The following is a 906,805-nucleotide window of genomic DNA, read 5'->3' as shown; positions in this document are numbered from 1 at the left end:
TCGCAATGTGAGGTCTTCCTGAGCTTCAACTGAAGCCTTCTATCCCCTCAAGAGGCTCAGTAAGACCAATGATAGTTGCAAGATATCACCTCAAAGGGAACCGCAGCCGGCAAGGCCTCGCGATATAAAACCACATTCGAAGCAACACAATGTTTCTCTTCTTCACAGCACTCCGCCGCAATTTCCGTAATCTACCTGCCGTGACGGCAGAGAGTGTCAATAAAACGGGCTGCTGGCAAATATCTGGAAGTCCTGCAGAGCTAAAAAGCTAAGCCGGACAGGCTGGTCTCTCATCTACGTTGCGTACACAGCTCAACGGATGGTCTTTCCAAACATTGCTATAAATCTATGGAAGATATGGAGCAGTGTGGAGTTCTTTGAGAAAAGTAAATAAATTTATCCTACGTATGATTGGCCTCCCTAGCGAGAGTACCCTGGTATGAGGCCTTTGATCACAAATTTGCCGAAGATTGCAATGCCTACCCCGCCTACGTTGATTATGATGGAATAGGGCTACTGGTGGGGGATAAATTTATGATTCCCTAGGCGTAAGGACATCCATGTTCAGATGTCATTGCCCAAAATCTTGAACAGATATCTCGCATGGTATCAATCATGGAAGAGAAAGCCATTGGATACCATAGGACCGTACTAGCACCTGCTAGTCTCCACCAGGGTAGAGCAACAAGACATTCTAAACACAGACTAATTCTGACAGAACCTGCACTGAGCAAAATGACGATACCAATCACTATGAACAGCGTATATGCTCATCCTGTGAATGAACTGCGCGCAAGACCTTTACTTTGGGCCTTTGCGACCTACTTCCAAAGGTGCTCTTTTTTCTTTGTTTCGCTCCATTACCAGAAGCCTCATTCGTGCAATCATTGCTATTATGCTACCCCCTTCACCTTTATTTCTCTCTTCTCTCACAGTACAGCAGATCCATCACGCCAAGAGAGCAGATACGGCCAACACAGTAAAGACAGCATCTCCCACTGGGACCTCTCCCTGGTCTCAAAGAAAGGGGATAGAAAAAAGCAGGAAAACCCTCAGGAACTTATACTATATATTTGATGATGGTTTCATGAATTGACTCAAGACGGAATGGTGGTCATTCTGAATTTCTAAATAAATTCGTATGATCCAGAGCCTTGGAAGCCCTGGGGATATGAGTAGCACTATGGTCAGGAATAATTTAAGGGCCTTCCGTACTCCTTGTTGAAATCTGCCACCTTGGCATTGTATTCTGGTACATTGGGTCAGTTTTCATTCAGAGTCCCAGAGCAGTTCATAACAATGAAGGGACAAAAGGAAAAATATCTCACCTTTCATGTCCATTTCATACGTCGGGAGTAAAACCCGCATATCACCGTAGCCCTGCGCCAAAACAAGGCCGTCTGGAGCCTTTGCCTCTATTTACCCAAGGAAGAAAGCAAGAAAGAAATTATGGGAAATATTCTGAACAAACCTGCTGCAAATTCATGGGTAGCCGTTCTGGTACCATCGGCTGTATATGGCTGTGCGTTGTTGGGCCTTAGAAGCAGTTTTCCCAGTATAGGATATGTGAGCCGTGGGTATGGAGCGATCAAGAGTTGTCGTTTCCAACGACTGTACTCCAGAATATCATGAGGAAGCAGTCCACCATGAGACCAGAACCATCTCATTTGATAAAAATCCATTTCAATTTCAGCTTTTTGAAGAAACGTACAAAGCCAGTTATTCATATTCACGGTTTGTGCCGCTAGCTGGAATCCCGTGTAGAATCCGCTTTTGGGAAAAGCGTCCCCCTTTGTACCCCAAGTTCCATGAATACTTCGGAAACGATCTTGATCAACAATGTGGAGAGTGTGACCCAAAAATACAGTAGTGTCTCTTCGGGAGCATATGATGCGCACTGCGAGAGAAAGCACGAAGTGCTGACAGTTGTTTTTGAACAAGTCATATAACCCCATTCGTGATATCACCCATTCTGCAATCTTGTAGATTTGATCCGGGCTGTAATCTGTTTTTCCCAATTGATATGCCACTAGAGGACCAGTTGGGTTCATGCGACGATACTTATAGTTTGCTGAATCTTCATGAGATAGGTCTTCGTCTTTGAGAATTGTTCGTGCGCCATTCAGTTTTTGACGCTTGGATAGATGGTAAAAGTGGCCATTGCAGTATATAGACCAGTGTTATATGGACTGTAACAGGGCGCGGTGAAGGATACTTGGACGAGTAACAGCGTAGACATCGTGAAGTAGTGTTTTTGAGTCGCCCTGATTGTCCTCTGGTGTGGATTCAAACGAACTGTGCGGTTGTTCACGCGAGGAAATAAGATATGAGAACCTAAGGGGGCTAAGCCGGGGTTGCCGCCTGAATAGTATCTGTTTCTCTTCCATAGGCTTTTCATAGATATAAGCCCTAGGAACTTGAGGGCGAGGGGGTGAAACTTGTGAATCTTGCGCGAGGATTTCGGAATTAGAGATTCCCCCAAACACTTCATGATCCATGAATCCCGCGCTATCCGGCTCATGACTTAAACGATGTGGCCCCACTTTCGGTCTATATATCATTCCAGGGTCAAAAAAGGCCAAATCAAAAGTTTTGTCGCCACATTAATATTCTGGGAGGACCGGGCAAATTCTTAGTTTGTCGCGATTTAAGTTAGGCGTTCAAAGTTATGAGTCTTTCTCAAATGTGGCGTAGTTAAATGAGGCGTCCAATAAAATTAAGCCAAGCAGCATGTTTCTCACTCTCGCTCAGCCTTGCATCAACTCTTGGCTCATACTGGGTAGTATTTCATCTCACAGCCCCTCTATTTTTGAATATTTGGTAAGCTGCAAGCTTGGAACGCGACCAGGTATGTTCGTAAAAGTGGGGTCATGAGGAAGGGGCAGAAATATGATGAGGCTCATGAATCATGAAGGGAATGGTGGAACTGAGGGTGCTGTCAATTTACTCCGCATCTGGTCACAAATTCACAACCCCCCTAAGCCCAATCAGAATCGATGACCCTGGAACCTGGGAAATTAAGCCCTGAAGGGCTGCTTCGTGGGTATATGACACCAAAGGCTGAAGTCTCATACTCCGTACTATACACACTACAGTGCTAGCCTTGGAGTAAAATGGAGGTCACAGTGACTCGGAATGAGAAATTTTCAACAATATATTCCTACAACTGAATGAAAACGGTCATGTACCCTTCATTTGCAGCTTCTCAAGGTCCAGATATTGCCTCCAATCGAACATTCGAGTCTATCACCCACTTGTCATAAAAGATTCAGCACTTGAGTTGATAGTTGACCATCCAGTATTGTCACAACTTTATCATGCCCAGGTCGCATGGCACTGACAATTCCATCAACTTTATGGGCGATCATCACAACTGTGTGAGATGAGAGATCCTCAACTAAAATCCCATGGAGGATAGACTCAGTTGCAGGGTCTAGGGAAGAGCTAGCTTCATCTAAGATAACAATGGGCTTTGTCTGTACTTCCGACCATACTCGCAGCAGCATCCGAGATAGTGCAAAGAGTTGCAATTGGCCAGTTGACAGTGGTAGGAATGATGACATGGGCATGTCAAGTATTCTCGTTATTTCCCAATTTTCATCTGGTCCTTCATGAATTTCATGGAGAGAAACTGAACTAAGCCTCTCCCAAAGTTGTGTCCTTTTCAGAGCCCTGATAATTGTCTCTTGGGAGCTTGTGTGATAAGGATCCAGGTTAAGTCGTAGAGTTGCCGTTGGGATATTGAAGCCATCTTGTGGCACTGCTATAATCCCGCGTCGACGCATGGCACGGGAGGAAATTCCAGCAATATCCAAACCGTCTATTTCAATTCTCCCTTCTCTAGGATTCAGAAGCTTAAGTAAAGAAAGCATGAGTGTGCTCTTTCCGCTACCGGTAAAAGCAGTCAGTAAGTCGAATTCCCTAATGTTGAAGGAATTGCATACCTTCCTGTTCGACCCATGATCATAACCTTTTGCCCAGCAGTAATTCGAAGAGAGATATTCCGTAAGGCAAGATCTGTTGATGAAGAGGAGTAGGATACCGAAATATTTTCTATCAGTGTGTTACCCGACAATGGCCACTGTGGCCCTGGATCCAAGGTCTCCCTGTCCTCGTCTTCAATAGACAAAGAATCTTGCACGCTTTTCAATCGAGATACAGCTCCCAAAGAGGTATCTAAAGATGCCCACGATTGTACAAGCTTCAAAAGCGTCGTGTTTGCCACTATAATGAGATTGAGGGCTAATCCAATGTCTGCCCCGGTCGTAGTGTCTCTAGATCCGATTGCGATTGCAATGAGAGTGATCGCGATCAATGCAATTAAGAAATCCAGAACAACCCTCAACCAACATTGCAAACAAAGAAGGAGGTACGAAGGTTTTTGAGAAATATGCAATGCTTGATCAAGTTTCTGCTGGAACTTTTTCTGCCAGCCAAAAGCTCGAATCGTACTTGCACCGTTCACCTAGGAATATTATCAGACCTGATCATGTTATTGAGCTGAGAGATTCCGGGGTGCATACCGTGTCGAGCAAGGTGGTATAAATGAGTGACTTAGACTCCAGATCGAGGAAGCGAAGTTGTTTGGACGTTCTGAGGTAAATCCGTTGAATTAAATATACGAAGATGAAACATATTGGAACCGTTGCTGTCATCAAAGGCTGGACGCTCAGTATGAGCAATACTTGCGCTAGAAGTTTGAAGATCTCTAGTAGCGATGTTCAGCGCAGGAAATACCTTTCGAAATTTGGAAGATAGCAAATCCGAGACTCGGAGCACTTACGGGTGTTTAGGTTGGCAAATGCCGGAGGAAGCTGTTTTTCAATAAGAGATATATCTTGGCTGAATCTAATTGCCTTGTGTTATTAATCGTTTAAAATGTTGATACTTCAAATGGAGATGCCTCACCTATTCAATGTAACGCCAACTTGTGTTTCTGTAAAATATGCAAGAGGCGTCCTTGTTTGGGTTAGTTGACTGCCAACTATTTTTTGATGAGATGCATGATGTAAGACGGACTAACCGGAGAATTCTATCGAGAAGCTGAGCATGGAGCATCTCTCCAGAGCGTATGGCAATCTTGATTTGAGTCGACCTTGATAATATTAACAATTTAGACTGTTACAATATTGTATAGATGAGCCCTACCACATGGTACCATTTGTTGCTATCCATGCGATACCTGATATTGCAGCGTAGAAACACATGTATAGTCGCAGGTCTTCTGGGGGTGCTTCAATGGCCCATTTGAGTATATAATGAGAAAAAGTCAGGGTAAAGGAGTATGTCGCGGTACAAAATGTCATGAGAAGGGCGTTCAAATGGCCAACCGAATTGAGATAGAATCCTGTTTGAATAAACTGTCAATATGTACTAGTAAAATCCAACTTCCATATTCCCAATAAAGGCATAGTACCGTAGACTGCCGTATCGTCGGGCCTTTGAGGTATACCCTTTGCAGCATCATTCGATCGATGAGTCTGACTAGATCGATTTGATCCATTTGATATTGTGATCCGATCACTACCAGAAGATGTCTCAATCGAGAGGGGAGTCGTTGAAAAGGCCTTTGGATCTTCTTCACCGAATGAAACCTGGGTGTAGGCCATTGAATCTTTTAGTGATACTACCTTCTCCGCAAATCGATAGAGTGTTGCTTCATTTGTTAGATGCGCTGCCATATTTATGGACGAACCGGATTTTCAACTCACTTGAGTTACTTGTCAAAAATAGCGTTGCACCCATCCGCTTGAGTAGCTCTCCTGAGCCAAAAAGACCATTTATTACATGATCTCTTACATTTTTGTCAAGCGCACTGAAAGGGTCATCGAGAACTAGAAATTTATATCGAGAGTATATGGCCCGAGCCAGAGCCTTGATGACTTGGTTAATGGGACGGAGCTAGGAGGCAATTTCGAGAAACCCACAATGCGTTGTTTCTGTCCTCCCGATAGATTGATACCATTATTTTCAATCATGGTTTTGTCACCATCAGGAAGCTTTTTGAAGTCAGGAAACAATCCACATGCATCAATGACCGTATTATACCACTCCGAATTTAGATCAACAGCCTCCCCTGATATTATATCGCAGATGCTGGCGGTCGGAAGCCAAGGTTCTTGCGCACAATATGCAATTTGCTTTGATGACACCTGGATGATGCCAGATGATGGTGTTGCCTCTCCTAGTAGGGCCATTGCCAGAGTTGTTTTTCCACTTCCCACAGCACCGACACAGAGGAGCAGCTCATCTTTCCCCATATCTAAAGAGACATTTTGGAGAATGGCTAGAGTTCCTGAAGCGGACTTGATAGTCACATTATTTACTGAAGCAAATTGGTGTATATGGTGTTCGGCTGTGCATTGACGGCTATCCTCGATTGGTGGCTTCGTTAGATAAGACTGCACTCGGGCAAAATTTGCCATTACAGCAACTGCGCGAGGGGCTAAGGTCATAACCATATTCGCTGGGTGTGTTACCATAGCCAGAAGTGCAAGGGAAGAGAAAACTTCACCAGCCTGAATAGGCTCTTCACCGTGTAACAAAGTTGCATATATTATTAACGTGGCAACAGGGGCGAAGATACCAAGCGCATTTGCTGAGGGATTGTTAGAAGGGGGAATCAAAAGATCTTTTAGCTATACGTACCACTTGCATTATATGCCACCAAAATCCATCTCATCCCCTTCGAAGTGTGTAACTCTTGTTTTCTCAAGTATGAAATCTGGGTCTGAATTGCGTCTTCCATGCCCAGCATTTTAAGACTCTTGATGCCACTCAAGGTCGACGTGATAACTGCAATCCGTTTTTGAGTAGCAAGGTTCCAGTCTTTTTGTTTACCCTCCAGGTTTCTAGCGACATAAACACTCATTCTTGAACAGCCTATTAATCTGAGTTAGTTATCTGGGTCTAAAATTGTGATTGGAATACAAGGTGAATTACCGAATATGATGATCAATGGCAGAAACGCAAGCCACCCCACTCGCGCTGTCAGGATGAAAGTTCCAATAATAACTTCAAACAGCTGAGCCCAAGTCTCGTGGAAAATCTCTCCTGATGATTCGATACTTTCAATATCTATTCCTACCAAGGTCAAAGCCTCGGAACCATCAGAGCTTCTTATGGGAACTTTCAGTGAGTGGTCATGGATAAGACTAATCATGCCTGCTCTGATCATGATTTGTAACTGATTCACTCGATGCTGGTAAATCGCTGCGGAAACCTGGAGATTGTTAAATATTAACGCTTCTTCCATATGATAACTTGATAGGCTCATGTCTCTTACTGCCAATCCCATGTAAATGACTGTGGCATATAATACTAAATAGAACCCATCTCCTGAGGATGAGTTTCTGACAAAATTAATTGCAAGGCTAATGAAGATAGGCTGCAGATACCGGAATACAATAAGCGAGAGTCGGGGCAGGATCGGAGATAGAAAAGCAATCTTCAACGAATGCAGCAACAAAAGTGGCAACTTCCACTTGGTGACAGGCTTAGCTTTGAGATATATCAGTCTGATTCGCTTAAAAGAAGTAAATAGTCTCACATCTCGCTGTCCATGCGCCCAGAAGCTTCTGTCGGAGAGTCTCAGGTCGTAGTTTTGAGTGAATTTCAGGTAGACTGTGAAGTGTCAAAGTATTCAGGTACCCTTGCTTAAGCATTGGTAAAACCCAGAAGAAAAAGACTTGACTTAAAAGCCCAGCTCCCTCTTCCGTGGTTAAGGATTCTCGAGTATTTTGATCAAGGCTCGGCCCTTCGACCAGAGTGTGATAGATCAACCAAGCACCTTCCCAGTATGCTTGAAATTTGATTGAGTGAATATTTTCCCACGATAAATTACTGGGTCCTAACATGAACATGATGGTATCTCTCATTAGTGAAAGCGAAAGATAGACAATCAAAGCTTGTCTCGGCTGAAAGCTTCTGTTTTTTTCAAGCAGTGAATTGGCGAGAATTCCGGACGACGCAATAAGCGATATTATTGTGGCGGAAAATATGATGCCTTCATGAAGTTGCGACAAAGACCATACCCTCCAAGTTGCCGTGAGATGAATGATGAAGAAAGTTACTGGGAAGATCTAGAACGCGTCAGCGGTCGGATACTCAGTGACTACCTCGACGGGGAAACCATACCATATCTCCAGTCGCACGACTTTTGAATGTGCACTTTCCGAATGACCTTCGGATAAAATGAATTCTTCGCCATAGTTGAAGAAGAATGGTCAACGACAGAACGATTGTACAGCAGTGTATCCACCATATGCCGCTCAACGGTTGCAAGGTCGACATTTCTCTTCTCTTTCGTTGGCAGGATTGACTTGTCAGAAGGGAGAGGGGTCTGTAATGAGTAGAACAAGAAAAATAGAATTATAACAGTGCAGAATGGGTTCACGGGTCAAATGTTGTAGATGGAAATCAGGAAGCACCTGGGCAGTGAAAGTAATCTGAGCGTCAATACACTGAGGTACGCCATGCATCTTGTTTTGAGTGCGATCGGCCCTTAGTCCGTATAAAATACGTATTGTAAAATGCCAGTGATTGCGCAGGGGCATAGGTGCCAGGGGTTCACATCAATTTATTTACAACTTGGGCCTGAATTGGTGCCTGAATTTGCCCATTTCTGCCTGAGTTTTGACCGGCAGATTATTTATAATACAGAAATACAATTACTGTATTTCAAATTTACTGCGATAGGCAGATATCCAAATACACCCCAAATATTCTTTTTAAATCACTTTTTAAATCACTTTTTAAATCAGCGTCTAAATATTAAAAAGAAAAATGAAATTGAAGCTATCTGGACTAGATCTGGGAGTTAAAAGCTATTGTCGCTAGCTTCGACGCCTAAAGGCAGTACTGGCAAGAGATTGCTTTTAAATGCCCCTAAGGTCACGGGCACTCTTCTAAGGTTTGGCTTTGTTGTGGGGCTGGTGGACTTACCCTGGGGGCTTGAGTTGATGAGCTGTGTATTTATCTAATACAGATTCGTGTAAAGGCGGTAGCCAGGGCGGTATAAAAACCAGGCATCCAGTAGAAATTTCAGGCACCAATTTGGGCCAAAGTCATAAATAATTTGATGTGAACCCCTGGCACCTATGCCCCTGCGCACAGTGATACCCAAGGATCTTCCACTCCGGAATACTCCGGACTACTCCGTAGTTAGTATCATGAAGATTCCGTCTCTGAGACATGTGGCTTTAGTTAGTCAGATGTTATCGCGGACACCACAGCTGCTCAAGGGACCTGATTTTTAGTAGACTGTAAATAGGTGATTACGCGTTCAAATGATCGTTTATGTTACCCCACTGGGGTAGCTAAGGTAGACTAGTGGAGATAGCCCAGATAGGCGCTCGTCCTCCACCTTACAGGTCCATGCCACATTCTATTTTAAGATTGGTGGAGATTAGACCGTAGTAATTACATGCTAAGTCTCACGTAGGGTTTATTTCCGTTATGAATTGTCTGAATCGTTACACCAGCATTGCAACCTTGGAAGTACTACCTATGTATAGGATGGATTTTTTTAAGTTCCTTATTTGCTTACTTGAAATCAATCTACTTTCCGATCCGACTTTGTGACTCGGAGTTCCATATTCCTGACTTTCCCGGTGATAAAATTGCGTTCGGGTCCAATAAATCCTTGATGGTTGTGTTGAATCGCCGAATCGCCGAATCATTAAAATCGAAATGAGATGCCACCTCACCTATATAACTGACGTGTGTCCGGTATTCTGAGTAACCCTGCCCGGCAGCATCTGTCAATAGGTCTCGATACAATCGGTCAATCGCAATTGTTTCTGAAGCCGTATAGATGACCAAGTCGATGCCAATAACATATCGAGGATAAACGTGGAAATCAGCGAAGAAATCAAATCCAGCTTCATAAGTTCGCTTTTTCGCAGTTAGGTACCAGAAATACAGTTCCCGACCAGAAGGAGGGATAATAGGAGAAAAACAAATATTTCCACTGCCCTCCTGTCGACTGTCTAGCATCGCAAGTGGGGCCAGGGTGGGGATTCCACTGTGAGGAATCTCTTCCTCCTCGACATCCTGTGCGGTGATACATTTGCCCGGTATGCCAGCGAATTCACGATACTCGATCTCCACACCCTCAATCGTAGTAAAGGCTCGTTTTACTGCCGCAATCAGGGATGGGAGAACTTCTGTGGGCGCATAGAGCGAAAAGTATGCCTTCCAAAAACCCCAACCCTGCTTGCATCGTATATCCTCCAAGACCTTGTAAGGAACATTACTCCCTGGTTTCATATAACCTCCAAAAATTTCATGAACTTCAGATTCCCGAGATGTGAGCGCAATCCGGAAGATATTCGCGATGGATGGCGAGTTCAAGATGACCGATCGGCGCATCAGATCGGAAAGAGTTCCCACTAGGGGCACCAGGTCCTCTTCACGCGGGACGCTCACTTCCACTGTGGCGTATGCTTCTGGGGCAGGCGTAATATGGATCCCCAGCTTGGTCACGACGCCTGGATTTATCAGTCAAAAATTTCACTGGTTGATGGGAATTGGTCGAACTCACCAAGGTTAGACTGGAAGAACATCCCATCAATGTTTGGGCCGTAACCACTAGAAGTTTTTGTCAGCATCGGAGAATCTGACGGGCGGAATACATCATACATACCTTTTGTATAGAGGAAAGAGAGAACTATTCTTCATAGCTCCCATCCCAGTCCGCAGGAGATCGCCATTTGGCAGGACAACTTCAAATCCACATTGCCCCTGGGCGTGTTCACCTAGCGGTGTATAGCCAAAACCACGATCGAGGGTATTTACTAAAACAGAACCCCAGCCAATAGCTGGAACAGATGGCCAAAGGTTCAAGCCGCGCTTTTGAATCTCGTTGAATAGATCGAAAAAGGATACACCCAGTTCCACGATTGCGTACGCGTACTCTTCGTTTATCTCCAGAATCTTGTCCATCCGGTGTAGGTCTAGAACCACACCCTATTTGTCACTGGCGCAGATCCGCCATATCTTTGAGAACTATCAGTATGCTGATTCATCTGGGTCAGTGTGAAGCATACCCAAGGATTTTACCACGCGAGACTGTCCATAACGGGACATGAAATCGGGTTTCCAGTTTCAGTATGCCCTGAGCCTCTTCTACAGATCCAGGTCTGATAGCACCTTTTGATTGATGTGTCGTTTCTGGACAAAATGGGTCACCATAGGAAACTTGACCCTGAGTTCCTGAGAGTGCGCCTGTCGAGTAGTCTCTGGATATGTTTTCCTCTCCAATGAGCTTGGCAGCATGCTCGAAAAACTCTTGGTAGTTGTAGAATTCCATATTCAAAGATGACCCCTGTCGATAGATTCCTATTATTTTTTTAACCCTGGAATACCATGCAGGGTACAAGGTATTTAAGATGTGCAAGCTCAGTCCAGGGAACAGGCGGGGATGTCGGCAGCGATATCCGGCCGGAACATCGGGGAATCAAGAACTGCGGTCCACATACGGGACGGCGTTAAATTATTGCGGGAAGGCGCTCATATAACGATGGATAAGGCTTGGATATGAAGGTGATTTTCAGTCGGACTTTAGCTATTGGCGGTCGCACAGAAGAGACAAAATATAGTTTGTGGGGAGATGGCCAGTTAGGTGTGCCCGGCTGTTTAGGCTTTACGCGTTCTAAACACGAAAAGAGATCGAGCTGCTAGAACAAGGGGTGAAAATATTTGCTAATAATTCATCATGATCAGGGATAAGTGAAAAATATAGCCATCAGGTAAAAGAGCTGCGGAGAATAAGAGGATGTATTTAGCATAGAGCACTACATAGATTAGTCGATATTATCCACAAACCTTAGAATATACGGCAGTGAATTAGGTAGCTTTTAGTACGGGCGAGAAATATTTGGAAAGCATTGGGCAGCATTTAGTACCTAGGATTGCTTGACAGCATGTTCAGCTTCTATCATGACTATGTGAACCTGACAAATTTTCAATTGTGGAATCGTTACTGCATGTCACTCTACAGAGATCGCACTAAGCGCTGTACAGGCAATGAACACAATAGACTAATAAAGGTGTTGCATTAATTTAACCCAAGACGGTGGAAACAAACCCCCTCCCCCCAAAAAACAATTCATTGACTAAATGCGATTTTTCTGAAAATTTGCCGGTTCTCAGTTCTCATGAGTACAGGCTTGCGGGTGAATTCCTTGGTTTTCTTGGACACACCAGAGACAAAGACCTGTGTGCCAGGTGATGAGATTTTGAATCAAACGAATGCACCCTCTTTTGTATCTTTCCGGCGAAAATTGACAGTCGTTGTCTATTCTGGGGGTTGGATCCACCATTTCTGCGAGTCTTTTCCCTATGCTAGATATTTTGCCAAGGCCGGTTGGGGTAAGGAAATTGTCTTTTAAATCATTTATGCATAAATGTCCAAAAACTCCCATCCATGTCTCGCCGGAGTGGTCGTAGTCTTCGGCATCTTGGAACTCCTGCAAGAGCACATCGGAAATGCAAAGGTGAAGATGGGCTCGCGCAAACTCCAAATGCGCTACATTAATATGTCAGCTTTGTTGAATAAATTAATGTGGGAATTAGTAGGAAACACGCACACAGTACAGTCAAGTCCAGCCATTGAGAGATCTCTGTGGTCAAGAGCCCAAGATATGGATATGAGTAATTGAGTACCAATTCTTTGGTGAGGGTTTTGAATGCATTTGCGTTTCGGAAAAGGTAAGCCGCGGTGGTAAGCTCCATGAGCGCATGGGGGTCCGAGGTGCTTTGCTCTAACCAAAACTTTGCTGCGTAGAATAGAGCTTCATTGAGAAAATATTTGTCTGAAAGGGCTGCAATCTTGAGTAAGGTATTTGAATCGAGTGTTTCAAGAGGAATGGGAAGTCGGCAATGCAGGGCCAGGCATATGTGACGCATCGCAATCCCATTATCTTCGGGCAGCCCTACCTTTGCCGCACCTCCTTCCTTCCAGTTTGGGCCAAGCATTGCATCAAAGACTCTTGAACTGTTCCGGAGGACGCCAGACAAGACTTGTAGCTTCAGCTTTTCTGGGCCGACGACGAGCACGAGATCTCCATGTTTGCAGATTTCTCTCATTCCTTCAACTCCTGGTTCAGCCATGTTTGGTTAAATGAAAATCCCAAAGATGTTTGGAGATTCTTGGTTTTTTCACTAGAAAACTCAAATTTGTTAGAACAAACGGGTTAGTTGATGAGAAGACGGCGGGAAATCCATACAGTGGTTTGCTCTCGATGCAATTTGTCACCAGATTGTCCACTGGATGAGAAGAAGAGAAAGTCTCGGCTGATGGGAGGGGGTGTGCAGAGGCAAGAAGAATGGGAAGGAAGCAAAAGTGAGAAAATGTAAGTTGAGGTTGAGACGAGAGTTCAGTTTAGCTCAGGATAAATGGCGTGCAAGAGTAATAAGAAAGTAAGAGTTGAATACGAAGGTAAAGAATGATGGGAATGAAGCACAAATTTGAGAAAGATAAGTTGAGGTAGGGGGTAGCAAAGTTAAGCTGTCTTCCAAGGTTCATGTGATGATTCCAGATGTGATGGTTCCGATCAATATGCCGGAATCAGGCATACCATATGATCTGAATCTGGCCTCTCACTTCATTCTCCTAAGTCCTTCTCTAGAGTATATCAATTCCATTCTACATCATTTCAGGGTGGTATCTCCCCTCCCTAAACTTATATTTTGCCCTCCTAAGAATGCAAAGCTCAAACGACAGTCCCTCCTCCTAGCAGTGCCTTCAAGCATTGCTATTGAAACCCCTCAAACATGAACTTCCGGGGGTCTAGGTGTGCTAGGTACTAGGGATATCAAATCAAGAAATGATTTTAGTTGCAAAGCGGTGAGTTTCGTTGACTCAATAGAACCTAGGTTGATACATGCAGGTATTGTTGGAGCATTGGATTTTATAGTCATTACTTGCATAACAACCTTGGAACCTTGGAACCTTATAAGTTTGATATTTGATGATATAATGCTTTTTGACGCTTCCAAGCTTGCCCCATTTGAACAAAGAAAGAAACCTGCATAAAGCCTGCCAGTTACAAAATAGTATCTCTAGGACTTAGCACCAGTGTGGCTGGTAGCCTAGCGAGGGGCAGATGGGGGAGATGCTCAGAAGTTGCTAGAGCTTTTCCTTCTGAACGGCGACACCAAGAGGCAAGAAAAATCAAACCATAGCAAGATAGCGCCGAAGCCTTAATGCAACCCTGGCGGTTGAGTGCCTCGGGTCTACCGCTTGGACCGTTCATCTTCCTCCTTGACTTTTTCGTCGATAAAATCTTGCATTGCGGTACACATGTCGATGGCCTCCATTGCGAGCTTCATTCCATTCTCCTGCTCGTTTTTCAAAGTCATTGTAGCAAGTACCTGTTTCTGAGTACTCTCAGCCACCAGCTGGCGGTCTTCCATGAGCAAGGCGGTATTGATTCCAAATGCAGAATTTTGAGTTTCAGTAATTCCGGCTGCTATCTTCTCCCATTGCGCGGAAGCTGATCTGAACTTGGCGATGACGGCCTGGTTTTGTTCTTGAAGCTTCTTCAAGGTAGACGACTCCCATTCACCCGGTTGTGGGGTTGGCGCCCGATAAAAATCGCATATTATATCATTCCGGTCCCAGTGACAGCAGGCACAGGCGGAAACGTTCGTGGAGTTCGGCATTCTCTCCTATCCTTGACCGTAAATCTTTCTCAATCATTAATACCATCTCGGTGCTCTTGGACCAGAATAAAGGGTAAAGGTTCTTGATGTGACGGTAAGAGAAAGCAGGCATGAGGTTCTTTCGTTGTACCTAGTAATTGTCACAGTGTCAGCGATGCTATGGTTGATTTCCATCGGTGGATGATCTTGGCAGCTTTTGAAAAGTCAACGAGGTAACATGGAGAGGGAGAGGGAGAAAGATATCATGTATGCGTTGGCTATCTCGGCAATATCTATTCACTGGAAAGGTCCACATGCTTACCTTGTGCTCTTCACCTTCAACAAGGAGAATACCATTTCCCAGTGTCTTTCGCATACCATAACTCATAATCTCTGGCTTTTCAAAATCATAAACCTTTGTCACTAGGATCGCTCTGAGAGCATCAGAGCTGATCGGCATAACCCATTCTAGATTCCCGACAAGATAGTAGCGTAGAAGACCCTCATGAGGCAGATCCTTAATCCACTGGTGAACGAACGAATATGTAGTTCTTAGCAAAAACGAGTCTGAATTCCCAGTGCGCCAGTTTCGCGACTAAGAAACATTAGCATCGTGACATGAGACATTTCCCCCACAGCCTTGGAGTTTTGAGAATAATTCTGAAATCTTACAGAGGGTGTCTGTATATGTCTTATTGGTGATAACCATTGTGGGTACAAGGATAACTGGTAAATGACTTTGAACAAGACAAACGACCCACAGAACACGATTCCTGTCAATGAAATTGATTCCAAAATAGCGAGTTCTGGTCTAAGACATATGACAGTCAAGCCAAGAAGTAATATTCTGAAGACGATCATCATGTAGCGATTTAAGATTATATTGACTCTCCATTCAAAAATTCAAAAATTAACTTCAAGCCAACTGAGGATTATATGGATTTATTACTCGGTATTTGGAAGTCTAGTCAGGATATCAGCATTAAAAACTGACAGGAGTCCTGAAGTTTAGTGGGCGCTTCTACATGCCGGCGAAATGCACCTATTGAATCAGCGAATTGACTGTCTTAGACCCACCTGCACCTGGGCACTTTATTTGCAGATATCATTGGAGGAATCTGAGGATCAGCTCATTCTTAGGACTCATGAAAGAAATTATATACAGACTCGGAGTTTAGGCCCACCGGGGCATGAAAGCGGCTTTCATTTCCCCCTGCACTCAGGACCAAAGAGTATTTTCTTCTTGCATTGACGTAAGTGTTTTTCGTATATTCAAGTTGCTTGGAAACATTAGTAGTCACATATTTTTGATCAAACTGTATCCTCTTTAAGCTCCGCAGCTTTCTCAGCGACCGCATAAACAGTCGCCATCATTTTTCCACTGATATGTGTGGGGGAAATGCTTGTATCCACCACACGAACTCCGGCGACACCACGAACGTGCAGCCTATAGTCAACTATATTTCCCATAGCGCAAGTTCGCAGGGTTGGTGCTCCATTAAAAATGTCTTTGTGACCTCCTCCGCTACCCGGCTGAGGTCCAAGAAATCAACAGATGGGTCTGGGCATATCCGACCGTTCAATTTGATCCCGGAAATGAGAAGACCGAGAAACGCGCTCGAAATATTTCATGCCTGCTGCTAAGATGACTACATCATCAGGGTAGGTCATGTATACAGGGTCAATTATAGGGTCGTCGTGTGGGTTTGAAGTTGGGACATGGACGCTTCCTCCCGATGTCGGGACGCCGGATATTGAACCATCGAAACGATTCCAAGGTTGTGATGCCATCCCTAGTGTCTTTTGACTCCAGTAGCAGACTTTGGTATTACGCAGCCTTCTCTAGATTTGCAGTCGCTGGGAATATGGCGAATTGCACACTTCCTGATTGAGGATTCCGAAGCTTGTCGACCTCTGACCTCTGAGGCATTCACGGTCCTGCCCAGGTGGTGCAGTAGACAGATGTGTCAACTGGTCTGTACGAGGACCTCAGGACTTACAACTTGAAGTTAAACCCATTCCAAGGTTTAAGACACATGCTCATTCCGAGTCATAGTAATAATTCATGTTCAAGTTTCAATTCAAAAAATGTTGAGCGGCCCCCCGGGCCCGGCTCGACAAGTTCCAAGGTTCACGTTTCAAGGTTCGAATATTCCAAGGTTGTGACTCCTCCGTATACCTATGTAGGCCAGAAGCTTGGAAGTTATATATCTTGAGTGTTTTTGTCCGGTCTGACTCCGTGTTGGACCTGACGCCAAAATAAAACCACCAAAAAATGTACCACTAACTTGAAACATTTGGATATATGAGTCTCTTCGATTATCTATGGCAGTTGCGATTCCATTCTAACTTTCAGCTTTTCGTTTTACCTGATGATGTCGAAAGAATGAAATCCATCAAGCATCAGGTGCTGTGGTCTAGTGGTATGACGAAGCATTGTGGTATATCATTACTGCTTTAGCCTCGGTTCGATTCCGGGCAGCGCCATTTCTTTTTTTTGTTATATAAAAATACACCCTTCTCCCTTAAGTATTATTCCTTCGGCACAGCCCACAATTCGGGTCGGGCCGAGCCAATGAGACTTCAGCTAACGTATCTCCCAAGCGAGCCGCCACCTGACCGCGTTCGCGTTAGTCGCGTCGCACCCTTCCATCTTCAACCACCCACCATGCCACCAATACGTTCTAAAACCTCTCGAAATTTAGCCGAACAAGAGGGAAGGATTCTAATTGCTATTGAGGCTATAAAGAACCAAGATATCACAGCAGTCGCCACAGCAGCACGTATATTTGATATACCTCGCTCTACGCTACGCGATAGGCTAAATGGCCACCAGAACCGCCTTGAAACTCGCGCAAATAATCATCAATTAAGCGAAAATGAAGAGAATTCGCTTCTTCAATGGGTGATCTCTATGGATATACGTGGAGCTGCCCCCCGCCCGGCTACTGTCCAAGAAATGGCCAATATTCTACTCATAGCATATGGCCAGACCCCCTCTTAAACTGTTGGCAAGAATTGGGTTACAAACTTCGTTAAACGACATTCAGAGCTTACCACATAATGCTCTTGACAATATGATTACGAGCATGTAAAGATAGGGGATCCAAAGATAGTTCAAGAGTGGTTTAATCTGGTTTTTAAGACTATCCAAGAGAATAGTATTCTATCAGAGGATATTTATAACTTTGATGAGATTGGATTTACAATGGGGCTTACAGCAACTGCTTAAGTTGTTACTTACTCTGAACTCTACGGTCGGCGAGCACTTTTACAGCCTAGAAATTGTGAATGGGTAATAGCTATTGAAACTATTAGTGGATCTGGACAAGTCCCTCCACCAGTTATTATTTTTAAAGACAAAGTTTTGATTAAAGGATAGGTTAAGAATTTTCCACTTGATTGGCGATTTAAAACTAGTCTAAATGGATGGACAACCGATAAAATTAGGCTTCAATTGCTTCAAAAGCACTTTATTCTAGTAACTACTGAATATATATACTTGGAAAATATCGACTTTTGATTCTTGATGGTTGTGGGAGTTATTTCACCCCCCCAATTTGACTAGATTTGCAAAGAGAATAATATTATTCCAATTTATATACCAGCTTATTCTTTATATCTTTATCAGCTACTTGATGTTGGATATTTTATACCTCTTAAACGGGCCTATGGTCAGCTTATTGAGAATCAAATACGGCTTGGTTTTAACCATATCGATAAATCTGATTTTCTTGAAGCCTACCCAATCCCTCGTAAAAAGGCTTTTCAAACCCAGACCATTCAAAATAGCTTTACAGCAGCTGGTTTAATCCCATTTAACCCAGACCAAGTGCTTTCTAAGCTAAATATTCTTCTTCGAACACCTATACCCCTAGGGAGCCGCCCTACTAGACGATCAAGCCAATTTTCACCTAAGACACCCTAGAACCTTACCCAGCTTCAACAGCAAGCTAGTTCAATCAAAACTTTTCTAAAACAACGATCGAGGAGCCCATCAAGTACACTAAAACAGCAAATTGATCAAGTTTTAAAAGCCTGTGAAATTCAGATGCATTCAACAGCTTTATTGGAGGTTGAAACACGCAAATTACGTGCCGCCCATGAGAAGCAGAAGCAGAAGCGTAAGCGGTCTACTAGGCAGATATCTAACGAGGGTGGTATGACAGTTCAGGAGGGCCAGGAGGCTATACAGCGTGCTATACAGGTGGTTGAAACACCAGTTGCCCCTCCCGTACTGCGGCCTAGGGTGCCTGTTTTACCACCTCAGCCAGCTAGGAGAAAGCTACCGACGTGTAAAAAGTGTGGAAAAGAAGGACATAGATCAGATCACTGTGATATTTAGATAAATATTTTAATAAATTGGCGTTATGGTGGTAATATCCATGATTAAAACTATAGGATAGGCGGCCAGGTGGCGGCTCGCTTGGGAGATACGTTAGAATAAAGTGAGTAAAGAGCTCTAGAGCCTATTAGATGATTAAAGAAATCCGCCTAGTCACTATAAAACCTCTTACTTCTCTTATCAGGATTTCTCTTCCTCTCTCTTCCCTCCCCACCAATCTATCCTCGCTCACACCCCCCTCCACCAAGTCATCCATCAAACCGCAGCTGCCATATTGATCAGCCTGTAAGTCAAGCCATATAGGTATAATATCCATATTTGTGGAATGAGAACTTGAAGTTGATTTGAATCTTAGCCGAGATGAAAGCAAAAACATACTTGTCCATGACTTTGACCAGTGGAATCGATCTCAGACAACCAGGGCCATGGGAAAGTTACGTGCAAGCGTGTGACTTCTGATCGGCAAAGCGCTTCGACGAGCTACAGACCGATTTTCTAAGGTCCTTGGTCGAAAAGGCCTTACAACGCGACCTCCAAGTTTACAACTATCGGCCGTATGATTTTCCAGGAATACTACAGGTCCTTGGTGAGAATGTCTCAAAGGTGGAAGCAGCCTTGCTCTTCTACACTGGTACCGTACTGGTCGAAGGAGAGAGGTGTCAGTCATTTCGATCAGGGTTTGGGCTATTCCCACTATGTGTGGTCGAGCGTAACAACCCGCACATTTCAGCATGTAGTAGTTGCCACTAAGACCAAAAGGATAATCGGTGTACATTTTTTTGGACCGCGCACAATCCAACAAAATGACCCCGAGCCTACCCTTGCAAAAAATCAGTACAGGAGGAAGTTGGCGAAGCAGTCGCAAAGTTCGAGCAGGCTCCAGGGCTCTTTCAATGATTAATCAGCTTACCACTGCCCAGGTTTTGAGTAAGGCTCAAGCTATTCCGTACTGACTTTTTGACTAACAATGGGATTATGGTACAGATTGACAGATGGCTCCCCTGTAATATGTAATTACAGCAAAAACCATTGGCAACTGGGCTTGCCTTTTAAGTTCCAATGTTCCAAGGTTATGTCTTTTGTATTCAATAGATCAACTCGAACACAGGTCATAGTTTGCATCGTGGAACAGTTATTTATGGTATTATACTCCGCTCCCTCTTGGCAAGGCCAGCAAAAAGTGTATCGGCAGTGGCCCAAGCGCGAGTACATACATGTTGTAGTTAGGCCCGTTACTCGGAAGTTTTCAAGGGATGATCAATCAATCACCTTTGCGTCGTCATAGCAATTCAAGTGGGGAATACATCACTCAAGAATGTCTCTTTTGAATCAATCAATTTGCTGGCCACAAAAAACACCGAACATAGCGATCTATTACTTTATTAAGAATTGCTACGGAGTACGGTCCTATCACTTGGGCTGACTGCATATCATTCCCCAATAAAGTGCCGCCAAGGACAAGACCTATAAAAACCCCTTGGGTGATTTGCGTGCGGATCCAATCATACCGAATACCGCACCGTATCCCTAAAAATTCGAATGTGGAATGCATATCGCGTTGGGGGCAGTGGTGAGATCGCTTGTTAGCCATGAATCTTAATATGTTCGTATATAACGGCTTGCCCCTTTAGCAGCGTCTTTAACGAGGTATTTCCTTGAATGTCAGAGAAAGTCTCAGGTTTGAGAAATGCATCCTATTAAGCTCGGTCTAGCGTTATTACTTGGCTGGATAAAATCAGCTGAGAGATCAATTGTTCAGCATGATGGCTCCTTTCAGCCAGATCATATCCTTCGAGTCACAGCTCAGGATTACACGGAAGCATGTGATACTAGATATTCAGTCCTCGTTAATGGATCATCCCCTGGGCCCGAGCTGCACCTCCGAGAGGGAAAGGTGAATTGGATTCGTGTTTATAATGACATGAAGGACGATAACACCGCAATAGTAGGCAAAAAAACGTTTCTCAATGGATACCTCTCACTGACAGTAATAAAAGCACTGACATGGCCTTACTGCATTTACGGCTCCCTTTTCCGATGGCGCTCCAGCGGCCAGTCAGTGGCCTATTCCCGCCGGCCACTTTTTCGACTACGAAGTCAAACCCGAAATTGGTGCTGCAGGAACCTACTTTTACCATTCACATGTTGGCTTCCAAGCCGTTACTGCAAAGGGTCCACTCATCGTGGATTCAGAAAACGACCCACCTTATTCCTACGATGACGAGCGTACTATAATGCTCTCTGACTTTTTCAACGAGACTGATAAGACAATTATCGACGGTCTCACATCCAGTGACTTCACATGGAGTGGAGAGACAGATACCTTATTGGTGAACGGCAAAGGTCCTCAGGCAACTAATAGCACAGGCTCATGTCAACTAGCTTCGATCTCTATAGATCCGGGCTTGACATACCGTCTAAGATTTATCGGGGCTACTGCTTTATCATTCATTTCACTCGCTATAGAGAGTCACGATGTGTCTATCATTGAGGCAGATGGCCACTATACCAAACCTGTGAATAGCAGCTTTTTACAGATTGGAAGTGGTCAGAGGTACAGTGTGTTATTGAACGCAAAATCAGAGGAAGAGCTGGAAAAGACGGGAAAGCGACATTCCTATATCCAACTTACCACAATCGCGAGGCCCACAACTCTGACAAACCTTGCTGTTTTGCAATACTCTGGTGGAACAGAGGCAGACCTGACGACTGTCCCTTCACCACCGCCCCTTCCCGTGGCCAAAATCGCCCAAGGATGGCTGGATTACGAACTAGAATCTCTACACTTGGACTATGACTTCCCAAAATTGAATGAGGTGACCCGCAGGATCATCGTTGAAGTTCACCAAAACGTCAGTGATCATGTCATATGGCTGCAGAACGGATACGAGTGGGTAAAAAGCTTTCCAAAATCACCGTACTTGGTCGACATCTACACGGGGAAACTAAACACTGAAGAGACCTATCAACGAGCTATCTCCCAAGGCAATGGAATTGACAATATCACTCGGACCTTTCCAGCTCAAATAGGTGAAGTCCTTGAGATTATCTGGCAAAACAAAGGAACTTTCACAAACGGAGGCTTGGATGTTCACCCCTTCCACGCACACGGTAGACACTTCTATGATATCGGTGGAGGGGATGGAAAATACAACGCTACTGCGAATGAAGCGAGACTAGAGTCGTCTCATTTAATTCAGCGCGATACTTCCATGCTTTACCGGTATCAAAATGAAACCGATCCTCTCGCCCCGTCTGGTTGGCGGGCTTGGAGGATCAAAGTAACCGATGCAGGTGTGTGGATATATCATTGTCATTCCCTCCAGCATATGATCATGGGTATGCAAACTGTATTCATTTTCGGGGACCGAAATGAGGTCATAGCCCAATCTGAGCCTGTTGATGTTGGGTATTTGACGTATGGTGGCTCCGCGTATGGAAACTCAACGCATTCTCCTATCGTTCGACACTTCTTTGATTAAAACTAAACTATATGTGACTTAATCCAAACATATAAAGCATTCAAGGATTGCAATCAAAGAATTATAAATGGGCAGACATCGTGAGATGAGATAATTGTTCAAGTCATGAAATTTTTCTCTTACTTCCAAGGTTGCCCAGGTAGTATCGAAAATTCACATTGCTGCTAGGAAGAGATTCGTAGATAATAAATGGAACTATTAAATTTACTGACTCACTGGATTCAACTCTGCGCAGATAGTCGTCACGATGTTGCTCAGGTGACCCTAGACTAGTTATGATTAAGTAAAAAGTTAAAGTAGATAACTAATTTAAGTAGAAGAATATAATTAAGAATATAGCCCTAGCTCTAAGTATCTATTAGCTATTAGTTCTAAGGGCTAAATGTCACAGGCTGAATCCCTGAAAGAGTACAGGCCTTGCCTGTACAAAGCTCAACCATCCACGTGACCCATAACATTTGTCAGAATAAAGGCTTATTCAGCAGCATGTGGCACCCAATGGGGTCCAATTGTACAGATGTGTGTATGTGTGTTCAATTCTGCTAAATCTAAGGGGTAAAAATACAGTGTAGGTTTACGTAATCTCAGGCAGTAAGGCCTCTATCCGACTGTCAGCCAGTTCAGTGTCGTGTCTCCACACGGCAGAACTGAGCCAATCATAATCCCACTGGAACAGAGCACGCTGATTGGTCGAACCAGAATGGTCACATGACCAATCACGTGTCTTGAGTCCGGCAGATGTTTATGTGCGATAGTGATAGGATGAGAGAAAATCAGACTTGTATTACATGCCATCTAGACCGCCTACTACGTACAGAAAGAGTCTGTTACCGACACACCCCCTCAGCTGCAGCCGTCTTCGCTGTAGCTGCTAGGCCACATGCGAGGCTATTCACACTGCAATTTTCGGGTGCAAATTGAAATAAAAACAATAAAACAAATCAAAACACGCCCATTAGGGCTCGCTGATCAAGTGCCTGACGTCCACCAAGTTTAGCAGCCGAATAAAATTCTCATGCTTCTGACGGGGTAGGACTTTGGTTAGACCATCTGCTATCATGTCGGCGGTGGCTACCCACTGCACATGTAGCCTGCCGGCGGCTACCTCCTGCCGTAGCCATAGCCCATGGATGTCTACATGGCGCAGCTTGGTGTCCAATGGGTCCTCCGAGGTTATCAGAGCCACTGTCCGGGTGTTATCGCACTTGATGGAGATGGGGACGCCTGGATCGAAGTCTATACGTGAAAACATGCGTTTCCACCAGGCTAGTGACTTGCCTGCGTCTGATAGCGCCAGCAGCTCGGCTTCAGTGGTCGAGGTAGTGACAGTACGCTGTTTGGAAGCCTTCCAGTCCACAGGGCCACCGAAAATCTTGCAGATATACCCAGCAGAGCTCTTGCGGTCCATATGATCACCAAATGAGGCGTCACTAGACATCTGGACAGCGTCCTCAGCGTCCGCAGAGTATTCAATAGCAAGATATCGCGTCCAATATATATAAATTATGACTCGATCGACCGCTGTGAAGTGTTTCGGGCCTAGATTGACTAAGAATTGAGCTAATTTGGACGCCATTTTAGCGGTGTCGACACGTGTGATAGTCGAAGGATAGTTGATTGAGCCAACTTTCTGCTGATACAGCCTGATTGAATCACGGTCCGCGGTGCCCTTATAGGACTCCAAATCCTCCAATACACCTGGTATAGGCACACGGGGACAGTCAGTGAGGTTAAATTTAGCTGCCATAGCAGCGATATAGCTGTCCTGACAGAGCCAGAGCTTCTTCTGGGTCCGGTCCCGTATAATTCGGATATTTAGAAACCACTCCGCATCGCCGTGATCAGTTAAATTCCAGTGGGATTCAAGTGCGTCTTCTAATGCTCGGGCACATGCTGATGTATGGGGCCAGGAGGCGATCAGAATATCGTCCACATAAAAGAATATGATAATACCTCTGGTCACAAAAACGCATAGGTCTTCAGCAACTTGGTCCAATCCGAGTTTTCGCAAGACTCGTGCCGCCTCTTTTTGCCATAATTTGGGTGAAATTCGGAGTCCGTATAATGCCCGAAGAAGTAACCAACACTTTCCTTGGGACCTAAATCCATCTGGAAGCTCGGTATAAATCTTATTTTCTAGTTTTGAGTTTAGAAAAGTATTCACCGCGTCCCGCTGTCGGAGGTCTAAATCATAGGCAGCCACCAAGGCGAATAATATCCTTGTAGTCCGCGCAGTAAGTGTTGCTGTATGTTTCTCCTCACTGGAGACTATCTGTAGGTCGCTGTATATATAGATATATGCTTTATGCTTTAAAACGAAGCTATTGGTATCAAATTTATAGGTGTATATCTATATCAGGGGTAGCACCTGTACCCCCTTATCCCTTAGGGTGGCTACTGTTCTAGAGGTCTCTTTAGCTATCAAACCATCTAATTCAACCTTTATAGCAGTTATCCAGACATCCTTATATAGATGAGTAAGCACTTCTTTATAGTATCTTAGTGGTAGTAAGAGCCCATCCTGGTGTATAGAGCCTGGCTTAGGGGTCGCTGGGCATGTTGTATAAGCTTCCAAATAAGCAGCAGGCTCCTGTTCAACAGACATATCTTTAATATCGAGCCTCTGGTAGCTTAATTGGGTACTGTATACGCTGTCTGGGTCTCTTTTCTTATATCAGGTCCGGGGTCCCTCAATGATGTTTAGTGTTGAGAAATCACTTATGTTGCGATCTTGGATATATGGCTGCTCCTTACTTAGGAGTTCAGAATGCCTCGCTTTAATAGTCCCCGATTATATCAATTGCGATGAGGGTTAAGGAGGGGTTGTAGTAGCTTCTTGAGGTATTGGAAATGCTCCTAGGATATTTTTGTGAGGTCAAACTAGAGCTGGTGTATAACTAGGCGACTCTTCTGAAATACTTGTAGGCATCGGTGTTGTCTCAGGTGTTAGGACTCTTTTCGACTGTATATATATATCTCCTACCCCCTGATCTAGCGTTGATTCAACGGCTGATTCAACGGTTGATCCTATAGGTGTAGGTAGGTAGATATCTATATTGTTGGCGAGCTGGTCCTTAGGTATATATTCACGTTGTTGCTGACGCTGGTCTAGATGCTGATTTACACACTGATTTAGATGTGTAACTTCTGTAGTGATAGGTTGATTTATGTGCGAAAGCTGAGGCAAAACTGGCCTAGTTGTGTGTGTGACTGAACTTTGTGGAGTTGTGACTGAGCGATAACTAGCCTGCAACTGAGGTGTAACTGAGCTAGTTATGGATGAGTTTTATACAGAGTTTTTATGCCTACTGTCAATGGCGTCCAATATGGCTGTAGGTTTGCTGATAGGCTGTGTTGGCTGGTGTTCAGCTAGGACCTCGCTATTGATAGGCTCACTGTCATCGTAGGCGCCTCGCTGACAGGCTACCTCCCTCACTGTCGCTGGCTCCAGGGCTGCTGCCGGGGTTGCTTCTGGTGTTACAAGCTCGTTTAGACCTTCTAGGACAGCTCCTACATGGTCTTCATGTTCTAGAACTATCGAATAGTTCATCTGTTGTATGGAAATTGGCACATTTCGGGGTATATCAGGCTGGTATCGCCGTGTCTCGTCAAATACAGCGTCCCGAACCATCCGAACCTCGCCATATACACTTTTCTCGCTGCGTGGGAACCATATCTTCCAGATATTTGATGCAACAAAGCCTACCAAATAGCCTATCTCGGCCTGGGCTTGCATCTTATCCAATCGAGGCATATTCCTGATCCTGCAGTACGCCAGCGAGCCGTATAGCTTCACATTAGCTAGGTTCAGACATGGAGCCGTCCCTTTGGCAAAGTCTCGGGCTTCGTCCTATGGAATTAGCCAGCTGCCGTCGTCCAATCTCGTCGGCGTGCGGTTTAACAGATATACCGCTGCAGCTACAGCTTCAGGCCACAGGTTATTGGGTAGGTTACCCTCCTTCAGTAGGCACCTAGTACGCAAGACTATCACCCCCCCCAGACCTCTCAGCAGGGCCATTCATCTCCGGGGTATCTGGTACGGTAAAGTTATATACGAATCCAGCAAAATTTAGCATCAGAAGCATGTTATTATCCATAGATCTCTTGTTATCTGTATGCCATACGCGAATTAGGATCTTTAGCCAGAGAATTACGAACGCGCAGAAAGATCGAATTGCTGTCTGAATATCACACTTATAGACGTAGGACATGGCCCAGTGGAAGCGTATGCCTTCGACATAGAAGTGTGAGATCCATCTATGGCTATTATAGCCAGTTCTCATCTCCATAAGGTCATAGAAGACACGTCCACAGCGGCCATAGTATCTCCCAATTGTCCTACGGGATATTTGCTTCCTCGGGCGTGATAGCTCGTATATCTCGTATAGATCTGTGGTTTTAGGCTTTCCAGGGGTGAGGATTACACCGTCTACAAGCTCTGGGAGCTGTTGAATAGCCCCTTGATAGATATGGCCTAGTCTGCGGTGCCATATCTCCTCTGTTCCCGGTGACTGCAGGGGTCTCTCAGACGTCCTCTCCAGCCGTGTAGGCCTTGTTTTAGGTCATATAGCGTACGTATTAGGTTCATGGACTGGGCACAAGCGCTGATCATATGGAATTGGTACTAGCTGACATAGATACAAGCCATTCACCTTACTGCGGTAGGTGGAGAATATAGGGATATTATCACGGATCATACACTGGTTTTGAATGTTCCAGAAGCCTCCTTTTTCTTCCAGCAGGCCTACAGAGATCAAATTATAGTGAAAATTAGGTGAATACAGGCAATTTTCAAGGGTGATTGCAATTAGGCCTAAAATAGGGTTTATTCCCCAGAATTTCACACATCCACGGCCTATAACAGGCGTTGAACCATCTCCGGTTTTCAGAGCGTCTATATAGGGACAAAAAGTCTCAAATAGGGCTTTATCGTTACAAACATGTACGGTCGAGCCTATGTCCATCAACCATTCCCGTGAAGAATCTGGGAGAATGTTGTGGGTGGCGAACGCAGAGTTGATCAGGTTCAAATCGATTCGGGTATTAAATTGATATCCAGGGGTACCTTGATGAGCATATTGCCTAGTAGCTAGGGCTTGATTTTTATTCTTCGGGGTCTCATCGATGCCTGCCCAGACTTGCTTGAGGTCCACTTTGAGTTTCTCCTCAATCCACTTTGCCTACTTTGGGTCCGTATTTAGTGTTCGCTTTGTTCTTTCCACCCGATTTGGGAAAACACGCCATCTATTTGGTCTCTTTGATGGGTTTAGAAGATAGCATTCTATAGCTATATGGTTGATAGATCTACACGGGTATGTACGTGATTTAATGTTGCCTGTTTGAACAACTTTCTTTGTAGAACCATGCTGGCCCCTTGGGGTAGCTGTCGGTTGACCCTGGAGTAATACCATAGTCGCAAATGCAGTATTACTGGCGCCCTTAGGGATCACTGTCGGTTTTAACTCGCGATATTGGGTGCGGAAGTCAGCTAGTATAGTCTTAATCTTAGCTGTCTTCTATAGCCCACTGACTGCATATTCGGCCATGTTGCGACTCCACCAGGTAGGTAGTATAGCCTGTACAGCTATTAGGAAATCTAATATAGCCCCCCTAGGCCATATCCACACTGGCAGCAATAGCTTCTCGTCGTGTGTTATCCTATTCAACAGTCCAGTTAAGAACATCTACCCCCCCTTATAGGAGGTGTCAATTTCATTCGATTCCATCGGTAATAGATCTCAATTTCTCGCCTACCTATACACCCAAAGCGTTCTTTTAGGTAGATAAGCTTTTCAATGGTTGTACCGAAGCCCATATCGTTCAATTGGTCTACCACAGTGCTGTCGACACAGTCCGAGATGTGTTTTTCCACCGCATTAAGTCCTCTGTTCTGAGGGCTCCATTTCTGGAAGCGAGCGTTATAGAGCTTCTGGCATTTCTCCCAGTTCTCCATTTGCTCCTTGGTAGCGTCGTTTGAAGGGATATCGACGTCGTCCTCCGGTATAGGTAGAATCTTCTTTTTCACGTCTTCAACCGGCAGTGAGGGGTCGACGAGGTGCCAGACCCCATTGCGTTCAGCAACGCCCTTGATCTGTCCAAACCATGTCTTCCACTGCTCTTCATTGTGTAATTTAACGCCTTGCACGGTGGCGGACACCACGGTAGTTTTATCGGACATATCAGATGCTAGTCTCAAAGGTTTTAGCGTCGAAATTGACTGGCCGCATCTGTCTGGAGGTTGACTGGTCGTGCTCGAGTTTTGACTGGTCGGTTCTCGAGTGGTCGGTTTCCAGGATCGCGATCCAAATAATCGATCTTTTAGCAAGATATGAGTGAATCCGGGCTCATAACTGTCAGAATAAAGGCTTATTCAGCAGCATGTGGCACCCAATGGGGTCCAATTGTACAGATGTGTGTATGTGTGTTCAATTCTGCTAAATCTAAGGGGTAAGAATACAGTGTAGGTTTACGTAATCTCAGGCAGTAAGGCCTCTATCCGACAACATTCCTCCTCTTCCTTGACGAATCGTGCCCGAAGTCTACTTCTTCTCCTTAAGCTTCTTTTTGTACACAGTTCGTGGTCCGAGTAGATTGAATCGAGTCCGCTTCTGCCCTTCACAATTATATTTTAAATATTACTATTTATCACTCCTACTTAAAAAGTATAATCAATATCTTTATAGGAAATATTAGTCATTATTAGTATTATTTATTGGTTTAGAGATAGCTACCAAGTTAGGAGTTGGATCTCTTAGACTCTAATTACCCCGCTCTTAGGTGATCCACCTAGATACTGGATAACTAGACCATCACAATCCAATATCTCGCATTGCTGCAGACAAACGGAAAATTCTTCACAAATTCACACCACAATTCAATTGCTCGAGTACGCCATGTTACTTTCCCGGGGCACTAGTAGACAGAAGCGCTTATAATAGACATCAACCTGGGAGTCTGGGACAAACTCAAACTAGTCATATTGGACTTTCTGGAAAAAATTACAGGCCCACCGAATGAGTATTAAACACTTACGAGAAATTTCAAAGACTTTGATAGGCTAAATCGATTAAGGGACAGCGGGTTTCAGAATAGAGTTTGAAGAAAACAAACGAAGGAATTCAGACGTGAAGCTGATTTCGAGCGGCCCTGTAGAGTGTTATAATAACTTTCCTGTACTTTTAAGTTGTACTGTATGGCAGAAAAAAGTGGCAGAATGTTAGATGGGGAATTTAAACAAGGCAAACATGCGGGAATTCTACCTATTTAGGAAATAAATGGACCCTGGGGTGGTGGTAATATCCATAGGGTGGTTGCTCTATCACGCCTCTTGTTTTATTGACTTCAAAGTCTTCTTTCTCTCCCAGCCTATTCTTATATTACTATATCACCGGTGAAAAAATCCGTCATAACACAGTAGAGAAGTCAATATCCATGTTGATCTCCAAGTTCTGGATATGGCTACCTATGGCCCAGTCCCGAATCTCTGGTTTGAAATCTAGAACTGCAACTTGAATGCAACTGATGTCAATTCTGAGGTTGTGATCGCTGCAAATGGCGATGTAACCGAAGATCTCGCAAAAACCACCTGGCTGCGCGGTACTCAGCGCACGGATGAGGGAGGTGTCACTCAGTTTGATACTCTATTTCCTGGTCACTATACCGATTGTGCCACTCACCTGCACATTCCCATCCACCATAATGGCATCGAACTCAAGAATCACATCCTCAGATCTGGTAACTCAGCCTGGGTCGCTCAAGTCGGTCCGGCGTTCTTCGATCAGAGTCTGATTCCTGCGGTCGAAGCTACTTATCCATACACCCGGAACACTCACGTACTGATCAAGAATGCCAACGTCACTATTTTGCGCAGTAGATGCGGGTCAGCCAGAGTCTATACTGATGGGATTTATTGAAAGAACATTGAAACTCAAGCATTTAATTTTCGTACATAGCGACCGTAAAGTAGTATACACTTCACAAAGTGTTGAAACTTGAATTAGCCTGACACAGACACTATATCCATGAATGGCACTTGGGACTTGAAATAACCTTGGAAGTGATCAATACTCAAGCACTTCAATCCTACTTCAATTTCACTTCCCAGTAACTTGGAGTCGTTCAGATTTCCCCTCTTTTTTCGAGCTACATTTAATTGTTGCATCAGATAATTATTTAGAGACATTTGGAAAGTCGAAAATTTGTATTTAAGAACTTGAAGAATTTAATCAACCATTAGATTTAACTAGGTAAAAGGAAGAAATTGCAAGAAGGCTGGGTATCGACGAGTCTCATCTGCTGGCTATGGGCTGTCTTCCGTGGTAGCATTCTACCGGCGTCTTTTCCCCAAATTTTTACCTGTGACTTCACTCAAACCACCCCATCAAGACACTTCCCACACCACCCAGAACAGGCCAAAGGGGCCGGACTAGGAGAGGATTGGTACCGTTCAGCTTATATTGAACGATCCCATCGCCAAGCGCGAGTCCTGCCCATAGCAGCACTGTAACACCTTGGGCTTTTGGTTGACCGGATAACCAGGCGACGATGTTGGCTCCGGCGATAATGAATTCACGCACGCCGATATACTGGCACAGAGCATTGTAAATCTCTTGATCTTCGGGATTTGATGGAGGTTTAGTGCGTAGTGCATGGTTCACGAAGCTTCCGTTGAAGAAGAATATATTGATGCCTAACGCGATCCCCGAGAGCGAGAGGGCGCCAGCGACGTTGGATAGTACTCTGGAATCGGGGGATAAGAGTGCGTTGAGCATGGTATCGCGCGTCTGGGTCGTAGTATTGCTTTTTCTAAAGAAAGCTTGTGTTGTTAGATATTGCTAAATGATTGAATACGCTAAAAAGATACCGAGTATGGATTTGATGAAATTATTGCGTTCGCGACCAAAAGCCTGCTTTTGATCGTGGATGTGGAGTGGAAATGGAGGAGCTTGAAGAGACAATTCCGAGTCGAAGTGAAAAGGGGTAGCTAGATTGATTATAGATTAAACACCAAAATATTTCAACCTTGGAAAGCTTCACCGCTATTGCTGTCAGGGATGTTTGCTTTACTTAGTTAACTGTCCCAAATATGGTCCTAGTAGTTTCCTTGTATAAATTACAGGGTTACATTGGAAATCGTTCAACCCTGATTTGTTTACTTCAAGGCGCCCCGCGTCGTGAGTGTCAGTGGGGGTGGAAGCACGTCATGGCGAGGAAGAAGTGGACCAGGAGTTCGAAAGGTGCAGGTGATATATTAGAATCAGGGGATATCGCTTGGGCTCAAAATGAGCCCCAAGCTTCGGATTGGTCCAAGTCAAGAAAATGGAAGGCTATCTCCACGACACAACATAGATGATCAGACCAAAACTGGCCTCAATTCAGTCAGATCAATTCTATAAGAGCTGGAAGCTGTACAAACATCACCGAAATCCCATTCCGGGTGTCTATTGGGTACTCACTCCCATTTTCACCCGGACCCCAACTTCTGGCCGCGCGTTATAAATTGCATCATTGTCTGTTTTTATTAATATTGTTTTTTTTATTTTATAATCGTTTTGCGCTTTCAAAGCCAGATGGTTCGACGGGTAAACGGCCTTGATCGTCATATGGATCCTTCCGGATGTTAGACCAATCACACTAGGATCTAAAAACTGGACAGTAATCCTGAATGTATGTTTGGAAATAAGCATTCCAACTTGAATTTGAGGGAATTGCCACATGAAAGTTCAACTTGAATGCTTAATTAGTATTTCTAAATTAAATCCAGCCAATAAGGAGAATTCAATAACTGCGCTGAGCCTGCACCTGCATACCGAAACCCCACATATAATAGTCACACGCTCAGCCCGACTGAATACGATTGTATACACACCTCCGGCACAACAACTTGTGCTAGATTATGATATAATCTAGATGTAGAAGAAAGCGATAACAGCACCGAGTACAGCCTTTACTCCATTGAGAGCGATGAACTGAGATGACGCAGCACCAGTGGATTGCGAAGCGGAGGCGGAGGCACCGGTAGATGAAGCGTCGGAGGAGGTTGAAGATGTGGTTTTGGAAGAAGAGGTAGAGGAGGTGGCAGAAGAGGTGGAGGCAGAGGTGGAACCTGCTATTATAAAGAGTGGTATTAGTACAATCTCTTTGTCACATTGTGCGGAGTTGTATCATGCCTGATGAGGACAAAGGACTTGTCGACGACGTAGGCGTCGAAGATGCCAGGGATGTAAGTGTAGAGGTGGCAGATGTAAGTGTGGATGTGACAGATGTAAATGTGGAGGTAAAAGATGTAAGTGTGGAAGAGACGGTTGTAGAACTCGTCGCACTGGATGTCGCAGAAGAAGACGAGGATGTAGTACCGCTATCTGAAGCCCCCGTTTCAACAGTGAACACATCACTTAGGGCGAGCTGGCCAGCAGAATCGATTATCTGAATCTCGTAGTCATCTCTAAGTCATGGCAGAATGACATTAGTGTTGCTCTTTTCTGTTTACCCACTCTATCTTCCACATACCCGTTTGGAATGCTAGGGTCAGGTTGGGTCGTATATTCGCCGGTGGAGGTCTTGACGTTATCTGCAAGCTTTGTTTGGAAGGAGCCATCCTCATTTCGAAGTATGATACTGATGTATGAAGGATCAGTAGAATTGGAAGTGAACTTGATAGTTTTGGCCGTGGAAAAATCCCAAACGGCACCCGATGATGGAGCCGTGATGGTGATGGCAAGAGCCGATGAGAGGAGGCCCAGGGCGGCAATGATGAATACCAGTGAGTAGGTCATTTTAATTGAGTAGGTTAAAATCTTGGAAATATTGAATTACTGGAAAGTTTTCTTGGGGGAACTCGAATGCATCACTTGGATATTTCTTATATCAACTCAAGTTATTATACCCATATACTTGCTCGACAGAGTAAGAAACAGACTGTTGAAAATTTTGACTCGGAATCCGTAGATAGAAACCACTAACTTTCAGCTGAAGCCAAGTGCATTGAGAATACGAGATAGTTCAAGCCTTGCAGAATCGGAATATGACCTCTAACATGAGCCGAATATCTTGTGGATAGACTGAGACAGTCCGAGAGTGATTCCGATGACCACGTAGGATGATACTTGGACAACAAAAAGGCATTACTAGGATTGCCTTGCATCATCAGCCGCCTTGTTGTGTTGGGTACTCGAAGCGAGTAATGCGGCTTATCTTCCCAACCAAGTCTCCAAACACAGAAATGTGCTGTGACCTCTTGTCCTCGCTATCTTGTCAGCGGTGGTGGAGCTGAGAAGTACAGTATATACTCCGAACAGAGCATGTATACCGACAGGGCTCAGAAATCAAGAGTTATAATTAGAATCTTATCTATCCCTGTCCGGGTTGTCGTGGTATTGTATTGTTACTTACAGCGATGACCGAATACCAGTAATTACCTCCGAGTCACCAAAAAGACCCGTGGACTTGAGAGCGAGGTCTATATGCTGTCCTAAAACATTTGAACGTTGGAATGACATTGCCAGTGTGCCCAATTATAAACTTGTAAACTATTAATTTGTTTTTGTTGGAGTTCTGCTCCCAGGTATGAAGTTTCGAGTTACTCAAAATATCCTTTGTCTTCCGCAATAACTTTTACCATTTGAACACTTTGGGATTGAATATCAAAAAAAAAATTGAATGTACTTGTCATCTATCGTAAAATCGTCGCAAGAATATCAAAAGAAAATTAACACACAAAAAAAACCAGAAAATAAAAAAAATCAAACTGATACGAGCCCTACGAGATCCAGCCATGGTCGAATGGGATCTCAGGAGCAATAGCGGTCTAGAAGTATATGGAACCGTACGAGGCGGTCAAAGCAGCTGGGAATATCAATACCCTAATATCCATCAACAAACCAAATAAAGAAATTCCATTCCCAGTCTTTGGTCTTCCCGAGGAGGCTGAAGATTTCTGGGTGTGATTTCCACAAATAATGGTGCTTTGATTCAGGCTTTCAGTAGGATAGAACACCCGAGGCCCTCCATCCGAGCTGAGATCGACACTGAGATCTCCACTTGAATCAACCATAAAGGTTTTGCAAGACAGGACCTCGGTCACATTTTGTCCAGATGAAAATCCTGTGCCGTCGGAGCCAAGCGTAAATTTGGTGGTGGCATTACTTGCTGGCTTGGCTCCCAGGTTGGATACCACGCTCACAACCTGGTTACCAGTAAATCCTTTGCGCATGACCAATATGTTTGTTGTGTTGTAGATCGGAAAAGAGAGATACGATAAATAGTCGGTCCCCGACTTTGGAGCGACCGTATGATTTTTTCCGTCGCCGCTCGCATATGATCGGATGCGATTTAGCGATTGGACTAGCACAGGGAGAGAGGTTGACTTCATTGAGTACTTCGTAAGCCACAGGGCTTCCCGATTGACAGGGTTGTATCCACCCGAAAGATGCTGTTCTTCCCCGTAGTATACTAAATCATTTCTATCAATGTTTTTGACTATCATCTCGGTTCCTAGGGCGACTTACGGATTGGGATTCCGTCGGTGAGCATGCTGATTGTGAGAATGTTGCGAGCCAGCTATTTGAGAGTGACAGCGTCAATATAGGTTGATGAACGAAAATGGATTTAATCCACTGACCGATATATCTGAAGTATACGAGCCAAAGCGAGGGACATCTTGATTCGATGTGAACGTTCCCAAGGGTAATACGTCCTCGCACTGTGTCCTTATGTAGTCTATAGACTGTACAATCGTGTTCAGGTCACCGTTGCTCGTGTTGAAGGCGTCCGACAGGATATAATACCTATAAAGGTGTCAAAAAGTCCAATGTTTATTTTTATGACATACTCACAACGGATAATTCAAAAGTCCGTCTAGACTGGGCTGCAGGGAACAATAGCCGGATGCGTCTTCAGTAGCGCCTTCGCCCATTGTGAAGACATCTGCTGATTTGCTGAAGTTGGAAAAAAAGGCGGGCGCAATATTTAAAACGCTGTCGATTCGCAAGCCATCAACTGAAAAGAGTAAATTTTATCAAATGATTTCGAAAAAAAAACTGGGAAATTGGGAACATACTGGAGTAGTTCGAAACCAACTGCGAAACCCAGGTACCCAGAATCTGCTGAACATCTTCGTCCTCGTTTCGCAGATCCGGAAGCGATATGGTGTTGTCTCCCATCCAGCACTGATGAAAGATTAAATGCTTAGCAATGTCCTCATCATATGCGAAGTCAAACTTACGTCCAGAACACAAGTTTCATTTGTGGGGTCTTCGGAAAGGAGCTCGTATTCGTGGAAATACTTCTGATCATTGAATGGATTGAACGTGCTATAGTCGACGGTGGATGCGTTCCCAGCCCAAGCCATGTCACCCACCACAACATCCAGCATGAGGTACTGTGTTTTCTAGTCAGTCTCATAAGAATTTCAACAGAGATTGCTGCCAGCGACTTACCATGCCACGCGCGTGCAGCGCTGCGGATAACGTCTGGAGGTCATGGGAAGTACCAAAATGAGAATTGATTGCATACAGATCGTTTGGCCAGTATCCGTGGTATGCTACCATTCATGGATTCGAGTCATTAGTTCTCTCTATATCTGTTGATAGTCAAGACTGTCATACCTGAGAGATCCGCCGTGCGAGTTGACTCCTGTTGTTGCGCTGGAGAAATCCAAACTGCATCAAATCCCAGTTCCTGAATATAATCCAGCTTGTATATGATGCCCTGAAAACTACCACCACAATATTCTCCCAGTCCTGCGTTACAAGCAGCGGTAGTTGAGTTATCGGATCGAGCGTAGCGATCGGTAACCAGTTGGTAGATAGACCGACTGAGCCATTGATCTCGGGAAGCCGCATGTACTGTTCCAGCGAAAGCAGCCACCAAAAATTTCCACCACCACATTATGGATTATGATAATTGAGCTTTGTCCTGATTCAAGAGGTGTGTGGACTTGGTAAATTCCATGCAAAGGGCGGGTAAATTGATTCTAAGTTAACAATATAGAAGGAAGTGATGAGAGCCTCCCAGTGGCTCCACCTGGGCAACACAGAGATCCCCCTGCAGGGCTGTCAGAGTGTATCATTACTGTACATGTAATACATATACCATTCATCTGATCTATCTGTATTTTATCGGCCCGGACGGCATGGCTCCGATGAACCTTAAAAAATCTCCACCTCAAACCACCTCAAACCTTCCGTGGACTCATATCATCTTCCGATGGTAGATCCCGGTCCATGACCCGTTTTTTACGCTAACCTGGAATGTTGGGAATCCAAATATGACAGCTGAGATTTGTTCCATTGGGGTCTGGAAAGCATTAGTGGGGCCAGATAAGGACAATTTCGGCCTTTGAACGGATTTAACCGCGAACTATTCGTAAGTCTCGCCAAGCTCCAAGTGCATAAATTGCCGACCCATCGATACTAATACGGCATGCCGCAGCCACAACAGCAGAAGTGGAGTGGCCGCGAAATAACCTGAGACAGGAACCGAGACGCACGAATGAGCCACGCTCTTATCATCATACATATGCATCTCACACTCTTTCTCATAGGTCAATTGCGTATCCGAGGTGACGTGTTCTATCACCTATCAGGCAGCATGGCAGATCTGGCATATTTTACACTTTATGATCGATGATTTATCGCCGGCACCTGGGCAACACTTGCCTCGAAAAGTCCCAATGTCCGAAGTCGTATAGCTTTGCATACGTATACTCCGTACATTTGCAGCAAACACGTATGAAACATTCTCCGCCATATGATCCAGCCATGCACTTCGGACTACAGTCGCAAACAATGACCCACTTCGTATATTTGATCAGCCCTGTAGGCCACGCGAAAATTCTTACAATGATGCATGTCAGATCGATTCCATTTCTATGGGATATGATACTTCCAGGATTGGGTTTGGGAATTGGTCTAGATTTCCCAACAATCCGCTGAAGTATGTGCAAGCCCTAGGGAAGGCTGATTCAAATCCGAACCTTGATATGGATTGAATGACCGAGGAAAAGTATACCTGTTCCAACGCTCATCAGATGTGGCGTATCTCGGCTGGAGATCTATCGCCCAAAATGAGGATCGCCCAACCGCTTAGCGGGAGTACGAAGATCATCCTTTGCTCGGGATTGAGGCTGTACATCGAGAATAGCTTGGGCCTCCATCGGTTCGCCTGATTCTAGGGCTTGCGTCTGTGCTGATTTACGAGGCAGCGATAGGTAGTATTCTCGCGTTCGGAATCCATTGTTGCAATTAGCCTCGGCAGCTCCGAACTATTGGTTTTCTTTTGCTCATACGTGTAATTCTGTTGCAAATCTGTGACCTATGAATTGTTTAGTGTTTCTTGTCTCTATGAGTTGATTCTTTTCTTCCCGTTATGCTCTCTGTAGTCGTTTTCCTTGTTTTCCTTTTACAGCCAAGGCTCGAACAGCGTGTTCTGTGAATGTCATCATAGAGACATTTACTCTGCGGGATGGAGCTGTTCACTTTCCTCGCTCGTTACCTTGCTATCTTTGCATTATCTATACGCATTGCGCAATCTCTGCCTTATCTACCAGAGGAAGCAAGCTGGAATCTAAACCAGAACCAGACAGCAACAAATCCCCTCGACTACTCGGGGAAGTGGGATGGCCACACATACAACCCGTCGCCGGAGAATTGGCGATTCCCATTTTACACTATATTCCTCGATAGATTCGTCAATGGAGATCCAATTAATGACGATGCAAATGGGACACAATGGGAACATATCTTGACCTCCAACGAGTTCCGCCATGGCGGCGACGTTTTAGGGCTAGCTGATTCATTTGACTATCTTCAGGGTATGGGGATCAAGGTACGTCCGCAGGTATTCTGCTCCAAATGCTCTGGGAGAATAGACCATTATTGACCCATATCATATGTAATTTACAGGGCATCTATCTCGCTGGAACACCATATATCAACTTCCCATGGGCTGCCGATGGATACTCCCCGCTTGACCTGACGCTGCTAGACCACCACTTTGGCACGATTGAGAATTGGCGCACAATGATATCTGCGGCGCATGAACGCGGACTATATGTTATTTGTGACAATACATTTGTAACGTATGTGGCCCGTGGACATGCAGGTGCACAACATTTGGTATCATCTGCTGACTTGAGATAGGATGGGCGATCTTATCGGTTTCCAGGGATTCTTGAACGCATCCGCGCCGATCAATGCTCACGAGTACGATTATGTATGGCAATACGAACGTCGATACTGGGACTTTCAGCCTGGAAATGAGGTTGAGGAGAAGTGTCCCTGGGAGTACCCGAGGTTCTGGGATGATGATGGGACTGGTTTGACCACCACAAGCCTTGGCCCTGAATGTCGAAATAGTGAATTTGATCAGGTAGCATTTCCCTTCTTCTTTTTACTGAGCACGGCTGACCAATGCAGTATGGAGAAGTTGCCGCCTTTGGAAACTACACAGAGTGGGAAGGGCAGATAGCCAAATTTGCATTCGTGCAGGATCGTCTACGCGGATGGCGACCGGATGTGCTAGCCAAGGTCAAGCACTTTTCGTGTCTAACAATCCAAATGCTTGATATTGACGGATTCCGCGTTGACAAGGCTCTACAAGCCACCCTCGACTCTCTTGGTGAATGGTCCGAGTACATGCGAGAATGCGCTAAAGAGGTGGGAAAGGACAACTTCTACATTCCTGGAGAGATTGTCGCGGGAAACGCTTTTGGCTCGCTTTATATCGGTCGCGGTCATCAGACGAATCAAACAATCTCCAATCTGACGGAAGCGTTTATGATGACGAATAAGACAGATGAGTCAGATGAGGTACTTTTCTTGAGACCTGCGGAGAGGTCCGCGTTGGATGGAGCAGCGTTTCACTACACGTTATACCGCGCCATGAGCCGGTTTCTTGGGTGGGTTTTTTCCCTTATGCTACTCTCACCTTATGGAAGCTAAGATCACTCCGTTCAGCCTAGATGGTTCATACGCTGCCGAAGGCGACCCTCCAGTCAACTTTGTGGAGACTTGGAATGGTCTTGTGGAGACCAATGATATGGTGAACGTGAACACTGGTATATTTGATCCGCGTCACCTGTTCGGCGTGTCGAACCAGGATGTCTTCAGGTGGCCAGGAATCGAAAACGGGACGAAGAAGCAGAATCTGGGTCTGTACGTCGCTTCGTTGCTCATGCCTGGAATCCCCATCCTCTCCTGGGGCGAGGAACAGGATTTCTACGTTCTTGACAACCAGGCCGACAACTATGTCTTCGGTCGAGGACCCATGTCATCCGCTCAGGCGTGGCAAATGCACGGATGCTACAAGCTTGGGTCATCAAAATACGCTAATTTCCCGCTAGAAAGCTCTCTGACCGGATGTGAAGATGATTCTGTCAGCCTCGATCACCGCGACCCTTCTCACCCAGCGCGAGGCCTTATGAAGATGATGTTCGAGATGCGCGAAAACTATCCTACCCTCAATGATGGCTGGTACTTGGAACAATTGTCCAACCATACTTTCGATATCTACCTTCCAGGGAGTGATGGGACACCGACTGAGACTGGAATGTGGAGTGTCATAAGATCACGATTTGCGGATTTACAGAATTTCGATGGTCAAGGCCAGGGAAACCAGAGCATCTGGCTGGTTTACTCCAATAACAACAAAACAGTCGACTATCAGTTCAACTGCAGCAGTAAGGATGCTTGGATCTCGCCATTTGCCACGGGAACAACGGTTAAAAACCTGTTTCCTCCATTCGAAGAGTTCACTTTGACGAATAGCTCAATAACGCTTGGGTATTACTACTGATCCTCTAAAGATTTATGCCTATTACTGACGATGAGTAGGTTTGAAGGGTCCGAGCTTCCCAATGGCTGTTATCACAATCTCACTATGCCAGCCTGGGGGTTCAAAGCCTATGTTCCGAAAGATAAATTTGTAGGCCCTTCCCCATATATAACGAGCTTCTCTCCAGGACATGATGCTCGCCTTGTGTCTCAGGGAACAACGGGAGAAACGGTTCGAATTGGCTTCGAATTCTCTCAGGATATGAATTGTGAAAATATCACCAATTCTCTGACCATCACGTCCAAAGCGCTTGACGAGAAGGTTCCGCTGCTGAACACAAGCTCGGTGTCTTGTCAATCCATTGAAGAGACTGAGATTGTGAGTTGGCCTGGAGCACTCACTAGTGTTTTTCGTTATGAGGCAGACTTGAGCAATGTTTTCCCAGGGGTCCACCAAGTCACACTTAACAATGTGACTACAGCAGATGGAAATAAATCTACAGGTGTGAGTACATACCTCGCTATACATGTCCCAAGAGTTTCTAATGCTAATTGGATCGGGTAGTCCGTGGACCATTTTCTATTCCGTATCGGAAAGAAAAACAATCCGATGATCTGGCCACAGTTAGCCAACTACAGCAGGACGCTCCTGTTCAATAATCCTTCGTCTGACACTGATCCGCTATCGGTAACGCCACAGGCCCCTGGCGCAGATATGTGGCGATATTCACTGGATTTTGGAGCCACATTCAGTAACTGGATGACATACACGGGCTTCAACACCTCAATTCCTGGCAAAAACTGGACTGGTACTGCGAAGCAGGCCTGGGCAGGAGAACACATTCTTGCCCAGTACTGGAGCAAGTTGACCGGTAGTAGTGCTCATTGGCAACATGGGGATACGGAATGGGCAGATAATCCCCCACGTCGCTTTCCAAACTTCTGGATAGAAGGAGAATTCAACCAATATGGATATGATGCTGGCTATGCCAATCAGATGGCGCTTAGCAACACCACTGGTCAGTGGGAAATTCATTTCATGGGCGAATGGCCCCAACAAGTTGCATTCAATGCCTGGGGGTTAAACGGGGATGGCCTGCCCGATCAAACGCAGGTGTTTGGGGACATTGACGGAGACGGTGTTCTGGACCAGGTTCCACCAGTCACGCTTTTGACCAATGTTTTCAACGTAACTATCCCACCCCCTTCGCCTTATCTTTCCTTCCGGCTGTCAGTGAATGATGGCGACCTTCGAGTCTACGCTACACCTACAGGGTCCAGATGGGTTCAGTTGGCCATCTTTATCCTGCTGGCGGTTGTGCCGATCAGCACTGCTGCCGGTGCGGTGTATGTCTACCAGAAGGCATTCTCTCAGGTAAAATTCAATCAGATTGGTGTGACTGAGAAGAGATCAAGTTTCGCTCCGCTAGTAAGCGTCTTTCAAAGAGTGACACATCGATTTAATGACAGCGAATCCAATTCTGGACCTACGCCAACCATTTTGGGCGCACCCCCATCTGAAAGTGGAGGCGTCATTGGTGCCACGGTAGACAGAAACCGACGGACCGTGCTCATTGCAACCATGGAATACGATATCGAAGATTGGGGCATTAAGATCAAGATCGGTGGGCTTGGTGTGATGGCCCAGTTGATGGGGAAACATTTGACCCAGCATGACCTTATATGGGTGGTCCCTTGTGTTGGAGGGGTTGACTACCCCAAAGACGACCCCCAGGAGCCGATGGTTATCACTGTCCTTGGGAAAAACTACCAAGTGGATGTCCAGTATCACCGGCTGCAAAATATCACGTACGTTCTGTTAGACGCGCCAGTGTTTCGAGCTCAATGCAAATCAGAGCCGTATCCTGCCCGCATGGATGACTTGAATTCAGCTATATTCTATTCCAGTTGGAATCAGTGTATCGCTGAAGCTATCAGGAGGTTCCCGGCAATTGACCTCTATCACATCAATGACTACCATGGTGGTGCTGCCCCTCTGTATCTTCTACCTCGCACAATTCCGTGCTGCCTATCTCTGCATAATGCTGAATTTCAAGGGCTCTGGCCCTTGAAGACTCCAAAGCAGAATAAAGAGGTTTGCAGTGTATATAACCTTGACCATGGAGTGGTGAAGGCTTATGTGCAATTCGGTGAGGTTTTTAATCTTCTTCATGGGGCTGCCAGCTATTTGAGAATCCATCAAAATGGATTCGGCGCTGTTGGTGTCTCCAAGAAATATGGAAAGAGATCGTACGCCCGATACCCCATTTTCTGGGGTCTGAAAAATATTGGGGCGCTGCCAAACCCTGATCCTTCTGACATCGCCGAGTGGTCTCCAAGCATGAATAATAGTCTCGAAGATGTCAGCATTGATACAGAATTTGAGGCCAGTCGTGCAGCACTCAAGAAACAAGCTCAAGAATGGGCAGGATTGAAAGTCGAACCTGAGGCCCAGCTATTTGTGTTTGTCGGTCGCTGGTCTATGCAGAAAGGCGTTGATCTAATCGCAGACATTTTCCCTTCCATTCTTGATTCTCACCCAAAGGTCCAGTTAATGTGCATTGGTCCAGTCATTGATCTCTACGGACGCTTTGCCGCAATGAAATTGAATCGACTAACCGAGCTCTACCCTGGGCGAGTCTTTTCCAGACCAGAGTTCACTGCACTGCCGCCCTTCATTTTCAGCGGAGCTGAATTCGCCTTGATCCCTTCGCGTGATGAACCGTTCGGTCTGGTGGCCGTGGAATTTGGACGAAAGGGGGCTTTGGGTGTGGGATCACGGTAAGACTCACCTGGCAGGGCTGAAAACAAGAAAGTCGAGTACTAATCTAACTTTATTCAGTGTTGGTGGCCTTGGGCAGATGCCGGGATGGTGGTTCACGATGTGAGTTTTCTTTGCAAGCCCTGGAGGAGATATATATAGATTTATATTTGTACTAACACATTCCAGCGAGTCTATGACAACCAAGCATCTTATCCAACAGTTCAAGATGGCCATAAATGACGCTCTGAAATCGTCACAAGAGACACGGCAGGTCATGCGTGCACGATCCGGCAAGCAGCGCTTTCCCGTTGCACAGTGGGTTGAGGATCTGGAAATCCTTCAAACGACCTCAATTGAAAAGCACACCAAGTACTCTGACCGCCAAGATCGCAGCTCATGGCGGATGTCCGGTGGCAGTAACTTTGTTCCAGAAGGCTTTCGCAAAGCTGCGTCAAGCTCAAATACAAGCCGCGACCAGAGCCGATCACGCAGCTCTACCGGCTCTGTTCCAACGAGCAGACCACCTACCGCTGATGTGGGATCTCCTGCGTCTCGACCTCAACAAGGCCTCGACCAGATTTACTCGCCCACGGATCTTTCTGTCGGTCTCAATATATCCGAGAATGGGCCTCATTTCGGAGTCATGCATGAGGGCGGCAGCACCCGTCCATCGTCAGTTGGGACGCCTAGTGTTTCTTTTGGTCAATCCGGCGCCAGCACACCAATTCGCAGCGGAGGCCCAGGAGACGGCCTGGTGGAACGAGGAGATGTCAGGGCATCCCTGATGAGTCTGGTCAGCGTCGATGATATTATCAAGGAGAAACAAGACTACAACCTCCAGAAAGTTGATCCGTTCTTCACAGATGTGAATAATGAGTATGCGGAGAAATTCGAGAGAAAGCTCGCTGACCTGAATGGCAAAAATTCTGAAGATCAGCTCTGCATTGGAGAGTTTCTCGAGAAGAGTGAAAAGGACTGGTTTAATCGATACCACGATGTCAAATTGGGCAAGTCCCCATTGCCGTCTCCTGCTCCCTCTTTCTTTCGCTTCAAGCCTCATGAGAGCAGTCAATCAGAGACTCCGCCAGCTACAGGTTTAAATGCAGACCCAATTGCCGCGCAATTTGCTCTTCCAAATGACTATATTCCCCCTACGGGTCTGAAGCGTTTCATGTTGATGAAGTTGGGTGATTGGCCCGTATACTCCATCTTCCTTGCTGTTGTGAGTTGGATCCCTCTTCAAATTCAATATGAATGATCACAGATATTGATATATTTCTAGGGCCAAATTCTCGCCTTGAACTCGTACCAGATCACACTCCTAAACGGTCAGATTGGCGAGACAGCCGAAAAGCTGTACATCTTGGCATCCATCTATCTGGCCTCTTCGATCATCTGGTGGATGCTGTTTCGTCTGGTCCCCTCAGTCTATGTGTTGTCGACTCCTTTCATGGTACGTCAAGGTTATCCAATTTTAGCTAGGAGAGTATAAGCTGACCATTCACAGATATATGGTCTTGCCTTTCTGTTTGTCGGTCTTAGCGGTCCCATGCGCAACACCACAAGTCAACCTTGGTTACAAAACGTAGGAACTGGGCTGTACTCGTTTGCATCTTCAAGTGGCTCGATTTTCTTCGCACTCAACTTTGGAGATCAAGGTATGCAACGAGCTTTCCTGAACGCATAGTAATTCTCTAATTTTCCTTGTATCTAGGTGGAGCACCTCTGAGGTCTTGGATTTACAGAGCGACAGTCATTCAGGGTACTCAGCAGTTAATGATCAGTTTCCTTTGGTACTGGGGTAGCTGGATGTCATCTCTTAATAACAGCGGGAGCACGCGATACAGCCTTGCCACGACTGATCCAAACGTTCTACTCGGGATTGGAGTTGGTCTTGCCTGTCTTCTGTGGTTTCTGGGAGCCCTGGTCTTCTTTGGACTTCCTGCGTATTATAAACAAGCACCAGGTCAAGTGCCGACATTCTATACAACGCTATTCCGGCGTCGCATCATTGTTGTACGTCTCCTCTACTTGCCCTCAAGCTGACTTTCCCTCTAACTCCGTGTTTTTAGTGGTTTTTCTACATGGTGTTTATCTCGAACTACTGGCTTTCGGCACCTTACGGACGAAACTGGCTCTTTCTCTGGTCCAGCAAACATGCAACCTCGTGGGAAATCATTCTACTCATTCTATTCTTTTTTATCGTTATTTGGGCGGCAGCCCTCTGGGTGTTTCACGTCTTCTCCAAGAGGCACGCCTGGTTTATCCCGATATTTGCCATCGGCCTTGGCGCTCCTCGATGGGCTCAGATCTTATGGGCAACCTCTAACATAGCCACATACGTTCCCTGGGCGGGTAGTCCAGTAACTGGAGCTCTCGTTGGTAGAGGATTATGGCTGTGGCTGGGAGTTTTGGATTCCCTTCAGGGTGTCGGTATGTTTTACCTTGCATCGAACATGGAATCAATATCGAATACAGATTGACTTACGAAAATGCAGGTTTTGGTATGATCCTTCTCCACACAATGACTCGATTCCATATCACCTTCACCCTCTTAGCTGCGCAGGTGGTAGGCTCCATTGCGACCATCCTTGCCCGCGCCACAGCGCCGGATAAGTTGGGTCCTGGTAATGTTTTCCCTGATTTCTCAGCTGGCATCATAGCCGGTTTGGAGAAGGCAGATTTCTGGGTCTGCCTCCTTTTCATGCTATCCATCAACGTCCTCTGTATCTTCTTTTATCGCAAGGAGCAACTTACGAAGCCTTGATTGTTTTGTTACAACATTAACTGGAATTTTCTCGTTCTTTCTGCTTTGCATCATCAGGAAAGGATATTTGTTTGACATTGATTACAAAATTAATGATAATATAATGGGCCATGTGTGCTGAGTGCGATAGAATTTACAAAGATCACTGCATGGTTTTGATTTGTATATAGTGTACAGAAGAACTACTAGAAATTTGAAGTTCTGTATTTGTCCAACTTCATACACCTTTCATGTGCCCATGATGATTCATCTTCGAACCTGAATAGATGCTGGTAGTGGTCTGGTCAGCACCTTAGTTTCCTGAGTGTATGGGTAAGTAGCTTCGACCCCAAAAACCATGCTAAGTTCGGATTGACATGTCTCGAGATGCCTGAATGATGGAGTCATCTCTATACCAGAGGATCCGGAGTAATGGTTGGTTACAAACTTGAAATGCAAACGCAGAAATGACCAACGCAAAATATATCAAGCCCTTCTGGACTCTTTGAATTTGCGGACTTAGTCAAGCTATTCAGTTTTATGCTTCAGGAGTGGCTTTGATTTGTTTTTATCTCTTTCCAGTCTCATCCACGCTTGCCAACTTGAATTATCCAGGTTCACTTACCTGTTTATTTTCTCCTTTTAACAGCTTTCATTGTGGAACCTGGGATGGTATGTTCAATGTTGTTGAAGCTTTGATTTTCTATCTTGTAGTGTGAAGTACATACGACCACAGGGTGTGGAGAACAGGGCTTCCCGTCCGCTCAGCCGTACTTAAGTAATATATTCATCAACCGCTAATCCACCTGGGTAAATACTTTATATGAGGTTAAAGAACACTAAGAACGGAAGATAGAAAAAAAAAAAGAAAAAAAGGCTTGCTCCGCCTGGGACTCGAACCCAGAATCTTGAGGTTTCGCTCCGTCCGGAATTTCCTGAACATTATGGATAAAAGCCACACGCCTTAAGCCAATTAGGCCAACGGAGCTATCGTATCAATTCGTCTAAAACTTGATTCCCTTAACCACCATGAATAAAGCGGCGAGCCGCCCATATACTGTTGTATGTTTTTGTATTTTTTTTTTTTCTCAAAAAACATTCAACCCTTCTAAGGTTCCATGCGGGAGGTCTGGGGGATTTGAACATACCCCTAACACAGTGTAGGTACTATTCAAAATAAAATATATGTTGGAGTTAGTTCAGAACATGTTTTAGCGGGCTAATATATATCTTAGGGTTAAAATATTAGGTAAATCCTTAGAATATTTTTGATGAGAAAACGTTTTGGACCAGAAAACGGTTTGGGGGAAAAAAACCAGTACACCCTCGTACAGGCTAACTTTTAGTCTGGTAACTTTCATCTGTATAGCTTCATACTTTATAGCTTCCTTCCTTATTCAAATACTTTACAGTACAGCTTTTTTCTTTTAATCTACAGGGGAAGTAAACCCAGGACGTACAATCTACAGTTTTCGGGCTACAATTTACAATTTACAAGACTTTACGAGCTACATTTTACAACACTAAAGCTACAGTTTACCAACTATACCATCTACATTATTTTAATAGCTTCACACCCTAGATCATATCTTATACAGACCGTACATTCCACAAGAAGGAATTCCACAGGTAATTCAACACAAGCAATTCAACACAAGTAATTCAACACAAGTAATTCAACACAAGTAATTCAATGCAGGCAATTCAACACAGGCAATTCCACAGGCAATTCAACACAGACAATTCAACACAGACAATTCCACAGACAATTCCCCAGATAATTCCACAGGTAATTCCACAGGTAATTCCACAGGTAATTCCACAGGCCCAGGGTTATTCAACACAGATAACTCCATAGTTTATTTCCTGAATAGAATAATATTTTACTAGTCCAACATATTAAGCTCTCCAACATATCTTCAATTTCTAAAAAAAAACACTTCCATAACATCAACACGGCTCACACCAGAACTTATTTTTTCATCTAAAATATATAGATATAATAAATTTCAGACAAATAATATAGATATAGTATCCATATTGTTCTATTACCAACATAGCGTTTACACCAAGTTAGGGGCATTTTCAAAATCACCAGACCTCCCGCATGGTTGGAATGTTGTTTGATACGTCGGGAAACTCCTCTTGCCGCTCTAATGTTGAGCCCCTTTAGAACCACCCGAACATCCTGAAGGCCCCAGGTGGTTCTATTCTTTGAGCGTTTTGAAGAAACTGACATGGCTGCCCAGGTGGCTACACTAAAACGTCCGGTAAGCCGATTTATAATACTGCCGGATCAGGCATTCCCATATCCCGACAACAATGTATGCTTTACCTCAACTTGCTTTGAGTCTTCCATCAGACTCGAATCACTCGTTACGCTATTGAATAGAACGAATCGTGATATTTCGTACGTAGCGGGCAGGGATTTAAACAAAGATTAAGCAATTCGAACTTGCACGTTAGAAGTTCTTGAAAATCAACAACTGCGTTTATCCTAATTCATTGAAGATTAGCAAGCAGGTCTTTTCACAGTTTCCCAGGCTGATAGCCTCTTATACAGTCACACCAGAGGAAGCTGAAAATAGATGTCATCTATATATAAGTAGTTTCACGAGCGTGGACCTGACGCGAGTTTTATAATGGGTGCTGAACTACACAAGTGCCATCGAAGGCTGCAAACTTGGAAATTAAGAACACGAGGGGCTGGTTCTCCCTGTCTAATCATTTCTTTGTTTGATCATTGCATGCCATTTTAATTCAATTGTTCTATCTATAAACCAAAAACTGCCGACTTCAAGCCTGAATAGTGAACTCGCGTATAACAATACAATCACATGTGCAGGTCTCGTGATACTTGTATGAGATGCACCCCCACGATATGACAAAAGTGCTAGCCTTATATGAACTTCCGTTGCTTTCCCGAGCGTAATTTGCCAAATCGCGCCTCTACGTCCGCCTCCTGTTGCTCTTCTCTGTCTCTCTGATTCCTCTTGCGAATTTCCTGCGCAGTGGGTGGTACAGCTGCTATAGCTGCTTCAAATGGCTTTTCACCAGGAGGCGGCACCGGCCCAAACGCCGGTGGTATAGCTGCTATAGCTGCTGCAAGTGGCTTTCCACCAAGAGGCGGCACCGGTTCAAAAGCTGGTTTAATCCCTGGCAAAGGTATTCCTGCCTTAAGCGCAGGCCCGGCTACTTTGAGCGCACCTGGAGCTAGACCTTCCACCACGACAGCTCCATCTTTCGGCAGCTCATGTGCGGGCGCAGTCGGTCTCACTCCGAATAACAAGTCAATAAGTTTTTTTTGGGGAGTGTCCACCCCTGAAAGTGCTATATAGATGGTAGGGATTGTGCAGGTCCCACGTGGATAGCGGCCCAATAGCCAATATCCTACCATTCTGCCAATATTTGTGCCCATAAGACCTTCATATTCTTCTGTATTAGAGTCATACCTCCATAAACTTTCATTACCCACGCCTCCAGGGGGCCATTTATGCCCGTTATGTGCTGCAAAGAGCATCTTGGAGATAAAATCCCTAGTATGGACATTCTGGATATCGTGGACAAAAACATACTTTAAGCCATCTTCAGGGACCAGGTCTGAATATAGCGCATTTGTGACCTCGCTTATGGGTGGCTCGTCGTGATTACGCGCCATATATTCGATAATAATTACTCCCTTGGTAAGGATTCCGTACCAGGCCTGAACCTGCTTTTTATCATCTGGTATGACTCCACCGGCCCATTGCTTTTTATAAGCTTTCATTCGGGCGTCGCGTTCATTGGCAGGGAAAAGATGTTCTACTGGATCGTACTTATTTGCACTATAAAACTCGATCCATTCTCCATTCGCATCCTTTTCGCCTGGAAGGTCGAGGCCATCGACGTCACTAAAAAGCTGAGCCATTCGGTCCACATGTGTCCAGGCTTTCTTGAATGGGCCCTCTCCAGGTGGGCCTATCACTCCCTCATCCACGTTGACCCTCACCACTTCCTCCTCTTCCTCCGGGGCCGCCGCCGCCGCCCGCGCCGGCGGCGGCTTATAATCCGAATCGTTCGAATCTTCCGAAGTAGTATCATCCCCCTGCTTTCCCTTAGCAACAGGGCCTGCATATAGGTCATCTCTAAATTTAGCTGGCACATCAGCCTTGTCGTCGATACTGTATTGGTCGTTAACGACCACAGTACAAGGTGCGATAGGACATGCTCCATCGGCCGTTTCAAGCCATTCCTTGATTTTCTTTCCCAATTCAGAAACACCGCCGTACTTTCGCGCCATGTTTGCTGAATGTAATGAAAAAGGCTCAAGTAATATAGCACTCAGCTTCGTTGAAGAAGATCAGTTTAATGGTAAATTATTCAGTAAGAAGTGTAAAATACTGTTTAATGCAGAAATTCAACCTGCAAAGACTGCAGACTGTTTCTATTTATCTACCTCGAGGCCCTCTCAAACATTTTTCAATGTTCATATCGCAAAAATAGACGGACTGTAACAGTTCCCTTTCACTACTCGTACCCACATGCCTAGCTTTGACCCTGTAGATGCATCTCTATACTGGCGTGCTATTTAGGGTCCGTGAAATACTGGGTGAGTTGTAGATAAAAACAAAGAGCCCAAAATAGATGATTGGAAGGTAAAAATGTTTCTCATCTTCAAAACTTCTCACGCAACCTTGGAATCTATAGTTGAAGGTGCTTTTTCTTCCAAGCTTTGATAAGTATGAGCCAGTTAGCGGATATCAAAAAAATCAAATAGAGCTAAGGACTAGTCCACGTAGTTAACAAAGAATAACGTGAAACATCTTTGTGATATTCAAAAAAGAAGGTTCTTTGAACCTTTCAATGTTGAAGGCTCCAAAGATAGCCGTTCTATTCTTACAGCTCTTCTTAGAGGAAACCTTAATGGTTCGAGGGGGTGCTTTTGTCAACGACTATTGTGACTACCTAAGTGGCCAAATTTAATGAAGTCAAGGTACTGGAATTCAAGAGGACATGGAGTCAGAAATGAGACAGACTATCCGGGAAGATCATCCAAACGCACAACCATACATACTCAGATGGTGATATATACCGACATATTCAACATTATGAGCAACCAGGTGGTATTGCCATAGTATGCTGTGGTAATTTTGCAATGGTAGGTACCATGTACGATCCATAAAATGAGAGAATTTACATACCTCGCGAAATCATCTCCCCCAGGATATAATTCCCTTTCATTTTTTCTTTCTTTCCTTTCTTTTCAAAAAAGTCTTTGTGAAAAGACCGTGTCCCAAAATCTCACATGCATTCTTCCTTAACATTCTTCCTTAACGAGAGCCAGCCATAATCCAATAAAAATGCGGTCGCTTTCGGTCCTCTTTCTCTGGCCAACCGAAGACAGTCACTTATGATTTTAACCTGACCTGGGTTACTGCCAACCCAGATGGTCTCGCTGAACGCAAATTCATTGGTGTCAACGGCCAATGGCCAATCACAGTCATCAAAGTCAGCAAAGGAGATCATCTGGTGGTGAACATGTACAATGGATCCACCGAAAAAACTACCCGATGGTGACCGTGGCTGACTCGGTTGTACTCGACACCATCCCGTCCAACCTGACCCTGAACCATACCAACTGGCTGGAGTATAACACCAATGCTGGCTATGTCGACGCTACTAGACATTGATGTCTCTTCTGAACTGGAAGCTTTTGATGATATGAGCCTTGTCTCTTACGACCGCAAAACTCTTCTTCCGGAGCCAGACATCCAGGTGAAACTGACTGTGCTCATGAATAACTTCCAAGGTTGATCAACGGTAAGGGCTATGCTCTCTTAAACGAGATCAGTTATACACCCCCCCAAGGTGCCTACCTTATACACTGTTCTCTCAGCAGGCGACTTGGCAAGCAATGCCCCAGTGTATGGCGAATATACACACCCTGTAGTCTTAGACCATAACGCTGTTGTTGAGATTGTTCTGGAGAACCAGGACACTGGCTCGCACCCATCGCATCTACATGGGCATTCATTTCAGCTACTTACCCGCTACCCAAGCTACGGGGCTGCTTTCTACGACTACTCTGCTGATATGACCTTCGCTACCTACAATTCCTCCAACGAAACCATCGCCAGCAGTTTTCCAACATACCCAGCCCGCTGTGATACTCTTGCGCTCCCCCTGGAGGCTACATTGTTATCCGGTTTGTCGCCGATGACCCCGGTGTGTGGCTCTTTCACTGCCATATCGACTGGCACCTGGCGCAGGGGCTGGCTATGACCTTCGTGAAGAACCCGATGGTGCTTCAGCAGCGTCCCTGATTTTGGGAATGCGGCGGCTAATACCGTCGACTACCTTGATCTCTATGGGCAGAATGCTCAGCCTGCCTGGCTACCGGCCAGGTTTACGGCGCGTGGAATCGTCGCCTTAGTCTTTTCTTGTATATCCGCGGTCCCGGGTATGGCATTTATCATCATGTAAGGACTCTCGGATTTGAAGTTCACGGAGACGGACCCCGGCATGGGGGCTTCCGCGGACGTGGCCCTGACAGAAATTGGGGGAAACGAAGGGGCGCCATACCGTGATTGATTGAAAGAATGAATAGATACAGAAGGGCCCAGAAAGTACAACACAATACATCGACCAATTAAATACTTCTGATTCAAATTGGTGTTCATTGATTTCATTTGCAACTGAACGAACGCCATAGAGAATCAATTGGTAATTTCAATTTTTGGTAATTCATAACGGAAACAAAAGATTTGAATATGAGAAGTGCTCACTTTTCTCACTAGTATGGAACAATCATTCAAAGTCGCTACAAATATCTGCATACCCACAAGGTAATATAGGAAAAAAGGAGCTCCGAGGCCGAGTATGTTACCTAGGAAAGGGAGACCAAGGAATATGATCTGAGCAAGAGCATAAAAAAGTAGACAGAGGGTGCTGACTAGCGTATCTCTTTTCACAGGCTCGCTTGTGCCAATGTCACATCTTTCCATCCACTTCAAGTTGTTCTCATTGAATCTCGTTATTATACGGTCCAGAGAATTTGAAAGTGACTGAACCATGGATTGGACTCCAATATCGTCCGGTTGCCCCGTTGCAACCCGGATCTCAAGTGTAGTGATCTGGTTTTGCAATTGTTGCTGCATTATGGGAAAGATTGGTTGAATCATTTTGAACGTGTCAGACTGTGAATTGACACTCAAAATGCTTAGTGTGGTCATGATATCTTCCACGATTATCTGGATATTCATCAAAGCTTGAATTAACTTCAAACTTAACGGACTAGAAGCCCTCTCATGAGAAATATCCTGGTTGATATCAGTTGAATCGGGCAAAGAGGCCATATTCCCTACTTTCTCTGTGGGGTATTGATGAAGGTATGTGGCAGTGTTGTTCAAATCAGTCCATAGTTTAACAAGAGCGGTGCAGTTTGACACTCCGACAGGGGTTCCAGTTACAACAGCGAAAGTGAAAATCGCCGAAAGAACAAAAGTAAGTTTCATGGTGGAATTTGGCAGTGGAAAAGAAAACTTCAGTGCACAGACTCGGAGTTGAGCTTCCAAAGCTGGAATCTTGAAAGCGTGTCAAACAATGTTAAGATTCTAGCAATCCTGGTGCAAGATATAGCAGCGCTTCAAGTTATATAGTAGATACTAGTATGAGGCGAGTGAGGTCCCAGTCTTGTTGATCAGAGGCAATCTGAAATTTATTAGTTCTGTCCCACCATGATACAAATTTACGAACTGATTTTGGCATATTTAGTTCATTTTGAACTATCAATAGTCCGATCTTAGATGGATTGAGAATTAGACTACATATGTGTATGTGCGCACATGAGAGATACTAGTAATTACTGGGACTCAAACAATTGGTGACTCGGAATATCCATATTTAGTCTGGCTCTCTTAATTTACTGGTCACTGCACATGTGGCAATATGGATCACGTTTAACCCTAATGATTCCAAGGTTCCTAAGGATTCCGGGAATTGATTCAAGCCTTTCAAGGTTGGGATTCTTGTATTAGGATTTATTGGTTAAATATGTTTCCGGACTATGTTGCGTCGTACTGCTGTTTCATCACCAGCTGGAGTATTTTAGAGTTTGTACCATCAAGCCAGAAGCGGGTTTCATACCTCTTGCATGTGCTAGAGGGATGTAGGGAGATCATGGAATATGTGTGCTACTACTAAGTGCCATCGTAGTGTGGAGTGAGGAAGAAAGCTCATATATGTTGACAGAGCTAACTTGGAAAGACTATGTACAGACCTCTGATCTCTACAAGAACATCAGATAAATCTGACTGTCAACAAGCGGTCCTTGGCTCCGTCGAGATACATACCCATTGAAAATTCCTAAACAGCATTTCATCTTGATTTCTTCTGTCAGCACCGCTGGTAAAGCTTTTTCAGACCGGGGTCATATTGCATTCCCTGCACCTATCAACATTGGAATTTAGCTCCTCGACTCATTACCTTAGCCCTGGAGGTCGGATTTATGGTTGTCGCTCACAGCATCCATTAATATCGAAATGCTAGTTTGCGCCCGGCCTGAATTATTGTCAATCATACATCTCTATCTATCGGCCATTACTCCTACTACTACCCCATCACGAATAGTAAACTACGAACAAAACATGATACAGAGACGGAAAGAAGTGAAAAATCTCGGCAGCCCTCCTGGGCTTCTGAGCAAGTGTTAACTGCATGCTGAATTGGCATGTAAGGCGGTCGGCATTAAGCAGAAAATGCTGAAGTACGGCAAATCGTTAAGGCCACAGCTTGCATGCCTATTTGGGACTAGTTTTAGCCAGCAGAAAATAAATTACTGGAAATACAATTACGCACTCATATCCACCGGGGCACCAGGGCACCATGTAAGCCCTGGAGGTTGGTATCAAGCTTGACCATCTAAGAGGGTATAAGCTAGGGAAAATAGATCCTATTAAATAGGTGCTATAGCGATTCGGGCTATATGTATGTCTAAGATTATATTATAATGGAGAATAGTACTGTGAAGATAGGTTTGAATTGGTAAGTAAAACCGGTTTAGTACGATACAATTGGTTTGGTCAATATATATCGTTATAGCTAGGTATCGCACTATAGTAATGTAGATATATATTTCTGTTATACATACAAATTTCTATAGGAAATAGCCCCTTATATCCTTCTGCTTTTGTGCTTTTGATCTCCTATCCTGTATCAACCTCTTATGTCTATACAGGCTAGTTATCAATTGCATTTCGCCCAGGTCTTGCTGCTCTTCATATAAACAAAGCGTGTCTAATGCATGAATAGCATCATTTATCGGAACTAGGGGGGGGTTTTAGGTATAGTTTCTGCATCATCATCATTATCACCATTAACCTCTCTGGGAAACTGGCTTAGTACAATATTATCTATAGTCTTAATACCATCTTGAATTACCTTATCCAGAGGATGAAGGAAGTTCTCGATACTTATTAGATCTAGTAATAAAGGCCTTAGCATAGTTAAACCAGCATTGAGTTCATTAATTAGTTACTGGTGTATTTGATAGTCTTTACCTTTATCGATTAATGCTTTATTAAAGTAATTGGTAATAGTTTGAGCGGAAATATTAAATTCCTATGTCTGAATCCCCTATCTTAATGTATAAAGTATATCTATAGATTGTATTGGATCACGGTCTGTATTAAATTCAGATACTATAAACCTTACCCACTGGTATTTCTAGTAGGCTTTCTAGGTTTTAATAATACCCTGATCTAATAGTTAAAACCGGCTTGTTGAATTAGCTAGAAGCTAAATAATTAGGGTGTTTTAAAGTAGTAAATGTCAGCAATTCAGGCTGATTCTCTGCCTGAATTCCTGGGACCAAAAGTGGCTCTTTCGGTCTAAAGATTGTGCTGACTAATTCATCCCGCGATCAACCATTTTGTTGCGGAATGAATGGCTATTGTTTTGATCTGATCCATCAGATCAAAGATCATCTTCTCTCGTCCGAGAAGATTCGCAACCCGAACCCCGTTGTTGAGATCAATGGTTACAAGATGAGATGAAAGACTTGATCATTTCGGATTCCGTGGATCTTTCATCCCATGTTCTGAGACCTTTGGTCTTATGTTTATCTGTTTAGTCTAATGTTCTATAAAACCTGATCTTACCCCTTAGTTAGTTGAGCATCGAATTCAATCTTTTTGGGATCAGTAGTATCTTTGTTTGATTCTTTCCTTCCATTCCATCCTAAGTTTGGATCCAGCTTGGTCGTATGTCATTCCATCTGATCCGTGTTGTCTGATCTTTTGGTCTTATTTTCAGCGTGGGGAAGACAGGACCAAAGGTGATGACGTCACGCAGAGGATGTCAGCTGAACAGGGGCACCAAGCTACAGGGAACCCTTCGGAGGAAAGGGTAAAGATAAGACCAAAAGATCAGACAACACGGATCAGATGGAATGACATATGACCAAGCTGGATCCAAACTTAGGATGGAATGGAAGGAAAGAATCAAACAAAGATACTACTGATCCCAAAAAGATTGAATTCGATGCTAAACTAGCTAAGGGGTAAGATCAGGTTTTATAGAACTTTAGACTAAACAAACATGAGACCAAAGGTCTCAGGATATGGGACGAAAGGGCTACGGAATCCGAAATAATCGAGTCCTTTCATCTCATCTTGCAACCATTGATCCTAACAACGGGGCTCGGGTTGCGGATCTTCTCGGACGAGAGAAGATCATCTTTGATCTGATAGATCAGATCAAAACCATATCATTCATTTCGCAACGGAAATGTTTGATCGCGGGATGAATTAGTCAGCATAACCTTTGGATCAAAAAGGGCCACTTTTCATCCCAGGAATCCAGGCACACAATCTGCCTGAATTGCTGACACTTATCTTTACCCTTTCCTCCTAAGTCCCCTGTAACTTGGTATCCCCTGTTCAGCTGACATCCTCTGCGTGACGTCATCACCTTTGGTCTGTCCCCGACGCGCTGAAAGAATAATATTATTCTCTTTGCAAATCTAGTCAAATTGGGGGGTGAAATAACTCCCACAACCATCAAGAATCAAAAGTCGATATTTTCCAAGTATATATATTCAGTAGTTACTAGAATAAAGTGCTTTTGAAGCAATTGAAGCCTAATTTTATCGGTTGTCCATCCATTTAGACTAGTTTTAAATCGCCAATCAAGTGGAAAATTCTTAACCTATCCTTTAATCAAAACTTTGTCTTTAAAAATAATAACTGGTGGAGGGACTTGTCCAGATCCACTAATAGTTTCAATAGCTATTACCCATTCACAATTTCTAGGCTGTAAAAGTGCTCGCCGACCGTAGAGTTCAGAGTAAGTAACAACTTAAGCAGTTGCTGTAAGCCCCATTGTAAATCCAATCTCATCAAAGTTATAAATATCCTCTGATAGAATACTATTCTCTTGGATAGTCTTAAAAACCAGATTAAACCACTCTTGAACTATCTTTGGATCCCCTATCTTTACATGCTCGTAATCATATTGTCAAGAGCATTATGTGGTAAGCTCTGAATGTCGTTTAACGAAGTTTGTAACCCAATTCTTGCCAACAGTTTAAGAGGGGGGTCTGGCCATATGCTATGAGTAGAATATTGGCCATTTCTTGGACAGTAGCCGGGCGGGGGCAGCTCCACGTATATCCATAGAGATCACCCATTGAAGAAGCGAATTCTCTTCATTTTCGCTTAATTGATGATTATTTGCGCGAGTTTCAAGGCGGTTCTGGTGGCCATTTAGCCTATCGCGTAGCGTAGAGCGAGGTATATCAAATATACGTGCTGCTGTGGCGACTGCTGTGATATCTTGGTTCTTTATAGCCTCAATAGCAATTAGAATCCTTCCCTCTTGTTCGGCTAAATTTCGAGAGGTTTTAGAACGTATTGGTGGCATGGTGGGTGGTTGAAGATGGAAGGGTGCGACGCGACTAACGCGAACGCGGTCAGGTGGCGGCTCGCTTGGGAGATACGTTACCTAATTTTATCTGATCCTAATATATCAACGTGTAAAGAAAAGAAACCTAAAATTTAAGAGTGCTACGGAGAAATGGAAGCTTTTTGAAGAGCAGAGAAGCCTATGGGTGGAGTAGGTATATCCTTCCCCCATCCATATGGTTAGTACCTAGGAAAGGGGGAAAAGAAAACTATATATCTATACATGTATACATATCACTGGAAGCTACTAGTACATGCACATGTGTATCTCATACTTCAGCCATCTCTCACTTCATTTACTACTAGGTAGTATTCAAGTTGTGGGTTACCACATGCACATACGAATCCTGACTGTTGTATGTTTTCTTTTTTTTCTGTCCTTCACTTTCTGAAAATAGGCCTTATAATGATTTCAGTTGAGCAAACCCGCTTTCGCCAATGAAACTTTAAATTAGCGACCTCAAAATATCATATTAGCCAACCTTTCATTAAAGCCATCCACACGAAGGCAGGTATTGACCTTTCTTGGAATAGTGTCCAATTTGAACGTTCAAGTGGAATTTTAGGGGAGATCATATTTCAGTCAATACCATAATTTCGCAAGCCCTTATTGTACATTGATTTTATAGCCACGCTCATGACATCCAAAAACCTCTCAATTTCGATATGCACATCGTCACCGTTCCAGCCGCGTTTCTCAATGGGATGAGAATTAAGAGATGCATGGATACTGAAGTATTCGTGACCCCGAAGAGCAGCAAGATTGCGAAAACCCTTGTGATTCAAGTTATACGGTAGGATTTCCACCATGGCTGAACCAGGTGGTAAGAATATACCGTGAGTAAGACCGGCTCCATGAATGCCGGCAAAGATATCTGTGTTTTGAATAATCTGCAATTGATCTTTGTAAGAGATTGCAGCAAAATCAATGGATTGAATTTTGACTTGTGGAAACATTTTTGAAAGTTGATCGAGATATTCTTCCATATCGACAAGTCTCCGTCCTGAGACCCGGTTGATGAAGGTGAAAATGATTTTATCATTCTGTCGTGGTAGGATTTTCTCTATACCGTAAAGATCAAGAACGAGATTTGCAAAAGTATTCAAATTTGTAGATCCTTCGCAAGGGTTGATTTCCCAGTCACCCTGCCACAGTGTATTGCTTCCACCAGGGAGTGGTACGATGATATTCTCCAGGGTTGTGTTCTCAGAAAGATTTTTCAAACGCACCACTTGCTTTTTAGCGAAAAGTGACCACAAATAAAAATACGGACCATCGGGTTCGTCGTCGAAGATTAACAGTTGGGTGTTGGCTGCATCACGCTCCGCAATATATTGTACGTGAAGATTGTTGGATGGCTGCATCATTTGCAAGACATCCATAGTCAAAGTCATGGAGAATATTTCCATTAGAGAGTGCCAATGATTACCAGCACCTCGCTTGACCAAAATTGAGTAGTTGCCGTCTCTTCTACTGGTTCCTCAGTCTCTGGATCCAAATTGATCCAGCCATCAAACACCAGTCCCGGGCCTGTGTCGTACATATACTTTTGGAATCGCTCTGGATATGGATAATCTGGGGCAAGCTCAGAGTTTGGATGCTGGTGTAGGCCGCATTCAAGGTGAAAGGTTCCATTCACTGGATCGAACCTCGCCCCTTTCCCAAAACAGAAGGAATCCCATCGATTCACAGTATTCGAATGAAAGCAAGTCAGAGCTGTAGATTCATTACAGTACTGTGTTGCCGAATTTTGGAGCTTTTCAAGGTACCTCGTTCCAAATCGCTCCGCACAAAAACGCGATTCCTCAACTGGGGTGGTATATTCAGCCGGAATATGGGAGATAGCATGCTCTTCGATCGGGATGGAGAGATCGGCCTTGCCATCGCTGGAAACCGGGAATGATGAATACCAAAACAGCAAGATGGAAAAAATCGAAGCAAAAGATAAAATTAACAATGAAGTACGCCTATGGCGGAAAATTTGAGAACCCATCCACGGCATCTTCACTCGTCTTTGCAGGAAAGCAAGAGACGGTTAGTCGGACTCTGCCTTCTGATAACACCGATTAAACTCGAGAAATCTTCTCCATTTGCATTCGTTCCTTTGTTTAGCGCTCCGTGGTCAACTCTTTCACCAAAGAGGTTAGCAGGGTAGACTCGAGGGAAACCGAAGAAAAATCATCACGCGGTTAGCGCAAGCCATCTTGCTACCAGGAAGGGTTTTATGGACCAGTAGGGTCGGATTTCAGCCCCAGGTGCATTTTGATCGGCTGTACGGAGTGTTAGCGCCAAAACTACCGAAGACTCCACTCCATATTGGGGGCCAGGATAAATCACTAAGCCATACAATGTACTTCGCACTGCCCACAATATGCGCTAGGAGGAAGAATCTTTTTATCATACTGCAAAAAGTGGGGTCAATGGAGTCGCCTTCGTGTTTTGAAACATAATGAATTCAGGGTCTCTCTAGGACTTCATGATTCATGATCGCCTGATTGCTTTCATCAAGAAAGAGGTGGGAACACAATCACCCTTCAATCTTTCCAAATTGACATGTTCAGAGAACTGTAGCGTAAATCATGATTTAAGCCGCATCACTTCTAAAACATTACCCCACCTGATAACTGTGAATTTAATGCCCAAGCTGAAGGAACATATCGTCGGAGTAGCAGGGGCGTTGAGTTCAGGGGCTTTTCAAGTGGGATTGCAGACTTGGTGCCTTGAAGTTGGATGAGGGTCTAAGTGGGGCAATAATATCGCACTCCTCGCACTCAAATCCTTTCATCAGAGTGGGTTTGCCGCCAAAGCTGAACTGCTGCGGACCTGCGGCTATTTCGTTGATTCCTTCAGAGAGGTGAAAATTCTCTCGGTAATGCTGGAAATGTAACCGAGAAATTATTCCGAGGCTGGTGGTTTCTTTCAAATGCCGTCGAAGGACTTCCATGGTTTCATAAGCTCTAAGTCCTGCATAAGTGCGATTTGCTGGTTCCTTTCATCTAGATCCTTCCGGTTGATACACATCGCATTAATCCAGAAGGTTGTCTTCAGCCTTGGAGGTGACCGTCTCGGAGGTACAAGAGTGCGGCGTGGAGATTCTTCGCGACATGATTTTTTCGAGATGTTGATCTGAAATGGTTGGAGAGGATCGGAGCATATCCAGCCACCAAGCTACTCAAATCTCCACCAACCAACTATGTAGATATCAATATCTCAATGAAAATCGCAAATTACTTAATGAAATTCAAATATTGAATCAAACGCGCACATTGACCACGAGGTTGGTTTTTTTTCCTTCTTCTTTCCTGAAGACAAATTTGCAAGTCAGAACTTTTTGAAAAGTCTCTGGAAAATTGGCGTGTTTTGTTTACATGGAGATCATGCTATAGAATAATTGTCAGCGCGCGTGAGGCCTACCTAGGTAAAGATGTAGTTTGATACAGGTTTGAGAGGAAGGTTCGGACCACTTTCACTGCTATTATTAGCTCTTCATCTCGTTAGAACTTCTTCTCACGCTCTCCCCGATATCTAGTTTTCTATGCTTAATGATCCTACGGTACATCCTCTCAAGCATAATGCTACATCTCTCATATTTAGAGCAGGGTCTCTCGCCCCACATAATCAGTGCGGGGCTGAAATGCGTGACAAACCAAGGGGCCAAAGAAGTTCAAGTTTCTTCAAAATTCCTTAACCTTCTTTCATGTTGAATTTTCAAAAGGGATGTCATGGTTATGGCATCTTCGGTTTCATTTTGGGGACCTAACTACGGATTGCAAATTGAAAACAACTATGGGAGTATCAATGCGCAGTTTCATCTGCCGCCAGGTGAGCCAACTCTCGAAATAGCCATGGAGCAGTGAGATCTAATCCCCTCCTGTGTATTAGATGATTCCGAGGCTCCGAATCCAATCTCTACAGTTCCGTTTGATAGAGACCCCGATTTCATTGAACCAGGTTTATTATCACAAAAAGTGACCGATATTTGCTCCAAGCCTGCAGCGAGACTCGCCCTTGTAGGTCCTGGTGGCATCGGGTGAGCACGAATCTAGCCCATATTTCTTTTGTCAAGGTGCTGATTTCCAAATCCAAAGAAAGTCTCAGATAGCTATTGAACACGCATATCGGACGCCCCACAACTCACCAGACACATGGGTTTTCTGGATTCATGCCAGTAGCTCGGCTCGATTTGAGTTAAGTTATCGCTTACTCGCAGATAGAGTCAAAATTCCCGCTCGCATAGATCCAAATGCAAATATATTCAAACTTGTTCATGATTGGCTTCAGGATTCCAAGCACGGCCCGTGGATCATGATCCTGGACAGCCTCGATAATGATGATTTTCTTCGCCGAGTGCCATCTCCAGGCGTGGCTCTTTCCAATTTCTTACCGCGATGTCAACATGGCTCAGTTATCTTCACGACACGAAGTTATACTGTTGCGGAGATGTATGCGACCGCACAAAATATAATTACTGTAGACCCGGATGAGTCCCATTCAGTGGCTCTCATGAGAAAGAAACTCAGAGTAGAGCAAGACTATGAGGATAGTGATGTCACTAAGCTTGTGAGAGCTCTCGCTTGTATGCCTCTTGCGGTTGTCCAAGCCGCTGCGTACATTACCAAGCTTGTTCCTCGGTTCACCGTGACTCAGTATCTGAAGGGGTTTCAAAAGAGTGATCGGAAGAGAGTTAAACTTCTGGAACACGAAGCCGGAAATCTCCATCGAGACTGGGAGGCAAAGAGCTCTATCCTGGTAACGTGGCAGATGTCGTTTGATCATATCTGAGAAAGCAGAAAGTCAGCTGCAGATCTTCTCGCGCTGATGAGCTTCTTTGACGCTCAAGGGATCCCGGAAATTCTACTCCGGGATGCACCAGATGAAAGCGACGATGACAACTCCATCAATTTAGATCACTGTCTTGATTTTGAAGATGACATTTAGATCCTCCGGGAATACTCATTTATCTCAGTTAGCCAGGATGGGGGAACTGTCCAAATGCACAGTCTGGTGCAGACGGCTGTTCAGAAATGACTTAATGTCCACGATCAAAAAGAATTTTGGAAATCTCAATTTGTTCGGAATCTCCTTCGTGCATTCCCTACTGGCGATCCCATTCTCCATTGGGAAAAATGCCGTGCACTCTACCAGCATGTCCAAAGGGCACTCTCCCAACGCCCAAACTCCGAAGAGAGGCTAAAAGACTGGGCGCTTCTTCTTTATCGAGGAGCGGAGTATGCGCAGACAAGCAAAAATCCCCAGGAAGCTCAAGAACTGATGACCAAGTCAAAGATAGCGTTCAAGAAGATTCTCGGACCTGAACATCCACATACCATTTCCAGTGGTATACTTCAAGCTATGAGCTATTTACTCGAAGGTCGACGTGATGATGCTGAGGAGTCACTTTCCCGACTACTGAGGACCTGTGAAAGTGCTCTTGGGATTTCCCACCATGTTACGTTGCAGGCAAAAGACAACCTTGCTGAGATATATTACTATCAAAGCCGCTTTAAAGACGCAGAGAGTTTGTGGGAGCAGGTACTCCAGATCAGAAAGGCTTCATTGGGAGAACACCATGCTAGTACACTTGTAGTCGAAGTAAATCTTGGTATATCTTACACCAACGCGCAGAATCTAGAAAAGGGTCAGACAAGGTTCCGAAAAGGTTTCGCCTTACTCTCAGAGGTACTCGAGCTCAGGAAAAGGGATCTTCCCGAGGACCACCCAAGCATATTGATCGTGAAAAGCTCGGTTTCGGGTGCTTACATCGAACAGGGCAAATTGAAAGAAGCTGAAGAAATGGAAGTTGCGCTGTTAGAGTCCTACAAGAAAATCTTTGGTGGCGAGCATCAATGCACGCTTTTCAGTGTGGTGAAACTCGGATCCATATACACCTACGTGGACCGATTAGAGGATGCTCTTCCATATGGCATAGAGGCCGTTGAGTATTATCGAAAAACACTGGGAGAAAAAACCCTGTACACGATTGGTTCGATGGGTAATCTCACAATCATGTACGGTCGCCTAGGTCTATTCAAAGAGGCTGAGCTCCTCGCTCAAGCTGTATTCGAGGCCAAGAGGGAGTCTTTGGGGGAAAGAAACACTGAGACAATTGATGCGATGGAGACCCTAGCGATGGTTTATGAGGGTCTGAAGAGAGACAAAGAAGCCTCATCTCTTAGATGGGAGGTTACAAAAGCACGGGCTGATGCCTACCGAGATAAACACCGGAGAGGGTTCAGTGTGAATAATCTTCTTTCTTTGACTGCAAAGCTCCTTGTGTCAGGTATTGATCGATTTGAGTAAGCCGGTCTAATATTTACTTTTAAATTTCATGATTGTGCGATATACTGCGCAAATTCTTTCTTCTTACCTATATTATAAGTTCAACTTGAACAATCCCAGACTCGGAGTTTATAAGCGTGCTTTAAACGATATCCACCTAGTTTTGGACTACGAATCATCATCGATTTGAAATTGCCGAGGAAAATTCTCTGGTTTCGGGCAAGTTCCAACTCACGGTTTGGGACTATAACGCTTCCTGAGTTTTCGCACTTACACTTCTTATTGCTTATTTATGTCTATATCTACATCTTTCAATGAGTGTCTGATACATAGGACCACAGAGTGTGGATAAGAGGGCTTCCCGTCCGCTGCCGTACCTAAGGATATCTCACACATGACCTAGACTCAGGTGGCCTGTTTGAGTTCTCTGCTTTTACTATTGTGGTAACTTGGATTTTATTCTGACTGCCTGTTCTGAATATTATCAACTGTTAGAACTTCTGCCTGGGAGATGGGAACACAGAGGCTCCAAGATTTAAATTGATTATCATATTGACGGCGAGACTGGCTACCTGAGAAAGATGCCACAGTGTTAACATGATCTCCACCTGGGCAGTAATAGAAGAAAGCAAACTGCATTTGAAGCTGTAGCAAAAAGGTACTAGTATCTTAGAAACTTAACCTTATCTGGACTGTAGCCTGAGGTTAGCTGTGAATGGAGCGGGCGACCACTCTGGGCGTTGGCTGCCTAGATTGTAGAAGTACAATTCAGTCGGTCCTCTTTTCGGTTTGTTTACCTCCCAGTTGGGTCTAGTTAAAATTGAATTGACAGATCTGGGATCGGGAGGTAAAGGGTATAAATAGTGACCCTCGCACTTACCCTTCTCATCTCCCCTTCCCACTTCCACTTCCTCTCACCTCCTCTCCTCAAACACATTTTCTCAAGCGCACGGGGCTAAGCGAGAGCCCGTTGGTGTCGCAAGGCAGGCGACGGACTTAAAGCCCCCTAGATGCTCTACGGCTGTCGTCAAGCGTTGTGCTCGCTTCGTGGCATTGCCGAGTCTCGTGCCCCAACAGCAACGAGCTTGGGCCTCTTCGTGGCGCTGTTGACTAGTAGTCTTTACAAGACGAAGCTAACACAAGCTCAAATCAACAACCTTTGTAGGGTATGATAGTTATCTGTTCAATTCTATCTGTTCAATTCTTCGGCTCAATCAGGCCCCCAGGCGAGATCGAAATTGTAATCCATTTTGATAGAACAGAAGTTCGGGAACTATATACATTTTCAGCCGTGGAGGGCTTTCCGTCCGCTCAGTCGTACCTAAGCCACACGCCGGTCAGTTAGTAGTATGGTGCACCGGTGACCACATGCGAATCCTGCCCAGTGTATATCAAAAGAAAAAAAAGATGCATTGTAAAGCAATAATAACCTTGGAAGGAAGGAACCTTGGAAGGTAGTACCTATGAAGTATGAAGCTGCCCGGGCCCTTCCCAAATAGGTAAGGTGAAAGTTACCGGGCCTATATCAGGATCATGATGGTACACCTTTTTTTGGAATATGTTTTGTAGTTTGAACACATTTTCGAATCTAACATATTTTGATGATTAAATATTTTACATTTTTCTCTTACCTATATGCCTATCCTGAGAGATATATTTTAGCCCTAAAATATATTGCTATTGGATTTAGTAGGGTATGTCTTTTCATATAGTAAGAAATATTTTACATCCATGTATGATATCTACGTGTCAACACCATTTTCAAAATCCCCAATCCTCGTACCTACTTACCTAGGTAGTAGATACTCCGTATAAATGTGGCAATAAGGGTGGCAGAAAAAATGCATAAAATACTCCATAGTGGCAGAATTATTCAATTTGTGATGAGATATACAAACACTGCAAACATTCTGAAAGCGGTAAGAGGGGCTAAGATAGAGGGGTCATTGAATAGTAAAACTTTTTTATATTGCCACCATAAAAACTTACTAGATTATCTCATCTACAATAAAGCTCCCCACCTCATTATTGACAGTCTGGCTATACTAGAAATACATGGCAGACGACAGAGACAAGACCTAGCCGAGTTATCTTTTATCAGGATCATAAGAATAGACTTTATTTCTGTAATGAGTCACAAAATTTTAAAGGCGGTATCTCTTTTGGGAGGCGGTCTCAAAGGCGGTACCATACATGATTTTTTTCCACTTTCAATAGCTTCAACATTTTTTGACTTTGGGAACACTGCCAATTTTCCCGATAATCCGCCAAAACTACGATCATAATGACCTCCAAAATTCAGGACGAAGCGCCCCACAACAGCTTCGATGTACGTACCCTCACCATCCCACCAAGAGTGCGAATGTCGAGCCTGGAAACTCCTCCCCGCTCCCCGCAACCTGCGGTCGATTACCCTTGGATAGGGCGTATAGGCATAATCGAATCGTGGACGCAATAAGAATGCATACGCTGACAATTACCGATCTTCTAGACTATTCTCGTTCTCGACTTTGGCGTATGTACAACTCAACAGCCCCATTTCCCTTCTTTCGACCTGGCTCAGATAACGGACCTTCCTTACCGCTACATGACTCATAAGACTTCTCAAATTGCAAATATTGACTTTGGTTGTTAAGTCTCAAACAAGCCACCTTATTCTGCGTCGTCTCCGTGCCCTCGGTGTCTTCGCTGAGCTGCTTCCATGCACCACCAAGATCGCTGATCTGACATGGAAGCCTAAGGGAATTGTTTTTTCTGGAGGTATGCACAATCTGAACGCAAGATGCTTGTGTTGAGGTCTGATTGAATTATTAGGTCCTTCCTCTGTCTACGATGAGGGCTCACCCCGTAAGCTTACCGCTCCCCGAACGCCATGTTTCCTGTACTCATATCTGTAGATGTTGACCCCGCTGTTTTTGACCTTAATGTCCCTATCCTGTAAGTTTTCTTTCAACCCATCTCCTGAAACTTTGAATCTAGACTGACATGTAAATTATAGTGGTATCTGGTATGGATTCATCCAAAATCGGTCCTGGGATGCGACTAATACTATTCTGCAGTTATGGTTGCCAGGAGATCGCATGGCGCATCGACTCAAAGAATGTTGCACGCGGAGTTGCCCGAGGTTTGCCACGCTTTGAAAAACAATATCAACCCTTTTCTGACCATTTCGTCGCAGAGTACGGCCACGCCGATCTCAAGGTCTCCAAGATCAACAGCCATGTCGACCGCCTCTTCGCTGGTTTGGGCGAGGAAGTTCCCGTCTTCATGTCGCACTTTGACAAGCTAGTCACCCTACCTGCTGTGTGTCACCTTGGCCTAGAATTTCCAGGGCACTGTTATTGACTCGAATAGGGCTTTGTTGTCATTGCTGCCACTAAGAACTCAGAGTTCGCTGGTATCGCTCACGAGGAGAAGCCCATCTTCGGTTTGTCTTCGCCCAAGTTGACCTGATTATCGGCAAGGCGAAATGTTAATGCAATTCTTCTAGGTGTCCAATTCCACCCCGAGCTTGAACACGTTTGTCTTTTCTTCCCAAGGCAATTCACCAAAACCCCTTCTAACATTTGATTTAGACACCCTGCGGAACCGATATCCTGCGCAACTTCAGTGTTGATATCTGTGGAGCCCAAGCAAACTGGAAGATGGGCGACTTCTGCCAGCTTGAGATTGCTCGTATTCGCGAGCTTGTTGGTGACCGTGCCCTCGTCCTTGGTGCTGTTAGCGGTGGTGTCGACAGCACTGTTGGAGCTGCCCTCATGCGCGAGGCTATCGGTGACCGCTTTAAGGCTATCCTTATTGACAATGGTTGTATGCGTCTCAACGAGTGCGATCAGGTCAAGGAGACTCTCGGCAAACACCTTGGCATCAACCTCACAGTTGTTCAAGCTGGTGACCTTTTCTTGAGTCGCCTTGCTGGTGTTACTGATCCCGAGAAGAAGCGAAAGATCATTGGATCCTCTTGTACGTACTTGGAATTGTCCGGGATGGATTGATGGCAGGGTACTGACAACATCACAGTCATTGATTTGTTCGAGCAAGAGGCTATTAGAGTATGTTCGACCTGCTCCCACAGACCATCCAGTCAGCTAACGGAGTCCGCCAGATCGAGAAGGAGGCTGAGAACACACCCAACAGCGGCAAGGTCGAATGGTTCTTGCAGGGAACACTTTACCCCGATGTGTAAGTCACTTTTGAGCTCAATGTAGGATCTGAACTAATACCATGTTAGTATCGAGTCTTTGAGCTTCCGTGGTCCCTCCGCCACTATTAAGAGTAAGCAAATTAATGAAATTTCGCGACCAAACCCCTGCACACGAAATCTTGTTCAGCGGAAAAACAGGCAAAACTGACATTAAAAATAGCCCACCACAACGTTGGCGGTCTCCCTGAGGTAAGCTATATCATCACCCTAAGGAAAAAAAATATGTTTACTAATCAGTATGTAGCGTATGATGAACGGCGTAAGTTCCACTGGCATGATGTAATTTTCTTGACTCTACTAACAACATGGCTCTTTTAGCAAGGTCTCCGTGTAAGTACACTTGCTATTCCTGTAATTCCTTTACAAACGCATCAAAGGCTAACAATTTGCCTAGCTTATTGAGCCCCTTAGACTTCTGTTCAAGGACGAAGTGCGGGTATGTTAAATCCTACCCCAGTTGGTGATTTCTACGTTCAAACATTCTAAATTTTCTACAGGCAATCGGTCGTCAGCTCGGCATCCACGAGTCCCTAGTTAACCGCCACCCCTTCCCCGGACCCGGCATTGCCATTCGTATTCTCGGTGATGTTACCCGGGAGCGAGTCGAGATTGCCCGCCGAGCCGACAACATCTTCATCAGCATGATCAAGGAGGCCGGTCTCTACGACCAAGTAAGTTAGATCATACAGGGAAGAATCATGCATGCTAATCCTTCTTTCCCAGATCTCTCAAGCCTTTGCCGGTCTCGATACCAACCGTAGTGTTGGTGTTTTTGGTGACCAGCGCGTTTGGGGCTATATTATCATCCTCCGTGCTGTCCAAACTAAGGACTTCATGAGCGCTGAGGTTTTCAACTTCGACAACGCTTTCCTCGCGGTAAGTCACGTGCTTCTTATGGCTAGGGCTGCTCTTGAAGCAACTTGGGATACACTATGAACTCGACCGATTCTAACCCCTTCCCAAATGGCTATTAATACTTTATTATTTATTTACTAACCTATGCACTATAGGAGGTTTCTCGCAGAATTTGCAATGAGGTCGAAGGTGTGGCCCGTGTCGTCTATGATTTGTAAGTGGAGGTCTTTGCCTCTATTCCCCTTGATCCCTAAGCTAACACAACTTTTCTAGAACCTCCAAGCCCCCTGGCACTATTGAGCTGGAGTAAGCGTTATAATACACAGATTGTAGACAGATTATAGATTACTTTCAAGCACGACCCAGGACCAAAAATAGGAATCAACATTTATGGCGTTCAGACAGTGCTGGCAAAAAGCATAGAGATGAATCAGTTCAACTTCCTTTGTATATTGTTGTAGTGCAGTACGTGCAAAGTGAGAGTTCGGTGATTCACCTCACGCCGAGGGCCCTTACTTCCATGTTTTTCTTTCACTTGATTCAACTTCATCCGGATGTCCATTCCATATGTTGACGGACTACTTTTCACCACCAACATGCAGAAAATATTGAAGGTACCCAGTATCCAAATTTGACTGATTTTCTTCTTGGATTCTGAATAGTCTACTCATACCAAACCATCTATTCACTTGAAGACTTGAGTCCACTGATCTAATTCTCAAACTCTCGAAATTAAGAGCGGCTCATCGCACTACAGAAGCACTAAAATGGAGTGGCAGAAATTACACACCATCTTCCACCACGAGCTTTTGCATCAGGTGTACTCCCTGGCAAGAGACGATCCTCGTATTCTTCAAAATGAGACTATTAAAATGATCAAGAATGAGAAAACCCAGACCTCTACTGATCAGAAATACGCTGTTGATTTTGGCGTTTACCAGCACTGGACTGCAGAGTCTCCAGACTGGATGAGGCTGTTGGCCAACCTGTACTGGCGCATGTATCGACAGGCAACTGTTTGGGCTCTTTTCTGTCATCTTCTCCACCAAGACATGGTTAGCCTAAACTGCTTGACGCCAAGTATGAACCTCTTACAAGTCTCTGCCCATACCGAGAATGTTACCCGCCTGCTCTGCTGCTTCCCGTTTATCCGGATACTTTTCGAACATCCCTTTACCTTAAACATTCCTTGCCAGACTGCATACTTTTACGCTGATATTGACTGGTATGTCATCCATACCTCTTCACTCAAAATATGACTGAAAAAAATTATTAACACGGACTTACCTAGGCTGGCAACTGTCATTTCTCGTCACGGTGCTAAAATCCCAGACCTCATCGCTGAAATTGAAACCTCCAAGATTATCGGCAACATCGACCAGGGCAGATACTTCCAATGCACGAGTTTGTTCTTCCCAAAAATGAAAATACGTAAGCGCGAGCGAGATAGTGAGAATCGTGACAGCGGATGGGACACGGACGACACCAACGAGATCTTCGGCGTTTGGCTTCCTCATGGCCTGAGCAAACAACCAGATCTATGCCAACTGGAATTGCAACACCTCGTCCAGCGCGCGAACGACGTCATGTCTTACTACAATGACACGGTATGGAACTCAACTGCTGTGTTGATGGTCTCGCTTGGTGGTTTGGAGACAACCGGTGCTCCAGCCGTGGAACTCCTCTCTGGCGAATCCTCACTGCCAGAAACAGATGATGGGAGTACGGAGTATGAGGGCTGTGTCTGGGAGTGCTGGGACTAAGGGGAGTTGGGGAAAGTGGTGGAAAGTAGATGATTTAGCCTTGGAGTTCTTCTTTCACAATTTCCCATATCCAGATCTACTGGGGATGAAGAGGTGGGGTTTATCCACGAGGATAGGCTATTTACTACTAATACCCTTTGACACTAGATGTAGGTATTAGCTAGAGGAAGTCAATCAATCAATGTGATACTAGTAATCGTCAATTCTCCTTTTCAGACATATTTATGTATATGTCACCCGCCATGTTTTGCCCTTGATTTAGAAAGTGATGTAGATAAAGTGCAAAAATAAAGCACTGAGTATGTAGTTGAAACATTGGAACATAAGAACTTGAATTTAGCTCTTTTATAAGCGGGAGCTATGGAGAGCCGCTGCTCTTAGCTGCCTGGCCATAATTTGACTTATTTCCTTAATAGCGACTTTATAACTTTAACAGATCAGAATTCACGTGAAGGATGCTGGGATTTTCTTTGTTCCCAAAAGCTCTAATTATCTGGGTACTTAAAAATCATTATCATGTCCATTATTATATCCTTCGACTTAACCTTCGGAGTCACTCTATTCCCATCTCTTTTCCCTCTCTTCCAAGTTCTTCTTTTCTTCTTTGAGAAATACCTCCTCTTCATCATGGCGATCAAGCTGGAGGACACGTCTATTACCGAAACTCTTAATCGGTTCGGCCATGATCACCTCTCTATTAAGGGGTTGGTTCAGAAAATTGTTGGCATCATTTATTCCCAGAAGAGTACGAATTTGCCCTGCGCTGCTTAACCTCTATGAAACCGGATCAAGCAGCTGAGCTCTAACCTCAATGCAATAACTGAGAACAATCCAGATGTTCTTCAAATTGCCAAAGACAAATACAAATACAAAGAGAGGGTAGAGGGCAATTCATCAGGCGTACTACATGGCGTTTCAATTCTGATGAAATATATGTTCTTGACAACCGGTGGACTGAGGTCTATCAGTAAGAGACAATACAATCAGGATCTTTGACGGGTTGTCTCTAATTCTGTCATGAAGAGATAGCCGCTGGTGCTATTTTGATGAAATTCCTAAATATAAAGAAATGGTCATTCAAACAACTTCATAACGAAGGGGCTGCCATCCGTGGAAAGATAGCACTGACTGAATAGGTAAAATATCGAAGTCTTGAAAAGCGCCTAAGGGATGATCTGCAGTTGGTGAACAGTGCTTGGCTGGTCATCATGAGAACCAGGACCCCTCAGAGGTCATCTTCGGAGAGTGCTATCGCTTTATCTCTTAATCTTGCAACAATCGCTCTCGGAACTGAGGTAATTTTTGAACACACGGGACATCGGCAAGGATATTTGCTAACATTAAAATCAGGCTTCCACTGGCAGAATCCTAAGCTTTCCTGCTCAGGTATCTCCTGTGATTAGCATCAAACCAACTATTAGCTTGGTCTCTCCATATGGTGCATACTCCTTCTAGCAAGTTACAGGATATAGTCAGTATCATTTCTCAGAATATTGAAGATGGTGCTAGAACTCTTATTAGATACCATTTCTGGTTTTTCAATTAAAACTGTTTTATCCTACGAAGATATACTGAAGAACATTCAGGAAGGGATAATAATTATAAGACTACCTTGAAAGATTCTCGAGATAAACATAAAGGCGTTCCAGGGCCACATCCAGTGAAAGAGTACATCAGTGCTTGCCACCCGGCGGCTTGAAGTATATGGACTTGAAGATTGCTGTAAGTTTCGAAAGTACCTTAACAGATCTGATTTTGATCATATTTAGATCCATTGTCATTTCTTCCCTCCCGATGGAGTGGTGAACGTTAGCTTGAATGAGGTATTGAAGATACTTGAATCACTAAGTGCTACCATAATTGATGAAATTTAGTTCTCGAGATTTGATTCAAGTTTTACTCTCGCCAACGATGACAAGTGGAAACCCACTTCCCGTGTCGGCCTTCTAGAAAGTGAGTTTTGAACCTCCTTCGCCCCTGAAGATCTAAGAAAAACCATAGATATGAAAATGTTTCTCGATGCCTACAAGCTAAGCCCAAAAAGATCCCCATACCCTTCAGAATTTCATAGAACACTTCAAGTAAGCCCTCAAAGAGGACTATGAAAAAATGTGGTGTCGATGAATGGCTTAAGTGCGAAAAACTAGGCCCAACAGTATAAACCGTCATGCAAAGATATCCAGAACTCATCAGACTGGCGAGAAAGAGTAGGGAAGCAGATTCCAAACCCCTTCATGATACTGAATGCTATTTCATTTTTGTGCTTTCTTCTGTCAAAACAAGTGCGAACGTGGGCGGTTTTCTGACTGTGGGTGTGTTCCCCTGGATTTTACCCAGCTGAAACCCCAAGATTTGGCAGTCAGCATAAGCCCTCAGGCTTAAGCAAAATCAGTCTGAGCATACTATGAGATTTATCCTACATAATTAAGGAGAATTCATAACTAATAGTCTCTATTCTTAGAGTTTTGGGGCTTTGTTCGTGGGCCGTACATGGGATGACTACAAGTTTATTTCTGCTGTTTTTTCTTACTAGCAGGCGGCACATACCCAGCGAAAAGAAAAGCAGACCTATTATCAGCTCGGATATCCAGCTGCCTGAGCAGAGATACGGAGTATAGACTTAGATGATCTTAGAAGTGCATTTGAATTTCTCTTTTCCTAATATTCAAGTTGAAACCACAAACATTTGAATGGTGATGATCGGTGACCAAGCAACGCATTAGATTATCGGTTCTCTGTAATATTGAATTTATTTGGAAATAAAAAAAAGTAAACACGTATAGTCTCTTTTCTAATCTGAGCAATTTCACTGCTCAATACTTGGTACCGGTTCTTCAACGTTATCATCATTATCTGCAGGATCTCCAATAACTTCACCGCGAGCCATTTTTAATTCCCATCCACGAGGAAACGCAAATAAGTGACCTGGGGCTTTTGAAGAGAGCGTAAGGTCGGCGATTTTCCCATCCACCTCTTTCTGAGGGATCGCTTCTATCAAACGCTTGAAAAGGGTCTTATTCTTTGCAACGCATAACAGACCTCGCTTATTTGGGGAAGTTCCCACAAAAAAGCGATGTCTCATCCATGGCCCACTGAGACGCATCCAACTCATGGGGCGATCACCCCCGATGACAGCAACTTGAATTGTGGTCCATGGGGCCAGGTAATTGCCCTTAGTATCCCGCATATTGACCTCAATTCTATGAATTACAATAAATGAATGGCTAAAAATTCCGTTTAAACGTCCACCTCCGACCACTGTGGCGGTCTGGTGGGCTTTGTTCTCAATCCTTTCCAAGTCGTCCTCATAAATGACCATGACTGCGGCGCCAGTGTCATCTAAGAAGTTCAGCTCTATGCTCGTGTCTTCATCATCCCTGCTTTTTTCCTCTTCATCATCGTTGGTTTTGCCCTCTTCCTCCGATTCCCTTTGAATGTCTTCGCTGTCATCATCCTTTGTGGCTCTAGCGGGGATTCGAAGAGTGAAATCAATCTAAAGACAAAGCACTCAGTTGAATTGGATCAAAAAGTCATATTGTTATCTCTTTACCTCATGTAGACTCTGCGGGTCCTTTGCCTCAATATTAAAGGCTCTGTTATTAGGTGCAACGACAGGAAAAGAACATAAGGAACCCGGACCATGAAGCTAATAGAGTCAGAATGCTCCTACCAATATTTCAAGGGATATATGCTATTTATGGATCACCTACCCCTTCCACCCAAAAGTCTTTGGACCCGCCGCCATGTTTTTTGCAATAGAAATCATAATTTTCCCAGGTGAATTCTTTTGGCTGACCACTAACATTTTTACCCTTCGCCCAATATGTCACTAACCCATCTTGCCATGCTAATTCGTCCGATCTATATGCTTTGATAATTGCATTGATATTTGGAAGTAACTTTCGTTTATCGCCATTATTCTCGAGCTGATTCTTCATCCCTTCGAGATCCTTCAGACGATAAATCACGTATAGATCAAGACCTTTGTTCTCTTGAATTTCCTTATCAATTTCAGCCTTAAATCGCTCATATTTCTTGAGAGTCTTCTCCCACCACTGAGGCATGATCCCGTCTTCGATTCGATTCTTGCACCTTTCGATATTAGCGAGAATGTCACTATTATATTGAGAGTTAGTTATCACAGCTCTGCCATGTTCATGGTGAAAGGGACCTCACTCCTCGTGGATATCATTGTCATCTGAATTCCAGCCCTTCGGAATATGCTCATACTCAGTTATGGGTGGGCCTTCGTGACGCCACCTGGTATACGGCTTGATGCCACATCGCTTGAGTGCAGCTCCATCAGCTTCTGGTTCAGAGTTGACGCGCTTTGTTCCCTGCTTTTGTTGTGGCATGTTGGTTTTGCTGGAATAGATCTTCACAGGATGTCAAATCAAACAATATAGATGAAGGTATTTCAAGAAGCAAACGAAATTGTTAGGAAATAAGTTCTAGTGAGAGAAGAAGCCTTTTAGTATCTGACCTGATCCATATAGTGCCCACTTTCCCATTCATTCATTCAGTAATTACGTTATCCACAACTTGAAACCTTGAGACTACTATCAATAAATGAAATCACTAAAAATATTTCTGGGCTCCTTTGTTTTGAACAGAGACACTAGATTGAGAACGACAGGTTTTTTGAGTCCCAAAAAACCTCTCTGATACCCCCTATAGGCCTTGTTCCTATTTATGTCATTGAAAGCATCCAGTTTCATATGTGTCTGCTCTATCATTAGAGAAAACAAGGGGAGCTCTTTCTAGATACAGTTATCCTATGTTAGATTGGGCTATCAATGTCACTCTCGGAAATTCCCATGTTTAATTTAGAAAATTGAAAGGTGAAGACAGTTAGATAAAGATCTAGTTGTGTTTATTATTTGATTGCGATGTAGATGGTTCAAGTTCAAGTTTTGGTGTCCAGGTGTGAGATTCCGAGTCTTCAGTACTTACAGGGGCATTATGATTAGTACAGGCCAATATTAATTAAGCCACACAATCAATCGTTGTTAATTTACTATTTATATCTACAAAATTAAGGGTTAGAACATCATGAGGTCAAAGAGAATTGAAACATGTCAAGAAAATGCGTAGGTAAAATTTACTCCTATGATCCACACCCTCATAAAAATAATCTTGCCCACCTAGGCACTTGAAATATATGCTGAACTTAGTATATCAAGTGCATGCTCCTCAAATCTAATATACTCATACTAAATTGGAGCGAAGATACTTGTAGTAAAATGCTTTGCGGTCTTCTTACCCCAAAAAGACACGTTCTAAGCCCAACAGAATCAAATGTTACAATGATCATATGGCAGGGAATAAAAACAGAAATAGATTGTATTTTCAGGTCATAGCTATTTACTGAACTAGATATATTCAATCATTCTTCAATTTTCTTTCTGATAATAGATTATAAACCGCTATACATAGGTTTCGTTCCAAGTTTGCTGATATTTAGAGGGGCCTGAACATCACTCTCAACGGTCCCCGTCATTTATGATATTCGTAGTGCCAACATCGTCTAATTTCTTAATAAATAACTTGGTATTCAAGGATTATCCATCTCATATTAATTGTCTAAGCTGTACGAGTGACGTAAATGGTGTAACATTTGAATGGCCCGATCTGAACATGTCTCCGATCTCGTGGAAAAGTCTCCGCATCTTGATTCAAAAGAGTCAGCACTCTTCGCAGCATGTGAAAATATTGTGAAGATATTATCCCCGTCTCATTTTGTTCTTAGAGTCCATGAAATAATACTTTCTGATCATGCAGAGCCTCAACACGGTGGCATCTAAGCCATGGCTCATATATGCCTACCCCTGGCAATCTTATCCCCGGCGACTCATCCTTTATCTCCGCAAAAGGGCGATCCCTTCCTCTCTGCTGACCATTGTTTCAGTCTCTGACGTTCAATCTGGTGACAAAGCCCCTGATAATTTCCCACCAAGACCACCTGGAAGCCTTCCTATCCTCATAATACCATATAGCAATGACATAACGCCAAATGAGCCAATATATCAAGCAATCGATCGCAATTATGGAATTTCTCGATGATATGTGCTGGACTGAGCAACATGGACTCCCAGCAGTTGATGAATATCCCAGTCTACCTCTTCAGTCATTGCAGGCGAACTTCAAAGACCCTCTGAAGGATGATATAAACCCTTTGTTACGGGCCAGATATAATGAGCTTTTGAACCAAGCGAACGGTTTAACTGAGTCCTGGTATCCGATTCGTATCTTTGGATCAGGAGCAGGAATCATTCATTTGCCCGGTGCTGCACATGAAATGTTTAAGTGGCTTCAACGCGGCCTTCTGGGAATCGAACGTTGGATGGAGGAGAATGAGTACCGTCCTGAGGAGGTGAGATGGGGCGGCGAAAAGCAGAGAGATGTCACGATTGCTGAAATTGTCTTGTTTCAATTCTATGAATTCACTAAAGATTGCTACGGTGTTGCCTTGACAGAATCAACAGGCGTTATGATCAAAGATGCTTATGGACGTGACGTGCAAGATACATACTTAAGGTTGAAAGTTTTCTACGAGTCTTTCCTCACTCGTCCCAGTACTAAACGAGATGCTGATATGGGAGAGATCCCACCTCAAAATTTGGTTCAGAATATGACAGATTAGTCACCAGGTGTGTTTTTGCGAGATGTATAGTGGTTATATGTATCTTCTTTGAACGGATGATATTTCCATTTCTATTTTGAAACATTCAGTTCTTTCTGGCTTTTAGATTTGTGTATCATCTCATAGATGATTTTGATCTAAATCTCGAATGTCCTCCATAAAATTTCCACGTCGAATTAATCATTGATTAAATCTATATTTAGTAATCCACCTTGACAGCACTGTTTTCTTTTTCTAACTTGTTCCTATTCACATTTCGCTTGGGAAATATACCGTTCTCAAGCGGAGATGGCCCTTTTTCCTCTTTTCAGTATGGCTTCCCTGGTATTTCCCGTTGCAGTGATGCAAGCGAACCTCGAAACTTGTCATCCCTAACTTTTTGGGGCAGATCAAGACTCCAAGCCTCAAAGGGTTCAACAACCTTGCGACTCGGCCGTCTGAGTAATTTTATTCTGATTTTTTGATCATTTCTTTTCGATTCAAAGGAAGCGACCGGTACAAACTTTGTCAAAATTCTGAAAATATCACCAGCAAAACTTATCTCGGATGCAATTCACCGGTCATGATGCATGGATGAGTGGAGAAGGGCAAAATTTATTCATGTACACGGGGTCTTGGGCACCATCCTCCTCAAGCCCGTCGGCTGCATCAGACGCAGTATCTTACATTTTATTGGCCAAATCCATGTCAATCCTGGAGAGGCTCATACTAATCTGATCCACAGCCCATAGGATATGGGTAAGCTGGGTCTTACTCATCTCATCTAGGAGGGGTTGCAGATAATCAGTGGATACTCTCAGCCGAATAGATTCTAATAAAAGATAAGCCTGCATATGTATTTCGCCATGAAGCAATCAATATTCAAAGCATCTTTCCATCCATACAGCCTTTTCTATCTCATCAATCAGTTTTCTTTTTTTCTCCTTCATTGCAATATTTCATAATGCTTGGCAGCGTTGGTCTTGTGGCTCTCTCCATATTAGCCTTAACAGCCACAGCAGCTCCTCTCGATACAAGGACTTTACAGACTCACAATAATGACTGCCTTTTGTCGATCTCCACTTACAAATCCCCTCACACCATTAGCCTCCGAAAGTGCAGCATAAAGGGCCCCAATACTCGCAGTGCCGGTTACCAGTTCAAGGATCGACATAACACGGCCAATGTGACTTCTTTGCTATCGGGTCAGGAGTATGCCACCTCCATCACGTTCGGAAATCAGACTTTTGAGGTCATCCTGGATACTGGATCTAGCGATACTTGGGTGCCCCAGTCTGCTTTCAAGTGTTACGATCTAGAAACTCACAACCGGACATTGCAGGCAAGCTGCGGGTTTGGGCCGGAACTATATATCCCCAGCAGCACTTTTAAGAAATTTCCTGGCGAGTTGTTTGATATCGGCTACGGTGATGGTGAATTTGGCTACGGATACATGGGCAACGAGAGTGTTACGTTCGCTGGTATCAACATGAGATAAGAGGTTGGAGTCATGACTCAGGCTGCCTGGGAGGGTGACAATATTACACCTGGTCTTGTTGGTCTGGCTTATTCTGCTGAGTACGTATCTTCACCATCCATGCTTTATGTGAGCTTTTCTAACAAAAGCCAGGACGACCGCATACCATATTACCATATCAAAACAGCATCGCTATGACTCTATCTTCACAAATATGTATAAGCACGACTTGGTGGATCCATATTTCAGTCTAGCTATCTCTCGCAATGTATATGGTGACTCCGGTTACTTTACACTTGGTGGCCTACCCCCGATCAAATTCAACCATACCTGGACTATTACCGATATTCTAGTCGCTGATATCAAGGGATATCCAAAGACCTGGGACTTTTACACGATTTACATTGACGATGTGACTGCGAATGACAAGAATCACACCAAAGCTGGAGACAAGCGCAGACAGTATATAGTAAAAGAAATATCTCACTAATCCTCAAGGGCTTCATTTAAAAAACTAAATACTTACTCTTCCCTTCAATAGGTTGACTCTGGTACGACTCTGAACTATTACCCAACTTCGGTCGCCAATTCAGTGAACCATTGCATTTGACCCTCCAGCCAAGAAGAATGCCGATGGCACTTACCGTGTTGCCTGTAATGCCACTCCTCCAACCCACGGTGTTACTATCAACGGCAACACATTCACAATCAACCCACTAGACATGATTCTCCCATACGGCCAAGATTATGATGACAAGGAAATATGTTTTACTGATATTACCGACGGTGGTGACGATGTTCATGAGGACATCTTTATTTTGGGTGACACATTCCTTAAGAATGTTGTCGCTGTCTTCGATGTTGGGGCTGTTAAGATGCGGTTTGCGCCGAATGTGGAGTACAACTCGAATCCATGATACTTACTGAGTATATATTTCAAGTTATAGGTGACATCATGATCTAGATTATGTATATATATTAAAGAGGGGAACCGTGAGACAGTGTATTTGAGATACACGGGTCGATCCAGTTAGACTGAAAGAACAACACCAACCAACAAAGACAATATGTCCGGACTACCCGTAGGGGTCAGATCAGAGATGTGTAGGAGTGTGTATTGTCTTCTAGTATCGAACGCCAATTTTGTACGTACAATAACACAACATAACATAACGTAAGGAATGAACAATACCGAAATATCATACCCGTACAGTATGTGTAGTAGGGGACAGGGCACCCCACTACAATATATATATATATATATATACATACTATGTATAAAGGTCAAACATCTAGATGTCTTGAATCATCCATAATGTTTGAATCCTATGGAGATTATTCGTTTACGAGCTCTGGGACTATTACTAAGTGGATTGGGCGACTTGGCTCGTCACTTAGACCTTCTGTTGGATTGGGACCAGCGGTCTACTGATTCCCCCTGTAGATATCACCAAACATCCACCTTGCTCTCTCATAAGCATCTTCCTCCGACACCTTCACGTCACCGTAGATCACATACACGTACAGCATACATAGATTTTGACCAACTAGTGAGCCTATAATCTAATCTATCTTCACCTCCAAGTCATCATCCTCCACCTCTGATATTATCACATCCTGTTCCGTTTATTCCGCTAGCATCTAGATGGCCTCTGATACATTGCTTACTCTCCTCCAAGGAACATTTGCTCTCTTGAAGCTCATCCATACGAATCCACCCCCTCGATTATTTTCAGACACGCCAAGGCATCGCCAAATCCGCTTAAAATTAATTTCTACCGTTTCAATATGGCGCCGGATCGTCGTAGGATCTGAAAAGATCAGGTCGTCCGCAAAAGAGATTATAATCAGCTAGAGAACTTTGGCGATTGGACCGTTGACAGTGTTTATACAATGGAGCCTTTCTCCGTGCCATAGACTCTCCAGACGCCCTTCAGAATTTCTTCTGTCTTACGTCCTGGAGGTTATATCCCAATTTTTGAATATAAACACGAGCTGGCTACAACAAGTGCCGAAAAAACTGGCTCGGTCAATGGACAAAATCAATCAAATCGCCGTCTGCTCACAAATAGCAATTAGGTCTCTCGCAGCTTTGAGTATTTCGGAAATTGTTGAAAATTCTGGGTTTGTAGATATGATAGTGCAGAATATTATAACCTTGACCATGTTCTTTTTTCCTGGCAATTATTTCATTCTTGGTGACCTTTTTTGGCCTGGAGTGCTTTTTCATCAATAGGGTCATGGGAGTCGAGTCCTAACAAAGCCGTCTAAATTAGCGATATCTGGCTTTTTGGCCTCAAAGCCAGGTTTTTCTAAGGAGATAAAGACCTATTGATCTTATTGTCACATGTTATTGTGGCATTTCCCTCCATTTTTTATGCTTTTCTTTCTCTTTCTCTTGATTTATTGATAGAATCATTCCCATCAGCTGGCTTCCTATCTGATGTTCCAATGCTGCTTGGCATAGATCAAACTACAGTTTTCTACTTGATATGAATAGTTTCCCTTAGTATGCTGGTCTTTCCACCTAAACTTTTTACTATAGTAAACTATCTGATCAGGCCCTGGTTGTAATTCTGCTTGTTTAATCTGAAAATTGTTTTACCTATTAAAGTCACTTTTTTTCTTTTTTCAATTTGGAGGTAAAGTAGGTTTTAAAATTTAATGTATCTTTAGTATCTGGCGACTCTTGTTTAATGGATTATTCTGCAAGGTCTTGCAAGCTGGGTGGCAATATGAGCATTGGGTAGTAGATGAAAGCAAAAGATAAACAGTGGCTATACTATGGCCCTTTGAGAGCCCTTTGAAGCTTATCACTCTCCTTTCGTGATTTCCAATTATAAAATAAATTTTCTCTCTTGGTTTCTGCTCTAGTCGTATCTTCATTTTGACGACCTCATACCCTCACATCTCCTCATCTTAAAACAAATATTCAAAGATTCAAAGATTCCTTTCAACGTTTCTGGGAGGCAACACTTATATCCATGGAAGGTCTGTCTACTCCTTTTAATGTGCACTTGATCATATGTTTCAACTTTTTGACCTCCTTTATCATGCTAAATATCTTCTTTTAGCTTCAAAGACCAAAGACTTAATAGTAGTTCCACAGTCCACTCCATATCTATGCCCCTAGATTTCTAGAATTCCCATTCAAATGTATGCTTTTATATAGGCTGACTCCTAAAGTGACATTCCTCAATCAACATCAAGAGCACTTCTACAAACTGAACCACTTCTTGTTTCTGTTTATTTTTTCTTCGACGACACATACCTGAACCTTCGTCATGTGGTTTGAAACTCGTGAGAAACGGGGAAGTACCGCTACTACAGATAGTAGCGCTAAATCCAAAGCCATATGGTCAGATCAGAGCGAGGCATCCAGTGCTCCAACTACTGCCCCGACTAGTTCCGAGAACCCTGTAAAGATCGAAAAGCGTTACTCGAAACAGGCAAAGTCGAAAAAAGGGAAAACACAAGAGCACGGAGTTAAGAGATTCAAAGCCAGAGAAGAAAAGAAAAAGCGTGACAAAGAGATAATTGGACATCCTGGACCAGCTCCAGGTCACCCCTCAATATCCGATTGTGATGTCGATTACGCTGATCTTGAAACTCGAATCGAGAGATGCCGGTACCGAATTGCGCAAGGTGTCTGCGTTCAAATCAATACACTAAAGCTGGCCGCGTTGGAAAAGAGATTCCAGGAACAACAGTATGACCAGTGAATATTGCAAATGACTTGAGAGACACAGGCTGACCAAAGCTAGAAAAGTTATGGCGCTCGCACCGGGACTCAGCTGGCCCACGATTTGTCGCTTAGAAAGCTTGAAGATCATTGAAGAGGAATTGGAACGTCAAGGAGATCCTTGTAAAGAACTTCTGAATGTCAGAGCAATTATGAATGCTTATCAGTCCCAGCGTCTTGAGGTGAACGGCAACGTCACCTTTTGGTGTAATGGTGAACTTCTTGCGGGTCCTCAGCGCTTTAACTGGGATGACTTTTGGAGATTGAATACCGCGGAAAATAGGAAGGGATCGGGATTCTGGCTTGAGTGTGTAAGTGAGCGTGATCATGAGCTATGATGCCTCCAAGGGCTTTCAAGATTTCCATAGAATGAAAGGACTAAAACTCACCCTTCTTGGATTCATTGATAGATATCTCCCGAGAAACCTGGGCCCATTCCTACAATGTCAGTTCATGTTTCTGATGAACGAAATCAAGTTGGCCAAATATTTGTACGTATTGATATGTATAACCCACTAAGGAAGAAAATGAAATCTACGATCTCAGGCCTTGGAAGTTGAAAATATTTCTGATAACTTATAATATTTAGTTAAACCATACTGTTCGACTTAAGACATCCAACAATTTGCATCAGGCCGATTTCAGACCGGAGGTAGATATGAACTTTTTGGATGATACTGGATCAAGCATAATGATGATCTTCAAGGATGATATGCAAAAGATGCTAGGAGTTTCAGATACTGAGATTTGGCCCTGGGATCATATTCTTGGATATGCTATACACAATGTAGCAAACGGCGCTTCCGTTGTCGTATTGCATATAGCGGTAGAGGTTAATATGGTAGAAAGGGAGCCTGGACAAAAGGCATCACCCAAGTTCATGGGAGAACGTTGGACGACAGCCGCTTGTGGAATTCATAATGAATTCTCGTGGGAACGCGGCATTGGCCAGGATATTCGATTAAATGGTCCCTTCTTGCGAACCGCTCTATATACTGGAACTGCGCCTGAAGTCATTGGCAGCAAAGTAAAGATGTATATAGCCAAGTCTAGGGATGGTCTTCTGGGCAAGCATTCGAGCAACGCATCCGGTGGTGACCAAGCTCTCATGCCCAGTGTTGATATACAGTACTCGGTGGATCCTGATTATTCTCGTCCCTATGGATGGTGGAAGGGAATAGATCCTACAAATGGATTAGAGGAGCCATGTCCCTTTTACCCCCCAATTAGTGGACCTCCTGGGAAAATGCCTTGGGAGCTCAAACCCTGAGATTGAAAGCTCCGCTGCGCCGACTTAAGTCGAATGTGGTAACCACGAGCTCAGTCACGTTGAAAGAGTGTTTTGTCATTGAGGATGTCTAATTTTCAACTCAATCGTTAAGAAACATACGATGCCCCATATTTCTATCTTGCATCAAATCGCCCTTGATTTTCCAGATTTGAGGGTTTCTTTCTTTCCAAGTTGATATGTTTGTTACCTTGTGAGTGTTGATAGATCATACTTTAGTTAGTCTATCTGTTTGATTTGGTCTGCATAATAGACCTCGATCGTGTGATGAATGAGATCAAGTACTTCCTGTTTGATGTTTTTAAGTCTTGCGTTCTGTAATTCAAGGGAACTTGGTTCCTATTTCGGTTAGTACTGTTGATCAAAATGTCACGGGCCGAAGCCCTATGTTGGTCACGGAAGCACGTGACCGACCACACATGTTGACACACGAACATACACGGAAAGCTCCTTTCTTCAAGATTAAGTAAACAGCATGCCGGCCTAGTTAGATTGAATCAAGTCTTGCTACAGCCCTTCACACAAAATTGCTATTCATATATATCACTTTTAAATCTAATAGATAGGTCTCTAGATTTCTCTCTAGTAGCTAAGCTTTAGGCTTTGAGATCATAGTATACTGTTAGTAATCGTATTATAATATAACTAACGTGATTCCCGGTCGGACCGCGCACCCATCGCCATTAGATAAATTCAAATTCAAATATTTTAACCCAACACCGATAAATTCAGGTATAAATACGATTTTTACATACATTGGTCTTATGTCCAACCTCTCGACATCCACTACACCTAGGCTGAGCCCTAGGGGCTGGCTGATTCGGCTGAATAGGTAGTTCAACCTGGGTGTGTGATTCGACCACAGGTGCTTCGACAGGCAAGTCCACCTGCGTAAGTAGCTGTAGGCCTTCTTCAACAGTCAAGCCCTCTTCACAGGGTATCTGCCTAGCTGATCGAGTACGCTTCTGTCGTTTCTTCTCATTCGCTGCACGTAAATTGGCATTTTCTTGTGCTAGTAGCGCAGTGTTATGTAGCGATATACAGTGTCCCTTGATGATTTGATCTAGCATCAATTTCGACGGGCTTGAGGGCTGTTTGATCGCTGTTTTAGAAGACCTTTAAGCATTGAAGCTTGCTTTTGAAGCTGAACCACAGTTCGAGGTGTTTTGGGTGTAAATTGACTAGATCTGCTGCTTGGTCGGCTGCCTGGTGGTGTAGGTGTTCGAAGAGAGATATTTAATTTAGAAAGCACCTTTTCGGCATCAATTGGTACTATATCAGTAGCTAAGAAGCTACTCTGAATATTAGTTGGTTGAAAAGCTTCTTGTCGGGCACGCTGGTAATCAGCTAAGAAATCAAGCTTGTCGATATGGTTATAGCCTGTACGTGTAAGGTCGCTTATAAAACGACCATATGTACGTTTCAACACTGCAAAACAACCAACATCTAGTGGCTGTAATAGATGTGATGAATGTGCAGGCATATAGAGTGGGATAATGTTGTTTTCAGTGCAGATTCGGTCAAATTGGGGTGTAAGATGGCTACCATGGCCATCAAGAATCAATAGCCGAAAACGACCACGGACCCGTGAATTTGTTGATGGGATAAATAGCTTTTCTAGCTATTGTAAACCAATCTTATCAGTGGTCCAGCCATTAGCTGAGACCTCAAATCGCCAATCTTTTGGTAGGTTATCGAACCAGCTTGCAACAGCAACCTTTCCCTTGAAAATCACACATAGTGGTAATGAACAGCCATCTGCGCAGATAGCTTCAATTGCAGCTACCCATTCATGGTTTCCAGGCTGTAAAGTAGATCGCCAACCGTAGTATTCTTTTCTTGTTACAACCTTCTGTGTGGAAATAAGGCCCATCGTAAAGCCTGTCTCATCATAGTTGTAGATATCTTCAGGTTGGATCCCATTCTCATCGATGATATGTTGTGCAGCTGTAAACCAGGCTTTGATTGATTTAGGGCCTTCGTTAAGGGCACATTGGTAGTCATATCGCCTAGAGAAGCATGTCCGAATCTCTTCACGTCGATTTATAAAGGTTGATGGCCAATTCTTGCCGACTGTAGGTGGGGGATGGCTACCGCGTGCAGCTAATAGAATATTGGCCATATCTCGTACAGTAGCTGGCCTAGGCGCAGCTCCACGGGTGTCCATAGAGATAATCCATTCAGTAAGCGAATCCTCTTCCAACTGGGTCAATTTATGGCCATTTAGGCGTATATCGACACAAGATTGTACACCCCGCGCGCGATTGCGTAGTGTGGACTCAGGCACGCTAAATAGCCTGGCTGCCGCACGAAGAGACTTGACTTGGTGCTTTTGAATAGCCTGTAGGGCTAATAAGACCCTGCCCTCTTGGCTGGCCTTTTTTCGGCCGAAATATTGCGCTTTGGTGGTGAGATCTTAGGAGGTAAAAGTGCATGTTTCATTAAGTATAGAATAACAGTAGTTTATATACAATCAAACATAATGACATCAGGTGATGTGCGATCATAACAGTAACATGATGTAAGCAAGGAAAGATATATGGTAATCTTGGGGCGAATATCACATCCTCCCCTACCATCTTGGAATTCGCCTCGAATTCCGCAAAACGAATGTAATCGCGGGCGATGGGGCCCGGACGCGACCGTAAGGTTGTCTATGTAGGCGAAAGCCTATGACATTATGTGAACGGACAAAGGTGTAGGACGTCCGTCTTGTTCATGTCTCGAGGAGAAAAAAAAATAATTCTCTCCATCTCCACAAGTTCTGACACACATCGATAGTAATGTCCCAGGCGAAAGCTTCACAGCGGCCGCCATCATCTGTTCTCGTACAGATCAACACATAATCAGTCTCAGGGGAAGAATTTCGGTTGTTTCATCACAACCCATCAAGTTCTCGTCCAGTCAGGGACTCATGTGATCGTCCCGTCCAGGAAGCATGTCTTCTGCTTAGGTCTGGACCTTCAGGTAATTACCAGAACTTCATCAGCCAGGTGTGGTCAGCGAGGGCTGATCACGGTCATGTCAGGGAGACAGCGCTCAGCGACAGTCGCGGCTCCAAGTGACCCTTCATGTTCGGCAAATATGGATCCAGGTCGATACTGTAGGGCAGGTCTCATCGCGTTGTAGCATGTTATATCTATGCCACACAGGATTGTGTTGTAGCATGTTGTATCTATGCCATATAGGTAATATATCTCTTTAGTAGTATGTCTTTCTTTACCTCTTGTGAGTAGTATATCTCACAGCGCAGTAGCATATCTATCCTTGCTTAATTGAGCTTGGTTGCATACCTCGATTTCCAGGCGGTGCTGTAGGGTAGCAACCTTATTATGTTAGAATCGATATAGATATATATTATCATACTCTGTAAGATACGGGAATCCATCATGTCACATAGGACACAGTAAATATGTGAAAATCCATCATATCTTAAATCAGAGATCCTTCTGATTCAAACACTTCCGTATCTTTAGGCCTATAGACAGAGAAAAACTTTTCCGGGGCTGGCTATAAGATAAACATAGCATAACGATCGTAAACACCATTAATCAGCGGTAAACAGGGTAGTAGGAATATTCTAGGGGGTTTATCAGAATCTATGGTCCAGATCTACTATAGACAGGTAAATATCAGAGATTTTGTTTGTAGTTATTTGTTAGTAAACAGAAAAGATAAGACCAGATCAGGGGGGGTGGTATCTATATAGAAGACAACCTTTCCTGATTAGGAAGGTCTAACCCTATTGTTACGGACCCACTACGGAGGGATCTCCCAGGAGCTACTATGACCCAATCAGTTGGCGGTCGGGCCAAGAACGGACGACCAGCCATAACGGACACACGGCCCAAGGGGGCGCAGGGCTACAGTGGTGCCTGAGGCACCAACAGGAAGCCGGATATGGCCTATGGCTTACCATTGCAACATATACTGGCTATACGGGAAGGACGGTGTATGAGAGGCCACTCCCGGCCCCATGACACGTGACCAAGGATCTATTCCAACAATAGGTCCTGTCCGTTCAGCGGAACGGACCTGACCTGATACAGGAACGGACCTGTCCTGACAGAGGACAGGATGATAGGAAGGACTGGATATATAAGGGACGTTCATTACCATCATGTATTTAGTTCTTCGCGATTATTACTCTATTGTTATTGAGACCTACAGTACAGCAATTCAGATACTTTGATCACAGTCGAACCTTTGAAGACCAACCTCAAACTAGCTTGGGAGCTCACTCGTGATTCCATCACTCGTGACTGACTTGCTAGCGGACACCCTAATCAAGCATTGCCGTGCAAGGATCCCTATAGACTCGAGCCCGTGTAAGGCCCAGCGACGGCGACGGTACAGTTGCAGGATAACGGCTTGCGGTAAGTAACACTTTGGAAGTGCATACTCACGTTGCTTGACAGCCGGTTCGTAACACCTATCTGCTCCCTTAGTCTACTAATTCCAGACCCTTTCTTATATGATTATATATCATCATAGATATATTCGATTCTCTTTAATATTATCTTTTTCAGAATCTTTTTACTAACCTTCTAATAGCTTCTAACCCTAATCTTATATATAAGGCGTGGTATATCGCTACCTATCTGATTCTTTCGGATACTAATATAGTTGTAAAGCATCTTATTCTATTCACCAATCCTCTTCTTACCAATTTCATAACTAATCATAAGAAGAAATTATTACTCCCTACTCCTGTCTGTAATATTAACTAGTATAATCTCTTAAAGGTCTACGCTTTATCTAAATAGTTATAAAAGACTACTATTATCTAGTAATAGGGTTTAGTGGTTTTGACTCTATATACTTATTATTATAATAAGTAAGGTCTTTTTTCCTTCTATATTGTTAGTATTTCTTCTCTTACTACTAAATCTCTCTGCTTTAAGGGTTCTTATACTTATTATATAGCTAATAGTAATAGCAGACGCTACTTATTCTAAGAGGCCCTATCCAAAGATATCCTGGTTCTACTATAATTATTTAATCCTTATTATAATCTCCTTTAGGAAGATTCTTTAGTACCCTTTATGGCTACGCTTTTAGAGTATCTGGCTAGTTATAAGAGGTTATAGTCTTCTATATCTATTAAAGATCTTTATATTTCTTCTGCTCCCTCTTCTACTTATTCTGTTCTTAGAAAATTATATTCTGCTATCTATAGTATAAGTCTCTTAGATCCTTTAGGTTTAGATATCTATAGGTGTCAGCAATTCAGGCAGATTGTGTGCCTGGATTCCTGGGATGAAAAGTGGCCCTTTTTGATCCAAAGGTTATGCTGACTAATTCATCCCGCGATCAAACATTTCCGTTGCGAAATGAATGATATGGTTTTGATCTGATCTATCAGATCAAAGATGATCTTCTCTCGTCCGAGAAGATCCGCAACCCGAGCCCCGTTGTTAGGATCAATGGTTGCAAGATGAGATGAAAGGACTCGATTATTTCGGATTCCGTAGCCCTTTCGTCCCATATCCTGAGACCTTTGGTCTCATGTTTGTTTAGTCTAAAGTTCTATAAACCCTGATCTTACCCCTTAGCTAGTTTAGCATCGAATTCAATCGTTTTTGGATCAGTTGTATCTTTGTTTGATTCTTTCCTTCCATTCCATCCTAAGTTCGGATCCAGCTTGGTCGTATGTCATTCCATCTGATCCGTGTTGTCTGATCTTTTGGTCTTATCTTTACCCTTTCCTCCGAAGGGTTCCCTGTAGCTTGGTGCCCCTGTTCAGCTGACATCCTCTGCGTGACGTCATCACCTTTGGTCCTGTCTTCCCCACGCTGAAAGTTATGAGCCCGGTTACGCTACCAAGCTAGAATTAAGACGAAACGTTTTTTTTTTCCGTCTGATATCCCCCGTTTGATCTGAAAGATCATCTTGTTTTATCCTGTTTTACACCATCTTGTTACCCCTTATTTGTTGTTCCTTAATCTTGTCTTTTCATAATGTCTTCCAAACCTGCGACCGTACAGCTTCGAGTTCAGACCATTCTCACTACATCAGACCAATGGATCACGTGGTTATCAAACATTCAGGCAATTGCCAATTTGTCTGATGTCTGGAAATATATTGATCCGGAAGTTGCTTATCCCCCTCAATTGGGACCAAAGCCACAACTTCTTTCCGTACGAGATGTTTACCCGAACTACGACAAACCTTCAGACCAAAAACTTGGGACGAAAAGCGCCAGTGATCAGACGAAATCCTTTCTGTCTGAAGATGCATACCTTGCGGCGAATCCCGAGCAAGCCCGAACCTTCTTTGGCCTGGAAGGTCGAAGCAAACGTACTATCGATGATTGGAAAGAGACCAAACTTGCCCTCGATAATATTTTCATCACAATTCTGAACACCGTTTCATCTGATATCCGGAAGCTCTTTGGATCAGAGTCAAACAGTCATGTGATTATGAGATCACTATATGAGCGTTTTAATCCCGACTCTATCCTCCGAAGTCAGCGGATGGCTGATAGATGGATTGGTCTTCGTACCATCCCAAGATCAAACATCATGAAATGGTTGGACCAATGGGAATCGACCTATGTTGAGGCGAAAACCCTACAAATTGTTGAAATGGGAACTGAAAAGAAAGTTTGTCTTGATTTTCTCCGAACTATTACTGTTTTATCTGATTCTTTTGCTACACATTGGAAGTTTTCTCTGATGAATCTCCCTGATTCATCCGATCAAATCTCTTTTTCTCCGATTATTGAGGATCTACCGAGATCATATCTCATCTTCGACTATTCGTCTGAACAAGTTCTTGTCTAATGCTACATTCAAGGGCGAAGATGACTCATCCCAGACATCGGACGAAAAGGAGAAGAAAAAAGGGACCAAACAGAGGTTTTCTGGTTCCTGCCCATGTGGAGAAGGCAAACATTCATTTGTTAATTGTCCTGTCCTAAATCCTGCCAAGAGACCAGATGGATGGAAGCTATCAGATGAAACTAAGACTAAGTTTGACACAGCGATGGAGAAGAGCTCGACCCTGAGAGCTGCGATGAAAAGAGCCAAAGAACGAATTTCTTCGGACCAAAAGTCAGCTGACCCTGTTGGATCAGCTGAAACATCGGACGAAAAGGGACATATGGTTGGGATGACTCTTTCATCTAAAAAGTCACCACTTGATGAGATGAAAACCCTTGCAGCGAGTCTGCCGATTTCGAACGCCACGAATCATGTGATTAGACCAAATGAGGTCTGGGCGTACGATACTGGATCAACATTGCATATCTGCAATAATATTGATCTTTTCTCCGACATTCAGCCTTATGCAGCTGATGTTTGCGTTGGAGATACGACGACACCGATAGTTGGGATCGGAACTGTTTTGGTCCGACCTACTGAATCTTTGGATGGAAAGCCACTAACCCTTCTGAAAGTGGGTTATTCCCCTGGTTTTCATCTGAACCTGATATCTGCATCGATTGCAGAACGTTCGAAATTGTTCCTGAATGGACGAAAGCGAACCCTTGAGACATCGGATGGAACGCCTGTTTGCCGTTTGAACCGAAGATCCGGTGTCTACCTGATAAGATGGGATGGAACAGCTGATGGTCTACCGTCTGACCTTTCTGCCAGCACACGAGTTGCTGTCAAACAGCTGACATGCCCTATATCCTCTGAAAAGCCCTTTCATCCGATGGAAGGCAAGAAAGACCCCATTGGTCTTAAAATTTCACATCAAAAATCGGAGGGTGCAACGATCCATGCACTTTCATCCTATTCTCGACCTGAAAAACCTACGTCACGTGATGTTTGGCACCAAAGACTTGGCCACATCGGACAAGAGACCCTTGACAAGCTTATCGGATCAACCACTGGAGTCCGGATCGATCAGAACTTGACATCAGATGAAACATGTGAAACATGTAAGTTATCTGATTCTTACCGACAGTTGTCACGTGTTCCGATCGAACGCCATGGCTATCCATTCGAAGCTATACACTGGGACTTAGTGTTTGTCAAACAAGGAATTGATGGGATGAAATATTTGTCACACTGTGTTTGCCCTGTGACGAAATACCAATTTGCGAAGGCAATCAGACGAAAGGTTGCATCACCTGACACTTTACATGAGATGATTGCACACATTGAGTTGCAATATGGGACGAAAATCAGACGAATCCACATCGACAATGATACGACGTTACCTAATTTCATCAAACACATGTCACGTGATGGGAGGGTGGTTGAATCTACCCCAATAGATCAGCCCGAACAGAACCCATATGCAGAACGCTATGGAGGCCTTATCGTCCAATTATCACGCCGTTTCATCCAATGTTCTGGGTTACCAATATCTCTTTGGCCCTATGCTGCCGCCTGCGCAGTATATGTGATGAACAGAACCCCGCGCCGCACTTTGGGATGGAAGACCCCTCATCAAACTTTGTGGGACCGATTGGACCAAAAGCCTGGTCATATGACTGAATTACCGGATTTATCCAATATCCGAGTGTTTGGGTGCAAGTGCTATGTACGGATCATCAATATTCCGCGCCTGGATAAGATGAAAGTACGAGCTCAAATTGGCTATTTGGTTGGATATGTTTCATCCAATATTTGGTTGATCTGGTTACCTCGAGGAAAAGTGATTAAAGCCCGTGATGTGGAATTCGACGAAACCTCTTTCTACAAACATCATGAAAGATGGGATGAAAAGGGTGCGCCCTTGTATGATGATTCGATGAAAGTGGTCGATTACCTGGATATCTCCGAATACACAACATTCCGGGATCAATTGGACCAAAGCGAAACATCAGATGAAAATGTGTTTGACACATTTCCAGAGAACCATGACGTTATGGGAGATCTGGACGAAAATGAGCAAGTATTGGATGAAAACAGTTCATCCGAAGAAGAGACTTGCGACGAAAAAGAAGAAGATCAGATTATTGGAGATCAACCGGATACTCCCCCGCAATCTGATAAAGAAGGATCACCTGACCCTGAGGATCCTTCTTACCCGAACTTACATCAGGCAGATAACAATTCATCTGATCTTAGACCTATGGGACGAATCGAGGTTCAGATCAATAACAATGGGATAAATCAAGATGAATATCCATTGTACGAACCACCTTATCATGACCGAGACTATGATATTGAGATGATTGACCCTGGTGCCCTGAAGAGATCTTTGGATGAAAGCCCTGATGATACACCGGATGAAAAGCGTGCTCGAATAGCAAACTTTTTACATGCCTACAATGTTGCGATGAAAAGCCAGCCAAAGAAAGTCCACGTGACAAGTGTCCCCCCCGCCGCCTGAATTTTGGCATTTGGTCGCAAGTCACCCTCATAAACGTGACTTCGAAGATGCGATGAAAGTTGAATTTGCCAAAATGAATCAGATGGAAGCCTGGGAACCAGTCAAAATTGAGATGATTACAGCCCAATGTTCAGATGAATGTGCTGAATCTGATGGACCAAAACGCTGTGCACGACATCAGATGATACCTTTGCGATGGGTCTTTGACTATAAATTGGATGAAAAAGGCTTTATTATCCGATTTAAAGCCCGATTATGCGTCCGAGGCGACATGCAACGATTGGATGATCAAGACTCAAGCACATCAACCCTTACATCCCGTTCTTTCCGATGTTTGATGGCAATCACTGCTGCGTTTGACCTGGAAACTTTTCAGATGGATGCTGTCAATGCATTCCTAAACAGCAAATTGGACGAAAAGGTTTTTGTCCAATACCCACCGATGTTCGGACGAAAAGGTTACTGTTTACGTCTGAAAAGAGCTGTCTATGGTCTGAGAATTGCAGGGAAGAAGTGGGAAGATGATGTCAAGAAGATGCTTTCCGCACTTGGCTTCATCCCATCTCCAGAGGATCCTGCACTATATTCGGATGAAAAGATGGTTATTCTTGTGTTTGTTGACGACTTTCTTGGCATTTATCCCAAGTCTGCTGCTCCACATGCAGAAAAGATAAGACGAAAGCTTAAAGAGGCTTTTGAGATGAAAGACTGTGGAGAACTCACCCAATTCATCGGAATTCGTGTGACACGTGATCGACCTACCAGACGACTTTGGATCGATCAAACATCTTACATCGAACGAATGGCTGCCCGATATGATATCCCGCAACCAAAACGACCCGCGTCGGCTCCGCTTCCGACAAACTTCAAACTTGATATTCTTCCATCTGATGTTGTTCGGTCTGATATCTCATATATTAGACAATATCAGGGGAAGAATGGATCAACCCTTTTTCCGGGCGTTTGGACGAGACCAGATATTTCTTGGTCTAACCAAGCCCTTGCCCGTGTTCTGACGAAACCAACCGAACGTCACATGACCGCTGTTGACCATTTGATCTCATATCTTGTTGCGACCAAAGATCTTGCAATTTGCTACGACGGACGAACCGATCCATCCCAACTTTTCAAGGTTTTCTCTGATGCCAGCTTTGCCGATAATTCGGACCGAAAGAGCACATCAGGATATCTTTTCACCCTGTACGGTGGCCCGTTTGATTGGTCGGCCCGGAAGCAACGAACGGTCTCAACATCAACTACCGAAGCTGAGCTTTTAGCCCTAGCTGCAGCAGGGAAACAACTTCTTTGGATCAAACGTTTCTTCCGATCAATCACCTTTGATCCGATGGTTCAGATGGAAATCTTTTGCGACAACAAGCCTACAGTTGACTTGATGATCAGATCAAAGTCTGTTTACACAACAAAATTGCGTCATGTTGACATTCATCGGCACTGGTTACGACAAGAAGTTCAGACCAAAGCACTTCGGATCAATTGGATCCCTTCATCTGAAATGCTAGCTGATGGTCTGACGAAACAATTCCTCCCACAGAAACACAGAGATTTCGTCCAAAGGTTGAACATGGAGGTTCCGCCTAGTTCTCTGACATCTATCACGGTGTGAAAGATGGGAGGGTGTGTCAGCAATTCAGGCAGATTGTGTGCCTGGATTCCTGGGATGAAAAGTGGCCCTTTTTGATCCAAAGGTTATGCTGACTAATTCATCCCGCGATCAAACATTTCCGTTGCGAAATGAACGATATGGTTTTGATCTGATCTATCAGATCAAAGATGATCTTCTCTCGTCCGAGAAGATCCGCAACCCGAGCCCCGTTGTTAGGATCAATGGTTGCAAGATGAGATGAAAGGACTCGATTATTTCGGATTCCGTAGCCCTTTCGTCCCATATCCTGAGACCTTTGGTCTCATGTTTGTTTAGTCTAAAGTTCTATAAAACCTGATCTTACCCCTTAGCTAGTTTAGCATCGAATTCAATCGTTTTTGGATCAGTTGTATCTTTGTTTGATTCTTTCCTTCCATTCCATCCTAAGTTCGGATCCAGCTTGGTCGTATGTCATTCCATCTGATCCGTGTTGTCTGATCTTTTGGTCTTATCTTTACCCTTTCCTCCGAAGGGTTCCCTGTAGCTTGGTGCCCCTGTTCAGCTGACATCCTCTGCGTGACGTCATCACCTTTGGTCCTGTCTTCCCCACGCTGAAACTTTAGTATAAGCTTATCCATACTAGCACTATTCCTAATCTAAATAAGAAGTTAACTCCTCCTCTAGCTCCAGAGACAAATCCCTTTAAGGATTTTAACTAATCTCTACTATTTATATCAGCCAATATTTATTCCTTTATACTTCAGTCAGTTTCTTTTATTTTTCCTCTATCTCTTTAAGATCCTCTGAAATAAGATATATCTCCTAACCGGTAGATCTACATATAAAAATAATATAAATATATAAATAAATAGCCTTTAGGTCTAAATATATAAAGTTTCTACTTTCTCTATAATTTAGTAATTATAGCCTATTATATAGATTACTTTCTTATAGATATAGATATTATAACAACCAATAGGCCCTTTATTAATATACACTTATAGTTAGTAGCAACCCTTCTATATATACTATCTTTCTTCTATAGCAATACCATATTCCAAGAAATATCTTCCTCCTTTTACTTATCTAATGTCAGCAATTCAGGCAGATTGTGTGCCTGGATTCCTGGGATGAAAAGTGGCCCTTTTTGATCCAAAGGCTATGCTGACTAATTCATCCCGCGATCAAACATTTCCGTTGCGAAATGAATGATATGGTTTTGATCTGATCTATCAGATCAAAGATGATCTTCTCTCGTCCGAGAAGATCCGCAACCCGAGCCCCGTTGTTAGGATCAATGGTTGCAAGATGAGATGAAAGGACTCGATTATTTCGGATTCCGTAGCCCTTTCGTCCCATATCCTGAGACCTTTGGTCTCATGTTTGTTTAGTCTAAAGTTCTATAAAACCTGATCTTACCCCTTAGCTAGTTTAGCATCGAATTCAATCGTTTTTGGATCAGTTGTATCTTTGTTTGATTCTTTCCTTCCATTCCATCCTAAGTTCGGATCCAGCTTGGTCGTATGTCATTCCATCTGATCCGTGTTGTCTGATCTTTTGGTCTTATCTTTACCCTTTCCTCCGAAGGGTTCCCTGTAGCTTGGTGCCCCTGTTCAGCTGACATCCTCTGCGTGACGTCATCACCTTTGGTCCTGTCTTCCCCACACTGAAAACTATATAGTAAGAAGAAGGGACTAAACCCTATAATAGTATATTTATAGATCTAAGCAGCAAATAACACTTATTAAAGATATAGATCCTATACTTTTATCAGTTTATTTATTAGATACTTTATAAGTATCTTTCCTAATAGGCTATTAAAATTCTCTACTTTTCTATTAGTACAGGGGTAGTAAGAAGTAGTTATATAGTACTAGCTTCTTAATAGGTTAATATAGTATTATACTATACTACCAAGAAGGTTCTTACTATAGTCAGAGATAATTTCTTCTAGTATATTATAATTCATAAATATCTAATTATATATAAATTATCTAAGTATCTCTTTAGTAGTATCTAGCATAGCTTATACTAATATCTATCTAGTAGTATAATTAATAGCTATAATAATCTGTCAGCAATTCAGGCTGATTCTCTGCCTGAATTTCTGGGACCAAAAGTGGCTCTTTTAGTCTAAAGATTGTGCTGACTAATTCATCCTGCGATCAACCATTTTGTTGCGGAATGAATGGCTATTGTTTTGATCTGATCCATCAGATCAAAGATCATCTTCTCTCGTCCGAGAAGATTCGCAACCCGAACCCTGTTGTTAAGACCAATGGTTACAAGATGAGATGAAAGACTTGATTATTTCGGATTCTGTGGATCTTTTATCCTATGTTCTGAGACCTTTGGTCTTATGTTTATCTGTTTAGTCTAATGTTCTATAAAACCTGATCTTACCCCTTAGTTAGTTGGGCATCGAATTCAATCTTTTTGGGATCAGTAGTATCTTTATTTAATTCTTTCCTTCTATTCCATCCTAAGTTTAGATCCAGCTTGGTCATATGTCATTCTATCTGATCCGTGTTATCTGATCTTTTGGTCTTATCTTTACCCTTTCCTCCTAAGTCCCCTATAACTTGGTATTCCCTGTTCAGCTGACATCCTCTGCGTGACGTCATTACCTCTGGTCTGTCCCGGATACGCTGAAATAATCTAATAATTACTATTTAGGGTTTTTAGTAGATAACCGATAAGATCAATCCCCTAATATACAAACAGCCTGATACCTAGGGTAATAAGGTATTACACTATCTCCTATTTAAGGCCTTTCTTCAGGCCTTATAAGACCTAGTAATTCAGATAAGTCTTTATAACTAACTCTAATTCTTTCTTTATATTAGGCTACTATCCTTATAGACAAATAACTCTATTTAGTCCTAGGTAACCTAAATAACCATAGTCTTTATATAGATATCTTACTATATCTCTATATATAATTGGCTTAATATATAGTGCTTTAACACTATCTATATAGATAAACACTAGCTGGTAATACTCTAATATAGTTATATATATTAGGAGATAGATATCTTTAAAATATAAGTTTAGAGCGAACTTCAAGACTACTTTAGTCAGAACCTTATCATCCGGTAGCTCCTGGTAATCTAGATAGGCCTTAGTAGCCGCTAGCTACTATTATTCTAGGACTTTCATAACCATTAGTTTATCAATAGTCTAAGTAATAGTAAAAGTAACATCCTATATCGGTCTAGACTTTAATACATTTATAGGACCGGTTTCTAGAAAATCCGGCCGTTGACTTATTACATCAGGAACTATTATATCCGATCCTTTCTGATACTAAATTTTTAGGTTATACTCTTGAAACTTAGCGACCCAATAAGTAAGATACTTTATGTAGGTTATTATTATCTATGGATACTGTAAACTAAGGTGATCGGTAATAACAGTGGTCTTTATACTATTCTTAAGGTAACAGTCCTAAAGCTATAGGGCTTTCTTGATAGTAAGTAGCTCTTTTTCTTATATAGGGTAGTTTAATTCCGCCCTACTTAGCTTTTGCCTATTGTATATAATTAGGTATTGTCAGCAATTTAGGCTGATTCTCTGCCTGAATTCCTAGGACCAAAAGTAGCTCTTTTGGTCTAAAGATTGTGCTGACTAATTCATCCTGCGATCAACCATTTTGTTGCGGAATGAATGGCTATTGTTTTAATCTGATCCATCAGATCAAAGATCATCTTCTCTCGTCCGAGAAGATTCGCAACCCGAACCCCGTTGTTGAGATCAATGGTTACAAGATGAGATGAAAGACTTGATCATTTCGGATTCCGTGGATCTTTCATCCCATGTTCTGAGACCTTTGGTCTTATGTTTATCTGTTTAGTCTAATGTTCTATAAAACCTGATCTTACCCCTTAGTTAGTTGGGCATCGAATTCAATCTTTTTGGGATCAGTAGTATCTTTGTTTGATTCTTTCCTTCCATTCCATCCTAAGTTTGGATCCAGCTTGGTCGTATGTCATTCCATCTGATCCGTGTTGTCTGATCTTTTGGTCTTATCTTTACCCTTTCCTCCCAAGTCCCCTGTAACTTGGTATCCCCTGTTCAGCTGACATCCTCTGCGTGACGTCATTACCTTTGGTCTGTCCCCGACACGCTGAAAATATCTTTAACATAATCTAATAATTCTTATACTAAATCCTATATATAATTAGTTTTTATATATATGGTAGTGTTTTTACTTATGATCTTCTCTAGTTGTAAGAAGATATATATAAACTGGTCTTAAGGGATACTAAGGGCCTAAGAATCTATAGAAAGCTTATTTTCTATTATTATCTTCTAGGTAGGCTAGTTATTACTTCTACTACTAAATATAGAAGGATCAGAGAGATATATATATAGATATTATATAATATCTTCTACTATCGGTATATTGAGAACTCTGGATAGGTTCATACAGATACTACCATCAATATTAAGGTTTCTTTCCCTTAACATAGCCTCTATTCTCTCCAGTTGTTCTAGTAGAGTTCGATTCATATCCATATAATACTCGCTTTCTTCTCTTAGATAGGCCATACGCTTCTGCTCATATTCTCCTACTTGGTTTTACAGGGTAAATAGTCGCTCTAGTATCTGTTCAGGTATTATCTATATAGGGGTATCTGATTCTATTGTACTTCTTTGTATATAACGGCCTTCTTAGACTTTTCTATAACTTTTTCTGTGGTAGCGGTGTAGTTCTTTCTACGGCTTATACTTATATTGTAGGCCTAGGTTTAACAGATTCTGTATGTCTTATATTATTATAGGGTATATGCGAACTTAACTGTTTAGTACTGTATCCGAAAGTAAGGGGTGAAATATCTTGCCTAGGTATTGTTATGTTGTATGAAATTAATTATTCAGTACTTATAGGGGTTGTGTATAGAGAATATCAAAAGTCTTATACGGCTTATTATTATTAACTACGGGCGAACTTAAGCATTCTGCGCGGCTTAGGTCTGTGGGGTGTATATATGAATACTAGAATTTCTTTAATATAGTATATTATTAAATATGCATAAAATTGAATGTTCTGTACGACTTATATCTATATATCGTTAATGGTGTGTGAACTTAAACATTCAGCACGGCTTATATCCGTCGTGGGCTGCATGAATCCAGGGGTTCTGTATTATTGTCGTTGTGGTCGAATCTATCGATTCCTAACTTCCAGTGATGTGGCCTTATATAGAAGTAGGAAGTATAAATATATGTGATAGGCTCTATAAAGACTGAAGCAGAACGATATAGGCCGATATGCAGTTTATATTTATGTTTAAGGAAGAGGAAGCTATAGTACATGATGGGGTATATATATCTTTCCGCGGATCATGTGTGGGGCTGTAAGCGGAGACGTCCGTGGTCAACTGTCGTCGAACGTGACCGTACGTGATCGTGGCTTTGGGCTTCGTCGAGGATTGACAAGCCCTCGTCGGGTTCAACCCGTTACATAGATTAATAAAGAAGATATATCTATAGATATATTAATTAAGAAGTTTCAGAGAGGATAAAAGCCTAAGAACTTAGCTATAGGTTAATTATGATTTATCCCTTTAGCTACTTTTATACTAATACTATTTTCAGCGTGGGGAAGACAGGACCAAAGGTGATGACGTCACGCAGAGGATGTCAGCTGAACAGGGGCACCAAGCTACAGGGAACCCTTCGGAGGAAAGGGTAAAGATAAGACCAAAAGATCAGACAACACGGATCAGATGGAATGACATACGACCAAGCTGGATCCGAACTTAGGATGAATGGAAGGAAAGAATCAAACAAAGATACAACTGATCCAAAAACGATTGAATTCGATGCTAAACTGGCTAAGGGGTAAGATCAGGTTTTATAGAACTTTAGACTAAACAAACATGAGACCAAAGGTCTCAGGATATGGGACGAAAGGGCTACGGAATCCGAAATAATCGAGTCCTTTCATCTCATCTTGCAACCATTGATCCTAACAACGGGGCTCGGGTTGCGGATCTTCTCGGACGAGAGAAGATCATCTTTGATCTGATAGATCAGATCAAAACCATATCATTCATTTCGCAACGGAAATGTTTGATCGCGGGATGAATTAGTCAGCATAGCCTTTGGATCAAAAAGGGCCACTTTTCATCCCAGGAATCCAGGCACACAATCTGCCTGAATTGCTGACAACTATAAAATAACTTAAATTAGATTATATTATCTACTTAAATTTCTCTATCTAATTAGTTAATAATAAGCCTCTTATTATACTCCTAATATCTCTTTATAGCTAATTTAGTATTCTTTTTATTAGTACCTAATAATTTAAATCTATAATTAGAGATATGATTCTAAATAATCTACTAAAATATCTTAGCTAACTATAAAATTTCACAGATCCCTATAGAATAAGCTTCTATACCCTAATTATATCTATTCGGAGGACCAAAAGTAATAGATATAACCCCTTTACCCCTAGCTATTAACTAAGTAGTTACTAGTTTGTCTGTTTTATATTACTCTATCTACTAGACAATATCCTAAAAGATTAACGTGATTCCCAAGCGAGTGGGCCACCCAAGCGAGTGGGCCACCCAACCAAAAAATCGCGTCGCGACCGCGTTCTTTTATCTTCAACCACCCATCATGCCACCAAAACGTACTGTTTCGGCCGAAAAAAAATGGTAATCAAGAGGGTCGAATCCTATTTGCTATACAGGCTATTAAAGCTGAACAAATAAGCTCTATCCGTGAAGCTGCACGCTGTTTTGATATACCTCGTACTACACTACAGCGTCGGCTCACTGGCTATACCAATCGCTCTGAGACTCGTGCCAACAGCCATAAATTAACTGAGAATGAAGAGAAATCACTTTTTCAGTGGGTGATCTCTATGGATATACGTGGAGCTGCCCCCCGGCCTGCTACTGTTTAAGAAATGGCCAATATTCTCCTCTTAGCATGTGGCCAGACCCCTTCTCAAACTATTGGCAAAAATTGGGTCACAAACTTTGTTAAACGACATTCAGAGCTTACTACACGTTTCTCTCGACAATATAATTATGAACGTGCAAAGATGGAGGATCCAAAAGTTGTTCAAGAATGGTTTAATCTTGTTTTTCAAACAATTCAAGAGAATGGTATTCTATCAGAGGATATCTATAACTTTGATGAGACTGGATTTGCAATGGGACTTACAGCAACTGCTAAGGTTGTTACTCATTCTCGATATTATGGTCGACGATTACTTTTACAGCCTGGAAATCGTGAATGAGTAACTGCTATTGAAACAATTAATGTATCTGGATGGGCCTTTCCACCAGTAATTATTTTTAAAGGTAAAGTTTTAATTAAAGGATGGTTTACAAACCTTCCACTTGACTAGCGATTTGAAACTAGTCCAAATGGATGGATAACTGATAAAATTGGACTTCGATGGCTTTAAAAACACTTTATTCCAGCAACAACTGAACATACGCTTGGAAAATATTGACTTTTGATTCTTGATGGTCATGGGAGTTATTTAACTCCCCAATTTAATCAGATTTGCAAAGAGAATAATATTATTCCAATTTACGTACCAGCTCATTCTTTACATCTTTATCAGCCACTTGATGTTGGATGTTTTGGGCCTTTAAAACGGGCCTATGGTCGGCTTGTTGAGAATCAAATGCGGCTTGGTTTTAACCATGTTGATAAATTTGATTTTCTTGAAGCCTACCTAATCGCTTGTAAAGAGGCTTTTCAAACCCAAACTATTCAAAACAGCTTTACGGCAGCTGGTTTAGTACCATTTGACCCAGATCGAGTACTTTCTAAGTTAAATATTCTTCTTCGAACACCTACACCCCCAGCTAGCCGCCCTACTAGTCGATCAAGCCAATTTTCACCTAAAACACCTCAGAATCTTATTCAGCTTCAACGGCAAGCTAGTTCAATCAAAGCTCTTCTAAAACAACGTTCAAAGAGCCCTCCAAGTCTACTCAAACAGCAAATCGATCAAGTTCTCAAGGCCTGCGAAATTCAGATGCATTCAACAGCTTTATTAGAGGTTGAAACACGCAAATTACGCGCTGCACATGAAAAGCAAAAGCAAAAGCGCAAGCGGTCTACTAGGCAGATACCTAACGAGGGTGGTATGACTGTTCAGGAGGGCCAGGAGGCTATACAGCGTGCTATACAGGTGGTTGAGGCGCCAGTGATCCCTCCCGTACCACGGCCTAGGGCGCCTTATTTACCCCCCTCAGCCAGCTAGGAGAAAGCTACCGACATGTAAGAAGTGTGGAGAAGAAGGCCATTGATCAGATCACTGTGATATTTAGTTAATTATTTTAATAAATTGGCGTTCTGGTGGTAATATTTATGATTAAAACTGTAGGGTAGGCGGTGGGTGGCCCACTCGCTTGGGAATCACGTTAACCAATCCCTAAAGATACCTTATAGAATCTATTATTAAATTAGTAAGGATAATATCTCCTAGGGAAGAATCTTCTTATAGAGATATAAGGATAGTTCTTCTTTAGATCTTTATACCTACTATATTAATCTAAATTTATATAATTCTAAAAGTAAGGAATCCTTAGCCTCTTAGTTACTTCTTTATCTTCTTTCTTAGCCTTATTAATTTCCTCCTAAAATTTAACTATTATAGTATTAAAACAGGAAGTATAGTAGCTAAACTTTATCTAGATAGTATAGATAAAAGGATTAATCCCCTTATTCCCCTTAGGTAGTATATAACTAAGTCCTACTAGAATATTTACTACTTTAGGGTTTACTATAAAGGCCTTTAGAGCTAGTACTACTATAATAAAGTTAAATAAAATCAATAAAATTTAATAAACTTAATAGGCTAATATTCTAGGTTAATAAAGATAGAGAGAGTAGAATTTAAGTCTAAAACCCTTTATCTTAATCCTTTAGTAAATATTTTAATCATCTAATTTAATTACTTAAATATAAGTTCTTTATACTATATTAATATCTATTAGGATTTTAGAAAGAAGATATCTCTAAAATACCTTCTCTAGTCTTCAGAGTTTTAAATAATCTTTAAGCTAGAATTATTTAGGACCTAATAAGAAGACTCCTCTAGATATCTATAAAATTCCCTTAAAGGATATTCCTATAAGATTTTTAGCTATATCTATTATAAAAAGCGATCTTTTACTTATAAGATAACCCTGATTAGTAAATAAACCCTATATTAAGGGCCCTACCCTAGTAAGATTCTTTCTTTTACTTTATTTACTTAATCCTTATTTTTCTCTTATTCTCCTAAGACTATTTATTCTTCTTATTCCAAATCCCTTCCTTAACAACCCCATAGATTGGTTCAGTCCCTGATCGAGGACGATCAGCTATAGAAGGGGGGGATGATTTGTTATGGTACTTATCAGGTTGATCCTGTAATCACAGGAGCACCTTAGGCAACAAACTGTGGGGTATTCAGTACTTAATCGGACCCTAGTGAGCCGGGGTTCTAAGTTCTTCAAGTATTAGTTCTTATTGTATTGGAAAGTACTAAATACTACCTGACTGATCACCGATATCTTCCTGATTCATCTAACCACCAGGTGCCACCCTAATCTGGCACTTTCTCTCACAATATCTTATATTAGGATAACCTTTGGTTCCTTCTTTTAAAGATAAATAAATATATAATGGTATTAGAGGCTTATATAAATATAGATTATAAGATAGTATATCTTATTTAAGGTAACAGAAATCTTATATCTCTAGTACTGTCACGGGCCTGCGCCCGCTGCCTGATCACGTGTAGTACACATGCCCTTATATACCTCCACTGCCCCCTGTGTTTCTCTATTCCTCATGTTATTCTAGACAGTACGTCCGACATAGCTTGTTCTGAATTTAAGTCCTGCTTTAGTCCGTCACAGGTTGGTTCTGTTCTGCTATAATAGTGTTAGCTATTCTGATAATAATATTATGGGTTTATTCTAACCCTTGGTCTATCTCCTATATATTTATATATATCTTAGCTAGGTCTTAAGGAAGTACTACTAACACTTGGTAAGTATCTTTATCTATAGGCTGATAGATAATCTCTTCTTTTATCAGATAATAGGTAATACTCTTATCTATAAGTGGTTATTTATAATAATACTCTATTGTGGTCTATAGGTAGTATTATTTTTCTCTTTAGTATAATAGGGTTTAATTAAGTTCTTTTCTTGAACATTCTAAAAGAATCAGAGGTTCTTATATCCTTTTCACACCTAGCATCTTATTCTTTTACTTCTACTTTATTTTATGGTATAGATCGGGGATTATGGATAATAGATCTTACCCTTAGAGATAGAAGGATACACCTTAATCCGGTATAAACAAGGGGTAATCATATATTAGCGTCAGTGTTCGGTCTCTTCTATGTCCAGGTTTGTCCGAATAAAGGGAATGGTCCCCGGATGGTCCCTGATTCTCAGGGTTTTCCTTCATCCGCCCTTTTTCGGGGTTATTGTGACTTCACACTTCCTAGAACACAAAGACGTCGTCTAACGCATCAAGAATGACACTTTCTGTCTCGTATACACGCATCCAGTACCGATCGTTCGAATTCGATCGTTTAAGGGAGTGTACGGATCTATCTCCGACATATCCTCCCCGAACAGCCGTAGAAGGCATGTTCAGTTAGGACATGCTACCATATGAGATCTTAGGAGGTAAAAGTACATGTTTGATTAAGTATAGAATAACAGTAGTTTATATACAATCAAACATAATGACATCAGGTGATGTGCGATCATAACAGTAACATGATGTAAGCAAGGAAAGATACATGGTAATCTTAGGGCAAATATCACAAAATTAAGAAGTTTTTTATTGGAACTAAATTTAGTTAACTTTTCAATAAATAAATATACTATAAGTTTCAATAAACTAATTATTTTCTAGAAATATATATTATATTTTAATATCTTAATATTTTAAGCTAACTTTTAAAATATATATTTCAATCTTCTAAATAAGATTTTATAATATAAGATTTTAAATAATCATAGTAAAAAAATTAATATTTACTAAATTATAAAAGAATTTATATATTTTATTTTATTAAAATATTAGTTAATACTTGAAGTATTTATTTAATCTTTTAAAAGATTAATCTATATGATATATTTATTTATATAATTATAAGTTCAAGTATTACTTAAAATATAATACTTAGTATTATATTTAGATTAAAGAAATCTTAATATAAAGTATTTCCAGATTAAAAATTAATTTTATCAGTTTAAATATTATTAATTAATTATAAAATTTATAAAATTTAAATTAATAATTAATATAATTTAAGTAAATTTAGTTTTTAAATAAAAATAGAAATAAACTAATAGATTATTATTATATATTATTATAGAAACAAAGTTCTAAAGAAGATCAATAATAACTATATATATCTAAAAATCCTTAAGATGATCTTATTATTAATTATTATTATTCATAAATATATAATTCTTAGATTATTAAATTACTATTAATAACATAAATTACTATAAAAACATATTATTTATTTGTATAGTTAATATTTTAATTAACCCCTTTTAAATTATATAAATATATTAATTTGTATTAAAATAACAAGATCTTTTTATATATCTTATTATCTAATTAACTACTGAAATATAAGATATTTATATAAAAATAATAAAGAATATAACTATATAAACTTTAGAAATTAAATAAATATTTAATTTATTATAGTGATTAATTTAATTTAGCTAAAAGGATTTTAATTATCAAGGATTTCTAATAAGTCCTAATCTGATCTATAATGATCTTTTTTTATTATCTATAAGATCATATTCCTCTTTTTCTAGTAGAATAATCCCTTTTGAAATAATAAAGAAAGAACTAAAATAGCATCTTTAATATGAATAAGATGATAAAAATAACTAGAAAATAGTTTACAATGTATTTTAAACATTATGTCTTTTAATAATGTTAGAAAAATAAAATATAATAATAATAATCATAAGACTAGAATAAATAAAATCTCTATTTAAAAAGACTTACTTTATAGAGATTAAAATGGAAATCTAAGATATTAGAATAAATTTTTAAGATTACATAATATATATATTCTTAATTTTTTACCTTTAATTTAATATAAGTTAAATTTCTATATAGTAATTGTTTATAGAACTTTCTTTTAATTTATCAATAAAGCTAGATCTTTAATATTTCTTTATTTCCTAAACAAATAAAGACATACCTACTTTTATTAATTTAATAAATATATATTATATGAAAAGATAAAGTTTTAAAATATAAAATAATATATTATTAGCTAATATAAAGATTAAAATAATATAAATATAATAAAAAAGGAAAAGCTAAATATTTTATAATATTTTAAAAAATATATATACTATATAAGACATTTAAAAATCCTCTAATAGATATAATAAAGAAATATAATTTTATTAACTTTTTTTATCTATTTAAATATTCTAGATCTTATTCCTTAGTATATCTAATAATAAATATTTAAAAATAATAATTCTTAGCTTTTTATATTAATAGACTTTATTTAATATTATCTCTTTTTTAGTCTTATTGTACAATAAAATAAAAAGATCTATTAGACTAAATAATAAATTCATTATTATAGAAAATATATTTAGCTTTTAATAGATCTTATAGATAATAAAAAAAGATTAAGAATGAATAAACTATTTATTCTAGCTTAAGAAAATTAAACTTGATAAAATATTATAAGAATTATTTAACTACTAATTTATAGATCAATTATTATACTCTAAATCTAATATCTAGTTTAGATAATTCTAAAAAAGATATAATAAGTTATATTTAAGAGATAATATTTATATATAAATATTTAAAATATATAGATTATAATAATTTATAATCTTTCTAAAAGATATTAAAAAGATTCTTAAAAACTATTCCATTTTTATTTCTATATTTTAAATAGGGTAATAGAGAATTATAGTATAAAAAAAAATAAAAAGATACTTAAAAAGCTATATATAGTAGATTTAAACTATAATCTTTTTAAATTAAATTTTTAATATTATATAGTAAAATATTTAAGATTTATTATCAAAATAAAAAAGGGATATATTCTAATAAAGATAAAGATTATGATATTATTATATATGTAATATAAAGTTTTTAGTAGTTATAAATTTTTACTAAAGCTTTATCTCTATTTTTATAATATAACTAATATCCTTTATCTAATTAATAAAAAGGATATAGTTTTTTAATAACTAGATAAATATAAATATATATTTTTAAATTAAAAAAGAGTTTAATAATATATTAGTACTAGTATATTTTAATATTTTTATAATAAATAATTAGTATAATACATATATTATAAATATGCTTATTTAATAAAACTAGATATAGGATGGAAATTGAAGGATATTGAATATATAAAACTAAAGATAATATCTTCTTTTACAATCTTTATAAATTTATATAAACTTAGAATATTTTATAAACTATAGATATATATATTTTATATCTTAAAATATTATTATAAAAATAATGTAGATATAAGATCCTAAAAATATAAATCATAAAAATAATCCTTAATTACTTTAGATATTAAAAGAAAAAGAATCTATAAAAAGGATAGGAGAAAATATAATATAAATCTTAGATATTAACAATTTATTAAGATTATATAAATTATAATATTTCTAAAAGTATATCTTAATTTTTAATAATAAGTCTTTATAAATAAGAAATAGTAATAACTTAGACTTTTATATTATAAATTATTCTAAGTAAAATATTATATTAGAATCATATATAGACGATTCTTCTAGTTAAATATTATTTTAGATATATAATAATCTATAAATAAAATATATAAAATATATATCTATAGAATTTTATAATATTATTCTAATAAAGGATAAATATTAATAGTAAATATTTTATATAAAATATATTAATAAAATAATAAGATCTAAAAATATATTATAAGAATTATATAAATAAAATAAGATGAAAAGATTATTTAAACTAAAAAAAATCCATTTAATTATATAATATCCAAATTATAAGTATATTAAAGAATAATATAAGATTAAATTTTAGTAAAAAAGGAGATTCACTACAAAAACATATCTCCACCCTATTTTTTAGCTAAATAATACTAATTATACTCTATATTAAAACTCTACTAATTTCTCTACTATCTAATAATCATATAATTATATTATCTAATATTATGAAATTACTAATTTCTATTACTTTAGTCTCTATACCTTACTATTCTAGTTTATATAAAAAAGAAAATAAATTTTCTAATAATTTATAAATACTATTATGAATAGCTAATTCTAGATAGTCCACACCTAATTTATATATTATTACTATTCTTCCTATCACTTATCAACCACTCTCTTAGATTAGATAACTTATATTTATAGCTTAATTATTATATTAACCAATCCTTAACCTAGTTATTATATATACATATCTTAATTACTCAGCCTATATTATTATCTTATTTGATTAGTATTATCCTAGAAAAACCAAAAATCTATCCTATAGAAAAGACTTGTAGGAATATATATATCTTCTAATTAATTATCTTTATATTAAGAATATATCCTCTAAATTAAGATAATTATATGTATATATTACTATAGAAATTATATCCAGTTAGTTATCTATCTATTCTATCTCTTTCTAATTCTTAATATATTTTAATATTACTATATAATAATATAAAATATAATAATCTAAGTATATATATCCTATAGATAAAAAAGCCTTTTTCTCTATTTCTTTTAAGATTAATATGTGTAAGTCAGGCTAGAATTATAGCTATAGTAAGAATAGGATTTAGTGTAGGAAAATATAGTAATATAGCTATAAGAATATAAAGGATATCCTAGAATGGAGCTTAAAGAAGTTAATAATTCAATAGTTTAATTAAAGGTAGGATCCCCTTCTTTTATATAAGTAATTACTAAATATTCTAATATTAACGTGATTCCCGGTCTCACGAATCACCCGGTCTAACGGATCACCCCATCACATTAGAAATTTTTACATTCAAATATTTTAACCCAATACCAATAAATTCAGTTATAAATACGATTTTTACATACATCGATCTTATGTCCAACCTCTCTACATCCACTACACCTAGGCGGAGCCCTAGGGGCTGGCTGATTTGGCTGAATAGGCAATTCAACCTGGGTGTGTGATTCGACCACAGGCGCTTCCACTGGCAAATCCAGCTGCGTAAGTAGCTGTAGGCCTTCTTCAACGGTCAAGCCCTCTTCACAGGGTATCTGCCTAGCTGATCGAGTACGCTTCTGTCGTTTCTTCTCATTCGCTGCACGTAAATTGGCGTTTTCTTGTGCTAGTAGCGCAGTGTTGTGTAGCGATATAAAGTGTCCCTTGATGATTTGATCTAGCATCAATTTGGACGGGCTTGGAGGGCTGTTTGATCGCTGTTTTAGAAGATCTTTAAGCATTGAAGCTTGCTTCTGAAGCTGAACCACAGTTCTAGGTGTTTTAGGTGAAAATTGACTAGATCTGCTGCTTGGTCGGCTACCTGGTGGTGTAGGTGTCCGTAGAGAAACATTCAATTTAGAAAGAACTCTTTCAGCATTAATTGGTACTAAACCAGTAGCTAAAAAGCTATTCTGGATAGTATTTGGCCGAAAAGCCTCAACACGTGCGCGTTGAAAATCAGCTAAGAAATCAAGCTTGTCGATATGGTTATAGCCTATACGTGCAAGGTCGCTTATAAAACAACCATATGTACGTTTCAACACTGTAAAACAACCAACATCTAATGAGATGTGATGAATGTGCTGGCATACAAAGCGGAATAATATTATTCTCTGAGCAGAGCCGGTCAAATTGAGGCGTAAGATGGCTACCATGGCCATCAAGAATTAATAGCCGAAATCGACCACGGACACGTGAATTTGTTGATGGGATAAATAGCTTTTTTAGCCATCGTAAACTAATCTCATCAGTAGTCCAGCCATTAGCTGAGACCTCAAATCGCCAGTCTTTTGGTAGGTTATCAAACCAACTAGCAATAACCTTTCCCTTAAAAATCACACAAGGTGGTAATGAATAGCCATCTGCACAGATAGCTTCAATTGCAGTTACCCATTCACGGTTTCCAGGCTGTAAAATAGTACGTCGACCATAGTATTCTTGTCGTGTAACAACAGTCTGTGTTGAAATAAGGCCCATTACAAAGCCTGTCTCATCAAAGTTATAGATGTCTTCAGGTTGGATCCCGTTCTCATCAATAACTTGTTGCACAGTTGTAAACCATGCTCGAATTGATTTAGGGTCTTCGTTTAAAGCATGTTGATAGTCATATCGCCTAGAGACACGTGTTCGAATCTCATTACGTCGATTGACAAAGGTTGATGACCAGTTCTTGCCAACTGTAGGTGGGGGGTGGCTACCACGCGCAGCCAGTAGTATATTAGCCATTTCTCGTACAGTAGATAGCCTAGACGCTACGCCACGTGTATCCATAGAGATAATCCATGTAGCAAGCGCGTCCTCTTCTAATTCTGTTAATTTAGAGCAAGAACGATGAGAATCAACGCGTGGAAGCCTTCCAGCCAAACGTGCGTGTAGTGTAGTGTAGGGTATTCCATAAAGCTTCGTGGCTGCGCGAATAGATTTGATACGGCCGTTTTGAATATCGTCAAGGGCTACTAAGATCTTGCCCTCTTGGTTGGCATTTTTTTTGGCCGGAATATTGCGAGTTGGTGGCATGGTAGGTGTTTGAATTGGGTAGGATGGTTGAAAGACGCGATTTTGGTGGGGTGATCCGTTAGACCGGGTAACCCGTGAGACCGGGGATCACGTTATCTAATTATATTTAACTAAAGATTATTAAGATCCTAAAATATTTAATAATTTTAAGATTATATATCTAAGTTATCCCTAGATTAATATTCTTCTATATTATCTCAATAAATCCTAACTTGTTCTATTAAAAAGGGATCTAACCTCTAAGTAGTCCGCAATAGTTTTACATAAAAATTCTTCTAAAAGAATTCCTTATTCCATTCTTTCTTTTGACTTCTAGCTATATTATTTTCTTTTTAAAACTAGCTACTTTTATTATTCCATTTATACCATAATTCCTTTATTCCTCAATCATACACTTATAAACCAATCCAGTCACTAATAAAAGATACTAAGACATAGAAAAGGAATAATTTGTTATAGTATTTATTTAATATTAATTCTATAATCATAAGAGCACCTTAGTCTAGAAACTGTAATGTAAACTATTATTTAGCTAAACCCTAGTAAGCTAGGGTTCTAAGTTCTTTAAGGATTAGTTCTAATATATTTAGAAATTACTTAATTAATACTACCAACTTATATATAATATCTCTCGAATTTATCTAACTACTAGATACTACTTTAATCAAGTACTATCACTTATAGAAATAAAATAAATAATATGATTATAATATTCAATAATAAGATAAATAATTTACTAACATATTATTATATTCTACAAGATCTACATTAATCTACAAAAGAAATAAATAAAATGGAGGTTTTTAAATATATAATAATCTATCTAGCTATAAGATTATAATCTATTTAAGCTTAATAGATATGGTTATAATATTGTAATAGTAGATTGATTAGATCTTATAGAAGTTTTAGTATTGTAGGATACTTTAAAAACTATATATAAGATATAAAACTTATAAAACTTCTTAAGGTTTTTTAATATCTTTATTTCGGTATACCCTCCGAGATATAAGAATATAAGAGATTATTAGCTATTATATAAATATTCAAACGTAATATCTAAAATTAGAGATAATATCTTATTATAACCCTTACTAATATATATTATTCAATTATTATTATATATATTCATCTAGTAAGTAAGTTTAATATATAATTAAATATCTTATTACAATAAAAATAAATAAAACAATAATAAAATAGAGACAATAAAAAAGACCTATACACTATAATATTAGCTATATTAAGAAAAGATCTTTAAGAGTAATAGAGTAAATTTTAATAAAAGGATTTTTGATAATAAGCCTTACTTAATTTGATACCTTATATGTATAACTTAACCTATACAAAATATAAATCCGCCTATAATCTAAAAATACCTATTATATACGAAAAAAATAAAATATATTAATTCCTTCTTATCTTACTTTTATTTCGATTGTATCTTAGAATGACAAATTTACAGTAGTAATTCGAGAAGTCTAATGAATATACTGTATGTATTAAAATTTCTTTCCAAAAAGAAAAAATTAAGACCTGAATTATAAGAGGATTTAACCTTCCCTATTTATAACTCTCTATATCTTAGAAAGGATATTATACTCCTTTTAATTATAAGTAAAATAATATTTTTCTTTATAATTCATAAAAGATCACTCTACTGAAATAGATTAATAAGTATTTTAGTATTCTACTAATATATTAATAAATAATTCTAAATATAAGATAAATAATGTAGTATGCTAATATATATCTCTTTTTATCTGATTATCATATATTGAATCATTAGTTAGTCTTTAGTATATTTATATTCGAAGAGAAGAAGAACTATATTTATATAAAATAGATTTATAATTATTATATATTATATATCTAAAAATACTATTAGGAAAGCCAACCAGAACCAGGTATGGCTTTCCCACCTAAGCAAAAGACTATTATAATCTTTCCCAATGAAAAGTTATGCTTAGCACCGGCTTATATACCAAGAGACCTGTTCAGAGTCCAACAGCAGAGCTCTGGAACCACAGTTCTATAACAAATACCTATCTAATAAATATTTATATCTAGTAGAAATAACTATAACTATGATAAATAATATATATTTATTTTATGTTTTTTCTTTATTTTTTTTCTTTATTTTTTTCTTTATCTGTTAAATAAAACTGTTACTCTACAGAGAAAAAGCTTTAAATGATTATAATATAATAGACCTTACTAAATATCTTATAACGTGATTCCCGGTTACCCGAGCGTCCCGGTAACCCGAGCGACACATCAAACAAAATCACATCTGTAGCAACCTAAGTTTTTTAAACATTAATCATGCCACCAATTCGCTCTCAAAGATCTCAAAAATTAGTACAGCAAGAGGGACCCCTATTGTTAGCTATCAAAGCTTTAAAATATGGTCAATATCCCTCGGCTGCTGCTGCAGCACGCGCTTTTAGCGTCCCAGTCTCAACCTTGAAGCACCGGATCAATGGGCGAGAATTTTGGGATGAAATTCGCTATCCTCGCCATAAATTTACTCTTTTAGAAGAGAAGTCTATGGAAAAATGGCTACTCTCTATGGATTCTCGAGGAGCAGCTCTCATATATACTATATTGAGAGATATGGCTAACTTACTACTCCGATCGCGTGGATTGACACCTTCTGACCCCCCTCCGAAAGTTGGCAAGAATTGGACCACAGAATTTGTCAAAAGACACCAGTCCCTTTCCTCTTGTCTCTCTTATAAGTATAATTATAAGAGAGCTCTTTCCGAGGATCCTGAAGTTATTCTATCCTGGTTTAAACTTGTTGAAAATACTTTCAAAAAATATGGTATCACTTCTGATGATATCTACAACTTTGACAAGTCTGGATTTGCTATGGGAATCAATTTAACTTAAAGAATTATCACTTCTGCGGAATATTATAGCAAAAGAGGTGTCTTATAACCTGGGAATTAAGAATAGGTTACTGCTATTGAGTATATTGGTACTAATAGTGTTGTGCTTCTACTATATATTATTTTTAAAGGAAAGGTCTTTTTGGAGCGCTGGTTTCAAAAGCTACCACTTTAGGGTGTGAATAAAAGTCCTAATGGATGGATAAGTGATAAGATTAGTATTGATTGGCTATAAAAGTATTTTTTACCTTATCTTCCTATATAGAAAGGGAAATATATGTTGCTAATTCTAGATAGATACTTATTATACTTAATACCTAAATTTAATAAAATTTATAAAGAGAATAATATTATCTCTTTTTATATGTCTGTTTATATATCTTACTTATTATAGCCTTTTGATATTAGGTGTTTTATAGTCTTAAAAAAGGTATATAGAGGGCTTGTTATAGAAGAGATATATCTTAGTGTTAATTCTATTAATAAAGATAACTTTATTTTAACTCTATCCTATTATCTAAGAAGCTGCTTTTAAAGCTTAGACTATACAAAATAGCTTTTGAGATACTGGTCTAGTATCTTTAGATACTAATTATATACTAGATAAGCTTAATATTCAGCTTGAATCATTTTTATTATCTCAACCATCTAAGCCACAACCAGGATCTTCTAGCAGTACTAGTGATCTCGATACACTTTGGAGCCTCTCGAAACTGCAAAAAACGAATTCTAGGATCAAGAAAGGACTTAAACCTTCATCAGAGACTATAACCTCGCCGCTTAAAAGAGCTATTGACCGGTCGCATGATATGACTATTCGACTAGCTCATGAGCTCATCTTTATCTAAGATCGTTACGCCAAGTTAGAGACAGCCAATAAGAAGCAGGTGAACAAGAGGACTGCTAGTAAAAAGCAGATCTCGCATGAAGGCAGTCTGCGAAGTTTGAAAGAGATTGAGTGTAATGTGGTGGAAGAAAAAGATGGTGGAAGGCAATATATATCTACAACGGAGGGTGCTACAGAGCCACTGGTAGAGCCTCCATTACCCCCTGTGTCTATCATACGGCGCCAGGTCACTTGTTCTGGTTGTGGAACTAAAGGACATACCTATTCTAAATGTCCTACTAAACTTATTTAATTATTTAATTGTGTTTTGGTGTTGAAATTTTTGAGATTGAAAAAGTAGGAAATTTGAAGTTCTTGGAGCATCGCTCGAGTAACCGGGACGCTCGGGTAACCGGGAATCACGTTATATACTATTTAATCTATATTATAATATAAATCTACTTACTAACTAAAATATAAGAATTCCTTTTTTATATTATTCGTATTACAATAACACTTTGTAGTAAAAACTTAAAGTAATGATTGAAAAAGTTATTTCATTAAACTAGATCAATTATTAATAGATTTCAATTTACTATTTTAATACATATAAATCCATTAAATTATAAGATTAATCCTTTAAAAGACTTATAGAGATTGACTTTTATTTGAATTATTATTAGTTAAGATATAATATATAATATTATAACCAATATTTCAAACCTATAAGAAAGAATATTTATCTAAGAGAAGAATGAGATTCAAAGTTACTTTTGAAATAATACTACTTCAATATCCAAACTATAGAATTTACACTACAGATCTATAATTCTAGTTCAATGAATTTTAAATGTAAGATGAAACGGAATTAATCATTTGTGTATATAGACTAAGATATAGATGAAATCTAGGTCTATTGATAGTGAAAAAAATATTCTAATTATGAAGATGAATTTTATTAAAATTTTTATCATCTTACTATATTATTTAAACAAATAAATATAAAGCTAAAAAGTGGTTTACTATAATCACTGAGGATAGTGAAATGACTATTATTAAGTAAGCGTTATATCTATCCATGACTAAAATTATAATATACTCCTATCTAAGAGTTGTTTACAAATTATCATCATGAATTGTTTATAACATATATAGCAATATTAAAAATAAAGAATTAAATTTATTCTTAGCAGGAGAATCTATTTATAAGTTTATTGATAATTATAAATAAACCTATACTACTATCTCCTTCTCCGAAAGATAATCTAAAAATAAATCTCTAGATATCTGTAACTATACTTAATATAAGGTTTAATTAAGCAACAATAATAATTATAATATTTTATATTTATATTTTATATATCTCTATATTATATTATATATAAATTATTATATATCTTTCATAGAATTTGAATAAGAGAAGGCTCCTAACTAAGATTAGATGTATTATATCGTATCTAGAATAACTAATAATTTCATTATTGATTATATATCTTATAATTAAGTTTAAAAAATTAAAGTCTTCATAATCTTTATATATATATAGCATTAATCATCTATTATATACCTTAACATATCTCTTATAACTACTCTCTTCCTATCTTGATTAAGATTTACCAAAACTAAAATATTAAGAAAAAGGTTTATTTAAGTTGTTATTTATATATCTAAATGTTAGAAAACTATATATTCTTTAGTGATATATCCAAAAGACTATTCGCTATCCCTCTTTCAGATGAATATAAATATTGATTATTTAATATATTCCTTAATCCCTTGTAACTTGATTCAAGTAAATAACAATCTTTAATAATAAATCTATTTAATCAGCCAAAATCTATATACAAATATATACAACTATTCACTTTTTATAATAATACGAATACTTATTATAATATATAAATTACTGAATCACAGTTTACTTTTCAAGTAATTCTATTATCATTTTCCACAAATATAAAATTCAGCTTTTTTAATCTATATAAAAACAATTCTTCGATAATATTTATATTCCTCTAGAATATCCTATTATTGTAAATTAATATTAAAAAGTTATTTTAAAGGTTAAGTACCTTAATATTGAATATAAGACTATACAATAATTCTTATGATAGCAAATGAATTTTGTTTAGTCTAACATTAGATGAAAATAATAATACTTTGAAGGATTCCTCACCTTTCTTTACTTTTATTTATAATGATAAAGATAAAACTACACGAAGCTTAGTCATAACGGCCTGGTTGTATCTAAGAAGAAATTATAATAAAAATGAACATAATCTTTCATTTATCTTTCACTTTCTTTTTCTTATATTTATTTAATTTATATTAGTAGTGCTAATATATGATGATGATATATACTTCTGAATACATCCAGAAAACTACATTAATTAAATATATAAAATTACATTAACATTATAAGATAATAAGTAATTTGCTAATATATAAGAAAGTCCCTTAATAACATAAAATAATACTTATCATATGATTTCATATTTTAAATAATATTCAATTTATAAAGTAATCATAACTTTTATTATTAAATATGAAGAGATTAAAAATAACAATAATAGGATTTCAAATAATGACTATACCTTCTCATATCAATAAAATAAAAAGATGTAAATTGAAATTATATATTGACTAGTATCTAGGATTATACTTAATTATTCTATTACTTTTAAAATCTTTTTGAAATAATGTATGTTTATTTTGTCTATATATCTCTTCACTATTTAATTAATATCTATAAAATGTTTATTCTTTCACTATAGCAACATAAAGGGCTTTATAAAGACTAATGTGGGATGAGAGGCTAATATGAATTTTATATTTATACTTAAAAGGGAAAGGCTACCTATATATATAGATAGTAGGTTATAATCTCTTTAGGGGATATATGATACTACATAATAGGTCAAAAGTCTGGTTACACTCCATATAAAAGTTTCCGGCTGAAAAAATTAACCACTACACTAAAGAAATTCTTAAAAATCCAGTTTTTAATATTTTAATTCAATATTCTATGGTAATGCAGTTGAATAGATATTCCTTCCATCAATACACTAATATTTAGTGTAATATCCCCGGACGTTGTAGACCGCCTTACAACGCTTAGTAAATGACCGGATTAAGCTATCGATGGTTTCTTGTGGAATATTCCACCAAGCACGCTTTAATAAAGCATGAAATTCAGTCCAGGCCACTAAGGAACGTCCAGTGTGACGTAAGTCAGGGCGTAATTTAAAAACCTCGCGTTTTAGCAGGAACCGGCAGACCTCAATTGGGTTTAAATCCGGTGAACAGGCAGGCCAATCCATGACGTGTATTCCATGAGCCATAAAAAATTCTTGTGTAGTCTCCGCGGTATGAGACCTGGCATTATCTTGCTGAAAGATCATATCTGGTGTATAGTGATGTAAAAAAGCTTCTTCGAGAGCCCATTGGTAAGATCTAGCCGAGTATCCACCACGAGGGGCTTCAGAATCACGCTTCATAATCACTAGATCAGTACGGCCACCAATCCAAATAGCACCCCAAACCATTTGCGCAATATCATGGCCATGATTAGTCAGATTCACTAAATCACGTCAATAAGCCTCTGAAGCAAGCCGAAACACCCATTGAGTTGTTGAATTTGACCGTCTTTGAACGGAGCATTCGTCGCTGAATGCTAATCGCTCTAAGTCATTGAAATGTTGCCATTGGCGTGTAAAATTTAGTCTTTGACGAACATCTTCTTTCTTTAATAGGATTCGACGGCGGGATTTCCATTTATGGATTTTGTATTGGCGTAAACATCGATAGACAGTTGACCTTGAGATGCTTATACCTGTCTCGGCAATTAAGGCCGCCCAGCTTAACCTAGGGAACCTGCGACACATCCGATAAACATAGCGCGTAGTTCGATCGTTAATTGAGCGGGGGCGCCCTGAACGAGGACGCGACTTCATGTTGTTGACTTCCTCGAACCGTTTCATCGTGCGATACACGGTCATGCGACTGACCTGAAGATCACGCGCAATATGAGCTGGTTTTTGACCTAATTTAACAGCGGTAATAATTGCACACCGAGTTTCAGTCGAAAGCTCTGTATTTCGTGGTCGATTTCCACTAATAACGGTGCCGAAAGCTCTCATTTTGGCGGTGTTATGAATTTTTGAAGTTGGTGGGTTGGAAAATTAAAGTTCTACGCAAAAAGTGTAACCAGACTTTTGAACAGGCATGTATTACATACAAAGTATATATATAAGGTTCATATAGGGGTTTATTAGATTAATATAATAAATGCTTATTTATTATACATAATTCTGTCAACTATTAACTATACCTATATTACTATAGCTACTTATCTACTTGTTCTATGATTAAATATGTTTTTTTATACTTAAGATAGGTAAAACAAAGGGGAATCAGGCCTAAGGTAGGTAATAATAGAATAAAGATAGAATCAGAAGATTAGAATAAAATAAAGAAGTAGTTATAATAAAGAGTTCCTTATATGAAGGGCTCTATGAAGACTTAAGCAGAATGATATAGGCCAATATGTAGTTTATATTTATACTTAGAGAAGAGGAAACTATATATATGATTAGGGAGTTATATACTAGGCTATATAATCTTGGTTATATATATAGAGAGAGAGAGAGAGATATCTGTGGGGGTTTATTAGAAGAATCTAATAAACTCTTATCTTTGTTCTTTGTTATCTATTAAGTATGATTATATAGGGTAAATAGCTTAGGCTTGTTAAGGCTTAATAAGCCCTTATTAGGTTTAATCTATTATATTATCTCTCTCTTTTAGCTTAAGCTTCTTCTTAAAATTCTAATAGATACAATATATATCTTTTTATCTATTATTTATTTCTTTTATTTATATATATCTAGTACTAAATAGCTTATAATATTTATACCTAGTTTTTATAATATTCTTATATAGCTAGTCTATTTTATCTAATATTGTAATCTTATTTCTTATTTAATCTTTTTATATATTATCCTAAGATTATTTAATTTTATATTTTATCTATTTATAAATATTAATTAGAGATAGTTATATATTATAAATCTTTTATGATAATAAAGGATCTATTATAAATAATTATATACGATGAATATAAAAGACAAGACAGATATTTTTAAAGATATTTAACTTTATATTATTTAGATTAGGGATATCTAGGATTTATAATTATAATATGTATAAATCTAATCTAGTCTCTTTCAGAATCTTTCTAATTATATATTATATAGATTTAACTATATTAGATTATCTTTCTAATATATTAATATAGTCTATTTTATATAATTAGTATAGCTTCTTTACTATTTCTATATAACTATAAATAGCTTTTTTGGGTATATAATAAAGTTCTATCTACCTTTAATAGGGCTAAAGATTTTTATATCTTATTATTCTTTATGATTGTAGTTATATCTATATAGTAATTATATATAAAGAAAAATAGGGTAAGATCTATTAATATAATATCTTAATTGTTAAAAATTAATTATTATAGTTATAACTAGTAATATTCATTGCTAATTATTTTATATATATATAATAAATACTTATGACACTCTTTGAACTTTTTGATTTATTTATTTTATAGAACTATCTATTTATAAATTATAATTCTTCATTATTAATAATAATCTTTAATAATCTAACGTGATTCACGGTCGGGCGGGCGTCACTACCGGTCGGGCGACCCCACCAACTTTTCAAAAATCACCAATTTTCAATGACTATTAAAACAATAAAAACACAATATATATATTGCTATATAAAGCGAGTAGGGCAATTAGCATACGTATGCCCTTTCATCCCACACCCAGAACATGTCACCTGCCGCCGAATTATAGGCATAGACGGTAAAGGAGGCTCGACAACCGTTTTCGTAGATACCTCTGGCAAATATATATCTTTGCTTTCATCCTTATCCTTATAGACCACATCATCCCCACCACCCTCTAGACCCCCAAAGATGCCTCTCTGGGTAGTAAACTTAGGTATAGTCGCTCTCTTTTTGGCCTGTTTCTTATTAGTAGCCTCTAATTAGGCACAGCGATTCTGGAGAAAAATATGGTGGTGGACCACTTTGATAGTCATATCATAGGACTTCTCTATCTTCCTTTTTGTTGGCGAAGAAAGGATTGAAGAAGAGGATTCTAGACTTTTTTGATCCGAGATTGTGATTTTGTGAATTTTGAGAGAGTCCAGAGTGTATTTGGATCACTATCACTGCCAGAAGAAAGTGGCCGCTGAGAGAGGATCTCTATCGGAGGAAGGGAATCCAGATATATATTTAGCTTTTCTAAGTCCTTATTAGTATTAAATAGTACTAATCTAGTAGCTAAAAAGCTATTCTGTATAGTAGAAGTCTTAAAAGCACCAATTCTTATATCTACGATAAGTTTAAGAAAATCTTCCTTATTAATAGAGTTGACTCTATTCCGTATCAAATTTAAAACAGCTCCTCTATAAAGCTTCTTCAAAACTAAAAAACAACCTATATCTAAAGGTTATAAAAGATAAGAAGTATACAGAGATACATATATTATAATAATCTAGTTTTCTTTATAAACTTGGTTAAATTCAGGGGTTAAATAACTCCTATAACCATTAAGGACTAGTAAATAATACTTTCCTACTCTTATCCTAATATTTAGGATAAAATAATATTTTAACTACTATAAACTAATTATATTAGTAGTCTAGCCATTCTCACTTATAGTTAGATAAGTTCCTGTTTGATTTAAAAGGAGATAGAGATATAGATACTCTGGAAACCTTTTTCCCTTAAAAATAAAAAATAGAGATATAATACTTCCAGAAGCTTAAATATACTCAATTATAGTTACCCACTCTCAATTTCCAGCTTATAATAGATATCTTTTCCTATAGTATTCCGCAGAAGTAATAATCTTTTACATTATACCAATACCTATAGCAAAACCACTCTTATCAAAGTTAAAGATATCATCTAAAACAATACCCTACTTTTCAATAGTCTTTTAAACCAAATCAAACCATGGTTTAATGATTCTAGGATCTTCTGAAAGAGCTCTCTGATAATTGTATTTACATGAAAGTCAAATAGAGAGATTTAGATATTGTTTGATAAATTAAGTAGGCCAATTAACGCCAATAGTAGAGGGGGTATTTTTCTAGGCACTTTGTAGAAGATTGGCTATATCACGTAACATAGATATCGTGAGAGCAGCACCTCTAGCATCCATATCAACTAGCCAGTCTTCCATCGATTGCTCTTCAATTTCCGTGAAAATATGGCCAGTTGGTCTCTTCTCAGCCAAAGATTCGCGCCCATTAAGCCGATACTTCAAAGTTGAGACAGGTATGTCAAAAGATCGTGCAGCAGCTGCAGCAGAGGGATATTTACCATCTTTTATCGCTTTTATAGCTAATAAAAGACGGCCCTCCTGCTCTATCAATTTTCTTTTTCGATCGGAACGTTGGGGAGGCATTTTTGTTGTGTTTAATAAACATGTTTCATTATCAAGAGGGATTTTTGATGGGGCCGCCCGACCGGCAGTGTCGCCCGGGAGACCGTGAATCACGTTATGATATATATAGAAATATATTAGAAAGGCTTTAGTAATATCTTCTATAATAATTTTTATTATTATAATTAAGATTATACTTTTTATAAATTAGTTATAATTATTAAAAGATTCATACTATTATCTTCTTTTATTGATAATACTCTGATAATGAAGTCTATAGATATTTTTAATTAGATTTAATTAAATATTAGTAATAGTTATAGTAACCTATATTTTATCTCTTTTTAGATTATTATATATATTATATTTTATCCCAGATAATTAATAATATAAAAGTTGTGTATTTTTTAGATTAATCTTATATATAGTAGTTTATTTACTCTTAGAGATCTAGATATATTTCTAGAAATAAAATAATCTTTATCTAATTTATATTTTAACAGGCCCCACTTAATATCTTACAGATATTACCATAACACAGGTCTGCTACTCACCCAAAAATGCCCACCAAACAAAAAGGCATTTTCCCGTACTTAAGAGCTAATATCGACATCCAGTATCTTAACCACTATACTTAATAGATGTTTAATATTAGTGATATAGAATTAGATAACGTAGTTCCCGGCCGACCGGAACACCCGGCCGTGCGGAACACTTACCACCATTAGACAAATTCAAATTCAAATATTTTAACCCAACACCAATAAATTCAGTAATACATACGATTTTTACATACATCGATCTTATGTCCAACCTCTCTACATCCACTACACCTAGGCTGAGCCCTAGGGACTGGCTGATTCGGCTGAATAGGTAATTCAACCTGGGTGTGTGATTCGACCATAGATGCTTCAACAGGTAAGTCCACCTGCGCAAGTAGCTGTAGGCCTTCTTCAACGATCAGCCCCTCTTCACATAGTATCTGTCTAGCTGATCGGTTGCGTTTCTGTCGTTTCTTCTCATTCGCTGCACGTAAATTGGCGTTTTCATGCGCTAGTAACGCGGTGTTGTGTAGTGCTATGGAGTGGCCTTTGATGATCTGATCCAGCATGACTTTTGATGGGCTTGGAGGGCTGTTGGATCGCTGTTTCAAAAGATCTTTAAGCATCGAAGCTTGTTTTAGGTGTAAATTGACTAGATCTGCTGCTTGGTCGGCTACCTGGTGGTGTAGGTGTTCGAAGAGAAATATTTAACTTAGAAACAACTCTTTCAGTGTTAATTGGTACTATTCCAGTAGCTAAAAAGCTATTTTGGATAGTCTTTGGCTGAAAAGCTTCTAGCCGGGCACGTTGGAAATCAGTTAAGAAATCAAGCTTGTCGATGTGGTTATAGCCTGTACGTGCAAGATCGCTTATGAAACGACCATATGTACGTTTTAACACTACAAAACAACCAACATCTAATGGTTGTAAAATATGTGATGAATGTGCAGGCATACATAGTGGGATAATATTGTTTTCAGCCCAGATTCGGTCAAATTGGGGTGTGAGATGGCTTCCATGGCCATCAAGAATCAATAGCCGAAATCGACCACGGACACGTGAATTTGTTGATGGGATAAATAGCTTTTCTAGCCATCGTAAACCAATCTCATCAGTAGTCCAGCCATTAGCTGAGACTTCAAATCGCCAATCTTTTAGAAGGTTATCGAACCAGCTAGCGATAGCAACCTTTCCCTTAAAAATCACACATGGTGGTAACGAATAGCCATCTGCACAAATAGCTTCAATTGCCGTCACCCATTCACGGTTTCCAGGTTGTAAAATGGATCGCCGACCGTAGTATTCTTTTCGTGTTACAACCTTCTGTGCTGAAATAAGACCCATTGCAAAGCCTGTCTCATCAAACTTATAAATATCCTCAGGTTGAATACCATTCTCATCAATAACACGCTGTACAGATGTAAACCACTCTCGTATAGACTTAGGATCCTCGTTTTGGGCACGTTGATAGTCATATCGCCTAGAGAAGCATGTCCGAATCTCTTCACGTCGATTTATGAAGGTTGATGGCCAATTCTTGCCAACTGTAGGTGGGGGGTCGCTACCGCGTGCAGCTAATAGAATATTGGCCATATCACGTACAGCAGCTGGCCTAGGCGCTGCACCACGTGTATCCATAGAGATAATCCATTCAGTAAATGAATCCTCTTCTAGCTGGGTCAGTTTATGACCAGATGGGCGTTTATCAACGCGTGAGGTTCGGCCTTTGGCACGTGCGTGTACTGTGGTAAGTGGTATTTCGTATAGCTTCGCTGCAGCACGGAGAGACGTGACACGGCCATTTTCGATATCGTCAAGGGCTAATAGGACCTTGCCCTCTTAATTGATATTTTTTCCAGCCGGAAAGTTACGAATTGGTGGCATGGTAGGTGTTTGAATTAGGGAGGATGGTTGAAAGACGCGATTTTTCGATAGGGTGTTCCGGTCGACCGGGAACTACGTTAGTATATATTAGATGAATAATTAAGAGTAAATTTTATTTTAAAAAATCCCTTAAGGAATAAATCTACTTAAAAATATTTTACTAATTCTACCCATACTAAAATATATATCTTTCATAATATACTAAACAAATAGTTTGATTTTTAGATAAATGACCTAGAATACCATATCTTATCTAATATCTTAAGTTTGAAAAAGTAAATAAGTAAAATGGTTAAGATATAATATGTCTATATTTGCTCTTATGTATGGGAAAATGCCTTTTGGTTTGGTAGGCATTTTTGGGTGAGTAGCAGACCTGTGTTAATACACGGGTTGAGTAGTATCTGTAAGATAATAAGTGGGGCCTGTTATAAGACTAATTTTAATATTAATCTTATTTAGTAGTTTTTATTTATTATATATAGTCTTTATAATTTATTAATATATTTTATCTTTTTATTATATCTTATTCGATTCTATCTAGATATTAATTATCCTTAAATATCTATACTAAGATTATAAAATTAATTATATCAATATTATCTATTTAGTTTTTTTGGATTTTTATATATGTAGATTTTATTATTGTTCTTTTAAATATAGAGTTCACATAATTTATTAGATAGTTATTAATAATATATTAAGATATATCTCATAAGCTGTATAAATATATATATATGTATATTATTTATATAGTACTTAATAATTCTCTATTATGAATTTTTTAATTAATCTTAATAGATAAAATTTTTTATAAAATATATATATAAGATATTAATTATCTATTATCTTATTATTATAAGAATATTATATTTATTATCTACCTGGAAATATCTATTTTAAATACGATATTTTTATCTTTATTTATATATATTAAGATTAGGATACTAATTAAAGTTTTCTTAAGCTCTAAGAATATTTATTTATACTTATCTATCTCTTGAAAGACTATTCTTTTTGGTTAGTTTTATTAGAGATACTATAAAATAAAAAATAAAAGATTAATAGAAATTTATAAAATATATCTTATATAGTCTTTAAAGTTTCTTATAATCTAATAGTTTGGATCCTTTTGAGATATATATATATTCTTTTTGTAGCTTTTATAATAAATCTTAGATTTTATTAATTACTATTTCAATTTTAAATTCTTAATATTCTATTATAGATCTATTATATAACTTATTAAATATTTGTTGAACTACTTATTAAGAATTATCTAAAACTTTATTTAAATTGATAATAATCTATATATATTAATATAAAATTATCTAGAAATTTCTATAATATGTATAAAAAGGTATCTTCTATTTTTCTTCTTATATTATATAGACTTATAAAAAACTATAATAATATCTAACTTAATAAACTATTATGTATTTCATATATTTCTGAATATCTTATAGATAAAGAATAGTAGATAAGAATCTTTTATATCTAATATATCAAGTTTTTAATAGTTTACATAGAAATATATATCACTTTGAGATTTTATATAAATAATACTAAAACTATAATGGAGTAATAGCTTACCTATTAGTTATTAGTTAAATATATATTTCTAATTATAATAATATATAGATAACTATTTTTCTATATCTACTTTTTTCTTTAGATATAATACTTTATTAATATTAACCTCTTATAATCTTACTGATCCATAACTTCTTTAGGATCTTTTAGATTATATCTTATAAATCTTAGATCTTCTTTATTTATTATATATACATTATTTTTATATCTACTAATCTAATTATTTTATCTTTTTAGTTTTAATAGCATATTTATTATTCTTTTTTATTATAAATATTAATCTTAAAATATATAACTTTTTAATTGTTTCTATATCTATTATAATATTATCTAGTAACTATAATTTAATTAAAATATATAAAATTATTATTTATAAAAATATAGTATTAAAATCCTGAATCTACTAAAACTTATATAAAATAGATTTTATTTAATCTAATATTCATTCAAAATAGTAATATACTATTTATTAAAATACTCTTTATCCCTCTTTACTTTTATTTATAATTTACAATAAAAGCTATGTTTCTTTTCAATTATTATTAGGATTTATATATTTATTAATAAGTAAGACTATTTCTTCATTATTATTTATAATGATAGTCTTTATAGATTTAATCCCAGTAACGTGATTAACGGTCGGCCGGTCGACACGGTCGGCCGGTCGACCCCACCAAATTTCAAAAAACCATCAATTTTTAATAACAATAAAAACAATAAAAATATCAAAATATCAAATATTAAACACGTCCAGGGCACTTAGTATAAGCATGACCTTGAGTTCCACACCCAGAGCACTTAATTTGTCGACGAATAATAGGCGCAGAGGGTAAAGTTGGCTCAATCGTTGGTTCTGCCTGCGCCTGTGGTACAGATATATCTTTGCTTTTAACCTCATCCTCGACCACCACATCATCCTGACCACCTTCTAGGCCTCCAAATAGGCCTTTTTGAAGGGTAAATTTATGCTTAATAGTACGTTTTTTGACTTGTTTTTTGTTGGTCGCCTCCAATTGGCTATAACGATCTTGGAGAAAAATGTGGTTGTGGACTATCTTTATAGTCATATTATAGGACCGTTCAATCTCTCGTTTAATCGGTGACAATATGATCGAAGACGAGGATTCTAGGCCTTTTTTGACCAAAGATTGCGATTTTGTAAATTTTGAAAGCGTCCAAAGCATATTTTGATCGCTATCACTACCTGACGATATCGGTTGTTGATCAAGAGGGGGAAGAGAATCTAAGCAGATATTCAATTTTTCTAGGACCCTATTAGCATTAAATAGTGCTAGTCCAGTAGCTAAAAAGCTGTTTTGGATAGGTAGGGCCTTTGAAAGTATTGAGTCTTGCTTCTGCTATTATCTCAAGGAAATCTTCCTTGTTAATAGAATTGACTCTATTCTATATCAAAGTTGATACCGTACTGCTATATAACTTTTTCAACACCGAAAAACAGCCTATATCCAAAGGCTGTAAAAGATATAAAGCATATGGAGGTATATATATTGCAATAATCTGGTTCTCCTTATAAAGTTAGTCAAATTCAGGGGTTAAATAACTCCCATAACCATCAAGGACTAGAAGGCAATATTTTCCTACTCTTGTATCAATATTTAGAATAAAATAATATTTTAACCACTATAACCCAATAGTATTAGTAGTCCAACTATTCTTACTTAAAGTTAAGCAAGATCCTTTTTGGTTTTGAAGGAGAAAAGGGCGTAAATATTCTGGAAACATTTTATCCTTAAAAATAAAGAGTGGAGGCAACACACTTCCAGAAGCTCAAATACATTCAATAATCGTCACTCATTCACGATTTCCAGATTATAGAAGATGTCTTTTTCCATGGTATTCTGCTGAAGTGATGATTTTTTGTGTTGAGCTAATACCCATAGCAAAACCACTCTCATCAAAGTTAAAAATATTATCCGAAACGATACCCCACTTTTTAATTGTTTTTTGAACCAAATCAAACCATGGCGCAATGATTCGAGGATCTTCTGATAAAGCTCTCTGATAGTTATATCGTCTTGAGAATCGACTAGCAAGATTTTCACGTCGTTTAATAAATTAGGATAGCCAATTTATACCAACAGTAGAGGGTGTTGTTGAAGACATAGTTTTCCGCGCTTGAACAAGAAGATTGGCCATATCTCGTAACATAGACTGATTGAGAGCTGCACCTCTTGTATCCATATCAAGTAGCCAATTTTCTATCGATTGTTCCTCGATATCAGTGAAAATATGACGTCCGTTCCTCTGTTCAGTCAAAGATTCTCGACCGTTAAGGCGGGCCTTTAAGGTTGTGGCTGGTAGTTGAAATGATCGGGCAGCAGCAGCAGCTGAGGGATATCGACCATCTTTAATAGCTTGGATAGCTAATAAAAGACGACCCTCTTGCTCTATTAACTTTTTTTTCGATCAGAGCGTTGGGGTGGCATTTTTGTTGTGGTTAAAAAAAGAGGGATTGTTTTGAAAGTGGATTTTTGATGGGGTCGACCGGCCGACCGTTAATCACGTTATGATTTATATATCTCTTAGATAAACATAATTCTATAAAAATATCTAGCTTAATTATAGATAATTAGTTATACTTATAAATAAGATAAGTAATACATCTTCAATAGTAATATAGATATTTCTTTTTTGATATATTTTTAATATAACACAATATTAAGGATATTCAGTTAGCTTATATATTTAGTAGATCTATATCTATAGGGTCATAATAATTATATAAAATATTATATTAATATAATTATTTATATTAAGATATATTTAGTTTACTAATTATATTTATATTTATATCTATACCAATTTTATAGAGTTATCTAATTATATCTTAACAGATAGATGGGATTACTTAATAAAATAAAATATTAACGTAATTCCCGGTCTCGCCGTACACCCCATCAAAAATTAAGTCCATCTACCATGCCACCAATTCGCTCTGAATCTTGGCAGAAATTAGCCAACCAAGAGGGCAAGATCTAATTGGCACTGGAAGATTTATAAATCGCCGTATCACCTCTCTCCGTGCAGCAGCGAAGCTCTATAATATACCCCATGCAACACTAGCCGACCGTGTAAATGGCGTATAAGCACGCGTTGGTCAACGCCTACCTAGCTACAAATTGACACAGCTTGAAGAGGATTCGCCTACTGAATGGATTATCTCTATGGACACCCGTGGAGCAGCGCCTAGGCCAGCTACTGTGCGAGATATGGCCAACATTCTACTAGCTACGTGTGGTAGCCACCCCCCACCTACAGTTGGCAAGAATTGGCCATCAACCTTTATCAATCAATGTGATGAGATCCGAACACGTTTCTCTAGGCGATATGATTATCAACGTGCCCTAAACGAAGACCCTAAATCGATTCAAGCATGGTTTACAACTGTTCAACAAGTTATCGATGAGAATGGAATCCAACCTGAGGATATTTACAACTTGGATGAGACAGGTTTTGCAATGGGCCTTATTTCAACACAGAAGGTTGTAACACGGCAAGAGTACTACGGTCGGCGAGCTATTTTACAGCCTGGAAATCGTGAATCAATTTGCGCAGATGGTTATTCACTTCCGCCATGTGTGATTTTCAAAGGCAAGGTTGCTATAGCAAGCTGGTTCGATAACCTACCAAAAGACTGGCGATTTGAGGTCTCACCTAATGGTTGGACTACTGATGAGATTGGTTTAAGATGGCTAGAAAAGCTATTTATCCCATCAACAAATTCACGGGTCCGTGGTCGATTTCGGCTATTAATTCTTGATGGCCATGGAAGCCATCTCACACCCCAATTTGACCGAATCTGGGCTGAAAACAATATTATCCCACTATGTATGCCTGCACATTCATCACATCTATTACAGCCATTGGATGTTGGCTGTTTTGCGGTATTAAAACATGCCTATGGTCGCTTTATAAGCGATCTCGCATGTACAGGCTATAACCATATCGACAAGCTTGATTTCTTAGCTGATTATCCACGCGCCCGCCTTGAAGCTTTTCAGCCTAGTACTATTCAGACTAGCTTTTTAGCTACTGGCTTAGTACCAATCAATGCAGAAAGGGTGCTTTCTAAGCTGAATATTTCTCTTCGAACACCTACACCACCAGGCAGCAGACCAGGCAGCAGATCTAGTCAATTTACACCTAAAACGCCTAGAACTGTGGTTCAACTACAGAAGCAAGCTTCAGTGCTTAAAGATCTTCTCAAACAGCGATCAAACAGCCCTCCAAGCCCATCGAAATTAATACTAGATCAAATCATCAAGGGCCACTATATATCGCTGCATAACACAGCGTTACTAGCACAAGAAAACGCCAATTTACGTGCAGCGAACGGGAAGAAACGACAGAAGCGCAGTCGATCAACTAGGCAGGTGCCATGTGAACAGGGCTTGACTGTTGAAGAAGGCCTACAGCTACTTACGCAGCTAGAATTGCCAGTAGAAGCACCTGCGGTCGAATCACACACCCAAATTGAATTTCCTATTCAGCTGAGTCAGCTAGCCAAAAAGACTCTACCTAGTTGTAGTGGGTGTTGAGAGGTTGGCCATTGGATTAATGTATGCAAAAATTGTATTTCAATGAATTTATTGGTGTTAGGTTGAAATATTTGAATTTAAAAAATTCCAGTAGGGTAGGGTATACGGCGAGACCAGGTGTATGGCGAGACCGGGAATTACGTTACTTATTATACTATTAACGTAACCCGTAAGCGAGCGGGTCATGTAAGCGGGCGGGTCAGCTACCTACCACCCATATATATTTTATACTATTATTCAAGCAGCAACAAAAATAAATAATCAAAATAACATCTATCCTAATTAGTACAAGTGTTTCTTTTATGTCCGATATTTCCACAATTCGTACACTTTGGCAACGCTCTCCCAGTAGCCGTTTTTCGAGCTTCCCGCCGCTCTGCATCTACCACCCGCTCTGCTTCTACTATATCATCCTCCTTCTGTATACGCTGGCTTGCCTCGCTCACAGTCATTCCGCCCTAATTAGCCATCTGCCTATTAGGTAGGATACGCTTACGTGCCTGCCGCCCATTCTCAGCCCGTAATTGCTCAATTTCATGAGCGAGGAATGCGCCGTTATGTATAGCAATCTCACATCCCTTAATCAGCTGCTCAAGCGCTTCTTTAGCTGGGCTGGGAGGTGTATATGACCGTTGCTTTAATAGCCTTTTAATTGATGAAGCCTGTCGTCGGATATCGGTAGGCTTATATGGTATATGGGGGGTAAAGTTGCTGCTTCTACTACTAGGGGGTGGTGTAGGTGTACGTAGCTTTATATCAAGCTTCTCAAGCACCTGCTGCGAGCTAAACGGAACTAAGCCAGCTGCTAAGAAGCTATTTGAAATTATAGCTGGCTTATAAGCTTGGTCCCGGATAGATAGGTATATAGCAAGAAAATCAAGCTTATTAAGGTGGTGTGTGCCATATCGAAGCTTCTGCTGGATAGCCTGCCTATAGATATGCTTTATCATACCAAAACACCCAACATCAAGAGGTTAAAGAAGATAGGAAGAATAGGCTGGTATGTAGAATGGTAAAATATGGTTTTCCTCGCATATTTGATCAAATTCAGGTGTCAAGTGGCTACCATGACCATCCATAATTAAAAGCCGCCACTTCCCTACTATACGCTTATTTGTAAGCGGTAAAAAGTGATTCTGGAGCCAGTTTAATATGATTTGATTGGTAGTCCAGCCATTATCACTAACATCTAATTGCCAATCAGATGGTAGGGCTTCGGCCGAAAACCAGGCTTGGTTAAACATCTTTGCTTTAAAGACGATATATGGTGGCAGTGCCCTTCCCCGACTGTTGATTATCTCAATAGCAGTAACCCACTCACGATTTCCTGATGTAAGAAGGCGTCTTCTTCCATAGTACTCAGCACGTGTAACAACATGGGATGTACTTGTCATACCCATAGCAAAGCCAGTCTCATCAAAGTTATAAATATCCTCATTAAGGATACCATATGTGAGAATAGCTTGCTGTACACGGTTAAACCACTCCGTTATAGTAGCTGGATCTTCACACAAAGCACGCTTATATTCATATCGACGTGATAGACGTGTAGCAAGCTCAGGTGTGCGTTGGATATAGTTATATACCCATTTGGTCCCAACTGTCTGTAGGGTGGTCTCTCCACGCTTTGCAAGCAATAGATTTGCCATCTCTCGCACCATAGGCTGTGTAGGTGCTGCACCCCGCGTATCCATAGAGAGTATCCATTTACGGAGCGAATCCTCTTCTAATTGGGTTAATTTATGACTATTTGCGCGTGTAGTAGACCGAGGTAGGTGGCCTGCTAGGCGTCGTTGTAGCGTAGTAAGAGGTATATCAAATCGACGTGCCGCTTCGCGTATAGAGGGGATCTCGTCGTTTTTCAAAGCCTCAATAGCAAGTAATACCCTGCCCTCTTGATTTGCTGATTTTTCGGCCGAAATAGTGCGCTTGGGTGGCATGGTTGCTGGTTGAAGATCGCGAGTTGTGTTTCGCGGTCGGAAATTTGGTGGGTGACCCGCCCGCTTACATGACCCGCTCGCTTACGGGTTACGTTAATAATCTTTCAATAGGATCCTAGAGGTCTATTATTTAATCTTATCTATCTAATCTATAATGTCTATATCTATAAGTTCCTATTCTAATATTGATAATAGTTTTATAAATATTATCTTCTTTACTTATTATAACTAATAAAGTTATCTAGCTCTTTATACTTTCAAATTAGGATTATTATATATATATCTTCTAAATACTAAAATAGCTCTTTAGATATTCCTTATATATATTAGAGTCATATATATATTATAATATTCTTATTTATAATCTTCTCTAAATAAAAAAAAGATATGTTTAAACTAATCTTAAAAACTATTAATTACTTCTAAATTAACTAATAACTTATTTTTTATTATAATTCTCTAAATTAGCTAGTTATTATTCCATTATTAAATAAAAAGAGATTAAATAAATAGATCTTTAGATAGTATATATACTTATCTCTAGCTATAATACTAAAGACTATAAATATTATACAATTAATAATAGTAATATTAAGATTTATATTGATTCTTTTTGGTTAAATATATTTTTATGATAAATATATTTTTATATTAACTAATTTTCTTTTTTAAATTAAGCTATATATATTTATTGATATCATTTTGTTTAGATTTAAAGATTAAATAATTATTCTAATATCTGCTTAGAGAATAATAATATTAAGATATATTATTTTATCTTTATATATCAAAAGATATCTTTAACTTAGTTTGTCTTTCTTTAAATTAGATCTTCAATATCTAAGATTTCTGAAACCTCTTTTCAGCTATATAATTCCTTCTATCACTTAGGTTTATAGAAGATATAGACAATTATAGATTTTATACATTTTACATTATTATAGTTTCTTTAAATCTAATTTATTTTATATTATAAGAATTATATATAGTCTATAAAGTAAACTAAATCTAACTTAGATAGTTATAATCTTATATATATGAACTTGAATATTTAATATTATAGTTTATAAGCTAATATAAAGAGATTTATTTTGAAAGATTATGATAGTAATATATAAAATTTATTATTCTATATTTATCATAGTTATATACAAAGATATAAAAGATCTAATATGATTTATTATAGATTAATAATATGTAAACTTATCTATTCACTATAGAAGTTTAGATTTTTATTATTATTAACTATATATAAACTTAAATATTCTATATAACTTATATCTCTTTATTAGGGGTTATGTAAACTTATATAAGTAGTATTATTATAGAGAAATCTATTAACTCCTAGCTTCTAGTAATATAATCTTATATAGAAATAAGAAGTATAAATATATATAAAAGGCTCTAAAAAGACTAAAATAGAATAATATAGACTAATATATAATTTATATTTATATTTAGACAAGAGGGAACTATATATATATATATATAGTTAGGGAGTTATATCCTTCTATAGGTTATATACTAGGCCATATGACCTTAATCATATTGGGGTATCTGTGGGGGTTTATTAGAAGAACCTGATGTATCCTTATCTTCGTTGTCTATTAAGTGTGATTATATGGGGTGAATGGCTTAGGCTTATTAAGGCTTGATAAGCCCTTATTAGGTTCAACCTGTTATAGCTAATAATAAAAAAACTAAGATTACATTAGGGGTAATTTAGATATAGATTAAAGGGGATTATAAAGTAGTCTAGGTTATATTCTCATATTTATATAATAATAAGTAGATCTCTTAAGTATCAGTTATACTAAATAATATCCTTAATTCTAGGACTATCTTTAGTCTAAAAAGAGGGGTTATCATTCTATAGTTAGACTAGGAGGTTTATATACTATTCCTAAAGTAGGAGCTATATAGTAATATTATTATTTAATCCTAATCTTTATAAAGATTTAATTATGATTATAGTATAATTAATATAAATATATATGTATATAGTGTATCCCTTGATTTAAGATATTTTCATTATTAGAACCTGTTTTATTTATCCTAAATATAAACTTAATACTTATTCTTACAATAATAATTCTTTTTTATATATAATTATCTTAAAAGAATAATAAGAATAAGATAGCTATACTAAAATAGTAAATATAATATAGTAATTGAATCTTATAAAATTTAGCAATAGTTACTATGAATAATAAATATAGAAATAATTCTAGCAATATGTAAAGATAGTTATAAAAGGATTACTTAATTTAAATATGACTATTTTTTATGATCTTTTAATATTAACCTACTTAAAAAGATTATTTAGATCTATCTTAGCTAAATTAATCTAACTTAATCTAACTTGATATAAGCTTATAAATCTAGTTTAATTTTATAAGATAAATATTAGTATAATATAATATATTTGATTCTTAAACTAGAATTTTGTTAATTATAGTAAGATAGTTTATTATAGATATTACTATCCCAAGTTATTAATTATAAAGAATATAAAGTCCTAATCTTAATTTATATTATATATGCCTTCTACGAATCCCTCTAAATATTCAATTTTCTTATTCCTAGTATTATTTAAACTTCAATATATATTGACAATATATAATGACTAATAAAACTTATAGTATAGTGAAAGTATCCTTTTATTTAATATAAGTAGACTTTTACTTACCTTTTTCGTCTATGGTTTTTTATTACAATATGGGATAATTAACTTATATATTAGGATATATTTAAATGGGTAAATAGGATTATTATTGAAGTATCTTTTAGTTCTTATATCTGAATAAGAAGGATTAGGTAATTTAATATTATAATTCATATTATAAAGATATTGAGAAAAATATCTTGATAGAATCCTTGATATACAATTGTATCTGTAAAAAGATCCTTATGTTAATAATATTATTCTCCTAGATTGTAAGTAACCATTTTATTAATGATAGATTTAGTTTAATAAAAACTAAATATATGTCGAAAAAATAAGAAAAAAAAAAATAAATATACATAGGAATAGAAGAGATTTCTTAGAATTATAACAAATGTTTGAATTATTGTTTATAATAATTAATATTAAAACTGACTACTGTTTGTTAGTGGACATCAATTAAAATAACTATACTGTTAATCTATTAGTAATTTAGTTAGATTATTAACTAATCCTAAGCTTTCTTTTTAAATACTAATATCTATATGGAGTATTAGAATAAGGACTAATTTAATTTTCTTTTTATAACTAAATTTACTTGTAGAAATAATATATCTTAATATATTTAGGAATATCTTTTATTATAAAACAAACAATAAAATTATTTTTGAATTAACTCTAAGCTTTGATTATTGGAATATACTTTAATCATCTATCTCTTCGGATTATTTATATTAGGTGTATAGATTCTGCTTTAAGAAAGATACTGATTTCTATTAAGGTTTAAAGATTTTTTATCTAGAAATCTTTTTTATTGTAGTTCTTATAACAAGATTTTTAAATTAGATATTATCTTTCATAAAGATCTATTATAGCCTAAAATACTTAGAGAATTATCTTTAATAATTTAAAAGACATTTTCATATTATCTTAGATGTCTAATTCTTTAAATCAAAATTATCCTTATTGTATCATGGTGTACAGAAAATCTAAAGAGATAAGATAAGTATTAGGTACTACTATTTATTTTTTGGTAGAATTCAACTATAAGGCTAAGATAAAATATGTTTTGTTAGTGGTATTAACTAAATATAATAAAGATATAATAAAGAAAAAAGATAAAATAAATTTTTATTTAACTATAAGGGGTTTAGAGAGATAGTGGGCCCCTAAGTAGTATGATAAGATATAGAAAAGATATATATATATAGCCTATATAAAGGGTTAGATTTAATACTAAATTTGAATATCAAATTCTCTGATATCTATCTAGCTATTATAGATATACTCTACTACTATATAGTAAATACTATTACTAGGGGTCTAATAGACACCTAGCTTTATCTGGTAGGTTTTATTGAAATTATTTTAATTAAGGAGATCTTTTATTTAAAGATAATCTTTATAAAGAAATATTATCTATATCTATTAGTCTTTTTTAAAAGGATTTTAGTAGGTTAATATCTAGGGTTGAGCTATTATTCATAATGACTTTGGAGGAACTATTTATAAGATTAGTCTTCCTTATTTATTACTAATAATAAAATTAAACGCTATTTCGTTTAGTATCTACTAAGTTTACTATTATTAGACTCATTTTTGGCTTCAGATAGATATCTAGAGATTAATATAGTTACTTGATATTTTCATTATGTAGATATGCTGTATACCCCATATTCAAATGAATACACAATACTATCTAGTTATTGATTGAAATCAAGTAATTTAATTGTATAAATTTCTTTCACTGGGATAATATGGTATATTATATTCTCAGATTATCCTATGGAAATGTAAATCTTATTATTCTAAAAGGATTATAATATCTTCATAATAATATTATAGTAAATACTATTTTATACTCATAAAATAAGACTAAATAATTTGGAATTAATTTTTTAGAATTCTATTGATTATGATTATCTTTTAATAAATTTACAGAAAAACTATAATTCTAGCATTATACTTAATGAATTTAATGGTAAGTTTAGAAAAGCCTAGGGAGATCTATGAACTATAATAATTCTTTAGTAATTTATTAAGAATTCGAAGAGTTTAATTTATTCTTAATTAAATATATATTTTATAATCTTATTATAATTATATATATATATATATATATATATATATATAGATATAATATATATTCTATATAAAAAAAGTTGGATATAATTTATATAGTCTTTATAGATATTGAAAAAGGTTAAAATACTATCTAGCTACATTACATGCTTAATATTAAATAAATAGAAATTTCAAAGATAATGAACTAAATATATTGAGAAAACTACAAAACTTCAAAATATAACAATATACTTATAATAACTATATATATTAAATCTAAAATGTAGTTTTTAATTCTTCCCCTTTTTGGAAATAAATCTAATAATGAATATTAAGAATACTGATTTATAAGGAATATTAGGCTTCTTTTAGTTAACTTGGGATTTTCAGAATTAATAGCCCGGGAGACTAGTTTTGAATTATAATGAAATTTAGGCCTTAATAGTTTATATATAGTCATAATCCTGATAAAGTTTTATAGAATAAGAAGAATTAGGTATTGATAAGATTTTTAGATAATCTAATTTCTTGATTCTTCAGATTATTATTAATATTTTACTACAAAACAAAAGATTCATTGCATAACGAGCAGTATATAAATCTAAAAGAAATTTCTTTTCGGAATTAGCTTCATAGTATAATTGAAATTTTACTGGAATATATAACTTTAGGAGATTCTATATACTAAATATATTGAAGGATATTGTATGTAATAGATATCTTTCTATTTAAATCAATAATAAAAAGATTACTTAGTTTTATTTTTATATAATGTAAATCTACTACCTTAAATATAGTTTTTATAAATCTTAAACCAGTATTCTTGATCTTTACTTAATTCATAAATTAGATAATTTTGAAAGATTATTATTAAGAATCAAAAGGAGTTCTTTCCTACTAAGGATTCTTATTACTTAGAATATACGTATAATTATGTAAATGAATAAATAATATCTTCAAAATGAATAGTAATACAACAAAGATGATATATACTATAAATAAAACTTTTATTTTTACTTTTATAGTTTAGGAGAGTTTTAAAGTAGAATAAGATATCTGTTAAAGTTCTTTTTATATAATAAATTTGTGACATTCACCCCAAGATTACCATATATCTTTCCTTACTTATATCATATTTGATTATATATAAGCTACTATTTAATAATCTTATACTTAATCAAATATACACTTTTATCTTCTAAGATCTCATATAGTACAATATCCTAACTGAATATGCCTTCTATAGCTATGCAGGAAGGATATATTGGAGATAGATCTATATACTCTTAAGTAATTAAATTTAAATAATTAGTACTAGATATATATAAATAAGATAAGAAGTAGTATTCTGAATATATTAGAGGATTTCTCTATATTGTAGGGTGTATAAAGCTAGAATGATATTGAAAAAAGGACTAGATAGAGGAAAACTCTAAGAATTAGGACTATTTCCTTCATTTAGATAAACCTAGATACCAAAAAGACTAAATATTAATATTAATACATAATTATCTTTTCTTTATACCGAATTAAAATATATTCGTCTATGCTTAAAGAGAAGATCTATAATCCAAATTCTAATTTGAGATAAAAATAAAAGAATAAGATACTAAATATAGAAAGGGTTATAAAAATCTCTAATTCGTTTAGAATATTAAGAAGATAAATCAATTAAATCTTATTATATGAAAGAAACTAATATTACATATAGATTACAATAGAATGTAGCTATGAAGAACTATCTTTAGATAAGAATATTCCTTATTATCTAATAAAAGAAAAGATTATCTATTAACCAATAGACAAAAATATTTATGAAATATTAATAATATTTCTTTAAAAACTTATTAAGAGAGAGAGAGAGAGAGATATATATATATATATATATAAAAGATAGACCAAGAGTTAGAATAAATCTATAATATTCTTATTACAATACACTAATACTCTTATAATAATAGATTAGATTATTTAAAACTACTTAATCTTTACTAGAGTAGGATTAATATTAATTTCTTTAACTATAATCGTTTGTTAGGAATTAATTTTTCTTATTCCTATAAAGAATAATATATTTTTAAGATAATCAAAAATATATTATGAAAGAATATTAATCTTGTTAATAACTATATTAAAAAATAAATAAATAATATAATATTTTTAAAATATACCTAAGAATATAAATAATATTTCTATAAACTAATAATATATACGAGATTTATTATTATTGATAACCTAAAAATTAAATATAAGTTCTTAGAATATCTTAATCGTAAGAAATATTAAAATAAGTTTCTAGCATTCAAATAGAATAATAAGATAGTTTTAGATTTTATTATAAAATTTAAAGAGATTATAGCTAATAGTAGTTTTATAATCTTACAGTATCTAATAATATAGTTTTTTAAGATATAATAAGAATATCTTTATAATAGATATAGGTATAGAAACATATTTTTAACTATTTTATTATATTATCTAAAATAATTGGTTATTTTATTAAATTTAAATAAGATTACATAATTAGTTCCTATCTTAAAAAAAGAAAAAGAAACTAAATATTATATATCTGACTATCATGAAAAGTTAAAGTTAAAAGAAATCTTCTAGTTAGGAAGAAGTATAAAACTGACTGGAGTTATATAGAAAAATAGATTATCTTATATAAAATTATTTCAAAAAAAACTAATTCTAAAGAATGTAAAGTAATAAAAGACTAATGATATCTAATAGAATGAAAATACTTATTAGTTATATAAAAAAAGCTTTAATAATCTTTAAATAAGTAGAACTAGAATTTTGAAATCTAATATAAGATTATGTAATAATTATCAAATCTTTATAAGAATAAAAGAAGAGAAAAAGGAAACATTATTAGTATATAGGTCTTCTTATATAGAATTAAAGATTTTTATTATTCTATTAAATACTCATTTAGACTATCTATATGTAATATAAATATCAATATACTTTTTAATTTAAAAATATCCTCTATTTTTATTTTTATAGACTTTTGAAAAAAAAAATTAATTCATGATAGATATATAAAAAAAGAATACAGATTAAAATTATAGATTATTAGCAGTTTTTATTTAGATATAAATGAATTTTTATATCAATCTATTAGCATCCATAAGAATCTAATATAGAACGATTTATTAGGTTATATATTTATTTTAAGAAGACGCTTTCTTATTAAATAAAGCCTTAAAATCTATTAGAAGTATTAAACTATAAAGATATATATAATAGTTGATAGATATAATTACCTAATGAAGTCTATTAGATTGATTTTTTTTATTTTAGAAACTAAAAGAATATATAAATATATTTATTTGTAATAAAATCTATATAGAAATAAAAAATATTACTGAAAGATTACTAGATTGTAAAGATCGAAAGATTTACAATATTATCTATAAATATAGTAATATATTTAAGATATTATAATCTAAGGACTTCTAAAATAGATAATTTTTATAATATTTCTATTAAAGATATTTGATCTATCAATGTTAATTCAGATTTAGTATTAAATAAAAAGCTTTAAAAATAGATTGGTTAGATCAAGGCTCTACTAAAGGAAGATATTATTGAGGTATGTTTAAGTATCTAAGATTTCTTTATATAATATTCATTATAAAATCTAACAAAAACTAAAGAATATATATTAATTATTTATTATCTAGGATATGAGATCTACTAGATTATATAGATATTTAAGATCCATCTTATATTAAGATATTAATAGATTTATATAAGATGTAATTTAGTTCAAAAGAAAACCTTTAATATAATTTAGAGTCAATATCAATAATTAATTATACTATTTAGATTATATAATATATCTATTATACTCTAAATAATTACAAACAATATATTATTTTCTTATTCACAGAAGTGTATTATTATATATTTAGATAATATACTAATATTTTTGAAGATAAACAAAAGAATACTATAAATATTTATAAAGATATTCAAATTATTATATAGATATTAATTATATAAGATTAATAAAATATAGTATTATATCTATAAAAGTTACAAATCTATAAATTCTTTATTAAGAATATTCGTTACATTAATATAATAAAGATTACAACTATTAATAAATGGTCTAGACTAAAGAATATATATAAAATATAGTAATTTATTAGATTTATTACTATTATTATTATTTATCTTAATTAATCGTATCTATAGATAATGATGATCCATATAAAGTATTTTAATAGATTATTAAGTTTTAAAAGTATGATCTAAAATTTTAATATTAGAAAAGATTAGATATAATAGTTCTTAATACAATAAATTAGTATTTAGATTTTCTAAACTAATACTATAAATCTATTAAAGTCTAGATTAATATAGGATGTTACTTTTACTATTACTAAGACTATGAATAAACTAATAATTATAGACATTCTAGAATAATACTAATTAGTCATTACTAAGATTTATCTAGATTAACATGATCCACGGCCGCGCGAGAGACCCCATCAAATACCCACTTCAATAATAATACACCTTTCTTAACCATAACAAAAATGCCACCTCAACGCTCTGACAAAAAAACAAAGTTAATACAGCAAGAGGGTCGCCTTTTACTAGCTATAAAAGCTATAAAAGATGGTAAATATCCCTCTGCTACAGCTGCTGCACGATCTTTTGACATACCTGTCTCAACTTTAAAGGCCCGGATCAATGGGCGCGAATCTGCTACTGAAAAGAGGGCATCCGGTCATATTTTCACTCAAATCGAGGAGTAATCGATAGAGAATTGGCTACTTAATATGGATTCAAGAGGTGCGGCTCTTACTTTGTCTATGTTACGAGATATGGCCAATCTTCTACTTAGTGCAAAGAAAAATACACCCTCTACTATTGGTATTAATTGGCCTTCTTAATTTATCAAACGACGCCCAAATCTCTCTACTCGACTTTCACGCAAATACAACTATCAGAGAGCTCTTTCAGGAGATCCTCGAATTATTAAACCATGGTTTGATTTAGTTCAAAAGACTATTAAGAAGTAGGGTATTGTTTCAGACAATATCTTTAATTTTAATAAGAGTGGTTTTGCTATGGGAATTGGCATAATATAAAAAATTATTATTTTAGCAGAATACTATGGAAAAATAGCTTTTTTACAAGCTGGAAATTGTGAGTGGGTAACTATAAGTATATTAGAGCTTCTGGAAGTGCTATATCTCCACTCTTTATTTCCAAGGGGAAAAGTTTCCCAGAGTATCTATATCCCTATCTCCTTTTAAACCAAAATAGAGCTTATCTTACTATAACTAAGTAAAAATAGCTAGATAATGAATATAATTAGTTTATGGTGGTTAAAGTATCATTTTATTCTAAATATTAGGATAAGAGTAGGAAAATATTACCTATAGACCTCGCCATAGCCCATGGGCTGCCCATTATGGGCTTTGGGCTGTTATACCCCGCCCAAGGATGGGCTGTAGGGGCTAGGCGCCCATAATGGGCGGCCCATGGGCTCTAAAAAAGAAAACATAGCTATTAAATACCGCCTGTATAATTATGCAAAAGTTCTCTGTATTTTTGGTATTTCTTAGGTATTTAGAATACAAACTATCTGTATAATATTGAGGAATTTTTAAAATTTCTACTGGTACTATCTATATGCTTCACAGAACTCATCAGGGGGATGGTCCTGCGGGTGACTTATGCTCTACTTCATGATAAACAGATAAAACAATATAATTTTATCCAATATAGCCATCTAATAATCTTGACTGTTTACGCACTCTTCCTGATGTACGTGGCTGAGTATCCTGGATTGGAAGCTCATCATCATCATCATCATCCAGACTATCTATATCCTTATTGTGAGAGAAAGTGCCAGATTATGGTGGCACCTGGTGGTTAGGTGAATCAAGAAGATATCGGTGATAAGTCAGGTAGTATTTAGTACTTTCCAATACAATAAGAACTAATACTTGAAGAACTTGGAACCCCGGCTCACTGGGGTCCGTCCGATTAAGTACTGGATACCCCGCAGTTCGTTGCCGGAGGTGCTCCTGTGATTACAGGATCAACCTGACAAGTACCGTGACACGTATTCTCTGCCTCTGATGTAATATCTATTAGTCTCTTCCCAAGGGTAACCTATGAGGGAATTGAAACAGTTGGTTATAGTTGAGTACATATTTGGATAATATCCTCTTCCTTATTGTCACTGATTAGATCTAAACCTTTGTCGTCAGTGTTATATTTCTCCTTAATACCTATCTCTATTTCATTTAGAGTGAGATATTCTTTTATAAATATAAGCTCCTTTTTTCTGTATTAAATTTAGATATATATATACATCATCAAATCTTAAATAGTTATTATATTTAAAGATCCTTAGTGGTAATAATAAATATTATATATAGTATTAAATAGCTACTCTACTCCAGTATTAGTTATAGGAATTAAAAGAATATCTTATATAATATATAAGAGAATAGGATAGTCTGACTTATATATTTTCTAAAATATTAGTAGCTATATATTAATTATTATACTCTCCAAATACTAAGTTAACTTGTTAGATTTATCAGGATTATTTGGCTTTATCTAACTATGGTGTTTTAGGGGCTTTAGTAATCCTTAAAGACCTAATATTTATGCTTTTGGCTAATCAGATAGAGTTTAAGGAATTATATACGCAAGGTGTGTTTGATATAGCTGTTACGGACCCACTACGGAGGGATCTCCCAGGAGCTACTATGACCCAATCAGTTGGCGGTCGGGCCAAGTACGGACGACCAGCCATAACGGACACACGGCCCAAGGGGGCGCAGGGCTACAGTGGTGCCTGAGGCACCAACAGGAAGCCGGATATGGCCTGTGGCTTACCATTGCAACATATACTGGCTATACGGGAAGGACGGTGCATGAGAGGCCACTTCCGGCCCCATGACACGTGACCACGGATCTATTCCAACAATAGATCCTGTCCGTTCAACGGAACGGACCTGACCTGATACAGGAACGGACCTGTCCTGTCAGAGGACAGGATAATAGGAAGGACTGGATATATAAGGACACTCTTTACCCATCATGTATTTAGTTCTTCGCGATTATTACTCTATTGTTATTGAGACCTACAGTACAGCAATTCAGATACTTTGATCACAGTCGAACCTTTTGAAGACCAACCTCAAACTAGCTTGGGAGCTCACTCGTGATTCCATCACTCGTGACTGACTTGCTAGCGGACACCCTAATCAAGCATTACCGTGCAAGGATCCCTATAGACTCGAGCCCGTGTAAGGCCCAGCGACGGCGACGGTACAGTTGCAGGATAACGGCTTGCGGTAAGTAACACTTTGGAAGTGCATACTCACGTTGCTTGACAGCCGGTTCGTAACACAATAATCGCCCTGTCTACTACGACCGTGATCTCAGTATCATGTCTTCGCAAGGCAGTACCTCGAAGGGTAAGGCAGCGCCTGTGCCACCCGCAACTCAGTCCAAGATGGACATTAACTCCGATGATGAACGCGACAACGAGATCCAGCGATTGAAAGCTCAGATCCGGGAACAAGCCGACAACATGAAAGCACTCGAGAAAGCTCTGGGAGCCCTCGGCGACACGGCCCAGGAACAGTTCCAAGGGATCGCCGAACGACTTACCCAGAACACCGGGTAACGACCAACATCGCACGCGACGCCAAAGTTACCCAAGGCGGATAACTTCGATGGCAACAGAGCGAAGCTTCGGGGCTTTCTCACCCAGATGGACATGCACCTTGACGTCAATCAGGCTCAGCTTCCGAACGAAGAAAGCAAAGTCATCTTCGTCTCAACCTACCTGAGAGGACAAGCATGGGATTGGCTCGAACCCTACATGCGCGAATACTATGGAAAAGATCGAGAGGAATGGTCTGAGACCACCACTACGATCTTCACCAGTTACGCAAACCTGTGCAAGCACCTGGAACGCACCTTCGGCGACATCGACGCCAAACGAACCACAGAACGAAAACTGCAAGAAATCCGACAAACCGGATCCGCATCCCGATATGTCTCTGAATTTACACAAATTACAGCGACGTTGGGATGGGACGACTATGCATTAATCCTAAGATTCATGTACGGACTTAAGTCACACCTGAAGGATGAACTGGCAAGAATGGACCGACCGGAGACCATGAGCGAAATCATCGACGTGGTGATCCGCATTGACAACCGCGAATGGGAACGGCAACAAGAGAAGAAAGAGGTGGAACACTGGCGACGAGACCGTCGACCAAACCACCAAGGGCAACGGTTTGGGCCTAGGACAGGCGCCAACCAAGGCCGACGGAGGGATGACCGGCGGGATGACCCGTACGGACCTCGGCCAATGGAGCTAGACGTAGTTAGGCTCCCCGACGAAGAACAGAAACGAAGAAAAGAGAAGCAACTGTGTTTCAAATGCGGGAAACCAGGGCATTACTCACGCGAATGCCGCAGCGACGGACCACCAAGACAACAGCAGATCAGAGCAACAAGAGCTATCGACAACCGAGAGCAACAGCTCCGAGCCACTAGACAACCTCTTGATAATGAGGAGTGGAACAAAGAAAACCAAGTACCTGGTGACCATAAGGGATGGAATAACCAGATAAACGAACGGGACTGGGACAGTCACAGTGACGCAGTCACCGAAACCGAATTCCCTGAGATCGAATGGAACGACCAGGAAGAGGATAACGACATCCTAGGAAACAAGATCGAGAGTCAAGGATGGACCCAGTATGGTTCCTGGAATCAACCCATCGACTCCCAGGAACTGATGGAGGTACTCCCAAACGCGGATAGCGGGAACCTAGAAGTGGAAACGGTCCCGGAGACCCTACCAGAGTTCCTGGAATTGCCTCAGAAAACTCCTAACAACACCGCGACGAACAGCGAGGAAGACAGAGGGACATGCCCTTGTCTTAGGATCGACTGTGGATATATGGGATATGAACGACACCCACACCACAGGATGCAATCGGCAAAGCACTGTACTGATGACACCTGCGAACAACATACGCAGCTAAAGGCTCAGAAAGGCTACCGACCAAGTACCAGAGAAAAAGAAACACCAAATTGGAAGAAGGGGTTCCAGGGGGACTTCGACGGAAAATTTAGGGCAACATATCCATGCAGCGACCTAAACTGCTCGTGCAATGGATATGCCCGACACCCACGACACTCTGCAATGGCTGTAGTTGGATGCTACGACCATGACTGTGAGATCCACTACCAAGGGAAACTAAACTACGGGATTCAGCCATAAAAACCAAACTGGTTGAACATGCCCAGGTGGAAAAAAGAGTATCGAGGAATCTGGTATGGAAGCAAGCAAATCAGGACACAACAAATCGCAGCGACCAAATGGGGTGCACACCTCAAGGTCACCGCCATGATCACTGGGCGACAGGTTAAAGTCCTTGTCGACTCAGGAGCATGTGGGAACTTCATGGACCCATAATGCAACCAGAGACTACGGCTATGGGTGAAAGAAAAGGAAAAGCCACAACCCATTATCGGACTCAACGGACAGCGACTCAACAAAGGGCTGATCCTAGAAACCGAGCCGGTAGAAATGATTATAGGCGAACACAAGGAAAACATCGAATTCGACATCACCGAGCTAGGCACGTTTAACATCGTCCTCGGGATGCCATGGTTACAACACCATAACCCGGTAATCCAATAGGATACTGGAGTCATTTAATTCGATAATTGCGACTACACGCAAGGAACCAAGAGAGATAAGGAACACCAGAAAGGACCTGGAAAGGGAGCAGGTACCTATGAGGGCACTCAGGCAAGGAACCCTAACATAGCCACTCAGCCACAAGGCAAGGCCCACCAGATCACAGACATAAGCGTCATCGCAACCACGGAACAGCGACCTGATATAACGGATGACGAACTCAGAGAATATGTCGTGATAGCTCACGGAGAGCAGACCCTCTGCGCGACAGAGGAAGGAACACCAGAAATACCCGAAGAATACCGAGACTTCGAGGACGTGTTTACACTACCACCAGAAGGCCAACTACCAGAGTATGGACCTTTCGACCACGAAATCCGGATCAACAAAGGCAAGGAACCGATATTCATGCCTATCTACCAACTATCCGAGAAAGAACAAAAAGTACTCCGGGAGTACATCGAAGAAAACCTACAAAAAGGTTACATCAGAAAATCATCCTCATCAGCAGGATACCCTGTCTTGTTCGCACCCAAGAAAGGAGGAGAACTTCGACTTTGTGTGGACTATCGACACTTAAATTCGATTACTATCAAAGATCGACACCCATTACCTTTGATTTAAGAAATCCAAGACCGGCTTATGGGAGCAAAGTACTTCATGAAGTATGATATTACCAACGCCTATAACCGATTGAGAATAAAGGAGGGAGATAAATAGAAAATAGCATTCCGGACGAATATGGGACACTTCGAATATGTGGTGATGCCTTTCGGGCTAACCAATACGCCAGCATCATTCCAGCGATTTATATTTAACGCACTGGAAGGATACTTGGATATTTTTGTAGTAGTATACCTAGACGACATCCTAGTCTACTCGAAGACTATAGAAGAACACATGGAATATAACAGACTAGTACTACAATAACTTCGAGAAGCTAAAGTAACTCTTAAGTTGAAGAAGTGCGAGTTCCACACAGAAGAAACAGGCTTCCTGGGATATATGATTACCAGAGAAGGATTCAGCATGGAAGAAGAAAAAATCAGGAGTATTATGGAATGGCCTACACCCACATATGTGAAAGACATCCAACGGTTCTTGGGACTCTGCAATTACTACCGAAGGAGCATAGACAGCTTCGGGAAAATCACAGAGGCACTAACCAAGCTGACCAGAAAGGACATATAATGGAATTGGGACGACAAGGCACAAGAAGCATTCGACACGCTTAAAGAGAGGTTCAAGGAACGACCAATCATGGGGAGATTTAACCCAGAAAACCCAATCACTGTGGAAACAGACGCATCAGACTATGCACTTGGGGCGAAACTAGTGCAGACCGAGACACTACCAAGTGGCAGCAAAAGACGGTGGACCATCGCATTTTGGTCTAGAAAAATGATACCAGCGGAGATGAACTACGACGTACACGACAAGGAACTTCTAGCGGTCGTTAATATATTCAAGGTTTGGAGACCTTACTTAGAAGGAGCGAAACATCAGGTTTTGGTCAAATCGGACCATAAAAACCTCACGTACTTCACAACGACGAAGATGTTGACATAACGACAAGTCAGATAGGCGGAAACGTTATCGCAATTCGATTACAGAATCGAACACACCAAGGGTGTGGAGAACGTAACAACCAACGCACTCAGCAGGAGACCTGACTACAAAGAAGGCACTAAGGAAGCTGTGCCAGCTATCCTAAAAAAAGACGGGGAAGGAAACCTCGTATATAACCATCAGACACTCGCAGCAACAACGTACAGCATCAACAGCGAGTGGCTGGAAAAAATCAAGGCAGCAACACAGAACGATGAACAACTATAAAACATTATGCAAACAGTGGAAGACGAACAAACAACAAGAGATGGACTTGTGTGGATCCACGGACTTATATACATTCCAAGGGAACTACAGCAAGAAGTCATCACCAAACACCACGATGTACCAACACACGGATATATAGGTATCGAGAAGACAATTAAACATATCACACGAAATTACTACCTACCGAATATACATCGAAAGGTCAAGAATTACATCAAGAAGTGTAATACATGTTTACAAAACAAACCCACTCGATATCTACTGTATGGTGAGATACAAAACAAGGAAGTACCGATACACCCATGGGAGTGGATCACGATAGACTTTATCACCAAGCTACCAGAAACAGAGGATCAACATGATATGATTATTGTCATCGTCGACCGACTCACCAAATACGTATATATGTTACCCGCGTCAGAAACCATGACGGCGGAAGGGATCGCAAAAACACTGATACGTTATATCTTTACGAACCATAGAATACCTCGAAAAATCACCTCGGATCGAGACAAGCTGTTCACATCGAAATTCTGGCAATCAGTGGCGGATCAACTAGGCATTGATCATAGACTTTCAATAGCCTACCACCCGCAGACTGACGGACAAACCGAACGGGTTAACCAAACATTGGAACAATACCTATAACACTACGTGAACTATCAGTAAGACAACTGGGCAGAATTGCTACCCATTGCACAGTTCGCATACAACAACACTATACACGCGACTACAGGATTGTCACCGTTCTACGCAAATTACGGAAGAAACCCAACACTCATCGGTGAACCCATCGGGGAACACGCGGTGGCGCCAGGGGCGCAAGAACAAGTGGAGAACATCAAAAACCTACACCAGCAAATGGTTAGAGATATCGAGTTCTTTAATCATCGGATGAAGATATACGTCGACCGGAGGCGCACACCCAGACCAGACATAAAGCCAGGCGACAAGGCCTACTTACTGCGACGAAACATCAAGACAAAACGACCAAGTGAGAAACTAGACCACAAGCGATTAGGACCATTTACCATTGACGAGAAAACTGGACCCGTGAACTACCGACTACGACTACCGGAAAGCATAAAACGAGTTCACCCAGTATTTCATATCTCATTATTGGAACCAGCGCCAGAGAGTGCAGAAAACGCCACAGAAGTTGAAATCGAAAACGCTAGCGAAGAAGAATACGAGGTTAAAGAAATCCTAGCGGACCGATGGCACGACAATCAGCAACAACTCCTAGTGAAATGGCAAGGTTACCCTACCTCGGAAAACACATGGGAACCCATCAAGAACTTGACTGGCTGTCACCAACTGGTGAGGCAGTACTACGCGCAGGCGAAGAGAACCCCTACGGGACAGAACGCAAGAAAGCGTCGAAATCAATACCATCCAAAGAAAAACTGGGATCCACCGACGCAATCATCTACGTCAGAGTAGGATCATCACCAGCACACATTACCGCAAGAACCTGGTCACGGACGACCGGAAGAGCAGTTTTATCGGACCCAGTAGCGGCACTGGAAGACTCTGCTTCACATTCTTTACGACAATCGACCTCGACACGTTCTTTTTCGAGACGTTCGATCTCTTCTTTTTCACGACGCTCAAGCTCTTCGAGTTGAGCTACCTCATCGTATTTACGGGCGATAAAGTCACCCGCATATTTCTTCAGCAAAGCCTCTTGACGATCCAGGCGCATCACAGCGGCCAAGGCCTCGCGACACTTCTCAGCCACTTCGTCCTGGGCGCGGACGAGACGGCGCCATTCGGAATCGGTGAAAGTTCTCTCGGGCATCTCGCACTTGATGCCGCGACCAGCACGAACACAACACGAACAACTTTTCGAACGATCGGACCGGATACAGGCGTGACGAAGACGAGTGCAACGGACACAGGGAAGGAACGATTTGAAACCTTCGTCCTCGATTAATTGATGGAGTTTACGACTGGACACTCCAGAGGAAGACATGGTCAGCGAACATGGGAAAATACAGAAAAAAGAAGGCCTCACCTACCTGAGGGGGGTTCAACGTTTAAAAAACAAATCAAAGGTCGTTTGGGGACCAAAAGACCTGAAAGAGGGGGATGGTGTTACGGACCCACTACGGAGGGATCTCCCAGGAGCTACTATGACCCAATCAGTTGGCGGTCGGGCCAAGTACGGACGACCAGCCATAACGGACACACGGCCCAAGGGGGGCGCAGGGCTACAGTGGTGCCTGAGGCACCAACAGGAAGCCGGATATGGCCTGTGGCTTACCATTGCAACATATACTGGCTATACGGGAAGGACGGTGCATGAGAGGCCACTTCCGGCCCCATGACACGTGACCACGGATCTATTCCAACAATAGATCCTGTCCGTTCAACGGAACGGACCTGACCTGATACAGGAACGGACCTGTCCTGTCAGAGGACAGGATAATAGGAAGGACTGGATATATAAGGACACTCTTTACCCATCATGTATTTAGTTCTTCGCGATTATTACTCTATTGTTATTGAGACCTACAGTACAGCAATTCAGATACTTTGATCACAGTCGAACCTTTTGAAGACCAACCTCAAACTAGCTTGGGAGCTCACTCGTGATTCCATCACTCGTGACTGACTTGCTAGCGGACACCCTAATCAAGCATTACCGTGCAAGGATCCCTATAGACTCGAGCCCGTGTAAGGCCCAGCGACGGCGACGGTACAGTTGCAGGATAACGGCTTGCGGTAAGTAACACTTTGGAAGTGCATACTCACGTTGCTTGACAGCCGGTTCGTAACAATAGCTTGATATAATCTTGGATACTTTAATAGTATCACTTACGCTATTTATCTCCCTAATCAGTAGTAGAGAAAAAAAGTAAGTTTCTGATCAGATATAAGAATTTACCTTATTTATAAAAAGATCTCCTTATATACCCTTAGTCTTCTGATAATAGCTTTTAAGCTTTGCTATGGCAGCCTTAAGAGTAGTGAATATAAGTTATTTCTATTATACCCTCTTCTAATAGAGCTAGGATATAGACTCTTCTAAATGATTAAAAAGATTATTATAAATAGTAAAAATTAAATAAACTATAATATCTTTAGTCTTTAATAATACTATTATAAATTAAAAAAGGGGTAGATAATCCAAAGAAGATATTTAATCTAATACTACTTATTAGGATTAAGTATTGTCAGCAATTCAGGCTGATTCTCTGCCTGAATTCCTGGGACCAAAAGTGGCTCTTTTGGTCTAAAGATTGTGCTGACTAATTCATCCCGCGATCAACCATTTTGTTGCGGAATGAATGGCTATTGTTTTGATCTGATCCATCAGATCAAAGATCATCTTCTCTCGTCCGAGAAGATTCGCAACCCGAACCCCGTTGTTGAGATCAATGGTTACAAGATGAGATGAAAGACTTGATCATTTCGGATTCCGTGGATCTTTCATCCCATGTTCTAAGACCTTTGGTCTTATGTTTATCTGTTTAGTCTAATGTTCTATAAAACCTGATCTTACCCCTTAGTTAGTGGAGCATCGAATTCAATCTTTTTGGGATCAGTAGTATCTTTGTTTGATTCTTTCCTTCCATTCCATCCTAAGTTTGGATCCAGCTTGGTCGTATGTCATTCCATCTGATCCGTGTTGTCTGATCTTTTGGTCTTATCTTTACCCTTTCCTCCCAAGTCCCCTGTAACTTGGTATCCCCTGTTCAGCTGACATCCTCTGCGTGACGTCATCACCTTTGGTCTGTCCCCGACACGCTGAAAGAAGTTAAATTTCTTAGATTTATTATCGGTACTAAAGATATCTCTATAGATCCAGGCTAGGTTTAGGATATATTTAACTAGGAAATCCCTTATTTATACTATAATATCTAGGTTTTTCTAGGATTCTATAACTTCTACTAAAGGTTTATCTATAACTACTCTAGAATCATAGTCCTACTAACTAACCTCCTAAAAAAGGAGCCAGAACAGCCAGAAGCCTGGTCTGGTTAACCTAGAACCTCATAAGCTAGCTATGTTTTATATACTACTTACTAAGTTCAGAAAGGCCCCCCTACTCTACCACTTTAACCCCTAGAAACCTATCCAAGCTAAGATAGATATCTTAAATATAGGGATAGCCAGGATTATATCCTAACTTGATAACTAAGGTATCTGATACCTAGTAGTATTCTGGTTATAAAAATTCATAGGATCTAAGCTTAAGTACTCTATACCAGATTAGGAACTATTTATAATTATCTATATATTTAAACACTAGAGATACTATCTAGAGGGCTCCTGATACCCTATCAAAGTCCTTAGCAACTATACTAATCTCTGGTTATTTATAACTTAGGAAAAGTTAATAGGGAGATAAGCTAGATAGACTCTTTCCCTTATATCTTTTAACTTTATCATAAAATACCGCTCTAGAAAAACTAACCCTACGGATAGCCTATCATAGAGACCAAATAGGAATAATATCCCTAGGGTAGAACTACTAAAACCTCTGTAGGACTATATAGCCCTTAAGTTTCCTAAAGGGGAATTACTACTAAGAAATCAAGAATCAGAAGAAGAAGAAGAAGATAAAAAGGATAAAGAAGTAATCGTAGAACAGGTCTAAAGGGACCTTAGAGACTCTAACCCAGACTTAGATTTAGAAGATACCACCCCAGAAACTAGGTCGGCACAGAAGACCACCCCAGAAACCAGGTTAGCATAGAAGACTACCCTAGAAACCAGGTTAGCACAGCCAGGACAGATATAGGAATATGATTCTAAGAATAACTATAAGATAAAAATAAACCTAGGTAAGACTAAGAAAGTCCCCCTCTAAGAACAGAGGAGTATAATCTTAAAAGAATATATTTACCAAAGGGTAGTAGATAAAGACCTATAAGATATAATCAAAAACCTCCAGAAAGAGGACCCAGAAGCGTAAGAGCAAATTCAAGAACTCTAAGTAGGAAAGTCCTTAAAAGTATAGTCTGAAGAAGATAATATCTTATACTATAGATAGAGAATCTTTATGCCATACTCTAATAGGTTATATAGATAGATCATAAGCGCCTACTATAATAACCTACTATCGGGGTATTGTTACGAACCGGCTGTCAAGCAACGTGAGTATGCACTTCCAAAGTGTTACTTACCGCAAGCCGTTATCCTGCAACTGTACCGTCGCCGTCGCTGGGCCTTACACGGGCTCGAGTCTATAGGGATCCTTGCACGGTAATGCTTGATCAGGGTGTCCGCTAGCAAGTCAGTCACGAGTGATGGAATCACGAGTGAGCTCCCAAGCTAGTTTGAGGTTGGTCTTCAAAGGTTCGACTGTGATCAAAGTATCTGAATTGCTGTACTGTAGGTCTCAATAACAATAGAGTAATAATCGCGAAGAACTAAATACATGATGGGTAACGAGTGTCCTTATATATCTAGTCCTTCCTATCCGTCGATGGGACCGGATCCCATCCGTCAGTGTGATCCGATCTCATCCCATCGTGGGATGGGATCTTGTCCTATCCATGCATGGGATCTATTGTTGGAATAGTCCCGTTGGTCACGTGTCATGGGGCCGGAAGTGGCCTCTCGTGCACCGTCCTTCCCGTATAGCCAGTATTCTTTCAGGCGGTTGATAGCATGCCGAATATGGCTCCTGTTGATGCCTGAGGCCCCAAATGGACATGCGTCCATTTGGGCCACGCGTCCATTATGGCCGGTCGTCCAGTCTGGGTCCGACCGCCAACTGATTGGTCCGTAATTGCTCCTGGGAGATCCCTCCGTAGTGGGTCCGTAACACCATCCCCCTCTTTCAGGTCTTTTGGTCCCCAAACGACCTTTGATTTGTTTTTAAACGTTGAACCCCCCTCAGGTAGGTGAGGCCCTTACTTTTCTGTATTTTCCCGTGTTCGTTGACCATGTCTTCAGCAGGAATCTCCGGCTCGAAGCTCCAAGATCGTATCGCCACTCAGGGTTTTCGTTCAATTGCCCCTTGCGATCGTTGTGTGCGTTTGCATAAGTCGTGTGTCCGTTCTTCGAACTCGAAGAAGTGTAGCGAGTGTGTTCGCGGCGGTGGAAAAGTGAAGTGCACCATGACTTCTGCTCCAACGTATTCCGAAGCCGAATGGCGAAAACTGGTTAAAATGCAGGCCGAGATTGCGGAGGAACGTCGCGCCGCTCTCGAAGCCAGTCAAGAGGCCATGGCTCGCCTGATGCGTCTTGATCGTCATGAAGCCTTGCTCCGCGATCGGGCTGGTGACTTCATTGCCCGTGATTACAATAAGATTGCCCAGCTCGAGGAACTTGAGCGTCGTGAGAAAGAAGAGATCGAGCGTCTCGAAAAAGAACGTGTCGAGGCCGATCGTCGTAAAGAGTGTGAAGCAGAGTCTTCCAGTGCCGCTACTGGGTCCGATAAAACTGCTCTTCCGGTCGTCCGTGACCAGGTTCTTGCGGCAACGTGTGCTGGTGGTGATCCTACTCTGACGCAGATGGTTGCGTCGGTGGATCCCAGTTTTTCTTTGGATGGTATTGATTTCGACGCTTTCTTGCGTTCCGTCCCGCAGGGGTTCTCTTCGCCTGCGCGTAGTACTGCCTCACCAATTGGTGACAGCCAGTCAAATTCTTGATGGGTTCCCATGTGTTTTCCGAGGTAGGGTAACCTTGCCATTTCACCAGGAGTTGTTGCTGATTGTCGTGCCATCGGTCCGCTAGGATTTCTTCAACCTCGTATTCTTCTTCGCTAGCGTTTTCGATTTCAACTTCTGTGGCGTTTTCTGCACTCTCTGGCGCTGGTTCCAATAATGAGACATGAAATACTGGGTGAACTCGTTTCATGCTTTCCGGTAGTCGTAGTCGGTAGTTCACGGGTCCAGTTTTCTCGTCAATGGTAAATGGTCCTAGTCGCTTGTGGTCCAGTTTCTCACTTGGTCGTTTTGTCTTGATGTTTCGTCGCAGCAAGTAGGCCTTGTCGCCTGGCTTCATGTCTGGTCCGGGCGTGCGCCTCCGGTCGACGTACATCTTCATCCGATGATTAAAGAACTCGATATCTCTAACCATTTGCTGGTGTAGGTTTTTGATGTTCTCCACTTGTTCTTGCGCCCCAGCGCCACCGCGTGTTCCCCGATGGGTTCACCGATGAGTGTTGGGTTTCTTCCGTAATTTGCGTAGAATGGTGACAATCCTGTAGTCGCGTGCATAGCGTTGTTGTATGCGAACTGTGCAATGGGTAGCAACTCTGCCCAGTTGTCTTGCTGGTAGTTCACATAGTGTCGTAGGTATTGTTCCAATGTTTGGTTAACCCGTTCGGTTTGTCCGTCAGTCTGCGGGTGGTAGGCTGTTGAAAGTCTATGATCAATGCCCAGTTGATCCGCCACTGATTGCCAGAATTTCGATGTGAACAGTTTGTCTCGATCCGAGGTGATCTTTCGAGGTGTTCCGTGGTTCGTAAAGATGTAACGTATCAGTGTCTTTGCGATCCCTTCCGCCGTCATTGTTTCTGACGCGGGTAACATGTATGCGTATTTGGTGAGTCGGTCGACGATGACAATAATCATATCATGTTGATCCTCTGTTTCCGGTAGCTTGGTGATGAAGTCCATCGTGATCCACTCCCATGGGTGTATCGGTACTTCCTTGTTTTGCATCTCACCATACGGTAGATGTCGAGTGGGTTTGTTTCGTAAACATGTATCACACTTCTTGATGTAATTCTTGACCTTTCGATGTATATTCGGTAGGTAGTAATTTCGTGTGATATGTTCAATCGTCTTCTCGATACCCATATGTCCGTGTGTTGGTACGTCGTGGTGTTTGGTGATGACTTCTTGCTGTAGTTCCCTTGGAATGTATATAAGTCCGTGGATCCACACAAGTCCATCTCTTGTTGTTTGTTCGTCTTCCACTGTTTGCATGATGTTTTGTAGTTGTTCATCGTTCTGTGTTGCTGCCTTGATTTTTTCCAGCCACTCGTTGTCGATGCTGTATGTCGTTGCTGCGAGTGTCTGATGGTTATATACGAGATTTCCTTCCCCGTCTTTTTTTAGGATAGCTGGCACAGCTTCCTTAGTGCCTTCTTCATAGTCAGGTCTCCTGCTGAGTGCATCGGCTGTTACGTTTTCCACACCCTTGGTGTGTTCGATTCTGTAATCGAATTGCGATAACGTTTCCGCCCATCTGACTTGTCGTCGTGTCAACGTCTTCGTCGTTGTGAAGTACGTGAGGTTTTTGTGGTCCGATTTGACCAAAACCTGATGTTTCGCTCCTTCTAAGTAAGGTCTCCAAACCTTGAATGCACTAACGACCGCTAGAAGTTCCTTGTCGTGTACGTCGTAGTTCATTTCCGCTGGTATCATTTTTCTAGACCAAAATGCAATGGTCCATCGTCTTTTGCTGCCACTTGGTAGTGTCTCGGTTTGCACTAGTTTCGCCCCAAGTGCATAGTCTGATGCGTCTGTTTCCACAGTGATTGGGTTTTCTGGGTTGAATCTTCCCATGATTGGTCGTTCCTTAAATCTTTCCTTGAGCGTGTCAAACGCTTCTTGTGTCTTATCGTCCCAACTCCATTGTGTATCTTTCCTGGTCAGCTTGGTCAGTGCTTCTGTGATTTTCCCGAAGCTGTCTATGCTTCTTCGGTAGTAATTGCAGAGTCCCAAGAACCGTTGGATGTCTTTCACACATGTGGGTGTAGGCCATTCCATGATGCTTCTAATCTTTTCTTCTTCCATGCTGAATCCTTCTCTGGTGATCACATATCCCAGGAAGCCTGTTTCTTCTGTGTGGAACTCGCACTTCTTCAACTTGAGAGTTACTTTAGCTTCTCGAAGTCGTTGTAGTACTAGTCTGTTGTGTTCCACATGTTCTTCCATAGTCTTCGAGTAGACTAAGATGTCGTCTAGGTACACTACCACGAAAATGTCCAAGTATCCTTCCAGTGCGTTGAATATAAATCGCTGGAATGATGCTGGCGCATTGGTTAGCCCAAAAGGCATCACCACATATTCGAAGTGTCCCATATTTGTCCGGAATGCTGTTTTCCATTCGTCTCCTTCCTTTATTCTCAATCGGTTATAGGCGTTGGTGATATCATACTTCGTGAAGTACTTTGCTCCTGTAAGCCGGTCCTGGATTTCTTGAATCAAAGGCAATGGGTGTCGATCTTTGATGGTAATCGAATTTAAGTGTCGATAGTCCACACAAAGTCGAAGTTCTCCTCCCTTCTTGGGTGCGAACAAGACAGGGTATCCTGCTGATGAGGATGACTTTCTGATGTAACCTTTCCGTAGGTTTTCTTCGATGTACTCCCGGAGCACTTTTCGTTCTTTCTCGGATAGTTGGTAGATAGGCATGAATGTCGGTTCCTTGCCTTCGTTGATCCGGATCTCGTGGTCGAAGGGTCCATACTCTGGTAGTTGGCCCTCTGGTGGTGGTGTAAACACATCCTCGAAGTCTCGGTATTCTTCGGGTATTTCCGGTGTTCCTTCCTCTGTCGCGCAGAGGGTCTGCTCTCCGTGAGCTATCACGACATATTCTGTGAGTTCTTCATCCGTCATATCGGGTCGCTGTTCTGTGGTTGCGATGACGCTCACGTCGGTGATTTGGTGGGCCTTGCCTCGTGGCCGAGTGGCTACATCAGGTTTCCCTACCTGAGTGCCCTCATAGGTACCTGCTCCCTTTCCAGGCCCTTTCTGGTTTTCTTTGTTTTTCGTGGTTCCTCGTGTGCAGTTGCAATTATCGAATTGAATGGCTCCAGTATCCCATTGGATTACCGGGTTATGGTGTCGTAACCATGGCATCCCGAGGACGATGTCGAACGTGCCTAGCTCGGTGATGTCGAATTCGATGTTTTCCTTGTGTTCGCCCATAATCATTTCTACCGGCTCGGTCTCTAGGATCAGTCCTTTGTTGAGTCGCTGTCCGTTGAGTCCGACAATGGGTTGTGGTTTTTCCTTCTCCTTTACCCATAGCCGTAGTCTCTGGTTGCATTGTGGGTCCATGAAGTTCCCACATGCTCCTGAATCGACAAGGACTTTAACCTGTCGCCCAGTGATCATGGCGGTGACCTTGAGGTGTGCGCCCCATTTGGTCGCTGCGATTTGTTGTGTCCTGATTTGCTTGCTTCCATACCAGATTCCTCGATACTCTTTTTTCCACCTGGGCATGTTCAACCAGTTTGGTTTTTGTGGCTGAATCCCGTAGTTTAGTTTCCCTTGGTAGTGGATCTCGCAGTCATGGTCGTAGCATCCAACTACAGCCATTGCAGAGTGTCGTGGGTGTCGGGCATATCCATTGCACGAGCAGTTTAGGTCGCTGCATGGACATGTTGCCCTAAATTTTCCGTCGAAGTCCCCCTGGAACCCCTTCTTCCAATTTGGTGTTTCTTTTTCTCTGGTACTTGGTCGGTAGCCTTTCTGAGCCTTTAGCTGCGTATGTTGTTCGCAGGTGTCGTCAGTACAGTGCTTTGCCGATTGCATCCTGTGGTGTGGGTGTCGTTCGTATCCCATGCACCCACAGTCGATCCTAAGACAAGGGCATGTCCCTCTGTCTTCCTCGCTGTTCGTCGCGGTGTTGTTGGGAGTTTTCTGAGGCAATTCCAGGAACTCTGGTGGGGTCTCCGGGACCGTTTCCACTTCTAGGTTCCCGCTATCCGCGTTTGGGAGTACCTCCATCAGTTCCTGGGAGTCGATGGGTTGATTCCAGGAACCATACTGGGTCCATCCTTGACTCTCGATCTTGTTTCCTAGGATGTCGTTATCCTCTTCCTGGTCGTTCCATTCGATCTCAGGGAATTCGGTTTCGGTGACTGCGTCGCTGTGACTGTCCCAGTCCCGTTCGTTCATCCGGTTGTTCCATCCCTTATGGTCACCAGGTACTTGGTTTTCTTTGTTCCACTCCTCATCGTCAAGAGGTTGTCTAGTGGCTCGGAGCTGTTGCTCCCGGTTGTCGATAGATCTTGTTGCTCTGATCTGTTGTTGTCTTGGTGGTCCGCTGCTACGGCACTCACGTGAGTAATGCCCTGGTTTCCCGCATTTGAAACACAGTTGCTTCTCCTTTCGTCGTTTCTGTTCTTCGTCGGGGAGTCTGACTGCGTCTAGCTCCATTGGTCGAGGTCCGTACGGGTCATCCCGTCGGTCGTCTCGCCGTCGGCCTTGGTTGGCGCCTGTCCTAGGTCCAAACCGTTGCCCTTGGTGGTTTGGTCGACGGTCTCGTCGCCAGTGTTCCACCTCTTTCTTCTCTTGTTGTCGTTCCCATTCGCGGTTGTCAATACGGATCACTACGTCGATGATTTCGCTCATGGTCTCTGGTCGGTCCATTCTTGCTAGTTCATCCTTTAGGTGTGACTTAAGTCCGTACACGAATCTTGGGATCAATGCATAGTCGTCCCATCCCAACGTCGCGGTAATCTGTGTGAATTCAGAGACGTATCGGGATGCGGATCCGGTTTGTCGGATTTCTTGCAGTTTCCGTTCTGCGGTTCGTTTGGCGTCGATGTCGCCGAAGGTGCGTTCCAGGTGCTTGCACAGGTTTGCGTAGCTGGTGAAGATCGTGGTGGTGGTCTCAGACCAATCTTCCCGATCCTTCCCATAGTATTCGCGCACGTAGGGTTCGAGCCAATCCCATGCTTGTCCTCTCAGGTAGGTTGAGACGAAGATGACTTTGCTTTCTTCGTTCGGAAGCTGAGCCTGATTGACGTCAAGGTGCATGTCCATCTGGGTGAGGAAGCCCCGAAGCTTCGCTCTGTTGCCATCGAAGTTATCCGCCTTGGGTAACTTTGGCGTCGCGTGCGATGTTGGTCGTTGCCCGGTGTTCTGGGTAAGTCGTTCGGCGATCCCTTGGAACTGCTCCTGGGCCGTGTCGCCGAGGGCTCCCAGAGCTTTCTCGAGTGCTTTCATGTTGTCGGCTTGTTCCCGGATCTGAGCTTTCAATCGCTGGATTTCGTTGTCACGCTCATCATCGGAGTCGATGTCCATCTTGGACTGAGTTGCGGGTGGCACAGGTGCTGCCTTACCCTTCGAGGTACTGCCTTGCGAAGACATGATACTGAGATCACGGTCGTAGTAGACAGGGCGATTATTGTGTTACGAACCGGCTGTCAAGCAACGTGAGTATGCACTTCCAAAGTGTTACTTACCGCAAGCCGTTATCCTGCAACTGTACCGTCGCCGTCGCTGGGCCTTACACGGGCTCGAGTCTATAGGGATCCTTGCACGGTAATGCTTGATCAGGGTGTCCGCTAGCAAGTCAGTCACGAGTGATGGAATCACGAGTGAGCTCCCAAGCTAGTTTGAGGTTGGTCTTCAAAGGTTCGACTGTGATCAAAGTATCTGAATTGCTGTACTGTAGGTCTCAATAACAATAGAGTAATAATCGCGAAGAACTAAATACATGATGGGTAACGAGTGTCCTTATATATCTAGTCCTTCCTATCCGTTCGATGGGACCGGATCCCATCCGTCAGTGTGATCCGATCTCATCCCATCGTGGGATGGGATCTTGTCCTATCCATGCATGGGATCTATTGTTGGAATAGTCCCGTTGGTCACGTGTCATGGGGCCGGAAGTGGCCTCTCGTGCACCGTCCTTCCCGTATAGCCAGTATTCTTTCAGGCGGTTGATAGCATGCCGAATATGGCTCCTGTTGATGCCTGAGGCCCCAAATGGACATGCGTCCATTTGGGCCACGCGTCCATTATGGCCGGTCGTCCAGTCTGGGTCCGACCGCCAACTGATTGGTCCGTAATTGCTCCTGGGAGATCCCTCCGTAGTGGGTCCGTAACAGGTATTTTAGAAAGAATGAAATATTTAAGCTATTAAAACAGAAGTTCTATTAGCTAGCCATACTTTAGGATATAGAAAGTTATATCTAATCCTACCTAATATATATAGGAACTATAACGCTATACTATTAACCCTATAGGGAACTATAGTTACTCCCTATCCTAAGATACCCCTTTTATAAACTATCTATAGATTTTATTATAGGACTTTCTTCTATTATATTTAAGAAGATATAGATAGATATAATCCTAGTTATTATTAATAGATATATAAAGTAGTATATATTTATCCCTATATCTACTATAACCAAGGCCTATAAGCTAGTATAGATCTTCTATAAGAAAGTTAAATTACTTTATAGACCCTTAGATAATAATATTTTTAACTAAAGAGCTATTATTATAAATAAATTCTAGTCTATACTCTAATTTATCTTAAATATTTAACTCTAACTATTGATAGTGTTTTACCCCTAAACCAATAGATAGATAGAATATACTAACCAGATCTTAGAATAATATCTCTACTATTTTATTTCTATAGAGTAGATATTATAGACCTTCTTATTAAGAACTATATAATTTATATATAACAACATAGTAAATATATAAATAAAAATATCTCTATTTAAAACTCTTATAGGGTTTAAACCAGAGTTCTATCTCTAAGAACCAAGTGGAACCTATAGGAAGGAGGCCCCTATAGTAATTATCTATATAGAGAAAATAAATAAAATAAGAGAAAGACTAGCTACTATATAGAAAAAAGCTAGTAAGACCTAGATAAAATATTATAACTCCTGATATACACCCTACCCCTTTATAGTAAGAGACCTAGTAATACTATCTATATAATATATTAAATTAAAACTACCCTTACAGAAGCTAGTACCCTATTAGATTAGTCTATTTTATATTCATTCTTAAAGTACTTAGTATCTAAATATACTAACTAATGCTTCTAGAGTAATATATAAGACTATATAATATATTCTTAGTATAGCTACTAGAATATTAGTATAGGAGGCCTAGGGAGATACCCCTACTACCTATACTACCCCTTAAGGATAAGGATTATTAGGAACTTAAAGAGATTTTAGATAAAGATATAATTACTATAGAGAATTATTTCCTAGTTAAATAAAAGGCTTGGCTATCAGAATATAACTAATAGATCCCTGAAGAGGATATAAATATAGATATAATAATTAAGAAGTTTAGAAAATAGAGGAAGAGAAAAAACTAAGTACCAAAGGATATACCACCAAAAGGGCACTAAGACAGTACCCTAAGAGAGGGAGACATATAACCGTCAGATAGAAAAAATAAAAAAGAAAACTAGAATAGAAAAAAGAAAACCAGAAAACCCCCCTAGATCACTAACGTCCACCGGAGGTATATATCCCAAATAGCTTTGCCGATAACTTAGGTCCCGCTAGGATCAGCCACGGCAGACCAAGCGACCTCTATAAAGAAACTATGTACCCTAGTATTCCACTATAGAAAACCCTTATTAGAAGAGTTTAACTATAAAAGGAATTCCTGCTTACGCGTAGAAGCTGAACCAAAATAGGCAGGGGACCCCCCTAGGTATCCGGGCCTAAACCTCTAGAGCTTTTAACTGATTTTGATGGTATTTCTGTATTTGCTAGGTGTACTGGTAATGTTATGGATGATTAAGCTTGATATTCTTAGTTGTGGAGAAGCTATGGTCCTTCCTATGGTTAATCACTAGCTTCTAGAATATATATACTAGGTAAACAGAGATATCCTTAGCGGCCTACTAAGTAAATAGACCCTAAATAACTATCACTATATTAGATACTAGCCTAGCTAAAGAAGAAGGCATAGCCCCTGCTTAAATCCCCTAAGCCTATACCAAAATCTTATAGAAAGAATACCAATCATAGTATAATAACACCAGGATCTAGATATAGTTAAGTTAGTACTATTACCCTAAGATATAGAAGGGGATAACACCTACTATTATATAAGGCTCTCCCTTATCTATATATTAAAGATATTTCCCTAACTCTACCTATAAGACAGTATAAGTAATATAGAAAATATCGACTACTAGGGTAGTCCTAACTACTACCTTGTTAGTACTATTAGCGTTATTAGTAAACTCTTTCAGGAAGTTACCTATACTTATATTTAGACATTAAGTATAATAAGCCTACTCTGTATTTATAATATAAAAATATATATCCCTAGGTCCAGGGATAACCCGACCTAGGGCTACCCGACTTACGGTAATTATGGCTATAGTAGGTGCTAAAGTAGCTATAGAGAGTAATATAAGAAATAGGAAGAAGACTTAGATATTCAAATCAAGAATGGTTAAGGAAGTGAAAACTCTAAAGAACCTGATGATACTAATAGCTCACCCTTTACCCCAGGGAGTCCCTCTTAAGCCTATAAACAAAGGCCCAACCTAAATATCATCAAAGGAAGCCATAGCCAGACACAAAGCCAGACCCTACTTAAAACCCCCTAGAAGACCTAGCCAAAGCCACCATATATAAGAAAGAAACAGATATACTGTCAGCAATTCAGGCTGATTCTCTGCCTGAATTCCTGGGACCAAAAGTGGCTCTTTCGGTCTAAAGATTGTGCTGACTAATTCATCCCGCGATCAACCATTTTGTTGCGGAATGAATGGCTATTGTTTTGATCTGATCCATCAGATCAAAGATCATCTTCTCTCGTCCGAGAAGATTCGCAACCCGAACCCCGTTGTTGAGATCAATGGTTACAAGATGAGATGAAAGACTTGATCATTTCGGATTCCGTGGATCTTTCATCCCATGTTCTGAGACCTTTGGTCTTATGTTTATCTGTTTAGTCTAATGTTCTATAAAACCTGATCTTACCCCTTAGTTAGTTGGGCATCGAATTCAATCTTTCTGGGATCAGTAGTATCTTTGTTTGATTCTTTCCTTCCATTCCATCCTAAGTTTGGATCCAGCTTGGTCGTATGTCATTCCATCTGATCCGTGTTGTCTGATCTTTTGGTCTTATCTTTACCCTTTCCTCCCAAGTCCCCTGTAACTTGGTATCCCCTGTTCAGCTGACATCCTCTGCGTGACGTCATCACCTTTGGTCTGTCCCCGACACGCTGAAAACTAGTATAGGTGTTTTACTACTTATACTTTGATTCACTATATATATCTTTAAGATAATCTAATAGTTCTTATACTAAACCCTATATATAATTAGTTTTTATATATATAGTAATATTCTTACTTATAATCTTCTCTAGTTATAAGAAGATATATATAAACTGGTCTTAAGGGGTACTAAGGGCCTAAGAATCTATAGAAAGCTTATTTTCTATTATTATCTTCTAGATAGGCTAGTTATTACTTCCGCTACTAAATATAAAGGGATCAGGGAGATATATATATAGATATTATATAGTATCTTCTGCTATTGGTATATTAAGAACTCCAGACAGGTTTATATAGACACTACTATTAATATTAAGGTTTCTTTCTCTTAACATAGCCTCTATTCTCTCCAGTCATTCTAGTAGAGTTTGATTTATATCCGTATAATACTCGCTTTCTTCTCTTAGATAGGCTATATACTCTTACTCACATTCTCCTACTTGGTTTTACAGGGTGAATAGTCGCTCTAGTATCTGTTTAGGTATTATCTATATAGAGGTATCTGATTCTATTATACTTCTTTGTATATAACGGCCTTCTTAGACTTTTCTGTAACTTTTTCTATAGTAGTGGTATAGTTCTTTCTATGGCTTATGCTTATATTGTAGGCCTAGGTTTAATAGATTCTGTATATCTTATATTATTATAGGGTATGTGTGAACTTAACTGTTCAGCACTATGTCTAAAAGCAAGGGGTGAAATATCTTGCTTAGGTATTGTTGTGTTGTACAAACTTAATTATTTAGTACTTATTGTAATGAACTTGTCAGATTAGGGTGACACATGTGGGCTAGGCGAAATATACTAAGGAGAGAGCACGAGGAATTGGTTCACTTTGATACAGCGACTAACACTTGAGGAGTGTAAGTCGGGCCCTACAGGAATCCCCCTCTATGTGTGGCCGGACTTGGTGCCGAATCCCATAGCCAATACGGCAATAGATCTGCATGATCCTCAATGTAGTGTTTCCTTTGTCTTCCTTGACACTTATGGGGGCTATGTATAGAGAATATTAAAAGTCTTGTACAGCTTATCATTGTTGACTACAGGCGAACTTAAGTGTTCTGCACGGCTTAGGTCCGTGGGGTATATGTGTAAATACTAGAATTTCTTCAACATAATATATTGTTAAATATATATAAACTTAAATATTCTATACAACTTATATCTGTATATCGTTGATGGCGTGCGAACTTCAACGTTCAGCACGGCTTATATCTGTCGTGGGCTGTACGAATCCAGGGGTTCCATACTGTTGTCGTTGTGGTCAAATCTATCTATTCCTAACTTCCAGTGATGTGGCCTTATATAGAAGTAAGAAGCATGAATGTATGTGATAGGCTCTATAAAGACCGAAGCAGAACGATATAGGCCGACATACAGTTTACATTCATGCTTAAGGAAGAGGAAGCTATAGTACATGATGGGGCATATATGTCTTTCCGCGGATCACGTGTGGGGCTGTAAGCGGAGACGTCCGTGGTCAACTGTCGTCGAACGTGACCGTACGTGATCGTGGCTTTGGGCTTCGTCGAGGATTGACAAGCCCTCGTCGGGTTCAACCCGTTACACCGTCTTATCCTTTAAGGTACTATCTTATAAAGATATAATACTAAGATTATAGTTATAATAGATAGGGTGATTATTATATTATAAACTAGCTATTAAGTAATATAAGTATATACTACTATAGTGTTAATACTTACCGTAAGCTATTATCCTACAACTATACCATTACCTCCGGGCCTTATTGTTGGAGGATTTGGATTTGGATGTCTACGAGTGAAGAAGGCCAGAAACACGTATTGAAGGAAGCGTGAGGAGGGAAGGATCTCCACGTGCAAGTGAGAGCTAGAGTATATGGCCGCAGTGGTCCAATATCTACACGCGTAACGCGCCGGACCACTGACACACCCCCCGTAGCTCTCGCAGCACGGAGACCTCCGAGACCTCCTGAAATGTCCATTTCTGCAATAAAATAAAATCAGGTGTAGTTACCCAATTAGGAAATAATAGATCACATGATTTGCCTTCCTTTCTTTGTTCTTCTTTATGCATCCACCATCCACAGTCCTTTCCGGAAAGCTTTGAACTTGGTGGTGTCCAGGGCCTTTGTCAGGCCATCGGCGACGTTGTCCTCGCTGTCGATCAGCACCAATTTGATCTTGCCGAGTTCGATTCTCTCTTTGATGATGTGATAGCGTAGATCTAACCACTTTGTCGCTGGCTTAAAGCCGATACCGTGTGCAAGAGTGTATGCATTGTCGCTATCAGTGTAGATTATCACAGGGGATTGATCGAGTTGCTGCATGTCCACCAGCAAATTCTTCAACAATAAAGCCTCTTGCGATGCATGTTCGTATGCAATGTATTCGGCTGCCGTACTCGACGGCGCAATGAGGGATTGTCGCTTTGTAGACCAAGAGATCGGTGTCCCGTTGTACATGAATATCCAGCCTTGCACAGATTTCTTTGTCCAAGGGTCATTGCTAAAAGAGCTGTCGACGAAGCCTACTAGACCTTTCAGCGGCACCTTTTCACTCACTGCAATAGGGGCCTTCTTTCTGAATTTCAATCCTAGTCTTGGTGTCCCTGTGAGATATCGAATAATATGTTTCGCAAGCGCAGTGGCTTCAGTGGATGGATAAGCACTACACCTCTGTAAGACGCCTGTAGCGTATGCAATATCAGGACGTGTTTTCTTTGCAATCCATCCAATCTTTCCAGTGATCTCTGCAAGGGATTGAGCGTCTTGCTTGGATAGAGTCTTTTCCATTGGTAAGCTTGTGTCGGAGCCTGTGGCGATCGGAATTGTATTTGAATTTGCACTGGCCATATGTTCAGTGTGTATAACACCGTCAATGTACTGATGTTGAGAGAACAAGATGTCATTGTTTTCGAAGCTGATGTTGCAGCCTAGGAACCTCGTTGGTAGACCGAGGTCTTTGATCTCGATGTGTCTTTCAATCTCTTTGATCACACTAGAATTGATCTCGTCACTCATACTGGCCATCTTTGCGTCGTCCACATAGATTGCAATCATACAAAGGGTCTTTTCGGCCGAATTCCCGCGGACATAGAGACATGGATCGCTCTGTGATCGTCGGAACTGCAATTTGCATAGTATTTCGCTAAATTTCGTCCACCAGAGATGTGCAGCCTGTCGCAGACCATACAGCGCACGCTGAATCAGGCATATTTTTCCTTCTTTCGCAAAGCCTGTCGGTAGGCGCATGTAGACACGTCGATTATCAATTTCCGCATTCAAATAAGCGGTTATCACGTCGAATTGGCGAGCTTTCCAACCTTTCTCAGCGATCAGTGCATACAACAATTTCACGGTCTGGTCAGCAGCTACTGGCGCGAAATTCTCATCGAAATCAATGCTGGGACGTTGTCTGTTGCCACAGATTACCCATCTGGCTCGATAGCGTGTGATATAGCCATCTTTGTCTGTCTTGGTGTCAAAGACCCATTTCCCTGGTAGAACTTGCAAATGTTTTGGCTTTGTTATCTCATCCACCTCGATCCAGGCACCTGCAGCTTCCAATTTCGACACTTGTTCATCCATTGCAGCTTGCCAAAATGAGGCTTCTGGAGTGGTGATAGCCTGCTTATGGGTGGTAGGTCGCTTAATCTGCCAGTCCTTTTTCTTTGCCGTCTCAGGTCTTGATTCGCCATAATCATTATCATTATCTGTAAAAGCTGCCATCGCAATTGCACTTTCAAGGCCTGCAATGTAGTCGAAATCGTCTGCACCATCAGTTTGCGGTGGTTGAGAGACGCTTCTGCCAAGATCCTTCCAATTTTCGAAGTTTCCAAAGCGCTTCGGTTCCCTTGTGACACGTCCGGAACGTCTTGGAGCTTGCTTAGTTTCTGATTGGGTCTGACTAGTTGTTGACTGAGACCGACTAGTCGTTGTTTGTGGAGTTGGTGTTGGTGTCTGGTCATCATCATCATATTCGTCTGCGTTAAATCCTCCAGAGATTTCGTTATGGAATTTTTTCTTTTCTCTAAGAGGCGCATTTGTTTGGGGGAATTGTCCAATTACTTCAGGTGTTAAGGACTCTGATGTCACTGTCGCTGGTGTCTCCTCACGGTACTGCTGTAGCTGTTTAGTGAGGTCTTTAATTCGTCTTTCCAACATATCTACACGTTGCTGATGTATGCGAGCTGCGGCTTTGAGATCCTTATTTGTTTTGTTTTGATTGTTGTAAAAGCGGCTTGTCTCACGGTGTAGAGACTTGTATGTATTGCGAGCACCTTTCAAGAGCTCTGTCAGGCGGGCAATATCTTCTCTGTCTGTGTCTTTCACTGCTCCTGTTACAATTTGACGGTTGATTTGCTCATTTCCTAGCTGAGAGATCTTGATCTCCTCAACACCAGCTACCAGGGTATCAGATTTGGTCTCCCAGAACATAACATCTCGGTGGATTGACACTTTCTTTGTGTAGGGGTCATAGATACGGAATTGGTGACCATTCTCTCTAATATAGCCTACGAGGTGGCCTAGCCATGCACGTGGACGTATCTTTTGGCTCTTCACACGCCGCTCTGGAGGGATATTCACATAAGCTTTGCAATACCAGACACGGAGATGAGCTAGTGACGTTGGCTGCTCTCTGCAATTCATGCCTTTATTCCATAGCTCTGCCGGAGATGGTGAGCCAGGGGCTTGGCGTAGCCGGTTAATGATGTAGGTTGCTGTCAAAATAGCCTCTCCCCACATGTATTCTGGGGCTTCGGCGTCGATAACCATTGTCCGTCCAGTCTGTACGATGTAGCCACCTGATATCTCGCTAAGACCATTCTGCTGCTGTGCATAGGGGGCGGAAGGCTCAATTCGTTGTCCATTTTCTTTTGCCCATGTTGTGAACTTATAGAACTCTGATCCACCATCACATCTCCACACCTGCGGATAGGCGGTAGTGTCATTCTTGATTTGCGTAGCGAATTTAATCATCTCGTGAGAAGCTTCATCCTTATGTTTTAAAAGACACGTAAATCGACATCTGGTAGCGTCATCTGTCATGATTAGAGCATAATTGTAGCCACCAAGAGCCTGTGGGCGGATTTGTTGTAGATCTGCATGGATCATCTGTCCTGGGCGCGTTGCACGGACCTGTGGTATGCGAGAGATTCTTTTCTTTGATTTTCTAAGCTTGCATGCGGTGCAATTAAATGGTTCTGAATGGTCCACTTCGACGTCAAGATCCTTCTCAGTGGCCTTTATTTTCGGGGCACCAGCATGTCCAAGACGGCGGTGGGCTATTTCGGCTGAAATACTTGCCATGGAGAGGCCAATTTGTTGTAAGCCACAGTCTTTGTGTTTGAGAAACGGCACTCCTGAGTGAAAGAAAACGCGTCCCACTACTGCCTTTGAGGCTCTGTCATGTAGGGCGTAAGTGTCATCGTTGTAGGCGAATTGCATGTCACGGCGTAGTTTACAAGCTCCCAACAGGTTATATTTCATACCTGGAGAGTACATAACTGGAATTATGACATCCAGTAGGCTGTTATCATCCTGTAATAAGGTGATTTTAACTTTGCCATATCCGCATGCAGTCCCTTTGTTTCCCGGACAGGAGGTTTCCCATTCATATTTAATACCATCCTTGAACTCGACGTAATCGAATATCCAATCTCTTTTTGTGCACAAATGATTGCCTGAGCCCGTGTCTAGGAGCCATTGCTGTGCTCCCAATTCATTTGGGATCTTAATGAGAGTTTCTTCGGTGTCCGGATCACTTGATAAGCCTTGTTTTAAAGGGGATGTTTGGTCCACAGCCATATCTGCAATTTCATCCAGAATCTCATCCTGTTGATCGAACATCTCTTCGTTCTGAGAGATGTATGCACGATTGTAAACTGACTGTATGTATTCATCATAGGGATCATCAGGGATCATCAAATTAGCTGTTTCAATAGCCATCGCATGGTAGTGGCGGTTATAGACATCATCAAGATAGGCGTCTGTAGCTATCGCAGCTGCGGCTGTTGCTGCTGTAGGGGGTGGTGGTGGAGAAGTTTCTTCTGTAGACTTAGTCTCTGATAGAGGTTTACATGTCTCGCAGTCCAGACCAGGTTTGTAAGCCCAGTATTTATCCAATGGAGTCCATCCTTTACGTCGTAGCCACAGACATAGATACCAGCATGTTTTGGCCTTATGGCCTTTGAGATTGCAATATCCACACCCTCCAGATCTGTTGTCTTTTCTCTTTCTGACGATTTCGACCCATTCTTTTTCTGTCTTGTCCTTTGGAGGTGTTCTGTATGGCTTAGAATCCTTTTCCTTGTCCTTATTCTTGTCTTTGCGGTCTCGGCCGGTTGCCTGCATCGCGGGAACAGCGCCATCTTCATCATTCAGCCTTAGCTGCTGTCGAATGCTCTTTGAGTGTTGGATTAACATTGTATCGGTGAAATCGTTCGGGTTGATATCCTCTTGGTCTAGCTTCTCATACCACTTCTCTCTAACCTTATCCGGTACCTCGTCAAGCATAGTAATAAACGCCCAGTATGGGGATGGCCCCATTCCTTGTTTCCGGAGCTCAATAACGTTGTGTACGTATGCACGGACATAGTGAGACTTTAGGGGGAAGTCAGAACTTGACATCAGGCGGCAGGCTCTAATTCTTTTCGCTCTTGCCAGTGTGTTATGTTTCTCCACTAGCTTCACAATCTCTTTGTAGAGTGTATCTGCGTAGCCTCTCTTCACACGGGTAGTCGATATTTCGAGTTCTTGCCATAGTTCGGGGATGATGTTGTCTTTCAACCACACAGCCATGTCGGCAGAGATATCCCTCCATCTCATAGCATTCTCATTTTCAATGTCTTTTGTCGGTCTGGGAATATTCACGTCAATCAGGTCTAATAGACCATCCTTTGCTAGAATCAGCCGAAGATCTTTGTCCCATTCTTCGAAGTTCTCATCGCTATTTAGACAGGTGGTCAGCTTCGGATAAGTGATTGTCTTCGTCGGCAACCGATCCGCTTGTGTCCTGTTTTCTGCTGTCCGAAATAGTTCTGCACCCCATCCATCTGCATCATCATCGTCTCCATCAAAATTGTGGCGATCCGCCATGTCGGCGTGCCGGAGAGTGTGTGTCTTTGGTGGTGGGTGATATGAAGTAAAGTAAGAGATCCGGCCCGACGCTCAGGGCCGGCGAGGTGTTTTCTGTTGTATTCGCTCGTGACGGTGATCAAGTATCAGGTGTCAGGTATGTGCTGCCGGGCTCATAACCTGTTGGAGGATTTGGATTTGGATGTCTACGAGTGAAGAAGGCCAGAAACACGTATTGAAGGAAGCGTGAGGAGGGAAGGATCTCCACGTGCAAGTGAGAGCTAGAGTATATGGCCGCAGTGGTCCAATATCTACACGCGTAACGCGCCGGACCACTGACACTTATATAGGCTAGAGTCTTTAGGGATCCTTGTACAGTAATGCTTGAGTTAGGGGTTCGCTAGTAGGTTAGTCATAAGTGAGGTTATCATGAGTAAGCTCTCCTAACTAGTTGGTAGTTTATCTTCAAGGGTTTAATTATAATCTTAGTCTGATTTATAGAGTCCAATAATAATAGAGTAATAATTGCGAAGAACTAAATACATGATAGTAATAATCGTTCCTTATATACCCAGTCCTTCCTATTCCTGAATAGGACCTGATCCTATCCTAAGATAGGATGGGACCTCGTCCTATCCTCTGATAGGATCTATTGTTAGAATAGTCCTGTAGTCACGTGCTATGGGGCCGAAGTCGGCTCCTCATGCACCGTCCTTTCCGTATAGCCAGTATATGTTGCAACGGTAAGTAGCAGGCCATATCTGGCTCCCGTTGGTGCCTCAGGCACCAACATAGCCTTACGTCCTTTTGGGCCGTGCGTCCATTATGGCTGGTCGTCCGTACTTGGCCCGACCGCCAACTGATTGGGTCATGGCTGTTCCTGGGAGACCTCCCCGTAGTGGGTCCGTAACACAAAGTCTATGACTATCTTACTACCCTGTTTAAGTGCTATAAACTTATCCCAGTGTTTCTCAGGGCTAAGATACTCTAAAAACTTATGTTTAATCTATCTAATATATATAGCCTAGGTTATAGGGACCTATCTATCTATTATATTTATATATAACTTCTATTTCTTAACAGCTATATCTTAAAGATATCCAGCAGTATATAGGACCCTTAGATTAGACTTCTCCAAAACCCAACCGACCCAAGACCCAACCCGACCCAACCCACCATTGGGTTGGGTTTGGGTCCAAATCTTAGACCCAGGCCTGGGTTTTGGGTTTTTCCCTTGGACCCAACCCAACCCATGGGTACCTATTTGGGTCACAAACAGAGCAAACATGCCCAGACTTTGCTGCTGCATAAATTATGCATTTTGGCGTTGTATTTTTGGGTATTTCTCTTACGGCCTTTAGGCTTTTGGATGCTAGGGCCTTAACTAATTCAATCCACTCTTAGCTTAATCCACTTCATCTACTCTGTTGCTATCTAATTCTTTCTTCTATTTTGTCCATTCTATCTGTTCCATCCTACTATCCTGTCTGTCTTCCTGTTCTATCCCGTTTGTCTTCCAAAGCACATAAACTAAGATAGGCTTTTGTGTACAAAATGTAGTCTAATGAAGTCTATAGAAAGGCTAGCCACCTCCCACTGAAAGCCATACTAATAGGCTTTTATGCATAAAACTTACCTCTGTAGTATCTAAATGCTATTATCGCCACTATCGCTATTGCCATCACCACTACTATCACCGTCACTATTATCATTGTTATTATCATTATCATCGCCATTACTATCGCCATCGCCATTGCCATCACCATTGCCATTACCATCACCATCACCATCGCCATCACCATCGCCATCACCATCGCCATCACCATCGCCATCGCTATTACTACCATCATTACTACCATACTTATACTTACCCTTAATCTCATACTGAAACCCAGACCAGTAAACATCCTCTTTGATAAACATAGAGGTAACATCTAGGCCAAGCTAGGTCCACTAAAAGAAGGAGTTAGCCCCAAATACAGCATATTCAGCTGCAGCTAGCTTTTCAAAGCCAGCAATATATAGCTACTGAGCGTGTTTCTGCCATATCTATATTAAATCCCAAGCAGCCGTATCATTATCTCTAAACAACACGTCAAGCTCTTCTCGCACATCCACCTTATCCCAGCGTATCTGCCCAACTAGTATATCTGAAATTACACCTAGACGCCTAAGGTATATAGTTACTAGGAAAATATAATCTATACGCCCTATAAAAGTGCTATTAGGCAACCCTGAAGGGGTCTTGGTGCCAGAGTAAAAATAATGGTGATAGTGAGATAGATTATCCCATGTTCCTGATTCAGCAATATCTAGTATCTAGTGGTCTTTACTAATACTTATAAACCAAAGTAGGATATTAAGACGATGTAAGGTAGCAGGACCAGTAGAACCATATGGCAGGCTAGGTAGACTAAGGTGTACATCTCCAACAGTATACTTCTGCTTAGACCAGGTATAGCTAAAGTGGTCCTTATTATCTTTAGTCCATATCATAGGCTTAATCTGCTATATATAGCTATCCTCAGTATACCCTTAGAGATATAGGCGGTTGTACCATTCTCTAATATCCCGATATATACCTAGAAGTATCTCTATATAATTATTATCATCCTCTATAGATAGTATAAGACTATCCTACAAAGCATTCTCCCTATACCTAGTATATACAAAATCAGCAATATTCATATTAATATAACAAAAAAATTTTGATTCCCTAGGATAAGTACTCTTGGTATAGTAAGGAAAGGAGATTAATCGCTAAGGATGGTCTGGCTGGAAGAACATATAGAATAGAAACCAGAATATTGGCTTTAAGATATTAGGTAAATAAGGATAATAAAAAAGGATAATAAGTGTAAGGATTAGGTAGGAAGTATAGCAGATTAAAGATCAGAAATAATAAATTCTAATACATTTAATAAGCACATACATATCTTAATAAATAATATTGAATTTTAAACCCAACAAGACCCAACAAGACCCAACAGGACCCAACAGGACCCAACAGGACCCAACAGGACCCAAGAAAACCTTAGAAAACCTAAGAATTACCCAAGAATTACCCACAAAAACCCAAGGATTACCCAATCCCACCCCAATTCCATCCAAAATCTTCCAAAAAATTTTACCTAGGCTTCTTTAGTTTAGTCCTCTATTTTATATAGACTATCTTCTCTAATTTAATAAAAGATTATATTAAAATATAGAACTTAAGCTTTAATTTGATGTTAAGAAACACTAAATTAGCTTAAAAATAAAAAAGTAGTACTTTTCAGGGCATGCACCTAAAAGATCTACTACCTCCACAACATGTGAATATATATTTCTATAAGCTACTTATAACATTTTTGTAATATTTTTTCCTACTATATACAAATACTATATTTAAATGAGAAGTCTATTATTATTACTAGTAATTAATATAAAACCTTACTTTTTAATATCTATCTCTAAGATAGATATTTAAAATTCCCTATAGCTACATGTAAAGATATAAAGATTCTAATAGACAAACCAAAACAAATGCCAAACACAGGTAAAAACAGTATTTTAAATTGATGACTGAGCAGACTTATGTACGCCAAGACCTCTTTTTTATGCAAAATTGGGTTTTCCTGGGTACCCATTGGGTACCCAGCTTGGGTCTTGGGTTGGGTTGGGTTTTTAGGTGCTGGACCCAAATTGGGTTTTGGAGAAGTCTACCTTAGATCATTAGTAGGGACAGACCTAGTATATATCACTAGCTTATAGAAGTACCATTCATAATCTTATATATACTTTCATACCACATTATTTACCCATTTTCCGGATAATTACTAATAGGGTTGATATTCTTTAGTAGCGCTTTCTTAGTCGCTTTGATAGCGTATCATTCTTCATAGGAATAATCAAAACTACTTCCCGATAGAGGGGTTATAGTTAGAGGACCTGGTGCTGGTTCTATCATAGTAAGGGCCGGTCGGTTCCGTTCTGCTATAATAGTGTTGGCTATTCTGATAATAATATCATGGGTTTGTTCTAACCCTTGGTCTGTCTCCTACGTGTTTGTATATATCTTAGCTAGGTCTTAAGGAAATACCACTAACACTTAGTAAGTACCTTTATCTATAGGCTAATAGATAATCTCTTCTCTTATCGGATAATAGGTAATATTCTTCTCCACAAGTGGTCGTTCATAATAATACTCTATCATAGTCTATAGATAGTATTGTTTTTCTCTTTGGTATAATAGGGTTTAATTAAGTTCTTTTTAATATTCTAAAAGAATCAGAGGTTCTTACACCCTTTTCACGCCCAGCATCTCGTTCTTTTACTTCCATCTCATTTTGCGGTATAGATCGGGGATCGTGGATCATAGATCTTACCCTTAGAGATAGAAGGATACACCTCAATTCGGTATAAACAAGGGGTAATTATGCATTAGCATCGGTGTTCGGTCTCTTCCGTGTCCAGGTTTGTCCGAACAAAGGGAATGGTCCCCGGAGGTCCCTGATTCTCAGGGTTTTCCTCCATCCGCCCTTTTTCGGGGTTGTTATGACTTCACACTTCCTAGAACACAAAGACGTCGTCTAACGCATCAAGAATGACACTTTCTGTCTCGTATACACGCATCCAGTACCGATCGTTCGAATACGATCGTTTAAGGGAGTGTACGGATCTGTCTCCGACATATCCTCCCCGAACAGCCGTAGAAGGCATGTTCAGTTAGGACATGCTACCATATGAGATCTTGGGAGGTAAAAGTGCATGTTTGATTAAGTAAAGAATAACAGTAGTTTATATACAATCAAACATAATGACATCAGGTGATGTGCGATCATAACAGTAACATGATGTAAGCAAGGAAAGATACATGGTAATCTTGGGGCGAATATCACACCCTAGAGCTTAATATAACCAGTATCTAAGCTTAGTAAGATAATAAATAGGAATAGGGTAATAACAAAGCCTATTAGAGATAAGATTACCCAATATCTTAATAGTAGTAAGTCTAAAAGTCTTTACTACTAGTATTTTATACTAATCAAATTCTAGACCTAGTAGAAATTAAGCCTCTCTAGTTCTAGTGTGATAATCAATCCTGTTTCCCTATAATTATACTCCTTACCTAGGATATTCTATCAATTCCTACAAGTGATGCTGGTGTCAAACGGCTTTTTAACACTATATGTGATATCTACCACTACCAATATGGGCGTTTAAAGTCTGAAACCATTGAAGAGATTATGCTATTTCTCTACATATTAAGATTTGATCTTAAGGATACAGAGATAAAGCAGCTTAAGAAGTATTTTACTTTGGATGAGATTGAGACCTTGAAGGAGCAGAGTTATGAGAATTTAGAAGGGACTGAGATTGATTTAATTAGTAAGAATGAGAAGGAGGAAGAAGAGGAGGTTACTAAGATAGCTACTTCTAACGAACTGATCGATCTTGGTGCTAAGAGCGAGGATACTGGGGATATTCAGCTACCAGAGAATACGACTCAGCTACGGACGTCTGGGAGGAAGCGTAAACATAGATAAGATAATGACTTTGAGGAATATTAGAATAGATTCAATTCAAATCATTTACTGTGATAACGCTTCGGAGAATCTACCTGTATTAGCTATTCTACATGTAAGTAGAATACCGAAAATTACAGACCAATTTGCATTAATTATGCAGTCACGAGATTTTTCTCAGTTTGTCCTGTTTACACTAATATGGGGCCCCATGGGTCCCCATGGGCTGTGCCGAAGTCTACTTAGGATCTTTGTTTTGAGCACGTTAGTAGTCATATCGCCTAGAGAAGCATGTTCGAATCACATCACGTCGATTGATAAAGGTTGGTGGCCAATTCGTACTAACTGTGGGTGGGGTGAGGGGGAGGGTTGGCTACCGTGTGCAGCTAGTAGAATATTGGCCATATCTCGTACAGTAGATGGCCTAAGAGCTGCACCACATGTATCTATAGAGATAATCCACTCAGTAAGCAAATCCTCTTGTAATTGGGTTAATTTATGGCCATTTGGGCGCGTATCAACACGTGAGGTTCAGCTATGGGCGCGCGTGTGCAGTGTTGACTTTGGTATGTCATATAGCTTTGCAGCCGCACGAATAGAGGGTATACGACCATTCTGAATGTCGTCAAGGGCTAGTAAAACCTTGGCCTCTTGGCTGGCTTTTTTTGGCCGAACTACTGCGCTTTGGAGGCATGATAGGTGATTAGAGAAGGTAGGATGAAAAAGAGATGCGACTTTTGGTTGGGTGTCCCACTCGACCGGGAATTACGTTAGTCAATATTCTGGTGTTATTAACTTTAATAGGCTAAGCTTTATGCAGATTGCTCATATCCGAATGTTCAAATGTTTGAAATTATCACCTATGAGTATCATAATATCATATTACTTAATTATGCAGCTGGCTCACACTGAATCAGAGATGACTCTATTACGTTATATTGATAATTTTATATCCCTTTTAGTCTGGAATTTCTATGTACATGTGATTTCTGCAGCTTGCTCACAATATCCACTACCTTAAGTAGTATGATCTTAGTGTCCAGTAGTATCTCAGATATTCACGCACTTGAGTACTCCAGTGCTGACATATTTATGTGTACATACATATTGTTTAATATATAAACCCCTAGAAAGACCTCTCAAGCCCAACCTTGGACCTTCGGAAGTGTACAATCATTTCATCAATCTCTTTTCGATGTTCGCTCTTTTTGCCTTTTTCAATCAACATTCATCATCAGAAACACCGTGACAAGATATTAGTCTTCAGATATTATATTGATTATTCAAATTTTCAATATCATAATTGGAAAAATGAATTTTCATCCCGACACTCTTCCCAATCTCCATGACAAAGTATTCATAGTCACAGGTGGGAATTCTGGCATGTAAGTCTCAAGTGCTCTCTCCTTCAAGTTCCCCCCTACAAAGTTACGAATCAACTCATATTATCATATGTATTAAATCCAAAGTGGCTACTATACCGCAGCTCATTTAGCAAAACACGGTGCCAACGTTTACATCGGTTCCAGATCTACAGAGAAAGGAACTGCAGCGATCACCGAAATCAAGAAAATGCACCCCTCAGCTAACGTGCACCTCCTGAAAATGAATCTCATGGATTTGAACAGCGTTCTCTCAGCTGCCGAGCATTTCATCGCCCTTGGAATAGCATTACATGGCCTAGTCAACAACGCAGGTATCATTGTGACCCCCTTTGAAATAACCAAAGATGGCTACGAGGCTCAGTGGCAGACCAACTACCTGGCGCATTGGCTTTTGACAGATTGTCTCCTTCCTATCATGATACAGACCGCCAAAAAGCTTCCTACTGGTAGCGTCCGCATAGTCAACCTCTCTTCATCCGGTCACTTGGGCGCACCAAAAGGCGGTATCAATCTCGATGACCCATCGCTTAGGGAAAGTGGTTCGTGGAAGTGATACGGGCAAAGCAAGCTTGCCAACATTTTACATGCCAATACTTTGAATAAAAAATATGGCCCGGCTCTCACATGGCGCTGAATGAGGGACGAGAGATCTGGGTTACCTCTGTGCATCCAGGTCTCGTTGAAACAAACCTAGCCACAGCAGTAGGCAAGTCTGGACCAGGAATGAGCACTCTTTTCTTGGTTTTGCGCATTCTAGGACTAATGTGGTCTACCGATAAGGGCTCATGGACCAGTTTATTCTGTATAGCAAGTCAAGATATGAAGGCAGAGCAGAGTGGTGCATATCTTGAGATGTTCCGGCGCTTTGGAGAGCCTAGGTGGCAGAGTGGTGCGGCGAAAGACGAGAGACTTGCAGAGAGGTTAGAAAGTGGACTAAGAAGATTATGAGGAAGGAGGGGTGGGTTCGTTAATATCATCAAATGGTATTGAAGCCATGACCTATAACTTTTCCAAGGTTACCTGCATCTACCAATATGATACTACTAGTAGGACAAGCTTCTGCTCCAATACGCCTAACTCCTAAATTTATTTGAGTATGGGTCTTCGAATCTAGGTTCTCTATCATGGTTGTAGGAACATCAAAAAGAGAGCCACGAAGATCTGAATGAGCTTAAGCACTAAGATAGAGAAATTTCAGCCGAACCGCAGGATAAAACCCGAGTGAAGAAGTAAACATAGGCGCTATTCTTCATCGGCTCCAAGTCCTCAAACTTGACCACTTTCTCGTCATTAAACATAACCCAGGATTGATCTGCTTGATCTGGTAATGCCTTGCGGATAACGGCCACATAATGTCTTCAATGGTCAGCAATGAACGAAGGTTCAAAACGAAAAGAGGCGATAAGAAAGGAGAAACTACTTACCCTGCGTGGACTGATGTACCCTTATGGCATACAACAGATCGTAACTGGTACTGGGCTGGTAAAGTGTTGTAACCGGAAGGCCCCTGTTTGATTTGGTTCTCATTGCTGTTTTCTTGAGCTGCATCATCATCGGGGTGACTGAAGACCCAGTCTAAAGCTCGATTGACATCACCGTCAGTTGCAGAGAGGGCCTTCTGAGCACGAGCAGGCTCAATCCCCATCTCTCCTAACTGTGCAATCTTTGCTTGGTCCTGCTCAGTGACCATTGGTTCACTAGCTGATTTCTTCAGAACCAGGGGCTCGTCAATGTCGGGATCCTCCATATGAGCAAAAAGCCAGTTCATGGCAGCTTCCGGGTCAGAATTACCAGTTGCATAAAGAGCCTTTTCACATCTCGTAGCTGGGAAGCCCATGCCCAACAGCTGATCCATGATACCTGAATTAGGCTCGAAGGCTGGTGGTGCATCTTCCACCTCCGGCAGTAGCTCCTCATCTTTATCATGCTCACCTGCTAAATAAGGTCCAAAGTCCACAGGTCCATCACTCACAACCAGGGGGATGTCCAGTTTGGTAGGAACCCAGTTAACCAGCGCAAACCGACGGGCATTAATCGCTAACTCCTGAGGTAACGTCTTGAATAGTGTTCGTTTAGTAAAACCCTCACGACTATTACAACCAGGACAGCTAAGCTCAACAATCTCTGCTCCGGTAAAGATATCGAGACATTCTAATAAAGTGACAGCCTCGAACTGATCCGGGTTTTCTGGAATGCGACGCGCAGGTACCGCAAGCGAGATGTTATCCTGCTCGTCAACCTTGTATCGTACCCTTTTACAGCTTAAGCACTGCAACCGTTGTTCCACTTCAAATCGGAAGTGATGGACAGGGTTGATTTCATTGTCTGGATGTTTCGAAATGCTCACAGATTTGAAAACATGAAGGAGAAATTCGAATGCATCCTGCTGTCTCATCGTTGCAAATTCCTCATGCCCTTGGCCAATCAGATATTTGAACATAGCCGGAGCCAGTCCCTTTTGATGAGCGACATCTGATACATCGCTGGCCGCAGCTCGCAAGCGAGAATCTGGTCGCGAATAACGGCCAGATATTAAGCCATCTGCCAGTTTTCTGAGTTGGGTTTCAAGATCTTGACCGGGTGTCTGACATAACGGTGGCTCTTCAAGGGGACGGTAATACCGATTTTGGAACCCTGCCACAGAAAAGATGCACTGCATGATACTAGACAAGTAACAGCTATTTCCCAGATTGGCCAGTCCCGTAAGTCCAGGTCCAAAGACTGGGGTTAATTCGCGACCGTCTTCAGTGGTCATGGAGAACTCCCACTGGAGGTTATGCTCCACTTGCATTTCCATCAGGCTCTTCTCTGTTTTCTCGCGCCCAGCCAAAAAGATGCCCCAGTGTGCGAGATGATTTGCAAGTTCAGGGTCTATGCGTTCTTCATTGCATGTGTAGCAATAGATATCTGCGGAGCCCTCGGCAGTGATCGATCCCAATTTGACAGCAACAGCATGTGACGAGCTGTCTGCATGGGCAAGAGCGTGGGAGTTCCCTTGTGTACCACCGAACTGGCTTCGGCCACATCCTATGTTGCCGCATTCTAGACAAATCCATAAATTCTCCTTCAAGTCGCAGCTGGAGCATTTGCTTGAATCTATTATACCGGATTAGTCTCTCATCCATATCCCGGACTCTCTGCGAATGAATACCCTTGGATTCTGCGTTTTCAACCTCTTGCTGAGCAAGGCATAGGGTGTGTTCACAAGGGGTAAATTCTTGCTCCCAGGCTTTGACCTCTTCTTTTTTCGAAAACGTCATAGCGGTCATGATTCCGTTGATTACAGCCGGTAGATTCCCACTCGTCTTATCCACATTTTGTTGGTTGCATGAATAGCAGACCACAGATGTCGCAATATCATATCTGTCCTCCTCTGTCTCGGCGGAAATGGCAAGTTTCGAAATCTTCGGCGGGGGCTCGTCTCTCTATGCTTTGTTAGGTGGTAAGCTGAAATGGTATGGCATCGCACCTCACCTGGACTTGCTTTGGGGTTCTGCGAATATTCAATGCTAGTGAATGACCAAATCGGCGGAAATGAAGCAACGCATGATCCCTATCTCCAATACAGCCACCATTGAAGCAATGAAGGCATACATTCAGGCCAGACTCGTCGTCCTGCGAAGATAGCAGTTAGATAATCGCCATCCGGTGAGATGAAAAAGCATATAAGGTCTAAAACTCATACAATGGAATCGAAGCATTGTGTACAGTCCTCTCTGTACACAGATTCAGAACTTCGTGGCGGTTGGAGGTCTGTGGCAGTTAGCCCGTCGTGTCTTATCTCCGTCGGCAGCTTTGGAACCAACCTGAAGCATTTGAATGAGCACAGGCCATTCTTTGAGATTCTGAGAGACCTGATCAATATGGATTAGAGAGATATCAAGAAGATATAGTCACTAGAGATCAAGAGCAGGAATATCAAAGCAATGAAAAGCAGGCAGGTCAAGCAAAGCAGAATAACGCGGAGCAAAGCAAGGCAGGAAGCTCTTGGGACGTGGGGCAACAGATTATCTAATCGCTGAAGGTGGGGGGTTAGTTAACTAGCTAATTGCAGCCTAGTTTTTGGCCTGAGGCCCCAAATCTCTCTCTCCTACCCAAGTCACCTGAGCACTTAACGCGTTCCCACGCGTCGCGGATACCCACACAGGTCTCTTTCTACATGCTTTTTCTACACTACCACTTTTCTGTGATATCTTGCTACACTTTGGTTTTTGTTGAAGAGCAGTAATCATGGCTTCAGACGCTGCATCTCAGGTCAATGTTGGCGCTCTCAGGTAAGCTTTATTTTTTTTTTCTGCTTTATTTTTGTTTTATCAGCCCAGACGACTGTATCTCTGTGTACCAAGGTACGAAAATTTACCTGCGATATAGTGCCATCTTCGACGATTCCAAGGACCAGATCGCAGAACCTATTGTTCAATGTGTTCAGATTAAGCCCCTTCCTCCCCAGCCAGGCAACCAGGAGCGTTATCGAGCCGTCTTCAGCGACATCGCCAACTATGTTCAGACCATGATTGCCTCTCGTATGTGTTTTGGCTTAGGGATAATTCGGCAGTTATGCTGACCAATGCAGCAGAGATCAACAACCTTGTGACTGATGGAACCCTCCGAAAGGGTTGCTTTGTCCGACTCAAGTCATTCCAGGCTAACTCGGTCAAGGGCAAAAAGTAAGTATGGTGTGGGTCGGGGGTCACTCTTCACATTTACCTTCACATTTACTCACTATAGAATAGGATCCTGATTATTTTGGATCTTGAGGTTCTCAAAGATTTGGGCGAGGCGGAGAAAATCGGCGATCCAAAGCCCTTGGAAGTGAAGGGGGAGGAAGAAGAGAAGCCTCAACCAACAACAATTTCCAGTAATGGATTCTATGGCTCCAAGCTTCAAGGAGGTCCACCACAGCAACCTCCTCAGGTTCCATCGATGCGAGGACCTTCTTCATCCGCCCATCCTACCATTTACCCCATTGAGGCTATTTCACCATATTCCAACAAATGGACCATCAAAGCTCGCTGCACCAGCAAGTCCAGTATTAAGACATGGCATAACAAGAATGGCGAAGGTAAATTATTCAGTGTCAATCTGTTGGACGATAGCGGCGAAATTCGTGCAACTGGTTTCCAGGAACAGTGCGACATGCTTTATGATCTCTTCCAGGAAGGCGGCGTCTACTACATCTCCAGCCCCTGCCGTGTTCAGATTGCTAAGAAGCAATTCAGCAACCTCAGTAATGATTATGAGTTGACCTTTGAACGTGACACGACGGTTGAGAAGGTATGGAATCGGGTTTTCTTTCTTGGGTATAGATCAAGGCTGACGATCTTTGACAAACACAGGCAGAGGACCAGAATGATGTGCCACAGATCCGCTTCAACTTCACCAACATCGGAGATCTGCAGTCTGTGGAGAAGGATACTACTACAGATGTTATCGGTGTGCTGAAGGAAGTTGGTGAAACATCTCAAATTGTGTCCAAGGGCACAGGCAAACCTTATGACAAGAGAGAACTCACTCTTGTCGATAATACCGGCTTCTCTGTTCGCCTGACCATCTGGGGTACATCTGCTGTCAACTTCAGTGTCGCTCCAGAATCAGTCATTGCTTTCAAGGGCGTGAAAGTGTCCGATTTCGGCGGAAGAAGCTTGAGTCTGTTGAGTTCTGGCTCAATGGCTGTAGACCCCGATATCAACGAGGCTCACCGACTTAAGGGTTGGTATGATGCGCAGGGCCGAACTGAGGCGTTTACCTCTCACGCCTCCCTCTCCAGTGCCACCAACACCAGCATGAAGACCGACCAATTCAAGACGATTGCACAGGTTCGAGATGAACAACTGGGTATGTCGGAACAGGTAGACTACTTTTCGCTGAAAGGTACTGTGACCTACATCAGACAAGATTCTACCTGGTGCTACCCAGCTTGTAGCTCTGAGGGGTGTAACAAAAAGGTGACTGAGCTGGACCCTGGTCAATGGCGTTGTGAAAAGTGTGACAAGACTCATCCCAGGGCTGAGTATCGCTACACCATGCCTGTCAGTGTGAGCGACCATACCGGTAACCTCTGGCTCACTTGCTTTGATGACACTGGCCGTCTTATTATGGGGAGATCAGCCGACGATATGATGCAACTGCGAGAAGATGACCCCACGGCATTTAGTGAAGTTTTCCAAGATGCCAATTGTCAGACATGGCATTTCCGATGCCGAGCCAAGATCGATAACTTTGGTGAACAGGCACGGTGAGTTAAATCTTCATCTTCATCCTCCAGTGTGTTCCAACCACAATTTGACTGACCATTTGATGCAGAGTACGATACCAGGTGTCCTCCGCCAAGACCATCAACTACTCAGAAGAGGCATCTCGTTTGGCTGAAATCATTAGTTCTTACCACCTCAGTTAGGTGGATAGTCAAAATGTTGCAGAATTGTATTCTTGGGTCCTCCTAAGATGTATTCTGGTTTCCATGATTATGACCATCATTTCTTGTCCTTTCTGTTTTTCTATCCTCATTTATTTCCTACTCCCCTTTCTCTCTCCTTTGGGAGATAGCGACAACATTTGAATCTGCTGTAGAATTAGTTCACCGAAAATCTGCCATTTCTTCAAATTTTCCAGAAGTTTGCTTCATTTGACATTGAATTCGCCGTAGAATTGACAACTATATATTTATATGCCAGTGATCGAACACATCATGATGGCTCTAGGGCTTGATAATTATGTAAGAACAGGAAATACTTCAATTGCGGTCTACTCCGTATGTATAGCAATAATCTTACGCACCGCACCACCTGGGCAGCCCTGCAGAGCCTGGAGGGCTGCCTGGACTGCTTACTAATAATATAAACATCGCCCCCAGCCCGGGCGGGAACCATGGAAAACTTCACCGCCTCTAAGGGCGGTGAATGGCAATATGCAATTTTCTGGTTTTTTTTTTTCTTAAAAAAATCCCTTCTAAAGAGATCTCGATCCACGTCTTGTCCCTCTTGGTCCCCGACTCTGTAGAAGAAAAGGATTCTCATCCTATCAGAGCCATTCATACGCAAAAAAAGTTTCCTTTCAGTTCTCACTTTGATTTGTTGATTCCGACCCTTTCGCAATGGGGAAGCGCAGCCATGCGGAGCCGACAGAGCTCCGGCCGAAGAAGAAGTCTAAGGCTGATAAGCAATCCAAAGACAAGAGCAGCAAGGAGGAAAACGGAAGTTCCGACTCTTCCAAGAAAACATACACTCAAGCCTCTGCGCTCAGTGATCTCCCGCAATCTCAGATTGATCAATTCCTCGAAGAAAAGGTCATCAAGATCACCGACACCTCGGCCGATGCACCTGGTTTCCGTCCCCTCCTTTCGTTTGACTACTTGCCTCCCTGCGACGGTGACCTTTATGCCCCATTGAAGTCCTTCCCGGCTCCGACCTCAATTCAAGCCGTCACTTGGCCCCTTCTCTTCGCCGGCCGCGATGTGATCGGTATCGCAGAAACCGGCAGTGGTAAGACCCTGGCCTTTGGTTTGCCCTGCCTCAAAAAGATTATGGATTCCAAGAAGAGCAAAAAGGATTACCACCCAACTGCGGTGATCATTTCGCCCACTCGAGAACTTGCCTCGCAGATTTATGACCAGCTCGTCAAGTTCGCCGATGTGGCCGAGGCTGGTGTGACCTGTATCTATGGAGGTGTGCCCAAGGATGATCAACGAAAGGCTCTGAAAACAGCCGCGATTGTTGTTGCCACTCCGGGTCGTTTGAAGGATCTCCAGAATGACGGTTCTGTCGATCTCGGAAAGGTGAAGTATCTTGTTCTGGACGAGGCAGACCGTATGTTGGATAAGGGATTTGAGCAAGATATCAAGGATATCGTCGCACCCATGCCAGTCTCCAGAAGACAGACAGTCATGTTCACAGCAACTTGGCCCAAGTCAGTTCGAGACCTGGCTGCTACTTTCATGAGTTCCCCAGTGACCGTCACCATCGGTGGTGACCCTTCCGCAGACCCTTCGGGCCAATACCAGAATCAAGCAGGATGTTGAGGTTATGGATGGTCGGGACAAGGAGAACCGACTTATTCAACTGCTGAGCCGTTCTCAGAAGGGTTCGAACCCTGAGAAGGTCCTGGTATTTTGTTTGTACAAGAAGGAAGCGATGCGAATTGAAAGACTCATCAATATGAAGGGATTTAAGGTCGCTGGAATCCATGGTGATCTGAACCAAACAGAAAGATTCCGCAACCTTGAAGCTTTTAAGAGCGGCGCGGCAACTGTCCTTGTCGCAACCGATGTCGCGGCTCGAGGACTGGATATTCCCGCGGTGATGCTCGTTATCAATGTCACTTTCCCTCTTACTGTTGAGGATTATGTCCATCGTATTGGCCGGACTGGACGAGCTGGTGCCACTGGCCATGCTATTACAATGTTCACAGAGCAGGACAAAGCTCTCTCGGGCGGGTGAGTTCTTCAGCTCTTTTAATCATATCCGTTTGATTACAGACAATACTAACTCTATAGCAGGTTGATCAATGTGCTCAAGGCCGCCAAGCAGGATGTTCCAGAATCTCTGCTGAAGTTTGGAACCACTGTCAAGAAGAAGCAGCACGACGCCTACGGTGCTTTCTTCAAGGATATTGGAACGGATAAAAAAGCGACCAAGATCACATTTGACGATTAATTTGTTTGTACATCATATTCCTTAGACCGCTATTCAGCCTTAGTGCCTTTTTTGCGAGAATGAACCATCTCAATAAGCCGCATCGCCTGTCCTGTGAGATACTCTCTCTCAACATACACACTATGAAATTCGTTAGACATCTCCTGAAAAATCCTATAGGTGTAGTTTGGATGACTTGCATGGACAGTGCATAAGTACCGCTGAATGCGATGACTGTAAGTAGATCCTGATCGGCAGCCGATAATCCCTGTGTGATCATAGTGACGGTTGCCAGAATTCCCAAGACATAACTGACAGGATGAATACTCACATCCGCAACACGAAGACCTCCTTCGTGTTGTGCAAGATATGATCGGATGAACATATAGCTCCACAGAATGCGAACCGCCATATTCACAATATTAGCCAAAACCAACCCATAAGCCCCCATGAACCAAACTTCTAGAAAAAGATAGGCAGCCAAGGCATAGCACACAGAAAAGGCACCCATCCAGATGGCTTGGTGACGAATCTCCTTTGGACTTGCTGCAGATGCCACAAACGCCTCGGTAATGCCATTGAAGGCGAGGAACGGGATATAATAACAATACAATGATAGAAGGTCCCCGACTTGAGGCGAAGCCCACTGACGACTTCCTAAGAGATGGAGTCCTTGTGCCACCACAATGGGGCCAATAGGGAAGACAAGTACTAAGAGCAGTTGGTAAGCGCGAAGCAAATCGGTGAGGTGTTGCTTTGCAAAGCGAACTTGTGTGATATTTCGCTTCCCAGTCTCATCTGGACTGAGGAGTCTCGAAAATAGATTACGACTGCTCTCTTCCAGAGGCTGGAACATGATGCGTGCGATAAGACCGCCATAGTTCGATGCCAGTGAGTAGATTCCTTGATCCTCCAGACTGGCCATAGCAGCAAGCATCATGGAGTCACCTTGCGTGAGGAGGTGCTTTACAACAGACTGGAAAAACAGGCTGGCTGCAAGCGAGCTTAATTTTCTAGAGAACCGACCCAAGAAATATTCAGCTCCAGCTCTGCTGAACGAAAAATTAGTGTTGTTTGTGATATCCAATTTCAGAGAGTTATATGTCATTACCTGTCTTTAATGAGCACGGGAAGAAATGAAAAGCGTCGCTCGCTCGATCGTGGGAGTAAGAGTGCACAGTATCCCACAACAAGTGTAATAGAATAACTCAGATGGCCAAATGCAAAAGGTAAAGCCCCACCAGACTGCTGGCCTGTGCGGAATGTGTACAAGAAAATGGTGCAAGTTGTAAAACTTTTCATGAATGCAGCTGGCATTTCAACCACTGCGCGTTTTTGATACAACATCTGTTGTTGAATGATTGCAAAGAAGGGCTCAATGGTCAGTTCCATGAGTGCCGCCAGCCCGGTGATAATCACGCTGGCGTTGAAGAAAGAGGTTTCCAAGGCCTTTTCGGGGGCAAAGTGCTGATAAAGTATAGTAAACACAGTTGTTGCGGCAATTCCCAGAAGGGGGCTCAAATAAGAGATGTTCACGATCGACTGAGATGCAGTCGATTGTAACTTCGAGGTTTTGGCACCAAGTGGCTGTCGCTGGATAGCCATGCGAATACTCTCCCTTGAGAAGTACAAAATCGAGACTTGATAAAGTTCAAGCTGAGCAGCAATCCCGAGTACCATAGGTGATAAAGCTCGCAAGATCAGCTGGTTTGAGAGGAATGTAAACATTCTAGACGCAACCTGTATTAGGATCAAGAACGTCGTGCCTGTGGCAGATGAGGCCAGCATGTTGCCCACTTGGGCTTCGCTGGGTCCCGCCATATTGCATGGACGGAATGGAATTGATCAACGTGTCCCGAAAAGGTGATTTTTCCTTCGATGCGGGGGGGAGGGCTCAAGATGCCCACGAAGAGCAGAATAAATTAACTCAAAAGATAGGAGCCCCGTTAAGAATATCCAGTTGATTGAGGTAAGAAGGGGAGGCTAGGTAGTACTAGTAAGAGGAACGAAGTACAACATCCACATCCATGGTGCGGCTTTATACCGGTTACATAATCGACAATCACGGCGGAGAGTCCACCTCCAGGGTTGCCAGTGCCGGGCAGTTGAGTAATTGTTTCCAATAAGCCCTTGCCCAGGTGAATCATTGTTATCGGGGCCAAGAACATTATTGTTACTAGTAGGTAGAAGCCGTGATAGGCGTTGGAATTTTAGTAATTGATGAATCGTTTCAACTTCATGTCGAAGTTTTTCTACCGAGATGTCAGGAACTATACAGGCTACATCTTCGGGTTACGATTAAACGCTGGTCATGAACATCCAAATGCATTTAGCAAATATTTTTGCCAAACCGATAGACTGAGATCTTTGCTAGTTGATCTACGAGTGAGTATACAGTGAAATACAATGTGTCGCCGGCGACAATGCATTTAGGAAGAATGGTAAAATTGGGTCCACACGACCAAACATCCCATGCATCAAGTTGATGTTATGATAAATCCAATATCAGCGACTACCCCGAGGGCGGATTGTGTGGGCAGCCACCGAAGAGGTAAGAGAGACAAGTTTAAAATGGAGGCAGGTAAAAGGGATAGCCTCCGTTCTTGAACTTGAACACGCTGAGAAGCATGCTGTAGGTGCCAAAGAGAACACCTCCCCAGATCAACACAGCCAATTGCTGTCCCTTAGCATCTTCCATGCGGGGGACCTTGATGGCAAGAGCAATGGTGGAGAAGGAGAGAACGGCATCTATGTGAAAAAAAAAGTAGTAGTTAGAGCATGAACAAATGTCAAGACAAGACAATTTCAAAGTGCCACTTACAGATAGCAGCCACAATTTGTGTTTCCAAGCCGAACTGATTCTGGAACCCACCAGCGAAGTAGCTGACACCACCTTGGCCATTACCAGCCACATAGGGAACCTTGCGAATGTGGTTGAACATCTGGCCACTTGTAAATAGAAGAATGGCGATCAGGCTGATAGCTGCCCAGATGTTGCGGTTCTGAATAATTGGCAAGAGGTAAGGATAAATCACTGTAAACAAGGTAATAGTACCCAGTAGGATGGTGATTCCGGAGACGATGCGCATGTAGTTTACTGGTCGGACCAAGGGAGGCTTGGGGCCATCGGGGAGGTGTCGGTTGATCCACGAGTAGAGCTGATCGGCGTTGATTGGACTGGAAGGATGAAATCAGTGTAAGGGAATGTTTCATACGGGCCTAGATCTGAGGGCTTGTCAGATTATCCTGCCTTGACTTACCCTGTAAAATCGAATCGAGCTGGATCCGCTTCAAGCTTCGCAAAAGGTCCGACAGTGGGAGGAAACAGGAGGAGAACTGGAGCGGTTTGAAGCATGTACTATTTGAGGTGTAAGTCGAAAATGTCAGGATATTGATGATAACTTGATTTCTCCAAATTGGGCTTGAACCTTTTGGAAAACAGCTTTGCCTTGGTCAAAGTCAACTGTACCAAAGACCACCTTCAACCCATCGGGCTTGGAGCCTTTGTTCCAGCTGCGAGAGATCAGGTCCCATTCAGTCTCAAATTCTCGACACATCAAGCAGCCATAGCGGGCATCCAAAGCTGTAAGGATAACTGCTGCATAGTAGTCACGAGGGGCTGCTGTAAGCTCCTCAAAAGCGGCACTATCCAGGTCAATAGGACTGGAGCGAGAGATGGCCTGGTATTTTTGGAACCTGTCTGCGGATGGCTTGGCAGCAATCACACCAGACAGAAGAGAGAACAATAGAAAAAGGGTGTTCCAGGGCTTCATTTTGGCATTGAGGCTGAAAGATGGAGCTTTACAAGCATTGAAAGAAGTGCAAGTGTAGACTCCGTCTTCCACGTTGGAGTTGAAAGGTGGCCCCATTACGTAAGGGGTCCCCGCTCACCTGGGCACACGACGCGTCGATAGTGGGTCATTACATCGCGGCTTCAAGCGCAGAGAGCTTTCTAGCAGCTTATCATTTATTCTGGATTTACGCAGCAATTCATTCAGAAGAAGCAAAAATGGCAGCAACTACAGACTTGTCTATTTTGGACGTACGTGTATTACTGTTGGTATTTTTACTGCTTGTGCTTGTTAATACTGACCTGTCCGAATGTTTAGTGTGAGATGTCCATTAAGACAGTACGCCTCGAAAAAGAATATGAGAAGGCACTTTCGGATTCTACGCATCTCCTAGATATGGAGAAAGATCGTTTCAGACGTATGGAAAACCTTCTGCTTCAGTTTGAGAGCGACAATCTACGCTCCCAGTTAGACCAAGCCAATCAGCAGCTACGCGGGTCTGCACACGCGACGGAGATTGATAAGCTACTGGCACAGATTGCACAACTACAGAGCGATCTTGTAAGACACACGCGAGTGAATCAACAATACGCACAAGAAATGCGGCAGCAGAAAACAGAGTTTGAAAGTCAACGGACAGTCTTTGAAACCAAGATCGAAACACTTCGAAAGCAGCTCCAGTCTGTAAAGGACAAACTTCAAGAAGCTCAACACAATTTGCAACAGAAGCGAAGCACCACTAAGAATCACGATGGTGCTAGTACTGAGCCCCAGTCTCGAACAATTCCTTTACAACGCCCTGGGCTCAGCTCAGATCATCATAGTGGGCTAACAATCGCAACACCTGGAGCTATTAAAGTGCAAGAAAAGATCAAAAGACAGTCAGCATTGCCCGGCGATAAATCAGCATTTTCTATAACACCGTTTTTGAACCGCACTGGTGGTTCGCTAGATTCTCTAGATAGCCCGGAGCTGTCAGATCTAGATGAGAAAGAAGTCAACCAGGCGATGGCAGATAGTGGTTCACCACTTCAGCCTAAAATCTCCTCTCACCTTGTTGCTCTTAGCTCATCGCCTACGGATCAACCGCGTGTGGCATGGGGACCTGGGCCTGTTAAAGGAAAAAAGGCAAAACCTAAGCCGCGAGAAGGAAATTCCGCCTCAACAGAGGTCGCAGATAAGCCAAAGAAAGTCATAAAAAAGTCTACTGGGAAGGTACCTCTCAAGGATGCAGATGAGCTGCAAATTCAAGCGCCAGAGCAAGAGCAAGCAAAGCCCAAGAAGCGTAAGCTTGGAGCCCAAAGGGATCACGCTCTCTTCGAAGATGATGAAGAAGATTTTTTGGAGAGCAGAAAACCAGCTCGCAAAGTTGGGCTTGGAGCCGGACGCTCCTCTGGGCTCCCAACTGCTCCGATACTTAGTACATCGGCTGGTGACAGGAATCCTAGAACACTAGGATTTGGTGGATTCTCACCTCTGAAGCGAGATCGTAAGCGATGATGGCCCGAAATTGATTATCAGTCTTGCCTATTTAGTGCAATCTACATGGCTTTGCGCGTGCTGTGTAATGTGGTGGGAATGTCCATGGATCCATTGATAATGTAATTTGTAAGAATCTAACTTCCATTCAAACGTTTTCCGTCGTAGAACTCCGGGTTTATACCGGTACAACATTTGAATAATTCCAGTATTAAATTAGACCTCGGGAGCAAACTAAGTATGGATGTGGATGTGTACCTGGATCGGACCCTGCAGGCGGATACACTCTTTGCATATGCGGAGAGCTTTCTGCCGGCAGAACTTAAATCTCCACTGGTTCCGAATGTCAAGATTCCAACGACCCTGAAACCTGGGGTTCAATTATTCAACAATAATCTTGACACATCGACCAGACATCATGATTTTCATAGTGTCCCCGTTGTGGCGGCCTTTGAGAATCTTTGAGAGTACAAACTTGCTCGGCCAAATCCGATTATCATCGTCGAAGCGCTGGCAAGCTCGTCAGCTTAAGGACCAGTTCACTCGAGAAGCCGCCGTTCAAGGTCTAAAAAGCCGTGCAGCCTTCAAGCTCCTACAGGTACCGTGAAGATCAATTTATTGAGTGGATATTGGATGTCCAATTAGATTAAGCTCTAATATTAATATTTCACATTGTAGATTGACGAGAAATACCGGATATTCAAACGAGGGCAAACTGTCGTGGATCTGGTAGGACCTATCCTTTGTACGAAACGATTCAAGTTCATTGAACGCTAATACACATTCATAATAGGGGTATGCACCTGGATCATGGTCACAAGTGAGTGAAAGAAGAAGCAAAATTTGAGAATGGCAACATTCCAGCCCATTCTCGACGATCCACGCTAAATACTGCAGGTGGCTGTCAACCGCACCCAACCGGACGGACGAGTTCTAGGCGTCGATATCATTCCAGCTCAACCTCCGAAAGGCGTATCCACCATCCAAGGGAACTTTCTCGCGCCCGAGATCCAAGCGTATATTCAAGACTTTCTGCGCAATCCCAACCGAGGTAGACTGCGCGAGGCCAGTCATGATTCCGGCGTCAGTTCATTAGAGCCTGGAGTGGGGTTAGATCAGGCGTTGGCACAGAACAAGATTGCAGAAGAAGTTTCAGAGGAAGAGAAAAGGACCCTTGAAAGAACGGTAGATGTGGTCCTCAGCGATATGTCCGAACCCTGGCTCCAGACATCTGGTTTCTGGAAACGAAGTCTAAGTAATCCTTATAACAGGATGATGAACACTAGCGGCAACAACTTTAGGGACCACGCCGGTAGTATGGTATGATCAATTGATTCATGATGGCTGGAATAAGCCCTTTGTATGTTCCCGCTAACACTCGGAAGGATCTCTGCAACGCTGCTTTACAATTTAGCTCGGATGTCCTGAAGATCGGAGGACACTTTGTTTGCAAATTCTATCAAGGTGCAGAGGACAAAGAGCTAGAAAAAAGCCTGAAGGACTTATTTCAAAAAGTCCATCGACTCAAACCCGAGTCCTCCCGCAGCGTAAGTCGTCCTTTTGTGTGCTAAGCCCCCCCAGGGGCTATATAAGGTTTGCTAAATCCCTCAATCAGGAATCGAAGGAGGCGTTTTTCGTCGGTCTGAATCGCAGGCTGTGAAAACGGAATTAAAGCTTCATTATGGCATATTGACCTAGATGACTTCCATCTCCTCATTCTCTGACGCCTCATCCCAGTCAAGGTCAGCTATGGCTGCTTCAGCCTTCTCTTGAACCTAGTTCTAGATTAGGATTACCGATAAACAGACTGAGGAACTTCCACTGTGGTTATCTCACCTCTTTGAGTCCACTCAATTCCTCAACATATCCCCGCTCATTTAAGGCTCTTCGCACAAAGCCCCAGCCTTCTTCCTTGTACGCAATCGTCACTTTTTCTGAGCAAGCACTACAGCAAGAGTAGCTCTTTCCAGTAACTGTGATATTCTCATAGGTGGAGAGGAACCCTCTGATCTGATGGGGTACCAACCCGAGAGGGTGATCACCGGGCTCGTCATTTCGGCTCATGGGCGCCGGCGCATTAACACCTTGCGGGTGCTGCAAGATGGAGACCATGAGTTCTACCAAAAGAGCAGATGCAATAGGAGCGACTCCAGGCCGAGTAACAGTACATTGTTGGTCAAGGGTTTGATCCTTGATAGACTATCGGGTGGTCAGCTATACAATCTTTGAATCTCCGGAAGGATGCTCACGTTTGCTGGCGCCACAACGTCATTGCAGAAGTAGCACCCAAGATCAGTTGGTGGATCTGAGACAATTTCACCACCATGTCGCATCACAACAAAAGAGTCAAAGCCCAAGGCTGCATTCATGACAATTTTTCCTGCTGCCTTTCCCATGACTGTCGGTAACCAGCGTGATTCTCGAGTGTCCATGAGAAGGAAGACGGCATCATGCTCATCAATGAGAGCCTTGAGGGTCTCGAAATCTCGCCGTGTCGTATTTTCATCAACGATTGGGTGACCAGCCATGGGGACAGAAATAGTATGGCCTGCGGTCTCCACCCCGGGGTAGATCTCAGTCAAGGCCTGCGATGCACGAGTAGCTTTGGACACTCCACCATTCAGGCAATCTGTAAATGTAAATAATGGCTGCCTGACGGGGTTAGAGAACGAAACTGTGCCCTTGTCGACAAATGTGATTTTTTTAACCCCCCAGCCCTAACTTCGTGTAAGTTTGGTTTCTTTGCCCCAACGCACGATCATTTCATGAGACACCTACCAATAAATTCCGAGCGACATAACTCCCTAAAGTGCCTGCTCCTAGTAGGAGACATTTGGTGTTCTTGATCTTCTCCAGATTCAACGACGGGCTTATCCGCCATTTCATGAGTTTGAGATTGAGATCGACGGACTGGTCTGCGAGTCTGATAAGGAAATGCAATATTAGTCACCGTGCCTCCAGCTCGACAGATAGAAAGTTAGCCGTACCTGACAGGATCCATGTACTCGGTCAAATTAACAATCCGCCCGGCCAACTTCTGAGCTGGATTGCGCTCCCAGCCTGTTATTTTGGGTGGCTGGTTTTCGGGTAATTTCTCTGCGATCGAATCCAACTTTGGCTTAGACTCCAGTCGAAGAATTACACTGCGAGCCTGATCACGTTTAGATTGAACATCGCGATACCTCAAAATTTGTACTTTATTAAGCTTCCATCGTTGCTTAATTAGTACTAGGAGGTTCCGCAACATCCAACCCGGAGCAGTATCGTAGTTGGACGGATCTGCGAAGCACACATAGCGATCCTTAAGGGCAGCACCAGTGAAGAAGCCATTTTCATATTCTGATAAAGCTGCAACCTGCCAGGTGCTCTGCGTTGTTGAACCCGAGGACCTTTTTTGCTTTCGAGCCAAAAAGAATCCCCGTTGACGATCATCTACACCGTAGCTCCAGGTCTGAACGGCTTCTACAAGAGCGGTGCTTTCATCAGATGATAAATGTTCTCCGGGTGTTGCAGCTGCATCGTTCTGGCTGGAACTCGATTCAGGTTCGGTGGATAATATCCACGACGGATCCGAATGTAGGGCGGGAAAGGCAAACCAGTAGTAGAACTTGTATTTTTTCAAGTCCGCGAACGATAGAATGATGAATGAAGAAAGTAGAGAGGGGCAGGAATAAATTGTTCCATCGTTAATGGCTTCCCAAACCTAACGAGTGTCAATCAGTCAATATCAGTATCTCAGGTGGGCAAGGTATTGTCGTACGGTTTTCCCAGACTTTAGAATCATTTGGGACTTATCCACGTTACGATACTCCTCGATCGTGTTGAAATTCTTAATTATGCCCTCCCCTCGGTATAACCCGCCAGGTGCCCTGATCTTCAAATTAGTGCTGACAAAAAAAAACATGTTTCCGGTCACTCGGGAGATTCATACTCAACGTTCGTCAAAGCATTTCCATGTATTTGCATTCGACATGAGTTATTTTCTGGGTCTGTGGAACGGATTTCATAGAGCCCCAATACGGGGCGAGCCGAGTCATCAAGCTTATCATGGTTGATCTTGTGTGAGGCCAGAGCTGTATAGAATGGCAACTCGATATCAGAGGCAAATGGAGTGTATTGCATTTTGATCCTAGATCATTCCGTTCCTCTGCAGGACTTTGGTAGGTTTGATCTCTTATATTAAATAGATCTGAGACTTGGAGTAGATTCAATAGAGTGTATAGAAGTGAAAGTGGGGAGTGAGGGGGAGTTAGTACCTAGGTAAAGCGGGGGGTGATGTAATCGCTTCTTATTGTCACTGGGCACACAACACGCGAACCATTTAATCCGCGTGCCCAAGACGCGTGACTATTTATATAATTTTTTTTTCAACTCTCTCTCTCTCTCTCTTGTTTTCTTTCCCTCGACTGTACTTTGGAGTATTCCGATCAAAAAACAAAAACGACGGAAAACAAATTACCATTTACGGAGAGAAAAAATCAAAATCAGTCTCGTGAAACCAGAGGAATCTGATCGTTTCCATTCAAACATGCTCATCGGTTTATGCGGAGGTCAGCAGGATATTAACTCCGCCTCTTATTAACTCAAATATTGACTATGATTACCAAGGCATCTGTGCGGGTAAGCATACGATAGCCGAGTATCTGATTCAACACCAAGGATTCCAGCTCTTAGAGCTGGCGGAAAAGCCTCCCCACCATTTCGCCGAAGACTCAGATGATGACCCACGACTCCACGCATCAGAAATTAAGAAGAATGGGGATTCCAAGTCGGAATTCGTCTTTCAAACCGCCGATGCTCTGTTGGATTTCGTGACCAAGAGGTGGCAGGAACATTGGGTGACCACAGATATCGCGGATGGCACAACTTTAGACCGATTTCTTTTGCGACCCTTTTTCCTTCTCGTCAGTGTAGATGCTCCAGTCAGTCTTCGTTGGAAACGGTTTTCCGATCGGTGGGTGGCCCTATTATACATATAAGGGTGATTCCGACTGATGTTTTGTGTTCTCCTAGATGCTGGAGAAGACAACTTGATCCTCCAGACCTTGAGAAATTTGTTCTGTGGAATGATCGTCATCTCTATCAGAAGGATATTGGGCGTGTCTATCTCACAGATAAAGCCCAAGTGCGCCTCTTCAACTCATCGTCATCTGTAGATGAACTTCATAATTCTCTTAAGGCTCTTGATCTTGCGGATGAGCAACGGCTGCGACCAAACTGGGACCAATACTTCATGCAGCTTGCATCGCTTGCGGCGCAAAGAAGTAATTGCATGAAACGACGAGTTGGTTGTGTTCTAGTTAGAGAACGTCGAGTTATTAGTACTGGTTATAACGGAACACCCCGACATCTCGCAAATTGCAACGAAGGTGGATGTATGGAAAATTCAACAATATCCTGGATGTATTAGGTCGCTAACTTTCTTTCTTTCTCAAGGTCCTCGCTGCAACCGCGGAGATGGTGGTGGAGTTGGACTGTCCACCTGTCTATGTCTCCACGCCGAAGAAAACGCCCTCCTGGAAGCCGGCCGAGAGCGTATTAGAGAAGGGGCAATTCTCTACTGTGATACGTAAGTCCTTGGGTACTGGCTTTAAACGAGTTCGAGTTGATTTGTGACTTCGTTTTAGGTGTCCATGCTTGACCTGCACCGTCAAAATTGCCCAAGTCGGTATTTCGGAAGTTGTGTACTCGCAAGGATACAACATGGACAAAGATGTGCGTATAGGATCGCCTGTTCAATCTACTAGATCTTTACTAATGACCCTTGTCCAGAGCGCTGCTATTCTTGAGTCTGCAGGTGTACGCTTACGTCAATTCAGCCCGGTAAGAGTCCCTACTTACATCATATGTCTCCCCGCGTAAATGCCTGCCCAGGTGCTTGATCTGCAGTTTTATTGCTAACATTTGTACATTTGGAAACCGAGCAGCCCTCTAATGGACTCATCTATTTACAAGAGTCTGACGAATCGGTCACCAATCCATGACCAAAGTTCATATATTCTGACATGAATGCATGATCATATCTTTTATACTTTTATAACATCTATTCAACATTTGAAGTCCTAGCATATAAGCGATAGCATGGGGAGAGATCAGATAGAAAGGAGCTGATGAATAGAGGCAATTGACTATTAACATTTCAAGTTTACAACATTGTATGCCAAGTATTGTTGAATCAAAATATTCGTAGAGGCATCATCGACAAAGAACTACCCAGTACTTCATACATAGTATAACTTCAACTTCTCGTATGATAGAAGTTCTAGGACACTTGCCCAGGTAGCCCTGGGAAAGTAAACAGCCGCTTGCGGGATCAGTCATTCTGCCAGGCAGAAAAAAAAAAGACCAATGACTCAGCGGGTCAATTTTGGAGGGGCTCGATGACTCCGTCCCCTCTTCTTCTGCTGTTTACCAATTGCTATTCATTTGGTAGAAATTCTTCGCCATGCCCACCGTTCACCTTTTAGATTACGTTGCGGGCAACATCCGCTCACTGGTTAACGCGATTAACCAAGTTGGTTATGAGGTGGAATGGGTCAAGTCCCCCGAGGATGTCAAGAATGCGGATGTGCGTTAGTAGAAGGCTTGTCGGTCTTGGTGCGATTTACTAATGTGACTCTCTTCTTGGAACAGAAATTGATTCTCCCCGGTGTCGGTCACTTCGGTCACTGTCTCTCACAACTTGAAAAGGGCGGCTTTTTGGGTCCAATCCGGGAACATATTAGCGCGGGCAAGCCGTTCATGGGTATCTGCGTTGGTCTACAGGCACTTTTCCAGGGATCTGAAGAAGACCCCAATGTTCCAGGGCTGGGTGTGATTCCTGTTTACATTCAAAAATTTGATGATTCGACGAAGAGTGTCCCACACATTGGATGGAACTCTGCATTGAATACCGGAGATGCGAAAGAGCAGAGCTTTTATGGCCTGAGGCCGTCAAGCAAGTACTATTATGTGCACTCTTACGCAGCTCTTTACGAGCCCGGTGTTCTCGAGAAGGACGGTTGGTCCGTTGCCACGGCTACCTATGGTGAACAAGAATTCATTGGCGCGATTAGCCGTGGAAACATCTTTGGTGCTCAATTCCACCCCGAAAAGAGTGGCGTCGCGGGATTACGAGCAATTCGCGCCTTCTTGACTGGGGATCAGTTCCAGACTCTCCCTCAGGAATTGCTTGCTGCTAAGAAGGACGGTTTGACTCGACGAGTTATTGCTTGTCTGGATGTGCGAACAAACGATTCCGGTGATCTTGTTGTCACAAAAGGAGACCAATATGATGTACGTGAAAAGAGTGGAGTGGATGCAGGTGGCCAGGTCCGAAATTTGGGTAAGCCTGTCGATATGGCCAAGAAGTACTATGAACAAGGCTCAGATGAGGTCACATTCTTGAACATTACTTCCTTCCGAAACTGCCCACTCGCGGACACACCCATGCTCGAAATCTTGCGGCGGACATCAGAAACAGTTTTTGTTCCATTGACTATTGGTGGTGGAATCAAAGATGCCGTGGACACCGACGGCACTCACGTCCCTGCGCTAGACGTGGCCACAATGTATTTCAAGTCCGGCGCTGACAAGGTCAGCATTGGTTCTGACGCTGTCTTCGCTGCTGAGGACTATTACCAAGCTGGCAAGAAGTTGAGTGGCACCACTGCCATTGAAACTATCTCTCAAGCCTATGGAAAGCAGGCCGTTGTGGTCAGCGTGGATCCCAAGCGTGTCTATATAGACCGCCCTGAGGACACTCACCACCACACATTGAAAACCGCATACCCTAATGCTGCTGGCCAATCCTACTGCTGGTACCAATGCACTGTCAAGGGTGGCCGAGAAACTCGTGACATCGATGTCCGACAATTGGTGCAGGCTGTTGAGGCCATGGGCGCTGGAGAGATTCTGCTGAACTGCATCGATAAGGATGGCAGCAACAGTGGATTTGACCTGGAGCTTATCAATGATGTGAAGGCCTCTATCAAGATTCCAGTGATTGCTTCCAGTGGAGCTGGAAACCCTGGTCATTTCGCAGAGGTCTTCAACAAGACCTCTACGGATGCTGCCCTGGGAGCTGGCATGGTAAGTTCAAATTTATATCGAGCCCAAGACATAATTTATGGTTACTAATAATTGTGTAGTTCCACCGTGGAGAATACACCGTGAGCGAGGTCAAGGACTACTTGCAAAATGACGGATTCCTGGTCCGACAATTTGAGGCTGAGATCTAGTGATTCAAAGGGTAACTTAACATCGCACATAGAATCAATTGAATATATCCCATTTTTAGCATTTGAAATTTTCACCACGTAATTGCTTGTTTTTTCTTTTTCTATCGCTGAATATTTGAGTATCTTTCTTGCTCTCCAGGGCTACCTAGTGTATAGGTATAGGTATATTGTAACTACAGAGTATACAACACTGGGCAGGAGATGATCTGTTGCCTGTTTTGGACAGTGCCCCTCACCTGATGACATAACATTAGGCGGTATGAAAGGCGGTAAAGGGAGCGGTGTCATCTGACTTTTCCGCGTTCGCCACCAACTTCACTTCATCCTTTCCTTCTTAACATCCTCCTTCACCCCCCACGCCGGCGAAACGCTTCACTCCCCAACCTCGAAACATACCACCCCTTCAGTATACATCTTCTCATTCCCTAGGAACACTCGACATATCATCGTATTACTAAGAAACTGGCGGTTTTGGGTCTGGTCTGTTCTGTCCTGGCATGGTCTATTCCTGATTGCAGCGACACCAAGCACTTCACTCAAGGTTCTGGCCCGAATTGGTCTGACTCCAGGTTGACGGAGGTGGCTCCATTCAAGCAGCAGCGACATTTTCTATTTTCGACAATTGTATTCCTCAGTTGCTCTTTGTATGCAGTGTGCTCTCTCACTCATCCTTCAAGAGACAGATTCCTTTGACAATTCATCATTTTTTTGTTCTTCGATCGATAGACTCAGTATTGATCGTGGATTCCTCCCTAAATCTACTGACCTGATATTTGGATTATTTCTTTGCGCTTGCTCTTCACTTGGGTTCCTATCTGTACCCACCTGAGTTACAACCTTTCTATTCTCACCTCTCAGCCTCTCTTGTCTTTTCCCCATATCATTCTGTATTCCCCTCGCGGTTTTCCAGCCCATTAAGCTCGTGGTCTAATTCACCCGAGGTCCAAATTTCTCTCTTTTCTCTTTCTTCTCGGTTGCACACCCACAGAAATCAATACAATGTCATCGTCTGTTCATTTCAAATTCAAGTCCCAGAAAGAACCTTCACGGGTCACCTTCGATGGCACTGGTATTTCTGTCTTCGAGCTCAAGCGAGAAATCATCAGCCAGAGTAGATTGGGCGATGGGACTGACTTTGAACTATCCATCTCCAATGAGGACACCAAAGAAGGTTGGTCACACAGCCTAGTTCAACTTGCAGTTCCTCTCTAACCAATCCGCAGAATACGATGATGATACTACCATCATTCCTCGATCTACCTCAGTAATCGCTCGTCGATTACCTGCTGCCCGGCCCGGAAAAGGTGGCGCCGCTCGTTACGTCTCCGGAAAGATGCCCGTGAACGCTCGTAATGCATCTCGGACCGAACCATCTACCACCCGACCCGCCCCCGGAGGCCAGTCCGTGAACAATAATGTGCTGGAGCTTACCAATGCACAAACGGAGGAGGAGAAGATCAACGCTCTATTCAACTTGCAGGCCAGTCAATGGAAGGAACAGCAGCAAGAAATGGCCAAGTAAGTCTGAGGTTTCCCAGCATCTATGAAGAAAGGTGGAGATAAGAATACTAACTGTAATTTGCAGTGCAACCCCGGTCCCATTTGGCCGTGGTCGAGGAAAGCCAGTTAATGTTCCCGATCACCCACCGCCTCCTGGGTACCTGTGCTACAGGTGTAGAGAGAAAGGTATGTTTCATGTTTCCCCACGACTCCGGTTCCGCATTTGAATGAATTAGTAACTAACATTTGGTTTTTCTTTCAGGTCACTGGATTCAAGCCTGTCCGACGAATAATGACCCGAAATTCGATGGCAAATACCGGGTGAAACGATCGACCGGAATCCCGCGATCGCTCCAAACGAAGGTTGAGAAGCCAGAATCCCTTGCGCCTGATGGTACCAACGATGACTCGAGGAATACGGGGGTCATGGTGAATGCGGATGGTGATTTCGTCATTGCAAAGCCGGATAAAGCAGCCTGGGAATTGTACCAAGAAAAGCTGAAAGCTTCAGCTGCAGCCGCAGCTGAAGCAGCAGCCGTAGAGGAGAGCAAGGCCCTGCAGGCTCGGGGTCTGGAATGCCCAATTGACAAGAGGATGTTCTTAGAGCCAACACAAACTCCATGCTGTCACAGAACATATTGCAATGACTGTATCTCAAATGCTTTGATTGAAAGTGACTTTGTCTGCCCTGGGTGTGCTACCGAGGGAGTTTTACTTGATAATCTCATTCCAGATGATACGGCTGTTTCCAAGATCAAAGTCTATGAGGCAGAAAAGATGGAAGCCAAAAAGGAAAAGGAGAAACAAGTGCCGATTCCGGATGATTCTGCGGTTAATGGAACTCCTGCAAGTGACTCGATCCAAGACTCTGGCCCCAAAGAACAGGTCCCATCCCATCATCCCGAGGCCGAGATCACAACAAACCAGTCAAAGAAGAGACCGGCTGAAAGTGATCCTACAGAAGGATCCGACAGCTCCAACCCCGGCAGTGCTGCAAAGAAGCAAAAAGGAGAAGACTCACCAAATCAATCTATCTCTAAACCCAACCCCATTCCCATTCCCAATTCTGTGGCCCCGGAGGCTGCGAATACGAACGCCAACGGCAATGGGAATGGAAATCCAGCGTCTATGAATCCACAGATGCCGTTCAATGGGTTGAATGGAATGCCTCCTTTTGCCGACCCTAATTTTAACAGGGATGCAATGGGTTTCATGAATCCGATGGCCATGCCAAATGGCTTCCCCAATGCCATGGGACCTGGATGGAACCCAATGAATATGCCCTTCAACCCTATGCAAGCAGGCATGTTCGGTGACCAAGCTAATGGATTCCCTAACATGTTCAATGGTGATCCATCCATGATGTTCCCGATGCCCCAGATGCCTGGATCTATGCATAACCCTAGCTTCCAAGGTCCGGGAATGAACAACTTTTCCAACCAACAGAGAACAGTATTCAGTGGTCCATATTCCCGCGAAGAAGACTCACCGTATTTTCGTCAGCCAGTGAATCCTCAACGACATCAGGCGAGGAATCGAAGGGTGCGACCAAGTGATTACCGCGAACTTTGATAAAAAAAAATACATTCAAATTTTGGCGTTACAATCCTTGACGTGCGCTTTGTACAGACGGTGGTTTCTTCTTTTTCTCTTTTTCTCTTTTTTTCTTATTTTCTTTTCGAGCGACTCTTGTGCTCTCCGTTTCTCTTCTTCTTTTCTTTCTCTTTTTCTCTTCTGCATATGAAGCCTTAACTTCTGGTTATTTACGCATCCCTTGGTGGGAGGATTGCATCTTTCTTCTATTTTCATGTCATGTATTTATAGCCTAGTTCTCTATACCAAAATCCAACCATTATTATCAAGTTTCGCCTTCTCTTGCTCTAGATATTATTATTCCAAGGTTACTATGAATGTAAGGTATACATGTACATGCATGTATCACGTGATTTCCGCCACTTGCCGCCCCAGGTTTTCCACACCGCGATTCATCATCCTCTCACTGATCAAACGTCTTCCTCAATCAGCTCGCTCCTACCCCTATGTTCAACTCCTTACCATACGCTTCCTCAATACGATTTCATCGGAATCAATCAGAACTCAATCATCATGGCGAAATACCTCAATAATCACAGTAGTAATTGCAATCAAATGATGCAGTTGCAAAATCAAGAGTCTACTGTCCTCGCCAGTTGCTACTCGGTTGAGTCATCCACCACCAAGGTTCAGGGCTTCCACTACTGCAGTACCCTGGGTTCCGGTATGTTATAGCATATACTCGCCCAATCTAGGGTTTTCATCGTAATATCCCTTTTAACATCCTCCCAGGAGCACAGTGGTATCCCTGAGGTCCCCTCAGGGTCTAAATCAAGCATGCGAAGTCCTCCCCTCGATATTTCCAGCAGTATTGAACGAAACTGGGCTGGGAATACCTGGCCTGAGTACAAGGGGGGGCGACGCACACCATTCCGGAAGAGTGTGAGAGACTCTTCTGTGACAAACTGTTCACGACATTCCTTGGTGAGGGGAATGACATGAGACAGGAGTCACTTGGAGTGGGTGCGTTTCAAAATATCCAACCAAATCATATCGGGCTCATGCATGATCGAATCCGACGATGGATTGAAGTGTGGGATTACACCAGCGATGCTATTTTCCGTGGATTTGTGGCAGATGTAGATGGGGAGCAAACGCTCTTTGTCTTTCTCGAGGATGGGGCACTTGGTCATGGCTTGAAGTCTGGGTATGTTAATCACTTTATTAAGGGAAAAGGTCTCAACATGACTAATTTTTTTTATATTTATTTTTCAAATAGACTGATTGCGCTCTTCGAGCTTGCTGGAATCGATGCCTTTGATTGTTCGCAGATTGTTGCTTGTGTCAAGCGCTCACAACAGACAAACGAAATGGAGCTCGTCAGAAGCCTTGGCTGGTGCGGGTTCAGTTTGACTACCTTAAAACCATGGGTAACGTGCAGTGATCCAGGTTCTGTCATCAGCTCCAAATGGCTTTTCCTAGTCGCCGAAGTCTAGTTACACCGAGATGGATCTGATTGACTTCAGAATCCTCCAGTGGCTCTGAGATGGAACTGTTCTTTTAACCTTTTCTTTCTCTCCCCTCATTTTTTATTCATTCTGCTGGGATCAGTGCGCTCCGTCGTACTATCATGACATGATGGTTTTCTTATTTTTATTTTTTATTTTTTTTGTCGTTCTGAGCTGGTCTGTCTTTTCACCTTCTATTATTATTCCTAATTGCTTGACTCGAGCGACTCGTTTCTAGTTTTACGGAGTAATTGTTCAGCAATTTTTCCCCCTTTATTATAATTCTTTATTGTTCACAAGACCAGAATTATCACTGTTATTCATAAGACTCCTTTTCTACTCTCTTGTAGTATTGTACCACTAGCATATTCACCGTCTTCAATATACTCCGAGATCAACTCTATAATATTGGAATTACATAAGATCAGGTGCTCAAATGTAACTAACGTAGCTCCCGGTTGACCTGGCCACCCGGTTGATCTGGCCACCCCAAAACACATACAAAATATTGGATATTGATTCCTCTATATCTCAACCACCAGAGATTTATTTCTATTAAAGCATTAGCATCTACAATTCCCAGGCTGTATAAAGAGCACATCTAGATTTTAGACCTTTCAGAGTATTATTTCAATGCTTTACCATAAAATACAGCGTAATTTTGACGTTTTAGATTTGAACGTATATATCTCTACTAATTCTTGAAGGAATTTCCCTAGACTACACCAGTATGTTAGAAACGATAACTTTACTCTAAACATGCAATATTTTATCTTAAATAAATATATTTGTTGAGATATGAAGTTATGATTTATCGCATTTTGTATGTGTTTTGGGGTGGCCAGATCAACCGGGAGCTACGTTAACTAGTTATTACGATCATTGATAAGATAAGCTTGCGCAATGACCTCAGCACCTAAGCACCTGGGCACCTGGGCACCTTTCAAATGATAGTCCTTGCATGAATGAGATTCCAAGATTTCAGTACCTTATTCATTATGCTCCCCTCAAATCTCCCCCCTAGCGCTATATATGACATACGTGCACATTATCTGGCAACGTGCAATATGCCAAAAGACAAGATCAGGCCCTCCCCATTTCCCCGATTTCTTCTCCCTTCATTTCCTAAGAGACGAGATGTGGGGACCGAACCAAGCTCCCCAGACCCCACTTCAAGTTCAAAGTACCTCGACGGTCATATATCTTATCTCCAGTGCACAGGATGCGCCGCACATCTCTGCCTGACATCCCAAATCATCAGTAAAGGCTTCACAGGCCGACATGGACGCGCATATCTTGTATCCGCCGACTCGGGAACCGCAGTATCTATTAGTGCCTCGTCATCTCCTAAAACATCCCTACCTAATACCATCTTACACCACCCAGTTCCCCGGCAACTAGTCACGGGAGCCCATACGGTTAGTGATATCAGTTGTGAGATCTGCGGAGCTGTATTGGGATGGAAATATGTTGCTGCGGAAGAAGAATCTCAACGATATAAAGTGGGCAAGTTTATTCTGGAGACGAAGAGGATCGCTACATCGTCGTGCTGGGAGTCCCCGCCGGATCTTAACTTGCCGGGTTCGAGTTCTGGAAAGACTCAAGGAAGAGTGGACGAGGCAGATCCTCCAGAGTTGGAATTTGATAGTCAAGATGAAGACGAGTGCGAAGACCTCTTTGCGGGAATTTGGAGTCCTGGGCTGGCCACGAGACGCAGAAATCGGAAGTTGATTGAACGACGATCGAACATGTTTGGACTATCTTGAAGTCGGAGAAGCTATAGCTATTTCTATATGAATTTGCTTCAAAGGAGGACGATGTTTATTTACTTCCAGGCTTCCCAGGTTGGCGCGCGATACCCATTTATAATCAATAATGTCTTTACGTAGTAGTACATGCAGATGTGGTTTACTTAAATTCTGATCAATTGAGCATCTTCCACTATACATCAAGTGTCGCCTTAACCACAAAATAGATATTCCAAACCAGCCTGAAGACTGATAAACGCCGCAGAAACAAAAGGAAATCATTCAAATTCGCATTTAGGCAGTGGAGGGAGCGTCATCCACACGAGCACGTTTTGAGTCATTCTCTGAAGGATCGTCTTCAGCTGGGCGCTTCGATACTGGAGCGGCTTGGCTGGCAGGCTTTCGTCGGACCAGAGATGAGAGATCGTTCGCTTCATTACTAGCAGCATCAAGTCGAGCCTTCTGGTCAGCAGGAGACTGTCCGACGATCTGGCCAAGAATGCCCTTCAGGAAGGCCTCATTGTCCTGGTTACTCTCCTCGACCGTTGCGGGAGAGCGGCGGAGATCGACCAACTATGATAAATGTGAGCAGACATGACAGGAGTAATTAAGACAGATACTGAATTCACTCACTCTTTGCTCCATCTCAACAATGATCTCCTTAACATTGGCAATCTTTCTCTTCGAAGCAGTCATTTTGTCTTCGTCCATGTCCTTGTTGGTCTCCAGCTTTTTCTCTTCCTGAGTAAGTCGAACTTTACAGCTCTCAATAGCACGCTCCATCTGAGTCGCAGCCTCCTTTCGCATTTCCTCGTCCACTGTCTTCTCCTTTTCAGTCTCATCCTCCTCACCTTCTTGTGGAACCGATGCAAATTCGAGGGCAAGAGAAAGTTTGTAATGGCACTCGGCAACGGAGGGGTCCTCGAACGGGAACAGTGAATATCGCAGATCGAGGGCAGTTCGTAGATCAGTAACCGCATCACTAAATCTCTCCGCTTCCAAAGAAATCTCAGCCTGCAGATCATAGGTATCGGCAAGTCGCTCCTTGATATGTTTCAAATCCTCCGGTAGATCAGCCGATTTGCCCTTTGCGCTACTGCTTTCCTCCGCTGCCTCAAGTTTCTTCAGGTAAAGCACGCGCGCCAAATCCAGAACCTCGAAAGCATTAGCGAAATCGTCTTCTTCTTCCTCATCGCCCTCCTCCTGGTTCTCATCCTCATCTTCCTCGTCCGAGTCAACAAAGTTCTCGTCACCGGTAAATTGGAAAAGTGCCTTGGGTGGAGTGGATTCCGACTTGTCGCTCTTGCCCAGTGAAGACGTAGAGGGTTTGGCCATCGCATTTGACATAGCATCCTGGATCAGACTCTCGCCAGTGCCAGCGGAACCAGCAGACTTAGCGCTTGAAGAGGGCTTGCTTGGTTCAGCTTGGGGCTCTCCGGCGACCTTGGATCCCAGCACATCACTCTTGCTCACAGCGACATTGTAAAGCGACTTTCCGTAGGCGTAAAGAAGATCCGCATTCTCGGGTGACATTTCGCCATTGATCTCAGACTGCAACTCAGTTGCTTGAGAGTAGAGCTCTGATGCGGAGTTGTAATCTTTGGTCGCATCCTTCGCAGCAGCTTGTTCGAGCAGGTCTTTCAACTCGGCGCGTTGCTTCTCAAGTACCTCGGAGGGTTGCACAGTAGGATTCGATTGGTCGTCAGACATTGTGAAGGGTATGGATGAGGAGCCTGTATGAGTAAGAGGACTGTAGTATGTTAAGTGAGTGAAAGGGAGAAGAGAAAAGTAAAGAGACCAGGCGATAAGCGATAACGGATAAGAGCGCGACTCGCGTTCCGTGTCAACGCGTCTCTCTACTCCTTACTCTCACTTCAAGAGTTTACTGGGTATGAGACTGGGCAAAAACAGCTTAATTGACTAGAGCTGTCACATTGAAAAATACTGGGATCCATCTATACTTGATATCCTCACTGCCGATTTCCCCTACCCTGCGTCCTGATCATCTCCGAGAAGAGAGAGAGAAAAAAGTCCCTAAACGCCGCCACCATGAATCCCTCGTCTACTCCACGACACCCTGATCGCTTCAAGCTTGGAGCTGGTGATTCAATCCCATCGTCCTCGCCCGCATTTGGGACTCCAGCTCGACCATTTCGAATGCAAAAGACCTCAGCTCCACCTACCAAGGCATCTATATTACCGATTCTGCTTCCTCCATCTACACTTCGCCCAGTAGCTTTCCGAACATTCACCCGAAAGCACAATCTGACAATTTCATCTTCGGCACTGCAAACATTGGCAGTCTTCGTGGGAAAGAACTGTGGCTCAGGATGGCGCGAAGAAGGACTTGCGGAGAGAGTCTTGGATGAGGTAGCCAAGAGCTGGAAAAGAGCCGGCGGAAATGTGATCGTGGAAGAAGGGAAAGGTGCTTCTCTCAAGTCTATTCTACAAACTATTGAGGGGAGTATGAGTGGAGGCAGGGTTGTCGCAGGGAAAGCAAATCCCCAAGACGCTTCTGTAAGGTCACTAAGCGCTGGCTTGGATGCCGGACGGAGTGAAACTAGCAGTGATGGAACAAGAGCAGGTGGTGCAGAGGAAGACGAATCTAAACTTCCCCTACATCCACGACATTGGCTTAAGGTCATCGAGGCTTTTGACCTTCCTCGGTTGACGTATAACGTTGACAAGAAATACTTCGAGGCTATCAAGTCCAAACCTACTCTATTCCCATCCCCTGCGCACAAAACCTCTCTTTTCCGAGATCGTTACAACCTAGTCTACCAGAGACTGCTTCGTAACGAGTCATTTCAAAGTTCCTTGAGCTTTTCAGGCATTCCTTCTCTGCAACGATCATCGTCAAACCTGGCAGCCCAGCAATCCTACAAATTAACACCAATTGCAAATCTGCTGGGTCGAAATGGAAGCTCGCATCTTTTGCTGGGACTATTATCTATTTCTCCTACTGGTGATCTGACCCTTGTGGACTTGACAGGTAGCGTGGTTCTAGATCTGAGTCATGCTCGCATGATCCCAGAGGATGGTGCGTGGTTCGCACCTGGTATGATAGTGCTTGTTGATGGAATCTACGAAGAAGAAGAGATGGTCAAGGGATCTGTACTTGGAGGAAACTCTGGAGTTGGTGGTACAATTGGTGGGCACTTTGTCGGTGTATCGATATGTGGCCCCCCTTGTGAACGCAGAGATATCTCACTAGGAACAAGCAGTCGTCAAGGTACTGGCGAAGTGAGCTCCAGTGGTGGATTTGGATGGGTTGATTTCATGGGAGTTGGGAGTGAGCGTGCGCAGGGTGCTCGGATGAGGAGAATCCAAGAAAAATCCCTAAGAGGTGAACCAGAGGCGATGGAAGCACCGCCTCGATTGAAGATGGTTGTGATGAGCGAGGTCAACCTCGATAATATGAAAACTTCCGACGCACTTCGAAAAGTTTTCAGCATCTACAATGACCTAGCACTCGTGGATCGACCTCAAACCTTTGTGTTGGTTGGCAATTTTGTGCAAAAACCGATCATCAATGGTGGTGGTCGAGCTGGGAGTATCGAATACAAAGAGCATTTCGACTCCCTAGCAGTTGTCCTATCCGAGTTTCCAGCACTGTTGCAACATTCGACCTTTGTATTCATCCCTGGGGACAATGACCCCTGGGCGTCTGCATTCTCAGCAGGTGCTGCCTCAACTATACCGCGACAGCCGATTCCGGAGCTATTCACATCACGAATCAAGCGCGCATTCGCAACCGCGAATTCAGAACTCGATCGATCTCAGACCTCCGAACCCGCGGGAGAAGCTCTCTGGACCTCGAACCCAGCACGTCTTTCTTGGTTTGGATCTGTGCATGAGATTGCCATTTTCCGTGATGACATTTCAGGCAGGTTGCGTCGTACAGCGATTGATATGCATAAAGAAGCGGAAGATGATGCCACCATGCACGAAACGCTAGACAGCGCAACAAGTGATGCCGTTTCGGTAGCCCCAGCGATGGCTGATCAAGCAAATAAGACCAAGAGCGATATCATATCGTCCGGTGCATCCGCAGCCCGGAAATTGGTGAAGACCATCCTAGATCAAGGAACCCTTTCGCCATTTCCATTGCCCGTGCGGCCAGTCTTGTGGGACCATGCTTCTGCAGTCCAGTTGTATCCATTACCCACAGCCCTGGTTCTGGCTGATTCGGAGGTCGCACCTTTCTGTATGACCTACGAGGGATGTCATGTCATGAACCCTGGACGTTTCCTGCCGGAGGGTACTTCACCAACGGTGAGATGGATTGAATATGATGTGTTCCGCAGCCGAGGAAAGGTCAAGGAGGAGCGGTATTAATCTAAAATAACATTGACGTGGCCCTCGAGATTCTGAAAATATAAATCAATTTACACTGTTGTTCATGGCGGACTTCAATTTATCATCCACTGGCCGTTTACATAATTTTCAATATATGTGCATGAAGGCCACGGTTTTGTTCTATAGTCTCATCTAAGTCCCAGTTTTAGTACCCTCGAGATTCATATGTAAGTAGAAGATGTATTTTACTAGGACCTCGGAACTGTCCTAGTCACTCTATACCAGCACCAGAATGACTGGGGTACTGCTAAGAAGTAAGCCATGGTTACATGTAGAAAGCATAGATGGACATGTCACATTGGAAGTCTAAAAGTAGGAGTACATTCCAGAGAGAAAAAAAAATAATATCTCTTGTGGATTAGGAAGGCGAGGCTCTCTCAGAGAGCAAATTAGTCAATCGTGATCACATCGGCGTGCCTGTGGACATCTTTTTTCGGAAGCGAGGCAGCTTCTACCTTAGTAGGTCTGTTCGCACTGCTTGCTTGTGCACCTTGTACAGATGCAAGAGGTTGCTGCCCTTTATTCTCGGGCTCTTGTTTCTCAGGTTCTGGAGGACAAGAGCCTAGACACGAATGAAGCTCAGAAAGAAGATTGCCGATTTTTTCAAGGGAAGAGATAGCACCGTCACCAAGTCCCTGCCAACCGTCACCTTTGGAGTTGTAGATTTTTTCTCCAACGGCGATTGAAGACTGACTCGGTTCAGAGGAGGCTGATCGATTTGAGTCATCCAGCAGCCACACCATGCGGCTTTGGCGCCGCCGGCAAGACAGCTGGAATCGAGAATTCAGCCGAGGATAATGGAACTGGAAAATTGTTGGACTGCGTGCAGTTACATGCACAATCGAGGATTCTGTCGGGGCAGACTTGGTGATTTGATCCAAGCACTGCAGGAGGGGAAAAGTGTCGTGCATAAACCCGAGCATTGAATCCACGCCTGTTTCCGTGAAATTGTTGTTCAGGGCCACGGTGAGTGGTTGCTGGATACGACGATGGGGGCTGGGACTGTCAAAGCTGATCTTGAGCTGCAAGCGGAATAATGGATCAGCGCTGGACAGGACGTGGGATACGTCAATGTCATCGGATAGAGAAGGACCCGACACATTGATGTCAAATCGGCCAGTAAACTGTCTATTGGGCCCATAGGAAAATGCAAGATGTGAAAGAGACAAGGACAGCGGCTCCATTCCTTTTTCAATCAAGGACTGAAGAATTGATAAAACGCAATCAAATCGTTGCAGGCGTTCAAATAAGCCCACAATGACGGAGTGACCAGCTGGGGCAAGTAAACGGAGGGCAAACCCGCAATTATGCTCTTGAATCAGTAGCGAAGCGTCCAACTTAGATACCAGAGGAAGCAAAGACTTGATACGAAACCGAGGGGTGCCATATGCCATAAGCGCAACAGACCGGGTTAGATGATCAATCCCGTGGAATGAAAGACGTATGGTATCTGTGAGATAGGATATTCGTTCAAGTCCGACGGGGATTGCTAGTCGAAGAGCCGGGGGAAGTGCAGATGGGTCGTAACGAAGAAACAGGTTCGGCACCTGAAAGTCAGATCCCAACTGCAGCTCTTCCAACGAAGGGAAAAGGTGTGCGTTTGGTAGTCCTGCCAAGAATCGAGCATTGGAATAAATCGCTAACATTCCAGTTAGGCCATGTAGAAGCTCTGCACAGCTTGAATAGTCGGATCGACGTTGTGCGGGCATAAGGGTAGTGCTGACAAGATGGGCAGGCGAGTTGTGAGATTCCGCAGATCGAGTTTTAATCAACCACCAACTGTCACCATCCATACTACTCGTTGCGGCAGCGACCCAGCGATGATCCCAAAGACAATGGGTGAAGAAGACGGAGCGCACAGTGTTTGCGGGAAACAATCGACGAATATCGAGTCCCAAACCTCTCTGGCCATCATTCTCGAGACCAAGGGCTTTGATACCGAATTCAACTTCCTCGACCGCAATTGAGCATCGAACACGGGTTACTCGTGCCAAGACCTCCTCAATCGCCGATCGGTTCGAGGCTCGTTCGGGTTCAGGACGCTCCAATATGTTTGGCATACCCGAAAGAGTGATTGAACCGGACAACGGTTCAATTGAAACCCGAAGAGAGCGAGAAGGCGTCATTTGGACATCAAGGAAGCAGTCGCCAGGTTCCGTAGGGGATAAATGTGCCTTCAATGACAGCACGTGGTTGGAGAAAAGAAGATTTTTGTTGAGGGAAGTATAGGCATTGTGAAGTAGATGCGATGTGTGCACAGCAATGACACTTCGTAAGAGGCTTTCCATACAGAGCTTGTTAGGATCGAATTCAATGTCACTGCTGTTTGCTTTTTGACCATCCCGCATCCAGCGTAGACCTATTCGCGATACCCCGGTAGTGTTTTGATGGGTTTTGTTAACGGCTTGGCCTCGTTGGACACCAATTTCTAGCCAGCTTTTCGGCCCTGCCCTAGCTGTCCAGTATTGAATAACCAGCGTTCGATGAAGGAATTCAATTCGCAATGAATCCGACCATAGAGCTCGTGCAAGATCCATGGCTTGCTTGAAGAGTGTGTTAATCTTGTTGGTCAAGACCAATCCATGAAGGAAATCAAAGCACCCATTTAGACCGCCGCTATGCAATACTCCGTTGACTTTGGAATCAACTTCGTCGAATATCCTGCCTTTCGGAATTGGAGATGACGGTGAGAAGAGAAAACGGATATCCACGAAGAAAAACTGCGAAGTATTGGCCTCTTCTGCAACTGCAAGGTCAAGTTCAAACTCTCCGGGAACGGTGAATGTGACACGGCCGTCATGAACGCGATAATTTCGTAGTGAATGGGGGACCTGGTCGTGTAGTGCAAGCCGGACACTAATGATGCGATTGATCTTGTGTAGCTTTTTTAGGGTTGCCCGCGCAGTCAAGGGCTTCGGAGGTTTGTAGCCAAGCTGGGGAAAGAAATAGGTTAGAACCATCTTGCTCAATTACCAGACGTATTATCAGAGCTCACCTGTGGAAGATTTGCTACCTTGCCTTTGGCAAGAACCTCCAAAGCCGTTTTGAGATCTGGATTGGCCACCTGCGCTCGAACCAGATCTCGTTTCACTTCACCAACATATTGAAGCGCCGAGCTGTATGATTGATGTCGAGTGCGAATAAATCCTTGGATATCGATAAGCCGGCTAACTTCGGCAGCCTGACGGCTCCATTGTGAGAGAACCAAGAGCTTAATGAATTCCGTTCTTCTAGCATGGGCAAACTCCAGAATCCGAGATTTCTTGTGCAGATTGTCTGGTGATTGGTTTCCCACATGCTTTCCATTTGAAGCATGGGCCGATGTATCAGACGGCACATTGATCGCAGCCAGCTCTGTCACCAACTCAGAGAGCTCAACCCAGCATTGTTGAACTGATCGGTTGATAAGTGTGCCGAATGGGAAAAATCCTTCGGTGATATGGGGTAGTTCAAAAGGTGTCGTTACGGAGAGCTCTATGCCTTGAACTGGTTTTTTTCCTTGGCTCCAAGAGCTGATATCTCTTCCTGTACCATTCACATGGACCGGCCCGTTCATGGACGCAGTAGATTTGTCACGGCTCGATGCACCGTTGGCCGCCTCATTCGGACCTGCTTGTCGCAAGGGCCCATCAACGCCAGCATGTTCCATGATGACACCGGGCATGTCTTGAACAAATAGAGTCACTGGGAAGTGCTATTTTCTCTATTAGCCTTCCCCTCCCGGCCCTCTGCGCGGCAAAGAGCAAGCGAAATAGCTCAATCACCTGTCTGAGCGCAATCAGCAGCAGCTTAGGTCGGAAGGGAAGCTGAAAGTAAGAGCCTGGCGAGAGTTAAGTTCTCAGCCCAGTGCCATGCGTATCACTGGCCGTCCAAAACAATAGCCTCGATCATAATCAAGGGAGCTGGGCACCAAATCAACGTTTGAACTTGGGACACGGAAAGACTGTCTGAATGGATCGGTCGAGCGCGAGGGAGATCGAGGATCTTAGAAGAGGAATGTTGTAAAGTTGGTTGGTTCAATTGCGCCGGATGTTGTGAGGTAGGATTGAGATTGATAGTGGGTTGACGGGTTCGGAGAGGGGTTGGAAGGAGGTAGAGATGTGACGGAGTTGAATATGGTAAGAAATCGTAATTGCCGAGCGGTATGGAAGGGGATATGGATTGTCAGAAGACGTGGGATGACAGGGCGCGAAGTAGAATGTGATGCCGGAAAGGCTGAAGGGCAAAAGAAGGGAAAGCGCGCAATGCGCATGCACCGCCTTTGATGTGATTGCCTTGGTGCCTTACATATATGGCGGCAGAACTACTCTGCCATGAGAATCGATATTACGTGTATTGTTACGGGGAGAGATACCCGAGGCGCTTGAAGACCCCGGACTCAAGGTATTAAATGTAATTATATGTAATATTACAATAGCTCCACTTCGGTGTCACATATCCATGGGGGTGCTCCCCTTCCAAGGTTCTTCTCTATGTACTTGTCAAGCATGACCTCACCATCTCTCGATCATGATAATCCATCAAATTGAATCTCAACAATGAGTACTCAAGAGGAGATGATGACTGGAGAGGAAGTCAATAGTCGACTTCCTCTTTATCCTGGCGATGATCCTCGCCCAACGAGCAGAAGGGAACTAGCGGGTTGGTATTGTTATGGCTGGGCCGCAGAAGTGTTTACTGTATGTGCGATGGGTAGGTCCTCCCCTTTACTTCTCATTTTGTATAATATTAGAGACTTTGTTAAATATGGCTTATCTTAGGCTCTTTCTTGCCCATTACACTGGAGCAGATGGCACGAGATCGCGGGGTTCTTCTGTCTGACAAGACTACCCCTTGTAGCTCAACATGGAATCCTTCTCAAGATCCTAGCCACCAAGCTGGGTATCAAGCTCAAAAAGCAGATGCTAGCCAGTGCATTATATACCTGCTAGGCGCTGAAATCAATACTGCCAGTTTCGCCTTATATACATTTTCCCTGAGTGTGTTGGTGCAGGCAATTCTGATCATCTCTATGTCGGGTGCTGCGGACCATGGGAGTTATCGAAAAACGCTCCTAATGATATTTGCCTTTGTTGGTTCAGTGGCAACTATGCTGTTTCTGGCTGTTGTTCCTAAAATCTACCTTTTGGGAGGCGTGTTAGCCATTGTCGCCAATACCTGTTTCGGTGCGTCCTTTGTCCTATTGAATTCTTTTCTTCCTGTGTTGGTGCGACATCATCCTGTGATCCTCAACAAAGTCGAAAACGAAGATTTCCCGCATGATGATACCATCCAACACAGTTCAGATGTATCCAGGCCATTATTGGAAACTAATGAGCGGGATCGAGATGCATCCGCTAAGATGACATCCTTCCACCTTGCTCTTTCCACCCAAATATCATCCTTTGGTATTGGCATTGGCTATGTCGGGGCAGTGACTTTGCAGGTGATATCGATTGGTATTGTTGTGATTACCCACCAGACAACATTTTCGCTTCGATTGGTCTTGTTTTTTATTGGGCTATGGTGGTTCGTCTTTACTATCCCCGCAATCATGTGGCTACGCATTCGGCCCGGTCCACCCCTGCTCAATAATGGGAAACCTCTCAATTCATGGATAGCCTACCTGACCTATGCATGGGTTTCTCTTGGCAAAACAGCCATGCGTGCGAGACGTTTGAAGGACATTCTCCTTTTTCTAGCAGCATGGTTCCTTCTGAGCGATGGCATTGCCACTGTCAGCGGAACAGCTGTTCTTTTTGCTAAGACCGAGCTTAATATGAAGCCGGCAGCGCTGGGGCTCATCAACGTAATTGTTATGATCGCCGGGGTATGTGGTGCATTCTCTTGGAGCTACGTATCAAGTCTTCTGAATCTCCGTGCATCACACACTATTATTGCCTGCATTATTTTGTTCGAACTGATCCCATTATATGGGATTCTGGGATTTGTTCCTTCAGTGCAGCGCCTAGGGATTGGTCTCCAACAGCCGTGGGAGATGTATCCTCTCGGCGCCGTGTATGGTCTTGTCATGGGCGGCCTCTCATCTTACTGCCGGAGCTTCTTCGCTGAGTTGATTCCTCCCGGTCACGAAGCGGCGTTCTATGCTCTATATGCTATCACCGACAAGGGTTCCAGTGTATTTGGACCTGCGATTGTTGGAATGATCACTGATCGATATGGTGAGATTCGGCCCGCATTTGTGTTTTTGGCTGTTCTGATTTTTCTCCCCTGCCACTTATGTTACTCGTGGATGTTGAGCGGGGAAAACGTGATGCACTTGAACTCCGTGCTGAACTTGATCGTCCTTCAGAGGCCCCAGGTTATGGAACTATCTCTACCGGAGTTTCGGAAGAACCCCATGCCGGAGAGTAGCTAGTGATGATTTCTTTTTCTCGTATATGGGGATGATTAACACTTACTCTACTCCTCCGTACTTTCTTTTCCTTTTCTGACTCTGTAGAATACCTGTCAAGTTTATAACACCTGAGCAGGATAATTCTTAATTTATTATATTGTAATTTGGGGATTCATCAAGCTTCAAATGTGAGTAGCACACTGTACAAAATGGATCTCCTGAAGGTCTAAATATTATAGTATCATTAGTTCAAACTCGATCAATTGATAAATGTAGATTCATATTTTCATATTTTGATCCACATCGGTTACACGTAATATCCACTAAATATTGGAGGCTACTGTGTTAAACAATATTACTGGCTAGTGTAACCCATAAAGACGGAAGTTCGGGTTACCTCTGGTATAGAGACAAGTAGGTATAACCATAGTAATTAAAGCGCTAGATGCCACCTGTACTCAACTACATTATGAAAAGTAAATCATAAACTCTAGTACCTGACTAGGTCTATAATGTCCTATCAAGTGTCGATCCTTTTAAAAAGCTTAGAAAAAAAGGGGAAATTTGGACACATGTACGTGGAAAGTACATCCAGGTACATAATAGACAGGGTTTGGTACCTAAGGGAGATCCCCTTGCGTAGTGGAAACCCGCCCTGCATACTGTACAGAAGAAGAGGAGCTCCACTCCCGTAAAGCCAAGAGAACAAACTGTCCTCAACTCCGGCCCCAATCAACTTTCCCTTAAATATCATTTCTACACGGAAACCTAGATATCCTCTTATACACTTCTCCATATAATCTTGGTGGGTAAGTTGAACCTTCCCTATTTCAATTCCCCCATGGGGTTTGTTTGTTTTCCTTCCCCCGGAACCTCTGAAGCTGATCATACATCTCTTACCCATCAAGCTGTGAGCAAGACCTCGTCGATCTTTAAATCACTATGCGGTCTTTCGCCCCTCTGGTTCTGAGCCTTCTGGGCGCCACCGCCGTCTCCGCTGCGGATGCTGACGCGGCCGACTCCAACGTCATCTCACTGACCACAGATACCTTTGATGACTTCGTCAAGGAGCATGATCTGGTTCTTGCCGAATTCTTTGCTCCGTGGTGTGGTCACTGCAAAGCTCTGGCACCCAAGTACGAAGAGGCTGCCACCGAATTGAAGAGCAAGGATATTCCCCTGGTCAAGGTGGACTGCACTGCGGAGGAGGAGCTGTGCCGCAACTACGAAGTTGATGGCTACCCTACCCTGAAGGTCTTCCGTGGACCTAGCTCTCACAAGCCCTACGGCGGTGCCCGTCAAACAGACTCGTATGTTTATCCTGCAATTACCAGGTCTATTTCACCCAGTACCAACAGTATACTTACCATTGTTTACAATAGGATTGTCTCATACATGACCAAGCAATCGATGCCCGCCGTTTCCAGCGTTGACGAGGACAACTTGGAGGATTTCAAGACCCTGGATAAGATTGTTATCATTGGTTACGTTGGCTCTGACGACAAGAGCTCCAACAAGAGCTTCACTGCTTTCGCCGAGGCCCAGCGCGATAACTACCTCTTCGGTGCCTCTAGCGACGCTGAGCTTGCCAAGTCCCAGGATGCCAAGCAGCCCTCCATCGTCCTCTACAAGGATTTTGATGAGAAGAAGGATGTCTACGAGGGCAAGTTTGACGAGGAATCCATTCTGGAGTGGATTAAGGTCGCCAGCACTCCCCTTGTTGGTGAGCTCGGTCCTGAGACCTACTCCAAGTACATGGCGGTATGTAAACAGATGAACTTGCTCTTACCCAGATCGCCAGGTCACTAATACTATGTTAATAGGCTGGTCTTCCCTTGGCCTACATTTTCGCTGAGACCGCCGAGGAGCGTGAGAAGTTCGCGGGGGAGTTCCGTCCCATCGCTGCTAAGCACCGCGGCGAGATCAACATTGTCACCCTCGATGCCAAGCTCTTTGGTGCTCACGCCGGCAACCTGAACCTGAAGCCCGAGACCTTCCCCGCTTTCGCTATTCAGGAGACCACCAAGAACGCCAAGTACCCCTACGACCAGTCCAAGGAGCTTGATGCCAAGGAGGTTGGCAAGTTCATCCAGGATGTTATTGACGGCAAGGTTGATGCCAGCATTAAGTCTGAGCCTATTCCCGAGACCCAGGAGGGCGCTACCACCGTGGTTGTTGGTCACACCTACCAGGACATTGTCTTTGACAACGAGAAGGATGTTCTCCTTGAGTTCTACGCCCCCTGGTGTGGTCACTGCAAGGCGTAAGTCTCATCTGCCACTAATGCATACAAGGCTCTTTTCTAACACTTCTATAGTCTCGCCCCCAAGTACGATGAGCTCGCCGCTCTGTATGCCGATGTTGCCGAGTACAAGGACAAGGTCGTTGTGGCTAAGATTGATGCTACCGCTAACGATGTTCCTGATTCCATCACTGGCTTCCCTACCATCAAGCTCTTCCCCGCCGGAAAGAAGGATGAGCCCGTTGAGTACGAGGGCTCTCGCACAGTTGAGGACCTTGTTTCCTTCATCAAGGAGCACGGAAAGTACCAGATTGACGGCCTTGCCGAGGGTACCAAGGTCGAGGAGGCCGATGAGACTGCCCCCGCTGACACCGAGGAGGCTGCTGAGACACCGGCTCCTGCTGAGGATGTTCACGATGAGCTGTAAACCTGATACTCACTTCCTAAATTATTATGTCGCTTTTCTCCGTGTCCTGTATCATCAATTTGACATGATCGTTCCGACGAATACGTTAGTAATGCTTCTCCCTTAACGAGTAGTTTTCTGTCGAGTAGTTTTCATCTTTAAGATGCAGTCAGTCCATTAAGTAGAGCAGACCACTGATCATCTAGCAATGTTCGGCTCAGATAAGAGTGGATAGATCATATCGTTCACGGTCAATCTCCCGGATTTAGTCAGCCGAGAACGCGTTGCGCGAGAAAACGCGTCAATTCATCGCACCCGAATTTCGAGAGCTTGGGAATAGCATTCTCATTGAACTTGAACTTCTCGAACTGTGCATTCTCCATCTGATTTCATTTTCTCAAACAATCCTAATCGCCGATCCATTGAGGCTCTCCCTTAAACATTCACCATGGTCAGCCCAGCCCTTAAACGAAACGCGGACCACCTCTCCACCTCGAAATCGGAAACCAAGAAACCCAAAGGAGGAAGTATCACTTCTTTCTTCGGCGTTCCTAAACCGAAGCCCACGGAGACACCGGGGACAACAGCCGCACTACCTCCTCGACCAAGCTCCTTCAGTAAAGAAAAATGGCTGGCCACTCTTACACCGGAACAGAAGGAGCTTCTGCAACTCGAAATCGACACATTGGACGATAGCTGGCTCGCGCATCTGAAAGACGATATTACAACAACGGAGTTTCTTAACCTGAAACGGTTCCTCAAGAAGGAAAAGGACAGCAAGGCGAAGGTCTTCCCTCCCGAGGAAGATGTGTATTCCTGGTAAGAAGACCAAGACCATGACTCAGTGACAAGGACCCTTGCTAAACCAGCCCTAGGTCTCGCCTTACACCCCTACACAGCGTCAAAGTGGTGATTGTAGGACAAGATCCGTACCACAATGACAACCAAGCTCACGGCTTAGCGTTTTCCGTGCGTCCGCCAACTCGGGCACCCCCATCCCTGGTTAATATCTACAAAGGGTTGAAGAAAAATTACCCGGACTTTACACCCCCACCGAACAATAGTGGACTCCTTACACCATGGGCTGAGCGAGGTGTTCTGATGCTTAATACCTGTCTTACAGTTCGTGCGCATCAAGCTCATAGCCATGGGAACAAGGGATGGGAGTCATTTACTCAGAAGGTGATTGACTTGGTTGCTCGAGTCCGAACTCACGGTGTGGTTTTTCTTGCTTGGGGAAAACCTGCTGGGTTGCGAGTAACTAAGATCAACCGGGATAAGCACTATGTGCTGCAATCGGCGCATCCCAGTCCTTTTAGTGCACACACTGGATTTGTTAGTTCTACTATACACATTCTCACCCTTGGAGCTCATTTGGAGATACTAATAGTATGAATCACAGTTTGACAATGGTCATTTCAAGAAATGCAATGACTGGTTAGCTTCACGATACGGCGATGACGAGATTATTGATTGGAATCTAGTTGCAACCAAGAAGAAGTTGGCTGCGCCCTCTGATAAAGAGAATCTGTCAATCTTGGCCAATGTCACTCAAGTGACTACTAAGGTCGCAGAGCCCCAATGTCCTGATGATGAGGACAAGAAGGCGAAGACTTGCCCGTCGACGTCGTCGACGATGAATTTGACGATGAAGATGCTTTGGAGGCCTTGGCAGCTGCAGAGGAGGAACTTTCTGCAAGTTAAACCTACTGGGAGAATTGGTGATGGTTTTTTGATGTAATTGAAGGATTGTACTGTACTATCTAGCATACTTGCTGAAAGATCAGCTGGGAGGGCAAAGGCGTTTACTAAGGATTTCGGGGTATCTTGGGGACTCTTTACTACCAGCAGTAGGAATCGATACTGAATTCGGCTCCCGAGTAGACCTCTTCAAGTCTCACTACTATAGTAGATGGAACTCTTTTACTACTTGAGTACTTGTAGTCTTTGGTCTTTGGTCTTTAGTCTTTAGTCTTTCGAGCTTTCTTGCCGACTTGCAGAACCTTGGAATACCCAGCGAAAGAGAGGCAGAATCGCCCTCAGGCTACTACCTAGTAGTATGTACAGCTTAAGATCTCTGCTAGCTCTATATGAAAGTGCAACATAATAATATCGCAACACTGGTCCGGCTCCATGAAAGTAGTGAATATAGCTAATATTTTCATACATATATGTCTTCTATATCTTCTCTAACATTTGAAGAGTCTATATAAGAGGCTACTCCGTATAGTGTATAAAATGAGTGGCGTCGCTGCACATGTGCGTGGATCCACACCTTATCGATAACAGCTCAGCTTCTCCTGCAATGTTCCAACACTCCGACACCTTCAGATGTTTACGCTTCAATGGAATTAATATGGCAAGCCAATACTCCGCAATGGCGGAGTAGAACCCGAGCTGTTCGGGCTTGTCCAGCCTGTCACCGTCGAAAGGTGTGCATGAGAGCGTATCACTAAACTACCTGGAAAATGTACTAAGCTTACGCAGAAGCGGTGCCGACACCTGGCTCCATTTTCCGAATTGGCCGAAGATCACACCGAGCCAACATTGAAAGCGAGAAAACCGTCTGTGAATACAAGCGCTTCTCCTAATTTAACTGAGCATTCACCGGATCCCGCCGCTCAGAGAGCTTCATTGGCAGGTCCGAACTTACAATCGTTTCCAGGAACTGGGCGATTTGTAGGGGACTTAAATCCGGAAGCATTCATTCGCGAAAGACTAGATGAACCATCTAGTAATCCTTTAAGAGACCGAATTGGGCTTTGGATCTCTTCACCAACACAGGGGGATCGCGATCATCATCTGCGGAGTTCGCGTCGCACTGCTGATCATGAAGCTTCACCCGCAGTACCACCATCATCAACTCCAAATCCACAGGCAGTGGAGAAGCTATTAAATCGAAGATATGCATCAGCAATGCAATCATGTCACAGACTTCCTACCAGGACAAGAGAAGCTCTGACGGGTATCTATTTTTCCAAAATCAATCACATCATTCCTCTTCTGGAGATGAGCACGTGTGTCAATGCTCAGGCTGAGGGATCTATTTCTATGTCTCTTGAAAGGTCAATCTGCCTTGTGGCGGCTAAAGATATTGAGGCAGGTCCTCATCTCCGCTTGGTAGAAGAAGGACCGATTGTATCAACACGACAATTCTGCACCGACATATACAATGGGCTCACCGTCGCCATGGATGCGGGACTTGAATCTGATCGGTTAAATCGGATTCGTATTCTTTCATTAATGTCTTTACATTGCGAAGGGCATGAAGGCGCAGAGGCTGCCTCCTTACATCTCTGTCAGGCCATCCACCAGGCCCAAACAATTGGGTTACATCTTGACCGACCTCTGGCAGATGCAATATCTGAAGATCCCTTGACCAAGTTATTTTGGGGTCTATGGACATTAGACAAGGTGCATGCAAGCATTGGGGGCCGTCCGGTTCTACTGGCTGACCGCGATATTGGAATTCAAAAACCAAATTTTCGTGTTTCGGGAGCGTTTGGTGTGTGGCTCGCCATCTCGGACTTACTTGCAACTGTGATATCGTATTATCGACCCTCTGCCGGGTCTATCAGTGGATGGGAAGAGGGGTTTCCTGCATTTGAAGATATTGTAGGAGATGATCACGGGGACTTGGATTTCCCGACACTAGGTAAGGCTGTCAAAACGTATACCCCACATGATTGAGTTTAGGTCGCTCACAAGTCAATCTATTCATAGGTCTTCTAGAACTATACTACCACTGTGTAGCTATCTTATCATGTCGGGATAAATTGACCGAGGGGCATGATGGTACCAAACTTTCCTCTATTCGACAAGGCCTTGCAGCAGTTCGAATCCAGTCTATTGTTGCATCCGAATGTTCCGGTCAATTGCCACCTCTCCCCATTGTTCCATATGCAATCGCCCTGTCGATGGGTGTATCATATCGACAGCTCCGTTTCAGCAAGCTGATCACACATTCCAATCGGGCCAAAGCCAGTCTTGAAGTATGCTGTTCTTTGTTAGAAGATCTTAGCCCGCAATGGTCCTCCGCCGAAGCGATGGCACGTTTAGGTCAAAAAGCCCTGCAACAATTTGACCAAGGGTCACGACAAGGACCAAGGATCTTATCTGCACAAGGTCAAGAAACTCCGGTGGCGGATCCCGTTAAGTCCTTTGGGGATCACGATCCCGCACAGGCGAATCAGGATGAATCTGGTAGATCAGTGGGTACTGATACCGACATTTCGCAAACCAGTCTTCCACCCATATCAGATTTTGATACTCATGGATTTTCTGATATCGATACACTTTTTGGGGAATTTCTAGATTTATCTCTTCCCACAAATTTTTGGGATCCGATTTTTGCAGAGACAGATTCGGAATCAAGAGAAGTATAGAACGAAATACCGAAATACGGCACCCAGTGGAGTTGAATAACCTTTGTGCACGGACATACAGTGCCACGTCTTATCCACGTGTTCAAGTATGCGTATAGCGTTTCATATTCTTTTGTTATATGTGTATTGACCTTCTAAGATTGGTGTACTGAGTTCAAGTTTAGGCACTCCAGTGTACTATTTATGGATTGCAGTGACATAAGTATTACATACTATGTAGTATACCTAGGTAATATCCAGGTAATGAACATAAATCAACATCCACGAGTATGTATAGTCAACTGGTCTATGAACCCCAGGTTTATTTCTCTACATAAAGCATTTAGTACCTATAATTTTATGAATTTATACTCCATCCACGGTAGACCTTGCGTAAATTGTAATACTAGTAGTATCTTGAATTGAATCATGTCGTAACTGCAAGTCAAAGATGCCCAGTGCTGGAAGTGTTTCAGATTCCCCAAACAAGGGAATGACTGCCGATCATCGTATCTCGCCTTATCCCTCGTCATATGGCCAGAACGTCTGTTCTCATGTACTCGACTCATGAACATGTTTTTTTCTCTTTGGCCCGTGTGGGGAACAAATGAGGATCATCCCTTTCGATTCCGGAAGGAGTCCTTTCAGCCTCGGTCTCTTCATGCCTTTTTCATTCAGACAGTGTTGATCAGTGGTCTTTTTTTATCACCATTTGTCAGACCATGGAACGAGACCTCGGAGGCTTGACAACGGGAGGATCCACACCCTCTAAAGGGGGAAAATGTGGATTCAAAGAAATTGAAGAGAGAAAAAAAAAAGTGTGCGCAAGCCCAAAAACAAATTGATTTTGGAGTTTCTCACGCTTGAATGATCTGAACAAGGCATCATCTCCGACCAACTTAATCTAAACGGAAGTACGGAGTACTCCATACACAATCTCCTATTTCTCCCTTCTTTTCCATTTCTTCCATTTCTCTTGTTTACCCTGAATCCATCCTTTCGGCTCTTGTTTTTGAGTTTTTAAAGTGAGATCTCGATCCTGCTGCACGCTTTAAACTGTTTTGAACTTGAAACTGGACGCCTGCGGTTCAGCTCTTGCCCCATCCCCGCCACAGAAACCGTGAGACCCAGAGGGGCGGGTGTTTAAGTGGCGCTTTTTGAGTTGGTCTTTGTTCAAGTAAGTCTGATCTCGCATGGGAATGTCTTTCTTTTTTTTCTTTCCTAAGGGTGAATAATCTGTAGGGAAAACGAGTGTTGATTCTCAACCTTGCATGTTTGGATCTCATACTCCAGCCTCTTTTTCAACCCGATCTTGAAATATTGCAGAATGATTACCCCTTGATCCCTCGTCTGTATCGCAATTTTATATACGGCTGTTTCCCTGATGGATGTTAGCATGGGCCTAATTTAACTTTGTGCGCATCTGTGTGGAACCGATTTAACATTGTATCTGTGTCTACGAGAGATTGAGGCTGATATTTCTTATCTCGATTTCTCTTGGACTTTCTGAATATATGTATACATTATACATACTTGCGAAGGTCGGAATTCAGAAAGGTTCTGGTGGTCATGTTGTTGCCAGTCGCCGTGACAGCAGGACTCAGTCCTGTTAGTCCTATTACTCCCATCTCCGAGGAAGATGAAGATATCTATGTCTCGGATCTTTCAGTTCACACCGAACAATCGGCAACCCCGGTGGTGCCGGTGCATCCAATCCCCCAGCTTCAAGGTCCCTTTGAAGAGTCGATCTCTGAAACAAGTGCAGTAACAAGAAGTTACTGGGTAGTCGATATAGATGCACAGACACGGCGTCGCGACTTATTGGAAAATGACGAATATGAACGGTTGTGTGGTCGCAAATGGCGCCAAAGATCCTCTGAACAGTGAGCAGTCTTAATACTCCCTACAAAGCGTGGAGGCTGACATGTTGAAGATATCATCCATTTTGGAAGCTGGCCTCCCAGTTGGTGTTTGGTGTTCATCTCCTTGCCAAGCAACTTGCAATCTCAGAACCGCAAGTGATGAAGATTCTCCAAACACATGTGAATGAAATGGATGGTTTCTTACAAAGAACCACCGAAGATTTTTTGATGATTCATCTAGATGTCCGTACCAGGATTCAATACCTGAATCTCCCATTGGAGAACCTGGATGTCTTCGATCAAATGCTGGAGGATCGAAACTTCCGTCTATCCTTGATCTCTTATAACGATCAAATTGAACATGCCGTCGACCGATTCACTCTCGCTATCACCGACGCCATCCGGGACCTTCTGAAGGGCAAAGAAGCAATCAGTGTCCTGTGGCACTATCTGATTCAACTTTCCAGCGATGGCTGTTTCGAGTCCTACCGTCTCAAAGCATTCTACCAAGCCATGATGGATAACCTAGAAGGTTGGCTCGAAGCCTTTTCCAAACTTCGTCGACGTGGTGCAGCACTTCAACGGGCGCTGGGTCAGCTTGCATTTGCAGTAACAGAGATGCAGAGACGAGTGGGAGTAGCAAGCAGGAAAGATGCACGCTTATTGATGAAGACTAATAAAGAGCCAGCTCGCAAGAAATCCCTCAAATTGAAGCTATGCATGAAGGGATCGTCCAGCACCAACACCACCACGCCAGGCTCCAAAAAAGCTTCCTCTAACAAACCACTCCCGCGTGATCCTTTCCTAAACCAAACCAAGTCACAATCGAGGCAGGCAGGTGATACAGAAGAGACAGAAAGGGTCAATGTGGGTCAAAGCACTACCAATGCTACCAAGCGTGAAAGTAACATACCCAGGGCCCTGAGTCGCGCAAAGTCATGTAGTGCACTGGCAATGGACTCTAGCTCTAGTGCTACTCCCCCGATCCCTGCCACGCCTCGCGTACCTGGAAGGTTAAGCAGAAAGCTATCCAAGCCCTTCCTCCCGAAGAGATCTGCCAGTGACGGTGAAAAGACTGATCCTAAACAGAATCGACCTGCCACGGCCCCTGCTCGGACCCTGAAATCGCGGAGTGCGTCGATCGAACAACTCAAAGCTCTCTGGGCTAACAATCGCCCTGGGACTCAACAGTCCATGACCAAGACACCAACCACACCCCGACGAGGACCCTCACATCAGAATTCAGAAAACGAGAAATCCGAATCCATGAAGGAACAGATCTCCCAGTTCTTGAAAACCGATCGGGTAGTGGAGGCGTGGGACAGTATGGCAGCGAAGACGGGGACGTGCGGGCGTACGATATCCAAAACGGCGAAGGATTGGCCATGTAGCATATTCCGAGCCAAATCACCGAATGCCTGGCGCGCTCGAGCTGGTGATGGAACAGATCTATCTGGCACGGATTTGGGACGACAAATGTCATGGGTACAAGATGAACCAGAGGTTTTGAATACCTATTCATTCAAACAGAGGCCTGAGATGTCTCCACGGATCCATGTGCTTTCTGTGCAGATGACCCTGGATGAAGAGTTAAATACGGATGAAGACATCATCGATGAGATACCGAATGTTATTGGCGGCGACTCTGATTCGATCATCACTGCACTTCCTGCTGTACCACCGTCTACACCAGCTACGATTCCATCTGTTGCTTCTGAGTACAGACCTCGAACTATCGAATGTGCTCAGGGGTGATGAGTTTGGCACTGTGTACCTCCCTTGAGTCCTCTGGGTCATGTAAGGACTAAAAGTACCCTTGAATTTGGGATCTCTTTGACTTGCCTGGAACTAATAGTCTGATAAGGGACCTTTTCACAAAGGCTTTTGCAGAATCACTCCATGCTGAGTATCTTGTACCTGCAATGATGAGCAGTGTATCAGCATCTTCCTACTCTTTATTCTTCTTGCTTCCTTCTTCCTTCTTCCATCGACAAGGGCAAGCACAAGCACGGCTGGCTCCGTTAACCGTTTTATATACCCCTCGATAGCTCCAAAGGCATCGAGCTTTTTGAAGTTCAAGTTGTTTTATTTCTCTTGTCCATTCAAACTTAAATGGATGTTGACTGTTTATACCCACTACTAGTTCTGAGTCTTTACAAAATTTATATTCCAAGTCTGCCCATACATTGTGTTCAATTTGAAGTCCAATTTGGCATCCGATCAAGCATACCTAGCTACCTAGTAGGTAGTAGTACTACATCGAAGTTTGGAGGTACTAAGCAGTGGTACATGTACGATTCAGAATGACCGATCGCAGTCATTATGCCCAGACATCTGGATGCAATAGCAACTTGAATAAAGGCAAAAAACAAACTCCAGTCGGAACAAGATTGAAATATCATTGATATCTAGCATTCATTTTTCAGACCCTTCAGACCGAGCTTAAACCCGCACACTCGAGTCCCGGCAAGCGCCTAAGCAGTAAACGCCCAAAATGACTAAAACGCACATAGACCTGGACTATTTCATAACACATGAGCCCATGGAAATCGCAGACACCCACATACAAGATCGGAATAAGTGAAACAAAGAGAGAGAGAAAAAAAAGGGAAAATGGGATAAAAGGCAAGGTGAAGATTATTTGCAACGCTTCTCCACAATGTTCGCACCGTGCTCTTCATACTCCTTCTTGGAGATCCACATCTGGTGGAAAGTACCCAAACTAGCCAAGATACTTCCTCCAATCCAGGAACCGAATCGACGCTCAGCAGTATTTCCAGGAGCCGAGATACGAACACGCGGTCCAGGGAATTGAGCCATTAATTCTTGGTTCAGACGATCCGTGAAGCCGTAGAGCAGACTAGAGGCACCCGTTACAACCACATTAGACAGGAGGTGAGGACGGATATCGACATCCACACCACTAAGCGAAGCCTTGATCAACTCAGGAAGAGTCTGGGCAGGTGTAGGGGCTGGGAAAGGCGAGTCAGGATCAGGAATAGCGGCTTTAGCATCGAACAAGGATTCAACAACGCGGAAGCGATCAACACCGAAGATCTGATTGTAGCCATCTGGGAACTCGAACGGACGACCGGGCGATGCACGAGCAGCCTCTTCGTTGGGAATACCGTTGGGACCATTATTAGAGAGCTTGTTAGGACCAGGCCAGACCTGGACGACACACTCCTTGAATTCACCGATGGTGCGTTCTTCCAGAAGAGCCCGGTACGAGGCATCTGGTGCCTTGTCGGCGGCGAAAGTCTTGTACCTGGCCTGGGGCTCTTGGCCAGCTTCGACAGCTGTCTTGGAGCTGATCAGGTAGTGAGGTGTGATGGTGATTGGTTGCGGGGAGTTCTTCTTGAACAGTGCGCGGATCTGCGAGGAGATGTAGTCACCACCCAGCGGGGAATGTTGCACTCCGCGCTTCAGGATCATGCCGTCGTGAACTGGGGTGATGGAGATATTCGAAGCGCCGATATCGACAACGAGGGCGGAGGCTTTACCAGAAGCAAAACTGCAACAAGATTATGAGTTAGTGAAAAAACGAACCTCCAGTAAACAAAAAGCTCACTCGTCCTATACAACATAACGGATGAATGGGATTCAAGTAGAGGGAAAACGTACGCTGCGAGTACACCGTTCCGAGCCAGGTAAAAGGCCGGGGTACCCCATTTCTCCATCGCAATCTCAATGGTCTTCTCGCGTGCCTTGGCCGGGTTCCAGCCAGGCTCTGTCATCAACAATGGGCTGTCGGCCAAAGGCTTCTCTTCCGTCTCGACCTCCATCTCTGTGGGGAGCTCCTCAGCGGAGATATCGTTTAGGCCATTCTGGAAAGGATTGCCTGGCTTCGCGCCGGTAAGTCGCGAAGTGAAGGAGTACTCCCAGACTTTCTCCGCCATATCCCAGTCCTCGACGATTCCATCCTTGCCAATCGGGTTGTAGATGGACAAACCGGGACGTGGCGTGACAAAAATATCATCTCCATAGACAAATTTCTCTTGGCCATCGGCGTTGTACTTGCCGTAATATGTTGGCATTAGAGACTTGGGAGCATCTTCACCTGCGAAGCCAGCGCGAGTGGTTGAATAGCCCGGATCGAGAACAATGGCTGAGACCTCATCTAAAAGAAACAGTTCGGCATATTAGCAATGGTTTTCAAAGCCGTGGCACGAAAGTTACTGTGCTTTTGGGCAAGAATTGGGGCCTGTGAGGTAGGGAAACGAGGAGTGGGCGCATCGCGCGAAGGCACGTACCTCCACCGTATTCGGCAGCTTGGGGTGGGTTGGAAGGATTCATGTCGGATGGCGCAGAGATTGAAAGGTTGTGTCGGAGAGGGGAATTAATGAATTAGTCCACTAAAGTGTAAGGTGGGCCAAATCCATGCGCGGAGTAGAGAAGGGAGGGTGACAAGGGACGGTCGTTTTGGTGTGGGAGCAGCTTTGACATGGAGATAACCTTGGGAAAGATGATATGTGAAAGTTAAATATCATGACAAAACAAGCCTATGGCATATATCAAATGGCCGGATGGTGTAGTTGGTTATCACGTATCGTTAACAAGTCACTCTGACTTCGTATTCCGATAAGGTCCTCGGATCGAGCCCGGGTCTGGTCACTTCTTTTTGCATATTTGGAATGGTAACATATTTCTCTATCTTTTTGCTTCATTTTGCGAGGTCGTAGCCGTTGATATGGTTGATTTATTGTATGATATAAAGTCGGTTGGTACTTAATTCTTGGAATTTCCTACCTAAACGGCGGAGGCTATTTATAGCAAGGACCTGAGATCGAGCCCGCGTCCGATCACTTCTTTGTTCACGAATTTCTTTTTTGTCACTTCGCATTCAGCCCTCTCGCGAATAGCTTCTAAAATTGAAGAACAGAAAGAAAGATGCAAATCGATGCCAGGCTGTCACTGAAATAATCAGTTTGGCCACTTGGTGCAGAGGTCTATACCTACACAGTGTAGGTATTCTCGGCTTCTAGTAATGCTCTGAACTGGATGCCTAGTAGGTAGCCGACGAGTCAAAGCGAGTCAAACCCTTGATCGCAACCTTTGAAGTCTATCACGCAATGCCATATATTACCAGAACCAACGGCTTAACAGCTGCTCAATATGCTCTTGCCATTCCTGAAATTATTCACGAGATATTTTTATGGCTTGAGGTCCTGCCACCAGAAGAACAGGAGGCAATAAAACCTGGGCCTGGATATCTCTTAAGCTTTGCACGAGTTAACCATACTTGGAACTTTACAGCAACCCCAACTATTTGGCGTGATCTCCCTGTACTCTCATCCATCTTTGATAGCGCTTTAAAGAAGTCACCCAAAAAACAAGCATTGGCAAATTGCGTCGAATTTGCGCTATATCAGACGACAACACCAATAAAACTTAAACGAGGTATTAGTGGTCTGAAAAATAGATATCATGATCTCAATGGCTTGAGCTTTCCAAAGCTACATACCCTTACAATCCAAATATTTATAGACCACTACATAGGTTGCAGTTCGGAACCTGAAAATTATTTCGGCTGTTTTTATGATATGTATTTATCTCATTTCAAATATCCTGTACTTTCGCGACTTATCTTATGTTATAAGGGTTCCTATATTGGAATTTTCCTTGAGACATGGATTGGGTATCTAAGAAGTATTTTGGTGAGTGTTCTATCAAGTAAGCTTCTGATAAGCTTGACTGACGAGGTTCTGCTGATAGTCGATGGCGAAGTTTCTTGAAATTTTGGAAATTTCAGAATTGATCTTGGTCCCCCCAAAAAAGCCTCAATTTCTTTGTGAAAAATGCCAAAAATTTGAAATATTTGAAGCATGGGGGAGATAATTATACCTGGGCACCGCTCGACTGACACTCGGAGGAGCTCTTAGTACCATATTGCAATGTTGGAGGTTCAAGTTTGGAAATTCTAAACATGCCCTAAGTCCCATGGATGTTCAACCTATTGAAAAAAAAAATAACTTGCTTTTGGCTGACAGTAGTACCATTCAAACTTCAGCTAGACATGAAAATTTTCCAGGCCAAAACATATATATTGTGCAAGTAGCTGATTGATTACCCAGGGCTAGATGGAATCCATGTTGGTTACCCGTAAGTGGTAGGCGGTGAATGCTATCTTCGGAGCTCTTAGAATGATTAGATCGCTGAATGACCTCACTTTTTTCGCTTTCTGTCTTCATCTTCAATGAATCTATGCCTATTGCTCTCAACGAATAGCCTCTTTATTGGCCACTACAAATAATGGATACAGAAGTCGGTCACCCCACGGAATCCCTCTTTCGCTCTTCGAAGCGACGCAAGTTCATCCGACGACGCCCCAATGACGCGGAAGAGTCCGCCGCGACTGAGCCCACGGCGACTACCCATGATAATGATGCCACAACACCGTCTACTGCCGATCAGGAACAATCCGCACAATCTACAGGCATTGCTCGTCCCCGGCGCCCACACCAAGTTCGAAAAGCAGGCATAGCATTCTCAACCACCTCGCGACTCAGCAAAAATGAACCAGAGAGGGCGTTAATCTCCTCCGAAGACATGGAGACGGAAAAAATCCAGGCCATGTCTGACCGATTTACAACCTACACAGGACAATCCGAAGATGTGGATAAACACATGTAGGAGTTTCTCCCTTGCCAATGTGACCAGTTCAAAAACCCGACTAACAAGATAAGGATGGCTTATATAGATTCCGAGATGGCTAAACGATATAATCGTAGCCCACAGCCAGATAATGTTGAAACCCATGACCAGGCAGATGTATTCAAATCCGATGCGCCATTAATATCCGAGGCACAGCGTGAGCCAGCATCACTTGGAAAGCTACATGAAATCGATCTTGGTCAGGAGGCGAAGATGCGCAATATCGCACGTACTGAAGCTGCGACTCGACGATTGATTGGTGATGAAGAGTCTTCGATGACCGGGGAATCTGAAGTACAACCAGACCGTTCTGGCCCAGATAAGCCATGGCGCAACCGTAAGCGTCGCAACAGTGCCGCTCTTGAACGCGACCGCCTTGTGGAGGAGGTATTGCGAGAAAGTAAACGTAAGCTTCCCTCTCTTTTTTGTTTGCCCTTGGTACTAAATTGATGCTAACTTTCACAGTGGATGTCTACGATGAACCAGAGGAAGAAATGTTAGCAGATGACCAAGCGGCGGATGATCGGATAGCCGAACAATTCCGCCGAGAATTTATGGATGCGATTCAATCCCGGCGACGAGTTCGAGCCGCCCGTACGACCAAGACTGACAGCAAGACCGAAGCACCAAAGGGACCTAAGCTGGGAGGTAGTCGCAGTGCGCGTGCTGCTATGCGAGAAATGCAAGGCAAGACTGGACAGAAGTGATCCTGAACCATCTAGGAGGTCCAATCTCTCAATCGGACCAAATAACCGGTTGAATACGAGGTTTTTATTATCAACATTTTTCAGAATACTACGGTGACACCCTTGAAGATGACAGGCATCTCTTGTTTTGGCAATTGACCTCTTTACCTCGGTCCACTTCTGGCGCAGCATGATATTTTTGGGATGATCTGCGATAAATCTCACCCGCCACACTGTCATACAGGGACGGTAGGGATAGTGGGACCCTGTTAACTCCTTCGCCCGTGTCATCTATTTCAGAAGATCTCCGACCGTCGTGTAGAATGGAACGGATTCCGAATAAGAATTGGAATGGAATGGCCGGAGCTCCAAAGGCACTATTCTAAGCCCGAACTTGAAATATGATATGGATTCTAATAACATCTTATGACTTTTAATACAAATGGAAAGTTGATTCGATTCATCCTCAGGTGCTATGTTGTGTGAAATAAGAGGTTGGCGGTAAGACGGTGTCTCAGGTTAATGAGGCGGGTACTACTAGTAGCATCAGTGCACAAATTTTATACTATACATAGTGCCCAGGCGGTTGCACCATGTTTTTGCTCTGATAAAAGTGGGAAACATCTGGAAGAAAAAAGAACTTGAAGAGAAAACATCATATGATAGTCTTTAGTCTAGACTATAGACTAATTATAAAAACTTGGAATACATAAAAATCCCTACGGAGTACGTCGGACGTATAAATCCAGACCTACATCAACTCTACCAGCGTCTAGAACGATGTCCAACTTGAAAACGACACGTACTAAGTGGCAAAGTTATTTAATTCTCTGTCACATTGATTAAAATGTTCCAGATTAGGGCTTAGCTGCAAGTTGACAGATTTTAATCCGTACTCCGTAGATTATAATTAGCTTGCATGGAATGGAGTCCTTAGGGCATCCTTGCGTGGAAGGGAGGGAATTGGTGGCGTTTAGTTAATTGAGGAATCGGTCCACAGATTCTGTACCTGGATTAGCTCCTTTCTGTTTTAGCTCCTAGTTTCCCGGATTTGGCCCATGGAACGTTCGGGTTATCCACTATCTATTACTTGAATTTATCTAGGGGATAAGGGGGTATGTAGTAGTATTGATAGTATTTATAGATGATATAAATGATATAGATAATCATGATAAGGAGTATAAGGAGTACAGAATTACAAATGATATAATAATACTTAGTATAAGAATCTGTTAATTCCTATCTACTCTTATAATTCTTATGATAATTAACATAAAAATGAAGTCATAAAACAGATTCTTATTGGACCCTCCTCTTTATCCAATCACCATCCTTTAAACCCCAATAAAGTCTAGATTCTGAAACGGGGCTAGGGCCAATCAATTCCTAAGGGGGTGAATCTCGATTCTTCCCCCTTCAACTTTCAATCTTCAACTTCTTTGATTTGATTCAAGACATGTCCTTGTAAACCTCGTCATTCTCTAGGGGTTTACTCTAGTCTATCTTTTTATATCGATCTTTTAGATCTCTTCCAATCATTTTCATCAACAGGTTGATCCTGTTCGTCGCGTCTATCCCACTATCTTTATTACCATTTATCCGATCTTTTCCTACATATCTCAATCAGTACTTTGATGAGTTCGCATTCTTTCAATCTCTGCTGATTCTGATCACTGGGGACTACAATGCGATCCCTCTTTTGGGCCCTCGTGGGTCTAAGTGTGGTGCCTCAAGTGTTAGCGGCCGACACGCTCAGCACAAAGGGGTTTCATTCATGCTTGACCGATTCACAAATTCAAATCGATGATCTTGACATCACTTATACCCGTTCCACAAGAGAACTGAACTTCAAATTGGCTGGTACCAACTCAAATCAACAGAATGTCTCCGCGACATTATCAGTCACGGCATATGGAAACCAAATTTACTCCGATTCATTTAATCCCTGTGGAGATGAGGTGCATGTGGCTGCACTTTGCCCAGGTGAGTATCTATGCGCTTCAAAAAATGAAATTTTGAAAAAAAAAAAAGGCATGGGGGCCATCTAACGCGCGATATCAGTATCATCCGGCGACTTCTCCGCCAACGGCGTCATCACAATCTCCGAAAGCTACGCGTCAGATATCCCTTCAATCGCATTCCAAATTCCCGACCTTGATGGCCAGGCGACACTCATCCTAAAATCGACTGATGGCACTGAAGAACTTGCCTGCGTGGTTGCGCAACTATCCAATGGAAAATCGACCAGCAGTAAAGGGGCCGCCTGGGCATCAGCCGGAATTGCAGGAGCTGCGCTAGCTATGACTGGTGTCTCTACTATCAGTGCAGCCGGAGCTGGAGCTGGAGCACACACAGGAGTTTCAGCATCTTCCAGTCCAGGATTTGGAGATGTAATGGGTTGGTTTCACACCATGGCTACTAACGGTATGCTGAGTGTCAGCTACCCCGCCGTCTACACCAGCTTCACCCAGAACTTTGCCTGGAGCACAGGACTTGTCTCCTGGGACGGTCTCCAGAACTCCATTGATAATTTCCGCAAGGCAACTGGTGGAAATCTCACTGATGATAGTCTGGCATACGTGAAGAACATGTCTAGCTCAAGCTCCACTAAGCGAAGTCTGGACTTAACGCGTCGCTCACTTCAGATAACGCTAGGAGACTCCAACAGCACCGCTAGCTCTAGTGATATCGATATGATCAAGAACCTCGCTGAGGAGCTCAGTATCCCCTCCGCCAATGTCTTCATGACCGTGCTTCTAATCTTCGCAATCGTCATTGCTGTTGTGATTGTGGGAATTCTTCTATTCAAGGTTATCCTGGAGCTTTGGGCGCTATACGGCAAATTCCCAGATAAGATGATCGACTTCCGCAAGGATTACTGGGGAATCATGGCACGAACCATCACCAACATGATTCTGATCCTGTACAGTATCTGGGTCATGTACTGTATCTACCAACTCAAGAATGGTGATTCATGGGCCGCCAAATTGCTCGCAGCAGTTACCTTGGTAGTCTTCACCGCTGTACTTGGCTTTTTCGCGTGTCGTATCATCTACATGGCTCGCGAGTATAAAAAGGCAGAGGGAGACGCCGGCGGACTGTTCGATGACAAGGACACATGGCGCAAGTACAAGCTGTTCTACGATAACCTGAAGAAGGATTTCTGGTGGCTTTTCGTTCCCGTCATCATTTACGCTTTGGTCAAGGGATGTATCATTGCTGGTGCACAGGGCCATGGTCTTGTACAAAGTATCGCTCAACTGATCTGCGAGTGTCTTCTGCTGGGTCTCCTAGTTTGGAACCGTCCTTACGCTCGCAAGTCTACCATGGGTATCAACATGACCATCCAAATTGTCCGAGTCTTATCCGTTGCCTGTGTGCTTGTATTCGTTGACGAGTTGGGACTTTCCCAGACCACCAAGACCGTCACTGGTATCGTTCTCATCGTCATTCAGTGTGTGCTTTCAGCGGTTCTCGCGATCTTGATTGCCGTCAACGCGGTTATTTCAATGTTCCGTGAGAACATCCACGAGAAGCGAAGAAAGGAAGCCGAGAAGGCCAACCGTGACCTCGATGACCTTACACCACTGGACGCTCGTGAATCTCTCTTGATTGACCACCCACCACGACAAGAATACACCGAGATGAGCAAATTCAACTTCACAGGACCCTACGAGGCTTACCGGGATAACCCATCCCGACCGGATTCCGCCGGTAGCAAGAAGCGTCTTGTATATGCCGATTATGGCGTTGCCAATAACCATAGTCGCTCTTCCAGCCAAGAATCTCGACATGATGGTCGACGAAGCCCATCTCTTGAGGGCCGACACCCGACCACTCCGGGCTATGGCATGGCGATTTAACATGCATCCCGATGTCACGATTCTCAGAAAGTTATATTCTTGTTCCACTCTTTTCATTATACCTTCCGGGTATTTCGTTCCTTCTACCCGAGGGTCCTTCTTGTATTGACTTCGCTTAGCGTTGTTCGAATGGTGGTTTTATTCCCCATTGGATGTTCGGCGCATAACATTCCTTCTACCTATATATCCTCATCTTTCTCACACGCTCCAGTTACGGATCTTAACTTGAACATTCTTTCTCATTTTCAGCGTTTGTCATTTCTTTCCATTTTGCAGTTGTGAAAAAAAACTTCTCATTCTTGTACATCTTTATAGATAGAGAACACCACCATTTACTAGTAGTCTTAGTAGAAAATTTGATCATTTTGATAAGAACCAATTTAAAGCACGACAACATTTGAACCTGGGAAGCAGAAAACCCAAGGGGAAACTAAACCGCAAAAAACCACGCCCGTCCATGAAGACTTGGAGACATAGCACTCAAGTCATCAACTCGAAGAATACATTCCGAAAAAAATCTGCTTGAAAATGATCCATAAGGAAAAAAAGACACAAAATGAGAAAGGAAAAAAAGGAAGCCAAATGCATGAATGCGATATCAACGAGAATAGGGGTGGAAACCACGATGTCCTCCACGGCCACCACCTCGGTAGTTCGCACCAGGCTTACCGGCATTGCGAGGACCAGTAGGGGCATTAGCAGGAGCGGTGCTCTGGGGTTGAGGGGTAGAGCCTGCGTCAATAGGGAAGTTAGTTCAAGAACTGCATAAAAGGGTGGATCTATGAGAAAACACAGTATCCATTGTAAAAGAGAACATACCCTGGGGACCGGAGGGGATATTAGGCTGAGGGACCTCATCGTACATTCCTTCCCAGGAAGTAGGACCACCCTGTTGGTAAGGAGAGAAAGCACGGTTCTCAACATGACGACGAGCCTGTTGCTGTTGTTCATACTTCTGTTGTTCGAAGGCAATCTGTTCCTGCGCATTGTAACCTGGACCACCGACACCACCGACACCAGCATTGCTGGGCTGACGGTTATAGGCCGCGTTAGGGCCAGGACTAGCACCTCCGGAATTACCGGCAGCCTGAGCCTGAGATTGCATCTGTTGCATCATAGCTGGGTTCATCATGTTTGGCATGCTTGCTTGCTGAGAACCGGGACTCTGGGGGCCAGGACTCATGGTGCCTTGTGGTTGACCCTTCATCTGCTGCATTTGCATTTGTTGCATCTGCTGCATCATAGCTGGGTTCATTCCGCCCATTGGCATACCAGCAGGCATACCGGCAGGCATACCCTGACCCTGACCAGCCATAGCCATCTGTTGCTGCATCATGGCGAAGTATTGCTGCATGCGTTGCCAGTATTGAGCCATCATCTGAGGAGTCATTCCGCCGGCTTGTTGACCTCCCTGCTGCTGGTCTCCTCCGTGACTTCCACCTCCACCACCACCGCCACCGCTACCGTTGCCGTTATTCATGTCGCGGTATCCTCCCTCACGACCACCTCGGCGACCACCACGGTCTTCATCGCGGAGATTACCACGAGGCTGAGCCTTCTTCACTTCGATGGTCTTGCCTAGGATCTCCAAGGGCCGGGAAAGTGCATTTTCCACCGCAGTCTCACTGTCAAACGTCACGAATCCGAATCCACGAGGGCGACCAGTATCCTTGTCAATCATGAGAGTTGCGTCAACAACACGTCCGAATTGCATGAAGAAATGCTTGAAGTCTTGTTCCGTAGCCTCCTGGCTGACACCACCAACAAAAATCTTACTGGTCTTCTCTTGCTCATCGCGGGGAATGGCGCGCTTGGGGTCGATCTGAAAGAGGAAACTGTGAGTTACCACCGCACCGCACATGTGATTTATATAAACCAAGACTTAAGGGGCAGCTTACAATCTTGCCATCCAAGTAATGTTCTTTAACCATAACAGTGTTCACGGTCTTAGGGTCACGGAAAGTTAAGAAACCGAAACCACGCGAGCGACCAGTGGCGCTATCACGCATTACGGTACACTCCTGCACCTCACCGAACTGGGAGAAATAATCCCGGAGGGATTCTGTTTTGGGAACAAGTTAGGTGGGAGAGTTCCATATATTTCTGCTTCATAGAGGTACATACGATCTGTGGTTTCCCAGTTCAAACCTCCAATAAACATTTTCCTATACATAGCGGTTAGTATCATGATGTATACCCCACCCATAATGTCAACCGCATTGGGGACAAAATAATGCCACGGCGCAATAGAAAGAAACAGTATTTTGGGTACAGGCTCTGGCTAAGGAGCTGGCTGGCGCTAGGCTGCTATTCTTCAATACAGCTAAATGCAGAACTCTCTGGAGTTCCATGGTCTTTCAATGTTTGCAGAAGCCGACGAAGCGAAATGATGAAATACGGCCACCACCGCACAGACAAGCATAATCCATTCCACCTGGTTTACACAAGCCTGGAACCGGAGATCACGGAATCCTCCTCGTCTGGGTATTCTCTTTCTGGATTTCTTTTTCTTTTTTGTAGGGCTTCATGTTTCATGATTCGGGAAGAGCGAGCAAGATAGAAGGCGAAAGGGCGAAGATAGAAGGCGTAATAAGTGAATTATCACTGTCTCTCTGGTCTCCAACTTGGGGGAGAATGTGTGTCTGTCTAACAGAATCCCCAAGCTACCTCGGGCTTGATAAAACTGGCATCAGACAGCGTTGCTACTTCTTGCTCTGTTCTATCAACGTATATCGACAAGAAGCTATATAGTATCCGCTGTACTATATATGGTCGCTCGTAACAAACTTCTCGTAGAGATGCCAAAGATGTGCAGCTGCTAGGCCCATTTTCCTCCAGATAAGAGAGTTTGAAGAGACCTGTCTCATATTCTTGTTTTTCTTGTTCTGGCCGTCCCTGTCTGATAGCGAGCTCCGAAGACTGAGCATAAAAAGCCGTGACGATGATAGGGAGCTGAACCTCCCAAGTTTCTCCGAAAGATGTCCACGAAAACACCATCCAGCCCTTCACATTTGGATGCCGAGTAGATAAGAGACCCCAATTCATCAGCTCTCCCAAGATCAAGTAGGCCGACAAGTAACCGAAGTGCAGACCTCCATAATTTCTTCACGGGAGTATGCGCATTTGTTTGTTTTTTTGGAAAAAAAAAAAGAAAGACATAGCAATCAATGCCACTCAAACATATTCACAGCCAGAGCCAGATACCCAAAATCTAAAAGAATGGATCAAATAAACAAAAAGGCATAATAGACTTACCCATCTTCCTTAATTCCTGTGCCGTGAGACTCGTTGTCTGCGGGGGCGACTGCTGCGGGGTTGCCGTAAGCGCCCTCAGAGCCATTCTGGTAATCTCCACCATAACTCTGATGTTGCTGCTGCTGTGGCATTTGAGTCACATATGTGTCAACGGGTGAAGTCTCGTAGCTCTGAGGAATTGACTCTGGTGCTGGCTGTGCAGGAGCTACTGCAGGGGCAGCTGGCTCAGCGGGCTTGGGGGCCTGTACGGCAGATGTGGTACGAGCAGTAGATTCATCAGCATCATAGCTAGAAAGGAAGAAACCAAAAAGTCAGTAACCGAGACAAGTATTGTTCGTAGAAGTAATTGAAGTGTCATACAGGTCAGCGAAGAGATCATCTTCCAGTTCCTCCTGTTCAGCCATGGCGCACAGATTTGTAAGGTTGAAGCTAGGTTAGAAAAGAGACAATGGCGAGCCCAATTATTACAACCAAGAGCGTGAATATTGAGAAAGCGCAAAATCCGTTTTAAAGGAGACGCAGTAATGAAGAGAAGAGAGTTGGCGAAGTGAAGGTTGAACCTTGGGATCTTAGGCGGTCACTAATTATCAAATTATTCTGCCGTATTTCGCCGGTTATGCGAAGCCCAAGTTGCAGGAACTATATAGGAAACTACTGTCTGAGTCTGTCTCAACCTTGAACAAGATCAATTCTTCATCGGATTTGCTTTATTTCAATTGCATTGAGAATAGTTTGTCATATGAAACATTCAGTTTGCTTTGAATTGCAGGAAAGACCCGATATGTCCTGCTGATTTAGATCAACTCCGCAGGAGGAGACTAACTACTAACAACACCATTGCTGGGCCGCCCCGCATTCAACCTCCGCTAAAACTACAGAGCGCGACACTCTCATCAACTCAGGAAGTCGCCATGACCAATAAGAAAGGGCAACAGGTAGGTCTTTCTGGGATTTATTTCTTCCCTATTGACTCAATTTGTATCATACTGATTATGTGTGCATAGGAAATGGTTCAAGTTGGTTCGTATTCCCCGCCACGGTTTCATTCAGGGTCCATAGCTAACATAGCTCAACTTGATTGCTGTTACAGACAATTCTGAGTATGTCCAGCCGATTATCTTCATACTTGACCATTTAATAGGCTAACTAATGGTCATTCAAGACGTGCAGAGTCTCCTTTCTGGTCTAGCCGATCCGTATCCCTGAATCAGTCATCCTCGAAGCTTTATGGTCAGAACACCGTGGTTGGGGCTTCATACTCCCATGCCAATATTCTACAGTCAGTCTTCCCTGTCTACAAGTCAGTGAATTATTCATAAGCTGATAATAAACTTTCTGACAGAGGCACATCGTCCCACTCCCGCCCCAGAACGCCCCCGAAGCCGTCCGCCACCAATGCGCCCTCGCATTTAGCTCACCGATCTGGAAACGTCGCCTCCCCTCCACGAGCACCATACGCCATCATGACCTCGGGTGTGGATGAGTGGAGTCATGATCCAACTGAAGACGATGAAGATGATAATGACGAAATTGTGTATGATGATGATGAGGACGAATTTGGGCTTCCAAGCCTGGCAAGCATGCGAAGGAAGAAGGGATCGTCTTCCAAAAAATCCAAGAATATAACTCCCAGTGGGAGTATAGGAGGGAATCCTGGTTCCCTTGGATTCGGACTCTCATCTAGCAACCGGCAACGAGCAAACAGTGCAGACATAGCCGAGGAACGGGGCACCCCCATGTATCCCACAGCGCGAAAGAGTGAGGGGAAGATTCTCCGTCCGCAGTATAAAGATATCCTGCAAGGTTCGAGTGCCATTGAAGAATTAATTACGTGGAAGAGGGATGGCTGACATTGCGACTTAGATCCTGCAAACGCGTTGAATCTTATCAGTCACACCGCGCCACCTACGAATGCGTCTCCCAAAGAAAGGGAAATCCATTCGAGTCGTATATCACGGATAAATAAGTTCAAGCGCATTCTCCAGGCCAGCACTGTCTCTCTCACTGAACTTCGGGACTTGGCCTGGTCTGGAGTGCCAGAGGAAGTCCGGCCCATGACGTGGAAGCTTTTACTTGGTTATCTACCTCCGAACAGTGAAAGACGAATCTCTACACTGGAGCGCAAACGCAAAGAATATCTGGATGGAGTCAGACAGGCATTCGAACGCGGAAGTGGGGCGGCTTCAAATCCACCAGCTTCGAGCACGGGGCGTGGCAGAGGTCTGGATGAGGCAGTATGGCATCAGATCAGTATTGATGTGCCACGAACAAGTCCTCATATTCCACTATATGGGTACGAGGCGACACAGCGATCCTTGGAGCGCATCCTGTATGTGTGGGCTATTCGTCATCCAGCCAGTGGTTACGTTCAAGGTATCAATGACTTGGTGACGCCATTCTGGCAAGTTTTCTTGGGAGAATACATCACAGATCTCAATGTTGAAGAGGGCATGGATCCGGGCCAGTTACCCCGTAGTGTGCTGGATGCGGTCGAAGCAGATACATTCTGGTGTCTGACCAAGCTCCTGGATGGAATTCAGGACAACTATATCTATGCACAACCAGGTATTCATCGACAAGTTCGTGCACTGCGTGACTTGACAAAGCGCATTGACTCGGCCCTGGCCAAACACCTCGAACAAGAGGGCGTCGAATTCATGCAGTTCAGTTTTCGTTGGATGAATTGTTTACTCATGCGGGAAATGAACATCAGGAACACAATACGCATGTGGGATACATACATGGTATGCACCATCCCTTTTGATCTGATCATATATGGTACTGATATTTCTCCTACTAGGCCGAGGAGCAGGGCTTCTCACGATTCCATCTTTACGTATGTGCTGCTTTCCTAGTCAAATGGACGGACCAATTGGTCAAGATGGACTTCCAGGTAAGTGATTGTCGCTTTTCTTTTTTGCATTGTACTATACACGATGAAGTTTTGAAGATTCTAATTATTGAGTAGGAGGTGATGATGTTCCTCCAAGCACTACCAACGAAAGATTGGACTGAAAAAGACATCGAGCTCTTATTGAGCGAAGCCTTCATCTGGCAAAGTCTGTTCCAAGATTCTGCCGCTCATCTTCGACCAGCTGGCGACTTGCCTCCTGAAAATGGTATCTTTTATTGATAGTAATCATAATTCGTCATTCCGGACTGCCCCGGGGAAGAGGGAGACCTTAGCACGATCAGTTGAAATGGATTCCCTTTTGGTTGAAGGCCCACAGCATTTTCAAAAATTCGTTCTCATCACACATTCTTGCGCGCTTGTCGGCCAGACAAGTTTCATCTTCCAAAACCTGGCGCACCTTTTCGCGCACCAACTCGCCAACCTTCCCGCGCTTCTTTCGCGGAGTTTTGGTGTTGAGTGCTTGCTGGAGACGAGCATTGGTCTCCTCTTTGAAGAAATCTGGGACATCATCATCGTCGTCCATTTCCATGACCTCGTCCGCTCCTTCCTCCATCTCTTGTTCTTGACCCATATCCATGGTGTCACCGTCGGCATCTTCAACGGGACCGTCCTCCACTGGGATATCGTGCTGGGCACACCAGGTCCGGTAATTCGCCTCCAGCAAAGTCATGACACTGGTGGTACCGAGGAAACTGGCTCGCAATGTCTTGTTCTTACGAACGAATGCAATGCGCAAGAGACCATCCCATTCCTCATAGTTGATTTGTGGTCGAGGGACCTTGGGAACCATGCGAATGACACTGGACTCGACCAAGGGTGGAGGTTTGAAGTTGTTTTTACCGACCTTCATAATGTGATCAATCTTCGCCCACATTTGCGCGTTGACAGAAAGTCGACTGTAGAGTTTGTCACCGGGCTTAGCAAACAGACGCAAAGCGAATTCACGTTGGAACCTAAATAAGGAACGTATGTCAGTATATCAACTAATAGATGCGTATTGCCCAACAGGAATTGGACTAATAGTAATAACTCACATGAGAACGCATGTGCGAGGAGCAGGCAGTGTAGCCAATAGCTTGAATGTAAGGGGAGAAGAAATCTATAAAACTGTCAGTAACATGAAGCATCCATGGAGTCTTGTGAGCAACAATGCATACCTGGTAGGGTGTGTTGCTAATGCAGACATCGAAGTATGGAAGTTCAGTCTTCATGACATCTCCAAGAATCACCTCCAGACGCTTCTGAGCAGGAGTACCCTGGAAACGCTTGGTGACTTCAGCCGCCATTCGAGGATCCAATTCCACCGCGATGACCTTCTTTGCTTGCTCCAAGATCTTTGCCGTCAAGTTTCCAGTTCCGGGACCGATTTCGAGGACGATATCACTTTGCTTGAGGTCGGCTTTGTTGACAATTCTATTAGAAAGAGTTATGATTAGAAAGATTTCCCCTATGAGTGAGCTAGCGCTGAGACTTACTGCTCTGCAATACCGGGGTTTTTCAAAACGTGTTGACCGATATCTGTGTTCATCTTGAAGATACTGTGAGCCGCCTGGGTCTTTGCGGCCGCATCAGCATGCGCATTATTGCGCTTCTGGGGCTTGACTTTGGGCATTTTGAAACGACAACAGTAATTCTCTGTCGTCAAGAACGTTCAATGTAGTTGAAAAGTCCAAATTCGGAGAAGAAGACCGAAGACTTAGAGCTGAGGGGAACGATGTCACTGTGGGCAACTTTTTTTTCTGCGATAAGATTATCGGCTCCGGATCTACTTTTCTACGGTGAAACCCGCCTTAATGCTTGTCTTCCTAACCCACATCTTCTAGCTCTCCGAGTCCATCATGGCGTCTGGACGCAAGGATTTTCTTAGCCAACAGGCTCCGGAGAACTATGTTGCCGGTCTGGGTCGTGGTGCGACCGGTTTCACCACGCGGTCTGACCTGGGACCTGCGCGCGAAGGCCCAACACCCGAGCAGATTCAAGCCGCTTTGACAAAGCGAGCTCAGCTTCTCGGAGCTGCTGCGCCCACTGCTTACGGAAATCAATCACGAGAAAAGGGAGGGAAAGAGGATAAAGCAGATGAGGAGGACGATGAGCGCTTCCAGGATCCAGATAATGAGACTGGACTCTTTGCCTATGGTCAGTTCGACCAGGAGGATGATGAGGCGGATCGCATCTACCAAGAGGTAGATGAGAAGATGGATAGACGTCGGAAGATTCGAAGGTTAGTTAAATTCCCCTCAACCTCATTACAAGTATCATCTTGTTCATCGGGCAAAGCCCCGGTTGTTTGGATAGAATACCGACGTGAATCGCTCGCCACCTACAGGGAAGCCCGAGAGCAACAAGAACGTGAAGACTACGAACGAAAGAACCCGAAGATTCAACAACAATTCGCCGACTTGAAGCGATCGCTCGCCGCAGTCTCAGAAGAAGATTGGGCCAACCTCCCCGAGGTCGGTGATTTGACCGGCAAGAACCGACGAGCCAAGCAGAACTTGCGACAACGATTCTACGCCGTGCCTGATAGCGTTATTGCGGGTGCCAGAGATTCAGCACAGTTTGATACCACCGTCGCCGAAGATGGAGCTCCGGCCGGTGACGAAGAGAGCGCTGATGGAACTATGACCAACTTCGCAGACATCGGTGCAGCGCGTGATAAGGTATTGAAAGTGAGGCTGGACCAGGCGGCGCTTGGATCAGGTGCTGAGAGTACCACCTCAGGCAGTGCGACTAGTATTGACCCTAAGGGTTATCTAACCAGCCTCACTCAGTCCGAGCTCAAGGCGGGAGAAGTCGAAGTTGGCGATATCAAGCGAGTTCGCGTTCTCCTGGAATCTGTCACCAAGACCAATCCCAAGCATGCTCCTGGATGGATTGCGCTTGCTCGTCTAGAAGAACTTGCAGGTCGTATCGTAGCGGCCAGGAATATCATTGCCAAGGGTTGTGAACTATGCCCGAAGAGCGAAGATGGATGGTTGGAGAACATTCGACTTAATGAAGGACACAACGCAAAGGTCATTGCAGCAAACGCTATCAAGAATAATGACCACTCCACCAGACTTTGGACTGAGGCTATGAAACTTGAAACCGATCTTCGAGCTAAGAAGAATGTACTGAGACAGGCTATTCTCCATATTCCTCAGTCAGTTCAGATTTGGAAGGAAGCTGTGAATCTGGAGGACGATCCCGCAGATGCACGTCTCCTTCTGGCTAAGGCCGTGGAGATGATTCCTCTTTCAGTGGAGCTATGGCTGGCCCTTGCTCGATTGGAGACCCCAGAGAATGCACAGAAGGTTTTGAACGCAGCCCGTAAAGCTGTTCCCGCTAGTCATGAAATCTGGATTGCTGCAGCTCGTCTCCAGGAGCAGATGGGTACTTTTGAAAAAATCAATGTTATGAAGCGTGCTATCCAATCTCTTGCTCGTGAAAACGCCATGTTAAAACGAGAGGAATGGATTTCAGAGGCCGAGCGATGCGAAGATGAAGGCGCTATTCTCACCTGTGGAGCCATCATCCGCGAAACACTTGGATGGGGACTCGATGAAGACGATGACCGCAAGGATATTTGGATGGACGATGCAAAGTCCAGTATTGCACGAGGCAAATATGAAACCGCACGAGCCATTTACGCATACGCCTTGCGAGTGTTCATTAACCGACGATCGATCTGGCTTGCTGCTGCTGATTTAGAGCGCAACCACGGTGACAAGGAAGCTCTATGGCAGGTGCTCGGAAAGGCCGTTGAGGCCTGTCCCCAAAGCGAGGAGCTCTGGCTACAACTCGCGAAAGAAAAATGGCAGTCTGGAGAAATCGACGATGCGCGACGAGTTCTTGGCCGAGCATTCAACCAGAACCCCAACAACGAAGATATTTGGCTTGCCGCCGTTAAGCTCGAGGCAGATGCTAAACAAACTGACCAAGCACGAGAACTGCTGGCCACTGCACGTTGTGAGGCCGGAACGGATCGTGTCTGGATGAAGAGTGTTGCATTTGAGCGGCAACTCGGCAACACGGACGACGCCTTGGACCTCGTCAACCAAGGATTGCAGCTATACCCCAAGGCTGACAAGCTTTGGATGATGAAGGGACAGATATACGAAGCACAGAAGAAGTTCCCACAGGCACGGGAGGCATATGGAACAGGAACTCGTGCGTGCTCAAAGTCCGTGGCATTGTGGCTACTCGCTTCTCGACTGGAAGAGCTCGCCGGTGCTGTTGTTCGTGCTCGATCAGTTCTTGATCGAGCTCGTTTGGCCGTTCCCAAGAGCGCTGAGCTCTGGACAGAGAGTGTGCGTGTGGAACGCCGAGCGAACAACATTGCTCAGGCTAAGGTTCTAATGGCTAAGGCGCTACAAGAGGTGCCTGCTTCAGGGTTACTCTGGAGTGAAAGCATCTGGCACCTTGAACCTCGCGCTCAGCGCAAGGCTCGTAGTCTGGAGGCTATTAAGAAGGTTGATAACGACCCGATCTTGTTTATCACTGTTGCGCGAATTTTCTGGGGCGAGCGACGATTGGAAAAGGCGATGACTTGGTTCGAGAAGGCGATCGTCTCAGATAGCGACTACGGTGATGGGTGGGCTTGGTACTACAAGTTCTTGATGCAACACGGTACAGAGGTTCGTTTTGCTTCCAGCCACAGTAAAAGATTCATCACAGGTACTAACATGTTGATTTTCCAGGACAAACGATCGGATGTGATCTCGAAGTGTATTTCGACAGAACCAAAGCACGGCGAGGCGTGGCAATCTATTGCTAAGGACCCGACCAACGCGTATAAGACATCGGATGAGATCTTGAAGATTGTTGCTAACATGATCAATTGAGTCTTCAATGTTTCCTTCGTTGTTAAAATTTTATCTATGATGTATTACTACGCGGCGTTCAATTCCAAGGTTGGGATCCTTCTATAATGGAGAAATGCATAGTTCAAGGGCGTTGCTATAACACACCCAATTCTACCACAACCCTTTCTTAGTAAAGCCAGCTCTGTCAAAATACTATTTCTAACTTGAGGTAGATATTATTATTACGATCTTCGGTATCTTTAAATCCATGTTAGATGGTGGTCTGATTCAGATGTAGTAGTAGTATGACCTAATCTTGAACTTGACTTGTCCTATAGGAAGTCGAATGGGTTCAAGTTAGTATCAAGCATTAATGTAATGCAACGCTTTTGGTATCCATTGCAAGAGTACATACAGAGTGATGTATCATGTTCTGGTTTAAGCCTGGTCACTTCCAAGGTTGTTCTTTACTCAATTTGTAGTAGTCGCTAGTATGCCGAATTAACCCTAGGCGCCTTTACTAGTAGAACCTGAATCAAGCATCATGATATGTAGTTCATCCATGGTAGCCTGAGGTTACACTATAAGGTTGAGAGCTAGTCCGAGATGTTATCAAGTTTGATAGAAAAGAACTACTAGTTTGGTACTACATATTGTACCTTGTAGTAGCAAGTCTAATTCAATCATCAATCAAATTCATATGGGTATCGAACAGGCTTAACACTCTACTTCCAGTAGATGCCATCACCATCGTTTCTGCTTTTCGATTTGTTAATAAAAAAAACTCGCCTCCCATCTTTATCCGCAGAAAGGCTACTGTACATCGCAGGTTCAGCACCGCCCACACAGAGGGGATGAAGAACAAGAATAAGAGAAGGGAAAAAAAGAGAAAGCACAAAGCAAAGAGCCGTGACCGAGGTCATGTCGACTATCTTTGAAGAACTCCATAACCCATGCTAATAGAAAGAGAAAGAGCCACACAGTGGCTCGGCGCAACAATCGTTGTGTTAATTCCCAGACGCCATTACCTTTCCCCGCCGCCGAAGACCGAGAACTGAGAAAGGAGAAGAAAGAAAAAGGGAGATGTGTGACTGGAAATGAGGGGAAGAGAAGGAAGATGTGGGGACAAGAAGAGTATAATCTGACAAGATGATGCCAGACCGAGATGAGGAAAGAGAGGAAGGTCAAGATGTGAGACAGAAAATGAGTTGTGAGTCAGTTCAAGCAGCCATAGATAAGCAGTCATCAAGCAGGGAGCCCAACTGATCTCGATCTGTAGTTGTTCCACCCTCCCAATCTGACAGGACCTCGTCGATATCATCAATATCCATTGGATCCTCATCAGCCATCTTGACCTCGACTGCTTCAGTAACGCCATTCTCTAGGCGATCATGCTTTTCAGTCTCCAGCTCATCTTCGAAATACCCACCCGTGATCTGATCAATAATCAGAGGCATATGACCTAGAACACCAGTGCCGAGTTCTAGAGTTAATCGCAAATCTCGAACACCAAGAGGTCTGCGAGTACTGGCTTCTCTGGCTTCAACTGGGAGCAAACCGGTAGCAGTATCCTTCACAATTTCTCCACGTGTGAAAGCCAGCTCTTCACGCTCCAGTTGCTGTCGGTACTTGCGCATCATCATTCCGTTAATCGTACCGGAGGGACCATTGGACCGAGTTCTTGAAAACACCGCAGAAAGAGCTTCTTTCACAAACGTTTCTGTTGCAATCGCCATGAATTCGGCGCATGGGAGTCCGGCACCGCCTGGGAGGGACTCTTCGTAACACATGGGGACCATACGGGCATAAATCGATTCAGCATCGGGGAATTCACCAGTTTCAGCAGCGAGGGGTTGCGCATATCGTTTTCGGATTTCCAATTCCCAATCTACATAAGTGGGCGCGATTGTTAGATCTTCCTGGGTATGGGAGTGCGCGAAGGGCGATGACGCAGTTCATATCTTGATGAGGGTGATGTTTCCTTACTAGTTTTGTTTAGCCCACCGGCGCTTGCTGGGACTTGACTTGGGAGCTTCATTTGTTTTGCTAAGTGATATAGCTCCAGTTCACTGGGTGTGACATCGTTGGGATCGCGCTAGAGGGATGCATTAGTTATTTACGTCCGCCTGGAAACGGATTTCTCCTCTCTCATACCTCTGGAATTCCTTTGAGTCGTCGACGATCTCTTGGGGGCAAATGCATAACCTCCGTCTTTAATCGTTGCTCCGCAGCGTCGCCGGAGACCGGCTTCGACACCACTGAGGGCTTATCGTTAGCTGAAACCCAGTTTGCGACACCATGATCGGGGAGGTCTCGCGTGAGGTTTCCGAGAATCGCGCAGACGAAATTATTATGTAGATGTTCAGTTTTGGGGTCGGCGCAGAGGATATGGTCGACTCGCGACGCGTATTCACTTTGGTTATAGTGACCTGATTCGGCAAGAGGTCAGGAGGTCAGCATGAAACAGTTCAATTCTAGGCCAGAAGGCAATCTCTGAGACAATAGAGGGATATGGTGGAGCCGAAATGATCCTATGCGCATTGTGATGAGGCTCATACCTAGTAGGAAGAAGGCGGTCGATTCCTTGTATTCAGCCCATTGATCTCCGATAGCGGCTTTGAGGTCCGTGTAGGCATGTTGTAAGTCGAGTCGCGGGACGGAGTTGAGAGCTCTGGACGACTTCACAGTTGTCGGGGCATTGGGTGTCGCACTCTTAGCCGGATTTGACCCCGAGTCGGTCCGACTCAAGGCGGCCGGATCGATCTGCATGGCTGGTGGACTCGCAGGGGTGCGACAAGGCGAAGCCGAAGGGCGGCAGGTATGGAGAGGGATTAGGCATTCATCAGATTGAGGCTAAAGATGAGGGGAGAAGTCGAAGAAGTCGGGATGGAAACTTGAGAAGAGATGATGGATTGATGAAGAAAAAGGATGGAAGGGTTGAAAGATGTAGGTTTCCGCCTTGGAGGTTCAAGTTCCCTCCCCGCCGGATACCACCTTCACTTCCCCGAAACAGCTATGTGGTCAACTGGAGAGGTGAAAGGTCGAGGTGAATTGAGGAGTTGATTTGGACTCGAATGGAAACTTGAGACTGTGAGAAGAACTGTGAAACATTCTTTTACTACCGACAAGTACCCTGAGGCCTTTTCCATGTCATGATAGTGACTACTATAGCTAGTATCAGCCAACTGGTGTCAATGTTCTATAGATACCACCAGTTGACAACATCCATAATTCATATAGACGACTACATAACTAGTCAAGCGCATTATATCCACGAACATTTTGAAGATCTAGTCATTGATATTATACTAGCTGCACCACATCTTCACTCAAAACTCCAAACAACTGGCCTATATCTGCAATGATTTCCATAATTTCTCGGGACAACTGACCAGTGACCAAAACTAAATGAAAAGGTCAGTAAATGATGGAATCTGCTTATTCAAGTCAATGGAATACATACTATAGGCATATAGCAAAGCGCAATCTTCGTCCGTGGTCAGTTGAGAAACCTCAGGGTCCTGACGATAGCGATAGATACGTCCCAGTAACCTGTCACGGGCATGATCTATACTGGGCAGAACATCGCTCAATGGATATTCAAGTTTCATGGATGATGCCATAACTAAGAAAGAAAAACATTAGCCTCAAAGAACCTATCATCAGAAAAAACTAACAAAGAAACGTCGTGACTAACCTGTCAAAAGATGGCTGATGCGAGCAGAGAGCTGTTGTCGCTCGCCAGCTGTATATTGAAGAAGAGTAATTTCCCCTTCTGTGACTGTATCACTTTTCATAAGTTCAAGGTTCATAGCATGAAACGCATTCACCATGCTTCGAGAACGCCGAATGATATCAGCATAAGGTCCATCATTAAAGGCACATCTAAGCTCGAACTCCGAGCGCGAAGCAGTGAGCAAAGACTCAAGTCGAGTTAAGAACCGCTCAAGCTCGAGTCTCTCTCGCGCAGTCATATAAACAATAGACCGGCCGCTTTTGGCCATGGTGGTGAGCGGATCACGTTTCCAGACAAGACCCAAGCGTAGCCAGAGAATACTCAGACCATCCTTCAAGCGACTTCTGGCACTAATAGGCCAGATGAGACGAGTGATGATGATACCCCAGATGCAGCCAGACAAAACAGCGACAACACGATGAAGGGCAATCTCGGTGATGATTGGGTTTTGACCTCCCTCGTCTTCATCGGCGTCTGCATCTTTCTGTGAGAGTGAATAAGCATAGAGGACAGAGAGATTGTAGGTCAGCATGATGAATCGTCCCATGGGACCATTGCCGCGAACAATGGTGATCCATGCGGTCCAAGTCGCCATCAACCATCCGAAAAATGCAAGACCAAAGACATTTCCACTGGTGGTATACCAGGCCAGTATTGCGCAAATAGCTCCAAGGCAAGTACCTAGGAAACGAGCATAGCCGGTCGTGTTAGAGGCGCCAATGGTCATGGAGCAAACCAACATGTAGGACAACAAGCCCCATTCACCTCGCCAATGCTGATAAATTGGCCGAATGGAAGGAAGGAAAGCAGGCAAGGCATAGAGAGCAGCACCGGCGCCGACTTTGATCGCATACTTGGTGTCATCTCGTCGGAAGAATTCGAGTGATTTCCAGAGCCGGTATCCTACTCGTTCCTTTACCGTTGTCTCGCTAGATGGACGTAAGCGAGCTCGTACAGCAGCTGTAATCCTATCTTCCGACCCTATGGTCCGTGAAAGCTGACGGAGTCGATTACTCTCGGCGCCATTGGATAATTCTGAAACGAAGTTAATACATACAATACGGTAAATAGCCTCTCCAGAACATAATGACTACTCACCAGGATCTGGGATATTCTGATTCATCCGCCAAAACTTCATCCAGGACCAGGACCGTCCATTAGGTCTTTCTTCGGTCTCAAGTTGCAGCTCATCCAAAATAGCCAACAGCTCATGAAGCTGCTCTCCAAACTCGAGAAGTGAAAAACTGAAATGGCCACAGCTAGCTGAAACCTCCTCCAAGTCCGCTTCAGCATCTGGGGTTTTTAGTTTCATAGCTTCTGTTTGTTCATAGAGTGATTTCAACGTCTTCTGTCTTGACGTGCGATACAGATCAAGAGCACGTTCAAGACTCGTATGAAGTCGATTGTTTACTGAGACCTTGTACGTCGGACCTGGACCGAATGGAATTTCGCTGAAGATTTCCTTCAAAGTAAAAGCCAACGATCGCTATCTCAAATATTAGAACTGATTGCATTGTTTCCATAGAATGAATAGTGCTTACCATAGATGGACCAAGATGAGATATAAAAATCGTGAATACATCAGCCGGAAGCAAAGGTTCTTTGTTACTTGGACCCGAACCAGACTCCTGTCCTGAGATATTGAGGCTCCCACCCGGCGATAGTTCTTCCTCTGGCCGTTCATCAATAGGCTCCAAGAAAGAAGAATCGGGATAGGACCACGAACGTTCGAGAGATGCAACATAGTCAGCATAAGGAGTAGGGACCTCGGTTGATAACCCAGACTCCCGTGCAATGGTCTCTCGGATCAAGCTGAATTGAAGCTCTGCGGCACTGCGCAGTCCTCCCATGTTATGGGTGATATCTTGGACCCAGCGAACAAGCTTCTTTTCCAACCGATATTCTTTCTCAGTGCCCGCCACGAAATGTTCTAGTTTGGCTTCGCGCACAAGGTTGTCAAGCTGAGAGTAAGCCTTACGATGCTTTGTTTCTGCGTCAATGAATTCCGCAGATTTCAACTCTTCTTCAGATCCAATTAAGAAAGCATGGGTGATGAGAGCTAGCATTGTTGCCAACGTATCAGTGACAGTAACCAGGTTAGCACGAAGCTTCCTCCGTGCTGATATAGGCACTATGAGGAATGATACTGCCATGGCCAAAATAACACCCATGATGACCATTTTAAGAACCTGGGAGATCTTTTCCAATGATAAATCACCGCTCTGCACGGAGCCTTCCTTGGTCAGGATGGTGATCGTGGAAAGCGCCGTGAGAGAGCAGGCGACGTTCACTAGTGGATCTCCGAGTCTCTGCTTCGTCCATCCAACAAAGCCAAGTCCACCACCTACAAAGACAATGAGTACCAATGCATGACCGAAAACTGGCATATCCAGCGTATCTTGAAAGAGATTTTCGAGCAACATGCTTGTAATGGAGAGGAAGGCCGAGTAACAGAAAGCAAGTAACGCGCAGATGGATGCTCGGTACATGCTTCCTATGGTTCTGGCCGGATGAAAATACACCGTCACAGTAGCTACCATGTGCTTTCCATCCTGGTGACCCAAAAAAGCGGAAATGATTGGTATAAATGTCGCCATGGAGCCGAGTAAATATGCTAAGCTGCACTTGAAAATGCCGATGTTCTGCTCGGAAGTACCGGTCTTATATATCCATGCCCACAGCTCTCGCGCCTGCGCGGAGATTTTCGTACAAAGTGTATCATGTCGTGTCTCTATTTCGTCAGACAGTAAGCCCTGTCTTTCTTCGGGATCGGTTTCGTCGTCGAATACTGCTTCGGTTTCTGGAGGATCGCGCAAGTTTACCAGGCCTTTAAGACGTTGACCCGTTCGTGGGAGGACGAAGGTCGCCTGACGTAGCTACACAAGTTATAAGTTTTCGATCTCGGGGATCTGGGGCGCTCACCTCAATGCTCTCGGTGAGCATGGGATCGGGACGCACCTTGGGCCGCAACACACGGCGGGAGCTACTTGGAGCTCCAAATGGTGACATCGTTGAGGCTCTTCTTACGCTCGGACTCGGCGCATACTCATTTTGAAGAACCCCATAGGCTAGTCGACATAGCACTTGCTAGATTCAGCTTTGTCCAGCTGTTTTGGAGTTGTGGGGAGAGTGAGCGTCAAGTTGACGAACAAAATTCGATTGTTTGGTCGAAATGCGGGTTACGGCCACACCCTGATATTAGGGCCACGCACTTATCCTCTACGCCAGAGCTAATGTTCCCATAAATATATTCAGTTTTATTCTATTAGCTCTGTATATACTATGGATGAAACCATTTTGAGACATGTACTAGTAGTAAAACAGATGTCACAAGGGGTGCTAGATCTACTCCAGGGCTACTACTCCTTCTTACTTATATATTACTTGAATTTAGCCATCTCTCACTTCACCTATCTCTTACTTTACCTATCTCTTACTGTTTAGGATATCTCTCACTTTAGCTATCTGCTAATTTTAATTATACTTCACATACTCTGTACAGGCTCATCTATGTAGTTGAAAATACGATCAACATCATTTGATTCATAATAGTAGCAACTACTCCCATTTATTTCAAGCCTTCAACATTCCACACCTTTACAGCAGCATCCGCACCAGCAGATGCAATCTTTGAACCGTTCTCAATCCAGACGACACCGTGGACTCCCTCCTTGTGGGCGTTCTGCAGCTCAATCCAGTCACCAGGACTGGCTAAGCTCCAAACGAAGATGTTGGTGTCAAGAGAACCACTGACCACATGGGATCCAGCCTTGTTCCAGGAGAGCGAAGTGATTCGTGCCGTGTGGGCGGTCCAACGGTCAGTAACGAGGCTGCCATCTGCAACCTTGTAGACCAAAACACGTCCGCGCAGGTCTCCAACTGCTAGAAGGGAACCATCGGGGAGAGAAAGCGAGAGAGGAGATCGAGTTGCGAGAAGCCTTGATGTCTGCCTGGCCCGAGAGACTGGAGCTGGAGACATTGCAGATTTGGACAAAGCCATCCTCACCTCCAACGGCGGCAACGGTGCCATGAGCTGCCACTGTGGTGACAGAGAACTTAGGCTTGTACTCTCCAGTCTTGTTGCCATCTTGGAAGATCTCGACAGCGTCTGCGGTGCCCACCAGAACAGTGGAATCGGCAGCCGCCACGCCCTTGGGCTGTCCAGTCAGCTTGGACTTGCTACCGGTGTAGGTGTTAGCGGCGGCATCAATGGAGCGAATAGTGTCGTCCCAGCCAACACTGTAGATACGTCCAGCACCCTCTGATGTAGGGGCCAGACCAGCAACGTAACCAGGATGGCTTTCACCCTCGATTTCTCCCGATGTGCCCGAGGCAACATCCCAGCTGCAGACTCGTCCATCGAAACTACCGGTCCACAGAGTCTCTTTGTCATCCACGGTGGTCTGATTCAGAGAAGTGATGCTCTTCTGGTGGCCCGAGATCACTTGGCGGGGCTCAGGGGTTCCCTCAACCAAGTAGTTCAAGTCACCGCTGAGAGACAGACTGATAAGCAGGTTGTCGCTGCGACCAGGGGGCCAAACAACTCCGACCTGCTGGTCACGGACAGCCATTGCACCCTCCTCTCCAAGAGTCCAGCTCTGGGTAGACTTGCCAGCTTCCACATCCCAGATCTTGACAGTTCGATCAGCACTGGCAGTCACAAACTTCCGGGAATCCTTGCACCAAGATACACCAAAGATGCTACCCTTATGTTCTCCCTCGCCAATCTGGCCCTTAGTCTCGCCAGTCTTGCCATCGTACAACCAGATCTTACGGTCTGCGCCTACACTGACCAAGTGCGAGCCATCAGGGCTGAATCCGACTCCGTAGATATAATTGGAGTGCTTGTCACCAATGCCCATGTTAAACTTGAAAGGCGCTCCGTGGTAGAAGACCAGCTTCTTGTCATCACCCGCGGCGGCAGCACGCAACGGTCTCTGCTGTCTGATCGAGATAGAGTTGATCTGCTGCGTGTGGCCATAGATTTCACCGACAGTATTTCCACTATCCCAAGTAATACAGTGGCCATATCGCTGCTTGCCATCGCCTACGGCAATGATACGCTGTGAATCGCCATCCCAAGCCAGGTCGTTGATCCGTCCATTAACGATGCTGTATTCACCCTTGGTAATGCCTTCTCCAACACAGTCCCACACTCTCACAGTACCGGCTGCATCGCCACTGGCAACATAGAATCCGGAGGGGGAGAAGCGTGCGACAGTAGTCTGCGCCTTGTGTTCTGTGTATTGACGGGCGATTGCGGGGTTGTCGATCGAGCGCAGGAAGATGGATTTGTTGGTCTGCAATTGCTTCGGTTAGAAGGAGTCAAAGGAATAAGAGGATTCGGGTTGTCGTACAGCATATGCCAATCGCTCACCCTTAGGGTCCGAGGACAACTGGGTAGCCTGCCCGCGAGTGGTGGAGGGGCTCGCAGCCCAGATGGACTCTTGCAAGACAGTCAGCTTGGGTCAGAGAGGAGTAAACCAGGCATCATATAGGCATACCGTTTGTCATTGACATTGAAAGGAACAACGCTTGGAATAGGAGGTGGAGGGAGGAGGATGTTTCAGGAACTCGGAGGGGAAGGACTGTTTATGCACTGACGTACATCGGGAGCCCAAGGCGGCTTATAGCGGGGACATCTGGACCTGCCGCATGTCAGGCATGACAGGCAACATTATACTCACCATGGATACTATGAGTGGATTCATGGGAGATAAAACGATATTACTGGATGAAGAATATGCATAGAAAAAGTATATAGTTAAACAAATTCGGTTAAATTGCGCTGGAACTAAAAATACATGGAAAATATGCCCTTTCCATAGGGCATAATCGGTCAACTGTACAAGAATGCCATAGCTGGTCTCAGTTTCTGAGCCAAGAAAATAAAATGCGTTTTCAACTCCATCTAGTAATGTCCAATCTTGGATCTGATTTCTGAGGCCAGGATTTCAGGGTGTCGGTGGACGGATGGCATAAGACCAAGTCCCATGGCTCTCCGGATGGCCTTTGCAATCTTCCGTTGGTTCACAGGACGAAGACCAGTTTCGCCTCGGTGCTTGATGCGGCCCATAGCAGACACGTATTCGGACATGACGGAGAAGTTCTAATCAAGGTATGATGTTAGCATTGTTCGGTCAAGTTTGTTTGTCCCGTCACGGATGATAATGATAACTCCAAAAAGCCGGAAGCCCAGGTAAGCGGCGCAATTGAGAAATGCAAGTGTAAAGGAAATAATTGGTGTCTTCGTACCTTGTATAGGTCCAATGGGTTCATATTTAAGGCGTCGAAAGCATCACGCGAGGGAGCCTTGCGCTTTCCCCATTTCTTCATCTCGGCAGGGCTAAGATCATGAGGAGCATAGACATCACCGGCCTTCCATTCACGAGTCTGGAATCTCTCCAATGCTCGGCTCTCGCTCTGAACTTTCTGGTCCTCGAGGAAGCGCATACGGTTGGGAACTCGGCGTTTGTTGGGGAATCGGTCTATCAATTGGTTAGAACACCATCTCAGTATTTCTCCCAGCTCCAATGCATTTCTGTCAACTAGAAAACAAGATCAAGGGGACAAAATCTGGGCTCATACCATTCTTAGGTGCGGATCGTTGTTGCGTGGATCTCTGCGCTGTGAAGGCACTCACGGCCGCAGTCGAACTCCAGCGACAGGTGGAGGGAACAGCATTTTGGACGCGCAGCAGCGTCGATGTGAAAATATTCAAGGACATGATGGATATCCTGGGGGTGGGGGAACTTTGTGAAGTTCAAGATCAAGATCAAGTTCAAGGTCGGGGATGCGGATCGTTTTTTCGCAGTGCCAAGACCGCCTTCCCTCCTCAGCTTTCTCCGCGTCGCGAACTTTTGATTCTCCATCCCCGACAATATAGACAGTTGTTATTCTTCTATCAAGCAGGATCAATTGACCTCGAGTTTAAGTCTCAGACTTGTTATATTCCAATTATGCAGTCTCATCTTTCGAGACGGGTCTTCCGGGCCATCATTAACAACGAACCACTGCATTTTTCACGATGCCGTCGAAACCAGCTATTACATACGATATCTCCCACACGAGTTCGATCTTCCCTACCTAGCCTGACATATGTATCTCGACGATCCCTTTTTGCATTTTCCTTCGGTTCGCAAAATCCCAACGAGGGCCCGGCAACGTTGCCAACAGAAAAGGGTCTCAAACCCATGACCGATTTGAAGCGGTCTTTGCAGGATAAGAGCAGAGCTCCCTCAAGCGCAACGCTGGTGAAGGCTTTTCAGCAGTTCTTCACAGCTCGCGTGGAAAATCCCGGTGCTATCAACCTGTTCCAGGCCCGCTTGCTGTCTATTACATGGAAACATCTGAAGGCACTACAAAACGAATTGGAAGACAGTGAATGGCAGGATGTTTTCTCTGTAGAGAACTTGGAAAGAATTCTATTTGTAATTTCGGAGGCACATTGTCTCCCCGAGGCACGCGATACCATCCTCAAGGTTGCACGCTTCGCTTATCTTGAGCTTTGTGCAGACCACGGATTCGGACCCAACTCGATTAGTCGAGCTGCACTTCTTCTCTATATTAATCTGGTGGCCAGCAACGGTAAACCTGAGGAGGCTCGCCATGTCATTGTGAAGTTTGGCGGCCAGTTGCGTGGCGCAAGGCCATCGCCTTGGCTCAATGTCCTGAAAGGCTTCGCTTTGAAGGATGACCAGCGCCAACTACGAAAGATTGCTTCGGAGTTGCAGGAGCATGGGGTTAAGTTTGACCAAGCCTCTCATGAGGAATTGATCAAGCTTATGATCTCCCAGAATCTCGGCAAGGCAGTTCAAGTCGCCTACGAGTGTCCAATCAATGGGGACCAGGCGCCATCTGTAGCTGCAAAGACTGCCGCTATTGGATATGCCATCCTCAATTCTGAGGTCGCATGGGCCAAGCCTATCTTCGAGTCTCTTCCTCGAGATCTCAGCCCAGAGACCATTAATGTTAAGTTGCTCTGGGATGCAGCCCAGGGCAACAGCGCAACATCCCTCGCAGAAAAGGTTAATCAGTCACTCAAGGCAGCACTTACCATTGCGGATGTCAACAATCTGATTCAATATGCAAACACCCTGCCCAACTCACAGTTGGCTGTTGATTATGCCAAACTGGCCGAAAAGTGGGATCTGGTCGCAGATGAACAGACCAATATCCTTTTATTGGAATCATTCATCCAAGCTGGGAACGTGGAGCGAACGCTTGGCCTTCTGGAACATCAAATCGACCCCAGCTTCCTGGCTAGTCAGCATCTCACCCTGGCTAACAAGCTGATCACCATGCTTTGCTTATCCGAGCAGAAGGACGAGCTGTTCCAGCAGATCTCATCTCTTCTAGACCCGCTCTTCCAAGACAATGTGCAGCTCAGCGCCGAAACCATCGCTGCATTGACTCACATGCTGCTATATCGTCACGATTGGGAAGCTATCTCCGATCTTCTCCGCCCCCGGCTGGGAGCCCTTGATAGCGAAGGTAAAGCTCTTATCCGGACCGAGTTAACCAACTTTATGCTGGATAAAGGCCAGATCGACTCAAACGTATGGGAGGTTTACCAGTTGTTCAAGCTCGCCTTCACAGAGGCGGGTGTTGATGTACGCACCGAGCTCATGTGCTCGCTCTTCGACCGGAAACGCAGCGATCTCGCGGTGCTAGTATTCGGACACATGCGTCAGGCCGAGATCCTGAGTCGTCGACCCAAGCCAGACACATATGCTCGGTGCTTCCAAGGGTTAGCCCGAACTGCCGACGCCACGAATCTGGAGCTCGTCCATAACATGCTTAAGCTTGACCTGGAGGTAGAGCTGAACACTCGAATCTTCAATGGTTTGATGCTGGCATATTCAGCGTGCGAGATGCCTGAGAAGAGCATGGAGATCTTCCGTCAAATTCTGCAGTCAGATGAAGGACCGACGGAGAAGACCATTCCCATTTTCTTCAAGGTGTGCGAGAGACACCATAATGGTGTTCAGGAGGCGATCAAGATGATGGCGAAGGTGAAGAAGCTGGACATCAAGATTGACCGTCGGCTGTACACTTCCTACATTGAAGCGGTTGCCGCTCAATGCGAGTTTGATCTTGCGACTGAAGCGATTGACAAAATGCAAGCGGAAATCGGAATTCCCCCGACAAGCACTACGTGAGTTTTATCAATATTGGTTAACTGTACTCATTTACTGACTGTTCGAATAGGATTGGCTTATTTTATAATGCAATTCCATACCAATATTGGAAGGATGAGGTTGAGCAGTGGGCTCTCAAGAAGTATCCCGAGCTTTGGGCGCACCTGGTTGAGACTCCTCGAAGCGAGCACGAAGAGGGTCAGAAGTTTGATGGTATCACAAATGAGGTGTGGGTATAGTTCATGTACAAAATGGCCTAGTAGCTCAATATACAAATAATTTATGATGTTCAGTTGGTTTGAATTGAGGTCTATCTACCCTAGTAGGACTTGTTGACTGTTCATCTGGCATCCTGCAATACAATATTTGAACACCAACGCTCTCTATCTCGGCATACATGTACTATTAGTACTCATGGTACATGATATAGACTCTAATTAACCGAAGACTCATGAAAACACCACATATCAAATTTGCATCTCAAGTGCTCTAACACGTCCCACCACAACTTAAACTAGTACCACCCCACTGCCACCACACATACAAAAGAGCCCCTTCAACTAAGGCCGATTAAGCGGACGTCTCGAAGGAAAATCAAAAGGTAAAGGCTTAGGTCCCTCAGGAAGAACCATTCTATCCGGCTTGTTCCTCGAGCCATCTCTCTGCTTAATCAAACTAGGCGGCAAGAAGCTATAACCAAAAGATCTCGCTCTGGAAACAGTTTGATAGAGCTCAGCCGAGGAAATCCAATCCTCTGGTAAGCGATTCACAAGCTCTTGGCACTTATCCGCAGCTAAGAACATGGTCAAGACCCTATTCTCAGGCAGAAAAGCCGATTTTCCATTAGGATCATCGTTTCTATATCCCGCCATGGTAAGTCCATCAATGATATACCCGAAAACCTCCTTGATCATCATATAGTCCTCGAAGAATTCCTCAGGCAATATATCGAGGGTTGCACGGAACATCTCGTCACTTCCATAGTTAAAATTCTGGGCCACGATCTTAACAACATAAGGTGGACGAGCGTCAGATCTGTTCGGTAGACCAGCGCTAGAAGAGTCCTCATTCTTGAGAAGCCATTTAAACGCAGACGGGTTATCTGCGTAGGCGGCATACATAAGAGGAGTAAGATGCTGTCTACTATAAGAATTCTGGCCATCGAAACCAGAAAACTCCAACAAGAAATCCATGAACGCTTCACCATCCGGGTTAAATCTCGCGGCTTCGTGCCAGGAAGTGGTGGAAGGGACATCGTCTTTCTTTCCATTCACAGCGGGTCCCACGTCACCGATATTAATCTTTGTACGATCGAGGATATTTAATGCGAGTTTCGCAGTAACGAATTTGCACATGCCGAGTTTGCTTGAAGGAACATTCAACAATTTTAAAAGATCGGGTTGCGTGCTGAATATGTTGGCCTTTTTCAGTCTTTTGAATAGAATCTCGAAGCCTTCCAGGTTGGCATACTCGATTAAAAGGAGCAGCGGGTGTTTCTCTGCAGCTTCTCCGGGTTTGTTGTTTACCTCGAAGAAATCACCCAGAAGTTCGGCGTTGTTGGTAATGTATCGTACCACATCCTGGCATTTATGCTCCAGTGCCCAACGAAGAAGACTCTTTCCGTTGATATCGTATGCATCTGGGACTATCACACCATGAGAAACGAGCATCTCAAAGCACCCAGCACAGGACGTTGCGGCTTGGATAGCCAGGTTCGTTTCTTCGAGATGAGGAACATGGTATGCTTTGGGGTTCCAAGGGTGCGACAAATCTCCTCTCAAGACATCACGATCGTAGAAATGTTGAAATTCCCATTCAGATAGCTTTTCCCATTTTTCATGAGATTCCTCCAACCAGCGATCAACCAGTGTGCGCATATCGGTACTCATAGAGCGGAGGGAATGCAGGCAATGAATGGAGATCATATCAGCACCTTCCTTATCTTCCTGATGGAAGTTGAAGAGTCTGTCGAGGACCTCGAATTTGACGGTTTCAGGTAAGATCTGGAATCGAGTCTTGGTGGCGTACTCGTAGACTTCATCGACGCCTGCGGTGCATTCTTCATCGAGCAGATCTTCTTGGATACTGACAAATTGGTCCGTGGTGAATAGACCGGGTTCATCTTCGCCCTGGAGTCCCAAGACATATTGGCGGAGGTGGTCAGCTAGGTAATCGATGAGGTGATGCCATCGGACGGAATTTCCATAATCTTCCGAGTCGGTTACGCTTGTGGCATCCGATTCGGCATCACCGGCTGGTTCCTCATCGTCTGTCGATCCGTCTTCAGAGGAAGAATCCATGGGCACATCGGCATTGTCCGTCGAACCGCCTTTCGAGCCAGAATCACTGCCTGATTCCTCATCGCCTGTCGAACCGCTTTCCGAGGGGAAATCTGCCGTGAACGTTCTACCAACGTGTATTGATCCGGCTTTCGAGGTAGAACCACTGGTCGATTTCTCGTCGCCTGTCGAACCGCTTTCCGAGCCAGAACCACTGCCCGATTCCTCATCGCCTGTTGCACCGCCTTCCGAATGAGAATCCATGGGCACCTCAGTAAGGTCCGGCATATCAAGGTCCATTTTCTCGTTATCCAGCACGATGAAAGTATGAGAAGATAGAAGATTGTAGGAGGGAAAAAATTGATTGAGATATCTTCAAGGTAGTGTTGCCTTCTTAAGCAAGACGAAAAAAAGAAAGGATTCTATAATGCGAGTTCTTTGTGCCCAGAACCATTCGAGTAGTTTGCCTGGTGCTTTGTTGAGTTTGCCCTGAATGACTGGTATCAAAGAAATTGAAAAGATTGGGCGCAAGAATATGATCAATCTTGTTCTATGATGAATATCAAATATTCCAGGATGATTCACATGAAGTTCCGATTCATTTTAACCATGATTCTCTTCGGACAGACAAGGTTCGGACATCCATCTCTATAATCCAGCACCAGATAGATACTCAGCTCGGCGTCTTGAGAAAGTCCCAAGGTGTTTCAAGAGCCTACACAAAGAACCGAGTGCTCAGACCATAGTAGCAACCATACCAAATCAAAGAAGTCTGGTAAAAGAGCCAGATACGTTCCAACACTCCGAGTCCGAGACAAAGATACAGATCAAAGAGGTCGTGATATCGTGGTATGCATTCTCGATCTCTGTGCTCTTTGACCATATGCATATCCGATTCCTAAACGAAAAAAGATCAGCTCCATTTCTTAATTAAGCGTTCTCAGTCCTGGCAAAATCTTGGTTGCAAAAATTGCCGATTTGGGTCGCCTCTATGAGCACCCCCGAGGTCGAAAGATGATATCAAGTTGAAGCTCAGGCTGCCAGTGTGGGTGGAGAGGCGAACTACCTGGAATAAGAGAATGTGAAAGATCATGTAGCACTTGAGTAGTAAATAAATGTAAAATGCACCTGCCAGTGGAGTATAAATGCAGTATAAATTCCAACATTGAACCAACTTAATGCAAATGGTATGATCGCTGAAATAAACAAGAACCCGAAATAAAACGCGAAATGCATCGCAAACCATGTATATACAAATTCATTCTCCTCATTAATCCACGTGGACAGTCTAAAGACTGAAAATTCCACTCCTCTTCTTTCCATGCGGATAAACAATCAGCGCTGCAACAAAAAGGCCGACAGAGATACCAATGGAAGTTTGAATCATTCCATAACCCAGCGAAGTAAGGGAGCTTTCACTCGTAGATCCATCCGAGCTACTTGCTGTATTATTCGCAACTTCCTCCGCATACTCCAGACCCGAAATAATCGAGCCTGAAGAAGCAAGACCTGATGGGACGAGAGTGAAGATACCAGGAATAATAGCTGCGGCAGCATGACCATGCCAAACACGGCTGTAAAGATTGGCCAAAAGGCCCATTGTGAAAGCTCCAACCGTATTAGCAACCTCGTTCGAACCGAGTCGTTTCGTACTAAAGTAGTTCGCGACGTAGCCCGAGATACCGATGAGGATAGTAACCGGTAGCTGTTTAAATTTTGCTTGGTTGAGGAGCGCGGCGAAGGAGACGTAAAGTACGACGAATGGAAATTTTTGGATGTATTCATTTCCCCAGGGATCGGAGGAATTGGGACAGGTTTCTTGGTCTGTGGCGTTGCCATCCATTAGACCATAAATTGTCGTGCCGACGGTTACACCGTATCCCAGGAACAGGGAGTAAATGATAGTGAAGACCATTCGGATGGAACCTGCGTTCATTTGATGCGATTGTAGTTCCAGACTACTGCTCAGCACGGAGAAACCTGGTAAAAGCATGGCAATGGCGGACTCGGCTAGAGCAGGGAAACAAAAGACTCGCACGCCGTTATGCTGGATACTGCCAAATGCACGGGCCAGGAAGGAGGTCAGGATAGCAGCTGACACTTCCAGCACGTTGGAGTATGTTGATGAAGATGGTGCCAGAATGTGCTGCATGAAGCCAACAATAGAACCAAGTAAGAAAATGATTGGAAGATCGATAGGTCGTGCGGAGAAGGCATAGGGGCCTACACACACACTGGCCAGACCGGTCAAAAGCACACGGAGCCATTTATTGTATCGAGGGTTCTTCTGCATGATCTCATCAAGATCCTGCGTAGCCTGTTCAACGGGGATGACATCGTGGACGACGTTCTTATAGACATTATGAGTCTCCGCGAGACGAGACAAATCCAGTCCTTGAACAACACGGATAATCTTCACCTCGGCCGTGCGAGTCAGAGCATCATCAAAGGACATAAACATACAACCGGGGATGTACATGAATTGGGCCTTCACTTCGAGCACATTGGAGGTCATGGTCATGTATTCTTCAAGACGGTGAGTAGGTGCACCATACTTCATCAGCGCACGACAAAGCTGCATGATGTACTGCTGACGAGCCAGAATCGCCGCAATATGCACTGTCAACTTGACATTCTTCTGGCTCTTGCGCTTCTGCTTCCTGCGTTCCCTGTGGCTCATAGGAGCCGGTCCCTCCGCAGCAGGCATACCGACCCGACCCATTCCCATGGATGCGGAGATAAGAGAAGAGGTATAGTGATGGCCCGACTCCTTCTGCTTCTTCGGGGTCTTCAGCGGCAAGTTAAATTTACTGCCATTCTTGCTACCATTGTCAGGCGTCGCAGCACCGTTATTGTACCATTTAACTTTCTCCTTCTTGCCTCCTGGGGTGGTAATACCCGAGTTCGTCGTATCGTGTGGTTTAGGTGGGAGGGTCTCCGTATCAGGATCCGTTTCGAAGGAAGTCGTCGCAAGACTCATTCGGCTCGATGTCTCCAAATTGTTGGCATAAACGCGCAGCAATTGAGACAGAAGACCGCCATTGAGAGGAGTAGCGGCGCCACTCTCCCCTGGAGTTGTGGCACCCGAAGGGAATTCCGAGGATTCATTTCGACTATGACCACCCGGTAGACCCAAATGCTTAATCAAAAGCTGAGCCTGGGCATCATGATCGAAGGACTTTGTTTTATCCTCCTCATCCTTCGCTTGACGCGCGGCAAAGCTCTTCAGATCATCCGTGGCACCGAAATCCTCAGTTGAGAAGCCAGCACCTTCCAATCCATCTTCGTCTCTCTCGTGTGGACGACCCAGAGCCTCAGCTATCGTCGCACTGCGTTCTCGAATTCGCTGACTAGCAGATCTCCACCGTTCGCTAAAAGAAGACATGCTGGGTTGCTCGCTCACTTCATCACGAGCTGCAATTTGAGGAACTGTATCCTCCTGTTGGGGTTGTTCCTCGTCTCCATGCACTGTAGACTCAAAAGAAGATTGGTGAGGAGAATTCCCCTTCTCCTGGAGGTCTGAACTGTCAGACATTGTGTTTCAATTTTTTCCAATTTTCACTTTTTTGCTTGTTGTTTCCCTGGGTGGCGATCAAAATTTCCACTGATCTGTTCGGATAGAGAGTCTATTTCATGAACCGAAAACGATATTTCAAGTCAAGGAACAAGACTCTTAGAGCGATTGTCAATGGAGATAATACCGCGAGGAGCCGAACCCCACAAACGGCGACACTTCATATTCTGGGGAGAAAAGCAGGGGAAAGAAGAAAGAAAAAAAAGATTTGTTTAAGGGGGCCCCAAGTGGGGAACATAAATGAAGCCAGAGCGTCTTGAATACAGGACCCACGTTGCTAACGTGATGTGAAGTCATGGGCTTCGGAACGCGTCAGACAGGTGGTGGCGCCTGGGGTTGGACTAGTGTTTCCGAATGGACTGGTTCCTGGAGGGAGACCGAATGGGATGCGGCCAGGGTCTATAAGATGAAAGAAAATCATTATCAACAACTGGCATCTAGATAATCCTGTTTCTCTGTAATTCACAAAGAACTTGAAGGATCAAAGTTGAGATATTTTAAGCATTCATATCCGTACCTCGGTTTCATGATTTGGATAATCCACTTCTTGATCCAGATGTTTGTGGCCAATTTCCTGGTTTCAATGCGTGGCCGGTACTGCGTGCTCCGCTAAGTGGAACCCATGGATCCGCCAATCACTCCACAGGCATGGCTAGAATCCTGGTGGCCAGAGAGCAATATGTATTGAATGAGCTATAGTGTCGAGCCTGAAACAGGAATGGAGGGGGCCGATCAAGCAACGTCAGAGGTCAGAGAGAGCTTGGTCCCCAATCACAGGGGAAAGGATGCCGGTGGTTCCATCGGGTGATGCCGATCTTGAACATAGTGTATAGTTCATATCAGTGGATCTCCAAGATGTACGAAGGTAGGGAGAAGATGATCAATATTCAAGTTTATCAGTGGGGTTGAGATGCAGGGTAGAATGAAGATCAGATCGAGTATTAATGCCCAGGTGAGGGTGAGTCCCGTGACTTCTTAGATATGCAAAGCACCTACTGCATATATGTAGATAGACCTTTTTTACTCTCTTTACTAGTACTCGGGTACTGGAGGTCTTTTGAATAACAGTTTTCCAGGTCATATCATCATCAAGTTTCAGGTTACATTTATCGACTCGGTGATTCTACATTTCTTTCGTATCCAGCTATATAACGACTAGCCTACCCCTTTAGCTACTCATGTAGGTACTTGCATGTGTACCTAGTAGGTAGAGGAGTAACCATTCGCATACGGATATGGCTAATAGTCCAGCTGAGTATGTAAATATGGGTGTTTAGTCAAATCTCATTGGAATAGCTTCCTAGTCAAGTACTACATATGACTTTCCCAATTTCCTTCAAATTAGCGCTAAGACTTGCCCCCCTATCTCCATGTACCTAGTTATGCACATAACTCCGACTGGTCACTAGTCAAATCACCGTGCATTAATCACATCATGATATTAATCTATCATGGACCTATCATAAATTGCCAGATAATACTCCCCTTACAACATACTGCATCGACCTTCCAGTGGATGCCTAGGGCATATGCATACCATAAGTAACATGAGCATGAACCAGTTGACCTCTCAAGTGCTAAGGCTTGGGCTCATGCTCCCCCTCACTTTACTTCTCGTTAAAACACACCTCATTACTCTATTAAATCATACTATGCCAAGATAATCTCACTCGTAACAGTAGCACCGCCTCAAAGTGGCTGCCTACGCGTTATTAATTCCTCCAGTTAGCTAAAGCATTGTAACCTGCCAAGGACCCAAGCCCCTCCCCGCCATACCTCCTCTCCGCAGTACTATAGATAACAATTAAAATAATACATCTACCTTGTACTTCGCCCATCTTTTTCTTACTCCTTACAACTTAAAAGAAACCACCACGTGGAGTTGGGATCTACCAATGTCCCCATTCCCAAAATGCCCTCTCCACCCCTCCAACCTCCCTCTCACCCTATCGCGCTCCGACGCTCACACCTCCTCTCCCCCGCACCAGACCGACTAACCGCCACCCCCACCACTTTACGCATAATACGGGAGAACACAATATCCGGTCGCGACTTCAGTGTCCACCAACTAAGAAGTCACGAAGAGATCTCCAGTCCACGTCGTAGCGCACTACTATTTACCGTATCCGGAAGATTCTGGAGTAACTCTCAACTTCGAGAGATCCGAGATGCGGGCGGACGACCATTACTAGAGTTACGACGAATATGGTGGAAAGGACAGTGGTCAGTTCGGCGACCTGGGAGCGGACAAGATTTATTACAAGCCGAAATGAGGTGGGGGATTGGAATGAAGATGATGGTTCGATTTGAGAATGCGCTTTTATTAGGACCTTGGGATGAGGAAGAAGTTCAAGTGCGGAATCGAAGAAATACTCTTCCTACTTTACATCCTCATATGAATGCGAATGCGACTCGTGGAAGAAATACGCGACGTCGTGCTGCGGATCAAGAATCTATTCGCACTCTTCCGCGATATGAAAATTATGATGGATCTCCACCACCCTATAGCTTTGTCATGGCTGCTGACGATGCCGATGACGCTGATCATGCGCATCAAAGTAGTAGCGGTAGTGGCAGTGGTAGTGGTGGAGGTTCATCAGACGACTCGGATAACGAATCACTTTCTGGAAAAGCTGCTACCCGAGATATTCCCTTACCCTCATACGAATCAGTGCGGCGCATGCGCCGCGTTTCCAGTCACTCCTTGCGAGATCTTCTCGATGCGATCGAGCCACCAAGTGAACCTGCGCCTGCCTCTTCATCTTCGTTATCTTCTTCGCGACCCCGATCTGAAGGTGGGTTGGATCCGAAGGTTGAATTGAAGGTTGTTCAACACAGTAGTACGACGGCTGGGGTGATGATGGATGGGAAGAGGATTATTCATATTCGACGAGAGAAGGTGATGGATTTCAGTCCATCGGGACCGGTGCCAATACCGAAGTGGGAGGTTGAAGTTGCGGAGGGGGTGGATTTATTATTGGTAAGTCAAAGTCAATCTGATATCAGATCCTACGAACTATACCAATTCGATTTGATAGGCTACGAGCATCGTGCTTATCATGGCGGAATTCGTGAAGAATGATTCCCGCATGAGGAGTAACTAGTTGGTTATCCTGGAGTTGGAGTTTATTATGATTTTATGACTATTACGACATGAGCTACTGGTAGTTCTATGCAATTGAAGCTTTAATAGTGTCCTGTGGACCTGACAGTTAATTCCAATACCACTTTTCTAACCATACATTCATCATGGGGAACAGTCTATGAACTGTCCTTGTATTAATTATATCTTTTCACAGCCTCGACGGGCATAGAAGAGTCCGAATAAAACGAAAAAGCAAAGTAACACGCATCATATATCCTCTACACTTGGAGTTGCTGCAAACGCTTGGTCATGCTGCGAGAGTGTTAGCAAATGTCAAATATCATCAGCAGGGGGGAAGACCTACAAATCAAAGAAAGAAAATTGACTTGGGTTGTTGCCATACTTATAGACGAATCGGCTGGCCAAGTGGCTACCAAAGATAGCACGAAGGTAGTTCTCAGGAACCTAGAAATAATTAGCATGAGATGTCCATTAGATGAAAAGGTGATGAACATACCCGCTCCAAAATAGTGGCAAGGCCAATCTTATCCAAAAGCAAACGAGGCAAAGCATCACCCAGAACAGAGTGACGGAGAGCAACATTATCCCAAAGCTCAGTCTGCTGGAGTTCCTCATCCAACTTGGTAATAGCCAAGCTAAGACGATCACTCAGAACACTGCGCAAGACACCAGTCTGTTCGTGTTCACGCCAGATAGCCTCAAACTCGAGAGTGGCGTTCTCCTTGATAATCTCCTGGACCTGCTTAACGTAGGCCTGGTAGAATTCTGGGACAGTACCATCCTCAGCAACACACATGTTGGCAACGAACTCGGGATCGTTGAAGGAGAGCGAGGCCAGGACTTCGAGGGAGGAGGAGGTCACACCACCCTTGTTAGCAGAGGCATCCTTGAACAGAATACAGCCAGCCTTCTCAAGACGCAGCTTGCTGTCCTGGGTGATGAACAGGTTGGCACCCTCAACAATGTACGGAACAACACACTTGTTATCCTGGATGAGCTTGCCGACAGTGGACAGATCGATAGATTCGGGTCGTCCACCGCAAGGCACGAAGGTATCGAATTGCTCTTGTGAACGCAGATGGAAAGTGTTACGGAAGATCATGCCGTTGTGGACGACCTCGCCGCTGGGCAGACGGACATTTTTCTCATCGACCAGGACGCGGTAACCCTCGGGAGAGAGCTTGGTCAGGTCAAACTCGGAGATCATGACACGTCTCTTAGCAAGGCTAATCAGCTCCTCGTGGTTGAGACCCTGGGGGTCAACAATGACACCAGATCCATCAACGATAGCAGCATACTTCTCATTGGAAAGCAGAATCTCGTTGGAACCGAGATCACCATCGGGACCACCGGTCTGGAGCTTGCGAATGGTCGAAGGATCGATGTTGAGCTTGCGGTAGATTCCGAGAACATACTGGCGCACCGAGAGGGTGGTCATGCCGTATGTGTCGTGGGGAATACCACCCAGCTTGGGACTCTTACCAGTGAAGAACGACTTCCACCAAGGAGCACCACGAGCGCGGGCATGCTCGGTAGCCCAATCGACCAGCTCGGCGGTGTTCTCATCGGGACCCATGAAGAGGATTTCATCCTTGCCATGAAGATCCACAATGGGGTCCTTGATACCGGGGCTGACAGGCGGCAACAGCAGATCCAAGATACTGTCGATGTACTTCTCGAAGGCGACCCGCGCCTTGTCCTGGTGAGCGACATCCAAGAGAATCACACCCTTGGCACCGCCTTCGGGAATATCCTTGTTCTTGCGCTGCTGGGTGTTCGCCAAGTTATAGTTCTCATCGAAGAGTGAACGAGCATTGATGCTGTATGCCTCCTTGTTGCGACTCTTGACAATACGGATACCTCCACGGGCGATGTCTCGGAAGCGAAGGTGGAAACCACGGAACTCAGAGCTAATCACCAGGAACATACCGTAGAGGGGCTGGGGGTACTCGTGCTCTGGCAAGAAGTCCGGCTTCAGGCGGAAACTCAAGGCCACCTTGGTAGGGGTGAAGAAGTTGGTCTTGAGGATGGAAGAGTTGAATACGCGGAACGATGTCATGACCATCTCGTCGTGCTCGTTCATGGTGGTGCCGCGGATCAGCTGCTTCAGCTTGGATCCATCAAGGACCTCATCAACCTGAAGACGGAGGTAACTGAGTGTAGGCAGGAAGTCGTCACCAGTGGGACCCTGAGTCTGTACATAGTGGGTGTTGGCAAAGTCCAAGTAGAGCTTGTGGATGAGCTCGGGGTAGTTGTTGATGATCTCAAAGATATAGTCCGCAGTGAAGGTTTCTGTGCGGAGACGCTTCTTGATCTTAGAAAGCAGCTCAGCATGGACACTGTTGTTGGTGTCCAGAAGAGCGGAAAGAGATGTATATTCAGAACCCAGACGGTTGAGGAATTGCTGTACAAAGACCCACGCGCAGTGAGCATAGATGGTCTCTTGGAGACTCAGACGCCCAGTGGCAAAGTGTCCTTGGAAACGGTTCTGGGGAATACAGTAAAGGAGAGAGATCTCCTTCATGATCTGGTGGATCGCAGCCTCGATAGGTGGGTACTTAGCCGCAATCTCGGGGCTATCCGAGGGACGCAGGTATAGAGAGATGACAGTGATGCCGTTAGAGAAGTTCTCGAGGTATTTGCGCGAGCTGGTCAGGCGGTAGTAGTGGTAAAGATCAGATAGAGCACTGAACAGGCCCATCGCAGAGCCCTGGCGGTAAGCAATCACCAGACGCTTCTCGCGGCTACCCTCGATCTCGAACATCTCAATGACCGGGCCAGTTCGGCTGACCGCAGTGGTGATAATTTCTTGGTAGATAGCCTTGGTATTAGGGGTGGCCTTCTGCAAGAAACGCTTCTCACCAATGATGTCAATGTTGGTCTCGTTCGGGGAAGGGTTGGGGTTGACGAATTGACACTTGTATACGAAGTAGCAACGAAGCTGTTGGCCATTGTCGCCGGGAAGAGTGGTGGGCGAACGGAAAGTCTCGACACGGTAGCTGTTGGGGCCCTTGGAGGTGTTGATATACTTCTCGTCGATGCGCTGCTCGTAGCGAGGACCGAGGACCGTAGAGACACCGGGCTTGCTAGTATCAATGTAGACGGCATGGTCCTCAGCTTCCTTGTCCAGACGAATCTCGAGCTGCTTATCATCCCGAGCATAGGCGGCTACCTTGGCAGCATATAGGGAGAGGATCTGAGTCACGATGGCATCGACTGTCTCGGTCTGAAAGTAGGTATCGTCGATACCCAGCATGTTGTAGAACCAAGTAGTTTCGGAGACAATAAAATCACTAGGAAAGAAGCCCTTTTCCTCCAACTGATCCATCACTATATTAGAACAAAAGAAAATTAGTTAGTTCAAAATTTCATTAGGATAACTGTGAATTCTGCGCTTACCCTGCTCCATCTGCTTCTGCTTGCCCTCAAAGGTGGCCGCAATGTATCCCGGGTCCTCCTCCGATAAGACTCGGTGTGGGGTACCCGGGACCCCCAAGTGAACAGGTTGAGGAGACGGTTGTCGCAACGTTGATCCTACGACATGATCGAGGTGCTTGTTGTGAGGGTAACGTTGGAAACCGAGGGGGGGTTCCTGGTCCGGAGCTTCCATCTTGACTAGCGAAGAGCTTCGGGAGCGGGCGCGAAGGTAGGGAAGTGCCATTGGAGGCCTCCGACTGCGGGGTAGTAGGAATAGGGGAAGACATGGTCTGAAGACTCTATTGAGAAGAAAGAACAGAACGCTGTGAGAGGGTTTTTAAGGTCAGTAAAAGCTCAGGCTTTGAGGAAGGGGCAATAGATAAGGGTAAGTATGAAACTGCGGTCTTATCGGGAGCTGCAGTTTCAAGTAGTTGGTTGGGATTACCATTCCAACTGCAATGAACCTTGGAGAGTTTCCGTCTTTCCATTGAAAAGAGAAAGATAACAGGCAAGGGGAGGGGGGGAGATAGAGAAAGAGGGATTTTTAGGCCATTGTGATAGAGGGGGAGAGAGACTTACTGTCGCCATCAACAAGTATATATAGATCGAGTTCAAGTTCGTAGTACTAGTATACGATCAAGTTACTAGTGCTGTGTATGTAGAGTTATATGTAGTACATATGGGTCTCAAGAAATCCGGGGAATTTGACACCTTTTATATTCTTTAATAAAAATAAATATCTTTTTACGAAACTTGATCCTTTTTTTTTGGCACCAGCCATAACCGATGCTATGCGTATCGCCTGAAAAGGTCTCGAAGCCCTTGATCCGCATTTCGACTCCACCGCCAGTCTAACGTGACTAACGTGACTAAGAGACCGGCGATAGGCGATTCAAATGATTGGTAGTAAACGCCCCTCTATTCCGAGGTTTAAGCCGAATAAAAAATCCCGCTGCGTCATGCGGGCCGAAAATAGAAGAATTGCCTCAAGTGGGAATCAAGAAGTGGAATCTGGTGGGAAATCTGGTGCACATGTGGGCATTTGCATACGGAGTACCAACGGGGCAACGGTATACATTGAGTACACTGAGTACATACTCCGTAGAGCTAGACAAGACAAAGACCTAAAAAAAGGCCTCAGAATGTGGCTGAGTCCAAAATTGAGAAATAAATCAATCAATACTCTATTGAAATTGAAAAAATTTCAACTTGGTCACCTGAGATGGTCATTGGATCTAATAGTTCCCCCTTTCTCTATACTACACCCTACACCCTACACCGTACCTAGGTAGAGTACTTCTCACTACCTAGGTAGTATGTATGACTCGGAACTACATACTAACATTGGAACATTGGAATTGATTTCTATGCGCGACTAATCACAAATGAGGTGATTCAAGTCGAACATCGTGGAATGCGATGTGTCAGGGAAAAAAGGTCCAGGTCTTCTAAATGCCTCAATTCTGATTTCGTCTACATTTTAACCCTATCAAAACTTGATTTCTACGAAAGTTGGGGAACCCGATCACGAATTGAACCTCCATTGAGCCATCAAAGTCCGGGGGATTTTCGCTAAGGCGTCAATTCCACCATGATTTTAGTCAATGCCAAGTGAGGTGTGATCCCGGCCCGGCGATATACCTGGTGGAGATGAATTTTGGTGGACATTGACTCCGTACCTGGATCGTCTATGCGGGGTAAAAGAAAAAAAAGAAACACGATCCAGAGAAAAGTTCGCACGTTGTCTTTCCTCAGAACGAATCAACAGACGTGACTCCCCCCCGTGACTCCAATAATACTAGAAGTTTCAGCGGGGCCTTACGTGATGCCTATCTTTCTCGGCGAAATCGCGATTGGAAGAGACTACCGACCGGTGAGAGATGAGGTAATGGTTCAGCTTCATTCATCCTCTAGGGGAAAGGATATTCCGTATGCCGTTTATGAAGATATTGAACAAGATCTGGCTAGAATTATGGAATTTTCTTTTCTCTCGTAAGTTGTCCTGAACCGGATAGCACAGCCGGGTCAAAGTAAAAAAGTGGCGGAAGCACGACAGAACCCACGTTTTGGTATGGCCTTAACATGGTCATGAGGACTTAATTCCATAATTCGGCCCAACCTTGCAGACAGGGGTATATCAAGGGGGGGTTGGTGTCCCAGGACTCACTCATCAATACGAAAATTTAAGAGAATTGTTCGAAAACGGGAATCTTATCCTGAGATTGACAATTTTCAGGCGCCAGTGCCCAAGCATATACTAATACGGAGAATCCGAGAGGCATCCAGAGACATCTGGTGAGTTTGACTCATTCTAATCTCCATATCTGCCCAAGAGTCAATGTGTCAACCAATTCTCAAATGGACAAATAATACTACTCTTATAACCTGAATGTTTAGAAAAATGCCCGACAGAAGTATCAAGTACAATCATTTTTGGCCTTGGTACATAAGGCGGACATGCAGCACTTCCAAGGTTGAGTTGTTATCAGTCTAGTTTCGTCTTGATCTGGTTCTAGGCAACTCCAGGGCTGAACACGAACACTTTGACCTCCAAAATGTCTGTTTTACGGGATGACCCAATACTTATGTACTTGGACATCTGCACATCTGCACATCTGCACTCTAAAGACAGCGCTTGAGAGCTGCTGGTCCCGATAAGCTTATGTATTGTTTTGGAGGTGTCTTATCTTGATAACTAATAAGAATGTACGATAGCTTAGAACTTCACCTACTCTGTACTCTGTACTCTGCACTCCATACAGACTCGGAGTAGATTGACGCCAGATAACGAACCACTTTATGTTGATGCACATGTGCACAGTTGACCTTGGAACCTTGAAATACAATCAGGAATGAGCACGGCCTCAGGCTGCATGCATGGTGTTGAACAACACACCCTCACGGACCCTTATGCGGTGAAGAATTATGGAGACTCGTCATCGGAATGGACAAAAGTCCTGGGATCTCGGGGATATTTTTCCCGAACATTGAAGACGTCTGGAATGTCCACGGAGTTCCTGGTAACTGGGACTCCGTAGAGCTTAACCTTCAGGGCTGGCACTGGCACTTGCACAGTGGGACAGTCCATGTCCATTCCCCCCTGGACCATTTGACTCCAGGGCTACTATTTAGATATGTATTGAATCGGAGTGGAGTGCATTGCAGGGATTTATGTAAATAGTATGTGACGCCCCTTGAATCTGGGGAAAGAGGGTCTTTGTCTTGGATGATTTCTTGGAACAAGATGTTGATCATATGGAGCTTGACGGATCAACATTGGCCTAGGCTTTCCAACGGAGAAGCGGAAGAATATCCGGATGATCCTGAACGGCTAGAATATGGATCGGACTCCCACCGCTATTCCGGATATCCTGATATACACCCCTTGACTCCACTGTACTCTGGAGCAACTTGAATGAACTGCGTACCCCCCCTGTTCCACATATACAGATGAAACTGCACATATCATGTGGTATGGAGTATACTTTGAATCCTGATACTCCTTATACTCCATATACTCAGGTATATTAGAGTACTTCTCATCAAATCACACACATCTCAACATTAACATTTGAAACCAGCTCGTGCCGGGATTTCCCCGGCAAAAGAACGGAACTAGAAGGAAATCAGATTCCACACTTGTTCCCTTTTCATCCCAGTTTTAACGCCAATAATCCCAAGACAAAGGACCCCGGCATCCTCGCCCCAAGTTCCCCGCCCCTAGAACATTCACTAGTGGTCCATAGACCGGAGAAGAGCTGATCCATCGAGTTTTTTTCGCCCCTGTTGGGTACTCCGTACATCGAAATGGGTCCTTGATGGATCCCGCGTTCCCCACACTTGGAACGCGTCTTTCTTCCCCGGAAGGATATTTGGCGATTATGTATGGTGAGATGGAGCGAATTGAAGGGTGGAGTATCCATCCCTGTTCCCACTGAGTATTGTGGTTGGTTGATCGAATTGTTTTTTTTATTAGGAGAGAATGAGGCGTTTGGCTTGGCTTAAACGATCTTCGCTTGTACTCTGGGTACCTGGTACATCTCCCCAGGCATGTTGTTATACTCCACAATTGGGTGAGGATTTATTTTGGCTGTTTGATTTTCCGAGATTTCAAATCAATATGTAAAAAAAGGGTGAATAAAAAGGGTGAAGCACTTGAGAGTATAACTATCGTTCCAACCCCGGACCTCATGTACAGTATACTCAGACCTATACTTATCTTTTTATTATACTTTTTTTCTGCTTATCAAGTTCTGGAAGCCAAAAGACTTTGTACACTTCACCATTCACTCACTCATCGCTTATCTCTACTTAAAAACTCCCCCCCCCCCCCTCCCATCTTTCGAAAAAAAATTATCGAATCCTCTCGAATTTCTTCAAAGTCCAGGTGAGTAAATCATTTACCATTTTCATGTCTATACATTTGCCGCCCCAGCTCCGATGCCGATCCACTTGAACTTCCCTCGGGCGGTTTCGGAAGAAGTCAAGCATAGGTGCACGAAAATCAGACTGAGCAAACAGCTAATCAAAAATATTTAACCAGTGAAGCTCCCATTACTTCCAATCAAAACTTGAATTCATTCACTGAGTACCTCGGTATCAACGCTATCTGAACTACAAAGAACTCCGTCGCTTCAAGTTCAACCGTCCTCATCTCTCGACATCTCATACTTCCATACCTCATACCTCACTTACTCTCAACCCTTCAACTCAATCAAAATGGCAGCTGTCGCTACTCCCAAGACTATGAGCCCACCCACCACCCACGAAGCTCTGATGAGCTTCTCTCAGAACCTGATCATCGTGCCGGGAAACAAGTCTACTAAGATGCTCGAAGATGGACTTCCTCCTGCTCCACCACCCTCGCCTGTTTCCTTCGCTGTTGACAGTAACGGCAAGGCCTCTATCAAGCATGAGAAGATTCCCAGTCTCAGTCTTGAGTAAATCATCAACTCTTTCACACTTCTTCTCTTTCGCTTACGGGTTTGAGCATTGGAGACATACGAGGATACTGGCTGGCCCTACAATACCTCCACCTCCACATTCCTCCATCCACTATCTTATTTCACACGGCAGTTCGGGTTACGGGGATAGATTCGGTTTTTGATTTCTGCTTTCGGATTCGTGATTTCTTACAAGGGCTTGCATTAGCGTGGCGTGAATCAAGTCTTCTGACTTTAATGACTGGTTCTTTACGGATACACAAAAGGTTAGGGAGTTTGTGGTGCTGATTCCCTAACTTGAATAATAATACTCAATTCAAATCAATTTAAAAATTCATATTTCCGATGATCGAAAATACCACAATTTAGAGTATTCTATCATAGCTCTAAGCATGCTGTACTTTGTACTACGATGTACTGTACCTAGGTAGCTAGGTCCTGAATGACCCACTTTGATGCATACATTATTACGTCTTCGTGATCTCAGTCAAATTAATTTCAACCAGATCCAGATTAATTGTATGATTCACCGCTACTAGTAAGTAAACAAAGAGAAGAAAAAAACGAGCTCCAAGGCTACAGCTATATTGATCAAGGTCTAGACTCAAGATGAAATCAAGTATTGATTAATTTCTTTGTCTTAGTGCGAAGATAAGCATCGCACTCTCGAACGCTTCCCAATTGAGCCAGGCACAGTAGTACAGTGTACATACCCCTTTCTCATCACAAGTACAAGGTACAGGCGGCTCGATAGCTGTACACCAGCTGTACACCGACGAAGTGAAAGAAATTATCCCGCGATCCTATTCGTGGGGGCCGTTAGAGAACTCCTGAAAGGAAGCGCCAGGAGGAGAAGTGCCGATCACGACGTCACAGGCGCTTCTAACGAAGAACATGGCACCATCTATTGGTAGAGCTATGGTTGTACAATGTTGGCTGGGGGAAATTGCAGTATGGAGTAGATGGCGAGGAACGATCCCACGAACCAGATGGTTGAAATGAGCGAAATCTGAATTCCGGGGTATGGTGGGGATTGATTCATCACACCCATCACATTAGGCATCATTGAGGGGAATGGTTCGCAATGGCGCATGAGATTGCGCTGATTGTTTCTCGTTCTTTCTTTCTTTCTCCGGCATTCTGGTCAGTTCAAGGCAGCTCTTTATGTGGGGCGCCCCATAGGGGTAGCCGTTCGACGGGACCTGCAGCCCCAGGTACTGTCAGATTGGGTTCAAGTTGACAGCCTGAGGACCCCAATGTAAGACAGAGCATGCAGAGTGTTGAATCCTTCCAGGCATGCACCTAACAATAGAAGTTGGAAACATAGCACCGATGAATAACATGACTTCGGTCTGTATCCACCTGGCGAGCATGAAAAGACAATCATCATAACCCGAATACCCGCGGTTCGGGCGGAGGGCGAAATCCTTATCGGGGTGATCAAGAATTGATGCGAGCCTCCTCAGCCCTTTCACAAGCACGGAGCATGTGTTCTAGGATATCCAACGCATCCTCATCACCATTCGCAGCACGTCTATTCAAGTTCGCGATTTCCGCCAGTTGAGCTTCGGTACGAGCCCACGCGGTCAGTCGGTCGGCATAGTTCACATTGCGACGGAGCGTCATGGCCGTGCGCACAGTATCCGACTGACCCTTTGCATTCTTCATAGCCTGCAGACGTTGAATGAAGTTGGCTTGATGTGTGGATGCTTGTGGACGACGAGGGACGGCCGTAGAAGTCGGGGCGTGGGAGGGTGATGCGTCTACGTCGGTTGAAATAGAGTTGACATCTGTCGCATCAGGCGTAGGGTCTAGAACCAATCCCGGGTTTGAACTAGAGACGATGGTCGCTTTGCGGCCTATGAGCTTGACGTTATTGGCGGCGAGTAGCTCATACGCGGGACCCTTTCGCAGGGGCTTGAGGATATGGTTTGGATCGGGTATGGTCTCGGGATGCGCAAAGATTAATTCAGTCCCAATTTGATCAGCCCATGCGCAACTGAAGGTTTGGTTGTTGTAGGAGATAATGGGGTTGCACGTGTGTAGACCTAGCAGTTGGATTCGCTCGCTCGATAACGTGTCTGAGTTGTTGGTCTCCAAGGGCGCAAAAGAGTGTCCGTCCAGTTGATCATCTGCAACATCTTGAAATTGATCTTCGACGATGGGGTCATTTTGGTTCTCGTCATTCCGTTGTCGTGGAGGGCGGATTGGACCATTGATGGAGGTTAAATCCAGGTTTAGATAGAAGCTCTATGCAAAAGATCAGCTGTGAGACAAAAGCAGGTAGTCATGAGGGGGGGGTTTACCTCGGTCTCGGTCTCATCATATTCATATTCATACTCGTATTCACCTGGGTCCAGAAGCATAGGATCTAGAGGAGGATTCATGATTGCTAAGATTTCTTCTCCTATATGAGCTCTGAAGAGTATGTACAATGCAAGTGGAGGAGATAGGCGCGATAATACAGATGAGTCAGCAAAGGCGGTGAGGATCCCACCTGGGCAAGTGATTGGCAACTGACCAACAACCTGTAACTGGTACTTGTGCTATGCATATATCAGATCAATGGGGACCTCACATGAGTTAATGGTGGAGATTAGGAACTTATCCCTGTTCTGACGGGAATGGATTTGAAAAGTGGAATTGAACTCTATTCTACAAAGCTTTTAGTAAATACCATTATCGAAATTATCCAATGATCCAGTCATCAACTCCGTTTCATCCGTTTTTAGATCGGACTCTAGCCGCTTGTCGTGACTCGGGGTGGCGAAACATGTTTAGTTTGACTCGGATTTATGAGAAAAAAAAATGATAGGAAAAATAGGCGATATCTAAATAAGCAATCAACTCATGTGTAAGGAAAATATGAATAAAAATGTACATTGTACATTGTACATTATGGGATGCATAGAGATGGACTGGTAGGACCAAGATCTATGATCTACAACTTGAACCCCTCATCAAGAGAGTAAGCAAGGTAACGGATCACCCTTTTTTTTTCTCTTTTTCCCTCTTTTTTTCTTCTTTTTTTTATTCATTTCATACCTTAACTCCGAAATGGCGAGAACATCATGTGTTCGTAAGTATCCGAGTCTTCCGTTTTTTTTCTTAGCTTCTGCATGCAGAATAACACTCTCGGCAACCTATGGGCGATCTCATCCGGGAAATGTCTAGGCATTTCCGCAGGTTCCCGGCCTTAATGCTGACTTGGTCTTATCCTTTTTTTTTCTCCCCCATTTTTATGTACTAATAATTTGGACCCAATTTTTTATGTTAAACTGATTTTTTTATTTTATTTTCTTTTATTTACAAATCCACACACATGGGGCTGGAATCGGAAAGCCCGGTCAAAAACACTAACATGGACATAAATGTCTAGGCGTTCCCCCCATCCTGCTCTACTGCCTCATCTCTCTCGTTACTTCTCATTCCATAGACTCCTCCCCGGTACTATGCCCCTCAGCCTTATCATCGGTTCCCTGCATTGACCCTCCCGTGTCAACCGGGATCATAGAAGCTGGTCTATCCGAGTCCCTATCCAAGTCTTCATTGGCTGTCTATACCGATTGCCTGCAACAGATGACTCGCAAAGCGCAAATAACCATTCTGACTCTGTCGTCACTCATTATTTATGTCTCCGTTAATAGCATAGTCCGCGCTACTCGCCCCAACGCTTTCATCTGGTCTGCGGAGGATCGTGAGGAGTCGAGCTGGATAGCTACCTCGCGCTCCTGGTTCGACCGTAAGAGCTGCCGCTGGATCGGCATCTGCGGTGCCGCCCATTTTCAATTAGCCCACGAGCCATACGGACATCGTAACTCGGCCGCCTGGACCGAAGTACCCGACGATAATGACGAGGACGGTGCTGAGTCCTGGCGCTCATATTGGTCTAGCGGGGCAAATCAATCTGAGTGGAATGCGGATGAGTGGGCTAAGCGGGAGATCCCCGACTATGTTTTTGACTATGCCCCACTTGTTCATCTCTACTCCAAGGAACAATATTGGCCTGGTGATATCGCCGAACATCTGTACCACACCACTCCCATGCTCAATTACACCCCTATGCAAGGTCAATGGGATCATCCGACCCTCACCGACCTTGATCAACTGAATGAGTTTGATGTGAAAAATGTTTACTTGACCAGTAACGATGATCCCCAGACCCGACCACCTTGGCTGGAGGGTGAAAATAACATTCCGCAATCGAAGGGTGGAAGGAGGAAAGAATCCTGGGCGGATTGGGATAGTCGGATAGATGGTCACATTGATACGCCAGAAGAGCGTGCCCAATGGTCTGATTTGAGTCAGGTCACGCAAGATCGGGAAGACCAGCAAGATTACCAGGAAGAGTATCAGGAGGATTATGAGGATTATATGAGTGACGACGACATCAAAGAAGCATTGAAAGAGGAATCCTCACACGCCGAAGAATACTTACTCCATGAGCTTCGGAAACGATACGGGGGTAACGAGATTCAAAAACCTTTAGTCCCAGGCGGCGGAGGTCGAAGTGACGCGCCCGCCATTTTACTCGTCATGGACAAGGGCAACGGAGTCGTCGACGCTTTCTGGTTCTTCTTCTACAGTTTCAATTTGGGAAACACTGTGATGAATGTACGATTCGGAAACCATGTTGGTGATTGGGAGCATTGTCTTGTGCGGTTCCACCACGGCAACCCCAAAGCCCTATTCTTCAGCGCTCACCGAGCGGGTGAGGCATACAACTATGAAGTTGTAGAAAAGCTTGGGCAACGCGTAAGTCACCTAACCTCCTTACTCGGTTTGACTCTTCCACGTTTAATCCTAACCTCATCCTAGCCTGTTATCTACTCTGCCGAAGGCAGTCATGCCATGTATGCCACACCGGATGTACACCCATACATTCTTCCCTTGGGACTACTACACGACATTACCGACCGAGGCCCACTCTGGGATCCCACACTCAACATACACGCATATACATATGACTATGACAATGACATCCTCCGTGCATCCACCGCCAATCCTGAATCCCCTACTGAGTGGTTCTACTTCCGCGGTCACTGGGGCGATAAATTCTATGCTCTCGGCGACTCTCGACAATACCGATTTGCTGGACAATACCACTACGTGAACGGACCGCTCGGACCCCGATTCAAACATCTCAATCGACGCAAGGTGTGTCAAGGGCCCGATACGAAACCCTGTGTTATTAGAGATTGGATTGGTGAAGGAAGTCGAGATTCACGCTGGGGCTCCTCAGGGCCTGACGAGTAACTCACATCTACACGGATCAGATCTCACCAGCATCTATTTCCATTTCTTTTCATTTGGCTATTTTGATTTTACCTGATTATACCCCTGTTTGTCTCAATTATTTGCATGATGATCAAAAATGGGCAGTTTAGATCCTGCTTTGGATCCCTTTTCGCTCCTTTCTCGCTTTGCTTGGTCAAAGTTAGACACTCATGAACGACATGATACCATGATTCTACTTGACCCTCGCTTGATGCATTCCTTATGGCTGGGTTGATACAGGGCGTTTGGCGTTTGGTCTGCTTTTTTATTTCGGGTTGATTCCGTTTTGGTGCAGGTGTTGGATGAAAGTTTTATCTAGAGCTCATCAACTTGGAACCGGCGAAATGTTTGGATATATAGCTTGATAGACGTCAATCTAGTATTCCCTCTTTTCTTACTACCTAGGTACCAATATTCATCCCAAGTTATCACTAGTAGGTACGTGGGGTTTTACCTAGGCACCTGGGCAGGGATTAAGCCGAACTCAAAGTATTTTAGCATGATTTATATTGAATACATTTATGTTCGCAAAAAGAACCTTGTAAAATGCTGGTCCGAGACGCCAGGATATACATAAAACATATGTCAAGCAAAGGAAGGTAGATGCATCAAGTTATACTGATGTCTATCCCCGAATCTCCCAGAGTCGAATACGACCCTGCTCGTTAGCAACAGCCAACTGCTCCGAGTTCGGGGAGATAGCCACCGAGGAAATACGACCAAGCGGCGTATTGGAAGTAGGCCAGTTACGGTAAACCGTGCAAGAAGGAAGGTGAACTAAGAAACACAATTAGCCTCATCCCACAAAAAGAAACCAAATATAAAAAGATATATGCTTACCAAGTCTCAATGCATCACGCTTCCAACGACTGGACATAGCCAACATCTGACCATCTGGCGCGAAAACCAAATGGCTAATAGGTGTAGTAAGTTGATCCAAAGCACGCGCAGGCTCCGGGTTACGGGGGATACCAGCTTGCGAAGGACCATCCTTCTCAGTCTGGGAAGCAGCAGCGTAAGCCGCAGCCCAGTCACGACGATCATAGATATTAACGACACCACTGGAAGAACCGATCGCAACCCAACGATCACCACCAAGCTGAGCACGACCAGAGCGACCACCAAGGCTAAGGACTGTAGTTCCAACAGCACCGGCATCCACCCAGCGTGCAACGACACGACGGAGTCTACCATCCCATTCGGAGACTTCACCGTTCTTACTAGCAACGGTCATACCTTCACCATCAGACCACCAGGCGAAATCGGCAACACCGCCACTACCATCAACGCGGACTTGTGCGACCCATTGAGCGGTTCCGGAGTCTAGGACGTTAATCAGACCACCACCCTTACGGGATGTGCCGACAAGACCGATATAACGGCCACAGGGTGAGAGCTTGAAGCGTTCCATGGACTTTTGTTCTTCTTTTCGGTCGGCGGTGCCATTGACCTTGTCGATTTTGCCGGTATCCAGGTCCCAGATGTGGAAGTATCGTCGTCGACCGGAGGCGAAGATCTTGTTTCCTCCAGGTGGCGCGAATGCGGAGGTGTGGATTGGAGTGTTTTTGATGTGCAGGGAAGTGAGGAGGGGGTTCGGGGCTGGTGCGGAGGGGGAGATGTGGTGCATGAAGAGGGTTGATGCGGGACCCGAGGAGAGCAGGAGAGGGTAGTGAGGGTGGAAAGTGAGCGAGTCAATGGAGGACTAGAGGTGATTAATATGTTAGCGTGGATATTGATGGGACAAAAGGACTGAATGGTGTCTTACCGGTTGTGCCTTACCAACATCCTTGAGACGTTGGATATCTAGTACTTCCTGTCGCAACTTGCGCTTTCCACCACTACGAGCATTGTCTTCAATACGGGTGAGATCCGTAGTATTCTGAAGCAGCTTAGCCAGTGGCTGCATCGATAAGTATCCAGCCTCGTCATCCGAGTCGATCTCCTCAGCACCGGACTCAGCGTCCGAGCCCGTCTTGCGACGCTTAGCAGCCAGTTCAGGGTTCGCCCAGTCGGGAGTAGGTTGCATGCGCTGGAACTGTCTGCGCAGTCGTCGAATATATTCCTTGCCGCTAATCACATCCTCCGACTCTGCAACACGCAGTTTGCGCAATCTAGCGTGGCTGGAGAGTGAGACGGCAAGGTTCTCGTCATCACTGTCATGCCAGATTGCGGGGGCGGATTCCTCATCTTCCTCATCGGATGGTGTCTCTGCTGAAGGAATGACATCTGTAGTTTCGGGAACGACGCCTGAGTCGAGGAAAAAGAGCTATTGAAATCAACATAGTTAGAATTGACATCGAATTGAGCCGCTTCGGCCAGTTTTCCCCCACTAGGTTCACATACGTCTGCGTCTGACATATCCTCAATGTTCTCGTTCTCATCATCCTCATCGCCCTCACCACCACTTCCACTCTCATCATCGCTGAGCAGAGTGAGCTGCATACCAGCAGCACGTTCCTGTTGGCTCTTCAATGCGCCCATGAATCCTTCATCGTCACCAAAGAGCATGCGCTCGAGCTTCTTTTCAGCCTCATCCTTCTCAGGGAGATCTTCCTCGTTCGAACTGGTATCATCGTCCATGTCGATGTCGTTGTCCGAGTGTTGGTTCATTGGATCATTATCGATCGGAGGTTGAGCGGTCGACCGCTTGGTCTTCACTTTGAGCCCAGCTTTAGGCATTGTGGGAGAGCAGAATCCTAAGGTCGAATGGATGCTGCGATTTCTCGTTAGGTCATAAATCGTCGATGCGATCGGCGATCTGTAGCTTGCGGAGCGGGATTCAGAATATTTTTCGCTTTGATTTTTGCAGGGCGGGCAGAAATGGGCGGTGTGGATGTCGGTCAACGTCGGCCAAGATACTGGTGCCTGAGGCCACAATACTCGTATCCCAGACATGATGACGCTCACATGAGGCCGTTAATCAAGGAATCCTTATGTTCCGTATGTAGATTGATGAGGGATTTCAGTAGACATAGATATTTATGTACTAGACGGAAAAGAACTGTACCACAAGATTATTAAAGATGTGCAGAGCAGTATCATTCTATGAAGCTACCAGCTCGTTGATATAGAGTATCTACATAAATAAGAACAAAATGGTCGTATTTCAGAAGAACAGTTTCGTGTATGCATGATCGGATGGGACTGGGATTTTAACTAGCAAATTCCAACCCATTCAGTGATGGACTTGGGCAATCGGCTTAGACTGGCCATGCTCGTGATGACTGCTACTAGAGCCCGAACTGATGGCCTCGTAAGGGGGTACCGGTGAGTGATCCTCAGTCAGAGTAGCTTCTGAGTCCTGGAAGAAACCCTTAGGTTGGGATAATGGCAGAGGAGCTTTCTTTCCCGGTGCGTCCTCTACATCAGAATCAGATGAGTATGCCTCGTCGATACCATCCAGAAGGTTTCGTCGGTGAAGGTCATCATCATCAACAGCGTCACCGTGATCATCGTGAAGGAAGTCGTGAGACACCTTTTTCTTGATGAAAGTATCGATGATATAATATTGAATAGCGTTCATGATGACAGGGAAGAGAAGCATCACAAAGGTGATTTGCAGGGCAGTATTTCCTTCTGTCCAGCGTAGAGCCCAGTCACCGATCTTGACGATGATGGGAAAAAGTTGAATCAGGAAGAAAACACATATTTTCATAATGAGCAAACCCCAGAAGTAGATCATGGATTGCTTGAACCACCAAGCTGAGCGGGGCGGATGGCCATAGTTGCCGGACTCGATTGATTCTGGAGGGTTCGCGAGAGTAGTGTATGATGCGAGAAGATTTAGTATTCGAAGTGCAATGATTAATATGGGAATTCCTAGAGTAGTCTGAAGCGAATGTTAGTCCATATTAGGGAAATCCACAATGTCATAAGGGTACCCACATCGATCCCAAGATTCAACAAGTAAAATGAGCACGGGTTCGGCTTAAAGTCCATTTGGATCTCCAACTGACCGGCTGACAGCATAGACATGAATAGGTTTGCTAAATGAATCATGGCCGACCCAAAGACCTGCTTTGAGGCGTCAAAGGCCCATACTTTGACTGGGCGTTGAGGCCGTTCTCTCCATCGTTTGTAAACCAACGACAGTAGCGCTAGTGCCCCAAGAGCAGTCTGAACGAGAATCGAAAAGGGCCCAAGCAATTTACATTCGCCGGTATCTCCATCAAACTCCTGCATCCCGGCTAGAGAAGTTCCATGATAGTGGAGCATGTGGACATGCGATGTTGATGACGGGTCTGGAGGTGAGGTTGAAGCGATAAGAGTCGTTGACGCTTTAAAAGCAAGAGATATGGGAGAAGGATCCATGGCTGCTTATGCAAGACGCAGGTCTGCTGCGCAGATGGTCCACTAGTAGGTTTCTTCGTGTCTGGTGTGTGGGAACATGTGACGTACACCGAATTGCAAGTTTGTGTCACGTTCGAGATCTGATCGAAGTAGCCACCGGGCTTAGTGGGCACCGAGGCGTAATTTAAAGATTAAGCATGGTTTAAAATAGCCTAGCGGGCGGCAGAAGTTGTATTAAGGATTATGTTCGGAGAAGAGACTTGGGGCGATGACACCTACCATGCAATGAGCTACTGGAGGCGGTGTCCGCCCCCCGCAGCGGGATCGACACGGCCCAGGCTTCCTTGGCTGTGCTCTATACATAACGGGCAAGCAATGATGACATTACGGGGTACGGGATCTACAAGGGGCTGGAATAGAGCTGAAGTAATATGTCAGACTACTCTCATTTGGGAAGTTGGTATTGCTCATAAGCGGTGGTAGATTTGTCAATCTATAGTGAACTAGACCGGCGATGAAACAAGGGTCCAGTGTTAGTTGAGTGGATCTCAACGCTTCGCATTGCCGAGACCCTAATTTGGAATAAAGAGGCTATTGAAATGATGAACAGATTGTTCTTCAATAGATCAGATTTGTCAAACTAAACGCATCGATGACACTAGTAGATATAGATTCAATACCCGAAAACCTCCTTAGAAACTTGAACGTCATGGAACATCGATTGCTGAGCAAAAGTGGGGGGGATTCATATTGTGATCACCAGGAATAAGAGTATGTAATAGAATGCACATAGAAATAAATAAAACCTCCCATCGTGTTGGCTTCGTGCAAAAAGTCCTCGATCACGATGGAGCACCAACAGATAAAACCCATCGAACCTCCATCACCCTGCCGCTGAAGGTCGAAAATATAGAAGAAACCCCAGGGAATAAAAAAAACGCCGGTAACCCCTCAACCAAGCCGAATTCGATAGAATAGGAGAGCTGTCGTAATACCGTGCGCAGCTAAACGCTTGCAGAGGGCATCATTAGAGCGGAATATCGTCATATCATTCTATTCCATGCTGCTGTTTAAGCCGTTCCAGATTTTCTTGTCTCTCGGCGAGGTCCTCTTTCGAACGGAGCATCTTCTCGGGCTGGTGATATAATACTATTATCGGGGATACATTAGTTGTGTTCAAACAATTTTTCCCCAGGGTGAACGGATAGCCCTTAACGTACCGACCAAGTATCTGTTCTGGAAATTGAAGCCATTAAGCTTATCGCATGCCTGCTTGGCGTCGTGTACGTCCTCATATACCACAAAGGCAGTACCTTTGGAGTTGTTGGCGATACCTTGACGGATTTGGCTGCAGGGGGGAAAGATTCGATGATTAGAGATGGATCTTTAAAACGCGTGAGATATCAATGAACTTACCGAATAGGCCCAAACTTGCCGAAAAGGTCGAAGAGCTGCTCTGCCGTTACGTTATAGCTAAGGAAGTAAAGTCAGCGCCGAGTTTTGAAATTGCAGACGATATCGATATCGGCGAATAAGAGATTTGGCGGACTAGCGGAGTACCGCGGATTGCGAAAAAGACGTACTTGAGGTTCTTGACAAAGAGAATCCTATCGGGATCATATATGTTAGTATAAATTTAGATCCAGATCTCCTCCCTGATGAAGGTTTGACTTGTTCGTGTACACTAGTGGCGCTCATGTGCCCGGACATGGAGAGGGGCAAAAAGAAATTGTACGTACCGATTTGCTTCGGGGGCGAGCTTCCGGCTCATCCTCAGAGAGATATAGAAAGAGAAGTAAGAGGTTTAAAAAGAGATAAAGCAGCGGGATACCCGGGGTACCGAGGGCTTTAGTAGTGGTAGGAGGAGGAGCAAGCGCAAAGAACAAGAAGAACACGCAGAGTGCAGAAGAGTGGTCTTGGCATGGCCGAATTGGGGTTAGCGTCAATTGAACGTTGATGGACCGACGGGATGAGGTAAGCACTTTACAATACGTGACTAAATTACAGAATCAACTGGTTACTGTTATCTTAACGAATTCCCCCTTATCTATGAAGATCGTTCCAAGACTAAAATCCCCACGTTCTGTCACGTATTGTCATAGCATCACCTGCCCAGGTGGTTACAGGCTTACAGCTCGAAACCGACGCTCTCGTCGCCAGTTGAATCAACTTACCCGGGGAATTCAAGCCACTTTGAACTTCTTTAAGACACATTGAAGCTCTCCATTGGCATAATTCTTTTACTTATTACCTGAATTGGGGAAGCCCCAAGTCGCGATCTTCTATCAATTAGTCCGCAGCTTGTCCCGCGTACGCACCTTGCCCCAATCTACACTACTAACTTACTCGGCCTACTACTGTCTCCCTCTTTCACGCCTTGACATTCTCCCCTCCCGCCAACTCACCCTTTCTCGGAAGCCCTTCCATCCATTTCAACATACCTGTTATCCAGTTCGCAGGAGCTTATTCCTGCTAACTGGATTGCATTTGATTCGATTTCCTTTTACTTGCCCGCGGGCTGCGGCGCGACTTTCGGCGCCTTTGTCCTCCCGCCGCTTGACAAACTGGAAGCCCCCTCAACTCGAAGCGCATCCGCAACTCGCCTCTCCCTCTATCCCGCTTGCTTCCTCCGTCCACAATCCTTCCATCGATTATTTTGGTCCATCTTACGGTCCCTCGTGCGCATGATCTCCTGCCAGGAATGACTTTCTTTTCCTCTGCGACGGCCTCTCGCTAGTCCGTGTGGTCCAACATCCCCGCTTTGCACCCACCTACCGCAGGCGCATCCTCTCGCACCGCCGACTCGGTCTCCTTCATTTTTTTCCATTCCCGGTCATACACCGACGGCGCAAAAATGATGAGCGCCGCATCCTTCCTAAATCCTATGGGCGATCGCCTCCCTCAATACCGCACCCCGTCCCCTCCGCGACGCGCCGTCGAACCCATCACTCCCTCCACCACCACCGATTTTCGTGCATCTTGGGCCGAGCGCGCCGTCACTCGAGCTGCCAGCCTGGATCGTGACCAGCGCCCGTCCAATCACACACGAAACTCTGCTACCGATGCTAATTCACATCACCGGTCGGGCCATGGCCGGTCCAACTCGACCATTGACACACTTGCAACGATCGCTCTCGCAACGAGTCCGACTTTTGCTCCTCTCTCACATCGACCACCATCCCCCAACCCTCACTCCAATGTACCCTTGTTTCCTTCCGACAATAACTCCGAGAGGCCGGCGAAGCGTGCCCGGTCAGAAAGAGACTTATCACCGTCCCGGCCTCGAGGAATTCCACAAAGCAACAACAACCCCCACTCCGCCTTCATAGACAGCATGAAAACCGACGCGGAGCTTTTACTCAACTTCGCTCGACCCACCAATTTTCCATCCAATAATCATAACCACACAAAACGAGTTAGCATTGATGAGACTTTCAACCAATACGAAGGCGACTCAATGCGGCATAATCGGGTTGGCATCGCTGGTGGAGATTTGACGGGTCTGCAAGATGTCAAATCTTCACATGCCGAGGACGGTGGTCTTCCTCCACAATCACGGATGAGGTCTCGCTCTGATGGATCCGCCTTCCTCTCACGCCCTGCCATTCACAATGTACGCCCAACAACTAGCGCGGGAACATTGCCTCCGATTGTTTGGGAGGACGAGGGCGAGGATAGTAGCACCCCAACTGAGGTGTCTCGTTATGCTGGGCTTGGGGATCACCGACGCCCCCCCAATCCTAGATCCCTTTCTATCCCACGACACACCTGATCTTAATCCGAAAGTTGAAGAAGACAATGATGGAGAAGAGGTAGAGAGAAACCAAGCAAGTTGTGCTGCATGTCACCTGGTTCGGATCCCCATAGAAACTGAGGAGCAAGATGAAGATACTTGGATTGGCTGTGATGGGTGCAAGCGCTGGTTTCATATCGTTTGTGCCGGATTCAAGAACGACCGGGAGGTACGGACTGTTGATAAGTTCATCTGCCGTGCCTGCCGACCAGCCCACGGCCAAACAACTTTTGTCCGCAAGTCCTCGCGTGCTCGCACGGCAATTGACTATGCCGGCCTGAATCAAGGTCTTGTCAAGGCAGCGAGTGATTCCGTGGAACACCATTACCTCGAGCCCATTCGCCAAGGCAAAATCCGATTCCTACCCGAGACCTTCCCTCGCATGAAGCCAGAACTGGTAACAGCAGAATACTTCGAACGAGGCAATGGTTGGAATGAGCCTGTTGTCATCCCCGCCTGTTGGAACAACCGTGAGCCCGTTCCGGAAGTCGACTCAAGCCTGGAGACCTTGGTGTACGAAGCTTCCACACAAGAGATGTTTGATGAGCTCCTGGATCATGTTGCTGAAGAAGCGATCGATGTGAAGGAGTACCCCGAGTGTGGCCAAGATCAACTAGACATGGTGATTCCGCAAGGTCTCACTGTGCGGGCTGTCGCTGAGCTTTATGGGCCCCAAGAACGGGTTGAGGTAATCGATGTCAAGTCACAACAAGGAGAAGATAAGCGATGGAACATGCAGAAATGGGCCGATTACTACGAAAGCACCGAGCCCAACAAGCCAGTTCGGAATGTCATCAGCTTGGAGGTGTCGCAAAGCAAGCTAGGCCGTCTGATCAAGCGACCGAAGGTTGTGCGCGATCTCGACTTGCAAGATGCTGTTTGGCCCGAGGAGCTGAAGGCTATTGGAGACTATCCCAAGGTCCAATTCTATTGCTTGATGTCCGTTGCCGACTGCTATACGGACTTTCATATCGACTTTGGTGGTTCCTCCGTGTATTACCATATCCTGAAGGGGAAGAAAACCTTTTTCTTCATCCCTCCCAAGGACAAGCATCTGAAGAAATATGAGGAGTGGTGCAATTCCCCCGCGCAAGATTCAATATTCCTGGGCAACCAAACCAAGGAGTGCTACCGCGTGGATCTATCTGAAGGTGATACTATGTTGATCCCATCAGGCTGGATACATGCCGTATGGACTCCGGAAAACAGTCTGGTCATCGGTGGCAATTTCCTCACCAGGCTGAATTACGGAATGCAAATCAAAATTCTCAATATCGAAAAGGAGACCAAAGTGCCCAAGAAGTTCAGGTACCCATTCTTCCAGAAGATCCAATGGTATACAGCTTTGAGGTATCTGGAAGATGATCCTATTCCGCAAAACGTGCTGGACGCTTTCGCCCAGGATGAGAACTATCGACTTCATCGACAATATCCCATCTATTATGAGTTTGGTGAACGCACCAACCAAGAGCCCGTTGGTTCGCCTTACTACAATGCTCGGTTCTATTCTCAGGCCGAGCTGGAAGGCCTCCCAGAATTAACGAAATACCTTCTGCGGACAGCTCTCATTGCAAGTTCGTATAATGTCGATGGAGTGACAATAGAAGTACGAAATGCAGTCCGGCGCTCCATTCCAAAGGGGGTCAGCGATCCCGTGGATGTGATCCGGAGATTTGGCATTTGGGTTGCATGGAAGCGTGGCAATGAGAAGGCTCCTACGTGGACACGTCCTGGTGTCATTGAGAGCAACCCCAAAGTCTCTCTTCAAGAAAAACGGCCTGCCGGCCGGCCGAGTCGGAGATCTGAACGCAATTTGGACGCACAGCGCACATATGCGGAAAGACAAGCAGTTCGTCGACCAACTGAGGAGCCCATAGCTTCCTCCATACCTCCCGTGAGTAGCAGTCTCCCTGCACCTTCTGAGAGTGCAACGCCGGCTCCCATGGGTCCAATTCCTGACCCTACTGCTGCTCCTGCTGCTGCGGCTACTACTACCATCGCTGTTGTTGTCCCTCCTCCTTCTCAAGAGCCAGCTACCCCTAAGCCCAAGTCTGCACCGCGTGGCTCTGGGCTAGGGCCAAAACGCGTCGCATGTGATGCTTGTCGCAGACGGCGCATCAGGTGTCGCCACAAGGACGAGCCAAATGAGTGGATGCAAGGTCGACCAATGGCAATTAACGGATTTGGGCCTGGATCCGGTCTTAGCACTCCATCTTCGCTAGCTCAAGATGCTGTCTCCGCACTCAATTCTTTGGCTGCGATTGCTTCTCAGGCTGGATTTCAACCTAACGGCGTGGCTGGCCTGGAACGATTTGATGGCTCAGCTTTTCACTCGAGTGTGATGGGAGCATCTACGGCCGCCGCCAACAGGCTAAATGAAGTAAGCCCTGACGGAACTAATGGTGGTAAGAAAGGACGAAGCAAAGCTTGTGATGACTGTCGGAAAAGCAAGGTTAGTGTACTATCTTCAATCCTCCGCTTGTGTGCCCTCAACTGACTAAAGAATTAGCGCCGTTGTATTCATGATGAACGTGGAAATATCGACCCGATCAAGGCTCAGGAGCGGTCGAAGCCCCGTGGTACTGCTTCTACAAAGCGACCTCGACCAAACGAAGAAGACGGCGTCCCTACCACAGTGAAGAAGACCAAACAAGAGAGCACCTCTCCAATTTCACACCCAGCATTCTTCAGTCAAGTCGAAGGCAGAGGGGTCATCACACAAGCGATGATGCCTGTCGCAAGCTACGATGACGAGGCTATCGCCTATGGTGTTATTAATCACCTCCAGGCCCAGCCCATCAAGGATGACGAGACGCATCTCAGTCATGCTTTGTATGCATCGCCCCCTGTTTTCCATGTCGATTCGGTTGAAACCAATGATGCCGATTCGATTCCAGTTTCATCAAAGCCGACCGCCTCCTTGGTATCTCCACCCACGTCGCTGGCCGATGAAATGGATGTAGTGCACGATGGTGAGCCACTAGCGTCCGTTGAGGGTGAGGTCCCCACCACTCTTCACACACCCAATTCCAGTTCTCGACATTCATCACGTCAACCTCGACATGTGGAGCGCTTCGCACCAGAGGCTTCCACGACTCGTCCTCCCAAGCCAGCAAATAAAACAATTCCATCTACCACACGTCGAACCTCGCCAGGATTCCCTTCCTCGTCTAAGAAACCTTCATCCCGGCCGTCTTCCTCTTATGCAAAGAAGAGCTCACCCATGGCTGAACGGACTTTTGATCGGCATGCGACTACTTCACTATCCCCTCATCAATCGAAGCACTCCAAACACTTGTTCAATGAAGCAGATACCGATGCTGAGAGTCTTCGTCTCATTCGGGAGCTTCAAGAAGAGGAGTTCGGTTTACGAAGACGGCGCGGGTAGGTTGCATAATGAGAGACTTTCGATTCCATAAGATTTGACCTGCTCATGACCGACATGCTGGACTGGTTAACGTCTTATTTTCTTTTTCTTTCAAGGATTTTTTATTCCTTCTTTTTGTTCTTTTCTGTCGACACAATTGATTCAAGATATCATTCAGGAGCTGGGTATGGAGATTCGGCGTTCATATTTTCTCTTTCTTCTTTTTCATTCAACTATTCTGAGGGCGTTCTCTGTTACTTGTGTCCCCTTTGGATTCAGGGTTGACCATGGCGTTTCCCGTCCCCTGCGATTTTTTGTTATGGAGTTCTCTTGATCTGACCGTTTCTGAATCCTTGTTCGTCCAGGATTTCATTTCTTTTGTTTCTTTCTAATCCAAATATGTGCACGTTCCTTTCTGTGCTTCAATTCATTATCTCATTTCTTGTCAACTGTCTAAACACGCGCAATCACTTGCTGAGTTTCCTTGGTTTGTTACACTTGCCTCCATAGTACAGAATTTATTGATAAGGCAATTATGAGAATCCTAGTAAAAAGAGAATCATGTAGTGCTTGGTTCAGAAGTGAGAAGATACTAGCACTATGTATCTAATGCTAGCCTCTCAAATATTCAAATCTGAATTCATGACTGGAGTACTCAAGTGCTAGTGCGTTCACAGTAATTCTCATGAGACGATATCATTCACTCAAATGAAGCCATCCTAAGACGTATACTAAAGAAAATAGAACATGTGCATCCTAAATTCCAAATGCTAATGATGGTAGTGATGATGATAATGATGATGGTGAAAATGATGATGATGCTGCACAACTCCAGGACCAGGCCCAGCCCCCGCTACCAGATCACCACCCATCGAGTCATTCGAGAAGACCTGACGAACAGCTGCTTGTTCCAGTAGGGGATCAGACTCTTCATCTACTTCCGGAATAACCAAACTAGTTCCTGGACCCGGCATCCGAGTCTGCAATGATCTCGGAGGATTTGGACGAACCCGGGGGTGAGTATTAGCCAGATCAAGAGAAGCGATATTATACAGATAATTCCCATCATTAATCTGCCAAGAATAGCGCGGACGAGTATGCGTGTGCGTGTTCATAAGATTCGAAATCGAAAAATCCGTTAGCATGTTTGGTTCTGATTCGTAATTTCGATCTGGAAGTGCGAATGAGGGTCCTTCTGAGGCGGATTCATAGAGCTCTTCAAGTTGTTGGAATGAAAAACCTGAATCAGGTAATCCATGTGTCATATCTGGTCTTGGTGTGTTGTGAAGATTGATATTATCCATTCCATAAACTGAGCCACTTTGGATACTCATGGTGTCCATTCCGTATACAGGTGAGAGTAAGGTATTATCGGGTAGAAGGCCTAGTGATAGGTCGGTAGAGATATCAAGGCTCTGAGGATCATTCAATCCATCCGGATCCACTGAGTACAACGACAGGTCCGTCGGAAAACTGTCAGCGATGGACTGGGAATCTGGTCCAAGTGCTGGTGTTGGAGTATTGAAAGGTTCTTCGGGTTGTTTCAAGAGATCTTTTGAAAGTCTCCTCCATCTATTTCTGCATGTCAGGGGAGGACGACCTGGTAATCCAGCAGAGATAGCAGCCCATTTGTGACCGAGTTCTTGCACCTTTGCAGCAAGGTATTGGTCTTCTTGCGGCGACCAATTCTTAAGCCGGTCTTTTGCCAATGGATTCAGAATATCATTGTATCTTTTTGCGCATTGGTCATCTTTGCGACCCTCAATCAAGAGTGCTGTATCCTATATTAGTGAAGTTTTTCGTATGGTCTCTTTGATAAGCATAACATTTACAAGCAAGGCACACTTACCGATATCTTTCCAAGCAGGTCCTAATTGCTTATACGCTGCAAGTAAAAGCTCATCCTCCTCTTTTGACCATCTGCCCTTCCGCAAAGCCGGATCCAACGAATGAAACCATCGTTTCCGACAGTCCTGGTTACCATTAGCCTGATTCTCAACACCTACTAGCTGGACTAATCAGAGATTATCTGACCTTATTGGATCGCCCAGGGAGGTGTCTAGAGATCTCTTTCCAGTTACCCTCCTTTCCTCGCTGATCGCCAAACCTTTGCACGAGAGAAACGAGTCTTCCGTCCTCCAACTTTGACCATAAGCGACGAGTGGTGGCTGCAGAATCCGAAGCCATGATGGCCAGGGCCTTCAAGTTGGTGTTGCTTCCCCGCTTTGTAGTATCGCGCCATCCAAGATGGATCTAGTCGCTGCTTATATCAGCCTTATCGCTTCAATGTCAGATTCAGTGTCAGAATTGATCCTTCGAGAGATCATCTTCTCTATCTCATTGTCATGTTCATATGACTGCTACTTTTTTTCAATTTTCTTGTTAGTATTGAGTACAGATCTGTGGTTTCATCCATCGTGAATCAGAATTGTACTTCTAGCAGACACCAAGGTGAACCTTGGAGGCAATAATTTGGACTATGTCCTCGGCTATAGGTCAAGTCTCGCTCGATTCTAGGAGATACTAAGAGTTCGTAGACATGAAACATGAAGTGGAGGAATTCAAGTTCCGCTGGCGATCTGCATTACCGACCATATTCATAGAATCGATGCGGGTACTAAGTACGGAGTACTATTGCATGTGTGTACTCCGTCCTCCTACACAGGATACCTTCAAGTTCGAACCTTGATGTCTCTTATTTCAGACTTAAATATATTGGACTAGAGAATGCCATCAAGAGTACCATTCATCCTATTTCATAAATCTCAACTTGAAATTGAATTCAGACCAAATACTCGGCTTTCTGGACTTCCCCGATCGAATTTCAATAACCGACTCCACTCAATAGCCGCAACAGAGGCCTGCAATAGCCCAATAGCCGTGAAGAAGCAAAGAGCAATATTTATTCCAATTCCGGGGAAGCTCAAACATTCTGAAGCTACTCCTGATCTCAATTCACAATTGATTTAACAACCTTGAAATTCAAAATGGGCAAACCAATCGTTCTCCAACTAGGCGATGATATCCGCTGGAACCATGAGCTCTACGCCAAATTCAACGATCACTTTGAGATCAAACGCTCATACAGTATGTCGCGACCGGAGTTTATCCGCGCTTTGAAGGAGCGTCAATTCGGTGACTTCGTTGCGATGTACCGACCATTCTGGAATACCGGTGGTGAGATGGGAAACTGGGATGAAGAGCTCATCTCATTACTTCCTGCCTCTTGCAAGATCTATGCTAGTGCCGGTGCTGGATTTGACTGGGTGGATACAGTTGCCTTAGCCAAGAAAGGTGAGCAAATCACGATACATGTACATTATTGAAGTACTGTGCTGACTTTTCAGGTGTTATTTACTGCAATGCTGCCGCAGCTTGTACCGAGTCCGTAGCTGATGCTGCGATTTGGTTGATTATTTCTACATTCCGACTATTCTCCTGGTCCGCAATGGCAGCTCGAGCTATTGATGCGGGTCAATTCGTCGATGCGAATCGCAATCTTGCTATGGTTTCTCACAATCCCAAGGGACATACCCTTGGCATTATAGGGTTTGGACAGATTGGACGCCGAACGGCTGAGAAGGCATACAAGGCTCTTGATATGAAGATCCTCTACCACGATATTGTCCAGATGCCCAAGCATCTCGAGCAAGTATCCAACGCGACGTTCCACAAGTCCATGGATACTCTTCTCGCAGACTCAGACTGTGTTGTTGTCGCCACCCCATTTAGTGGGGAGACTCTTCTGAATGCTTCTCTGTTAGCAAAGATGAAGCAGGGATCCCGAATTGTGAACATCGCTCGAGGAAAACTTCTTGATGAAGATGCCTTGATTGATGCGCTGAAGCGGGGTCAGTTATCTGCGGCTGGACTGGATGTTCACTTTAATGAGCCGCATGTTAATGCGGAATTGGCTCGAATGAAGAATGTGGAGATTATGTCGCACAATGCGGGAGCCTCGTTGGACTCACATATTGGGTTTGAGCGACTTGGGATGGAGAACATTCTTTCTTATCAGCAGAGTGGCGAAGCGGTTACTCCGGTTAATGCTCATTTGATTAAGGCATCCAAGCTGTAATATTTGACACTGAAGTTGTTATGTATATACCAGTTGACATTCTAAAATGATGACGCAATATCAAGTTCGAGTTCTAAATTGTTCAAACATTGGGGCAACATTACATTATAATTTGGACTGCTTCTGCATCATGATGGATTTCCTAGTAAATCGAGGTAGAGTGTTTCAAGTGTTTCTATCTTTAAAATATTTCCCCCTTACTCTCATAACGATGTTCAGTTGAATACCTAGCTATGTACTCATATTGTGTCATACATCATGTAGAAGGATTCGCACTTATTTCCCATGTGGTCTAACTCATTTCAATTTCTCCACTAAAATCCATGATTTGGGTAAATGGTAAATGATAAATGGTAAGTTCTACCATTAAATGATACATTAACAGTATCAATAATACAAAAAGAATGTTCAAATCCAAATTGCACCTTTTATTGGATCGCACAGACAACCGTATCCGATGATCTTCCCTTATTTAAGTGCCCTACAGGGCTCTACAATGGATACTACCCAGGTATTATGTATTATGTATACCACCTCAGAATTAACAGGGGTTAGGTTATCGTTAAGTTACAAACCATCAGCTGAACTCTCACATTCCGCATAAAGGAAAAAAAAGTATACGTAGTATAGTGTCTCACCGACAGTTTTGGGGTCCCTGTCAGCAACTTTATAAGAATTCCGCATGAATTAAGCGGTGATAAAAGCTAAGCCAACCCAAGGTTTTGGGCTGAAGGGGAATACATGTGAAGAAATTTGAGGCTTTGCAGCTTAATTATAGATTCCGAACAAGATGAGACCCAGTATCCCGCGTTTATGATCGCATTTACTTGATTGAGTAGAATTTGCGCCTTGTAGTTTCCTTGTTTTAACGAACCAGCCAATGAATTGATCATATTTATCCCCCAGGATCCACTTATACACAGCCCCCCCACAGCCCTACGAGCTTAGGACCCACGGGGCGGATTAGGGAAATCGATGCGGCGGAATACGTGGTAAGGGTCCGGAGGGTCCACGGATTGATGCTGACATTTACATTTACAAGAAGCTATTTAACATTTAACAGCTCCTTCAGACATCATATCATTCTTATTTTATTGTTTCAACTTCAATAACATCTGAAACTTATGACTATATAACCATGTCCACCATGGAATCCATGCCAATCCCCTTTCCATTGCCTTTGGAATTCACCATGTATGATGACGAATACCTGGATGGATTCTACATATCATCATCGACGTTTCCATGTGATATACCATATGCATCTGCCGAGATGCCAGTGTCCACATTGGGTCCGAGTTCCTGCCTTCAAGTTCGAGTTCAAGGCTACAATATTCCATCCGAATCCATAGAACTTGAAGATCAAGGAAAACTCACCGTCCCGGCTCCAGAATACTCTTTATATAACGATACCACAGCCGATGGTGAAAGTGTTTTCTCCTGGTCAACATCAACATTCTCCGTCACCGAATCTCCACAACCAAGTCCACGAGATGTCTCTATCTCACCGGGTCCACTAAAAGAAAGAGACGATCTATTAAATTACGGAGTCCCGACCGAAGACGGATGGCGTTGCTCATTTCCAACTTGCAACTCCAAAACAACTTTCCAGCGAGGCTGTGATCTACGAAAACATTACAAACGTCACTATCGACACCTCTTCTGTCGATATTCCTCCTGTCCAAAATCAGTTTCTGGGGGATTCTCCAGTAAGAAGGATCGGGCGCGTCACGAAGCGAGACATAATCCAAGCATCACATGTGAATGGGAGGGGTGTACACGGGTTTTTAGTCGAATGGATAACATGCGGGATCATTTACGAAGAGTTCATCACAAACAAGCTCGTTGAACTCGATAACTTGAAGACTGAGTGGATGAATTGACGCATGATGACTGAAATGATACCCGACATGTATAAAAGGAATAAATGGGCAATAAATTATGGAATCTGGGATAAATAGTTTCAATTTGACTGAATTTACTCAAACGTCGTTGGCAAAGATCTCTCCAAGTTTAACCAAATCATCCCATCGCACATCTTTTTGAATCTCGATCTTGCCCTCGGGTGTAGCAACTCGCATTTCATCAATAGCATTCGTGCCATATTGGTACTCCTGGTCATTCACAAACGCCACAAAAGCTTCAATCCATCCCTCCATTAGAATTCTCTCGTCATCAGTTGGGCCATGCAGAATGGCAAAACTATTACTGTTTAGCGCAACTCGTAAATTGACACAATGCGTATAGAGTACTCACTTCCAAAATGGCTTGTCCATTGCATGAGATACACCATAAGACCGAGGAGCAACCTTATCAGTAATGAAAGACAATCTGTATGCCACTCTATATCGCCAGATATCCCTCAAAGAAACTCCATGATCGTAAAGAGAGTGAATTAGCCAACGAGTCGGAGCTCGAACCTGTCCATCCGCAATAATATTCCCATAGACCGTTTTCCAGGCCTTGGGATCAGCGGTTGAGGGCAAGTCGTAGGCATGTAAAATGCGATCGGTCGTCTCAGGAGCATAGTAATTCGAAACCTGCAATCGCAGAGAATCAATATTCGGTTCGGGAGTATTGTACGTTGCGTAGAGAGTTTCCTCGTTGAGGACTTCTCCAATAAGTACTTTGAGTCTTCTTTTCCGAAACTGCTCAGCGAAAGCACCACTGCGATGGTATTCAGTAAATCCCGAGAAAATAAACAATTCATCGGTGACAGGTCGGAAGGTATGATTCTTAAGATGCTTCATCGCAGCGACAAGATCTTCATAACTGATCTCCCTCAGCTTGTCAATCTTCTCCGGTCCAGACAAGGTATGATCAACCTTGAAATATTCACAAAGCTCCTCAAATTGAGGATTAACATCCTTTAATGCCTTAGGTTGAGCTGGTATAGCATTGGAGTACATATAAAATCTGTGAAAAAGTTCAAGGCGCTCCTCATCCTCCGATCGAAGGTCATGAAGCACCTGCGCGTGAACCGCATACGCGCCCGCACTGCGTCCACCAAGAGTAATATTGCCAACATCACCACCAAACGCCTCAATATTCTGAACGACCCATTCCATCGCTAATCTCTGATCCCAGAGTCCGAAATTCCCCGCACTCTCACCATGACTCTCCTCCAGTAGAGCCTCACCAGCAAGGAACCCAAAAAGATTAAGCCGATACCCAACACCCACCACAATCGCATTTAATTTTCCAGTTGAGATCATTTCAGTGGGGTCCATACCCAATTCCTGTAGTGGTTCACCCAACTGAAACCAACCGCCATGAAACCAAAGTACAACGGGCCATTTCGAGCCCGAACTCCGATGATCGTCGTTCGGGGTCCAAATATTCAGCCGTAAACAATCTTCACTGTACGATTCTGAGTCCAGATCCTTTTCCGCCCCACCGGCATATGCTTCCTGGGGACAAATAGGATAGAAACACGTTCCATCGAACGCGCTGCCATCAGGCTGCGTATATGTGTGATTTTCTGGTAATGGGCGGGGTTTTCGCCAGCGATGCACGCCTACTGGGGGTAATGCATAGGGGATTCCGGCATATCTGCGGGATTTGTTGTCGTATTGAGTTCCTTGAATCTTTCCTTTTTTGCCGAGATTTATCTCGTGGAGGGATTCTTGGTAGGAGAGTGTGTTTCCCATGTTTGCGAGTATGTTCCAGAGTGAAGAGGGGTAAAGCGTGGGAAATCGTACATGGTCTTTGGTCTTGGTGGGGCGACAACAACGGATGAGATAAGATTGAGAATCACATCATTCAGAAATGACATTAGAGTCCAGTTGGTTCAAGTCCTTGACCAGGTGTGTTCACCTCCTCTGGATTGTCCACCTACTCAAGTACAGAGCTCAGTAAGTAACATCTATAGGTGACTGGTGGCCTAGACTTCTTTATACATAAGTACCTACAGGGTGTCCTGTATGATCACCTACAGGGTTACCTGTATGATTACCTACAGGATTACCTGGAGGTCAAGGAAGGCTAGCTGCTACATAGTTCAACTTGGATATAGGTACTCCGTAACTACCAGCCCTATAGATATCTAAAGTAAGGGATATCTGAAGTAAGAGATAGGTAAAGTGAGAGATAGCTAAATTAAGATGGATATATTTATGTTTACATAGAATGAATTAGAAAAAAAAATTAAAAAATTACTATAACCTAAATAAGAGGTCTATCTTCATCTTATCCAGTTGCCTAGAGGTGATTCATGTCATCCAGGACTCCTGCAAGGGGCCTTTGTACTACATCAGCTGGATGACCTCGTACTTGGTGACTATAGCATATATCTGGAGCAGTATAACTTGAATATAAGAATCTCCGTTTCCTCTGCATTTTCTTATCATTAAAAAAAGTCTTGTTATAATATGACATCTCCAAAGCTGAGATGTGCCATGCACATGTTGAATCTAAGAAGCAAGGCTAATAGTTGACAGATACTAACATACAATCACGACTTATACAAATCCCACAACGACACTACAAGGGTCCCCTGTTGACCGCCTAGCAAGCCAACAACACGTCTAGACTAAAACCTTGAAACTATTGAGTCTCAGCAAGCAAAGTAAGGAGAATATTATCAGTTGACGCATCAACAGAATCACTCCATACCAAGTTATACCACCCATCCTCATCCGTGGACTGTGCATAAAAGTTGGCCCCATCTTCGTTGATCAAGACAGTTGTCCCATAGAGAGTCCACACATTTGTGAGCTCGCCACTTGAATTACTTCCAACTTGGACAAAATTCACAGGGTTCGTCAGGCCAGTCTCATTCACACAAGCAACAATGGTGGAGTCCGAGGTAATGCCATCAGCATTGAAAACTAGGTCGCTGCCCAACGAAGTGCTATTATCTGGGCGCGCGATCCAGGTGGTAGGGTCATCGCCAGATGTTACTAAACCGGTTGAAGTTAGATTCATCCCATTTTGCCAAGGAAGTCGGTCGCTTACCGTAAATCGGAATCTCATCTTTTTTTTTGTTTTTTTTTTTTTTTTTTTTTTTTTTTTTTTTTTTTTTTTTTTAAAACCCCATTTTTTTTTTTTTTTTTTTTTTTTTTTTTTTTCCTTTTTTTTAATAAACGGGAAGCCCAGAAATGTCTGTTCCATATGCATACAGCTTAAACGGGCCAGAAATATCCCGCCTGGCCCCATGGGGGCGTCCTAAGACACTAGACTCCAGAAGCGCGAGGGCTAAAATAGAAATAAATGACAACATAGTGAGGCTGAATTTGAGTGCTAAGTTTGGTGGGAGTATTTTTCAAAAATATGGGTCGCCTTGGGGGTCAAAAGATGCGAGGGACAATGCTTCAACTCTTTATGCTGAATCACTTCAAGGCGTCCGCTCGGGCCGACAGGCATCAACTACATTACACCTTTTTTCAAGGCAGGAATGGAATCATTCTTGATTCAAGTTACAACTGAACATAAGCACACTGGGTGGTTTCCCCTCACTTTCGTCTAGGGTCTACCTTGGAATCCTCTTACCTCGTATATGCATTGAGACTTGTTTGCGTGTGGGAGTATCCATATCCAAGCTCCACATTGCCACGTTGTTTCAATCTGACACCTTTGGGGCCAAGTTGCCTCGCGTGATGTCATGATCATGTACAATCATCCAACTATAAACCTTGCTACAGTGGAGATGCCAAGATTCTGCGGAGGGAGTGAGTTGAAGTATGAAACTAACCATGCGGTAAGGCTATGCAGGATCAGCGATGTCACTATATCAGATGCAACTCAATCTGACATTCCATGTCTTATCTCTTCCACGCGATCAAAGCACCGATATTTCGCAGTCTGAATCGATATTTTGGGTCCAAAATTAGTGAATCTATCCGAGCACACGGGACAACCACCCGAATCCTGAATATCATGCGCTGCGCCATAGCCATGCGGCGTCCCATAGAAACAGCCCCTGCTCGGACTTTCCGGGCAATTATGCCTAGGGCTGGCAAGGTTGACACTGCAAGAGCCGGCAGATACGATCTAGCTTGAACTGAATTCCAGATGGTTCCAAGGATCTTGGCCCTGTGACTCGGCAATATCGCTTTTATCCTGGATAGCGTGGGGTTTAAGCGAACAGGGCAACCAAGACACCATGTCGCGAACTGGGTATAGTAGTATGTAGCTAAGAATAATCTACGGTCCCTTGTTAAAACAATTGTGGGCCTATATTCTGCAAAATCATCTAATGAGGGTGTTTTTTTAATATAGATCTATTCGGATGATTCGGAACGCCTAGACAAGATACGAGATATGGCCTAAAGAAGCAAAAATGGCGGAGGAAAAGGCTTTAGTACTCACATGAACAGAACCTGCTCAGCTGTCATATAGAACTTCCTCCTTATTTAAGTACTAGTGTATAATTATTCGTTCAATTTCAAGTCAAAAGTTCTTCATACGATAACATTGGGCCTCAATTATTCGAAGAGATCCGTCGATCTCGGCCTTGAGCCTCTAATTTTCATTTCGCCATTGAACATATTTATTTATTTTGTTTACTTCATCATGAAGCTCCTTTGTTTTCCTATTCTTTTTTGTTTATTCTTTGTGAGCATCGTTCATGCCAATTCAATCCGATCACCAGGAAAACCACTCTCAGTCATCCCCCGAGGTCTCGATAATGATCTTGGGCACAAAAATTCAAGTTCAAGTTCCCATGGAAATCATGGCAAAGGAAACCCATGTGCAGGGAACACACCGAATGACCGATCAGTATGGTGTGATTATAATATCGACACAGACTATTCACAAATAGCTCCAGATACAGGGGTAACTCGAGAGTATTGGCTTGAGATCAAACAAGTCATGCTTGCCCCTGATGGGTTTGAGCGTCCAGTCTGGACTATAAACGGCACCGTGCCTGGACCAACCATCATTGCAGATTGGGGTGATTGGGTTGTTATCCATGTTACCAATAATCTTGGTCCCCAACGAAATGGAACAACACTGCATTGGCATGGTATTCGCCAAAACTATACAAGTGAGATGGATGGTGTTCCCTCGATTACACAATGTCCTATCACTCCTGGAAAAACAATGACTTATAAATGGCGTGCTGAGCAGTATGGGTCAACATGGTACCATGCGCATATTGGGCTGCTAGCTTGGGAAGGTGTCTATGGTGGGATTGTTATCAATGGACCCGCAACAGCAAACTACGATGTGGATAAGGGATCTCTGTTTTTGGGTGACTGGACGCATCGAACAGTGGATGAGCTTTACGTTGACCAGGAGATCAATGGACCTGCACAGAATTTGTCCAATGGTCTCATTAATGGGACCAATGTTTATCAACCAACACCAAGCGATGTTAGCACTGGACACCGCTTCACGATGAAAGTGAATCAGGGAACTTCTTACCGACTACGCTTAGTCAGTCCATCTATCGACACATTTTACCAGTTCAGTATCGACGGTCACAGTCTAGAAGTGATCGCCATGGATCTTGTCCCAATTGTACCATTCAAAACGGATGTGATTAACATTGCCATGGGTTCGTATTCGTATCTCCTCACCGGTATTACATCGCATATCTAACAAGGAATACAGGCCAACGTTACGATGTTATTGTTACAGCAAACCAGGGACACATCGCTGAGTCTTTCTGGATGAGAGCCGTGCCCACGTTTCCATGTTCAGGAAATGATATGGCGGACAATATTCGAGGCATTATGCACTATGGTCAAAATGCCGAGATACCCACAACTAAAGGTTTTCCAGTATACATTGGCTGTAACGATATTCCCATGAAGGATCTCGTTCCATGGGTGAAACAGGACGTGGCAGCACCATTTTTCGAAGAGAGCCTCGATGTCACTTTTGCAAAAAATAAAGACAACTACTTCCGCTGGGAGTTCAACTCTTCATCACTGAATATTAGCTGGGAAGACCCAACGCTTCTGTCAATTTACAACGATGAAATGGACTTTACGAATACGAGCAATGTGATTGAGTTACCGGGAAAGAATCAATGGGTATATCTTTTGATCAACACCACTCTCCCAGTTGCGCATCCCATCCATTTACACGGTCATGATTTCTCCATCCTAGGTCAAGGGATAGGTGTCTTCGATGGCTACTTAGTTACCAAAAATCCGCCACGTCGAGATACAGCGATGTTACCGGCAGCTGGGTGGCTACTTGTTGCATTCCAAACCGATAACCCGGGTGCATGGTTAATGCATTGTCACATTGGTTGGCATGTGAACGAGGGACTTGCGTTGCAGTTTGTTGAGAGGTATGATGAAATTCGGGGAACCATCGATTACGACTTACTTGACGATACTTGTTCAGCGTGGAGAACATATGATGCGACCAAAGATATTGTACAGGAGGATTCAGGTGTTTAATTCCAAGGTTCTAATACTGCATATTTGGTGATTTTCAGGGGTGATCGTTGATTCGGATCATGGTCAACCGGTGTTTTTCGTTTTTTTATTACTTTTCTAGATGTGTATTTTGGATTGAATTTTAATGAATATATGATTATAGTTTAATTTAATTTATTTCCAAGGTTGTCTCTGCATTTGCATACATAAATTGGTTATCCAAGGCTTAACTGGTATAAGGTATTACCCCTTGCCTCCTTAATACAAATCGAGCCCCTATTCTCTAGATATGGATTTCCAGTTCATCCTATTTGTCAAATCAGTTCCTGCATACATATGAGAATTAAAATTGAGACCAATATAAATCAAACTCATTGTACTCATGTGCAACCTTGGATGCTTGCCTTCACGCTCCCGAATTCCTGTCCTCGGCGATCGCGGCATCTATGATCTGACTAGACACGAACTGAGGTCCAATGATGTTTTAACACAGTACCCCGTCAACTGCTGATAATAAAGGGCCGGTGACCTTTTTCTCGTATAGACTGCAATATTAGAGCTGGTAATGGTCAGGGTCAACTGGTCATAATGAGTACTAATCCCTGGAGATAACACGAGCGCAACCACTGTCAATTGTCCGCACTTGTTCAAATCAGGCAGACAGACTAAAGCACTACTAGCAGTCCAATGCATGTCACATATGCAGATTAGTGAACATAGCATCATTTAATGCAAGCATAAACCCGTTATTCCAAGTGTTTCCTTCGAAAGCATGCACATATGTGCATTGATGCAACCCTGCACACGAGGGATCGAAATCAGGTTCACGACCAAGTTTCAAGAGAATATTCTTTATTGAACCTTATTATGAACTTGAAACACACTGGCATTGGTCTAGTATGTAGTTTAGCTTTATCTCAAGAAATCCATTACTTCGAAACTTGAAGATCCCGCAGCGTCATGGGGTCATAGTTTGATGCATTTTGCTATCTTGTGATGTTTTTTTCATTCATAACTGCATGTAGGATGTGATGAAGTGTTGTAATAAAATGTGTTCAGACCATTCGCTGTGTAGAGTAAACCAGTAATGAAAAATCGCAAAGCCTGGGGTTGCCACGGTTCCTAGACCCAAACTACCAGCCAATAATCCCCTTCCTCGTCTTTTTTCTTCATTTGAATCTGAGAAATTAGTTGGGCACATACTGTAGTTCAGACAAAGTTACCAAAAGAAATCCTACTCTCATCTAGCGAAATCCTCAGTTTCGTCTTCTGACCCCCTCAAAAAAACCGTTTCTGGACCCATCTCTAATTCTTCCCCACTGATGGGGTCTTCAAAAGTGCGATATGATGGCAAGAGACTAGAAATCTTCATTACAGGCACAACCTGACGAGCCAGATCAGCTCTAAATGAAGGATAATCATCAGTCAACTTGTGGAATTTGCCCGGATAGTGCTGGATAAACCCTGCGACACAGGCTGCAGCTAGAGTTTGTCGTACTGGATGGTCTGGACGTAAATAGGTTGCAGAGATAATATGTTCAGCGTTAAGCCAGTGAGTATCTCTTTCAGAAAGCGTATCGTACTTAGACTTGCTAGTACCTGTGCGCTTTGGACCGGGATTGGCGATAATTATCTTCTTGATATATTGCGCCATCTCAGTTTCCAGTCCAGTGATGAAGTATAAATCTGCAAGCCTCACAAGTTCCATCGCAGCCGTAATATTCTCACCAGGGTCTTCAACGTCGAATTTGACAACGCGAATATAGATCCATTGAATAAGTGCTTCCACACTTCTTACTGAGACAATATGCTCCTCTTCATTCAGGTTTGCTTCCATCTGCTGGGACTCTTTGAAACGACCTTCTTCGAACATCACTGCAAGTATCTTTGATTCCGCACATAGTAGATCTTTAGAGACTGTAAATTCGCGATTGCTGGGGTTGAGTCTGAGTTTGACGAGAGGACCATGGTAGAGGTGAAGCATGCTAAGAGATCCACAATTTTAACAGGTCCCCTTCATAGATAGAGATATCATTTGTTTCCTTACTTTGACACAAAATGCCCAGGCTGTTTAGCCGCTTCAAATCCAGCTTCAGTTGCCTCGGTCATCATTGGAGATGTGGGGATGAGGATTCCTGGCTGGTTGAACGAATATGGTGATGGACGTGAGGGAGGAAAAGATGAAGGGTACTGTGCTATGATCCAGGTGATGGTCAAGGTGAATAAAGCGCTCTCTTTAAAATCAAGAGAAGGAGGGGCAAAGGGGGTGCGAGATTGTACTGTTTGCTTTATTTGCATGCTAGTTAGCTTTGGAGACAAACATTTTGATTCAGGCAGAATGTCTAAATGCAAACATTGGAACGTTCTGAGCCCATGGCATATGGAGGAGGACTATAACGGTCATCTCGTCAACTCCCAGTAGAAAAAGAAAGTAATGGTAACATAATAAAAGGTATTTTACAGGACGTTTATGGGCAGGTGGCCTTGGACTCCATAAATCTAAGGACTCTAGCCTACTAGTAGTCATAGAAAGCTGGACTTGATATGAATTTGATCTGACAATAGGAAATTGGAAATTCCACCCGAGGTTGCAGTTCTTAGATACAAAAAGCCAGCTAATGACCCACTTACTCATGTTTTTTTTCTTCTTCGTTTGGAGAACTCTCAAATCCCTAACCTTTCATGGAAAATCCAGGGTTCGTGTAGTGTCATGTCAGCGCAGATCCAGCTACGCACCACGGAAAGAGTGATCTAATGCCTCCTCACTGATGCGGTCTTCGAAACGTCCACTGCACAATGCAGCTCTGACTTCAAGAAGCAAATCGGCTCCAAAGGAAGGGTACTCCTGAATCAATCCATGGAATTTGCTCGGATAGGTCTGGAGAAACCCTGTTGCACAGGCTCCAGCTAAAATTTGTCGCACTGGATGGTCTCGATGCAAGTGAGTTGCGGAGATGATGTGCTCAGCTTTCAGACATAGTGTATTGTGGTCAATATATGCCGTTGGGTTAGCATTGAGGACCTCAGGGTCATTCCATTCAATAATGATGTTCTTGATGTATTTTGCCAGTTTGAATTCGAGTCTGGTAATCGCATACATATCCGCGAGTCTTGCGAGTTCCACTGCAGCTGTAATGCAATCCTGGGGGCCTCCAACTTCAATGTCAAATTCGATAACGCGAAGGTAAAGCCATTGAATGAGTGCTTGTACACTTTGTGAAGTGACGACATCTTCCAGTTCTTCTAGCTCTACTTCCATCGTCTGGGACTCCAGGAAGTGACCTTTGAACATTGCTGAGAACACCGGCAACTCTGCGCAAAGCAGATCTTTAGAGATCGTGTATTCGTGGTTGCTAGGTTTCAGTTTGATTTTGATGGGGCCATGGTAGAGGGGAAGGAGACTAAGATCCATCTTTAAAATCAACTCCTTCAATAGATGTCGGGGGAGGGGGAAGTTGCATTCTTACTTTGAGGTAAATGACTCCGGCGCGCGGAGGGGATAGTCCCATTCTTCCATGATTTCAGATTGAGACGACTGTGCTATGGTTTGGAACCATGAGATAACATCAATCAAGAGAAGGGTCAAGGGGGTGTTGTAGGATCATACCGTGCTATAGATGGTCTGTTGAGGTTTGCCGTGAGGATGTAGTATGTTGGGAACGTGAAGTGGGAACCCCAGGTGTGAAGAGGAGGTGGGAAGAGGTGGGAAGAGAAGTTCCAGTCTGGCCGGGGAGCTATCATAACAACTTGAACAGTGCAAGTGGTCTGAACCTACGCGTCTTGCATCCAAATACATCTTTAGGACCAACGCTTGCTGCTTGGATATCACCCATGGTCTCAAAAGCTTCCATAGCAACCCTCGCAGCAGAAACTATTGCTGAACTCATCACGCCAGACAGTATTATGTTCTAAGAGATACTAGTAGTAACTTGAAGCTTGAAACTCCAAGTTGAACACAAGGTAGAAATTGGGAAATGCATATTGGACTTAACCTACTATATTAAAAAAGACGATAGGAGATTTAATGAGCATTTGAAAGACAGCTCCCTCCCTTTCCCAGAATCAAGCCGTTTAACTGCCCACCTCCAGGTGGTGACTATTACGACCTCGGTGGTACGAGTGTAAGTAAACTAGGTATGTATGGTTAATGAAACCTTAGACATGAAACAACAGTGAAAGTAGTAGAAGTGAAACTATAGTAAAATGAGAAGTAAAATAAAGTGAAAGTAGAAATGAAACAACTTTTTGATCTTAAATTCAGATATACCTATTTCAACTGGTAACATATCAAAAACCTCAGAAGTTGAGGCTTAAGACTTCTAAGGTTGAAACTGATGTTTTGCAATATAAATAAAACATCCTAGTATGTACCCTTGACTAGCAGCCTGAGAGACAAGGGCAGCATTGAACATAAGCTTTTGAGAAATTGGAGCTAAAATTTGAAGCTCAGAGCAAGCCTAAGTTAGTACAGGCGACGCATAACAAAAAAGATATATATTTTCAAGTTCTTTTACAAAAGTGACTGAATTTTTGAGGCAGATATTATGAGACTCACAAAGCAAATAATAATGGAGTTGGTGATGCTATAAATATCACGTAACTAGAAATAGCTTCAAGAGGCTAGAATTCTAAGCGAGAGCAGTGTCAAAAAAGATATAAAATTGTAGAAATTCCCAACAGGTTCAACTTCAACCGAACATTACTCCTCAACACCTCAACACCTCAACACAGCACTCAAACTTGAACTTGGAACCTAACCATATACTAGTACTATATACACGCGCCAAAATGGACAGGGAACAAGCAATGGAACAAGTCTTGCGAGAATCAAGCACTAAGTTCCTCAAAAAATTGGTGAAGGAAATGATAGAAAAATATGAGGAAAAGGACAAAGATATTATGGAATGGCAAGAGAATCTTCCTACTCCAGAATTGGTTGAAGAAATGCGCAATGGCCCTTTGGATAAAGATTTTACGGAAAAATTTGCAGAGCTCGTCAACGACGTCACTCGACTTATTTCCGCAATGCAAAAAGATAGACATTATCTCGGAGAATTGCTTGACAAGGTTCAACTGGTTTTGGAAGACAGAATCGGACACTGTTAACATGTCGCATCGTCCTAAGGCCAATGAAATCAAACATGTATATGTGGATTAACGTCCATGAATCTGCTACAAAGCAACGAGACTCAACATTTGAAGAGGAAATGTAACGAAGTTTCTAGAAACAGTTGAGATTTCCGCTTTCAAAATGAGTCCAGATCAGTGCCATGGTTTGACTGTGGATGTTTTGATTCTTTCTGACTGTTCTTTTATCAAATTTGGCTTCTTATTTTCGAGTTGTTTGGCAATACGCCTGTTTCTTTTTTCTAACTTGAATTCACGGGATATTCAAATATTCTTGCTATGTTGTTAATACCTAGGTCCTAGGTAGCATCGGGTTGATAGAATATCATCATCATAATCTGTTTTCAAAGAATCTAATATTAACTCTAGAATTTGTAAATGAAGGAAATGTGTCCAGTTAAATTCAAATATAATTTTATTTCCGTAGAACAAAATTCATTATTATATTTTTATTTCTATAAGCTAAAGCTACATCCGGGGATGAGGATAGTACGCTCAGTTTCTTTGTAGGTTGAGTTCTCTATCTCTTTTAATCCTATCTCTTTTAATCCTATCTCTTTCAAGTAAATATGTCAATGAAGCAAATATTTGAACCAATCTTTCATATCTCTTGACTTTGATAGCAGTCTTTATCAATTTCATGCTTTGAGCTCTACTTGAGTGTTATTGTACTTATATAATCTAGTATTCATTTCCCTCTAAGTTCTGTTCATATCTGCACATGTGAATTATCTCATTCACAAGTGAATATCTTTCATTTCATTCAAGTGATTTAATTTCAACCTGCCAATATGTCTAAGAGCAAGACGTCAAATTCTACCGGTGAGACTGGAAAGACCAACGGCGAGACTGAAAATACTAATGGCAAGGTCCATGACAACACCACCAAGGTCACGAAGACGAAGAAGGACAAGAAGAAGAAAGATGGAGAAAAGAAGGATATGAAGACAAACGGTGAGAAGGCAAATGGTACGAAGACAGATGGTAAAAAGAAGGAGGATGACATGGAGATTGACGATGATGTTGGGACCGACCTAAACGACTTGGGTGAGGATGACTCAGATGTCACAGACCTCACAGATATCTCGATGGCAGATGATGATCTTAATGGCACTACTGTTGGGGCTCCAAAAAGATGGGTTGATGATGAGCCCGATATCGATGAGGAGTATGTTTTCACGAAGTCTTAGGAGCATGAGTCATGACTAAATAAAATTCTTAGTGATGTTGAGGCGCAGATTACACGTTGTCAAGAACGTATTATAGAAGGAAAGATGCAAGAGTACTACGGAGACAAATTGAAGATGCTTGTAAAGAAGAAATTACATCGAGAGTATGACTCCTAATTCCGACAAATGAGCAATGGTATCTAACAGAATCTAGTGATACCATGGCAAGATGGCCCAAAATGTCTTTCCAAGTAGCAAAGCGACTGGATTTTTTCAAAGGCCTCAAAGAACATCTTCATGAGAACGGAGATAAGCACAAAGTCCGTTCGACAATAGAGGCAATCATGAAGCAATATCTGACAAAGAATCTGGACTGGGTTCCAGGAAGTGTCACATATTGGTCTTATGGAAAACAACTCACTCAGCCAAAGCCTTTTGACTGGGATGAGTTCCTCGATTTGAATACCGAATATGAAGGTTGGTCAGGATTTTGGGTTGAAGGGGTAAGCTACTTGACTTCTCAGTCCCCAGAGAGATATGGGGGAATTACTAATGCTTTTTAGATGCGCGATTCAACTCCTGTCCGCAGATTTTTGAAACGAACGATATGTTGGCCTGCGAGATATGATATGCCAGGTGTTGAAGTAAATAATATCAGTGTCGGTGTAAAGGTATAACAGTGCTCTCCAGAAAAAAAGGGTAATAGATACTTCAAATGTTTGAAATATCTTCTCGCTCTTCCTAAAACATACCAACTTTCCTTTTTCTATCTCATAGGTTCCAATTGCCCTCCGAATCATTCGACGACCAGTACATTCAGGCGAGATGGGAAACACAACGATAGATCCTAACTGGAACCGAGATGAACACCGTCCCACGCTACACCAAATGCGCTACCGGCAAAGCAGAGTTCCATTAAATCCAGTGGATGATGATGATGATCCGCTCGCTGGCTCCCAGCCTCCCATTAGACCTCTTATATTGCCTGGCCCTTTACAGTCGACCTACTATGATCCACAGGACCCCCATGAGCATCAGATCATTTGGATGAATGACGATACTGGATCTGATATATGTACATTAAACCAATCAGACATTGACAGTCTGGTACTGAAGGCTCAAGAACAGCACGAGGATGCCGAATTACCACCTCTACTGGGTTATATCCAGACTTGGGTCGGAGGAAAGACATTTTACGAGGTAGCCAGAACGTTGCAGATCAACTTGCGGGGTGGTGATGGAAAATTAATGATGAAGAAATGGGATAACATAGAAGTTGCCATAGCGGAGGATGATGCAGATCCACAAATCTATGAGCCCATCAGATTGATAGGACCTTGGTTGAGACACAGATTTTACACTGCGACAAGTCCCGATGGCACGAATCGTCTTTATATTGTGAAGAAGATGCGAAGACTTTTCCATCTAAATCATGTAAATATTGGATATTCGGGTCTCTTGCCAGGTTTGACTGTAACCCAAACCATGGGGCGAGACGAAATTGCAGCGAGTGGAGGCCACATGAGACGGCGACGCCAAACAGTCCCTCCCGCGGACTCCTAAGAACTTGAAGATAAGACTGAGACTGCTACTGGCTGTCAGTGATCATCAATATCTGGTATGTTCAAGCCAGGTTGTGGAGCCTTCAAGATCATGGGTTAACCATATTTATACCTGTGGACGGTGATATGGATGCCCAGGTGGTTGAGATACTATATTGCAACTTGAAATGCGTTCTGTACTTTCAAATTGATTAGTCATTCCTTTTGCTTTTTTTGTTAAGATGTGCTGGTCAGATAATTCTACCTTCTTATTTGTTTCAAATGTTTCATTTTCCATTGTCCTCTGGGCTGAGTCCGAGTCGGGCCCGACTCTTCAACTGCAGAACAACTTGAAGGGATGGAAGATGGCAAGGTTATCTCGACTCCAAAGAGATTTTGGTAACCTACTAGTAGTACTTTGAATTTGAATTTCATTGCTTTCATAGTCAAATGTGCAGGTCGTAGATACCATGCATATGTACATCATGCACATGTAGTGATATTCGGCCATCAAGACTGATGATCTTGAAACCGAGTGTATAAGTACTCCCTATCAAACTAGTCCAGAAGACACATCATGCATGAAAGTAGAAAGTCAAACAAAATTTGAAATTTGAAATTTCAGGTCGTCAAGCTCCATTTGGAGGTTCTTTATGTATTTTTTCTCCTTTCATTCTATTATTTAAAGCAGGGTCTTCATATCATCCATGTTACGAATACCAGCTAGATTACCAGCCTTGACACGCTTCAGAGTCAAAGCAGCAATCAGGGCAGCACCGACACCAGATCCATCCTCAGCAGCCATGATAGTAACCTTATCCTTCTCATTAGGAGCCCAGTCTAGGATCTCACGCAGAGCCACGGCACCACGGGCCTGGAAGTGAGGGTACTTAGTAAAGACGGATCCGTCAGCGCCAACGTGGCAGGACTCGATGTTCTTCTTTGTACAGATGGCAGCAACACCACAAGCGGATAAGCGAGCAGCACGGGTACCGATCAACTCCGCAAGACGACGGGCCATCTCCAGCTCAGGCTGGGTAGGGTGAATGTTCAGTTCACGCTCAAAGAGCTCGACGGTCTCGGACAAGTTCTCATAGGGATCTTCCTCGATGGCAGCAAGGAATGACGCATCTAGTAGGTAGGGCTTGCGCAACTTAGAGGTATCCTGGCCGTTAAAGATGAGTCCAGGCTGCGCATCGAGGATGTCCACAAGAGCCAATCGGAAGATCTCGCCCAGGTACAGACCGGCGGTCATCTTCTCAAAGGCTTGCTGACCGGGACGGGGAGAGTCACGATCAATAATCTCGTCGTATTTGGTGAGAGGGAGCACCACGCGCTCATTATCGAAAGCACCATACTCGCAGTTGATGGCGACAGGCATATCGGCGGGCAGACCCATGTGGGCGATTTTGGGGACGGATCCAACGTTCTCCATGTATGCGGCGTTGACGCCAGTGCCGAAAATACAACCAATCTTCATTTCGGAATCGGTGTAGGAGGAAGCAATAAGGGTACCGGTGGTATCGTTGATGAGGGCAGCAACTTTAATGGGCAGTCCCTAGATAGAACAAGAACAAGTTAGAAAAATCAATAATACCAATTTTGTCAGATGGAAGTATAGATCGTACCCGCTTCTTCAGAATAGTCTCCAAGGGAGGGACGACGTCCTGACCCTCAACACCATCAATATCAAATCCCTTAGTCCAGCGTTGGAGAATACCGTGATCAATGTATTCTTGGGTAGCAGGGTAGGAGAATGTGAAACCCAAGGGGAGCTTGGTCAGGTTCTCGTCCTCGTGGTGGAACTCGATGAATTGTTGCAAGCAGTCGGCAATGTACTCCCACAGCTCCTCAGCAGTACCAGTCTTAAGCTCCTCTGGCATCTTATATTTGGACTGGGTGATATCGAAGGCACCCTTGGCATCGGTCAGGGTAATTTCACAGACACGCAGATTAGTGCCACCCATATCCAAAGCCAAGAAAGTACCTTGCTCTTCACCGTCGGGGAATCCCATGACCCAAGTGACGTTCATAGGCTATATCATACCATTAGTATGGGTTCAAGTTGATTTCGTATGGTCTCGTGATCTCACAATGTTGCCGCCCTCGACAGTCAAGCCTAGATTATCATCACCAGTAAGCTTCCCCGCGTCAGATAAGCAGTCCTTGGATTTCGTACTTACCCTTCTCGAGCTCCTTCACAAAGTGAGCAACGATCTGCTTGAGCTTGGCACCATCAACAGTGAAGTGCTGCTCGAAATACTGGATTTGTTGCAAAAGATTTTGCGGCACATCGTGCATGGATCCTAGTGGGGATGAATCAAGATGATTAGAACAAAATGATCGGAGCTTCACGATAGCAAAGAAGCTCACCCTTGCGGGATGGTGGGTGCTTAGGACCAAGGCCAACCATGATGATAGCTGATAAATTGGAGGTATTTCCAGGTAGATTGGAGGGGAAGAGAGAAAAAACAAGGGGAGGGAATGACGATATGTGAAGGGGACGTGGGGCAACGATCTGCCTTGCTTGATTTGGTTGCGGTAAGCAATCGTCGCTCAGATTAAATATTAAAATATTCAATAATAAATAATAGTCACTTTCCCACAAATCAGTTCCAAGGTTGACTTATCCCCTTTTTGCTCTATTATAAATTGAATTGATCACGTTTATATGATTTCTTTTTTTGGGTCATGGGTATTGATTCTCATTCTCTCTAACTTCGAGGGGTTTCAAACTCAACTAAGGCACAGGATGACAGAGCTCCGAAAACAAAACAAAACAAAACAAAAAGATAGACCAAGTGGACTAGAAAGAACGCCATGCTGTGGAGTTGGTGATCTACCGAGATTTATGCGCCAAATGCGGAAAAACATGCGCAAGACCCTCCTCAGATGAGCTAGATGAGCTAGATGAGCTGGTTTCATCAACACTGAGCTCTCCTAGCCGCTCCCGAACTCGCTGTTCGTATGCGCTTGACAATCCCAATGTGCGATCGACCTCCGCAGTCAATCGGTCAACTTCATCGTGGAGACGCTCATCCCGAGTTTGTGGGGAAGCATTCTCCGCCTCGCGATCTTTGGGATCTGGGTTAGTCTCCTCCCAGACTGCTTCCAACTCCTCTTCCCATCCCAGTGCCCGTGCGAACTTGCGTACTCCTTCATCGATATCTCCCAGTAGTGACACATCATCCGGTCGGGTTCCCATACATCCAACCTTTTGCATATTGATCAGTAGACGGGGGGTACCTGGACTGCACCGCTGAGGCAAGGCAGCGAATGGGTGCACAGTTAAGCTAGTTCCCATAACGATGCAAAGGTCTGCTGATGATGGCAGTTGGCTGTTAAGGTGGAATTCTTCAGGCAGGGCTTCTCCGAAGAACACAATGTCGGGCTTGACCAGGCCATTACATTCCAAGCAGTGTGGCACCTCACCCTTGGCGACAAAATCTTTCATCTTATCATCTGGATATTCCACTTTGCAATCGATGCAGCGCTGAGTAGCAAAGCTACCGTGAGCTTCAATAATCTTCTCGGTAGGAACACCGGCTTGGCGCTCCAGGCAGTCGATATTCTGTGTAAAGTGCTTCAACAACATGCCCTTATCATGGAGCAGCTTGACAAAAGAATGTGCGATAGTGGGGCGATATTGTCCTGGATACAACTCTCGTGCTAATGCGTAGAAGGGCTTTGGGTTCTGTCTGAAAAAGTCGATGTCAAAGATATCCTCTGGTTCTTCAAGATCCAAAAAAGCCAAGTTGGCGTAGATTCCTGTATCAGGGGATCGAAAGTCGGGGATTCCAGCTGATGTGCTGATTCCAGCTCCAACCTGTATTCCTTGTCAGTTCAGGCCAGGATAATACAGTGAGATAAAGGATATGACATGAAGACAGCGCGGGAATCAATGTAGGTGGGTAATCAAGTTGACTGGGAGAGACATACCATCACCACAACATGCTTGACATTCTGTTCCTTGATGTATTTGACCAAGGCATCGACAGTAGGAGCTTCCAATACAGGGGCATGATTCCCATCCATCAGTGTTGACTCTTCGTTACCCATGGCGAATGTGGAAGAATGAGGTCTGAGGTGGGGTCCGATGATGTAGTCAGGCAGTTAAAAGGTAGCCCAAGCCTTCTATTTTTCAGAGAAAATATTCAGTGCCTTAAAAAAGGTGGAGATATGAATAGAAATCTTGTATCTTTGAAGAGGTTGAAATATGTGATGAAGTAGAGTGATCGTGGGGAAGATGACGATAAGTTTGATTGTGCCGACAGAAAAGAATTTAGGCCAGGATTAAATAGGGACAAATTTCAGTGAGATGGGAATCACAACTAAGACTAAGGTCTTTGATTTGGAACATCCTCTTACATTATAAAAAAGGGAATTTTTTTACTCTCTTTGAGGCTCATGAAACCTGAAGCTTTGAGAAAAAGGTCCCGCATCTCTCACCGCCCGGACTCCATACTGATACAATCGCGTGGCATCAACAAGACTGAGACCTCTCCAGCTATATGAGTCAGTATGACTCTCCCTCAACCGGCCACTAATGGCCAGGTATCACCATTGAGAGAAAAGTCAATGGACTCAATAGAGGGAGATACCCCAACACGAACCGATATCTTTAATGCCAGCTCTGTGGCTGAGATCAGGGCCGCCCTCTCCCGTCTCCATACCCAGGAAGCATCAGTGACCGCCCGCCTCGATGCCCTGGTGACCTCACAAAAAGACCTGTCTCGAGAATTGAGCCGATTGGATCTTATGCGAGCCAACATTGGCGCTCAAACAACAACCACCCGATCGATTAGCCATGGAATGCTCTCTGGCGCAGCCGGTACCGCCGATCGAATTTCGCGAGCTGTGCGTCGACTAGATCTGGAACAAGCTCGGGTGAAGGCGACACTGGAGGTAGTTGAGCAGGTTGCAGAGCTCAAGGCATGTGCTCTGGGTGTTGCGGGGTCAATGGGTGCCTCTCAAGATTGGGAGATAGCTGCCAGCTACCTCAATCGTGCTGCCAAGGTTCCATCAGGAGTGATCAATGGAGCATTCGCTGCAGAAATGGTTCCCACAGCTGAGGTGCCTGACCCGCCAAGCGTCACCCTGGATAATGCGGCCGAGTCTCTATGTAGCCTGTTCCTACGAGAATTCGACAAGGCTGTTAAGGAGAATGACGGAGCTAAGATTACCCGATTCTTCAAGCTGTTCCCGCTCATCGGTCGCTCCGAGGTTGGTCTAGATGTATACGGTCGCTATGTTTGCCAGGGCGTGGCTGCAAGAGCCCGCAACAATCTGAATGCAGGCCCGGGAACACAGAGTAAAGAGGGTTTCTTCTACGCCAATGCACTGACAAAGCTGTTTGAGCATATTGCACAAATTATTGATGGTCATGGAGGGCTAGTTGAGCGACACTATGGTCCCCGGAAGATGAGTCGTGTTATTGAGCGACTACAGGTTGAGGCAGATGTACAGGGTGGCATAATTCTTGATACCTGGGGCGATGAACGGCATGTGGATCGCAAGTTGATGGAAATCAAGTCTTATGCATTTACCTTCCTGGTGCAAAGCTTCCTTCCTGCGCAACGCCCGGGACAAGCCCGTATAAACTCCCCCGCACCGGGCGGCGCTACAGCTACCGAGGATGAGGGAGTTGACATGAAGGAAATCGACGAGATACTCAATGAGATGGGTATTATGCTAGGCCGATGGTCTTTGTACTGTCGCTTTCTGGCAGAGACCTGCAATGTAAGTGCTTCATCTTTTTTCTCTTTATTATCCGGTCGCTCATGTATGTCATAGCCCCCCGCCGAAGGCGACGAAAAAGACCATGAGAAGAAGCTTGAGCTTCCTACCTTCTTGGGAGAATCTTCCCTGGCGCGCAAAATCAATGATCGACTGGTGACACCATTCAATGTCATGACAACATTCTTCTTCCGTCGGTCTGTGGAGAAGGCATTCCAGTTAGATGAATCGCCTTCAGGCCTGAACCTGAATATCCACCGACCCCTGAAGGCGGATCCACCTCACATCACTTCCGCCGTCGACGATATCATGTATATCGTGAATAAGGTCCTGCAGCAGTCGCTGGCGACTTCTCAGGAAACTGTAATCACAAATGTGGTCCCTACATTATCCCGCGTGCTGGGGTCTGACTTTATTGGCATGACCCAGCGCAAAATGCGTGATGAATGTTATCCCCGTGCTGTCGCACAAGGCGCTCAACCTCCAGAGCAAATGATCATTGCTTTCCTGGTGCAGATCAACAACCTGGACATAGGAATCGATTACATTCGACGAATTGTGCAGAACAACACGGGCTCGAAACAGCCTGCGCCGACAAGAGAAGCTGGCCCAGAGAAAGCTCCAGAGGTGACAGAGTATCTGCTCTCGCTCTTCCCGGTCCCTTCAACTGCTCTTATTGTCGCACAAACCCTTCACTCTCTAGCCAGTTCATTCGAAAGCAAGGTCAATGACCTTCTCACGGATGGAATCCAGGTCGTCTTCAACAATGTGATCAAGCACCGTCTCCGCCCTATCCTTGCCGATGCTTTCCGTGATATCGAGTACCAACCGTCAAGCGATAGCGATTCACCTGCTGACGGACACGATGATTATGAGCATGATGGCAGCAAAGAGCTCGTTCGACCACGCTTTGCAGCTGGATGGTCCGAATTGCTCGTTCCGATAGCGCGCATTCTTACTCAACAAGCATTTGATCGTCTTCTTACTGTTACCATCGCATATTTCGCACGACTGTTAGAAAAGCGACTGTGGTCCTACCAAGGACGTGTCAACCCACTTGGTGCTGCTCGTCTGGAGCGTGATATTGCTGGTCTTGTCAGTGCTGCTGTGGATGTTGGGTATGGCCCTGGCACTCCAGGTCGATATCGCCACCGGGAAGCTCTTTCGCGCTGTGTACAGATGACATTAGTGATGAGCATGGATGAGGATGAGTGGGATGAGGTATTAAGGGGTGGGGAGGCAGCAGAAGTTGTGGATAAGCTTAGTCGGGAGGAGAGGGTTCGCGTACGGGCGATGGTCAGACGTGGATAGTGGCATCGAGGACAGACTTGGTTGAAATGACTCCTTTTAAATGTACATACAAATCTTTACATTGCCTATTTTTACATTGGTCTTTTCGTCAGTATTTTACAACTTGAAGTAGAGATAGCAAGTATTGCGAAGAAAATAATTAAACGAGAAGACATCTTCATATATGGATGCTTAATTACAAACCCTGCTATTGAACTATTAAATAAAGTAAAAGCACCTAGACTCATCAGGCGCGGTATCAACATTAACAAATCTATCTCATAACCAATTCACCATCATTCATTTTCATGAATAGTCTCATTAATCTGCGTCCTATCACCAGCATTCGAGCTCCCACTGATCTCCGAAACTTCTGAGCCCTGATGCTTATGCTGTGTGAAAGTGGTACCAGTCCCATCGAAAGACTCCTGGAAATGCGACAATCTTGCACTGACCACATTATCGATTGACCGGGTTGAGAGCGTGCGATGGTGCCCTGAAACTCCACCTCCGATCATGAATGAATGACCCGACTCTGTATCTGGAGTTTGAGGTGAAATCGGTGATGGAGAGGATCTTCTTGCGAAATCAGAAGACTCGGCTGTGGTGGTTGTAGATGTATTATTGAACTGGGTAGGAAGTTCGACTGGGGATGAGTCTGATAATTTATTAGCATCGAATCACGGGAATAGTACCTGGGTTAGATTGAAAACATACCATGCATCTCATGTACTATACCTCCTCCTGATTCTACTGTTCCTGGCGAAGCAGATGTATCGACGGATTCGTGTGCTGTGTATGCTCCGAGAGAGGTATCTTGTCCTGTAGAAACGGACTGGGGACCAGCTACCGGGGAAACAGGACCACCACCGTACATCGAGGTCAAACGCTCTGTGCCATCAGCCTCACTTGGACGTGGTTCTTTCTCCAATTCGCGTCGCTGGCGGCGGCGAAGCCAGAACCAGAGTCCGACGACGATTAGGCCAACAACGAATAGACCGACGAGTACACCGATCACTGCGGCTGCCCATTTTGGGAGGCCTTTTCCGCCGCTGCTTTTACTAGTAGTGTCGGCGGACGTGGTGTTATAGGGATAGTATGTTGAGATAGTTTTGGTATACGTCACGCCGAAGATGCTGGCTAGTGAGGAGTTGTCCCATTTGGATGGAGAGGTCGTGGTTGCACCTCCGGATGCGCTTTAACATTGTTCAAGTTAGCCATGCTCTTCATATCATCGAAATTTAATCGGGTCACTCACTCTCCTCCAATCTCTGCAATCAAGATATCTGGCACCTTGTATTCACTCCATACTGACGGGTCATAGTTATCCTGGAAGGTGAGATTATTGAGATTGAAGGTTGTGATGACGCCTCCATTTAGACAGTACGATGTATCAATGCGAAGCCCTCCAATGGAGAGCATCTGATCAGGGTAAGGCTTGACGCATCGATGTCCCGTGCGACCGTGTTCAGTGGTCCCATTGTACGCCTTAACCCACTTGAAAGAAGGCAGCGAAAGGATATACACGTCGTCATAGGGATTAGATGCGGAGTTATAACCATTATACCCTCCATAGATGTAGATATTATGCGATGAACCATCCGATGCACTTGCAAGAACAGAGCAGAACTGGGTCAACTGTGGCGGCGCATCACCTGTTGTGTTCTGTAGATACCAAGTCTTGGTACCGACGTCGTAAACCGGGATCTGCTCCATGAACCCTGGGCTGACATCTTTGCTCTCTGTTTCTTGCTCAGATGTCAGCTCTATATACAACCCTGCAGGGTTGATAACACCGCCAATTGCGACTACAACTCCATTCGTCGAGACTGGAACCCAGACAAGCTCTGCATTTGCACGGCCTTGGATATTACTCGGTAGAGTCACATTATCCCATACCTCCGATCGCATCACTGTCATATTGATTGTGACAAATGTGTCGGCAGTGATGTTGGCAACTTCGGTAGCAGGCCAGGTAAAAGATGCCCAGTCCGGAGCGTGCATGCCACTGAAGTAGAAGCCCATATTTTCGCTTGGAGCTGAGACTCCAGCACCATTTGTGATATAATTAGTCACATTGTCTGGTAGGTCGTCGGTCCACCACATTGGACTCCAATCTTGGATATCAGAGTCCCCCTGGTAAGCTTTATAGCCGAGGACCTCATCTCCAGAAGGTACTACATTGTTGGAAGCAGGGAATCCTTGGCCTCTAGATAATACCATAGAATGTCAGTAGACGGTCACAAAATCCTCATTCAAGTAATCTCACCCATAACCAATCCACTCATTATCGTTGGCAAACAGCACACCGTCAACATAGGTTGGATCTACATTACTGCCGGCACCTCCTGCCATTGTCATAGTGCCCATGACATTTGAAAAGTTCGCACTGGTGTTCCATGACTTAGAGAGGTCCAGAGTATAGATGTAGCCTGAGTAGTTGTCTAATATAAGAGTTAGCGGTGATTATCTGAATCAACATAATGTTATAATACCATCTTCATTTATTTGGGTGCAATTGTTTGAATAAACTCTGAATTGTCAGCGATATGAGCTCAGTCAACTGGTGCATGTGTAGTGTGGACATACAATTCATATACCAGATCTCCTCCGTCTATATAGACTATATCGTGTACAATATTCACTATCAATAATATCAGTAATGCCCCACTAGGTAGATTTCACATATAAGCACCTACCACGCGGTGATAACCAGTTGCAGATAGACCAGCTAGTTTCCACATAATATGAATCAGTGCTACAAGTTGCTGATGCAGGGCTGATCACAGCCAAAAGTGTGCCAAGAGTCCCAATAAGTGACATCTTTTCCACCACTTTTCTCACTTTTCTCACCAAAATGAAAAAAAAGCCGTTAATATGTTAAGTTGAAGAAGCAACTTGAATTTCCACTTTCCACATCACCTGGAAAATCTGCTTGGGGGCCTTAATGACGGACATATGCAAAAGTGGAGTTTGACCGCTAATCTCCACTCGGGCACTGGACTGGACTGGACTGGAGTGCGAGAAAAAGGACCCAGTTTCCAGGGCGAAGTGCACACTATACCGCTTTGTTTTGTTTTTTTTACCCCTTTCAACTTCCCTTGGGCATCGGTGCTTTGAAAAAAGAAAATATCAAAGAGAAATTTAGGAATTCCCCCACTTTCAAGTCCCATGAGTCCCGGTCACATCCGAGTCCACCATTTACAAAGAAAACCTTGAAGAGGGGAAGCTCATGCAAAAACAAACCAAAGTAAATGAGCGTGCATCTTCACTCCTCGGACCAAGGACTGTTTACGGCCGGAGCGATCCTTACTTGGAAAAGCAAAGATTTGGATTCCTTCTTGCCAAGCAACACGTCGGACACATTAATCCGATTTCTCCATATTAAATCCCGCCTAATCCAGGCCGATCTTGCCCTAATTTCATGCAACTAGCAATGAACTACAGCGAAAGTGGCACCACAATACGAAGTCTGTCTCATTCTGTTGGCTGCTTACTTGAGGGGTTACATTAGTGGGTCTTTAGCCGTGCGGCTGAATGGGTCAACAACAGTCCACATGGGCGGGACCTTTCATGCAAGTTCAAGGTCCAGGATTCTGTGTATCCCGTCTTTGTTCGCTCATCTCGGTTAGTCTCATTTTTGCGGGGCTATGGGCAACACGGACGAGCCCATTTCGAGGCCCAAAGGAGGAAGAGTGCGTAATGACGACTGGTCTAACTCCGCAGTTGAGCCTCGCAGCAGGCATCCTTGAGTCAATCGATGGGGAGGGCCGTGCGTGATGGATCTGGAGCTCTTTTCTTCCCCCGTTTGCCGGGGAATCTTTCTCCTCTCCGTGTTTGTGTTTTTGAGGCCATTTCTCGACTGCCCTACCACGGCGAGACATTGAGAAGTCGCGATAATGAGGGCTTCTCTCGCTTGGTTGTCGTGGTTTGCGACATCTGCCATTGCCGTGTCTACAATTACAAATAGCAATGCCCTCACCACGAGCGCACCCACGTTAGCAGCGGTGACCAAGACGGTTGGCGCTCGGAATGGGGTGGAAGTCGACGTTGATATTGATCTATGTGCGACTATCACAATTGGTGTCACAATTTGGGTTGGCTTGGGCGAAATAATTACAATTACCGATACTGAGACTGAGACTGAGACTCAAGCCGGCACAACGACGGATATTATTACCCAGACCGTCACGGCGGGCAATGCAGTTAGTACCAAGACCAGCACAGTAACGGATACTGTGACCGTGACTGGCCGTGGTTCCAAGGTCACTGTGACAGACACTGTGACGGAGACAGCTCGTGGAGGAGTCTCTACCGACAAGGAAACTGTTACTGTAACAGCTACAATTGTTGAAACCGACACTGTCTCAAGAGGTGCTTCAAGAGTCACTGTGACAGACACTGTGACCCAAACAGCTACAGTCTCCACCGACATTGAGAGTGTTACGATCACAGCGACAGTTGTTGATACGACTACCAAGACGATCTCTGAAAGCGCTTCAAGTGTTTTCGTAACTTATTTTGTGACTGATGCGACCACGAAAACAGTCATTAATACTGAAATCGACACAAAAACTGTCATTGACACTGAAATTGATACGAAACCCCTTCCGGGCAAAACTGTGACAGACACCATTCGAGGTCCAACTGTGACAGAGACAGATGCGATCACAAAAACTGTCATCGACACCGAGATTGATACGAAAACCCTGCCGGGTACGACTGTCACAAACACCCTTCCAGGCACAACTGTGACGGATACAGCAGTGGAAGAGACTACTATATTTCAAACCACAACTATCCCAGCATCAACAATCACAACGACCACGACGGAACCCGCTAGCACGATCACAATTTCAGGAACGGTCACCACTCTACCTGCCTCGACTTACACAGTGACTACTACCATCCCGGCTAGTACGGTGATAAGCACAGCAGTGGAAGACACTACTATATTTGAAACCATAACTGAATCCGGGTCTATCACAACCATTCCAGCATCAACAATCACAACAACCACGACAGAACCCGCTAGCACGATCACAATTTCAGGAACGGTCACCACTCTACCTGCCTCGACTTACACAGTGACTACTACCATTCCGGCTAGCACTGTGATAAGCACAGCAGTGGAAGATACTACCGTATTTGAAACCATAACTGAATCCGGTTCTATCACAACCATTCCGGCCTCAACAGTCACGACAACTACTACGGAACCTCCTAGTACTATCACGATTTCAGGAAGTGTCACCACCCTACCAGGATCGACTTACACAGTGACGACTACCATTCCGGCTATCACCGTGACGAACACCGCAGTAGAAGAGACTACTGTATTTGACACCACAACCATTCCAGCATCGACAATCACGACAACCACTACGGAGCCCGCTAGTACCATCACGATATCCGGAAGTGTCACCACTGTACCTGCCTCAACTTACACAGTGACTACTACCATCCCGGCCAGCACGGTGACTGTTGTGAGATCAACTTCAATTGTGGACACAGTCACAGCGACAGGTAATTAGGACCCATATGAAAGGATGAAATTAGGGAACTAACATCAATTTAGGTGCAGGAACAACCGTGACCGAGATTGAGACTGAGACTGCACCTGGTTCTACCATCACAGGTGCAGGAACAACAAAAACAGCCACCATCACAGCAACGGTAGTCTCTGTATGCTCCAGTCTAATCAGCAACCCATCCTACACAGCCACCACCGCACTACCAGACGACTATACCTGGGGTTGTGCACCTGGATACCTCTGTCAGCCTGCACACACAGGCGACCGAGCCGGCTGTAACGTTGAAGCTGGTCTCCCCGCCGATGGCTACGTCTGTTCACCTGATGAATGTATCGTGGCTCCGGCAATCGAGTGGAACAATCAATCCGGCTATAATGTCTCCGTGAACTACTACAATTTGGATCCCACCAGCTTCAATCTGACATACGACATCCTCCGTTATGCTGAGTACTCCAATTCGTCCCTTAGCAGCAAGCGCGATCTTTATTCATTCTGGGGAGGAGCCAAGCGAACGTTGGAGCTCTTCCAAAAGAGAGTGAACACGAATTACATCCCAACAAGGTGTTATTCATTGTGTGACGCCGCAGCCTACGTTGGACAACACACGGGTAAAACATCTGATCTATGTGCATCTGGCTCGACATTCCTGCACGATCTAGACTTGTGTGAAGATTGTATCAGTACGTATGCCAGTGTATCTGCTTCTGAAGTCTACTCGTCGACTCTTCTGCCGTCTTTCACTCAATGGTTGAACTACTGCTCTGATCAGACGACTTCTGCGGCTTCCACAAGCACTGCGGCATCGGCGACTACGACTTCTGCGGCGACTACCACGACTGAGGGAACCACTACTTCTACCAGTTCGTCCAGCACTGCTAGTAGTACGACGATGAGCTCTACTAGTCAGACGTCGACTTCAACGCCCGCGCCGACCACGACAAGCTCTACCAGTAGTACCCAGAGTCAGGCATCTACCTCGGAGAGCCAGTCTTCATCCAGCTCTTCGTCCCAGAGTAACAGCTCTGAGCAGAGCACATCCAGCTCCTCAACTCAGAGCACTACATCAGGTCAAAGCAGCTCATCAACTCAGAGTACCTCATCTGAACAGAGCTCGTCAAACCAGGGTACATCAACGAGCAGCTCCGAGTCCGTGACAACCCTCCCTGCTTCAACGATAACCAGCTCCGGATCCACAATAATAATCGCAGGATCAACAGTAACGCAATCCGTATCCGGAACAACCCAATCAAGATCAATCGTGACAGAACCCAGTTCGATATTGATTGTCTCCGGCTCAACAGTGATTATCCCAGGGACCACATACACCGAGTCTAGCGCCTCAGTCGGAACAACGATCATAAAACCCAGTTCAACTGAGATCGTATCCGGATCTACCGTCATAATACCTGCTACAACAGTTGTTGAGACTGGAAGTGGACAGAGTTCATCATCCGGATCAATTCGAAGTACGACAACATCGTCTGCTGCTTCACCGGCGTCGAGTACGCCGTATAGTGCAGCGATATCTTCGAGGGATGTTCCGAAGCACGCTAGCATGGGGATTTGGATGATTTTGGTGGCTATTGCCGTTACACTCTTTTAAATGATTAATTTATGATTCAAATGTTTACGGTTAACAATGTTTGGAATTTGTTGCGATAATTTTTAGTGCAAGATCTAGCTAGATAGATCTGAATAATATTGATTCAACCTTCAAGTTACTCGAGGCTTTTCTTTATGTAGTAGTAGTAGTACAGATTCCTTCGAGTCTAAATTGATATTCTGTATGCAAAATTTGTATATTTGAAAATATTCAAATTAATCGTTGGGGTGACACGTCCGATGTTCAAATTGTATTCAAGTGCCAACTGGAAACCTTCAAGTTGGATGAAACTTATGTTGACCAGTTGGCACTTTGACCAGTTCTCTCGGAATATCATTCATCCGCCAACCTATCTCCGAAATATCCCGGCACATCACGGTATATCCCGAGGTCTTGATGCATGCCCAGGTGGTAACTTGACAGCATATTTACGTTGAAGATTGAAAGGAGAAAATGTATCATAATCAAATCTATTGAACAGGTATCCTGAACTCCATAATATCGAGTATATACACCACCCTGTAAATCCATAGATAAAAACAATATAGAAGGTAATAACGACACCGAGAAAACGCCAGGCCAATAATATGAAGACGGTGCTTTTCCCATGAATCGAGAATCGATTCTCTAAGAGGAAAGGTAGAGGATGCAGTGTAAATGAAGACAGGGTAAAGGTGAAGGTAAAGGTATCGATGTAAAAGGGGATGTAATGGGATAGAAAGTAAACAAAAAGCCCCAGGCTTTTTTGGTAAGAAAAAAACACGCTCAGGGATATCGAACAAAATGCGAAGGGAGAAAGAAACAGGCTGGAAGGTACGTCGAGATCGATCAAAGGATGAGATGAATCAAGGAAATAAGAAACAGATGATTAATCGAATCGAATCGATTAATCCTGTGTCTTCTCGTTGATAGGTTGCTTGATCATAGGCGGTTCCTGCGGTGAATGAGAACCAGCAGGATGCTGTTCAGCGACCTGTCGAGGACCCGGTGCAACCTTGATTTCCTGAATCGCCTCTACCTCACTTCCACCACGGCTACTCTGACTGATTTCACCGTTTGGCGGTTGTCCCTCGATCATTTCGCTGTGCTCGCCGATTCCGTAGCGCTCCGCAGCAGGAATCTGGTGACCATCTTCAAGCTGATCCTTTTGCTGAGGTGTCCAGGCGAGGTAGTCACGGCGAACCTCAACGTAGTCGTAGGCGAACTCGCCGAGTTGGTCGTCATCCATACCGAGGAGTTCGGCTTCCTCGGAGGCACGCAGGTTAAGACCGGGGATAGCGTTGATAGCGAGTGCAATCAGGGCAGACATGACGAAGGCATAACTGGCGGTAGCGAGAATGTATGCGATCTGGATGTAAAGCTGCTTATAGTTGTGAATGACCCAACCACCGACTTTGGAGCCAGTGTTAACACCGTCAAGACCGACGATAGCGTCGTCTCCGAATAAGGCGTTGAAGATGAGGCCGACAATACCGGGAATACCGTGTTCAGCCAACACATCCATAGAGTCGTCGATGCGGATCCAGAACTTGATCTTGGTCGAGTAGTTACACACGATACCGGTCACGATACCCAGAATCACACTCGCCCAGGGGGAGATGAAACCAGAGGCAGGAGTCGCGGCAACGAGTCCAGAGATGGTACCGGAACACCAACCGACCATGGACCACTTGCGAGCCAGACGCCAATCAAGCAGAACCCAGGTAATGGCACCGAAAGCCGCAGTCAGGTTTGTGTTCCAGCAAGCCATGGTGGCACGTAGGTTAGCACCGAAGGCGGAGCCACCGTTGAAACCCAGCCATCCGAACCAGAGAAAGACGGTACCGAGGAGAATGAGCGAGACGTTGTGTGGGCGGAAGTTGAGCATCATGCGTTCCTGTCGACGGCCGAGAACCATGGAATAGGCGAGCGCAGTAAAACCGGAACCAATTTCGACGGGACCACCACCGGCGTAGTCCATCACTCCATACTTGTAAGCCCATCCATTCACGTTCCATGCCCAGCAGGCGAGGGGGCAGTAGACGATAGTTGCCCAGACGAAAACAAAAACCATAGCAGGGAGAAGCCGACCGCGCTCGGCCACTGCACCCATAACGATAGCAGCAGTAACAGCACAGAATTGCATCTGAAAAGGTCAGTATACTTTTTTTCAATCAATCCGATCCCAGTGTCAATGCCAATCTTACCTGGTAAAACGCATATAGTAAATCAGGAATCAGAGGCGATCCAGGACTCGGTGCCGCAAGAGTCTTCATCATGCCAAAGTTTCGTAGGTTGCCGATATAACCATTGGTGGCGGTAGGGGAAAATGCAAGCGAGTAACCCCAGAAATACCATTGAAAGGTGACAACCGACATTGAAGCCATACAAGCCCAAATCATACTTAAGGCCGACTTTCGGCGCGCCAAACCGGAGTATAGAAAACCCAGACCGGGAACCATCACCAAGACCATCGCTGAGGCCACAATAATGTAGGCCTGATCACCGGACTGAAACCATTTGTTGACATTCTCGAGACCTAAAAAAGAAAAAAAAAATGTGATGTGAGAAGGTGGACTTTGAGGGATTTGTTTTTTTCTCGGGTGTTCAGGTTCACGTACGAGAATTTCCACCCAAGGCATCATTGGTGGTTAGTGAGTACTCTGACGGTGCTCCTGTCCAGTTGTAAGAAGCATAGTCTGGGGCATAGTCTGTTTTCCCATTGAAGGTAGACATGTCGTAATTGAACTCCGAAGAGTTCGTCGACTAGATAAACAAGTTCGTCGCGTGCTCGGAATTGAGGAAGTTGACAATGTCGAGAGTGAAGGTAATGAATGAAGGTGGCGAAGGTAAAGGTGAAGGGGAGCAGGAATCGGAGAAAGCGTGTGGAGTTAGAGAAAGTCGCCACGGAGGGGGACAGTCGCGAGGTATAAAAGAATTCTGGAAACTGGGAACGTTGCGGAGACCCGATAAAGCGGATCGACGAGGGTCCACCAGGGCCTGAAATCGGACCAAGGAGGCAATTGCGGTTTTTTTTTCTTGGGATCTTTTAGGAGAGAAGGGAAAAAAGAAAGGAAAAAAATTAATTCACCCGAATGAATTCGTAAAGATTAGGGAAAATGAGAAAAATCCGGGGGAGGCGCGGTTAGGAATAATCAGAGATTTTGTTTCAGAAAAAAAAAAAAGTTGAGTCAAGGGCTAAGAGATTATGACAATAGTAATGGGATAATAAATCATAATCTCAACCCGATAACCTTATACCTGGAACCACCAAATCTTTGTAGATCTTATTCCTCACACAACAGAATTAATAGGTACTTCTGTACTTTAGTACTTCAGTACACACATATAATGCAGGGAATAGAAGAATATAAGAAAATACAATTGAGTTCCTTTTGCCATCTGCATCATCATGAAATCCTCCGGTGTATGCTACCGGACCAACAGTCCAGATTGTCAAATGTTGGATATCCTCAAAGTGGCGAACATGGAAAATGAAGGAGACTTTTTTTTTCTTTTTCTGCCATGGATCCCGATCGAATTAGTGGCTCAGCTCTACATAAGTCCGAGCTTTACCCAATTGAATAACCGGGGATCCAATATTCCGGTGATGCAACTTCTCCGGGGAAGATATCCTGGAGAGAGGTTCAGAAGGAGAGAAAAGAAAGAGAAGGAGAATAGAAGGAATGTAAGTCTCCATTTATTCTTTTTTTTTCCTATATGCACATGTCTATATGATTTAACCCGTTATCCCCAGGTTTCCATTCTATCGGTATATGCTTATCATAATCAAGTTCACGTATAGAATGTCGGCGTTCTCCTAACAAAAGATGGACTGGACTGGACTCTTATCTCTGACAACCCTAATTAAGTACAGACAAACCAATGCAAACATGTGCAAACTATTATCGGGAGCGGGCAATTGGATCAATTGATTCAATATGATTGGTTTAAGATAAAGACTTGCCACCGGGAACACCAAGTGGGTCTCCGCCGCAGAGCCAAGCCTCGATGCTTTGGGATTAGTGCTGAGTTAGATCTCTTTGAGCGGGTTCTTCACTATTGGTGACAGATAAGCCTCCCTTTTTTGCCTCTACCGGATTATTCCGGTCTTCGGAATTAATAGGAATATTGCCTAGACTCGGGATTATTAGGTAGAGACTACAACAGCTGGGCATCAGTCACTCGCAGTACATCATGCCCATGTGGAAAGTGATGAACTAATTATGGTTATAATAATTACTACCAACTAGGTACTTACTACATAGTATACATGTACACTAAAGTAAAGGGATTAGGTGACTCCTTGAGCAAAGTAATGGTCATCGAGTCCATCGAGTCCAGCACTTGAGTGGAGACCATATTATCCAAAAAGATTAATAAAATAAATTTTCCCAAAAAGGGTCCTGGTCTTATCAGTGACAACACCCAGCTAGTCATCCACAATGGGGCCCCATATCAGGATCATCATAACTTCGTATGCAAAAGACAAAAAAGAAAAAAATTCAACTCCATCATCAACGCAGAAATAGAAATCCGAGGAGAAACAGCTCAAGAGCACAGGTAAATTCAAATGTCGCAGATAATGATGATCGGAAAATAACAATTCCCAAAATACATTCCTTGGCGAAGGTCATTGACGCAAGCACTCACATATCCAGTGTAGTACTATATATCATATCAGACCAAATCACAGCTTCATTATATGCACTCCGCATCTTCTCAAACATTATTTCCCCGCTATGATCTCAATCTGCATCGATCTTAAAACATGAACTAATATAGAGCCCGTCGTGGGTCAACACTCGGGGTAAACTAACGGATGCTCTAAACAAGGGGAGCTAACGGTACTTCTGCAGGAATGGAATTAAAAAATAGTCCTTTATCTCATGTGGGTACTAGTACGGAGGACGCAGGTCATGCTGGACTAAGGGGCTGGGTTTGGAGTAGTAGGATGCCAGTGCTTAAATCTATACCGGTTCGGGCGATTGGAGGTTGGCACGAGCTTACAGTCTAGTTGGCGGGTTTGCCATCATTGTAATTAGTAATTCCATGATTGAGATGAATCAACATGGGGGTTACTCGCACTTATCGTATGACATATGCATCAAGGAAGAAGACAAGAGCTATTCTATTGGTTCGATTTCTCACCAGTGGTGAGAGCTACTCGCGTTTCACTACCTAGTCACATGAGCAGCATGAGGCAATTTGTAATCCTAGCTTCCGGCACATGATTCAGGTTCATTTTTGACCGATATTTGAATTGATTCTTCCAAGGTTCGCGTTTAATCTCAACTTGTACAGTAGATTTTATACAGGTAAACTCAACATTTCTCTCTAATATTCTTCAAATGTTCCCAGTACATGCCTTTACACGTGTATTTCACCTTAAGTCGAAATGTTCCAAGGCTAAGTCCCTCAAGTTCTACTTCAAATTAGATAAGCTCTATGGTAGTGACTTTTCAATATCATTTTCAGCGCTCAGCATTTGACAATTGGTCAATGTTTCTCCAGTATTGATTGTGCATCTGGACTTCAGTACAAATCAACTGGTAGATGAAGAGGATATCCTTTCACGTGCATGGATATGTATCTCCGAGTCGTATTCAAGTTTGGTTCAAGTTGCCTTCCAATCATGTTCTGGGCTTGAATATTGATTGCTGAAGCGTATCCGTCTTGTCCGAGCCGTACGGAATCCAAGCAGACAAAATCAAATAATAGTGACCAGTGGTCCATTGCAGGGCTAGAATTTCGTACCTATGTAGGTACTCCAGACTATGTATGGGTTTTCCAAACAGTTCAAATGTTCAAGTTGAATCAATATGTCATTCTGCCAAGACGGCGTCGGGATTGCGGAGGTATATATACTATTAGTGCTCCGGAGTCCGAGTCGGAACTAAAAACCCAATCTGATATTTTACTGGCACCTCGAGGACATGATTTCTGAGGCACAATGCCCAGGTGATAAATTCAAGTTATACTGTTCAACTCTCGAATACTAAGTCCAAAATTATAGCCCCAATACTCCGGAGTATATTTTAAACTATTTATTCAACATCAGACTCGGACTAAACCTCGGACGCCTAGATCCGCCTTATCGCCACTTCATCCCGAGATAACCCGGGTCAAATCCATTCTGCTCATATAACCAATTTTTGCAATATTTTCAACAAGGCCGGCTGGCCCAATGGCAAGGCGCTTGACTACGAATCAAGAGATTGCAGGTTCGACCCCTGCGTCGGTCAATTCTTTTTGTTCATTTTAACTCTTCCATCTAATGTTACAAAGTTGTTTTCGATCCGAATTGTGCGGGCAGTCTTTTTTTTGTCTTATTTCTTGTTCATATCAGACAAATAAGACCGATTATAAATGTCCTGTCCTTTTTCTCTTCTCTCACAGACGAAATTACGAATTTCCAGTGAAATGCAGCCAGACTCGAGTGGGATTAAAGATAATTTCATCATATAGCCTGACAGGCTACCCTGGAATACACTACCTACCACACCACAATGTAGTAAAACTTAACAGACTTCCAAGGTTGAATTTAACTTGACGCTTCATTGATGACATGACACACACACTCTATTATGTATAATGGATATAAACCCAATCAAATAGATTACAGAAACTTGAACACCTCCCTGGCATCCACAGTTCAAAAAACCCAGATACCTCATTCATGCAAAAGAAAAACATATCAGACATTGACACTATACCCAGCGCCGAGACCACGGCGCCGATTAAGCGCATAATAATACTTACGACCTTCATCCACCCAGAATACAGAGCTTGCAAGGCAAACAAGCTTAAACAGAGATCCAAAGCTCAGGGCCTCGGTCTGGAAAACGCGTTGCAGGAAGGGGAGGTAGATGACACATGCTTGACCGGCCAAGGAACCGAGAACAGCATAGTTGAACATCTTATTTCCAAAGACTTGGATCTCGCCTCTAAGGACCGATTTGCCTTCGCTACGGCAGGTCAATGCGTTGAACATGTCAAACAGAACAAAACAAGTAAATGTCATGGTCGTGTCGTGGGCAGTCACTACGCGAGATCGCTTGTCGATGGGTGATCCGTCGGTTACATCTCCCATTTCGTGGATGTAGATGGCAAGGGTTCCCAACATAATGACCATTGCAGATGTCAGAACACGTTGGATGAGGGGTTTCGTCAATACACGTGCCGTCTTGGGACGCGGAGGGCGGTTCATGATTGTGGGGTCAACGGGCTCAACACCCAGGGATTGGGCAGGTGGTCCATCCATGAGAATATCTGGATAGATAATTAGTGACTGAAGGTTGGAGCAAAGGTTTAGGGACAGCTACTTATCCACAAGATTTGCATCGCATTGAGCGGGTTCTTGAATCCCAATGTAGTGCTAAGCAACACAAGACTCAGCGCAGCAACACTGGTACTAAGCTGGAACGTAATGAAGTTTTGGATATTATAAAAAATTCCCTTGCCTTGCTCGATGGCTCGGAGAATAGTCGAGAAATCGTCATCAGTCAAAATCATGTCAGCTGCCTCCTTGGCAACATCAGTGCCCAGTCGACCCATCGCAATGCCAATGTCGGCCTTCTTCAGAGCAGGAGCATCGTTGACACCGTCACCAGTCATGGCAACGACGTCTCCACGGGACTGCAGCGCACGCACAATCTTCATCTTGTGATCGGGACTGGTGCGAGCAAAGATCGATGTAGTGGCAATAGCTTGAGAAAGCTCAGCAGTGGTCATACGGTCGAGTTCATCACCACGGATGACTGACCGCGCACCCGCAGATTCGGTAATTGGCATTCCAAGTTTCTTCGCAATGGCCACGGCTGTTGTCTCAGCGTCGCCTGTGATCATGATGACACGGACTCCACCGGCCATTAAACGGCGGATAGACTTGTGCACGTCCTTGCGAGGCGGGTCGTTCATGCCAACCAATCCAGCAAATACTAGTCCATTATACCGGTCGTCGTCATCTCTGGGACTGGCCTTGGAAACAGGAGTGCCGGAGCGGCTACCGAATCCTTTCATACCGCGAGATGAGTCGCGCACGGTACCACTAGCGAAAGCCAGAACGCGCAGACCTTCAGAGGCCATATGCTCTGCAGCATCTCGGATAATCTTGCGTCGGGGCTCATCCAGAATAACTTCTCGTCCATCCTTTGTCAAATATGTATCAGAACGAGCAAGAACTTGCTCAAGAGCGCCCTTGATGTAGGCCACATCAGACCCGCTCTGAGCTTCCCTGCCAATAATCACACCCATCCACTTTCGTTCAGAGCTAAAGGGAGTTTCGGACACACGAGCACTGATTCGGTCACGTACATCATCCTCTCCCAAGTGATCCAGCAAGTCTAGGACTGCAACATCGGTGGGCTGACCGACCCATCGGCTCTTCACCGCACTTGAGTCCCGGTCGACAGTTGAGGACAGAACGGCAGCGGACGAGGCACTGGCTGGAGAGTTTGCATGAGTTCGAGAAAGCCGAGCATTGTTCGCAATGTTGCCGACCCGAAGAATAGTGCGTGCTGCTGGCCCCGGTGCAATCACCGAAGTCATGTCCCGTTGAACCTCGAATGCCTCGGGGCAATCAAAGTGCCACATCTTGGTCACAGTCATATGGTTCATTGTCAGAGTTCCAGTCTTATCACTGCAGACAACGTTCACGGAGCCCAGAGTCTCCACGCTAGGAAGTCTGCGCATAATAGCGCCTCTCTTGGCCATACGGAGTACACCCAGAGCAAGCGTCACCGTCACAATGATCGGAAGACCCTCTGGAATGGCAGCAACAGCAAGTGAGACGCCGATAGTGAACATTTCCAAAAGTTTACGACCTTGAATCAAGCCAATGACCATAATGAGACCAATGACACCAAACGAGATATAACTCAATTCTTGGCCGAGTCGATCCATAGATAGCTGCAGGGGAGTCCTGGGGCTTTCGATCTCCTGCAGCGAAGCGGAGATGCTACCAAACTCAGTCCTTGCACCAGTTGAGATAACGATTCCTTGTCCGTATCCCGACCGAACCAGAGTACCCATGAAGGCAATGTTGTGCTGCTCATTCAAACGGACATCCGCACCAACAGCACCGCTTGCAGGAGCATCGTAGAAAGGAGATCGTGGAGGACTGACGGATTTGAGAGCATGGACGGCACCATTACGAGCGGTACGAAGAGCCTCCGCGTATTTCACAACAGGCTCATTCTCGCCAGTCAGGTTAGACTCGTCGATACTCAGATCTGTCGCGTGGGTAATTCGAATATCAGCTGGAATACGGTCACCAGTAGAGAAGAGAACCAAATCTCCAGGAACCAAATCAACCGCGGGAACAGTCGTGGAAGCCTTCATGGCAGCAGACGCGGCCGCCGGGCTCTTACTCCTGAGTTCTTCGAATTCCTCGCGACGGTCCGGTGATACATGAGTCCCATTGTTGACGGTGGTTGGTGGGATGTCTCGAATCAGATGGGCATAGTGCGGCACGAGACGACTTAACGCCTCCAGTGATTTCTCCGACCGATATTCCTGTATAAAGCCGACCGTAACTACAATTGTAACAGCCAGTGTAATACTGATTGCATCATCATAGTTGCCCATCAAAAACGAGATTCCTGCAGATGCCAGAAGAAGAAGAATGAGGGTCTCCTTAAACTGTTTCAAAAACCGCAGCCAGAGAGGCTCTGGTTCTTCGTGGGGAAGTTCATTGGGACCATCGCGAGCGAGACGGATCTCCGCTTCTGCAGGGGCCAAGCCATGTAGCAAGGATGTATGTAATCGTTCGGCGGTTTCGTGAGGTTCGAGCCACGAGTATGTGGAAGTTGAGGCCTGTAAATCGCGAATTCTAGAAGTTAGCGGTGTGGTCCTCAACAAAAGTGCAATCTGGAAGAAGAAGTTCCCTTCCCATCGAATGAATCAATTCATTTCTGTACACTTACCGATGACGGAACATCAGTCCGTCCGCCTAAGGGGTTTGTAGACGAGGGTCGCGGTGAGTCGGAGGTTTGTGCATTATGCAGCGGCAACGCGGGTGTCGCGGACCTTGACATCTCTCATGCTTTGGCCGAAGGAAACGGGGAAAGGAAGCGGGGGACAGATTAAAGGAAAACAGTTATATGTATCGTGCGCAACTTTTCATCCCGCCTAGATTGGAATTGTTGGGAGGAGGGGGTGGGCGCGATCAAGTTTTGGGGGAAGAGATGCGATCTGGCAGCAGCTTCAAAACGGGGGTTGTGTTCCAGACTGACTATGGAACCCTGGGCGCTAGGGACCGCGTAAGATCGACAGAATTGATATGGATTTTAAAGAAAACCACGGTAAAGTAGTGTCACCCCAAAAAAAGAAAGGAAAAAAAATATGAGGATTAAAAAAAAGAAATAAACTTGAAATCAACACTCACAATATCTCGTACGGAGAACTTTCCACAACAGTTGAATGCGTTTGGAAACTGTCAAGTCCCATGATGATGCTTTACCCATTTAGGTTTAGCGTCTATATATCGGATTAATATCTTATCCGAACTTAACTGTATCGGGTTAGTCTCTTCGCACATACCTCCAACCAATCAGATCTCATCCCAGCCCCCTCGATTCCTGCCTGATTACATACACATAACTCGCTCTTGCCCGAATTCCCACGCGCATCCCTCGTTCCTCTTGGTTTCTCAGCCAACTAGACTCGCACCTCCTGTAAACGACGTGACTTTAAACGCGCCGTTTCTTTCCTTCTTCCCACCTCGCCGTCGCACTTTGCACAGTACCCCCCCCATATTCTTATTGCGGGAACGCAATTAGAGATACAACCCCAGTGATCCGATTCATTTGTTTTCCCCGGCTTCTGCGCGCGCGTCACCTTCTGAAACGCCTCACCCCGCGCCGGGCGGGTTTCCATCTCTATCACCAATCTTGAGATCTCCACTCGTCCTCGCCTTGTATTATCTAGTGATCAACCTTCGCCATGTTTTATTCAGAGACTCTCCTGTCCAAGACAGGACCTCTGGCCCGTGTGTGGCTGTCCGCCAACATCGAGCGCAAATTAACCAAATCGCACATTCTCCAAGCCGATATCGATACCAGTGTCAATGCCATTGTTGATCAAGGCCAAGCTCCGATGGCCCTCCGATTGAGTGGTCAGCTGCTGCTTGGTGTTGTCCGTATCTACAGCCGTAAAGCGCGTTACCTTTTGGATGACTGTAATGAAGCTTTGATGAAGATTAAGATGGTATGCTCTCCCTTGATTTTTACATTTTCAAAGATGATCACTGACAATCCTGATACAGGCTTTTCGTCTCACAAATAATAATGACCTGACTACAACCGCCGTAGCACCGGGTGGTATCACTCTACCCGATGTTCTTACCGAATCTGATTTGTTTACCAACCTGGATGCATCTCTCCTCTTCCCCCAAAACCTGAATCTTGAGCCTGCAGGAAAGCAGGCTGGTAGCTTGGATTTCGGTAGCCAGCCTCTGGGTGATAGCAGCTTTCGTCGTTCTATGTCCCAGGAGCCTCTTCGCCTGGAGGATCCCTCGTTAGTGGAGCTTGATATTGGTGAATCTTTTGACAATGATACTACTATGGAAATTGGTCGAGATGCTCCTCCGCCTCGCCCCATGGAGGAGGACCTCCACAGCGACTCTGGAAAGTTGATTGACAACGATGACCTGGTTCTTGATATCGGCGACGACAATGCCCCATTGGATGAAATGGATCTCGATGATGACCACGACAACATGAACGACCTTCTGGATGGCCCAATGGAATTCGGTGGCGAGGACGACTTTGGTGGCCAGACCCCACGCGCCGAAGAGAACCGATTTGCCCGTGACACTGAGAGTCCCCTCTCGGACGCTGGATCAGTTCAGATGCACCAGCTTGAGGAGGAATTCAACCGCCAGGCCTCTGAAACTGCCGAGACCGCTGCTCCCCAGCGAGCCCAGCGTGCCAAGCGCGTTAAGATTGACCCACCCATGGAATTGGACGATAAGGTGCAGCTTACTACTAAAGAGGTCCGGGATCAAGGCAACGACCGAAATGGCATTCTGAAGCCGGCTACATTCTTGCCCCGCGATCCTGTTCTTCTCACCCTTGTGACCCGCCAGCAGAATGGTGACTTTGTCTCCAGCATCTTTGGCGAGGAGCGTGGTCGTGGCTGGGCTCCCGAGCTGCGTAGTCTGCTGACTCTGGATTCGGTGAAGAAGGCTGGTGAATTGAAAAGAAAACGTGACAGTGGTATTTCCGACATGGATGTGGCTGCTGCTGAGGTTCCTGAGCTGGAGTTCGGAGATGACGAGGCCATTATGCCCATTGACGAAGGCATTGGTCTTGACACCACCCTGCACCAGCGATCCGATATTGATTTCCCCGGTGACGATGTTAACATGGACATGCCGATCAGCGATGACGGCGACATGGGTGCGCCACTGGAGGACTTGGATGACACCATCCGCCCTGTGGACAACGAGCCCGTGTCTATTGGTACCAAGCACGCTGTTCACATCCTGCGTGAGGAGCTGGGCGACTCATCTTCCGCTCAGAAGAAGAGTGTTCTCTTCCAAGATCTGCTTCCCGAGAAGCGTGCTAGCAAGGCGGATGCCACCAAGATGTTTTTTGAGATTCTGGTTCTGGCCACTAAGGATGCTGTCAAGGTTGACCAGAACTCCAAGTCAATTGGTGCTCCTCTCAAGGTCCATGGCAAGGAGGCTCTCTGGGGCTCATGGGCTGAGGAGAATGCAGCTGGTGCGGCTAGCCAGTTGAGCCAGGTTCTGTAAATGGCGATGTTCTTCCCTACTGAATAAAAGTTTGGGGATATCCTGGCGAATTTTACGTTCATGTACAGCTGAGTTTGGGACGGTGTATGGGTTTCTGGAAGATCCGAATAATTGTGAACATCATTTGATGCGTATCTGGAGTTTATGGCTTGGAATGGAGAAAAGGGGCTCGGCGATAACTGTTTTGATGGATTTTCTTTTCGCTGTGAACAACTTGTTATGGAAGCGTTGTCTGATTGGGTTACCTTATTGCTAGCAACATAGTGAATTGAACATACCCTGTCCACTGGAAGTTCAAGTTTCATGTTTCATGTTTCAAGTTTCAAGTTTCAAGTTTTAAGTTTAATTATTATTTTTAGTCTTGTAGTACACCGATGGCACATGTCAGGTAAGAGATTTAACGTTGCAGAGGGATCACATGGGCAGTATGATTTAGTCCCAACTTTGAACCTTCGAAGCTCAGAGCTAATATGAGTACTAGTAGCTCTCTTACGAGAACTCCAGGGCGAGCTGTCTATAGGTGGTAACCTTGGAATTGATTCTTGAAGTTATAGATACTAGCTACTAGTATATGGAGACGAACAAGATGGACTGGTCCATACAAACGCTCCAAATAGAAATGATGCTGGTGACATTGATATGGTCTAACTAGGCCCAGAGATCTCGGTGCCAAGAAACATTTGGATATCTTCAACTAAGGTCTCGCCCCCGTGAGCGACCTTATGGACACTGGTTTTTGAATGCTCCCATTTTAGATAATTCTATTCAAATGCCTTGGCCATGCCCGACATATGAAGGATATTGGCATATCCTTCACTGCCGCCCCGGAGACTCGGAAGTCCACCTGGTCGCGAATTTGGGATTTTTCAACTATCCAGCTCCGTGAATAGCTCGATGGTGTAGAGCTGGAGTGTGTCTGTTGCCTTGAATGCCAACTGGAATTTTCAAAGGAAGAGTTATCCCATTGCGTAATTCGTTAATGCAGTGGTGGTCAAACTTGATGGCTTGCACAGCTGGAAAGCAGCGACCTAGAACTTCTAGGTAGTATACATAATATCGATCCCTCCCACTTTTGATATCTCTTACTTTAGCTATCTCTAATTTTAGCTAATATCTTAATTTAGCTTTACATAAGATAATTAGGTAGGACTCAGATTAACTAGGTGTAATAGTATAAATAAAATATAAATATTTAAAAGAACCAAGGGTATGGTCAGCCCTAGAGAGATAGGACCTGCTTAACTATTATGACTTTTAATTACTCTTCCAGGGCACTTCAAAATGGGTTGAGTTGATTAGTATAGAACTTAAGATCGGAATTCATACCTCATAGGTTTATAGGAGTAGGAGTTCAAGTTCTTCTACATTTAACATGATCACTTCAAATTAATAAAATAAACTATAGTGATAGTACTATTTATCTGATGTGCTTTTCAATTCCATTCAATTAATTCTAAACTGCTATGTACTCTATTATATCCATCTATACTTTATATCCAGCTGTCAAAAGTTGAACCAATCGAACCAATCGGAGCGGCACCGGAGAATAAATGACAGCTGCAAGTTCATTTGCTTTTTTTTATGTAGAATCAATTGATATAAATTTTTTGAAGTAAACTATTACCATGTATAGATGAGTAAAGTAGGACAAACTCCTGATCCCCTGTCAATGCAACCTTGTTAGACCCTGAGTTTACCTCGAGTAACTTCAAATGTTCAAATGTTCAAATGCTGAGCCAAACCTTGGACATGTGGATTCAATGATATCACCCGCACTAAAACCAACATTTGAAAACAAATTACAAAGAACCCGACATTTGATGCGGCCCGCGCGGCCCTGATGATCACACAATTAATCAGCCCCGTCTAGCTTCAAGAGTCTCTAGTCTATTCAAGTGAGTCAAGTTCAATAAGGAACAAGGCTGGCATTCAACCTATTTATTAGGCCTCCTACCGGCTTTTTTTTTCTCTCTCTTTCATCACATCGAATGTTGACATACTACCCTCGTAGTTGCCCAAGACTCCATCCGTCCCGACACTTACCCCAACTTCCCGTGCGGAGATACTCCTAATTTTCCAATCCGATCTCGCTGAGGCAAAACGAAGCACGATGAACGGGGAACTGGATGCGGTTAATGAGAAGTCTCAGGAGTTTCGTCCTCCCAGATCCAGATCTAGGTCCGATGTTCAGCAGGATTCATCATTCGCTCAGAATACTTCCCAAACAACGAGTGAGGACCACCGTGACGAGGCAGCGGAAAAGCGACAATCGAGGCGCTCTCATTCCAGATCACGTTCCCTGGAGCGCAGCTGGTCTTTGAACGATGGAATAAGTATTGGTGGTAATGAGTTTGAAGGTGATGCCGAAGAAGCGGCACAAGAAGCTCCAGGCGAAGAAGGGTATACAGTGCGATGGGACGAGAATGATCCTTCGAACCCCCAAAATATGAGTAAGGCCAGACGATGGATGATAGTGATTATTGTTTCGATGGGTTCGCTTTGCGTGTAAGTATATCACCTGCATCCAGGGCTTTCTCGACTCCAAGGCGGCTAACCTGTACAGAACGTGCACATCATCAATGTACACGACGACTTACAGTCAGTTGATGAAGGATTTCAATTGCTCTCAAGAAGTTGCGACACTCGGACTGTCATTCTTCATCTGGGGTCTCGGTTTGTTATTCCTTAATTCATCTTCTGGAATGATTCCTAATTTGTTCACACGCATGGCAGGAATCGGTCCTTTGTTTCTTAGTCCTCTGTCCGAAGTAAGTCGCAGTCTCTATGTTATAGGTAAATGGGACGATAACTGACAGACCCCAGTTCTATGGCCGAAGAAATATCTACATTGTCTCCTTCTCTTTGTTCCTTATCTGGCTTATTCCATGCGCGGTGGCTCAGAATATTCAAACAATGTTGATCTGTCGATTCTTCAACGGACTATCAGGAAGTGCTTTTTTGAGTGTGGCTGGTGGAACAGTGGGTGATATGTTTGATCGACAAGACCTTGCGTTTCCTATGATGCTCTATACTGCAAGTCCGTTTATTGGACCTGAAGTCGGTCCACTGTAAGTTATTTCCACTATCAGTGTCTGTTCCAGGTTCTAACGAAGAATAGGGTCGGTGGTTTTATCAATGATTTTACCAACTGGTATGCTTTTATCTCTTCATCGGGGAAACTTGCTGGTACTAATGTTATCTAGGCGATGGACATTCTATGTCCTGCTGATATGGACCGGTGTCCTGCTCGTTTCGATTGTTCTCTTCGTACCGGAGACATACCATCCAGTGTATGTGTTATCGTCATATTTGAGGGGACTATAAGCTGACAATTGTATAGGCTCCTCAGACGTAAGGCGCAGAAGCTGCGCGCAGAAACCGGAGATGACCGATACAAAGCTCCCATTGAGAAGCTACACCGTTCTGTAGCCCAGACAGTCTTACGATCCATGTACCGCCCCATTCTTCTCTTGACACTGGAGCCTATGTGTCTCAACCTCTGTGTGTTCTCTGCGATCCTACTAGGTATCCTGTACCTGTTTTTCGGTGCCTTTCAATTGATATTTGAACACGTCTACGGTTTTACACTCTGGCAGCGAGGCTTATGCTTCATGGGTCTCTTCGTTGGTATGGTTCTCGCGATTATCTCAGATCCCCTTTGGCGTCGCAATTATGCGCGGCTGGAACGAAATTTTCAGCGAGACAATAACGGAGACGACGACTTTCAACCGGAATGGCGTCTTCCTCCAGGTAAGACATCTATTATGGTATTTCAAAAGACCCATTTCTAACTAGCTGTGATGTAGCGATTCTGGGTGGACCGCTCGTCACAATCGGACTGTTCATCTTTGCGTGGACCATTTACTCTGATGTGCACTGGATTGGTCCCATCATCGGCAGTGGAATATTTGGAGCAGGGTAAGTGGATATGCCAAAAATCTCAAATCGGAGCTCTGAATTTCAATTCAGGGATCATTGATTTTATCTGCCGCTAACCTATTATACTAGGGTTATCCTGGTCTATGCCGGCATCTTTACTTTCTTGGTTGATGCTTATCCTACATTTGCTGCCAGTGCCTTAGCCGCGAATAGCTTTATGCGTTCAAGCTTTGGTGGAATATTCCCTCTGTTCGGTATCCAAAGTAAGTTTGTTCAATTCTTTTCAAGTCTATGGGTCTGCGTTCTGCATGCAGCAATGCAGGAGAGACGCCCCCTTGTGTATCGACCACGCCGTTCTTGCAATGCTTTTCATTAAAGGCCAGGCTACTGTCGAATCATGTACTTCGTTGAGCAAATAAAATCCCAGCGAAGACCGGTGTTTCTAACGGCCGTACAGTGTATAACAACCTTGGGTACCACTGGGCTACCTCCCTGCTGGCCTTCCTCACTCTTGCTATGCTGCCATTCCCGTAAGTTTCTGATTTGACACCCCTGACTCTGTGCTATGACCTATGCATTTTTATTTTTCTTGCATTGCCAAACTTGAGAAAGTTTGATTGCTGGTTCCATCACCCCGCTGTGCATCTAGCCACGGGCGTCGACCAACGTCACACATACATCGCATGGCATTTGTTGAACGTTGCTGATGATGGAACAGATACCTATTCTTTCGTTATGGAAGTCGAATTCGAAGTAAGAGTCGCTTTGCTACCCATCAGATATAGTGATTAAAATGTGTGAGCGCTGAAGAAAAAAAATTGTTTGCTTGTGCTTATAGAAGGTTCTGGTAGATATGCCATACATAATTACAATTCAAAATGTTAACCTTGAAACCTTGTTCTGTGCCTGACTGCTAGATTCAAGACATTGGATACCTGCATAATATCTCAATGGTAACAGTGCATCTCAACGCTCCCAACGTCACGGTGCTATTATGATGCTGAAGCTATACCTAGGTATAGTATTAGAAAGTGATACTCGGCCGAGCTTCCGAGCAACGCCCAACAGTTCAAGGTTTATCTGTTGTCCCACCTGGAATTAGAATGCATACAGTGAATGAATTTCAGATGAAGCCCTGAGAGGAAACATTGAAGTTTTTCAAGTTCAAATTCCTGCCCAATCTATTCCAGGTTCAGGAACCAAGACCATAATAGACTTCGGCCCCATCTCAAGTCCCGTATCCCACTACGTACCTCTAGTATTCATACGTCTGATTAGATTCAAGCCAAGAAGCTCAAGGCCCACCTGTCGTGGGGTGGACATGGACTAGAATGTAATTCTCCGACATCTTCTTCCCGGCTGGACTAGTCCAGATACAAAGCAGCTAGGTAGCTCTTACTGGCATCATGTGGTCTAATACTCGACACTGCTACATCTGCAACTCTTCAGACAATAACAGACAACAACTAACACCTGATAATATCCGTGATAGAACCTAGGAATTAGAAATTTCACTCGCTAACCGAGGCATGGTTTACATAGAACCTCGGGATAAAACGGGATCGAAGAGGGGAATTCCGGAACAGTAGAATCAAAACCAGGTTCAGAGCGGGGAGCGGTATTTAAGTAAGATGAATGTTTTGGGAATGAAAGTATTTAAAATGAATTTTTCGAGTTGAAAAAGGAAGGAAATTGGTTCTAGGACTTGCAGATACGGATATAGATGCAGGTCATATTCTGTATGGTATCTGGAATGTATAGAGGCGGTTTCGCCTTCAAGTTTCACGTGCACAGTTACCCACCGCGGGGATGGAAGTTCGCTCTGCCGCCATATTATTATAAAGAATAGATCCGGGTAAGGGATTAATACTGAGGCAAGTGACCGGAGGAATGTTTAATTATTGAAGATATTGCATAGTAATGGGATAAAGAATCAAGATTGGGAAACTTGGAAGGGATAAAAAAATCGCTCAAATCTCGTATATTAGAACCAGTATGGGGTTGAATCTTCCCGTATATACGGAGTAGATAATGCACTTTATTAGAAGTGAGAAATCGCTGTGTTTTCATTGGTTTTAATCGCGGTCTTGTATTATGTAACAAAAGGTAAAATTACGAAATCGAAACGAACTATATCTTGCTCTACACAGTATAGAGAATACTCTTACTTCTATCTCTTGTTTTTATGTGAATGTGTTTTACTTTTAAAATCCATAGATAGAATAAACTGCATATATTTCACATTATATACTACACATTTAAACATTTAAACAAATCCTAGTACATCAGTTCTTGAATCAGTCCGGTTGAAGTCTTGTCTGTTGCTTAGACCTCAAAAGTCACGGGAACATTCCGAACTTACCAAATCTCAAAGACGATCCACCTTCTTCTTCATCTTCTTTCCCCGCGCAGAAAAAAAAAGCTGCCTTTTTTTCCCACTTTGAATCCTTTTCTTGTGGTTTGATATAAACGCATTTTCCGATCTTAAAACTCTTTCTCCCCTCGTGCGGGCATTTTACATCCGCTTCCCCGCAGCCGAACGACTTTGCCGCTACTCTCCACTCCCCGAATTCAGCTGCGCCCGAGTACCGTTGCGGCATTTTCCCTTTGTCGCGTGGGCACATTTGACCTTGCTTCCCCAACTCCTACGAAACCATTCAATGCGTCCGATCTTCATTACGTCTTACTCCGAGTCGATTGTGCCTCGTTACACCCGTGACTCAGGCCGACACCTGCCTTCCGTTCCCCGCCAGAATTGATCGCGAACGCGCATAGGAGTCGAATCTCCACGGCTTCTCAGTGATATCTTGGGCTATAAGGAGGAAGCGGGATTTCTTTTCTCAATTGCGGTCCCTTCGCGACTGATAATTGCTTCTTCTTTTTTCATTTTATTTTCTCGTCTCTTTTTTTATTTTCTTCTTCTTTGGCCCCCTTCTCGGTCAATCTAGCAGAATTGCGCAAACACGTGGATCCCTCTTTTGCCGAGCGATCTAAGTGCGCGGATGGTCCCATCGCCACAATTATTGGGATATTTTTGTTCTTTTGAAGATTGAAACAAACTACGGTGGAAAGAAATATTTCTCGGATATTACACCGTAGATAGATCTCATTTGTGAGAACGCGCATTCGAGATTCTGATCCCTCCGGGTCGGAATACATGACGAAATGAACATGGAAGCCAAGAACGGCACCCCGGTTATGGACGACGATCGTGACTCCGCCGATGTCACCGAATATTCAGAACCAATGGATTCTGGCAAGGAAAAGATCAATGGCCATAGTGGAAAGGCAGAGAACGGTCGCAAGTCGACTAACGCTAAAGATCCTTCGCGACCGCGGCGGAAGAAAGCCCGCCGAGCCTGCTTTGCATGTCAACGAGCTCATTTAACATGCGGTATGCATTATGACTGGACCCTGCTCTGAGTAATCAAAACTTGGCTAACATCTTAATTTTTTGTTTTTCCTGACTAGGTGACGAGCGACCATGCCAACGCTGCATCAAACGTGGCCTACAGGATGCTTGTCATGACGGTGTTCGTAAAAAGGCCAAGTATCTCCACGACGCCCCGGACGGAGCACTGATGCCCGGAGTGAGTGGAGGAAATTTCTACAATAACAACAACGGCATGCACAATAATTTGCCTATGTCAAGAAATGGGCCCAACACGAGTACATCACAACAGCAACAGCAGCAGCAACAACAGCAACAACCGCAGCAGGCGACCACAAATTTCTACCCCACGCCCCAGCCACAAGCCCAGCCCCAGGCGGGATCCTACAATATGTACCAAGAAACAACCATGAGTCAAAGCCCTTTTACGACCCAATCACCTGTGTCTCCCACCTTCAACCTGAAGACCAGTCAAAATGGTCGCAATCCCAGCTTATCGTCTACTGTGAATCAGCAACCCACGCCTAGTACCGCTCTCTCCGGCGATACATCACAACCCCCAAACCCATTCGCGGGACCCTTTTTCGACCCTAGCGACCCCGCATTATTTAACTTTGATCTCTCGAGTATGAATTTCGAAAATCGATATGGTGCGCTCGAATTTGGTATGCTCGGACATATGGCCACGGGAGCTGGAGACTCCCCTACCGATTCGGCAACCCAGCGAGGGTCGATCGGCCGCAGTGGGTCTGCCCAGTTCTCCACGCCGGCTCCTGGATTTGGCGAAAGTCCGGGGAATCAGCCATTCCTGTTCGGTGATCCACTGCTGAATGACTGGTCCGCTGGACAGGCCTCGGGTCAGCCGCATGTGAACGTCAGCGGTGTGTATGGCCAGAATGGCATGCTGCCGGGGCACATGAAAGCAGATGGGCCACATGCCTTTGCGATTGAGAGTGGCCCTGCCGCCTTCGCCAGCCCGGGATCTGCTAGCAGTCCCCATGTGAATCCCTCTGCCTTTGAGGATGGCACGTTCAATCCTGCGGGCGCCAAGTCTAGCAACCTGGCACCCAATGGCCAGCGACCGATGATCACCACGCCTAGTTTGAAGCATCAACAATTACATGTTGGGCCCAAACGACGTCATCGCAACCCATCAGCCATATACGAAAGTGTCAAGGAACCATACGGTTATACAAGCGGGTTTCACAATCTCACAGCTTTTATTCAGCGACGCTTCTCACCGCAGAAGACTGTGCGGATTGCCAAGGCACTTGCATCTATTCGACCGTCTTTTATCGCGACCACGAAAACCCTTAACCGGGATGATTTGATTTTTATGGAGAAATGTTTCCAACGCACACTATGGGAATACGAGGACTTTATCAACGCCTGTGGCACCCCAACGATTGTCTGTCGACGTACCGGAGAGATTGCCGCTGTAGGCAAGGAGTTCAGCATCCTGACAGGATGGAAGAAGGATGTCTTGTTGGGCAAGGAGCCTAACCTCAATGTCAACACGGGCGGTGCATCTATGCCAGGGTCCGGTACTACATCGCGTGGTAGCTTCACCCCTCGCGGCTCAACATTAGAGCACACTGCTGGTCGTCCACAACCAGTATTCTTGGCCGAACTACTTGACGATGACAGTGTTGTCGAATTTTATGAAGACTTTGCGCGTTTAGCATTTGGTGACTCTCGTGGTAGTGTCATGACTCGATGCAAACTGCTCAAGTATAAAACCAAGGAGGATATGGAGGTGGCTCAGGATGATAATGGGAAATGGAATAACCACCTTCGCAAAGGTGGTATCGCCGGCGAGGCCGGAATGAACCAGCTAGGATTCAAGGACGGTAAAGTCGAATGCGCGTACTGCTGGACAGTTAAGCGAGATGTCTTTGACATTCCGATGCTTATCGTGATGAATGTGAGTATCACTCCAACTCTATCCGAAGTCAACCCTATACTAACCACGTGAACAGTTCTTGCCATGTATTTGATTATATTCTGGCATCTTTTGGATTATTCGTATTGATCTTTTTCTGGCTTTCTTGTACTGCTTGCACTTTCTTGTTATTCCCTTCATACCCTGACTAGGCCCTCCTAGTCTTTTTTTTCTGTGATCTGGTCTTTCCAGTACATACTCTGCCTTTGGTTTCCTTCTGGGACTGTATGATTCCCCCCGATTCTTTGTTCTCACCCGTACATACAACCGGTGTTCTTGGAGCTGAGTGTAGCTCAGCTCTGATTTGGGTTTTATCTTTATGCTATTTGGCGCTCAAAAAGGTTAAAAAATGATATCTTTGGGCTGGGATTGTGCTTTTACGAGATTAATGTCATTTCGTGATGTCTGCATTCGTGTATTATGTGCCTAGGAATGCATTCTGCTATATCTTCGGAGTCAAAATTAGCCATTATACACCCTTGTATTAGATCTATGTACCTGAATAACGGCAGCGCCACATGTATAATCCTGCGATCCGTTTATTCATTCTATACCCTGTCTATATGGAAGGATGATATGCACTAAACCACTTGTGCTTATCTATAGCCCCACTATGAGTCCGGCTCTTCCCCTCCAACGCCATTGTCGCATCCCACTTCATCTTACCAGCATTTCGAACCTCGAGATACCTCGCAATCAATTATACCCACTTCAAGGATCCGAAGATCTCCATTCACAAGCCGAGGTCATTCACTCCGCTGTCTCCGGAGTTCCACCGAAAGCCCCGCGCACCGCATCGCACAATCGATTGCAACAGAACTTGACCACTTCCTTCCAGACCCAAACTCTTGAGATTTGCGCAATAAATATATACAATGCGCCCCGATACACCCCGCGATCCCGTCGCCGGTCCTGATGCCGGCCCCGAGGCCCCTTATCCAATTCGACTGTCCGGCCCCGTGATCAAGGGATTTGGACGAGGAAGCAAAGACGTAAGCTACCCCGGACATAACATTAAGAATACCCACTGAGTGATTTATAGCTAGGAATCCCTACCGCTAATATCCCCGCGGACGATCTGTCTGAAAAACACCCCGACCTAAAATCAGGCGTCTACTACGGCGTCGTCGCGCTGGATCCTAAAAAGTTCGCGCAGGAGAACGGGTTAACCGGTGAAACCGAAAGCTCCAATGAAGCGACTCTCCAACCTGCGGTTTTGAGTATTGGGTATAACCCTTACTATAAGAATACCGTGCGATCAGTGGCATGTCTCACTATCTGCTAGTTCTGAATATCATTGATTATAGATTGTGCTAATGAATATGAATAGGAAATCCACATCATGCCCCCTCTTACACAACCCTCCCCAACAGCTGTCGCACAACCCAAGTTCAACCGATTGCCCGATTTCTATGATACGCGCCTCAATCTACTGATTCTCGGATATATCCGACCGGAATACGACTATGTCTCTGTTGAGGCCTTGATTGAGGATATTCGAGTTGATTGTGAAGTCGCGCGACAGTCTCTTCTTCGAGATGCTTATAAGCGGTATCTCGTTGATGATGGGAAGTCGCAGGGCACAAATAGTGAGGATCGGATTTGGTTGTCGAGTTTTTAATTTACAGAAATTAGAGATTGGATAGATGAAATAAGAATTCCTTCTATGTTTTAGCTCTGGCATGTGTAGCTTAATGCGGATGGTGATATCTTATCGCACTCGTCGACGTCACTCAATATTGGCAAGGCAGTCACATTCATCCCTCTCTAATTAGATCTAGAAATTCTGTAGTTTCCTGTAATTCTTTCAGGTACTCAACCTGCTTAGAATTGACTATCACAGTATACCATACACCATACCCAACAATGGTAAATATCTTCCATCGCCTTACGCGACGAGCTCTAAGCTCTAGCAGCACGTCCGCGGAATCCAAACCAAATGATCCAAATACCAGAAACTCGCACGATCTACACAGAACCACCAGTGCAAGCTCAGTTAAGCGCATTCGTCACGACGTTGCCGCGCAAGAGCCTGTGCCACGACATCTCATTCTGATTTCCGATACTCCAGAATTCGACCCAGAGATTCTGCGACGGTTCCGCGCAGAGGCATTTCAGGTACAATATCTCCCGTTTACATGCAGCGATGACTTTGAGCGAGACCGGCGGGCATTGGAGAATGCAGTGCATGAGAAGGAGGATGAACTTGAAGAGGGGGAGAGGTATGCCATTGTGGGTAAGTAAATCAGGAATGGAAGTCTATAGGAAGTACGAGTTAACTAGTGACAGCATATAACCGACCAGCTTACTACCTGTTATCATCACACCATCTCATAACCAGCAACACCAATCCATTTCCACGACTCTCTGCCCTGATAGCCTACTATCCCATTTCAAAGTATCCAAAGACTACATCCAAGAGATACAGCAACACAGAAACATGTGTCCCTGCTTGTTCAGACACAGAGACTATTTTTCAGCCTGGTCCCGCTGCAACATTACTCCCGATTCAGATCCATATCCCTGAGCCTGAGAATGGTTGTACATTCTGGCCATGGATTACACTTAGTCCTTCCGAAGGAGATGTCACGTATAAAAAGCGACATCGGTGCTATGTTTTCAAGTACCCTCATTCCCGCGCAAGTTCAAATGACGGTGATTCTTCATGCGAGGGCAAGTATGGAAGTGGAATTGAAGATCAGAAAGGGAGGTATACACCCGAGAGGAATCCAAGTTCTGGATTAGCGTGGAGTCGCACACTGGGCTGTTTACGACGTGCGTTCGGGGCAAGTAGTAATTGGCCTGTTACAGCGATAGAAACTGTGTGGGAGGAATATTGGCAATGTATACTGGCGGAATTGGATCATGGGAAAGAGCCACAAAGATCTGAGACTTCATGGTCTGCTATGGAGATCATGAGTGGGAGACGGGACTTGCAGGATGAGTATGGAATATCGATTGAATGTGCTCCCACAAAAGCAGGCGGTAAGTTGTTAACACCGACATCCATTGCAGTCTATTCTGATTCCTTACTAAATGATATGCATAGGCTCCGATCCACAGAGTCTGAGATCTTTCTTAAAAGATACATTCATTCCTGCGGACTTGCAAGTCAACATATCCACCTCCTCTCACGAACAGTCGGCTCTGATCGGATCGTCGATGAGGTACGATTCTCATTCCGTCATACAGCAGAGATCCCGTGGTTATTACCTGGTATCTCTTCAACGAATCGCGAGATCGAGGTGAATATTGTAATCGTGGCTCGTTTCAGCGCGGATCGAATTGTGCATCAGAAGATCTATTGGGATCAGGCGGATGTACTTGTCCAAGCGGGGATTTTAGATTCTGCCCTTATACCCCGTGTACCAACCATCACCGATTAAGAAGTTGGCAGGCGCGAGAATGAGTGTATGCGAATGGAATTTTGCTTTTATTTTGAATTCCAGTTTAGTATTAGTATATGATTAGTAAAAGTCTGTTAGTCAATCACAAATCCGGTCATGGTGTAGTTGGCTATCGCATCTGACTGTAATGTCTTATAGTTTATCAGAAAGTCCGCGGTTCGATTCCGCGTGACCGGATCATTTTTTTTTTTTTTATCACCAACCACCAACCTTGGAAGCCAAGTGAGATCTATTGAGTAAAATCTACTTTCTTTTTTTTCATTATGCTGAGGTGACTCCCAAGGTCGATGTTCTCATGACTAAACGAAATTGCCACTATTGAAAATACTCAAGTTGCTATAAAAAGTTGCAACCTGGGATCAGTATTTGCTCCTCGGGTACTCGATATATTCGAGGACCTTGGAACGATTGGGATGAAATGAGGGAATTAGCACAAATGTAAACCACTGAATAGTACTGAGCTGATGATATCTTGTACTACATGTCTATCTACATCATTAGTAGTGCTACTGCCTAAGGTATTCATGATAACATGCTACCAAAAAAGCTCAATCGTCAACATGATCCGACTCCACATCGAATCATAGACTCAGTGGCGTTTGGTACCTCGTGAAAAACCTTGATAGAATCTTTATTGACAATCAAATCAGGAACTATTATCCAGAGACATCCCCATCACAGACCAAGGAAATGTATCATTTACCTTTTCAGTGTGACCCCCCCTGGATATACCCCATGGGAATCCCCCGACATACGGAGGAATAGTGAGGTATTGTGCTTAATTTCCTATTGAAGGTATCAACAAAGTTCAAAGTTTCTCCCCTGCGGAAGACAACGGGAGTTTAAAGAACGGGAGAGAATCCACGGAGCTCAGAGCACAATACTTTGGTGTTGGTGCTAACGTATGATTGTAGATTGAAGATGAAAATTCTTCATATTCGTTCTCGTCTGACGTGACATGATACCCACCCCACCTCCACAGATTTTCAGATTTTCAACACTATTCGTAGTCTATTCTTGGCTTTGTCCACAAAAGTGGCAATTCATTCAATTAGATTGAAAGAAGAGGAATCAGGCATCACTGGGCGATTCCACGATCATTGTCTGATCGACTTTTACTCCGAGGGACCCATCGACCCGAAACGGTAGATCGACCGTAATATTATCTAGAACTGGAATCTAGACGACCTAGGTACTAATATGGACGTATGTAGGTATATTCTCCAGGGCTGCAGAGATGAAGTGGACACCAACACGTACCCTGCCAAGAAAGAGAGCACAGACTCGACGTGTCAAGGGTGTGTCACCATGAGGGGAACTGCCAAGGTTGGTGGAGGTTCGAGAACGCCGATCTATTTTCGTAATCCGTGCACGCCATAGTCGTCAGAGATGGTACCTACCTATGGTACTGTTTAGTGGTTAGTGGTAGGTGTTATGATATTAGAATGTGTTACTAGAATCACGTCTTCTCCCAATATTGAAATTCGTCAATTATAGAATTATGAGGAAGAAGATCAGTATTGAATGATTTGAATGATGCCAGATAGTATCTGAGATCCGACCCCTCCGGAGATAGACTCCTTATGCAACTAGGGACACAAACCGGGAATTGGGAAGTCTGCAGAACCCTATCAAACCATAAGAGAAATCTAGATTCCGATACTTATCTAGATCAATTGACAATACTACTTAGTAGATATGAGTAGAATCATTATTCATTTCTATTTTATTTGAAGTATGATCTAGAATTAACAGAAATATTAGTTCAAATGTAGTAGTAAATCTCCAATCTCTAAATATAGGACTGGATTCTCTGTTTCCGGTGAGTCAGCGAGTCTGGACACTCTCTTAGTCACATCATGTACTCAGAGAGTCCACGGGTATTGCGCGTCAAGATGAAAGAGTTCAAAAAAAGTGGGGGATGAGGATCATACAGTCTAGAACATCACTCTCATTGAGTCTCACACCATCCAAGTTATTTAACCTCGGGGTCCCCGTGGGAGAAACAGTTTCGTTTTGTCTCCAGTTTCTCCAATCTTAGTCTTATTCTCCAGTTTAAGTCTTCTTCTCTTATCTCTTATCCATATAGACTTTTGGATCGGTATGTGGCAATATGCAGCCCTGGAGGTCTTATCTTTTGATAACGTGGTGTCACTAACTTACTCTCTTATCAGCATTGTTCGTTTCCTGGAGAACATACATATTTTCCCCAATCCCTGAAAATCCTGGGAAAATCAAATCCTGAATTGGTTTTTTAAAAAAAAGAAAAGGAAATTCAAGGATACAAGGTACTCAAGGGGCTTATCGTCATTCAAGCTGCAAACTGCATCATCCCGAGAATTCCTGAGCGGTCAACACATTTCATATATCCCTCATTGTGCTCTGTGCTCCCAAGATAAGATAGTGAGGCATTTTGATGTCTTCACCGCCATCATGACTCAGTCCCACCGTCGTTCTCCTTCTCATCCTAAATCAAAGTCCTCTCGTCCTGTTTTACATCGAAGAGGCACTTCGGCTGTCAATCTCTCAATCTCCAAATTGGGTGCTGGCAGTCATTGTCGTGTCCAAGACGACGAATTCGACATGGCAGCCAGTTTCTTGAACTTCTGGTAAGTCTTTGTTTACTTTACTCCTTTCTTTACTCCATTTCTACTCCTTTTATGATTTCAATTTTTTTTTTTTTACCTTTATTTTTTATTTTATCTCTGTTAAACTGTTTATGTTTAAATTTGGCTTTCTTATCAGTGGCCCCTGCAGGGTCATCCTGTCCTTACATACCTGATTCGGGTGACCCGATCTATATTAAACACAAGACTGACCCTCTATTTAGTGCCATGTGCGAGAAACAAATTACCGTTCCCAACAATTCCCTCCTATACTGTAGTGAAAGGTACGTGTGACAACCTCATTCCTACCCAACCTCTATTCCCTTTCATCCCATCTACAATCTATATACTTCTATAGTACTTCATCTAACTTGAACACAGCTGCCGCCGCAAAGACTCCTGCAAACCTCTCTCCGCCTCATTACCCTCTATGTCCAACATGTCTTCTTTCTCCACATCCAACTCTCCTCCTACCTCTCCTCCTCTCTCTCCTCGCACCATTGTTGCTCCCTTGACGCCTACTCGTCCTGTCCCCGCCATCAGGATACCCACCGACATCCACTGTGCCAAGTCAGATCTTGACCCCACCGAATGGAAGCCCGTAATACTGTCCCGGACTTCTATCAGTCTCGTCTCCTCTGACGCATGGAACTACCTTTCTGGTTTCCATGGTGGTAACGAGACCCTTCTCGCTCGGCGCTCAGCTCGAAGCACAGCTAGTCTGCCCGCCATGATGGGAGCTGCACCAGCTGTTGAGCATGTTCATGCCCACGAACATGAGCACGAGCATGAGCATGAAGTTCACGGACACGGACGTATTCCATCCCTGACTCATACTCCATCCGTGTCCAGCTCATTCAGCAGTACTGCTTCGGACGAGCTTAGCATGTACGCTGCCAAGCGTCCTCTGCCTCCACGACACAACCCATTCCAGCATTCGGGAACCGCCAAGGGCGTTGAACTCGTTATGCCTATGGCTGAGTCGCATGATCTCCCTGTTGAGGTTGTTGATTCTGACGTGTGGGAGGATGCACCTGTTTCTAAGACGGCGCCTATTTCCATGGTGCGGGCGGCGGGACCGCGCGTTTAACTTGGCTCTTTGGAGTTACTAGTTAGATGGAGTTGATGTTATGATTCTTATGGATTCATGATGCTTGGATCTTTTCTAGCTAGATAGATTTCCTAATATAAAATATCTGATCTATTGGAATCTTTCCTGATGTCTAATTTGTATGTGTGTAAGTGGAGAAATATGCATGCATTAGTTCCAACTTCCATGTAGTAGGTACCCACATGATAGTGGCAAATCTACGGGGAAGAATGTATAGATGACTTAAGGCACCAACTTTACCATATAGTGGCTTACTAGTGAGGGGTCACTTATGATACTGATCCGATCAAGGCAAAAATGATGATATCCATAAACAAAAGTCAAGACTAAATTGTGGTCAACATACCTAGAAGATAAGAACAGAAATAGATCAGAATCAAAACAAAGCCACATCTTCAAACAATACCAATCAGACCAATCATCCAAATCAATCAAGCCACCTCTAAAATTAGGAACGCCACTCAAGCTTAGAAGATAGATCATCACGCGACCAATCAGTAAATCCAAGACAGTTCAATGAGTCAACGGACCAGTGGCTCCGAGTGAAAGAAAGATAAAATGAGAGAAAACAGAGGAAGATAACGAGGAGACCAGACAGATCCAGTCTTAGAATGCCCTATTACGACGTAGATCTACTTGAAATCCGGAGAAGTAAAGCAACAGGAGTAACAGCCCTGCTCATCCTGGAAAACAGGGGAGGTCTAGTAGAAAAGTCAGCACCATTCCATCACCCCACAACCTTGGAAGAAATTATAGAACTTACATAAGGCTTCTCACACTTCGCATCCTCTTTACTCTTATAACAATCACCCATGCAAAACGCATTCCCCAAATCCGCACCATGAGACTTCTGCGGTAGAACCGGCGCCACATTGGTACCAGGTTTCATGGAATCCACAGGGGCAATAGAAGAGCCTTCCGTACCCATATTAGGACCCATGATATTACCCATATCCGGAACAGGGGCCTCGGAGCCATCTGAATACACGACCGGTGTATCGGAGTTATTGTCCTGATCCGGGTGTGTTTGCGTGAACCCGTTACCATTTCCACCAGAGTATCCACCCGAGTGGCTTGATGCACCATTTTGGCTAGTGAAATCAGGTGTTTGGGGGATATCGGATGGTGGTTTTGGGATATTGAATCCTTCATGTGGATGGGGTGCGTGGAGAGCGTGATTAGGACTGTTTAGACGGGTAAGACCATGGGAGGCTGATGGTCTTGCCGATGCAGATCCCGATGCCGATGCGTACATTTTTACGGACATAGTTGCAGAGGCTTGCATTGACATGTGCTTGATGTAGTGGCCTGCAGATGATGCTACAGGCGTCATATGGTAATGGTAGTGGTGGTTTGCACTGTAAGCGTAGCCATGGCTGAAGCTTTGGCTATGGACTGGACGCTGAGGCATCATTGAAGATGACATGGGCGTTGGGATTGGAGCCATGGAAATTTGAGGAGCCATTGAGGAGGCGTATGGGATATTTCCCATGTCTCCGATGTTGCCTTGTCCGTTGGTGTTCTGGTTGGAATCCTGTGGGATTGCGACAGGGGCCATGCCGAAGGGCATGGGGACGAGTTGGGCTTGGGATTGGGCCAGCAGAGTGGCGAGAGTAAGGATAGAGTAATGCATCTTGGAGATGTACTTTATCGCTACTGTTCAATTCTATTAGATGAAACCGAACTTTGTTCTTGAGCCGGTTGGTGTGGTTGTCGTATGCTGGCGGCCCGAGTCGATGGGCGTTGTCGAATGTTCAAGGAAGAAAGTCGACGTGAATGAATTGGCAGTAGACATAGTATTTGTTGCAAGGGGCCTTGTTTGGGTTGATCGTAAGCACATTTTTGGATTGCCCGCGTGTGGAATGCTAGCTGGCGTGGAGTATGGAGTGCCAGTGGTCGCCTCCTGCCGGGCGGCTAACTGGTTAATTGATGCTCGCATACTGTAAAAAGAACATTATGTCTCTATATTGAATGAGATGACATGGTATTTTCAGAATGGAGTCAATCCTTTGAATATTACTTGTTCTTTATTTTTGTTCTGGTAAATGATATCGATGCACAGTTCTATTTGAATAGAGTCGTTGACTTCTTCCCCACATACCAATGTCTGACTTAATTAAGACCAATGACGTTGCGGGATTTTTTAGAAAGACTAGCTGCATCTTCTTGGAAAATAATCGAGCTAGTCTAAATACTATGTGTGATTAGTATCGTGGCTAGTGTTTCACGTGGAAGAGCTGTCTGTCTACTTGTATGGATTAGTTACTCAGATTCCGACGAGGAGGTAGCCATGATAGGTTGAAGTGTATGCACTGTATGCACTGCAGTCTCAATTTCTGATCGTGCCCTTGCGTATGTGGTTAGTAAATTTGTTGACCGAATGAATTCCGATGCAGAATCACTAGCTCAGTCATAAAGTGGGCGCTATAGGCGTGGCCTAAAATCAAGCGACAAAAATTTCTCTGGGGTAGGAGTGAAGATGATTAGAATCATCTCATTGTACCTAGATAGGCAGGATTTGAGGCAGGATTTGCAACAGTCATGATGAGAATGAAGTAGTACCTAGCCCTGGAGGTACCTGGCTAGATCTTCAAAGACCGTGGCTGAACCGCATTTCCTGGGTCCAACCAAGCACTGGGCGCGTTAGCCTCGGGATACTTCAGCCGGCGTGGCATTTGGCTCCAGCCGTTAGAACAAATAGACCATGCACTTGAAACTTGAAGTGAACGATGAAATGCTTTAAATTTGATGAGGCTGATGATTAGTAGAATACATAGGATTGGATTAGTCTTGATTTGCCACCATCGTCATATTCAGCTCTCGCTGGCTTTGCTTGGAGAACCTGTTGTCGGTAATCATGCTTGGTAGACGCCCCAGCCTCTTACCCGCTCTTCTTGTGCTAGACCGTTCGAATGCACATATACATGATACATCACTCCTGCCCAGGTGATTGTCATACCTTATTTCCTTGTTTCAATGACCAATAGGCTTTTCTGTATTGCAATATCATCTGACTCGAAACGAGGCACTTTGTACTTCTGGTATTATCTGTACCCTTCAACTTGTTTTTGGCATGTACTTTTTGTACTTTTTCCAGTTAGCTCCAAAGTCAAAAAAGAAATACCAAACAAATGCAGACATAATATCATGTACGACAAAACATCTGCTGACCTTCCTCGGCTATAATTGTCGATATTGGAATACGTCCCTTTGAAAATGATCCGTAGGATTTGCAAAGTGGACTGAAAAATCCAAAACCCGAGCGGATCTGCAGATAGGGGCTTTGAAAACAAAGAACATGGGCAGTGCCTGACCAGTTTGTATCTGCTGTGAATAACAGTCTCCATATCATATCCGGCGGCACTCCGTACTAGCTGACATTCCGCTTAACAGCCCATGGCGCCTGTGAATGTGTCCAATATGATGAAAAGTCACCAGAAATAGATGGTGGAGAGAATCGGATATCTTTTCCCCCGGCTGTAGGCGTTCTCTGTCTTCGCGCTCTGATCTATTCTCGACCCAACAGAAATTGGTTCTCATGACACGGAGACAACGCGTTTGACAACTTATCTGAGCTCGATGCTCTGAGTCCAACATGTGGTATCATGGCATCAAATTGAATTGCATGGATTGTACAATTCTCTCTCAACACTGGTTAGTCCAGCACGTCAATCTGACGCCTATTTTGGTCGGAGGGAGACGCCAGGTGGAGCCGTAGCTCCAATAGACTCGCCAGGAACACTTTTCCACATCTGAGGCCAATTGGCGCAGCAGGAAAAGAGAAAGGTAGGGCTACCCCTTCTACCCTCGCCCTTTGGCAAAGAAACAGTCCCGTCTCTTCCTTGTCACTATGTGTGTTTCATTATGGGAGCTGACAAGGTTCCAAGGTGGCGTGGAAAAAGAAGCCGAAGTCCTGTGATCGGAGTTTGACCCATATTTATGATGAGAACCACCTCGGCTTTCTCCTTGGGCCTTGCCAGTATGCCTCTTGGGCTTGGGCTGATGCATCAGGTGTTGTCCGGTGGAGGTGTACACCGTGTACACCGTGTACACCTCCCCTGAACCTCACCATCAGACTCCGTCGCTGATGATAAACTCGGATCATCACTAACCATGAAGCAGCAAACACCGAATGCAGGACTGAAAGATATCACTGAATATGAAGATGGTCGTAGAAACGTATGGCAGGGTCTTCCCGACCGTGTCTTCTGGATGAAGTCGTCAACCGAGACCAGCAGAACCATAGGACACTAATATGACTGACAGTCACAGTGACCTGCAATTCCTGGTTCAACAGCAGTATCAAACAAAGCAGTTTCGAGTCTGTTCATTTGATGCCCGATCGTCCCCCACGCGACCCAGCACCACCATCCATTCCGACTCCCCACAGAGAACCCGATACGCCCGGAGTATTATCGATTCCTGCAAGACACTGCATTTGAACGGACGAGCAAGTGTAAGTAGCATGTTTTGCAGGCTGTGAATTATTCGAGATGTCGTCGCCAGGGTCGAGCTTCAGCCTGGGTAGTAGGACGGGCATCAAAATCTGGTTGCTCTTTTGTCCGTGCATTCACGATGCGATCATACAATCAATGTGAACCAAATTGCATCGACCGTGACCATGCTCTGGCCAGATACCAGTGCATCAGCAATTCCTCAATCCTCATGTGGCCAATACGAGCCTGGAAAATACAGCCGTATCGCCACCATGTTTTCCACGAATTGAAGGCCGGAGCCAATGGTGCAAGTGACGACGTGGAATAAAGATGCCATTCTGTATTTTCATCCCCTTGGATTATATTCTGGACGTTGGATTTGTTCTGCGTTCGCAACACGTTGGAACATTGTCTGGACAATTATCGAGACAAGCCTCCTTTTCCGGGGTTGGGTTCGCGATCTCATAAAGCTTTATCACCTCGACAATCAATGCCTGCAAAATGACAGAGGACTTGAATTCGAATGTTGGATTCAACCTTGAAAATTTGTGAAGCGTCGGGAGTCATGATCGCGGTCATGGGTTGGGAGTGGTGGCGCCTGCCTCGACTATGATTCTGTATAAGGAAAGAACGGGGTCAGCATCATGTGCTTTTAATCAATCTTTGATCGTGAGGGTTCACTTCTCCATAACCTCTAGAGGTTGCAGTGATCCATGACTTACTCATCGAAGTTCCCACATTGACTGCATGGAGCCTTCAAAGGGATTTCCCCGAAGCCCAGCGCTCACTCTTTACTATCTCCTTCAATCCCGAGGTCTTTCAATCTTCAGATATTCCCAAGCTAAACAAAATTTCAGATACCACTTGCCATACTGCAAAGAGTCGCTCAGGAGTTTTTTGGATCCTGGCTTCCGCTAAATCCTGAAGAACGGAAGGTTGACCAGATCACACCCAGATCATCGACCCAACTAATGAAGACACTCTCATTGCGATGGTTCAATTAGAATTCCTCCCCATGAATAATCCTCTCAATGGTACTTCCCTGTGATCTTTCCCCCTACTCGAGGAGCTTCCTGACGATCAAATCTTGAAAGGTTTGTGGAACAGTCCCTGCGACATCAGGTCAATACCAAGCAGAGCACAGAGCACAGAGCAACAGGCAGCCCCTTCCCACGCAGGATCAAGAGACTCTCCTTTTCCTGCAACAGTACCAGATACAACTTCATATCTGTCATACCCACTGATCCTTTTCATTGATCACAAACGATGATAAGGCAAATTAGTTTGTTTGCGTTGAAACCAAGATCGACCTTGGCCTCTAGCCCGATCCAATCAGGCTCTGGACTCACTATGACAAACCGACCGCCTCAATAATTGTGAATCTGCTAGAAATCAACCTCGAGGATCTCTCCATCTTGCTATTGTCAATTTGCTCCATGAAGAGAATGCTGTGACGCGCATGAGGCGAATCTTCACGATACTTCATGGGTCCGAGGAGAAGCGATCGTGCGTTCACATTGGTCGGTACATTTTTCCGCCTCCGAACAAGGGCTGCGATTTGTGCACAACAAGCGCATAGATCAGGTATCTAACCTGGACCTTGGGATTTTTATTATTGGCGTATAGGGAAGTGAGAACCAATTTACACGTCAAGGGAAATTAATCCGTCAGATTCTCATTGGGAAAAAGGCAACTTCTCGTCCTGGGTGGATCGAGCCTGATGCACCGTATTCCGATCATTGGAGGTAATAGGCCCTTGGGCTGGCGCCGGGACTGTCACCATCTCAGTCTCAAAACATTTCCTTCTTGACCAGTCCCTGTCCCGCTTTTCCCTTGAACTTCCGACGACTGTTATCTACCACGGCCTTTCTTTCTAAATTTTCATCCCCAATTTCAACTCGTTCACAGCACATTTCTTTCCCTCCGAGAGGTGCTATCTCAGAGACATTTCTTACAAATTGTATGGCCGCCCGCGTTCTTCTCTACTCATTCCCCGCTCGTTGTATATGCCCCATTTACGTATCTTTGCTCCCTTCAACTACCCCCCTTTTCCTTTGCTGATTGATTTCATTTGGATCTGCTTGTCTGCATTCTTACCCAGACTCTTCTTATACTGACCTGTATTACCGAAGACGTGGCTTATCTGGCAAAAACAAGCCTGGTCAATAATAGAGAGGGGTCAACTTGTCTGACAATCTAGCCTCGTGTGAAGCCCCCATTCTATCTCTGAACCCTCCCCAAACCCCTTGAGAGCCCCTGTAGCACCGCCGTTCAACGTTCGATCCATCATGTCAAACCAAGGCAGACCGACCGACCCTGCTGGTGAACAGGGAGCCTCGACCCGGGACAACCAGCGGGAGCACGCATCGTCGGGCGAAACCTCAAGGTACGTAGAGAGTTATTTATTCCCTACCTCTCCAGGCTATGGAGACAAGCCTTTGGTCAGAGTTTCGTGTACAGCAAAAAACCAAGAGAAAGTCCATGGGGGATTGTATAGTCCCGAGTCCCGAGCCCCTGGGTCATTGGGGTCAGCATTTTGTGTTCTAAGCTGAGACATCGCCTACGCCGGCATTCCCATAGAAACAGCACTTCCAACGCCAGTTTAGATCGTGACGACCGTGAAATAATCTACTTCAACTCCCTGCTGCAGAAGCTACTGGACCTTATAGCCCACGGCGATGAGGCTTCGGTGGCCCGTGTCATATCCACTATCCGCTCTGGGGCCTCCCACGACCAGATTCTCGAAATGATCGACCAATTTTCCAACTCTGGCAGTACAAACGGAGCCAGCAATGGTACTCGTTCGCGTGAATGAAATTTGGTATCTTCTCGACTCGGTTTCTCTGGTCTTAGAATTCCATATAAAGGAATGTCTGGGATTGAGAGAAGTTTGGCAACAGCGAATGATTCTCGGATCAAGATTGACGTTATCGACTTATGGATTTTGATGATTGATGAACAACACGGAACACGCATCATGTTTTGGAGAGTTTCGACAGATTGCAAGATGATCGGATTTTTTGATTTAGCAATTCATTCCAATGTTGACTTTATCCATGCCATTCACATAATATTATAATGTCAAGCACTTCCAAGGTTGGACATATGTGAGTTTCTTGTATAGTGATACGACCAGGTATTACACTCTTAGAGCCTGGAAATGGACTTGATGAATTGAGAGAGAAGAATTATAACACATGAATTATATCGTGGCGCGGGAAATATCGTCATATCAAGAAAGTTTGCCACTTAATGGCGCCTCTTTGGCCTGAGGCAGATAACCTAATTCTGTCAAATCATAACATCATGCCCAGGTGATACCATAGTATTTTCATTTGCCAGATTGAACTTATTTGTCATTGAAAGGTTTTTTATTAAGCGAATTTGCTTATGTGATTTGATATACAGCTGCTTTCAATGTTTCTTCTTCTTCCTCCATATGTCTTTGTTCTCCTTCAATAAACTACCCCTCCTGGAAATAGTAGATACTAGGTACCATTTCCAAGGCTGACCATCACGATAATACTATTGATGTCAAATAATCACTACTATATTTAGGATTATAACCTGAGGCTACTACTCTGAGACTCTCAGTTCATACTGCTATCGACCCTGACACGATCTTCTGTAACCTTGAACTGCTGAGAACTTGATAACAGTCATTACAGTTATTTCTTAGGTCCTGCAGTTTCTAAGTCGGAGTCGGAATCAAGTGACACTAGCAGTGAGAAGGGAGAGGACATGATCAAAAAACCTTGGAAACTTGAAGTGACGATGAGGACCCTGAGCCTGAGTGTAAACGCAGTGGGTGAAACTTGAACATAACCGCAATCATCGCGAGCCCTGGAGTCCTATAATCAATGATGGCAAAACGCCTAAACACTTGAATACTGTCGCATCGCCTGACCACTTCGTCTTAAAATAAATTTCATTTTCCAACAGTTTATCGGGGCTAGAGATATAAGATCACTAGCATCAACCGGTTACTTGATCCAAACTCTATATACTCTCATCTACCATCGCTCAGACTGTTACCCACGCGCTTGCTCATATCGTTCTTTATACAATGACACGATCCAAGTCTCCGCTCACCAGAATATCACACATCTGAATAATGACTCTGGAGTCCTTCATGCCTGTGTTTACAGACTATGTGCTCTGACGCATGAACAAGTCGCGACTGACGTCTCGGAACTCTTGGACTCATTATCCAGAGAACTCGAGCAAACAATCAGTGCTTTGGGAGTCATAAACCCAAGCTCTACCGTCCTACCAGTAGCAAAAAGAGGGGGGAAAGCCGACGCCGCCATTAGAGACATTGGATGTCGCTCTCTCTAAGTGAGAAGGAAATGTCGTTCCGAGATGATTGCATCAACCAGAGCCCAAAGAAAGAGACGTGCCATGTTGAAGGCTGTGACAGCCAAGATAAGTCAAAAGACCTTATCACACACTACCTCTTGGCTATGCTATCAAAGCTATTTCGCCTTATATGTATGCCAAAAAGCTCTGCTTCGTAGAAGACCCCACGAGCTATGGCATGGAATACAAGGATTCCTTTCATCAAGAGCTCAAATACTCTTTGGAACGCCATCTCGTTCGTATACAAGAACGACCTAGGACCCGAAGAAATGCCAAAATTCATCTATGGGATGAAGATCTTACTGTCGTCAGAGTGATAGACCTTGAGAGGTTATATGCAGGCCCAGCCCAGATCTTTGGCTTTGAGAAGACGGCATTCCAAGAAAAGAGAGGAAGCGACAGGGACGGTACGTCACAAATCTCAAATTAAAATGAGCTTACCCTGATGAGAGAAATAGGTTGCAGTGTCAATCATTCAAAAGGGCCTTGCAGAGGAGCAAAAAGCTGAGGATGGTTCAGAAACCAGACCCATGGCCTCATATATAAGCTCACCTTCCCTTACCTCTTGCCCAGGACATACTAATATACTCAGCTCTACCAAGATTCTATCAATGAACCCTTGAGATATTAGACCAAGGTCCTCACTAGTAGCTCTTTCACGCCCAATCTCTCATCTCCTCATACACACATTCAACAGAGCCTATACAAAGCTTCTCTTCTTTCTGCCACCAAAATGATTGAATAGAAGGCTATATTTCTGTGACCCGAAAGTGTATAAGTGGTATTCGAGCCCGGTATGAACCTTTTGTTTCTGGGAGAGAGATATTGTGGTGCTTCGATTACCATCACCGGGTACACATGTGCAAGCTCCTCCAAACTTGAGAGTTGTGCAATTGTGAATGCGCACGGGCAGTTGGTAAGTACTTAAATACTTCATTAATACGAACTAGTTACTAACTCACGGGTTGAAGCCTGGTACTACGGCTTGGTACGAGCTGGATAAAGAAGCGGTGACCTCAATATTAAAGTTGACGATATTGGGAAGAGCATATCCGACAAGTCGCTCACAATGACCTTTACGGTGCTAGCTAGTGCGACTCCCGATGACAAGCACAGCACTTCGATAGCGTGAAAGACAGGCTATTCTTGACGCCTGTTGCGTTTCCTGATGCAACCACTTAAAACCTGACATTATGCATCTCTCACCTCCCTATTCTCTCTAAATATCTCCGGAACGGTCACCTTTTCATTTCTCACAAGCTCTTGATTTCATCCACCTTCAACTCACGCACAGTTTCAACAGAAAAGTCAAAATGGAGAAGAAGCGATTTCACTGTCCGCAGGCAAAAGAAGTACAGCTGCGATAGAACCTATGCCCAAAAAACTGATGCATCTCACCATTATCAACGAGACCATGATTCATGCTTGATGGGGGCCCGAGGTTTGTGCTCATTTCAAGTGACTCCATTACGAGGTCTCATACACGACTTGCTTTGAAATCTCTGGGAAAGGTAGGTAGGCTAGCACCGTGGACCAGATTCATAGTAATTGACCTCATAAATGAGCAGGATAAACACTGTTGCCTCGAAACTTCCCTCAAATTCCTGCACATAGTCAAGTCATGAACACGGCGAAGCATAATCATTCTAGCTATGGGTGTTCAATTTTCGAAGAACAATCTATGGTGTGAGGATGTCCAGCATGATCCCGCACATCATCTACTGTCTGGGATTAGTACTGAATCTCTATATGTCCTCGAGCTCATCAGTCTCCCGAAAAGGCCGAACAAACATGGTTGTTGTCCTTCATCTCTAGTTTCTGAATTTTTTGATCCGGCGAAGAATTCCATACGAGAAGATGAAGACAATGCTGATAGTCTTAGGCTAAACCTCATCGTACTTTGATTATCAATGCCTAATAGCAATTAGATATTGAGGACAAACTTGCAGGTCAATCTCTCACTATCGTCAGGCGACCTAGCCCATAGTGGAGAGATTGCATCTGCTGGGCTGATCGAGATTCTCAAGATGACCAAACACGTGAACAACTACCTACCAAGGTGATTCAAAGTTGACCCATTCACTCGCATCAGAGACAAGTTGAACCAAAAGGGCCGAGTCAATAAGACTCATTTATGTTTATCTACTCAACGAGTGATAGCGTTATTGGCCTTAGCGATCTCGTTTTTCGGGTACGAAGAGGTCTCCAGCAAATAGTGCCTCTATTATTTGCAGTGCCAGTGCGGCATTTGTCCTTCATCGAGCTGCGCTATGCACACCACCCAGAGCTTTGTGGGGGTTTTCCTCGTTGTGAAAAATCCAGAATCCAAGGGGAATGGAGCAACCTTCATCCTAATTGTTCTGATTGAGTGACAAAAAGATACATAGCGAGCGAGCATCTCAATGGATTGGTATCGCTTTTCCCCCTCAGACCAGCCGGACTTTTGGTGAGATAAACTTGGAAGGAGTTCAGGATTCTTCAGGGTTACCCTGACCTAGTTAACAACTTCATTGAATTTAGCCACCGTCTATACAACATTAAAAACCACTGGACATTGGAAGATGCCCTTCAAATTTTATTTCGGGACCTTATACTGGTGAAGGAAAGTCCATTTACCTGGGTGATACCACAAATATCCATCAAGTGCTGTTACTATGAGGCATATCAACTTGCTGCATTCCGTAACGCTCTTATCATGCCCCTGGTGTTGACTTTGACGCCTGTGATATGAATTTTGCAGTCTCCTATGGATATCGAATGGTCGGAGGTACTGTATATCTACATAGTTTTCTATGTAGTCGTAGTCACGGTCACGATAATGCCGTTTGCCCTGCACACGGTGTGGACTTTTTGTTGACTGATTGAGGGCGAAGGAAATGACCATGCATGAATTTTCCGAGCTTGAATTTATACGAGGATGCATTTCCAAGAGTCTTTCAATCATCCATGGATGCTTAAAATACACTTGACACCGCATAATCACTAGAGGCGTTTAATAGAACCTCAAAATAAAGCTTTCAAAATGAAGCCCTGGATTATTAGAAAAAGCATTATCGTGTGAATCATGATCTCTCTGGGACCTATATTAGTCCTAGGAGTCTCTTACCAGAATGAAATTAGTACTATAAGGTGAAAAACAGCATTTGAGAGGACGGTATAAAGTAAGAAATTCTTCATCTCATTGATCAACAAAGAGCCGACTTTTAATAACCCCAATCAAATATCCAATATCCAAATCCAAGATCTTACGAATCATAAATCTAGAATCTTGTATGCAATCAATCCAAAACTATGCGAACAACTTTCCAAATTTAAGGAGTGCAACGGCCTGTGAAACGAGGGTACAGCGAACAATCACGGACAGTGTAGCGAGCACACAACCAAGCGAGGAAACGCTCCAGACCCAGTCCATATCCACCGTGAGGGGAGGTACCATACCTAAGAATCATTAGTAAAAGTCCAAATAAAATAAATAACGGAAGTTCGGGATAACTCACTTGCGCTGGTCAGTGTACCAGTAGTATGGCTTAGGATCCATACCCTCATGCTTGTAAGCGGCCATCAACTCATCCCAGTTGTCCATTCTCATACTTCCACCGACAATCTCACCGACACCGGGCATGAGAACATCCACACTCTCAGTGACGCGACGATCTTCAGGGTCCTTCTTCATGTAGAAGGCCTTGATCTCAGCAGGGAAGTGAGTCAGGAAAATGGGCTGGTTGATGATATCGGTCATCTTACGCTCCGCAGCCTCAGCAATATCATCACCAAACTTGTGGGGCTCACCCTCCTCGTTGGGAATGTCGTGCTCGACCAGCCACTGAATGGCGTCGGAGTACTTCATGCGACGGAAAGGACGAGAAGGAGGCTTGAAGTCAGGGTTGAGCTTCTTAATGTAACCAGCAATCTCGGGCTCAGCAAGAGTGTAGTCGATGACCTTGCAGATAACCTCCTCAAGGTGGTCGAGCAGGTCGGTGAAGGTGATGAAGTCCAGCTCGGCTTCGATGTGAGTGTACTCGGACAAGTGACGACGGGTCAGAGACTTCTCGGCACGGAATGATGGGCACACACAGTAGACGTCACCCAGAGAGGGGAGACAGGTCTCCAGGTAGAGCTGTGATGACTGGGTAAGGTAGGCGTTCTCGCCGTAGTAGTCGAAACCGAACAGGGTGCTACCACCCTCGACCTGGGTCTGCACCATGGCAGGAGGAGTCACCTCCAGCATGCGGGTAGACTCGAAGGTCTTGCGGAAGGCCCGCAGACAGGCGGCGCGGACCTTCATCACGGAGGAAGAGGTCTCACCACGCAGCACCAGGTGGCGGTTGTCATAAAGGGTCTGGGGGTCAGCGTCCTTCGCCACGCGGGTGGTGATGGCTTCCTTGTCACCAGCGGCCTTGCCGATGATGGTGAAGAAGTCGGCGTGCAGCTCACGGTCGTTGGGAGCGTGCTGCTTAGGAGGGACAGCGCGCATCTCACCGTGGATGATCATGGAGGTCTCCAGGGTCAGAGTCATAATATCGTAGGTCTTGACCATGTCACCGGTCAGAATACACTGGAGGTATCCGTAGCCGTCAACCAGGGTAATGAAGACGTAGTCCTTCTGCGCGCGCATGCGGTGAACACGGCCGCAAACGCGGACACGAGTGCCTGGTGCATCGGACTCGGGAGTGCTCAGCTTAACGACGGCAGGGTCGGTGTTGTCCAGACGAATGCGGACGGGCTTAGGGAGCGAAGCATCCTCCTCAATGATGACCTTCTTCGCCTCCTCCAGAACAGCCTGACGCTTATCAGCCTCGGCCTTCTCCCGAATGGCCAGATCGTGCTCCTTAGCGGCCTTCTTCTTGCGCTGCTCCCAAAGGTTGGTGGCCTTCTTCAGGGCGGACTTGGTGGCAGCCTTCCATTCCAACTTAGCAGCGGGGTCGACGTTCTCGCCAGCGGCATCGGTTTGCGACTTGCGGGTGAAGTATTGAATACCCTCGGCTGTGCCCTCGTGGTTGACAAAGGCCTGCAGCAGAGTCTTGTAAGGCGCGGTCTCGGCACCGGTCGCGGTGGAGTCGTCGCGGCCAACGTCCTCGTCAATATAGATAGAGGGGGGCCATTATGGTCGATGTGAGGGGGGGGAAGGGGACCAATGCCGTGAATATTCGGAGGAAAGGGGAGTTTTTAAGTGAGGATTTCCGGAGGGATATCTCGTCCTGCAGCATGCATTAATAGTGTGTCTTAGGATGTGAGTCATCGGCCAGGGCAGAGATAAGGGCATTTTGAGCCACAGAAGCGCGATAAGAAGAGAGGAATCAGGTATGCCACATACCGGACAGGCCCAGAAATGAAAAGCGAACTCGCACAGAGGATCAATTGGGTGAGGGGACTAGAGGAAAAGCGTGAATGCATTTTGGAGGGGTAAATTTCGATAGCGGGCGTTTCCCCACAAGTGCCTGAGGCAACAAGGCCGCGACGGGGTTGGAGTTGAAGCAGCAGTCAATAGTCAAATGGATGATACTATGTATGGATATTCTATAGTATGACTTCAAGCTGAGATATTCAGAACAAAAATTTGAATCCAAACTACTAGCAGTAAACTATTATTAGTTATTTCTATGTGTATTAGTATGTACTATTCAATGTTCCCCATATCTATAGCGTAGTATATCTAGCATGTTATGATAAGGATGAACCCGTGACCACTCTGAGATTAAAGGAGGCTCAACAATGATATCAACAATATACTATATGATATATACTGGATAGTATATACGTTTTGGAGATAGATATTGTGTTTTATATTATGTATGTATGTCCAGTATACTCAAGCGCTCCGTATACTAAATAGATCTGACATCACCCAAATTAAAAGACCAAAATGGTTTAGTACTAGTTCTCCAGTTCGCAAGGGGCATCGATGATTGGTGGGGCCTGATCCAGTTCTGCAGGAGCCACGGAACGTTTGTCAACATTAATGAGTTCATCATCAAGTTCAGGGATAGTATATCTTAAGTTCTGGTATAAAACCATAGTTCAATTCTACTAGTTATAACTTAGTATAATATAGTATAAGAGTATACCATATAGTTGACTCATATCTAGACCCTCTATATATCCTCAAATTCACCCCCTTTTCTATCTATAATATATGGATCTTGATTAGATTAATTGATGGATTTTTTCCGTTTCTATGGAGCCCCAAATCGCGTGTCTTTTTCCCCCCTTTTCAATAATCTCCCCTCTTCTCATCCCCCCCCGTACCTTGCTGGGTTAAAAGGTATTCAAACATTGAAAAGCATTCTGGGGTTCACTTTTTTTTCACTCCTTTTAGATTCCCATTTTAGCTTCCGTTCATTTTCTTACTTTCCCCATTTCGGGGAGTCTATTCTGTAATATCTCTCTTCTCCCTTTTCCTCTTCTTTCACTCTTCTCCTCTCTCTTCCCCCCCTGATCTTTTCTCTCCCCCTTTTTGATCGCGCCTCGAGGGATCCTCCCTTCCCACTTATCCTATTCGAGCTAATGACGGGGCATTTCAATTAGTCTTTTTTATTCTTTTTTTTTTTCCTTTTTCAATTTTTTCTTTCTTTTTAAGAATTTGTCTCTCCGCAAATTGGGGGGTGTTTTCTTCTATATACCGTGTGACATTCCCTTCAGAGTTTAGCTGCAGGTTCGTCAAAAGTTCCCCTTGGTCCTAATCCCTATATGGGACATACACATTCCAATTAACATTGTGTGTATTAGACACGTTGTCTACTTTATTCGACCCTTTTTTTATTTTTTTATTTTTATTTTCTCCTTAAATCTAAGGAAGGAAAATAAAAAAATAAAAACAAAAGCTCTCGGTTATCTCGTTCCGGTTACCTCAACCCCCTGAATGATCATTCGAATCGCATCATTACTACACACTCCTTAATCCCACTCCAGGGTTCTATACTCTCCCACCGAATACCCGAGAAACAACTTCAACTCCTTTAATCTCACTGAGAGCGTGGATGCTTTGAGGTGGAACTCGTGAGCCTCGCCATGCAAACCTCGGATGCATCGAGCATCCCGAACACTGCGCGTTTGATCCCACCTTCCAAATACAACTTGAACGGTGACACCGGCTTTTCTCACGGCGCCTATCACTCCAACCACAATCCCCAAGGCTTTTCCCAGCGTTCCCGTCGCGCCAATATCCCTGCTATAAATACCGCTGCCGCTGGCCAAAACGCCGATATGGCCTCAGCCGGTTATGATATGAACTTTACCCCCCTGTTACCTTCCCAATTGCTGGTCGGTAGTCCATTCCAGCCTGGCACTCCCTCGGCCTTTGCCTCGCCACAGTTTGCCAACTTCGGTGGTTTCCCGCAAGTCAATGGCAACGGTCATGCGCATAACTCCCAACACCATCATCTGGGCAGCCCCACTCAAGGGATGCAGAACCAGGGTTTATACACCGGAATGATGTCGGATGGATTGGGCGCATCTCAACTGTTGAGCCCTCAATCGCCTATCAATGGTTTCAATGGATTGGGTGGCTTGGGAAATACCGCTCTGGGAGGTCCCGCGGCATCTGTATCACCAGCCATGCTGGCAAGCACCAGTCGCACTGTGTACTTGGGTAATATTCCAGCTGAAACAAGCGCCGAGGAAATCCTAAACCATGTGCGAAGTGGTCAGATCGAGTCAGTGCGTCTTCTTCCCGATAAGAACTGTGCTTTCATCTCTTTCCTCGACAGCAGCTCCGCAACTCACTTTCACTCTGACGCCATCTTGAAGAAGCTGGCTATTAAGGGAAATGATATCAAGGTGGGCTGGGGTAAGCCATCTCAGGTGCCCACATCAGTTGCGCTGGCTGTGCAGCAGTCGGGCGCATCGCGCAATGTGTATCTTGGAAATTTACCCGAGGAGACAACAGAGGATGAATTGCGTGAGGAGTTGGGCAAATTTGGACCAATTGATACAGTGAAGATCGTAAAGGAAAAAGCGATTGGGTTTGTGCATTTCCTCTCTATTAGTAATGCCATGAAGGCAGTGACGCAACTGCCCCAAGAGCCGCAGTGGCAAGCGCCCAAGCGCGTGTTCTACGGTAAAGACCGCTGCGCCTATGTCTCCAAAACCCAACAACAAAATGCTGCTCAATTCCTGGGAATTGCACCAGGATACGCACATGTTCTTAACTCTGCAGACCGAGACTTGATTTCCAATGCACTTGCCCAGCAATCGGTTGCTGCCGCCGCGGTCGCTACTACTGCGGGAGGTGTCAACAACTTGGGCAACCGCACTATTTATCTCGGAAACATCCACCCAGAAACCACCATCGAGGAGATTTGCAACGTGGTTCGTGGCGGTCTTCTTCACCACATCCGTTACATCCCCGACAAGCACATATGCTTCGTGACTTTCATCGACCCAACCTCCGCAGCCTCGTTCTACGCTCTGAGCAACCTGCAAGGCTTGATGATCCACAACCGACGATTGAAGATTGGATGGGGCAAGCATTCGGGACCTCTTCCACCTGCGATTGCCCTGGCTGTAAGCGGTGGTGCGTCGCGTAATGTCTACATTGGAAACTTGGACGAGACTTGGGCGGAGGAGCGATTGCGCCAGGATTTTATGGAATACGGAGAGATTGAGTTGGTGAATACATTACGGGAGAAGAGCTGTGCCTTTGTGAACTTCACAAACATTGCCAACGCCATCAAAGCTATTGAAGGCATGCGCAACCGGGAGGAATACCGGCGGTTCAAGATCAACTTTGGCAAGGATCGCTGTGGTAACCCACCTCGCCAGGCCGGAAACCAAGGTCAGAACTCCCAGAACCGTAACGGGGCTGGCATGGATGGACCTCAATCTTCCTCTCCTGCCTTGAATGGATTCCAGCCAAACCTGAGCCAATCTGGCTCTCAATCCAGCCCAACCCGCCCTGCCTTATCCCCTGCTCCTGGCTCTACTGGCTCTCAAAATGGCCAGCAGCGTCACCCCCTGCAGGCTGTCTCCTCTCCATCTAGTGTTTTGAATGTGGGCTCAAACAACCCACTCACTATGTACCTTAACCAGATGTCTGCCCAGCAAGCCCAGGACCAAGAGAACCACCTCCATGATCCCATGGCTTTGGCTGGTCTGCAAGGCCAGTCTCAGGCATCCCAGCAGTCGCTATACAATGGCCACACCAATGGCGAGCTGTCTAATGGAAATATGGATGCACCTCTGCATCAACACCAACACCAGCACCAACATCAACATCAACAACACCAGCATCAGCATCCCCATCAACATAAGTCATCTGCCAACGGCTACTTGAGTGTGGGTGGTTCATCTGGGCCCGGTCACCATGCCACTGCCAGCACTAGCAGCCTGAGCGTGCCCCGGGCACAGCACTCCCGCGCTGTTAGTCTGCCTTCTTTCTCCCAGGAGCCCTTTGGTCCAATCTCAGGACAACCTGGTCACATCCGTACTGGCACAACCCACCAGCCTCAGAGCAGCTTCTCCAGCTTTTCATCCGGTCTGGGTGGACTGAACCACTCTGGATTCGGATTGGCCATCCAAAATGAAAACTCCCTTCCCGGATGGGCAGAGGAGGAAATTGGAGCCAAATAAATACATTTAATTCCCCCCTGAAGATGCATATCTCGACTCTTGAATCTCCGTTGGTGCGTGAGTGACATTTTTCTTCTCTTCTACTTGACATATAGTTTCTTCTTTGGATTCTGATGCCATCTTCTCTTCTATTTTCTTTGACTTTGCTTCATTTCTTGTATTGGTCTTAATACCTTTCACCTATCGCTTTTAACCAACTTTTCTTTTTTCTTTCCACACCTTTCTGTGCAAACTTTTATTTTCTGTCTCTGTCAACGACCTTTTATCCCTCTTTAATTGCAACGTTTTTTTCTTCTTCTTAACACCTTGTATTGTTAGCTGGCTATGATTCTTTTCTGTTCTGTTCTCCTTCTGATTCCTGAGTTCGAGCTGGAGGCCAGGGTTGAGAGCCGGTTTATTTTCTTTCACGGTTCGTGGTTGACAGATGGAGAGGAGAATTCTCTGTTGCTACCACTTGCTCCATATTCCTATTTCTTTGCTTGATTATGCCGTTGGCAGGTTGCATCGGGTGGTTCTTGCTCTTGCTTACCTCTGGGTGGACTTGCATGTGGTCCGTGGATTATCGGGCTCAGATGTGTAATTAGTCGAAGATACCAGGGAGAAACGAATGAGTCGATGAAATGGTTTCTTGAAATGTGTAGGTGCTGGCAACTTGAAATATGTAGAAGCAGTGCTAGTAGTTTGATCTCGATATTCCAAGGTCGTTTGTATGTCCTAACTATAGTGGACAGTTTGTATGCATACCTAGGTAGGTATACATGTAGTTCTTCAAGTTGACTATGAGTTTCAAGTTGAGCAGCCTGAGCACGCTCACTGCCAGTCTGTCAACCTCTACAGTCTCAGTGAGAGTACCACTAAAATGTAGAACTGAAATTACTCGTGTCTTGATCTCAGTAGCAATTTGAAAGTGTTCTACTCCATAGAATATTAACTAGCTCTAGCCTTCCAATGTCACGTCTTCGTTGTCTCCTTGTTCTGTACTCTTGTCACGTTCCTTTTTTGAATACTAGTATCACCCGTTATGAACAGATGCCCAAATTGTAGAACGTAATTTGTCTGAATTATAAAAACTTGAATTATCAATAATCGAGTGATACTCATCTCGGTATCACTTACTGATTGGGGACAACGGAGACGGAGTACATATCCGGACACATAAGTCATTCCTTACTTAGATCATGCAGGCGTCGCACAATACACCCGAATAAGATATTGTAAAGTCTTAACTCCAAAGTCAAATAGACAGAAAAATTACCTAGTCACGGCCTAAAGCCGAAATACGCGAACCAGTTCATCGCGATCGTGACTAGTTTTTCCCGATTTTATGGACGACGGGAACGAGACAAAACTCCGCACAAATCAGCGTGTCAATAAATTGACCCTCTTGCTGAATTTGATACTAGTGCTGATGCCGTTTTCCCAGGGGATTTTGAGGCGTACGGATCAATGAGTACTAGTACTCGCGTAGAATGAATTTCAATATCTCACTAGAATGTGTACATAGTACAGAGTACACATGTGCACTGGCATAATGGACTTTGTGTTATAGACAGGGATCAACCTTTATCCTGTCACAATCACATTTTGAAATAACACCATCAGCTGGACTGAGCTCAGGCTGGTCGCTTACTTTGATCCTGCAGTATATGCCTAATCGGTATGCTTGTAGAGAATTGAATATGCATTGACCAAGTTCAACTTGAAGTTATCAACATTGAAGTGGGGTAGGACAGTAAATACGAGAACTTGAAGCATTTCACTATTTCAGTATTCGGAAGTCCGAAGTATTATCTAGGATGGATATACCGAGTCCGAGTCCGTATTTCTCGCATATCTGAAGAGACCAAAGTGAATGGGGGCCGACGATCCAGGAACCAAAACCACATGGCAATGCTTAGTGCCCGAAGAAATGTGCCGAGATCAACAGAATCCAACGACATCTGGAAATATCTATAAAAATTATATAAAAATAGATAAAACATTCACTTCCAAGTTTTCAAGTCTTTGAAGAACTTTTTTCTCATCCCAAAAATACATCGATCTAAAATCTCAGACAAAATCCTTCAAAGAATAAGAATACGGACTCGGACCGGAGTAGATACATCCACAGAGGGATAAAGCACATAAGAACCACCTAAAAAAAATAAAATAAAATAAAAGGATTCGTAATCCAGTCTCCACAGTAAAAGGAACATTTCAAAGTGATAAACAGGGCAGTTCGCCCCCAAACCCATACTTCTACTAAAGCTAATGCTCCAACTAAAGAGGGTAGAAAGGAACCGAGCTCCTTCGCGTGGCCGCGCTATAACTACTCCGAGTTTAGTTCCACACTAAATATATTAGCTTACCACATGGCAAGTCGCGGTGAGGCTGAGACCCCCGGGGCGATCATGGATTCGTTTATTACTAGGTGGACTTGAGTGTCATCGCGCTTTTATCTTCAGCGGGTTTAGACTCGGAGGGGTTAATGGGGCGATATGTGGGTTTTGGGGACTTGCACTTGAGAGATTTTTGGTTCTTGCTCAGGTGGTTAGTATGGATCTGATCATGTGGGAGATTGAATCCTGCCATTGATGAATGGGTCTTATTCCACGATTTTTTGAAGGTTCGTGCATCAGGTCCATTCAAGTTGTAACTTGGTATGAGCGTAGAAGGTAATATCTGCGACCTCGCTCCAAGTTTCTAGATAGTAGTATTCTATACATATTTTCTGGAGCAATGAAGATCTCGAAGAGTTAGCTCAGTATTTCTTTCAAGTTATCCTAATCCACTCTCTTTATCTCGTATCTATAACCCTTATTAGGTATAACGGAGTGACTCATCGGGCAACAGTGCAGCTCTGCCAGTGGAGGTATACTCTGTGGATATCCTCGAGTTATGCTTGAACATACCGTTGCATCAGCTGATAAAACTTTATATGCAGATTCCTCGTGGCAGAGAAGAAGGATCGAAGACTAGAATGTTTTAGCCGAAAATCCTTTGCCAGGTTTTGTGGCAACGATCTACCACGAGACTCGTTGGCGTCCTTCACGTACAGCCTCGGTATAACGCACGGCCGAGTACTAAAATACTACTAGTACTACTAGTACTAGACAGGTTGCCTCGATTAATAGTTCAAATGAGCTATATTCGAATCTTGAAGAATTTTAGGCTCCAGTATTTGAGTCCGAGCACTCGAGTCTTCAAGGAATGCTAGTACATACTCGTAGTATTTTGTTTTTTTTTTTCCAGATATTGCAGGATATGCATATCACCAGATTAGGTATGGAGAAAGAATCCTGATAACGAACTTAGAACAAATGAGCAATTTCCAACATCTGCTGAAGTCATCTCTTAATGTTATTTTGATTGGGATGATCCATTTCATATTCTACTATCATTCAGCTCATTTCCGAGATTGATGATGCCCGGCCCCGGGGGTCACGGTATTAGGGGCAAGGGGGTTAGAAGCGAACAAAGAGCCATGGAAAATAATTGGGCTTCTAGTATAATCCTGAAAAGCCAATGAAAATCAATACTCAGAAGGATTGAGCTGAATATTCGGCAGCTCCAAGGGAGTCTTGAAAGAGGAATGGCGGTTGGCCCCAACCCCTGACATCTACTCCTTCTGCCGCAATCCTTCGAAGAATATTCTAAAATAGACTTTAAAATTGGGTCTTTGAAGGACAAGATGCACAGCCCACACCATTAACTGAAAACAGAAATGGATATGAATACTAGAACATCAATGTTGGGGCCAACGAAATCTCTCTCCAGATATTGAGTGGGTTCGGCTCGGTTCGGTGAGCGGGATCTGCGTTTCTCTTACGCGGAGATAGGGATGATCATGATCATGATAATAATCATAATCATAATGATCAACAACGATCGTCAAAAAGAGTTGGTGAAATAGACACGCGTTATTGATATTATTTTCGTTAATACTGAATCATAGGTCTTTCCTATTAAAGATACGGGTTATACGGTGTAGTTCAACATAGTTTCTTTTCGGCTTTCAGCACAGACCTGTGGACATCTCCCTGAATAATGGCTGATCAATCCCTCAATCCCCCGTAGATACTCCGTTTTAATGCAATTTCCGCCTAGATTTGCGGGTTAATGATCCACTAGGTACCTACTAGGTACGAGATATTACCGTACTTTTACATGCCATTTACATGCCATACGAGTAATTTGCTTTTGCTTTTTGACACCTTTGACACAAGGCTGGAGGATTCATAAGCAAAGTCCTTCGTGCAGGTATAGGGCAGTTTAGATGAGTTTTTGAGTTTCTGGGGAACAAGGCTATAGAATCGGAGAATCTTGAACTTGAACTATTGCCAGTGCTGAGTACAAGGATGCACATGTGGGAACATTTGAATCGGGACTTTTGTCATTAGAATGTAGAATAGGGGGGCTTCTTACAAGGCTCGGATGAAAAGAAAGCACTAAATACTACTGATTACTCCGTATCGGTCATTTTTTCTTGAGTTTCCCATTTGTTCTTTGATTGTGTGATGGTTGATATAATAGGTATAAGGATAATTCTTCCCAACCTGAATCAGTATAACGAAAGACAATATAACCTCCCAGTCCAAGTAGATCCCATGTGCATAAAACAGATCAGCCTCCAACGCCAAAAACAAATCCAATACAAAACAAAACAAATGCTCCCTTGCGGTATCTTTGTTGAAACGCAAAAGACAAATAGCCCTCTCCAAATCATTAAAAGTAACAACATGAAAGAAAAAAAGAAAATCCTAAAGGATTCATACAAATCAACTTAATCATGCAGCAGCAGCCGCCGCCGCCGCCATCCGCTGTTGGTGTTCCCTCTGCTGTCGCAAAGCCGTTTCGCGATCCTCTCGCATCCAAGGATACCAAACATTCTCCCACTCGATAACACCAAAGCGTGGAGCTCCAGAGTCACCACTCAAAGCCGCACCATCACGTAAGAATTCTCCATCACGCATACGACGCTGTTCCCTCAACGTTGGACAATTCTTCTCCTTAATGAACCGGTAGAACTTGCACTGGATACCCTGGAATCCACATCGCTGTCGACTTGGGAACTGTCGGTTAAAGCTTTCGCGAACCTCCTTCCACTCTTGACAAAGGTCAACACGGTGGTACCAGATAAAGTACATCTCTTCAAGCTCATACTTAGGTCGTGGGGGTCGACGACGATCCGTACCATTGTTACTGGAACTACTAGAAACGGAATCGTAGCGCTCGCGTTCGTGGTACGGGTCTGGTGAGGAATGCGCTGATCCAGGACCGGAGGGCCGGTATGACAGGAACATGGATTGTTGCGGGTTCATGCTGTTGCTACTGGTACTGCTGACGTGTGTTGTGGCTGTTGAAGCGGCGCCGGGACTTGTGTCGTGGTAGCCTCCATATGGACTGTACCAGTATTGGCTCGGGCTTGGGGGGTAGCCTGATGAATGTGAATGTCCGTAGCCGGCACCGTGTAACGAGTGAGACATTGTCGCGTGTTGTGAGTATGGAGAACCCGTGGGTGTGTACTTCAGCTCATCACTTGGAGGGTTGAGCAGTGAGTCGATCTTCATGGTGGTTTGGCGCTTTGATGGTGAGTGTGTGTATTTCTCTGCGTGGGTATTCATGATGTCGAAGTAGAAGTAGATTTTACTTCTCTCTTTTTTTTTTCGTGTTCGTGAGAGAAAGTCTTGCGCCGTTGTGGTAGTATGTCTTTATGACAATCCGATTTGAAGAGTTGAAGGTTCTTTTCTGCGTCGTCGCGTTTCTTATAGATCCTTCTTGTCTTTGCTGTAAGGATTCGAACACAGTTGTGAAACCCTTGAAGTTGTGTCCCACCACAATAGAAATGTTTAGGACAAATCGGCGCCAATATCAGATATAATCAACAGGTTGTTCAATCCCAATTCCTAGATCTATCACAAGATAAGATGATATAGGTAGGGAAGGAGGAAGTTGAAGAAGAGTGAATGATGAAGGTATCAGATCTTTAAAATTTTGAAGAAAAGAAAAAACCTTCAGGTTAAGAAGAGAAGTCAAGGTTTATAGATCGAAGAATTTCTATGGCAGATCACCTGGAGCACACGGGCTTAAATGAAAAATGAAATAAAATAAAAATAAAAATAAAAATAAAATAAAATCCGACATTAATAGTGTCAGGCTAACTGTGCTGTTGGGTGCAGCGTACCGATTACGCGGGTCGGGCTGGTTGTCGTTCCTTTGGCCCCCCCCTGTATAGTTGTACCGCGGATACATACAAGGCTCCTTTTGGGGCTAACAGGGGGGGATACTCCGTGGACTCCACCCCCAGAGATGTAAAAAAGAGGGTACTTGGACCGGTGAACCGGACAGGGTACTCCGTTGTTAACTGGGTTCTGCGCATTCTGGACGACTAGGATTATTATTATTTTTATTATTCAAGTTTTTTTTTGATTTTATTTTAATATTCACTTCGCCACTTTCTAAATTGATATCTCAATTCTATTATCATAGAACTTGGGGGGGCTCTGGTGGCGATCTACGGCCTTACTCGGACCTCTCCTATGTTTCTATGGAACGGATAATTCTAGTCTTTTTTTTTTCTCGGTGATCGGCCACTTTTTTTCTCTTGTAATCCGATTTGAATTGAAGATTTCTAATTCTCCTGATAGAAGAAAGTTTAGGTACACAGTTTCTTTGTCTCAAGAGACGCGGCACTTTCCTCTGTGGAACAAGTACATGACACAATTTACCTAGCACGGACGATCTTTCTAGACTTATTTTCCCTTTTTTTCCCCTGTATGTACGGAGTATATAACTTGTTTTTTTAATATGTATTGGTATTTCATGTTATTTAATACGAAGTGGATGGCTGGGGGAATGTGTATGTACGCGGGGGAATCCACAATGCAAAACGCCAAAAAAAATAATAAAATAAAATGAGATTTTTTTTTCAAGTTTTTTTTTCTTTTTGATAAAAAGATCAGAAATAAATAATAAAATATAAATCATAGAGAAAAAAAAACAGGTCTATGGTCTTTTACACTTCTGACCAAACTACGATAATCATGACAAATTCCAAGTTGTGGAGACGCGCCTCCAGCCCTGGAGGGACTCGAGGGCGTGTAATTTGTTATACATCGAGTGATGTAATTCTAGCGGCAACTAGCACTTACATTTTCTATATGTATTGAAGCCATGACCCTGAATATACCGCAAGGTTATGTAAGTTTATGCATATACGCGAAGAATTCTGGATAGATCCGATATCTTCACAAAGAATAGAAGAAAAATTCAGTCTTCTAATGAAGTTCCCGAGCAATTAATTACAAATCGGAAAGCTCAGGAATGCTATGGGCTAAAAAGGGAATCAGTGCGAGAAAGAATGCACCCATAAAAAAAAAATGGAGAAAAAAAAAGTTAAGAAGGTCTCCCAATGATGGCGCATGATAGGCCACCCATGAAAAAAAAAAAGACCGAGCAACTTCTTGCAGGGATCAGATTGGGCAGGGAACCATGCGAGCCAATCCTGGCCGGAAGCCTTAAAAAAAGAGATAATCATGCAGAATCAGAATAGGCCATCTTCTGCATATTCGTCTACATTATCTGTTTTAGTGAATAGCTCACCTGAAGTTTCAAATGTTTTGAATAGTGTCAATTTTGTCCAAGTTCTGTTTTCTAGCTTAAGCCCTGGAGCTACATTGGCACGTCTAGCCCAGTGTGGATACATAGACGCATTGACCTAAAACGTTGAAGACCCTCTTTTTATAATTTATTTTATTTTATATAAAATAAATCAAATCTTCCAAATTAATTTCTTTTTCTTCTACGCGGATAGACTCATGAAATGACTCGCACGTTGTAGAGCCGAAGAAGTCAAAAGAAAAAAAACCAACAGAAATGCATCGCGTCTATTGGACCACCAACCGTCACCTGTTGCGACGCTCGCCATGGCACTGGATCTCTTTAACAAATCAGAAGGAAGACTAATGCAAACTAATGCAAGCTAATGCGGGCTCAATTTGGGCCTCAGATGCAGATGGTGGGGACTTTGCGTCTGCCAACGCATCTGCATCTCTCTTACGACCGTTTTGTAATGTAATTTTACCCTGCGGCTTTTTTATTTCCATATATTTGATTTTTTTTATACTCGATTTCAAGTTTTTTTTTCCTTCTTTATTTTCTTTGAAAGAATTCTTTTTTTCATGCATTCTTCTACATTCGGTATAATGTGAACAAGAGAAACAAAGAAATAAACAAGAACTAACAATCATTATCCCTGGAACAACTATGTTACTAGTTAAACTAGACTACCAGTTGATGTAGACTCATCATTTGAGACCAGATATGCCTGATATTGATTCAATATCCCCCGAGAGGAAGTGGAAGATGGTTGAAACATTGAGCCACTTTGGCAACATCGGCGCGGGGACATGATGCGCATTGGCGATGGCCCCCATCTGCCATCGGCAGCACCCGAGGCACAGTCCAACATTGAAGGGAGAAAGTCCACTTTCAATTACAGCTAATCATCAAAATTTGTACTCCGTACGGAGTACACGACGTGTATCCCGCTCGGCTCTAGGATGTGCAGGCGATCCAGCCGAGCTAACAACTCCCCACCTGAACAACAAGAGTCGAGACTCGAGACTTGAGCATGAGCTCCACTTTACCCCTCGGATCATCTGCACAAAAGAACCTCGAGCAGGAAAAAAACTGCCGTGTGTGATGTGATGTCAAGTTTTTGGGGGAAGATCTCTCTTTCTCATACATTTTCTTTCTCTTTATTCCTATCTTCCCCATATGAAGTCAGTATGCATACTGTCAGGGTTCCTGCCATGGAAAAGCAAGTAAAAAAACTCAAGAATTTCCTTGAGAACTCGCGGCCTGATCGCCAGATCATCATCTGCAACGGCTTCCAGGATTTTCTTCAGGGTTAACTCCTGTATGAAAACAGGTACAAGAGTGAAAACTCCGTAGTCAAAAATTACTTCCGGGATCGTTTCGGCCGTAACGATACAAGGCAAACTGATGGTCAACACGGGGTTGTACAAGTACTTACATGTGCATGAAGATAACCGCGCCATCTCTAGCTTCAAGTTCACTAATCATTTGAACTGGCGTAAGCCTCCGACCTCAATAGTGGCAAGATCATGCCCCATTTTTCATCTCAAGGTCTAACATTTGAACCGCTCATAAGATCCCTGTCTGCGTTGTTTTTTGTTTTTTGTTTTTTTTTTACTCCTTCTCTCTTTGTTAATTCCGATATGTTCCCCCCTTTTTTCTCCTCTTCCTCCTGCAGCCCCGTAACGCCTTGATGAGCGGGCTAGAGCTCCCGGTTCCGTGCAGATCAAGATCAACATGGCCCACACGGAGGGTGCTAACCCGTCCTGTGACCCCCGCTCAGTTTCTTTGTCTCCATGAGGATCCACTACCTCCAATCATCATCGACTCGAATGGCGTTAGTCGCGTAGCCGCAGTCACTTTTGGTCACGTGGAGGCTATACCCGCCCGGTCACTCCGAATGAATCACATTGAGCGATCGCCCAAGGCGCAACCAGATAATGGAATGACAAATAGAAGGATCCTTACTAGTATAATGGTCCTGAGGCGGTTGAGGTATCCGTTTATTTCCATGGTTCTGAGCTTCTACCGTGGCGTTGACGGGTACCCGGAGTCATGATAATTGGAGGAATGAAGCTAGTATGGAGTTCAACTGAGGGGTGCAAGCACTTTCGGAGGGAAAGGAGTCCGAAAAATAATTATTTAATTAAATTTTTTTGATTTACTGAACCGCGCCCTGGTCTGTTACGAGTCATGTCATGCATATTGAACTCCGATCCTGGCTATCTTTTCAACGGCGTCAACCAAGAGTGGAACGTGGCAGGCTAGTCAAGTTGACTCAAAAAAGAAAAAAAAGAAAAAATATTTTTAGAGCCAAAAAAATGAAATTGAGACCGATGAACCGAATTTCTTGTCGATCATCTTATTCTACCTTTCATGGCCCTTGCCTTAAAAAACTATCGAGGTTTCTTTGACATGCCATGTTCCTTCGCTGATCAACTCTGCACCGATGGACCAATGCAGGGTTCTTATTTTATTTCAAATTGTCTTTTTTATCTCGATTGAATCGATTTATCGAAGACACTATGAAGATGACGCCATGTCGATGCACATGTGTACTCCGTACTACCCCCGCTAGCGATAGACGCCGTCTGTAAAAGTGCAACTCGGTACCACAGAGCATCATGGAAGTTCTCCGCAATCACAAAGTACGATATGATATGATAGCCACTAGTATAGATCAAGTTACTATGTACAGTAGTACGCAATCCATATGGATCTAAACGAATACTACCTCGAGGACATCTGGATGAGGCGAAAAAATAGGAATTAAAAAAAAAAAATTCTTCTACTCCGAACAAAGACCTGGTCAGGGCGAGGGCGACCAATACGGTTCGATGTCCGCGTTGGAAATGGATTTGACGATCGTCTATAACGTGAACTAAAAAAAATAAAATGAAAGGGACTCGCTAGGAAGCGACGATGTGAGTCGTCATTCGAATCCACACTGCAGCTAATACTAGTAGGCAAGATCCCTGTAGAAATAATTGCGCAGTCACTGCGCAACCGCGCGAATCTATTGTTGGGGAGGGGTAAATTGGAATCTCGGTCTTAGCGACTTGTAGCGACTAAGAAAGCAAGTGTATTGTAATTTAAAAGTAAAATACGACATCGCAGTAATGAAAAATAAAATATATGTAATTTAAAATAAAAAAAAAGAAACGGAGTTCGGGTCTTTCTCTCCTTAACCCCCACATCATCATCTCCTAGCGTGGGACCACGTCGGTGATAATCACGCATGAGATTAGGAGATATCTTCCAGGGTAGGGCACAGCGTTTCAGATTCGCGAACGAGGATCACAAATCAAAAGGGAAAAAAAAGGGGGACTTTGATCTCCCCCCCGGGTGACTCCTGTCCGATTCAACCCTGCATAGATCCTCGGTTTTTTAACCTAATCCACATCTAACCCCGACCTATAATCTGTCAAATCAAAGAACGCGTGGCATGTTTGATGTTGGGGTCCAGCCATTACTCCCCGGGGGGCTGGAGTGTATAAGCAAGGCTTGAGAAGAGAGCATTTTATTCGCTACGGATCCTTTTCCTTGAAGAGGGGAATGCTCAGTCCAAGAGTTCGCGATCCTTCCTTGGCTTCCATTCGATCAGACTATTCTGTAGGTAGAGAAGGATGGAGAACATGATTCTCGTGTATTTATTGGGTAAGGGGGTACTATACTAGTATGAAAAATTTCAGTTGCGGTCGCGGTGAATTGATTTGCTGCACTTTCACTGGTGTATTTGATCAATCCCTTACTCTGAGTATTATTGTAATAATGCTAATAATGCTAATTATTCTAATTATCTTAATTAACATACTCTACCAAATTACTCATCTAAAATTGACTATCATATTAATATGCCTACATCAGACAATACGCGCTTTGGTCGCTAAGCCTACACGCTACACTACACGGCCGAACAAGCTCCTTCGGGCCCGAAACGGCCAAACGAGGGTTTCAGCCTCATACATCGTGCAACCAGGGCGTGCAGAAGTCAAAAAGCGTTCGTTTAACTGTGGTACGTAGCCTAAGAGACTCCACTTCCTTAAGAGTCTCCACTTGGGAAGTTTTTCACTAACTCCGGAGAGAGGAGACGCGGCGGCCCTCCGACGCCATGTGGCCCGAATCCTGCAGCCCTCAATCCAGAAATTGGTGTCGTGCTTAGGTTTGTTGAAGACAGTGGCTAGATTCAAGTTGATATACTATGTTTGATTAATTTGGTTACTTTTGATTATTTTCGTACTCGTATTCGAATCTAGGACCGATCTGAGACAGATCCAATCTCCGGTCATGAACAAGGGTCTAGAGATAATGAACGGGAATTGAGACGAAAGAAAGTACTAGTACTTCGGCATAAACGACTATAAAAATAGACAAATGGGAACAATGAGACAAGGCAACATAGGTACTACTGACATAGGCACACGATCCATGCAAGACAAAGTTGAAAAAAGTTAACCGGCAGCCTTGTTGCGAAAGGCAAAAAGTGATTAACTTTTTCAGTTTACATTAGTCTAGATCCCGGAGGAATGAAGTCTAGGTCGAGAATATGTGGCTAGGAGACTAGAAGACTAGAAGACTCCGGATTTCGGCTCGCTTCTGGAATCGATCGACGCGCGAATCAGAACGGAAAAATGATAAGCGAGCTGACGAATGAGAAATGGTGAGACCCGGCTATTTTACTAAATTTCACTTGTAAATACAATAAATAATAAATAAATAATAATAATAATAATAATAATAATAATAATAAAAATCTTCAGATGAATACTAGTTGATGACTATATCATGACCAAATATTCTAGTACTCTTCTAGTTAATTTAAGCGGGCCATAAGAAGGTGAATGTCTCAAATGATATCAGAAAGAAAAACCAAAATAAAAAACGGGTCTTGTTTCTCGTATTTTATCATAAACCAATTATCATCCATGAGATAAAATTTTATATTCTATTATATTCATCATTGTTTGGTTCAAGTGTCAAAGCTTCAAGTTTTTTCACAAAGCTCAGGTTAACTTGGTCCACACACAAGGCTATGTTAGGTGGGTGGCCTCGCAGATATTTCCCGAATTAGGGGTTCAGCCATCCACAGGCAAAATGATGGGGCGCCTGCTCCATCATTGATTGAAGAAATCATGTTTGTATGATCTTCTTCAAGGCTCGTGGCTTGTGCGGGACTCACACCCGACACCATGAACAAATATCTGGCGTTCTTATGAACCAGGTCATGTTCATGGTGGCTTGGATGGATACAAGCCAAGGCTTGAAATAATACCCACCTAGATCCTCCAGGGCTCGTATGGGTGTAATAAAAAGCTCAGACCAGGCGGTAAATTTGAACTGAAATAACGATTTAAAACTCCGTTGTATTTTTGACATCTGACTTTTGAATGTTTAGGGCAAATTCAACATTTTGAAGTTTGAATATTTGAATATTTCTTTGAGCTGATAATTATCGACCTACCTATTGTAGACACCAACATACTTTCGGCATTTCCCCAAACAACCGTGCTGAACTTATTTTTTTTAGATGCATGGACTAAATCTTAGTTCGAATTTTACCTCTATATCCCATCTTGTCAGATATCAGGGCGCCCTGCGCTTCGACCATGTAGTAGACGGGTGCACTAAATACACGTGGGTTCGGATGACGGATGGCCTGATTTGAAATGTTGCAGAAGCTTGGATCACTTGTTAAATTCAGAAGCGTGAGAATCCGCTATGATCGTCAACTTTTTCTTCATGGCCCCGGGGCCGACCCCGGGGCCTGCCTGTGCGAACTTACCCAACTTAGTAGGAGGGGAAACATGCGTACCCTAGAGCCTTGGAAGTACGAATTACGAGTTACGACTATAGTGTGAAGCTGTTTATTTTTGGGAGATCCAAGTTTGTTCGGAGTTTCTTCAGTTCTTTCATCTGATCGACATTCCTGAAGATATTTTGAGGGTTGGGATGTGTTTCAGAATTTGGCTTTCATATGGTGCTTGTTCAGTGTGTCAGATGAACCATGATCTACTAAAAAGCCGTCGTCCTCCTAATCACGCCACTGAATTGACTGCCACGCTTATGGGAATGCAAGTCCCGCATTAAATTTATAGTATAGGTTGTGATAGGTTCGGTCGCATAATTCAAAGCTTCAAGTTTATGTGATAGTAAGATATCCATTTTAAGTGGAGGCATTTGAAAGTGCGCAGTACTCCTTCGTTTTACACCGTACGCCCTGCATGGGTATAGTATAACCTGGGTGACAGTGATGGTAAGAAATGGAGACACCGAATTAATATAGTAATATAGTAATACTAGTATAGTAATATTATTATTTTACTGGTCTTAATTTGTTCATCTCGGATAAGCCGAATTGGACATCTGGTCACGGTGTTTGAATCCTGAAACTGCACTTGAACTTGAAATATGCATCGTCGAAGAGCCAAACAATATCGCTACCAGTACCAGTACAAAGGTTGGGGTCATCGACCCTGACTGCTGGGTTCAAAAGCAAGTTTCTCGCGAATCAACTCTTCAAGATCGAACAGGGGTATGTCATCCCGAGGATTCTGTATACATGTACTCCGCAAACATTTGAATGTCAATATGGAGTTCATACATGCTTGCCCAGGTGTGTTGGGTATTTACACTTCCAACCTCACGATACCCATGGACTAGACTGACCGTTATATGTAGATTAAAAAAAGAGAAAATGTAACAGTAAATAATGAGTCCTGTGCATAGTGCATATTGCAGCATTTGAGTGCATCAATATGTACTCTGTAGTACTAGTCACGGTGAATTAGACCATTTGTTCCATCAAACCTCGATAACTCCAAATGTCGAATGAGACAGTTTTCTTCCCCTCCACAACGAGCGGAGAACATCGTGTATCCACTCACAACTCCAATCAGAAAATGCAGCATGACGTGGGTTACACTGTCTCTTCAAGCATAAGCGACTATGAGCCAAGGGGAAGTGTACTCCGTCCTTACCATGAATCATGAAAGAGGGATCAACTGCATTGGATGTCTCACGACCACGCGGTGCGTCGACAATCCCTTTCTTGTTATTGTCAATAGCACCAATCACCAAACGTAGAGGCATTGACCAGGACTAATGCGTTGACTATCACACCGCGAACCAGTCTCTCGGGCTCTTAGCGTCCCGCTAACACGGCCCGCGTTGAAGTGTGTTGTCGACTCTGGTTATTGCACTTTGATGAGAGGGGTCTGTGTGGGAAAAAAAAATAAATGGTCGCATCGTTTGATTGATTGATGTCGCATCCGGTCGAATCTAGAATTGATTCTATGGAGGAGAAGTTGAAGATGATCTCGAGACTTGCAGTGTCACGTCATTTTGAATTCCATTTCTTCACGGTAACTTTGGTATTTCCGCGGCCTAACGTTTATTTCCCCTTCAAGTTTTACACCAATGCATGTCTTTCACTTTCACTTTCTCTATTTAATTGCCCCTCAATTGACAGATATGGTTCTATGTTGCGCGTAATTTTGCCAGAAATGAATCTAGAATCCTTGTTCAACTGAAGTACTGGTAGATCGGTGTATGGTTCGCCCCCTCATGGGGGTTTCATGGTTCCAGGCTTCCAGCCTTGTTCGTCCCCACCGCTCTTCTCGTTTTATCTTGATGCATTCTGCGCACCTCTTTCCTAGGTGAGTATATGCTAGTCGGTGATCTCCGTTGATGTTATGCGCACTGCACAGTACCTGACCATGTTACCTCATGATCTTCATGGACTGAAGGAAATGAAGGAAATGAAGTGGGTGAAGTGGATTTCGATACGAGAATCTGCACGGCTAACTTTGACCTTGTTAATTTAGTTTTGCTTTTTTACTTCGTTTTTTTTTCTCTTTTTCTATTGAAAAGTAGGGCCAACTCGGTAAATTCGGATAGCCTCGATTCTGCACCTGATCATATCACTGCGAGTCAGACCGTTGCGATGATGTGCTTTTAGTGATAAAGTATAAAAATTATATTGACTTTTATGTCAAGAAAAAAAAAGCAGAAGATGGTATTTTCCAATATCATATTCAATTATTACTTACATGAAGTAATATTACGCACTCCACTGACACCTCCAGGGCTCGCACTGGATGAACCATATCTCACACTGCCATTTGAAATAATCTTCCCACTTAAACTGTAATAACTCTCTAGTAAAGGCTACTGAAGAAACAAATCCAATACTAAACTTCATTGATAGAGTGGATATCAAGAAAAAAAAGCCGAGCGACCACTAAAAACAGCAGAGCCTCAGACGCTTCACGCCCGGCAACCTTGGAACCCACTCTCATTAACCTGCAAAAACTCAATGATTCCACACCCCCACTGTATCTCCCTGCGCCGGCCGAAACTCCTGCCCAAAAAGATGCTTAGAATATCAAGTGAAAAAAAAACCCCTTGAATCCACCTTGGAATCTCCCCCGAGTAAGTCCGGCATTGACGGAGAACGCGGGTCACAAATACGGGATTTTCTTCAGCGGAGTCACCCGGTATCAAGACGGGATCTCCCCGAGCAGAAATGCAGTTGGAAGTATAATCTGAAAAGAATTACTCCGAACTGAAGAGTTTGAAGGTCATGTACTAGTAGTATACTTTCATAGTAAAGTACTTAGGCACTATCCCCTCGTGTCATTTCGTATTCGGACGATGATCAAGTTTCAAGATTAGATTACGAAGAAATGACAAAAGTGACAAAAATGACAAAACTTGAAATCCATAACAACTCCAGATGTCTGTAATGGTAATACTCCACCGTAACATACCACTTTATACCCATCTAGGCAGCCTTCGAATATCTATTCCGATGGCGATGCAGCTCAAAGTACTCCATATCCATTGAGAGGGGGCGGCGCAGTACCTTGTCGATGTGGCAGTAGCGTTATACGTAGGTCTATCCACTCGACAACATTCTTCCGTATCGAATAACAACACAAAGACTTGCAGCGTGAGATCAGTTGCCGCCAGATCGCGGGCTCGGTTCGCGTCACGGGATTGATCGGCTGCATGATGCATGCATAGCAAACTGTTTCACGACATGCAGGCTGACTGATTAGTCCTGTTCTAGTCAATGTAATGTGGACTCTGATTGAGTAGAGACTCCTTCCAAAATAGATCGAACGAGCGTTTATCGTGCATATGGTGGAGGAGGGGCTAGTTGAGACATTTCATGAAGGGGTTAGAATCTTGTTTAACCTTGCTTTGACTTATCATTAGTAGATAGGAAGTATAGTGATAATGCCAGCATTATTATTAGGTATTTTTTTTTCTCTTTTTATCTCTATTTTCAAGTCCGAGTGTCTAAGTACACATACTCCATACTGAACTCCCGATCCTTCCGTTATCATCTCAACCAGGCCCCCTTCGCTTGCAGTCTTCACAACGTTTGAACCTTTGACTGCTCCAATAGGAAATTTTCTTATTTTCAAGGGCTAAAAGCTTCTTGGTGGCCGATAATACCCGGATGAGCCCCCAATGAACCCCGCATCCCCACGTGGCAATGTGACTTATGTCGGCGTATCTCCGACTTTCTATGCTAACAATTGCATCATGGAAAATGACCATCTCGCAATATAGTGCTTAGTATCAAAGAAATCCAACCATCCAACATGAAAGAAAGATACATACTATTGGATAAAGAAAGAAAGAAAGAAAGAAAGAAAAAAAACAAGGTCACAAGCACTTAAGTGGAGAATGTCAATACCCAACAACTTTAAACAAAGAAAGCCAACTGGATACCAAGTCCGAAGTACAAAGAACGGCATTCGGATCGGCATCAAAAAAACTAACACCGAGATACCAGGAAACCAACATCATAAATTTATCTCATTCATCCAATTTATGACCGAATGACCATGATAATAACCAATAAATGAAATATTTGGATGATCAGCCACGGCGCCAACGAATTGGTAAAAAAACATGGACCACCTGCATCAGACCTTGTTTCGGGATACCAATAACCATCCCCCACAGAACCAACAAGTTTTTCAAGAAATGTCCGTGTCCAAATGAATTCGGCAGATCAAATTCAAAATTCAAAATTCACCTAAGGCAGATTCCAAGGCAGATTCTTTTGTCACGCTTGCCACATGGAAGGTGGAGTCTGCAGAGAAAGTAACATTGGGGCCAACCTTGTTATGCTGATACATCTGATCATGTCTTGATCATCAGATACTTTTCGCACATTTTACTCGATTTTGTATTCCGAGAATTCATTTGATCTCGCATATTATTTACTCATTAGGTACTCCGTACTTGGCACGGAGCACGAGTAGGTACGCCATGCGGGTATCTAGCAAGGGGTTCTGGGGGCCAAATATCAAGTGGCAATGAGTCAATGCATGATGAAGATCTCGCGAAAATGCCTGAGCTAGGTAATAATTGAACTTCTTTAAATATGCAACAGAAGTTAATGCAGGTGGATCTTCAGTATAGCAGCGGTGAGTAGTTCAGTTCTTAAAAATAGCCTTCTTCGATGCGAAATGCGATTAAACAGCCCCAGAATATGGATTTTCGGAGTTTCTTGAGGTCCGCTGTCTGGTGGATCATATGTTTATTCTAGAAGGAGCTGCGGAAGGATTTTCATCAGTTCGAGTTGAGTTTGATTCGAAATGGGGCCGGTATATCGCTGACGTTTTTTTGTGCCGAACTATGCAGCGAGCATAAGGTATGTTTCAATCCTGAAGATACCTGGAGCTCTTTCTTCCGATGTCATTATGATGCTCTAGATGCCAGTGACTAGGCGCAATATTATTTTTTACTTTCTGAGTTCATGAATATCGAATACTATTTTATCAATATGATCTCATTTATCCTGCACGAGCTTGTAAGTGCGAGTCCAATCAATGGCCTTTGATGTCATACTTGTAGATCTCTATCAGATTTACTCAAACAGCAGGAACTTGAAATTTTTTTCTCACGTTCTGAATGACTTTTCGGTCCAACATGTATACTGATTTCATCACATATGCGACCTTTCTGGACTACTTTGGTGTGGAACAACAGTTTTCATCTCCGTGAGGCACATCAAAAGCCCGGAGGTTAATCTCACAGCTTTGCTCGTCTTTTAGAACCATGTCCTCTCGAACCATGTCTTCTCTCCCAAATATATGAGCAATTTCACCGGAGGATAGGATTCTGTGTATAATGTGCGCAGCTTTGATCGTTTTGGCCGATATTCCAACCCCAGGGATATGGCACCATGACCATGTGTACCACTGTAGTAGGTTTGTGCCATTGAAAGTATTCACCGACCTCTTCAATGCTTTCTGACTGAAAGTCCTCTACAGCTACCGAGTATTGGCAGGCATCACTCGGGGAATGATAGAATCTCGACAAGCGAGCTCCAACACGCTCTAGTCATCCGGTTTCTGACCCTTCGGTCTTTTCACCTCCTGCCGACCGTGAAGAGGACGTCAATCTCTAAAGAAGGGAGACGGAATATCAATTCTCCTTAATATTGCCATCCCCAAGGCCCATAGGCTTTCAAGCTGATGGCGGCTCAAGAGCACCGTTGTATTCTGACTTGCTGGGCAACCTTAGGTTGAGTACCAATGCATCAATTTGCTGCACCTGCCCTCGAGTTCCGCACTCTAGCTTCATCTAGCGCATCTAGCGCATCTTGCTATCAGTGGACAGATAGAATGGGTCGACGATACTGGTAGAATATGGTTGTTAACCAAATTGATCAGCACGTTGATATGTGTCAAGAGCTCACAATGTCAAAATATTTGGTCCTTGGCATTAAAAAATCGTCACTTCCTGTGTGCAGTATTACCCGCCAGATCTGATCGTCAAGCTTCCGAGTCAATAACTTCTATTTACCACGCAGAATGATATAGTCTTAAGCCGTTGTGGGCTGAAGGAATACATTTGGGCACCTGCATTTTCAATTCACCCTGACCCTTGAACCCAGAGAGAATCTGCGACGACGGTCCTCCCCTCAATAGAAGGTAGTGGTCATTGTTTTAAGGGATCCAGTGATTTGTCCTTTCACAGTGGCCGGCAAGCTGGCACCTCAAGTGATGCTGTTCAGTGCTTTTCGAACGTGTATTAATATTACTATCCATTAGTATTTTCTTTGATTTGCTTACTCCATTCAGCAGCAATATACCATCTCTCCTTGTGATTCCGATGGACCATGGCTGGGTAGAAGTTAGACATTAATCATGAAAGTGCAATGATCCGGATTTCACTGTTTCTTGAAATGAGAACGTAGGGGATCCTCCTCCAACTATACCTAAATAAACCTTTTCCCTGGCCGAGCTGATGAAGGTGAGGCGTTCTTTTTCAACCAGCCATCTCTGAGCCAGATAGGATTTTGCTTGAGCTCTTTCCAGGAACTGAAGAAGGTAGCTGGCATTGTTGCGAGATGGAAAGTTTCTAGGAGACTGCTCGTACGTGATTTGGTCTCCAGACTCACTAATTGCGTAAGAATCGGTCTTTGCTGTATGCAATTTCAGTACTCCCGTGAGTAACCTCAGCATACAAACTACCAAGATTATGGATCTGGTAATAGATAATGATTTTATTCGGGATTTCATCTTTGGAGGACGGCAACGGCATTGGTCGGGATTCATCCATATTTCGATATCGACTCGACCTCAATCGCATAGAAGATAAGGGAGTTAGGCCCTTGATGCTTTTGGGCTGGGTTTGTGACTCGTATGAAGTCAAAGAAACCCTTTAAGAATCTTTCAAGAGCTTTTAGCAATGTCAAACCTATCGAAATGTGTGGATTCCGAGTAAAACATAGACATGTTTTCTCGTTGAACTCCAATAATGATTTTCACTTGCAATTACCTTCCTGCATTTGTTTGGACAATTTTGGAAGTAGTATATCGAAGACTCCACAGGACAGATAGCATCGCTGACGGACTTAGGGTCGTAAACTCACTTCAGCTCGAGCCATCTGGTAAAGGTGGTAGACAATGTGCTGTGGAAGAATGATCCCATTTTTGCACGGGCGTTATAGACTGTGGAGCTTCGTTTTCGTATAAGACAGTAGCTCTCACCATGACCAAACACAAAACGTAGCCTTTCCTCGGAGCTGTTATTCCTAGGATGTGGCATTTTTATATTGAAATCGTGAGAAGAACGCATGGGGTTTTCATTTCTCCAACTAAATTCGAGTCCCGCGCATTACCGCGACTCTCGATTAAAACCCGGAATTTCATCGTTTGGAACCAGAATAAGCGTGGCAAAACTGATGTTGAGTCAGTGCCATTTGGCTATACAGCTTGCAACCAGATGACCATAGGCTTTCTCAAAGAGTGTTCGCAGTATATAAATTCTGCAGCTCTAGAAAGCCTAACTTTGATCACTTAGTGTGATGGTTCGGGCGTGATGATGGTTGAGCTCAACATTACCATGGCATCGTATCACCATCCATAAAGATGGTCAACATTGATAGCCTTAGGTCTGCGAAGGGCAACATCTGGCACGATTCATGAAAATCTCAATGTGACTGACCGGTAAGGAGTTCGACGGCGTTGACCTGTTCATGTATGGCTGCATTTATCAACGTAGCCTGATACAGCCATTGGATTCTCTACCATCAGATTCTCCCCATCAGATTCCGTGACACAAAGACTGGAACTATTGGTGTCGAATTTTCCTCACACTAGTTGCTCCTGTCGGATCAACTCATCTTCAGTTATCCGAGATGTCCTTTATTCGGTCTTGGTGCAGCAGGGAGGCCGCCTGTTTGGCGCTTCGCTCATATGTGTTGGATACCCATATGCTAGGCCTCTCCTCAGAAATCTGGAGGGAGCACGCGTTCGATATCTTCCAAGTGTGCAATTATATCACAATAGCCTTCAGCCGAGTATCATATTCTAGGGAGGTTGATAGTGCTCGAAATTGTTTAGAAATGGACGGCGTCTCCCTTAGGGGAAAGGTCACCTGAGCATTGTGTTCCCAGAACATACTGAATGGCGAGCAGTGATGATAAATCGATGATTGTCGCCGGACTGTCGTAGTGATAGCTGAGTGAAAATTCTTAGTGAGGCTTTTGGCATGGACATTTTGGTGTGATAGAGATTCTTGAGTCTGATCTTTCTTCGTTATTTCGCCAGACATAGGTCTGTCTCAAGACTCTCCAAAGTTTTCACCCGTGAAGTATAAACTGGGAAGGCCACCACTCCTTGTTGTTATTGTGAAAATGGCATAGTCGCAAGGTAGTTCGCAAATTTCTGTTTTTGTTGTGCATTGGATACAACATCGGCTTCCGAATACATGCATCATGCTCAATTGACACTCGCATACTGAAGTAAATTGTGACTAGGCCGAACGTTTCGTTATTCTCGCCTGACTTTCACAAGAGGTAGCCGACCAACTTTGCTCAGAGTCCATAGTGTGGAAGAACTTCAGCCCAGATCAGCAGATTGCACCTTTGAATATCTCGTATGCTGCGGATTTTGGCTTGCTAAACGAAGAAGACTGTTCGTCCAGGCCCTCAACCAAGATACCAAAGGCTGAGCCCAGTGAAATTTTGACTCCATCCAACATAGCACCGAAAATGAAGTGAGATTTTTTGGATATGACATGAGCCACCATGATGGTCTCTTTGTACCGTTGAATAGTCCTCTGGCTGATGTACCAGCATTTTGCAATTTCGCCTCGGCTATCAACTTCATTGAGTGTGCTGGCTCCCTGTCAAAAAAAGCGGGCAACAATTTCACGTGCTGAAAAAAGCTCCTGACTGGGGCAAAGATAGCTTACAGGCTGGACATAAGCTTCCTAGAGATGCTGTGACTCTAGATAATTAATGATTGAGTTGTGCTGTGACACAGACATTATCATCAAATTCAGCCCCACAGTCTCAATATCAACTGCAAAGCTCATCTGACAACATGTTGGCTCAAATTGTGTCATCAAAGGCTGATTCTTCGTCAACAGACAATTTGACTGCGACATGGAAGCTCCTCATTCACCGGTCTGGATATTGAAAACCAAACCCATGCTAGCCTGAGGTACTGAAACATACCTCACAGCAGGAAAGTAAAGGAATATAAACAGTAGCATCTTGGGAATGATTGAAGGTTTCCCATTTCCAAGCTCATTTCTTTGAGAGAACTTTAGAGCAAAGAAAATTCCCCAAATAGCCCAGGCGCTTGAGGCTTATGGGCCAAAGCTGCAGCTCTCTTTATATCGAACCAGTAGTGAGATGTGCTTGCATCTTTCTTCGTTTATCGCAAGATGTTCGTTTTTTGAGTTTCCCTCATCAACACTGTTATGAACCGTCGTAGAGCAACTCTGTGACTATGATAGAATGAGAAACTTGACTTCGCAAGGTATTGGCGAGCCAATCAACTATCAACTAGACTTACCACAACCTGGGAATCCATCAAAAAAACTTAGTCAGAGGGCTTGATAGGTTGATAGTAGCTGGGGCGGGAAATCCTTAAGAGACAATAAGAGTAGGAACAGTGGTGAAATGAAACGAAATAAAAAATTGACACTGCAAGTCTCGAGTAAGTGGAATTTCAGTAGTTGATACTAGACGAAGAAGAGTTGGAGAGCTTCAAGTTGCACATGTTTGACACTGGTACTGGCATAGTAAGTAGTAGCACCGTGACGTGGAGTAAGCCCGATCCAGGGTGTTTGAAGTACTAGTAAGCGAGGGAGGAGGAGATTGGAAGAATACGGCGGGAAGAACATTTAAAGACATCTGAGACTGAGGTGGAAGTACTCAAAGAAATAAAATATTTGAACTTGAATATAGAAGAATGAGAATCAGCACTTCCAAGGTTGAGAGCTTCAAGTTCCAACTTGAATACTACTACCTACTACCTCACTTGAGGCTGTTCAAGTTGAAACCCGGTACATACATATATACTATTGATGTATCATTGACACCTGATCCCACCTCTCTTATGGATATCATCTTCCACTCCAGGGCTGGCATCACACTCCTTTCAACGCAGCTCATTCCATCCATCAATAGGTCCTCCTCCTCCTCCCATTACTAGATTCTTCCACAAAAGTTAGTGCTGGTGGATGATGGCAGTCTTTCTAAAGCGCAGTCAGATTGGAATCCTGCTTACGTCGGGTCGCCTAGAAATACGGCGACCTGGCTGATATGTCCCCATGGCGACCGACCCAGCCTATGCTGTCCTCTGAACAGAGATGGTCTACCAAGCGATCAAATCCCTGATCACTGCTTTCCGAGGCCGTCGCCCCAAAGTGAAATTTGACATGAGCGGAGACACCAGTAAGTTCTATCATCTGTCCAGTCCCGTTAATCTGGTCAAATGGCCTTGCATTTGCGCTTATTTACAAGGCGTGCTAGATCATGTGGAGCCAAAAAATTGCGGTAGAACGCACGCAATCCGACAGAAAATACTATACAATTGTTCAACAAGACGCTGAAATTGCCAATACACCAGTCGTCATCGGTCAGTCTTGTTTATGGACACCGCGCGTGGATTGCCGAATCAATCCCATCTTGACAACGAGCATATTTATATAGAAGACTACCGCAGCCTATAGTAATCTCGTTTCAAGCTGCATAATGTTGGACAGACCATGGGAGGCGTTTTCGGAATTCAAAGTCTCAATATAAATTTTGCGGCACTGAGTCTGAGAATATCCTTACCCCCCCCCCGGCGTGGTGATTATGGAACTGAATGGGTCTTGTCGTTGGGGAGCTAAAGGTTCCATGGGTTTCGCAACATGACTTTGAGCTGATGTTCTCATCGCCAGATGATGAACACATTCCCCGTGCGTTTGGACAGTCAGCCTGGTATATGAAGGGCAGGTCAAGTGAAGAGCATATTCATGACGAGATCGGAACGGAAATTACTGACTTGAGCTCACACTGAGGCTATCCCGACTTGGCAGATACGGATTTTGATGTGGATTCTGGAGACAGCCATGAGCATACAGGAGCATCAGGCCCTACAGATACTAAATCCCTCGTCGTCGCCGCTCGATTCCCATTTGAGAGTGAGTAATACGTATTATCCCCAGCCAACTGCTCAGTCATGAGTCCCCAGGCTCCACGTCGTTAAAAAAAGACGAATCCCATACCCAAATGCACAAGGCCTAGAGGAAATGCTCATCCAGGTCACACAGCTACCGAACAGAGTACGATGGTACTACCTACTCTACTTCAATACGAGGATACATCAAGTAAAAACTTGAACTCAGGCATGAACCTTGGAAGCGATGAGAAATTGAAATTTATGCTCCAACTTGAGGGCAACTTGAGGTTGATGCCTATGGCAGGCACTGGCAGGGAGGTGAATGCCTTGTTGAAAACTTTACCAAACGACGATTTTTGTCTATCCAATTACAATTTTATGGGGATAATTTCAAACTGTATCCGGACTTGCAGAGGAATATACTGGGGATCTACCTAATTCCAAGCTGCCTACCAGAGAAAGAAGGTCGGAAAGGTGTGAATACATTTCCCCTTACATTGGGGCTGCATGGCTCCAACTTTGACGATGTTATCTCGAACTCGATAGCTTTGTCGTACCTTGATCGTGGCATTGACATCCAAAATAAGATGGAGGAACTATCTGGGTTTTTGTCAGTGACAGTCCCACTAGCCCAACCTCAGTTCAGCGATGACATTCAGGAGCACTTTGATGGCTTTATTGAGGTCACGGTAGATGAGCAAACCGCAGGGATCTCAATTTTGGGGGGAAGCGGAAATCAATCACAATCTGAAAGTACTACCGTGACCACTATTATTATTAATTGAAGAATGATCTCGGGAATAATGAAGCTATATTCAAAAGAGAGTTTCAAGTTGATGAGTCTGCATGTGTATGCTGTCAATCCATATATATTGAGCACTTAGTACTGACTTGAACAACCACTGGCATTGTAATTCAGAGTCGGCTTCGTAACTCACTTTCTTGGGCTCCACCGTGAGATGTGCACATGTGCTCTTCTGGTAGTTAAATAGTACCACTTAATACAACAGTCATAATAATTTTCAAATGTTCAAGTTTGAAGAGATACAAAAGGTTGGCAAAGAATTGGGAAGTGGGTATGAAGTAAAACACCTTGGAATCCTGATCGATCAATTTTCGATGGAACTTGAAGGGTTTCTCTTTAACTTGAAAGGATACCCGCATTAAATGTTCCATCTCTGCCAGAATGACTCTCAACTTAGGAACGATGATCTAACCAAGCAACGGATGTTGGAGTGCAGGTTCCCCGCATGGCTAACTTTGAACCCCGCTCATGTATATCACATCTCATTCTCCACTTCAACCTCGGACTATCAATCAACATATTACACCATGTCAGAATTTAAACTCGTCAACTCCAACGAGCCAGTTCCCGGCGCGGGGATTCCACCTTCGGAATTCACCCTCAAAGCAACGCCTGTAACAGACGTCTGGGCCAAACCTCCCTCCACAATTTCCTTTAATGCGCCGATCTTCTACCAAGAGATCCCTCTCGAATCATTTAAGCGAGCCAGCGTCAATTTCAATGCCAAATGGGTTCAAAAATACGACCAAGGTGGTCTGATAATGGTGCTCAACAAAACCGACGGGTCTCAGAAATGGGTTAAAGCCGGGATTGAAATGACGCACGGTAAACCACACATTAGTGTTGTGTGTAAAGATCAGTGGGCAGATTGGAGCATACGTCCTGTGCCATCTGGGGGTCAAGCTGCGAAACTGGAATTGGTTAGAGAAGCAGATGATTCTCTATGGATTTACCTGGTTGAGGGTGAACAGAAGTCGCCTATTCGGGAGGTAACGTGGCTTTTCTTTGAGGAGAATGTACAGGAGACTTGGGCTGGAGTTTATGCGGCACGACCTTCGGAACATGGTGGGGAGTTGACTGTTAACTTTGGCAATCTTGTTGTTGATTTGGCATAGGGTAGACTATACAGGTGATCTGGACCACTTTAGTGGGAGCTTGATATAGAAGTTGAGGCTCGAGCTTTGTATCACAGAGATTTGTTCCAGGCAGTTGTTCCAGATATGGCCCTGGCATATATCAGAGAATCATGACAATATGTTTTAGATTGTTTGTGTGGGTTGCAGATCGAAGTTGTTACTGGTAGTATATTGTATCATGGTCTTCATGAAGACCCGCCAGTTGACCTTGCTGCTCTTCACTATGCATGTGCCCGCAGGTGCCCAGGTGTGTTTGCTGCCTATGTTTTAAGCAAGCCAGTGCACAATTATTTGCTGCAAACCGGGAAGATCATGCAACTTGAAATAGCTCATTTAAAGTTGATAGGCTTCATATTGCACCTACTATAGCCCACCCACAAATGTGGCCCACGCCCCCTGTGGCGGTGATGTTATCAAGGGCGATCATAACCCGTACTAATGTAGTACATGTACAGCCCTGAGGCTGATCACCCGCATTGTAGTGGAGATCATTTGATCACCCAATTCGGAAGCTCTTACATTGAGACTCTTACTTTTGAGATGTCATTCAAGCCTCATTATGCGGTGAGACTCTGTATCCACTGTATTACAATTCGGGTAGAGATATTGGGCATCATAGTGTAAGTTTGATTTATTCACAATTTTTTCATAGAAGGTGGGATCCAATAATGTTTCTTAGATTACTCCTTTGTCCCACTATTATTAACCACGTGCCTCTTAAGCCTTCAAATGATGTTTTTATGCGGAAAAGTCACACGATTGTTGAACACTGCAGTGGAATTCTGCAGGGTGATATTTGATATGTTATATTTCTTCTAGAACATCTAGAAGTAGCAATTGATGCTAATATATTGATTATCTTTCTGCAGAAGTGAGTCAAAAGTCGGATTTCGGGCCATCAGGGCCATCATATGGGCTGCATTTAATAGCCCCACTAACACCTAATGACCAGGGATACACAGCCAAGCGGTTCCTTCCGACGAACCAACTGTCTTCCAATCATCTTATCATATCTGATTTCAGCCATTTTCCTGACAATTGCGTGTCCTGTTATTGCTCTGTGACACATCCCGATTATCCGCATGTGTGTTGACTCCATAATGGAAAGAGAAATGACTCCCCCGCTTTGACTCCTGGTGCCTGACATCTTGCCACAACTCCACTTTTGCTTTTTTTCCTTCATTGAAAGTTCCCTGTTTCGATGATTTTTCTCCGTTCTGTTCGGAGTAACTTGATTCTGACTCGATCAGCCTGCATAATCCGATCGTCAACTTGACTCAATACGTCCAGGTGCATAATCTGCCGGAATGCTGGGGCGCGCTGAACTTGGACCGCGCCTCTCATCTTCCTCACCTGAGCTAACACTCCATCGGCTTGCATAAGTGCGACCGGCGATCGTGGCTACGTTTCATCATTCGCGGTGTCATCCCGCTGTCGATATTTCGAGTCCTTGCCGGACACTTGCCCCTTACAGCTGATTTCTTACAGCTGTGTGCTTTGTCCTCTTTCTTTTTTTTTTCTGCACACAAAGCTGAAGAGGAATCAAAGATCCCAAATTAAAAAAAGAGGGAGAGACGGATCTATCCTTCGCACAGACTTCTCCGTTGCCTGATTCTGTCAAGTGGGTTCGGATACACTTAGTCTTCTCTATGGGGACTCAGGATATAATCGACTACCGCGCTTGCCTACAATTCCCTTACGCCGAAGCTATCTAAGGCCCCATCTTTGATTTGATTTGAATTTTTCATTTCATTTTTATTTCATTTCCCCCCCATTTTTGTTTGATTATCTTTCCCGTCTTGTTCAATATCCCCCTGAACGTCCCGCTGATTTGTTACTATCTCGTGTTTGCTTCTGTTCCACCTTGACAGTGGACCTGACTGGCTCAGGTCGCCCCCAAATCCGTGCCCAAGCGGTTTAGTCAACGGATTACTATCCCCTTTTATATGATACGCTAGAGTCGCATGCCTATGGTGCATGAACTTTCTTTTAAATGGTCGTGCTGGCGATTATTTGATTCTTATCGAGATCGCTTCTGTGTATAAGCCCTGTCGCATTTTTGAGATCTTTTTGAGATTATATGGACTCTTCGAAAGTTGTCTGCATTATTGTTTAATAGGTGGTCATGCCACTACTCGACGCGCGCGACGGTCCTGCCTACGGTACTATATGGCAGGAGGACAACCAGACCAATATGCAGGAGCCTGAACGGGATCAGTTACTGGATGGTTATGACACGGAGGAGGATCGGAGCGATGTCTCGACTATGGGAGAAGCGCAGGAGGGAGTGCGGAAAATTGAGGCGATCAATATGACTTGGACTTCCCGATCTTTGATGATCGCCTACGTCAGGTTCGTTCCATGTGTGGCTTGCAGCAAAGCCCCTTTTAACCCCCGCTGACTTGGCACAAAGTATATTCCTCATGGCATTTTGTACCTCTTTGGAGGGCCAGACTGTGATGTCCCTGTCGGCTTATGCCACCAGTGCATTTAGCAAGCATTCGTTGATTTCCACTGTTCTCGTGGTGCAGAATGTAGTAAATGGTAAGTTTATATTAATACTCTTTTTCTAGTTGGGTATTCATTTCGAATATTTTCAACTTCGGATGAATATGATATCTAGATTAGTGCTAACTGACTACTAGCTGTAATCAAACCGCCCATGGCAAAGGTTGCCGATGTCTTCGGTCGCTTCGAGGCTTTTTGTCTCAGCATTCTCATCTATATTCTGGGTTATGTACAGATGGCCGCATCGACCAATGTGCAAACATACGCATCTGCGCAGATCTTCTACTCCGCTGGATCCACGGGTTTACAGATCCTGCAGCAGGTATTCATTGCTGATAGCAGTGACCTTTTGAATCGTGCTTTTCTGGCACTTTTGCCGGAATTTCCATTCCTAGTCACCGTATGGCTCGGACCAACGATCGCAGATGCTGTGCTGCGGAATACCTCATGGCGATGGGGATATGGTATGTGGGCCATCATCTTGCCCGCTGCCTTCCTGCCGCTCGCCCTTTCACTGCTACTGAACCAGCGAAAAGCTCAGCGACTGAATTTGATCAAGCCTTCTAAGGTGAGACGTCGACGAAGCGTCTTCAGTGTCATTCGACGAACCTGGTATGACCTAGATGTCGGTGGCTTGACGCTGCTATCTATTGCAGTGACTTGCCTATTGGTCCCTCTCACTCTGGCAGCCAACTCGAAGAACGGATGGAAGACACCGAGCATTATCATCATGATGGCAATTGGTCTTATCTGCTTGATTCTCACTCCCTTATATGAATCTTCGAAGAAACTGGCTCCCAAGCCACTTCTTTCTCTGCATCTTCTCAAACAGCGAACTGCCCTTGCCGGCTGTGCATTAGCATTTTGGTACTTCAGTAAGTTTATATGTGGTCTCTTCTCTGCTTTACGCAGCCAGGTCATTAACCGAGACTAACCTTTACAGTGGCATTCTATTTCTCCGTTCAACCATACCTATACTCCTACCTCCAGGTGGTTCAGAACTACGATGTGGCCACCGCTGGCCGTGTCACTCAAACCTTCGCCTTTACCTCCACGATTGCTGCGTTCACCGTTTCTATTCTCATCAAATATACCCGCCGATATCGCATCTTCGTTACCATCGGCTGCGTCATCTACATGACTGGTTTGGCATTGATGCTCATGTATCGTCAAGAAGGCGCTTCTCATTTCCAAGTCCTAGGCACCCAGATCTTAGTTGGTTGCGGCGGTGGCTTACTGAACGTGCCCGTACAGCTCGGTGTGCAAGCATCTGCAAGCCACCAAGAAGTCGCCGCAGCTACTGCCATGTTCCTCACCTCGATGGAGATGGGTGGTGCTGTCGGTGCCGCCATTTCCGGTGCTATCTGGACTTCTCTCATCCCGAAGAAGTTACAGCAGTACCTACCCGAGGAAACCAAATCCCATGCGGAAGAGATCTTCGGCAAATTGACTACAGCGCTGGAATACCCCATGGGATCCCCGACTCGAATCGCCATCAACCGTGCTTACCAAGAAACCATGAACCGCCTTCTCACATTCGCCGTTATCGTGACTCTGCCTCTGATCCCGCTTAGTCTTATTATGGTGGACTACAAGCTCGATAAGGTGAGAACTCCAGCAAATAATGACAGTGTATCTGAATCTAAAGATAAGAGAGACTGACTTGTTACCTTGAAGATGAGTGCTAGCAGCCAAGATGACGGTTCTTCGACTCCACCCTCTGTGGACGCTGAGACTGAAGACGATCAGCGCCACAAACGAACCTAGACAACGACTCGTGTGCATCCTCATGATACATGTACACCAAGTTACGATTGTACGACCTGTTTTTGATTCTCATTTTGTTTTTTTTTTCTGAAGTTTATGTTGTGATCTTCTTGGACATTGTTCCACTGCATGAACATACCAGCAAGCCGGCGTTTGGTTAATGATTATTCTATGCGGATTCCCTATATTATGGATTTATATATGGACATGAGCCGGTCGGCTCGATTGCATTCGGCGTGGTTGATTTGAAATCTTACATTGTAGACGCATCTATCCGAATGAACTGATGATCAATTCAGACTGATCTGTTGTTCAAGATTTTCTGATCAAAGTTTTCAAGACGTAATCCGTACTACCAGCACCTAGCGATGTGCATTTCTCTATACATGGGTAGTTCTGCTGCTACTAGTAGGTAGAGGGCACTGGCACTGGACTCAGTCATGAATTTGTGTTCATCGGACAGCCAGCTCATATTTCAATCCCCATGACTCGGACCATTAAATCCCTCGTCTCAGGGTGAACTACGTGTCCAGCGCAAACAAGACTAGCCAACTCAATCATATACTTAGAAGTACCCAAGTGTTCAAGTACCAGTACTAATGTACTATTACTCAGTACTAACTACTGCTATTAGTGGTATAGTACTTTGACAGCAAATATGCAGTAGTACCCAGATCAAATCAACCCAAGACCAATTCCAAACACAAACACAAACATCAGCTCAACGCATTTAAGCTCTAATAGATTGCCATGCATGTACCTGCATACGCTGCATGCACGCCTAGGAGCTTACGAGTGTTTCACTGATAAGTCCATAACTTCTAGAGTTACTAGTACTTACTACTTGGAGTACTCCAGTGTTACTAGTACTTAGAATGTAATTAGAATATACTATTCAGTGATAAGTCCAACGGTCTCTGTATTCATGGCCCCACCGTCACCTCTCAACTTGAAGTTCGGCGTGGGGGTTCTCTGGGTCGGCCCGTGCCAAGACGAAGCTTGGGCTGATTTGACTCTTATGGACATCTGGAGGAGTTGACTTAAGATCTGAAATTGAGAATACTAGTCTAGGTTAAGTACCTAGATGGTAATTCCGAGTCTGTAGATATTCAATTTGAGATTGAATCATCTTATTGCTAGTTAGTGGTTCAAAATGAAGTTCTAAGGTTGAGATGAGATGAGATTAAGCTCAAATGTTCAGATAATTCAATATTCTAGTTACTCCTTTATCTTAATTATAGTTGATAGTAACTTGAAGGAATAGAATATTATAAATTACCCCCGAGGTCCAGATATCCGATCTAAGCATTAGCTCCCCCTTAATTATCAAAGCCGAGCTCAGGAGATGAAGGTATAATCCACAGGGAGCGGTGTGGGCGGAATCGAGATTAGCGTGTCTGAAGTGCTGGCCCCATTCCATTCAGAGACAGAAATCCGTTTTTTTTGGGACGTGGCTTTTATGGCTTGTTTAGAGGTGGATTCAAATGTTAAGAGGGTTATATCGTAACAGAAAAGGGGTCAGGATATAGGCACGTGTACTAGTAAAGTAGTTTACTGTACATGTCTCTTTATTTCTAGGGTTATGAATGTGAACATTTAAGATCATATGTGCAAAGTACATTTAAAGTACATAATTAGAGTGGATATGACAGGTTCAATGTCAATGTTAAAATACTAAGTGTTGATAGTAAACACTTAAGTGCTGGTAGAGGTATGCTTAGGAGAAATACTCCTTCATAAATTGGTGCTTTTACTGGTACTTAGTATATTAAGTATAGAATAATTTCTCTTTCTTCTATATAATTAAATACTATAAATATTCTTTCACTACTATTCTTGTCTCTCTTATCTTCTCTATATAATAATCATGATTCATCTTAGCTTCATCCCCAACTCTTAACCGACGAGGGACTCTTGGCATCACTTCGACTCTTTAACAATTATACTATCAATGGATAACCACCTTTATAATTTAATAGATCTATGAAGATCTATTGAATCATCTGAAATAATATAAAGAAAATTTCTCAACTTATTTTATCCTGGTTCACTCAAAGAGAAACCTGGTACCCGGCCGCGTACACGAGACTAACTTGTCTAGACTCCATCACTCTGCGGGTGTGCCCCATTCAATCCAGACCACAGCTTCCCTCTTCCTCCCTTTTCCCACCTTCTCTCTCTCCCATTTTCCCCATTTCTTCTTCCATTATCCATCTGGCTCAATATGGTTGTCGCTACCATCAAGTATGTCTCCTCTAACCCGATATCCCCCTATCTTGTCTACTCTCCCCTAACCCCGATTCTTTTAGGTGTGTCGTGGTGGGGGACGGTGCAGTCGGTAAGACCTGTCTGCTCATCTCCTACACAACCAACAAGTTCCCGTCGGAATATGTTCCTACTGTCTTTGATAACTACGCTGTGACGGTAATGTGAGTGCCTTATCTACTCCCTTTGCAAGGAATCATCAGGAAACCACGAGGAGAATGAGGAAAGAGGGGGAGAAAACGCTGTAACCGCCAGCGATCACACTCCTCCCAAAGATCATCTCAGAACCACATCGGAAAGAAATATACTGAGATAAGCGCATTTCTGACATTTTCATTCTTATAGGATCGGTGATGAACCTTACACTTTGGGTCTCTTTGATACCGCCGGTCAGGAAGATTACGATCGTCTCCGCCCGTTGTCCTACCCCCAGACCGATGTTTTCCTGGTCTGCTTCTCCGTGACATCCCCCGCCTCATTCGAGAACGTCCGTGAAAAATGGTTCCCTGAAGTTCACCACCACTGCCCTGGTGTTCCCTGCCTGATCGTCGGTACCCAAACTGATTTGCGAGATGATGCGAACGTGCGCGAGAAGCTTGCCCGTCAGAAGATGCAGCCTATCCGTAAAGAGGATGGCGATCGCATGGCTAAGGAGCTCGGTGCAGTAAAGTACGTCGAGTGTTCTGCTCTGACACAGTACAAGCTGAAGGATGTCTTCGATGAGGTAAGATTTACGATCGTGCTTTGTGATTTCTGCGATTCCTTTTTTTTTTTTCCTTTCCTGTGCCTCCCTACTGTGGTGGTGCGGTGCGGTGCGGTGGCCGATTATTTCCCCTTCTGTGCTTTCTTTCTTTCCCCCCTTTTCTGTCACTCTCAGCCTTATCCTGGTGTCGCTCACCGCTAATCCCTATTATAGGCCATCGTCGCTGCTCTCGAGCCTGCCCCTAAGAAGAAGTCTCGGGGCTGTCGCCTGCTGTAAGCAGATCCTCCGACAACGGCTGCTTACAGGGTGGTTTTTACATGACTCAGGTCGCCTACCTGGTTCACGCCAGGACAAAAAAAAACCACAGATACGATGGAATGAAATTGTTTTGTTTTTTCATTTGAAGAAGGCTGGTTGGAGGGAAATTCGGAATTTGGGATATTTACTGCGAAATCGGGTCTATGACACTATGAGCTACTGAAATGACTATCAAATGGGTTTGATAGTCCGTTTCTGCTCAAGGTTGATGGGGTCTGTTTTGCGCTGATATCCTGACCTTTCTCTTCTTCTGGCCTTCTCGTCCTTTGTTGCTTTCCTAACCCCTTTACCCCCAACTTCCTTTATTCTGTTTGACTTCGCCTGCGTCCATCTGTCGCATCCCTTCGACTCCGATCCGCGGTATCTCGATTCCACCTGGGCTTTCTCTCTCCCTTCTCCTTCTTCCTGTCCTTTCACGACCTCCAACGATGAGTTTCGATCTTCCCTCCTATTCTCCTCCCCTCGTGTGACCTCGATCCCCGATTCCACTCTACTTGATCCCATACTTCAACTTTTGTTCATCGTCTCTCTTGGCGTTGGTCGTCAGGGCGTCGTGTATCTCTTTTTTTCTTGGCGGGTCGAGAATATTTATCTTACCTCTTACCCTCAAACTTTTCAATTCTCCATGCCTCGGCCTTGCACTTCGGAAATATGAATTTGAGCTTGCTTGCACCTTTTCTTCTGCTTTGTAAACCCGGATTTACCGCATGCGTTTCTTTTGCCCCTCTGTGACCGTGTTCTCCGATTTTCCATCTCGATTTTTTTTTCTCGTTAAGACATGAACATCTCTGCTGTCGGCTGTTGATCTTATGATTTGTGTGTGTGCCCTGCTTCTGAAATGCGCCAGACCACATCCTGAATATTAGAATCTTGCAGAGAGTGCGAATTCAATTGACAAGTTCTATGTGCTCTGGTTCGATTGTAGGAAGACTGTTGCTTTCTAGATCGGCGTTGATATCCCCTTCAGTCCAGGTGCGACATACTCCTATCAGTGGGAGATACAGCGGACTACATGGTAAATATTGAATATAATAACTTGAAATCCAGTGTGTATGGGCATTTCATTCATTCTTCGTCTACATACTACATTCATGTTCTCGTATAATCTATACACTTAATCTCTCCCATGACTCATTTAGAGCTCATCCTTGTCAACAGTCTCCGAGTCAGACTCAGACTCAGTTTCCACGGCTTCAACATCCTCGGCACCAACCTCATCCATGCGTCCATACCAACCACCAAGCTCCTCATCAACACCAGACTTGACCATGCTGGTAATGATCTCAAAGGCAACCTGGGCAGCAGCAAGAGCGGTAGTCTCACCCTTGTTATCATACGCAGGCGAAACCTCCACAATATCAGCACCAACCAGGTTCAACTTCTCCAATCCACGCAGAATGCGAATAAACTCGCGAGTAGTCCAACCACCAGGCTCGGGGGGTACCAGTACCCGGAGCAGTAGAAGGATCCAGGACATCAATATCAACCGACAAGTAAACCGGCTGCTCAGGATCAAGACCAATGCGCTGCATAATAACATCGACAACACCCATAGGACCAAGCTCATCAATATCATCCGCATGGATACGAATAAAGCCCTGCTCAGGACCAGGGTTCGTATAATCGCCATCATTAACACCAGTCAAGCGAGTACGAAGTCCCGCATGGGCTGAGGTAGAGTTACAAATCAAACCCTCCCGACTAGCCTTGTGGAAGAAGCTTCCATGGTTGAACTGCGTCTGCTCAGACTGCCAGTACGCACTATAGCGTACAGGATTCCAGGTATCAAGATGCGCATCAAAATGCAACACCGTAATAGGCTTCTGGTAAATCTGATACAATGCTCTCAAAGCCGGAAGCGCAACACTATGATCTCCACCAAGTGTGACAAGCTTAGGATGTCCAGTCCCAATACCCTGACCACCCTTCGGCGCAGCATTCACCACCTTCCGTGATCCGAGCTCTAGGAAAGCCTCGTACATCTGACGCTCGGCGAGCCCGTTATCAAATGGTGTAATTGGGATATCACCACAATCTGTGATCTTCGCCCAAGATTGGTATGGATTGATTCCCGCACGGGTATTATAGCTTGTTCCTGCCATTTGACGTGCGCTCGCAGCACGGATAGCGCGAGGACCAAATCTTGCACCGGGTCGGTAACTAACGGCTGTGTCGAATGGAGCGCCGATTACGGCGATGTCGTAGTTTTCTTGGGGTTCGATAAGACATTTAACTGGGCGGAGATGAGCGAAACTGGCAATACCAGAGAAGGACCACTAGGCAATTGGTTAATTTGGGAGAATTATTTAATTTGTGCATTGGGAAGGGTTTACCTCTTGATCCCACTTCTTGAGTAATTCCTCTCGCTCATGCTCGGGTACTACTTCGGTTTCACCATGATGAGCACAAGAGACGGCGGAACCCGCTAGAGCGAGAACGCTTAAGAGGGATTTCCAAGTATGCATAATGAATGAAACTGGATTAGAAAAAGAGAGAATAAGAAGAAAGAAAAGAAAAGAAGAAGAAAAAGAGCGAATATATAGAAGTACAATCTCCGCTGAACTTCCTAATGCAGAGAGCTTTATCTAAGCTGGAGAATGAAAACCAAAGTCCCCGCTATTCTCCGCCCAATTATCATCCGTGGATCGCGCGTTCGTGCAGACTTTCCCTTCTTGGAACATCCACCTCTTCAAGTTCCTATTCTCTCCATCTTTTTGTTTTACTAAATGCCATGCGTCGGGTTGTTGTAACAGGTTTGGGTGCTGTTACGCCATTAGGTGTTGGTGAGTCCCTTTCATATCCCTCAGTCTGGAACGTGAATGAACATATACATCAATGTGAACTCGTCGTGCTTGGAGGATCCCGACTATACAAGCTACATCTCTGTCCCCAAGTCTGGACTTCACCGCCTCCGTGAATCCCTTGGATCGCGAATATTCTCTGCCCCGGAGTTGGAGTCGCGATCCCGTCGAAATCACGGCTCCACTTGCTCAAAGGGGAAGGTCTTGACAACCAATGAGGGTTCATATCTTGGCTCTGCGGACTGAAGACCGCATACTTGGCAGTACTGTGGTAGTATTGTGAACAGAGTGACTTGATCTGTTATGTTCTATTCTGTTCTGTTCGGCGTCGATTGGAGTGGGGTAGTTATATGGATGAGCTAATAGTATATGGATAGGCATTCGGCGATCTTGGAAGCGTCTACTAGATGGACAATGTGGTGTCGTGAATGTAAATCATCGCGACAAGCGCTTTGCTGAACAGCCATGTCAGATTGCGGCTGTTGTGCCACAAGGTTCTAAAAATGATGGTGGTTGGATGGCGTCAGAGTGGTTGAGTCGCAGTGTGAGTTATCTTTTTCTCTACTCTGATTCTCAAATGGGTGATGCTGTAGAAATTTTATAGCAAACCTGAGATCCTTCCCAGGAGATTTTTTACTGATACCTTGCAGGATGAGCGCAAGATAGCCCTGTTTGCTCAGTATGCCATGGCTGCAACTGAGGAGGCCCTAGAAGATGCAGGTTGGAAGCCAACGGAGTTCGAGCAGAGAGAAGTTACAGTGAGTTCCCAAAATACGAAAATTCTCGGTTATCATTTGTACTAACTTGCAAAGGGAGTTTGTCTTGGTTCTGGAATTGGCAACTTTGAGGAGATCTACAACACTGCTATTGCCTACGAGAACGGAGTAAGTGACACTGGAAAGCAAAATTAGACTATCAATCTAACTGTTTTTAGGGATACAAGAAAGTAAATCCTCTTTTTGTGCCCAAGTTGCTCATCAATCTTGGGGCTGGTCACATTTCCATGAAACATGGGTTTATGGTGATTATATCAATCAACACCTGGCTTGAGCTTTGCTAATTAGTTTCAGGGCCCGAATCATGCAGCTACAACAGCGTGTACCACTGGAGCTCATTCCATTGGCGATGCAGCAAGGTTTATTGCCTGCGGTGACGCCGACGTGATGGTTGCTGGAGGAGCCGAGTCCTGCATCCACCCTCTTGCCATCGGAGGCTTTGCGCGAGCAAGGAGTTTAGCTACTGACTTCAATGACAACCCCGAGAAAGCATCACGGCCATTTGATGCAGACCGAAAAGGATTTGTTGTCGGAGAGGGAGCTGCCGTCCTCATCCTAGAGGTATGTATTTGCTTCTAACTCAATACCGTCTCATACTAACATCAATATTCAGGAATTGGAACATGCCCGTGCTAGAGGCGCGCATATCTACGCCGAGCTTAGAGGATATGGCTGCTCCAGTGATGCCCATCATATGACAGCACCAAAAGAAAACGGCGAAGGTGCATACATGGCTATGAAAAAAGCTCTTAAACAAGCTCAGCTTCCTCCTTCCGCAGTCGATTATGTCAACGCACACGCAACATCTACAGTTGTTGGGGATGCCGCCGAGAATGCAGCCATCAAGACTCTTCTTCTCGGTGCGGAGGGCAAGCAAAAGCCCAAGGACGTCAATGTCAGTAGTACCAAGGGCGCGGTTGGTCATCTCCTTGGCGGCGCCGGCGCCGTGGAAGCAGTCTTTAGTGTCCTCGCCATTCAAGACGTAAGTTCAATGCTTTTGTTCTCTATCCACACGGAAAAGCTGATGCTAACTATTCTTAGAACATCATACCACCTACTATCAATTTAGATCGTCTTGCTGATGGGTTTGACTGCAACTACGCGGCAAAACACGCGCAGCCGAGGCAGATTGATGTGGTTTTGACGAACAGTTTTGGCTTTGGAGGAACAAACAGCAGTCTTTGCTTTGCAAGATATGCGTAAAAGTCCTGAAAGAGTGTATGTGTAAAATAATGTAATGTAAAACTTCTACTACCTGCCTAGGGCTTTCTATTATCTCTCTGGGCATCCGTGCGAGATGATCTCTGTAGTATGGTCTTACTTCAAGTTCTCACACATGATGTTCATTTGATAGATTGTTCTTCATTAAGTCGAAAATAGACTGATCATAACCGAAAAAGGAAAATGAAAACAAAACCAACGCCGAGCCGCGTCCCGTCATGTCATTTAGCTTGAACGTTTGTGATGCTTATTTCTCAAATAGGCCCCCGGGCCGTGATAAAGTTCCAGTGCTTCCTCAAAAATCCGCTTTATCTCATCGTGCTGCTTCATCTCTCGCTGTTTCCACTCATCTGGATCTATTTTGCTTAGATCCGCATGGAAAGGTACATCATGCCAGCCTCCTAAAAACAATAACCACTGGCAGTCATCTGTTATGTCAACATGTTTTCTACTATAGGGATACAGGAATTCAGGTTTGATTTGATATTCGAGCCCTTTGCTGTATAACAGGCCAACATAATCATGTAATGGCTGCTCTAATCCAGGCATTATTTTATCAAAATCCCAGTCAAGCCTCGCTCGGTCAAAGAGTCGCCTCCAACGGAGGAAATTTGAAATTCTGGTCCAGAAAAATTTGCCGGTGGGATCGGGTGCGGAGACATCAGGATGGCCAATCCATTTGGAATACAGTTTAGACTGGGTCTTTAGCACTTGGTATTGACGATGAGAATCTTTATCGGAAAGCTAGAGGGGAGTCAAAGTTAGCAGCTGGCATTTCAAGAATAAACAGGAGACGAACTTCATGACGTATTACTTTCCAACCTGACGGTCGTGCAGACCGAAGTTTTGATTTTGAATGGCTTGGAAATTTTGGAACAAAATCAACACCTTGCTTTCCCTCTCGATGGGCATCATTAGTCTGCTCAACAATATCTTGCTTATTTTGCTCGGGATGGGCTTGTTTGGTCGTAGCTGGTGTTCTTCACGTCGCTTGGTCGAATGTTTGTGTTGTCGAGTGTTTTTAGGCCTGGTAGGCCTAATAGGCCGGCCTAGTTCCTGTATCTCGTTCATTATGACAGTTTTAAATTATTTGGCGCGAAGATTTGTAAAAATGAATAATCATGAAAGAAAGAACAAAAAGTGTTCAGGGTACCTGAGACCCCAGAGGTTCGAAAGTTGTTTACGGGGTAACTAACGTAATTCCCGGTCGATCTGGACACCCGGCCGTCCTGGACACCAAGAACACCATAGTAAATGCGATATTTTACAACTTGATTTTTCAACACCCAAGGCTTAGTATTAGGTCTTAGTTTGTCGTAGCACTTAGTATAACCATCTCATTATATTTATTTGATCAACAAGAGTTTCAAGTCATCTCAATGTAGAGATATATATCAGTGTCACTAGACTAGAGTTTCTTTTTGGTTATGCAAGTAAGTAATAACTTCTTGCTTATTTTTAGTCCAGCTATTTCATTTATAATGTCAAGAGACGTTATAATATTAGGAATTGAATAAACACGGCATCTCGTTGTTGATGTATTGCGACTGAAGAAATTACATTTAGTATGCTGTTTTGGGGTGTCCAGATCGACCGGGAATTACGTTAACGTATTCCGTAAGCGAGCCGCACACCTACCAAATTTCCGGCCGCGAAACACAACTCGCGATCTTCAACCAGCAACCATGCCACCAAAGCACGCTGTCTTGGCCGAAAAATCAGATAGCCGAGAAGGAAAGCTTTTACTTGCTATACAAGCTATGAAAAATGACAAAGATTTAACGCTCAGACGTGCTGCGCGCCTATATGACGTCGCTGTATCTACACTACGCGACCGCTGTAACGGCGCGACACCCCGATCAACCACACGCGCAAATAGTCATAAATTGACCCAATTAGAAGAGGAATCACTTCAGAAATGGATACTCTCTATGGATACACGCGGGGTAGCACCCACACAGCCTATGGTACGAGAGATGGCAAATCTATTGCTTGCAAAGCGTGGAGAGACTACCCCACAGACAGTTGGGACCAAATGGGTATATAATTATATCCAACGGACACCTGAGCTTGCGACACGTCTATCACGTCGATATGAATATAAGCGTGCTTTATGTGAAGATCCAGCTACTATAACGGAGTGGTTTAACCGTGTACAGCAAGCTATTCTCACATATGGTATCCTTAATGAGGATATTTATAACTTTGATGAGACTGGCTTTGCTATGGGTATGACAAGTACAGCCCGTGTTGTTACACGTGCTGAGTACTATGGAAGAAGACGCCTTCTTACATCTGGAAACCCTGAGTGGGTTACTGCTATTGAGACAATCAACAGTAGTGGATGGGCACTACCGCCATATATCATCTTTAAAGCAAAGATGTTTAACCAAGCCTGGTTTTCGGCCGAAACCCTACCATCTGATTGGCAATTAGATGTTAGTGATAATGGCTGGACTACCAATCAAATCACGTTAAACTGGCTCCAGAATCACTTTTTACCGCTTACAAATAAGCGTGTAGGTGGGAAGTGGCGGCTTTTGATTATGGATGGCCATGGTAGCCACTTAACACCTGAATTTGATCAAATATGCGAGGAAAACCATGTCCTACCATTATGTATGCCAGCCCATTCTTCCTATCTTCTTCAACCTCTTGATATTGGGTGTTTTAGTGTGATAAAGCATACCTATGGGCAGGCTATCCAGCAAAAGCTTCGATATGGCACACACCACATCGATAAGCTTGATTTTCTTGCTATATACCTATCTACCCGGGACCAAGCTTATAAGCCAGCTACAATTTCAAATAGCTTCTTAGCAGCTGGTTTAATTCCGCTTAGCCCGCAGCAGGTGCTTGAGAAGCTTGATATAAAGCTACGTACGCCTACACCACCCCCTAGTAGCGGAAGCAGTAACTTTACCCCCCCATACGCCATACAAGCCTACCGATATCCAACGACAGGCTTCATCAATCAAAAGGCTCTTGAAGCAGCGGTCATATACATCTCCCAGCCCAGCTAAAGAAGCGCTTGAGCAGCTGATTAAGGGATGTGAGATTGCTATGCATAACGGCGCATTTCTTGCTCATGAAATTGAGCAATTACGCGCTGAGAATGGGCGGCAGGCACGTAAGCGTGCCCTACCTAATAGGCAGATGGCTAATAAGGGCGGAATGACTGTGAGCGAGGCAAGCCAGCGTATACAGAAGGAGGATGATATAGTAGAAGCAGAGCGGGTGGTAGATGCAGAGCGGCGGGAAGCTCGAAAAACGGCCACTGGGAGAGCGTTGCCAAAGTGTACGAATTGTGGAAATATCGGACATAAAAGAAACACTTGTACTAATTAGGATAGATGTTATTTTGATTATTTATTTTTGTTGCTGCTTGAATAATAGTATAAAATATATATGGGTGGTAGGTAGCTGACCCGCCCGCTTACATGACCCGCCCGCTTACATGACCCGCTCGCTTACGGGTTACGTTATTAATTTCGATTACGTCCTCGCAAATGAGCTCCAGGCCTTTGAACCTAGGCGGCCCACCTGGAGACTCTTGAGTGTTGAGATCAAACCTCATTCCATTTTTCTCTCTATTTGGTTTTCTGCTTCAGAGGTCCTATCTCTCAAATGTGGTTTTCACTGCGGCCTGCTTTAAGGCTCAGTGGAAAACTTTGCGCACCTTCTGCTGGGCCTGCCGGAATCTCTTTTCTTTTGGGGATGGGCGCTTAGTAGTAAGTGAGTACTGGTCCTAACTCCTGCATATCACACCTGGGCATATAGATCTCGGGCACCTTTTCTTTTGGTGGGCGCTTACTGCTAGGTCCTTTACATGATCACATTCATGGATCTCTAAAATTAGGCATCTCTTTCCAAGGTTCTTGTAGATAGGCGCTTACTATTGAAGTTAAATATGATCAGGGTAATATAGCAAGTACAGGGGCCTACTATAACGGCCACGCGGCCAACCCCCATTTTCAGTAATGAATTTTGACTCACCGTTGGTTACTTTCCAAGGTTATCATCATGATGTAAAAACTTCCATAATACATAAGGCTAAAGTAATATATAGTTAGAGTGAGAGATAACCAAAGTAAGAGATAGCTGAAGTAGGAGACTGTTGTACATACTTCATCATATCCATAGATGGATTGCTACCATTGGATACTAACTCTTCTTTCTTTCAGGTAGGCGCTTACTACTGGCAGGTGCTATACATGATCATAGTCATGGATCTCCAAAATTAGACATCTCTTTCTTTTAAGGGCTGGCGCTTACAAGTAGCAGGTGTCAGTGCACATCGCCTCCATGAATATTTTACATACTGCATATATGTCTTATCCCTCTAGTTTGGGCCAATTCATTTTAACATTGAATACCGTGACACTCTCTGGACTTATTTCTACTACTCCATTGTTGGAATACCCACCTCTTCTATATCAATATTGCTTTCTACCTCTGAAAGTGACATCGGACTTTTCAATCTCGTCCCAAGGTTACAAACACGTTCAAATCCTGCAATGATGTCCGAGTCTTTGACCATCAATCAATTCCTTGAGCCACTGCGAGATGAAGATGCAAATGAGCTACGACACACACTTGCAGACTCGGCTCGACCTATCTCTATTAATGACCGTTATCAAGTGCTTGGACAGCCCGAAGAATGGCATTCTTTCACCTCTCGGAGTATCCTCTATGCCCGTGCTCTTCAGAGTTTACTAGGGAAGCGAATTAGTCCCAGTGGCAGCCATGGATACCAGATGCTTTCCGGGTTATATATCCCGAAAGAATGCCGGAAACTCTGTACATCGATACTTTAATTACCCGAGTTAATGTCGCTCTTCAGCATGCTATCCCGTCTGGCGATCGCTCTGCTACCATCATCGTGTGCCCTGGTGCTTTTGATAGCCACCTGCCTGATGAAAAGGGCGGTAATTCGACTATTTTACCCGACTTGGTTGTCTTGGAGGGTGAATATAAACCACAGGACAGATATTTCGATACCTTGGATGAACTTGCTTCCAATCACAAGGTGCTTGCAGTTGGTGATGTAAAATTAGCGGATAGAAATGGCGAAGACACTGTTAGAGGTGCGCATTCGTGCCATCGGAGCTATCTGGCTCAGGTACAGCACTATGCAGTCATGACCAACACACGTTTTGGCTTTGTTCTTACAAACAAAGAGCTGGTTCTGGCCCAATTTCTACGTAGTGATGAAGCTTTACGACGAGGTCATGACCAACGGGGGCTAAGGTCCACAACTACCTATCCACTTGAAGAAGGCCTTCGATCTGACTTTAAGACCTCTGATATGGGGAGATCGGATAAGTCGACCATGGCTGGACCACAGACTTCAATTCCATCGCGTCCAAAGAGGAGACATGCGAGTAGTGACAGTCAAAGCTCCCCATCTCGTTTCTGAACTCGTGTTGAGCATTCACAAGATCAGTAAATTGCTGAGTTGCCTGCCACTCCACCACATTTTCGGTCAAGTCCTCCTACTATTTATCCTCAAAATGAGGAGCAATCTTCACCTGGTTCACCTGCATCCGAGCCAAGCCTTCCCCAAATGAGTAGCAGCCAAAACTACACAGAGAGTAGTCGATACACGTCATCTGTCCGTGATATAGAGATAGAGCGGGTTTTGGTCAAGAGCTTCAGGATTCCAAATCCCGAGGACAACGAAACCAATTCAACTTCAAACTTACACCCCGCAAAGGCCAAAGGCTCTGTTCATATTGGGGATGCATGCCTCGTCTGTTGGATCTGCGGGAAGACAGATAGGAACAAACGAAGTCGCATTTGGAAGTGGTTCAAGTTTCTAAGGAGATAAACTGTGAGCTTCGAGTCCCTTCCAAGTTAACAAACTTGAAGTATCCTACTGCGAGTGTTGCTTTTAAGTTATTCACGTTATCCATCTTGTCTATGTTATTGATATTCCTGCTCTAAGCCTGATTTACTGATTTTCTGCGTCTATATATCTTTTGCTTCGCTAGCACCAGTATGTTATGTAACATCATGATCATTTGAATAAATGTTTTGGCCATACCTACCTACCTAGTAGTAGTACTAGTATCAATGTGACCGATCACTGCCAGTGGCATGACTGCACATGTGATTCATTGACATTTTAAGTTGCTATAGTATGCCTCTTTTACTAATTAGGTTCCTGGACACTGAGCACTCAAGTACTGAGAACATACCTTTCCCAAATTTCAAGTTGCTGCTACAGTGCCGCGCTTCCACATGTGCAAGGTTCGTGAGGAATTGAGGGACTACAAGAACTACCAGATACCAGGAACTTAGTAGTAAGAAAGGTGAAAATTAGAACTTGAAACATTTGAACCTCTAGGGCTTCAACAATTGAACTTGAAACACTTCAAGTTGAGTCCAACTTGGATTAAAAAAAAGAAAAAAACCCACTACATACTAAATGGGTATACTAGCCTGAGGGTCTACTACTACTAGTAGTAGGAAGGGACTCGGAGACATCTGGATTCTGGAGCGTGTTGTCTACCTATACCCGTGGTCCGTGGACTACAACTCTATAATTAGTATGACCAATATTTTCAAACTTGAAATATTCCCAAAAATAGCGCCAGTAGTGAAATTCGAAGAATTAAATCAGTTTTTCCCCCATTAAACATTATTTAACAGCCCTAGAGGAGAAGTAGTGAATTACCACATAGTTTCCATTCACTCCAGGGCTGTGAATGGACACACGTGACCTACCCAAATGCGGAGCCCCAGCCCGTCCTTTTATCCTGGATTGTAGATGAGACACAACATCTCCAACCCTCCTCCCTCGATCTGAAATCCATCGAACTCATCTCAGCACGCAGAATTGTCTGGTACAATCAAAATTTGCCCTCATTATGGCGGCCAACGGTGACTCCGGCCGAGGTAAGCACCGCCCGTCTGCTGGAAGCGTGATATCGGAGAAGTCCACATCCTGGGCTTAAGATGATATGGCCCTCGACTTAGTTTTGAGACGATTGGGCGCCGAATTTCAAGACTATATGAACAGGGCTAATTCAATCACGCGGAAACAGTGTCCGGAAGCCTTGTCGATGCCTCGGGGTACAAGTTCACCGAAAAAGATACAAAGCCTGGCAAGATGAAGGTCAAGAAGACATCCAAGGGCTCCACCAAGAAGAAAGCAGATGGTATGAGCAGCAACAATGCGATCGACCCATTATTGCAAACTCCTGGTCCCAATCATGACCCGTACTAATCCCATTCTTGTTGCTAGACATCAAGGACGGACCTGTTGATTCTTCGCCCACTTCGCCCCTCCCTAAACTTGACGACAAGCTCGCAACCTCTTTCCCCACTGGCAAACCACGCGAAGAAGACCTACTTGAGACCCTTGTCTGCAAACACTGCAAACGACCAATCCTGAAACAGATCGCCCCCGAACACATTCGCGGCTGCTTGAAGGCTAAACAGGAGAAAGCACGCAAAAAGAAGGAAGCTCGTGACGCAGCAAACCGAGCCAAGGTCGGCGATGGCAAAGACGAAGAAGACATTCGCGACAAAGGTGACGGTGACGACTCCATGAAGGGACAGAAGAGCGCCAAGAAGAGCGCCATCAAGGGCACCGAGGACGGGACCAAAAAGGGCAAGAAACGCAAGGCTGATGAGGATGACACCAATCTCAACAAGGAGCCCAAGAAAAAGAAGAAGAAGGACGAGCCTAAGGCGAAGACTGCCAAACCCAAGGGCCCCGTTGATGTTGAGAAGCAGTGTGGTGTTACCCTACCCAACGGAGCCCAGTGTGCTCGCTCTCTGACCTGCAAGAGTCACTCGATGGGAGCAAAGCGTGCCGTCCCAGGTCGTTCTCTCCCGTATGATATGCTTCTCCAGCAATACCAGAAGAAGAACCAAGCTCGCCAGCAGAGTAAGTCTCAACTTTAATCCCATGAAACCTAAGTACAAGGCTGACACAATGCTTCTTTCGCATTCGTTTTACAGAAGCTGCTATCGATGCCAATGCTCCACTCCAGGACGAAGTTGATACCAATGGCCCTGTCGATTCAGACGAAGAAAAAGATGCAATCATGGCTGCTATTGCTCGTTCTGATCCCCGCCCCCTTGTTGAACACTCATACATCACCTCGAAGATGAAGTACAGCAAAATCCGCATCAAGGAACAGTTTGCGCAGGCAATGGGAGTGCGCTCTGGAGCTTCTTTTTTCGGCACGGATGAAAGTCAACCCTTGTTTGGCGGAAACATGTTTCAGACCTTCGATCCTGAGCTTGATATTTCCTCAGACCCAATCCTCGCCTCTACTGATCCCGTCGATGGTGTTATCTCCGTGGATGGCTCGAAGAAGACCCCTCTTCAAGGCGCACGCAAGACCTCCGGCGCCACTCTGTCTTAAGGTCCTGCAGTCTAGATGACGATTTAACGACTTTTTTTCTTCATTCTCTCATTGTGTCGAGTCTGCAAATGTTCCCCGATACCACGGCATTCCCGGCGAAAAGCCTCGCATTTCCCTCTTTATTTTAGTTCTCTATCATTATTTCCGTCCAGACAGGCTTTTTCTGTGCGTTTTTTTGTTTTTTGTTTTTTCTTGAGTGATGAATGATACCCCTGCTCCTAGCGCGAGTCGCAGGAAGCCTGCAATGAAATTTTCTTTTTCCAAGTTGTTTCTTTAGTACGAGTCCAAATGAGATAAGCACGTAGTACCATTAATTCTACGCTGTAGTTCTACCTATACTATATAGAGCCACCTAGGCAGGCGCCTGTGCAGCCCTTAAAGTGAGGCAGAACTGATTATTAATTGTCAGACTGCAAGGTCTAATGCAGTAGGCGGTCGCAATGGGACGTATCAACAGGTCTGATTCTCTCATAACACTAATTTTACACGAATAAGCGTCTGCTGCGACCGTAGATCACGTGGCTAATCATGTGATCCATTCTGGTTCGGCCAATCAGAAGCCAGGATTTAATCGTGTTAAAACCGTCCCAATTGGGCCTAGTTTATCACGTTATTTTGGCTGACATTAATTTTGTCGCCTGAGGTGTCTAAAGACCAGCTCCGTCGATCATGGCCTTTGAACTCTCAAGCAATGCGAGAACACTTTGGCTCTTTTTGAGCTTACATTTGCATCTCATTACTTCACTTCGCCTGCCTTGACATTCCTCTGTGTAGGCGTGCGTTGCTCAGCTCCATACAAAATCGGATTGAGCTTCAACCTGTGCTCCAAGGCCTCACCTTGACACTGTCAGCGACCCCTCGTCGCATCCCGAAAAACAAGGCACGTCGCAGGTGCCTATTCGATCTAGATCCTCCCTCACTTCCCTCCGATCTCACTTTTCACCATGAGTCACTCTGTTCCCGACCTCGACCAGATTGGCATCAAAGCCGAGCCTGACCTCGCGGACCAGTTCCGCCGCGAAGTAGCACACCTCCTCGGACGCAGCAATCTCAATTTCCCCGGCGCGCAGCCTGTCAGCTTCTCATCAAGACACTTGACCGAGCTTCAAAGACAAGATTACTATGTTTGTGAGAAGACAGACGGTATTCGGTGCTTGATGTACTTTGCGCGCGGTGAGCCCGACTCCGACGCGCCCGAAATCCACTACCTGATTGATCGAAAAAACGACTACCGCTTCGTTCCGGGCCTTCATTTCCCACTACCAGAAGATCCCACGTTCCAGTCATATCATGTCGATACCTTGATTGATGGGGAACTGGTCAACGATATCTACGAGGATGGATCACAGCAGCTCAAGTACTATGTCTTTGACTGCCTTGTGTTAGATGGTCAAAGTCTGATGCACCGAACACTGGATAAACGACTAGCATATTTCAAGGAGAAGGTTTTGAAGCCATATAATGCGATGTACAGCAAATTCCCTGAGGAGAAACAACACCGAGCATTCGCCGTGGAGGACAAGTCTACGCAGGTCAGCTACGGCATTGAGATGATGTTCCGCGAGATTATCCCCCCAAGTGAAACAAATCCATGGGAACGACGGTCTTATTTTCACCTGCCGTAGCACACCATACAAAATCGGCACAGACGAGCATATTCTGAAATGGAAACCCCCGGCCGAGAATACTATTGATTTCCGTATGCGACTAGAGTTCCCTGTGCTTGAACCTGATACCGACGATGAGGCAGATGGTATCTTCGAGCCTTACCCCGACTACGACGCCCTCCCTATCTTCCATCTCTTTGTTATGCTGAACGCGGGTGAATACCGCCACTTTGCCGAAATGTACGTCACGCCAACTGAATGGGAGGATTTAAAGGCAATGTGTGTTCCCTTGGATGATGCCATTGTTGAATGTTCCAAAGATGAAAACTCACACTGGCGCTTTCATCGACTTCGTGATGATAAAAATGACGCAAACCATATCTCGACGGTGGAGAAGGTGCTGGAGAGTATCGAGGATCGTGTCACAGAGGAGGATCTTATTCGGTTGGCGCCGGTCATTAAAACTGCTTGGAAGAAGCGCCAGGCAGGACCGAGCTCGGAGGGTAAACCTCGTGGTATGCCGCCATCGGTGAATGGAGGTGTTAAGCGGAAATTTGAGGAATGAGACATCAAACACAGAGAGAAAAGAATAATTCATTGGATATTTCTAATTTTTTCTTTCTTTTTTGTTTTTTTTCCCTCTTCATTTGCAAGGTGTCTGGCGTTGTGGATTACTACTAGTTTCAATCATATTTAGCATACTCATCCCGGTATCCATACCTCCCTATATTCATCTAAACATCTACGATGGTGATAAGAGTGAAAGGATTGGCAACATGCCGGGATGAAAGGTGAAAATGGCGTTTGATGAGGTATCTCGATCTATCGTTATTCCACACCACCTGTCACGAATAGGGCGTAAGCACTTGAGACATCTGGACGTGCATCCCAACCTTGGAAGTAACACTAAAATAGTAATAAGGAGGCTCCCCTTGGTGCGCTGGCTATCACCCATACCACTTGAGCGCTCTAGCAATGCTCTGTCTCTTCATTTTGCACTGCATTACTCCGAGTCGCTATGAAAGGGTCGATCTTGAAAACCTAACAACATAAGAAAGCTATGTACATGGCCTCAAGTGCCTGTTTTCTCAACTTGAACTTGAATGGCTGAATGATGTTCAAGTTTAAGTGACCTAGATGTCAACTTCAGGTTTCATCGGAATTTAAGGGGAGTCCTCTGCTATTTTGACAAAATCTATACAAAAGTTTATATTAGTCCATTGAGAGTATCTCACAATCCACGAGCCTCCGCGGAACCTTAGAATTGGTCACACAGTCATTTTTTTACCTATTGCGAAGAAGTAAGATCCAGAGTATCATGTTAGCCTGGAAATAATCATCCTCAAATTATGGTCAGTGTGGTCGTAAAGCCCAGTGGCTTGGAATTGGGCGTATGAAGGATTGAAGGATTAAGTACGGTGAAGCACAGAGTCAGGTTAAATTGCCGACCTTGAAAATCCTGTACAGAATTTAGCATGGTGGGGAGATCAAGTGTTAACATCATGGTGAAGGTTGAAAAACATTGGAAGTGCTAGTATTTCGTAACTAAGTACGAAGTACGGATTGGGATAATGCACAAGAGCTCTATAGTGTTTAGTGGGTCTGGTGGGCTCAGCCTTGCCCAGGCGCCGGGGTAAGCCGGGGCCGCGTCATGGAATACACTGAAATCTGGATATAACGGATATATCACAATGTTTGTGCGCATGGAGCCTTGGAAGGTTCATTCTGAACTCCAAGATTATGGATACAAACCTTGGAATTTGTTAGTGAAATTTATACTAGTATTGGAGTGTGGTGGAGAACAGGCTTAGAACTTGAAGCTACTGGGATATTAATTAATGAACCTCAGATTGGATTTACAATTAAACTTAATAGTTACTTCAAAGCTTTCTTTCAAATTGTTCTTTGACTCATCTATTTACGGTAATCAGTAGATAATATAATGCGTCACTGTGTACAGGTGAATATGCCAGTGTGAGTGAGTAGATAATTGAGCACTGTAGTAGGCAAGTCACACTGGCACTGGGCAGATCTCAAGGATCTCAAGTGCTTACTAGTAGCTCGATTTCATGATATAGAGCTGCCTAGATCGCTTCAAATTCCCTGGGATAGCGCTCCGAGTGTGTTTTTGGATCCTGGTATTTCTGATGCTAGTCTATGGTGTCGTGTCGTTCTAAGTGGGTCAAAGGACATCATCGTACAGATTACCAAACTAGTAACCATTGCGGTAGCTTCAAGTTGGGCATAGCAGAGATTATTTACTGATCTGTTCTTATTGCTAGTAAATTGATCTTGCTTGAACAGTTGAATGTTTAGTTTTCACTTTGTTGCACAATATTATCTGAGTCATGTAGAGGAATAACCTTGTAGTAGTACTATGGGGCTCTCCGAGTCTATGTAAAGTCGAGCCTCACCTGGACAGACTTTAACTCGAAGTTTAGTGATCAGATTAGTGATCGTACTAGTAATGAACCCCTCAGAGTCAATATTCTTAGTCGCACACCTAGCCATCCTCGCCTTAGTCCAAATGGTACATCCATAGGGTGCCCAGGTGGCTATGCTTATTCCGTTTATGGGGAGCGCCGCTGCGGTACATCCTTCGCCCCACACCTGCATTGTCCAACTTGGGATTGGGCGTTAAGAGGTCTGATCATCTGAGGGGTTATGTGGGCTATGCGAGCTCCACATTTGAATACCAATTATCTAGCGGCCTAGTACTAAAATTGAGTGCCTGACAACTTTCTTTGTTCGACATGGAGCTCATATCGCCATCCGCAAATGAGAACTCCGATCTCAACCCAGCTCGCCATGAGGCGTAAGCCAATATGTGACCAAAAATAAGTGCGTGAAAAGGTACGATGAATCTTGGGGACTGATCTTGGAAATGGCGGAGGCTGGTATGCCGCGGCAACGTCATCCACTTATTGCGAATATATAAGATGCACGTCTTTGCCATCTTTGAGGATCAGACAAGATAAAACAAAACATCCTACCTTCAAGTCCCATTATCACAATCACCATGAAACTCTCTCAGCTTATCCCTATCTCCATCGCCGCTGGCTTGTTGGACTCTGCCAGTGCTCGCAGTCACAGTCCTGGTGGGCGGTCTTTGGGCACCACATCAAGTCTCATCGCCACGGAATATGGTACTGTGTTTGATGTTCCAGTGACCATCGGCAGCCAAACCTTTATGCTCCTTGTTGACACAGGTAGCAGTGACACATACGTTATGCAAACCGGCTACACCTGTGTCAACAGTAGCAGCAACATGATTATTTCGGAAGCAGATTGCGAATATTCAAACAAGACCTATCATAAGTCTGAAACCTATCGAAAAGTCCATGGCGAGTTCTTTGGAGTCGAATATGGAGCAGGACTCGCAAGTGGTCTCATGGCCTACGAGCAAGTCTCCATGGGCAACATCACCGTGGACAGCCAGAAAGTCGGCATTGCAAATGACTCCAATCCTATGGGTGATGGAGTGAACAGTGGACTGCTCGGCTTGGCTTATCCATCTCTCACATCAGCCCACCCGTTGAATGACACCTCGAACTCGAGCTACTGGGAGAACCGTCTGGTCTACAATCCTCTCCTGTTCACAATGCACGATGAAGGTCTCATCGACCCCTACTTCAGCCTTGCACTGGCACACACACCTCAGAATGAGTCCACTTCATTCGGTGGCTACATGACACTTGGTGGTCTCCCTCCTGTTCCTCACAGCTCGCACTTTTCAACCGTCCCCGTTGAGATTACCTCTGAGATTCCATTGTGGTACACATCCGGAAAGAAAGTTCGATCTTACTGGTCTATGACTGTCAGCAACGTTACTTTTGGCTCATCGTTGAATAACATGACTACCAACTCCACCTCTTTCCAAGCCTTTGTCGACTCGGGAAATTATATCTCATACCTTCCTAGCGCTATCGTTGACCCCATCAACGCTCTCTTCTCTCCACCAGCAGTTTACGACTCTGACCTTGAGCTGTACGTTGTCGACTGTGCTGCAAAGGCCCCAGAGTTTGGTATCTATCTCGGTGACCAATTGTTCTTCCACAACGGCTCAGACCTTATCTACCAAACTGGCGATGGATTCTGCGTCTCAAGCTTAGGCTCTTCAGCCGATGTGTCACTTGAGGGTATCACATTGAATATCATTGGAGTTCCTTTCCTGAAGAACGTTGTTGCTGTCTTCAACTTTGGAAATGATGAGATGCGATTTGCTAAGAAATTCAACTGAGTGGTACTACATTCCACTACGCTCATGACATCGATGACTCGACAATGAAGCCCAGAAGCCCAGAAGCCTCGCTGGTATCTGGTCTCATACTTTTCTCAAGAATTGTTAAAAGAATTTTCACGCCCATTGTCCTTTTGTCTGTATATATAGATTTTCAATATACTTTATTTCAATCCAATCTGCAACTTGAACATCTGAAATCTTTGCCCAGCCGGCCACTAGTATCCAAAATCCATACAGTAGTGTACTTCTAAAGCCAGTACTCGAGTGCTACATGTAGTAGTAGAAGGTATTCGCTGGGTTGCCCATAGACCTAATAATACTTATATTAGACATAGGTACTAGACCGACACTTTCAGATAAGTATGAAAGATTGGAGGAAAGGAAGAGCATGGGCCTTCAAGTTGCCGTGATCAACTACTACTGTCCCTCAAGGACGAGAACGCCAATACGATTATACGAGGACTCGGACATTCAAGTACAATCTAGTTAGAAGAGTACCCGGTTAGCAAGACCCGAGCCGATGTCGCAGACTGGCAGCATCCCCACATAGTACGTCATGCCATGTTCGCTGATCCTTAACAATTCAGGATATTTTCTATTAGCGAAGTCACCTCCGGTAGATTAGTTCATCGCTATAGTTTTCCTAAGCTCAATCAGTAGTATATTCGGAGGGGCTCGGCAAAGTTTGAGTGACAAAGTATCCAATAAACTGCATTACGGAATAAAGATTAAGCCCCAGAGTGTAAAGAATCCCCGCAATTTCTCCACAAAACTCCATTTGATAACTAAGAGGGCTAGTATTCGGATAATTAAATCTTGACATTCGGCTTATTTCACTGTTGACAGGATGGGCTATATAAACAAGAAAATTTGTCTCGATTTTTCATTCAAAAGTTCAGACAAGAGCTCAAGGTCAAGATGAAGTTTAACCTAGTCAATGCTGGCTTGTTCCTCGTCGCAGCTGTTCAAGCAGCTGTCGACTCTTCATTGACAGTTCGCACTGAAACCGGTATTTATACTGGACTCCGAAATGAACAATTTAGTGGAGTGAGAGAGTTCCGTAACATTCCATTTGCTCAACCACCTGTTGCAAACCTGCGATTCCAACCTCCCCAACGTCTACCACCATCCACCCAGCACCACTACTCTACTCGCTTCCCTCCATCATGCCCACAATTTGTATCCAGTACAAAGAGCTTCTGGAACCTCTTCATTCCTTACCTTCTGGTCGACAATGGAAACCAAAACCACCACAGTGATCTGAGCCTGCAGACTAGCTCAGAAGACTGTCTCAGTCTTGCTATCTGGACCCCATACAATGTTTCCTCTGATGCCAAGCTTCCTGTCATCTTCTTCATGACTGGCGGTGGTTTCGAAACTGGTGGAATCCAGATTGCTGGACAGATTCCAGCTCCTTGGGTGAACCGTACAGGCGAGCACATCGTGGTGACCATCAACTACCGAGTCAACATCTTCGGATTCCCCAATGCTGCGGGACTGACCAACCAAAACCCTGCTATCCTGGATCAACGCATGGCTCTCGAGTGGGTGCGGGATAACATCGCCGAGTTCGGTGGTAACCCAGAAGCAATTACCATGTGGGGACAATCCGCTGGTTCGCAAAGCACTGATTACCACAACTATGCTTTCTGGGATAACCCCATCGTCACGGGTAGTTTCTCTCAGTCCGGAACCGCACTGAAGGCTCTTGCTTCTTCTGATTTCTCCCACTCCAACTTCACATTCGTTGCTAAGAATGTGGGCTGTGACTTCCCAAACAACCCTACCGCCGAGCTGGAGTGCATGCAGCAGGTTCCCATGGCCATGATTGAGAACTTCGTCGGCCAGTACGACGGCGATGCTACACTTAGCTTCGGTCCCATCGCCGATGATAACCTGATTTTCTCGGATTATCCTGCTCGTGCCGCAGAGGGCAAGATCTCTCCTCGTCCTGCGATCTTCTCCGATGTTGCAAACAACGATGCCAGTCTCGTTGAATGGCCCGTTTCCAATGCATCCGCCGGTCCTTGGCAACCTGCTGTTAACGCTGCTACACTTTCCGGCTGGGTTTGTCCTACCGCAAATACCAGCAGAATTCGTGAAGCTGCCGGTGTTACTACATACAGATACCAGTATGCTGGTAACTGGAGTAATGAGGATCCTTACAGTTGGATGGGAGCGTACCATTCCTCGGATTTGATGATGAACTTTGGTACATGGTTCTACAATATTACCAATGCTACTGCTGGCCCATCTGCTCGTGAGATTCAGACTAGTCACACGATGCAGGATCATATTCTGGCTTTCATGAAGGATCCTGTTAATGGCCCTCCTGCTATTGGTTGGAGTCCGTATACCTATGGTAGCAATGTTCTGCGCTTTGGAGCAAATGGTATCCCTGTGCAAAATGCCAGTGGGTATGCAATTGATGGTCCTTGCTATGGCAATGGAACTTATAATCCGTTCCCTTGAACCGACCTTGTCATATCATAAGTATGAGTTATGAAGAGAACGAGTATATGAGAGTGAGGGACTCGGATAGAGAGAGTGTGTATATTAAAGAGTATGCGCAAAATAATGGCAGAGGGCACAGTCGAGATAATTATTAGCATACTAGTAGTTCATGAAATGAACGCCTTTCCTCAGATGAAACATTCTTCCAATGTATTACGATTGAAACTACAAGTATATATGCATTTACGGGGAAGTGAAACTAGAGCTATCAAGCGAGCCTGATTTTGTATTTGGAGTTTCCCCCTCATTGAATATAAACTCGCACAAACTTCAATAAACAGACAATATAAAACAAATGCATCTTGCAAAGACGCGCATTTACCGCTTCTTAATACTGGTATCAATACTTCCAATGAACCAGATAGCAACGAACGTGGTAAGCAAACCACCAAAGATAGTGAGGGGCTTGCGAATGGTATCCATGAGGGTGTGGTCATAGGTAACCTGTATTTCTTGTCAGAATATTGCTTAATCAAGCCGGGGAAAAGGAGGATGAGGGTTAAAAAACTTACCAGTAGCTCGGCGTTGCGGGCCTCATCGGTCAGGCTATCAACCTCCAGGGTCAATGTAGTCCGACCAAGAGTATCCATGTAAGTCTTGAAAGAGGAAAGGCTGGCATGGATCTGGTTGTCGCCAGGAAGACCATTGCTGTTGGCACCCTCAACAGTCTCATAGCGAACGTTGTGTGCACCCTCGGGAAGGATAACACGGACGACGACGCGCTCGTACTGGAGACCCTCGTTCATCTTAGGGCCCTGAAGGAAGGGTACCCTCAGAACGTAAGAGTCACCACCAGCGACCTTGCGCAGGAACTGGGAGAGGTCGTTGTTCCAGCCCACCTTGAAGCTGTAGTTCCAGCCACCGAAGATAGGGTAGCGAGGCTTGAGCTCCAGGTTGGCGGCGGTCTTGCCATTGCCAGGGCGGTAGCGGCTGGTGGAAACATTGCCAATGTCATCGATGAAGTATGGGTCCGCTGATCCAGGGAGCAGAGGATAAGTGATCTCACGGATAGCAGAGGTTGGGGCCTTTTGGTAGCTAGCGAAGGTCCATTCGACCCGCGAGAACTGGTTAACTAGCTCGGAAGCGTTGTTGCGGATCCAGTAGCGCTCTTCGGTGGCCAGGTTGCCTCCCCAGTGGGAGATCTCCAAGTCACGCTCGAGGAGGCTAGCAGTGATCACAGGGTTGGTGAACTGGTAGCGGACGGTGATGGGCTCCTCAGTGCCGGGGGCGACCTTGGCGGTCTCGTAAGGACCGTAGGTATATGTAGCACCCTTGCGCTCGGGGTCAGCACCAGACTTGAGTCCTGATGTCTCAGTGAAGTCGGGAACATCAGTGCTGGGGAACTTAAGCTTGGTCTTCTGGGTGACGGTCTGGTAGGCAGAGGGCACGTAGGCGGAGAACGAGTAAGTCAAGTATTGCTTTTCGTTTTGCTGGATAACAGCAGGGCGCGGGCTCAGGGACTTCAGGACAGAGTAGGAGATTCCGAGAGTGATCTGGGCTTTCGGGGCGAGGGGCTCAGCGAGGTGAACCACGAAGTACTGGGTACCGCTGTTGATGATTGGTGAGCATTGAATTGAATAGAACATGCATTGGTTCATCAAATAAGAGCCATTGATATCTCCAATTAGTACTTACCTTGACGAAACAGGCTCAGTAATATCCACCTCAAAGCGTCCCTCCTCAGTGGACTTCTTATCCCGAACTTCGAACCCTCCAACGCGGTCGAATACATCAACGGGAAAAGGGATATAGTAGTCGCTTTGCGACTGCTTATCAATGTTCTCTACAACGACATTGATGGTTTCCCGGACATAGCCCTTCTCCAAATTGGTGTTACGGACCAAATTCGCGTTCTTGAATACCTGCGGGGGCTTGAAGTCGGCAGGGACAGCGAGTTGAGTTGCAGAGCTAAGGTTAGATGCGGCAGCCAGGCTGGGCACAAGCAAGCCAAGCACTGTGGTTGTGAAAAACCTCATACTTCCTGAGGATATCACAGTGGAGAACACAATGTCTCCAAGCTTAAATGGGATATCAAAAAGTTGAGTGTTGATGTGGAGTGGTTCTAGTTGGACGAAGCTGATGAGGTGTCCCCATCTGTATACGCAATACGGCGGGCGCGGCGGCCACAGCGCGCACTCCGCTTTCTTATCGCGCGATAACAGCTTTCTCCTCTTTTTCTGTACTTGCATGACATTTTTGGCTTTCTTCATCCTTCTATGAGCCAAAATGTTTGCTTCTAGAGCTTCTATTTTGTCTAGGTGCTGTAGAGGAGCTAGGGTCCCTCGGGTCCGGTCTTTTCATGACCTTCCTAGCTCTCCTCAGAGCAAATTCTTGAAAGTATCAGAAGAGGTTCGCGATGCTATCGCAACTGGAAAACCGGTCGTCGCGCTAGAGACGACCATTTACACTCATGGTAAGTGCTGAATCATACTCGGGAATATCTGAGATCACTCTAAGTGCAATCTTGCTCATTATCAACTAGGATTTCCATATCCAGAGAACATTGCCCTAGCTTCGCTGTTGGAATCTGTCGTTCGAGCAAACGGTGGAGTTCCCGCGACTATAGGTATCCTTGGAGGTGTTGCCCGGGTAGGCATGAGTGCGGAAGAAATCGTCGAGCTGGCCTCGACGGCAGAGAAGAAGACCGCACTGAAAGTCTCTCGGAGGGATTTGGGCTACATCTGTGGCATGGTTGGTTACCCCGCAAAGTTATTGGCAAGCACATGTGCAGAAATTAACGTATGTTTTCAGGGACTAGCTGGAAAGCCAATTCACGGTGGTACAACTATCTCCGGAACTATGATCCTTTCGCAGCTTGCTGGAATTAAAATATTTGGAACTGGTGGGCTAGGTAAGTAAATTCCATGCTCATACAATCTCGGTATATCAAGTCTAACTTATCTCAGGTGGTGTTCACCGTGGTGGCGAGAACTCCATGGACATTTCTGGTAGGTTACACCTTGTATGCCCGCATATGAGCGGGCCGTGCAGACATGCAGCCGACTGATCTTTTTCCTAAAATAGCCGATCTGACGGAACTGGGGCGGACCCCAGTCACGGTAATTAGTTCCGGGTGCAAGAGCTTCCTAGATATTCCGCGTACACTTGAATATCTTGAGACTCAAGGTGTATGCGTGGGTACCTTTGCTGATGGCCGCGAGGGATCTGTTGATTTCCCTGCTTTCTTCACCAGAGACAGCGGATTCCGCAGTCCGCGGATAATTCAGAATGAGGCCGAAGCAGCTGCTATAGTTTGTATGTTGTCGAAGTACTGGTGTGTTCTTCTAAATGCTAATCGTCTTCCTAGATGCGCAATCCAAGCTTCTCGTCTCGTCAGGAATTCACTTTGCCAATCCAGTTCCATTAGAGGCATCTGTCCCCAAGCCTGAGATGGACCGCATCATTGAAGAAGCTGTTCGCCTCGCAAATGTTGAGGGCTATCATGGAAGCGACAACACTCCATTTGTTCTGGGTAAAATCAAGGAACTCAGCGGTGGAAAGAGTGTAATCGCCAACCGTGCTCTTGTCGAGTCTAATGTCAAGCGAGCTACCCGCGTTGCGGTGGAACTCGCCAAACTCGAGGAAATGGACCGAGGAGTCGCTGCTCGGTGAGTTTGGAAAACATAGATACAGAATTAAATACGGCCAATACTAAGTTCGAAGAATTGCTTCTGCATAGACACATGCCTGCTTTCCCGAGTATTCCTCGGTCAGATCAAGAGGCGCCAAAAGTACAAGCTACTAAGCTAGAGCCAACTCCCGAGACAGTTATGACTCCCGAATTACCAGACAATTCAGATGTTTTGGTTGCTGGCTCCCTTGCTATTGATCTATCTTGTGATTACACACCATTCGGTGACGAGCGCGTGCAGGTAGCACCTATCCCGCATACCTCCAACCCTGCCATCATTAGCCAGAGTCTCGGAGGCGTTGGCCACAATGTGGCTCTGGCGGCCAGCTACGTCGGTAGTGATGTGCTTTTCTGCAGTGTCGTAGCAGACGACCTAAGCGGGCGAGCTGCGCTTGCATCCCTTGAAAAAGAAGGACTCAGCACTGCGGGTATCCAAATTCTTCCACCAACATCAGGCACTCGCACAGCGCAGTATGTATGCATCAACGACGCTAAGAAGGACCTGCTCGTTGCAATGGCCGACATGGGCATCGTCGAACTTCCAGAGAAACAGCTGGATTTCGACGGGTTCTGGGAACCTCTGGTCGAGCGCACGAAACCGAAATGGGTTGTCGTTGACGCAAACTGGCGTCCTGAAGTACTGGCCAAGTGGGCTAGTCTGGCTCAAAAGTATGGCGCACGTGTGGCGTTTGAGCCTGTTTCTACAGCTAAATCTCGTCGCCTGTTTACCCGTGACGGTGATTCCAGTCCCGTTATTGGACCCGCACAGACTATTCCCTACCATGCGATCAGTCTTGCTTGCCCCAACCGTCTCGAGCTAGGTGCCATGTACATGGCTGCGCGGGAGGCTCTCCTTTTCGATTCCCCGGGTTGGTGGGATGTAATCGACGCCATGGGCCTTTCACAGAGCGGTTCCCGTGAGCGACTCGTCTCGATTACCTCTGCTTCTTTGGTTGATGAGGGCCTGCCTCAGCAATCTATCCAGCTACTCCCTTTCATTCCTTGTCTTATTACTAAGCTTGGGGACGCTGGCGCTTTGCTGACGCAGCTTCTACCCCCTGGTGATTCTCGTCTGACGAATCCTGACTACGCCCCGTACATCCTTGCCCGTGCGTCTTCATCGAATGGTGTCTCATTCGGAGGTGTATATATGCGTCTGTTCCCACCTACTGCTCAACTGTCTGCTGAAGAGGTCGTTAGTGTGAACGGAGCTGGCGACACTTTGCTAGGTGTTGTGGTGGCTGGTTTGGCCAAGGATAGTTCTGCCGCTCGCATTGAAGATATTCTGTCTGTCGCCCAAGAGGCTAGTCGGAGAACCCTTGCCAATCCAGGTGGCGTGAGTAAAGAACTAGTGGGTCTGCGGGAGAAGCTTGGTCTATGATGGACCTCAAGTTCGGGCATGTATAGCGTTGATCTATTGCATTCAAGCGTTGATTATAAATCGAACCTCTAAATTAAAAAAAAGACTCCAAAGTAGAGCATCTAATTCAATAAAACCCACAGGGAGCATTCCTTGTCTCCAATTGGAACTTGAAGGCAAAACTGACCATCAGAATTCGGGATCCCATTGGAATTTTCAGGCATCCCAGGAGGTGTAGTTAGATCCGCAAACTCCGTTCCAAAATCACCACAAAATCACCACAAAATCACCATATAGAATGATCTCATCAGCTTTTCTATCCCTCCAATTCCGGTGATCTCCATCAGATCAAATGAAATGAGCAGCAATACGAAACTGGGTTAGCGTGGGATCAAAGTTGAAGAAATGTGGAACAAGGCTCTTATCTCCGTTTCTTAGTTCCGTCCGTCTCTTCTATACCAGAAGTTCGGAAATCCGATCTTCTCTGGTATATAAACATCAATTCTTGTCTTAAGATCAATATGAATCAATCAAGCTCAGAGATCAGAATCAATCAAATCTTCATTCCAAATACCAATCCCAACTTCCACCATGTCGACCAACTTCATTTCGAAAGTTGCAATCATTGGCGTATGGCACTCTTCATTATTACCCTTTACTTGTTTTTAACTCTATAAAAAAGAGCTATTCTAACTGACTACTTTACAGGCTACCGGCCGAATTGGTGGCGCATTCGCTGAGGCACTTGTCAAAACAGGCAAGCACACCGTCACTGGTCTGACCCGCGAAGGTAGCGATGGTGTCCTTCCAACAGGTGTCAACGGTGTTCCTGTCAATTACGATGACGAAGCCTCCCTTGTCAATGCCTTGAAAGGCCAGCAGTTCCTTGTCATCACACTGGGTGCCCGCGTTGAGGAGGAAGTCCATCAGAAAATCGTCGCCGCTGCCAGCAAAGCCGGCATACAGTACATCATGCCAAACGCATACGGATACCCCTTGGATTTGGATACAGAAAATGTCTACGCGCAGACAGTTGTAAAGCGTGTCAAGGATACCAGGAGCACTGGCGCATCCTGTATCACTCTTCCCTGTGGATTCTGGTACGAGTGGAGTCTCGCTACTGGAGAACAATGGTTTGGTTTCAGAATCAACCAGCGCAAGGTTACCTTCTTCGATGACGGAAAACGAGTCATCACCGTTAGTACATGGGACCAATGTGGTCGTGCCTTGGCTGCGCTGCTGAGTCTACCTGAATCAGGAGCTAGTCCCTCAATTGCGGACTATGTGAATGATGAAGTGCGCATTTACAGCTTCCGGGTCTCTCAACGAGATATGCTGGATAGTCTGCACCGTGTTCTGGGCACCACAGATGCGGACTGGGAAATCACCTATGAGCCTGTTGTGCAGCGTATCAAGGATGGAGCAGCGGAGATGGCGCAGGGATCCATTCTTGGATTTGGAAAGGTCTTGTACGGTGGAGTCTTCTTGTCCTCGAACGAGTCGAGTGATTTCGCGATCACTACTTCGACTGCAAATGATGCTCTCGGTTTGCCTACTGAGGAGCTTGATGAAGCGACAAAGCGGACCGTTGAGATGGTTGAGGGCGGATGGAACCCTTTCAACTTCCCACAGTGAAGAATTAACTAGAACAGGAGGTTGCTAGTATACACACGACTCTTTTTCGGGCTTCTAGTTATCATTTATTTCCTCCAATTTGGTGCTTTACCTTGACGATGCAGCTTTAGTACGACTTGTTATCTCGTTCAATATAATTGCTTTGATTCCAGATTTCAGTGTTAAAATCTTGACAACCCAGGTGTGATCTCATCTCAGGAATTAATCAAATTTCCGTCTAATTGTTACATGCAAATATGAGGGTCGCACTCAGACGGGGGATTTTTATCTACAGCTGTTTCTCCGAGTCCGAGTCTTGCTTCAAACTTGAACTAGCTTGGATCATCCTACTCACTTGCTTGAACAGAACAAAAATTCCGCATCTTTCACTTGCAACTCTTGGAAGGCAAGAAATTGTAAATCTTTTTACTCGACCCAAAACACCTGGGCACACAAGTGCTCTGAGTCATCCCCTACTAGATAGTCTAGAAAGTTTATGACAGCCTGAGAATGTGCATAGCGGCCTACTAGTAAGTAGTAGTAGTAGTAGTAGTAGTAGTAGTAGTAGTAGTAGTGAAATGTGACATTCAGAGCGACCACACCTGCGATCGAGATCGTATCATTAAGATAATATACAAAGGTTGATCATACAAAGAGTTCGTTCTAGCAAAAGCGCTCAGCTTCATCCATCCACTTCCATAGGCTCAGTTTTGGGAATCACCGTTTCAGTGGCTGCCGCAGGAGTGGCATTTTTGGCTGGATCTGTCTGTTCTATGACAATCGGCTCCTTTGGAGCTTCTTTTGCCTTTGCCTCTTCTTTGGCTCTCTCTTTAGCCTCAGCCTCAGCTTTAGCCTTCTCCTTAGCCTCCTCTTCCTTTTCCTCAGCGTTTTTCTCTCCGCCCAGAAATCGAGCAGGAACACCTTTGGCTGCAGTCTCTGCAGGCCCAACAAAGCAGCCTAGCATGCCACTCCAGGTGTAATCTTGCGATTCTAGCCGCCGGATTTGCCCATATGCATATGAGTTTGCGTATGGGAGAGACGTCTCAGGATCACGATAGCGAGATGGTAGTGAAGTGATGACACATAATGATGACGAGATTTCTGGACAACGTTAGGTTTTTGTCAATGCGAATTGAAAGAAGGCGGAGGGGAACAACTTACTGGACAATCGAGGTGGTTTTCTAGCGTTGAAATACATACTGAACTTCTTGCTGTGCGCCGTTCGATCATCAAAGTTCTCCAGGATCGTCAAGTTGCGTCCTGTGTGCTCGATGATTTGCGGGCCTTCCGGAATATTTGGTGTTTCAGCATCTGCAGGCGCTTGGCTGGGAACCTCAGGATGAGGGGTGGGTTGTTGGTTTTCAATCGTCTTAATCTCGCCCGGCGCAGTTGGAAGGGGTACTGCATTGGCTGACGGAGCTTGAGGAGTTTCAAGGTTCGATGTTGTGTTTGCAGATGTCGTCGACTGACTAGCTAACGGCCCTGGCAAGGATGCTGGTACATTTTTAGAATCGGTCGGGGCAGAACCCCCCCGGAGCTGTCGGTGCAGGGATGATAGTCGTAAGCTTGTCAGTCTTAGTGGTTGACTCGACTTCGGGCTTCTTGTCGATGTCCATAGGGTCTCCATTCTCAGTGGGTGGTAGATTTTCAGAATCTTCACCCTTAATGGAATCTCGGCGATTCACAATTTCAACAATAGGTAACGGATAACCCTGAGAAGACTTGCGTGGGGGCGCGCCAACAGGTTGCTGCGGCTCCTCCCTCTCCTTTGCTTCCGCTATTGATGTCTCCTTTTCTTTGTGTTCATGGATGGTAGAGGTTGTAGTCGTCTGTTGTTCAGGATTAACTTTTTCAGGAAGATTTTCCTCTGGTTGAGTTGGCTGCTCAGTCTGTGTGATACTGGTTGTGCTTCCTGGCACTGGCAAATCCTGAGTGGCTGTACCCTTAGACGATTGTGAATCAGACGCTGGGGCTGCATCAGGTGGAATAGTTGTCGGAAGGGCTGCTGTCGGTATAGCGGCAGCTGATGTTGAAGCGCTTTCAGACTGCGCCGGCGCGTCTGTTGGTTGGATAGGAACAGCCGTAGAGGCATCCGCAGGAGGTGCAGAGCCGTCGGCGGGGTTCGGGATAGGATTAGAAGTTGAGGGAGCAGAAGGATCAATTGGAGGAAGTTGAGCACTTGGAGTCCCTTGGACTTCGGCAGGCTTCTCATCCTTCTCCGTCTTTTTCTTTTTGGCGACCTCCTTCTCCGGCTTCGGCTTGATCTCGACTTTGCCCACTCTTGTGAGACGACCGTTAACCCATGTAGCTAGACCACTCCAGTAGGACATCACCGGTCCGTCAAGTCGACGATTCTGAAGTGCTTCAATCCTGGCCCGTCTCTCTTCTGCCTTCTTTCTTTCCGCCTGCTCCCATCGATTCAAACTCTTGCTGTTGGTGCGCTCGATCCGCTCTGCCTCTGCTAGATGGTCCTCCTGTGTCATCTCTTTCGGCTTGAGATGGGCCTTCCTTTTCTCGGCTTCTTTCATTGTCGCAATAATTCGGACCCGCTTCTCCTGGCTGTCCTTCAAACGTGCATGGGTCATCTCTTTATTAACCATTGTCTGTCGACGGGACGAAGAGCGGGTTGGTCCATCTTCTGGTGTCGGAAGCCACGAGATTCGCTCGGATTTCTTCTTTGGACGTGGAGGTGCCGGGATAGCTGAGACAGCTGTCGGGTCGATCTTGACGCGCTTTCGTAGGGTTTGGAATCGGAGGTCGTTCTGGGCGCGACGCTTCTTGCGTTCGTCCTTCTGCAGTTGTTGTTCCCCCTCATATTCGTTCTGCGCATTCGGTCCCTGGTCATCATCATCATCATCTGATGAAGAATCTAAGCCCAAGTCCTCATCTTCCGCAGCCTCCTCTATCGCGAACTCATTATCATCCTCCACTTCCTCGAATAGTAGAGTTAGGTCATCATCGGCGGCGGCGTCAATTAGAGCAGCCATATTTCGACCAGCAGTGCTTCGTTTTGCGCGTCCCTGTACCAAAGATTCAATCTGAACCTCCTCCTCTTCATCCTGCTCGTCCTCCGAGGACAGCAGCCCTGCGGCAGGGTCCTCCTCCAATACTGTAGTCATGATCACGGTTTATTCCTGGAGCGTGGAAGAGCGTTATTTTGTGGATTTTCGATATATCATGAGCTATCAGTGATAACAAGAATCCCCGAAAGTGCAGGTTAAAATTATGATTAATAGAGTTGAGTACTCTTGACACGGGAGAATCCAATTTAGACGCGACAAGACAATCCTCCGCGCTAAAAGGACAAGTGTGGCGGTCGTTGATGCCTTGATGCCTTAACATCTAATTTATCGGGCAACGAACAATGATGGCACGTGACCATATCACTTAACCTTGGAAATTACTATGTAGAGTACTATACTCGGAGTAAGTCGGACTCGATTTCTAAGAGAAAACCTTATGAATAGTGGAGTGACCGAAAATGAGATTCTTTCATCTATGAAGTAGATGCCCCCCCAATTATTCACAATCATTCCGGTTGGTCACTGTGGACTCCATTTGGTTCAGTGCCTGCATAGGTCCGAGTCTTTCCCGGGTCTTCCGCTCCCGCAGACTAAGCCCGACCTTCTTCACGGTCATGCCCTGCAGACTCGGACTATTGATCCTACAAAGTACGGAGTACATGTGAGGCCATTTTCTACTCCCTACAGAGTAGTATATAGTTCAAGTTCACACTTATGTGAGGCGTCTCAATCACCCAGTTCCATCACACAACTGGTCAACATGGCGACCAATACAAGGTCTAGGACACGTACCTGACCCATCCCTTGCGGCGCACCACTCAAAACCAGTCTTTTGGCCGTTTCGGACCAGCACCATAACCCCCCAAGTCCCCTTGCATAGCCAATTGCATCACTCGCTTCTCAGGTACCTCTATCACCTTGAATTCCCATCACCCCCTTGAAGCTTCAAATCGAGTGGTTCATACTGGATTTGGGTCTTGTTGAGCGACATGACGCAGCGGAATGCGGGGCTTTCGGTTGGTTTCCACGCCTTGGTTCTTCCCCGAGTATGCCATGCCACAGTACTCCGTAAGGAGTAAGGGAATATATACTGTAGCAAACACATGTTCCATGACAAGGCGCTTGGACTGATCCAGTTCATTTGAACTATCATGGATGATTGGATTCTCTCGTTTCATCTTTCACACTCTCCACAGCCATAATGGGTACACAAGGCAGAAAGAGTTGAATCTCTGGAACCTCCAGAAACAATGACATCGATGGGGCTGTGTCAATCCACCGGGGAGCCTGCCGATTCCCGAGTGTATGATATTGTGTAGTTGCAGAAAAACAATCATAGAATGGGATTGTCAATGTTATGAACTCGATAATATAGAGAATCAATCATTTGAAGCAAGTAAAAGGCGAAAGTTATTAATAATTCAAATAAATAAATCATTCAAAGTGAGAAAAAAAAAAAAGGAAAAAAGTGAAGCTGAATGGTTGAACACACACTATCCACTGCTCCCTCGACCATCCGAACCTCCCTCTTCTTCCTCTCCCCATTGAGCATCTTTCTCTCTCCCCTTTCCCATCCTCTTCTCAACCGTTTCTTCTTCCACTTCTTCTTTTCTTTTTCTTCCACTTCTTGTTGTTCCTTTTTCTGCACTTCTTTTCTGCGATTGATCTTCGGTAAGATCTTTCCCTGGTGCCCCCTTCTCTCCACGGTTGGTTTTGCCTCTCGGAGCCGCGCAAACTAACGGGTTCTCCAGCCACCTCGATCCCTTCGGTCGTTGATCAATCCCGGCTTTGAGTCCTCACTTGACGCTCCTTTGTGTCAGGACCTTTTTACTCATCTTCTTTCAAATCTTTGCACCTTCTCTAAGGCGACCTCACGACGTGATTGAAAACGAGATTTCTTGGAGTTAAACGGCTCGATTCCATCATTTTTTGGGACTACGAGTCAATACATGACGACGACTTAAGATTGCTATCTTCAACAGTACTTCTCCCCTCTTTTTGGCTTGGTCAGCATTCGTTTGGTGAAAATATACGCCTTTTGGAATAATATCATCCGCCCCTCCCCAAATTGCACATTCATTCTCCCTGTTGCGGTCGAGCTGCTTTGTCAACCCCTCCCCCCGTTTTCGCGCCTCCCGACTGATTCCTATACCACCTACATCGACACTAACATCGACCTTGAAGATTTAGGGTCTCTTCATCTCATATTTTGACGAGCATCCTCAGATTCTCCTTATCCTGCGGTATTCCCTGTCCCAAACTTTGTTTTTCCCCACCAAACCACCGTCTCTCGATCCGAAATCCCACCACATGGTGTTTGCGACGTACAGGCGCTTCTAAGCAGGGAATCCATAATCGAGTACCAAACTCCGTCGGTCCCTTTTTTGATATCTGTTTGGGATAGAGCGGCAGAGGATAGAGTTACCCGCCTTACTGCGAAGCGTCTCTCTGGATTAAAAAAATAATGTTACCAGTTTCTCGACCTGACAGCCAAATGAGTTTCAACTACATCCCGACCTCCCAACCCATGTCGGGGGCCTCGACTGGGCGCAGCTCGCCTAGCGATTTGGCTGGATCCGGAACTGCGAAAGCACCCTTTGGCTCTGCTGGATCTATCGGGGCTGCAAGACTCGGGGCTGGATCCCCTTCTGAGTTGGGAACACGTCTTTATAAGCGGTAAGTGATCAACGACACTGGGAGACAAGGCCATTTGGGATAAGTAGTTGGCTGACCAATGGGGTGTCCGATTTTACAGAACCCGCGAGATTCAAGCACAAGAAGGTGTCTCCCCGAACATCTGGGGTCCCCCGACTAGTGGACATTCCACTCCGCTTCGTGAGAACATCCCTGAGTCGCCTAGCCAGGATAGCTTCCCCGACCTGATTCCTACCTCCAATGGCTCAATCACCGGTTCTGGCCGCAGGGCTCGAGCTGGCACAGTCCCATCTCGGTTCCCTCCTATGGCGACACTCAACGAATTAGACCTTCAGCAACAGTTCATGTCTCAAACCTCCCGGCCCACACCTTCTACCAGTCCGTTCCGGCCTCAAGGTGTATCTGGAATTGATACAGCACCGAAAGTTGCAAGCTCGGGCGCACCAAACCCTGCCATGTTATCCCGCCTTCGAGCTGGCTCGATGCCGCAGAGGGGCGGCTTGCTTAATTCGGGTAATCCTTTCGGACCTTCATTGTTCTCTTCGCATTGGTCCACCGGTCGTGATCGGGCAACAACCTTGAGCAGTATTCGGTCCTCGGAAGATCCCACATCACCGAGTGTATCATCGTTCTCGCGAGATGGACTTACCGATTCTGATAGAACATTGGACTACCTTGGACTGGCAGAGACTCCCCAATCTGCACGGGCAACCCTTTCGCACCCGTCGATGGAGGCTCTCTTGCAGCAGCAGCAACAGCAGCAGGCTGGTTTACCCGGCCTTCTGGCTGGCATGGAACTGATGAAGAACAGCAACCGTTTCCGGTCCTACTCGGTTAACGCTAAGGAGAAGTATGCTGACGACGAGGATATGGAATACGAGAGTCGCTACTCTCAGCTTCCCTCTGGATCGCTCAACCCCTCCGCCGCTGTGGCAGCCGCTCACCTTGCTCAGACCCAGGCCCAGATCCATCAGCACAACCTGGCAGTTCAAGCTTTTACAAACCACGCCTCTATTAGCCGGCCGCGAGCACGCACTGCCGGTATTCTTGAGGCCCCTCCCACTCGATCGTCCATTCGGAACTATCTTGCAACCCCATCCCGCCTCGACAACTCTTTCAATGCCGATGATCTCATGGTGGAAAATGAATATGATGACCTGTCGGATGCTGTACTCGGACTGCGATTAGACGCAAGTGGTGGCCCCGTGGCGGGTATGCGGGGTGCTGGTGATCTGGGAGACGAGAACAATCAGGACGGACCGACACGAGCTCTGTGGATCGGTAGCATTCCTGTGTCGACAACTGTGACTTCTCTAGAGGCTATCTTTGGTATTTACGGCAAGATTGAGTCAACTCGTGTGTTGACTCACAAGAACTGCGGATTCGTCAACTTTGAGCGTCTGGAAAGTGCAGTCCAGGCAAAGGGCGTTCTAAATGGCAAGGAGATCTTCCCTGGTGCTGGTCCCGTTCGAATTGGATATGCCAAGGTCCCTGGCGCCTCTGCTAGTGGTACCCCTGGTGCCAACGGTATCCAGTCCTCCCCGACCCCCGACCCTGGCTTCAAGTCCAACTTCGGCCCCGGAGATGGCCTGGAGCGGGCAGACACTACCTCTGTTCCTCAAATTCCTGCTCTGGTTGACCTACTGCCGGAGATGCTTGAGATTGTTCAGGAGTTTGGCGCCAACGACGAAGATTCACGTAACATCAACAACACCATTCAGAGTGCTATCGCTTTCCAAGATTTCCAGGATGAGATCCCTGCCGTTCCCGAGCCTAGCCAGACCCGGATGTTCGATGCCCCTCGCCTGCGTGATATTCGGAAGCGAATTGACAACGGCGCTTGTTCCATCCAGGAGATTGAGGAAACAGCCGGAGCAATGCTGCCTGAGATCGCTGAACTGTCCTCTGACTACCTGGGCAACACTGTTGTTCAAAAGCTTTTCGAATTCTGCTCCGAGTCCACGAAGGAGCAGATGCTCACCCACATCGCACCGCATCTTGCTGAGATTGGTGTACACAAGAATGGAACTTGGGCTGCCCAGAAAATTATCGATGTCGCCAAGACACCCACCCAGATGAACATGATTGTTGACGCCCTTCGTCCATATGTTGTTCCACTTTTCCTTGACCAGTACGGAAACTACGTGCTCCAGGTCTGCTTGCAATTTGGCGCTCCCTTCAATAACTTTATCTTCGAGACCATGCTTAGTAGAATGTGGGAGGTGTCTCAGGGTCGATTTGGCGCCCGAGCCATGCGGGCTTGCTTGGAAAGCCACAACTCAACTAAGGATCAGCAACGAACACTCGCTGCTGCCATCGCCCTCCACAGTGTACAGTTGGCGACCAATGCCAATGGTGCTCTCCTGCTCACCTGGTTCCTGGACACTTGTACATTCCCCCGCCGCCGTACTGTTCTTGCCCCAAGATTGGTTCCTCATCTTGTGCACCTTTGCACTCACAAGGTGGCTTACCTCACCGTGCTCAAAGTCATCAACCAGCGCAATGAGGCCGAGGCCCGGGACATCGTTCTTAAGGCATTGTTCTTTAGCCCTGGTGATGAAGTTCTGGAGAAGATTCTTAGTGACCAGACCTCTGGTGCTACCTTGATCTTTAAGGTCCTGACTACTCCGTTCTTCGATGAATCGATGCGTGGTGAAGTCGTCAAGAATGTTGCAAAGGTTTTGACCAAGTTGAAGGCATCTCCAAGTCAAGGCTACAAGCGTCTGATGGATGAAGTTGGTCTCTCCTCCCGCGGTAATGGTCGTGAGCATCATCATGGACGCGACCATGGTGCCAGCCACTCCTCCACCCCCGAGAAGCCCCACCGCCAGTCATCCCGACATGGAAGTACCAACTTTCCCCAGCAGCCCTCCATGGAAAGACAGTACAATGGACAGTTTCCTCCTAACATGCTTCCCCACTCGGCGGACTCACGCTCCATGTCCATCGATCAAAGCACCGCCCCACCTCTCGACCCATACGCTAGCAACGGCCTTAATGGTTTTGTAAACCCCTTGAATGGGCTTGGTGGTGCTGCTGGCTTCCAGGATCCAACGAACCAGCTTTCTCAACTACAGTACCAGAATTACCTGGCCGCACAGGCTCGCGGAGTGTCTCCCGGTGGAATCTACGGTGGCATACCAGGAAACAACTTTGGCTACCCAACCGGATCGCCATCGGTTGAGAATCTACGTTCTATGCCAACTCAGCAGGCGCCACTGTCAGCGGGACCCAACCATATGCTTGGTCAGTCCAACTATGGCCCGCAGCAGTTCAGCCCTGTGATGGCTCCTGCCCAGCTCTACCAATACCCTCCGCAGTTCTATGCCCAGGCACAACCCGTGCAGGGACAACCTAGCGGAGGTCGACGTGGACGGGTGAGTAATTTTCAACATGTCTAGGCATATTTAATATTTGCCGCATATAGCGTGAACTGACCCTCCTTCCAGCGCTGATCTTCGCATATGATTTTTTTAATCACATTTTCCCTGCTTCCATCTACTGTATAAACTCATTTTTTTCTCGTTTTTTTTCTCTTTCTTTTTATTATCATTCTTATTTTTTGGCCATCTTATCATGGAGATTCAGCGGGTTACTAGCTTTATGTGTTGTCAAGCCATGTCCCTCTCTCACACTTGATCGGACGCTGGATCGCCGGTAGGAGAGAGAGGACATGGCTGAGGATTTTGGGAGGCGGCTGGAACCAAAAAAAAGTGCCTGGTGTCTAGGTGGATGACACAATCATGTATCTTCATGGAGACAGCGTTTCTTTTCTTTTTTTCAAATGACCATGTATCTTCTGATCTGATGATCTATTTCAGGACTATATGTGCCTGGGAGGCTGGGCTAAACCTCAAATTATGCCCGTTCGTTTCTGTGTACGCTGGGTAAAATTCCAATGGGATCAGCTGCATGAGATTGTACCTGTAAGCGTGGTAGAATGTCATTTTATCTATAAACTTCCGGGAACTTCAAGTTCAAGTTCAATGTTGATATTGAGCATCTGGTACTAGTAGTATAACTTGAAGCAATTCATAAATAAGATTGCAGGAACTGGATCTGCCCGTTCCGCCCGCATTGCGTCCCATGTTAATTTTCAACGTTGTGATATCTAAGACATCTCGCTCCTGAACTTGAACCTCATCACCATGACCAGGTATCAAGAAAATGAATCAATCTTGTTTCATAATACAGAAGAAACTGTCTTCCTGGTCGATATCCCACACTCAATTGCAGAAGCCCAATTCTTATCACCGGGTCAATTCTCCCCACAGGCATCCGTTTCAGAGCTAGGGGAAAGCCATACATCATCTAAGCCAAAGCCTAAAATCAAAAGGCTTACATCAACACTTCCCCTGGAGAATCCTTATCCTTCTTCAACGGAGCCAAAGACAGAGGCAGCACGCGCCAGAATCCTATCTAGAGTATCGCTAGGTGAACGTCGGTATCATGATGAATTCATTCAGCCCCTCGTTGCTGCTGCTTTGAATGAGCTCCAAACTGCCTATAAGCCATCGGACCCAGATAGTCATTGGTGCCTTCCTAGGGCTGTACGTGATGAACAGATGCAGCAGCCCAGAACGGAATCGACCCCGGATGCCGTCACTTCTACTACGGATAAGAAGCGGAAAATAGAGCATTTACAGCATGGATCTGCCACAGAAGGCTCTGATGGAAATGAGTTAATATCTGAGATTCCCTGCTCATCAGATGTCCCACCAACAATTCTATCATCTTCTTCCTGCAATACATTTTTCTTGCTCACAGATCTTTCGGGTGGTGTAGTGAAGAATCCATCATCAGAACAAAGTGTCCTATCTATCGGTACCACTGGGAATGGAAGCGAAGATGACAGACCAGGCTGTTCTATGTATATGATTCCTCCTCAGTCAGTCTTCTCGCTTTGCACGCTTCCATTATCGGATACAGAAGGCATGAGCCCTCCAATTCCAGGATTTCCGTACACCAAGCGCTTTAACCTGATAGTCTTCGATCCACCTTGGCCCAACCGCTCTGTTAAACGCAGCAAGAAATACCAGACCCATTCATACAACGAAATGGAACTTTTGAGTTCCTGGATCCAGAACGTACTCACTGTACACTCGCATAATCCCCTTTTTGATTCCCAGCCATCAAACACAACTAAAAGTTCATCTCCGGAAGCTCATGATACACAAGTCCCAAGTCACCAAAGCTTCGCAGCTATCTGGATCACGAATTCCGAAAAAGCTAGGAGAGCCGCGTACCAAGCCTTATCACAAAATGGATTCGATATCCATGAAGAGTGGATCTGGGTTAAAGTCACAGCTAAGGGTGAACCCGTGTGTCCGGTGAATGGGGTTTGGCGAAAACCCTATGAGATTCTCGTGATAGGGCGAGCAATTCAGAGTCATGCGGAGGTTACCATATGTCCTCTGGGTTCTGGCTTGATTAGCACTGATGAGGTGGTATTAGAGAATAATAATATCGACTTGCTTGGTCTAGACCCGGGAACAGTTTCTCGACGAGTTATTGCAGCGGTCCCAGATCTTCATTCGCGGAAACCGAATCTGAAAACAATTTTCGAGCGGTTTTTGTTCAGTTCAAGCAATGATACATGTGTATCCGAGTCTTCTTGCGAGTCATATACGGCGCTGGAAGTTTTTGCTCGGAATTTAACTGCTGAATGGTGGGCATGTGGGAATGAAGTGTTGAAATTCAATGCTAGCGATTGTTGGACAGAACTTGATGAAGATAAATGATCTGACTGATATTTGCGAGGTTTCCAATCAATGATGTACACCCGACTAGAATTTCATTCTAGGATGATCCTCGTGCATAGAACTTGAAGCTTCAACGTCCAAATTCTAACATCTTGTCCGAGTCTGCAATCGATTGAGTTTAAATGGCACAGCCTATGTTCTGATTCTTCAATATGAAAAAGTTCAAGTTATATCTATTCAAATCAACTTGAATACCTCGATCGGGATGTCCGTATATGAAGTAGTAGAATGTTGATGGTCATGATCTCCATGTGTAGGTACCCATGGTCTGGGCACGACGCCACCTAGCATAGGGCTTGAGAAGTCGAGAAATAGTCTGGACCAGAATCATGGATAATTTGACCTAATCACATACACCCAAGAGATGTGACTAAAACAAGTACCTATTTATATGTATTTCTAAACCTTTGGATTACTAGTACTACACAGAGTAAGTTGAAGTTGAGTAGGAACAAACTTGGCTCCACAGATCCTATCTAGTTCCGAACCAATTACCAATTTAATACCAATTGGGGGCCCAAACTTCCAAGTAACACTTGGAATCGCGGAAATGTAGCGCAGCTGACAAAGTGATCTTCGAGTCACCTTGGAAGTCATTCATTTGTCATGAATCGCCCATTGTACTTATATTGGTGAAACATAGGACATGAAGAGGTTCAAAACCCTCACAGAATTGAAGATCTGGAGTTTCGAGTCTGGAGTCTGGAGTCTCTGGACACACCCCACTTAGTGCAAAAAACGCGAATACACTTGTGACTTGACCCCTGGAAATCCCCCCCGAAAGAGGCTAATCTTTTTTAGTAACTTTTAATCGGAATCGGGATCTTCACTTGCATTTTACCCCGTTCTTCTTTCTCTCTTTCCCGAGGACTTTGACTGCCGCGCGTCGCAAGAAAACTTGAACTTGAACTTGAACCTCAAGTTCACTGCAAAATTGCGACCCACAATGGAGTCGCAATCTGGCAGTTATGATACTTCCCAACAGGAAAAGGGCCCCGATATCACATTAGCCGTCGATGAACAAACATACTCGCAACGACCATCATGTTTCAGTTCGACTATTCAAGAATGTCTCTTCGTCTTGACAGCTACCATGGCCATTGGGCAACAATCATTTTACCAAGGCGCTATTGTGGGTGTGACTGCATCCATTGGATCAGATCTGAACATGAACTCAGCAGAAATCACATGGATTAACGCCGGTGCTTCGTAAGTCGATTCTCATTCTCAAATACAATTGACATCTCCACTGGCACATAAATCTCCACTGTCTACTTCTTGAGATACAAAACACAACAAATAATTCCAATTCCAATTTCAATTTCACAACCCCCTACTCTTCTTCATGGAAATCACTAACAATAAACCACAGTCTAAGCAGCGGTGCCTTCCTCTTATCATTTGGAAAATTAGCCGACATGTTCGGCCGCAAAGTACTCTTCATTATCGGTATGGCCGGCTTCACCTTCTCTCTTCTAATCGCAGGCTTCGCCACAAACGCTATCTACATGGACGTCTTCTCCGGTATTCTGGGTCTCTTCGCCGCAGCGGTAGTACCACCAGCCGTCGGCGCATTAGGCGCAGTATATGAGAGGCCATCAAAACGCAAGAACCGTGCATTCGCCTGCTTTAGTGCTGGAAATCCACTGGGCTTTGTGGGCGGTATGATTATTTCAGGCATTGCGTCTAATGAATATAACTGGCGAGCATCTTTCTGGGCTCTTTCGGTTATTTATGGAATTTTTACCATTTTGACTATCTGGACTGTGCCACCTGATGGGTTCGCGAGGACACCTATTAGTAGAGAGGCCTTCAAATCATTTGATCTTCTGGGTACGGGATTGATAATTGTTGGATTCGCTTTCTTTTCGAGTGCATTATCGTATGTGGTCCTTCTCTATGTGGTTGCTTTTGAATATGGATGTGGCTGACAATTCAAAGGCTAGCTGGCGATGCCCCGGATGGCTGGAAGACGGGCTATGTTCTCGGTCTGTTTATCGTTGGCTTCTTCATCTTGGTAGGATTTGTATGGTGGCAGTCTGTCGCGACACACCCATTGATGCCATTATGGGTATGGAAAGATCGAAATTTCTCATTGGTAAGTCCCCATCTACTATGTTCTCACCATATACTACAGTGACTGTCGAAGAGACGCTAATACGACGTAGCTCATGGCAACCTTCTGCCTCGGCTTTGCAGGGTTCTCCGCTGTCACTTTTTACCTATCCCTTTACCTCCAAGATGTTAAGCATCTCACCGCACTGGATATCACCGCACGCTTACTCCCGATGGTGGTCAGTGGTGTGACAGTTAACGTAGTCTGCGGACTGATTCTCCACCGCGTCAGCAACAAACTGTTAACCGGGATCGGTGCTCTGGCATATACGGCCTCGTTCCTGATCTTGAGCTTCATGAAGGAAGACGCTGTCTACTGGGAATACATCTTCCCTGCACTGATCCTTGTGGTTGTTGGTGCGGATATCCAGTTCAATGTGACCAACGTACGTACTAAACCATATCAGCTACATCCTGGCTTGACTCAACCTTCATCTGGCGAGTTTACGCGTCCGTTATACTAACATACTGTCATGTTTCAGATGTACGTCATGTCTTCGCTCCCGTCACACCAACAGTCAATCGCCGGTGGAATTTTCAACACAGTCAGCAAGCTGTGTAATAACCTTGGTCTCGGAATCGCTACTTCTATCGAAAGCTCCATAAAGGATAGAATGACTGCGTCAACGCCTGCTATCAAACCCTACCTCGGTGTCTACTGGTTTGCAGCAGCAGCAGCAGGCCTTTCTGTCATGATGGTGCCGTTTTTGACGCTTGGCACTCAGGGTCATGATACCTCTGATTCAGAGAAGACTGAGATTGGGGAGAATGGAGAGTCAGTTGAACAGAGAGCCGTCATTGAAAATGGGCCTGTGGCTCCGGGCACGGAAACGACTGTGGAGAGTCAGCCTATTATTGAAAAGCAATAGTCTGAGCGCTCCCAAGGTTTACCCAGGGAGTGGAAATTGGCCAATTTGATCAACCTGAACCGTGATCTGGTCATTAAAATGGAGAGACAATTGATACAAAACTGTACTTAATGAAAAGCCTTCGCCTTATAGATAATAGAATCCACGAGCCAAGTCATGCATCTCTAAATACTATCTAGTATAATACATGCAAATACCAAAAAAGAAAAGTGACGAACCCCATAGAAACGATTTCCAATCTATGTAGTTAAAGTTCGACGCCGAATAAAAACCCATCCACTGAGAATTCTCCCAAATTAATCAAAAACCGGGCCCAGGCTAACAAGACTAAACCTCAAATCCGGATTCCCTCCCTTAGTCTCCATCTCCAAAAACTTCTTAACCCCAAGTCCCAACGCAGTCTCACTCAACGCATCCTCCTCATCTCCAAGAACACCTCTAGCCAACGGTCCCTTCCTCCTTCCATCAAGTTCCCAAAGAGTCCCATCCGCACCTTTAACAAAAGCCACGAAATGCAAATCCACACTATCCTCGGCCTCAGGAGCAGCAGTATCACCCAATTTGGCCGCATCAGCATGCGCACTTTCCAGCGCCTTACTTTCGTAGAGCAAGTCCGCCCGCTTAGCCGGCTGTAGATCCTGGGCCTGTCTAAGCAAGACATCTAGATCCGAGCCTGGAATCACATGCTTGCGGGGTTCGCCGTTCGAGACAGCGTGCAAGAGACCGATAAGCCCACAGGCGTTACGGATTGTTTGCTTGAACCATGTTACTGGCTCTGAGGGACCGTGGCCTGTGTATTCTTGGAGAGAGCTGTCTTCTTCTATGCGGTGGGTTTCGTAGGTTTTGGAGACGGGGAAGACGAGGAGAAGAGCGTGAGAGGGGCGGGGGATAAATGCAAGGAGGTCGGGGTCTTCAATTGAGAAGACATCTGTGAAGCCCAGAGTTTCTGGGAGGCCTAGTTGGTGTACTAGGTGGGACATGACTTCGGGGTTGTTTTCTGGTAACTGTTAGTGCGGGCACTGCGGGGTGTTGGGTTGGGATATCGTGGACATACCGAGAGGCACGAAGGCCTTTTGGGTATCTGGGACGTCTGGATTTTCGGACATGATGAGAATGGATGTTTGGTGTTGGTCAGTTGGTTTAGATAGAGTGTGTGGTAGCTTGTTGTTAAGGTAAGGTCTGTTTGAAGGTTGTGGTGAGGAGAGAATTGCGGGGTCGGCTCCGAGGGATAACCGCATCTAGATCATGCTTATATAGACCCACTTATTAGCCACTGATTGATGCCTCACTGGTATTTGATAGATAATATCGAGTTAAATGTAGTAATGTCGGTTGAATTTCTACTATACTGACTTGAAGAACTATTCATAGCAAACTGGCTAGCTACAGTGTGGGGATAAAACACTGCCATTGCACTGGTATAGATTGCTTACTGTAATAGGAAACTTGGATTCCAATTTTGCCTACTACCTAGGTATAGAGAAGATCTTTCTACGCTTGAAGGCGTTTGCAAGTCTCGCAAGTCTCGTTTGTACTTATGGGAGATTTCCATTAGAATCATTCATAAAACCACCTGGGCACCGCCTGCCCATCGCCAGTTTCTTCCTTCATCTTGACCTGGGGAAATCCAGAAAACTATATCATCATATGCATCCAACCATCACGCTACATGACGCCAAATTTTTCATTACATTTAAGATATCCACCCAGAACCTATCCAAGTTGCAAGACAAAGTATGAGTATCAATCGGGACGGCCATGGGACCACCTCTGCGCCGGTCTGAGCATTTCAAGAACCTGGTAACCTATCCTGCCTTGCTAAGCTAGCTCATCGACATCTTAATTATAACTGGACTCCTAATTTGGGGTAGTTATATAGCCTTCACTGAACTCAGTCACGCAATTTGGTACAGGTGCATCACCCAATGGCTACCTTCAAATGTCGAATCTTCTCTATGCCTTTGGCTCTCAAGTGCTTCTATTATACTAGTAGTACCATCACAACTTCTAAGGAATGCTATCGATGCTCACGTTGGTCAGAGTCACCAAATTGTCAACACTGGCACAATTCAACATCTGGGTAGTCTGTCATCGTACTCAGATGAGATAGAATCCAGCTTAGATTCGAGCTGCCCATTGGTGCAGAGCCTCTGCATCTACTCATAAGTTTATCCGTCATCCATGAGGAGTCTGATGAAGCCGATAATCAGAACTGGAATACACCTGGGAGAGAGTCCAGAGTTTGATTGCAGAATAGCTTTAAGATTCAAGTTGAAGTCTGGAAGTTTAAGATTCAGCCATGTCAATCGTAGCTTCAAGTTGCAGTCCCCCATTTTGACTCGTCGTATCCTTTTGAATTTCCAGATGTTCTCCAGGGCTCGGTCAATTATAATATGCCATCGCCGACATTCGTGAACACAGAGCTTAATCCAAAGCATCGAGCAAGGTCCAATATTATTTATACTGTTTCCCATGCAAATTCCGAGCTAGCCCACTCATATTGGCTTCTTGGGGACATTCAATCATGAGGTTCGAAGTTGAAATTTTTGAAGTGTTACCGAGGAGTAGAGACATGTAAAGATACTGCAGGGCTACTAATATTCCTCATTTTCAACATCAAATAGTTGACATGAAGCCCTGGAAGCCAAGGCGCAATCAGGCAATATCCTGAAATTCAAGCTGCGCCTGAACTTGAACAAAACGCAGTGCCACCGAGTCAAAATAAAAAGGGGAACCAAAGCAGAGAGATAGTCGATACAAGGGAAACGATGAAAAATTGCTCCTTCATTTTTCAAATTCAACCAAACAAGAGTGAGCAAGGATTATGTGTCTCATTGCAGAGGCAATTTTCACCTCTCTGCTAGTGCACAAGTGTTCAAATGTTCTACACGTACTCTATTTATAATAAGGAGGATGCTATGAGCACCTACTCTGTCGCTGACTCACAAGACACTCAGTAGAATGGAATTATTTCGCAGGAGGTATTCCGTCAACGTGCTCACTTATACCTCGGACACATTTTCCTAGCCGTGGCTAGCCCACGAAAGCTAGGCGAGTCTCTGAGAAAGCGAGATAATCAGAAAGCCGAACGGGAAAATACGAAAAAACTAAAGACAATCTCTATCTCTTTCTGATTCGAATCCAGATGAGACTATCTTCGAAAGGGTACAGTAACTTGAAGTATGAACTTCAATCATTGACACAGCAGCTGATCAGACAAGATATTGGCTATTATGCAGCATATGTCACTGTGCACCCAGAATATCAGTGGAAACTAATCTCATGACCCTACTACACCAAATTAGCATACCCTGCCAGTGGTGAGGACATGAATTTCATCCATATCGATCTTGCGTTAGGCGACTGTGTGGCTATCGGAAGAGGCTACAATGCTGTCCAAGGGTCAGTGTCTTTCACCGACGAGGATGCACAGAATTGCTCTGTGGTTTTACCTGGAATCCAAAAGCATCTTGCCCGCTGGTGGGAGATCCATAACAATATCCGGGCTAAGAGCCAGTTTATGGTGAGTACTCTGTATCCACTTGGTCAAGATGACAGTGCACATAATGTCCTCCGTGGTTCTACTGCTAATGCTCTCGCAGACTAGCGCAAGCCAGCAGGCTGGTTCCGATGCAGCGACCGATGCAGCAAAGAGGGACATGTGTTATATCTCGTGGCTGATATAGATCACTGGCCTCGTAGATGATAGCTCTCGACACGCTCAGTAGAACTTCTCCTCACGCTTCCCCACACATACAGTTTCTTCCTCTTATGATCAGTTCTCTCTCCCCGCAACAGGTTATGACCCTCTATCCCTGAGAACATACGAGCACGCAGTACTGCACCTTGCCGGCTCATGCGTCGAGCCAACCCAGCAGTTGAGAGAAAGGTCTCGACCTGCACCCGAACTGAGAGAAGAGTCTCCGAAACAGACCAGTAGCTTTTCAAGCAGAAACACGCTAGCTGCTCCTAACAATGGCGAATAATTTTGTTGAATCCCACCTCGATGGGTGGGGAAGAGCGACAAAAGCTGACTATCTCCTTACCATATCAATATCGTTCACTAAGATGCGAATGGCACTCGACAAAGATAAAGCAAGAGAGCACTTTGAAGACTGGGATAAAGCCCTCCGACGAACATGTCCATTCCAAATGAATTCGCAATTCCTTCTCTAGGCCTTCTCAGGTTCGCAGTATTCGCAATATGAGGAAAAAATAAGATCATTTATTAAGCTCAGCACAAACTGACAGTCATATCGAATCCTGACATCAAACCACATTCATGCAATGGGTATCAAAATCTATCATCAACTAAACCACAATGCATCAAGGCCTCTATTCCTTGCCTCCATTTGTAGCTGCTATAGGCGTCCCATGCATCTACAAAACATATTAGATCCATCATCGGAAGCTTAAAATCTACATGAAACGAAAAACTTACTGTCTCAGCAAACCCCATCCACTCCTCTACACCCTTAACGAAAGTATCGTCTGCGGCAGGAAGAGCCTCATGCCCCCATACAATCATCTCATCGAATGTTCCCTGCATCTCAAGAACCTTGACTGGCTCCTCCGGTTGAATCTCAATAACGTCCGAGTCTTCTCCCGAATCAGCCTTGTTTTCCTGAGGTACTTGCAGGATAAGATCAGTCGGAACTGCAACGACTCCTATTGAGATAATCCATTAGTTCATGCTTATATTTTTGTCTGCAATTATCCAATGGAGTTAGTACCTTGATACCCCTCCGGAATGGCAACTCGTCGCCCACGAAGTTTACGCCCTCGGAAATGCGAAGTCTGTGTACCGTCTATTTCCCCAAATTAACAACTTATTCCGTCATCTCTGGTAGCAGGAGCTTTTCTGCTGGAATAGGTCGTGCATACCTTGCGCGTCTGATACGGGTGTCCAGAACCGGTCTGTGGATTCGATTGGGCCATCGTGATGGATTTGACAAGGGAGGATATTCGGTGTGAATTGAGGGGCTGAGGTCTTGTCTTTCTGGTCTGTTGGCTGAACGCCTGCTTGGAAGGCGTACATGTCTGGCATTGTTCTGGTCGAGCGCGGCTGAAGTTTCGTAGTGTGGTCTATCGTAGGACCAGCAGGCTGGTATTCAATTGATGGAGAGTTTGGGGTATTGAATTGATTTTGGTCGAATTGGATTGACTGTTCGGTCGTTGTTGAGTAGGGTTGAGGATGTTAAATTCTTTGCGGAGTTGAGTTCAAGCGCGTCGCGTTTCCGCGTTAAGTGTAATTATCGGAGCGGGAACTACAATGCCCAACTCAAGTACATTATGGAGTACTCGAAGAAGATCGACTACGATGCAATATCAAAGATTAGACTATTTCCAAGGTTGAGATTAAAAAAAATTATTTTAATTAATTCAATTGTATATGCGATTCAATTCGGACCGTAAATGCAAATCCGGGGTATACAAAATATCTCTACTAAGTACAGTTGCGATGCATGTCAACAAATTATCTCAATCACCGCTTGCGAGTAGTCTTCTTCTTCTTCTTTTTCTTCTTGTCTCCCTTATCCTGGCCCTCCACAGGAGCCCGAACAGGCCATTTCTTCAAGTGTTCCCGCTCAAATCCATCCTTCTCTCGTCGATACAGAGCCATAGTTGCCCGTGCATCTTCCACCGATGAATGCGCTCCTTCCTGGATCTTCAACCCAAGGAAATGCTCTGCCAGCATCTTCAACCGTGGTGATCCACCACCGGCAATCTTCCGGTACTCGGGATACTTGCTAGTGTCTCGAATATCGCGCTTGGGATGCCCAAGCAACAAAGCGTCTAGATCATTGCTCACGGCGTGACCGACGAGAACCCGACCTTCCATTACCTTGGCAACTTCCTTCTGTGCCTCCTCGAAGGTCCGCGCTTCAACCATATGTTTCGGAGCAATACCACTGACGTGGGTTCTCCAATCTGTCACCATTTCCTTGGGGCGTACATATGAATCGTAGACTTGGTCTCCGTTGAAGTTGACAATACTGACACGTGCGAGGACAGAGTCGTTATCTGGGTTTGGTCCTACACCAACCATCTCACAATCCATGGCGATATATTTTCCGAGTTCGGCACTGAGTTTCAATGGTAAGCTATGTTATCCAGGAGAGGGCTTCTAGGTATTTGAAACAAACACTCACGTTGGAGAACGGCCTTCATTAACCTTATTGCGGGACTCGGTCGGTGTTGGCTTAGAGATTCCCGCACTGGACTTTCGTCGCAAAATGGGAGCGGAGTCTCCATCGCCGGATTTTTGAGTTCCGTCGCTCATCCTTTGTCGCTTGTAAGTAGTTGACGCCTGTCGAGACGGTTGATATTTATCTGTAGACTTTCTGTTCTCTGAATCGCGGTCCGATGCTTTGCGTTTTGTGGTGGTTGAAGGGCTCTCCTTCTTGAGCGTTGCCTGTAGCTTCTTCCAGTTACTGGAAAGGCTACTCTTATCCATTCCGACGGTGAAGTCTCTTATAAGAGCTTTGGCATAGTGGAGAGGAATTGGAGGAGATGGTTGATCTTCTCCGTTCACTTTTTTTCTGGCAGAAAATCGTGATAGGGACACCGCCTTGATATCCATCGGACTAACTGAAATAGGCAATTTTATATACAGACCTCGGGACCGGTCCAGAGTCTCCAAATTTACATGGCTGCCCAGGTGATACAATTGATTTTTTTTATGGTGGATATCTAGTACGCGAAATATTTTGATTTTCCAAATAATATTTTTGGTGGTGGTAGATGCCTGTTTCCATTTACATGTACATCAATAGAAACTCAACCTCCGAGTCATCAATACTTGTGTGGTGTTGTATAACTTGAAATCAATTGAAACCCATTCATTGTGCAAGAATTTTCTATGTCCAAACGCCGATGCACGCTTTTATTAGTTACAAGATCAAAATTAGTCAAAGCCCGGGACCTTGAAGTCCTTCGACATCCACTTCTCGGTAATCTTTCTCTTGGCTTTGCGAGCCTGTGTGACCGGCTTGCGGGATTCCAGCTTTCCTTGAACAATGAGCGTCCTGAATCGATCATCCAACAGGTTACCCTCTGGCTTGAGTAATCTTAGAGAGTCTTGAAGCTCTTCAGGGAGGACCAGCTCCAACCGTTTCTCGGGAGGTCTAAAAGAAGCATTAGTAAAAGCACATACGGCGAAAGAACGTAGAACACATACGCAAGTTTTCCTCCTAAAGCCTTTCGTCGGAGCTTGGTATCATCTCCCTCATCAGAATCATCGCCATCAGACTGGTTAGCCGCCAGCATTTCCCGCTGTCTAGCCTCCTCTGCGAGCGATTCAATCTTCTCGGCCTGGGCCTCTTTAGAAGCCTTGTTGGCCTCCCACTTCGCCAATCGCTCAGCTTCCTTTCTCCGCTTAATCTTGTTGCGCTGGGCCTTGGTCTTTCGCTCAGGTCGCTTCTTGTTGAGCCACTCGGGCTTTTCGTATTCACTCTCGAAGCCCTCCCAGGCACTCTCATCATCGGACTTGACTTCACCGTCGTCGCCTTCGGCCTCCTCTCTGAGGCGCTGCTTCTCATCCTCCTTTGCTTGTTCTGCAAGGCGAATCTTCTCAGCCTCAACAGCCTCAGCACCATGTTGCTCTAGCAGAGTATCCCACTCCTCGAAGACAGGGTTGTAACTAGTTCCAGCGTGCGGTTTTCGGACAGCGGGGATAGGCTTTCCATTGGCGGCAAGTGACAAAGGCGCATGCTTAAGGGTCTCTGGGGCAACCTTGGCCTTGGGCTTCACCAAAAAGTCGAAACGAGGGTCATCCATCTTGGTGGAGGTTGTATCGACCTCCTCCGCCCAAGGGTCATAAAGCTCACCGCCATGGATCTTGCCAGTGGGGTTTCCAGCCTTGGCCACTTCCTTCAAGCGCAGAACTTCCTTCTTGGTGACCCAGTCCTTCTTGTGCTTCTTAGTCCTTGGCTCGATGACTCCGTCGGTGATATTAGGGTTGATACGCTTGCGACCGTCAAGCGCGGGAATAGCAGACCGCTGAGCGATGATTTCGTCCGCCTTGAGCGGCTTATGCTTTCTGGCGATTTCTGTCCGGACTGTGTCGTTTCCAGTGCTGTCGATGATGAAAAGCTCATCGGAAGGCTTCTCTGATAGCAAACCACTATCTCATAATTAGTTCAACTGTCAATGGACTAATATAGCAAAAATAAGACAAAACATACCCTTTAATCTCTTCATCTTTCAACATGCGAAGGCCTTCCTGGACTTCAGTAACGTCGACATTCTTGCGCCAAGCCTTCTTACCCTTACGGGAGGGCTGCTTGAACTGCTGAGGGGCATCTACCGATTTCGACATGGTTGATGCTCTTATCGTCGATTTGCAAAATCGGAAATTTTGGCGCAAAAAAAAGTCAGAAAAAGTCAACTGACCGCCCGCCCGGGCGGTGAGGGAACGACGCTTGGCATAACTTGTCTTTTCTTGCTGTAACCCACTGCGCGTCACTTCACTTCTAATCCGGGGACTCTCAATTATTCATATCTCCCCGGAGACAGAATCCTAATTTATTTTACGGACTAGAGCTGAAGTTAACTGGATAACCAGCTCGATTGCGCATCATGCCTGTCGTCAAAGGTGGTGTCTGGTATGTGTCTTCCGTGACCTCCTCTACTATCTTTAATGATCGCTAATAGCCGGTTTCTAGGACGAACATCGAAGATGAAGTTCTTCGTGCAGCTGTAAGTATACATATACTTTCCAAATCACTTTGTTCAATTCGAGTACGAATGATTAACACGTTGATAGGTCTCCAAATATGGTCTGAACCAATGGGCCCGAGTCTCCTCTCTCCTTGCACGGAAGACACCAAAGCAATGCAAAGCGCGTTGGATCGAATGGCTGGATCCAGGTATTCGGAAGGTCGAGTGGTCGCGGGAGGAGGATGAGAAGCTTCTGCACCTTGCCAAGTTAATGCCCACACAATGGCGCACAATCGCCCCTATCGTCGGTCGCACCGCAACACAGTGTCTTGAACGATATCAGAAGCTTTTGGATGAGGCCGAGGCGCGCGAGAATGATGATCTTGGATTGGGTGGACCCGAGGGTGGAGAAGCATCTGCTCCCAGTGCGGATGATGTCCGCCGACTACGGTATGTTTTATCCATAGTATATGTGAAAATGACTCTCAGCTAACGAGTGATGTAGCCCTGGCGAGTTGGATCCTGACCCCGAATCGAAGCCGGCGCGCCCCGATACCATTGATCTGGATGAAGATGAGAAAGAGATGCTCAGCGAGGCGCGTGCGCGTCTTGCCAACACACAGGGTAAAAAGGCGAAGCGAAAGGCCCGAGAACGCCAGCTGGAAGAGTCTCGTCGACTGGCAGTGCTTCAGAAGCGTCGTGAACTCAAGAATGCCGGCATCAATGTTAAGGTCGTGACGCGGAAGCCAGGTCAGATGGATTACAATGCAGACATTCCATTCGAGAAGCCGGCTGCGCCAGGATTTTATGATACCATGGAGGAGGAGAAGCGCAACGAGCGCCAACGAGAATTGTTCGACCCTCGAAAACAGCAGCTGGCCAACAAGCGAAAGGGCGATCAAGATGAAGATGCCGAGCGCAAGAAGCGCAAGAATGATAAGAACAGCAACGCGGCTGCCTTTGCGGCTGCAGCCCGTGCAGGTCAGATGCAAAAGATCCGAGAGGCTGAACAAAGCAGCAAGCGACGAGGTTTGGTGCTTCCTTCGCCCCAGATTAGCGAAGGCGAGATGGAAGATATCATTAAAATGGGCATGGCTGGAGACAAGGCGAGCCGAATGAGCGCCGATGAAGAAGCTACTCGAGGACTTATTGGGAACTACGGCGCAATTGTTGGAGGTACACCCATTCGTACTCCACGAGCGGCCCCCGAGGAAGACCGTATCGCCAACGAGATTAAGAATATCCGAGCTTTGACCGAAACACAATCATCTCTGCTTGGTGGAGATAATACTCCTCTCCATGAAGGTGGTTCATCCACCGGTTTCGATGGAATTGCCCCCCGAAAGCAAGATATTGTCACACCCAACCCTATGGCAACACCATTCCGACACGCCAACGGTATTGGCGCCACTCCTATGCATGGTGGGATTGGTCCTGGTGCTACCCCGCTCCGAACACCGCGCGATCACTTTGCATTGAACCGTGAAGGTGCGGGTGGACAGCTTGTTGGTAACACACCACGTGATATCAAGATGCATGAGAACTTCATGCGCCAGCAGATTCGCAGCAGGCTATCTTCACTACCTAAGCCCAAGGAGACCGAATGGGAGCTTGAGGAGCTTCCATCTGAAACCGCCGAGCCCTCAGCGTCTGTGGCATTCACACAGGAAGATGCTGCTGAGCGAGATCGACGTGATCAAGAGGCGAAGGAACTGGCTGCTCAGGCCGAATTCAAACGTCAGTCACAAGCATACCAGCGTGGCCTCCCACGGCCTATTGTTCTCGATCTTGATGCTTTGATGGAGCGTGCCTCCAAGGTTAACGACTCTATCGAAGGCCTCATCGCCCGGGAAGCCGCAGTACTCATCGCACACGATTCTCGGAAGCACCCAGTCCAGGGTGCCCAGGTCAAGGGCAAGGCTCCCAAGCTAAACAGTTTGGACGACATTTTCTTGGACGCAGCCCGCGCTGCTATTGCTGCTGAGATTGCCTCTGAGGAGACTCAGAAACACCAGAAGGAATGGCAAGAGAATTTTGATGAAGTCTGGTCTTCAACTCGCGCCAATGCCCTCCCTGGCCTGGATGGCTACGCCGATGACGAGGAGCAAGATCCTCTCGAGGAAGAACAACGCATGATCACAGCATTTGACGGTGTCCAAGCATCGCTACTCGCCACAGCCGAACAGGGCAACAAGCTTGAAGGCAAACTTGCCAAAATTCACGGTGGATACCAGAAGCGTTCTAAAACACTCCGAGCGAAGATTCTGGAAGCCAGCACCGCTTTGCCAAAGTCCCAAGATGACCTTGAATCTTTCCGCACCCTTCAGATCTCTGAGGAAGCTGCTGTATCGTCACGTCTGGAGAAATTGCGCGAAAATGTGTCATTTGTTATGCGTCGGGAGCGGGAAGCTCAGGAATTGTATAAGGCCCGGAAAGATGAGCTGGATGAGCTGGTTGCTGGTACAGCTAGGGTTAATGGATGGCATTGAAATTATACCTTGGGAACTGTTACTTATTTTTCTCTGCAATTATGACCCATTGCTTGCTCCGTTTTGTATCATTAGGGATATTCAATTTGCGAAAATCATGCAAATGCATTAGAGCTGAAAAGACATCAACATGGCATTCCGTTCTAGTAAACAGTAATTCGAAGAGTTGCAATCTCAATAAAAGAAACTTGAATGACACGAGAATCAACGCCAACACCTGGGCATAAAGTGAAGACGATTAGATCTTGATGATCTTCAAATGCTCACAGACCTCCAAGTTTCAACTCATATCCCAATGAACTCTTCGGAAATGGTCATCCAGGTTGTCCTTCCGATTAAAAGACTTTCTACAATACGCAACCAAACAAACAAACGAGCGTGGAGAAATGTGCTGTGTCTCGACATGCCTCATAAGAATCGCTTTTCTAGTAAAAGGACCTGGATTCTGACAATTCTTCCATCCACACTCGAAATCACCCTGTGGTTTTCTATAGTGAAATATCAGATGATTAGATATCAACCACAGATTCAAAATTTTAAGTTGTTAACAAGGGTAACATAGGAACTTACTGCGGCTTAGGTTCATAGCAGGAAGAGCCGTGCGTCTTATCTTGAACAATCTCCTTCTGAGGCCCTCTCGCTTGTTCATTACTTGTTGAGAAAAGTGTAGATGGTAGAGAGGATGCAGCGGTGCCCAGATCCATCCAGGGACCCGTGAAAGACGGATCGCCGTAATGGACAGGATTGGTGCTTTGGGTCTTGTCTGGGCGATTGGATACTGTGTAGTTGTTTGTCACGTCCAACCCTGGAACTTGGTATGATGAGAAAACGTTTGGGAATATGGAACTGAATTCGGCTAGTTGGTCATCCATGGAGTTCGAGACCGTTGAATTCATGACAAGACTTGGATTCAAGTGTGAGGTAGATGGAAATACTGGATGAGGTTCAAGTTCAAGTTGATAGCCCCGAGATGTACTAGTAGAGCTAGTACTCGATTCATTCAAGTTGGAGGGACTGCTGGATGAAGTAGAAGACTGTGCCATTGTATACTACTAGTACTCCGTAGTAGTGTAGTAGTAGTGTAGTGGAAATAGATTAGTATAGGACTGAAGAGAGAGGTAAAAAGAACTTGAAAGGGGCTCGAGTCCCTTATGAGCTTAGAATTGAAGGACACAAGATAATGAAATTGTTAAAGTCCCAACTTGAAGACGAACCGTTCGTTTTATAGACCAAAAAAAGGATTCCCTCAAACATAACGTCTCAGTCCCGCCCACAATTACACAGCTTCAGTGACATACGCTTCATTGGACGTCGCGCCTTGATATTTATGGGGACTTCTGGGCAAAATATTTGGAAATCAAAATAAAAAGTGCCTGTCTTGGGGTAAGCTGTAAGCAATCCGAAGTATGGCCAATCATTACCCACACTTGAAGCCTCCTGCACCTGCGCACGGGTTGTTAACGTTGTCGAGTCGTGTGTGTGTGGACTCGTGGTCGTGCTCCTCGGCACTGTTATGTCCAATTTACCAGGTTCAAGTTGCGACCCGAATTAAACCTTGGAACCTTGGGGTTAAACTCACATTAAGCAATTTCCTTTACTCTCTTTTACAGGTATGTACACATATTCAGTGAGTGATTTCTAAACGTACATCATGCAGCCGCTTCATTGGCCAGCATATCTCGCCACCTCCCTAAGTTTCCTGTAACTCCAGATGTCCATGAAAACCTCTCTGTGTAGTAGGTAGGGGACTGGTGGGATTTAATCCACAGTATATAGATTTCTGAAGTTTTATTGGATTATTGCATCCACCTGATTTTGATTGATATGGGATACATAGTACTTTTCTATTACCAAAATATGAAAATTGGAATGAACATTCCAAGGTTTGAGGCTAGAGGGAAGAGCATCTGGGCAACTTCACTGCTATTGCCAGTCTAATCATCATAGTGAAGCGCTTTTACCGGAAAGAAGGGGTTATCTCAAGTTCAAATGTTGTGGCCAATGCGAGATCTGGGCCTTCCATTTTGAAGCACTTAAGTACAATTGCTATGGAGTTCTAGGGTGTATAGATAACATAGGCAATTAATTCATCAGAGTCTCTGCATAATGGGGAGGAGGCACCGGGAGGATAGCATGGATTATTGTATATGTACTCCGTAGTAAAGATTAAATTGAAGGAAGTTTCATCTTTAATGTTAGATGTGAACTTGAATGACCCTTTACTGCCACATAGAAGATAATCTCTATACCTCTCTATACCGACCCCAAGCGCCGTGATCAAGGCTCTAATAAGTACCCCCAAGAATTTCTCGCGCTGTCTCAAATTTGAAAAGAATCAAACAATCGAATAATAGTGCTATCAGAGGATCCAAATTCAAATGAAAACGTGAGATATATGTATATGGCAGTTGTAAGTTGTAACCATGAAAGCAACTTTGAACCGTGGAACTGATCCCAATCCGGCACCGCTTACTTAATCCGTCTCAGTGATCCGATCATCGCGACCATTATCAACCTCAATCCATCGCGCATCGCGTCAAATCCATCATATTTATCAATCTTCCACCTGAAACCACGCCGACTTATCGCTGACCAGAATGGGTGTCCGTGATTCCCATGGTGAGGCGACAGGGACGCCCGACCCTGTCGAGAAGGGGATCGCCACCCTCAATACCATCAGGTGAGCCCACTCAGAGGCCAAAGAGAGGCCGCGAAAATTGTTTCCAGGTCGCCGACTTCACTTTTCTCGGTCGCATATACTGACTGGTTCGATAGGATCGGTGTGAAGGCCATGGTGCAGAAGGTGAGTTACGCCGGCGCAGATTCTGGTCTCTTGTCACGTGATATCATATTGACCACAAGTATAGGATGGTGAACTTCGCAAAGCCGAAATCCTTTCTATCAGGCAACGCAAAGATGGACCTTCATTCTAGTATGAAAATTATTTCTTGGAAGCCTAAAATTTGAAAAACTAACATAAATGACAGCGTACACTATGTTGACTTCAACAAGCGTCTTGACGGTATGTTCCTCATACATATTGAATTCCTCAAATTTCATTTTTAAACCAAAGGAGTTACGTTGAGATTTGAGTGTACTCACGATTATTACAGAATGGATTCCAGCTGCAAGAATCGACCTTGCTCAGGAAGTCGAATGGCCTCAACCAGAAAAGGCTGAAAAGAAAAAGGCCGCCGCTACAAATAAGGCCCCTAGCAAGAATGCTCAGAAGCGTCCACGCGCCGATAGTCGCGAGGTCTCTGGGACACCAGATGCTCTTGGTGGCAAGAACATGAACGTCGACAAGACCCCGCGAGCATCTCAAGCCGGTGGAAAAGAGAACCTTGATGCCCAGACACCCGGCGGCGATGTATCTCTATTTCCATCTGAGGCGGCCTCTGCAGTAGCGACACCCAAAGCGGCTGAATCAGAGGATGTGGAGATGACAGACGCAAAGGATTTCAAGGAAGACGAAGTGAAAACCGCCTCAGGCGAGGTCATCAGTCGCGAAGAGGAGATTGAGCGGCTTCGTACAAGTGGTAGTATGACACAAAACCCAACTGAGATCCATCGTGTTCGTAACTTGACCCGTCTCCAAATGGGCAAGTACGATGTCGAGCCATGGTATTTCTCACCATATCCGGACTCATTCTCCGATGTGGATTTGGTCTACATTGATGAGTTTTGTCTCAGCTACTTCGATAACCAGCGCGCGTTTGAACGCCATCGTGCAAAGTGCACACTCGTTCATCCGCCTGGAAACGAAATTTACCGTGATGACAATATCTCTTTCTTCGAGGTTGATGGAAGGCGGCAGCGGACTTGGTGTCGCAACTTATGTCTTCTCAGCAAGCTTTTCCTCGATCATAAAACCCTTTACTACGATGTTGACCCTTTCCTTTTCTACTGCATGTGCACTCGTGACGAGACGGGATGTCATCTTGTTGGATACTTCTCCAAGGAGAAGGATTCAGCTGAGGGCTATAACTTAGCCTGTATCTTGACACTACCCCAATACCAGCGTCGAGGATTCGGTCGACTCCTTATTTCTTTCAGCTATGAGCTCAGCAAGCGTGAAGGGAAGCTAGGATCCCCGGAAAAACCGCTTAGTGATCTTGGTCTTCTTGGCTACCGACAATACTGGCGTGAGACGCTTGTTGAGCTCTTGATAGAGCCAAATCGGGAGGCTATGAGTGAGAATGAGCTTGCTCTTCTTACCTCGATGACTGAGAAAGATGTCCACGAGACGCTGGTAGTCTTCAATATGCTTCGATACCATGTATGTTTACACCATTTTACTCTCCAAGGTTAGTCACTGGTCATTACTTTTCATGATTACTAACTTCCCGCAGAAAGGAAACTGGGTTATTGTTTTGACAGACTACGCCGTTGGGGAACACAATAAACGACTGGAAAAAGAAAAGGTTAAGGGTGCTCGCAGGATCGATCCTGCTCGTCTCCAATGGAAGCCTCCAGTCTTTACTGCATCCAGTCGGACATGGAACTGGTAGAACAATCAACATCGTCCCATTTTCGGGCTTTGTTGTTCTTCTTCCAATATGCGTGTTTCCTTGACCACATTTTCTGGAGTAAGGGTGAGGGAATCACAATCAATTTGAGCATGGATCGGAGATAATGGACTATTTTTAAACCGGTGTTAGGATGATTTGCAGGCCTTATTTTTGTTTGGAGGGGAGCTTTTTTTTTGTTTCTTTGTTTACTGTCTCTCTGCCTGATACCTCTCTGCCTTCTTGTACAATATGACCTTTGAATTCTCTGTGTTTATTCACAGAGTCAACTAAGAAATTGATCTTTTACAAAACTATTAAAAGCAAGAGCAAAAATAACTGTGAGATGGTGGATTGCTAAGGCTGCTTGATACGAAACATGACCCGGCACATGGGTTGATGGTGAAGTTTGGAAACGGTGTAGATAGTTGTCGATATGGATAGATGTGTTATTTGCAATGTTCTTTCTACCCCAAGAAAGGGAGAGAAACAATACACAACCAGAGCCTTGAGATCGATCCGTCCGTGTCAATCTAGCTCCAATAGCTAGATTCCCATGGCCATGCAAAGAAAGCTAGAAAAAGGGAATGAAAAAAAAGAGATAGAAATAGAAACATGAAGTGGAGTCCGGGGTGTATGAGAGGCCAAAGCCAAAGAAACAAAAAAAGGGAAAAAGAAAAGGCAACAAGCAATCTCACTTGGAGTTGCTGCTATCGCGAGGACCCCAGGACGGATTGCGTGATTGGTGGCGCGAAGAAGAACCTGATGCACCAGTTTGGTGAGAAGTAGATGACTTCTTGTTCCAGTGAGATCCGCCGCTGGTTGCTGCATCGCGGGATTTCGGCATCTTACGCTGGGGGCGATTCGGGTTTGAAGGGCGGCGATTGCGCGGGTGATGGCCATTTTTCCGGTGCATGATGAATGTAGTCTCTGAGTCTTGGCCAGGAAGGTGAATAGTAACGCGCAGATTGCCATGGTTATCTCTGTCACTCTGTCCAACCCTGAACGGCTCGATACTGCATACTTGCATAGGCTTAAGGTGCTTGTGACGAGCCTGGGAAGGCAGAGGCGCGTCAGCAGCGTGCCAGGCAGCCGGCGGAGCCATATTGGGCACACGAACTCCTGGCTGGGAGCCAGGTTCACGATCCTCAAAAATTTCTTCCTCTTCAGCCACCTGGCGGGCTGCAAGATCACCATCCCCAGTCTGCACCGAAACCTCTATGGTGTTGGGTAGAGATACAGATACTGCTGTAGCAGACAATTGAACATCAAGTGGTTCCTTTGAAGCAGAAGCCACAGCCAAAACGCCGGTTCTCTCTGGAACAGTTTTCTTGCCCACAAGAACATTGAACTTTTCTTGCCAATCTATCTGAGCGACCTTGGGTGCTGGCGTAACTCGCCGAGGAGCAGCAGCAGCCATAGAAGCAAATGTGGGTTGTTGCACAGGCTTAGCAACTACTGCCTTGGGAGGCAACTTGACGATAGGCTTAGGGTTAGGAAGATGAACCAATGGCCGACCAGAACCATTCGAGTAAACGGGGTGATACATTTCCTCAGGAGGAGGTGGCGAGGGAGTTCGTTGCGCATCTTGATGCTCGAATGCGAGACGTCGGGGCTGCTCCGTGGCGTTGGGGAAAAAGCGTGAGCTGCGAGCAGGAATGTTGGCAATAGGACGGCCTTGGTTCTCCGTGAATGCAAGACCATCTGCAGGTGTCTCAAGACCGTTCAGAGGATTCAAAGGATTTTTGGGCGGAGGAACAACTGGGGTGGTGTGCTGAGGAACAGCTTGATGACGGGTCCCATTTTCTCCAACGCGAATTTGTTGCCAAGGATGCAGTGAGCCTGACTGCGTGGAGGAAGGCTCAACAACAGGTTCAACGGCCTGCTGAATAGGAGGCTGGCCAGTCAATTTGGCGCTGCGATCCAATATCTGACCTTCACCGACATGGCGTCTGCCTCCACCCTTTGACACTTCAACCTTTTTCCATTCACGAGTAAAGGTAGGTCGGTTAACTTGATGTTGTTCCTGGTTAGTCGGAATCTCCTGGCGAACTCTCTGTGTCTCGTTAAATTCCTGGCGGAACCGCTCTCCAGCTTCTGCTTCACGCTGCCGAGCAATAGGTCCAAAGCTTTTCCACGCGCCAACACCGACACCAACGCTACCTGGGTCTTGTGTTTGCCACGGCTGGTTGTGTGAACTTGGTGGCCCGATGGGACCAGGTCGTGTAATAGGACTCAAGGGGTCGTAGGCAGGCAACCTAGTCTCAGGGGAGGGCAGAACAGGAGCTGCCTCTTGAGGAGCCGAAAAAGGCTGGGTAGGAGCCATCGTGGGTTGGTCCAGACCAAGTTGGCTACGCAACGGAAGTTCGCGCGGTGGGAAGCCACCAAGACCTTGATCGAAAATGCCGTTACCAAGCGTGCGGTCACTGCTTAAGGGTTTCCAGAGATTGTTCACAGTTGCGGGGTTTGCTGTCAAGTTAGGACCGGTGGACCAGGGGGCGTATGAGTTAGAAACGTTCAGGTTTCCACGCCACTGGCCACCTTGATCGTCAACCTTTGTGTCTTGCTGACGAGAGTCAGGAGAGTGTGGTTGATAAGAAGACGGATGGGATTCAGGAGATTGTGGTTTGTAAGAAGAGGGTCGGGAGTTAGGGGACTGCGGGGTGTAAGAAGAAGGAAGAGTTTTGGGAGAAGGCGGTTTGTGAGACGAGGACGAAGCGAGTGCGTCGCGTCCGGGGGCGTTGTTGTGGGGGGAGATCGGACGACGGTAGTGAAGTGAAGTCTTCTCACTTTGCTTTTCGGCCGCACGTTCTCTCTCATTCGCCGCCACCAGTTTCCTCACTGTATCGGGGTGATGGACCTTCATCATTCCATATTGCTTCGGCTTGCCAGTAGGTTCTGGAACAGGCGGTTTCGGAGGAGAAGAAATGGTGGCCGCCGGTGAAGTGTTCAAGGCAGTTGTCTGTGGTTGATGTCCCTCAAGACTATCTTTGCGTTTCTTATCGGGAGGTGGCCCCAAAGCTGCGAGCTTCTGACGAATTCTCTCCTCTCTCGCCTGTTTCTCTTTCTCCTCCTCGTCTAATCGGCGCTGTCTAGCTTCCAGACGCTTCTCCTTCATTATGCGCTCCTGAAGGACAACAGGATCTTCCGCGGGTACTTCTGGTGCAGAAGGCGCCATGGCTTGATTCTCCACTGGTGACGATTCACTGCCCACACTTACTGATGGGGGTGCATGCCAACCTGGTCCACCATGCTGGCGATGTGGAGAGTGTTCACGGAAGTGACCTGGTTCGCGACTGGAAGTTGACTCAACAAAGTCATTGATCGCCTGGGAGCCTCTTCTACCTTCCATGTACCGTGGATGAGGCACATCACGGCCGAACGAAGTACGACGCGCAAAACTACCGCTTCCTCCACTAACACTTGATGATGTACGACGGCGGTTCCAACCCATACCTTCCTGGTGGCTTTGACGATGCGTTTGGAATGCTGCAGATGGCTCTGCATGCCCGCTATGTTCACCATGGCCAGGTCTCTGCAGCACAGCAGGTGGACGAGGCCCTTGATCCTGACGCCATGGTCCCCTTCGTGTCTCGGGGACGGGCTCATAACGTCCCGATCTCGAGTTAAAGAGCTCTCGAGGTGCACCCGACGTTGATTCTCTCCAGGTGCGATTAAAGTCATCTGCCGCTATCTCTTGAGGAGGCATTTGCGGAATATGACCATCCTCCCGGTGTGGATAATTGGCATGGATACGATTTTGGGATGCTGGGGGAGGTGGTGGCAATAACGGATTGACAGGAGACACTCTATCCACAGGAGGTAAAGTCGCCCAGGGCGACTTTGCTGGCAGAGGAGCTGGACTTGTAGATCCAGAAGGCAGTCTATCATTTATCCCCTTGGACGAGATGCTAGCTGCCTTGGCCTGTCGCTCAGCATTGGCTCCAAGACGTAGCACCGTTGGATTGGGACCAACAGAAGTGGTTGGCTTTGGTGCTGCTATCCTGACAGGATCCAATGACGCTCCAGTTCCAGTCTGCTCAGGTTGATGTGGTTCCTTTGACGGTTGGGAGCTTTGTTCTGGCACCGGTAGAGATTCGGTGTGTGTGAGGGTAACCTTTGTTCCATCAGTCCATTCAATCGTTTCAGGTGCCCAGTCATCTTCGTCGTCATCAATGTCCGCCCATTTCGCTTCGGTATTGCCACCATCTTCCTGGATTCGGGAGGTCATATGAATGCCATATTGCTGCTTTAATTCCTCGTCCGTCAGGTGCTTTGGTGGTGTCGGCTGAACAGCTATATCAAATACACAATCAGCATGTCATTCTATTGACCAAGGCAACCCGCTCGATCCACAATATCAAGAAACATACGTCGGTTTTTATTCCAAACCTGGTTAGGGTCTGGACCCGATCCGCCGGGCTTAGCACCTCCTGCGCCGGTCTTCAAAATGGAATCACGCATCCCACCAGTGGTCTTCGCGACCAAGCGCGGTCGTGAGCTTGGCTGTGGGGTCCCAAAGGGAGTTGTGGAGGCAGAGGATACTATGAAGAGGTGTTTGTCAGATACAGGGCTCGGGATTGACCACAAACAACAAAGATAAGAGATACACACCTTTTTCCGGTACCTTAGGAGGTGCAGAAGCCCCTGGTGCTTTGGGCACAGCGAATTTCGTAAATGACACTGGCTTGAAAGTAGTCGGCTTCTTCACAGACCCAGTCCGTGTGTGATGTCTACTATCTGTCCGGCTAGTGTCCGACTCCGAGCCACCCTGTGAAGCTGTGTCGTCTCCAGCATCCGATCCTGATGCCAGTCCATTGAGTTCGAGTGCTCTGGATGCAACCAAACCAATAGCTTGCTTTGGAACCTCCTGCGCTAAACTCAGATGGTGGTTTTCTTCCATTTTACCCGCAACGCTCACCATGGAAGAACCTCCGGTATCCTTGTCACCTCCAGGTCGCTCACTTTGAGATCTCAAAGTATCTCTCGTAACGTCGTTGGAATTTTGATCAGATGATATCTCGGTTTCGGAAGTACTTGCGATATGTTTGGTCTCCCCCACGTCCCCTCCAGCAGAAATCTTGTCGGTTGTGCTCGTAGGAACGTCGGAAGGCGAAGGCTCGCCGCCCGACAGGGTCTGATCTACCACATCGCGGCTGCTCTGCTCTGCCATAACAATACTCGAGTCTGCAAAAGTCAAAGTTTGCGCCATAAGTCAGAACTTGGAATGCTGTTTAAAGGAATGTTCGAGTGGGACACAATCATGCGACGCGAGAGGCAGCTGCGGGTCAAGCTCGCATATTAACGGGAAGGAGATAGGTCGTCGTACCTGTTGTCAGGTTTCAAGAATCGCCACAGTTGAACTGCTCGCTTGACTGGTTGCACCCTGAAGAATCGGGTGATTGCACAACCAGGAGGGGAAGTTGAGCGGGCCACCTCCCGGGGGGGCTAGACGGAGATTCGGTGACGGGGGTCGTGGGTTGGAGAGTTGTGCTCGCTGGATTGAGATGGCGCGAGTGGGGAGTCCACAACCCAGAAAAGAGATTTCCCACGAGATAAGGGAGAGGAACTCGAGGAGAGGGAGGATGTACTCGGGGATGAGTGATGAATACGAAGGTATTCTGGCTCGTTGAAGATGGGTTCTCGGGTTTGAAGCTGAGAGAGGTGGCTGTTTTCGGTTAGCGTGGCCCCGGGACTTGTCGTGACAGGGCCTTAGGCCGTGTTCCAACTACCTTACAAGCGTGCAATATCCTTGGTTTTGCTCAGAAAATAAAGCAATTTTCGATTTGTTGAGGTCTCAGTTGACGCCTTTTTATGGGGAGAAGAATAATTGTTGAAGAAAATTGAATTGGAGAAGAGAGAGGTGGGAAACCTTTCAAATGATATAATAAAGATACAGGTAATGACCACAGCGCTTTATAACTGTACCAGGCCGCGATATTTACTATGAGTTGCATATGCAGCATCTCATCTTTTACTTTGTAGGAACAAATAGGCTACGATGAAGAAATCGAATACTTAAGGAAATTCAAATAATGAAACATGAGATTCAATCCAGGATCTCTAAACTCCTACACACACTGTCTTGCTCTGGGAGGATCATCGGATGCAGTATATACATCAATGCTCCTCCCATTTTAACCAAAGGAAAACAAGTTTAGTGGGGGTGGTTCTTGTGGTGACCTGTAGAAAAAATATTAGTATACCGGATGTCTCAAGCTTCTCGTGCAGTTAGGGTTAATAGATGTCACGTACGCAGGTGGAAGTAGTACTCCATGCTGTAACCCAGGATCAGAATACCGGCAATGGCGTGGGCGAGGGCTAAGGAAGTTAGTATTGAATTTTGTATTTTGTATTTCTCATGACTCTCAAAGCCTGAAACTTACGAGCACCAGAGTTCTTGTTGAAGAAGCGGGCCTGGTAGCGGCCGAGGAGACCAGTGGCCTTGACCTGGGGAGCGGGGCCACGGGGCAGACCAGCGTAGAAGTTCACAACGCGCTCCATGCGAGCAGCATCCTGGGCAGCACCGATGGCCTTTAAATTGGTGTTAGTTTCGATTCAAGGTGAGGGAACGTTTTATGCTGTGTTTATTTCGCACGAAAAAGACTTCGGGAAGGGACGGGGCCATAACGGGTCATGGGTGGTTGCTAGAGGTGCGGGTTCACACAGGACGATTTATATGGTACTCACGTTGGGGGAGGCAATCTGAGAAAGAAGTTAGCGTCCTGTGAAAACAGTTTCCAGTGTGTTAGGATGTTTCAGTAGGTGTACAAACCTTGGGAGGGATCAGGGTCGAGAGACCACGGCGGGCGATGTAGCTCATCTTGTCTGGACTGAATAGGGTCAGAAATTGATCGCATAGAACGGTATTGGGCTATAGGAAGTCAGAATAACCCAAATTGAAGACTCACGGTAGTTCGCAGCGCAAGTGAACTAGGAACGTCTGATGATGCAGAAGGGAGAGAACCTTTGGCCGGAAAGCGGGTGGTCGGATGAAGTTGAACGCGCTAAACCCTTTTGGGTGGAGCCGTGACCTGCAACTCGGTCTGCAATTAACCTCTCCTACAATCGTCGTGTTGAACCTCTCCGCTCCCCGCCATCCAGAACCACCTACCATGTCGCTCTTCAGAATTGGAGGGGCTACTGGCCTCCGTGCAAGCCGTCTTCTTGTCCCTGCCAATGCCCGCTTTGCCTCGAATGTCACCCAGGGTACTCCTGCTGTCAAGACCGGCACCTCAGATGCTCCCACTGCCACCCACAGCGGTAGCTCCTTGATCAACAAGGAGAACCCCTCTGAGGCAATGGCTCGTCACCAGCCCGATTATGAGGCCACAATTGACCACGCAACTTCGTGCGCCGCCCCCAGTCTCACCAGCCTCTAGCCTAGTCTTATCGCTAACCTTTTTCCCTCCCCATCCAGACAATTCTCACCAGTTCCCAAGCGTGTTATGGATGGTAGTGAGCCTGGTGACACTCTGGCTGCTGCTGTTCTATCTGGCGCCCCAACCGACCTTCAGGCCCGAACTGTCAGGTACTCGCACATCAAGAATTGATTCACCGAAAGTATTCATATGCTTATCCGTATATTCACAGGATCTTCCGCCCCACAAAGGCCGCGACTCAATCTGGTACCTGGCACCAACACCACTGGCGTATGGATTGGGATATCTTGCAGAAGGGTCACCGCTGGGAGAACCCATTGATGGGATGGCAGTCTTCTGCGGACGCAATGCAGGGAACCAACCTCAAGTTCAAGTCAAAGGAGGATGCCATTGCTTTTGCTCAGAAGCAAGGTTATGAATACTTCGTTCAAGAGCCTAATGAGCGCCGCTTCGTTCCTAAGGCCTATGCGAACAACTTTGTGCACGAGCCTAAGAAGCTCAAGCACATCAAGACTAAATGAGTTCTTCCCGGTGTATGATGTACATATAAATGCAGGTTTTCTTTTTCTTCTTTCCAAAATCCCACAAAGCACATCGAATTTCTATAAAGCCATATATTGAAACCAGAAGATTGCTCAAGGTCCCTAGGAAAGTCCCATCTGGTGCTTCCTAAACGCGATACTATTAGCTCCTCAGTGGTTCTCCGTGATTATGCTTTTATCAAGATCAACGTGAACTTGGATTAAAGTGATTGTCCTAAGATCATTTCAAAACTTCGAAGGTTTCAGGCTCTGAGCTGCCAGTATCAGTGGCATTACTATACTACATATAGCCATCCCACCTTGAGCTGCATTCCCGAATGTACGGGATCTGCCGCTTAATAGACTTTGCCCATGTTTTTATTACCCAAGGTGCTGGAAGTCCGTCATTTGGGCAATGATGCGCTCATTGGTATCTTGATAGCCTATAGCAAGACATTCAAGTTTTTGCCATTGAGATCGTTCATTAGCACTCCAGGGCGGGGCTGCTTAGTTCAAGTTTACTATGACGGCATTGTTCCACCTGCCAGTGGCCCAGAGTATATATTTCAGTTGCAGTACGCATTTGCTTGAGATTGCCACCCAACTTCTACTAGTATTTGTGACTAGTATTCATCCAAAGTTTTCTGGAGACAATCTAAATTGATTATTCAACTCGAAAATAATTCATCTGAACCCAAGATTCGAATTAGATTTCTATCACTATATCAGATATTACCAAGACAAAATGGCTGATAGTGAGTCTGGTTCTTCCTGAGGTCCTTCACCGAACGGTACTAGTACTAGTAGTACTGCATTTTACTCACCAGGTTACCTGAGTATACAACTTGAAACCGTCAATGACTGATTCTTGAAGACTCGAGCTCAAAGGCCAGACCTCCCATCTATCCTACTGACCGCGAGGGATTCTTCGAGAGATTCCTTCGTCCTAGCTCCCATAAAACCAAGACCGAGGACAAGGAGTATGGGCATGAGAGCGAGGCCAAAAATCCAACCCAACCCCAAAAGCAGGAGTCTGAGATGGAAAAACTCAAGGATGATCTAAAAGAGCACGAGAAGAAGTTCAAAGACTACATTCACAAAGATGAAGAGTTAAACGAAGATGGACATATTTATGCTGGATTGATGTAACTGGCCGGGCGTGAGGCTTTGAAATTGTTGTATGATCTCAAGTTGTTTCCAAATCCTTTTTGTTACTTGATGCTATCTCTCCAAACTTGAAGTTGAAATTGATAGTCTGGACCTTTTATGGGAAAATGGAAGGGAAGTTTGATTAGTTTGATTAAATTAAAAAATGGCATACCGTCAAAATCTACAACCATCAAAACGTTGACCTCACTAATCTGAATAAAGCTGTCTTACGCATACATGTACACACTACTGTGTTCTAATTGAAATATCGGAAGTTTCAAGATTGACCCAAACAATTTCACATACTATAATGTTTCTGTTTTTGGCATAAGCAGAAATGAAAAGACTAAGTCAGGAAACAAAACGTGTCACGTCGTGATCAATCCGAGAGAGGGATTAATGAGTGGATAGCATGTGATCAATAAAGATCTTTGTGGGCGAACTTGATCGCATCGGCGCCTTTTTCGCCGATCATATAAACCGAATTCTGAATACGACAGTCAGGAATAACAGGAATAACCGAAGCGTCAATGAGGCGAAGATTCTTAACCCCATGAACTCTGAGCTTTGGATCAACAACACCTTGCTGGATACTCTTTGACAGACGGGCCGTGCCACAAGGATGGAAAGCAGTCTGGCAGCGATCTAAAACTGCTCTCTTCATTTCCTCATCGTTGTCAAGAGGCATCTCCCAGGGGTATTCGCTAATCACAATATCTTTGAAACCATCTCCATGCTTCAAAACATCGTAGCTGAAGCGGATACCCTCTCGCATGGCGATGATATCCAGATCATTTGAGAAGAAATTAAGATTTATATTCGGCTGGATCAATGGGTCTGCGCTATTGAGCGTCACCTCACCCGGGTCAGATACAGGTCGAACAAGGTCCACGACCACACATGTATGTTGACCCTTCTTGGGGGTAGGGAAGTGCCACTGGAAGGCGCTACCGAACATGCAAACAAAGTCAAGCTCGAAATGAGGCTGGCCAAAAGGCGAGAAGGGATCCTTACCACCATTGGCCTTTTTAGCTTGGACGAATTGTGGGTCTTTCTCGAGATATTCATCAATGCGAGGGAAGCCCACCATCTCCAATAGGCCAGATCCCATAGGACCCTGGTGACCTTGCTGGTAGGACTCGAGGCAAGCGCTATGCTTTGGGCCCTTACGTAGGAGATGATCTTCCATGCCATAGCCCTCTTTGACCTGGAGAACGAATGGGACACCAGGGTGATCAAGAAGGTGTTGGCCGACATGTGGTGAGTCAACAATGGTGTTGATGCCGTGTTTACAAAGTTCATGGGAGGGACCGATACCACTAAGCATCAAAAGTTTTGGACTTTCGAAGACACCCTGGGATAAGATAACCTCGCGACTGGCATAGATGTTAAGCTCATTGCCAGAAGGGTCGATAACGGTGACTCCTTTGCATACACCGTCCGCTTCGTCAATTATCAGGCATTTTGAATGTACATTCGGCAATATGGTGATGTTTGGCTTGTCCTTGACAAATAGGTAGCTTCCAGAGCGCTGGCCTCGATAAATGGTATCACAACAGTGGGTAAGACCATTCATCTCTCCATCATAAATATTCTCCGTCATTGGCTGACCTGTAGACTTCCAAGCCTGTGTCAGCAGACTCCGGAAATCTTTCATCTCATCAATTAATTCAGCATGAGATATAGGAATGGGGCCTCCACTGCCAAGTGCGTTGAAGTCGGATGAATAGAGCTTGGCATCGTCATGATAGGTGACGCTCTTGCGAAGGTAAGGGAGCAGGGGCTCCCAGGTCCATTCATCGCCGCCATATTCAGCCCACTGATCAAAGGTAGCCTTACATCCTGGAACCCAGGTGAAGTAATTGAGCGAGGAACTACCACCGAGGGCCTTTCCGCGAGTATTCGGTTTTTCGATACGTTCGTAATCATCACGCTTGACCATTGTGGTCTTATAAGCCCAATCATGCACGCTGTTGCGAAGATCCATGGCTAGAGCGGGTGTAGTGATATCGGTTACATCTTCAGGATTACCGATTCCAGCTTCCATAATGAGAATAGTGACATTGGGATTCTCTGCGAGGCGACCAGCAACACAATTACCTGCTGTGCCTCCTCCAACAACAACGAAATCAAAGTGAGCTCCGTCCAAAGTCACCATGATGGGATGCAATGACCTCAGAATTCAAATATGATAAGTCTGTAGTATTGGAAACCTCAGATAAAATGGAATTGGGGATTTATCTTTCTGTCAAACCCCTTCTTATACTTCTGCTATTTGCCATACTTACTCATCCCAGGACTCCATGCATACAATACCCTGGCGGTCATAGCACGGAGAAGCAGCATGTTTCACAAGTATGCTTCATGATGCCACCGAGTTTCCAGTGACCAGGTAGATACTATTCTCAAGTCAGATTTATCCCTCATGTTGCATGTTTGGAAGCGTAATACTTTGGGGCCAAACCAAACATAGTACAAGAGAGGTTCCAACCACCACTAATTCCAAAAATGACTCAACCCTGAATTCAGGCCTTCTAGATGATCAACATAATCTCTACTGGCTTGATCATCTAGTCTGAAGAGAGCCATTTATCAGTATATTGCCAAAATTAGTGATTTTAGTTCAGATATGAGCTCTATTTCATCAATAAAATCTGTCTAGATCACTTTTAAGGCTCTAGTCTGTTCTTGTCTCGGGAAATCGGCACATATGCAAGCTTCTCATCATTCATTTTAGCGATATTTGGTCAACGCCTTTGAAACAAACCGAGAACAACCAAGAAATAGCCGTGGCTGAACTGTGGTATCAAAGCTGCTTGTGTGGAGACGACACGAGTCAGTCATCTGAGTTGGCATGTCCCGTCTTGAAGGCAATTTGTCTCGAGATTTTCAAGAAGCAGAGTTGAGATGAGAGTCTTATCAGATGCGCATTTCTTTGTTATGATTTTCTTATTCTCAAACTATGCGGCTCTCTAGAGTATACAACCGCAGGGTTATAGTTTTCTATTCGAGCTTGAGGTCATAGAAAATATTGAGTCATGTATCTCAAAAAGGTTCATACTCATCTGTTTCAACCATGCACGTGGGTAAATCCAATAAGTACACTATCAATTTGAACTTTCCATGGGATACATAATAGTAGGGTTTATACAAGTAATCCATATGATTCAATGCCCCAAGACTCGTGGCGCTAACATTGAAAGCATACCAATACCTGAACAGCCCTAGGATCACCCTCAAACTTGGGTTGAATTGAGCACTGGAACGACTTGGTTCTTTGACATTTTTGACAGCTTTTTAGATGAAATTCACTTAGCAGACACCAGAAGATATAAATGTGCAAGATCAATAGTATTAACTTCTAATCTCAATGCGTATCTAGCACCACTAGTGCCTAGCAGCTACTGGGCCTAGAAGCAGATTCCAGATAAAACGGAAGCAACATAGTGCTGCCATTACTCCCCATTAGAGCATTACGCATTATATTTCTGGCTCTGTGACACTTGGGCAATAGTCTTTCGCGTGGTAAAAAGGCATCTCAATGTGCTAAACAAAGCCGATCCATGGGTAGCCTTGTTTAAGCTTTCGATATGCCGCGTGGAAGGCCTGGCTTCGGGAGATATTCTGGGTGACGCAGTATGTGTAACTGAAAAGAACCATAGAGTTTGAGATAGCTTTCCTAGACATGTGAATTGGAGAATTACTACCGATAGAGAATGTGAGGCCATCCTGAGAAAGAATCGAGGCTATAGTCATGACGACAGTGACCCACCCTCAAGAGGTCTTCCCTAGGGCTGCAGGCCTTTGGTAATCAATCAGAATTTGGATCATCAGACAACTCGAATGAATGATTAATAGATGTGAACTAAATCACAGCTTACGTGTCTCTTTTCTCTTAAGATCGGTATCCTCGGATGATGGATGAATGGATAGATCGATGTAGATGATGTGATGTTTTTGTACCTAAAGGCGGAATGAATTAAGCAGAGAAATATTCAAGCACCGAAGGAGACTTGGGTATTATCACTTCCAAGGTTGCCATATAAGAATCCAGGAGCACGCAGTCTACATACCTTGCATTGTTCCAGAATCCTCAAAGAAGCATCAGGTAGGAGTTGCCCTATGTCACAGGCGATTCGGATTCGGAGTATCAAAAGAGTTAAATCCTGGAATTTCCAATCTTGCGCAACTCTGTATATGGTAGGCTATAATATGACCTCCATACCATGAGTTGAATCATACTGATAAATCACAGCTCTGTTTGCTCGTGTTCAAAAAGATCTTGGCGCGAAGGTCCAGATGGCAACGGAAGAAACCATCAAGCAGTGACTTTCAATTTCAATGATCGAGCATTGAAATCTCATTCTGTACCTGCTGGTTGGAAAAAAAATTAAAGTAATTGACTGCTCATTGCCTGGATTTCGCGCTGTACGTTATAGTGCTTAGTATTTACTATTGATAGATAGGGCTTGTCGGAAAAGGACTCCATTCTAGGTATGTAAAAGTTTTCACGGGATCTTATATTCTATAGGCTACCATACTCAATTGTCAATACTCAAAGTGGCAATCAGAAATTTGGGAATAAATTTTTGGGCCTCAAAAATCCACCTCATAGAATTCAGCCCTAGACTCTCTTAGGGAAAAAGGACGCTATACAAAATAGTAGAATTTGCGCGGATCAACCAGACCCGAATCGGCGCAGCCCCGCCACCCCCCCACTCTAAAAATTATTGATAAGATCTCAAAGATTGTCCCGCCAACTTTTTTTCAAATACCACTTTCGCACTCTAAAAGCCCTTAATTTTTACATAAAGCCTTCGTTATGGCTCCTTCTGCTACCGATGAGTGCGTTGACGGGACTGTCCTGACCCTTCGTAAGGTCCTCGTCTCCGAATCTGAGCCCCTCGCTCGTCGCTTCCGCGCTCTTTTCTCTCTTAAGCACCTGGCTTGCCTGCAGCCTCCCACCGAGAAGACTCTCCCTGCTATTCAAGCGATCGCCGCTGGTTTCGCGTCCCAATCCGCTCTTCTCAAGCATGAGCTCGCATACTGCCTTGGTCAAACCCGCAACCCAGACTCCGTTTCATACTTGCAGCAGGTCGTTAAAGATGTGGAGGAGGATGCGATGTGTCGTCATGAGGCCGCAGAGGCTCTCGGTGCCCTTGGATACGCTGAAAGCTTGGAAATTCTGAAGAAGCTGCGTGATGATGAGAACGAGTTGGAAATTGTTCGGGAGACTTGTGACATCGCTGTTGACCGCATTGTCTGGGAGAACTCCGAGGAGAGAAAGGCGGAGAAACTTAAGCCTAGGTATGTTTCTGAAAGCCAAAATTACATTTTACATACAGAGATTTCGCAGATCTTTCTAATCCATTTCTTTGCAGTGACTTCACCTCTATCGACCCTGCTCCTCCTATGCCATTGAAAGCGAACGAACCCTCTATTCCCGAACTTGAGAAGACCTTGCTCGACACAAAGCTGCCTCTTTTCCAAAGATACCGCGCCATGTTCGGTCTCCGCGACCTTGCCTCGCCTCCCGATCTCCCCACAGCGGTCGATGCTATTAACTCATTGGCCAAGGGTCTTAAGGACCCCTCTGCTCTGTTCCGTCACGAGGTCGCTTTTGTTTTCGGGCAGCTGTGCCACCCCGCATCCATTCCCTGCCTCACAGAGTGCCTTGGTGACCTGAAGGAGGTTGGTATGGTACGACACGAAGCCGCTGAGGCCCTAGGCAGTCTGGGTGACGAGGAGGGAGTTGAAGATACCCTGAAGAAGTTCCTGAATGACCCCGAGCAGGTGGTGCGGGATAGTGTGATTGTGGCTCTTGACATGGCGGAGTTTGAGAAGAGTGGCCAGGTGGAATATGCCTTGGTACCTGATGGAAATGCCGTCGCAGCTTGAAAATTTTCTAGCATGATGATGGAATGAAAAAAAGTTGTAACGTTGTTATTTTAATACTCTACTCGCGCATTGTTATACAGCAAATATAGACCCTTGAACTTTCGAATGTTTTATCCTTCTTCCCTTACTTATGTTTCCCGTAGAAGAGAGTAAAGATTGAGGACAGCACTTCCTTCGTCGACACTATAAAGCTCGAAGATGATGGTATGGAGTATCTCTTTTCTTCCATATCGGTTACATCCTTGTGTTCAAATGTTGTCTAACAGCCTCGAGTACTCGGTCTTTCGGTCTTCCGCGGAAGGAATATAGGCAGCGGAACCCTCCGCTCGAAGAGCTGAATGGGTTGCAGAGAGATGGTGGGACCTGGAAAGTAAATCTGGGGAATGATATACATATTGGAATTAGCAAATAAAGGGACCCGTGAAGATTCCAAGGCCACAGTTAGTTTCCCCGCCCTTGTTGCAAGTTCCGCATACTGTGCAGTGCAGAATGTCATTAATATCTCCAATGGACTTGCGAAAGCAGATTGTGTCTCTGGAGACTGAATGACCAAATATCCTATCTCAGATATTATAATAAGAAGATCTTGAATTGAGCACTTTAATTAATTGCAAAAGCACTTGGGTAATTGATGAATTGTCTGAACTAGCACAAGTTCAGATTTATGAAGTTGCGGAATGAACGTATGTCTCGAGACGCACGGACCAAATTGATATCCACGCAGGCGGTAACATCCGGCAGTATAGGGGTCACTGAATGAAATGATGAACGAATTAATGATCATCGGGAGCTTCTCTCCGTTCCTTCTTATATAGTCGAAATCGAATTCTGGAGACCCATAAAGCATGTCATAGATGCGCATTCCACCTGCCATGACTCTGCTTCAAGCAGGTCTTTTTTCCCGTGACTAGCACCTTCCTTTCTTGGGTCTTGCCTGATAACCGCCCATCATGGACCAACACGGCCACGCCGTTCAAGTTATTGTGAACGGCCATCTTCAATCGCAGCCCGGTCATACCTCAAATATGTCACTATCCAATCGATCTCGGCCACTGTCAGTGGATGAGGCGCTTCAGTACTCTTCCATGTCTAGTGCGCCTGTCTTTGGCCTTGGTTTGTCCACCTAAACCCCCAACCTCGATCAATCAACCATAAGATCAGGATCTAACGCGAAGCAATCCTATGATAGACTGTATCATTCAGCCCGATGTTGGCCGGCCGTCAAATACCACGTCGATCAACCATGTTCTTCAAGCAGGTCGCAATACATTGAATGAGCTGGATGCGGAGATTGAATCAGGGCAGGATGACTCGAGTCGCCCAGATACCTCTTGCAAATACCTTCAGCAATTGTTAGATGGAGACCAGTTGACCGAGTTGTAAGATATTTCTTCCAACTTCACAGACGTTGTCTTTCACCAAACTTATCTTTTCTTTCTCTAGCAAGTTTAAGCTCCCTCCTGCTCTAACTGGCAGCCAGAATTCGAACCCTCTTACCCCAAATCCTCCCTCTAGTCGCTACCAGCTGGGATCGTTTGCGAAATTGATGCTCGATTCGACGGATATAGCATTCAGATGTGAGAGAAGAAGAACGCCAGAGGTGACTAGGACAACGTGCTGACTACATTTCAGATCCCGAGACATCGACACCGAAGGTGAAAGTAGACAAAGAAGCCGTCAAGAAGGCTTCCGCCGCATGGAATAAACAGGCCTTCGCTGCGAACAAAACAACAAAGTCTGTCCCATTTCTACCGATCCAACCAACTCAGCCATCCGAAGTAATCCAACCAAACCCCCCCGCTTCAACCACCCCATCCATATCAATCCCCACAGCTACCTCAACAGCCGCAAACTCCACAACCGCCTCGATCATCTCAGCCACCGTCTAGCCAGTTTTCGATCGTGATTCCCGTGAAGTCCTCGCCAACAAAGTCCTCGCCAGTCAAGGATGAACAACAGAGGAAAGAAGCATTGCTTCAAATTCTGATAGATCCCGAAGAATCGATGAGTGCCATTCGCCTGAGAGATCAAAAGGCTGAGGCCGATGAGGCTCTTATGAAGCTTCAAGACCTTCTTGGCGAGGTATTTGAAGCAGAAGATCAAATCGAACCCGAAACCACAATTGTCGCAACCACAGACAGACCGAATCCACTGTTCGTGAGTGCAAGGTCAATGGAAGTACATGGCGCACTGCTGTCATCCGATGCCCACGGCCGCCTACAAAAATCCATTCAAAAAGTGGCTAGATTTGATCGACTGCAGGATGTTCCATCGGAATACCTCACAAGAATACAGAAACTTTGCGAGAAACCCATTATTGCATCACAATCGCCAGATCTAACCCTGAATGATCCATCCAGTGAAGCAGAGGCGCAAGAGTGGGTTGCAAAGGTTGAGGATGTTTTGAATGCTCTTCTTTCCATCAGTACCCTATTGGAAACGATGTCTGGGCGTCGAACAGAGAGAGATCTTTGTCCAGAAGATCTCATAGAAGCCATTCCCGTCGTCTTGAATCAAACTTTTGACCATTGCATCATCCCCGCGGTGGAGTCACGCTCTGGCGGGAAGAATGGCGAACTTTTTGCGTTTTTCTCCGGACAGAAGCGTGTTATTGGAAGCCTGATTCATCAAACGAAGAAAGTTCTGGCTCTGTTCGCAGACTTCCTGTCTCGTGTCGAGGTCTCGGAGGGAACGATAACTGCAGCAGAATTCTTTGCGACAAAGTTGATCTTCGTTGAAAATGCGCACAATGACAAAGATTCCGCGATTGGATACCAAAAGTACGAATCAGCCAGACGTGCTGGCATGGATGTGCTCGCAAAGATCTTTGCGAAGTATCCTGAACAACGCCCATTCATTCTGGATGAAATCCTGGTTTCCTTAGAAAAGCTCCCCTCCACCCGCCAAAGTGCTCGGCAGTTCAAACTTGGAGATGGAAAGAACATCCAGCTACTTACCGCATTGGTGCTTCAGCTGGTGCAAACAACTGCTCTTGACACTCCTATAAGATCGAAGGCAAAGAGGCGGATTCACGCCGACGACGACGACGAAACCATGGGCGATGAAAATGATTCAAAGAACACAGAATTGGACGATGAGGAGCTGGACGAATCATTGGAGCGTTTGGCAGCCAAAGTAAACCGACTTTGCGACGATGCAATGCGCAGTGCGCAATACATCGTGAAGTTCATCGTGCAGCGAGCGATGACCTCGACTAAGAGTGGGGACCAACCGTACAGAAATATCCTGGATCTTTTCACGGAAGACTTGATTAGTGTCCTCGGGTCTATTGACTGGCCCGCTGCTGAGCTGCTCCTCAGAATCATGGCATTACACATGGTTGGAATCGCAGAGCTCGATAAGAGTCCTGCAACAGCGAAAAGTATGGCTTTGGAACTTTTGGGTTTGATGGGATCTGCGATTTCCGATTTGACCACGAATGTACAACACATGCTCCCTGCGATGGAAGATCTAGACAGTGACCTCACAGATTTCCTGAAGCAGCAATTCGAGGACTCCTGCTCGCGCGCGCTACATGACCAAGACCTCGTTGCACCGCGAGGACCATACAGAATGGCCCTTGAGTATCTGTCGCAAGATAGAAAGTCAGACAGCTCACATTTGACAAGTGCCCGGGGCTTCTATCTGGCTCAATGGGCAAAGACCGTGTGTTCGTTGTATTACAACTCTGACGAGAAGGAGGAACTTGTTCACGATGATCTTACCGATGATTTGGTCGTTCTTCTATCACGGTCATTCTCGGACACACGCTGGTTTGAAACCCACAGACAATTTGACCCCATTTCCTTCACCCATGCACGATTCGCCTACAGCTTGACTGTCTTGAACTCCAACTTTGGCAAGGCTTTTGACAGGATTCTGGGGGTGCTTCTTAAGTCGATCGCAAGCGACCAAGCCAAGGTCCGCAGTCGAAGTTTGAAGAGTGTCATATCTTTACTTGAAAAAGACCCTACCCTGCTCGATCGAGATAAGTCCATTATGCTTGTCATTGTTCGCTGCACCAAGGATGCTTCGCCTATGGTTCGGGACTCAGCATTGTCTCTCGTTGCAAAGTGTATTGGGCTTAAAGAAGACGAACACTTTGAAGAGGAAGGTTGCCGTCACATCCTTGCGTGCACGTCCGATCAAACCGCAGGAATCCGCAAGCGTTGCATCGGTCTCTTGAAAGAGCTGTACCACAAAACAAATAAGCGAAAATTGAAGTTGGCCATATTGGATAACTTTCTTCTGCGTACCGGCGATCTTGAAGAAAGTGTGGCAACCTTGGCTCGCCAGACTTTTGAAGAAATGTGGCTCATGCCATATCATGAATCTATTGACTCGGTATCGGAAGCTCCCAAAATCAAGGTGGCGCTTCAGGAACAGGCTCGTTTGATCGTCAAACTCGTTGCGGATAGTGAGACAGCCTTGGATTCCCTAGGTATTTGTATCAAAGCCGTTCTTTCTGAGAAATCCAAGTCAGCAGCTATGAATTTCAAGGTATGCAAGACTTTGGTGTCTATCATGTTTCAACAACTAGTCGACGATGCGGAAGACTCTGGGAAAAAGCTCCAACAACCTCGCGTGCAGACGATTACAATTTTTGCCAAATCCAATGCAAAATTGTTCAGCCCAGACCAGTTAGAGGCTTTGCAGCCCTATATTGGACATCTGGCAACAGATGATGATCTCAAAATATTCCGATCGGTAGTGATCATTTATCGCTGCGTATTGCCCTATCTATCTTCATCTCACGACACTCTTCTGCAAAACGTGCAAGGTCTTCTCCTAAAAAATCTGGGAAAGCTACCCATTCCCGAACTTAATGAGGCCATGGCATGTTTGTGGACAATCGGTGGAATCCGACGAGAAGACAACACGAGGCTATACAAATTGACAAAATCGGTTATCGGCCCGTTACAGCAATATAAAAGAGTCGACCTTTCAATGGACGCAAATACCGTTGTTGCAGGCCGTGTGAAGAGTTACATCCGAATTTTGGGCTGCATCGGTCGACAATGCGATCTTGAAAAGTTTCTTGGTACCTTCAAGGGCGCTTACCCCTCATGGAACGGGAAAAGCTCTGCTGGTTTAATGGTTGACTCCATTCTGCCTTATGCCTCGTCGAAGCAGCCATTGGACGTCAGGGCCATGGCTCTGGAGAGCTTGGGCTCTATCTGTCAATCTTGGCCAGGCCAGTTCGACCGTGAAGCTACACGCAAAATCTTCTCGGAAGTCTTCAAAGAAGATAGTCCCAGGCTACAAAACATCGTCCTTGGATCATTTGCAGATTTCTTTGCTATACACGAGGGCAAGTCTGAGAAGGCGGTCATGTCCACCGCAGATACAGGGTCCCAGGAAAACCCCACTCGACTTGGAGGTTCGCTCAAAGCTAGCGATAGTGATGGTGCAGCGGCATTGATCGCTCAGCATTTCCTTAAGAATATGTTGAAGGTTGCGCAATCACGGCAAGATGTCTACTCTCTGACCGCCATTGAGCTCATCGCAAGTATCAATCGGCAAGGATTAGTCCATCCTAAGGAGTGTGCAGGTGTGTTGGTCTCACTGGAGACTTCAACAGTGCCAGCCATTGCTAAGGTGGCTTTCGACACTCACAAGATGCTTCACTCTCAGTATGAGTCCATGTTCGAACGAGAATACATGCGGGCAGTGCAAGAAGCCTTCTACTACCAGCGAGACGTCGTTGGCGATTCTACTGGTGCAACTGCTCGTCCCTATGTCTCTAAGCTTGCTTCATTGTTTGAGATCGTTAAGATCAGCAACAGCAAGTATCAGAAAAAATTTCTCTCCAATCTTTGCGGCAAGGTTAATTTTGAATTGAAAAAGCTTGATGCCACAGGAGATCCACCAGAACACCTCCTACTCACCAGATTCATTGCTCAAAATCTTGCCTACTTTGATTATAGCCAGATGGCTGAACTCATTCCTACTATCCTGACTTTGGAGCGAATTGTCTCTTCAACCGGTACTGTCGTTGCCCATGCTATCGAAACCGATATTTTCCCAAGTCCCATCGGACCTCCCATGGTCGAGACCCCCAGCGGGATGATGGGTATGACTCCTGCCATTCCCATACCTCCCCCTATGCCGCAACTAGCAAATCCGGCCACTCTGCGGCTATTAGCTACTGCAGCCGCGTCGCTATCCATCTTATGGGAGGCCCGGACTTACTTGCGACGGCTTTACGGAGTCCATTCCCATGGCAAAGAGGGTAAACTTGGGACTAAGGAACTGAACAAGACTGCAACAAAGGTGCATGGTGTGACTGGTGACAGGTTCTGGGAAGCTGTTGCGAAGAATATGGCCTCGCTGAATAGCGAAGACTCGATGGTTGAAAAATGCCGGGAGTTTTCCACTTTGCTTGCCATCGATGAAGAGTTCAAGGTCGCTCCCGGTGACGATGAAGGAGATATCGATGCCATTGGAGATCTCGATGACATGGATGCTATGCCCAGTGGGTCTCGCCCCATGAAGCGCAAAAGCTCTGTCACAAGCACGGGCGCCAACAAGCGTCCTAAGAGCCGCAAAAGCTCGGTTGGGAAGAAGCGATCCAGTACCGATCTCGAAGATTGGGACTAAGCGGGTCTCTCAAATATTGCCGAGAAATTAGTTCGGTATTGAATTTCACTGTATCAAGAAGGTTGTTTTATTTGCATAGGAGGCGGGAACGGCGTTGACAGGTTATCTTCCATGGAAACAAGGTTATTTTCTTGCTCATATGTCGATTTACTCTCTTGTCAAGTTCGAAGAGCCCGATTACAGGCCTTGTTTCTTTCTGCATGCGGCGGCGCATCTTGGGGGTGGATGGTTTATGTTGATTTACAATTTTTAGGCCGGTCTTTTCTTTATCTATTCCCCACATCTCAATAGTACATATAATAGAAATCATTTCTCACGTCCATAATTACTATACAATCCTGTTTTGCCCTAAAATCTACACCGGCTGAAACGGCTGAAGCTCACAGCGTGCCGATGTCCCGTTCTCACGTGACCTTAATGACGTCGGAGTGCAAGGTAGACTGCCCGATTCTTGACCTTTTTGTTTCCTTAGATTAGCTGTAGGGAGGGTTCTCTAGTTTGATTATTGAATTATCTCCCTGCTATCTTCAGACATCTGCCTTGTTTCAGCGCACCTGGTTTTACTTTCTTTGCTGCAAGTGATCTGCGCTGTTGTGCGAGCTCCCTCATCATGAGCGCGGCGTTGCTCCGGAGTCGTTCGGACGGGCCCGCGCTGCGGTCAATTGGACTGCTGTCGGCTCGATTGAGCAGCTCGAGAGTTTCACTGAATAGCAGATTCCCTATTGCACGTTCTCTCAATACCGTTGCTCGACGCCCCGTACCCCGTCATGTTTCCAGCCCGGCCCTGCAAGCGTCAATCGCGATCCGATTCAAGTCCGATGTCGCGCCTGGAAAAGTGGCACCTTTGAAGCAGTCTCGTATTATGAAGGTAATTGGCAAGACCTTCTCATACTGCGGTGTTCTTTTCGCTGGTGCGACTATCTGGGTTATTGGGTTCTTCATCTATGATGCTAGTACCTACCGTGAAACGCCAAGTGCAGAGGATATCCCTGTTTCGGAATTGGCGTTGAACCCACGACACGGCGGCCCAAAGAATTTGCCAATCGCTGATTTTCTTGTCGGAGATTATGACTCTGAGTCCATGCTCCAGCAGAAGGACAAGCCTCGTTTGGTGATCTTGGGTACGGGCTGGGGTAGTATTGCCTTGCTTAAGAACCTGAACCCTGGTGACTATCATATCACAGTCGTTTCGCCTACAAACTATTTCCTTTTTACTCCCATGCTTCCTTCTGCTACAGTTGGTACCTTGGGTCTCCGTTCGCTTGTGGAACCAGTTCGACGAATCATTGACCGTGTCAACGGTCATTTCTTGAAGGCTGAAGCTACGGATGTTGACTTCTCCGAGAAGCTGGTTGAGGTTTCGCAAACTGATAAGGATGGAAACAAGAGAAACTTCTACTTGCCCTATGACAAGCTCGTTGTTGGTGTTGGTATGTTTGATTCACTCCAAAACTTCATTCCAGCCTACCAATTGTTGAGGCTGGTCTATCTGTGTGATGCTAAAATTGGTATATAGGTTGTGTGACGAATCCTCATGGAGTTAAAGGTCTTGAAAACTGCAATTTCCTGAAGACGATCGACGATGCTCGCCAGATCAAGAATCAGGTTCTGAACAACATGGAAATGGCCTGTCTACCAACTACCTCCGACGAAGAGCGCAGGCGTCTGCTGTCGTTTGTGGTATGTGGTGGTGGCCCAACCGGTGTTGAGTTTGCTGCCGAACTCTTCGATCTGCTCAATGAAGATCTCCTGCATTCATTCCCTAAGATCATTCGCAATGAGATTTCAGTGCATATTATTCAAAGCCGAACTCACATCCTTAATACCTATGATGAGGCCCTTTCCCGATATGCCGAGGTCAGTATTTTATAAAATTAAAGCCTAGTATACCCATCTGATACTAACTTTAAAAGGGTCGCTTCTCCCGTGATGGGGTTGAGGTGCTTACCGGTGCTCGTGTTAAGGAGGTCAGGAATGACCGCGTCCTTTTCAGTCAGATGGAAGATGGCAAAGAAGTCATCAAGGAGATTCCCACAGGATTCTGCCTGTGGTCTACTGGTGTTTGTGAGTTTATCCTATTCCACTTCTATATTGCAGTACTAACATACTACGTATAGCCCGTGCTAAGATCTGCGAAACCCTGTCCAGCCGTCTTGACGGACAGAATAACAAGCACGCTCTCGAGACCGATTCCCACCTTCGCGTGATTGGTGCACCCCTTGGTGACGTCTACGCCATCGGTGACTGCTCCACCGTTCAGAACAACGTTGCTGAAAACATCATTCGATTCCTTCGCACCGTCGCCTGGGAGAAGGGCCGCGATCCGGAGAAGGTCCATCTTACTTTCTCCGAGTGGCGCGATGTCGCCAACAGAGTCAAGAAGCGCTTCCCGCAAGCCTCGAATCATCTTCGCCGTCTCGACCGCCTCTTTGAACAATACGACATTGATCACTCCGGTACCCTCGACTACGGCGAGCTCTCCGAGCTTCTTCATCAGATTGACACGAAGCTCACCTCTTTGCCCGCCACTGCTCAGCGTGCCAACCAGCAGGGCGTGTACCTGGGTCGCAAGTTGAGCAAGATTGCTTCCGCTCTCCCGGGTCTCAGGGCTAACGAGATTGACTATGGTGACCTTGACGAAGCTGTCTATCGTGCTTTCAAATACAAGCATCTGGGCAGCCTTGCGTACATCAGCAACGCCGCCATCTTCGACTTCGGTGGATTGAGCTTCAGCGGTGGTGTCGTCGCTATGTATCTCTGGCGTAGTATTTACTTCGCTGAGAGTGTCAGCTTCCGCACCCGGTGCATGCTGGCCATGGATTGGGCTAAGCGTGCTCTCTTCGGAAGAGGTATGCTCAACTTGAATCATCGAATTTCGAACAATAATACTAACATATATTCTCTCCAGATCTGATGAGCTTCTAAGGAGCACGGTCCTTTCGACTTTCATAACCAAGAATCTACATACACCTTGGACTGCGCATTTCCAGAATATCCCCAAAATCAGGCGCGATCTACATATTGATTTGCTGGTTTGAGCGATCTTAATAGACCATTTATGTCTTTGCTCATCTTTCTTATCATTTCTCTTATCTTTTTCCAATTTTTCCCTTTTTGTAGCTTTGGATGAACTTGGGCGTTCGGATATTTCCAAGGTTGTTTCTTGGTGCTGATCAATGCCACAATACTACCTTCAAATGAGGTGTCATGACCTCCGTACAATATCCTTGCTGCCTCGCATGTACACCGATCTTTTATTCCATCTTGCTTCTTGTCTATCTAGCTTGCAACGTGAATGTCTGGAAAGTGGCTTCCCGTCGGGTTTCTCGCAGGTTTGTTGATGTCAAACAAATATGTATCTACTAGTACGGAGTTGCGGATCTTGAATTGATTTTTCATACCAGATATCATTGTTTGAACTATCAACTGCCAGTGAACCACTGGCAGTACTACTTACTAGTACTAGTAGAGACATGAGCTTGGGGAGGTTGGAATTTCAACTTGAAGTTTAAACCTTGTAAACTTGAACTCAAGCTTCGAAGCACTGGCAGTGGCAGCCTGTGTCAACTGGTGGCAGCGGTACCAGCTGCCAGTGAGCAATGTGGACTTCCTACTGGCAGTAAAGACTTCAAGTTGGTAGATGGATTTCAAAAAATGTTCACGAGCACATAGAGCGAGCACTCTTGCCCAGGTGAGGGCAGGAGAAACCTACAGTGAAAAAATAATTTACAAGGATGATGCAGTTTTCAAAAGAAATAGTTTTTCAATTCGGTAGAAATTTCATACTGGCTATCAAAGACGAACAAGATGGAGAGAAGCTAATAAGTGAAGCGAACTAGCCAGTATGAGGGTATCAATCATTTCGGCGAGAGACCGACCTTGAACGCCATTAGAATATGTCCCATGATGATACACCAAAGCGCCACGCTAAAGACTGAGAGGAAAACGAAGGATGCCAAAAATGCGAAGACTCTGCGCCAGATTGCGCTAGCAAACAAAGCTTGCGACAAATGCTAGTTCAAAAAACCGTGCCTTCAGCATCTCCGCTGTTAGACATGACGGTGTCATTGGCACCATTGGAGACACGACCATTGGCGCCGTTACTGTTATTATTGCTGCCGACCTCTTGGGAATCGCTGATCAGGCCGATGTCCAATTTATCCGGGATGTCTTTTCCGACAGCTCTTGCCTTTGCCTCGGCATAAACGCGAAGCTTGACCAGGTTACGCAATCGAGCCTCTTTTTGGGCATGCTGAGCATCTAAGATGGCCTCGTTCACACGGGTGGCGATATCTTTACGGAGAGTGGGATCCAGAAGGGCAGCTAGGGAGGGGATGATATGCTCGCTGGGGAACAGAAGGAGCGAAAGGGTGCACTCCAGATCATCGAGGAACTGTGGGTTGGTAGTGGCGCGAGGTGCCAACTGCGACTGGGCAAATTCGAGTGCAGCAGTAACTTCTCCAACTTTTTCCTCGGGGTTTGGAATACAGGGGCGGATCAATTCAATCAAGTGAAGACGGAGGAGAGCAAAGTGAAGAGACGCATCGCCATCTAGGATCTATTCAACCTTGTTAGTCTTGACACAATAAAAATTATTTGGTAGACAACAGAGAAAGTTTGTGAATGCTGCTCATACTGAGGACTGAAGATGTTTGACTATCCGCAACTCCCCGAAGGGTGTAATAGGAGTGGTGCATGAAACGTTGAATAATCATCGCAGCGAGGAGAGGAGGGCAGAAAGTGATTGGAAATTTTGCAGGGATATGATTCTTACCTCAGGGTTCAACTCATTGATTTTCTCAATGGCCAACTGGATGTTTCCAGAATTGATGGCAGTTCGGATCTCTACCCGCTCCCGAATGGCCTCATCTGCACGGAGCTGAATATTCGCTTCAACGGCAAATTTATTCGCGGCGGCAGGGTATCCATTGGTGATCAAGTAGTCCATAACCAAGTAATTGATGTCACTATAGCTTTCAGTCAGCTACCATACTAAGCCAATTCAATCGAACAGAATGAAGGCAAAATGAGTGAATCAGATAGACAAGTTAACATGTTCTCCTCAGTATATTTCAGAGAGATTCCCAACTTGAGTTCAAGATGCATCATATCACAGGAAAAGGCAGTGGTGTAGGGTATCAACTCACGTTTTGGATGGCTTGACTTCATCAACCTTCCGCTCGAACTGGTGCCATGTAGGCGTTGTAGTTGAGGGAGTGCGAGACATCTGCGCAGTGTTAAAAGTCAACAACCAGAACTGTTGTCACAGCAGGAAGTCATACGAGATTAGCAGAAGACATAACGAAAGCCGTGCCACAACAGAGCTTCGAGGCTGTTCGTCAAGTTAAAAGGCGACCCGGGAGACGAAAGCCATGGGAGAAGGCAGAACGCTGAAAGTGGGTGCTGGAAAATTTTTTCTCAAGCTCTTGAAGAGGAGAAGATGGTGGAAGAAAAGAAAATGCGGAAGGAAAAGCTCGGAAAAGTTATAAGCTCTCGATTATGTCAGCACGAAGCGAAAGTCACGCGCTAAGCCGAATCCATCATGGACTTGGAGATAAACCGAGATACACACCTTTTGATCCCAGAGGTGTAAGGTGGAGGATCTTTGGGATCATGGAGTCAATCTCACCTTTTTACTCTTCCACCCCGGAGGTGAAGTACTCTCCGCCATGGCAAGATCTCAGCATTATTGGTATTGCTGGCAGTTCTGGCTCAGGCAAAACCTCAGTGGCCATGGAGATCGTCAAGTCGCTGAATCTACCTTGGGTGGTGATTCTAGTAATGGTATGAGCGTTTTCACAGCATTCATATTGATTTGCTCAATCTAATACTGTACTGCAACAGGATTCGTTCTATAAGAGTTTGTCTTCAGATGATCATCGAAAGGCGCATTCAAACGAGTATGATTTCGATTGTCCAGATTCAATTGATTTTGATCTTCTGGTACAGACTCTTAGAGATCTGAAGAAAGGGTACACAATCTCCCAAGTAGAATATTTCATTTCCCTCCATCTGACCAGCACTATGTAGAAAAAAGGCCCATATCCCAGTCTATTCATTTGCAGAGCACCAGCGTCAACCACAGACTACCACTCTGTATTCCCCTCGAGTGTTGATCTTGGAGGGCATTCTTGCTCTGCATGACCCCAGGATTACCGAAATGCTGGACGTCAAAGTAAGCCCCCTTCCTCATTTTTTAGCCTTTATCGAATTAACAAACAGGCTAGATCTTCGTCGAGGCCGACATGGATGTTTGTCTAGGCCGGAGAGGTATGTTTCTTATACTTAGGTTGCAACGATTTATGCGCTAATGTCGCTTGTAGTCCTTCGTGACGTGCGGGAAAGAGGCCGTGATATCGAAGGCATCATCAAACAGTGGTTTACCTTTGTCAAGCCATCTTACACTCGATTTGTGGAGCCTCAAAGAGGAATCTCCGGTGGGTCAAACTATGAATGGATATGATTTCAAACCCACAAGAGTTCTAACTTATTAGATATCATCATCCCTCGCGGCATTGAGAACTTAACTGCCATCGGTCAGTCAGCAAGTTATCTTTGCAATTTTCTTCAAAACTAATAGTTGATATAGATATGGTTGTCAAGCACATCCAGCGTAAGCTTCAAGAGAAGTCTGAAAAGCACACGGCAGAGCTTCACAAGCTGGGCCTTATTGCAGCCAAGGTGGAACTTCCTCCTAATGTCCATGTGCAACCCTCAACGCCTCAGTTCCTGGGTATGAATACCATTCTGCAAAACCCTGAGACGCAGCAGGATGATTTTGTCTTTTACTTTGATCGACTTGCCTCCATCCTCATCGAACGGTAATTCTTTCATATCAGGATGACAGTATAAGTGTTGAGAAGCTAATAATATCCCAGTGCCCTGGATATGACACAATACATTCCTGCCAGTGTGGAGACACCACAAGGAAATAAATATCTCGGTCTCAACCCACTAGGAACGGTGTCCGCTGTTGCTATCCTACGTGGAGGCTCTTGCTTAGAGACTGCCTTAAAACGGAGCATTCCCGACTGTATCACCGGGCGGGTATTGATTCAGACAAACGACGCTAGTCAGGAACCGGAGCTGCACTATTTGAAGTTACCTCCACGCCTGGAAGAACACACCAGTGTTCTATTATTGGATCCACAGATGTCTAGCGGCGGAGCTGCACTCATGGCCGTGCGTGTTCTGCTTGACCATGGAGTTCAAGAAAGCAGGATCGTCTTCGTGACGTGCGCGGCCGGAGAAACAGGCATCAAGCGCCTCATTGCGGTCTTCCCCAAGATCAACGTCATCGTTGGTCGGATCGAGGAAGAGGGAGAGCCGCGATGGATGGAGAAACGTTATTTCGGATGTTGATCGTTTATGCATTAAAGATTGTCACGTAGATAAATGCCTTCAACACATATTGCACAATTAGTACTGCGTCATGGTTTGGTTTTTTCCTTTTACGACTCTGGTTGTTTTCAGCTTCGCGATTCTTTGTCGAATACATACATATATACATAGTACGTACCTTGCTCGTGAACTCCATATAAGTATCATCCATCATAGTCTCATATGTAGATCATCTACTCCGTACCTTGCCTGATTTGGAAAAAGAGCACGTGTTTGTTGACCGCCCTGAAACACTGGCAGAAAAAAAAAGAATTTGTCCGCACTCCGAGGCGACAGGTCACTTTTCAACTGGATTCACGAAATCTATTCCAGATTTTTCGTTGGATTTCTGCTCCTTGTCTCTCTCCATAAACCAGGTTCAAGAATTTGGAGATCAAGATGGCAGGCCAAGACAAGAAAAAGTCCAAGAAGGGCGGCAGAGGTCAAGGCGAAGCCGGCAAGGTGATCAGTATGCGCACTCAATCCCATCTAGGAAAAAGCCCTTTCCAGAAAATCGCAATTGATTCTAACTGCTCATTTATAGCCGACCCTCGTTTTGCCAGCATTCAGTCCGACCCACGTTATCGCCTCCCCAGCAAGCGTCAGACCCATGTCAAACTCGACAAGCGGTTCGCGCACATGCTTGATGATGAGGACTTCTCTCACAACGCCCCCGTTGACCGTTATGGACGCAAATTGGCTCGGGATGATACTAAGGAGAAATTGAAGAAGTTCTACCGATTCGACGAAGACGAAGACGACGAGGATGATGATGAGGATGAAAAGGCCGACGATAACATCAGTATCGACGACGACAACGAGGTTCAAAAAGAATTGAAGCGGATTGACGCTCGTGGCTACGATCCTGCTCGCGACGGTGGCTTCTCTGATTCATCATCTGAAGATGACAGCTCAAGCGATGAAAGCGACGAAGAAGAAGAGGCAGAGAATGAAGAGGAGGAACTGGAATTCCCAGACAAACAACGAGCGGATGTCCCTCTCGGAGAAGTCACCGACCGGATAGCCGTTGTCAACTTAGATTGGGACAATATTCGAGCTGAGGATTTGATGACTGTATTCTCAAGTTTCTTGCCAGCTGGCGGCCGTTTGCTGAAGGTTTCTGTCTACCCTAGCGAATTCGGACGGGAGCGCATGGAGAGAGAAGAAATCGAAGGTCCCCCCAAGGAGATTTTCGCCAAGAAGGCCGAGGAGGAAATCGAGGAGGAGGAGGAACTTGATTCTGAAGAGGAGGAGGAGGAGATTAAAAAGTCAATGCTGAAAGGTGACGATGGCCAAGAATTCAACACCACACAGCTGCGACGCTATCAACTTGAACGACTACGCTATTACTATGCCGTTCTTACATTCTCCTCCAAGGATAGTGCCAAGCATGTCTACGACCTTGTGGACGGCGCCGAGTATCTGTCCAGCGCCAACTTCTTTGACCTTCGTTTCGTCCCCGAAGACACCGATTTTGATGACGACAAGCCGCGAGATGCCTGCACCCGTATCCCTGACGGCTACAAGCCAAACGAGTTTGTGACAGATGCTTTACAACACAGCAAAGTCAAGTTGACTTGGGATGCGGATGACAAGTCACGGAAGGAGGCCCAAGCACGCGCATTTCGAGGTTCACGACAGGAAATTGAGGAAAATGACCTGAAAGCATACCTGGGAAGCGACAGCTCCGACAGTGAAGATGAGGAAGATGGCGGCGTGGAGGTCGTTGACAACACTATGGACCAAGGTGCAACCACCAAATTGTCCAAGCGGGAAGCAGAGAGACAACGCATGCGGGCTTTGCTAGGCCTGAGTGCAGAACCCGCCCCTTCATCCAAGTCTAAGGGTCCTGTCGGCGAGATGGAAGTTACGTTCACATCTGGTCTCGCGGGTGCTAAGGGCAAGGACAGTATTTTCGAAAATGAGCCAGAGATTGAGGAGAGCACAGTCGATAAATATGTGCGAAAGGAGCGTGAGCGCAAGAAGAGACGAAAGGAGAAGCTCAAGGCCGGTAAACAGAGCGGTGACGCCTCTGCGGAAGCCAAAGATGCAGCGGACCCCAGCGACAATGAGGAGCCTGCTCCAGTCGAGGCCGCAGCCGAGGAAGATCTTGGCTTCAACGATCCGTTCTTCGATGACCCTAGCGAGAAAGCTACTATCGCATCTCGTCGTAAGGAGGAGAAGCGCAAGAAGCGCGAGGAGCGTGCTGCTCAAGAAGCTGCCGTGGCTTCTCAACGGGCTGAGCTTGAACTGCTGATGGTGGACGACACCAAGGCTGGTATCAAGCACTTCGACATGAATGAAATTGAGAAGGCCGAGAAACAACGACGAAAGAAGGGCAAGGGTAAGGGCAAAAACAAGGAGCCGGCTGTTGCGGATGACTTCAAGTTGAACACCGATGATCCTCGTTTCGCAAGTCTTTTCGACAGTCATGAGTTTGCTATTGATCCTACCAACCCGCGCTTCAAGGCAACATCTGGTATGCAGGCCTTGTTGGACGAGGGTCGCAAACGCCGGCGTAACCAAGATGATGGTGAGGCTGAGATAACGCCCGCTGCTCAAGACCGCAAAAAGAAGCAGAAGAAGTCATCCAAAGCATCTGGCTTGGATGATCTCAAGAACTTGGTTAACAAGGTTAAGCAACGATCAAAAGCTTGAAATGGGGTCCATCAATCTTGCAAGAAGTTCCCCTCAGGCTCAAATGTTCAAATGATCTAAGGTTTTGTCTCATTCGATACCATATGTATGTACCAGTGTATGTAATTGAGCTATTACATTTTAAAATGCTCCCAAGCCTTCCAAGGTTCTTCTTTAAGTTATTTCCTCTCTCTAGTGCTACTCTAACCCTCAGGCTGCCCAGATGTAGTACTACCTAGCCTAGAGGTAGTAAGGCAAGAAAGATGACTCGGATTCAACTTGAACTTGCCCAGGTGAACATGAGCTCGTCAATAGTAATCCTGTATGGATCATGATGCTAGTATGCACGTACTACTATCCATCCACGAATGTACTGTCACGGTCCAATGTCACAACAACTTGAACTATGTAGTTGGAACCTTCAAGTTGGAACATTCATGGAGTGCCGGGATATATATAGTAGATATCGGTCACCACAACATCTCAAGGCTCGAGCCACATGAAAACGATTTGTACAGCCTCCAGGGCTAGACATTCTAGTGTGACAAGCAAAAGCTCTCACCGAGTCGAAGTCCGCGTAACCTTGTAAAGTAGAATCTATGATGCGGTGTCACAGTGAGGCTGAGATCATGTGGTATGCCCGTTGTCCGTTCCTTCACCGCCTCTTTCATCTTGCTCTCTCCACCCTTTCTTGTAGAGCCCACCTCCCCACTCTCACTCTCTTTCCTCGAGAACCTGTCCCTATTCTCATCTCTAGGGTTTTTTTTTCAATTCATTTTGCCTGAACCTACCCAGTTCGCTTGTGGGGTGCCTGGTCCGCCAATTCCCAATTGTACCCTCTCCATTCGCCCCACCCCCGTCCTGCAACCCATCCCACTTCCTCTGTCTCCCCTCTCACGTCCTTTCCCCCCTCCTACCATCCTTCTATGATGGTACCCGTCCAGTGGAATTAAAGAAATGGGTAGATGCAGTCTAGTTCTATCTAGCTGTCTGATACCCATTGTTACACTGCGTTTTTCAACCGGGCCGTTTTTGTTTCTCTGCACATTCGAGCACAATTCTACCGGGCTTTCCCGTAGTACAATCTCAGAATGCTTGGCCGACTCTTAAGCACAGCTGCTTCCAGCTTAAACCCAGCAACTTTCTCATCCCGAAACCATGCAACCCCTCTTGAATCGGTAACTGAGGAGGAACACACTTCCGGTCTTCTCTTCCCCGATGCCAGTCTGCTCCGACGCTCCAATACCCATGCATACCCATTGCAGACAACCTTCCACTCCCCGAATGCTTCAACAGCCGGCGCCTACGATGATCGTGGGGGAATGGAATTGGATGCAATTAGGGACTTTAGAGTCGTTGTGGCTCAAAATGCGTTAGGAGACAGAGATGCCTGCATCCTACTGGACACACGTGCATCATCAGATCCGTCGCCCACTGGCCTCGGAATCGATTCACAAGGATATGATCAATCTGGTGCCAGGCATGCTCGCACTGTGTCCAGTTTCTCACGTGGCTCTCGTCGAAACATTCTTGCACAGTCCTCTGTGGTAGAATCTAGCCCTCTCTCATCTGCTGCAGATGCACGGAGATCATCGATCGCGAGCCCTGGAGCTCTGGGACGCGCTCGAGGGCGCAGCTCTACCCTAGCCCAAAGTGGAACATCACACGAGCCTAGCCAATCGCGGCATTCGACGGATGCCAACGATACTGGTCTGCTCAATTGCATTTTTGGTAGCAGCGCATTCAGTTACCGTGGATCCTCTACAAAGATGCACATCATATCTGCCGATGATGAGCCTCAGACAATGGCCAGCCCATCTCCTGCAGCACGTAGCCCACTCGCTCGTGCATATACCACTGGAAGCTCAGCTGGATTCTCAGGGCCAGCGCGAGGATCAGACAAGCCGCCCGCCAAGGTCACTGTTCTACTCACTCGCATGTTCAGCGTTAACCTACCAGAAGGCGCTGAAGCATCCGCTGATCGTCAAGATTATGCCACTGCGCTCTACCAGGAGTCATTGCCTGAAATGGGATTTCCTTTCCCTGATGTCTCGAAGCGAAAAAAGATAAAGGAGAAGAAGACCCCTATGTATGCGGTCGCCATCACCATACAAATCCCTCTATTAGCGCGTAATGCTCCCCGGTCATTGTCACGATTCAGCACTCTGGGTCCCGATTCCCCTCGTCCTGGACTCTCCAGCTCTTTGGATTCGGACTACCGCATGCCTGGGTTTCTTTTAGATGATAGCCTATCGTCGGCGTCACCTCCTGCAAGCTTAGACGAGCGCTTAGACCTGTTGGTCGACCACTGGGATGTGATCACACGAACATTATCTCATCTTGAGCGACTTGCACGGAATGAAATTCTGTTTCTCTTGAGGAAGGTTGATTCATTGTCTGGGCCGCATCCTAAGCCTGCCAAGCCACCCAATATGCAGCGAACCAACCAAACGCTTGTCCATCTTCCTGCCAATATTCTGTCGGTGAATTCGAAACTCAAGGAAGAAGCTATTCGGAGCTCTCGTCGAATCAGTCTGGCACTCCAGACTCCTTACGTAGTGACTGGCCAAAGTCGCTGGGGAGTGTGGCGAGAAGAAGGACGTTCAATTGCTCGAGGTCTTGGTGACAAGGAGAGTAATTTCTTCTTCCTTGTGCTGCTCACTGCATTTCTTGGCAACCATACAGAGTGGCTCAATGCTCTTGGTCTTGAGTGGTACCGACGTCGGCATAGCCAGCAGCAGAAGGCGCAACAAGATACTGACCCAGTTCTCAGCCATAGAACTGTGGTGATCTGTCCAGATAAGATGACCGCTCGTCGTCTTATATTCCTGCTCTCCGCCTTCTTCCCATCTAAACGCGTGGAACCGATTCCTTCGCCGCTTCGACCAGGGACATCGGCATCAGTGCGTGCTATTTCCCAGAGCCCACCGACAGTGCCAGTACTTCGACAGGAGTCCCTGAGAAGAGCTATAGAGCGTCGCGCACGCGCCCAACGCATGTGCCAAGGAGATAGCAATAACCACTATCGTTCGGTAAGCGTATCTTCTCAAGATACAGCTCATCGATCATCAGATGGGACCGATCAACCTACCGCAGCGGAGTTCACCTCCGCATCTGCTCGGAGAGGCTCTGATGCTCGCTCGATAAAAACAATAAGTGCTCCAATTCAGACCAAGGATCCGCGAGCCAAAGCCACGAGTGGGGCGACTACTTCCATGACAACACAAAGCAGCACGGTCCCCGTACCACACTTTACATCACAGCAAAGTCGGACTAGCCAGGGAGGATTTGATCCCAGTGCAGCAGATGCCAATGAAAGTTTGGCATCGGAGAATTTACTTAAGAACCTCCAAAGAAGTGACACCTCTAACTTGGCTTCCAATGGAAGTGTCCCATCTGCTGCAGGTCGTTGGGGTGGACTGTTCTCTGGTCTTTGGAGCTCGCGGCAAGAATCTTCAACAGAAGGCAGTGATATCTATTCCCCAGCCGACGCACGTAAACGGTCGGTTTCTACCATAGCTGGACCGCCTATGCGTCTTCCACCTACATTGAGCCAGATGGTTAAGGAAGTCACAGAGGACGAGACCAAACACCGTCCTGATACTGCACCCACGAGTGGCAATATTTCCATCCCAGCTGCTGCAACCCACAGTGCTGAAAACGAAACCCCCGAATCGTCATCTTTCACAAGTCAAGCTCGCGAATCCCCATTGAAGCTGTCGGTCCGAGCAGACGAAGGCGTTGTAGATGTTGACCTTCCCCTTCCCGGATTCTTGTCATTGTCTTCCTCAGGGGACTCGACTATTGCTTCACCAAAGAAGACAAGAACATCAGTCACGAGTGTGGATGCTCTTGCATCTACGCATAGCAGTGGCTCAGGATTCCACAGCTCTACCAAGGATAACGATGGCCCCAGCACACATGTTGCTGGATGGTTGAAGTTGTTCCATGAAGATTTTTCTCTGCAAGCCGTAAGACCATACGCTTCTTTGGAAGCAGATATTAAACGTGCGATGCAAGCGGAACCTTCTCCGTACATCCCATCGACTCCTGATGCCGAGGGCTCTGAGAGATGGGTTGATGTCGCAACGACTTTGATTGCAGATACCCGATCATCTTCTGTCAAGCGTCTTAGACTCCGACGAAAGATTATTGTGGGTCATCACTACGGTTCGAACAATACTCCTCCATCTCCACCCATGGGGCATAGTCGCACTTCTACAGCTACTTCTTCCCACATTTCCGGGTTCTTTTCCGGGTATATGAAGTCAGTGGAAGGCTCCGTTCTCGAGGACCAAGATCCCCACTACGTGGAAGAGCGATTTGTTGAGGAGCCTGTCATGGATCTCGATGGTATTCTTGTTGATGCTGTTGAGCGAGTCCTTGGCCAAAGTGGCTATTCATCCCTTGCTCACTCACGGGCTCCATCTCCGACGCGTACTCGCCGAGGAGAGGATAAAGGCCAGACAACACCGCGTGTGGAAGATCCACCTCCGGTTGAAGTTCCTCGTGCCGAGTGTCGAAAGATGGTTCTCGGTGCTCTTGAGGAAGTTGTTCGTATTGTTACTGCTGAGCACTGTCGCGAAGATGTAGATACTGAACTCGGATTGGCTGACCGGGAGCGCAGAAGAGCCTTGGCCGGTGCTGATAACACACTACGTGAAGGCATCCGGAAATGGCTTCTTGATGTTGAAGAAGCTTGGTAAATCAGGTTGCATCAGGTTGGATTGTTTACGTTCCTGAACCTTGCACCTGGTTACCTACTCAGTACCCTACTTGGGTTATCCCTTTCCCTTTCACTGTCCCAATGATCCTGCATGTTCATTTCAGATGGATCGGCTCAACAGCCAGGATTGACGTGATTGGCATTTGATTTTGTTTTCCTATTTTACTCGCATACTTTCTGCACTTGTTTTTGACTATGATACCCATTCTTTGTCGAAGCTTGCAATTCTCTTGCTACAGCTTCTTGCTCAATTCAACCTGATATTAGAATAATTTCGCTCTCCAAATCCGAACAATAGAATCAATTCTTCATATCAAAAGTTCCTTGCTAACTCTAGATCAATTTGCCTGGTTGATAGTCACAATCTCAACAGAATGTCCCTCGCACTGGATAGTGTGCCCATCCTCATTGTGCGAGATCAGAATATTTTTCAATATCTCTCCTGTCTGACTCGGGTTGACGATGTCTAAGGTAGTCTCTGCATTCAAGGTGCCATTCACCAAAACCTGGATTCCATGCAGAGCATCATCTTCAGGTACTTTGAGCATGGGGTTCATCAGAGTGACCGATCCAGGACGAACCAGGATTGGCAAAGTATCAAAGTCATGAGTCTCAGTATACCAGCGCCCGGCCTCATAGAACTTTGTATGATCAAACCAAGAAACCCACTTCCCATTTCCAGCTCCCTCAACATATGGAACATAGAAAGTCACTTCACCCTCCTCCGAGAAGACTGGTGCAACCAGCAGGTTCGGTCCAAACATGTACTGCGTATCGATAGAGTACGTATTCAGATCATCCGGGAACTCCAAGAAAAGTGGTCTCATTATCGGAGCTCCATCCTGTTGTCCCCTCAATGCTTCTTGGAGGATATACGGTGTAAGCAGAATCTTCCGTTTCACGCAGTCCCGCAAGACAGCAGAACAATCCTCTCCATATATCCAAGGCACTCGGAACGAGGATGATCCATGGAGGCGAGAGTGAGAGGAAAGTAATCCAAATTGCACCCATCGTTTATACAATGCAGGTGGTGGAGTTCCCTCGAAACCACCAATATCCGATGCCCAGAAGATGTATCCAGATAACATGAGACTCAAACCACCACGAAGAGACTCTGCCATGGCTTCGAATGTACTCTCGCAATCTCCACCCCAGTGAACAGGATATTTCTGTCCACCTGGAGCAGTGCTCCGTGCGAAAAGAAGACCTTGATTGTGGCCTACGCGGTTGTTGAGTGTTTCGTAGACAATGCGGTTGTATAGGAGGGCGTAGTAGTTGTGCATTCGCTCTGGGTCCGCACCATCGTGATACTTGATTCCCTTTGTAGGGATTCTTTCCGCGAAATCAGTCTTGAAACTGTCTACGCCCAGTTCCATGAGGCGCTCCAGGTGGCTGCTGTACCAAGAACAGGCGGCTGGGTTGGTGAAGTCCACGACGGCCATTCCGGCTTGCCAGAAGTCCCATTGCCAAACAGATCCATCAATGCGCTGCAAGAAATTAGTACTTAATCATACAAAAAGGGCGAATAGATAGATGAGCTCCAAATAAATGGATAGGAGTGATGACATACCTTGATGAAATACCCATTCTTCTTTCCCTCCTCAAACAAGGGTGATGCTTGTCCAACGTATGGATTAATCCACACACTGATTTTAAGTCCCCGTTCTTTCAGTCGGTTCATATATCCTCCCGCATCAGGGAACATCTCTTCATCAAAGTCAAAGTCACACCACTGGTAGGATTTCATCCAGAAACAATCAAAATGAAACACGCCAAGCGGGATGTCTCTCTCCTTGAATCCATCCAAGAACCCAGTAACAGTCTGCTCATCATACTGGGTTGTGAAACTCGTCGTCAACCAAAGATTGTAGCTCCAGGATGGAACAAGTCCAGGTCTACCAGTCATTGCAGTATAGCGTCTTAGAACATCCTTGGGCGTCTCACCATAAACAACAAAGTACTCAACCTCTTCACCAGGCACGGAGATATTCACTCTGGTCGTTCGCTCGGACTGAACTTCCAAACTAACTTTCCCGGGGTGGTTGACGAAGACGCCATATCCCTTGGAGGACATGTAAAATGGAATATTCTTATACGCCAGCTCCGACGAGGTACCGCCATCCTCATTCCAGATATCGACTGTCTGTCCATTCTTGACTAGCGGGCCGAATCGCTCGCCGAGTCCGTATACCTTCTCGCCAACTCCTAGATCTAGCTCGATGAGCATATATCCTTGTCGTTCGGCGTAGATCCCATCCTCATATCTGTGCTTCTCGCTGCGTTGATCTCCGACAAGGCCAATTGAGCGGAATGAATGACCGGTCAACTTCTTATTTTCGGGAGAGCGAAAAACGAAGCCGAGTTCGTTGGAAGCAGTGTTGATATCAAGCTTCAGTGATCCGCTGTTATAGTTGAGAGTATTCGCGGTCTTATCATGCAGAACAGTAGCATGTCTAGTGGAGTTCTCGATATCGTAATGCGGGCCATTATCGACTTGCCCTGCCCTGAAAGAAGTGAGCAAAACCGATGAATTCTCCTCGAAAATGTGGATAGGATGAATTCGAAGTATATTTGAGGACTCTGATTGGTGGAGAAATTCTAAACGTACCAATGAACTAATTTCACGCCGATAATTCCCTCCTGTGGAGAAGTCACCTTGGCGGAGATGGTAGCTGTTATTATAGTCAATTAGTTTCGCTTCATGAAATTTAAATCAAAGGTTCGTACGAGAATTCAGAGTATCACCGCGATGACGCTGTAATTTGTTCAGGAGGAGATTCACGGTCTCCTGCTCGACCCGCAGTCGCTCCACATTGCTCATCCAGTCAATGCGGACGCCCTCCTATAGAGTAATTTGCTTTTAGTTTCTAGAATGCTTTGGTTCATTCTTGAACTTGAAAAGGAAAAATGACTTACCTGAAGGCACCACATACCTGAAGTGAACTTCATCGTGGTAGAATGGTAGCTTGGAACAGCTGAAGCTCGGAGTATAGAAGTGGGGTAAGACTTGAAGTCAGGTATTTAACGTCCGTAAAAGACCAAAAGAATAGTAGTAGCTCAAGTGAATGAATCGAAGCTCAATTCTCAAGTGTTCATATTGATGATGATGAAATAATTTCAAAAATAAGCAGACTAGGTGATGGGAACGTCTTCAAGTAACCGTTCAAAAGCTGGTATTCCCCATTCGACACGGAGTATCACCCAAAAATAATATAATGCTGATCCACAGCTGGTTACGCGAATGCAGATACAGTCCCTGCAAGAATGGGGAACAGACTGATTGAATTGGTCTGGAGAAACGAGTTATGCGGGGCAGCATCCACGCGCAGAAATTGGGGAACCTATAATAAAGCTCGGATCTCGATAGCAGTTAGCTAAACCTAGCTGAGAGTGTAATTGCAATTAGCGCAGCCACTTAACACCATGATCAAGTCTCGGCTGAATTCGATTTTATTTGGCTAAATAGCTTTGGAGTGCATGTGGCGTTCGGCCGACGGGTAAGTTGCCGGGATATTGGGTTGGGATATTGGGTAAGAGTGCGTCGGACAGTCGATGTACTACAAGTAGTAGCACTTTGAAAGTTGAAGGATCCATGGACGTGACAGTGACTCGGAAGTATGAGTGGTACAGTAATACAGATCGATTCAAGATGTTTGTTTAATAGATATCGAATAATGAACACACTTTTTGGGCTACACAAATAAGTTCAGGGTATCAAGAGTGGTACATTGCATCCGTGGTCATGTCGGTCTCATATCAAAGGTCGTAGGCTTCCACTGCGTGGGCTGCGTGTATAGCTCAAACTTTCACCTCGAGCCCGAGCTCTTGTTAATTCTGGGGATTTTAAAATATCTCGTGACTCACGGGGCTCACCAGTCACTCTAGAGGGCAACCCCGGCGGAGGAGAGATATGGTGGCTTACGACACTTGCAGGAAGTTCAAGAGACGGAATAGAAGTGTCCATGATATGAGTACTCGCAGGTTCAACCTTCGTCGAGACAGGACGCACATGAGACTCGCTGTAGAATTGTTCAAGTGATGCTGCATCATTGCAAAATTCAACGAGACCGTTAAGAATATGCTCTGGTGCGCGGTAAAGGTTTGCCGAGTCAATACTCGGTGGACCTAGAGCTGACATCGGACTTCCAATATCGTGTAAAGGACGAGTTAACGGAGACAAGCGTGGAGAGATACGGTCGAGCGGATCGTGGTTTGGTGCTCGCCCGCGGTAATCCGAGCGACCATGATGCTCATAACGGCCAGCATCTCTGCTTGCAGCACTGCGGGTGCTGACTAGTCGATTGGCGAGAAGGAGAAAGTCGCCTTCATCTGTGATTTGGGCGAGAACACTGCCTGTTCGGTGGATAAACTGTGGGTATTTGTAGTCCGGCTTGCCCCAGGAGAATGAGACTTCGACATCCGCTGGGAATGCACTGCTAGCTTCGAAATCTAGCACAAAGTCAAATTTACGCAGTAGATACTTCTGGTAGTAAAGGCGATCTGGTGGCCCCGGTTGTGCAAATGATGCGTTGTTGAAGACTGTGTGAACTGGCCCCTTGGGTGGTGGAATCTTCAATTTGACTCGATAAGGTTGTCGAAATGGCTGGGTTTTGTCGATAGCGCATGCTTCGGCAATAGGCACCTGGACAAGCTTCAAACCGAACTTCTCTGCAGTCGCGGCCCATGAGTGCGCTGCATCCTCGATCATCTTTGGTGTTGTATTCATCCAACTGAGCTCAATGTGGAAGCAATTCTCGGGGTTGTGTAGTCGATCATAATGGAGGTCAATCACCTCAGGTCGATTTGATCGTTTGCGGGTATCCACATCGTACTTCAAAGATTTAGACAACATGATGGCGACCTTGTTCTTGGTCTTGGATGGAGTGCTAGGGGTCTGCGGTGCACGTTCATCAATGCTGTCAGAGCGAGCCCGAAGACTGGAAGGCGAATCCTTTCCAATGGCCGGAGTCGACGGCATCGATTTATCTGACCGAAGTTGAGGGAACCAGCTACCTCGAGATTCTGGTCGCGTGACGCGATACTCGGCACAGATCTGATAGAAATAGTTTCCATCTCGGAAATTGTGTCGTTTCTCGACGTGCTGAAATAATCCATGCTTCATCAACTCGTTGCCAAATTCGACGGCCTCGTCACGAGTGTCAATGTCACGGAAATTTTGCATCAACCAGGTGGTGAATTCGAAGCCAATGAAACAGTTGTAATGGAGTCTCCAATGCCAGCGGCGATCCATCATGCGAACTCCATTGTCGCTTTGAATCATCTGAGCAAGGTTCGTCAGATTAACACCGGATCTCTCCAGCAGCTCAGCCTCAGGTAAGAGTTGGGCTGGTGGATTATCAAGGCCAGGATCAGTGAGTAGTACTCGATCGAGCTCCGCTGCAACTACTTCAGATGGATTTCTTGTTTGGTACATGATGTTGAGTGGGTTCTGGTCTCTCTTTTTGTCTGCTGACTCGAATCGCTTCTCCTCGGGTGACAGATATTTATTCCGTTGCCAGATATGGGTTAGTTGGCTGATCCCAAGTAGATGAATCTCTTCTTCGTTATCGTCATTCATTGATTGTAAGTGGCGTCGCGAGTGAGTATGAAGCTGCATTGGAATCAACACGTAGCGAACTCTCCAGAAATGGAGCTGTTGCGCAGGGTTGTGCAGATAATCGCGATGACCAGCCACATAATTGTCTGCGAGGTTCCAATTGTACTCTTCCGCAGTAGGATCCAGCTTGATGTCTTTTATCTGGTACTCATGACTCAAAATTGTCCTCATGGCTGGCTGATAGAGTGTGAAATTGACTCGCTTCGGCGAAAACAAAGCCGCAGCTGTGTGATGTGTGAAGCGCGTAACCTCGATTTCGCCTCCATCCACAGTAATGAGACGGTGAATGGAATTTCCTTTTGAAAGGAAGACGGTGACACCATTTCGTTCGAGTCCTCGTGTGTCAAAGACATTAAGAGACTCAAGAGTTGGTTGGCCGGAAAATTCCGCGATATTTTTGCCAACAATGATCTGGAAGCCATGAGACAACCGGAGAGATATCATTTCACGCAGAAGAACACCTCGAGTCTTCGGTGCCTCGATGCCATCTGCATCGTCATTTGCGAAGACGCGGTATGGAGTCTGTAAGTAATCAGAGGCGAGTTCAGCCGCCGTTGGAAATTCCTCGGTAGTCAGGGGAAGAACCGCTGGAGATTTCAGACTCTTCCACTTGACAACAGCGACGTGAGGCGGACGAGGGTATGCATGTTGCCAACGACCAAACCAGCTTGTTTTACGCAGCACATCTTTGGGAGTATTACAAGGGTTGACGGATCGAACCCAGGGTGCCAAAGCTTTACCCGGGGAGTCTCGCGCGAAAGGATCCCGAGAGCTGTGATTCAAAGTGATCTCGATTTTATGATCGTTTGGCTGGCCTGGTGTTCTTTCCTCGCGGTTAATGAAAATGGACTCGGTGGCAGCTGGCGATAATGAGCCCTGGGTAGTTCCAGGACCTGGTCGTTCTGGGCTTTCTGTTGGTTTTTTCAAGGGGGGTCTTTATAGAGATGGGTTTGGATGGGGTCAGTCGGGTATCTGGTGGAAGTTTGGGAGGTGTCGATGGGCGAGATGGGCTATCAATGATAGTTGCAATAGATGTAGTTTCCGAAGGACTCAAGGAGATTATACTCTTGGTATCAGAAAAGGTTCCGCCAGAAGGTCTTTGGTTGGACATGGGGAGCGCGTTTGCATGCTCTACATGTACTCCGGTGCTGGCTTGTGCCCTTGGGGGTGTGGAACTCAAGCCTCGAAGGGCAAAGCTAATTGTTCGAGAGATGCGTGAAGCCGTTGGTGCTGCCTTTGATTTCAATGCTGGCTTTATCGGCGACGTGCTCTTCGGAGATGCTGGTTTCTTTTGAACAGGGATGGAAGATCCATCGATTCTGCGAGGACCAGCACGCAACATCGAGTTGCTGGGATTCGTATTGTTCTCCTGCTCTCGTAGACGCAAGACAGATCGAGCAGATATTCTTTCATGGGCACCAGTCCCCTGAACTTCTGGCTCGCTTAGTCGTTTAGTTTTAGCCTTTGGAGCCTGTCGCTTCTTGGGCGTTGCAGCAAATAAGTTGTCATCATACTGATCCATCCAGGCCATGATAGACCTTCGAGACTTTTGCGATTCTCCTGTGTGAATCTCACTTTGATCGGTGACATTTTCGAGGAAGGGCTCTGGCCGTAAACTGTCACTGAACTGCGCTTTTGCCGACGAACTATTGGCAAATCGAGCTCTTGGAGGGCCACGCGTAGTTGTGACTTGCCCTGGCCAAGAGCTGCGAGAGCTAGTCACGTCTCGACCCTCGAGAAGATACGGGATAGAGATATTTGATTGTTCACTCTCCATGACACCCATCATTTGGATTTCATACATGCGGACACGAGGAGTGAAAGCTTTGAATGGGCGGGTGACAGTAAGTGGGATAGGCGCGTTAGGGTCATTCTTCAAGATGCGGCGAGCTTCTCGGTAGGTCTCAGGATTCCAATATGAGATATCCAGCCAGTGTGGAATACCATAGCTCCATTCTCGCGAGCGAGGATGGCCTCGTTCACGCATACGAGTGGCGGACAAGTAGGATCCCGGAGAGAGATAGGACGATCGACTAACAAGACTAGAGATGGAATGATGGATCTCGGGTGACAGTTTAGGAGTCTCAGCGACACTTGATATGGAACCGCTAGGGCGTTCCGCGGGCTCCCGGTATTTGAAAAGAGGCACCGAATGGAGCGGCATAGGACTTAGACAGACCAAATCAATTGCAATGCCTCGGTTCGTCAATGCTTCAGTTGTGGATGCCAACGACTCGTACGACACCTCGAACACGCCACTTCCCGGGGTGATTACAATTATAGACGTGCCTGTATGAACCATATCTCGGTCAATATGGTCATACGCCAAGTGGGCAGAGGCCAAGTGGATAGCCTCGAGGATATTGCCCCGCAAGGCCGTACTAGGGCGTCCAGCAATTGTCGCCGTATGAGGTTTAGAAGGGGGTTTGATCCCACTTCCTGAAGCAAAATCCAAGTCATCTGCCTTCAAAATTGATACATCCCTCAAAAATGTCCTGAAATTCTTCTTCAGCTCGTCCAAAATGGTAGTCCAATGGCCACTAGCCATATCGTTTACCACAACGCGATAAAAGTCACGAGTTGGAAACTGACTTGGGCCAGCGGCGTCTTTGAGGCTGCCAGATGTAAGTTTAGCTAGATTGGAGTGAGCTGATACATCATATTCAACTCTTGTGAAGAGGACAATTGTCACGAGATGTTTTACATCAGAGTTAGCCCATCGTTTGAAAAGCTCTGGTAAGAAGCCATTGATCACTCGACTGAATAAAATGTCACCAGAGCCTTCGGAATCAAAATCCCACATCTCCCTGGACATTTGAATAAACAGGACATATTTGGCAGATTCGCTACGGAAGACAGGGATTGTATGAGGCGAGAAATACCCCGATAGGACCTTCTTTTCTCGAATGAAGATGTTTTTGATGGTTGCTTTGATGCTTCCCATGAACATGATTTTTTGCCCCTTGTAGATGATCTTATCAACGAGCTCAGACATGACAAATCGCCACATGTCGGATCTAACCATATACTGATCACGGAAAGAGATATCCACATGGGATGCGGCACATTGGTCACGATCGACGATAGACAGAAGAACCTGAGTTCGATTTTTGAAGCCAAAGATATTGGCTACGCTCGCAGTGACCGAAACCTCCAATTTGGGATGGCGCATCTTGACATCTTGCGGCAAGGGTTTCACCACAAACAAGCATCGGCTCTGTAGAGGTGTCTTGAACTTGGACGTGCTATCTGATTGGGAGTTTGAATTGAGATCTGCATGACTTTCGCGAGGGATTTTCAAAGCAGCATCAGGCTTTAAAGAATTCTGAGCAGTATCTCCTGGCGCGCGAACGGGTAGAATCTCCACCACATCCCCAATCTGTACTCCGCTTTCTCCGAAGGCCGATGGATTTAACAAGATATCCTCCCGGGCAAACATCTCATCATGGACCCAAAGCGTACATTGGTGGCGTGCCAAGCTGGCAGACAATCGGACGGTGCGTTCATCAGGTGTGGGGTTATTATCGCGATGTGACGTTTCGGTGCGGACAGTCGAAAGGGTCTCCAAGCTGGCGGCACTCACCTGCCTTAGGTGGGACCGCCGCATGGGCCCGCGAAATGACATGCTGTATGGTTCAATTTGGTTGCATTGCAAAATGATCCTTGCTCCGAAGCTTTGAGGAGTCGAACGGTATTGATTTGGGGAAATTATGCGGATGAAGCTCTCTCGCGATAAGATGTCACGGGGAGCTCACGTGGGGCTCATTATTGATGCCTCAGGTGTCAATGTATATGATTGGCTCGTTAGTGCCTGGATTTTACCTTAATAGTGTATAATGTAGGTGTTGTATATACCATGTCCTTTTTTAAGTAGAAAAAATAAAAAAGAATAGTAATGTGATCAGATCTTATTGCAATCAAGCTAAAAGTAGAAGTCTGACAATTTTAAAGATTTCAAGTCATCATACACAAGTGCCGGTGGCACCAGTTGACTACTAATACATATGGATCACGAAGAGACGGGGTACAGTGCAGATGGGAGTAACAATGAATATAACGCATTAGTACTATTTCAGGCTTATATCAACTGTCGGCTTGAAGGTTATTGCACCAAACATAATTTTACTACTAGTAATAGCACTTGAGAATTACTAGTATGATTCTGCCGGGGCAGTTCAAGTTGTTATTCATCCAATTCCGATTCCGATTCATGCCAGTGCCCAGGTGGATCCAAGGGATTTCCCAGTAGTATATCCATGCAATAGCCGATGCTTATACTAGTAGTACTGATCACTTCCAAGAGTCAACTTGAAGTTTATTTTACTTAAGAGTGTTTCCAAGTATAGTAAGGATTATTTAGTCAAAATATATCACATGTTGTCCCTGTATGAAGTGGCGGTTTTTGATTACTAGCGGTTCAACATTGAAATTATAATTTGCCAGTGAATGACAGCATGTCTCCTGCGCGGGTGGCAGTAAGATGTTGTCACCGCTGTGCCTAGGTATTAGATACTCAAACCTCGAGAAATGGTCAATATTACATTAGTATACATCATTGTCAGTGGCATTGTTGTGTTGTAAACATTTCAAAGTTGAATGAGCCAACTTGATCATAACGTGTGCATCCATGGATGTGTGCATGTGCACAGGTGGAGTCTCTTAGCGCTACGAAGAACCCGGAAGGAGGCATTAGTATTTGTGAAATTTAATCCCAGGGCTTTGTCTGAGACTCTCTAAGCATGACAATTATCGACACATCAATGCAGAAGATTGAGCATACATATAACTACATTCGCTCTGAAGAATTGATGGTTCAATTTGATCATTTTTTTACTTTGATCAATTTCAAGTAAACACTTCAAACCCGGCTGAGTCACGACCCGACTGATTGGAACCCACAGAAGGGAAAAACTCCTAAGTGGCCTTAGCGAAATTTGAGCAGGGATTGATTGCCGATCTGTCAAAAGCAGAAGAATCCCGGAAATCAGACGATACATTCTCCTTCCATGAGAAATGAGACCCCCTTGGGATTGTGTTATCCAACGTATTGCGAGGGGGTAGATCACCCATCTAGATCAATTTGGTGGGGAATCTCGATCTTCCTCCAGCTGAGCCCACCAAAAGGTGCCATCAGACCCCTTGGACCTACAAAGTCCGGATTTTCATCAGTTCATTCTTCACTTTGAGTCTCCTTGTTTATCATGCCAAGAGAGGGAAGAAGAACAAATATGATATCAACTTTTTCTCCAAGTGGCTCATAATCGACCTCTTGGAAGGGCTTGGCTCAAGATTGAACCCCCTTAGCTGTCTCAAAGACACAATCATCACGGTTATGGTTCCACAAAGCGGAAGAAGTTGGATATTGTGGGAGTTGGTGGTCAGTCGCGATACATAGCTCCGGTTCTACTCAACTGCCGCTTTGCCTTTAATTTCATCCCGTGCTTAAACTCTGGAGGGCTTGAGGGGTGGAGCATTCCCGGTAGGCGCATGATTGACCCGCGCGCCTGCGGAAGCCTCTTCCGGCGGACTTCCACACTTTGCGGTATATGTAATCCCTTTTATCCTCACAAATCACCTTGCCACTGTGTTCAAGTTGTGCATCTGATCAGGATTGGATTGTTTCATTCTTGGTTTCACCGAAAGAGTTCAATCAAACCTGGAAGGTTCTCATAAACTCCTTCCAAAATGTGGAAGCTTCAGCTGTGCTCCGTCATGCCAATGCTAGCGATGAATATTTGGGACTGCCTTGATTACATTCTCCTTTTGAAATATTTTTGACACCAAAGCATAACCCTGATAGATCCCAAGCTGACCTTTGAGAAGGCAAAGATAATCATCCACGATGTCGGACCTCCTCTAGATGAGTTGATCGAGCTGGCACCAAACGCCAAGCCGGTAGTGAGCAACGGCACATTGGACCAACACCAACATCAATAACGCCACCATGGAATCTTGACAGATATATAACGACAGAGTATCAAAGCTGGAGGTGGAGTGAGAGATAGATGATTCTCATATTGATACGTCAGGATGAATCACCTTGCGCCAATTCTCGGTACGACACAACTAGGCAGGCTTTTGGCCGAACCTTGAGCTGATCGTGTTGTTACGGCGATCTTCCATCACCACCCTCCCTTTAACTTTGTCTCGCCCTGACAGCTTTAACATATGACGAGTTTGAAGCTGAGAATAATATGGTGTGTTCCGCAGCGACGATCTGCTGTTGATTTAGTATGAAAAAAGACGCCGTTCACAATTTCCATGATCTTAAGAATGATTTCCGGAGTACAGTCACTTTTATGAAACAAATATCATGACTGTATAAAACCTTCCTCCAGCTTGAAAGGCTTCCGCCAACAAATCCTCGTGCCATATCGACCAGAAACCAGGTTGACAAGCCAGCTCAAAGTTGGTTGCGCTTTCAATAAGTGAAAGATCGAAATAGTAATCCCACTTTACTCCCTGAATTGACCAGGCAAAAAAAGTTGCGGTGAATGTGAACCAGTCGACGCTCTGCCTGCGCCCTCGAGATCTCTCAAGGTCGATCAATCCTCAGCGAGAAGCAACACATTTGGTCAAGTACCTCTTGCCACGCTACACGCAGCACGATCCCACTCTTGGTATCCCAGAAACTTCACTGGACCCCCTCCATTGTCTTTATACTTTTCATAGTACTAGCAATCCTTCAAGATTGCAAATGGAGTCACCTCGGGGATCCCACCGCATCATGATAGCAGTACAACATTGCGGCTCGTCTCGGCAGATTAGGTGGAAGGTACACGCCGTTAACCCGAATCATAGCCATTGTGACGCCATTACCCACTCACGAAAATGTCCGCCATCAATCCAAGCTTTCTTCATTATTCGTTTTTTTTATATGGAGTAAATTTTGGAAATGAGTAAGGTGTATTGATCGTATGTCTCGAGGATCGGTCGGCTTAACGTCGGAGCTGATACATTTCGCAGTTCGAGTCGTCATCGTGTTTCGGTCTCGAATGAGGTCGATCTATTTTTTGAACTCGAATGATGATGATCTGAGAATGGCAACCTCTTGAATGATTCTATGCCAGGTTGGTATACCTAGGCCTGACACAGTCCTGTCTTTCTGCAATGAGGCGAAGGATGAGATCACTCACCACGTCACCCTAGTTGTACGCGTTGATTGCCATATCTCAATCGATCGACAACACAGCTAACCCTTTTCTCTTGAATTTATCCTGGGAATGAATTCGGCTGCAAGTTGTAGTCTTCTCCTCAGTCCTGGAGTGACGTTGTCCTTGCGGGTTCATGTTCCCGGAAGCATCTTCTGTGCTCCGCAACAACCCAACAATACAGAAACAGAAAAAATGGAAACAACCACATATTAACCTGTTTGATGTGCCGAATCCTCGCACTATGATATCTTTTCACTTCTTGCTCTGTACTGGGAATAGTATCGTCAGTTGGTTCGTTCCCACATCGTGTAATCTCGAGATGTCCCCTGGAGATGGTGGATCTGTGTGTCTTGCATTCGACGATGATGAATGGCACGAAGGCACGTATGAGATTTTCGAATTGAAAGAAGAGATAAAAGAAGGAAGACCGTGATCACTTGGTATGCAGAAAATTTGCCTGCTATATTGTGTTGGGTGATGAGTTGCAAGGGCGAAACGGGATTTGAGTTGGGAGGACCCATTTCGGATACCTTCTGCGGAATCAAAGGCGGCATTGCTTCGACAAGAACATTGTTATTCTACAATCGGACTTCAACCTTGGGAAGCTTCATTTGAACAAAATCTTTCTCTACTATTGATATGCTTCCAGGATATTCTTATTTCTAATGTTTGGTCTACTGTCTTGCACGACCATGAAAGCTTCAAATATTTCAAATCATGCTTCATGCATGACAAGATCCAAGTGTGCCATACACAAAGATAAGAGCCACTGTTCCATCCTTATGCCACACATCATGACGGATATGTGACAGGAGAATCGACTAACCAACCTTGGAGCGTGCAACGTGAGGCAGCTACCTCTCTTCTTAAAAGAAGCTTGTCTGCCCGACATCCGGTCAACTACCTGTCAAGCCATTTCGGCTAGGTATTCTTGATACACACTCCTAGTGTATGAATGGTTATTGAGCTAACAATACAGAAATGCGATATTACTCCTCGTGATTCTATGCAAGCCACCTCATCTGGGGGCATACCCCAATCTACGCAACCACGATAATTACTTCTTCTATCTTACCAGCCAAATACGAAAGATTCTGACCCGAAGAAATAATCCAAATATTTCCACTGCTTCAGCTTTACTACTACTCTGAATTTTAATTTTCACATTTTCACATAATCCACTACCAACTTCGCGACACTACGTTTTTCATTGGGGTTGGGCGGATACGGGTTAGTGGCAAATCCAAGCGGCTCGCGGAGCCGGCAAAGCACAGTGCAGCATTTATCGTGGGTCTAGCCCACTTCGGCTTTTTGTTCGTTCGGGCTGGGACTACTGTGGACTTTTCACACATGCGTGCCCACGCGCCGCTGGGGGGAAAATTAGGCGCAAGAGGAATGGACTTATGTCTATAGCCTAGCCCTTTTTCTAAGTGCCTTTTCCCCTTCGTCCAAATCCCTTGGCCCGAAGGAGTGTCGACCCCGTGAATCATTTTATCTGCATTGCATCTCGTTCGAAATCAAAACACCCGCACACAATGAGTGGCCAGTTTCCCCCTCGACCGTCGAAGACCGAACCCCGCTCGGATATATTAGGGAATGACTCTGCTGCATTCCACTACGATTGGCCCGGCGCGGGGTCACGGTTCCCTCAACAGGTTTCTACGGAATTCCAAGCCAATATCGATCCAGTCTCCGGCGAAGAACTTCTAAGGCCTAGTTCGGGAGAACAATCCATTAACGCTAAAGTTCCCATTCCACGCTCTGCTCAAACTATACCTTGGACCAGCACCAGCCGAACAAGTCGAGCTTGCGAGAATTGTCGTGAGCAAAAAGCTAAATGCAGTGGCCACCGTCCCACATGTAACCGTTGTAAGGATTCTGGGATCCGATGTTCCTATGGAGATCGAAAAAAGGAGAAGATAATCAAGTGCGTGGGGAATGCCTGAGTAATAAAATTATCAACCAACATCTAATAGTACGATGACAGGGAAATCGATACTTTAAAAGCACAGATTCAAACCTATGAAACTGTACTACGCGAGGTCTACCCCAGGCTTGACTTATCATCAGCACAATACGTCGATCAGACCATCGGTGGTCAATTAGTCAGAGTGAGTCCACAATAATCATCCACCTATCTCTATTCCCCCTTCCCTTCCAACAAAGTTCTGGAATCTAAAAAGCCTGCTTTGCTGCGTTAATCCTTTACTCCTCATCAAAATACTTACAAACCAAATCCATGTTCAGCCATCAAATTCCCCTTCCTTCCGTTCTGATTCTGGGGCTGGTATGGATCACCCATTGGCAACGATCGACCATACCGAGGAGGACTTTAACCGCGATGAAAAGCAAGCTCTAGGATTTGTGGGTGAACACTCGGAGATGATTTGGCTATACAGACTCAAGCGTGATCTCGACCAAGACAACGTCACATCCCTTGGAGAAACCCTCGATCGACCTTCAATCTCTTCTATGAACTATTTCCAAGGGAATATGGAAATTTCAGTCCTCGATGCCATCGATGTTTTAGGAATGCCTGCCCAGTCCACTGCCGATAAACTTGTGGACGCCTTTTTCGACTTAGTCCATCCTGCATTCCCTGTCATCGGAAAGCGTATATTTCTCTCTCAATATAGGACTTTCTACTCGAACAACCCCACATCGACATCGCGCCCAGGAAAACGTTGGATGGCAGTCCTGAATTTAATCTTTGCCATCGCTGTCAAACACTCACTTTTGGTTAATAATGAGCCAGATGAGGAATTGGGTAATCATTTGGTGTATTTTACACGGGCGGGGCGATTGAGCTTGGGAAATGTCGCACTCCTAGATCACCCCAATCTTCAACAGGTTCAAGTAGAGGGCCTCACAGCATTCTACCTTCTATCCACTGCACAAGTGAACAGGTATGTTCCCGTCCAACAGAATCTTCCCTCATCCTGTCTTTCTCTCTCTTCCGACATCCCCTTTCATAATTTTTTTTTCTAATCCTGCGGACTTTGCGGTTCTCACAGGTCCTGGCGAATGATTGGAATCGCGATTCGATCGGCAGTGGCTATGGGCCTGAATCTTCGTAGCGAAAGTGACGATGTTCCTCCTCTGTCAAGAGAGAGTAGATATCGTGTGTGGTGGGCGCTGTTTATGCTGGATACATTGTTGTGTGTCATGATCGGCCGTCCTCCCAGTACTGGTGACAATTTTTGCACGACACCCCTACCGATACCATTTCTCGAGGAAGACTTCGAGAATGAAGAAGTGAAACAGCTCATCATGGATTACAGCATTCGACAGAACCTGCTAAAACCACTGGTCACCCAACTTCATTATTCGCCTCAACCAAGTCACCAGACTATTGACTCCCTGTCACCGGCTAGTTTGCTTGCACCGGGAAAGGCAAAGCAGCCTGCTCAGGCCTCCCCTGTGTCTATTGAGAACATCATCCCCAATATCTCATTATACTTCTTATATGCGGTGGACTTGACATTTCTGATGCGGGAGGCTATTGAGACTCTGTATGCGCCCGGCGCAACGCGACGGTCTTGGCTAGAGATGGAAAATGCAATGTCTACATTAAACAACACTGCTGACAACTGGCTCTCTCGTCTACCTACAGAGTTCCAATTTACGAAATTCGATAGCGATCAACCATTCGCACTCCAGAGGGTGAGCCTCAGCTTCCAATTTTACACAACCAAACTCGTTATCGCGCAACCCTGCCTTCGCCGCCTTGCCCACCAACCCGTTGGGGATTCACCCTCTGGATCTATCTGCGATACAATGGCATCTATGTGCGTACAAGTTGCCCGAGATATGCTTTCTCTTCTCCCAGATGAGACAGACATACATTTGCTATATCAGGTCTCCCCATGGTGGGGTATTCTGCACTACATGATGCAGTCGACTACTGTTCTCCTAATTCAGCTGTTCATGCGCACTGAACCTGGTACTACGGAGGCAGTTGGGCTTACGAAGGATATCCAGAAAGCTATTCAATGGTTAGGTGAAATGGCTAAACGTGATGCCTCTGCTCGGCGAGCTCTGTCTGTTTGTATGGATATTCTTTCGCAGCATGGCCAAAAATTTGCCATGGAGATCGATTGACAACCAGCTCTAGGTACTATGCCTCCGGACTCCAGCTATTCTGGTATGGCGATCCTGGAGCTCACATCTGCTCTGTCTCTGCTCTGTCTCCACTATTGAACACGAGATTGAGATTCAGGCAATCTGATTTTCGTAGCCCTTTCTCTTCGTGGATATTGCCTCTTCTCGTATCCTGAATCTCTCACGTGTCCCTGGGCTCTAGTCATTTCTGTTGTGCCACTGTGCCGCTGATTTGTTCCTGTTTTGTACACATCTGCATCTATCGAGCTAATTTAGCAGAGACTGTGGACCCTTGTCCCAGCTTTCATTCTCTTTTTAGAGTCTGTCAGGGGGCCATCATTTTATCTGATGATTTCCTGATTTCCTAGTAACTACTCCGTACAACACTTACATCTCCACCCTTGGGTACCGGCACAGGCACTAATAAGCCCTCATATGGGTCCTAAGTTGCTAATAATGATGAATACAGGACTCAATCGACAGATCGGAGCTAACCAATGAAATTTTTGAATATTTTTGAATATTTTCAACCCACTTTCCCAAATGCACCAAAAGTACCGAATAAGGAAATATGCTCACCATTTGAAATAAAATTTCTTCACACTAAACAGTTCTATCTACTCCATCATATCCAATCAGAATACTTCAACATTCGAATGTATCCATGCATGACTCGATCTTGGACATAACATTAAGAAACTGGGAAGAGACCAATGAAAGTATCGGTTGGTCCCGGCTAAAATTCCCTTATATACAACACCAAGACATAACCTCGGGATTTGATGCCCCATATGGAGCATTCATCGGGTTCCTGAAACAATTTATTGTTAAATTGCAAAATCAGCACTTATGAACTGAGGAAATGAGCTATCTGACTTTGAGAAATCCGGTTTTTTTTTTAACCTGGGTTTTTTGGTACTTGATATTACTAGCACCAACTTGAACCCTGGTACCTCCCGAGGTTGGATCGAGATCCGATATCCCAGTACTGATCGCAAATCCCGTGCAAATCCTGCGAGCACGCGATACAAGTAGTACTACTAGTACATGTACTAAGGCGATCATAACTGATTAGTGGAAACATTATTCATAGCCTAAAGTAGGAACATTCAATGTGATGTCTCATATGTAATATTGAACCTTATCGAACTCTATTGAGCCTCTACTCCGTACTGTGAAAGATTAAGAGTAAAAAATGAACTCAAACTATTAAAGAGCCTAGTTAAATGTGCACTTCATGAGCTGCATTAACAGAGCTCTAGACACACAACCCACCCATTCAAGCAAAAGACCAACACCCAGTATAATTCACAAAGAAACTATCAGGATCATACTTCTTCTTAATCTCCTGCAACCTGGAGAATGTTGAGAAAGTCTGTAACGGATTCTGATCATAATTCGCATCATTGATAAACAGAGGCAAACCCTCGGCATTGCCTGTCTCCTTTACCATATCCCGATAACTGGCTTGCACAGCATCATAATCCGCTTCACTCATACCCAAAGGCGTAGAAATAAGATAATTCAACCAGAAATATGGCCCATCAGGCATTTGCATCGCATTCTCACCTTGCGCTTTACTAGCATCTGTGAGGCTTTTCGGAACAGGTTGGAAATCCAGGGAGAGAAGCTCATAGCTCCCCTTATTCGACTCTGCCCAGTTTCGCCACCCATCTAGCGCGTTAGCGTACGAGTTATTTCCTGGTCGATGCACCCCAACACGGAACATGTTGTTTCCGCGAGAGATTTCAGCTGAGAATGGGATGGGCATGTTGACTACCTCCGTATAGGTCTTGATACCAGTTGTATCGAGTAAAGCAGAGATATCGGTGAAATTCTTGAATGCATCACCTGGATCTGGACCATTGTAGACGAGGAACATGATGATAGCTTCGTCGAGATTCAGATCTAGGTCTGGAGTTGGTAGTTTCTCGTAAGTACCGATAATGGCAGCTTTGGGATCAGTGTTGTATTCTATGAAGTCTCCGATCGCTTCAACAACGGAATCCGTTTGATCAAATAGGTAAATCAGATTCCCAGCCCAGAACTCGCCAATAGGTCGACTCTGTACCGTGTACTTCGTCACAATCCCATATGCGTTTCCGCCGCCACCACGAGATGCGAAGAATAGGTCTGTGTTTGTCTCGTTGGAGGCTGTCACAATCTGACCATCTGGTAGGACGATTTCAAGTTCACGGAAAGAATCACACGCCATGCCATATTGAGGTGATAGGTAGCTCATCCCACCACCCAGCGCAAGACCAGTCCCAACGCCTGCGAGTCGCGCACCGACAACTGTGCGATTCCATTCCGCGAAATATTCATATACATCGCCGAAGACACCACCAGGCTCATACGTGGCCAGTGTTGTTTCCTCATTGTAGGATTTCGCTGTCATATTACTCAGATCCAAGAGCACGCCCTTATCAACCGAGGAATAGAACGTGTTTGGATTATGGCCACCTGCTTTGATCGCAAAACGACTACCAGCGGCGCGAATCGCCTGAATAGCCACAGAGACATCTTGAGCGGAATCAGGATAAACAATGCAGGTAGGCTTATAGTCATCCTGGAGAGTATTCCAGTATTCGGTGCTTTCAATATAACTCAAGCTCAGCTCATTACTTTCGACTTTGGATGAGCTTAATTGAGTGCTTATATTTGAACAAGCTGATGCACCTGCAGTTGCTGCTGCAGGTACTGCTATACCAGCTATCAATGGTAAGAGGGCTTGAAGAGATAGCATTGCGATGATATGAGCTCGAGGGATGAGTGGTCAACATACAAGACAAAAGAGGCACATCTACAGCTCTTTAATAGGGAAAATTCCTTCTATAGTCCTTCTGTTATTTTACATTCACATGAATCTGTGATGAAGTTAATGAAAAAGGAGAAGGAAATATCCTCGGCATGGATAGATGGGAATACGATGGTCTTCGAAATTGGAAATCCTTACCTGAAGGGGTTCAGGTTGTTGGCGATCATACTCTCACATGGGCCACGCGAACCCCCGAGCTAAACCATTTGGAGCTTGGGGCGTTCGCAACGGTTTAGCTTGGAGATCAACCCGCGGTTCCCCAAAGATATCACAATCCTTGTCGGTTTTTTGCGGGGAACTTTCTCCATCTGGTTTAGGGGTCGGCATTGTCAACCTTCTCTCCACACGGAAGACCCTTTCCCAAATGGCCTGATTTATAGCTAATATCGACTCGGAATTAGAGAATGGGAACATACATACTAAGAGGTATGATTGTTATTCAAGATGATCTCATAGACCATCGTATACATAGCGTATGCAAGTAGCAGGTCCAAGTCCTGGCCCCTAAACCACCACCATATCCACCTGTACAAAGGAGCACTTCTATACAACCCTGGGAAAGTGCTGGTAACTAATATTGACTTTGGTCCGGATTTATTATTATCTAATTTTCCGATTTTCGATTTATCTGATCTCAAATCATATCCATAGTAAGGACAATGCGTGCCTGAGTGTGTGCCATACTGACGTATGCAGTACTAGCTAGTAGCTGTATTACTACTTAGACCCACTGATATCCCTGTAGGGCGCTATGATACTAGGGTCCCCACTGGCAGGTCGATATAAAGTCTACCAAGGAACATTTTCCAAACAACGTGCGCGATTATTGAATGGGATTATATCTCAAACCTGAATCATTCATGGGTCCTTGAGCTACTATCCACTCAGCGTAGATTAAGATAAGAAATAGTCCAGCAAATAGGATATCAAAAAAATTCAAGCCGGTATTCTATATCAACGATATTCCCTGGGAATGTCTTCCATGACAGGCAACTCAGAAGGAACTCCTTTATCCGGTTGTTTCACGGAATATGCCTGATAACTAGGAGATGTATCTGGCAATTCCACAACTCCACTCTTCCTATACCCTTGATCATGCTGATAATAGTTGGGAGCAGCCCGAGGCCCCGAAGAAGAAGAGGAGATAGATCCCCACCGCGACATTCTAGTCGGCGACTGCGGTAACTCAGCCGAAGCCTGAGGAATATGCGTCTGTACCTGAAAAGGAGTCGTACTTGTCCGATCAGCTGGATTAAACGTCCTCAACTTCCCATCCTGAAACATAGCCTGCAAGACACCCGCATCGAGAAGCTCAGCCTTTTTAATCAACCGTTCAACAAGAACCTTCGACGCGGCTTTTAGTTGACTCTTCACAAATGACATCAGCGTCATATTGCATCTGATCTCCACCTCTTCAAGAAGATATAGTCCGCTTTCCGGGACACCTAATGGGCGGGTTTCCTTCGGATCGGGTTCCTCATGCGGCTCATTCCCTGCGACTCGCCATTTGCTCTTCAGATCGATGCCCATAGGCGGGTATGTATGTGTTTTTAGCCCCCAGGGAACATTTTCGAAGCAGCCCTTGAAACTGATTTTTCCTGAGCCCATTTTTCCGAGTCCAGGGACGTATTGGACTCGCTGGATTATTTCATACCATGACGAGTAGTATTCATCTGCGTTTGCATGGCGAGGGGCCTTTATCGGGTGATGAGAGAGGACGAGCGGGCTCAGTGTGATGATTTCACTGTGGCTGTGTAGGATGTCGAGGGCTAACTGTCGGGGAACACTGGAGGGGAGGAGGGTGATGTTTGTGTATAGTTCTTTTCTTTGCATCATTCCAAGGTTTCAAATGTTCTGAGAAATCTTTATTTGAATGTAAACTGAAATTTGATCCAGGTGGAAGGGGAGGATAAATTTTGAACTTCAAATCAAATGTTAGTGGGGTGAGCAAGAGAGCCCTCCAGGGCTGAAGATGAACATCCGTAATTCCTCGTATTCTTGTGCTTACGGCGATCATCTCCAACTTTTATAGGGCGCTGCAGGTTCCACATGCTGACGGCGTACGAAGTTTAACGATTGAATAATCTAAACTAGATACTGTGATTGGTCTTATGGATGTCCTGGATGTATTTTCCGGAGTTAGAATCGTTGAAGATTTATCATTCAGGGTTTCTATTAATATATTTAAACTTGATACACATTGGCATGTGTACTGGCAGTTTCGAACTTGAATTCAAGTTTTAAGCGATTGTAAATCCCAGTGGATACGAGTCTCAAGTTCAAGTTCAAATCCATGTTGATTTTTGACCGTCATTTTTTGAAAAGTATCGGAGTTGTGTGATGGGTATTATTATTTTGTTTTCTTTTTTTAAAAAAGAAAAGACATGATCAGAAGAGGAAAAAAATCAAGCCTCATATGCTCATCATGATGACACTGCAATTATCATTATAGAAATATTTTCTAAATTTTCACTATGGCGTGAGCTCCGTGTCACAGCAATTTTAATCAGTGTAGCCATCTATAGCTCATGACATGTGTACAAGTTCTCAGCTTCACTCAAAAAGGTATCAACAGGATGTAGCAAACCAAGATCAATATCAGACTGAGCCAGGAAATCCTGCATGGTCGGCTCCAAGAACGCCATCTCAGTGGTGTACCCACTAGTTGTGTCTCTTGTTGGCAAGGCATTCACCTCGGCACTGCCATGTAGCTGTCCAGCCAACATATCATTTTCATTCGGTAGCATATGGGGTGCTGCGAGAATATTCGGAAATACCGTCGATGAAGTCCCCATCGGGATTGACGATGGTACAGAATTTGTATTCAGAGCAGGACCAAGGCCAGGGACGGTAGTATTAATGTTTGTTTGGATAAGGCCTGGTGTAGGTTGTCGATGGGCTTCTAGCACCGTTTCACTATGTCGCGATTGATTCGAGGTGTTTGATGGATAGTTATCAAGGCATAGCTTCACCTGCTCAAGATTATGATAGAACTCGGCAGCTGCCAGGTTTCCATTCTCAGTCATCGAGCGCAGTAGATCTAGTGCCGAATCAAACCCACTCATATCAGTTGGGTTTCCGATTGGAACGAAGCTTGACATGGCGAGAATCAATGCTGAAGAGAAAAGGTAGTGGGCGTGAAAGTAGCCGAATGTAGGCATTGTACCATTAATCCAACGCGTAAGGATCATCGAGTGGGAATGTCGGGCTGCGTGGATACATGCCTCACTGAGAGTTAATACAGGCTGTGACACTACTTCTGGACCTGCGTCTGTGGATTCTGCTTTGCGAAGAGTAATGAGGAGATGAAGGAGAGTCGGTCGTGTAGTCAAGATGATACACTGGTTGAATGCCATGTGCAACGAGACAAGAGGTTTCTTGCTAGATTCCAGATCTTCCATATTCAATCGTAGACTCTCCGGTAGTGTTTCCACCCAGTTTTTGAGGGCCTTGAGGAGTTTCTGCACGCGTTGTAGGAATGTTTCTTGGTATTTCCGACGGCTGTAGAGTTTCGTGATTGTTTCACCAACTATCCGAGCTAGTTTGATGTTGGCTGTCATATATTCCGGATCTGACAACTCTTCTTCATGTTTCCATTGCGGAGAAATAGTGCTTGGCATGTCGACGTGAATGTCTTCATCGAGGATTTGCATGGGTAAGCCCATTTTGGAGCCCCACATACGGTCGAAAATGTATATTGTCCACCAGATTTCGATGCGATGCTGTCGTTCAACGGGATCAATGAGTTGAGACTCAGGGATATTATGATTAAGACCTATCGTTAAGCTCAGTCGCATGACTGTTCCAATTAATCCGTACGCAGAGTGACGTCGGTTGAGGTAGTAAGAAAACAGAGACTAGAAGATGTGTGAGCCCATCGATGAACAAGCAACATTGACTCAAGCGACCAATTCAACTCACCAGCAATAACAGAGTCTCCAGATGAGTAACACTCGTTCTCTCCGGAAGAATCTGAACCAAGTTCATAGCCTTTGCAAAGTAAGCCGTTCCAGGCACTCGGGATCCAGAGGTAGACTCCGAACGAATGGAATAAGCCTGCCCAAAAGCAAATAGAGCAAAGAACTTGCACTTATTCGTCAAGCAGTCAAAGTCACCTGTGAGGTAGATCTCTTCCAACTTATCCAAGGTGGCTTTCCGCATCATGAGATGATACAGGTATCCAATCTGATGGATCGCAATCCTGACGAGTAGTCGAGCATGATGCAGACTGGGCCATTGGACATCTGCCTCATTCGCAGCAGCAGCGATCGTCTGTTCACGCGTCCATTGTGTTCGGGCAATATGTGCCAACGCATTGTTCCCTGTTAAGAATCGGCGAAATCGCGTTGCGAATGCCGAACATGCTGCTTCGCCGATGTAGATAGGCGGGGAAGACGGGTCGTACCGATGAAACCAGGCACGATCGCCTATGAGTGGGTTCTGGATACTTGTGGCGTCCGGAGCCTCCACTGGACGGGACGCCGTGCTAGAAACTGATAAGTACGGGGTATCTTGGTGTTACTGTTAACAGAATACTACATACTGTTCCGCTTGTGGAGGATCTCGGGTTTCGGTGGCATCGGCCGAGGTGACCGATTGCTCTTTCAAACGCCGATTCTCAGCCACGAGCTGCTCAAGATAACTGTATTCGGTGATCGTCAGCCCTGTCAAAAAAAGCAGCTTAACCATAAACTAGATTTCGCCCGGTGTTTCGAGTCGAGGATCGGGCCGTCATACTTCTCACTGACTTTGACCTGACGATCACGAGGCGCAAAGGTACATTCATCCGCAACGCCTACAGAAGTGCATTTAGTGCATGGCTGTGTACCGGAACATTTTATTTTATGTGTATGGCATCGCTGGCAACTGTATTGTTGATTAGTGGCTCGGTCTTGCAAGGGGTTGAAGTTCGGCCCACGCACGCGACAAACTTTCTCCTTTGCTGTCGGCTGTCATCTGTATCGGTGGAATGAGGCCGCTTTTTTAGCCCTGTGCTTCGTGTCATTGTGTCAGGCCCATTATCACCCTCGGGATTGGTCGATGAGAAAGAAGGAGTGGTCGTGCCACTCAGGAATTCCTTGTCGGTAACGTTTCAAATCAGCCGAGATATCGGAGTTCCTCGCCGAACCTTGGTACTTAGACCAATCAGATCAGTCTTATTGAATAGTGGAATCTCGCATTGAACCCTTGATGATCGGATAGAAGACCGTGTGGGATTATTATGCATGATGATCGCGTGGATCTTTATTATGATGTAGTAGAGCCTTGACAAATAGGAAAAATTGCATTCACCACTCTGTTATACCGGATATCTGAGAATTTCCATTTTTTCTCATATTAGAACTAAGATCTTGGCCTGGTAAAAGAATAATAGTTGATCAAGATATTATTGAATACCAAGTGAAATAAATCAGAATAATCTCAGACATCATCTTCGCTCCCGAAATTCAAATGTTCTATATCTATATGCTGTGGGTCTATTTTCAATCATAAATGGCATCTCATCATAATCATGATCATGTCGGCTTTGCTTCGATTCCAAATTTCCCTTCCACCCATCGCTGCATATCAACACCCCATCTGGTAATGATCCAGACGTTGACACCTCCAAGCAGGGCAAAGAAAACGCCTAATAACGTGTCAGACTCATAATTCACTAAGCCTCTGCTCAAGGTAAACTTACAGATCGTAAATGTCCATCCAACGCCTATCGCCCCGATCAAGGGGTCAACAGCAGCGGTAGAACCAGCCGAAAAAAGATACTGTACGACATACTTTCCACTGATTACCTCGGAACGGATATGTGGCATGACCTCTATAATATCTTTAGTAGAAGATCCCTGATTTTAATAGACCATATGCCGGTTTGCAAGGACCTACCCGCTGAGTATGTATTTAATCCATTGAAGGAGCCCATGAGTCCAATGGCCGCAAAGAACGCAGCAATGATTGGTACAGGCATACCGCCTACCCCCTCTTCTAGGGTCCAGGAATATATCAAGATACCGATGGGTAGAACTAGAAACAGTGTGGCCAGACCACTGTTGAGTCGATCTTGAGGGAGACGGACACCGTTGCGCTTGACGATCCATTTTCGTACGGCTCGATCGGATAATCTGCCGCCCAGCACACTTCCGATGAAGAATCCAATTCCTGGGGAGAGGTAGAAGAGACCGCTAACTAGTGGTGAGGTTAGGTTGAAACGGAGATCGAAGATGGAGCGGGCTGATGTGAGGAGAGCATATTGAAATGTTGATAGCAATCCACAGGTGAAGTGCTATTTCTTGTTAGCGTGGACCAACATTTGAAGTATGGTAAACGGGATACATACGCAAAGGAAAACATTTGGATAAATGAAGGGGCCGAAGATGCGGAGGGGGTTGAACATGCTTAGAATAAAGGATATGGTACGAGCAGGCTTGTTCTCTTTCTTCGTTTCGAGATTCGGGACGAAAAGAAGTGAAAGGACGAGACCGAGTGCGGTCATGCCGAATTGAAGCCAGTAGATATTGCGCCATTGAGAGTAAGTAACGATAATGCCTCCGATACAAGGACCTGGATATAGTTAGTTATATACGACAATATAGAGTCTATATGTTAGAACATACCAATCGCAGGCCCGCTAACAGATCCGACCATCATAAATCCCACAGCAGTTCCACGCACAACCTAGAACGAGGTTGTCAAAAATTGCACAATGGATCACTGGCACAGGCATCTGGGGATAAAACTAACCGGTTCAAAGATATCCGCAATAATGGTTTGTCCCGCGACCATGAAGAAAGTACCAGTGAAACCACTGAGAAGACGCATCGCAATAAACATATGCAAATTAATTGAGGCAGCTGTGCCGGCAGAGCAAGCACAGAGGACAATAATAGCAGCATTATAAGCTACCCGTCTCCCCCAAACATTAGTGACAGGTCCCCAAATAAATGAGGAACATCCCATAGCAATGAGTACCCCCGCATTGATAACATCGAGAATTTCCGATGTTGTTGAAAATTCATTTGCGATTTCTGGCGTTGCTGGTAGTAAAGATGTGCTAGAAAATGTTACAGCGAGAGTCATCCAACTGACAACGAATAGAATTAAGCATTTTCGCCAAAACGGTATAGAGTAACCAGATGATTGTGGATGTGGCTTGGGCTTGAACTCTTCCAAATCTGAATCAAGCGGGGAATTGAGTTGCGGTAAAGGCTTTTCATTCTCAACTTGGGTTTCTAAGTCGGATGCCATGCTGATAAAGCACTTGAGCTTGAATAATTTTATAAAAACCCCAAAATCGCACAGTAATTACTCTCACATGAGTTAATTCACCTTTCTATTCTCTAAAATAAAAATTTGGGCACTTTTGTATGTTGGGTTTCTCGGCATGATGATCCTGTGGCCGAAGCCGGTGTGGGTCTTGAAGTTTTTTTTTTCTTCTTCTTCTTCTCCCCGATGTGGAGATTTGGAATAATTTTATCGGGATCAGGCTCGTTTACCGATATTGAATACCCTCATTTGAATGGTCCGGGAATATTCTCAGATTTTATCTGGGGCATCTAGAATCACAGTGAACTGTGCTGTTCCTGTTGACTCCACATTACTATATTAGTCTAGATAGCTTGAACCTCAGGGTCCAGATGTCTGATCAGGACCCTTGAAATGGATCAAGATCTAGGCTACTGCGGAACTTGAAAACAAAGCTAGCATTATGCAGATATTCAAGTTATGAACTCCAATATCAGAATGCTCAAGTGCTGACCGCTACTTGAAAGCCAAGCTTTATAGCCAAGCCCATCCAGAATTAACTCTATCAACAATATACTCACCACATATGTACGCATTAACGTTTCACGTCGCCCTCGGAATAAGAATTAATCCTTGCCAGCCCTGGAGTGCACATTTCAGCTGCAGGTCAGCTGAAGATGACGCGGCTTCCCTAGAGCTCGGCAAATCACAGCGTGGGCCGCCAAGACAGCTCCTTGCTCATAGCCGCATCTCGTAAAAGGGGGAGAAGCTCCTCCTGCACGAGCTTCCTATGAGCGAAATTTGCCAGGGAACTCCTCATCATGGACGTGAAGGAAGTAAAGGACGTTGAATCGCCCCAGGCTGTCACCAGAGATGGTCCAATCCATGAAGAGCATCTAGTGCTGATTCCTCAGCCTAGTACCCACCCCCGCGATCCCCTGGTATGTCGTGCTGCAGGATGATTATCGCGAATCTACGGAGATATTAACCGAATTTCCCAATACAGAACTGGTCCTTGAGACGGAAGTATCTCATCGCGGGTGTACTATGCCTGGCTTCTTTCTCTGGTGCGGTTGCTCCGTTATCGGGTCAGCTCAATCTTGCTGACCAGGAGGCGCTTTATGGCAAGTCGAAGTTGCAAGAGTCTTATGCGGTATGATATTATCTCCCTTTCTATTATTTCTGCACCCATGATATCTGGTTTTTCATATATCTTCATTTTTATTTATTCCACGCGAAAATACGAATACGTCTAATCCTCTCCAGAATTCCGCCGCCTTGGCGGGTATGGCAGCGGGCCCATTCTTCTTTGCGCCTCTCTCCCATATCTTTGGCCGCAGCTCCGTCATCTTCTGGTGTATACTATGCACACTTGTTTGTCAGATCTGGGCGGCTGTCATGACCCACCATGACGACTATATTCCATTTATCATTTCTCGTCTATTCGCAGGTTTTTTCGGTGCAGTGCCCACAGTCCTGGGTCCGCGCATCGTCACCGACCTGTTCTACCTGCACCAGCGTGGTCGAGCATTTACTGTGCTGCACATGGCTTTCCTGTTTGGTACTATCGCAGGCCCAACCTTCTCTGGGTTTATCTCGGCCAATGCCTTCTTCCCAGTGGAATTCTGGTGGACAGTCGGTCTACTTGGCTTTACGTTAATCTGCTGTTTCTGCTTTCTTGAAGAGACCGGGTTTGACCGTGAGAATTTCGACCGCAACCCTGATATCCCACAAAATCTTGTTGCGAATCGTTTGGCGACTTTCTTCTTTGGCTCGCGCGTCGTGCTCCCAACTACTTGGAAAGAAACGGTACGTCTTGGCTTGCTTCAACTTTACCCATCTGATTTAGAACTAATTTGTCCCTATAGGCTTGGATTGGTGTGACGCCTTTTCTTATTGGTATCTGTCCTGTGACCATCATTATGGGTACCTTTACACTTATTTCCTTCGGTTTCTATGTTGGTGTCAACGCGTTGACACCGGTATGGCTTCAAAAGCCAGTTTCGGAGGGCGGCTACGGTTTCTCACTTAAGCAAAATGCTGCATTTACCTTCTGCCACTGGATTGGAATTATTATCGTCCAATTTTACGGCCACTGGCTGAATGACCGCCTCCCACTCGCACTCGCCCGTCGCTTTAATAACGGCGCCTGGAAGCCAGAGTACCGACTCCACGTCCTGTGGATCCCGAGTCTGATTCTGAACCCCATTGGACTGGGAATTTTCGGTGCGGCACTACAGTACCACCTGCATTATATGGTATTGGCCCTTGCCGTGTTCCTTGTGACAATTGGATCATTGGCTAGTGTCCCTGTTACGGTGAACTATATCGTCGAGTCTTTTACGCATTATCCTGCTGAGGCGGGTATTGTCATCGGTGCCTACCGTATCGTCTACGGACTGACAATCAGTTTCTATATCAACCCATGGGTTGCGGCTGTGGATGTTGGATGGGTTTACGGAATGATGGCTTTCTTTGCTATCTTCTCGTTCCTCTTTGTCATGCTTCTTATGTGGAAGGGCCATGCCATTAGGAGTATCCAGTTTGCCCACCTTGCATCTAGTGAGGAGGGAGAGAAGTTGATGGAGTAGAAATTGGTGATGAATAGATCATCGCATTGGGGGCTACTTGTAAAAACATCATGATGATATGGATAGCATACATTGTTCAGTAATTGATAAACATAATATAGCATTCAAATTTGGAATATAAGTTGAATGAAAAATTGGATAGAAAACTTCGACATCAAACTGATATACAAATTCTTCAAGTTTTCTGCTCATTGTCAGACCTCCGTCTCCTGCATCAGAGAAGGCAACATAGCTGCCACTGTCTGCACATCTTTATCACCTCGTCCAGAAAGACAAATCACCAAATCCTTCTCCGGTCCAAGCTCCTTTGCAATCCTAACAGCCCCAGCAATAGCATGCGCGCTCTCCAACGCAGGAATAATCCCCTCTGTCTCACTCAAGAGTCTAAACGCAGCCAAAGCCTCCTCATCAGTAGCAGAAATGAATCTCGCTCTCCCAGACTCCTTCCAAGAAGACAATTCCGGACCAACACCCGGGTAATCCAAGCCCGCAGAAATAGAATGGGTCGAACTAATCTGCCCATCCTCATCCTGAAGCACATAAGTTCTCACACCATGAAGAACACCCACACTCCCCCGACTCAGCGTAGCAGAATGTCTCCCAATATCCTCACCATCTCCACCAGCCTCAACACCAATCAACGCAACATCCTCATCCTGCAAGAATGGATAAAACATACCCGCAGCATTCGATCCACCACCCACACACGCCACAACAGCATCAGGTAACTTCCCCTCCATGTCCCGTCGAAACTGCTCTTTCGTCTCAGTTCCAATAACAGATTGAAGTGTTCGCACAATAGTAGGATATGGATAAGGTCCAAATGCGGATCCAATAACGAAATGTGTAGTCTTCAACTCCGTTACCCAGGTCCGGAATGCCGCATTCACCGCATCACGTAACGTGCCTTTCTCACCCTCCTGAGCTCCAGGAACAGGAATAACAGTCGCTCCAAGAAGTCTTATCCGGAAAACATTCAACGCCTGACGCTGAACATCCTCTGCACCCATGAAGATAGTACATTTCAGTCCGAAATGCGCGCACAATGTTGCGGTCGCAACGCCATGTTGTCCTGCGCCTGTTTCCGCAATAATAGCCGTCTTTCCAAGTCGACGTGCGAGCACAATTTGTCCAAGTGCGTTGTTGATCTTGTGACTACCTGTATGATTGAGGTCTTCGCGCTTTAACCAGATCCGTGCGCCACCAGCGTGGGCAGTTAGTCGGGGTGCAATGTGTAGACTAGATGGTCTGTTCGTGTATGCGGCGAAGGAATTGATTTCAGACCAGAAGGCCGGATCGCGTTTTGCTTTTTCGAAACCTGCCTCAAGTTCTGTGAGACATTCCATTAACGCTTCTGGGACATATTGGCCGCCGAATTGGCCGAACCGCATGTGTTTATCTGTGGATTCTGGATTTGGCTCTGTGGGCTGAGTAAGAGCTGGAGAGGCATCATTTGAGATGGTGCTTAAGGTAGGCTTGCTAGGGAGACCAATCTCTCTTGCTGTTGCTCTGCCAGACACTTGCATGCAATACTCCTTCACTTTCTCAGCGCCGGTCCCGAGAGTCGCATCCCGGAGAATAGTAATAATCTTACTACCAATCACTACACCCTCTGCCATCTGAGCAATCTTGGTATAGTGTTCTCTGGTGTGAATTCCAAAGCCAACAGCAGCTGGAACGCGATTCTCGGTATAGATGTGCACGCGCTCTAAGAGCCTCTCAAGACCTTGATCGAGCGACTCGGTGGAACCAGTAATTCCCATCTTTGAGGCAACGTAAATAAACGAGTCCGCGATCTCGCAGAGCATCTTCATGCGGGAATCTGGTGTTGCGGGTGCAACGAGTGGAACGTAGGATAATCTAAGAGTTGTTAGCCATATTCCAGATTCAACAATACACAACGTTATGTATGATGAGCATGGAAGTAGGAAAAGAATTGACTCGCCCATCTCGTTTACACAAATCTCTAAATCGCACCGCCTCCTCGGGCGGTAAATCCACAATAATAAATCCGTTGACACCTGCATTACGACAATCACGAATGATTCGCTCTTCGCCGTATGCACGAACAGGATTATAGTATCCCATAAAGAGGACCGGAGCTGTAAGCCCACGTGCACGAGCAGTACGAACCATATCCAGCATGCTTGGGATACGGACACCATTTCGGAGTGCAAGGGCATTGGAGTTTTGGATTGTTATTCCGTCTGTCAGAGGATCTGTGAATGGGATTCCGAGCTCGATGATATCTAATTTGGCACTTCAAGTTAGTACTTGTGGATCAGTTAAGAAGAGTGAAAAAACTTACCCGCGCCACCGGCTTGCATTGAGAGCATTATATCAGCTGTTTCAGCGATGCTGGGGTACCCGGCTGTCACATATGTGACCAACGCGGCGCGTTGCTCTGCTTTGCATGTTGCAAAGACTTGCTTGATTGCTTCCATTGTGTATGCTACTTAAGCTCAGGTGCTTCAACTCGCTGAAGAGAAAATGTAGCCAGCAAAGCGAAGAAGGAAGTTGAGGAGATCGATGAAACTTGTGAAGCATAGTCGAGGTACCCATCTCCTTTAAATATTCTCCATATTCTATATTTCTGCTCAACTGTGAGTCAGAGGTATGTCGAGCCAGAATCTGGATAAAGTGGGACCGTCGATGTATAGAAGGATCGGATGCTAGGACCTTACATGTCTTTACTCGATGAATTATTGGTCAATTGCCAGTGGGAGTAGAATCCGCAACCGATCTGACCTGATCCACTCTTTTTCACTATATTTTCATTCCTTTATGCTGTGAAATATGAAAATTTGGGTCTTCAATTACAGTATACTAAATTTAAAGGTGTAAGATCAATTAAGTTTCGTTATATTCTAGGCCATCGAGTCGAGTCTTGTAGCACTTTAGATGTATTCAAGTAGAGGTTGTTCCCGCCAGCGGATCAATAGGAACTTGGACAGTGCATCATCCCCTGATCATTTGGAATACCTATTTTCAACAATCTGAAGGAGTGAACTTTTCCTGATTAAAATTGAAATTCCATTTCAATCTCGCATAGCTATTATCGCAATGACTCACTTCTTAATATAAAGAAAATGAAATGCGAAAAACTACACAGTGGAGATTATAGTGGCGGCCCGCGTGTCGGTTCCGACCCGACGGCGGATAATGCACTCAGCTCCCGACATCTGGACATGAAGTACTTATTATGGACTTGACTCATCTCTGACCATTGAATGATGAATAAGAATCAATTGATACTATGAAAAGATGCTGAAATAACTTCAGTATTTAGAGCAGCTACATGGACGCCCTCAAGTTATAGTCCAGGATATTTTGGTTGTGGTGAATTCAACATGGATTTGAACATTGAAGCTGGTAAGTATACCAGTTGACTGCTGTGTCAAACTTCAAACTTGCAGCTTGTCCAGATGAAGCTAGGACCACCTGTCAGCACTTGAGTGTACATGTGGGCATTGAAGCTCTAGATGTCGAGACAAACTACAACTTGAACCAGTTGACTTAAACCTTGGAATCATCAATTGAAGATATTGGTGAAAATTGATGTTAAGCATTACGCAATTGTAAAGTAGCTATGGAAATGGATAAGATATACGATTCACTTAGATCAATATTTAAAAAGAAACACCGGCTTGCTATTGACCAGAAGAAAGATTATATATGAACAGTTTACCGAACAAGTGACGAGTACAAGAAAAGGCGCCATTTTGTGCGTCTGTAAAGCAATGGCTAATACATGGGGGCACCGGGGGGGATTCAAATCACATTGCAAATAGAAAAGAAAAAAAAGTCAAATATTCTTGAGCTGATTTACAGCACGATCATGAAAGCACCGGTGGCCAAGGCAACCAGGGCGTAGAGACCAGTCTGCCACGCGCCAACGTGGACAGCCTGGGGAATGTTGAGGGCACTACCAGCACCCTTGGAGGTGGAGGTAGAGGAGCCACCGGAGGCGTTGAGGGAGCCAGTGACAGTGCCGGTACCAGCGGTACCAGCGGCCGCGAGCTGGGAAGTGCAAGAGCTAGCAGTGGTAGCGGACTTGGTAGAAGCAGCACCGCTGAAGTCACAGGCGGAGGCGGACTTGCCGTTCTTCTTGTAGTACTGGTCCATGGCCCAAGCAAGACGCTGGTTGGAGTCACAGGCGCTGTAAGAACCGTACTGGCCGGAGGTAGCGTTACCGGTAACACCATCCATGATACCATCAACACCACCGAGGAAAGAGTAGACACTGGTCATCTTGCTGGTGGAGATGCCGTCAACAGGAACACAGGTCAGAGAGTTGTACATGCAAGAGCAGAGGTCAGAGTCAATGGAGGGAGGCAGAGAGCTGGCAGCAAGCCAGTCAGCGTCAACGGTAGGGCAGCTACGGCCAACGGTGGTGGAGACAGTGTAGTCGCTCATGGCAACACCAGTAGGGGTGGCCTTCTTCATCTGGGAAGAGAGGTTGGCGAAGTCTTGCAGAGTGGAGACGGAAGTGCCGGAAGTAGAGACCAGACCGTAGTCGTTGCCAGTCTCGAAGTACATGTAGACGATACCACCGCTCCAGACGTCCTCCATGTCGGGACCGAAGAGAACGGGGACATCAGTGAAGGTACGGGGGCTGGGGTTGTTGCAGCCGTACTCGGAGAAGAAAGCAGGGACAGGGTAATCGGCGAACTCCTCAGTACGAGCCTGGTATCCGGAGGTCTTGAAGCTGGAGTCACCGCACCACTCGTAGATGTTGTAACCAAAGAAGTCGATGGAGTCGGAGGCATCGTCACAGACCAGGTAGTTGGCAATGTTCTCACGGACAGTGGCATCGTCGTCGGTGGCGTAACCAATGGACAGAGTGTCACGGTATCCCTTCTGCGAGATGTATGTCTTCATATCACGGACGGCAGCCTTGACGTAGGCCATAGAGTTGGTGTTGTTGACGGCGTTGGCAACCTCGTTTCCGGCGAAGAAACCAATGACGTTGGTGTAGTTGGCAAAGGCATCAATGACAGAAGAGTAGCGGTCAAAGATATCGGCGTTCCACATAGGGTCGTTCTGCTCAATGGACTCATCGGGAGACGACAGATCACTGATAACGTAGATGCCAGCGTCGGCAAGGGCGGACATACACTCATCGTGGGAGGAGTTGGGGTTGACGGCGTAGGTACGAACGACATTGGTACGCAGCTGGGTCAGGTAGGGGATATCACGCTTGCAGCTCTCGGCGTCGGCCAACGGGTCAACATAATTGTCGCTGGAGTCACCACCGTTTCGGCCATCATAGTCGGCCTGGTACGCAACACCACGAATGTAGAACTCTGTACCATTGGGGTAGAAAAACTTCTTTCCCTTGATCTGAATTGAGGGCAGCGTAGTGGCCATGGCCGATCCCAGGAGGGACAGGCCCGCAACGAGTGAGTACTTCATTGTGAACGAGCGTCAAAGTGCGAATAGAAATGAACCTAATAAACGAAAGACAGGAAGGGCAATGAAGCCGTTCTAGGAAGAGTAAAATTGAGGATGAGGAAAGGGAGAAGAAAAAAAACGAATGAAGAGAGGAAGAAGAGGTTGAAAAGAAGGGGAGTACAGGTCTGGGCCGAGAAGGGGGGATTACAATACAAACAACTTCTCACCTACCACCCGAGCAATCCGATGTACCGTTTGGACCAGGGGTACTTACCTCCACACCCAGATTTTCCTATTAATTCCAGGTCACTTTTCTCCATTGAGTTACATCTGGACAACATCTTGTACCAGTATGGTAATAATGCATCGTCAAGTGGGCTGTGCTAGTGGGCTCCGCACATCAATGGAGCCGGTTGACTGTCAAAATGAAATGATTGGCATGGATCCAGCCTCGCAAAGGATGATTCTGAGACTGGATTATATCCAGGGGATCAGGGTCATTCAGGGTCATTCAGGGTCATTGGTCCCTGAGCTCCACTTCTCATTTATTCTGGAGTCTTATTGATCGTTTCAGTATCCCTAGTGGATCCTCTTAATCCCACAGCGCCCATGACCCTGCATGGCTCTGGCGCTCTTTTCCCTGAGACATCACATCCTCCACCGCGTATTCGCTAGTAATTCGCCAAGCCGCCTCGAGCCCCATATTTCGGCATTATTGGACCCTGACTGGGCCGCTCCAGGGTCTTAGAGGGTCCAATTTCTTGGAGGCCCGCGGTTCTCCACAAATGAAAAGACCCTGAATGGCCAAAGGGTCCAGGATCCACTTTTTGATACACACTTCCTGTTCTATGCGCGAATTCGATACATACGAAAATAAATAGAACAGGAGAAAACAAAAAAAAATCCATTGCTTTATTCGGTGCATACATGGAACACGGTTCATAACGGAAAGTTTCTAAATGCCAGATCATCCCCATATTCATCCCCTTTGCACGGGTGAATCGCGACACAAAAAAGCTTGACTTGAATTGCCAAGGACGATCCATGTTGCCATGATGTCGAAAAGAATGTCAACTGCCATAGCGTGGCCGGGACATTTTCTAAGACTTGATCCATGTGTGTCATCAATGCTGACACCACCTGGGTAACACCAGATCTCCCACCTGGGCAGGTAATTCGTCGTCGGGATTGGGATCCAAGCAGAGACTCGGATACACTGCTTACACAGATCATCTGTACCCATGGAGACCACAAGCATCGATGATCTCGCATTTTCCAGAAAGTTTGTTATGGAGATTATGGGACTGAAGATGTACTCCGCACTTCGTACTCGCATGGAGTATCCCATTCCCGAATGGGATCAATCTTCATTACTTTTTACCGTGTCCTTGTCTCACCATGTCCGATACCAGGCAGAAACGTTTTGTAAAATTTCCCCAACCCCATGTGCACAAAAGTCTGGCTCACAAATCTTACTCCGTAGGGTACGCAATATGAATCATCAAATTAAATTGTCTACACCAGCATAAACGGCGTGGAAGCTGTGGAAGCCCGGAGTGGGGGTAATTATCCCGTCCCCGAAGAGACGGCTCACCACCTCAAGGTTCTGAAATCGAGACTTCGATACTTACTGTAATTAAAAAGCCCAAATTGCGTCACTGAAAATTCCTTTGATTCGAGTCGCCACTGGTTCAAATTAGTAGGCTTTCCCGATTGTGATGACCGCCCCTGACTATCACTAGGTGTGGGTCGCGCATATCAACTACATCATTGGGGATGATCCCCTCGCGTTCAGCATTGCCACAAACATGTGAGCTACACTCGACGCGCGTACATACTATGATTTCAAATGGTGAGAGTTCTCTGAACTCAGAGTCCCGTCGAATTGAGTCAATTTATACGGTCGCATGTACGAAGTAACTACCCAATAAACCTTGGAGGGATATGGGCATGGAGTAGATGCCTTCGATCTCAACTACACCAGCTTTGGAAACCCATCAATTCTGAACTGCATGCTGGTTACTCTGTATAAAATAGCGGTTTAATTTATATCCCCCGTGCACGAGGATTGTAATAGAAGCTTTTCATGGAGTACCAATGTTCGATCCCACGAGCTTTGTCTATCTGGCTCCATTCTCGCTTGATCTGTAAGTACTAGTGCCTAGCCAAGAATCAACTTGGAATATCAAAATTACTAGTAAGGCTCCGCTGGGCTCATGTTGATACAAAACATCTTGTGCATATCCATACTGAGTTTGGAGGGGATGCTTTAGTCTAAATTTGGAACCATTCGTGGTACAACATTTAAGTATATGTACGGAGTACAGATGAAAACTCACGCAGAGCTTGAAATAGATACATAGCTTCTTCTATGAGCCTGGCAAAAGCAGATGTCCCCAATTGGGCAGAACTTCCTTTCAAGTTTGCTCCCCCGATGCTGGCTCGAACAGGTCGGTTAAATATGCGATGAAAATGCGAGTGAACACAGATCTCGGACCAAATTTCAGTAGAGTCTTCCACTAATCAGCTCCACAGCTACACTTGGGCGCTCTTTATCATGGACTCAAGTGCTACTCCATACAGGCTCGCAAAGGCGACTTGAAGGATCCTGCCTAGCAGATGGTGGGCCCAGCCCTGAGACTAAGCATGCATGTTTCCATGTCCATGTATCTAACATTTCATGCCTTTCAAATGCCGCGTCCCATGACCGCTTAGGACGGATGAAATTCAAAAATTGAGCTATTAATAAAATTTTAATGATAAGTCTTCAGATTGAATGTCACAGTGCCAGGTAGTATGTACTCTGTACTATAGATATGTCTCTACCTAAAAAACTGACTACGCGAAAGTCTACTGATTCGAAATACGAGTCAGGCCCACGGATGACACTCATCGGTCTCAGATGCTTAAATCATTCCTATTTTTGGATATCATGTCTTAATCCGAGTCTGTAGCTTCGGAATATTTTCCCGCTCAGGCAGCCTGTTTCAACTCAAGGTGTCGACATCTTAATTTGAACTTGTCTCATTCTTCGTCTCACCTTCAGGAAACAACGCCGCCAGCAGTATGCCGCTGTCTCCTCGTAACCTCTCTCCACTCCATAATCGCAGTGACAGCAATGACCCTCATATCAGGATCCAATCCCGATCGTAGCGTAAGAATTCATTTATCCCTATCAGAGGCATTGGCAGTGAAAGTAGCAACGGGATCACCGTCTTTTTCAATAACCTTGTAATCTCGCCATCCTTTCTTCAACTCTGTAGTACCCCCGACATGACGATTCTCTCCCCGCATTCTCGCCAAAATATACATTCTCCCGTTCCACTCGAACGAATAACTCTTATTCAGTGCCGTGAGTCCCTCTCTTTTCATCTCAACCCACTGCATCCGACTCTCGTCGCCTGATCCCTGACGATCAACTCCAATCTTGTATCCCGTCATCCAATGATGAAAGACATGTGCGATGGGCTTGCCATCGTGAGACAGGACCAGTTTCGGTTTCCGTCGATTGATTGAGATGTGTGAGGTGACCTGGTACACTATTTTCGAGGGATCGGTGGCAGAACTTATGAGTACATCGCCATTGTTTGGGCCATTTATATCCTCGGATAGGATCAGAGTTTCGCCATTGGAGATGGTGGAGGGCGCGATAGAGGGGTGAGCAATTTCATCCTCAGAGGGCCTGTTATCGGGTTCAAGTTCTCCTTCCATTTCAATTTTCATCACAAAATATCAGGGCGGAGTTGACCAAGTTTCCAGGTGAAAACAATGGTCAAATGGCCGGTGCCAGAAAGTTGGTGTGGTCGCGGTGTTGGTGTCGATCTTTTTACCGTTCTAAGCTGACTGGTCATGCGGGTTCAAATATTCAGGTTGGTAAAGAGCCTTTAAGTTGAAACTTCATTCTCAATAACTGGCACAAGTATGGGACCTTTAAGTATTCGGCATTCAAATATCACTTTTGAGCCCTGGAGCACTGCCAGTATGTACTAGTATGTAGCGCGACATAAGTATATATCGGGTTAGCGCGCATCAATTCAACCCCGGGCCAATGTTCAACTTGAAGTTGGAACTTGAAGTTGATGTGCACTGGTATGTCACAGTGTTACTAGTACTAGTAGTCCATAATGACATTCAAGTTTGAATGAAAATGGATCATATGTGGATATCGCATCTGATACTGGATCGCGGTATATCATGACCTGATTGACCTTGCATTTAATAGTCGAATGTTGAGTGTAAATGTCAACTGGTGAGACCGCGTCATGATAGTTTGATCATTCAAACCTGGGAATGTATATGTTCGGCAGAATTACTACTGGCAATAACCTGAATCTACTAGTCCTACTAGCAGTAGAACCATCTGTATTGACTAGTACATAGGGTGTTTGATCAGCTATAAAAATGTATTCTGTCAATAGATTTCAAGTTCGTGCATGGAGAACATTGTGCCTAGAATTCGCGTTTAGAGCGCGCGGGAAATGACTCGGTTTCAATTGATCTCAAGTTGGGACTGGGGCATCTTGAGGCTCACCTTTATGCATGAATAAGATCTCAATCAAGGGTGGTTAATCAAGTTTCATCAAATTGAACAGGGCAATGTAGGCGTTAACCAATAGGTTCAAATGTTAGAGACGCTCCACACCTACACTAAATATAGCACAGTAAGCGCAGGCAGCAACAATTATTGCAGAAAAACCCGGGCGTAAAAGAGCCTCCATGATCTCCAGAGATAAAATGCCCCAGGTTTCGCAAATTAGCGCATGTGTTTTAATTTTCACAGGGAACTCTCCCTATATCCTATCCTATATTCTTGGGCCTTACCTCTCGAAAACACAACCTCAGAGTCCACGTCACGGTCACGGCTAGTGCGTCGTTGGGTCGCGATGGGCGCTAAGACCGACATTCATTTGACATTCATTTGACATTCATTTGACATTCATCTGACATTCGTCAACGCTAGGAAAATCAAAGGATTTGAGTTCTTTCACTTTCAAGTTGGCGCCTGACAGGATCTGGAGTCTGGGGGCTGTGGCTAATGTCCGGGTGTGGACGGGACTGTGGCCAGGACTGTGGCCAGGTCAATCCGATCTTTTCCGTCCGTGCAGCAACCTTCAATATCCAGCGGGTCATTCCCCAGTTATACAAGCCACCAACGTATTTAATGATCTGATTTGAAGCCTCATGCTAATCTGGACTAATCTAACGAGCCACGAACAACCTGGGTGATACTATCCACAACATATAAGGACAATCCATTCCCCTCCCACTTTGCCCTACCGCAAGAGCAAGGAATGACCAACATCTCGCACTCACAGGGGTTCAAATACAACTCAAACTACGTATGTTTCACGTGATAAACTACAGAGGCGACTGGCTGGATTCTCGCACCATTTTACGACAAGGGGTTGTGGCGTCTCAACATTCGTTATGTGTTCTCTCCAATCAGAACGTGGACCCACGGGATAGAACGGAGACAACGCCACATTTTAACCCCCTGATTGGTTTACCAGAAGACCTGCACAGGAGATCTTTGATTTACTTTTTGTTGTCCCGTCTGGTGCCACAGGTGTCAACATCAGATCCAGAGGTCAATCCGCGGTGTGACCTCAACAAACAAGAATTGGATCAGGGGTTTGATGATTTAATTATGATGATGGGCTTTTTTGCCAAGGTCCCAAGAGCTTAGAAAATGACAATGGAAGCTTCATCCTAAGAAGCCTTTTTCCGTTTTCTTTCCTTGGTTTAATAGACTTTTTCAAGGTCAAGTTGACAACGCACCTCCTGTCAGTCCCCGGGGCCTTCCTTGGCAATCCGCGGCCTAATATACTAAAATATATCAGCATTGGCACCCAAATTTGTGATATAACGATATATATAATATCGGCCCAAGGTCAATTGGATTTCCTGGTGAAATCTCTGAAACTTGAACTGGTTTCGCGTCGCAATCCCAATTTACTCTTAACCTCTAAGCGCCAAGCTTCTCATCTCCACTCATCACAATTCCTCAAGGGGGCACAGCCACAATCCCCAAGTTTCCAGCGCCAGTTGCAGTATTGACGGTCAAAAAACTTTCCGCCCGTAAACGAAATCTCTCCTGTTAGACTCTTCAGCTATTGTTTTTTCCCCATATTTTCTCTTTCCCCCTATCCTCGCACCATTTGTTGTTGTTGTGTGTGAATGCCACTCTTTGTTGGAAGTCCGCCCTCCCTTGCTTACCGCTAGCTTCATTCATTTTTTTTTTCATTGGGGAGAAATCGCCGGACTTATTTTCTTTTCAATTTGACTCTTTCATCAAAATTCTTTGACCCTAGCCATACCCACTGATAATCTCCAACTGTGGCTTACAAAACCTTGAGGCTCAGCCACCCTTACCGTATCTCGCAAACCTCCCAACATCCACTGAACTTCGTATCGAATTCCTCTTTTGAAACATCTTCAACATTTACGGAGTGAGTGGTCCCTGTCCCGCGCGGCTGTGAGTTGTTGGCGAGGCCACCTACTCCATAGTACAGCACAGCCCAAATTAGGCAGTAACCTCACTTGAGCCTCTTAAATTGACAAGGACAAGCACCCAGGGTTTAATTGGAGCCAACAATAAACAGAGCGAAGACGAGGCATACTGACTGAAACCAATACCAGACTTAATATCAAGCCCAATTATTATACCTCACTTTCATAATGCGTGAGTCAACCATCCTTCACACTGATATAAAGTGAAACAATGGTCGGGGCTGCAAGATATCATACTACAAATCAAAACAGTAACAACTACATGGTTTGGCGTAAGATATCTAGCAGCCTGAGTGATTATTTTGACAAGTTTGACTCTTTTAAGGCCATTGGCAATACTGACATTCATAAACTTGAAGATAAGGCTAAACGTGCGGCTCACAAATTGGCCTGGTACGACGGAGAGGGCGAGCCAACTTCTCACAACCCATTCAGAAAGATCCATCGACGTCAACATCGCCGCACTGGGACTATGGAATCTGTGGAACTTGAATCTCAACTGCCCCACTCAGGCAGTCTTCGCGATCTTTCTTTGTCAGGAAACCGTGATCGTCGACGAGAGCAGACGGATGGTCTTACAGGGCCTGAGTACTCTAACAGCTTTCCTCCTGACAGCGAAGGGAAATACACTACAGGTGGCGCTGAGCGTAGTGCTCCAGAGCCATCAAATAGCAGCCAAACCCCCATCAATGTCCCCGAGTCTCCAGAGCAGGATGACGGTACGCTCAGGAAACGGAAAACCGCCAATAGTCTCGATCGGCGACAATCGACGGATGTCAAGGATTTGGAGGATATGAAGAATAATGAACCTAAGTTCACGGTTGCGTCGCAGTTGAGGGCTACTATTCTCAACTCCTGGATCAATGTTCTTATCATTGCCGCGCCGGTTGGAATTGCTCTGTATGCCGTAAAAGCCAACTCTGTTGCTGTCTTTGTTGTCAACTTCATTGCTATCATCCCATTGGCTGCTATGCTGAGTTTTGCGACAGAGGAGATTGCTATGAGAACCGGAGAAACGATCGGTGGTCTGTTGAATGCCACCTTCGGTAATGCTGTGGAATTGATTGTTGCCATCTTGGCTTTGGTCAAGAAGGAGGTTACTATTGTGCAGACTTCTCTGATTGGAAGTATGCTGTCCAACTTGCTTCTTGTCATGGGAATGTGTTTCTTCTTTGGCGGTGTAAACCGCTTGGAACAGCACTTCAATGTCACGGTTGCGCAAACAGCAGCAAGTCTTCTCGCATTGGCTGTCAGCAGTCTGATCATTCCTACTGCTTTCCATAACTGGTCTGATGGTAAGTTGAATCTTGACTGAGATCGAAACTTTGAGTATTAGCTTACAGTGATGAACCTATAGGAAACAAGGATAAAACTCCCGCTCTCTCTCGAGGTATGTCTAACTCCATGAAGGCCAAGCAAGTCCATAGTTATTAAGAACCAGCAGGCACCAGCGTCCTTCTTCTAATCGTCTACGGCTGCTATCTCTTCTTCCAGCTCAAATCCCACACCGAAATCTACACCCAAAAGAGTCCCAAGGTCGAGAAACGAAACAAGCGACCCTCGGAGGGCGATGCGAACCGCGGTATCGCTCAGATCGGCAAGATGACTCTCCAAACCATTGGCGGTGAACAGGCACAACAACTACAAATGAAGGATCCAGAGGATGAAGAGGAGCAGCCCCAGCTGTCTGTCACGGTTGCTGTTCTTACACTTGTGATTTCCACTGCACTCGTTGCTGTGTGTGCCGAGTTCATGGTGAGTCACTTTTGATAGATAACAAGATTCTTTTACATGTTACTAACAGTTTTTTTTCGTGTCTAGGTCGACTCCATTGATGCCCTCACTGCTACTGGTAACATCGGAACTACCTTTGTCGGTCTGATTCTACTTCCCATCGTCGGTAACGCGGCGGAGCACGCTACTGCTGTCACGGTCGCATGCAAGGATAAGATGGATCTGGCTATTGGTGTTGCCGTTGGATCTAGTATGCAGATTGCTCTGCTTGTTCTACCGCTGATTGTCGTTATTGGTTGGTGTATGGGTGTTGACACTATGGTATGCAAGATCCTTATGAACTCCTAGATTTCGGCCCCTTGAACGTTTGGCATTAACTAGTTGTAGACCCTCAATTTCGACGGATTCCAAGTGATCTTATTGTTTGTCGCTGTTCTGCTGGTATGGACCTCTCAAATTCCAACAATAACCGGACATATTCTGATATTCTTACTTCCAGGTCAACTACCTAATTTCGGATGGAAAGTCTCACTGGCTTGAGGGCGTCTTGCTTATGATGATGTATCTGATTATCGCCATTGCTGCTTGGTTCTTTTGATAGGCTCCGGGAGTAAGTATCTGTGTCTGGTACCCACGATCTTTGTTTTCATTTTGGTCCAAGTTCATTCTCTTCTATTCTTTACGTATTTTCGTTTCTATTAGACCTTATAACTTCTTGCTTCTCGAAAGAGCATAATAACTAGCAATACCACACTTGGTAATGTTACTTTTGACCCACACCTGTCTTGTTTAATAGGCAGATCTTATCTACTAGGTAGTACTTTATTTTTTCCCTATAAACATTTTGAAGCGCGTTAGATATCACTTCCAGATGGATTGAATCTTGGAACCTTGGAATCATCCGAGCTCAGCACTGTATGTATTGCCGAGACCCTCCCTTGACACATTCCCCTCCAACTTCTAGTATGACTTGAGATGATGATGCAAAATGGTGTTTTTGATAACTGACAGAATTTCATACAAAAACAACTATCAGTTCCAACATTGAAAGGTTCCTTATGGTAGGCTCTTTCACTAGGATCTTGTAACCTTTCAAGTTTCCACTGTCTGACGGAATACCCACTAGTTGACTTGATATCTCAATATGTATAGCCCCAATAGCTCCTACCGTCTTCTTGATAGTTAACTGAACTTGCGACTATAGTGCATCTACATCATTTGTCTGATACATACGACCACAAGGTGTGGAGAACAGGGCTTCCCGTCCGCTCAGCCGTACTTAAGTCACATACTAAACGCGGTTAATTCTCAAGAAGCCCTCGGCCTTAAAACAGCACCATGTTTGCGTTAGGGTGAGTAAGGGTGATTTGGGTGAGAATTCTGGAGACTGGGGGGTGAGAGAGGTGAGAACGGGGTGAGAACGGGGTGAGAAGACCCATCGTAGTACTTGCATTTTAGATAAATAGTAGCCTCGGGGCGCTCATTGAGGCCTACTATTTTTTATTTATCTTTATCTCTTAGCTGAAAGAAGATACTTGTAGAAAATATATAGAAAAATCTCGCTGAGGGAAACGCTTATGCTATACTATATAGGTTTATTCTTAACTATTAGAACGAGCAGGAATAAGAGGGAAATACTATTTGCTATAAAGAGCTAGCACTAGCTACGGTCTAGAATTATGAAAATACTATATTAAACTGCGTATTACTATAATTTATAAGTAGTCCTATGAAAATTTATCTTTTTATTATTAGCCCTAATATATTATATATTGAGGCTATCTTATAATAAAGTAGCTAATATTAACTTTATAAAAGAGGAGCCTGATCCTACCTTATAACTCCTTAAATCTTTTGTAGAATACTTTATTACTAGAAGGAAAGATTTCTCATTATAGAAGATGGTCTATTAAAATTTTATTAATTTTATTTTATGTTAGATCACGTGGTCTGTATAGTTCAGACCAAGGTGGCTAGGTAGATAGCTCTCGACGTGTCGGGGCAGACTTCCCCTCCGCGTGCTTCCCCCCATACGTGTTCTTTCCTGTAGCTGTTCCAAAGGCACACCTCCTAACATTTTAAGATAGGAGTGGGAAACTTCTTATTCTTTATTAAACTAAGTTAAAAATGATGTTTTGAATGTATAGTTGAATAATAAGAACCAATCTATAAATATTTTTATAAATCTATTGTGAAGGGCTCTATAAAGACTGAAACAGAACGATATAGGCCACCATGCAGTTTATATTTAAGCTTAAGGAAAGGAAGACTATTATATATGATTGGGGGTTTATGCGTCTTCCTATGGGTCACGTGCCATACGGGTACGTGAGTGGCTAGTCACGTAGGGTTCATTGGGAAACCTGATGAATCTCTTTTGAGCGTAAAAATTATAATACTTGGGATGGTAGCAGTCGTACGTATGCTTGGGCCTGTTAAGGTAAGCCCCATTCGGGTTTAACCTATAACATTACCCCCCTTCTTTAGTCTGAAGCTCCTATGAGCACTCTCTTCGATGTGATATGAGTCCGTTTGGACGTCAACGCCATCGTACGTTCATACTCATCCAAAGCTGTACAATCTCCAACTAGATACGCTGGCTCCTAAGTTATTTTGGCGTAACCAGCCCACTTTATATGATATTCTGTCCTCACTCCATGGCCTCTCTTCTATATATGGTGTACCATGATCTCCTCGATCTTATACTCTATCTGTCTGTCGACTTTAGTTGGGGGTGGTTGTGGGTTATCAATAACTGAGGACAGAAATAGGTCTGATGCAAACGGACGTATTAGATCGACGTAGAACGCAGGGTGAATTCCGGACTGGACTTCTAGTTTCACTGTATGTGTCTTTAGGATATTGACGATCTTATAACATATATGAATCTAGTGAAGGGTCTTCAAGAACCTTTCCGTTTGTACGTTCCATAGGTTTAACCAAACCATATTACGCTTTATATATACTAGTGCCGCTTATCTTATATAGTTAGCTGATATCTCTTATTACTCCTATGCTATAGTGATAAAGCAGAGTATCAGCCTGATTCGTAGAGTCCAATAACAATAAGTAAATAGCCGCGAAGAACTAAATACATAATGCGGTAAAGAGAGTCCCTTATATACCCAGTCCTCCCTATCATCCTGTCCTGCTGTCAGGAGTCAGGACAGGTCCATTCCGTTCCGTTCGAACGGACAGGACCTATTGTTGGAATAGATTGTCGGATAGAGGCCTTACTGCCTGAGATTACGTAAACCTACACTGTAACTAACTAACGTGAAGTCCGGTTGCGCGGGCGACCCGGTTGCGCGAGCGACCCCACCAAATTTTCAAAAACTACCATTTTTTAAAAACTATTAAAACCACAAAAATAATAAAATATTGACTATTAAACACGTCCAGGGCACTTAGTATAAGCATGACCTTTAATCCCACACGCAGAACAGGTTATTTGTCGTCGAACCAAGGGCACAGAGGGTAAAGTTGGCTCAATTGTTGGTTCTGCCTGCACCTGTGGTAAAGATATATCTTTGCTTTCATCCTTATCCTCGACCACCACATCGTCCTGACCACCTTCTAGACCCCCAAAGATGCCTTTCTGGGTAGTAAACTTATGTTTGGTCTCTTGCTTTTTGGTCTGTCTCTTATTGGCAGCCTCTAATTGAGTGCAGCGATTCTGGAGAAAAATATGGTGGTGGACCACTTTTATAGTCATCTCGTAGGTCTTCTCAATCTCCTTTTTTGTAGGCGAAGAAAGGATTGAAGAAGAAGATTGTAGACCTTTTTTGACCCGAGATTGCGATTTTATAAACTTTGAAAGGGTCCAGAGAGTATTTGGATCGCTATCGCTACCAGAAGAGACTGGTCGCTGAGAAAGGATCTCCAAAGAAGGAAGGGAATCCAGGTGTAAATTTAGCTGTTCCAAGACCCTATTAGCATCGAATGATGCTAATCCAGTAGCTGAAAAGCTATTCTGTATAGTAGAAGACTTAAAAGTACCCATTCTCGCATCTGCGATCAGTTCAAGGAAATCTTCCTTGTCAATAGAGTTAACTCCGTTTCGTATCAAAGTCGAGACCGCTCCTCTATAAAGCCTCTTCAAAACCGAAAAACAACCCACATCCAAAGGTTGTAAAAGATGAGAAGCATGAGGAGGCATACAGATTGCGATGATTTGGTTTTCTTCACAAATTTGGTCAAATTCAGGGGTTAAATGACTCCCATGACCATCAAGGACTAATAAGCAATATTTTCCCACTCTTATCCTAATGTTTGGGATAAAATGATATTTTAACCACCATAAACCAATTATATTGGTAGTCCAGCCATTTTCGCTTATAGTCAAACGAGCTCCTTTTTGATTTAAAAGGAGATAAGGGCGTAGATGCTCTAGAAACTTTTTTCCCTTAAAAATAAAAAGCGGCGGGAGAACACTTCCAGAAGCTCTAATATACTCAATCGAAGTCACCCAGTCACGATTTCCAGCTTGTAAAAGAGCTCTTTTCCCATGATATTCCGCTAAAGTGATAATCTTTTGTGTTGCGCCAATACCTATCGCAAAACCAGACTCATTAAAGTTGAAGATATCGTCTGAAGCGATACCCCACTTTTCTATCGTCCTTTGAACCAAATCAAACCATGGTTTAATGATTCGAGGGTCTTCTGAAAGAGCTCTCTGATAATCGTATCTACGAGAGAGGCGAGTAGAGAGATTTGGGCGTCGTTTGATAAATTCAGCAGGCCAATGTTTACCCACAGTAGAGGGTGTAGTTTTTCGGGCATCAAGTAGAAGATTAGCCATATCTCGCAACATAGGCAAAGTAAGAGCTGCCCCTCTAGAATCCATATCCAGTAGCCATTTTTCAATCGATCCCTCCTCAGCTTCGGTAAAAATAAAGCGATTGTGTCGCTTTTCAGTAGCAGATTCGCGCCCATTGATCCGGGCCTTCAAAGTTGAGACAGGTATCTCAAAAGATCGTGCAGCAGCGGCAGCAGAGGGATACTTGCCATCTTTTATAGCTTTTATAGCTATCAAAAGGCGACCCTCCTGCTCCGTCAACTTTTTTTTTTATCAGAGCGCTGGGGGGGGCATTATTGTGATGGTTAAAAAAGAGGTGTTGTTATTGAAGTGTATTTTTGGTGGGGTCGCTCGCGCAACCGGGTCGCCCGCGCAACCGGACTTCACGTTAGTTAGCCGTCAAAAGGGCCGTCTATTGAAAATGATGATGTTTCAAATTAAGCACAATCTGATTTGAAACAGCCAGAAGCTTTTCACACAGAGAGAAGTGCCAGATAATAATTTCTTCCTTGGCCTTTACGCTTCAAAAATGAGCATCAAGAGATCTTATATGATTTTCTTGGAGGGAATAGCAGTCTCAAAATTGAGATATGCAAATATCTGACTGCAGTCCGCTATGCACAACTCCAATTTCATTCCAAAAGCGACCAGGCGTGCTCTCCCTTTATTTATGTGTTTTTTCCACGTCTTCCGAGTGAGTCGCTTGGACACCATCCATTAGACGTACCTACATGACCCTGACCGCTGATTGGAGTGGAAATCCCAAAAGAGCGCGGATTCAAATATTGGCGCACTGATATCACTAGAGGTAATCGAAAGAAGGACTTAACTCCAAAGCTATCAAGGTGGGCATGGAACCACAATAACCCAGCTGATTACTGACTGAGGCTTTGATTAAGTCCAAGCCCTGGAGTAGTAAGAGTCAGCATTATAATCTCAGCTCTAGTGCCGCCGAGTATAACTACTGGTGCCTTCAAATTTTGCTCTCTACCTAGAGACACTATACCTCCAAGAGATCTATGGGGCGCAAGAGGTACTATACTCATTGGTCTCTGTAGTCTTTAGAAAAGCAGAACTAGAGAAAAAAAATAAGAATGATAGCTATCAGTTCCTTTCTCGCACCCTATCAGCAAAGGTACTATTCAATATCATGCAATGAGGAAATGCCAAGAAACATACTAATGTCTTGTGCGTGCATGAGGAGGGAGAGGAGATGGTGACAGCCTGATGAGAAATACTTCGCGTCTACATCCGGGGAATCAGATGTGTTCACCCGCATGTGTATAGGGAAAAGTTTAGTATTCCCTATAAGGAGGCTGAGATTTGCGTGGATACTACAACGCAAGGTGAGGTGTCATAAGGCCAAAGGCGAATGAAAAAGTAAGTTTTGGTGAATATCTTTCAGGAGATGGCGAGGTCACAGCTCAAGTGTAGCACTACATACAATATTTAGCAGTCATCCCTAAGGGTAATCTTGTACTTCTGCGTATCAGACTACTTTACCATCTGTGCAGCACAGCACCCTGGAACCTTGGTTTAAAATTTTTAGTCGACTCCCCTTGTGGAAGAACACAAACTTGAACTTCAAGTCAACATCATATCGGCCTATAGTACTAATTATTATAATATTTCACTATTTTATTGATGATTCTTTTATTAGATTGCATTGAATATTGGCTATATATTCACATATGCAATAATTAAGGCGTGAACAATGTGAACTCCCGCATGAACAACGTCATGGTTTCTAACCAATAGGATTCAATGGATTATGTGCACCAATGATACTAGACTATGCGTCATTTCAAGAAAGAGCAATCTCCCAAGATTCGCACGTTCACATGGAGATGATCTATGATATATTGCAATATCAACAGCATGGTTAGCATTGGTGACTGCTCAAGTGCTGTTCCATGCTGTCAGGGTTAACCTGATTTGCCTAAATGACCGGATTCCGGACTCCAACAGGGCGCAACTTGAATGCATCAGAATCCATCGGAGGGGATTGTCTGGACGAGGAAGTAGAAAGGTACAGATCTTCCTTCTGGGTTCTCGTGAAATAAGAGTAAGCTACAAGGTCCTTCATGTGGTGTGACTATTCTATCCCCAGAATCTAGGCGGCATCTAAATCCTCTTACCTGCTCTTTCCCAGCATATTTACTCCAAGAGTTCCCGAATTTTCTCCAATCTATCTATTTTCCCATGCAACCTTACATCAATTTGTCTTTCTTTTACTCCGAGGCTACTTCTGAGTCCAATATGGGTATTCTTAGTGAATTTGATTCTCCACTCAGCCAAGTTTTGGCCGGCCCGTTTAAGGTCGTCACAATCACCAACATTCTTCTCTTAACGATAGCCTTTGCTATGCTTCAGTTTTTATACCAAATTATATACTACAAGCTTTTTCATCCATTGAAACGTTATCCTGGTCCATTCTGGGCCAGCGTCACTCGACTATGGCAGGCCTGGCACTTCTTCCAAGGCAGCGAACTGGATGCACAATGGCAAGCAGTTAAAAAATACGGTATAGATATGAATTCTGGACTTTACAGAGGCTGAGATCGCCCACTCACAGACAACATAGGTCCGGTTGTCCGCGTGTCGCCAACAATGCTCTTGGTTACCGATAGTACCCTCCTACCCACTCTTTACCATCGTCGTGATGTAAAATCTAAGCTTTATATTTCTGAATATTTTGAGACACCAGGAAGTATCTTGATCAGGGATCCAACTAAGCATGCAGGCCATCGACGCCTAGTCGGTGCCACCTATTCATTATCCAATATCATGAGAATGGAGCCTTTGCTGGACAAACATATCTCAAAATGGCTTAATAAGGTCAAGTGCAAGTTTGCTGAAGATCAAAAGCCTCTTGATTATCCTATGTGGAGCTCTTTCTTATCTTATGATACCATCACAGATGTGGCGTTTCGCAATCCCTTAGGATTCATTGACACAGAATCCGATGTTGGTGGATTGATGAAGGCATTTCGTGTGGGATCTGTGGCGTTAGGCCTCGCAGGGCGTCTTCATACATTTTTCTCATGGCTTCCCCAGACATGGCTAAGAAGATATATTTTGGTACAACCTGAACAGACACAAGGGTTCGGGGTCATATTCAAACAAGCCAAATCAATTCTCCATGAGCGTACACAGGCTCTCGCTGAAGGCCGCACAATCAAGCCTCAGAAAGGTGATGGATCCTATGATTTTCTCCAGGCGTAAGTACTACACTATTCCCTCTCATATATCATCAATTATGGCTGATAGTCCCTTGATTATAAAAAGTTTTATGGATACATCTACCCCGGAGGGCGAGCTTCTAACATCTCAAGCCATCCAAAACGAAGTTTTTGTGATCTTAGGCGCGGGTACAGAAGGGTTTAGCTCGATGTCATCCGCTTTCTTTGCTGAGATCCTATCGCGTCCCATCATTCTCGAGCGTCTGCTGGCAGAGATCAAGGCCGCAGTAGAAGCAGGCAAGCTCTCTCAGCCAGTGCCTACTTACACAGAAGTCTCCCAGGGTCTACCATTCTTTGTAGCTTGTTTTCGTGAAACCATGCGCATTCATCCTACTGGGGCAGCTATGCTCCCTCGGCAGATCACTGCGGATGGTCCGGAACTAATCCTTAACGGGTTCAAGATTCCTCCTGGTATCGAAATTGGAGCAAATCCCTGGATTTGTCATCGAGATAAAGCGATATATGGAGAGGATGCAGAAGAATTTAACCCGGACCGGTGGCTGGGTGACCCCGCCCAGGTCAAGATATTTGAGAAGTACAACCTTGGTTGGGGCTATGGCTCCCGAGTCTGCCTTGGCAAGCATTTCGCTTTGATGATGTTATACAAAGCTCCGGTTGCGGTATGTTCATTTCTTTAGCCTGTACAATAAGATCATTTATTGGACCTCATTCTCTGACACCTCAACTTCTATAGCTGTTGATGCAGTTCGAGGCTAGTCTGTGCAGCGAGACGCTTGATACTCCTAAATACAGTGTTCGACCCTACGGCGCAACGCTAAATTGGAAAGATGTCTGGGTTGACTTGAGGACTCGTGACCCCTGGATCTCAACGAATGGGCACATAACTCACGCTGAAAAGAATTGTTTAGAGCGTCCTCACCTTGAGATAGCCACCTGAGTCGATGAGAGTCTCCTAACAGGAACTGTCGCACATACCTCGGATTGTCTATGTGAAGTATCGACACTCACCAGATTCATCGCTCTAAATAATTTGTCAGATATATTTTCCCTTTCCTCGCTATGCTAGTTAATCTAGGTTGTATTGATGGATATTCGATGGAGCATCCCTCAAAGGGTGAAACATGCCTTCCCAGCTCTCTTTTACCGTCTCACCAACTGCGCTCCTTTGACTAATGTTCCGTGGATCTGAAATTTCAATTTAGTTATCAAATTGAATCTCATCTGAAGGTCTACTAGTGTCACGGTCTATTAAATTCTGTACATTTGATTGCACTACTAGGACAAGGATTATTTATGACCCTATAGACACGTCCGGCTGACGTAGGTCTATAGCATCTATAGGTTGAACCAGATGAAGAGCCAGCATAGATAGATAAAACTGAGAACTTGAATATGTCATCTTGAGAGATTCCCTAGCCAATTCATACCCCTTTTTAATTCAGCCTTGCGAGTGAGCCGGGTCGTTCATTATATACATTCTTCAATGATTTTTATTTCATCAGAACACGGAAAGAGATATGGAGCCTCTCCATGCCTTTTTATCGTAAAATATTACTGACGGAAACTTGATCAGATCAGATCGCCGCCACATTACTTGCCACAATCCACTCAGTCTTTCTTTATTTGTCCTCTTTTAGCAAATAAAGACAGCCCTTGCACAATCTACGATATCTTCCTTGCGGCCTATAGATGGCATCGACCACTTTTGCAACAATCTATCGTGGCAAGAAAGAAAAACATGCAGTATTGGACTATGTTTGCAACCGCTGAGTGGTCAATTCTGGGGTACCCGGCTGCAGTTCAAGTCTGGGGGAGGCGAGCGGGCGGTTTTCCGGACACAACAGTTTAACCGAGAGGTAGACTCGCCAGTAAAGCCGCTATATTGAGCCAACACAACACCGCTTAAGTGTCGGAGACAGTTTGGCTTTTGTTCAGATCCTGGTAAACGATAGCCAGATCACTCAAAAAAGGATTATAGAAAGAAAAGGGGAAAACTATGGAGCGTTTGCACAGGCGCAAACTGATTTTGAATGTGATATCCAGATGTCTGATGGCCTCTCACAATGCAGAGGATTGTATGATTGATGTTCAATGTTCTCTGGCACTACCAGTGGAAATCAAATTTTACATTGCAACAGGGATTTGGGCGGGATTGGATTTCTACCGGCTCAATACTATTTCAATGGGTTGGCTTGAGGACTTGTGAGTGGGACGAAGCTACAGTAAGTGAGGAACTAAATACATGCTCAAGTTGTTAAATCAAAGTTCTGACGCTCGATGAGTCCATGTGTCATCACCTGATTAGATCCGGTATTATCACTTGACAGGATTTCAGATGACTTGTCTGGTGATTCTAGAACTAATCATTCGGCGGTTAGGGACAGTAATATTTATAGTGATTAGTCGGAGACCACTTTTAGCTCCCCCTTGACATTGCTGGAATGCCCTGTTACCCAACACTGGGTTGCTTGTAGTGTACTATGATACACCCTGACCATACTGACTCGACTCTATATCACTTGGTTGGCTTTCAACATCCCTCGCGACGTTGCGGCGTTAAGGGTCATGCCAAGCTTTCGGATAACTGCTGAGGGTCAAGATCATTTGCCTTTGCTTTGGTGTCGTCTGCGTCCGATTCCAAATTCTCCGTTTCCGTGCCCTCAGTCTGACCGTTCTTCTCGACCTTCAGAGTCTTCGCAATATCTCTGAGTGACCATATATAGGTCTGGATCCCAAGCCAGCACCCTGGTTTCCATCTCTTCGAGCTTTCGTGCGACGAGTCTCTCCATCTCTTCTTTTTCTGTGTCATCCAAGAGGTCAAGTCTCTGTCTTCATGCATCCTCGATATTGTCTCTAGGCCCAAAAAAACGCCGGTCGATCTTATGCCAATATACCGAATCAAAGGCAAAGTTACCCATCATGGCATAGACAATCCAGAAGTCACCACTGTCCCAGCTCTCTTGCATAGGCCCAGAGAGTCGTTCATTCTCTTTTAATCGCCCCTCCTGGATGGCATTGTCTTCGCATTTGACCATTGCCTTGAGAAATGTTCGAAGGCGGCGATCAAATGAGTCGGTCCAATCTTCGAGGCCACCACGCCAGTACTCAGGTCTTTCTAGAAGAAGCCACCAAGGCGGTGCAAACGAAAATTCAACTGGGGCTGCATATGTAAATTCCAAATCCACGACACCCACGATCTTCATCTGTTTATTGATGAGAACATCGCTTGGTCGGAAATCATCACTCCAGAGTTTGAAAGGACCTTTATCATATACTCAGTCGATTCAATGTCAGCACGAAGATGATATTGAAAATGATACATCAAAAAAAATTCGTCACAGAGAACTGGGTATATTACATGCGGTGAGAAATGCAAAATTCGATTCTTGTACATGGGCGTGCCGTAGGACTGTCCTTTCATTTCTAGGCCCCTCATAAAGGATATATATCCAAAATATTACCTAGAAGAACGACTTAAGATCGTATATGAAGGAATGTTTTCGCCTAAAAGTGAGCTAGTTGTGAAGGGTCGGAGCAAGTTTGGTCAAAGCGAGCAGGACCTCGAACTGTTTATATTAAGCTTAAGGAAGAGAAGGCTATCTGGGTGTTCTTGGGAAATTATATACATACTTGGTCACGTGCCCGTACGTGACCACCACCGGGCTCTGGCCCGTTACACTAATCGCTATAAAGGCTCTCGTGCTAGTCTTGCCATTTACTCCTGTGACCCCGTTACGTTTTTCTTTGATAGCCGGATCAAAATTAATTAGAAACGACGGCCATGAAGGGTTTTCTTGTCCTTATTAATCAAGAGATTATCGATAGAAATATCTTAATAGAGAATTCCTGCGTTTCGTAGAGACTGATGTCTAGTAATGCATCTTCCTAAGACTGTAAGTAAGGCTCTTTAAGTGCTTGCTTTATAAATTGCTTTTCTATAATCTTGCACGACAATGCGTCGATAGACTTAATTTAGTATTAGGTTGCTGGATGCCTTAGTAGGAGACGTTAAACAAGATTGTTTACAAGGAGGTAAAAAGACATTAATCCCACTAGAGGAACGCTTTATGCTGGACCTACGACTATTCCAGCCATTTCGTGAAACATCAGGCTTGGTTCTACCAGGCAGAACAGCTAAGCATTTAGGTTAATAATTACTTATAATATATATGTCCAAGCCCCCTTAAAGGTTTTCTTGGATATCATTAGCCTTATCATAGATAGACCTGGCTTTGAACCTCCGCATGAGTCCCTACCCCGGAACCTCCAACCGCCCATTAACCTCCAGAGGTTCGTTGAGGTTCAACCTCCATCGACCCGCATGAACCTGCATATGCATAATTTCTTGACGCGTTTCCTCTTTTGGCTGGATAAAATTGATGACTCATCTCTGTTTTTATAGCTGTTCCGTCAACCTGTAGACTTTTCAATGAATAATCTATCGACAGAATGAACTATAAAGAAATAATCATGCAAAAGTAAACAGTAGGCGTGGTCATCTATAAATTACAGTCAATATTCAATGATATCGACGTGGTGAGTGGTTAAAAAAAGTCATCGATAAAATAGCACGTAAAGTTGTGGATATATATATCGCAGACAGTGTAAAGCATGTGGATCTTTATCAGTAGAACTGATTTCTTTTCAGAAAACCATTAAGACGCAACTTTAACCCCCCTACCTTTATATCATTCAAGCCGCTATGTGTCAAGGAAGACAAAGGAAACACTATATTGAGGATCATGCAGATCTATTGCCGTATTGTCTACGGGATTCGGCACCAAGTCCGGCCACACATAGAGGGGGATTCCTGTAGGGCCCGACTTACACTCCTCAAGTGTTAGTCGCTGTATCTAAGTGAACCAGCCCCTCGTACTCTCCTCTTAGTATATCTCGCCTAGCCCACAGGTGTCACCCTAATCTGACAAGTTCATTACAATCAGGATGAAATGATTAACGTGGTCGGTAAGCGAGTGAGCCACCCAACCAATTTTTCGCGTCTCCAAGCACATTATCTTCCTTCTATCCACCACCATGCCTCCAATTCGCAATATATCAAGCCAGGATTCTCTCCAACAAGAAGGCCGCATCTTATTTGCCATACAAGCCATCAAAAAGAAAGAAATTACCTCTATACGGCAAGCTGCGAGCCAGTTCCAAGTGGATCGCTGTACGCTCACGCGTCGACTACGCGGCACTACAAATCGGGCTGAATCTCGCGCCAATGGTCATAAATTGACTGAAATTGAAGAGAATATCCTTATACAACGGATATTATCTCTAGATTCTCGTGGAACAGCCCCGACACAAGCTTACGTACAAGAGATGGCTAATATTCTCCTCGCAAAGCGTGGTTCTACCCAAATTCAAATCGTTGGCGAAAAATGGGTATATAAATTTACTCAACGTCATCAAGAGCTTAAATCACGCTTTTCACGACGATAGGACCACCAGCGAGCACTACAAGAAGACCCAAATATTATTCAAGAATGGTTTAACCTTATCCAAACCACAATCCAGCAATATGGTATCCTCGCGGACGATATCTATACCTTTGACGAGACTGGATTCGCGATAGGGCTTCCTTCGACATAGAAAGTGATTACCCGAGCAGAATAATACGGTTGGAGATCAGCTTTACAACCAGGAAATCGTGAGTGGGCGACTGCAATCGAGTCAATTAGCGGTTCGGGATGGGCGCTTCCACCGACAATAATCTTTAAAGTAAAGCAATATAATCAATTATGGTTTGAAGAGCTTCCACATAACTGGCGCTTTGAAGTTAGTTCAAATGGATGGACAACTGATGAGATAGGCCTTCGCTGGCTTTAGAAACAATTTATTCCATCAACAACTCACAGTACATGTGGGCGATATCGACTTCTTATTCTTGATGGACATGGAAGCCATCTTACACCAAAATTTGATCAAGTCTGCACAGATCATGATATTATTCCAATCTGTATACCTGCGCACTCTTCGCATCTTTTACAACCACTTGATATGAGGTATTTTGCTGTGTTAAAGCGTACCTATGGTGATTTAATCAGCCGAAAAGTACGAGCTGGAATCAACCTTATCGATAAACTTGATTTCCTTACAGCTTGTCCACAAGCTCGCACCAACACATTCAAATCAGATACAATCAAAAACAGCTTCCAAACAGCTGTAACAGTACCATTGGACCCTCAATCAGTACTATCTAAGCTTAATATTCAACTTCGAACACCTACACCCCCTGGAAGCCGTGGTAGCCAATCAAGCGCTTTTTGCCCACATACACCTGCAAATGTTCACGAGCTTTTAAAACAAGCCTCTTCTATCAAAGCTTTTCTCAAACAACGCTCAAATAGCCCACCATCGCATTAAATCAGCTTATCAAAGGCTGTCAAATCGCAATGCATAACGGTATACTACTTGAGCAAGAGGATAAGCAATTACGAGCTGCAAACGCCGCTCAAAGGCAAAAGCGTACTCGTGCTAATAGATGGGTTGAATATGATTATGGTATATCTGTTCAGGAAGCTCAGGAGCGTGAGCAAGCTCATGACCAGCTCTTCCAAGCTAGAACACCATCAATGATCGCAGCACAGCAGGCTTCTTATACTCCGGTAGCACGGCGCCCACTCAAGTGTAGCAAAAGTGGCGAGCTAGGGCATAAGCGAAATATGTGTATAGCTATAGATTAGGCAATTTAACGGCGTTATGGCTGATATATATGTATTTAAGTGTAGGAAAATTGGTTGGGTGGCTCACTCGCTTACATGGCTCACTCGCTTACCGACCACGGTATGTTTGGACCAGAACCGCATACATTATTTGCTCTGGTCCCATCTTCCCCATTGTAGTACTGTTTAATCTGATAGATCACCTTTTTCTCTGGTCCGAGAGCCTAGTTCATTATCGGATGAAAAGATCTTCACTGGTGCAATTATTGGATCAATGATTGCATCTCGTATGGATTCCGGGCTGTTATTGTTTTCTTTCGGGTTCCGAGTCCTCTCATCTAAGGTTTGTGTTTGTTTTATATTGTTTCATTTGATCATTAATAATGATCTGATCTCCCTTAGCTAAAATAGCATCGAATTCAATTGTTCTACTTGGTACAACGTGTTTGTCTTTCCTTCTATTTTGTCTGATAATAAACCTTTTATCCGAAGGCTGGACAGCTCTTTGGTCTAAGGTCATCTGCCTTTTGGTCGTATCTGGTTTGTTTCCTCCGAACATTCCTTGGTAGTTGGTCTCAGGACTCCCCTCCAGCTAGCACCTCTGCGGATCCCTGTTTTATCCAAAATGAACTGGTGTCTTCCCCGCTGAAACTTATAATAAGTATTAGATATATACTTATATATACTTCCGTTACTTATCAGCTAGTTTATAAAAACTAGCTAAAGATATTAATCATACTTATAATTTCAACATGTGCAGGGATCAAAGGTGATGATGTCACGCAGAGTATGCTAGCTGAACAAGGGATCTAAAGCTGCAGGGGTTCGGAGGAATATGCAATTCAGATAAATAGGGAGACTATCGGACCAAAGGGTCAAATAATCAATCGTACGACCAAAGGGGTCACAGTGATCAGGCCAAAGGGGCGGTGTGAGACCAGAATGGAAGGAAAGAATCAAAACTGTCTAGTGATTCAGGGGAGTTGAATTCGATGCTAACCTAGCTATGGGAATCCTGATCATTATATGAACAATCAGACTAAAGGAAAGACATGAGACTAAAGGGTCTCAGAACATGGGACAAAAGGTCCTCGGAATCCGAAAATGAAGATCTTTCGTCGGAACCCGCGATGTTGAATGAATTGAGATCAAGGGCTGGATCTCGGGATGCGGTGTTCTCGTACGAGAGAGAAGGTGATCTTATCAAAACAATGTTAACTAACGTAATCCACAAGCGAGCCGATCACCCACCCAACTAGAAACTTTTAAAATTCAAATATTTCAACCAACAGCAATAAATTCGACTAAATATAACGCTTTTTACATATATTAGTCTTATGTCCAACCTCTCGACATCCACTACACCTAGGTTGAGCCCTGGGGGCTGGCTGATTTGGCTGAATAGGCAATTCAACTTGGGTGTGTGATTCGACACCAGCAGCTCTATCCATTGATTCTAGCTGCTGAGCTAGCTGTAGGCCTTCTTCAACAGTCAAGCCCTCTTCATATGGCACCTGCCTAGTTGATCGACTGCGCTTCTGTCGTTTCTTCTCGTTCGCTGCACGTAAATTGGCGTTTTCTTGTGCTAGTAACGCTGTGTTATGCAGCGATATATAGTGGCCCTTGATGATTTGATCTAGCATCAATTTCGATGGGCTTGGAGGGCTGTTTGATCGCTGTTTGAGAAGGTCTTTAAGCATTGAAGCTTGTTTCTGAAGCTGAACCACAGTTCGAGGTGTTTTGGGTGTAAATTGACTAGATCTGCTGCCTGGTCTGCTGCCTGGTGGTGTAGGTGTTCGAAGAGAAATATTCAATTTAGAAAGAACTTTTTCGGCGTTGATTGGTACTAAGCCAGTAGCTAAAAAGCTATTCTGAATAGTACTAGGCTGAAAAGCTTCTTGCCGGGCACGCTGGTAATCAGCTAAGAAATCAAGCTTATCAATATGGTTATAGCCTGTACGCGCAAGATCACTTATAAAGCAACCATAGGCACGTTTTAATACCGCAAAACAGCCAACATCCAATGGCTGTAATAAATGTGATGAATGCACAGGCATACAGAGTGGAATGATATTATTCTCTGAGCAGATTCGGTCAAATTGGGGCGTAAGGTGGCTTCCATGGCCATCAAGAATTAATAACCGAAATCGACCACGGACACGTGAATTTGTTGATGGGATAAATAGCCTTTCTAGCCAACGTAGGCCAATCTCATCGGTAGTCCAGCCATTAGCTGAGACCTCGAATCGCCAGTCTTTTGGTAGATTATCGAACCAGCTAGCGATACCAACCTTTCCCTTAAAAATCACACATGGTGGTAATGAATAGCCATCTACACAGATAGCTTCAATTGCTGTCACCCATTCACGGTTTCCAGGCGGTAAAATAGCTCGCCGACCGTAGTATTCTTGTCGTGTTATAACCTTCTGTGTTGAAATAAGGCCCATTGCAAAGCCTGTCTCATCAAAGTTGTAAATATCCTCAGGTTGGATACCATTCTCATCAATAACACGTTGTACGGTGGTAAACCACTCTCGGAGGGACTTAGGGTCTTCGTTTAAGGCAGGTTGATAGTCATATCGCCTAGAGAGGCGTATTCTCAGCTCATCACGGCGTTTGATAAAATTTGATGGCCAATTAATACCAACTGTAGGTGGGGGGTGGCTTCCGCGTGCAGCTAGCAGAATATTGGCCATTTCTCCTACAGTAGACAGCCTAGGTGCTGCACCACGTGAATCCATAGAGTTAATCCATTCAACAAGCGATTCCTCTTCTAGCTGGGTTAATTTATGGCTGTTGGGGCGCGTGTCAACGCGTGCTGATACGCCGTTCACGCGGTTGGCCAAGGTTGTATAGGGTATTTCGTATAGGGTATTTCGTATAGCCTCGCAGCTGCACGGAGAGACTTAAGTCGACCATTTTGAATATCGTCAAGCGCTAATAATATCTTGCCCTCTTGGTTGGCATTTTTTTTCTGCCGAAATATTGCGAATTGGTGGCATGGTAGGTGTTTGAATTAGGCAGGGTGGTTGAAAGATGTGATTTTTGGCGGGGTGATCGGCTCGCTTGTGGATTACGTTATCTCGCGTGACTAAGCGGACATTTCATTTCCATTATAGGAAATGATCGACTTTCGCGAAATCGATGTGATGTGACGGCATCTGGGCACATTAGACATAGGCAACCAAGGGAAGACTGCTAGCAGGTTCTAAATTCAAGCTGCTAGCAGAAATCTGGATCATTAATCTCTTACTCTCAGATTTCAGATTTCAAGGTTCTATTATGTTGTAGGATCCGTAGGGAAGTAAGTCACTAATTCATTATGCGGGTAACGAAGAGCTACATGTATGAAGTTCTATAAAATGTGCAACTTATTTCATTTCTTTCTTACCTCTAAAATCGAGCTGGAGCATTCATGACCTTCTTGCAAATTCTAAACACAGTCGGTTTGTTTCACTAACAATGATTTCTTCCTTTGTTGAACACCCGAAGTGCACCATGCAAATGTGGGGTTTCAAGTCTCCTGGTTAGCGGCTATACGCTGCTGTGGATGTGATGAATGTATATCATCTGCACGAAGTACCTTTCACCGCTATGCAAAGCCAATCAAACAAAAAGTTGAGCGGAAAATCTGTACATGTGAGGGGTCCAAGTCATTGAGTGTAACAGCTGCCAGTGGACATGTTCCCCCTCCAGGGCTGCAATACCCACCTGGCAGGTGGCCGGCTAAACCCCTCCAGATTACCAGACCAAAAGTCAGCATCGCGAATCCTTTAACCACTGGCATTATTCCTTCAAATTAGACAACACAATTCAAATAGAGAGCAACATTGAATATTAAAAGATTGCGATTCCAATCTCATCACTGCCTTTGATCCATCATCGCTGAGCCTGATACCAAATTCTATTCACCATGGCACAACCAGTAAAAGTTGGCATAATCTCGATCGGCGAGATGGGTGTCGGCATTGCCAAGCTCCTCGCAGCACATGGTTATGTTGTTCTCACCAATATCACAGGCAGAAGGTTTGTGCATACCCCCTTGATTTCCTCATCCAAACATCTCTAAGCCTCTACAGTGATTACACCCACCGGCGTGCAGCGACCGCACCCATCACGCTCCTCGATAGTGACACCGAATTGGTAGCCCAAGCTGATTACATCCTCTCCATTGTTCCCCCTCGAGATGCGATTGTCACAGCGAAGCGAATTACATCCGTGAAACATGGCGAGCGTGCTACCCCACTCTGCTACATCGACCTCAATGCAATTAGCCCCGGCCGTGCGCGTGAGATCGCCCAGGAATTCGAGACCAATGCTCCTCAGGTCATATTTGTTGATGGCGGAATCGTTGGTGGGCCACCAAAGCCCCTAGAGTCCAGTGGAGACAATTCTGGAGAACCCGGTGCGGGCTGGAAGCGACCAGCGATCCCCCTTGCGGGCCCACCCTTACCCAACGTCCACCTCGCACAAACTCTCAACTCCAAATATTTGGGTCCAAACATTGGAGCGGCGAGTGGTCTGAAATGCTGTTTTGCGTCCCTTCTCAAGGGTCTCATAGCGCTTTCGATTCAATCGTTCAGCACTGCAGAGGCACTTGGAGTCTATGACGAGTTACAGGGATTCCTAAAGCACTTCCAGCCTGCGCTTCAGGAGACCACTACTCGAATGGTCACCGAAATTCCTCCCAAAGCTGGTCGTTGGATTGATGAGATGTTGGAAATTGGAAGATGCTTTGGTGAAGAGGGTGGTTGGGATAATGTGACAGGCACTGAAGGTGCGAATATCTATCAACGCGTCGCAGAGCTCTATCGAACAGTTGCGGAGGACACGGTACTGGGACAGGAGAGACAAGAACATCGCGTGCGAGGCAATACTGCTAGTGATATTGCGCTAGCAGTGGAAGAGTCACTCAATCCCAACTACAAGAAATGATCAGTTAGGGCTGCTGATACGAGGTACTGCGCGTAGGACTCGGAATGGATACTCTATAGACATGGATTTTCAGATATGATATAGGTTAAAGTTGAATTGATATCTGCCTTGCGTTTGAAATTGTTTCTTTACTCTGAATCATGATGTGAACGCAATTCCGGCCTCAGTTGGTATTAGTTCTGTATTACTGAATAAGTCTTAATCTTCTTCTCCTTCTACTACTACTATGTCTTCTACTACTACTATGTCTTCTACTACTACTATGTCTTCTACTACTACTACCACTAAGAAGTGTTCAAAATCTCACTGGCAAGACGATCAGTAGTACATAGAATGCCGAGTCTCCGCTCTGAGAATACTCTAGAAGTTTGTCATTCCATTCAACCAGAATTATCAACCATTTATTTTAACCTCGCTCAAATGAATTTTCTAATTCAAATGTTGAAGGTTGATTTGATGAGGATATCCCGGTAACTAACTAGCTGTAAAACTGAGATAAGCCGATTATGTACGGAGGTCGGTCCGGAAAGTTCTCGCCAGAAATTATAATTTCTTTTTCTTGATATATTACCGGCCCTGTATGTCAGGTGTATAGCCTGCTGTATATTGGATGTATTGCCGTGTTACGTACTAGGCTAAATATTGCTTATAACACCCGTGGACACGTAGATCTTTATCTTTTACCCCGCCTACAGTCCGTACACCCCTTCACACTTTTATCCCACCTACACAGCTACACTTTTGTCCCACCTATACAGCTACAATGAAGACCAATATTGCGCAACGTGCTGTCATTGTATACCTAAGGGCCCAAGGACATGCCCCTAAGGAGATCAGTGAATTTATGAATATTCCACGGCGTACTATAGGAGACATATGGAACCGTGCACTCGAACGAGGTTTTCAGCCGAATCAGCGACCATTCAATATATCAGATGAAATGTTAGCTGATAAAGCACGTTCTGGGCGTCCATCTAAGCAAACAGATGAGCTTAAAACCACACTTGGGGCGAAAATCCGTGTAGACCGCTATGGGCGTGAGAAAACATGTGAACAGCTAGCTGCAGAGCTACGCAGTGAATCAGGTTAGTTATTCTAAGATTTGATATTTTATTTAGTGTGTTATTTAATATGTTATTTAGTATAATATTTGATGTGTTACTTGGTGTGTTATTTGATATGTTATTTCCTCTAATATTTCTTCTATAATTAGGGATTAATATATCAAAAACAACAGTTTGGCATGTACTACGAAAAATTGGCCTACGAAAAACAAAGCCTACACGTAAGCCTGGGCTTGCCGCTGAGCAGAAAAAACAACGTCTTGAATGGTGTTTAAAACACGCCCATTGGACTATAGAAGACTGGAAGAATGTGATTTGGACTGATGAAACTGCGGTTGTTTTATTACACCGTCGGGGTGGATATCGTGTATGGCGTACTTCTAGTGAGCGGTTCGTCCGAAGCTGTATTCGAGAACGTTGGAAGGGGGCCTCTGAGTTCATGTTTTGGGGTGCTTTTTCTTATGATCAGAAGGGCCCCTGTCATTGTTGGGTACCTGAAACTACAGCCCAAAAGCGTGAAGCAGAACACCAAATCGCCGAATGGAATACTGAATTAGAGCCTATTATGCGTGCAGAATGGGAGCTTAATTCAGGTATACAGCGATTAGGGCTACGCAATAAGCCTGGAAGACAACCTCAGTGGAGATGGACTCAGAAGAATGGAAAGCTTGCACGCAATTCGAAAGGTGGAATCGATTGGTACCGATACAACACCGTGATTTTAGCCCCAAAACTACTTCCATTCGCCCAAGAATGTGCTCGAATTCGAACGAAAACAATAGTTCAAGAGGATAAAGCACCAGCCCATTCACATCACTACCAACAGCGAATATTTGATATAATGGGGGTCCAACGAATGATCTGGCCTGGAAATTCGCCTGATCTAAATATGATTGAACCTGCATGGCCTTGGATGAAGAGATACACTACGCGAAAAGGAGCACCTAAATCGCGTAAAGAAGGGATTAAAGTATGGGAGGCTGCGTGGCGTGATCTACCACAGGCGCAAATTCAAGCTTGGATTGAACGTATACCATGGCATATACAGCAAGTCATTAGACTAGAAGGGGGCAACGAATACGGTGAGGGGCGTGATAAATTAGGTGAAGTAGCCCCTAGCGGGTTAGGTGATAACGCCTATAACAGCGGCAGCGGCAACGACAGCGACAGCGACAGCGACAGCGACAGCGATATATGGGAAGATATGTGAATATTTACTGTTTCAAGCTGTTATTATATTTCAGTACTATATATTTCCGTTTTATATACATCTTGATTACGCGATATATTTCAATATTTACTGTATATAGCCTAGTGTGAGAAAAAGAAATTATAATTTCTGGCGAGAACTTTCCGGACCGACCTCCGTAAATCCCCGGTTAAATGTGAATGATCAGCACTGGCAGTGGAAACCCAGGCCAATTGAGACAATTAAAAATAATCACTCAAACGCTGGTACGCACCAAGGCATACCAGTACCGATCAAGTCAAGTGAGTCGAGAAAGTTGAAACTTATTGTGCGCTTGTAAAGCCGCAAATTCAAAATTTCAAGTTGATCCAAGTTCTTCAACCCAGATCAGATACATGCACTATATTTGACTCCATTATCCTGATCAAAACCCGAACCGGTGCTACAAAGAACACGACTACAAACTTTGAATCCTCATTTTGGCGAGCCAGCAATAATTTCCAACCTATTCTAACTTCCAGATTCAATCGGCACCCGCGGCTACAGTTCTTCTCAAGGAAGACAGTACCAATGCAGCATCTGGAGCCCTCGGTCTAGCGAAAGATGGCAGAAAACTCAAGATTCACTCATGTCCCCAATTCAAGACACCTCTCGAAGAAAGAATCTACAGGAAGCAACATCTCGCTGCTGCCTTCCGTATCTTTGCTGATAAAGGGTACGATAAGGGTATTGCAGATCACATCTCCGTTCGCGATCCTATTCTAACAGATCATTTCTGTATGTACTTTCTTACTTGACAATAAGCGTGTGACTGCGATCAGGAATTTCTAATGATAGGTCATCCAGGGCTTAATCCTCTATCTTGCACATTTTTCACAGATCAAGGTATCCGACCTTATTTTGGTTAACGAGGAGGGTCAAGTCGTTGAAGATGACGAGCCTATCAATGGAGCGCATTCGCAATTCATTCCGAGATTCACAAGGCTCGACCAGAGGTTAATGCTGCTTGCCATGCGCATTCTGTTCATGGAAAGGCCTTTAGCGCACTTGGTCGCGAGCTCGATATGATAACTCAGGATGCGCTAAGATTCTACAAGAGTCATGCAGTATATACCGAATTCGAGGGTGTTGTCCTTGACCGAGAAGAGGGACTGAGGATCGCAAAGGCACTTGGAAATGGAAAGGCTGTGATCTTACAGAACCATGGTCTACTCACAGTGAGTCAAATATAGCTCCCATGATTATTTAGACTGTTACCCAAGTCCCTAACTTGAGAAACTAGGTCGGTAATACTGTCGATGAAGCGGCATTTTGGCTTACTAGCCTGGACAAGACTTGTCATGCCCAACTTCTTGTTGACGCAGCTGAGCTAGGCAGTGGACACAAGAAAAAGATTATCAATCAGGAAGAAGCTGAGTTTACAGCAAAACAGGTCGGTGGTCCAGAGAAAGGATGGCTAGCATTTCAGCCTTACTATGATGAAATTGTGGCAAAGACCAATGGAGGGTTTCTTTCGTGAAGGGGGCTCTTTCTTACATACTTTACCTTGACGCGAGTATTATGATCATGATGAGAACTTGAAAGAGAGTTTCATGTTTCTAAGTACAAATTGTATCAACTTCTAGAAGCTCGAATGAACATCCGAACTGCCATTTTACTATTCAAGTGCACATGTGCCTGTAAGGGCGCTCAAATGTACAGAAAAATGTCCATCCCAAGCCTCAATTCCAGGAAAGTAAAGTAAAAAAGAAATAAGTTCAAAGAGCGGCAGTTTATTAACTGAGACTTGAGAACCTTTAACCGTAAAGAAACTCGACTGGTTATTTCGCGTATCGAAACCACTACTGGGAGTTTGATTGAAATTTGAGATACTTCACGATGTCTAGATGATTTTTTTGAGGGAGGGATATTGGCACTTCCCTAATAATACGCAACCAATGGCAGAAATTAAACAGCACTGGATACTATGTAGACAAAAAGGTCATACTAACTCAGGCTCCGAGTCCAAAGTTAACATGAAGTGTACTATGATGAACCATGGACGTTGCACCCTGACATGTGCGTATGTGAATAGTTGGAAAGACCTGTTCAATTTTGCAATCCTGGGCAGCCCAAGGATAATGTCAGGATCCGCATTCTATGATCGGTTAAACTCGAATCAGGCATCATGAGATATTTCGAGTTCCCGTATTAGGATCAAAATATCCGGGAATCACCTAATCTGACTGAGCGATAAGCAGTTATCACATAGAATAACAGACTGCAAAGATTATCCACAGCATCGCTCGGTGCTAGAATCTGCCGGTTCAAGGGCCCAGCTGAGTAGTAGTAGTACTCGTAGTAAAATCTCTCACTTTTCTTATATATTCAGACTGCAGAACTAAAACGTATCATCCACTACAGCATTATTGTACTTACAGCTCGATATCAGGTGACAACAACATCAGTATAGAATTTCATTAACATGTCGGGTCCCAAATTTCAGCGACTCTTGCGTTTTCGAAGTGAGAGTGGCAACATTCACTTTGTAGAGGTTCCCGAGAATCATCCTTGGGAGAAGGAATTGATCGGCACTGAAGTTTTCATCTACTATGGGAACTCTCCTTTAGATAGAAACTTGATCCTCAGCGACCGGAAAGCAATTGTGAAAGAAGTTCTCGCTCCTTTTGCCGATGTCCCCTTCATCTATGGCGTTGGTTTGAATTTCAGGAAACATGTGGAAGAGTCTGGCGTGAGTACACTCCATGATGAAGAGGCAATATTACACACTACCTGGAAATCGAAGCTTACAACGTTTAAACTGAGCAAAGTCCTATCCCAACATATCCGAAAACATTTGTGAAATATTCTGTTGGGTGCACTCGGCGTACTGGAAGAGCTTGAGCTCACATTGATTGTTTTGTTAGACGCATTGGCCGGTCCATACGAGGATATCCATGTCCACCACACCGCAAAGGATTTGGATTACGAAGTCAGTATCTTCAGTCACTCCAACTGAGGGTCAGAATTTTATTAACGAGTTTAGGGTGAACTCATCGTCGTCATCGGGAAAGACGTCAAGAACCTACCGAACGATGCCAACGCTCTCGATTATGTTCTGGGGTATACTATTGGAAACGACCTCTCTAGTCGATGGTGGCAGGAGGCAACCAAAGGCGCCCAGTCCAACTACGCTAAGTCATTTGACCAATTTGCGCCTTTGGGTCCCGTTCTAGTCTCGACCAATGTCATCCCTGACCCCGCGGTACTCACTTTTAGAACGCATATGAATGGCGAAAAAAGACAAGAGTCTGGCATTGATGATTTGATTTTTGATGTTTCGGCAATTGTTTGGTTCTTCAGTCAGGGGCGAACTCTACGCAAGGGCTCCGTGATCATGACTGGGACACCGTTTGGGGTCGGAAGCTTTTTGCCTGGTGGACCGAAATATTTGAAGGATGGCGATGACGTGGAAATCGAAATTTCGCAGATCGGAAATATGCGGAATAAGTTTGTAATTGATCAGTGAAAGGAGAACCCTGGAAGAAAGCAGCGAGGACGGAGTGTACTGCTCCGTTATAGATTCTAGCAGCTTGATTGTGTTTTCAACTTGACAGAATCCATGGATGGAAGAAGCACTTGGAGGAGGAGCTCATGATACTAGCTAAAGATATATTTCTTCATCATCTGGTTTAGACAAGACTTGGAATTTCTTCTGGTGGATGAAGGGCTTAAGTGACCACGGCAACCCTAGAATTACTATATTCATGGATGATTCATCTCTTAGCAATTCACGAAGAACCCTTTGTTACCTTAGCATCTATTATTTATCCTATTGCCCCCACAGATCCAAACTGCATTAGGGAGTGTAGCCCGCTTAATAATATCTTACTCCACCAAACAAGGCAAGGATCTGTGTTCACTGGGTGGTTCGAGCCTCTGCCTTGCTCCACATAGTGCTCCCCCCCGCATTTCTCCGCAGTGAACATTGAAGAGGAGATCATTGATGATCTGGAGTAAAGGCTGCCGATGTCAAATAAAATGCTCTCTCTTATAATCTGTGGACTCTAAACGTTCCTATCTTCTATCCTTGTTTCCAATCACCAATATACGTGGATCTTTGACACCATGGTTTCCACAGGCACAGAGTCACATACCAACGCAGATGATCTATCAGGGGGCGCCAAGCGCAAGCGTAGTGGAGTAAGTTGAACCTCAAGACTCTCTTCAGTAAGAACACTCAGCATCTGGGTCAATAAATGAACAACTGACGTGTGGTTATTATAGCGTGCATGCGACCGATGTCACCGGAACGCAAGTCGGGTATGTAGGATCTTAACCTCACCTCTTCTGCAGTGTCTTGTTACGTGGATACTAATATGATATCTTCAGTGCTCCCCAGGAATTGAAGGAACAGTTTGCTCAAGATGCGAGGACCAGCAGGTTCAATGTACATATAACCGCCCAGTCAAGCGACGAGGCGTAAGTCGGCTCCTTTTCCGCTCAGCTGAACCATGAATCTTTCAACAGGATCAGGTCAGAGAAAAACCCAAAAGTCCAATGGAAGCTTTAACAATTCCTATGAAAATAGCCACCTGCCCGTCGAACATGCAAGAATGCGAATACACACGCTGTGATAGCCGACGATGATCCACCTGCGAATACACAAACTACTGCAATGACGGAGTCCATTAATATATCACCCCTGATGGGCATTCAACCGATGTATAATTTGCCTCCAGCAACCTTCACTCCTGAAGATGGAAACAGTGCTCATTCTCCACATGCATCCATTCTCTATTCTGAGATAGAAGATGTGTTAGAACCGAAGGTCATCGAGAAGCTAGTGGATCTTTTTTATCACACAATTTACCCTATGTAAGGGATATTTCGGAGTTCCAAATACTTATGTGCTGACTCATTTGCAGACGATCCTATTTCCATTGGCCCACCTTTGATGCTCAAATTTGTCAACAACTATATCGGTCCTATTGGGGGTCTTTCGTTGTCACAATGGCTGTCTGTGCATTGAGGGCGGGAAGATTGTATGACGGTCTCTTGGTTCCAACGGCGTTAGCTTCCTTGTCCCAGAAGCCATCAATCTTTCTTTTCAGTGCTATGCTGCGGCTGTTAAGGCCATGCCTGCTGACATTACAACAATTTCCGATTACTGTCAAGCTATGAAAGCGAGTGCATTATTGACTTCAGTGTGCCTTCAGAATGGCAAGCTGAAGAGACTCGTCTCTCATCTGTCAGATTATATCTGTCTTTCTACAATCCATAAGTTTCATCTTGAAGCTCACTGGCCTGAGGGTCTTACTGAGATAGAGCGACAAGAACGGCGCAGATTGGTAAGTCGAAGATTGAGTCCTCCATCAATGGACTGCCAATATTTTCAGGGTGCCATGGCGCATTGGAAATCCCAAACATTAACATTCGATAGTTCTGGTGTGTCTACCAGCAAGAGCGTTACCTTTCAAAGAATTTCGATTTGCCAACTCGGCAGTGCGAGGGAAAATCCACGGTGCTTTACCCAGCAGAGGTTTTTGACGATAGCGACATTACTGCGACAGGCGTACATTTGCGACCAGATCGTGTATCATTCATCCGTGGATGAAATTTTTGTACAGACATGTATCGGCTTCTCTAGAACATGGATCGTATCGAGAGAGTAAGACAGGATGTACAGTCAGACGAGCCGGGGTCACTAACAGATTCGTTTCTGGCCCGTATGAGTGTACCGAAGGACTTTGTTTCCGATAGTCTACACTTAATTTCGAAGATGTATGCTGATCTGCCTCCGCGACTGAAGACGGTTCAGAACTTGACAGGAGATCCACAAACGGACCGGTACAGATTTGTTGGTGAGGAATCCTCATTTTTAAGCTTGCAAAAATCTAATGATCTAGGATGCTAATGAATTTGTAGCATCTAATATTCTACTTACAACACAAAATCTCAAAATGCATTTAGTTGGAACTGAGCAACCTAGCATGCACTTGCGGTGTGCTATTGCCAGTGAATTCCTGGACGAGCTAAGCGCTGTTCCTCTAGAGTTCTTCCATAGTTTGAGTACTGGCTCGGTATGTGACCCCTATTCCGCGAAGAACTCGAGCTCCGATAATGAATGCTAATTGTTTACCCAATAGCTCCATCATCTGGCACAAGTTGCTCAAATGCTTGGCGATGCCACTCAGCCACCTCTTTTTGCCTGGAGATATCTACAAGTCAGGAACATCCTGATAATACTTGCTGACTTCCTGGAGAAGATTGAGTCAACTCGAATCTCGCCTCCTGGGCTGGCTGTGGAACTTCGTTCCAAAATAAGTCACATGGATAGAGCAATGCAACAGTCATCAAAATGGAATCAAGTACCCGGCTTACTATCTATGGGTCGGAGTCTCCTGCTGGGATTGTCGGATCAAAATGGGATTGAGAATGCAAACTCTCTGAATGTAAGTGACCGCAATAAATTTTCTATCTATACCGGCCTGCTTCCTTTCTTTGCAGAAACGGTGCTAACAGGAGAAATAGGGCCCACAAGAGGATTTTGCATCACAGTTTGTGAATGGGATTCGACCCATGTCACAAAGCTTCTCACCAAGCATGGCACATTTCAGTCGTCTACTGGGCCTGAATGATCCGATGCCTGATCAGTTCTCTACACAAGAGCTACAAAGCTCTACCATGTCAGTCGATGCCATCACTGCTGCTGAGGAGCAAAGAGCAGCATCCGCACTCGATATGACACAACAGGGGGCACATCAAACCCAAGAATCTGATCTTGGATTTTCTTTGGCACAAAGTAATCCAATACCGACCGGTATATTTGACGGCTGGCAAAGTCTTTTACGATGAAAAGAAATGAACTTCTATGGACGACCTACTTGTTTCAAGTTTCTATTAGTACTTTATCAGATTTGAGGTACCATAGATTCCTGCTAAGCCTTTTCTTCAAATACAGAGATAGATTTAAATAGGCGTTGAACTGAATACTAGACGATGGATATTCGCAGAACATAACCACATTTCTACAAAAAAGAAATGAGTACATTGGACGAACACTGTTGAATGATAGCACAAAAGACGGATGGCATAAAACGGCGGTAAGGGGCAAGTTTCAACTTGCGCAACTTGAACAACTTGGAACATTGCCCAACCAGAGATTCTACCACTGGCATGTTCGTGATATTTCCGTACTGTTCCAAAAGCACTGAGAGGAGATTAACTTTTTGAAATTCGTTGGCAACTCTTTCAGTGGTATGAGATGGCGGCTCGTCAGAACTTTCAGAAGGTCGACCTGCACGTAAGATCAACTACCCAATAGAGACCCCTGGCGCCTAAATTTGGTCTACTAATACCACAGGCTTCCAGGATTAAAAATGAAAAATCATTATGCATCATGTGATCACGCTCCCTAATATTGGAACATTTGAAGACTGGTTCAGCCTCTGTTCCAAGGCTCATCTGTTCCCGATACTAGTTCTTTCACAGGACTACAACTCTGAACATGAAGTCACGGATGCGCTACGATGATGCCGCTTCGGAAAAAAGCGAGGAAATTGCCGACACCTGGGTTCGTCAATTTTTCGATCCCAGCATCTCAAGACCGATCGGAAACTTTATCGTTTTACATTCACGAGACTAAGGGACTTCGCATGGATCAAATGAATCTTCTATTTGGTGCTGTGGATGGTCATGAAATTGATTATGAGGCTCAAGCGATGAGAGAGAAGAGTCAAGTACAGATGGTCGAAACGGTTGCTTGATCTGGGTACAACCTCATGGTTTAAATGTTTCTCTTGTCTCTCTGTTGCCAAATGTCTTCAAATGTTACATCGGCCCCCTCGTTATATCAACTTGAAATCGATGACGGTCACATTTGAGTTGAAGCTTCTCAATATTTTAGCGATATGGTACATTAGAATATTTCAAATAATATCTTGGAGGAGATCATATGGTGTTGAATATCAGTTTAAATGTTCTGCGCATTCCGAACCCAGGAAAATCGAAATACTACGACAGATTCTGACTGTATTATCTATCCCATTTAGACCTCGGGAAATCTATTTCTACAATATCGAGATAACACATTGGGAGCCTTCAAAGTTCAGCCTCTGAGGCGGCTCCAAATTCGAAGTCGAACACTAGAAGCCCTGGTAGTTTCCATTCTTGCTAATTGACGTTCACTTAGATACAAACCTAATTATTCTGATCCTCTTCGTACCTACTTCAAGTGCTGGTCCCACATTCTAGTCAAATTTGGGCTCTATGACTCCAGTCTCCGAGTCCTAGGCTCTAGCACCGGCAAGTGGATTCCACCCCTTTTTCGCCCTTGTATTCTCTATTCCGCAAGGCTCTAACATGCTAGTCTTATTCTTTGATCGCATGATACTATAAATAGAGATGAAAATATTGAAATTTTAGCAAGAAAATTAATGCCAGTGGCATCCTAGGTAGCGTGGATTCCCTTATCGTTGGGCGTTTTGCGTTTTGGCAGATCTACTGCCGGTTGAATAGCCGTACAGGGGTGTCAGTCCAGCCCGTTTTACAGACCAATCCAAATCATCTGGAATAACCGGTAAATCAAATATACTAGAGATAAATGGATCATGGCTCCGTATTTGAATAGAATATCCTATTCAGCCGGTTTATACCAGTAGTGTCTTTCTCCTCCCATTTCTACCAATGTTCAATCCGCTTGTATAGCATTTGCGAAAAGGTTGAGATATTGGGATTAAAGCGTACATATAACGGTGCCTCACTTCTTTTTCTCGCCGATAGACCATCCATTTGATACGCAAATTCTGGAGTCAACCTTGGAAACAACTCAGAAATTATGTCTACCATCCAACTCAACAAACTCCTCAAATATGGAGCATGCGAGGTAGGCTACCATGATTTATTCTTGTGCCATACCTATATTCAAGTGGTTATTAACGAGAGGCAAAATTTAGGTCGCAGATGCTCTGCTCAAGCTACAGATTCCTGGTGCAGGTTATCTTCCAGATATAAGTACTGGAGACTGAAAGGGAAAACTCAGCACATTGACTTAAGTGCTGATTTTCAAATAGGACCACTCAACACATCGACGAAAACAGCCGCCCCAGCTACCACCGTTCTGTTTATTCTAAAATCAGTCCTTCTTTCGTTCCGTCAGAGATAGACTCCTCTATAGAACCACCTGTTCCTTCAAACATGCCCACTGGATCGATCTACTCCCACCTCATCGTACCCGAGACAATTGCTGTTTTGAGCCAGCCGAAGGGTGCCAGAACAGGAACTATGGGCGGGATCATGGCGCTCAGAATCAGCAAGCTTGGTGCGAAAGGAGCGCTAGTAGACGGCCGGATGAGAGACGTTAGATACCTCAAGGAAAGCTTGGATATGCCGGTGTGGTGTAAATTGACAAGCATTGTGGCTACTAGCGGGGAATGCAAGGCACATGCCGTCAATGTGCCAATTTATGTGGGGCCTACAAAGGTTGAGCCGGTCAGGTTTCGCTGTTAATGTTCCAGATGAGAGACAATTGATTAATTTTATCCGCAGAATGACATCATACTATTGGATCCAGCAGAGAATGAGGCTATCTGCATACCGAAGGATAAATTTGACCAGGTTCTTGAAATGTTGCCAGGCATTGCTGCGGCCGATGAAAGAAAAATGGGCCATGTTCTGAATGGAATGTCGGTGGAGGAAGCTGCAAGAATCAGCTAGACTGATAACTCGAAGCTCGATATTACTACTGTCAGAACTCAATTACATCTTTTTATCTTTTTGGTTGCATGTTCCATTATCATATCATATACTCTCTGTCTTTGCTTTCCATTTTTGCTACTGGTGGCATGGAATGTTAGACTAGACAGGAATTCAACCATTCATGATCTTGAAACGGACTCACTGAACACCTGAGTCGGAAAATTGGTGCCAGTGGCTTTAAGCAAGTGAGAGTGACTTCCACAGTTTGTCCAATATTGATTGAAAGCTTTCGCCTAAATAAAAAGCACTCGCAGCAGGACTAAACATTCTTTCAAATGTACGAGACACTATCTGATCCATTTATTTCAAATCATTGGAATTACTGTTGTAAAATCCCTACTGATGCAACTGGAAATGACTAAATTCTAGAGTTCCTTCTCAACCTCTAGAGGATTTAGTTGCTAGCTTAGACGATGAACTGACATTGAAGGAGCTTTGGCGGTTAAACTATCATTTGGCCTGATTTTGGCTTTTTCTAGTCAGTTTAACCGTTTTGTCACCATTTTATCTGGAGAACTCCAGAATTCTGAGCGATTTACTGGTTAACATTCATCATTTATTTGTTCCAAGATTCCTTAACTAAGGGGATCATATCAGAAGAAACCCCGCATTTTAACATCAATTCTCCACTTTGTTTGCTTTCCTGTCATAGCTATTTCTCCGATCATGATACTTGGATGCTCTGGTGAAACAAAAACCATTTAATAATGGATAAAACGAACGACTTTACTCACTGGGAAGGCCGAATTGAAAATTGGGAATGAATTGGCTGGGAAATCTCTCAAGATGATATCTTCTCTGCTTTATCTGTCTATCCTGGCGCTCAATCTGGTTCGATATACAGATGCTTTAGACCCACGAGTTAAGCTTGCTTTTACTATAGACCGTCCATCTCAAGGCTCCAGCATCACCCCTGATGGAAAGCGGATATTTCTTCAACTGGTCACTTTTGATGACTCAACAGGGCCTGGACTTGTTGAGAGGCAAGCAAATGGCTCTCTTACTGCTTATCCGAATGAAGCCTGGGATTCCTGGACTGAGGGAGATGATCCGACAACAGCCTTTGTATCAGTTGCAGCTCAGCGTATCGGTCCGGATGGTCAATTTTGGGTAATCGACAATGGTTACGGTAGTGACGGTGTCATTCCTGAAGGCGCAAAAGTTGTCACTTTCAACCTGACGACTAATCAACGTACTCGAACATACCCATTCGGAAATCTTACCCACTCTGCCAGCTTGCTGGACGATATCCGATTCAATGGCAATGAAGCGTACTTGACCGATGCAGGAGTTGGAAGCATCATCGCTCTCGACCTTGTCACTGGCCACGGTCGGCGTCTTTTGGAGAATCAACCAGCAACGGTTGGGTATATGGCTACGTCAAGTGAAGGATATCTGATGCGAAACTCGACAAATGGGCTCCACTTTATCCAGGCCGATCAGCTAGAGGTTTCCCCTGATGGAAAATGGCTTCATTTCCAAACAACAGCCGGTGGAATGTCTCGTATTGCAACGAAATACCTCCATAATGCCTTGCACAACCACTCGATCGCCGATACGGATCTGGCACTGAATGTGAAACCATTTGCTCCTACTAGTTGCACCGGCAGTACCGCGACTGATTCTGAAGGTGTCATGTACGCCAGCGATACGAATCACCTCAACATCATGAAGATCCTCCCTAATGGAACCATGACTACTTTTATCCACGACCCCAGCCTTGTTTGGGTTGATGGTATGTTGCTTGATGGTCAAAAGCGACTTTGGCTACCGGCTGCACAGTTTAATCGTGCACCAGAGTGGCATAATGGGACGAATGAAATACGAAAACCCATACATATATACACGGTTGATATCGAGAATGGTCCCGCATCTCTTGATCATGCTTGATGCCATAGCTTCTACTAGTATTGTCATTTGTGTTAATATAAACACTTGGATAGAAGATGTATCAGCCCGAGTTTCACAGTTAACAGGACGTACGTATAGGATCATAAATGATTCGTGTGCTAGTGGTGCGATCAAATATACAGGATTAAAGAGAAATCAGTGAACTCTAAAATCAGATCCAATTTGATAGCTAAATTGAGATGTCCAAATACTGGGTCCTCAGAGCATGACTCAAGGAAGCGCGTTGGGGAGGAGATAAAGGAGTGCAGGAAAGGCATGTTCCACCCTTCGAGGAATGTTCCATTGAATATTCACCAATAAAACATTTGAAGCTACATTCACAATTAAAGCTCCGAGGGGCAAAATAGATTTGACAAATGATAAAGAGTGATGAGCCTGACGAGTGATGATAACTTCAAATGGAAAATCTGAGGTATGCACGATAGCTAATGTCAGGAGAATCTCATTGACTCAGGCGGGGATCTCAAGGTGGGGACGGTCCAGAGGATTCTTCTCAACAGGAGTCATAGGCCCTTTCTTCGAGATCCAGGGCTCACGAGTCTTCAAATCAATCCAGAGATTGTTCCAACGTAGAACTGGGCCGTAGGGTTGGACATAGTGTTTAGGGGTATCAAGCGTCTCGCTGCAAAGACTAGCCTCGAACTGCATCAACAGCTATAAAAGTTGAGGTGTTAAAAATTGCAGTCCAATTAAGCTGGTATTACAGGGTGAAAGGATGAACTCACTGCAACCGGAGCTTTGTATAACATCATCAAAGCAAAATGCTTGCCAAAGCAGACCCGGGATCCATATCCCCAAGCAAAGTTATACTTCTCAAGTATCTTAACCTGGGCAGGATCACCCAACCACCGGTCGGGGTTAAACTCTTCTGCATCCTCTCCGTATATTGCCTTTTCACGATGAGAAATCCAGGGATTTGCCGCAACCTCGATACCAGGAGGGATTTTGAACCCGTTAAGGATTAGTTCCGGACTGTCCGCGGTGATCAGCCGAGGGAGGGGGGTTGACCCCGCAGGGTGAACGCGCATGGTTTCACGAAAACAAGCTATAAAGAACGGCAGATTATGGGAAATTTCCGTGTAGGTAGGCACTGGCTGAGAGAGCTTGCCTGCTTCCACCGCAGCCTTGACCTCTGCCAGGAGACGCTTGAGAATGATGGGATGCGACAGGATCTCAGCAAAGAAAGCGGATGACATAGAACTAAACCCGTCCGCACCGGCGCCTAAGATCACAAAGATCTCGGTTTGAATGGTTTCAGACATCAGTTGCTGGCCTTCTGGGGTACGTGCATCCATGAAGCTTCCACAACCGGTGATTATTAGCCATAGTTGAGCGGTTATGTGAGGGACAGTGCAATACTTACGCTTGTAGAAAGTCGTAGGACCCGTCTCCTTTTTCAGATTTGATTGTGCGGCCTTCAGCAAGGTTCTTTGTACGCTCATCGAGGATTGTCTTAGCCTGCTTGAATACGACCCCAAACCCTTGCGTCTGTTCAGGTCGTACCACGAGATACCTTCTCAACCAAGTCTGAGGAAGCCATGTAAAAAATTTATAAAGACGCCCTGCGACGCCGAATGCCAGAGCCCCCACCTGAAATGCATTCATCAGTCCTTTAACATCGCATTCGTTGTCAATGAATCCCAAGGGATTGCGAAACGCCACATCTGTGATGGTATCATAAGATAGGAAAGCGCTCCAAGAAGGAAAGTCCAGAGGCTTCTGATCCTCGGCGAACTTGCAGCTCATCTTATTCAGCCATTTTGAGATATGTTTATCCAGCAAAGACTCCATCCTCATGATATTAGATAATGAATAGGTAGCTCCGATTAGGCGTCGATGGGCTGCATGCTCGGCCGGATCTCTGATCAAGATACTTCCTGGTCTCTCAAAGTATTCGGAAATATAGAGCCCGGATTTTACATCACGACGATGGAAAATAGTGGGTAGGAGGGTACTATCGGCAACCAAAAGCATTGTTGGCGATATGCGGACAACGGGACCTAGTATAATCTTGTGAGTGCGCGGTTTCAAACTCACAAGTTCATATACTAATATTTACCATATTTTTTAACTGCTTGCCATTGTGAATCCAGCTCACTGCCTTGGAAGAAGTGCCAGGCTTGCCATATTCGAGTCACGCTGGCCCAGAATGGACCGGGATAACGTTTCAGTGGATGGAAAAACCTGTAATAAACAATCTGGTACAGAAACTGAATCACAAGTAACCCTATAACTGAAAGAAAAATGTTGGTGATCGTGACGACCTCAAACGCACCGGCCAAAGCTTGGATGAGTGGGGAGTCAAATTCACTAAGAGTACCCATATTGACCTCAGGAGTAGTCTCAGAGCATACAAAAGATGAATTAGAGTGGATTCGCATGGGAAAACACATAGATTGGAACTTGAAAAATCCAAGGTGCTTTTGGAGTAAATATGCTGGGGACGAGCAGATAAGGAGTAGATTCAAGCCTGAGTTTGGATGCAAGCCTTGATACCGGGGATGGAACACTTGGGCAGTTACACCGCATGAAGAACCTTGTAGCTTAATCTTACTACTAGTATTATTTAACTCGAGCCACAAAAGCAATAGCTTTAGCATCTTACAGTACTCTATCAGCCAGATCATCCCCTCCCATAGATTCGGATATTTGGATGCATTCAAGTTGCGCCTTGTTCAAATGTTGCATGTGGAATCCGGAATCCGGTCATTTAGGCAAATCATGTTAACGCCGACAGCACTATAGAATAGCAATCATGGCCATTCATTAATCTTAACCATGCTCTTACTACTGCAATGTATCATGCAAATGTTTTATGTATGTCACACAGTCCAATCTTCAAGTTGAGGGGCTCATCTTTATTGATACGGCGCATATTCTGTCAATAGTGTACATATTCCCTCGAATCCCATCGGTCGGAAACCATGTCGTTGTTCATGCGGGGATTTCCGAGTCACATAATTTATGCCTCACTATTTGCGTTTCAAATGTTTGTTGATCTGCAGTCCAAGCCCTGGAGTCGGTGTAATTGGTTGTAAGAATTGTTAATTATCTGGTTCTATTGATATGGGCATATCTAGTTTGGGCACCTGAGTGGATGTCAATATGAGGTTGACGTCAATTTTATGTAGGTTATTCTAGAGCGTGCAGGAAAGTGAAAAGATTATCCCAGGGTGTCATGCTAGGACTTGAAATTATTCAGACGCATTTCTCCTAGTGGTTGTAGATACACACATGGGCAGTCACAATTAATGACTACTAGTAATGGTGGCACTTGAGCTGTGACCTCTCAATCCCCTGAAAGATATTCACCACCCCTAACTTTCTTATTCAGCTTTCAGCCTATTGATGAAGCCCCATTCTATGTCAACTCTCTTTTGAGGCAGGATTCCTTTAAGCTAATAAGTGAAAAAACTTCTTATAGGCAGTACTTAGGTTTCCCCTATTGGGGGCAGAGGGGGAGACGGCGGCCAAATTCCCGCAAGTAGACCTGAAGTATCTCTCACCTTGTTTTCACCATGTCCACTCCTCATGTGCACACGAAATATTGGTGCCTTCCTTGGCATTTGCTGGTTCCATGATATTGAATGGTATCTTTGCTGACAGGGAACCAGAAAGTACTGACAGCTATCGGTCTCGGTTTTTTCCAGTCCTAATTTTATAAAGACTACACGCGGTTTGTTTGCAATCTGTTGGTGAGAAATGAGCTTTGGGCTCTTGGTAAACCAGTAGAAAAGGACTGTAGAGACCAATCACTACAGTACCTCCGGAGTCTAATAGGCCTATCGGAGATATGACTCTTCAGGGAGAATCATTTGAAGATACTACTTATAATTGGCTGCTCTAGGGCCGAGGATATACTGGTTGCTCTTCTGGACTTATTACTTGAAATCAATCAATCAAGGACTCAGTCAATCATCAGCCCTAGAGCTGGGTTACTCTACTAGTTTCATATCCACTTCCAAGGTTTGGTAGCTTTGAAGCTCAGTCTTCCTCCCGATTACCTCCGCTGAAATCGGTGCCCGATATTCAAACCCGCGCCCTCTCGGGATTTGAACTCTTATCAGCTGCTGGCGTCATTTATGTACGTCTAATGCTTGCTGTCCAAGCGGATCACTCGGGAGATGTGGAAAACAACGCGTGCATGAAGGGAGTGCACGCGTGGTTGCTTTTGAAATGATATTGGAATTGTGCATAACGGGCTGCAGTCAGATATTTGCATACCACAATTTTGAGACTGTTGTTTCCTCCGAGAAAACAATATAAGATCTCTTGAATTTTGTGTTCGAAGCCTGAAGACCAAGGAAGAAGTTCTTATTTGGCATTCCCCTTCGTGTTTCAAGCGACTGGCTTTTCAATCAAATCGCACTTCATTTAACACATCACAATTTTCAAACGGCCTTTTCGGCGGCTAAAATGTCTGACCATGTCGTCCCCATTCCCGATGAAATCCTGCAGCAGGCGGGTATAATTTCGATATTCCCTGCAGCAGTTCACCGGGACCATGAGCTTGCTGTCGAAGACGCTCGTCAACTCAGACACGAGTTCAGCTCCGAAATTAACATGGATTTAGATACCAAGACTATCGCTAATATTCCAGGATTTGGCCACAGTCATGTCACAGCTCTGACAATGCCTGAGTGCCTTCCAGAACGACTTTCTCTCATAACACTCTTCACTGAGAGCACGTTTCTCAATGATGGTGAGTTGTATCTTATGTCTTATGATTGAAAATCGAAATTTGAATAACGACTGGAATTAGATTATTATGACAAGGCAGGCGCCGAGAAGGTAAGTGAGATTCTTAGTATGATGCCCTGCCACTATCGAATTCCATGTTAACAAAGAATTCATAAACCAGGTCGACATTTACAACCAGCGGCTGAAAAAGGCGTTGCGCACAGAGAATCATGAAGGGAAGCCTGATCATACCTCTGGTCTGTACAAAGGAAAGCAGCTTCAAGCAGGCTTTCTCATCAAGATGCTTCAAATTGATCATGAACTGGCATCCGATGTCATGTCGACTTATAGCCGAATTCTCGATGCCGCAAGTGTCCTCGGAAAATCAGGCCTCCTCACTCTTAGGGAGTACTGCAATTTCCGTCTTTTCAATTCGGGCATGGAGTAAGAAGCTATTCATTCTATCACACAAGTCTTTGTATCGAATTATCCGTCTAATTTGCGTTTCAGAACGTATCAGGATATGTGCTGCTTCGGCATCGGTCTCAAGATAGACCGGAAAGCCAAGGAAAAGCTAGCTCTAATTGTCAATGTCGCTCACACCTCCACATTTTTGATCAATGACTATTATAGCTGGCCAAAAGAGGTAAGGGAGTATTTTGAAGTAGATGAAAACCCTAATCTCCCTGTTAATGCAGTCTGCATTATGATGCAATACCATGGATGCTCAGAGCAAGAGGCTTTGCAGGGGGTCCGAGATGAGATTATCACTCAACAAAAGCTGCATCTGTCTATGATCAAAGAACTGGAGGAGAGTGAAGGTCCGCTTCCAGAAACCTGGCGGGTTTATATTGAGGCAGCTCAATATCCAGCAACTGGCTCTGAGATCTGGAGCATTTACAGCCCTCGTTATCCGACAAAGTCTGAATTAAATCAGCCAGAGTGTATCATTGTGGGGAATACTCTGGAATACAAGACTATAAATGATATACCACATGGATTAGTGGAAAGTGACACGGAGGTGGAGACCAGATGTGACATAATGGGAGACATGAAGTTCCACCCCATTTCCTCTTCTCCCGCCCATATTTTCGCTGCCAATGGTGAGAAAACTGCGGAGTTCAACTCTTTTCCCATCATTACCCATGCAGTGGAGAACAACGAGGAACTCACAAACGGCGACAAAGAAACTTGTATCGAGTCTCCAGAAAAGAGCCAAAACAGCAGCAACATCACGGTGTCAACTAATGGAGATTACTACTCCCACGAGGAGGGCTTGTGTGGTCGTGAGCAGAACAGCAGTGATACCTTTCTGCAGAAAGCAACCGAGGTTAGTCTTCTATATCCAAAGGGAAGTTTTGAGAAGAAGCTAAATAGCGAGCAGACTGTAACATCCCCGTCTAAATATATCTCCTCTCTGCCATCCAAGAATATCAGAGACAAATTCTTGGACGCCTTGAATGTATGGTTTGGAATTCCAGAAGAACCTCTCTTGAAGATCAAGAGAATTGTCGGCTTGCTCCACCATTCCTCATTGATGTAAGCTCACCTGTCTTGAAATCTTCTTTATTCCTACTAATTAGTCAACTACTGCGTATCAGGCTGGACGATATTGAAGACGACAGCATGCTCCGACGGGGAATGCCATGCGCACACTCTCTTTATGGACCAGCCCAAACAATCAACTCAGCAAATTATGCCTTTGTAACAGCATTTGCCGAGACTCTGAGCCTCAGAAACTCCTCTGCAACAGATATCTTCATTAGTAAGATGAATGCCGTCCAGCGTTTTTGACTACTACTTACTGAAATTTGAACTTATAGACGAGGTCCAGAATATGCATCGTGGTCAAGCCATGGATTTACATTGGAAGTACCACACGCAATGCCCCACCGAAGAAGAGTACATGCAGATGATTGATAACAGTAAGTAATACTTGTCCTCAAGTTATCACGCTGAAATCAAAATTCTGACAATTTCTTCCAGAGACTGGAGCGATGTTCCGCCTGTGCGTTCGATTAATGCAAGCTGAATCCAGCCTTGCTTGGTGAGCTAATCTCTACCATCAGTTTCCCATCCCAAAGACTGACCTCCGGATAGTCAACACATAAATCCCGATCCTCTCGTGCTACAGTTAGGCCGGTACTTCCAAGTTCGGGATGATTACCAAAACCTACTCTCCGATGAGGTGAGTCAAAATTTGACGAGTCATAAACACGTTTTGCGTCTCCATCTGTCTTGGCATATTGCAGGAAGACTCCAGGTCAAAGAAATATCGCTAATAAAGTTTTAATGTGTGCAGTATTCGAGTCAAAAGGGTTTCTGTGAAGATCTTGACGAGGGCAAAATTTCTCTACCAATCATATATACCATCATGAACCCATCTTTCAACGGATCTGTGATAAAGGGCATCTTTCAACATAAGGCGCCTGGCGAGATGTGTCTCCCTATGAAAAAGTATATTCTAGAGGAGATGAAGCAGACAGGGGCACTGGATATGACTCTTTCATTGATTCGAGATATGCAGAAAGATCTCTTGGACAAGCTCAGTGACGTGGAAGATGCGTTTGGGTCAAAGAATCCACTTGTCGAGCTGGTACTGAGGCGTCTATGGATCTAGTAGCACGAGTTGTCTTTTTCGCTTTCACCGACCGGAGAAACTGAGCCCTGATGAAATGTACTACAGCTCTAGTGGACAGGCAGCCAATAGGATAAACGATTCAATGAATTTTAATACATCTGGGAAGATGGGTGTCGGTCCTGAAGGGGGGAACTCTCCTTTCCCCCACTCTTCCCTAGAACAGTCAACTGGTCTATAAAAGTGGTTGACTGTACAAAACCACTTCTCACTAGCACGTTCAGGATTTACTGGTAAGTATGGGTAAGGAAAATATTTGAAGCATTATGATCAATTTCAACCCTCAAAAACAAACAAATCCCAAACTTGAAAAAAAACAATAGATACAATCAAAAATCTCTTCCAATATTCCATGTCTTCAATCAAACCTCTCGGCAACTTCTTCCGTAGGCAGCCAACCTCGAACACTATCTACTTGTAAGGTGTAGAAATCTGTCAGAATCAATACCGAATAAAATCAGGCCTGGCTTCCCAATGGCCGAGTTGGTTCCCCTCCCAGTGGACTCCAATGTGGATCGTACCATTGGAGTCTCCCAGATGGGCGGAAACCAGGCAATTGACCAGCCAGACAGAGCGTGTGCCTGCTGTGAAGTGCACGCAGCGGGAGAGGTCTACTCCCGAAATGTCGACTGCCAGAGCGGCAATCCTCGAAGAACCTGCCAAGGGGCTCAATCGTTAGTTTCCGAGAGTCAACTTGGCGGGGAGATCACATACCTTGCTCACCGACCGCGGTGGGGGATCATCTCTGCCTGAGTTAAAGATATCGATGACTTTGATGGGGAAGTCTCCCTCTTGGTGGATCAAAGTACCTCCGAGTTCGATCCTTGCATTCAATCGCAAGCGATCTCCCTGAATATACGCGGGATTAGTTTGGATTTTCACGACATGGGTAAATTGGAATGTCCTGGTAATCACAGGAATATTACCTTTTTCACAATCCAATTAATTGGCCCGTTCTGGAAACCAAAGTCCGGAGTTGCGTTCATGAGAGAAATGTTTTCTTGAAGAACCAAACCGAGTGGGTTCACAGTTGCGAAGCCGAAGTGGCATGGACTGCGCAGGCTTCTCAGGTTAACGTTACCACTACCCCATGCAATCGCACCACGGACGACACTCGTCAAGCTGATGAAGACTTGTTACAAACTCTGGCCAGAATCAAGAGAAGTCACATATACATACGCATGTTGACGGTCTACGATAATGGCCGTATTGCGAAATACACGTATGATCTCACTCTGAAGGAAAGGCGAAAGAGAGAATCCTCCCACAAGCAAAAGTTTCTAAAAATTCGTCAGTACATTCCAAATACCATCTTTTGCTGCAAGCTCACATACCTAGATGGCTGGTACTTGTCTTTTGACGGCATTAGCTTCTGTCATATGACAAGTCAAGCAATCGATCATTGCAATGACAGAGGGTTGGAATAAATTTCGAACATCGGCACTGAGTGTGGCAATTTTAGCATCGCTCCCTTATGTTATATCTGTATAGAAATCTTGAAATTAGAGAAGGCTGTTTACCTAGATAGTATCACATGTCTTGTGATTTGATCGTACCAGTCTGGGTTTGAAGGTTGCGACACGTTCATACGAAGGGGGAGTTTGAAAATCGCATCTCCACATCCAGTAAAAGCATGATTGAGGTTCATGAACTCGTCCATGAATTCGCTTCTGAGCCCAATCAGTTGCGATGGTAGGCTAGAAAAGGCACCACCAAATCTTTCTTGCATGAGTTTGTAAAACTCCCGGTCCACCGAAGTGGAGCCGCATAGTTTTCCTTCAGCATTTGATCGGCTTATCTTCAATATTATCCCAGGGACCCTGAAATTGAGAGCTTATCTAAGCTTGTAGTAAGCTGGTCGTATACAAGAGGATCTTGTTCCGAGATCAGAAAACTCGCAATGTCCTAGATCGTAATGTTAGGTGTAAACAAAATGAAATCAGGCTTGTGAAGGAAAACTGACCACTGTTCCTCCGCCACAGTCGCAGACTAAAACTCCGTCTCCAGTCTGTAGAACCTCATCAACCGCCTATTCAAACTTCAATATCGATAAAAGTGTAACATACAATAAGATCTAAGCTTCCTTTACCACGTCGTAAGTTCGATAGAGCGAAGATAATGGCAGCGCCCGACTCTGTAAGAAGACAGACATTATCGCAATCCCTTGATCCAAAGCCTGCTCTTTTGATAGCAATGAGCATATCATCCTTAGCTTCCTGGGACCAGTACCCTGGTATGGTGAAACAAAATCTGATGGTGCTTGTCTCCAGGCTCTTGTCCGCCCTGGTAAGTTTTTCTTTCAGATGGTTCCAGATGCTGACCTTAAGAGCGACCAGATAATCCGAGATTACATCAATTGGGGACATTCCACTAGGAAGAGACAGAATCCCTAGAGAACGTGCCCAATGTATTGTCACCGCTTCCCAGCTCGCAATCTCGTTCTCATTATCACCATCGAGGAAGAGTTTGAACCAAGAGATCGCATTTGGTTGATACTCAGCGGAAAATCCCCACACCCTTTCCTGAAGATTTGGGTTGTCTTGAGTGTAAGTCAGAACGCTTGGAATCTTTTCAGCGCCGTTCTGAATGCCAGGTTGTTTGATTAAAATGGGACGATAGTAAGGCCTACCTAGCAAAGGGCTAGAGTAACCAATGGCTGGAAGTCTTTATTAGAATCTAAACCTCATCAAAAGTCTCCTTTGAACAGCATCACTCACCAGAGGCTGTAGTGCCAAAATCAACTCCGACCACAATATCGTACTTAGGTGTAGGCATGATGAAAAAATAACCCTCAGGTGAGAACTAACTTCAAATGTTCCTGCGATGATCGACGGTTGTCTGAAAGTGCGGATTTGATCTTGTATGAGAATCGTTGAAAGTAATTGAATGACAAGAAGATTCAATGATTTGGGGGGGGGGGATTTTCTTCTTTTTATGACCGATGGGCTCACAGGGCTTCTAGTCTACAAGTGACTTTTTTTATTTACTCATGAGAAACACAAATTCCCAGAAGGCAATTGAATCGACGAGGAGCCCAAAAATAATCAGCCCAATCCATCATTTCCCATCACTGTCAGTTCTCGCGACATTTTCTTAAAATGTTGACTCAGGCGAAGAAGAGTCTTACGATCACATAGATATGGGCAAAAAAAAGGGGATTTTTCAATGCCGTCAAATGCGCACCGACATTTTGGGACTTCACTAAACGCTATGTAAGACGCAACAGGGATCAAGATGTCTTGCATTCATTGCAATGAAGACCACATCTTCATTCTAGGAGCTTGCATCCAAACCTGATATTCTATCGGTTTCCATTCGTATACCATAGTGGCAACCTTGGAATTCATCCTCATGTGCATGACTATTGAAATGTGGTCCAGCAATCCATTCCTTTTCAGGAGGCAAGCTTGATGCACTCCATACAAGATCCGAGATCCAGGATCCGAGATCTGAGATCTTGGAGGCCTGGAACTTGAAGTGGTCTCAACTGGGATTTAGACGTCCGGATTGCCGTTTTTATTGAGTTTGCTCATCCTAGTCTCTAGTGTTTTATAATGCTTTACTGTACGTTCCCGCCTGGGCAAGTACTCTATTATACGTGATCTGGCTCAGTCCACAGCGTCGGACTCTCATGGAAAAGATTATGGATGGAAATAGATATATTCCTTGAAATTTGATATCCCCTGTCAAGGTTTATGGCTCGAGCAGGAATCTGCATGTAATTGATAGATGTTGCGCTGTTCGATTTCTACAGCTGTCTTCGCCCCTTTCTAAAACCTCTGGTTCATGTCTGGGGCGGTGCATGGATAGGTGGATCTCTCCAGCCTGTAAAAGCCCGATTCCGGATGTCTTCCAATTTCGGGCTTCAAGCCATTTTCAACTCATACAGGGGTTCATATCCCCTCAGGCTGTTATGTAGATCCCTCCAATGATGGAATGCGTGTTCTGTCTGAAGACCCAACAGTGTGTAAGAATTGACCGCTACTTCAATTCTGTGCCCTAGCTCTGCTCGTGATTTTACCCAGGTAAAAGAAAATTCACATCTTTCTTTCAACAAACGAGACACGGGTTTCTCCGGGAGTAAGGGCTTTTTTCTCATGAATCCTTTGACCAAAACCCTTGGGACCTCACCCAGTCCATTTTGAAAGAAAAAAGAAAAAATAATTGAAAGGAATGAAAGAAAACCCCGGTCTTCCGATTTTTAGTGCAAACGATGGCATCCATCAGTTCAATATTTGAAGTAATGTCTTGGGTGATCTTTCTCTCGGTGCAACATCTCCCTCTTCCTGTCTTTTCAACCCCTTTCTGGCTTTTGGTCTGAATTATTTCCCTACTCCATCTCTAGTCCCTGTTTCTGAAAAGCAGGATGGGCAAAAAAGAGAAATCTCGAATGAGCGATACCTCAAGACGAAAGAAACGGCAGCCAAGTCCAGAGAAGAACATGGTAGGTTGAATGAAATTGTTCCAAATATTCTTGATACCGGATGTGAAAGACTAAATATCACGTATAGGCTGACTATGACATTCCGTTGGGTTCTGAGTTGGACGCTGGGCGTGTCAAAGTCGAGACCGACACAGAAGAAGAAATTCAAGGAAGATCTGCTAAGGTATTCCAAGATTACTGCATCTCTCATGAAATGAACTAACAAGTGTTCTATAGGAGCGGAAGACCAGTTCATCTTCAATGGATTCCTTGGTCAACGACACGCGCCTTCCCTCGACCGTTGAGGGCCATGATAAGTCATCGGAAATATCGTGCCGGGGGCGATCAACACCTATTGCGAATCAATTCGAAAGACTACCACCTGTCCGACGTCAAACTCGCTTGTATGGAGAGAGATCTCCGATAGTTGGAGATAGATCCTCAGATGAAGACGAGGACTATCGAGAGAGGGACAAGCTGTCTGGGTGGGAAAAAATATCCCGTCCTGCCCTCCGCGACGTGTACCATCCTGATTACCCCTTCACAAAGAAAGACCCATCTGTTCAGCCACAAGAAGTCCTACCACTTCCAACCTTTACCTCTTCCTACCGTGAGTTTGAGGGATTTTGCGATTTTATTTATCCTGTGGATCCGAATGATAAAGTTAGTTGGATTTCAATCGAAATGAAAAACTGGACCAATGATTACTGCGGGTCTCCAGAGGACATCGAAAACAGAATGACTGCAGAGCAGAAGCAGGCTGTACTTGACTTTCTGGGAGATTGGTGCCTCTACAATGACTGGGACTCTCTGATTGCCACATTTCCCAATCAACGTTTTCGATTCCATACATTCACTCAGGCCGTCATCATGAAGGATATTTTTCAGAGTCTTGTCGAGAATCCATTCTACTATATAGACTTGGACACTCATTGGGATGGGCGCTCAGAGACCCTTCCTCCTACATATGGAAAGAAGCTATATCAACACTGGCAAAATCTTCTTCGCGGTGAGTTCTGATGATGATACTATCTCATCGGAGTATCATGATGTTTGCTAATTCCTTTATTTTCCAGTGGATGAGCTAAGTGCTGAGAGGTGGCGCATTTCGACTGTTCAAATGATGAACAGATATCTTGAGCCCATTGCTAGGCCAAAAACAGAGCCCATATGGCCTGTTGAGGCGTGGGACTGCACTACCGGTATACGAAGCTGGAATATTAGGCAGAGGTATGTAAATCAGTTGGTCCGCAACATGCTGGATCGATCCAGTCTGATTTCGCCCATGCTACTGGACCACGTTCCCGAGAAGGAGCTAGACACCAAGGAACCTTTCCGTCGTGATGGACTGCTGCGTCGATGCTATGAGCAAGCCTGTGAATTTGCTGTCCAGATGTGGACTAGAGATGGATCGGCATTCCGTTTTGATGAGAATATCAACGAGATAGGTCCATTCACAGAGCTGGAAAACCCTGAAAGGGATAAACGCCACTATAAAAGGTGGTGGACCTCCGGATATGATCACTATGATTGTCCGTTTGATCACTCGAGCGAAGACTCATATAAGGGACGGGAAACTGCGATTATCTTTTGGCCAACGATCTGGACTATCCACTACAAACACCTTCACGTGCCTCCAAGATCAAGGGAAGCCTTTGGAGGAAGAAGTAGTATTGAGGGCAGGGAATGGATTTATATGGATGATAGAGACTGGCTCTACGAAGTCCTTGCCTCTGGGCGCGTTTATCTTGCGGGCAGAGGGTTAGTGAAGCCGACCGATGCTCCTTGCGAGTGATCATCCAATCATTTCCTGAGTTCTCAAAGGGAGTAAGACATACTATACGGGCATCCCCTTCTCTCCCTTTCGCACCTGTTTTCTTTCTTCTTTTCGTCTGAATTTATGCTCTTGGCTGCGTTATCACCGTTATTGTTGTTTTGAATGCTGAAAGATAGGACGACTCCATATCATATCGTGGGAAATTGGCGGAGGAAATTCAATTCTGATTTTTTTCGAAAGCTGCTGAATGCATGATTTCAATTCTTTATTCCCCATCCCATAGGAACTCGTAGCTGCACCTGGATACCTTGCTTCTACATTGATAAATCAAGTTCAGTAGCTCCGACTCGATTTGAGGTGAACTCTTGCAGTGCCTTCTAATCTTGATATAAATGCGGCCGGGTATTTTATCCTATCCCCTTCTTGGAATTTACAAATTGGCCATTGGAAACTTGAAGTTCAAGACTCATCTCACCGTGATGCCCATGGTATCAAGTACCAGTCTGCATTTCGGTAAACCATACACATTCCAAGAGCCTTTCAAGGTTGGCTGACTCAAGTAGACTTCGCACAGAACCAGTTCATGATTTATGGATGAGATTGGTAGATTTGGGGCTTTTGATCTTGCCCAACTTGAAATTGTTAGACAGAATACATATCGTAGCATGACCTAAATTTCCGACTTGCCGACTAATACATACTCTATGTATCGTATGGGAGAGCGCCGATTCCGGTAAACCATGACTAGGTAGGCGTGGAAGGAAGACCAGCTGATCCTGATACTCTTGTAGAATTTCATCTGTCAACCAATTCAATATCGCACAGCTCCTTTCTTTCAGGAAAGTTTCCCTGCTCTTAGCGCCACCATATGACTTCACTGCAGAAGGTATTGGACTCTTAAACACATGTCCTCTTATACTTGGTATCCTCGCTACCCTCTCCTGTTGGTGCCAGTGGTCAATGATCCTATCATTAAATAGGCCAGTCGCAGAGATAGGAGTATATTTGAGTCAGAGTTTTGCCTGATTATACTCATTCTTGGCCTCACGACCAGGCCAGGTATTGTCGGATTTGGCTGCCTAGCACAAAGGGGTGACTCATACTATGCCACATCCACCTGGCATGGAGTGGCAATTTTTGGGATCACAATTGGTGCTGTCTTGACATCAAACTACATTCTTGATGCTTATCGCAACTTCAGTACTGAAGTCTTAATCTCCAGTATGATGTTCAAGAAGATTCTGCTCTTTGGAATAAGCTATTTCATCAAAAACGTTGTCTCTGGAAAATGACCTTGGTATACTTCGTTTTGGTTTGGAGGAGCTGTCGTTCTTATGAGGATTACTACCGTTCCAGTTATGTGTTATGGAAAATGTATATTGATCGGAGCTACAGGCACCGACATAACATTTGAATATTTTGGAGAAATGGGGTATGTATCATGGCACATGCTGAGCAAGGCCTTTCCGACGTCTTATCAATGTGCTGAGTTGAAATATCCTTCCAAGTTTGACAAATTGCAAGGTACAGTTGCTCCCATTCTGTTCTCATTCAGCTTTCCAGCGTATGGAATTTTGAATTGCTACTTAGATAGGACAGGTCATAAAGAATCGGATGCCACCATCAAGAGATCTTCTTTGAGGAATTTAGGTCTTTTTTCATGCCGTGCACAGGATGGGATGATAAAATTCAAGCATTTTGCCGTGTTGACTTGATCTACTTATGGGAATTAGGGCTTAGTATGTCTCGGCGAAGATCTCCAATTGTCAGGTAAGGAGGGGAGTAGCATCAACCTGTCTGATACATCTGTAGATGCTAGTTGAACATAATCCGTGTGAAGTTTATGGGCCGGACTCTTTGAAGCAATATTTCTTTGGGACATAACATAGAACATGAAAGCTGTCCGCCATTGTCATTCTGCAGGCAATGATGTTGGGGTGATGGCTGTTTCTTTCTTTAAATTTGGGTAACGTGCACGAAGCTTGTACTTCAAAATAGAGGAATCTCTTTAATGAAAAAGGCCTGATATTGGATATTTGCGAGAACAAAATCAGTGCAGACCTGGGGAGAGCTGGTGGAAAGTAATGGTCAGTCTAAGGGTGAATAAGGATACGAATCCAGTATAGGGAGCGATTTCCTCTCAACATACCTTTCAAAGGCTCTCACTGAGCTGGCACTTTTTAACCTCCGTTATAACTAAAATATTAGATCCAAGCTTTGCTTACATGCTTGTTCAGCATTGAGTTCCTATTTTGTTTAAGTTGGGCCAGCCTATGGGCCCTTTTCTATACATCAGCAGAAGGTATATCAGCACATCATAATTTGGAACCCCTGATAGATTCAAAAAGTTAAGAATACTCAGGGTTCTCTGTGATAAAGAAGATTCCCCATACTGGTAACTGTTCCCGGATGATAAAGATAAAAATGCCATCTGCAATAAACGAGCGAAAGACAGGTGGGCAAATCCGTGAACAGGTCTCCTCAAAATAGTTCCCCATTCTCAAAACCAGTATGGGTTGAGGCGTCACTAGACACCATAGATCCGATTGGGGGTTCCTTACTCCTCAATAGAACGGTGCTTGTGCTTGTTCTTGCGAGCCTTCTTCTTCTTCCAAACCTTGTTGGAATTTGGAGCACGGGGCTTCGGGGTAGGGCGAGGCGGAACGGGGTTCTCATCAGGAACCGCAGCGGGAGTTTGAGCAGCTGAGATTCGAGCAGCTAGGGTAGGGCGCTCGTGCTGAGTAACGTTTCCCTGGCAGCAGCCGCAGCAGGTAATGGCGATACAATCATGGCGTGGGACGTCCTTAAGGGCAAAGCGGTTGTTGCAACGCATGCAGGTTGCAGCACAAACGTGCTGGCGGGGGACCATGGTCTCACAGTCACCGCACCAGATAGCTTGCTTTGCCATGCTGGAGTTAGGCTGGGAGCCTTTAGGCTGAGGCTGCTTAACCTGCTTCAGACTGGCAGGCTTTGCTGCACCGGAGTAGTTGCAATTGACATCAGCGTGCTGCTTCTTAGCCGACTTATTCTTTCGGGCCATTTTGGAAATGGATCAACAGTGGAACGGTCGCTAGGGTGATGAAAGAGTTGTCGCGTGAAGAATCAGGATGTGCCTTTCGACACAAGTGAGAGCTGCTAGCAATAAAATCAGGATGTGAGCCTATATTAGCCGATTCAACATGGAATATAGTATAGAACACAAAGGGGGATGATGGGGGACATACATGATGCGGTTTGGGGACGAAGATGAATGAAAAGCACACCGTTGCGAAGGTTGGAAGAAGGAGGACGCGTTGGGAGGGTAGAAAAAGATATGAATGGGCGCCTGGAGCTGCTGTGATGGGTGTTTGATAGCACCTGTGGCGCACGTGATAGCCGTTCTCGTGGTTATTCCCAGATAAGTTCTTCAGGAAACCAATGATCCATGAGCCACAAATATTTAATGGTCTATCACAGAGGGAAGACCTGGGATAGAGCTAGTAGCTTCATTTCCAGTGAGAAGGAGACATAAAAGAATCAAGAACTTCTTTTTTATTCCTTAAATAGAATAACTTTTGCTATGCATCGAGGAAAGTACGAAGCCTTTGATGTGAACTTGGAGCTTGGAAGAATCGCATACTAAGATAATGCAGAAAATTGACCTCTTTCTAACCATTTGAAGGCTCGGATATGATCAGGCCAAGTACGATGTATCCCTCTGGTATAGGGAAACAATAAACAGATTTCAAAATTAAGATAGGATGATGGGAGTAAAGAAGTATCACATTAAGGCATAAAAATAGGTCATCCATGGATTTGAATGACACTTGTGCATGGTGGGACTGACAGCATGAATGAATAGAACCTTAAAATCTGAAAACTGCCCGCATGCTCTTATCATTTCTAGTAACATTGGAACAAGAAGTTTCATATTGAAGGTCCAGGCTTTAAACGTTCTGAGGAACCTTGGAAAGTGTGTAACTTCAATGTTCAAGTTGAAGCATTGACTTTTCTCAATACGAGGATCCAATAATGTCAAAATATCTCCTAGTCTGAATCCATTACACATGTGCAGGATTGAACCTCGAGATAACTTCAACTTGTCCACCATATCTCACTAGCACCTCAGGCTACTATAACCAGATAAAACAAAACTTTAACAGTTGAACTAAGTTCAAGTTAAACACCTGAATCGGCAACAACCAGTTGACAGCCTTAAGAGAGACCTCATTTCACCTCATTTCAGCACACACATGTGCAGTGGTAGGGCTGGACTAATGCATGCACAAAAGTACGAACCCGGAATAGTTCGTGATCAATATGTGCCATAATTCCTACCATATGCACATGCGTGTTCAAACCAGGCAGCATAAATCCACTTGAGATCATAATGACAGTATATCCACATACCCTCATGACGAAGCGAACATGAACCCTCAGAATAACCGGAAGCTCAGGATGGCTAAACAATCAAGCCCGGTAACAACGGTGATGACATAGCCCGGGGCGCTCGGAATCGGCATCCCACCGGTACCTGAATTTTTTTTACCCGAACCGATGTGGGGATGGGCATTCTGGAGTGATCGAATCACCGGGTTAAAGAAGCTGCTTACTACTTCAAGATAAAGAAGACAAGAACTTGAATTTTCTAGAAGATTATTATATGGAAAAATTGGATAAACTAGTATATCATAAATAATATCTACGGGAATCAATACTGATTATCGGGTTGGTGTACGGAAAAAGCAATTTCCTTAATTTTACGACTTTACGGGCTTCGGGGTCGGCTCCGCACCAAACTGGGATAGGTTCCCGCAGAACCCGATCGCTTATTCCGTGGGGGTTCCGGTGGAAGGTACGAAAAGAGTAAGAAAATAACATAATTTGAATAAAATGGATATTGGAATAGGTAGGAATTCCGAATATACAAAGATGGGATAAACATTGAAGTCAGGAATCCAGATGAGTCCACTAGGATCGGACGACATTGAATCATGTAACTTAAATTAGCTGCATCATCAGGAAGCACAGCTGATAGCCTGATACATAATACGAACCTATGGCTATTCACTCGTTCTAGTCTATTCAAGTCAACTGGTCATACCATCAATAACATTGAAATCTTCCGGCAATGCACTCCGCAATAGCCATAGCTTTCCTTTCAAAGCCCGAGAGAGCCTACGCCAAACCGATTCGGTAATCCGAAGCGCACGGGATATCTGCTGAATTCCCCTTTTTTTTATGTCCATTTAAAACAAATTGACTGGGGCTAGGGTCCTGGTTCGGTCATATGGATTCTAGCCCTGTTCAAATCTCGGGTAATATGCAAGTCCATTCCGTAGAGAAGCAGAAGATCGGGATAAAATGGGGGTCCGAATTTAGCAATTGGTTAAATTACTAGATGAGAACCACTTTTTTTCTGGTCAGCCGGAGGACTTTTTTTTCTTTTTCCCTTCATTAATAGCTATGGGATGGGGGTTATGAATTGGGGCGTCAGATTTGGTTCTTTGGTTCTTCAAATGTTCCGGGCCGGGTTGTCTGGTTCGTTAACATTGATTATTGTGGTTTCGTCGGCTTTTTTACTTCCTGTCATGCCAAGCCGAGCAAGTTAAAGAAGAAAAAAAAGGACGGAAAGTGTAAGGAACTGAGTTTTTATGATATTCCGTAAGGGAAGTCAGGGTATTGGCCGAGACCATTTGGAAACGGGATTCATTATATTAAGTAGTACCACTTATTAAGTATTTGTGACAATAGATTACTACGTACAACTTACTAGGAACATTTGAAAGATACAAAAGGCACAAATTATCGGAGTAAAGATGTGGGGAGATGTATACAACATAGTCGGCATGGTAGTAATACGTGGAGAAATCGGGGATACGTACTTGTTAGCCGGTTCAGCCGCTGCTTAATTTTCCCTTTTAAGCTATTGGACTTTTGAATTTCTCCGCATCACTTTGTTTCCGAGGAATATCCAGAATATCCAGAATATCCACCGAAAAAAAGTGAGACCCACTCCGGGCTTCTTGACACGAGGCAAAAGGAATATCCCCCCGGGCACATGATCATTAGAGGATTTTGATTTAATTGGATTTTTGTCAATTTCTTTTTTTTTCAGTGAATTCTAATTTGTTCATAATTTGTTCGGCATAGATCTCTATTCTGGGAATCCTGGCCCTAATATATAGGGTGAAATGTTCAACTTCAAGTTAGAATTAGTGATTTCCCCAGATCCATCTGATATGTACATTCAAGTTATAGCAATCCCTGGAGTAAGTGACATTCATAGCAGGGTTTCTCCATCCCACTTAACAATCTCCCATTTTCTACTAACTTGAATGTGGACACTCGGGATATAGCCGACTTACCTAATATGAATTCAGTAAATGCGGGGTTGCCCGGGGTCGGTTCGCTGACGCCTCGGAGGCTGGGGGCCAATCAGTAGTCTGACGGGGCCGAAACTCGAGGCGAATTTCTCGGTGTATGACTTTCCCGTGTGTCACCTTTGAGCAAGGGGTGTTTTTTTGGTATTCTCTCCGTATGATAGTATTAAACATTAAAGAATTTGTTGTTAATTGATTTAATCAAATAAAATTACCTGGAAATCTCATAAACAAATCTACCGTATTCGTTTCGTTTGCTACCTAGGTACTACCTGTAGTATCCCCTTGTTTTCACTTTCCTTGGCTCTACAGTAAAAAATCAAAGGTCTATTTTTTTTTAAGAAAAAAAAACAGGTCATTCTTCTGCATTGATCGGATCGCCGATGCAGCTCGGCTTCGGCTTCTCGTTTGCTGACCGGATGAGAGCCCAAAGTTAGGATCAGTAGATTTGACAATGGCATAGCGGTGAGATTACATTTTCTGTAATCTCCGAAGAAGTTTGAACCATACGGATTCACGGACTACCGGAGGCATGACGATGGCATTGTGTACTGGCACGGACTCCCTTTTTTAGAGGGGGGTAACACGGTACACATACGGAGACCGCCGTCAGGAATCTAAGAGAAGGGCCGATCCTGCCACAGTAGGCACCAAGACCCTAATTGATGTAACTTCCGGAGTGTAGGAACGAGGATCAATCGTGGATCTCGTCTCCCCGCGGGGACGGTTACTCCTCTCGATGACATCCATTGGGTGAATGGGAAGAGTGGGAAGACCAGGTGGGTTGATTGGGTTGATTGGTATGAGAGAGGGAGAGAGAGAGCAACCTTGGAAAGTCCGGGGTTGCGTATTACGAATCAAATGTAAAATTGGGGGAAATCATGGAGAAATCATGAGTTGTCCACTTCGTACCCGAGGCATCACAGTAAACTTGGGCCTCTTTTATCCTTGTGCTCGGCTCGATGTATCTTATTTGGGATCCTCCGGGGACATTGCCATGTGGGAAAAGGTAAGAACCAGAACCCCATGTCCACTCATCTTCAAGGATGTGGAGTGCATTTGGGTCTAACCGTCCCCAGCCACCGTTAAGAATCTCGCTGTACTCTCCGACCTTGGGGTGCATTTCAATGGAGATCTTGACCTATTTGTTTTTTTTCCTGATCTGGAGTTCCCGACCCGGTTAATGGACAAGAACCGGTGTCATGTTTGGGTCCGTGATAGATTACTCCGTAATTATGAGAATTGGATCTGTCCATTTGCCGATCGGGCATCAGTCCAAACAGCCAGGGTCTATGTCGTAAGGACGGGATGATCCTGGAGGACTGAAAACCCACCGATATCCCTCCCCTCTTGGTTCTTCTTGGCCCTGTCATTCCCGAGAATCTCTCTCTATTTTTTTTTCTCATATTCCTATGGGATTTTTTTTTTTCCTTGGGTCACTTCCGTATCCACGGTGGGGTCATTTTTTTTTCTCTACCCGAGAAATGATTTCTTCCCGAGGGTAGAACGGAAAGCGACGGTGAGAATTGATATTTCAGCCGGGCAGCGTTCTCATCTGGACCTGGACCAAGTGTACGACTTGAACTGGTTGATATGTTCCACGGATTTCCCGTGATAGTTTCGGTCTTGAGTTGACATCGGGACGATATTCGGGTTGAGCAAGATGACGATCATGAGATCATGGGGTCCAGGGTAATGTACTTTTTTTTGTACTCACCTGGGCAGGTGTTAAGATAGATAACTTGTCAAGAACCGATTTATTTCCTTTAGACTCGGACTTATATTCCGAAGATGATCAAATAAAATAAACCAAAATATGGGGTAAAATGTGTAGTAAATGTGTTAGTGAAAGTGTGTTGTATAAGTGAAAAATGCACACGACTCGGCCCCAGTATCGGCATCCGGGGACTCCACCAGCGCGCGTCCTTGCATCTCCGCACTTTCCAGCGGCTCTGGGTAAAATTGGATTTCCTTTCCCCATATTTTCATCTTTTCTTACTTTTATCCATTTCTCGGTGCTTGTTACTCCGTTCCCTCCCGATTTTCCCCCTTCCCGGTCCCGACTTTCTCTTTCCCCCACACCCTTGAAATCTTATTGCATAAAGGTATGTCCATGCCTCTGCCGCGCGCGCATCTTTGACCTCTAGTGTCTTATTTTTCCCCAACTTCTGAACTTTCCCCGGGTTTTTTTTTCTTCCTTCCTTTTCCATCAATAAATGGAATATTCCACAGATTGATATCCTTACTCGTCGATCCTCTCCCTTTAAAACCCGTAGACGTGGGGTCTACCCTTCGCTACTACCATGCGATCCAGTATCGCTTGCGCTCGATGCCGGCGCAGTAAGATCAAGTGCGTCAATGCCGGTATCGATACCACCTGCCGCGCCTGCGAATCCTCCGGTCGAGATTGTGTCTACCCAACGCCCGCCATCGGTGTCAGTGGGAATAAACGAGATTTGGCAGCCTTAGCTGATGGGGACGATCGGAATGGGGACTGGGGTGATGGACCAAAACGACCACGCCAACGCAAAATCCCCGGCATCACTGGTACAGTGCCGGGATCTAAGACCGGTCTGGATGTCTTGGATGCCTCAATATTGACCGCTAAAGTCTGGGAAGCCGTCTTTGATCTATTCCAGTCCCATTTCGCAACACATCTACCCTTCCTACATCCAGCAACCTTTCTAAGCCAGATTCGACAACTCTCAACACCCGCTCCGCCAACCCCAGTACAACAGGCCGATGGTCAGGAGGCCGTTCGAAATTCAGCGTTCAAGTCGGATCCATCCTCGTCACTGATTCCCTTAGGTGTGCTCGCGTTGACCGCTCGTTTCCACCCACCGCTTGTCGCTTTCCACTCTCCCGTTACGCCCGGCCACGTAGCAAACCCTCTCGCGGCCTCCGAATTCTATGCAAATGCGCTACGTAGCCGGCTGGCTGGCCTTGATGGCGCTAGCCTGGCTGTGCCTGACCTGGCCCGTGTACAGGCGTTACTGATGTTGGCGCTTCATGAGTGGGGGATGTGTCGGGGTAAGAGCGCTTGGCTTTATGTGGGTATGGCAATTCGGCTTGCTCAAGCGATGGGTCTGCCTTTTGAGTTGGAGAATGAGTTTCCCCCTAGGGATTTCTCTCGCTTATCGCCAGGGTTGAGGACGGAAGCAGATCATTTTGGTCTTTCACGTCGCGTAGAGCCGAGGGAACAGACATCTGATGATATCATCGCCCAAGAGACAAAGCGTCGAACATTCTGGGCCTGTTTCATACTGGACCGCTGTCTCAGTAGTGGCAAGTATCGCCCACGCATGATCGACGTGAAGGATCTCGGAATCCAGCTTCCGAGTGATAATGCCTTTGCATTCGGCGAGCGTGTGCGAACAGCCCGACTGAACGAGCCAACAGTTCGTCGCCCGCAGAGTTTCAGTACCCAAGGCGTTCAGATTCCGAGTATTCGTCAGAGTCTAGGATTCGGCGATGAAAAGCTTCCCCCATCAAATGCGACTCCCGATGGTAAGGCCTGGTCTCCAATCTCACGTCGGAAGGATTCAAGTGAGGATGAGGTTGATCGTTGGGAGGTTGGTGCGGAAGAATCAGTGTTAAGTCGAGTGATTCGAATCATCCGTATCTGGGGAAGCATTTCGAAGTGGTCTTGTGCTGGTGGCCGAAGGACAGAGCAACATCCACCATGGCACCCCGAATCACGCTTTGCAACTCTCCACATGCAGTTAAATGAGTTTCAGGATAGCCTTTCGCGAAACCTGCAGTACTCAGTTCGAAATACGGATACTCATATCATGTACAAGACCACACTGGCCTCCTACACTGTTATGCACGTTGTCTACTTCTTATCTGTCATTGTTTTGCACCGTGCTTATATCCCCTTCTTGCCTCTTCGTTGCAATGAGCCCACTGGCCCCTTGGATGAACCGTTGTTACCCTCGGATAAGGTGAGCGGCCTACCGGAAGGATTCTGGCGTGACAGTTCCCGTGAGCTCTTCAAGGCAGCACGACAGATGATCGACCTTGTAACGACCTGTCAAGCACGTGGAGCATTGGTTGAGAATCCTTTGGTCGGGTTTGCTATCTACAATGCTGCATTTACTGGAGTCTATGGATCTCATTTCCCACACATGGATCCCGATGGTCTCTTAGCTGCCAGGCCCCCACCTGCTAGCCACGACAGCCATCTACCTGGTGCCGTGCAGGTTCGAAAGGTCTTGGATCTTCTCAAGGACATGCGGCCACGTCTGAAGATGGCTATTGGGTGGTTCCGCACCTTGAACCGTCTCCATAGTTACTTCTCCAGGGTCAGGCGGGATTTCCGCCGGTATTCCCGCAACCGTCTGGATAGCATGTCCGATGCCTCCGATCATGCCGGACTGAACGGCGTGCGTCTAGTTCGAGAGGGTGGTCTCGGTGGGGGTTTCGAAGAGTTCAAGCTCCTTGAGAAGCTCTTCCTGGACTTCGGGTCCCTTGAAGATCAGCTTCAAGAATCGATAGAAGAGGATGGAGGTCTGATTGCCATGGGTGGGGAGTTGATTCCAGATAGAATGGCCAATCTCAGCGATGCCGGCAGCAATGCTGTTAAGAGTGAGATGGGTGACGTGAGCGAGCATCAATCAGATGGTGCTGGTGGACGTCGCGAGTCATGGATCCCCGTTAATAGCCCTGGTATGCCATTACCTGGCCACGACGGAGACCGCCGCCCCAGTCTTCCTTTACCAAACACCAATCGCCCGATGCCATCTCAATCACCTTATTCCCTACCATCCCTCCAGCAACACCACCCAGACGGCCCTATGTATGCTACCTCGTCACCTCCGAATCTGCCATCCTTGGCTGCAACCACCCAGTCTCCGTCACAGTATCTTGCCGCTACAAGCAACCGCCTCCAACCCATCAACTCCTGGCTTCCTGCCCGTCCCTCAGCTCCACCTCCTCCATACTCGCAATCCCTGCCTCCAATCAATGCTCCCGCTCCACACGTCCCCGTCCTACCACCACCAGGAACTGTCACTCAGCTAGCGCCTTCACCTCCATTGACCTCGACCGAAGGTCCCGATACGAGCCTTCTATCTACCAGTCTCGGCGGTGACGATATTATGGCCTTCCTAGACGGAGGAGACTGGGGACAACTGTCCCTAATCCAACCTTCCGAAGTCGGTATCCCGACTGGATGGCTAAGCGCTTTATGGACTACCTTCAGCCGGTAGATAAATAACCCGTGCTGTGCAAATACCCTGGTTATAATCGAGCACTGCATGTTTCTCTGTACTATTATTCATTTCACGACACTTTCGTCATGTCTTACGCTCTGTACGACTTGCCATTATCTACGATCGCAGGCGACTCAAAAATGGGAGGCTAGGATTCCGTGATTTTGCTTTATCTTGTCATGGTGTTGTGGCTAGTCATTGCCAACTCCAATTCCTCCAACCTTCCAACGGACTAGATCAGCGGACGCTATCCTCGCTTATCACTACATCCATCCCCTCCACCCTCTTTCGCAGTTCCCTCACTACGGACTTGCTCTTCTGAATTCCCTGCACAATTTGATTTTATCATTTTTATTAAGCGAGCGTCGGGCTGGTTAGGCGGGCTGGACAAGGATCGTCTGCCCTTTGTTTACTCTGTCTCAAAGTTTTTGCTTTCTTCCCTTGACTGGCAGTGCTTTTACCACTTGACGCAATTACGATAAGCCATGGCGTTATGTCGAGTTGAGTTTTTGATTTCTTCATTTTTGGTGCCGGAATGGCTCTGTTCTAGCCTTTGTTATTATAACCTAGCTTGGTTTTCAGTCACCGTTTGCCAATGATCGCCATTAGGCATTTCCGGAAACTCCTGAATTCCAATCTTCCCTGAGATTTTTGTAGTTTTTTTTAATCTCACTTGCTCCAAATGTATGCAACTAACTTGTCACAATTTTTATTATGCTGGTTCGCCACGAGGTATGGAATACCTATAGTAGCCACACCAATCGTTCGGTTTTCCAGATATCTTCCTCTCTTAATATCTCAGCTTCGAGGGACCTCACGATTTTGCGAAAGCAAAAACATATCTAGCCTAGTTCTCCTGCATCGGTAGAAAGATTTCATCAATGTCTTTCTCACTCCAAAATAGTCGTGGTATCTCTGGTCATTTGGGACCATACAATCTTCCTCGTGAATCCCATTGTGCTTGTCCATTCCTTGATATCGTTTTACTAATCACGAAGAAACCTTTGAAATCATCTTGAGTGATATTTCACTCCTGAGATCCATTTCTTGCTGGTCGCCTGGGGTTACAGCTCGGTAAAATTTGGCTTTCCAGGTCTCGCTCCAGTCTGCCTGAATAGGTCGTATATGGCTGTGTGATATGCCATAAGCGTAGGAGGTAATCTCAACCTGGAAATAAAACCCAAGGGTCGTGAGCTGGAGGGAATGTTAGTTCGATACAACCACCGAAAGCTCGTGAGTTATAAGGAGATCTCAATTATCCAAGCCTTGAAGGATCCTTTGAGTTCCTTACTTGGGACTAGGAGTAGCTAAAGCTAGGAAGTAAGAGATACACGTACCTTGGATTTGGCGGATGATGAATGCATCATTGCCGACGGTCCTAGGTATTATCCTTCGGCATTGAATGGTCGGAATTTGCGTGGTGTTTTGATGTGGGAAGATATTGACTTGAGCTGACGTGGTAGCTGCCACACATCCTTGATGTATGCCTGCCCGCTGGCAAGCGGGAGATGGAATAGGGGCAAGTCCGAAGCAATTCACTCATCCCAACTCCTCGTGTATATGTGTTCATGAGTGCTAATTTCTAGCGAGGATCACTTACCAGAAGTAGAGGGAGTGTCGCAAGGGCCATAATACTGCTGCCAGCTATTATCAAAAAGGCTTTTAATGGTAATAGTGGTTGTGGCAATGGCAGGTGTGAGTGGTCCTGGTAAGCTGAGGAGGGGAAAAAGCTCTCAGGTTCACGACAACCAAGTGTCCAGTCATGAATGGACTTGGTGCTATTATCCAAATATGGATAACTGCCAAAAAGGATATCCGGGATTCTTCTTCGGCGTCTCGTTATACTTGAACTCCAAAGGTTTCTCGGAAGAACGTGTATCGGCTGAGTTGTGCAGTTGACAACAAATTAAGCTTGGTATTAAATTGAGGAAAGGAGAGAAGGTAGTAAGTCCCGCCAGTCTTCTCTCCTGCTCTCAATGGATTTTTGCTTTGATTGAGGGAGATCTGGTTCTACTTGCCTTCGACTTGGAAATCCGGACGTCATAGGGTATTGACATGACCGACACTCGATATTGGGTCCCTCACTTGCAATTCGAAGTGCCACAGACTTCGCAAGCGCAACAAAAGGACTGGTGTATAGCCTCCCAAGCCTAACTCTGTATGGTTTCTGACTTTTCTTTTGTCCATACGGAGGTATGGATCGATTTTGGACCCCATACCCACCACCGATTTTTATCGTTTTGCACCGTTGGCTTTGACACCAACTTTATCAGGTCTGTCTTAGACAGGTTGAAACATCGCCAAGTTGGAGCTTGGCTATCATTGCTTGGTCAAGCTTTGAATATGCTTGGATGTTGTTGCTTTCGATCGCTTTCAAGCACTCAGTAATTGATGCTGTGGTGTGTCAAACTACCTATTCTTCTCTAATAGACATAAAGTTAGAAGAGTCATAAGTAAGATGCCACTTCACTCGGATGCTCACTCTAAAATGCCCACCGCCAGTGTGAATTCAAACGCTTTCTGTGGCTTTGGTCCCCTTTTCTATCAGCCTCGTTCTGGGGCTTTGTCTTTCACTTGGCCTGTGACGCATTCAGATGTCACCTCAATATGGTGGTAGCGCAGTTCATTTGGAGGCTCTTGAATGCATGGCAATTGTGCAGATTGCAGTGATAACAAAAATGGGGGCAAATTACTTTGCATATCCCGCAAGTTGTATATCGTATTGCTCGAGCTCCAGCGCTCTCTTCAGTAATCAGTTAGTCACCATGATAGATATTGACTTCTGCGCTTGACTTGCCATGAGTTCGCCAAGATAGCTATTGCTTTTAAACTTCTCCATTCAGCCTTCGCTAGTTCTTTTTTCCTCCGGACAACTCTCTGCTCTATCTGTGCAGAGTATTCCGCCAGTCTCCGAAAGGGATGATGTGTCCGGTTTGTTTGCTGGTGTTCTCGATGAAGACCCAGCCAATTTGAAAGCTGTATGAGTGGCCAAATCACTGGTATTTTCATTGGGAGACACCTCTTGTTGATGAAAGTCAAGTCGGTATGTAAATGTTCCACTTCGCGATGTCTTTTGACTCTTTGAAGAATGAAGGTCGGATTTGATGATTCTCAAATCCACCGAGCCTTCCCATGCAGATGAATATTCCGCCTTTCATGAAGAAAGTCTTTCGGTCGAGGACTGCGCTGCAAATAGTCAGGAATAGTCTTTCATAAGGATGGTGTGGCGTTCACTGCAGCTGACTCTGTCTTGGTGAGACGTAAGGATGATAAGGGAAGAGGAGGAAGGCTGAGAGAGGAAGAGAAATGATAGCTGACTAGTACAAGGTGTGAGACATACTTCACGGGATAGTTGATCGATGAACTGCTGATATCTTCAGAGCCGCTCAACGGCTAGTAATGATGGTACCGGTTCATTGATGGCTTGAATTTGATCTTGATCGATAAAATTGAAGAACTCTCAAACTGAAATCTGGAAGTTGTCGAGTTGAATCAAGATGAGTAAAGGAGCTTCATGGTAGTGAAAATTGAAGCTTCTTCAGCCTTTTCTGAACTTCGATTCTTCACTTGAGTTTCATATTAAATTTTACTCTTCTAGCGAACAATCAATCTCAAATAATTTCCAAACCTCGTGGGCCTCATTTTATTTCATTCAAGACTAGTTGATTGTTAACTGTCTATTTTCTATCTTAATTGAATCTCAGAACTTCACGTCCTGGTTCCTTTCAAGTTATGAGTGTGAGCTTCGAAGAATGTCGACTGTCCATGTTTCATGATATGGTACTAATGAGTATCCTCTAAAGCACACCCACTGACAGTGAGAGTAATTACAAGGCTTCGCCTACTGATTTATGTCACATAAACATGAATAGTAAATTATTAGCTTGATAGCATTGCTATTACTTAAGTCTTCATTTCTTCATTTCCACTTGCTCGGCGTTGGTGATGCACCAGCCACACCCGAATCCCGCCTAAAATCATGGCTGGCTGAAGTGACGCACCATGTGGAGAATGCTCAGGAGACTGAATGCAAGATATGATCCAGTGGATTAATCGATGAATAGACTCAGATTGAGTTCACATGACATTTTTACAACTCCGAGACTGCTAAATATTGACTAGACTCAACATTTGAACGTAGAAATTAGTATTAGGCATAGAATATTGTGCCCAACTTGAAATAAATTCAGGCTCTCATTCCGTCCCATTATATATGAAACAATTATACCTTATTCTAACCTTGTTAAATAGTTTCCACAGTCATCCATTCCTAGATCTCAATACAGCTCCAAAAACTATTCTTCAAGCTGCACATGTGTATGGGTCCTGCTGCAAATTATCGGCTGTTGTACCTCAGTTTGAGCTCCCCACAACTCCACAAAGGCAAGTGAATGGGCCTAGAATTCGATTACCGACCTTTTTCTTTGTGAACACCTCTTCGGGGCTGAGTTCTGGGGCTGAGAGTTCACGTAAGAGTGGATTTTATTCCTACTATGGAGTCCTGGGACTAATGCTTGAAGACTTAATAGGCTCAAGTTTATCTACTAAACATTTAGCTTTGTTTAACATTAAGATCCACCCCGCTCCACATTCAACATTTGAACAAACTCCCCCAACTTATAAAATCATCACACCATGAAGAGCCTTGTTAGAAAATTCCTTCGTCGCAGGAACTTCAGAATGGCTCGTACATTTATTGATATTCTATTTCGCAAGGAATTAGCTTCTCTACGCGATGAAGAGCTTGTTCAATTACTCTACGCTGATTTCGGCCCGGAAATCGATCACTTGAAAGGAGTACCACGCGCAGTTGAAGGAGACGGGAGTCCCCCCCAAAGGCAATTTGACGGAGAATGGACTCAGTCCGTCCAGGTTATTATTCGCAGAAGATTTTGATGAAGTCAATCGAACAATCACCAACGTGCGCGCGGTCAAGTGGCTCCTCGCAAATGAATATGAGGCATTTACAGCGAACCAGCCTGCAGTAGTCAAGTTATCACCGGAGACTTTTCAGGCATTGAGAGAACGAGTTCTTCCCTCCTGGGATGACCCTGACTATCTCCTGGCCTTGATTGTGGCTTTGGTGGTGGGCGATATGGGAAAGGACCCCCACCTAGGTGATGAGATTGCCGCGCGGCAGGGCACAGGCGATAAGCACGACCACGAAAATCACGATGAGTGTCTTGCCGAAGCTGTGGAATGTGGTATTTTGAATAAAACACTTAATCGACTTTCTGATGCTCGGCGCAAAGAAGTTGTACTCGGAATCAATGTCGGAGCTACTTTGAACATCCCTCAATTAACACAGGGTGAAAACGTCCCAGGGAGCCTACAACCTCTGCTTCAATTCCGTGGCCATCGTGAAGCATTCAACCTCAAGTATCAAGAAATTATCTTTGATGTTTCTGGTGCAGGTGGACATCTGGATAGCCGGGGCGCAACTCGAATGATCGAACCAGTGTGTCAATCTTTCTTGCAGGCCTGGCCTATCTTAAGTGATGTCATCACAAATGAAAGGTCCCTTCGCGAAGCATATGATGCTGTTTTACAAAATCGTGGCGAATTAATTGCTGAGAAGGGCTTTCCACTTTTATCGCCCACCGATCCATCAGATCGAGCACTACTTCGTCTATTTGCTATGGGCCGCGTTGCCGACCAAGCAACAGCAGAGCAGTTCCAGGACGCGTTTCGTGGTCTACCAGATACAACTCGCGACGCACTTACCAATGGACTGAATGTTGACGGAATAAATGATGGCGACGCAGTGGTTATATATTATATGCCTGCCCTATTTGCAGAAACGCTGCGTATCTTGCGCACGGCATCTTTTGAGGATCGAGTAATTGCTTTACAAAGTCTGATGGGATTTATGGTCCGGACTTTTGATGGCTCACAGCCGCAGCCTAATCAGCCGGGCTCTATTAAGGAACGCAATGTCTCTCCTGCTGTGGACCTTGTACGGACCCCGGCTTTTCATGATAACCTTCGTCTTCTTGATGATTATACCTTACCGGCAGATTCCTAGTCACAATTTCAAGTTATGAGCGGTTTCATTCAATTTTTTATTTACCTTTAGAGTATTCAACCCTTCCAAGGCTCTTTGTGGAAATAGATTTATTTTCTAGATTTAGCTCTTGGTACAGTAGTGCCTAGGTGAGGTGGGTTTGGTTCATTAACCGTCTTCAAGACCTCCAACCATGGCGCTTCTTGCGGCTCCTCTCTTCTGCTGATTCATGCTCTACCGCGTATCACCATCACCCTGCTCCATAGACTCCAGCCTATGACTCCTGGGGTCCTGCATTGGTTTTTCTGATTTGATCATAACAAAAGGCGCGACTCGAGATAACGATGATGCGGGGGAGGACTTCAAAGCGATTAAGTAACTGTCAAAATGATTAGTGATGGCCTTCTCAAAGGAAAATATACTATACTTTTGACTTTACCTCTCAATAGCAGAAAGGTAGTCACCGTTTCCCTCGAAATGGCGGCCTCTTTCAATTCCAGAAAACTGCTCCATTCACTGACACTGTCACTTCTTTTCTCCAGGGAAAAGGAATGAGCTCACTTCCATGGGCCAGGAACAAGACGCCTGTGCGGTAATCATACTGAACCGTGCAGTAACCATCGTCCTCAAGTTCAACCCTAGGCTCCTTAACGATGAAATCCGAATCAACTTCAAGCTCTTGTGTGTCCCACATTTCTTTTTCTTCGTCGTCGGGCGACGACTTCAGGAACAGAACATTTTTGTCATCTTCCATTCCGAAGGCAGCCGACTTCATGATCACTGTGTCTGTCTTTGTGATAACCTTCAACAAGAGATATTGTTCCCGATGATGAGTAACGCCGCATAGATCAGGAAGCATCATTTGCTCGAAGGCATCCGAAGAGAAGATAGGTGAGGGCCATGTTGATGGTTCAGGCGAGTCAATAGGTATCTCCGAAGCCAACAACACACTATGCTCCCTGGAAATTGCTCCTTCAAACACCATTTTGGTGTCATCATTTCCTTCGTGCTCGAAAGGATTCAAGTGCTGAGAATCCCTTAAGGGCGAAACTTGAAAAAATGTAGCTTTGCTGGTTGGCACAGTTCAAGTTAGCTTGAGCGCTCGGTGTATTTGAAAACAAACTGAGCGGGATGTGAAGCGATTCGACGTTTGGATATGGGTAAGTATGAAATACCGGTAAGGAAATTTGGAAGGAAGAATGAAGATGAGGGTTGGTGGAAAAGAGCTGGAGTTGAAATAGATGCGATGTGAAATTGAAAGTGAAAGTGAATATGACTGGCATTGAATGTTTCAAGTAATTTACTGAAGCGATAGTCCAAGTTATGCTACCTACTGCCCAGGTGGTGGTGCGTGTAAGTCACACGCTCCCAGTGACACTAACATAGATAACCTAAGCACCGAATGTCAAATGATAATACATCCATAAGTTAGCCAGCATTCTACCATTAATTAGCAGCATGTTTTGATACAATAACTACAAATCAATGATATCACTTGAGCAAGACCACAACTGTTACAGTAGAGGGACGAAAGAGCGGCGGCATGGATGCCAATGAGAGAGGAGGACTACGCGTGTAGAGAGCTATCTAAACAATACGTGCAGCCTTCAGACCAACACTGCATACTCCGTACTTGGTCCGATAACTGGAAGAGTTCAAGTTCGGAGCCCCTGCATAACTATGCATCGGCGTTTTAGAATTCCTAAATAGGAAATGTTGATCTCCGACAACTGCCCAAATCACATGTTTTGCCCCTACCATTTCATATAAAGGATCTGCTTCGTCTTGTGCAACTATTGCTTTTCAAGATTATTGATTTCAGGGGCCCGAGAAGGTGTCACGACCACGGAGAACTCGGCATGGCTTTCAAAATATCTCGTGTCCAACGACTAAGCGCTGTGCTTGGCATATCGCTATGTTTCTTTATAGCTGAAATATCCGGTAAGCCTTGTTTTTATGGCAGCTAATATGACCCCAATCATTGAAGAGTGCCCTCACTTATACACTTGCCTTAATAGTTGGATTCTACACGCACTCCCTCGCTCTAATCGCCGATGCTTTTCACTATGTATGTTGGACCCACCTTAAACTACTCTACAGAACCAGGACTGACGATTCACAGCTTAATGATCTTGTGGGATTTGCAATTGCCCTTGCTGCGACCATAGTCAGTAGGAGCATACAGCTTTCTTTGGAATATACTAACTTTAATAGATCGCGGAGAAAGGCACACCACCAAAGACTCTCACGTTTGGTTGGCAACGCATTCAGCTACTAGGTGCCTTCTTCAACGGAGTTCTCTTATTTGGTCTAGGCATCAGTGTTTTTCTGCAGTCCATTGAGCGATTCGTTTCCATGCAGCGTAAGTGTTGAGCCTGCATATCTTGACCGCCACAAACAACCGGAAAATCTAACTCCGCCCAGGCGTTGAAGAGCCAAAGCTGGTGCTCATCATGGGATGTGTGGGTTTTGGTCTTAATCTTCTCAGCATATTATTTCTTCACGGTGAGTTTCACTCTAGTCCAGTTTCTTTGGTAGTCGTTACTAACGATTATCATAGACCATAGCCACGGACATGGACATGGGCACGATCATGGTCACAGCCACAGCCACGAAGCACATACCCATACCACCGAGGATCCGATAGCTCTTGGACCAGTAGCGGTAGACGAGAAGGTCAGTTTCTGTTCCTATATTACAAAATTGTTCTAACACAATCGCAAATAGCACATTCATCATAAACACCACACAAATACCAAGACCACCGACGGAAAACATAGAGACCTGGCAATGATGGGGGTCCTGATTCATGTCATTGGAGACTGCGCAAACAACGTCGGTGTCATCATAGCGGCGGCAGTAATCTGGTTCGCCAACTATGGTGGAAGATTCTATGCCGATCCCGCCGTGAGCATGGGTATTGCGATTATGATTTTCATATCTTCCATTCCACTGAGTATGCAGACATGTCCTCCTATCTCCCGCCCATTGACAGAATGCTTACCGCATACAGTTAAACAATCCGGTCTTATCCTTCTCCAGAGTGCACCACAAGGAGTTGATCATGATGATGTGAAGCATGATTTGGAAAAGGTATACTCTGATCTTCTTAACATCCATCTAGTTTACAAACTTTTGCTAACTGCCAATATTTTAGATTCCTGGGATCCTCGCCATCCACGAGCTACATATCTGGCGCCTCAATCAAGAAAAGGCTCTTGCCTCTGCACATGTCGTTCTAGATGGTGACCTTATGCCTAATTTTGAGAGCCTTGCACAGACGATTAGGGAATGTTTCCATGAATATGGCATTCATTCTATTACATTACAGCCGGAATCATATACTCAGGAAACCAAAAACACTACCAGTGTGTCAGTTGGTAGCAGTACTGGTGTTGATATGGCTGGTGTCACTGGTGATAACTTCAAGAAGCGACAGAGTCTTGAGAGTGCTTTGAATCAGTGTAAATCGGGGTGTGGCAGTTTTTGTCTGGAGTTTACATGTTGTCAATGATTTCAGCTATAGAGCTTAGAGTGTGTTGAAGTATCAGAAAACAATCATAATCTTGTTTTTTCTCGGTTCTCGTGCCAAATCTTGTTGTTTGGTTGTTTTTGGGTGAACTACTCCGTACTGCCTTCAACACCTCGGTCGAGGGAGGACCCACTCTCGGAGATCGTATATGCCTAAACAGGAAATGATATACCCGGACGATGGATCACAAAGCCACACAAGATTCCTATAACACAACACGAATAAATGATGTCAATTATTGATTCCATCACGTTCTGGACCTTGGCGATAGCACTTGAGTACTCCGCAGATATGCCACTTATCTGTCGAGTTTTCACAAATAATAGTAACCTTGGAAGCATTTTTGTAGACCTAATTTGGACTAGCGCGGTTAGACAGAGCATGTGTATTGTAATTTGTGATCACCGTGAAGATTGTCCAAACCCATGCTTGATCCGGTCATATTGCTTCCTCTTCACTAATTCTTCCCAAATCTTTGATAGAGAAGGCAAGGAAATCACTCTTAATCAAATTGTAGCAAATGGAGCAACCTCGGTCGTCTTACATCCAGACGATAGCGCCATCAAAACACCTGTATCTTGAAGATACCTATGCCAGTGTGGGACAGATGACCCAGTAAATTCTGCACTAACCGGTGATCTATATCAACGGATCCATCAACGGCCACAGATTCCCCGTTTCATTCAGATATGCTGGGTCAAGATACATCCCCCAGTCAAATGAGATGTCCTGCGTGAAGTTTTAGCATGGAAATTCCAAGTCAATTCAGCTGTTAGAACTCACAAACAGGTCAGGCCCGGCATTCCCTGCGTCAGTCGTGCCTGAAGTATGGTCCGTCTGAGTCGTCGACGACGAATTCTTCTGCGAACATTGATGTCCTTCGCCAAGTTCAGGGGCTTCCTCGTTCTAATCAGGACAATATTAGCGTCATCCCTTTCCAGTCAATATATCACTGGAAATCTACCATGAATGGATTCCCTGGGTAGCCGAGCCAATTTTCCTCGGAATGTTGACACTCCGCGCGGCCAGAGCCCTCGAGGAGTAGCTGCTGACATCTTCGAGCCGCCCGCGGACAGGCATTTTCAAGGGTCAGGTGGCTGGTATCTGTTTCGCAAGCTGTGTGTGTATCCGTTCCTAAGAAGAGCTCACTTTGTGCCGATGCATATACCATATTGAGCAGCATGAATGCTTTGCACGCTTGCTTCTCTGTCCGGACTTTGAATGCAAAGTACTCGATGGCACTCTCGACAGTACGTATCAAATTTCCACGCTGGCTGGTGTTCCAATCTGTGTCGCCTGTGCTAGCTCCTGGAAGCAAAGGTAATATCTTGTCTGTCACTTGTAACCGAAGCTCAAAACAAAGTGTTGCAGCTGCATGGAATAGCTCGCTTCGAAACATGCCTCCTCTGAGCCGAAGAATGTGTGGGTATATGACATGATCTGTTGATGCATTTGTAGTGCCTTTGAGGGGCGATAGCAGAGAAATGCAGGCTTCTGTGCATATGCGTCGGGAATACGTGTACATCTCAGTTCGAGTCTCCGCAAGACTTAGGACAAAAGGTCTGTGAAGAGCGAGAAGATATCGATAGACTAGAAATAAGTAAACCGATTTTCAAAATTCCGAATATGCAGCATCTTTATCGCAGTTGAGGCCAGTTAAAAACGAGGACTGAGACAGATCCGTTGTAATAACTTGACTCAGATCTAAGATATCCTGATAGGTCGATGTTAAGCCAATCAGGTTGATAATTTTGACAACCTTGATCCGGACACTCAAAGTTTGCGCTAAGGAGATTTGAAAAGATGTTCTGGTCAAGACTGTGGACAGCTTAGCAGCGGGAGGTATAGACGATTCAATAGAAAATTCCTCATCATTGAGGTTCGACGGCGGCACGCAGTCAAATTCATCATCCGAAATGGTTGCTGGGACGCCAGTATCCAAAGCCGCCTGAAGGTCTAGCTCAACGATCGTGAACCAAAGTCTCCGACGTATCTCCGCAAAGAAAGGTGATATGCCCTTGAAATTACTGGGGTCACGATGTAGACCAATCATCATAGCTTCTCGAATGAGAGACCCAGCAGCAAGCCAGGCAAGATCGCCTTCATACGCGATAGCCTGTCGCGCTACTAACAGTAGACACATTACTTGAATAAAGTCTAGATCCAGCTTCGCATATGAGGTTATCGTTTTCACCCAAGAACCCACTGCCTGTAACCAGCCTTTTGCCGCTCTATTCGAAACTTGAGATCGGTCTTCATCGGTCGATATTTCAGTGTCAACAAGAGGTGTCGCGCATATCAGTACTCCGAGCAGCTTGGCTGCAAATACATCTCGAGACCAATCATTTGAGGACGGCTGGTCTGTTGAATTCCAAAACTCTTCATACTCGGCCAAGAACTGAGGGACATGCAAGATGCGGAGTGTAGTTTCAAAAGTCGACAGATAGATCTGAACAAGTTCATCGGTTATCGGGCGAGCTGGAATCATGCTTTCCAGCCCCTGTGGTTCTGAGTTCATCTGGGCATGTGTTTGATATGTTCTTTGCAATCGCCTTTGCTTCGTGCGACTCACGCCTTGGGCATTATTCGAGTCCGCACCAGAAAGTCCTTTCTTAACTTTATGGTGTTTTTGAAGATGAGCTTTGAGATCGGGAAACTAGACCGCGGTTAGAAATGTATTGATGTATTTCAAGGTATGAGGCTCGGGTACCATGTCCATTGTCAAGGCCCAATGGCTTCGGCCAAAGAATCTAGTTCTTGTCCCTGACCCATGAAAACAAGACTGGGTCAGTGTGTCAACGGAGCCCATTTGAGCCGATATAATAGGACTATTATTATTGCATGACGCTGTTAAAGTGATTGTAGGGCCCCGTAGTGTATTTGTATGCTGTCGTATATCCACTGGGCTCACTGGGTACACTTCTGTACATTCCGCATCATTAGGTATTGTGGCACTGTTCTGTAAAGGCGATGGTGAAGTGGAAGTTGGAATATCTGCCTGATTAGAGATGGGTAGATAGTCGCACGACTCAGCCGCGCTGCGGCGGGTGCATTGGCTACAAGGTGCCAGGCGATCACACTTCACTTTGCGTTGTCGACATGGAGTGCATGAGAGGACTGTCCGGCTTTTCCGTTGTGTATCACGCTGTCGACTGACTCGCATAAAGCTTTGCTTGGAGTTCTGGAGCTCGCGGAGTGGATCCATGGTCACGGTGGAATCTGCATTCGCATTGTTCTGAAGGTGATAGAAAGCTGCTTGTTTCATGGAGATTCGTTCTTCATACATGTCTCCATGATGCAATAGCCAGTCTGTGAGTCTCCAAAGGTTGGTTCGGGGAAATATAATGCGATGAAATGTTGTTGGTAAAATCGCGCTGCTTTACCGCCTTCACGGGCTGTAGTTTTGGTGTTGTTGTTCCACCAGCACAGCTATGATATTACGCGCTTTTATCCTTTGGGTCAGTAACTGTTCAAAAAGACCGTGTTTGAATAATTGACAGCTATAATCAGGGAATATTGAAATTTGGACTTGGAGTTGCATATGCCAGCAGTGAAACAGGGACATCTTGACCACTGACTCGGAGGTCTATGGCAGTCCTCTAGGGCTTGTATATCCCTATCCGAGACCGTGACCATTGTGGATCTCACACTGGCACTGACAAGAGTTGAACCCTTACCCAGTGCCGTCTGCTATAAACTTCAAGTTTTAAGGTTGAACTTGAAGTTTTCAAACATTTGGACCAATCTCATCATGATGTACCACCGTGACCTTACTACGTGCAACTTGAACCTTTACTACTAGGACCTCGGGAGGACTAGTGATCAGGTACTGTGATCGCAGCCCTTTAGCGCTCATGGCCCTGTACGACGGATATTGACAGGAACGAATACGTGTCAAGGCTACAATTTGCATTCCATTTATCCGAGCCCAGGCCCCCAGAGCTCAAAGAACCGAATCTCATACTAACCAGGGCCGACACAATTGAATTTCCAATATCTACAATACTCCGCATATATCCCACTCTCTTGAGGGGTAGGTGGTATACTTCAACTCAAATACAACCTTATCCACAGTAAGCACATCTCAATGCCCACTAGCACCTGGGCAAGTGGAGTACGAAGTTTCAGGGTTCAAATGTTCTGAATAGCCAACATTGAGACCCCTTGACTCCCAACCCCTCCCCGAGCTCCAACCTGAACCCCCACTTTATGCACTCCACCGCAATGCAGTAACATTCAAACAATATGTCGATCCATTCCAATTAACTACAAATATCCCGCACAACAGGACTCGGCGCTCGTCATGGTGTCCACTTTGGGCTGCACGGGATCCTGAATAACACTAAAATATCTGCGGCATTTGAGATCGGTTCAATTTCGCGTGCGCGTTGTTTGCATGCCAAGTACCTGAACTTGAGCGATACAACATACTTGCGACTCTCCCCAGGTGTGGTACTTTGTTCACAGCCTGAATTTGAATCTCGAGTTACCGCGTCCCAAGGTTCTCAGTCTCAAGTCTGCGAGATAAGGACTGCTGTCGCGATTTCAACCCCACGATCTGGTCTCAATCCGTTGACAATATCTTCACCAACTGGTAATTGATTCCAATCGCGCTGAGTTTCGGAGATCCACTGAAAATATCCTCAACTCGCGTCGTATTAAAACACCTAGAACTATTACTCGCTCACTATTGACACGAGAATACCGGCAAAATGCGCCTAAACAGAAAAGCATCAATGCTTCAAATCCTGTCAACCCTCCTATCCCTCTCAACCACTACTCTCCACGTCCATGCGCATCCTCACCAAGCTCAAGCAGAGACACAGTCACCAGCTGTACACGCAAATCCGAGAAGTAATGCAAACGCAAATTCTGTCTCTGTCACTGGTGGCCATGAAGCGACCCTCTGGGCAACCCATTACAATGGAAACATCTACACCCTGAGTCTCAAGGGAGACAACCTCTCCCTTACCGATACACAGAAGACATGTGGTGATATGCCAAGCTGGTTAACTTTCGATGCGGAGGCCAAGATACTCTACTGCTCTGATGAGAGTGGAACTGCGGATCCGGATACGCATGGCACGTTGAGCGCTTATTCTGTTGGTTCCGGAGGGAAATTGAACCAGGTAGCCAAGGCGGAGACAGTTGGTGGTAGTGTGAAGAGTGTGATTTATGAAGCTGGACAAGGCCAGAAGTATATTGCCATTGCGCATTAGTAAGTTATCTTCCCCTCTCAGACTACCTAGATGTTCCCTATCCAGTTTACCTTTTTGTTTTGGTTCGAACGGAAACTTGGTTTAAACCAGGCCACATCAGATCTAATCAGATCTGATCCATCTATACCACAACCTTAGAACAACACATAAATCTTTATTGAAACTTCTTCTAACAAATTTACAGCGAAGGCTCTGCCGTCTCAACCTTCAAACTACCCCTCACAAAACCCAAAAACACCCACGCCAAACAAGCCCTCCACTTCACGATGTCCCACAACGGCTCAACCCCACAACAAGACTCTCCACACCCCCACTCTGTCTTCCTCGATCCCACCGGCTCATTCCTAGTTTCCCCAGATCTAGGCGCCGACCTACTCCGAATCTACAGTATCGATCCCCACTCCGGACATTTACATACCTGCCAACCGGTGAATGTAACATTCGGGTCGGGTCCACGACATGGATTATTCTGGACAGATGGGACGAATAACGAGACTGCGAATGCAGGTGGTGAGTATGGCAGACCGACGCATGAAAGACAGATGGCTGCTGTTGGGAAGACAATCCTGTACCTCGTCAATGAGATTGGAGGGACGATGATGACTTTTGATGTTTCTTATGCGAGGTCTGGGTGTTTGGATCTACAGCTTAAGGATACAGTTGTTCCGTATCCTGGAGAAGGTTCTCAGGATGGTATCATGCCATCTGGTGCGACGCCTGCTGAGATTCGCATGGTTGGGGATCGGTTTTATGTTTCCATTCGCAGTGATGATGGTTTTGCGCCGAATGATTCGATAGTTACCTTGGAGCGGGATGCGAAGAGTGGAAATGTGGATGTTCTGAGCAAGAGTGATGCGTGGGGAAAGGTGCCACGGACGATGGTGATTAATCGGGCGGGCGATTTGGTCGCGATTGGAAACCAGGCTTCGTCTACCGTTGCTATTGTGAGACGAGATCGTACCACCGGGGATCTGGGGGAGGAGGTGGCTATTCTGAAGGTTGGAGAGACAGGCACGGTTGGAGCAGCGGAGGGATTGAGTAGTGTTATTTGGGCAGAGTGAGATTTCGGGATGGCTGAATGATTCAAGTTATTGTTGGATGTTCAATGTAGATTGATCGACTTTTTGGACAGAATGTAAATTCGAGATGGGCAAGACGAGTACTACTCCTAATCTTCAGTAGAAGCAAGGTCAATAAGTAAATCTCTGCTTCGTCTCTTTCTATCTCAGTAATAACAGAATGAGTTGCAGTACAAGATTGCATCATATCAGCGTGAAATCAGAGAACCTAAACCAAAGAACCAACGGAAATCATGGCCAAGGTGGCCAGATGAAGAATAACCCACACATGAAACCTCATGAACCCCAAAGATGCCCCCAAAAAATTGAAACCAAACCGAGCCGACCACAGAAAGGAAAGACATGACGTGAAAAAGAAGAAAAAAAGAGAGAGAAAAGAGAAAAAAAAGGCCAGCTTTTTGCATGGTGGATATTCGGAAGCCTGTACCGAAAAAAAAGGATATGAGAAGAATGTATGAACGGGTGAGACGACGTGTCTGATCTCAAGTCTTCTGATCTTGGTCTTGTCATATCATCAAAAAGATGGGATCATGAAATATAAATAAAAGAACGACCATGTATAAAGCGTTAGTCATAACATGCATAAGCCATCAGCCTCATGGAGGGAGAGGGAAAGGAAACAAGTTGGATCACTTGAAATCCAACTGGAAAGATTTCCATTTCCCTCCCACCGTCTGACATCGAGGGCACCCTCTAGCACTGGGGTAGCTGGTCGGGCCATGCTGAATATTGTTCATCCCATTGCCTGGGCTGCGGTAAGAGGTTGGTGGGCTGGCGATGAACATGGTGACACACTCCCGGCAGACACCACAGATGCATTCTGTACAAGCAAAACACTCGTTCAAGACCCATGGACGTTTACATTGTGCGCAGTAAATCTGAATATCCTTGTTGCGGAAGGATGCCGGGGTGGGGTTGGAAAACCGATGATGCTGGCGCTGTGAAATGGGCGGGATAAGATTGAGGACTGGACTGGAGTCGGAGTTGACGGAATGGGCCATCCCAGACGCCGATGACGGGAAGTTCTTTCCAGATGCCGTGGACATGGAGTCAAGTGAAGATTCAATAGACGGAAATGGTTCTAGATCGCTATCTCGATGGCTGCGAGGTCCCTCAAATGGTGGAGGGGTAAGGGATTTATGTAGAGGCGATGCAGCATAGGAATGGGGTGGGAACGCCCGATGGGATCCAAGAGGAGGCAGACCTCCAGATTGAAATGCTGGGGGTAAAGATGATCGGTTCTTGGGACCAACTGGGGCTGAAGTGACGTTGGCGAGTAGCGGGGCAATGGTTGGGGACCGACCAGCCTGAGGGAGTGTCAGTGATACAGGTTTGTAATAGTAGGGAAACTGCCAGGATTGTGTGGAGAAAAAAAAATTCAAACGAAACACATGGGATGAAATATACCTCTGAATATCGCTCATCATCAACTTCAGTAGCCGAGGTTGCTGCTTCGATAAGATCTTCCCATCGTTTGCCTTGCGCCCAAGCCGCGGTCTGCGGTTCTGCTGATAACGCTTTACGGTCGCCTGAGACTAGGGCGCCGACCGAACTCTTTAGACTTTTGACGTTCATGCTTAGGCTTACGAGCTGATTGTGTAATGGATGATTTGCGCGGACGAGCGATTTTTTCCTTGCGCTGAATCGGGGGCAACGTGGATGAGCGACCGGGGGTGAGTGGTTGAGGATTGACGGAAGAAGACCACGCGGGCGCGCTGAGAATGGTGGCAACGATTCTTGCTTAAAATGGTCGCGCAAGGAAGGGAGTTCAATCGATGAGCGCATACGGTCCTGCGTGATATCGGTATCGGAATGAGTGTCCTAGGGAAAAATAGGATCAGCGAATTGCGCGGGGCAAAAAAAAAGTAGAAGGTAAAAAAAAAAATTTTGAGTCTCCTTTTTTTTTTCCGGCGTAGGGGGGAAAATAGAAAAAATAATCCAGGAATTCGACACAAGCCTTACCATGTCAGTATCCCAGTCAGATGCTAGGCGATGATGGTGCAATTGTGCAAGTGCGACAGCCGCCGTGGCCGCGGCCGGGTGGGGTTCATCAGCTCGAGGTGTGGCCGGGGAGCTGGCATCTGCGACATATATGTCTCTATCCGCTAAATCTGTAGGTAACCGTCAGTCATCTGGAGGCCCAACTGATACATTATTGCACTGACCGTGACGGCGCCTCGGCGGAGTAGGATCTGGAGGAGAAAGATGAGCTCTTTGGTCCGGTGGGGTGTTCACCATCAAGAGAAAGCTCTCCTCGGTCGCCGGGAGCTTCGGGATATAGTGATTCGGATGCGCCCGACGAATATGCTCTTGCATGGAGCGATACCGCTTTTCCTGTAACCAGGTGATCAGAGTGGTCCTTGTACTCAGCTCTAGCATTCTTTTATTTATAGATCATAATCATAGATCATATCGATATGGATAACAGTGTCCTCGACTGCAGATGGCGATAACAGAGTGGGGCGGGGAGGGACGATGAAGCACTCACTCCCAAGCATCGTTTGCGACAATTGGAACCATCATTATTCTTGAGAGGACAGACGACTTCATTGTTGGCATCAGTGACCGAGAAGGAGCTAGTCAACGAGCTTCGAGGAGGCATGTTGCATATATAGACCCTCTGGGGGTTTTAAAGAGGATAGATAGAGCCGAGAGGTAAATGGGAGGGAAAGGAAGAAATGAGGATCACTTTGAGACCCAAAATCACCAGAAACACCAAAATGGAGTCATATGAGAATCACCATTACTAGGAACTCCTCAAAAGGTTCAAAGGTTCAAGTGCTGGGGGAGATTTGTGGAAGAGAGAGAGAAAGAGAAGATGGAGGATGCGTAGTGCGGTGCTGGGTGTATTTACCGTAATTAACGTATTCTATTTCCCCCGCTTGCATTTTTTTTTCTCCTTTTAATTTTTTGGTAATTTTTAATTAATTTTTGGATTCTATTCTATTTTCATTCTTTCCTTATTGTATTTCTGATTCTTTTACATAGAGAACATGTTCCATGATTCTTCCATGGAGTCCCGCCAAAAAAGAGGGGGTGCATGCATGAGCTTAGCCTAGAATCAACGAACACTGGCAGTTATGCCACCTCGACACCTGTAAAAAAAAAATTAATTTCAAGGCTCCTATATAATTTTAGAAAATGGATGAGCATTTTTATTAATATTAAAAGTCTTCTGGATCATAAATATTTCTCCATAGTCTCCAGCTATAGCTATAATTCCACAATCCCACAAACGGAGCCCCTCCAAAGCTCTCCCCAGCTCCAGAGAGCTAAGGAGGGGAGCTCCGGGTGGCGAACGGTAATACCATTACCAGCTGCCTAAGTGGGATAAGCACTTGAGATAATAAGGACAAAGAATAGAAATAAGTAATAAAATCAAATCATAAAGAGAATAATAAATTAGATAGATTCAGATCGATCTCAAAGAGAATGTCTTAAAGAATATCATGAAGGTCAAATTGGTCACTCCATATCTATCAAGTGCTCAAGCTTCTCTCTCTCCCCTCTCTTCCTTCTTCCCTTCAGCCGACCTCACCCGTTTCCCCCCAACTCAACTTTTCAACTTTAAGTCTCTCAACTTCCCGTATTACTCTCCGTACACGGTAGTACCGGGGCACATGCCGATGAATAGCATCTCAAAGCAGTCTCATTGGTCCAGCGGGGCTCATGACCTCCAATGATCTTTTATCTATTGGGCGGCAAGGGCGCCATCCCGGATGGGGATGGCCGTGCAGGGCAAAAATTCTGCTTCAAGTACGGATTAACCTGGTGCAATACCCCCCCAAGAAGGATGTTCACCTGTCAATTTGTCCACCTGGTCAGCTATTCACAGCAAGTACCTAGTCATGATTTGACTGACAAGGTCTTGGGACTAATGTTGCTCCTTCTGCTGGCCTAAGTCTCCCGAAAGCGGCGGGGGTGGAGCTGTGCTGAGCTCGAGCGGAGACGGTTCCATGTTCCGGAGCTGAGCTGGGTTACGTTACATATCGTTATTACAACCTATTTACAAGCTATCACTAGACTGAAATTGTTCGGAAATACGCTGCCTAGCTGCGAAGCTGCGAAGCTATCAGATTCATCCGATGAAAATGTTCAGCTCCTCATATTTTGCCGAACATACCTCTAACAAGGCAACCCATTTCCTTTTTTTTCTTGCCACTACCGAGGGGTGATGAGTGCTGCTTACTGTCTATGCACAGGGTGTCTCAGCTGGACTCTGCCAGATATCAACCCTTGCGGCAGTCGTAGATCCATCGGGCATCCCGGATTCGTCATGCAAGTCATGCAAATTTCTCGAAATGTGTTTCACATCTTAATCAAAAACCCAAAAAAGACTCCACATGCAGATCTTGATACCGATATAATGAATCTACTAATAACTAACAAATGCCCTCCCCCAACGTTAATTTAAGGTCATGTCGAATCAAGCGGAGGTGTAAGCATACCACCAATTGTGAAGCCGCTACCATTCACAGCTCCAAGGCCACCCTTTTGCCGACCATCCTCCCCCGCGAAAAAAAGCAAAACAACATCGGCAGCAATTTTCGCCTCATCCTCATCTTCACCATCAAGTCCAGAACCAATCCCCCGCTCAATCTGCTCTATAGATGAAGCTACCATTTCCGCCGACCAACCCCGCCGCTTCCCAAACTCAATACACAGCGCACGATTCCCGAATACATCGAATTCGAAATGGCCTTGGTAGCTGAGCACACGGCCGGGATAATAAAGTCCTTGTATGTCGCACATAGCACTGCATCCGACATTCACCCATGGTGATGGGAGGGAAACCTCCGCTGTTTGTGTTTTTGCCTTAGCTGCTGGCGTAGGCACGACAATATCGCCATGGATTAACTGGATGCAGAATGGCTGAACATCACGCTCTGGTTCTTTATCCAAGACAGCGAAATGCGCCTTGAATTCTTGTGTAAGTGTTATTGGATGAATGCCCATCTCGAAGCCTTTCTCCGAGCGCTCCACATGAAATGTTGAGGATGGATCTATCGCGGGGTTTGAGAGTAGAGCCTGCGCGATAAGCTGGTGTCCGAAGCAGGAACCGAAAAGCTTAACATGGGGAAAGTTTGCATGGACAGTCTGGATGAAGGACTCTAGATTTCGAATCCAGGGATCTTCATCGTAGGCTGAGGCTGCGGATCCAGTAATGAGGATAGCATCAATGGCTGGAGGACTGAATGTATCGAGTCCAACCTCTGCTGCGGTATATGATGCCCTGCGGAGATATCCCAGCGGAGGTAGACTACCACCGACAACGTCGTAAGCTGTAACATGTACACCTAACGGGCCATTTTGAAATTGTAGATTCGCGTTTTGGTTTAAACGCCCCGCGGCTGCTTGAAGGAGGACTCGAAATTGAGAACTGTAGAGACCTCGTTTGGTGTAAACGGGTAGACATGGGACGTCGGCATCTAAGACTGCGACGTGGATTCGACGACCGGCCATGTTTTTTCGGTCTGAATAAAGTTGATACAGCGAAAAAAAAAATTGATCTTTACCAACATTGAGGGGCCATATTTACAATCTACACCAAAAACCGTCGCGCAATCGGATCGGCATACCTGATAAGGATTCTGTGAGTTATTGGGGTAATTGGGTGGAGATGTCCCGAAGAGGAAGCCGAATCCATACAGATGAAGAGGAGACAGAGATTAGATGTTAAGCAAGAGTGAGAACATTATCAATATCTGTATGGAGGCAAAGTGGACTTAGGTCCATATATTTTGCGTACTATATCGCATAGTAGTAGCCTTCAAGTTGGAGATATACCGCTGAGCCTTAACCTGAACCCCAGAACAACATGTATGGACAAAGACAAACTTTGAAGAGACAGATTCTTTCATAATAATCAACTAAGTCTTCAACAGGAGTTATGACATTATAAAGACAGCATTCTCGCACGAGAGATAGTGGGGAATGGTTCTTTAATCTTTCGATGCCGAAGTATCGGCTCGGCTCACATACGCCAGCGATCATATACAGGAACTATGTGACTATGGAGAAACAAATAATTTGAGTATGGAGCATAAATTTATCGGCCGAGTGACCCTGCAGGAACTAGATTTCATGTCCAGGCCTTTCAACTTCAAACAAATGAATCTGGGGAGAGCCGCAATCTCCAGGCTCTATTCCAACATCACTCCATGCGTCGACAGATTGACCATTGATCGTACTTTATCTTTCATACTGCATGCATACACAATCAAACTGCATATAGGTTCTCAATTTCTACTGCTTTGTGTTATCAATCTACTTCAATTTTATGACCCGAAACAAGTCGCGATCGGCTTAGCCATCACAACATCGACCCCCGCAAATTGCGCCATAATGCTACCAACCCCAATCAGCCTGCACGAAACACAAACTGACTCAACATGTTAACCCAAGTTCCAAGGTCCAGTATTACTGGATCTGGGTCTGACGGGAAAACACCGCGATTCGCAATCCCTTCATCCTATAGGTGGCCAGATCAACCTTCGCACGCCATACCGTCCACTTGATTCCTCACGATGACAAGCACCATAACGACATTCTTCAATGTGTAGATCTCGGCCGGAAGATTTTGAGAACAGAAATAAATAGTCCTCGATCACCCTGTTCAATGTATTTCTCCAAAAGTTAGTCTCATACAGCGCAGCTCTTGTTTTATCCTAAAGGCTTCATTTCATTATGGCTCCTGCCGCTACCTCTATTGCGCCTACCGCACCCCACAACCTCGTCAAGGATGCCCCTCTACATATTTTCCCCGATGGTCTGAGAACCACAGGTCAGCACGAACCTCTTTACGACCACATTGTACCCTTCGACAAATACCCGAAGCAAATCACGGGCCCTACGGTTTGGAATCCCGAGGAATACCGCTCCAACCCGGAGAAATGGACACATCAGTTTACGCCAGACCAAATTGAGGAACTCAGCAACGCAGCTGATGCTTTCCTTGCATCCAAGACCCCGCTTACCGGTATCAGCAAGGTCCGTGCTACACAGAGCAAAACTATACCAATTATACGACAGTGTGAACTAACTTCGCGTAGGGCAACTTCCGTGTACCTGTACTTGCTCCATACCTCGAGGAGCTTCGGTTGGACTTAATTGACGGCAAAGGCTTCATCCTGTTCAAGGGATTCCCAGTGCGGAAATGGGGAAACCACAAATCTGCTGTTGCGTACATGGGTCTGGGAACGTATCTGGGTTACTTCGTTAGCCAGAATAGCCGCGGCCATGTGCTCGGTCACGTCAAGGATCTCGGCGAAGATGCTACACAAATCGATAAGGTCCGCATCTACCGCACGAATGCTCGGTATGTTAACCACTACCCATCAAGCCTAAGCCGTAGCCAGGACTAGCACTAACATGATCATCTTCAGTCAATTCTTCCACGCCGATGATTCTGATATCGTCGGTCTACTTTGCATTGCGAAGGCACTAGAAGGCGGCGAGTCAGACCTCGTCTCCTCGCACAATGTCTACAACACACTAGCTATTGAGCGTCCCGATGTGTTGAAAACCCTCACAGAGCCAATTTGGTACTTTGACCGGAAGGGTGAGACGAGTAAGGGACAGGAAGAGTATATCCGTACCAGCGTGGTATACCTTGAGCGCGGCGAGAACGGCCGTGTTTATACAAAGTAAGATTAACCCAACCACTCTACCAAACGAAGAAATCAAAAAATACTAACACTATTGTCAGATGGGATCCCTACTACGTCCGCTCCCTAACCCGCTTCTCCGACGCGGGAATAATTCCCCCATTAAGTCCCGCCCAGCTAGATGCTATCCAGGTGTTAGAAGATACCTGCAAACGACTTTCCCTGCACATGGTGCTAGATATTGGGGATATTCAATTCCTGTCTAACGCGCATATCTTGCACGCTCGCACAGAGTACACAGATCATGCACCTCCTGCGCCGCGCCGACACTTGATGCGCCTTTGGCTTGCCACACCTGAGAGTGAGGGTGGATGGAAGTTGCCGTTTTGGGATAGTAATGAGAAGAAGAGAGGTGGAATTCAGGTTGATGATCAGGCTCCTGTTGCACCTTTGGATGCGGAGTAAAAGATTTGGAGATGGGCCAATGTGAAATGATTATTGATAGTTGATAATGATACCTTTTTGATTTTTGTTAAACTTCGAGTCATCTGTATTTGGAAATCATCATCAATGGTGGTAGTAGCTTTGATATGAAAAGTTTGAGCACCGACAGTGTTGGGCCCGGGAGTCCTTTTTTTCTCCTTTGACGGATCTTGGAAGCAGTTCCCTTTTTCCCTGGCTTAGCCTGCTAGTACTGTCAACTGGTCCAATTCGGCTCCAGATCAATCCAGTTTTCACGAAGCAAAATTGATCACCATTGGTCAGGTTTGACTTCTGTCCGATTCCGCATCTTCGCCATCAAATTCTGCAGATGTATCAACGCACACGCATCATGGAATATTTTCAGGCAGTACTGCCCAGGTGGCTAGACCAAAAAAAAATCAACAAAATAAAAGATGCAAAAAGAAACTCTCCCTCGGGGAATCGAACCCCGGTCTCCCGCGCTTATCGGTGTTAATGACAAGCGGAAATCATGACCACTAGACCAAGGAAGATGAGATAGTCGAGTTCCACTCGACCACTTGGGGTGGTTGATGTCTGTTTAGCAACTTTTGGCATTATACTCACCACTTTGCAGACTAGCTCATCCAAACACTGTCAACATTGAACCTCCCAAGGATAGCCACAATCAGCACTTGAGGTGACGGCAAATGCTTGTGGGTCTCAAGTGCTATTATTTGATCGCTTAAATCTAGACAGGAACTAAATAAAATTTTGTTCTAGGCATCCAGAACCTTGGAATCTATCAACTTCCAAGGTTGAAAATTTTCAAGTTGCTCCAAGTTCAGAGGCGTACTCTCATCCGCGGATATATCATGGGTTGTTCTATGAGCATCCCGACCTCCAGCATTTCAACTTGAAGTTCAACAAGTTCCAACATTTGAACTTGAAGGCTGACTCGGAGATCGACCTCGGGAGGACTTTCAATCAAGATGATGCCGAGGAGATGATACTGGGAAAACTCTCAGTGTGTCTGGAGAACTCCACTAGGCATTGATGGATTGGCTTTCTGAATGTATTCAAGTTATGCTACGCTCATCATAATGCTCTTCTATACATAGGTAGGAACATTCAAGTTATGGCAGCGTAGCCTTCTAAGTTGCTAAATAGTGCGTCAGGAAACATGACCGGGATTATAGACTTATCAATTAAGAGAAACCTTGGAAGTATGTCAAGAGAAAGTATCCATTGATTGATTGGACATCAAGTTGGTAACTGAACGATGGAATTGCCCAGGTGGGAATTCAAATTATTTCGAGGCAAAAATTACCCAGGACTCGGAGGTATTGATTCTCCCTTCACGGGCTTCCAAGATTCAAATGTTGAACCTTCAAGTTGTGCATCTCAGCGCTTCCAGGGTTTAAAATGGACCCTATTATTGCAAAATTAGCAGCCGGGACGAGAGACGCATTCAGTGAGGCAAATTTCCTACAGGGATTATTCCGCCGACCAGACAGGCCTTGTCCACAACGTTCCCTGCAACGGCTAGAGCTCCTCCACGGCCATATTTCTGAGCGACATTTTCAATGCACGTCCAATAAGTACACCCAGCAGCGCTCCCAGTTCGACCAGCACTAAATCCATTAAGGAAAGTATTCAAACATGCGGTCCATTCATTTACTTCGGTCTGGGTTGGGGCAGAGGAGGTCTGGCCGGACACGGAGCTGGCCAAGAGAGCGATAGTGAAATGCAAGAGCTTCATTGTGATTCAAGTTGCTATAGTATATTAGTTCAGATTAAAATTTCTGGATGTGGAATATCAGGAGTGCTAACACAGCTTATATCTGAATAGGATTCGGAGGCTTCAGTTTTCAGCACTTAAGTTTGCCAATTCAGAATTTGAAGGAATGTTTTTGAGAAAGATGAGAGCATTTATAGTAGAGCTAATTGGAGATTGAACACTGTGACATACTCGGACTCTTGGTATTCAATCCGACTCCGAGCCTAAGTCCTTACATGTATACTCACTGGCATTGGCTCCAAACTTGAACCTCATCCGTCAACAGATGAAGATCGTGATTGCCGAATATTTTCTTTCATTATCCTTGTTCCTAGCCCCCAGATACAGTCTGTACTACATGGGCATACATAGTAAGTCTTTCTAAAGTGGCTATGCGCAAGCTCTGGCATCCAGATGGATGGCTCTTTCAACCTCATATTGAGTGAGACGTTGTACGATCCCACTTTTAATTTTCTTTCCCTCAAGTGCATGCTCTCAAGTACCACTATCTGCTATGGGAAATTGATGGATCTATTTAGATCACTAAGAATAATATTGTTCAATTATGGAAATAATATTGCCTTTATCTAAAACCGAGAATTTTTCAGCATTTTCCTAGTAGTATGTTTTGATCACTGGCAGCTAAAATGCAGGTACAAACCCAGGTGCCTGAAACTAGGAACTGTTAAAAGTCTCAGGCTCCAGACCATGATCGATTGATACTACACTCACCCGTGGACATGCGCCGTAGTGGATTCATGTAAGTTCTATTCAACCCTGATGCTATTCGAATCAAATTAAAAATTCCAGTCATTCCGTATGGATAAGGGCCGGACTGATCCTCGAGTTATTGATAAATTTACATAATATCTGAAGCCAGTAACCTATGATATCAGTCCTTGATGTCCGGGGCCTCGGGAGTAAGAAGGTATGGCAAACATGCGGGGAAGATTCATAGATCGTACACCTGCGCATGAAACCTACTATTAACCTCACGTTACTTCCTTGTATCGTGTGCTACGGACATCACTTGAGAGTATCTGGCTTCACTGGCACACTTACATAGTCTGGCCACTTGAAATTGGCACAAGCAAACCCTCATGCCCACTGCCTGGGCAATCGACTGTAGCTATAGCCCGTCTAATTTGCCTTTATTAGCAAAATGACGACCTCAATTTCGAAAATCTTAAACTTTAGCTGGACTTTTAGTCGTATCTATAGGTAAATGGTTGCCGGAGGGACCCAAAGAGCCTCCAGTACCTAAGTAGTAAAGAGGTCTAGTAGCTCTACTGGTATTCATGTGGTCAGTCGTCAAGCACTGACAATTAACAGAACATGACCAGCTCAGACACTCATAATATTAACATTGAAGATTCATATCAATTCAGGGGGTATATAATACATAAGTGACAACCAACGCCAGACCAAATGCGATACTGCTCCATCATACTAGTGTACAAGCTTGTAATTTCCTCCACTGACAATCTCCAATTTCCCTCGAGTGACCATCCCAGCTAAGAATTCACGCAACTCTTCATTACTGAAGGGGAAGCCACCAGGGACGACAATTTTCAACATCATGACAATGCGCTGCAAGGGCATTGCACCTTGGTTCGTGAGCATACCCACAATAAATTGCCAGTGCAGATTCATCTTCTCCATCGCGGCAGCCTCAGTCGTTTCCTTTACCGCGGCGGCGGCAGCGGCTTCGGCTGCAGCTGCAGCGTCAGCAGCATCTCCCACAGAATTATCGTCTCCTGTTTCGGAGCCAGCATTCGCTCCTGCGCCATGATCATCCTCCGTAGGAAGGGTCTCGAGAACTCGGAACCGGTCACGGTGGATTTCAGATAGAATACGCTTACTGACCCAGAATAGACACGCGCTGCGGACGAGGGAACGGCCATCTCCAGTGACTGTGCGAGTTCATCTACCGTTTTCACGACAGGTTCACCGGAATCGCCATCCTCTTGGAATGCGTATATCACAGTGGCTTGCCAGGTGGTGACTTCATCGGTGAAGCTACGATCGCTCAGTTCTAATTCCACAGTAACCTGACCCAGACCATTCCGCCATGTAAGTTTCCGTGATTGCTTGAGTGTTTCAAAGCCCGCAGAGTATTTCTCCTGCATTGAGAAGATCTCAGCAGGGACCTTGAATTCCTGGTCTTGGAGCTCAGGCCAGAAGAAGCGGGACAAGATCTTTGTATGAAGCTCTGGGATACCCGGTTTGGGGATGGGTCTGAGGGCGACGCTCTTCAATGTCATGCGTTGCGGCTGTTTACTAAATCCTTGATCATTTCGCACGACAGCATCGACTCTTCGAGAATCGGATATATCACGCAACATAACCTCACATGCCTGTAAAGCGGAGTCGCCGAACCGCACCTTGAGAAGCTCCAGAACCGATATCTCTTGATCAAATTTTTCACGTTTCTGTATGAGACGATCTGCCAGAAGAGTTTGAAGTTCTTTCACAAATGTCTCTTTTGAGTCAAACAAACTCACAAGACTATCGATTACATCTGCACTTTTGGACTTTCGATAATCTGGTGCGGCATCGATAGGGTCGGGCACCCAGGTCATGTCATTCCAGTCCAATTCGCCCTTAGTCTGATTTAGTGAAAACTGGTGGGCTCTAGTTAACTCCGTCGCCAACTCGACCAAATTTTCTCCAGTAGAGTGTAGCGGAGTTGATTCGGTTGCCGCAGTGGCCGATGGTTCAGCCAATAAGCCACTAACAATCACTCGAACTGTATCATCTCGCTCCCTCAGATATCGTCTTATGGGCCGGGCAATTCGATCAAGTAGGACGCCCTTGGGATCCAGGAGGTGGAAGGCTCGAATGATAGATATGTAAAGTTGCAGAATCTGAATTGTAGAAGCGCCAGGGTGCAAAAGACGCTGGTTGATAAGGGAAATAAAGGTCTGCGTCACATGGGCTCTCGCGGCAGGATGATATGTAAATTGCCGAAGATCTTCAATGGCGCCGGAGCTGGCAGGCCAGGAAATAATGATGTCGAATAGTTCACTTGTCCGGAGCGCACCGAGGCGAGCAGTCGCAATCTCTTGCCATTTTCCCACGTCGCCGAAACTGACATCCAAGGCAGATGGTAACTCTGATCCGGCAGATGGCCCTTGGATAATAGCAAGAACTTGCACTGCGAGTCGTGAAAAGATATTCTCAACCCAGCATCTCAAATGATGGGGCACGGCGCTCGGTCTCTTCCACTGATTTGTGTATGCCGCACGTACAAACTCGGTCATCATAAGATTCATTACACTGGCAAAGACCTTTTGAGCCTTATCACCGCCAAGTCCAACTAATTGTAAGCCGTTCAGGAAAGCAAGAAGCTGATCTCGGGCCATCGTGACCGCTGGCATCTCGCCACCAGTCATCATAACCGCACGAACTTCTGGGCTTGCGTGTTTCCAGTCCTTGTAGGAAACTGAATAGAAACCATCTAATTCCATGTCGTCTTGGCTACTATCTTCGGAATCTGAGCTTTCGAGCATCGTGTCAATTCCCAAAATGATGAGCGCGTCTCGCGACAGCTCGTCAGCGAGAAGCGTGGACATCTGCCCCCAGGGCAATGAATACGATACAACTGTATGAAAGACACGCTGAAGCTGAGTCAATATCTGGCCTTGCTCGGAGGTAGCTATGAGGGGCATCATGTAATGCACGATCGGTGCTAGATAGATTCGTCGAGCTAATTGCAGACAATCGACAATTGCTCGCAAGAGGCCTTCTTTCTCCGAATTGGCAAGAAGCTATCATTCCACCCCAAAGGTTAGCATTTTCGTCATATCAACACTCTAAGCTGTAAATCGTTTCATACCTCACAGAGTCCGCCCCGTAAATTCGTGAGGAAATGTCTCCGCATCTCATCGCCATACCAATCAAACAAGTCTTTCTGTTTAAAAACCTGAGCCTGCTGAGCCGAAGCAGCCAAATATGCAAGTGCTTCCCCGGCTTCCTTGGAAGGTGGAGTAAGCCTGTCCCAGTTCTTCAAGGCTTCATTGCCATCCATTCCTCTTAATTTGAATACGAGCGCGAACCCCCGATCGGGGATGGCTAGGAAAGCTGTCGCGGCAGACCATGCCTGTTCACAGGACTGGCGATCCAATGAACCGCCCTGCGTCTGATACAACGGCTCAAATGAATCATTTCTAATCGTGCTTGAGGATTGGAAGGACGCAATCGGGGTCTGGTCGTGATCGAAACTCGATGCGAACGGTGGTCGGGCTTCGAGCGACGCGGGGGAGAAGACGGAGCCGAAGACGCGTCGACGTCCCGCATTAAGTGGGATTGAGGACATCATGGTGATCAGAATAGGTTCAGCATTGTGAGGCTGTGGGATCTGGAAAATAGAATCATATCAACTCCGTGTACCAGTTGAGTTCTTTGATGTTGTTGATGGCCCATGATGGGTCGCGCGTGATCACGTGTCCCTCATTCTTGGTGCTGCCCAAGGTTCTAACTCATAATATTTAAATAGGCAGTTATGTAGAGTAAAGGCATATTTGAATGATATAGAATTTAAAACTAGCATCGTTTCAGGCAGAATGCAGGCAGTATAGAAAAAGTTATATTTATTCTAGATCACCGAAGCTAAAGAGCGTGCTGAGATTGGCCCATATTGAGTAGCATCAACCTGATGCGGTAAAGAAACAACAACGCCAGAAATTCAATCAAGAAACATGTGTGCGACAATTCATGGGTTGAACGCTGAATGACATATGACAAGGGGGTATCGTGTCACCTCGGACATAAAAATCCGCAGCTCATAAATAATGCAAAAAACAGAATGGTTCACCTCCAGGGCCACACCACCAAGACCTGTATGGTAGAATTCAAGGAACCACCAAATTCTAGTTCTCCTCCACCTTCTCCCATTCACTATCAGTGCTGCCGTATCCAGAGCTGTCACCACCGTTACTGACACGTCTCTTGGTATCCTGGTCGCCCGGTTGGAGTCTGCCCGATGTGGCGCTGCCGGTTGCGACGGCGGAGGGAGAGGTCTTCTGGGCCACAATAGATTCGGTCTCTGTCTCGCTGTCGGCGCTCTCTAACACGGAATCCTTCTCCCTGTGACTATCAGACCCGGTGGCCTCGGCCTCGGCCTGTGCTTTCTTCTCGGCTTCCTGTGCTTGGTGCACAGCGCGAACTTCTGTTGCAAACCAGTTGATCGAGTACCATAGTCCACCACTCAGGAAGGACAGGACGATGAAGTGGATGCTGTGTGTCGCCAGCAACAGGACGAAGAAGAGGAGCTGAAGCGCTGCGAAAGTGACATTGGTCGCGATCAACAAGGTCGGGGTGGGGCCAGGCGTGAAGATGCTCGACCATAGCTCTTCCATGAAGGACGCCATGGTACTGGTTTTTTGATGAAGGGGGGTATAAAGTGCTTTGCAGGACCAAGCAGAGTGACGTCGATGGAGGTTCGGAAACAGGAATCCGCAAAGAACGGGGACTGAACGGGGATCGTGTTCCGAGCTTTGAAGAATAAGCAGTCCCGAAAGGCGGAAAGGAAGAGAGATGTGATAAGGCAAAAAAAGAGGGGGAGAAACAATCAACCCAACTCCAAAGAAATATGGATCTACAACGCTACCCCATGGGGCTCTCTTTATTTTGCTAACCGGAATCCACTGTGGATGAGATTCAGTTATATAACTACACACAATATTTCACTGCCTAACATGGCGATCAGATGCAACTATCATCCGTTTTGTCGCGGGGCACTATCATGCTTCTTATTCTGTCGCTCGACCCGAATGTCCAACGTGACCGGATATGCGTATATCCTTCTGACCTGCATGGGATCTCCAAGAAAGGTGCGTCAGACTAAGACTACTCCTTATAGTGATCTGGAGAGTTTCGGAGTGAGCCCGAACTTGAAAGCATGGTGAGCTTGGGTACGGAATAAACTGCCCCTCCAGCCTAATGCGGATATTCTCGGGTGAGATGATGCGATGATGCGTACAGGCAAGCCACTTTATATAGACTACGAGTAGAAGAAAAATGTCTCGTTCAAGTTGATGACACCTTGTATTCTAGTAGCATCATAGTATTTGTCTCTAATCACACGTCGTAGACTGACACACATACTACTCAAGTACTCCAGAGCTTGAGTGCTCCATACTGAATGCTCGCAGCTCCAGTCCATGATATCTCTCCAACTAGAGGCTAAAAGGCAAGAGGATCCCCGAATCCTTCAACTTTCAACATGAACTAAGTCCCAAAGACCCGCAATCTCATCCAACCACAATCCCTGTCTCTGCTCTCCAATAACCGTCCGAGAATGCCAATTGGTCTCACGCGATTACCCCATTACCCCACGCATAACCTTAGTTGCTGATCCACCTCCGTCTTTTCCCCATACAGCCACAGTCCGGTTCTACCAGTAGACCGCGCATTGGCGTCATTGTACACCCCAGATTCTCCCGACTTGGAGCCCCGCAAACTTCATCGGCCTTTGGCCTATTCACCAATCACAAACGTGGAATTTGGAACTTGGAATTGGCATGGTGTCGTATCAGCAGAGAGGGGGTAAACGATATAGTGGACTCTTTAACTAGCGGGGGATTTATATAAATATGATCGGGAAACCCCTTCATACCTGGGATATTGAGAATACCAGAGTCGTGGTTAGATTCAATTCATTGACCTTCAAGACCTTTCTATAGGTCATCCTAGGGATCAATCCCTTTTAATCTTCTTTCTACTATATCATATCAACTTGAAGTACTTGAGACATGGCGGACAAGCCAGACATCACTAAGACCTTCTCACCAGACGACGGCGTCATCGAGGGCTTCACACACCATGCAGAGGATATCACAGCAGATCGGGAGCCATACGGGCCACCTGGTCTGCGTGGACTAGCAAGTAATCCCTTTGTCCTGATGTGTGCAGCATGCTCAACGCTGGGTGGTTTGATTTTCGGATATGATCAAGGTGTCGTATCTGTTATTCTGGTGATGGAACAATTCCTCGGCGAATTTCCACGCATTGCAGGCTCAAGTGCCGGATTCTGGAAAGGCCTTTTGACAGCGATGATTGAACTGGGTGCACTTATTGGTGCCCTGAACCAGGGGTGGATCGCAGATAAGATCTCGCGCCGCTACTCGATTCTCGTCGCTGTTGCAATTTTCACGGTTGGCTCGATTTTGCAGACTGCTGCTGTGAGCTACGCCATGTTGGTGGTGGCTCGCTTGATTGGAGGGTTGGGGATTGGCATGCTGTCCATGGTGGCACCACTGTATATTTCTGAGATTAGTATGTGATACCTTTTGGATATTTCAAGTGGTATGGAAACTAACATTCTTACTCGCGATAAGGTCCCCCGGAATGTCGTGGAACACTGCTCGTTCTTGAGGAGTGGTGCATTGTGCTTGGTATCGTGATTGCTTACTGGATCACGTATGGTACTCGGTACATGGCGGGAGAATGGGCATGGCGTCTGCCTTTCCTGCTACAGATGCTCCCTGGATTTATTCTCGTCGGTGGGGTGGTGCTTCTGCCCTTCTCACCTCGATGGCTTGCCTCTAAGGGCCGGAATGAAGAGGCTTTGCAGAGTCTCTGCAAGCTGCGAAATTTACCTGCCACTGACCGACGCATCCGCCAGGAATTCATGGATATCCAAGCGGAAGTGCAGTTCCACCAAGAAATGAGTGCTGAGAAGCATCCCAATCTGCAGAGTGGATCAGCAAAGGACTCCTTTCTTCTGGAGCTTGCATCCTGGGCCGATTGCTTCAGGAAGGGATGTTGGCGACGAACCCACGTTGGTATCGTTATCTGTTTCTTCCAACAAGTGAGTCGCAAGTTTGCTCAGTCATATACTGATATAAGTACTAATGGCATTATAGTTCGTTGGAATTAACGCTCTGATCTACTACTCCCCTACTCTATTCGGTACTATGGGTCTTGATTCTAGTATGCAGCTTGTGATGTCTGGTGTTCTCAATGTTCTTCAACTAGTTGGTGTCACAACTAGTATCTTCACCATGGATAGCATTGGCCGACGCAAACTGTTGATGATGGGATCTGCCCTCATGGCCATCGCCATGATCATCATCGCAGTCCTAGTTGGAGTATACAGCTCTGATTGGTCTTCGCACCAGGCACAAGGATGGACTAGCGCTGCCTTTTTACTTTTCTACATGGTTGCGTTTGGAGCTTCTTGGGGTCCAATTCCCTGGGCCATCCCAGCCGAGATCTTCCCTTCCTCGCTTCGTGCGAAGGGTGTTGCGCTGGCTACCTGCTCCAACTGGTTTAACAATTTTATTATCGGTCTAATCACTCCTCCACTTGTTGAGGACACTGGATACGGCGCATATGTTTTCTTCGGCGTCTTCTGTGTGCTCTCTGGTATTTGGACTTACTTCTTTGTTCCTGAGACCAAGGGACGGTCGCTTGAGCAGATGGATCATGTCTTCAGGGATAACTCCAGCGAGTATGAAAAGGCCCGTCGCACTGCTATTGAGGCAGAGCTTCTCGAACGAGAACTGCTGAATCCTCACCGCGAGGCTGTATAAATATTCTCATGTTGGTTTCTTTTTCTTGTAAAGCTACTGTCATGGGATATTGTGAGCATAGCGATGGATTCTGTTTTTTAGTTTGACAAATATTAGTATTGCAGGGCAGATACACCAGAATGCATTTTATTTGAGCAACATCTATAATAGGTATCTGGTTTATTCTGTAACACCTGCCAGTGCCTACACCAGCACTAAAGGGATAATTTGCAACGGTAGTATCATGATGCATCACAAAAATTTGAATGTCGGAATTAAGCGCCTTTGCCATTGGGGCTCGCTGGAGGTGAGGTTTTGGGAAATCTCGTCATAAATTGGTAAAGCCAGACTCAGACAATGTGCATCAAGATAATAAAATTTGAATGTCGTGATATCTGGAGAATGCCCCTCAAAAATAAATCAAAATTGCAGAAAGAATGAAGAGTTAAATGGAATGAAGCCAGAGGATTAGAAGCAAGGGCGAAGCAACAAAGCGTTCTTGAGAGCCAAACACATGGTCTGATCGAGATCAGAAAGATGGAGATCTCCCTTTCGACGCTTCCTTATATGATATGTGATGAAGTCCATTCCCTTGTCCGACAAAAGATTTTTCTTTTCTGTATCTCTCATTACTAAGATAGGTTAGGTTGCGAGATCGCAAATCTTCGAACGACAGAGGAGCCATCTCTTCGAAACATTCGCGAGGATTTTGTGTGATGAGCGAGTTCTCGAGCCGATCTGGAAATGAATCAGAGTGGTATATATGAATTTTCCATAAAGGATCCTCCCTGTCTTGACCAGTGCCTAGGTTGACCCATCTTGTCATGATAAAAGCAACTCTAGAACCAAGCTTACGGATCTCGACCAAGGATTCTGTATTGCACTTGCGACAAGTATATGGGAAGAATCCTCTTCTTCCATCGTACACAGACTCTATATCAGCCGCTTTACTTTTAATAGATGTGTGTCTGCAGATTTCATAGTCTTGAAAAGGACTTGAGCCTGCTGATGGTTTGATCTTTGAATCTTCCCATATTCCAAAAAGTATTATATCCTGCATCCTGATATAGAGTCCAAGAGGCTCAGGACATATTTGCGCTTGTATTGAGAATAGTGTTTCGATAGGTGGGTAGCGCAACGCCTCGGAGTGATTTTGGAGCGCGTCAAACGGGTGGGGGAAGCGGAGGACTTGTGTATATGATAGAGATTCTATATTAATCCCAGCTTTTGGACCATATTGAAACCTTCTCATCGCAAGCTTGAGTTGGAGGAAGGAAATACGATTCTTTGAATGTGCGAACCTCGAATGGGTTCTCATACTCATTGATGAGTCCCCAAACCAGTCTTCCTCCATTTCATATCCTTTCCTAACACAAGGAAGTCGGCAAGTCCTGTTTTGTACCACTCCACTAAGGCCAAAACTTTCAGATCCGTCATAATGATGAAGAATGTTGCAAATATCGCAAGAAAAATATTCTGGAATATCCCTTTCAAGTCGGGCAAAGATCGCGAGTTTGTTTTTTCTGAGAGAGGGCAGCCGATAGAATATTCTAAAGATCGTATGGAGTCTACGACTGCAGAGACAAAGGCAAACGCAATCGACAGATGTGAGTAAACCACAAATTTGTAGCAATAACTCCGTCGGAAGTCCGGGAAGTGTATTCCTGCAGGAGTAAATTGACCTGGAATACTCAGGACTGATATCCTTGCGTGAGCGCGGAATAAAATATTTGGCGAGGGCTTTCAAATGATGCATCATCAGATGATTGTCAGCAGGTGTATGGTCAGAGGTTATGATGTTGACGGTTGTGGTGGATGAAGCCAGAAGGTATAGAAGGATGAGGAAAGGCAGAAATATCAACCTTGGAAGGTCATGGCTACTGGCAGAATTAATAGGCTGTTATCCGAACGGCTGATCAGACTAACCTTGGAAGGCTAAAAAAGAGGGATTAGAAATTTGCTAGTATTCTCCCATGGAACTGCAGTGCTCCTATTCCATTTGGAGGGTTGAGAGTCGACCCAATCTGGATGCGGTCAATTAGATGGCGGTGGTGAGTATGTATAGACCTCAACTTGAATCTTGCTCTTTGAATATTCTGGTAATGGAGGTATTTTGACCAGCTAGCATTTCAATCAGTTGAAATCGAACTCTTCGGAGTTCTGTACAGCCTCCAGGGCTGAGTTATTCAATCGATACTTCTATTCTTCATTCTCATCTCACTGTATAGCGGCTAGCCTACCCCTTTAGCTACCCCTGTAGGTACTTCAAGTTGCATACATAACTTGAAGCATTCAATGTTTGAACATCTAAAAGACTTACCTAGGTAGGTACCGATATGACCACGAGTCTAGCTGAGTATGCCCATAATATGCACATGAGAATGCGTACTAGTATGTAGTTAAAATCTTATTGCCTAGATGGAATACGGACAGCATCCATGGATGCAATCTCAACTCTCTATCCCTAGAAACTGCTGTTATTCTCAAACTCCAAATTTCCTTTCAAGTGATATAATCCTTGGAAGTTCTCATCGTCTCAATCTAGTTTAATGATCTAGTTTAATGATAAACATTTGCTGCATTGTACTTACGCGGACTGCGTTGCCAGATTGAGAACGCCAAGTCCACCTGGGGCAGAATATGATGATCTTCTCTGAATACCCCACTTTGATTGGTCAAGCCTAAACATTATGTAATATTTATTAGTCATATTCCAGGGTCCACCGTGGGTGTATAGGTATCATCTATGTCTTGGCTATGAAATTTTCATTCACGACCACGATCATGTACATATGGAGTATTGTGTAGAGATTTATGATGATCTCGTCAGTAGCAGTGAGAAAAAAACTTGAGATGAATATGTGATTTCTCTGCAAACTTGGAACTTTGGTCTGAAATTTGGAAATTTCTGTGGTCTTAGATCCGCCGAACAGCCAGATCTTGAATAGAAACTTGTCATACTAAGTAGATGTCAATGAAAGTCAATCATTTTATTTTCAATCCATCGAAGATAAATACATAGAATTATTTGGAGTACCAGGCAATATTCCACATGTCCCACTAAATCGGCCAAGAAAGTGCTGGTCAGCCTATCGGTGTGGTTATTCCAAGGCTCGGTGTAGGTATGTTGGAGAAGATCCACTTACCCTATGAGAAGTGACAGAGCTGAAATTTTGCTCTCTCATCCTCTCATTTTCATCACTAGTTTGATTCAGTCTAATCTTAGATGCTTATCATGGGTAAGGAAGATCCTGAACGTCATATTGCAGCCTCGGGTGTCCAACAGGATGACTCGAGTAGCCAAAATGATAACAAAGGAAAAGGTTCAAAGCTGGCGAATGAGGATCCCTTTGGCTCAGAAGAGGTAGCAGAAGTCAAATATCGCACGATGAAATGGTGGTACGTACTTGTTGCTGTCTTGTGCTAAAACGGTAGTAGTGATGGCTCTAACAACTCAATAGGCACTGCGGAATGCGTGAGATAAATCCTTCACTGAGCTTCAGGTTCAAATAGCGCCTTACTAACTTGCATATCTCCACAGTTATGATTGCGGAGAATATCTCTTTGGGTATTCTCTCAATTCCATCCACTATCGCAGTTTTAGGAATGGTTCCGTATGTATCAACAAATCCCAATTCTCTTCAGCAATTCATAGCTTACCCAATCTCAGAGCCGCAATTCTGATCGTCTTCCTTGGCGTGCTATCGTGGTACACAGGCTTCATTATTGGACAGTTCAAGCTCCGTTACCCACATGTTCATAGCATGGGTGATGCGGGAGAGATCATTTTCGGCCCTGTGGGTCGTATATTGCTGGAAATTGGTCAACTCCTCCTGTTGGTCTTTGTGATGTCAAGTCATATTCTCACTGCCACGATTGTCCTCAGCACTATCACCGACAAAGCAGTTTGTGGAATTGTCTTTGGTGTTGTTGCACTAGTGATTTGCTTCCTTGGATCGCTTCCACGTACGATGGCGAGAGTATACTGGTTATCTTTAATTTGTGAGTATCTTTCATCTATAAGGAACCTCCTCACGCTATTAGGTTAAACCGGCTAATCATCACATTTCGTTTTCTCATCAGCATTCGCGAGTATTTTTATCACGACCATAGTCACTATGATCAGCATTGGGGTCCAGTCCAAGAGTGATATTCAATTTGAGGTGGTTCGCCAAGTAAGCTTCTATGAAGGGTTTCTTGCATTCACCAATATTATGTTTGGGTTTAGTGAGTTTCATCTCTAGTGTATGGTCTGAATCTAGCTAACCCTCACTAGTCGCACATGTGACCTTCTTCGGCCTTATATCAGAGACTCAAGATCCCGAGTTCTTCCCCAGATCTTTGGCTATGCTCCAAATCACAGATACTGTTCTCTACCTAGTATCAGGTCTGGTGATTTATCGATACGCTGGTGTAGATGTCCAATCGCCCGCTCCATCATCAGCAGGTCCGCTGATGAAGAAGATTTGCTATGGTTTGGCCATTCCAACGGTTCGCTCTCAACTAATAGCCCATTTCTTCCTTACAAAAACTAACATTCAATTCAAGGTCTTTATTGCTGGCATCGTCGTCGGGCATGTCGCATGCAAGTATGTCTACGTCAGGATTCTACGTGGATCCAGCCATATGCACAGAAATAGTTTCGTCGGCATTGGAACGTGGGTTGGAATTGGGGGTGCACTTTGGGTTATTGCATGGGTTATTGCCGAGTCAATTCCTGGATTCAATGACCTGTTGAGTTTGATCGTATGTCCTCCTGCCTCTAGTCTGATATTTCTTGCCGCTAACAATTTTCAAGAGCGCACTCTTTGGAAGTATTTTGAGTTGTATGTTTCCTCAATATTTTCAATGTTCGAACCTCGGAACTATGCTAATATGGCAATGATATTATAGTCGCCCTCCCCGCTATCTTTTGGCTCTACATGAATAGAGGCAAGTATTTTTCAACGGTGTCAAAAACTTGTTTAACTGTCATCAACATCTTGATCTTTGCTATAGGATGCTTCATGGTTCGTGTCCATTTCATCATCACAGGTTCCTTTACTTACATCTCTTAGTGCGGTGCTGGTCTATACGTTTCAGGAAGAGCGCTTAGCGAAACCGCTTCACAAAGCAGCTGGTCGTGCAAAGTAAGCACTTAATCAATCCTCAGACATGACGCCCATGAGTATCTGAGTGAAGGCGAAACAAAATGTTCATTTTAATTCAATATGAAGGCTATCTCACTTTATTAACTTGATTCATCTACGAGAGCAATATGAGAAAGCAGATAATCGACCAATGCCTGGATCGTAGAGGTTGCCTCATTTGAAATCAAATTAATTGGTAGTAGAACACCAACAAGGTGGCCAAGTCTCTCACGAAGCAGGTTACCCATGAAAGAATCACAACCAAGATCTGAGAAAGGCTTATCCCACGCTAATGAAGGTATGGATTGGTGATATTGATAACCGGCAGAGACCTGGCTTAGGACTAGCTTCAACAGTTTAGGTCGACGCTGATCATGTGGGACTTTACTGAGCTGGTCTTCTCATGCGCAATTATCTGCACTTGGTTGAATAGACGGCGTTTTCAGATGCGTGGCCTGAAGTTTGGGTGTTACGACGCTGGTAGTCGAAGAGACTGGAGATAAAAGATTGGCAGATTCATGTTCAGAGCTTGAGACACCGCTGACAGATCTTGGGGAGGATGCCTTCAACCAATACGTCTGCCGTTGAAAGGGGTAGACAGGCAGGTCGATTTTACGAGCACCACTTCCCTTGAATATTGACTCCCATTCCTCCCCGACTGTGTCTGCATGAGGCTGGATACCCTAAACCCAGAGCTGGCCGAGTGCCATGAGTAGGGCATTGGCTTCGTCTCGTTTGCTACTAGATGTTGGAATTCCATCGGGCAGATAACGTGAGAGTGGTATTGAGGGACCGATCTCGACGAACGTACTAACTTCATTGCTAGAAAGTGTGACAATAGCATCTGCGAACCGGACAGGGGAGAGAATATGGCGGAGCCAGTGATCGGTTGTGAGATCATTAGCGTTCACTAATTTCCCTGTCACTGTAGATACCATTTGGATCCTGCGACTAGCGTTGCTCCTCAATGGAGAGATATGAGCGATTGCTTCATGTAGAGGAGCCGGGACTGGTGCCATCATTGGGGAATGGAAAGCGTGGCTAACCCTGAGCTGAGTTGTCGGACGCCCTTGGGTAACAAAAATATCCTTGATGGCAATAATGTCATCGGTTGGGCCAGATACTACAATGGAATCTTGAGCATTAATAGCAGCAACTGCAGTAGTGGCTACCAGATCCATATCCCTTAGCATCTCAATGATTTCATCTTCGGTAGCCGAGATGCTAAGCATTGACCCTCCTTCAGGCAAAGCGGCCATGATAGTTCCCCATGCAGTCACTAGAGTGGCAGCATCTGTAAGAGAAAGATAACCTGCAACGTGGGCTGCAGATATCTCGCCTAGTGAATGATCTGCCACGTAGTCTGGTCGAATACCAAACGACTCCAACAGACGGTACAAGGCTACTTCGAAAGCGAAGACTGCAGCTTGAGCAAAGTCGGTACGATCCAGAAGGCTCAAATTGCACTCCTCATTGTTTCCGGAAACATTGATCACTTCAGATAGTGGGCGCTCAAGACGCGAGTCTAATTCTTTGCACGCCTCGTGAAAGGCTGCTTTAAAGCAAGAAAAGCCTGCACACAGCTTCCGGCCCATGACAACTCGCTGACTTCCTTGACCGGAGAAGATAAATGCCAGTGGTGATTGGGATTGAGAACGACCCAATCTCCCAGCCTTGGCCAGGCCGGTGAAGAGACCTGAATGTGTTCGACCTCCAGCAAGGGCCACTAATGCTTGTTGTATCCCGTCAGCCGATAGAGCTGTCACGGCTGCCCTGTTGGAGTAATGTGATCGTGTGGTAGCGAGCGAGAATGCGACATCAAGATGATCTTCGGTCCTGCACAGAGGTATCATATTACGCGCTTGGGCCCTCAGTGCCGCATCGCTCGCACCAGACAGGAGCCAAGGATAGGCGTTCATAGACTTTGCACGCAAGTTTTCTTGATTTTGTTCGGGTTTGAAATCAACGTGTTCTAGGATAATATGGGCGTTTGAGCCGCTGAGGCCAAAGGATTTAGAAGTAGATGGCCACTTCCTAGCCTCAGAAAGTATTTCAACAGAGCCGCTTTTCCAGTCCACATGCGGTGTTGGCTTCGAGATATGCAGCGATGCGGGTGCAATTCCATGTTGCATGGATTTGACCATCTTTATCACACTTGCCATACCTGCTGCAGCCTGCGTGTGACCTAGATTTGACTTCACGGATCCAATAAGTAGTGGACTGGATGCATTTCTGTCTTTCCAGGCCTCAAGCACTGCCCCTAGCTCGATTGGGTCTCCCAGAACTGTCGCAGTGCCATGTCCATCGAGAACATCCACGTCCGCCGGTGACAATGCTGCACGCCTCAGCGCTGAGCTTATTACATCTTTTTGGGCCTTTCCATTGGGGCGGTTAAACCGAGAGAGGCACCGTCTGAATTTATAGCAGATCCACGGATTACGCTTAGAATCTTGTGTCCTTACGTCGTGCATCTGATAATCGTTCTAGAAGAAGCAGCCCGACGCCCTCGGAGAAGCTAGTTCCGGTCGCATCTGCAGAGTATGGTCGGCAGTATCCATCTTTTGATAGAGCTCCTTGTCTGCTGAAAGAGATAAATGTGCGCGGTGTAGACATGATAGCTACGCCGCCTGCAATGGCCAGGTCGCTCTCTCTTGTCAGCAAAGACGCGGCAGTAATATGAATCGCACTAATCGACGAGGAGCATGCGGAATCAATGGCTAGGAAGGGTCCTTTGAAATCAAATGAATAAGAAATGCGACCAGCGGCAACACTTAGTGATGACCCGATATCAATATGGGCTTCGTGTTCGCCGGCTTCTCCATTTCCTATATTCAAGCGACTGGCGTAGTCATTGTACATGACCCCAATGAAGACACCCGTCGTCGAAGTACCACGAAGCGACACTGGAGCAATACCAGCTCGTTCAATCAGCGAATGTGTCGTCTCGAGGAGGAGTCTCTGTTGGGGATCAGTAGCAAGGGCCTCTCGAGGTGACATCCCAAAGAATTCTGCATCGAAGTCGGCCATGTCATGGATAAAGCCCCCGTTCGGCACAATGCAATTGCCAGTCTTGTTTGATTCTGGGTCATATAGTGCATCAATTTCCCAATCTCGGTTTATGGGGAAGTCTGACGTCACGCCCAGGCCCTCAGATACGACCTTCCATAGATCGTCAGGCGACGAAATGCCACCAGGATACCGACAATCCATGGAGACAATAGCAATTTGCTCTTGACCCTCAAACTTGGAAGCTTCTTCCGGTAATTTCGCCGCTTTGTCCTTATCTTCAGTCCCGAATAGCTTCTCCTGCAGGTATTGGCTGACTGCTGCAGGAGTAGGATGATCGAAAACAACTTGAATGGGTGTTAGGCTCCATAACCTACGTACGCTTGAGAGATATAGAAATGAAGCTTACTTACAGGTTATAGGCAAATCCAGTCCAGTAAGAGAGGCGAGTCTGTCTCGAAGAACAAGACTTTTCATTGAGTTCAACCCAAGTCTCATGAAAGATTCATCAGGATCCAATTGCTCTAACCCAACGCCACTACCACAGACAGCAGTGCATTCCGTCAACACAAGAAATTGGATGCTACCTCTTGTGAAGACTGGAGGGGCAATTAGTCGACAAGCCGTATTGTCGCGTAATAAATCTAGCGTGGCGAGGCGTTTCGGTTTTCCCGACGCAGTGCGAGGAATTGAAACGATTTTGTAGAATTTCATGGGCACTTTATAATCTGGCAGTAATGCACGACAATCTTTGAGGAAAATTCGTCATATCCAAGTTCGTATTAAACTCCGCCTCAAGGAAAGCTATAGGCATCTCTCCGAGCACTAGATGAAATCAGTAAGATCAGCCTCGAAGTAGTCTGGTGGAGGATGAAATGCTTACTTTCGTGTGGAATCCCTGTAACGACAACATCAACAACTCCATGAGATCCACGTAGGACATTTTCCACTTCCAGAGGGTGTATATTCTCGCCTTCGCGAATAATCAGCTCCTTTATCCGCCCGTAACCGTCAAGATCCTTTGTCCTGTTCCTGGTATACCCTCTTGACGTCCCAGATCACCGGTTCGGTACCAGCCATCTTCGATTGTGGAAGGAGACAAGCTGTCATCATTGTATCCAAGCATAAAACTAGCACTCCGAACACATATCTCGCCCTCGTCTCCATCTGCTGCTTCTGCTAATAACTGCCCATTCGGTCCCAATGTTCGGATTTGAACATCAACGCCTTGTGGAGGTGATCCGCATGAGGCTCCCAGATACATGCCTCCATGTATGCCAATATCAGTAGCAATTAGACCGCATTCCGTGCTTCCGTATTGGAAGCTTAAAGGAACTCCAAACAACGATTGAACCTCAGAACTTAGTCCTGTTGGTGTAGCTGCCCCACCGGCTATGCATGCTCTAGGCCGAATTTGAGCTAACGCTTGTCGATCTGCGGATTTTGTGATTTCTTGGAATATGACAGGGGCTCCTCCGATGATAGTTGACTCTTTGCTCTGCAAGAGACTGTTAAGTAAAGGCTGCTCGCCAACAAGATGAGCGCTCGCACCAACGGATAGCGTACCAATGACACATAATAAATGGCCAAATGCATGGAACAGAGGCAGCGGCCAGAATATTTTATCGGCGGCTGTAAGATTGAGTGAAGTGGCAAGTTGAAGACTATTCACGGCTGTCCACATGAACGCGTATTGGGAGGTAAAGACACCCTTAGCATGGCCTGTAGTACCTGTCGTAGAAAGTAACCAAGCTGGCTCATTCAGTCCCAAGTTATCAAGTGGCAGTGGATGATGATGGTTGAAGTTTGAAGTAGTTAAATTATCTCGAGATCAATCTTCATATTGTCCAACACTGATTCCTTCCACTTCCGTGCTGAAGTCAATGGTGGTGCCTTTTTTATTGACCACTAAAACGATGACCTTTCTTTCAATTTTCCTCCCTTCTGAGAGTGCAAGACAGACCCTGCTCAACCTTTTATGGTCTGTGATAATGACCTGGGCACGACTGCTCTCAAATGCCCTGGTGAGCTCAACCTGTGATGATCGTGCATCAAGAAGAACACCGACCGCAGCGGCGCGTGTAATAGCGAAAATGCCCTCAATAGCCTCAATGCTGCTCCCAAGCACTATAACTACTCGACATTCCCGAGATATCCCTGCATTTAAAAGGTTGAGAGCGATTTGACGTGTTCGCTTCTCGAGATCGTTATATGTGACAGTCTCTCCAGTAGCTGTGAAAAAGGCTATCTGGTGCCCACGCGTCTTTGCATGCTTCTTGAGAAGGTCTGCTACTGACTCAATTTGGGCCATCGTGGAGTGTTCACTTGCCTTGCTGGCTGAATATGGGGAAATTTTCTTTCGTGCTCCAAAGACCGATGATGGATAATATATGATAATTCAGTCAGGTTGTAGGCATCCCAGCCAGGTGCTGGCTGAGCGACACAGCATGCTTGGAATTCATGTTGCACTCCAATAGCTCTATGCATTGTATAATTCCAAGCTTCAAGTTGTCAATTAATAGGCAAGTAATTCCTCAGATTCTTGGTAATGGAAGTGTTATGACGTTTACACGCACCCATCTGGGATAGTATCGGCCCTATCAGGCATGTGTGCATTTATCCGCCCCACGAACTGTGTTATGATTCGTATGTTCAATGTGATAGTTTGGGGGCTTGCATGCTGGGCATGCAGGGCATGCAGTATGTACTACTACAAAATGCAAGGCCTCGGGTTTAGATACCAAGATTGTTCAAAAAGAACTATTATTCTGATGATCACTTAGGTTGTTGCATGCGGTTGTGCAGGATATTGAAGCGTGTAGACCTTAGAACATTCAAGTTTGAAAGAACCTGGAGGTCTGGTGTTGCTAACGGGACAGGCCAATTGAAAACGTAGTCCGGCCAAGTAATATCTCGCTGTTGATTTTATGAAACTGTGATGATAATGTACATTGTAGGGAAGAAAGTCTCATCTAAAAGCTGGCCATCTCAATCCAACTAGCTACAAAGGCCAGTCGGCGACTCTTGTCAGCGGACATCCGGCGCGAGAACTCATCTAGATTGAGTCTTGCTCCATTGCCACCACGTTCTTTAGCTTCACGCTCAACTTGGTTGAGATAAGCCCATCGTGCAAGAGTTCGAGGAGAAGGTCGGCGGGGCACACTGGTAGTTTGGGGTGGAGTTGCGGACTTTTTAGGAGGGGGCAGTGGCTGCATGGGAGAGGGGGGTAATTTCGGAGCTGTCGCTTCTGCCTCTGGAGAAGCTGAGTGGGGTGAGGACGGAGCCGGGAGAGATGTGGTACCATTAGGCTCAAGGCGAAGACGACCAGGAAGATCGGAATTAGAGGTGTGAGGTGAGATGTCTGTATCTTGAGCTTCGGTCATTATCTCTGGCTCGGCGCGGAATGAGAGACGAGGCCGGATTGTGTATGTATCAGGTCGGAACTGAGGGAGAGTTGGATCATAATCAGGATTCCCTTCAATGCTTGACTCGGCGGCTTCTTGGGTAGATTCCTCCAAAGCGGGTTCAGGAAGCTGGGCTTGTTCTTGGAAATCAGAACTCGCAAGCGACTCGGTTTCGGCATTGTGGTAGACTTCAGATTCTTCACTTAAAAGATATTCTCGATCTTCGTATTCAGTAAGTGTTAGATCTGGAGCTAGGAGATGATCATCTGATGCTATGGCTTCGGCAGACGGAGGTGGTAAAACTAGACCCGAGTCAACAGCCTCTAGAGTTGGGCTTTGTATGCCGTAGCCAGCGCGCTGTAATAGATCGTCAAGAGATCTATCACTTGTGATAGCCTCTAGTTCTTCTTCATCTCTTGCGTGGATGGGTTCCTTGATGGATGGCTCGGGCGGCGAAATCTTCTGCACTTGTTCAATCTCGTGGGCCCAAGTCTTGCGATCCGCCCGTGTTCGGTAAGCTTCCATTAGCACATCTTCCTTTGGCTTAAATAGGAGATCGAGTAGTTCATTGAAGCCTTGTTGTGTAACTTGGTACAATATCTCCTTGCCAACGTCTCTCTCAACTTCTGGGATCTCAAAGCCACCCCATCGTTCGCCCACAGGAATGCTTCGGGAGGATGTCGAAGGGTTAGATCTGATATCATATTCTTCATCGGCAATGTCATCCTCGAATCGCACTTTGGATGAGGAGCGTGAGCGAGGGGATGGTGGGTGTGAGTCCATGGTTGGCGAGTCGTCCATTGAATCTTCGTCACTTAGGTCGTCAAAAGCTGGGTCTCTCTGGTAGCCTTCGGGGATTGTAGCGCCATCCTCTTCATCGGTGTAAAATGCACGGCGTCTCCATCGTTCGTCGATTCCACTTCGGCGAGCGTCGTCGTATCTCCGGCTATCATTGTCGCGCATTCTGTCGAGCACAGTTGTCATGACACGAGCCCTATCGATCGGGTCGGTGATTTGTTGAGGGGGTACATACGTTCCGAGGGCTTCAATGATATCCTCTTCATGGATGTGTTCCGGGGGTGGCCAAGCTCCACTAGCAACTGACGATCCCGACGCATCTGATTCACCGTCGTCCTCCTCCCCTTCTTCATTATCACCGTCTCCATCCTCTCCAACCTGAGCGGAGGTAGGCTCAGGCTGAATCGGACGGGCCACAATTCGGGTATTGGGAAGCTGCAATGTGGATGGGAACAGTGGTCTGGTCCGACCGAATTGCTCCCGGACGGCAGCATCTCCTATTACCAAGTTCCGATCTCCAATGTCAGGGCCGTCTTGTCGGAGAATACCTTCATTGTCAATAATTTCCATGTCACCATCGATGTTGACGCGTTTGCCTTCGCCAGTTCGTGATCTTTCGCCGGCGGGAATGCTGCCAGGGAATGCGGAACTAATGGGCTGGCTACCAAGAACAACATCTCGAGCTCCGCCTTCAAGGAAGTCATCTTCCATGCCGGCGACCATGTCTCTGGTGAGCTCTCTACTGAGTGCATAGTATGCCCGGAAAACGCGTAGGAAATCTTTACGCTCGACGTAGCCATCGCCGTCAATATCGTATCCACGGAAAACACGTCGCATGCGCTCATCATTGCTTTTATTGTTTAAGCTGGCCAAGCCTCTGAGGAACTCCTCAAATCCAATCAGATTGTTATCGTCGGTATCGTAAAACGCAAACATGCGGTCGTAGATCAGACTCGGCGGAGGTGGTCGGATAGAAGTGTTGGGGACGAAGCATCGATCAAAGGTCTTGCGATCAATTGCCATGTACAACTTATTCGGGTCATCCGCCCATTCATAATTGGCAAGACAGCGGAATTGATCCCACAGCGCATCGAGCTCTGTGTTTTCAAAGTTCGTTGCTCGCGCCAGGCGTTTTGCTAGAGGCCGAGGCAGACTTCGTGGAAGCATTGCGGGTTTACCGGGGTACCATACCGGCTGCGACTGGCGTGGGTTGCCCAAGAAGGGAGCAGGAATTCGAACTTTGTAGAACAAATGCGTCTTGATATGAACTTGCATTGCCTCACAGGTCTCACACAGATCATAATCAATGCAGTTCGCACAGCGATAACGGATCCCTTGAATAGGCATGGCCCCACAGCTGTTACAAGTAACACCCCGATGGATGTATCCATCTCGTCGTGCCTGATCCTCCGCAATATGATAGAGTAGATTGAGCAAGTTCTGGCCTTCTCTTGTAGGAGAGGAGTCGTTGTTTCCATCTCGCCATGAGAAAACACTCTGATCATCCACAACGGTCTCTCCACCATCTGGGTTCTGAGGCGGAGCGAGCTCGGGGAATGTAGACGTTGACAGAGTGACGCGCTCGCCATTCTGTCTTCGCATCCGCAACTCATCTCCATAGTTATTGTCGGCGTTAAATCGAACAAGCGCCCGCTCGATTCCGGCTCGGGAGATTCCTCGTCGCTGCAGCTGCTCCATCAGGTATGTCCGTTCAGCTGTTCCCTCTGAAACAATATGCGATGATGGGAAATCAAGAGCAAGGAACGATTCTAAGAATGTGTCCTCCATCATCTCGCGCATGCGTTCAGCATGAGCTGAAGGTACGCCAACTTCCTCCATCAGTTGATCGCGAGTTGCGAGCAACGATGGAAGCAGACCGCTTTCAACACGTCGCCCATCCTCGGTCTCGATGCGGAATGTACCGTAGACTCCATTTTGACGCTCCAGTTGTTCCAGGTGGGTTATTGCTCGATAGGAGGGTGTGTCGACGATCCCCAGTTCTTCAGCCTCGGTTCTTCTGCTGGTACGGCGCACGGCGCCGCGGCGGCGGAGGGAAGCGCCAGAGGTATTAGGTGAAACGACATTGTTATGAATGTAAAGAAGGGCATATGCAGCTGCGACACCGGTGAATAGGTATAGAATCGGCCGGTACCGCGCCAGTGAGACTGGTCCGGACCGCGACTCGGACATGGCGGAGATAGAGCTGGTCAAAGCTGGGGGGGAAGGTTCGTCACGGGATGATGGCATTCATAGTTTTCAAGGGGTTTCATGAGGTAGATAAGTTAAAGAGAAGTCGGTAAGACTCAATGCCTCACTTCCTGTTGACTTGGAAGTTGATGTGTCATGAAGTTCGAATTGCACCTGCAGGTGAAACGTCACGGGAGCGGAGCCCCAGAAATTAGGTGTCACAACACCACGCTATTGAGGCACTACTTGATCAACACCCAACTTCAACATTACCAGTATCTGTTTCAAGGAAAGTATTCAATTTTTTCATTCTAGCTGCGATTATACATAATGGCTTACCCGAAAGCTATATCAATATCTCCCAGCTCAATGATGAGCAAATTTTACCCATGCCTTCCAGTGCAGAACATACACGAGTGTTGCCCAGGTGCTATTCTAAGCATCCATTTCAGTCATGTCATCGTGTCAACTTATACAACTTGAGTTCATGCAAGAATTCAACTGATCAAGGTAGCTTGACATTGGAAGACCAATATTGAAGCTCTTTGATTGTCAGAAGCTTATGCATTATGCATACCGACTATCGATTCAGCTTTGCCTCCTTAATGAAGAAAGCGCTGAAGAGAGCAAAAAACACCACTCCTGTCAAAAAGGCAAATCCCTTGTTCGTGGACCAGCCGTAGCAGTGACGGACAATATTGGCAATATCTGGATCTAAACGCTTGATATAATCAAGGCTTTCTCTCACGCCAGCAACGATCTCATCAATGTTTTTACTATCATGCAGATCAATCCGAAGCTGCTCACGCAACAATTGTTGGACAACGGTGGACGATAGGGAAAGTCCAATCACCGATCCTAGAGATCGGAACAGGTACGAACAAGCAGTAACAACTGCCTGATCTTCGACGGTGGCATTTGATACTATGCATTTGTTAACAAGATGAAGCTTCTGAGATCAAAGGGTGAATACTCACTTAAGCCAATCAAAGTGGTAGTGACGCCGATACCATTTCCAAAAGAAGACATGCACATTCCAATTATCATAGCGATAAGGCTAGTAGTAGCGCCACCTGATGACAGGTAGATCAGAAAACAGCCAGCTGTCAATGATGTGTACGACGCTATAGTCAACCAATAATACTTTCCGGACCACCTCATGATAGCACCAGCAAAGAGTGATCCGGATACACCAGTAAGAATACTCGGTAAGAGGCGCACTCCAGCAATGGTGGCTGAAACACCATCAACAGCCTGGAAATACAGCGGGATATAGAATAATGCTGCAAGCCAACCTCCGAAGCTGAAGAAGTTGCAACAATAGCAGGCGAAAAATGTGCGATTGAAGATGATATGACCCGGTGCGAAAGGCTCAGCCGCGATGTAGACTTCGACCAAGACGAAGAGAATAAAGAAGACCACCGAGATCCCCAGGAGATGACAGTCAAGGGCATAGTCCATGACACATTACTGCCACGGTCTAAGCCAACCAGAAAACCTAGAACAGCACCAACAAGGACAATCGCTCCAAGGAAGTCAATCCGTCGAAGTTTATCCTTCCAATGAACATTCTCACGGGCAGGAAGCTTAAGCATTAACGAGACAGCGATAAAGGCGACGATACACAGAGGGAACTGTGCTAGGAAAGCCCTGTATGATTCGTTAGATGATGCTATCAGTATTGACACAAAAGACTGTATAACATACCAGCGCCAGCCGATGTAATCAGCCAATATACCACCCAGGGGTGCACCCATGCCCGATCCAGTAGCCCAGATTATGTTGATGATTCCTTGCCAAAGACCTCTATCACGTAACGGGACAATATCACTCATGAGAATACTGACGACAGTAGTCATACCGCCGCCTCCAATGCCTTGGAAGACCTAGATTCTTGTTAGTCCAGACCCTTGGAAACAAATTTCTCTTTGACTTACTCGTGCTGCGATAAGCTGATAGATGTTTTGCGCCAGTCCACAGAACAGACAACCAGTTCCGAAGATAGCATAAGCGAAGAGTAGACATCCTTTTCGGCCAAAGATGTCGCTCAGCTTTCCGTAGAGTGGTTGGAATGAAGTCAGAGTCAAGAAATATGAAGTAGCAATCCAACTGGTCAAATTCAAGGCTTTTAAATCACTACCAATTTGGCCATAACTGGCCATTATAATAGTTTGATCTGCCGCCGATAGGAAAATCTACATTTGTCCATTATTAGCCGAGGGTCATGGACTCAGCAGAGCAATGAAAAATGAATGAGAAACAAAAGTGAAATTTCTTACACCTAATGAAATTGCCGGGATGATATATTTGAGCTGCTTCTGTGCATCTTTAAATGGCTCCTTGCTCTGCTCGTCGACATCATTTCTGTGCTCTGCTGACTCCTCATGGGGTAAGTCAATTGCTCCGGTAGACGCAGTCCCGTTGCCGTTTCCCAGCAGTGGGGAGGTCTCGGAGAGGGTCCTTTCTGGCGCCATTGAGACAAAACAATGCGTCCACCGTTCAATTGCCCCAGATTCCCACCTTTAGAGGATATATACCTCCAAGTCTTGAGTCACAATCTTTTCGTGAGTCAGAAGAAGGAACACGCCCTTTAATGCATCAGATTCAAGAAATTCACGTGGTGATAAGCGGACTTCCCCCGCCCCAATCGACAATTTGGCCAATCAATATTGGCGATGAGTCGGAGTTGGCTCCGTTTGCGTGCTCAGGCCTATCGTCGGCTAAACAAAAGATAAGAGGACCGAGGTGGACCAGGTGGTTATACCTTCAAGTTTGGAATCAAGTAGATCTCATTGAACAAATTGAAATCAGATGAGTTTCGAGTCCAAACTTGAACTAAGCATTCAAGTTGATGGATACCAACCCACTGGCAATTTGTAAAAGATCAGTATAACCTCGGGAGTACTGGCAATTGTAGTGCCTATAGATGAGATATGGTCCTGTGATAACAAATATTTGGACATCTGAAGGCATTTTCCGAGTTTGGTATGGGAAATACTACCAATTTTCAGTTGTGACTCTCGTCATTTGTATTCTCTTTGATGCGGTTGCAAGTTGGCATCATCCCGTTTGTCTATAGATTCAAGCATCATGTATTTAAAAATAGGTCAATCCCTCTTTGAATCGCTGTATCCTGGTGTTCTCTTCAAGAAAAATAGAAAGCCTGCTGGCAGAGAATAAAAAGAAAATGACGATTCCCACACCAGAGCAAATCGACCAGGAGTACAAACAGATCATCGGCTTCCTAGAGTCCAAGTCAACTATTTTTGCTGAGCTAAGATGTGTTCAAAAGGAAGTAAGATAACAGTTCCACCACCTTGAGCAAATGACGCATAGTCAACAGAGAATTGACGGAATGAGTTTCAGGTTTGGGAGAGCCCAGATGCCGACGAGCATTACAAAGCCCAGAAAGAGAAGGCCGCATCGACAGCCCGCAAACAAAAGTCTTACTTTTTCCAAATGATGAAGAGTATTGGAGACAAGCTCCAGTATAAACACAGGTTGATTCCACCCGCATCGGAAAGATCTGACTTTGAAGCTCTGGACATATGCATGGCCCCTGGAGGATTCACCTCCACTGTGCTGAAGCATAATCCCCTTGCAAAAGTGTACGGTCTCACTCTATCACTAAAGGAAGGCGGAAATGAGATTTTTATCAAGAAATGGACAGAAAACCCAAATATCGAGATTCAATTCACGGATATTGCCATGCTTTCTGCCGAGTTGGGATCCCCGGGCTTTGTTTCGCCAGGAAGCTCTTCTGGGCTCCAGTTTTCAAGTCTCATTCCGTTGGAAGGACGCATGTTTGACCTGGTAATATGTGACGGACAGGTAGTGGCTGGAAGATACGAGGGCTCAAAGTCCAAGCATGCAGCAACTCGACTCTCCTGTGCTCAGGTTATCTTGGGACTGCAGCGAATTAAGCCGGATGGAACCTTTGTCATGTTGCTCCATCAAACTTATCGACCTCAAGTTGTCCGGCTTTTAGAGGCTTTTAGTCACTTTTCCAACATCGCGCTCTTCAAACCTGTTCCTTGTCATGCGAAACGGAATTCGTTTTATATCGTGGCTAAGAACGTGGATCCTCATAATGAGAGGGCGTGTCGGTTATTGCGCGATTTGAAAAGCTCCTGGAGAGCATGCACGGCTGAAGCGTTTGGGATGGATCTCGGTGAGACTTCAGTGGACGAAGCCACCACGGAGGATATGGAGAATATTTTACAGTCGTTTGGAGAAAGCTTGGTCAAGCTTTCTAAGCCTATTTGGAAAATCCAGAGAGATGCGCTGAAGAAGCAATTCTTACGTTAGCATTGATATTTCTCAATCAAAATGGCGGCGTTACTACTTCAGAAGATATGAGTTCAGTTTGAGTTTTTTGAGAGAGTATGTTAAATATGAGAAACATTAAATACCAAAGACGACTCAGATTCAGCTCTCTTCCAATATTGCCAGCAGCCTTCGAAACTCTCACTTCATGGTATTGAACTTGAGTACTGATATCCCGAAGTCATTTGTTGTAAGTTGTATAGAACGAGTATTCAGTCAACTGGTCTATATATTGTCGCCTTAGGCACCAAAGTCAAGGGTTTACGCTGACTAATTACCCGGTCGATCAATTGGGAAAGATCGCCCAAATAGGTAAGGGCCGATGTCGCAGCACGTGACTGGGGTGAATCTATTCCGGGGTTTTCCATCTCCAAGAACCTTCGATTGTTCTTTACGATATCCTATATCCCGCATCATGGCGGCCGGTCTCCAGAAGCAAAAGGTGGTTGTGGTGGGCGCGGGTCCAGTGGGGTCTCTAGCGGCGCTGTATGCGGCTTCCCGTGGCGATGAGGTTGAAGTATACGAATTGCGAGGAGGTACGTATCGATTTGGTTTGAAGTCATTGCCCTTCGCGATAAATGAGGGACCAAGATATCAGAAGATCACAAAAGCAAGAAAATACCACTCCAAGGCTGTTGGATGGAGGGGTGGCATGCAGGCCGACGGAAACAGTCAAATTGATAGCCCGCCACTATCACCCAGGTCCCCCAGTCTTACTGATGAGCAATTGTTCTCAAGTCCCAAAGGTCTTAGGGAATAATTTCTATGATTCATTCAAGACATTGTTTCTCATTTCCTATGCCATGCATCCCTGTCGCGAAAATTCCCGAAGAAAAACCAAATAACTTATTTATTTCCGCTCCGTAGATCTCCGCGATCCGACAACAGTGCCATTGAACTTCACCAAGTCGATCAACCTGGCTCTTTCAGAGCGCGGCATCAATTCCATCCAGCAATCGCATCGAAGTGGACTGATCGACAATATCCTCCGCGAGACGATCCCGATGTACGGACGGATGATCCACGGCCGAAACAACGGATCCTTGTGGGAAGCCGCTCAAGCCTATGACGTGCACGGACGGGTATGCACATATGCACATGCATAACAGATCTCCACCAGGTTACACGGAAGAAATACTAATTCAATCCTTGTCTATAGGCAATTAACGCCGTTGATCGTGGTTCATTGAATAATGCCCTTCTAGACGAGCTGGAACGAACACCGAATGTCAAGCTTTTCTTCAACCATAAGCTGACGGGCGCTGATTTCCGTACCAATAAGGCCTGGTTCGAGCGTCGCATTCCGGGCGATACGCCTCAAGCCGATGATGCAGGCGTTGCTGGCCGCGTGCCAGAGATCGAGGTTTCATTCGATTACCTCCTCGGTGCTGACGGAGCTCACTCCGCTAGCAGATTCCACATGATGAAGTTCGCCCGGGTAGACTATCAACAGGAATACATCGATACGCTCTGGTGCGAATTCCGTATCCCTCCGACCAAAGATGGCGACTTCGCCATCTCTCCAAATCATCTACATATCTGGCCAGGCCGTGAATTCATGTTCATCGCCATCCCTTCCGCAGACAAATCTTTCACTTGTACTCTCTTCGCGCCAGCTGCCCACTACGCCACTCTTGACAACTCTCCTTCCGCCCTTCAGGCCTCCTTCGATGAACACTTCCCCGGTGTTTGTCCGGAATTAATCGAGCCCCAAGCTCTCGCTGAACAATTCGCCGTGAACCCTCACTTACCACTCATAAGCATAAAATGCAAACCACACCACCACAGTTCCAGCGTTGCGATTATCGGCGACGCCGCACACGCCGTCCTTCCCTTTTACGGACAAGGCCTTAACGCCGGACTGGAAGATGTCCGCGTTCTCTTCGAGCAGCTAGATAAGCACGGTGTGTATGATACTGATACAAGCGTCTATACACGTAGCGTGCGTCGACAAGCTGCGTTCCAGGCATACACAAATGAGCGTTGCGATGATACACATGCGATTAATGATCTCTCGAAAGAGAATTATGTGGAGATGCGATGGGGTGTTAAGTCACCACTTTATAAGCTGCGGAAGATGGTCGAAGAGACTATTGACCGAAGACTCCCTTTCTTGGGATGGAAGACCCAGTATGCGCGTGTTAGCTTTAGTAACCAGCGCTACTCGGAGGTCGTCCGTGCTGTGCAGGAGCAGAGTCAGATGCTAGGTATTGGTCTTACCTCGGCTTTGGTTGTGAGCGTGGGTGCCTTGGCCGTGCTGTTGTGGAATTTTCCTCGACATGCTCGGCCTGCGGGATTCTTCGGGTGTGGCTTGAAGCAGTTGACGAATCTATGGAGAGGCATTGTGCATAGGTGAACTTGAAGGGATAGCAATATTCCAAGGTTCGACCTTTAAGCCCAAAAAGTTTGGACCTCACAGATTCACCTGCATCTGGTTTTATTTCTAGCTTTGCATTATAGAATTCCTAGTATATTTCCTGCATCGGTTTGGCCAAATTGATTTTTATCGCAGGTTCAAAATTTAAGCATTACCACAGAGGATTCTTTCAAGAGTGCCAGTAATAAAGATTACCACAATTGGATTTTGTCAACGCCATGAGGCTGGTATACACATGCATAACTAATCAAAAGACCCTTAATCCCAGTACTTGATAACACCTTCCAACCCACCAGTAACCACCTTACTAGTTTCCTGTGGATGCCAGTCCAGACAGGTAATAGCACCACCCTCCTTGCCACCAGCAAGAATCTTATGATACATCTTGCCAGTCTTCCAGTCCCAGAAACAAGCATAACCACCGCTATCACCAGAGGCAAGGAACTGACCATCAGGAGAAACCTTGATATCAATACCATAGCCAGCGTTATTGTGACCACGGAAGCTCTTCTTGCGGTTCTGTCGGAACTTATCAGTTGCGCCGTAGACAACGATCTGGTTATCACCCGACTGGAACGCAACATATTTCCCATTCGGGATGGGGCGTAGCGCGAGTAAGCGCAAACATGTAAGGCTCCGCAATGAACTTGATAGGAACAGGAATGCCGTATTCCCAAGCACGCAACGACTTGTCGTCTGACGTAGAGATGAATCGGCGATTATCGTCCACGAAGGTAATGGTGTTGATGGCAGCCAAGTGATGATCGTATTCTTGAACCAGCTCCCCAGAGCGAGTGTCGAACTGCACGATCTTCTTGTCGGACATACCGGCCAGGAACTCGTGCGAGTGTTCGGGGCTGGGGTTAAAGCGTACAACGTGTGGCGTCTTGCCTGTTGAGAACCGACCGATACACTTTCCGTACTCTGTATCCCACAGCTTGATCTGACGATCGTATGAACCAGTGAGGAAGGTTTTTCCTGTTGGGTCGAAATCGGTATCTGAGATCGCCTTGGAGTGTCCTGAGAATGTACGCAGCAATTCACGAGAGTGATACACATCCCAGATTTTGGCTTTGCCATCTGCCGCAGCGGAAAGCAGCAAATGTCCTGATTTGGGAAAGAAGCGGAGCGAGGTGATAGGCTTTGTGTGTGATTTCCAGGTTTGAACGAGCTTCTTGGGCACGTAATTCTTGATACTGCCAGGCTCCTTGCCGAGATCGATGTCCAGATCTTGGGGCACATGCATATATGTACGGCCCTGGTAATCGAACTGCTCTGAACCATGGAATTCTGTGGTTTCCTCCTTGGAGAAGTCGCCCGCATAATCGGTAGCCTCTTTGCTCATGGCTGGCATGAGCGGGGCGGGAGCAGAAGCGTCATCGTCCTCCTCCACGTACTCCTCATCACTGGCCAATTCACGATCTTCGTCTGAGCCAACCTCAATCTCTTCATATTGCTGTTGATTTTGGTATTTCGCCCATGGTCCTAGGTACGCGCCTTCACCCTCGACAATGCTTGAGTCGCCCTTCTTTTGGCGCTTAGAGCGCCATGCAGCAGATGACTGTTTAGAAGGCTTCATCTGAATGATATCTTTCCCACCGTACTGTGCGACATTGTCCATATTTCCAACGAACTGATCCGGTAGAGTTGGGTTGCGGGTGTATCCCAAGCTCTGGAATGTACGGTGTTGAGTATTAAAGGTAGACTTGCTGATAGAGCCTTCCTCAGCATATCCAGTTGGGACATTCTTGCGCTTGATTCCATTACCAGCGCCGTCAGTTTTGAAGGGGTTTGCGGGTCCTTGAGCAGGCCGTGTCAAGTCATCGTAAGTGGCGTTGAAGGTCAGGGCTTTCGAGGAGGAATTCGCGAGGGTCATCTGCATGTGCGCCTGATCCTATGGGGTTGTTAGTATTATCTATACATCAAGAGAAAGGCAATTCAGGCCATTTCCGAGAAGAAAAGCTCGAGAATGAGCGTAGGGAACCAAACCTCTGTATTAACTTCTGGTGCAGCGACCACCTTGGTTGCAGGGGTCACTGTAGGCTTGGAGATGCCTGTGGTATCATCATCACTGGAATCATATCCAGCGCCCAATAAGCCCGACATGGTGTAAGTTTTCCGAGCAAAGTTGGGAATAATCAACTTTACTTGCGACAAGCTGAGATTCTGGACGGAGATGGTTTGGCGGTGGAACTTGAATTTTACGGGCGACGGCAGAACCACCGAACGAAGACCAGATCTGCACAGCTTGGGGAGCTCAACTACAAGTGCAGAACTACCAGCTTAACTTGATAATTATATATCCACTAGTACAGTGTTTTGTTCACTTGAAAAGAGCACACGTGGACTTGAGCCGAGAGAGCTCCAGCTCCTCGCAAACTTCAAGTTTCACTTCAAGCTAGAAGATAACAATATATATGAACTTGGACCAAACTGGGTATCGTACGCTTTCATTGCCAAACCGCTTGGGAGATATATACAACTCACAGGCCGAAAGACATGGCAAGATCAACAGAATGACAATAACAAGAAAATAAATGAACATTTGAACATACAATGAGCAACACACCAGAAGAAGGATACGTAAAACCTCTTCCAAACGCCCACTCAAAGCCACCCCACACCACCTTCCAGTACGCGACTCTATCCCCCATCGCATTCAAGACCCGAAACCCTCTATCTCAAGAATTGAAACCAAAAGATCCATCATATCTGGCATTAATCCACTCCCTCCACATAGGCAGGGTAACAAAAACTAGTCGTGATATCGTAGCTGTCAAGCCTGGTCGTATGTTTAGACAAGACTGTCAAGCATGGTCGTAGAATTTGATAGGAAGATGCTGATGCGGATTATTTGGAGTGACCTATGCGACTATAGAATCTTTTGAACTAGGAGGAACGACCATTGCGCATGGCATTATCAGTCTTATCGCGAAGTCAGTGTCCCTCATCGCGGATCAGGGCAACGATCATGCTGTAGAGGTAGAAGAAGAACATCAGGAGGTGGAAGCCCAGCTTGATGAATGATTCCTATGGTACACAGGTTGGATTAGTGACCCAATATTACAACTGTGGTGGCAACTTGAAAAACTCACCTTCTTGTGCACGTTCAGCTTGCGGAAGATCTCGGTCGCATCCAACAGGTGCTGGTTGTCGTAGATCCTGAAAAAATTGAAGATCAACGATTAGTCCTCTTGATTCCATATATTGGGAACTTTCATGCCCGAGCCAACGAGTGGACTTACTTCTTAGCGTTGAAGGCAAGGAGTGGCAGGTTCAGGACGATAGCCAGCCAGTAGCCGTTGATGATGAAAAGGAAGGTCAGGAAAGCGTGGACAGCGGCTTCGGGGATAATGTAGGCGTTGAGACGGTTGCATAGGTCGATAGGGTTGATGTAGTCACTGCACGGGGAAAAGGGGAAGCACCGGTTAGCTATCTCCAGCGAGAGAAAATATAGTCGGAGAAAGATCTCTCTCAAACTAGAAGATTAGCAGCAGAGGGAACTCACCACTCGAGATCGCTGTACATGATCGTGAAGAAAACCTGGAGGAACAGGTTGACGGCGTTGATCAGCACCGACAGAAGGTAGAGCCACGCTTCACCGGACATGATGGGCAATATATGGATTTGCGAAGAAACTGAACGGCTTCAATGATCGAAATTGAGACTTCTGTATAGAGTCAGTACAAGGGCGACAACAAGACGGGTGTGGGAGTTGCAAGGTGGTTCAATGCAAGCGGAGGCGGAAATTGGAGATAAGTTTTTGTGGGGTCCGAGGCCGAAGGAACACAGAAGAATAACTAAGACATGGTAGGTAAACTCACGAGCTTTGGAAATGGGAACTTGCGATAATAGCTAAGCTCCTCTCGGTGGGGACACAGATGAGACAGAGGAGGTGAAGTGCGGAGCTTTGATTATTGTAAAGTATTGGGTTCGTGGATTAGCGAAGTTGAGCCAACCTGAACGGGTCGGCGGTGGGCAGCTACTGACGCGGGCATTAGCGTCATTGGATAAAATAGAGGGGCTGGGATAATCAGATACAAGGTCAAGTTGGAGTATATTAACCTATGAAGCAATGATTAATGTGTCGGATCTGAAGGACAAACAGAAAAATGAAACTAAAAATACTGATCCGAGTGTTCAGGATGTTGAACTGTGAAGATGGAACCTCGGGTGTGAACCCGACGCATGACGTCGCACACGTGTCGCTAATGCAACATGTATAAAGTCGCAGATTTTTCTTTGTCTTTAATGAAAAGAGAGTAAGATGTTTATATGAAGCCATTGAGTTTATGTGAATAAATCTGTAGAGCCAAGAGCTTGATCTATTTACATAAATCGACTCGCCCAGAAAGAGGCGGCCTGGAAACATGGGATTCTTCTACAACATAGACACAGAGCTAGGTCTGATCAACATAGACACAGAGCTAGGTCTGATGAGTTAGGAAAGTCCTAAAGCATAATAAAACATGAAACACCAGAAACAAGATACTAAGAAATCATGGCTAATGGACGGGAAATCATTGAGTGTAAGATAATCGTGCACCTAACGCTTCTCGACAAGCAGGAAATGCATGGCTGCATATGCGATGATGATGAAGGAACCTGAGATGACAGCTAGGCCAACCACATCATACCAGTAGGCAAGATTGTTGAAACCAAAAGCACTCAGGATCGAGGCACCGGGAACCTCGATATCCAGACCATACTTGTGGTCAATGAGAGTGAGGAAGGTGACCTCATTGACAATGAGAGCCTCGAAACCATAGTGGAAGATGGATAGCTAAAAGGGGTGTCAGTAATTATGGAACAACCAGATTAAGGTGAGACATGACTTACACTCTGCAGCCACAAGGCGGACTCGGGGATGGCGTCGTGGTTCAACAAAAGACCGGCAAACAACAAGCTGAAGAGCATCACCAAGCTGCCAATCAAGTTGGCAACTCCGCCATCGCGGAACACAATACCAATAAACAAGCAAATATTGGCGGCGGCAAGGTTGAACAGCACGAGAACCAACATGAACTTAAGGAACTCGGGCCATGCGGGAATCAACCCAGTCATGGGATACACAATGATACCCATGATGATGGGAGGGATGAGTCGCAGGGGCACAATATCAAAGATCACTTTAGATGCAAAATAGGTGACGGGGTGGTAGTAGCCATTTGCCCGTTCACGAACAAATAACAATCGCTCAGTGGAGAACACAGTGAGACTGGTCAAAGTGCTGAACCCGAACAGTGCGAGAATGAAGAAGAAGAGACCCAGGCGATTCTGGAAACCCTTAATATCATCAGTCAACCCATAGAAAAGGTACCCTGAAAGCACAGCGAGAAGAATAGAAATAGCGTAGTGTGTAAGCATCAGCATCGGGTTTCGATAGAGATTGCGCCATGTGCGCTGAGACAGAATGAGGAACTGTCGCGCCAGGCTGATTCGAGCAAAGTTCTTTGGCGGCACTGAGCCTTCCAGGTGTGAGTTCTGCGAGCCGTTGGCGGTCTCTGCACTTTGTACTGCCGTCGAAATTTCGTCGCGAACTGAATGAGAAACATAGGAATCCGCGTAACTGTCGACAAGAATATCAAGGTCAGTCCGACCAGGTGCGGGTGGCGGAAGCTGATCCGGATCATCAAGAATCTGTGGAGGGACACCGCCCTGTTGGCGAGACAGACGCAGCCATTGCTGAGTATTTTCAGCTACATCAAGTGTAGCATCTTCTTCGTCTGTCTTGGGAGTAGCCGGAGGTTCGGGATCCTTCGTATCTCTGCGTCGTGAATAGAGCTGGCGATCCTGCTGTTGCTTCACAGAGACGTGGCGTTTACTCTTGGGTCTTCTGGCCGCCTCGGTATTGCTACTAGAGTTCTCCTCGATGCTGACATTGGAGACGCTAGCAACTGATTTGATGGCTCGCAGGCTGCTTGATGCAGTCTTAGGCGGACGTCCATCTGCATAAGAAACAATCTCATCTGTATATGAGAGCGAAGAGCCAGCGTGCATCGTCAAGTCGACAAGATAATCAGCGATGTTAAAGCCTGGGGGACAAGTGTATCCAATTTGATCGAAATATCGTTGGCAGGATGAAAAGGGGCCGGAGTAAACAGTGCGACCGCCGGCAAGCAAAATAAGTCGGTCAAACAGGGCAACAATGTTTGAACGAGGCTGATGAATAGTGAAAATGACCGTGCGATTATACGTCTTAGCGAGAGTGACCAAGCACTCAACGACATTGAAAGCGTTGTAGGCATCCTAAAGAAAATCGTTAGTTCTAACCTATAGTCGCCAACTTTGTGGTTCAACATACCAATCCACTCGTGGGCTCATCCAAAAACAGGATACTTGGGCTGGTAACCAGCTCACAGGCAATACCGACTCGGCGTTTCTCACCACCGGAGATACCGCGGCCTTTGCCTTCTTCAGATCCGATCAATTGATCCCTGATGTGGTAGATTCCAAGTTGCTTCTCGACTTCCAAAACTCTCTGCTCTTTGGCCGCCCGGCTCATATCCCGGGGCAACCGCAAAAGAGCACTAGTTTGAATAGTCTCGTGAACGGTCAAGGTGGGCAACATAGTGTCCTCCTGATCGACAAAACCAACCATTTCTCTGAAGTCGTTGTCACTGATCTTCTCACCATTCACATAGAAGTTACCGCGAACCGCACCACGCTTATTCTTACGTGCCAGAATATCCAGGAAGGTTGTCTTTCCCGCGCCAGAGGCACCCATAATGGCCGTGATCTGGCCTGGAGCTGATGCGCCGTGGATATTGGAGAGAATCTCTCGTCCGTTGAGATAATACGAAACGTCTTCCCAGTACATTGCTGCGGGGCGGTGATCTGTAAGCAGTTTTGTTGAGTCGTCGTCCGAGTCGTCTGATAGAGCTAGATGAAGATAATTATGGCGCGCAGCCCGACGGGAGAGGTACCAGATAATGAGGATCATGGCAACAACGAATAAGGCACACCCTGCAATGACACCAGCAATGAGTGGGGTGTTGATCTTCTTGATAGGGCGCGAATAGCCAGGCAGATCGGTCTTATACAGGCACTCTCCCGAGTTACAACTCAAGGTAATGCTTGGATCGCCGAAGACTGCACTGATAAGACCGTTCATTTCGGGCTCGGAGAACACACTCTTGCTACCTTTCGCATCCGCAGTAGTCCGGAAGCTAGCCGGGCCTTTGATTACTTGGTCGAGGAAGTCACCGAGATCGATAGATCCGTTCTCACCGCACAAGAAACGGCCTGGGACACACTTGCACTGAACATTCTCACAGTTGTATGTGGTGGTATTTGAATCCACCTCCGAATCCATGTTCCAGTTGCAGGTATCCAATCCACAGAAAAATGACTCTTTCTGATCTACCCAGAACTGGAAGTTGCAGGTGTGATCCTCTGCGTCGCAGGAGAAGTGACCTGAGGCTTTTGAGAGCCCAGCTGGTCCAGAATCTTCCGGTTTGTGACATCACACATTTGGAAATTCTGCTTAACAGTGACGCCTTCCTTATAGCATACTCCATCCTGACCTTCGGGCATCATCGTATCACAAGCACTGTCCTGTTGACACACGTTGCAATTGATACCGCCCCAGCCATCCTTACAATCACAGGTTGTACCAGTTCGGGGTGGACGATTTTCGCCATCGGCTAGAGAGCCACATGTCGGTATGGAACAATCATCTCCTCCGAAACCAGCGGGACAGGAGCATTTTCCGTTGTATTTGTTGCAGGGAGCGTACTGGGTACAGTTATAGGAATCTAACTGGCAGTTGAAGCACGGAGGACAATCAGGAGGTCGATCATCGAATATAGAGATGGGTTGGTAGATAAAATTTGGGTCGGAGAGGTCGGTGAAGTCGTCCCAAGCTGCCGTGGGGATCACCCCAGAGGCCAGCGAGATCCCCAACAGAAATGCGGAAGCTGACTGCATGGTGAGCAGGGGAATGGGGGGGTACCCCGTTCAAAGATGCTGAATTCCCAGCTATCGAATCAAGCTTGCGAGGATCGCCGGTGATAATGGCGAACCAGGGTGAACATGAGGTGGTTGGAGGAAGCAAGAGCCAAGTGCGGAGTGGAGTTGTCAGATGGGGCCGATGACGCGGGCGGAGAAGTGAGGTGCCTTCCCAAGGTTATTTGTTGGCCAGGAACCCCCGGGCCGCAACCCGAGAGGCGTGAGACAGTATGGCTCTGCTATTGGTTTTTATCAATGAGCCTCGTGCAGGTAATATGTAACTTTGACCTGTAGATTTTCATAGCTTCAAAAATACTCTATTTTTCTCCCTTTTCTTCACATTTACTAGTACACTCATCTTGACTTGACCCATGTGCTTATGTGGAGATACCACGTGATCTTTTTGTCGAGTCTGAAGCCATTATTGATGATTATTGATCACTAGTTTCATAGATAGAAATAGAGATAAGCATCGAAATTTTTTCTTTTCGTATGGACTGATCTTGTACTTGAAAACCCCCAGCTTCACCGTGACATTCAAGTTCAAGGTCTGGTTGAGTCAGATAGTATGTGATATATCAAAACGGATCCGTATATATTCAAGAAGTTAGTGCAGTGTCTCTGCAAACGGGAGATCTTCAACGTCCTGCATCGGAGTACAACTTGAAAATCAAGGGTCATTTCAAATCGGGTTGAACATTAACATTGAATATTTTGAAATCTTGGGACTAGCTCAAGAACTTTTTGTACCACCTCAGGTCTCTTACAAACATAACCGTATTATAATTATTTCTCTTGCGTCAATTTCCCTGTAGTAAGTTGGTGTGTAGTTTCATGTCTTATACTCCCGTTATAGTAACCAACTGGCTAATATAGAGTGGGCCTTCACGTGACGCGGGGATCGGGGTTTAGTCCGCGATGAGAACTTGAACATTTTAAACAACCTGGAATTTTCTCTTCCGCAAATACTTTTGTGTGATTGTATATTGGTGGAAGCAGAAGGAACAGGAAAGTTACCTGCATCTTCCTTGCGAGTTTTTATTGCACACCCAAGATATCACAATGGTGAAGATCGAGGAGTTCGCTGTTGAGCAGGTACCACCCCCGCATTCTTGTATGAAATCGATATACTTTGTTTCTGCCCTTACTTCACCGATGATATAAAATGCTAACAACTCAAAAGTGGATGGACAAGTATGAATTGACGGCCAAATACAACACCGCCGAAACTTGCTGCGCCTCCATCTCCATTGACGACCTCCGAGAGCTTTCCGAGGACAAAGAGACCAACCCATTGACCCAGCTACAATCCACGAAGCTTACTTATGGAGCAATCAGAGGATCCGATAAGCTGCGTCAGACCCTCGCGAACTTGTACTCCGTGAAGACACCCACCGCATTGCCGAAGGATAATATTTTGATTACAGCTGGTGCCATCCAGGCCAACTTTCTTGCCCTGTATACCCTGGTTGGGCCTGGAGATCATGTCATCTGCCACTATCCAACATACCAACAACTTTACTCAGTTCCTGCATCCTTGGGAGCTGAAGTGAGTTTGTGGAAATCCAAGGAGGCCGACGGATGGAAGATTGATATCGAAGAACTGCAAGGATTGATTCGTCCTAATACCAAACTGATCATTATCAAGTGAGCTCAGATTCAGTTGAAACCAATATTAACATACAGAGCTAATACTAACGTAGTCACTCACAGCAATCCTCAGAACCCCACTGGAGCTATTGTCCCGCGTGATACCCTGGAAGACCTGGTAGATGTTGCTCGCGCGTCTTCCATTACCATTATGGCCGACGAGGTATATCGACCTCTCTTCCACAATATCAGTCCTATGGACTCTCAATTTCCTCCTTCCCTTCTATCGCTCGGCTATGAGAATACGATTGTCACAGGTTCCACGTCAAAGGCATACAGCTTAGCCGGGATCCGCGTGGGTTGGATCGCATCGCGCAACAGATCCATCATCGAAGCGTGCGCGAGCTCTCGCGACTATACCACAATTTCGGTTGGACAGATTGATGACGCGATAGCTAGCTATGCGCTGGCCCCACAGTGCATCCACAATCTCCTAGCGCGCAATATCGAGCTTGGTCGGACCAACCTGGCAATTCTGGAGAAGTTCATCGAATCTCACCGGTGGGCCTGTGATTGGGTTAAGCCCCGTGCTGGCACGACGGCCTTTGTTCGGTTTAACAAAATGGGCAAGCCGGTGGATGATGTTGTTTTTTGTGAAAAGTTGCAGGAACAGAGAGGGGTAATGTTTGTTCCGGGTAGTCGGTGCTTTGGAGGAGGAGAAGACTTTCAAGGCTATGTTAGAATTGGGTATGCTTGTGAGACCGAGGTACTCGAGAAGGGACTCGAGGCCTTGCGCGAGTTTATGGATGAGGACTTTGAGGATGTTCCGGTGATCAAGAAGAAAAAGGCATCTCAATAACTACCGTCTGTTGACTAAAGTAGATATTCCATTTTAAAAATGAATATTAAGACACCACCCACGTTTCCAAAGTTATGACGCATATCCGACAGTTCATTAAATTCATAGTTATTCTACCTAACTAACCCCACTTATTATTTTACAAATAATATTCGACCCGTGCTTACACGAGTCTGCCAGTTACCCATGCAATACCTCCAGGTTGTGTTATCGAAAGAAAATCTAATGGATTGGTTGTTCGGCTTCAGGCATCTGAGGATAATGGAGGACTAATACTACAAGAAAAAAAAATAACCTCAGGCTGGTGTAATGTTAGAATGAACTCTTTTTATAGCTGGAAAACTAAGTAGGATATAGACTATGGCTCGCTCGCTTCGGAAATAAAAATAGAACAAGTACTGGTTTTATCTAATGTAGGGTGATTAGGTCGAAATTTAGCATTTCAATAAGTATGGCAATAACTTCCGCTGGACTACTTGTGTCTCGTGGCTTCACGTAACTCCAGTTCCTGCCAGTAGGCTAGCTTCTTAGACTGCAGCTGTCGCGGCGTCTCCCCCGCTTGATTGGTCTGATCCATCATAGCATCGCCCCCGATATGCAACAAAATATTAATCATTTCATCCAGGGCTTTTCTTCGATCGGCGACCGTAGGAGCAATAGGTCCGTTCGCAGTCTCCCTTGACAGGATTTTTCCCATTGCTAAGCATTCGTGCAGGGCTGTATTCCCTTTGACATTGATAAGAGACACATCTGCACCCTGAGAAATTAGAAACTGAGTTGCCTTAGTTTGGCGTAAATTCCTAGCCATGAGGTGCAATGCCGTGTTCCCATTTATGTCTTGTTGGTTGATTTTGGCACCATGTGAAATAAGCATCTGCATTAGAGAGGTATTGATGGGATCACCATCCAGGCAGTGGAACGCCATCATATGTAGCACGGTCTGATTATTATCAGCGACCGACCCTGCGTGCGCTCCTTTCTCCAGAAAAAACTTCAACATGTTATCGATGTGTATGCTTTGACCACAGCAGATGTGACCGCGTATGGCGTGGTGTAAAGGAGTATTTCCCCCGTTATCCCGAGCATTGATATCGCTACTGGAGCAGAGTAGCTTGAGGGTGTCAAGAATTCGTTTGTTGATTTTCTCATCAGGTAGCCAACATTCCAATGAGCCTGGGCCCGCGGCTGCCCAGTGAAGAGGTAGACGTCCATAACTGTCGCGGCATAGTAGTTCTTCAGTGGTACCTCTTCCACTGTGGTCGAGAAGCGTCTATAGAACTTCCGAATTCCAATACGCACTGCTAATGTGAAGTGCAGTTGCACCAGATGGATTTTCCATGTCCCAAAGTCTGGATGAAGCGTGGAGTTGGTACTCTTCCGTCGCGTACACATTAGCTCCTTGCCCAATAAGTCGTTTCACTAGCGCGGGCCCAGCTCGCGAGGAGGCTCGGCCAAGGATCGTTCCAAGACAATGCATTGGTTGGCTGTCTTCAAGCGGTTCAGTCGCTTGAGCAGATGCACCACCATCAAGGAGCAGACAAATCAACTCTTCCCCTTGGGCAGTGCGCTTGCTTACCCAGTGGTAGCAACCTGCAGGCGTCTCAATCCCGCAATCCGAGGGCAAAGAACCCAAAGATCTGGCAGTTGCCAGCAGCGCTTCATCGCGATACACCTGGTCAATGTGGGCTGAATTGAGGGCCGGCTGACTGTCTATAATCAATCGAGCCGTCTCGATCTGTGCCTCTCCGCATGCTGCGGTCAGTAACGAGCACCCCCGCTGATAGAGAGGCAGCTGTTTCCAGTTGGTATTGTAGTAGTCTATAAGAACGCGAAGCACCTCAGTACGTCCCTGCGACGCGACAATACAAAGCGGGTCCTCAAACACTTTACTTTTCATGTCCAAGCGTGGGGAATAGACAGAAAGATATTGCTTTAGTCTGGGGATGTCATTGTAGCGAATGGTTGCAAAGAGAAGGTCGCCAAGGTCGTTCTCGTAGAGTCTGGTACCGTGTTCGTCACGGAGAGCGTTCTCTGCGAATTCCAAGGGATTTTGAACCCATGGAGTGTCAAACTTGCTATAGGACATGGCTTAGATTTGCGGCAAGATGAGGAAGGAGTAAGGAAGAAAAAATGACGGTCTTTAAGAAAAGAGCCACCCCCACTGCTCAGGTGGTGTTTCTTCTCTCCTCCACGGTAATTCTTGTTTTATGACAGATGGCCCCACTGCTGTATTGTCATCCAATTTCAATACCGCTGGCCCCAGGCATCCACCTGGGCATACATAAAAGGAATTTTTCGATATTACCTAGAGACAGTAAGAGATTATCAACAAGGGCACTATATACCATAGATGTAACGTTGAATCCCCTCCTGAAGCTATGAATTATTATATGATTCAAATGCAAGGTTGCCTACATCGCGATATGGCCCGCGTTAGTAATTGCCATGTCTACCTAGGGCTCTATTGTACAGTAGTACTCTCGAATCTTGGCAATCCTATACTAGATCACCTGGGCAACAACATTGGAAATTTTGTACTCTATCGGTACATACGGACAGTATATTCAAATGTTAGGCCTGTGTATAGTTCATCAGGAATCTACCAATGGTACATACTACTCGTCCTACAAGGACTGTCACCTGCAGGAGTCGACGTTTTGGTCTCTCAAGCATCAGCATCCCTTGGATCTAGTGGAGTATCCCCATTTGGCAACCAGTCATTATCAAATGCACCATCTTCAGGGCTGTACAAGGTGGCCCAAATTGTACGTGGGGTGCCCCAGCCAGTTGTAGCATCGACGAGCTCAGCCCCAGGAAATACCCGCGACAATATAGCGGTAGTAAACACGCCTTGGTATGTGAGCCAGGCATTCTGTAGTCAAATTCGTATGTTAGTCTCGATGCTCTAGGTAAAAGATTGAATGATAGAGAAGACAAAAGGGCCTACCAGTCTTTCTAAGTTCAATGCGTAGTTTGGAGTGTTTTGTTGCAGTGTTGGTAAACCGTTGATGATACTAGCCCTGTTATTGCCAATATACCACCTTCCGGGAGATAAGTAGCAGCCCAACGCTTCAGTGCGAGAGTTATAGTTTCGCAGGGAGCGGGTATTTTGACCTCCACCCGCATAGGTACTTGAGAGTCTGTATTCGGCCCGGTAGTCTGGGGTTCTTCCGTGTGTTACCATAGCTGGGCGCGCGGTTCCCTGACTGTGGTAGACGTCCATGGTATTGACGGCTATGTACCACACAGTGGTAGTCCCCCCGGGTGATTTGCCTGAAGGTGCTTGTGTCCAATGGAATATGCATATGGAAAACGATCCAGCGGTCGGTAGCTGCTGTGACTACGATCGGCATATGTGGCTCGAGTGGCTGAGTCGGCGACTCCCACTTCACTGCCGATCCAAAAAAGCCGATCCAAAAAGCGATTTTAAGAATCACCTGTGTAGGTATCCCATTGTTATCTCATTGAGTGGATCAAAGCCACCGGAGGTAGTGAAGGCTTAGATACCCCTAAAGACATCTCAGATCAGCAAGAGAGATTGAAGCATCGGATGGAGACGATAGCACTTGATGTTGTAGCCGTTAGCCCGCCCGTAGGTGCGACTATTACTAATGGCACCATTACTGATTGTAGCTTATGGTATGTCACCTCTGTAAGCGAAAATATCACCTGTGCACAGATCTACTTGTTGAACTTAATCTCTATCAAATTATTCACCTAGATGAATCCATTACTGGGCAAGGAAACGTGTGACAGCGACCTGGTTTTAGGAGATGCCTATTATGTCAGCCCAGTATCTGGATGGAATTTAGGGTCGAATTTGAATTATACTACCTCTACCACTAGTAGTATAACACTGACGGCCGCAAGCACTCCCGGGACAGCGACTCAGACTGGTATTCCATTAAACTGTAACACGTACTATATCGCCAAGGGTGAGTAGCCCCTGAAATTCCCGTCCGATTATATCCTTGTAGACTCTACTAACGGATTTCTCTAGGTAGCAAACGACACCTGTGCCATAGTTGCCGCCGACTTTGGTATCGCAGAAGCTCAATTCAAGGCATGGAACCCGGCTATCTTATCAGATTGTACATCAGGCTTCTGGGCCAAGGAAGCATATTGTGTAGGAGTATCCAGCTATTCCTCTTCCATCACATCCTCGACTGCCACATCCGCCACTTCCACGACTAAGACGACTGCACTCGGATCGTCGACTTCTGTGGTCGTGCCAGGTCCTACACAGACTGGTATTCCCTCTAACTGCAGCAAGTACTATGTTGCTTCATGTGAGTATATTTGTTTTCTTTCTTTTTCCACGCACTTCTCTTGTTCAAATATTATGGATGTTAAATGTACAATATGACTGACAATTGTTAATAGCTGGTGATGACTGTGCAACCGTAGCGGCGGCCTATGGAATAACGGAGGCGCAGTTCCTGACCTGGAATCCCGCTGTTTCGTCTGACTGTGAGACTGGATTCTGGGCTGATGATATTGTGTGGCTGTTTCATCCTAGAATTAAGTGTATCCATAAGCCATACATATGAGGTGGTCACGGTATAGGTGCCAACCACGTCTGATAAATTTCTTATGGAACGGAATGAAGACGATGTATAGTTTTGTGAAAATGAACTTATCATATCACTGCCGAATACCTTGAACCACATCCTAATATATTTGTTTTCGTGCTTACTTCGTATGTGGAAAATGAAGACCTCTCGCATTTCTCTATTTATCTGATGCAAGCGGGGGAACAACGTTGTCTTTTAAGTGTATCTGGGTGGACTGCAGGAAGTTTGAGCCTTCGTAAGATTTCCAGATATCCCAACCCGTGTGACTGAAAATCGATGCAAGGCCTAATCCCTGCTTGGAGATATTTTTTAAGGCTTCTGCTATGATACGTACGGCGGATGCGTTCATTTCACCTCGCCAAGACTACGTCTGTGCAACTCCCATGGGAACAGAACTCCCAGGACAAGAGTGATTACATAAGTGTTTTGGGGTGTCCCTAACTAACTAACTAATAATTTCAAGGTTTTCAGTCAATCTTGGAAATATTATGTTATTATGCACACGTACCTCGCACCTTACATAATTAACCCAAAGGACGATTAATGGGGAGAATGCGGGGTGTCGCTCAGTGGAGCAACCCGAGGTCGGTTAGATCGGGTGGCTTGAACCGAGGCATCTCAGCACTTGAAACTGCCTTGCGCCTAACGTTTGAACTCATTCAACACCCAAGGTGGCATTTTGCTCAGTCTTTATAGCGATTATTCCATCGGAGAGTATTTTCAGCTTTTACTACAAGGTAGCATTCAACATTCTCTTTGAGACCTCGTCACGGCCCCCACCGACTATTTGCTCCGGCAACCTTGGAAGGCTCTCAGCCTCGTGCTAAGCAATAATCAGCTTGACTGAACGATACCGGAACACTGACTTATACTGTCAAGATGCCTTTCCCTTTCCTACCAGGTAGATAGTTTATTCATACAACGAGAAGGATCAAGCTGACTATGAGCTTGTCATAGATATCCCATTAAGTATTGCCCTTCCGGCAGTTACCACAGCTCTAGCCTATCTAAACGCGAAGCACTCCATTTTCTACGATGTCAGTCTCATCAAATCTTCAATTAAAACGGCTCGGTCTATCAGGAACTCGGAGGCAAAAGATCAGTTGAACCTGTTCTATACCTTTGAAGAACACGCTCTTTCTCCCCAGACCGCGAATAAAGAGTTCCTGGTGTACAATGGAAATTCATGGACATTCAGCGAAGCATACAACATCACTCTTCGTTTTGCCGAGTGGTTTAAACACAAGCACAATGTGAAATCGAAGGATGTTGTTGCTCTCGACTGTATGAACTCGGCGAACTTCCTTTTCATGATTCTTGGAGTGTGGAGTCTTGGAGCAACCCCTGCTTTAATCAACTTCAACTTGACAGGCAAGCCCTTGACTCATTCCCTGAAAATTTCGACCTCCAGAATTGTCATTGTTGATGAGGAAGTTCGCGACAACTTCACGCCGGAAATTCTTCAAACCCTCGCCGCGCCGGATTTTTGCGAAGGAAAGAGTCCTTTACACGTAGAATTCTTCACCCCAGAAATAGAGGCTCAGGTTCTACAAACTGAGCCCGTTCGAGAAGATAATACAGCGCGCGCTGGCGTGATACCACGAGATATTGCTCTCTTGATTTACACAAGTGGCACAACCGGGCTTCCCAAACCCGCGATCGTCAGCTGGAACAAATGCCACAGTAGCGCTGTTTTTGTATCAGGCTGGATGGGACTTCTACCTACGGATCGACTCTATACAGTATGTTTTAACGTGTCGTTATATCACAAATGCAGTTTTAAACTAACATTCTCCCCTAGTGCATGCCTCTATATCACAGTTCCGCAGCCGTCCTAGGCTTCGTGAACAGCATGTACTGTGGCGCCACATTGATCGTGGGACGCAAGTTCTCAGCCCGAAGCTTCATGAATGAGGCGCGTGAGACAAACGCAACTGTCATTCAGTACGTAGGCGAGACGCTTCGATACTTAATGGCAACACCTCCCAGCATCGATCCGGTCACTGGGGAAAATCTAGATAAGAAGCATAACATCCGCATGGCAACTGGAAATGGTCTCCGACCTGATGTTTGGAATGCGTTTAAGCAGCGCTTTGGAGTCGATACCGTTGCTGAGTTTTATGCTGCAACGGAAGGTCCTGGTGGATTGTGGAATCGGTCGTCGAATGGCTTTTCCGCCGGTGCGATCGGTCGAAGTGGTAGTATTGGATCTTTTATGATGGGAGGCGCTATTGTTGTTGTTGATGTGGACTTGGACACACAGGAACCGTGGCGGGATCCGAAGAGTGGTCTCTGTAGAAAGACTCCTCGTGGGGATCCGGGTGAACTTATTTACCGTCTTGATGTTGCGGACCCGCATGCTTCCTTCCAAGGTTATTTCAAGAATCCCGAAGCAACGAAGAACAAGATCTTGCGAGATGTTTTGGTGAAGGGCGATGCATACTTCCGGACTGGTGATGTGGTTCGATGGGATACTGAGGGTCGATGGTACTTTTCTGACCGTCTGGGCGACACGTACAGATGGAAGAGTGAGAATGTCTCAACGAACGAAGTAGCCGAGGTTATGGGAGCTCATCCGGAGGTGCACGAGGCTAACGTGTATGGCGTTGCTTTGCCCAACCATGATGGTCGTGCTGGGTGTGCGGCACTGGTCTTGAACCAGCAGATCGCTAGCAACATCACTACCGGCCTGGCACTGGAGCCTAGCCGTGCTATGTTGGACGGAATTGCTGCGCAGATACTCAATAACTTGGCGCGATATGCGGCTCCTCTGTTCCTTCGTGTCATGCCTGAAATGCCCGCTACCGGCAACATGAAGCAGCAAAAACATATCCTGCGGAATGAGGGCGTAGACCCTTCCCAGGTCTCCAAGGACCACCGTCTCTATTGGCTTAAGGGTAACACTTATGTTCCTTTCGAGCAGAAAGATTGGGACCGGTTGAGTGGTGGTCAGGTTCGTCTATGAGCTTGGCTATTGGTTTGAATGAATCCCTGAAGTGCTTTTGTATCTATGATTGTGAATTTTAGAAGCATGAATATTCGATTTTAGTATGTAAAATGGTCCCCATTGATTGGCTCCATACCATCTACTGTTCTAACATGATTCAATACATGTAGATAATGATATGATAATACATAGTAGCTTTAAATGTGGAAGCCATCATGATTGATTGATTGATTGATTGATGATATCAAATTGGACATGGAAGACTTAGAAGGAAAGAAAAGAGAGACAGACATAGGGGATGGAAGATGATCATTCAACACGTAACTTCAAGGCAAGAAAAGAAAACAAAACAAAAAGAGAGACATGGGGGATGGGGAATAGAATGAACACGGAGAGTGTTGACGAATCCTTCAGAATATATGATACTGGTGGCAGAGTTGAATCTGACCACACGGATCGAAGCCATCAGCCCCATCATTGAAATCGAGGATCTCGCCGATCAAGGTTATCCAACTTCATTCATCAGCAGGATCCGGAACTCGCCTGACTAGCGTAACCACACAGACAATCCCTTATGAAAACACCTCCTTGCAAAAACAACAACAACATGCATACTAGTTTCTTCAGGGAATCTGCAAATTAGTACCGATTTAAGGGGAAGGTGAAGGAACCGGTTTAAAATGCAGGAATGTGTGGAGCCAGAGGAGTGGAAGAAGGAAAGAAAAGAAGAGGAGGGAAAAAAGAAAGAAAGTATTTATAGTGAGAGAGATGCGAAGGCTCCCACTGTCATTCACTGCCAGGTGTCACTGTCATGGCCGAATTAGGAAATCCTCAACAAAGACGGTCACCTGATTATATTTGTTTGCTTGACACGATCCCACCTAGAATGAGTCATTAACTCTCTGAAGCCTGCATCTGTAGACTAGTTATCCCACACAAATGACGCCAGTTCAAGGAACTTGAAGCTATCACCGCGGTGGAAACAGCTTATGGCCGGGCCGGGTATTACGCTACCACCAGTAGAACTGCTACTAGCAGCTCTGGACTAGTCCATGATCTTACTATGTGGTACTTGTATTGATGGTCACTGACAATTACTACTAGTAGTATCCAGTGCTTAGACTGTAGCAAAAATATACATGTTACTAGTACCAGATATAAAGCCCGGGCCACTGCCAGTGGCAGCTTGACCGTGACTCAGGCTCAATGAAGCCTAGATAAACTCTTCTTCAATGACTTTATATTCTATCATGATGGTGGCCTATCTATGGATTACAAATGGTTGTTCTTGATGGCCCATTGACTAGCTCGAAGGTGCATCAATGCAAACATCATAACCAAGCCATAGAGATGCACAGTCTGTCCCAACATACGGGTTCCATTCATTGAGCTGCTCAAATTAGTCATGGGCATTATAACTCTCTTCATATCTTCCACCAGGAGAAAGAAAAGAAAAATGAAAGAGATTACGCACCTCTGCTGCGGTGATATCGTATTCGGCTTCGATAGACTCGCAGTCGTCCCCATCGACGACGAGGTGATACTCTGTGCAGTCAGCAACGGTGCTGGGCTCTACATCCACGGCTGTGGATGTTGATGATGTTGATATCGAAGTTGCAGTTGGTGTGGCGGACGAGGTTATCGTGTAGGGAGCGTCGACGCAGACCAGATAACCTAGCCAAAGGGACTCACACGTCGTCCCGACAGTCGGATTCCACGCCAGGAACTAACAATATGATCAGTAGTCCGTTTTGTCATACAGCAATATTCAGTGCTATGAAGTCTCAATTTGAGTCTGCCTACCTCAGCAGCAGTAATGTTGTATTCCTCCTCGATGCCAATACAGCTGTCTCCATCAACTACTTTGCGATACTCAGTGCAGCTAGAGTCAGTACTTGGTTCCGCGGTTCCTGAAGCTGTCGTCGTGGTCGCCGTTACCGTCACCGAGGATGTAGAGGTACTGTTACTGGTCGTTGTGCCGATACAAACAGCATCACCTGTACTAGTGAGTGAGCTATGTGATGAAATGATTCAAGAGAAGATATGAAAACAATTTTCAAGAGAGAGGGAAGGAAGAAGGGTGCACCAACCAACATCAAGGTATGCGCAGCTCGATCCAACCGCCGGATTCCAGCTGTAGAATTCGGTAAGAGTAAAGTTACCGAACTCGGCTATGATCCCGGCGCAAGTATCATTACTCTTAACGACATAGTACGCATCACCTACAAATTTTAGTACTGACAGTCGCCAAACTCTAAAAGTCCTGAGGGGGAACGCCACTTACAATTAGCTGCGATTCCGGTCTGTTCTGGGGCCCTTGAGACGGACGTTGAGGAACTGGTGGCTGTTGTGCCAGAAGTGACAGGGTAGAAAGAAATCCAGTAGGATGGGGAACATGTTTCCGGCAGCACAGTAGACGCGGACATTGTGGCGTTTGCCAATGGATTGCAGTATTCATCCAGGAGATCCTCGCAACCTTCTGGGAGATCATATATGGTCCAGCCATTAGAGAGTTCATGTTGGGTAATGGGGCAGTATTCGGTCAGATTCAGGTACAGTGGAACAAATGTCTCGTTCCAAGTCAGGCAGGCTTTGAGCTGGTGGGGTAATGGTGGTGACAGGCCATGCGATGTCTGAAGTGTTGAATACGGGGAACGTTGTCGGCTGGGAAGGCAGCGTCGTGAAGGCCGTGGGGGAATGACCCAGGTTCTGGCAGCGCCGCATCAGAGGAGTTTAATCAATAAACGGAGTTCAGGAAGCAAATGAATCTGTCCGAGAGGAAGGTTTCAAACTTACACATTCCAGCTTGTTGTGATGTTTGTGCTGGGGACAACCCAGCTTGAGGTTCCTGGGGGACTGAACACACAAAATCAGTTAGCAGTATTCCCGTTCACCTTAGCCAGCAATTAAAGAGGGACAAAGAAATTAGACCCACGAGATGCAGATAAACTCTCCTACCATGCTATCTAAATTGTCACAGTCGGTCCAAAGAGTGCTAAAGGGGAAATAAGAGTAACAGTATTAGCTATGACACCACAATAAGTGATGTTTCACTCATTCAGACCAAGATCAGACATGTTATGAGTTTAGTTTACAAAAAGAGATTTGAGGGAAAGAATTATTACTCACGGATTCCACGAAGTAAGTTGGACTTGATAAAAGGTTTGATTCTGCAGGATAGAAGAGCAGGTGTCGTTTTCCTGGACCTCGTACAAGGCGCACTCAGCACCCAGGCAGACCTGTTGATCTACCTGAACTGAGCAGTTGAGCGTGCTTAGGTTGTTGTCGATGCCGAAGTTAGCCGTGGAGATAGAGTTAGCTGTAGCAATTGACTGACACGTGTCACCGGACTCGACGGTGTAGTAGCTCGAGCATGTAGCCGTGGCCGATACCGAGACTGTTGCCGAAGCCACAACCGAAGGAAGCACGGTAGCAATTGCCGTGTCGGTAAAAGGGTAACTGGATGCCACTGCTCCACAGGAGGACAGCAGTGACGAGTATGTGTCCGGGCTATAGCGCATCTGGCCGTATGGCGAGTCCAGCATGGCTGCTTCATATTTGTGCATGCATGGTAAACAGTCCGAGACATTTCCCGTAGCCACATCTGGCAAGCAGTAGATGGAGCCGCTGGTAATACAGGCAGTATCCAATGCCCAGACGAGGGGCTCGACGATGGTCTGTCCCGTCTGTGAGACATTCCCAGGGAAGTTATAAGTTGTGTTCCCGCAAGCATCGTCTACATCGGCCTAGAAGGACAGCAGCGAGCTTGTGCAACTGGTCGAGCACACATCACCGAGAGCAGCCACGCTAACATACCCGCCTCCAGCAATGTATCATGCAGAAAATAGCTGACCACAGGAGATATTCGCGGCCAGTGCAGTTCCACAGGCTGTTGGAAGACCGGTCGGGGCTGCATCAAACAATTGATATGCACAACTGAATGGAGTGAAGATGGCCAAAGGAAGAATTGATGTAGCTCTGGCGTGGAGATGCCGCCACGGTGCTGGCATCATGATAAGCAAAAAGAGTGACTTGGATGGAATGAAAATATAGTAACAGAGAGTAAAGAAAGAGTGACAGAACGAACACCGGGTTGGGAAATATGCTCCAAATGTTCTAGTATGTGATGGACATCCTGATTTGAATCACTTGATTGTCCTGATGGCCCTGGGGTTAGCCTGAGAGAGTGTATGATACCGCACAGATCTACTACTGGAGGAGATGTATAGATGCCAGTGAGCAGCCTATCGGACCACATGGCTTTACATGGCCTAGTGCGAAACAAGTTTTCAACGTTAAAGGTTGTAACTGCCCCCATGTTGTATCCAAGCCTTCGCTAAATCCTAGCTCCGAGCATGTGGCGTCTCCCGCGAGTATAGGCCCCCACCCCTGCAGCCACTTGCAGAGCCCTGGAGGCTGAGACATCGTTGGTTTCAACTACTGCTAGGTAGAATATCATAGGTCAAAATGAAAATCAATATGTCATGATCCATGGATTTTCTTTCTTCAGTTATAGCAAGATTATGATTCAAGTTCGAGTAATGAAATTCAAACCGGTCCTTCACTGGCAGCGACTCGTGTCGGAATTGAAATTAAAAAGGGTGTTGAAGAACTTGAGCACGGTCTTTAGCGTTAGCGCCCTTCCAAGCTTGGACCCCCAGACTCTCGGCACGCCGTGAAGGGTTCAAGGGGTTCAAGTTTTCAGGGACCTTCAAGCCTGCTCAGGTGAGATTAAGGGTCAGAAGGAAATGAGTGACTTTCTATGAGTGGGCCCCCACATGCAGGCACCAAACCTTCCAAGAATGCCCACATGTGCAGGTGGATGTAGTGGTTACTATACGGTACTGTCATGAAACATATCCTTACCCAGCCATAAGACCGTCAGATGTGCACCAAAGTACAGCAAAGGCACGTGGAATAGACACAGGGTCGTTTGAAAATTTTTATAACTACTAAACGTCTAAAAGTGGCTTCCAAGATAGATTCCAAGGTTCGAATGTCGTTGCTTTGAAACAACCCTCCGGGGCGATGATTGAGTGTTACAATACCCGTACTGGATGAACCCCGGCCCGACCCGACGCCGCTTCCATCTTATCTTGATTCTTGACCCTTGACCCTTGACCCTTTACAACTTTCCAACATTTGAAGGTTATAGGCGTCCAACTTTATTAGGCGTCCAACACTTGCAAGGTTGTACCAGGTTAACATTTCCTATATTCCCTATTTAACCGAAATGAGCTGAAATTGCACATTCCTTCGTCAACTCATTCATTCGTTTACCCCTCTCTGTCACGATGCCTAGCGACTACACTCGGGAACGTACTCATGGTCAGCAGACGGTGCTAACCTACGCCGCCAACCTATATCCACTGATAATCAGCCGAGACTCCTAAAAATAGGAGTGAGAGCAATATTCATACTAATTTGATTTGATTTGATTGGTTACTAGGAATAATGGCAGGATGAATCTACTATCTCGGATGAAACCCAACGCTCAGTAATCTCTAGCAAATGGCTGAGATTGGCTCATATGGCCGCATGGTTAATAATTATTGTTAGCCACTACTGGAAGCTCCATAAGGAAAAGCTAGATGATATTACAGATAATGAAGGAACTCCTCGCTCATGTGCGGAATCCTTCGGACCAACGGGGCTTCAGCTATACACGGCTCATGAGCACTTTCTACGGCGAAAGCTCAGATGTAAACTTTGCGGAGCTCATCTCCGAGTCTGAGTTTGACCAATCTGTCTTCGGTAATGTCACCCTTTACGATGCTGGGTCAAATGATGGCTTACACCCCTGCACAAGATTCTAAACTGCCTCTCGCAGATTACCGAGGAGACACCACTGGCATCTGCTACAATCTTTCTCAATAGACAGAAGCATCAAGAGAGCTCTAGAGAAAGCTACCAATGTCTAAATATATGATTAAGACTCCGCTACAGAGATATCTCACATAGCAGCCAGATGAGACTATAACCTTACCGGTGATAAGGAAGCAAATGATAATAAGAGGAACGTGCTACTAGCATTTGAGCGTATATCAACGATCGGGGGTACGTCCTCCGTTACTCCCGGGCGAATTTTGCTTGTGACTTGCAGAATGCCGACGATACGCTACGTTCAGGCCTGGATGCCCTGCATAGATGGAGTCACTACGGGGAGGACTGGGAGCCCCACGAACTTGCTAAGCGACGTGGCGAAACTAAGCCCGAGGGCTTGCAGGACGGCTTGCAGGAGGGTGCCAGGACGAATGTAACCTCCGAGGAACAGAAAGGAATAAGCAATTAGCGTCTGATCTAGTCGCAGAGAACTTATGCTGGTACATAACCGCTATTCCATAAAATGGCTAGTGTATTATCATGGTGGGCACCCTTGACCCAACACAATGCAAGTGCTGCAGCGATATTGAGGGCCGAGCACCATTAACATCTTGCTGTGACAAGAGGCCGCCGGAGTTTTTGACAATCTGGGACAATGGGTCCTCGAATAGGCCCTCGACCGACGGAGTCATAATATCTCGCTCGCCGTTTAGTTCCTCGTTCAGGAATCCCGTCTCTTTACCTCAAGATAACTTGAATTGCTTCCATTCTCTTGTTTCCAAGGTTCACGACATACGCTCTTTCATTTTCATTTTCATTTATATTCCATCTCAATCACTATATTACTTGGTTCAGCTTTTATACACTCATTTAATTGACCAACCTGCATTGTCACGAATGTGGCGATCAGCAATAACCACCTGGTTGGCAGCTTGCCTGCTGGCTTGGGTGGTGGTCGGCCAACAAAGCACAACTTGTTCCCTCGCAGAACCTTGCGAAGAGGGCTGCTGCAGCCAATACGGGACGTAAGAAGATATCCTTTCCTCTCCCAATACTATCTATAATTCACCCAATACTGAGGCCTCTCGGCTAATTTTTTCAGCTGCGGATTTGGGACTGAATGGTGTGGTGATGGTTGCATTAGTAACTGCAATGCCACGGCCCAGTGTGGACCTTGGGGAAATGTGACGGATTGCCCTCTCAATGTCTGCTGTAGTCAGTATGGCTTCTGCGGTACCACCTCAGATTTCTGTACGAACAACTGTACTTCTGGTTGTACAACCGTAACGTAAGTTCCCTACCGAGCTCGGAGCCCCGAATGAGGATGAGCATACGCTGATGATAGACAGTGAGCCCTCATGTGCCGCAAGCACCGATGTCTCGAATCTCCGGAGAATTGGCTATTACTCGCTCAGCACTCTGGAAAGGCCCTGTGATGTCATGGAGCCCGCTGATATTCCCGCGGGTGCCCTTACACACATCAACATTGCCTTCATCCAGTTTACTGATAAGTGGGAAATTGATGATAGCAAGTATGGCTCCCAGGTGGCTGAGATCGCCTCACTCAAAGACTCGAATATGGGACTACGGGTTAGTATCTCTGTTGGCGGGTGGGACTTCAACGACGGTTCCACAGCTACCTACTTCTCTGATATGGCCTCAACCTCGGCCAACCGTAAGACGTTTATTGACAGCGTCGTGAACTATCTGGTAAAATATGGACTGGATGGCATTGAGATTGGTGAGCATTACAGATCTAGGGGATTGTGACAATGATTTTGCTGACTATACTCAGATTGGGAATATCCGGTGGCCTCAGATAGATCCGGTACGGCGGCAGACAAGGAGAACTACGTTTCACTCGTCAAGGAGATGCAGGAGGCATTTGCTGCTTATGACTTTGACCTGACGGTCACATTGCCCTGTTCATACTGGTACATGCAGAATTTTGACATTGTGTCCATGGAGAAGTACGTGTCGTGGTTTAATGTCATGAGCTACGATATGAATGGTGCCTGGAATGCCGATAGCGCATACATTGGCCCATATATGTATGGGCTTACCAACCTGACTGAGATCGAAGAGGGCTTCGATCTTCTGTGGCGCAACAACATCGACCCTGCCAACGTGGTCATGGGAATGGCCTTCTATGGCCGCACCTTTAAGATGGAGACGGATGACTGCTACCAGATTGGCTGTGAATTCGATACAACGGGCTCTGCTGGCCAGTGCTCGCAAACGGCTGGCATTCTCATGTATCCAGGTACCCTTATTGATCAAATCCGTTTCAAGTTGGTTCCGAGACAAGACTAACTCCAAGTTTACAGAGCTATTGGGTGTGAATCAGACCGGGTAAGAAGACATTTACATCACTTTCGTGACTGTATTGACGATTCTTTTTCCGTTTAGGGCATCGAAGACCTATTATGATGCAGTGTCAACCATAGTTTAGACGGTCTACAGTGGAGACCAGTGGGTCTCTTATGATACTGCTGAGTCGTGGCAAACTAAGCTGGAATATCTAAATGGCCACTGCATCTCTGGTCTGAGGATCTGATCTCTCGATTTGGACTCTTCCACCTATACCGCATTGGCTGCACTCCTCGGCGACGACGCCCTCACTATCGGTCTTCTAAGCAGCGGTGGCAATCTGAAAAGCGCTAAGAAAACCGCGCTTGCGGATCAGTATAGCGCTTATACAGTACAGGATTGTATGGTGACTCAATTCTGTACCGATGGCTCCAGCAATGAGCAAGGGACAGGCCAGGTCTGCCCAAGTGGGTATACGTCTGTTTCAATGGCTCATGCACCCACTCAGGCGCCCGGCTACGAAATCAATGGCACATGTGCCCTAGACTGGTATCGTCACATTTGCTGCCCAACTAAATATATTCCCACGGGTTGCGAGTGGACGGATTGCGGGACAACCGTCTGCAATAGCAACACTTCATTCTCGTTGAACACCGGTACATATAACGACGCCGATGGCGACAAGAGCTGTGGCGTCAATAAGGAGCGTTCATTATGCTGTGATAGCACAGGTGTCATTGACTCATGTTATTGGACTAGCTGCTAGAACGACGATCAACAGCAGGCCCCAACTTGTCCGTCTGGTTATACATACATGACAGAACGTCATGACGACGGGAGTGGTGGCTTATGCTCCACCGAAATGGGCAGCTCGGATCCAACCAAGTATGAGCTGTTGTATGCACAGGCCTACTGCTGTCTCAACACCAGTGTACCGACGAACTTCTCGTGGACTTTCTCTGACAACGAATATACATACGATCCAAAGTCTATGTGTATACCCGAGCAATGTCCCTCTGGTAAGGTAGAGTACACGTTTGCTTTAGACCCTGATGATCCAGAAGTTGGTACCGCTGGTAGTCTGGGAAGCATCAACTGCGACGCTTATCCTATTCCGGCCGGCACGAGTGATTACTTCAGGTATTGCTGCGATCCTACAACTTCCGCTGACGATGACGGTGAAGACTAGCCTGTTGATCCTGATGATTTATGGGAGGATGCTTATGCTAGTGAGGGCTCCGATGTCGACTGGGCTTATTCTGACGATAGTGATGGTGGCACGAGCTCAACCGACTATGGGGCTGACCCCTATGGCTTCGTCATGCTGGACGGTCCCTCGGGCTCTATTGACAGCACGTTTGGCGATACATATACTGTGGTCCAGACCGACGATAGCAGCGCAACCGAGAAGGTCAAGCGTTTAGCTATGCGTTCGCTGGTCACAAGCAATGCCACTGTCATCACCTCTAATTTTGATAATACGTCGGAGACTCTCTACGTTTACTGTCAGTACGCCACGGGTTCAGACAGGTGCAACCGCATTTTCCACAAGGGTCGCCGTTGATACCATCATCCGGCTGCCCAGCCACGTCGGCGAGGGCCCCTGGGCGCGTGTTGTGTCCATGACTCCCGTGGCCCACACAGAGTCAGCGCTACCCTCCTATCACCTCCACAAGCGCGAGGCCCAGGAAAATTCGAACCCTGTTTACGCATTGGTAATCGACTACAACTTTCAGGACATTCAGGATACGGCGAAGCAGCCCGTCAATATGAGAGTTGACTTTGCTAACCTAGAGGACTACTGGCAAACTATCGATGACTCGGCTGCCAGAAAGGTCAAGAAGCGTACGGCATTTGGCGGCGAGAGCCGTAGACATATACCTTATCGTGACTGGCGCCGTCATGTGGACATTGCTAAGAAAAAGCCCGCCTTCACAGAAAGGAGCTCTGATGACTTTCACAAGCGAGCGACTCGGTCTTTTGCCCCAAGCGAAGTTGTTGCGCACGACCGCAACGTAGCTATCACTAAGCGGTGGTTTGGGGCGCTCACGGCCTGGCTCAAAAAGGTTACAACAATCACCAAGACTGGACAGGGTGATCTGCCGATCGACCTTGAATCCAACATTCTGCTATACAGCCAATCGATCGGTTGTTCCAAGGCCAACGCAGAGATGAATATCTACCTCAATACCAAGCTCGATATGGCCGCCAGCTACGCCTACTACTTTAGCGGAACCATTGTCCCACCCGCTGTTACCGACACATACGCTGCCAGAACATGCAGACCTTCCTCAACTGGCGTAATCTTAACTTCAACCCGGGCGCTACTTTCACCTACGACACTTCAACGGGCTATGCCAAAAGTCAACGGGCCTTCACATGCGAGGACAGAGCGTACTGGGACCCGCTATCTAATAGGAATGCTCTCCCGTCCTACTGCGGCGCCGCAAATGAGCAGTTAAAGACAACGTTCGGCATAACGGCGAAGAATGCAAAGAATGATCTACTGGCTGTAGTCACTTGCGACGAGCTCCCTCCGGCGTCTGTCGAGGAGGGTGGCGACTGGTACGGCGATGTTCCTGTCGCACCGGCCTTGGAGTGCGCCCCAGCATGGCAGCAGAATTCGCAGGGGGCCTGCAACAGTAAGCCATTAATAAAAAATAGCCCCGTTTCACTTCATGAAGCTGATTCCTCTTCTTTGTCGACAGCGCTTGCACGTAACATAAAGACCAATGCTCAATATGCTGCCGACCCTGAAGCAACCCCTTTATGGGTGAATTGGAAGGATAATACCAAGTGGTTCACGGCCAATGCCTGGAACGAGATCACTACGTACCCATATGCTATCCCTCAAGCAGAGGGTATCTCCGCAGATGTATGTGAAAATGCCGCGCAACTAAATTACTGTCTTCGTTTCCTATTTAAACGAGCTAAATTCCCCTTTCACCTTTTAATTTTTCCCATGCGGCAACCTCCCCGTCATGTATCCAGGCCCGAGACTGACTGTCCTCGAAATTATTTAGCAATGGGGCATTGATGAGACCGGTGGCTGGCTCCAGAGACGCAGCTTTACGTACTGGATTGCCAGTCCTTCTTCCGCGACCGACTGGAGTGTCTGGGGTGGTACTACTGGATCATGGAAATTCAAATCTTCTGCAGGAACCTCTACTGACGCCATAAATGTCATCTGCGCCATAAATCTGTGGGACCAACCCCAAGGATACGGTCTCATAGATGAGGATTTCAATGCCTATTGTTATAGTGGCACTAGTGACGGTGTATTTGACAGTATGTAATCATCTACTGTTGCCTTTCCCCTACTCCCTCTTATGCTCACTGCTTTCATCCCTGGTCGCTTTGCTACTTTCATCCAGGGCTGAGAAAAGCCCCAGCCCCGGATGATCTACGCTTCGTGATAATTGGCAAGATACAACGGGCTAATGTTAAAGCATCGAGCAGAGATTGTCACATATCCCAAGCTGAGCCGTTGCCTCGTTACTCTCGGTGCAACCGTCGCCACCCGCGACCAGGTTGATGTTGAAAAGAATCTTAGCTCTCTCTACGGACGTGTCATTACAAACATTACCATGCTCGATGATGACGATGATGACGACCTAACGGAGGCTATGCAAACGCTCGATATACAGGATGTAGATAAGGTTCCAACCCTTCCACTCGATATCCTCGAGACAATTTGATGGAACATCCTTGGAATAGAGCATACGTGATGCCTTGGTTTTCACCTAGAGCAGGGATATGGGCAGCTTCAGTACGGCTTGAACTTCTCCTCCTCGCTAACCATAGATCTTCATGGAATCGCGACATCTGGACATCCGGCCCTGCCCAGGTGGAGGCTTAATTAAATGTTTTATAGGACTATCTGTTGATTTTTCGAGCATGTGATCTAGTATATAGTTGACTTGTTCAGAGCACAGGCAAAATTGTACATTTGCATTCAAGATGGCCAACCTTGGAACCCACTAAATGAAAGTCCGCAATAAATCCATAGTACAGCAAGAGCAATCTTTGAAGAGTATTCAACTTGAAGCACTTGAGTTTAGAAGCAGGAATAGATAGTGATATAGAGAGACATGTGGAATGGGCATAAAAACATTTTGAATCAAAAATGATAACGGATCCTTCAGAATACTTTGTGATACAGGTCAGGTGGAAGAGCGAATCCATACACACTGACCAGAAGCATGATAGTAGCCTGTCATTGAAATTGAGGATTTCTTTGACAAAGCTCTATTACATTTCACGAGGATCCAGACTCTTCTAGCTAGCGTAACCACACAGACAATCCCTTGTAGAAGCTCCACCCTGCGAAACATCAACAACACGCTTACGAGCCCTGGGGAATCTGCAAATCAGTACCGACAGCTAAGCCGAGCTGAACGGGGGTATTAGGGGAATGCATATCGGTTTGATAAACAGGAATGTGTGGAGCCAGAGACTTAAAGAAAGAGAAAAGAAGAGGAGAGGAGAGAGGCAGGAAACACTAGTATTTATAGTGGGGATGTGAAAGGAGATCCCGGGCGCAGTATTGTTTGTCAAATTAGTAAACCTCTCTAAACTTCAGGTTGAAGACAATATAATTATCCTTGGATATAATTCTATCTCATCTTTCCTAGCGTTATCTTTAAGTCACTCACCTGTACGGAGTAGAATAATACTAATATCTCTCTCTAGGTAGTAAATAGTCATTGGAGCCTTCTCCGTGTCTCCGAGTCTCCCGAGGTCACTTCTCCTGCCACTACTCTGTACTCTCACTTCAAGTTCAAGTTTGCCCCCACAACCAATAATTTTATTTTTCTTTCTCTTTCTTCTTCTTCTCATCCCTTTATTCACCTAGAGTCATGCGACTCTCTGAAAGACCGTTCCTGCAGACAGCAAGCCGTTATCGATCTGCATCTCTTTGTTCCACGCGACCATGTCAATTTTGAAAAGAATATTTTCCGAGGTCCTAGTCAAAAGTAGCCAAAATATCAATTTCATGTTTACTTCACACCGAAGTTACAAACTTGAAGCGCGACATCCTTGGAAAATTGATCCTTCAAGAAGTCGCATCTGGCAAACTCCCTCATAATCTGAGGGACTACGCCCTTGATCCTCGCCTTCAGCGCCGGAGAAAGTGTCAAAAACTCTTTGACAGCCAAAATCCCCATGGTATCCACAGTTCCTTTTACTGTCAAAGGAGTGGAGCCACATACAAGGATAATCCCTGTTTACCTGCTTTTACTAAGCCAAAGACCGAAATGCGCGCATAAGCCCGATGGAAGGTGATATTTCCGAAGGGCGGAATATTGAGAGTGGGGAGCATCTGGTTTGTGATCCCTCCAAAAAATATGAGAAGATCTTGATCAAACTCCTTCTCAGAGCTTGGAGAGTCAAGATGGTCTTGTGAGCGTTGAGATATTGAAGCTGGGGCAAGGGTCAATTTAGGTTCCTTTCAGTTCAGATTCTTTCAGGGGCAATATTCAAAAAATTCCAAATATCTCTGTTTATTGCGTTCAATCCTGGTAAATCAATTTCTGATGCATCCAGGGATCATGGACAGGGGCCACAATGGAAGAACCAATATTGGAAGGCTTGCTCTGGATTGAGCCTGCTCACATGGGCCCTAGGTTCAAGTTTGCCTTAATAGTAGTACCGATAATGAAGTTTTTGATTGCGAGCAGAACTTTGATGATGTGGAGCTCCAAGTTGTCAGGTATGAATTGTGATAAGTCTTCCAAGGTTGTTGTGACAGGCAGCCTATTCAATGTGCACAGCGTGGCGTAGATCGAGGGCCCACTTAGCGCCGGCGGCTACTTGGATTCATTTTTGAGTCCGACTTGACTTGCCTCGATTATGAGCTGGGAAATGATCGAAGCTATCATGGTGTTGAAATTGGGCATATTTTTGTTGCCTCCACGTCGAAGAACCGATGCATCAATGCCCTGAAGTCCGGGTGCCTAGTCAACCGGTATATCCACGCATAGATCTAGGCATAGATCTAGGATAATGTTGCCCTGAATATTTGAATCGAAGAAGCTGCCAACATGCAAGAAACATCCAATTTGAACTCGGCTAAAAGGGTCTGAATCCATAGCTATAAGCTCCCCAATTAACCGCATCCGAAAACCGGGGTTCACGCCCAGTAAAATGAGCTAGAGCTCTGGAGTCCCCGCCCCGCGGCTCAACTCCGACTGTGGTACTCAATCGGAGGAGAACGCACCGACATAAACGGGCTAACGTGGGGTAGTATTTCCGACCTTGAAATACATTCAAGTTGCTGAACAAACTTCTTCCAAAGCTGAAAATACAGAGAACCAAATACCCAATTCAAATTCATCCCAATCACAACCATGTCTATGAACTTCGATGATTGCGGCGTCGTCCGCGATGGATTCCCACGTCCCTTCCCAAATACACCTTCAAATGTATTGGAGCAGCTCCGTATGGATGGAAAGGTGGTCGTTGTTACCGGTGCAGCTGATGGAATTGGCGCGGCTGTGGCAGAGGGTATTGCTGAAGCTGGCGGGAATGTGGTATTTTGGTACAACTCGTGAGTTACACAAAGCCACATCCAGAAGCAAAGTAGCATGAACTGATGTGTAAATAGGAATGATGCTGCGATTCAGAGATCTGAGGACTTGGCTGCGTCACACAATGTGAAGACATCCGCTTATAAAGTTGACGGTAAATGATCTTATCCTCCCGCTTGATTATTTGGAACTCACCATATACAGTCTCTGTTTCAACACAGGTTCAGGAAACAATTGCAAAAGTTGTGCAGGAATTCGGCACGATTGATGTTTTCATTGCAAATGCCGGTATATAATCCCGCATTCTGTATATCATTGATGTTTCTGGACCTGATACTGATTATGAGCAGGCATGGCTATCTCAAAGCCGATTCTCGACCAGACTCTCGATGAGTACCGGAAGCAAATGTCTGTGAATGGTGAGCAATCTTCAAAATTTTTACATTTTTGATCCTGAGCTAAAAGTCCTAGTCGACGGCATTGTTTACTGCTCAAAATACATCGGTGAAGTATTCCAGAAACAAGGCTTCGGCAACCTGATCATCACATCCAGTATGAGTGCACACATCGTCAACGTACCCACTGATCAACCCGTCTACAACGCGACAAAGGCATATGTGACCCATTTTGGAAAATCTCTGGCTCGGGAATGGCGCGAGTTCGCTCGTGTAAATATTGTCTCGCCAGGCTTCTTCGAAACCAAGATGGGTGCTAGTCCATTTGCTATCAATGAAGCGTACAGAATGGCGGCTCTAGGTCGACAGGGCCATACTAAGGAGATTAAGGGTCTATATCTGTACCTTGCAAGTGATGCGTCTACTTATATGACTGGTAGCGATTTGCTTATTGATGGCGGTTATGTCCTGCCATAGGTTCTGAAATAGTGGAAACTCTAGCGAGTATAGAACTCAGGATCGTTTAGAAACTTGAAAATAACACACTTTACTTAGGCCAGTTGTGCATCTTCGAGTCTGTCATTTCCGTATACTAGTACTAGAATATAAGAATTCATAAAGAATTCAAAATAAACATTATCGAAATTAGTAACTAAGGAATATTGAACACCTTGATATGGGCCTTAAGCAAAGGCAAAAACGCCATCAGATTTCGTTTCCCATCTATAGGAGCATTTCTCTCTTTCTTGATTCATCCAGCAGTAACAACTGGAGATGACGGGCTGCTGTGCACCGGTAAAAGTGGGGCATCGGGCATCGGACGTCCGCCGATATCAGGTTATACCAGATTCAAGTGCAGGAATCACCAACTTGTCCGGAATACAGGTGACCGAGGTCGCAGATCATACTCTCAAGCACTTGAATGAAACTTGAGACTTTAATCCTAGCATTCAAATAGATCAGCTTAACGAATATCCTACTCAAAATTCCATTCCAAACGTCCAATCCAAGCTTCCAAGGCTCTCTATTTCCCCAGGTTCCCCACATTCAACTCACTTGGAGAACCCACTCTGTGATCCACAAACTCGAAACATGGCACAATCAAACGAAGTAACAGAGCGTGAAGCTTTGACATCTCGCATCGTCCCATCCATGGTCTTCAGTGATGGCAGTCCATCATCTATGACACCTGCCCCCAATGTCCCAATCGAGAGTGACCCCGCAACTGGAGCCCAGAAACGATTCGCCGTACGCGGGAATGCAGTAGTGACCGGTGGTGCAGGAACATTAGGTCTTCGGTCCTGCGATGCGCTCCTCGAACATGGTCTTGAAGGCCTAATGATTTTCGACGTTAACCCTGCAAATTCTGAGAAAGAGATTACTCAAATGCGAACCAAGTTCCCCAACGCCAGGATTCTTACTCGGACAGTCGATGTAACCGATGAAGAAGCTGTGCAAGTCGCTATGGAGGATACAGCCCAAACACTTGGATCCATCGATACGTTGGTATGTTTCGTCGGAGTCGTGGGTTGTGTCGAGAGTCTCGAAATGCCCATTAGTCAGTGGCGCAGAATCCTCGATATAAATACTACTGGATCGTTTGTCTGTGCTCAAGCTGCAGCACGACAGATGGTGAAACAGGGTACGGGTGGCTCTATTACATTTGTGGCTTCTATGTCTGCGCACCGGGTCAATTTCCCACAACCTCAGGCTGCGTATAATGTGAGCAAGGCGGCTCTCTTAATGCTTAAGAGTTGCTTGGCGGCTGAATGGGCGAGATATGGTATCCGGACTAATACTGTTAGTCCGGGATATATGGATACTATTTTGAATGAAGGTGATGGCATCGCTGAGCATCGGCGTATTTGGGCGGAACGAAACCCGACTGGGAGAATGGGAAGTCCGTCTGAATTGACGGGGACGATTGTTTTGCTTGCGAGCAGTGCTGGTTCGTATATCAATGGCTCAGATATTGTTATTGATGGAGGCGCTATTGTATTGTAAATGATAGAACGAGATGCAGGAATCATAGGATGTAATAAAGGCTTCTAGTATAATCTTGAACAATGATACCATATGGGCCAGGACTAATATCATAACAACGAAGTGAAATGGTCATTTCAAACGAGGAAATACAATGCACCTTGAATCCAACCATAAACGCCAAATCCTTTTGAAAACAGTCAACCTAGGAAACTAATCCCTCGGCCTTCTCTCGGCGCGCTGGCTACTGATTTCCCCAGTCTCCCGATCCTCGCGAATACCCAAAGCCCTGCGCAACCTCTCACTCTCCTGAATCTTCGCCTCCGCAAGCTCATGAACTTGATAAGACTTCAACCTCCGATCCCTCTGGTTCCCAGACCCAGAACCAGAACCCAAATCCCACTTCCTCCTCGGCGCATCCCTCTCCTTTGATCCACTCTCCTCCATTTCCTTAATCAATTTAGCCCGTAAAGCCTCACACCGTTCATCGATCTCTTCTTCAGTGAGAATCTTCTCCTCGGATTCATCTTCCTCTCCTTCCTCAGTCGTATCCTTCTTCTTGTTCTTCTTCGCACACTCCTCTTCAATACGTTCATTCTCCTCTTCTAGTCGTTCCCGCTCCTCCATAACCTTCACTTCGATTGCGCGCCGGCGATCATGTTCCAGGATTTGCTTATCGGGAACACGCTGCTTGAATCCACGGTCGGGGCCACTGCCTAGAGGTGGGTATGGTGCGCCGGATCCGGTGGACCGGGGCTTGATGAAGGCGCTGTTACGTTGCACATAGCCTGATGTGCCACTACCGCGAGGTGTGGTGAGTCCGACGTTGGAGGACATTGTGATTTTGGAGGTGGTTTGTTCGTGATGCGAAGATTCGACGAACTGGAGGTATTTTTCGTGGTTTGGGTTGAGGTGTAGCTTTTTGGATTCAGTTCAAAGAGATTTAATGATCCTGAGGATCTCTTGTTTGAGAGTGAAATTGGTGACTTTGCTTGAGACTTCAGTGGTAGGTCTCTCTTTTGAGGGAGATGCTGTGGAGCTTGAAGATTGAGTTGGAATTGGTGGAGCTTATCAATCACGTGGTGATTGCACGTATTTTATCTATGACTTTGCCTGAGTTATGTCGATGCTGCCCTGGACATCTTCACTATGAAATACTTATTGAGCCTTTGAGGTTACCTAGAGTTTACTTGATTGATAACTGGAGAGGTTCAGTGGCTGTCATGATAGTTGATATTGAATACATCAGCCAGAGCAAGATATCAACACATCGCAAGTGCAGGCATAAGCAACACCGTAAGTGCAACTTTGATACCTGAAAACACAGGTAGATAGCAAAGCCCACAACCGATATGTCGAGCATCTGAAATATAAGATGCCCCCTCGGGTATGAGGAAATAAAATAATGGACCATGAAATAAAATGGAAAGGAGATAAACAGGGACCACAAGAAAGAGAAGTAACAAATAATATGGAAAAAAGAAATCACAGTAACAAATAAAAAAGAAAAGGACCGTGCCATGCAAGAGGTAGTTTCTCTCCCTTATTTCCATTTCCGAACCGAATCGAGTCTCCCATGTCATATGCCGAAGATCGTTGAAGAGCAAATATCCGATGCCCCCTTAAAAAACACACAGACGCCGAGTCAACCGTAGATCGATTCTCAAACCCCGCAAGCGACACCCATACTGATAAAGGTGAAGGTGCAGGAGAAAGTCAACACCGTCGTTTAAAAAATGAACAGTTGAAAACAGATATCAAAAAAGAAAAGTTGTTCGGAAAGAATAAGAAAGAAGACAGAAGAATAGGTCGTCGAGGATGTCGACACACGTCCGAGATAAACACACATGAGAAAAATAAGATAACAATGAGGCCCTTTTGTTGCGCCACAAGCCATGGTAAAAGGGGGAAACATTTGACGTTTTTGATTGAGTAGGTATATCCCGTGCCGGATCCCCTGTATGTATACGCCCATATTAGATAAAGCAGAAAAATGACGGACTTCCGCACATCGGAATTAGAACGGATATGTGGAGGGCGAGCGAAGTAAATTATGCAACGAATTAGTGAGCGCTGGTGACATCGACCGAGACGGGAACACCAGTGTCACTCGTCTCGGGACTGGACACCGAAGTCACAGTGCTCTTAGCAAGGCTCTTGGATTCGAGAGAGCCATCGACGGTGTTCTGGTTGTCCGTCGGAGGAGGGGTAGGCGGGGCAGTGCCAACAAATGGAGCACGAGTCTGTTCCATAGTGATCGACCGCTTAGAGGGCTGAGGGGAGGATTTGTGAGAGTTGGGAGGAGTGGTAGAGGTGGTGTGAGACAGAGGGCAGTTTGGGTCGAAGATCAGTTTCTCAATAGCCACGATCTGCTTGCCGTAGCTGAACTTTTTCAGTTGACTGAGTAGGGGCTTGATCTGGTCGATGAGAGCCTCGCGCTCTTCACCCTTCAGCTGGCCAAGAACCTTTTCTGTGAGAAGTTAGTATACAAATCAAGGGGTGTGGTGTAACAAATGTGGCAGAGAAAACTTACGGATGACATAGTTGCCATACTGGTCTCGCATCAAGCCGAGCAGAGGGCTCTCGCCACGGTCGTTGGGAGAGGTAAGGGTGGAGATGATGTGACGACGCTGGCTTTCTTCACCAAACTCGATGCTCTTTTCCACGACATTGCTAGCAAACTTGTGCTTAGAGTAGGCAAGTAGCTGAGACATGACAATGATAATCATGCGATTGCGGTCCTTCTCGTCCCCATTCTCAATCACGTGTTGAATAACGTAGTTGCCAAACTGGTCAGGAATAAGGTTCGAAGTGCAAGCGTGAAGTTCTGCCAGAATAGATTCACGGTCAACCTCTTCACAATGCTCAAGCATGCGCTGGATGACGCGGCAACCATATGGATGGGCAGCCAGGCGGTTGACTTGGCCACGGAAGGCGTTGATGATAAACTGCACGTACTGCGACGGCACACGCTCGATGGCCTTCTGGATGACATGATTACCGTTTTGGTCACGCACACATTTCAAAACGTGGTTCTCGAGCTCCTTCACCATGGCAGCTTGCTGATCAGTGAGAATGTGCTCTAGAGCCTTCTGCACGACACGACACCCATACATCTGTGTTGACAAAGCAAGCACGTGTCCACGCATCTGATTTGCGAGGATCTTCTTTTGTGTCTGGTTGCCATGCTCGAAGAGCTTCTGGACGACGTAATTGCCGAAGACATCAGTCATCAGCTGCAAGCAGTTGGGTTGGATCTCGCGGAACACTTGCTCCTTCTCATCACTGTTCGCGGTCTCCAGCTTCTGCTGAATGAATCGTGAGCCGTGCTGGTCTCCGCTAAATTCAACCACGTGGTTGTAGATATCCTTCAGCTCGTATCGCTTGTTGCCTTTGCTGTTGGCACGGAATTCCTCCAGAAGCGGGCTGCGAACAACTTGAGACGGGTCGTGGTCACGGTGTACGCGAGATGCGAGAGCGGCTGCTCCATTCATTGCTCCGAGCTGCGCCATTGGGTAGAAGCCTTGGATCGCGTTCAGTCGAGCAGCATTCTGGTAGTTGGAGTAGTCGTATGCGGGTGGCATCTGCATGCGCTGAAGGGAGTTACCCTGGCCTTGAGCAAACTCTTGCTCTTGAAGATTGCGCAGGCGACGTTCGAAGGCTGCAACCTGGTTGTCGGGCATACGCGCACCGGCATTGCGGTATTGAGCTGAGGCATCCACACCACCATAGAGGGGGCTATCCATCCGAGCATAGTCAGAAGGTGAGATCGAACCAGTCTCAGCACCGCGAGCGCGGGCTTGGTATGCGAGGTGCATCTCTTGGGCACTCTCGCCATATCCAGCCAAGGATTGGTAGCCACCATCCTCATTCTGGTACTTGTTACGCGGCATAGTGCCATCAAAGGAGGCGTGCGGTACGAACTGCGGTCGTTGAGCTGAGCCTTGCGAAACGAAGCCACCGTCGTTCAATTGAAGCTTGTTGAATCCAGCTGAGAGATCGATGGATCCACCATTGTAGCGACCGTCGACACTGTGGTTATCAGAGTAGAAAGAGGGGTGAGCGGAGTGCGCTGGTCGTTGAGCATAAGAGGCGGAGTTGTGGGGGATGTGTGACAGAGAGGTGCGGGTCTGAGGGGGAGATAGACCGTCTGGGAGAGCAGAAGGCAGCGATGTCATGGCGATGTTGGCAGCCATCTCATCAGCCCGCGAACCATCCATTGATCCGTTGTACCCAGACTTCACTGGAAATTGGGTGCCTACAGGGCTGCCACTCAGGCCAGACGAACTCATCTGGCGTCTTCCGTCTCCATTGCGCAGAGCAGGAAACCCGCCAAATGTCATTCCATCCCCGGATGGAGAAACTCCCTCTGAACCCGAGTTGAGGTATGGGCGATGGCTCACTGTGTTTGCAGGGTTCGTGATCCCTGAACTGCGGGGGAGGAAGTAGGAAGAGTCGGGCGCATCGTTCATGGCGGGCGCACTACGATCATTCGCACGAGTCTGAATTGGCGAGGTGGCCATGGTACGGTTCTGGCTCATCGCCAGAGATGAGTTCACCGTACTCCAGGGAAGGTTGGGGCGACCAACCCAGCCATCCGACTCAGATGTCGACAGCAGGGAGCCTGAGCCTGACTTTCCTCCAAACGCCGTCTCAGCCATGTTTTGTTCTGGGGATAATGTCAGTACTGTCTCACATATCTGGAATCTCTCAATGCGCGCCAATTCGACGTCGGGCCTGAACTTACCGTCTGCAAAGCCACCACCTAGGTTTGAATCGCCCCAGATGGTATTGTTCCAGGTTGATTTGCCACTGAATCCCTTGCCCACGCTGTTACCGTGAGATCCATGCGAACGATCATTGTTCATGCCAGATGAACCCATGTTGCCACCTCGATTCGATCGTACGTTGTGTACGCCGGTTGCATTGGCCGCCATAGTAGAAGCCATCACAGAGAGCGCGATCGATGGACAAGTGAGAATTCGATATGTACTCGAACAGCGACTATTTGCAGGGAGTTCGAGTGGGGTGTTGCGATTTCACACAACCGAATGGTTTGATTTGACGGCCGGTACTTTGAATCGGGCACCAGGCACCAAGAAAGGCGAAGATGGAGGACTATAAAACTATGGATGCGATATCCCTTTGTTAGCGAAGAGCTCTCACTAAGAGGGGTCGAAGATATCGGGAGGTTGCCCTTCCCATTTTCTTTCCCCCAGCAAAGGCATACAGGGTGTTCTGAGGAGCAACTTACCAAAGGAGGGGACAGAAAGGGATCCACCGATAAGCGACAAGAGAAAGTAGTAAAGAACGGAATGGGAAGCTTCCTTTCTTGACAACGGGTTCTCACTTCGACAGGTCTTCTTTTCTCAACGGCCACGGAACTCAGGACATATACAGATAGAGCGGGTCAAGTGAGAGACAGTGGGGTTAGGATGGTGAGAGAGAGCGAGGCGAAAAGAGAGGGCAGGGATGAAGGATATGAAGGGGAGCGAGACTCAACGTCCTTAACGTCAAGACAGAAATGCGGGAAGGGCCGAAGCAAGCAGATGCAAGGCGACAAAGAATTGGCAGGGAACAAAAAAAAATCTCTGGGAGATCTCTCCCCTTCGTTTGTCGAAGCGGACAATAGCAGTGAGGTCGGGACGCGACGTTACTCTGCTCCGTGCATGCTCCAGGAATCTCCCAGCTTGCCGATCGTCCTCATGTGCCTTGTGGAGGTCGATCCCCGAGAATGAGCAGAGCGTTTGGGTGGAGGACCCTGGATAGGAATTGCGCAAGGGATGGGAAGAAGATCGGGAGGGATGAAGGTGGGAGGGATTCGGAGAGGGATGCGATAGTCGCGATCCAAGACGCAAAAATCAAAGATCGGAATGCGCTTGGATTTGGGTTGGTTTTGGCGCGCCAAAGATTTGAGTTAAAAAAACCCCAGTGGGCTTTGGAGTGGGTCGAAGTGGATGAAGAAGAGCAGACACAATCCGTCACACAACCAGCATCGTATCAACTGGATGATGACTTTTGATGGATTTGTGCCTTTTCTGAGATGGGGGAGGATTTTAAGAGAGGGGTGAAGGGGGGTGGAAGAAGGAAAAAAAGAGGAAGAGGAAGTGAGAGAAGAAGAATTGTGAGAGAGCAGAAGAGAGAAGGGGAATCAAACCCACGTCACACGAGGAACAGGGAAGTAAAAAATAAAATAAAAATTGATAGATAACCAAAATGATTTCTACATAAAGTAGACAAGCAGAAAATAAAGAAAATAAGAGATTTGAAACGAGAAATGAAGAAAATGTCAGAATTAACAAGAATTCGAAAATAAGCGTATTCTTCATAGTCTTGGTTAAAGATGCTGTGGCAGATCAGCCGCGTGTATTGTAACTTTTGTTACTCGCATGACCATGAACATGGCTGAATCTTAGTGGAATACTTTTCTGATATATGTTTCTCATATTAAAATCAGGTACTGCTCACAGATGAACGGCCCCATTTATACTGTATCTGTATTGTCACGGATGATCACTGGATCGCCCTACGGAGTACGAGCTTCTTTTTTTACTTCATCAAGTTCATCATCACCCATCATCTATATCATCTTGAATCCTGTTAAATCAGAAAAACTACTCTTTTTTTGACCTTTACCTCTCCTCGGTTCTCAATCCATCAACATCCTAAAAGAAGTCGGTGTTGTTCGGAAATCCCCTCTGACCGCTATCTGGGTCTAGATGCATGGCCATGACCCCTAGGATTGGGCCTATACATAACCAAATGAGCCAGTCCCACGAAGACACCGAAGCAGTCTACAACATCATCCCACCTTCCACTTAAAAAAAAAATCATCGGTCATAATGAAAGCCTGAAGTCACCCACCTTGTTCGGCCAACAGTTCCTGTCCACTTCTTCGGGTAGACCGACCTGATAATCTATCAACCACGGTCCCACATTATGAGGGTCAGAGTATATCGGCTTCCTTAAACACCACCAAGGCTAAACGATGACCTCGATCCCGATCATTTTTGGTCTACAGATAAATTACTCATTCAGCTACTCCGTATCCAGGTGCTCGTATTGACACCTCCCCACATCGGACTGCAAGAAAGGGCCCTCGAACTGGGCTCGATCACCACGTTAATTCCCCGTGAGAGCTACTCCGATCAGGGGGGGATCCACTTAGCTGGACCCTAGTCTGAATCCGAGCAAGGTCATCCTCCACAAGACAATCTCCATGAATCAATGAAAGAGGTAGGATGGAAATCTCCCATGGATTCCCCAGGTATTCTCGAAACCCCTAGTGTTCCAAGGTTGTTGATTTTTATTTTACTCGGACCGGTTGAGCCCGGAACGAAACATTCTTGAGTTAAGCACCTAAATAGAAAACCCATAATAAATAAATAAACCCAAGACAAGAAATCACAAATCCAAAAACAAACAACCCAAATCCAAGGACCATCACTAGTCTAGCCTATGGATGAGCAGGACCTCCCCATTCCAGACTCGGTGCGTTGTTCTGCCAGTCAGAAACTCAATGGCTCACTACATTGATTCGAACCGCATCGAATCCCCTATGTTATTTTGTACTAGTAGTAAGATTCAATAAAACACTCTGGGTTTTCTTTGTTTTCTAATTCTCTACTTGATAACTTAGAATCTGAAATCAGATCCAGGTACAAAGTACAATACCTGATACTGCTACCCCTGCGAGTCTCAGTGTGCTCGGTAAGCAACAGTACTGGCGAATGCAGGTTCACAGAGCTTCCAACTCGGGAAACCCCTTGCTTCTTTCGCCTCGTCCCAATGATCCTTGGATCTAAGATACCTTTCTTCTCAGAATAACGAATACCATAAATGACCTACACGCGAATCGCGCGCGAATAAATGCGTGGTAATCGACTCGGGAGAAACATCCCCATCAAGACTCGGACCTGGGCCGACGACCAGTAAGGGTAATGTAGAACCTAATCACTTAATTGTTTATTGCGGAGTAGAAAGGAATAACTTCAAGTCAGTTTATACCAGTAGAACACAGTCAATCATGCTGCTCCAAGAATCATGAATATAGCACATGTGCAGGTAATATTATCGCGTCTCTCTTAGTGAGTCTGAGGTCCTACATCGTAATGCTCAGGTCGCATGTCTGGCACTCCAACACTTAAGCAGCATCAGGAAACCCCATTCAAACTTACCCCGGTGGATTTCCAAAGCGCCCGAGACATGGCTCGGAATAAAGTCATACAGTCCTCGTCGAGCAAGGAAATGCACGTCCACATCCTTGCACAGGGGTCACACAGGCCACTGTGTCCATCTGTCGATCTTCCCCGGATCTACGACACATGTATAAAATACAAGTTTGTAGTACTTCCAATAATCAACTGATCTAACATTTGAAGTAAGGTTATCTACTCGATCATATTCAAATGTTCTAGTGTGTACCTTATCTTCATGCTCGCATGGCTCGATTGGAGGTTTCCATAGATACCACGCACTGTTATTACTCCCCGCTTCAAACATCAGTATATTTTAGGTAGTATTAGCGCTTAATGCTTAAGCAGTGACTATTCCACCTTGCATTCAATACCCGCAATCTTGGAACACGGTACATCGATGTATGTAGTCAGATAAGATGAGCGAAGTGCCGTGCAGCCCTGGAGTGCTGCAGCCGGACTGGGCGATGATGATCGGATCTGTGGGGAACCCCTCTCTTCTTCTCCACGGTGACCGTGGGTTTTATTCCGGTTTTTTCTCTGTTCTTCTGTAGGGGGGTCGATTACTATTTTTCTTTTCTTGGCGTGTGTAGACCCGTGCGTTGAAATGCCAGTGATAGTGGGTAGATAGTGCGGGTTGAGATCTGTGCATGGAAATTAGTGCATCTGCAAGTGATTTCCAGGGTCCGATGGGTTACCTGGTCGATATGACAGCCAGGGCTGAAAAGTTCTTTTCGAGTTTAATTGATTTGTTGAGCCCGTTTTCGTGAGGGGGATGTGATATATCACTTTTTCAATACTCCGAGGTCGCTGACTGCAGGATATATAAGGCTAGTCTTTGCCCGGTAGACGTATCGAGAGCATGTGTGGAAACTTGAGATAATGAGGTCATCACTCACACCCAGAACTGGGCTGTGCCAGACCCATGTCGGCTTGAATCTTTTGGGATGAGGTGAATGGGTTGGGTGTCAGGTGTTATACTGGGCGTTGGTTGTGTTTGCAATGATTTGCGTCTTGTGAGCCCAGCAATCAGACCGCTCCCTATTTAAGACAATTCAAGTTGGTACTACCTTCAAGTCGGTACTGTCCTGTACTGCAAGATCATTTAGGCATTTCATTCTCATGTAAATAATTAGTTGAGTCTATGTCACTGGCTTGGGTCGAGTATATAATGGCAAATTGGAGCCATCTCAAAGCGGCCTCGGCAGATCGGATCACTCTAACGCCGAGGCGTCTTCGAGGCGCTTTTAGCTATTTTGAGGTGCATGTTTGAAGGTGGCTTGTATGTCTCTAGGCTGCAAGCGCTCAAATCGTCACTCTATGGCTTCCTTGGAGAGATTCCCTATTGGTAGGACATTTTAGTCAACGCTCAAGATGCGCATACCCATCAAATTCTCCTGTTTCCAGTCTAGATCGCACTCACGGATTACTGTCCATGTCCAGCTGACATGAGATATATCAACACTAATTCTGATCAATTGATGGAATGTCAGTCCCCTCATTCTGCACTCAGCGTTGGGTTGAACGATATTCATGCACCGTGACTGGAGCTGCAGGTATCCGAGTGTAGTTGAAAATCGCGACCTCTCTAGCACGCCATGCAGATCCAGCGGCCCATGGCTACGTGTCAGAATGATGTGTTCATGCGGGGTCTGCTGCCCAGCGCTGGAGGTGGGCATGGGCTGAAGATCTGAGCAGGTACCTAGGAGTACTAGTACTAGTAGTACTGGAAGTCGATGAGTGCACATGGATGTGGGTACCTGCTAGTGGGGGTAAGAGTGTACCTACGACTGTACATCAGTGTACATAACCTTGGAAGTGCCCAGGTGTACATAAGTGTTCTAACTACTAACATTTGAAGTCACTCAACACAGTTCGAGCAGTCAAGTTCAAGTTGACATTTGAATGGTCAACTTTTATATACATATATGTCACGGTTCTACTACTAAATATGCACCTGGCCACTGGGCAGTAATCTACATCTACTATTTACATATGTAGTATGTATCCATGCTCGTACAATTCTCTTCCAATGCGAACATGAAGTTCGACTCGGAGCTGCTAATGTTGAAGATTTTGCATCGATTTCAACTTGAAGTGCCAGTGGGCAGTAGCAGCCTCACATGTGAGTTCAATCTTCAAGTTCCGAGGTCAAGTGTTCAACTTGAAGTTCCAGGCCTTACCTACTAGTAGGTTATATATCCACACTGGCACTACTAGTACTAGTTAGCGGCACTACTTGCCCCGCACTAGTTGATGGATTTGACCACTGGCAGCCCGGGAATTCGCAAATAAACCTTGAATTGTCTCGAGGGCTGGATTTGGCTGAAATTATGTTTTCAAAATAGATCAATAATTTGTGTATAAGAATAGTAGACGAAGCTTGAAGTCCATCACTGCCCGACCGAATGCACCACGTGACTAACTACTAAGATGAGCCACTATTCGACACATGTGCACAGGTGCAGTACATACTACAGTACTAGAGGGTATTCTACTATGGTAGGGACAGAACCTTGGAATAGGATGATGTAAACTTGAAGTTGTTCATGGAGATCTGTATTATTCAATTGAATAGGCATCCCTTCACACGATATAATTGAAGTTTGGTTTATCTATGAAGTCGCTTTGGTCACATAAAGTTGAACATTCAAATGAAAGTGAGACATAACAACCTGACAGTGTATGGTGGACCAATGTTGATTATGATTCACCTCTAATCCCTTGAAATCTGAAACTTACCCTAGACTCCCTCAATGCTTCTAGAACATTTTAGCCCTCCTGGCAAGATCTCCTGGAGGTTCAACTTGCTTCGTGTAATCTTGATTTTAGCCCGACCGTTTTGGCCCTCTATTGCATCATTGAGTTACCTACCGAGCCGTCCGTGATCCTTCGGTGAGAATACGGAGTACGAGTACACAAGCTGGGCATATAGAATCTGTAGGCCTAGAGTTTTATTAAAAAAATGAGAAACTACTTATAGAGTAGCATAATTGGTATAACTAGGAGTGGCAGATTATGTGCATACCAAATCCCTTGTTTTACATGTTTTACATACTCAGGGGGGAAAGAGAATCTTGGAATATTCACCAACGGAGAGTAAACAGTACAAACAGTACAAACACTAAGTCTTGAATAGTACTAGAGTAAACAATTAGTGGAACCCATCATCTCCCTCTTCCAACTCTTCAACCACTCATATCTCATTCTAATCTGCACTTGGACCCATCTCCAGGAACCATCCCTTTCCAATTGGATTATTACTTTTATTCATCTCCACTTTCTAGTCCACTGTGGACCAAACAGAAGAACCCGTTCATGCATACTAGACCGGGAAGAGGCTAGGGTCAACAAATCAACCCAAAAATACACACCCTAGAAGCCCTTTCACGAGTCTGGCCGTTTTGTTTCCTAACCGCCCTCTTTTCCCCTTTCTCATTCTCTACACCCTCATCTCTCCACCTCCCTCCATTCTTTTCCCTTGAGCAAGTGTCAGCTTCACTCTTTCAGCTGTGCTGCCATCCATTCTTTCCTTTCGGTCGACTTCCCCTTTTCGACCCTTCCCCTTCGTTTTTCTTGCTTCTCGCCTGAGCCTCGCTGCACCAGTCCGCGACTATCTTGTTTCGTGTGCTCATTCCGATCTCTTCGCCTCCCCCGGATGATATCCGCCACACTCTTTGGAATTTAACATCGACGATCACTTCTTTTCTGATCATCCTTGACCTTTTTACGATCTCGAATTCGACCTCTCACCACCAAATCAACAAACGACTACTCAAACCCTCCAACCGACAACCCCATTCTCCTCATCGACATTATGGCCAATTTTCTTAAGATTGCTAGCCGTGATAGCAGCAATGATGGTCTCACCACTCCCATGGTTGACCTGCTGATCGCGCTCCTGGTGCTGATCTTGATCGCGCTCGGCCTTGTCGGTGGACTGCTGATCCTCCGCCGCAAGCGTCAGGTCCAGAAGGAGTCTCCTCCCAGTCTACAATGGCCAAGCTCCCGCCCACCAACGCCGATTAACCATCACAACCAACAAATCCGACTCAATTCTTGTCATCGATGAAAAACGCAGCCTCATGGAGAACTCCGATAGCCCACCGCCCAGTCCTGTCCCAGAGATCCGCATCACTTTCCCCGAGGAGGAAGATGCATCTGGAAGACGCAAGTCCGGCCGCTCCGTCGTCGTTCGAATCAGCGACGCCGGCAGTGTCGGCTTGGAACCCTGCAATGATGACCTACCGCCGTACCAAAGCAGTGACAGCGATCGCTTCCAGTCCCTTGATATCGAGCGCATGGGTGGATTGAAAGAGAAGAGTGATGTGAACCATTACTCTTAGAGCGACAGGATTTCCCTCCCGGGCGACCATTTTAACCAGCGACTCTTCAATTGTCTCCCCTGAACCTCGCTGTTATCACTCATGACCACCAATGCCCGGTCCCACATTCGCAAACCTTTTTCACTTCTACGACCCAAAAGCATGACGAGCATCTTGGCGAACCTCTTTTTCATTTCTTCTTCAATATACCTATTTCTTCTCGATCCTGCCCCCCGTGGCTTGCACATACTCTTTGAGAACCATTACAATGGTTGGCAACTCTCAATCAAGCACCGGCTGATCATGACGTGCCCACAACCTCTTACTCCGCAAGAGAACCTGGCGACATCAGCAGCTATTCTAGAGAGATTTGCTGGACCCGGATCGTGTATAGCGAGGGCCTGCCGCTTATCTGCTTATTTCTTCTTTTTCTGAATATCTTATCTGGATTTTATGGCGTTTCCTTTCTGCGGTCTATGTTATCCTCAACCTTGCCACGTCCCTAAGGTTGAAACACATCACATATTATCTGATTTTTCTTCTATTACTATCCGATTATCTTCTCTTCTCCCATCCTCTTTTCAAGTGGTGTCTATTTTGATCCTTTTTTGTCCCTTTTATTGGACCCGCTCTCACCCCTTACCTTCTTCTGTGCCTGTATATGGTACACCCGGCAGCTGGATAATGTATTTACTTAGTCCTCCTAACTTTCCTCACAAGCAAATCTGCAATCTATCCTTCGAAAGCATGTTCATACGAATTATTTGAATATTATTGTGCAATATCTCAATTCGCTCATAGTAGGCAGTAGAGTGTACAGTAGGGACGAAAAGAGACACACTTAGCGAAGAGTCTCCGGGTTATTGTTTGCCTTGCTTTGGCAGTGATCTTAGCAGCTACAACACAATCTGTCAACACAATCGCCTTCAATCTCCACCACCACAATGTCTATTGAAGACGCTAACTTGGGCGACTTTGAACAATGGAATTGATCTCGAACTCTGGTACAAGTACGAACACGAGAGAGAATCCAGGTCTTCCCTATCTCATTCGCCTCCGTGAAGTTCTCAATGAGAGATACCTAACCCAGCATAAGCTGGGCTTCTGAGCTGGATCAACCGTCTAGATGGCACATGACCTTCATAAGAAGGATGTCGCCTCGAAGGTCATGTCCCCGGGGGTGAGGACACAACGGATTCATTCACAACTTCCGATATACCGCTCGAATTGTGACTTATTTGATGACTTCCTACCTCTTGGGATCAGCATCAACATAGGGTTCTAAAAAAACTGACTTCCACAGTTGTTGCAATCTTCTTCTATTGATTTAGTCTAATGAAGACATCGCAGACTTGAATGAGCAACTATATGGGGGATTTCTTTCATCATTCTAATGGAAGGGCCAAATATGAAACATCTGGGTGGCCAGTGAGAGAAGTTAGACGATTCGTCAATATCTGGAAGTATAGCTTGTTCGGCCCGCTGAGACCCCTGAGACTTCTACCTCGGCGATTGCGGTCAAAGAAACTTGACGATCCTATGATTTAACTTGGTCATCCGCCTGATCAATTCAAAAGAAAGAACATCAGCAGACCAGCCTCTTTATGGCCACTCATTCCAAGCAATTATGCAAACAAAGAATGGTTGTTGATGTGCCAATTCACAGCTCAGCTCTTTCTACTCTATATTGTTGAGTATACCTATACCGCCTTTCTTACCGCCATTTAAATCCGGTCAAAAAAGCACCAAGCATTTCTCCGCCAGCTCCCGCGGCACATTTCGCATTTCTCTTTATCTTTAATTGAGACGTTCATTCCTTACATCTTTTTTCCTTATTGTTTTAATTCTTTAACGTGGTTTTTAATCAGTGACAAGAAATGTCCAGCTTCTAGTGTTTTCACCTTCCTGGGAAGCCGCTCTTCTGCAGAGCACAGACAGGGGCAACTATAACCCACTAATTTCACCCTCCAACCGTGCGCATTCTCCTCTCGTGGACCCGACTTCTTCCAAAAACGCGTGAATTGCCCAAATCCCTGCTTGCTTCCGGCTTCCCTTTTCTAAGCCAACTTCCCCTGGCCTTGTTCCCAATTTCTCGTCCCGTGCTATCGGCTTCCTGCATCTTACACCCCGATCGTAACTACCAGGAGCCAATAGCCGCCATTTCGGCGGTTTTAGTATAACGGAAAATGGCGCCAAAGAAAGCTGTAGGCGGCAATGTTCCGACGCTCAATACTCCCCGCAATCAGTCACAGTCTTCAAAGAGACAGGATCAAGTGCAAGATTTCAAGTCTCTCCAGCTTGAGCAAGAGTTCAAGAGCAAGCACCTTGGTGTATTGGGTGTATTAGTATGGATATTGTGAGTAATATGATATCTATTGGAGCTTCACAGCATATGCGCTTGAGAACTCGAACCATGGAAGAATGATTAAAAGCAAATAGCTAATGCTGGGGTGCTTCCTGTGGTTTAGGTTTCTCCACCTCGCCGGTATCTACTTCTTTACCAAGGGCTTCCTTCTCACACGTATGGTTCTGGACAATAAGTCATCATGTGAACTACTTCCTTTCGACAGCTCGACTGCAATTGCGGGAAATAAAGACAAGGGTTGCTGGCATGATAAATCTTTCGACAAAGCTATTGTCATCATCATTGATGCGCTCCGATACGACTTTACCGTTCCATTTGTTCCTAAGGATGAAACCGAAGCCGCTCATCACTTCTACGACAATATCCCAGTTCTGTACGAAACTGCCGTCAAAAGTCCTGCCAATGCATTCTTGCTGCCATTCATTGCCGATCCTCCGACTACGACCCTACAACGATTAAAGGGCCTGACCACAGGTACTCTACCTACCTTCATTGATGCCGGCTCCAACTTCGCCGGAACAGCTATTGATGAGGATAACTTGGTTGCACAGCTGCACAGCGCTGGGAAGACTCTGGTTCAACTGGGTGATGATACCTGGCAATCATTGTTCCCTGGGTACTTTGATGAGAACCTTACTCACCCTTATGACTCGTTCAATGTCTGGGATTTGCATACTGTTGACAACGGTGTCAATGAGCACTTATTCCCTTTGCTTCAGTCTGAAAATCGCAACAAATGGGATGTCATTTTTGGCCATTACCTCGGTGTCGACCATGCTGGCCATCGGTATGGTCCTGATCATGCTGCCATGGCTGGAAAGCTACAGGAGATGGACCGAGTAATCCGCGATATCATTGCTGCCCTGGATGACAAGACCCTTCTTGTGGTCATGGGTGACCATGGGATGGATACAAAGGGTGATCATGGTGGCGAGTCAGATGACGAAGTCGAAGCTGCTTTGTGGATGTACTCTAAGCGTGGAATCTTCGGACGTATCAGTAAGGAGACTCTGCTTCCACCTAAGCATGCTCGCGAGCGTCCCGTTCCTCAGATTGACCTTGTTCCCACCTTGTCTCTGCTTCTTGGAATGCCAATCCCATTTAATAATTTGGGATCTCCAATCGAAGAAGCATTCGCTGGACCTAAGGGTAATGACTGGGTCAACTTGGCCACAGTCAATCAATTGACTGCTGCGCAAATCAAAAGATATCAGCATGAGTATGCGACCGCTCGGGGTGCAGGAGATGACGAAGAGTCGTTTAATCTTTGGTCCGCTGCTGAGGAAGAATGGAAGTCTGCGTCAAAGGGCTTCACCTCCAAGTCAACTGCCGTCCGCGCTTCCTATGATCTTTACCGCAAGTATCAGCGACACACGCTGGATATCTGCCGTGGACTCTGGGCTCGATTTGATGTTGCCAGCATGGTTCAAGGTGTGCTGCTGCTCTTCGGTGGTATCATATTCATCGTGCTGTACGCTCGGAGCATGAGGGCGGATCGCACTGAATTCACCGGCCGACTTCTGTCACTTGCTGCCGTTGGATCTGGCTTGGGTGCTGCTGCTGGTACCAGTTTGGCTCTGTTTGGACTCGTGGATATGACTATCATTGACTCTGCTGTTCTGTTGGCCGCTGGTGGAAGCATGCTTGGTGGATTATCTGCTCTGGTTGGAAAGTCAGCACAGTTGACTCTGCCTCTGCCTTCTGGTCTGTGGGGGTGGCTTGCCTTCTTCTTTACTGTTTCTCAGTCTCTCGGTTTCGCGTCAAACTCCTACACTATCTGGGAGGATGAGATTCTGCTTTTCTTCCTCACGACCTTTGGCGTGTGCGCTGGTATCTCGTCTATGCGCCAGAAGTTAAACACCGACCGTATCCTTGGAGTGTATCACTCTGTTCTCTTCGTCATTCTAGGTCGCGTAGCGTCAATTTCTCGTCTTTGCCGTGAGGAGCAGATGCCCTTCTGCCGCTCAACATACTATGCCTCCTCGACTTCCTCCATCTCTGCACCTTGGCAATTGGCTATTCCATTTGTGGTCATGCTCTTTCTTCCAAGCGTCGTGCGGTCCTTCTATGTGGGCTCTAAGTCTTACGAAGATAATGCGACTCTGTGGATTGGATTTGCTTTCCGTCTGGGTCTGCTGATCACTTCGGTATTCTGGGTACTGGAAGGTGCTGACGACGGCGGATGGCTGCCTCTCAGCAAAGAAACACTCAAGACTGGCCGAGTATTCCTGGCCCAAGTTGTCCTTTCTCTCGCGTTCGTGGCAGGTACCTCAGCATTCATCTACTCAAAACCTTGTGTCAGCATCAGCGTAAGCAAGCCACAAGATGACCCGAATGCTCCCCCAGCTCCTATCATTGCTGGTCAGGAACAGAAGCCCCGAACCACCGTGACTATTCTCGGATTTGGAAATGTCTACGGTACACGTTTCTTCTTCCTGGTTATTAACTTCGCTCTCGCCATTATCCTAATGTCCAAGCCCATGGGACAGGGGGCTATCGCCCTTCTGCTCTGGCAAATTCTTTCTCTCCTTGAAATTCTCGACACAAATGCCCTCACTCTCACTAATTCCGCCATCGGTCCCGTCATTCTCGGCGTCCTGGGATCCTTCTACTTTTTCAAAACCGGCCACCAAGCCACACTCAGCAGCATCCAGTGGGAATCCGCATTCATTCCTCTTTCCACAATCCAATACCCCTGGTCTCCCCTGCTCGTAATCCTCAATACCTTCGGCGCCCAGATTCTCGCCGCTCTCGCCGTCCCCCTTACAGTTCTCTGGAAACGACCTCTCCAAACACACGACCGTGTCTCCACCTCACCATCTAGTACTAAGCCTGCGAACCCAGCTACAAAGCTGCTCTCTGATGTCATCCAGGCCGCCAGTACTCACATCCTTTACTTAGCGACTATCAATCTGGCCACTACCATGTGGGCCGGTCATCTACGCCGCCACCTAATGCTTTACCGCATTTTCTGCCCCCGTTTCATGATGGGCGCTATTGTGCTAGGTGTGATCGACGTGATCCTTGTACTCTTTGCTGTACCTGGAATCCGTTTTAGCACTGTTAGCGTTGGTGATGTGTTTGGCTGGTAATGCAAATGCGAGTCACTTGTATACGGAGCATGTTATGAGTACATACTGAAGAGGGAAGCGCTCAAGTTGGGGTGATCAAGTGATTCAGCTGGAGATTCCCTGGGAGAATTCAAGCTTCCATACAAGTATACTGGAGCACAACGCTTGGTAAAATGAGGTTCAAAATGTAAATAGAAATCATTCGGCCAGATAATTTTGTTTCAAAAATACAATGCACACTCAATGTTGCCTACCTACCTAGTCAGTGCCATTTAGAAACAAACCTCACGTATGCTCAGCCGTAATCAGCCTGGCTTACCCAAGCTCTGCTTTACATGGATGCACCGACTTCAAATTTCCAATTTATAGGAAGTAAGTGACGTTCATTACCTTTCATTTTGCTCTATAACTACCTAGGTAACCATCTTAGCACCAAGGAGCCATGTTTGTTTATCACACAATAGAAATGGACTGATGGTGCGGGTAAATACAGTCTTCCTTCTTGTCTCTGAAAGGAAAGCAAGCCAAGTTATATTGCAACATCTCTCACTGCCAATGGCAACAAATATCTTCACATTATGTTGCAATAGTCCGTTTTGCTCTTTTCACGACTCCCCCCAACAAGATACCACCTTGAAGTGTTCATGCGAGTCATCAATTGTCGATATCTTTGTTTTTTCTAGAAAGAATGAATTACAACGGAACAGTTCCTCCTCCAAAGGCTGAGTTTGAATTGATTGTGTCTCAAAACGTAATCGAGCATACAATAACTCATGACTTTCCAATCCCTCTGGTCCCCCAATTGAATGATGTACACTCCACCGCTTATCCTCAGGACTGAGTCCAGACCCTAAGTCAAGCCATCGGGTAGAAACAAGAGAGATACAGCTTTTATCTTGTGAAGCACATACCTCTAGTTTCCAGGTAATACCACATCTGCTGCAGGTTTGCCAGTGGGTTGGAGTGGTATCAGGATTCGAGCAGAATTGATCGATAAGAGAAGTGATCTTGTTCGTAGAATAAAAACCCCGGTGCGTTTCTATTGAGTATTCATATTCAAATTGGTGATGAGACTTCAATATGTCGACACACTACCATAGTACAGACGTCATACCAAGGAGTTGGAAAGATACGTCGTATGTTCTCTTTGCTAGTTTGTGCAATTTCTTGTATTCGCACACAGAGGGTTGGTCCAGGCGTCATGGGGCACACTCTCCCTTCAAAAGAAATCAACGAGGTCATGAAATTCTTGTGCAGCTTTGCTGCAGAAATATTGGAGGTGCATCGGAGACTATTGTCGAGGAGCCAGGTGGATACCTCTCTGTAGCAGAGCTGTTCAGTGTCAATTCCAAATCCCGGTCCGTAGTAGAATCGTCTCATGGCGAGTTGCAGATGAACGAAATGGAAATTCAAGTCCGTATAGCATGGGAATAGGCTGCAGAATACGGGCAGACGCTCCGGTAGGCCTTTTGAACACTTAGGTAAGGACATGGTTGGACTGGGTAGACGGACGTTGCGCCAGGAATGTAGTCGGGAACATTCAAAACAGAAATAGTATTTCTCCCAATCCCGTGAAACCCTGTTCAGGAACTTCGTTCGCATATTACGAGAATTCTTTATATTCGTAGTTGCAAATTTGAGGGCGATCAGTAGATGGCGGGTACATAACGCTAAGCACAGAGTATCAACGGGAGACAGTAAGTCCTTGATCATGAAGATGAGCTCAAGCGGAAGGAATAAAAGACTCGGAGGGGATGGAGTTTGAGCGGTTGTCATTCTGCGAGTCATATGTTTTGAGGCTTTGAGGACGGTGTCGCCGTTTCTAACGTTCCAAGATTTTGCACAAGTCCCGGTAGGCATAGGTAAAGAGATTCAGGTTGGTCAAGAGGTAGCTTTCAAGGCTGTGAAGAAGAAAGCGCGCTTTTACAGGTATAGTCAAGCTCTAGGGGTCACTGACAGATAGAAACTGATGAATGAGGGATAAAGAATCCATTAGTGGTAGCCAGGGAGTTTGGTTGAGATAGCTGCAAGATTATGGGTGTATGAAGCTATCTAGAACGGGCGTTGCTTAAGTGGGCGACGGCTCAGATACACGAATCATCACCTTCCAAGGTTGGAGCATTTGAATTAAATCATGATATTACTACACCATCATGATGCCAGCACCCCTGTTTTTCTATTTCTTTTCTTTCTCTTCTCTACTACCTACCCTATGACTTCCAGATGTTTATAGCAGGATGCTCGGAATGGTTAGAAAAGAATAGTCGGTTTACAGTCAAATGGAGCCAAGAATTTGAAAAATCTGGTATTGCTATCTCATATTCAGGATTCCGAATGCTTTCTTCGCCGAGTGTAAAGGCAAAGAACAGAGCGAAAGGAACATTGGTTTAAGCAATTCAAGTTCTCAGAAGAAAATAGCAGAGCAAAATATCCATTGCACCATAACCATAAGGATAAATCAAAGACAAAACTTTTGAGGGCAATAGGGGTATTCACAAATGCTGCCGGCTGCATTACAAGAAGCAAATTGATGTACATGAAATCGTGGCGTCAGTGTCGTTTAAGCAGATTTGTCGTTTCTTTTTATCGGGTTGAGAGTTGGGTCGGTAGTGACAGGTGATAAAGTGGAAGGGGAAAGTGGGGAGGGGGCAGGACGAGGGGTAGGTGGAAATAATGGCTTTTTTTTTGAATCATTGAGATATGTTCGTCAGGAGGTCGATTAGCGGCCCCAGCGAGAGAAATCCAAGTTCTGGAGAATGTTGCCCCCAGAAGCGGCGTCCCATTCTGAAGCAAAGTCCGTTCGAGCAGGTGCTGCACGAGTAGGTAGTTCTTCAGAGAAGATGTTGGGCTTTGTGTTGCGACGTTGACCTGGATAGGCACCTTCTGCGGCTTCAGAGCTTTGCGTTTGTTGTTGGTTTAAGGCACGCTCGCGGACTTTCTTGATCTCACGGAGACGAGTGCGCCATGAAGAGGCATGTTCACCACCCTTGTTATTCCATACAAGGGAGAAAGCAGACGCACTGAGAGACAGAATGCGAACGAAAGAAGCAAGATTTTTACCAGAGATGACCTTTGGGGTAGCGGCAGCCGAGACGTCAGGGAAACCGGGCTTGCTCATAACCCTCACACTGTAGTAGAGCTTATCTGGATCTGCACTGCCCTTGACAGCGCCATTCTCATCATAAGCAATGCGACTGGAAGGGGTGATGACAATATTGATTGAGTTGAACTCGGAGGGAATGGTGTCGAAATTGAAGGGTAGATTGCTCCGGTTAAACACAATGGTGACATGGTTGTTGCCAATATTGCGCTTCTTGTTGATACAGGCAGGGTCGTGTTCAAGGTTCGTAGGCATCATGGTTGCAACGTGGTACACTATCTCGGTGACACGGTCTCGCCAGGCATAGGTAACCTCGCCGTCAGTATCGGCATAGAGACCCTGGGTATTGAACTGGGCATTCCGAAGTGAGACTTTAGTTCCCAAACCCGACAAGAAATGCTCGTAGTCCGGAGAGCCACCAGTGTTGGCAAGAATCTCGGCCTCCTTGGTTTGACCATAATCCAGGTAGACAACTCCAATCCTATGCCCATCGACGATATCAGTTCGATCAAAGCTAGCGATTGCACGTCGGGTGATATCATCCTCAGGGACTGGAATTGGTTGCATCATCCCGGGAGTAGGGAATGCTGTAGTGGTCATCTGAAGCATGATGTGACTGGGAAGGACGGCTGTCCGCATGTCATCAGAGTGGATATGGGCATCTGGCGTAGGGGGAACTTGGTGTGGTAAAACAGGTGCAGTTCGTTGTTGATACACAATGTACGTTGTGCCCGATGCCTGGCGCTTGGAGACCTGGGTAAGGCCAGACACACCGGCGGTCTCAACAGTCACAATGCTTAGGCCTACAACCCAAGATTTCTTTGATACTGGGCCATCTTCAGGAGTAGGGGGAAATTTTTCAAATGGGACTGTTTCGCCCAAATCCGAGAAGGCAACGCGTTGCATCAAATCAACGAAGACTTGGCTTTGTTCCTCGACGACTTCTTTCCCTTGCTCATCACGGAAGATTAGTCGGCTGGTGATCCAGTTGACATGTTTCGCCCGGTCTTGCAGCTTGAGAGACAGGTACCAGAATATCATGACATGATAAGTCAGCGTCATGATATAGTTTGACATGGCGTCAGCCGAGGTATTTTCGGCCGCTTCTGCTGCACCAGTGGCAATCTCCCGTGCACCAGCACTGAGTCTTGACGGGGTTTGTTGAGGTCCACGTGCGGTAGGCGATTCAGCGCCCTTGTAGCGCTGTTCCCGAGATGTTTGCAAGAACCGAATACAGATCCCAAATACCGTACGAATCTCCTCTTCGCGCAAGTTGATGTAGACATCTGGTAGTCGCGCAAGAAGTGCCAGGAACTCCAAGATGTGGACAGCAAGATTCGACATAGTGATCACCTTGGACATCTTGTCTAGAATGCTCATCAGGGATTTTGTCACAGAGGCTGGGATTTCATGACAGCAAAGAGAAAGAGCTTGGATACATCCACGAGATGTCGCACCCCAGGAACCGATAATGCCAGTCATGAAAGCTCGCACGAGGTCGTCCTCTTCACTTTTGGCAAAATGCTCGTGATAGCTAATAAGCATGCACAGCGCATCGAAGATACAAGCAGCCACATCACTCTTCTTAAGGCCAGTAAGACCAGGAGGCTCATGGAAAGTCTCGTTCTTGACTTGGTCACATAGAATGCTGCGAAGAAGCTTGATTTGAGGAGTGGAGCTGTTGAAGAATTCTTTATTGCCGAGCTGAGGACCAAGGTGTGTAAGCACGTAACTGTAAACGTCCCAGTCGGTCTCACGCTGGAGAAGCAAGATAACCACTTCTAGCCACATGTTCACTTTGAGAACGCCAACTTGTGATGGAATTGTTTCACTGAGAGGGCTTTGTGCCTCCGCTTGGGCATGGGCGTAAACTAGTGGACTAGATTCCCCCGGCGGCTGCTCTGGAAGAACTTGTGGCAAAGCATAGGTCCAAACAGGAGGTGTTAATTTTGAGCCACCACGAGCAGAGATAGAGCCTCGGGGTCCACTTTTAGATAGAGATGATGGAGGTAAGTCTCTTCCAAGAAGCTTACTGCTTGGAAGAGGCGGAATATTCTCATGTTGGGGTTCCCTGCTAGGGCTATCGCTTGGAGCTCGCATCTTGACGCCCACATCCACATTTCGACCCAATACATTCATCAAAAAATCCCCTTCGGAGGTTGAGACTACTGATACAGAACCAGCGGAATCACATCGGAGTCGGAAGAGCAACTTCAAGACGCTTAGACGAGCATCGGTAGGACGATCTGGAGACTGCGCGATCTGCAGAAGAGCTTCGTAGATGATGACAGACTTTGTAGCAGAGGAATTCAAAGCGCGAAGCATCATCTTTACCAGACCCACAGCGCAAACATTCGCCAAAGTTAATTCCACAACACTTGTGGTAGATGTGCGACGTGGCGAAGACGCAGTTCTTGGCGATAACTCCCGAGGCTCGTCTTTGATGAAATCATGTTTCATAGGTGCGCTCATAGTATCCACTAAGCGCTTGAATGTATCATCGTTGCTGATATGGATGGCGGGCTCAGTGAGAAAAGAGATTAATGACTCTAGGAAAAGTAGGTCGTGTTCAGCAGGGAAGTCTTGCAGTAGAAGATCCAACAGGCCGTATTCTTCAGAGAAGATAAGGTGCTCGTTTCCAGTGAGGGATTCCTTCAGGGTGTCTAAGGCCAGAATTCGAATATCGGAAGACTGCTTTCGAGGTTGAATGAAGCGTTCAATCAGCTCACGGCTACGCTGCACCCAGGCATCACCTTCACCCGGATGACAGTATTCATCCTGTCTCATCATGTTGATAATCAGCTCGGACTGAGAAGGCTCGATGTGTTTGTGGCATCTTGCCAAGAAGCGAACGGTCTGCTGTCTTTGTTCTTTGTTCAGCTGCTCCCAGAGCGACCCAAGAACCGACGCAATCCGAATCATGTCTGCCAGGATGCTTGACTTGGTATCATCATGAGTTCCTTTCTGAGAAGACTGCTGAGGGCTTGTTGGTGAAGTGATTGAATCTTCATTCTCGTAGAACACTCTTCTAGAACAGAGAACTAGGAGGCTGATAAATGCTGTCCAGTCGCAGCCCAAAGCAACGCTAACATAGTCTCCTTCCAGAATATTCAAGCATAGATCAAGAACATCCGCATCAACGCGACCGTCATCTTTCTGCGCAACGATGGCGAGTGAGGTGATCAGCGGCTCGAAAGGAATCTGAGGCATGCCACCTTGGCCATACGCCCGAACAAGGTCCGAGATAACGTAAAGGCTGCCACGAACAATGTTGAGGTTACGCGAAGAATCCGCATCACAGCTTTCTCTCATGAAGTCATGAAGAGCGCTTATCATCTCATCGTGTCTTCTAGATTTAGCTAGGCTGCGGACTGCACGAGACGTAGGCCCAGAAAGAGACTTGACAGAAGCATGGATGCTGCAGAGAACTTCCAGAAGAGGAATGAAGCTATTATCTGGGACGTCGGCGTACAGGATGACAGCATCGAATACGGAGAGCGAATTCTTGATATCGTTGGCGACGCTAGTTCTCCTACAGATGGCGAAAGTCTCTGCGAGAAGTAGCTCAATCTCCTCTTGGGTCGGAGGTTTCCGCTGGAGAGTAACTAAATCCACAGCGAACTGGAACAGATCCTCGAGAGCCGCTTCCTCAACAGTAAGTCCACTTGTTTTGGGTGACTTGACCTTCTTCGCCTTGGAACGTGACGTGGCGATGACTCCGTACAGCGGAACAATCCAGGAAGAGATGATATGGAGAATAGAAGTGGTGGTGAAATCCAATTTCCGGCCATGATCCGACAAAGATATCAAGGACTGCACGCGCGGGGCAACGACTTCAGCTTCGGTTGGGGCAGCGATTGATTCGAATATTGAGCGTCGGGCCGATGAAGTTAGGTCTTGACGAGCTGCGATTGCTTCCAACACTTTGGCGCCGCTTTTTTGGGCATCAGGGGATGACTCATGGTGTAAAAGGTACTCGGTTGCCTCCCACAACACCATGGACTGCTCCGGAGTAAACCACAGCAGTGTTTTCCCTAAAAGCTCCGCTTCCTCAATAGCCTGGTTCAGATTCTGTTTCTGTGACAAATTGCGCAACGAAGATTCGAAGTCCGGGCCACTCGGCCCATCCGAGGAACTGGACACAACGCTGCCACGATGCATGGATTCGAGGCCCAGCCTGTAATGGGAGGAGTCGGTGTTGTTTTCAGGGATCAAAACTGGGGAATGCGATTTGGGGCGTCCAACAGCTAGAGTCTTGAAGACATCTGCAAAACTGGTGGAAGAAGGTTTGTGTTGGGGGACTGAGGGAGCATTGTCTGAAGACATCCGCCTTGTGACGGGGAAAGGTGTCCAAATTCACAGTGAGTGAGTGTGCCTGTTCGCCGCGGGCAACCGTGTCAGCTTATCTTGTCGCATGACATACATTGATTTAGGAGAGATCAACCGCCCATAAACGCATCACCCGGATTAGGTAAAATCAAAGAACGTACCTATATCAGACTCAGTATCAAAGGAGCTATATACCACAAGGGCAGCTCTCAAAGGAATGCACTGTACATTCAGGAACAGGGATGACGCAAAACGTGTCCTTGCAAAAGTACGACTCGAGTTGATGTTCAAGCGGGATCGTGGCGGCGTAAAGTGCAAGGAATTGAGCTGATATATTGAATCCCACGAGGGTAATATAAGCAAGAACAAAATACCCTACAGGTAGTCACAGACAACGATGGGCAAAATTGGGGCAACAGCTCAGGATATGTAAAAGATTGTCATTGGGATCACGGGGAATGAGGTTATTCCAGCCTAAGTCACCTGATAGGTAATTAACTAAGAGGCTTTACCGCCTAATATTAGAGGCAGAAAACTTAGAGGTGGGGGGCGGTCAATAGCTCTAAAGCACTGACGCCCTATAAGTTCCATGGTTATACTACCTCAATAAGGTTGTCTTGATGGTTAAAAAGTTCACCTAGGCGTATTTGAGGTTCTATGACTGGTTAAATAGGTCATCAGGGTAGTGTGGCAAATTTTTCATTCTTAAAAAGTGGGTTTTGTAGAGCACAATGACGATCTTTAATCATTTGGTGACAGACGAATTTTCTCATCGGCGGGGAAGGGTAAATCACCAAGAAATAACTTGACCCTTGGAAACCTTGGAAGTCAGCATCTAAAATACTGTACTTGAAACAATAGCCCTGGAGGTTCCTAATCTATGAATCATTCAACTTGAAGTTGATCAACCCATCTACTAGTACCAACATGTCCAACATGGGAGGATACTGCAATGACTCGGAACTCAGCCTACGTATTAAAGGAGGGTATGTAATATCTATAGCTTTTATGGAGTACTTGCTATAGCATTTACAAGGAATTGGAAGAATTGAAAACAATCCAAGGTCGTCATACCGATTAGTGATCCAGCTAACTATATAACCCCTTAAATTATACAAGAAATTGAGACAAAAAGGAATTTTCAAACATCGCTTGAAACATCAAAATGAGAAGAAAAAGAAAAGGACAAAATATTCAAAGAACGAATTTACAGCTCCTCCTCAATTTGGGCGGCAGACTGAGTGAGATCAATTTCCCAAGAAACGGTCTCCAAGTCAAGAATGTCATCCTTGGAAGAAGCCTTGCCAGAGCCGAAGCTCTTCAGGTTCCACTTCTCGACACCCTCAACACCCTTCAGGTCGTCAGCGTACGCAAGGAAGAGATCAGCGTTGAGAGTCTCGTATTCACTGTACTCCTTAGGCCAGTCACCCAGACGCTGGAGAGACAGCTTGAGCAGCTGGAGGTGCTGACGGACGTGCTCCCCTTCAGAGATAGCGGAACCGTTAGGAGACTCCTCGATGTTCAGATCATAGGCAGAGCCATCCATGCTGAAGCTGGAGTCGAGGCCACCCTCCAACTCGGCGAAAGCGGGGTCAACGAAGACACGGAGAAGGTTCTCGTGCACGGAAGCGCTCTTCTTGAAGTACTTGTTGCCCAGATGCTGGCCACCCTTCTGTCCCTGGTAGCGCTGGGCAATACCAGTGTACAGCTGGGTCAGCAGAGCAGACATCTCCAGAGTGCTGGAGTGGCTGGCACCGTTGACACGGCGGCAGTTGTACAGGATATCCTCGGCAAGACGAGCAGCCTTAAGGTGATCATCGACAAGGTAGCGGGCGATGATGTAGCGACGGGCAAGGCCAAGGGTGACATGCGCGGGCCAAGTGACCTGCTTATTGCGGCTGTTCCACAGGCTGGCAAGGAGCCAGACAAGGGTCTTGTAATCCTTCTGTCCACTGAGGAGGGCAATCAAGATGTTCAAGTAGGACAGGCTGATCTGGGAGAGATCGATCTTGAGATCGCTGATGACTTGAAGGACAACCTTGATGATGTCGCCAGACACCTTGAGGAGGTTCTTCTGGATGGCAGCATCGGGCTGTTGGGTGGTAGTGCGACCGGAGATGGAGATACCCAGAGTGAAAACGAACTTGACGATCGCAGGAGTACGGAATTCACCGTGGGCAGAGATATACAGGAAGGCAGCACGAGCAAGGTTGGCAGCTTCCTCGTAACGCTGCTCCTCGAGGTACTTCAGCACGTTGAGGTTAGCAGCAATACCAACAGAGCGAACCAAGTTAGAGGACTGGTGAGTGGTGAAATGCTCCAGGATGACAGTAAGGAAGACCTTCACTTGAGCAGCGTCGGTGACCTTGGTACGCTTGCCCTCAGTGGCCACAAAGTAAGCAGCGAACTCATCGAAGACACGAGTGGCGGCAGCCTGTTGGTTGGCACTGCGCAGGAAGTAGTACAGACGAGAAGCGGACAGGGTGGCACTGTGGAAAGAAGCGGTCTTGCTGGAGGTGTAGCTGCGGAACTCCTGGAAGTAGACGTACTGAGTGGTTAGAGAAGCAAGGATCTCGGTGACACTGGTAGTCTGCTGGCGGAGGCTGTGCTCAAGCTGAGCAAGGAAGACGAGGCTCTGGCGACCCTTAGAGGTCAGGTCGAACTGGGAGGTCTTGGTGTTGGTAGTGTCCTTCATGACAACCTGGCGGTAGAGCTCCTCAGACATCTCGGTTGCCTTGTGAACCTGGCTGGTGGCGATGTAGCTGCTCGCAATGGCAATGGCAGCTGACACCAGTTGAGTAGAAGAGGACTCCTGCTGAAGAATGTTCACAGTAGACTCCTTGAGCTCCTTGGTAACAGACTCAGAGGAGCTGTGCTTGTGGAGGAAGGAAACGACCTCCTCCATCTTGATCAGAGAGTCCTTGTGGGCCCAACCGTGAGTTTCACGGGTGGTGGTGATTCGCTTGCGCAGAACGCGGGAGGCAGTCTCAATTTGCTGCTTGGAGACAGATTCGGACTTGGTAGCGATGGTTGTCTGCTCTTCGTAGATTCCATCCAAAGTGGCAGAGATCTCATCAAGATCGATCTCCTTGGATCCAATCTTAAGCAGCTCCTCGTAAAGGGTCACAGCCTCACTCTCGTAGCGCTTAGACTCCTGGCAGACCTTGGCAAGGGTAAGAGTGGCCTGGATAGTAATCGAGGCAGTAGCGGTAAACACAGCCTTGACCTTCGCCTGGTAGTCCACGGTGATCTTGTGGATGTCAGTGTACTTAGTGTGAATGGAGCGCAAACAGTGAGTGTAACGAGTGAAGATCTCCTGGATGAAGGAGGTGTTCTCGAAGCGAGGCTGCTTGGGCTGGTTCAGGAAAGTAGTGAACAGCAGAGTGAAGTATGGCACAGCGTCGGAGTAGCGGCTCTGGTTCCAAAGCTCAGTAGCAACAAGAATCAAAGGCTCCAAAGCTTGAGGCTTGCAGGTAGGGGAGCCCTTGTTCAGAGCCTGGATAATACGCTGGTAGTATTCTACGAAGATAGGACGAGGGCGAGTGAGCTCAGCCAGGGTCCAAAGAGCCTTGATAACAATGTCGTGCTCAGGACCATAGTGCTTGATGTAGTGCTCCAGCACCTCCTGGCGGGTAGAGATGACATTGTCAGGCTGGGAAGAGCGCTCAAAGTATCGGACTAGGGCCTCGGTAACACGCTCGCGCACCTTGTCATCGACAGGGCGAACGGCGCTGACAGAGCGGTAGACGCGAATGCGAATGTTCTCCTCACGAGGGAAACGACGACGGTAGTGGTAGCATTGGCCGAGGCGCTCAGCAAGCTCAATAGCCTGGTCGGCGTTTTGGGCGGGCAGAACAACATCCTCAATGGAGGGAGCAAATAGAGTAGGCCAGAGACCTTGGAGCGCCTTCTTGATAACACGGGTGGCATCCTTCCAGCGGTGCTCAGTAGTGTACTGCTGGATCAAGACGCTAGTGACAGTGAACAACTCCTTGTCAATCTTGTTGGAGGAGAAGGCCTCAGTAATAATCTCCTCGGTAGTAGTAGTCTCAGAAGAGGAGGACGAAGAGCTGACAGACTTCATCACCTGCTCAGAAGTGCTGGTGATACGCTTCTGAATCTCCTCGAAGTGAGAAGACTTGGTCTGGCTGGTGCTCTGGTAGTACTGAGACACCTGTTTGTAGATTGCGAGAGCCGCAGCAGACAAGCCCACGGTGGCCATGACAGTGGCAATCTCCTGGAAGTGCTTGGAGGACTGCTCAGTAAGAGCCAGGCTGGTGTGGCGGTGCTCCTCCCAAACACTGGAAAGGATGGAAGATGCCTCAGTCTCGCGCTTCTCCTGCTTGAGGAACTTGGAGTAAGCAACAACAGCCTTCAGCTTGATCTCCTCCCAGAAAGAGGTGGACTGGACACGGCTCTCCTTGTTGGAGCGCTGCCAGATCTCAACGTAAATTCTCTCAGCCTCGGAGATCTTGCCCTCAGCACGGTACTTCTCAGCCTGCTGAATGAGAGCCTCGTAGTTGAAGCTCTCATCAATGAACTCGTCCTCCTCGGCGTCGAGGATGAAGCGGATACCACCTTCGCTCTCCTGGCGCTTGTGACCCTTCAGGTGAACGTGAAGGTCACCACGAGAGTCATCGCCACCGTCGTAGGTGGTGGTGATGGTGAGAAGAGTGGCAGTGATTTCCTGGATCTTCTTCTCCTCCTTGGTCAGGCGATAGTGCTCAATCAGAGTCTTCAGAGTGGTAACAACCTGCTCGGAGGTTTTGCCGTAGTGAGTCTTGTAGCATTCCACGATAAGGAGAAGAATCTCCTCGCGCTTGATCATGATATCAGTGCGAGAGGTGGTGGTCTGCTCAGAAGTCAACTCCAGGAAAAGGCTGGCGATCTTCATGGTGACAATGTGCTGGGTGGTAAGCAAAGTGCGGCTCAGGATGGTAATCTCGAAGAAGAAAGGAATAGATTCAGAGACCAAGCTGATGTCACGATGGAAGAAAGCCAGGGAGATGATGGACTGCAGGGTAACCACACTCTTGGTAGTCAGGATAGTGCGGCACAAGTTGGTAACCGTAGTCTGGTAAGTGAACAGAGTAGGGGTGACAACAGTCTGCCACAAGGTGTTCTGAAGCAACAGAAGAGTAATAGTCGCGGGGAACACCTTGCCAAACTCCTTCGCAGTGGAAGCCTCACCACCAGTGGTGTAGACAGTAGTCTGCGTCAAGTGACGTGGCCAGTAGCGGACAGCGAAGTCGAGCAGTGGGTTCTTCAGCACAAACATGGAGGTGTCATGGTAAGTAAGGGTCACAAGGGAAGGCTCGTGCTGTTCAGGCAGAACACTCTTGATGTAAACGAACAGGCGGGTGACAAAGTCCGAGTGGCGATCCTTGATAGTAGGGAGCAGCTTGCCCTTGGAGTGAATATCCAACACGGAGGAGCGGATCAAGCCATGACGCAGGTACACCAAGCCATCCTGGATAAAGACCAGCTCGGCCACGGGGCGCAGAATGTCCCGGATCTTGACAACACGGTCTGTGACAGTGTGCTTGGTAACATCAATGGAGAAGAGAGTGGTAAGCTCCTTCAATGTGAAGGGGCGATCGGCGGTGGCAAGCCACAGCAAAACGAGGCGGCTGTCATCGCTAATGTCGGTGGATTGCACAGCATGGAGGACAAATTCAGTGACGGTAGACTTGTTGTTGAAAACATCCTCGACGGCCTTGTGCATACCCTCCGGTGTTTTCTCGCGGCGAACACGCTTAGAGGCAAGCTTGGCCCACAGGAAGGAACCGTGGGAACCCTCAGTGATCTGGTCAATGATAGTCTCCTGTTCCAGCTCGGGCAGAGATCCGAAGGTCTCGTGCTCCTCAAAGCTGGAGCGAACGACAATAGAGACATCATCGGCAATTCTGTCCTCGGTGATAGGAACATGCATAACACCCTCCGCACCCTTGGGCTTCTCAGCACCAAGAGTGATCAACTTGACGTTGGTACCATGGGCAGTAGCAGTGAGCAGCTTCTGCAGAAGAGGGGCCTCTCCACCAGTAGCCTCGTCAACACCATCGACAACAATGACAAGCTCCTTGGCATTGCGGAGAGCAGCAGCCAAGGCACGCTCGAGAGCAGTCCAGAGAATACCCTGGTACTCAGACTCGACGGTGATCTTCTTGCTTTGCTCGTAAGCCTCGCCAAGGATGTTGAGAAGCTGGACGTTTCCAATACGCTTCTCAAAGAGCTGGTAGAGAATAGTCTTCGCAATGGCAATAGGAGTAGTCTCAGCAGGAACACGGGCATTGATGGGGACGTAGAGGGTCTTGTAAGACACACCACCAATGGAATCCTGGAGTCGGTCGATAATAACGGAGGCAGTCACAGTCTTTCCGGAGCCAGGCTTACCGGTAATAGCAAGAGCACGGTTAGAGCTCTTCAGGAAGTGAGATAGGTAGGAAGAGACCCAGATACAGGTCATTTCCTCACGCTCATGGGCGAGGTGAGAAGTGTTCTCGGCCAAGTGAGCCAGAACGCGGTCCTCAGGAGCGAGCCAGGCGCGAACAGCCTTGACAACAGAGACACGACCAGCATCAATGTTCTGCTCAGCGAGCTGATGGCGCCACATAGCCTCAGCAATCTTGCTGCAGCGGTCCTTGAACGCAGTGATGGGACCGGCAAACTTCTCATAAATGTTGACAGAGACCGAGGCATTGCTATCCTTGTTAATAGCTTGGTGGAAGTGAGTAGACACGCTAGCAACAAGGGTCACTAGGTCAGCAAGAGCCATAATGAGCTGCTCCTTAATCTCGGCAGAGACCTTGAAGAGCTCAGTACGCTCCAGCAGGTTGACCAGGGCAGATGAGGTGCTGTAGAAGAATCCAAAGGAGATCATGAGAGCAGGAGCATTCTCCTTGCCGAGCTATAGCATTCAGAGTAATTAGCATTTTCATTAATTTTTTGACTGGTCCATATATTGAACTCACGTCAAGCAGCAAACCACAGTATCCGTAGGACAGCTGAGTTGCAAGCCAGCTGTCACCAACAAACTGGCTGATACCAGAGTCAAAGTGGTGCAAGCGGTCAATGAAGAGCTGCGCCCAGGCGAGGACCTTGTCATAGCTGCTTCCCTCGGGGGGAAGGTGGCTCATACGCTGAATGCGGATCCATTCCTTCAGTGACTCGTAGCTGACACCACTAAGCTTGGCCGAAGCGTGGGAACCAAGCTCGTTGTCGCTACGCTGGTAAAGCGACTGAACGAGGCTGGAAAGGTTGGAAGTTCCAGCGCCATTGACCTTGCGGGACTCCCGGCGCACGGAGCGGCCGTTTTGGGAGATATTGTCACTGTCAAAGTAGGCAGAGAAAGTAGAGACCTGACGAGAACCGGCAGGACGCTCGCTGTAAAATGAGGAGGATAAGTTACCCGGGATGGGAGAAATGGGGGAAGTAAGACCGGGAGCCATGGTGATCGTTATATGTTCACTTGAGGACTTAGATTGCGACTTCGAAGGAGGTTTTTGTACAGAGGACGGGAGGGAGGCTTTTTCGACGATTCGATTAGGGTTAGGAGGGAAAGATGACGTTTCTCGTGGCGGAGGATTATAATCTGGTATAACTTCCTTTGAGCAACAGCCCTTAAAGCAACAGAGTAAGCGACACAAACCGGCAATGTGTCTCGATGTAAAATGCTAAAGTTACAGAGAAAGCATTCGAGTTGATAGAGGGGAAAATAGAGAGCTGGATCTGGTTTCCGAAAGAAAGGGGATCTATTTGCTTTTTGTAGCAGCAGTAACCAGGGCGGCAACCATCGTCAAGCCCTACGCTTTTCCATTTGGGGAGAACTGGGTGGAGGTATGTACAGCAGCTTTCCAAATACGATTACGCCTTTTTCCAGGTGGCATCGTGCAGTGGGTACTATGAGCTTCAGCTTTGATGACCACTATCACGGTCACTACTCCGTAGATGTTCTCCACACCCAATTGACTAGTTCGAAGACCTGCAGAAGAACGGAGCATGCGTCCATAGTTTCGGTGCACCTTGGTACCGAGGATATGAGCCAAGAAAAGGAATTGATCCTCAAAGAACAAGTGTCCGCGGGCATTGTAAATTCTCATTAATACCACAGACTAAGCGTTGCAGCATGCATTGACTCGCAGCTACATACATGGTGGTGGTTCTGGGGGCGTCAATTATCCAATGGCAGTCAATTGCATCACAAGATACGAAGCCTTCATGTATAGTACGTGTATTGTAATGTTTCTGTTTGATTTTCATGTTTATTATTACTTCTTTTTTTGGTCTTTTTTTTCTTCGCTCATCTCCAGATATCCCGTGTGTGTCCCAAGAGAGTGGAGGAACGTGGATCAGCTCAATATAACCTGCAAGATGACGAAAAAATTGACGGATCATACCTCTCCACTGAGGCATCATTGTGCCCCATTATGTTTCCGCAGCGAAAAAGACGGCAAATTGGAATCCACCTAAACTCGGCCTCAAGGTTGGCAATCTGGCCAGGTCAAAAAAAGCAGTCTTCGGAGTCCCCGGCTAAGAGTGAGCAAAAAGACAGCCTAGCCATGTCTGGACTCGAACTATTTGCTTTTTTGGCTTGACTTGTGTCGTTTGGCGCCTGTCTGTGTACGCCATCCAAAGCAGAGCGACAGGTGGTGAACCGTGCACCGACAATGGCTGGCTGGATATCAAAACTATTCCTTTCTGTGTGCGGAGCCAATCCTGAGTGAGCCCCCTGTTTGATGGCTGGTAATACTCCAATCAACAAGACAAAGAAAAAAGTGGACATTCCTTCATTTCGGACGAACCGCCGATCGATTGGTATTGATCTAGCTGAGATCATGGTCCTTGCTGCCTTTTTTTTTTCTCGCTTGGGAGCGGGGTCCAAAGGTTGGGGCCTGCCATAACCCAGCCATCGCCGATCGAAGATGGGTCTTTTATGAACCATTCCTGATCACTGACGAAATGGGGGGGTCCACTTAGGTTCCGTCTCCCCCAAGGCCGTGCTCCCGATCTCCCGAAAGATTAACCTTGGGGCCCCTTGGCATTAGCTGATATCACAGGCTATTCTTTTTGGCAGGTTCTTGGGGGGTGTGAATAAGCTGAGCAGGTCACACTTGCAGCTCCCCCAAATCAAAGGAACCAATGCATTCTGGGCCAAGAGATAAAAATTGACGTGTTACACACCACCCCTTTGACCCCCTGTACTTTTGTTCCGGTCAACTCCGGTCCAAAAAAAAGGAGAGCTGGGCCCCGCCTCATCATGGGCCCTTCCCGTCTAATCGAGGTGCATTAGTATGATGGGGCTTGTGGAGGAGGGGGCTTGGGAGGAGGAATGTGAATAAAAGAACTGGTTCCCACGGGAGGCTAGCGGCTCCACCCGCGCTGCACAGAGAGATCCGCATCAGAATACTGAGCAATAACAGGCGATTCCGGGGTGTTATATGAATGGTGAGCTGAACATGGACCCGCTTATTCCCTCCAGGTGGTCCACTTCTCGATGGTTCTGCCGATACCAAACTTCCCCTCATCTTGGGACCGGGATCGGGTTCATGCGATAAAACCTTGGTAAATAAACATACGCCACCAGCTGTCACTCAAACAGTACATACTAAATACAGCACCTAGGCAGATTTGAGGAGGGCTCCGTAATTTGCATCTGATTCCCAAGGTTACTGCTACGGAGTATTCTTTTATTTTGATTTTTTTTTTCTCGTTTCACACTTTTTTCTTGAACTATTGTCGGTTTCCCCCCAAATTTCTCCCCGAGGTTTCCATATTTTATCCAATTGACCCCTAAAAGTGTTCTCTTTTTCTGTCTGATATCATCAAATAGCGCATAATAGCATAACACTGGCTCCATTCGTATATACATCGTCCATACTCTCTTACATAGTAATGGATCCATAGTTCATAATTTCAAGTTATAGCTACAGATTTGATGTAATAACTTTGTCCACTTTCCGCAGTTCAAAAAGTCAGACCCTTTTTCCCGTGATTCAGGACACATTCTTCGGGTCTTGTGGATCCTTGATACGGAGTAAGCCGTACATCGACTCCGTACGGAGCAAATGCAGATGCAGAATTGACGCCACTAAATTACAGACTTGGGTCCAAGATAGAATGATCATCCTAGATATGGTGGAATGGTACGGAATGTACATGTGGTCGGTGAGTGTTCCAAGCGCCATGATGATACTACATTATCCCCTCAGCCCCGTAATGCTCCATAGAGTGTGTCAAAACTTGACAGAATTTTCATCTACGCACGGGTATTACGGAGTATTTTCTCTTTTCATGATTTTGAGTTCTCGTCATTCCGAATCACGACATGCAGATGAGGTGTGGAGAGTATCCCGTAACAGGGGACCTCAAAAGCAACTTAACCTAATTTCAGAGAATCCAAGTGATACATAAAACCCTAATTTCGTATTTAATTGTGGATTGATTCAAAATTCCAAATAATAATTAATGCACAAAGAGTAATGTACTTCTGTTATTCTGTTAGCTCGGTAAGTATTTCCTCCTCAGACCCACGGTGGCTCAGCACGCGCGTACTACAGAGCAGCTGAGAGCCCATCAAAGACTTTCTGTGCAGTCTAGACTAGTGATCAGGTTACTTGCAGATGGCAAATAATATTAGGTTCATAAGCTGCATATCAATACTATCGCCACGGCGGGGAAATATGCACATGTGCAGGCTGTCAATATCTGGTCTTCATGGTCAGGATCTGCCTATCCAAACCGCGAATCTTGGTTGATGCAATGATTTTAATGACTATCTCGTATTCCATGAAAGCTTTATGTAATCTGATCATGCTTCGAGAGCGCTAATGAGCCCCCCTCGGTTCGTTCGTAGACATGCGCTAACATAATTCGGTGGTACTCCTTTCCGCACCTTGGTCCTTCAATGTTGATAATAGGGTCAAATTTCAGCCTACCCTGAAGAGCAAATCTGAAAGATTAGTGTAGTTTGATTATCTGTATACGCTCGAGTAGCTTAATTGAGAATCATGTACGGAGTACGTTCATCTTGTTCAACATACTCAGGCATACACCTATTAGTGGTCGTCAGTCATGTACTCCGAATCCCGTATATCCCGTATAGGAGATTCAATGCAGGGGAAGCTCTATCCCTGTATATTGGAGCCTCTGGAGCTTGACAGATCAGTGGATTCAAGCTCAAGCTGTCATCATGGATCATTACGCCTCGACGTCAGTGATGGAGCCCACGGTTAGCGGCAGACATGAACAGCCCTGAGAATTTTCAGATAAAAAGAATTCAGAAAAAAAATACAAAAATCCCCAATGTAGAATTAACATCATGTAGCTGCCAGTGGCTTCTCGGGTCTCCCATAGATCCACAGCCACCTTCGGGCCGTCACGGTACACTGATCTGGGGACTCAATCGGAGGTTGATCAATTGATGGATCCTGTTCCTGTGTGTAGGACAGAGGCTGCATTGGGGTATTCCAAATTCGGAAATCACAGTATATTGGAGATATCTGTCATATCGAACCTTTCACCGAACTTGAATATGTGCCAAAAGTAGTATCATATGCAAAAGACATCCATGGATGTTTTAGTATATCCCGACATCTCTCTGCAGTCTCTACTTGAGTACATCTGGGCTCAATGTGCCCATGGGGCAACAGGAATGCATCCAAAAGCCACCCGAGATGCTCGGTGGATCTTTCACCACGCGACTCATACGTACTCCATGCATAAGACATCTGGTGAAACGGAATGACCGAAGCTTGAATGGGTCTATTCCTCCTGGGTCACCCCTATGTAAGCCGTCTCCGCCATGGTCCACTTGTGGATTATGCAGTACTGGACCTCGATTGACACCTAGAGAGGCATTAGTCTTCTTACCTGCAGGGTGCTGGGTGGACCCTGCGGTAATACCGGGATGCTAGTTTTCTAATAATACTATTTTTTGCTCTTTTTTTTCTAAATAAAAAGGAGGTGGCCATGCAGCTGCGGCGTAATGGCTCCCAGACATTGAATGGACAATATGCAGCCACACTCGGGGGAAAGGACCCTCAAATGATCCATCAATTCTCCGAGTTGGCATTTTATTGGATCTTACGTGAAAGTATGCTACTCATGGCAGTACATGTACAGTTTATACAATACAGGGAGCCCTCTGTTGCTGTATGCTTATTTGGACCTCAGCCTGGGGAGAGTTTCCCGAGGCATCCAATCCATCATGCCTGAAACTTGCCTTAATGTCCACGGGTGCACAATGGATGTTACTGCGGGCTTAGTCAATACATCCATGGATATGCATCAATTGATGTTGTGGAACTCCAACTAGTACATACAGCCTAAGGTACCTAGCACTCCAGGCCCTACCCGTGGACATATGCACATGTATGTAGTAGATCAACTTCAAGTTGTGAACCTACTAGTTATTGATGATGTTCAAGTTATAGGTACCAAAGGAGACAATATATCTATCGAATATAATCACTGCTGGTAACCAATTTGCATATTGACTTCAAGTTGAACATTTTGAAGTTCCAACAAGTTCCATTTTTTGAAGGCCGGGGCCGTCGATAATATATAGTAGTACTCTAGGGCCACACCTGGCATATCCACTCAAGGGCATGACTCGACCTCGGAATTTGAGGTTGGAAAATGCCTGGAGCTTCCTTTAGTCAATTATTCAATCACTAGTTCAGAAACTTGGGACTCGGAGTCGGAATTTTTTATATATCTCCTTCGTGACTACTATGGTGTTGCTACCCGAGGACATTTCATAACCCTACCTAGTGGCCAATATTGCTGCCTCAGGTGTCATTACCTAACGTATTTCCCGCTTGACCGGGCCGCCCCATCGAAAATCGCGTCTTTCTACCACCCTACCTAATTCAAACACCTACCATGCCACCAATTCGCAATATTTCGGCAGAAAAAAATGCCAACCTAGAGGGCAAGATCTTATTAGCCCTTGATGATATTGAAAATGGGCGAATCAGTTCTATTCGCGCTGCAGCGAAGCCATACGAAATACCGCGTTCAACACTACAAGCGCGTGCCAGTGGCCGAATCGCTCGCGCTGATATGCGCCCAAATCGCTGTAAATTAACACAGCTAGAAGAGGATTCGCTTATTAAATGGATAATCTCTATGGATACCCGTGGAGCAGCGCCTAGGCCAGCTACTGTACAAGATATGGCCAATATTCTACTAGCTGCGCGTGGTAGCCACCCCCTGCCTACAGTTGGTAAGAATTGGCCATCAACCTTTATAAATCGACATGAAGAGATTCGAACACGCTTATCTAGGCGATATGACTACCAACGTGCCTAAAATGAAGATCCTAAATACTTACAAGAGTGGTTTACAACCGTACAACATGTTATTGATGAGAATGGTATCCAGCCTGAGGATATTTACAACTTTGATGAGACAGGCTTTGTAATAGGTCTTATTTCAACACAGAAGGTTATCACTCGATCAGAATATTACGGTCGGCGAGCTATTCTACAGCCTGGAAACTGTGAATAGGTGACAGTAATTAAAGCTATCTGTGTAGATGGCTATTCATTACCACCATATATGATTTTCAAGGGAAAGGTTGCTATTACTAGCTGGTTCAATAACCTACCAAAAGATTGGTGATTTAAGGTCTTACCTAATAGCTGAACTACTGAGAAGATTAGCTTACAATAGCTAGAAAAGCTATTTATCCCATCTACAAATTTACATATCCATGGTCGATTTTGGCTATTGATTCTTGATGGCCATAGAAGCCATCTTATACCCTAATTTGACCAAATCTACACTGAAAACAACATTATCCCACTCTGTATACCTACATATTTATCATATCTATTATAACCATTAGATATTAGCTGTTTTATAGTCCTTAAACATATATATAGTTGCTTTATAAGTGATCTTACATGTATAGGCTTGATTTCTTAGCTGATTACCAATATATCTGTCTTAAAGCTTTTCAGCCTAGTACTATCCAGAATAGCTTTTTAGCTACTGGTTTAGTACCAATTGATGCTAAGAGGGTGCTTTCTAAGCTAAATATCTCTCTATAAACACCTACCCCGTCTAACAGCAGGCTAGGCAGCAGGTCTAGTCAATTTACACCTAGAACTATGGTTCAGCTACAGAAGCAAGCTTCAATGCTTAAAGATCTTCTAAAACACCGATCAAACAGCCATCCCAGCCCATCGAAATTGATCTTAGATCAGATCATCAAAGGCCACTCAATAGCACTACACAACACCGCATTACTAGCACAAGAAAACGCCAATTTACGTGCTATAAATGAGAAGAAACGACAGAAGCGCAGTCGATCAGCTAGGCAGATACTATGTGATGAGGGTCTAACAGTCGAAGAGGGCCTGCAGCTAGCCCAGCAGCTAGAATTAATGGATAGAGCTGCTGGTATTGAATCACACACCCAGGTTGAATTGCCTATTCAGCCAAATCAGCCAGCCCCTAAGGCGCCGCCTAGGTGCAGTGGGTGTCGAGAGATTGGACATCGGATTAATGTATGTAAGGATCGTATTTATGACTGAATTTATTGGTGTTGGGTTGAAATATTTGAATTTAAAAAATTCTAGTGCGGTAGGGTGGCCCGGTCAAGCGGGAATTACGTTATCGGGAAAATGCTTAGTTAATAAGTGTTCCTGCCTGAGGCACCGAGAGAAAATTCCGCCTGACTATTCGGGCTAAAAGAAGTCCTAATTTGGGATAGCGTTCAACATGTGATATTCTAGCTGTATTGGGACTAGTGTGTTGATGCGGTGGGCTGCCCGTACAACAATTATCGGTGCCCTCATTATTTGTTATGCTCTTTGTCTTTGAGCCTTTCTGCAACTTTGACCCTTCAAATTGTCCATTGACAGACATCTTATCTCCTTCGCTTGGTGTACTGAATATCTTCTAGACTTTTCGTCACCTTCCATTCCTTCACTTACTCTCCTCTAATTTGCTCCCCCTCGCTTGTGTTGATACCCCACGTACCTGTGAAAATGGCGGAGGCTCTTGGAGCTCTGTTGGAGGCGAGCTTGGATCCCCGACGGAACAAGGAAGGTAAGGCTATACTATTATCCCGGTATTTCTTACAAAGTTTGCTAAACGTTATTCACTCTTGCAGCTGAGAGCGCCCTTCGTCAAGAAGAACAGAAGCCCGGCTTTTCTCTTCAACTTCTTCATATCACAGCCTCGGAATCCCACCCAAACAATATCCGCCTTGCGAGTGCTTTGTGCTTTAAGAACTTCATCAAGCGCAGCTGGACAAACGAAGATGGAGAATACAAACTAGCTCTGGACGAGGTTGCGACCATCAAGCGCGAGCTGATCTCTCTGATGATCTCTGTGCCTCCTGCTATTCGAACTCAACTTGGTGAGGCTGTCAGCGTGATCGCCGACAGTGATTTCTGGGAGCGCTGGGAGACTTTGGTGGATGTAAGTGCTGATCGAAGCGGCCGTATCGCATGTTCCACATGTTCCACAGGCTAACATTGGTTTTTTCTCCCTCCTAGGATCTTGTTTCCAAGCTGTCTCCGGAAAATCCCACTGTCAACATTGGAGTATTGCAGGTCGCACACTCTATCTTCAAGCGCTGGCGGCCACTATTCCAGTCCAACGAGCTTTACATTGAGATCAACCATGTCCTCAACAAGTTCGGCAATCCATTCCTTGCACTTTTCGAGGTAAGATGACATTGTAACTATTTTTCTCACATTTACTGACCTGAAAATCTGTACAGGGCTTGGACAACTACCTCGAGCAAAACAAGGGCAATAAAGAGAATTTGACACAAGGTTTCACCCAGCTCAATCTTATGATCAAGCTGTTCTACGACCTCTCCTGCCACGACCTTCCTCCGATGTTTGAAGAGAATATCTCCGCAATCGCCACAATCCTCCACAAATACCTGACATACGATAACGAGCTGCTTCACACCGATGATGATACCGAGGCGGGTCTTTTGGAATATGTTCGTGCTGGTATTTTCGAGGTCTTGACCTTGTACGTGCAGAAGTTCCTGGATGCTTTCGGACCTCTCGTTGGACAATTCATTCAAAGCTCCTGGGGTCTTTTGACCACAATCAGCCAGGAAACCAAATACGATATTCTGGTGAGCCGGGCTCTGCACTTCTTGACCTCAGTGGCTAGCATGCCAGAACACGCTGGAGCTTTCCAGGCCGAGGACACTCTGGGTCAGATCATCCAGAAGGTCATCTTGCCCAATGTGAGTCTGCGTGAGTCGGACGAGGAGCTCTTCGAGGATGAGCCCATTGAGTTTATTCGACGAGACTTGGAAGGATCTGACAGTGAAACCCGGCGTCGTGCGGCTACCGATTTCCTCCGTCGTCTGGCTGAGAAGTTCGAGGGCTCAGTGACTAAGGTCGTTCTCGAATACACCAATCACTATCTCCAGGAGTATGCTAAGGACCCTGCCTCAAACTGGAAGTCTAAGGATACTGCCATTTATCTTTTCTCCGCTATTGCGGCCAAGGGTGTGGCAACAGCAGCCCACGGTGTGACTGCCACCAACAGCCTGGTCAGCATTACAGACTTCTTCCAGCAAAACCTTGCTGCTGACCTTATTACCGAGGACGGTGTGCACCCGATTCTCAAGGTTGACGCCATCAAGTATCTGTACATTTTCCGGAGCATCATCACAAAGGAACAATGGCAGCAAGTGCTTCCTGTTCTAGTGAAGCACTTGGCTTCCTCTAACTATGTTGTCTATACATATGCTGCAATTGCTGTGGAGCGCGCTCTGTTCCTCAGTGATGGCCAGGGTCAGCCGGTCATCCCTCCGACTGAAATCATCCCCCTCACCAAGGACCTCCTGGAGCACATCTTCCAGCTTATCCAGAGAGATCCCGCCCCCGAGAAGGTCCAGGAGAATGAGTTCTTGATGCGATGCGTCATGCGAGTGTTGGTTGTTGTTCGGGACGGCGTGGTTCCGTTCACCGATGTTATCCTGCAGCGCTTCATTACCATCACTCAAATCATCAGCTCAAACCCTAGCAACCCCCGATTCTACTACTTTTTCTTTGAGGCAATGGGAGCTTTCATTCGATACGCTGCTCCTGCAAACCCTGGTAAGCTGGAGCAGGCTTTCTACTCGCCCTTTGCGACCATTCTCCAAGGAGACGTGCAAGGTAAGACTATCTCTCCGCATTCTAATCTACCAAGCTAACCCTCTCTCCCCAAGAATTCATGCCATATGTTTTCCAACTCTTCGCTGCCCTGCTCGAGGCCAACCCATCCGCCGACCTGCCTACTTACTACCAAGAATTGATTGGACCGATTCTCATGCCTGTCATGTGGGACTCCAAGGGAAACATCCCTGCCTTGGTCCGACTTCTCTCCTCAATAATCCCTCGCGGAGCCCAATACATCCTCGAACACAACCAGATCGAGCCTGTCCTTGGTATTTTCCAAAAGCTTCTTTCGACCAAGGCCAACGAGGGCTACGGATTCGACTTGCTTGAGACAGTGTCTGCGACATTCCCCCCGTATGTTATCCCCCCATTGATCGCCCATAGTTGACAAACAGTTATTGACATATACTTCTCAGGGCTGCGACGGAGAAATACTTTGGTTTGATCATGGAGATCATTCTCCAGCGTCTGCAAAACTCCAAGACTGAAAACCTGTCCCTCCGTTTTGTCCGCTTCTTCCATTTCATCACCGCCCATGATGACAAGGGATACAACCCCGACTTCATCATGCAGATCACGGAGAAGGTGCAGCAAAAGTAAGTTTTCTTTTTCCCCGAAGAGAGACTTTTAACTCCTAAGATCTTCGTATTAATTTCTTCCTAGCCTGTTCACTCCTGTCTACCTGAACGTCATTCTCCAGGACACCCAGAAACTTGCACGACCCTTGGATCGCAAGACTGCTGTCATTTCCCTGACCAAGACACTGGCAAACTCAGAAGCCTTTGCCACGCGGTACGCAAAGGGATGGGGTTTCACCTGCAACACCCTTCTCAAGCTTCTCGAGCTTCCTCCTGATGTGACACACAAGGACGACTTTATGGCCGAGGTGGATGTCGAGGAGATGTCCTTTGGTGTTGGTTTCACTCCTCTCAACACTATCAAGGCCCAGCAGAAGGACTCGTGGCCCGAGACTGGTGCTGACCTCAAGAAGTGGGTTGGTACGTATCTCAAGGAGGCTGACAAGAAACACGGTGGCCGTATCTCCCAGTTCGCACAGGACCGATTGGATGATCAGGCCAAGGCTGTGCTGGGTAGCTACATTTCTTGAGTCTTTAGATGATTGCAATGTTTTCCATTTCACGCAAGAAGAAAAAAAATACCGTGGAAGCTAGTGTTTCTTGTTTTGAGGATAGCACCACTGCCATGACGAGTTTAATAGATTGATGATCAATTTTTTCATTTTGATAAAGTAAAATGCTCAAGTGCTGCCTCCGACCACTTAGAGAGTTTGGATTGTAGATGCTAACGCCGTGTCATAATTTGGCGATAAATCTCGATATGGACCAGATATTAGTCCGAGATGTACCCAAATGCTAGCAGTTGGGATCGATAACTTTGGAATATTCAAACTGGGATCCTCCGATACAACAGTCCGCAGCGGATCCCGAGACGTCTTAACTTGAAGTCAGCACGGCACCTGGGCCGCTATTCCACCCATATGTAACATTATTAATCTACAATCGATTTCAAGTTTACGCTAACTCCAAATTTAACTACATCCATGCCCAGGTGGTAGGTATTAGCACCTGCGACATTCTAAATATGGACCTCGTAAATATAATGAAAACTTTGACTAGCCCTGGAGGTAGTGGATAATACTTGGTTCCTTGGACCCATCCTTAACTCCGTTCCTCCGCGCCCATGAAGTGTCAATAAAGGCCCGGGTTATACTAGTAGTATATAAATGCCAGAAATATCATCTAAGGAAATAGAAATTATATTCAAAATCAGTTACTGGCCCATCCATGGGACCAATAAATCTCCGAGTCACATCCTCTTTAATTCGAGTCCCTCGAATCGTTCATTCGTCAACACTATTGATATCGATTTCAAGTTCCTCTCTTTTTCGAACTTCATCCACACCCATCTACAGGTATATATGCCAAAGTATATCCAATACCGCTTGTTCACTACACGCCAAATCCTTGAAGACATTCGATCCAGCGTGGCAACAAATCCCAAAATGAAAACAAACTACGATGTCATCATTTCAGGAGCTGGTCCTGTAGGCCTCATGCTCGCCACCGAACTCCAGCTACACGGTGCCAATGTCTTAGTTCTGGAGAAAAGAGTCTCTCCTGATACGAGTGTGAAAGCAGGTGGTATCAACACCGCCTCCGTCGAGGCACTTGAGCGCCGCGGTCTTCTACCTGCTATCCACGCCGCAAGGGGACCACTATTCATGTCTGCCTCTAAGGAGTCTGGTGGTAGGAAGTCTGTTTATGCGGGCTCTGTGGGTCATTTTGGAGGAATTAATGTCCCTGCAGGGCCTGTTGATAAGACAGATCCTTTGTTGAAAGGAAGAGGAAAAGATGGATGGTATCTGATGATACCTCAGGTTGAGTTGGAGAAAGTATTGTTTTCCAGAGCACTGGAGTTGGGTGTTACTATCTGGCGAGGTGTGACAGTTCAAGCATTCCAGGAGAATGAATCGGATGTGGCTGTGCAGATTGCTGGAGAAGGAGAATCACGTGGAGAAGAAGTGCAGGTGCGTGGGAAATGGCTTGTTGGGTGTGATGGAGGACATAGTCTTGTGCGTCGCCTAGCAGGATTTGAGTTCCTGGGAACGGATCCCAAGATTACGGGTCGTGCAGCTACAGTTGAGATTGAAGGTGGAGAGGATCTCCGCGCAGGTTGGCAATATACATCGACTGGAGTTTATGTATATGGAGCAATGCCAGGTCGAGTACGCACTGTGGAATTTGATGGACCACCCGCGGACAAAAATTCCCCTGTCACAGCCGAGGAGATGGAGAGCAGTCTGCGACGTGTTAGTGGTGTGGACACGATTCGGATTACGGGGATCAACGCTGGAACTCGGTTCACCGACAATGCGCGACAGGCGAACACGTATCAGCGCGGACGAGTATTTCTCTGTGGTGATGCGGCACATGTACATTCCCCTTTTAGCGGTCAAGGGTTGAATCTGGGTATTGGGGATGCTGTTAATTTGGGATGGAAGCTTGCAGCCGTGGCTTGTGGACGAGCATCCGAGGACCTGCTTGAGACATATACTCGCGAGCGACATCCTATTGGGACTCGTGTCCTGGACTGGACAAGAGCCCAGGTTGCTGTCATGCGTGGTGACCCTGACGGATGTGCAATGAGGGGTGTTATGACGGATTTGTTAGGCACAGGGGACGGAGCAACTCATTATGTAAAGCAGATCTCTGGGCTATGGCAGCGGTACGATTTCGGTGATGAGCAGCCACTGGTTGGGATGACGATGCCTGATATCCAGTTGGCAGATGGGTCTCGTCTTGTCAACCATTTCCACAAGGGACATGCTGTACTCATGGATCTTGCCCAGCATGATGGAGTCGCAGCCCTGGCCAAAGAGTTTGGTGGACGTTTGAAATTGGTTCGAGGGACCTCTGTCGAAAATCCTGGGATCGACGGGCTATTTATACGCCCTGACGGTGTTGTTGCATGGGCAGCCAAGGAGGGCTCCTGTGATATCAAGAGGTTAAAAACCGCAATGGCTTGTTGGTTGCGAAATGATAACCTGGTTACTTCTAAGTGACTCGGACGGATACCCAAGGAATCAAAACGATATATCGAGAACATTTGAACATGTACCCTAAGCTGCATTGTGTTAATCTGAAAAGTTCCTTCGAGTGCCCAGGTGATCATGTGTTTGTGTTTATTGGTACATAGTATATACATACAGCAGGAGGTTCAAGTTGGCATTGAACCCCATGTAGCATCAGGTCATGAAGATGAGCCTTTATGATCAGTACTTCCCTCTGTACTGATAGCTCCATCATCTTTGTCACCACCGCCTGTTTCAATTTGTTGATCTCCATCCCGTTTTCCCTCGGCATTCTCTGGTTCTAGCTCATCCTTCTCCAAATTGCGATATTTCCTCCTCGTCTTCTTCAACTTGCTAGCTTTTTTCTTTCTCGCAGCTTCCAATTTGAGCGCGGTGCGACTTTGATCACCCTTCTCCAGCTCTTCCACTTTATCAGCCAGTAAGGCGCGGGCTATCTTCGCATTTTGAGACTGAGAGCGAGTGGCTTGGCACTTTACGACCACGCCGGAAGGTTTGTGGGTGATTTGAACAGCGGAATTCGTTTTATTCTGATTGAGCACCACATTATGAGCTTCAATTACACACTGGTTTCAATGAGTGCCGAGTATTCCACATACAATCTTTTGGCCTCCAGGTCCTGTGCCCTTTAGGTAGGATATTGTTAGGTCGGCTTCATCGAACTTCATGCGGGGAGGGAAAGGTTTGGCAGGCAGTGCGAGAGTTGTTGTGAATGTTTGACATGGTATCAATGATATTAATGGTAAGCCCAATGGTTTTGAAAGGGCCTTGATGGCCCTTGACCATGGGAGTGTTGACGGTAGTCGCATTGCGCGCATTGACGAGGAAGTTGTTAAGTTAGAGAGAAGATAGGTACATACGCGATAAGACAAGTGATAAGGAGTGCGATAATGGGCTCATCGAGACCGGAAACGGTTCGCGCATTTTTAAGATGTTACTCCGTATACGGAGTAGATATAGACCAGTCCAGATGAACTTGATCTATGGCAAATCTATAGAGTCATTGGAACATTTGATATTCTACTGTTTAATGGTTGAAATGGTGATGCTCTCAATCTCTTTAGATGTCTACCCTATGTAGACTTAGTATAATTAATCACCAGTCTACGAAGTATAGTGGCACTTGAGGAGCCCTTGAGTTGAGCTGTGCAAGTTTACGCTGCAGCCTGATCCTCTTTCATATAGTCCGTTCAGGCTCGCATTCTGCATCTTGATGGTTGACGCGTCTCAGTGGAACTGTAGGGACCTTACAAGTTCGGTCTGAGGGTACCTAATCAGGGACCTTAATGTGAGGCGAAGCAGCATGAAAAGGGCTTTCTTATTATCTTGATTGAAGTATTGAACATTGTATATAAAATAAAAATAAACATAAAAGAAATATTATCTCCTAGATCGATTTCTCATCTTACCCCTTTTCTGCTATCCAATCCATGGATATATTGAATTAAAATTTTGCTTACGGCTGTTTCAAATCCCCCCCCGGACCGCCGGCACTCCGTACTTGTACCTCAAAAAAAATTACCAACTTCATAGCCCCCACAACCTACCATCTCTATCGCTCATCAAGTCTCGTCTCCTAAGGTCCCTAAGATACTTTCATCCTTCGCACACTCTTGACCCGCTTTCAATCGTCTCATACGACTATGATCGCCTAGAACACGATCCATTCCCAATCCCCACACCCGAAGCAACGGCAGTCCCGCAGCGCCACAGGAGACCAACGCTCTTTTTCTGAGCCTCTCACTTCGTACTAGCAATCTGTGCCAAGTCTGCTGCGCTAGTTCACGAATCCAACTTCCCACTAGGACACGGTGACTGCGTCTTATCTTTCCAACGAGGCCACCGTTCGAGGAAACATCGCGTGACAGGAAATCCGACAATTCAGGGACAAGAAAGCAACCCCTTTGCGCTCAAAGGAAAACCCGCCAACCAGATCTCCACGCCATTACGAAATTCGATTCAACTTGACGAACTATCGCAGTCATGTCTCTTCTTTGGATCCTGAGCAGCCTGGTCCGCTGGATACGCCTCAAGATCTACCAGTATGAAGTGACCTTCGCCATCTACATGCTTACACCCACCGAGAAATTGGTCTTCAGTATGTTTTAATTCCCTCACGATCTTCCCCTATCTTGTCTGGTCTGCAGCGCACTAATCCTCATATCCAATTAGACTCCTTACTCCTTACCCTCATCACCCTGATGGCGACCGGAATCTACGTCTACCTCCCTGATCACATTCGCAAAATTTACGGCCACCTCTACTACTACTGGGTTGGCGAGCGTCCCTTCATCTCATCGCGACTAGCATCAATGAACTCTGTCTTCGGCGAAGCCACGCAAACCCTCGAAGTGATGTACGAAACTGCCAAGAACGCAGCCGCGACAACGACACAACGGATAGCGGAATTGTAATGTGATCACTGGCCCGACGATAGACGATCTGGTTCGCAGGATGACCTGAGTTGATGGAGTTGGGATGGAAGCGGGTGTTGGTTTTTACGGCATCTTCATCACTGGAGGCAAGATGCAGAGTCAGTAGCCACTGATTGGTGTCAAGTACACACTTGCTCTTCAGTCGGCGCATCCCAGGCGTTTCTTGGATGGGGTTTTATTTGTTGGTTTCTCTGCAGCTCTTGCTTCTTGGCGCTCGCCGATTGGGACATGGTTCTGCTTTTTCGAGCCGTTGAGACTTCTGGGTCACCGGATATTCTTATACGGCATTGCATTGCATTGCTTCTCCTTTGGCTTCATTCATCATGAAGTCTATCATTACTTATGACTTATTTGCTGGACAGACTGGGTTCATACAACGGCAGGACTTGAGATTCTCTGGGTTTATACACAGAGTTTTCCCTTCCAATTGATACCCTTCTGTTTGACCTGGTTTCGACAATCTTGCACATAACTTTACCATGGACTTTTAACGTGGAATATGTCCCCCCCATATAATAATAATAATCAAGAATATGAATAAGATGTGAAAAAGATAAGAGAAAACGATTTCCTCAAATTCCAATTTTGGATACTGTACAATCAAGTAAAAGTCCCTTCCCAAACGCCTAATATGCCCAAAGTAGGGTGCTGTTATTCAATCCATCTCCAAATGTGCAACGCCCTTGCTGAACCGGTCTCATCTGACTCCTTCAGACTCGCAACAAGGGTATGCATACAGCACCTCCAGCCCCTTTACCGGGTTTTCCATCACGTGCATACAATCCATGAAACAGATTATTGTTGACTTGACTCAGTCTGCGCCTGCGCCTGAACCTGAGCCTGTTGAGCCTGCAAAGCCGCAACTTCCCGCTCCCGTCTCTCCCGACGAACAGTTTCCACCATGCGCATGCGCGCCAATTCTTTATCGATCTCTTCCTTGTCGAGTGGGATCTTGTGTGATTGTTCGGCGGTGGGCCAGAAACCCTTTACGCTGAAGCGGTCGTCGAGGTTTGTGCCGAAGTAGTACATCCAACCGATGGGGAAGAGGACGTACATGCCGAACTGGAATGTTGATGTTAGTTTCACTTGATTGGATCTTGAGTTTGTATATGGTGGGTCTGATAGAGGGCGGAAGAGTAACAGTATATCGGTGGAATATTGGTGTATATGCACTCGATTCGAGATTCGAGGTTCGGGTCTTACCTTAACGACTTCCAGGTTTCCGCCCTGGAGCCGGCGAATAAATGAGGACATTATGGTGGTATGTGTGGGTTTCTCTTTGATCGGTGAATATGAGTATGCGCAATGCAAGCAGTAGGTTGGGTTTGCAAGTGCCTCTGCGATCAATCAGTGAGTCTGGAAATAATATCAATTGTCAATGGGCTGATCATTATTTGTCTGGTTTGCATCCTTGATTACTCACCCACAGACACCTGAATAGAATGGCACCATTTAATGCACGTAATGTAAATCACCTGACCAACCGCGGGCCTCGGCTCATTCCCCGCATCTGCCAGGTTAATCATTACGGAGTGCATAATCGGACAATTCTCTCCAGGGCTTGCATGGTGGATATTTAAGCATTGTAAACGTATTTCTCGCCCCCATCGTCTCCTTGAAAGTGATTTATAAAATCCTCGAATCCCCTCAGTTAAATTTTTTTTTTCTCTTTATTCTATCCCTGATATTATACCCCCTTATCATACATAACAATGTACGACGAGAACTGGATCAAGGTCTCCTACCAAGATCGCATTGCGATTATCACTCTCAATCGTCCTGATAAACTAAACGCCTTGAATGGAGACCTATACTACAAACTCGCTACAAAGCTTCAAGAGATCGACCAGCGCGATGACATCTTCATAACCGTCCTAACCGGTACAGGCCGATTCTTCTCCGCGTACGCCAAACTCCCTCCCAAACCAAAAACACCCAGCTAACAAATCCAAATAGCGGCGCAGATGTGAACACCACCCGCCCAGGTTCCGGAAACGAAGGCGAGGAGTCCGAATCAGTCCGCCGACTTCTTATGCGTAACTTTGTCGCCAACAACATCGACGTAACCCGCACCTTCTACAACCATACCAAGATTCTCATCGTCGCACTCAATGGCCCAGCAGTAGGTCTTTCCGCCGCGCTGGTCGCACACGCGGATTTCATTTACGCCGCTCCGCACGCGTTCATTCTCACGCCCTTTTCCTCAATTGGACTTGTTGCCGAGGGAGGCGCTAGTCGTACCTTTGTTCAGAGACTAGGGATTGCGAAAGCGAATGAAGCGCTACTAATGAGCAAGCGGATTACCTGTGAAGAGCTCGTGAGCACTGGATTCGTGAATAAGGTTATCAAGGCGGATTCGGGCCGATCGGATGATTCGGTGGGTTTCTTGAAGAATGTTCTTGTTGAGGTTGAGGAGAGATTAGGAACGCATTTGAACCAGACCAGTCTGTTGAAAATTAAGGAGTTGGTTCGACGGCCTGAGAGAGAGGTCTTGGATCGTCAGAATGGTCTTGAGGCTTTTATGGGACTGGAGAGATTTTTGAGTGGAGCGCCACAGGAGGAGTTCCGGAAGTTGGCCTCTGGTGAGAAGAAGCATAAGCTTTAGAGTGTCTAGATTCGATTCAAGTTTGAGATGATGCGTTGTGTATCAGATGATAGACATTTTACCTGGAACCCCTGTATATAGTACCGACTCAAATTGAATGCCTTGGGATATTCAAGGTTACCAATGGCGGATTTGCGTTATAAGAATTGATCCATCCTTTGATACAGCTTCCAAGGTTATATTGGTTGAAAGAAGGATTCATTTCCTAGACACCAAACTGGCAGTCACTCCGGGGCCGGGGTCAAAAAGTAATGTACAAGCCTAAGAAATTTACCATACGCTGGAAATAGATTTGAGGGCAGTCATGAAAGTGCTTTCAAGTATATGTACCCTTGGAAGTCAGCTTATTTGTATTAAATGTGATCATATGATTACAGTAAAATCCCCTCAAATAACCAAAGCGAGCAATATGCTAATGATCCCTGTAAGACTAGGAGAGAAGGCAGAAATTGCCCCGTTAAAGAGAGGGGCACTTGTCGAGAGAGGGGACACACTCTGTGTAGCTGCCGTGGAGATAGAAGAGACAATCAAAGAAGACCCCGTAGTGGTCAATCCACTGGCAGATTCAGATATGACATTCACTGCTGTGCCTTCAGCAGCGGTGGCCCCTGCAGTTGTGGAAACGTCGGATCCAGTTTCAGTTGCAGCTGACGACTTCTCAGATGCATTGATCGAGCCAGCTGACCCGGTAGCCTGAACGGGAATGTATGTGGTGAACGTGAAAGCTTCACTCTCAGAGCTGAGCGAGTCGGAAGAGCGGGTGGATTTAGTGTCGGCAGTTTCGATGTACCCAGCTGAAGCCACTCCAGACAAGACCTGAGAGGTTTCAGCGGAGGCGGATTGAGTGGTAGTGGGAACCGGAAGGGTTGAAGTATATTCAGGACTAACAGAGATGGAGGAACCGGCAAAGGAGACAGTCGAGCTCTCAGCAGTCTCTATAGCAGTCTCCGGACAGATGGTTGTATACGATATGATAGTATCAGTGATCACATAGGTGAAATGCACGTAGGAGGTAAAAGTCTCAGACTTGGATCCCGAGACTGGGCCTGGAGAGTAGGTTGATGCCATATAGATCGGTTCTGAAGATTGAGAATGAGGGAGAGAGGTAGACTCGGAATGGCCAGGCTTCGTACGAGTATGAACCACAGAACTGCTTCCAGGTGCAGAGGACCAAGTATGAGGGTGACCCTTGGCTGAAGTAGAAGAAAGCTGACTCGAAGTAGAAGTAGTCGAAGTAGAAGCTACACATTTTTCGTTCACAGATGCACCAGAACCCACAGCCAACTCGGAAACTATGACAGTTCCACCAGATCCATTGCAATCGACCAATATATCCACAGTATCCGAGGAGTCAGCTGCAAGACAGGCGACAAACGAGGCAGAGGATCCGGCGTCAACTGTAGTTGAAGAAATCTCTTCCAAGCCTTGATAAACGTATAGGGTACATGAGAGGGTATCTCGCTTCCGTGATACAGAGCTGCTAGTCACTGACACGGTGCCAGAGACGGAACTGGTTGAGTCATCTGAGTCGACTGATATACTTGCCGAGGCAGAATCACCATCGGTAGTGCTGCCAGTCAATGTAGATGTCCCATCATCATCTGTGGTAACTGTACCAGTAGATGCGGTCCAGGTCGAAGAAGTCGTAGAGGTGGCTGTAGCGCTTGCGGACACGGTGCTGGCTGAAGAGGTAGCGGTGCTGATGGCGTCAGTGGGAATGAGGCTGTCACTGCTAGCAGTAGCGCCTGAAGATGCCGGCGTGGTAACTGAAGTGTCACTGGTTGTAGTCACTGTAGATGATGTTGATGAGGACACAGAAGTAGTAGTATAGCATGTAGAAGAGACCATTGAAATATCAGCCACTCCAACGATAGGACTATCCGATGATTGACCCTCATAACAGCTAATATAAATTTCAAATGGAATGCTGGTTGAAGCGGTTGGTGTGTAAGTAGCTGTGACTGTCTCCCATGCTCCAGTGAACGGACGGACGCCAGCTCCAGATTGCCCAGAGCCAAGAATAGTTGTGGAGTCAATTGAGATCTCCAAGAGGCAGCTCGCTTCATAACTAGAGGTATTGCTTGACAATGACCAAGCCAGAGACACCTCATATTCACCTCCCACATTCAAACTAGAAATCTCTTGACTGACGGTAACATAGTCGTATTCAAAGTCGGATATCTCTCTGAAAGTTTAGTCAGTTCAAGTTCTCATGTCGACAAGATTCTGGGTCAGTTATCAGTGCTTTTCACATACAGCCAAGTACTATCATCTGTTGGTCCACCGGTGGTCATAATCGGGAAACTCGCCGTCTCTGTGCCAGCGCTCATGGTCCAATACGATGAATAGTCAGAGGTACCCCCCCTGGATCACATCAAGGGGTATGCACACCATTGAAGCAGCCATTGTGAGAAAAAGGTCCTCCTGATCCTTCCTGCAGTCAATGAAAAAGAGTACTTTCCAACTCAAAAATGAAACGAACGCGGATGGGAGTCAGACAGCGCTTCAAAAAGGAGTGACTGGACTACTCTGGGGGAGCAAAGGCTTTATAAACCTGAAATTCAGATAGCGAAAATCCATGGTCTTTTTTTGCGAGGCTCCTGAGAAAATCCGGTTGAAGTGGAGGCAAAAAGGAGCTATTGACTGTTGATGGTCACAATAGGCGAGCAGGTGAGCGGCCCTAGCGGAAATAGGAATATACCATACGGGAGAATTCTTAGTTTGGAAAATAGTAAATTACCTACGGTAAAATGGGTTTATACCAGGGTTCCACCCCAATACAGGCGATAATTTTACGCGCATTTTTCAAACTGAGAATTCTCCCGCATGGAGATTTCAGGGCAGTCATGAAAGTGTTTCCAATGATAGTTAATGTTAAAAACCAGAGTAACTGTATTGAATATGATTAAATGATTAAAGTGAAATCTCTTTCAATTATCAAAGCAAGCAATATTCCAATTATCCCTGTAATACTGGGAGAGAAGGCAGAAACCACCCTGATAAAGGCAGGGGCACTTGTCGAGAGAGGGGAGGCACTCTGTGTAGCTGCTGTTGAGATCAAAGAAACAATCAAAGACTCTATAGTGATTGACCCACTAGCAGATAGACCTCTTTTTTTTACTTAATTTGTAGTAGTTTTCTAAGTTTCCCTACCATCTGGTAGAATACCTAAGGAGGCAGAACCAGCCTATCTCTAATAGTCGGGACTAATACCATATATTTACTAAGAGATGAGATTTTTATTTGATTTATTCTATCTTAGTGTTAGTATATTCCCCTGAGTTTAGCTATTGATCACTTTAGGATATCTCTTACTTTGGCTAGCCCTTATGTCAGATATCTATAGGGCTGCTCAGGTGGTAGCTAGCCTTCCCCTCTAGGTAGTCATCTAAGTAACCCTGTAGATAACCCTATAGATAACCCCGTAGGTAACCCCGTAGGTAACCGTAGGTACTGGCATATCAAGAGGTGTAGGTTATTAACTACCTGTAGATGCTACTAACTTCAAGTTAGACTAAGCTCTATAATTAAATATGTGAAAATTCCTCTCTAAGAGGATGTGGATGTATATGACCAAGTAGTCGGGGGCTGAGGACACATCTTTCCCAGTTTTGCTGTTACAGTGCCACGTGAACCGTGACAGGAGGACTTGTAGTATACGACCACCGGGTATTTGCCTTCGAATTCGATATTCATTTCAACATTTTGAATCTGGAACCTTGGAAGTTCTATGTAGATAGCAGATGGAACTTGAAGTTCTTATATTTCCAGACGGGCTCGCCATTCATTAACTCGGAATATCCAATCACGAACAAGAGCCTCAAAAACGCCAGTCTCATCAATAGGAAGGCCATGGGTCCCACGATCCAGAACAATGTACGTTGACCGTGGATAAAGCCCCAACAATCGAAGGCTGTCTCGATAGCCCACACTCTCATCTTGTCTTCCACACACAACAAGAGTGGGTGCAAGAAACTTAGCACCTTCGTCCAACGAAAAAGATAACTGATATCGCTGTGGATCCGCTCGAATGGGATCCAATACCTTAGCGTCCGATGAATCCTCCGCTGGAAGGTAAACACCCTCATATTTTGCCTTTAAAGCTTGAATATAAGCCGGCGTTTGAATAAGAATGTTCCCAAGAAGTGCCCTGTCTTGGTCCGACATGCTCGAGATGATCCCCTTGTCTTCGACCAAAGGCCTGAAGGCATCGAGGTCGCGCGCACTGTCCCTTGGCTCAATGATCGGTACGCGCAAAAGTAGCCCATCGACTTGCTCACTGTACTTTTGAGCTATCGCACGCGCAAGGTACCCACCACACGATGAGCCAACAAGCAAGAATCTTGAAGTCCCAAGTCGAGAATCAATGAATTGCACTAAGCGATGGTATATGTCGTCCAGATCCTTGACATTATTTGCGGGTGTTGCACCCATGCCTGGAAGGTCCACATAGATTCGTCGAAACCCTGGTAGTTTGCTGAAGATTGGCTCGAAGTCTAGTTCCTCGACTCTGGTATCCATCTGCCATCCATGAATGATCAAAATGGGGAGCCCATCGCCAATTTCATGTGTAGATAAAATGGATTCCGAGTCAGTCATGATGGCTCTACTGGATATTAGAAACAAGAATCAGATTAGATGATGTCAGGAGTATAGAATGTTGAGTCACAATCACGCCTCCAGGGCTCGTGTCATCTTGTGGTGCTGACAAATTCAAATGTTGCTCCGGTGTAATGCGATGTAATCACTAATTTTGGGCATACTCGTTAGTGAGACTACGCTGGCTAAGGCTTGTCTCCCTATCGGGCGCTTGGGAATCCGGTGACAGGGATGCGATTTTATTTATTATTTATTTTTTTTTTCATTCATGGGACATTTAGAGTGCGATCCTCACTGGCAGTCCAAATATTAATTTGAGCTGGTGATAGGAGTCGAGACATCCCTGCACATATGAAGCGTAAATTCGGCCTTCCCGCCCCCGCGCTGCCTAACTCAGACCTTCAAGTTTTCCTTTCCGTACCAAGATCGAGATATTCCAGCTTTCATCAAGGGAAGACGCTCTGCCAACATTCTTTCAGTTTCCAATAGAAGGGGGAAGAAATTCAACATCTTCATCTTTCCCATAGTTTTCCGCATCCAAGTCCCTGGATCAGTCTTCGAAATCGAAATAATGTCTCCCACCATTCCTCTTTCGGTAGCCCTCTACGAAAATCCTGGAATTTTGCATCTGGAGCCTCTTCATTGAAACTGAGAGCGATGACGACAAGACAAAAATCCACGTCCTTGGTGCGCGTCGACGGTATTTCCCTGTGATCAGCCCCCGGTCGGACGCACGCAATTCGGACTCTCTTATTGAGCTTCTGCCGCTTTGTCAAATTGAGGAGGCCAAGATCGAGATCATCAAAAACATCGCACATATTACTCCCATACGCAATGATTTGGATGATTGGAGCTGCCAGGATTATGTCCTAAATATCTTGGACAGGCTCGAGGAGGCATTGATTCTCAATGCCGAAGACAAGGATTACATCAGAAACAAAGAGACTCTTGCTGCCAAACGCGAGTCCTGGCCGTAACTTTCATATTAGAACAGCTCCGCTATTACTGAAAGCCGGAGGTGATGGAGATTTATGTGTGCAAGGTTGCTTAGACGATTGTCGATCATCGGTTGAAGGCCTTGGATTTTGGTTCATTCAGTCAAGGATTCAGCAAGAGCAGAATATCTAAGAGCCAAAGATGGAAATTTTTAATAAGCTTCCCTCACACTTGACTATGGATGGCAACTTGAATGGAGCTGTCATTGAAGTTGAATAACTAGGTGCCCAGATGTAATGAATCGTGATTGTGAATCATCCATGGACTTCAAGTTGAAACACTAGGTAAATCATCCTGAAGTAATTAAGCATATATCTTCTCCCATCACCCAGCACATATAGTACTCCCAAAGCCAACCAAGAGGAAGGCTCACTTGAAGAACTGGATGTAGCTGGAACACCTATACAGCATCGTCAATATGGAGAGACGGTGCTACTGGTACTAGTAGTAGTAATAACTTCAAGTTGAACATTGGGCTACATTTGAACCTATTGATGTTTGGAGATGACCTTCTATAATTGGCTTGGCTCAAAAAACAACTAGCATTCTACTTGAACATTCAAGTTGCCCCGAGGTCCCCACCTATACCCGGGTAGATTACTTAGAAAGCTCCCGAGGTCAATACTATGGTATAGAGATAGCCCTGGAGCCCTGGGGAACCGTACTCCAGCACTGGCAACAACACCACTTTCTAACAACAGCATGACTTTTCCTCCAACAGCCTTACTTTTTGACAATAACACCCATTTTTAACAAAAGCCTTACTTTCTGACAATACCATAGCTTTTCTGACAACAACACCACTTTTTGACAACATCCTAGTTTTTTGACAACAACATGGCTTTCTGACAAAAACACACTTTCCTGACTCCATAATAATTCTGATACTCCATAATAAATCTAGCACTTTAAAATGATTCTAGCACTCCAAAACGGTTCTCGAACTTCAATCCACTTCTTCAACTACGAGAAAATCCTTGAAGTAAAACAAGCATGGACAGCTTTTAAGGTTGGAATAATAGGATTACTCGCTCAGTAGATCCTAGCTCAGCCCTTTCAACGATGACAAAATATTTACGATGACTATTAGGTACGCTCCAAGGGCTGGCTGCTTAGGATATAAGGGAAGATGACCAGGGCTTTTATCCAATTTAAGAATCCATGTATTAATTGGGAAGAAAGCCTTGCCGCAGGCGTTACTCGCCGTCATATCTCTTCCCTTTCCAGGTCTGTTCATGGATTGAATGAATGGCATGAGGATTATTCTCCTTTCCCCCTTCAAATGTTTGACCTGGAATTTTGTAATAATCCTATGGTCCAGTAACTTAGACCTAGTGGGATTTGGGTAATTAACTCAGTAGACTGGCCCAATTCTACAGGCGAGGCAAGCGAAGAAGCAAACATGGTGAGAGGGACCACCGAGATCGAACCGAGTACGCGGATTATTGCAAGTGAAACAATCAATGGTATTCCTTGCAGACTGCAAAAGAAAGCGGGCCAGAAGTACGCAGCTCGCATATGGGGCCATTCAATTTATTATCGATCAAATGAGAGCAAGCATAGAGACCGGGGCCATGGAGCCCTAACATATTGTGAGAGCTTCCTTAACTCCGAGTCCCGTCTGTATCTCCGGCCCGTAAAGACCGCCAGTAAAGACCGTCAACGCATTACTGAAAAGGGTTTGTTGTGATCTGGAACATGGCCAGATGTATATTCATGTCGCGGATTATGGACATTGACTCACAGCCAAACTTAAAGTGTTTGTCTGACAGCGATCCCACGGCCGGGACGGTTCCAGAAACACAGAAGGCGACCGTGCCCAACGACAATGTTGCTGAAAAGCAGGACCAGGGCCAAACGAGCCACCCTGGAGCTCCACCAGATGGTGGCTGGAGAGCGTGGCTCCAAGTGTTGGGGAGTTGGATGCTGATATTCAACACCTGAGGTAGTCAAACCGTCCCAATAGAATAACCCTAAGATATAAAGCTAACTGCAACCGCATCAACAGGAATTGTCGTTACATTCGGTGACTACCAGAACTTCTACGAGTCCGGCCAGCTCTTCGCCCAGACCTCATCCAATATCTCATGGATTGGCTCGATCCAAACATTCTTGGTGTTTGCGACTGGAGCGGTGGCAGGCCCCATTTTTGATCGCGGCCAGCTGAGGCCCTTACTCATCGTGGGGACGTTCTGTCTAGTATTCGGTCATATGATGCTTTCGCTTTGCAAGGAGTATTGGCAAGCATTGCTGGCCCAGGGGTCCATGGTAGGCATCGGTGCTGGCTGTCTATTCGTGCCGTCGCTCGCTGTCATGCAGCCCTACTTCAGTCGGCATTTAGGTCTGGCGATTGGAATTGCAGCCACCGGAAGCTCGATCGGTGGAGTGGTATATCCTGTCATTTTCATCAATCTTATTGACCGACTTGGTTTCGGATGGACTGTTCGCATCATGGGTTTTGTGAGTCTGGGAACCCTGCCGATCCCGATCACTATCTCCAAGATGCGGGTTAAGCCAGCTGGAGTCCGTAAAATGTTCGATCTGTCTGCGTTTTTTGATGGTCCATACCTGCTGTGTATATTTGCCTGCTTCTTGGGGTATACAGGCTGCTATACAGCGTTTTATTATATTTCACTGTATGGGAAGATGCGTGGGTGGATGAGTCCTCACGCTTCTCTCTATCTTGTGCCCATTCTCAATTCATCCTCAATCCTCGGCAGGACCATTCCCAACTGGGTCTCAGACTGGACTGGACCGACGAATGTTGTGATTCCTGGTGAGAAAATCTTTTCACTCCCCATTTCCGTGCGCTCATCGGGTTGCTAATAGCTTCTGGTAGGGTCGTTTCCCACCGGCGTGGTTCTACTCTGCAATCTGGCCGTTAGAAGTGAGGCTGGAATCATTTGCACGGCCATATTTACCGGATTCTCCTCGGATATCTTCATCGCCACCCCTCCGCTTCTCTTCGTTGCGCTCACCAAGGATAAATCCAAGATCGGGACACGGATGGGAATGGCATTCGCACTGCTTGGTCTTGGCGTCTTAACAGGAGGCTCGGGCAGTGGGGGCGTCCTTCAACGAAACCCAGACCATCTGGACTGGACTGGCACCTGGACGTATGGGGGTGTGTTCACTTTAGGATCCGGGGTGTGTTTCCTCATTTTGAGGATCTGGTTGGCGGGGCTCAGAATTAACAAGAGGGTTTAATAGCAGAAACTGAGGGATTTGGAAAGTAAAGTGGTCAGGACTCAGCATATTGTTGGTTAGGTCCACGGGTACTATCAAAACCCACTATAACCTGGGGAAATGATCAACTGCAATCGAGAACCAGCTCTTGGGCCTAACCCGTGCATCTTTTGATCACACAATCCTGGATATTTATGGACTGTCAATACTTTACACAGCATCTAACATCTAGGTCAAATGAGGAAAATGAAGCATAGAAAACTACATACTGTAACATGAATTACATGGATCAGAGCGGTGATTTTAAACAATTCAGTATACTAGCCTGCATCGAGCACAAAACAATCTGGGAAAGGAAATAACAATAAAATGCGTCACAGGGTTAAACCTCTTTCCCATCTAAGATCTCCTTAAAGATTTTGAAATTGCCATCTTTCTTCGGATCATGAACAGCAAAGCATACCTCGCGCCACCAATTGCCCTGGAACTCAGGCTCCTCCAGAACCTCAAGCCAACAGTGCGCAATCTCAGCAGGAGGATTTGCATAAACTCCACAGCCGAATGCCCCGAGAATTAGCACCTCATGCTTACAAAAACCTGCAATACGGAATACCAGCCTCATTTTGGCTTTCGTAAGATCGCGGTCCTTCTCACGCTCGAACTTTTCATTTTTTCCACGGTAGGATGGCGATGAAGCTGATGATGAGCAGGAGCTGAATGATGATGCATTGCCACATTTCCTTTTTTTAGGATGCTCCTGCATAATTATCCGGGTTGCAGGTTGATAGAGAGCGGCAATTGTAATTGCGCTGACAACGGGAAGCTCTTCTGGAGGAAAAGGAGGAGACAACAACTCATGTCCGGATTGCAGATCACTGCGCATGATCAGGACATAGGAACTGTAGATTGCCTCATCAAGAGCGAGTGGGTAGTCATCAGTGTCAAGGCTTAGTCCCAATGAGCTCCGGTAGCAGATTGATTCCTCCTGTGCCATCGCCCCATTCAACCAACCACCCCCTGGTTTGGTATGCGAGGCGAAGTTGATGATGAGTGGATGGTTTTTTTGAAGGGAAGAAGCTGCTTTTGGGTCCTGGTAAACTTCCATGGCGGCGTTCAGGGTATCACCGTTGATTACTTTGATCGTCGCAGGTGATGGAAGGCAAGGACAATTCTTGAAGTTCAAGCGCGAGAGGTCTTTGAATGACACCTTCACCGAACGTTCTGCAAAAGAGGTGGTAGCAAGATGACTTAGGATATTTCTGAGCTCCTTCTGGGTCTCCTGAGCCGTTTCTCTCAGGACCTTTCTCCGGCAATCCTCTTCAGTATCATCATGGTGCTGACGTGAAGATAAATGGCAGAATCGTTCTGCAAAGATTCGGAGTGTAGAGACTATAGACTCTGAGTGGATACTCATTGCTTCTGACATTTTTGAATCAATGTCAGAGAATAAAATGACTGCAGGATAACTAGTAGCTATCCATGGATGGTGATGGACTAAGTGAAGAGATTTCCAGGTTTTGAGATTTATGTGAGTTGTTGTTCGACGATTACCAGGCAATCTCTGCTCAATCAATCAATGTTGATGAGAAACTGATTCATTGTAGACGAATTGCAAAAGGATTGCAAAAGTATTTTGCTAACTCTAGAATCTACCATGAAAGAAGGCTCAGAATATTGAACTGGGTTTCAATCTTCCCTTTAACACCAGGTACTCTTCAACCCTTCATACTGTAATTAATACCTAGTGATTAGCCTCTTTGAACCTGGAATTATGGTAAGAGGCATTCGAGAAAGAAATGTGATCTTCTTACTAATTGGGATCTGTCATAGGACGTGGAGCTGATTCACCTAGACACCGGCAGCCGGTTTTACAAAAAAGGTATGTAGACTAACATCTGTGAATATCAAAGATCATTACCTGATTCAATAGTTTCCGAGATGTTTTATTCTGAATGGAGACACCCCAATACAAAGGCTGAACTTGTCTCTATCTATGCCATGTGTGTATTCCCTTTGATTCCTTTCATGAGTCTACCCAGGCTAGTTATTGATACCATCACTTTTAGAAGAGACACCAAAAACCCAGACCTAGAACTTCGCTTCCATGGAACCCAACGTGCATGCAAGATTGGGAATGGCTCTCTAGAACCGTGTGACAAGATTGAATGCAAGCTCTGTAGCATACTCAAGAATGGATTCTCCGTCTCGCACTCTAGTGAGTAAGAATTATCTAGCTTCATGGTGATATGATTCTGACATGCAGACAGAGCAGACGTGCATGTTCGGCCCTGGAATCTACTGCAGTGTTGTTTCATCCAGTGAGACCCTCAATTTTCTTGGCTTACCTTATGTTGTTCATTGACCGAGCAATTTAGAGGCCAACCTCTATGCCAAGAACTATCGCTTGCATTCGAGAAAGCATGTTCTCATTCTTTGTGGAGTTGATTGTGGAAATGCAAAAGAGATGAAGCTTGCCGGAGCTCCAGGCCCCTGTGACTCTGTATGTTTCTGCTAAGAATATACTGCCTCACATCCATCTAACTAAACTCTCAGGTAGAAGGGGTCACCAAGGCCAACGGTGGCTCGCTCCTCTACCCAGAAACTGTGATATATGACGCGGCAAGAATAAAGCCTCTGGGTCTCGTCGTCTACACGCGAGAGGGGTGGGAACCACTTCCATGAAGTCAACTTGAACTGATTGATCACCATTATCCTTGCAATGATCTTGGAAGCATGAGATATCTTGTATTCTGCTTTCCTGGTTCAAGAATTGAAACTTGTTATTTTCCTGTCATGGCCTCATGGTGTCATCACTTTTCAAATTTGACAATGATGCTAAGCACGCAGTAGAAATGATATGAAGTGTCTGCTACCATCCATGTTCCCTCACATACTCCTTAGATTTGTAGAGATAGAGTGTTTTTGAAAGTTTTTGTTCCTTGAGATGCAACGCAATCACTATATAAAGCAAATAGATATTCTGGTAGTTGTTCACATAAATCCCTTACAAATCTGCCTCCTTTGATATTGAGCAATCGATTTGTAAGGTGGGGTGTACTCCAAGGTTATCTACTAGCAGTCAACATCACTCAACTTGCTCTGCTCACATTGATCATTATATGTATGGAATTTTAGCTCTGCATCAAAAGCTATTCTATTTCATCATTGTCCAATATGGTCCAAACCCTTTTATTTTCTCTTCCCGCAATATCCGCCAGTATTTTTCTCCTGTGGAAAGTCTTCAAGCCTAATTCTGACAACATGAAGAGGTATAATCCCTACTTCCAGCTTACGGAACTCAAAAGAAGCTTACTGAAATAGGGAGATCTTATTTGACGAACAGCCTCTGCTTCATCCATCTGTTGATGAGGATACTCCAGTGCTTGATTCTGACTTGACTGATTCAAGTTCCCAGACTGAACCTCATGGTGGGTCTATGAATTTCTCCGGCAGTCTTACAGGGAACCTCTTCAATCATAGACTGAGGAGTCAATCTGTTGAAACCGAACCCTACCCCTGGCAGCGCTTCGGTGGACCACCGAGAGGTGGCGAAAGGACACAAGACGATCAGAAATCGTTCAAAGCAATCCCACAAAGTATTCATCGATCAGGGTCGAGTGTGAGAACTGAGATGATACCGGTACATCCTCATCACATATGGTCTGTTTTTACAAATTGCTTACTAGTTGTAGGAACTGAGTCTGGTGGGCAGAAGGGCTGGCTTTTCACAAATCAGTGAGTAGATTCCGACCCTTTTTTGTTTCATTTACTGACTGATCATGACAATCCTTAGTCAAAAATTGCTTCGAAAATTCGTGGGTTGATAAATCCAAGACTGTGGAGTTTAAAGTGTTCTATCTCTTCGATATCAAGATTGTTCCATCTCGCCTCAACCGGCAAAGGCTGAGTACTGGCGAGCCATCTAGGTACACACGCTGTCTCGAAACTTGAAGTCCTCTGTGCAAAATGGGAAGCTGTAGATTAGCTAACTAATTTTTTAGTCGCGATCATCAGCTTCTCTCGTTGCTAGGAGGTTTTCCACTTCGGTTTTATGGCGTTCCTCGTGCTTGTCATATCGGAGATCGCGACCACCCCTTGAAGCTTTGCGGGAATGACAACTGCGGCATCTGCTCGGCTTTAAAGGCACAGTTGAAAGCCCGAAAAGATGGTGAGTGCTTACTTGCAGACATGGTATCCATTTTGAGTATTTTGAATATCTCAGCTCATTGACCAACTTAACAGATACATCATTTGAATCGGGCCCCAGAATACGCGCCAATCCACAATCCTCTCGTAGGTATTTCCCATCCGGCTTTTATGAAACGGGATATTTTAATTGATGTGCTCTGCCATATACAGAAGCCGATGCATTCGTCGCGAATGATCATGTCCGTTCGCAGCAGCATGCTATGATCCTCTGCGCATGCCCAGGACTGGTGAGTTATTTTTGATCGTGATACAGTAAACGTTTACTGATAGTATATCACCAGGGCCAATCAAACAGTCAAAGCAATTCCTCGATGGCGAATCGTTCTTACATATCGTCCGCGTCTTCAATGAAAGCTATCCTTCCGATTGGACTGATTATGTATGCGAGGAAGGGGTGGAGTCCATCTTAGACGTCTTCTGGCTGCGTCAACTGGTGCATTTGCTCGGACTCTTGATTCAATGCTCAAGGTGAAACATTTGGATGAGTTTGAAAAACTAAGGAAAAGCCAAAAGTGATTTTATTTCAGTGTTACCTTTTTAAAGCAACCTTGGATCCTAGTTAAACAAATTGGAATATTGAAAAATTGATTTATTTAATATGCAGTTGGAACACTCAAGTGCTCCAGAATGAATGCTGAGCATTGATAACACATGCATCTTGAGGGCTGGCCTACTGTGCTGGAAGTCCAGGAATAGCGCGGCGCTGTTCTCAAGTTGAAGGACATCTGGATTTCTTTGAAAGTTTCAAAGGTTTCTACGAGCTTCGATGATGACTAGTTAGAGCCAAAATTTCTCAGACTACTCCTTTCCATTGTATGACTTAGAGAGAGAGACGCTGATTTTGCAAAAACGGGATTTAATTCTTCAACCATACTTTCAAAGATTGTGCGAGCAGGCAAATAAATACGATCAATATAATCAGGCCACATACCCCAGCCCTTCTTAGAAAACAAATTGAATGTTGCATTTCACCTGGGCGTGAGACAGAAAGACTGGTAAGTCTAATCCCTTTTCCGTTGCTTTCCCGAGCGTGTTCGCCCATACCGTTCCTTATTCTCTTCATCCTGTGTTTCCGCAGCGCGTTTCAGAGCCATAGTTTCCCGGTACCTGTTGTATAGCCTATTCTGGGCTTGTTGAGCGGCGGCTCTATCCTCGGGCTCTTCAGAACTTGAAGGATAAGGTGTTACTGGCAATCCCACTGGTTCCTGAGTTGGCTCCAGCTGAAACATCATGTCGATCTCTTTCATAAGCGAATCGTGTTCTCCCAATAATGCAATTGAGATTTGAGTGATTTTACAAGTTCCATGTGGATACCGCCCCAAAACAAAACGTCCTATCATTCTACCAATCTCGGTACCTAGTAGACCATGGTATTCTGGCGATCCATGGAGGAAGTGGTGTGGATTTGGAAACTTCCCCTCCATTGGAGGGAAGCTCGTCCCATTGGGTTTACCATAGATCTGATGCTGGATAAAACCCCTAGTATCTATGTTTCTGATATTTGTCACAAAGATATACTTGAGTTTATCTTCAGGAACAAGATGAGTGTATATAGCATTTGTTACCTCGTGCATATATGCTTCGCCAGCGTGGCGCTTGACATAGGTAATAACCATACTCCCCTTAGCGACGACTCCATCCCAGCCTGTCACAACATTCATGAATGGATTGTCGAACGGGTCCTTAGTACCAATATTTGTTTCTGTGGAGGCCCTTAGGTCGTCCATACGGCCTTCACGCTGTCTAGGATCAATTGAAGCCTCGAACGGATCATATTTCATGACGCGATGTGCAGGCTCATCTTTTTGGGCTTCTTGATCGGCTCCAAATGGCAATGTTACGTTGAAAGGTTTCGCTGTTTTTTCAATATGTGCCCATGCATTAACGTAACTGCCTTCTGGAGTAGGACCAGGCTTTCCTGGGTCTGGAATTGGACTCTCATATTTAGCATCGGGACTTTGACCTTGCGAAGAGCTTGGAAATATCGAGTCACTGCCGCCTGAGTCGGGATAGCCAGGTTCACCGCATTGCTCGTCTGTGAAAATGGTACAACTCTGGATATCTGATATTCTAAGTTGACATGGTCCGAAAGGGCATACTTCCCCCGCAGTTGGATCGTTATCAATCCATTTCTGATATTTGACACCCCTTTTATAACGAATACCATAGTCTGGAGCCGGAGCCGCGGGGCCTGGAACTGGAGCTGGGAGGCCTGGAACTGGTGGCACCATGACTCGAATATGTCAGGGAAGGTATCTTAAAAGGAGGAAAATAAGGCTGCAAACTTTCATATGCCCAAGTTATCCCAGTTTCCCTATGAGTGTTCACTGTCAGATGCGAGACTTCCAAAGGTTGTTAAAACGTGATAATCAGTTTCAGACTGAATTCCCAGTTCATAGCACTCATTTATAGGATATTATCCATGCATGTAATTTCTAAAAATATGTGTTAATTCTGACTAGAGAGTCCTATGGTACTCAATGGACGTTATTTCATACAGGTTTAATCACTCACAAAGCGAATGGGTGGGAATAGTAGCTCTTGTTGGTATTGGCGGTTTCATCATTCGAATCATTATTCATACATAGTAAAACTTGAAAACCCTCTCGATTTGTGGACAATGCTGGTAGTGAAGTGTTTCCTGGATCAAAGAACTTTTAGGGGCTACCTAACATAAGTTCAATGGGATAAAAATGGAATAAAGCCCACTCCCGTAATCGCATTTTCCTAAGGAAATCATGGGTGGGATTGAAGGTATTGCAAGGCTTAACATTATTGGGCTTTTTTTTATATTGATGGCATGAAGTACCAGGGGTTTGACTGTGAAATTGGCTAAGAATAATGTTCATTATTTGCCGCCGAGTATTTCAGTCCCATCCTGCCATGATATGGTAACTAGTATGCAATTCGCGATTGAATTTCATATCACTGCTCTCATCCCGAGATCTGTATGCTAAGAGTTGATGAATTCAAGAGAAAGGCACAGGACTTTGGCTGGCCTAAATTTGGTCAGGTGGTGTCTTTGATTTGGGATTCCATACCTTTTCCTCGGTTTCTTTCTTCAATTCTTCTCTTTGTCTTTTTCCCTCAGACCAAATTGAAAATTTGAAACTTTTCATTTTCTGGAAGGCCGGGTATTCGGAGTATCTCAAAGGAGTTTTTGAAGGACAATCCTGTCACAGCGAACATTTGAAGAAGAGAAAAGGATGAATTTGGAAGAACAAAAGACCTCTGAAGAGGAGCGGATGTCTCGATCCGACTTAAGACTTGAATTTCTTTCTCTTTAAGTCCTATCTAATCTCTCGGTAGTAGTAAGTCGGAAAATACTTCATTCTCCTTGAATGTACCCATATATTAACTTGTCCAGATTACTTATCTTGACCTGTACTCGAGCAGGCGATCAAAATCCTCATTTTTCAAGGCTTGAGGTTCTTTGTTATCATCTGGAACAATGTATGCTCGTATATTTCCCGTAACTTTGAATGCTAGTCTAGCCTTGGATTTTTGCCCCAGATCCTGCAGCAGTTCTGCCTTGGCCCACGTTGTTCTCGCGAGTTCTGGTTGGAACAAGTCTGAATTGAGGGTCCAACATTCCAACGCAGCGTTGAACATGACTCTGTATATCTCCATCAGCTGGTCTGGAGGGATGGACACGAGAATATGAGTAGGGCTTACATAGCATCTTCGTAACGTTGAAGCCTAATAAGATGAACAGCGCATTTGTGGCGCAGATCCGCGGCCCGATAAGATCGTATTCCCATCGTTTGGATGAAGAAATTTAGCGCTTGCTTGTGATACTCGTAGGATTCATCGAATCATCCTTGGAGGTTGCGGAGGTTTCCAAGAGCCTGGAAATGTCGGGCGATCCTATACCAGATATGTTAGCGCTTTCGAATCCTGACATCTATCATTTTGCCAGTGAATCATTTAATTTGAGACTATGCTGATTCCTACCTGAGTGTGACAACACTTCCAGTAGACTCCCAAAGCTTTACGCAATCCAGGAGCACCTTCTCTGCAACTTTGAGGTCTCCTCGCAGCATTAGTGTCATCGCATAGTTAGCGTCTCTTGATTGAAGATGCGTAATTCCTATTCTCTTCCTGATTTCCATTTCACGTCTAAAAAATCTGATGGCCTCATACAATTGTCCGGCCTGTGTGAGACTTAGTGCCATCTCAGTGTAAGCATTTCCCAGTCGCATATCCACAAAGCCAGGATCGACACTTTCGCAGATCGATTTTTGCATGTTCAAGAAAGCTTAATTATGATGACGCGCTAGTTGATGCTCATTGGTGTCGGTGTATATCCAACTGAGGCAACAGTGGATACTGCTAAGGACACTATCGCTGTCATCACCTGGTAAAGATTCACATATCGTTTGTGACAAATCAAAGAACCCATCGAAGCCTCGGAATCTCCCTTTCTCATGCTGATACCTGATCTCATTGTTAGGATAAAGACTCATTTCTTTGTTAAACAAAGGGGCGAATTGAAAGATGTTTGGGACATACCAGGCAGCGTCAGTCAGCAGTGCTGCGAAGCGAACTTTGGTGCTGTCGCTGCAGTCGGCCACTTGCGACCACATCTGTTTCAATCGTAGAATGTGAGGATATAATGCCACACACAGTGGGTACCGGGACATTGACCACCGCATATTGGCGACTTTGTGTTCTAAAAGCAAGGATGGCTTTGTCGGTGCTGGCATTCCGGACGGCCAAGCCTGCCACAGCAGTTTCACCATGGTCTCGAAAATCGAGGTTATATCTTCATTTCTCATGCTAGATCTGACTGCATCTTGCACTTAATGATGAATTGAAATATGTAAATCCGAGATCTCACTCTTTTCTTCTCTCTCCGTATCAGTGATGATTGCGATAGTTCAGTACGCGTTTCATTAAACTTGGGCCTCGTGAATGTCTCCGGGGGAAACAGGGAAACATGAGGGCTGCAGCATTAAAGAGGATGCTCTCTTGTATGACATCTGGATCTAGCAAAAGCATAATTTTCAAGAGAGTTTTCGCCTCTGTTGACAGCTTCTCAAATCCCCAAACAGTCGCGATGCTACACTTGTAAGCCTTTGTGCTGGTGTTATATTTTGTGCGATATAGAGCTACGCGATGTTTGTCTTCTTCGTAAATGGACTGGAACTCACTGAGGCTCAACTCCTGTCGCCGAATAATTCCAGCCATCTGGGATATTGCAAGGGGTAGACCGGCAAGACTCGTAGAGATTTGCTGTGCCATCTGGTCCGCATTCTCCTCTGAGCTCCCATTAGACTCAGTTAGCTTCAGTAAAAGAGCGCTTCCATCGACGGGATTCAAGGACTCTAGGTCTAGGCCAGAGGAATTTGAGGGGAAAAGTCTTTTTGCTAATGGGTCGCGACTGGTGATTTGAACACTGCCTCGACCTTCAGGCCAGTAATCACCAAGCAACTTGGGGTCATCGGCATTTTCAAAAATGAGGAGCCACAATGCATCGTTACCACTTGAAGCGGTAGAGCTGATGTCTTCGGCGATTGTTGTACTGCTTTTGATGGGATTTGCGAGCCAGCCTTTGACTAAGGATCGCGAGATAATTTGATTTGTAGCTTCCTCTGCAGTCTCAAGGCCGAGTTCGATCGAGATATCTACGAAACATTGGTCCAATTTGGCGGGCTCGTCAGCATGAACCCAGAAGATGGCGTCAAAGTTTTCTTTGTTTCTCAAAGCAAATTCGGCAGCAAGTTCGGTTTTACCCATCCCGCCAAGTCCACAGAGAGCGAATTGTCGTAATTCGAGCGATGAGGCTTGGCTTGTGCTCTTGTTGATCAAAGCTTCGCATGATGTCCAAAATATGCTGCTGCCCAAAAAATATCCGACTGGGGTCGTTGGTCTCCATTATCACGCAAGGCAGGTTGACCGTCATTTTCTTTGAGACGTCAATGAATTCGAATCCTTGATCGCTTGAGCCCGCCGCTGCCTTGCCTGTAGAGTCTGGTTCATTCTGAGATTCTCGCTATTCTGTTGCAGGAGAATGAGAAAAATTGTTCCAAGTTCATTTGATGTGACTTCCCGCACCTGATAATTCGAAGCACTCTGGACTGGTGAATAGGTGCTAGTGGTCGCGCGCTTGAAATCCACTATTTATTAAATGTGTCAATTCTTCAAATACTGGTGTATTATCTGACATGTTTGAGGGTCCTACATGCTGCCAATCTTGTCAAAACAAGATCTTCGGCTTTATTCAAGGCCTCTCGTACAAAACCTTCAAACGTATTCCGGCTCGGTTCGTCTGCAAGATCTACTCGAAAGAGCGACGCATGCTCAAGGGGAAAATTCCGAATTGATTCAAAGGGAGAATTTGTGGTGCAGAGTGACGAATCAGTTAACTCGAAATAAATGTCAGAAAATACAACTTTGCCCATGGTGGAGTACTGCCTACCAGTAAACGCTTGGTTCTCAAGATCCCTGTGTGAATTTTCGTCTTTTTACCTTCAGTCACACTAAGCACAGGTAATTGAATACAAATGTTTTCAAACTGATCTGCCAGCTGGCATAACATAACCGTTTCCGAGGGAACCCGATTCTCAGGTACGTGGATGGGCTTCTTGATGCTGGCAGTGCTTGAAAGAATAGTCAGCCACCTTGTGAATGGATCGGCGCTTGTACTACCTCGATGTAGAGTGCCGGGAAATGCGACACCTGCGACGGAGCTGAGGATTGTTCCATGGCGATATGGTTGCTCATGAGCAATACAGAGCGCCTGCTTGAAGATCAAACCACCAAGGCTATGGCAGATCCCGAACAGGGGCCGAGTATTACCCTCAAGACCAGACTGTAACTTAAACAACCCTTTTACCAGTGCATCGGCGTATATTAGGAAGTCTTGGATTGAGAATTCTCCCTCTCTCAAAGATATAGAGTAATCAAAGGCTAGGACACGTCCGCGTTTTAGGTCCTCGGGGAGCACTCTTGTTAGCCACTTCGAAGAAGAGAAGAGCCAATCATCCGGCTTTGGAGTCGCAACACCGGGGATGAGAAGGATCCTAGAAGCAAAAATGAGTACTGAACATGATAAATTTCTCTTAGATCGTGGGTGTGGTTGGATACTGACTCAACATCGGCTTCCCCATTTGGTCCGTCCAACAATACTCTTAGTGACCCGGTGGCCGGTGACATCTGGCCGCCTGATCGACTCGTAGTATAAATCAATACTAGAATTTGACCTATTCTTCCAAGGTTGACTCAGCCGCGCAGGTGGAGAAATGACTCGGAGTTGATCAGGGAAATCAGCCACGAGGACCTCGGATCCTTCAGGGTGCAGATCTGACACCTTGCAGCAAGTGCTAAGAGGTTTTCGTGCTACCCCGCTTCCTACATTTACATACATGCAATGCATATGAAATTGATATCAGACCGCTATTTGCCACTGGTCTTGTATACAAAGATACTTATTTGGGCAAAACATGTTTGAATTCTAGTAGATTCACCAGGGGGTCTTCATGTACTGGTATAGCTTGTCTCTATAACAGAAAATGAACATAATCTAGCATTATCTTACGTTCTGCATGAAGCAAGGTCTCTATTGATATAACAAGGACACTCCCAGGTGAGTTTCATATTCAATCTCACTGTTCCCTAAAAAGTACTCAACCTTCTATCTCCGCTGAGGAGACTCTGAGAATCATAGGAGTAACTTGAACATTTTAAAGTACATACATGAGTCAATAGTATGAAATATACCGCGAAAACTATACACCACCAAGCCACGCATTAATGCATACAGTTGCATACCTATGTAGAAAGATCCCCGCTCAGATTGTCCAAAGCCTGATGCTCTTGGACCAATAGAGACACGATTATCAAGCAGGAGATCATATAATATGCTCTCGCTGTATCAAAACCACTCAGGCCACCGTAGATAACCCAAGTGACAGGGTTCCCCGCTCTGATCACTGACGTACGGCGTACTTTGGTGCGTATGTGCTCAGTCACAATAGTTGGCTAGTATGTATGTCCTAGATATAAAGAGGGACTAGGGACTCACAAATTTGGCATAAAGGTGCCATCATTCACGACTATTCTTTTCGCCTGCCTGGCCGGAATCCCGAAACAACAAAACCTTGTGAGTGACACCTGTGCAATGTGTTATATGCCAGTCGGTTATTCAATACTGAGAGACTTCAGCACTTCTCAAGTGCTCTCAATTAAGATCAATCTCATCCGGCAATATGCTCTGCGTGTTTTGCACAATAACATACCCTCCCTCACAGCCCAAATGTCCGAATTGCCATACGCCATCAAGCTAAGTAGGCCATATTACTATAATCTTACTCGAATGTCCCTTTATTAACACAGTACTCTTCACAGATATGAAGAAGCTACTCGGCTATTATGAAACAACTGAATTGTTCATCAATGATGAGTTGGGGTTTGGCCGAAATTGTGTTATGCAGCAAGTGTCAGGGTAAATTTGAATACATCAAGATCCAGACTCCTAAATTCGGCTTTATACTGCCCAGGTGCACCAATGTGTCTCTTATTTGCCATTCTTAATATGGCAAAAAAAGTACTGCATTGCTCCCGAGGTGTTGAGTGTTATTATTAAGGAAATTAAGTAATTTCTCTAGGTCATTGTTTTCACCATTGATTACAAGTAAAAGACTCAATCCTTTAAAGAGGGGCACGTGAAAGTATTCCAGAAAGAGTCTAGCATACTCCAGATCAGTGAATTTATAAGTATCAATAAGATTTTTGGCTACGATAGACTGTTGTGACGGAACACATATTCGGTAGAGTGAAACAATATCTCATGGAGATATGAGTGACGACATCTGAATGTCTTAAATAATGCTTTCATGTCAACTGGGAGCTTCCAAGGTTGATTTCGACTTTGAGATCCTCATAGTAGATCTCAAGTGCTTGTGACGGCTATTTTCCGAATATATCATTTAAAGATAGAGATATAGCAGACTCTTTGGGTAATCACTGGCAAGGACACAACGTAAGTCAGACAAAGCTTTTATTATTTCATCATGCTAGTACAATGGAAGTTCAACCATGGATGCTAAATGATCCTACTCAGAATCACTGCTTTCTCCTTGCTGGTTATACATTTGTCGTGCCAGAATCTCTTGCCATTTACCCATGAACTCGCTCATCCCACCAGTACCAGCTAAAGAAGCGTCGACCACATCCCTTGGAACTTTATGGGCGGAGTACTGTGGTGTAGAGAACTGGTACGCCTCGGGATCGTCCTTTTTGATAAGACGAACCTCCGGTAAGAAGGGAGCAAGGTCGTCATCTTCCTCTACGGTTTCCTCCTGTTTGTCCTCCTGTTTGTCTTCTTCTTCCTCGATCTCATTAAGAACTCCATTTACTTCATCGGAGCTCATAATACTTCCATCCCGAAGCGAGATCCGCAAGAATCCCTCTTCAACACCCGTATTGACATCTCCTTCATCTTCAAAGCCAATCGGATCCTTCATGCGCAGAATCTCCAACCAACTGAACAGTAGCGAATCTGTGCGCTGTGCCCATGGATTAATATCAATGAGCCAAACCCGTTGATGTGGCGCAGGAACGTAGACATCAAAGACGAAATTTGGATCTGGGAAGCTGTCACGTAGTCTCTCGTCGAAGAATGCTTGAATACGGGAGCGGAACATATCGCGCATATCAAACAAAAACTCGAAGTGGTTGAGGTCACGTTGGCAAATGCATAAAAGTTTGCGATTGCGCACAAAGCATCGGAACTCGAGGGATGGGTTGAAGTTCACATATTTGCGCAGGATAAGATGATACGGGACCTCCGGGATGGACGACGTAGCAGAGTCGCCTTGTTCATCTTCATTGGATGGTGTGGTATCAGATTCACAGTCATCAAAAGGATGCTCGAGATCATGAGTAATGAAGTCACTACTTTTCAGAAGCAGATAAATGTCATTAGGTGTAGCGCATTTTGTGTCATTGGTTGCCGCCATGAAAGTCGCATCTTTTGGAGCGCTCCAGTTCAATTTTGGTGTAACTTTCCCAAATTCTGAGATTGTTTCTTTGACTTGTGCGTGCAAGTCAGCCCATTCCGTTGAGGGATCATCGCCCTCTGAGCCTGCATCCGAGAAAGTATCAAGGCCATCATCTTCTCGTGGGTGTGTAGGTTCGGGTGGGAGAACAATGCCGTCGGCGCGGAGGTAGCTAACGAATTGAGGTGGGAGGGGAATCACGCGGGATTTGGGTGTGATGGTACGATATCTGTTCAAATTGTTAGACAAATGGTCTCCTCTGAAACTCATATTTTGAAAATTACGCATACCTTGGGTGCCAATCATGGTATGAGCAGTGGAGGATGTGGGAATATGTAATTGGCGGGAAGGGAAGACGGTCGGGAATATCGGTAGAGGAGTCCCCTACTGGCACATCCACAGGCTGTGTATCTGAGTCCATCAAGGGCATTTCGAATTTATATTATCCAAGATATTGCGAGGACATGGATACTGAATCATGGCGGGGCTTTTCTTTTTTGAGTCACGCCCGCGCCGATAAGATAGATGACATAAGCCATTTATCCCTGAGGCAGAACTTTCAATATGCATTGATGTTAATCTCACATTAGGATTCATGTGTGCATAGCTGCTGAAGCTTCAGAATTCTTCAACCAGGCTGTCATTAACATAATAACCTCTTGAAAGGTAGCACAGCAAAAATGTAATTAACATTAAGAACAGGAAATTCTATAACTTTAACTTGCAAACATTCACATGCAATATTCCATGTATCCTAGGCGGTGTCCCAATGCAGAAGCGGTCAGAAAGGCGGAATATGGGGACTTATTGAACACGATTGACCAGATGGTCATTTCACTCTTGGAATCACTACTCAACACTGTCCATTATGGCCCCAGAGGCTCCTGATCCCCAGAGTCTCAAGTCATGGGCGGATGCGTTTCAATATCCAATTCCCACGGTTCGCCGTGTGGAGATGGAATTGCGCCGGGACATTACAAGCAATAAGGAGAAGCTCCGAGCTCTCGTGGGGTAAGCTAACTTGCTCGCTGGAATATTGTATCCAAGGTTACAAGGTTTATTCACAGTGATTTGATTATAGTACGCGATATCGAGAACTGGTTGGAACAGCCGAAACGATCGTGGCGATGAACACAGAGATCCAACAAGTGGAAACCCTTTTGACCGATGTTGGACGGCGGTGTAATCCACAATTGGTCGAGAAGAAACATCTTCATGCGCGGCAGATGAAGAGTGATAAGGCGGATATGGGTATAGATTATACCGAAATAATTGTTCCTGGCATGGAATTTCATCGCTGATACCTTTCCTAGATGCGGACAAGCATGCCTTCGGAGCGCAACTTGCCCTACTTCACCGCTGTACAGCTTCCATTTCCCGACTTCTACGCAAACGAGCCTCGCTATTATTTGTCGCCAAGATTCTTATTGTGTCCCGCCAGCTGGACATCACTTTGTTGAAGCATGAATCAAGTCCACCGTTTCTCAACGACCTCCGCAGCCAGCTAGCGTCTCTGCACCAAACCCTTCTAAAGCGAATTAATAAACGCCTAGCTTCTTCAACAGCAACAGAAGACAGTATCATTGAATCATTGGCCGCATACTGTCTAGCTACAAAATCCTCTTCCGATGATGCTATCCACAAATTCCACCAAGTGCGGTTGGATGTCATTACAGCCAATCTTGACCTTTCACGGGAAAATATACCCAAGGCCCTTCGACTTTTCATCCTCACACTCCAAACTTCCAAGACTCTGCGATCTCGACAGTTCTCCGACGTGCTTTCGAAGCTCAAATCTAGGCCGATTCTATCTGATTCAGATATCCGCAATCTGGACTCGTTAGATATCGAAATACTCGGCCGCTGGGCATCTTCAGAGGTGAATAACTTCACTCCCTGGATTAAACTGAGCGAGTTGAATCGTACAGAAGGAATTGAATCCATTAGAGAGTGGTCTTCTCAGGCTTTCGAGAAGCTCGCCGAGTGCTTGGACCGAAGCCTTGCTCATAGTAACGACTTTACTGAGTTACTTTTCTTGCGTGCCGAAACCGTTGAATTGTGGCTCTCCTCTTGGGGATCAACAATCACACATCGCTCTGCCGATGTACTTAAGCGACTCCGTGACATTTTCAATGATCACACCAAGCGCGTATTGGTCTCGCAAGTCAAAAAGATCAACGAAATCGGATTCCAGATCTCATCTACAGTATCCAAATGGGACTCAGCAGAACATTTTTTGACGGGCTCGTTATGGGATTCAGATCTTATCACAGCAGACCTCTCGGACGGCGCAAACTCATTCAAGCAAACCGTGACAGACCGACTACTCGGCCGCAATCATGACGTGACTGCAGTTCTCAAGAAGTATCATTCTTGGCTTTCATCTATTGGAGAAAGACAAGAATCTATCGAAGCCCTACGTCGCCTCAAATGGACTGATATTCTTGTCGGCGGCGAGGTGGAAGACGAAGACATTGACATTACGCCTTGTCTAAACGATAATGATCCGAAACTCTTGTCTGATGCTCTTCATTCGGCTGTAAGAGAATCACTCAAAGAGCTGGAGAGTAGATTCAACGATACTTTCAAGGTCTTTGGAGATACCCACCAAAGTGCAAAAGCCACGTTCTTACTGCGGCTCATCCGCCTTGTGCGCCGAGATATTCCTGCAGGGTTTGTTGAGAAGGAGTTTTTGTTCTCGCGCCCTCTGGTTCCACAGTTACAGGCACTGCTTGCATCTGATGTAGTTGCGCAGGTTGGGAAATTGTCTCTTGTGTTGACATTCAAACCTGAATCCAATTCCAATCAATTAAGAAATGTGCCTGGTCGCACACTTTGGGAGGGTGAACCTCCCGTGCCGACGCAGCCATCAGCGAGCACTTTCAAGTTCTTACGACAACTGACTGCCGTTATGGATGAGGCTGGAACTGATTTATGGGATCCATCCACAGTGAGTGTCCTGAAGACTGAGCTGCACCAGAATTTCGAAAATGCCATCGGGTCTACACTAGATGATATGACAGCCTGGGGCAGCGCAGAGAGAAAGATCGAGGATTCTCCAGCTGCCGATGACCAAAGCAAAGGAGATGTTAAGGAGAATAGCAACGACCAAGAAAATCCGACATCTCCCAGCCCAGACACCACCCAGGCGAAGGAAGATATTTCTCAGGTCGATGTGCTCCGAGATTGGCAGGTTCAACTTCTCTTCGATTCGACCTATCTAGCAAACATGCTTGGCAACCCAACGACTCAGCTGGCTGGAGTTATTGAACGGATCCAGAATAGCATGGAATCAGATGCTGCGACCGAAAAGGGTATCCAGAAGGGAGCTGTGGAGTATTGGAACCGAACGGAGCTGCTCTTTGGTTTGCTTGCAGATCGATAGAGCTTTCTTCCATGTAAATAGGTGGTTCGCCACTTTTCTTTCGTTTCATGAGAGCGTGTTAGATCATCATACTAGCTTACACCTTCGAAGGTTATGATATCCATGGGTGTTTGCACTCAAATCGAACAGCAAATAAACATTGGCACTAAGGTACTTGAGCCAATCACAGCGGACCTGAAGTATGACCCTAACCCGCTTATGTAATGGCTTCCGTTTCCGCGGGGGAGATCAACGTCACTCACACTTCGCCGACGGGAAATGTTTCTTACTCCTTTCAACCTCATCTTCAACCATGGCCACGCCCCGGCTCCCTTTTCTTTACCCTAATCTTATGCGCGCGGTCCGGGCATGTCAACCGAAGATATACCACTCCCCCCGATTCACACCTACCCGTTCCCGGTTCCATACAAGTCGCCGTCTGGGGCAACAAGCCTACCAACGACGCTATGGCCCAGCCGTTGCACCAAACATTCCTCCACCATATCCTCCAAAAGACGGCCCTCCCTCAGATGTAGCTGAGAATGCAGACGAAGTTTCCAAGGAGATTGAAAGTAAAGACGAGGCTTCTCCCCAACCAGAGCAATCGGCTGCACCACCACAATCGCAACCGCAGCCTGAGTCACCGCCAGCCGAACCGGAGATTGAGCCAGCCGAAGCAGCTGTTTCATCGTTATCTGACCAGGTGGAAGCTGAGTTGATCAAAGGCAACATCTTGATAGAGCTTGAACAAACCCTCGATCATGAACAAGAACAACACAAATCACAAGAGGATAAAGCTGAGGCCAATTCCTCGTCGCCTTCCGGTGACGTAGGAGAGGAGATGTCCCAAATGGCTCCATATGCGAACCGCAGTGCTTTCGATGAAGTCTATCATATGCCTTCCCCGTCGACCTACCTAACACCAACGGAGCCTCCGGATTCTGAAAGGCCGCCACATATGTCGCCGGCGCCTTATGTACACCATTTCGATACATACTCCCTTGTACAAGACCTCTCCGGTAGCGGGTTTACCAAGAAGCAATCCACGACAATCATGAAGGCTGTGCGGAGCATCCTACAAAATAACCTGGACTTCGCCAAACAAGGCTTGACGTCAAAATCGGACGAAGAGAACGAATCCTACCTGTTTAAGGCGGCTTGCTCTGAGCTCCAGCAGTCTCTCCAGATGGCAAGAAACTCCGAGGTTCAGCGACAGCGTGCTTCTCGAGGCCAACTGGAACATGAGACAGATATCCTGTCTCAACGCCTGAACCAGGAGCTTGCCGGCATGAAGGATGAGATCAAGGGCATGTTCAACGACCACAAGATGACCACCCGTGAGCATCAGCGCAGCATAGACACATCCGTGCAGGAGTTGAACTACAAAATTACTGTTTCACTCAACAGTGATGGCAAGAGCGAGATCGAAGGCTTGCGTTGGATTCTGACAAGACGTGCCGCTCTAGCAGTTGCTATATGTGCCTGTAGGTTTCCACTGTTACGGATATCTCCATCATTATTCGTATGTTTATAATTCAACGCCTGAATGCTAACATATTTTCTCAGTCATGATGATCGTCTTCCTCAAGTACGCTTCCACGCAAAAGGTACATGAGCCACCCAAGACCGTGAAAGAGGTCGAGAAGCCCGTCAAAGAAGCCGCCAAGGAAACCAGAGTCATTCATGAAACTGGGGGCCGAACTGAGATGCGCTCGATCTCTGAGATTCATCTCGGAGAGTCCTTGGGTTAATCGCTCTGGGTTATTCGAGACCTGGCACTAGTCTCCTTTCTTATTTTTTCTCTTTCCCACATTCAACGCCCCAGGTCATCCGTCCTTACGTCAGTTTTTCTCATTGCCCGCCGTCTCTCTAAGATGACGATTTGTATAACACCAATAGACAAAGATACCCCACATCATACATCGCTCAAGTCCCCATAGATTCCATTTTGTCAGAACATTTCGCTTTCTTAATATACAACAATATCAAATCAATTTCTATCCCCAACAACTCAAGTCTTCTTCAACCATGTGATCTTCTCAGGTAGATAGTTCTAAGCCCTTGAAACAGAACTTGAAGGATTGAACTACTTGGCAACCTTAAAATCTACAGGGCTACCATTATCTACAAGGCACTCTTTTGGGGGGTTTAATAATACATTAATTGATGCTAACGTAACTTGAATGCTACATACATGACATTGACAACTCATTCAATCCATCTGGGCAATCAGGACGGTAATTAATGAGTCAGACATCCAAAGTTGATCTGATTCTCATCCCCCGGCTTTTCACAGAAACTTGACGGAAACATAACATTGGGTTGACTTGCGGTTTTGGTACATCGTGTAGTGCGTATTTCTTTCATAACCTGAACGGAAACATAACCTTGATATCGTCTCATGATCAAGATCCTGTGAAGGATCTCGGAATTGAAAATTTATGTCGGACTAAGCTTCGGCTTTTTCGGCTGCAAGTGCGTGCTTTCGGCGTATTTCAGCTCCATAGAGCAACATATCATTAATCTTGAAGATTCCCTGATCCTGGTACTTCTTGGTGCGACGGAAGTTCGGTAGCAGTTTCTTTTCAGTGAGGTCGCATTCCTTGCGGCATCTTTCCAACTCCTTCGACGCCCAGGCACTTATGGCCTTCAGCTCCTCGAAGGACATACCCTCCAAGTCTTGAAGTGATGGAAGGACATCTAGAATTGGGTCAGGCTCGAAAAGACACGCAGTCTGCTCGTCAAACCAAGCCGTTTTTTGTGCAATTTCCTCTTCAGACATGTCACAAGGAGGGAGCGGAGGCATCTCGGGCAGTGTGGTGTCAAAATGGGTAAGTCGGTACAACGTTCGCTGGAACGTGTCGCTATCCGCGTCAGCGAAGACAAGATTGAATTTTTCCGGTGTGGCGAGAAGAGCCGACACTCCACCATTCACATTGACCTTGTCCTCTTGGTCAATGTATGGAATATGTTTTCCGTTACGTTTCACCTCCCGTTCAAGGTACAGCTGCTCGTTTGCCTCATCCAAGCATCGAAGGACAGTACCACGAGGGGTGATCATACAACGGTGTTTCGTAGAATCATGACCAACCTGGATTGGTTCACCACTCATAAGAGCCTTGCGTTGCTCTGCAGTAACCACATTGGGCTTCTTCATCAGTTCATAATCCTCGGCAGTAGATTTCATATCAGCGCGATCGCTGAGACGGGCAGGGTTGGCAATTGCCCAAGCATGAAGGTCGATGTGACCACATTCGTGCATTTCAGCAAGTACAACAGGAATGGACGGAGTTCTTTCCATGACAATGTCTTTGAAACTGCGACCCGTCCGCTCCGCATCTTCCATCGCGCGTCGGATGGTGTTGCACAGTGGCTCGTCATCATCCAAGTCATCGTCAGGTTCCTGATCCAGAGCAGCAGGCTCGGTCTCTGGCTCAGTTTGATCCACAGCTCTTCCCTTCCCCTTGTCTAAAGTGGTCGGAGGGTCAATATTCTCAGTGAATTCATTGTCACTCTTAGGGGCGCTCGCCTCGCCTGTAGCAAGCACTGCAGCTGTATGACCCGACTCTGTGGTGCTGGCAGGAGCCTTCTTGGTCTTGCGCTTACGACCCATTATGGGGGCTTGAACTGGAGCTTCATTGGCAGTGGCGGACTCTACCTTTTTGGCTTCGGCCTCTCTTGCCTTCTGGCGGCGTTCTTTCTTTGCTTGACTCTTTGTCATTGCGCGAACAGGGGCAGAACCAATGCGACTAGAGGAGGCTGGAGGCGAATTGGAGCGAGAGACTGAGGTTGATGGATAGAGATCGGCCTCAGATCCAAGATAACCAGGTGTATCCGGTCTGCTGGTAGACGACAGACTCTGTCGTCGAGAGTCTGGCTTGCCCATTCCTGTAACAGAGGCCGCTACAGAAGGAGCAGTTGGAATGCGCGAAACTTCCGGCTTTGGTGTTTCCACAAGACGGAGAATGCGCGCCTGGCGAGGTGCTGAGGAATCTGAAGCGCGGGAAGTGGTGGTGAGGGGAGTATTCGGACGTGATGCAACTGCTGAAAATGAACCAGGAGCAGCTACAGAGGTAGCAGACAGTACACGCTCAGATTTGCGGGGAGAGGATTCGTGCATAGAAGATGGGGTAGGCAACGCAGCAGGACTATCAATTCCACCTGACTGGTGGTCTGTCTTTTGTAGACCATGAAGGTTACCGAGGATGTCTGTTTTGGCGGTAACACGAGGCTTACGAACTGACTTAGCCACAGGAGATCCAAGTGATACCTGCGAGGAGTCCTTAGTCCGAGCTGATGAAGCCTCTGCACGTGTGCCCACTTCGGGACTGATTGGGCGCGAATGAGATGGTGTGCCACCGAAGCCTGGAGGGACTATGGGTGCAGGAGAAGGTGGCTTCGAAGACTCTCTTTGGTCTTGAAAGACCGGATGAGCGTGAGGCAAAGGAAGACCAGGAGGGAGACTGGGGGTTCCTGCACGCCCACTAGAATCGTTGGAGATCTGTGACTTCAAAAAACCGAAAGTATCAACAGGCTGGCTCTCCTTAGGCTGGGCGCCCAAGGGAGGGAAATCATCATCCACTACTCGAAACCAGTTAGTGCTAGATTCATAATGAGAGGACATTGCGGAAATGGGAGTTGAGGATAGAACGAAGAGACAACGCATGGGAGAAGAGGTGATGGTAGAAGATCGAAGCCTGGTGGAGACAGAAACACGCTGCAAAAAGTAAACGAGTCACCAAAGTCTCGGCGAGTCCCGAACAACAACGCACGACTAAGCAAAAGCAAACGCTTATGGGCAGACTATGCAGGATACAGGTGGGCCAACAGATAATTACACGATGGGCACTGACCCGTTCGGGCCAGATACAATCAGGGATAGGGAGTCTATGTAGACAGTAACAGTGAGACAACTGGTTTCGAATAAGACCCTGTTCCAGCTGGTGATATCAGGGCAGGGAGGTCTTAACGTACATTAATCAATGCGTAGACCATCCACGGTCATCAAGACGCTGTAGATAGTTTGGAATGCAAAGATCCTCATGCAACAAGAGGAAAGGACGAAGAACATGAAGGGAAATACCAGCCGCCAGTAGAAAATAAAGCCCATAAAGACATGCAATATGTCCACAAAATGCGGAAAGAAAAGAAACAAAAAGTATCAAAGACACCATGGACCGGGAGAAGAAGGTAAACCGGAAAAGCATTCGCAGAGGAAAACATTAAGACAAGAGACCATCACAACACACCGATGGCATACCAGCCGACTGTGTTGATCCGTGTTGCTTCACAACCCTGAAAGAATAAAGTAAAACATAATACAATCCCGGTGTATCATGGTGAGAATAGCAACGCAGAATTGGAAATATTGTCAAGGGGATGATTGGAGGCCCAACAAGTGCATAGGGAAAAGAAGGAAGAAAAGAAAAGATTCATGAGCAGAGAAGTGCACGCACATAAGATGCAGTCGGAATTCATAAGATGTAGGGTAAGAGGAAAGTGAAAGGGGATAAAGAGAAATCACATTTGGGAAAGGGAATCAATAGCGGCTCAACCCACTGCCATACATCATTGGAGGATTGTACCCACCTTGACCCTGACTCCCATACAACACTTGACCAGCAGTGGCGTTGGCACCGACCTGATGCATTCTCGCCTGTAAAATGCTCGGGTCCGCAAGATCTACTACACCACCTCCACCGGAGGAAGTGTTAGCGTGTCTCTGCTTCTTCCCCTTCTTTTTCTGCTTCTGTGAGCCACCAGAGTCAGGTGTTACACCTGCCTGGGGCCCATAGAAAGAGCTGAGAAGGCCATTGACGGGAGTCAGGGGAGGTGGGGTTTGGTGCTGTTGAAGGAAAGGGAACATGAACTCACGCTTTGCGGCCTCCTGGCCCTGCACACCACCAACATTTGTACCACTTCTGCCTCGCAGTAATTCACGCATCAATTCAGGGGTCGCATCTTGCTTTCCTAAGTTTCCTCCCAATCCGGCATTGACGTTTGAAGTAAAACCATGACCCTGAGCGAACATTCCTCCTCCACTGATCGGGGGAGTTCCGGCGGTCTTTAATCCAGGAGGGGGGGCCCTGCACACCACTGGCATAGAAGCCACTCGCGAGTGCGTGTTGGGGGCTCGGGGCAGAGAGCGGATTCGGGATACCAGGTTGTTGCATTTGGCTCAACATCCGGGCATTGCTGATATTCTTAGTGTTGACATCGCCGGAGAAGGGAAAGCGGGAGGATTGCCGATTCTGAGCTTGAAGAGCATTGTACTGAGCCATCTGGCTCTGCAAAAGACCTTGGCGAAGCTGTGCAGCCTGATCAAGGGCAGCTGTGCTCATAGGATCAGCCAAGCCAGCCTGCTGGTTGCCCGCGGATTTCAGAAGCATCAATTGCTGTTGTTGAAGAGGTGTCAAGCTGCGACCAGCCAGGTTAAGCCCTTGAAACTGGTGACTTGTAGCCGAGACGGGGGAGCCAACGGTCGAATTGTCAGCAGTACCTTGCTGAGAAGGGGGTTGAATGGCACCGTGGCTTTCGCGAGTTTGACGACCACGGGGAGGGTTAGCATCCTCCGGCTCTCCACCGAGCTGTAAACTTCCAGCCTCTCGAGTATCCTCCTCTGCTACAACTGTCTGTAGAAGTTCTTGGTCGCGCTTTGACCGCTCCTGTTCTGCTTTCTCACGCATGGCCCGGCGCTTGACACCACCGTAAGGATCGATAAACGAGGGATAGTTTTGAATGTGTTTGATTTCCTCCGGGGGAAGATCAGCCGGGGAGAATATGAAGCGAAACTCTGGAGACATCAAATCCTTAACAAGTGTATCAAAGGGACTAGGTAATTCCGGTGCAGGATTTGAACGCCTTGGTTCGATTGGACTTGTCGGAGATCGGGTATCGACTGGTGAGGGGGCTTCCTGCACAACCTGGGTGATAGGTGATGGCTTCTCAACACGCTTCGGTTCTTCAATGGTGGTGATTGATGTTGCAACCGTTACACTGGCCGGGCGGGGGCTCTGAGATGCTTGACTTCCAGTTAGACTAGCTCGTCGGGTTCTGATGGCAGCATCCTTATTGGCCCAGCTCGCAGAGGATGGAAGTGCAGGTCCGTCTGGAACAGCCGATCGTCCACTAATAGAATCGTCCTTGCTTGGTTGCCGGCGCATGGCTTGAGAAATAGGCTGCGCAGGGCGAGGGAGGGGAATAGTCGGGTGATGCTGACGTTGACTAGATATGGTGTTCATAGATGACAGATCAGAGCGACTGTAACTTTCACTGTCTTCGCCAGTCTCATGTAAGAAGGTGCAGTTGCGGTTGTTGCATTGCTCATTGCGCAGGAAAGACGAGCAATATTTGGTCGTTCCATACTGAGCCCGGAGAACACGATCGCCGTTAGACGAACCATCCACCGCGCCGATGCAAGTCGCAGCATCAAGCTTCCGAGAGAAAGTCACATAAACACCAATTCCCTGGTGAGGATTGCCACCAGGCTTGGCTTTGCTAACCACAATCTTCTCAATATCTCCATATTGACCAAAGTATTCTCTGCCCCGCAGTGTCTGTAGGAGTTGATTCTCATCGCGAATGGTTGGGTTAAGGCCGATGACATAAACCAGGTTCTTCTGCACAACACGAACACCTGCCAGATTCTTGCGACTGGATGCCTCGATTTCGCGTTTTTCGGCCTCCTTTTTCTTGGCGGCGGCGGCCTTGCGGTGCTTCAAGGCGAGATCGGCTTTAAACCTAAATAGTACAATAATTGCTAGTGGTCAGTATGACGGATGCAAATTTTGTTTCAAAAACTGCATTAGTTAACTTTGCACTCACTCTTCGGCGTCGGGAATCTTGTATTGAATGGTACTATCATCGTAGGGACGGCGGCAATTTGGGCATCGACCCTCCTCGCTATGGGTTTTGATATTGTTGTAGCAAAATTGGCAAATCTGGGTCAAATGTCAGAAACGAACAAATGAATGCAAAGGATGATCGTGATGAGGTAACGGTTTGTCGGGGCTGGATGTACCTGATATCCGCAGGGACATGGCTTAAAGTTCTTGTCGGAAAGATCGAACTCTTCGATACAAAGGGGACTTGAGAGGTCAGTTAGAATCACATGTTGTTAAAACTCATCCAATATAGTCACAGCATACCAAAACTCATCGTCATCATCGATGACCGAGTCAATCTGTTGGCGACTGGACATGGTCGCGATGAAAACTGTGCGAACGGGGAAGGCAATCCGGGAATCTTAAAACGCGGGCACCCAATCGAATCGGGTATGGAAACGGAAAATAGACTTGAAGACGTTACTCCAGAAGCGTTAAACAAATGAAGAAAGGAACCCGCAATTAGGAAAAGGAAAAAAAGAGGAAGGGAAAAGAGGGGGGGTAGTTGAAGATCGTGGGGATACGGCAAGGTGAGAAGAAGGAAGGAAATTGAAGCGCGGCTTCATTTTGCTGGCATTACCCGATATCGCCTAGCGCATCCCTGCTTATATCAGCATCACGTGATCTGGGAAGGTTCAACCAGTCAAGCATCTCAGAATCCACCTTACGAACGTCGTGCCTTTTGTTCCCCCCTCTTGTCCGTAGCCATTGCTATCCCACCACAATGGCATCTGCACGTTCTTTGATGCGCCTGGGAGCTGGCCGCTCCATGGCCCCAGCCTCAAGGTCCATGGTCCAACGCGCCTTCTCCTCTTCTGCTCTGCAATATGCTGCTAAGGCGCCGACACAACCGGAGCCAGAAAACATGCGCCAGGCTCAACGGCCTCGTACGTGATCATTCTTAGCCAATTGGACTGGACACAGTTTTCATATGATTGAAATTAACATGTTTTACGTCATATCAGCTCAGGGTCCCCTCCGTGCTCCCGTCCTCAACCCGGCCGACAAGTACCAGGACAAGGCCGATGGCCTTCACGCCTACGGCCAGTACATCATGTCCTGCCTTCCCAAATATGTCCAGCAATTCACTGTTTGGAAGGATGAGTTGACTGTGTACACACCTCCCGCCGGTGTTGTTCCCGTCATGAGCTTCCTCAAGAACCACACCTCCGCCGAGTACACTCAAATTTCCGATATCACCGGTGTCGATTTCCCTACCCGTGACCAGCGTTTCGAGGTTGTGTACAACCTTCTTAGTGTTCGCTACAACTCTCGTATCCGTGTCAAGACCTATGCCGACGAGGCCACTCCTGTTCCCAGTGTTACTGGTCTGTTCGAGGGTGCTTTGTGGTACGAGCGTGAGGTCTACGATATGTTCGGTGTTTTCTTCAGCGGCCACCCCGATCTACGCCGTATTATGACCGACTACGGCTTCGATGGTCACCCTCTCCGCAAGGACTTCCCCTTGACCGGTTACACCGAGCTACGCTACGACGAGGAGAAGAAGCGTATTGTCATTGAGCCCCTCGAGCTGACCCAGGCTTTCCGTAATTTCGAGAGTGGCTCTACTTCTTGGGAGCCTGTTGGTGCTGGTGACAACCGGACACCTGAATCGGTAAGTCGTATTCCGAGGTCTTCCATTTGACGTCAAGGTCAATTACTAACCTCAATCTGTCTATAGTTCAAGCTCCCTACTCCTAAGCCCGAGCCGCCCAAGGAGGAGGAAAAGAAATAGAGGGGCTTGTACGCGTATCAATTTTCTTTGCAATGTCTGTATATACAAATCGTTAATCGATGGTGTTTTTTGGTCACCACCAGTTCTTCGGCCGCCATGTGAGGCGTCTACTCCTAGCAGTAATTAGCCGTGGACGTATGTATGCACTCAAATTCCCTCGGCCTGGATATCTCCAAGGGTGTTGAGGTGTAATATCCAATGCAAACAACTTGAACCTCGGGATAACATTTGAACACTGTGACCCTCGAAAATGGATCAAGTTTGGATTAGTAGGTATTGGACCTTAGGCTCGGAATATACTATAGTAGATCAGACTACTACTACTAGTAGGTAGTACCAGGTATTACTCATAATATTATGAATCTACTCATCCGAAGCGTCTACTTTATACTAAATCACTGAGCCTTCCCCTCTGATAATTTTCCCACTCGATTCAAGTTTGTTTCTACAGCTACGTAGTATACTAGGTTGTCCGAGTCTAGCCTGGATATACAAGTGGAGATAGGCGGAAAGACCTGGCAATTCGAGTGACTGGCAGAAAAAAAAAGTTGCGGAACATTTAGACGCTTGATACATGAGCGAGCCACTACACACAAAACCGCAATTTACAGAACAACCTGCGAACAACTACCTGGGTTGTTGTATTTCGATCTTTATTTGTGAAGGATCTTGGGTACCCATAAATCACTACTAAAATGCCCAAGCGCAAGCTTTCCGATCTCAACGGCTCCGAGCCATCGGGCGGCGCTAAGACTCGCAAACTCTCGATGAAAGCAGTCCGACTCACAAACAAGTTCGATCTAAGCGTACAGATCCTCATCAAAGGACTTAAAACCGCTCGAGGATTCGAAAGACAGAAGCTCAGTCGGCGAGAGAAAGCCGCGCGGACACCCTATGATTCTACGGTATTAGCACGACTGGGTGAAGAAGTGGATGCGCTAAAGGTAGGTGATGAAATTGAGATTATATTTGGTAAATCAAATATTCATTAACTTGCGCAATAGAAACTGGATTACCAAGCCACCGCAGAGCGATACCTGTTTAAGCAACTTTCCAAGACGAAGCGGATTGCGGAGTCTCCGATTTTCCAAGAATTCCTACAGGAGAAGAATGTATCCACTGAGGGTCCGAAGAGTACCGCGGAGGCCAACATCCTGGCTCGATTATTCAAATCCACGCCCGTGAAGAATGTGTTACCGACTATGTTGGCCGAGATTCGGAAATTATTGGGAATAGAGGACATACCAGCTGGAAAGCAGGACAAGACATCAGCTAAGAAAGATGTGCCGAAAAAGGAGAAGACTGAGAAACCCGTGCGCCAGAAGAAAGAAGTTTCTGTATCTGGATCGGAGTCTGAGGGCGAGGAAGTACAGAGAGGAGAATTGGATGTTTCGGGAGATGAGTCTGGTGTTGAGGATTTCGCGGAGTTTGATTCACGGTTAGCGCCAGACTCTGACGCAGAGGAATCTGATGGTGAGGATGACGAGGAGAACGATGGGCGCGCCCTCGATGATATCTCTGATTCTGTTTCTCGTTCGCCATCTCCCGACTTCTCAGGAGAAGAATCGGAAACCTCTCCACCTCCTAAAAAGACCAAGGCTAGCAAAACCTCTTCTGCCCCAGCACAAAGCACGACATTCCTTCCGTCCCTCATGATGGGCGGTTACTGGTCTGGATCCGAATCAGAAGCGACGGACGTTGAAGAAACTGTTGCTCCGCCTAAGCGTAAAAACCGCATGGGTCAACAGGCTCGTCGTGCTCTCTGGGAGAAGAAATACGGTGAAAAAGCGAACCACGTGCAGGCGGAGCAGATTAGCCAGAAATACAACAGAGATAACGGCTGGGACTCAAAGAGAGGAGCGACTGGTGGTTCTGGGAGAGAAAATCGTGGCGCACGTGGTGGTGATTCAGGACGGCCGCTCAATCGTTCAGAGCGTCGTCGCGCTGGTATCCCGTCAACAGGACAGCATAAACAGCCTACAAAGGATGATTCAGGACCTCTTCACCCTTCATGGGAGGCAAAGAAGAAACTCAAGGAGCAGACTACTGCAACCTTCTCAGGAACGAAGGTTACGTTCGATTAGGAATATTTTCATTAATTGTGTACGAGCGTTCAATATCATTTCGCGATGACCAAAAACAAATACTGGCTTTCTTCAATATAATGGTAGTTCTATGTCCGCCGCGATCAAAAAGATAAATCAGTACGATCGTGCTAGCATTGAACAGCGAATAGATGTTTTGTAGGAACGGTTTCCAACTTGAAGACGTGGTATATTGAAGAAAATACGAGATGAATTGTTCAAGATAATCGCTAACGCTAATATCAATTTCTTGGACCATCAAGCTATCACTCATTCATGAACTGTAACCAGTGTGAATCCGTACTTCCAGTTGGAGTCTTCATCTCTGCACCCACCATACCAGAGGGATTACCCTGGTTGTCCGTCTCAAAACAAGGAATAGCAGTAAACTCTCCGAGTTCCTGCGGGAAGTTTGACACGAAATGATCGAAACCAAAATGAGGTATCTGCGAAAGTGATTGATGTGACAAAGAGAAGTTATCTGAAGTAGAAATACCCCCATCTGGGATATCGCCATTCAGAATCTCCTGATCAGGTCCCCCGATGACAGGATCTGAGCTATTGGTATGGGCAGGGAGAGAAACAGTTGATGGTGTAATAGGTATGCCAGAAACAATAGCATCGATGCCTAGTGGGGCTGGGGCGTGAGAGACCAGGTCTTGGCGAATACCAATATCTGTCCCAGTGTAAGGTTCCTGCTGCTTCCAAGATGATGCTGTGCCTGGGGATACAGGGCCGGTTTTCCATAGCATCTCCCAGTTCTTGAAACGATCATAGGCTGACTCAAGGGAGCCACCATTACTATGCGCTTGCTGGGACTCACTCCACATTTCAAGTCGACGGATTGCCCGCTCTAGTGCTTCGATGACACTAACGGCTGATCGAGCGGAGCCGACACCCATCGACATGATCTTGATCAAGGATATACCCTGTTCCAAGGCAGCACCAAGTCGCTCAGTGCGCTTGGCTAAACCTTGTGCCAGTATGACCAGAAGAGCTGCACGGCATGAGCTGAATTCCGTGAATGATGCACGGGCGAGGCCGGTCTCATCTCGGAGTAGCCTGCACAGATCAATGATTTCCAGTGCGGCTTCAACACAGTCAGTTACGAGAATAGCTCGGTTCTTCGAAATTCCCGACGGGCCCTTCAGTGGTTGGGGTGGTGTTTGCTGGAGAGCTTTAATATTGCTGAAGAGGAACGGCCGCCCAATGAAGATCCGGGTGAGACAATAATCGAGTTTCAGGTGTACGTTAGACCTGAACAATGGACCACTGGGGTTCAGGTCTCGACAGCTTGTTTCTTCGGGTAGTGTAGACCACCACTCAACGAGGTGTTTCCGAATGTTGAGCAGTCGTTCAAGACAATCTTGCTGTTGACCCTTTGGAAATGTTCGCAAAGAGGAGATTTCGTTCGAAACCTGCCCAAGTTTCAGTGTCAAAGTAATTAAGGTTACCATATTGGTATGATTAGACGGCTGCGCCGCTGGCATTAATTCTGGGAAATCAAGAGGCAGCGGAGCATCGACGTCTGCATCTGCTAGAGAGGCTGGCCTTCCGTGAAGAATGCTAATACGCCTGTTTTTTTTGTTAGGATATTGCTCAGGAACCCTCGGGGTGGATCAATTGATGACTCACTTCTCAATGGTGTAGGCTGTCCAGAAAACTCGATTGCGTATTTCTACAATTCTGGGGGACAGGCCTTCACCGTGGTATCTTCGATGCATTCCATTTTGAATAGCCAGTTTGAGGGCCAGCCCAAAATATGTATAACATAGACCAGAGGTATCCAATGGAAGTAGGTAAGTTCCAATCAAAAGACAGGCCTGAACACTCCGCACAGATGCCGTGGCAATGATGTCTGGGAGGAGTTTAGAGGCAAACTGGTAGAATGTGAGACCAACTTCATCTTCCGAGAAATGGTGGTCTTGGTTAGCAGCGGCATCAGACGGTAAGCAGTTAACAGGAGTGGGAGACTCCATATGTGCAAATTGTGTGCCAACGGCCAATACCATCAGAATGGCACAAACAGCGCCAGCATCATCAGATGATAAGCTAGATGGATTGGTATAGCAAATATTTAGTTTATCGCAGAGCCAATCCTCTTCAACGTAGAAGTTATTGGTTTGTGCATATTTGAAGAATATTTGAACCAGGAATTCTGCCACATAACGGGGAGGAAGACAGGTAATTGAAGACGAGAGCGATGATCCCGACTGAAGCTGTGTAGCTCGCCAACGCTCCTCGAACGGTTCAACCTCAGAGGATGCCTAGAACGAGAATTAGTCTCATGACATGAAAGTTATAGGGCAAGATGAGGCCATTACTTCCGGAGCCGCAGTTTTCATCCATTCGTCAATTTGCTTCCTAATTTTCATAGAGAAGTTCAAATATGAAAATTCACCAGAGTACTCTGCCGTTGACCATGTTAGTAAATGGTTAGATATTCTAGGGGAAAGTCACCTACGAGTACTATTGTCAGGCAAAGCCTTAATTGTGAAATCCTCTTCATCAATAGCCAGGTCCTCTAGTTCATTAGAGTCTACCCTTGTGGAACGCGTATCAGATGCAGAATCTCGATGTTTTGTCTTAAGATCCTCAGCGGCCTGACGCAGCGATTGAATATCGAATGTGAGATCGGGGGCATAATAAGATAAGATGCGTTCCATATAGCGCACACGTTCTGCTTCTGCGATCTCATGTCGACTATGAGAAGCTGCGCGTTCGAGTAATCTGTTCCCGCATTTGCGGCCTGTCAGCACTCCGCCTTTATGGGATCCTTTCCACACCGCCACAACTTACGAAACAGACGACGATCGGTTCTTTTCATTCGGATCGATATGAGTGAAATTACATTGTCGACGATAGCGAAGACAACGACGGCACGGAACACCTCCTTCGCACTTCTCTTTCACTCTGCGACAGCCATCACATCTGTACGAACCCGAATGGTATTAGCCGGGACTCAGTCCGTTATGGATGCGTATAAATTGAGGATCTTCATACGCTCTGACCGCTCGTTTGCGATTCTCTTCTGCAACACGCTGGCGTTTCTGCTGCGGTTGGGGAGTATTCGAGGTCGAGTCGTCCATTCCGGGCGGTTTTAACGGGGAGGTTAGCCAAGCATGGCCTGCGGGGGTATGAAAGCGGAGACAATGGCCAGTGCTGGTGGAATAGACTTGCTTCAGTGATTTTCTTTTGCCAGGAACAGTCAATTAGCGGTGTTGGAGAAGCAAGCGGGGGAATAAGTTGGAGAGCAAAACGGAAGTCGGGAAAGGAAATGAGTCGCACTTATCGGCTCTGATAGCGTCCCCGCATAAAAGCCTGTGCCCCATTGCCCCAGAACTGGTCTTGGTACATTGGTTCATGCACGATTTTTATTTTTATTTTCTCGACTAGTAGTTTTTCATATTCTACCGCATGAATCTGCATATTCTAGTGGAAGTCAATAGTTGGGTAGACCTACTTTTGAGTCATAGTACTACTTTGAATAGTACTCCTATTTCTCTGATCTATATCCGTACTAGTCATCGATGGTTGGACAGAAAGACTCGGAGTCTCGGACGCTACTCGAGGAATATTCCTTTGAAACTCTTTATATAGAATTTACCCCAAAAGACTAGGGTCTTGTAAAAGCAAACGTGAATTTGAAATAGACGCTGATCATCTCTCTAAAACCCATCAACATTTGTCCCCAGACCTTCCTCCTTTCCAATATCAAGCAACTTCTTCCCAACTAGAAGATCCATTAACCCCATTCCCACGCATTTAAAAATCACATTACAATCAGTCGGAATCTCAATTGTATCCGATGACCCTTGTGCCCCAAGAATATCCCCCATCTCCAAAAGCTGGTCTTCAGTAATGCCTGCCGTGATCAATTCGCCCGACTCTTCCAAGCAAGCCGATTTAGAATCCACATAGATTTTTCCTCCACCCGAAAGTAGAGTCTCCGTATCAATCTCATGCATATGTGGCTTATAAGATCCAATAAGTGAGATAAAGCGTTGCTTAGGTGCTGACTGTAGGGCCGAAAAGCTAAAGTTAGGCTCGGTAGATGGCGTGCAGCTGAAAATCACATCAGAGGCCTGTAATTCTTGCAGAAGCCGGTCCTCATAATCCGCAGCTCCTTCTTTGGCAAATGTGCTGAATGTGATTTGAGGGTAGCGTTTCCGTAGGTCAATCAATACATCGCCCTCCATTTCGTCCAATCGTTGGCGACCACGGTTAATGAACGTGACGCGGCGGATGAGATCGGGGTAAAGTAATAATGCAAGACGAGCGTGCCATTCGGCTTGACGGCCTGAACCAATGATGAGGATGTTCTCTTTGTGAAGACTGCTGCAGCGTACGAAAAGGATCATGGTTGCTAGCGCTGTGCGGAACGCTGTTACTTCTGATGCAGCGAGAAGACCAAGTAATCGGCCTTCAGGGGAGAAGACATTGATCGTTCCCTGGATTCCATTCCTTCCAACCGTAACGACTTTAACGGCTGTACTGGCAGTGTCGGAGATCGGCATGAAAATACAGGAGTTGTTGTCCCTGGTTGCGAAGACCGTGCGAAGGGGTTGATGGATCAATTTCTCTGATGCTGGGATTGTCGGTTTGGATTCAGCAGAGTATACTGTGAGTGCGTTACCAAGGGCGCTGATAAATTCGTGGCATTGCTTTTGTGTTAAACCCCGGAAGACACGGGTCACATCTGGCTCAGAGAGGATATGCATGGTGCTGAATTGAAAGTGTGTAAAAGTTCAGGTTGATTCAATCACTCGGTATGTGGTATTGAACTGAAAAAGCAGAGTTAGTAAGAGGGGGAAGAAGGAAGAAGATATACTGGCTAGCAAGTTAAGAACATCTTACTTCCAAGGTTGTAATCCAGATCTAGGAAAACTTGAATACTTACAATTAATTCTCGATGGATGGGTATTTGTGATAATTCTTGATGTGAAGATTCAAATTATCTCGGGTTGAGTAAATGTAGGGTGGGATGAGGGGGGTCCGATGATCGCAAGTCCGCGGCGAGACAGTGTGGGGGTGCCGAATGGACGACCTAATCTATACTAATCTATGCTAACATCCCCACAAATGCACAATTGGGAGGACGTTCCAAACTTACGAATCTCCGATGCAATACGAGATCAAGTGAATAATAATGATATATTCCAGCTATCATTAGGGGGGAAACAAAAACGTGAATCATTAAACGCTAACGCCTTTCTCAGATGCTTTGAGCAGGCTTGAATACAATGGGGACAAAACAGCACCGTCTTGAAACCTTGAAAAGGCGATCAAGATGTTAAAAAGGGATCTCAAATGACCGCCAATCCAACGAAAAAATACCGCTCATTCAAAATAAAATTCAATCGGGTATCATTAGTTGCGACGGCTGATCACACCACGGCAGCGGCGTTTCAGCTCACCGAACATGGCCACTCGGGAGTCCTTGGTGCGCCCAACAGCTTCGGTATTCTCGACAGCACGACGCAAGAGGAATCCCATACACTCCTTCACCGAGCCCCAAGTCAAAAGCTTGAACACATTAGGGGCCGCCATTGGGGTGACACCCATACTAGACTCAGCGCTCTCAAACCCTTGAAGAAGCTCACAGCTTACTTCATCGGCCATACCCTGAAGCTGTGCATAGCTCAGGTCAACACCATAATCTTCTCCATTGGTAACCTGTTGCATGCGGAGAACATGGGCCTTGCGTACGGATTCACGGTTGTGTGTAGCAATAATAACATCCACCGGGGGGAGCTCAGCAGGTGTGTCAGGGGAGGGACGTTTCAGCATAGAATTGTACTTGCGAGTCAGAAGGGACTCGACAATTTCGTCGTAACATTTATCGGTATCCTCCTTCTTGGCCCAGATCAGCTGGCGAGGCTCCGTCTTCATGTAAGCACCACGAACAAGCTTAACGCCCAAAGTATATCCCTCGCTGCGAGCAGTCTCAAGATGACGTGCCAGAGTTACAGGTGTAGATTTGAGGTAGCCTTGGTAGGTACCGTAGAAGATGGCACGCCCCGGAGTCTGCGAATTGCAGTACTTCTGGTATTTCATAATCCAAGCTTCAATACCGGGTTGAACAGCCTGTTCCTCGGCATCGACCAAGAGGCGTACACGGCGAGAAATTGCCAAATCACAGATTTCTTGGATAGAGGAGTTCATGAATTCGGTTGGCGGAGCCTGTTTCTGGAGCAGGCGTAGGGCGTCGATACCCATTCCGGTGAACCTAGTAGGGAACATTAGGATTCTGTTTCCCGGAGGAAAGGCGAACATCAACTTACTTCAAGGCAACAAAGTCACCTTCCTGTGCCATATCAACGGTTTTCAAAGTACCATCCAGCCATGTCTCAATCTCAGCAAGGGCAGCCTTTGCGTCATAGGCCTTCTGGTTCTTTTCAACCAAAACCTCACGAGCATAACCAAGCAGAACACCACGGCATCCCAGATCCTTAATGTGTCGGATAGACTTTTGAACCTCGACCTTGTTCTCACCAGCGTTGAACTGCTTGTACACGGTGTGTTTAACAAAAAAGTTCAGAACTGGGTTCTTGGCAACATCCCAGAGTGCAGAGCGAGGATGAGCCAGCAAGGATAAGGTGTAAATGCATGGTTTGAGGAGAAGTGGCGATGAGGAGACCGATAGCACTAATAGGGAGCGCAAAACAGATGACAGGGGCAGCTTGGCAAGTGGTGCAGCCAGAGCCTTTCGGGGTAGAGCAGGTGCTGCTGGTGACAGGGACGGCAAGATGCTGTTTGCCGCCATGGAGGACTTCACATTACCAGTTCCACTGACAAGTCGGGTGCTGGAATGACTGGTACCCTTGACGCGGGGCACGCGTACCGAACGAGCAGCTTTCATCTATTTGATAGTGGCAAGAGGTTTGTTTTAGGTGGGAATAAGCTGAGAGAAAATGAGGAATAAAGATAGATGTGAGGAAGGGTTTCTTTCTCCAACAAGGAAGAATAACAGTAAGGAGAAATAAAGATGAGAACCAAGGTTGCGACGAGATAAAGATTGAAGTCTTGATAACTATTATAGGATATTGATTGGGCAAGGACCGGTGGCAAGCGCCTGCCACCGGTACGGTGTGACCTCTCAGCACTATTACCGGTAGGCCACTCCCGTCTCAAATCTAGGTACATTGTTCCATAAAGAAAACTATTATTCATAGAATGAACATTTTTTTGAAGTAGATCCATACAGGCCCTCCCGAACTAAGTAGCCCCACTACCCGATATTCTCGAATCTCGGCATCAGGGTATTCTAATAGTTTCACTTCTTTCATGAAAAGGATTTCTTTCAATTTCGCCACCAAATTCGAAAGCTTATGAGAGGCTCTTGGTAACATGCATGAACGCATCATATGGTATAAGATTCCCTGATAAGCTCGAGATGTCAGCTGAGCAAGTTCATGTACAAATGCGGGCCGGTTTGATAATAAGCACGGACCACAAGGGAGACCGGGCCGGTCAAATGGGGTCACGTGCCCGGATACCGTCGGTGATATACAACTTTGCCCATACTATTCCACACTATTTAAACTGATCATATTTCTTCATGTCAACGTGAGTTCTCAGATAGCTTATCAGGCTGCATTTTTCTATTTCAGACCAATATATTACTAAATGAGCTTGAGGATGGGGACTCGGAGCGGTCAAGATTCTAACTTGACTTCAACTTGACAAGGCTACTCCCTGCAGGTGGAAAATATACATTAACCTGTACCCAGATAACAGCACGTGCACGTGTGAGTTTCATAAATATATTAGTGATTGATGTATCAATCCAACTTGAACTTGAAGAAGATAGGAAGTCTAGTATCAGTAATATTATCCTTCAATAATAGTATGATATGCTCAAGTGCTAGTAGGTAGCTACTATGTAGTATGTGGAGCCTCAATCGGTTGACGGGTCTAGTACCCCCATGGATGTATAGGGCCTGGGATATACTGGTAGAAATCATGAGAGCAGCTCAGATATGTAAACATTTGATCCTAAAATCCGAAAATTAAGAAATATTCAAAATATTATAAATAACAAGTCTGATCTTATCATTCAATCGCTCCTTGAAGAAGCTCTAAAGTAGCCGGTACATCTAAGGTATCCGGCATCCCCACACGTGCATGGTGGATCGTCCAAGTTGGTCCAACCACCTTTGTCCCTGCACTGAACTCCGGCCCGGTTGCTCCACCGGGCTCTCTTGCCGGCCACATCTAATTCGTTGTCAGTTCAACCTTGTTGTACACAATACCGATGATAGCTTTGTGGAAAATGCTATCGGGATACCTACCGGTGATAGCCGGTCATTTCATCATGTGTACCCCGCGTTGTTGCACTTTTTCAATCTTTTAGTCTGTACTTGTCCTTACTCTTATCCTTTACGACAAAGTAAAGTGATTTGGATTTTGTGATCATTTCGAGCGTCAAGCTTTCAATCTCACATAACACAATGCAGTCGACTATTCTGCGCTCTAGAGTGCCCTTGTCGCGGTGGCAGAAGCTCGCATGCCGCGTCCCAAGCTCCAACTCGCGTGCCCTCAACACTTACGCCGCATTCAAGGTCCCTCAGATCAACAATGAGCCCAACGTGAGTACTACAGATCATAATAGGTTAGATCTTTGTATTAATGAACATCGTCTAGAAACACTACACCCCAGGATCCCCAGACCGCAAAGCTCTCGAAGATGCGTTGGCCTCATACAAGCAGAAGGCTCCTTTAGCTGTTCCTCTCGTGGTGGCTGGAAAAGAGGTAAAATATAGACACGAGATATCAGTGATGGAACGTAGCTAACATTTAGTAGATCAAACCCTCTCAATTGTTGACCCAGAGTAACCCTGCTTCTCATGCGCCTCTTGCGACCTACTCGAATGCTTCTAAGGCCGATATCGAAGATGCCATTGCTGCAGCTCTTGTTGCCCGCAAGTCCTGGGCTGCTACTCCTTTCGCGGAGCGTGCTAGTATCTTTCTCAAGGCCGCTGATCTGATCTCAACCAAATACCGCTACGATATCATGGCTTTGACAATGCACGGCCAGGGAAAGAATGCTTGGCAAGCAGAAATCGACTCGGCTGCCGAGCTCATTGACTTCTTCCGCTTTGGCGTCAAGTATGCCGAGGAGCTCTACTCTCAGCAGCCGGCTCACCACTCACCAGGTGTTTGGAAGTAAGTGATCTACTTTAAGTATGCGTGTAAACAATACTGACTTTTGTTAAGCCGTCTCGAGTACCGTCCTCTGGAAGGTTTCGTCTACGCTGTTAGCCCCTTCAACTTCACTGCGATCGGTGGCAACTTGGCTGGCGCGCCCGCTTTGATGGGTAATGTGGTACTTTGGAAGCCTTCAGCCTCGGCCATTGCTTCGAACTGGCTTGTGCATCAGATTCTTCTGGAGGCTGGCCTGCCTAAGGATGTCATTCAGTTTGTGCCTGGTGATGCCGAGGAAGTCACCAGCACTGTTCTCAACCACCCCGAATTTGCCGCTCTACACTTCACAGGCAGCACTGATGTCTTCCGATCGCTGTATGGCAAGATCTCGCAGGGTGTGGCGGATGGCAAATACCGCAGCTACCCCCGTATTGTGGGCGAGACTGGTGGCAAGAACTTCCACTTGGTCCACAAGTCGGCTGATGTGCGCAATGCTGTAGTCCAGACCGTCCGTGGTGCTTTCGAGTTCCAGGGCCAGAAGTGCAGCGCCACTTCCCGTGCGTATGTCGCTTCTTCTATCGCTGATGAGTTTGCGAAGCAGTTGGCAGAGGAGGTCAACCAACTTACAGTTGGTGAGCCAACCGAGTTTACCAACTTCTGTGGCCCAGTAATCCACGAGGCATCTTTCAACAAGCTCTCCGGTGTTATTGACGAGGCCAAGAATGACCCTGAGCTTGAGCTCTTGGCTGGAGGCTCTTACGATAGCTCCAAGGGCTGGTACATTCAGCCAACTGTTTACCGTACCTCCAACCCTGATCACCCTCTGCTCTCTCGCGAGCTGTTCGGTCCTATCATCGTTATCTACTCCTACAACGATGCCACCGAGGCTGACTTCGTGAAGATCTGTGAGAAGATCGATAGCACTGGTACCTACGGTTTGACCGGTTCCGTGTTCGCGCGTGACCGTGAAGCCGTCCAGATTGCCGATGAAGCTCTGCGCAACGCAGCTGGCAACTTCTACATCAACTGCAAGAGCACCGGTGCCGTTGTTGGTCAGCAGCCATTCGGCGGTGCTCGTGCTAGCGGTACCAACGACAAGGCCGGTAGCGCTAACCTGTTGTCTCGCTTTGTGAGCTTGCGCTCGGTCAAGGAGGAGTTCATTCCTACCTACACTGTGGCTTACCCCAGCAACGCCAACTAATTTGTGCCGGATTCATGAGTCTATTCCTGCTTTCGTTATCGCATGCCTTATGAAATCACGGCGTCTACCTCGCATTTCTTACTTGGCGTTTTCTTAATGGGGTCCATCTAGGACATTAGGCAATATGGCCTGTTGTACATCATATCCTGCAAATTGAATCTTCGATTATTACACATTATCCATACCAAGTTCATTCTGTAGCACAATTCTTCAGTAACTTCTGCATATTTTCCATAGCCTTCTTCGCAAATGCCTCCATCTCATACTTCTTCCCTTTCCCTTGAGGTCCTGCATCGAAAATCTCCATGGAGAACCATCCCTTGAACCCAGTTTGGAGTACAGCCCTCGCAAAGTCCTCGATTGGTAAATACCCACCATCATATGGCATAGGTCGATAATCGTGACTCCAGCGACCACGAGGACGCAAACCCCCAATAACCTTATCCTCCAAAGGTGGCGAGACTTTATACGCATCTGAGATCTGAAGCAGATAGATCTTGTCTGCGGGCACAGTACGGATCAGATCTTGCATGCTCGCATCAAAATTTGCTTTGAGTTGATCCTTCGGTATGCTTTCAATCAAGCCAGAAGATGTAGTTGGGTCTCCCCATTCACTTCCACAGGATTGGAATGTGTCAAGACAGAGGCCCACGTTGGGAAGGTTGACGTCTCGTACAATCTCCCATACTTCTTTCCAGCCGGGCGCATGGGTGGACCAGCACCAGTTCTCGTATGCCATTCGGAAGTCATTTTCTGCGAGTAGTTGTCCTAGCTCACGAAGATCGGAGACAATGGTCTCTCTGGATGTGGAGATCTTCTCTTTAGGTGTATCTGTTGCTCCGACCTGATCCATAAAATAAGTAAGACAATATTCTTTTAAATGTTTAGTCCAAGTTGGAGAGAAACAGCATACCTGCAGTAGATCCGTTCCAACAACCTTCATAATCGAGATCCACCCCTTAGCTCTCGCGAACGCATCATCCCTATCAATCGACCCCTGTGGCCAGCCCTCAAAATTCGCGAAAGGCTGAAGCATCATGATAGTTAATGCATTAGCATCGCATAGCTTGCGGATCTCCCCGGCGACGGGTATCAGCTCAGAGAAATTCGCCGGATCAATAATATGGCCTAGTAACTGTGAACCATATTCGAGAATATCAGGAAATGAAAGCTCAATGGAGAGGAAGCCAGCTTTGCTGATAGCTTCTAGTTTGCGAGGGAGTGTATCGCTGGCTGCGCAGCCTATCGAGCAGGATGCATACGAAAGCGGAATCTGTTGTAGGGATTGGCAGCTTATAGGTACCATTTTCGCGATGGGTTTTCGTATCAGCGATGAGAATGATCTTCTGAGCATTGAGGATTGATATTCAGCCCTGGGAGAGTTCTATAATAATACTAGTAGGTGATGGTTGTGAACCGACGTTTGACTAACATGATGCAATAGTCAACTCCGCATGGCAACTTTCGTCAATTATACATCATATCCCTAGGTACCTTACACTCATCCACTATACTAGGCAATTTGAGTGGCCAACTTCCTTCTTTTGTTCGATTTCAAGGGGAATCGCTTTCTGTCGCCCTTGCCTTCGTTCTCGCCGCCACTGATAACATATTGACAAAATGAAACTGGACTCGGATCTCAGGGCCGGTTGCCACGATATCCCGTTAAAGAATATGAATTGAGGCCTTGTTTTTCGTTCGAATTCCTTATACAGAAAAACTTGCAAATAATTTGAAATTCTTTTCGAACATACTGGACGAGGTTACTCGACCTACACAATCACCATGCTGAGCGAAGACCCAACCAATAAATTCAAACGCATTGGCGTTGTCGGAGTAGGAAGTATGGGGTCCATGATGACCTTTGCTTTCTCCGAAATGGGCCTTGATGTGTCCGTGTGGGATGTGGAGAAAGCAAATGTCGACAAAGTGACAAATTGGGCCAAGAGCGCCAACGACGTGAAGGGAAAGATTGAAGGATTCTACGATATCAAGAAATTCACCAAGAGTCTTGAAGGTGGTGAACGCAAGTTATTCATGTTCTCCATCACACACGGTGACCCTGCCGATCAAGTTCTGAAACTGATCAAGCCTGATCTTAAGTCTGGGGATATCGTTCTGGACGAGAGGAAACGAGAATTATCGTCGAACTGAGCGCCGTCAGAAGGAATGTGCGGCGATCGGTGTATATTGGATCGGTGTTGGTGTCTCTGGCGGGTACCAATCTGCACGTCGTGGACCTAGCCTTTCACCAAGTGGAGATGCTAAAGCCTTGCAAATGGTTATGCCCTTGCTACAGAAATACGCAGCCAAGGACCCCAAGACCGGGAAGCCCTGTGTGGCTCGTATTGGACCAGGTGGATCAGGTCATTTCGTGAAGATGGTTCACAATGGAATTGAAGGCGGTATGCTGTCAGTACTTGCAGAGGCATGGTCATACATGCACTATGGTCTAGGTATGGGCTATGATGAGATTGGCGATACCTTTGCCAAATGGAATTCCGCTGGTGAACTGCGCGGCAACTTTCTCATCAAGATTGGTTCTGAGATCCTGAAAACTAAGAGAACACCCCAAGGAGATGGCCACGGTGAGGGAATTGGAAATGGTGGATATGTTCTCGACGATGTTCTGGATAAGGTGGTCCAGGATGATGACGATACTGAGGGAACGCCACTCTGGTCTCTCATGGAGTCTGCTGCGCGCCATGTATCTTCTCCCACTCTAGCAGCCGCACACTACATGCGTATTGCGAGTGGAAATCGGAAAGAGAGGGTGACAGCTGCTCAGAAGCTTAAGATGCCCACTCCTCAGCCTCTCAAAGACGTCCAGAACAAGAATGCCATGGTTGAGAAATTACGAAAAGCAGTTTACAGCTCTTTCCTTTCCTCATTCTGCCAGGGTCTGGAACTGATTTCCCGAGCATCTGAGGATGAAGGCTGGAATATTGATATGGGCAATTGTATCCAGATTTGGCGAGCAGGCTGTATTATTCAGTCCGACTATATTGCCGATTTGTTGCAGCCGCCACTGTCTGCGAAGACAACCATGTCTAATATGAAGTTCATCGATGCTGTTTCAAAGGAGCTGCGTAACAGCTTCGACGCATTGAAGGATATTGTGATTGAGGGTACTAAGACTGATCAGTACATGCCGGCTCTTTCTGCTACACTTGATTATCTGAAGTATGAGGGTGGTCTTGTGTTGCCGACCAAGTTTATGGAAGCACAGATGGATTACTTCGGTGCTCATTGTTATAACAAGCCTGGAGTTGCTGGTGAAGATCCTGGTCCTGTTATGAAGGGTCCTCATCATTATGAGTGGAAGGTGGCTTAGTTCCAAGACCTGATGTGTGGGACCATAACCATGGCACCTTGACAGGAACAGTCGTGGCCATTCAATGTTTAACGCATTAAAATGTTCTATATTTTATAAAAACGTGTACTTAGACTATTTACGAGTTCCATATGACCCATTTTCATATTATTTTACTTCATATAACATGCATAAGTCGTGATTAATGATGGTTTAGTCATCTATAGATATCATCCCAAAATAGTAATTCGCCGCCTCAGGAACACAACACGTGGGGCAGGGATCCAATGAGGGAGAAAGTCGAAATTTACACCATGAACTGGATCTCTGGATTTCGTCAACTCTCGTCAATCTCTAAGCCCTTTCGTCGAATTGAGTCCGCAAGACAATCTGCTCTGAGAATGGCTGCTCTTCCTACTACCTACGAGGGTGCGTCTTATCCCTCTGAAGGACTATCGAGGGCTGCTAGCCTTCTAAGCCTCCGCACCCCTCCCCCCCACTTCGGCATAATCGCTGACAATCGCAAACCCTCTAGGCTCGGTCCCAATCGCTGTCATCGGTGGCACAGGCTTGCGTGAGCTCCCTGGATTTACTCAGGTTGCTTCGCTCTCTATCTCTACTCCCTGGGGCGAACCCTCCTCTCCCATTACTATCCTCCACCACCACTGCAAGCACAATGACAAGGTCGTCGCGATTGCCTTCCTGAGCCGTCATGGCTCGCACCACCAGATCGCCCCTCATGAGGTCCCTGCCCGTGCCAATATCGCTGCCCTGCGCTCCATCGGTGTTCGTAGCATCATTGCCTTTTCGGCGGTCGGCAGTCTGCAAGAGGCTATTAAGCCCCGTGACTTCGTTATCCCCGATCAGATCATTGACCGTACTAAGGGTGTGCGCCCTTGGACTTACTTCGAGGGTGGTATGGTTGCGCACGTTCCCTTCGGTGATCCTTTCGATGAGGGTATTGCCAAGGTTGTTCGCGAATGTGGACACAGCTTGGAGGGCGACGGTGTTGTTCTGCACGACCGAGGCACTATTGTCTGCATGGGTATGTTTGGAATACACCTTTAGTCATTGTGGGAAACTGAACTAATTCTGTAATTTTTTTTAATAGAGGGCCCTCAATTCTCTACCCGCGCTGAGAGCAACATGTACCGTTCCTGGGGTGGTAGCGTGATCAACATGTCCGTTCTGCCCGAGGCCAAGCTCGCTCGCGAAGCCGAGATTGCTTACCAGATGATCTGCATGTCCACTGACTACGACTGCTGGCATGAGGCCACTGCCGATGTCACCGTTGAGATGGTCATGGGCCACATGAAGGCTAACGCTGAGAATGCGCGCCGCTTCATCACTTCCGTGCTTGATGCCCTTGCTAGCGATGAGCATTCTGATCTTGTTCATGCTAAGCACCTGGCTGGCTCGGTCAAGTTTGGTATCAGCACCCCTCAGCCATACTGGAGCCCCGAGGCCCAGAAGAAGCTTAACTGGCTGTTCCCCGGTTACTTCCAATAGAGTGATTGTACACGAATCACGTATTTTTACGATAACGCTTGGCACAGATATGATGGACATAGACAAGACATGAAGCGAACTGCCTTGAGATATACTGAGTATATGGACAGGAACTGGTACAGTGTGCAATAAGATCCTGATACATAGTATTCTTACACCCATGGATTTAGTTGGCGATTAGCAGATACTCCGAATTCAACTTCAGACTAATTATTACTATGAAAAATAAACAAATTGCCGGAGGCCACAATAGTAGGCTTGGAATCAATCAAAGAGATGTAAGAGCGACTATAAACCGCTATATCGACCTCACTGATAATTCCAATCCTAATAAATTGCGTTCAGGCGCATGTCAACATACTGCTGGGTCGTCACCGGCTCATACTTCTTCGGCCGATCCGGTCCATAACATCCAGGAAGACACTCAATCACCTTCTCCCGATCAGGACTGATAAAATAGGGAATGGAATATCGGTCAGGTGTGATCTTAGACCGTGGTGCATCCGAATCCATCAAAGGTGGTGCCCGAACACGATGCAACGTCGACTTCAGCTCATCATTGCTCCAACGCATCAGGAGATCACCAATGTTGACAATCGCAGTTCCCTGAATATACGGCGCTGGATTGAATTCTCCCTTCTCATGGATATCCTCAACCTCCAATCCACCAACCTGGTCCTGAAATAGAATCGTCATTGTACCGAAGTCTGAATGTGCCGCAACTCTCTCCGCTTCGCCTCTTCGCAATAAATCTTCTTCGACAGCGGGATAATGCAGTAGACGACATTGATTTGTCTTGTTTTGATGATAATCCAACAAAAAGGACTCTTCAAGTCCCATCCCAAGAGCAATTGTCCGAAGAAGTAACTCCTCTGTGGCAGCGCAAGCCTCGTAGAATTGATTGAAATGGGCCCGGAATCCAGGAATCAGATCTTCTTCAGGCCAAATATTCGGCAAGCGTGGATCATTTTCATTGCCTAGATCATAGGTTTCTTTCACATCGGGTGTTTTGCGTTTTTCAGCTAGTCCTTCTTTATCGAAGATCATTTGGGTGACTTTCTCGCGCCCTATGCCTGAGTATCCACGTTGATACCAGCCATAAGGAGGATGAGGAGACTTCAATTTGTCGGATTGGGGGAGATCGAAGAATTTCTGACTCTGAAGGTGTGTTAATGTGGATTCTAGAAGTTTGGAAATTTACATACCCATTCAAAGGCCCCATCTACGAGGCTTTGTGGAATACCATGATTCTTGATGTAGGCGAAGCCGACGTTTTTGAACGCGAGGTATACCTCTTGCGCCACCTGAGCGGCTTGCTCGGGAGTTCCTGTGCGGGCTGGCTCGAGGTCAATGAGTGGAATACTGAGATTTTTGATTTGAAGCGTCATTTGCAGTATCTCTCGTGATTCTGAGTGAGCAAATATTGGTTGTGGTAGGGTTGAAATCATTTTATGAAGTTGGGCTCCCAAGTTTTGAGCTTAAGGTTCGGCCAGCTGACATTTTGATCTGTTCTGGGTGACACAATGCCATCATGTAAGCTTTTGATTTTTCTTCCCTCGCATGCCAGGTGCATTAAACTCATCGATAAGTAAAAGTGATCGACATTTCCCTATCTTGCTATCGGCCAACCTGATGTGATACCCCGCAGCTACAACAACTCAGATAGGCGACATATGAGGGGAAGAGGTTAAGATTGAAATGCATTCAAAGTTTTAACAATTTCCAATTCGTGTTCCATCCAATCTTACTTGCATTTCAACTTGTCTCATTTTTAAATCATTCGCGAAATATGGATAGTACTATCCAGTCAAAGTACCGCATCGGTGTTGATGTCGGGGGTAAGACTATCTACAAAAACAACTATGGATGAGCATATCTAACTGAAATTCGCATCTTACTACAGGAACCAACACAGATGCTGCTCTTATCTCATTGGATCCCATTTCAGTGATTGCATCTCATAAAGCGCCAACAACTCCAGATGTTACTACTGGCATCACCAACGCTGTCAGGACAGTGATAGACACCTCTAAGGTCTCACTATCTTCAATCGGATGTGTTATAGTAGGAACCACTCATTTTGTCAATGCGGTTGTACAGCGGGCACCTTCACTGCGTCGTGTTGGGGTCATTAGACTATGTGGTGGTTCGACTGAGGGCTTTGGACGGGGAATCCCTCCATTTATTGACTTCCCTGCGGATCTCCGAGCCTGCATTGAGTCCCCGCAGGTCTATTTCTGCAACGGTGGATATCAGATCTCAGGAACGGAAATCAGTCCTCTAGATACTGAAGAGATTGAGGGCATAGCTGCTGATTTGATAAGGAATAATATCTGGAATGTCGTAATTTCGGGGATGTATGCTCCACTGAACGATGCGCAGGAGATTGAAGCAAAAGATATTCTGCTTAAAGCGATGTTAAATCAGTCCGAGTCAAAGATCAAGCCGCGGACCACACTTTCGCATGAGGTCTCGGGTTTGGGATTCCTGGCACGAGAGAATGCTGCCATTTTGAACGCCACGCTACGTCCCTTGGCTGAGAGAACGATCTATGGCTTCCAAAAGGCAATGGAGGATATCTTTCAGGGAGGCGATTATACACTTTACCTGACACAGAATGACGGAAGTGTGTTGAGTGCCTCCGAAGCGATAGAGTTACCTATTCGAACGTTCAATTCCGGCCCCACAAACTCCATTCGTGGTGGTGAATTGCTTTGGAGAGCCGCTGCTGGAGCAGACGGACAAAAGCAGGCTAGTCGAACTGAATCTCTAGTTGTGATTGATATCGGAGGAACAACCTCAGATAGCGGACTTCTGCTTCCAAATGGCTTACCACGAATGAGCTCCGTAATGAGTCTTGTTGGAGGTGTTCGTACCAATTTTGCCCTACCTGCTGTAGAAAGCATAGGACTCGGTGGAGGCTCAATTATTCGCATGGCAGAAAATGGTGAGGTCACAGTTGGTCCTGATAGTGTGGCCCTTGAGCTCCTTGAAAAAGCAAAATTATTTGGTGGAGAATATCTCACCTCTACAGACATTGTAGCTGCATCTGAGATTCACACTCCAACAGGACGCAATCCTTTTCAGGGCATGGGACAGCCGGAGCGACTTTCAGATATCAGTCTTGACACGGTCAGGAAGGCCCAGGCTGCTATGAGGAGCAAAATTGAAGAACTTGTGGACAGAACCAAAATTCAGAAAGGGGATGTCGATGTCCTAATTGTTGGCGGCGGTGCTCCTATCATTCAAACCGATGAACCCCTTGCGGGTGTCCGCATGGTTCGGATGGTCAATGGTGATGAAGTTGCCAACGCGGTCGGAGCTGCAATTTCGCGAGTATCGGGTGTTATTGACACTGTCGTTGATACATCAAATCGGACTATTAAAGAAGCCCGGGAAGATGTTATTAAACTGGCTATCGAGAAAGCTGCCGCAAATGGAGCCAAGCGTGACAACATTCAAGTTGCCGAGATTACTATGCTCCCGATTCAATATGTGGACGCTAAAGCAAGGATGGTGATCAGAGCGGTTGGAGAACTAGATGCAGCCGCTCAACAGAAATCATCAAAAGAGCCAATGGAAATCACAGCGCTTAACGACGAATTGCCCGAAGAGCTCAAGGGGGAGCTGGCTACACTAATCCAAGATGAAGAGGTGGATATTCATACCTATAAACCTGAAGTTAAAGATAAGCAGTGGATTGTCTCAGCCACAGACCTAGAATTTATCGCTCGAGGATGTAAAATTCTCGGATGTGGTGGTGGCGGCGATCCATACCAAGAATACCTCAAAGCAAGGGCCCTTATCCAACGGCATCCCGGCACAGTCAAAGTAGTTTCAGCCGAGTACTTTCCCGATGACTGCTTGATTGGATGGACAGGTTGCATGGGGAGTCCAGAAGTCAGCATGGAGCGATTGGAGAATGACGAATGCTTGAAAGCGCACAGCGAGCTAATGCGGGTCACTCAAAGTCTGCCAGTGTCTGCATTCCTAGCACTGGAAATTGGCGGCGGAAACGGTGTCCTCAATCTAGGTGTTTCGGCTCATTATGGTGTTCCTTGTCTTGATGCTGATTATATGGGTCGAGCATACCCGACCTTTTGGCAAGTAACACCTAATGTATACGGTGCGCCAAATGGCGATGCACTCGTCCCCGCAACAATTGCGAGCGGGGATGGGACATTTATCACGATGACGAAGTCTCGCACAGACAAGTTGGTCGATAAGGCCTTGCGAGCTGCTTGTGTGGAAATGGGATGTCGTGCTGGGAAAGCTGGGCCACCTAAGGCTGCTCGGGTTGTGCGAGAACAGGCGATCACGGGTACTCTCTCACTTGCATGGTGGATTGGACGAGCTGTGGCACTTGAGAAAAATATCAACGATAAAGCCCAGCGGATTATTGATGAAGTGGGAGGTTCAGAGAGCGCTGCAATTCTTGGGCAAGGCAAGATTACTAGCGTGGAGAGGGTCCTTAAGACTGGACATACGTATGGGGTCTTAGAGGTCGAAGGAACCTTGAATGACTCAACCATGGCTCTGATTAAGATCCCGTTTAAGAATGAAAATGCCTTTGTAGAAGCGGTTTGCGACGGCGAGTCGAGAATTCTGGCGTCAGTACCGGATCTTATTGCTGTGATTGACGCGGAGACGGGCTCTGGGCTGGGAACTCCAGAGTACAAGTATGGATTGAAGGTTTTGATCATTGCTATCGCAGCATCTCCTCGCTGGACAGATACTGAGCGAGGAATGCAACTTGGAGGACCTGGGTCAATGGGATTTGATGAGGTCAAGTATACTCCTATTGGCAAGTACAGCAAGCCTCGAAGCGTCATTGAAGTTTTTGGATGAATTACTCTGCACTGATGAATTTAATACTAGATATATAGAGAAATATCAGTGGATGATAGATATCAAGCTACTACATGACCAAGGTCACGGTTAGAATTAGCAACCCCTGTTGTCTTATCCTCTTCCTATCTTCAGGGTGTAGGTACTTCCGTACATAGAGGAGTAGGGAACCGTTCGCCTACAGATACGACTACCAGTCCAGCTGAGTACGTAGTGAATGGATGAGTGCTTCGTTAAATCCCAGGTTTATCGCGACACATGGTATCCTTTCAATAGAGCTTCCTATCTGCCTGAGTAGTAGGCAGCTACTCAACTTTGGAACATAACTTATATCAACAATAATCTGATGTCTCCGTCAACTGTTTTCACTCCCTCAGTCTCACACATACACACACTCTCTCTTTCCTTTTTCTCCTCTCTCTGACTTTTCTCCTTCCTGCGGAATTTCCAGCTTTGCCCTTCTTAAAGTCTGCAAATCCTCAGACAACGGTCAATCTAATCGTTCCTTCTTCTCAAAGATATCAAAAATCAACGCTTGTCTTCCAGCTCTTAAACGAACTTGAATTCCACTTGAAATCAACAGCCCACATCACCATCCCACACTACCACCCGGTCTACGTTCAAAATGGATCAACAGGTATTTCTCACATCATATCCCCTCAATCCCCTGAATGTCTGACATATCGATCTTTAGCAAGGAAAATCCTACGCAAACAGCACAGGGCTCCAACTCTACCTGAACCAAATAACGCCAAGTAGTACAAAGATCGAAGTCTGCAATTTTTGGCAAAACATGCTAGACTTTTACTTTTCAAAGGACAATCTGGCTGTTCAATACGGAACCTGGGCACCATTAACCTCAGAGAACTCACAACAACGACGTGTGCCCTTCTTGGTCGTGAAGCGTCAAAACCATGATTTTCGGGAACAGGTATTCGTTGAATGCAAACGACTACGCGCGGATGGAGAAAAGGCGGATGGAAAGGCTTGGGAGAATGCGAGAGTTCAGTTGGAGATGGACATGCATATCTGGCAGACCCAATATCAGGTGCCGCATCCAAGTTACTACGGTCTCATTAGCATCGGTGCTGAGGTTCGATTCTTTATTATGAATCGGCGCTGCTGTGATAAACTTGAGCCGCTTCATGGTGATCCTCGGAGCTTTTCGCTTAATGATGATGCGATTGAAGTTCATGATAATATGAAGGAGATATGTGAGAAGATTTTGGAGGATTAATGGCTCATTTTGATGTACTGGGGAGCCCATTGTGTTTTCCGTACATGGTTCCAATTGTGTTTAGAGCGAAGTGGAACGAAAATAGGGGAATGATAGGAAGTGATTAGCAGATGACTTGTCTAACATCATGTAAGAAAAGAATTTCGTTCATGTTTCTATTAGCATCCCACCCGTAAGTGGAATTTATGATAAGAATACAGCAGACAAATGTACAAATCGACTAGACGTTACATAGACCATCACCAAATCTTCTTAGCAACCATTTCATACCGAAAGACGTGGTCGATCTTCAGATCCTTGTCCTTATTCTTGTCCTTATCCTCCTTTTCTTTCACCCGTCGTAATCCCTCGGGGTCATCACCATATATCCACCTTCGTTTTTCATCACTGATCTCAACCATGCCCATGCCCCGGCTCGACGACTTCCTTCGACATTGAACTCGTCTTTGCGAGAGGTCGGGGGAGCTTCACTGGGGTTCTCTTGCTGTGGGGCTTGATGCGAGGCCGATCGTGATGCTTTACGCTGCTCGGTCTCAGTGCTCTTCACCATTTTCTTGTATCGGGAGCGAGCAAAAGCGAGCAAACCCATGCCGAGAAGAAGTTTGAGGATTAATAGAACGATGAATCCTGTGAGCAGAAGAACAACAGTGAAAATTTGCACTGACTGAGCTGGCGAGGGGATCGCATTCTCAAGGACCGTGCGGAAGAATGAGTTGACGTTTGGTATAATGGTTCGGAAGGTCAAAGGGGGCGCAGAGGGAAGAGGCGACGCGGTGTGCTGGCTATGAATCGAAGATAAAGTTGCCACACCCATAGCGGTAGAAGAAGAAGGATATTGTGGAAGTAAGGATGCCAGGAACATCTGGTACGTCTGGACTGAAACCCGGAAAAAGAGGCAGGATAGGGGTATCACAGGTAAACCGAGGCGACGAGTAAGACTATGGTCGCCTCCAGCAAAAGCATTCGTATAATAATCCTTGGCAAGGACATCAAGGTATCGAACATATAAGGCAGGTCGGTAATTATTGAACTTGTTGATGTACGCATGTTTCAGCCAATCAACAAACATCTCGGATCCCAGAACAATCAAAAATGGGCCTAGCACCTGTGCCAGTGTTGGGATGAACGAGTTTACGTGGCTGAGAGATAAAATCGACGAGGGGAAGAATGTGAAAGATTGAGGAAGAATGGATGAAGCGCTACGTGGAGGAGTCGACAACGGAGTGCTATTGGTACTTGTAGACTGGCCAGAGAAGCTTGAGCCTAGTCCGATACCAATGAAGCTGAAAGCGCCAGTTTCCACAATGTTCCGCGATGCGATGATAGTGAGCATTAGCCAGAGCTGGAATCGTTCGACAACATCGGAACAAGTTAGCTGGAAGAGATTTTCTTTCTCGAACTTGCGGAAGACGGTCGACTTGATTTCCACAAATTGGTTGGACAAAAGAAGCGTGATCAGAGCATTCGAGTACGAATTCACAGCCACATTCAATGTCATCACCTGGTAGAAAAGAGATATTGAGTGGGCTACTGTGTATGCCAAAGCGAGAAGAAATAGCCAAGCTGGACGGAAAATTTTGCTTCTCCCGTTGGGCCGACGCTCCAGGGCCTCTCGCGAGAACAAGCATTCCAGAACATCTTGTCCGATAGCAGCCAAAAGTCGGTCTCAGGACTTCGAGAACGTTGTAAATAACGTAGAGCTTGATGGCCGCCTGTCCACGAATCCAGTGATACATCCTACTTGCGTCAAAATACATCAAAGCACAGCAGGTGGTGACCATGAGCAGCCCGGTAAGAATATCAGCCTTATCATCTGGAAGGAGAGCAGAGGGCATAGACTTCTTTCTGCGATGGTGTTTGCGAGATTCAGAAGTTCGGTGTCTCCTTTTTGACGCCTCATTCTGTCGACTCTGTGGTTCGAGTGAGACCATGTCATCAGGCAAGCGGGGGGTAGCATCACATTCGCTCTCATTTTTGTCACGAGATCCGTCTAGAGAATGATTCCTGCGTCGCCAAACTCGTCCAGATCCGTTGATAACAAATTTCCAGATGAACCGGGCTTCTGCTGCAAGATTCAATGCCCAGGATTCGCATAAAATGTACAAAGCTTTTACGAATCGTAGAGGCAAGATCGTGAAGGAGTAAAGCCATGCATCCAAGCATGCAAGAGTTCCAAAGCAAAGTGTTTGTTCCAGTACCGGCGGAAGAATGAGAAAGTTCAACAATCGTTCGATCTTCGCACTTGATGATTCGTACGGGAATTCATGGTTGTTTCCAGTGATATACAGTGGAGATGGGCGACCAGAGGCTAGCTCAAGTTGAAGATACGTTGGGATCGACGGAGGAGGCAGAGGAATAGTTGGCATGGGAGAAGTTGAAGGCGTCTCAATGATATGAGGTGAGGCTGCCAGCTGGGTTTTCAATTCTCGATCTTGTTTCGACCGGGATGTCCATGTTTGTGTAAGACGTTCATTATTAGGTGTTGATAAAGTTGTACGCCGAGAAATTGGAGTTGAAAAGGTTCGCGATGGATGTGGTCGTCCTCGAGGAATGCCATTATTCAAGTTCCTTTGCTGGATAAGGTCTGTCCTCGGCAGCTCCTCTGGATTCGGATCTTTGCTAGATCGCCGAATCTTGAGGCCTCCGTCAGGAGACGAAGGGGCCTCACTGAGAGCTTGTAAAGGTGTATCTGACGCCTCGGTCGGTCGACCAAGAAGACCATCCAACGACCGAACATTCTCAGACATTACTCTTCTTCCGGTGTTGATATCCGGTCCAACGGCACGGTAGGGGATCGACTCAGGCGCCGAGGTGAGCTCTTGAATCTTCTCTGGTGATAACTTCAAAACCTTGTCGTCTGAAGACTGTTGAGATGCACCCTCCGCTAGCTCTGCGAGAGCCGCCTTTATCTTGGGACCTTCAAAAACATTAACAATCGACATGCGGCCTGTCTTCATTGAATGATCATGTGAGTGTTCCACCAATATGCCAAGCCCCTGCTCTGGCGACCCAGATACTAAGTCGTGGGCATCAAGTTCGGATGAATGGGGCGGTGACTCGGGTGACTCGGTGCCATTGTGATGTGTCTTGGTTGATGTGCCGTTCTCCGTCCACTTCTGTTTCCCTTGAACCTGGGCCTGGGTTGGCACAGGCTCCTTATTTTCTACCAACGGGGCCATGTCATTCAATGCCCTCCTATTTCCGTTCGGGGTCTTTGTTTGTTGTCTTTGTCTTCGAGGATAAGTCGATCATCCCAAGAGGATAACAGCGGTGAGTCGCATCCTCTAGAGCTGGCGAGCTAGGATGTAACAGGCTAGAGGTGTGGATCGAATAGGAGGGATGCGCAGGGACCAGGCAGGGTAAATGACGAGATGAAAATATCAAGTGGGTCTGAATGCTAGGTGAGCAACATGCGTTAGTCACTCAGCTCACATTTTCGGGATTAATGTACCAGGTGCAGCATGCGACCGATGGGACTTGAGCCGGGGAAGGAGATAAGGAGGCTCATTATCTGGTCATAAAGCCGTTGTCGACACCTCAGGCATCTTTGCGCCACGTGACTACAATCCTATACCTACACGACGAGGTATGAACTTGGGAAATTGATGAGGAATTTTGAACTCTTGGGTTCGATAAAAGATAAAACTGGCTTTTACTAGAGAAATCTCAGTTCTACGAAATGGACTCTGGAACGAGTGTATCTGGGAATCACAAATAAAAATGAATATTCGGATGCTAAGAGATTCGAGGCCTAAGGCCAAATGGACAGAATGGGGTATGGGTATGTGCAAGATGACAGAGACTTGCTCACTGGTCATGAATATATTAACAGACAAACCGGGCATAATCTGCAGTGAAATAGCCAGCTATTTTGCAATTCATCGTAACGAAAGTGTGGGGAATATCGCTCAAAGAAGACTAGGCAGAAGCTAACGCTTCAAAATCGGTCGGTATGTGCTCGAGAGAAGGAATATCCTTCAGGAGGACCGTTACGATTCATAGAAGGTGATGCTGTATTAGCACGAGAGAAAGGCTTGTAGCCAGCAGGCGGTTGGATCCGAGACATGGAGGGTTGTGTTGTCTGAGAGGTTGCCGAAGGGTTGAACGCAGTGTATGCACTTGCAGGAGGGCAAGTAGGACTGTCTGCACCCATGAGAGTGTATGTCCGCGCAGGCGCTTGAATTGACTGTTGTTCAATTTGCGGGGCTGGTGTTCCTCGGCTAGCAGGTGTCACGGATCGCATGGGTGTGGCATTGTCTTGAGAATAGGCCGTGGCATCTGCATTTGCTGGAGTGTACAATCTGCTTTGGTACGGATCCTGGGGATGAGGCGTGGCGCCAGTGCTGGCCGGGGTATACGATCGAGCCTGATAGGAGTCTGAAGACTGGTACGGGTTCGACGATTTGTATGAGTCCTGAGACTGATATGGGTCCTGAGCACTGCTAGATACACTGGCATTCGCCGGCGTGTAAGATCTGTTCTGGTACGGATCCTGAGGATGAGGGGTGGCACTAGTGCTGGCTGGAGTGTACGATCGAGCCTGGTAGGAGTCTGAAGATTGGTATGAATCCTGGGACTGGTATGGGTCCTGAGCTCTGGTTGATACACTGGCATTCGCTGGGGTGTAAGATCTGGCTTGGTACGGATCCTGGGGATGAGGCGTAACTCCCGTCCTTGCTGGGGTATATGATCGATTTTGGTATGCATCTTGGTCGTGTGATGCTACAGTTGCGGCGTTGACTGGGTTGTAGGACTGATACTCTTCACTCGCCTGGGCTGCACCAGCACTCGCAGGAGTGTACGACCGAGCATTGTATGGGTCCTGGGGACGAGATGCCAGTCCAACAGATGCCGGAGTATATGATCGTGTCTGGTACTCGTCATTGGATGGGTAACCTTGCTGTGTAAGATGGTCATGCTGTGTGACAGGAGCTCCATACTCCTCATACAAGTCTTCATCGCCATACGCGTGCTCATAGGCATCTTCGGTAGACCCGTACGGATCGTAGCGAGCGGCCGCATGTGATTGATCATTGTCATCTTCAGATGCAATACCTGGGCCATGATGGGCTGTAGATGAGGCATATGGATCAGCAGCAGGGGTGAATGTGCGATACGGCTGAGGAGCTGAATCCGTTAGGTTTCGGTACCCGGTTGCCGGGCTGCCACGACCCATCTCATTTCCGAATTGTGGAGGCCCGGGCGTTCTACGAGACTGTGCCGAACCCAAGCGCGAGGGTACCGTCGAGGGCAAAGGCGGGACTGGGGGTAGCGTTGGGTTCTGATGATCGAGAGGGCTGTATCCCATCGGAGCAGCATTGGCAGTCAAGGAGGCAGAATCCGTCGAGATAGCCGATGCTTGAGTGGTTGTACGTGATAGTGGAGGTTTGCTGTCGAACTCAACATTCGGCAGAGTAGGTTTTTGGTCTGGTCGAACTGAGTTGGCGCGCGAGTAGGGAGGCAGAGTCGTTTCGGTGGTACTGCGTGACAAGGTGGTCACAACCGGTGTCTTGTCCATGTCGATTGAAGGCAATGTAGGCTTTGAATTGGCAGTGACAAGACCCGGGCGGCTCGGTTCTCGATCCTGTAATTGTAGACCCTTGGCTAACGCCTTGTCGACCTTGACCCGTACAAGTCGCTTCAGTCGAGTGGTGGCTTTGCGACGACAGTACGCTTTGAGAGACCCATCCTCGGGCGGAATATGGTGCCACAGGAAAATCAAATAGAGAATGACGGCAGACGCAAGTTTCAGGACGGACAAAACCCAAATAATCAAGGTGAACAGCATACCGAACAGGACCACCGCTTGAAGGGTGTTATCTTCGGCAAGAATTTTCAAGTTGTTGAAGAATTGGGAGATGCCCGAGCTGTCGCTACTAGTTGTATTCTCACCTCCGGGGAGAAGGTCCATTTTCATGACGGAGTACAAAGTGATGGCGTTGAGGACCTGTCGAGGCCCATCGGCGAAAACAGTATTCATCCAAGCTATCGATTACAATCAGCATCCAACCCACTGTAATTAGAGAGACAAAATTGAAAACTCACAATTGAAGGCAAAGTATGTGTACAGAGCGACATACTCTGCACCTTTTTTGCTTTTAGTCAAGGCTGCAAAAACAAGGAATCTTTTCCATCCTCGGCCCTTCGTCCCGAACACTCGAACACTCTGCGCTCCAGCGGCGAGGGGATCAAGATAACTACGGACAATGCTTCCTGATCGTATCGCACGAATTGCAAAAATCCAGCGGAGTGCCAGCAGGACAATGGAGATGATGATACACACAGCAAAGATCCATCGAGAGATTTTGAAGGGGATAGCGGGTTCAACGCTACCAGACCAACGACCATATGCCAACAAATTAACGGCGGTGAAAATATCGACACCATAAACAGCTACGGCAACGAAGAGCATAATCCATAGGAAGATGTATGAAAAGGATGACAAGCATGACTCGGACTTAAAATCATCGAGGTTCTAAGAAAGCACACTTAGTACGTATATCCCTCGCACATCCAGCACACTCCCAGCAGGGGTGACCTACCACATAGTCCCATTTTTCCTCCAGTTGTACTTCCCCTTTTTCACGATCTCCACCACAACCCATGGTGCTGGAGAACCTGGACCGGCCAGGAGACGATCGACAACGGATAAAATTGTTTAACGAGGGTGTAAATTGAGCCGATTAGATCAGTAGACTTCCACGGTCCAGCCGGGCAAAGTCACTAATGGGATATCGGAAGTAGAGGGGTTGAACGAGAGACGAGATACAACAAATGTATCAATCAAAAGAAGAAAAGAGCCACCTGAGGGTTTTTTTAACCGCGTGAATGGCGCATATCTAAAAGAGGCTAGAGGATATTGACGGAGACGTGGTAGGCAGACAATGGCCTCGAGAAATTGACCACGCGCGCAAGATGTTTCAGGATGGCATTCACTACAATCCTAGAAGAACAATGAAGCATTGATCGTCAAGTGGCAGATCGAATAGCGTTGTGATCGCGCCAAGAAAGGGGGGCAGATTGGGATCAGCTGTGGATCGGATTGCGGAGAAAGAATGGGCGCTTCAAATAGAGGCTGGAATGAATGACTGGGTTTGCACAGAGCGAGATAGATAAAAGAATGTTTAAGAATGAGGGATGGGATGAAAGCGAGAATGAAAAGAGAGTGCTTCACTTTGCCTAGGTGACATTTGAAAGGGGGAAGAAAGAGCAACATGAAACAAAGGCTAAGAAGAGTTTAGGTGGAGCTCAGGGACCCGGTTAAGGCTGATAACCCTGGAACCTGACATTTCTGTGCCCCATCCTCTTTCTTTTTTTCTTCTTCTCACTCTTCTTGATCTATTCTTACTCTCTATTTGTCGGGTTTTATAGTCTTGAAACTTGATCTGCAGTTTTACAGCGCCTGTCACCCTTGGCTGCATAACCATTGGCGCTCGAGGGAGAACTCTTGTTTGTCCTTGTTGTTACTCTCCACTTGGTCATATTCGAGACACTTAATATGGGGCTGCATGCTAGCACTTGGACCATCCCCACCAGTCACAATGCAGGAACATACTGAATTGACCTAAGCGCCGAATGTTATCCGGCCGAACCACGATCAACATCTCTGCAGTACGGAGTAGCCGCCAAGCTGATTCCACCTGCATACATCATCGATGGCTTCTAATTTTTTTAAATTTCCCGTTCTTCCCGTGTCCAATATACCAACCTAATTACCTACAGGTTACGGAATACTCCATACTTGTCTCGGATTTTGATTTGTTTGGTTATGGGGGTGGAGCCACTAGCAAGCTACAGCGAGTACTAAGAGTGCGGACTCCGGGCTAAACCCTCGGTTCGATTTTAGTTCCTCTGGTGGCTGTATCACCAGTTCACTGCGAATAGGAGATTCAAAATCGTAGTCTCCATACCTGGTCTTTCAGGATCCTTTTTCCAACCTGTAAACTTTATAGAGTATGGACGATTACCTAGTGTGGATCATATCCCCGCGACCACAGGGCTGATGGAATGTGGATTATGTCATACTGTTCAGGTACCATATTGACACCTGAGGCGTCAATGTCTGGGCGCAACCTTGGAATGCGTATCCCGTATAGCAACATCTCACTATAGACTACGAAACAAGTGACATGACCGCTCAAGTCGACTTAATCCTATGAGAAGAGGATATCAGTCAAATATCACGCATTGTTTCAATGGACCATAGTACCGACTGAATGCGTTCATTCCAATGATGACGTCGATTAGCCATTTCGGAGCTGCAATTTACTATAATCCGGTGGATAATTGATTGCAAATCCGGACCTCGGGATAATGAGAGGTCATATTTGAGGTCATGCAACTACGGATTAAACTACATACTTTTATTCTTCCTCTTTCTCAAAATTTCAGATTATAAAAATCCTGAGATCCATATTCTGTGAACCCTTCTTATCACCCGTCATGGCCAGACCCAACAACCCTGATATCGCCAATAAGCCCGCCGAGGGAATCTCTTACTTCACCCCCGCTCAGGTCCCACCCGCAGGATCCGCTGCCATCCCTCAGTCTGATGGCGACCAACCGCCCAAGCTGTTTCAGCCTTTCAAAGTGCGCGGTGTAACATTTCATAATCGCATTGGGGTAGGTTTACTCATTTTCATTCACCTAATCAAAAAAAAAAAAATTAAGACACAATAAAATAAAAATACTAACATCGCTCTATAACAGTTGTCACCACTATGCCAATACAGTGCGGAGGATGGTCATATGACCGACTGGCACATGGCACATCTAGGTGGAATCGCCCAGCGCGGACCAGGCTTCCTAATGGTTGAGGCAACAGCCGTCCAAGCAGTAGGCCGCATCACACCTCAAGACCACGGACTCTGGAAGGACTCGCAGGTCGAGCCCCTGCGCCGTGTGGTTGAATTCGTGCATAGCCAGAATCAAATCATCGGTGTTCAGCTAGCCCATGCAGGCCGGAAAGCTAGCACCGTCGCACCATGGCTCAGTATGGCCGACACGGCCACCGAAGCTGTGGGCGGTTGGCCTGATAATGTTATAGGGCCAAGTGATATTCCCTTCCACGACAAGTTCCCCACACCCAGGGCCATGACGAAGGCAGATATCGAACAGTTCAAGAAGGATTGGGTTGACGCTACGAAGCGGGCCGTGAAGGCCGGAGTGGACTTTGTGGAGATCCACAATGCTCACGGCTACCTGATGATGAGTTTCTTGTCTCCGGCGACCAACAAGCGAACCGATGAATACGGAGGCAGCTTTGAGAATCGGATTCGCTTGACTTTGGAGGTGGCAAAGCTCACCCGCGAGACCGTTCCGAAGGATATGCCGATCTTTCTACGTGTATCAGCAACGGACTGGCTGGAAGAGGTTATGCCCGATGACCCGAGCTGGCGAGTGGAAGATACGGTTCGCCTCGCTGAGATCTTGGCAGAGAGTGGTAACATCGATGTACTTGATATTAGCAGTGGGGGTAATCATCGGGCCCAGCACATCCATGCTAAGCCAGCATTCCAGGCTCCATTTGCTATCAAAGTCAAGGAGGCAGTGGGAGATAAGCTGATGGTTGGTTCTGTTGGGATGATTGACTCGGGTCATCTGGCCAATTGTTTGTTGGAGAACAATGGTCTGGACTTTGTTCTGATCGGGCGTGGGTTCCAAAAGAATCCAGGATTGGTCTGGACCTGGGCTGAAGAGCTGAATGTGGAGATCGCCATGGCGAATCAAATCCGGTGGGGCTTTTCAAGTCGAGGAGGAGGGGTATATCTGAAGAAGCGAGACGGGAAGATGTAGTCGTGGCCCTGCAAGGCCCTGCAAGGCCCTGCGAGTACCTCAAGGTGAACCTCAGTGTCATCTCATAATCTGATAGATCTTGAAATCGCAAATCTCCATTATTATGTCGTATGAATCACCACTAGTAAGTATGCAAAATTTTGAGTAGTAGCAGTAGCTCAGAGTCTTTCAAGTTTATATCAATACTGGGCCATCAGGGCATTTAGTTTCAGAACTACTACCCAGGTATCGTAGAGTCTGCAACCTTGTAAGAGTCCCATATAATTACCTAAGTAGTCAACCGATAATACCCTCAGGCTTGTACATAGGTGCATAATGCGCCCTTTGCTACGGTCCGTGTATCATATGGAGAAGATATCCGCATGGCTTGCTTTCAAACTTTTACCCACTTGGCAAACCTTCAAGTTGGAACGTTTGAAAGAGCCCTGGAGGAAACCCTTTCAATGTTGGGAATACCACCTGCCAGTGGGTAGTAGGTCTGTAATGTACCTAACAACCCAGAAGATGTACTGTTGGGCTTATGATTGATTGGTAGATAAGGATTCAAAATTAATATATACACATGTATAATACCACGGTGAGCGGAAGTAAGCAGCACGTCATCCATGCAGTCTAGGTACTACATAGATTCTCATTCAACGTTTCTTGCATACTACCATGTACTTTATCATCATGATCCACTAATCCAATCTGGACTTCAAGGCGACTCCCGAGGTCATGGAAATTTCCGAGTCGGTCCTTTCCTCTTTTTCCAGAGGTGCAATAATACAAATAGAGATACATTTCCAACAAGTAATCTCAACCTTGTGGCAACCTCTACTTCCGATTCATACTGTGTCCATCATGGGATCCTTTTCTTTGGATCCCATTAGTGAAGAGTACACTGAGATATTCCAGTCATTCCTGCACGACATTGATTTTCAAATTCCCAATCATGAATATCACGCAGATCTACAAAGTGAAATGACATTGCACTTCATAGAGGAGGGCTTCTCAGAAAAGTTCATCTGCCGTCTTCGCCCGGTATTGGAAGCCAGCGCGGGCATTGCTATGACAACTTTCTATCACGCCTCCCTCGAGGTCCAAAAAATTGTTGGGATATATACCGCATACGCAATTTTCATCGACGATCAGGCGAAAGAATTGGAACACGATCTAAAGCAGTTCAGTCTGAATCTACTTTCCGGGAAACCTCAGAACAACAAAGTCCTGCAATCGTATGCTCAATTCCTAACGGGAATGCACGACATCTTCGGTCAATTTGGCGGCGATATGATAATCAAAGACACCATCCAGTTCATCAGTGCATGTTACTTTGAACTCAAACTCGACACCAACAACCTATCGTTTCCGAGAGACGCTCCCGATTTCCCAAATTATATCCGAATCAAGACCGGTGTCGCCGAAGCATACGCCTTTATGGTATTTCCAGAGTGCCTGTTTCCAGAGGAGCACTATCTGGGAACCTACTTGCCCATGATCTCATACCTACAGGCATATCTCAATTCTGCGAACGATATCATGTCATCTTACAAGGAGGCCTTTGAAGAGGAGGATTGCAACTTCGTCGACAACTCCGCCAAAGCCCTCGGGGTGACACGGATTCAAGCTTTAAGAAAAGTTTGTGCTGATACCGTGGAACTCGTTGGGCGATTGCGTTGCTTGAGCAGTGCCAACTCTGGTCTTTGTGCGACCGTCGAAAGCTTCATTCATGGATACGTCATGTACCATCTTTGTCAGAGACGGTATCGGTTGGAAGAGCTTGGTCTTCCTATTGCGAATGAGGCACAGCGCCTTGTTGATTTCTCTGCTATTCAATAGACTTCAGGTTTTGTTTGATCAAAACTTTAGCGGCTAGATCATTACGGGTTAGATGCTTCAGCATATGAACGTGAAATCGTCTCAGTGTTGTGACAGCGAAGGGAATCAATTTTGCGCTACGTCTCTAGACAAGATGAGCAAATTTGAATTTTCATATGAATACTATTATTTCGGGGCATTTTGAATATTCCATAGTACATAAATCGGATTCAGACTTATCCGGGGTATCTTCAAGTTCAACCTTGGAAACTGACAGAAAGTAATGAAACAGCACCTAAATCTTTCTACTCAGCCTGACTTCATGCGCAAAAGTTTTCAAATAGCCAGATACCTTTTTATTCAAATTCATCATCTTTGTAGATGGCGTTGATATGTTAAGAATATTTGATTAGCATCCCGTGACTAATCATCTGCATGATGACATCTGTCCTGCGGGGTGGATCCAGGGTTGACATCCATGGATGTTTACGCTTACTTCCGAGGTTTCTTCGTATATTTCATTCAATATTCGGAATTCAACTGGAGCCGAAATAATGAGTCAAGATATACAGCAAGAGGAGCACGATGCAACAGACGCTCTTTCGCTTTCTTCACCACATGAGAATGAACTGATAGCAGATTCAGGGCGAGTTCTGGGTATGTTATCTTTGATATCTTTCGTTTACTTGAAACTTTCTCACTTAATCAATTGGCGAGTGCAGAGGATGGTCGTGTCAACATTAACCTTGATTCAAAGGTTGCAAGGGCAATAGCAGAGAGTATCAATTATCAACAAGAGCTCCGCAGCTCATCGGTGGATTACAGCCAGAGAGCCGCACAGGGGACATCCTTTGATTTGAAATTAAACATAGTCATCCAGATCGTCGGCAGTCGCGGAGATGTCCAACCATTTGTTGCTCTGGGTAATGAACTCCAGAAACACGGTCACCGAGTTCGCATCGCAACACATGGCGTATTTGCCGATTTCATTCACAGCTCCGGGCTAGAATTCTTCCCCATTGGCGGCAACCCAGCAGAACTGATGGCATACATGGTTAAGAATCCAGGTCTTCTTCCCCAGATGAAGACTCTACGTGAGGGAGAGATCGGGAAGAAGAAGATTATGATTGGCGAAATGCTTGAAGGGTGTTGGAGATCATGCATTGAGCATGATCCGTATACCCAACAACCTTTCATAGCTGATGCCATTATTGCGAATCCTCCCAGTTTTGCGCATATACACTGTGCGCAGGTACTGGGTATTCCTGTCCACTTGATGTTTACAATGCCTTGGAGCAGTACAAAATCATTTCCGCATCCGTTGTCGAGTTTAAAGGCCGATCCCCAAAATAATGGACTTGATTCCTGGGTTTCATATGGTGTGGTTGAGTGGCTTACCTGGCAAGGGTAAATTTTACCCCATCTAAAATTGAAGTGATAAAGGCAGATTTCTGACAATGTGATTGATTAGATTGGGAGATGTGGTGAATAGATGGAGGGCTTCTTTAGATCTTGAACCTGTTCCCATGACTGAGGGTCCAAGTTTACATGAGGCATTAAAGATTCCCTTTACATACTGTTGGTCACCTGCTCTGGTTCCAAAGCCAAGGGACTGGCCAGGTCACGTTGGTATGCACCGCTCATCTGTCCTGCTATTGAAAACTACTAAGTATTTTCTAGATGTCTGTGGCTTCTTTTTCAGGGACCCACCCCCCTATGACCCTTCACCTGAACTACAGGAGTTCATACTACTAGGAACGCCGCCAGTGTATATTGGCTTTGGAAGTATTGTCGTTGATGATCCCCAAAAGCTAATCAATACAGTTCTTGCAGCGGTAAGAGCGAGTGGGGTGCGGGCTGTTATCTCTAAAGGATGGAGTAATATGGATGAAGAGCAGGATGAGAACATCTTCTACATCGGTGACTGTCCACATGAGTGGCTCTTTCAACATGTGGCCGCCGTGATTCATCATGGTGGAGCAGGAACAACGGCATGTGGTTTAATAAACGGAAGACCAACAGCCATCGTTCCTTTCTTTGGAGAGTATGTACCCAAACCCCGGATCTATAAATTTTGTCACTTAGATCTCTCGCTAACTGAGTTGAACCAGCCAACCCTTCTGGGGTGACATGGTTGCCAACGCCGGTGCAGGGCCCAACCCTATCCCACATGCCTCATTGACCACTGAAAACCTTGCGGCCGCCATCAAATTTTGTCTGACTCCTCAAGCTGCGACTGCTGCACAAGAGCTTGCTTCGAAGATTCAATCGGAAAGAGGCGTGACTGAAGCTGTCAAATCATTTTATCGAAATCTACCGCTCGACAGGATGCGCTGTGAGGTTCTACCGGATCAAGTGGCGGTCTGGAAATACAAGAAGAACAACCGGTCACTCAAATTATCCAAGGCCGCTGTACAGACCCTGATTGAGTTTTCACGAATCAACACAGAACAACTCAAATGGTATGTAAAGAACTGAACCACATTATGAACCGAAGTTTCTTGTTAACTGGCTTCACAGCCATGACATCAATCCAATTTTAATCGCAAATCATCGCTGGGACCCCTTGACGGGTGTTATATCGGCTGGTATATCCACAGGGACAACGATGCTGAAGACAAGTACCGGGATGATCAGAGCACCATACAAGGAGCTAACACGTACAGCTTTATCACCAGCAGCTGGCCAAAGTCGACCTTCCACATCTAGATCATTATCAACACCCAACTCAACAGAACCCCGGTCTGCAACAATCCAACCAGGGCAAACCCGGCCTACAAGTCCACGGAGTCCATCATCCACCGCCGGAAGAATGGCTACCGCATCATTAAATAGCTTCGGTCAATTCACTACCGGTTACTTCAAAGGAGTTCTCGTGGATATTCCCACCGCTGCAGCCGATGGATTCCGGCGCGTATCGCAGGTATACGGAGACAAGCCCAAGGAGTACGGAACTGTATCGGATTGGAGATCTGGGGCGAAAGTGGGCGGGAAGAATTTCGTTGGAGGAATCAAGGAAGGAGTTGTAGGTCTTATGAAGCATCCTTGGAGAGGGTTCCAGGAGGATGGTAAAGACGGTGCTTTGAGAGGATTGGCCAAGGGTGCTGCTGGGTTAGCAACGAAAGGCCCATCTGGTAAGCACCTACTTCTCATCACTCTGTCTTAGTACATTATTCATGTACTATGAGGTCATAAGAAAAGACATGTGCTAATTTTAATATTCTGTTTTAGCCGGAATTGGATTGTGGGCCTATCCATTTCAGGGTATTGTGAAAAGCATTGAAGCCAAGTTTCGGACGAAGACTCGGAAGGCAATTGTTGTGTCACGACTCCTCGATGGATACGCTCAAACCATAGAGATGGGTATGTCTGAGGATGATAAAGCTGCCATCGTGGAAGAGTTCGATCGACTCATGCAGCTAGACTGAAAGTGAATGTTGACCGAGGCTCAGTGTATTAGTGGTGCTGGCGCAGCTGGGATTCATTACAGGTTTAACATGACTCGGAATTTCTGGATAGTACTATGTATAGTAAAATCTAATATCCGATTAGAATTTCCCAAATCATTGTTCGTCCAACCAAGTGTTGGATGTTGTCATGTCGATAATAGGAGGCGGGGACGGAGACGGAGAGTCCTGTCAACTGGTGAATATGACCTCGGGCCAGTTGTCAGCATCTCCCGTATAATCTGGCAGCCTTGAGTCAAAATCCACACCTAATGAGGTAATGAATTCGCCGAGTTTAATGTGACTGTGGCTCCACAACCTTCAAATGTTAAACTCCTTTTTGTTTGACGCGTCTGCCCAAATTGGTAGTATTTGCGAGCAATCCCGCACTAGGTGGAACTCGCTCCGATCGTGATCTCAAACGCCATCATAAGAGCTCCATTTTGACACGCCTAGTCGAAGTCTCCTGGAACTTGATCATGTTCTTAAACCTTTCATTGTCACCGAATCCCGAAAATCCCATTCAAAACCGACATATTTCGCATTTGGTTACCTAAATCTGTTTTCATTGCACCTCTATCTCCGGGGCAGTGACGGGGTCTGTGCTAGCCGGTGACATCGATATAAATCAACGAGTTACCTCGGTCACCTCTCACTCCGAGTTTTCAAGTTCATCTTCAGCCTGAGCAAATTTGACCTTTATTCTTGAATATTAAACGATCAACCGTGCATCAGCAACTCTCACTTGTGCCTTTCAAGTTTACGATCACTGTGAAAAAGTTTCTCATTGTTCCATCTAAGACAATGGGTTTCACTATAGCGCGCTCAAGCTTTAATGAAAGCTTGATTGTCATCGCTGTCGGTGGAGCTGCCGCACTGTACTTCAAGCCAGAATATGCCATCGGTAGCTCGAGACCAGTCACAGCTGTCATTCTTGTGATCTTAATCACATTAGCTAAGATCATCTACGAATTGTTCCTTTATCCTAAATTTTTTACTCCTCTAATAGGAATACCAACGCCAGCTGTGAGTTCACTTATGTATGATTTCCAGTACTTGTCACCTTTATACTTATGCATCTCTTTAGGACTGGCACTTCCTGAAAGGGAACGGCAATACAGGCTTGGTTGATACACCACACGACCTCATTCGAGAATGGGCCCAAACAATCCCCAATAATGGACTCATTCGTTATTATATTGTTGGTCAAATTGAAAGAGTGGTTCTCACAGATCCCAAGGCCTACAGTGAAATACTGGTTACCAAGGCTTACGACTTTGTGAAACCAGAAGTTGCTCGGCAACAACTGCGACGGGTCGTTGGCGACGGTCTACTTCTTGCTGAAGGAGATGAGCATAAGGTGAGGAATATATTCTGACTGGTGGAATAATTAAAAACTAACGGTCCAATTCAGTTTCAATGTAAAAACTTGATGCCCGCCTTCGCATATCGCCATATTAAGGATCTCTATCCCATATTTTGGGCAAAGAGCAGTGAAATGGTGAAACTGATTCGACGTGACCTGGAAGCCAGAGAATCAACTGAAGACAACACGATTCAGGTACGTGGTTACGCAAGCCGGGCAACTCTCGATATTATTGGTCTGGCCGGTATGGGCCACGATTTCGACTCGCTGGAAAACCCAGACAATGATCTCTATCAGTCCTATCGGGCAATCTTCACTCCAGGAGACGCTTTTGCTCGAATCTTGTTCATGATCGGCATGTTAATTTGCGACATGAGACTTGTTCAGAAGCTTCCTACCAAGCGCAACCGGGCAATTACCAAAGGCAGGGAAGTGATCAGTCGGGTTGCACGGCAGATGGTGCGAGAAAAGAAAGCCAAAATGGAGGACCCAAAAGCAGATGCTGGTATTGATATTATCTCGGTAGCAATGACGAGTGGTACATTTGAAGAGGAGAACCTTATCGATCAGTTAATGACATTCCTCGCTGCTGGCCACGAAACCACGTCTGGTGCTCTTCAGTGGTGCATTTATGCCTTATGCAAGAATCCCAAAGTCCAGGATCGTCTCCGTGAAGAGGTCCACGCTAATCTCCCTCCTATCAATGTCGAAAACCCTGAACCGATCACTGCCGGTGCCATCGACGATATTTCTTATCTCAACGCCGTCTGTAATGAAGTCCTGCGTTTCTATCCCTCTGTTCGAAATACAGTTCGTGTCGCAGTCAAGGATACTTCTATACTGGGTCAACCAATCCCCAAAGACACATTTTTGATCCCTTCAGTCGATCTTCTCAATCATTCACCTGAGTTGTGGGGCCCTGATGCAGACAAATTCAATCCCGATCGATGGATGGCACCTGGTCAGGCCAACACTGGTGGTGCTACCAGCAACTACGCGTTCATGACATTCCTTCATGGACCACACAGCTGTATTGGTCAATCTTTCTCTCGATCCGAACTTGCCTGTTTGCTTGCCGCTGTTGTGGGAAGCTTCAAGTTTGAGTTTAAGTATCCAGATGCCGAATTGAAACTGCGCAGGGCTGCAACTGTTACACCCTTGGATGGTGTCTTGGCCAAATTCACTCCTTTAGAAGGCTGGTAATGTACGCTATCACGCCTTGTTCAACCTTTACTTCCTCCGTTTTTCCCTTTCAAATTTTATACTTGGGCCTTATAACTTATACCCTTAACGTCACTATTCTTTCACTCTTCTCTTTGTCTGGTCTACTTCTAGTTCACTGGGTATGAATAATGAAAGCTGTATATTAACCTACTGACAACTGAGTCTGCTCATATTATTTTCTCAACATCTGAATTCTTATCTATCCAAGAGACCTTGTATTTTTGATGCACATAAATAATGTCACGATTCATGTGAATTTCCATCAATTTCAAAATCCCTCTTGATGTTTGTTTGCACCACAGGCACCTGAATCTTCGTCCGATCTACTGTCACGATTTATGTAATTTCTATCAATTTTGAAATCCTTCCTGATGTTTGTTTGTACCGCAGGCGCCTGAATCTTCGTCCGATCTAATGTCAACAACGCGCACTATTTAACCCCGCGTTCCTCTTCTCTTCCTCCTTCTTTCTTCTCTCTTCCTCCACCCCATCTTCAGTATCTTTTCCTTCAAGGTAGATCCGACACGTCAACCCCTTTAAGAATCTTTGCTCAACATCATCATAGATATTCTTCACAACATACCAACACGTGCATGCTCAGCAAAAATCATGGAGATAGTCAAAGAAGAGACATCCCCGGGTGCGGTTGAAGAGATGTACTCCAGTGCGGTTAACGAGTTGTCTCCTTCCCCCGGTCCACCTATGGGGTTCAATCACCCAATGTTGATATGGCCTTCAAGCGGGTCTTTCAACAAAGATGTCCATTTCTGGAAGACTGAGGAATTTGGCTACTTTTACCCTGATTACCGCGTCACCGCCAAGCACATTGAGACCAAATATCAAGCCGAACTTGGAATGCACGTCAACATTTTTCACAACGTTGAGGCTTTCGTGGATCAAGTCCGCGGCTTTCTCCAATTCAAACCTGAGAACCTTATCCGAGACAACCTCCACCTCTGTTTGCGCGGCGAAGCTCTGGGCTGGTACAACACCGAGCTCGATTGCAACGAACGAGAGGATCTCAGTGAGTTCCCTTTGGAGCATGCGCGTGGATGGTGTGGTCGAATCACCTCCCGCTTCAGCCTATCTCTTACCCGAACTCGTCTCTACCTGGTCTGCGGCGCTTCTGGAGACACCATCTGCGAGACCGCCCGCAATATTGTACACTATGCTCGCGCCGCCGGAGTCAAGGAGCCATATCATCACATGCTACAGATCATGCGATACCTTAAGCATACTCACCCTGCTCATGCTGCGTGTATTGAGACTCCTACTCCGTATACTATGTTCACGGAGTTTATGCAACAGCTTTACCTTGCAGAGCAGAACGTGTTCTCTGATTCCGATACCGATGATAGCAGCATGACAACGGATACTTGGGTTGGTCTGGATGAGGGCTTGCTATCATACAGCGTCTTCAAGAAGGGCATTTAGTTGGCGGATATTTGATCTTCTGAGGCTTAGCTTTGATACTTGCGGTTCAACACCTTTAGTTTGATGCTGAAAGTTCAACACTTTTGATTATTGCTTCGAAGGGATTCTTGTGATCTTGCTGGCTGCATCTTGCCTTTTTTTGACGTTCTTTATTATGGAGTTTCTTGGTGAGGACTCTAGTTTCTTCTTTTGTTTCGTTCACTAAGCCTTACCGCCACGCCCTTGAAATCTACTCACCACAAAAAGAAAAAAAGAAAAAAAAGAATGAAATCCAAGCATTCTTTCTTTCCTGAATGTGCCAAGTCTCTAGATATCCGTATTATGCATTGGCTATTCTTTGTTCTCTATGATGTAAGTGATCGTATTATCAAATAATATTCTCGTTTGTTGCGTTTTCTTTCTTAGTATCTGTATCCCTCATCATGTTAGCAAACGAGATTAACAAACGAGATTCTCATTTTTTACCATTTCCTTCTTAGTATCTATATCCCTTTTCCTACCTTGATCTCTTTCCCCTCTACTTACTAACCCTGCTCTTGATTCTCTTTTCAAATTTATTTTCATCATCATAGAGATTTGCTCAATTTCTTCAAATCCTCCCATCATGGATTCTGGACGGTCAGGCCCCTGGTGTACCCAAGAAGTGGGCTATTTGGACCCCAAGACTGATTCTGAAGAGGAACCTCCACACATCATCAACACGAGATCCGACTCAAAAGGGCAAGGATGTACTTTGATTTTTCAAAATGTTAACGCCTTCATCAGCCATATTTGTGGAATTCTTGTCTTCGAGGATGAAATCACAATTTGAACCAACATTTACTTATGTTTGCGCGGCACTGCCCTTGAGTGGTACATCGCCGAGCTCACCGATCAAGATCGAGAAAATCTCCGTCTCAATGAAGTTGAATCGCCTTATGGTTGGCTCCAAAAAAAAGCTTTCTCAACGTTTCAGTTTGTCTCCCAAGCTCTGTCGCGTGCGACTTACAACCGGGGCTGGAGTGAGCTTGAATGCTTGCGAGGCAGCTCACCAAATTCTTCGATATGCCCAGACACTCGGTATTCACAACAAAGATGACCAGCTCTCACTGGTTTTGAAGCATTTTCAGCTGAATCGTGATTTGGAAGGGTTATACCACCTCCTTGCTAAGCCCTCATGTGGTACTTCAATCAAAGAATTTATGCGAATGTTGGATGTGGCAGAGCAGGAAAATAAATTCATACATGAATGGGGGCACGAAATTTCAGTTTTTGATCAATATGTTATTGAGGAGGAACTCAAGAAGGGGAAACCTTGAGTGACTAGTCGTATTAATTCAACATGGAAGCTTAGGGTGAATCAGCATCATGCTTAATGATGAAACTTGGGAATTGTTTCATTTATTCGTTGTTGAGAACTATTATCTGGATTTTTTGCAATCTCTTTTTGGCCAATAACTCTAGTTTGAAATTGATTGATATCTCCAATGACTTAGACCTGACTCTAAGCTCCATATGTACTAGTAGTAGTATTCACACCTCAAGTGCTACCAGTGGATGCGCTAATGAACTTTGCATTAATCCATCTAGTGCATGTACTATGTGTTGTATTCGAGGCATGTGAGGCCGCTCTTTGCCGCAACTTGAGCATTGAATATATACTCTGGATAACTTGAAATTGTGCCAATGATAAACGTCACTGAAATTTGATTGAGGGATATTTTTATATCAAATTATAGCTGAGGTTAGACTTGTCAAATAGATATCATAGAAAGTTACCTAACTAGGCACCAGCAGATCCATACTAATAATTGATCAAGTAGAATTTAGGGGAACTTGAAGTAGAATCATGCCCGGGTGGCTTTACTAGTCTGCTCAACTCATACCTAGGTATAGTATTGATTAGTATCTAAACCTTGAAACTAACTTAAATTTTATGAGGTACTATTGTTGGTGGTTAAAATACACATCTCCCTTTCATGAACCAAATCCTGTTCTCCGCTACCTATCCCCAAAGATTTTCGGACCTTCTGTCAGTCCTCAACACCACATACAAAATCAAAGTATTTCGGCTCTTTTAGCATTTCTCAAAGCTCTTTGGAACTTTAAATGGTCCTGGGGTATTCAATCTGTCCTGATATCATTTTACAGTCATTTGTGTATGAAACTGGATACAGTACTGATCGCAGCTATTGTCTAGCTCATCATACTTGTTATTCCATCCGCTCTTGCTATAAATACCCAATTATATCGGCTTATGACTCTTCTCTCATTATCTTTTCCACGTATTCAGGCCTGAGATCCCCACTTTCAAAGATATCACCCACTATGCCCCCAAAACGAAAATACACCAATCCTATGGCCCCGAAACAAACTCCTGGCCAGGCCGATGATCCTTGCACCAACTCGGTCGTACAATTTGACACTTATCCTCTTGAGCACGTCTATCGCCTAGTTGAGCCGGATCCAGTCCTATTAGTTGCAACCGGATCCCTACACGAGGTCACACATAACATCATGGCCATTGGCTTTCATATGATGATGCAGCATGAGAGCCCACCATTGATTGATATCACGCTTGGTCCCTGGGACACTTCATTTGCGCTTCTTCAGAAGTACCGTACTTGCGTGTTGGCTATTCCCTCAGTTGAGATGGCCTCGGATGTGGTTGATATCGGGAACTGCTCGGCTGCAGATGCAGATGCGGACGGAGATAAGTGGAAGCGTTTCGCTCTAGAGGCCCGGCCCATACAGCAGGTCGCTACTTTGCTGATAGCTGGGCCCCACATACTAGCTAATATCGAGTGTGTGGTTGAGGACACGGCCTTCGTACGCAAGTATGCAATGTGGGCACTCCGTCCCGTTAAGGCGTGGACTAGACGCGGGGAGCCCGGCACTATATTCCATCATCGAGGCCAGGGGATCATGGTTACTGATGGAGAAGTGATCGACTTGTCGCAGAGGATGGTCGAATGGCAGGAATTCTTAGATTAAGGATCGCCTTGTCCAAGTCCGAAAAGTTTCGACCGGGAGAGCTACATAGTGTGATCTATTGTCTTGCATAGTATTTTCGCTGGTTGCGATGCTTATAACAACCACAATCGGCTTTGTTTCTTTCTAATCTCTTTGAGAAATATTTAATAACCATTCTATTCCTATCTCTGTTGAGTTTTCTCTGTCACTCGAAAAATAACTTTTGAATAAAAGTGCTCTCCAACCGCGTGCCGCTCTTTCAGAAATTTGGGCTATACCTCTCTCCCGTTCAATCTTAAAATCAAAATCAAAGCCATGGAGAAGGCAGATGACACCTATGACAGTCAAGGGACTATCGAAGAGGTATTCTTTTCCCCAAATTCAACTGTTACACCCGATTCTTCTTCAAGCGACGCTTCGTTGCGCGAATCCAACCCCAAGCCAGACACGGCTCCCTCGCAACTGGGTCCTCGCACCATCACAGGAACCCGTTGAATAGGCGTGTGTATCCCATTATGTGTGTCACTATTCGTATACGGCTTAGATGCCACCATCGCCGCAGATGTGCAATCGAAGGTCGTTGAGGTGTTTGGCAGAGTTGACGAATGATCATAGATCGGATTCGGATTTCCACTCGGATCTGTGTCGGTAATCTGTGTGTGTGATGCTCTTTACGCACGCTTCAACATGAAATGGTCGTACCTGGAGTCAACATTACTGTTCGCGGCAGGCTCAGCGCTATACGGTGCAGCTCCCAACATGGCATCCTTGATTGTTGGGCGCGTCATTGCCGGGGCTGGTGGCAGTGGGCTCTATATGGATTGTCTCAATCTTTTCACCAGTTTCACTACTCCCCATGAGCGCGGTGTCTATATCACCGGTACAGGTATCACATGGGCTTGGGTGCTGTACTAGGGCCCATCATCGGCGGTTGCTTTACGGATTCCTTCGTTACCTGGCGTTTCTCTTTCTATATTAACCTCGTCATTGCAGCCGTCTTCACCCCAGTTACCATGATATGCATGCCCTCTATCAACCCGGGAGCTAGTACACTTCTGTTTAATCGTCTACGTCGTCTTGACTGGGTGGGATTTGTACTCGAGGCTGGGACCTGGATGGCATTTACAATGGCATTCACTATGGCTGGAGGGAAATGGCTTTGGAATGACTGGGTCACAATGATTGTGGTTTTTGTGGTACTCTGGTCCCTATGAGGGAATTCAGCAGACATGGTGCATATTCACAACCTCCAAGGATCGGTGTATCCCAGTCCCGCTCCTTCGCTCTCGGGCGCAGATCATGTTTTACGTGGCAACCTCTAGCACAGTCACTTCACTTTCATTATTGTGCACTATATTCCCATCTACTTCCAATTTCTGCATGGGGACTCAGCGCTAGATGCGGCGGTGCGATTACTTCCCTATATTGTTGTGACTGTACTACTCAACCTGAGGGCTGGCTCGCTCGTCGCGCGCGTGAAGTACTACAAACCGGTATACTGTGTCTCGGCTGTCTTCATAGTTCTAGGTGGCGTGCTACTGACGGTCTATTTGAAACCCGACACGAATGAGGGCTACATCTATGGCTTCACGGTTCTCACGGGAGTTGGTTCTGGTCTCACCCTACAGCTTAGCTACGCCGTTGCCAGCCTCAGAGCTCCTGGTCAGGAAAACGGCGCGCTCTGCCTGCAGAATATTGCACAGATTGGTGGCTCTGTCATAGCCCTTGTGATTGCTGGCCAGATCTATCAGACTTACGCCCGCAATGGGCTGACGACAGTTCTCGCCGGCACCGGCTATATGTCGACTGATATTCAGAGTATCGTGGCTGGAGCTCAGAGCTCCTTGTTTGAGGATCTCGATGCTGAAAACAACTTGAAGATTGCGGCCATTACCGCCATCACCACTGCTATGCAAAAAGTTTCCAAAGTTTCATTCTAATTTGCGTAGGCGGTGGAACAAATCTGCTGTCGAGCGTATCGATGAAACCACCAGTTGACTGGCAGAGAAACTGGTGGTGCACATGTGTAACCTTGGAATCATTTTGAGGTTGAGAGCACCGATCTCATTGTCAGGACACCGTCGGAGCTTCCAAGGTTCTATGGATATATACCGCCGCGATGCCAACTAGAATGGCACCACTACCTATGTAGTTAAGCCTCTACAATTCAAGTTCAAGTTTGGAGAACTGGAAATTACCACCACTTTGTAGGAATCTCAACTGCGGCTCATTGACTCCAATGTCAACTAGCCACCTGGGCATTTTTGATGATTGCGTCGTACTACAATGATGTGCACCCATCTGGTTTTTGAAGAGCCATCTTCTGTAACCAGAATTGATGGTGTCATTTATTACGTTGTATCTCAACAATTGGCCGGATGGTGTAGTTGGTTATCACGTATCGTTAACAGTCATCTGATTTGTATTCCGATAAGGTCCTCGGATCGAGCCCGGGTCTGGTCACTTTCTTTTTGAATCTTGGTGTTGAGAAAATTGAAGAACTTTTTTGGAAAAAGTGGATTTGGTTTAGCCATTTATGTGGATCCCATTCTTACCGCCATTTATTCTGCCGGTAATAGTAATACTGGCTGCGGGCTTACAGTGGGAGGACAAAAGTATTTGCATCCCGGGCCCCACACCAACTTGATTATATAATATACTGCCCGCAGAAACCTCGCAAAATAACCTAGTGTAATATTTACTATACCATCCCTCTAGCTCAATAATTACCTCCACGCGATGTATAATAATAGCAGATAAGTGTTTGAAATAATTGTTTTAAGCTATTCCAATGCTTATCATGCTACTTTTACTAAAATAGCCTCTGTCTCCGAATTATTACGTATCTAAACCAGATTAGGCCGAAGCTTATAAATCATGTCTTACACTATATGATTTAGGTAGGCGGTATGGGCGGTGAGGAGAGTGGGGCTTTAGGGGGTACAAATACTTATATCCTCCTACTGTAGGTATATATACTATAAGTATAAATAACTATCTAATAGTAGTTTATTTCGAATATCTTCTCTTAAAATTACAGTTATCTATAAGCCAGAATCCAAAATCCTTTGTTCAAGACATCCTGTAGAGATTCAATTTTTATTTAGCGCTTATTTATGCAAATAGTCAGTGACTAAGCCGTGGTTCCCATTTATCTGAGACCCCGACTTTAAGTTTGACAGCGTAAACTATATCTGTGTGTGAAGGGCTCTATAAAGACTGAAGCAGAACGATATAGGCCGTCATGCAGTTTACATTCATGCTTGAGGAAGAGGAAGCTATGGTACATGGTGGGGCATATATGTCCTTCTGTGGATCACGTGTGGGGCCGTACGATTACGTAAGTAGACGTTCGTGGGGGTTTGTCTTTTGTGCACAAACAGTCGACTGTTGTCGAACGTGACCGTATGGGATGAGTGGCTTTGGGCTTGTCGAGGATTGACAAGCCCTCATCGGGTTCAACCCGTTACAGTAGTTCCCTCTTTATAGGGTATTCTAAGGTTATATCTAATAATAACTATATATATATCTAAGTACTCTGCGGAGTATAGTTAGTTTAAGTATAGTATCCTAGAGATCTATAAATTGCCCTATAGTACTAAGTTTGGTATATATCTAGGAAGAATTTAGATACTCTACTGTGGACTATAATGTTACGGACCCACTACGGGGAGGTCTCCCAGGAGCAGCTATGACCCAATCAGTTGGCGGTCGGGCCAAGTACGGACGACCAGCCATAACAGACGCACGGCCCAAAAGGGCGCAGGGCTACAGCGGTGCCTGAGGCACCAATGGGAAGCCGGATATGGCCTGTTGCTTACCGTTGCAACATATACTGGCTATAAGGGAAGGACGGTGCATGAGAGGCCACTTCTGGCTCCATGGCACGTGACCGCGGATCTATTCCAACAATAGATCCTGTCCGTTCAACGGAACGGACCTGACCTGATACAGGAACGGACCTGTCCTGTCAGAGGACAGGACCACAGGAAGGACTACAGTGAGGACTGGATATATAAAGGACATTCATTACCATCATGTATTTAGTTCTTCGCGATTATTACTCTATTGTTATTGAGACCTACAGTACAGCTCAGCTTGATACTTTGATCACAATCGAACCCTTGAAGATAAACCTCAACTAGCTTGGGAGCTCACTCGTGATAACCTCACTCGTGACTGACTCGCTAGCGGACACCCTGATTCACGCATTACCGTGCAAGGATCCCTAAAGACTCTAGCCCGTGTAAGGCCCGGACGGCGACGGTACAGTTGCGGGATAACGGCTTGCGGTAAGTAACACTTTGGAAGTGCATACTCACGTTGCTTGACAGCCAGTTCGTAACATATAAGCCCTAGTAAATTAAACTAGCTTATATACTATAATTTATATATAAGTATTATCTTAAAGGTTTTCTCCTAAGAGTAGAATATATAATAGCTAAAATATAGCTAGTTAGTATAATAGATAGATTATCTAAAATATACTAATAGTATATATTTGTCACGGGCCTGTGCCCGCTGCCTGATCACGTGTAGTACACGTGCCCTTATATACCTCCACTGCCCCCTGTGTTCCTCTATTCCTCATGTTATTCTAGACAGTACGTCTGACATAGCTTGTTCTGAATTTAAGTCCTGCTTTAGTCCGTCACATAGAATAACATCCTTCTTGGTTGATGTGAATATATCAAGTCGTACACAATTCACCCCAGAAACCCTGCCAGAATGGCCTCCGACCAGCAACCCCTTTTTTCTCTGATACAACAATTACAACACCAGCTTGCACAGCAGCAAGATCAGATTCAACGTCTCTCAGTCCCTGTACCAGCCCGACCAACCCTGCCAGACCCTCCTAGATTCGATGGGAAACCATATATGCTACGCACTAGACCTGTGCAAAGCCCATGGGTAAAACCCATGGGCCTGGCCCATCACAGCCCATGGTCCAAAAGCCCATGGTGAAAAAGCCCATGGGCATTTGGACCATGGTCCATGGGCTAGGACCCTGGCCCATGGGCACCCATGGGCAAAAGAAAAGTGGAGCATGTATAATATGCATATTTAAAAAACATTATGCAGTATGAGAAGGGTATGAGAAGGGTTTGGTATAGATCTAAATCATATACTTCGTATCGTTGAATCAAGTATATAAAGAAAGATAAATTTAAAAGAACAATTAAATTAAAAAGATAATAATCTAATACTGTGTAATGGTAAATCCTGGAGCCTGAGAAGGAGGTTTTCTTTGTCGTTTAGGGAGTCGATGATGATGATGATGAGATCATCATCATCATCATAGACACTCCTTCGAACCTGAGTCCGTTTCAAGGGTGACTTAGGTCTGTTGCATGGTAGACCTGGAGTTGAATCTCCTATGACGGAGACCTCTTCATCAACCTCCTCTACATCATCATCACTGATATAATTAAATACATCATCCACTTGAATCTCTTCCTCCACTTCCTCTTCTGGATTTTCAATTTCATCACTATACTCATGGGATCCAATGGCTGCTTGTTCCTCGAGCATTGAAGCACGTATGAACTGTAATCGATCCTCCTCTGTTTCAAACTTGGTTGAGCACATATACAACATTAGATTCTCAATAGTCTCCGGTTTTAGAGAACCTCGGCGGTAATGGCATAAATCTCGAGCATAATTGAACATACGCTCAACACCTGCTCCAGTAGCTGGGACACAGAGTGTATCACGGGCGATTCGGGCCAGAATTGGATAATCATCAGAGTGGTTCCGCTACCAAGTACAGGGGTCAGCCTCAATAATTCCACTTTGGAGATAGCGTGTAAGCTCATCCTCAGTATTTTATTGAGTGGAAGATTGGTGAAGAAGCCGGTTGAGAAAAGTTTGGGGTGTTGGACGTCTGGAGGTAGGTGGATCAGGGCTGGTTCGTGCATACTCCGTATACTGTTCACGTACGAAGCGCTCATACTCCTTAGCCCAGTCAGCGTCATCTCCACGCCATGCGTCAGTTTGAAAAGCTTGTAGTTTGCGAGAAGGAGCTAAGATAGTTGCAGTAGCATAAAGATAACCTTGTTTCCCATTGGTCATTTCATAATATTCTGCAAGCTTTTCTCGTCCTGAAATAAGTGCATTTTTCATTGCAACTTTCCATGGAGCTCTTTTGGAATTCAGCCGTCGAATAGATGTGTCAAGGTGGTCAAACAAACTGTTATAAAGGTCGAATATGAGGTGAATCGTAACAGTTTTGGATGATGACACAACAGTGGTAAAATTAAAAAATGGCTGAAGGATTGAAAGAAGATAATCAACATGTTTCCATTCCTCCGGAGTCAAATGGAAGATCTCGGTTCCATTTTGAATACAGTATGAATCAAAGGTTGATCGGAGACGTTTCGCACGTTGTAACATCAAAAAGGTAGAATTCCATCGTGTTTTAACATCTTGGATTGGAAGGAGTGGGCGAGGTTGGTCTGTGTTTTGGAGAATAAGAAAATTTTGTCGGCGTTGTGCACTGGCTCGGATAAATACAGCGAATCGTCGAATCTAGAAAATAAAACATTGTTAGCATAATCTGCTAGGTCTTCCTTTGGTGCTCCTTCAGCCTTTGGTGCTCCGTCGGCCTTTGGTGCTCCTGCTAGCAAGGCAAAACCATCAGACTTTACTCAACCGGTCAAGTCAGCCTTTGGTGCTCATTCAGCCGTTGGTGCTCCTTCAGCCTTTGGTGCTCCTGCTAGCGAACCAGAACTACCAGTCTTTACTCAACCGATCAAGTCAGCCGTTGGTGCTCCTTCAGCCTTTGGTTCTCATTCAGCCTTTGGTGCTCCTTCAGCATTTGGTGCTCCTTCAGCCTTTGGTGTTACTCCAACAAAACCATCCGCTTCTTCTCCTGAATTTCAGGCATCGACACTATTAGCTTAGGTGGAATCAACATAGGATGATGTTGGGATGATGTTGGGATCTGTGATCCGCGTAAGTGAGTTCGAGAAGGTGGTGTGAAAGGGAAATATGCTTTAAACGGCCTGAAATTGACTCGGGAGCGAAACGAAGGGAGTGAGATACGGGATTCCGAAGACGAGCAGGAGCGTGGAAGAATAATACTCTATTCTACAAGGGGGGTTGGAAAACCTTGGAAATACACAGAGCCGGAACACTAGGCTCTACATCTAGATATCAACCGTTGCCTGACGCGTAAATGAATTTATCAACTTTCAATGTTTGAGTCACTTTCACGCACATACGTATTCCAAGATTTTGGATAGCCAATCATAGCATACTAACATCACATGGATATCTAAATGCTCCAAATTAACTGGATGATTCTTACTTAGCACAGCTGATACGATTACCGGCATCTATTCCAAAGCCCGGCGCTTGATCTGTAGGAGCTATTCTTATTCTGTAAGTTGGCCTATGGAGCTATCCCTGTTCTATGAGTTGACCTATGGAGCTATTCTTGTTCCGTGAGTTGACCTGTGGAGCTATCCCTGTTCTGTGAGTTGACCTGTGGAGCTATTCCTATTCCAGCACTAGCCTGATTTACATAAATCAATAAAACCTACCCAGTAAACAGATATAAGTATTAAAATAGATATTAGGAAGTAATTATATAAGAAATAAGGCATAGGAGAGGCGCCATTTGACCATAAACTCAAGTTTCCTTACCTAGTAGTAAGCGGCCTAGGCAGGCAGCACTTAAGGGAATTTATATAAGACAAGCCCCCGAGGTACCTCAACTACTCTTAGGTAAAACTTATTCTCCTTTCGCCATAACTATAAATAGCCTTCCCTCTGAGTTGATTTGGATGATTGTGGAAAGCGTGAAAGTTCTTAATTGCCGAGTGATTAAGTCTTTGTCATGTATCAGTAAGAAACTTAGGGAATTCTGCTTACCAATTATGTTCCATCATCTCACCTTTGGTGGTGAGATTTTGCATGGGTCTCTAGAGATTCTTAAAGAATTTTTGGAATCTGACTTATATACTCACGTTCGCTGCTTGACATATATCTATCCGGTACTATTAGATCACAGTAAGAGTCCCCATATCACATTTTTCAAAGTTGACTTTGATCTAGTATTATTGAATGACCGTGGAGAACTTCCAGAAGTATTTAATAGCATACACCAACGGTATATAAAAGATACCTTCTCTAAACAACAAGTTATCCTGAATAGCAAGAGGGATGTCAATTTGATTTTACTGGCTTTTCGAAAGCTTCAACGATTAAACAAAGTGGAAATCCAATTTTCCAAAAACTCATTTCTCTCGCCGTTTGTGCTCTCGCCATTCGCGTCCTAGGAATTTTCTGCTCGCCGTGTTGAATTGATTGCTACTGTTTTAAGGAATCATACATCTACCTCATCATCGAAGTTAAAAGATATTGCTATTAGCTTTTAAGTTGTGGGCTGCTTATTACTAAGTAACTCCGCTTGGCCAGCTTCTAGATGATGTACCGACAATATGCTGGACAGGATGTGCAGAAACTCCTAAGGTCTTGGAACAGCTCGAGCTCGGTATAACACTCAAGATATAAGGAATTGATATATGCATAGGTAGGAATACATATAAGGTGTTTCTTAAGGTAAATATAAAGATAGTATAGTTTATGTATCTTAGTGATAGCATACCTTTAACCTTAGAGGATTAGCCGAATATACAAATTCAAGACTTAAAGTCTTTGAAGATAGTCTTATTACACTGGTAGTTGTTCTTAAACTATTATGAGGTAAGGGAAAAGTGCGTGGGGAAGGATGAGCGTTATTATAAGTTTTATGTTACTCCAACATCAGCTGCTGTCCGCCTCGAACCAATTCCTTTTATTCTTGTTTTTTAATTTATATGTACTTAATTCAGTACTAGACTAACAGTGATATCTCTACTAAATTCTATTTAGATATCTTTTAAATACTAGGTATATACGATAAGCTAAATGACTTGTAAAAAGCTTTTATGAAATACGGAATACCCCTTTCTGCATACCATGCTTGCATATCTTGGTCAAGAAATTCTTCTATCTCTCTTAAAATCATTCTTTACCTGTTAATCCATGTGATTCCAAAGAGCTAGAACCTTGAAATATCAACCTTGGAAAGAAGCTAATACTACCTATGGTGGCGTCTGAGTTGTTTAATATTTAGGATGTCACCGAACCTTTATATGTTAGAACTCGATGCCTAGGGCTATTCTTGGAATGACTTCAAATTAACTGGATGTGTTTTACTTAGCTACTTGACCTATAGGAGCTATCCCTGTTCTGTGAGCTGATCTATGGAGCTATCTCTGTTCTGTAAGCTAACCTGTTGAGCTATTCCTATTCTAGTACTAGCCTGATTTATATAAATCGATAGAACCTGCCTAGTATACTATACCTAGGTATATATATAGTAGGCTAAGCCCTGACTTAGAGCCCCGTCCAAGATCTGAAACTATTTCAAGTTACCTCATCCATAAATATCTTTTTAAATGAGCGGGTCTGGTTGTAATAGAGAATATTCTGCCTATGAGGAGGAAGTTCTCATTTTTTCAAAAAAGAAGAGTCTGACTCCGACGTAAATCATATATGAATTTAACAGGAAGGTTGATCTAGATCGTTAGAGAATGCTTATGGCTTTGGAGAAGAAATAGTAAGAGATAAAAACAAGACTTTCCGAAGATTTAATACTTCTTACGCTAAGGCCTCGTCTAGAATGTCCAAAATTGACTGTTTGTTCACCTAACGTTTACTCCATTATGGCTTATAATTGGGCTGACTAGATATCTGGATAGACCGTTTGAATCTAATATAAATACAGCGAGCATCCGTTGGTTAATTTAGTGATTAGAGGATTAGATAATGCCGTCCTTATCGCAGTGCTGCTTGGTATCGATCAAGTCGATCTTGTAGTTATTCCCGACATAGTTACCCGTATTTCCGAAGTATATGACTGTTTAGAGATTGAACATTTTGGTGCTGCTGATCCTGCAATCAAGGATCAAATATGTCACAACGAAACATTGGATGCTTTCAAAAATCGGATTGGAAAGGGGATCTTTGATTCCTACCGATAAGAGTTTCTTTGAACGTATAGAACTCGAGAAAATATGCCTCCTTTATTTTCAAATGAAGTTTGGGCCTAGTTTGACAGTAGATTTATAACCTTGAACAACATGCTGGGAAACCGTACTTAAAAGGTTCTAGCGCTAAATTTCGCTCAAAATATAGTCTAAGACTGACTTACCTTAGTTTGACATCCGTGGGATCTTTCTTCCCACAGCCCAAGTTACGTTAAAATATCTCGCTATCATCGCTTTTGGGCCCAATAAGTCAAGCCCTAGTTTGGACAAATCTTCTGATCAAACGATCTCTACTCTCGCAATAAATATGAGCCAAGAATCCCTTGCACGTCTCGCGGTTACTACATAGAGCTTTGATATATCTGTATCTCCAGCGCTATGTCCCTCATTGATTGAATTCATATTTAATTTGACACAGAGCCCTAACCCGGCTCCGTCAGCTATCTATCGCCTATGCAAAGTGGTACAAAATAAACATTTCCGTGGTTGGCGAGACTCAAAAAGGCATATGGCATTTTTGATTGGACTTCGCAGTGAGTTTGAGAAATGTAATTTGTAAAAATACCAAACTTATCTATATCTACTAGTGAATATCAAAGCCATTATCCAATCAAAACTGTTAATACACTCCGGAGAACTGCAAATACAGAAAGCTTAGTGGTGACTTCAAGACTATGTTAAGTATACTTAGTACCAGGAACCATTTGAACGTACCGCCTACATAATAGATCATTTCATATTTGAATCTATAATCATACTATGAATATATCAAGTAGCCTAAACTCTAGATACCAGCCCTTATTGCTAAAGCTACTTATAATTAAGCCCTAACAGTACATCCTCACTATCTATCCTAGTCCTTCATTATCTATTCGTAGACCGGAGACCAAGTTAACAGTCTAGGGTAGATACAAAAAGGGATAGCGGGATGGTTCAACATGGACAACTAGATCTAGGTTGAGCTGTATTAAATAGACACAGGCTCCATGAAGCTTGCCTATACCCAAATCGTAGAACATCTCCAGCACTAGGGTATAATCTATCCCCAATGAATTAACTTAAGAGACCGGTTATACTAAACTAACTAAGAACCTGGGGTCCTGCGATTTTAGATAGTCAATAAGTAGATAAAGATTCTGCATATCTAGATTCAAGCTGTCCCTCATGGTCCTAGCCAGTTGTTCAAGCTCAAAGAGGAAATAGAAGAGGATCCTTAGTACCATCTAGATTAATATCAGCGTTCTCCAGAGTTATAAAGCTTTATTCAACACACTGATGGCTTTTCCTCCATATAAATAATAGAATTAATATCACGCAGTACCTCTGGCAGGAGCTCTTCGGATTTAATATCAATGTACGATAGCTCGGAATTAAGCTCTTATCCTCCGGTTAGAAATATTTCATTTGCTAAAACGGATCTTACGTACCAACACATTTGTGGATAACAAAAGCATATTCGTAATCTGCCCCTCTAAAGTTTAATTTATATCTACATGCTTTCCTGTCCCAACTATCATCATATCAGTAATGTTCATTAGCAGTAGAGAATCAATTACTTCATACATTTCCAAGATCGATAAGGATAGGGATACCCAATTCTTAAACAATTCGAAGTCATCTAGAGTCGTATCAATTAGAAAATTAGGATGAACGACATTTTGATTCGTTACAGTTAAGATTTCGGCGACAGTAGATTGATCGCAAGTGATATCCATCAGTAACCGGTTCAATAGAGTCGCATCAAGGGCTTTAGAGGGCTAGCCCTGAGCGAAAGGCGTCGACGGAGGCCCATGCTTTGGATCCATATTGTTTCTTGAAAGAATTGAATAAAGCAGCTCAAAAGACTAAGAATAAAATGGTAATGTAAAAAGACAAACAGTATCCAAGGGGGTTCTTCCTTTTTAGTACTGAATACCCCAAAGCTCAAATATTCATAGCTTAAGATATTCCTTCGGCTCATGCATTCAGCGTCTAGATTCATGAGAGTGCATTGTATAGTGCATATACATATGTGCATGTACATATAGTATATGGAGTACTTTCGATTTTAATTGGATGGATTACTACCGCTAGTTAGTGGCTACTGAAGTTAGAGTAGGTATCGGCAATACTGGGGGACTTAGCGACCAATTATAACAATGATCACATATATATGATCCCTGTATAAAGGTATCACACATTTATGATCCCTGTAACGAAGTATCACATATATGTGATCCCTGTACGGAGTACCGGTATACCTTAAACGGCAAATCGCAACGGGGACACCCGACGAGGCAAAAATGGAGTTCACGATGGAAAACTTATTTTCCGGAGACTTGCATCTTACCACTAGCCCGCAGCTATTTACGTCGTTGGCTTCAAGCATAGCTACAGTCATGGCATCGAATGAATTTATGCTAGACGTGGCAAGGAGGGTTCTGCAAGAGGTGGGGTTTCTTAATTTAAAAGAATCATCAGTGGGCGACCGTGTCTTGGAGATGGAAAAGCTCGGCTTTCCATACCTCACCGAGTATGGAATCGATTTCTGCAAGCAATTCGCCTTTGACGAAGTAAGAGAGTGGAAATTCACTGTGAATACCAGCTAATCATCATTAGCGAATCCGATCTATTCTTGAGGCCTTCCTCAAACGATGCAGCCTCGGCCATTGGTTGAGATATGAAGAATTCCCTGGCCATGTCGAATGCTTCAGGAGGGGCGGTCCAAAAGCTGGTTGTCGTGTTTTGATGGTACATTTGTGGGCCAAAGGCTCGCGAGTGTTATATTATCCCCTTTCCCATCTTCACGATTTAGCGACGACAAAGGGGAGAAGATCTTTATATAAAATATCTGAATCCGAGTTGGATCATGTGGGCTCTAAGCCCGAGGTCAAGGATTTTCCTAATGGAGGCTTGTAAGTGGAAGCTTTATACTCCTTGGTCTATACTCTAACAATTACAGAGTGATTTTGGATGCTAGGCTCGGTTTCCAGATCAAGCAAGGATATATCATTACTTTTCCTTTTGCCACTGATGAAGTAATAACCACTGGGTAAAGATAATAATTCCTTATTCAGAGGAACTGGAGTCCAGAGTTCAGGATCTGGAAATGCTGAATGAGAGAATTAGAATGAACTTTATATTTGATAAAAAATCAGATAATTGTTTATAGTATAGTATGTGATTTATGTTGATCTTTCTATAACATTATTTTGAGTAAGCCAGTTGGCTGTAAAGGCTAGGACACTGTTCATGATTTAGAGAATAGGAGCATCAAAGCCTTGGGTTTGTTCTTCTCTATGATTGAAAAAGATTTCTTCCGTTAGAGAGCTGCCAGGATAAACCGGATTACTTATTGCAGCTAAGCGAGGTAATAAAGTAGGTAGTTGTGTAGGAATAAGGTTCGTAGATACTTCATCATGAGTCAAGCCGAGCTGGCGAAGAGCGTCATCCCCATTGATATGGCTGAATGTTTGGTCAAAAGCCGATATCCCGATGTCTTCGCCAAGTTTAGATTCAGCTTCCGGAATATCATAGTCTAAAGCTACCTTGTCCCATTTCCGTTTCTTCATGCGAGATCTAGTTGCCTGTTCGACTGCTCACATAATTCATCGTATGTTTTCTGAATGAATGATCGTTTTCTTTCGTATACTCCTTCATTATAATGTTTATCTGTATGTCTGATGAACTCCCTTACTTTTGTGAATACTTTATAACAGTAAACACACACTTCTGCACATGCAATATCTGCATCAGCAATTAATAAAAGGGGCTTTTTTTCCCTTTTCAAAAGAATATCACTTACGTTATTGGAAATGTCGCTGGAGTCCCTGCCTTTTCGGAAATGGCTTTTCTCGTTCACAGGATGGATAGCATAGATCCCTGACGTGTTCCTTATCTTCGCTTTTACATTAAATCTTGTCGCCGCCACTGACCATCGAATGGATCTGACATCGCTTAAGTTCAGCTTGTAGGTGCTGTTGGCGAGACTGGAAGAAGTCAGCGAAGGTTTACTTTTTTTCAGTCCTAATAACCTCATATTCTAACCTGATATTCTTCGAGATGCTCTTGTAGGTTAAGTTCTGTTTCAAAGAATACGGAACAAGCACACCGTGGCTGTGTCTTTGACATTGTCGAGAGTAAGAAGCGGGGTACAAAGTCTGTTATGAGTACCCAGGTGGGCAACCTTGGAACCCGACCTAGCCAAATCTTGATTAGTCAGACATCGAGAAAACTTTGGAAGCTAATTGGCTTTAAGTCCTAAGCCAGGTCGGAGGTCAGGCACCTGGGTAGCGACCTCGGGAAAACATCAACTTTTCGCTTAATTGATCGTACTTTCCTGACTTGCCCTGGAATCAGCACTCAAGTCCAGAATATACCAACTCTCTACCTCAAAAAGATCAAAGATGGCCTCATGTGAAACATGTGGAGGCAAAAAAACCGTGAACGGTATTGCATGTCCAACTTGCAGTGGCAAGAATTGAGCCATTGAGATCAGCCGGTAAGCTCGTATTCTAGCCGAAAATACTTGATCATCGACATTCTTAGGATGGATTTTTAATCTAATACTTGTCGATATAATTCTAGCCTTCGTGCCTGCCGTGGAAGATTATGTGGATTTTAGTTGATACAATGGCATTTCCTACAACCATAGCCGAGATCATGATCGGATATTTTTCTCAGTCAGGAGTGCGGACATAGGTACTCATAATTCTCCCTCGGGAACTGCTAGTACTTTTACATATTCCATACCATTTGAATTTTTACACCTATGTATAGTGAGCAAGCGCTCCAAAAACTTTTCAATGTTGCCATGGAGGGGGGGAAGATAAGTAATTTCCTTCGCAGGTTGGGCGCTAAGTCACATGACCAAGCGTCATTTGTGCCCAGCATATAGTATTCTTCCAAGGCTACATAGATGTTAAATATGAGCCTCTCAGGTCTGCATGGTAGGGATGAACCAATATGAGATAGATTACCGGTATAGAAAGGAATTATCACCAAAATTGAATAGATTGCCCAGTATACGAATAAATATAAAGTCTCACTGATATTGACTTTTTATAGAAAGTTTCTTGCAATGGAGACCCTGAAATTAAATGACGAGGCTGATGCTATTCGGAAAGACATAAACTCATCCCTAGTGACATGCCAAGTCGACTTTTTCGTTCGATTATGGCATATTACTACACCCAACGCCTTTATAAAAGGACTGAATGAGGACTTCTTTCCCAAAAAGGATTTAAATACGTCAATGCCTTTTGCAATTCCCCCGGGGTAGCTGGTAGCTTCATTTAGCACTATAAATAGCAGATTTTTACTTTCGATAGACAACCCTTCCATTATTCATAACGAATCTATCACATGTTTTCTATTAGATCCCCACCATGTCTGCATCTGGAATCCTCGCTCAGTGGCAAGCCTCTCGTGCAGTCCTTGTGGTCCCAATGGGCGACGTCCAGTTTCTTTCTTTCCAACGACTAGCTGCAATTGGCACCATTATTGGTTCCTGTGATTTCTCTGAAACCGCCGTCTCTTGGCATCTGTACATGATCAAATAGCAACCCAGGATTAGCGAAAAACGGCAATCTTAGGCTGGAAAAGCAATTCCACTTGGTGTCTTGATTGCAGCTAAAATACTTCGGATGCCAATGTGTGAAAATTCTCCAGTTTCATTTTAAGCTATTCATCGGCTGCTCTTTATCTCATCTGGGGACTGATACTCTAGAGAGGCTCAGGAGCCACAAGCGTTTTATCAGGCAGGTAAGCTAAACCTAATATAAAAATAGGAAAAACAATGATCCGAACAACTTGGCGCTAGCCGGACCGGATGACTCCTGGGTCTCCACGACATTTGCTAGATCACAACATGTCAGGGAAACGACGACTGCTCCAACGAGAAGTCACATATGAAGATGTGAAAGACGAAGAATTCAACATACTCCATCAGCTTGACTTTTATGGTCAGCAGCTCCAATTTTTTACTCGCCTGTGGGACAAACGCGACTGGATGAAAACAGTCGTTGCACATCATCTCAACTTGGCAACACCCTCTATGTGCGAAGTTTCGAAAGTGGAAGATTGGCTCTATGGTAGCTTCAACGTTTGTGTGCCGATCAATATCAACCGTGATCAAACATCCCGGGTTCTTTTAAGATTCCCTCTTCCATACCGCGTCGGCGAGGCTCTAAATCCCGGCAATGGCGATGAGAAGATACGTTGTGAAGCAGCAACATATGCCTGGCTTCAAGAAAACTGCCCTGAGATACCAATAACTCAGCTCTATGGCTTTTCATTGTCATCTGGCGAAGTGGTATGTGGCGAGTAAAACTCAATTTCATGAATTCCTCTGACATGGCCAAGTTTACTTTTGTAGGATGTATGCCTACCTTCCCTCGGTTTTACTCTTTATTGCGTTGTCGCTTGTTACAGTGGCTCGGAAGACCCACCCCGTCAAACTACATTCGTCATCAGTACCGAAACACCATATCCATTGACGGCCTGACTGGTATTAATACTGGTTATCTTCTGGTCGACTTTGTCGATAAAGCGAAAGGTCAAATGCTCTCGACTACATGGAGCAATGGTCGACATGACCCTATGTTACAGACAAATCTATTCCGTGATCTATCTCGGATTTTTCTTAGTCTTTTCCGATCTCCGCTACCGAGAATTGGCTCGTTGATGATTGATAACCAAGGCTTCCTGCATGTTGCTAATCGACCTCTTTCAGTCCAAATTCAGCAATTGGAGAATGAGGGGATATCTACTGATATATCCCGTGACTATACATATTCAACAGTCGACTCCTATCTAACTGATCTATTGGGGGTTCATGACAATCGTTTCCGCTTCCAGCCAAATGCAGTCAATCATCTCGGAGACTGTGCCTACCAGCTCTCCATACTCACCGCTATGCGAACGGTTTTTCAATCAATCTTCAGCCGAACTTTTCGAAGAGGTCCCTTTATTCTCTCCTTCACAGACCTCCATCAAAGTAATATCCTCGTTGACGACAAGTGGCAGATAAAATGCATTGTGGATCTTGAGTGGGCTTGCTCCAGACCAATTGAGATGGTCATACCTCCCTACTGGCTTACAGACAAAGGCGTCGATGAGATAATTCCAGAAGAATACAATTCTGTCCGCCAAAAATTCATGGAGGCTTTGGTTAGCGAGGAAAGGAATCCAGTCTTTAATACTACGATCAAGCATGAACATGACTCTTCACCGTTACGTCTTTCAGAGATCATGAACAAAACATGGGAATCGGGGGCTTTCTGGTATACAATAGGGATTTCAAGTCCCTCAGGGCTTTTCAATATTTTCAATCACCATATCAAGCCTTTATTTTGCGCTAAAGAATATGATGAAGATTTCGGCGTGGTTATGCCTTTCTTCTTTGAGAAAAATGTTGGAGTTATCGCAGCTCGTAAGCTTGCAGACAAGGGGAAATACGATGAAGACCTCAAGCGTGCATTTTATTGCCATACCGAAAAAGAATGAACAATAATTATTTCTTCTCGGAATTGTCTTGCTCGCCATTCCCTGCTCCTTTCGAAACGCCTTGCTGGATTGCAGCACCCAAGGCACCTAGTACTCTTTCCTTTTGATTGTCGTCTCTTTTCTTCCGTGCAGCCTCTCCCGAGGAGCTTAGTTGTGTAAACTCCCTAAGAGTTCCCCCGATTCCATATGCTGCCTTGTTCTCTTCAGTTCCGGACGAGGGTTGCTCAGCCATTTCGAGAATGCGGGGAAGAAAATTGGATCTGGTCTACTTGTTAGTGTTGCCATTCAACACGAAGAAGGGAGCTTTCTTTCATACGTAAACGAATCTCAATGAACCAAACGAATTTTATATATGCGTTCTTGTAAGGAGTCAGAGGTATTTGTGGAAAGGAGATGCCGAAACTTTCCCGTCTCAAAAACTAAATTTCCATTAAACAACCACCTGACCAGAGGTCCTAACATGATAACAATTTCCCAGGCTTCAAGGCCAATCACACCAAGCTATCCACGTAACTGACTGCCACAGCTGTAACTTGGTGATGTGGCACTCCAATAGCATATCCGAGATGATTCCGGCAGATGAGAAAGGAATTATTGTGCATCCATAACGCTCGCATTTTTTCAGCCGGTTATTGAATGCAAAAAACCAATAATGACAGAACATTCAAATCAAAAGTCTACGCGGAACTTTGATATACAGCTAACCCATCCAAATTCCTCTAAGACCATATATTTTTCTTTTGGGAGGCTCCATTGCTGGCTGCAGACAAGGAGTACAATAACCTGACGTGACCATCTCTCGAAGAAGACGTTCAGCAGCGAAAAGCCCCGATCCATTCGCTTTTAGCATCAAATGGTAAATACGAATTTTTTGAATCCCCCCTAAGGCTCTGTTTTAAAGCATACAAGGTGGAATTTAGGGTACCTATAAGCTACTAGATAGCTCACTGTGGGAATTGAGTATAGATATAGGCCCCTAATATAGAGATCTTGATTATGAAAATTATCTGATATAAGTAAGCCTTCATTTTTACCACACCTAAGGAGCAATGCTTCCGTTAATAATGTCCCAGTTTGCCCTCTTCGTCGTTGAAATTCCCACTTCGCCGCTTGCTGTTGTGCCTCTCCATGGAATCTGGGTCTGGTCGCTCTTCGGCTATTCGGATGACTAGAGGAGATGCGTATATAGGAAAGTTCATGGTCGAAGCCACGGGATGCAGATCGCGTAAGTGTCAGAATGCTAGCCATTCTTGGTCACAGGAAAGCTCAGTGGTGATATGAAGTGTTAAGTGTTAGATGTTGATAGGAGTTGGAGATGTGAAGTTTAAAGATGAAGAATTTGGAAGGAAGAAGCTGGAAGTTTATAGTAGGAACTTGAAAGACGACCTCGGGAAGAACTTGAAGGTGGAGGGTGGAAATATGAACAAATTTTAGGTAAATAGGTTAAGTGAAGTCAAACTTGATATGTCACTGCTAGGATCTAGGGAGGGCTGATCAAGAATGAGGCTCAATCCATACATTGAGCTGCTCCAAAGGTTTAGTAATATTTAACTTTTTCAGCATAAAAGAAATATTTCTTTTGTTTTTCTTTTGTTTTTTTTTCTTTGCTTTAATTAAACAAGTGGACCTAGAGATTTATTCATGAAGTTGTACTTACCTCTAGGATATTCATTCTATTAATCTTTCCTCTCCTATTCATATCTATAAGAGTCTAATGTGGGTTATTATCGCGTGACGCGTCAAATGTTTGCCCAGGTTTTCTCCCACATGCAGTGGCCAAGGTGAAAATTTTTCGAACACTGTATTTCACTAAATACGGTAGTTGATTAAAACCCCAAACGAATACTACCTATGGTACCGAGGCAATATCGGAGAATATCATCTTACTACCTGTGGACACCTGGTCAGTATTCCACATGGTATTTGACTCCAAATAACGCATCTAAACGTGCAGGTGAATATATATCTCTTTATTCTGCTATCTCTTAAGTTAGATATTCCTAGGTTTGGTTGCTGCTTATATGTATGTATCGAACTATATAACAGCTAGCCTTCTCCGGAAGGCACCCATATAGGTAACCCTGTAGGTACTTATATACAAAGAGGTGTAGGTAATCAGTCGCTAGCACCTCCATAGTATTCCTTTGAGAGAACTGCAGAAAACATACCTATTTAACTAAATATCGACATATTTATACAGCTTGGCAGTCTGCGGTCCTGGAGGTTAGGGCCAGACCGTACCATTGAGAGGTCTACTCCGTAGTGAAACAACGGACCAAGGGTGGTTTAAAAGGTCAGATAGGCAGTGATAAAAAGGGACCGAACATGAGACCAAACACTGAAACATGAGAATTCAGATAAAATGTGTATGAAAACAAAGAAGGTCACAAAAAGTTTCGAAATGAGCTAAACCTGACAAGTTTGGCATCAATAAGGGACTTGGGATTCAGGTATGTCAATTAGGATCAGTTCAAATATGGCCGAGGCACCATTTCTTTGGCAGAGTAAGTCCATCCCTCTGACGAAGAAGGAGGTAGAACTAAATATGCTCAATAGAAGCAACTGTTGAGCATTCGAACTCAATATTCAACACTTACAAAAACTGACCTTGGGATTTTATCCAGATATCTTAAATAAAGTAGAATTTTAATAAACCTATTGCAAACTAAACTAGCACGTTAAAAATAGGCTTCAGGTTTATATCTTCTAAGGTTGTTTACCCCGAAATCTGGGCTTAACATGGAGCACTTGAGGATATCGACTGAGGTGCAAAATGGACATTCATTGAAGCTATCAAGGAACTAGCTGACTACATGCGGCTTCGGCATGCTACTGCTCAAGAATATCGCTTTGAAATGCTTTTGAACAGGAATGGCTCCCTTCTAGTAACTTCCCGTAGCATCGGCAGCCCGTGTTCTAAGGTAATGAGCAGCGTCAATACGATTTGGCTTGCTCACTAGATAGTCCAGCGCAGTATAGCCGTTGACATCAGTATCATTGATATCCACAAATTCAAGAAGGCGGCCTAGTATATCAGCCGTAAGGGGTTGTTTCCAGGTAGACATGCAAAGCCTATGGAGAACATTACGTCCCTTATTGTCGCATAGGTGTGCATCAGCCCCATTCGCCAGGAGTGTCAAAATCGGGCCCATTATCTGTTCTAGAGTGCCAGCAGGGGATGTAAAAGGCTGTAACATATCCCCAACAGCTGTTGCGCCTCGATTATTTCGGACCTTTAAGGTATCAAGAGATGGGTGGGCATCTAGAAGCTTTTGAATAGCTTGAGAAAGAACCTCATGTCCCATAAGGTTCAGGCGGGCCGCATAGTGGAAAACTGTAGAGCCGTGATGGTCTCGTGTGTTGATTGTGTCTGGATTTGCGTCAAGCAAAATTCTCATAGTGCTTGTCATATGTGAGATAATCTCATCCAAATTATCCTTTTCTTCACGATTTTCCCTGATACAAGTAACAGCCCAGTGGAGTGGAAGTCGGCCATCATCATCAGCTTTAGAAGCCATAAATTCTAGCCCAACATCACCACAGTGATCTATAAGCGCTTGTATGCCGTCTAAATTCCAGAACAAGGATGCAATATGCAGCGGTGTCACATTTTGCCCAAGTTCAATACCTGTGTTCTGGCTAGACCAAGTCTGAGGAGTGTGAACATCACTTTCCTTAGTAATAAGACGTGAGACCATTCCGTAGCTGGCATAAGGAATCGCCTGGCCTAGAACTGTAAACTCCCTTCTTAACGCATCGTCTGATTTTCCTTGTAGACCATCGTCGTGATTTCTCTCAAAGGTATTGGACTCGGCGATTGAGCAACCATTGTCAAGTAGCCAATGGATAAAACTCTCAAGACGCTCTCGATTCTTACTTGCTTTCTTTCTAGCAATAGCAGGAGCCTCTCCAACATCGGCATCTAAGATAAGACCACCTGCCATTCCCAGCGCCTCAGCAGCGTATAATAAAGGTGTCCAGCCTATGTCAGTGGGATCTCGATCGTGTAACGAACCCAGTGGTGGCTTATGGTTTATCAACCATTCTACCATGTCCTGTTCCCCGGCAGAGCAAGTTCGATGAATCAGAGAGAGCCCACAGCGGTTGGTATATGTTTGTAGTGGCTCGGTCATCGATGGGTCTGAAATGTAGATACTAATCAAAGCACGTAGCACATCGAAGCTACGGCAGCCCAAAGCAACACTGAAAGGATCTTGACACTCTGAATCGTAGCTTTTCAAAAAGAGACGTGAGTTCGGGCTATTATTATATGAATGCAAAGCCGTCACGTCATTGCGCTTGATGATTGAGGCAAGCAAAGATCCATAGGGAGCTTCGTATAAAGATGAACCATCTATATCACAGAAGATCGGTTTTTCAAAGTCCGGCTGAGGGTGGTGAAATTCTGTATATGCCATTGCGCGTAAGCATAAAGTAGAGGTTGCGGATAAATATGATAGGAAGAAAGAGGAAGTTCATAGATAGCAGAAGAGGGGTAAAGCAAGATAGGGGAGAGGAGAGAAAAAAAGGAAGACAGGCGGGGCGGAGTTTCTTTTATACGTAATCTATTGTATTGTTGGCTAGCTCCTTCTGTAAAGCGAGTTTTTTAAGTGCATGCTTGGCAAATGGTTAACGTCTTCAAGTTGTAGCACAGCACAGCACTGAGCATAGTTACTATCACACAATATATAATATTACAAATTCAAGTTCAAATGTTGTATTGATATATCGATCACAGTCTCCACTGTCCAACATATATTGTCAATTCAACCTTGGAAAAGGCGGTAGCTGACGAATCTTTTGACAGTAGTCAACGTTTTATGCTTCTCTTCCTACATCTTTGTACACGACTTTTATGTATAAGATGATGTCGAGCCTCGAATATTTACAGTGTTACCCGCACTGTCCCAGTTCACAGTAAATGCGTTGCTAGTGGGACTATAGCCGTTATTACCCCTGGGAGGCATCACATTCCACCCAGGTCCATCCTCGGGCACCATCCCGCCAACTTGAGGCCAAATGAGTCCTAATCTGGAGTTGGAGAGGATCCCTTCTGTAGCAAGCCAAACCCCCCTAGTGGTAGAAAATTAGCTCTTACATCCTCTGTATAACTAAGAATGATACTTACAAAATCATTAAGCGCTTGGGCATACACGACTGGGAGTTGGTGACCATTTGCCAATTGGAGATTTGCTGTGGAGTCGATACCAAGTGACCAGCGTCTACCGGATCTGCAACTCAGTGCTTGAGCTCGCGCATTATAGTTCTGCATGTCCCCTGAATTGGCATCTCCCTGGTAAGTCGACGAGAATCGGAATTCGGCTCGTGGAGCTTGGCCCCTTATACGGTGGAGTGTCTGACTATGATACAGAACCATCGCCGAAATTCTTGGGGAAACACCTCCAGACTCAGTTGTGATACTTCGGAAAGTATGATCGTCGCGTGGAATATGTATGTGGATGGAGACCCAACGGTCGGTCTGGATGGTATCTTCTGAATCACCATACGTAGAGAGATTCTCTGTAGTTGGTGCCACGCCAGGGGTCGGCCCGATCCAAAATGCCAGTTCAAGAATGACTTCCGGGACATCATCTCGCAAAGTAGTTGTTGAGACCCAACGTCTGTAGTGGAAGGTCAGATCTCCCTATAAGAAATGAATCGTTATATTCAAATTTGCACAAGTTGGGGATAGGCCACAAAAGAAGAATGTGATGACTTACACTGGCGATTCCATTCAAAACAGTAAGAATTGTAGGTCGAAGCCCATTGGCAGATCGTGCATTATCGCTAATGCCATCTATCATACGCTTGCTTAAAGATGAAGATGAGGGCAATTCACATAGAATATCGTTTGCAACAGCCAGACTTTCTATGCCAGCTTAAGACTCAGCAATATCGCATAGCATCTGTGAAACCATCGTATTGGCTGGAAAGACCGGTGTACCAGTCCAGGGGTCTCCGTATCCGTACGTTAAGTCTCTCATATTCGTGAGATTGGCCGCCTCAGCTGCATAACCAGCAGCAGACATGTCATCGGTCCAGATCTTTGTCAATTCTGCATCCGGAGACGAGGAGGTAACCCAAGTAACGACATATCCCACGAGCATAGTAAATAGCAAATATTGGTCATTAGTAGTCTTTGAGATAGACGATGATGCTCGCTCGTACAGATCTCGCCTGCCAAACGTGGCGACGTATTCATCATCTGAGGCTGAACAGGTGGGATTTGCAAGCCATTTCTTCAAATAAAAGTCAAACTCATATGCGATTCCAGTAAGCTCATCGCTTGAACTTTGTGTTTCCACGGTTTCCACGACTTTGGCCGTACCGTTGCAACAATAAGCCTCATTGCCATACACACAGCCAGCCGTCTTCGCATCCGGGTTCGTAAGGGGCACAGAAGTGGTTGAGATCGAGAAAGCTTCCTCCGCGATGCGAATGGCGCCGGATGGACAAGCGTCGCTGCAATAAATAGAGCTGGTACCTTGCAATTCATGACCAGTCCAGGCACAGTTGGTGAAGGCATCAGGGATCGAGGTTTTGCAGCAATAGTTGTAGTTCTTAGAACCGCTGCACTTCTTCCGTCCACCCCAGCCTTGGCGTGAACCAACGACAAATTTATCGTAGCCAGAAGGACATGTATCATCAGACTCACAATCGGAGGTCCACGCACACTCCGACCAAGGCTCTGTAGAATCGACGATAGTGCAACATGCCGACTGATACCCCGAACGACAGCCGGCAGTGATCGTGCCGACTTCAGCCTCACCACTGTCACAACCTCCCTTACACTTTCCACCATTGAAGCCACGCCATTGGCAGGTAGGCAGTGTACTCGAAGTCGGACAGCACAGCGTCTGCGTCTGTTTGCTTCCTGTCATACACTCGGTTGAGTCCAGCATGAGCTGCTTCTTGTTATCTTCACGGGTTATCTCCGAGAAACCACTCGGGCAGGTTTCGCCACAATTAATGAATCGACAGTAATTGTCTTGCCTGTATTCGGTGGTCGTTTTGACTGTGTCAACGACCGGACCCGTAGACGCCGTATCAGAGCTATTGAGATTGACCGTGTTCCCAAGCGCAGCGGCAAGTCCATTGGAGTAGCTATGCATATCGTCATCCTCATCGATTGACCATACCATTACACCCCCAATGCACACGGATTTAGCATAATCAGCCTTCAGCTTCCAAGTCTCTTCATCGTCGTAAGAGACCCACTGATCGCCATCCCAGGTAATCGTCTTCACCGCAGCATCTTTGTATAGAGTAGGAGTGAGGTTCTGGTCGCTGATCAAAGCCTCAATCTCACTGTTAAACAGGATTCCTGCAGATTGGCTACAGTTGCCCATGGTACCGGCGGAAAGATATTGACAGCCTGGCTCTGAGCATGAGGAGCTTTGAAGGGTGTAACTGCGGCCGTAGAAGGCCATGCCAAGAGTCACCTTGGACGATGTGATGTTGACTCCCCATAGCAGATCAAGGGCCGATTTAATATCGGTCAAGTTTGTGTGAGCGTCCAAATAGGGTCCGGTCCATACGTCAGTCATATCCCATGTACCATGTAGGTCATAGCTCATAACGTTAAACCAATCCACCGAAGGCTCAATAGCAGTGAGATCAAAGTTCTGCAAATACCAGTAGCTGGTTGGCAATGTGATGGATAGACCGTATTTATAATCAGATAACGCCTTCTTCAAGCTAGCCAGGAAGTTAGGATAGTTCTCAAAGTCTTCCGCGCGACCGTTACGGTCACTGGCAACGGGATACTCCCAGTCAATATCCACTCCTGTGAAACCATAGGTGCTCATGAAGTTGATCAAAGACTTGAAAAAGGCAGTTTGTGTACTGGTATCCGCAGCAGCAAGATCAGAGAAGGTAGTAGCTGTCGGCTGGTCGCTGTCTGAGAAGTCCCAGCCACCGATTGACAACCATAGTTCTTGATCCGGATCACGTAACTGGAGAGCTGCTAGCCCTGCATAGAGTTCCTCATCGCTACTTTCAGCAGGGATAACATCAAAGGTATCTGGATCGATACTTCCGAAAGCAAAGTAGATATGGGAGTAGACTCCCTGGGGAACAGAGTATGGTGCCATGCCATCGCAGCTCCGAGTTGCAGCGGCTGAATTATAGTACCCAATCACCCGGGTGATTGATTGGGTACTAATGTCACACGAAGGGGCTGTGACAGTTTTATTTCCACAGAATTCCTCAGTCGTGCCACAGAAACCATACTGGCTACAGCAGACATCGAGGGGACAAGTAGTTGCATTCACATATTCTGAGGCCCAGCCTCCTGGGTTGCACTCGGCTTTGGCGTCACAGTTGTTGATACACACATCGGCACCACAGTAATCGGGCCCCATACCACAGACTCCATATTCACCACAGCAACCGATAGCACATGGTACTGTTGCGCTGCAAGTGGTATCTGCAATAACAGAGGGGAGAAGTCCTATGTAGAGCAGCAGCGTAAAAGGCACGCCTAGGAACATAGTGCTTGGTGGATGCGCACATGCGCCTTATGAGTAAGTATATTATCAACAAGCACAATAAGTGGAAGCTGAATAGAGTTCAGGAATAGGGAGGGAAGCAAATTTCAGCAAAAGAAATAAAAAGTCAAGGAAACAAAGAAACTGATATGCCAATAAAGACGCTATAGGGGTATATATGCGGTATTTAAAGCAGTACTAGCTAATCTCCAAATTATGCATTAATACATACTATATTATAGGGGATTTTGAACTACCAGAACTAGCCTAGTATAATACATACTACGGAGGTTGATTTCAAAATTAACGGGGAAAAATCATAATTTCTTTTTCTTATAAATTTACAACACTAGTATGGCCCCTGTCACAGGCCCTGGGCAGCCCTAGAAGCATAGGGGTACCAGACGCTACAATCAACTGGATATAGCCCCGAGACCCAAGTCTATGTTTATGATAAATCGATTAGGATAAGCAGGTATTTTAGGATGAAAATAGGCTAGACACATGTATAATAAGAGATAGTTTTAACATATTTATTAATCTATAAAGCTGGAGAGTATTCAATGTTCACTTAGAATATAGGAACAAGTAGAGAGTAGGAAGGGACCACCTGGCACAGCCTTGGACTTAGGAGTGCTAGGGCCCAAAGATGCCTAGAAGTTTAGGGGTGTGAACTTACTAGATTTCAGTCGAGTTTCACTCAAAAATTACAATAACTGCCAAATATGGTAAGGTGGTGAAATTTAGAAGAAAAAGAGATTATGATTTTTTCCCATTAATTTCAAATGTTTGAAATCAACCTCCGTATATTCGGCTAAATATCAAGACGCAAATCAGCTCCGTATAGCAGACCGGACCAAAAAGCGGCATTTCTTTCATGACCTTATGAATTTAGCGGAAAAGCGGTTCCGATAAACACCTTGGTCTTGGCCAATGCTTGTTACATATCTCGCCCCGGGCCGGCTCGGCCGGCGAACGTGCAGGCGAAGACGGCACGATCCGAACTCCACAAAGATTTCTTCTCCGTTTTGAGCCTCCAGAGGTGAGGTGATTCTGATAGCGCCGGGGCCACTTCAAGATTTTTCTTATAATGAAATTAGATGTCTCACTTTAGCTTCCAAAACTCTGTTAGCTCCAAATATATATATTAGGTCTAGCTCAATTGGGACTACTATAGTATGGGTTGAATAGGCTCATGGACGAACGAGAATAAGGCAACCTAACTTTCTCTACAAACGTTCCACGCCAAATCTCTGAATAAGATTGACCGTCGGGGAGTTGTAAGCGAGATACTTCAAAAGCCGAGGTCCAACGAGGTCCCCCCCACATCGTCCCTGACCCTTGACCCCAATGAAACTACTAGCGTATATTTTTAGGGTGCTAGAACCAAAACTAGTATGACTAATTCGTATCAAATAAAGAAGCCTAACCTTGGAAAATGCCTAGTACCAAAAAACACGGGACGAAAGTGGAAGCGAGGTAGCTAAATCCAGTAGTTAAGAATTTTTGTTCCTTATAGCTCGGCTATCTTGGGTCTCGAGCCATCTATAGGAAAAGATATCTTTCAAGCCGGATAAACCTATCGGCTCCAAGGTGTGTTTCCGAAATGAAGCTAATCTAGCGGATCCCAATGGCTTTTATGCTCGGGAGAGGTGTCCTGGATTATAATACCGTGACAAATGAAAGAATGAACTCCGAGGTCGGGATACATAATATACCTCTTCCCTTTACACTGCTGGAAAATATTTGAACTACTTGTCTTCCTCTTTCTGACTGTCAGGTCCCCTACTATCCATCTATCTGGTTTCCGTCCCACCGGTTTACCTCTTTGAAATATGGGTGGCTATATTCAAATTTGCCTCTTGGTCTTCTGCTTGGGTATAGCATACGCCCATTCTATTTCTCATGGGAGATTTCACAATCCTAATCATCACATCCAATCACGTATGGTAGAGACCAGGGATGTGACGTCTTCTGGTTTGCAAATGTTCCCCAATGGCACATTGTCAGGGCTGGGCCTGTCATCGGCTTGTGAAAATGCACTTTACCAGACTATTGATTGTGACGATCACATTTCATCTCTCTCCATAGATGGATATATTGGTAGTTTCGACAACGCCACAGTGACGGCCCTGGTCTGTGCTACTACTTGTGAGATTTCAATCGTCAAGCTACATAACTTAGTATCGACAAACTGCGGTGATTCAGCGGAGCTCATTCCTGGTATGCCGTATCTAACTCTTGTTGACCAACTTTGGAGCAACTGGAATCAATCCTGCTTTGTGGATCCAACAACCGGCGAGAACTGCAATGGTGAGAAATTTTCTTTTCTTTTCCCTCCATACCTATCCGAGGAATCACTTTATTAATAGCCTTTTTCTTATATTTAACTTTAGATCTTATCGCCACTTTTGATAATGTCACTTCTCAGGCAGATATCTCTACCGCTGATCTGTGCTCATACTGCTACGTTACAAAGCTAGCACTTATGCAGCAGGATGCCTATTCGGATGTTTACAATGACGACTGGGAGTCAGCGTATGAATATGTTGCTAACACCTGTAACCTCACCGTGGCCGACTTCAATGCTACCGCCAGCGCATTCAACGCGTCTGCGCCGGTTAGTGAGTCTATCTGTGTATCTGGTAATATCTATACAACAGAAGATGGTGATACATGCGACTCGATCGCGCAGGCTTTAGGTGTCTCAGCGGCTACTATGTACTATACTAACCCAAATATCCTTAACTGTTCGGATATCATCACTGGAACTAGCCTTTGCTTGCCCCTTACCTGTAATGAGGTATATGCTGTGCAACCTAACGATACATGCTCTAGCATTGCGGTGTCCAACTACATCACGACCTCGAATGTCATCAACTGGAATTCTCAGCTGAACTCAAATTGCTCAAATTTGGTATCCCCTGACCCCTACTGGGGCTCGGTGCTATGTGTCTCCGCCCCAGGAGGAACTTACACTGGCCAAGCGTTAAACACTACCTCCTCCACTGGTACATCAGATCCGATAGATCCACCAGTTGACGTCACAGTAGCCGCTGGATCTACACTTGACTGCGGGGCATGGTTTGTCAATGAAGCCAGTTTGGGCTACAATTGCTCAGATATCTGTTTGGATAACTCCATTGCCATCCATCTATTTGTTGATGCCAATCCATCACTTAACTACACCACCTGTGATTATGATCTTGTCGCTGGGGACGCTTATTGCGTTGATCCTTTGGCTGGTTGGGAGTATTATAATTCGACCGCGGCTGCCAGTTCCACGATTACTGCAGCTACATCCCCGACATGGCCAGTACAGACAGGTATTGCCTCAAACTGCAATGCATACTATGAAGCTCAAAGTCAGTATTTCCAATTCCTGTTCCAATAGTTTGTTATATATTAAAATTCCCCTAGGTAACGATACATGTGATACTATCATTGCCGAATTCGGCATCACGCTCGCTCAGTTCATTGCCTGGAATCCTGCCGTCTCATCCGACTGCACAAGCGGTCTTTGGGTAGAAGAGGACTACTGCGTGGGTACAGCAATAGGCAGCAATGCCGTTTCTCTTACAATTACCAGCACCATTAGTGTATCTACACCTTTCACGATATCGTCTCCATCTACGGTGACAGCACCAGCACCAACTCAATCAGGTATTGCCTCTAACTGCAACGAGTATTATATTGCACAGTGTATGTTTTCTCCCCTCTCTCCTTCATTGTCAACAATCCATGGCTAAACTGTGGCAATTTTTTATTTATCTAGCGAACGATAATTGTGCCACTATTGAAGCAATTTACGGCATCACATCTGCTCAGTTCTTAGAGTGGAACCCAGCCGTCTCATCAGACTGTGAGACCGGTTTCTGGGCAGACGAGGCATACTGTGTTTCTATTTCTTGAGTCGATCAATCGAGCCGTCATATACGAGGCTACTGAAATGACCAAGGAGGACATTTATGTAGTGAGAGGGAATAAAAGCATCCTGCCAATCCTCCTCACCCACTCTAAATCTGTGTGCTTAACTTAACTGATTGCAATTTAATCAATCATTCCTATCCAAGAGGACTCTGGCAAACAGGGTTGTTTGCTAGTTACTCTAGTTTTTTCTCCATAGTAAAAAAATTAGGTCAGGGCTGTTTGTCCAACTTCCCCTGGTACGATTCTTCTCAAATTTTCAAAACGTCTAATCTACCTTCTTCTTACTTTGAAGCCAAAATTTTCAAAAGAAATATCATACTCTGAGCTTGTGCGAGAGGGCTAGAAATCAGTTAGGTTAATATTGTTGTGATATGAGGCTGGTGCGGATCAGGAAGCAAGCCGAACCATCAGAATTAATCCCGAAGTATGTATATGAAGAGTCAAATTGATTGAAAAAATGTGAATCAACTTGATTCTCTCGCTGTATATATAGTATCGCAGTGTTTTGCTCTGAACAACATAACAATATAATTTTCTTATTGAACTACAACAAATATCAATTGATTGATGCCCGGTAGTATACTTCCCAGGTGGTTTATGTTGAAATGAGAATGGTTCAAATTACGCCCTGACCTAATGTATACAGGTCATTCCTGAGTAGCTTCCTGGTTAGTCTGATTTTCTTGTGCTTCTAAAGCGTGCGTGGTGGAATATTCCACAAGATGCGATCGATAGGCTGATTCGATCCCACGGCATTGTCAGGCTGTTTACAACATCAAGGGCTATTACACCAAGTATTAGTCGTTATTATAAACTGGTATCATTTATCACCATCTTCATATGAATTAGAATCAAATTTATTATGATACCGATTTTTAATAATTCTTTTTCAAACTTGTGGTAAAACAGCGGATGCTATGTATGGTGGGGCCAAACTGGGGCCAAACTGGGGCCGAATTTTGAACACTTAACTTACTCCGGACAGAGTTACATTTTCATCCTTGGTTAGATGCTTATGTAATGATATTAATGTGCTAACGTGATTCCCGGTCTCACGGATCACCCGGTCTAACGGATCACCCCACCAAAAATCGCGTCTTTCAACCATCCTACCCAATTCAAACACCTACCATGCCACCAACTCGCAATATTTCGGCCGAAAAAAATTCCAACCAGGAGGGCAAGATCTTATTAGCCATTGACGATATTCAGAATGGCCGAATCAAGTCTATTCGCGCAGCTACGAAGCTTTATGGAATACCCTACACTACACTACACGCACGCTTGGCTGGAAGGCTTCCACGCGTTGAATCTCATCGTTCTTGCTCTAAATTAACACAATTAGAAGAGGACGCGCTTGTTACATGGATTATCTCTATGGATACACGTGGCGCAGCGCCTAGGCTATCTACTGTACGAGAAATGGCTAATATCCTACTGGCTGCGCGTGGTAGCCACCCCCCGCCTACAGTTGGCAAGAACTGGTCATCAATCTTTGTCAATCGACGAGATGAGATTCGAACACGTGTCTCTAGGCGACATGACTATCAACGTGCCCTAAACGAAGACCCTAAATCAATTCAAGCATGGTTTACAACTGTACAACAAGTTATCGATGAGAACGGGATCCAACCTGAAGATATTTACAACTTTGATGAGACAGGCTTTGCAATGGGCCTTATTTCAACACAGACAGTTGTTACACGACAAGAATATTACGGTCGGTGTGCTATTTTACAGCCTGGAAACCGTGAATGGGTGACCGCAATTGAAGCTATCTGTGTAGATGGCTATTCGTTACCACCATGTGTGATTTTTAAGGGGAAGGTTGCTGTCGCTAGCTGGTTCGATAACCTACCAAAAGACTGGCGATTTGAAGTCTCAGCTAATGGCTGGACTACTGATGAGATTGGTCTACGTTGGCTATAAAAGCTATTCATCCCATCAACAAATTCACGTGTCCGTGGTCGATTTCGGCTATTAATTCTTAATGGCCATGGTAGCCATCTTACACCTCAATTTGACCGGCTTTGCTCAGAGAATAATATTATCCCACTTTGTATGCCAGCATATTCATCACATCTATTACAACCATTAGATGTTGGTTGTTTTGTAGTATTGAAACGTGCATATGGACACTTTATAAGTGATCTTGCACATACTGGCTATAACCATATCGATAAGCTTGATTTCTTAGCTGATTTCTAATGTGCACGGGCTGAGGCATTTCAGCCAAATACTATCCAAAATAGCTTTTTAGCTACTGGTTTAGTTCCAATTGATGCAGAAAGGGTGCTTTCTAAGCTAAATATTTCTCTTCGAACACCTACACCATCAGGTAGCCGACCAAGCAGCAGATCTAGTCAATTTACACCCAAAACACCTAGAACTGTGGTTCAGCTTCAGAAGCAAGCTTCAATGCTTAAAGATCTTCTAAAACAACGATCAAACAGCCCTCCAAGCCCATCGAAATCAATGCTAGATCAAATCATCAAAGGCCACTATATAGCACTACACAACACAGCGTTACTAGCACAAGAAAACGCTAATTTACGTGCTACAAATGAGAAGAAACGACAAAAGCGCAATCGATCAACTAGACAAATACCCTGTGAGCAGGGCTTGAGTGTTGAAGAAGGCCTATAGCTACTCACGCAGCTAGAATTGCCAGTAGAAGCACCTGCGGTCGAATCACACACCCAGGTTGAATTGCCTATTCAGCCAAATCAGCCAGCCAAAAAGGCTCCGCCTACGTGTAGTGGGTGTCGAGAGGTTGGTCATCGGATTAATGTATGTAAAAATCGTATTTATAACTGAATTTATTTGAGTTGGGTTAATATATTTGAATGTAAAAATTTCTAATGTAATGGGGTGATCCGTTAGACCGGGTGATCCGTGAGACCGGGAATCACGTTAGCCAACCTTGGAACCGAGGAAACTTTCAGGTTAGTATTTCTTCCACCTACCCCTGATGGTATCTCTTAGCAATCTGTTACCCACACGTTGGGGAAAGGACGCCCATATAATTCGCAATTTTTTGTTTTTTATTCCCATATATATCCTCCTTGTCTTGTACGCAACGAAAACCTGTTCAAGAGATCCAGGATCCGTATTCTTCAGACCATGGACTGCGTATGACTTCTCTTATTCAGCCCTCCGACTCCAACAAAGCGATGCATTTATTCAGGATGTCAATGAAATGGCTCAAAATGAAACAACTAAATCTTCCAGTCATCCAGAGCTCTGTGTGGGAATTGCAACTGTTGCTCGACGAGGCGCTCGGTATTTTAAAAGTACCGTGGGTAGCCTACTGGAAGGCTTGAGTGAAGAAGAACGATCCGGCATCAACTTGATATTGTTCATTGCGCATACAAACGCGTCAGAGCACCCTGCGTATGCAGAGCCATGGCTATTCAAGGTGGCAGACAATGTGCTTCTATACGATCCGCAAACAGTAGATATCAATCACATACGAGAACTTGAGACAGACGCCGCCAAAGTTCATGGAAGAGAGAAGCCACTTTTTGACTACACATACCTGCTGGAGGCATGCGCAGCGACCAACGCACCTTACGTTGCGATGATCGAGGATGACGTTGTGGCCCAAGATGGATGGTATCACAAGACACGCGAAGCGATAAAGTCTGCTGACAAGCAAATAAAGCAAATTGGCGCACCACACTGTATGTAAACACTCTTTTTGTCTAATGATTCATTAGAGACCGAGGCTGGCTTAGACATAGCTAAAACATCTATCTTATTGCCAGGGCTCTATTTACGTCTTTTCTACACCGAGGAGTTCTTTGGATGGAACAGTGAATTTTGGTTCACATATCTTACAGCATCCATTTCTGTTGTCGCTCTTATCGCTGGCCTTTGCATAGCTGCTCGCTCTTAAAAAGCTCATTTCAGAACGTACTTATCGAATGGGAATATTTTCCTCGTCAGTGGCGTCTGTGTGCCACTACTTATCGGGCTTTTCTTTATGACTGGTAGAGTGACAGTACACCCGCTACCAGCGGGTGTGCATCAAATGCCTCGCTTTGGCTGGTGCTCACAAGCTTTCGTGTTTCCACGATCACGAATCCCCGATTTACTGGACCTATACCGATCTAAACGTGTCGGATACGTGGACATGATCACCGAAGAATATGCAGATGCAAATGATGAGGTTCGCTGGGCTGTGCAGCCTGCAATTATGCAGCATGTTGGTCGACAAAGTTCTAAGGGTGACAGCACTAGTGTGGCAGGCTCTACGCGGCATAATTATAAGGAAGAGCTTACTGACGTGGAAAAGCTGTGGAACTTTGGATTTGAGCTGAATGATATAGAGAAGCTTCGAGCTGAGCATAACAGAGTGATAGATGGATAATGGGTATTGATGGACTGAGTGATTGGTCTTTGATCATGTGTTTATATTCAATGTTCAGCTAATATCCCTAAGCAGAGCTTAGCTCCATACTTAAAGTTGTACAGTCACAAAATATTGATTACAAACGAGATAACTTTTCTTGAAACTCCTGTTGATAAAAGGGTCAGTTGGTTGGGTGATAGTTGGTGAATTGTTATTTACCCTGCCTCATAGAATGTAGGGACTTAGGACTGAAGGAACGTTGTTTAAATGTCAAGTTTGCTGTATCGTTGATTGTGTTGTTTCATAGTTTTCTCAGAGCTCATATATTGTTGAGAGCCCTTGCTTGCTCCAGATACCCTCCCATTCTCCACACTCGGGCGAGCCAACGTTCCGTTTTCAGTGTGTCCGGATGGAATTTTCCAACTTTAGACCACCTAATATTTCGAACTTCTTCATGCATACAGGCCGCACTATCGCAGTCGCCTGCCTTGGCATATGTGACAGAAAGATTATCCTTTGCATCGAGGATGGTTGAGCTTCCTGCACCCAAATGGCTGTTTTGACGCTTAGAACATTTCCCTCAAGCTTCCTGGCTCGAATCAGAGCGATGAGGCTGTATATTCAAATCCTGACGGGGCTTTCCGTCCATACAAGCCCGTGCGCCACGTGCTTCGAGCGGGGTTGCCACGCCGCCACGCGGCACCACATGGTGCCCCTGTCGAAGTACAAAGCCAAGCCCATCTCTTCTTGCCACGGCTCACTAGCTATGCTGACGACCCAAGGGAGATCCTTGCAGCCCCGTCATGTAGCCTCATTCAAATTTCAATATTTATTTTCTATACTTCCTGCACTACTGTTGATTCCAACTCGAAGTCAACTGGATGGATGTTCAAAGGAAAGAGGCTATTAATTCAATTCAGGTTGGTAGTAAACATTCCAAGGTTCAAGTTCCAAATATGCATAGTAAAAAATCAAAAGAATTCGTGTAAGGTTGGAGAAAGTCGTTCAGACTTGAAGGGTCTAGCTATCGACAATGTCTACTAGGCCTACCAAAAGTGGCCTCATTTAATACCGAAGCGATCTGTGGGAAGCGCAATACGAAAAGGAGGATTGATCAACGGATTCGAATAGCAGATTCATTACCACATGCCAAGACCCTTTATAAGTGAATTGATAGACTAGATAGCCTAAGGCTAAACACCACTTAATAAATAATCTCTAAGTCCACTGGTTTAATTCCTACAATGTAAGTAACTTGAAAGCATTTAAAAGTATTTAAGAGTAAAGAGTAAATAGTACATATAAAAAATAGACATTTAAACATCTGAAGTATTAAAACAAAAAAGAAAAAAGGAAATATTTCTTGTATGCTGAAAAGGTTAAATATGGCTAAACCTATTGGAGCGGCTCAATGTATGGATCGAGCCTCATTCTTGATCGGCCTTCCCAGATAGGCCTAGCAGTGACATATTTGACTTCACTTTACCTATTCACCTCAAATGTTGCCATATTCAAGTTCCCACATGTGCACCCTTCACCCCCCACATTCTTCGTCTTTCCCACTTTAAATTTCCAGCTTCCGTGTTCCAACTTCTTCCTCTTCCAACTCCCCCATCTTCAAACTTTACATCTTCAACCATCTTCAACTCCCATCAACATCCAACACTTAGCACCGCATATCACCATCGCACAGAGTGCTTTCCTCCTGCCAAAAATGGCTAGCATCCCGACACTCACGCGATCTGCATCCCGTGGCTCTGACCATGAACTTTCCTACGCATCTCCTCTGGTCATCCGAATAGCCGGAGAGCGACCAGACCCAGATTCCATGGAGAGGCACAACAGCAAGCGGCGAAGTGGGAATTTCAACGACGAAGAGGGCAAACTGGGACATGATGGACGGAAGCGTCGCTCCTTAGGGAGTAGTGACGACGAAGGTCTACTGACATGGGATAATTTCCACAATGAAGATCTCCGCGTCGGGGGTCCATATCTGTGCTCAATTCCTACTACAAGCCGACCAGTGCCTTATAGGCACCCTAAATTCCGCCTGACAACCCTTGAAACGCCGGAAGGATGGAGTCTTGGCCAAAAGATCATGAAGATTATTGACAAGTTCCATTTGAAGCCAACCACACTGAAATTCTCCTTCATAGGCAGGACTTCAGTTATTAACCCAGAGCCAGAACCTTGTTTGATCCTTTGGGTCCCAGCGGAAAGAGTATCTGTGGATGATACTTGGCTACAATGTGCCCGAGAGTTGCGAAGTCTACTTATTGCTAACGATCTTGATTCTTGCTCAGTTGAAATTGCCGATCCAATGGCATTTTTACCCATGAATACCTTTCCTGTGCTGCAACAGGATAAAGTGTTCTGGCAATGGGAGCCTCTTCTGCAAGAACTCCTTGCCCAGTTAAACTTAACGGATATTCGATCAATTGGATGCTTTCGACGGGGTAGAGGTACCGCCATCCTTGATTGCTCGCCGACACTGTTGATCCTAGTTGATCGTAACAAGGACTGGACCTCAACCCGGGAGAAAGTGATCTCTATTCTAAAGCGGTGGCGCTTCCAGATGCTAGCCGTGGAGATTGTTAAAGACAAGCCGGTCCGTCAGATAACCCGTGAAGGGATTAGTGTGGGCCTTCTAGGAGGGCTCATAAATAATGATGGCCGAACTATGGCTACAGAGTCCATCGCTTCGTCTAGGAATCACAACTATAGTGGTACTCTTGGCTGTTTCCTGGAGCTTCAAAACCCTTATGATGGTCAATGGAAGATTTTCGGTTTGACTTGCTGGCATGTGGTTGTGCCCCCTTTTGCTGATCACCCCAATGACGATAAGAAAGGTCAGTGATTTTTATTATATGTTAAGACCTGATAATACGGTACTGATAGAAGGACTTAGTGATCGAACGGTGGAATAAAAATGGCATCAGGATAGCGACACAAAGAGAGGAGATTAGGCGCCTGCTTCGTGTCGATCACCCAACTCGATTGGCTCACAAAGAGGAAGTCACAGCAATGGAGCATCGACTTGGAATCAGTGAAAATCAGGAGCAGTACCAAATTTACAAAGAGCTTGAAGAGCAGGATGCGCTTGAGACACTTGATGACCGAAAACGCCAGAACTATGAAAAGGCGAAATCTTCAATTCAGAACCAGAAGAATGATCTTAAGACCCTTAATGATCGGTTTAAGAATGGCGATCAACAACTTGGATGGGTTATTACAGCCTCCGGTTTCAAACGGAAGGATGTAGAACTCAAAAAAGATGGAAAAGGGTATCCCACCAGTCTTGATTGGGCCCTGATTCACTTGTTGGATGTCCGCGAGCCATCTAACCGGGTATGTGAATATCAATACATCTTAATTCTCTATCCACTAACTGTTATTCTATCCATATAGTTTGACGAACCCCCCCGGTGTTATCCCAGGGAAATTTGCCCCGCTTTCAATTTCACAAAGCCTAGAGACGCATGGGGAAGAGGTTTTCATGTATGGTTATCGCTCTGGGAGGGGAAAAGGTTTTTGCAATGGACTTCGAGTTGCCTACATTGAAGCCATTATGACTGATAGTGGTGTCGAAACTGTTCATACATTTGAGTATGCCATAACCGGTCTCCGCAGCGAGCCTTTTTCTATTTCAGGGGATTCTGGTGCAATGATTGGCTGCAATACGAAGACAACGACTCACGAAGAGGAAGTTCTTATTGGTATGGTCTTTGCGGGCTGCCAGAAGGAAAGCATGACCTACATCACTCGAGCGGATCACTTGCTAAATGATATCATGCAAGTGACTAAAGCCAGGAATTTCAGGGTCTTCTGGTCACCTTAAAGTTGCTTTTGAGTTTTGATTTCCCTTTTTTTTTTAGTTTGGTCTTCACAGATTGATTTGAACTACTTTGTACACAAACCTCGTTGCTTTTTCTTTCTCTGAGTTTTTTTTGTTCATTATATACTTAAATTCAACTTGAATTCAGTCATTTCCCCCCCTAAATCAAAAGGCTGAGAACCTGCGAACATATTTAAAAGCAGTCATATCTTCGTTCTGTAGAATTAGTATGATTACGCCAGGGCGAACCTTGGAAAAGATGAGAGAGTGAGTGATTTTACAACGTCTGGAGGAACAACTTGAAAGAGTAGGGCAGTTCCTGAGAGGAACAACATACAATAGTATATCTAAGGTTGTGGTCACCTAGCGCTCACGATTTGGACGTGGGCGGCTCGCCGCTCTATTCAGGGGGATCCGGGCGGATATTCACCCACTTACCAAGGTTATTGTTCAGCACACATACCAAACCATACATTCTCACATTTTTCAGATGTCTGTGTTACACAATCCCTGTTTTCCACTTTCTTTTCCTTCTTCCATCCTGGCCCGGCAGAGATTTATGTGCGAGAACCACACGGAGTAGTATTAGAAGAAGCAGACTTGTTATATGAACCGCCTACTACGTACGGAAATTCAGTCTGATAATTTCTAAAGATAGAATACGTACTCTTAGTAGCAACCGAGGCTCAGGATATGGAAGAAAATTCTATTTTTGTATTGTCTAAAAGAGGGGCAGTCCCCAGGGGCCTGCGAATCGTCGCTGGGATCAACCTGAACGTCCGTGGAAACAGCATTGCTCGTTCCCGGGAGCTTTCTAGCTTCTGAGATCACTTATGCAGTTCCTAGGAGCTCCTATGGGGTCTTTGGGATCGCGTAATTTTACAGGACAGTTACATTACTATTGCAATCTCCACCTGCGCAGGGGTTTCAGGGCTCGGAACCTGCCTATGGACCTGCCAGGTGTCTCAGCCCTGGACCTCTCTGGAGGTGGGTCCACGGGTTCTGTCACAACGTTACTAGCTGTTTTATAAAGCACCCGAGCCATCTGCCCACCTGGGCATGCGGAAGGTTAGCGTGTCGGCCCTGAGGTCGAAATAAAACCACGCAGGGAGCCGTCACCTTCAAACGTGTTCACTTCAAACTGATCTTCATTTAAATCTCTTCCCATCCAAGTGCAGCAGTGTTCGAATTTCTTTGCTGCTCACCTCACTTTGCAGTATGGCGTACATGGATTTTCACCACTGTGATCCGGATATGGAAGACTGGCCACCAATCTTCCTCGATACCGACGACTCACCTGTGTATGAAACGCCTTATGGCATTCTTCTGCAAACAATCATCAAACACAACGACCTATCCGCTATAAACCGCTACAACGAGAGCCCTTACTCTTGTATTTTTGCGCAAAAATATGAAATACCCGGCGACGATCCTTTCAGCCTGGCTTTTGGTTTTCATAGCTTTGATGTGCTGCGTGCACTGATCGGCATTTATAATTCTGATATATCACTTACAGAGCCTTTGAATAAATATATTTACCGGATCAGTATCTCCTTTATCCATAAGGCCTGCGCTATAGGGGATCAAGACCTAGTTCTTTGGTTACTAAACCAGGATCCTCTATTAGGATCTTTGATATAGCAGGATAACAAAGGTAAGACACCCTTGTCTTATACCACCAGGGCCTTAGGGAGGGTAGATACCCTAATAGTATCTCCAAAATCTAGGGAGACCCTTATAGCCTCTAGGTAAAGAGTGTATAAGGATCATAAGCGTATAGAGAAATTTATCTACTAGCTTATAGATAACAGGTGTAATTTATTCAACTCCAATATTCCTGAGAGAGATAGCAGGGAACGCTTACTAGCAGGGTCAGAAAGAGGCCTAGAAGAAGGCCGAGAAGAAGTCTCTCAATTTAGAGGCACTGTTCTTGGGCTAGCAACTCCCTTTATAAGCTATAAGATGATCTTGTATCTTATCTCTAAGGGGGCTAATATCCATACCTAAGAGTGGAGTCCTGCCAAATACTTTGGTATAAGACTTAGTTATAAGGCTATACCACTATCTATTACTACTATATTTTAGAATCTAGAAGGAATCTGTATATTGTTTGACTATTAGGGTAATGTGAGCCTTATAAGTTTAGTATCAATTTCCGATAGCTATAGATAACTCCCTCTTTATTGGGCTATATATAGTATGATTAACCGCCGGAAAGAGAAAGATAATACTAATTATCTTATATCCTAGATGCTTACGACTATCAAGACTCTTCTTAATATAAATCCGGAAACTGTTAACTTATACAACTAAGATAGCTCTATAGTATTCTATAATATAGCTATTAGTAAAGCGGTCAGGATATTCAAGATATATGGCGGTATGCTTAAAGAAGTCACCAGTTTGATCGTGACTCTCATCGAGAATAGAGCCAACGCTTACCTATGTGATAAACAAGGATGTAATATCCTTCATAGAATCTATATACATTCTTTGGATAAGCCTATTACTCCGACTCTAGATCAACTGCTCAATTATATTGATGTTAATAACACCGATCACGATAGTCACACTCTACTATATTATCTCGTAAATTCCGTGGAGCAAATCGATGTACTGCGGCATCTCATTACTCGTGGAGCTGATGTGACTAAGAGTGATCGCCATGGGGATACTCCTCTTCATGAGCTGATTAAAGGGCAAATTGTTAAGAAAAGACGTGATGATAAGGGGATAGCGGCAAGAGATGAGGCAATTCAAGTGTTGATCAATGCTGGTGCATCTCTGGATTTGCCAAATGAAGCCGGTCGAACACCCAGAGAGATGCTGGAGGGTCTCTGAAAAGAACGAAAAGGTCGAATTCGAAATGCACAACTCTTGAGACACAAATGTGCATCGTGGCAAATCGCCGTTTCTTGTGTTTTCCAATGCAAGAGCCCGACAACAGTTCTGAAATGCAGAGTGACAAATATATCCACAGCCCTCTCTTTAGTAAGTTGCCAGAGCGGGACCCGATTCTCGCGACTCGAGGTCTCATTAATTCATGCACATGTGGATACCTAGACAAGTGCAACATGAGTTAGCCGAGATGTGAACAGAAGAACCCTAGACTATGGTTTCCAACACGCCTGATCCAGGTAGAGAGAGGCGACTGTCGTATAAGCGCTACAGGCACATGTGGAATATTGGTGTAAAAGTTGGTGTTTGTGGTATTACGATGAAGGGCCTGAACAGGCTGAATAGTGGTCTGCAAGCGAGGATTTCCAACGAATCAAAAAGACAATGAATGAATAAGAAAAAAAAATACAAAAACATACAACAGTCAGGATTCGCATGTGGTCACCCACTATACTACTAACTGACCAGCGTGTGGCTTAAGTACGGCTGAGCGGACGGGAAGCCCTGTTCTCCACACCCTGTGGTCGTATGTACTAGATATTTGATGAGAATGGAACATATAGGGAGTGTGGTAGGTGCCGCCTAGGTGAGAATGGGTGAGCGCCGCTTTAGCCTGACGTCACGGGGGTGAGAAGGGGTGAGTGTGCAATAGTTAGGGTGAGAGACGGGTGAGAGCGGGTGAGAATCATCTGAAGCTATTTAATTAGAATATGATGGCGCTTACGGGCTAGTATTATATTGACCAATGAATTACAGAACCAGTGACCTTGAACTGACCAAAAATTTATTAGTGCTTTGCGCCTTATGCGAAAGATAAGAAAAATATAGTCCTCCTTTCCTTAGCGCTCGTTGTTCCCAATAAGCAATATTAAACCCGCTCAGGCCCCGCTGACAGCCTTAAGTGGTAAGGTAATAGCCTCGAGGTATTAATAGTTCTAAGTTAAAGATGATTAGTATAGGACCTAATCTAAATAATAGAAAGAGCCCCTGGAGGCCCGTCTCTGTAATATTTAGATCATTTATAGTACTAGCCCTGATTATATATATTAGTCTTCAAATGTTAGATGATATTACTAGTAGAGTTTTGGTATGAAGGATATTATAGAAACTTTAATAAAGAAGATATTACAATATACCTAGCTTGATTATTACTGACACCGTCCACTAGGAATTGAGAATTAATAATGTAAAATATTCGCTACTGGAAGCCAGCGAGGACTTTATGGCTACTGTTCTACTTATACCCAGCGGTTTTATTACTGAGCGACTGGTTGGTGCTTGTAAGGATTCTTCAGCCATACTTGGGAATTAATTCGGTAACTTCGTTCAGATGTCTTCTCTGAGTAGAGATGATTGAGTATGGAAATATCGTCTATCCCCTTGGATCTATCCTCATGACAGCTGCAGTAAGTTTCAAGATGAAATAGTGTAATCTGGATATCCCTTACAAGAAATTTGAGAATATAACCTTCTATTCACAGTATCCTGGGGTAAGAACCGCGGAGCCAGGAGGGTAATATGTTGTTATTGGTCGCACACTTCCGTGTACCTTGTCAAAAAGAAATGAATAAATAAAACATGAAAAGGAATTTCGATTTTCCGTCTCATAATTCCTTACAGAAGATATCTCACTCAGAATCCGAATTAATAAAGAAATTTCAAACAACTAACTGGTTGCGGTCTCGAGCAGAGCCGTAAAATTCAACCCTGGAAATAATGAAAGTAATCGCTATGTTCGTTCCCTGTTCAACCGGAATTGCTGAATAAATCATCAGTGTCAAGTTGGTCAGGCTGTATAAGAGTAGGATCGACATGTAACCTATAAAGCCCTTCATACCTTTCAAGCCTAAAATAGTATGACTTATCGATCGATAGCCCGTGCCCAGGTGATCGGCAGGACGTCGCTGATTAACGGAACGGGCCCCTATTAGCTGGCATAGAACCCGTTAAGTGACAGTCATGTGGCGTTAGCAAAAAGCCGATCAATTGATCCAAAGTTATTTACCCCTCGCTATTCACTAATCCAATTGACTTACCCACCTATAGTAAGCTAACCATTAAGCTAGGGTCTCTACTTTCACGTTCAAGGCACCTGGGTTTTTGCTTTGAAGAAATCTATTCAGCTTCAAGTTAATAATAACGACATGATTCAATATATAACGTGATTCCCAGTTGAACGGATCACCCGGTTGAACGGATCACCCCATCAAAAATCGCGTCTTTCAACCACCCTACCTTATTCAAACACCTACCATGCCACCAATTCGCAGTAATTCGGCTGAGAAAAATGCCAACCAAGAAGGCAAGATCTTATTAGCCGTTAGCGATATTCAAAATGGCCGAATCGATTCTATACGCGCTGCAGCGAAGCTATATGGCGTACCCTATACTACTCTACACGCCCGTGCCAGTGGGCAACTTCCTCGCGTCGATATACGCCCAAATCGCTGTAAACTAACACAGCTAGAAGAGGATTCGCTTACTGAGTGGATTATCTCTATGGATACACGTGGTGCAGCTCCTAGGCCATCTACTATACGAGATATGGCCAATATTCTACTAGCTGCGCGTGGTAGCCACCCCCCACCTACAGTTGGTAAAAATTGGCCATCAGCCTTTATTAATCGACGTGAAGAGATTCGAACACGTGTCTCTAGGCGATATGATTATCAACGTGCCCTAAACGAAGATCCTAAATCGATCCAAGCATGGTTTACAACTGTACAACAAGTTATCGATGAGAATGGGATCCAACCTGAGGATATTTACAACTTTGATGAGACAGGCTTTGCAATGGGCCTTATTTCAACACAGACAGTTGTAACACGGCAAGAATACTATGGTCGACGAGCTATTTTACAGCCTGGGAACTGTGAATGGGTAACAGCAATTGAAGCTATCTGTGCAGATGGTTATTCATTACCACCATGTGTGATTTTTAAGGGAAAGGTTGCTATGGCTAGTTGGTTCGATAACCTACCAAAAGACTGGCGATTCGAGGTCTCAGCTAATGGCTGGACTACTGATGAGATTGGCTTAAGATGGCTTGAAAAGCTATTTATCCCATCAACAAATTCACGTGTCCGTGGTCGTTTTCGGCTATTGATTCTTGATGGCCATGGAAGCCATCTTACACCCCAATTTGACCGAATCTGCACTGAAAACAACATCATTCCACTCTGTATACCTGCACATTCATCACATATTTTACAGCCACTGGATGTTGGTTGTTTTGCAGTGTTGAAACGTACATATGGGCGCTTTATAAGCGATCTTGCACGTACAGGCTATAACCATATCGACAAGCTTGATTTTTTAGCTGATTTCCAGCGTGCACGCGTTGAGGCTTTTCGGCCGAATACTATCCAAAATAGCTTTTTGGCTACTGGATTAGTACCAATTGATGCTGAAAGAGTTCTTTCTAAATTGAATATTTCTCTACGGACACCTACACCACCAGGTAGCCGACCAAGCAGCAGATCTAGTCAATTTACACCTAAGACACCTAAAACTGTGGTTCAGCTTCAAAAACAAGCTTCAATGCTTAAGAATCTTCTCAAACGACGGTCAAACAGCCCTCCTAGCCCATCAAAATTGATGCTAGATCAAATTATCAAAGGCCACTATATAGCGCTACATAACACTGCGCTACTAGCACAAGAAAACGCCAATTTACGTACTACAAACGAAAAGAAACGACAGAAGCGTACTCGATCAGCTAGGCAGATACCATGTGAAGAGGGTTTAACTGTTGAAGAAGGCCTACAGCTACTTGCGCAGGTGGACTTGCCTATCGAACCACCTATGGTCGAATCAACCACCCAGGTTGAATTGCCTATTCAGCCAAGTCAGCCAGCCAAAAAGGCTCCGCCTACATGTAGTGGGTGCCGAGAGGTTGGCCATCGGATTAATGTATGTAAAAATCGTATTTATAATTGAATTTATTTGAGTTGGGTTAAAATATTTGCATTTGAAATTTTCTAATATGGTAGGGTGATCCGTTCAACCGGGTGATCCGTTCAACCGGGAATCACGTTATTAGGTGATTTAATCTCTATTCTAAACTTGATAAGGTTGAAAAAAGCAGTTATCTTTGAGTCATCCTACATTTAAGCAAAACAGCTGAAAATTCACGCAGAAAACGATGATATAATAGTCAACCCTTACATAGTCATATCCGGCTTACGTAGGGGATATAAGTCGACATAAAGGAAATTATTCAAGGGGAAACCTGCCAGCGGGCTGATAACGAATCCTTCTATTTTGATCTTTGTTATTCCCAAATACTTTATTATGGTGCCTCTGCCGCAGTTAAACTAGCTATCCCTTACAAAAACAAAACCATTCCTGAGTTTGGACAGCTACTTACTATATTCTTTATGTCCTAAAGATTGTACTTATTAAATTCCAGTGCTCAATTGTTCTTCGATAGACGCTGTATATAATATCCATCACGGTAAAGAGCATTGTGGCAGCACTAAGAAATCTATTACGCGGCAGCCTTGGAAGGATATAGGGAACTCCCTGTTAGAGGTTGTTAATGTAGGTTAATTCATTATATTAAGTCATTCAAGATCGAAAAATCACTCTTTGAACAATATTAGCAAAGGGAAAGATACTAGTGCTGATGGTGTGGCAGTTCTTAGGATATAGGCCTGGGATCATCGAATGCGCAGAATTGCAGGGGATTAGTTACATGCGCACTGTCCATATTGCGCATGAACAGTCCAATTCTTTTTAGATCAACTCCCGAGGGTATCTTGAAGTCCGTGCACATGTGCCATTGGTGGCTATTATTTCCACCCAATCACTTACCCCTATTATCGGCCCCTCACATTCCTTTGTCGTGTACGGAGTAGTCAAACGTTTAAATATTTTTGCATGAACTATTTCTAGGTAGTAATTGAGGGCTCCCTGATGATTCAACACAGCTTTAACAATACATCAAGCGAGCGCTTTAAGCAGCGCAACTTCAATGAGACAGTCATATTGAAAGATCATGATATATAATACACATGTGGCTATCGGATTAGTGTGTTACTAGTACTTGAATGCAGTGTATACACCCGTAACCTCCAGGGCTTGCAGTACTCAAATACTCCAGACGTCTGGACTGAACAGCATAAACCCTATCTGACAGCTCGGGAGACACTAAAGGAATAAACGGCCTTGATTTACAGTCTTATGAATGGAGTCAAAGCATGATTTGCGATAACTTGAATTAGACTGCAATGTATTTGTCTATCTAAGCCGCTTTTCATCTTTCCGAGTCCCCGTATGAGCCATCTCAGTCAAGGATATTAAAGGGATGGAATTGGCTATCAATATCCTAGTTTCTTTCAATACAGCATATCCATATCCCTTGCTAGCCTTTAGACTATTTCCAATCGGTCAGAACAGGAATTAAACCGCGTACGCGAATTGACTTCCTATAAAATGTGAAGATTAGAGCAAAAATCCTTCAACCTCCCATTTCTATCTGAAATCAATTCTACCCGCTACAAGAAAGCTCAGAATGCGTTTCCTCCACGAGAGTCTGTTAGGGCGACTGTTGCCTGGTGCATCTAGGGTGGGTTTACTTAATATGGGCTATTTGATTATGAAACTGGAAATTTTCTCATGAACTTCGCAGCGATCGAGAGAGAGATTTACTATTTCTCACGAGACAGAGTCATCAGCAAGCTCGCTGTGTTTGGTTGAAACACTATCCATTCCTTCCACAACAGTCAGTCCACAGAGCCCCAATGTGGACGACGTACGCAAACGGATCTTAATCGACCCTATCCCAAGCCCACCTATGTCAACGAGAAATTCGAACAAAAAGAGGCATATACTGAGCCTGCGGCGTGCGATCAGCTTTGGTGCATTCCTCGACATTTCTGATAGTGAACTGTGTCATTTCCGCACACCAAACGCAAGTTTACGCAGTCTCAGTGTGCAAACAGACATGGTTGAACAGTCTGATACCGAGAAGCATGCTGAACAGGTGAAAAGGCACAACGCGAATGTTCGAATAGGGAGCCTGTCGTACAACAAGGCGATTGCTCTTGTTCGGCGCTTGTTCAACAAAGCCAGTCTCGAAAAATCTTTTTGAAATGATGTATGTAAATATCAGGTTAATTTCAGACTATTTCCATCCGATGGTAGAGTTACACAGGACGAGAGAAAATCTAAATTAGTCAGTATCCTGACATATTTTGTTACTACAGCGAGTCAACGTCAGTTCTATATAAATGTGCAACAGCTTGAACTCAGGAAAGTAGGTTATTGGGTAGATCAGTACTAAAAAATATAGAATGTGATACCTATATACTGTAGAGTGGAGTAGCAGCGTGGCATATAAATAAGCAGTGTATTAGTATACATATATAGTCGTTCTGTACGTGATACCTAAACATCAGAGACCTCTTGCACTTCCATATCTCCATCTACCCTGTGGTCTCCTTCTATCCCCCTACTACTACCCCCAGTGGTGGACCTTTTTTCTATCCTTTCATGGTTCGAAGACATGAGGAGGACTGCGTTCCTCACCTAGGCACTACAATACGTAGGACAGATAAAATTCATAGATCTATCATTTAATTGTATATATATATATATATAATACAATCACTTGATACGGGAAGTTCAGCACCTACCCAATTCAACATGGTACCTAGTATGTTATGTCTACTCAACCGGACGTCCACCGTAAGGAAAACCATCGAGCCTAGGTAGGTATTATTGAACAGGAATGTACTATTGGGAAAATATCTTGTGTATTTACAAAAGAAAGAAAAGTAGCACTTGAGAATGAAGATAACCTAAACGATGGGCCGTGGCCTTTCCCTCATGACTACCATAAGTGAAACAAAGAATTTAAAATGACGATTCTGGTTATATAATGCTTGTGTCTTTTGGTTCATTGTCGGCAAATCATTCCCTGGAGAAGCGGGCTAAAGAGAAGAACGCTTCATGTCCCGTGTTCTCTGCTAAGAGATCATGCTTACTATGTGCTTTAGCCACAATGATCAAATAGGATAGTTTCCCTAAATATGCGTAATTTTATTCCGGCATTGTGCTTTTGGGTAAGACCTTTTTACTAAGGACCAAGAATGTTTCCAAGGTTATAGCGGAAGGAGCCGGTGGAAAGCAAGCCTATTGGCCGGAATAGTTACCGCTGCGCTTGACCCCTGGATTGAACGATGTTAATAAAAATAGACTCTAAGCTTTAGCTACTGTGAAGGAGTGGGGAACAGAAAGAAGGGGGACCAAAGTTTAAACATAGAGTCAGAACACTAGCTGCAGACTTCTTTTCTTCTAGCCAGGCTTCTGTGTAGCCTATGCTCTCTAAAACATTGATGACGACACCCCCTAGCAGTGCATCTATGTAGTCGTGGGTAACAATCAAGTGCGGCTCGAACGGCACTGGCATACATAATCTACTCTAAAATTGCTAGTCATTGAAGCGATAGTGGGTTAAATGATCTATGCTATTTGCAGCTTTCCCTTCCACGGAGGAAATTTGTTCTGATGATAGGTTTATATGTTATAATTATGTCAATTCGGAGTTTTGGCGTATTCGCGAGGTCGAGTGCTAAGACTCCCTTCATACTCTGACTAAAGGACAGATAGAGTCGGCAAAGAAGAATGTGTACTTCCTTCACGCCCTTATTTATCGGGACCTGGGCTTGTACCACATCTGGCTGATGGGATTTACCGCCTGAAAATACATGTGCGATCACGAAGGTATAATACCCTTCCGCAGATGCTAGTCTCAATGAAAGATTGCTTTCGAACTCTACTTTTTTTAGTTTCGTGTAATAATAATTTAGATAAAGCGTAGACGACTTGAGGGATCAGAGTCTTGGGCTACTATCAGAATGAGCACAATAACATAAGATCCTACATTCCAGCTATTATGACATTTTGCAACGTTACTGCAGGGAGCCTCTCTCATTCTCCATACATACCACGCTGATTTAGATGTTTGTAAACAATTGAACATACACATCTGTATACCATGGACAAAGTATATATAGCATGGTGGGGCATAACCTCAACCATTTGAAAAGAGTTGATCAACGCGACAAAGTCCTACAGCAAGGACTCGGATCCCTAGAAACTGTCTGGTCTCTTCCCGCTTCATCTATAAGTGGTGACCTCGGAACATCAGGTTTTCCCTCACATTACCATGAGTGCTATGTCCCAAATAACAGTCGCCGATGCGGGTGCTGGGGTGGCGTCTGCAACACCGCTGGGCACCGCCGATGATGGTCTTTATCATCCAGCAAAATATCCACATGGAGCGGATAATCTATACGTGAGCGTGCAGACCAATCAAAGCCCTACTACGTCACCAGGTGCGCCTGTGGTAGCAAACGCAATAGTGACAAGTATGCCACAGTCACCAGTGTGGCATACAACTAGGCTCGCTGAGACTGAAATTCCGGTCTCTACACAGAAACCGGCCATCACAACGGATATTTTTGAAAGTTCGTCAATTGCTATATCGAGTGAAACCCCATCAGCAACTGCTTTCAACTTTCCAGTCTCGTCTACACCATCAGTGGCCAACAACGTACCGCAACAGAAACAACTATCACCTGCGGAATCTCGCGTTTACCATTTATTGATCGTTTTTTTTCTTGCATTTCTCATAATACTCGTGATTGTGAGTTGGTTCAAGCGACAAGCTGAGCGAAAGAAACCTATACTCGCAACATATCAGCAGCCGCGCATTCAGTCAAGCCCCCAGCCAACCGTCTCAAAGGAACGATTTGTGGCAGCCCTCTGTCAATCCAGAGGTCTGTGGACGGGTGTACTAGCGACAGGTGCTGAAGCGATTAGTGCAATCCGAGCTTCCTTTTCCTCATCGAAATTTAAATCTGAATCGTCTCCCAAGGATGGCGCTACAATGGTCGAGACAAGGCGCCCAATTATGGAGAAGATTCTTGAACAAAATACTCGAATTTCTAAGTGTGCGACGATGAAGTTTTCCAATTTGCGACGCTGGATTTCCTCTCAATTGGGGCGACAGAGAGTTGATGATGAAGCGGTCGTTGAGAAGGACGAGAAAATGGCATCTGGATCATCTTCCCTTCACGAGGAATTCGAAAGCTCGTCATATGATAGCGCCGATGAACAGACTCATCTGGATACAAGCCATCCAGTCGTGACCAAAATCCGACCTCCACCACCGGCGATAATAGTCGAACGAAAAAGTGTATTGGAAGATAACCCGATAATCCCACCAGAAACAGTCTGCTTAGAGGAGAGCTGTACATCAAGCACGAGTTCTGATACATCAAGAGGATCAGAGACTAAATCCCTGAAAAAGATCGACGAGTACCATGAAATCTGTCACTCACCAAGTGTGGCACTACTAACAGTGAATGTTTACCGTATTGAGATGGAATTCGCTCCACGCTGGGATACGCAGCTAGAGGTGGAGCAAGGTGATGAGGTTATCCTTACACGTCTTTTTGAGGACGGCTGGGTAGGTTGACAGCCAACGTGGTATTTGAACAAGATCGAAGCTGATAAACCTCTTTAGGCATTTTGTGAACTTTTACGCACAAAGCAACAGGGCCTTGTGCCCCGTGCATGTCTGTCTGTGTGGCCTTCTAGGCGCCACAATACTCCACCTAGCGTCGCAAGTCTGAAGCTGGTCCCCCCCAACTGCGAATTCGCGACCTACTACACCTGTCTCACCAATATCGCCGATCTTCCCTCGATTTTACAGCTCTGCCTCCTCGACTGCAAGCCTTTCTTAGGGCTTGGGAAAGGTTCTATATGCAAGATTGAACACGCACAGTCGGAGAGGGACTTGAAAAATTACTGCATTACGATCAAAGGCTATTGACCCCATGATAACTTCATTTGTAAATATTGATTCGTGTATAAGCTGTGTTATAGCGCCAAGGAATGCCATTTGCGTTCTTGGATACGTTCATCTTTAATATCTCTAATTAAGTTGGGGACGAGATTATTCCATCGATAATCGAGTGTACGCGAAAAAAATCTGCTAACGCATTATTTGAATTCTTTGCAAAATCAAATTGGAATTGAGACCATCTCTGTAGGTGTATATCCACACAGCCCGAACTTGATATGCATAAGAGCACGTTCAAGATGTTCAAATGCCAGTGATTGTGGAATTCCTTAAAGTATATAATACGTCAAGTCCAGACACTGCCCAGGTGGGTCTTCCGGTGTCACTGCTCATTGCGATCGGGTCGAACTAGACAGCCTATCGCTTGAGGGCTATAGTCCTTGAAGGAATTAACACTCGAATTCTTTCACAAATTGAATTAATGGAATAGAATATGTGAGCGAATGTGTCGCTCAATCACACAATTTCTTCATTTACGCGCCCGAGAAATTACTGTCGGAATGTACGACTTGAGTCTTCAGGCAGGGAAAAGATACATGACTGGATTAGGAATCGGTTTTCATAAGGTAGTTACGAAATGGTGGGTCAGATCACTAGTACTTTAAGACCGATACCTTTCAGGCCTCAAAGATCACACTTGTGGATAGTAGGTATTAGAAGAAATGAGTTGGTATTAGTAAGAGATAAATTTCAGGGGAGCTCATGAGACTTTATAATCCCCATTAACAAAGAGGTTTTGGGAACCGTGTTGCGCTAGGATATTGTTGCAGATCAGCCATGCTTCCTTCGCTGAGGGGTCACTGGTAGACATGAATTTGAGCCAACGCAAAGCTTTTTGAACCTGTCTAAGAACCCGTCTCCCTTCAATAGATCTTGCTTCAGAGCACAGCTGGAGCTCGATCATGAGAACAGTAATAGAGAGCATGATATAATGCAACATCAGCCACCATTGGGTCGTACGATAGAGCCAAGTGGGGTCGATCGTGGATTGCAGAAGGTCAAGCATTTCGAAGGCAGCTCGCACGCATAGCTTTGCCGCAGTCTGATAGAATGATCGCAATATATGTGGTACAGTTGACTGATAGGCGAGATGATGCAGACATGGTTTATTGATGAGGATCTTGGCAACATAGAAGCGGCGGCCAAGACTTACAGTCTGTGCCGAGAAAGACCGCATATTGTAGCTCTGGTGAAATTAAATTCTTGTGGGAGATATAAAAGCCATCCATCGACTGAATCATTGAAGCTTGAGATCAGGATCTCAAGATCCGACGAGGACCTCTGAGCTGGCTCCGGAGAGTACAAGACCTCGATAACCTTGTGTGTCAGATGCGCTAAGTCCACGGCGTGAACAAAGAATAGTGAGAGCTTAGGGGTCGTAGAGGTCGTAGAAGACACGTAATCGGTCACCCCTTTTGTAGTTTGCTCATCTGATAACGCCTTATCCCACTCAGAACCAGCGATCTGTGTACAGTCTGATGGCGTTAAACCTGTCGCACGGTCTGCCATTCCAGTAAAAGAAAGAAACCGTCTCAGAAATTGGTTCCGTGCGTGCAGGTCAGTGAGGAGGTGCCTTATAGAGCCTTGTACCAGATCCTCTTCACGGAAAGGAATCGGTAGCGGCGTGGTACAGAAATTTGTGTTGGTTTTGGGTGGGCGGCCAGTGATCACTTGCAACAAGGAATCCATCACGAAAAGTGCCCACCACACGCGATAGCGAATCTCTTTTGATGAGAATTGGACTTCATTTGCCGAATTGCGGAGGTGAAGCCCCATTGCCACCGCGGATTGAAAAGCTGTGCCAAGCATTCGCCATGCCCTGATTTTGAGAGGTTAGTCACCAAATACATTTCTCATCAGTGGCAATCGCAGGAAAATGCTAATGGACTACACCTATTGATATCTCCCACACAAAGAAAATAAAATGCCGCAAGAGCTTCCACTTGCACCTGCTGTATATCTGGATAGTTCTCCAATGCAACGTGATGAATGCCTAATCGCCAGGCCCGTGAAAAGTAGATTGCGTGGCGTTCAGGGTTCTCCCTATGAGACTCACTTGCTAATGAGGAGACTTTCGCAGCAATCGCAAACACGAGATTCAATAGGGCCACCCACCGCCTCCCAGGCCTGGCGTTGGGATTTGAGAAGTAGGTTTGATATTGCCAGCAGAACGTTAACTTCCCAATAACCGGAAACTCATGGTGAATGGCACGGAAATAATGGTCAATAAGCCGATCTGCCGCCTCTTTGGGTGGCAGGGTCCATTGATTATCGTCTTCGTGGGTCTCGACCTTGGCCTCGTTCCGAAAATAGTTCATCGCGCTGATTGATGGCGGGCGAGCTGTGTCCCCAGGTTTGGGAGTGGTCTTCTTTGCAAGACGGCGTTTAATTTCAAAGAGCCATGCTATTGCAGAGTGTTCGCCTATAAAACCCATCGCCTGCAGGCGTTGGCTACTATTGAAATCTTCGTCTGCGTGATCTTTGATTGCGTATGGGATAGCATCGTTCCCGAATTCCGTATTGTGCGCGATGCCTTTCAAACGCTCCACCGGGATGAATGATGAACTGACTGGACTGGTACACTGAGCACTTGAATGTACGGTGGGCTCCACTTCGATTTTTGTGTCACGAAGGAGCCGTTTCACTTTTTGAGCAGATAAGATGTCAAGTCCAGGGTATGTTTCACACATTAGATCCTGATAAAGCTTGTTTGTGGCAGAAAGCTCTGCAACTGTGCTATACAGTCTATTTAGAGGCATGCAATTTGTGTCTGTGAGTGATAAAGTCCATCACGTACCGACCTAGACTATCCCGGCCCCGAAGTTTGTAGATACAATCGACGCCTCTTTCTTTGCAACGTTGGCACGGTTGGTGTCCAGTACACCTGGCTTTGAACTCTCGACAATGGTTGCATGCTTGCCTAGCTCTGAGTCTGCTTGGGAATTCGATGGGAGCCGCTCGCGGAATGGGGACTTTTGGATGAACGGTAGAGCGGTCGACTCGATGAGGGGATCGTCTATTATTGCCCGTATGCTCGTGGGGAAATGGAGTCGAGGCCGAGGAGTTATGTATGACTGGAAATGATGCATACTGTGGGGTGTTTTGAAGGAATTGAGAATCAAGCAGCTCTTGGGAGGGCTTCCAACGAGCCATACTTCTCTCAGAAACAATTAGCGGAATGGACGCGTCTGGTACACCCAATTCTCCATCCACTTTTCCAAGTTCCGTGCACCATTTGAAATTAGATGAAGTCTTTTTTTCAGGCGATCAATCTAGTCTATAAATGCTGAGAAGAAACAAGGGAGCTACAAAAATGCATGACAAAAGTACAAGAAAACAGAAATGCAATAAACTGGCAGCGGGATGATCGAACATACCCATCATTTTAAAATATGTATGCGTCCTACCACATGTGCAGTCATAAACCCGAAATTTTCCAGGCGCGTCCGGCGCATCCATTAGGTAAACAAAGTTTTATTTGGAAATGAAGATGGGGTGGTCTTCCATAGTAATTTTTTTTTCATCGAAGATACCACTGAAGATAGAGAACCAGAAGTTGTTTCATCGTTTTTACGCGTTTCATTGATTCCGGGGACTTGGATGGCCATGCCTTGGGAAGCATAAGGTTAAATCTCTAATTACGGACACTTCCCGCTTATCGTGAGCTTAAAATGCTCGCATTTTTACATTTAAACGGAAGATCATCAAAAACCTGGGAAATTATACTCAGCAAGGGATGCCACTATTGAATCAAAGTTCATGCTGGATACGCCTGTCTCATTCAATGTCTGTGCGTGGCGGTTACAGTAAGATATACGTCTAAGGTCTGAGGCTCGCCAAGCTTGGTCCGTCAAAGTAATCATGGATACGAACTGTTGATCAGTGTGTTGATCCCTATTTCCATGTCACATTAAGGCCAAGTCTCCCCTCGTGAGCGGTGGATGGTCTTATGAAACTGCAAGTCGTTTATGATCCGTCCCAAGACTTCCCAGTATGAGTTCTAGTCTTCTCTAGGGCCAAAAAGAGCCATGCTCTGGACTCTGAGCAGAATGACTGAGTGAGCACTTGCCATCCCACCTTAATAGATCTCAATTCCACAACAAATTTCACAACCTTGACTGCATAGCTCGGCACTACTCTATAAATTCGTCGTAGGCAACTATGGGGACAATAGATATCAGATGGTACGCAATGACAGGTAATGTGGGGTAATGAATATGCCCCAGAAGTTAGTAGACGTCGGAGGTTCTCTGCAGTAAAGCCAACAGGCTCATCCGGCTCCACTCGCGTACTTTTGAACGCAGATCGGATGCATGCGGCTTTTCTCCATTCCGGGCGACCAGCTGTTTTACCCAACCAATAGGTATGCGAGCTGTGGCCCCTAAGCCTTGCCGTAGGGTTACCCTGCCTACGACCTTTTTCCCTGGCCCCAATGCACTGTAATGCCAACTGATCCTATGCTGGACTTGGTAAGAGACTCAAAAAGCCCTTGCGTATTGCAGCTCCTTGGCGGGAAAGTCCACGTAAGTCCAAAACAACGATTTTTCTTTCCGGTCAAGGTAGCAGGGTTTCGCTCAGCTGCTTACCAGGCCTCTAGACCCTCAAAAGAATTTCCAAGGCTTTAATCCGTAAAAGGTAGCGGACGGATGCTCGAGCAATTTACATGCTATTATATACGATCTTTACAGACGATCATGAAAACAACGGCCACAAGTTTACTTAGGTGCGGTCACACAACACCCTCATCGCTTGTGATTTTTCAAGAACTAGAGAAGCCCATTGAAGCTTCATTGATCCCTAGGAGGTACAGTATTCTACTGACTATCAAGCGTTGACTGCGACTGTGGAAAGGCTCAATCGTAGCAGAGAATTGAAGAGGACATGGTTATAGCGAGCGTCACATGGCTGGTATTGGACAATTGCCATATCGAGTAATCGAAATCCGACTATATATATACGTACCCCTTAAATCAAGTTATATCATAACTTATCAAGCGGCTAAGGCACCTGATTCCGTGGTCTAATAGTGTGCATCTGGTGTATTCGCTAATATGGCTACTTGCATTTATTACGTGCATGTACTACCTACGTTTGATGACTCAGTTATTATGGCCTTATTGAGGTAAATGTACTTCCTGCCAGAGCACGGGACCGAGAATATGTATTGCAATATAGAAATGACGAGATGGCGAGTCAATTATTAGCTTACAGATTTCATAGTCCATATATTCAAATATATCATCACTGGCAGGTAATATGACACATGCCATTTTAGGGACATGGGAAGATAACTCTCGAATCACACGTGCATAACGCGGTGATACGGTCAGGCATATCCCCTTGGCTGTGCATTCATGACAGCACTTGAGTACTTCCAGTTCTATTGCTAGTACAAAACTGCGGCAGGTTATATATCTAAATTACTACCATTTCAGGACATATGCTTGTTCCACTTCCTAATTGGTACTATTTCATACAATTGCAGCTCGCTAACAGCTTGAGTAAACTCCTTTGGGGCTCGAGGCCCTATGCAAGTACGTCCTAATCAATGGGTAATGAGCAGACAAGATAATGGAAAATCTGTGCCTCGATGTCAGCAGGATCAGAGCGCCGTTTCCAGTGAAAATTGAAGGAATTAGCCTAAGCCTATGATCGGAGCTCAACACGTATAGGGTCTTCAACAGTGGTATAGAAGACCAGTCGAGTCTAGCAAGCTCTAAAGCCGGAGCCACTTTTTGGTTTATGGGACATATGGGCCGGCGAAGACAGAATACAAAGGCCAAAATTCAAAGCAATCTGGCATAAAACCAGGCTTTTAGCCATAAAACTGCAGCTATCCCCGTCTACTAATTAACTGCAGTACTTGCAGAGCATGCATTTTTCATAGACCCTGTTTTTGAATTCCTGTCAATCATTTTTACTCCGTCGCAACCCCTTGCTATCTTTTTTCTGTTTTCAATCTCAAATTTTGTGATTGGCGGATAAGGGAGTTGTTGACAGGGTCGGCACTCGGAATCTGCACTTACAGCCTCTGGCATGCATAATTTGGACAGCTCCGGGAGTACTATTGTTTTGTGGTAAATGATACACCTCTCAAACACCACAATTTCTATGTGACAAATGACGAATATTATCTTGAGGATTCTCTCCTGGAAGCAGAATAAAAACAGCCAGACTATAGCCAGCTAGTAGGAGAAGCGGGCCGTTCAAACTCTGCATACCAGAGGCCGTAGCATGGGTCTTTCTTAGGAGAGAAAGTGACCAGCGCTAGCTCGTCGTAATATTCCTCCACGCAGTCTTTTTTATTGACATGGAAAACATGGAACACAGCACCCTGGCTTCTCGTAAATTCATTTTAGGTAGATTCTTTTCATTCCTCCCCAAACCCTGCCCGGGCAATCTTGGCTGCGTGGCGTTTTATAATTGTCAATACGACGGCTGATTCGATGATTTAACTGGAACCACTTGAAAAGAATCCCCGAGGGTTTAGAAGATTTTGCAGGTTTCGTGTAAATCCATTACCCTATCGATTCAAATTTTCTAGCCATTGAATGCAACATCTATGCTGTCGAACACCCGTGTTCATATAGGGGGACTGGGCATCCGCTGGTAGTCTTGTTCTCCAAGAGGAAGGTCATAATTTTGGCTTGACTGTCTCTCCAAGAGATTCTGTCGTTGAGGCTGATATCTATGGTCCTTTGCCATACTCCCTTGTGTCAATTAGTATGCACTGCCCATAAAATTGGACATCCGATTGGCCCGTTGTGCTCCCGCACCCTTGAGTCTGTGATGCAACCATGGGCATCCCATCCCGCCTTGCCCTATCAGGATTGGCACTTCTAGGTACGTGCTTCGAGAAGGCGGTCAGTTTTCAGTGAAGTTAACTTCCTCTACTATAATATTAGCGTGATTTTACTTGCTCCGAATGAAACTTGCGCGACCATAACTATATCGGTGCCACGATTCTGATAATTAGGCCACAATAATCAGACCACAATAATCATCAGTCTACGCTCTTGACCATCTCATATGGTTTGATAGTTATTATTAAGGTGGATATTATGGTCGAAACTGTGGTCTACATACCCGTGAGTCGTGACATGCCATGGTTTTCTCACACACCATGATTTTGAAAACTAAAACAGGGCCTTTCCCGGTAAAAATAGAAGTGATCCAACGAATAATTTAGCCCAAACATTCAAATCTAGCGCAATCTCACCAAGCTTGGCCTTGGCCTATGGATATAAATCCAGATGTCTAGCCACCAAATCTCCCTATTGACAACATTGGAAGATATACGGAACCGGCTTTCCGTCTAGACCTGCACAGGTCCACTCGCAATTTTTATATCCTCACTGTTTAAAGCCGTGCCTCTTGCCGAATAGGTTCAATCAGCGACTTGACCCTTAGGCTATCCCTCAAATGACCCTAACCCCACGCCTGTCGGTGTAATGGCTCGGTATACTATATAATTCTCCTAATCAACCTCTGTAATAGCCTAGTGTGGCTTATACATCCCTAATTTAATCTTCTAGTCCGCAGCTATAACCTGAATTGTCCGCTGAGCCTTCTACTTCTCTAAGTCAGTGTCCGGGAACTTCTATTTCTATATAAGCTAGACCTGTTCCTAACTCTTTATCTGTTCGATCTTTTAGAAGTAATTCTAAGATAGGAGATTAGGTAAGTCTATGGAGGTTAGACTGGTTAAAATTCTGTAATTCTAAGTAGTTATCTGTAATAGACAGAATTTAACTGTATTATGAGTAAGCCTTCTAAGAAGTAACTTCTTCTTTGTGTATACTATATAATAAATTCGTAAGAAGGCTAACTGTTAAACTTAAAGCTACTGGATGTTACGAACTGGCTGTCAAGCAACGTGAGTATACACTGCCGTAGTGTCGATACTTACCGCAAGCCGTTATCCTGCAACTGTACCGTCGCCGTCCGGGCCTTACACGGGCTAGAGTCTTTGGGGATCCTTGCACGGTAATGCTTGAATCAGGGGTTCGCTAGTAGGCCAGTCACGAGTGAGGGTATCACGAGTGAGCTCTCCTAACTAGTTGGTGGTTTGTCTTCAAGGGTTCGATTGTAATCTTAGTCTGATTCGTAGAGTCCAATAATAATAGAGTAATAATCGCGAAGAACTAGATATATGATGGTAATGACCGTTCCTTATATATCTAGCCTATTCTATCTATCTGATAGGATCCTATCCTATTGCTGGGATGGGATCTATTGTTGGAATAGATCCGCGGTTATATGTTATAGGGCTAGAAGTAGCCTCTTATATACTATCCTTCCTATATAGCCAGTATATGTTATGATAGTAAGCAATAGGCTATATCTAGCTTTAGGCCTCTCAATGGTCCGGTCCCAGTCCCATTTTTTGGGGACCGGGGACCGGACCGGCGGTCTTTGGTCTTTTTTTGACATGAGCAGGACCGCACTATGGGGGACCGCAAATACATAAAACTGCCAAGAGTTACCCCTTTTGGATGGATAATTTCCTGACTTATCCTTTTTTTTACATGTATCAATCGCTGTTTTCAGTGTAGCATCTCTATTTATTAGTAAATAGCCCCCTCCTTACTAAATATTTCAAAAATAAGCTAGTATTTAGATAAAATAGTTCTCTAGAATTTATATAGTAGAATTTTTATCACCAAATCCGAACATTGTTATAGATAATTTATAAAATATTATTTAAGATTTATATATAGCTAGGTGTAACGGGTTGAACCCGATGAGGGCTTGTCAATCCTCGACAAGCCCAAAGCCACTCATCCCGTACGGTCACGTTCGACAGCAGTCGACTGTTTGTGCACAAGAAGACAAACCCCCACGAACGTCCACTTACGTAATCGTACGGCCCCACACGTGATCCACAGAAGGACATATATGCCCCACCATGTACCATAGCTTCCTCTTCCTTAAGCATGAATGTAAACTGCATGTCGGCCTATATCGTTCTGCGTCAGTCATTATAGAGCCCTTCACAATAATCCCTAGGGCCTAGGCCTACTTTTAACTATATAAGATAATAATAATATATACTATACTACCTAGATCTATATTATAGATTAAAGAATATTTAGGGATAATAAGTGAATTTTAGTAGTAGCTTGATAGAATTCCCTTTTAAGAGAGGGTATTCGAGTCCAATAAGCTTGGAGAAAAGCCCAATAAGCTTGTAGGAGATCCCTTATCTCTCTTATAGCTAGGGAAATCTCCCTAGCTAGCAAGATAATATCCTTCACGACGGAGAACAAATCGTTCGCGGCGGACAGAGTATTCTTCGTCGCTTTCAGGGAGTCTTTCACTCCCTCGAAAAAACGGAGCAGGGAGAAAGAAGGCATTTTGAGCAGCGACATTTTCGGCGGGGTTTTCGGCGGTGTTAATTCCTACAGAAAGTTCTTCATGTTAGCCTGCGAGAAAATGGAGATGGAATAAGAAACAATATTACCGGATTCAGGATTGGAGTGGATTGGGGAAGAAGGAAATAAAGTTGGTTGGAGGCGGTGAGGAGTTGGGAAGGCGGTCAAGGAAAAGAGAAAGTACCTTTTTGGTGGGGGAAGTACATACAATGGCGAGTGGCGCGGCGGTGGTAATTTCAATTACGTTATTGATTCCAAGCTTATCAACATACGACCCCCGTGGCGAATCGCCCGGGCGGGGCTGAGCTGCCAGTTTTAGGGTGGGCCAAAACTTAGCGTGTTTGTCTTTTAAATGGCTTCTCGGTATACAGGATGCTAGGTGGGAATGCCATGGTTTTCCTCCCGAATGCCACAATTTTTCCAAAAAGTGCCACGCACAACCGTGGTTTTTCCGCCAGCACCCTCAGGTTATCACGTATCGTTAACATTCCATTGGATTATAAACCGATAAGGTCCTCGGATCGAGCCCGGGTCTGGTCACTTCTTTTTTCTTTTTTCTTCTTTCTTCTTTCATTTTTGATTTAATTTTCAATGAGTGGAGTTCAATCGACTCGAGGATAGCAGAGGCGATGTAGAATGTTATGACTGAAAATCTAAGACCAGTAGTCAACCGGCAGGTGAGCGGGTAACATTATCAAGTGCGCTACTTATACCGTTGCGGGCAATGATTAAACACAGAGTGCAATCATTTTTGGTCTTTTGGCCATGTTGGTTAGCGTACCCGCAAACAATGACTCGAACACTAGGGGGTATATTTCATGTAATAACTATAGACACTGAACGTAATAAGATACTGCCGTTAAAGGGTTTGAAGAAGTGGATCACCAGATGAAAGGGCTCTTCATTAACAATTGACAGAATGGCGAGGGTTGAAGGCATTTGGCAGATTTGCTTTGGAGCTCTTCCCCCAAGGTATAACATTTAAGTCATGCTTAAACCTAAGAGCAGTGAGATAAGAAAAGAACAATCCCGGAACACACGAGATTCGAAGCACACAAATAAATCAGCTAGTTAAGTTAGTCAGTGGTATCATAAATAGTAATAGTACAAAGCTTGGAAGAGCAGAACTGTCAGTACTGTACCAATAAAAACAAGTCATGTAATCTGGCAAGGACGAAAAATCAAGATCAAGAACTCAGGGGAACGGTTGAGACCTCCGAGGATATTTCAATATCCACCCTTCAGCAACCAGATCATCGAGGCACGCACAAAAGGCGAAGGTACCGTTTGTGAGATGGAAAAACCCGGCAACTCCACCTGTTTCAATGTCCACAATAGGAGCCCCACAAACACCATCGGAGATAGTATTATTGACATTCCCAAATATGAGATTCACCGATCTAGTATCCCATTTCGAGAATGAAATCTCCGGATGCCCAATCGGACGCTTGGGCCGCATAGGGTCAATGCCAATGTTCATAAGACTAAAAAACCCCGAACTCATTCCGTCTGCCTCGCTCCACGAGCCCTGTTTAATTTGATTTGTTACCAAAAGTTGGGTTGATGGTTCAGCCTGGAAATAACAGGAATTGGTGAAGCTACGAGAGGATGCGGGTGTCAGCGTCACAAGTGAAATATCCAGTTCCGGTCGGGTGTCGACGACGGTCCCAATAAGCTCCCCATCGGTATTTGGATGGTACACTTCACCAGAGGTGAGAAAACCATGGTGGGAAACTGTAACGACATCTTCTTCACCTCTACAAAGTTGAATCCCTAATGTGGTCGCCGCATTTATGGATTCGGTCTGTGTCCCTGGAAGACCAAAGCCACTTTCCACTCGACACCCAGGTGTAAGAACGTATTGTTGTTGAAGATAATTAGAATCATCTTGCGGTATATGGGTATCTCTCTGTGTCTTGGAAGGGTCAATTAGGCGAGGTCTGGTGAGGCTTTTGATTGTAGCATGGAAGGGTGTATCTCTATGATGGTATAATGCAGTGCGACCCGCAACAACCCCGGGAAGTGATTGTTCCGGATAGGTAAGATCATCTCCAGTCTCAAGTTCAAAAACTATCCACATCGGGAGGAAGATGGCACCTCGGATATTGGCGAATTGCGCGATGGCTTCAAGGACGGTGGTTGTCTGACTATCGGCTGGATTGCTCATTCTGGGCCACCGAATATTCGGGCAAGGATCGGGGATACGAGGGTTGGAGTAACCAGATGTTGGAATGCTATCTGTAAACATTTCACCGGGGGGTACAAACAGGACTGGCATGGTACCAAGGGTCAAGGGAATGGGCTGAGGTGGACAAGCTGTCTCAACGCAGAGAAACCATCCGGAATAATGGGATTTTCCTTCGCCAAACTTTGTTTCAATCCATCGCCAATTTTCTTCGGTGGGGTAGCGGAACTCGCGGTTCTCTTTGTCCCATAGCGTGAAAGGCGCCATGTCGTTTATGTGACGAGCGCCCCACCCGCCGGGATTGACCCATCGGACCGGGTCAGGATGAGCATGAGGTAACATATCAAGCAAATGCTGTGTGTTTACTCTTGAGCGAAGCGGGGAGATAGGCGCATTGGTGTAAATGTCGGAATAAGGAGAAGTCTCTTGGATGTGCTGCACCTGCGGCAGCAGCCGGGAGGGGGTTGTCATGGGCGTCGCCATGGTCCTTAGGGGGAAAAGACCCCAAGGTTGAAAATATTCCTTCTTATTGGTGTCTGGGAGGGAGATATTGGGGGGGGGGGGGTTGTTTGGTGACGAATAGAGCGAAGGAATGAGCAGGCAAGTTGCCAAGCCGAAATACTAGTCACGTGGCACAGGAATCGTGTCAGACCAGATATTACCCAGTGTAGTGGGGAACCATATCCCCACTCATTGCCGAGGTCTCCCTACAGAATGTGTTTCAACTCTCAAGTGCTTTCATTACGGTTTTGTTTATGTCAAGTCCTATCTCGAAATGTACCTACAAGATTGCCAGTCCTTGCAGATAGAGAATGGGCACTCTTACATATCCCAATTGTACCCCTACGGGTGTATCCTCGATCTCTCGCATGTTAGCATGTGGGTTGTAGTTTGTCCAGTGTAGGGACCCATGCGGAGGTTCAAAGCCAGGTCTAGTCACTCCCACTGGGAGTCATCATAGAAATGCTATTATCCGAAGACCAAACATTTGAAGAGCTCTTTGAGCTAGTTCATTGCGTCCTCTGTACGCAAAACGGCATTTTGGCTGTTAGCGATATAGGCAACGCACGTAAGCCTTGTAGGATTGCCAAGAACAAGACAAAAAGACATAAGTTCTACACCAATTTTGGCAAAGTGTGATACTATAGCGTGTTTGGGTAGTTTTGTTAAGAGCCTTGCTAATACTGGATGGAAGGGCCATGGCTTTCCTAGCAAATGCCACGGTAGTTTACAAGAATGCCACACCAAAATCATGGCTTTCCCGCTGTCACCCTATGGTTATCACGTATCGTTAACACTCCAATGGACTGTAAACCGATAAGGTCCTCGGATCGAGCCCGGGTCTGGTTACTACCAAGATGTATTTTTACCTTTGGGAATTCCTTTTACTATTTTTTGTCTGTTGTATAATTTTAATGGGGGGAGCTCCTAAGACATAACGAGAATTATCCCTTAGTTATCATAATTACCTACTTAGATACTAGTATGTATAGTAGATCCAAGACAGAAATAGCTAGTAGGTTCGATGGATACCTATGAGGATAGAAGAAGTAATTAAAAAAAAAAAACAAAAAACGACAGCTGTCGGGTTTGAACCGACGCCTCCGAAGAGAATTGATTTCGATAATTCAAGTCAATCGCCTTAGACCACTCGGCCAAACTGCCATTGGATATTATTTCCCATAATATTTGGGGGTTATATTTGCTTAACTGCACTTCCCCTACTTTACATGACATATCTATGTGTCTTATAGTCCTATGTTTCCAAGAGGACATTCTTAGAAGTTTTCTCTTTCCCTTCACTATTTCCAGCAAACATCTCCCCTTTTTTATTCTATTTTTCTCTTTCCCTCACCTTCTTGAGAGCCTAGATTACCCAACCTCTGCAAACATCTTCCTTTTAATTCTACTTTTCTCTTTTCAAAATATCCATTCCCCCAAGCCCTAAGTGATAAATATGGGGTCATACTTACCAGCCAACGTCATGGAATGTAGTAACTGTAGCTTCAACGGTTATTTTGCTTGCGACTGTGACAGACACTGCAGATGGTGTCATACCTTTATAAAGCCCAACCACTATGCCACTTACCAATATACTCCTACCTGCTATAATTGTGGAGAGAAAGGATATACTAAGCGCTTTTGCCCGAGGGTTAAGAAACGTAAGCGTGGAGAGTGCTGTAGATATGGTGAGATAGGCCACTTACAACGCGACTGCCCACGGATTGAGCCCAGACTCTCAAATCCTATCGAACCAGACTCTTCATCTGCTCATCTCCCTCAAGGTAATTGTCTCTGTGTTCAAGTGATACAGTCCTAAATTTGGCGATAGTCTCATGAACTCCCTAGAATTTGGAATGAAACTTACATGCTGTGTTTATTTGACCATCTTATCGAGTTCCCTCAGCTGAAGCCTATGATCACCTCCCTCGTGCACAGTCTGCATAATGGAACCATCAAACTTACAAGCGATCTGATCAACCATGTTCCCTACCATGCAGTAGTCGATGCTGTTGGCGGTACTGCCGCCTTTTTAAATATTGCATTAAATGCCGTGGACCCTCGGGTCCTTGCACTACAGGGTCAAACCATAACCGTGGAGAAGTAAGTCAAGCTTTATTTTCAAGTAATAGTGGATGGAATTTTGACATATAATAGACTGTATACCATCAAGGTATCCCAAGAGCAAGAGCAAGACCCCTGACCCCATTCCAATGGAGGCTACATGGACTACGTTACAGATTCACGAGATAAAGAGTATTGGCGTGCCTACGTCGGACAGACTTAGAGTCTAGCAGAACGAATTTCTCAACATTGCAGAGCCATACGGAAAGGCAAACTCAAAAGTCTCCATTATTGGATAATTTGTAACCCTACAGCTCGAGGATACCGTTTTGCGAACTTCATTCGGCTTTGGTCATTTACCTTTCCTCAGAATACGGATAAAGACGTCATACATGGCTTCGAAAACATCCTTTAAATGTGCCTCACGCGTGTTTTTCAGACGCTTGATCTCTCTGTTTTGGATCTATTCGGGCTGCGACCTGGAGGAAACTGCTCTAATGTTGGGCTTAACATAGTCCCTCCGCTTGCTCAGGTGATAGAACTCGCACCTACCGTGCGTGGGGATTTTGCAAAGCGCTTGGAGGCCTCTGATGACCCTGAAATCCGCGAGTGGCCTAAGATCCGAGCAAAACAGCAGCATGGAGAGGAATCTACCAGCAAGAAAAGGCTTGTGTCAGAAAACATGCGTTTGACGCCAGAGCAAAATATCCAGGCCCTTTGTGATGCAGTTCAAAAGGACAAGATGCTATCAGAATCAGTCTGTTGGCAAAAAAAGAAAATGTGCCATGGACACCTTACAGGGAAGATCAGGGCTCAACAGTACTTCAAGATTGGTGGAGACAGGTGTCTGCCTCAATATTGGAGAGTAATATCTGTAACCCGGGCGATCTGGCAATGCCATTTAGAACTACTGCAGCATCCCTTGTCATGGGGATGGGGACGAGGCTTCAGTTCCATTTGGGCTAAAAAGAACTGGATTTACTGAAAGCAATTCTCTGATATGGGCATCAAATCTCCAAAGATACAGGGTAATTCTGGATACCCTGCAAGTGGGCCCTCAACGTCCCAACACTGGAATGTTTTCAGCATGGACCCAAAATCTCATTGAAAGCAGCAACCTACGACTTATCCTTCTTTGTGGCTCATTTAAGGAGGATATCGCTCTTACCACAAATGACCAACAACATAGTCTTACTTTGAATCTCCAAGGTATTGACTTCAAAATCTGGCTGAGACTTGGACTTAGTGGTGATACTATTGAACGAATATTTGTGCGATCCCACGCACCTCTTGTCAGGATGTGGGCAAGCAAGGGAATGGCAGCACAGAAACTAGGGGCCTTGTTCAGGTTTGTGAATTCAATAATAGGCTTGAAGCTTTTCGCGGCCTTTTACCAAAGTGCCTTGACACTTCTGTTGATTATCCGTGGATGGGACGACGAGCGATCTGGAAATGCTCAGCCCCTTTCTCCTGAAATGGAGAAACTTGACCCAACGCTTAGGATATGGCTCTCTAGGCTAGGCTTCACAAAGGATGGAGATATTCTCCGTCTTGCATAGTATAGTGGAGGCTCAGTAAGATTTGGTCTGCTGGCCCTTACTCATGCTGTGCGTCAACAAGTTGGACGTACTGGTGGTTCTGGTGGTCAGAGAGTTCCACGTCCTAGTCAGAAGAACCGTGGCGCCATTCCAAGAGAAACCATGCAGGGGGTCCGCTCCCTTCTTAAAGGAGTTCAAGAAGCCCAGTTCCATTGTGGAGAAAATATCAGTCAGACTATTCTCCCCGAAACGAAAATGCAGGAGGAAGCCCAAGAAGCCAAGTTTAGTTCTGAGGAGTTGAGCAGTCACGAAGCTCCGCTGAAGAGTGATAAGCCGGATTCAGATGATTTTAATGAGGAGTTGGTGTCTGAAGATCTTTTGGATGATGCGATTTCGAACGGTAGTATCATGGTTGAGCCATATGTCCCTGAACAGCCAGCAGAGATTCTTCGTCGAAGGACAGAATTTAACAAGCTCTCTTGGAGGAGGAGCCTTGAGTTGATGACAGGGTACCAGTTCAAAGGACACGAAACAAAAAAAGGCCGCGTCAGCTCCTATTCCTTTGGCATTTACTACGTATTATTCTACATCCATGAAGCGCCACCTGATTGCAAGTTGTTTTTCGTCAAAGCTGAGCTAGCACCCCCTGGCAAGCATCACCCTAATGCATATGCAACAAGGGCCGATGAGATTGACCCAGGTGCTCGGTTTGCTCTTCGGATCGCCATACATGATGACAATGGAGAAGAAACCTTTTTTCAATTTTCGACTAGTCACACATGGAAAGGGATTGCCATTGCAAATGCTTTTGTGGACACATTCTCTGGCGATTCATTGCAGGTGATCAGTCAGCGAAAGAGAAGATATCTTTATGTTCATAAAAGAATCAAAGATGTCTCTGTTGAGTTACAACCGCTCATTTCTGGCGCCTATCGGAATGAAAGTGGGGAAGTCGTGAAACGGAGTAAAGACATCCAAAGAGACACCGGGTGACAATGGGAATTGCAACAGTTTCGGGTTGAGTGACCGTGCGATGCTCTAAAGGGGCCATGAGGGAGGGACCAGGTTCTGTGGAAGTAAGGATCGAAGGATTGGCAATTGGATAAGAGTGGTGGCTTTACCCGGAGTTAGTCCTGATGAAGTGTCAAAGAGAGGAAGGATCGAGGCAGGGATATCTGGGGAAGGAGAGAGAGAGTAGCGAGGTCTGGCAAACACTTGAGGGTGGAGGCTCACTGCCTTCAACATTAAGCGAGCGGTTAACTATTCTACCAGTGGATTGAGAGATAATTAGCATGTAAGGGCCATAGATTTCCCAGCAAACGCCACGATAGTTAACAAGAATGCCACACCGAAATCATGGCTTTCCCACTGTTACCCTATGGTTATCACGTATCCTGGTGTCACGGCGGAATGGCTATGGTTTTCCCATTGGTCACGTGACAGTGTTTCGTTGTTCCGTAACCGATTGGATAGGGTTGTCCCGCGGCGGGACTCCCTCAGTGGGTTCGTAACAAGCACCCCCAGGGGGTCTCCTAGCATCTAGTCTATGGATTATTGGGTGTTGTTATTGGTGCCTGTCTAGTCTGTCTCTACACGTGTATTCTGATTACCCATCACTACGTTCCCCTCTTCACTAGCTACCTATGTAGGTAATGATATGTGAATATTTAGTACTAGGGGGAAGGGCAATACTACTAGTAATATCTACTCAACTTAAAGTGCTAGGTTTGATCCAACGTCCAGGTTCAGGTTGGAATTGTGGTGTGATATACAAGTATTGAGCGATTAAACAGCGAATTAATGGATGCAGATTGAACTTCGAATACCATATGCAGATACGATGATACTATGAATAAGGTTTCTCTGTCTTCATCACAAGGTTAATCCTTGAGGGTATGTTACCTACTCTGGCCAACTTTTTTAGCAGTGTGGCTTGAGTACAGTCCAAGAGGGTATCAGTAAGTGGGTATGATATCATAACTATGCATAGATGCGTGCCTATATGTAGCGTGATGTACTACTAGTAGTCCGAGACAGACTACCTACGTATCAAACTTTCTCTTCTCTTTCATGGTTCTCATTCTATGCCTACATAATCTATGCTTGCTTCCTACATCGATGGCAACGCTCATGCTGGATGAGTACTCATATAGTTCTCTTTACTAGTACCCAGGCGAGACCGTAAAATGATTCTACGTCTAGGTTTTGTGAACGGAACACTTCGCAGAAAACTTCGCGATATCTTCATTTTGTAGTTCTCCGTTCAAAAGTCTTTAAATATCAAAAGTCAAACTAAATTTGAATATATTTGTGAGCTCCCGAGGCTATGAACAAAGCTTTAAATGTTACTGGAGTTCAAAAATTTGCCTTTTTCTCATTCATGGGAGCCTCGAAAACGCGCCGTTGATCGTATGTAGGGGCCTCAAAAACGTTGGGAGCCAGATTTCCAGGGGCCTCAAATATCATGGCCGGTCTCTCGTCGGTTCTTCCATCGCTGAAATCAACAATATCCGCCGAAGGGAACAAATTTGTATTGAGCTGGCTACCATCAACTTGGCTTGATTCTAACTTTCTTTTGCGAAGACAGAAAAAAAGCCCGCCCGCAAAAACCAATATACCAACTGCTCCAGCACCAACACCTATGCCGACTTTTGTATCTATTGAAAGTCCATGATGTCCAGTGTTGCTCCTGTTTGTGGCTATAGCTGTTTCCGTGGAAAGAGCCCGAGATGTGGTCGTTATTGTTGGAGATGCAACTAAAGGGACAGAAGAGCTTTTTGATTCCGCCGATCTTTGAAATGCTCCTTGCGTGGTCGAAGTACTGGGAGACATCGTCGCAGTCGAGGATTTCTCCGTAATATTGAAATAGTGGCTGGCAAAGAGTTCATCTTGGTCCTCAAGGTTGGAGGCATTTCGTATTTGGAAGAAGAAGACGTTGCCGTTACTGAGGTTCTGATTTGTCGAAACAATCCAGTCATAGGAGGTCAGGTTGCTTATATCGGCTGTCATTCTCAACAATGTTAATCAAGTTTCTGAATCAATTGGAACTTCGCACATATTCATACTTTGAACCCATTCATAGTCTGCGTTATCATTTTGCCATAGCAGGATAGAGAAAGAGGCCAGGGTAGTTGTCCATCGCATTTGCAATGTTTGGCCAAGTGTATAAACAGGGTTTTTTGTGTAGTCATGAATTTTGCCTCCTGTCGGTGGATTGTAGAAGACTCCCGACTTCGCGACAACAAGGGGTGAGATAAAACTTAAGAGCCAGAAAAGCTTCATGGAGCTGATCTGTAATGACAGTAAATTTGATCAGGGTAATGAATGAATGAAGGTAAATGGCAAGTCAAAAGCAACCGATTTGACCTGGGAGAAGCGCTCTCTTCGGAGCCAAGACAACATGCAGGTCACAAGCCTTTTAGGCCCATGCCGCCTGTCCCTTCCCAAGCTTGCAATGCACATATTAGAATATTTCTGAGCGCGTGGCTAATTATAACTTGACTCACTATTAAGAATATCAAATTGCAATAAGTACATGTTGCTCTACTGCCAAGTTGGTGAATCCAGTCATTTGGAGGCCGCCTTGTACTCTGGTTATAGCCACCTACACCTTGAGCGGATACCTGGCCTATGAGAAGAGCTGTTTTAGCGCTAAGTGTGCGTTCAATGTTTCACATACCCTAAAAAGAATCTACGGGGTTTTCTATGCTTATAATTGGACCAGCATCAATATCTCTGGGAAGCACCATTTGTCGAAGGATAGAGTGACGAATACGGCCGGGCTTTGCATGAGCCCCTGCATGAGATAGCCGCCGGGTTTATGCCGCATTGTGCGGCATGATATGGATGTAATTTCATGTGAATACAATGTACGGACACCTATGGCACCATCGATATGTAATACCTAACGACCAGTACTATTGATGACTCGGAGTGATTTATATCAATATTTGAATGTAGATACATACCTACCTAGGTAAAGTGGAATATTTAAACTTGAATATTCCGTACTGTACACTCAGTAGTCAATTTGAATTTTCGGATACAATGGGATATGGGAGAGTACCAATTACGCAGGAATCAGGTCAACTGAACACTTGGGGGACCTCACCTGTACACTTGGGGAAAATCCGTACCTAATCGGGATGTTCCGGACCCACCCTCGAAATTTTTCTTTGTTATTCAATTACACGTGCTCCACCCCTTCTCCATCGCCTTTTCTTTACCGCTTTCTTTCCTATCCTTACCGCTTTTATTATCATCATCAAAGATCTTGCTATTATTATCACTAAGCGCTAGGTCCGCACTTACCATCAAGGTTGATCACCCCTATCATCACCTACCCTCGATATCGTTCGATTACACACAATTATCCATGATGGACCGTCTAGTAGGCCCAAGATGGCTACAAAGCTTTGAACCATACCAGGACTATCTCCAGAAGGGCAGACTTGGTGGATTACAATACACAGGCTATGAAAAGGTAAAGGAGACTTCTCTAAGTGCTTTCGAAGTACTTATAGAGATACTAACACTGTCTAGAATGATGAAGGCAAGATCATTGTCCAGCCTGGAGAGGCCTTCTGTCGTTGGAAGGATTGCTCTATGTCATCACATGCCATGGAAACACGAAATCTACGAACCCATCTTCGATCACACTTCCCGCCTAGACAAGAAAGCCCCATTGCAAATGGGCCCACTGGGAGCATGTCGAATTTTGAGAAAGGGAATATAAGAGGTATGGGGTGTCTTTTCAGTACTCCCTAAGTGCTTCCACAGTGCTTACAGGTTTTTAGCATGGTATCGAGAGGCTTTGGAGCTTTGGGATGTAGGTTCTATCCAGGTATCTCCTGATTCACTAGGACCATCCCAGGATGAAAGAGATACTATCAATATCCAGCTACAGCAGTCATTATCCGATGATCAGGTGTTATATCAGAACCAATCTATTCATTCTTCTGCTACTAAGCCACCAGTCCCCTTGACAAAGAATGGAAATGTATACTATCCCTGGATACTAAGTGCTTTTTTAGTGCTCCTTTGGCTAATATCTTTTTTAGATCTCCAAGAAGAAGACACGGGATATAATTCTTAATATTGACCCAGAGGCAACTTTTCCTTGTTCTGCTTGTACTAGTAAGAGAAAGGGTGGCTGTAAGTGCTTCATTCTCTTTATATTCTAGGGCTTTATGACTAAAAATCCTATTAGCATGTGGTGCTAATTATGGGATATGTCAATGGCTAGATCTCTTTGATCTATCAGGGACAGTAGATTGGAAACATGTAAACCAGGGGAATCAAAGACAGGCAAGGTTACAAAGAGAAGAAGATGATATTATTGTTGCCTAGATCTTTTATAGACTAGAAGCGCTATCTTAGTACATAAATCAAAAAAGTCTTTTATTTATTTCTACAGTTATTAGTTAGATAGAATTAATTATAAGAGATAAAAGTGGTATAATCTCTATTGGCCATTACTAAACAAGGATAAAGGTTAAGCAAAGTGAGGTCCAGCAACAGCTAGGTGAAATTGGAATTACCTAGTTCCCCTGTGACACATATGCAGCTGATCCAGGAATTGATAGTGTAGACCGTAAGTATTTTCCAAGTGATTCCGAAGTGCTTCTGGAGTGCTGACTTGATTATTCTATCCAGGATGCCCCCTTGCACTTAAGAATTGTGACTATGCTCGTAATCTCAACTGGACTGATGCAGCAGAAATTGCCTTTATTTATTGGATTAATGGTTAGTAGGTATTAGGAAGTTTGATATTTGATATTTGATTCTGTTATCTTATGTTATGTTGTGTTATGTTGTGCTATTTAGAATATATATCTTTGAAGATTATAAGTTTTACTTTTTTCCTAATTCTTTAGTCTTTTATCCATAAAACCATAATCTATTTTACTATAGTCCTAACTCTAAGGCCCTTGCCTGATTCTTTGCTCTTAACTCTAGGTATTTTGCCCGAAGTTCTTCTTCTTTGATCTGATCTTCAAGAAGTTCAGTTGCTGATCTCCTATAGGATTTTAGTAACCTTATAAGTAATCCCTAAGTGCTTTCGAAGTACTGGACTTACTGCTGACCCTTATGGGGTTTTTTCTTTTTAGGGACACCTGTTGTTGAAACATCAGTGTTTCCATCCCTGTCCTGGGTAGTTGAATCTCTTTGCCGTATTGGGACCCTGGATTGATCTAGAAAATATTAGTATTATAGTGTTTATTAGGATATCTTTATAAGTAGCATACGTCTCTGAACCTATTTTTGGGCAGATGGTAGCATACCACCTTGACGATACTGATGACGAATTCCATATTCCTGGAAGGCTTTATGTGCAGATGAATCACGATAATCAAGTTTGAATGTACTATATAAAGATCAGATAAGTGCCTTCCTAGTGCTTAGTAAAGAGCCTATACTTACTTCTCAATTGCAGGTAATAGCTGTAGTGATTTGCCTGTTAGATTTGCCTTATTATGGGTCTGCTCAACTGCATTTGTATTAAGGACTAATGAGCCCTTGATGGATGGAGGGCAATAGGCAAGGTTATGACAAAGGCCATATGCAACAGCTACCTGTTTCTTATGCCGTAGCCAATTGGCAATCTCAGTAAAGCAACCGTAGCCTAGGAAGATAGAAATTAGGGCATAAGCACTTAGCCAGTACTGAGGAACCACTTACAGTCTTCATGTAGGAAGGTATCAATAATATCATAGAAAAGCTGTAATGTCTTTGCATCCTTAATCCTATAGAGAGCAGTTCGTACCCCCTGAAGCTCATCCTCTGTTGTACCACATTGTAGCTGGCGCTGGAGAAGTTCATCAATCCCACGGCGAAAGTGGATATGGCAGAACACAGTCATCTGTAGGGCAATAGTCCCACTGTCTAGTGTAGCTGGAGGAATTAAGGATAGGTAATCTGCAAACCCTATATCATACCATAAGCACTCCGGAAGCACTTAGAGAGTAATTAGCAAATCACATACCATCTCGTTGCTTCCAATCCATATCAACCACAACAGCCCATATGCCACAGTTATGAATTGGTCCAAATTGGCAAGGCCGCCCAGTGAGCTGCTCAATCCGCTCAAACACTCTCTGGAACATTGCCTTATAGGCCACACGTTTATCCTGGTTCGTAAAGACTCGACAGAGGGTAGTTACTAGAAGATATTAGTAATAGGTTATCTAAGTGCTTTGAGAGTACTTAATAAGAAGAATCAGACCTTTTGACTGTTCAGGGACCCTTCGTGCAAAGACAAGTTCATGTAAATCCTTATCATGAAGCCGCTTGCTAGACATATCCACCTCAAAGGACTGAATCTGATGGAAGTGGTCTGCTTGGTTCTTTGTTAAACAGACAATAAATAAATGGCCCTCTTGGCCCTCAACCACATCCTGGATATAAGTCTATTCAAATTAGAACACAGAAGTACTTCGAAAGCACTTAGGAAGGACGGAGAAAGGATATATTACTTACAGATAGTGTTGGACTATTAGCCTTTGCAAAGACTACCCCATTAAGAGACTGCCCAGCAGGGTAATGTATCAAGCGATGTTTCTGAATAATCAGACCTAGTCGCCCCTCATTTGCAAAGCTCCTGTGGATATCTGTAAGGCTCTTTGCCTGATATTTCTTACAGAGGTCCCTTAGCTCTGGACTAAAGAGGAAACGCCCTATATTTCAAATTAGTATTTAGTATCAAGCTCTTTACTAAGCAGTCTCTAAGTACTTACCAGGTGTTAGGGAGGGTATCTGCATCTGTTGTATCAACCTTGTTAGATCATTAATGACCTTAACAGGCTGTGTACCAGGTGGTGGGGGTGCATGGGTATGCTCGCCCTTTGAGATAAAAAGAAAAAATGGACATTCAGATAAATCCACTGGAATAATACTCCACATCTCAACCTCACAGCCAGTCTGCTCAAGTGCCTGGGGATATCCAATCTTATGTGGATAGTCTATATAGCAATATCAATATCAAGTACCTACTAAGTAGGTCGAAAGCACTTAGAAACTTACTACATCTTACCCTTGATCGGGTTCTTTCAATTGTACCACACCTGTCTGGCCTTCCTGGATCATCCCATTGAAAGAAAAGGCTCTGAAGATAGATAAGATCTATTGTTCCATCCCCTGGGATAGACCATGTATGGCTATGCATTTCTGGATCAATTTCAAAATTAACACATTTTACATGCCAGAAGGATTTACCCCATGGATCCTAAAGAAATTATTAATAATCTGAATATCCTTCTATAGTTAGATTAGAACTCAGACTATCTTACCTGGTGATGTGACTCATAGAGCATAGGCTTACAAGTCCTCCTAGCATCATCACAGGGCGGAGGTCGAAAGAATGATTGAAGGGCTTCAAATCTTCTATAAAACATATAAGCTTTAATCATAAACGTAGCACTAGCTAAGCAGTACGAAAGCACTTAGCTAGTACATAAGACACTTCCATAATCTTACTCAATTGCCTTAGTCTGAGCAGTAACCCCATGCTCAAAGGGCCGTTGACGGATACCAGCTAATGTCTCAAACATCGCTGGGGTAACCTCAGTATGTGCCATCCCAAGAAGCCTTTGATGTCCCTTTGGACATAACATAACACCTGTACACCTCATCCGCTTTATCCGACATGGAACATTTCGAAGAAAAGATACCGAACGTGTTACCCGCTCTGGCGTTGCTCGCTCTGTGCTATACTGGATCTAAAATATATTATAATA

At 45.0% G+C, this 906,805-nt stretch overlaps 264 protein-coding genes across 264 annotated transcripts; 141 read left to right on the top strand and 123 right to left on the bottom strand.

The window, feature by feature from the left end:
• Positions 1–3,257: 3,257 nt before the first annotated feature.
• Positions 3,258–7,862, bottom strand: N7483_009114 (ATP-binding cassette transporter; the record flags this gene model as incomplete). The annotated part of the gene is made up of 14 exons (XM_057092541.1): positions 3,258–3,888; positions 3,945–4,465; positions 4,524–4,708; positions 4,784–4,848; positions 4,909–4,959; positions 5,024–5,095; positions 5,149–5,347; positions 5,417–5,656; positions 5,712–5,874; positions 5,928–6,598; positions 6,649–6,882; positions 6,943–7,222; positions 7,286–7,500; positions 7,550–7,862. The coding sequence occupies 14 exons, from the start codon at positions 7,860–7,862 to the stop codon at positions 3,258–3,260; spliced, it is 3,840 nt and encodes a 1,279-aa protein (XP_056943715.1).
• A 1,696-nt stretch (positions 7,863–9,558) lies between these two features.
• N7483_009113 (FAD-binding oxidoreductase) lies at positions 9,559–10,944 on the bottom strand (the record flags this gene model as incomplete). Its single annotated transcript, XM_057092540.1, has 3 exons — positions 9,559–10,490; positions 10,544–10,590; positions 10,646–10,944. The coding sequence occupies 3 exons, from the start codon at positions 10,942–10,944 to the stop codon at positions 9,559–9,561; spliced, it is 1,278 nt and encodes a 425-aa protein (XP_056943714.1).
• Positions 10,945–10,975: 31 nt separating this feature from the next.
• On the bottom strand, positions 10,976–11,311 carry N7483_009112 (uncharacterized protein; the record flags this gene model as incomplete). The annotated part of the gene is made up of 2 exons (XM_057092539.1): positions 10,976–11,007; positions 11,062–11,311. 2 exons carry the CDS (start codon positions 11,309–11,311, stop codon positions 10,976–10,978), a joined length of 282 nt encoding a protein of 93 aa, XP_056943713.1.
• Positions 11,312–12,244: 933 nt separating this feature from the next.
• Positions 12,245–13,113, bottom strand: N7483_009111 (uncharacterized protein; the record flags this gene model as incomplete). Its single annotated transcript, XM_057092538.1, has 3 exons — positions 12,245–12,298; positions 12,420–12,529; positions 12,591–13,113. The coding sequence occupies 3 exons, from the start codon at positions 13,111–13,113 to the stop codon at positions 12,245–12,247; spliced, it is 687 nt and encodes a 228-aa protein (XP_056943712.1).
• A 1,125-nt stretch (positions 13,114–14,238) lies between these two features.
• Positions 14,239–15,355, bottom strand: N7483_009110 (Cytochrome monooxygenase FUM15; the record flags this gene model as incomplete). The annotated part of the gene is given in 5 exon segments (XM_057092537.1): positions 14,239–14,673; positions 14,711–14,797; positions 14,969–15,172; positions 15,186–15,241; positions 15,319–15,355. The coding sequence occupies 5 exon segments, from the start codon at positions 15,353–15,355 to the stop codon at positions 14,239–14,241; spliced, it is 819 nt and encodes a 272-aa protein (XP_056943711.1).
• Positions 15,356–20,678: 5,323 nt separating this feature from the next.
• Positions 20,679–22,473, top strand: N7483_009109 (uncharacterized protein; the record flags this gene model as incomplete). The annotated part of the gene is made up of 2 exons (XM_057092536.1): positions 20,679–20,936; positions 21,052–22,473. The coding sequence occupies 2 exons, from the start codon at positions 20,679–20,681 to the stop codon at positions 22,471–22,473; spliced, it is 1,680 nt and encodes a 559-aa protein (XP_056943710.1).
• Positions 22,474–25,759: 3,286 nt separating this feature from the next.
• Positions 25,760–26,023, bottom strand: N7483_009108 (uncharacterized protein; the record flags this gene model as incomplete). The annotated part of the gene is made up of 1 exon (XM_057092535.1): positions 25,760–26,023. One exon carries the CDS (start codon positions 26,021–26,023, stop codon positions 25,760–25,762), a length of 264 nt encoding a protein of 87 aa, XP_056943709.1.
• A 2,108-nt stretch (positions 26,024–28,131) lies between these two features.
• Positions 28,132–28,651, bottom strand: N7483_009107 (uncharacterized protein; the record flags this gene model as incomplete). Its single annotated transcript, XM_057092534.1, has 2 exons — positions 28,132–28,166; positions 28,228–28,651. The coding sequence occupies 2 exons, from the start codon at positions 28,649–28,651 to the stop codon at positions 28,132–28,134; spliced, it is 459 nt and encodes a 152-aa protein (XP_056943708.1).
• A 1,225-nt stretch (positions 28,652–29,876) lies between these two features.
• N7483_009106 (uncharacterized protein) lies at positions 29,877–30,170 on the bottom strand (the record flags this gene model as incomplete). Its single annotated transcript, XM_057092533.1, has 2 exons — positions 29,877–30,113; positions 30,150–30,170. 2 exons carry the CDS (start codon positions 30,168–30,170, stop codon positions 29,877–29,879), a joined length of 258 nt encoding a protein of 85 aa, XP_056943707.1.
• A 666-nt stretch (positions 30,171–30,836) lies between these two features.
• On the bottom strand, positions 30,837–31,244 carry N7483_009105 (DUF4267 domain-containing protein; the record flags this gene model as incomplete). Its single annotated transcript, XM_057092532.1, has 1 exon — positions 30,837–31,244. The coding sequence occupies one exon, from the start codon at positions 31,242–31,244 to the stop codon at positions 30,837–30,839; it is 408 nt and encodes a 135-aa protein (XP_056943706.1).
• Positions 31,245–32,616: 1,372 nt separating this feature from the next.
• N7483_009104 (GPI anchored serine-threonine rich family protein) lies at positions 32,617–33,248 on the bottom strand (the record flags this gene model as incomplete). Its single annotated transcript, XM_057092531.1, has 2 exons — positions 32,617–32,917; positions 32,983–33,248. The coding sequence occupies 2 exons, from the start codon at positions 33,246–33,248 to the stop codon at positions 32,617–32,619; spliced, it is 567 nt and encodes a 188-aa protein (XP_056943705.1).
• Positions 33,249–34,279: 1,031 nt separating this feature from the next.
• On the bottom strand, positions 34,280–36,360 carry N7483_009103 (alpha-amylase; the record flags this gene model as incomplete). Its single annotated transcript, XM_057092530.1, has 8 exons — positions 34,280–34,923; positions 34,980–35,031; positions 35,093–35,258; positions 35,307–35,469; positions 35,531–35,639; positions 35,696–35,851; positions 35,910–36,013; positions 36,078–36,360. The coding sequence occupies 8 exons, from the start codon at positions 36,358–36,360 to the stop codon at positions 34,280–34,282; spliced, it is 1,677 nt and encodes a 558-aa protein (XP_056943704.1).
• Positions 36,361–37,935: 1,575 nt separating this feature from the next.
• On the top strand, positions 37,936–45,775 carry N7483_009102 (uncharacterized protein; the record flags this gene model as incomplete). The annotated part of the gene is made up of 14 exons (XM_057092529.1): positions 37,936–38,298; positions 38,376–38,551; positions 38,613–38,841; positions 38,889–39,370; positions 39,429–40,253; positions 40,305–40,749; positions 40,810–43,025; positions 43,087–43,128; positions 43,195–44,230; positions 44,291–44,461; positions 44,516–44,666; positions 44,723–45,024; positions 45,081–45,441; positions 45,507–45,775. 14 exons carry the CDS (start codon positions 37,936–37,938, stop codon positions 45,773–45,775), a joined length of 7,068 nt encoding a protein of 2,355 aa, XP_056943703.1.
• Positions 45,776–48,653: 2,878 nt separating this feature from the next.
• Positions 48,654–50,033, bottom strand: N7483_009101 (uncharacterized protein; the record flags this gene model as incomplete). Its single annotated transcript, XM_057092528.1, has 1 exon — positions 48,654–50,033. One exon carries the CDS (start codon positions 50,031–50,033, stop codon positions 48,654–48,656), a length of 1,380 nt encoding a protein of 459 aa, XP_056943702.1.
• Positions 50,034–51,391: 1,358 nt separating this feature from the next.
• On the top strand, positions 51,392–52,056 carry N7483_009100 (ferro-O2-oxidoreductase; the record flags this gene model as incomplete). The annotated part of the gene is made up of 3 exons (XM_057092527.1): positions 51,392–51,542; positions 51,585–51,958; positions 52,003–52,056. The coding sequence occupies 3 exons, from the start codon at positions 51,392–51,394 to the stop codon at positions 52,054–52,056; spliced, it is 579 nt and encodes a 192-aa protein (XP_056943701.1).
• Positions 52,057–58,272: 6,216 nt separating this feature from the next.
• Positions 58,273–59,103, bottom strand: N7483_009099 (DUF563 domain protein; the record flags this gene model as incomplete). The annotated part of the gene is made up of 1 exon (XM_057092526.1): positions 58,273–59,103. The coding sequence occupies one exon, from the start codon at positions 59,101–59,103 to the stop codon at positions 58,273–58,275; it is 831 nt and encodes a 276-aa protein (XP_056943700.1).
• Positions 59,104–61,416: 2,313 nt separating this feature from the next.
• Positions 61,417–63,994, top strand: N7483_009098 (TPR-like protein; the record flags this gene model as incomplete). The annotated part of the gene is made up of 6 exons (XM_057092525.1): positions 61,417–61,516; positions 61,577–61,724; positions 61,783–62,443; positions 62,489–62,606; positions 62,661–62,693; positions 62,745–63,994. 6 exons carry the CDS (start codon positions 61,417–61,419, stop codon positions 63,992–63,994), a joined length of 2,310 nt encoding a protein of 769 aa, XP_056943699.1.
• Positions 63,995–66,257: 2,263 nt separating this feature from the next.
• Positions 66,258–69,342, top strand: gua1 (GMP synthase (glutamine-hydrolyzing); the record flags this gene model as incomplete). The annotated part of the gene is made up of 19 exons (XM_057092524.1): positions 66,258–66,302; positions 66,465–66,488; positions 66,610–66,733; positions 66,788–66,820; positions 66,972–67,276; positions 67,328–67,400; positions 67,464–67,492; positions 67,549–67,936; positions 67,994–68,025; positions 68,079–68,155; positions 68,205–68,248; positions 68,338–68,366; positions 68,422–68,436; positions 68,496–68,507; positions 68,572–68,613; positions 68,675–68,848; positions 68,901–69,053; positions 69,188–69,246; positions 69,306–69,342. The coding sequence occupies 19 exons, from the start codon at positions 66,258–66,260 to the stop codon at positions 69,340–69,342; spliced, it is 1,695 nt and encodes a 564-aa protein (XP_056943698.1).
• A 457-nt stretch (positions 69,343–69,799) lies between these two features.
• N7483_009096 (uncharacterized protein) lies at positions 69,800–70,795 on the top strand (the record flags this gene model as incomplete). The annotated part of the gene is made up of 2 exons (XM_057092523.1): positions 69,800–70,257; positions 70,324–70,795. 2 exons carry the CDS (start codon positions 69,800–69,802, stop codon positions 70,793–70,795), a joined length of 930 nt encoding a protein of 309 aa, XP_056943697.1.
• A 2,806-nt stretch (positions 70,796–73,601) lies between these two features.
• On the bottom strand, positions 73,602–75,150 carry N7483_009095 (uncharacterized protein; the record flags this gene model as incomplete). The annotated part of the gene is made up of 4 exons (XM_057092522.1): positions 73,602–74,288; positions 74,346–74,441; positions 74,506–74,911; positions 74,972–75,150. The coding sequence occupies 4 exons, from the start codon at positions 75,148–75,150 to the stop codon at positions 73,602–73,604; spliced, it is 1,368 nt and encodes a 455-aa protein (XP_056943696.1).
• Positions 75,151–76,841: 1,691 nt separating this feature from the next.
• N7483_009094 (uncharacterized protein) lies at positions 76,842–77,438 on the top strand (the record flags this gene model as incomplete). The annotated part of the gene is made up of 1 exon (XM_057092521.1): positions 76,842–77,438. One exon carries the CDS (start codon positions 76,842–76,844, stop codon positions 77,436–77,438), a length of 597 nt encoding a protein of 198 aa, XP_056943695.1.
• A 943-nt stretch (positions 77,439–78,381) lies between these two features.
• Positions 78,382–79,811, top strand: N7483_009093 (pepsin-like aspartic protease; the record flags this gene model as incomplete). The annotated part of the gene is made up of 5 exons (XM_057092520.1): positions 78,382–78,885; positions 78,937–78,995; positions 79,048–79,363; positions 79,436–79,445; positions 79,513–79,811. 5 exons carry the CDS (start codon positions 78,382–78,384, stop codon positions 79,809–79,811), a joined length of 1,188 nt encoding a protein of 395 aa, XP_056943694.1.
• A 2,367-nt stretch (positions 79,812–82,178) lies between these two features.
• Positions 82,179–83,906, top strand: N7483_009092 (uncharacterized protein; the record flags this gene model as incomplete). The annotated part of the gene is made up of 3 exons (XM_057092519.1): positions 82,179–82,603; positions 82,659–82,947; positions 83,226–83,906. 3 exons carry the CDS (start codon positions 82,179–82,181, stop codon positions 83,904–83,906), a joined length of 1,395 nt encoding a protein of 464 aa, XP_056943693.1.
• Positions 83,907–89,884: 5,978 nt separating this feature from the next.
• N7483_009091 (uncharacterized protein) lies at positions 89,885–93,215 on the top strand (the record flags this gene model as incomplete). The annotated part of the gene is made up of 2 exons (XM_057092518.1): positions 89,885–90,529; positions 90,699–93,215. The coding sequence occupies 2 exons, from the start codon at positions 89,885–89,887 to the stop codon at positions 93,213–93,215; spliced, it is 3,162 nt and encodes a 1,053-aa protein (XP_056943692.1).
• A 57,844-nt stretch (positions 93,216–151,059) lies between these two features.
• Positions 151,060–151,532, bottom strand: N7483_009090 (uncharacterized protein; the record flags this gene model as incomplete). The annotated part of the gene is made up of 2 exons (XM_057092517.1): positions 151,060–151,080; positions 151,119–151,532. 2 exons carry the CDS (start codon positions 151,530–151,532, stop codon positions 151,060–151,062), a joined length of 435 nt encoding a protein of 144 aa, XP_056943691.1.
• Positions 151,533–155,631: 4,099 nt separating this feature from the next.
• On the top strand, positions 155,632–156,022 carry N7483_009089 (uncharacterized protein; the record flags this gene model as incomplete). Its single annotated transcript, XM_057092516.1, has 2 exons — positions 155,632–155,912; positions 155,983–156,022. 2 exons carry the CDS (start codon positions 155,632–155,634, stop codon positions 156,020–156,022), a joined length of 321 nt encoding a protein of 106 aa, XP_056943690.1.
• Positions 156,023–174,192: 18,170 nt separating this feature from the next.
• On the bottom strand, positions 174,193–174,468 carry N7483_009088 (uncharacterized protein; the record flags this gene model as incomplete). Its single annotated transcript, XM_057092515.1, has 1 exon — positions 174,193–174,468. One exon carries the CDS (start codon positions 174,466–174,468, stop codon positions 174,193–174,195), a length of 276 nt encoding a protein of 91 aa, XP_056943689.1.
• A 3,305-nt stretch (positions 174,469–177,773) lies between these two features.
• On the top strand, positions 177,774–178,073 carry N7483_009087 (uncharacterized protein; the record flags this gene model as incomplete). The annotated part of the gene is made up of 1 exon (XM_057092514.1): positions 177,774–178,073. The coding sequence occupies one exon, from the start codon at positions 177,774–177,776 to the stop codon at positions 178,071–178,073; it is 300 nt and encodes a 99-aa protein (XP_056943688.1).
• A 1,290-nt stretch (positions 178,074–179,363) lies between these two features.
• N7483_009086 (uncharacterized protein) lies at positions 179,364–179,990 on the top strand (the record flags this gene model as incomplete). Its single annotated transcript, XM_057092513.1, has 2 exons — positions 179,364–179,437; positions 179,522–179,990. The coding sequence occupies 2 exons, from the start codon at positions 179,364–179,366 to the stop codon at positions 179,988–179,990; spliced, it is 543 nt and encodes a 180-aa protein (XP_056943687.1).
• Positions 179,991–180,061: 71 nt separating this feature from the next.
• N7483_009085 (NAD(P)-binding protein) lies at positions 180,062–180,385 on the top strand (the record flags this gene model as incomplete). The annotated part of the gene is made up of 1 exon (XM_057092512.1): positions 180,062–180,385. One exon carries the CDS (start codon positions 180,062–180,064, stop codon positions 180,383–180,385), a length of 324 nt encoding a protein of 107 aa, XP_056943686.1.
• Positions 180,386–180,615: 230 nt separating this feature from the next.
• On the bottom strand, positions 180,616–183,271 carry N7483_009084 (ubiquitin-specific protease UBP14; the record flags this gene model as incomplete). The annotated part of the gene is made up of 6 exons (XM_057092511.1): positions 180,616–180,793; positions 180,862–182,533; positions 182,589–182,862; positions 182,912–183,052; positions 183,123–183,190; positions 183,244–183,271. The coding sequence occupies 6 exons, from the start codon at positions 183,269–183,271 to the stop codon at positions 180,616–180,618; spliced, it is 2,361 nt and encodes a 786-aa protein (XP_056943685.1).
• Positions 183,272–183,667: 396 nt separating this feature from the next.
• N7483_009083 (replication factor A subunit protein RFA1) lies at positions 183,668–185,834 on the top strand (the record flags this gene model as incomplete). Its single annotated transcript, XM_057092510.1, has 6 exons — positions 183,668–183,711; positions 183,755–183,960; positions 184,014–184,104; positions 184,171–184,711; positions 184,774–185,672; positions 185,741–185,834. The coding sequence occupies 6 exons, from the start codon at positions 183,668–183,670 to the stop codon at positions 185,832–185,834; spliced, it is 1,875 nt and encodes a 624-aa protein (XP_056943684.1).
• A 696-nt stretch (positions 185,835–186,530) lies between these two features.
• dbp3 (RNA-dependent ATPase DBP3) lies at positions 186,531–188,088 on the top strand (the record flags this gene model as incomplete). Its single annotated transcript, XM_057092509.1, has 3 exons — positions 186,531–187,382; positions 187,417–187,868; positions 187,932–188,088. 3 exons carry the CDS (start codon positions 186,531–186,533, stop codon positions 188,086–188,088), a joined length of 1,461 nt encoding a protein of 486 aa, XP_056943683.1.
• Positions 188,089–188,117: 29 nt separating this feature from the next.
• N7483_009081 (oligosaccharide translocation protein RFT1) lies at positions 188,118–189,888 on the bottom strand (the record flags this gene model as incomplete). The annotated part of the gene is made up of 3 exons (XM_057092508.1): positions 188,118–188,208; positions 188,274–189,116; positions 189,179–189,888. The coding sequence occupies 3 exons, from the start codon at positions 189,886–189,888 to the stop codon at positions 188,118–188,120; spliced, it is 1,644 nt and encodes a 547-aa protein (XP_056943682.1).
• Positions 189,889–190,633: 745 nt separating this feature from the next.
• Positions 190,634–191,840, bottom strand: N7483_009080 (OST3/OST6 family protein; the record flags this gene model as incomplete). Its single annotated transcript, XM_057092507.1, has 4 exons — positions 190,634–190,815; positions 190,889–191,244; positions 191,328–191,425; positions 191,496–191,840. 4 exons carry the CDS (start codon positions 191,838–191,840, stop codon positions 190,634–190,636), a joined length of 981 nt encoding a protein of 326 aa, XP_056943681.1.
• Positions 191,841–192,076: 236 nt separating this feature from the next.
• N7483_009079 (uncharacterized protein) lies at positions 192,077–193,358 on the top strand (the record flags this gene model as incomplete). Its single annotated transcript, XM_057092506.1, has 2 exons — positions 192,077–192,109; positions 192,177–193,358. The coding sequence occupies 2 exons, from the start codon at positions 192,077–192,079 to the stop codon at positions 193,356–193,358; spliced, it is 1,215 nt and encodes a 404-aa protein (XP_056943680.1).
• A 397-nt stretch (positions 193,359–193,755) lies between these two features.
• N7483_009078 (RlmE family RNA methyltransferase) lies at positions 193,756–194,908 on the top strand (the record flags this gene model as incomplete). The annotated part of the gene is made up of 5 exons (XM_057092505.1): positions 193,756–193,935; positions 194,016–194,066; positions 194,131–194,157; positions 194,235–194,657; positions 194,723–194,908. 5 exons carry the CDS (start codon positions 193,756–193,758, stop codon positions 194,906–194,908), a joined length of 867 nt encoding a protein of 288 aa, XP_056943679.1.
• Positions 194,909–195,031: 123 nt separating this feature from the next.
• N7483_009077 (putative autophagy ubiquitin-activating enzyme ApgG) lies at positions 195,032–197,459 on the bottom strand (the record flags this gene model as incomplete). The annotated part of the gene is made up of 7 exons (XM_057092504.1): positions 195,032–195,112; positions 195,174–195,536; positions 195,587–196,054; positions 196,116–196,260; positions 196,325–197,040; positions 197,098–197,206; positions 197,269–197,459. 7 exons carry the CDS (start codon positions 197,457–197,459, stop codon positions 195,032–195,034), a joined length of 2,073 nt encoding a protein of 690 aa, XP_056943678.1.
• Positions 197,460–197,865: 406 nt separating this feature from the next.
• N7483_009076 (histidine biosynthesis bifunctional protein hisB) lies at positions 197,866–201,556 on the top strand (the record flags this gene model as incomplete). The annotated part of the gene is made up of 10 exons (XM_057092503.1): positions 197,866–197,887; positions 197,946–198,291; positions 198,351–198,712; positions 198,774–198,906; positions 198,965–199,052; positions 199,110–199,185; positions 199,227–199,306; positions 199,771–199,905; positions 199,971–201,407; positions 201,467–201,556. 10 exons carry the CDS (start codon positions 197,866–197,868, stop codon positions 201,554–201,556), a joined length of 2,769 nt encoding a protein of 922 aa, XP_056943677.1.
• A 999-nt stretch (positions 201,557–202,555) lies between these two features.
• On the top strand, positions 202,556–204,628 carry N7483_009075 (cleavage polyadenylation factor subunit MPE1; the record flags this gene model as incomplete). The annotated part of the gene is made up of 4 exons (XM_057092502.1): positions 202,556–202,727; positions 202,780–203,074; positions 203,142–203,242; positions 203,319–204,628. The coding sequence occupies 4 exons, from the start codon at positions 202,556–202,558 to the stop codon at positions 204,626–204,628; spliced, it is 1,878 nt and encodes a 625-aa protein (XP_056943676.1).
• Positions 204,629–207,164: 2,536 nt separating this feature from the next.
• On the top strand, positions 207,165–207,863 carry N7483_009074 (yippee/mis18 family protein; the record flags this gene model as incomplete). The annotated part of the gene is made up of 1 exon (XM_057092501.1): positions 207,165–207,863. The coding sequence occupies one exon, from the start codon at positions 207,165–207,167 to the stop codon at positions 207,861–207,863; it is 699 nt and encodes a 232-aa protein (XP_056943675.1).
• Positions 207,864–208,139: 276 nt separating this feature from the next.
• On the bottom strand, positions 208,140–209,555 carry N7483_009073 (SHNi-TPR domain-containing protein; the record flags this gene model as incomplete). Its single annotated transcript, XM_057092500.1, has 2 exons — positions 208,140–208,418; positions 208,479–209,555. 2 exons carry the CDS (start codon positions 209,553–209,555, stop codon positions 208,140–208,142), a joined length of 1,356 nt encoding a protein of 451 aa, XP_056943674.1.
• Positions 209,556–209,894: 339 nt separating this feature from the next.
• Positions 209,895–212,183, top strand: N7483_009072 (DNA polymerase epsilon noncatalytic subunit; the record flags this gene model as incomplete). The annotated part of the gene is made up of 1 exon (XM_057092499.1): positions 209,895–212,183. One exon carries the CDS (start codon positions 209,895–209,897, stop codon positions 212,181–212,183), a length of 2,289 nt encoding a protein of 762 aa, XP_056943673.1.
• A 410-nt stretch (positions 212,184–212,593) lies between these two features.
• N7483_009071 (mediator of RNA polymerase II transcription subunit 14) lies at positions 212,594–215,868 on the bottom strand (the record flags this gene model as incomplete). Its single annotated transcript, XM_057092498.1, has 2 exons — positions 212,594–215,137; positions 215,200–215,868. 2 exons carry the CDS (start codon positions 215,866–215,868, stop codon positions 212,594–212,596), a joined length of 3,213 nt encoding a protein of 1,070 aa, XP_056943672.1.
• An 874-nt stretch (positions 215,869–216,742) lies between these two features.
• Positions 216,743–218,562, top strand: atg22-1 (putative autophagy protein Atg22; the record flags this gene model as incomplete). The annotated part of the gene is made up of 2 exons (XM_057092497.1): positions 216,743–216,896; positions 216,965–218,562. The coding sequence occupies 2 exons, from the start codon at positions 216,743–216,745 to the stop codon at positions 218,560–218,562; spliced, it is 1,752 nt and encodes a 583-aa protein (XP_056943671.1).
• Positions 218,563–219,483: 921 nt separating this feature from the next.
• Positions 219,484–221,210, top strand: pdiA (protein disulfide isomerase PDI1; the record flags this gene model as incomplete). The annotated part of the gene is made up of 4 exons (XM_057092496.1): positions 219,484–219,851; positions 219,924–220,302; positions 220,365–220,804; positions 220,859–221,210. 4 exons carry the CDS (start codon positions 219,484–219,486, stop codon positions 221,208–221,210), a joined length of 1,539 nt encoding a protein of 512 aa, XP_056943670.1.
• A 427-nt stretch (positions 221,211–221,637) lies between these two features.
• N7483_009068 (uracil-DNA glycosylase) lies at positions 221,638–222,930 on the top strand (the record flags this gene model as incomplete). Its single annotated transcript, XM_057092495.1, has 3 exons — positions 221,638–222,008; positions 222,065–222,524; positions 222,592–222,930. 3 exons carry the CDS (start codon positions 221,638–221,640, stop codon positions 222,928–222,930), a joined length of 1,170 nt encoding a protein of 389 aa, XP_056943669.1.
• A 604-nt stretch (positions 222,931–223,534) lies between these two features.
• Positions 223,535–225,574, top strand: N7483_009067 (transcription factor domain-containing protein; the record flags this gene model as incomplete). The annotated part of the gene is made up of 3 exons (XM_057092494.1): positions 223,535–223,621; positions 223,668–224,844; positions 224,913–225,574. The coding sequence occupies 3 exons, from the start codon at positions 223,535–223,537 to the stop codon at positions 225,572–225,574; spliced, it is 1,926 nt and encodes a 641-aa protein (XP_056943668.1).
• A 1,548-nt stretch (positions 225,575–227,122) lies between these two features.
• Positions 227,123–229,170, top strand: N7483_009066 (uncharacterized protein; the record flags this gene model as incomplete). Its single annotated transcript, XM_057092493.1, has 2 exons — positions 227,123–227,436; positions 227,487–229,170. The coding sequence occupies 2 exons, from the start codon at positions 227,123–227,125 to the stop codon at positions 229,168–229,170; spliced, it is 1,998 nt and encodes a 665-aa protein (XP_056943667.1).
• Positions 229,171–230,052: 882 nt separating this feature from the next.
• On the bottom strand, positions 230,053–231,711 carry N7483_009065 (actin family protein; the record flags this gene model as incomplete). Its single annotated transcript, XM_057092492.1, has 3 exons — positions 230,053–230,929; positions 231,040–231,535; positions 231,669–231,711. The coding sequence occupies 3 exons, from the start codon at positions 231,709–231,711 to the stop codon at positions 230,053–230,055; spliced, it is 1,416 nt and encodes a 471-aa protein (XP_056943666.1).
• A 1,956-nt stretch (positions 231,712–233,667) lies between these two features.
• On the top strand, positions 233,668–234,776 carry N7483_009064 (telomere length and silencing 1 family protein; the record flags this gene model as incomplete). Its single annotated transcript, XM_057092491.1, has 3 exons — positions 233,668–234,044; positions 234,102–234,475; positions 234,535–234,776. 3 exons carry the CDS (start codon positions 233,668–233,670, stop codon positions 234,774–234,776), a joined length of 993 nt encoding a protein of 330 aa, XP_056943665.1.
• Positions 234,777–236,440: 1,664 nt separating this feature from the next.
• N7483_009063 (transient receptor potential ion channel family protein) lies at positions 236,441–238,618 on the top strand (the record flags this gene model as incomplete). The annotated part of the gene is made up of 2 exons (XM_057092490.1): positions 236,441–236,738; positions 236,817–238,618. 2 exons carry the CDS (start codon positions 236,441–236,443, stop codon positions 238,616–238,618), a joined length of 2,100 nt encoding a protein of 699 aa, XP_056943664.1.
• Positions 238,619–239,216: 598 nt separating this feature from the next.
• Positions 239,217–242,277, bottom strand: N7483_009062 (RNA-binding protein; the record flags this gene model as incomplete). Its single annotated transcript, XM_057092489.1, has 6 exons — positions 239,217–239,330; positions 239,412–240,440; positions 240,517–240,680; positions 240,743–240,783; positions 241,874–242,161; positions 242,234–242,277. 6 exons carry the CDS (start codon positions 242,275–242,277, stop codon positions 239,217–239,219), a joined length of 1,680 nt encoding a protein of 559 aa, XP_056943663.1.
• A 507-nt stretch (positions 242,278–242,784) lies between these two features.
• N7483_009061 (GTPase-activating protein GYP1) lies at positions 242,785–245,006 on the top strand (the record flags this gene model as incomplete). Its single annotated transcript, XM_057092488.1, has 8 exons — positions 242,785–242,808; positions 242,878–242,893; positions 242,964–242,973; positions 243,036–243,173; positions 243,216–243,676; positions 243,737–244,617; positions 244,674–244,766; positions 244,842–245,006. The coding sequence occupies 8 exons, from the start codon at positions 242,785–242,787 to the stop codon at positions 245,004–245,006; spliced, it is 1,788 nt and encodes a 595-aa protein (XP_056943662.1).
• Positions 245,007–245,064: 58 nt separating this feature from the next.
• N7483_009060 (dimethyladenosine transferase) lies at positions 245,065–246,399 on the bottom strand (the record flags this gene model as incomplete). The annotated part of the gene is made up of 4 exons (XM_057092487.1): positions 245,065–245,740; positions 245,822–245,886; positions 245,945–246,200; positions 246,263–246,399. The coding sequence occupies 4 exons, from the start codon at positions 246,397–246,399 to the stop codon at positions 245,065–245,067; spliced, it is 1,134 nt and encodes a 377-aa protein (XP_056943661.1).
• Positions 246,400–246,625: 226 nt separating this feature from the next.
• On the top strand, positions 246,626–249,610 carry N7483_009059 (U4/U6-U5 snRNP complex subunit PRP6; the record flags this gene model as incomplete). Its single annotated transcript, XM_057092486.1, has 1 exon — positions 246,626–249,610. The coding sequence occupies one exon, from the start codon at positions 246,626–246,628 to the stop codon at positions 249,608–249,610; it is 2,985 nt and encodes a 994-aa protein (XP_056943660.1).
• Positions 249,611–250,791: 1,181 nt separating this feature from the next.
• N7483_009058 (TADA1 family protein) lies at positions 250,792–252,340 on the bottom strand (the record flags this gene model as incomplete). Its single annotated transcript, XM_057092485.1, has 4 exons — positions 250,792–251,459; positions 251,558–251,666; positions 251,726–252,000; positions 252,130–252,340. The coding sequence occupies 4 exons, from the start codon at positions 252,338–252,340 to the stop codon at positions 250,792–250,794; spliced, it is 1,263 nt and encodes a 420-aa protein (XP_056943659.1).
• A 534-nt stretch (positions 252,341–252,874) lies between these two features.
• N7483_009057 (FUSC family protein) lies at positions 252,875–256,316 on the bottom strand (the record flags this gene model as incomplete). The annotated part of the gene is made up of 6 exons (XM_057092484.1): positions 252,875–252,975; positions 253,035–253,196; positions 253,269–254,342; positions 254,406–254,793; positions 254,849–256,183; positions 256,230–256,316. The coding sequence occupies 6 exons, from the start codon at positions 256,314–256,316 to the stop codon at positions 252,875–252,877; spliced, it is 3,147 nt and encodes a 1,048-aa protein (XP_056943658.1).
• A 559-nt stretch (positions 256,317–256,875) lies between these two features.
• Positions 256,876–258,827, bottom strand: N7483_009056 (WD40 repeat domain-containing protein; the record flags this gene model as incomplete). Its single annotated transcript, XM_057092483.1, has 4 exons — positions 256,876–257,270; positions 257,314–258,607; positions 258,665–258,753; positions 258,812–258,827. 4 exons carry the CDS (start codon positions 258,825–258,827, stop codon positions 256,876–256,878), a joined length of 1,794 nt encoding a protein of 597 aa, XP_056943657.1.
• Positions 258,828–259,218: 391 nt separating this feature from the next.
• Positions 259,219–260,034, bottom strand: N7483_009055 (mitochondrial 37S ribosomal protein bS18m; the record flags this gene model as incomplete). Its single annotated transcript, XM_057092482.1, has 3 exons — positions 259,219–259,416; positions 259,563–259,795; positions 259,896–260,034. The coding sequence occupies 3 exons, from the start codon at positions 260,032–260,034 to the stop codon at positions 259,219–259,221; spliced, it is 570 nt and encodes a 189-aa protein (XP_056943656.1).
• Positions 260,035–260,500: 466 nt separating this feature from the next.
• On the top strand, positions 260,501–262,686 carry N7483_009054 (uncharacterized protein; the record flags this gene model as incomplete). Its single annotated transcript, XM_057092481.1, has 2 exons — positions 260,501–262,464; positions 262,518–262,686. 2 exons carry the CDS (start codon positions 260,501–260,503, stop codon positions 262,684–262,686), a joined length of 2,133 nt encoding a protein of 710 aa, XP_056943655.1.
• A 321-nt stretch (positions 262,687–263,007) lies between these two features.
• On the bottom strand, positions 263,008–265,026 carry N7483_009053 (uncharacterized protein; the record flags this gene model as incomplete). Its single annotated transcript, XM_057092480.1, has 1 exon — positions 263,008–265,026. The coding sequence occupies one exon, from the start codon at positions 265,024–265,026 to the stop codon at positions 263,008–263,010; it is 2,019 nt and encodes a 672-aa protein (XP_056943654.1).
• Positions 265,027–266,014: 988 nt separating this feature from the next.
• On the bottom strand, positions 266,015–268,261 carry N7483_009052 (threonine/serine exporter family protein; the record flags this gene model as incomplete). The annotated part of the gene is made up of 1 exon (XM_057092479.1): positions 266,015–268,261. One exon carries the CDS (start codon positions 268,259–268,261, stop codon positions 266,015–266,017), a length of 2,247 nt encoding a protein of 748 aa, XP_056943653.1.
• A 1,951-nt stretch (positions 268,262–270,212) lies between these two features.
• On the top strand, positions 270,213–271,404 carry N7483_009051 (uncharacterized protein; the record flags this gene model as incomplete). Its single annotated transcript, XM_057092478.1, has 2 exons — positions 270,213–271,280; positions 271,339–271,404. 2 exons carry the CDS (start codon positions 270,213–270,215, stop codon positions 271,402–271,404), a joined length of 1,134 nt encoding a protein of 377 aa, XP_056943652.1.
• A 259-nt stretch (positions 271,405–271,663) lies between these two features.
• On the bottom strand, positions 271,664–275,067 carry N7483_009050 (glutamate dehydrogenase (NAD(+)); the record flags this gene model as incomplete). Its single annotated transcript, XM_057092477.1, has 4 exons — positions 271,664–271,697; positions 271,750–271,850; positions 271,903–274,736; positions 274,806–275,067. 4 exons carry the CDS (start codon positions 275,065–275,067, stop codon positions 271,664–271,666), a joined length of 3,231 nt encoding a protein of 1,076 aa, XP_056943651.1.
• Positions 275,068–279,542: 4,475 nt separating this feature from the next.
• On the top strand, positions 279,543–279,767 carry N7483_009049 (uncharacterized protein; the record flags this gene model as incomplete). Its single annotated transcript, XM_057092476.1, has 1 exon — positions 279,543–279,767. One exon carries the CDS (start codon positions 279,543–279,545, stop codon positions 279,765–279,767), a length of 225 nt encoding a protein of 74 aa, XP_056943650.1.
• A 1,439-nt stretch (positions 279,768–281,206) lies between these two features.
• N7483_009048 (TFIIIC subunit 6 family protein) lies at positions 281,207–282,153 on the bottom strand (the record flags this gene model as incomplete). The annotated part of the gene is made up of 2 exons (XM_057092475.1): positions 281,207–282,016; positions 282,073–282,153. 2 exons carry the CDS (start codon positions 282,151–282,153, stop codon positions 281,207–281,209), a joined length of 891 nt encoding a protein of 296 aa, XP_056943649.1.
• A 670-nt stretch (positions 282,154–282,823) lies between these two features.
• Positions 282,824–285,022, top strand: N7483_009047 (uncharacterized protein; the record flags this gene model as incomplete). Its single annotated transcript, XM_057092474.1, has 3 exons — positions 282,824–282,845; positions 283,146–284,521; positions 284,585–285,022. 3 exons carry the CDS (start codon positions 282,824–282,826, stop codon positions 285,020–285,022), a joined length of 1,836 nt encoding a protein of 611 aa, XP_056943648.1.
• Positions 285,023–285,668: 646 nt separating this feature from the next.
• N7483_009046 (WD40 repeat domain-containing protein) lies at positions 285,669–287,722 on the bottom strand (the record flags this gene model as incomplete). Its single annotated transcript, XM_057092473.1, has 4 exons — positions 285,669–285,820; positions 285,884–286,745; positions 286,809–287,309; positions 287,387–287,722. The coding sequence occupies 4 exons, from the start codon at positions 287,720–287,722 to the stop codon at positions 285,669–285,671; spliced, it is 1,851 nt and encodes a 616-aa protein (XP_056943647.1).
• A 496-nt stretch (positions 287,723–288,218) lies between these two features.
• N7483_009045 (STIMATE family protein) lies at positions 288,219–289,354 on the bottom strand (the record flags this gene model as incomplete). The annotated part of the gene is made up of 2 exons (XM_057092472.1): positions 288,219–288,872; positions 288,929–289,354. The coding sequence occupies 2 exons, from the start codon at positions 289,352–289,354 to the stop codon at positions 288,219–288,221; spliced, it is 1,080 nt and encodes a 359-aa protein (XP_056943646.1).
• A 1,027-nt stretch (positions 289,355–290,381) lies between these two features.
• On the bottom strand, positions 290,382–291,104 carry N7483_009044 (putative pre-mRNA branch site protein p14; the record flags this gene model as incomplete). Its single annotated transcript, XM_057092471.1, has 5 exons — positions 290,382–290,482; positions 290,554–290,681; positions 290,750–290,806; positions 290,917–290,940; positions 291,073–291,104. 5 exons carry the CDS (start codon positions 291,102–291,104, stop codon positions 290,382–290,384), a joined length of 342 nt encoding a protein of 113 aa, XP_056943645.1.
• A 1,083-nt stretch (positions 291,105–292,187) lies between these two features.
• Positions 292,188–296,514, top strand: jhd1 ([Histone H3]-lysine-36 demethylase; the record flags this gene model as incomplete). The annotated part of the gene is made up of 3 exons (XM_057092470.1): positions 292,188–293,034; positions 293,078–295,578; positions 295,636–296,514. 3 exons carry the CDS (start codon positions 292,188–292,190, stop codon positions 296,512–296,514), a joined length of 4,227 nt encoding a protein of 1,408 aa, XP_056943644.1.
• Positions 296,515–297,263: 749 nt separating this feature from the next.
• N7483_009042 (uncharacterized protein) lies at positions 297,264–298,680 on the bottom strand (the record flags this gene model as incomplete). The annotated part of the gene is made up of 3 exons (XM_057092469.1): positions 297,264–298,267; positions 298,343–298,498; positions 298,575–298,680. The coding sequence occupies 3 exons, from the start codon at positions 298,678–298,680 to the stop codon at positions 297,264–297,266; spliced, it is 1,266 nt and encodes a 421-aa protein (XP_056943643.1).
• An 800-nt stretch (positions 298,681–299,480) lies between these two features.
• N7483_009041 (D-mandelate dehydrogenase-like dehydrogenase) lies at positions 299,481–300,571 on the top strand (the record flags this gene model as incomplete). The annotated part of the gene is made up of 2 exons (XM_057092468.1): positions 299,481–299,787; positions 299,841–300,571. The coding sequence occupies 2 exons, from the start codon at positions 299,481–299,483 to the stop codon at positions 300,569–300,571; spliced, it is 1,038 nt and encodes a 345-aa protein (XP_056943642.1).
• A 1,982-nt stretch (positions 300,572–302,553) lies between these two features.
• On the bottom strand, positions 302,554–304,221 carry N7483_009040 (uncharacterized protein; the record flags this gene model as incomplete). The annotated part of the gene is made up of 2 exons (XM_057092467.1): positions 302,554–302,773; positions 302,828–304,221. The coding sequence occupies 2 exons, from the start codon at positions 304,219–304,221 to the stop codon at positions 302,554–302,556; spliced, it is 1,614 nt and encodes a 537-aa protein (XP_056943641.1).
• Positions 304,222–305,116: 895 nt separating this feature from the next.
• Positions 305,117–305,545, bottom strand: N7483_009039 (uncharacterized protein; the record flags this gene model as incomplete). Its single annotated transcript, XM_057092466.1, has 1 exon — positions 305,117–305,545. One exon carries the CDS (start codon positions 305,543–305,545, stop codon positions 305,117–305,119), a length of 429 nt encoding a protein of 142 aa, XP_056943640.1.
• A 1,539-nt stretch (positions 305,546–307,084) lies between these two features.
• Positions 307,085–308,928, top strand: N7483_009038 (Multicopper oxidase type 3; the record flags this gene model as incomplete). The annotated part of the gene is made up of 2 exons (XM_057092465.1): positions 307,085–308,072; positions 308,129–308,928. 2 exons carry the CDS (start codon positions 307,085–307,087, stop codon positions 308,926–308,928), a joined length of 1,788 nt encoding a protein of 595 aa, XP_056943639.1.
• Positions 308,929–310,147: 1,219 nt separating this feature from the next.
• On the bottom strand, positions 310,148–310,891 carry N7483_009037 (BTB/POZ domain-containing protein; the record flags this gene model as incomplete). The annotated part of the gene is made up of 1 exon (XM_057092464.1): positions 310,148–310,891. The coding sequence occupies one exon, from the start codon at positions 310,889–310,891 to the stop codon at positions 310,148–310,150; it is 744 nt and encodes a 247-aa protein (XP_056943638.1).
• Positions 310,892–311,635: 744 nt separating this feature from the next.
• N7483_009036 (uncharacterized protein) lies at positions 311,636–312,319 on the bottom strand (the record flags this gene model as incomplete). Its single annotated transcript, XM_057092463.1, has 1 exon — positions 311,636–312,319. One exon carries the CDS (start codon positions 312,317–312,319, stop codon positions 311,636–311,638), a length of 684 nt encoding a protein of 227 aa, XP_056943637.1.
• Positions 312,320–313,695: 1,376 nt separating this feature from the next.
• N7483_009035 (uncharacterized protein) lies at positions 313,696–314,013 on the top strand (the record flags this gene model as incomplete). Its single annotated transcript, XM_057092462.1, has 1 exon — positions 313,696–314,013. One exon carries the CDS (start codon positions 313,696–313,698, stop codon positions 314,011–314,013), a length of 318 nt encoding a protein of 105 aa, XP_056943636.1.
• Positions 314,014–314,825: 812 nt separating this feature from the next.
• N7483_009034 (uncharacterized protein) lies at positions 314,826–316,766 on the top strand (the record flags this gene model as incomplete). The annotated part of the gene is made up of 4 exons (XM_057092461.1): positions 314,826–315,202; positions 315,257–315,367; positions 315,418–315,706; positions 315,981–316,766. The coding sequence occupies 4 exons, from the start codon at positions 314,826–314,828 to the stop codon at positions 316,764–316,766; spliced, it is 1,563 nt and encodes a 520-aa protein (XP_056943635.1).
• A 660-nt stretch (positions 316,767–317,426) lies between these two features.
• Positions 317,427–319,157, bottom strand: N7483_009033 (putative hexokinase Kxk; the record flags this gene model as incomplete). The annotated part of the gene is made up of 5 exons (XM_057092460.1): positions 317,427–318,302; positions 318,373–318,780; positions 318,838–318,863; positions 318,928–319,050; positions 319,118–319,157. 5 exons carry the CDS (start codon positions 319,155–319,157, stop codon positions 317,427–317,429), a joined length of 1,473 nt encoding a protein of 490 aa, XP_056943634.1.
• A 426-nt stretch (positions 319,158–319,583) lies between these two features.
• N7483_009032 (SIR2 family NAD-dependent protein deacylase) lies at positions 319,584–320,803 on the bottom strand (the record flags this gene model as incomplete). The annotated part of the gene is made up of 2 exons (XM_057092459.1): positions 319,584–320,570; positions 320,684–320,803. The coding sequence occupies 2 exons, from the start codon at positions 320,801–320,803 to the stop codon at positions 319,584–319,586; spliced, it is 1,107 nt and encodes a 368-aa protein (XP_056943633.1).
• A 519-nt stretch (positions 320,804–321,322) lies between these two features.
• Positions 321,323–323,791, top strand: N7483_009031 (Golgi transport complex subunit COG4; the record flags this gene model as incomplete). The annotated part of the gene is made up of 2 exons (XM_057092458.1): positions 321,323–322,483; positions 322,538–323,791. The coding sequence occupies 2 exons, from the start codon at positions 321,323–321,325 to the stop codon at positions 323,789–323,791; spliced, it is 2,415 nt and encodes an 804-aa protein (XP_056943632.1).
• A 275-nt stretch (positions 323,792–324,066) lies between these two features.
• On the bottom strand, positions 324,067–326,514 carry N7483_009030 (uncharacterized protein; the record flags this gene model as incomplete). Its single annotated transcript, XM_057092457.1, has 6 exons — positions 324,067–324,428; positions 324,488–324,966; positions 325,029–325,979; positions 326,040–326,214; positions 326,360–326,384; positions 326,470–326,514. 6 exons carry the CDS (start codon positions 326,512–326,514, stop codon positions 324,067–324,069), a joined length of 2,037 nt encoding a protein of 678 aa, XP_056943631.1.
• Positions 326,515–327,669: 1,155 nt separating this feature from the next.
• Positions 327,670–330,907, top strand: N7483_009029 (uncharacterized protein; the record flags this gene model as incomplete). Its single annotated transcript, XM_057092456.1, has 3 exons — positions 327,670–328,273; positions 328,319–329,296; positions 329,349–330,907. 3 exons carry the CDS (start codon positions 327,670–327,672, stop codon positions 330,905–330,907), a joined length of 3,141 nt encoding a protein of 1,046 aa, XP_056943630.1.
• Positions 330,908–331,793: 886 nt separating this feature from the next.
• N7483_009028 (ammonium transporter) lies at positions 331,794–333,622 on the bottom strand (the record flags this gene model as incomplete). Its single annotated transcript, XM_057092455.1, has 3 exons — positions 331,794–333,032; positions 333,094–333,425; positions 333,508–333,622. The coding sequence occupies 3 exons, from the start codon at positions 333,620–333,622 to the stop codon at positions 331,794–331,796; spliced, it is 1,686 nt and encodes a 561-aa protein (XP_056943629.1).
• A 3,961-nt stretch (positions 333,623–337,583) lies between these two features.
• On the bottom strand, positions 337,584–340,923 carry pmr1 (Ca(2+)/Mn(2+)-transporting P-type ATPase PMR1; the record flags this gene model as incomplete). Its single annotated transcript, XM_057092454.1, has 3 exons — positions 337,584–338,158; positions 338,212–340,702; positions 340,813–340,923. 3 exons carry the CDS (start codon positions 340,921–340,923, stop codon positions 337,584–337,586), a joined length of 3,177 nt encoding a protein of 1,058 aa, XP_056943628.1.
• A 907-nt stretch (positions 340,924–341,830) lies between these two features.
• On the top strand, positions 341,831–343,643 carry N7483_009026 (kleisin alpha; the record flags this gene model as incomplete). The annotated part of the gene is made up of 2 exons (XM_057092453.1): positions 341,831–342,094; positions 342,153–343,643. 2 exons carry the CDS (start codon positions 341,831–341,833, stop codon positions 343,641–343,643), a joined length of 1,755 nt encoding a protein of 584 aa, XP_056943627.1.
• Positions 343,644–345,753: 2,110 nt separating this feature from the next.
• Positions 345,754–348,307, top strand: N7483_009025 (MFS transporter; the record flags this gene model as incomplete). The annotated part of the gene is made up of 10 exons (XM_057092452.1): positions 345,754–346,148; positions 346,207–346,411; positions 346,437–346,711; positions 346,762–346,794; positions 346,847–346,933; positions 346,984–347,393; positions 347,450–347,561; positions 347,652–347,785; positions 347,980–348,052; positions 348,241–348,307. 10 exons carry the CDS (start codon positions 345,754–345,756, stop codon positions 348,305–348,307), a joined length of 1,791 nt encoding a protein of 596 aa, XP_056943626.1.
• Positions 348,308–350,687: 2,380 nt separating this feature from the next.
• On the top strand, positions 350,688–352,837 carry N7483_009024 (uncharacterized protein; the record flags this gene model as incomplete). Its single annotated transcript, XM_057092451.1, has 2 exons — positions 350,688–350,916; positions 350,994–352,837. Coding segments are annotated over 2 exons (2,073 nt in total), but the record flags the coding sequence as incomplete, so codon positions are not given.
• Positions 352,838–353,730: 893 nt separating this feature from the next.
• On the top strand, positions 353,731–354,140 carry N7483_009023 (riboflavin kinase; the record flags this gene model as incomplete). The annotated part of the gene is made up of 2 exons (XM_057092450.1): positions 353,731–353,847; positions 353,898–354,140. The coding sequence occupies 2 exons, from the start codon at positions 353,731–353,733 to the stop codon at positions 354,138–354,140; spliced, it is 360 nt and encodes a 119-aa protein (XP_056943624.1).
• Positions 354,141–354,197: 57 nt separating this feature from the next.
• N7483_009022 (Riboflavin kinase) lies at positions 354,198–354,476 on the top strand (the record flags this gene model as incomplete). Its single annotated transcript, XM_057092449.1, has 1 exon — positions 354,198–354,476. One exon carries the CDS (start codon positions 354,198–354,200, stop codon positions 354,474–354,476), a length of 279 nt encoding a protein of 92 aa, XP_056943623.1.
• A 245-nt stretch (positions 354,477–354,721) lies between these two features.
• N7483_009021 (dienelactone hydrolase) lies at positions 354,722–356,241 on the top strand (the record flags this gene model as incomplete). The annotated part of the gene is made up of 2 exons (XM_057092448.1): positions 354,722–355,091; positions 355,160–356,241. 2 exons carry the CDS (start codon positions 354,722–354,724, stop codon positions 356,239–356,241), a joined length of 1,452 nt encoding a protein of 483 aa, XP_056943622.1.
• A 2,454-nt stretch (positions 356,242–358,695) lies between these two features.
• Positions 358,696–359,958, top strand: N7483_009020 (uncharacterized protein; the record flags this gene model as incomplete). The annotated part of the gene is made up of 3 exons (XM_057092447.1): positions 358,696–358,871; positions 359,093–359,152; positions 359,250–359,958. The coding sequence occupies 3 exons, from the start codon at positions 358,696–358,698 to the stop codon at positions 359,956–359,958; spliced, it is 945 nt and encodes a 314-aa protein (XP_056943621.1).
• A 653-nt stretch (positions 359,959–360,611) lies between these two features.
• Positions 360,612–361,612, bottom strand: N7483_009019 (uncharacterized protein; the record flags this gene model as incomplete). Its single annotated transcript, XM_057092446.1, has 2 exons — positions 360,612–360,680; positions 360,743–361,612. 2 exons carry the CDS (start codon positions 361,610–361,612, stop codon positions 360,612–360,614), a joined length of 939 nt encoding a protein of 312 aa, XP_056943620.1.
• A 5,091-nt stretch (positions 361,613–366,703) lies between these two features.
• N7483_009018 (uncharacterized protein) lies at positions 366,704–367,230 on the top strand (the record flags this gene model as incomplete). The annotated part of the gene is made up of 2 exons (XM_057092445.1): positions 366,704–366,801; positions 366,996–367,230. 2 exons carry the CDS (start codon positions 366,704–366,706, stop codon positions 367,228–367,230), a joined length of 333 nt encoding a protein of 110 aa, XP_056943619.1.
• Positions 367,231–372,085: 4,855 nt separating this feature from the next.
• On the bottom strand, positions 372,086–373,848 carry N7483_009017 (asparagine--tRNA ligase DED81; the record flags this gene model as incomplete). The annotated part of the gene is made up of 2 exons (XM_057092444.1): positions 372,086–372,212; positions 372,272–373,848. Coding segments are annotated over 2 exons (1,704 nt in total), but the record flags the coding sequence as incomplete, so codon positions are not given.
• Positions 373,849–375,782: 1,934 nt separating this feature from the next.
• N7483_009016 (putative differentiation regulator (Nrd1)) lies at positions 375,783–378,341 on the top strand (the record flags this gene model as incomplete). The annotated part of the gene is made up of 1 exon (XM_057092443.1): positions 375,783–378,341. One exon carries the CDS (start codon positions 375,783–375,785, stop codon positions 378,339–378,341), a length of 2,559 nt encoding a protein of 852 aa, XP_056943617.1.
• A 4,766-nt stretch (positions 378,342–383,107) lies between these two features.
• Positions 383,108–383,944, bottom strand: N7483_009015 (uncharacterized protein; the record flags this gene model as incomplete). Its single annotated transcript, XM_057092442.1, has 1 exon — positions 383,108–383,944. One exon carries the CDS (start codon positions 383,942–383,944, stop codon positions 383,108–383,110), a length of 837 nt encoding a protein of 278 aa, XP_056943616.1.
• A 20,238-nt stretch (positions 383,945–404,182) lies between these two features.
• Positions 404,183–404,770, top strand: N7483_009014 (uncharacterized protein; the record flags this gene model as incomplete). Its single annotated transcript, XM_057092441.1, has 1 exon — positions 404,183–404,770. The coding sequence occupies one exon, from the start codon at positions 404,183–404,185 to the stop codon at positions 404,768–404,770; it is 588 nt and encodes a 195-aa protein (XP_056943615.1).
• A 2,146-nt stretch (positions 404,771–406,916) lies between these two features.
• On the top strand, positions 406,917–409,066 carry mirC (siderochrome-iron transporter MirC; the record flags this gene model as incomplete). The annotated part of the gene is made up of 5 exons (XM_057092440.1): positions 406,917–407,143; positions 407,205–407,335; positions 407,437–408,174; positions 408,243–408,904; positions 408,977–409,066. 5 exons carry the CDS (start codon positions 406,917–406,919, stop codon positions 409,064–409,066), a joined length of 1,848 nt encoding a protein of 615 aa, XP_056943614.1.
• A 2,224-nt stretch (positions 409,067–411,290) lies between these two features.
• cdc42 (Rho family GTPase CDC42) lies at positions 411,291–412,310 on the top strand (the record flags this gene model as incomplete). The annotated part of the gene is made up of 4 exons (XM_057092439.1): positions 411,291–411,310; positions 411,376–411,495; positions 411,677–412,055; positions 412,248–412,310. 4 exons carry the CDS (start codon positions 411,291–411,293, stop codon positions 412,308–412,310), a joined length of 582 nt encoding a protein of 193 aa, XP_056943613.1.
• A 1,177-nt stretch (positions 412,311–413,487) lies between these two features.
• On the bottom strand, positions 413,488–414,817 carry N7483_009011 (agmatinase; the record flags this gene model as incomplete). The annotated part of the gene is made up of 3 exons (XM_057092438.1): positions 413,488–413,784; positions 413,840–414,628; positions 414,686–414,817. The coding sequence occupies 3 exons, from the start codon at positions 414,815–414,817 to the stop codon at positions 413,488–413,490; spliced, it is 1,218 nt and encodes a 405-aa protein (XP_056943612.1).
• A 266-nt stretch (positions 414,818–415,083) lies between these two features.
• On the top strand, positions 415,084–417,132 carry N7483_009010 (putative beta-ketoacyl synthase (Cem1); the record flags this gene model as incomplete). The annotated part of the gene is made up of 8 exons (XM_057092437.1): positions 415,084–415,135; positions 415,531–415,697; positions 415,804–415,911; positions 415,966–416,037; positions 416,088–416,174; positions 416,224–416,490; positions 416,543–416,911; positions 416,971–417,132. 8 exons carry the CDS (start codon positions 415,084–415,086, stop codon positions 417,130–417,132), a joined length of 1,284 nt encoding a protein of 427 aa, XP_056943611.1.
• A 4,538-nt stretch (positions 417,133–421,670) lies between these two features.
• On the top strand, positions 421,671–422,569 carry N7483_009009 (uncharacterized protein; the record flags this gene model as incomplete). The annotated part of the gene is given in 2 exon segments (XM_057092436.1): positions 421,671–421,918; positions 421,936–422,569. 2 exon segments carry the CDS (start codon positions 421,671–421,673, stop codon positions 422,567–422,569), a joined length of 882 nt encoding a protein of 293 aa, XP_056943610.1.
• Positions 422,570–424,022: 1,453 nt separating this feature from the next.
• On the top strand, positions 424,023–425,531 carry N7483_009008 (deubiquitination module subunit SGF73; the record flags this gene model as incomplete). Its single annotated transcript, XM_057092435.1, has 4 exons — positions 424,023–424,050; positions 424,200–424,313; positions 424,400–425,047; positions 425,122–425,531. The coding sequence occupies 4 exons, from the start codon at positions 424,023–424,025 to the stop codon at positions 425,529–425,531; spliced, it is 1,200 nt and encodes a 399-aa protein (XP_056943609.1).
• A 944-nt stretch (positions 425,532–426,475) lies between these two features.
• On the top strand, positions 426,476–427,703 carry N7483_009007 (mRNA guanylyltransferase; the record flags this gene model as incomplete). Its single annotated transcript, XM_057092434.1, has 2 exons — positions 426,476–427,109; positions 427,180–427,703. 2 exons carry the CDS (start codon positions 426,476–426,478, stop codon positions 427,701–427,703), a joined length of 1,158 nt encoding a protein of 385 aa, XP_056943608.1.
• Positions 427,704–430,157: 2,454 nt separating this feature from the next.
• N7483_009006 (uncharacterized protein) lies at positions 430,158–431,378 on the top strand (the record flags this gene model as incomplete). Its single annotated transcript, XM_057092433.1, has 1 exon — positions 430,158–431,378. One exon carries the CDS (start codon positions 430,158–430,160, stop codon positions 431,376–431,378), a length of 1,221 nt encoding a protein of 406 aa, XP_056943607.1.
• A 921-nt stretch (positions 431,379–432,299) lies between these two features.
• Positions 432,300–433,853, top strand: N7483_009005 (Alpha/Beta hydrolase protein; the record flags this gene model as incomplete). The annotated part of the gene is made up of 1 exon (XM_057092432.1): positions 432,300–433,853. One exon carries the CDS (start codon positions 432,300–432,302, stop codon positions 433,851–433,853), a length of 1,554 nt encoding a protein of 517 aa, XP_056943606.1.
• Positions 433,854–434,213: 360 nt separating this feature from the next.
• Positions 434,214–435,871, bottom strand: N7483_009004 (dolichyl-diphosphooligosaccharide--protein glycotransferase subunit OST1; the record flags this gene model as incomplete). Its single annotated transcript, XM_057092431.1, has 3 exons — positions 434,214–434,339; positions 434,408–435,443; positions 435,531–435,871. The coding sequence occupies 3 exons, from the start codon at positions 435,869–435,871 to the stop codon at positions 434,214–434,216; spliced, it is 1,503 nt and encodes a 500-aa protein (XP_056943605.1).
• A 250-nt stretch (positions 435,872–436,121) lies between these two features.
• On the top strand, positions 436,122–438,907 carry N7483_009003 (pseudouridine-5'-phosphate glycosidase/carbohydrate kinase family protein; the record flags this gene model as incomplete). Its single annotated transcript, XM_057092430.1, has 7 exons — positions 436,122–436,308; positions 436,378–436,586; positions 436,647–436,746; positions 436,802–436,843; positions 436,920–437,150; positions 437,203–437,503; positions 437,575–438,907. 7 exons carry the CDS (start codon positions 436,122–436,124, stop codon positions 438,905–438,907), a joined length of 2,403 nt encoding a protein of 800 aa, XP_056943604.1.
• A 570-nt stretch (positions 438,908–439,477) lies between these two features.
• N7483_009002 (NAD(P)-binding protein) lies at positions 439,478–440,521 on the top strand (the record flags this gene model as incomplete). Its single annotated transcript, XM_057092429.1, has 2 exons — positions 439,478–439,516; positions 439,595–440,521. 2 exons carry the CDS (start codon positions 439,478–439,480, stop codon positions 440,519–440,521), a joined length of 966 nt encoding a protein of 321 aa, XP_056943603.1.
• Positions 440,522–441,182: 661 nt separating this feature from the next.
• Positions 441,183–443,619, bottom strand: N7483_009001 (putative signal transducer; the record flags this gene model as incomplete). The annotated part of the gene is made up of 3 exons (XM_057092428.1): positions 441,183–441,601; positions 441,662–441,969; positions 442,028–443,619. 3 exons carry the CDS (start codon positions 443,617–443,619, stop codon positions 441,183–441,185), a joined length of 2,319 nt encoding a protein of 772 aa, XP_056943602.1.
• Positions 443,620–445,987: 2,368 nt separating this feature from the next.
• N7483_009000 (putative RNA binding protein Jsn1) lies at positions 445,988–449,633 on the top strand (the record flags this gene model as incomplete). Its single annotated transcript, XM_057092427.1, has 3 exons — positions 445,988–446,199; positions 446,279–449,555; positions 449,628–449,633. 3 exons carry the CDS (start codon positions 445,988–445,990, stop codon positions 449,631–449,633), a joined length of 3,495 nt encoding a protein of 1,164 aa, XP_056943601.1.
• Positions 449,634–450,326: 693 nt separating this feature from the next.
• N7483_008999 (MT-A70 family) lies at positions 450,327–451,919 on the top strand (the record flags this gene model as incomplete). Its single annotated transcript, XM_057092426.1, has 1 exon — positions 450,327–451,919. One exon carries the CDS (start codon positions 450,327–450,329, stop codon positions 451,917–451,919), a length of 1,593 nt encoding a protein of 530 aa, XP_056943600.1.
• Positions 451,920–452,886: 967 nt separating this feature from the next.
• N7483_008998 (uncharacterized protein) lies at positions 452,887–454,924 on the top strand (the record flags this gene model as incomplete). The annotated part of the gene is made up of 5 exons (XM_057092425.1): positions 452,887–453,149; positions 453,313–453,822; positions 453,882–454,038; positions 454,109–454,441; positions 454,538–454,924. 5 exons carry the CDS (start codon positions 452,887–452,889, stop codon positions 454,922–454,924), a joined length of 1,650 nt encoding a protein of 549 aa, XP_056943599.1.
• Positions 454,925–455,220: 296 nt separating this feature from the next.
• On the bottom strand, positions 455,221–456,030 carry N7483_008997 (ubiquitin carboxyl-terminal hydrolase; the record flags this gene model as incomplete). The annotated part of the gene is made up of 2 exons (XM_057092424.1): positions 455,221–455,921; positions 455,979–456,030. 2 exons carry the CDS (start codon positions 456,028–456,030, stop codon positions 455,221–455,223), a joined length of 753 nt encoding a protein of 250 aa, XP_056943598.1.
• A 2,222-nt stretch (positions 456,031–458,252) lies between these two features.
• Positions 458,253–458,531, top strand: N7483_008996 (uncharacterized protein; the record flags this gene model as incomplete). Its single annotated transcript, XM_057092423.1, has 1 exon — positions 458,253–458,531. One exon carries the CDS (start codon positions 458,253–458,255, stop codon positions 458,529–458,531), a length of 279 nt encoding a protein of 92 aa, XP_056943597.1.
• A 728-nt stretch (positions 458,532–459,259) lies between these two features.
• On the bottom strand, positions 459,260–459,971 carry N7483_008995 (ribonuclease H2 subunit C; the record flags this gene model as incomplete). Its single annotated transcript, XM_057092422.1, has 4 exons — positions 459,260–459,304; positions 459,366–459,592; positions 459,658–459,732; positions 459,809–459,971. 4 exons carry the CDS (start codon positions 459,969–459,971, stop codon positions 459,260–459,262), a joined length of 510 nt encoding a protein of 169 aa, XP_056943596.1.
• A 438-nt stretch (positions 459,972–460,409) lies between these two features.
• rex4 (putative 3'-5' exonuclease) lies at positions 460,410–461,381 on the bottom strand (the record flags this gene model as incomplete). The annotated part of the gene is made up of 2 exons (XM_057092421.1): positions 460,410–461,010; positions 461,077–461,381. The coding sequence occupies 2 exons, from the start codon at positions 461,379–461,381 to the stop codon at positions 460,410–460,412; spliced, it is 906 nt and encodes a 301-aa protein (XP_056943595.1).
• A 450-nt stretch (positions 461,382–461,831) lies between these two features.
• On the bottom strand, positions 461,832–463,244 carry N7483_008993 (ribosome biogenesis protein NOP53; the record flags this gene model as incomplete). The annotated part of the gene is made up of 3 exons (XM_057092420.1): positions 461,832–462,051; positions 462,105–463,049; positions 463,111–463,244. 3 exons carry the CDS (start codon positions 463,242–463,244, stop codon positions 461,832–461,834), a joined length of 1,299 nt encoding a protein of 432 aa, XP_056943594.1.
• A 260-nt stretch (positions 463,245–463,504) lies between these two features.
• cef1 (putative cell division control protein (Cdc5)) lies at positions 463,505–466,074 on the top strand (the record flags this gene model as incomplete). Its single annotated transcript, XM_057092419.1, has 4 exons — positions 463,505–463,530; positions 463,591–463,624; positions 463,692–464,035; positions 464,091–466,074. The coding sequence occupies 4 exons, from the start codon at positions 463,505–463,507 to the stop codon at positions 466,072–466,074; spliced, it is 2,388 nt and encodes a 795-aa protein (XP_056943593.1).
• Positions 466,075–466,640: 566 nt separating this feature from the next.
• N7483_008991 (uncharacterized protein) lies at positions 466,641–466,970 on the bottom strand (the record flags this gene model as incomplete). Its single annotated transcript, XM_057092418.1, has 1 exon — positions 466,641–466,970. The coding sequence occupies one exon, from the start codon at positions 466,968–466,970 to the stop codon at positions 466,641–466,643; it is 330 nt and encodes a 109-aa protein (XP_056943592.1).
• A 1,701-nt stretch (positions 466,971–468,671) lies between these two features.
• Positions 468,672–470,585, top strand: N7483_008990 (NuA4 histone acetyltransferase complex catalytic subunit ESA1; the record flags this gene model as incomplete). The annotated part of the gene is made up of 6 exons (XM_057092417.1): positions 468,672–468,754; positions 468,850–468,877; positions 468,942–469,006; positions 469,062–469,096; positions 469,188–470,353; positions 470,427–470,585. The coding sequence occupies 6 exons, from the start codon at positions 468,672–468,674 to the stop codon at positions 470,583–470,585; spliced, it is 1,536 nt and encodes a 511-aa protein (XP_056943591.1).
• A 691-nt stretch (positions 470,586–471,276) lies between these two features.
• N7483_008989 (uncharacterized protein) lies at positions 471,277–475,794 on the bottom strand (the record flags this gene model as incomplete). The annotated part of the gene is made up of 3 exons (XM_057092416.1): positions 471,277–474,878; positions 474,956–475,126; positions 475,197–475,794. 3 exons carry the CDS (start codon positions 475,792–475,794, stop codon positions 471,277–471,279), a joined length of 4,371 nt encoding a protein of 1,456 aa, XP_056943590.1.
• Positions 475,795–476,739: 945 nt separating this feature from the next.
• N7483_008988 (F1F0 ATP synthase subunit f) lies at positions 476,740–477,405 on the bottom strand (the record flags this gene model as incomplete). Its single annotated transcript, XM_057092415.1, has 5 exons — positions 476,740–476,765; positions 476,838–476,903; positions 476,969–477,116; positions 477,273–477,287; positions 477,358–477,405. The coding sequence occupies 5 exons, from the start codon at positions 477,403–477,405 to the stop codon at positions 476,740–476,742; spliced, it is 303 nt and encodes a 100-aa protein (XP_056943589.1).
• A 292-nt stretch (positions 477,406–477,697) lies between these two features.
• N7483_008987 (ETC complex I subunit) lies at positions 477,698–478,485 on the top strand (the record flags this gene model as incomplete). The annotated part of the gene is made up of 3 exons (XM_057092414.1): positions 477,698–477,933; positions 478,003–478,113; positions 478,176–478,485. 3 exons carry the CDS (start codon positions 477,698–477,700, stop codon positions 478,483–478,485), a joined length of 657 nt encoding a protein of 218 aa, XP_056943588.1.
• A 745-nt stretch (positions 478,486–479,230) lies between these two features.
• On the top strand, positions 479,231–479,634 carry N7483_008986 (uncharacterized protein; the record flags this gene model as incomplete). The annotated part of the gene is made up of 2 exons (XM_057092413.1): positions 479,231–479,240; positions 479,360–479,634. The coding sequence occupies 2 exons, from the start codon at positions 479,231–479,233 to the stop codon at positions 479,632–479,634; spliced, it is 285 nt and encodes a 94-aa protein (XP_056943587.1).
• A 418-nt stretch (positions 479,635–480,052) lies between these two features.
• N7483_008985 (GMC family oxidoreductase) lies at positions 480,053–481,792 on the bottom strand (the record flags this gene model as incomplete). The annotated part of the gene is made up of 1 exon (XM_057092412.1): positions 480,053–481,792. One exon carries the CDS (start codon positions 481,790–481,792, stop codon positions 480,053–480,055), a length of 1,740 nt encoding a protein of 579 aa, XP_056943586.1.
• Positions 481,793–484,456: 2,664 nt separating this feature from the next.
• Positions 484,457–485,532, top strand: N7483_008984 (deoxyhypusine monooxygenase; the record flags this gene model as incomplete). The annotated part of the gene is made up of 2 exons (XM_057092411.1): positions 484,457–484,941; positions 485,016–485,532. 2 exons carry the CDS (start codon positions 484,457–484,459, stop codon positions 485,530–485,532), a joined length of 1,002 nt encoding a protein of 333 aa, XP_056943585.1.
• Positions 485,533–486,482: 950 nt separating this feature from the next.
• N7483_008983 (putative sister chromatid cohesion protein Mis4) lies at positions 486,483–492,132 on the top strand (the record flags this gene model as incomplete). Its single annotated transcript, XM_057092410.1, has 5 exons — positions 486,483–486,645; positions 486,722–486,911; positions 486,976–487,109; positions 487,165–487,310; positions 487,378–492,132. 5 exons carry the CDS (start codon positions 486,483–486,485, stop codon positions 492,130–492,132), a joined length of 5,388 nt encoding a protein of 1,795 aa, XP_056943584.1.
• A 610-nt stretch (positions 492,133–492,742) lies between these two features.
• On the top strand, positions 492,743–495,057 carry N7483_008982 (putative NADH-ubiquinone oxidoreductase 64 kDa subunit; the record flags this gene model as incomplete). Its single annotated transcript, XM_057092409.1, has 5 exons — positions 492,743–493,562; positions 493,649–493,989; positions 494,046–494,196; positions 494,250–494,981; positions 495,041–495,057. 5 exons carry the CDS (start codon positions 492,743–492,745, stop codon positions 495,055–495,057), a joined length of 2,061 nt encoding a protein of 686 aa, XP_056943583.1.
• A 1,093-nt stretch (positions 495,058–496,150) lies between these two features.
• On the bottom strand, positions 496,151–497,432 carry N7483_008981 (glucose-induced degradation complex GID8; the record flags this gene model as incomplete). Its single annotated transcript, XM_057092408.1, has 4 exons — positions 496,151–496,690; positions 496,907–497,099; positions 497,280–497,359; positions 497,415–497,432. 4 exons carry the CDS (start codon positions 497,430–497,432, stop codon positions 496,151–496,153), a joined length of 831 nt encoding a protein of 276 aa, XP_056943582.1.
• Positions 497,433–497,745: 313 nt separating this feature from the next.
• N7483_008980 (uridine kinase family protein) lies at positions 497,746–499,494 on the top strand (the record flags this gene model as incomplete). The annotated part of the gene is made up of 8 exons (XM_057092407.1): positions 497,746–497,916; positions 497,977–498,104; positions 498,163–498,307; positions 498,360–498,402; positions 498,456–498,569; positions 498,627–498,668; positions 498,722–498,953; positions 499,011–499,494. The coding sequence occupies 8 exons, from the start codon at positions 497,746–497,748 to the stop codon at positions 499,492–499,494; spliced, it is 1,359 nt and encodes a 452-aa protein (XP_056943581.1).
• A 417-nt stretch (positions 499,495–499,911) lies between these two features.
• On the top strand, positions 499,912–502,170 carry N7483_008979 (pre-rRNA-processing protein ESF1; the record flags this gene model as incomplete). The annotated part of the gene is made up of 2 exons (XM_057092406.1): positions 499,912–499,981; positions 500,057–502,170. The coding sequence occupies 2 exons, from the start codon at positions 499,912–499,914 to the stop codon at positions 502,168–502,170; spliced, it is 2,184 nt and encodes a 727-aa protein (XP_056943580.1).
• A 1,070-nt stretch (positions 502,171–503,240) lies between these two features.
• On the top strand, positions 503,241–506,855 carry N7483_008978 (uncharacterized protein; the record flags this gene model as incomplete). The annotated part of the gene is made up of 1 exon (XM_057092405.1): positions 503,241–506,855. The coding sequence occupies one exon, from the start codon at positions 503,241–503,243 to the stop codon at positions 506,853–506,855; it is 3,615 nt and encodes a 1,204-aa protein (XP_056943579.1).
• Positions 506,856–507,213: 358 nt separating this feature from the next.
• Positions 507,214–509,824, bottom strand: N7483_008977 (putative sugar hydrolase; the record flags this gene model as incomplete). Its single annotated transcript, XM_057092404.1, has 5 exons — positions 507,214–508,362; positions 508,446–509,379; positions 509,484–509,547; positions 509,603–509,717; positions 509,792–509,824. The coding sequence occupies 5 exons, from the start codon at positions 509,822–509,824 to the stop codon at positions 507,214–507,216; spliced, it is 2,295 nt and encodes a 764-aa protein (XP_056943578.1).
• Positions 509,825–510,626: 802 nt separating this feature from the next.
• Positions 510,627–516,117, bottom strand: iml1 (GTPase-activating protein IML1; the record flags this gene model as incomplete). The annotated part of the gene is made up of 2 exons (XM_057092403.1): positions 510,627–513,315; positions 513,386–516,117. 2 exons carry the CDS (start codon positions 516,115–516,117, stop codon positions 510,627–510,629), a joined length of 5,421 nt encoding a protein of 1,806 aa, XP_056943577.1.
• Positions 516,118–521,181: 5,064 nt separating this feature from the next.
• On the top strand, positions 521,182–523,747 carry N7483_008975 (putative C6 transcription factor; the record flags this gene model as incomplete). Its single annotated transcript, XM_057092402.1, has 4 exons — positions 521,182–521,573; positions 521,634–521,757; positions 521,813–522,552; positions 522,661–523,747. 4 exons carry the CDS (start codon positions 521,182–521,184, stop codon positions 523,745–523,747), a joined length of 2,343 nt encoding a protein of 780 aa, XP_056943576.1.
• A 1,279-nt stretch (positions 523,748–525,026) lies between these two features.
• N7483_008974 (FAD-binding oxidoreductase) lies at positions 525,027–526,493 on the bottom strand (the record flags this gene model as incomplete). The annotated part of the gene is made up of 1 exon (XM_057092401.1): positions 525,027–526,493. One exon carries the CDS (start codon positions 526,491–526,493, stop codon positions 525,027–525,029), a length of 1,467 nt encoding a protein of 488 aa, XP_056943575.1.
• Positions 526,494–527,519: 1,026 nt separating this feature from the next.
• N7483_008973 (uncharacterized protein) lies at positions 527,520–528,401 on the bottom strand (the record flags this gene model as incomplete). The annotated part of the gene is made up of 1 exon (XM_057092400.1): positions 527,520–528,401. The coding sequence occupies one exon, from the start codon at positions 528,399–528,401 to the stop codon at positions 527,520–527,522; it is 882 nt and encodes a 293-aa protein (XP_056943574.1).
• A 683-nt stretch (positions 528,402–529,084) lies between these two features.
• N7483_008972 (transcription factor domain-containing protein) lies at positions 529,085–531,254 on the bottom strand (the record flags this gene model as incomplete). Its single annotated transcript, XM_057092399.1, has 3 exons — positions 529,085–530,422; positions 530,487–531,051; positions 531,109–531,254. The coding sequence occupies 3 exons, from the start codon at positions 531,252–531,254 to the stop codon at positions 529,085–529,087; spliced, it is 2,049 nt and encodes a 682-aa protein (XP_056943573.1).
• Positions 531,255–532,081: 827 nt separating this feature from the next.
• Positions 532,082–533,804, bottom strand: N7483_008971 (putative MFS transporter; the record flags this gene model as incomplete). Its single annotated transcript, XM_057092398.1, has 6 exons — positions 532,082–532,194; positions 532,249–532,380; positions 532,446–532,842; positions 532,897–533,105; positions 533,174–533,234; positions 533,301–533,804. The coding sequence occupies 6 exons, from the start codon at positions 533,802–533,804 to the stop codon at positions 532,082–532,084; spliced, it is 1,416 nt and encodes a 471-aa protein (XP_056943572.1).
• An 818-nt stretch (positions 533,805–534,622) lies between these two features.
• Positions 534,623–536,392, top strand: N7483_008970 (Major facilitator superfamily domain general substrate transporter; the record flags this gene model as incomplete). Its single annotated transcript, XM_057092397.1, has 4 exons — positions 534,623–534,742; positions 534,808–534,954; positions 535,068–535,610; positions 535,670–536,392. The coding sequence occupies 4 exons, from the start codon at positions 534,623–534,625 to the stop codon at positions 536,390–536,392; spliced, it is 1,533 nt and encodes a 510-aa protein (XP_056943571.1).
• A 194-nt stretch (positions 536,393–536,586) lies between these two features.
• On the bottom strand, positions 536,587–538,836 carry N7483_008969 (uncharacterized protein; the record flags this gene model as incomplete). Its single annotated transcript, XM_057092396.1, has 3 exons — positions 536,587–538,252; positions 538,290–538,641; positions 538,701–538,836. The coding sequence occupies 3 exons, from the start codon at positions 538,834–538,836 to the stop codon at positions 536,587–536,589; spliced, it is 2,154 nt and encodes a 717-aa protein (XP_056943570.1).
• A 1,381-nt stretch (positions 538,837–540,217) lies between these two features.
• N7483_008968 (glycoside hydrolase family 72 protein) lies at positions 540,218–541,807 on the bottom strand (the record flags this gene model as incomplete). The annotated part of the gene is made up of 1 exon (XM_057092395.1): positions 540,218–541,807. The coding sequence occupies one exon, from the start codon at positions 541,805–541,807 to the stop codon at positions 540,218–540,220; it is 1,590 nt and encodes a 529-aa protein (XP_056943569.1).
• A 3,141-nt stretch (positions 541,808–544,948) lies between these two features.
• Positions 544,949–545,497, bottom strand: N7483_008967 (uncharacterized protein; the record flags this gene model as incomplete). Its single annotated transcript, XM_057092394.1, has 1 exon — positions 544,949–545,497. One exon carries the CDS (start codon positions 545,495–545,497, stop codon positions 544,949–544,951), a length of 549 nt encoding a protein of 182 aa, XP_056943568.1.
• A 3,061-nt stretch (positions 545,498–548,558) lies between these two features.
• On the top strand, positions 548,559–550,628 carry N7483_008966 (hydrogen/calcium exchanger domain-containing protein; the record flags this gene model as incomplete). The annotated part of the gene is made up of 6 exons (XM_057092393.1): positions 548,559–549,591; positions 549,654–549,686; positions 549,741–550,051; positions 550,118–550,351; positions 550,418–550,471; positions 550,530–550,628. The coding sequence occupies 6 exons, from the start codon at positions 548,559–548,561 to the stop codon at positions 550,626–550,628; spliced, it is 1,764 nt and encodes a 587-aa protein (XP_056943567.1).
• A 6,459-nt stretch (positions 550,629–557,087) lies between these two features.
• Positions 557,088–558,968, top strand: N7483_008965 (P450 monooxygenase; the record flags this gene model as incomplete). Its single annotated transcript, XM_057092392.1, has 4 exons — positions 557,088–557,352; positions 557,413–558,049; positions 558,099–558,690; positions 558,765–558,968. The coding sequence occupies 4 exons, from the start codon at positions 557,088–557,090 to the stop codon at positions 558,966–558,968; spliced, it is 1,698 nt and encodes a 565-aa protein (XP_056943566.1).
• Positions 558,969–560,862: 1,894 nt separating this feature from the next.
• N7483_008964 (uncharacterized protein) lies at positions 560,863–561,234 on the bottom strand (the record flags this gene model as incomplete). Its single annotated transcript, XM_057092391.1, has 1 exon — positions 560,863–561,234. One exon carries the CDS (start codon positions 561,232–561,234, stop codon positions 560,863–560,865), a length of 372 nt encoding a protein of 123 aa, XP_056943565.1.
• Positions 561,235–568,612: 7,378 nt separating this feature from the next.
• On the top strand, positions 568,613–569,634 carry N7483_008963 (NAD(P)-dependent oxidoreductase; the record flags this gene model as incomplete). The annotated part of the gene is made up of 2 exons (XM_057092390.1): positions 568,613–568,725; positions 568,779–569,634. 2 exons carry the CDS (start codon positions 568,613–568,615, stop codon positions 569,632–569,634), a joined length of 969 nt encoding a protein of 322 aa, XP_056943564.1.
• A 2,453-nt stretch (positions 569,635–572,087) lies between these two features.
• Positions 572,088–573,406, top strand: N7483_008962 (arad-like aldolase/epimerase; the record flags this gene model as incomplete). The annotated part of the gene is made up of 5 exons (XM_057092389.1): positions 572,088–572,189; positions 572,409–572,664; positions 572,734–572,772; positions 572,827–573,104; positions 573,170–573,406. 5 exons carry the CDS (start codon positions 572,088–572,090, stop codon positions 573,404–573,406), a joined length of 912 nt encoding a protein of 303 aa, XP_056943563.1.
• A 945-nt stretch (positions 573,407–574,351) lies between these two features.
• On the top strand, positions 574,352–575,395 carry N7483_008961 (fumarylacetoacetate hydrolase family protein; the record flags this gene model as incomplete). The annotated part of the gene is made up of 3 exons (XM_057092388.1): positions 574,352–574,622; positions 574,794–574,858; positions 574,913–575,395. The coding sequence occupies 3 exons, from the start codon at positions 574,352–574,354 to the stop codon at positions 575,393–575,395; spliced, it is 819 nt and encodes a 272-aa protein (XP_056943562.1).
• Positions 575,396–575,994: 599 nt separating this feature from the next.
• On the top strand, positions 575,995–577,483 carry N7483_008960 (fungal specific transcription factor domain-containing protein; the record flags this gene model as incomplete). Its single annotated transcript, XM_057092387.1, has 5 exons — positions 575,995–576,069; positions 576,259–576,348; positions 576,458–576,712; positions 576,981–577,217; positions 577,310–577,483. 5 exons carry the CDS (start codon positions 575,995–575,997, stop codon positions 577,481–577,483), a joined length of 831 nt encoding a protein of 276 aa, XP_056943561.1.
• A 36-nt stretch (positions 577,484–577,519) lies between these two features.
• On the top strand, positions 577,520–578,724 carry N7483_008959 (uncharacterized protein; the record flags this gene model as incomplete). Its single annotated transcript, XM_057092386.1, has 4 exons — positions 577,520–577,730; positions 577,840–577,949; positions 578,016–578,321; positions 578,401–578,724. 4 exons carry the CDS (start codon positions 577,520–577,522, stop codon positions 578,722–578,724), a joined length of 951 nt encoding a protein of 316 aa, XP_056943560.1.
• A 652-nt stretch (positions 578,725–579,376) lies between these two features.
• Positions 579,377–579,635, top strand: N7483_008958 (general substrate transporter; the record flags this gene model as incomplete). Its single annotated transcript, XM_057092385.1, has 2 exons — positions 579,377–579,442; positions 579,510–579,635. 2 exons carry the CDS (start codon positions 579,377–579,379, stop codon positions 579,633–579,635), a joined length of 192 nt encoding a protein of 63 aa, XP_056943559.1.
• A 1,429-nt stretch (positions 579,636–581,064) lies between these two features.
• Positions 581,065–581,583, top strand: N7483_008957 (RraA-like protein; the record flags this gene model as incomplete). The annotated part of the gene is made up of 2 exons (XM_057092384.1): positions 581,065–581,358; positions 581,416–581,583. The coding sequence occupies 2 exons, from the start codon at positions 581,065–581,067 to the stop codon at positions 581,581–581,583; spliced, it is 462 nt and encodes a 153-aa protein (XP_056943558.1).
• Positions 581,584–582,411: 828 nt separating this feature from the next.
• Positions 582,412–583,515, top strand: N7483_008956 (major royal jelly protein; the record flags this gene model as incomplete). Its single annotated transcript, XM_057092383.1, has 1 exon — positions 582,412–583,515. The coding sequence occupies one exon, from the start codon at positions 582,412–582,414 to the stop codon at positions 583,513–583,515; it is 1,104 nt and encodes a 367-aa protein (XP_056943557.1).
• A 471-nt stretch (positions 583,516–583,986) lies between these two features.
• On the bottom strand, positions 583,987–585,860 carry N7483_008955 (P450 monooxygenase; the record flags this gene model as incomplete). Its single annotated transcript, XM_057092382.1, has 4 exons — positions 583,987–584,190; positions 584,262–584,835; positions 584,900–585,536; positions 585,596–585,860. 4 exons carry the CDS (start codon positions 585,858–585,860, stop codon positions 583,987–583,989), a joined length of 1,680 nt encoding a protein of 559 aa, XP_056943556.1.
• Positions 585,861–587,952: 2,092 nt separating this feature from the next.
• On the top strand, positions 587,953–590,836 carry N7483_008954 (polyprenyl synthetase family protein; the record flags this gene model as incomplete). The annotated part of the gene is made up of 9 exons (XM_057092381.1): positions 587,953–588,238; positions 588,299–588,327; positions 588,398–588,660; positions 588,727–589,755; positions 589,818–589,981; positions 590,040–590,141; positions 590,203–590,263; positions 590,317–590,404; positions 590,519–590,836. 9 exons carry the CDS (start codon positions 587,953–587,955, stop codon positions 590,834–590,836), a joined length of 2,340 nt encoding a protein of 779 aa, XP_056943555.1.
• A 629-nt stretch (positions 590,837–591,465) lies between these two features.
• N7483_008953 (actin-like ATPase domain-containing protein) lies at positions 591,466–592,489 on the bottom strand (the record flags this gene model as incomplete). The annotated part of the gene is made up of 5 exons (XM_057092380.1): positions 591,466–591,510; positions 591,569–591,703; positions 591,781–591,976; positions 592,034–592,134; positions 592,445–592,489. 5 exons carry the CDS (start codon positions 592,487–592,489, stop codon positions 591,466–591,468), a joined length of 522 nt encoding a protein of 173 aa, XP_056943554.1.
• A 171-nt stretch (positions 592,490–592,660) lies between these two features.
• N7483_008952 (Hsp70 family protein) lies at positions 592,661–593,629 on the bottom strand (the record flags this gene model as incomplete). Its single annotated transcript, XM_057092379.1, has 4 exons — positions 592,661–592,759; positions 592,818–592,862; positions 592,921–593,510; positions 593,572–593,629. The coding sequence occupies 4 exons, from the start codon at positions 593,627–593,629 to the stop codon at positions 592,661–592,663; spliced, it is 792 nt and encodes a 263-aa protein (XP_056943553.1).
• Positions 593,630–595,220: 1,591 nt separating this feature from the next.
• N7483_008951 (uncharacterized protein) lies at positions 595,221–597,072 on the top strand (the record flags this gene model as incomplete). The annotated part of the gene is made up of 3 exons (XM_057092378.1): positions 595,221–595,298; positions 595,515–596,286; positions 596,354–597,072. 3 exons carry the CDS (start codon positions 595,221–595,223, stop codon positions 597,070–597,072), a joined length of 1,569 nt encoding a protein of 522 aa, XP_056943552.1.
• A 2,539-nt stretch (positions 597,073–599,611) lies between these two features.
• On the bottom strand, positions 599,612–600,094 carry N7483_008950 (uncharacterized protein; the record flags this gene model as incomplete). The annotated part of the gene is made up of 1 exon (XM_057092377.1): positions 599,612–600,094. The coding sequence occupies one exon, from the start codon at positions 600,092–600,094 to the stop codon at positions 599,612–599,614; it is 483 nt and encodes a 160-aa protein (XP_056943551.1).
• Positions 600,095–605,719: 5,625 nt separating this feature from the next.
• On the top strand, positions 605,720–608,626 carry N7483_008949 (putative C6 transcription factor; the record flags this gene model as incomplete). Its single annotated transcript, XM_057092376.1, has 1 exon — positions 605,720–608,626. The coding sequence occupies one exon, from the start codon at positions 605,720–605,722 to the stop codon at positions 608,624–608,626; it is 2,907 nt and encodes a 968-aa protein (XP_056943550.1).
• Positions 608,627–613,309: 4,683 nt separating this feature from the next.
• Positions 613,310–614,654, top strand: N7483_008948 (uncharacterized protein; the record flags this gene model as incomplete). The annotated part of the gene is made up of 2 exons (XM_057092375.1): positions 613,310–613,454; positions 613,516–614,654. The coding sequence occupies 2 exons, from the start codon at positions 613,310–613,312 to the stop codon at positions 614,652–614,654; spliced, it is 1,284 nt and encodes a 427-aa protein (XP_056943549.1).
• A 469-nt stretch (positions 614,655–615,123) lies between these two features.
• Positions 615,124–615,618, bottom strand: N7483_008947 (uncharacterized protein; the record flags this gene model as incomplete). The annotated part of the gene is made up of 1 exon (XM_057092374.1): positions 615,124–615,618. One exon carries the CDS (start codon positions 615,616–615,618, stop codon positions 615,124–615,126), a length of 495 nt encoding a protein of 164 aa, XP_056943548.1.
• Positions 615,619–616,492: 874 nt separating this feature from the next.
• On the top strand, positions 616,493–618,147 carry N7483_008946 (cation diffusion facilitator family transporter; the record flags this gene model as incomplete). The annotated part of the gene is made up of 8 exons (XM_057092373.1): positions 616,493–616,574; positions 616,652–616,701; positions 616,756–616,800; positions 616,848–616,982; positions 617,058–617,138; positions 617,172–617,309; positions 617,361–617,726; positions 617,791–618,147. 8 exons carry the CDS (start codon positions 616,493–616,495, stop codon positions 618,145–618,147), a joined length of 1,254 nt encoding a protein of 417 aa, XP_056943547.1.
• Positions 618,148–618,804: 657 nt separating this feature from the next.
• On the bottom strand, positions 618,805–619,690 carry N7483_008945 (transcription factor domain-containing protein; the record flags this gene model as incomplete). Its single annotated transcript, XM_057092372.1, has 3 exons — positions 618,805–618,894; positions 618,949–619,071; positions 619,130–619,690. The coding sequence occupies 3 exons, from the start codon at positions 619,688–619,690 to the stop codon at positions 618,805–618,807; spliced, it is 774 nt and encodes a 257-aa protein (XP_056943546.1).
• An 87-nt stretch (positions 619,691–619,777) lies between these two features.
• N7483_008944 (Zn(II)2Cys6 transcription factor) lies at positions 619,778–621,430 on the bottom strand (the record flags this gene model as incomplete). Its single annotated transcript, XM_057092371.1, has 2 exons — positions 619,778–620,821; positions 620,876–621,430. 2 exons carry the CDS (start codon positions 621,428–621,430, stop codon positions 619,778–619,780), a joined length of 1,599 nt encoding a protein of 532 aa, XP_056943545.1.
• Positions 621,431–622,901: 1,471 nt separating this feature from the next.
• Positions 622,902–624,445, top strand: N7483_008943 (uncharacterized protein; the record flags this gene model as incomplete). The annotated part of the gene is made up of 2 exons (XM_057092370.1): positions 622,902–623,383; positions 623,569–624,445. 2 exons carry the CDS (start codon positions 622,902–622,904, stop codon positions 624,443–624,445), a joined length of 1,359 nt encoding a protein of 452 aa, XP_056943544.1.
• Positions 624,446–625,092: 647 nt separating this feature from the next.
• On the bottom strand, positions 625,093–627,065 carry rfeD (uncharacterized protein; the record flags this gene model as incomplete). The annotated part of the gene is made up of 5 exons (XM_057092369.1): positions 625,093–625,770; positions 625,871–626,284; positions 626,426–626,574; positions 626,629–626,797; positions 626,952–627,065. The coding sequence occupies 5 exons, from the start codon at positions 627,063–627,065 to the stop codon at positions 625,093–625,095; spliced, it is 1,524 nt and encodes a 507-aa protein (XP_056943543.1).
• A 1,814-nt stretch (positions 627,066–628,879) lies between these two features.
• On the bottom strand, positions 628,880–629,926 carry N7483_008941 (type 1 glutamine amidotransferase; the record flags this gene model as incomplete). Its single annotated transcript, XM_057092368.1, has 1 exon — positions 628,880–629,926. One exon carries the CDS (start codon positions 629,924–629,926, stop codon positions 628,880–628,882), a length of 1,047 nt encoding a protein of 348 aa, XP_056943542.1.
• Positions 629,927–631,150: 1,224 nt separating this feature from the next.
• Positions 631,151–632,535, top strand: N7483_008940 (TauD/TfdA family dioxygenase; the record flags this gene model as incomplete). The annotated part of the gene is made up of 4 exons (XM_057092367.1): positions 631,151–631,453; positions 631,516–631,781; positions 631,849–632,109; positions 632,172–632,535. 4 exons carry the CDS (start codon positions 631,151–631,153, stop codon positions 632,533–632,535), a joined length of 1,194 nt encoding a protein of 397 aa, XP_056943541.1.
• A 1,447-nt stretch (positions 632,536–633,982) lies between these two features.
• Positions 633,983–634,273, bottom strand: N7483_008939 (uncharacterized protein; the record flags this gene model as incomplete). Its single annotated transcript, XM_057092366.1, has 1 exon — positions 633,983–634,273. One exon carries the CDS (start codon positions 634,271–634,273, stop codon positions 633,983–633,985), a length of 291 nt encoding a protein of 96 aa, XP_056943540.1.
• Positions 634,274–635,740: 1,467 nt separating this feature from the next.
• On the bottom strand, positions 635,741–638,612 carry N7483_008938 (anaphase promoting complex subunit 2; the record flags this gene model as incomplete). The annotated part of the gene is made up of 3 exons (XM_057092365.1): positions 635,741–636,103; positions 636,154–638,061; positions 638,130–638,612. 3 exons carry the CDS (start codon positions 638,610–638,612, stop codon positions 635,741–635,743), a joined length of 2,754 nt encoding a protein of 917 aa, XP_056943539.1.
• Positions 638,613–639,162: 550 nt separating this feature from the next.
• Positions 639,163–639,663, bottom strand: N7483_008937 (V-type ATPase assembly factor PKR1; the record flags this gene model as incomplete). Its single annotated transcript, XM_057092364.1, has 1 exon — positions 639,163–639,663. One exon carries the CDS (start codon positions 639,661–639,663, stop codon positions 639,163–639,165), a length of 501 nt encoding a protein of 166 aa, XP_056943538.1.
• Positions 639,664–641,046: 1,383 nt separating this feature from the next.
• On the top strand, positions 641,047–642,828 carry N7483_008936 (uncharacterized protein; the record flags this gene model as incomplete). The annotated part of the gene is made up of 3 exons (XM_057092363.1): positions 641,047–641,569; positions 641,632–642,104; positions 642,160–642,828. 3 exons carry the CDS (start codon positions 641,047–641,049, stop codon positions 642,826–642,828), a joined length of 1,665 nt encoding a protein of 554 aa, XP_056943537.1.
• Positions 642,829–646,042: 3,214 nt separating this feature from the next.
• Positions 646,043–647,934, top strand: N7483_008935 (uncharacterized protein; the record flags this gene model as incomplete). The annotated part of the gene is made up of 10 exons (XM_057092362.1): positions 646,043–646,206; positions 646,246–646,282; positions 646,321–646,421; positions 646,478–646,809; positions 646,891–647,034; positions 647,084–647,298; positions 647,356–647,553; positions 647,606–647,633; positions 647,701–647,816; positions 647,890–647,934. Coding segments are annotated over 10 exons (1,380 nt in total), but the record flags the coding sequence as incomplete, so codon positions are not given.
• A 685-nt stretch (positions 647,935–648,619) lies between these two features.
• On the bottom strand, positions 648,620–651,656 carry N7483_008934 (type I polyketide synthase; the record flags this gene model as incomplete). The annotated part of the gene is made up of 3 exons (XM_057092361.1): positions 648,620–650,377; positions 650,439–651,289; positions 651,356–651,656. The coding sequence occupies 3 exons, from the start codon at positions 651,654–651,656 to the stop codon at positions 648,620–648,622; spliced, it is 2,910 nt and encodes a 969-aa protein (XP_056943535.1).
• A 280-nt stretch (positions 651,657–651,936) lies between these two features.
• Positions 651,937–653,253, bottom strand: N7483_008933 (class I adenylate-forming enzyme family protein; the record flags this gene model as incomplete). The annotated part of the gene is made up of 2 exons (XM_057092360.1): positions 651,937–652,664; positions 652,947–653,253. The coding sequence occupies 2 exons, from the start codon at positions 653,251–653,253 to the stop codon at positions 651,937–651,939; spliced, it is 1,035 nt and encodes a 344-aa protein (XP_056943534.1).
• A 661-nt stretch (positions 653,254–653,914) lies between these two features.
• N7483_008932 (EF hand domain protein) lies at positions 653,915–657,334 on the bottom strand (the record flags this gene model as incomplete). The annotated part of the gene is made up of 1 exon (XM_057092359.1): positions 653,915–657,334. One exon carries the CDS (start codon positions 657,332–657,334, stop codon positions 653,915–653,917), a length of 3,420 nt encoding a protein of 1,139 aa, XP_056943533.1.
• Positions 657,335–657,911: 577 nt separating this feature from the next.
• On the bottom strand, positions 657,912–659,805 carry N7483_008931 (putative MFS multidrug transporter; the record flags this gene model as incomplete). The annotated part of the gene is made up of 6 exons (XM_057092358.1): positions 657,912–658,255; positions 658,309–658,585; positions 658,627–658,981; positions 659,039–659,217; positions 659,269–659,526; positions 659,611–659,805. The coding sequence occupies 6 exons, from the start codon at positions 659,803–659,805 to the stop codon at positions 657,912–657,914; spliced, it is 1,608 nt and encodes a 535-aa protein (XP_056943532.1).
• A 713-nt stretch (positions 659,806–660,518) lies between these two features.
• Positions 660,519–661,639, top strand: N7483_008930 (uncharacterized protein; the record flags this gene model as incomplete). The annotated part of the gene is made up of 2 exons (XM_057092357.1): positions 660,519–660,626; positions 660,698–661,639. 2 exons carry the CDS (start codon positions 660,519–660,521, stop codon positions 661,637–661,639), a joined length of 1,050 nt encoding a protein of 349 aa, XP_056943531.1.
• A 433-nt stretch (positions 661,640–662,072) lies between these two features.
• bna4 (kynurenine 3-monooxygenase) lies at positions 662,073–664,013 on the top strand (the record flags this gene model as incomplete). The annotated part of the gene is made up of 3 exons (XM_057092356.1): positions 662,073–662,193; positions 662,525–662,739; positions 662,817–664,013. 3 exons carry the CDS (start codon positions 662,073–662,075, stop codon positions 664,011–664,013), a joined length of 1,533 nt encoding a protein of 510 aa, XP_056943530.1.
• A 279-nt stretch (positions 664,014–664,292) lies between these two features.
• Positions 664,293–666,140, bottom strand: N7483_008928 (WD40 repeat domain-containing protein; the record flags this gene model as incomplete). Its single annotated transcript, XM_057092355.1, has 3 exons — positions 664,293–664,553; positions 664,612–665,928; positions 666,024–666,140. 3 exons carry the CDS (start codon positions 666,138–666,140, stop codon positions 664,293–664,295), a joined length of 1,695 nt encoding a protein of 564 aa, XP_056943529.1.
• Positions 666,141–666,971: 831 nt separating this feature from the next.
• N7483_008927 (cornichon family protein) lies at positions 666,972–667,643 on the bottom strand (the record flags this gene model as incomplete). The annotated part of the gene is made up of 4 exons (XM_057092354.1): positions 666,972–667,064; positions 667,130–667,196; positions 667,280–667,435; positions 667,543–667,643. The coding sequence occupies 4 exons, from the start codon at positions 667,641–667,643 to the stop codon at positions 666,972–666,974; spliced, it is 417 nt and encodes a 138-aa protein (XP_056943528.1).
• Positions 667,644–668,580: 937 nt separating this feature from the next.
• N7483_008926 (putative ATP-dependent permease ADP1) lies at positions 668,581–671,963 on the bottom strand (the record flags this gene model as incomplete). Its single annotated transcript, XM_057092353.1, has 4 exons — positions 668,581–668,817; positions 668,874–670,283; positions 670,339–671,222; positions 671,408–671,963. 4 exons carry the CDS (start codon positions 671,961–671,963, stop codon positions 668,581–668,583), a joined length of 3,087 nt encoding a protein of 1,028 aa, XP_056943527.1.
• A 1,083-nt stretch (positions 671,964–673,046) lies between these two features.
• Positions 673,047–674,433, top strand: N7483_008925 (putative aminotransferase; the record flags this gene model as incomplete). The annotated part of the gene is made up of 3 exons (XM_057092352.1): positions 673,047–673,079; positions 673,168–673,631; positions 673,698–674,433. The coding sequence occupies 3 exons, from the start codon at positions 673,047–673,049 to the stop codon at positions 674,431–674,433; spliced, it is 1,233 nt and encodes a 410-aa protein (XP_056943526.1).
• Positions 674,434–674,905: 472 nt separating this feature from the next.
• On the bottom strand, positions 674,906–676,519 carry N7483_008924 (uncharacterized protein; the record flags this gene model as incomplete). The annotated part of the gene is made up of 2 exons (XM_057092351.1): positions 674,906–675,647; positions 675,729–676,519. 2 exons carry the CDS (start codon positions 676,517–676,519, stop codon positions 674,906–674,908), a joined length of 1,533 nt encoding a protein of 510 aa, XP_056943525.1.
• Positions 676,520–677,098: 579 nt separating this feature from the next.
• N7483_008923 (uncharacterized protein) lies at positions 677,099–677,656 on the bottom strand (the record flags this gene model as incomplete). The annotated part of the gene is made up of 2 exons (XM_057092350.1): positions 677,099–677,305; positions 677,381–677,656. 2 exons carry the CDS (start codon positions 677,654–677,656, stop codon positions 677,099–677,101), a joined length of 483 nt encoding a protein of 160 aa, XP_056943524.1.
• A 498-nt stretch (positions 677,657–678,154) lies between these two features.
• On the top strand, positions 678,155–681,972 carry N7483_008922 (uncharacterized protein; the record flags this gene model as incomplete). Its single annotated transcript, XM_057092349.1, has 5 exons — positions 678,155–678,368; positions 678,438–678,722; positions 678,817–678,903; positions 679,965–680,749; positions 680,809–681,972. The coding sequence occupies 5 exons, from the start codon at positions 678,155–678,157 to the stop codon at positions 681,970–681,972; spliced, it is 2,535 nt and encodes an 844-aa protein (XP_056943523.1).
• A 1,285-nt stretch (positions 681,973–683,257) lies between these two features.
• Positions 683,258–685,791, bottom strand: N7483_008921 (LysM peptidoglycan-binding domain-containing protein; the record flags this gene model as incomplete). Its single annotated transcript, XM_057092348.1, has 8 exons — positions 683,258–683,344; positions 683,429–683,680; positions 683,758–683,951; positions 684,045–684,176; positions 684,239–684,663; positions 684,751–684,810; positions 685,084–685,700; positions 685,771–685,791. 8 exons carry the CDS (start codon positions 685,789–685,791, stop codon positions 683,258–683,260), a joined length of 1,788 nt encoding a protein of 595 aa, XP_056943522.1.
• Positions 685,792–688,998: 3,207 nt separating this feature from the next.
• Positions 688,999–690,090, top strand: N7483_008920 (glycoside hydrolase family 18 protein; the record flags this gene model as incomplete). The annotated part of the gene is made up of 3 exons (XM_057092347.1): positions 688,999–689,010; positions 689,071–689,518; positions 689,573–690,090. 3 exons carry the CDS (start codon positions 688,999–689,001, stop codon positions 690,088–690,090), a joined length of 978 nt encoding a protein of 325 aa, XP_056943521.1.
• Positions 690,091–690,901: 811 nt separating this feature from the next.
• Positions 690,902–692,502, top strand: N7483_008919 (uncharacterized protein; the record flags this gene model as incomplete). Its single annotated transcript, XM_057092346.1, has 4 exons — positions 690,902–691,150; positions 691,277–691,596; positions 691,640–692,387; positions 692,452–692,502. 4 exons carry the CDS (start codon positions 690,902–690,904, stop codon positions 692,500–692,502), a joined length of 1,368 nt encoding a protein of 455 aa, XP_056943520.1.
• Positions 692,503–692,537: 35 nt separating this feature from the next.
• On the top strand, positions 692,538–693,785 carry N7483_008918 (uncharacterized protein; the record flags this gene model as incomplete). The annotated part of the gene is made up of 5 exons (XM_057092345.1): positions 692,538–692,544; positions 692,604–692,729; positions 692,796–692,962; positions 693,111–693,375; positions 693,547–693,785. 5 exons carry the CDS (start codon positions 692,538–692,540, stop codon positions 693,783–693,785), a joined length of 804 nt encoding a protein of 267 aa, XP_056943519.1.
• Positions 693,786–696,437: 2,652 nt separating this feature from the next.
• N7483_008917 (uncharacterized protein) lies at positions 696,438–697,489 on the top strand (the record flags this gene model as incomplete). Its single annotated transcript, XM_057092344.1, has 5 exons — positions 696,438–696,637; positions 696,695–696,771; positions 696,822–696,905; positions 696,968–697,036; positions 697,089–697,489. 5 exons carry the CDS (start codon positions 696,438–696,440, stop codon positions 697,487–697,489), a joined length of 831 nt encoding a protein of 276 aa, XP_056943518.1.
• A 615-nt stretch (positions 697,490–698,104) lies between these two features.
• Positions 698,105–699,016, top strand: N7483_008916 (oxidoreductase, short chain dehydrogenase/reductase family; the record flags this gene model as incomplete). Its single annotated transcript, XM_057092343.1, has 1 exon — positions 698,105–699,016. One exon carries the CDS (start codon positions 698,105–698,107, stop codon positions 699,014–699,016), a length of 912 nt encoding a protein of 303 aa, XP_056943517.1.
• Positions 699,017–699,208: 192 nt separating this feature from the next.
• Positions 699,209–699,832, bottom strand: cwc21 (U2-type spliceosomal complex subunit CWC21; the record flags this gene model as incomplete). Its single annotated transcript, XM_057092342.1, has 1 exon — positions 699,209–699,832. One exon carries the CDS (start codon positions 699,830–699,832, stop codon positions 699,209–699,211), a length of 624 nt encoding a protein of 207 aa, XP_056943516.1.
• Positions 699,833–701,058: 1,226 nt separating this feature from the next.
• On the bottom strand, positions 701,059–703,944 carry N7483_008914 (mRNA-binding protein PUF3; the record flags this gene model as incomplete). The annotated part of the gene is made up of 3 exons (XM_057092341.1): positions 701,059–701,465; positions 701,529–703,664; positions 703,743–703,944. The coding sequence occupies 3 exons, from the start codon at positions 703,942–703,944 to the stop codon at positions 701,059–701,061; spliced, it is 2,745 nt and encodes a 914-aa protein (XP_056943515.1).
• A 7,063-nt stretch (positions 703,945–711,007) lies between these two features.
• N7483_008913 (uncharacterized protein) lies at positions 711,008–711,536 on the top strand (the record flags this gene model as incomplete). The annotated part of the gene is made up of 2 exons (XM_057092340.1): positions 711,008–711,152; positions 711,181–711,536. 2 exons carry the CDS (start codon positions 711,008–711,010, stop codon positions 711,534–711,536), a joined length of 501 nt encoding a protein of 166 aa, XP_056943514.1.
• A 2,165-nt stretch (positions 711,537–713,701) lies between these two features.
• On the top strand, positions 713,702–716,972 carry N7483_008912 (mannose-ethanolamine phosphotransferase GPI13; the record flags this gene model as incomplete). The annotated part of the gene is made up of 2 exons (XM_057092339.1): positions 713,702–713,871; positions 713,984–716,972. The coding sequence occupies 2 exons, from the start codon at positions 713,702–713,704 to the stop codon at positions 716,970–716,972; spliced, it is 3,159 nt and encodes a 1,052-aa protein (XP_056943513.1).
• A 2,698-nt stretch (positions 716,973–719,670) lies between these two features.
• N7483_008911 (putative GTPase activating protein (Tsc2)) lies at positions 719,671–724,377 on the bottom strand (the record flags this gene model as incomplete). Its single annotated transcript, XM_057092338.1, has 1 exon — positions 719,671–724,377. One exon carries the CDS (start codon positions 724,375–724,377, stop codon positions 719,671–719,673), a length of 4,707 nt encoding a protein of 1,568 aa, XP_056943512.1.
• Positions 724,378–725,587: 1,210 nt separating this feature from the next.
• Positions 725,588–731,828, bottom strand: N7483_008910 (NACHT domain protein; the record flags this gene model as incomplete). The annotated part of the gene is made up of 2 exons (XM_057092337.1): positions 725,588–731,287; positions 731,352–731,828. The coding sequence occupies 2 exons, from the start codon at positions 731,826–731,828 to the stop codon at positions 725,588–725,590; spliced, it is 6,177 nt and encodes a 2,058-aa protein (XP_056943511.1).
• A 7,548-nt stretch (positions 731,829–739,376) lies between these two features.
• On the top strand, positions 739,377–742,635 carry N7483_008909 (uncharacterized protein; the record flags this gene model as incomplete). Its single annotated transcript, XM_057092336.1, has 7 exons — positions 739,377–739,437; positions 739,502–739,812; positions 739,890–740,060; positions 740,117–741,524; positions 741,578–741,881; positions 741,944–742,123; positions 742,191–742,635. The coding sequence occupies 7 exons, from the start codon at positions 739,377–739,379 to the stop codon at positions 742,633–742,635; spliced, it is 2,880 nt and encodes a 959-aa protein (XP_056943510.1).
• Positions 742,636–743,550: 915 nt separating this feature from the next.
• On the top strand, positions 743,551–745,110 carry N7483_008908 (monooxygenase; the record flags this gene model as incomplete). Its single annotated transcript, XM_057092335.1, has 1 exon — positions 743,551–745,110. The coding sequence occupies one exon, from the start codon at positions 743,551–743,553 to the stop codon at positions 745,108–745,110; it is 1,560 nt and encodes a 519-aa protein (XP_056943509.1).
• Positions 745,111–745,298: 188 nt separating this feature from the next.
• N7483_008907 (peptide chain release factor family protein) lies at positions 745,299–745,955 on the bottom strand (the record flags this gene model as incomplete). The annotated part of the gene is made up of 2 exons (XM_057092334.1): positions 745,299–745,667; positions 745,737–745,955. The coding sequence occupies 2 exons, from the start codon at positions 745,953–745,955 to the stop codon at positions 745,299–745,301; spliced, it is 588 nt and encodes a 195-aa protein (XP_056943508.1).
• A 1,165-nt stretch (positions 745,956–747,120) lies between these two features.
• N7483_008906 (serine palmitoyltransferase small subunit family protein) lies at positions 747,121–747,551 on the top strand (the record flags this gene model as incomplete). The annotated part of the gene is made up of 2 exons (XM_057092333.1): positions 747,121–747,235; positions 747,310–747,551. The coding sequence occupies 2 exons, from the start codon at positions 747,121–747,123 to the stop codon at positions 747,549–747,551; spliced, it is 357 nt and encodes a 118-aa protein (XP_056943507.1).
• An 816-nt stretch (positions 747,552–748,367) lies between these two features.
• N7483_008905 (uncharacterized protein) lies at positions 748,368–748,826 on the bottom strand (the record flags this gene model as incomplete). The annotated part of the gene is made up of 2 exons (XM_057092332.1): positions 748,368–748,634; positions 748,776–748,826. 2 exons carry the CDS (start codon positions 748,824–748,826, stop codon positions 748,368–748,370), a joined length of 318 nt encoding a protein of 105 aa, XP_056943506.1.
• A 458-nt stretch (positions 748,827–749,284) lies between these two features.
• N7483_008904 (dodecenoyl-CoA isomerase) lies at positions 749,285–750,177 on the top strand (the record flags this gene model as incomplete). Its single annotated transcript, XM_057092331.1, has 2 exons — positions 749,285–749,475; positions 749,529–750,177. 2 exons carry the CDS (start codon positions 749,285–749,287, stop codon positions 750,175–750,177), a joined length of 840 nt encoding a protein of 279 aa, XP_056943505.1.
• Positions 750,178–750,564: 387 nt separating this feature from the next.
• Positions 750,565–752,507, bottom strand: N7483_008903 (uncharacterized protein; the record flags this gene model as incomplete). The annotated part of the gene is made up of 2 exons (XM_057092330.1): positions 750,565–752,362; positions 752,434–752,507. 2 exons carry the CDS (start codon positions 752,505–752,507, stop codon positions 750,565–750,567), a joined length of 1,872 nt encoding a protein of 623 aa, XP_056943504.1.
• A 1,429-nt stretch (positions 752,508–753,936) lies between these two features.
• On the bottom strand, positions 753,937–754,776 carry N7483_008902 (alpha/beta fold hydrolase; the record flags this gene model as incomplete). Its single annotated transcript, XM_057092329.1, has 1 exon — positions 753,937–754,776. The coding sequence occupies one exon, from the start codon at positions 754,774–754,776 to the stop codon at positions 753,937–753,939; it is 840 nt and encodes a 279-aa protein (XP_056943503.1).
• A 2,712-nt stretch (positions 754,777–757,488) lies between these two features.
• N7483_008901 (uncharacterized protein) lies at positions 757,489–758,979 on the top strand (the record flags this gene model as incomplete). Its single annotated transcript, XM_057092328.1, has 3 exons — positions 757,489–757,657; positions 757,781–758,548; positions 758,612–758,979. The coding sequence occupies 3 exons, from the start codon at positions 757,489–757,491 to the stop codon at positions 758,977–758,979; spliced, it is 1,305 nt and encodes a 434-aa protein (XP_056943502.1).
• Positions 758,980–759,340: 361 nt separating this feature from the next.
• On the bottom strand, positions 759,341–760,384 carry N7483_008900 (uncharacterized protein; the record flags this gene model as incomplete). Its single annotated transcript, XM_057092327.1, has 1 exon — positions 759,341–760,384. The coding sequence occupies one exon, from the start codon at positions 760,382–760,384 to the stop codon at positions 759,341–759,343; it is 1,044 nt and encodes a 347-aa protein (XP_056943501.1).
• Positions 760,385–761,149: 765 nt separating this feature from the next.
• Positions 761,150–761,640, top strand: N7483_008899 (uncharacterized protein; the record flags this gene model as incomplete). Its single annotated transcript, XM_057092326.1, has 3 exons — positions 761,150–761,173; positions 761,336–761,458; positions 761,512–761,640. The coding sequence occupies 3 exons, from the start codon at positions 761,150–761,152 to the stop codon at positions 761,638–761,640; spliced, it is 276 nt and encodes a 91-aa protein (XP_056943500.1).
• A 2,528-nt stretch (positions 761,641–764,168) lies between these two features.
• N7483_008898 (uncharacterized protein) lies at positions 764,169–764,948 on the bottom strand (the record flags this gene model as incomplete). Its single annotated transcript, XM_057092325.1, has 1 exon — positions 764,169–764,948. One exon carries the CDS (start codon positions 764,946–764,948, stop codon positions 764,169–764,171), a length of 780 nt encoding a protein of 259 aa, XP_056943499.1.
• Positions 764,949–766,982: 2,034 nt separating this feature from the next.
• On the bottom strand, positions 766,983–767,909 carry N7483_008897 (tetratricopeptide repeat protein; the record flags this gene model as incomplete). Its single annotated transcript, XM_057092324.1, has 4 exons — positions 766,983–767,034; positions 767,122–767,425; positions 767,498–767,604; positions 767,680–767,909. 4 exons carry the CDS (start codon positions 767,907–767,909, stop codon positions 766,983–766,985), a joined length of 693 nt encoding a protein of 230 aa, XP_056943498.1.
• Positions 767,910–768,027: 118 nt separating this feature from the next.
• Positions 768,028–768,906, bottom strand: N7483_008896 (uncharacterized protein; the record flags this gene model as incomplete). The annotated part of the gene is made up of 1 exon (XM_057092323.1): positions 768,028–768,906. One exon carries the CDS (start codon positions 768,904–768,906, stop codon positions 768,028–768,030), a length of 879 nt encoding a protein of 292 aa, XP_056943497.1.
• A 3,317-nt stretch (positions 768,907–772,223) lies between these two features.
• cdc123 (cell proliferation protein CDC123) lies at positions 772,224–773,598 on the bottom strand (the record flags this gene model as incomplete). Its single annotated transcript, XM_057092322.1, has 2 exons — positions 772,224–773,397; positions 773,459–773,598. The coding sequence occupies 2 exons, from the start codon at positions 773,596–773,598 to the stop codon at positions 772,224–772,226; spliced, it is 1,314 nt and encodes a 437-aa protein (XP_056943496.1).
• A 438-nt stretch (positions 773,599–774,036) lies between these two features.
• On the top strand, positions 774,037–776,553 carry N7483_008894 (COG1/VPS51 family protein; the record flags this gene model as incomplete). Its single annotated transcript, XM_057092321.1, has 3 exons — positions 774,037–774,179; positions 774,250–774,419; positions 774,482–776,553. The coding sequence occupies 3 exons, from the start codon at positions 774,037–774,039 to the stop codon at positions 776,551–776,553; spliced, it is 2,385 nt and encodes a 794-aa protein (XP_056943495.1).
• Positions 776,554–776,845: 292 nt separating this feature from the next.
• Positions 776,846–778,283, top strand: N7483_008893 (CCDC90 family protein; the record flags this gene model as incomplete). The annotated part of the gene is made up of 2 exons (XM_057092320.1): positions 776,846–778,016; positions 778,099–778,283. The coding sequence occupies 2 exons, from the start codon at positions 776,846–776,848 to the stop codon at positions 778,281–778,283; spliced, it is 1,356 nt and encodes a 451-aa protein (XP_056943494.1).
• A 698-nt stretch (positions 778,284–778,981) lies between these two features.
• Positions 778,982–784,732, bottom strand: N7483_008892 (CCR4-NOT core ubiquitin-protein ligase subunit MOT2; the record flags this gene model as incomplete). The annotated part of the gene is given in 6 exon segments (XM_057092319.1): positions 778,982–781,133; positions 782,100–782,551; positions 782,562–784,272; positions 784,357–784,472; positions 784,553–784,619; positions 784,680–784,732. The coding sequence occupies 6 exon segments, from the start codon at positions 784,730–784,732 to the stop codon at positions 778,982–778,984; spliced, it is 4,551 nt and encodes a 1,516-aa protein (XP_056943493.1).
• Positions 784,733–785,139: 407 nt separating this feature from the next.
• N7483_008891 (complex I 30 kDa subunit family protein) lies at positions 785,140–786,150 on the top strand (the record flags this gene model as incomplete). The annotated part of the gene is made up of 3 exons (XM_057092318.1): positions 785,140–785,302; positions 785,381–786,030; positions 786,097–786,150. The coding sequence occupies 3 exons, from the start codon at positions 785,140–785,142 to the stop codon at positions 786,148–786,150; spliced, it is 867 nt and encodes a 288-aa protein (XP_056943492.1).
• Positions 786,151–786,845: 695 nt separating this feature from the next.
• N7483_008890 (BUD22 family protein) lies at positions 786,846–788,234 on the top strand (the record flags this gene model as incomplete). Its single annotated transcript, XM_057092317.1, has 2 exons — positions 786,846–787,094; positions 787,155–788,234. The coding sequence occupies 2 exons, from the start codon at positions 786,846–786,848 to the stop codon at positions 788,232–788,234; spliced, it is 1,329 nt and encodes a 442-aa protein (XP_056943491.1).
• A 266-nt stretch (positions 788,235–788,500) lies between these two features.
• Positions 788,501–791,323, bottom strand: N7483_008889 (Zn(II)2Cys6 transcription factor; the record flags this gene model as incomplete). Its single annotated transcript, XM_057092316.1, has 6 exons — positions 788,501–789,809; positions 789,870–790,501; positions 790,559–790,644; positions 790,699–790,964; positions 791,034–791,165; positions 791,238–791,323. 6 exons carry the CDS (start codon positions 791,321–791,323, stop codon positions 788,501–788,503), a joined length of 2,511 nt encoding a protein of 836 aa, XP_056943490.1.
• Positions 791,324–791,902: 579 nt separating this feature from the next.
• N7483_008888 (putative proline utilization protein PrnX) lies at positions 791,903–792,955 on the bottom strand (the record flags this gene model as incomplete). Its single annotated transcript, XM_057092315.1, has 1 exon — positions 791,903–792,955. One exon carries the CDS (start codon positions 792,953–792,955, stop codon positions 791,903–791,905), a length of 1,053 nt encoding a protein of 350 aa, XP_056943489.1.
• A 649-nt stretch (positions 792,956–793,604) lies between these two features.
• Positions 793,605–795,096, bottom strand: N7483_008887 (uncharacterized protein; the record flags this gene model as incomplete). The annotated part of the gene is made up of 2 exons (XM_057092314.1): positions 793,605–794,463; positions 794,519–795,096. 2 exons carry the CDS (start codon positions 795,094–795,096, stop codon positions 793,605–793,607), a joined length of 1,437 nt encoding a protein of 478 aa, XP_056943488.1.
• Positions 795,097–796,687: 1,591 nt separating this feature from the next.
• prnC (delta-1-pyrroline-5-carboxylate dehydrogenase prnC) lies at positions 796,688–798,582 on the top strand (the record flags this gene model as incomplete). Its single annotated transcript, XM_057092313.1, has 4 exons — positions 796,688–796,825; positions 796,881–796,988; positions 797,041–797,402; positions 797,454–798,582. 4 exons carry the CDS (start codon positions 796,688–796,690, stop codon positions 798,580–798,582), a joined length of 1,737 nt encoding a protein of 578 aa, XP_056943487.1.
• A 190-nt stretch (positions 798,583–798,772) lies between these two features.
• On the bottom strand, positions 798,773–799,888 carry N7483_008885 (sugar phosphate isomerase/epimerase family protein; the record flags this gene model as incomplete). Its single annotated transcript, XM_057092312.1, has 2 exons — positions 798,773–799,426; positions 799,496–799,888. 2 exons carry the CDS (start codon positions 799,886–799,888, stop codon positions 798,773–798,775), a joined length of 1,047 nt encoding a protein of 348 aa, XP_056943486.1.
• A 479-nt stretch (positions 799,889–800,367) lies between these two features.
• N7483_008884 (6-phosphogluconate dehydrogenase, decarboxylating) lies at positions 800,368–801,916 on the top strand (the record flags this gene model as incomplete). The annotated part of the gene is made up of 2 exons (XM_057092311.1): positions 800,368–800,697; positions 800,747–801,916. 2 exons carry the CDS (start codon positions 800,368–800,370, stop codon positions 801,914–801,916), a joined length of 1,500 nt encoding a protein of 499 aa, XP_056943485.1.
• A 293-nt stretch (positions 801,917–802,209) lies between these two features.
• N7483_008883 (S-methyl-5-thioadenosine phosphorylase) lies at positions 802,210–803,404 on the top strand (the record flags this gene model as incomplete). Its single annotated transcript, XM_057092310.1, has 3 exons — positions 802,210–802,324; positions 802,431–802,940; positions 803,007–803,404. The coding sequence occupies 3 exons, from the start codon at positions 802,210–802,212 to the stop codon at positions 803,402–803,404; spliced, it is 1,023 nt and encodes a 340-aa protein (XP_056943484.1).
• A 327-nt stretch (positions 803,405–803,731) lies between these two features.
• N7483_008882 (isopenicillin N synthase family dioxygenase) lies at positions 803,732–804,792 on the bottom strand (the record flags this gene model as incomplete). The annotated part of the gene is made up of 2 exons (XM_057092309.1): positions 803,732–804,562; positions 804,610–804,792. The coding sequence occupies 2 exons, from the start codon at positions 804,790–804,792 to the stop codon at positions 803,732–803,734; spliced, it is 1,014 nt and encodes a 337-aa protein (XP_056943483.1).
• A 401-nt stretch (positions 804,793–805,193) lies between these two features.
• N7483_008881 (hydantoinase/oxoprolinase family protein) lies at positions 805,194–808,252 on the top strand (the record flags this gene model as incomplete). Its single annotated transcript, XM_057092308.1, has 2 exons — positions 805,194–805,242; positions 805,308–808,252. The coding sequence occupies 2 exons, from the start codon at positions 805,194–805,196 to the stop codon at positions 808,250–808,252; spliced, it is 2,994 nt and encodes a 997-aa protein (XP_056943482.1).
• Positions 808,253–809,045: 793 nt separating this feature from the next.
• On the top strand, positions 809,046–809,489 carry N7483_008880 (uncharacterized protein; the record flags this gene model as incomplete). The annotated part of the gene is made up of 1 exon (XM_057092307.1): positions 809,046–809,489. One exon carries the CDS (start codon positions 809,046–809,048, stop codon positions 809,487–809,489), a length of 444 nt encoding a protein of 147 aa, XP_056943481.1.
• Positions 809,490–809,728: 239 nt separating this feature from the next.
• On the bottom strand, positions 809,729–812,668 carry N7483_008879 (TAPT1 family protein; the record flags this gene model as incomplete). The annotated part of the gene is given in 4 exon segments (XM_057092306.1): positions 809,729–809,836; positions 809,851–811,019; positions 811,059–811,154; positions 811,231–812,668. The coding sequence occupies 4 exon segments, from the start codon at positions 812,666–812,668 to the stop codon at positions 809,729–809,731; spliced, it is 2,811 nt and encodes a 936-aa protein (XP_056943480.1).
• A 758-nt stretch (positions 812,669–813,426) lies between these two features.
• Positions 813,427–816,094, bottom strand: N7483_008878 (uncharacterized protein; the record flags this gene model as incomplete). Its single annotated transcript, XM_057092305.1, has 3 exons — positions 813,427–815,474; positions 815,535–815,964; positions 816,032–816,094. 3 exons carry the CDS (start codon positions 816,092–816,094, stop codon positions 813,427–813,429), a joined length of 2,541 nt encoding a protein of 846 aa, XP_056943479.1.
• Positions 816,095–817,931: 1,837 nt separating this feature from the next.
• N7483_008877 (NADH:flavin oxidoreductase/NADH oxidase) lies at positions 817,932–819,284 on the top strand (the record flags this gene model as incomplete). The annotated part of the gene is made up of 2 exons (XM_057092304.1): positions 817,932–818,111; positions 818,199–819,284. The coding sequence occupies 2 exons, from the start codon at positions 817,932–817,934 to the stop codon at positions 819,282–819,284; spliced, it is 1,266 nt and encodes a 421-aa protein (XP_056943478.1).
• Positions 819,285–820,127: 843 nt separating this feature from the next.
• On the top strand, positions 820,128–821,105 carry N7483_008876 (uncharacterized protein; the record flags this gene model as incomplete). Its single annotated transcript, XM_057092303.1, has 1 exon — positions 820,128–821,105. The coding sequence occupies one exon, from the start codon at positions 820,128–820,130 to the stop codon at positions 821,103–821,105; it is 978 nt and encodes a 325-aa protein (XP_056943477.1).
• Positions 821,106–821,638: 533 nt separating this feature from the next.
• On the top strand, positions 821,639–824,512 carry N7483_008875 (putative sterol glucosyltransferase; the record flags this gene model as incomplete). Its single annotated transcript, XM_057092302.1, has 7 exons — positions 821,639–821,741; positions 821,807–822,491; positions 822,556–822,713; positions 822,765–823,128; positions 823,196–823,546; positions 823,605–824,218; positions 824,316–824,512. The coding sequence occupies 7 exons, from the start codon at positions 821,639–821,641 to the stop codon at positions 824,510–824,512; spliced, it is 2,472 nt and encodes an 823-aa protein (XP_056943476.1).
• Positions 824,513–825,334: 822 nt separating this feature from the next.
• N7483_008874 (cytochrome P450) lies at positions 825,335–827,099 on the top strand (the record flags this gene model as incomplete). Its single annotated transcript, XM_057092301.1, has 3 exons — positions 825,335–825,556; positions 825,618–825,890; positions 825,945–827,099. The coding sequence occupies 3 exons, from the start codon at positions 825,335–825,337 to the stop codon at positions 827,097–827,099; spliced, it is 1,650 nt and encodes a 549-aa protein (XP_056943475.1).
• A 630-nt stretch (positions 827,100–827,729) lies between these two features.
• Positions 827,730–828,554, top strand: N7483_008873 (uncharacterized protein; the record flags this gene model as incomplete). Its single annotated transcript, XM_057092300.1, has 1 exon — positions 827,730–828,554. One exon carries the CDS (start codon positions 827,730–827,732, stop codon positions 828,552–828,554), a length of 825 nt encoding a protein of 274 aa, XP_056943474.1.
• Positions 828,555–828,875: 321 nt separating this feature from the next.
• On the top strand, positions 828,876–829,291 carry N7483_008872 (uncharacterized protein; the record flags this gene model as incomplete). Its single annotated transcript, XM_057092299.1, has 2 exons — positions 828,876–828,905; positions 829,127–829,291. The coding sequence occupies 2 exons, from the start codon at positions 828,876–828,878 to the stop codon at positions 829,289–829,291; spliced, it is 195 nt and encodes a 64-aa protein (XP_056943473.1).
• A 9-nt stretch (positions 829,292–829,300) lies between these two features.
• N7483_008871 (uncharacterized protein) lies at positions 829,301–829,852 on the top strand (the record flags this gene model as incomplete). Its single annotated transcript, XM_057092298.1, has 1 exon — positions 829,301–829,852. The coding sequence occupies one exon, from the start codon at positions 829,301–829,303 to the stop codon at positions 829,850–829,852; it is 552 nt and encodes a 183-aa protein (XP_056943472.1).
• Positions 829,853–830,891: 1,039 nt separating this feature from the next.
• Positions 830,892–831,527, top strand: N7483_008870 (uncharacterized protein; the record flags this gene model as incomplete). The annotated part of the gene is made up of 1 exon (XM_057092297.1): positions 830,892–831,527. The coding sequence occupies one exon, from the start codon at positions 830,892–830,894 to the stop codon at positions 831,525–831,527; it is 636 nt and encodes a 211-aa protein (XP_056943471.1).
• A 294-nt stretch (positions 831,528–831,821) lies between these two features.
• Positions 831,822–833,446, top strand: N7483_008869 (uncharacterized protein; the record flags this gene model as incomplete). The annotated part of the gene is made up of 5 exons (XM_057092296.1): positions 831,822–831,996; positions 832,051–832,091; positions 832,122–832,392; positions 832,500–832,710; positions 832,834–833,446. 5 exons carry the CDS (start codon positions 831,822–831,824, stop codon positions 833,444–833,446), a joined length of 1,311 nt encoding a protein of 436 aa, XP_056943470.1.
• Positions 833,447–836,690: 3,244 nt separating this feature from the next.
• Positions 836,691–837,578, bottom strand: N7483_008868 (uncharacterized protein; the record flags this gene model as incomplete). Its single annotated transcript, XM_057092295.1, has 2 exons — positions 836,691–837,263; positions 837,447–837,578. 2 exons carry the CDS (start codon positions 837,576–837,578, stop codon positions 836,691–836,693), a joined length of 705 nt encoding a protein of 234 aa, XP_056943469.1.
• Positions 837,579–837,714: 136 nt separating this feature from the next.
• On the top strand, positions 837,715–838,409 carry N7483_008867 (uncharacterized protein; the record flags this gene model as incomplete). Its single annotated transcript, XM_057092294.1, has 2 exons — positions 837,715–837,719; positions 838,070–838,409. The coding sequence occupies 2 exons, from the start codon at positions 837,715–837,717 to the stop codon at positions 838,407–838,409; spliced, it is 345 nt and encodes a 114-aa protein (XP_056943468.1).
• An 8,982-nt stretch (positions 838,410–847,391) lies between these two features.
• On the top strand, positions 847,392–849,028 carry N7483_008866 (uncharacterized protein; the record flags this gene model as incomplete). Its single annotated transcript, XM_057092293.1, has 2 exons — positions 847,392–847,835; positions 847,997–849,028. The coding sequence occupies 2 exons, from the start codon at positions 847,392–847,394 to the stop codon at positions 849,026–849,028; spliced, it is 1,476 nt and encodes a 491-aa protein (XP_056943467.1).
• Positions 849,029–849,035: 7 nt separating this feature from the next.
• N7483_008865 (uncharacterized protein) lies at positions 849,036–849,260 on the bottom strand (the record flags this gene model as incomplete). Its single annotated transcript, XM_057092292.1, has 1 exon — positions 849,036–849,260. The coding sequence occupies one exon, from the start codon at positions 849,258–849,260 to the stop codon at positions 849,036–849,038; it is 225 nt and encodes a 74-aa protein (XP_056943466.1).
• A 2,650-nt stretch (positions 849,261–851,910) lies between these two features.
• Positions 851,911–853,161, bottom strand: N7483_008864 (uncharacterized protein; the record flags this gene model as incomplete). Its single annotated transcript, XM_057092291.1, has 1 exon — positions 851,911–853,161. The coding sequence occupies one exon, from the start codon at positions 853,159–853,161 to the stop codon at positions 851,911–851,913; it is 1,251 nt and encodes a 416-aa protein (XP_056943465.1).
• A 1,746-nt stretch (positions 853,162–854,907) lies between these two features.
• Positions 854,908–857,520, bottom strand: N7483_008863 (glycoside hydrolase family 18 protein; the record flags this gene model as incomplete). The annotated part of the gene is made up of 1 exon (XM_057092290.1): positions 854,908–857,520. The coding sequence occupies one exon, from the start codon at positions 857,518–857,520 to the stop codon at positions 854,908–854,910; it is 2,613 nt and encodes an 870-aa protein (XP_056943464.1).
• Positions 857,521–859,502: 1,982 nt separating this feature from the next.
• Positions 859,503–861,429, top strand: N7483_008862 (LysM peptidoglycan-binding domain-containing protein; the record flags this gene model as incomplete). The annotated part of the gene is made up of 4 exons (XM_057092289.1): positions 859,503–859,740; positions 859,953–860,882; positions 860,938–861,219; positions 861,293–861,429. 4 exons carry the CDS (start codon positions 859,503–859,505, stop codon positions 861,427–861,429), a joined length of 1,587 nt encoding a protein of 528 aa, XP_056943463.1.
• A 3,217-nt stretch (positions 861,430–864,646) lies between these two features.
• On the top strand, positions 864,647–865,345 carry N7483_008861 (uncharacterized protein; the record flags this gene model as incomplete). Its single annotated transcript, XM_057092288.1, has 2 exons — positions 864,647–865,130; positions 865,215–865,345. The coding sequence occupies 2 exons, from the start codon at positions 864,647–864,649 to the stop codon at positions 865,343–865,345; spliced, it is 615 nt and encodes a 204-aa protein (XP_056943462.1).
• An 87-nt stretch (positions 865,346–865,432) lies between these two features.
• Positions 865,433–865,819, top strand: N7483_008860 (uncharacterized protein; the record flags this gene model as incomplete). Its single annotated transcript, XM_057092287.1, has 1 exon — positions 865,433–865,819. The coding sequence occupies one exon, from the start codon at positions 865,433–865,435 to the stop codon at positions 865,817–865,819; it is 387 nt and encodes a 128-aa protein (XP_056943461.1).
• Positions 865,820–867,515: 1,696 nt separating this feature from the next.
• N7483_008859 (uncharacterized protein) lies at positions 867,516–869,639 on the top strand (the record flags this gene model as incomplete). The annotated part of the gene is made up of 3 exons (XM_057092286.1): positions 867,516–868,650; positions 868,710–869,121; positions 869,210–869,639. The coding sequence occupies 3 exons, from the start codon at positions 867,516–867,518 to the stop codon at positions 869,637–869,639; spliced, it is 1,977 nt and encodes a 658-aa protein (XP_056943460.1).
• An 8,815-nt stretch (positions 869,640–878,454) lies between these two features.
• On the bottom strand, positions 878,455–878,873 carry N7483_008858 (uncharacterized protein; the record flags this gene model as incomplete). The annotated part of the gene is made up of 2 exons (XM_057092285.1): positions 878,455–878,620; positions 878,848–878,873. 2 exons carry the CDS (start codon positions 878,871–878,873, stop codon positions 878,455–878,457), a joined length of 192 nt encoding a protein of 63 aa, XP_056943459.1.
• A 1,834-nt stretch (positions 878,874–880,707) lies between these two features.
• N7483_008857 (SH3 domain protein) lies at positions 880,708–882,378 on the top strand (the record flags this gene model as incomplete). Its single annotated transcript, XM_057092284.1, has 2 exons — positions 880,708–882,012; positions 882,070–882,378. 2 exons carry the CDS (start codon positions 880,708–880,710, stop codon positions 882,376–882,378), a joined length of 1,614 nt encoding a protein of 537 aa, XP_056943458.1.
• Positions 882,379–883,557: 1,179 nt separating this feature from the next.
• N7483_008856 (fungal specific transcription factor domain-containing protein) lies at positions 883,558–885,098 on the bottom strand (the record flags this gene model as incomplete). The annotated part of the gene is made up of 2 exons (XM_057092283.1): positions 883,558–884,227; positions 884,302–885,098. 2 exons carry the CDS (start codon positions 885,096–885,098, stop codon positions 883,558–883,560), a joined length of 1,467 nt encoding a protein of 488 aa, XP_056943457.1.
• A 7,879-nt stretch (positions 885,099–892,977) lies between these two features.
• On the bottom strand, positions 892,978–894,450 carry N7483_008855 (uncharacterized protein; the record flags this gene model as incomplete). Its single annotated transcript, XM_057092282.1, has 1 exon — positions 892,978–894,450. The coding sequence occupies one exon, from the start codon at positions 894,448–894,450 to the stop codon at positions 892,978–892,980; it is 1,473 nt and encodes a 490-aa protein (XP_056943456.1).
• Positions 894,451–896,335: 1,885 nt separating this feature from the next.
• Positions 896,336–899,063, top strand: N7483_008854 (uncharacterized protein; the record flags this gene model as incomplete). The annotated part of the gene is made up of 5 exons (XM_057092281.1): positions 896,336–896,571; positions 896,626–896,641; positions 896,972–897,289; positions 897,438–898,080; positions 898,153–899,063. 5 exons carry the CDS (start codon positions 896,336–896,338, stop codon positions 899,061–899,063), a joined length of 2,124 nt encoding a protein of 707 aa, XP_056943455.1.
• Positions 899,064–900,425: 1,362 nt separating this feature from the next.
• Positions 900,426–901,352, bottom strand: N7483_008853 (uncharacterized protein; the record flags this gene model as incomplete). Its single annotated transcript, XM_057092280.1, has 2 exons — positions 900,426–901,072; positions 901,136–901,352. The coding sequence occupies 2 exons, from the start codon at positions 901,350–901,352 to the stop codon at positions 900,426–900,428; spliced, it is 864 nt and encodes a 287-aa protein (XP_056943454.1).
• A 1,096-nt stretch (positions 901,353–902,448) lies between these two features.
• On the top strand, positions 902,449–902,837 carry N7483_008852 (uncharacterized protein; the record flags this gene model as incomplete). The annotated part of the gene is made up of 2 exons (XM_057092279.1): positions 902,449–902,583; positions 902,613–902,837. The coding sequence occupies 2 exons, from the start codon at positions 902,449–902,451 to the stop codon at positions 902,835–902,837; spliced, it is 360 nt and encodes a 119-aa protein (XP_056943453.1).
• Positions 902,838–904,024: 1,187 nt separating this feature from the next.
• On the bottom strand, positions 904,025–905,831 carry N7483_008851 (uncharacterized protein; the record flags this gene model as incomplete). The annotated part of the gene is made up of 9 exons (XM_057092278.1): positions 904,025–904,089; positions 904,150–904,264; positions 904,355–904,388; positions 904,494–904,695; positions 904,752–904,997; positions 905,056–905,232; positions 905,296–905,479; positions 905,550–905,746; positions 905,807–905,831. 9 exons carry the CDS (start codon positions 905,829–905,831, stop codon positions 904,025–904,027), a joined length of 1,245 nt encoding a protein of 414 aa, XP_056943452.1.
• Between the last annotated feature and the right edge of the window lie 974 nt (positions 905,832–906,805).

This window comes from Penicillium malachiteum (assembly GCF_028827825.1).
Source record: "Penicillium malachiteum strain IBT 17515 chromosome Unknown utg000004l:1.0-4883003.0:1.0-4884900.0, whole genome shotgun sequence".
Taxonomy (NCBI): domain Eukaryota; kingdom Fungi; phylum Ascomycota; class Eurotiomycetes; order Eurotiales; family Aspergillaceae; genus Penicillium; species Penicillium malachiteum.
This window is presented reverse-complemented; position numbering and strand designations above follow the sequence as displayed.